The sequence below is a fragment of the Triturus cristatus genome, chromosome 4_1, assembly GCF_964204655.1.
Source record: "Triturus cristatus chromosome 4_1, aTriCri1.1, whole genome shotgun sequence".
Lineage (NCBI taxonomy): Eukaryota > Metazoa > Chordata > Amphibia > Caudata > Salamandridae > Triturus > Triturus cristatus.
The window spans coordinates 1,207,071,751-1,208,141,311 of NC_140585.1; the positions used below are offsets into that span (position 1 = coordinate 1,207,071,751).

A 1,069,561-nucleotide genomic window follows, 5' to 3' on the forward strand; every position below is an offset into this window, starting at 1 on the left:
CTTCTGTGATTGAATCCAGATATATAATACAAAAAGTAAGATTGCCTACAATAAGCTACGGCTATTGGCTTTGCCAATGACAGTTAGTTGCTTAATCAACAACTATGGCTTTGTTGCATATAATATTGAAAATACTTCTGTTCTAAAGTGATAAGACTGTAAAAGAACTATAACAAGTCTCTTTAAAGTTACCTCAAAGGCAGTGAAGGGTGGTACTGCTGCAGAGTAACGTTTTTTTTTTACCCCGTGGTGAGGGCAAAAATGGAGGGACCGATAGGGACCTGTTTCGCCACCTGCTTTTTAGAGTTGCCAGTGCTTAGCACCGGCAAGACCCGGCCCACTTAAAGCCCTGCCCTTGAGTGGTCTTGGTGGTGTAACCGTCAGACGCCAGTGTGACATCAACACACCACTTCCACTTCCCACCTGGAAACAGGGAGCGCTGATTTAGAACAACTTCTAGGCTCTAGTTGTTTCTGCTTCAGAGAATATGACCCCAGATTCAAGATGCAAGCAGTAGCTGTGTATCTATCTAACGAGCGGCAAGCAGGGGCCTACTTCCGGAAAACCTTGCCGCTACAAACCTAGGTGTGTTTGTGAACTACCTGACGCCCTACATACACTGTGATTGGCCAAAGGAACGATTCGTCCGCACTCAGACGTCAACGATGCAAGGTCGGTGTTTCGACTGCTTCCAGTGCAGTGTCTGTGAGAGAGTCCTTCTAATAAACACCCACCCTGTTGTGTAACACCTCTTCCCAGCACCCTGATTGTACAAGGAGACATCCTCCTCTATCAGAAAAAATCACACCCTGCAATAACTGCTGCTGAAGTACATTTCTATGTCAACGCTGGTTGGAAGATGCCAAACTTTGGGTGTCACACTGGGAGTCAGTCAGTATGTGAGTTTTGTGGAGAAAAAAAAATACCTCACCCCATACCAAGTGATTGGCGAGCCAGGCCTTAGATCTGCCGGCCTGCAATGTAACAAACTCTTCCCCATTTCCCCTTGTGAAATGTAATATGTTGTGCTTTGATTTTAAACCCCGCACCACACACACACAACAGGCAGGCAGAATATAACCAGCATTGGCATAGCCAATAGGTCTCGCTTTTGGGACCTTATAAGTATTTAGTTATGCAACTGTTGCATAGCTAAACACTTATAAGGTCCCAAAGGCGAGACCTATTGGCTATGCCAATGCTTGTTTAACTACTAGATGCTGACTTTCGACTGACAGTGCACTGAGGCCTGTTAACCAGATCTCATTGCCAGTGCTCCTTCACTAAAACAAAGTGTTGTCTAATTGTGCTACAATTGACAAAGGACTTTAGCACCTCTACTCCAGGTACCGAGAGCAGTGGTACTAAAGATGATCCCTGAGGGCTGCAACATATTTTATGCAACCCTAAGGGAGCCACATACAAATTACACGTAGACTGCCATTGCAGGCTGTGTGACATGGTGCAAACCATGAGTGAAAACACATTGCTCACTCGTGTGTCATGCCAAATTCACTTCAGCTAATATGTATGACACCCCTACCGCATGCCTTTGAGCCCTAAGGTGGGGTGCGTGAGGACTTATCTGCATGAGTAGAGATGCCCCTGTGATGTCTAGTTCTATTACTAGATATTGCAAGTGATCAGGGAAGTAATTTTAAAAATGTACTGGACACTGGTGAAAACGAGTTCCCCCACTAAATGATGGTTTCACTGAAAATAGGGATGCTAGGTATCAAACATCTCATATTAATAAACCCACACTGATGCCACTGCTGAATGTATTGATAAATGCACCCAGAGGGCCCCTTAGAGGTGCCCCCTGAAAGCCTATCAGCCAATGATGTGCTGACTGACTGGTTTACGCCAGTCTGCCGCCAGAAACAAGTTTCTGACTCCAAAGGGTGAGGGCCTCAGCTCTGATGAGGTCAGAAACCACACCCCTCCCACAGAATGACCTGCTGACTAGCATTCCAAAGCAGGCGAGCTTCAAAGAAGCCACCTCCTTTGATATGAGAGTCTGGCTTCCTTTACTGGAGGGGAAGCAGACACCCTTTGTCCAGAGCCCTTTGTCACCTGGACAGGTGGGAAAATTAGCTAGTCAGGGAGGCGTGCCCACACCCATTCTAATACCACCCCTAAAGTGGGCTACCTGAAGTGGACATAACTTTTCAGAGTTGGACAACTTGATGACTGCAAACTTCGAGATTCTAGGACAGGGTTCTGCCCGCTTCCCACAGGAATTGGTCATAAAGGGAGCATAGTGACCCCAGGGGTAAATGTACTCCTCACTCCCCTTAATACTGCTAAAATGATTATTTAGGAGACCCCCTGATACCAGATTGTAAAGTATCACAGCTGAGGCAGGCGGATGATTTATCCAAGTTTATTCAGGTTCATGGAGTAGAGACACAGCGCATCCTGATAAGTGAAGAATCTCCTCCAACTGCCCCCTCTGGAACATAGAACACAAGTCATACCATGCAGGCATGTGTTCCATGCTCCAACAGGGAACTCCACAAGATGACAAAACAAGCAAATGGCATTGAAGGAATGTAACACATTTCCCTTCCTACATAAATATAAAAGAAGATTAACATAACAACCTTAGAGGTAATTTCCTTTCCCTGACATTGCTCTTAACTCTGGATGCTATAGATTGTGTAGGATAAGAAACCTCATTTAAAACATCACTAGACCTCTGAGAAACAATAGATTTATCACTATGTACATTAATACATTTAGCAACTCTTCTTACATTCCAGACTCTACCATCCTGGGTAATGACACTATTCTTGCAAACCTTCACCACCTTGATAGGATGATAAAATTTGGAATAGCCTTTAACCAAGAAACCAGGTTTCCTGATCCTGACCCACTCCCCTACCACAAAATCAGGTACTTTGACCTTCATTTCAGAGTCAAACCTCTTTTTCATAGCCTGTTGTTTAACTTCAACCCGTTTGGCAACCTCCTTAACATCAGTAATGTCATTGGTTTTATTGATTTTCTTTATCCACCATGGACAAATATCAGATGAAGGTTCTCTCCCTTTCAACAATCTGAAGGGACTCACACCCGTAACTGAATGTGGTGTAATACGATACATCCACAAACTCTTCCTAACAACCTCTAACCAAGGTTCACTAGATCTATGAGCCAAATGAACAGCTTCCTTAAGAACTCGATTAAATCGTTCTACCTGACCATTTTCTCTTGGCTCATATAAAGAAGTAGTTAAATGTTTGACATTACACATTTTAAAAAAACATTCCATTTCATGTGATGAAAGTTGTACTCCATTATCAGTCACAATCTCTTCAGGATGACCTTCATGTGCAAAAATTTCCTTAAAGAAAGTGATGATCACTTGGGATGAGGCATTAGCCACAAACTTGACTTCTGGCCACTTAGAGTGATAGTCAATCATGACTAATGCAAAACGAGCATTTGAAGGTAGGTCTCTAAAGGGCCCAGAAATGTCAAACGCTACTTTTTGCCAAGGAAAATCCGGCCACGAGATAGGTTTGAGAGGAGCAGACAAAGTATGAAGCATTCTATCACTGTTGATGCATTCCTGACACTCCCTGACAGACTGATCCACCATTTTATCAAGACCTGGCCACCAAAAATTTGCCCTGATAAGACGCTTCATAGAGGACATACCTAAATGAGTCTGATGGGTAAGTAACAGGATTTTCTTCTGCATAGAACCAGGGGGAATAACCTTGCCCCCTTTGAAAAGCAAGCCATCACTTTCCTCTATATCAGGAGATATGCGACAAAAAGGAGCAAGATCAGGAGAAGCAAATTTCTCTTTAGGCCATCCATTTTTGACACAATCAAGGATTTTTTGGCATAAGGAATCATTACTCATTTCCACCATCCAATCATCCTCAGATAGTTTCAAAAATTCATCAGAGACAAAATCTTTGATAGTAGCAATAATATCCATGTCTTGCTCAACAGAAGAGACATTCACATCATTGCATGGTAATCTTGACAGAAAATCAGCAGTGACATTGTTCTTACCAGGTACATATGCCACTTCAAAATCATACTCTTGGAGACGAGAAGTAAGGCGAGCTATGCGGGCTGTAGAATTCCAACCACCCCCAGGGGATAAAATCCCAACAAGAGGTTTGTGATCAGTTCTAAGTGTAAACCTACTTCCCCAAACATAATTACGAAAATGCTCAACCGCCCAAATACATGCTAATAACTCCCTTTCAATTACAGCATATCTTCTTTCTGTTTCTGAGAGTGTCCGCGATGCAAATGCAACACACCACTCATCCTTGCCAGCACATTGGCTAAGGACACCACCCAAACCGTACAGGCTAGCATCAACAGTAATAATGCACCTCTTATTGAGACAAAACGACTTCAAAGTAGGAGCATTGATAATTTCCTCCTTGATTTGCCTAAATGCTGCTTCCTGTTTACCTGTCCAGACAAATTCAGAGGATTTTCTCATTAGCTCTCTGAGAGGTTCCATTTTTGTGGCAAATTTTGTATAAATTTACTGTAATATTCACACAGCCCAGTGAAAGAAAAGAGTTTTTCTCTATTATCCGGAGCCGGTGCATTGACAATAGCATCCACCAAAGTCTTCTTAGGAACCACACCCTCCCCCGAAAGTGTGTGTCCTAGGTATTCCACAGAATCACAAAAGAATTTGCATTTGCTAGCTTTCAGTGTTAAACCAAAATCACTTAACTTTGTACACACCTCCTTAAGATGATGAGAATGTTCATCCTAATTTTTAGAAAACACTAGAATATCGTCCTGGAAACATTTGACAAACGAGCCCAGATCTTTAAAAATATGATACATAGCTTTTTGGAACACAGACGCGGCCGAAGCAAGGCCAAAAGGCATTCTCTTAAATTGAAAAAGACCATGAGGTGTTATAAAAGCCGTGTAATGTTTTGAGTCATCAGTAAGTTCAATCTGATGGTAGGCCGATCAAAGATCGAGAGTGGAAAACACAGATGCACCATCCAACATACACAGCATCTCATTGATATTTGGGAGGGGATGGCAATCAACGACCAAATTGGAATTTAGTGCCCTCAAATCCACACATAGCCTAATACTCTTATCAGCCTTAAGAGCTAAAACAATGGGAGAAACCCATTCTGACGACTCAATCTCTTCAATCACACCATCCTTAATCATGGTGTCCAACATGTCCCTTAATTCTGTTCTGATACTAATAGGGACCCCTCTTAATTTTTGTTTTACAGGTACCGAACCAACCTTGACTTTTATTCTGTGGCTGAACCCTTTAAGTTTTCCCAAATTATCAGAGAACACGTGAGGGAATAGGTGTGAGAAATCTGTACCGGACAAAGACAAAGCAAGCACAGAAACTGGTTCTTTGGACCTAGGGTTCAACATAATGCCTAGTTTAGCTTGGTCACGCCAGCCTAATACATTGACTCCTTTAATTGCTACGTACAATTTAATGGTAGCAGAATTACCTTTAAACTCAATACTTACCTCTCTGAAACCAATAAAATCAATTTTCGAGCCATCAAAATTAAAAGCAACAATATCCGGCTTACATAGTGAAGTGATATTTACCAGTTCTCCCAAACGTTGTGAACAATACTCCTTGGTAATGATCGTCCAAGGAGATCCAGAGTCTGCCATGAGTTCCAATTCTCTTCCCAACACATTAACCACACATTTGGGCGAGCCAATCTTGTCAGTCTCTGAAATATCAAAATAGTCTTGGATAGAGACTACAATACCAGACTCTGTACCTCCAAAAGAGTGATCATTAGCAGAGTCATCACATGCAACATAAGAAATCTTTCCCTCTCCTCCATTAGAAGAAGTTGAAAGATTTTTCCTAGTATCAGGTTTGAATTTGACAACATTTCTACACATTTTAGAGAAATGACCAGAACGTCCACATTTGTTACACTCTTTGCCTACAGCCGGACATTGTGGAAATGAAGCTATGTGTTCTGGACACCCACATCTATAGCAATAAAATTGTTTTGATTTGACATCTCCTTTTGCAGCAGTGTATCCCTTTGACGTGCTGGGATTGACCACATTTACTTCTCCTGAACTAGTGGGTTTCGTGTCTTTGTCAAGAGCTTTGATCCACTTATCCGATTGTTCCAATGCTTTCGCTGTACTAATCGCTACCTCCAAGTTAGGGTCTCCCAAAATCCATAGCTGTTCTTGAACTTTTTTACTCTTAACATGTACTATAATTTGATCTCTGATCATCTCATCAGTCATAAGGCCAAAATTACAGTGTAGCGATAAAGCACGTAAGGCTGTAAGGAATTCGTCGAAACTCTCATTTTCATCTTGGGCTCTCGTATAGAACTTAAATCTATTGAGTGCAACACTAGTAGTAGGCTTAAACCTTCCCTCTATGCGTAGAATAGCCTCGTCATAAACATTGTAATCTCCACCAGACCTAACAGGAGGAAGTGTTCTGTACACTAATTGTCCTTCAGAACCAAGGGAATGCAAAAAAATATTTTTCTTTCTTTCCGCTGACATGCGTTCCCCATCAATGGCCTTTAAAAAAGTGAAAAACTCTTCTTTCCACCTTGACCACGGAATAGGCGGTTCTCCTTTGTTTTGTAGAAACTTGGAAGGTGGATCAAACTGCATTTTTTGTGGTAATGTGGGTGCTAGTATCAATCACTAAATATTTTGAGCAAAAACAGCACTAAGGCTTATAGAGTGATTTTGTAAAAATAGTAATTCACCAGATGAAATATTTGTAACTCGACCCCACCACTTGAAGTATCCGCAGTTAAAAGGTATGTACCTTTCCATACACGAGTGAATATCCAAGTATAATCCAAGTTATCAGTTACATATACATGCTGTGTTAATATCTTAAAATGAATGAATCAAAAAAATAATTCTGCGCACAATATGTGTAAATACCAGAATCTGCGTTGCGCATACACGAGTGTTCGGACGTCCTCCGCTCTTAAAACAACCAGATATGTCAGCCTCTGCAAGTATTGAAGACTTATGCAGCAAACACTTACACAAGATGGCCGCCAGCGTGATGTCGTCACGCGTAGCCAATGACGTCGCTCACTTGTGTTTCGCGTCTGGACGCGCGCATGCGTACAAGATCGTGAAGCCGTTCGTAAGCTTAATCTTATCGCTAAAAGGTTGAAATTCGGTAGACTTGCCACGATACGTCGTAGGACTTCCGGAGTTGCAGGAGGCTGAAATCTACAATACTGGGAGCATGGACGTTGCCGGTAGACCGAGAGACGTAGAGGTGAATTCGAAGAAATCCCACCGCACCTGTGTCTCCGAAAGTAGTAGCAGCTGGTGGATTTCTTGTAGATCGTCGCCAATTTGTAAAGTATCACAGCTGAGGCAGGCGGATGATTTATCCAAGTTTATTCAGGTTCATGGAGTAGAGACACAGCGCATCCTGATAAGTGAAGAATCTCCTCCAACTGCCCCCTCTGGAACATAGAACACAAGTCATACCACGCAGGCATGTGTTCCATGCTCCAACAAGGAACTCCACAAGATGACAAAACAAGCAAATGGCATTGAAGGAATGTAACACAGATCTTCAGATTTTGACGGACACAAAAGTGGACTGAGAACTGCTGAACCGAGGAGCATGACTGACTTGGTGCCAAGCCTGCCTGCTGCACCCGACCCTTGTGGAGCTTCACACTCGTCCTACCACTGTGCAGATTTCAAGAAACCCGGAGGGCTGCCAATGCTTCTCCAATTGCCAGAGAAGCTCCCTTGGAGTGGAGGAGTTACTGCTCTGCAACCGCAGGCATCAAAGAAGCAAGACCTGGCACACCGACCTGCCGCCTGCAGGGACTACAAATTCAGCAGTCACCCAGGGAGAGGTAGCAGTGCGACCACAGATCAGATACGTCCTCCCAAGTGTGGAGACGCCAGGACTGACCAGAGCCGCACAGTAGTAATCCCTGGGGTATTGGACCGCTTGCAGCAGCCAGACTGGACACCAGCACCGAGGCAGATCGACCTGCATGTCGGGGAACTTCAGGGACAGTGAGACACTCTATTTGACTGGCCCAGTTGTCCTGTGTGCCCCTCTTCTGACAAACAAAGACCAAGACGTCTGTGACCGCTGCCACCTGACTCCTCAAAGCACCTGTGCACCCGTGCTTCGGAGCCTGAGTCCAAGGAAGGTTACAGTCCCAAAGAAGTCCCCCAGACCCACAAGAGCCAAGCCTATGCTTGTGTTTGCCCAGACTTTACTTCCAGTCGGTCCGCAGTTTTTCTGCAGGCCCCCTCCAACTGCGAGAAACTCCAGCACCAAAACACCACTGCACCCAAGCCCTACAGCCCAAGGAGAAGTGGACCAAGGGTGTCCCTGTGCATCTCCAGGGTTGAGCCCCCCCCTGTGGGTTCTCCCAACTGCCCCTCCCCCCCCCCCCCCCTGCGACTGGTCCCCAGTCCCTGCTTGCAGCCTCTTTGTAACCAGACCGTTCTCCCATTAAAGTGAATGGAACACCCAATGCTGTGACACCTCCGCACCCGGATTCCCCAGAGTCTTCCTGAGGAGACCCGTTGTGGCTTTGGACCTTGCCCCATACTCTCCTTAAGTCCTGAAGAACAGTGCCATAAGTCGCTAAATTCCAGAATGCAATGCATGTTTTCCCTCCATAAGGATAACTTTACCAGTCCAGAAAATGCAGTGTCCATTTCAGAAAACTGTAGAAATTTATAACTCAAAGTACTTACCTGATTTGGATTTCTTTGTGTATGTAATAAATGCTTATCACTACCCTCTGATATGTAACTGCTCACCAACATTACCACAAAAGAGCATTCGGGGTTTCATTTGTGCCTCTGTAACTCCTTTGGGATTTGTCTGGACACTGCACAGTGTACCTCATTTTGGTGCACTATATAAAGAACACAACAAGATGATGGATGGAGTGCTAAAACTTTTCAACCACTCGCACCCAGTCAAGAGATCTAGGTTAAATCTGTTGTTCTTTTGCTCACTATGCCACCTCAGTTTGCGCCCAGCCATATGCAAATCAGTCTTGAGCATGCTCCTCGTGAGAATAGTCCAGCACGAACTACCAGGACCAGAAACAAGCATTCTGGGACAATTTTTGGGGTATCACCCGTCATCAGCCAGACTAGCTTGAATCCAGTGGCATAGCGAGCAACGGGCATACCCTTGGCCACCTAGGGTGAACATAGCAGATGCAGTAAGATGATGGAAGGAGTGCTGAAACTTTAAAACCACTCACTCTCAGTCATGAGATCTGTGATGAATCAATTGTTCTTGTGCTCACTATGCCACCAGGATGCTTGTTTCTGGTCCAGGGAGGACCTGGCTTGGCAGTTCAGACTGGACTGTTCCCATGAGGAGCAGGGTCAAGACTGATTTGCATGTGGCCGAGTCTAAACTGGGGTGGCATGGAGAGCAAAAAATAGATGGATTAAACGCAGATCTTTGTGATTGGGGTGAATGTTTGCATTGTTCAGCATCCCTTCCATCATTTGTCCTTTTTGCTTTTGTCACACTATGTAGAGAGCTAGCTTCCTACACTCTCCTTATGTCTGGTAACACTATGTACCAGCACACCGTCTGTGCATGACGAGCGGACCCTCATATTTAACTAACACAGTACACTTCATTTATCCTTCCCTTAGTTGGACACAGCCGGATCTCTTGGGTGAGGTTGAACGGAGTTTGCCATATCAGGCTAAGCGTGGTCAAACAGACAATTAGAACTTATCTATCCGATTTCAAGTTGATGCCATATTTTCACTCTTGTGTCATTTCATTGTTAATGTAAACCTAATTAAAGTGATTTTTTGAAATCTTCTTTCTTTTCTGCAACTGATATTCTCTGTACCGCTCTTTGTCAGTAAATTGGCAACTTGTCCTAATAAATTCGCTTCGGGATTACAACATTGTCCTTGATCTGGGCTTTCTAAAAGCCGTATCAATCGAAAACGGGTGGTGCAGAACACGGAAGGCCGACTGATGTTTGATTTATTGCCATCGGAGTGTATTTCAGAGGCTAGAAGGAGATTGCTTTGATTACCATTAGGTCTACAATCCAGTGTAAACCCTTTATCCAGTATTCGAATGCCTCTTGTTCCATCCATGCCTCAGAGATGCCAAGGATCACATAATCTGAGCCCAGCAGCATGGCTTCACTTCAAGCAGAAATACATGAGACGCAGGCCCTATAGTGATCGCACATGTGATTTTAGAACGTGTGACCAGTGGGGCTTAGATAAGCAGCGCTATTCAGATATGCAAATGTAATTTGAAAAGTAACCTCTTAGTTGGGACTCCTTTTTGTTAACTTTGGCAGTTCTTGGAAGTTCAGCGCCTGCAGGTGATGTCAGTTGTGTGGCGTGCTACCTATATGTTATGTTCATTCATTCATTCATAGAATAATTTTAACAGCCAATGGGCTGCTTCAGTCCGAGTGGCTTTATTATGTGCGAAGAGTTGTTACCCTAAAAGCACTCTGGTGGCGGCACACTCGGGAATTGCATGAACACTCCCTGTAATAACACTGCTAGAGAATTTGACTTTTATTATAGATAGGTTTTAGAGCTTGTGAAATTTAATAGCGTTACTTCTTTTGTCCTTTTTAGGTCTTGGCTGAGACAGCAGATGCGCTGTAGCTTGCTAGATCATTTGTAAACTTAAACTTAAAAGGAGATTAGAGCCTGCCCTTTTCTTGCTTTGGTTGGCTTAATAGTCACTCATTTCCTTGCTCCTCATTGGTCAGGGTGTGCCAGTTTCACTTTCTCTTTGTCTTTTCAATGGAACATGGGCCAAGAACTGATTAATTGTTCCTTTGGTGTGGTTCTGCTTCTCATGCTTTTTTAGGTCAATGCCTACCAGACTGCACAGTGGTGTGGTTTACTAACGACATTTTGGGGACATTCAGAAAGCTTCCCTGGGAATGCATTCTGTGAATTGCTTATCATTGGCTTAGTGGATTGTAACTCACATTTGTTTGCTTTCTATTTGCTGCTATTTGTTTAAGATTATCAAGCTTGTTTTTTTTCCTTCTCCTATCCAACCCCTATTTACTGTATTTTTCCACCAGTACTACATTTCTGTAAACAGGCCTTTAAATCTTGTTCTTATCTTGTCACATTTGCTGTGCATTTAATGACAGATGTGAAATGTCAGTCTGTGTTTCAGGGAAGTAGTTTACTTTTCTTTCTCATACTACTAAGTGAAAGGCTTTATGTGACAATCTTGCTGTGAAAGGAAGTCTTTTTCTAGCTCAAAACAAAGTTTAAATATATGAAAATGAACTGTGCAGATATTTCAGAACATGTAAATCATAAATGAAGCGCATTTTTTGGTAATTCTGAAATCTGATAGAGACTTCTAGCTGCAGATTCTTTACCTTTGAATTTCTCAGGCGTCAGGCTGGATCTGTACATTTTTGTTGAGCAATAACCCTTGTGCGTGCCATTGGGTGGCCCCATTTTGCTCCGCATAACATCAGTTATGACGTTGTGGTACCTATATAGGCGCCACCCAGGCATGCCGACATCAAAGCTCTTCTTTATGCGCCAGTTAAGTGCTGATTTGGGAAGTGCTACCCCTCTGATGCTTTTTGACAGGCCTTTTCGTCGAATTCTGAATTTTTTCCAACTTCGTGTAGGAGGAGGTCTTCGAGGAAGACTGGGTTCAAAAGCCGTATGGTGCCTGCCCCACTGCATGATGTTGGTTACCGACCTCCACCTCGTCTGTCTCTGGTGCCTCGAGCACGACCATGATTTGAAGTCGTGCTCTGACTGTCTGGCTATGGTTCTGAAGGACTTGCGGGAGCAGGCTATGAAGCTCCTTGAGCACCGACAGTCGACACTGTCCAGCGAGACTCCGCGAAGGTCCAGGTCCTGATCGAAGAGGTGGTCACAGGACCAATCAGGGAGCCCAAATTCCTCTTCGTCCCACTCAGTCTTTGGGACACTCTGGGAAGAGGAAAAAGTTGTCTAAGCGAACTTCATATTCGCCTCGACTGTTGTCTGTCGACGAAAGAGGTATGGAGCACCACCTCTCTAAGCATGGGTCTGCGGACCTGGAGCCAGAGTCAACTTCGCGCCTCCCTCCCTTTCCGGGAGCTGGAGCTACACACGCTTAAATAAAACAAATGTTACGAGGCCATACGCCGCGTATTTGAGCAGGCTGACCCCTCTGGTGAGCCCTCGTGCCCTTCGGGGTCGGATTGGGCCCCAGCAGATTTAACGCCGTCAGTTACAGCCACTGCGCCGGTAGGGCTTAAGGGATCCAATCCCAGATCTGGGTTGATGCCGGTCAAACCATTGCGACTGCCTCCGGCGTCAAACCAGAAGTCGGTGCCGCCAGTGCCCACCGGCAGCCCCAGCCCCATCCTTATCCCTGACGACACGGAGTTGGAACGACACAAAGTGAACCCAGGGGTTCTATTTTGTCGCCTGAATACTTTGAGGATGTGTTTGGGTCTGGAGAGGAATGGCAGTAGGCTATGGACCCTTTGGAACACCAGGATGACTCTGCAGCGCAGTTGGACTGGTATAGGGAACTTGGAGAAGCCAGTGAACTGGACACCTCTCCAGATACTGGCATGCTCTCTCCGCCAACTATGCTACAGAGGCGGGGGCATCCTAAGCCATGGTGGTTAAAAGCACAGCCGAGGTGCTTGGACTTGAGCTACCATCCGTGCAGGTCAGGACTAATCGCCTGACTGTAGTGCTGCAACCTGGGGCTTCCACCTTCGAATCCCTTTTGCCCTTTAATGATGCACTAACTGATGTCCTTTTAGACACGTGGTCCAAGCCTAGAACAGGGGTTCCTGTGAACAGGACAATTGCACGCAGTCTTCACCCAGCTCCGGGCGACCCAAAGTTCCTCCACCAACACCCCACCCCTGAAAATATGGTGGGGTAGGCCTCCACATCTCAAGGCACATCCCCTTTTGCATCTACGGATAAGGAATCGGAGAGGCTGGATTCATTCGGTAAGATGTTTTCTTCCTCCAGCCTGGCATTACGGTCGGTGAATACTGCATGCTTATTAGGCCGTTTCTCCCACTCCCTTTGGGAGATGGTTGAGCAAGTAGTGTAACAAGTCCTGGAGGAGGCCCGGGCTGTGCTCTCTGAAGCAGTTAAAGACAGGAGAGATGCAGCAAAATTTACCATAAGGTGTGGCTTTGATATGAAGGATTCACTGGGCAGACCAATTTCCATGACAGTGGCCTTGAGGCGACACACCTGGCTTAGGACAACTGGCTTCTCAGGCGATGTCCAGGCAAATTTGATGGACATGCCTTTTGATGAAACCATTCTTTTTGGGGAACAGGCCCTAGTGAGGTTCAATGACTCGAGCTACTGCCAGATCCTTGGGCCTCTCTTCTACTCCCTCGTGGCCAGTCTGCCTTTCGCCCATTTCATGGCAACGGAAGGGGTTTCCAGCTGTGTGAGCCCTATCCCAGCCACCATCCTGCGCAGGCTTCCCAAGCCGTGCGGGGACGTGGACACAGTTCATTCCGAACTAGGAATGGAAGCCAGAAGTTGTCGGCCACCCTGCGCTCTGCAGCCGCAGCCTCCAAGCACTCCTAGTCTGACGCTGCAAGACCACATCACTCCAGTTGGCCGGAGAATCCATCATCATCATCTCCCCCACTGGAGGTCCATAACATTGGACAAGTGGGTCTTGCAGATCATTCAGGAGGTCTATTCTCTGCCTTTCCTTGCTTTTCCTCCTCCCATTCTGCCAAATCAGAAACGGCCGATGGATAATCATTTGAAATTGCTCCAGGAGGAAGTTACAGCTTTCTTGGCCAAGGGAGCTATAGCGAAGGTCCCAGTTTCAGAAGTAGGCAGTGGCTGTTATTCCAGCTACTTTCTGATTCCAAAGAAGACTAAAGGGTTGTGGTCCATTTTAGATCTCCTTACCGTCAATCTCTTCCTCAAGAAAGAGAAATTCAAGATGCTTAATCTCGCTCAGGTCTTGTCTGCCCTAGACCAAGAAGACTGGATGGTACCGTTGGACCTGTAGGATGTATATTTTCACATCTCTATCCAGCCGGGCCACAGGCGTTATCTGCGGTTCATGGTAGGCCATGAGCACTTTCAGTTTACCTTGCTCCCCTTCGGCCTTACCAGTGCCCCTCGGGTGTTTACCTAGGTGATAGCGGTGGTTGCAGCTCATCTGCACAGGTTAGGGGTGTCAGTCTTCCCCCTACCTTGACGACTGGCTGTTGAAGGCGTCCTCGCCCCAGGATGTTATCTCCCACCCTCAGACTACGGCAGAACTCCTGCATTTGCTGTGGTTCTCTATAAACATGCTGACGTCACACCTGACTCCTTCTCAGACGACCCCTTTCATAGGAGCTGTTCTAGACACTGTGCAGTTTCGGACCTCTCCTCCCGAGCAGCGTGTCCTGTATGTTCAGGCTATGATTTCGATATTTCAGCCTCTATCCTGGGTTTTGGTGAGACTGACTCTGAGGCTGTTGAGCCTCATGGCCTCCTGCATCCTATTGATAAAACATGCCAGGTGGCGTTTGCGGGCTCTGCAGTGAGACTAGGAGTTCCAGTGGGCACAGCATTGGGGAAATCTCACCAACGTGGTCCAGATCTCGGAAGGAACTGCGAAAGATCTGCAGTGGTGGTTGACTGACCGCGATTGAGTCAACAGCAGACCCCTCTCCCTTCCCCAACCAGATCTCACTGTTGTGAGTGATGCGTCACTTTTGGGATGGGGTGGTAATCTGGAAGAGGTGGAGATCAGGGGACAGTTGTCTCCGGCGGAGTTTGGGCTCCACATAAATTCTTTGGAGCTTCGAGTGATTCAATTTGCATTGAAAGCATTTCTTCCCTCTGCCAAGGGGAAGTTAGTGCAGGTGTTCATGGACAACACCCCCACTATTTGGTACTGCAACAAGTAGTGCGGGGTTGGGTCGTGAACCCTTTGTCGAGAGGCCCTGCGTCTCTGTGCAAGGCTGAAACAGCAGGGCATAACCCTGGTGGTTCAACACCTGGCAGGTTTTCTGAACCCCAGGGCGGATTAACTCAGCCGTCGATGCCTAGCGGATCACGAATAGCGTCTCCAGTCGGAGATGACGCAAAGTCTCTTTCAGCAGTGGGGAGAACCTTGGTTATATTTGTTCGCGTCCGAAGAGAATGCGCAGTGTCAGCAGTACTGCGCATTGGAGTTTCCAATGTGGCTATCGCTCAGCTATACCTGTCGTTGCGAGTGAAGCTCAGGCCTGCTGTACGCCTTTCCCTCCATACCACTCCTGCCCAGTATTCTGAAGATCAGGAACAACCTGGCCCGAAGTCATTCTTGTGGCTCCAGACTGGGCGAGGAGAGTATGGTATACAGAGCTTCTAAAAATGAGCATCGATCCTCCGATCAGGCTGCCTCTTTGGGAGGATCTTCTGTAGCAGCAGTGCAAGGAAGGGTCTTCCACCGGAACCTGTCAACTCTGTGCCACCATGCGTGGAGATTGAGTGGTGGCAGTTGATGGCTTTTGACCTTCCTTCTGAAGTGTGTAACCTTATTTTGGCAGCCAGGCGGCCTTCCACTAGACTGTATATGCCTGCAGTTGGCAGAAATTTGTATTATACTGTCCAAAAAGGGCTCTTGACCCTCTTTCTGCTTCTCTTTCCACTGGTCTTCTATTCATTCTAACCCTTGCTCAGCAGGGCTCTGCATTGGGTACTCTCAAACGTTCTCTTTCTGCTCTACCAGCTTTTTTTGCAGCTGCCAGACCAACCCTCTCTCTTTAGATCTCCAATTGTACACAGGTTTCTGAAGGGGCTGGCTCACTTGTTTTCGCCCACGTCCTTTGTTATGCCGCAGTGGGACCTTAATTTGGTCCTCCCCTATCGTGTGTGCTCCCTTCAAGCCTTTACACAACTGTCCCCTCTGGCTGCTTACTATCAATACAGCCTTTTTAGTGGCAATTACATCTGCCCAGAGGGTGATTTGCAGTCGCTGTCTTGCACACCTCCCTACGTGATGTATTTTCCAGACAAAGTGGTGCTTGGCACCTGTGCTTCATTTCAGCCAAAGGTTGTGACCCCAGTCCATCTGTGCCAATCCATCATGCTGCCCACCTTCTTTGCAACCCTACATCCCTCTAAGGAAGAGGACCATCTCCACCGACTGTGCTTAAAAAGAGCATTGTCGTTCTACCTTGACCGCACAAAAGAGTTCCGGGTGGACGACCAACACTTTGTGGGATACGTGGGAGCTAAGAAGAGGCGGGCAGTGCAGAAAAGGACCATCTCTCGCTGGGTCGTTTTCTGCATTAAGATCTGCTAAGCACTGGCTAAGGAGTAGCCCCTTGAGGGATTAAGGGCCCATTCCACCAGGGAAAAGGCTGGGACTATGGCCTTGACTCTGGGTGTCCCTGTCCTGGATATCTCAGGCAGCAACGTGGGCATCCTTGCACATGTTTGCCAAGCACTACTGCCTGTACAGTCCAGTCCGCAGGAACGGGCATTTTGCCTGTTCGGTCCTCCAGGACTTCCTACTATAAGGTATTGGTCCACAACCCACCGCCTGGATGCTATGGCTTGAGTATCTAATTCAAAGGTAAGGAATCTGCAGGTAGAAGTCTCTATCATATGAACAAGTTACTTACCTTCAGATACGCATTATCTGGTAGAGACTATCTAGATGCAGATTCCTTACAGCCCTACCCATGCCTCCCTGCCTTGCGGACTAATTCTTTAGGGATAGGGTTACTCACCTTTTCAGGGCCCTAGTTTTGCACACGACTACGTCAATTACTTCTTGGCTCTGCGCTTCTGGCGTGGGAAAAAAAAGTACTGACGTCCCCACGCCTTGGTGATGCATATATAGGTACTGCGACATCATAACAGTGTGGATGATGTCACATGGAGCTGAATGGAGACACCCAAGGGGTTTTGCTCAGCAAAAATGTCCGTAATCAGACGGAAGCTTTGGAAATTCAAAGGTAAGGAATCTGCAGCTAGATAGACTTTACCAGATAATGCTTTACCAAAGGTAAGTAACTTGTTCTAAAAAACAAATATTTTAATACGATCAAAACACGTCAATACACTATGTGATAATGTTTTCCACACATCGTTTGTGCGTTGTAAACTTTTATCTATAAAACTGTATGTCTGAGCAAATGCAATGATCATTTCAATTGAAGATGTGTTGTCTGTAATGGCAGTGCATTACCACACCATGCACACTCCACTCTGGCCCCCCTTGCAATCCACTCTGCACCATTCCACAATTACTTAAAACAAAAGTCTGAGAAGAACCCACTTGACAGCTCAGCTGCCGGCACATGGCCATTCCCTTGGGGAGTTTTGCATTTTTCATTACTCCTGGGTGGGTTGAGGGGGGCGGAGAATGGGTCATCGAGTCCCTGCAAAGTGCTGGGAGAGGAACACAATGTTTGTGATTTTTTTTATATTGTCCATTTTGAAGACTGACCGTTTTAAAACGTATTGCCATAACCACCCTCTCTGAGCACTTTCAGAATACTCTGACAGGGTTTTCCCTAGTCTGATCTCATGGTGCATAACCAGAAAACACCACAATCCTACTAATGATCCTTCTATGGGGTTTTATACAACCCAGTAATCATTTGTATTCCCCCCAAAAAAGTCAAGCACAGTAAACAGAGATAAATGGTTATAAAATCTTTGAGAAGAGAGCTATTTAATTCACACAGGGTAGAGCTAAGGGAGGTCTGCCGTCATCACTAGTACCCAAACAGTGATAGTGTTTTAGTGATGCATGTAGTGGCCTGTAGACAGTATAAACATTGAAGTGATCTGATTGTCGGCAGGAAAACCGCTGTGATGCCACAATAAATGCACTGGGAGGTATAGCATGAGTTACTCTGGCCCCCCACCCTGTAGCCGCTATGTTAATTGCAGGCAACTTAGTAGTCTTTCTCATAGTGGTCCACGACTTGGAATAGAATTTGGGGTATCCCTATCATGATTTATTCTGTTTAGAACGCGAGAAGCTTTACGCTTCAATGTCAACTCTTCGCCTTAGATTTTAGACCAGTTAATGACCATGATAGAAAGTAATGACCAGGCCATCCCACCCATATTTCATCTTTTGGCATGCATGATCACCGTGTTACAGTATATTTTAGTGCTTGGGGCGAAGTTAGATTTGATTTATGATTTAATTTTTACAGAAAGATGAGAGAGCAATCTAGTACCCTTAGTGTGTAAACTGAGATGTAGGGGTAGTCTTGTAATGACCAGAATGGTCATTGATGAGTTGACAATGTGATATTTTGTCAATGTTCGCAAAGTGGTATGATGATGTTTTCTTTGGATTGGGGAATCCATGACTTAAACAAATCAGTAAGGTGGTGTTTCTGGTGTAGGAAGATATGTCGATCTACCGTAATATGGTTGCTACGTCCCCGCAAATTTTTATTTGTTTTCTGGTCCCTTGCCAAAAACATCCAACATTAAACAACCTTGGTTTGGGTCTAACTGTGTAAAGATGAAAGTACTCTTGAGAAACAGCATTAAGATGTTGGATTAAAATGCAACAGTTCAATAAAGCCGGCAAACAGTTAATACTTTAGAATGAGTATAAGGCCAGCAAAAAGCTGTACAGAAGCTCAATGGGTAAGAAAATGGGATGGGATGGAACTGAGGGGTGACCAACAATTTTGGATTCTTTTCAGTCGAAACCTGAAAGAGGAGAGATCTTGTAAGCAGGCTTAGCAGGTCCATGTGATATCCTTTGTCAGGAACAGCATCAAAGCAAATCTTCATATTAAACCATCTCCCACTGGGTGGCAAATACACTACGGTGCCAGTGACAGGAAAAACGGATTATTCAGTCCCAAAGTTTTCAAGGTGGGCCTCGCAATGGTGTCACAATTCTGATTTTCAAACTTCATCCTCACATCTGGGTCACAATACTATTGCCTGTGTTTCGCGCCACGGTCACTAAGGGGAATATGCCTCGCTCTTGGGGGGAGTCTGCTGTTCCCCATACCTAAAAAAGGGAAACGTGACGTCCCCAATAACTACTGCCAGAGACGTTTTAAGGCATGGGGAAGATTGGCTTTCAGAACCCCCCCCCCCTCATCCCCCATCTTCTCAACTGTCTGCCTCAGCCATTTGTCTTATGATGACAGTTAAGTCTTTATAACCTGGAATGATGCCTTAAATAGATTGATTTCTGTACAATTTCTTTTAATCTATTTTTAAGAAGAGTACTGAGACTGAGTGATGTGGTCCATTGCAGACAGTTTGCAGAGAAATGCTGTGATTATGGATGTTGCATGAGGCTAAATTCATTAAAAAAAAGTTCATATAGAGCCAAATCGTATCTCACTCACGAGTAAAGGGAGTTCACCAAAGAGATTATTTCCAATAACACCAGTGAGTTCCACATTTCACATTATTGAAAATTCAGATGTTACCGTTTTTCCTTCTGCTAAATGTATTCCAAACATTACATGTAAAAACATTTGAAACAGACTGGTGCATATTTTTGTTATTTTGTACACATCTATCACATACTTCATATTTCAGTATGTTTAAACATTAATAAAGTGGCTTTAGATGTCTTCCATCACAAGAGCTTCCTGAACAAAATTATTTTCTACCAGCAACCTTTCTTTCAAGGAAACACAAATGCATTCATTCCTCATTCCATTTCAAACGTGGTGCATAGCTGTTCTGCTCTATTTGCGGAGTCTTTGGCACTTTGTGTGAAGAAAGCTTGCTTGGTGGATATGTAGAGAAAAGCTGTTTAGAATCAAATTAATTGCAATCTATAATCGTCTTTAATGGTAACATTTAAGTCACAATTCAGAAAATGACCCTTTTAGAAAGTTGTGTCTACAAAAAGGGGGGACTAAGGGCTTTTATAATAGGTCCAGCATACATGCCCAGTAATCCATCAATGCAAAAAAGTGGTATGCAGTTCCTGGTAGTACTGAACAGGTTGTGTAAAAAGTGAAGTCCAGGAAGAGGAGGAATTCCTCTAGTCGGAACTAGGACCCTCACACACCCAGCCAGCTAGGTCTCATGCTTCATCATTGGGGTCTGCTCCTCGTCGGGTCGGTGCTGCAATGAAGGGGCTCTTTTGCGGAGATCTTTAGTTCCTTGCCGTATGGTGCAGTGCGTGTGAGAGGCCTGGAGAGTGTAGATGTGGTGGAAGGTGAGGTTAAAATAGGAGGTAGACGTCCAGTCAAAATCATTTTTATGATTATGGCTCCTCTCCTTATTAAAAATATGTGACGCGCCCCTGAAATTGTTACAGGGTACCACGTATGCTGGTCGAATTGTTTCTTGCCTAATTGTCTAGTAGTTGGCAATTCATCAGGACCAGTAATAATGATTCTACACTATCAGTCGTGGTCAGAAACGTGAAAGTGTGAGACCACAACCAGTACCCTAAAAAGTGTGGTACCTGTCACTTTAAACGAACAACCTGTAGAGAGATTATTAAATTATGAAAGTAACAACATCAATTGATGGCATTCATTAGAGGATTTAAAACATGCCCGTGCAGCACTTTGTAGCTGAAGGAAGCTCTCACTGTTACTGCCTGTTTTATTTTCTGAGAGATGGTTACACTAGTCCTGTCTGGGCTGGCAAGTGATGGTTCCCCTGCTGTTGCTTTTCTGTGCTGTTTCTGAAGAAAGATTGCAAAGCGTCTGCCTTAGATTGTCTCCTCCATAAAATAGTAGTATGGATTATTCCTCAGGTATACATTTGCTATACTAAGTCTGAGCCTGTGTGATTGTGTAGCTTGATGTACTTGTGTGTGACAGCTGGTAAGATTAATGTAACCTGTAGGGTACATTAAGTGCCTGTGGTCTGCATATGTAGATTTTCTTTAACACAATGGATACCTTTGTGTTATATGACTGAGCCTGTAAATTCTTTGAAATTTGAGAGATAATTTTACTTTCAGATGCAGGTAGGATCTTCAGAATCTGAAAGCAGCCCTACAGTTAAAGGCCTGAGTGTGTAAGATCTGTGTAAGTTGGGGAAAGGCAATGCTGTTGAATATATACAGCGGCGGACTAAGGGACAGAAATGCTGCAGGAGCTGGAGCATTCAAGATCTTTATAACGTGCAATAGAATTGCTGTCTAGGCTCGGAGATTGTACAATCTGTGTAAGCAGACAGATGCCTTAAAGCCTCGCATTTAGAACGCTACAACCTGAGGAATTGCTACATGGGCATTTAAAACACATAGAACTTTGGGTGTAGCTTTCCTTTGCTAAGCCTAAGTCTGTATTAAGACACATGTAAGTGGAAACATTGTTTTCCCCCCAAAAAGCTCGGATGTGTCTGATTTTTCATATATGAATAAAGCTCAGTTTCCTAAATTAACAATGTGTGACACCTGTGATCACCCCAGCTTCTGATACTTCAAAAAAGTGTAGAATGTTTGAGAAAGGAATGCAGTTAGAATAACATCTTAAAACAAATGGCATTTAAGAAAATCCTTATTACCTTTCTTCTTTTTAAGTTTGTTGCTAAGTTACTTTCCTATAATTTGATGAAGTGTGGTTGTAGTTCTGGTAAGTTGAAAACTTGAAGATGTATAGTTAGTACCCCTCACTAAAAGTAAATTGTCCAAATAGGGTTCCCACCAAAATACATTGCCTAAGACCTCAATTATCCTAGAGATGGCATTATCTGTCACACAGTCCAGTAGTTCCCTTATTAGAGGAAAGAGGCTTGCTAAGCAAACCCAAAGTACTCTATAAGGGGGTAGTGTGCTCGAGCAGCCGTAGGCTTAACACAGAGGAGTGCAACACATTTGCAAATGCACACAATGATCAATAAATGACACACACGACTCAAGAAGTAGATCTACGCCAATTTATAAAAAATAGCAAGTATCTTTATATATGTTTGGGCATCAGAGAAAAATTGTTCAGGTAAGTACGTTTTTAAATTTGCCTAGGAAGTGAATGAGAGGCAATATCAATTGTTATCAGGTGGAGCAATGTAACAAATACAAAGTGGAAAAGCAATCGGTAGTCGTTGGTCTTTGTGTATCTTTATTTCAAATACGCCTGGTATGTGTTATGTTGGAGAGAGCTGTCTTGTCTTGTATTTGTTACATTGCTCTACATGTTAACAATTGATATTGCCTCTCAGCCACATCCTATGCATGTTTCAATTTGTGATTAAGGGGCGGCTGATCATTTGAGGTGGGCAATATCCTTACACCACGTGACTGACCTAGGTAGTGCAGTCTCTCACAACCCGGACGCTATTCCGTCTACAGACATTTTTAAATTTGAATTCTTTTCAGTTCAAAAAGTGGACACAGGGCAATTGTTTAGTTTTGCAATGTTATACTATGGAAGGAAGAACAAGTTCTGCAAACAGGTTGAGTACATCTACTTTCCAGACCAATCTCCAGGAATTAAGATGAGTGGTGGGCAAGGTCACAGGCAGCACCAACAGTGCACCCCCAGTGGCACAAGAGTGGCCGGGTGCAGGGTACAAAATCGCATCGGGAGCCCAATAGGTTTCTATGGAAATCTGCCTCTGCGAAAAGAGGCTGCATGCTCTGGGAGACCAGTCAGGGTGAACGAGCAGGGGGAATTCAAGACTTGAGGTACATGGGGACGTAAGGACACCTGGGGTCCTCTTCTCCACGGCCCGAGTGCAAGAAATGCAGGCGTATCTTCAGGCGTTGGGTTTCATACCGGGAGCAGTCAAGGTCGAGGGAGCATGCATGCAGAGGCTGTGGGCAACGTCGGGGAGTCTACGAGAGGTGAAACCACGATGAACCCGAGCTCTGGAGGGCTAGGGAACCTTGTTGTCATTAGTGGCCTACTTCAACTAGGGCCGGAGGCGACGGCTGCAGTGGTTGCCTCAAGTTTCAGGTTTGGCGGTTCCGGAGGCCTTAGAGTCTTCTTCTTTGGAGGACTTTAGAACAGTTACGCTGTTCATGGGAGGTCTTGAGTCTTTTTTGAAGGCAGGCAGTCCTCCCAAGTTTCTGGAGTCACAGTTGCAGGATGAGTCGACCTTTGCACCATTTTCGAGGAGGTATGCAGAAAGGCAAGCAAGCTTGGTACCGGGTCAGCTGCTTCTTCTCTCCTCAGCTTTTGAGGCTCTTCAGTGTCCGCTCTCTTCCTAGGTCATCAGGATCTGCATCTCCGGTACCAGGGACTCCCCTAAAAACTGAATTTAGGGGCTTTAAAGGGAGTGTAGAGTTGTATCTAATGAGCTACTGACCCTTGGGGTCACTACCAGCGGCAGTTTCTTCACTTGGGCAAACAGCATCACCCCCTTGCGAGCCTCGCAGGTAAAATAAAATGGCAATGAAAAAATGTAATTGCCATTTGGCAGCACAGGACAGGAGCAGTGGCTGGCTGGATGCTCCAAAGTGCGCATGTCACTTTGGCTAGCTGTTTTGCGCCAGCCAAAGTGACATGCGCACCTTGAAGTTTTCCACCTAGCTGTGTTCGACAGCTGTGTGGAGATCAAGCACATGCCTAAAGGACCTTAAGGAGCGTCCAGCCAGCCCGCTCCATCCAATCCTGGAGCAGCACCAGCATTAGTTAAAGGAGTTGGCTTGGGCCCATGCTGGAGTGGAAAAGATTGGGAGGATCAAGGACGTGCAAGCCAGGTACGCAAATTTTCTTTTTTCTTTTCCTCCTGCTCTCTATTTCCATCCCTTCTACCCCTCTCCCATGCCCATGGCTGGCAGCTGCCACTGGTCATTGAGCGTCCTATATGACCATTTCCTGTGGGAAGTGGGCATAACCCTGTCCCAGATTTCCTAAATATGTCATCACTTAAATGGCTATATCTGAAGAATCGTGTCCACCTCACAGTAGCCCATCTTAGGGCCGGTACTAGCCTGGTGGTGGCATGCCTATCTGACTTGCTAATTTTCTTCACACACACATAGGAGTGGGGCTGCGCAAGTTATGTTGCTGCGAAATAGAGGAGAAAAAAACACACACGTTTTTAATACTGCCCTCATCGACAGAAATCTGTGGCATGTTTCATTATAGAGCTGCTAACACACCTCCGCAGGAGGTGGAGCAATAGGGAGGGGAAGACATCATAAATAAAGAAACAGTGCAGGATTAAATATAAGGTGCAGAAAGATAATTAAAACTGACCCAGGGATCTCCAAGCAACCCCTTTACTAGTTGACTCCATGGTCAGAATAAAAGGTCATTGAAGGACCAATGGATGGGGGTATGGTGGGCTTTAATGAACCACCTACCCCTCCAATCTGCAAACTGTCGACATGTTTCAGCGGGCTCATGCAAACACCCCGGCTTTCATCAGGACTAAGAAAACTAGATCCCTAAGACTCTATCCCTACCTCCTTACTCATGGAGTAGAGTGTGGTCATAAATCTGAGTAAAGTCTCAAGTCTAGTGGTAGAGTAACTTACTCCCAGTGAGAATCTTCGTCAAGGTGAGCTGCACGGCGCTGGGAGAGGTGACTTGTCAGTGACCGCTCACCTTGACGAAGTTACCCTTAGCAGCGTGGGGCAGCTCTTTTGGAGTAAGTTCATTTGTGCATTCTATGTAGCAGCAGCCAAGCCTTCCATGGCCTTTGGTGTCCCCGGTCAAGAAGGTGCCCCATCCCACAGTGTCTGATTAAGCATTTGTGTGTGATGTGCAGGAAAAGAGGGAAAGTGTCACTATTACTCAGGTATGACTGGATACAGATCACATATGACTGTTTCTTTCCATAAAAATAAACTAGTGACATCTAAAAGTAGTCTTTACTTTAATTCAACAGAGTAGCACCTCAACACGTCCAGCGGTGCTGATTAACATATGTATGTGTAAGGCACATGTTCACTTAGGTTCCTTGGTGCTGAAGAATATTTAACTGCTAAAAATAAAAGAATTGCTAATCTCCATATTGTGAGGGAAATCTATAAAACATGGAGTTTTCAAACTTTGTACAGAAATAAATGCACAGTGATCAATATCAGTATTCCAAAATCAGGAGCTCGAAAAAATTATCATGAAGGAGGATACAGTGGCTACCACTAACTGCTGAGTACTTGGCTGGGGGTCAATCTAATGTGCAGAACACATCTTAAACTAGCTATTTGGATGCTGCTCTATGACAGCCTGAACTTATACAGATATACATGTAGGGCCTGGTTCACAAAGGTAAATTTACTATCTTGTGTAAGTTTACGATTGTTTGCTATTCACAAAGCTATTTTACAAATAGTGTCTTTACAACTTCAGGGTTTCTGCACATAAAAAGATAGGACAGTCCTATCTTGTTATGTGCGGAGACTCCGCAGTCGTAAAGATACTACTGGTAAAACACCTTTGTGAAGAGCAAACAATCGTGAACTTACACTAAAGAGTAAGTTTACCTTTGTGAATCAGGCCCCTAGAGTCTACTCGATTCATAGTATGCACTAGATAAAAGTCATATGCTGGATGGAAAAACTAGAGAAACTCAGGGCCTGATTGACAAAGGGACTTACATGTACTAACGTTACGAGGGAGGAGTCTCCGCACTCATGGCGGAATATTCAGACGATGAGAGCAGTATGATTTGTGAATCGTGCCTTTACTGTTTTGAAAAAGCAAGACTCTGTCTGCCTTAATTAATCTTACACCTGAAAGTGTAGTTTCGGCTTAGCAGGCCTCAGCCTTGTGCAGTCAGCTCTTGGGCGTAAAGGGAATTCATCCCTGTCAGATAAAGCTGGGAGATATGCCAACCTTTTTAGGCAGCCTTTGGAGGGCTATCAGTCCTGGAAGAGATACCAGCTCTGCACTAGCACTGCCCAAAAATCATGGGAGAGTCATCAGTTCTGCCAGGCCTCCACCAGAAAGAGGTATTGGTGCTAAGCAGTCCCTGGAGATATGCCACTTTCTGTCCCAGGAAGCCCCAGAGGACCTTATTGCTTGATGTTGCAGTTAGCGCTCTAGCGTCCGACGCTAGAGTGCGCAAGCAAGGGACGTTATGCGTACGCCACGACGGTGGCGTACGCGGTTGTAAAAATAATGGGGGCGCGCCTGGTTAGGCATTCGCGCCGAGACTGGTCATCTGTGTGGTCTCTGTTATTGGCGCGCCACCACCGCTAGGCCCGTGCGCACTTGTAACACTGGCGACGAGGGCGGCCAGACCCGCTACGTGCGCAACCTCCAGTGCCGCTTCCTGACGGCCCGCTCGCGGCAGTCCCGCGACCACGCACCTGTCCCGCCTCCGGACCTCCTCCGGTCAGCTCCGCTGCTCACGGGAGCTGGGGACAACGCATGCCTGACACGGAAACTGACGCGGTGGATGCAATCAGCGTGCTGCGACCCTCTAACACATGGTGAGCGAGTGTGCACCAAAATCACCACCTGCTACCAGCGGATGAACATCCCCGCTTGCCACGTCTCGCCCCTGCCTCACGTCGGCCTCCACAGAACAGGCCCTCTGTGCCCTCTCCTGCCAAGGCCTCTGACTCCACCCGCGTGTGCCTCCACGTGGCCCTCTGTGCCCTCTCCTGCAGCTAGCCGTCCCAGTCGCCCAGCGCCACAGCACCCTCTCAGCGCCATGGGTGACGACGCACAGCCGGCGCCAGCCACCCCATTCCACCCGCCGACCGGCGTCCTACCGCCTTTCAGCGAGACTGCTGACCCCGCCACAGCCGCCCCACGCTGGCAGACGTGGATCGGCCGGCTCAACAATTACTTCATTGGCTCCAGGGAGACTGATGGTGCGGTGAAGCGGTCTCTCCTGCTTCACTACGCGGGGGAAGAGGTGTACCTGCTTTTCAAGCACCTCCCTAATACTGGGAACGCGGATGACTACGACGCGGCTGTCACGGCCCTCAACACGCATTTTGACCCCCAGATGAATCCTGACTTTGAACACTTTAAGCTACGACAAGCAAAGCAGAAAGAAGGGGAGTCAGTAGATGCGTGTCACGCACGACTGAGGGTACTGGCGGACACACATCTTGTCGGGGACAGGGCGAAAGAGGAGATCAGAGCGCAGCTAATCTACGGAATCCGGAGCAAGAAACTGCGAAGCCTTATCCTTCGCCAACCTAACATTCCAATGGCTGACATCCTGGTGCTTGCACGATCCCATGACCTGTCCGACGCACGAGCAGAAGAGATGGACCAAGCACTAACAAGAGGCACAGGGTCAGGAGTGGCCATCAAGTCAGAACAGGCGGACTCAGTGCGAGCAAAGGAGAAGGGACACCGGCCGGCAGCCAGGAAATCGCCTCAGGCCCTGTGTGGATACTGCGGGTATGATGAGCACCTGCCCAGCAAAAGGGAAGACGTGCACCAACTGCGGCACCCCGAACCACTTTGCATCCGTCTGCAGGAAGCACACCGCACGGAAAGACCAAAAGGGAAGGAGGCCCACAAGAAACATGGTGAGACAGTTGTCCCAGCTGTCCCTGTCCTCCCACACCGACGCTGGACACAGACAGACGCAAGCCCTGCAAGAACACGACTCCGAATCCGATGATGAAGAAGAGACATATCTCGTCTCGTTCACCAGAGCCCTCAAAAGCACGAGAAGACCACAACCTCGTTGCGACGTCATGGTCGCAGGGTCAAGAGTGAACGCCGTGATCGATACCGGCGCATCAGTCACCGTCATGGGAGTGCACCAGTATAACCGCCTCCGGCCAAAGCCAGAGCTCAAGGCCTCGAAGGCCCGAATCTACGCCTACGGGAGTGATGTGCCCCTACCCCTCTTAGGGCAAATGACAGTACCAGTGGGAACAGAGGACGCAGAAATAACGGTTGACATACACATCATCAACCAGGAAGTGGACACGCTCCTGAGTGGGCACGCCGCCGAGGACCTGGGACTGCTAGCATTTCTCCGGAAGGTGCAAGACACCCAAACAGCCAACTTGCTGGACCAATTCCCAGAACTGTTCCCCGGACTGGGGAACATCAGGCGCCCGCCAGTTAAGCTCCACATTGATCACTCAGTCGCACCCACAGCACTGAAACACAGACGAATCCCGTTCCACTTGCGCCCACTGGTGGAAGAGGAGCTTAAGAAACTCGAAGAACAAGGTGTTATAGAGACAGTCACCGGACCCACCCCCTGGGTGTCCCCAATGGTGATCGCGGAAATGCCCCGTCAACCAGGCAAAATCCGGGTGTGCATTGACATGAGGCTGCCCAACAAAGCCATCAAGAGAGAGAGACACATTACGCCCACCATGGATGACATCATTGCCGACCTCAACGGAGCTCGCTGGTTTTCCAAGTTGGACCTAAACGCCGGCTATCACCAGCTAACGCTAGCAAAGGAAAGTAGATACATCACCACGTTCAGCACACACCTTGGGCTGCGAAGATATCGGCGACTCAATTTTGGAATATCGTCCGCGGCGGAGATCTTCCAAAACACCATCCGGGACATCCTACAAGGCCTGCCCGGAGTCATGAATGTGAGTGACGACATACTAATCCACTCAACAACGGTAGACGAACACTATTGCCGAGTCCGGGCCACGCTGGCACGACTCAAGGAGTATGGAGTCACACTCCACAAGGACGAGTGTCAGCTGTTCCAGCAGCGAATCGAATTCTTTGGCTACACCTTCACCAACCACGGCATCCAGGTAGACCCAAGAGAGTCCCAGTCCATCAAGGACGCCCCCGCGCCAGCATCCGCCTCAGAGGTACGCAGTTTTCTGGGAATGGCCACGTACTGCGGGCGTTTCATCCCGAACCTTGCAACGATTGCCGAATCGCTCAGACACCTCACAAAGAACGACATCCCGTGGCAGTGGGGACCTCGCGAAGACAACGCATTCCAAGCCATCAAGACCGCGCTCCTCGACCAGGCCACCCTGGTCTACTTTGACCCAGCAAGGAGGACCGAGCTGCTAGTCGACGCCAGCCCGGTGGGACTAGGAGCGGTTCTCACCCAAGAACAAGAACCGGGGCGATGGGCAACACTGGCGTACGCGAGCAAGGCGCTCACAGCAACCGAACAAAGATACTCCCAAATTGAGCGGGAGGCGCTGGCCATAAAGTGGGGCTGTCGACACTTTCACCTATACGTCTGTGGACACCCGTTCACCGTCGTGACGGACCACCAGCCGCTAGTGCCCCTTTTCAAAGGGACAGCACCGCACCCCCGCCACGAATCGAGCGATGGGCCATCGGGTTGCAACAATATCACATGGACATAACTTATCAACCTGGCGCCAAGAATCCGGCCGACTTTCTGTCCAGACACCCCAACAGACGTGAATCCACCCCGACGGGGAGAGATGAGGAAGACGACGCCGAAGCACACCTCGACCTAGTAGCTGCCCTGACCTGCCCCCAAGTGCTGACACTCCATGAGAACCTACCGGCAGCAGAGCATGACACCGTAATGGCCAAGACCTGAGAGGCCCTCCAAAAGGGTTCATGGACCAATTTCATACAGTCCGCCAACACGTGGACGGATGACGAGAGAAAAGACCTACAACAAATCTGGCGGATACGGAACGAACTCAGTACAACCAGGGAAGGAATTATCCTGAGAGGAGCCAGAATTGTCAAACCAACCGCACTACGCCGCCAATCCACCATCCTCGCCCACAAAGGGCATCAGGGAACGGAGAAAATGAAAGCCCGGATGAGGGAAAAAGTATGGTTCCCAGGGATGGACACCTTAGTGGAAGACATCGTGAAGAGCTGCCCCGCGTGTCAGATAACCAGCGGACCAGAACATCCAGCCCCCATCGTAACTGAAGAACCAGGGCAGCACCCATGGGACAGGATCAGCGTAGACTTCGGGAGCCTCCCGGACGGGAGAGTGACACTGGTAGTCCTTGACAGCTTCTCCAAATATCCCCTGGTAGAGGCGCTACCCTCCACGGCGTTCACGTTTGTAGGACCCGCCTTAGAGAAGATGTTCAACATGTTTGGGCGCCCCACGGAACTGAAGAGCGACAACGGGCCACCGTTCCAAGGCCACGAATTCCGAGAGTTCCTCGAGCTCCAAGGCATACGGCACAGGCGGATCACCCCTCAATGGCCCCAAGCCAACGGCGAGGTCGAACGCTTTATGCGAACACTAAATAAAGTCCTACGGATAGCAGTCGCTGAGCAGCAAGACCCTGAGAGAGAGATCCAACGGTTCCTAGGGGAATATCGGAGCACACCCCACTGCTCCACCAAACAGGCCCCCTGGGCCCTCATGCTAAAAGGGACTCGCCGCGATGGTCTGCCCACAGCCCCAGGGTGGGCCCCTCCACCATTTGAGAAGGAACAAGCGCTGCAACGAAGGGAGCGCCGAAACCAGCAAGTGAGCCAGTCAAGGGGCAGTCGGGAACGCGCCCTAAGGCCAGGAGACCATGTCCTCATAAGGAACCGAAGACCAGGAGGGAAGTTCAAGTCACGGTATGAGCCCGGGAGCTGGACAGTGGAGCGCCGACACGGAACAATGGTAACAGCAAGAAGAGGGGGCGAGTCGGCCACACGCAACATCTCGTGGTTCAGACGGATTCCTGAGGCCACGGAACATCGACATGGTACCGCAGGAGACGAGGGAGAAGACACAGAGATCCCCGAAATGGAACCCCAGTCACCCCCGAGCAGGCACGAGTCGACAGCAGAGCCAGAACACCCTGACCCCGCGGCTGGCGGGGCTGAACTTGACTGCCTGTCAGACCCCAACACCCGAGCAATGGCCAGGTATGGACTGAGGGGGAATCCCCCGCCGAGCAGCCGCCTCAAAGACTTCGCATGCCAAGTAAGTGAGTGACTGTGTTATCCAAATCCTGGTTTCATCATCCAAGTTGGAGAGGGATGTTGCAGTTAGCGCTCTAGCGTCCGACGCTAGAGCACGCAAGCAAGGGACGTTATGCGTACGCCACGACGATGGCGTACGCGGTTGTATAAATAAAGGGGGCGCGCCTGGTTAGGCATTCGCGCCGAGACTGGTCATCTGTGTGGTCTTTGTTATTGGCGCGCAACCACCGCTAGGCCCGCACGCACTTGTAACACTTATCACAGATGTGCCAAACGTCCCAAAGACCATCACTGGGTGTGATGGTCTGGTCAGGACAGAAGCTCAGCCACCAGCTCCGCCCGTCATTCCAGGGAAGCTACCAACTCTTTCAGGCAGGTTTCCTAAATACCCTCTGCCTGATCTCAAGAAAACCTTCCCCTGCATGGCATTTCGTCCTTTCTCCAGGCTTTCGATGGGTGGGCTGACTCAGATATTCATCCATCGGCTGCGAGTTTTCGCCTTTATGCATCCTGAAATGGCAGTCAGTTTTAACTTTCATGATAAGAGCTTATACATTTACTCTTGGCTATGTGTTTGTTTATTTTTCTTTGAGAAGTTAGTGGGGACCGTATCTCAGAATGTTTACACTGCTGGGAAAAATAACAACCAATGCAAAGCATTGGTACAATGTTTAGTGCTTGACTAAGTTAGGAATGGAGAAAATAGATTTTGCTTTTGTATATATCAGCGAAATAATTTTCCATTATGGCAAAAATGGTGAAAAGTGCTTAGAAAACAATACGCAATGTATTGCGTCTCATGTTTGCCTTGGTGCAAAAACAAATTCCGCCAGATTCGTCGCTAAACACAAAAAGATAGGTAGTGCAAATGAATGTGGTATGCTATTTTTTCCACTGGAGTAAAGATAGTGCTATACAGTCCTCAGTCTCCTAAAAAAGAACCGCCCATTGGTTAAAAGTCAACCTTATGTGTTATAGTAACAACATCATTCCAATTTCAAGCTTTTCTGGAGTAAATCATACATACTGTAACATTTAAGAATCACTGCTCTCCTTTGGAAATCAATGTTGCCATCTTTAATATTCGCCCCCTCCCCATTTTCCCGACTGGCACTTGCTTGGTGGTTTTCAAATGACCCTGTTTGTGATTTAGTGTCATTTATTAGAAGTGTGTGGAATATGCTGGAAGACTCCTTTTGTGGAAGGAGCATATTGCGGATATCAGTGTCAGACTAGAGCCCAGACCATGTAGGGAATTATGAAAGCTGCTGTGAGCATGCAAGGAGCTGCAATACGAAGTTAAACATGATGTAAATAGGAACTGCTCTTCAAACACATTACCCAGAGGGACTTCACTAGCCCACTGACTGTTCCTGCTACAGTTAGGCGTGCCGGCTCGGATGCCGTTGTGTGATTCAGCCAAAGTAACCTTCTGGCCAGGAGGAAAGACCTCTGATCACTGCATGTTGCATTTCAGGTGGTGCTGAGTCTTGGGCGGGCTCCAAGCCTCTGAATGGTCCTGCAGGGTTCACCTCCAAATCTCGTTCTTTCTGAGTAGTGGTGCATGCAACTCAAAGGACGGTTGTGAATCGCTGGGACGATCACATTTCCTTCCGGCAGTCGTATGGCCCCACCTTGTCAGGACAGGAAAGCTATCAAGCATTGGCATAGCCAATAGGTCTCGCCTTTAGGACCTTATAAGTGTTTAGCCATGCAACAGTTGCATAACTAAATACTTATAAGATCCCAAAAGCGAGACCTATTGGCTATGCCAAGCGGCCGTGCGGCACGAAAGGGATTGCGTTCGCGATCAAACATCAAAGCGGCCGTGCGGCCGTGAAAGTAATCGCGGTCAAGCGCGGCGCGCGCGCCCGTGACCATGCACAGTAGCTCTAGGCTGCCCTGTAGCACTTTTTGGAGCCCTCTCAAAAAGTCTCGCCAGACCAGCGCATGCGCTGGGTCAGGCGAGACCTAAAAACTGCATGTGCAGTGTGACTCAATCACAGCGAGGAGCCACAAAGTGAAAATTGTAACAAGCTGGGCCGAGAGGTGGTTTCCATAACAACCACAGTAACCTCTTCTCTGAGCCCGGCTTTCTATACCCAGAAGCAAAAACAACAATTGATGGACAGAATGCAGAACAATGTCATACATTCACCCCAGTACAGAGATCTGGGCCTAAATCCATCGTTTTTTTGCTCACCATGCCGTTCCAGTTTGAACCCAGCCATATGCAAATCAGTCTTGACCCTGTGCCTCATGGGAACAGTCCAGCCCGAACTGCCAAGCCAGGTCCTCCCTGGACTGGAAACAAGCATCCTAGAACCGGTTTCTGGCATTTCAGCCATCTTCAGCCAGGCTTGCTTGATTTCCAGTGGCATGGAGAGCAAGGGACCCACGTCTGGGCATACCCTTACCACTCGGGGTGACAAATGCAAAAACAACAATTGATGGACAGAATGCAGAACAATGTCATACATTCACCCCAGTACAGAGATCTGGGCCTAAATCCATCGTTTTTTTGCTCACCATGCCGTTCCAGTTTGAACCCAGCCATATGCAAATCAGTCTTGACCCTGTGCCTCATGGGAACAGTCCAGCCCGAACTGCCAAGCCAGGTCCTCCCTGGACTGGAAACAAGCATCCTAGGACCGGTTTCTGGCATTTCAGCCGTCTTCAGCCAGGCTTGCTTGATTTCCAGTGGCATGGAGAGCAAGGGACCCACGTCTGGGCATACCCTTCCCACTCGGGGTGACAAATGCAAAAACAACAATTGATGGACAGAATGCAGAACAATGTCATACATTCACCCCAGTACAGAGATCTGGGCCTAAATCCATCGTTTTTTTGCTCACCATGCCGTTCCAGTTTGAACCCAGCCATATGCAAATCAGTCTTGACCCTGTGCCTCATGGGAACAGTCCAGCCCGAACTGCCAAGCCAGGTCCTCCCTGGACTGGAAACAAGCATCCTAGGACCGGTTTCTGGCATTTCAGCCGTCTTCAGCCAGGCTTGCTTGATTTCCAGTGGCATGGAGAGCAAGGGACCCACGTCTGGGCATACCCTTCCCACTCGGGGTGACAAATGCAAAAAAAACAATTGATGGACAGAATGCAGAACAATGTCATACATTCACCCCGGTCCTAGGATGCTTGTTTCCGGTCCAGGGAAGACATGGCTTGGCAGTTCGGGCTGGACTGTTCCCATGAGGCACAGGGTCAAGACTGATTTGCATATGGCCATGTCTAAACTGGGGTGGTGTAGTGGGCAAAAGAACGATGGATTTAACCCAGATCTCTTGACTGGGGGAGAATGAATGCATTGTCAGCATTCCGGCCATCATTTGTTTGTTATAACGCTTTTCGCCCTAAGTGGGATGGGTATTCCCAGACGTGGGACCCGTGCTCACTACGCCACTGGAGTCAAGCTATCCTGGCTGATGACGGCTGATAGCCAGAAACCGGTCCTAGGATGCTTGATTCCGGTCCAGGGAAGACATGGCTTGGCAGTTCGGGCTGGACTGTTCCCATGAGGCACAGGGTCAAGACTGATTTGCATATGGCCATGTCTAAACTGGGGTGGTGTAGTGGGCAAAAGAACAATGGATTTAACCCAGATCTCTTGACTGGGGGAGAATGTATGCATTGTCAGCATTCCGTCCATCATTTGTTTGTTGTAACGCTTTTCGCCCTAAGTGGGATGGGTATTCCCAGACGTGGGACCCGTGCTCACTACGCCACTGGAGTCAAGCTATCCTGGCTGATGACGGCTGATAGCCAGAAACCGGTCCTAGGATGCTTGATTCCGGTCCAGGGAAGACATGGCTTGGCAGTTCGGGCTGGACTGTTCCCATGAGGCACAGGGTCAAGACTGATTTGCATATGGCCATGTCTAAACTGGGGTGGTGTAGTGGGCAAAAGAACGATGGATTTAACCCAGATCTCTTGACTGGGGGAGAATGTATGCATTGTCAGCATTCCGTCCATCATTTGTTTGTTGTAACGCTTTTCGCCCTAAGTGGGATGGGTATTCCCAGACGTGGGACCCGTGCTCACTACGCCACTGGAGTCAAGCTATCCTGGCTGATGACGGCTGATAGCCAGAAACCGGTCCGAGGATGCTTGATTCCGGTCCAGGGAAGACATGGCTTGGCAGTTCGGGCTGGACTGTTCCCATGAGGCACAGGGTCAAGACTGATTTGCATATGGCCATGTCTAAACTGGGGTGGTGTAGTGGGCAAAAGAACGATGGATTTAACCCAGATCTCTTGACTGGGGGAGAATGTATGCATTGTCAGCATTCCGTCCATCATTTGTTTGTTGTAACGCTTTTCGCCCTAAGTGGGATGGGTATTCCCAGACGTGGGACCCGTGCTCACTACGCCACTGGAGTCAAGCTATCCTGGCTGATGACGGCTGATAGCCAGAAACCGGTCCTAGGATGCTTGATTCCGGTCCAGGGAAGACATGGCTTGGCAGTTCGGGCTGGACTGTTCCCATGAGGCACAGGGTCAAGACTGATTTGCATATGGCCATGTCTAAACTGGGGTGGTGTAGTGGGCAAAAGAACGATGGATTTAACCCAGATCTCTTGACTGGGGGAGAATATATGCATTGTCAGCATTCCGTCCATCATTTGTTTGTTGTAACGCTTCTATACCCAGAAAGCACAAATATTAGTCAGATTAGCTCTGGCAGTGCACCAAACAGCACTGAGAGCAAAGCACCTCGACCTGAAGGCAGAGGAGCTATAATGTGTGGCAATTTTAGTGCGGTTATCCCGCGATGCGTGGCACTTGGCAGGGCTGGCTCGTGTGCAAGTTTTGTGTACCTTGGGTGATTGAGTGTGCCCATTGTTAACAGGATAGGAATTGTTGTTTACGTTTTCTTGGAAGAAGGGTGTCTTGGTTGGTACCCTCCCTTGTAGTGGACGTGTCCTGTTAAAACTCTGTCGGCTGTTCCTGTTTGTAGTGCCAGAGGTACTCCCATGTATTGGGACCATGTGATGACCTTTGACTACCATTCTTTTAATTGATTTTAGGTGTTTTGATTTATTCTAGCTTGAATGTACGACATCATATTTGCTGAATGTGTATTTTTTCCTTGAAGTTTTTTTTGTGTCTCTTGTAACTTCAAAGTGGGAATGTTTGTTTTTTTACAGCCTTGCCAGGAACAGAACATGCGGGACGTGCATTTGAAAGCATGAGAGAGAGAAAGGTGTGAAATTTACTTCTCTGTCTTGGAGTGTAGTGTTACATGCAGTGGTGCACAAATGTGAATTATGTTGCACATTGGGTAGTATTATGAAGTTCTTACTATTGGCTTTGACTTGCTCTCATGCCATCTTGAATTGTGACTCTGTCTAGCTTGAGCTTTGCACACACAAGCAAGCCCCCAGATTATTCAAATTGTTTAGGCTATTCACGTTCAAGGTTGTTTTCTGCCATTTTGTCGTCTTTTGTAAGCTTCACTAAGATAATGTGTGGGGTGTGTGCGTGGTACCTAGAGCAGAGATTGTTGTTGCTAAAGTAATGTGTGGAATGTACAGCTCTGTCTCAGAGTCAAAATACAGTGGCCTGGTCAGCTTCTGTCTTGACCCTGACACAGACCAGTATGGTCAGCTCTGTTTTCGTAACAGAAGAAAGGGAGCCATGTTTCCAGAAACTTCTCCTCAGGTTGAGTAAAAGGTATTAAAGGTGGGAAATCTTTGCCCTCAGACGGGAGCTCACTGTGGTACAGACTTGTTGCTGAAGGGAACTTTGAGGGTACCGATTGAGACTTCTTCCTGGCTGTCAAGGGCTCCTCCAGACGAGTTGGCAAGCATGTTGAATACTCGTTTGGTGATGTATTTCTTTTGATTATTGCCATTCTGATGTGTGAGTGTGTCTGTGTGCACATTCAAGTCTCCAGTGGTTAAAATCATCTGATGTATTTAGTGTATATATCTTCCAGATTATGTGTATTCTACAGTGCTTATTTCTTGCAGGGATGTCCAGTATGCTTGTATTTTATTCCATGCATTTCACAGTTGTATTTGCTTACTTATAAGTGTGTTATTATTGCTTGCATATATATATATATATATATATATATATATATATATATATATATATATATATATATATTACCTACTGGCGGTCGCCAGTAGGTAGTTATAGTTAGGACCACGTTTCCATAGGAAAACCTCAACATTCTATTTTGAATAACTTTGGCGCCGGTCGACGAATCCTCGCGAATTTCTCAAAATAGGTGGGGCGCTACGCTCCGCTCCTACCCTGAAAGTCTCGGGGGGATTCGTCAAGCGGGGGCTGAGATAAAAGGGGGGTCCCAAAACGCGTTTTTCCCATGCATTTTTCCATAGGACCTTTAGAACGAGCTACAGCCCGAACGGCTGAACAGAATTACTAGAAATTTGGCAGAGAGGTAGTCCCTAGGTCAAGGAAGTGCCTTTTGTAGGTTTGGTGTAAATCTGTTCAGTAGATTCTGAGAAAATAGCCTTTAAATCAATATATATATCTGAGCCCGCTTACGGTACGCTTACCGTACGCTTACCGTACGCTTACCGTAAGCTTACGGTGGCGTGCGCGAGCGCGATTCTGATTGGCTCTTAGATCTTAGTAAACATTCGAATCGGCCGAAACCAGGAAGCGGCGTCCGCCATTTTGTCTCTCGCACTGAGTGTTGTTTATCAAACATGATGGCCAAAAACATGTTACGGGGCTGTTTTGACAACTCCCTCCCACATAGTCATGTTGAGGGAGTCCCCAAACATCCCCCAAGAGCAAAAACGGTTGTATTTTTTTTTCGGCAATTTCGCGGGGTACGCTTACCGTACGCTTACCGTACGCTTACCGTAAGCTTACCGTACGCTTACGGTAAAAAAATAAAAATAAAAAAAACACTATCCACACTTACCCCACCCCCTGTGCTTTTGGTGGCCGCAGGCCACCAAATGTGCAGGGCTTATTAATAGAGAAAAAAAACGTAATTTTGGCAACATGAAATTATAAAATCGAAATAAAAAAAACACTATCCACATTGACCTCACCCCCTGTGCTTTTGGTGGCCGAAGGCCACCAAATGTACAGGGCTTATTAAAGTTGATAAAAACCGTGCACGGAACGAACTGCGTTAAGTGGGCGCGCACGCCACAAATGGCGTAAAGTAACTTAGCATTTAAAAAACCGTACAAATTCACTGAAAAAACCATAGGTTTCACACACGTTATAGTTAGGAAATAGCATTTAAAAAACCTTGCTAATTCACTGAAAAAACCATAGGTTTCACACATGTTATAGTTAGCTGGACATTTTACTGATAAAAAACCAATGAAATTCCCCCGTTATAGTTACTGTAGGCAACTATAACTCACGCGACCGTAATCCTCTGCTGATGACATATGTGTCTTTATGAAAAAAAAATATTTGTAATATATGTATAGCTAAAATTTAATGGAAGAAGATATGGGCAAATAAGTGTCTAAATACAGTATTAGCATCAGCAGAGGATTGCGGTCGCGTGAGTTATAGTTGCCTACAGTAACTATAACGGGGGAATTTCATTGGTTTTTTATCAGTAAAATGTCCAGCTAACTATAACATGTGTGAAACCTATGGTTTTTTCAGTGAATATATATATATATATATATGTCAAAGCACACCGTCAATCTGCAGCTTCGCGCCAAAGACGGAAACGGACCACAATTGAGTGCCAAAATGCGTGATTTATTTAGCCTGTACGGTCTTGACGCGTTTCGGTTCGAAAATGAACCTTGATATATGTTGTTCTTTTGACATCTGGGAAAGCCTTTTGTTAGAGAGAGTTGCACAAATAAAACCCCATGCTTTATTCTGAAAACTGTCTTTTGATGTGACTCATTTTATGAGAGTGAAATCCCTTTCCAGGTGTTTTTATTGTTTTGCAGTGTTTGTGCCTCTGTGTGGAAGTGCAGTATTTTCTATTATTTGGGAGGGTGAAGCAATGCACTGTTGCAGATATTTTTGTTCATATTGTCTCCATTAATTTGACTACCCTGATCTCAGCAGACCTTTACTACTGCTCATTCTACACATTTGAAACCAAAAAACAGTGTAAGAGACAAGGGTCTTTGAGACCAGTGGTACCTAGAAACTTGGCTACAGGCTGTTTCCCACAGCCTTGTAACACAAAAATACAGCAATGATGAAATAAAGATTAATGTGTGTCCAACTATCCACATATTGCTTCATATCTATCGATGCGCAGATTTATCCAGGTCCAAATATCCATAGATATTCCCAAGACTGGCTAAACAAATGTTATGCCATCCAGTTATGCTCCGATTTCTCTCAAAGCAGCTATGAGCAAATTTCTCAATATCAAGCCATGCCCAATTGTCTCATTACGCAGGTATGCCGAAATTTCCCCAAATCAAGCTAAGCACAGTTCATGTATTTCTGAATATCCAGTTCTCAAGATTCAGAAATGTAAATATTTCTCAAGATCCAGAAATGTAAATATTTCTCTATATTCAGTTATGTATATATTTCTTCATATCTATGTTTTGGTACCAAGAACTGTAATAGGTCCTGATGTGTTATAAAAGGGGCAATGAACAGAGGCAGACGTCAGTAGGTCAGGATTATTGTAACAGGGATAGTAGCCCAATGATCATTTTCTGAGGCATGAAGAACCCAGAAAGAAGGTGCCCACCACTATGGTTCTCCAAGACCTTTTTGAAGCGATGGGTCTTCAGCATCCTTTGGACATTCAGGAGACGCCTTCTGGTCTCAGATTTACGTGGAAGATGTCCTGAAGTGATGAAGCTTCTGCATGAATGGATCTTCCTCTCAACAGTCTAATCTGGGTAGATGGATTACAGACCTGCGCTGCTTTTTTATTTTTCAAAAACAAGTGAGTAAAAAAGAAGGGTTACATTTGGCTGCGGCTAATTGCATCAGTAGCAGTGAATTCAGGCATGTATAGGATTGGGTGTAGTGCTAGATATTTAATTTGTGATTTTGTTTTAGGCCTGGACACATTGTGAGAATGGCAGTTCCACTCACCATTGTGGAATGTTGCAAAGGAAAAGTTCTATGGTGCACAAATCGATGCTTTCTTTAAAATCTGACACATCATATCCATTCTAACAAACCAATACAGACTATCACTTAACAGTTAACATGGCACTGCGCTTAACAGTGCATAGAAAATTTCTCATCATAAATCCCACATAATTTAACACCAGGCCACTATGACTCTGGTCAACGAGAATTCCTATCAGTTCAGCAGAGGTCATCCACACTTAAAAAAGCACAAGAAGCCCATACAATTACTAGGAATATACTATACATTTTTTTTGCAATATATAAACAAGGTCATCATTGTGGGCAATGAATCCCCTGCATAGCACCTTTCTGAGTATGTAGATAAATTCCTACAAGATAGAAATTTACCATCCTACATACAAGACTGTAAGTATGTCCTAAACAAATTTGAGAAATTACAGTGGGATTCAGAGTCCATGCTCGTTTTCACCTTTGACGTCACAAGCTTGTACACATGAATGAAAAAGAGAGTTTGCGTTGATGGCACTGAAAGATTTCTTGTTCAAATTTCAAACGATTATTATTTTTTTTAACTCCCTGCTGTGATATTAGAGATGGTTGACGTACTACTCACCAAAAATGTCTTTCTATGTGATAAAATATGGTACAATTAGTTGTACGGACTAGCGATGGGTTCCAGGTTTGTTTGATCTTTATGTCAACTATTTTATGGGTTGGTAAAAGGAGGAACATGCCTGGAGTAAGTACGCAGCAATTGGGGAAGAATGCATTTTCTTTTGAGGAAGATTTATGGATGATATTATAGTTCTCCGGGAGGGCAGTGAAGAGCAGCTATTTGAGTACCATCTGTATCTGACCCACTACCCATATAACATACTGTTAATGATGACATTTTATGAAAAGAGAACACATTTTTGGGATCCTGAACTTTTTTCTACTGTGACAAAATACATAGAACGCCGCTTTGTAAGGACACAGTACGCAACAGTGTTCTGCATGCGACTAGTGCTCATCCACTAACAGTGATGAATGCTATACCTTATGATGGAATTGTACAAGTCAGAGGAAATAATAGTGAAAAGCATTTGCTTGTTAGGAATTTAGAGAAAGGGTTTAAAGTGAGAGGATATAGTAAGAAATGTATAAAGAAAGCAGAAAAAAACTAAAATCTGAGAAGAGACTCTTAAAACCGGGGTTAGTTCAGTTGCATTTATCATACAATTTAATTTGCTTGGTAGAGAAAGATTTATTTTTTTAAATAGGAACATTGGTGCGCTTTACAAAGTATCATAGATTTAACAAGTGAGGTATCACAGACCTTTAGTATTATTTATCAAGGAGTCGAATGATAAGGAATATTCTGTGCCCTAGTAAGTACCAAGAGGAAACAGAGGATTGCTTGCGAGAGGAGTAAACCGCAGGGCTTTGATACTTGGGATAAAGCCAACATGTAGATGTTTGGCAGAAATAAATTCAGTTACAATTCGAATATAATTTTTACAGTCAAGAAATGTATCAATTGTAGCACTGATTATGCGACCTATATCTTATGTTTGCCATATAACAAAATATATTTGTTCGTAGTACAACCAGGCAAGAGAAAATAAGAATACAAGACCACGCAAGGGGCATAGCAAATGGGGCACAAAATACCCAATAGCAATACTTTATACCAAATGCCATAGGGACACCGAGGGATTTAGGTTTTAAAGAACTGATCAGGTGAAAAAGATCTTAAGGGAGGAGATTGAGAGTTGCAATTAAGAGACATGGAAGGTAGATGGATCAGTAAATTGAGATCAGTATCGTGGGATCACAAAAACATATAATGAATTTCATTCCATCCTAGGGAAATAGAACTAATATATGGGGTAGATGGTCCAGGTGGTTTTTGATGTGGTACGCCGCCACTGCTGTAAAATGTCTTCATTTGGTTTCCAGGGTTGTGTATAGCAATGGAACTGGTATTCAGTTCATATCATTGGTTATCAATATGATATTAGCATCTGTTTTGGTGATGTATTATTAACAATACCAATTTCTATTTAATAGTATACATAAAATATATGGGACAAATATTTGTGAATATTTTGAGCGAATAATAAATAACTAAATGTGCCGATGATGTGATTATCAAAGAATTGAGTTAGGAACATTAATGTCTTTGAGAAAACTGTGGTTACACCAGTGTGATTGTGAGTTAATGTTTTATTAAGGTGGCCTCATGTATTAGGTCTTTATACATGCCCATTATTTTGGTGCCTGGTAAGTAAATGCAGTCACCTAACACTGTACATGTCCCCTCATTACTATTGAGGAGATAGAACATATAGGCAGGATGCACACATCTCATATTGTTAGTCTACTTTTTGAATAAATGTGGTAGGATGATATAATAGAACTAAGTGGTCCTTAAAAGTTATAAAGGAAAGAGTTGAGATAAGATTCTAAACAACTACAAGATGGCGTTCATGTTACGGATGCCCAAGTACCTGAACCGGTTTGTGGTTTTGATCCTCAAGAACATTAGGCATTAACTGACTAAGTTTTGTGGTCTAGTTGTTAGCATGATAAAACAAAAATTGTATACGAATGAGAGAGTGTGCATGGCATCCTCTAAACCTTCGGAATAATATTGCACAGTAAGTTACACAGAAATTGCAAGATGGCAATGGTTCTAAACACCAATGAGCAATGTGGGTCTACAAAATTCCACTTGCCTGTTGGACGCTTTTTATATTAAAAACATTGTTCTTGACTCAGAAAGGGACAGAATTGCATACTGTGTTGTAATATCAGGGAGAGGTACTAATGTAACCCCATCATGAGTTTAGGATTATTACAATTTCAGGGTGGCATCTGTTTAGGAATACAGAAGAATTCCTAATCAGTAGGATATGTTATAACAAAAAAGAGATTTGGCAGGAAGTGTCGCCCTTTTGGGTCCTTTGGACAATGTGAAAGAGAGGGAATAAATAGGAGCCGCAGCATGTTGTCGGGCATCAAAGACCATGGAGTATGTGGGATGGGTATCACATTGGGACTTTGAGGTTAGTAATATATGTTGGCTGATAATCTCGGCTAGTACTGTCTGATCACAGGACCTTTTTAATACATGATACAACTGTTGTCTGTAGTGTGTCCTACACACTTTCAAGACAGCAAATTGGCTTTCTTGTGTGGATGTTCAGTAATAGTACCCAATGCCATTTGTTGAACGATAAACAAATTGGGCTTTATGGTCAATAAATGATACAATTGATGATCTTGTAGCATCCTGTACTCTTTCAAGAACGCGATTTGGCATCTTTTTTGCTATTCAATAATGTCACCAAGCAGCATGTGTTCAACCATCAACAAACATTGATTTAAGGTTAGTACTGTGTGATGGATATGGGAAGGCATTAGTTCATTATTGCAACCATCTAATTCATGACACAACTGCCTTTTTCGGCATGTCTTATGCCCTTCCAAGATAGTGATTTGGCATCTTTTGTTATATTCACTAATTGCACCCCGCACCAATCTGTGAACTATAGAAAAACATTATGATGGTGTGTACACCTTATGCCTATTTACGTTACACAAGACTATCTATCATTAGGAATATAGGAAGGTGGAATCTGACTGCATAGTTGCCCCCCACTTTTTTCCTGGTGTTTGAATGGTTTTTGACTAGTCTGGCTGGGATCCTGCTATCCAGGACCCCAGCCTATCTGCTTACTCCCTTAAATGACTGGTGTGCATATTAGATGCACTAGTTTGGATTCTGTGGTACCTTATGAGCCCCTAGTATATGGTACCTTAGGTACCAAGAACATAGGTACTTCAAAGGCCTACCAGGGGCTGAAGCATTTATTAAGCCACCCCTGGGAAGCAGACTAAATCTGACACTACAGGCCTGCTACTGCAGCCTGGGTGAGGTAGTGTTAGCACTCCTCACTGAGGTATAGGTTCCTATATCTCACCTTACACACACATATATAAACCTACCAGTCACCCCTAAGGCAGGCCCTATCAATCCTGAGGGCAGGGTGCTTGGTTTACAATGTGAGGGGGCGCCTCTGCATGAGCAGGGCCCCTCTGCAGCTGGCAGAGTCTATTCTCTGTGGCTGTTTGTGGATGCGGTTAAATCATATACTCTTAAGTGCATTATAACCTAGCAGTAAATGCTAACTTTGGAATGACTGCATCAAAACATGTCGTGTTTGGTGTCAAACAACTTGGAATCATACCCCCCACACCAGTAACTGGTGTGGGAGTATGATCCCACCCTTCTAGAGGGGAAGACATGTACCTACTGTGGAAACACAGTAGAAATCTGAGAGAGCCCTGGCATCACAAAATGGATGCCACCAGCACAGACACTGGGCTGCCCTCCTGGTGCTGACTGAAACTCGCAGTGGAGGAGGCCCAACAATAGGCATCCTGTCACAGGGAGGTGTCACCACCTTCCAGACAGGATTTAGAGTATTGGGGCTGGGTGGGTGCACTCTTAGAGTGCTTTGAAGTCCTGCACTGGGGAGCAGTAGGCTCCTCTGTGCATATGCCAGCTCAAACCAGTTCAGGGGCTACCTGCCCCTGCTCTGGTGCGAAACTGGACAAAGGGAAGTGGGTGTAACCACCCACTCCACTGACCCTCCCAGAGGAGTGGTCATAGAGCTAGTCCCTCCCTTTCCTTTAGTATAAGTTAGGGAACCCTTGCCATTGCAAGTTAGATATCCCTGGACGACGCTCTACAAGAAGAATCCTGGACCTTCGACGTTCCACTACCTTTGGAAGACTGAAGAATCTCCCTTGGAGTCAAGGAGTGACTCCCCTGCTTGGCAGGCATCAAAAACTTGAATCAACGGTCGCAAACTTTCACGCTCCCGCCGGAGTCCGAAGTCCCTGCAGCCCCGGAAGTGGATTTCCTGACTTCTCGACAGCCATTGTGAGTCCCCAGCAAACCTGAGGTGAGTGGACCCCACGAGTGACGAGGAACAGCAATACCCAGGTACCGTGCACTATTGTCGATTGCAACCCCTTTACGACATTCTACGAACTTGTGCATTGGGCCACGTGTGGTCCAAGCCTCCAGCAGGATTTCCTTCGAAAATCAGAGGCCTACCACGTCCCGAGTGACCGTGGGCTCCTGTGAAGCGAATCCTCACAAGGCGTCTTCGCGATCCCTTGCTGGCTGGCTTGTGGGCCCCCTGAAGACTTTCTCATCAAACCAAAGGACTCCCCTGGTTGCTCCAGGCCTGCCCTGACTTACCCTCGCTGAGTGAGTCCCTCAGACCTTGCTGGTCTGCCCCGCTGACTTTCTTCAATTTCCAAGAGACTTGCTGTTGCCAAGGCTTGTTGACTCCAATCCGGTTGCCAACACCTCAGTAAGCTGCAGACTTTGTTGGATACTCCGAATCCAGCTCCTGGTTGTCGTCGACGCCTCCTGGACCACGTGGCTGAAGAGTAAAAACACCCTTGATCACCTGAAATCACCGACTTCCGTGGGCATCCATCTTCCTGGCCCGGGTCACTGGCAAGTGACTGTGAACACTGTCCCTTCTGCTTTCAGGTCTTCTTCATCATGAATCCAGCCTTGGATTCCACCGGACACTTCTCCAGTCTTTACAAGCAGCAAAACTTCTACGGCTTCCATTGAAAACGACGACACGACCCGACACCAAAAGACACCTATGCACCTGGCTTCCCTGGGTGAGGTAACTCGTGCACTTCGGTGCTCCTGTGGGTGTTGGCCCTCGAACTACTTACCTTGTAAGTGGCTTGCTTGTAGACACTCTAGAAGTACCCTTAAACTTTAAAAATCTAACCGCGACTTGCTCCATTGAAATCAATAGGGAACCCGCGGCTGTGTTCTCACACTGCACGCGTCTCCCGTGGGTCCTTTACTTACCTGCCTTGGGTGGATTAGTAAAGCCCCAGCAATTCTACAGGCCCTAGGCCTTGTCCCCTTGCAAGTCGACTTTCCTAAAGCTCTTTTTTTAGTATATGGTCTGATACGCCCCTAGGGCCCCAGCCATATTTGTGCTTAACTTACTGTGAAACGTTGATATTTGCATATGTTCCTGACTTCTAATCTCATAAAGAGATTAGTAGAGTGCCTAGAAATAAATACATATATATTTTATATATATACCTGAGTGGTGTCCTTTCATTTGGTAATTCAAGAGATTATAAGGTAAAACAAGCTGCTTTACGTTCCTCTGAGACTTAGCCTGAAGGCTGCTCTCCACAGCTACCACTAGGATAGCTTTCTTTAAAAGTTTGTCTTAAACCTATCTACCATAAGAGTCGAATTGGACTGGTGCAAGGTGGCCACTTAAACTAGTGACCAGCATATGCCAGGCCAACTTCTCACAAGGAATAACTGGATAGTTGGGAAACTCCTAGTGAACATTCTCCTCTGTTGATGAGATTTAGAAATTTGTTAGGATACTGATGTGATTTTACCAATCCTGGTCTCTTGTGAAACTTCCTCTAGATTTCCCGCCTGGGATTGCTCAAAATCTAAATCCTTCAGGGTGATCTTTAGCGTCAGGTTAGCTGTTGCAAAAAAAGGTCTCCATGGATTATAAATCAGCACCTTGCTATAATGTGAAGCACAGTAGGCACAACTTCTCGAATGAAGACAAACACTCCAAGAGGTTCAGAGTATCCAGATTAGATTTCAGTGAGTGTCACTGCTACAGAGTGCAAGCGTTGAAGCTCTCTCACACTGTGCACAACCACCAGCTTTATAAACACGTTAAGGACAACTCTTTAGCACTCCCCAACCTTCTTGTAAGTCTGACTATATTTCTAGGTTATGTGGTTGAGACCTGAAACAAAGCTGCAAAAGTGTCAGAAGTTCATTCTAATAGTCTGTTGTTCTTATTCTCTTTTTGTGTCTGAGTGATGTTGATGGCCGCAAAGAGCGTGTGTTTCAGAGGACTGTTCTTGTCAGACTTATGGCCCCATGTTGAAGAGGGTGAGTGTATTTACAATGTGACTGTGGTTTGACCAGGAACAGCTGACAATTTACCTGGTGACCTATGCAGCATTTGGAAAATTAAGAATATATTTTGTTGAGCTGACCCTGGTCAGAGGTAGATTGATTTAATTTGCTATCACAGCAGTTGACACTAAGAATAGACATACAAACTATAATGAAAATATAAAATGATAAACATTACATGCTGGAGTCTATATTCTATTTCCATACATAGATATACAGATAGTTCAAATGTACATTTACTGTTTTGTAATTAATGGGCGGTTAAAACATTTGATATGCATATATGTAGAAGAAATTATGACATTGAATAAAATGTTTTTTGGGATAGACTATCCCACATTCAGGAGATTACTGTTAATTATTGTGTTGGTATCCTATGACGTAAGCTACGTTCAATAGAGATGAAAGCATAGGATAGGATACAATTTATGAATTCTTCATTTCAATAAAGCATACCATGTGTAACTGTAATAATGAAGGATGTCTCGTAGACAGGCCGCTTAGAACAAGTTGTAGGTTTATTTGACAAGTAACAAAGTCCATATAAAGATCATAGGTAAGGCCTCAGATCTCCAGTGGAGCCCCACCAGGAGCAGCCTCCCTGCTGCTCAGCCCCATCTCTTCCAACTCCTCCAGTCCCTCACACCCAACATTCTAAGTGACATCACACATGGCTGAGCAGCAAGGGACAGAATAGTAATAAGAAAGATGCACACAACACAACAGGTTATAACACATCTCCCTTCCTTACAAAAACAAAGCATAAAGATACAAATGCATAAAATCAAGATAACACCAAAATACCATTGCATACATTAACAGAAAATTCATTATGCAAGTAAACATACAACAGAACAGAAAATACTTGCAAGAAAATCCATAACAAACCCCATCCCCCTCCCTAGGGAAATAATTAGATGGCAAACACCACCAACCAACGAACAGCAATGGGGTAAACACACCACCCCATAGGGGAAAACACCTCCCATAAACTCGGAAATAGGGAAAATAAACTTCCCTATGATACAAATTACAGAAATAGGGGAACAACTACACCCTATAGGGGAAAAACACCTCCCTTAGACACAGAAATAGGGAAAATAAACCTCCCTATGATACAAATTACAGAAATAGGGGAACAACGTCACCCTATAGGGGAAAAACACCTCCCTTACACTCAGAAATAGGGAAAATAAACCTCCCTATGATACAAATTACAGAAATAGGGGAACAACGTCACCCTATAGGGGAAAAACACCTCCCTTCAACTCTGAAATAGGGAACACAACTCCCTGTGAACTGAATTAGGGCACGTAGCTCCCAAAACGTCTCAAAATTGAACACATCGCTCCACACAGCTTCACAACCCTACCAAAGAAATGGGTACTAACCACCCATGAAGACCAGAAAAAACGCACAACTCACTAACAACCACACCATAAAATTGTACACCACACCCTTGACACAACACCCTTGAACCAGAACTGAGACACACACCACCCCACCAGAAAGATACTGACCACCCTAGAATGTGACGCCCCAGAGAAAATACATGACTGTAAGCACACACAACCCAATACAAAGCATGACAAACATGCGCCCACAAATCTAAGATAACTCACATTAACAACCATAGCACCTCTGAGACTGGCACATGAAACTAGAGTCTTTCAAAATGTAAAGATGTGCACTAATTCACAAAATAAAATGAGACATAAAGGATCGATTCTTACAGTGTATGTCCAAGACAGCTGCAACCACACAGTGTTCCCCAAATAGAAAAGAGTGTATAAACGATGTCAGAAACATTGGCAAGCAGTTGCTGAAATCCACGTTAGCAGAAACCAGGAGCTAAAGATGCAGTTCAGCAGTTCCACCAAGCAGATATCCTCCTCAGCCCCACACGACGAATCCAAAACGCACACATCAAATCAGAAACAGAAAAAAAAAAAAAAAAAATTAAAGAGTAGGTTTTTCACACCAACGCGCATGTGCGCACGTAGATTAACTACTGAAACGAAGGTGTGCGCATCACCGCGCATGCACAGAAGAAAGCGATTCACACATCAACGCGCATGCTTCAAAGATCTGTGACTCCGACTCCGCTGCTCCTTCACCGCACACCCGCTACCACAGAAGGACAGGTTACGGCTTACGGAAGAAAACAGGTGCAGCAAATCTCCTCAGCTTGCGAACATCATGAGAACATCACCACCACGCGTCGTAAAGGCAACAAAGGTAAGCGACGTCTATGCTCAGATTCCATTCTCTCACGTCATGTAAGACTCTCCAGCAGTCCCGCATGGAGAGATGAGGAGCGTGCGATCACTTTGAATTATTGAATGGCTGCTTGGCGGTTTCCTTTAAAACAGTTCATCACCAGTTAACGCTGAGACCCAAACTCTGTCATAACCTCATAACATCACGCCGGGGCTCGATACTTGCCCCCGAACACTTAACGGTCCGATTACCACGTTAATGCGTGGCTGGATGCACAACATATACTGCCAAATCGCTTCCTCTGGGGTGCCAAAGGGTCAACAATCACTGAAATGTTGAATTTGTTGCCCCTCTGGAAAAGACTCAACCAGCCTCTGTCTATTATCCCTTAAAGTGTAATGCTTCACAGGGGTGCCGGTTTGACCAGGGCATTTCCGTTACATTTCCTTTTTCTTTTTCTTTTGTTCCAATAGTTCTTTAGCTCGTTTAAACGCAGTCTCTTTCAACAAACATATGTTCAAAGTCGATACAAATAACTAGGGGTGTCTGTCGCGGGCATTCACAACCATCCTTCCCATGTAGGTTCACTTTAACGCCATGTAGGTTCACTTTAACACGTAAGAATCTGTTTCATTGTAACACAGAACAGAAGCAAGAAACTGACACATACATATTAGGGCGACCGATGGATAGGTCACTGGTGGGGCTCTTGGGTGTCAGCTTCCACTTTACACACATCTTTACAGTTTCCTTCAGGAAATACGCAGCAAATTCCACTTTACTCACAGTTTCAGTACAGCAACCAGCTTGAAAGTTCTCTTGAAATTTTTTCCTTTTCTCTTGAAAATCCTTTAAGCAACAGAAACCATAGTCCATTGAAATAGCACACGTAAGTTCTTTCCAGTCGTCGCCAGTGTAATAATGAAGGATGTCTCGTAGACAGGCCGCTTAGAACAAGTTGTAGGTTTATTTGACAAGTAACAATGTCCATATAAAGATCATAGGTAAGGCCTCAGATCTCCAGTGGAGCCCCACCAGGAGCAGCCTCCCTGCTGCTCAGCCCCATCTCTTCCAACTGCCAACTCCTCCAGTCCCTCACACCCAACATTCTAAGTGACATCACACATGGCTGAGCAGCAAGGGACAGAATAGTAATAAGAAAGATGCACACAACACAACAGGTTATAACAGTAACTTTGTTTATAAGATATATAACTCAATCAGGCATGGGTCAAAGTGATTGTATAAACGTAGCTGATGGTATATGCATTAAGGGGCCCTATCGCGGAATGCTCAAGACGTGGATGACTAGATGTATAGAGAAGAGACGGATACCATGAAGATGATATGTAAAGTAATTTTGTGCCATACAATATAAGTCTTATAAACAAAGAGAACTACGAAATGTCTTTGATGGATTGCTTGTTGTGCAACAGACAGACGTGATCTTTGGAAGGTGCAGGCCAGCTATTTAGTCTATGAACAAGAAAATTTATAAGAGTTGGAAAAGAATGCCTTCTACTCCCCCTGTTTCTTCTCTGCACTACTCTGCCTCATTATGATGTTAAATGTGGTTACCCTTGGCAACAGTAAAAGGTTGACAGCTTATGCGAAAGTGATGTACAGTTTGAGTGACAAACTGACAAAACTGTGGAAGACTTTGGATTGGGAAGCATATATTATATTAAATGCGTAACTGTAAAGAAGAAGGCGGTCAGGGGGTAAGAGACATAAACCATATGATTAGAAAAACATCTTCATAGCAAGCGACTGTCTACACATTGCTTACATTTTAACAGTTTTAATCTCAACCTCATCATTGCATTCAAAATGTGGGCCACATTCTCCTTATTATTTCTCACCAGTTTCCCCTATCCCGGCATCTGAATGCTATAATTTTTCAAATGAATATAAATATTAACAGGGCTTGATTTATCACACTGCGGAACAGCTTTACACTGGTGTTAGGCTTATCACCGGGGTTGCAAAGTTAGCCTAGCTCATTATGGACAAAAATAAATATGACATCTCTACATAAAAGGAGAGCTTTTATGTACTGAAAATTCTGAAGAGTGACAACTAATTCGAATATTTGATGGCAACATTGCAAATACTATCACCCAACCTTTGACATCAACAGCAACCACAGGATTTAATATCACTGAAATGGTAAAACAATTCGAAATATATGTAAATTAATATAAACCACAAGAGAGTCATGGCCTACAAACGCTTTGAAGCATCACACGTATGTGACCAAAGCTGCTCCTTTAGTCCACTTAAATTATCTATACAAGGGCTCCACGGGGGGGGGGCGTCCTGTCGATTGTAGTGATCCTAAGAGCTGCTCTGAACAGGGCTATATATAAAGTTCAGGTTTCATTTAGCCTGCTGTGAGTGAGTGCTTAATACCGGCGGGGACGGCGTGAGGTCTAGAAGTGTAACGGCTCCTTTATTTTCGAGTAACAGTCTCGAGTGACCCACAGACCAATTCTCAAGGGGCAATATCCCCGTTTTCAAGGGAGTACTATTCCTTGATCTTTCTAGTGGCACTAGATTAATTCAGGCCATTGGAACGTTTTCTTCTTTCCTAATAACTCTACTGATTGGTGCTGAAGAAGCACTTTGGATCTCCTCCAGAGACCTGAGATAGCGCGAAAAATGTTGGCCTAAAGTATATCCATTAGGGTTATACTACATAACTAGCTACAGAGGGACATAACACCACTCACAGCAGCACTAATTTCTTTGTACCTTTTTGATAATGAGAGACGGATCACTTCTTCAATAAAATTTCCTATATTCCCTCCAGTCATTTTTTAACCACACATTTAGGACTTCACTGCCACTTACCCCCACAGCTTAATCAAAAGATCTCTGAAAAAGTGACCCTTCGGGGGACCCGTAGGGCATTGCAGCGCCGGCCCGACGAGGAGCACCAGCCCAATGATGAAGCCTAACATCCTTCGGGGTGTGTGAGGGCATCATGATAAGGACACACTGTCCCCCACTCATAGAGTAGTAGAACGACTTAAGTTATCGCTTCTCTTCTCTCTGGACTCTTTTCTTCCTTATAGGAACAGTGACTCTAGTTTGTTTAAAGTATGAAGGCTTAATACGACATTCGACTGTGGGAGTCTCACTCGCAATGAGTGAGACTTGAGGACTCTGTATATGAGAACGGCCCAAAAGGATTTTGATATCACAGAAGCATTATTGTTTTCCATTACCTGCCTCTTTTTTTCCTGTGGCATTGTAATACCTGTTGGAACATTTGTCAAGTGGGCACACAATACATGGAAGCTCATTCCCAACTTGCTATAAATGGGGGGAAATTGCTTTTTTTTTTTAAGGTCTGGCGTTCGTCAAGACCTTTGGTTTTTAATATATATTATGCATAGTGACAGGGGCTTTCAGTCAGCCCTCTTCATGCATTAGTCTGGTGTAGTATCATTCAATTTTGCTTCCACACAGCACGCGGCACATGGTCAGCCCACTTCAGCCGTGAGTGAAAACATTCAGGGCCATATGTACAGTGATGTGGCGGAGTGAGGCATTAGCCTTCCTGGCTTAAAGCCTCTCTCTGCCACTTCTGAAACGCAAGGCTGCACCATATTTACAAGAATGTGGTGCAGCCTTGCGTTTCCCCTTGCGATGGCACTAAGTTTAACAACTTAGCGCCAACGCAGGCACCCTTGCACCATGGTGCAAGGGTGTCTGCGTGCAGGGGAGGATTCTTTTATGTGTAGGAAGGTGTCCCTTCCTGAACATAAACAATCCTAAAATGCTATTCTGTCACTTTCATGTGTGCTGCTTCACGCAGCACACATGAAAGTAACAAAATTGCATTTATTTTAAAATGTTTGTTTAAGTACAGGAAGGGACACCTTCCTGTACATAAACAAACAATGGCATTTTGCTTTTTCCATGTGTTGCACAAGGCAGCACACATAGAAAAAGCAAAACCGAGGTTTTGCCATCGTAAGACCAGTTTTTACCTGGTCTTAATTTTAGCGCTGCCTCCTATGTACGCCACCCTTGCACATAGGGGCAGCATCAAAATGAATGGGTGTTGCGGTGGAACGCCCACTGCAACACCCACAGCCCACCCCTTTCACACTGACCATAGCGTGAAAGGGGGCCATATGTACAAGGCAGCGTTAAGCGGCTTAACGCTGCCTTGTACATAAGGCGCAGCCCCTATCGCCACCACAACGTCACTGTGGGTGATGTTGTGGTGGCGATAGGGGCTTGTACATATCCCCCTCAGCTCTTCTACCACGTGTACTTCCACACTGTTAGTAGTCCCCTTCAGCGTAAGGTACTGTTCGTGAAATGTGTACTTTACACTATAAATCTAGATATTTTTACTTACTTTTAGACAACACAGAATAAGCAGCGGCAAACCCGCAGGTCGACCCCTAACAAAAATTGTCTTTGCCAGTGCTGGTTTTATCTGTGGATGAGCAGAAATTAGGACTTATTTTACCTTTTTTAATCTAAACCTCAATAGGTACCGTTTACAAAGTCGCGTGTAGGATCAGCCTTAAGTGCCGCACTACACCAACTGTTCTGGTGTTTTTAGTGAGTACAGTGCTATTTATTCTGTATTCCCGATAACATAAAATATATAATGTGATGTTAAATAACAGCTCAGTGTAAATTAGCCCCTCCCGGACAGAGTAGGCGACGAGCCCTAGAATGGTTGTAATGGACTTCACCACTTTCCCTCTAGGGATGTAGTCGAACCGTTAATGTCAAAATGCTATTGCTTATTTAAAAGTCTTTTAGGACTGGAGAGTGGTCCAATGTGCGACAGAGAGCCGTGTGCATCATGACACAGAAAGCGATTGTAGGCAGCAGCTGTTGGGGTCACAGCTCACGCCGTAAAAACGTCATTTTCAATACCGAGTCGAAGCTCCCACAACGAACTTAAGCTGCAGTTCCCTTTGTTCGTGTGAATGCATTATTTATTTTTGTGTGAAGCAATGCAGCTAATGGCTTGCCTCATAGCACTTTGCAGAGGGTTTCAAATTAACAAACCTTTGTGACCTAGTACTCTTGTACTTCCGGATCATGATGTGTAACGATTTTGCGTTTCCGGATCAGCCGGGTAAACGGCAGACTAGGGAAGTATTTCACATCTGAGAACTTTGTAATGTGGCCACTATGAGGCGCCATTTGCAGACTGGTGCATGAAATTCATTTAACTCCAATTGTCGTAGGTCTTATAGCATCACAGTGAAAAGTTGTGAAGGCTTGGCGCAAAGCCGAGCGGCTGGGGTTTGTTTTTGCGACTGAGTAATGCTTAATTTGAGCTGGTGGTTTCAGGTGGAGCCCACTAGCACTCATTTTTGGAAACCAACACTTATTTATACTCATTTAACAGACTTTTATCCTGAGCAAAAGAGAGGAAAACACAAAAGGGGAAAAGGGAGGAAGAGAAAGGCAGAAAAAAGTGTGTTAAAGGGAGAAAGCAGGAATGAAAAAGTACCTGCAAACGCGAGAGAAAGGAGCAGGAAATGCCTGGCGGTGAATTAAAGAGGCAAAAGGTGGAATCAAAATGCACAGCTTTGATATTGCACTCCACCCTTCGATAGTGCTGGCTGACGGCTTCTGAGCACACTGCATTTGAGGTGTGTACACTTAATACATGTAATTCCTCATAGTGACCACACCGTCATCCGCTTCAGTCAACACGCATACACAGACGTCACCCAAAGATTACACTGACACTTTATTTGTGGGTGAAGAACTGCTGCAGGTTTATTTCATACAACACAGTATGATAATAAAATTGGGTTATCTTACGGGCGATCCAGGGCAGGCAGCCCCTTGCTGCTCCGCCCGCCTGGTGAGCCAGCACACACGGTGGGTCGATGCCCGGCAGTGTGGCACATAATTATTTACAGATCATCCACTGGGTCACGTGATCTGTCTCCTACTCCCGCCCCTTCCGACAGGGGCGGAGCGTGTTGTGGCACACCCCCGGTTGGTCAGGCCCCCCAACCGCCCGAAGGACTAACGGGGCGCCGTCGCGGTCTTCCCAGAACCCCCTTCGGCTCCTGGACCTTGGCTCGGGCACCCTTACTGTGCCGGACAGGGGTACCCTTACTGTACCGCCTGTCGCAGAGGTACCCTTACTGTACCCGTCTGCATCCAGATCGCCCTGTAACTCCGCCTGCAACGCAAAAGAAAACCATTAAAACATTCCAACTAACGCGCTGTGCCTGACACGTGGGGTAAGTGGAAAGGGTGGGAAATCGCGTGTCCAGGCTGGAGCGGCGCAGGGAACAGAGGAGGAACTGGGCGAGCGGGCCTCCTAAGTAGGGGGGGGGGGCAAGCCGCGCCCCCCGCCCCCAACGGCCCGCCTCCAGCTCCAAACTATGGGAGTCATACCTTGGTGGGCGTAGCCTCGCGCGCGAGGCAGCAAAGGGGAAGGCTCCGACGGGCGGCCACTAACATGCTGCCCTGCTGATGTCCCACTGCTTGGGACGCGGGCAGCGGCATAGTGACCACACCGTCATCCGCTTCAGTCAACACGCATACACAGACGTCACCCAAAGATTACACTGACACTTTATTTGTGGGTGAAGAACTGCTGCAGGTTTATTTCATACAACACAGTATGATAATAAAATTGGGTTATCTTACGGGCGATCCAGGGCAGGCAGCCCCTTGCTGCTCCGCCCGCCTGGTGAGCCAGCACACACGGTGGGTCGATGCCCGGCAGTGTGGCACATAATTATTTACAGATCATCCACTGGGTCACGTGATCTGTCTCCTACTCCCGCCCCTTCCGACAGGGGCGGAGCGTGTTGTGGCACACCCCCGGTTGGTCAGGCCCCCCAACCGCCCGAAGGACTAACGGGGCGCCGTCGCGGTCTTCCCAGAACCCCCTTCGGCTCCTGGACCTTGGCTCGGGCACCCTTACTGTGCCGGACAGGGGTACCCTTACTGTACCGCCTGTCGCAGAGGTACCCTTACTGTACCCGTCTGCATCCAGATCGCCCTGTAACTCCGCCACAGCTCTGGGGAGGCTACCGTCGCTGCCAGAGCCCCCCTTCCTCCCTTCGCTGTTATAGGTGCCCACCCTGCGAGCCAGCTTTTAGTGGGCTAAATTATGGGTCCTGTTCTGCAACCAGTAAATGACGGCATTAATTTGCAACATTACTCCGGAGCCCCGGGCAGACTACCAAAGGATGTCTTTGGGACCTACTGCCGTTCAGCTTAGACGTTACGGGTGTTCCTACCTTTCTTAGCGATGCCACTGCAGATCTTCCTAACGTAATTATGGGAAGATCTAGCACCTACATGTGGAGCCAGAACTGAACCATAGCTGAATTCGTCAGTCCATCGATTCCCTTCACATCCTAGCACGAAGAGGGTTTTACTTTCCACCTTGTCTACAAAGGTGATGTACAGATAGCGTCCTGGTTCCTGAATTGCTGCTGCTGCGAGGGGTGCATGATTTCTCAGCAGGACGAAACATTTTAACGTAACTGCTAAATGGACGGCTTTTATCATGACTCCGGATAAAGCCAAAGTGTCTGACTGAGCTGCCGAAGAATACATCTCTCAGCTCGAGGACTAAATTTGTGAACGTTTCCCACCCCCCTGCCTCCAAGGAGAGGCTGAGCGAGAAGAGCAACACCTAAATCTGTTTCTACAGGCAGGAAAATACGGCATGGGTAACAAGGCATTGGTGGAATAGGCGCTTATGGACCTGCAATCCTATTAAGATTTTTCAATTGGCCAAATTAGGTGCCTACCTGGCTTGGAATTGTGTTCCCAACAGCTACAGCACAATAAGCAGGGTGAAGGTAACGTGTGGGTTAACCACTTTACCTACGTATATAAACACAAGCTGACTTTACAGGTATCTCAACTTTCTTCCTTTCACATCTTCTTATCCTATTGTTTACTACAAACTGACCCATATCTCAGCAACATCTCCTCGTTATAGCCTTTGTACTTGCAAATTAAGTTACATTAAATTTGAGGGTCGAGTCTTATACTAGCCCCGCTGATATCCCAATCTTTTCTTACTCCCCACTGGGACAGCGTAACAATTCCTTGCTTGTTGAATAGAAGCTAGCTTCTGGACTTTATTGCTGCTGAAAGGAGTTAATAGGTTTGCCTACAGTCCTTGTTATACCGGTGTTGCTGTGCTATAGGTAATTCATTGCACCGACATCATGGCTCGAAAATGAAACGTCTTAGTTTATCAATAATAAGTTGTGAGCCACAGTGATGATTTCGTTCCTATCTTCATGGTTGGCAGTGTCTCTATCTTGCCAATACCTGGGTCACGCCCGCCTTAAATGACGACAATACATCTGGCTTTTCCGCTAGCCGTGCCCATTAACCTGTCAAATGACTGTGGAGAGCCGCACATCTCTGGTCATGCTCATTTCAGAAGGTGTTAAGCCCTTTCCATTACTAGAAAGTTCAAGTGCACAATTCAAGAGGTATGGTCGCTCTCTGCTCTCTCAATCATCACCATGTAGCAGAGGGCATGCCATTCACGGGAGTCTGGTTGAAGTATGCACAGGTCATTGCCACTCTCCCACGTGCAGTGCTGTGAACCATTTGAAGTAGTTCATCAGATTCAGCCAGCCACCCCCTAGGTGGAGGCTTGCACTCCCAAACTTCTACTAGTGTAAAAACCCGGCCAAACCTCCAGTTCAGTGAGATTTAGTAATTCACGACACTGACAACCCCAGGGGCGATATACTGGGCTGTGAAAATGCGGCCCAATACCACCATGAACAATTAGCTTGGAGTAGATGGGTGTTAACCTAGGCTGGCTGAAGGCAAAACCTTTGACAATCGGTCCTGGCAAGATGTGCCAACGCAGGTAAATAGGAGTTGTCCAGCCCGCCTTACTTCCTTTGCCAGTTCGACACAGGTCGAAGAAGAATGCCCCTTCCAGCCCGCCTTACTTCCTTTCCCAGTTCGACACAGGTCGAAGAAGAATGCCCCTTCCAGAAAGGTCATGGCCTTATCCCTGAAGCCTATCCATACAGCATTCTACCGGAAATCTACAGCATTGCTTAGTAAAGCTTTTTCTGGTTCCACAATTGTTTGTGGTCGATATGCTCTCCCTCAGTCTGAACAAAATCTTAGCTAATCGTACGCCTGCCTAATTCCCGGGGCTGTCTGGCTTGATCCTTTACCCTGGAATTGCCCCACCAAACGTAGCCTTGCATAAAAACTTAACTTGGTTGTCTCAACTTTCCTTTTAGAGCTGGGAATGCCCCCCGTGCTCCTTGTGCTTACTTAGTTTCCAGCACACAATGCACTTAAATGTCCTCTGGCCCTGGTGCCTATCAAACAACAGTGACAGCCTCTGTCACCCTCATACAATACCTAAACAAACCTCACAGGTCGCAGAAGCGGCAAGCCAGGCTAAGTCACGGTAAAGCATGTCACTCTATACCCAGGCCTACCACTTGCCTCAACACAGCACCGGCTGCTGACTTTTCTATAATCCTAAGCTGCTACTATGACTAATTTGAGTGAAACCTTACCCCCAGCTGTTTTTAAATAGCAAGGCAAAGATGAGACAGCAGCATCTCTTGACTCAAGCGTTGAACTTACAATAATAACATTGGTCGCTCAATTTCTGTGTTACACCTTTGCACAAGCTGACCATTGCATCATGGTTGAGACTGGGTTTTAGGCTGAACCTTGACATATTTGTACACCTGCTGCCAGGGAACATATATCTACATGTATACCTTCCCTTATCCTGTTGCACCACTTGGGACACAGCTTCGTCCCTTTGTACCCACCGGCATGGAACTAATGCCCACGAGATTCCCCCCTAGTACCGGATAATCCTAATAAATGCGCATTTTGGGCCAAAGATACCAGGGAATAAATGCAAAGGGGGGGCTCTCGAGTGCGTGTGAACCCATGTCATTGCGATTAGTAACAGTTGCTCTGTTCGCGCTAGACCATGCGACTTTATTCATTTAATCAATTAATCGGCAACGCATGCCCTTCCCTAACTTGGACATACACACAACCGCCTCTAGTGTCCTGCAATACCAGCTATTCCGAATCTGGCTGACAAAAACTACCATTGGCCCAAAGCTAAACTAGTAAAAACTATCACCCTGGCCCCCCAAACCTTTCCCAGGGAACTGGAGAGAAATGAACTCAATTGCGCAGGGCAAGAGATACCAGAAGTTACTGCTGACCACGTTTCCCTGACCACACTCAGATGCATTGAATTAGTTATATAGTGCCACTCCTACCAGTGTAGGGTGTTCCCGAATTTTGCATCTTACACAGAATCCGCCGAGCCAATCAATCATATGCATGTGAATCAGTGTATAGGAAATGTAACCTGGGCCAAAGGACGCAAAGTGTAGGAGACACATGTCATCCCTACTGGCAGGCAGTTCAGTTCAGGGCTGCTTGGTGTGGTCAGGCCGTGGCCCCGACACGGACTGGGTCAATATATAATTTAATAAATGGCGGCCCCCACGTGGGTGTACCCGCGTGCACGGCAACCAATTCCCCCATGTCTATTCTCAATCAGGGAGCGGTTACTGTAAGGATGCGGGATAGCACCATACCTCACACCCAGATGTTTTCGAATAGCAAAGCAAAGATGAAAGACAGCAGCATCTCTTAACTCAAGCGTTGAACTCACAATAATAACATTGGTAGATAGATTTCTGTGTTACACCTTTCCACAAGCTGACCATTGCATTATGGTTGAGACTGGGTTTTGGGCTGAACCTTGACATATTTGTACTCCTGCTACCAAGATAACATATATCTATATATACTCCCTTATCCTGTTGCACCACTTGGGACCCATAACTTCGTCCCTACAGGCATTGAACTAATGCCTTGTACCGGATAACCCTAATAAATGCTGGATTTCGGGACAAAGATACCAGGGAATAAATGTAAAGGGGGCTTCCAGTGCGAGTGAACCCATGTCATTGCGATTAGTAAATGTCGCTCAGTTTGAGCTAAAACATGCGACTTCATTCATTTAATCAATTAATCAGCAAAGCATGCTGGGGATGAAGGAATGTGTGGCCGGCCCCAGGATATACAAAATGAGCCACGGCATAGCATGGTTCCAGAGACATAGCTGAGTGAAGCGGCCTCACGACTTTTGTGACCGTGCAGCGTAGGTACGACTGCCCCTCAAAATTTAATTTAACTGACAACACAAAGAAGGAGCCCTACATGTGTACATACGGACAGCTGCTGTATTGCCGGCGGCGCCGGAGTCTGCATAAGACACTGCATAGGGGGCATAAGCAATATGGGTTTTTATTCCTATTGACTTGTAGTGATACATAACACCTGCTGCAACCCTCGGATATTGTTGCACTTTGATGACCAATTCCTTCACATTGAAGATCTAGGTTTGCTTTCATTTCAAAGATGCTCACGATCTAATGACCCACCACTTATCCTATACTACCGTCACCATGGTCTATGTAAGTCTAGGGCACCATATAGTCGCCACGATTTCATTGTATATGTCTTAGCCTCTTCCTCCTCCATGAAACACTGTTTCATAATATGCAAAGTCACCAAGGTCACTTTCGCATGAAAGGTAGGTAAGGTATAACACCTGGTGATATGAAAGCAAAGTGCTGTAGAGAGTATGAACAAGGGAAACATTTGCATCGAGTAGAGTTCATCAGCTAATACAAACTAAGCAATAAAGAACTATGGGCCTTGTCTCAAAAGTATGAATGGGTTTTCCAAATAATGCAGTAATAACAGTTTGGAGTGAAGATGAAGTGCGAATTGATAACTTTTTATGATTTTTACAAAGCACAAGCTAGAGAGGTCACAAGAGAGAAGAAAGTGCCTCAAATCTCGCACATCAGTTAATTCTCCATTTATACATGTGTTCATTGAGTACGATGGAGGATAGGGTATGCTGTAGAGAGGAAGCCCTGTCTCTTCTGCCTGTGTCCTAAAATGCCACACAGACACTCTCCTACCCAACCGCATTTCTAATACCATGGAAATTGTTAGGACAACAGTTACATAGGTTAGGTTTACCATTCAAGGTTGCTTGACAAATTAAACCCGTTCTGCAACATAATCAACATTTTAAATTCGTACGCTCTGTGCGGGCGTCTCAGGCCCTGAGATTAAAAAAACCAGCAAGTAACAGAGGGATGCCTCTTTCGAAACAGCAACCCGCTTGCCCACGTGCATAACACGCACTCGGAATCTACTAGGCACATGCGCTTGCAGCAGGCACATTAACCCTCCGCACAAATCCAACTATGTCAAAACCCACGAAGCGCAGAGTGTATTACCAGAATCTGTGCTAATTTGTTTTGCGAGTGTGCTCTTCTGCAAGTTCCCTGCTTCCGTTTGCTGTTTTGTCTGGCAGAACATCGTAGCACCAGTCCTATGTTGGGCCGGGTCACGGCGCCTTGTCTCAGCGAGGGATTCTCCTGTGTAGAAGTTTGATTTTTCACTGGAGGATGCGTGCCAGATCTCGGTACATTGCCCACAATGAATGTCTGTGCATTGTGTTTTAAATTCCAGGCACCCTCAACCCTACATAAACTACTGATTGACCCGTGCACTGATTATTTTATTTTTTTTTTTTTTTGATTGACACGTGAGCGCATCTTTAAAGTTAGGCACTTTAAGTGAAGCCTAGATTTGTGTAATTAAAACAGGGCTCCTCATGGGAGAGTGACCCCAAGGAAAGGGTGAGGGGGCGCTCACTGATGATGTCACTGATATTCTTAGGGAGGTGAGAAGAGGGGGGCCCGCGTTGTGTGTGTGTGGGGGGGGGGGCGGGTGTTAAGTGTAAACCATGACCATGCAGCCTGCATCTCATTGGTGCGCCCTGGCAGGGCCTGTATCATACCAGGAGGGGGGCAAGAACCCCCGTGGCCTGCATCTCCCCCTTCTGAGAGTGCTGACGTCAAGTGGCGGAACGCTGACCGAAGTGCAGGTAACGCGTCCCTGACGGGTCATGTCTCACGCACGTGCATCAAGCCCGGAAACACCAAACTGTGCAGTGTGTTTCCTCACCGTGACCCCCCAGACCCACCACAAATTCCAGGAGAGCAATCACACCGCAAATACCAGCCGCTGCATCAGGACAGTGCATTGCTAACAAAGGGGGGGCACCACCCCCGTCATCAAAAACGCACGCCATCAAAACGCTCGCAGCTCCCTATTGAGTACCGGGGCCCCAGGATATACGTTGCAAGCAACAAAAAGATGCCTCCCCTGAAGACAGCAACCCGCCGAGCCATCCACATCACCTTCCGCCTGCCGTGCGCAAACCAACCTGCAGAGCGCCCGAACATGTAGGACACATGCACACTCCACCTCAAGATACAGGGACGATGTCAAACATGGAACACCTCCACAAGACCAGTGGACTCCCCCGCGCGCACCACCCGGATCCAAAACAGACCAGCAAGCAAAGCAGTCCGCTGGGCAGCCCGAGTGCGGATCACCAAGGATAATGACAACCCAGAGACGACCAAAGAACACAGTGCGGTTTGAGGCCCACTCCCCGACTGCCGCAGTCCTGCCCCTCCTCTCCTACGATCGCCTCCTCCACTCCCAAACTTGACCCCAATCACCTCCACAAAATTGCAAGGCCCAGGAGCCCCTCTCCCGCGCCATCTCGGCAAGATCCCGGCTCACGCGGCCACCCACAGGCACGCCTGCGCAGACACAGCCGCTGCCAGTACGGCGTCAGGGCCGCGCGGTCGCCAATTCAGGCAAGGGCTTAATCATCAATTTACAAGAAACTCCTACATGACCGCAAAATATGGTCAGGGCTCGGACGTGCCCCCGCAGCCAAGGATCCCACACCGGCAACCAGGGAAGCACTCACTGCAAAAAACCCGACCCCCACTCCTCATGGGGCCGGGGACAACTGCCGCGGCGCCCGACTGTCCCCCTGCACAGCCCCACACCGCTGGCCAAAGACTACGTTGGAGGGGGGGGGGCAATAACCCCCCTGCACTCACCGGACAATGCCGACGCCAGGACCCAACAGCGGAAGAACCGACGCCAGACAATGGACCCATCAGAACGCCAAGATCTCGCGTGACAAAATTCGCGTGGCCAGGAGCGCATGAAAATCGCGTGTCCAGGCTGGAGCGGCGCAGGGAACAGAGGAGGAACTGGGCGAGCGGGCCTCCTAAGTAGGGGGGGGGGGGCAAGCCGCGCCCCCCGCCCCCAACGGCCCGCCTCCAGCTCCAAACTATGGGAGTCATACCTTGGTGGGCGTAGCCTCGCGCGCGAGGCAGCAAAGGGGAAGGCTCCGACGGGCGGCCACTAACATGCTGCCCTGCTGATGTCCCACTGCTTGGGACGCGGGCAGCGGCATTTCCCTGAGTTAATGCATGAAATGCAGACAGCACAAGCTGGGAACAGTGAGGAGGAATTGCCGCTCTCTGTTTCTGACTTGTGCTTTCTCTTCATGTATTAACTCAGACAATTTCTGAGTTACATGTATGAATTGTAAACACCTCAAACGCAATAAAACAGGTGTGCAGCTCCCAGTTGTAAATCACACTAACCTTGAAATTCAATACACGGAAGCAAGGACTACAGTCAGCACAATGCACTGGAAGGTGGGTCTTAAAAATGCAAAACTCCACATGTACACCTTTCTTTCTAAGAATTTGAATCCCCAGACCTCTGCACAGCCTGCTTCCCTTCTGCTTTCCAAGACTCAGTGCTCCACTGCCTTTTAGGCTAGGTTTGCACTGTATAAATACCACATACATTTATAATCAGAGAAGGTACAGTAAGATTATTATCAACCATGACACCCCAGGTGTGAACTTCTAACAGGATGGTCCTTGTCCTTGTTTTGAACATGTTCCTGACCTGACCGTCATGCTTCGGACCATTTTGCTGTTGCAAAGCACTGCTAACTCTTCACTGTTTGTTTATATGCTCTTGCTGCAGTCTCCTGCCTCCTAATTACATCACCTTGTCTCCTGTGCTCGTGCTTCTATAGTTTGCAATTTTCACCTGTCCAGCCTTCTCCCTGGTTTTCTTTTGTGCCACTCTGGTTACTAGTAAAAGACACACAAATGATGGCCATAGTGCGGAACAAATCAAACATTCACCCAAAGTCAAGAGATCTGGGTTAAATTCATTTTTCTTTTGCTCACCATGCCACTGTAGTTTAGACCCCGCCATTTGCGAATCAGTCTTGACGCTGCTCCTCATGGGAACAGGCCAGACCGAACTGCAACCTACCCAAGAATTTGGGGAGGAGGAATGGTGAATGTGAATCTACAGCACTACATGCCAAGATCAGATGCTTACAGGATAAGTAACAATCCGTTCGAGGCATGTGTGATGTAGATACACATGCTATGCATAGACTGTTAGGCAAACACAAGGAGATGATGGACGGAGCGCTGAAACATTTCAGACACTCACCCCCAGTCACAGATCTGGGTTGAATCCACCATCATTCTTTAGCTCACTTTGCCACCCCAGTTCAGACACAGCTATATCCAAATCAGTCTTGACCCTGCTCCTCATGGGAACAGTCCAGCCCAAACTGCCAAGCCAGATCCTCCCTAGACCGGAAACAAGCATCCTAGGACCGGTTTCAGGGTTTCACCCCATATCAGCCAGGATAGCTTGAATCCAGTGGCACAGTGAGCCCGGGACCCATGCCTTGGCATACCTGGCGCGCATAGGGCGAGATAGCGAGACACACAAATGGTGGATGCAATGCAGAGCATATCTGGTTACTAGTGACCTCACATCTCAGCTTTACCTCCATTAGTAGAGCAGCCCCTGATGTTCCTGCCTTTTCCGTATGCTGCCTCCTCTGCACCTTACCCGTTCTTTCATCATCATTTGAGCTGCAGTTATTCCTTTTATGCAGAGGATGGCTGCTGATTCCTTCAAAAGGCAACCTCTGCCTTCTCTTTTTCATTTGTCTTTCTCCTCAATGGTTGTCTCTTGTTAAGGGTGTATTGGTTTCTATTTTTTCGAAAGCTCTCACTATTGTGTCCCTCTGGGAGCCATATATTCAGTGCTTTTAATAGAAATATAGATGCACTGGTACTCACTATTTAGAGTACATGTCTGCTTCTGAGAAGTGCCAGTACTCTCCCAGTAAATGAATTGTAGCAGTGCTGGGAAGTGCAGGAACTCGTGTTAACAAATTGAAATAGTGCAGGTACTTAGCCAGCGCATCTCCCCCGCTAAGGCGAGGAGCGTCGCCCCATTGCTAACTGAGCAGTTCAAAAGGGAAAAATGAAATAATGCATTGTTATTATAGTTTTTTTTCCATGCCTCAGCTGGTTAGGGGCGGTACGGGGCTGGGCTGTTCCAGGGGAGCAAGGGGAGGAGTGGTGAGCTCTCTCTTGAATGCGCATGACGGTTTGGCTGGCCGTCTTGGGCCGACCAAACTGTCATGCGCACTTAGCATGTTCTACACCAGGCTGTATTGTACAGCCTGCGAGGAGAACACACACAGATTCCCAGTCTCTGTCATAACACTAAACCACGGCGCTTAGACCAATCACAACACTCTTGTAACACAGCGTTGTGATTGGCTAGGGGATTCTGGGAGGCTGTGGGCTTCCTGCTGCCGGGGAAGAGAAGAGGACGGAGGAGAGGCAGCGGCTCGGGGTATCCAGGTAAATGCTTTTCGTTTTTTTTTTATTCTTTATTTATTTTTTTGTGTTGTGAAAGAGAAATGCAGTTAAGGAAACTGATTATACTTAGAGGTACGTGGAGGTGACAGGCAAATGTTTCAAAGAAAAAACACAATTGCTGTCCTCATTGCCCGCTTCTAAATCAGACGGCAATTTGCAAACTAAAGGGACTTTTACTTACCCAAAGGCCTTCATTATGTCCTTGGAAAGCATTGCTCTGTTCTTGAGACTTTTCACATTTAAAGTTGAAGTTTTGATTTAGCATGTATATTTATTTGTAGGTAGCTAACAGTATGGACAACATATGGCAATATGACATTCTTTATGTTTTGTTTTTTTTAAAACATATTTTATATGCCGATTGCATACATATCACAGAACCCTGTATATCAGAGTCATCAGCGAAGTTATATTGCATCGTGTTACAAAAGCAATCTACTTTTAAGTAGGTCATCCAAAAATGTAATAAAAATACCCAACAATGTACAACTAACCCCCCCAACGCCCCCCCCTCTCCCCACGCGTCGCACCATATCCATACGGTCTCTACTACAGCCTTAATGCCCTGCAACAAAGTCATAGCACAATAGCACACACCCCCCGTGTTCCCCCCCACCCGGCACCCCCCCAACCCGACTAACCTCAAGAATTATCCCAGTGGATGAGCCTCTACATCTACTGGCGGCTCCAGACACATCCCCAGGTAATCCGCCCATCTTTTCCATATTTTATAGTGTTTGCGTGGACATCCCCTGGCCACAAAAATGGGCTGTTCCAGCCCCATACAGAAATCTAGGCCGTTTTTCCATCGGGTCACCGATGGGGCTCACGGTGCCTTCCATGCCCTGGCGATGTCCCGCTTTGTCAGTGTAAAGCCAAGTCGCATAAGATGTCGCTTATAAACATTGCCCCCAATGCCCTCCATGACATGCAGCAGTGCCAACCGCGGCGTTCGCGGAAGCTCCCAACCCAGAACCTCCGACAGACAGGTAAACACCCCCCTCCAAAACCGGTCCAGGGAAAGGCAATTCCAGGTAGTATGCATAAATGTACCTCCTCCCGGCCACATCTGAGGCAATCCGGAGCGGCGATCATGCCCGCTCGGTACAGTCTGACCCGGGTAAAGTAGACCCAATGCAGATATTTAAATTGTATCAGACGCATCGCCATGGCCGCTTCTCTAGGAGCCGCCAGGGCCTCCCTCCAGTCCTCCTCTTCTAATGTACCCACATCTGTCTCCCAGTCCCCTCGCAGCTTCTGAAGCTTTGTGGAGCAATGTATAACTAGGGCCTGATAGATTCTGGAGATCTTCTTAGTCTCTAAGTCTCCCATGAGGAGTCTTGCTTCCAATGGACTGAACTCGGGGAGGGATTCCAGGCCCTCCAGGCTAAGGGACAGTGCATGGCGAAACTGGAGATACCTATAAAACTGTGATTGGGGCATAGAAAATTCCCTTTGTAAGTCCTGGAATGACTTAAGTGTTGTGTCTCTCATAACATCTCCCAGGGTCGAGATGCCGATATCATCCCATCCTCGAAAGCCCTTTAAGGCCGCCAGTTCTGGTAAGCGCCCATTGTTCCAAAGGGGGGTCTCCCCAGTCAAGATGTTCCACCAACCCATGCGACGCAGTGCCTGCCGCCATATCAGGAAAACCACCCGCGTGGCCGACGGCATGCTGCCACGCAAGGGCGCCGAATACAGGATGGTGTGTAATGTATTAGACCCCATAAGCAATCGTTCCAATGCGTACGCCGGATCCCTCCTATCGCCATACCACCACTCATTAAGGACAAGGAGATGCGAGGCCTGATAATAAGACAGTATATCTGAGGACGCAAGTCCTCCGCAGTAAGGGGATAGAAAACATGTTCAAAGGGCCACACGCACTTTGCCCCCCTCCCACAGAAACTGCCCCAACACAGAATTCACCAGCCGGAACCATCGAGGCGGGATCGGGTACGGGTGATTCTGTAGCTGGTAGAGCAGCCTAGGAAGCGCCACCATCTTAAATATTGCCGACCTGCCATACAGCGGCAATGGCATACGAGACCAGGTCTTGAGATCCGTGCGGACCCTATCCCACACCGGTGCCAGGTTACGCTCCCAGAAAAGAGCCGGCACCTTCGACAGGAACACTCCCAAATATTTCAGCCCCCCAGTGGCCAGCTGAATTGCGTTCGCCCACTCGCCTAGCTTCGAGCGGTCTCCCAGAACCCACAGTGTAGATTTGCGAGGATTCATAAAGAGTCCTGACGTCTCCCCAAAGATCTGCATGATCCGTAGGAGTCACGGCCCCGACATATCCAGCGCCGTAAGGAAAAACAGGACGTCGTCCGCATGCAACGCGATTCTGTCAGATACCTCTGGAGCCCACTCAAAGCCTCGGACCTGTGCATCCATGCGTACCCACGTCGCCAATGGCTCCATAGCTAGTGCGAATAAGTATGGGGACAGGGGACATCCCTGCCGCGTACCCCGTTGAATCGAAAAGATAGTAGAGGCCGCCCCCGCCACCCGCACCGTCAAGTCTGTGTAGAGGAGCATAAGATAGGAGAGAAAGCGCAGGCCCAAGTTGAGTCTACGTAGTAATGAAAACAGGTATACCCAGCTCAGGGAGTCAAACGCCCTGTCCATGTCCGCTAACAGGAGCGCCGCCTGCTCCTCAGTTTGTCGAACGGCCGCCACTGCCACATGTGCCCACCGTATATTATGTCTGGTTGGCCTCCGAGGCATGAACCCAGCCTGATCAGGGTGTATAAGAGTCAATATGTGTGGCAGAAGGCAATTAGCCAACGCCTTGGCCAGGATCTTAGCCTCCACGTTGAGGGGGGAGATGGGGCGGTATGAGGCCTGTTGATCCGGTGGCCGGCCGGGTTTAAGAAACACCACCACCTCTGCGTGCCTCCAATCTGGGGGGAGCAAGCCCTTCTCCCTGGCCTCCTCCACAACTGCCCGATAGTATGGAGCCAACTGTGTATTATAGCGACGGAAGAATTCACTCGGGAACCCATTGGGCCCAGGAGCCTTCCCAGAGTTGAGCTCTCCCAAGGCCGTGCCCAACTCCTCATCCGTTAATGGAAGCTCCAGTCAGTCCCGCACTTCATCTGACACCGGTTTAGGCGGCAGATCGGCTAAGAATTTATCGACGGTAGCCGCTGGCAGGCATTCCCGTGGGGCATAAAGGTCTGCATAGTAGGTAGCAAACCTTTCCGCTATAAGGAGCGGGTCAGTGATCGGTACCCCCTTGTCATCCAATGAAAGGCACCCTGGCAAAGCCGATGTAGCATCTTTCCAGACTTGTCCCCCCACTGGTATATCTTGCTACGCCTCGCCAGCCAAATCTGGCGGGCTTCGTCCATAAGGAGGGCAGCACAAGACTGTTGGGCCTGAAGTAATTGCCTCACCAACGGCCCTCCCCCTTCCTCCCGAGCCCGGCGTTCAAGTGCCTCAATGGAGGCCTCCGCCCGCGTCAACTCCTCCCTGCGCTTACTATGAGCCGCCAAGCACCAAGATATATCCACACCGCGTAAAGTAAGCTTCAAATACTCCCACAAACACTCAACGCTAGACACCGACCCCTTGTTTGAGGTGAAGTATTGAGCAATGGCCTCTCTCATATGCATACTGTAATCAGCATTCTGCAGGTGCCACGTTGAAAGGCGCCACCGAAAGGGTTGTCGCCCCCGGCCCATATATAACTCAAGGGACACTGGAGAGTGGTCGGAAAGGCCCCGGGGTTAGAATCTCAGCCAGCGCCACTCTAAAAGCCCTCGTCCGGGGAATAAAGATGTAGTCAAGCCTTGAAAAAGTTTTGTGGACCGCTGAGAGGAATGTATACTCGCGCCTATCTCCGTGAGCCCGCCGCCAGACATCTATCCAGTCAAGGCTAGTCAACAGTGAGTTTAATTTCGTGGGACCACCCCACCCCAATCCGCCCTTCCCCCGTTCCTGTCTCTGGCCAAATCCAGAACGTCATTCCAGTCCACACCCACTACAGAGAGCACATCAGGCATATCTGCCCAAAGGGCCAGTAGCCCCTCTACAAGAGACCACTGCAAGGGGGGGGCATACATACACACAGCCAAAAATCAAGGGGACCTCCCCAACCGTGCCCTGAATAAATACATACCGGCGCTGAGAGTCAATCCACTGCTGCGCATGCATATACGGGACCCTACGATGAACCAAAATCGCCACCCCTCTGGAGCCCCTCGCAAATCCTGCATGGAAGATTTGTTGATATCCATATCGCTGTAAGCATGGTGTCTTCGTACCCATGAGGTGTGTTTCCTGTAACATAAGGATATCGGCCCTAGCCCTCTTAGCCTGATGCAATATTGCTCCCCGCTTAATTTTGTCCAGGGCCTCTCGCACATTCCAGATTATAATACGGAGAGTACCCGGGGCTCCCGGATCCCTCAACGACGTGCTAGCCATACGGAAGGGAACCCACCAACAGGGGACCGCGGCCGTGCGTATGAAGAGTGCAATGAACGCAAAGTGGAAGTACGATGCGGAACCTAAGACAACTCCCCCCCCAACAAACCCACCACCCCATACCTCAAAAAACGCTGAAGCATCTGTCACGGTGGGGCGAGTACTCGAACCCCAACGGTGAATAGGCACTGCCTTATCCAATGGATCTGCAACTTACAGCCCATGTTCCTCGGACAGGATCTCAACCAGCACAAGCCCGGCCGAGAACCAGCCCACACTGTAATCCCCCCGACAATTATACATCAAAGAACATGAACAAAGGAAACTACCCCTGGACTAAATCAGCCCCAAGCGTCAAAGTTCCAAAGTTCAGTGTCCATGCTCAGGGGCCCGCCCCCAGCAGAGACTCCACCAGACAAGGAGCGCCTCCGGGAACGTGACCGCCTGTCACCCCTCTGTCGCTGTCCCTTGGGACCATTTCGGGCTACCTCTCCTCCGCCGGGCGGTGTGTGCACCCTCACCCGCACAGTTTTGTCAGTCCACTTAAAGACCTCCTCCGGGGTGTCGAAGAAGTGTGTGCGGGATTGGTACACCACCCGCAGACGAGCAGGGAACAAAAGGGCATACGGGAGCTTAAGGTCTCTCAGTCGGGCCTTCGCGGCCATGAACGATTGGCGCTGTCGCTGTACTAGTCGGGTATAGTCAGGAAATATTAAGATGCGCACATTTTCATACAGCTGAGGTTCCTTGGCCCGGGCCTGTTTCAAGATGGCATCACGGTCCAGATAGTTCAGGAGCTTTGCTATTACTGGCCGTGGGCGAGCCCTCGGCGGCGGCTTCTGCATCAGTGCCCGGTGAGCCCGCTCCATGATGAAGCAGCGTGACATAGCGTCCGGCGGGAGCCAACTTTCCAACCATTGCTTGAGGAAGTGTTCCATATTGCATGCTTCACAGCCCTCCGGAAAGCCCACGAATCTCGGGTTGTTCCGTCGGGCCCACCCTTCTGCATCCTCCACCCGAAGCGCCAATCCCCTCTGGATCGTTTCCATGCTCGCCATTTTTTGCTTCAGTATGGTGACATCGTCTTTCACTCTAGAGATCCGGGTCTCAGCTTCTGTGATGCGAGACACAGCGTTGCGCAGATCTTGACGCAGCAGCGTGACATCCGACCCAACCGCCCGATCTTAGCATCAAGCATATCCCTGGATTGGGTGATGGCCGCCATGAGGGCCGCGTTGTCAGGGATAGCCTCCGGCAGACCCCCGGCAGCACCAGCCGCCACCCCCGGACCGGTGAATTTATCAATGGAGCCATGTCGAGTGGACCCACCGCCCTTGTCTCTTGTCATGGCTGTCCCCGGGGTCCTCCCGCAAGTCTGAATGCGGCTGGGCTAGTTGCAGGTGTGGCGTCGCAAGGCCCAATGAACCCCTCCGGGTGCAGCCTCGTGTGCGATGGGGGCCACCACGGCAATCCCGCTGTGCACCTCCGTCAAATGACTGCCCCCCGACTGCTGCGGACATCTCACCCCCTCTCTCCTCACCCCCGCGGCCCGGCCCGGCCGCCGCGTCGTCGACCACAGCCCCGCTAGGCCGCGTCGCAGGTCCAGAAGGGGGCAGCAGCCCCCGATCTGCAATATGGCCCGGGCCTCCCGGGTCCAACTTCTTGCGTGCAGGTGGGGGTCGAGACTCTACCGGCCACCGCCGCGGATGCCCACAACTCCAGAGGGACCAATGCTGCCTTCACAGGTGGCCACCTCGCAGCATTGCCGCACTCCGAGCCGATAAAGAGGGAACAAGGGGGGGGGGAGGACCCCCGCAGCCTCCCCAGTGACCGTGCCTCCTAGCTCCTCCCTGCTGCCAGCCGTCAAGAAGCACTCACATAGTCCGGGAGCCAGGCCACACCACAGTTCTCTGCGCCACCGCTGCCGCCCTCTCCGGATGCCAAGCGGACCCCGGGCGACACACTGTCCGAACCCCGGTACTGCAATCGTCCCTGCAGCGCCGGTCCCGGGTCCCGCAATCACCCGATCCACAGATCGACCGTCTCCTCCTGCAGGCGGGCACAGCGCGAACATCTCCTCCCGCAGGCGGGCACAGCGCGTCTCGCAGCTCCCGATGTCCTCCAGGAATCCGCACTCGACTCCCCGGCTCCTCCTGCACCACTAGGCCCCGTCCCTCACACGGCGCGACTCCGCTGCCGAAATCAGGCGTGGGCGCCCCAGATTGCTGTCGAGTGTCCGCCTGGGAAGGCAGCGTCGCAGCAGCTCCTTCAGGATTATTAGTGTTACAGGCGCGCGCTGGCCTAGCTGAAGAGGCGCAATGGAGGCGCTGTAATGACTGAGACCACACTCCGTTACAGTGTCGGCGCCAATGCCCCGCAAGGCGCGCCCCCTTTATTTATATAGTCACGTACGCCACCGTCGTGGCGTACGCATAACGCTTCTACCTTGCGAGCTCTAGCGTCGGACGCTAGAGCGCTAACTGCAACATCCCTCTCCAACTTGGATGACGAAACCCAGATTCGGATATCAACAGTCACTCACTTACTTGGCAAGCGAAGTCTCTGAGGCGGCTGCTTGGCGGGGGGTTTCCCCTCAGTCCATACCTGGCTGTTGCTCGGGTGTTGGGGTCTGACGGGCGGTCACCTTCAGCCCCGCCGACCATGGGGTCAGGGTGTTCCGGCTCTGGTGCCGACTCGTGCCTGACTGGGGGTGACTGGGGTTCCATTTCGGTGACCGGGGTGTCTTCTTCCTCATCTCCTGCGGTACCGGGGCGATGGTCTGTGGCCTCCGGAATCCGTTTGAACCACGAGATGTTGCGCGTGGCCGACTCCGTTCCTCTCCTTGCTGTTACCATTGTCCCACGTCTCCGCTCCAGTGTCCAGCTCCCGGGCTCATACCGTGGTTTGAATTTTCCTCCGGGTCTTCGGTTTCTTATGAGGACATTGTCTACTGGTCCGAGGGCGCGTTCTCGACTGCCCCTTGACTGGCTCACTTGTTGGTTTCGGTGTGTCCTTCGTTGCAGTGCTTGTTCTTCCTCAAACGGTGGAGGGGCCCACCCTGGGGCCGTGGGTAGACCATCACGGCGAGTTCCTTTTAGCATGAGGGCCCAGGGGGCTTGTTTGGTGGAGCAGTGGGGTGTGCTCCGATATTCCCCTAGGAACCGTTGGATCTCTCGCTCCGGGTCTTGGTGTTCAGCGCCAGCTATCCGTAGGACTTTATTTAGTGTCCGCATGAAGCGTTCGACCTCGCCATTGGCTTGGGGCCACTGAGGGGTGATCCGTCGGTGCCGTATGCCTTGAAGGGCAAGGAATTCTCAGAATTCGTGGCCTTGGAATGGTGGCCCATTGTCACTTTTCAATTCCGAGGGGCGCCCAAACATGTTGAACATCTTTTCTAAAGCTGGTCCTACAAACGTGAATGCCGTGGATGGTAGTGCCTCCACCAGGGGATACTTGGAGAAGCTGTCGAGGACTACTAGTGTCACTGTCCCGTCCGGGAGACTCCCAAAGTCTACGCTGACTTTGTCCCAGGGGTGTTTCCCTGGTTCTTCAGTTACGATGGGGGCCGGAGGTTCGGGTCCGCTTGTCATCTGGCACGCGGGGCAGCCCCTCACGACGTCTTCCACTAGGTTGTTCATTCCTGGGAACCATATTTTTTCCCTCATCCGGGCCTTCATTTTCTCTGTTCCCTGATGCCCTTTGTGGGCGAGGAGTGTGGCTTGCCGGCGTAGCGCTGTTGGTATGATAATCCTGGCCCCTCTCAAGATTACTCCGTCCCTGGTCGCACTGAGCTCATTCCGTATCCTCCAGACTTGTTGTAGGTCTTTTCTCTCGTCCTCCGTCCACGTGTTGGCCGACTGTATGAAATTGGCCCACGACCCCTTTTGGAGGGCCTCTCGGATTTTGGTCATTACGGTGTCCCGCTCTGCTGCCCGTAGGATCTCCTGAAGTGTCAGCACTTGGGGGCAGGTCAGGGCGGCCAGGAGGTCGAGGTGCACTTCGGCGTCGTCTTCTTCTTCTCTCTCGGTCGGGGTGGGCTCCCGTTTGTCTGGGTGTCTAGACAGGAAGTCGGCCGGGTTCTTGGCGCCCGGTCGATAGGTTATGTCCATATGATATTGTTGCAGTCCGATGGCCCAGCGCTCTATCCGCGGTGGGGGGTGTGGTGCTGTCCCTTTGAAAAGGGGCACTAGCGGCTGGTGGTCCGTCACGACTGTGAACGGGTGTCCACAGACATACAGGTGGAAGTGTCGACAGCCCCACTTCATGGCCAGTGCCTCCCGCTCGATCTGGGAATATCTTTGCTCGGTTGCTGTGAGCGCCTTGCTCGCATACGCCAACGTCGCCCATCGCCCCGGCTCTTGTTCCTGGGTGAGAACCGCTCCGAGCCCCACCGGGCTGGCGTCGACTAGCAGCTCGGTCTTTCTTGCTGGATCGAAGTAGACAAGTGTGGCCTGGTCGAGGAGCGTGGTTTTGATGGCTTGAAATGCGTGGTCCTCTCGAGGTCCCCACTGCCACGCGATGTCATTCTTCGTGAGGTGCCTGAGGGGTTCGGCAATCGTTGCCAGGTTCGGGATGAAGCGCCCGCAGTAGGTAGCCATCCCCAGGAAACTGCGTACCTCTGAGGAGGAAGCCGGTGCGGGGGCGTCCTTGATGGACTGGGACTTTCTTGGGTCTACCTGGATGCCGTGGTTGGTGAACGTGTAACCAAAGAATTCGATCCGCTGCTGGAACAGCTGGCACTTGTCCCTATGAAGTGTGACCCCATACTCCTTGAGTCGTGTCAGTGTGGCTCGGACTCGCCGATAGTGCTCGTCCACTGTTGTGGAGTGGATCAGTATGTCGTCACTTACATTCATGACTCCGGGTAGGCCTTGTAAGATGTCACGGATAGTGTTCTGGAAGATCTCCGCCGCAGACGAGATTCCAAAGTTGAGTCGTCGATATCTTCGCAACCCAAGGTGTGTGCTGAAAGTGGTGATATATCTACTCTCCTTGGCTAGTGTCAGCTGGAGGTAGCCAGCATTTAAGTCCAACTTGGAGAACCAACGAGCCCCGTTGAGGTCGGCAATGATGTCATCCATGGTGGGCGTGATGTGTCTCTCTCTCTTGATGGCTTTGTTGGGCAGCCTCATGTCAATGCACACCCGGATTTTGCCTGGTTGGCGGGGCTTTTCCGCGATCACCATTGGGGACACCCAGGGGGTGGGTCCGGTGACTGTTTCTATGACGCCTTGTTCTTCAAGTTTCTTACGCTCCTCTTCCACCAGTGGGCGTAAGTGGAAAGGAATCCGTCTGTGCTTCAGTGCCGTGGGTGCAACAGAGCGATCAATGTGGAGCTTGACTGGCGGGCGTTTGATGTTACCTAGACCGGTGAACAGCTCAGGAAACTGGTCCAGCAGGTTGGCCGTTTGGGTGTCTTGCACTTTCCGGAGGAATGCTAGTAGCCCTAGGTCCTCGGCGGCGTGTCCGCTTAGGAGCGTGTCCACTTCTTGATTGATGACGTGTATGTCAATTGTTATTTCCACATCTCCTGTTCCCACTGGTACTGTCATTTTTCCTGCGAGGGGTAGGGGCACATCACTCCCATAGGTGTAGATTCGGGCCTTCGATGTCTTGAGCTCTGGTTTCGGCCGGAGGCGGTTATACTGCTGCACTCCCATGACGGTGACCGACGCGCCGGTGTCGATCACGGCGTTCATTCTTGACCCTGCGACCATGATGTCACACCGAGGTTGTGGTCTTCTCGTGCTTTTGAGGGCTCTGGTGAACGAGATAAGATATGTCTCGCCTTCCTCATCGGATTCGGAGTCGTCTTCTTGCAACGCTTGCGTTTGTCTGTGTCCTGCGTCGGTGTGGGAGGACAGGGACAGCTGGGACAACTGTCTCACCATGTTTCTTGCGGGCCTCTTCCCCCTTTGGTCTTTCCTTGTGGAGCTTTTCCGGCAGACGGAGGCAAAGTGGTTCGGGGTGCCGCAGTTGGTGCGTCGCCAGTGTTACAGGCGCGCGCTGGCCTAGCTGAAGAGGCACAATGGAGGCGCTGTAATGACTGAGACCACACTCCGTTACAGTGTCGGTGCCAATGCCCCGCAAGGCGCGCCCCCTTTATTTATATAGTCACGTACGCCACTGTCGTGGCGTACGCATAACGCTTCTACCTTGCGCGCTCTAGCGTCGGACGCTAGAGCGCTAACTGCAACAATTAGGATGTCGGGGGAACCAGGATAGTTTAAGGATTATAGGCGGGCTGGACGGAGCTCACCTAACTCACGTCCACCATAGTGGCTCGCTAGGCCACGCCCCCGACAATCTTTCTGTTTAACTACAATTACATCTAAAATATTTGGGAAGATTTTTCAAACACCAATATTTTAATTAAGCTAAATAGCGTCCTGGGGCAGCACTACATTTATGGTTAATGATCAGCATACCTAGTGGCTCTTTACACCCCAGCATACTCCCTGGAGATATGGGTCATGCAGGGCACCCCAATCGCACATGCCCTGCATAGTGGTGCACTTTCTCCGGCCTCTCTCCTACAACAAGTGTGGTGTTCCAAGTTTGGCATGATGCCCTTCGGACGCTGAATTGGACTAACTGCCTAACAAGAGGAAGGCAGCTGTGGACCTGGTGCTGGCTCCCCCACGTGACTCACGTGGAGGGCTTCAGCAGCTGGGCATCGCATTGGAATCTCACCCCTGGAGCCATTATGACAGGAACCACTATTAAGTCATTCACTGACCTACAGGCAGAATACGAACTCCACAAAACCCAATTCTATTGATTCCTGCAGATGAGATACGCACTCCAACCCCATGTCTTGGGCCTGGGGAAGCTCCTGGAGTTTAGTCCTTTGGAGGCCCAGGTGCTCCTCATTACTCCCAACAGACATAGGTTTTCATTTATATAAGTCAGTGGTTATACACACACCGGACTCCTTTCGGGTCCTCTGGGTGACTTGGACGCGGGATCTTGAGCAGATAGATGACGATGACTGGCGAGAACCCATGGGTTCCCAGAGAGAGGTGATCAGGGCACAAGTCCTAAAAAAAGAAGGGGGGGACTGAATGAGCTCCGATCTTGCCCCAGAGAGGCCAAAGAGTGAATGTGTGGCTCCATTTGCTCCAGTTATCGAGCTCCCGGTAAAATAAGTGGGGGGACGCCGTCCACCCGCGTCGCGTGGTACCCCGACTCGAGCCCTGGAGGTGATCATCGCTGCGCAATATTGTCTCAGACAGTTTTGATACCTACACAGTCTACCTCAGCACGTTCCAGACTATGGCACATGGGCGTGATTGCCTCCCCGATGTGCCAGCGTAGCTCCATTCATCATGGAGACTTCCTTCATACAGTATGGGGTTGCCCAGTCCTTGCCCCATTCTGTGCCGGGGTCTTTGTCTGCCTGAGGGAAGTTCTAGGCTGGCGCATTACCAACAACCCCAAATTAATGTTATTACATATCTCTGATGGAGTCGAGGGCAGCAGTTGGATGAAAAGCCCTGTTGTGAATCAGACTAGTGGTGGCATAGTGGCATATAGCCAGAAACAGGAGGACCGAGGATGCCCCACCCTTGGTAGAGTGGATAAAAGACCTAGACAGATGCATGTATCTGGAGAGGCCAATCTATGCCACCAGAGGCTGCCCGCAGAAACATGGGAAGGTTTGGGGTGACTGGACCCCTTACTGGGGGACCATACTTGCACCACACACCACTCTGTCCGGGCCCCTAGAAGATGAGGTACCGAACTGCAGGGCTTAATGAAGGTGAGTACTGTGTATTCCAGTACTGGCAGCAGGACCTGGGCATCTCTCAACACATTGGGGGGGGGGGGGGGTGGTGGAGGGGGGCTGGTACAGTGTTGCAAAATTCTCTTTCTTCTTGGTGATCTATGTGGCAATCAGGGATGTTACTGTAAGAGCCACGATTACTTTAGTTTGACAGTGCACTATCAATGTTATTATCATTGAAATACCAATAAAATATGCAATAAAAAAATACTGGTTAATGTATGTATAAACTCTACTGTAACTCAGATGTTGTTTCTCTGCACGCTGCACACTATGCAGAAAATCTGTGTTAAATGGCAACTTACAATAAAATGAACTTTGAATAAACTTTTACGCTAGAGTACTGTAGTCATTGGTACTGCTTAACTCTTGCAGTTGGCTTTGGCCTGTAGGGTGAACACATAAGTGTAAGGTGCCTTATAATGAACGTACTGCTTCGTTGGCAAATATTCTATCAATAGCCGCATGCGCGCCGGTGCACACTCTAGCCAGCAATCCCCGCTTTAAACTGACGCATTTCCAGTGCTTAATTTGTAAAACAGTAAGTGCCAGGACCCTCGTTAGGAGGTGACTACAGCATGTGGCACCCATTGCCCCAGCCAGTGCTGCCAATGACAATACCAACACAACTACTAACCATCACCACTCCTATAAGTGTGACAATTCAGACTACTTATAGCCCCCAGAGCTATAAGAATGGCTTTGTTACAGGTCTTATGCATTATAAACATAGGTTGGATTAATAAACAGCTGTTGTGTTTAATACTAAATCAGATAAATATCGTCACCATGTGGCAGACTGTTACAAGTGCCGGTGCTCAGCACCGGAAACCACTGGCTCAAATTAAGCACTGCGCATTTCCATGTACTGCATTGGACATATCGGACTCCAACGAGGCTGCACAAAATGTTTTTGCACCTGTCTCCAGTCTGTCCTATTTGACACGCGCACAGGGCTACCCTTCTGCACGTGCCCTGGGAGTGATCACCTGTGCAGGGTTACTGGTGAATGATCATAGAAACGCTGTGCGGAGTAACTAAGATGCCGCTTGCCTGAGATCCGAAGCAGTGACTATTTGGGCTCCTCCCAAAGCCTAAGATGTCAAAAGGGCTATTTAATTCCACATTTTCGCATTTGTAAAGTGCAGAATTATCACCCCTAAGTGTATCCAGATGCTGGGGGGCTGTTAGGGAGAATAAGTGAGCAATTGCCCCGAGTCACATGATGCTGAGCTGAACAGCAGCCGAGCGCCGAGGATTGAACCGTGAGTCCCGCCTCCGAGTCAGCGGCTCTGGCCACTGCGCCACACCTTTAAGTTTGCTGCATTGGGGCTGGTGTTGGGGCAAAACCCATATCCATTCATTGGGACTCACCTAGGGTACCCACCGTTGAGACATAGCAGAGGGACAGGATTGAGTGGGCTCTGGCGGAGGAGAGCTGCCTCAAGAAGGTCAGGACTGAGGACAATGCCCAGGAGGACAGATAGTTGGACATTAATGATTAATAGACTTGGGGACAACATGATGGACAAAGAAGACGGAGATGCTGACAAACTAGGCCCCTTCCTCTACTGATTGTAAGCGGCTGACTAGTGGAGGGATGAAGATGCATGAGCGGGGCCAGGATGAGAGTACGGTGCAGTGCTGACGACACTACACAGGTCTGTAGATGCCGACATGGGGAGGCAGAAGACACACAGATGATGGACGGAATGCAGAGCAAATTAAACATTCACCCCCCAAGTCATAAGATCTGGGTTAAATACATCATTCTTTTGCTCACCATGCTACCCCAGTTTCGACCCAGCCATATGCAAATCAGTCTTGACTCTGTTCCTTATGGGAACAGTCCAGCACGAACTGCCAAGCCAGGTCCTTCATGGACTGGAAACAAGTATCCTGGGACCAGTTTCGGGGCATCATCCTTCATAAGCCAGGCTAGCTTGAATTCAGTGACACAGTGAGCCCGTGACCCATGTCTGAGCTTAACCGGCTCACTTAGGGCGAGAAAGCAAAATACACACAGATGATGAACGGAATTCTGAGCAAATCAAACCTTCACCCCCAGTCTAGAGATCTGGGTTAAATCCATTGTTATTTTGCTCACCATGCCACCCCAGTCCGATGCTCGCTCCGCCACTAGATTCAAGCTAGCTTCGCTGATGAGGGGTGAAATCCAAAAACCAGTCTCAGAATGCTTGTTTCTGGTCCAGGGAAGACCTGGCCTGGCAGTTCGTACTGGGCTGTTCCCATGGGAAACAGGGTCCAGACTGATTTGCATATGGCTGGGTCTAAACAGGACAGGAATGGTGTGGCATGCAAAAAAAAATGGATTTAACCCAGATCTGTGACTGGGCGTGAATGTTTGATTGATTCAGCATTCTTTCCATCATCTGTTCTTTTTGCAATTGTCACCCTAAGTAGGAAGGGTATACCCAGATGTTGGTCCTATGCTCGCTATGCCCACAGATTCAAAGTAGCCTGGCTGATGAGGGGTGAAACCCCAAAAACGGTCCCAGGATGCTTGTTTCTGGTCCAGGGAGGACCTGGCCTGGCAGTTCGGGCTGGTCTGTTCCCATAGGGAATATATATGAACAATGGTTCCCTAGGGAACCATTGTTCATATATATTTACGAGGCCCAGGTTCCTTGGGTTAAAGGGTTACCCCTGTGTACTTAACTCCTGTTCCCATAGGGAGCAGGGTCAAGACTGATTTGCATATGGCTGGGTCTAAACTGGAATGGTGTGGCATGCAAAAAAACAATGGATTTAACCCAGATCTTGCTAGTCTAGAGCGTGCTGAGCGCGTTGCGTGTTGAGCGCGTCTCGTATAGCGCTGTTCGCTCTACCGCTTATTATTGGCTTTTAATCTGCCCCGTTTTGTATTTGCTTTAATTTGTTTTTTCTTCCCCCCTGATTTTAATTGGGAGCCCCCTTACCTGCACTATAAAAGTTTGGATTCCACCGCTGTTTGGCGGGCCCTTGTCACGGAGACGCTGGGGTTTTTCTTGGCGGCCATATTGGGTGCGTACTGGGTGTAGATTGGGACGCCTGGCGGCGCCATCTTGGAGTTCCGACGTTCTAGTCGTCACAAGGACGCTAGACGGCTACATAAGGGGGGTAAATCTAGGTGGAGAGCCTTGCTAGTCTAGAGCGTGCTGAGCGCGTTGCGTGTTGAGCGCATCTCGTATCGCGCTGTTCGCTCTACCGCTTATTATTGGCTTTTAATCTGCCCCGTTTTGTATTTGCTTTAATTTGTTTTTTCTTCCCCCCTGATTTTAATTGGGAGCCCCCTTACCTGCACTATAAAAGTTTGGATTCCACCGCTGTTTGGCGGGCCCTTGTCACGGAGACGCTGGGGTTTTTCTTGGCGGCCATATTGGGTGCGTACTGGGTGTAGATTGGGACGCCTGGCGGCGCCATTTTGGAGTTCCGACGTTCTAGTCGTCACAAGGACGCTAGACGGCTACATAAGGGGGGTAAATCTAGGTGGAGAGCCTTGCTAGTCTAGAGCGTGCTGAGCGCGTTGCGTGTTGAGAGCGTCTCGTATAGCGCTGTTCGCTCTACCGCTTATTATTGGCTTTTAATCTGCCCCGTTTTGTATTTGCTTTAATTTGTTTTTTCTTCCCCCCTGATTTTAATTGGGAGCCCCCTTACCTGCACTATAAAAGTTTAGATTCCACCGCTGTTTGGCGGGCCCTTGTCACGGAGACGCTGGGGTTTTTCTTGGCGGCCATATTGGGTGCGTACTGGGTGTAGATTGGGACGCCTGGTGGCGCCATCTTGGAGATCCGACGTTCTAGTCGTCACAAGGACGCTAGACGGCTACATAAGGGGGGTAAATCTAGGTGGAGAGCCTTGCTTGTCTAGAGCGTGCTGAGCGCGTTGCGTGTTGAGCACGTCTCGTATCGCGCTGTTCGCTCTACCGCTTATTATTGGCTTTTAATCTGCCCCGTTTTGTATTTGCTTTAATTTGTTTTTTCTTCCCCCCTGATTTTAATTGGGAGCCCCCTTACCTGCACTATAAAAGTTTGGATTCCACCGCTGTTTGGCGGGCCCTTGTCACGGAGACGCTGGGGTTTTTCTTGGCGGCCATATTGGGTGCGTACTGGATGTAGATTGGGACGCCTGGCGGCGCCATCTTGGAGTTCCGACGTTCTAGTCGTCACAAGGACGCTAGACGGCTACATAAGGGGGGTAAATCTAGGTGGAGAGCCTTGCTAGTCTAGAGCGTGCTGAGCGTGTTGCGTGTTGAGCGCGTCTCGTATAGCGCTGTTCGCTCTACCGCTTATTATTGGCTTTTAATCTGCCCCGTTTTGTATTTGCTTTAATTTGTTTTTTCTTCCCCCCTGATTTTAAATGGGAGCCCCCTTACCTGCACTATAAAAGTTTGGATTCCACCGCTGTTTGGCGGGCCCTTGTCACGGAGACGCTGGGGTTTTTCTTGGCGGCCATATTGGGTGCGTACTGGGTGTAGATTGGGACGCCTGGCGGCGCCATCTTGGAGTTCCGACGTTCTAGTCGTCACAAGGACGCTAGACGGTTACATAAGGGGGTCATGTTGACGCGCAGCGGTATCGCGCAGCGGGGTCGCCGGATTGCCGCCGGAGTTACGCCAGAGTTCAGCCCGTCTGCGCCCGTCCGCGCTGAGGACGTGCTGCAGGTCGTGCCGGTAAGAGATGACCGGCATTCGATGGGACAGGTAAAGTGTTCTTATTCTTTGCAGGATTTGCTCGCTTTAAAGCCCTCTTTTTTAGCCTCTCATCATCGATTTTCCCCCACGGGGCTTTTATACTCTACCTCATGCCACACTTGTAAGGTGAGTCTGCTGCCCTCCGGACCTGATGATGACATTATACATACCTCTTATGCTCTGCCCAATAGCTCACAACTAGGAAATGGGTTCCTAATTAACGCTAGATCATTGATCAAAAACAATGTCGCTTTCAACGACTTTGTGACTGTTAGGAATCCCTCATGGGTGTTTGTTACAGAAACGTGGGCTTCGGATTCTTCTGGTCATGATTTGCTGATGGCCATTCCTGAAGGCTATGCACTCCATAGACTTGATAGAACTAGATGTAGAGGGGGCGGGCTGGCAATCCTTTATAAAACTTCTCTTATCTGTAGTATCAAAGCCTTGTCCGAGCCCTCGGATTCTTTTGAGGCCTTGTATTTTTCTATCTCTTGTTCTCCGTCCCTATCTTTTACAGGCATTCTCATCTATAGACCCCCTGGACCTAGATCCAATTTTAGTGGTGAGCTCTTTAGAATTTTAGAGCCCTATTTCGGTAAGCCTTTTCTTACTATACTGGGGGATATAAATTTCCATTTAGATGACATGGGTTCTAATGATACGCTTTCCTTGTTAGACTCGCTGGACGCATGTGGCCTCACCCAATTGGTTAGTAGTCCAACCCATCATGCCGGCCATATTCTAGATGGGGTATTTTCCAGCGACCCGAGATTGTCGGTTGGTTCCCCTTTACGTTTGGTCTGGTCTGACCATTTGGCAGTACCCTTAGGACTAGCTTCCTCCCCTGTAAGTGCGCCTAATCCGAATGCCTGTAATAGACAACCCAAAAGGAGCTTTCGGAATATTACCAACGAATCCCTCTCTCCTTTTATAGGGGCTAGGTCGTATTCTTCCTTTGGGGAAGTCGGGGAGGCTGCACAAGAACTCGCTAATTCCATCACTAGAGCGGTAGATGTGCTAGCCCCCGCCTCTCTTCGGTATTCAGCAAAGGCATAATCCCTCTGCTCCTTGGTTCTCTGAGCCATTAAGGCTCCTGAGGCAGAGCTGTAGGAGACAGGAGAGAAGATGGCGAAAACTATGGGATCCCATTGAAGGTGAGGCACACAGGCGCCTGTTGCGAGAATACAAGGCTAGGATAATTAAGGAAAAGCAGGAGTTTTTTTCTAAACTTACCTCTTCCCTCACTTCATCTAGGGAACTATTTAAAATTGTGGACTCCCTTTGCTCTCTCCAAATGCCTGATCCAGTGGTAGGGTCTCAGGAGCTCTGTAATAAAATTTCAGATTTCTTTTTTTTTTTTTTACCAACTTTGTATTTATTGAAAGATGAGGTCAGCCAAAGTACACAGCTGTGTGCCTACAACCATCCTGGCCGGCAGCGAACATAATCTAATTCCACCATACAGGAGCAGTAATGCACAGCATAACTCATGTACCTCCCCTCCAGTTCCCTGCTGTCAACGCATCCCACCCAACGTGCCCGTCGCCCCACATCCTGTCTAAAGCCATGTTCGCATCAGCGGGGGGGTCAGATAGGGCAGATGCAACTGGTGGTGTAGTCTAGTCTCTAACGTGGGTCCCGCGGTAGGAGGCCAACAGGGCCCGGGTCCAGGGCTAGTGAGTGTCTTAACCTTGCCCAGGACAAGTATTTGTTACTCTCTACGCCAGGTCTATACTAAATTCTTATGCCATGCCCCGGACAGCTCATGTAGTGCAATACAGTGTTCCCAGGCAAACTCGCAGTTTTTGAAGGGACTGGACGGAGTGGCATAGCGCCACCGTGCTGTGTCGCCAAGGCACTATCACATCGCTTAACCTCTATAGGTCCTGAAGACAAGACAAACCAAACAAACAAGGAACGGGGGAAAGTGGCGGGGGAGGGCGGCGGGGGAGGGGAAGCAGAACGCCAAGTGCCTTAGTGGGGGATAGTGGGAAATCCGGCGGATTCAACTAGTCTCGCTTAAGCTGGGCCGGCGGTCCCCTGACATCCCTGGTACCCCTGTGGTGATGTATGCCTGCGTGGTGGGAAGATCCGACCCCGGCGCACTCGCCTGGAGCTAGGGACCCCCCAATAATGAGGGTGTCAGCTCCACAGGCCGCGCGAGAATCTCGGAGCGCGTCAGATTAATCTCGTCGTCGAACAATTTTAGGGCCCGCAGTCTCGGTGGTTGCAATCGTGCATGCTCTATCCTGCCCAAGTGTTCCACCAGGGGAGTCCAGATGGTCTTGAACCTAGTTTCCCGGAACTGGAGACGGGCTGTAAGCAGCTCCATCGCCAAGACCTGCCAGAGGCGGGCGAACCACACGTTGATGGAGGGCGGCTCCGCCTTCTTCCAGTATACCGCCACTGTTTGTTTTGCTGCGCCTAGCATGTGAAGGCTCAGGTGCCAGTCTCGACCTGTCATTGCCCGCCGCGACGTTGGTCGGAGGCCCAAAATAATCGTGAGCGGGTCCTCCGGTAGGGGGTAGCCTAGTACCCTTTTGATGTGGCTTAGGACTTCCTTCCAATAGGTAGTCAAACTCGGGCACGTCCACCAAACATGGATAAAGTCCCCTGGCGCCTGAGCACAGCGCCAGCACAACGGGGACACCTTAGGGAACATCTTCTGTAGTCGGACAGGGGTGTAGTACCACTGGGTCATCACCTTGTAGGCCGATTCCTGCTGGGGGATGCTACGGAAGGTTTTGGGGATATCGCTCCAGAGCCTTGCCCACTGCGCGGAGGTGATCCCGGAGCCCGAGAGGTTCTGCCATCGTACTTGGTACGGATGTAGTCCTGGACGCTGGGAATGCTGGAGCACTTTATAGACGCGGGAGACGAGGCCCCTATATGTGCCAAACGTGCGCGCTAAGTGCTCAAACGGGGTGAGAGGCCGCGTGGCCGCCTGCACCAGCGAAGAGCCCTGCACCCAGTGCCGAAGCTGTACGTATTGGAACTTGTCCCTGTCCGTCAGCCCAAATTCCCGTTGGCATTGCTGGAAGGATTTGAAGTTCCCCCCCACAAAGAGATCTCGGATCGTCCGACAGCCGCTTTCCGTCCAGTTCTCAAAGTATGGCGAGCGGCAGGCCGGCGGAAACTGTGGGTTGCGAGCCAGGGGGGTGTGTGGCGAGGGGAAGGTGGTGAGGCCCCTGCGGACCGCCACCCTGTCCCAGATCTCCAAGACCGTCCTAGTGGAGACCGCCATGTACGTACTACGGTGGCGCGCCGCCCGGGGCAGCCAAGCGTGATCCCAGATCGGGCGACAGGTAACTGCCCTGTCCATGTGGAACCAAGTTTTTTCGCTTTCCCACGCCCCCCACTCCAGAACATATCGGAGGTGCGACGCCCAGTAGTAGTCCATTAGATTGGGACAGGCAAGACCACCTCTATCCCGAGGGAGCTTTAATATTTTGTTAGAGAATCGCGGTTTCTTACCTCCCCAAATAAAGGAGATCAAGTCCCGTTGTAACCCTTGGATGTAGTGTTCCGGTATGGGAGTCGGCAGAGTCTGAAACAGGTAGAGGATCTTTGGCAGCACGGACATCTTGATTGCATTGAGGCGACCAAGCCAGGAAAGCGGCAGTGCCTTCCAGGTGCGCAGGTCGGCTAGGACCGAGCGCCTGCACTCCGGCCAATTGGCTTGCGTCCAGGTAGCTAGGTCCGGTGTCAAGTTAAGGCCAAGGTATCTCACTGAGCCGCTCGCCCATTGATATGGGGTGCATGTCTGCAGCGCCGCCACCTCTGCCTCCGGAATCGTGAGGTTAAGCACCCAGGACTTAGTGTGATTGATTTTTAGCCCGGAGGTACGCTCATAGGCGTGGAGCAACGATTGCGCGGCCGGGAGCGAGGTTGAGGGCTCAGACAGCGTAAGAAGGAGATCATCGGCAAAGAGCGCAATCTTGTGGTCGCGTCCCCGAAGGGAAATGCCCTTGACATCCGGCGACTGGCGAACGAGAACAGCCAGGGGCTCCACTACCAGGGCGAAGAGCAAGGGCGATAGGGGGCAACCCTGCCGCGTGCCCCTGCAGATGGGGAATGGCTGTGTAAGCTGGCCATTTACTCGTACCCGGGCTGCAGGGGCAGCGTATGGGGCCATGATGCGCGCTTCCATTTTAGGCCCAATGCCTATTTTCCGTAAAACCGCTCGAAGGAACGCCCAATCTACCCGGTCGAACGCTTTTTCAGCGTCTAGGGACAACAGGCAAGCCGGGATTCCCCAATGCCTGGCCTTTCCCACAATGTGGGCGATGCGACGGACATTGTCCGCACCTTGGCGTTGGTATATGAACCCCACCTGATCCGGGTCCACAAGGCGAGGGAGGTGCGCACTAAGTCGTTTGGCTAGAATTTTGGTATACAGTTTAAGATCTGTATTCAACAGGGCTATGGGTCGATAGGATGAGCAGAGGGTGTGGTCCTTCCCCGGCTTTGGGATGAGGGCGATCTCAGCCATCGCCATGTCCGGAGAGGGCCCCCCCGAATCCGCGAATGAATTAAAGAGCCGAAGGAGGCAGCTGCGGCAGAAAGGTACGGAAGAATGCCACCGGGAGCCCATCTGGCCCAGGTGTCTTGCCTAGCGGGAGATCTCCCAGGGCGCCCGCTATTTCTTCCAGTGTAATGGGCTCCTCTAAGAGCTCGGAGTGGTGTTTACTCAGCGGCTCCCATTCACATTCCCCCAGGGTCTCCGCGATCAATGCAGGGTCCGGCGGGTCTCTCATGTACAGGGAGGAATAGTAGTCATGAAACGCCTGGAGCTTCGCAGCTTCCGTGGTCGCCCAAGTTCCCCCTGCCCCCTGTAGCTTCGCGATATGGGCCCTGGCCGCCCTCGTACGCAACCGCCGCGCTAGTACTGCGCCCACCTTGTCTCCTCCGATGTAAAAGCGCTGTCGGAGCGCAAGGAGCACCCGTTCCGCCTTATTCGTCCTATGTGCCCGTAGCTGTCCTCTAAGTACCGCCAAACGCCGCTTATGGGCCGCCAACTGGCGGGCCTGATCCATCTTTTCCAGCGTCTTGAGTTCGCGGGCAAGTCTGGTTTCGTACAGTTAGGCTTCCCGCGTCCGGGCGGCAGCTATAGCCGTGAGGGTGCCCCGTATCGTGGCCTTGAAGGCATCCCATAAGAGGGGAAGGGAGGTCTCCGGCAACTCGTTGTGCTCGAAGTATTCCAGTATGGCCGTCTTGATTTCCTCCCTGTCTACCGGGTCCCGTAGGGCGTGATCCGGGAACCGCCAGCGGCGTGAACCTAAAGCGCGAGTGAGGCGCTCATGGAGTAACACCTCCACGTGGGCATGGTCGGAGACCGAAATGCTCGAGTGCGATGCCGATATAGTATCTGTGAGCAGGGAGTGAGAGACAAAGACCATGTCGATGCGAGAGTAAGAGCGGTGTGCATGTGAGTAAAAGGTGTAGTCTTTCTGCCCCGGGGAGTGGTAACGCCAAACATCTACCAAGCTCAAAGCAGTAAGGGATTTTTTCACTGTGGCCGACAAGGCCCCCACTCCATGAAAGCCTCCCCCACAACGATCCAGCTCCGTGTCCCAAACCAGATTGAAGTCCCCCCCCACTATGAGGTCCGAGCTCACCGGGTCAAGATACTCCCGGATGACCCCGCGCAGGAAGACGTCCTGACCCTGGTTGGGAGCGTAAAGGTTACAAAGCGTGAGCCTACGATGTCCCCGCGTTAGCTCTACCCTCAGGACCCGGCCCGCAGTGTCTCTACGCACCTGTGTGTCCCCATGGAAGAATCCCGCCCGACAAAAAATTGCGACCCCCGCTGTCTTAGTGTCCGCAGATGCCCAGAACCTATGGGGAAAGCGCGGATGAGCCATTCGACCTACATCGGCCCGTAGAAGGTGCGTCTCCTGCAGGAATACTATGTCGGCGCCCTGCTGGAGCAAATACCTCCAGATCTGATGTCGTTTGCTAGGTGAGTTGAGCCCCTTCACGTTCAAAGAGACGACCTTCCAGGAGGGTACTGTAGTCATAGACATGGATCAACAAGTGCAGTTGTCCCCCCCGCAGCCCCCAGCCCATCCACAAAGCCCCCCCGCCAGAGGGTTAGGAAGTAGAGAGGGAGAGAGGAAATAAGGTAGGAGCAAACAAAAGAACCAAAACCACAAAACGGCCAACATGGCCAACAAGGCCTATTCCAGTCTAGGGAGTGGCCAGGCACTGTGGCACAGGCTATCCCGGAGATGTCACTCTCCCAGGAATAGAGGTGGGGGTCCGTCGGCACTGCCGCCATTCACCAAGTCAGGAGGAGCCCCGGGCCGCCGCCCAACGTCTGGAGCTGCAGCAGCGACCTCAGTGAGTAGGCCGTACTCTCTCTCCCCAAAAGGCGGCCGGTAGTCCCAGAGAGAGCCACCTCGCATTCTCAAAAGGGGAGCCAGGGTTGCAAGCATGGACGTTCACTGGGGAGCGGGCTCCTGTGATCCCGCCGGCGACGAGCCGGCCTCCAGGGACCGAATGTGGCGTATGATGTCCTGCTTGTCCCTCGAGGATCGACTAGCCGCAGGAGAGGGAGATCGCCCCGCCCGGCGCACCCTGGACCAACTAGGCTTGAGCGAGGCGCGAGGCCCGTGGCACCGCGCACCGGACTGGCCGGAGGGGAGTCCGGGCTCTGAAGCAGCTGCGCAGCCTCCCTGTAGGACCGCAGTACCCGTCGTCTGGACTCCCAGTGGAAGATGAGGGCGAAGGGATGTCCCCATTGATAGCGAATGTTGAGGTCTCGCAGCTTGTCCGTAACCGGCCGGAAGGCCCTCCGGCGCCGGAGGGTCGTGGGGGCCAGGTCCTGGAACATCTGGATCGTAGCTCCCTTGTACTTGATATCTGTCCTATCCCTGGTCGCCTTGATAATAGCCTCCTTCTCGACAAAGAAGTGGACCCGCGTCAGGATGTCGGGAACTAGGCCTGGTCTCCCAGGCGGACCAGAGACTCGGTGGGCCCTATCCAGTGCCGGCGGAGAGGCATCATCATCCCCCCAGAGTTCATGTAGAAGGTCCGCCACAAATGTCATAATATCCGCCCCCTCCGCTCCAATCGGGACGCCTCGAATGCGGATGTTGTTGCGGCGCCTCCTATTTTCCAGGTCCTCCTGCCTGATCTGTAGCTCGACATTCTGCTCCTCCAGGGCCGCTATTCGCTGCCATAGGCGCTCCTGGTCCTCCGTGCTAGCGTCCAGGGTCTTCTCCATATCGTCTACCCTGTCCCCGAGCTCTCCCACGTCTCTCCGGAGCTCCTTGACGCAGGCCTGGACCTCCGTGCGCAGCGAACTTATTTCAGACTTGAGGTCCTGCATGAAGAGCGCCATAAAGGACTGCGTCACTGGCTCCGCCGACGCTCCAGCCCCCAGCGCCTGCGAGCCCGTCGGCGTGACTCCAGGCTTATTCCAAAGGTCCTTCACCGTGGCGTCTTTCGTGGGCGCCGATGATTCTTTTCCCGGCTTGGTGCGCGTCATTGTGCCGTCCCACGCCGCCTCCCCAGGAGGACCCCGGCCGCAGATCGGGCAGTCAACTCAGGGCCACCACCCGGGAGGCCAGCCAGCGTCCAAGGGTGCACAAGCCAGTCCGCGTCGCGCCCAACGTAGGGCTGCCCCGCACTCCAGGCCGCACGCCCTGGTCACAGCGCCGCAGTGTAGGCGTTCCGGGTGCAGCGGTGGATCAGGGCACCGAGGTCCGCGCCGACACAGCCCGCCCTCAGGGCACGGATGCCTCCAGTCCCCAAGCCCACCAGGCTCCGGCCCGGGGCCTCCCCCACTCTCGCAGGCAGCGAACGGCACAGTTTCAGCAGGACATGGGGGCGCGCCGTCTCCGCAGCGGCCCTCCCGCGCCTCCAGGGAGCTCCAACGTACCCCCACAATGTGCCAACACAGAAGCTCAATAGGCAGGGGCAAGCACAATGTCCATGCAGGGGGGGCCCAACGGCCAAGGAGTCCCGCTGTCCCAGGCCCCGCTAACGCCACACAGTTCAGCTCCACTCCTCCAGCAGGGTAGGCGATCCAGCAGCCGGGGACACCACCAGCACCCCGTGTATCCCCCGGGTCTCCCCCAACTCCGGGCAAAGGCACGCCCCGTCGGACAGGCCCGGAACGCGGTCGGGGGTCAGCAGCCACTAGTCTGGTGTTCGGGCACACAGCCACCACCCACGAGGATCAGCCAGCCAGGCCGCCCCTGGTCCGGGGCTCCAGTTCAGGGCCGCAGGGGGAGCCCCCGCACTAGGTCTCCGGGCACCTCCACAGTAGTCGTCGCCCCCTCGCAGGCAGTACTCTCAGGGGTTCTCCAGCGGTCGGGCCCACCTCCGCCAGGGCGCCGCCCGCCACCGCAGTCAATCCACCCCCGCAGGTGTCCGATCAAACCGCTACTCGGGCCGATGCCGCCCGCCGACCTCCTCACCTCAGGCTAAGTCGTCCTCGTCTCCAGCTCTCGACTGCAGGGGCCACAGCGTCGGAGGCACAGGGGCACAAAATGGCGGATCCGCCCACCGGAGCAGCCCCCCCAGCGCCTCCTCCTCCAGCCAGTTCCAGGGAGCCTCGGCCCCCGCTCCCAGACGCCTCCGATCTCACCCAAAATGGCCAGGCAGCTCCTCCGGCGGGTTCGGGCACCCAGTCAGCCCGCGGAAACCCTCCGTCGCCCTCCGATGCGGGACGCCCAAGATGGCGGCCGCCTCCTCTGCACCCGGGGTCTCTCCCCCGTCCGGCCTCCGGCGCTTCCAACTGCACTCCCCGGGCCCACCACGATGTCCAGAGGCAGCCCTCTCCGGTCCGCCGGCCTCTCGCCCCCAAAGGAGACCGTGCACCGGCCGCCAAATTGCCGTGGGATGCTCGTTTACCCAGCGGCAGCCCGGAGCTCCAACAGCCCACGTCTTACTCCATGCACGGCTTGGGCACGCCCCCCCTTCAGATTTCTTTTATAATAAAATCGAGGACATATATCTTGCCTTGGAAGCTCAGAGGAGTATTCTGGGTTCTCATTCTTCCCTGTCCCTTGCAAAACTGGAAACTTGGACTAGAGATCCCTCTAAGATCCTTTCCTCTTTTCCGCTGCTCTCTTCTGAGGAGTTGGACCTTTTGTTGAATAGAATAAAATCTGCCTCTCCTCTTGACCCCTGTCCTTTGAAAGTGTTGAAAGCATGTCGGGATACCTTATTACCCCCCTTGATGGAGGTGATGAATGGTGCCTTAACACAGGGTGTCTTTCCGGCAGCCTGGAAGAAGGCGATAGTGAAGCCTCTGCTTAAAAAGCCCACTCTGGACCCAGAAATGCTCAAAAACTTCCGCCCTATATCTTTGCTTCCTGCTCCAGCTAAAATGCTAGAATCCCACCTGAATTTCCATCTGTCGGCTTTTCTAGATTCTTCTGGATATTTGGATGATTCCCAGCATGGATTCAGGCGATGCCATAGCACCGAATCGGCACTTACTATGGTGGTGAATAACATCCGAATGAAGGTGGACCAAGGCCAGACCACTCTCTTGGTCCTCCTGGATCTTACGGCAGCATTTGATACCCTATCTCCCTCGACTTTAACATCTCGTCTGAGGGAGTTAGGAGTAGCGGGCTCGGCCTTGAAGCTCCTGTCCTCTTTTTTAGATCAAAGAGAGCAAAGGGTCATGCTTGGTGAGTTTTTCTCCCCTGCTAAAGCCATGCAATGCGGGGTTCCACAGGGGTCGGCCTTGAGTCCGACCCTGTTCAACATCTATGTGGCCCCTCTGGCAAGGCTTGTGAAATCGCAGGGGATGGAGGTTGTGTCATACGCCGATGACACCCAAATCATGGTGTCCCTGGCCCACTCGGTTAATACATCAGCGACCAACTTTAGGAACTGCATGCAAGCAGTCTCCGAATGGATGATTCAAAACTCCCTAAAGTTGAACGGTGACAAAACCGAGGTCCTGATTTTTGGCAACAATCAGGATTGCTGGTCTAACGAGTGGTGGCCCCCTTCGCTGGGATCTTGCCCTACTCCATCCCACTCTGCCAGGAATCTGGGAGTCATATTTGACACCTCATTGTCTATGACTCTCCAGGTGAACAGAACGGTGGCTACCTGCTGGGGGGTTATTAAGATTCTTAGGAGAATCGTTCACTATCTCTCCCCCCAGTCACGTAGACAGACGGTGGTTGCGTTGGTTGGGTCAAATTTGGATTATTGCAACACTGTGTATGCAGACATCAACAGGTGTCTTATCTATCGCCTCCAGGTTGTACAAAATGCTGCAGCCAGATTTGTTCTAGCTGCTCCTGCTGCCTCATCGGCCACCTTAGCTAGGAAAAGCCTGCATTGGCTCCTAATCCAGTATAGGATTTCTTTTAAACTTCTAATCCTGGTGTTTGGAGCTTTAAGGGCTGCACCCCCTAACACTTTGGGCTCTCTTTTAACCTGCTATATTCCTAGCAGGTGTCTTCGTTCCTCAGAGATGAACCTCCTAGTAGTTCCCCGTTTTAAGAAAGTCAGATGGGGAAGTAGGGCCTTCTCCATTGTGGCTCCCCTGTTATGGAATGCCCTCCCCTTAGAGATTAAGGCCCAACCTTCAATAACCCTCTTTTAAAAAGCACTCAAAACGTGGTACTTTACTAAAGCCTATTAGTAAGCAATTTCTATTTTAGTCTGATTCAACTAGCATTTTTGGTTAGGCGCCTTGACGCCCACTGGGCTAAGTAGCGCGTTATAAATTGGATTTCATTTCATTTCATTTCAACCCAGATCTGTGACTGGCGGTGGATGTTTGATTGATTCAGTATTCCGTCCATCATCTGTTCTTTTTTACATGGAGAGGCAAGGCACCGTATAGCCCCCGCATACAAGGTGGGATGGGACTGTAGACTTGAGTATGAGTACTAAAAGTTATCTTTCTATTCCAATGTGCTATCACTACATCGCTTGTACAAGCACTCTGTGTAATGCCAAGTTGTTGTATAATTGTTGTAGATCTTTGTATCACCTTTCTTGTCTGCGACTGCCTTTCAGTGTGTGCAGGAAAATTGACAAAGAAAGAAATTAAACAAATATATTTATTGGTGCTTACTTTGTAACGTAAAAAAATAATAGGTGCTGGGACTCAAAGTTTTTCTTGGGATCCCACCACCCGTGCTGCCGAATGCCATGGTTGCTGAATAGCAAGGCTATCTGTTCTTCATCCATCACCTGTCTCTTTCATCTACAATTCTACAATTTATGTTTCTTTATCTCACTATTGCAGCTTATTTTTCACCCTGATTTCTCCCTTTCCTTAACTTTCTTTACCAGATTTGTTCTCTCCTTTGTGCTCTTCTCTCTCTTGCTCTGGGTCAAAGTCTGATGATGAATATTAAGCCCCAGTACACAAAAATGAGTGTCAGTTCTCACCTCAGACCAAGTGGACCCCAAACCGATGGCTAATCTGAACTTTAATAGTGACATATAGCGAGGACAACTGGAATTATGCAATTGTGTGGCTCCTGCATTTTTCGCATAAGTATAGATTTGCTGCAAAATCCATCACCTGCTGCATAATCTGCATATTTTAACAAAAAAATTGTTTCTGTCTTAAACAGTTCAAAAGTTACTAACAACTCAGTGACACACGTTGCCACGTAGTGGAAGACCCTTTGCACATGTTGATTGGTCACCTGTCTGATTACTATATTTGAGGTTTAAACTGGTACTATTGAGGTGCAACTAATGCCCAAACAGTGTTAACAAGTGTCAGAATGACAAAATAATAAAGTAATACTATCACAATTTGCCACATTACACTGCATAATTTGCCTGTTCTTGCCGCATAATTTACTCAACCCTGCCACGGAATTTGGCCCTCCACTGCCACATAATTCCAGTGGCCCTGCATATAGTGCACGGCAATTGTTTGCAGTCACTGATGTTGAAACTCTAGTCTTTCAAGAGCCTCCCTAGAAAGGCCCCATTGTTCGCCCTGCTTTACATCTGCAGGGTAAGCAGAGGCTAGCCTTCCAATGACCCTTCAGGTGGTACTCAAATGATGCTTTCTGGTGATTGCAGGACCAGCGCTGCTCGTTATATTTCTACTGACGGTCAGAGACGCTGCTCTTGTGCACCATGCCCTTTGTTAAACATCAGCTCTCCAGCTTCAAACCAGCAGTCTATAGTAGGAAGTTCCAGATCTAACTTGGCTGATCCAGCCTTTTGTTTCTAGACAAAAAAGACCATACTTAGAGCAGCTTCCATTAAAGGGTTGAGCACCCAAGAGTTTTCGCACTTCAGCGTGGTGTCTTTGGTCACAACTTTCCAGGAGGCCTTCCTCTGTAAAATGATGTTGGCCCCAGGCTGTGACTCAAGAGAATGCACAACGCCCACCATGTCAGTGGCACTTTGATTATTCACTAGCTGTTATGGATATCAAAATGCTGTTCCAACCTGCTCTGGAGGCAAGTGACGTAGGGACGCACTATTTGCTTCGCGTTTGCAACTGCACAAATGACAAGGCGCTGCTGACAGTATGGCACTACTCCATGTACTCACAAAGCTGTGTTAGACAGGGTGGACCTTCTTTTACTGATACAAAATTGTGGCAAGTTTGTTTATTCACAGATTGAGCGTGTGTTCAGTGGAGTTTGGAGTATTAACAGTAGTTTAAACAAGTATGCCACCTTGGAAAGCACATTGTGTGAAATCTAGACCGAGGCACTAATTCTGATGATACACGTCCTGAGAGCTTTGAACGACAAACTTACTTTTAGCTTTATACCTTCCAACATGCGGCGTCTGCTTCCTCTTAGTTGGCTCTATTGCTTGAGTTCTCCTTGAATATTATGTTAGTGTTAGAAGTTTATCAGAAACTAATGGATGGCTTCAAGAGAGTTTAAGTTACTTTAAGTTACTTAGGGTTGTCTCAAGAATTGTTTGGGACGCTGTCACCATTCACTGGACACAAGACGCCTTGTAGATTACTAAAAGATAGTCTACTTTTGGCACTTGCACACGATTTGTGGCATTTGTATAGTACTGTCAGACAGGTTAGTATCAGTGTTTTCCATGTCATTAAATGGACCAGCTCTTTCAAGATGATTGATGAGCGAACACACCAAAGTAGTACTTCTTAACCAGGACACCATTTACTGGAGGATTGTGGTTTGAGTTGTTGGATGATTTGTCACATTTTGTGTACTGTTGGCCTCCCCGAGTCAGTTGATCAGAAAAGTTGTAGGGGCGAAGAGAGGTAAAGAAGGTATGGGACATCTGCTGCAGTACCCATAACCAAGCAAGCCATTCTCATTTTGTGATGTCCACCTGCCACCACGACATTCGTTAATGAGGATTTAAAAGATCCCGATTGTAGAGTGAAAACAGCAAGATGGATGTACCAACAAACACCCGTAGGCATGCCACAACCAGAGGTTAGACTCTCGAGGATGTTGTGCTGTACCAAACAGTTGGTTATAGTTTTGCGTATTCTTCAAGCACGTTTTTTGAGATAGACAAGTTATGGGAGAAAATTGGACTGCTTCATCAAGAAACACTTTTGCTTAAGTTTTCACTAGGTATTACATTTCTGGATGAAGGGGTTTACAATGGGAATGTGAGTTTCCTGGGGATTTGTTTTCCAAACATTTTTTTTAGCCCCTTTTGTTTTCCTCCCCTGACATTTCAATATTTGTCCATTAACTCTTTGAAACTATCAGATGAGTATTATTGCTTTATTATCTTTATGATAGGGTAACTGATTTTAAAACACAAAGTAATATAAATCTGTAAAGAAGTTTCCTAATTTATTTAAAATTGTGTTCCTTAAGACATAAAGAAAGATGCACGATGCTAGATAACCTCCTCTCACTAGCGGTACAAGGACTATTTAATGTGACACTGAACACTCAACCCTTTATACTCACACTTACTGACCATAAGCAAAAGACACTATTCCTGATTTCAAGGAGTGGCACTAGGCCCCTTAACTCTGTGATGAGCAGAAGAAAGGTACTAATCACCAAAAATACTCCAATTGACCATCTAGTGGTCAGTGGTGCTTGTGAACTAGCTATACCCGAGGTAGGGGACAATAGAAGGAGGGAGTGGGGGGAAGAAAACTCTCTAGTGAAAGGTTGTACCTAACCCAACCATGAATGTGGGGAAAAACTTTTTTTTGTTTTAATTACCCTCACACACCCTAGTGGTGTCATGCTTCATCATCGGGTCACCCCAACCCCTAAAAGTCGGGGTGGGCTCAACCACAGTGTTGGGAGCTCGGCATAGCTAGTTCACTAGCACCACTGACCACTAGATGGTCAATTGGAGTATTTTTTGTGTTTAGTATACTACTTAGGAAGGATATACTCCGGTTCAGTTTACCTCTCAAACCCCCTAGGCACTGGGATACTTCCCAGCACCTTCACGTGTTGATATAATAGAAGAAAGGTACTCCACAGCCCAGACGGCTCTTGTGGCGAACTAGAAGACTTTACTCATTTCTTGATCAAATGTTCCCATTGCAATGATTTAAGGAACAATATCATCATCTCCATCGTAGAAAAAGAACAACTCGACTCCTATAGAGACTTCTTTCTATCTCCTGAGCGATATCATTGAGAAAGTGACAAAACAAACAGGGAAATACCTGGTAAGAAGCTGTAATATCAGGAACAAGAATAATGTGTTGCAAGTGATAACTGAACATCCAATGTAGTAGAAGTAAACTTTATTGTTAGATTAATTAAAATCATTACAATATAAATTAGGTGCAGTGAATGAATAAAATACATTCAAAATGATAAAAACGTCCTTGACGTAGAAGCGGAGGAGGGATCTCAATATTCAAAGTTCAATGTCCCAGCTCATCGATTGAGTCCTTCTTTGTGCAAATGAGCAAGAGGCAACTTAACATGTGTTGAGGATTTTAGCGATTAATTCCACCCGAGGTACAGATGTTTCATGTAGAGAAAGTGCTTTGTGCAAAGGGAAAGACCTGTGCAAGTGGCAACTACATCATAGTAAGTAAGCCGGGGATGCAAGCCCAGTGCTGGGATTAATGAGGAACGTACTTTGCTACTATCCCCAGCGGAGGCCAGAGATCTCGGCTGATTTCGCTGGGCCGGCTGGTGGGGTGCTTTCTTCAAGCCCGATCGACTCCCTGGAGATATTTTACAGTTCAGGAGATTACTCCAGGGTCCCCTGAGTTTAAAGATGCTATTACGGCCTGCGTGGTTCCTTGATTTGTAAATAACCATTAGTTTATAAAATTATTTTTAGGAATGATATGTATACATCCAGTTGGAAAACTTCTACCGATCAAGGGCCACGCAGATGGTACTGCTGGTGACAGTCTTCTTGGTGAAGCTCATTTAATGCCCATCGAGGGCTTATAGTTTCAAACAACAGGCTATGTAGTGGGAGTCAACATTGATAGACCTTCTCAGCAAAGTATGTCATTTGCTTTTGGACCAACATGAAATTACACAGCGGGCATTGACTTCAAAAGACTTGCTCCATGCAGCATGTCACGGGGAATGGGAGTCAATCACAAACCGCGTCTCAAGGTGCTTTTAACAGTAAAATTAAAATGTTTTATCATCATTTCTGTATTTTGTAAAAACCAAAAATCCAAAGATGTTTTTAATATTATTGTTGTCTGTTTTGTGCAGATAGTAATCATGCACCGAAAACACCAATAGATCTATCTCTCATATCACTTACAGCAGTTTCAAGGTGATTGGGAGTCAAATGGAATTCCTCTTCAACACTGATGGATTCCAGGGAACTGAATATTGTTCATTATTTTGCTATTTTCCAGATCTTCTAAGGGGAGGTTTAAACTTACTAGTTTAAAATTCTGTTGAGAGGATAGTTTTTAAGATTGTCTGCTTTTGGGTTAGAATATGTAAATATCACGATAATACTCAATACTTATAAAAGACAATTTTGCTTTACTAGTGTAAATTGAACATTTACACAAAGATTTTCCAGATAGGCACAAGTTCATAACATGGTGTAACATACAAAAGATCCTATGATTATTACATTATGTGGTTTCACAGCTTGCCACGCCTTGTCCTTCAACAATGCTGGAAATATTTTCTGAGTGAAAATAAATTGATACCTTTTCTGTGACTGTTCTGCAGATTGACTTTATTCACACAGCAGCAGCAGTACCTTTGACTATAAGCAATTGTAACATATGTAGAAGTGGCAAAATCAATGAAGGCTGAAGCCAGTCTTGCAACATATGTCTAGTTTGACTCTAGTACTCCTAGGCCTGTTGAGTAAAACCGGAGCTTGGTCAGCCATCTTGGGCATTGGTTTTTCAACATGTGACCTAATATTTGGCTCATGCTACCTCTGTGATCCAATTGTTCGCCAATTCTATTTTATTGCCTATAGTAAGAGGTAAATCTCAAGGAGAAATACTTCTGTTTGTTAAAAGTGTTTTAGTGATATTAACCTAAAGGTAATTTTCTTACTTAGATTTAAATGGACCATGGAGTCATTAGCTTTGTTGCTTAGTATTTATTTTGGAAATAATTGTATTGTGATTGCATTTATATAGTGCTTACTACCCCTGACGAGGTGTTGAAGCACTTTTTCAGCGAGTAGCATGCTACTCCGGAACCCATAAAGGATTAGTGGTGAATTAGTATTGTGAAATATGAAAGTAATTTGAGTGGTGGATATGTTAGTCAGTTTGGATTGAGAAGGATAGTGGATAATAATTCTCCTGGGTGCTAGTTCCCATTTTGTCGATGCATCATACTTTCTGTCGGACCTGTTTATTACATAGTCTCACGCAGTGGTGTTATACAAAATACGAGAATCGCTGCAGAGTGTGGCAAGGGGCCCAGAGACTTCCATATCTCACGGATATTTCTGGTTATGAAAGCTTTTTTAACCATTCGAAGATTATGCTTAATGTAGATGTGTTTAAATTAGTCCTACCAGGACTTAAACAGCTTGCAGAATGGAAGTGCACTTTTAGTTTATGTGAAATAGCATTCGCCAGATGCATGCGTTTCTCTTCGTGCTTTTCCATTTCAGAAATTCAGCAAAATAGAAACCTTGTTTGTGGTATTGGTTACTCTATTAATATAATTGTATTAATGTGCCTTCCTCTTGAGAAATCCATGTCCCGGATGTTCCTGTATGTTGCAATCTTCAAGGCCCTTTTCATAGGTTTAAACGATAGAGCATTTTGCGCACTGAATGTGTTCTTGTTTGTTGTTACTTGTACTGCCATCTCCTTCATTTTCAATGCACGCCTCTTTATGGAAATCTAGTAAAGTAGGTGTTCCGTGATTTATCTTATTAAATGTATCTAATGTATTTGAATGTTCATTGGTCTGTGTTTAGTAACGTTGCTAGTGCTAGCCTGTCAGACCATTAGAAATAACTTAGAGGCATAGGTATAAAATAATAGTTAGTGATTACATATTTGCGAGTTTTTGTAACTCGCAGAAAGGTAATTACAATATTGAATGTTAGAAATTGGTCGGTGTTAAATAGAGATTTGTTATTTATTTGGCTCGCTATTTAGGATTTCCTAAATAGTGATTACCAAAATAGCAAATCAGGTCGCAAATAGCGCATGCTACATATGCCTAATTGGCCTAATATCGCCGACTGCTATGCGAGCGTGAACTTCTTGAACCTCTCTGCATTGAAATACAGATCCGTTATTGGACTTTACCCCAAGAGCCTGCAAACAACTGGATCCTTGCTTTGAGCATCTACAATCATTAAATGCTGGAATCAATGAACTGTTGTCTTCCACAATATTGCGATTCTTAAATACCAAATAGAATCCCTACTTTTAAAAAAAGGTCTTTTTTAATCAACATATTCAACGTCCTGAGGGTTGTCTAACAGACACAGCCATAATTAGAGCGAAACGTCGACTATGACACCTATTCCTTAATTCAATGTATTGAAGTCAATGTTAGCTTTGTGTAAACTTTTCAAATTGCCTTAAAAACATTTTTGTGAAAAGGTGTCCATAATTGTAACTGTGAAGGATATTCAATCCAATGTAATCATCACTTCTGGCTACATTGTGTTGTTTTTTTATGTACCCTGAATCAATGAACTATCTTAAATCAATACTAAATTATTTTTTCGAATATACACACCAGTGTTTCTTCTAAATCTTTTGTCCCTTTTTTTATGATATACTCCTTGATAAGTTATTTAAATTGTTTTCTGAATAATCCAATGGTGAGTTACTTGAATAGAACTTACCTAAATCGAATTGATCAATTATTGCTGAAATATCTTTGAATAAATCCCTTGTAGGCGCACTTACCTGCTCATACTAAACTGCCCAAGCCGTAAAGGGTTTATTGGGTTCCCCATTTTGTGTGTTGTTTTTTTTTTAATTGGGATGACATCACATCCTGGAAGCAGTTCCCCAGTGAGCATGGAAATGATTGCTGTTGGAAAATTGGCTGAGAATCCACTCTCAGTCTCCCTGAGGGCTTGCCGTCCACCCCTAAAGAAGCTGAATATGTCATGTAAGGACACCAACAAGGAGGCTAGGGCCAGAAAATGGAAATTAAAGATTTCTGATAAGGAATTGGAGATCCTGACAGAGGAGTGTGTGTACCACCAAGAAGAACTGTTAGGGAAAACCTTCCTTGCTGTACCTGATTCCCAAATGAGAAAAATGTGGAAGGCAATGCAGCAAAAAATATAAATGCGGTGGGTGTCACACAGACGTCCATTGAAGAGATTTGAAAAAGATGGTACGACCTAAGATCCAGGACAACGGACAAAGTTGCAACGTGGCTGTCAGGTCAGAGGAAATATAGGAGGCTCCGCACTGTTGTCACCCCCACCCCTGCAACTCACTTGAGGAACTTGTTGAAATAACGTCAGAACCAGAGGCATTGGAAGGCTTTGGAATTATTGATACTTCTGAGATGCCAAGTAGCTCTCAATGTAAGTGTACTACAAGATTCGAATCACCACACCAAATACATATTGCGCACTGACCTTAAGAAAATTATAGTGAAAATGTGTGTATATAAAAAAACAAATTCATATTAGATGTGTCGCACTTGGCAATGGCAGTGTGATTAAATTATCCTTACACGTGAACAGTGCATCATGGGAGATGTAGTACTTTCACAAAAGGCTGCTGTGAAGTTCCAAAACTTTAATAATAAACCAACATAAAAATAAACTCAGTGCAGAAAATGTTACAGTGCTTGGTGGTATCATGATTGGAGAACATTGCAGCAACCCTGGCTTATAATCAACAGCATATGAATGCTACAATTGATACTCTGACAGAAGATGTGAAGACCCTATGCCTAGGTATCAATACAGACCATGTACAACACAGCCGTAGGAAACATCAACAGTCTGCCCGCAAAGATCGCTTAGTAAGAGCAATATATAAACTTGCACATGCAACATCTGTGTTATCAAGATGTACTGTCAACCTCCAGTTTAAAATGGGACACTACAGCTGGGATGTGGCCGATGGACTTGTACAGATCACAAATGCTGTTGAGACCTTACAAACCACTCGGATAGCAGGTGTCAGTCAGGTAGTATGTTCCGAGAGCGAGGCCGAGAACACTCTAGTGCGAGTTGTATGTCTGTCAGTGACACCAGGTGCCGCACTGCCGGAGGTGAAAACTGGGTGCCAGCACTTCTGGTTGTACCAAATGCAAATCATTGTTTGATACCATTGTGCTTATTTTGATTGTGCTGTTGATCAGAACTCATACGTCAAATGATGTTTCAGTACTACTAGCGACATGTAGTAATGTAATTTTCTATGCTTACAGTCCAAGATAAAAGTAGGATTAAAGTTACATTTTTTGTTACCTGCACAAATAGCTTTGAGTTTTATGTAGTATTAGTTTGTCAAGATTTCACTCAGCCAGAAAAAAACATCTAAGTAATGTTGGCATGGCACCTTTGACCCTCTGCTGCTGCCAATTTATCACATTGCAGAGGTTGTGATTGCTGTTCTTCATCCTCATCAGTTTCAGAGTCTGAAACAGTATCAGTTACTTCTGCGTGTTGCCACATTGTGAAGAATTGCACATGTTGCATGCTGCTTTTCCTATACGCCACATTGTAGCGACGCTCACTGCGTGTGTATGAAATCATACATGGAGTCATTATCCAGGGGTGCATGGCATATGCACTATCGCCAGAAATAATAATGTATATTGTTACACATCACATTTTAAAAGCTGCTCTGTTATGTCCAATAAATAACATACACTTATTATCCAGATGAATGCGTCATCGAAGTCTCCACTGTCGAGCCTTGCACGAATGCTACTGTGTTGGAAAATGAAGGAATCATGAGTGCTTCCAGGAAAACGTGCTAGTATGTCTAGTGATTACATTTGGTTTTGCATCACTCAGAACTTGTACATTCATAGAATGAGTATATTTCGTGTTGTAGAATAAATACTCTATGGTGGAGGGTGGGCAGATTGACATTTCTAAACATCCAATGACATTTGGGAATTTTGCTATCCTGTAAAAAGGAAGCTTGATTGTATCCAGTTCATGGTCATTTCTGGGCAACTATATGTGGGTATTGATTCGCATTAACATTGAATTAAGGAATGCACAGAAAAATTATGACAGTGAACTCTGGGACACACCACCTACTGCTGCAATCACACTTAGATGGCTACCAGATGCTAAGTGATGCAAACTGCATAACACCTGCACATGGGTGGGGGAATGGCCTTACTACATAAGGTGTGTCTCTCAAGCGGAGGCTTTAAATCAGCAAACAGATCTAGGGTTACTTCACTACTTAACCAATATATATATTTTTTTTTTGAAACCGTTTATTACAAAACTCAAAAAAATATACAAAGATGGGCCTACAACCTTCCGGCCGGCCGCTAGTAGACAAAAGGAGCATATGATACACATTGTAGAGCGTGCGCTGCGGCTGAGGAAATGCACAGGAGTTAGCAGCGTTGATAGCCACACCATCCGGACCCCACTGTACGGTTTCGTTTTAAACTGAAAAAACAACCAGAAAGAACAAACCCACAAGGCAATCCACAATCCGAAATAGCAGCATGTGCTCCCCTGAGAGGGGGACCCTACCAGTCCATAGGAGCATCAAGAAGGGGAAGAGATCAGGACTAGGGCTGGGTAAACTCAATGCCCGGAACAAGGAAGATGGGTCGGCTAAGGGGATGGGGCAGGCGACGGATCGGGCAATAACGGCGGAGCACAAATTCCCCCGCGGTAGGCGTTCCAGGGGCCCCATACTTTCACCCATGTCCCAGGCTTACCTCTCGCCACATACACCACCTTTTCCCGAAACATGCACCAATCCATATGTTCCTTCCAGGCCGAGACAGTCGGGGACCTCTGGGATCCCCACAGTTGAGCAATATCACGCTTGGCCACCATGTATCCCAGAGTCACCCACCACGTCTGTGGCGCCGAGTAGTCGGCCGGTTCCCACACGTTCAACAGGCATCTCCTCGCTTCGGGTAGCAGCACCACATGCGTAACCACACGCAGGACTTCATGCACACCACGCCAGAATCGCTCCACCTCCGGGCATTCCCACAGTATATGTAGAAAGGTCCCCAAAGCGCCACACCCACGCTTACACAACCCGTCCACAGCATAACCCATACGCAGGAGCCTTGGCCCCGTCATGTAGACTCTGTGGAGTATCTTGAGCTGGACGAAGCGAAGGCGGGCCGGTATGGCCACCTCTTTCGGGGAGGCCACCGCAGAGGTCCAGTCCTCGTCGTCCAGCTCCAGTCCATCGGCAACCCAAGCCTCACGAAGGGCAATCAGCAATCCCGAGCGGTCATTGATCAGTTTTTTGTAGATCAGTGAGATCGTGCTGTCCGGAACGTGTCCATCCAGCACTCTATCTTCCAGGGGGGAATACTCCGGGATGGATGCAACGTCCGGGAAGACGGAGCCCAGTGCATGACGGATCTGCAAATACCGAAAGTACTCTCTGTCATGCAACTGGAATTCCGTCTGCAGCATCTCGAACGTTTTAAATCCTCCCCTCGTCCAGAGATCCCCCACTTTGCTGATGCCTATCATGTCCCACTTCTCGAAGCCCTTCGAGGTCCACAGGGAGCCCAACTGCTCGGACGCGTATAGTGGCGATGCCCGGGTCAGACGGTCCTTCCACCCCATCGCCACATTGGCCGCGTGCCACACACGCACCATGACACGCGTGGGGCCGGTCAGCCGAGCGTCGGGCGCGCTAGAGTAGAGCGCTCGATTATAGTCCCCACCCGGCAGCAGCATCTTATCCATTTCGAATGCCGGGTTTAAGGCGGGCCCGTACAGGCCGTGATTAATCGCAGCCAGCTGGGAGGCCCAATAGTACCGTTTGATATCCGGGAGGGCGATCCCTCCGTCATACCATGGGAGCGTCAGCTTCGCCAGCGCGATACGCGGCCTCCCGTCCCAGAACAGGCGGCGCTGCAAACTCTCCACCTCACGGAAGTAGCGCGCTGGGACGAGGTCCATGGTGTTCTGCAAGGCGTACAGGAAACGCGGCAGACACATCATCTTGAACAATGCCGCCCGGCCGAGCGGCGAAAGCGGCAAGCGCCGCCAGCGCGTGACATCTTCCTTCAGGCGCAGGAGGGGGGGAAGCAAGTTCCGATCATACCGGGCCTCCGGGTCCAGAGTAATGAAGACACCCAGGTACCGAAATTCCTGCGGGGCGATCTGGATCGGACAGCCCGCGGGAGAATAGGAGCCTCCCCAGAGAGAACATACACACACGATTTAGCCCAGTTGATGACAAGGCCGGAGTTACGACCAAATGAATGCAAAACATCAACCAGTACTATCAGTGATTTTCGTGGGGAAGCTAGGTACAGAAGGATGTCATCAGCGTATAGGGATACGCGGTCCTCATACTCGGGGGTCCAACGGAGACCACGGATGGAAGGCTCCCACCGCAGCCACTCCGCCAGGGGCTCCAAGGCAAGCGCAAAAAGGAGCGGCGATAAGGGGCAGCCCTGCTGCGTGCCCCGACCCAGTGTCGGGTTTGGGGTTCACAGAGAGTGCCACTAACCTGGAAGCCGGGTACAGCAGGAACGATGCTAGCTTATCCCCGCCCCAAAGAGGTAATCCCTGCACGTATATAGACCGCACACGACACCGGTAGCACCTCTACTGGGGACGGGGAAAAAACAGGGACAAAGGAAACAAATACAGTATGTCTCCAGCCGAAGGAAAGGAAAGAAGCTGATGGAGCTGACCCGTCTCTCCTGTTCTCTACTCTCATTCACCCTGCAAAGGAGGCATAAGAAACAGGCATAAGGATGGTAGTGAGTGTCGTTTCCCCACCCGCTCACTAACCTAATGTACAGCTACACTTACATGAATGGCAGTGATGCAATGAAGGTAATGTAGAAGGCAGCTGTCACATGAGCAACGGAGCAGAATTTATCAGCCAAGACACACAGTTCCGAAAGAAATAGAAATAATACTTAGCAATAATGTAGAGCCGTTAAGTACTCCTTGTGGTTCTGGAAACACTTGAAGGTAATTAAATTCCTGGCAGCGCTCTATCTCCCCCTTCTCGTCTCGTAGACAGGAAGAAAAGCGCCAGGCCCAGGTTTCAGGTTAAACAAAGTACACAGTAAAGTCCTAGCGCCTTCAATAGCGCGAAGTCCAGGAACTTCACAAGAAAAGAAAGTAAAGGTAGCAGCGCCGTCAATAGCGCGCACTCTTGCAGGGAAAGGATTCCAGCCGGGATGTTTTACTCGAGGCAGTGTTCTTTCCGTCGCGCCTTCGCCGGGCTCCGGTCGAGACGCGGGATGGATCCTCAAGCGGGCGGCTCGGTTCCACCGAACAGGCGCCTTCCCTAATGCGCGTTCGGAAACCTAGGGAATGATCACAGCTGTGTCCGTGTGATTACCAAGTCAGGCACGGAACCAGGGCAAATCCAATCTTCGCGGGAACGAGAAGGCGAGCCTGCGAATCGGCTCGAACAGGTGATCACAAGGTTTAGGCAGGTCTCAGGCAGACGTCCTTTGGGTTTTCAGCACAGATATTCCTATCTTCAGACGAGGTCAGGAACGGCTCGTCTCACGGAGAACTCGATGACTACTCGAGTGACAAGCACTGCGTAATTAGTGGGCGGGGCTTATATACCTCGTGTGTGTGTGTCTCCCACTGCCTTCTGGGATTTGTAGTGTATAAGCCCTATCTCCTTCTCTAACGCCCTCGGAAGACTCGCTGGCGCCCTCTCTGTTGGGTCATGACAGAACCCCCTCTCAATGTCCGCCGTCTCGGCGGACCACCAGGTTTGGAAGGATGTTGTGCATGGAAACGTCTGACTAAATCTGGACAATGTAGATTACTTCTGGGTTCCCATGACCTATCTTCCGGCCCATACCCTTTCCACTCTATCAGATAATAGATACAGCCTCTGCGTATCTTGGAGTCTAGGATAGCTTGTACCTCATATTCTTCATCCCCTTCCACCTCTATTGCAGGGGGCTTAATTGGGAGGCGCGTGCTGGGCCGGCAGGGTTTTAGTAGTGACACATGAAACACTGGATGAATATGCCAGTTAGCTGGTAATGCGAGTTTCATGGCTACAGGGTTGATGATCTTGGTTATTTGATAGGGGCCTAGGTATTTTGGTTGAAGCCTATTGTTGCCCTTGAGTTTTAGGTTTTTTTGTACTCAACCACACCTTATCTCCCACTCTATATGGAGGCTCAGGGGACCGTTTTTTATCGGCCTGTTTCTTGTCTCTTGTTCTGGCTTCTTCCAAGTGTATTTTAACTGAATCTAACACCGAGCGGATATGTGAATGGTGTTCTTGAATTGAGGGGAGTTTCGATGTAATTGGATGCTCAAACGGTAACATGTCCGGATGGAACCCATGTAGACAGTAAAAGGGAGAGCACCCCAATGAGGAATGATCAGCATTGTTGTAAGCGAACTCTGCAGTCCACAAGAGTGTACTCCATTCATTGGTGTGCGTTAGCGTGAAGCACCTGAGATACTGCTCCAAGGTCTGATTAAGTCTCTCAGTTTTACCGTCCGTTTGCGGATGATAACTGGTGGATAGCCTCGCATCGATTTTCATGATCTCACATAGTTCTTTCCAGAATCTGGAGGTAAATTGGGTCCCTCGATCAGTGATAATGATGACCGGTACCCCATGGAGTCGTATGATTTGTTGTAAAAAGATCAGAGCTACTTCTGAGGAGGTAGGTAATTTAGGTAGAGCAACGAAGTGGCCCATTTTGGTCAAATGGTCTATGATGACCATAATAGTGTTGTTCCCTCGACTGGGTGGCATTTCTACAATAAAGTCCATAGAAATGGTGTGCCAGGGAGCAGGAGGTGTAGGGATTGGTCTTAAGAGTCCACTAGGACGTTGATGGGTTGTTTTCGCCTGGGAGCAGATGGCACAATCAGACACATAGGTAGCAGTGTCCTGTCGGAGATTTTCCCACCAGAAATACCGGGCCAATGCTTGTTCGGTTTTCCGATTCCCTACATGACCGGCCAAGGAGGAATCATGAATCCAGTGTAAGGCCTGTTGTTGTAGGGTCCCACTAGGCAAGAAGAGTTTGTTGGCATGGAATAACAGTCCATCTTCTTGTTTTCTCTGCAGGGGTTCTTCCTGAATCCAGGAATTTGCGTTGATATTGGTTGTTTGTTGTTTTACTTCTGAAAGGAAGAGGTTCGAGGATACCACTGCCGTCGTTTTCGTAGGAAAGGTCGCATTTTGTAAGATGATAGGAGGTTCCTCCTCTCTCAAGGTGTCGGAGGGGCACGATGGTACTGGTCTGGACAAGGCGTCTGCCTTTCCGTTTTGAGGACCTGGACGAAATTTGATTATGAAATCGTAGTCCGCAAAGAATAGAGACCTTCGCAACTGTCGGGGTGTCAGCGCTCGGGCGCTCTTCAGAAATAAAAGGTTACGATGGTCTGTGTATATCTCCACAGTGTGTCTTGCCCCTAGTAGATGATGCCTCCACTCCTCGCACGCTCTCTTGATGGCTAGTAGTTCTTTGTCTGTAGTACTGTAGTTGATCTCGCAGTTGGTTAGTTTTTTCGAAAAGAAGGCAACAGGATGGAGTTGCCCCGTGTCTGGGTGTCGCTGCGATAAAATACCTCCCAGAGCGTAATAGGAGGCGTCTGTTTCCAGTAGGAATGGCAGGGAAGCATCAGGGTGCCTGAGGATGGGAGCGCTGGTGAAACACTTCTTGAGGGCACAAAAGGCGTCTTCGGCTTCCGTGGTCCATCTGAACGTGGCTCCTTTCTTTAGGAGATAGGTCAAGGGTTGGATAAGCGTGGAAAAGCTCTGTATAAATCTCCTATAAAAATTGGCGAAGCCCAAGAAGCTCTGTAGGGCCTTCACGCTTGTTGGTGTTTGCCATTCTTGGATGGCCTGTGTTTTCTTGGTGTCCATGCACACCCCGTCTGGGCCAATGACATATCCGAGGAACTCCACTTCGTTGGTGTGAAAAAGGCATTTTTCTAGCTTGGCATAGAGGGAATATTGTTTTAGCCGGTCCAATACAGCTGCCACATGAGGAATGTGTTCTTCCAAGGAAGAAGAGTAAATCAGGATATCATCGATGTATACGATGCATGAGACGTCCAGAAGGCCCCGTAATACCTCATCCATGAAGTATTGGAAGGCGGCGGGGGCGTTACAAAGGACGAAAGGCATTACTTGGTATTCATATAAGCCGAACTTGGTTCGAAATGCCGTCTTCCATTCATCCCCCCGCCGCACTCTCACCAGGTGGTAGGCTCCACGAAGATCTAATTTTGTGAAGACCTTGGCACCTTTAAGTTGATCCAGGAGTACCGGTATGAGAGGGAGTGGATATCTGTTCTTCTTAGTAATACGGTTCAATGCGCGGTAGTCAATGCATGCCCTCAAGCCTCCCTCACGTTTCGGTATAAAAAATAAAGGAGAGGACGCAGGAGAAGAGGAATGCCGAATAAACCCATTGGCCAAGAGCGAGTTGAGGTATTGCTGTAAATAGGTTGTCTCTGCTTCCGTAAGGGCATAGATGCGACTGCATGGAATACTGGCTCCAGGTTCTAAGTCTATAACACAGTCGTAGGCTCTATGAGGAGGTAGTTTATTTGCTTCTTGCTCATTAAAGACCTCGCTATATTTCTGATATTCCCTGGGTAACGTGGAAGTGCATCCAATGGTTGTGAGGCCACCGCCTGTAGCCAGGAATCCCGCCAGGTTTTCCGTCTGGGCAAGTTCAGCCGCCAGGTACGGAGTACAATGTTCGGCACAATATGGCGAGTTCAAGGTAACGGTTCTGGCAGCCCACTGTATATGAGGATCGTGGAGGGTCAACCAGGGCATGCCCAATATCAAGGTGAATTGGGGGGCATCGATGAGATCAAACTGGATGTATTCACAGTGTTTTTCCCCCACCCTCATGTGCAACAGTTGTGTATGGTATTCTACTGGTCCTGACGTTAGATCAGTGCCATCCACGGCCTTTACCAGCTCAGGAACTTTCTTCTTGACGCATTGTAGGCCTATCTCCAAGGCATACGTTTGATCCATGAAGTTGCCGGTCGCACCGGAATCTAACAATGCGTGGACTGTCACTAAACCAACGTTAGACACAGTTAAAGTAACGCACACATTCATATGTGCTACCGCACTTTGTAGCGTATTGATGATGGCCGGGCAGACCTCTTCCTCCTGACGCCTCAAACAAGTGGTCTGTTTCTTGCTTGGGCGTGCTAGTTTTCCGACGCCTCTGCCATATATTCTGTGGCGCTCACCTTTTGGGTTTCCTTCGTGTCTCGGTAAGGGACTCTGGTCCTGGCCTTGCACTCTTTTATGAAATGCCCAGGCTTCCCGCAATACAGGCACAATCGTTGCTTCCTCCTTCTCTCTCTTTCTTCGGGATTCAAGGGGCCTCGGATTCCACTGATTTGCATCGGTTCCACCCCCTCTACAATAGGCGATGGGCTTGTGCTGACTGGGCGGGGCCGCGGCGTATAGCGGTTTTCCATCCGCGTTTTGTCTCCTCGCCGTTCTTGGAGACGATGATCCAATTGGACGGTAAGGTCGATGAGTTCGTCACAGGAGGTTGGGAGCTGCACTACCTGTGCAAGGACGTCCTTCAACTCACTTCTTAACCCTTGGTAGAATAAAGAAGTACGTTTCTCTATAGGCCAATCAGTTTCGGACACCAGCCTATTAAATGTGGTGATGTACGTTAGTAGTTCTTGATTTCCTTGTTTCAAGGTAATGAGCTCTCGGTCTAAAGAGAGTAAATGAGCCTTCCGGTCAAATAATTTTCGCATTTCTTCACAGAAGGTATCAAAATTCTGCAATGCCGGGTCATTTCTTTCAATGAGGGGAAAAGACCAACTTGCCGCATCTCCTCCCAGATAGGACATTACAAAGGCAGTTTTGGTTTGGTCATCGGGAAACACAGCTGGTTTGCACATGAAATGTAACTTACACTGCCCCAGGAAGATACCAAACTTCTTCGGATCCCCAAAAAACCTCTCAGGTGGAGCTAAAGGCAAGTTTGCTGGTTGAAGGACTTGTATCGTAGATGGTCCTATACTACCTCCTCCCCCCTGGGTAGTCTGTCCTGGGCTTGTGTTACTAGTGTTTGGAGAGGGTAGTGTCCAGTGTCGGATATAATGCGCGCCTCTCTGATCGCTAGTACTAGGGCGAGAGAGACCCGCTACCTCACGCCGCATAGAGCCCATTGCATTGCGCAACTCAAGATTATCACCCCTAACTGCGTCTACTTCCATGCGTAACGCGGTCAGGGTTTCTAACACGGACGTCAGGACGGTGTTTGTATCCATCGTTCAGGCTGTAAAAAACCGTGGGCTTGTCACTCTGTCGGGTTTGGGGTTCACAGAGAGTGCCACTAACCTGGAAGCCGGGTACAGCAGGAACGATGCTAGCTTATCCCCGCCCCAAAGAGGTAATCCCTGCACGTATATAGACCGCACACGACACCGGTAGCACCTCTACTGGGGACGGGGAAAAAACAGGGACAAAGGAAACAAAAACAGTATGTCTCCAGCCGAAGGAAAGGAAAGAAGCTGATGGAGCTGACCCGTCTCTCCTGTTCTCTACTCTCATTCACCCTGCAAAGGAGGCATAAGAAACAGGCATAAGGATGGTAGTGAGTGTCGTTTCCCCACCCGCTCACTAACCTAATGTACAGCTACACTTACATGAATGGCAGTGATGCAATGAAGGTAATGTAGAAGGCAGCTGTCACATGAGCAACGGAGCAGAATTTATCAGCCAAGACACACAGTTCCGAAAGAAATAGAAATAATACTTAGCAATAATGTAGAGCCGTTAAGTACTCCTTGTGGTTCTGGAAACACTTGAAGGTAATTAAATTCCTGGCAGCGCTCTATCTCCCCCTTCTCGTCTCGTAGACAGGAAGAAAAGCGCCAGGCCCAGGTTTCAGGTTAAACAAAGTACACAGTAAAGTCCTAGCGCCTTCAATAGCGCGAAGTCCAGGAACTTCACAAGAAAAGAAAGTAAAGGTAGCAGCGCCGTCAATAGCGCGCACTCTTGCAGGGAAAGGATTCCAGCCGGGATGTTTTACTCGAGGCAGTGTTCTTTCTGTCGCGCCTTCGCCGGGCTCCGGTCGAGACGCGGGATGGATCCTCAAGCGGGCGGCTCGGTTCCACCGAACAGGCGCCTTCCCTAATGCGCGTTCGGAAACCTAGGGAATGATCACAGCTGTGTCCGTGTGATTACCAAGTCAGGCACGGAACCAGGGCAAATCCAATCTTCGCGGGAACGAGAAGGCGAGCCTGCGAATCGGCTCGAACAGGTGATCACAAGGTTTAGGCAGGTCTCAGGCAGACGTCCTTTGGGTTTTCAGCACAGATATTCCTATCTTCAGACGAGGTCAGGAACGGCTCGTCTCACGGAGAACTCGATGACTACTCGAGTGACAAGCACTGCGTAATTAGTGGGCGGGGCTTATATACCTCGTGTGTGTGTGTCTCCCACTGCCTTCTGGGATTTGTAGTGTATAAGCCCTATCTCCTTCTCTAACGCCCTCGGAAGACTCGCTGGCGCCCTCTCTGTTGGGTCATGACACCCAGCTCGAACGGAGCCGATACTCTACCGTTCACCACCACCTGCGCCAATGGGCCCGAATACAGTAATTTGACCCAACTGATGAACCCAGCGCCAAAGCCAAACTTCGCAAGCATCGCCCAGATGTATGGCCATTCAAGCGTGTCAAACACCATAGTGGCGTCCAAGGACGCCAAAATGGCCGGCTCCCGGATGTACTGAACACGTGCGAGCACCCCATGCAAACGCCGCAAGTTAAGGGCCGTGTTACGATGGGGAATAAAGCCGGACTGATCCTGGTGAACCAGTTCGCCCACCACGCCGACCAGTCGATTGGCCAGGACCTTGGCGAGAATTTTGGGTTCCGCGTTCAGTAGCGAAATGGGCCGATAGGATGTAACCCGGTCCCGAGGCCTCCCCTCCTTGTGGATAACCACGATTGTAGCCAGACGCTGGTCCAGCGGGAGGGAGCCCACCGAATGAGCCTCCAGGAACATCGATCGGAGATGTGGAGCCAGCGTATCCGGTCGCAACTTGTACAACTCGATGGGGAGACCATTAGGACCCATGGCCTTGCCGGAAGCGACCGAGCGTATGGCGAGGGCGATTTCGTCGGAGGTTGGAGCGGCGTCCAACAACACTCTGTCCTCCTCCGAGAGGGAAGGCAGCGCGATATCCCTGAGCAGGGCACGGGAATCTTCTTCAGAGCGGGAAGACACCGGGGAATACACCCCACGGAAATAGTCCGCGAAGCAGGAGACAATTTCTTCCGGCTCAGTAACACACACACCATCCGTTTTCTCAATCAGCGGGACTACACGACTCGCTCTCTCCCTTTTGTCCAGCCACGCAATCAATTTACCAGCCTTATCACCCACATCATACAGTCTCCCCTGTTGCTCTCTACTGAGGCCCCTGGCCGCCTCCGTGACGAGGGCCCTATAGGCCGCTTGCTTGAGTTGGAGGACATGTAATACGGCATCCGTCACCCCACATTCTAGGTTACCCTCCAACTCGGCTATCTCAGATTCCACCCGGGTCACCTCCTCCCGCTCGCGCCTCCGGGTGTGGGAAATGAGGGACAGGGCCTCTCCTCGTAGTACTGTCTTGAATGCCTCCCACAGTGAAACAGCCAACGGCACGGATCCCACATTTTTGTCAAAATAGTGCTGGAGGGATTTAATCAATTCAGCGCGAATGGTGGGGTCGCGCAGGTACCAGGGATTAATCGGGACCACCCTACCCTCACCCCTCGGAAAAAGATCCAGGTGTAACAGGAGCGGGGAATGGTCCGAGATACCCCGTGCCAAATGACGCACCTCTCCCACCCTCCCAACATAGGCCGCCGGGACCAGGACATAATCTAGTCGTGAGAGACTACCATGGGCCCCCGAATGGAAGGTATACTGTAACTGCGTGGGATGTTTTAAACGCCAGCAATCCACCAATCCCAAGGTGTCCAATAGACCAGATAGCCACGCTTGGGCCCGGGGGAGGTCCCTAGGGGGGTGACGATCCACAGTCCCGGAAACCACCGCATTGAAATCCCCCCCCACCACCAGAATCCCCCCCGGAAGGTCAAGGAGGAGGCGCTCCAGGTCCGCAAAGGTAGTCGACTGCAGCCCCGGCGGGACGTATACTGATACAAAAACGACCACTTTGCCCTCCATCCTTCCCACCAAGACCGCGTAACGTCCCCTGTCGTCATGGAGCACCTCATCAATCTCCAACGGAAGCGAGTTCTTAACCATGATGCCCACACCCCTTGAGCCAGACGTGAAGCCAGAATGGGCCACTAGGCGATAGCCACGCCGATTCATGGCGCAAAAGGAGTTGCCAATGAGGTGTGTCTCCTGCAGAAAAACTACATCGGGCGAGATTCGCTTCAAGAACTGCAGGACCACACCTCGTTTTATCCTGTCCCCCAGTCCATTCACGTTCCAGGACAACAAAGTTAGTTCCCTACCCCCCATCGTAGACAGAAGCCACCATTTGTCCCCCGGAGAGCACTATAAAGCTAGCACAATAATACTTTTGCCTTGTGGTAAAAACGAACAACACCCCCCCATCCCTGCCCACCCACCCCAACAAAACTCCCCCCTCCCTGCACCCCTGCATGAGCCCGAACAGCCCCCCCAATGTGCAGTGTGCCTGTCGCCCCATATATATAGTAAAAACTAGCTAAACCCCCTAGAGGAGGAAGGAGAACCCCCAGTAGACCCCACACAACCTCCATAGGAGGGGAAATTATACAGACAGACGCTTAATCGAGAGTGGCATCATTTTTGTCCAGAGTGAAGCAGAATATTACCCCCTCAGTCCCGATCCAGTGTGCCGTCTCCCCCCGCCGCCCCCCCCGCCCCCCAGATCACGATCCCCAGACAGAGTGTCCAGCCAGTCTCCGGCCGCTTCGGGACGGTCAAAAAAGTGCGTGCGACCCTCTACCTCCACTCGCAGCTTGGCTGGGAAGAGCATAGCGTATTTAAGGTTCAGGTCCCGAAGACGGCGCTTGACGCCTTGGAAGCTCAGTCTCTGCTTCTGGACCGCTGGGGTGAAATCAGGATAAAAGTTCACCTCCATATTGTCAAGCTTAACCGGCCCATGCAGTCTGGAGGCTTGCAGGATAGCGTCTCTGTCTCGAAAGTTGAAAATCCGGGCAATGAGAGGCCGCGGAGGGGCTCCGACCTTCGGCCTTCCCCCGGGAACCCTGTGGGCCCGCTCCACCGCGAAGAATTTACTCAGCCCCCGTGGCTGGAGATGGGTAGCGATCAGGTCCTCCACAAATAGGTCCGCCGCCGCTTCCTCCCGTCCCTCGGGCACCCCGATGATACGGATGTTGTTCCTCCGGGCCCGACTCTCGGAGTCCTCCAGGCGCCGATCCATAAGCGCGCTCGCCCGACTAAGCCGGCGCACCTCTGTTTGTAGTGCCGCCACCTCAGTAGTAAGGCCCGATGCGGTGTGGGCCAAAGAATCAACTCGGTCGTTGGTCTTGGAAAGATCGGCCCTCACCAGGCCAACATCCACGAGGACGATCTTCTGTGCCAGTGTGTCTAACCGCTGGCCCACCGAGGCCTTCATCTCGGCAATGGCGCCCATGACATCACGCAGAGTCAGATCCGTGGGCAGGTCCGGGGCATCAGGAGGGCCCTCAGGGGACTTGTGCAGTCTGCCGGGAGATCCCTTCTGGAGGGTATAGCGGTCCATACTGTTAGCCTGATGGGTGGTGCCACGCCGGGTCGATTTAGTCTTTGCCCGGTCTCCATCTTGTTTCGTGGCCATGGCCACCAGTCCCCCGGTCGCACCAGCCACGTCGTGAAGAGCAGGCAAACAGGGCCACAAGCTCCGGGGGGGCCACCTCAGATCGGCGGGGTGGGTCACAGCCGGCGGGCAGGCCGAGTCTCCCCGCGAGACCACACCAACACAAAGAGCCCCGCGACCCAACCCTGCAGAGACGGCAAGGGGGTGCGAAAGTGAAAGTGCGGGGTACGCGACTCGCCAGGCCCGGCCCGCCGCTGTTGTTCACTTTGTCACTGGGTCACCCCTCAGCGCAAATCCGGGGTCTGGCGAGGAGAAGGCCGCAGACTTCAATCGGTGCTCACTCCGGTGTCCGAGGTCCGATTTGACAACGGGAAACGGGTACCACCTCAGCTCAGGCTCACCAACACATTCCCCTCGTCCAAGACAGGATAAATTCAGGATAGTCGTAGGAGGTTGCGGAGGTCCTCGGGAGCCTCGCACCTACGCGGCCATCTTGGTTGCGCGCTACTTAACCAATATTAACTATCTCCTCCTCTGTTTGTTCAAACAGTGTGACCCTCAGTCATGAAAATTCTCTCTGGTTTTCTTCGCCTTCTCTGCAATCCTGCCAAAATCCTCATTCTCTGTGTCATGACGTACAGTAAAAGACACACAATTGATGGACGGAATGCTGAACAAATCAAAACATTAAGTTCCCAGTCAAGTGATCCGGGTTAAATCCATCATTCTTTTGCTCACCATGCCACCCCAGTTTAGACCTGGCCATATGCAAATCAGTCTTGACCCTGTACCTCATGGGAACAGTCCAGCCCGAACTGCCAAGCCAGGTCCTCTCTGGACCGGAAACAAGCATCCTAGGACCGGTTTCGGGGTTTCACCCCTCTTCAGCCAGCATAGCTTGATTCCAGTGGCACAGGGAGCCCAGGACCCACGTCTGGGCATACCTGGCGCACTTAGGGCGAGAAAGCAAAAGACACACAATTGATGGACGGAATGCAGAACAAATCAAAACATTCACCCCCAGTCAAGAGATCTAGGTTAAATCTATCATTCTTTTGCTCACCATGCCACCCCAGTTTAGACCTGGCCATATGCATATCAGTCTTGACCCTGTGCCTCATGGGAACAGTCCAGCCCGAACTGCCAAGCCAGGTCCTGCCTGGACCGGAAACAAGCATCCTAGGACCGGTTTCGGGGTTTCACCCCTTTTCAGCCAGGATAGCTTGATTCCAGAGGCATAGTGAGCAGCCATTTTGGAAAAACTGATACATTCAAAGACACTTTATATAGTTTCCACATTATTACCACCTGGGTCGAAGTGGTGCGAAATTGCATGTGCAATTTTCTGTTTTTGCGACTATTCGCTATTTCCGACTGTGATCCACATAAGATTAGCGAATTGCAAATAACTATTGTATTACTTAGAGCGTCAGCATAGGCCTGGGGCAGAATGGATTCCCCATGAATGTTAGGGCCCCCGTGCACTGCAGGGGCTTTTGTTACGCCCATGGTCTCATGTTGGTTTATCGTGTGATGTGTGCACCTTGCCTGGTAACTTTATTGTTGAGAAGCATCTACAAATTAGTGCCCATTGTTACAAAACTGGAAAGAAGAAGGGGTGAGGTTGAGTGTGCCAATTCTTCTTTGACTTACTCGTGACTTTTCTTGTGGCACGAGGTTCTGCCACACAGAAATGAAAAATGAATATTAGATCACACTGTAAGGTGGTTTATATTTTTTAAGTATGTATATGTAAATAGATACATTGCATAATTAACATGACTATTGTTTTGGCTGCTTGGCGCTGGCATAGTCTGTTACTGTCAAATCAGACCCCTGACTTGAAAAAGTGTTCTCAAATTTGCCAGTTTCGTGCACGAGTCCAGATTGTTTTGAGTGCCTTTTGGAATTTAAAGTACTTCGCACCCCTTTATAAATTTAGCAATACACGTGCCGGAAGGAACAGAAGCAAATATGTCTAGATTAGTTACTCATCCTTCGAACGGGAAAACAGCTCTAGCTGGGTCGGCCCTGCCAAGTTTTTGTCTCGCTTACTTGTAGCTATAGGATTTTGTCAAGAGCAGCTAGATTGCATTGGCATGTCCCAAAAGTATTTTAATTTTCTACTAAAAGGCACGATATTGTGTTTCAAATGGTGCAGTGCCCTCTTTCTGTGCTGACTGCAGTACGAGCTAATTCTCCAAATGTCGACGTTGTGTAAGCTCCGTTCCCTGCAATTGTACAGGTCATCCAGCAGAGGGCGCGGTATTCAGAGAGCGGTTGCCTGCAGAGCTCCCGGGCCCCGCCAGATGGCCCTCTCACGGGCCGCGCTCTCCTCCCCCAGCACTCGGAGCATGGCGGGCGGCGGCGGGCGGTGCTGGCGCTGTGGCTTCTCGGCCTGTATGGTTTAATCACCGGGCTCAGGATGGCGGAGCGCGGCCTGGAGGTGGGCTCCCTGCCTCGGGAGATCCGGGAGCAGCTGGCTGAGCTGGAGCTCGAGCTGTCCGAAGGTACGGAGGTGTACCCGGGGTAGGAGAGGGTGGATCCCTGTTCCTGATAATGGGGAGGGGGTAGAAGAGGGAAGCAAATGAGAAAGCTCCCATCCGGCTCCGAGGCAAGCCCTCGGTCTTTACGCTCAGATAGCCACTGACCCCCAACGTCCATCCCTCGGGGTTTCTTCTCTTAACCCCCCTGTCTTCTCTCCCCTACTGTCTTTTCACTCAGCCCCCGCCAGTGTTTCTTCACTCCGCCCCCCCAGTGTCAATTCACTCGCCCCCCCCCAGTGTCATTTCACTCAGACCCCCAGTGTCTCTTCTTCCAGCTCCCCCAGTGTCTCTTATCCCAGCTCCCCCAGTGTCTCTTCTCCCAGCTCCCCCAGTGTCTCTTCTCCCAGCCCCCCTCAGTGTCTCTTCTCCCACCAGCCCCCCCTCCCACCAGCCCCCCCTAGTGTCTCTTCTCCCACCAGCCCCCCCCTAGTGTCTCTTCTCCCACCAGCCTCCCCTAGTGTCTCTTCTCCCACCAGCCTCCCTAGTGTCTCTTCTCCCATCCCCACTCAGTGTCTCTTCTCCCAGCCCCCCTAGTGTCTCTTCTCCCAGCCCCCCTAGTGTCTCTTCTCCCAGCCCCCCTAGTGTCTCTTCTCCCAGCCCCCCTAGTGTCTCTTCTCCCAGCCCCCCTAGTGTCTCTTCTCCCAGCCCCCCTAGTGTCTTTTCTCCCAGTGTCTTCTCTCCCAGCGTCTTCTCTCCCAGCCCCCAGAGCCCCCTCCAGTTGTCTTCTGTCCGACCCCCCAAGTGTCTCCTGTCCCAGCCCCCCAAGTGTCATCTCCTGTCTGAGCCCCTCCCACAAGTTTTGTCTCCTGTCTGAGCCCCTCCCCCAAGTGCCGTCTCCTTTCCGAGCCCCTCCCCCAAGTTTCGTCTCCTTTCCGAGCCCCTCCCCCAAGTGCCGTCCCCTGTCCGAACCCTTCCCCCCCAGGTTTCGTCTCCTGTCCGAACCCTTCCCCCCCAGGTGTCGTCTCCTGTCCGAACCCCTCCCCCCCAGGTGTCGTCTCCTGTCCGAACCCCTCCCCCCCCCCCCAGGTGTCGTCTCCTGTCCGAACCCCTCCCCCCAGGTGTCGTCTCCTGTCCGAACCCCTCCCCCCCAGGTGTCGTCTCCTGTCCGAACCCCTCCCCCCCAGGTGTCGTCTCCTGTCCGAACCCCTCCCCCCCCAGGTGTCGTCTCCTGTCCGAACCTCTCCCCCCCAGGTGTCGTCTCCTGTCCGAACCCCCCCCCCCCAGGTGTCGTCTCCTGTCCGAACCCCCCCCCCGGTGTCGTCTCCTGTCTGAACCCCCCCCCCCCCCCCGGTGTCGTCTCCTGTCTGAACCCCCCCCCCCCAGGTGTCCTCTCCTGTCCGAACCCCTCCCCCCCCAGGTGTCGTCTCCTGTCCGAACCCCTCCCCGACCCCCAGGTGTCGTCTCCTGTCCGAACCCCTCCCCCCCCCAGGTGTCGTCTCCTGTCCGAACCCCTCCCCCCCAGTGTCATCTCCTGTCCGAACCCCCCCCCCCCGTGTCATCTCCTGTCCCAGCCCCCCCAGCGTCTTCTGGTGCCCCATCCCCCGCAAGCGTCGACCCCAGCCCTCCGCGGCTCCCTTCCCCAAGTGTCATCTCCTGTCTGAACCCCTCCCCCAAGTGTCGTCTCCTGCCTGAACCTAGCCCCTCAAGTGTCATCTCGTGTCCCAGCCCCTGCAAGCATCGTCTTGTGTCCCAGCCCCCCGCCCCATGGCTCCCTCCCCCAAGTGTCATCTCCTGTCTGACCCCCCACGTGTCGTCTCCTGTCCAAACCCCTCCCCCATGTGTCGTCTCCTATCCTCCCCCCATGTGTCGTCTCCTGTCCTCCCCCCATGTGTCGTCTCCTGTCCTCCCCCCATGTGTCGTCTCCTGTCCTCCCCCCATGTGTCGTCTCCTGTCCTCCCCCCCATGTGTCGTCTCCTGTCCTCCCCCCCATGTGTCGTCTCCTGTCCTCCCCCATGTGTCGTCTCCTGTCCTCCCCCCATGTGTCGTCTCCTGTCCTCCCCCCATGTGTCGTCTCCTGTCCTCCCCCCATGTGTCGTCTCCTGTCCTCCCCCATGTGTCGTCTCCTGTCCTCCCCCCATGTGTCGTCTCCTGTCCTCCCCCCATGTGTCGTCTCCTGTCCTCCCCCCATGTGTCGTCTCCTGTCCTCCCCCCATGTGTCGTCTCCTGTCCTCCCCCCATGTGTCGTCTCCTGTCCTCCCCCCATGTGTCGTCTCCTGTCCTCCCCCCATGTGTCGTCTCCTGTCCTCCCCCCATGTGTCGTCTCCTGTCTGAACCCCTCCCCCATGTCGTCTCCTGCCTGAACCCAGCCCCCCAAGTGTCCTCTCGTGTCCCAGCCCCCGCAAGCGTCGTCTTGTGTCCCAGGCCCCGTCCCATGGCTCCCTCCCCCAAGTGTCATCTCCTGTCTGACCCTCCACGTGTCGTCTCCTGTCCAAACTCCTCCCCCCAGTGTCGTCTCATGTCCGAACCCCTCCCCCCAGTGTCGTCTCATGTCCGAACCCCTCCCCCCAGTGTCGTCTCATGTCCGAACCCCTCCCCCCAGTGTCGTCTCATGTCCGAACCCCTCCCCCCAGTGTCGTCTCATGTCCGAACCCCTCCCCCCAGTGTCGTCTCATGTCCGAACCCCCAAGTGTTGTCTCCTGTCCCAGCCCCCCAAGTGTTGTCTCCTGTCTGAGCCCCTCCCCCAAGTGTCGTCTCCTGTCTGAGCCCCTCCCCCAAGTGTCGTCTCCTGTCTGAGCCCCTCCCCCAAGTGTCGTCTCCTGTTTCGAACCCCTCCCCTAAGTGTTGTCTTGTGCCCCAGCCCCCCGGCTCTTGTTGCAGACCCGTTGGAGCCCGTGTCTCGCGTTGCAGCCCCCGTCCCGTGTCTCGCGTTGCAGCCCCCGTCCCGTGTCTCGCGTTGCAGCCCCCGTCCCGTGTCTCGCGTTGCAGCCCCCGTCCCGTGTCTCGCGTTGCAGCCCCCGTCCCGTGTCTCGCGTTGCAGCCCCCGTCCCGTGTCTCGCGTTGCAGCCCCCGTCCCGTGTCTCGCGTTGCAGCCCCCGTCCCGTGTCTCGCGTTGCATCCCGTGTCTCGCGTTGCAGCCCCCGTCCCGTGTCTCGCAGCCCCCGTCCTGTGTCTCGCAGCCCCCGTCCCGTGTCTCGCAGCCCCCGTCCCGTGTCTCGCAGCCCCCGTCCCGTGTCTCGCAGCCCCCGTCCCGTGTCTTGCAGCCCCCGTCCCGTGTCTTGCAGCCCCCGTCCCGTGTCTTGCAGCCCCCGCGTCTCCTGGTGCAGCCCCCGCGTCTCCTGGTGCAGCCCCCGCGTCTCCTGGTGCAGCCCCCGCGTCTCCTGGTGCAGCCCCCGCGTCTCCTGGTGCAGCCCCCGCGTCTCCTGTTGCAGCCCCCGCGTCTCCTGTTGCAGCCCCCGCGTCTCCTGTTGCAGCCCCCGCGTCTCCTGTTGCAGCCCCCGCGTCTCCTGTTGCAGCCCCCGCGTCTCCTGTTGCAGCCCCCGCGTCTCCTGTTGCAGCCCCCGCGTCTCCTGTTGCAGCCCCCGCGTCTCCTGTTGCAGCCCCCGCGTCTCCTGTTGCAGCCCCCGCGTCTCCTGTTGCAGCCCCCGCGTCTCCTGTTGCAGCCCCCGCGTCTCCTGTTGCAGCCCCCGCCCCGTTTTCTCCTGTTGCAGCCCCCGCCCCGTTTTCTCCTGTTGCAGCCCCCGCCCCGTTTTCTCCTGTTGCAGCCCCCCGCCCCGTTTTCTCCTGTTGCAGCCCCCCGCCCCGTTTTCTCCTGTTGCAGCCCCCCGCCCCGTTTTCTCCTGTTGCAGCCCCCCGCCCCGTTTTCTCCTGTTGCAGCCCCCGTCCCGTTTTCTCCTGTTGCAGCCCCCGTCCCGTTTTCTCCTGTTGCAGCCCCCGCCCCGTTTTCTCCTGTTGCAGCCACCCGCCCCGTTTTCTCCTGTTGCAGCCACCCGCCCCGTTTTCTCCTGTTGCAGCCACCCGCCCCGTTTTCTCCTGTTGCAGCCACCCGCCCCGTTTTCTCCTGTTGCAGCCACCCGCCCCGTTTTCTCCTGTTGCAGCCACCCGCCCCGTTTTCTCCTGTTGCAGCCACCCGCCCCGTTTTCTCCTGTTGCAGCCACCCGCCCCGTTTTCTCCTGTTGCAGCCCCCGCCGGCGTCGCCTGTTGCAGCCCCCGCCGGCGTCGCCTGTTGCAGCCCCCGCCGGCGTCGCCTGTTGCAGCCCCCGCCGGCGTCGCCTGTTGCAGCCCCCGCCGGCGTCTCCTGTTGCAGCCCCCCCCCAGGGTGTCTCCTGTTGCAGCCCCCCGCCGGCGTCTCCTGTTGCAGCCCCCCCCGGGTGTCTCCTGTTGCAGCCCCCCCCCCCAGGGAGTCTCCTGTTGCAGCCCCCCCCCCAGGGAGTCTCCTGTTGCAGCCCCCCCCCCAGGGAGTCTCCTGTTGCAGCAGCCCCCCCCCCAGGGAGTCTCCTGTTGCAGCCCCCCCCCCCAGGGAGTCTCCTGTTGCAGCCCCCCCCCCCCCCGGGAGTCTCCTGTTGCAGCCCCCCCCCCCCAGGGAGTCTCCTGTTGCAGCCCCCCCCCCCCCAGGGAGTCTCCTGTTGCAGCCCCCCCCCCCCAGGGAGTCTCCTGTTGCAGCCCCCCCCCCCCAGGGAGTCTCCTGTTGCAGCCCCCCACCCAGGGAGTCTCCTGTTGCAGCCCCCCACCCCCATTGTCTCCTGTTCCAGACCCCCACAGTGTCTCCTGTTCCATCCCCCACCCCAGTGTCTCCAGTTTCATAACCCCACTGTCTCCAGTTCCATCCCCCCACCCCCAGTGTCTCCAGTTCCATCCCCCCACTGTCTCCTGTTCCATCCCCCCACCCGCCCAGTGTTCCACCCCCAGTGTCTCCTATTCCAGACCCCCCACCACCCCAGTGTCTCCTGTTCCAGACCCCCCCAACCCCCCAGGGTGTCCTGTTCCAGCACCCCCCCCGTGTCTCCTGTTCCAGCACCCCCCCCCCGTGTCTCCTGTTCCAGCACCCCCCCCCGTGTCTCCTGTTCCAGCACCCCCCCCGTGTCTCCTGTTCCAGCACCCCCCCCGTGTCTCCTGTTCCAGCACCCCCCAGTGTCTCCTGTTCCAGCACCCCCCAGTGTCTCCTGTTACACTGTTCCAGAACCAGCACCCCCAAGTGTCTCCTGTTCCAGAACCCCCCCCCCGTGTCTCCTGTTCCAGAACCCCCCCCGTGTCTCCTGTTCCAGAACCCCCCCCGTGTCTCCTGTTCCAGAACCCCCCCCCCGTGTCTCCTGTTCCAGAACCCCCCCCCCGTGTCTCCTGTTCCAGAACCCCCCCCCGTGTCTCCTGTTCCAGAACCCCCCCCGTGTCTCCTGTTCCAGAAACCCCCCCCCGTGTCTCCTGTTCCAGAAACCCCCCCCCCCCCCGTGTCTCCTGTTCCAGAAACCCCCCCCCGTGTCTCCTGTTCCAGAAACCCCCCCCGTGTCTCCTGTTCCAGAAACCCCCCCCCCGTGTCTCCTGTTCCAGAACCCCCCCGTGTCTCCTGTTCCAGAACCCCCCCGTGTCTCCTGTTCCAGAACCCCCCCCGTGTCTCCTGTTCCAGAACCCCCCCGTGTCTCCTGTTCCAGAACCCCCCCGTGTCTCCTGTTCCAGAACCCCCCCGTGTCTCCTGTTCCAGACCCCCCCGTGTCTCCTGTTCCAGACCCCCCCCCCGTGTCTCCTGTTCCAGACCCCCCCCGTGTCTCCTGTTCCAGACCCCCCCCGTGTCTCCTGTTCCAGACCCCCCCCCGTGTCTCCTGTTCCAGAACCCCCCCCGTGTCTCCTGTTCCAGAACCCCCCCCGTGTCTCCTGTTCCAGAACCCCCCCCGTGTCTCCTGTTCCATCCCCCCACCCGCCCAGTGTTCCACCCCCAGTGTCTCCTATTCCAGACCCCCCACCACCCCAGTGTCTCCTGTTCCAGACCCCCCCAACCCCCCAGGGTGTCCTGTTCCAGCACCCCCCCCGTGTCTCCTGTTCCAGCACCCCCCCCGTGTCTCCTGTTCCAGCACCCCCCCCCCGTGTCTCCTGTTCCAGCACCCCCCCCGTGTCTCCTGTTCCAGCACCCCCCCCGTGTCTCCTGTTCCAGCACCCCCCCCCCGTGTCTCCTGTTCCAGCACCCCCCAGTGTCTCCTGTTCCAGCACCCCCCAGTGTCTCCTGTTACACTGTTCCAGAACCAGCACCCCCAAGTGTCTCCTGTTCCAGAACCCCCCCCCCTGTCTCCTGTTCCAGAACCCCCCCCCGTGTCTCCTGTTCCAGAACCCCCCCCCCGTGTCTCCTGTTCCAGAACCCCCCCCGTGTCTCCTGTTCCAGAAACCCCCCCCCCGTGTCTCCTGTTCCAGAAACCCCCCCCCCGTGTCTCCTGTTCCAGAAACCCCCCCCCCCGTGTCTCCTGTTCCAGAAACCCCCCCCCCGTGTCTCCTGTTCCAGAAACCCCCCCCCCCCGTGTCTCCTGTTCCAGAAACCCCCCCCCGTGTCTCCTGTTCCAGAAACCCCCCCCCCGTGTCTCCTGTTCCAGAACCCCCCCCGTGTCTCCTGTTCCAGAACCCCCCCGTGTCTCCTGTTCCAGAACCCCCCCCCGTGTCTCCTGTTCCAGAACCCCCCCCCGTGTCTCCTGTTCCAGAACCCCCCCCCGTGTCTCCTGTTCCAGAACCCCCCCGTGTCTCCTGTTCCAGAACCCCCCCGTGTCTCCTGTTCCAGAACCCCCCCGTGTCTCCTGTTCCAGAACCCCCCGGGTCTCCTGTTCCAGAACCCCCCCGGGTCTCCTGTTCCAGACCCCCCCCGGGTCTCCTGTTCCAGACCCCCCCCGTGTCTCCTGTTCCAGACCCCCCCCGTGTCTCCTGTTCCAGACCCCCCCCGTGTCTCCTGTTCCAGAACCCCCCCGTGTCTCCTGTTCCAGAACCCCCCCCGTGTCTCCTGTTCCAGAACCCCCCCCGTGTCTCCTGTTCCAGAACCCCCCCGTGTCTCCTGTTCCAGAACCCCCCCGTGTCTCCTGTTCCAGAACCCCCCCCGTGTCTCCTGTTCCAGAACCCCCCCGTGTCTCCTGTTCCAGAACCCCCCCGTGTCTCCTGTTCCAGAATACCCCCCCGTGTCTCCTGTTCCAGAATACCCCCGTGTCTCCTGTTCCAGAATACCCCCCTGTGTCTCCTGTTCCAGAACCCCCCCCCCGTGTCTCCTGTTCCAGAACCCCCCCGTGTCTCCTGTTCCAGAACCCCCCCCGTGTCTCCTGTTCCAGAACCCCCCCCCGTGTCTCCTGTTCCAGAACCCCCCCCCGTGTCTCCTGTTCCAGAACCCCCCCCCCCGTGTCTCCTGTTCCAGAACCCCCCCACCCGTGTCTCCTGTTCCAGAACCCCCCCACCCGTGTCTCCTGTTCCAGAACCCCCCCACCCGTGTCTCCTGTTCCAGAACCCCCCCACCCGTGTCTCCTGTTCCAGAACCCCCCCACCCGTGTCTCCTGTTCCAGAACCCCCCCACCCGTGTCTCCTGTTCCAGAACTCCCCCCCCCCCCCCGTGTCTCCTGTTCCAGAACTCCCCCCCCGTGTCTCCTGTTCCAGAACCCCCCCCCGTGTCTCCTGTTCCAGAACCCCCCCCCCGTGTCTCCTGTTCCAGAACCCCCCCACCCGTGTCTCCTGTTCCAGAACCCCCCCACCCGTGTCTCCTGTTCCAGAACCCCCCCACCCGTGTCTCCTGTTCCAGAACTCCCCCCCCCCCCCCCCCCGTGTCTCCTGTTCCAGAACTCCCCCCCCGTGTCTCCTGTTCCAGAACTCCCCCCCCGTGTCTCCTGTTCCAGAACTCCCCCCCCGTGTCTCCTGTTCCAGAACTCCCCCCCCCCCGTGTCTCCTGTTCCAGAACTCCCCCCCCCCCCCGTGTCTCCTGTTCCAGAACTCCCCCCCCGTGTCTCCTGTTCCAGAACTCCCCCCCCCGTGTGTCCTGTTCCAGAACCCCCCCGTGTGTCCTGTTCCAGAACCCCCCCGTGTGTCCTGTTCCAGAACCCCCCCGTGTGTCCTGTTCCAGAACCCCCCCGTGTCTCCTGTTCCAGAACCCCCCCGTGTCTCCTGTTCCAGAACTCCCCCGTGTCTCCTGTTCCAGAACCCCCCCGTGTCTCCTGTTCCAGAACCCCCCCGTGTCTCCTGTTCCAGAACCCCCCCGTGTCTCCTGTTCCAGACCCCCCCCCCGTGTCTCCTGTTCCAGAACCCCCCCCCCCGTGTCTCCTGTTCCAGAACCCCCCCCTCAGTGTCTTCTGTTCCAGAACCCCCCCCCCCCCTCCGTGTCTCCTGTTCCAGAACCCCCCCCCCCCCCCCATTTGCCTTCGTCAAGTTCCCTTGTGTCGTATCTCGTCCCCTTGTGTGTGTCATATCTCCTGGCCCCTCCTTCCCTTGTCATATCTCCCTTGTGTGTGCGTAACATCTCCTGTCCCCTTTTGCTGTCGCATCCTCCCCGCACACCAGTCCCCAGCTCCTGTCAGTCCCCAGCTCCTGTGTCACCTCTCACAGCCCCCGCCCCTGTGTCACTGCTTGCAGTTAGCATCATCGTCTAATTTCCAAGCTCGCCCTGATTGTTTAAATTCTAGGTCCTCTCGCTGATTCGGTTGCTTGCTCCCCAGTGCTAACTTGGTTTTAGTTCCTGCAACCGCTACCCTCCCCCTTCATGGTCTCACTTGCCCGATTATAATCCCATTTCCCTTCCACCAACATGTTTTCACTTCCTGTCTCGGGCTCACACTTCCAAGATGGTCTCCCCCACCATTCTCCATCATCCTGGTTTCACCTCTCATGCTTCCTGTGGTCTCACACCTCATTCTTCCTGCGGTCTTTTTTTCCCACGCCTGCCATGTCCTCCCCTTTGTGGCCTCACCACCCGTGCCCTCCTCCTTTTGCTGCCCCTTATGGCCTCACGTCCTGTGCCCTGCTCCCCTGTACAATTTTGTCTCCCCTCTTTATGGTCCTTCCATCTGTGCCTTTCACTTTTCCTTTGCGTCCTTGGCACCCTTGCCCCCTCCCCCCCTTTGCGCTCTTGCTCACCTGCGCACTTCCCCTCACGTTGTAGTACTGCTGCGTATTTCCTCCCCATTTAGCGCCTTTCCCCCTGTACCCTCCACCCCTTTGTAGTCTTGACACATGCCCTCTACCCTGACATCCGCTTTTGGGGTATTTACCTCGTGGGGAACGGGTTCTCCAATCAACATGTATTTATTTGGTGAAAATCTTTCAAGTTTCATTACATCAGTGTGTCCACGGAAGGTTCGCCAGGCCGGTTCCCTCGCTGGTTGTCAGGCAGACCGGGGACTCTGCAGTTTAGTTCCATGTAGATACGCTATATATATATATGTACATTCATTCATCTTCTGTGGATGTCCTAAAAATCGATCTGTTGGGAGGCCCTGCATGAAATGGTAGCTACAGGCTGATTACAGAAGCTTGTGTAGGTCAGAGGTGGGGGGGGGGGGTGTTCAGCCCTCTGAGCGCGGTGACGGAGGAGCACAAAGGCGCTGCGGCTTCTTAAGCAATGGGTTCCTCTCTGCTTTTAAGCAAAAATCCTTTAAGTGTATCGCGTCACGTGATAACCCGTATTTACATACATCCTCGACGTCACAACAACCGGTCCTTAGGAGAGGAATCCCGTTTGTAGGCTCGCCATGCTCAAATTACACCCCCACCCCCTCGCCTTCTCCTCCCAGCTACCGTCTTTCGAGTAGAAATCCAATTTACATATGCTGTCGTCTCATAAATACACGCCAGCAGCGCCTTGGCATAGCCTCACCGGCTTAAATTCTGAAGTGACGTTTGTCTCCGAGAAATATGCACTCCCATATATATGTCCGGATATTGTACACGATTTATGCGTCCTGCCAAGAACTTGTGCATTCTGGATGATGGGTGCTCAGATTGTGTCGAGGCCCACCGTCCTCTCCCAGTTTGCGGAGGGAGAGGGATTTAACATATCAAAGCTCTCCGCTCTGCTTCTTGTATGTGTATACCTGAGGTTGGTGTACTGTATACAAACATGTATATAAGTAGCGTCATAGAAGCTGTGTGTGGTGTTGCAGGCCACACACACTACGACACGGGACTGTCCTGTAATTTCCAGTATAGTTAAGCGTATATGTGTGTGTTTTTACAACTCAAGTGTTCTCAAACGTGCATTTATTCACTGAGAAAACTGAAGTCAAAGGGGATTTAACACTTAGCGGGCGTACTTTGGGTCGTATTTTGTTACGCATTTTTGTGCTCTGAAAGGGGGATTACAGCATTGTAGGTTTAATCGCCAATGTTACACATTGCCTAGTATGATATTGTATTTACGACAGTATAGTCATGGGAGTATGTGTGGGAGTTGAGCAGGGGGGCTATAAGGCTAGGGTAGAAACTCAACTTGTACATTTCTTCTTTTGAAGTTTTTCATCTTTCACCACCATTGACCACCCCCTTTTCAACCACATGCAATGTTGGGGCTGTATTGTGGGTGTACATGTAATTGAGGGGTATATCTTTTAAGATTGCGGTGTGTCTAAGAAGATAGCACAACTTTTAATCTGGGTTTGTGGATCGATTTTCGTTGTCTTTTGTGTTCCATGGAGTAAATTTGATTTTGAATCACGTCATAATCTGTGACCTACATTTTTAGATGGTAAATGCAATACCTGGGCCTGCAAGGGGGTGGGCTTTGCCCATGCTTAGTTTGTTGATGTGCTCAGTGTGATTTTCACTAGCACTGGACAAAGTCTAATTTTAGGACCAAACATAAGTCGTTTCCTCTGTTTTGGTAGTATATCGGTCTAACTAGAGCCCACTGTGGTGAGGGCTTTGCCCAGGTTACATTTGCTGATGTCTTTTGAGTTTGGTGTTGGCAGGCACTAAAGTAGGCGGATGTTTGCATCCAAAATAAGTTGTTGCCCGTATGCCAGTGTGAGTCATGACTTTAGAGCTGCCAAGGTGCTCCGCGCGCGCAGCATGTTTGTGATTACCTTCCATGCAGTTTGCCATATCTAATGTTCGCAAACATTCCAATTGTAAATAAAAAATACACATGCACGTCTTTGGCCCCTGTACACTGTCATCACTTTCTGGACTTTAAGCCCAATGATGTGTTTTTTACAAACTTAAAAACTGCTGGATGAAAACTCACAAAATTTGATGAACGGTTGGTTTCACAAGGCACTTTTTCCTCAAGTTTGTTTCAGATTAGCTAGGGGGCCTAAGTTATTAAGGTTGAAGAAACTGGATTTTCTATTGTGTCTTTTATGGCGCAATGGCAGCCTCATCCATATATGTAGCGGTTTCTGACTGTAGGCATTTTTTTTCCATCTACACAGGTATGGGGGTGGACAATCATGACCACAACACACCTGCTCATAGACAAAACAAGACGCAACCATTGACCATGCCATAAACATAACTCTAGTAGCCATGTCTGCTAAGACTTAATTATAGTGTGAAATCTGTCAGTTTTTGACCATGACAGGTCGCCACATTGGACATTTGAGCCTAAGCTTTGGCTATATTTTGTCTTTAAATATGTGTATATTTTTTGTGCACATATCATTAGATCCGTGTATTTATTTTTGTGTAAATGTTTCCATATTTGTATCTAAAGTTCCATGTTCATGTGTGTAAATATCCATATGTAGCGCTCAATTATTTCTTGCTTTGGCAGCTCTGGCTTCCAAATTACAATTTCTCTCAATTTGTGTGATTTATGAATTGCAACCAATTATGGAAGCCGTGTCCATCGGATTTCTTTCTGGTTAGTGCCCCGTGGTACTATCTGTGCTCCATTGTTCACTGGACTGCAGATAAACATTCTTTTAAAACAAGTAGTTTCTTTACTAAAATCCACCCTACTATCGAAAATAAAGTCTGTTTTTTATTGTTATCACTGCCAACGAGATAATCATAAAACATAGGTTGCTTATTGGTTTGGAGAAAACATATTTGAACACCATCTAAATGTGTAATACAAATAACACCTACATGGTAAGGTGCACTGGAGACCAACAGTGCCAACTCTGCGTTCTGGTTACTGTTAATTGCCTCTCAACCTTGTGACTCAGGATTTATCATCGAGGTATTAGGTCAAAGGTTAACATTTAGTTTTGCAAGACAAAAAGTTAAATAACTTTGAAAAACGTTTACTTTGAAGGCAGAAAGGTCTAAAATAAACAACTTGAAGTTTGAAGAGTGTGAAAAATGTGAAAAGACAGTAATATGACATTTCAGTGTAGTAAGTACCAATGATAGGCAAACAGGCTTGCACACAATTAAAGGGAAAGGAGCTATTTTGAATGCGGGTGTCGAATTTTTAAGTGTGCTTGTTTCATTAAAGTGTTAAGGTGCGGCAGAGGAACCTGAACCAACCAGTAATATGAGGAGATGCTGGAATTAAGCAAAAAAACAAACAGGGTGCTGGTTAACGATAAATAAAGCAAAGGAGGACTTTGGGGATGGGGCTGCCATACTTTTCATACGTGCTCTATTTTTCTGGCATTTGGAGGGGGGGGGCGCTGCCACAGTAACGTTAAGTATTTCTGGGATTTTTAATCAGAAGACAGGATGGGAAGGAGCTGAAGCCGGCTCCAGATTGGGACCTAGAATAACTGATATCAAGGAAGGACGACGGGTGTGTGATAGCAGAGCAGGGAACAGAGGCGAGAGATATTATTCAGTTTACACCAACAATTCCACTAGAGGGTCAGGAGTTTACAGCGTGCAAGAGTACCTCTGGCAGATACATTTGTATTTGAAAAAAGGAAACAATTACGACCCTAATGCTTTCAGCCACATGTCCAATATATGTTAAACTAAGACTCTCGTTCCACGGGTGTGCGTAACCACAGTATAGGCGTGAACTGTATTCCAACAGCTGTGCGACATTGGCACTTTTACCGCATGAGTTCCATTCACCCTGTAATACTGGTCCAGTTTGTGTGGAGAAGCTCAATACTCTTCTGAGGTTCTCAGGTTGACTGGAGGCAGAATGTTTGGTTTTGCCGTGTTATCCCCCATTCTGTGGTGTGGCTTTCGGAATATGGTGGGGAAGCCACACCAGGACACTACTACATCCTTTGGTATTTGTATGTACAGAATGCGGTATTACCGCACAAGATAACTGCGCATCCTGAATAAGAGCTTAATTGTTTCTCGTTTATTTTCGAATTCAAAACATTTTGACCTTTCTACCTAGTTCTGTTAACATATCGCGAGAACACATCGCAGATTACTGTTATGTAATCCAGTTTTATCTATTTATTATAGCATAGGGACATGTACGTATAGTAACTGTAGGTTAGCCGTGCACCAGGCCTTTGGCTTATCTCGAGTTCCCGATGACAGTTTAAGAAAAAAACACCTTGCTCTGTTTGCTTTATGAAGTCACCGGCGCTTTGTGAATTGGCTTCCGGTGTTTTTTGTATGTACCTTTGTGGCTGGCAGAGCAGGAACTGGGCCATTGTGCGTAGAGGGGAAACCGCGAAGAGAGAATGCAGAATGGAGCAGCAAAAACTAAGATTGCGAAGGCAGGTCGATTATATTTACCCTTTTCGCCCAAGAAGAGCAACATAACTGTATCCTAAATTCCCGGAGGTTTAAGTAGCTCTTAGACGTGTTTTTTTTTCTCTGCTGCTAGACACGTCCACTTTTGATGGATGAGAAACGTGAGGCACAGTGAATGGACGGATTGCCCCGATTTCACCCAGCTTTATCATGTGGGGTGCCCGGGGAGGGAACGTCGATCCCAAGGAGCCATGGTCGTCAGAGTTGACTCAAGAGCACACCTCCTTGAATCTCTGTATTTGTGTCAATGACTGGTTTCTACTTTTCTTCATGAACCCTTTTCTCAAACCAGCACAGCTTGTACAAGAATAATAAATGACACATTTGAACAGATATATGTAACACCCCTGCTTTATAAACGCTTAGCTAAGCACTGATCTATTCTAAATACATAACTATGTTGTGTATGTAAAACGTGCTGCGCACTGTGTTCTTTACACCTCCCTCCGCAGCCCCTTAGCGCTTCTTTCAGTTTTATTTAGCCAAAGATGGCGGTGTTGGAATTTGTGAGCACTAGGGGTGCAACCCTGGAGTTGCAGGGGTACTACTACTGACAAGTAGGCTTCCTCCATTGATTCTCCCCACGCTGTCTGACTGACTATCCCAAACACTGACTGCTAGTTTTAGGAACACCGTTCTCACACCCTACTATGTTGGTACCTCTCGATGGACTTTTTTTTACTTTGTAGAATTCCAAAGCCATGTACCATTGTCACAGTGTCTGTCGCAAATGTTATTTACTGGGCACTTTTCCACTCCGTTCCATAGTGCTCATACCTCTGATGAGGCTGTGAAGTGCTTTGGTTTGCATCAAGTTTATTGGTGCCCTTGGAGTGCATGGTTGAACTGGGTATGGTTCTAGTTTTTACTTATACAGGAACTGTTTAATGAAGTGTGCAAAGTTTAAAGCTGGTGTAGAAGCTTGGTGTGTCCGAACTTGGCTGCACTCAACCCTCGGATGTTGTAGAGTGTGCGCGAATAGATGCAGTTGTGCATGCAGGTGACATGCGTAACAAGCATTGGCATAGCCAATAGGTCTCGCCTTTGGGACCTTATAAGTGTTTAGCCATGCAACAGTTGCATAACTAAATACTTATAAGGTCCCAAAAGCGAAACCTATTGGCTATGCCAAGCGGCCGTGCGGCCACGAAAGTGAAAGTGATCGCGATCATGATCAAACATCAAAGCGGCCCTGCGGCCGCAAAAGTGAAAGTAATCGCGGTAAAGCGGGGCGTGCGCGCCCGCGCACATGCACTGTAGCTCTAGGCTGGCCTGGTAGCACTTTTTGGAGCCCTCTCAATAAGTCTCGCCAGACCAGCGCATGCGCTGGGTCAGGCGAGACCTAAAAACCACTGTTGCTGAGCATCAGTTGGGTTTACAGAATATACAGTAAATAGCGTCTATCTAGTGGTGAACATCAAAACTTCCACTGCATGGAGCTACTCTGTAGCATCAAGAAGTCTAACCATAAGAGGTATTGTTAGGACTGCTAGTGGAGTAGTAAATGAGTGATGGTGCTGAAACTTAGTGGAGGATCTGTCAGTCCTCCATTGCATACTGTATGGCGTCATCAAGAAGTGAAAGGACTAACCAATTGGAAAGTTCTATTTTAGAGAAACGTGTCTTCATAGTTCCGTCGCTTGCAAGTTTCATGTAAGTTCTTTTGAAAGGAGCAATGATGAGAAGGGGCGCCGTTTGTGAGAAGATGTTCCGCTGGGGGTAGTGTTCAAGTTTGGACTGTAGAAAGGTTTATCAGTACTATGGATCAACCAATGGAAGATGGAGACAGCTTAAAAAGAGATTGTTCTTGCCATGGGTAGCCAGTTCAGGGTATTATGAACAAGAGTCGTATGGTCTTGTTTGTTAAGGTTAAAGACTTGTCTGCCAGTTGGATTCGTTGAAGTTTGTTGGTTAGGTGTGTGTGTGTGTGTAGTCGGGGTGTGACAATACTAGATGTGTTGTGCTGTATAATATATGGGAAAACCCAGGTAAGTAAAGATGTGTAGTAAAGTTCTCATACTGTTGAAGGCACTTGCTTATATCATTGACTTGACTATGGAATGAGAGTTAATAGTACAAAATCACAACACAGTATTTGATTTCCCTGGACTTTTGGAGGAAATCCAGTTTCCTTAGTTCAGGCAGTAGTGATAAGATTTTCGTGGCCACATGCGTGGATCTCTGCTTTTGCAGGGTTGAGCATAAAATTGACATTTAGCGTCCAGTAGTCTACTGCCTGTAGGCATTGTGGCAGTCCATGCGTGTCTGGATCTCAGGCTTTTCCAGTCTTAATATCCGGGTTTCATCAGCATAGTTTTAACAGCTGATCTCAGAAGAATTTACAAGCTCATAGAGTAGGGGAAAGTATACACTGAAGAGCAAGGGGAGATCTTTGAGCTTTAGGAGATACCTACCTTTTGGGAGAATGGTGCTGTCAAGAAAGGAGGGACCGTCATGATTTGTTCTCTCTGTGAGGTAAGAATTAATCAAGTGTTTCTGAATTCCTGTGCTAATTTGTAATTGAAGTAGTTGATTGTTCACTTGTGAAAGGTTACTCAGAGGTCAAGTAGAACGTGTGTGGTGACTCCACTGGATTAAGTGGTGTTTTTGAGGGCATCCCAGATTGCAATTATCACCAATTTGGTGTCTCAACCAGGTTGGCAACGTGTCTTATCAGAGTGGAAGTTGTTTTGTTTATGAAAATTGGAGATCTGAGCTACTTTTTCACTTGGCTTGCCTAGCACTGGGTAAGCTAAAATCTATATGCACAATAAATATAATTGTCTGATTCATTTGGTTTGGACCTTTAACTTTTTTCAGGATTGCTTCAATGAAGAAAGTATTTATTTCACTGGGGAATTCTCTGGTTGAAAGGGACGATGATTGCCCAGGCTAGTATGGCACAAAGTGTCCTAGGAGAATATGTTTAAATATATATGGGGGCACATGTCATTGGATAGTCCAGTGGTGCTAATCGTTTTGAAGATAATCTGGTATTTGATTGTGTAGTAGTGTAGGCAGGTTTTGACAAACTAGCATTGTTGATACTTTTGTGGACTGTCTTTGTTAACCCCTTGCATGCTCCTGACGGAACCACTCCGTCATGAGCCACGGGCGCCGTGTGCTCATGACGGAGTGGTTCCGTCATGCTGCGGCCGTTGGCGGCCGCTCCGCCCACGCGGCGCTGTTTCCCCGCCTGGGCGGGCGATCAGCGCAAGTGGGTGGAGTCATGACGGAACCACACCGTCATGAGCACAGCTCGCCCGTGACTCATGACGGCGTGGTTCCGTCATGAGCATGGCGGCGCCGCGCTCACCCCAAACCCCCCCCAGCGCTGCGGCAGAATTCGCGCCGCAGCGAAGGGGTTAAAATGTGGTCTCAGGTTCAACAGGTTTTTTAGTGAATTGTTCTCCTACAGAGTGGTACAATTCTTGAGTGTGATTGGTGCAGTTTGCAGTGAAGTCCAGGTTTCGTAATTTGAAGATAATTCTGAAGAGTTACATAGTCACACGCAAAGCATCCAAGTTACTTTGTGTATAGTTAGATTTCTGTGCTTTTTAGGTCTTTCCTAGGCAGCGCGTGCGCTGTCTATTTGAGATATGCTGTATTCAGATATGGACTTGAAGCTCTGCCCATCTTTTCAATCGGCTCCTCTTGCTGTCCTTTGTAAATGGTGGCTTTTGGTTCGTGATTAGTTCCTCCTTACTAGTACCTTCTTTTCTCCTTTTGTAACCTCCCATGAGGACAGCCCGTGTAATGTGTTGTTACTTGGTATGTTTTATTTACAGTTTGTGAGCACTATTTTACTAAGGACTTTACCCTAGCTGCTTTTGCAGGCACGATACACCCTCCCACTTAAACCCTGCACATGTAGGGAGGCACACCTTCCTCTTTAACAATGGCGGCCGGGCCTTTCTTTTCTTCGGTGCGGCTCACCAATTTTTTTTTCAATATTATTTACTTTAATAAGCAACGCTGTGCTGCTTATGAAAAACTTACAATATTGAAGTTTTGTGCACGAATCTGAAGTCTTTAGAATTTGACCATTCCCGAATTTGGTGCCAGTATCATGGCGGGGCAATATGGTTAGATCTCTTAAGCATTGTTATTCTCTGAAGTCTGATGACCAGACAGGCCTTGTGGAATTGCTTGCTCAGCAGTCTGGGTGCAGTCTTAATAGAGGGCCCAGTGTAAATCTAATTATAATTTTTAAGGTTGTGTGTGTAACTGCAGCGAGGGTTAAAGTGATCTGGTATGTGTCAGGTACAGTGGGGGGAACCCTTAGAAGATGAAGGTGATACTTTATGCTCAAACAGTAGGTTACAGGCATCTGCTCTTTCAGGGATGGAGGTCACATGTGACCTCGGCCAATGAGTACTATTTTTGCATGAGCAAGTTGTGGCGTATACAGCTGAGAGCTTTGATTGCCGGTGACTTGGTGATAACCCAACATATAGCTTTTCCAAATGAGGGTTGGATCTGACTGTCATCAACACAAATGAGGATGGCTAGATTGTATCTGTGTAGGAGGATCCTTGTAAGAGATACCGGGTATGTATTCAGAAGAATCAATATGTAACTGCAAAACTATTTTCTTTGACATTTTTTTTCCTATTTGGTTTCTTTGGATGTTTAGAACCTATTCAGTAAAAAAAAAAAATCGCAATTATCTCAGTTGGCCGAATGCAATTGAACAATAAAAAGTGAGCAGGACATATTCTAACTGAAGTGCTTGAACAGCAGTCCCCGTAAATGCTAGATGGCATATATTGTGTGTGTCCGGAGAACTGACTTGGCCTAAATACTCCAAAATATGGCTGCAAGTAGCAGCAATGGTTGCATAAAGGAATGTGGCTAGGACATGGGGGGGGGGGGGGCCCAACCGCCACTAGTTTCCCAGTGGAAGAAAGATATAGACTGGTGCTGTACTGCAGAAAGAACAATTTATGAAAGCCGAGGTTGCCCCACAAAATGGAGTAAGATATGGCAGAAGTGGGCTGATTACAAGGGATTAGGGGAGGGGCTGGGCATTTAAGAGGGGAAGGATCCGGGGTGGGGGGGTCCCACTATATTGCAAAATTATAAAGAATGTACATTTGATTGTGGACGCTATTGGAAGTATGTACTCTATCCTAACAGTATGATGATGACGATGTATTGCTGACTTTGGTTTAACTTATAAAAAAAAAAAGTGAGCAGGACAGGCTGAAGGAAATTCGAAATTTTAGGTAAAGTAGAATTCGATTTCAAAACTGTACAGTGGGCAATTTCTTGTCTTTCTCGTAACTAGTACTTCTTTCTTGCCGCTGTTGCTTTGCAGTCTGTCTGTTTTTATTTTTTAAATATATCATGAGGGATTTAGATCCCAAGTTTGGTCTAAGCAGTCATGATCTAGGTTCGGTCAGTCACCTTTGTTAAAGATTTAGGTGGATGTCACTAAATTTGTATTCCAAAATTGTAGACCTGTGCTGTTGATCCCATTTTTGTACCTTGCTGTGAAATACAGCACAGTACGTTTAGGCTTGGCTCCACAGTTACTTTGGTCTATGCCACTGTTTTTTTAACTTGATTTCTAAAAGATGTTATATGTCTGGACTGCCTTATGTGACCTTGTTAGTCACCTAAGAAGAAGATTCCATAAACCTGGACCTGCATTGTAAAAATCAATAAATAAACTAATATCATCTGTAAGCAATTTTGCTCAGAAACTCGCTCCTGTTTGAAGTACAGCCGGAAGCCTGCTTGTCTAACAATTATCAGTCTTATACTTTTTTATGATTTCAGTGGGACATGGAGCCATAGGCATCCTTTGCAGTGCATGGGAAATTAACAGGCTGGGGGTAGACTCCTTAAACTGTTAAAAAGCATATTTGAAACGAAAAGTAGGAGTTTTACCAAATGTCTATTACATTACTCGGGAACAAACTTTTATCCTTTTTTTTAGTCATTGGAAATGATGCAGAGAGACTTGTTCGTCTATTGACTGACATTACAAACAAGCATTGTCAAATTCAATAGACTTGACTTACATTTGAGTCCTGCATAATTTTTTTTTTTTACGTTTGCTTCAGTGATAAAAGTCCCAGAAGCATTGCAATGCAAGCACAGCTTTGTAGGTGGAATAATACACCAAATAGATTTTATTATGAGGTGGGAGGGTATACTACTGTAGGGCAAAGGATATGAAAATGGCATTTGGTAGCCCCTCTGGAGCAATTTTGTACCTCTTTTACTAATTGTAGGTTTAACTTTGGGAAATGGCTTTGTCAGTCAATGATTTGTTTTTACAGTTTGATGGTCCTCGCTATCAAACGTGGTTTAGTTATCAGTATAGTTTAGCCTTATTATCCTGGGCTGGGTCAATCCCTGCCTGGTTGCAAAGTTCCTCTGGGCTGCATAGTTCAGAAACAGTTCCTTTTAATAGATCGTCCCTAGGCTCAGTGCAGGTGACAAATGTCACACCTCATCTCCAAGTGGAGTAGTCCATAACGGGTACAATGAGGTTTCTTATCCGTGAAAGTGCTAAGGAAGAAATTGATTTTTTTTACTGTGAGTGTGTGTTGACGTGTAAGTCTAATGTGTGCATGTCATCACATTGGTAGCTACAGTAGTAACCATTAGTTAATTACTTATATGAAGACTGCAGAAAAATGCAAAAAGGTAAAAACAAAGCATTAACAGAAGGAAAGAAAAATAGATACTTCAATTGTGTGAAGTTAGGCAAATATTTTATTTCACCAAACCTTTTTCTTCACTGTCGCATAGGAAAGCACTTTAAAATATGTGAGTTCGAATATCAGTTGTACAAAAACCAATCATGTTTGATTTTATAGAACTATAATATTTCTTTATAACAATCAGAGCCAGTCACATAGTTTACATGGCAACTGTCTTGCCTCTTAGTTCACTAATGGTTCATGTTTAGAAACTATCACTTGTAATACGCACTTCCCAGTGCAGTGCTATAATGTGATGTATTAACAGCAAGGCTTCCACATGTTAAAGAATTACACTTTTTTTTATTTTGAAGAGACGTATTCATATTTTAGGTGATGTTTGTTGTGTGACTTCCATAGAAAACATTTTCAGGACTCAGCTTGTGCGTGGGCTCTAAGATCTGACCCAGACCCTTGGTTCAGCTCTTCCTAATAATTTGTTGGCTCGCCCATCACTACACCAATCAGTATATTACGAAAAAGTATAAACCTAGAAACGCCTATATAGCAATACTTCTAGTCCAGTAAACCGTAACCTAACACACTTCAACATGTGGGGACAATTGAGACAACATATGGCAGTATAGCTTATTGCATATATACTTGTCAATTTGTTTAGGATCGAATTTACAATAATAATTATCGGTACTTGCATACATGAAGCTGGCTGTCACTGAATGAACCCCGCCTGGCTCTGTCCTGCCTGACCCCGAATCTTGCTGAGGCCCCCCTCCCTTCTAGATCCAACACCAGCAGTCTCCCTATTCGAGGTATCTTTGTTTCCCAATTCCAGGACTGGTTATAGTATATTATTCTGTCGGCGAGTGGGGCTGGAGCAAGCGGGTACCTGCATCCTTCTTGAGCTCTTGGGTCTGTCGGCTGCGCCATGTCTCTCACTGGGATGCGTGAGGAGCGTCCCACATAGGGAGCCGCAGCATCCGTTCGTCTCCCCGCATCTCGTCTCCTTGCCAGCTGCCGCCTGTGGCCGCTCCGGGTTGGGTATTTAGCCGGCTGTCCGCCTCAGAAAACCCTGCTTTCCCTGTGCCCTGACGTGGCCTCGGGAGGTTCCCTCATGTTAGCCTGCTCGCAGTTTCTCTCAGGATGAACTGCTTGCTGTTCCAGCCTCGTTATTGTCTTACCCTGGGTTACTAGCCAGTGGCTTTATACACCGGAATTAAAAACCTGTGTGAAGCTTATAGGTCACGCACTGCCTGTTCGAACAGACGGTGTGCCCAGCTTTTCATTGGTAAGGCGTCCATAACATTTCGCACAGTTGAGTTGGGTAATAGTAACTTACTGTTCAAAACTACCTCATACTTAAACTGTTCAAAGATGCACATGCGTGTATACTTCTATGCTTGTTTGTGTATGTATAACGAATGCGTGGTGTGTCCATATAATATGTGTAGATGCATGCATAATCATTTTATATCTGCTTACTCATTTACATTTCTGTGGATCTGTAATGTGTGTATTTCCGTGCTTGTATAATCGATGCATTTAGTTTGTGTGATTTGCATCAATATGTCTCCATCAGTTAACATGTACGCATGCATAGATGTTTTCTGTGTTGCAGGTGTAGATGTATGTAAACAGTGTGTGCATTATATATACCATGTGTATATCTCAACAGACAGTGAGAAGAGACCGCTTTATCTAAAGCAGATCTTTCCATCTAATAAACTTATTTTTTGTTCAAAAATACTTGCTTAATCCACGCCCACTAACCGTGAGTAAATAAATGGTGCATCGGCGGTAAAAGTGCATACAGGTAAAACCGTTTTTAAACAGCCTCCAGCACGAAACCAACTGATCAGATGTCAGTGCGGCACTAAGGTTGTATGTGCGGGGGAGCTGCGTGTAAATGGCGGGGGCAGGACGTGACACGTTTTCTAGGGAAGCCTCTCCGTACCGAGAGGCGGCTCTGCCCCGAGCCTGTGATGCAGCTCACTGCAGCGTCCACTGCGCCAGCCTAATGCCGCCAGTTAGTTGTTCACCCCCTTCAGCCAATAAAATGATTGTCAATAGTTATTAGAAACACCTGATATCAAGCGCACAAAGCAAGCTGCACTCGTGGCGGGCGTTGTATTAAAGTTCGGTTGTACTGAAGCAAATCACCGCCAAGGTGGCTCGGGGCGATAGGAACAGAGATACCACCCCATGACGCAGCATTGCTCGGTCAGTGTTATCAACCTCGCATGCTCGGGGTTCGGCCTGTTTGGTCTGGCTCACCCTTCTAGGGAATCATATCCCCCTGCTGCTTGCTGGGATAGGCTTCTGTCGTCATCCATTAGGGGTGCCCTTTGACCTGCTGCTTTATTAATATATTTAAGGCGTATTTGTGTTTCACCTGAAAGTGGCCTCAGTCGGTATGCCTCTTTTGTGGGGTCTGCATAAACTGATTTGTCGGGGTACAAATGATTGACACTAGTGCAATCCATTCAACACAGACCATTGTTCTCCATAAGATTTAGTAGTTTTATCTATCCCGATTGAACAACAAATTTAACGGCTTGTCTGCGTGCATTCTGCTTTTCATATTTTGCACAAAAATCCTTTAATGTGGCTCAGTTCAAAGGTTATACTTGAGCGTTCATCTTTTGAATTCTGAAATGATCTGCTGTAAAATTAATTGACAATAATGGTCTAGTTGATCCTGAAGAGCATCCCAGTTAATATAAAAAAAAATCTATTCAGTTTCACTTTAAAGGGAGTAGCTGACCGGACCCTGGTAGCTAAGGCCACTGGAGTTCAAGTTGAAACCTTAGGATTTCATGAAAAAATCTTCCTGTTTTGGAACGAAATATTGTACCTCCCTATAGTTACCCATGTTTGCCCTTCGATAGTAGTAGAAGAAGGACTATCTAAGCAGCTACACAGATATCTCCTACAGCAGTCTGAGGGAGAGAACCGCCCTCAACTGGATATGCCCACGACTGGATACGCTCCTTTCTCACCGGCAGAACCCAAAGGATCAGACTCCCACCCTTCCTCTCCGAACCCACAGAGATCAACTGCGGAGTACCACCAGGATCCTCACTCTTCACCATCAACATGGCTCCCCTCGCCGCCATCGTTTGCATGGGCTCAGCATAGTATCCTATGCAGACGATACCCAGCTCATCCTCTCCCTCACGAAGATCCCCGAAGACACCAGACTCCTCTTCCAGGACGAAATGAAAGACGTCGCAGCCTGGATGAACAACAGCTGCCTTAAGCTCAACTCTGAGAAGAGAGAGTTCCTCGTCCTTGGACCCTCCTCCACCGCCTGGGATAACACCTGGTGGCCTTCCGCCCTCATAAACCCACCCACTCCATCAGACCACGCCCGAAACCTCAGCATCATCCTAGACTCCTCCCTCACCATGACCCGCCAGTTCAACGCCATCGCCTCCACCTGCTTCAACTACCTCCGCAAGACCTTGAAGTGGCTTCCCCCCCCCCTCCCGATTGCAGAAGGACTGTCACCCACCCTCTCATAATCAGCAGACTGGACTATGGTAATGCCCCCTACGACAGAATCAACAAAACCCTGCTACACAAGCTCCAAACCATCCAAAATACCGCAGCCAGACTCGTCTTTGGAACCCCACGAGCACATGACCCAGCACTTACGAGACCTCCACAGGCTCACCATCGAGAAGAGAGTAACCTTCAAGCTACTCACCCACGCCTACAAATCCCTCCACAACATCGGACCCAAATACCTCAACAAAAGAATCTTCTTCCACATACCCAAAAGAAACCCCCGCTCCGCCGACCTCGCCCTGGCAGAGACCCCATGGATCAGCAGAACCCGAGAAGGCGCAAAAACCTTCTCCTGTGTCGCAGCAAAGATCTGGAACGAGCTCCCAGTCAACATCAGACGCTCCCCCACTCTGCACACCTTCAGGAAGAGCTTCAAGACATGGCTCTTCGACCGATCTGGAGATGACACCCCCCGCGCCTTGAGACCCTCACGGGTGAGTAGCGCACTTCATAAACCCCTGACTGATTGATTGAGAGAGAAATTCACAGGATTTGTTGTTCCTTTTCTGAAGGTCCCGGTTGATATTCTGGCGTAATTTTACTTCCAAAGGCAATACAAAGGGATCTGCTTGCTTCATCCATCCATGCATCTCTTGATGAGTTATTGGGGACTGTTTAGCGTACATACTTGTAGGGGGCACCACTTCAAAACCTCTACCCTGCAGTGCGGCAGTAAAACGTTGTAATTAAATGACGTCCAGTAGTTCAAGCAAGATTAGGTAGGACGTTTATTAGGTAGTTGTTATGAAGAGCCCCGCCAGGAGCAGCCTTTCTGCTGCTCAGCCCATTCTCCAACTGACTCTCACTCATCCAACATTCCACAGCATCACAACACACCAACATTCCACAACCCCAGTCACACTGGCTGAGCAGCAGGTATATCACAACTGTTGTGCTCTCCACCACATTTCTTGGTCCAGAAAGAGCTCTGGATGGGCAAGGAAGTCAGCTTGATGAGAAATCTCACCCTTCATTAAGTGAGGCTGTAAGATACAGCTTGTGCCTGGAAGCCATATCAACAATATACATGTGGCCTCATTACTCCACCTTCTTACTTAAGAGTAGCTGTTGTAAACTTGCTGGCTCGGATAGCGAGGGGTGGAAGAGCTGCGTTCTTTGGTCATGCAATATTTCTTGTACACTCCTCTGAAACTTTAATAGTTCAGGACAGTGCCCCGATGTTGGACATCTAGTAGGGAGTGGTTGAAGCCGAGTGATGCTCGGGTAGAAGATTACTCCCTTTTAAACAATTTCTTGGGAACAATTGTTGTCAATTAGGATAAGCTACATGAGGCTATTTGTCATTTTAACAGCAGAGAAAAACTTGTTACACCATTTGACCCTTGCAACCTGCAGTAGTTTTTCTCAAAAAGTGCTTCTTTTGATCATCGGAATAAGAAGCAATTCTTTGATCCATTGATCTTCATAGCGTACACAGCTTTTATTCCTTCTTTCTCATCTTCCCGTGGGTGAAGCCATATCAAGAAGTGATTTTTAAGACCATAATGAGGGCCCCGAATTTCAACTAGTTTGCAACTGGAACCAGTTAAGACTGTGGAACTAACCTGTTCCCGTCCAGTTAACCCAGCCACAACTCCTGCTCCAAAAGTTTAGCTCTTATGTAGCGGGCCTAATAATTTTTTCATAACCCCAACAAACGTTGCCTCACAGTAATCCAAGAGGAATTCACAATGGCTGTAGCTATGTTGGCTTTCTCTCATTACCTGCCACTCCATATTTAGTTTATAGCCCTATGCTATCCACCATATTTAGTTTATAGGCCTACACTATCCAAGTGTTTTAACCTTATTAGAACGATAGATGTTGAGGTGATCTGTGCCCATGCCTTTTTCTTCAAGGTACGCCAGTTATTAAGCTTTCAGTCCTGGACAACTCAAATAACTATACAGAGATAAATATCCAGACAAGAGGATGAGGAGCTGGATGCTGGTGACCTGTATATGGAAGTCTGTCCCCTCGTCTGCCAAAGAAAATCCAGTGGCTTCATATATATGTTGAAGAGCACAGGTATAGGTCGAACCCTGTGGAACACCAAAAGTGACTTCCATTAAGGGATTTATTAGCTGGTCTATGACCACATGTGAGGTTCTATCAACTAAAAATGACTAACCGTTCCAGGGAGGTAACGGATAAACCAGCCACATGCTGTGGGGTGTTAATCAGGATATCATATTCAATAGTGTGAAAGCAGCTGTCTGGGTCAGCAGTACTAGAAATTTCTTGCGGCCTGTTGCTATCCTCGATTGTTCCATCGCTCTGCTAGGTGCTGTCTCCCAAGATGAGAGAAGAGCATGTCTCTGGCCCCTTGCATACAACATACATTCTGCTAACGCACGCTTCCTCAGGGTGTAGCCAACTTTCTATCCAGTAATGCGCATTGGGTCCCCATGGCTGGGTATGTAGTGCTATTTAAATGCGATAGTACAGTACCTGTTGATGGGTAATTAGGATATCATATTCAGTGGCGAGAAATGAGAGGACCCATTAAAAAAGTGTTCAGCCTATGACCATCCTACATTGATTGCCATCTGTAGGAGTCGCCTGATGGCTTGGGTGTGCTGGCTGTGGCAGCTGAGAATGTACTACATCATAGCCAATCAGGGTTTAGAGCCAGCTACAGTAGGGAAACAGCCCTACTGGAAGTTTGGGAATCCATTAAAACTAGACTTGACAGAGGAGGCAAGGCTGTACTAATATTGTTGGACCTCTCCGCGGCCTTCGATACCGTGCCCTTCTTCTGCACAGACTTCAGGGCCGTGGCATTGGTGGCACAGTGCTTTGGTGGTTCACTTCTTTCCTGGAAAGCCACCAGCAAACTGTCTGGTCACCCCCTTTTTCGGCCCCTATCTCCCCGCTGAATGTTGGTGTCCCACAGGGATCTATCCTGAGCCCCACCATGTTCAATGTGTTTATGGCACCCATCGCACTTTTGGCAGATCAATAGGGCGCTAAAGTAATATCTTACGCCAACGATACGCAGCTATTGTTCACCTGCGAAAAGGATATGGCCCTGAATGGGTCAGAGATAAACATCTGCCTGTCTAAGGTGTTCGCCTGGTTTAAACCGAACCAATTGTGCAATTATGAAAAGTCAGATTTTTTTTTTGACACAGCCTGGTGAGGAATGGCGCAATTGGTGGCCACAGAATACGTCTCCCCCTGCTTATTTAGCTACCACTGTCAAAAACCTTGGGGTGAAATTGGACGCGGACATGTCCATGAAGTCCCAGGTCCAAGCAGTGGCCGGCACATGCGTTGGCCTACTGAAAATGTTGAGGAACTTCCTTCCACTACTCCCAGTTCCTCATAGGAAAACAGTGGTCCAAGAATTGATTGTTTCCCGCCTCGATTATGTGAACGTTCTTTACTTAGGCCTCCCTGAATATCTTCTTGGCTGATTACAGGTGGTGCAAAACGCCACGGCAAGAGCCATACTTATGGTAGGCTTCAGGACACACATGACCCCTCATTTGAAGTCCCTACACTGGATTCCAGTGCTTAAGAGGACACATTTTAAAACCCTGGTATTGGCCTACAAGGCCTTCCACAATATGTGGGCCCCATACTTGAGGTACAGAATACAGTACTATGCTCCATCTAGAATTTTGAGGTCTTCCACCCAGCAGCTCTCGACTGTTCCGAGGTTCTCTCGTTCCCGTCTGGGTGGACGTTCCTTTCAGGTGGTAGCCTCTCCGCTTTGGAACAGCCTACCGCCATCTTTGCGTCAGGCTCAGGATCTTCTCAGCTTTAAGCGAGGTTTAAAAACCTGGCTTTTCTCACAATAAAGCAGCTGATATAAGTGTGCCGGTATTGTTCTGTCACTGGTTTCTCTTTCTCAGCGCCGGGACACTCCAGGGAGTAGCCGTGCGCTTTATAAGTGCCCAGTAACATTAACATTAACAATGGTGGTGCTGACATTGAACATGCTGTTGACAGGTGAGTAATGCAGTTGCTAACTCAGAATGGTCCCATTCAGGGCCATATCCTTTTCGCAGGTGAACAATAGCTGCGTATCGTCGGCGTAAGATATTACTTTAGCTCCGTATTGTTCCTCCAAAAGCGCGATGGGTGCCATAAACACATTGAACATGGTGGGGCTCAGGATCCCTGTGGGACACCAACATTCAGCGGGGAGATAGGGGCCGAAAAAGGGGGAGACCAGACAGTTTGCTGGCGGCTTTCCAGGTAGGAAGTGAACCACCGAAGCACAGTGCTATCGTACAATGGTATACAATAAATGGAACAAGGCATCCCCCTGCTGTTAAACTGGTTGAGAGGAGTGTTCTAGAGCTATCGGCGAAACTGTGCATCAGCTGTGTAAAATGAATGAGAATTAACTGGTTGCATGGCTACAGAACTTCCCAACTGGACCTCTCAAAGTCTTTGCATCCCCTTCCCCAATAGCATTACCTGCATATCACTTGTTTGGATCCCTTCCTGGTACAAACTCGACCTTCCACCCTCTTTAGCAAGATGGAATGAGTCTGTGAAGCTGAGCGATATCGCCTAATATTCCTGTGCTATGAGATCAGCTTGGGGGTGGGCACTACATATATGGTTAATATTATTACATCCCAGTGTATCCAGGGCTATCCTTGCTTAGAGCGAGGTTTCTGGTGGCCAAAGCCTACTGGAGCGCAGCTGGCATGTCACTCCTTCACCACCTCTTCTTCTCTCCTAACTCAGCAAAGAGCTGACTGAATTCCACTGATGATACCTGGGGCACTCAATACCTTCTGGTCAAGTGGTCAGGATGAGTTACTTTACTCTGAAGACTTGCAAGACCTGAATTCAGGCCACTGAGATCAAAGGTGTCTTTGGTGTTGACCATAACACAGCCTAATGGTGAAAAAGGTTAATAGAGTCAATTTTACGTTTCATCAGCTGACTTTACTCCACTTTAAGGGTAAAAGATTAGTTGTTTTACATTGGAAATACTACCAAAAATAACAGGCTACATCCTCGCTTCTTTAATGTCTCTTCTACTACAGGTACCTGAACCAAAATCTTCCTGTTGGCCGAAATAGGATACATCTAAGTAGGTCGGTTCAACTGCTTCTCTTTGGTTTTAAAGTTCCTGTAAAATGGGAAGCCGTGAAGATCAGAGCTGGAATGTGTGAGAACCTCTGTGAAATAAGAAAAGTGACATTGTGTGAGAAGCTGCAGGAGCAGAGCAACAAAGGACATTAACTCATTGAACTTGAGGGCACCTTAGCCATTTCCCCAAAGCTGCTTGTGGCCTAGTTACTTATACATAGGGTTGTGCTGGTGACTGGGCAATTACATTGAAGAAGTATGACTAAAGTTAATATGAGAAAGCCTTCAAAGATACCTTTCAATAGTATAGGTAGAGGCGAGGTTTCATGTCTTTCAGGATACCATTCTATTGATCATGCAGACTTTGTTTCTCTGGGCCTCCCCTACAATAATTAATACATTTGTCACTTTAGTGATGCAGCTTGGCTATGCATTTAATCGGGGTCTAAAGACTTTGTAGGTATTAGGTCCTTCAGAAATCTAATTGGCAATAGTACTATTTAGTTCTTATTCCGGGTGGGGAAGATGGAAATTAGGTATTTACTACACGTGGTACATACAAACACCGCTGGGTAAGGTGTTTACCCAGTGCAATAGTTAACTCCTATTTTGAGTTAAACATGAACTAATAATATGCAGAATACATTGCCTACCACACCAAATGTCAGTACTGTAAATTTCAGTATGTTTGACCTACTGAAGTTTACTTGGGGAAATGGTTCAGTAATTACCACAGTATTCAGATTTTAATAGGTGTGGTAACATTGGTCACAGCACATATCTAAATTTAACACCCCACCTGTTAAGAGGGCATTTTTGTTTAATGTGTACTGTGCTCTGATGCCTTTCAGATATGCACCTTAGAAAACAGTATATTCGGCATTAAAACACACACGATAAACAATTACGATGTTTTACCACCTTGAACAGGAACCTTTATCCCCAACAAAGGCCTGTATGCTTCAATTGAAGCATGATTCATGTGAAACTCCAACATTGTTCAGCTGGCACTTTGAAGCTGTATGTAGGCCCTGCTTTGTCCTCTATACTACAGAAGTTCTTACTTGTTAGTTTTGTTGCTTGTCAACTGGTTTGTTAGGGTTTTATCTACCTGGCCTTTTCCGTTTATTTTCCACCATATTGCAGAATTTTAGTTAGGTGGGAAGTCTGGATTACAATTAGTGTTTTTTCGTTCCACAACCCTTAGATTAGCAACCCGACTATTTCTACTCCTGAAGGGCTGCCAGACGACATATGGACCTATTAAATCCTACCATGATTGTCTTGAGCTGATTTATCTGTGAATGAGTGGGTCCTCTAAAGACAGCCGAGTTCTGTAGTACGAATGTCAGTGAAATTAAATCGTGCAGAAAAACTACATCCACATTCTCGAGTGTTGTAGGTGATTAGACAATGTTGTGAATTAGTCTCGCACATCCTTCATCAGGACTAGGAAGTAAATCCCATCGGTAGTACGATTTATAAGTTGTTTAGTTAATTGAGCAATGTAAACACCCTTGGATGTGGCCTTGTGCTCCAGAAGTCTAGCAAATAAAGCAGTTGGAGAAAATACCTTTTGTTAATATAAATGCAAAGTCAAGCAAAATTTGTAATCAGTTATAGTAAAACAAGCATTTGCAATGCAATAGGTCTCGCATTTACAAAACTCTTGTAAATGCGAGACCTATTGCATTACAAATGCTAGTTTGCAAAAACGCCCATGCGGCACTTTAATGTTGGCCGCACCCCTTTCTTTAGACGAGCCCTGTCTAAAGAAAGTGTCACCATTACTAAACAATGGAGAAACCTATGAGTAACTTTATCATAAAATTATAAAAGTAAAAAATGTATTGATCAAGCTTATGATAAAATTAAATAGTTTCGTACTTTTTGAGTGTCGGTTTTTTATGTTTTGGGTACTATGTAATCAATGTTAAAATCCAGTCGGGACCAATTGCTTCTGTACTAAAGAAAATGTCAGGCACGCTCCGCTCCACCCGGCTCCTAAATTGCACGAGTGCGTGGGGGCAAAGTCAAGTGAGGATAAAAGGGGCAGTCCATAAAAAGAACGCACTTTGCGTTTAGTTACGGATTTGCCTAGCCTTGCCACACTTCTTTGAAACTTTGCTTGAAGATGTGCCAGAACAAGTTCAGATCATCACTCTTTTTATAGGAAAGAATTCCAATGTATTGCTTTTTAAGGAAGTCTTTATGATGCTTGACTCTTTTACAGAATTCAGTCATGTACAACATCAACGGATCAAGGGATCCATAGATCCAAAAAGGTAAAGTAATAGCCAACACGTGTTTCGCCCCCTTACTGCGGCCGTCTGGCCTGGGGTTTCCTCAGGGCTGTACATCCAAGTAATAGCAACATACAACACACTCACCATTGGGAACATATTTACAGATATGCAGCAGTGCAATTTTAAATGTACATTACCCTTGCGAATACGGTGTCAGTACAGTGAGGTTGAATCGAATGTAAGGGTCGAAAATAGATTAATGGAGGGGAGGGGGTATGGAAAGATACAAAACGAAACATTTATAGACCCAAGTAAGAAAGATAAATAAGTGAAAGACAACAGATATAGGAAAGGAGGGAATAGTAAGATATGGCCAAGTGTTTCACTTGGATCATATCAAGAGAAGGTGGGAGAGAAGTTGGTCAGGTAAAAAGGCAAAAACATTATAATGTAAACCGAGCACAAGAGTGCTTAACTAGATCTGTTCGAGAGTTGGGATGGTATAAAATTCTGAGGAAGGTGAAAGTACTATTAGTAGGTAAGGTGTAGCTGTTTCATCGCTGGCCTCGTAAGACCGCGCTTACTGTGATTTAAAGTTAATGGTGGAATGTGGTCCTGTAGTTGGTGCTGCGGAAATAGAATATCTAGGAATGGGGAGACAGAAGGGTGATGCATAGGAGTGATGATCTGAACTTGTTCTGGCACATCTTCAAGCACAGTTTCAATAATGGGAAAGGGGTCTCCAATTGCCAAGGACAAGTGAATTATAACTATTTAGCTCTATTATCCAAGGATTGCAAAGGATCGGGACCCATTACCCCCTAGTTCTTGATCACTTCTTTGAAACTTACCTGAATTGATCTTTGTTTCCTGCAAGCCGGGTGTTCTCTGTTCCTTGCTGGTCTATTGCGACGAGTTCCTGCTCGAGACGCTCGGGGCTTCCTCTTCCGGGACACGGCTCTTCCTTGAGCTCTCCTTCCGGGTTTCCGACCGACTTCACGTTCACTTGTCAGAGGTCCGTGTTTCTCTGCACTTTCTCCTCGCACATGCTTTTCTCTGCCTTATGTTCTGTGGGCAATTTAATGAGAGAAAGAAACCAACGTCTACGTTTCCCTGGCACGACGGTATGAAAGTATAATATATGTATTAGTTTAATGTAATAGTTACTTATCTGAAGTGACTATTTTACGGTGAGTGGAGATATGTTTAACCATTATTTTTTATTTTTAACTCGGGCTGGCGATAAAGAGGAATAATACATATAGTCTCCTGACTTTACAAGGAGGCACTATGTAAATATCAGGCCCAACATCTTTTTTGTGTAGTTATTATTTTCTACATCCAGTCTAAGAGAAAGTTTTTTGGTATTTTCCTAGCATCTAGTTGGATGTAATTTTTTTAGCCTAATAGGATTTTTGCATGCTATGTTTTAAGGTTAGTTCCACTCATTATTTTGTATGCATTTAGGAGCACAGGTTCATTAATCATATTGTTTAACACTTAGATTTTCTGTCCCTAAATATATCACCCTAAATCTGTTTCCTGCTTTTCTTTACATCATTCCAATTGGAAGAGGTATGTTAACCAGGTAGCTATACGTAAAGAGTATTGCATGATAAGTATAGAGGACGACATCCAGACATATGGATTTAGAATAACTTGCGTATTTTATGTTTACATAGGAGGTGCATGCAGTCAGCCCCATCCAGAAGCCGTGCAAAGACGTATCACTGTGATACATCTCCTTCTCCCTTTCCTTGTTTTGTTTCCACTCTTCCCCTACTTCCATTTTGTTGGCTTTGACTTTGTTTGGCTGATTCTGGTGGGTGTGGGAAGTTGGGACCCAGTACAGGTCTTCCATCGTGCCTCTGCGGAAACATCAGGTGAGACTCACAGAAAGGGGTGTGACCGCCATTAAAGTGAAAACGCGGTATGGGGCGCTTTTTATAAGAAAAGCATTTGTTTGTCAAGTTGACAATTTTTTTTTTTTGTAAAAGTGCCCAAACTGCGCTTTCACTTTAATGGCGGCCACGCCCCTTTCTTTAGACACGGCTCGCCTAAGGAAAGGGGTGCGGCCGACATTAAAGTGTAAGTGCGGCATGGGGCAATTAAAAAAATGCATTTGGCGCAGCATGTAAAGCAAATGCACGGCTGCCAATAACAGCATGTCGTGCTGTGATATGTAAAAAAATAAATAATAAAGCAGGCAGGAGAAAACCATTAAACGAAATAGGGCTCACAGGCTGTAATTGAAGCCTAGCGAGCAACAACACATGTAAAAGGGGGGATCCTCATGAGAGGTTACACATGAAGACAAGGGGGTACTAAGGAGGAACTAACCAGCCGATTAGTGAATCAGAAGCCAGCGTTTACGAAGGACAATAACACAAGCCAATTAAAATATGGGCGGAGAGTGGGCGAGGCTTCAAGTCCATACTCTAATACAGCATGCCTCACAGAGCAGCGCATGCGCTGCCAGGCTCGACCTAAAAAGTAGGATAAATACATGTTTGACCGTTATCACATGGTCTGAAACAATACTATATTAATATGTTAAATTAGGAGAACGATCATTAATTCAACGGTTACTGACTTATTTGCCTTAGGGGGCTTTCTGATATCCCCTTATTTATATTCATGGTACAAGAAGACTACTGAATTGATATTTGACGTGTGTGAATGTAGACCTCTCTGCAGGGGTGGACCAAGACACACTGCGGCAGGTGCTTTGCAGTACTGCCTCTTTTGCAGTCATTCTTCGCTCTTCTGCCAGACTTTCACTGGCAGCCTTTGTTTTCTTGTGGGTTAATATCCTTGTTCCGTTGCAACGCCGGCACCCTACGATGTGGTTTTCCCGATTGTTACACTATTGTGTAATGTACGCAAATAAATGTTGTTCTAAGCAAATGTTCCACAAGGATCTGGTGGATGCCAAACCATTTGCTCCTGATTGGTTGCTGCTCCAATATCTTGATTGCTCATATTCTCGATGCTAGATTAAATTATAGGTTCATGTTTCTTAATTAGCATTGCTACATTTCGTTACCAATTATAGCTAAATATAATGGACATCGAGGAATGTGACATCCATAAGCATCGCTGCTGTGTTGGAACACAATCCAGTCCAATATTTGTATTCGGTTTTAGAGCGATGTCCATTTTTGAAGCTACAGTTCAACAATTCCTAAGAGATTGGAGTGTCTTTCCTGAGGAGCCCAAACTCAACACTAGCCCTGATTTTAGCCATAATGAATGAATTGCTGATCATTTTAGTTCCTGCAGTATCAGAGCAAATATATGCGGCGGAGGGGTTCACACATCTCTGTTGGTAAATAGGCACTTGTCTAGTCGTATCTCGAAGTGCACCACCTTTAGACACCTTCAGAACATGTAGCACCGGTAGCAGGGCTTGGTTTACCTTCTCCCTTGCAGTCTGGTGTCGCGATGTCCCCTCACGGTGGTGGGCTTCCTGCTCCCCATGAGCCAGTCAATTCTGTTTGATTTTGTAGGCCCCACTTGCATAGACTTAAGCATCTCTCACTCTCTCCTTTTCTTGAGCAGGTGGTGGACGCAGTGCTTAATTTCTACAAAAATAAGTGCGAGGGCCCAAGGTACTACTTGAAGGGGGGGGGGGGGGCTGCAGTTTAAGGATTTAGGAATTAGGAAGCGGCACAATTTAAAATCCGGGTATGGATTAAACAAATAAGTCTATTTCAAAGAATGTATGGGCGCAGTCAAAATATTGGTGAGAAATATTGTAACTGAAAATCAAAATTTTGAGCGTACCAATGAATGTTTTCTTAAAGGAGCACAAAGTCCATTGTTCTGCAGGGTGACACTACAAAAGGAGAGGAAAATTGAGTACAGAGGAAATATGAAAGGAAAAAGTAAGGAGTCGGAGCAGCAGCCATCCAATGCACATTGTTTTTTAAAAAATATATATTTTTTGAGCGCTAGGTGGCGCCTGACCGGCATGGCTGCTCTGCCGTGAGGCTCCGGCTGTAAGACCCCGCCGATCCTTTCTTCCTCGCCTGATCCTGCCCTGGCCGGCTGATTTCATCAGTTTTGGGGCCCGGGCCCGCCTGGCTGTTCCTGGTGCGAGTTTGGGGCGCGACCGCCCCCCCGGAGCTGTGATTGCTGCCTGTTATCGGCGCCCGGCGGGAGGCGGCTTTGATCCCTGACGCTGGGTGCGGGCGCGCAGCTACTCGAGACCGCGGCGCCCACGAGGGTGCTGGGCCTGGGAATCCTGGAGGCCCGGTGAGATCGTCGCTGCGGCAGTGGCGGCCCCCCCCTCGGTGGGGCCCCGACCTGGGATCCTGTGGCTGGCGGCGAGGTGCTGTGGGGCCCATTCCGGGCTGTGGTGCCGGACGGAAGGCCGGGCGGTGAGTGGGGCACTCCCTGGTGGGACGACCTGAGCTGCTGTGGGGCTGGAGGTGGTGGGGGCCCTCCCCTTCGGGCCGGGTGTCGACGGCCGGGGCCCGGTCTCCCCCCACTCTCCCCCACCAACGCTGCTGGACCTGCCCTGGTGTCCCGAGGCCTGCGGCGGCGAGCTGGTGCACCGGCTGGGTGCTGTCCTGCCTTGCGGCTGCAGCCCGAGGCCCCCTGGCATGCTGTGCTGGGACCCCCCCCGAGCGGAGCCTGAGAGCAGGAATAGGCGGTGAGTGCGGCGGCGGAGGATCGCTTCACCGGGGCGGCTGCGGGGGTCGGGGGCGGAGGGGAGACCCCCCCATCGGGCCGTGCGTCGGCGGCCGGGGAGACCCGTACCCCCGCTCCCCCCCTCCCCCTCTACAACCTCTCCTCCTGGCTGCGGCGCTGCCCCGGCCCCGCGGCTCAGAGACTGGCCTCCGGTCCCGGGGGTGGAGGGGTCCTCACTGCTTCGGGCCGCACATCGGCGGTCGGGGGGTGTCGCTGCTGTTTCCCCCCCCCCCTCCCCTCCCCCCCCCTCATCGTCGTTTGGGGCCCCGGATCCAGCAAGTCGACAGGCGACACCGTGCCCCCCCCCCTGGGGGTGGCGGAGGGACCGCTCGGGCGAGGTGTCCCCCCTGGAGAGGTGGGCTATGCCCCGGAGGGCTGGACCTGGCGATTCCCGGCGGCGGTGCCCTTGAGGAACGACCCGCCGCCCGGGGACTGTGGGCTGCGCTGCTGGACCTTGCTTCGCTGAGAGAGGCTCGCGGCCACGACTGAGGCGAGGGATCGGACTCGTTGCCCCGCTGGGGACCCCGCCGGAGGCTGACCGCTGGGGCTGGCCGTGTCGGGCCCTGTCCGGCCGCGGGTTCCCCCCGCCGCCCCCGTGCTGGGCTCCTGTCCGCTCGAGCACCCCCTGACGCTCTGCGGGTGTGACGTTCGCTCGTTGCCCTGATTCACGGACGGCCGCCACAGATATGGGCAAACACAAAGCCAACAAGCCAGCGTCCGGGGCCACCCAAACCAGGATGGACAAATTTACGACTACCGACAAGGGGCCCGGCTCCACGGCCGCGCCGGCCCCGGCCTCTGCCACGGACCTTGCTGCCATCCTGCAGGCCATCAACTCCTCCCGCGCCTCCCTCGAGGGCATGGTGGGAGAGGTCAAAGTGGACGTTGCTCTTCTCCGACAGGATCTGCGGAATGCCACCGCCCGCATTTCCGAGGCCGAATCCCGGATCCCCACCGCCGAGGACGACATCCGCCACCTACAGGACCAGGTTCGGGAGTTGACCACCCACTCTAAGGAACTACACCGCCGGGTCGAGGATGCAGAAAATCGCGCCCGGCGCAACAACCTGCGCTTAGTGGGATTTCCGGAGGGAGTTGAATCGGGCCGAGCGGACGACTTCATGGAGCGATGGTTCCGGTCCTGGATGCCGGCGGACAGCCTATCTCCCTCGTTCGTGGTGGAGAGAGCCCACCGCTCCCTGGCCCCCAGGCCCCCAGGTGCGCCTCCCCGGCCGTTCATCCTCAAACTTTTGAACTTCCGCGACCGGGACGCCATCCTCCGCGAGGCCCGCTGCCAGGGCGCCCTCCATTACCAGAACCACAAAATCATGATATTTCCGGACTACACCCGCGAAGTCCAAGAGCAACGCCGCTCCTACACGGAAGTGAAACAAAAGATGCCCTCTCTGGGACTCCAGTATCAGCTCCAGTTCCCGGCCCGCCTCCGGGTCGTCTTCCAGCACAAGACTTCGGCCTGGGCCTGGTTGACGGAGGAGCACCCCCTGCAGTGCTCTGGACGCGGCTCGCCTATGGGTATGCGGGGGGGACGAGGAAGGCCCCGGACATCGAAGACCCGTCGGCGGCACCGCACGTTACCCCGGGAGCGCACAGCGGAGGAGGTGATCACCACGCGCTCTGGGAGAAGGTCACGCCGAGGGTCGAGAGCCTCCTCTGCCTCCTCGGCCGCACACGCCAGTCCCGGGGCAGATGGACGGCGGACCGTGCCGCCCCGGCCCACGGGCCCTGCAACTCAGCCGGTCGAATTGGTGGACTCTTCGGACCTCTCTCGCAGCCCCAACATTTGACTCTCTTTGCTTCCTTTGGGGGAGGGGGGGCTGGGGATGCCTGGACGGGGATGGGATGCTCCGTTATCAGTGTTGCTCTTGGCCAGGGCAGGTAACTCAGGTTTGAATTTATCGGTATCAGGGGTCCACTAGCGCTCAAGCCCAAGCGTTTTAGCTTGGTGGTTCTTCCATTTGGTTCGGGCGACAGATGCTTCCGTTTTCGAAGTGTAGGGTGGGGGGGGGGGGTTTGGGGTTGGTTTGGGGTTGTTTCCTCCCCGTTGGGAAGACTTTGTTGGTGGGGGATGACTCCCTCTTAATTGTTGTACTAAGGCATCATGTGCTGTCTGGCTTGCTCTCCTGCCCGATGTCCCGTTGTCCTTCCTCTCTGGGGGCCTGCTCAGCCGCGCCCCTACTGGCCCCCTCTCCTGTCCTAGACCATGGCTGACCCGCCTGTCCCTAGGGCCGCCATGCGCATACTATCCTGGAACGTCAATGGTCTTCTGGACCGTTTTAAACGTATGGCGGTCCTCAAATACGCGCAACGCGCTGAGATCGATGTACTCCTCCTCCAGGAGACTCACCTGTTGGGTAACAACTGCCCCTTCCTTGGCCGCTACGGTTATGACAGGGTATGGCATTCCGGTTTTGCACGGGGATCCCGAGGGGTGGCCATTTTGCTCCGCAAGTCCTTCCCCTTTGTCCTGTCCCGGGTGCATTTGGACCCCCAAGGTATGGTAGTGGTGGTTTCTGGCAATCTGGAGGGGCGACCCCTTACCCTGATGTCCCTTTATGCGGCGCCATCCCTCTTGCAGTCGGCCCTCTCCCACGCGGCGGGTCTCCTCCCGACACTTCCGGCGGGCTCCCTCATTCTCGGCGGAGATTTCAACGCCGTCTACTCGCCTCCCCTGGACTCGACGGGCCCGGTCTCCCTGTCCCGCGTCGCCCGCGCAAAACTGCTCTCATCCTGGGCTGAATCGCAGGGCCTTGGCGATGTCTGGCGGATCTGGCACCCACAGGCAAGCCAATACACCCACACATCGGCGGCCCATCACTCCCATGCCCGGATCGACCTCATCTTCGTACCATCCACCGACTGCCCGGGGGTGCGAGATGTACGCATTCTTCCGAGGGGCCTTTCGGACCACTCGCCTGTGCTCCTCGCTCTTGGTCCCCCACCCCTCTCTGCCCGTCCGATGTGGCGTCTGAACGCCTGGTTCCTCCACGACAAGGCTTTCCGGAAGGCGGTCGGGGGCGAAATCGCCGACTACTACTCCCATAACGAGGGCTCTGTCACCTCCCCTGCCGTCTTGTGGGAGGCCGGCAAGGCGACTGTCCGGGGCGCCGCTAAGGGGCATCTGCAGCGCCAACGGCGGGCCCAATCCCAGAAGCTCGCGGAATGCGAAGCCCAAGCCGTGGAATTAGAGCGCGGTCTGGGGGAGTTGGACGATGCCGCCCGATCTCGTCGATTGGCCTTCCTGCGGGAAGAGATTCGCCTCCATTCCCTGGAGGCGGCGAAGATTCTATGGCGCTCCTCGGTGGCCCGGGTCTACGGGTGGGGAGACAAAAACGGCACTCTTCTCCACCGGCTGGCGACCTATCCCCGGGCGGGACGGATCATTCCGGCCATCGCGGACCCAGCGGGTGGTACTCACACAGCCTCGGTGGCGATAGCCCAGGCGTTCGCTGACTATTACTCCCAGCTATACCGCCACAGGCCGTCCACGCTCTCCCTTGAGGAATTGCTGGGGACGACCGCGGTGACACTTACGCGGTTGCAGCCCGAGGTTTCCGAGACCCTTGATTCGCCGATCGAGCTGCAGGAGATCGAGGAGGCCATTGGCCGCTTGGCACCTGGGAAGACCCCGGGACCCGACGGGTTCCCCCAGGAGTACTACGCTCACTATCGTGAGATGCTGGCCCCGAGGCTTCGGGACCTTTTTGCAGCCGTGGTGGAAACGGGCTCGTTCCGGCCCGAGACGGACACGGCAACCATAGTTGCCCTCCCCAAGACTCAGCCTCCCTCGCGGTCCTGCTCCGACTATCGGCCGATATCCCTTATCAACACCGAACTCAAAATCTATGCTACGGTCCTGGCACAGCGGTTGCGCCCGTCGCTTGCCTCCTTGGTCCACCCGGATCAATGCGGCTTTATGCCGGAGCGGGGGACCAGACACTGCCTGCGGCGCCTGCATCTTGCGATGGCGCACCGCGGCCGCCTTTCTCCCTATCTGGCCCTCCTCCTGGTTGACTTTGAAAAGGCCTTCGACTCCGTGGGATGGGCGTACTTGGCCGACGTCCTGGAACGCATGGGTTTCGGCCCCCGGTTCCGTGCCATGGTAGCGGTCCTGTACGCGCACCCGCGGGCCCGGGTGTTGGTCAATGGGGCTCTCTCTCGCCCGTTTCCCATAGGTCGGGGGACGCGCCAGGGTTGTCCGCTCTCGCCCCTCCTTTTTGCGTTGGCCATGGAACCCCTGGCAATGCTGATTCGCGCGGATCCCGTTCTTCGCGGATGGGAATGGCCAGCTGTGGCCCCCGATAAGATTGCCCTATACGCGGACGATGTCCTCCTCTATCTTTCCGACCCAGCGACCTCGGGGCCCCGGGTCCGCCGGATCCTCCATCGGTTTGGCCAGGCGTCGGGTCTCCATCTGAACCCCAAAAAATCTGTTCTAGTCCCGCTACACCCGTCGCGGGAATGTTTCGACTGGCAATCAGATATTCCCCTCCGGAGACTCTGCTTTAAGTACCTGGGGATCTGGGTCACCCTCCTCCCGGAACTCTGCTGGGCACTCAATGTGGCTCCAGTAGTAAACAAAGCCAGATCAGATATGCTCCGGTGGCAGGCCCTCCCTTTGAATCCGCTAGGGAGAGTCGCCTTATATAAGATGATGATCCTCCCCAAGTTTCTTTACATGCTGCAGAACACTCCATGCCCCTTTCCGCGCCCGTGGTTCCGGGACCTGGATAAGATGGTGACCAAATTCCTTTGGGGCGGTGGTCGACCTCGGCTGGCCTTGGACCGCTGCAGGGTCCCCTCCTACGACGGCGGCCTAAGCATGACCAACCTCTACCTCTACTATCTGGCCACCCAACTACTGGTGGTCCACGATTGGTTCTCAGGGGGCTGGGGCGACCCGGCTTATCGACTCGAGGTGAACTGCCTCGGGTTCTCCTCCATCAAAAACATGCTCTATGGCACAACGATCCCCCTGTCGCTCCCCGGCGTCGTGCGGGCTCCCTTTCTCGCGTGGCGCGCGGCCTTGCGACACACCAGATGGTCGGGGACGTCCACGCAACTCACTCCGCTTTGGCACGGGACGTGGCTGCGGGAGGTGGTGGGACTAACGGGCTTTCGGCAGTGGGATCTTCTCGGTATCTCCTGTCTGGGCGATATATGGCGTGGAAGCCGCATGTGTTCCTTCCAGGAGCTTCGGACCCGCTTCTCGCTGCAGCCTTCTCAATTCTACCGCTACCTTCAATTGCGCCACGCGGTTCGGGCTCACGTCCCTCTAGATTCCAGACTGCCTTCCCATAGTCCGCCTGAGGCCCAGGTGATGTTGGGGTATCTTGGGAGGGGGGGCATATCCCGCATTTATAAATCCCTAATTAACAATACACCGGTGGATTGGAGCGGGCAAAGCAGCGATGGGAGGCTTGGTTGGGACCCCTGGATGAGGCGGACTGGAGGGACGCCCTTATGGGCCCTCGATCGCTTACCACCTCCGCTAGGCTGCGGCTTATCCAACTTTATTACCTCCACACTGCCTATTTGACCCCGGACCGCCTGTATCGTGCGGGCCTCCGCGCGGACGCCTCTTGCACTCGCTGTGGGGAGGTTCCGGCAGATTTTTTCCACATGGTGTGGTCTTGCCCTCGTCTGGGGGACTACTGGGCAGCGATCGAGGCCGATCTAGCGGAGGTCCTGGGTTGGGAGGTCCCCCACGAGCCTAGAATGGCCCTGCTGGGCATCATGGACGGGATGGACGGGTCCCGCAATGAGAAGTACTTCCTCACCACTGCCCTTATGGTGGCTAAGAGAGACATAGCGGCGGTGTGGTCACAGCCAGACCCGCCCAGAGTGGCTACCTGGAGTAAAGGGGTGGATTGGTGTGCGGCTCAGGAGCGGTCGCTATACGCTGCACGGGGCTGCCCAAAAAAAATTTCGCAAGATATGGGGGAAATGGTTGGGGGGCCTGTTTTGAAGGGTGGGTGCACAGGGGGGGGGGACGGGGGATGGGAGGGGGCGGGAGGGTTTTTGCACTTGCCTGTTGATGCTTTCCTGATTGCAGATACTGATGCCTTGTTCACTGCACTGCTGTATATTATTCCTGATATTGTTCTTTATGCCGCAAAACACAATAAAAAGAAGTTTATCAAAAAAAAAAATATATATTTTTTTTTTAGATGTGGTGCGTGCATAAGGTTGATGCAGAGAGCTCCACCTCCTATCAAACAACACACTGGAGAAAACAAAATAAAAGTTCCAAATTGTTTTGTAATGTAAAACTATATAGTTACCAGGTTTTCTTTGGGGGAGGGAGGTTAATGCGATTTTGTGGGCCTGGGTTTGACACTGCAGCTGTGAAACAGACATATTGCTAACAATTTACATAAGGAGGGACTTTAGGTCAGCCACTTTCAGCCGTTGGTTATCTTTAACAAGTTTCTACCAGAAGTGTCAGTCACTCCTTTGCTCAGTCAAATGAAGTATTCATCTTTCACCTTTTACTGTTGGGTGTATCCTTCCGCTCCCACTCAAGTGTTGGCACTAACTGCATGAGACACTAGTTTATAATAATAACCCTCTGCTGGCTCCACCCAATCCTTTCTCTCTAATTTGCCTATACACATTGAACTCGGACCACTTGGCTTTATCAATGTGTATTTAATACCGAGATTCATTAGAAAATACTCTAATAGCAGAATTATTGAAATCCAACACAGTTTTCTCTCTGATCTTCCATCAGACTGTTGATGAAAGGCAGTGAGTGATGCTGGTAGCCTTAATGCTGGCTCTTGGCCTTTTTGTGATGACTGCTACTCACCAGTGTCCTGCTATCGATGCATGGAGTGATACACCTCTTGCAATCATTCTGTGTCGATCTCTAATTTTTTTGCGTATTAATCTCGTCAATGCAGTATGATCTGGCTTGGAAGCAGTATAGGGTAATACCACCTTGCTTGCTGGGTTGGTGTTGAGAGCACAGATACAGTGGTGACTTACATCGGCTAGAATTTAATGTACCTCACAGACTGACTCCGGTCTGTGACGGAATCCTTGAAAGCTGGGTCAGAACGTACTAAAATTAATGGTGCTGCAAAACCATACCCTGGTATCTGAAGTGATTTTTGTTTAGCTTCCAAATCACTTACTGGTTTCTAAGCGCTTGGGGAAAGAATTATAGCTTGAAGATGAGCCCTATTTAGAGGATAAGGTGATTCGCAGCCGTAATCAAAAGGGAAGAGATGGACTTGAGAGTTAAGGAGAGGATTTCCCAAAAGGTTGGTGCCAAAACTATAAAACGTTGACCCTCCCACGCAAACTTTCTTGAGGGGAGGATTGGATAAAAAAAATGCTGAGCTAGAACAAAGTGGGTGGAAGTATTTTCTGTTTTTGGCAAGGTCTCTAATTTCATTGGAACTCGTCAGGGAAGAAGGGTGGAGCAGCCAAAATCATATGAGCGGCAAAAGATTGTCATATTCGCAGCCTTTGAAGGAGATACTACGACAAACCCAAGTGGATGCCATAGAATCATTGCACGCATTCCCTCTAGCTAAAGTTAGGAACGGGAGAACTTTCTTTAGCTTGTGGAGTTGGAAATACTCGGTAGATCTGAGGAGTGGAGTCAGCAGTCATACCAATGTTTTTACCCTTTGGCATGGGGGAGAACAAAGGCAGATCTTGGTAGGCCAATAGGAGTTAAGGACACGGGTTCGACAGTCCCTATGAGCAGGATCTGTCCTCCTAGCATATAATTTGAGCCAGTGGTTCTTCACCCATTCCTTGACATCATTCACTGGCAGAATGCACACTATATAACTGCACACACCCCCATGTAACATAAGATTACCCCTTAGCAGTGCAAGGAATGGGTTAAAGGGCGTAATGCCTGGCATCCTGCTGCAATTCGTGCAGATGTGGTAAAAAATGTTGTGAAGTGTAAACGTTTTCAAATCTCCAAAAGGTTTTATGGACATGACTTGGAGTTTTGTCTTTATACTCAAAAATCGTATTTGAGTGTATATGAAATCAGGCCCACTTGGCTGGAAAGCACCTCTTTCGCCTTGTGTAATGGATTGTGTGGGGCGGCTTTTTTTTTTTTTGAGTTAAAGCTATTATACATCCCAACCTACAAGGCTCCTAAAGTACCAAAGCCAACTATTATTGGTGGATGGCATTGTTCCAGTTCCCACCCATGGGTGGTCTTACCTTCTTTGAAACCTTCATATTTGATTGAGTTCTCTTACCTAATTGAGGAGTAGGTGTGTAAATAGAAATGTGGTACTAAGCTTTCTTCCGCCATTTGTCTGTTTCTTTAGATAGTCGTAATTTTCGCATGTCCGGATAACAGCAAGAAACAATATGCTAAAAAAAACAAGCATTTGTAATGCAATAGGTTTTGCATTTACGAGAATTTGAGCTATTGGCAATGCAATAGCTTAAACTCTCACAAAAGTTAGACCTATTGTTTTGCAAATGTGTTTTTTTACTGGCACCCATGCGGCGCTTTCACATTCAGGGAGGCAACACCCCTTCCTTTAGACAAAAGAAAGGGACGTTGCCGACATTAAAGTAAAACTGCGGCATGCGCTTTGACAAAAAAAAGTATCTTTGTCAAATTGACAAACAGATTTTTTTGGGGGGGGGATGCACCCATGCCTTGCTTTCATTTTAATAGCGGCCACGCACCTTTATTTAGACGCGGCTTGTCTAAAGAATGGGGTGCAGCCTCCATGAATGTGAAAGCGACGCATGGGCGCTAGTAAAGAAAAATAAATAAATAAGTACGCAAGAACGCTATACTTAAAGTGGACCGCGCTGCTAATATAAATAAACGCGGTCGCTATAGTTAAAGTGGACTGCTGTTAGTAAATAAAATAAAAGTGGGCAGTGTGCTGCAATGTAGTGGGTAGAATAGGGGCACATCATTAAACAAAATAGTGCTCACAGCCAAGATAAAGCAGATTGTGTAACAAGACTGGTAAAAGGCCAGTCATTATCGGAGGTAACAAATGTAGACAAGGCGGTACCAAGGAGGGACTCACAAGCCTAATAACAAATCAGAAGTCAGCGTTTATGAAACACAATGACACAAGTCAATAAAAAATATGGGCGGAGACTGGGCGGGGTTTCAAAGCCATACTCCAATACAACCTGCTTTGCAGCAGCGCATGCGCTGCCCAGGCTCGACCTAAAAAGGGTAAATCAAGATTTCTCTAAGTAAGTAAATTATCAAGCAAAGGTAGTATAAAAATGGACTGGAACGAAGATACCATAATAAGCCGAGACTAGGGCATCAATATTCCAAAAGGACAAATCAAAGAAATGTTGGAAGTGCAATTGAATACAAATAGGATATGACAACTGTAACCAAAAACAGGAAATTGGAACACTATGGCATATGTATTTGAAAACACTATTGTATAGTCATCTCAGATTGGAGTGGAAAATATTATATATTTAAAACTGAGATTATAGTCCTGGTTTATAGGTGTCTCAGCATCTGACTTGCTACAGCTGCAGTCCTACAAGTTGTACTCGGGTGTTCTTTTCGGAGATGACCTCACTTTGTACCTTTTTATCCTTCTTGTGCTCAAACAATGCATGCTTTTGTTATTTGGCCTTCTGTTGATTCTAAGGGCTCTGTTGTTACTACACCTTGTTGCGTAAAGTTGGGTGAACTGATTCTGGCAAATGTTACGTTTTTGTGAAATTTGAGGCATTTGAAAATTGCCGATTTTTAGGTCGAGACTGGGCAGCGCATGCGCTGCTCTGCTGGTCATGCTGTATTCGAGTATAGACGTGAAGACCCACCCACTCTCTGCCCATATTTGTCATTGGCTTGTGTCAATGTCCTTCGTAAATGCTGGCTTATGATTTGTTAATAGGCTTGTTGGTCCCTCCTTAGTACCGCCTTGTCTTCACTTGTAAACTCCCATAAGGACTGGCCCTTTTACTTCTGTTGTTACACGTCACCTCTCATATAGTCTGTAAGCACTATTTTCTTTTATGAGTTTCAGTTACTGCAGGCACGACATGCTTTCCTACAAGATTCAGGTGCCATGCACACTTTCACTTTCCAAGCAGCCCGGGACAATGGCGGTCGCTTCTTTGAAATGAAATAGGTCTCGCATTTACAAGAGTTTGAGCCATCAGCATTTTAAATAACAATGCCTTATATTTATGTGTTAATTATCAAAGCAGAGAAATAAAAGGCATTGTCATTTACAATGCCAATAGCTTAAACTCTCGCAAATGCGAGACCTATGTATTGCAAATGCTTGTTTTAAAATTCTTGCCACTTTGTGCACCACCCGGTGAATGAAAGCAACTTGCCAGAAGTTGATGGCAGTAGCCAAAGATCATTTCTTGCAGAAATGTCTCTTTTACACATACATTGTAACAAGCTGGGATTCCATGCAGTTTATAAAACATTTGTGAGTCACTTGTTCTGCTTCTACCTTGCATGAGTGGATATTTTTGGATCTTCGAGAAGCTGCTGTATGCCTTGCCAATCAGTAATGGAAACGTAAAATATAAAATTGCATAACGATGCACTGATCTTATACGGAGGAGGACAGCGCCGTGGGAGTTGTATTCAGAAGCAAAGTGTATCTCAAGTGCCAGAGCACGAATCTCCAAACGTGTTCTGAAAGGAGGGAGACAGACCGCACGCAGCCTTTCCATTATTCTTAAATCAGAATCCAGGTTTTCGATTCTCGATCAGTCAGCATGTTTTCTGCCTGATCAATGCTTTTTTTAAACAACATTTGCAGAATCAACTCTTTAGATAAACGCTTTTAGATCTGACAAGATTTTAAGTAGTGGCTGAATGTTCACTATAATGATGTAAGTTATTTCGTAAGTAATGTTGACCTCCGGTGGACAGGCCTACACATTTGACACCAGCATTACCGTCTCAATATCCTTGAGGTCCAGAGACGTGCCCCACACTAGTGGACATGATACGAGAATGCATTGTAGAAATGGCAAAAATTGTGATTGCTTGAAATCAGAAGTGGTTGAAATGAAAACTAAACGCATTTACAAAGGGGGCAGGGGAGAGACGAGCACGTTACAATGGGGACTACGTGAAAGGTGCAACTGGAGACAATGTAGGGACCTAATTTGTGCAAGAGTAAGTGCCAGGTCCCAAACCTTTGCTCTGAAGCCCTTAGTTGGCCCTATCGAAGGCAGGGGAGCTGAATGCCAAGACTGCTTAGTCTGAATTATATCCCAGGCCTCTTTAATTCACCACCATAAACTCTCGGCATCTTTATCTCACCTTTATAGGTTCTTTTTCATTCCTTCTTGAGCCCTTTGTCACTGCTTTTGCGTCTTTCTCTTCCTCCTCCCTTTAATGCATTTCTCTGGGTTAAAGTCTGTTGCTGACAGAGTAAGTGCTGGTCCCCCAAAATGAGTGCCGGTTGGCCCCACCTGCAACCACCAGCTCAACTTAAGCACTGGTCTAAAGGCCTAAAGAATAGACTTTCTGAGTGGCCCTTATCTGCCTGCAAATTCTGTTTCTGTAATGTAAAGAGCTGGAATTAGTAATCTTGTTTTTTGCTCTAACTCGCCAGAATCCAATACCACACATGTCCTTTAGACAACTATATTATTATAGTTGTATGGGCGGTACAAGGCCGAAGGGCTAGACTCAGTTCCATTTAGCAAGCACAACAACCTGCTGAGTTGTCAATCAGTAAAAACTAGGTTTCTTCTTAGTCAGGACTGTGCAGTGACATGTTGGAAGTATAATGACACCAGATACGTTTGGAGGAGTTATGTGCATATCCTCTATTTCTCAAAGTACAGACGGTGCCAGCATCTGCATTTAGGCACTTAAAAGCGCCTGTGCAAACCTGGAGAATGAAAAAAGCTTAGCAAAAGGCTCCTTTCTGATCTCCCCATCCTCTCTAATTCTTTTACCTTCCCCCATTTCTAACAAGTCCTTTCCCACCCCCTGGCATCTGTTCAGTCTTTGAAACGTTTTTCAAAAATTGGGCCTTGTGGAAGGGGGAAATTGCTCCTCGGTGCTGTTTTTTTTTTTTAACCTTACTTTTTGTGATTAATTTTTGCCCTATCCTGTCTTCCCGAACCACTACATTTTCTCCCTGCCCAGGGCTTCCTTCTCATTTCTCCTTAACTATTTCCGTCTAAGTTTTTTTGTTCTCGCCTTTCTACATGTTCCACCTTCCTGCTCCAGTCAGGAAAATAGTAGATATAAGAAAATGGGCACCCATATTCAGGCTTTCTTGGTTTGATTTTACACATTCCATTTTACATTTCTAACACACGAGGAATTTCTACCATGTGCTGAATTTCGAGAACTTTTGTCTCTTGTATGAACATTTTTCCATTTCAGACCTAGAATTCAGTACTGGGTCCAGAGCTTTTTAGTTGGAAAACAAGGTTAGTTTTTGCCAATTATTTTTTAAATGTATTTAGTTTGACGGTCTCTTCTTTGAGATACTTTCAGTTAAGTGCTCCAGATAAAATGTTGTTTTGTAGATGTTTAGGATTGCGTAGGAAGATAACTTCATTTCTTTTGTTTACCATTTTCAGCTTTTTCCATCTTTGTAACAAAAGTCAAGCCGCACTTTCAGCACATATTTCTGTGCTTAAAAACGTTCCTATTTTCCCCACCGAACTAATTATTTATTCAATATCGGCTCGTTGTACTGGTATTTTGTTTCTAAGTATGCTATTCACCTGATTGGCATAAGTGTGAAACACTTTTATGTACCCATTTGTTAACTTTACTAATTTTGTACAAATAATAAATGGCTTTATGGATAATGTGCCTGCCAAAAGCATAGGGGTGTGTGTACACACAGATTCCACAGGTGTGATCCTAGTTTGTGGATATGGCTAATAAGTGTCTCCGTTGCCAGTCATCCTTTATTGCTTATCCATATTGCTTATGCCAGAATATGCTGTTTGTGGCTAGGCAAGTGGTTAGCCAATGCATTCTTGAAATTTTTGTCTTCTATTTAGCGTGACTTGTGATTTCATCTGAAATGCATGAAACCAAAAGGCTGCATTATTGTGAGATTGTGCCAAGAGACTAGTTGGATTTGCAGTTTACTGAGTTTTGGAGTGGCGCAGGTTTACACTTTCGCTGTATATTTTAGAAACTGTTTTATTGGTGGCATAGTAAAGTCAAACAACCGTGTACAACAACAGGACTGCATTTTAACCATCTTAACATTCGACCATAATCCCACAGGGTACAACCGGTAGTGTCAGTTGGTCATTGTAAAGCAATTGGCCTTATAACCTTAAGAGAGCGAAATATTAAGCAATCGTGCCACAGTATTTTATTAGTACAACCAAGATGTTGTGTTTTCCTGGGTCGAACAAGCTTCATGTATGGACTTTTCCAGGATTCTGCATCTGCTTTCCATTAAATAAGACTTTGGACTGTTGTCGCCCTCCATTGCTGTGCAATATCTCTTTTGGTGATAACCAGGCACAAACTCCTAAGACCAACTGAACCTGTTCAAATTTAAGTTACCAAGAGTTAACAAAAGGCCTGCAGGGGTGTCAGTGATTTGTTGACCTGTAATATCTAACAAGACCCTTCCCACTGCGCCCCCCCCCCCCAACCCTTTAATGACTCCACTCTTTGTGGAGGCAATCCCCATTCTTGGCCTGGCGTGTCAGGCAGAGGAGAGGTGACTTGTCCCATTGCCAACCCTTATTTAAATACTTATGGTGAAGTAGTTGTATTTTAGGAGTCTAGAATGGGTCTCCAGCTTTTTCTATAACAAGAGCCTCTTATGTTCAATGATTATCATCCAGAGATACTAATATTATTAGTGTTGCATTAGTGACCACATCAGACCGAAATAGATTAGTGGCCACTATATGCCAGATTACTAGCAGTGATCATTTCAGTGCCTTTGGCCGGGTTGCCAGCAGTAATGTAAAAAAGCATTATCAGTGTGGAATACCCCTATTTGGGTAATACATAAAACCCATAGCTGCAAAGATCCTGGCACCAAGGTAATAATATGAGCTGTAAGTTTCCCCAGTGCCACATGATTTATCACTTAAATATTGGCTTTAAAATATTTTAGAAATTCAACAAGCTTGTCGGTAAACACCAGGTTTTGAATTCCGAAAAATACACACATTTTTATCTTGAATAAATGCTTTTCATTTTAGGTATACATATACGAATTCAACACAAATTAGCAGGCTGAGCTGCACAAACGAGCGCTGCGTACAACTATCTGTAGAGCTACCAGTAGCTCACGAGCCCCTTGTTGGGGAAACCTGGTCTAGAACAAGAAGAGGTAGCCATTTCCCGCGGGCCATAAAGGCTGGCTGACAGTCTCTATTTTCCATCAGATTGAGGTTCAGCTTCCACAATTACCCATCTGGGATAAAGAAGTTGGGTATATATTAATTAGGGTTTTATACATTCTAGAGATTTTGTTGTCTAATAACACGGAATTGTTAAGTTTAACTTCTAAAGACTGCACAACTTCAGGCATTCAAGTGCTTTCAGATAAGGCGACCGTGCGTGCTGAAGCTGAAAGTAGCAAAAATACTGCCATTCGCGGATCTTCGATTCTTCCTGTAAATTTGTGGAGGACTTCATGTGATGGTGTGACACAACTGTCCCCAGTGCGGCAAAAACGTCTCTTCCTAAAGTGGGAGTGGGGGGGGGGGGTCTCCTTTATCAGCACATCAGGTCTGTATGTCTCAGTCCCAACCTAGTGGCTACTGGACCCTCACAGGCAAACTGGCCCCATAAAATAACTGAACAGGTGCAGGTCCGCCCCTCATTGACAGGCCATATAGACCAGGTTTGAACCTGAATCAAAAATCCAGCTTTATTTACTCCCACATGGGATACCCGGTAGTAGTCAAGGAAATCTGCTACTCCCAAACCTCTTTTAAATGTCAAATTGCAGTCATTTAACCATAGCTATCCTGGAGCTGTTTAACGGACTCTTTTGGTTTGTCTTACTTTAGATTATATTGTCTGGGTTAAGGTGTCGTAGAACTGATATTGTATTTTCTATAATGAAGAGTAGTAGAGCATAAGTTTTCTGCTGGAGTGTAAAAAAGATCTTCCCTGGGTCGTTGTGTTTTCTGACTGGTGTTGCAGGATTTATACTTACTGTCACTATAAAAGGGTTGTGGGTCTTTCATGCTTTCTGTTGGGAAACCGCCATTACAATGCGGTCATAAGCATGCATGACCATTGCCACAAATCCTTTACAACGAACATACCTTTACCACGCATGTCCATTACCACGAATCCTTTACCACGCATGCCTTTACAATGAAATTGGGCATGCGTGGTAAAGGCATGTTCATTATAAAGGATTTGTGGTAATGGTTATGGCGGCGTGGTCATTGCTGTAGCGTGGTAGTCTGTTTTGTTAGCGCTGCTTACAATCCACCACTAAACTCCTAAAAGCAGTAGTACTAAACTGCTCATATATCATTTCAGTTCCAGCACCCCACTCCGTCGCTCTGGTCCCGAAGCCACATGTGTTGTAAAAATTGGCACTTAACCTGAAAGGACGTGGAAAGCAGTTTCTGCGGCGCCGTCCGTTACAGAAAGCCACCCGGCTTTACATCAAGTGCGGGCCCGGAAGTCGCTGCTGGCAAGAACGCCACACTTGGCAGCTTCAGCGCATATGAATCTTGCCCCCAGAAATAACAAGCTAGAGGATGGACGGGAAGAGGTTGGGAGGTATGGAGCAGACCCGAGACGAAGGCAGGAGGAGAGTGGGAGGAGGAAGCAAGACTACGTACGGCAGGGGAGGAGTAAAAGAAAGAGCAAGCTACACCAGGACAGCAGCCATATGTCTTTACCAACCATGCCATATTAACATCATTTTCGTGGTGAAGGTTTGCGTGGTCAAGCCATATCCGTTGTAAAAGTGTTCGTTGTAAATGCACGCGCCGCAATGTATGCGTTGTATTGACGGCAAATAAAGGCATGCGTGGTAGTTGCATGCGGTGTTCCGTGTCACAACCTTTTTGTTTAGTGTTTCATTGCTCAAATGGTGGTTTCTCGAGAATTGTATACTTGAGTGATAACTTTATAACAGTCGTTCTAATTTACTTCATGCTCTTTATACAGGTGTGTTGGGTCTGGTTGTTTAGGTGACTCATACATACACTCCAGGGAACTGTGCTTGACCACATGATCATGCGTTCTAATCCTGGTGGATCAACCTTTCATCCTTCTGAGGGCGATAGAATGAGTACCACAGCTGGGTTATTATAAACATCTTTATTCAGCTCCAAGATACGCCCCAAAGAATGAACACGCACTTTACAAATATACGTGTAATGTTACGTAGGAATGTGGCAAATGATTATGGATTTTTTTGTTTTTTTAATGACCATGTTATAGTTCGTTCTTTTTATTTACCATTAGTGTATTACAGAGTTGACATTGCTGACATTGTTTATCTGTTGTTGAAGTTTCTTTTTAAATTGTGTTCAGTTCTCCACATGTGCGCACACCAGGGCAGAACAGGCACATGAATGCTCCTCTCTGGCACTGAATTCAATCCTACGTTTCCCACAATCGCAGATAAAACATCCATCTCCCGGTATTAATTTGTTAAAGAAATCCAAATGTATACATGCATGCAGGTAAAGAGAAACGTATTGATCTGTGGAGATCTGATTCTTATCACACATCCAAGATATCGACATGAAAGTAAATTAGCATAAAATAAATCTTAACAAAGGGTAATTTATTTAGTTAAATGCTTATTTAGAAAATGTACTACGGCAACAAATTATAGATGTAATGCTGAATGTATCAAACACTCACCCCCAGTCAAGAGATCTGGGTTAAATCTATTGTTCTTTTGCGCACTACGCCACCCCAGTTTGGACTCAGCCATATCCAAATCAGTCTCAACCCTGCTCCTCATGGAAGCAGTCCAGCCCGAACTGCCAAACCGGATCCTCCCTAGACTGGAAACAAGCATCCTGGGACCCGTTTCGGGGTAACTCCCCTTATCAGCGAAGCTAGCTTGAATCTATTGGCACAGTGAGCAAGGGGCTCACGTCTGGACATACCCATCCCATTTAGGGCGAAAAGTGCTACAGCAACAAATGATGGACGGAATGATGAATGAATCAAACATTCCCCCCCAGTCAAGAGATCTAGGTTAAATCCGTCGTTCTTTTGCTCACTTCCACACCCCAATGGGATGGGTGTGTTGTTCTGGACTGTTCTTACGGAGAGCAGGGTCAAGACTGATTTGCATATGGCTGGGTTTAAACTAGAATGGCACGGGGAGCAAAAAAAACGATCGATTTAGGCCAAGATCTCTGTACTGGGGTGAATGTTTGACATTATTCAGTATTCTGTCCATCAATTGTTCTTTTCTTATTCAGAAAATGTGGCTTGGAACTTGTCGTTTGTAACATATGCTTGATGCCTGTTATATTTGCATTTGTCACCCTGAATGGGACGGGTATGCCCAGATGTGATTCCTGTGCTCTCCATGCCACTGGAGTCAAGCTAGCCTGGCCTAATGAGGTGTGAAACCCCGAAACCGGTCTCAGGGTGCCTGTTTCCAGTCCAGGGAGGACCTGGTCTGGCAGTTCGGCTGGACTGTTCCCATGGGGAGAAGAGTCAAGACTGATTTGCAAATGGCTGAGATTTAACTGGAATGGCACGTGGAGCAAAAAACAGATGGATTTGGGCTCAGATCTCTGTACTGGGGTGAATGTATGACATTATTCAGCATTCTGTCCATCCATTGTTCTTTTTTTTTTATTCAGAAAATGTGGTTTGGAACTTATCGTTTGTGACCTATGCTTGATGCCTGTGAATTTTGTTTTGTAATTTCAGAATTGTAATGCAAGAATTAAATTTCTGTGTGTTCTTTTGTATGCACATTCCAACTATATTTACCTTATTAAACGTATAGGAATGATTCTGAAATAATCCTGGGCTCTTTTCTACTTTCTTGTCCAGTTATAAAGTTTATATTTCAAAGTGGGGGGAATTGTGATTGCATTTTCTATAGTATTCGATTCAGTATTGCTATCCCCCTTTCTAGATCGAGCCGATAGGACAGTGCAAGCTGTTTGATCGCAAAAGACCTATTGTGGGCTTTGAGGTGCTTAACCTCTAGCCCTTTGCTTACCAATGGTTCGCTTTATTTTCACTCTCATTTGCTTACTTCTTATTGAATGGCCTTCTCAGTTCAGCATGTTCATCTGGTATTTCTGCCCCCCCTGGGCTTCCTTATTTATCATCTATCTGACTGCTGCTTGTCTTCTGTCCTTCTACTGCTCACTTTTAGGTAACATTTTTTTTCTTTTGGCTTAAACGCTCCTTGAGATTGCATGTGTTTTTTACCTCGCTCCCTCGTGTGCTTCTCGCCCCAACTGATATTTGCCCCCGCAACCACATGACCCCCTTGGCACCTCGTTGCTACCTCTCTTGTGTTGCAAGCTCTCTTGGGTGCTTCTACCTGTGCTATGTGTGACTTCCACACTTGTGTGCTTCTTCCCCCCCCCCCATTGTGGTGTCATTCCTCGTATCCTGCTTTTGCCCTACCCAGTCTGCGTCTCCCCCCGCCTCTCCTACCTTGCGACTCCTCTCCCAAAAACCTTAACTATTGGCCATGCTGCACAGCATCGTACCAATGTTATACAGCTTCACCAAAAAACATTGGCAAAGCTAATTGGGCTTAAAGGCCAGCCCTATTGGCTTTGTTAAGGCCTGTTTTATTGGGTTCAACATAAAAACCGGGGCCAGGTGGCAAAACAAGGTTTATCCTCTCCCTAATGCGGTTGCAGTTGTGCTTGCAAATTGTGAAGTTAACTCTTTATTTAATGTTCGCTCAGCAAATAACGCTTAGATGAGTTTCCTCTTGACAAGATGTTAATGTATAGCATTTAACAATGCATGTTGAATCAGATTTCCTGGCTGAGCACCAGGCTTGTGATGAGCAAAAGAGCAGGCACTTTAGGAACCTTTCGGGCGGTAGAAATAAGCAGCCATTTAGGCTAATTGTGCTTCGTTAAGCTGCCCATGAGTCTAGCTGCTGGAACTGTACCGTGTGCTTTTTAGGTCTCGCTAGCGTAGGCTGCGCACATGCGCAGTCTCGCTGGCGAGATTTAACGTTTATGGGAGTTTTTAGGCGTTAAGCCCCGCCCCTCTTCCCCATTGGCCAGCGTCACCGTTTATGCTAAACGGCGGCCGGCCATTGGGAAAGAGCTGTTGGTGACGTTTTCGCTCTGCTTTTTGAGCCGTCCCATTTGGACGGGCTCGCCTGCCTGCCTTCCTTCTGCTACAAAAGGTTTCTTATCTTTATGGGGCCAAACACATGGCCCCATAAAGATAAGAAGCCTTTTAGCAGGCGAGGCCTTCCAAGTGGGACGGCAGAAAAAGCCAAACGATCTTGCCCCGAGTCACACTCTTGCGTGGAAAAATATGTCCGGGCCCCAAAACTGAACGCCTGTGGGTCCCACCGCCTACTACCGCTTTATTTTAATCACAGAACTGGATGCTTCCTTTCCATGACGTAACACAAGTAGTAAGAAGAGGCTGGGTGGAGGAGGAGGAGAATGAATAGGGGTAGAGGAGCAGTGTCCTATGACAGTTCGCAGGGGATGGCTTTTACTCACCGTCATAATACAGACCAGCAGCGACAGCGGACATCCGCGTGGAAACAGCCGCTGCCGGATCTCCTTCGGGCCAGAGAGAGCCGGCTGGCGGCAGGAGCGAGGAGGGAAGACGCCCCGCGGGTGGAGGGCACCAGTATGAGGGCACAAGCAAAGCACGCATCACCAGTTAATCCGTGCCCGAAGCTGACGTCGTTGATGCTATAACGGTGGCGTTGAGTTTTAATTGTGCGCTGTCTCCTGCCTGTGGATTGGGGGGCGGGGAGAAGGCGGGCTGAGCCCAAGGAGGCGGGCTTCGTGGATGATGACACCCACACAGTAGCACCCACCGTCACCGACTGGTAGGGTCAGTTAGGGTGAATGAAAGCAGATGAAAGCAGATGAGGGGCGCTCTTTTATTTTATAAAGTCCATACCAGTTCGCTCTGATCAAACACAAACTAGGAACGTCTTATAATTACAAGTATCACAGCTGATGGGTCCATCCCCCCAATCGTCATTTGAAAATCCCGCTCCTAATTTATTACTTAATAAAAACGTTTCACGTGTTTTACGATGTGGTCCTCTCAATCCCGCATGCTACAAAACTGCCCAAATATAGGGACATCCAGCCAGTAAGTATATTTTGGAAAAGGCATAGTCGTGTTTGCAGTTTACGTTTTTACGTTTAGTAATGTCAAACTTTCGACATACATTTTTAGTGCAAGCAAGGTCAAACCTTTGAAAATATTATTTAGTTTGAAAAAGGTAAATATTGGGTGCTGCATCCCACACGAGGAGAGTGAGTGTACGGAATAAAATACTTTGCCAATTAATGGAGTTGAATGAACTTGTGCTTGGAATGCATTGAACTAAGCAAACGATACAACAGGGGCCATTCTGCTGGATAATCACTGGGCCAAATACTTATAATGTAGATAGAGCTATAAGCCCTTTGATCTAGAGTGCAGAGCTGCGGGTTCTGTTCTCTTTCTGCTCTTTTGTTCTCCTCCTGAAGCATGCGTGCTTTTGTTTGCATTGCGTCTGCACCTTGGCAACGCAGATACAGGAGAAATATGCCACTGGAGCATGGAAAAGGTAAAAAGACAAACATCAATTTGCTGCCTCCCTGATAATCTGTGACAGAAAAGGTGGCAGCCTTTGTATTTTGTGGTATTGTAATTCCACCCTTTCCTTTATAGGTGCGCCTTGATTTAGTGGCCCGACGTTTATAGTCTATGGCTGGATGTTTCGGGCATTGCCATGCGTCCATTCGCAAAGTGTACATAGTACTGACATGAGGGAGAGGAGAAGAGCAGTGACGTATTCATTTACAGAAGCACTAAATTGGAATGTGCTGGATTCAAGCTAAAGAGATTAGAGTGTCAGTCAAACTTGAGGCAGGGAGGGAGAACGTGACCCCTCCCCCTTCTTCCACTGCCAGGTACATTTCTGTTGTCTTTGCTGCCTCTGGACATCCGGCTCTGCAACAACTACCTGTCGTTTAGGAAAAAACTGAAAACAACACTCTTCTAAATTCATTCAGCATTCACCCTTCTCGTCCGCAGCGCGGAGATACCCCACCGGGGTGATTCATGTGCTTTACAAATGATATAAATAAATAAATTTGCTGCCGTGCGCAAGGAGCGGTATTTTACCAACCCGGACCTGCACTCCTGGCACGTGAATGCATTGTGAGTCGTTCTGGGCACCATCCATGGTGAGTACACCCGGCCGTGCATTGCTATGCAGTCCTGCTCGCTACGACTTTCTGATTCTTATGTTGAGTGGCGAGAACGGGCTGTTTTACAATATTCACTTTGTCAGGGTGCTGTGTGTATGACATTCTGCTCTGGGTACTGGCTGTGCACGCTCTTGACTGCAACAGACTGTGCTGGTTACTGTCTGTAGCACAGATTCGCTGAGCGTCACAGCTCACGGAGGGTGTCTCGTTTTCTACATGTTGCCATCTGTGATCCAACCATGCAGGTTCTGTCTGTCTCATATAGTTTTATCATGTGGTGCAGAGTGTAAATGTGTAGGTTGCTGTGTGCACACGGCGTGACTCGCATGCTGTTGGTACTGGCTGCCTCGCTAACATTGTGCAGGCTGCTTACAGAGCCTGTCGCGGATTGTGTGGATGCAGGCTGTGCACAGTTTATGAAAGGTGTGGCTGTGTCTGAATGTGTACCTGCACAAGTTGCACAGTGTGCTGATTGCTGGCAGAGTACACAACATATTTTCCAGTTAACAATAAGAGCACATATCAGTTTAAGACGAATGCAAAATGTACTGTCACTAGTGCAAAAATGCTCAGGAAAAGTGCCTCACACCGGAGAAATGTAGGTGATCAAGAGACCACTTTGAGGTGCCCTACTACCTCTGACAGCAACTGAAACGCTAATGCACTGCAACCCTCATCTTCGTATGATCTTGGTGTCCATGTTAGAAGCAACAATTGATACCCAGAGTGTATCTTGTTTTTAAGTTTTATCCACAGTGATAGTGATATCACACCTATACCTGCAGTGATGGTGATCTCACACCTGTAACTGCAGTCATAGTAATCGCACACCTATCTGAAGTAATGGTGATTTCACACCTATATCTGCAGTAATAGTGATCTCACACCTATATGTGCAGTAATAGTGATCTCATACCTATATCTGCAGTGATAGTGATCTCACAGCAATATCTGCAGTAATGGTGATTTCACACCAATATCTACAGTAACAGAAATCTAATATCCAGAGTCCTTGTTACAGAGTATATGTAATATCCACTCAAAGTACTTATTACACAATTCATGTGCATATGTAATATCCACTCAGAGTCCTTATTCCAAAATGGGTGGGTATTAACATTTTGAAGGCATTATATTTCTGTTGTAAAAAAAAATATCACATTAATAAAAGCCAGTACCATTTACAATACCGATAACTTACACTAGTACAAATGCACTGCAATAGATTTCGCAGTTACAACAAAGTTAGCTATTGATATTTTGCATTATAGCATTTGCTTAATGTTTCATGAAGGGAAAAAAAACAATGTCATTTACAATGCCAATAGCTCAAAATAATGTATTTGCGAGACCTATTGTATTGTAAATGCTTGTTATTAGAGGGCACGCCGGCCATGCCGGAAGGACAGCTCAGTGGGTTTCAGAACGTACTAAAGTATATGGCAGTGTAACCGCCGGCAGGTTAGTCTCGGCATGCATGCATGCATGACTGGAAGTGTGTGTATTTATGTGAGGATGCAGCACGTATAACGAGCAAACATTTCAACGTCACATGAGATTGGGAGAGAGGGGCACAGCACATATCACGGACCACTTTGTTGTGTGAAAAGGGCCGTTTTATTGAAACACGTGCACATCAGAAACTTTTCCTGGCAAATCGCCTTTCAGAACTAAAACCCAGCTATACATCAAATTGAACTAACCAATGTCCTCACCCTTACGCCCCACTACATGCCCACCACCCAGCTATCTCATGTAATTGTTGCACATTTCAATGGTTTCAACTTTATATTTCTCCTACAGCCTATGATTTCATGCATGAACTTCAAGCAACCATAAATTCTATAATGAACCTTGAACTACCTGTCTACCCTCCCTTTGCACATGGTTCACCAACTGGCAACGCCAACTAAACTTCTGACAACTCCTGCAAAACTTTCCAGGCGCCTACCACCCAGGAAAAGTGAGCCTGCTAACTACTTCTGCCCCCATTCTCCTTTTTGCCCTGCACATTATCTCCCTATAAAATCCATCCTGACGGATGACAAATGGACTAAGTCACCCCAGCAAAACTCCCTGGCCTCAAATTTAATGTCCGACTGACAAATACAGCCAAATCCAACCTCTCTGCAAAACTGGACATTTCCTGATTCACTCTCCTTTGCACCCTGTCAATGGCAGCAAGCTTGCTCGCCCCCCTCCAGGTCCCCCTCGGCACTAACTCTGTCCACAAGACATAACAGCCAGCCCAATTCTCCTTAATTTGCTCTCATCAGTAATACACCCTTCTCAAGATCATTTCCCCCTAAGTGAATAATCCACACATCCAGGCACCTACCTCCCTCTATCAGACCATTCAGACACCGCAATAATTCCCTCAACACATGCCCCTTTTTCCTTTCCAAGTAATTGTAAACAAACTATTATTAAAACCTACATTGGCCGCTAAGCCCCTTTGATGAGCTTGTAATTCCGCCCACTTGATGGAAAAAGTGGGGCACCACCGACATGGCCTTGTCCTCCGCCACCAGCCACTCAACAAAACTTGATAAGAAACAAAACAGCAGAAAGGATTTCAAAAATTCAGACCCGCTGCACTTTCGTTATCGCCCAATACCTGGACATAGCTCCTGTAGCAGTCAGAGGACCATCGCCCCAAATGCATAATGTCTTCGCACACCCAGCCTTGCTTGCTGCCTCACCAGGGTCCTCTGCACTTCAGTCGCCCTACTCGGCCACTCTGTGCTTGCCTGTAACACACCAGACAGGACATTAGTTGAACCCCACATCCAGACACTCCTTGTTTCCTCTTCCTGCACCTCGCCTTCCTCAAGGCTCTCATCTTCATAGTCCAACACTGTGACCCCAATTGAGTCTCCTGCACTGCCCCACATCCTGTCTGCAAACCTGTACATCTTAAGGAGTGGTAGGGTGACATGCGGCGTTCATGGAGGCAGAAATAACCCCTCCATGCCGCTCTGGTAACGCTACTCGCCTGGCCACCACATTGTGATTGCCGGAGGCTGTCCGTGACCTTCCAGCAGGTGGGGCTGACGAGGTCATTCCGGACCTTCTCCTGCCTGTCACAGAGGGATCCCCCGATGATGTCAGGAAAACGGCACAGGGCCCAACCATCTCTTTCCCTCAATGCTCTTGAACCACACTCGTCCTCCTCCTCCCCACTGCATTCTAACATAGCTGCTATTCTGGTGGACGAGGGGCCCCTATCTGACCCCATTACTTCAACTCCCTAACGCTTTGACTGACCAGGGCAGCCCCCTTCCTGATTCCAGTAAGCTTCCCTCCCTCCTTCTCCCCCCCAGGACCTCCATCTACCCAGCATGACTGCAGCCCCTGTGGATCTTCTGCATCCATTCCCACTGTCCTAGGAACAAACACTGCTCTGTCCCTGTCTACCAGCCAAAACTCACCCTCATGCACCCCGTGCCCTTCACTTTCTGAATCATCCCAAAAGGTGTTGCCTTGCATTGCCTCTGTGCTGCCCCATTGCCTCTGTGGTGCCCCATTGCCTCACAGGGCTCATGTGCTCCCTTCTCAATTCTGGCAATGTATTGCCTGCCACTGGATTTATACCAGCAGGCTGTGCACCCTTCACAGCCCACTGTTAAACCTTCTTCAGTTCCCCCAGCGACCATCTACACACGTCATTCCCACTAAGCTCTGCCCCCCCCCTTGTGCCTTGCCGTGCATGCACTATCCTCCCACCGACTCCCGCATGCTTCCCCGCCTTGATTACCGCTATGTCTGCAATGCTGATTGCGGGCGGCTTCTGTGATGCTGCCCACTTCCCAGACATCCGACTCCCCTTAGCCCCGGTGATGGGCAGACTGCACGAAGGGGCCGCTGCACCCAATTCCTGGGGGCCTCAGGCTGCAGTCTTTACTGCTGTGACTGTCCAGGCGCCCAGATCTCATTTAGTTGCGATAACACCCCCATGCCCTCTACCCACCCTAGAGGCCGCTGCGGCAGCTGGGGTGCGCTCGGGGCCTGCCTCAGACACTGACGTTCCTCTTCTCCCTACACAGTGAGGGGCTGCTCTCCTGAACACGGATTAGCCCCTCGCGCTAACCCTCACAGTAGCCGGTGCCTGCCACATGCACAGCGGCGAGCATACCACCACTGCAGCGGCCCATTCGCTGATGCCTAACGGGCTGCCGACACCTCTGCCTCACATACAAGGTAGAGGCGTCTGTCCTCCTTAAGGAGACTCATCGCATCCGTGCTGTCAGACACCAACATTTTGCCCAACAATGCTGAAAAGGAGACTGTAACGAAGCATACCAACACCACAGCCTTATAAACGCAAGTTCTGAAAAACACCTAAACTCTCCCTGTCACCAACCACCAGGTCACCTGAACCTAAAATGGTGGCAGGGAGCCCAACTGAATCCCTTATATAACTTGAGCTATATTGGGCTACACATGTAGCCCAAATCAAAATGGCAGTTCTTGGACTGCCCCACCCTCCCAATCTGCCCAATGGGGCAGACCTCCACATGGTCGGCTGCACCCCAAATCCCCCTTGTGAGCTGTGCTTCGAATCATGTTCCATGGTGTGCTTAAGTTTGCAATGGAGAGAAGAGGAGAACATCTATGCCTAATGTCACCTAGAGCCTTCTGTCTAATGGAGGACTTTCCGTCACTAAGGGCAGTCTTTTGTGTACGTTCTATCCAAATAAGGTGGTGTCGAGTACCACATATTAGCGTTGGTTGGTAAGCATGAGTCAATAGATGTTTAACCTCTGACTTGTGAATGGAGGCTTCGCCCAGATACACCTTCAACTTCTGGTACCCCTTGTTGAGGATGCACAGTCCAGTTATAAAGGTCTCAAGTTGATGGGCTGCGGTGCGAGCCGCTGATGCAGTGACTCTTGTTCAGCCCATGTCAGCAGTGGCTTAACAATTATTGTGTCATTTTTACGGTTACAAGTGTGCTGTTCAGCTGTCAATATCCAACAGACTACAGTGACACTTTCAGGGGCGCAATGTTGACGGCGGGGTGAATGGGGGATCACATTTAAATGTTAAATGGTGATTCATTGGGTTTTTATTATTGCCTGTGCCTCTCTCGGCAACGGGGTGTTCTTTCCACCACCCTGGGGTGGTAGAGACACGTTCGTGACTCGTGAGACTCCCTCCTCCCACACAGTTATTATTTTTCGCTCCCATGCGGTACAACCACACCTCTGCCGAATAAGTGCTCCTCTTGTATTATATTTTTAACCTGCAGCGTAGTTAAGAATCTCATCTCCTCCAGACTCTACAGCTTGAAGTAAAAAAACAGAAAGGAATTCTGGCAATGTTCGAACAAAAATAAAATGGTCCACAAGAAAAAATCTGTTATTAGACCATTTTGCGAAAGTATTTACCAGAATTCTGTGTGTACTTCTCTTGCTGACTGTTGTGGACAAGTCAATATTTTCATATCCATAAGCCTAAATCTTCTGGAGTTTTCTTCTGAGTTTTTTTTATATAGGGCAATCTTGACCTAAAGGTATGAGAGCGCTTTACATTAGCACCAGCTGCATTACACAAGGACACATTCATTTTTAGGTCTCGCCTACGCAGCGCGCATGCGCTGCATATGAAACCTTTAGCCATTGTACAGCTCTTTTTCCAAGCACATACTCGTGCTTGTGGCGGCCTACAGCTTGCGAGAGTGCTCAGCGGTGCGCCAGAAGCACGAGTATGTGCTTTGAAAAAGAGCAGGCTGCGCGCGGGCACCACTCCCGGGCTTGTTATCATATCGCGCCCGCGCTTGTTTGGTTTACTTCCACAATGGTGATTAATTGACTCAACTTTTTGCCCCTCTTTTTAATACCACGTGAGCCCGCTGTTTATATTTAGTTTACATTAATGTCACTTTTAACTTTTTATCTTTAGTACACCAGCTCTGTATTCCGGATTTTTTTTTTTTCTCTTTTCCCCTCGAGACTAACGGTTTACGTTCTAGTCTCCTTTTGGTCCTGGGGATTTATTTAAGGGCACTTCCGGTTTCACTCTGTCCACTTCCGGAGCAGTAGTGAACCAGTGCCTGCCATCGTTCTGGAGTGCATCTGCTACAGGTAAGCACTTGATCTTGCGTTCTCACTATACTTATGCCGCAAAATGTTTAATAAGTATATGCATTAGTAATTAGTTTCCAACCAATGGCAGGAAGCATTTATTTAAATAAATATTAATGGTAGAAGGTAATCGGTTCAAAGGGAAGCAAAGGCCCTTCAGGCTCGTAATAATTACAATACTAAAGTGGAGACAACTTAGCACTGGAGCGTCGACTAACCATGGTCCCACTTGCAGGGTCATGATCTTGCCTCGGGGCACTCCGCCTGAAAAAACTGGTTAGGTTATTTAAGACAATGACTTCGATCCCCTATCCTGCCAATAGGTTTCTGACACAATACTGAAGGCCCGACAATGACGTGACTAACTTGAAATCTGAACTACAAAAGCGTTATACAAAATCATTAACAGCAGTCAACTGTGGAATCTTTGTCTGTTGACAAAAAGACTGCTAGTAAATATGGGTAATGAGGTCTGTTTTCGAACTGTAAACTCCTTGACAGGCTCTCTTCACTGTTGATATCCTGTGAAGAAGTCAATGTAAGTTGAGGGAATATATTTAGAAAGCAAATGCGAGTCATGACAATCCTCAGGAAGATGATCAATTATATAGATCAACAAATGTTGCAGTATTACAGCAATAATATTACCACGGTCGCAACATAAAAGATGCCCTGTTACTAATTTCATAATTTTCGACACATTCTCCCCATTCGGAACACAACAAAAACATAAAAGGACTCATTCAAGGCATCGACGTGAAGTAGGATGACCAGCTTTTAAAATAAAAATAAAAAAATAGAAGAACAACACTTTTACATTATTCGACCGCCACAGAATGATAGCGCTCATCAACACAGAAATACAGAATACGTACTATGAAAATACATATAAAGCAATGTTTAAACCCAGTATCATACCTGTTAATTTAAGTGCTTTCTTATAACATTTGCTAATTAGACCTGCTTTGAAACACACACAAACGTGTTTCCCACTGTTTTCAGTCTACCATCTCTAACAAGCATTGTCATAGCCAATAGGTCTCGCCTTTGGGACCTTATAAGTGTTTAGCCATGCAACAGTTGATGTTGATGCACCAAGGATATTGTGCTGGATAACCAAACACTTATAAGGTCCCAAAGGCGAAACCTATTGGCTATACCAATGCTTGTTTTGTTAGGCATGGTGAGATTAAGTGATTTGCCTAGAATCACAGGATGTCGAGCTTCATTGCCAAGACTCGAACCCGGTTCCCCAGATTGCCCTAGCCATTGGACCTCATCCTCTACCCTTTTGGAGAGTGCTATTCGCGTACAGTTAGGAACATGCCAGTGATCTTATGTGGTCTGTCAAATAACGTCTTGTGCTCCATATGCACAGAGTGGGCTTTGGGTCTATTTAGAAAAAGGAATATTATTAGCAGATATATAATGTAAGAGAGTAAACCTTTAAAATAGTTTTGCAAATGTGAAGCAAGTTGAAATTGGAAATTAAAATGAACTTGGCAAGCTTAGCTTGATCGGTTGAAGGAGCACAAATATAGCACTTTGAATATAATCCCGAGGATGAGTGACCTTTATTGAAGCACCAGCAAAAAAGGAGCATGCGTTAGGAGGGAAATGCTAGAATGTAACATATTACTTCATCTATTAGCATTAAAAAGCGAATTTAGAAAAACTCAAATCTTCTAATAAAAATAAAAATGTCGATGTTCATGTATTTCTTTGGGAATTAAAATATTTCATCATTTGTATATTTGATATATACTTCTTTCTGTCATTTTTGTATAGTTTTGAGGTTCAAATGCCAGATATTGTTTATGCCAAAGTCACATGCTTCAAGTAATAACTCATTGGGGGACCTCAGATTTCAGTGATCACTCAGTGGGGGTCCAAGTCGGAAGGTTAGGAAAAACTGTTCTTAATCACATCTTGGTTCATTCAAGAGGAGTAACTGTCATGCCGTTGGGTGCATAGGAGGACTTCCATTGAATGCATGAGGGATTATTTTACGTTGGAAAAGTACACTTGGTCATTGTCACCTGAAATCCTTTACATAATGCGAACATTGTATACAAAACAGGAGTTGGTTCACTTTACAGCAAAACAAATTACTAGGGGCACCAAAAACCCGTTTCTTGAATTGTTTCCATTCCGGCAATGACAGTTTGGCGTTGGCAACCGCTCAAATCTGGGCCAGGGATGAAGCCTGCCTGCTGGGCTGCTGCAGAGATGACATTCAGTGTGCCCAGTGCATGCTGGGGGATTCTAGTTGGATACTCTAGTTGTGGCGCCCAATGAAGCCCCTTGATGCGTCCGTAATGGGGGTTCTTCTTGTGGTCCATAACGAGGGTTCTTCTTGTGGTACCTCATGGGGGGATCTTGTGGACGTGAGGGTTCTTGTGTTTCAAAGTCAGGCCTTTTTGTTAAGAGCCATAACTGGGCCCTTATGATAACAAAGCCAGGCCATCTTCAGCGCAGAATCCATATAGTGGTGTTGATTAGGGAGCATACATTTTCCGATGTTAGCCACAAATTCTCTTTTGTGGCTGGTTGAGCGTATGATGTGTTTGAGTATTACTTTTATCAACCTTCATGCCAGAAGTGTTTTGCATCTTGGTTAATCTTTATGTCCTATAGCACGAGTGTATGCAGTCAGTTGTTCATGCCATTCATTACCTCTTTTAATTGGAACTCTTGGTCCCAATTCACACTCGCCGCGCGTGCATTGGCCTGTTCTTGTTGTGTCCCCCCCTCACGCCACAAAGACAAGCATTTACAATGCAATGGTCTCGGCATTGTTAAAGTTAGAGCTGTTGGCATTGCTCATGACATTCTTGTAACTTATTACAGCTGAGCAGCTATGTCACAATTCGCCCGTAATAAGGTAATTAGAGACTGGCTTTTATAAAGAGATCGCAGGCTACCGTGAATAATAGGAAAGTGACAATTGTAAATAAATTGTAATTGTCCAGTTAAGGAGGTCGGTCCTTGGGGTGCATGGGGTAAATTCTCTTCCTGAATTTACACAACTTTACTTTAAGCGTCGAATTGGTGCGGTGAAGACACTAGAAGACAGAATGTTGGATTTTTTGAGAGCCTTCCTAACACAAGAGTTTTGATAATCCACCAACTCCTGAGTCTACTGCAGCGCTCTGTTCTCCAAATCTATGTTTAACCCGACTGACACTACTCTCGCCTACTGGCTGGCAGCTGCCTGCTCTCTTCCCTCGTTACTTTCCCTTCCAGAGCCTGCTGGCTAAACACAGCGCCCCTCCCGTGGCAGGGGCGCACGTGCAAGGGACAGAAAAAACAGCTGACGGGGCCGGCTATTATTAAACGAACAGAAGGTCTCCACGAAACAAAACTAAAACAATGTCGAAGCAGACCGAAAAGGATCGTCAAGAAAAAAATACTGCAGATGGAAGTGTGACTCCAGCAGCACACGCTTCTTCGTGCAGTATTGTCACCACCGCAGTGTGATATCCTCAAGCAGTGCTCTCCCTGCACTGTGGCCACCGCAGTGTGACAGCCTTCAGCAGTTTGCAAGCGAAACACTCATGAGCCATTTCATAATAATAATAATATATGGATTTATAAAGCGCCTGGTTACACCACAACGGTGTGTCCCCGCGCTGAGACTCGACGCTACAACCAAGAATCCAAGTCAGAAGACGCAATATCAGAACACAAAGCGGAGCTCAACACCCAGGGTTTCAATCTGTTCCTAAACATTGTTGCAGAGTTCGGCTCTTATCAGTGCCGGGAGTGAATTCCAAGCCTTGGCGGCTAGGAAGCGGACGGCGCGCGCCCCAGTCCGGCCCGAAAGACCTCGGGAACTTGCGCACATCTGGCCTTCGAAGATCTTAGATAGCGCCGCGGGGAGTGACGCGTAGGTATTTAGTCCCCTTTCAGGGAGAGAATGTGAATAAGATGTCGTTTATTGACACGCAATGTCCAAATGTATACAGGGATTTTTATAATGTTATTTATGGTTGCACAGCGGTGTGACGTTCATTAAATACAAAAGACAGCGAAGAATGTTCTGTAGTTTTTCCAACTCAGCGGTGACGGCTTAAGTTCTCAGTACTCGGCTGCAAAAAAAGCTCTTTCTATTGCCATATAATGTTACTAGTTTTTTTTCTTTCTTTCGTGCCTTTATTCGGCCACGCTCCAAACTGACTCACGGAAGAGGCAATTACACCAGAAATGTCCTGATTTTATATCGATATAGGCATAACTAAGGTTCCAGAACACAAAGAAAAGAAAATAGACCGGTTGAGCTATCCACGCATGACCCGGGGGAAGTTGGGAGTTTCTTCGCAGCGACCACAGCGCAGACGAAATACGTGCGTGGTCCCACGATCGGCCGATCGAAGCAAGTGCGTGCGGCATTAATGCACTAGATGGCAGACAACTGTATCAAGGAGGAAAGCATACCAATGACATGACAACTCCAGGGCCATGCGTCACCGCAGACACAGTACGCGGACTCCTGGGAGGGGTGCTGCGCAGCGGGGATTCTGAAGGGGGGGGCGGCGGAGGAGGAAGGGTTACGTCACTATTGTGACGTAACTAATGAGGCAATTAAACCAGTGAGGCAATTAAACCGGCCGCAGCTGGCGACACTACCCAGCAACGCTGCTGGCCGTGACCAAACTGCTCATTTTCTCACGAAGGCCAGCCCGCGCAGGGGGCACAAGGGGCCGGGAAATTAACCTACCGAGGCCCCTGGTGCCAGAAGACTCACGGATGTGCCGCAGTGGGGAAAACGTGCCACGAAGGTCAAGGGAGGGCCCGGGGGAGGCCAGTACAAGCACACCGCTGCCTTTCTCCGAGGCAGAACAGAATAAATGCCTCGGAGAAACGCAGCGTCCTTTTCGGATTGGGGGCGTGTTTTGCTGTTGTCTCCTCCCTGAGACTTTTCGCAAAAAACACGCCCCCCGATCCGAAAAGGACGGGGCATGATTGGAGTGACGGGACCTCTTCTCCAATGGCTGGCCAGCATTTACGAGGCCAGCCAATGGAGAACAGGGCAGAAGAGGGGCGGGTTCAAGCCCCTCTTCTCCCAAGTCATTAAATCTCCGGACTTCCGGTCTGCCGACCGGATGGTCCCGAGACCTAATAAACCCCTGGTTGGATCTCTGCCCATCCCTGGATGTAGCGCACTTAAGATGCACCCAGGAGAAGTCTGGTTTGCTCATCACCCCATCAGAGGTTTCTTTTTAAGGAACTGCCTACACTTGGAACAGCAGTAAGGTGTCCAGTCCAAATGTTTTTTTCCCTTTGAGAGAAGAAGACACGCTTGTCTGACCAAGATTACGATTGGAGCCTGGAATGAATGCACAGTTTAATGTATGGTCATACTCCACTGGTGGACTGTGATTCCATCATTCCCCCACCCAGCACCCTTAAAAAGGTTGAGTTTGGAGACTGACGATCATAACTTTAGCAGATGTAGATTACCATGACAAGCGAGCAGGCCTCGACTGATCCACTTGAAGTAATTAATGCGGTGCTTGCTCATTCTGTATGCCAAATGTTTCTGCGTCCTTCCTTCTCATAGAAATACTGCAAAGGGCTAGCGCGTCAGGCTCCCTGGAGCTGTGTGCCAGACCCTGCATGCTTGGCTCAGGATACGTTTCCTATACCGTTGTTATGGCCCCTTACCGCCTATCCATTCAAGGACTCCTGTTTGCTCCTCTGAATGTGCCTCAGTTGTTTAATTTCCTCTCTTGGCAGGCCAGCTGCCTGTTTTATCTGTCTGACCACTGACATCCGGGAAGATGCCAAGACTGTAATGGAAATGCTTTTGGATTACCACAACACCTACCTGGAATCCTCATTTTTGCATACAATTATTCCTATTCCTCCTTTGATTGCTTTTGTAGTAATTTGTGTTAGTCTCTTGTTTGCGCCTGTAAAGTTCTGTCATTTTGTCCTCCAAATTTATTTTCCAGTGTTAAAACATCTTGGGATTCAATTAGCAAATTATACAAAAGCTTTTCTTTTTTTGTTCGGCGTTGATAACAAATGTTTGTAAACACTCGTTTAATGGTATATAATGCCTTCTGAAGGATGAGAAGCTGAGTTGACTCTGCTAAGATTAGAAAGTGTAGCACGCAGCAGCATTTGAGAAAAAAAGCTGATAGTAAAAGGAAGTTTGCTTATACGTTTCCGTATAATAATATTAAAGCTACATTGATTCTGTGTGGTATATATTTGAGTATTCAGTATATTGATGTAGCAATTAATGACCTACGCAAAGGAAATGTGTAGGCCATACAAAAAACCCAAACATTTTAATTTCATAATAAAGATTCTAAATTTTTTTGTGGTCCTATAGTAAAGGCAAAAGTGCTTATCGATCAAATGCTCAAACAATGCAAATGAAATTCCATGAAGGTGTGTTTTATACAAATCATGACATTAAAGTGATTAGAAACATAAGTGTTGGTACATGATATGTCTATTGTACCTCAAAAATCTGATTCAATCACATTGTGAATCATTCGGTCTAATTGTCACTTGAGTTGACTGTGCTTCAACTGGGAATGATTTAAAGGGTCATCATCAGGATGAGGAAATTACAGAGCATAATCAAAAAGTACTTCAGTTAAGGCCAATCTGGTCTTTAAATTATTGCACATGGAAATTTGGGATAATTGAACTAGCTTTAAAAAGGTGAACCTAAAGTGATAGGTAAATATAGGGTTATAGTAAATGTGAACTCAATACTGTCGGAAACGCAGGCAGCAATGTGTCTGACGTGGCTCTGTAGCGAAAGGCTTGTAATGAGCACCACTGCATAAGTAACTGTCCTTGTTCTGCATTGGATGCTTTCTTCTAGTGTAGAATGCATTTACTGACATACCTTTGTCATAAGGGAAACTATCTCCTTTAGGATTTTTGGGACAAATATATATAATTAGGACTAAGCTAGCGTTATTGGCAGTGTTGCGACCCACCAGGCAGCAGAGCTTAAGAAAGCAAATCCAAAGGTAGTCTTTATGTAGACCATGTCTAGTTGTTATTTTGATTCGAATCTTTGCTGACTTTGGACTGCAAAGAAACCTCTTGTTCTGTAGTAGGGGATCTCTGTGTATAGTCATAATCTAGTGAATAGTCCCGCCCATGTGCGCGGACCCCGGAGCAATAAAAAATAATCTCTAAAAGGTGACAAATCATGCAGACCTGCATACACCTTTAAGAGAGAATTTAATTTAAAGACAGATAATGCAGCCTATACCCACAGGCTACACTGTCCAGTACTTCAACTAGAATTCCACCAAAATCCACAAACAGCACTGCCTGTCCAGTTTTTCTCCCCATAGGAAAAAACCCTGCCTCTACCAGCAAAAGCCTCTGGAATGATAGAGAGGAAGGAGTGGACAGACAAGCCCCATAGGCTGCCATTATGTGGCTTGGAACAGGATACTGTGCCTTTAAGAAAACTTTCCAGTTTTCCAGAACTTTCCCCAGTATCCCAGAATGCCCAGCAGGTCCCATTTACTTTCAGTTCTTTTTTCCGGCTCCTGCTAGCAGGACCCTGGAGCATTGAGCTCTACCTTTTTCAAGGTTTTTCATTGAGATTTTGGCAATTTTTGTCACTTTTTCTTGTGTTTAGTAGCTGGTACTGTCAACATGCCTGGCTTGTTCGACAAGTGCCCGGAATGTGGTCGAAAGAAGGCTAAAACTGACCCACACGAGGTGTGCATAGCTTGCCTTCCCCAGTCCCACGTGCCTGAAAGCTGTACCATCTGCCACTCGTTTTCAGCAAGAACCCTGAGGGACAGGATGAAGAGCAGGCTTCAAGCTCTGGAGGAGCGAAGACTGAAGGCACCAGGTGGGTCTGGAGGGGCTGATTTGGCCCATGCTGAGGCCTCTGGGGGGCTCCCCAGAGGCAGGAAGACCAGTAAGCGCTCCCGCTCCCTGTCGACGTCGAGGGCGTCGACGGCGACGTCGAGGAGGATGACCACCGTCTGTTCGCCGTCTCCCCAGGGCTCTGGGGAGAAACGGCGTCGACGATCGCCGTCGAGGGACCTGAATAGGCCGCCGTCGACTACATCGGCGTCGTCGGCGACGACGCCGTCTTCGACTGCGTCCAGCGGTCGACGTCGAGAGAAGACCCGGCGTCGGCGTTCGGCGTCGAGGGATCGCAGCTCGCCGTCGATGAAGAGAAGGAGATCGACGTCGAGAAAGCGAAGATCGCCGTCGAGGCGAAGATCGCCGTCGAGGCGAAGGTCGCCGTCGAGGCGAAGGTCGCCGTCGAGGCGGAGGTCGCCGTCGAGGCGGAGGTCGCCGTCGAGGCGGAGGTCGCCGTCGAGGCGGAGGTCGCCGTCGAGGCGAAGGTCGCCGTCGAGGCGAAGGTCGCCGTCGAGGCGGAGGTCGCCGTCGAGGCGGAGGTCGCCGTCGAGACATAAGTCGACGCCGAGGAGGAGATCGACGCCGAGAAGATCGCCGTCGAGGCACAGGTCGACGTCGAGGCACACGTCGACGTCGAGGAAGAGAGAGTCGCCGGGATCGGTGTACTCAGTGGTGTATACCCCGCCTCGGAGGTCTCCGTCGCCTCCTCCTCTCCCACCTCTGCCACCGCCTCCTCCACCACCACCACCACCACCACCGCCACCTCCTCCACCACCGTCTCCACTTCCTCCACCGCCTCCTCAGCGGCCGCGGACTCTGTCTCCGCCACCCCGGCCTCTGTTGCTGCCAAGCACTCCTGCGGTGCCGCCGCCGGTCCCCCCGAGGTCGGTTTCCCTTCCACGGTACCCGACTCCGCCGCAAGGGACCCCGAAGCCACGACGCCCACGGTCGCCTGGACCAGCGAGACCGGCGGACAGGCCTAAGCCGAAGAGGTCGCGCTCCCGCTCTCACAGGAGGCGACGATCGCGGAGCCGAGGGCGATCCTCGTCAGACTCTAGACGACGCCGCAGAAGGTATAGGTCCAGGTCGCGCTCCTCGGACAGGGACCTTTCCCCGACGCTGTCGGACTCCCCGGTGACTAGGGTGTCGCCGGTGGACGACTTGGTCTCGTTCCAGGAGGTGCTGTTGCGAGGGGCTGCGAAGCTGAATATCACGGTGACGGTTCCAACACCCACGACGTCCGTGATATTTGAGACGCTTCATAAAAGACACTTGTCTCGCCCCCTCCTGCCTCTCGTGCCTGGACTGGTGGAACCAGCTTTGGAACTGTTCCTCACTCCCGCAACGGCGAAGGCCGCTCCGTCCAGGCTCATGAAGAAATATAGGGCCCCGGAGTCGGATCCGTCATTCTTGAGAGGGGACCCGAAACCGGATTCGGTTATCGTGACGGCGGCGAGAAAACAACATGCGACCGCCCCGGCCTCCACGGTGCCACCGGACAAGGAAAGCCGCTGGCTGGACTCTGCGGGCAGGAAGGTGTGTGGTACCGCTGCCACCACGATGAAGGCGGCGAGTGCAGGGGCGTTGTTGGGCCGATACGACTGGGCCCTGTGGGAATCCCTGCAGCAATATGCGGACCTCCTGCCACGAGACAAGAAGGAGGACTTCTTGGAGACGGTGCGCGAAGGCATGCTGGTTTCTAACCAAACGATCAGCGCAGCAGCGGATATATCGCTATTGGCCGCCCACGCCTACTGTCATGGCGTCCACCAGCGGCGCCATTCCTGGTTGCGCCTGACGTCCCTCAAGCCGGAGGCGCAGCAGAGAGTGGCCAACCTGCCCTTCTCGGGGGAAACCCTGTTCGGGAAGCATGCGGACGATGAAATGGCCCGCATGAAGGCTGAAGCGGAAACCCTGACGGCCGTCGGGTTAGAGAAGGCCGAGAAAAAGAAACGACCGTTCCAGAGGAGGTTCGGGTCGTCGGGCCGAGGGCGTGGGCAGGGCTCGGGACAGCAGCAGCCACAACAGCAGCAGTTCCGCAAGCCCTTCCAGAAGCGCCAGAGGGGTAGAGGTGGCCAGCAGGCTACTACCACAAACAAGGGCCCGGCCGGGTCTCGGCCCTGAGCTGTTACTTCCCCCTCAACCGTTACCCACTCCAGTGGGGGGAAGCATTCGATTTTTTCCGGCAGAGTGGAGAAAAATTACTCAGGACAAGTGGGTGCTGAATATTGTTTGCAATGGATACAGTCTTCGGTTCATCAGCCCGCCTCCAGCGATTCCGCCGGTCAGCTCTCGCTTCCAGCTGAGGGAGCTCCAGGCGGAGGCAGACATCTTGTTGAGAAAAAAGGCGGTAGAAGAAGTACCTTTGTCTCAAAGGGGAAGAGGTCTGTACTCTCGGTTCTTCCTCGTTCGCAAGAAGGACAAGAACGAGTTCAGGCCCATTCTGGATTTGCGACAAGCAAACAAGTGGATTCGCAGAGAAAAGTTTCGCATGCTATCGTTGAACCAGATTTACCCTCAGCTGCAACGGGGAGACTGGCTCTGTGCCATAGATCTACAGGATGCGTACTTCCATGTGCCCATAGCACAGAAGCACAGGAAGTTCCTGCGATTCCAAGTCGGCGCCAATCACTATCAATACACAGTACTGCCATTCGGGCTAAAGTCTGCTCCCAGGACTTTTTCGAAGTGCATGGCGGTGGTGGCGGCACACCTGCGGAGGAACAAGGTGTTTGTCTACCCGTATCTGGACGATTGGCTGATCAAGGCGTCATCCTTCGAGGAAGCGCAAGAACACTTCCGTTGGACGTGCGAGCTCTTGAACAAGCTGGGGTTACACGTCAACATGTCCAAATCGGTCCCGTCTCCGGTACAGTGCATACAGTACCTGGGGGCCTCCATAGATACGCGGTCAGCAAGCGTGTCTCCTTCGGAGGAGAGACGGTTATCACTCCTTCGGAAGGCTCAGGACCTCAGGACTGCTCCATCGACGACTGTGAGGAAGGTGTCGTCTCTACTGGGATCGATGGCCTCCTGTATCTTCCTCACTCCGCACGCACGTCTACAGATGCGACCACTGCAGGAGTGCTTGGAGGATCAGTGGGATCAGAAGACAGGCTCTTGGGACGACAAGATCCGACTGTCTCTACATGCTCGTCAGTCTCTGAAGTGGTGGTTTTCGGCGGAAAACCTCCTCAAGGGGGTTCCCTTCCACAAGGACATTCCCACGACGAATGTGGTGACGGATGCTTCTCTCCAGGGCTGGGGTGCGCATTCCGGGGACCTGCAGATTCAGGGGAAGTGGTCTCCTTTGGAATCGACGTACCACATCAATTTCCTGGAACTCAGAGCTGTCTTCCTGGCACTGAAGGCTTTCCTTCCGTCCTTCCAGACCAACTCGCTGCTGATACAGACGGACAATACAACCACGATGTATTACCTAAACAAGCAGGGGGGGTCGAGATCGCGCACTCTGTCGCAGGAGGCGCAGGCGATCTGGCGCTGGCTGCTGGCCCGAGGATTGACTATCACGGCCACGCATCTGCCAGGGGTGCAGAATGCTCAGGCGGACGCCTTAAGCAGGCTGATTCAGGAAAACCACGAATGGGTCATAAACGACGAAGTACTAGGAGAAGTCTTCGCAAGGTGGGGGACTCCAGACGTAGATCTGTTCGCCACCGCCGAAAACAGCAAATGCCGAGACTTCGCATCCAGGTACTACCAGCGGGGGACGCTGGGGAATGCGCTATGGATCGATTGGTCGAACAGCTTTCTGTACGCTTTTCCACCCATTCCCCTGATTCCGGCGGTGCTCATCAAGCTGTCCCAGTCCAGGGCGCGGATGATCCTGATCGCCCCGGAGTGGCCCAGGCAGTGGTGGTTCACGGACCTTCTTCACCGGTCTCTCCTTCCTCACATGCGGTTGCCGTGCAGGCCGGACCTTCTCACGAAGTTCGGGGGGCGGATGGTGCACCCCAACCTCTCGTCTTTGAGTTTGGCGGCATGGCTCCTGAAATAGTGCAATACGGTCATCTGAATCTACCAGACGATTGTATGGACATTCTGAAGGAGTCTAAGCGACCTTCCACTAGGACATCCTATGCTTACAAGTGGAAGAGGTTCTGTATCTGGTGTAAGTCCAAGAACTTTGATCCGACAACATGTAAGGAAGATGTCATCCTTCCATACCTTTTGCATCTGGCGCAGTCTGGCCTTAATTTCCATTCCATTAAGGTTCATCTGGCTGCTTTGACTGCTTACAGGAAGTGCCCTTCACAGACGTCCTTCTTTCAGATTCCTGTGGTCAAGGATTTTTTGGAAGGCTTGAAGAAGGTGTTCCCTCCTGTCAGACTTCCCTCGCCTTCTTGGGACTTGAATGTGGTGCTGTCCAGACTGATGAGAGAGCCTTTTGAACCTATTCACAAGGCTTCATTGCAGCACCTATCCTGGAAGGCGGCGTTCCTAGTGGCCATTACATCGGCCCGCAGGGTGAGTGAACTTCAGGCATTATGTTGTCAAGAACCTTATACTGTGTTTCATGCTGCTAAGGTTGTGATGCGTACTCACCCTAAGTTCCTTCCTAAGGTTATCTCTGACTTTCATGTCAATCAGACCATAACTTTACCTACGTTCTTTCAGAATCCCTCTTCACCAGCGGAAAGGGCTCTCCATTCCCTGGATGTCCGAAGGGTGTTGAAATTTTATCTGGATAAGACCAAGGATATTCGTAGGTCTGACCAATTGTTTGTTAATTATGGCTCAGTCAGGACTGGTCTTGCGACCTCTAAGCAGTCCATCTCTCGGTGGATTGTGTCCTGCATACAGTTGTGTTATCAAAAGGCTAATAAGACCTTAGGGGGTAAACCTAAGGCTCATTCCACCAGGGGCAAAGCTGCCACGACGGCTTTGCTGCGTAATGTTCCGATTGCGGAAATCTGTAAGGCGGCCACTTGGAAGTCGGTCCATACCTTTGCTGCGCATTACTGTCTGGACTCGGATGCCAGGGCAGATGCTCAGGTTGGGCAGGCTTCGCTGCGAAATTTGTTCGCACAGTAGTGGTTGTGTCTTATGTGTTCTCCACCGCTTTTGTTGTGTGGGGATGGGCTTGCCATTCTATTCACTAGATTATGACTATACACAGAGATCCCCTACTACAGAAGGAGTAGTTTCTTTTCTGTAACTCCAGTTCTGTAGTAGGGGTATCTCTGTGATAGTCATAAGCGCCCGCCCTCCTCCCCGGTGGAGAGATACTTATTCATATGGAGAATGCTACAGGTCTGGCGTGCTACGCCTTCAAAAAGAACTGAAAGTAAATGGGACCTGCTGGGCATTCTGGGATACTGGGGAAAGTTCTGGAAAACTGGAAAGTTTTCTTAAAGGCACAGTATCCTGTTCCAAGCCACATAATGGCAGCCTATGGGGCTTGTCTGTCCACTCCTTCCTCTCTATCATTCCAGAGGCTTTTGCTGGTAGAGGCAGGGTTTTTTCCTATGGGGAGAAAAACTGGACAGGCAGTGCTGTTTGTGGATTTTGGTGGAATTCTAGTTGAAGTACTGGACAGTGTAGCCTGTGGGTATAGGCTGCATTATCTGTCTTTAAATTAAATTCTCTCTTAAAGGTGTATGCAGGTCTGCATGATTTGTCACCTTTTAGAGATTATTTTTTATTGCTCCGGGGTCCGCGCACATGGGCGGGACTATTCACTAGATTATGACTATAACAGAGATACCCCTACTACAGAACTGGAGTTACAGAAAAGAAACTACTCCTTCCCATATATTGGTAATGAAGTTTCCAAGCCTGTGCCCATGATATGGCCTAAATCACTCCACTCTTCTTCAGTCGCATAAAAGTGGGTGGGTTAGACATTATAGGGTCATCATTAATACTAAACTGCCTGTTTCCAAAGATATCTTTTCCCACTTTAATCATCTCGATAATTTCCTGTCCAGCCCACTGAAGACCAAACAGCCCTTAACCTGTCTCTCTCGCTTCCACCACTGCAGTGGACTCAGAAGAGGACCTTTCTACGGAACCTCAACTAACCTTAAAAAGCCCCAGACCAGGCCCTCTGACCTCTTCTGCGCTCCAGTCCAGCTGTAAAATCCCTCTATTGGCTGTTAGTCAAGGATTTAATTCCAAACCCTTTGCATGGATACACGGACTTGCACAGCCCAGCGTTACATTAAAAAACTCTTCCAATCCTACTGCCCCACAAGTTGTCTAATGTCCAGCATTTTCTCACTGTTACCCCATACCGTACGACTGTATATGGGTAGGTCTCAGAAATATCACGGCTTCCCCCATTAAATCTTATTGCACTGCCTCTTTGCCGCTAGGCTACGCTCACATAAGTTTGCAAGTAGCTCAGTCAAGGGTTGGTAAAGCGCAGCTAGTCACCCGTGAGGGTCTCAAGGCGCTGGGGGGAGCAGAACAGTCTAAGTGCTGGGGTCATTCGAAGAGCCCGGTCTTGAGGTTCTTCCTGAACTGGTGGATAGTCCCACCTCTGCCGGTTTGGAAAGAGGAGCGCAGCTGCAGCTCAAGGCCTTTCTGATGGTATAAAATCTCTGGTTGGTGCTCAATGTGTCGGGACACCTGGGTCTCTTCCTGATTCAAACTTGCTAGGTAACTTCTGCCAGGTGCAAATTGTGCGCGGGGGTTCTCCAAGATCTGAGAGAAGATTTGCACTTAAATGTCAAGATTGCTGGAAAGAGATCTCCGTTTGTTGTTCCCCTTTTGTAGGCTTGTTGAATGGCAAAACAAGGTTTTCTTTCATGGATTGTTCAACTTAAAGCTGTAGCGCTACCAAAGGATTTTGGGGGATTTTCATCATAATCTAAATAATAAATTCATTGGAGGTTTTGTGCAATGTATAGTCTTCGATTTTTGCAGATTTCTCCATTCCTAGAAATAAGCACGCGCCACAAGCCCGTCATAGCTTCTGTGATCTCATCTGCATGTCACATTCTAAAGTTTTAGAAACCTTGGGTCACACTCAGATCTCTGAAGCAGGCACTGTAACCCACTGAGCTATTTTATAGGTTTACTGCATGACTGTTTATCGTGAATCGCAGAGGCATGCTCACCCAAGGACTTAGAGCGACTCTGCATTGTGTTATAAATAGCTCGGCCCTTAAGCCCATATGCAATATTTCCATGCTGCGTTGACCGCCCCCAGCTCAGGCTGCCATGTATGGAAGCTCGCTGGCTCTTGGCAGCCCCAGCATCCGTTGCTTTGGCACGCCACACACGCAGGACCAGCCACATGCCGAAATGCTGTTTTTCTCTCTCTAAGGAATAAAAATCTGTGGGTGACGGCGTCCACAATAGTCACGGCTGGCTCATCCTTTCGTGATATCGGGTTCAATGAAATGAGTACCATGGAGTTCTCATGGAGTTCTGCAGTAGTCCTCCTTATAATTGAAGTGTTTATAGAGTGAGATTATTTTAATCGTCAGTAGTATCATCATCATTGTTTGTAGTAATAGTAGAGTGGTCCTCGGTTTCGTTTTTGTCACCATAGTCCTCTTTCAGTGTTGTCTCTGCTCCATAGTCATCTCTGCCTGCGGCCGCTCTCCCTGCTCACCACTCTGTGGCATGAACCTCTCTGCTCTGTACCCCTTGCTCTGTCCCCCTGTCCTCCTTACTCTGTCCCCCTTACTCTGTTATCCCCTCTGCTCTCCCCCTATAATCTTTTCTCTTCTCTCCCCCGTGATATTCTCTTTTCTCTTCTCTCCCCCGTGATTTTCTCTTTTCTGTCCTTATACTCTTTTATCTAGGTCACCATCCTGTCTGCTCCCACTGTTCTCTCTGCCCTGTACTGGTCCTCTCTGCCCTGTACTGGTCCTCTCTGCCCTGTACTGGTCTTCTTTGCCCTGTACTGGTCTTCTTTGCCCTGTACTGGTCTTCTTTGCCCTGTACTGGTCTTCTTTGCCCTGTACTGGTCTTCTTTGCCCTGTACTGGTCTTCTTTGCCCTGTACTGGTCTTCTTTGCCCTGTACTGGTCTTCTTTGCCCTGTACTGGTCTTCTTTGCCCTGTACTGGTCTTCTTTGCCCTGTACTGGTCTTCTTTGCCCTGTACTGGTCTTCTTTGCCCTGTACTGGTCTTCTTTGCCCTGTACTGGTCCTCTCTGCCCTGTACTGGTCTTCTTTGCCCTGTACTGGTCTTCTTTGCCCTGTACTGGTCTTCTTTGCCCTGTACTGGTCCTCTCTGCCCTGTACTGGTCTTCTTTGCCCTGTACTGGTCCTCTCTGCCCTGTACTGGTCTTCTTTGCCCTGTTCTGGTCCTCTCTGCCTGGTAGTAGTCCTCTCTAGCCTGCGCCGGTCCTCTCTGCCCTGCGCCAGTCCTCTCTGCCCTGCGCCGGTCTTCCCTGCCCTATACCGGTCCTTCTCAGCTCTGTCACCATCCATTCAGCTCTGACAGTGCATAAGCAGTGCGGATTTTATTTAAACGTGGACGTGTTGGTCATTGTTCTATTTATCTAGAACGGTGGTTCTTAATCTGGGGCCCATGTACTCCTTGGGGTCCGCGGCGCCTGCCCAGGGGGACAACGATCAGTTAGAAAATATAATATTAGCAGATTGATACAGTACATAAAAAGCACCTTTGAAGACTGTATATTTTAAAATGCTCTGTAAAGGAACTGGAAATTGGACGCTAAAAATAAAGTCGGTATCCATATTTTGATCCGTGGGAGCAGACGGTGCATGTACATTAAACAGAATTTAATTGGGACAGTTGTGGGCATCAGTTGAGGCACTGATAGGTGCCAATAGAGCATGCTTGAAGAGCAAAAAAGACAGTGAAATGCTGGAGTCTAGCATATTGCTTCGTCTTTAAAAATACAAATTCGAAAAGCTCCACCCTTCCCATTTAGTTTTTCATTTCTGCATATTTTGTTTATGAATGAATAACATATTTCATAATTTGTTTACTCATTTGGTGAAAATTTGCTTCTGTGTTTGTGTATTGTTTTGAGGTTCACTTAGCACAAATTGCTTAGTTGGGGGGCCGGCTTCCTGTAGTTATTCACTTGGGAGTACACAGAACTCAAAAGGTTAAACACCGCTAATCTAGAAAGTGAATTTTGTGCCCAAGTTGACTTGCAACCTCTGTAATGAAAATGAATGAATGAATGAGTGATGAAAATGATTCTCCAGAGCCATTGGATCAACCACATTTTTTAGCATAACCACTTTCTTTCACACAATGCTTCTGAAATTGGTTGCAACACCAGGAATGCATTTCCTTAGAACAATGTTTGGAGGATTTTGTTCTGCAAAACAAATAGAGATTGAAGACGAAGTTTCTGTGTTAAGAAACTATGTAGAACGGTGTCTGTAAGACGTGACCGTGGAAATAGAAGAAACACTGTTGGCAATTGCTCCCTTGTTTACTAAGGTCCATGTGAAAACAGACTGAAGGATGCATGTACTGCATAAACATAGACTGAAGAACGTATCCCAGACATCTTTGCAAAAATGTTAAATCCAGCTAAACTCCTCTCCCATCTATTTGCCAGAGTTGATGTTTGTTTTGTTCTAACACTTACTCTAGCGTATTTGTTTCAGATGGTTTATGGTGTGTTTGGGTGCATGTCAACGTTATGTAGGGAGACAAGTCCGCTTATAGATATTTTGAGAATAAATATTTTTGTCATTTTATATTTTGTAGTTTTTACATGCTATTCTGTTTTTCTGTGTGTGACCTGGAGATTACTTTGAGTTGTCACTGTCTCGAGTTCACGCTTTCAATGTACTCTGTGGGAAATTTGCTGTAAGGGTAATTAAACAGATCCCCCAGGATATTGCGGCATAGAGTTGAAAATTTAGCGGCACAAAATTAGAAATTTAGTGGCACAGAAATGGAGTGCAGGTGTCCAAAGTTTTCCTTAAGATCCTTTTGCCTATATTGTTGAATGTTCTGGTTGCCGAATAGCAAGCCAGTCTGTTCAGTTCAACCTCATGTCTCTCATCCACTACCATAAACTCAGTGCGCCTCCACCTCAATTCTGTATATTCTTTTTAATCCTGGCTTTTGTCACTGTTCCCATCTTTCTCTCACTCCTTGCTTCCACTTTTCTTCCTATCTCTTGCTTGTTCTGATGACGATGAAAAATAAGTAGCACGCCCCCAAAAATGAGTACCAGCGGGCCCACATGCACCACGGCTCAGGTTATGCACTGGTCTAACCCTCCTTTTAGAAGCAGGTTGCTTTTCAAGCATGGTGATCCAGACATTTAATTTCATTTTGTGTCACATCTATAATTGTTGAGTGTGACGCATTGTACCTATGGCAGTTTGGAACTACCAGTGGAATAAAAAAGGCTAGGAACACCACCTACGGAGGATCTGATTATGATCATGCTGAAAATCCTGTTTTAGGGGAGTTTTTGTGTGCAATTTGCATCAGGATAAGAATGGTATAGACTGCAAGAGCAGATTTCTCAAAAATGTCACTTCGGTCACCCACTAATTGGTAGAATCTTGTGCAAACCGCATGCTAATCCACAATCCTGAAAACGCTAACTTTAATTGGAAGCAAACTGCGCACTCACTAATATGTGCACCCCGAGATATCTCAAATAAATAGGTGTACAATTAGCATCTGCATTTTGCGGGTCCAGCAGGAATCAGGCCCTTGATCTGCTGCCTGGTGCTAGCGCTGTGGTTATTTATTTTATGTATTTATTTATTTGCAGAGTTTTATATAGCGCTGGCTAGACCCAGAGGTATCAGCGCTTTACATGAGGATCAGCGAGTTACAATTAAAAAATTACATCAGCTACAGGAGCCAAGTATAACATAGGAGAAAAACAGTGAATTCACAATAACATGGGTTATTAGTGCATAGCATACCCAAGACACACGTGTCAAATGGGGCATGGAAGGTAGGGGGGAATGGTAAAAAAGGGTAAGGAATGCATAATCGGGTCAGGCAGACCGGCAAGAGTGAAAGTACTTACAAAACAGTCACAGTAAAAGACATACAAACCGGCTGGGGACCAACAATCATAAACATCCTGTGTGGTACTGTAGCACTGGCACACCATACCACCCAGACAGATCTGAGCAAAAATAGAGAGAGGCAACAAGCTTTAAAGAACGAAGGCCAGCTTCCTCCAGCATCAAGATGCCAAAGTGAACTTAAACGATCATAAAAATGCACACCGATCCTAAAAAGGACACAACACACTATAAATGTTTATTAAAACAATAGACAACCTGGAAGACAGAAAAACTCCTTTTGTGGTGTGAGCCTCTGCTTGTATTACTGCTGTGGGCAACAGAAATAAAATATCTGTGCTGGATAGTGCAGTGTGGATACACAACCTGCCGGTGTGTGCAAAGAGAAAAGGGACAGATCACAAAAAAACCGAGACTAGCTCCATTCCAAGTCCTTGGTGGTAAAGCAGTGCTTGGTGCCAGCACCTTTTACCACCTCATTAGCAAAGACGATTTGTGGGGGTGGCAGTGTGTGGAAATAATATTTTCACATTTCGTATTGCATTTTCATGTGGTGGTCATGTGTTTGTTCCTTTTATGTGTGGTGGTTTTATGCAGCAACAAATTGGACTGACCGGGCAGATGGCCAGGGAAATACAAAACAAGCATTTGCAATGCAATAGGTCTCGCATTTGCGAAAGTTTAAGCTATTGGCATTGTAAATGACAATGCCTTTTATTTATGTTTTAAAAACCAACACATAAATAAAAGACATTGTCATTTACAATGCCAAGAGCTCAAACTCTCGCAAATGCGAGACCTATTGCATGCAAATGCTTGTTGTTACCGGGGGTCGGCAATATCGGCACCCTGTAACAAAATCGCCCGAAGCCGGCCCTCGCAAACTGCACTCCCCCTCTCCCCGGGGGGAGGGGAGGCGGCAGCTGAACAGTTTGCCAGGGCTGGTTTCTGTTCCCAGTCCGGCCCTGGAGGGGTATGTGCCTGCCAAGATCTGACTCTGCCCCAGTCAACGCTGGGTGTGTTTATGACGGCACGCTATGGATTGTACGAGGGGTATGTGTCTGCCAAGATCTAACTCTAACCCCGGTCACCGCTGGGTGTTTTTTTGAGGGCAGGCCTATGGATTGTAGGAGGGGTATGTGTCTCCCAAGATGTGACTCGGCCCGATGACCACTGGGTGTGTTTTTGAGGCCAGGCTGTAGATTGCTGTTTAGAAGGGGTATGTGTCTCCTAAGATGTGACTGAGCCCCGGTTATCAAAGAGCGTAACACTCGATTGCCATAGCTTTGGAGCTATTTGCAGAGGGAGGGGGCGGCGGTGTAAAAGGATGTATAATACAACAAAACGCGATTACGTATTGGTAAAATTACATTGTTATAGCGGACAACAGGCACATTAAGCTTACGAAATTCAATACATTTTCTATTGCGATCTGCTCTGAAAGCACCTACGCGCGATTATGTTTCTTTGAAGCTAACTTTTGATAAAATGCATTCCGTGTTGCGATCTTCTGTAAGGTGGCGGTAAAAAAAAATGCACATATGTACAAACACGTGCAGTCCCGGCATTTTTATATTTCTTAAATTAAGCCCTGAATACTGGATCTAACCAGCCCAGATAAACGTGCGTTTTGTGAAAAAAACACGCACTGACCCCTGACATGCTACACCTAAATAAATTGCACCACAGGTCGTGCAACAATTTCCAAATAAGGCGGCCATAACAAGTATTCTCTACACAGACACACACCCTGCTAAAGAGAGAAAGATAACAGATCAAAGACTCGGACTGTTTGCACAAAGAGAAAAAAAAACGCTTGCCATCTGTTTTTTATTCAGCCGCTTGTATTTGCATCTGGGCTGAGTGAAAACAGATGCGCTTGTCATGATCGGCGGCATCACAAAACTGCAAGGGCGTCAACAAAAGTGACAGCCAGCAAACCAAAAGCACGGAAAAAACATTAATCACGACCTAAGCCAATTGGAAACGGTCGAGACACAGGGGCGTGGATTAAAGTTCCCCTTCTTAGAATGTTTACTATAGCCCTCGCAAGGCGAGGAGCGCATGCGCGCTCCAACGCCAGGCGAGACCTCAAAAGACCACCCCTACCCTAAAAAAGACACAAAATACAAGCAGTGCTTGACCTGTGCCAGTAGGACGTGATATGAAAAAGTAAGTGCTTGTCTGTGATGATTCCAGGCCTCCTCCCTGCCCTCCTCCCATTCACATTCTCACAGCCTGGGATAGCTGATGAACGCACGCGCACTGACCCTGTTATTTAAAGGTCTCAAACTCGCGCCCAAGACACGCCTGAGAAATACCTGAAATGGGGAGACGTGTCCTGTACTAATTGTTCTTCTTAAGTGCTCACTCTTTCCCTTCTTTTGCCTCCGTTTCCCTTTGGGCATTTTTTTTGTATGGTGACAACATCCTTATACAGCACATACTCGTGCTCAAAGTACGTGTTTTTTTAGTTGTTATTGGCTGTAATGTACAGGGAGCAGCTATTATGGCTGTACGGCCGCACGTAATGACGTGTGTGCATACAGCCAATAGGAACTCCTCATGTTTTGCTATCTGCTGAAAGCATTTTTCGCGGCCATAATGGGAAATATTGCAGTCATTGCGCTCCTTAGCCAATTTCGCGGTAATTTAATGAATTGGGAAATGCTGGAGGGTCTGATTAAATGGGTTTACTTTAGGAAGAGTATTTTTAGTTCAAAGCTAGTGCCAGAGAAGACATCCATCTTTTGTTTTGTGTTCATTCTTTTAAACTGCTTTGCGATAATAGAGATAGTAAAAATTCAATATTTTTGTAAAGTCTGGAGAAATGATAACCACACTTTTTTTCTTGACTCTAAGTTTCTGAGCTGCAGTGTGTGGTATTGAAGTAGGTGGAAGAATAGCCATAACTATCAAAGAATAACACATGTTTGGAAAATGGCGTAATCGGAACAGATGTTTGTATTTTTTTTAATGAGATTTATGATTAATACAACCTCAGGACAATCTTTCAGATCTTTATGTAACCGCTTGAAAGTGCTGTTGTAACGTCTTAATTCATATTCATCCTGAGGCTCCTTATGGTTGGAAGTTGACATTTTATGACTACCCAAGTCAATGCAGTCACCCCCTCATGCTTCCATACTCTGAAGATGCTGAGGAAGATTTTCAAATGGCTCTCAATCGGCACTACGGGAACACCCTTTATGCTGGGATCAACAAAAAACTCACCTGAAGCCTGCAGACCATTCAGATCTCAGCGGCCAGAATCACTCTCAACCTCCCACAACGCACTCTATTTACCCCACATCTGAAGTAGCTCTACTGACTCCCCATACACAAACGAGCAGAATTCAACCTCCTCACAAATGCGCTCAGGGCACTACATAATACTGGCCCAGCATACCTCAACGATCGCATCTGCTTTCACAAATCTTGCAGACACCTCTGCTCATCCGCACTCCTACTGCGACACATCCCACACATACGGGAAAACCAGATCTGGCTGTTGAGCAGTTTACATCACTTCTAAAGTGTGGACCGACCTGCTGCCACACAAAAAAAAGCCTCCTCCTCATATCTTGAATTCCGCAAAAAGCTGAAGACTTGCCTTTTCGAGTAGTGCCGCTAAGCTCGGGTGACCAGATTTTGAAAAACAAAAAGCAGAACATATAGCAAACATAGAAGAACTACACTTCTGCATCAGCCGACAAGCACAAAATAACTTAAAGGACTGCTCTCATCAACTTAGAAACACAGACAATGAGGCGCTACGGAACTAAATTAAAAGCAACTTTTAAATCTAACCTCAAGGGCATTAATTAAATTGTTCTGATAATAGCTGCTAACTTGTCCTGCCTTTGAGCACACAAAAACCTGCCTCGCTCTGTTTTCTGTCGATCCTCTCTAAAAAAAAAAAGCCCCAAAAAACTAGGACACAAGTAAAATTTTTCAAAATCTGCTGGGACAGCTGGTGAAAAGCTGGGAATGTACTGGGAAATCTAGGATACCCTATTGTAGGCCCTAGGTTTGGCTAGCCTCACGTGCTCAGCGTCTGAATAACCTTCCAGGTGTTAGAGCGCTGTACACATCTGCAGAACATAACATTCATAGTACCAGTCACAAACATTTGTTTCTGTAAGAGTATGAATGCTTTCGAAAAAGTGTACAAGAAGTTGTGTTACACATGCATCTTGTTAATAGCTCTGCCAAGCGAACTTTATAATTCTAAATAATATACATTTCTTTTGCACTAGGTTCACTGCCTTTTTAAAAGATTTGCAAAGGTAGGGCTGGAGACTAAGAGTCTATGGTATGAACGTAGGCAAGCAATTGGGCAGGCTGACAAGTGTGCAGACCACATAGATTGTGTAATTCTTATTTTCTGTCTCTGAGTACCCTCTTCTTGGTTCATGTTGCAGTAAATAAATGCTATAAATATACAAAGCGCTATTACATGTTGGAATCTGTTTAGAAGTGCTGTAGGAGACAATTTATGAACACATCTGGCCCTAATGTGGAAGGGTGGATGGAACCTATGGACTAATGGTGTTTTAGAGAGAATACTGAACAGAGTAAAGAATAACATTGACTGAGTTTGACCAAGAGTAGTGTCTCTTGAGATTGCAATGGATGAAAAGTGGTGTGAGTTGTGTGTCCACCTCCAGTTACTTGCTAAGCAGATGTCAATTCTAGGCTGGAATTCCCTCTCTGCGCACCATTCATGCGTACCCATAGATCCCAGTTGCTTACGCGCTACTACTGGTTGATCCCTAGTTGATTTGGGATTTGCATCATTCAGTAGCCTGCTGCTCGTAAGGTTGTGTGAAGAGGAGTGGATTGGCGTGGATCTTTCTGCGCATCCGTTAATGGTCTCCATGTGTGCAAAACTATACTGAGGTGGAGCTGGGTGAGGTCTGCTGGTATTTGGCAAGTTCACTCTAAATAGCCCTTGCAATTTTTCATCTGATGTGAAATTTAGCTTGAAGAGGTGATCTCGTTCAGTCCCACGAGCCAAATATTAAATTACTTCTTCCTAAACTCCAGCTGCGAGCAGTAGCAGCAGCTGGATTCTGGACATTTTAACGTCGAAACACCCACTGTAGAATAATTCCAGTCATTGGCTTAGAATAATACATTCACAAGGCAGCATTGCTTCTCTGTGAGGAAACATTTCGCGATCAGAGGTTTGTGATGCACTTCACGCTGTGCAGGAGTAACCGAACAGTGGAAGCTAAAACTAGTCAACCCAAACTGTGTAGTGACAAAATAAAACAGGATAACCACACTCATTTTATGACTAGTAATAAATGTAAGTTTTCTGCGACCAACCAATCAGTTGTACTTTATCAATGGCTTTCTCCCAAAGCCAAAGACTGTGTGCAGCCATTGGGAGTCCTGTTGTTTTTTTTTGTTTTTTTTAAAGGCAACATTCATTTGTTTACCTCAGTGTTGCCACGCAAACACTCAGACTGTTGGAGTTTATAGACTGCACAACACTATTAATTATTTTTCCCCCTGCCCATTGCACCTTGTTAACAATTCTGAAAAGTAAAAAAAAAAAAAGCAAATCATCTTTTAAAAATAGAATTGATAGGAGTGCCCTAATGGCTAGAACTAATGCTGAGATTTTCTGTGCAGTTGGAAAATTTTAGAATTGAACTGAAATGAACTGTTTTTAAAGATGTCTTATTTTAAAAGCACGTGTTCAGCCGTCCATCGCTCCATGGTTGGGAAAGACTAAAGGAGCACTGGTTTGCCAGCTGCCCTTAAGTAACCATGGGAGGATAGTCCTGGCTAGGGAGTGGGATGCAAGCTAAATTTTAAAACCACCAAGTGTACTTTTCTTATTGAAATACAGTGCTTAGCGTCGTATTTATTTTGCTGACTTGAAATTCACAGTACCCTGGCATCTGAACTTTTGTGTGGCTAAAAGTCACCAAAACGGCCCAAACTACCTGTCCCTTGAGGCCTCGACCAAACTCGTGCCCCTGGAGGACTGTTGGCAAAATAGATACGTTTACAATTTATTTTTTTCTGAAATGTCAATTGCTTTGGTCCTGCTGTTTGACCTGTTACTGCACAGCCTGCAAGCCTTCAAATGTAAATAACCAAGGTTTTCAATTCCGCTCCCATTTACTTCGGGTTGTCATAGCTCATCTAATAGGCCATTGGAGATGGTTATTTGCTAGGGATTTCTCATGGACAGTATGGAATCTGTGAATAGCAGGTAATAGTTGAACCTCTGCTTGTAATTCAGGTCATATCAAACAAGGTTTTTCGGCTGGTATTTATGGACTGAAGTTTGAATCCAGCATTACTGCTACCCCGAATCCCACAATGGCTCCCTGTTCCAGCAAGGCGCACTTCCAAGGTTATGTGCATTGTTCACTGCAGTTTGTGTCGACTGATTCTCGATGTACTTTGCCTTTATCTTGTCAGTGCGTTAGGGAATTCGCTTCTTCTTTTTGCTTGTTCACACTGTGTCGAACACTCTCCCTCTGTCCCTGTGAACCACCTCCAATTGTATCAGTTCAGGAACTGCTAAAACATTTGTTTTTCACTTCTCGTAAGACTCTTGGCTAACACCCCCTGTTCGCTACATGTTGATTGGTGGCTAAGCCCCCCAAAATAACAATGATTGTACGTCTGTGCTTTTATAAAAGAACACTCTAGTATACTCTAAAATTTGTTCCGTAGAACATGGTGGAAACTCTACCTTTTCTAAGAAAGGTTATGCCTCAAGTCATTTATAGTAGAAATTTGTGAAAAGGGGGTGGGTTTATTTTCTGATGATCTCAGATATTTAGGTGTAGTATATGGGCACATTTTCTAATCCGACATTGGCCCTATTGAAACACTAGGGACTTTCATTATTTGTTCTGTACAGCATTGGCTTCTTCCAAAAGGAATGGAGACTAGATCTTGAGTAACCTTGATCCCTTCTCGCACAGTGGAAGACAAGTGACTCGTGGGTAGGGGTACTCCCAGGAACTTCAAGAAGGGAAGGCGATCCTCTTTGATAAGACATGTCAGTTTTTTCTTGCACTGTCCGGTAAGGACGGGTCCTTGCAGACCTAAGTTAAGAAGTTTTGTTGGTACTTTTGGCTTACTAGTAGCCAATTCTGTCATTCTGAAAAGAGTCGGTGTGTTGCCGTTAGCCATTGTCCTTTGTCGGGTGGTTTGTCTTGGTCTGCAGTACTTAGTTTGTCTGGAGTGCATCGTGGTATCTTTAAAAGAAAGCCTATTTTGGTTACTAATATCAGAAACACTGTTTTCTGCCCATGAACAACACAGGCTGAAACAATCATGAGTGGTACACTGTGGACTATGCATTGTAGTGCTTTTTGAAGACCTGTGGGGATGAGGTAGGTTACATGCTAAGCCAAGTTGTGGCGTAAATGTCACGAGAACATCAAAACTGCACCAATGAGGCTAATAAGGAAGGCGTCTTTAGCTGTGAACCCTTGATTTGATGGTGACCACAAAATATGCATTTTCTTTTTTCAAATGGGAGGAAACTGTACGCTTCCCAATATTTTCGAAGCTGAAGGTGTTTATTTCTGATAACATGTTTAACATAGGGAATAAAGCAAAGATTAAAATCCAACATAGTTTAGGTTTTTACTTAGATAGTTGTATTGAGGAGTTGCTCCAAAACCGTGCTACACTCAAAAGAAGGCTCTCGGTAACTGCTGAATAAATTTACACTAAATTAAAAAATAAAATGCATCGCCCTCTCTAAAGCAAGTTTGGTGTTAAGATTTCTAGCATTTTGAAGTCCCGCCTACAGAGAGCTTTTAGCTGTTAGTTGTTGAAAGACCTGTTGGTCTGGCAGTGAGCTTGGAACCTGCTCATTGCTTATCATTAATTGGCTTTCTTCTCACTCTCATTTGCTTGCTTTTTATTCGGTGACTTTACCTCCTTTTCTTGTTTGTTCCTCCCCTGGACCATAGTCTCATTACCATTCTTTAGAACGAACAACTTGTATCATTCGCTGCTCACATTCAGGGAACTACTTTTTTCTTTTTCATTCAGCACGCCATGAGAGTACATGTGTTTTCTGGCAGAGGGATTGGCACGGAAAGGCTTTTATGCCACTAGGGGAGAGGGGGTGGCTGGCTGCTGCACTCATTCATCTGGTGTTTGAGGCAGAAGGTGTGCTTAGCATGACTGAAAAGGAGACAGTTGTCTCCTGGAGATCCATAAATCCTCTCCCTGGACTGCTGCAGAGTATCAGATGGCTAGAGTATGCTTCAGTTCTGAGTCCTTTGGAAAGTAAACCAGGCCATGGCAAGTGTTTTCCTTTACATTCCGACACTTCGTTTTTCTTTATAAACTTTTTTCAGTTTCCTTAGTGAAAAGTATTTCAATAATGAAACAGTCCATTTACAAAGATTAAAAATATTGAACTCAATCTACAATTCTGCACCTGGGCATCTAGCCTGTCACTTGCCTGTGGCCTCAAGTTCCTGCTTGTACTAGTCTGATCCGGTGACACTGCTGCTGCCCTGATTTTTTTGCTCACCGTTCTTCCCGCCAACAGTAGCCCTGCTCACCCCAGGACCTACTTGATGTAGGCTACAGCACGACCACACAGTGAGTGCGCTAAAGGCAAGACAGTCTGCTCCCGTCCGTGCCTGGACTGCGCCTAGCACCACAACCGCTGGCCCGCTCGCCCCCAGCAGATACACCATCGTCAAGCTCTACACCCTTGCCCCTGGACGCCACAACAAATACTTCCACTGTGCTAACCCATGCTCCCCTGTAGGACCTTTTACCTGCACCCACTGTCACTTCACCTGCCCCAGCACACAAACCAGCCCACCGACCAGCCCCACCCGGAACCCCCCACAGACACTACCTGAACGAAAATATCAACTTGCATGCACTCTTTGATCACACACTCCTTATGCAAACACACCACTAAGATTGGGACCTCATCTCACACCCTCTTGCTCACTGAGATCTGGCTCAACCCCACTTGCGTGTCCGACATCGTCACCACAATACCCGAAGGATACAAGATCACCAACCACGACCGCATCAACAAGCATAGCGGAGGGATCGCCATCATACACTAGGAATCCATCAAATTTGTCTCCACAAATGATGACATCACCCCAGGCATTGAACACTTCAACGTCCAACTCCAAACAGACGGTAAAACCAGTCAGGGGCACCCTCACCTACCGTTCTCCAGGACCACATACAGCCTTCTGCAGCTTAATCAGTGACTTCATTGCCCCACATAACCATAAACTCCAACAACTACATTTTCCTCGGTGAACTCAACTTCCATCTCGATGAATACCATGATATCAACACTACTAACCTCCTCGATAGCATGAACAACATCGGACTCACCCATTTCGTCCACGACCCCACACGTACTGCAAGCTATACCCCATCTTCACCTCAAGCGACCACATCAGGTACAGCCACACCACAGAATTCACCTAGACTGACCACTCTATCGTCAACCTCACCAACTCACGGACCTCCGCCTGCAGTCTGCCAAACTCTTTTCACCGCAACTGGAGAAAAGTCTCAAAGAACAAATGGCTCAACGCCCTCAATCCCACCCACCCCCCCCATCTCCTCCAAAAACCTAGACCAGAACATCAGAAACTTAAATAGTTGGCTCACCAACTGCGCTGACAGCGTAGCTCCCATCGGCAACAACACCCACAGAAGGTCCACCAAGCAGACTAGCTGGTACACTAAAGACCTCAGAACTGCTAAACGACATTGTAAACAACTGGAAAAGAGATGGTGTACCATTCAAGGACACTACCAACAAGACAGCCCTCTATCACAGACAGTTGAGAGAATCGAAGAAAAAGGCCACAAGCCTCACGCATCGAATCAAGCTCCAATAACAGAAAAGAACTCTTCAACATTGTCAAAGAATTCTCCAACCCCTCAGCTGCGACAAACAACAATACTCCCTCACAAGAACTCTGTGACAACCTTGCAGACGCTCTCCACGACAAGATCGCCAACACCTACAGAAACTTCAAACCCCAGCCCAAGGCAACAGTCTTCTTCAAGTAACACAATGACCCTGCTACCACCACAGACATCCGACTAACCGAATGGAGCCAGATCGCCCCACAGGACACCGCCTCATCATGAACTCGGTCACCTCAGGGGTTTTACGAACCCATGCCCTCACCACATCTTCAACAAAGGCAAAACCAGAATCCGCCACGTTCAACACCTCAATTGCCACGGCCACCTTCCATGAGGACTGGAAACACGCAGAAGTGAACAACTTACTAAAGAAACCATCTGTAGACGCCTGCAAACTCAACTACTACTGACTGATGTCCCTGCTCCTAGCCAAAGTACTAGAAAAAGCCATCTACCTGCAACTCTGCTCACATCTGGACCGGAACCTCCTACTCCACTCCTCCCAATCCGTATTCCGCATCGACCACAGCACCAAGACAGCGCTCATCGCGGCTACCGATGACATCAGAGCCCTACTCGAACGAGGAGAGGCTGCGGCTCTGATTCTCCTAGACCTCTCTGTAGCCTTCCATACACTCTCCCACCACACACATCACAAGGCTGCCGCAACATAGGCATCCAAGGAGCCGCTCTCAGATGGATTGCCTCTTTCCTCACCGCAAGAATGCAAAAAGTACGCCTTCCCTCCCTCACCTCTGAACCCAAGGAAATCTGTGGCGTACCTCAAGGATCCTTGCTCAGCACTACCCTCTTCCGCACTTATCTTCCTCTGGCCCACCAAAACCCACAATCTCAACATCATATCCTCTGCCGATGACACACAACTGATCCTCTCCATCTCCGAAGACACCACCAACACCCAGACCAATTTCCACAACTGCAGGACAGACGTAGTCAACTAGATGAAGCACAAGTGCCTGAAGCTCAACACAGATTAGACTGAGGTAGTGATTTTCAGAAACAAAAGCTCCACATGGGATGCATCCTGTTGGTCCACAGAACTCGAACCTGTTCCTACCCCCATTGACCATGGGAGGAACCTAGGCATCATTCTGGACGACAAGCTAACCATAACGACTCAGGTCAACTCTGTCTGCTCCCCCTGCTTCTTCATCCTCCACGTGCTTCATAGGATATTCAAATGGCTACTCCAAATCTCAAGATGCGCCATCACTCAGGCCCTCATCTCCAGCCGACTGGACTATGGCAGCGCTCTCTATGCAGGGATCACAACTCACCTCGACGACTACAGACAGTCACTGCTAGACTCGTCCCGGATCTCCTTGGACGAACCCACATCACCCCCCACTTCAGGAAACTCTACTGGCTCCCTGTACAGAAAAGATGCTATTTCAAGCTCTTGATTCGTGCATACAAGGCCCTATCCAACTGCGGACCCACCTACTTGAATCACCGCCTGAACTTCCATCAGACCACCAGACACCTCTGCTCTTGGTCCCTTTTCTAACCCTCGCCCCCATCTCTTACCTAGCAGAGAAGACATGGAATGAGGTACCCTTACATACAGACCTCCCCATCTCTTCCAGAGTTCAGAAAGTCCCTGAAGACCTAGCTATTCAGCTAATCAACTGGACCTTGCTGGTGCCTGGATACCCTCATGGGTGACAAATGCTCTTAAAATCTGCTGATTGATTAATTGAAATACCTTAACATATGTTGAATTTTGCTCTCATATTTTAAAATGTGTTTATTTTACATTCACCTTATAAAGGTAAGACCTATTGGCTTTGCCACTGCTTGTTTTCAATTGTCGTCACTGAAACTTCTCTTTAGGATTAAAATGGGAAACAGGTTCTTCTTTGCCCAAGATGTGAACAGCTTTCGAAAAATCAACCCAACATGAATTGACATTTTTGGACAGATTTGTAAAAGGGTGTCTACGTTATTAGCAAAACAATAAAATAAAGTATACATGAACTAAATAAACTGTAAGTACAGAGGAGTTATTGCTGCCTATAATGTATGATTAAACCTCACATGTCTCACCATCAGCCTGAGCTTGCTTTTTTTTTTTCCTTTTTGACCTTTCATTTAATTTGAGAGGCTTCTTGCATTTACAGTGTTTTACAGTATCCGCATTGGCCCATGGCTCATGACTGCCGCATTGTTGGTGGTTGTCTTCTACTTTATTCATATTAGTGACAATTGTGCCCAGAACTTTATTTCGGCCTCTTCTGTGTGAATGAGCGTATTAATGCTCTGAAGTTTGGACAATGTTATGTCCTCTTCAGGCCACAGCTGCTAAATTATGAATGGGCAGATATTCAAGTATTGTTACATTTTAGATCGCTGATTGCCTATGTATATCCCTCATCTTTTATTAAAAAGATAAATGAGGGTGTTGTCTAGTTTCCACCGTGAAACTCGGATATAGGACAAAAGGTGGAAATATGATATTTGGTAGGACTTGGAATACCTAGAACTTGCCTGCAAATATTTGTGGGTTCACCCAAGAAAGTTTGGGTTAACTCAAAATATTTGTGGCTCAATTAAGGCTTCTGCTTTATGACAATAACTTGAGCCAGATTTCCGATTTTCACCCAAATTCATCATTGTTAAGGCCTGCAGGGTAAGGGAGGTTATTTTTTTTGTATATACATATAAAAACATTAATACACATAGCCATATGTACACTTTCTCCTAATGATTAGGGTAGGCCCTGCTGGGTATTGATGCAGCGCATTGTAAAAGAGCATTTGTGTTTGCCTATGCTGCACAGCGTTGCCAAAAAGCTTTGGAAAGTCATTAAGTTAAAAAGGCAAGACCCACTGTCTATGCCAATGCTTGTTAAATGTGGGAACAAAACAGAAGACTGAGTAAGGCAGTTGGATTTACAAGAGTCTTTGTCTAGGCGCAGGCAGTGGAAATCAGGATTGAGTTGTTAGATGGAAAAAGTAGCCTTAAAGAATACTTACGAAGCTTTAGAGCTGGAAATGTATTTAAAAGATGCTATAATCCATTTCGCATTTTTCTTCCTGGCTTTCTTTAGGTTTTTTTGGTGGTGGGTGGGGGGGGTGGGGGGGTGCCTCAACATTTCTTTGTGTATGAATTGCTTGAAACCAGTGTCCATTATTGGACCGTAATAACTTAAAAAGCAAGCTTTTCTTTTCGCACCCCTCAAAAAAAAGAATTGTGTCGGGAAAACGTAATAAACCGTGAAGGGAGTTTTAAGAGATACATGATGAATTGAATACTTAATTTTGAAAAAGTAAGGAAAGCATATTGTTTTACATTTTCGATTAGCTTATTATGAATCTGTGACATAATTTTAAATATTTATTATTAATTGGATGCTGTATTTAGGGTGTGCACTGCGTTTACTCCAAAATGCTCTGTTTTTGAAGGTTTATAACGCGGAATGTTATAACATCTGGGGAGAAAAGATCAGGTTTTCTTTCCAGATGGGAAGAGGGGGTTTTTGCGCGCCACTGGATAACAATAAAAGTTCTAAAATAGTGCTTTAAATGGAAATATAGAATTGCGGGTATTCTTTATTTAGATTCTGTTTGCTCCTGATAAGTGCCAGCTATATATATATATCAGCACTGCTAAGAAGTTCAGGTGACTTTCCTTTGAAAATTAAAGCGCAGGTACTGAGTACCGGACAGTACCTGCCCATTTAAAGCACTGTATGTATGAGGAAACACTGCGACCAAGCCTTTAAACGGACGGCGAATTCAAATAGCCGAGGACTGTGAGGAAGAAGAGAAAGTGTGCCACCAGCAGACGCGACATCAGACGTCGTGACAGCGCGTGCGAGGCGCTGTGACGCCACGTCCCTCCGCCGCTTCGCTTTATATTTGACGGAGACGCACAGAGCTCGCTCAGCTGTCGGCAGTGTGGGTGGCGCTGGAGGGGAAATAAACCGCGGGTTGAACCCACGTTGCAGGGCGGACAGTGCTGTATTTTATTTTCACAGGAAACACGAGCCTTCACTTGTCAGAGTGACACTTTGGGAAGGAAGACAGCGCTCCTCAGCAGATAATTATAGAACAGGCAGTTAGAACATATATAAAATTCAATTTTCAAACCCAGTAGCTTGCCTGTTAAGTACATTTATTTCGTCAAACTGCTAACTACCCCAACTTTGTAAAACAAAAAAATCACCTCTCCCCGTTTTCAGTCAACCCTCTAAAAACCGGGACATGAGATACATTTCCTCAAACTGCCGGGACAGCTGGTGAAAAACCGGGACTTCTGGTCACCCTATATATGGAAAGCTGCCGCATTTGTACTGTAAGGTATTACAACTTCCGAGGGCCGTTTCGAGGTTTTTGGTACCCTAGGTGAGGGCCGAAATACTCCCACTGACCCCAACTCACCTCTTTGTGCTTAATAAGACATTTACTAATTTTATGTCTTTTCCCCTGGTATTATTTTTGCATTAGTGTAGCTACACCCTATTAAATATTGGTATCCAGCCAGCCAAGGCCCCCAAAGGGGGTCCCTTTTATGGTCAGTTTCTAGACATTGCCCTGCCTGGAGTCTGCAGAATTCTCAATCGTAAGGTCTAGGTGCGGTGTCATGCACCAAATATACAACTTTCAATAATTAAATGACAATATCCTGCTCCATTAAACGCAGAGACTGACGGTCCCTTTGGCCTTACTGTTTGTACAGGCACGTTTAAGACATCTACAAACCAATATGTTTTCCTGAGCCTTTCTATTAACTTGTTAAACCTGTTACAGCTAGGTCAGAATTTCCACAATCCAAAAAAAGAGCAGCGTTCCTGCTTGGATCTGGCATCCAGCACTGCCTTTTCGCTCTGTTGTGGGTAAACGTTTGGACAAGCTGGGTGCTATGATGCCGGCATAAGCATGAGGTGATGACTAATGTATGTCGACGACGATCAGAATTCTTGTGCAGCCACGCCTAGAGACCTGGGCAATAAATATTGGGGAGTGTTGCTTTGGCTCCACTGATTCTCACCTGTCTGTGCCTGTTTGCTGGTCTCAGGCCCATCGGAATATATGCGATATGATGTGTGGTACTGCTCTCATATGTGTAATTTGTACTTTGTTTTGAAGTTATTGCGTTAGATAGGTAGAGCTTTCTCATTCTGTCTATAAAGATAACCATGATGGAGGGCTGGTTCTATCCACGATGCTCTGAAGCTGCCTTGGGCTTCTGCGCGGCCCAGTGACTAAAACTGATATATGCAACTTGGAGTTTTCTGTATCCTTTATTTCCCCAGGAGCTAGATATGTGGTGTGCTGGCAGAGCTGGTCTTCACAGAGCCAGCAAACCTCTTATAATCTCGACTTCTTACCTGGGATTGTTTTATGATCTTGGACATATTTATTTATTTTACTTTGCTTTCTCAAAATAGCAAGATCCTAGAAACAAATTATTTTTACCTTTCTATTATAAGGTAGGTAGTTTTCAGACTCAATGTAATAACCATTTGGATTCAAACCCACAATATGAAACAATAACCTTTTCCCTGTTCTTTGTTATTGTTTGTCTTCTGTGTGTCCTGGCGTTCTCTTGCCTTTTGAATGGGATCAGTTTATTTTCTATGGTTGTCCCAAAATAAATACGTTTTTGTTTTTCTTCCTTCCATCTCTGCCTCTACTGAGGCTGACCAATGAAGCTGTTGCCTCATTTGATGGCGTTTCGCATTATGTTGTAATGTGCCAGAGTTATTGCGCTTTGGAAAAAACATTAGCAATGACCTTGCCTCAGAGGGGCTGATGTAAATTCATGCTATTTTGATTCTCTGCTGCTGCTTTTGTTCTGCTAACTCAAGCTGTGCCCGCACATTTGTTTAGGTATCAGGGCCCCAGCTGTCGCTTTACCGTGTAAGGTGTTGGAGTTAAAGCACATGTGATTAATAATAATTGTACATTTGCCTACTGATAAATGCCGGCTAATGTTTCCTGGAGCTGGGAGCTTTCTTTCCCTGGACTGCTGCAAAAATGCATCATTCAAGCAGAGGACTGATAATGAAGCAACTGGCTATGATCAGACAGGCAGATCTGGAGAAGTCTCTCTACCATAAAGACTGGCATTTTTCCTTCCATCTTGGACATGGCTGTCTGAAAACAGGGATCCAACCATTTTGCTAGCAGATGAGCCAGCTCTCTTTTATCTCACAACTGCAAACTGTAGGGCTGAGAAAGAGTCAGCCACAGGTTTCTGCCCAGAACTGATTTCATGATTAACTGAGGCCCTGGTTTTGTAGACAATCTAGGAAATGTCAGGCCTCTCTTGGAACGATCGCATGATAAGGTACTGTCTATCGCCCATGTAAGTAGTGTGTTGTAATCTTATGACCGACTATATCTTCACAGCATCGACCGAGGTGTCACCTCCATTGGGCTGGAATTTAGCTGAGGTACGTGATCCTCCATTGATCTGCCCTAGCACACCTTGTGGTTGGCCACTGTGCTTTGTACTGAGCCACAGATGAGGCCATAAGAGAAAGGGAAATCGGATTCCTCATATGTTATGTGCTCACCACAGGCAGAAGACCATGTAGTGTGACGCACTGTCAGCATTGCTGGAGCTACCTGTTGTTTAAAGTAGGCTATCTTAAGAGCACTTGTGAAGACAAGAAATCTTGGAACTGCACTCCTTTTCATTGTACTTGTGGCAGTCCTTCACCTCGTTAACTCAAGAAAGAATATTTGTACCCCTTAAATGCCAGATAGGGCCCAGAAGGAAGGTCCTAAATCTGCCCAATTACATTTAATTGCTTCTTATTCACTGGCTTGCCATCAGTTTTTTAGGTCTCGCCTACGCAGCGCGCAAGCGTTGCTTAGGAGATGACCTCTTAGAATCGCTCAGGACTTTTTGGGAAATGCGTGCATGTACTGCACTGTTCCGAATGAGCCCTCATGCATGTGTGGCGCTTACCTTGCGGTAGCGAGCATCGGCGCCATCTGTTAGGAATTATTGCGTCTGCCGCTGCTCGCTCCCGCAAGGTAAACTCTTTTGCTTTTTTCTGCTTTCAGTTGGTGCCTGCTGTACTTTTTTCTCAGACCAGCAGGGGTGCAGCTATAAGCCCTGCTGCGGCACCAGGCTTTCAGAGGCCCACAGTAGCCATTGGGAGCTCTTTGAAGGTAACTATTTTTCAACCAGCCAGCCTCCTCCTCCCCTTCACGCATTTCCTTGTAATTTTATTTTTCAACAGTTGATTTACTTTGGCCTTTCGTCTAAATGGCACTGAAATCTGTATGTAAAGCATCTGATTGATCAAAGGAAAGACACACTAAGCTACCGACATTCTTGGATTCAATGCTCACATGACAACTCATGGTTGGAATTCCTCATATGAGCTCCAAGACAGCCTCCTCTTGTGGGCACGTTACAACTCCGCTTTAGTGCGTGAGGCCTACATTGTGCAAGGCTGACTCCCTTTGTAGCGTGCACGCTTTGTTTTGAAAAGTTTCTCCGCCTTTCCTTGTCCTGATGCTGGTAATTCCTGGTAGAACGCCGCCCCATCCGCTACATCCGATCCATCCTCTACATCCGATGCATCCCCGGCCATCTGTAATTACCCGGCGTGTAACCCCGGGGTTGCATGCACTCCGTTAGCCTTGTCTTTGCCCCTCTTTTGTTTGCGGAACAAAGTAGTGAAAAAAGACAGGTTTGTCTGTTTCTGAAAGGAGAGAAACAGCATGTGAACGGGCCGGAGTTTAAATTTGCACGTTAATTACAGATTGCATGCATGCAAGATAATAAAAGTCTCCATGTTAGTAAAAGATCAGTGACTTTAATTACAAGCACGCCCAGAAACCGCGCTTTGTTACTGCAATTGGTTCCAGGCGCAGGTTGTAGCCAACTTCTGATGCACAATATAAAATGGCTGTCAGGGCTGCGAAGGGAACCTAAAGTAACAAGCGCAGGAGGTGTCTGAGATCCAAACCCAAGCACCAGGGCTTTAAGTAGGATGAAAAAACCTGGGGGGCTCAAAGGGGTGTGGTCTATGTCATTAAGGGCATGACTTAAACACCTAATTTACATTACTATGATTTCCATAGAGTGCCACCTGACCTGTATGTTGGTGACTCTCTGAGCTTTTTGTTATTGCATCATGATATATAGCACAACAATTGACTAACACCAGCTAAGACTATTGGCTTTGTCAATGGCCGTTAGCTGTGTAAGATAAATAAGTGACAACAATGATTCTGTTGAAAATATTATTGAAAATGTTTCATTTCTGAAATCACGAAGCTGTGAATTCGACATTAATGAGGTCTGTGGAAGGGGTAGTGGTTTTAGAGTGTCTTTTGGGTGAGTTGCAGCAGGTATGAGGCAGCAGCAACAACTCATCTGCACCCACTGTGCTCCAATGTCCCGGGGCGAGAGACAGCAATGATAGATTTGCAATGGGGTAAACGCCGGGCTTCTCACCATGGCAGCCACCTGGGCTCCTACTGCCAAGATCAGTCGCCACCGCCAACATCGGTCACTGGATATCTGATCTACTGCGGGCCAAAATCTGTTCCAGGCTGGCACCAAAGTGACGCGGCCCAGCTGAAAAGTATTCCAAGGTAATGTGAGAGGGATGAATGTGGTGTGTGCTTGGGAGAGTCATGCCTTGATGAATCTTCAGCAGGCACCGTGTTGTGGGCGACTTACACCTGCACCACTAACTATGCCCCAGTAGGGATGCAAGCTACCTTAAATGCAGGCTCATAGATAGACATTACATTCTTTCACCTATTTTGGGACTGCCAAACCCTTCAGAACTATTGGGAAATGTTGAAAAGTAGAATACTGTAACATCTACAACTAAATATAGAGGCAACACAACAAGCTTATCTGGTTGACTTTGAGGTTAGCTGATCTAAATACAAGATATATGAAAATTCCTGCAACTTGTTCAATTATCAGTGAGAAGAAGAATAGTGATAAATTGGCTCCCCCCCCCCCCCAAGTTGAAGATAGGATTATATAAACCCAAGAATAACGACCAGAAGAAGAAATAAAGATGAAACTGACTAGAACAGATGACAAGCATTGGCATAGCCAATAGGTCTCGCCTTTGGGACCTTATAAGTGTTTAACCAGGCAACAGTTAATGTTGGTGCACCAAGGATATTGTGCTGCATAACTGAATACTTATAAGGTCCCAAAAGCGAGACCTATTGGCTATGCCAATGCTTGTTTGTGTTTGTACCTCCACTAGAGTATATCCTCTTTACCATTCCTTAGATTGTCTGACTTGTATCCTTCCACTGCTTATAAGTAGGGAACTACTTTCTCTTTTTCACTAAGTAGGCCATGAGAGTGCATGTGTTCCATTGATCTCTTTGGTGTTGTGCCAATCACTTCTAAATACCCCGCCCACTGCTTTCCCTTCACTTACCCCTTCTCCCTTACCAGCTCCTTCTTTATACTTGTAAGTTTTATGCGAAGGCATGGCAGCTGCCCTTTTGCTGTAGGGGCACTCAGCATTATCTAAAGAGCTTTAGTGTGCATCCATTGCTCCCTTGCATCCACTCGCTATTCTTTTTTAGGCCCTGGCACCTGCCATTTTGCTGCAGGACCACTCCACGATATGAAAGGCGATTTTTGCCTAATACAATTTCGCTTTTTTTATATACCAATGTAAGTGTCGTCCGCCATTAAATAAAAAGAAAAGAAAAGGGCACTCACGTCGTTCTGTATGTGAACCCTGCATGTTAACGCATGTGTATGCATACATCAACAATTGACATGCCTGAATAAAGACGTAGCCTGCAACATCGGTCACATAAGTCGCATGTTCCTTTTTTTTTTTTTAACAATTCTGCACAGCATCAGTATAAACATTTGCAGAGGCAGTGCTTGTTTTAGTGTAGCAGTCAGGAGCTCAGAAAACCTGTACAAAGTGAGAGATTGATAGTATCTTTCTTAGCAATTTTGAAAACAGTGTTGCCTAAGCTGGCAAGGTGTGCAGTGTTACAAAGATATTGCAATTTGTATTTGCCCACATAAGTGACCATAAGGAGGCTCTGAGTAGCACATTACTAATGACCGGAGTGTGAATCTAAATCTAATCCTTGGTTTTCCAGCATTTATTTGTGGTGTTCAATACACAAATAAAAGGTTCTCAAAGGTCTCAAGCTGGGAGAACCATATCTCTTTATGCAATTGGGTGAATGTCATCCCCAAAGTTTGGAGGAAGAGATAGGGAGGGCAGAGCCTTTTTGGTTGCAGCCGCCAAAATCTGGAATTCCCTCCTCCTTCATTTAACTTGTATTAAACTGTATTCGCCCTTTAGGAAGGCCTTAAAAACCTGGCTTCTCTCTCTATAATCTGGCCAGGGTAACGGGCAGGGGTATTTCAGGATTGGCATTCAGCGCTTCGATGCCTTTGGACATTGTTGCGCTCTACAAATATGTCATTCATTCAGTGTCTTACATTTGGCATATGGAAATAAAAGTTTATGGAAATATTTGTTGATTTTGCAGAGCTCAATCTGAAACCGGTTTTAGAAAGGGTATGTGGCTTCAAAGGTAAGTAAGTGCCTTAACAAGAACGGGATGGTACATGGAAGAAAGGGTTTTAGAGAGCTTGGGAGTAGAAAGTTGTGGTCTGTGGGGACATACACGGGTACATAAAAAATCATCATTTGGTTGTTGAAGAGAAAGGAGGGAGCTTTCTGAATATGGATCATGTTCTGGATGCTCAGAACATAGGTGAAGGATTGGTACTTGGTTTTCTTGCATCTCTTGTTTTCATGTCCTAAGATGTTGCTGCTCCAGGAGCCGTGTGCCTCCACAGGTTATAATATAAGGCTATTTAAAGAGGGTTCTTTGGGCCATACTTGCATACAGACTATAATTTCTGAAATATATGGAAATTGCAGAATATGTGATAACATCTGGATTAGTCTTGTACAGCATTAATGTCTGGCAAGTACCATACTGCAGGATTGAATTGAAGTTGGTCGGACAGTGGCATAGCTTGACCTTTGGACACCTGTGGCGATCCCTGCTTTTGCCAACCCGTGGCAGCCGCATGTAAGGCGTGTGCTGGTGATTCCTGCGTTTGCCGCCTCACGACGGCCGCAGGTAAGAGCGGGGGCAGGGTGGGTGGAGGCCGCCACCCCAAAAACTTGTGCCGCACTTCATCAGTGAAGGCTGCAATGTTTTTAGAGACGTACACAAATGGTTTTGTGACATGCAAGAACATGGTCTATCGTGACAGGTCATGTTCACGCCTGGTAAGAACTTGCTTGAGTATAATTCAGACACCTCAAGTTTGCCTGTCTCTTCAAGGGTTCCAACAATTTACAAGGTTCCCAAACCTCTAAATGCACCTTAATATACTTACCCCTTAATTGCTGATGGTCTTTAGACTGATTGCATCCAGCAAATGCCAGTAGATTCAGCTTGCACCCCAGGATGTAGAAAAACACAGAGCAAACTCCTGAGTATGTGTACCTTATTTGAGTACAAGATCCATACCAGGAACAAAAAGACTGCAGAGTACGGAGGATCACTCAATATCAACTGGCCCAGTGTCTTTAGGAGCACCTTTAAGGAGTGCTGGCATGCGAGCCTGCAGTACTTGGCACGCTAAGACTTTTTGGCAGTTCTCATAACGAGAAAGGAAATAACCAGTCCTGGCATGCAGAGTGCTGTTGGCTAAGAAGTAAGGACAACCTAACGTTGCTGGTAATTTCACTGGATCACTTGATCATTTTATGATCACACTGGTGTTAAGCAGCTGCTCCGCTTCTGAAATTCATGGGTGCGTAGCCAACACCAATCTTGAGGAATTGATGTGGCACGTACAAGGCACGTCATAAGTGTGGGATTACGGTCCCATAGGTAATTATACTAATCATTGGCTTAAAAAAAGTTGGGTCAGTACCTGAAATGTTTGTTGAAGATAGACCCAAAAAAATGGACATGCCGTAGAGTTGGCGCTGGATAGTGGTATTTCCCTCTAGACCATTTTTTGCAAAATGCGTCTTGCACAAAGAATGTAGCCTTGTGTTTAGATAACGTATCAGCCCGTGCTTTGAGTGGTAATAGTTGACTAATACTTAACAAAACAATGGCCAAGAGACTAAGCTAGATTTTCAGATATCCCACCCTTTATTCTAGCACACGAACAAACTCCTGCATTCAAAAAAGGAATGTTTGCTTTTCCGATAGGTAGCGCTGCCGGATTCCTTTACTCGTTTTGAATTTCAACATTGTATGGATTTTATTTCTTTTCTAAAGAGCACAGTCTCCACACCAAAGTGAGTCGTACTGCCACTCAAAGACTCAAACACATAATAAAGAAACAATAATTTATCCATGTAATTAAACAATAAAGCTAAATGAGCCACATCAAAAGCAATGAGGTGCTCAAGAAAACCATACTTGTAGAACTTTAGAGAGAAATGGCCAATCGCGAAAATGTAGAAATGTAATTGTTATTTCCAAAATAATGTTCGTGATGTCTAATTAGTTAGAGGAGCCATTAAAACTAGCATTGACAATTTCAATAAGTCTGGCTTATGAATGAAAGTGCCTTTTATGCCATTGCTGAGATTATACACTCAATAAGTCATCATACATGCACTCTGTCACTCCATTTTATACTAATGCATTCATTCATCCATCCATTGACGCAGTGTCATATTCTTCCTCTAACACAATCACAATAAAACAAACTCAATGACATAGGCAGGGTAAATAAAAAAAAAACATCAGTAGGAAAAAAACATTGTTGCCTAAATATGGCGGCATATGCTTGCAATAACAAAACTAAACATTGCAAAAATATTGTACCTATTCTACTGTTTTTTAAAAGTCCAGCATGGCCACCACATTTTGAAGAAATGTGTTGGCCATCTTGGAATGGCAGAACAAAGATGCACAATAGCATTCCATAGTGGTCTCCTGGTTTAGAGCTAGTGGGCACGCTGGATGCTGCGCGCTGCAGATGAAATGAGCAGCAAGTAAGCAACAGTTAGCACTATCTTGAGACCAGTAGCGTCTTCTTGAGAAACATTCAAATACTAAGAGAAATGAAAGGAGAATCTATAAAAGGAGAAAACTGAAAACCTAAAGAACTGGCCAACTAGCCATGACACTGAAGCTCACCGATTTTCAGGTGGATGTGCAATTGAACAGAACATGCCTTCATTCACAGGGCAAGACAAGACAGCCAATGACTGATGTGGATTGAACCATTGCTCTAAACAGTATGCTGTCCTGGATGAAAGCAGAATGTAAATGACACTGACAGACCAATTACAGAACACATCTGACCCAAAGGCCATCTATGTATCTATATGGATGTGTGTGTGTGTGTGCCCTCACTTCCTCTTTTTCTTAGAAAAGAACGAGCGTGGACCCAGTAATTCTTGTGCTAAGTTTCTTTATTTAGCCAATTCCGCGTTTCGGGCGATCCCGCCCTTGATCACATATATAGATAGATATATACACGTTATTTAACTCTCTTTTTTTATTATAAAATACTGACAGAGAGCTGAGCAGAAATTCCAGCAAGAATTGTTACACTGCAAATGTTCTACTGTTAGGGTTTGCCAGGGACGGTAATCATCGCCAAAATCGTCCCATACAGAGGTAATCTGTGACATTTCTTGCAACAACATTTCTGTCTGCAGGATTTATTACCGTAAAATAACAATCCACCCTTAAAAGCCTATTGACTTGAACATATGTTTTTCACAGTACCTGAATCAGGCCTATTAGTTTTATCAATAATTTTCATAACAAAAACATCAGACCTATTACACGGGAAATATATCTTTTCCTAATGAAACCATCAGGCCTCTAGATCTTATCATTTGCTTGTTGCAATAACCAACTGAGGGCACCTTTACTGAGCTTAAGATTTCCCACGAGGCACCCATCAGGCAAACAGTCATAAAATTCCATAGTATACAAAATTACTGCTGGCTAAACAAAATGCCGGTCTCTACTTCATGAGTACTCGCAAACATTTTCCCAGGGGCCAAACATTTGGTCTGTGATGTGCCTGAGGTCTGCAATGCTGCCAGCAGGGTGATGGTCGGACAAGGGAGTTGGTGGGGGGGGGGGGGGGGGGATTGGTGGTAAGGTAGATGTAGACAAAGCAAAGGATATACATCTAGAGGCTAAACTGAACGATGTGAAAAACCAGAACACCTGGAATTAATCCCAGCTTCCCCACTTTTCCAAATACTTGGATCCTAGGCAATTGTTTAATTTCACGTTCCCTCCTTTTTTTTCATTGTCACATTTAAGAGAATCTCAAAATACATGATTTCAGGGTGTGCACTGAAGAAAACCTGCTCCTGTGTTTGATTTATTAAACTATAATGTGGTTCATGTATGATAGGGACCCAGGCCACCCAAAAAGTTCACATAACATCTGACTTGCCTCTGTAGTTCACTGTTGGCGTTGGCGGGGTAGTAGGAAGAATTAATGTTTATAAATTCATGTTTGAAAGCGATCACTTTTAAATTAATACTTCTCAATGCACTGATATAATCAATTGTACTAAAGTGAAAAGGTTCTGCAAGGTAATTAAACACACTTTTTGACTTTTGAAGAGAATGTCATAATATTACACACGTTTGCTGCAAGATTTGTTTAAAAATGAAGGTGCAGTTAAGTGCAGGGCTCTCTAGTTACTTCCTTTCATTGACCCCAATTAACCTTGAAATAAATGATTGCCTGCCTATTTAATATATTTTTAGTTTTAGTGCTGAGTCAGTAAACAGCAGCCCAGCACATCTGTTGCCCAGGGGGCCACATGTAATGGTCAGGGGGACTGCATGTAGCCCCTGGGCCATACTTTGAGTACCCATTCTTTAATAGAAGGGCCTAACATGGATTCAGGCGGTGCAGATCTTCCTTACCCATGGTTTGTCAGAGGAGGTAACCAACACAAAAACACTTGCTTCCATCAGTAATCTGTGAAATCCATGGACCAAAATTCCTATCTGTAGTCTTTAATACAGAGTAGTAACAATCTTCCCTCGATTTCCTATTGACTTTAACATAAGCTTTCCATAATCAATATGTCGGGCCTACTGCCTTTATTGTAACGCTTCATTATAAACAATCAGGCCTATAACACTTATTATTGGCTTGTCACCATAACCAACTCAGATCTACTGTGTTGCTCATAAGCCTTACCAAAAGGCAAACTTCAGGTACATAGTTACAAAATTACAAATATGTTCAAAATACAGTTGTTGAAGCAGTACATAATCCCTTCTTATAGAGCATAAAAAGGATTAGCACAGTGCAAATCATCTATCCCCCATGATTTGTTCTGGTGGGTCACCAACAGCAAAACAGGGTGAAATTCTGCTCATTGGGCTTTTTAGAGCGGGTGACCAACACAATAAACATTTGCAAAACCAATAGGTCTCACCTATGCAAGAACTTTTGGCTCTCCCTTTGTGTTTTAGCCATGTTGTATGCAAGTGTGGCTGCTGTTCAGCATGGTTAAACGTGGCAAGGAAGAGAGTGGTTTGTCATAGTGGCATGTTGTTGCATCATAGAATGCAGTGGTGTAGACCAGAGTAGTGCAGAGTAAACTAGAGTGGAGCGGTATAGAGTGTAGTGGTTTAGAATTGTGGCGTAGAGTGGTGCAAAGTATCATAAAATGGTGTTGCATAGAGTGCATTGGCGTAGAGTAGTTTGTTGCAGAGTAGAGTGATGTTGGTAGAGTGGAGTGCTGCAAGGAAGAGTGCAGAGGTGCATAGTAGAATGCATTGGTATAAAGTAGAGAGGAGTGGTGTAGAGTGGAGTAGTGTAGAGGCTTAAAGTGGAGTATACATTGTGTGGGAGCACACTTCCATTACAGACAACACACTTTCAATTGAAATGACCACTACATTTGCACAGACATACAGTTTTGCTGAGGAAAGTATACAGAGCATGAATGATAGTGTGGGAATGTCACCACCTAGTGTATTGATTTGTTTTTGTCATATTCAAATATTTGTTTCCATCATACTTTTAGAATTACAAAAAAAGTAAATGCTTAGTTTATGCTTTCCTAATTTTGATATATAATGAAATATCTGCACCGTTCATTTTCAGACATTTATATTGTGTTGTGTGCTAGAAAAAGCCTTTCTTTCATAGGAAGATTGTCACATAAATCCTTTCACGTTGAAGTCGGATAAAGAAAAGTAAACACCAAGCTACCAGGAAAACAGGGCCTGACATTTGACATCTGTCTTTGAATGCACAGCAAATGTGACATATAATAAAACATCAGCCTATAGGCTATAACAGAGTGTAATAACAATCCACCCATAAAAGCACATAGCCTTTAGCACATACTTTTCACAATAAGTAAGTTACACCTACTGATTTGTCACACATTTTAATTATAAACAGATTATACTTAAGGACTCTAACATAACCTTTCCCACTGAATAGACATAGTCTTTAGCCTTTGCCAGTGGCTTGACACTACAATATGGGCCTACTGTAGTGCACATTAACTGGCAACCATTAGGTGTACATATATAAAATTACAAATATGTACAAAATTACATTTGCCAAAAAAGAACCCCTCTCAGTAGGGCCTAATAAGAATCATCACAGTGAAATACTCCGAAGGTTTTCAGAGTGGGGTAGTAATTGTATAGTGCGGCTTATCACCCTGGGGGTGCTGTGCTGCAGGTATCAGTTGGAGAGCCAGGTCTTGAGTCCCTTCCTGAAGTGGGTCAGCGAGGGCGAAGTGCGTCAGTGGAGGGGAAATGTGTTCTCGGCTTTGGCAGCGAGATGAGAGAACAAGAGTACACTGGTGCGGGTGTGGCAGATGCATGGTCTCTGGACTAGATGTGCAAAGCAGAGGTTTCTGGTTGGTTGATGTAAGGTCAGGCGGTGGTTCATGTAGCTTGGAGGGCTTTGTAGGCCTGGGTCAGGAACTTGAACTGGCACTTCTTCTGGACGGGGAGCTAGTGAAGCTCTTTCAGGTGATGTCTCCTCTTGAAAAGGTTGAAGATCATTCTGGCTGATGGGTTCTAGATTGTCTGAAGTCTTTGCATGAGTATGGAGGTGGTGCCGGCATAGAGTGCGTTGCTATAGTCGAGCCGGCTGGTGATGAGGGACTGTTTCACAGTTTTCCTGGTGATGCTTGAAAGCCATCTGAAGATTTTGCAAAGCATGCAGATTGTGTCGAAGTAGGCTCCGTGTTGAGTTTAAGGCAGTTGTCTCTCTTCCATGTTGTGATGTTCTTCATGCAGTTGTGGAAGTTGGTCTTCATCAAGGTGTGGTTCGCTGAGAGTGAGAGGATGAGCTGAATGTCATCGGCGTAGGAGATAATGTTGGTGTTGTGTGATCTGACTATGTCTACGAGTGGTGTCATGTAGATGTTGAGTAGGGTAGGGCTGAGGGACGAACCTTGGGGTACTCCGCAGATGATGTGCTTGGGTTGCGAGGTGACAGGAGGGAGGCGGACTTTCTGGGTGCATCCTGTGAGGAAGAATGCCATTGATCTGAGCTCATCGTCTCTAATTCCAATCTGGTGAAGTCGATAATTGAGTGTTTGGTGGGAGACGGTATTGAAAGCTGTGAAGAGGTCCAGGAGGATGAGGGTGACCAACACCAAAAGCCTTGACTAGTATAGTAATCTGGGAGATTCCATGTGCTCTAATGCCGTTCTACAGCCTACGGACATAATAGGATAACAATCCACAGATAAAAGCTTGTTGGCTTTACCATATGTTTTTCACAATAAGTAAACCACAACTGCTGCCTTAGTAAAATCTTTCTGTTATACAAGGTGTGGGCTTTGGTGGGAAAGTGCTGACCTGGCTGACATCCTATCTGAGTGGGCGTACACAGAGAGTTGCCCTTAAACCATTTGAATCTAAACCAAAACAGCTCTGGTGCGGTGTCCCCCAGGGTTCAGCTTTGAGCCCTTTACTTTTTAACCTCTACCTAGCTCCACTGTTCTCCCTGATTGCCAACTGGGGAGTGAAAGCGATTTCCTACGCTGACGACACCTAGCTGGTTTTTCCGTTTAAGGAGCGGACGGTAGATGCATTCAAGAACTTCAAGGGCTGTTTGCGCGACATAGCACTGTGGATGAACTCAAATAAATTAAAGCTTAACGCTAGGAAGACAGAAGTTTTGCTCTTTGGTAAGGGCCCAGTGCCAGATGCAGATTTATGGTGGCCGTCAGAAATGAGTCCACCACCATCCCCTGCCACATGTATCCAAAATTTAGGGGTGAGATGGGAGGCGGACCTCTCTATTTCAGCCCAAATACAGCAGGTCTCGGCAACTTGTTTTAGTAAACTTAAAAATCTCCGGAAAGTTCTACACTTCCTACCGGAAGATTGCCGCAAATCAGTAGTACATGCCACAGTTACATCTAGGCTAGACTACGCAAATGGCCTATATCTGGGCCTTCCCAAATATCCCATTCGCCGCCTTCAGATGAGACAGAATGCGGCTGCGAGACTGGTTCGTCGCATTCCATTTCGACACCATGTCTCTCCGCATCTACAGAAGCTCCACTGGCTTACAGTGGAGAAAATAATTAAATTCAAGGCCATGACGTTGGCCTACCGGGCCCTTAACGGAAAACGCCCTGGTTATCTGAAGGAAAGACTGTGTCTTTATAAGAAAAATCGTGCGCTCCGATCCAATTCTCATAATCTGCTGCGCACTCCACGCTTTGCGAAAACACGTCTGGGTGGCAGAGCATTCAGTCTGTACGGCTTCGCTGTGGAATGCCCTACCAGGGTCCCTGCGGCAGGCTAACTCAGAAACCTGTTTTAGAAAGGCCTTGAAGACGTGGCTCTTTAGGGCAGATCAATATGGGTTGTTAATACCGTTACTCCTTCTGGACGTAATTACCTGCTGCTTCAGCGCCGGGACACCCCTGCTTGGGGTAGCTGTCGCGCTTTATAAGCGCCAGTATTATTATTATTATTATTATTATTATTATAAACAAACCAGACATTTGTTATTTGGCATATTTTCTTGCAATTAAGCCTGTAGATATCATTGGTTTGGCACCATAACCAACTCAAGCCTATTGTACTGAGCATAGGCAACCTTCAGGCATGCAGTCATAAGCTTGCAAATGCATATAAAATTACAGCTGAGAAAGCAAAATACTGTTCCTAAAAGTGCCTAACAGGTATTATTAAAGTGCATATCTTCTATACCCACGTTCTTTTTGGGTGGATCGCAAACATTAAAACTCTTGCCTACTATAGTAGTCTGTAAGCTCCATGTACCAAAATACTTGCCTACAGGCTTTAGCACACTCTAATAACAATGTACCCTTAAAATTCTATCATCTCTAACACATGCTTTTCACAATAAATTAGTCCGGCCTACTTGTTTTTTCATAACTTTTCATTATAAACAGATCACACCTGAGGAATATGACATAAGATTTCCCAGTGAACTGATAAGGTCTTCAGCTTTCACCATCGGCTTGACACTGTATCCCACACAAGCATACGGAAGTGGCATAAGATGGTAACAATCATGCATACTGTTACATGTTACAAATATGTACAGACTTACTGTTGGCAAAACAGTATATACAGTCCCACTCAAAAGGGCCTAACAAGAATCATCACATTCAAAATCTTCCACTCCCAGGATTTGTCAAAGTGAGTACCAATGCCAAAATCCCTGCCTACTACAGTAATCTGTTAGATTACATGGAACAAATACCGGTCTATAGCCTGTAACACAATGTAAGGATAACCTACTGTTAAAGAATTAATGGTTTTATCAAATGATTTTCAGAATAAATGACCTAGATCATCTGTCATTACAATATTGTTCAATAATGAGCATACCACTGGCATAACATCGGGCATAGTGCACCAATCCGGCCATAACCAACTCAGGGCTACAGTTTTGTCTGTAAGCTTTTCATTAAGACAACTATCACATACACAGTCATAAAATTAAAAAAGTTTGACAAAATGACAGTTGCCTAAGAAAAATTCTTTATCAACTAAGAGGCCCTAACAAAGATTTGCACAGAGCAAACCTTCGATTCTTAAAGAGAAAACGTTCTATTTTCATGGTGTGGCGCATGGGAATCCAGCATCAAAACAATTGCCAACTACAGTAATCTGTGAGACTCCAAAATACCTACCCTTAGGCTTTAATATGAAGTGAAAACAATGAGATTTAAATGCCTATTGACTTTAACATATTTTTTTGCAGAATAAATATGTCAGGCCTAATGCCTTTGTCCTAGCATTTCATAATAAACCGATCAGGCCTATAGCCATGATCATCAGCTTGCCACCATAACCAGCTCTGTGTGGGTGTATCCAGTTTAAGCTTTGCTACAAACCAAAAAGTTAAATACAAGCAGTTTTCTTGGTGGAAGCACACACATTTGGCCCACTCAAATCTTGTACTTGGAGGCAAAAACATGTGAGTGGAGCCTAAACGCCTCTCTCCGTATTAATCTGAATTTGTTTTGTTGATCTCATAAGTTAAGGCAACATCTGCACTGTCACGCCAGACTTAAAAATCCACATAGGTTAGTGTAGCCCTGAGCATCCTATACTACTCTCAAACACAAAACGACACTACATAATCTAAAGTTAATGTTGGAAAGGGAGGGTGTTGGGACTGCAGTACACTCCTGGTGACTCCCATTTGATCTATGATGCTGCTGGAGAAATGCAAATGCTGTTAATTGTCTAGTTATCTAACACACTTTAACAGCATTACAATTCCATTTATTTGCCACCAATGTTCAAGCTCAGGCAGCCATACTGCTTCTAGCTCAGTCAGCTGGATAAATAAACAAAATTATCATGGCTGTGTGAAGGGAGAGCACTTTTTTCTGTGGAAGCAGTAAACTTTTTCCCAATCAAAATATGTACTCCGTGCTACCAACATGTGGGCAAAGACAAAGGCCCTTTCGTTAATTCTTCGGAAAACCCTTTTTTTAGGTTGATCACATTATGTAGGGCAACAGCTGTGCTGTCATGCCAGACCTAAGATTGTCTGACATTTGCTGCTTGAAATTGTGGTTTACCCGAGAAACAGGAATTAAGAAAAACTGATCAGCTTCCTTGTTGTTTGACTATCAGCTGTATTTTGTATGGTTCTGCAGCCCCACCACGAACATGTAGTCATCCCACGACACCAAGCCAGTTGGTCTCCTGGTAATGTAAAACCTTCTTTCTTCAGAGAGTTGCGGCTGAACTCTATAGCAGGCCTGAAACAGCACATCTTATTTCTTAGTCAGTAATGGAGACTTTGGTGGATCCTAGCTTGCAGAAGTGATGAGGTGGGTGACAGAGCAGGGTACTATCTCCATGATCGCACCTTTTTCTTTTCCAAGTTTTACAACTATTTGCAGTGAAGAGCCCGAGGCCAGCAACATTGGTGTCGCCTGTTTGCAGTTGACAAGTTAAAGTATGGTAGAGGGATAATAGTGTTACATCCCACCCTAAGATTAATAGGAGGCTCTAAAGGAAGTGACCCTAGTGGTGTTATTGCATTGGTAATGTGATTATATCTCATTGTCGATACGTCAGTCTTGGTAGGCGCTTAAAGAGACATATATCTTAATTGAAGGTTTCCATTCTGTGGGTCTATGTCTGGTCTCTTGCTAACCAAGCATTGGCAAAGCCAGTAGGTCTAGTGTTAGCTGCCAGTCTTTTGGCTTTTTCAGTGTTTGTTTTGATACGGTTGTTGTAACACAATATTGTTGGGGGGCCCTCATTAACATTTTTATTTAAAGACTAAAAGCAGAAAATAGTTTGGTTTCAAAAAGTCCACACTGCAAAAGTGGTTTATGGCACTGAAGGAAACTACTTTATGTGTGGGTGTGCTCCTTGTCAGAGGGCAGAATGCCGTCACTCAGAAAGAAGTTAGCCAGTGGCTGAAGTGAGCAGACCCCTTGCCCCATGCTGTGTACTGCAGGAGCTAATAAAGAAAAGTGTGAATGACACAAATGACCAATAGACCCAGGGACTTGAAGGCCCTGTATTCATATATATGATACATATAATCCTAGTATAATCAAAAGGTCTTGCCTAATAGACCTGAAAAGAATTTGTCAAGATGGTGACAGTCCTCGCTAGGAGTTAACATCTTGTATAAATCAGAACAACAAAGCCCAACTGCTCAGCTGCCTAGAATTATAGCAAATATTTATCACAATAGCTTTTCCATATTTATTTTGGTTCAATTACAAAGTAAGGTCTATATTGCTAATTTTTGTCTGTATATTTGAGGAAAGTGGAAATGGTCACATGCATGTTCTTTTAACAGTAAAACCCTATTGGCTCTCTCTACTAAGAGGAAATACTATGTAACAGAAGCGGGGTCGGATTTTCCTGGGAAATCCTGTTGGTCTGACCAAGCACTTATTCTGCTAGAATTATTTGTGCCAGTCACCATCCCTTTGCCAATACTTGTAGATTTAATACTGCAGTATTATGATGCCAATAACCAAGCCCTCTAAGATTATTACTTTGCCACTACCATTGCTTCTCTAAATAATTTGTGCTTGCAGTCACTAAGAATAACAAACTGCAAAAATAAATTAGATATTTTATCGTTATGTTTACTCGTGGTCTGTCACATTTCTCAATAGTTCTGCCCCTTTTTGATCATTATGGTGCTATTAAAGGTGCTTGCCTACATTCCATTGTCAGTAAGTAAAATCCGATGATTCATTCTTTACTGTTTAATAACCCTGCAGTAGTCTAACCCCATGCTATTATTATTGAACCACTGAATACCCCGCAGTTGACCTTTTTTGAGGTTTTTTTTTTTGTATCGTTCGCACACTTTTTTCTGCTAAACTTAGATAGTATGAACCATTTTGTTTCCAAAGTGTTTATTCTTATTTCAACAGAAAACCATATGGCTTGTCCTGCAGTCATAGTATTGAAACCCGAATTGTTATTGATCTGTTGTGAAACATGAGGAGAGGTATGTTGTCTCATGAAATTGCACAGATTACTGTACTACGTAAATGTTTTGGTGCGCTTAACCCCTCTAACGAATCACGGGGCTGGAAGAGCTGCATTTTGATAATGTTTGACAGCAGCCCTCTTAGGAGTGCCCGAATGTTGTCTTGTTGGAAAGCATGCACTCAATACAGTAGGCCTGAGTTGGTTATGAGGACAAACCAGGTGATAAAGACTAGAGACCTGATGTGTTCATTGAGAAAATGGATGTCCCATGCCATAGGTCTGATCTGTTTGTTATGAAAAGTTATGCCAAATGCAGTAGATCGGTCTTATTTATTGTAAAAAAGAAAACAAATTGTTTAAGCTAATAGGACTTGAACAGTTGATTCGTTATCATACTGTGTTGCCGATTGTAGACAAATATTTTGTTACTTAAAGTCTAATAGATTACCATAGTAGGCAAGGGGTTTGGCATAGATCACCCCTCGGGCCCAGAGGGGAGAAGACTTCCACTGTGATTATTTGTATTCAGCCCTTTTGAGAGACATTTTTTGTGTTTGTCCAACCATATTTGTGCCGGTTTGTGTTTGCATGCATGATGGTTACTGGGTTATGTACACTTTAGTGGTGTTTGTCTTAGTGTCAAGCCAATGGTAAAGGCTACAGCCCCTATTGGTTCCTTTGGAAATTTTATGCCTGATCCATAGTTTTAATCTGTTTATTATTTAAAGTATTGACAAGACAAGAAGGCCTGACTTGCCTAGTTTGATAAACATTCTTTAGAGGCAGCAGTATTTCAAGGTTGGGTTGTTGTTACACTGCTGAAGTCTGTAGGAAGGTGTTTTGTTTCCTGGAATGTCGTAGGCTATCATAGTTGGCAAGGGTTTTGGTGTCGGTGACTCAGTCCAACAATCCGTGGGGATAAAAGTTTGGCACCACAATAATTCTTAGTCCCCTATTGTAGGGATTTTATATTGTTTTGGTAACAAGCCAGTCTTAAAAGCTATAAACCTGAGTGATTCATTGGGAAATGTTATTTCAGTTGCCGTAGATCTGATGCGTTTGTTATGAAAAGTTATGATGTATGCAGTAGGCCTGATGTATTTATTACTCAAACCTATGTTAAAGCTAATAGAGTTTGTCTATGTACACTTCTTTAGGTCTGTTTCGGTTATGTTAAGCCAATGGTTAAGTCTAGAGGTCTTATTGGTTCATTGAACAAAATTGTCTTGGTCTATTTATTGTGAAACATTGTGTAAGCAGGTAGGCCTGACTTATTGTGAAACTTGTAAGTTAAAGGCAATATGATTTTACAAGTGGATTAATATTGCACCATGTTAAAGCCTGTAGATTTGTATTATGTTCTATTGAATCTCACAGATTACCGTTATAGCCAAGGATTTTGGTGGTGTTTACCTCCTTTGACAAATGCCCTGGTAGATGATTTGCAGTGTAATAGTTCTTGCTAGAATCATTTTGGAATGCCGGTCGTGGTGGTATACATGAATGTTATAATTACAAAAAAGAATGTAATCATTAAAAAATGCATATACATATGTACAAATAACACACTGGTGGCTCTAGCACCAGTGTAGCTATAGTTGGGTCTGACTTTCCACAGAAAAGGCAGTTATTGTTTCTAACGAATCTGTACGGGATATTCCCAAACACGTCACTCGGGCTCCTTCATGGAAAGTTTCATGCTGATCCGTCAAGTGGAACCCAAGAAAAAGGAGGGGACCCAAAACATCAATTTTCTGCGTTAATTCCAATAGGAAACTTTGCATTCTGATACAGAAAAAATAGCTGAATGAAATGGCACCACATTTGGCAGAAAGTTGGAACTTTAATTCTCTAAAAGTATATTTTTTGTTATACATTGTAAATCTGTTACGTAGTTTTAGAGAGATTTTAGTTTAAAGAGATGTTTGGGTGGGTCATGAGTGGTTAATCTCCACAAAAAAGTTAGTGATATCTGGACCATTGTGTACAGTAGAAATCCTGTGGTAGTGAAAATTCAAAAATGGTTGGCTGCAAGCGAAGAGTTGACCTATTAGTCAAATTTAGAAATTGATCACCCCCTTCCCCCTGGAATTTCCCTGAAAAAACAAAGCTTAAAGTGATGTTATAGTTAGGTGTTGGAATGAGAAATGAACTATCATGAGCCCAAATTGTGTACTGCTTATGACCTCACATATTACATCAATGATGACATGATGCACAAAAAGGGATGAGAATGCGACTTGGGCATTTGCGCAGGGATGGATGCAGTGCCTGGCCAAAGTTCAGTGCAGGATGGGGGCATTAGTTATACTTTTTTTTTTTTTTTTTAGTAACCTATATATGGTGTATTTAATTTGTTTTAATTTAAACTAGGTTTTTTTTCAGCAATGCACACCCACACACCACTTTGGGTCATCCTCTATTTCCATTTGTCTGTAGAAGTGTCATTTACACTCTACTTCCATCCATGATAGCACATAGCATAGAGCAATGTATCAGCCATTGACCCCCTTGTCCTAAGAGTGATGGCATGTAAGAAACTATTATTATTTGGGGGGCTTGACTATCCACCTAAAGGAATATTCACAACCCTTGTCAGGGTGAGCCTTCAAAGTCTCTAAATTTACCTTAGCTCAGCCTTCTGGTAGATATGACACATGGACAGATATGACGCATGCCGGCTTAACCTAGGGCTGCATGGAAAGTATTTATGCAGTACCAAAACAGTAGTAAAGTCAGAATGGAAAACAATTTTTTAACAAAATGAAAAATAGAGTAAAATGTACAAAAGGGCACATATACAAAAGGAGCTACTGAAGATTTGAATTCTTAAAGGTTTAATAGAAATAGGGCTAAAAGCTCTAAGACCCATGATGGTCTGTGGTTGTGGTAGAATGAGGCCTAGGTACAATTTGATGCTGACCATGATAGAGCGCAGGTTGGATACACCAACTAGGTTCATCCTGGTCAAAGGTATTACCTTCTGACTTAGTCCCAATTTACCACAGGAGTACACTTTTAAAGCCACCAGAACCTCAGATGAGGCACTTAGAGGCATGCAGAGTGTCAGCTAGGGCCAACTGCAGGCTCTAGTCGCAACATTTTAGCTAGGCAGTTGCAGGAAAGACATCTTGTAGCTTGTTGTATCCCTGTAGCTTGAACCAGGGGTCAGCCTTGTGACCCTAGAAGTCCACTTCTTTGTCCTGGGTACCAGATTGAGCAGGTCCAGCACTTCGGGGCGCCTGTTCTGGTCTTCCATAGGTTCAGAAAGTGTTCTGAAGTGGGTCCTGGAGGTGCTGCATTTATGCCTGACACAGCTAGTGTTTAGACATGACTCCTCGGTGTGCCCTTAGCAATAGGACGAATGTTCTTGAGGCCAACTCTTCCCACTTTGAGCATTTCAAGATGGCGAAGCAAGCCTTGAAAAATCAAATCAGCTCATCTACTCACCATGGCAAGTCAAATTTTTTTAAGGGCGAGCAAATCTTTGGGACTCTTGGTCCTGCCTGACAAGGGAACACATGCCAGAGAATAATGCAACCGAGTTAAGGGTTCCTTTGTCTTGTCTTTTTGATCACTTATATTGTCATCTTTTCACATATCGGGTGATTATCTTGGTCTCAATTCCTATTGTTGTTCAAGTGTTCCTTTTGGTTTTTTGGGATTAGGTTGTCACTTGCATTTTCATGATGCGGGGATATTCAGTCACAATTTGTGTAATTGCGTGACATATGCATCTAGCAACTTTAGTGAAATTTGTACCTATTACGTGCTCTTAACAATTGGATTGTTGGTGAGTTGTATGTTTCATGTAGGGTTTCTTTCCCAGGTGGTGTTTTCTTTGCATCACATCTTGGGACATGAGTGGTGGTTTTACGTTCTCTCACCCATTGTGACCTTGTACATATTGTTTATTTTAATTGTTTGTTTTGTTCCCAGCCCTGAAGAGTCGTGGGTCACTTTACCCCGAGGAAACACGTTTCGGCTGGTTGCGTGTCTCTGACAGAATAAAGAACACACAAATCTACTTCAGTTTTTTCAATTTATCATTGTTGTATCATGTTACATCTATGCATTTGAACTCTTATGTGTGCACAGGATTATTTTTTTAAGGGAACACATGCCATCTAAACTGCGCTGAACATAGCCGCCATGCTGCAGCTCCCTGAATTCAGCACGAGGTTCAGGAGCTAACCCAGGTCATTAAAAAACAAGCATTTGCAATGCAATAGGTCTCGCATTTATACGAGTTTGAGTTATTGGCATTGTAAATGACAATGCTTTTTATTTAAGTTTGGCAACATAAATAAAAGGCACTGTCATTTACAATGCCAATAGCACAAACTCGTATAAAAGCGAGATCTATTGCTTTGCAAATGCTTGTTTAAGTGTTACCACTTGATCACCCTATAGCTAAAACCCGGTGAAAGTGTGGTGTTAGACTGAATGACGAACTAATGGTATATCAACCCGTGTGTGTAAAACCTTGGTAAGGTTAGACCAGGAAGTACCTCCAATGCGGTTAAAGCACTGTAATTCTGCAAGTAAAACACTCTGCGTAAATTTGCAGTCTAACTCGGATTACCAAGTGATTAGTAACGTAAACAACAAAAACAGCATCTCTCTAATGCCGAAGTCTTGCCACTATATCAGTAAAGAGCACGATCTACGGAAGGTAAAAGATGGGAATGAGTATCATGAGAGCGCATGTATACGTGGCCCCGAACACCAGGAATTAAACGAGCGTCTGCTTACCAGAAGATCGTCATTTAACGTCCCGATTCTATGAAAGAGAAAGTCTATGTAAATAATCTGTGTAACTCTAGGCCGTAACGGAGGAACTGAAATGCAGTGCTTAATTCCTAAACAACTCCCCGCTCTTGCCTTCAAACGTTCCGTGCGCGAGAAAACCACGTGACCGCTGGAAGGCGTGTGCACGTCAAGACGTGTGGGAATTTTCTTTTATAAGGAAGGAAAGTGATCATACAAGCCTATGCAACTTTATTGAAAGGTGACAACCACCTTATTTTACACAAAACAAAGAAGCCAATCAACCATGATACGAAATCGGGGTGTCAATCTAGTACCCCTTCAAAGTAACACGTGCTTAAAACGTGAAAAATATACTCGTGCATCTTTGTAGATAAACATGCTTACTAAGTGAAAAAACGCAACCATGAAACAGAGAATCAAAACTAAGAAATAAAAAAAATAAGTCGAAATCCAAAGTTTGCGGCATGAGACAGCTTGATAATGGCTGTGCCAGGGACTGGGAGCAAGGAGAAGGTAGGGATTGAAAATTGAGTGGGCTTTAGAGAGAAGGAGGGAGGGAAGAAGAAAGCAGAAGGTGCGAATTTGAACATAACAGCTGCCCACTTTGGAAGTGGAGTACTAGGATTGGCTCCAAATCCAGTGGTTCTGAAAAAAATCGCTTTACCTCCCCACCCCGTGCCTAAACAGGAATGTGACCATGAGTCATGTAAAACAGCAGAAAAATAGACGTGGTAATTTTATGTACGAGAATGCGGCAATACTGAACGTTTTACCTTGCATGTAGTATATTCTTGGGAATGGCATACTTAAGTAAATGTCTGTACTGTGTTAAAGTTAACCAGACTCTAGTAGACTGGCTAACCATTGAGTTCAGAATGTGGAAAAACGTGGAAGCTCTGTGCTTGTTAGTTGGACGAAGTCCCTCTCAAATATGGCCGCCATGTAAAGGAGGCTTCCTTAGTCCTCTTTCCATTATGAACATCCCGCCCTCGCTCTGCGTCCTCGGCAGCAGCAACGATCGTCCAACACTGGTTGTTGCTGTGGCGTTTGCAGGTGAGAGAAGAGGCGGCAATATTATAAAACCAGTAGGCGATGTGCGATTACGGGGTATGAGCAAATAATGATAAAGTGCAATATATAATAAAAGAAAACGAGGCCTGATGGGCACAGAAAACATGTATTGCGCACACGGCAGCAGCAACGATCGTCCAACACTGGTTGTTGCTGTGGCGTTTGCAGGTGAGAGAAGAGGCGGCAATATTATAAAACCAGTAGGCGATGTGCGATTACGGGGTATGAGCAAATAATGATGAAAAGTGCAATATATAATAAAAGAAAATGAGGCCTGATGGGCACAGAAAACATGTATTGCGCAAGAGACAGAAAGTAAATAACAGCGGCATGTGATAAAAGCAAAAGGATGGGACGGTGTATAATTAAAACAAGAAGGGCTGGGCGAGAAGGGAGGGGGGAATGCCAGCAACAGAGGAGCCCGCGAAAGTGAAAGTGATCGTGATTACGATCGCTACAGAGGAAAGACACATGGCGCTGCGCGCGTGCACGTTAACGTGCACTGTAGCTTTAGGCCACGGCAGCACTTTGAAAAGCCCAGTTATAAAATGTCTCTTCGAGCCTTTGGCTCGCGAGACCTAACAAATGAGCAGGCTTCGTGCCCTGCGAATAGCAGGAACCTTCGATTTGTTGATTGCAACACTTCTTCAGCACTGCAATCATCCAAACGGAAAGCAACTCATTAAATGTGAAGTCCAAGCTCTGTCTGCTTTAATTAAGGTCCCATGCTGCCAGTCTGTGTTTTCGCACTTTTACCTGGGTGATTAAGTTCAGCCAGGGAGTGGGCCATGCAGTCTTCGCTGTGCTTACAGTCTGCCACTGCATGTCCTGCGTTCCTGCTTGATCTGAGATTGATGGGGGCAGCGTTGACTGAAGCTAGTACATACTCCGCCTTTTTAGTGTTTGTGCTTTTTAAACTCAATGTATGGCCTATACTTGTGCTGCTTGCATCACAGAGCAGCTGCTTAACCCCTCCATTCAGCTTGCACTTCTTAGATTGTGACACACCTGTGGGCCCATCTGCACTTAACCCATCAAAAATTTGCCTTGACCCTCTTACTCTGTTGTGCAGCCACCCAACATTCAGGTAAATTTAAAGTGTGGATTCTAGAAATAAACTTGAATCAAAGTAAACATTCATCTCTCCAATATGAGCTCCTGAGCCTTGTTGAATCCTCTGCATATTCTGTGGCGTTCAGAGGAGTAATCTCTGCGCATCCAGGTCAGCCTGTTGTTTACTCTTGGGAGGCCTTTCACACCTGTTCACACATATTTAAGGCTAATTACTAGAAGGGAGAAGCTAGAGAGGGAATCTCAAACTAGCCATCAGGAACTAAAGACTGGTAAAAGATAACTTTCTAACAGTTAATGCTCCTTAAAATGTATTAAAAACCAGACATCACAATTAAATTGAATAATTAATAAGTATTTAAAAATAGTTGTTTAATTATTTTTCTAACTTGTTTAATTACCTATATACAGTACTTGTTAGGTCTCGCCTGACCCAGCGCATGCGCTGGTCTGGCGAGACTTATTGAGAGGGCTCCAAAAAGTGCTACCAGGCCAGCCTAGAGCTACAGTGCATGTGCGCGGGTGCGCGCGCCGCGATTACTTTCACGGCCGCTTGGCATAGCCAATAGTTCTCGCTTTTGGGACCTTATAAGTATTTAGTTATGCAACTGTTGCATGGCTAAACACTTACAAGGTCCCAAAGGCGAGACCTATTGGCTATGCCAATGCTTGTTTTTATTATGGTTTCCCAGTGTTTCTCTATGGGTCAGCCATGCCTTCCTATTGTGAAAGTAGCTTGTGGGTGCTAGTTACTGTAAGGACATGCTAACATTGCCATGTCCTACTTTTAAATACTACAAACCCACCATATGGACTACAAAGCCTAGATACAGATTAATAATTATATTTAAAAGGGAGGTTTTTACCTGTCAAAGTAAACCATTTTGACATGCCGAATTGCCGTTTTTACACTACTACAGTGAGCCTCCAATGATAGGACTGAAGCCATGTTGGTACTGCCAGTGTAGTGGATGGCACAATAGGCGCTGCAGTCCACTAGTGGCATTTCACTTTCAGGCACTTGGTACATTTTGTACCATAGAATAGATAGGGGCTTATAGACAAGTTAAATACGCCAATTAACCATGTTTACAGGGCACTTTACCACTGATAAGCAGAGGTAAAGTGGACAGTGTTCAAAAGCCAGCCAAAATAGGGTCCAGCAAAACGTAAACGATCTGGGGTGGCAATGCAGAAAAGGCGGTTTCCCACAGGTGCACGGTCACCTGAAATAGTGTCAGGGTTGATTGGCTAGTCCATTCGTTTTCTCCTTTTATAGGTTCCCTTTTCTTTCTTGGTCACTTCCCTGCGGATCTTTCCTCTGCAGTGCACCGCATCCTGTCTCTCAAACAAGCTACCCTTATAGACTGGTATTTTCAATAGTGTATTATTATTTTATCATTCCATTATGGGCCAGCAGGTAGGTACTTAACATAGTGGCCATCCTTGAACTTTAAACCAACAACACACTATATACAGTGCTTTGTTGAATTGTATTTATTACTGCAAAAACATGTTGAAGTGGCTTTACGGTCGTCCACTTGTATTCTTTTAATTTACCTTGCTTATGTTGCTAAATGTGTGTGTGTTTTATTGTGGTTGTTAAAAAGAGTACATGCAAACATGTGTGGGTGGCTAAATTAATGAGTGCAGGGTGAATGACAATATTTGAGATGATTTCTGTGTCTAATCCCCAATTAATAAAGAGGTACTTCATTTATAAGCTTGAGCATTTTGCATTTCCAGTGTCTGTTAAAGTTTTGTTTAAAATGGATTATGTCTAGAAATGATTTGTTGCTGTCCACCGTCGAGCATCGAAACTGTCCTCGAGCTCCTCAGTAATGTTAGATGTTACTCTACTTGTGGAACTCAGCGCCATGTTAAAGAAGCATTTTAAGTGCAACTTGACTGCGCTCAACTACGCCATTTTTTAAGCTATCCTTCAACATTTTACAGATGGTTGATATTTTTGATGAAATTTCTGCTTTCACAATTTTACATTTTTTGATCCAGATCACACCGTTTAAGTGGGGAAGTTGCAGTGTATCCAGGTTTTATGTTGTCACCTTGTACAAATAAGCCACTGAAAGGCTTGTCTCTCCTTTTTATGTTAATGCTTTATTTTGACCTCTTTGTGAAGTTTTCTGCAGTTTTTATGCAGTGCTAACTCGACCTAGAGGTATTGAAGTGCTTTACATGAAGATCGGTTACATTACATACGGTCACATTAATTTCTTTTAGGCACTGCACATTTACCCAGAATCACTGGACGTTGAGCCAACGTCAAGACTCAAACCTATTATGTCCCGTTCCAAAGTTGGAAGCTCTTGCCGTAATGCCCATCCTGGGTACATTGAGGGTGACAGGCAGAAGGTACATGAAAGCTCGACTTGTAATGGGCTCGAAGTTACAAGAGCATCTAAAGATGAGTCTGGCTTCAGGAACAAGCACAGATCAAGCTTTCAGTGTGTCCTCCACCTCTAGTTGGGAGAGTGGGGACAGAGGTTTACCTGCCAATGATGCAGCAGGTACAGTGACACCAGGGCCAAGGCCTGTGGACGCCCTTCTGCACCTGAATTATGGTCTATTTAGGGGTTCTGTGAGTGTTTATGTATTTAACTTGTGTAAGATGAACCCAGCAATATACTGTAGGATGGGGCATGCATTATACTATTCTGAAAGCAGTGGTGCATGCCTCATTGAATAAGCAGCCTCCAGGGCGATGGAATGATAAATATCCTCCAAGAATTAATGTGGAATTACAATTCCCAATCGAGTAATGGCCTGTTTCACAAAGGTAAACCTACACTTTGTGTATGTTTACTATTTTTTCGTATCCTTGAACTACGGGTTTATTTTTACTAACTGTAATTTTCCGACTCCTGGGATGCCGCTGTCATGGTGAAGAGCCCGACACACAAAAAGATAGGACAGTCCTAACTTTTTATGTGCAGAATATCTGCTTCGAGTGCAGAGCTCCACAGTCGTAAAATTACTGTTCATAAAATTAAACTTGTAAATTATGAATACCAGAAATTATTAAACTTGCAAAAAAGTTAAAGTTTACCTTTTGAATTTAGCGCTTAGTGTGTCTGTCTGTTTTCTGCCAGATGCTGAGGTGAAGTAAATAACTGTTATGTATAGTAAGAATTTGTGTTGGGCTGAATTTGCCCTCACCGGTATGGCAGAGTAATAAATGTGAGCATTTCATATTCTGACATCTTGTTACAGTGCATTGCTCATTCTCTTGTTTTAGTCAACGCCACTGGATTTATGCAATTTTATGGCTATGGTGTTTTCCGCAAAATTATGGTTTTGCTACATAATCATCTCCTGCATAATCTGCAGTTTAAAAAACATGTTCCTGGTTCAAAGCGATCAAAAGTTACTTAAAAATTCAGCAATAGATGTTGTAGAACAGTTGAAACCCCTTTGCAAAGGTTGACTGCTCACCTTCCAGTTGCTTATTGCTATATTTGCATGTTAAACTTGTATTAATGAGGTGCAACAGAGGCCCAGACAGTGTTAACCAGTGTGAAAAAAATAAAAAAATGAAGTAATAATATAAAAAAATGCCATAACATTACACGACCACATAATTCACCTTTTCTTGCTGCATAACTTAGTTAACTCTGCGAATTTATTAGGTCCTCTCCTACGACAGGAATTCAGTGGGCCTAGTGATACTCTAACCACATCGACTTGCTCTGAGACTGATCATAATTCATTTCAATAAAGGGCTACCACGGAGTATGCAATGTGGGATGATATACACAAGGTTGCATTAATGCTAATTATCTAGACTTACCTCATAACTAAATGACCCTAGCCAAGAACCTTCGTCTCACCCTTGACTGCAAACTCATCATCTCAGCCCAAGTCAATGCCATCAGTGTCTTATGCTTCCACATACTGAAGGAGCTGAGTAAGGTTTTCAAATGGCTCCCAGTAAACCTGCAGAAAATCATCACCCACGCTCTTGCAACCAGCAACCTAAACTATAATAACACCCTCTACGCTGTGCTAAACAAGCATCTTCATTGGAAGGCTACAGAACATCCAGAACTCGGCAACCAAAATCATTCCTGACCTCCCACGACAGTCACACATCTCACCTCAAGGAGCTATACTGGCTACCCATACCAGCACATTTCAGACTCCTCACCCAAACGTTTAAGGCACTGTGGCCCAGCATACATCAACAATATCATCTGCTTTCACAAACCTTCCAGGCACCTCAGCTAGGCAGGATTCCTACTTGATCACAACCCACGCGTATGGAAAACCAGATACGACAGTTGAGCCTTCTCCTATAGCGTTCCTAAAGTATGAAATGATGTGCCGTTAAACATCTGAGCCTCCTCTTCATTTCTTGAGTTCTTCAAGAAGCTGAAGACCTGGCTTTTCGAGGAACCACATTAGGCCCTAGGCTTGGGTAATCTCATGCCTGCTTAGCTCCAGGTTGCTCTCCTGGGTGAGAGTGTGCTATACAAACCAACATGACCCTAGAGAAGCAAATGCACTTAGTTCATGGAGCATTCAGTTCAAACTGGTACAAAACCCAACCATGCTGGAGTATTCTGTGAGTCTGGATGATTGCTTTTTTCCCCAATGTTGTGTGTCTGTTCGCTTCTGCGTCCTCATCCATAACATGGAAGGGCTAGGAGGCAAAATGATTCACTTGTTAGCATAGAGTCATACCCCATGCAAATGAGGGAATATTCTCGGAATATAGCACTGGCTATACATATGTGCCAGCTGCACAAGCATCTGTGGCTCTTCTGCAACTGGGGCCCTCTGTGTAATATGGCCCCAGAAGGTTACATGTTTGACTGCGATTAATGGTTTTACGCTTCTCAGGCTTGAAAACTGCTCTTAGTTGTAAACAATACTGCTTTCTTTGTTTCCAAATGTGTTGCTGTTTTTTTTTATTACCTTTTTTGTCAATGAAAGTACACTGCAAAAGAATGACATGAAAATAAACAGTTACAGTATGCAAAGAAATAGGTGTTGTGCAAATTGGATGGAGTAGCCAGTTTTCTTAGAGTGAGATGTCAAGGCTTAGGTGTGGTAACAGGGGCCTCCTTAACCTTGAACTACTATTAGAACTTTTGGAATATAGGTGCTTCTGTTGACAGTTTTAAGGACTGGGGCTGTTGAATATAGACCTCAGCGCTCACTCGAAAAATGCCTCTCAATGCACTGTATGCCCGTTTAAAAGAAGATATTATCTCAATCTTGGGCTTGTAGGCTACCCGCAGAATTGACAAAAATAAGGCCCACAGAAACGTACCCTTGGCCCATCCAGATGAAAACTCCTGCAACTGGGCCTGGAGGAAGAACGAGCCTTGTGGATGGAGGGGCAATGGTCAAAATGCTGTTATCGCCCCAGATAACATGGTACAGCATTGTGAGTAGCCATTGTTGGGTGTTGGACCTTTAGCAAATAAGATCAGGGGAAAAGCATATTGGGAAAGGTAAACTGGGGAGAGAATTAAGTGGTAGCCATGAGGTGAGGCAGTGAATAGTCGGCAGTGAGTGGATTTCAGACATGATCTGCAGTTGAAAATCTTGGTACAGCACGAATTCTAAAAACCCAAAATACTACCATAAGAAGGAAACTTCAAGTTGCCAATTCATTTTGTGAACGCACTGTCCTCGCGCAGTTTTTCTTCAGAGAAACGTTCTCTCACTTTTTCGTGACACTAAAGCTTCAAGTGACGCTGCTTTTAAATTGACATCACAAGTTTTGAAGCGCCTCTGATGCTGGTAAGTGGCCTCGCCCACCAAAACTCGGCATATCTGCAACTTCTATGATATACTTGGGTTTTCGGGTGAAGCCCACTGGTTAAGGGTTGCAGAAAGGGGGCTGTGGCCTGTGCAGATGAATTAGGGATGCTTTTCGCAAGATTTTTTTTTTTTACGTTATGATTGACGTTGCATTATATCTAGATCCGTGCCAAAGGGGGTCCCCCAGAAGAGCATTCGACAGACATCCTGGCACTCTGAAGTTCTTCCGTGGCTTGCTTTGGAACATAGCGGCCTACTTACCAGCACTCTGCTCATAAAGTGAAATTGATTTGAGAGTGTTTTGTCACAGCCTGTGTGTCTGGTGGGGAGCCCGTCGTCCTACGACATTGAGAACGGGTAATAGACTTTAATATTGAAAATGTATTCCAGACGGATCGTTGCCAAAGTCAGGTTTCCCTTTAATGGTCTTGAAATAATGTAAGGTGGTTGAACCTGTCTGAAACAAAGTTTTCGTTTTGTTTAATAAGATGAAGCCCACGGAGTACTTCTTTAAAAAGTAAAAATTATTGGGTTTGTTTTTCAAGTAACTACTTATCCTTTCCATTTAGATGCATTTTTTGTTTGTTTATTTTGTTATGTGCGTTTATTTAGAGCCTTTGCATGGCGTTGTGGTGCATTTCGAATCTGGGCGCCCTTCAGGACACCTAAAACGTGTACTTTATTTTCCCCAGTAGCTGCCATTTTCAGCAGATCCCTTACACTGATGTTGACAATAATACTTATTCTTGGACTGCCAGGTAAGTACTGTTGAGTCCAGGCGGTATTCCTCGATTCATCATCTCTGAATCATCTAATGCAAATTTGTTCCATTGCAGACACTTTTCAGCTAAAGTAAATGTATTGTTTTCCAAGAGAAACGCATTATCTTGGGTTTAAAGCTAGATGTATGTTAAAACAGTTGGCTAGGCTTCATACTTAATAATTTGGCTTTTACTGGTTATTTAAGTTAAGTTGGATGTGAGTGGGTGCGATTGGGTAGCTCTTTGGCAAAAAGAAAATGCAAAGCACAGATTAATTGTAAGTGTAAAACATCAGGCTAAATTAAACTACTGTCCAAAATGGCACAAACTATTTAGCTACACAAATGATTTCCTGAGCAATATCAAATTGTATGTGTCCATATTATGCAAAGAGAAATCATAAATCCAAAATAGAAGTTAGTAATGTCCAATAAATAACCACAGTCTTTATTTTCAAGTTCCGTAATTCCTCTGGAAGACTTGTTGCTCACAATTAAAAATTTGCAAACATTCGTGACAAGAATTTTCAATTCTATTAAGGACAAGGAGGCGAGGATTATGCTTTCTCATTTCTTTATTAGAAATGCCCAGCAGCCAATCAGAACCGTTTATGAAACGAAAAAACTACAGTACCCATGAGTACCCGGGTACCACGTGACAACCATAGAGTCTCTCTTATAAAAGGTACAACAGTAGATAGTACGTCCTCTTTCTTTGGTGAGGAGCAGTTCACATGAAAACCATGAAATCCAATGGAAAAAGAAGCAAGCCAGGAAACCAAGTCCATCAGCCACAGTCGGTGATCATCCTGACGCTAGAAACACAGCAAACGCCGAACAGAGGAAAGCAGCAGATGATCCAAGCGGAGTAAACAGGATAAACAGTAGAAGTCACTATTTCGGGTCAGAACCTGAAAAGAAAAGTATAGCCGTAATACTCATCCAATAAAGAGAGTGAAGGCAATAAAAGGGAAGGGTAAACATTGAGAAGTACAATGCATTGTCATAAATCAAATGCCACTGTGACAATGATAAACATGAGAATCAAACATGAATTTGGGTGGGATAATCCTCGCCTCCTTGTCCTTAATAGAATTGAAAATTCTTGTCACGAATGTTTGCAAATTTTTAATTCTATGTCAGGACAGGAGGCTCCGATTATGCTTGTTCAAAGCTGATCCACCACAACAGAAGCAATATGTTCGATAGGCTTGTAATAAAAGGTTTTGAACATAGAATCAGAAGACCAATCTGCGGTTTTCATGATGTCCAGTAATGAAACACCCATCGAGAACGCTTTAGAGGCCATGGCCCCGCGAGCCGAGTGAGCACCAAAAATGGAAACATCAATTCCAGCCTCAGATAAGAGCCATCTAACCCAGCGAGCTAATGTAGCAGGAGTAACAGGACGAAAAGGTTTTTGCAAGGCAATAAGTAGTTGACCCTGTGTATCAGAACGTAAAGGTGCAGTACATACCTCGTAATCCTTGACACATTGAACAACGCAAAGGTTGGGGTGATGAGGAAAGGAAGGATAAGTAACCGAAGAGGTAGCAGTCTTGGTGCGTTTAGAGATTAGAAAAGTGACACCCTCAGGTGTAAATCTGCGACCTGCCAAGTCTAACGCCCGCACGTCAGACACTCGTTTACAAGAAACGAGACATAACAGCATAGTCAATTTAGCAGAGAGCTGTTTACGAGAAAGTAAGGAATTAGAAGGCCAAGCCTCCAAAAATCTCAAAACAATGGAGACATCCCAAAGCGAGACATATTTAGGGCACGGAGGGTTCGCTAGACGAATGCCCTTAAGCAACTTGGAAATTAAAGGATGTTCACCCGCCGGTTTGCCATTAATGGGAACATGGGCGGCAGAGATGGCGGAACGGAAGTTGTTGACCGTACGATAGGCCAGACCAGAAGAAGCGAGAGAAGCTAGAAAATTAATAATCAGAGCCACATCAGCTGAAGCGGGATCAACTTCCCGCTGAACACACCAGTCACACCAACGCTTCCATGAGGCTCTATATCTTTTGTGAGTACTGGGAGACCAGGCGTCACTGATGAATTTGGAAGCGTCGCATGAAAGGCCTGGGAGCGACCAGCGATCCCCGAAATTCGGCACGCCAACAGTAGGAGATTGCCGGATAGAACCAGGGGATGCGGATCGCCTAGGGGATCCAGCAACAGATTCCACTTCTGGGGAAGAAGGAACGGAACCGCACAACACATCTCCAGAAGGTCCGGGAACCATGGTTGAGCTCTCCACACCGGAACAATGAGAATCAGCTCCGTTTGAAAACGTTTCGAGTAGGCCAGAACCCTGGGAATCAACATGAACGGGGGAAAGGCGTAGCACAGAGTGGACGGCCAAGTCTGAAGAAATGCATCTGTGGCCAGGGCTTTCGGATCCGGCCTCCAGCTGAAGAATAGAGGGAGTTGAGTATTCAGGCGAGACGCAAACAGATCTAGGTGACAATGACCCCAAGTCCGACGGAGAATGCGAAAAATGCGCGGGTGAAGGCGCCAATCGCTGAAGTCGCGAAGATGGCGAGAGTTCCAGTCCGCAATCTGATTGCGGCAACCGGGAAGATATTCGGCAATAACTGTGATCTTCTGTTGAAGACAGAAGTGCCAAAAATCCTTGGCGATCTCCGCCAAAATCTTGGATCGTGTTCCCCCCAACTTGTTGACATACCGGACCGCTGAAACGTTGTCCATGCGGAGAAGAATACAACAATTGGTCTGATGAGGGGAGAAACACCGAATCGCAAAAGACCCCGCTAGAAGTTCTAGGCAATTGATGTGAAGAGACAGTTCCTGGGGAGACCAGCGACCCCCGGTGGAGATGTGGCCGCATCTGGCTCCCCAACCCCAAAGGCTGGCATCCGATTCTATCACCAGATCCGGAGCGGAGCCGAACAGGGCTCGTCCATTCCAGGCCTCCATGTGGTCCAACCACCATTGCATCTCGCTCTTCGCATCCTCGGAAAGAGGAATCAGATCTGAATAGCGAAGACCTTTTTGGAGGTGACGAATCTTCAATCTCTGAAGTGCTCTGTAATGCAGCGGACCTGGGAATATCGCCTGAATGGAGGACGCCAGGAGACCTACTACACGTGCTAACAACCTCAAGGACACAATCTGTCTGGAAAGAACAGACCTCAATTCTCTCTTGATGTACCGAATCTTTTGGTGTGGTAGTAATAGTTGACAGGATAGGGAGTTCACTTGAAAACCCAGAAATTCGATTACTTGAGTAGGATTCAAGATAGACTTCTGCGGATTGACTAGGAAACCCAGGGATTGTAGAAGGTCGATAGACCATTCCAGATGGGTTAATACTGTGAGGGGTTTGTCCGCCATGAGAAGAATGTCGTCGAGATAGATTATCAGGCGGACACCCCGAGCACGCAGACATTCCACTACAGGCCTCAGAAGTTTCGTGAAGCACCAGGGTGCTGACGAGAGGCCGAATGGGAGAACTGTGTATTCGTACCATATTCCTTGCCAACTGAATTGAAGAAAACGACGATGAGGCTCGTAAATGGGAATGGAAAGATAGGCATCTTTGAGGTCGAGCCGAACCATCCAGTCCCCTTCGCGCAGGAGATCGCGCAAAAGATGGATCCCTTCCATCTTGAAATGTCTGTAAACTACATTTCCGTTGAAATCCTTCAAGTTGAGGACCAGACGATTGCCACCCCCTTTTTTCTGAACCAGAAAAACATTGCTGATGAACCCGTGAGGGTGGAGGACAGTTGACCTGATTGCCCCTTTGGCGAGAAGGGATTCTATCTCTGCCGAAATAAACTTTTGGTCCTGAAGAGAAAAATGGAGAGGAGGAGGGGGGAGGGATTGATGTTGGGTCTGATATAATTCTATTTTGAAACCTTGAACAGTTTGCAGAACCCAAGCATCGTTGGAGATTTGACGCCAGTTCTGGAGAAAAAAACGTATTCTGCCCCCCAGAACCACCTCGGAAAAACAAATCAAACTCACCTGAGGTATTAGAGTCTTGGTAAGCACCTTGGTTGCCACCGGAACGGCCTTTCCGGAATTGACCTCTCCCTTTCCGGGAAGGATAGAAGTTTGAGCGGGTGTTGTAGCCGGAGTCCTGACCCCCGCCTCTCTGGGACTGATAACCTCTCTGGGAGGAGTTATTGGAGCCACGGCCGAACGAGCGTCCCCTATGTCGTCCGGCCCTGGCAAAAACCGGACGAAGTGCACGCTTGATAGAAGCTTGCGCCTTATCCAAACCACTGAAGGTTGCAACAAACTTTGTGAGTTCCTTAAGGAACGGTTGGCCAAATAATAGACCTTGTGCCACCGGACCAGACTCGGAAGTTGAGAGTTCTGCCAATTTTGGGTCAATCTTTAGAAGGATAGAGCGGCGACGCTCACTTGAAATGGCACAATTTGCGTTGCCCAACTGGCAAATAGCCCTCTGAGCCCATTCTATGAGTTCATCTGGATCCACAAGAGATTCTGCTTCCTTGGCCTGAAATCCGAGATCAAGGATCTTGGTGAGGGGTCCCATTAAATCCAACATTTTATCTTGGCAGGACCGCCAAGATCTGTCCAGACCCTTTTTAGGGTCCTTAGCAAATTTTTTCAGATAGGAAAGCATTGTGGGGTCAATTTCAGGAGTGTCTGCCAGGTGATCTGCAAGATCCGGGCGAGGGCACTCGGAGCGGAGGCGAGCTCTAACCTCCTTTTCAAAAGGTTGACGGATGTGCGCCTGGACATATTCAGCTACCGCAGGAGAAGGAAGCCATGAAGATGAATGGGGGTGATATATCTCCGAAGGCTCAAAGGTTAGGACTTGCGGGTGAGTAGGAGCGTCCACGTAATGCTCCTTGCGAGCCTTCTTGCGTGGTGGAGGGACATCCTGGTCAGAAGAGGAAGAAGGAGGACCGTCAGAATCAGTATGACAGACTGCCGAGGTAGAAGCGCCTACCAAAGGACTGGAGGAAGCCTTTTCTGAGGCTAGAGTTTTAGCCAAACGTTTGAAATCCGCCCTGTGTGGATTTATTGGGGATTTGGAAGAGCGAGAAGAAGGCAACCAACCTTGCTGCTTTGCATATTGCGTCAAATGACGCTTCAACGGGTTAATAGCGTGGACCAGGGCTTTGGTAACGGAGTGCTGAACTCCTTGGTCCAATGCTTCGACTAAATCTTGCTCAAGGAAACCTGAGCTCTCCTTTTCATAGGAGTAATCATCCTCATCAAAATACTCCTCCATAATTCTTAGTTTCACTGGAAAAGTGAAAGTAATGCCCACCAAATGACAATTTAATGTCAATAAATATTACAATGCCAAAGGCACAATTCAGGGGGAGTGAAAAACCCCACAGCAAGCCAAGTAATGGACAGAAAAAAGGCTGACCAAAAAATAAATAATTAAATTAATTGTGGAGGGAGGGCTTGCTGAGTCACTCTAGGCAGAGCCTATGCGTAATTATACAGCCCCAGGCCTTTAAACAGCAAAGGGTGTCGATGGGGCTGAAGAGAAGCTGAGGCAGTGGGCAGCGGTGTGAAGAACAACCGATTCCTGAGCTCCGTGTGAAAACACGCTTTGTAAACAATGAAAATGGCCGCCGCGCATGCGCGGAACGGCCGCCTCAGATCTTAAGTAAATAGAGAAGCACGCGCGCGAGCTTCTCAGCCCCTGTACTCCCACTCCACCGAACTCGGACACCGACGCTCGAGCGAGCGTCACGCCCTAGGGAGGTGAGACCACGCTCCCTGCATGCGCGCCGCGCGAAGCGGAGCAGACTAAATAAATGAACCGTGGGACAGCGCGCAACAATGTAGCAATAAATAAATACAATTTGAAAGCGAGCGCGTCCCAACAGTAGTGCACAGACAATAATGCAACAATGTTACAGTAATAAAACGAAAAAGGCACTTAACTGGCTGCGGAGCAGCAAAGAAAGAGGACGTACTATCTACTGTTGTACCTTTTATAGGAGAGACTCTATGGTTGTCACGTGGTACCCGGGTACTCATGGGTACTGTAGTTTTTTCGTTTCATAAACGGTTCTGATTGGCTGCTGGGCATTTCTAATAAAGAAATGAGAAAGCATAATCGGAGCCTCCTGTCCTGACATAGAATTCCGTTCTTATATAATACAGCCAATTCTGTTTTCAATTTGTACAGCCGTTTTCAGTTTGTACAGCCAACACGTTTTTCGTCAATGGTAAATTTCCAAAAGACTTCCTCAGGGCTGTAATAAATAGACATACAGTCCAATTATCATCTACCACCTTTACTTAGTAAAGATTAATCTAACCTTCACCGAAAAAAGGAAAATAGAAGGCAGAAACCAAGAAATAGAAAAGTATCCCCATATTGTGTATATAGTACCAACCACCAATTTAGAAGCTTATATACATGCCATACTCTTATTCTAAAGAACATATCATTATCCAAAAACATGATCTCAGTTCGAACACAAATACAATAAACCGTGAGTCTAGCAAATACCAAGAAAAACCCCATGCTTAAACACTATCAGATGGACACTACTGACCTTGAGCGGTAAATATAATGTAAACACTCCTCGTATTCAGTATCACCATAAAATCTGTTAGTAAAAAATGAGACCCCAAAATTACCATCAGGTCCAATCCTGATATTTGTAATTCACATATACTATTTATTTATACATTCCCTCATAAGGTAGTAACATCGACTCACGAAAAGTAGAATATAATACTTCTATATTGACCATGTCAGTTCCGCGATGCCAATCCTTCCAATAGCCGGTTCATAACGAGACTGCTTCTCGTCTAATATCATCTAATACAAGGTAGACACAATATTATTCAAACAACTACGATCGTTGTATTATTAAAACAACTACGATCGTGCCCATTCAGAACCTAACTAATTATCATTCTGGCAATTATTCAAAACTCTCAAAACACCGTAAAGCTCATTCCTTATATTTAAAGTTACAATCCAAAGCAAGACTGTCCCACTAACCTAGTGCGCAAGTCTTCTTATCCAGCCCACAGTGCCTTGATAACATTTATTTTTTATCGCTAGTATCCATAAATCTAATTATACTTCAATATCTGACGCTCTTATTTGTAGATTCACCTCCCATAGTGGAACAAATACTTTCAGCGTGCCCTGCCGATAAGAAAATTTGGCGTGTTGCATCGGCGCCATATTTACGGCATCATTTATTTCCACTCCGTATCATAAACAACAAAAACGGACTTTCTACTACCTATTACGTTGTCGTTCTTCAAAAATAAGCGCCATCTTAGAATGGTTAAAAACTTTTCGTAATTTCTATTCACTTAATCATAAGTCAACTTATAAAAGTGTTAATCATGAAATTAAGCAACAACTATGCAGCCACGAGTTACCTCATTAGATTATATACTGTCAGTAATGTTACGATCATGGCAAATAAACCATAAAGAAAAAGCCGTAAAAAAACAATCTTTCAGCATTAGTATCCTACACAATGTATCCATAATTAAACGAATCAAATGCCTGAAGAGAAAAAGGCAGACCGACTAGAGAAGGGAAAAAAAGAAAGCGACTCAGAAGATAAGAGTAAAAAACGAGAGAAGCACCATAAGCTGCACAAAGTGGAGAATGAGAGGTATTTTCTCAATAGCTTTATGTACTGCAGCTTAACAGTGGTAATCCTGCCCTGACTCATGTAGTAACTGAGTCCTTTGGTACATTGTGTATTTATGATGTGTGTGTGTGTAGTATTGGTGTGTGGTAGCTTGAGCCAGGAATGTATGGATCATGTGCTACTATGGGCTCGGTGGAACCCATCATAGATTGCCACTAGAGACGTGCTGCATTAAATGGTGGTGGAGGTTACCTGCAAGACCAGCATTGGACGTTGGGAGACAGGTGGCTCTTTACAAATGCATGTATAGACCTGAGTCATGCCCTGACTTTTGTCATTCTTTACGGACACTCCCATTATGCAAGGGCAAATGTTATGGGGAGACACAGACCGAGCTCTCTTTAGAAGTGCAAGGCCAGCCTCATGTCAGGACTTCCACTTTGTTCCAACAAAGCCCACAGCTGAGGTGTTGGTCCCAAAATGTTAAGTGCACAGGCTTTGTGCATATGTTTTGAGTGTCTGCAAGCCGATTTCTCCGCACACCTCCTGCCATCACCTGAAGACGGAAAGAGTATCTGGCGTGACAAAGGATCGATTTTTGAAGTGGCTCATCCAGCCTGATCCGTTTCAAAGTGCAGGTGATGAATACAAAATCCTAACCCGGGCTGTGAGTATAAGGGAAGGACTGCAGCATGCAGTCAGTGTTCCTGGACTTCTCGTTGACAAGTGAAGACACTGCTTGCACGGTGGCGGAGCAATCTTTGAGCACCAACCCTGGTTTCTCTGACAGTCGGCTCCCCCAGTCAAGTAGGGAGCCATTCCCTGAAAAGTTTGCAACCAAGTTCAGAAGAAAGAGGTCTGCTTTGTATGAGTAACCGCCCCGCTAAATGAGGAAAGGACACTTGAGGTGTCCCTGCCAGGAGTCTGCTGAGAGGAGGGCCCCTGCTGTAGCCCTGAAGGAGGAGCTGATCAGAAGGAAGTATGCTGAACAAACTTACCAGCAATGACCACATTGTGGTCTTTTGAAGGAAATCCCATGGCGAGTCGTGCATGACTGGTAGCTCCCACTAGGCCTTGATTCGAGCTTTTACTCCCTCCTTGGCTTGGGAGTGAACATCAAGGTTTGGTGGTGTTAACAGAGAAAGGCTGTTAATGTCCTACTTTTCAGTCACCTTTCATGGATCCTGCAGAGTGCTGCACCAAAACAAGATTGGACCCCAATCCATTATTGTATTCAGAGACTAAACTCCGTGAAGTGCTTGCAAATGTGCCTGTGACATCACTTTTGCATGTGTACCAGTGATCTTAGAGACTGGGTTCTATGGCCAGCTTTTTACTTGCTCTGAGGAAACTATGGGTGGGCAATGGTGCTTTTACTTGCTCCGAAGAACCGATGGGTGGGCCACGGTGCTTTTACTTGCTCCGAAGAACCTATGGGTGGGCCACGTTTTTTGATTTGGTGGCAGGCGTGCTTGGCCTACAAAGCTAAAGCTGAGATGTGAAGTCACTTCCCGGCCTGTCAGCGTCAATCTGTTTCCTTGAACGACTCAATAGTATGGCTGTGTTGAGTAGCGGGCCAGATAACTGCTCAGGGAAACTCCAGATGGAAACGGAAGCCGCTATACAAGTTGAAGGTAGCGAGACTCCAGTGTAAGTAAGCATTGTCAACTCAACATTGCTAGAAACCATTTTGTTAAAAGGTCAAGACAATACGAAAGTGGGACCTACAGATCACCGAAAGAGAGAATCTGCTTTCTGTCACAGCGAGCCTACAGCTCTCTAGACTCTACTCCCATCAGTAACCCTGCGATTGCTCGCCTCACTACCTTTAAAGTCAAGTGCTAAAATTGTGTACTTAGTATCCAGTTTACAGGACACCAATAGGCCTACCTCAGGGTGCCAAAGGCAAACTAGCTCCATGTTTTCGATTGACGCCTACTAACCTAAGTGCCCTATGACTCCTGCGCTGGTTCTGACAGCATTTTGTACCAATATTGAATCGGTCTCTCCGCAGGATGAGCTGTGGAAGTGTAGGTGGAAGCCCCACCTATTTGTATTATGAGCTTGATAAGAAACAGGCCAGGCCAAACGATGCAGTAGGAAATACAGCCAGCAAACAATATTGCTTCTTTGAGTTTTCGAAAGTATTAATGTTGCTTTTTGAACCATACGGGGGGCTTTTCTATGCCTTCACTTCAGTTTATTCAGCTCTTGGAACGGAAAGGCGCCGAACAGCGCCAGTTCATTCAAGCCAAGGGGTGTAGTGTAGTTGCTGTAGGGACGGATCTGTGCCAAGGCTTTTAGGATGACCACTTGCTAAGTAAATGATTTACATTTAGATTTGAGGTATGTACATTTATCTTGTGTGCATCCTAAAAATCTGTTGCCATCTAGTGTTTATGGGTAAATGAGCTAAACAAAAGCCCTCTTTTGTTCCTGGGTTGTCTGTCCAGAGCTCTGGCTCATTTTATGCTCATGAGAAAAGAAAGCTTTGGCACATTGGGGAATGTGAGAACAAAATCTCCTTGGCACAATGGTACTTGTGAGGCCAAGGTCTCTGCTCAATGCAAGAGCAGGAGTACAATGTCTCTTCGCAATGAATGAGCAAGAAAAGTACAATGGAGAATGTACAATGAGGGAATGTAAAAAAAAGTCACTGCACAATGAGGTAGTGTAAATCAATGTCTTGAACCACAGCTAAGCAGTATGAGATCAAGGTCCTTTTTGCTCAGTGTGGCAGTGTGAGGACATGGCTTCATTAAACATTTTAATAAAAGGGCCTCCTTGCACATTGGGGAGGGGTGGGGAACAGGGCCTAGTTTTAATGACTCAGACATGGGTGAACAAGCTTCGCCACACAATTCTGGAATGTGAGTACAAGCGTGATCTGCATAATGCAGCAGTGTGGTGGGCATCAACTCCTTGCACGCTAAAAGAACGGGAGGACAAGACCTCCTTGCACAATGTGGCAGTTTGAGGAAAATAAAAACTTTTCACAGTGAAGGAGTGCAAGCACAAGATCTGTTCACAGTGTAGGATTGTGACAAGGCCTCAAACCAGCGTGGGGAGGGGTCATTGCAAGGACCGGTAATATCAGGGAGGAAGTGTGAGGACTTACTTTTGGAACAGTATAGGAATTGGGAGTACAAGGTCTCTGCACCACATGGCAGGTGCAGCACAAGATGCACAAAGAGGTTTCTGCAAAATGTGGGGTGTGAGAATAAGGTCTGCACAGAGGGGCAGTGTGAGAACAAGGCTCAATGCACCTATGTCACGACAAGGCCATTTTGGTACATTTGGGAACGGGAGGAGACCTCTTTGCACAAGTAGTGATGGTAGGATAGGACCTCTGCAAAATATGTGTGTGGGACCAAGGCCTCTTTACATGATGCTGCAGTGTAGGAAGTAGGTCTCTTCACAATCTTGGAGTGTACGAGTAAGGACTTTTGGCACGGTTAGGAAGTGTGAGGACAAGGTCCCTTAATAACAATGCAAGAATGGTGGAACAAGTCTACTGAACAAGACGTAATGCGTGACCACTGCTGCTTCTTTGCACAACAAAGGAGTATGACAGAAAAAAGTCCTCTTGGCACAGTGTGCGACTGAGGCAAGGCACCGTTGGCTCAATGTGGGAGTAAAACCTCTTTGCACAAGGGTTTGGCGTGTGGTCAGAGCGTCTTTGGACGATGCGGGAAGTTGTCAACAAAATGTAGGTGTGTGATGACAAGGCCTAGTGGTAATCCCGCAGAAACTGGAAAAAGGCCTCTGCACAATGTGAGAACAAGGCCTCTGTACAATGCAGGAGCGAGTACAAGGTCTCTAAAAACGTTACTAGAGGGAAGCCTGGACACGATCCAGTACTGAAGAGCATAGGCAAGTCCTCTTAATTTGCAGGAATAGGATGACCAGGCCTGTGATAACCCCGTACAGGACAGTAAGGATAACACTTCCTTGCACAGGTCTGGAAACGGAGAGCAGGCCTTCCTTCACACTTTGCAAAAACACGAGAACAATGCATCCTTGGCAGAATGCATGCATCTGATTACATGGCCTAGTTGGCATTGCTGAGGAACTTGAAACATGTCCTTAAAAGACCTCAGAACCCTTACAGGGACTTAAGGGATTACTGCTGAGCATGCTCTGATCATCCGGTGACCCCAAGAGGCCGTAAGGGTATAAATGCATAAAGAAGCAAGACCGCCGTGATCAATCTCTATACGCTTTTCGCTGTGCGAAACACCCATCTTTGGACATTATTGCTCCGATTAATTCAATCATGCTATCAAAGTGGGAGCAGATTGATTTTTTAGACACAGACCATTGGTATTCTCATGAATTCAGGAACAAAACTTGAATGCACCGACACTGTTGGATATCTTGCACGTTTGGAAACCAAGCCAACTTAACAATGTTGAGAGGTTTATGAGGTCAGCGCGCCCACAATTCCACTCCTATTTTGCTACAGTATATTATTTATATTTTGTATGGTGCAACCACCATTTCTGTGGCATAATAGCTCATTCTCAGCCTGGGTTCACTTTCCGTAATATTCACACAGCCCTCCATTGCTAAGGTTGGAAATCAATCAATGGCTTATAAGAGAGTTAAAATCCATTTATTTTCCTAGCAAACTGGATTGCCTGCCCCAGCCTTTCAGATATCAAGAAAATGTATTGTAAGCCAAGTACAGATTGACTCAGTGGTTTAGAAACCGGCTGCAATGTTATCTTGAAGTTTATTGTAAAAGTAGCCCAATTGCTTCTTGCCACTTACTGTAATGGCAATTTTCACCTGTCAAGGGAGCTATTTAGACTAGATTTTGAATTCTGTACTCCCCAGTGCATCTTCAACATGTGGCAAACATAATGCAGCATTTGCGTTGATGTCCCTGGCAAATAATTGGCAAAAGCACAAATCTTATGTGCTTTGGACGATGTTTTTCTTCTTTTTGTATGGTACTGTAATGCTAAATGTCTAATAGGTACAGTGGTGCATATGTTTTTAAGCTTTTTAACTCTATAGAAGGCATTCTTACCCTATTAAATGTGTAAATAGCCCGATTGTTAGAATACGTATCTTTTGTCAAGTACATAACTCTACTCTCAAAAGAACATTGTTCGCAATAGTGTGTTTCCTGATTCCTTGATAATACATCCATGTACCATGGACACCTTACTTTCATGAATGGTCCATTCAAGGTTGCCCTTGTGAATCCATCAACCACATTTCTGATGTTGAACCAGTGTCGTCTTAGTCTTCCTGAGAAATTCAATGAGGATCTTGCGTTATCGGGTCCATTCTCTACTTGATGGGCAAATATGGTCTAGTGCCTAACTTGCTGAAGGCTGAGCACATATATTTGCATTCAACAACTGCCACAAAAACATCTCCCCCCTGTACTTTATTTTCTTCCTTACCACGAATAGGTAATGAACTGAGAGCTTCTGTCTGAGGTGGTGTTAGATAGTTGCCCTTCGGCATAGTAAAAATACACGATGATATACACAGATGCATTGTAATTTTGTTGTTGTGTGGTTCTGTGGCGGAGGCACTAAGTGGCCTATTTGAGGAAATGGATCTGCAACTGCCTTTGGAACAGTGGTTTGTGTTGTGGTGACAGAACCACTATCGACCACACATCTGCACAAGCGGACTGAAACTTCGATCTGTGATAAACGCTGTAGCACTATTTGGAAAGTAGTATCTGGACCATTGACAGGGTTGCGATGCCATACTATAGCCATTTGTGCACACCACAAATAACTATGAAGCCCCAAGAATGGATTCCCATGGCCTTTTTGCAAAAGGTGGGGTAACATAGGAGTTCTGTCATCCCACAGGAGTGTCTTTGTTCATGTATTTGAGCAAGTGTTAAATACTTAAGTGACCGTTGGCTTCGTACTCGATCCACTGGTGACAGAACCAATGTAGTAACCATTCCGGATTCGCCTTTTGCCCGGAAGATCCCACAACTGCATAATCATCTCACAATTTCAGGAACTGCTTTTTCTTATTGTTTTGATTGGCTGTAATTTCTGACCCTTGATGACCTGGTGGAGAGTGTTGCTGTAACTCCTAGTATACCAATCCCTGTACAGCATTATTAAAAAAAATCACGGAAGAAGGCCTCGACTGCAAAGATTTTAATCAGAAAACGAACCCTAAAGCCTGGCTTAATATTTCCCCCGGAAGTACTCCTGTCAATTTTGAGTTCCTCGTTTGAGCCACACAGTCTCTATACAGAGGGGGCTGTGAATATTGCATGACGCGGTCTTTGCTGCTGCTGAATGTATGGATGGATCATGCCCTTGCCCTCTTTATGTAACGAGGGCAGGGGCTGGTGTGTTGCAATCACGTGGCCTCCCTCCACGTGATCCTCAATTCAGAGGACATTGCATGGAAATTCCCTCCTAGTTTATTCCGACGTGTGTACAAGCCGAGCATGAACCTATGGTCTGGATTTTAAAAAAGATGATGGTGTTGATTGAGCCTAATAATTAGTCAGTATAGCTCGGCTTGAGTGATTCTTGTCTGGTCCTTCTGTGGTAGGAGGTCGTCACGAGGGGTGGGGGCAGTGGGACTGGGGGAAGGAGGGGTCAAAGTGAGCGGGAGGCAGCGTGTAAGAGCTTGCGGTCCGAGGGGTGTGGGTGCAGGGTCAGGGCGGGCGCCATAGTGCAAAAGTAGGTGCGGGAAAGAAAGAGGGTTGTTAGCTGGAGAATATAACCACATGAAAATGAAATCTATACTATACACCTACAGTACACGACGTTCGTATAATTCTCCGCAGTGCCTTGAAGGTTTACTAGCTCAAAAATACATGCGGTTCCCATAAGCCTTGGTATTGGGCTCTCCACCTTTGACGGGTGAATGACTGGCGTGGTCCTGTCGTGATTCGGTCTGTGGGTCACTGGGACAAGAAAGGAAGTTAATATGCATGCAAAGGGGCGCTGGCTTTTACCTTTGGTCTATATAATCGCGTCCTATTGGTGAAGCCTTTCTTAGCTCCTGGGCACGCTTAGCCCCCATGCTCTGCCCTCTTTTACTAGTCCTTACTACTTAGTCATTTCTATATGTTTCCTTTAAAACACCTCCGTATCACACGTTGAGACCAGCCCTCTGGACATAGAATTCTCTAAACTGGAGCCCTTATTTCTGGCAGTTTTAGTAAATGCGATGGCTGCACCTGCCGGTACAAAGTCCATGCTAGTGTGTATGTGTGTGAGGCGGATTGGCCCAGACCTTCTCCGAAAGATAAACAAAGGCTACCTGTGCATGCTAGCCATCCAGTCTGCCTACAGTGTCTGGGCACTGATGTCCCCTCTACACTGCTATGACGCCAGGTGCTGGAATTGAGGAAGCCCTTTAAACTTGCTTATGTACCTCTAAGTTACAGAAATATTCAAGGATGAATGAAACACTTAGGGCCTGAATCACAAAGGTAAACTTCCACTTGTGTGTCAATATACTCCTTGTAAAATTCATTTGTGAATTAGAAAACAACGTAAACATATTCAAAAGTGCTATATGATTTATTGCACAATTAATTAAAATCATTGCAAACAAACCAATGTAAAATCACTAGATAGTGCATAATTTCCAATGTTAAAAAAAGATGTATGGCATTCAAAAGTGTAAGTTTGCCTTCGTGAATCAGGCGCATAGTCCTTTTATGGATTTATCAAACTATACGGGTGATTTTTATATATAGAAAACGCACGGGTAATGTGTACCTGAAATTGTTATTGCCCCCAATCTTTCAAACTGGAGTACGTTATAGAAATGGGAGTACAGCCCAGCGAGTCAATAATTACTATAGATTAATACTCCTTATTTTGACAGGCGGTATTGTTTTTACCTCCCCACCCCCGGATTACATTTGGTTCGTCAATGATCTATAAAAAAGTACGTAGTCCATGTTTACAAAAGCTTCCTAAAGTCTTCCGCATGCTTAGTTCTCTTCCTTGCATAAAGTGCCAGGATTCGCTGGGCCATGAAGGCGGGACTAACAGCAGCACGTGCTGCTTGTTAGCCGAACCGGAACTGCCCCAGCGAGCCCCCAAGGGCAGCACGCACGGTAGTTATTATGAATGCATGATTCCCATTCACACTGTGTACATGCATGTTGTGTTGCTAGGTAACTAATGGTCGCGCATCCGCGTGGCTATGTGTTGCTGTGCAATCTCGTGGGTTGGAATGTTATGGGTTGAGTGTGTTTATGGTTCCACTGCGTGGAGACCAGTGTTGGGTTTGATGAAGGTGGATGTACCCGGGGTTGCTCCTCAGCAATAAAGTATCTTTCTTCATCATTGTATTGTCAGAGCCATCTAACAAATATTGGATTTCGTTAAAAGTCGTTTCCATCATGTCTACAGAGGGAGCAAGTGCTGCGCAGCCAAATAATGCTAATTTTAGCATCTCTTCTCCTCAACCATTTTGGGCCACAGGAACTGAGCCTTCCCTCAAGTGGGCTGAATGGAAGGTGTATTTTGTCAATTATATTGAGGCAGTGGATGAGGCAAAGAAAATGTCAGCAGAACAGAAGAAAAGACTACTTTTGCATGCTCTGGGGGCTATGGGTATCAAGACCTTTCACCAATTAACTAGTAGCATTACTTCGGGGGATTTTAATGTTTTTGAAATTGCTTTATTACAGTTAGACAATTATTCTGATCTAAAAAGGTTGGCTCTTGATTGCAAATTTGGAATTTTGCACGACGATCTGATTAGAGATCAGGTTGTTATGCATACTGCCAACTCTGCAATCTAGGATAGATTATGGGTGAATGGCGATGCCCCACTAGATGACATATTAGCTATTGTAAGGAAAGCGGAAATTTCTGGCCGATGTGCTGTGGCTTTGAAAAAGGATACCCAAAATGTTGCGTTAGTGGGCAAGACAAGTGTCCATAATTCTAATGATTTTAACAAGAGTCAACATAAATTTAAAGATAGACCTGCTTTTAAAGAACGTGCTAAATGCTATAGATGTGGAAGTTTGGACCACTTGGCCCATAGTAAAACTTGTCCTGCTATTAAGCAAAAATGCACTAGTTGTGGGTTGGTGGGTCATTTTGCAAAAGTATGTAAAAGAAGGAATTATAAAGTAAGATGTGTTACGGATGGAGATAGTGCGGATGAACCAAGCCCTGAGATGGGTGACCTGATTGTGAATGCTGAGTTGAATAACTGCTTTAGGAGCAATTTGATGTTAAACATTAATGACATCGCTTGTACCAACAAACCGGTTTGTAGTATGACAATAGGAGGAGTGAAAATTGATATTATAGCGGACTCGGGGTCACCCTACACTATAATCGAGGAAAAGTTATGGAAGAGCAAATTCATTAACATGGTTGGGGAACAATTATTCGAGCCAGATATCCACCCGGAGGGTTATGGTGGGGAAAAAATTGACCTGATTGGTTTCAGGTGGTTTGTTTTTGAATTTAAGAATAGATCGTGTCGTGCCAAATTGTATGTAGCCAAAAATGGTCCTCCGGTTTTGGGATGGTTGGATCAGAAGCTTTTGCATATTATTCTTGACCCTAACAGCAAGGAACAAGTGTTAATTCTGGATGAGGGTTCTGCATTAGGTGAAAAAATAATCAAACCGTTTCCGTCTGTTTTCAGCGGGAAATTAGGTAAATTACTTGGTTTTGAACATTGTATCCACTTGAAAGAAGACGCAGTCCCTAAGGTTCACCGCGTTCGCAATGTGACCTTATTGGTTAAAGATGAAGTATCCAAGGAGTTAGAGAAACTGGTGGCAGCAGGGGTTATTGAACCAATAGAGGCATCAGAATGGATTTCTCCTGTTGTGATTGTTAAACCTGCTAACGGGAAAATTTGGCTCTGTGTGGACCTTCGCCATCTCAACAATAACATAGTTATTGATAGGTTCCCATTACCTAAGATTAATGAAATGGTGAGTTGTCTTAAGGGTGCGAAATGGTTTTCAACGGTGGACCTATCTTCTGCCTATCACCAAATTTCCCTATCTCATGATTCAAAACACCTCACATCCTTTATAACCCCTTTTGGGTGTTTTCAGTTTACCCGCATGCCGTTTGGTCTGGCGTCAGCTGGTGCAGTTTTCCAAAGGCTAATGTTCCATTTGTTTAAAAAGGAATCTGGTGTAACTTTTTTTTTCAGGACGATATCTTGATTTATGGGGAAACCAAATAGGAACATGATGCTAGGCTCATGAAGGTGCTAAAAATTTTGGAAAGTAAAGGCCTCACTATCAAATTCATTAAGTGTAAATTCGCTTGTGAGAGTGTAACGTATTTGGGTCACGTTATTGATTGTAACGGTGTTAGGCCAAAGGCATCCCTTGTGTCTGCTATCGAAGAGGCAGCGACCCCTTGCAGTAAAGACGATATTAGATCTTTTTTAGGCATGGCGGAATTTTGCGCAAAATATGTTCCAAATTTTGCTGACAAGTGTTTTAATATTCGGCAACTGCTGAAGAAGAATGTGAACTTCACTTGGTCTGTGGAATGTGATAAGTATTTTAAGGATATTAAAACTTCAATAGCTAATGCGTCCTGCCTCAGTAGTTTTGATCCCTCGGCAGAGAGTTTTGTAACTACTGACGCAAGCAATAAGGGCTTGGGTGCAGTATTATCCCAGTATGCTGGCAATGGCAAGGAGAATATCATTGCATTTGCGTCTAGGTCCCTTTCCCCATGTGAAGAAAACTACCCTATAATTGAGAGGGTGGCATTGGCATGTGCATGGGGCCTAGATCATTTTAAATCATTTATTTGGGGAAAGGTGTGCACTCTTAGGTCTGACCACAAACCTTTAGTTAAAATTTTGTCATCTGAGGGGTCACCTAATATATCGTCTAGGATTTCAATGCGGATGCAGAATTTTACGTATAAAATGGTTTATACCCCTGGCAGGGATAATTTGGTAGCTGATTTTTTATCCAGGATGCCAGTCAGTTTGGAAAAATGTGAGGATGAGGTATGGAATGATTTCCAAGTGGCTTTAATTCATAGCCAGGGGCGCTCTGCTATTGATAGAGAGGAATGGAATTCTGAGTTCATTAAGGATGAGACATTATCCAAAGTAGTATCTTTTTCTTTGAATGGTTGGCCACGTAAGGATAGTATTCCCAACATGTTGAAGCCTTTTTGGGAGATTAGATCGGAATGATCTTTTTGTGATGGATTATTACTAAGAGGTGAAAGAGTAGTTCCTCCTGAGAATTTACGTTCGGCTATTGTGGAATTGTGCCATGAGGGTCATTCGGGCATTTCCAGAACCAAGTCTGTGATTAAAAAGTTATTTTGGTGGCCTGGTCTGGATATTGAAACGGAGAGAGTGGTTAGGAATTGTACTACATGTGGGAATGCGGACAAGTCCCTTAAGACATTTAGACCACCCATGTCTGAGACTATTGGGGCAAGGGAGCCATGGGATACTGTGGCTATTGATATTTTGGGACCCGTTAAAGATCACGATGGTGAGTCTCAGAAGTATATCTTGGTGCTTATGGATCTTTTTTCTCGCTAGCCAGTGGTAAAAATCGTGGATAAGGCAGATACGGTTGCGGTCCTTGAATTCTTGGATGAGGTTTTTTCTTCTGAGGGTATTCCATCGTCCTTAATTAGTGACAATGGTGTCCAATTTGTTTCCAATATGGCTAAGGAGTATTTTGCAAAACTGGGTGTAAAGCATAGGACTACTTTGTTGTATAACCCTAGCGGGAATGGTATGGTTGAGCGATTCAACCGTGTGTTAAAAGGGATCATTCAAATTGCGTCTAGTAATGCACATGATTGGATCTCACAGGTAGGGAAGTCTGTCTGGGCTTATCGGGTGACTGCTACTGAAGTAACGGGGTTACCTCCATTTGTCATAATGCGGGGACGTAAGCCTCGTTCAAAATATAATCCCAGTTGGTTATTTCCATCAGGAGTGATAAACTGGTCAAAGGATGAAGTGTGGAACAGAATGCAACGTATTCAGAAAAAGAATAGTGACTATTATAATAGTAAGCATTCCACCAAGCCTGTTGAAATTGAAGTGGGAGATTGGGTCAGAGTGAGAAAGCCAGGATTTGTTTGCAGGGGTGAGAGCGCTTTCTTTGATGCCGAGGAGGTAGTTGAGGTGCTCCACAATGCTGTGAAACTCAAAAATGGTGAGCTTTGGAATTTAAAGAGGGTTGCTATGGACCATCAAGGGAAATCTGGTAAGAACTCTGGGGGAATTCCTTACAAATCTGACTGGTTGGAAGATTAATTTAATGCGTCATCTCCTCTTTCCTCTGAGTTCTATGATGATATTAATGCACAGCGGCCTATTGCTGTCCAGGAGGGGGATGGGGTGGTCTCAGGAGTACCAGATGAACCTGGTCCCAGTTCGGGGGAGAACATGCCGCCTGCTGATCCTCCTGTTAATAATCAGAGAGCTTCACGTTCAAGGAAGGCTCCGGTCTGGCTTAGGGATTATGTGGTTAACAGTGAGTGATGAATTCACGATGTTTAATATTTTGTGTTGAACATATTAATTAATTATTGTGTTGTATAAGGAAGGGGGAAGTGTTGTGTTGCTAGGTAACTAATGGTCGCGCATCCGCGTGGCTATGTGTTGCTGTGCAATCTCGTGGGTTGGAATGTTATGGGTTGAGTGTGTTTATGGTTCCCCTGCGTGGAGACCAGTGTTGGGTTTGATGTAGGTGGATGTACCCGGGGTTGCTCCTCAGCAATAAAGGATCTTTCTTCATCATTGTATTGTCATCACTTCAATGCATGTATGTACATATTGTGAAAATGTGGCGTTGATCCGGACACTCGATGAATGTTGCTGGCTGTGCCGCGTTAAATAACGACAGGTGCCATTTCTAGACCACTTCCCTCAGGTTGATCGGTTTGTATTTCATAGTTCGAGGTTCCCTCTTATTAATTACTTCAGGAAACAGCTGGGAAACCGAGCGGAAGAGCATGGCCCCTTTAACACGCCAACCAGAATTAAATATTAATGCGGCGGAGAGCGGATGGCATTGTTGTTGCTTCCTCCAGAGCTGTTAAAATAGAAGCGTTAGGAAGTGGGTATATTCCTGCTTAAGAATGTGATCTCTTACTGGGTGTGTTAGGTACAGTTCTACCGCTTAATTTGAAACCTACTGCGTGCTTTGCATCCTCAGTTGGATGGGTAGATGAAGTAGAGTGACTGTGGTTACTGTTGAAAGGGGGGGGGGGGGGGGTCTTGCTTGCAAAGCAGGGGTGTCCAGTGTATGGCAAGAGGTTGGACCTGACGAGGAGCATGCCCTATGATGAAGAATGACATCCAGCCGGGTGTGTGAGGGCCCTAATTCCAACAGGAGGAACTCCCGGTTTCCCCTGTAATTTATGACCACCAAGCCCTCTTGTCCCCTTGCAACAGTTAGGAACTGCATACCCTTTTGTATTGGTATCATCAGAATGGACTTTTGGCATTGTTTTGGTTGTGTTTTACAACGCTTAGGGGTGAATCGTATTGAGTAGTATCCAGGAAGGTTGGAGTAGACTAATGTATTGTGTAGTGGTGGACAGCGCATGGGTAGATCCTGTCTTGGATCTGTGTAGATCATGACATATCTAGAGGCATGTGCCATGGGACATTGACATTTGTTGTGTATAGTTGTCCATTACTTGGTTTCAGGTAGCTGCATCTCGAGGAATCTTTTCTGACTGTGGTACCATATTGCGTGTATTTGGAAGGTTTAATTTTACTTCTCCAGGATGGTTCCTATAAAGTCTGGTAAGCAAGCAGATGTATTGTGTGCCAACATAACTTGAGTGGGTGTAGCTTTAAAGTGGCAAATGCTTACATACATACGTGCAAAATAGTAGCTTTGAGTACTGTAGGGTAAGAGGGTGTGACTGGTGAAGCCACAGTGGCGAGCTGGCCTCCTTGGAAGATGTCAAAGCTGTTTCTGCATTATGTGACATGGCTCAGCTGAACGAAGGAATCCTTCTGAAGTTTGTGCCACTTTTAATTTGCACAGTACATCACACCTCCAGTGAGCTCTGTTTTCAAATGCTGGCATCCTTTCGCTGGCCAGGGGCAGGACTAGCACATAGCGCTGTCTGAGGCAGTGCATGAAGGCCAGCCTACGTACACATTGCCCATCCTCATTACCGCACCACCGGGTCCATCCTATGCTAGAACTGGGGGCGGGCATTGTTTGGCTGTGTGGGTGCTTGTGGTTAGTCTGCCACGAAGGGGCTTTCTGAGCAGTTGGATGCTTGCATGTGTGGTAGCCGGAAGACGACTTCCCAAGCCCATGTTGAGAATATGGCTATGACTTGGAAGCCACTGAAAAGGCGGTTTATCGGAACTACAGTTTGGGACACCAGCAAATTAATAGGCTAGCGGTGTGGTTAAGGTATGCTTTCCACATTGGGGATATCTATCAAAAGTGCACAAAGAATATTTTCAGGTTCCACATGGAAGTTACAGATGGGAATCTCGAAAACAACCACAGGTTTACTGTGACCTGGCATTCTAGGCCCCTGTAATGTGGTCACCAAGATATAGCAGGTTACCTTCCTTGGTTGGCTTGCTCGGGGCAAAACTCTGGCTGCAGGTGTCCTAGTACTTTGTACAATTATAGTTATTTGCATTGCTTTAACTGATAATTGGTTACCCTCCTAAAGTGGGTGTGTATTATGTTGTCTTTGTATGCAGTATGGTTACTTTTAGAGTTCAAATTTCAACTTTTGCGGCTGCCTTTTGTCCTTCGGGGACAGTGTTTTATTCTAACTTCTGTCAATCTCATTCTTTCAATAACTGCCGTATCGGATTAATAGAATTAAAATTCCAACCAATGCAGAAGAGCTTTGGTCACAAGCTGTAGTTCTTGGCTCATACCCAATAGTGTAGATAAAACTTTTGAGCAATTACTTCTTGAAGGGCAGATTCTTCTCGATGCAGACGCACACCATTGCTTCACATGTGCAATTACCCGTTTCTTACATTAATGGGACCTGAGCCCCCCCCCCCCCCAAATATGTATATATATATATATCTCCAACTCCCCTGAGCTCCCTTTTTATCTCCATCAAGTGGTCAACTGGAGCCCGTAAATACCAAACCAGTGGTTACAAGGAACAGTTTTCATCAATGGTATTTGAGTCTTGGTAGTATTCTCGGTATTTCATAGCCATGAATCAGGGAAGAGTTATAACACATATCTTAGACAAGAATAATCTACTAACTGCATCTGCAAAATGGAGACCGCCTTGTAAATGCATCTTGTGATCATGGCTACCAGAGGCTGCTCAGTCATGATCGGTTTCCTATGTTTCGGTGCCGGCGCCTCAGTCTCGCACAGAGTACATCTTGGGTTTTCAGGCGTGGGTCCTTGTCTACCCCATACGCTGCTGTTGAAGACCAGTCTCCCTCATTTGTTGATGACGTGAGTTTCTTCATCCACCAATGAGAAGGCTTTTATGAAACCCTCTCTGAAAAAGTGACTTTCATATTTGGAGGCCTGCTTAGTCCTGACTTCCTGCTACAGCCAAGGTTTGACCCATGAAAGAGGCTCTGAAGTGCACCAGACCCTAGGCCGCCACTCCCTTGCAATCCTCTGTTTCCAGTGGTCCTACTACTAATTCTTTAGTGCCCATTGCCTAGATCCTTGAGCCAGGCGCAGAACCAGAGAAACGCAGAGCAACTGCATAAATTTGTTCAGAATGGCATTAGTGCGTTGAAAATGAAGTAAATATTTTGCATCCAAAATTATAGTCTGTGTTTTGAGAGAAAAGGTGCCTTTGTTTTTAAATTGTTCACTGAAGCAGCTGTTTTCCACTAGCCAGTACATTTACCTTTCAAAGCATTGAGCGTCGCCAGGACGTCACAACAGGGTGGATGTTTTAAAATGCTGGTACCTATGACGAGCAAGGCAGACTGCAAAAACACAGATGTAGATGTTGCCCATGCGTGTAGATGAACAATCAAAAGGTGTATGTGTTTGTTTTAATTTTGCCTCTACGTACCCATAGCCTAAAGTAAAAATTGTATTCAGATTGTTCAGTGCGAATGTCCTTCCACGTTACACTAACAACTTATGCTTATGGTGGCCCTTGGTGAATTGTAACAGCAGTGTTCATTTATAGAGTTTTCTTTTTAGATCTGGGTTAGCCGTACCTTTTGATTTTACTAAAATAATACATATTTTATAGCGGCTTTCAGTCAGCCCTCTTCCTCTATTGATCTGTTGTGTCTGTACCATTTTGTTCTGCACACAGCCTGGGGCAGTGGATCATTACACTTCAACCATGGTCTAAATTAATTGTGAGCGACAACGTTCTGCTCTTTCACAAAGCGTCCATAGACGCTGTCAGGAAGGAGTTCCTTTCATTGCCTGGAAACACTATGATCAATATGTCATCTTAGAGAACAAAGCATTTTTTGCTTTTAGCCATTTTTTTTAATGTGGTGGAGGATGGAAGGGGGGCTGGCAGCACCCCTACCGGCAACAAAGCTTACCATAAACCATGACAGAACAAACATTGAGAACGCCAAAAGGGGCACTGCCAATGTCTGACCTATTGGGTTTACCGGTGCTTGTTTTATTCCCCCCCTCGACTCTCCAGTAGAGTAGCATATGAGTTTTGATAAAGTAAATGAAGTGGGAAGATCTGGATTAATTTTTATAACCTTAGCTGATCATAACTCTTTAGCATTTCATATTATTTGATGCTGTTTATCTTGCCCTAATACCGCAAAAAGTGTTTCATTTTATATGCTTTGAGTAAATTTGAACTGTGAATGCGTGATTTTGATTGCTTTATTATTTCATTATATGTTTTACTTTCATATTTTAAGTCGCGGTCTAATTCACTATCCCCTAGTAGAGTTGGGGAGCCGAGCAGTGTCTAAGTACGTGAATGCCGTGTTGCGTGTCCTCGGTACATGAGCTAAACTTGCAGGTAAACATTCAATGCCACTAGAAAGTGATACAAGCAGTGCTTTCAATGGGCCGGCACTTTTTTATTTTGAAGAGGAGAGTACCAGCACTTCTCAAGAGAAATGCAATACCTTTAGTTGGAGAGTACCGGCACTTCTCGGAAACAAGCAGGTACTCTGGTACAGAGTACCTGCACTTTTATTTTTCCATTTCAGGCACTGGATACAAGGTTTCTGAAAGATATGGCAGGGAGTAGCATAGGTTAGTTATTACAAAGTAGTAATATCTAATTTTCTTTGTAGTCTTTTTTCTTTGTTTTATACTAACAGAAGGCCGTTGCTTTATCTTTTTAACTGGGACGAACTGTCTTTTCTTTCGGGTTGTGCAATTTGGTAGTTGCTCAAGTGGCGTCTTCTCGATTACAAGCTAATCGTCTAGAGCGCACTGAGCATGGTCAAGAAAATTCCCCTTGACTGTGATTACTATCCTCACGATACTGGTTAAATGTAGTATCCTCGCTTGCTCTAGACATTGAAAGCAGAACGAAACTACTTTTGACAGAATCGGTATGCCAACATAGTTTTTTCATTTCGTTCAATCATAAACACAGCATACAACTGTACCAAATAATAAAAATACATCAAAATTGAAATAAAACCGATAGAACACTATTGAATGTGCTTAATAGTCAGACTTAACAGTGCAGTATATCCTGCAGCAGTAGGCATGGGGGACACTAGGAGGTCATTATTTCATGTTCTAACGTCAATCTTAGAATATTTTGGGAAAAGTTAAGGAAAAAATAGTATTTTAAGAAAGTGTTACAAATTGGTAACTTTACTTTTACCCAAGTGCTGCCATGCATGTGCCACTCTGGTGCAAAGAGAGAGGAACACTGTTCTAAAAGGTTACTAGCAGACCCAAGCCAGTAGATTATTGGTTATATTGCTTATAATGGAACAAATGCCCTTACCCCAAAATACTAATCCTAACACTTACTCAATCAATCAATCAATCAAAGACCTTTATTCGAATTACTTGAATTCATAAAAGTACAGACATAAAAACAATTCATCATTACAATATACACAACACAATATCTTTAAAAGTTATAAGGAACTAAAACAACAATCTTTCAGGGATTTTCCATCATATTGCGTACACGGATTATTAATCTTAAAAAGGTGCCAGTGCGAAAAATCAGTTCCTCAGAGTCCAGGGAGAGTAACATTTGACGGGACTCCACAAGGGAGAGGGGTCTGTGTTTTCTAAAATAGGGTGTTAAAAACCAGTTAATATATTTTAAATAAAATTTACAGAAGAATAAAAAATGTAAGTCATTCTGTTTGCTGGTGCCATCACAGGGGCAGGGGTTACGTTCAGTAGTAGAATTGTAACCCAAGGGGAAACCCAACATGAATTTTATGGAACCTGCCCTTAATCGAAATAACAAAGACCTCTCCCAACTAGTCATAGGAAGAGTGAGATAAAGTGGGAGAGGTTGCCTGGGCAGGTCATTCTCAATATATCTGGTAACCGTAGGTTTCGGTATTTCCCTTTCCAACCGTTCTGCCTCAAAAAGTGCATATAGTGCTTGTTTCACCTCTACCTTGTCTTGACATCCAATTCTGGAGGGATCTACAAAGAGATCTCCTTTGTTCACGGCACTTAATGATTTTGAAACTCCAGCTAACCATGGGATTAAGAGCCCGTGATCACATTTGAGACAGTCTTTAATTATGTCTTGTGTTAGGGAGGCTGCATTATTCCTCCAAATTCTCAACCAGAATAAAGCTGGTCTGCTTCTGATGAAATCACAGATGTAAGGGAGGTTTAGCTCTTTGTGACAGATAAATTCAGAGGACGAAATTGGGGCACCCAATACTTTTCTACAAAAACGTGTCTCTTCTCGTTGGATGCCGGGATTTTTAGCAGTAGCCCAAACTTCAGCCCCATAGGTGGCAACAGGAACACACTGTAATTTAAAAATTTTTTAAATAGCACTGGTTGCACCTAATTTCTTAGGGCGTGGGAGACTCAGTATTGAGTTGATGGCCTTCGAGAACTTGCTCGTGGCGTGGGCAGAATGCCCACTCCACGAGTTGTTCGCAGCGAAAGCCACCCCTAAATATATAAAGGAATTTACAGAGTCGAGTTTATCAGACCCGATATGGATGGTGTTAAGTTTCCGTTTACCAGGTCCGCATGACATAACAAAAGATTTTTTAAAGTTCACGCGCAGGTCTAGGCCCTCCATATGATGTACGAAATTTTCCACAAGCACACGGAGGGCATTAGGAGTGCAGCCCATAAGGACCGCATCATCTGCGTATAATAGGACTGGCAAGGGGTGCCCCTGAACAATTGGGACATCTCTAGTTACTTGTTTTAAAGCCTTTGCTATGCCATTAATATAAATGATAAACAACAAGGGTGCTAAAACGCACCCCTGTCTGACCCCCCTACCAATTTTTATAGCACCAGAAACTTCACCTCCCGACCCAATCCTGACTTGTGCCCTGAGATCAGTATGGAGGTGCGCCAAGAAGTGTACTAAGGGCTCGTCCAGTCCATAACTAAGAAGCATGGACCACAATTTTGATCTGTTTACCAAATCAAATGCAGATGAAAGATCCATAAAAGCGAGGTATATAGGGGAAGATCGGGCAACGGTATACTTATCAATTATTAATTTTAAATTCAAGCATTGCTCGACCGTGCCCACCCCACTCCTGAATCCCATCTGACATGGATCCAATAGGTCAGAATCTTCAGCCCACTCTACCACCCTGTTATAGATAACTCGCCCGAGTATTTTTAAAGTATTGTCCAGAAGCGAGATTGGTCGGTAGTTTGCTGGGTCTGACCTATCGCCCTTTTTGTAGATTGGAACAATAATACTAAGAGACCACGTCTTGGGGATGGGCGCTCTTGACAAACTATTAAAAACATTATATAAGATTGGTGCCCATAGATCTGAGCTATGTTTTATAATATCTATAGGTAGGCCATCCGGTCCAGGGGCCTTGTTGCCAAGGCTCTCTCTGACGGCTGTCGCCACCTCGGAAAGATCAAACCGTAGGTCTCGCAGCTGTCTCAAATCCGGGGTAATTATTTCCTCAATGGGAGCAGCATAAATATTGGAGAAGTGGGCTTCCCAGGTAGAACCAGTTATATTGCAGCCAATAGGGGATAAGTTTTTACCCATATCGCGCATTTTCCTAACAGCGGACCAAAATTGCCCACTGCTCTTCAAATTGGCACTATCAACCAGGGACTCCCACTGTTCCATCAAAAGTGCCGCCTTTCTTTCAGCTATTTTTTGTTTATAAAATTTCCTAGCTGTTTGTACCTCCGCTGTGTTCCTTGGCTTGATGGTTAGTGCCCTGCGTAATTCCCTATTTGCCATAGAGCAAGCCGAATCAAACCATCTTGGGTCCTTCGTCTTGGTGGGTGGGGGGGACTAACAAATAATTTTTAATTGCCACACATAGTTTACCGAAGTCGGTAACTATTCTGTGGCAATCCCCATCCAATGATAAACAAGAGTTTATTAGTGCTAGGTGATCGTTTTTTACGCGATCAAGTAGGGCTTCACAGTCAATTCCCCTCCATTTAAGACGGAGACCGTCACCCGATGGCATGATGTCTCTCGCGCCGTTAAATTTGGCATATACTGGGCTGGGGCCCAAATACAAGGTGACTGTAAGGGGATTGTGATCTCCATATAAGGTCTCTACCACATTTGAGTCAGTAACACAGTCTGTTAGGTGGGGGGATGTAAAAATGAAGTCAATCGTCGATTTTGAATCTCTCCCTCTAAACGTGGGGGCGCGGATCAACCTTGAGGATTGGCTTGCTTCCATAACATTACTGAGAATGTGTTCATTTAAAATCTTAACAAGCTCAATACCTCTACGATCTGCTAAATCGGGACAACTTTTGTCCTCTAATCGATATTTTCCTGAGATTTTTGCGTTAAAATCACCCCCAATAAGGATCCCTGACTTCTCGCCTGGGCCTATATTCATGTTTGTTTCAAGGTGTACCAATAAATTAGAAAGTGCTGCGTAGTTCCTATTTGGTGTCAAATTAAAATCATTGTTATAAAAATTGATTAAATAAATCATGGTCTTTCGTTTATATTCGAGAACCTGAATGTTTGGGTTCCCGGATGATAGGTCCTTAAAAGTACCACCAGCCAATATTCTGATCCCAATAAAAAGTCCTCCCATTGCTCGACCATGAGCGGGCTTAGAAGCAGGCACACTAAAACAATGATAGCCCTCTAGGTACACATTCCCTATAGCCCAAGTCTCTTGAAACATAATGATATCTTTGCCGTCCAATAGCTGGACCCACTGAGGGTCAGACAGTCTTGATTCAATGCCTGCAACGTTCCAGCTAAGGATAGACAGATCATAGCCGCTTGGGCTGCCTAGATGCTTATCACTGGTAGTCTGCCTGTGGTTAGTTTGTAGCATTGATGTTACGCCCTCACATACAACTGGGGATTTGACAGTGGTAGGCTGTGTGGCCATAGGTTGAGGTATGATAGTGTTTATAGGGTCTAAGGGTTCCTCAATTACAACACTAGCCTCTACATATTCATTGATCCTAACACTTTCCCCCAGTCAATCAAGTTCCTCTAGGTTCGAAAAAGCATGTTCGAATCGATTGTATGTTGGAACATTAAACAGATACCTCCTCTCAAGCTCATCCGGGTGAATATTTTGGTTGGTCGCTACATAGGGCCTCTCCCTAAGAATGTGCTGAGGTGCGGCTACGAAGGGGGGGTAGGACATTTGATGTACAGATGGTGCAGTCACATTACTCAACAAAAAGCCATTTCTAGTGTCGGGATGTTGGCCCTGGTGGTAACATCGATGATTGTTTCTAAAATCGATATTAGTGTCCTGGCGATGTCCTAAAGAATAAGTCCCCAGGCTAGGATTCGGATTTATTAAATGCCTATAAAAATACCCAAGGGGAAGAAGGGTGGTATTATAATCCCAGTGGGAGGGCTGTGGGGCTTTGGCTAATGTGCATTGGGCCCATAGAGGGGACTTAAAATTTATAATTATACAGTCCCCTTCGAACTTTTTCCTTAAGGGGCCCACCCACCCCACTCTTTGGGTATGGATAATCTCTCCAGCACCATCCATTGGAAATTGGCAATGTCTGGATAACCAATGGAGGGTTCTGTTTTTTAGGCTAACAAAATTTTCCTCTTGATCTTTCCTTAGCTTGGGGACATTAGCTAAAACCAGTACATAGGGGCCGCACTCTGGGGGTAGACTGATGCGGGCCGGAATAAGCTTGGCAGTGGTCAATATAGACTGGTCCGGCTTATGTAAGGGATGAGAAGGGTCAGGTCGGCCGTCAGTGTTAGTTTGACCAAGGTGTGCCATGTTACTTATTGGGTCAGTTTGAGCCGTCTCTATGGGGGTGGCAACCTTAGGGGGTATTGGTTTGGGTGCCCGTTTGGCATGGTGTTCTACAGGTGGTAGGCTTTTGCTTGTACTAGGTTTAGAGGGGAACAAGGGGGCACTCTTATTAGTTTTGTTAACCGTTTTGGGCCAGTTTGTTTGTACATCATCAATGATGGTACTCACCCCTGAAGAAGGCAAGATTTCTAAAAGGTGCCCTGAGCTTAATTTAGATACATGATCAATCAATACATTCATCCTTTTTTCAATATTTGATACATGTAAATTCAGAGGGCCCAAAAGAGTAGATATCAGTGTCTCCAGTCTCCCCCAAAATCCCTGAGCCCCTGACACTGTATTAATTTCTATGATAGAGGAGTCCATCCTACTAAGTAAGCCGTCCTGTTTGGCTTTGTCTGGTTCTACGGGAACGGCAGACCTCCGTGATTGGCTATTCCCACCCTTCTGTTTGTTTAGTGCGGGCTCGATATTTTTCCGCTTACTCTTAGCTTTTAGCCTCCTTGCTTTCTGACCCCTTGTTTGTATTGGTCCACTAGGGGTTTTGTCTCCACCTGAGTCCAAAGCATCAGAGTCATGACATAGGTCAATCCCTTCTGTGTGAGTCAGATTGGCTGCTGGGGATGGCAAAAAGTCTATGCCCCTATTTAGGCTTGGATCGGACATAATAGGAGTTGATGATAACCTAGTGTCCGTGGGCAAATGATCATGGGACGGTGTGGGGACGGGCATAAGATGTAGCAAGTAATGAATCGAGGGATTTTTCAAAAGAGTTATCATGTTGCATAAATAGGGGCAGGCTGGGTGGGAGCGAAAGGCGTCTTTCAGTGTTCTGTATAGCCGTAGCAACAACCCCTATTGTTTTTTGCAACATTTTGTCTATGGCCGTTAAACTTGGCAAAGGGGTAGTAGGTACTGTTTGTTGTTTGGGCTTACCCGGTCTTCTGGGTGCAGCTGAAGTCTTTTTCCCCATGATGTATGTCGGTGCAGATGGCCAGTAGTTATTTCACAGCTAAATAGATGCCCCTGGGCCGGCGATGGTAAAGGGGGGGCCCTGCCCTGCCTCTTCCTGGCGATGACGGGCAAGGACGGGCCCGCCCTTGGCCCGGGCTTCGCCCGGGCGCTGCCCGCGCGCGTCCCGCGCTGCGGGGCACCAGCGACGCTGAAGTAGGGCCAGGCGCTGCCAGATGACGACAGCGGCAAGCGCCCGGCGCGAAGACCTCTGGGAAGTGTGGTTCCCACTACGCTGGCCGTTCCCCTCACGGCGGTGTCGAAAGAGTGGTAGGCTCGTTGGTTTTGCCTCCCTCGTGCAAGCCGTTCCCCTCACGGCGTCCTCCAAGGTGTCCTGCTGGCAAAAACAGGCACTGGCTCCCTCTGCAAGTGCGTCCCGCGCTGCGGGGCACCAGCGACGCTGAAGTAGGGCCAGGCGCTGCCAGATGACGACAGCGGCAAGCGCCCGGCGCGAAGACCTCTGGGAAGTGTGGTTCCCACTACGCTGGCCGTTCCCCTCACGGCGGTGTCGAAAGAGTGGTAGGCTCGTTGGTTTTGCCTCCCTCGTGCAAGCCGTTCCCCTCACGGCGTCCTCCAAGGTGTCCTGCTGGCAAAAACAGGCACTGGCTCCCTCTGCAAGTGCGTCCCCAACACTTACTCAATTGTAGTGTTGCCTCAAGAAATTTTGAAACCACACCGGAAACAAAAGTTATTGTTTGTTTATTAACACGAGGTGTTCTGCGTTCTTGTAAGAAAGCAATTAGGAGGAGTGATGAGTAATGTGCAAGGTTTTACCTTCAACTTCCCTTTGTCATATACAGCAATACTCGAGGAGGGTTATCTTTTTTGTTGGATCATTATTACTCACCCAGGTAAATCTGTAAAAATCACTGTGCCTTGTGGGATATATATTTAGGGTCCTCACCCACAGGTACCTCCTATGGCTTGCTTCATCATCAGAAACTCGTCCCGCTCACCTAGTGTAGGGAGACATGCTCAACACGTTTGTAAGTGTCGTTCTTTGGCTATGTAGTTTTAGGGACTGTGAAAATAAATTTAAATGCCTGCGAATTCTACTACTTTTTTAACGGTTGGTCCATTGGCAAGGTTAAAAACAGTGCGATGTCATAGGGGAGAAGTGGCCATATACATCCGAGTGAGATAGTTGCAATGCAAAGTTCTGTCTTGTGGATAGTAATAGGATCCACCAAAAAAGTTAGCCCTCCTCAAGTATTGTTGTTGCTGCGTTCTTGTAAACCTTCCTTTGCCAGGACAGGATGCAAAATCCTGTGACAGGTGACAGTTTTAGAACTGCAAAAAAACCATACCTGATAGTTTTGAAGAGAGTTTGGAGTGCAGAGGAAAGCTTAGGAGACTGGGTCTTTGTTCTAGGGAAGTACAGCCACCCTGCTTCCAGGCCCATCATGAAATATGTTAATAAAATATGTTCACTTAGCCTCTGATAATGTCCATGTACAGATCCATCCCAACATGATATTTAGTTAAAATATAGGCCCTAACATGGCACTTTTCACCTTTTTCTCACCCTCCTGTAGCTTAACGCTGTATACCTTGTGGCGACCAGCCTAGTGTCCTTTGAGGAAATCATGGGCATTGCTGGTGTGTGAAGACCCAATATGCATTTCGACGTTCCTTATGCAGCTCAACAGGGAATCAGATAGGCAGTGGGTGACTTAACTATATCTGCTATGATCTCCCTCGTTAGATGAGCTTAGAGAGTGGACACTACTGACCGTCATGACGACTCAGTCACCTATTTCATTATATCACAGAGGTTCTGCAAAACGGTTTTGTGCCAGTCAAACGTTGAGGTTCCTGCTGGCAGACACAGAATCCTCTTCGTGTATCTTTTCTCAATAGACTGCAATTTTGTGACTCACTCTGAAAGCTCTAGCTAGACTGTCTAAAGTGACTGGTTCATAGTCTGGACCGTGAAAACATGAATACTGGAGTAGTGACAATGTGTTGGAAGCTTGGGGTGACCAGGAGTCCCGGATTTGCCCAGACAGTCCCGGTTTTTCGCCAGCTGTCTGGGCAGATTTCGGGACATTAAGCTCAAGTCCCGGTTTTTAGAGAGGGTAGGCTGAAAACGGTGAGAGGTATCTTTTCATGTTTTGCAAAGCAGGGATAGTTAGCTCCTGTTATAAGAAAGCCATTTAATTAACAGGCATGCTACTGGCTCTTAAAATGGCATTTTATTTATGTTCTAACAGCCTCTTCTGAAATTCTCTGCTAAGGAGCCCTGTCATTCTGTGCGCTGGGTTGAAGGAAAATTGTAGTCCTTCTATTTTTGGGAAATTTCCAGTTTTTTGGCTTTAAAATTCTGGTCACCCTATGGAAGCTGCTACCATTAACAACGCATGTGCCATTGTAGGTGAATGTTTACATAATCCTATATTTGACATGAAATTGAAAATAAGGGAGGAAAAGTAAATATACACGGATTAATTTTTAAACATCACAAGCATCAGACACATTGACAAGTCTTGGACAATGCAGAAGGTATAGGTAAGCTTTTTGGTGACTAGATGTAGGATAAAAACGATATGTTTTTGTCTTTCATGTTTTACTGTATTTTAGAGGCAGTGAAGAAAAGAAGATTCCAAGAGTTTTGCAAAGTGACAGGAAGGATAGGGTGTCTGATGAAAGCGGCATGAAGTGACATTAAAACTAGCCATACTCGACAAACCTGGCGTGTGGCGGCGGGCTGCTAACGAAACTTTGGAGCCCTCAAATTTACGAATTCTCCATCACATACACTGTTGTATAATGTGGGATAAATTCATGTTTTAGGGTATTTTTTTCTTACTGTGTATTGGTTTTAGTTTTAAATTGAAACGTTTTGTCGTGTTTTGGTAAAGTCGGTAGACTGGAATTTCGAAATATTTTTAGAAACCATGGGGGAGCTTTGAACGTGTGTCGCCGCCATGCTGTTCTCGTTAATGGCAGGCAGGCTCGCGGCTTACTGAGGTTACTGCCTCTTTTCTGGTAAAGCAGCTTCTGTGGCGACTGCCGGGAGGCGGCGTTGGCACGGTGCCCTCGCCCGTGTGACTCAGGCTTGCCCCCGATGACCAATCCTCGCTTTTTCGACGGTCCCAGACGGAGATGCACACTTCCGTATTCGACCCTCCTCCGGAAGGGACTCCACGTTAACTTCCTGTTTCTGAGACCTAGTCGTACCTCATGAACCCGCCTTGAGGTTTCTGTCGCGCTTCATTCGAGTTAGTTGTCGTTTCTTCGTCTGTTCTGTTACCAAACTTCCTTTGTTTGGGGCACTCTCCGCCCAATGCTCGCATTCGTCGGCGCTGCCGAGCTGTTTAATATGGCTGTAGATAGCTGCAACTCCTGGTGAATGGTGCGACGGTCTTTGTGTTGACAGCATGACGAGTGCCGTGAAGTGGCCTCGTGGTGTCACGTTGGAAATTTGCAGAATAGACACACTCACTGGCACACAAACTCTAAGGGGATTTAGCTGAGTAGCAACACCACCCTTTGAGAGGACTTGTCACAAAGCCAGTCTTGCAAGCACTTCGGGCCCATTCAGTGAGTGCAGCACTACTCCACCTACACCTTTTATTCTATGTTTTCTGGAGTAGGAGACTTGTGCGATTTCGGTGACCTATTAGTTTTTGTCACGTACTTTTTTTTTCTCCTGAAAATTAGGCTTTCTATTTCTGAATACCGGGGTTAATGTGAAATTGGGCAGGACGCTGTCCAAACTGGTGCCATCCAATTCACCCTGCCCTCTAATCCCGCGCACCGCCCGCCCGCACTTGTGTTCAAGACCCTTCAGGATACTTGCTTGATTGTGATCTCCAATGAGCTGTCTGGCTTTTTTTTTTTTTCAACAGAGTTTTATACAGCGTAAACTTGACCCGAATCGGGTATCAGAGTGCTTTACATAGCACATAGCACCAGTTGCATTACATGAGGACACATTCATTTTGTTAGGCACGGGGAGATTGTGATTTGCCCAGAATCACAGGATGTTCAGCGTCATTGCAGAGACTCGAACCCAGTTCCCCAGATTCGAGGTCGACCGCTCTAGTTGTTAGGCCAACTCTCCCCGAGGCTTGTTGTAACTCACTTGATGGAGCTGCCGGGGTCCTCATGGTTGTGCTGCGTCCATTTATTTGCACTGTTGGTTCTTTGTTGCGCCCACCAGGGTAGGATTGGTAAGCCATGCCCTTGACCCAGTAACGGAATTGCACCTGTGGCCCGTTTTTTTTGCCCAGCGTGGTGGCCGTTTTAGGCAGTGTCTGCGCTGTTCAGATGCCGCCAGTTGCCCAGTGGGGGCCTCAGCGGCCTTTCCTAAGACAGATGGGCATCTATTTCCTCTGTTTTACCAACGGGGAGGATTGTCATTCCCAGTCTCTCGCTAGGCCGGCCCATTAATGTATGTGGATTGAGCAGGGTGGAATAAATCACATAGGCAATCTTGTAAATCGGTTGAGATTTATTCGAAGAATAAAGTAACTCCACCCATTGCACAAAGCGTCCTCTTGGTCGGATGACCGAACGGCAGCTGATCAATGCCATTCGAACGTCCTTCCAACAGCGCTCAATGCATATGAGACCATTCAAAAGGCACACAATAATATAAACATTACACTAGGCATCACACGCCTAACATTCTTGGCATGACGCGTGATACCGACTAATACATTAGAAGTAAATAGCCCATTACATCACCTTCCCCCTTACAGAAAACAAAAAAATACATTCAATGGAACAAAATTCTCAATACATCAAACAGAATTCGTTAAATTACTTTGTTAATACCTAACAAAATCCTCAAACCTTTTTGGAGCCTTAGCTAACCTGGGATGAAGAGTTATTGACAATTGGGAGTGAACATTGTTTTTGAGATACAGAAGCCTGCCTAGATGGACTTGAGGATCCCACAGACCATGCTACCTCCAACCAGTGACCCCAATGGAGGTCATCCCTCATTTTCTTCTGTCTGTCTAATAAAATCCTAGCTTGTTCAGGAGAAACCGTAACAAGTTGTCTTTTGTTCCACCACCCTTTTTTCTTAACAAAAGCAGCCACTTTGCTCACTTTGCATACTCTTCCAGGCATCAAAAACTTCGATTCTCCTTTCCTTACTTTTACTGGTTTTCTAATTAGGACCGAATCAGCAACCAATACATCTTCACCCATCAGATGAAATCCCTTATCAAAATTTTCTTTCATAAGCAATTGCTTAGAATAAACTCTCTTGGAAATATCCTTAACATTAATCTTCGCCTGGTTAGACTTTTCTTTTAACCAAGATGGAAACCAGGACTTGTGAGCTTCCGTGCCCCTCAATAAGGTGAAAGGAGATCCTCCAGTTGTACAGTGGGGAGTAATGTTATAATTCCAAAAGTTTTCCTCCAAAAAAACATTCACATCTAACCCAGCAGCCAATGCAGTCTGTATGTCCTCCTTCATGACTTTATTACCTCTTTCCACTAACCCGTTGGAAGTTGGAGAGTACAATGCTACTTTAAGATGTTTTATATCTAGCTGCTTCAAAGATTTACAATTTTTTTCAGAGGGGAAATGCGTGCCATTGTCAGTTACAATGACTTTTGGTGCACCTTCAAGTGAAAAAATCTTTTTTTTAAAATGTTAAAGTTGACTCAGTATCTGGAGTTTCGACAAAACTGTGGTACATCCACTTGGAAAAATAATCAACAGCCAATATAATGAACTTCCTGTCTTGATGAAGTACAGAATAAGGCCCTGAAAAATCCAGACCAATTTTTTTCCCATGGGGCATTTGGAAATTCAGTGGGATGTAATAGGGTCTTCAAAGTACGCCAATGTTTGTCAGACAATAAACATTCAGGGCAACTATCAATAGTGGACTTAACCTGGGAATCCACTGCAGGCCACCAATAATGTTGCTTGATTTTCAACGCAGTTTTAGTGGACCCCAGGTGTCCCAGGTGGGCATTGTTTATAATTGCAGAGCGTAATCCAACCCGAGGAACAAATCTGTTTCCCCGGCGGACAATCCCATTTTCAATCGACAACTCGTTCGCCACTTGAGCAAAAATGCGTAGATCCCCATTTAGGCACCTTGGATCTGACCATACACTGGTCAATATTCAATTACCTTCTTCATAACTGCATCCTTGACGCATGCATCCCTCCAATCACTCTCCGACAATACTGAATCATACACCTGAACAGCATCCACCACCACAACACATTCAATATTGTCCATCAGAGAATCTTCTTCGTCATCCTTATCCATAAGCAACCTAGACAAGCAATCAGCTCGGAAATGTTTTCCTCCCTGAATGTGTTTTACCGAAAAGCTGAATTCCTGAAGTTTTGAAACTAATCGCATGAGGCTGGCGGACACACAGGAAGTATTAACTTTGTTAAAAAAATACACCAGTGGTTTATGATCAGTTCAAATCTTCGTCCCCAAATGTACATCCTACATTTTTGGACCGCCCATACACACGCCAGAGCATCTCTCTCTATCGTACTGTACTGTTTCTCACATTGTTTGAGGGATCGGGACGTAAATGCCACTGTCTGTTCTCGTCCATCCACTCTCTGACTCAGGACTGCTCCCAAACCAGACATACTCTCGTCTACTGTTATGAGGGACATACAGTCATTCCTAAAGGCATGTAAAGCCTGGGCAGATAAGATCAACTTTGTGACGTTCTTAAATGCTGACTCCAACTCATCATTCCATTTAAAACCATGACCTTTTTTCAACAACTCACGCAGAGGTGCAACAGATTGAGCGTAATTGGGTATGAATCTGGCGTAATTTTCGGCCAAGCCAAGAAATTAACGCAACGCATCCTTACCATTTGGTGCTTTTGCCTCTTCAATTGCCCTAATCACTGAAAATTTCGGTTTAATTCCTTTATCAGACACAGTATGTCCTAAATATTCAAGTTCCTGCACTGCAAACTTGCAATTGTCTGATCTCACAGTCATCTCTTTAGAACTTAATTTTGCAAGACCACATTTTAAAATCTCATTGTGTTCTTCAAGAGATTTAGCATATATCAGGATATCATCCAAATATGCCTGGACTCCAACGATTCCATGGAAAAGTGTGTCCATCAATTTTTGGAACACACTCCCGCTGATGCTAGGCCAAATAGGAGACGGAGAAACTTATACGCTCCAAATGGAGTCACAAATGTCGTTAAATCTTGTGAGTCCTTAGACAATAAAACTTGGTGGTATGCTGACCTCAGGTCAATCAATGAGAACCACCTGGCTCCCCCTAGGTTTGCCAGCAGTTCGTGAATTCTGGGCAGTGGGTGGCTATCCACGATTATGTTCTTGTTGAGTGTGCGCAAGTCGGCGCAAAGCCTGATCTCGCCGGATTTTTTTTGTGCGACAACAATGGGAGCCACCCACTGCGAAAAATCTGTGGGGATTATGATCCCCTGGTTACATACATTTTGTAAGGTGAGTTTAAGGTCTTCACGAACGCTCATGGGGACTGAGCGACCTTTGTTACCTGTTGTGCCCCATGTATCAGTTTAATATGATGCTCAACACCTTTTACTTTTACCTTTTACTATTCCTACATTTTCGCTAAATACAGGTTTAAATTCATCAATGATGTCATTCAAACAATTCATGTCCCTTTCCGATTCTGTGTAATCAATGTTGAATACGGGTAATTCCCACATCTTAATTGGGTTCTCATCTCCTGGGACTAAATACAACCCCATACTTGCTACATCTTTCCATCCTATCATGTTCTACCCTTTTTCTGCCACATAAATTTTCGTCATTGTCTCCCGCCCAAGACATTGTACATTTCCTGAAAAATATCCCAACATATCGATATTCTTCTCCCTGAAGGCTTTGGGGTATACATCAGACTTAAGTAATTCTTTATCCTTCCACAGTGCAAAAAATGTCATGTCCCTTAAAATGGTTATCGGTGATCCCGAATCCTCCCTGACCTGTAAAGTAATGTTATCAATTGAAACTGAACATAAAGGACCCTTGATACAATAACTTCCACAATCTAACGTTACAATCGCATTGTTCAGTGAGTTGGAGCATGCATCAGCCTCTGTTTCTATGCTTTGAATATTGACAGTTTTCCTAGAATTCCTGCAAACCCCTTGGAAATGACCTATTTTCCTGCATATCACACAGCGTATATTAATGGCCGGGCATCCGGGAAAATTACCAATATGATTCCTAGATCCGCACCTATAACAAAACACAGGTTGTTTCTTTTGTACAAATTTGGTGTTTATGCTCTTAATATTGATAGCTGCTAATGAACACTCATGCTCCAAATCATTTGAAGTAATTGAATTGATCCCGGTTTTGGTATCATCTTGTAAGACACTACTAGTAATAGTTGATCGCTCAGTACTCCGAGCCAATTCAATTACCTCTGACTACGGAGGGTTTTTGCAACTCAAAATCCTTTCTTTGATTTTACGAGATGCGCAATTAAACACAAATTGATCCCTAATATAATTATCAGCTAGTGGACCAAAACCACAAGTGGTAGCTAAAACCCTGAGACTGAAATGTACTCCTCCACTTTTTCATCTTCTTTTTGCTTGCGTTTGTAGAAGTTGTGACTTTCTAACATAAAGTTGGGTTCTTCATCAAATTGCTTTTTAAGGCGAGCGACAGCCTCCTGATAAATGTTCCATTGGTTATCCCCTGAATGAGATGGTGGGGGTGGAATAGGAACAATGCTGTCGAAGATTCTTTGAGCCACTTGGCCAAGGCAACCGAACAGTAAAGTGAATTTGCGTGCAGGAGAATAATTTATAGCGTCTATAGCTACTAGATGGTTCTCAAAAAGCCTGAACCATTCAATCCAGTTGATTGGTGGACTACCCGGCTTACTAAAAATAGGTGGAGGTTGAGTAATCTGAGTATTCGCAGCCATGGTAGGATCTGTAATACTGTTGATAATTTGGAAAAATTATTGTTATTATTTACAGCTGTAATGACATGCGTGTCGTCGTGGAGAAAACGGTACCACGCAGATAATGACGAGCTATAATGACGTGCGTGTCGTCGGTAGGTAATCCGGTGACACGCTGAGAAACAAAGTAGCAATAAGCCGCTTGATCTGCGAATAAATTATGCACAGAAATGGCATGTGTATCGCCAAAAGGAAATCAGCAACACGCAGAGAACAAAGTAAATATCAGCCGCTTGATCCGCGAGCTGAACTGCTGCACATGAGTTGCGAGCTAAAATGTCCTGTTTCAATATGGCGTCACGTAAGGAAACGTGGTGACGTCAGCTGGGATGGAACAGTTCGATCAAATTGCGTATGTGCTTTAACTCGAGGAAGTTCTCGAGGCAGAGGATGCGCGAGCAAAGCTCCGATGAAAACGTACCTTAAGCTGCACTTCAGGCTGATCACTGGACCTTAGCCAACACAGGACAAAGTCCTACCATCGCTGTGAATTCGTAGAAGGAAGGGTAAGAAGTTGTGAAGTTAGTCAGTCCCTTAGATGCAACGCTTCGGTAAAAGGTTGTAGTAAACGCGTGGGTGATGGGTGAAGCTGTTCCCAGTCGTCGCCAGATGGAATAAATCACTTAGGCAATCTTGTAAGTCGGTCGAGATTTATTCGAAGAATAAAGTAACTCTACCCATTGCACGGAGCGTCCTCTTGTTCGGATGACCGAACGGCAACTGACCAATGCCATTCGAACGTCCTTCCAACAGCGCTCCATGCATGATGCACAATTCAAAGGCACACAATAATATAAACATTACACTAGGCATCACGTGCCTAACATTCTTGGCATGGCGCGTGATACCGACTAATACATTAGAAGTAAATAGCCCATTACAGAGGGGCAGGGGGCCTGAGCTTACTTATATTCAAGTGTGGTTCACCAGTGTGAACTAATCCCTGCACAATTAGTCCTGGCAACTTGTGCAATTTATTTTTATCTCAGTGAAGTTAAGAAAATGTACCTCTTTTAGAGATTCCCCCCCCCTTCTTTTCATTACTTAAAAATCAAAGCAGTGTTTTGTGTTAGCCCTCCTCAAGTATTGTTGTTGCTGCGTTCTTGTAAACCTTCCTTTGCCAGGACAGGATGCAAAATCCTGTGACAGGTGACAGTTTTAGAACTGCAAAAAAACCATACCTGATAGTTTTGAAGAGAGTTTGGAGTGCAGAGGAAAGCTTAGGAGACTGGGTCTTTGTTCTAGGGAAGTACAGCCACCCTGCTTCCAGGCCCATCATGAAATATGTTAATAAAATATGTTCACTTAGCCTCTGATAATGTCCATGTACAGATCCATCCCAACATGATATTTAGTTAAAATATAGGCCCTAACATGGCACTTTTCACCTTTTTCTCACCCTCCTGTAGCTTAACGCTGTATACCTTGTGGCGACCAGCCTAGTGTCCTTTGAGGAAATCATGGGCATTGCTGGTGTGTGAAGACCCAATATGCATTTCGACGTTCCTTATGCAGCTCAACAGGGAATCAGATAGGCAGTGGGTGACTTAACTATATCTGCTATGATCTCCCTCGTTAGATGAGCTTAGAGAGTGGACACTACTGACCGTCATGACGACTCAGTCACCTATTTCATTATATCACAGAGGTTCTGCAAAACGGTTTTGTGCCAGTCAAACGTTGAGGTTCCTGCTGGCAGACACAGAATCCTCTTCGTGTATCTTTTCTCAATAGACTGCAATTTTGTGACTCACTCTGAAAGCTCTAGCTAGACTGTCTAAAGTGACTGGTTCATAGTCTGGACCGTGAAAACATGAATACTGGAGTAGTGACAATGTGTTGGAAGCTTGGGGTGACCAGGAGTCCCGGATTTGCCCAGACAGTCCCGGTTTTTCGCCAGCTGTCTGGGCAGATTTCGGGACATTAAGCTCAAGTCCCGGTTTTTAGAGAGGGTAGGCTGAAAACGGTGAGAGGTATCTTTTCATGTTTTGCAAAGCAGGGATAGTTAGCTCCTGTTATAAGAAAGCCATTTAATTAACAGGCATGCTACTGGCTCTTAAAATGGCATTTTATTTATGTTCTAACAGCCTCTTCTGAAATTCTCTGCTAAGGAGCCCTGTCATTCTGTGCGCTGGGTTGAAGGAAAATTGTAGTCCTTCTATTTTTGGGAAATTTCCAGTTTTTTGGCTTTAAAATTCTGGTCACCCTATGGAAGCTGCTACCATTAACAACGCATGTGCCATTGTAGGTGAATGTTTACATAATCCTATATTTGACATGAAATTGAAAATAAGGGAGGAAAAGTAAATATACACGGATTAATTTTTAAACATCACAAGCATCAGACACATTGACAAGTCTTGGACAATGCAGAAGGTATAGGTAAGCTTTTTGGTGACTAGATGTAGGATAAAAACGATATGTTTTTGTCTTTCATGTTTTACTGTATTTTAGAGGCAGTGAAGAAAAGAAGATTCCAAGAGTTTTGCAAAGTGACAGGAAGGATAGGGTGTCTGATGAAAGCGGCATGAAGTGACATTAAAACTAGCCATACTCGACAAACCTGGCGTGTGGCGGCGGGCTGCTAACGAAACTTTGGAGCCCTCAAATTTACGAATTCTCCATCACATACACTGTTGTATAATGTGGGATAAATTCATGTTTTAGGGTATTTTTTTCTTACTGTGTATTGGTTTTAGTTTTAAATTGAAACGTTTTGTCGTGTTTTGGTAAAGTCGGTAGACTGGAATTTCGAAATATTTTTAGAAACCATGGGGGAGCTTTGAACGTGTGTCGCCGCCATGCTGTTCTCGTTAATGGCAGGCAGGCTCGCGGCTTACTGAGGTTACTGCCTCTTTTCTGGTAAAGCAGCTTCTGTGGCGACTGCCGGGAGGCGGCGTTGGCACGGTGCCCTCGCCCGTGTGACTCAGGCTTGCCCCCGATGACCAATCCTCGCTTTTTCGACGGTCCCAGACGGAGATGCACACTTCCGTATTCGACCCTCCTCCGGAAGGGACTCCACGTTAACTTCCTGTTTCTGAGACCTAGTCGTACCTCATGAACCCGCCTTGAGGTTTCTGTCGCGCTTCATTCGAGTTAGTTGTCGTTTCTTCGTCTGTTCTGTTACCAAACTTCCTTTGTTTGGGGCACTCTCCGCCCAATGCTCGCATTCGTCGGCGCTGCCGAGCTGTTTAATATGGCTGTAGATAGCTGCAACTCCTGGTGAATGGTGCGACGGTCTTTGTGTTGACAGCATGACGAGTGCCGTGAAGTGGCCTCGTGGTGTCACGTTGGAAATTTGCAGAATAGACACACTCACTGGCACACAAACTCTAAGGGGATTTAGCTGAGTAGCAACACCACCCTTTGAGAGGACTTGTCACAAAGCCAGTCTTGCAAGCACTTCGGGCCCATTCAGTGAGTGCAGCACTACTCCACCTACACCTTTTATTCTATGTTTTCTGGAGTAGGAGACTTGTGCGATTTCGGTGACCTATTAGTTTTTGTCACGTACTTTTTTTTTCTCCTGAAAATTAGGCTTTCTATTTCTGAATACCGGGGTTAATGTGAAATTGGGCAGGACGCTGTCCAAACTGGTGCCATCCAATTCACCCTGCCCTCTAATCCCGCGCACCGCCCGCCCGCACTTGTGTTCAAGACCCTTCAGGATACTTGCTTGATTGTGATCTCCAATGAGCTGTCTGGCTTTTTTTTTTTTTCAACAGAGTTTTATACAGCGTAAACTTGACCCGAATCGGGTATCAGAGTGCTTTACATAGCACATAGCACCAGTTGCATTACATGAGGACACATTCATTTTGTTAGGCACGGGGAGATTGTGATTTGCCCAGAATCACAGGATGTTCAGCGTCATTGCAGAGACTCGAACCCAGTTCCCCAGATTCGAGGTCGACCGCTCTAGTTGTTAGGCCAACTCTCCCCGAGGCTTGTTGTAACTCACTTGATGGAGCTGCCGGGGTCCTCATGGTTGTGCTGCGTCCATTTATTTGCACTGTTGGTTCTTTGTTGCGCCCACCAGGGTAGGATTGGTAAGCCATGCCCTTGACCCAGTAACGGAATTGCACCTGTGGCCCGTTTTTTTTGCCCAGCGTGGTGGCCGTTTTAGGCAGTGTCTGCGCTGTTCAGATGCCGCCAGTTGCCCAGTGGGGGCCTCAGCGGCCTTTCCTAAGACAGATGGGCATCTATTTCCTCTGTTTTACCAACGGGGAGGATTGTCATTCCCAGTCTCTCGCTAGGCCGGCCCATTAATGTATGTGGATTGAGCAGGGTGGAATAAATCACATAGGCAATCTTGTAAATCGGTTGAGATTTATTCGAAGAATAAAGTAACTCCACCCATTGCACAAAGCGTCCTCTTGGTCGGATGACCGAACGGCAGCTGATCAATGCCATTCGAACGTCCTTCCAACAGCGCTCAATGCATATGAGACCATTCAAAAGGCACACAATAATATAAACATTACACTAGGCATCACACGCCTAACATTCTTGGCATGACGCGTGATACCGACTAATACATTAGAAGTAAATAGCCCATTACATCACCTTCCCCCTTACAGAAAACAAAAAAATACATTCAATGGAACAAAATTCTCAATACATCAAACAGAATTCGTTAAATTACTTTGTTAATACCTAACAAAATCCTCAAACCTTTTTGGAGCCTTAGCTAACCTGGGATGAAGAGTTATTGACAATTGGGAGTGAACATTGTTTTTGAGATACAGAAGCCTGCCTAGATGGACTTGAGGATCCCACAGACCATGCTACCTCCAACCAGTGACCCCAATGGAGGTCATCCCTCATTTTCTTCTGTCTGTCTAATAAAATCCTAGCTTGTTCAGGAGAAACCGTAACAAGTTGTCTTTTGTTCCACCACCCTTTTTTCTTAACAAAAGCAGCCACTTTGCTCACTTTGCATACTCTTCCAGGCATCAAAAACTTCGATTCTCCTTTCCTTACTTTTACTGGTTTTCTAATTAGGACCGAATCAGCAACCAATACATCTTCACCCATCAGATGAAATCCCTTATCAAAATTTTCTTTCATAAGCAATTGCTTAGAATAAACTCTCTTGGAAATATCCTTAACATTAATCTTCGCCTGGTTAGACTTTTCTTTTAACCAAGATGGAAACCAGGACTTGTGAGCTTCCGTGCCCCTCAATAAGGTGAAAGGAGATCCTCCAGTTGTACAGTGGGGAGTAATGTTATAATTCCAAAAGTTTTCCTCCAAAAAAACATTCACATCTAACCCAGCAGCCAATGCAGTCTGTATGTCCTCCTTCATGACTTTATTACCTCTTTCCACTAACCCGTTGGAAGTTGGAGAGTACAATGCTACTTTAAGATGTTTTATATCTAGCTGCTTCAAAGATTTACAATTTTTTTCAGAGGGGAAATGCGTGCCATTGTCAGTTACAATGACTTTTGGTGCACCTTCAAGTGAAAAAATCTTTTTTTTAAAATGTTAAAGTTGACTCAGTATCTGGAGTTTCGACAAAACTGTGGTACATCCACTTGGAAAAATAATCAACAGCCAATATAATGAACTTCCTGTCTTGATGAAGTACAGAATAAGGCCCTGAAAAATCCAGACCAATTTTTTTCCCATGGGGCATTTGGAAATTCAGTGGGATGTAATAGGGTCTTCAAAGTACGCCAATGTTTGTCAGACAATAAACATTCAGGGCAACTATCAATAGTGGACTTAACCTGGGAATCCACTGCAGGCCACCAATAATGTTGCTTGATTTTCAACGCAGTTTTAGTGGACCCCAGGTGTCCCAGGTGGGCATTGTTTATAATTGCAGAGCGTAATCCAACCCGAGGAACAAATCTGTTTCCCCGGCGGACAATCCCATTTTCAATCGACAACTCGTTCGCCACTTGAGCAAAAATGCGTAGATCCCCATTTAGGCACCTTGGATCTGACCATACACTGGTCAATATTCAATTACCTTCTTCATAACTGCATCCTTGACGCATGCATCCCTCCAATCACTCTCCGACAATACTGAATCATACACCTGAACAGCATCCACCACCACAACACATTCAATATTGTCCATCAGAGAATCTTCTTCGTCATCCTTATCCATAAGCAACCTAGACAAGCAATCAGCTCGGAAATGTTTTCCTCCCTGAATGTGTTTTACCGAAAAGCTGAATTCCTGAAGTTTTGAAACTAATCGCATGAGGCTGGCGGACACACAGGAAGTATTAACTTTGTTAAAAAAATACACCAGTGGTTTATGATCAGTTCAAATCTTCGTCCCCAAATGTACATCCTACATTTTTGGACCGCCCATACACACGCCAGAGCATCTCTCTCTATCGTACTGTACTGTTTCTCACATTGTTTGAGGGATCGGGACGTAAATGCCACTGTCTGTTCTCGTCCATCCACTCTCTGACTCAGGACTGCTCCCAAACCAGACATACTCTCGTCTACTGTTATGAGGGACATACAGTCATTCCTAAAGGCATGTAAAGCCTGGGCAGATAAGATCAACTTTGTGACGTTCTTAAATGCTGACTCCAACTCATCATTCCATTTAAAACCATGACCTTTTTTCAACAACTCACGCAGAGGTGCAACAGATTGAGCGTAATTGGGTATGAATCTGGCGTAATTTTCGGCCAAGCCAAGAAATTAACGCAACGCATCCTTACCATTTGGTGCTTTTGCCTCTTCAATTGCCCTAATCACTGAAAATTTCGGTTTAATTCCTTTATCAGACACAGTATGTCCTAAATATTCAAGTTCCTGCACTGCAAACTTGCAATTGTCTGATCTCACAGTCATCTCTTTAGAACTTAATTTTGCAAGACCACATTTTAAAATCTCATTGTGTTCTTCAAGAGATTTAGCATATATCAGGATATCATCCAAATATGCCTGGACTCCAACGATTCCATGGAAAAGTGTGTCCATCAATTTTTGGAACACACTCCCGCTGATGCTAGGCCAAATAGGAGACGGAGAAACTTATACGCTCCAAATGGAGTCACAAATGTCGTTAAATCTTGTGAGTCCTTAGACAATAAAACTTGGTGGTATGCTGACCTCAGGTCAATCAATGAGAACCACCTGGCTCCCCCTAGGTTTGCCAGCAGTTCGTGAATTCTGGGCAGTGGGTGGCTATCCACGATTATGTTCTTGTTGAGTGTGCGCAAGTCGGCGCAAAGCCTGATCTCGCCGGATTTTTTTTGTGCGACAACAATGGGAGCCACCCACTGCGAAAAATCTGTGGGGATTATGATCCCCTGGTTACATACATTTTGTAAGGTGAGTTTAAGGTCTTCACGAACGCTCATGGGGACTGAGCGACCTTTGTTACCTGTTGTGCCCCATGTATCAGTTTAATATGATGCTCAACACCTTTTACTTTTACCTTTTACTATTCCTACATTTTCGCTAAATACAGGTTTAAATTCATCAATGATGTCATTCAAACAATTCATGTCCCTTTCCGATTCTGTGTAATCAATGTTGAATACGGGTAATTCCCACATCTTAATTGGGTTCTCATCTCCTGGGACTAAATACAACCCCATACTTGCTACATCTTTCCATCCTATCATGTTCTACCCTTTTTCTGCCACATAAATTTTCGTCATTGTCTCCCGCCCAAGACATTGTACATTTCCTGAAAAATATCCCAACATATCGATATTCTTCTCCCTGAAGGCTTTGGGGTATACATCAGACTTAAGTAATTCTTTATCCTTCCACAGTGCAAAAAATGTCATGTCCCTTAAAATGGTTATCGGTGATCCCGAATCCTCCCTGACCTGTAAAGTAATGTTATCAATTGAAACTGAACATAAAGGACCCTTGATACAATAACTTCCACAATCTAACGTTACAATCGCATTGTTCAGTGAGTTGGAGCATGCATCAGCCTCTGTTTCTATGCTTTGAATATTGACAGTTTTCCTAGAATTCCTGCAAACCCCTTGGAAATGACCTATTTTCCTGCATATCACACAGCGTATATTAATGGCCGGGCATCCGGGAAAATTACCAATATGATTCCTAGATCCGCACCTATAACAAAACACAGGTTGTTTCTTTTGTACAAATTTGGTGTTTATGCTCTTAATATTGATAGCTGCTAATGAACACTCATGCTCCAAATCATTTGAAGTAATTGAATTGATCCCGGTTTTGGTATCATCTTGTAAGACACTACTAGTAATAGTTGATCGCTCAGTACTCCGAGCCAATTCAATTACCTCTGACTACGGAGGGTTTTTGCAACTCAAAATCCTTTCTTTGATTTTACGAGATGCGCAATTAAACACAAATTGATCCCTAATATAATTATCAGCTAGTGGACCAAAACCACAAGTGGTAGCTAAAACCCTGAGACTGAAATGTACTCCTCCACTTTTTCATCTTCTTTTTGCTTGCGTTTGTAGAAGTTGTGACTTTCTAACATAAAGTTGGGTTCTTCATCAAATTGCTTTTTAAGGCGAGCGACAGCCTCCTGATAAATGTTCCATTGGTTATCCCCTGAATGAGATGGTGGGGGTGGAATAGGAACAATGCTGTCGAAGATTCTTTGAGCCACTTGGCCAAGGCAACCGAACAGTAAAGTGAATTTGCGTGCAGGAGAATAATTTATAGCGTCTATAGCTACTAGATGGTTCTCAAAAAGCCTGAACCATTCAATCCAGTTGATTGGTGGACTACCCGGCTTACTAAAAATAGGTGGAGGTTGAGTAATCTGAGTATTCGCAGCCATGGTAGGATCTGTAATACTGTTGATAATTTGGAAAAATTATTGTTATTATTTACAGCTGTAATGACATGCGTGTCGTCGTGGAGAAAACGGTACCACGCAGATAATGACGAGCTATAATGACGTGCGTGTCGTCGGTAGGTAATCCGGTGACACGCTGAGAAACAAAGTAGCAATAAGCCGCTTGATCTGCGAATAAATTATGCACAGAAATGGCATGTGTATCGCCAAAAGGAAATCAGCAACACGCAGAGAACAAAGTAAATATCAGCCGCTTGATCCGCGAGCTGAACTGCTGCACATGAGTTGCGAGCTAAAATGTCCTGTTTCAATATGGCGTCACGTAAGGAAACGTGGTGACGTCAGCTGGGATGGAACAGTTCGATCAAATTGCGTATGTGCTTTAACTCGAGGAAGTTCTCGAGGCAGAGGATGCGCGAGCAAAGCTCCGATGAAAACGTACCTTAAGCTGCACTTCAGGCTGATCACTGGACCTTAGCCAACACAGGACAAAGTCCTACCATCGCTGTGAATTCGTAGAAGGAAGGGTAAGAAGTTGTGAAGTTAGTCAGTCCCTTAGATGCAACGCTTCGGTAAAAGGTTGTAGTAAACGCGTGGGTGATGGGTGAAGCTGTTCCCAGTCGTCGCCAGATGGAATAAATCACTTAGGCAATCTTGTAAGTCGGTCGAGATTTATTCGAAGAATAAAGTAACTCTACCCATTGCACGGAGCGTCCTCTTGTTCGGATGACCGAACGGCAACTGACCAATGCCATTCGAACGTCCTTCCAACAGCGCTCCATGCATGATGCACAATTCAAAGGCACACAATAATATAAACATTACACTAGGCATCACGTGCCTAACATTCTTGGCATGGCGCGTGATACCGACTAATACATTAGAAGTAAATAGCCCATTACAGAGGGGCAGGGGGCCTGAGCTTACTTATATTCAAGTGTGGTTCACCAGTGTGAACTAATCCCTGCACAATTAGTCCTGGCAACTTGTGCAATTTATTTTTATCTCAGTGAAGTTAAGAAAATGTACCTCTTTTAGAGATTCCCCCCCCCTTCTTTTCATTACTTAAAAATCAAAGCAGTGTTTTGTGTTAGCCCTCCTCAAGTATTGTTGTTGCTGCGTTCTTGTAAACCTTCCTTTGCCAGGACAGGATGCAAAATCCTGTGACAGGTGACAGTTTTAGAACTGCAAAAAAACCATACCTGATAGTTTTGAAGAGAGTTTGGAGTGCAGAGGAAAGCTTAGGAGACTGGGTCTTTGTTCTAGGGAAGTACAGCCACCCTGCTTCCAGGCCCATCATGAAATATGTTAATAAAATATGTTCACTTAGCCTCTGATAATGTCCATGTACAGATCCATCCCAACATGATATTTAGTTAAAATATAGGCCCTAACATGGCACTTTTCACCTTTTTCTCACCCTCCTGTAGCTTAACGCTGTATACCTTGTGGCGACCAGCCTAGTGTCCTTTGAGGAAATCATGGGCATTGCTGGTGTGTGAAGACCCAATATGCATTTCGACGTTCCTTATGCAGCTCAACAGGGAATCAGATAGGCAGTGGGTGACTTAACTATATCTGCTATGATCTCCCTCGTTAGATGAGCTTAGAGAGTGGACACTACTGACCGTCATGACGACTCAGTCACCTATTTCATTATATCACAGAGGTTCTGCAAAACGGTTTTGTGCCAGTCAAACGTTGAGGTTCCTGCTGGCAGACACAGAATCCTCTTCGTGTATCTTTTCTCAATAGACTGCAATTTTGTGACTCACTCTGAAAGCTCTAGCTAGACTGTCTAAAGTGACTGGTTCATAGTCTGGACCGTGAAAACATGAATACTGGAGTAGTGACAATGTGTTGGAAGCTTGGGGTGACCAGGAGTCCCGGATTTGCCCAGACAGTCCCGGTTTTTCGCCAGCTGTCTGGGCAGATTTCGGGACATTAAGCTCAAGTCCCGGTTTTTAGAGAGGGTAGGCTGAAAACGGTGAGAGGTATCTTTTCATGTTTTGCAAAGCAGGGATAGTTAGCTCCTGTTATAAGAAAGCCATTTAATTAACAGGCATGCTACTGGCTCTTAAAATGGCATTTTATTTATGTTCTAACAGCCTCTTCTGAAATTCTCTGCTAAGGAGCCCTGTCATTCTGTGCGCTGGGTTGAAGGAAAATTGTAGTCCTTCTATTTTTGGGAAATTTCCAGTTTTTTGGCTTTAAAATTCTGGTCACCCTATGGAAGCTGCTACCATTAACAACGCATGTGCCATTGTAGGTGAATGTTTACATAATCCTATATTTGACATGAAATTGAAAATAAGGGAGGAAAAGTAAATATACACGGATTAATTTTTAAACATCACAAGCATCAGACACATTGACAAGTCTTGGACAATGCAGAAGGTATAGGTAAGCTTTTTGGTGACTAGATGTAGGATAAAAACGATATGTTTTTGTCTTTCATGTTTTACTGTATTTTAGAGGCAGTGAAGAAAAGAAGATTCCAAGAGTTTTGCAAAGTGACAGGAAGGATAGGGTGTCTGATGAAAGCGGCATGAAGTGACATTAAAACTAGCCATACTCGACAAACCTGGCGTGTGGCGGCGGGCTGCTAACGAAACTTTGGAGCCCTCAAATTTACGAATTCTCCATCACATACACTGTTGTATAATGTGGGATAAATTCATGTTTTAGGGTATTTTTTTCTTACTGTGTATTGGTTTTAGTTTTAAATTGAAACGTTTTGTCGTGTTTTGGTAAAGTCGGTAGACTGGAATTTCGAAATATTTTTAGAAACCATGGGGGAGCTTTGAACGTGTGTCGCCGCCATGCTGTTCTCGTTAATGGCAGGCAGGCTCGCGGCTTACTGAGGTTACTGCCTCTTTTCTGGTAAAGCAGCTTCTGTGGCGACTGCCGGGAGGCGGCGTTGGCACGGTGCCCTCGCCCGTGTGACTCAGGCTTGCCCCCGATGACCAATCCTCGCTTTTTCGACGGTCCCAGACGGAGATGCACACTTCCGTATTCGACCCTCCTCCGGAAGGGACTCCACGTTAACTTCCTGTTTCTGAGACCTAGTCGTACCTCATGAACCCGCCTTGAGGTTTCTGTCGCGCTTCATTCGAGTTAGTTGTCGTTTCTTCGTCTGTTCTGTTACCAAACTTCCTTTGTTTGGGGCACTCTCCGCCCAATGCTCGCATTCGTCGGCGCTGCCGAGCTGTTTAATATGGCTGTAGATAGCTGCAACTCCTGGTGAATGGTGCGACGGTCTTTGTGTTGACAGCATGACGAGTGCCGTGAAGTGGCCTCGTGGTGTCACGTTGGAAATTTGCAGAATAGACACACTCACTGGCACACAAACTCTAAGGGGATTTAGCTGAGTAGCAACACCACCCTTTGAGAGGACTTGTCACAAAGCCAGTCTTGCAAGCACTTCGGGCCCATTCAGTGAGTGCAGCACTACTCCACCTACACCTTTTATTCTATGTTTTCTGGAGTAGGAGACTTGTGCGATTTCGGTGACCTATTAGTTTTTGTCACGTACTTTTTTTTTCTCCTGAAAATTAGGCTTTCTATTTCTGAATACCGGGGTTAATGTGAAATTGGGCAGGACGCTGTCCAAACTGGTGCCATCCAATTCACCCTGCCCTCTAATCCCGCGCACCGCCCGCCCGCACTTGTGTTCAAGACCCTTCAGGATACTTGCTTGATTGTGATCTCCAATGAGCTGTCTGGCTTTTTTTTTTTTTCAACAGAGTTTTATACAGCGTAAACTTGACCCGAATCGGGTATCAGAGTGCTTTACATAGCACATAGCACCAGTTGCATTACATGAGGACACATTCATTTTGTTAGGCACGGGGAGATTGTGATTTGCCCAGAATCACAGGATGTTCAGCGTCATTGCAGAGACTCGAACCCAGTTCCCCAGATTCGAGGTCGACCGCTCTAGTTGTTAGGCCAACTCTCCCCGAGGCTTGTTGTAACTCACTTGATGGAGCTGCCGGGGTCCTCATGGTTGTGCTGCGTCCATTTATTTGCACTGTTGGTTCTTTGTTGCGCCCACCAGGGTAGGATTGGTAAGCCATGCCCTTGACCCAGTAACGGAATTGCACCTGTGGCCCGTTTTTTTTGCCCAGCGTGGTGGCCGTTTTAGGCAGTGTCTGCGCTGTTCAGATGCCGCCAGTTGCCCAGTGGGGGCCTCAGCGGCCTTTCCTAAGACAGATGGGCATCTATTTCCTCTGTTTTACCAACGGGGAGGATTGTCATTCCCAGTCTCTCGCTAGGCCGGCCCATTAATGTATGTGGATTGAGCAGGGTGGAATAAATCACATAGGCAATCTTGTAAATCGGTTGAGATTTATTCGAAGAATAAAGTAACTCCACCCATTGCACAAAGCGTCCTCTTGGTCGGATGACCGAACGGCAGCTGATCAATGCCATTCGAACGTCCTTCCAACAGCGCTCAATGCATATGAGACCATTCAAAAGGCACACAATAATATAAACATTACACTAGGCATCACACGCCTAACATTCTTGGCATGACGCGTGATACCGACTAATACATTAGAAGTAAATAGCCCATTACATCACCTTCCCCCTTACAGAAAACAAAAAAATACATTCAATGGAACAAAATTCTCAATACATCAAACAGAATTCGTTAAATTACTTTGTTAATACCTAACAAAATCCTCAAACCTTTTTGGAGCCTTAGCTAACCTGGGATGAAGAGTTATTGACAATTGGGAGTGAACATTGTTTTTGAGATACAGAAGCCTGCCTAGATGGACTTGAGGATCCCACAGACCATGCTACCTCCAACCAGTGACCCCAATGGAGGTCATCCCTCATTTTCTTCTGTCTGTCTAATAAAATCCTAGCTTGTTCAGGAGAAACCGTAACAAGTTGTCTTTTGTTCCACCACCCTTTTTTCTTAACAAAAGCAGCCACTTTGCTCACTTTGCATACTCTTCCAGGCATCAAAAACTTCGATTCTCCTTTCCTTACTTTTACTGGTTTTCTAATTAGGACCGAATCAGCAACCAATACATCTTCACCCATCAGATGAAATCCCTTATCAAAATTTTCTTTCATAAGCAATTGCTTAGAATAAACTCTCTTGGAAATATCCTTAACATTAATCTTCGCCTGGTTAGACTTTTCTTTTAACCAAGATGGAAACCAGGACTTGTGAGCTTCCGTGCCCCTCAATAAGGTGAAAGGAGATCCTCCAGTTGTACAGTGGGGAGTAATGTTATAATTCCAAAAGTTTTCCTCCAAAAAAACATTCACATCTAACCCAGCAGCCAATGCAGTCTGTATGTCCTCCTTCATGACTTTATTACCTCTTTCCACTAACCCGTTGGAAGTTGGAGAGTACAATGCTACTTTAAGATGTTTTATATCTAGCTGCTTCAAAGATTTACAATTTTTTTCAGAGGGGAAATGCGTGCCATTGTCAGTTACAATGACTTTTGGTGCACCTTCAAGTGAAAAAATCTTTTTTTTAAAATGTTAAAGTTGACTCAGTATCTGGAGTTTCGACAAAACTGTGGTACATCCACTTGGAAAAATAATCAACAGCCAATATAATGAACTTCCTGTCTTGATGAAGTACAGAATAAGGCCCTGAAAAATCCAGACCAATTTTTTTCCCATGGGGCATTTGGAAATTCAGTGGGATGTAATAGGGTCTTCAAAGTACGCCAATGTTTGTCAGACAATAAACATTCAGGGCAACTATCAATAGTGGACTTAACCTGGGAATCCACTGCAGGCCACCAATAATGTTGCTTGATTTTCAACGCAGTTTTAGTGGACCCCAGGTGTCCCAGGTGGGCATTGTTTATAATTGCAGAGCGTAATCCAACCCGAGGAACAAATCTGTTTCCCCGGCGGACAATCCCATTTTCAATCGACAACTCGTTCGCCACTTGAGCAAAAATGCGTAGATCCCCATTTAGGCACCTTGGATCTGACCATACACTGGTCAATATTCAATTACCTTCTTCATAACTGCATCCTTGACGCATGCATCCCTCCAATCACTCTCCGACAATACTGAATCATACACCTGAACAGCATCCACCACCACAACACATTCAATATTGTCCATCAGAGAATCTTCTTCGTCATCCTTATCCATAAGCAACCTAGACAAGCAATCAGCTCGGAAATGTTTTCCTCCCTGAATGTGTTTTACCGAAAAGCTGAATTCCTGAAGTTTTGAAACTAATCGCATGAGGCTGGCGGACACACAGGAAGTATTAACTTTGTTAAAAAAATACACCAGTGGTTTATGATCAGTTCAAATCTTCGTCCCCAAATGTACATCCTACATTTTTGGACCGCCCATACACACGCCAGAGCATCTCTCTCTATCGTACTGTACTGTTTCTCACATTGTTTGAGGGATCGGGACGTAAATGCCACTGTCTGTTCTCGTCCATCCACTCTCTGACTCAGGACTGCTCCCAAACCAGACATACTCTCGTCTACTGTTATGAGGGACATACAGTCATTCCTAAAGGCATGTAAAGCCTGGGCAGATAAGATCAACTTTGTGACGTTCTTAAATGCTGACTCCAACTCATCATTCCATTTAAAACCATGACCTTTTTTCAACAACTCACGCAGAGGTGCAACAGATTGAGCGTAATTGGGTATGAATCTGGCGTAATTTTCGGCCAAGCCAAGAAATTAACGCAACGCATCCTTACCATTTGGTGCTTTTGCCTCTTCAATTGCCCTAATCACTGAAAATTTCGGTTTAATTCCTTTATCAGACACAGTATGTCCTAAATATTCAAGTTCCTGCACTGCAAACTTGCAATTGTCTGATCTCACAGTCATCTCTTTAGAACTTAATTTTGCAAGACCACATTTTAAAATCTCATTGTGTTCTTCAAGAGATTTAGCATATATCAGGATATCATCCAAATATGCCTGGACTCCAACGATTCCATGGAAAAGTGTGTCCATCAATTTTTGGAACACACTCCCGCTGATGCTAGGCCAAATAGGAGACGGAGAAACTTATACGCTCCAAATGGAGTCACAAATGTCGTTAAATCTTGTGAGTCCTTAGACAATAAAACTTGGTGGTATGCTGACCTCAGGTCAATCAATGAGAACCACCTGGCTCCCCCTAGGTTTGCCAGCAGTTCGTGAATTCTGGGCAGTGGGTGGCTATCCACGATTATGTTCTTGTTGAGTGTGCGCAAGTCGGCGCAAAGCCTGATCTCGCCGGATTTTTTTTGTGCGACAACAATGGGAGCCACCCACTGCGAAAAATCTGTGGGGATTATGATCCCCTGGTTACATACATTTTGTAAGGTGAGTTTAAGGTCTTCACGAACGCTCATGGGGACTGAGCGACCTTTGTTACCTGTTGTGCCCCATGTATCAGTTTAATATGATGCTCAACACCTTTTACTTTTACCTTTTACTATTCCTACATTTTCGCTAAATACAGGTTTAAATTCATCAATGATGTCATTCAAACAATTCATGTCCCTTTCCGATTCTGTGTAATCAATGTTGAATACGGGTAATTCCCACATCTTAATTGGGTTCTCATCTCCTGGGACTAAATACAACCCCATACTTGCTACATCTTTCCATCCTATCATGTTCTACCCTTTTTCTGCCACATAAATTTTCGTCATTGTCTCCCGCCCAAGACATTGTACATTTCCTGAAAAATATCCCAACATATCGATATTCTTCTCCCTGAAGGCTTTGGGGTATACATCAGACTTAAGTAATTCTTTATCCTTCCACAGTGCAAAAAATGTCATGTCCCTTAAAATGGTTATCGGTGATCCCGAATCCTCCCTGACCTGTAAAGTAATGTTATCAATTGAAACTGAACATAAAGGACCCTTGATACAATAACTTCCACAATCTAACGTTACAATCGCATTGTTCAGTGAGTTGGAGCATGCATCAGCCTCTGTTTCTATGCTTTGAATATTGACAGTTTTCCTAGAATTCCTGCAAACCCCTTGGAAATGACCTATTTTCCTGCATATCACACAGCGTATATTAATGGCCGGGCATCCGGGAAAATTACCAATATGATTCCTAGATCCGCACCTATAACAAAACACAGGTTGTTTCTTTTGTACAAATTTGGTGTTTATGCTCTTAATATTGATAGCTGCTAATGAACACTCATGCTCCAAATCATTTGAAGTAATTGAATTGATCCCGGTTTTGGTATCATCTTGTAAGACACTACTAGTAATAGTTGATCGCTCAGTACTCCGAGCCAATTCAATTACCTCTGACTACGGAGGGTTTTTGCAACTCAAAATCCTTTCTTTGATTTTACGAGATGCGCAATTAAACACAAATTGATCCCTAATATAATTATCAGCTAGTGGACCAAAACCACAAGTGGTAGCTAAAACCCTGAGACTGAAATGTACTCCTCCACTTTTTCATCTTCTTTTTGCTTGCGTTTGTAGAAGTTGTGACTTTCTAACATAAAGTTGGGTTCTTCATCAAATTGCTTTTTAAGGCGAGCGACAGCCTCCTGATAAATGTTCCATTGGTTATCCCCTGAATGAGATGGTGGGGGTGGAATAGGAACAATGCTGTCGAAGATTCTTTGAGCCACTTGGCCAAGGCAACCGAACAGTAAAGTGAATTTGCGTGCAGGAGAATAATTTATAGCGTCTATAGCTACTAGATGGTTCTCAAAAAGCCTGAACCATTCAATCCAGTTGATTGGTGGACTACCCGGCTTACTAAAAATAGGTGGAGGTTGAGTAATCTGAGTATTCGCAGCCATGGTAGGATCTGTAATACTGTTGATAATTTGGAAAAATTATTGTTATTATTTACAGCTGTAATGACATGCGTGTCGTCGTGGAGAAAACGGTACCACGCAGATAATGACGAGCTATAATGACGTGCGTGTCGTCGGTAGGTAATCCGGTGACACGCTGAGAAACAAAGTAGCAATAAGCCGCTTGATCTGCGAATAAATTATGCACAGAAATGGCATGTGTATCGCCAAAAGGAAATCAGCAACACGCAGAGAACAAAGTAAATATCAGCCGCTTGATCCGCGAGCTGAACTGCTGCACATGAGTTGCGAGCTAAAATGTCCTGTTTCAATATGGCGTCACGTAAGGAAACGTGGTGACGTCAGCTGGGATGGAACAGTTCGATCAAATTGCGTATGTGCTTTAACTCGAGGAAGTTCTCGAGGCAGAGGATGCGCGAGCAAAGCTCCGATGAAAACGTACCTTAAGCTGCACTTCAGGCTGATCACTGGACCTTAGCCAACACAGGACAAAGTCCTACCATCGCTGTGAATTCGTAGAAGGAAGGGTAAGAAGTTGTGAAGTTAGTCAGTCCCTTAGATGCAACGCTTCGGTAAAAGGTTGTAGTAAACGCGTGGGTGATGGGTGAAGCTGTTCCCAGTCGTCGCCAGATGGAATAAATCACTTAGGCAATCTTGTAAGTCGGTCGAGATTTATTCGAAGAATAAAGTAACTCTACCCATTGCACGGAGCGTCCTCTTGTTCGGATGACCGAACGGCAACTGACCAATGCCATTCGAACGTCCTTCCAACAGCGCTCCATGCATGATGCACAATTCAAAGGCACACAATAATATAAACATTACACTAGGCATCACGTGCCTAACATTCTTGGCATGGCGCGTGATACCGACTAATACATTAGAAGTAAATAGCCCATTACAGAGGGGCAGGGGGCCTGAGCTTACTTATATTCAAGTGTGGTTCACCAGTGTGAACTAATCCCTGCACAATTAGTCCTGGCAACTTGTGCAATTTATTTTTATCTCAGTGAAGTTAAGAAAATGTACCTCTTTTAGAGATTCCCCCCCCCTTCTTTTCATTACTTAAAAATCAAAGCAGTGTTTTGTGAAAAGGTGCAATCTGTAAATGTGGCCTACTTTTGATCCCAATCCAACCCTGACGCCCACTTACTTGTGTTACTGGGCCCTCTTGCTCACACAGTGGCATAGCTTGGGTGTCGTGGGCCCTAATGCAAGCAAGACAAATGTCCTTCAGCTACTGATTTGTAATCAAAAATACCTACTGGGGTGCCGTGGGCGCTCATAACCTGGGACTCAGTCCTACTGCACCTGCTGCACTATTGATAGCTACGCTCCTATGCTTGTATTGCCAGGCAAACCTTGTTGCGGCTTCTAAGGTTGTGCCACTAAGTGTGCCTAGGCACATGCCGGGCCCGTAATGGTTCAACTGTGATGGGGTGTGTTCGGGAGGGCACTAGCACTTGCATTCAAAATGCGTTTAGGCGTGTGCCCATACCGGACTCATTTGTACAAGTGATAGGCTTGTTAAAATCAGTGGGCGCTGTATTCAAATTCGTACCTCCACTGGGCACATACAAATACACACTGGGTGCATTTATGGACGTGCAGGATCCTATGCAGACGTGTTGACCTGTTCTTTCAGACCCTGTCTGTGTTTGAAAAATAAACGTACATCTCTTATTCTAAACATTTAACAGTCCGCTGCGTTGAGGATGCGGGACTGCACAACATATGTGGTGTTAAAAAATAAAGCATTTTAGGGGTTTTTGGTTTCCCCCTTTTGAAAACGACCCCTTTTTGTCACAGAAGACTTCTATCCATCATTCCTAGTCTTCAAAAACGTGATACTTATCTGGTTGACTAGTTGATTTTACCCAGTTTTAGAAAATGGAACCTGAATTTAGTACACCCAAAAATCATGCATGCGTCATTATAGCCATTTTTGTTAAGCTTTTACCATACCAGTGAAGCACCCAGAAAGGATTGCAACAAAATCCAAGTGAAAATAAACTCACATTTGCTGAGATTTAAGGTATTCCGTTTTGTTTTAATTAGTTAACCTCATCTTTTCAGGCCCCTTGAAGAATATTAGTCATGTTCTTGTCTCAAATTTAATATCTGGGTAGTGTACAGTACTTAAGGCTACAACAGCCCCCCGTGCTCATAAGAAGTGTGTTCTCTTGTCCTCACACTGCCAGTCCCTAGGTTTTCCTCAAGCTTTTTTGCGTTTTGGTTTAAAAATACACTTGATAAATGTGGCATGGAAGCCAGAGAAATAATTCCAGCAAAATGTGAAAGTCTAGATGTTTTCTGCATAGCTCAATGCCAGAGTCATCCTATTCTTAATTGCTCATTTTTTAGGTGTAGCTTGAGAACACAGCTGTCAGCAGACCTTTGGTTACTAGTTCTTTAAAATATACACAGCACAGGCTTTGTCTCTGCCCAGATGTAAAGTCTTCTCTGCCTCCTGCTACTTTGTGTATCCTTCCACCTTCTCTGGAGTCTGGAGTGCTTGCTTTGCCATTAATTGGGCACTCATTTAGATATCAAAAGCACACTTTGAATCTTGGATGCATGTTATACTGAAAGTAACTATTTTTTGCCGACTGCAGCGTTGTTTTCAAAATATTTTAGGTAGGACTCAAAATGCCAGACAAATTGGATTAGCCAGTTCGTGTTTTCCAGTGTGCAAGAAGTGTTCCAAGCAGGTGCAGTGTTTTGCTCAGGATCACACAATTGGGCAAAGGAGGGAAGTGATCGCAGGTTGCCAGGTAGCCTCTTAAACTCCAGTTTGACCACGATTCTGGACCTGTCGACCCCTGCCTCCGTGTTCTCATGTGCTAGAAGGAAAATTGGAGAACTGTCTTACAGACTCAGTAAAAACCGAGGAGTCTGGTTGCCTCCCTTACGGTAATTCATGTGCTTCGAGCAGATACCAGAATGTATATTGATTCACAGTCCCAGGAGCTGTTAATGGATGTGCACAAAAGTCACAAATGTCCATAAGAAGTCTTATAGGGAAAATAATGGCATGTTGAATTCACACCCGCTAACCCCGACCTATCCTTACCATAAACCTGAGACACACTGCCGGACGCGAGGCACTACTAAATCCACCTGGCAAATATAAAAATCTGTAATGTACGCTCTTGAAGTGCTGTTTTTCGAGCAATGGTAACATAAACCTGGGCGAATGGAGCTGTATACATTTCGCATGTACATCCCATGTTGTTCAGTGTCGGAGACGTGCATGTTTCGGCCCAGCAGTCGCCCCCTCTCTCAGCTCCCCGATTCCCTGTGTGGCGCGGTATGACTGGGACAAAAGTGTGTTTATTCCAGCCTGAAGGATGGGCCCGTTGAGACATGCCTCATGCCTTTGGTCTGCTTTCATGTCGAGAAGACAGCAGAGTAGAAACATACCCAGTAAGCAGGAACCTTCTGACTCATCCTTCGCCTGTCTAGGGTTCTGCAGCGCGCCGGGCTACAAGGTGCATTATTCACGTCTTCCAATAGCCTTTTCTGTTTGTTTTGAGATTTTTGGACGGTGATGGGGAAGTTGTTGATGGACATCCTTCCCGCGAATCAACAGCCACTGTTATTATTTCACCCGGATCCAGGTCAGGGCCGGGCACGCCCAGACGGGTTATAAAGAGGCCTTTGCCCATGCCAATAGTCAAAATGTAGACGAGAGGTTCGACTATCGGAACAGAGGTGGCATCCCTGCTTAAATCTGCTGAGACTATGTGGGTGAAGACAAGCACCCGCCAAGGGGCTCATGTCAGGCCTGTGGGCAAAATAAAGATGTTCGCCTGCAAAACCAGCCTGGCTTCCTCTCAGACCTCGTTCAAGAACCGGGGCGAAATGCGACGTAAAATAAGCATTGGCAAAGTCCAAAGGTCTAGTCTTGGCAAGCTGGTGGGATGGTTATACTGATTTTATTTCCGATTGCAGCAGATGCCACTGAAATAAATAGAAGGGGGCCTATACTTTGTATAAACATTTTATGTTTCTAAAAATATATACATTTAATAGAACAATACGGGTGCTTCATAGCTGGTAGGTGTTCTTGAAACACTATAGAAACCTTTTTTTAGTATTAATATTAACCACAGGAAAATGATTCTTGATGTCGCCCAAAAAAACAAATAAATGCATTTCAGTTAAAGTATATTGAAGACCTGGTTACAGAGCAGAATGATGACTACAAAATAATAAAATGAGGACAATGATCGGAAAGGAAAGGAAGAAGCATTGGCAAAGTTTACTTTTGGCCCACGAACCCTGTCTATAAAGTGCAGTTTATTTTTTTGAGTTAGGTGTGCCCATGTGACCAGGGAAACCCCCATGCTCTGAGCTGTTAGGGGTTTGAAGCAAAATGTGAAGAACAATTCACGGACCAGTGGATAAAGCGGAATGACCTAAAGCCTCTGTGTGTATATAGTAGTGTATTTTAATTTATGATTTTTTTGATACTGTAAGCTGCAATTTTTTTTGGTATATTAAAAGGTTTCAAAAATGCACAGTAGATGCAAGAGTAACCTGAAGGTAATGTGCTTTATGTGTAGCCTGTTAGCCCCTATTCACTTAATTACTTTTGATTTAATAATAAGAAATGTGGAGTGGCATAGGAAACTTCGATGCTCACCAAGTTTGTTTATCCTAAGTCACAAAATGCTGTAAATTGTGTGTCTGACAACGGTTGGGTGCACAGCAATAAGGGTTGGCAGTCACTCCTTCAGCTTCCAAGTAAGGGAAAGTGCCAAATCCATTGATAGATACTTAGCCGGCACAACAAAACAAAAGTGTTACACTTGGTATTCAAGCAAATCTTCAATGTTATTATATCTTCAAGATAGCAGAACTTTATGAGGAACGGTAAGTGATATCACACGCGAGAATACAACTTGAATACATTTACTTCTGTGTGAAGACAACTATACTGAACTAAGCCCTGATGAAGTTAACTGCACTAATCTTACCACACCGAAACTACGCGTTGGCTGGTTTGATTTATATATCTTGAAGAGAATACAAAAATATTGAAGATTTGAGTGGATACCAAGTATGACACAGTTGCTTTGGAGTTCCGTCTCTCTGTTTATCAACAACTTTTTGATTTATTTTTTATATATAACCAACTTTATTAAAGTTTTGCGGCAAGACAGTTCATCACACAGTGCAAAATACGTTTGATATACAAGAATGACATTGCGGCAAGCTTGGGTACTTGAGATGTACAAGATTACCATTTCAAATCTAGAGACCATAATAGTCACACCATTTCCCCGATATTCTCCCATGCTTCTGGGGGCAGCTACGAGCCTCGAAGACTGGCTTCTCTTGATGATCACACCAGTCCACCCCTGCCCGCTAGCACCTAATTCTCGGTGGCTTCTGTCTCTTCCATGCAGGGGCCACATTCTGTTTAGCAACCAAACAAGCCATACCCAGGAACGTACGTTCGGCTCTGGGGCCCCGACTTCCTCCAGCACCCAGAGCCAGGCCATACGAGGAGTGAACTCCAGGGAGCGGCCTAGAATAAAGGGTAGTATGTGCACAGCTCCCAGTAGGGCTGCAGCACTAGACATTTCCAGGCAATATGGTAGAAGTCCGCCATTGGAAGTGCACATTGCGCACATGCTGCTTGTAATCATTTTTTGATTTAAATCTGTGTAAGTCATAATGACATGTTTACTGGTTGTGTGACAAAAGTGAAACCAAGAAAAGGGTGAAACTGGAATGTGTGGATACATACGGGATAGTGGATACCATTATATCATATAGAATTGATTAGCTCTCATTAATTGATTGTAAAAGGAGATTTGTTAATATATCAATTTAGTGGTGAGGCATACAGTTGCACACTACTTAAGGCTACTTTACTTCCTCGAACTGTTAACTTACTGTCTCAAAATGTGTGACATCAAACATTTAACCCTCATTCATTCTACATTAAATGGCCCTTTTTGCGTTCCGACACCAGGAGCCATGTTGTGGTACTAGTATTCATATGAACTCTCAGACAACTTTCATTGCATCCTTGCCCCCATACAACGTTTCTAAACTTTGCCTTTTTTCATAAAATACTCTTTTATTTGATCCTGAATTTCCATTATTCTGAAAACAAGCGAGTTTAAAAAAAGTAAACCATCCTGTCGCCTATCCTGCCTTTCCAGTATTTTGAAGAATGTTCCTAGTTCCTGTTTGGCACCTCTTATCTCCCAACAAGTACTTGCATATGACAAGGAAGGAGAGTGCATCAGCTGAAGAGAGGCCTGGAGGTATTAACAGATAAACAAGCTCATAACTCTGGAAAGAAAAAAAAAGGAAAAAAATAACCTAATAACGAGGCAGTAATATGTCAAATGTATGCAATGTTAAGGATTGAACCCTGAAAGTCCTCAAAAGCAGCTAATGAAAACCTCTAACTCACAATCTCAGGTCACATACTAGTGTTGTGGATCAGTGGGTTTACAAAACATGAGTCCATTATTTCCTCTGTCTTCACGCCCAGCAGGATGGGAGTTGTCACTGACGCCAATCATATGCTTTTTCCTCTATTTACCTGATGCAAGACATTTCAGTATTAAATTGACAGGCTTGCCAGAGTCCCAGTCAAGCCTTTGCCCTATTTTCTGTTCCCACCTCTGAGGAGCTTGAATTTCTTCTCTACCTGACCTCAAGGTGTCCTCTAATGTCTGTTGACCCATTCAGGCAATGTGCTCTATCTCTATGATGGTATAGGCATATGCAAGATGGAAAATTATGTATTTTCTTGGCGACATCAAGAATCATTTTCTTGTGAAAGGTTTCTATAGTGTTCTAAACACTCCTACCTGCTACGAAGCTACCTTATTGTTCAATTAAAGTTATATCTTTCTTTAAACATAAACATTTTCTAGAAAGCACATGCCTCTTCTATTTATTTCTGTGGCGTCTGCTGCATTCAGAAATAAAATCAAACCACCCCCAGTGCATGTTACTACTGAAATGTTTCACGCTGGTGACACTGATGCTTCTGTCCTGTAGGTCTATATCTTGGGATTCAGGACACCACCCCCTCTGCCTAACCCAAGCAGGGTACATGAGAAGGCAGTGCCGTAACTAGCGGAAAAGCTTTTTTCACTGTACTGGGCTGCAGTGAGTAGAGTTCTGGAGTTCATAAAGCCTATATGTTGGACCTGTCGTCTATAGAAGCCCTGGATATACTTTCAGATTCTTGGTGAGATCCTGTTATGCTACAGTCATCTTCCACTATATAAATAGCGTTCCTGTCTACCCAAGTTCTTCCAAAGTCCAGGACGACTACTGAAGTGGCCATGTTGCTCTAGTGGTAAGCCACACCCATAAAAGTCACAACTGGATGGAGTAGCAACCATTTTTATTAGGCGGACCAGAATTAATGCCAATGACTTGCTCATATGTATAAATGAAGTATCCATTTATGTACACAGCTGAATTGCCTAAGTAGCGTATGTTACCACATGCCTCAGTGGTCTTCATTTTATTGACCTCAGAATAATTAAATACTCATACGACGTTGCTGGCATGTGAGTTCAGCACCTAGAGGTTGCACAAAATGCCTGCTGGCCACTTGCTCTGTTATCTTAATGTTTCTCAATTAGTGCAAACACCTAAGCATACCAGTCCCTATAACAGACTATCAAGAATAGGACCTTATAAGTGAAATCTTAAAAAAGATAGCAATAATGGTACTAAGGATTATCAACTGCCTATCAATCAGGAGAAAAGCACCTCTTAATATAAGATGAAGAGAAGAGGATAGTGGCCTATGCATAAACGTTTGGAGGCTTCTAGCTTAAGGGTGGATTTCTGAATTTAGGTATTTTTAGTAAAAGTATATTGAATTTGCTAGAAGTTGAACCCTTCGCATTTCTTGGTACTTTTGTTCAAAACTTATAATTATAAAATTAGATGAGCTTTCCCCTACCCAAATCGGGATCTACATATTACTATTTATTGTTAGTATTGGGTGCTTAAAATAAAATACTTTTCTCACTTAAGAACTAGAATAATTTGAGGAAGGTGTTTGACCCGGCATAGTCTTCTGTATTGTAGCACATTTGTTCTTTTTTGGTCGCTGAACCTTCCGAGGAGTAATCGTGCCATATCTCAGTCTCAAACTTCATCGGCGCCAAGGATTCTGGGATCATTCATCTCAGATTGCACTCTCTCATTACATCTTAGCCAGATGCATTGTCCTCAATATCAGAACATTCACTTTCTGTGGTGCTACTGTTGCCCGGCACAACACAGAGGGCACCATTTTAATATCTTCCATTCCAAGGGCTGGAAAAGTGGTCTGAGAGCCACTGTGCTGATTTAAGAAGTGTCACAGCAGACTTCTAAAGATCTAGGCCTCCGCGTTTGACCAAAAATAGATACAGAGCATGATCCTTGCTGGTGTGTGCCTAACCGTCCCCCCCCCCCCCCCCGTACTTACTAATATTAGGAATGCCTAAAATCAGGCTAAACTCCACTATTGAGCACTGTTTGCAGAACAAAATATTTTATAAATAATTAGCGCCTGTCCATTGACCTCTTCTCCTCTGTGTTGTGGAGTCTTGTCACTTCAATAGCACCATTGTCCTGAATTTGGCCAAAATGCAGGCATTGTGTTGCACACAGTAAATTATTTGTTGTCTTTAACAAGTGGGGAGAGCAGATGATGTTTTTTTTTAAAGTCGATATGAAAGTAGTTGCATTGTCCTGTTGAAGTAGAAGGGGGCTCGCAGTCTAGGGTGGGAAGTGTGGCTGATACCTCCTAGCGCTGGTTGTCCTCCAAAATATTGGTCATCGAGTTGCGTGTGATCTCCCATTAAATGAAACATATGTATACATGGTGTAACGGTAGAGCTCATCTTCTCCTTCTCTACTGCCAACCTAGAATACCACAGCGACTTTGTTCTTAACCCGCTCCATGTTTGACTTCCGAAGCTGAGTCACCAATAAGAGACAAGGCTTTTTTTTCCTTTTATGGTAGTGTGATATTATTTACTGAAGTAAAGAAACTATTACATCTGACACTTAGCTCATGTACGACAGCTGATATTGCGATGTGGCTTGAGAGTAAATATTCAGATAGCCTGGGCAGAAATAAACCTCCTTCCAAAATGAACTCCCATCTGCTTCTCATCAAATACTTAACATAAGAATTCTGGATTATATGGCCAAGTCCTCTCTGCAGGGTCAGCGAGGGAAGAGTGTCCGATATTAGTGTTTTTCTCATCCTACTGGCCCGTTATCCTTTTGATTTTTGCCTCTTTGTTCTCCAGCGCTCCAAAAGTATATTAAAATGACATCAACATAATTAAATAATGCATGCATTCAATACTCTTTAAGTGTAGGAATTTTTCCTGACCCTTTTATCATGTTTTTGTTTCAACTGTATGATTTTTGTGATTTTTAACAAGACACATTTGGACGTTCATGCGTTGAAGTATCTTGAAGCTAAATAACAGATGCTTGTTACCTCTGTTGGTGGCATTCGTTTAAGTAGACCTATAAAACCCTGAGTGAACCACTGACCATAATGTCAAGCACTCTGTCCACTCACTCAGTATACAGACCCTGTTAATCCCTCTTCCTTGACATTTTGAAATGTTAAATCCTAACGCATCCCCTTAGCATTTAATGATATTTTAGGATTCTAGGCTGTCAGTTGGTCATTCACTTGGAGCTGTAGACCCCCTGGCGTAACAAAGGCCTCCGAACCCCAGGGGCCTTCCTCAGCACAGTACCCTGGCCTGACAGCGCCTGAGGGAGCCCGGAGGGGGGGCCCTCCATGTACTTTACAGCTGGGGCCCCCCTCAAGTTTCGTTACGCCACTGTGTAGACCTCTCGGCCTGTAGTTTAGCTTGGCGCCATTTTTCCGAAGATTGTGGGTGAATGAATTATGAAATGTAGCCCTATGTAGGCGGGCCGGGAAGAGTCTGCAATCTCGTCCGAGGCAGGTTCGCGGCAGCGCAGGACAGCGCCGCGTAGGCCCAGTAATGCCAGAGGAATGCCTTTGTTTCCCCTGCTTGACGCTACACAGAGCGGGCACAGCAGATACCGCTGCGAGTGTTTGTCGGAGCCACCCTGGCTATTTCGAGGTTTGTGTTTGTTCAGGCCTTGCTTTTCTGGGTCCTGCGGTGCCTGGGTCTGTTTTTCCAGTGACTAATCTTTCCGACTGAGATCATCAAAGTAATACATATGTATAGATATGTCATGTAATCTCTGCGCGCTCTGTAGAACAGCAGAGACAACAGGGGCTGAGATATTTTTTCTTCTGTCGAAAAGAGTTGTGTTTGGGCTTTAAAAGCGTGCTTAACTACATGCCGGTCGTTTATCAGATGTCAATTTGGAAATTACTAATTGTATGATTTTACTAAATCAGTCAATTTTAGCTGTGAAGTTGATGATGTTTGCTAATAAGTAGATTAGCATACCTAGGGCCAAACGTGGAAGCTGTCAATGACCTTGTTTTAAGTGAAAAAGGAGCAAAATTAGGGTTCTACGAAGTTGTACAACTTTGCAAATTCGTGAATGTCACAAAATTGAATTGAATTGGAAAGAAACCAAGTGGAAAATACTACAAAAACATACCTTGGGGGGAGCTTGTGGAGGGTCCATAACACATGCAGTGCAGCTTCAAGTAGACCATGACACTCTGCTACTCCCTCAGTGATGCCAATGTATAGCATATTATACTGTGCCTTTGCATATCTGGTTTATGCCATGACATTTTTTGTGTGTGTTTTTTTTTTTTTTTAGTAAGAAAAAGGTATTTAACAAAACCAGGGTTCATGGGGTTAAATTGACGCTGGATGGTAAAATTACATTGAAAAAAGCCTTGTAGATATTAGTGATTTTCCTGCATAAATTCTTTGTAATATGCAATCTGCCTGGCTCTAAACAGTATTTTTATCATGTCCTGTTTGCTGTACTATAGTAATAAATGTGTGATGAATGTGTATTTGTTGGATGTTGCCGTGAGGACAGCATTACCCACCGCTGTGATGTATTCGTTGTAAGGAGGAGCCGACTTTTCTGAGCTCCCCTCTATCCATTGAGCTGCTCCTTATTCCAGGTTTTATGAGTTGCCTTATTTCCCATTGGCACCCAGCCCTTTCCGTGGTGTAGCCTGCACTGCGCCATTTGAGTTTTGGCTATTCTGGCTTCCTTAAATTGGTATAGCTAATTACGGACCCCTATTCTTGTTGGCTCGCTTCTTCGACTACAAGGCAGCATAGCACCCTCAGCACTCCGTTACGTGGGGAGAGGGGCCATCGTCATTGGCCTGTAACAGCTTCATCATTTTCTGTTACCAGATGACCTCACTACCATCAAACGTATGTTGTATGTATTTTTATTGAGCCCCTCTTATTGCACATTGAGGAACAGTGCTTGTATCCAGGTTGGCTGTTGGCCACCCACCCTACTTGATTTTACAGCGCCCTGATGAAGCAATTGGCTAAAACTTTTCTCACCTCCAAAACGCGCGTCTGCGCATTTCCTGTGTCCGTGTAAATATTTGTACTGTATATTCTGTGTAGGATATCATTATTTTCTGCTCTGTGATTTTTTTGTATGTACCTCATTTGTTGTTTTATGTTTGTGTACTGTTTTGAAGTTTGTAACTGGACATTGTCTATTGGCCTACTGATAATGATTATGGGGCTCTATAACTATTGATGTCCACTTTTGTGGCTTCTATGATATTTTCACTTTTTATGTGATCCTTGCGTGTTATTTATATTAATGTCTTATATTGCATTAGAAAATGTTATCAAGTTTATATTTTAGAAAAAACGACTTGTCTTTGGGTCATGTAAATCTGTGGCTAGACTACCCTTTTGAAAGTTATAAATAGGGAGATTGTACTTGTTGTTGGCTACTGTGTATTTGTAGCCCCTTTGCTGTAAACATGATGTTAATGGGTCATGTTTATTATTAGTAGCATGTTTCTTCAAACTAAATTTTACTTGTTCCCAGGAACTCCTGTTTAAATTAGGGTATTGTAACTGCGAACTGAAATGCATTTGCACATATTAGTGTTCCTTTTCACTTTGCAGTTCTGTAGACTGGAAAGAATTGTAGATGTAAAGTTTCTAATTTCCATATAAACTGGTCTCTGATATATACACCATGTCACAGGAATACACCCGTACAAATTACTCTCCGCCTAGAGCTCAGTGGCAGCTTGATCTGGGTGCTCTCATAGAAGACAGTCAATGGAGGTACTGTTGCGAGGTCACCCAGTGTCATTAAACGGCAGGCATAGATTAATCACTTTAAGTGCCTTAACAGGACATACTATATGTGGGCACGACTCCACAGATATGGGTTGAGAGACACGGACTGCTGTGAGCACTGTGGTGTAAGTGACACAGATTCTTTTCACTTGGCATGGTCCTGTCCCCAGATTGCTGCCTTCTGGAATCAGATATTTCAAGAGCTGGGTGCGGTGATTGGAACTCCGCTTGCCCCAGACCCCCTATTGGCCCTATTAGGATAGACAAAACCTGTGCCAAAGGATTTATCGGTTTGGGCTCACTTTTGGCAAAGGATCGGATAGCGTTGCACTGGGCACGCGGCCCTCCCCCCCTCAAAGTCTGAATGGGAAAAAGATATGATATTTTGTAATACACAGTCTGAAATATACAGTGAGCTAAGGCCCTACAGAGCCGCCCAAAAAGCTTCTGGGGTTTGTATAAACAATATCTCTCGGTAAGGGTTGTGGATGGGTCGAAAGATGTTTAGCCCTATTAAGCTGAATTATGTCACTCAGGAGACGGCGTGTTGATGTGGGCTGTTCTGATGTACAATGCTAACAAAGTGGATGTTGTATCCGTGATGTGGTCCTGGTGGCTGGGTCGTACTATCTGACATGTGGTAATCGTCTGTTATTCATCTAAATGGCAGATAACCTGTGATGTCTTCATGTCGCTGTTCCTTTATATATTCTCACTGCTGTACTTTTTAAATAATATGAAATGTGAACTGTTAAAGAAAATCAATTAAAAAAAAAAAGTTTTTTAAAAAAAAGTGAAGTTTCTCCCTGCTGATCTTTGATAGAGGCAGGATGTCTGGATTGGTTAAGCATACAGTAGAGGTACACATACGCTTTGTTACCATATGTTGCAATCTGGATAGGGTTGATTCTGTATTTATTTATACCAAAGAAGATAAAACTACTTTTGTGGTAGGAAAAATAACTTCATCAATTATTTTACCACCTGGAGGTTATTCGATTTGTGGTGTACGATGCGTAAGTAAGTGGGCATTAGCAAATGACACTCTCTAAAATATGTACACTGCTCCTGAGACTGTACTACTCGGTTGAAAGGGGTGTTTTCTATAAAGCACAACAGACCATGCCAGAACTAACTTTCACTGTCTTGAAGTTTGCTGTGTGAAAGGGAGTACCCAGTGGAACTCAGCCAGACCAGGGGATCATTCAAGTCTCTTCAGTCAGTGTTGGAAGATAGTGACAGCCGGTGCTTGTTCTAACCGAGAGCATGTAGTGCCTCTTGTTCAATGCAGGAAGGTTAGTTTGTTAGGTTGAGTGCCTGCTGGAGTGATCTGCAGGTTCTATTACCGATACTTTCACTCAACCGTTTGCTCGTCAGAGATCTATAAAATGAGCGCCATTGAGTTAGTTTATAACAGCCAGATTCTAAAACGGGTTATTCGCTGCTATGACATAAGACTTGTGGGTAACAAAAGTTGTTACCCTTGGCAGGTCTCTGAGTGTGACAACTCAGCAGGATCTGTCTGCTTTGGGGGCAAAGGGCACTGTTTCGGGAGGGGCTTCGGAGGGATGTCACTGTTTCGGGAGGGGCTTAGGAGGGATGTCACAACAGTTGGTAGCAGGCCAGGTATTTTAGGGAGGAGAAGCATGTTCTTGCTGTACGGCTCCCCACTATTCCCCTGCCTAACTGTTGAAAGCAGGGGCAGGTGATTTGTGGGGCTGTACATAGAATGACTAGTGCACATGGGTGGAAAATGAATGACAAGGGTGTTATTTCCCACTGGGTTCTGGTAGCCAATGAGAGCAAAGCTTTAGCTGTCTATGATGTCAATTTTCTTGTCACTCAGAACCTCTTGCTGAAAAACACCCCCATTATTCAGTTACCCATCTACAATTCTGTGTATTACTTTTATTTTTTATCTGAAATTGCAGCATTCACGCGCTCCTCGTGCCGGCGTGGCTGAAAAGAACATGGTTGGCCGCATGTGTTTCGCGCGCCTTCCTCGGGCTCTCTCCTCTCTGCCACGTGACAGATGGAAGATGGCTGGAGGGCAACTGGGGCGGCCCTCGATCTCGCCAGGGTTCTCATTGTCCCATTCTCTTCCTGTCCAGCTAAATGAAGTCAGTGCTGCTAGGAAATCCGTATTTATGTTCTGATTGCAATGTTTCCATTTCCTGCACATCAGCAGAACAGGAAAGAGAGAGGGGTAACAAACAGCTAACGTGTTTTTATGTTGTTATCAACCTGCTGGAGTCGAACCGGAGCAGTGAAAGTGCAGGCTGTGTGTGGCCTTTGGTGAGTCGGAGAAGTAATGTTTCTGTGTAGTTAAGCAGAAATATTCCAGGCTTTTAAAAATATTACCAAAGCTCTTGAATGAAGCTCTAAGGAGAATGCAGTAGCTTCTTTCAGCGTTTACCCGCCAGTTGGGACTGTATCCAAGCGCGCTGCGCATTCAGTCATTATAATTAAAAATCAGACAGGCCAGTCACCAAGGGTAACTGGAAAACACACTGCTGTGCTGATCCGAAGAATTCATTTCCCGTTGCAATCCGGAGAGATGTAATTTAAGGCCGCGTTAAGCGCCAGCGCTGAGTGGCGGGAAAAGCACCTTTTGTAGGCCGGGTTCTGTCACTAAACGTTGGCATCTGTCCATTCTCGTCTTTTATCGCTTCGCACACGGCCTCGGCACGTTCGGTTTGTCTGGCACGCCCTCTCGGTGTTGTTGCCTGGTTTGAAGTATGCCGGAGTACGCACTGAGGTAACCTTTAACCCCACGGGAGGAAGAGCTGCCTGTGTCGCAGGCATTAATGTCTGGAAACCTCTTCCTCCAGAAGTGCCCACGCAGCCGCTCACGTGAAGCTCTAGAGCAGCTAAAAACGTTGCTTTTTAGGTCTGGCATTACCAAGACCGCCTCATTTTATTAAAATTACACACATTGGTCTTTATTGGGGGTTTTAGGCAGCCCTCTTAACTCATTGGTCTTTTGTGCCATTTGGGTGTTTATTGCGCCCACTGCCGCTTTGGGCAGCGGGTCAGCCCACTTGAGCCGCGGCCTAACTAACCATTGTGGGTGATACCATTGTACCCTTCCGCGAGTAGTAGTTCCATTCGGGGCCTGACTACTTTGGCAAAGTGTGCATTTTCAGGGCAAATAAATATTTTTGCTTTTAGCCAGTGTTTTTTTTAGATTATATTGGTGAAGGCCATTCCAGATCTCTTGGCTTTATCAACAAGTTTGAGATTTGCCACATGGTGTCATCTATGGCTTCTTTGTACTTCCTAAAGGCAGTGGTATTGTAACCAGCAATGTAGGCATCCCTTACAATGTAACACTAAGCGTACAGCAGATTGTTACTATAAACTTGGAAGGATTAAAAACGTTGTCAGGGCGCAGTGACCATTGGGCTAAGAGGGCTTTACCCCCCCCCCCCCCCCCCCCGTGAATGGGGCTGCTGGCCACCCGATGGCCTTCCACAGCTTGATGAGGCTTTGTTTGTTGTTGTTAGAGCTTTGTGTGCACCATGCCATCCGCTCTCATGGCTTGATCAGTCCCCTTGCACGGTAAGCACCATCAAGAGGTGGATCACCACTGATACACTGCAATGGTGTCCTACATACTTTCGGCCAGATATGTCAAAACGGCGCCGGTTCACTGTCACCAGAAATGATACAAACTGGTGCAGAGTTTTTTTTTCTCTCCATACCTTTCAAACACTGCATGTGTGATATACTATACAGCACACATATAAAGTTGGAAACGTTTTTTAAACTATTGCCGAACATAGTATCCTTCCAGAACAAAACCCTTCCAGTACAAAACCCTTGCACAGACTCTCTTGACTACAGTGCAAATGTGTGTTTGTACCTCAAGGCAGCCTAAATTGTGCCAGTGCTGGGGGGGAGGTGAGAGCAACACCGCTTTATGTTAGATACGGCGCTGTCCTGCTTTCTCCCGTCACTCAATGCGGCACCGCTGCATTGCGTTGCATGACTTCTAAATAAATCTGCCCCTTTGAAAACAACAAATGCTAAAGATACAAACTCATCAGAATATTATTGAGAGCAAGACAGTCATGTGATGGAAAGAATCTGATACAAAATTTGCCTTTCAAAGTACAAAACATGGTTAAACAGTGATCAGAATCACAGACTGTGTGATAATTACAGCACCACTGACCTTTTTATACAGGATAAACCAGCCAAAAATGCAAGGGGAAAAATGCCTGGTAAACACCAGTGCAGGTAGAATATGGTACTCAAAGATCCTAAATCTACATTATGCCCCATTGTAAGGGGCACAGCTTGTACTGGGTGACTATGATCACACCTTTTAAATGCCTATCCCTGGGGTATCAATTTTTAAAAGGTATGCTCATTTTTGCATTGTCGAAAAGCGTTACAACAAACAAATGATGGACGGAATGCTGACAATGCATACATTCTCCCCCAGTCAAGAGATCTGGGTTAAATCCATCGTTCTTTTGCCCACTACACCACCCCAGTTTAGACATGGCCATATGCAAATCAGTCTTGACCCTGTGCCTCATGGGAACAGTCCAGCCCGAACTGCCAAGCCATGTCTTCCCTGGACCGGAATCAAGCATCCTAGGACCGGTTTCTGGCTATCAGCCGTCATCAGCCAGGATAGCTTGACTCCAGTGGCGTAGTGAGCACGGGTCCCACGTCTGGGAATACCCATCCCACTTAGGGCGAAAAGCGTTACAACAAACAAATGATGGACGGAATGCCGACAATGCATACATTCTCCCCCAGTCAAGAGATCTGGGTTAAATCCATCGTTCTTTTGCCCACTACACCACCCCAGTTTAGACATGGCCATATGCAAATCAGTCTTGACCCTGTGCCTCATGGGAACAGTCCAGCCCAAACTGCCAAGCCATGTCTTCCCTGGACCGGAATCAAGCATCCTAGGACCGGTTTCTGGCTATCAGCCGTCATCAGCCAGGATAGCTTGACTCCAGTGGCGTAGTGAGCACGGGTCCTACGTCTGGGAATACCCATCCACTTAGGGCGAAAAGCGTTACAACAAACAAATGATGGACGGAATGCTGACAATGCATACATTCTCCCCCAGTCAAGAGATCTGGGTTAAATCCATCGTTCTTTTGCCCACTACACCACCCCAGTTTAGACATGGCCATATGCAAATCAGTCTTGACCCTGTGCCTCATGGGAACAGTCCAGCCCGAACTGCCAAGCCATGTCTTCCCTGGACCGGAATCAAGCATCCTAGGACCGGTTTCTGGCTATCAGCCGTCATCAGCCAGGATAGCTTGACTCCAGTGGCGTAGTGAGCACGGGTCCCACGTCTGGGAATACCCATCCCACTTAGGGCGAAAAGCGTTACAACAAACAAATGATGGACGGAATGCTGACAATGCATACATTCTCCCCCAGTCAAGAGATCTGGGTTAAATCCATCGTTCTTTTGCCCACTACACCACCCCAGTTTAGACATGGCCATATGCAAATCAGTCTTGACCCTGTGCCTCATGGGAACAGTCCAGCCCGAACTGCCAAGCCATGTCTTCCCTGGACCGGAATCAAGCATCCTAGGACCGGTTTCTGGCTATCAGCCGTCATCAGCCAGGATAGCTTGACTCCAGTGGCGTAGTGAGCACGGGTCCCACGTCTGGGAATACCCATCCCACTTAGGGCGAAAAGCGTTACAACAAACAAATGATGGACGGAATGCTGACAATGCATACATTCTCCCCCAGTCAAGAGATCTGGGTTAAATCCATCGTTCATATGGCTGGGTTCAACCTCGAATGGCATGGTGAGCAAAAAACGATGGATTTAGGCCCAGATCTCTGTACTGGGGTGAATGTATGACATTGTTCTGCATTCTGTCCATCAATTGTTGTTTTTGCATTTGTCACCCCGAGTGGGAAGGGTATGCTCTGACGTGAGTCCCTTGCTCTCCATGCCACTGGAATCAAGCTATCCTGGCTGACGAGGGCTGAAAGCCCGAAACCGGTCCTAGGATGCTTGTTTCCAGTCCAGGGAGGACCTGGCTTGGCAGTTCGGGCTGGACTGTTCCCATGGGGCACAGGGTCAAGACTGATTTGCATATGGCTGGGTTCAACCTCGAATGGCATGGTGAGCAAAAAACGATGGATTTAGGCCCAGATCTCTGTACTGGGGTGAATGTATGACATTGTTCTGCATTCTGTCCATCAATTGTTGTTTTTGCATTTGTCACCCCGAGTGGGAAGGGTATGCTCAGACGTGAGTCCCTTGCTCTCCATGCCACTGGAATCAAGCTATCCTGGCTGACGAGGGCTGAAAGCCCGAAACCGGTCCTAGGATGCTTGTTTCCAGTCCAGGGAGGACCTGGCTTGGCAGTTCGGGCTGGACTGTTCCCATGGGGCACAGGGTCAAGACTGATTTGCATATGGCTGGGTTCAACCTCGAATGGCATGGTGAGCAAAAAACGATGGATTTAGGCCCAGATCTCTGTACTGGGGTGAATGTATGACATTGTTCTGCATTCTGTCCATCAATTTTTGTTTTTGCATTTTTGCATTGTCAGCTGGGCCATTCATAATAGGGCTGTTGTGCTTTTTTGGCATGTTGTAGTCTGTCATCATGTTTTATGTTTCATTTTAATTAATACAGATGATAGCGATGTGTAGAGTGTTGTGGTAATACAGCCAGGGGCGGCTTCTCCGTGAGTGTTGCCCCACTGCAAAAAATGCCCTCCAGTAAAGCCCCATAGATGAAAAATAAAACGGGAATAAAGTTAATTTATTACCATTTTATTTTTCATCCACCTGTCCTGTACAGAGTGTCAGGACGAGCAGATTCACAGCAGTGAGCTGTGCACTTCAGTTTAAAGTACGCATGCCTGTTTTGTCGGCCATCTTGCAACGGACCGCCAGACATGCCCATTTTAAACTTCTTGCAACGGACAGCCAGACATGCCCATTTTAAACTTCTTGCAACGGACAGCCAGACAGGCCCATTTTAAACTTCTTGCAACGGACAGCCAGACATGCCCATTTTAAACTTCTCTAACCTAGCTAACTTAAGACAGCTGGGTTAGAGCAAGCGCCAACCTCCAGTGTCCTCGGGAGCGTTGAGAAAGGCCGCTCCCTCCAATCCTAGTACTGCTCTCATGCTGGTGAGAGCAGCGTCCGGGTTGGTTAGGGGAATTTGCTTTAGACAGCTGAACATGGACGGAGTGAGGAGGAAAGCAGACGTCATGCAGCAAGCAAGGTAAGTGGTTATTTCTTTTTATTTACTCTCACCACTCACCATGCATGCACGCATTGATCTCTCATACCCACCCCCAACTTTGACTACTTGCAGCTGCCGCTGATTACAGTGATCTATGAGTAACATGCAGGGCATGGATCTGAATTCCAGAAGGGGTATCTCAGCCTTTCCTCTTTCTTCAATTGATAAAATAGGTGTCAGATGCGAAACTGTTGTTCTGGCTTTATTTTCTTCCTGCAGTTCATCCTATGACCTAAATGCTGGGAGACTGCATGGCCCTTCACGACAGAGGTCGGCACTTGCTTAGCTCCTGATGGCAGTCATCTTTTTCTAGGTGCTTAAATCACCAGGAAGGACTGGACTTCTTGTTCAGGATAGTCTCATCCTGCAGAGCCAGGTACTCTTATTCCCTCTCAGAGCAGACTCAGTGCTATAGAGACCCTTTGCTTCTACTGCAAGTTGAGAAGTCTTCAGATGATGCCCCTCACCGCACGGAGACTGGCTGTCATGCAGCGATCAACCCTGGTCTCACAGCCGCTCCTTGGCCATGAAGAACATGGAACTGGAACAAAGTGGGGTTGTTTGGGACACACTTATTCCCATTCTCCAGGCAGTACTTGTGGATCAATGGTTTGGGTTGGTTCCCTTTCCGATATAATTTTCCGACTGTAATGTAGACCCAGCCATTGGGCACAAGTGAAGCCATTCATAGCATATAGTGATGATATTGGCTCAGAGAAGGGTTATTCAAAACATGGGCATAATGAAGTGTGAGGACTCCTTCCTGAAGTAGGATTCAGGATTTTTTTTAAATGGTAGGCCCTTCCGTGAAACATCTTTTCCCTTAACTACATAATCTGCTTACTCACCCGCATCTGCTAAATGGCAGTGTGCAGGAAAATCTGATCAGCCATCCCTTGTTATGAATTTTGTGTTTTCTCTATTCTGGTTATTTCCCTTCTAAATGTCCCAGTTAATCAATCAAAAACAAATACTTATCATGAGTAATGCAACACAAATTTAATTTATATTTTTGCAATGTGATACACACGCTTATGTGAATATATTCACAGTCTTTAATATAAATGCTGACTGCTTTTTAAGCAGTCTTTTGTTACTGATTTTTAAGGGTTTCTGAGAGCTTGACAATTACACCCATCAATTATTGTTGGTATTCAAAAGAACATACTCTCGAAGAATGAAAATAAGTGCGAGGGCATCAGGCCACTTTTTTTAATTGTTTATGCTAATAGTGAAATAACCTTATGAAAGTTAGCACAAAGCGTGAGAGATGGAGGGGAATCTTCATGCAAAGCGACACGGGGACAGGCCAGACAGGCACATATCTCCAGTTCCAGTTGAAGGCTACTTAAGACAGGAGGCGCTTCGCCTTCGCTCGCTGACTTATCAGTGCATCTAGCCTCATGAGGCGAGAATAGCAGACCCTGCTATTGCATTGAACATAAGATCTATTATTCAAACAGATATGCAGGTGTGTACCATCTCTGCGACTCGAAATAGGTGTTATTTTTCTTTGCTGCTCTAGAATTAGCGCATAAGAAATAGCAAAATGAGAGTATGATTGCTATGAATTTATAGCGGCAATCATATTGGAATAGTTTCGTTTATTTAAGCCTTTAGTAAAAGTTGCCTTCATTGTGGTTACAATTCATATTGTGCAGTAGACTAAGATTTCGATTTTTAAATAAATCTTTAAAATATATCCCTCGTGCTCTAGTGTTCTTTGGCGTGTAAATCCTTAATAAAATAGGGGTTTGGGGTTTTTCTAACTCTCATTGTAATGTCTCTTGGGTTTGATCATTACCTGAACACATTTGGCTCAAATATTGCTCTGAGGGATGTGTGGTGGTTTCAGTAAAACTGGTTTTCTTATTCTTGTTAGCACATTGACTGACTGACAGTCCTTGGTACCAGGAGGTCTAGAAAACCAACCTCTGTTTTTCTAGAAAATGATAGAAAGCTGATCACCCTTGCTAAAAAAGGTCCTCTTAAAATGGGCAGTCCTGTCTCTATCCCCCCTCACTTCAGTGTCTGAGTCTCCACCACTCTCCAGCCATGGGAATGTAGGAAATACACTTCATTACGAAAGTTGTATACACCTTTAGCTTTGTGCCTGGCTAAACTAGTAGCAATCTAAAATGCACCCTTCTGGTCTCTGCACTCTTTCTCAAATCTCACATGGAATCTAGCTACGACATGTGTGCTGTGACACATTCCTCATACATACAGACATGCAAAATACACACGCGCACCTTGTTAGCTCAAGGGTCTAGATGTTAAATCAATGGAAATTAGCTTTTTTCAAGTGAAACTGGTAAGCCTAACTCCCTTTTGACACAGAAAAAAGTGCCATTGAGTTCAGTTAATTTCCAGAAATCAGTATGCTGCCATCACTGTTTCATGTCAACAACCCACAACATGAACATTCGTTCAATGTCGACAAAAAGGGCTCTCTGTTCGTGCACCCTCTCCTTGTCATTAGTAGATAAGCATGTTGGCCAGGGCAGTGAAATTGTTAGGATTCCAGTTTTTCGTGCAGTTGGCTTACTCAGGGCAGGGGTATACACATTTAAACCATATAGGGGAAATTCCTGTCCAAACTGGACAACAGTAGAAACTGGAGTGAGCCTTCACTCTGACATTTAAGTGTGGGTGCTTGGGCACGTTAACTTGTTCTAGGTTACATGCATTTTGAGCATCTTTCCCATGTAGGTAGCCAGTCTGCTGGGAGGCACCAAAGGCCCTGAGACCTACGCCAGAGAGCCATGCATCATTGAACTGACTGCTGGGAGTGGAACCATAACAATCTGACCACTTCACCCATATCTTGCGGTGTTTATGTGGTCAGCCACTAGCTGGGTAGACAGGCTCCAATTGTTTTGTGCACCAGTCCATTACAGTTTGTCTCTCGGCGAAAGGTGTCAACATTATTCCAATGCCTTGCAATGTCTCTTTTAGCAATTATAGTACTTATGCCCACTAGGGTACGGTCCCTGCGACTCCCTCCCAAGTCATCCAAGATACCCAAAAGAGCATTTTTGGGTTTAGGTTCAATAGGTCTTAGGTCTTCCCAGTATTCAAGACATGGTATTAAATAATACAGACTAGTATTTCAGAATAATAGTACACTTCCAGACCATATGGAAGAAATCGCCATCTTTATCTGCTAAAGGAAGCTTCTTCGCTCACCTTAGTTTCTTGGGAGTAAGGCAAGTAGTATGTAAATATTTTAATATATAAGCTGGAGATGTGTGGAGATGGCAAGTTGACCCTTTGCCATTTTCGTTTCCCTCCTGTCATTTTTTGTCCTAAGGGCCTACACATGAACAGAGCCACCTTGCCAAGTATGTTAAGTGGAAGCTTCCATCTGTTGAGATCCTTTTTATATCTTGGCCAATTATGGTGTAGGGTTAAGATTGTACAAAAGGCTGGGCTCAGGGCCATGTCTACACATAAATTACCAGGAACTCTGGCAAGGACTGGTGACAGGGTATACAAAGTAGGCAGAATATTGGGTACAGAGCTGCCCAAGATCACAGAAAGTCAGAGGAGAAAGGGGATACAAAGGGAAAGCTCGGCACAAGGGAACAAGAGAGGTAGGGCTCAGAAAGAACAGGCACTCAAGAGACAATTTGGCATTCAGACTAACACACAGGATAGACTTGCAAGACAAATATATATATAACAACATTAACAATAAAGGTAATTTGGGGTAAAGCACTAAGGAGATCCTCACGGTAAAACAGAAGCTCCGTACGTTTCTCACCCACAATTACTGTTACAGATGCCGGCTGCCAATACCCACCTATAGGATATACATGCAAAGGCAGAGCTGATACCTATGGTGATGGTATGAAAGTAACTCAGACAATACTCACAGTGGACTAGAAACACCACCTAGGTTGTCAGCTATGACCACCGAGCCTAGTGATCAAATCGGAACACGCAAGGCAGGACCAGCAAAGGTGTAGAACTAAATACTCAGCCACAATAGACAAGGAGATAGCTAGGAGGAGTGCTTAATAGGAAAGAAACAAAAAAAAGGGCATACCTGGCAGAAAGCAAGTAACAATCACACAAGGAAACTAGAGGCTAAGACAGCAGTAATAGGAAGGTAGAAAACTAGAAAGTGGAAGAAAGGAAACTAAAGCAGGCACAGGGAAAAATGGCATTTACAGAACAAGAGAGTTCAAGGGCACCTCTTGCTGAAAGCAAGTAACAATCATGGAAGGAAACTAGAGGCTAAGACAGCAGGAATAGGAAGGCAGCAAACTAGAAGGGAAAAGAAAGCAGCTGCCAGGATAAACAATGTATACAGAACAAGAGAGTTCAAGGGCGCACTAAAAAGTCCTTGTTAAGAATTCAGGCGAGCGCTGCAGACAGTAGTAGTTAAGGAACAAGGATTAGCTACAGCTCAGGAATCATGGTAGTACTCCAAGCAATGCTAGTTCAGGAACAAAGGAATTTGCTATAGCTCAGGAATAGGAAACAAGGAATAACTATAGCTCAGGAACTCTTTAAACAAGGATAGCAAAAGCTAAGCTGAGGAAACAAGGGGTCAGCCAAACCAGAACAGTGCTACAATGACTATCGCTGGACCGAAGGAAAATGGGTTAAAAAAGAGCTCACTGTGATCACATGCCTCAGGTGAGAGCAGGCTAGCACCTGCCAGCCACAGGTGTGCTGAAGTCCTCCACCCATCTGTTGAGGGGTGGAGACAAAGCAGTGAGCAGGGAATTCTAGGTAATAGGTTTTTGCAAGAGCAGACTGGCTTCCACAAAACCCGGCATGGATCGGAAATAAATGGACATTTCTGAAAAGTGTTCAAGAGCCAGGAAATCAGTATATGCATTCAGTGGAATTTCCTGAAGCTTATTAGAACATTGGAAAGTCCCACAGGTAGGCCCCCTTGTAGTGGTCATAAGAGCAAAAGTAGTGAATTGTGACTCCAAATATTGATAGGTAAATATTCTGTATTTAAAGACCAGATTACACTCCATCTTTCTCCTATCTCCTCTAAGCGGGACCTGGAGAGACTTGGATCAGTTAACTTTAAAGCCAGAGGCTTCCTCATAAAGGTCAAGATTTTGGCTCAGTCGGGGACTGGTGACATTCTGTGGGTCAGTAATAAAAGTAAGTCGTCTGCATACAATGCTCTACGGTCTAGCATGCTGTTCCAATGGAAACCCCAGACCAGAGTGTCACATCTGACCCACTCTGACAATGTTTCTACTGCCAGAGCAAACAGAAGTGGGTGGACAAGGCACACTCCTGTGTGGTTCCTCTACACACCCGGAATGATGGTAAAACAATTCCATTCACTTGAACTTGTGCCTGGGGATGGGCACACAGGGCCCAAACATAGGACATTAACCGAGGGCCAAACCCCATGTATGTAAGTACACCAATCAAGGGATTAACATGTTTTTTCAAAGTCCTTAAGCATGAGGGCGCTAGGATCTTCAAGCTAATCAAGCTGCACTAGGGCAGTATGTACCCTATGTGTGCATTGCTGGGTGCTTCAGTGGGGAATAAGGAAGCACTGGTCCAGAAGGACAAACAAGTTTAACACTCTGAGGAGCCGGTAGCATAGATCTAAATTCCAGCATTTATGCAGGAGGCGGCACATTGGTTGGGAGGACAAGCCAGTTTGTGGATATCAACAATGGCCAGATTCAGGTCAGTGGAAAACCGACCTTTCTACGTATGTGCTTATCCAATAAATGTGGCAAGAGGAGCGGCTGACGTTTTTTTTTTACCAGGTTTCATCTCTTTTAAAGTACCTTCAGTTTCAACGAAGGTGATGGGTGGATATAGTGTAGGCCTGCCCATCATGCTTAGTATGAGCAGGGAGAGATCTGCAATAAGAGGGGATAAACGCTCCTGCATGGAGTTCTCTTGGTTTGGAAATAAACAGCATCTTCATTGCCTTCTAGACCCTCTTCCCTTTAAGATCAAGCAAATCAGAAATCACTCTAGAAGTGACGTCCCTAGTGGCCAACCAGCCTAGTACTTTACGAGACATCTCCCCTCCCACCCATTCACAGACTCGCCTGTTTGAAGCGATCCAGCTCTGACTGGCCTCTTCAAAACAGATTTGTCTCAGAGAAGCTCTGTCTGCCTCTGTTGGGTATTGCACTGAATCCTCCTGTACAAATGCAGGGATATTGTTCTTTAAGGCTGATATTTCTCCCACTCCTTTGCTTTTAGAAAGGCTTTGGCTACCCCCCGCATGGTGGTCTTCCTGAAGGCCCATAGCATGGCAGCTGAATCTATTGTTTCTTGATTTAAGTCAAACTAAGCTTTCAGTCCCTGCATTAAAAATTGTGGGCACTTCTTGTCCATAAGGCACTATGCGTTAAGACGTCATAGAAGACCGCAATAAGTTCTGGGATACCTTAGTCGGATTGTGTGTCAAAGTCCTGTGAGGACTTTCAATTATAAAACATGGTGACAATGTATCTGCTCGTATCCAGGAGGTAATCCAAGTTTCAAGGAATTTCTTGGGGGGGACGAGCTCTCCGCACCATCTGGAAATGAATAAATTGAAGGTTGCTCCTCCTTGCCATGTTTTTTGCATCTCACATAGTTTCTCTAAGGTGTTGGACATCGCAGCCATTGCGACTCAGTAGGCTTCAGCTTCTCGTCTGCATCTTCTAGTTCTGCTATACACCATTCCGATTCAAATACTCTGTTGAACACATTACACAAGTCCTGACCGATGAGTGTCACATCTTGAGCTACTTCCCCGATGTTTGTGTCAAATGCTGCTTTGGAGGCTTGTATATCTTGCAGTATATCACCACTGTCTGAATTGTCAGAGAGGCGATGGGATAGACCACTTCACCTGCTTTTTTGGATACCTCTTATGGTGTGGCTGTAAATGTATCTACCTCGGTTTACGCATGCAAGGAGAGAGGCTTGTCTTTCCCCATGGCCTCTGCCTCTGGACCGGGCTATTCTCTCACCAGTATGTGTTCCTTATTCATGGGCCTGTCCATATCTAATGGTGAGACTCCACTGCTCAACTCAAAATAGTCAGAATAAGGGCCTGTAGACCAGTGGAGAGCAATCTGTTCCAAACTCTGGTTCACCAAGCCCCTAAGGAACGTGGTCAACAGTCTCATGGGTAGTCTTCCCCTGCCTGCTGGACTATTAAGTACCCATGGAAGTTTGTTCCTCATCAGGGTGAAGTATTTTAGGCTCTGCATCTAGGGGAAGCATCTCCGCGAACGAACTCTCTTCAATTGCAGACAGCAGGGTCCACTGTGGTGCAGGCTTGTTTGCAGGTTCGAGCTGGAAACCTTCCATATTCATCTGAAGGTTAACTATAGGCGTAGACAGTAAGTGCGCTCCCGAGCCCACCTGCAGCACTGACCTCCTAGAAAGTCACAGGTAGCATGTGAAGTTGGGGTCGCATACTGAACCTCATTCGGCCACAGGATTATTTAATTAGTTAAGGGCCCAATAAGGAGAAGACCAGGGCACTTTCAGGTGCATCCTGGACCAACAGTTCAGCACTGAGAGATCAGAGGGCCACCCTCCAGTGGAACCAGCCAGGACTACTCCACCCGAGGGTCATCTCCACCGCCAACAGGTCGGTCCTAGTATTCTGTCTCTTGTAGTTCAGGGCTTGGAGGCCGCTGCGTACCCTAAAATTGGTGGGAACAGAAAATAACTAAAGAAATGTGCTTAAGCTGCACCACTCGCCAACAGTTGTCTAAAATAACTAGGCCCAGTGTGTTTTGTAAGACGTTATTTGCCACCGACTTTCACAGAAACTGGACAATGAGGTTCCACATCCTTCCAGGTATATCAACCCAGTTTGTATTGAAATGCAGAATTTAACACCGAAGGCACCACTCACTAGTCAATGTGATGGAGGCTTTGAAGATACCTCTAGTCCACACATTAAAAATGTTACTCCCCCCTACTCCAAAGTTTGAGTCTAGTCGGCCCTGGTTTATGTGTGTAAGAAAAACACGTTAATTTGTAGAACATGTGCCTAGAGGTGCAGGACAGTGTTATATGGGCTGACTACGTATGGCCCTCTGTTTCTGCAGTTAAAGACAAGCAATAAAGAAAATATATCCATAGGGGCTCATAGAGCTTTGGTATTGATTCAAATTTGTTAAAGTTGACTTCGCAGTCGGGCTTATATGCAGTGAGTTACCTTAATCACACTGGCTGGACGACTCCATTGAGGAAGAAGTTTTCAAAACAGTCGTTTATGGGTCACAATATAAGAAAGACTTACTAGGCCAGCAATTTCTTTAAAGGGGCAGCTATACTTTTAAATACATATGATTTTATAGCATTTACAATGTGCCAGGTTGGAAGACTTGGAACATAAAGGAGTCCCTAGTTCTAATGATCATAAGCTAGGCGAGTTAGGGACAGTTGTACCATGCTACCTTGCCAGGAAGCTTCTCTAGTTTAGGAATGCCATGTCACTGGTGAAAGGGTAGGTTATTTCAAATTCCGTGCTCATACATGCCTTGGTTTCACTTTATGATTGCCAGCAGTTGTCTGAAAAGAGATGGAGTATGATGGCAATATTCACTGCCTTGGTCAACCGTCTCAAGGCGAACAAAAGCAGCACTCTGCTACATTTTACCGGGAGAGATTTGCAGCTCCCTCATCCACTCTTTCGCAGGTAGCTTTCTAAGCAGACTGCGAATTATTTAATACAGTGAATGTGGCGTGCAAGGTATGTTTAAATGGGTAAATACTGTTACAGAAATATAGCCATCTTGAAATGTATTGGATTGGTAGAAGTAAATTTTCTTTGTTTGCAAACACATTTTAAGCACAGTTGCTAAGAAGACGGAGAGGTGCCTTTTGGAGTCTTTATATGAGACACCGGCAATTGAGGGCAAAGCTGTGTTTTATGACTTTTATGGTCTTACATATGTTTACATATCTTGCTTCAAGATGGTGTTTGCCATTCCAGTTGAACATTGTTGGTTGGGTGCCTGTGGATAACGAGGGTCTGTATTAAGTAATAGAACTGATCAGTCTCAACTTTATCGCAAGACTCTTGTTCAGACACAAGTTGGGCATTTTAAGCTGAAGGTGTGAGTTTTATGGTTTGGCTTGGCAAGGCAGCTGTCACCAGTCAATTATGTGAGAATCACCAGGAGAGGTACTTTGGCTCCGTCCACATGCTGGGAGCCAGCCAAAGAGAAGGGCTGTGGCTCAGCCCACATGTTAGGAGCCAGGAGTTCATGTTTTGATTGGGCTGAAGTTGTGTACCTCCACAAAAGAAGTGCTTGCCCTCCACACAGCTGTTGTCAATTTGATTATTTATCCAACTACCTGAGCTTGAACTTTAAGGGGTACACACGTGCCAATATAATGCTATTAAAGTGTTTTGGATATCTAGATAACTTATGGTGTTTTCCTGTGGCAGGAGCACAGATATGAGGATGCAGTCAATTGACATACATGGATTTTTAGGTCTGGCTTGATAATGCATTAATAAGTCAGACCGATTCGATTTGCCAATGCTTGTTTTTTTAAAGTAGCTTTGTCGCTTTTATTTTACTGTGGATTCATATTAACATCACTTTTGGATCCAAATTGTATTTTGATTCCACCTAAGAGAGCTGGAAAGGTGGTGCTACGACAACACAACTAGGCAACAGTATAGGCATGCAAAAAGCATACAGAGTCGTGCATCTTAGGGAGAGAATGACCATTCTTGCATTGCTGTAAAATGAGCACTTGCTTTTTTGGTGATATTACAGGTCTGCAGCTTCTTTGTGTGGACTTGTAAGGGACATGATTTAATTCAGCACTATGTAGGTGGGTCCTGTAGACACAAACAATAGTGGACCTTGCTTGAGTGATGGCTCTAAAATTCTTGCATAGCCTTCCATTGGTTGTATGAAGAAGATATTTCCTCCTTACCGAAGTGGTTGCATAGAGGGATGGACAATCGGATGTCTTGAGAGCGCAATTGACGATCACATGTACACGAGAAGCATAGACCGCAGAGGGGTGACAAAGGTGGCTCTGAAACATGCATTCGCTCCACAGCCGCTCCCTACACACTACTGTATTCGGCTGTTCAAACAGATTGATTATTAAAAACATATCTTGGCACTCAGACTCTCAAATTTCCACAATACCTGACCAGTCCAGTACAAATATGTTTGCATGCAGTTATTCCTTTTTGGATAATATGCCACTGATTTACTTTAAAGTATCACGCATATACAGTCACGTTTTATATGTTAGATACTGGTATGGTTAGCTAGAATTTAGTCTGTGTGTTAAGATGTAAAAGAAAATTTCCATATGGACAATTATTCTTAAAGGCATGACTTTGCATCCTCTTAGCTCTGAAAGAAATTTTAATTCTAATGGAATGCATCCACATGTAGGATTTACAGTTCTCCTATAGGAACTTCTTGGCACCTGGTAGATATGGATTGTCTGTTTATATGCAGTACTACCTAAAGACAATTCTTCATATGCTTAAAATGGGAAGAACAGTGGTCGATACCTGATTTTCTCACTCAAATGTTTCTCTTGGTCTTCTTCATTTAACTAGAAGCACACGGTGTTGGACCATATAAAAAACGACATAGCAGTATATTGCTCAGTTCTGTGCATGTGGAAGATTCATTAAGTTGATAAAACTGTTTTCAAACTTATTTTATAAATGTGTTCTGGAGTACTATAGAGCATTATCAGCACAGTAGCCTGTTACTGCAGTGTTTTTCAATAAACCATGTCATCATACTTGGCTGAAACATATTCATTGCTTTGAGGGTTACTATATAGATGTATTCATTTCTACCTACTTTTTGCGGCCAAAACTTTGATTTCCTGCAGTATTTAATTTGGCAAAAAAATGATGGATTTTGTAATGTTCGGAGCGAAGTTTATGCAATTATTTCTGCCCCAAGAATGTTGCAATTAATTTATGAACCCATTTGTAAATACATCCTTAACTTACTGTTGATATTTTGTTTTTTTTAAAGGAAAGGGAACTATGCAAATATCTTAATTTTAGTTTTTGTGTAGCGATAACCAATTTTTTTTATGTGAGATATTACACATTCAGCCATCAATCTTTGCTTTACAATTAATTTTTTTAAAGAATCTGGATGGGACTCCTATTACACTAGCAGAGTCTAGAATGCTTACCTGATGAGGTTAATTTGTTTTGCCATCTGTTATATCTGAAAATTCAATGCAGTATATTTGTGGGTTTAATTTGGAGCTTTTAATATGAAATTATACCTTATCGCAGAGGTGATGTTCCAAATTTGGAAAGCTCTTTTTAAATGTGTGTTTTGGATTTAAATACATTTTTGGTCTACACTAAAGTGATGACTGTACCTCCTATTCAAACAAGAGAGTAAGCTTAGATTATACATGTTACGCAAAATATAACCACCACATTGACTTGCCCCCCTTGACTTCAAGGACAAAAAAGTTAGTGTTTTTCAAGATTAAAATATAACAATTGTAAATTTATAGAAGTCATTTTAGGGGTCTTTTTGGGTGTGGCAACTTAGGAACATTTTTGGTCAACTGATGAGCTTTCCTACTTTTGAAGACGGTGACATCTTTGCTTATCTGTGTCTCCCTAACTGTGTAATCTTCTGGCATCACTAAAGAGCTGCCTTTCTTTTGTATGATTAAAAAACAAGTGTTGAGACTTTAATAAATTAATATTTGCATCATCACTATTAAACCTAGTTTGAGTAATGATTATGGGGGAACTCGTTTCTAAAAAAAGAAAGAAAAATAGTTCAGTCTTCTGAAAGTTACAGTCCAGGTGTGAGTGAGTAAAGATTTGTTTTTTTTCTTTCTTTTTAGGTGATATCACGCAGAAGGGCTATGAAAAGAAGAGAGCCAAACTGTTGGCACCGTACATTCCTCAGACGCAAGGTAGGTTTGTTGCCGTGGCGATCTTTATATGGAATCTGACAGTAATATTTACCTGGAAAATGAATTCAGTGTTGGCCACGTCTGTCATCAAACATAATCAATTTTTTTGTTCAACATATTGTCAAAAGAAAAGTATTTCTTGCCTGTAAACTAGGATCCGGTGCCCTATTCCCATTGTCAGTAATGGGAATGCTTTAGTAGAGCTTATAAGCATGGATGAGTGATTAACATTAATAAAGGTGTTGTTGCTACAGTAGAGCACCTTGACCCTACTCTTATGTCTATAGTAATGTGCTGAAGGGCTGTTCTGAATTGTGATTATTCTCTCACATACCTGAGTCTTCTAGTTAATTTAACTGTCTGTTTTCACCCACCTAGTCAATGATATTGTTTGATAAAAAAGATTTGAATCTATCGGACAACACATATAGGCATAATTGTTTTCCCATCATATTATAATGTACATGTTCTGCTGAGGGACCACTGTTCTTTTATAATTGTAGCACTGGAGTATGGCATCGTCCCCTTGTCCAGGTTACTTTCCACTTTACAGGTTAGTGGGAAAGACTGATAGTAAAGTACCATACTAGCTCAAGATCTTATCAGTTCATACTCAGTCTCCATTACATTGCCAAAACGCCTGTCAAGTACCCTACAGCTGTGTGCCACCCAGATATACTTGCCCCAGCAGTTTCAAGGGGAAAAGATCTGTCTCGGTGTGCCAAGCTCTCGTGAGACCTAGCAGCCGCCTTTCTGCTCTGTGGCCAAGTCTGTGTCTGGTTCCCATGTTCGCTACCTGTAGATGGATTAGTATTTCGGCTTGTTGGAAGGAGCAGCTTAGTTTGCAGCAGCGGATGGTATTTTTGGGACTTAGGAGCAGTTGGTCAGGTCTGATTTTCATGTGTGGGTGGGTTTTGACAAGTTTAGTTTTCGTGACTGAAAGAAAGTGAAGGAAGTCTGTGAAAGAGGGTAAATCCATAGCGAAGGGCCTTGAGATTTTGCCTCCTTGTTTCCCTGGCGCATTTTATTTGAGCGCGAAGAAAGCTATCTCTGAATATTCATGTCTTACTTGAGCACACTGCCACAAATATTACGCGATTGGTTGATTAAATGGCGCAGGGGTAGGGTTATCTCAGTACAAAAGCTGTGGTTCTTTACAAATGGCACATTTAACGCGTATTAACCGATGGCCACCAGTTATCACTTTACGCCATGGCCCTCCTAAGTGTAGTTGTTGTGACGTCATAGTCAACCACTTGCAGTTCAAATCACTGGAGCATCTGATCAAAGATCTACACATTTCGTTGAAGTGTGCCACTGAGCACTTCTCTTCAGCTCCCTTGTTTAGGATGCATGCATGACTTCCACCGCAGAGAATGCTGCTTGACAGTGAGTTCATCAGATACCAGTCACTGAAAAGGTTTGAGAGGCAGCCGGCATCGTTTAAGAGGTGCGTTCCAGCTTATCCATGCAGGGCCTTTGGTAGATAACATCTCTACTGTTGCATCCAGTCTGATTTCACAGTCGATGAGAGCATTGGGGAGATATGCATGTGCGGCAAACTAGTTTCAACAGCCCAAGAAGAGTGAAACATTTCCTTCCAATCGCGAGGGAGAGATTAATTTCTATTAAATGCACATTTTTTTGTCACAGTGTCTTTATCTTTCTTTATAATACTCGGCAATTCTCACTGCATATAAGCCTGACTGCGAAGTCAACTTTAACAAATTTGAATCAATACCAAAGCTCTATGAGCCCCTATGGATATATTTTCTTTATTGCTTGTCTTTAACTGCAGAAACATGATTCATTTAGTACTCTGTATCATAATTTTTATTTATAAGGCAAGTTTATCAACACTTCGAACGTAGCGCCGTACTTTAATCTAAGAAAATATACTTCTCAATGAAATAACGGAGTCCTTATATTTCTGGCGGGATGTACGCTTGACAGCAGATTCATTTGGAATAATCATTGCCTCTGCCACCTTACAATAGCTAGGAAATGTTTCATTCTGTGTCTGGAACCGGACGTTTCAGATTTTTCAGGTTTAAAGCTTACTTAGTGCGAATGAAGTCACCTCCCACAGATTTAAATTTAAAAAAAAAGAACCGCCAGGACCCAAACCAAATTTACAGACGACATCACAGACGTCACACCCATCATCAGCACCAGCATGTTCATCCTCCTCAGAGACCTTTACTTTCACCTAGAAGTCTGCACCGACGAACTCTACAGTCCTAGAAAACCTGAGCCACACTTAGCACGTTATTGAACCCACCCACACTGCCATACACCTAATGGACCTGATTTTCTCATCAATCAGCAACATCACAGTTGACGAGCTAGCAACTATGACTTGGACAGACCAGGCCCTCGTCAATTTCAGCATTCCCATTCTGCACCACCACAGACCTACCACCACTGGACATGCCTGCTGGAGCTGGAAAGGCATCAAAGAGGATTGGGCTTCCACCCACTCAGCACTCCAGCTCGAGCTCACTAGTAACATACCGAAAGCCATCAACTTCAGCAGCTGGTTTACTGCATGTGCCAATGCCCTGGCCCCCCTCATGCGCAACTTGATGTCAAGACCCCGACCACAGATGAGCTGGTTAGCTTAGGAACTCAGGGTGACAAAATAGCACTGCAAGCAACTGAAGTTCAAATGGAGAAAAAGTAAAGACACCATGATTAAAGACATCTTCAAATCTACCCTCACACTACCACCAGCAGATATGGAACATCAAGCACACAGCTCTAAGTAGACGGCCTCTACACCAGCACAAAAAGCACAAATAAAATCTTCGCTATAATCAAAGATTTCACTGGTTGCTAGCATCATCACCCCGTCTCAAGACCTTTGCAAGAAGCTTTCGGAGTTCTTCTGTAAATAAACCACCATCATTGACTGGAACTTTGACCCTCAACTGGACCCAGTCATCATCACAACTAAATATCCCATCAAGCCCATAGATGAACTCCTACCTCATGACCCACGCTAACATGAAGACCATCTGGTACTTGCCTCAACCACGCCTTCACCATAGGACTCCTACCAATAAACAAAGCACACAAACCCACCTTTATCACCTCCATCTACTCAATCAAGTTCCCAGCCACCTGAAAAGTGCCACAATCACACCTCTGCTCAAAAAAACAAACTATGAACCAGCCACGCTCTCCAACTACAGAACCATCTCCCTCTTACCATACCTGACCAATGTCTTATAGCAGCTAATCAACTGATTCCTTTTCGACCACCTCAGCAACCACGAGATCCTTGATCCCATGCAGTCTAGATTCAGGCCACCCACAGTACAGAAACAGTACTCATCGCCGCCATAGACATCCGCATGATCATTGACAGAGGAGACATGGCATCTCTCATCCTCCTGGACCCCACTGCAGAGTTTGACAGGGTCTCGCACCCCATCCTGTGCAAGATTAAAATTGAAGGATCCACTCTCTGCTGGATCTGCTCCTTCTTAACTGATAGAACACAAGTTGCTCCTCGAAAGGTCACAAACTCATCTGGAGAGTGCCCTAAAGTTCATTGTTCTGCCTCACCCTCTTAAATGCATACATGATCCCTCTAGCTAATGTCATCTGTGCTCACATCAACATACTCTCCTACGCCAACGACAAACAACTCATACTTTTCCCTCTAAGGAATGTCCCCAACACAAGAAACAAATTAATCGCCTGCATGACAGAAGTGCCTAACTAGATGAAAGCCAACCGTCTCAAGTTCAACACTGACAAGACAGAAGTAGTGATCCTTGGCAAGAACATCTTGCTACAGGACTTCAATTAGTGGCCGGTCGAACTCACACCCAGCACCCATGCCAGAAACCTTCAAATAATCATGGAAAGCCAACTGGACATGACTTCATAAGTCAACGGGAACAATGCATCCTGCTTCCACATCATGAAGATGCTTAGGGAGATAGTTAAATGGTTCCCAAGTTACACCAGAAAAACAGTCACTCAGGCCCTAATCACATCAAGTTGGACTCAGGCCCTAATCACATCAAGTTGGACTACAGGAACACCCACTTCGCAGGGCTCACCAGAAGACTACAAACCACCCAAAACTCTGTAGCCAGAGTCCTCTCAACCTCCCACACAGAACTCATAACATACGACAACTCAGGGAGCTCCACTGCCTCCCCCATGCACAAACAGGCTAATTTCAAACTCCTCAGACACACATTCAAGGCACTACCAAACACACAAACTTGAACATTTCCAAGGAAATGTGTAGTCTGAAGAAGCTTGGTGAAAATTTAGTGCAGCATATCGTGCATCGACAAACACCCGACTCATTTTGGCAGAAACCATTTTGTTAGCAGGTGGCAGTAACTTCCCATAGACCAATTTAAAAAGCCCACACATAGGCTAAATATAGATAATGGCCTAACATGCAAGCTGCCTGGTCATTGAAAACTCCAACCTAGTGGCCATTTTATAATGTGTAAAGTAATGCAAAGGAATCAATGTTGAAAATGAATAAACTGGCCCAACTGGAATATGTTACACAACATAAACACCACATACATGAATTATTTCAAAATACATACAGCAATACTGATTTGCACACTAGTATATGCCATGGGGAGGACAAACCAGTGTATTCATCAATTATAATAAAGAATAATAGCTAGCATGTTTGATTGAAAATGACACATTTTTCATCAAATGTTGAATATATCAGGATGGTGTTAGTGCGTAAAATAAATCATGAGTAAGGGGCAGGAGGGATGGTAATAATCTCTAGCCCAAGTGGGCAATTATAGATACAGAATCAGAAAAATGCAAACCTTTTACTCTTATACAAATAATACAGACTATCAATAATAAATATAATGATTTGAAAACAAGGTGATTATAACACTACAGTGGGCATGCCCTAAGCATCTTAAGAGCACCTTTCAACCTACAAGATATATCAAATTAGCCCCCACTTGACAAAAAAAGAAAGTATTTTTCTTAACTTTAGCATACGTTCAGCTTCTCATATTGGCAAAGATTGCAATAGACCTGTGCAAAAAGAAAACAAAGCGAATTATAAGCTTTATAACATCAGTGTCCATCGTAGTGATGTTTTGAAAGAGACAGGAGATCAACCTTACAAAATGTAAATGGTCAAATCCAACAACACAGTTGGAAGAGTAGGGGGCACAACTTAAGTACTTCTGACCCAAATGGTCAAACAGTTCTTCATCAATATTAAGTCCCCTTGGGGCTGAGGTGTCTAATTACAAATGTACCTGGACTCTAGACATCTGAGTGACCGTGTTCTGTCACCCCTCTTTTTGTCACTGGTATTCTATCAATAGCAAAAAACTTAAATAGACAACTGACACCACCATGGATTTGCATAAAGTGTGTCTTTACCGGGGATAATGTTTGATATTATGACTTGTAGCTCTATAAGGTGCTCCAACACATTTTTTAACTGGTTGGATAGTGCTGCCAACGTACCACTAATCACAAGGGCACACCAAGCCATAAATAACAAAATGTTATGTACAAATAAGAAATTTGTCAATATTCCTTTCCACATTCTTTAAGGGTGAGAAATATTTGATGGTGTTTAGAGCTCTTCTTGCAAGTCTTTAATTTCTTGCATGGATGAAAACCACATTTGATGTCAGACAATGGGGACGAGATGAGATTCTTACTAAGTCTGTCTTTTAACGTTTTGCCTTTCCCATACGTCACTCTGGAAAAAACATGAAATTGCCCCCTTTAAACTATTGTCACTCATAAATATCTCCCAGTGTTTGCCCAGATTGTGTCTCACATCTCGAGCTTTCTGATCTTATGTTGTAATAAACCTGTTTGGCTGTGGTGGTAGGTCTAGAGATAAGTGTTCCCTGCGAGTTTCTTGAACCTTGCAAAGTGTGTCATTCAAAATTGAAGTAGGTAACCCTATCCTCTGAGCCTCGTCATCATGATATTGTCTTCCTTCGTAAAGGCTCTTCCATACTGCAGTTACGATAATCCCTTAACAATTACCCATATGGAATGCAGTTATTCAATGATTTAGGAAGGCTGCTATGGGAATGAAGTAAGGTTTTCCCTGCAGTGGCTTTCCTTTACAATCTGTTTATGAACTTATTGTCAATCACTTGTGCCTTAATGTCAAGACATTCAATCTCCATTTTGCTCATGTGGCTGGTGAATTTAAGGTTAAAATTATGATTAAAGGTAGTTACAACTTGTACTGCTTCTCTGGAGTTACCCTTCAGAATTACAAAGAGGTCATCTATGCAACAGATCCATGTTACTACATGTGTGTTACATTCTTCCAGGGTACTGACCACCTGTTCCTCCCACCAGCCCATCAAACGATTAGTGAACCTGGGGGCAATAGAGATGCCCGTCACAGTGCCCTGGATCTGTGTGAAATATTTGTCATCAAAGACAAAAAAGTTGTTGGTGAGGCAAATCTAAATCATCTCGATAATCATTTCAGTATGAAAGAGAAATGATAGTGATCTATCTTTAAGAAAATATCTACATGCAGCAACTCCGTCTCCATGCCCTATGTTAGTAGACTTCCTACATCAGGAGGAGTCAACAGGAGGTAATCATCTTTCCAGAAAATATCGTCAATATGTGCCAGAAAATTACTGATGTCCTCTATGTAAGATGGCAGTGCGTTGACAAAGAGACATAGAAAAAATCACTACACAACTTAGGCCCTACCTACCTGAACAGTCACATCTCCTTACACTAGACACCTTGGCTCCACAGAACTCCAACTCACATACCTCCCACAAATACACAGAACCAGTTCAGGAGAATGTGCATTCTCTTACATCACTCCTAAAGTGTGGAATGACACCCTACTCCACATCAGAGCATCCTCCTTTCTTATTGAATTCCGCAAGAAGCTGAAGACCTGGCTTTTCAATTAACTACCCTACCCAGGGCTTGGCACACACCTGCTCACCCAGGATACCCTTGCGGGTGCTAGTGCACTTTTCAAATGCACATACCATTGATGGTGTGATAAGCCATTCTGTTACTTCCCAATTCAGACGTGAAGCTCAGTATCCAAACTATTTCAGCTCCTGCAGGATACAGGTTCTTTCCCGGGCACCAACTGGACCATCTATTCCACGCAGAACTGTAATGTTTGTGGAATTTACCCAGGCCTTCCTGATGAAGCTAGAAGCTTGTTCCAAAAGCTCTGAAATATCTTGCCATCCTTCTGGAATCTTCCGGGCCATCAGTTGAAGGGTTCCCACTGGAATCAGCTGATGGGATCTGCTGTGCAAAACTGTCAGAATGTTCGGAAACTGAGGAAGTAGTTTTAGAGAATTAAAAAAAGTCTCAGAAGAACTGGAACCAGGCTTGCAATTTCTACAGTGGTATCACCAATACCAGATTGGCTTTCTTACTCCTCACCTCTCCTGTGCCATCAGTCTCCTGATAATCGAAAATGGGGTTGTGGGAATTCATATCCAAAATTCCTTCTTCAATATTGCAGGCATACGTCTGTCCCCTTTGCAAGAGGTTCCTGTTTCCAACTAAAGAAATGGGGAAGTTCATGGTCCATCTGTGATGCAAATAGATCCACCTTGCATGGATCTCATTTGTGCATTAGCAACTAAAATATTTGAGTTCAGTTTCCATGTGCTGAAGTATTTCATATCTCTTGAATTTAAATCTGTGGTCAGATTCTGTTTCCGCTGGAGGCATTCTGCTGGGCTGATGTTCTGTTTTCCAGTCAGAAGTGCCAAAAGTCCTTGCCAAGTTCCACTAGATAACTCAACATTGCTCCCCCTAATATGTTTGTTTTGAACCGCTGCTACTTTGTTCATCCTCAGCAGCATAGAGCAGAGACTTTGAGGGTTTTGCCACAAATGATCCTGCCAAAAGCTCCAGGCATTTGATGCGCAGATCTTTTCCTTTTTCTGACTAATCCTCCTGTGGGAGTATTCCCATAATGCGCTCAGCATCCTGATTGACTTGCATCCAAATCTATAACCATTTCTGGATTCTGGACGAAAATGGTCTCCACATAGTCCAGCCACCATTCAGTCTCAGGATTGGCCTTGTCTGTCAAAGTTATCTCCCATGTGTAGGTCAGACCTTTCCTGATATATGCAGCCCGAGCCTTTGAATTGATCAGTAATGCAGCAGAACTGAGATAATTCTGGCAAAGAGACTCAACAAGATCAGTTGTCTTGTCAGCGTTTTCCTCAGTTCCCTTCTGATGAGTCATATTCATCCGGGAGAGCTTCAATTTTCATTGCAGTGAATTGATTACAAGCCCAAAATAATCATCTCGGAGATTGATTGATTTTGCAGATCTGCATGTTGATCACTGACCCTAGAAACTGAAGAAAGGACATGCCTGCACTCGGGTGAATCCTCAATCTGGTAGGGTCCTGGATTATCAACAGAATATCGCCAACGCAGATGATAAATTGCATCCTTAGGTGTTTTACAACTGGCCTTAGGACTGTTCTAAAACTCCACGGTGCGGATTGAAGACTGAATAATAAGGCCTGGATCTCGTACACCTGCTACCATATGAATTGGAGGGATCTCCTGTGAGGTGCATAAATTGGGTTCATGAGATACTCATCCCTTAGGTCTAACTTCACCATTCTATCATCTGGCAACAAGATGTCCCCTAGTGATGCATCGCCTCCATTTTGAGTTTGTGGTACACTAAGCAATCGTTGGACTGCTTTCAATGTATCTTTCCAACTATACCCATCTTTTTTTTCTACCAAGAAGGTATTGCTCAAAAATCCTCTTGGGTGTAAAGAAGTAGGGAGCACCTCACCCTTGGCCAGCAGGTACACCACTTCTACACCTGTGAGGGATGCCAGGGCATTGGAAAAGGAAGGTGGTCTGGATCTTGATTTTTGTTGTTGTTGCTGTTGTTTTTTCTGAAATTTCGTAGAACTCTGTGAACACCCTGGATGACATGTAACCCCATAATTTCCTGCCTATTGTGAATAAATAGCTGTAACCTTCCCGTAACCTTGATTGGGAAGAATGGATAGACCTTACCTATATTTCTTCCTGCTGAGTTACTGCCGCCAGGGAACTCTTAAGGATTTTGGGGGCCCGGAGCTGAATGTATTTTGGGGGGCCATCTTCGGAACAACTTTGAATTTATAATCCAGTTTCATCCCTTTCATGCTGTCTTTGGCCAGGTCACTGATAGTGCACAGGCCCACTCGTCCAAATTTCAAAGTTGTTACATCTAATATTCCGGGTTAGTGATGCCGGTTTTCAATATTGTAACACTGCAGCAGCAACTCACTAACATTACTGCATATAATTTCTGTGATGCCCTTACATTTCTCATATGTGAGGTCATATTTTGATCTAAAATAAACGTTTGTTCGAGGCATATGAGCTGCAGATTATACACTGTGCATAGCTCGCCATCTGGTGTTGGGCCCGGATGTTTGCAGTTTGTTTTTCCTCTTGGAAAGTCTTTGGAAGTCACGAGTTCGGTGACTCCTCCTCTGGTTCGTATTGCGCATGGGCTTCGGCTCCATCCTCAGATTGTTTTTTTCCTCCATCGGGCTCGGATGTAATACTTCGCGCTCCGGTTCCGAACTTCCCAGTTCAACGATCGACGCAAAAATCCTCGCTCATCGAGCTTCTTCAGATAATAGATCATCTTACTCATCTTCTCTTCGATACTTCTTCGATTCCGGTCGTCGACGGCGGCCTTCGGGCCTATTCCGGCTCCGGTCTCGGCTGATGGAAAGAACTCCCTTCAAGAAGTGCCATCGATGTGAGTCCAAGTTTCCCCACACCGATCTTCATGAGGTGTGCAACCTCTGCCTCTCCCCAGAACACGAGGCCCGAGACTGTCCCGCCTGCAAGTCTTTTTGTTCAAAAAAGACCATTCGAGATCGATGGGCTAGACGCAACATGGCGCACTCCTCGACCTCCGCTCCAGTCGACATCTTCGGGGACGACGTCGAAGCTCCGGGACATCAGGACGTCGAACAGGAGGACGACGACCTCGTCAGCGCTTCCGAGGCCGACGACTCAGATGTGGAGGACATCATCACGGCGCAGCGGGTCGTGAGTACAATACCCCCTCCCACGCCGATACCGAAAATGGCTTCGGTCAAACCTTCGCCTCCGGGTCTAGGCAAGACCAAGGACACTGCTTCTCACACCCCACCTTCGGGCCCGGTAAAGAAGCCTATTAAGCCTTCCGGCAGCTCGGGCTCGAGCCAGCCGACCACCGGTGCCGAGAAACACCCTTCGGCACTGAAGAAAAAATCGTCCTCCACCTCCACACCGAACCCGGCACCGAAGTCTTCGGTGTCGAAACCTGCTCCTCCGGCGCCAACCAAACATCACAAGGCCCTCGGCACCGACACTCCCGTACCGAGGCCTTCTTCGGCACCGACCAAAAAATCGGAGGTTTCAAAGAAGCACGGCTTCGATAAGCCTAAAAGGCCGTCGGCCCCGAAACCTTCGGCACTGACCGAACAACCAGTGTCGCAGGAACTTTTCACACCGGATCCTCTGCAAAAAACACTCACCAAGGATCCAAAAACTGGACACTTGACATTGTCTTAAAAAAAGAGACACTTGGACAAACCAGCTCCACCTCCACCTCCAAAGAGAAAGGACATTGCTACCTCTCCTTTTAGGGTGCCTTCCCCACCTCCTCCACCTCCACCCCCTCTACCTCATCGTTCCCCCACCTTGTCTCCTGTCCCAGACGATTTGGGAGACCCTTATCATGATCCAGCGGATGTGCCACAAGACCCCACCCCTACTGGATCTCCAGACCCATGGGATGATTATAATAATCCGGACATCCCAGATGTCCCACAGGATCACCTTTACCCATCTAGGCCATCCCCACCTGAAGATTCCTTGGGTTTTCACCATTTGTTACAACGGGCGGCACACTACCCACGGGGTGGAGTTACATACTGACCCAGTGGAGGAGGAATTTCTCCTAGACACCTTTGACGATGCACATAGGTATACTGCCATTCTACCCATGTTAAAGGGCGTAATTAAACATGCCCCTGAGGTTTTTAAAGACGCAGTCAGGGCCAGGGTCCTAAACCCTCGTATAGAGTAGAAATACAAAGCCGCCCCCACAGACCATTCTTACATTAAAGGCCCTGCACCATTGGATTCCCTAGTGGTATCTACAGCTAGGAAGCGCTCAAATTCTCAGGCGTCAGGCGAAGCACCCCCACCTGACAAAGAGTCCAAACTCCTAGACGCGTCAGGGAAGCGCACTGCGTCACAAGCTGCCAATATATGGCGTATCGCCAATACGCAAGCACTGTTGGCCCGATACGACAGGGCGCATTATGATGAGCTAGAGACCATCATGCACCATCTCCCTGAAAAGTACAAGACTAGGGCTAATGAACTGATTCAAGAGGAAAAAACAATAACTAATACCTCGATACGCTGTGCCCTAGATGCAGCAGATACAGCCTCCAGGGCCATAAACACCAGTGTCCTTCTCCGTCGCCATGCCTGGCTCAGAGTTTCAGGGTTTAAACCGGAGGTACAAGCCTCTATATTAAACCACCCATTCGACCCAGATCATCTGTTTGGGCCCAAAGTAGACGAAACCCTCGAAAAGATGAAAAAAGATACAGACACGGCGAAATCCATGGGAGCCCTGCAGTCACATACTCCCAGGCGCTCTTTTCGCCGCTCTTCCTTTCGGGGCAAGGGCAGAGGCTACTCCTCGGATAGTGCATCCACGTCCTACAAATCCCCTCCTCAATCTACCTTCACAAAGGGTTATCAAAGAGGCGGATACAGAGGCAATAATAATAAGGGCAGAGGCAAAACAAATACCGCCCGCTCTGCCACACCTCCTGCCCAATGACTTTCCCCCGCTCCCTCCAGACCATTCCACTCCGGTCGGAGGCAGAATACAACATTTCCTTCACGTCTGGGAGACAATCACCTCAGACAGATGGGTGACACAAATTATTCAGTCAGGGTATTGCCTAGAATTAACATCTACCCCCCAAACATTCCACCCTGGCACCGCCCTATGTCTCAAGAACATACTGCACTACTAACACAAGAGGTGATCTCCCTCCTGCAAAAAGGAGCAATAGAGCAGGTCCCCATAAATCAACAAAATTTAGGGGTCTACTCCCTGTACTTCCTGATTCCAAAGACAGACGAGACTCTACGACCTATCCTAGATCTCAGACCTCTAAACACCTACATACATTCAGACCATTTTCACATGGTAACCCTTCAACAGGTTCTTCCACTCCTCTCCCAGAACGATTTTCTCGCCACTCTGGATTTGAAAGACGCATACTTTCACATCCCAGTACACCAGTCTCACAGAAAGTACCTCAGATTTGTGGTGGATGGACAACACTATCAGTTCAAGGTGCTCCCGTTCGGGGTAACAACAGCACCAAGGGTTTTCACCAAGTGCCTGGCAGTAGTGGCTGCACACCTCAGAAGACAGCACATTCACGTCTTCCCGTATCTGGACGATTGGCTGATAAAAGCCACGTCCTACCAACAATGTGTGCAACATACCGCCACTACGGTCCAGCTACTTCACCAGCTAGGTTTCACGGTGAACCATCAAAAATCCCACCTGGTACCATCACACACAAAACAATATCTCGGAGCCACCATAGACACCTCAAAAGCCATAGCCTATCCCAATCCTGCTAGGATTGCAAAAATACAGGCTCTGCGTCAAAAATTCCTATGTCAACACTCTCTCCCAGCAAGAGTGTTTATGCAGCTCATAGGGATGATGGCCTCTTGCATTTTTATAGTGCCCCATGCAAGACTCCAAATGCGTCCACTCCAAGAGTGCTTAGCGCGCCAGTGGAACCAGGCCCAGGGACAACTGACAGATCTGGTGTTGGTGGACGGTCGCACCCATCGCTCTCTGCAGTGGTGGAACACCAAGAACCTTTCCAGAGGTCGACCGTTCCTGGACCCGGTCCCACAAATAATCCTAACAGATGCATCGCTCTCCGGCTGGGGAGCTCATATGTTACATCTCACAGCACAAGGCACATGGACGCCGCAACAGAAGTTACTCCACATTAACCATCTGGAGTTACTGGCGATCTTCCTCGCCCTAAAATCCTTCCAGACGCAGATTTCAGGCAAGGCAGTCCTCATTCGCACAGATAACATGACTGCCATGTACTACATTCAAAAACAGGGGGGCACACACTCTCCACAGCTCTCTGTTAGCACAGAGCATATGGAGCTGGGCAATTCCACAAAAGATTTTTCTCCTAGCCCAACACGTCCCAGGAGTCCAAAACACCGTGGCAGATCTGCTCAGCAGGCAGACACAGCAGATCCACGAGTGGGAACTTCACTCACAAGTTCTTCACCCGTTCTTTCAGAAGTGGGGGCATCCACACATAGACCTATTCGCCACCCACGAAAACAAAATATGCCCAAGCTTCGCCGCCAGATATCCACACCCATTGTCCAAAGGCAATGCGATATGGATGAACTGGTCAAACAAATTTGCATACGTCTTTCCACCTCTCTCACTAATTCCATTAGTGGTGCGAAAGCTACAACAGCATTCCCTAACTCTGATTCTAGTAGCTCCAACATGGGCCAGACAACCGTGGTACACCACATTGCTGGAACTCTCAGTAGTACCACACCAAAAGCTACACCTCTCACCATGGCTCCTAACCCAGAACCATGGAGAGATCAGGCACCCGGACCCAGCTCAGCTCAACCTTGCGATATGGCTCCTGAGGTCCTAGAATTTGGATACCTTAACCTTCCCCCTGATTGCATGAACATTATCAGGGAAGCTAGACGCCCCACTACTAGAGCGTGCTATGCAGCAAAGTGGAAAAGATTTGTTGTTTACTGCCACAACAACACAATCAATCCTTTAAATGTATCCATACAGCACATTATATGTTATTTACTCCATTTACAAAGGTGTAACCTAGCATATACTTCCATTCGGTTACACCTCACTGCAATTGCTGCCTATTTACAGAACAGGCAACACCTCTCACTTTTCAAAGTGCCTGCCATCAAAGCCTTTATGGAAGGCCTCTTCCACCCAGAGTACCACCCTCACCTGTCTGGAACTTGAATATAGACCTCACACGGTTAATGGGACCCCTTTCGAACCATTACATAAATGTGAGCTGCAATTTCTCACATGGAAAACAGCTTTTCTAGTGGCCATCACTTCCCTCAGAAGGGTTAGTGAAATACAAGCACTCACTATACAGGAACCTTTTCTCCAGATGCATCAGAACAAGGTTGTACTCCGCACCAACCCCAAATTTCTACCCAAAGTCATTTCTCCATTGCATCTAAACCAGTCGGTAGAATTACCAGTCTTTTTCTCGCAACCCCAAACAGTTGCGGAAAGGGCCTTACACACACTGGATGTTAAAAGGGCTTTACTTTACTACATCCAAAGGACACAACCTTTCAGGAAAACCAAACAGCTATTTGTCTCCTTCTCCCCTCCACACAAAGGCAACCCTATTTCTAAATCAGGGATAGCTAGGTGGATTGTAAAATGCATACAGATTTGCTACCACAAAGCAAAACGAACGCTATCTGTTCCCCCTAAAGCCCACTCTACAAGGAAGATAGGGGCTTCTATGGCTTTCCTAGGGAACATACCACTAGATGACATCTGCAAAGCAGCGACATGGTCAACACCGCACACCTTCACAAAACATTACTGTGTAGATGTGCAAACCAAGCAACAAGCTAGTGTGGGCCAAGCTGTACTAAAAACACTGTTTCAAACAACTGCAACGGATGCCGGTGGTCGCCGCTAGGGTTGGGTACTGCTATATAATCTATGCACAGTGTATAATCTGCAGCTCATATGCCTCGAACGGAATATGCTACTTACCAGTATGCATCTGTTCTTGGCATGTAGAGCTGCAGATCTATACACGCCCACCCGCCTCCCCGGCTACCTGTATCCGTTCCAGTCTTATCTTATTTAGATACAATACACATGGGTTTCTTTACTGTTACTACTACGCTCCATCTTTCCCTGCTGGCGAAAAACAATCTGAGGATGGAGCCGAAGCCCATGCGCAATACGAACCAGAGGAGGAGTCACCGAACTCCTGACTTCCAAAGACTTTCCAAGAGGAAAAACAAACTGCAAACATCCGGGCCCAACACCAGATGGCGAGCTATGCACAGTGTATAGATCTGCAGCTCTACGTGCCAAGAACAGATGCATACTGGTAAGTAGCATATTCCTTATGGCTGTTGCATGAAACATAAACACGTTTCTCTGGAAAATGTCTAATATAGACAGACTCACACTAAAAATAAAGGGAAACTGTATTTAACGCAATCTGTTTAATAATTATTCACGGTCATAAGGGCAAGAGACTCTGCAGAGCAAAGCTGGCAAAGTCACGGGTCCCCTGAAAGTCTGGGGTCTGGGGTCTGGGTCAGAGACCACTTTGTCCATGCCTAAAAATGTCTCTGAAGGTATCTCTGCCACCTTGAAATCTTGCGATGCTTCAAATATGGACTTCCCCACCCCCTTCGTTTTTTAGGTCTTGCTGAGTCAGCACGCATGCACTGCTCGGAGAGACATTTTTAGGTCTCGCTGAGTCTGCGCGCATGCGCTGCTCGGAGAGACATTTTGTAGGTGAGTTTTCAAAGTGCTGCTGGCTGGCCTAGCGCTTGCGTTCACGCGAGCATGCACACGCGCATCTGCCAGCTTTCAGCCCCATGGCTTTCCTTTGCCGCGCGCACCGCATTGCACACCACTCGCCAGACTACTTTTGCCTTTGCCGTGCGCCCTTGTTAAACTTCCTTTCCTGCCCACTCGCCCGCCTACTTTTGCCATCACGCGCGCAAGCTCACCACTCTCGCGGCGCGCGCTTGTTGTTTTTACACATTGAGCCAGCCAGGGTGTTCCTAGATGTCTTGAACGATGACCAATAAAGAGCGCGAGACTTCAGACTGTCATCTTGGGGTCAGGCCGGCCCAATGGGAAGAGACAGTCCAGTCACTTCTCTTCTGTCGCTGGTACCCCCAGCTTTCCCCCCCTCGGTCACAGAGACTTTTACCCTCTTTGTATATTATTTGAAGTTACTTTCATCCCTATGATGCTGCGCAGATGCCTTAGGAGCGCCACGGGCATCATTAAGGCGCCAGGCGACTTCGAGATGTACAGGCAGCCTTTGCAGCGTTGAAAATGTCACTTCCTGAGGTTCCCGCCCCACGTCAGTCTCTAACGGGAACCTCACGAAAGCGACTAGAAATGCCATCTCGCGAGGCTTCGGCCATTGTGTTACGTCGTCAGTGTTGCTACCCATCCGTTTACCCCGCCTTCAAAAAGTCCAGCATGAGGCCTTCCTCTTTACCCCTCAATACCTATGTCGCCCGCAGTACACTCATTCATTGGTTGACCACCTCCCGCTCATCAAAACCACCTCTGCCATGCTGCTGTCTTTTTTTTTTGGTACCACCGCCATTGCAATAGGAGGAACAGGCATCCAGCTGGAATGAGGCAGGCACGTTTGTGGGCTGTGACACAGCATGTGAGTTATAAAATCATTTATGGTCCAACCTGCAATATGTTCATTTGGTGTGCGCGGAGCGTGAGGGATGGGCTAGGATGCTGGTTTGTTTTGCATTTCTGTGAAGGTGTGCGAGTGTCTTACACATCTTTTCCCAACCGTTGCCCCAATTCCTCGGACGGTATGTGTGTTAACGACAGCCACTATTAGGCACGTGTTGTTATAGCGCTCAGATGGGTAATATCCAAACACTGTTACCAGCAAACTGTGAAATTGCTCACTCGATTTATGCGCCTGCTACAAAACTCTTACAGTGCAATACCATGACATTTTTTGGACCACATTTTTTTACTTTTGGTTTATTCCGCGCTTCATACAGCTCTTTACGTTTTTAAGAGCTGTAAATAATAGTGACATTTGTCCTGTGTAGCATGCTAAGAGAGCTGCTTGGGTTCTTGCCATTGACCTCATTGCTTGAAGGTCTGCTCATCAAACAATGCATTACACACTTTGTTTTCAGTGCAAATGGAAGCCCCCCCTGCCCCTCCTACTCTTGAACGCTCCCACTCCACACTACCTGTTGGAAGCCTGGAGCTGCCGCCTGCTCCGTAACACACTCTGCTCATCTCCCCACAGTTGGATTTGTCCTGCACTTGATGAACAAACAACTCACTAATGAGCAAAACAATTCAATAAGTCGCTGCATCCTTTCATCAGCCCAGGGTTGATAAACATGTCCACGAAGTCTGCCAGCACCGCGTTCTGTTACAAACTTTCCAAAGTGCCTTAAGACTCCGTAGTGGGTCTTGTGTGTTGCACTATTACATTGTTCAGGCGTGTTTGTGTTTTAATGCGTGTCCGTTAAGTGTTTGAGTTACAGAGCTTTTGAAATCAGGGTGATGATTCACAGTGGGGAAAAACTGTTAATGATCATTTGTATTATTGCATTGATTACAAGACCACAGTGGCATGGGCTGCGACCAGCCAAACATTGCACATCCCTGCCAAATAAGGGGCCATTCAGCAATGTGAACACTGCGACCCTGGAGTGACTCACCCACTGTTTGTACTAATAAAGATGGTTCTTGAGTGTGTCTGTGCAGCAGGCAATAGAATCAATATATAGGTTCACATGTTGATTGAGCATGGACCAAAATTATTTTCCTTGCCAGTTTTAAATACAAAAACACTCCATTTTAGATTAAAAGATCCACTGTTAGGCTGCTAATAATGTTTTCTTTTTGTATAGTACGTTGTGAACTGAATCACCTTCAGACAATTCTAGAGCTATATCAAACAAGCATTAGAACAGGTAGGAAGAAGTTGCCAGCATTGTAAGGACAAAACAAGCATTGGCATAGCCAATAGGTCTCGCCTTCGGGACCTTATAAGTGTTTAGCCATACAACAGTTGGTGGTGTTGCACCAAGGATATTGTGCTGCATAAATAAATACTTAAAAGGCTTCAAAGGCGAGACCTATTGGCTATACCAATGCTTGTTCTTGCTCTGCCACTGGAAAGGCCATCTCACTCCTTGACTACTTTGTGTGGCTGAAGTATATGGTCGGCTGGTTGAGTTCCCCTGCCGATCCTTCCGAAAATCTACTGGCCGAAAACTCTCCTAGTCCGGTTCCCCTGATTTCACCTGGTCCGCAAGGTCCCCAGGTGTGGATATGTCTCATCCTCCCAGGGTTACCTTCCTCCCCAGGGTCTTCAAAGGTTTCATGTGTTCTCTCAAGACATCCTGTCCAAGGTATTTAAAGTTGTCTGGAGGAGAAGAGCACTTCACTCTCTTGATCTTGGCTTTCTCCGGCTTTTTGCTAACTCCTTGGGGTCCTCCCCCATAAAGGGGTTCCTGTTTACTTTGAACTTCCAGCTACAGTATTTGTCAGCCCAGGGGCTCTAAAGCAGCGGACACCACTTTCTGTAAAGGCGCATTAGTAGTGTCCAACAGGTTGTCATTGAGAGGAAGGAAGAACTGCTCTTCACTCTCTTCCTCTGCCGTTTCTTCTCTGCAAGCACTTGCCATGTTGCTCAAAAGGATGTTAATTGACCTGACACTAAAACTGGACTATGGGGCACATACTGTAAAGGCTGTGAATCTGCCTGACCACCCAGCTCTTGGTTACAAAGCCTGGGTTGTGCCTGCTGGATCCTGTGCTACCCTTGCCAATAACTGTTTAAAGCTCCAAGTTCTTCTAACTTGCTGGAGCTAGCAAATGTGAATTTTCCCCACACAAATCCTGAAGGATTAAATATTTAGGAAAAAACTTTTTTGCGGTTATTTGCTCTTGCTTCTACTCCTGACCAGTGCATCTCGAACTGCAAGTACTAGTTGGAACCAGCAAGAGGAGAGCTTTTCTGCACCCTCTAGTGGGGCTGAAATGTCACTGCTCTTTGTGCTGCGGTGGCTGGGCACCTCATAAGAGTCCTTCCGTGCTCCTTCGACTCCTCTCCCATCATACAAAAGGCGTTGCACAGTCATGGAAACAAGCCTCCAAAGAAGATGATGTGTCGCGCAGACTAACCAACTGGCTCTGTGAGCCAACAATGATACGCTGAGGCGAAGCTGCGGCTTCCATGCAAGCGCGGCCTCTTGTGTCAAGAGTACTACATTTGACCGCTTGTACAAAGCGGGAGAAGTCGTCTCCATTAAACAACAGTGTTTATGAACACACAAACAGTCATATAAAACAAAACTCAAGAAAAACACTTATCTGGTGGATGCGAAGCGAAGAAAGAGGAAGTGTATTTTCTTGAGGAATGGTGTATATGGACAGCTGGATGTTAATTGGTGGATTGTTGTTTTACTCCAAGGACGCTTGGGAGTTGTAGTCCTTATTGAATATATTGCTGTTAATTTCGGTTGCTCAGTAAAATAAAGAAGGAAGATAAATGCACCATCTGAAGACTTCCGTCTGAAAGAAAATTACTTAAGTCAATGTGAATATACAGTCAGCACTGCATATGCTTGTTTGACAGTCTTCCGCATTACAAGGCAACCTTGCTGCTCTCTGTCGGCAAACAGAGGGTGCGGATGTTCCCAGTTTACTAAAAGATTTCAGAGAAAACCCTTGCTTTTCGCCCTTTGGTCTCGCCGGAACTAACCATGCATGTCTGTGTGCATTCGGACAGTGTCATACAAGGAATGCCTTGTTCTAGGTTACAGAGACCTGCAAAGGAATTACAGATAGGGATATTTAAATGCCTAGGGCAGGTTGCAAACTGGGCCATGTGTGACCTAGTACTCTGAAAAATATTTTGTACATTAAGGGCTTTATTCTGCAATGTGGCGGATGGGACACTCCGTCACAGCATTGCATATATCCTCTCCCTGTAGTATGAGTGCCATAGGCCATAATGCACTTGTATGCCGGCGGATGGGACATCTCCCACGTTTGTGACAGATTATCCCATCCACCAATCCAATTATTCTGTCAGAACAGCTTTGTTGTTCAGATTTATCATTTTGTTGTATTTGTATTAGCTATGGTGGCACCCTAACCCTGCACTACACACACATAAACAGTGTTAGTCTTAACTACACCCTACACAAACCTTAAAGAGTGTGGAGACCTGGCACCCTATACGGGACTTGTCTTTTGACTGGCGGTGTAGAGATAACCCGGAGCCTTGATGCACCTCTCCACCCTTCAGGGCTAGCACTCGGTCAGTGGATGTTTGTGTCCTAGTCCTCTGCTAAGAGGTCAATGGTCCCAGCCCAGCATATGTATCTGTGGATTGAGCCCTGAAGCCGTGGTTCCATGCTGGTCTGTCTAGGGCTGGCATGAGTTCACTGACCGCTCTGTTCAAGCATTGAGAGCCGTCTCAGTGTGAGCTCTGCACACATCTTCTGAGGGCTGGTGGACTGTCCCTGGAGGATCTGGTCAGGTCTGAGAGCTGATGGGTGTCAAAGCTGGAAATGGGTGCGCTTTGCACATAATCAGGTGGATGCCTTGGAAGGTTAACAAAGAAGCTTAACCCTTTTTTGAAGAGCCCGGATGGAGCCTTCCTAAAGGAGCAGGTCAGGTATTTGGGAGGTAATGTTCAGGTAGTTTGGTAGGGGTGGCCCCACCTGTAGTGTGATACTCCTGAACCTTTGAACTGAGCTGCCCTGCCGGCCTCCCATCATGCCTGTCACAGCGCTGTTATTAAAACGAAGCCCCTGTGTTTAGGCCTGGGCCCTTAGAAGTTGAGTTGTTGAGCCATGGCCGGCGCCTAGAGGCACAGGGCGGTGCTCGGTGTGTGTGAGGTGATGACAGCTATGGTTGAACCTGAAAGATGGGACGGTTGCTGCCCCCCCCCCCCCCCCCCCCTGAACTAACTTGGAATCGAATAACAGCAGCTCCACATTCCCCTTATGCAGATGCAAAGCAAATCCTGCAGTGAGGTCACTCATGGGTATGCCACAGCTGCAGAGATCGGTTAATATGATGCAGGATTGGATCCCTGAAGGCATACTTACCCATCCATACGAATTTGTTAAAATCTGTATATTTCGCGGGCTAAAAACACCTGCCACTCATGCTAATGCCAAAAAGAACGCGATGCGTTCTGTTTTATATCTGTGACCTCTGAAGAAGCGCAGGTGGGAAACCGGCGACAGAGCACAACCTTACTTCCCTAAATAAATAAATACATGCCTGACTGTTCCTTTTTATGAGGATTAACGTAATCGAATAAATAAAAGACCTGACAATCTTCTTTTTTCTGACTAGCGAAGTATCTTTCACATTTAAACAATTTTGTACTTGCGTCAATCTAATTAATCTTTTTGTATATAAATTCCTTGCGCATTTTCTTCCCGGATAGCCGCAACAAATGTTTTTGTTTTCACCTTGAACAAGGCGAACATATATGTTTGTGCATGATCTGTCTATGTGTATACATTTATTGTGCAGTGCTACCATCACCCAGGAGCGTCTTGGTGTTACTGGGGCAAATGAAACGGAGCAGAGAGTGTTCGGTCTAGCAAACAGACCAAAAAAGATTCACAAAAGAAAGGTGTCCAGTCACTTGCTGCACTGAAATTGCGAGGTATTTTGCCTTCCCTTCGGCGACACACTTCTCCAAAGTGTGGGGCCTGGAATTCAGTATGTTCTGCCTCCCGCTCGAGTAGGATCATGCCTGGGAATCTGAAAGAACCTACAAGCCTCCCGACTTGAAAGGTCTGCCTGCAGGTAATGAACGATCAAGGATGTTCACTCCTTAGATTCACTTGAACTCAGTCCTCTTCTTTGGGGACACTGATGGAGAACACGCCAGTCCCCGAACTCCCCAGGCCTGCTGCCTGCCCTGCTGCCATTGTTTAAAGTCTGTGGCATGAGGTGCTCAGAAAGGCACAGATACAACACTTGTAACTTTTGTCCAGACTGGAGAGAATGATGGAGTGTATCAGCTTGGCCAGTGCAGAAGGGCAGTGCAGGCGGTCCAGATTGTTGCCATCTGTTTATTAATAGAAAGCTTGGAATCTCTCAAAAGTTATGCGTTTTTACATGTTGGAGGGGGAAAAGTACCCAAATATGTCTAATAGAGGGACTTGGACCAAGTCTGGGAATTGTGTCCCGTAACGAAAATTTACATCTGATCTCTATTTAGCTGGAGGAACATGGCTACGATCCAGTCCTGGACAGCCACGGACTCTCCTTGAGAGGTATGTTAAAGTTATTGAGGTTATTGTCAGCATAGGACAAAAGCTCCAAATCACCTCACTGAGGGGCTGGACTTATGTACTAAAAAGAATGGATGACCGTATAGGCACTTGATGACACCACCTTTCCGAGGTCAGTCTTCAAGGTGAAAGGAGACAATGAAACCAAATGAGTACGACACCTGGCAGGCTCCCAGACTCCCTACACCAATCCAGACACTGCTCTCATGCTGGTAATACCTAGCAAGAGAGCAATGCCAGGACTGGTTTGAGCAGCCTGGATTGCCGCTTAGTCAGGGTCTGAGAGCCTGTGCCTGTCTCCACCCGGCTGTGCAACACAGCTCGGGTGGAGAGATCTAAATGCGCATGTTGGTTTGGCCGTTCTAAGAGGGCTGGCCAAACCGACATGCACATTTGCAGCAGTGCCACCAGTGCTGCTGTCAACGAGAATGGCCCGCCACGTCCTGGACTTCGATCAGCAGAGAAAAATAAAATGATAATAGCATGTTTTCTTATAATTTTATCTTCCCTTTTTTTTGCTGCTGAAAGCAGTGGGGCGACGCTCCTCTGCCTTAACGTAGGAGCCGCCGCCGCTGCCTTGTTCACAATTGGTACAGGGAAATCAAGTACCCCTACCTGGATCGCTTCTGTGCTGTGACCTGCTCTAATCCCGAATGGGTTTGTTCTCAAAAACCTATATATATATATATATATCTCTCTCTTTCTCTCTTTCTCTCTCTCTCTCTCTTTCTCTCTCTCTCTCTCTCTCTCTCTCTCTCTCTCTCTCTCTCTCTCTCTCTCTCTCTCTCTCTCTCTCTCTCTCTCTCTCTCTCTCTCTATATATATATATATATATATATATCTATATATATATATCTATATATATATATCTTATTCTGCATATAACACCTTAATTAATATAAGTTTTTAAAAAATCTCAAATTACCCTAAAAATAGTAAAACTGGCTACGTAGTGAAGCTGTAAATCCCCTAATAGTGGCCACTTATGAAATACACCAGCAATATATTGTGCCCCTGCCATTAAAATCCATTACTCGCCCACCAAATGCATGGTTCACTGCTGATGTATCTCTTTTATTGTTCCATAAAAATTCAGGACTCTTGATGTATGTGGCAGGGTGTCAGAGTGTGACAGCCTCCCCTGTCTCGCTGCCATGATATGCCACAGGTAGCCACATTTACGGTCATTGCACTTTTTACACATTGTGACACAGCCGTTCTTTGCTTTTGGAGTTCACATAGGCAGGGTTGAATTTTCAACTTGTAGTTATTGATTACTTTCTGCTTGCAGATTCCCTTGCGAGCATAGAATGTGAAGCAAGACCTACTTGTAGATAAATAAACTCGGTTTAAATGAGCATTGGCAAAATCAATTATTCAGCTTAATTTGAGCAGGTGGTTTCTGGTGCTGAGCACCAGCACTTAATTGTGAACACCAGTGCTTGTGACAGTCTGCCACAAGGTGGCGCTGTCTGAGATGACCACAACAACAGTCAATTATTAATTCAATATACATCAAAAATTACTGTTACCTGCCCCCCAGCCATTCTTATAGCTTTTGGGGCTTGGAATAGTCTGAAGTGTCACACTTGTAGGAGTGCGATGGTTAGTAGTTGTGTTGCTACTATCCTTGGCCGCATGGCTGGGCCAATGTGTAGTGCAAGCTCCAGTGGCCTCCTGACGAGGACGAGCCCTGGCACTTATTCTTTTACAAAGTAAGCACTGCAATTAGTCTTACTTATAAGACTTAATAACTTGGGTAACCGTGCTCAACAGCAGCATGGCAGAAAATGATGTAAAAATAAATAAATTATATGATCTGGGTGTTATTATTTTGTAGGTGCACACCAACACTGATCCATGTGACTTCAAAATGAGGCCATCATTTTTTCTTTGTTTTTACTAATCCAAGACGGATTAGTGAATAAAAAGTTGCGCGAAATGGGATGTTTTGATACTGAGCTAATGTGCTATTTTTTATACCACTAATGAACTGTAAGAAAGAAAAAACAAAGGGGTGGATTGTGGGAACGGGTTGGGGACAAGGAAACAGAGGGAGGGTGTGAGAAAAGAATGAATGTGAGGGAGAAGCATGAGACAACAGGGGAAGCACAAAGGGCAGCGAAGGGTGGTCAGGTGGACAAGGATGGGAAAGCACACGAACAAGAAAGAGTGGGCTGGGGGTAATGGAGACGCATACGGACAACAGAAGGCGTGCAGTGAAATGGACGCACAAGGACACCGGAGAGTACGCAAGGATGGGAAAGTAAATGAACAATGAAGGGCAGGCCGAGGGGGGAACAAGAACGGTAACGAATGGGGAGAAGGTGAGGGAAGAAGCCCACAGGCAAAAAGAGGAACACAGGCAAGATTGAGGGAGACAGCTGGAAAACACTTGAGCTCCTGTTGTATGCTGAACCAAAAATAAAAAAGTAGCACCTGGAAAAAAAAAAAAGCTGTGGAAGAACACAAGCAATGGGTCCATGCTCCAGGAGAGGGACAAACACCAGCAGAGGAAGGAAAGCTCAAGGAAGCCAACGAATAAAAAAACAAGCAAGCACGCATGACAATCAAGCCAACCAATGATAAGCAATGGCGGGCTCTAAGCACACTGTAGGCTAACATGTCTCAAAACATATAGCAAATGTGCTGTCTTAGGTTAGACCTAAAGATTGCAACCTGTTGCGCCCCATGAGGATGACACTTGTAGCTCTGTTCAACAGGAAAATAGAGATTCTACAGACATGCCGTGCTCATCCATGGGGACTGTTTCTTTGTCTGCCATAGCACAATAAATTACTTGAGTTCTCATTCTTAAGGGATCTATTAATTATGGCTTGAGAGTAAACAGAAATTTGTACTCGGGACAGAAGCTGTTGTGCAAGTACTGCTCACACCTGTATTATCTTCCTGGAACGCATTTCCTTAAAATTGGCGTCATTTCGGTTGGGAAACATATACAGCATTGAGCGATGGGAAAAGTTTGCAGTATCCAGTTATCTCCCATTACGACCTCCTGAACGGATGAGCGTGCTGTAATATTACAACCGGGCCCTACACGAGCCCTGCAATATAAATCGTTTCCGACACTCTGGAGGAGCCCCTCGGTTCTCTGCACTTTTCCTCGTTTGCCACTGTTTCCCAAGTGCCTTATTTTCCAAATTATCTTTAAAAGTTGCTAATTTCGCCTCACCTGGCAGATACACACTATTGAGTGCATCCTGAACAGAGTACAGAGTTCAACCACATGACTCCGGATTGCTTCTGACACCCTTCAGAATGCTTCCAAGATCTCAAAAATGTTTACCCAGAATCTCCACAGCAGGACCAGTGCTCTTCTCACAAAATAACTGAAATTCTACGTTACGCACTGTGATGTTACCCGAAACTACAAATATTCTGAAAATGAATGTTCACAGGTATTGAGACAGCAATGTATTGCGCTGTAATGTAGAATTTCTATAGTCTCTCAAATCCATGGAGATGATGCCAAGTGCTCCAGTTTGCGATGGGCTCCTGCGTGCCCTTTCTGAGTGCATAGTTGGTATGGTGTTGGGTGTAGTTTGCTTATGTAGGTGTTGTGTAATGTTCACTGACCGGTTTCTAACATCGTCATTCGTTTAAGGAAGAGATGTTGCAGAGAGTGCGAGAACTGACATGACTCTGGCGTGCGTAGCCCACTTTATTCAGGGGTGCCTGTGTCCTCGCGTTGAGCCTATGGAGTGTTTATAATGTGAATCGATGGTACACCGTATGATCTCTGCACCTTGGATTCCACACAAGAGCGACAGAAACCTAAACCCATTATGCATTGGTGCTCAACCACGTTTCAGAATGTTCAAAGAAGTTACTCATAAACGCCATAAGAGTCCTCTGCTTAGCTTGTTACTAGATACTTTAACATCTCGGTTACTTGATCTGGTTGTTCTGTCAGGAACAATGTTGTGCCGAAGTCTTCTCATTTAATAGTATCAATGTGATGTGTATTTGAGTGCAAGAAACAGCACATCTGCACTTCCAAAGCTTTGTATGTAGCCGAGGTTGCTACTCTCCAATTTATATTACTCATTTTACTGACCCCTGAAGGAAGTGTGTAGCATAGGCCAGCTAGTGGGCCCTTTTTTTCATCTGTGGATCAAGCAACTCAATATACCTGGGCAGATTTTTCCAATAGACTGTTGCAGCTTCAGGTGAGAGGTAGACTGAGCAAGCCACATATTAGAACTATTAATTATTATTTGCAGAATGACAATCGGGCGGCTTGAGAACGCACATCATGTGGTGCACCTCCCTTCATAGACAGTCTCAGAAGGTGACAGTGAGCCTTTGAGGGAGGTACGTCTTTTGAGCAGTGCAAATAACAAGTCTTTGGTGTGGGCAGGAGGTATTTGTCCCCCACAGCACCCTAAAACGATCGGTCAGACAAGCCGCAGGTGCCTGCTGCCAGTTTTCTCGGATTAGGATGAGGCGTTTCATTCAAATACTGTGCAATGGAATGAGAGAAACACCAAGAACCTAAAAAGTTTTAAATAACTTTGCAATTAAAAAACCTGAATAGAAACCGAAAAAAGAAAACACCTTTTTTTGGCAGTGTCAATGTAAATTTTTTTTTTTTTAACTAATTCACCCTCAATCCTGGGCTGAAAAGACGAGAAAATAGAGAGAAGAAAGAAGACAGAGACAAAAGGAAAGGAGAGCAAGGGAGGGAAGATTGGGTGCAAAGAAGGGTTGAATGATAGACTGGTATAGAGAGAGTGAAGAAACAAAACAAAAGTGGAGAGAAAAGAGATGGCAAAGGGAAAAAATAGAGTGAACAGCGAACGATGAAACAAAGCGTTAATGGAGAACAGGATGTTCAAAGTTCCCTGGCCAGTGAGAATAAGGAACAGGTGGATTAGTGCCTCATACACACGCCTTATTTCTCTGATGGTTCAGTAGTTTATGGCTTTATTTAGAAGTTGGCGGACATGTATAGGAAGTGCTGAATCTACAGTGGAACCCACCAATGGCATTTCTTTAAAAAAAAAAACAACAGATAGTATGGTAAAGGAAACCACAGTCAATTCTCCACTGGTTTTAACACTCTCTCCAGAAATAGGTGGCTTTTCCATTACCACCCAACTTAATATCGGGCTCTTGGTCTATCCACCACCAGAGGCAACACAATTTCCCTCCATGTCCCCGAATCACCTTTGGAAACTGCAGAGGACCAAAATTCATTGACTTCCTATGGAGAATGGTGGTATTCTGCAAATGTTGAGGTTTGCTAAAGCAGGTAGCTACTGAAAAAGTAATCCAATAAATAGAACAGAATATAAATTTCGGTGTTGTACAGGACATATTGGAGTTCAAGGGATGGATGAAATGAGTGTGAGTGACACAGAAAAGCACAACAGAAGAAAGGGCGAAATTGCAAGACAGAAAATAGAACTGATGTAAAACTCAAAATGGAGACACATTGACAGAGTGGGGAATAAAGACACTGGAGTTAGAAAAAATGAAAGAAAGCGTACATGGCACAGAAGTGTGAGAGAGGGTAGATTTATAGACAGCGGAAGAAAGTTAGAGAGGGTAATAGATCGGGTGAGGGAAATGAAAGAGAAGAACGGGAGAGAGACGAGGAAAAAGATGGAAAAAGAAAGGGGAAGAGTGGAAAGGTGAATGACAGAGAGTAAAATGGATAGAGGGAAATGAGAGCGATGCTGAGGGAGGGAGACAGAGAATTGAAACATTGGTATTATAGCTGGGGAGACAGAAAATCCAATAGATGCACTGGGTGACCATGAGAGTGGAGGTAAAATGAGGGAGTAAACAAAGGTGAGAGAGGGATGAGTGGCAGAAAAAGGATAGAAAGGCTGTTTACATGTGTGGGTCAGCAAAGATGAACAAGGGTAGAGATAATATATAGAAAATTAAGTGAAAGGCTACTGTAGGAGTTATTTCCTGTAGAATGTCAAGCAGATTGAATTCATGATTCTTCTCACAACACAAGTCATCAAGAACCACACTGTCTTACAACCCCAAGATATCACATGCTGAGAGGCCTCCGTGTGGCAACCAAAAGGGAGATTGATGAAAGCCTTAGATATGTACAGCCATTCATACCTGAGGTTTAGCAGGGAGTTTACCGACCATCTAATGATTGGCAGAAGCCTCAGGGGACCTCAGAGTGACCATAAAAGTCAGTGTTCAGAAGGTGAGCAAGAAGGTTTGGATGTGGAATTGAGGAGGAGTTTTAATGGCCTGGAGATGAGCAGGAACCTCAGGGGCCTAAGGTTAGCCAGTGCTTCGATGAAAATGCCCCAGAGAAGGAAATTTTGCACCCCTGGCTAGGGGAAGGAGCTACAAGTAAATGACAGTGAGTAGCATTGGGCAACACATGGTGGGCAGGAGTCATTGATGCAATCAGGAGCCTTGGAGACCTGAGAGCAAGCAAGGCTTTGTGGACCTGAGAGTGAGAAGGAACCTCAAGAAGCTGAGAGTGAGCTGCAGACTCCGGGAGCTAAATGATGCAATTCTCCTGAGGCAAATATTCCCCCCCAATGCCCACTGAGAGTAGATAGGAATTTTAAAGATCTGGTGATGATGATGTGCCAAGCAGCAAGGGAACTATACAGAAATTTAAACTTAGCAAAATCTCCTGGGGAACTGAGGGTATCCTGAAGTTTTTAGGTATAAGTGAGCAAGAGCTACTGAGCCTAAGGGTAAACAGGGAAATCAGGTGACCAGAGAATGAGTTGGAATCCAAAGGCTCCCGAGAGTGAACTGGAGCTTCGGAAATCTGAGCGTGAGCAGCACGCTCAAGGGACCAAAGAGTGGAAATGAGCTTACAGGTCCTATTGGAAAGTGGGTAGTTTGGGCACCAATTGATAGGGAGGAAGAACCTCAAGTCCTTAGGATGCGCAGAACCCATGGGTCCTTAAGGGGAGCAGGAGACTTGAGGATGAGCGTGAACCCCCGGGGCCATATTGGTTAGAAGTGACTGGGAATCCCTGAGGATGACCAGGAGTTTTAGCTCCTGACAGGATCCAGAGATCCGAGGGTGAGCAAGGGCTTGGAGATCTAAGAGAGAACAACACGTTCCGGGATCTGACGGTGAGAGCTTTATTGACCTGAAGGTATGCGTCCCAAGACAGATGGGTGATCTGGAATGGATTCATGGTGTTTGCAGTCTTAGATGATGCTACTGGCCTTTGAAACTTTAAAAAGCACAATTTATCACACATTTCTCCCCAAAATAAGCTCCTGATGATAACCTCACAATGATTCATGAAAGGTTGCAATCTGAAAATGTGGGCCACTTTTTTGGGTGCCTCGGTCAATTTTTCATCTCAATCTAACTCTGCTGGAAACAGCCTAAGTTTGACAAAATTGAGTTAAATACTTAGACCAAAGATTGGATGGATTTGTACTCGAGCACGTGGTCTAGCGGTCCTCGCTTTGACACTTTGTTTGTTACTTGTACCCCCTTGTCTCCAAATAAAACAGAAACAGCACAAGAATAGAAATAAGAGCGCAATAGAAAATGACCCACAGCGTTTCGGCATCTTTGCCCTGCATGTAAAGGAACAAATAACAATAACATATGATGTAGTTTTCAATTTATTCTCAGGCGTTTTACTCCCCATGTGTATAATTGCATTTGGTAACTTTCCTAGGCTAATAATGTTTTTCGATGCTAACATACACTCTGGAAATTAACTTTAAAAGTTGTATCCAGACACAATCATGGGTCTACCGCCCTCTACAACAGGATCAGAAAATCGAACATTAAATCTTATTGATGTACAGTTTTGTATTTAGATACTGAGAATGAATATTTAACAGATGATGTTAATGCATATGACTTTGGAGTTAAGTTAAAAAATATTAGTCTCAACATACACCGAAAAATAACACAGTAGGTGAACATTTTTCAAACTCTAATCCTCTTCAATGAACTTCTGATACACGAAGAAACACAATAAACGGATACCCATAACCAAACCCAATATATAGCTATGAACACACCCAGGTGTTTGTATAAACATATGTGCATGTGACGCACACACACTCAATATATAATCACGCAGACAAAGTATTTTCCTGAACCCACTGTATAATAGTCTCATGGTTTATATAAACACACGAACTTAAACGATGACTAAAAACACGTAACACACTAACACAATGTATGTATAAACAGAGAACTTAAATTATGTAACTAAACACGTGCAGTTATATAAACACGCAATATATTTATTTGCAAATAAAGCACGTGCATGCATGGTGTACATATTTGTATCTCAGTGCCGTTTGGTTCCCTTTAGGAGTGTCCATGGCAAACGCCTGCATTCAGCCCGAACGCAGCTCATACGGAAGGTGCCTCACAATGCCCTTGAGTATTTCTTTTTCTGTCACAGAAAATACCTCCTTTCTCTCGAAATAAGCTGGAGGACGCCATCTTTGATTGATTTTTGTTTTCTCTATGAGCACATCGGTGTTAAAAGCCTCTGCTGCCACCTTGTGGGTTGTGGCTCCTTCCGTAAGATAAAGAAACGGAAGTTCATTTATAAACGATAGATATTTTTTTTTTCCTTGTTGCTTTCTAACGTGCGAAAACCATTTCCATAGCGCAATTCTACTCCGTTGTAGTATTGGCGCTCTTGCATCATGCTGGCTCTGCGTTTTCCCTTAGAACTATTGTTGTGATAGAGAGCAAACGTGTAACGTGATATGTGCATTAATACGGTGGATTGTTTGGGGACAGCTTAAAGTTAGGCTTTCCTGTACCTTGCTAAACCAAAAATGTAGTTCCTTTCGTACCAGTTTTCCCTAGATTGGGAACATTTGTTATCTTTGGTAAGGTAAACTGATAAAAAAAAGCAAACTGTCTTTAATTCAGAGGCATCTATTTGCTATAAACGTTACTACAGTGCTTGAGTTTTTTTTAATCATTTCATGTTTGTAGAGGAGATGGGTTTACCGTTTTGTGAACACAATTTCGTGCAAGATCTTTCTGGAACCCACCGCAGGTCCATTAGATACCTCAGGTAAAAATATTTCTTCAACTTGACCCCTTTGTTTTATACTTCTGTGCTGGTTTAATATTGCCCAACAAGCAATGGCTTTCTCCTGTGTCACAGTGACTATGTAAACAGAGTTCTTCAGCTTGGCGACATGACGTTAGGTAGGGTAAATGACTACTTAGATACACACGCCCAAGCAAGTGGAAGATCCTGCCACCTTTTGTTTACACTACTAATCATCGATTCTTCCCTCAAGTTCTGGTGGGCAGGTTCTTACTTACCTCCGTCTTTCATTGGTTTATCTGCCTCTCAAATGAATAAATCTGCCCTCATCTAGTTTCAACTGGAGGATGATCTTGGCGCAGAATTGAAAGTGACTTTTTAGTGATCTGCCCACCAACTGCTCTGCTAGTACAACCCGAAACCCAAACCTTCCCTAGTGTCTGAGTAGATCTGTACATCCCAATCACAGTCCTGCGTGGCAACCATCAGGATGTCATTGAAATCATCGAAAAACTTGTGCCACATACTTAAATCCTCTTTTACGCCTGCTTATAATCTGCTGTGGTGATGTGACAGTGATAGCCCCACAAGTGACAGATCTAGCTGCCTGCAAAAAGTCCACCCTACTCCCATGCAAAGTTGAGATCACCGAGCAGAACCTGCACCTCCCCGACAGTTACCTTTTGCTTTTGTAGCATGACGTCTAGCAATAGCTGCATATGGACTATTTTGTCCACCTGGATGCTCTTCTCCATGAATACTGAATCCAGCTAAATGCCGAGAAATGAAAGCACTGTGTTGTGCCCCAATGTTTTTTTCAGTGGCATCCTGATGTCACTCATGACCTCTTGAAAACTTGCCAACTGGTGTTGACCGTCCACAGAACTGGGTTAACCCACAAAAAAAGATATTGTCCAGGTAGGGTGTCACCGTGGCCCACTCCGTTTGCCATGTGAAGGCCCACTGCAAAAAGGAAGCGCTTGAAAAGCCCGCATTACATTGTTTCTTCCCTCAAGTTCTGGTGGGCAGGTTCTGACATACCTCTGTCTTTCATTGGTTTATCTGCCTCTCAAATGAACAAATCTGCCCTAATCTAGTTTCAATTGGAGGATGATCTTGGCGCAGAATTGAAAGTGACTTTTTAGGTAAATCTCTTGACACCTAGAGCCAAGCACCTTCCTGGAAGTGTTCTGAGCACTGGCCCAATGCCCACTTGAAATCCTCTGGGCTTACTAGATAGCCAATATAAAACACTGGCAGCAACGACCACCACCATGCTCTGCAACAACTGAAGCTGCATTGTGAAAAATTAGAGAGAACTTGGTTCAAATTGCAACCCTGAAAGCACTAAATGATGGTACATAAGCTATCTGTGTACAAGCAAGTAATAATAAGGATGAAAAATGCACACATTTGTGTACACATTGTTTGGAACTACAAGGACATACCAATACCCATAACCTGTCAATTTGTCCCTCCCATCTCCGAAACTATGAAATCACATAATTTCCTCCTTTATTTCCTGTCGGCCGCTCTGCAATCAAACTTAGTAAGCGATGACCTTTATACAGCCGTGCTTTCCAGTGCTTATTTTGTCACAGAATAATGCTGCACAAGTTTTGAGTGGTTACTTACACACTCAATCCTACAAAACCAATGTAGACCTGTACTCTCCATCGAAGTTAAGATTGATTGGGGGCGCCAGAGTACCCATCTCCAAGATGGCTGCAGTGCCGTGAGGCTCCTTCTGCTGAGTGGCTCACCCGACAAAGACCCGGCACCTGGAAACATTAAATTCCAGCTCTGTGTTCTGGAGCAGGTATCACAACTTATGGGGGTCTGATCGCGGCTGAAGGGATGCTGAATATCGGCGGCTAAACAGGTAAATGGTGCCAGGTGTTGAAGCGCACCTGAACCCAAAATGGCAGTTGTGTGACGAGATCGGCAGTGGCTAGTAAGGAGCTGGTGCAGAAAGTGAGACGGATGGGCCCCTAGTATTTGCACATAAGACCTGTGGAATTGTGAGTGTCTGATTCAGCCCACAGGGTGGCCACCCCCGCTTGGTGCTCAACTACTGTACATTGGGAATGAAGCACCAGATAGGAGGACCCCACAGGTAACCACTCAGATGCCATAGGTCTGCGAAAAGGGGACAGGTAACAGGCCAAACTCCCCTTCAAAGCACAGATGCACAGCAGGATGCAATCAACCGAGAGAGCAATCACACTCACTGGAGGGGGAGGCGGGACAGTATAAATAGGAAAAGGACATATAAAACTTATTTACAGTGGAAAAAAAGCCTTGCATCCACAGATGGCAAGCTAGATACTCTCACCAGAAAAGTGTACTAGATGACTACTACCCTCAATAAACACTAGAAGTGACTTACAGTAGCCAAAACTCACATCTCCACTGTAGGGGAGGACTCAGTCAGACGTGGTGGAAAACTCTTGGATATAGCGAAGGTTTTAAGCGTCATCAAGGCTAAAAATGAAGACCTAGAGAAGCAACCCAGGCATAACAATTTGCAGATATTGGCAGTATTGGAGTCCACCAGTGTTGGCAGTATGGGTAACTATATCGAGACCCTCCTCAAAACGCTATTCGGATTAGATAACCTCTCTCCTCTTTTGGTGGCCCAGGAAGGACGCCGATTGCTCAGACACCATGCCTCCCCCTGGAGCACTGCCTCGCCCATTAATAGCGAGACTGCTAAATTTGAAGGCCAGAGACACAACATTGCACCTAGCAAGGAGAAAAATGAACACTGACATATGAAGGAAATTTCTTTGCAATATTGCCTGACTTTGCTATGCTGCGTCTGGAGTGCCTTCCCTGGCTATAGAATCTGACAAGCAGGTATTCCTTATGCCACGCTCTACCCAGCGCGCCTGATAATCACACATGGGGAATAAGCCTTATGTTTTTCCCAACCAGCAGAGAGCCTCACAGTTTGCAAAACGACACCTATTCGCCTCAAAGACAGACTCAGCCAAACCCAAAAGCGTTTCAGACGGGAACCTCAGTGACTTGGAATAGCACGTAACCTAGCAACATGGCAGCTTAAACAGCCAACTGCCACTTAGAAAGACACACCCAGGATCCCTCTTCCCATTTTTCTTCTTGAGCACCCCTTTCACTTGCATCAGGTAGAGCTCCATCCTGTAGCTAGACAAGTGAACACCGTCCCTCTAAAAAAAATATTCTGGGGCGTCGTATTTCAATTCCGGGTGCTCCACCCAGCCGAAACGTTCGTCCCTATAGAAAACACGCATATCTTGAATAATCTTCCACCTGGCCTTATCAATGGCTGCAGGTTTTATCACCCTCTTCCACTGCCTCCTTGGGACACACTCTGTCCATAGGGCGAAACTGCCTGCCCACTGTCTCTTAAATCTGTAATCCTCTTATTCTCATTCAATAACGTCTGTCCCACCATGTTGTTTTCTCCCCAAGTGGAGCCTCAAAATATCTGGATATATGTGCCTTCTCATTAACATATTCACACATTGCAACAGTTCATGCCACCACATACTACCTTTTCCATCCCATGTAACTTTAAACAGCTGACAATTGAGTCCGAGATTGGCCCCTTGCCCCTTCTGGACTTCATATCGCTCCAACCATTTAACAAAAGAATGTCCTGCTATCCAAATCGAAAGCTTGACTGACTCTGAACCAGCCACTTTACCTGAAAAGAACAATATATGCAAGATACAAAATAAATAACGTGATACTATTAACACCCCCCGTCCCAAACTCACATATCGATGAAAACGATCCGATGACCACTGTCCCAGTAGTATGATCCTGCCCCTACTCCATTTCTGCTGTGCCGCTACCGTGTCCACTCCGATCCTGAAGGAATGGGTCCCATAATCTCCTGGTGGTTCCCTCAATGCTGTCAATGTTTTCCTCAGAACCCATAAAGTTGAAAAGATGTCACCCCGTGCCATTCATGTGCCAAAAAACTGGCCTGTGCGACACCCCGCTAATCGCCATAAGTTTCGTAGCCCACCTCACTGGGAATTGGCCCTGAACTGGGAATGACTGCAACACTACTGTCTTCCCTCTGGCCGTCTGATCAGTCTTAGAACGGCATATGCACAGCTCTAAGCCGTCACCTGTGCCCCCAACATCCTCCCAGACTAACCCTGTAAACCCCTTTTCCCCCAACAGTTCGGACACCCTGAAAGCCCTAAAAAACATACATGACATTAACTTGGAGAATAAAATAGTTTCTTCCCTGCCATTGCAAATGGCCAGCAGGACCCTAACCACTTTGCCTAAAGGTTGCCTTGACGATTGCTTCCGCACTTGAGATTTGCAACCCGTTTTCTTGCCCACTCCTTGAGTATCCTCCTCCCCAGTTCTCCGGCCGATGGAGCATAGCCCCACAGGAGCTTGCCCATACAATTAATTCCGCCAACTTCCCTTTAATCATGATTCTAGAAAATCCCTCATTGATTAATGCTAGCATATTCTGCACCATGTCCTCTATCCTGTTCCAAATCTCGGCTTCCAACTAGCCCCGCATGTTAGGAACTCCTGCCAGGCACTCATATATGCAAAAAGAACTATTGATGGACAGAATGCAGAACAATGTCATACATTCACCCCAGTACAGAGATATGGGCCTAAATCTATCGTTTTTTTTCTCACCATGCCATTCCAGTTTGAACCCAGCCATATGCAAATCAATCTTGACCCTGTGGGAACAGTCCAGCCCGAACTGCCAGGCCAGGTCCTCCCTGGACTGGAAACGAGCATCCTAGGACAGGTTTCGGGGTTTCACCCCTCTTCAGCCAGGATAGCTTGATTCCAGTGGCATGGAGAGCACGGGACTCACGTCTGAGCATACCCATCCCACTCGGGGTGACAAATGCAAAAAGAACTATTAATGGACAGAATGCAGAATAATGTCATACATTCACCTCAGTACAGAGATCTGGGCCTAAATCCATCCAGGGAGGACCTGGCCTGGCAGTTCGGTCTGGACTGTTCCCGTGAGGCACAGGGTCAAGACTGATTTGCATATGGCTGGGTGCAAACTGGGGTGACGTAGTGGGCAAAAGAACAATGGATTTAACCCAGATCTTTTGACTGGGGGAGAATGTTTGCTTTGTCAGCATTCCGTCCATCATTTGTTTGCTGTAACACTTTTCGCCCTAAGTGGGATGGGTATGCCCAGACGTGGGTCCCTTGCTCACTGTGCCACTGGATTCAAGCTAGCGTTGCTGAAGAAGGGTGACCTACCCTGAAACCGGTCCCAGGATGCTTGTTTCGGGTCCAAGGAGGACCTGGCCTGGCAGTTCGGTCTGGACTGTTCTCATGAGGCACAGGGTCAAGACTGATTTGCATATGGCTGGGTCCAAACTGGGGTGGCGTAGTGGGCAAAAGAACGATGGATTTAACCCAGATCTTTTGACTTGGGGAGAATGTTTGGATTGTCAGCATTCCGTCCATCATATGTTTGCTGTAACACTTTTCGCCCTAAGTGGGATGGGTATGCCCAGACGTGGGTCCCTTGCTCACTGTGCCACTGGATTCAAGCTAGCCTGGCTGAAGAAGGGTGACCTACCTTGAAACCGGTCCCAGGATGCTTGTTTCCGGTCCAGGGAGGACCTGGCCTGGCAGTTCGGTCTGGACTGTTCCCATGAGGCACAGGGTCAAGACTGATTTGCATATGGCTGGGTCTAATCTGTGGTGGCGTAGTGGGCAAAAGAATGATGGATTTAACCCAGATCTTTTGACTGGGGGAGAATGTTTGCATTGTCAGCATTCCGTCCATCATTTGTTTGCTGTAACACAGGCACTCGTATATGACATCCATATGGATTCTGCTAGAGACCCTACCACTAACCGAAGCATCCTTTCTTGCCTATGCTCCAAATTTCTGCCGACAATGGTGTCTTGATTTTGTCAGCGTCCTTGGCCAGCCCATGGAACCTCTTCTATTGTGAATGAGACCGAGCATACACAGTGTCATTGTCCACCCCCCCCCCTGAAAACCATATCATATCTCAAAAAACCCATCACTAAACTCCCAAAAGTATGAGCACCTGCTCATCCCGTGTAGACTGCTTATTGACCACATGCACCACAGCCTTATTGTCAATTTGAAACAATACCTTCTTGTGTGCCATCTCATGATCCCAGAGGGCCACAGCCACTACCTGGGGGAATAAATAGCAAAAAGCATTGCTCTGGCCCCCTCTTCTATTCCACTGCCCACTGATCTGCCCACCACCTGCTCTGCTAGTACAACCCGAAACCCAAACCTCCCCTAGTGTCTGAGTAGATCTGTACATCCCAATCACAGTCCTGCGGGGCAACCATCAGGATGTCATTGAAATCATCGAAAAACTTGTGCCACATACTTTAATCCTCTTTTACGCCTGCTTATAATTTGCTGTGGTGATGTGACAGTGATAGCCCCACAAGTGACAAATCTAGCTGCCTGCAAAAAGTCCACCCTACTCCCATGCAAAGTTGAGATCACCGAGCAGAACCTGCACCTCCCCGACAGTTACCTTTTGCTTTTGTAGCATGACGTCTAGCAATAGCTGCATATGGACTATTTTGTCCACCTGTGTTGTGCCCCAATGTTTTTTTTTCAGTGACATCCTGATGTCACTCATGACCTCTTGAAAACTTGCCAACTGGTGTTGACAGTCCACAGAACTGGGTTAACCCACAAAAAAAGATATTGTCCAGGTAGGGTGTCACCGTGGCCCACTCCGTTTGCCATGTGAAGGCCCACTGCAAAAAGGAAGCGCTTGAAAAGCCCGCATAACATGGAGCTTTGTCCACATATCAGGACCCGTAAAGCTGTATACCCAGAAACTGAAAGTCCTTCTGGTACACAGCCTCAAACCGATTTTTTTATTGCACTTAGCCAACAGGGCCCCATGACAGACCTGTTCCACCATTGTCGTTGCCACAACCACTGAGGAGTAAGAGGATGATGAAACCTCCTCTGATATGTAATCATTGACTGAATTGACGCTTGTCTTTCTTTGGCACCACCCCAATAGGTAAAACTATCAAGTCATGCATTGGCCATACGCTGAAGGGGCCCTCCATTCTTCCCCCTTGCACCTTCTTTATGAGCTTTACCCCCACCACCTTTTTTGTTGGGACTTCAAATGCTCTGCCCACCGACGTGACCTTGGACCCTAGTAACCCAGCCTACACCCCCCCCCCCCCCCCCCCCTGAAAACTTGCACTCAACAACTCTGTGTCTGTTCTCCTGGGATATTGTGCTACCCAGTAATCCATGCGCTCCACCTTAATTGGTGTATGAGCCCTTGCCCATGTTCCCTTGGGACTCGCACCCTCCTTGGTTCCCGGGTGCCTGATTACCCTGCAGCCCGCTGGCAGACCCCTGGTATTTATGCCACTGTCCTGTCCATTGCCCTTTGCCTGCTGCTTCGAAGCACTGCACCATTGAGTGTCTCCCTCCACACTTGGAGCACTCATGCCTGAACTTAGAGTACTCTCTTGTATATGAACTCTTGTCTAAGTCCCAGCATGACCCGAACACACCCCCCTGCATCTTTGCACCTGCCACCTCCTCCGGTGAGACACTGCTGAAAGGACCAGAACACCAGTGGATGGCTACTTGTGGTAAAGAGTTTTCCCAAATGTTTCTTGGCCCATTGTCTGGTGCCACAGGTCATTATCAGTCTTCCCCCCCCTCCCCCCTTGCCTCGGGGTCCCATGATAAACATGCCCGAAACTGCTCATTTTGTTGTGCCCATGCATGGTTCCCGTATGTGAGCTGAGCCCTTCTAATCACGTCCATATATTTAAATATGGACACACACCATTCCGGGTTCTTTTCGCAGTATACGTGCGCAAATTAAGAATGCTGCTGTCTATTTCTCGATGGTTGCCGGCACCTTGGGACGCTTGGACAGCTCATATTCCTTCTCCCTGGAACCCTCTTATGCCTGCAGTTCCTTGTGGAGCAGCTTCAACATCTCCACATACTCCCCCTTCAAAATTCTTTCCTTTGTAACTATCATTAAATGGGCACCCAGGGGTTTAGTCAACCCCATATAAGGGAGCTCCTTAATCTTAAGTTCTTTATGCTCCTTGACCCCTCCATCCTGAGCTTCCTTATTCTCCCACCGTGTGTTCCCTTTGCCTCCCTCTTGCAGTATAACCAGTGTGGCCAGTGCCCCTTGATCAGACCCCCCACCTGTTTCACCCCACTCGCTTTTTAGACTCACCCATGGCAGTTGCTGCCTCTGCTGCTGACAGCTGTGCCTCTATCCCCACACATGCATCTATCCAGCTGCAAGGTTCCACATCCTTCATTGCCGTTTGCTGGTTCTCCTGATCTGGCGACACTCCTGTAACACATTATGTCCCCCAGCCCCCACCCCCCGCATGCACCTCTTTGCCACAATCGGCGTTCCTCTGCCCCGAGGGGCTCATCTTTCACCTCTTCACATTCTTCAAGACTCCTCTCATCATAATCCAGCTGATGATGAGGGTCCACACCCGGCCACATGCCTGTGGGTAACCTGGCCTTTGCATCCAATCGCATTGAGTCCAAGACAGTAGACCCCTTCACATCAACTAAGGGACACCAAGGGTCTGTGATAACCCTCCTAGCCATCCTCTTGGCGGCCATGGCCCCGCATGGTGGCCCTCCCTCCCAGAGGCCTCAACAATCCATCCAGAACTTCTTATGGCAGCGATTCCTTGTCAGCTTCCCGATGGCCACGCTTGATCCTGTCATCTCTTTCTCTGGGACCATGGAGCCGCATAAAGTTCTCCAGACTCTGCATACCTGCTGTCATGACGAGCCTGTAAAATAAAGAATAGATCTGGGGTGCCAGGGTTAATGTCCCTGCCTAAATGTTTCCAGAGCCAACGCCCCCAACTCCCTGATGGCGCTACCACTTCCTCGTTGCCCCACCCGATGCTCTGCTACTGAAATTGCCCAGGCTGACTGCCCCTCCGCCACACTGGGGCCGTTACCCTCTCTTGCCTATAGCGATAATACACCTTGGCAGGTGCCCAAATCTTCCATCCCTGCTATTCCCCTACCTCACCCATTTCCACCCTTGCCCCTCCTTTCCCCTTCTTCTCCTCCCTCCACTCCAACATGGCCACCACCGGTGTGGTGGAGGGGCCCTACTACCAGGCCCCCATCGTCATATTCCTATAGCCCCCCATCCTCACTCTTCTCCCATTGGGATCCGCTCCCACCCCTGCCTCCACCCTCCCTCCTCTGACCAGCTGGACCACATTCCCCATGGGGCCCTCTCTAGCCACACCCCTGCAGCCAACGACACTGAGTGCAATTGCCCCTCAAACCTGGCCTTAACCACTGTTTCAATTTCAAACTCTCTAGCCTTTCTTCCACTCCCTTCCCTGTCGGTACTCATGGCCCCCTCCCCCTAGTGAGCCTCCTCGCCCAGTAAACCTCCCCCTTACAGGCCCCCCTCTGCCTCCCCAGAACCTCTCATAGCCAACTTTAGCTCTCTATTTGGCCCCCCACCTCCTGTCTCTCACACCCCAACCTCCTCTGTTTCCCCCAAACCTCCCTTGCTTCACTCTCTCCTCAACCTTGATTGCGCCTGGGGCCTAATGGCCCGCCCCCTTGCATAGCACCTGTTTCCTTGCTTTTCCCAATCTGGCCTGAAACTCTATGCCTTTCCCCCACCCCCCAAGCCATTCTCCCTGATAGACTTTGTCATGGGAAACGGCTGTTTGTCGCGCAGACTCCTCCACATTCTTATGTTTAGGGCTGCCCATCCGCTGCTTGCAGGGCCCCCACCCGCTGTGCTATAAAACAAGCGCTGGCCTCTGTGCGGTGTCTCTCACACCACGCGTGCCATGCTCAGAGTCTGGGGTAGCTCTGCTTGACCTCGAGCGGGCCCTAGGGCCCTACAGCTCACCTTAGACCGTGGTTCGACGAAACACGTGAGGACAGCCGCTGAGACTCCCTCTGCTACAGGCCTCGCCAGGCACTGCTACACGTACGCTTGAGGTCACGAGGTCCATGCGTCCTGCCTCTGCCACCAGGCTCATGGCCTCCTGCACACGCCCGTCTGCCAACATGTTTATTTTCAACGACAACATTTTTCTTAATTAAATTCCAACCACCATGTCACTTCACCCAAAATGGTGGCCAGTGTTAGAAAATGTCTTGTTATAATCAGTGCCACCAGCCCATCCTAACAAGCCCAAATGCCACCCGGGCTGTCCTATCTGCCAAAAGCCCCCAAGGTGCACACCTCCCAAGGTCGGCTTCCCCCCAATGTGGAGATTCGTCACTGTAACTTTGCTGATGGCTAAACGTAGGGTGGCATGTGCTTGGGGGAGAGCTAAAGCCCGGACAGTAAAGCAATGGTTTGAATACTTGGTGTTATGTAATAAATGATTGGATCTCTATTATACTGTCTTTCCGCCTACACAGAAACCCAAGGGCATTTGGCGCGCGTTGCAGGCCTACTTGCTCGCATGGGATGCACACCTGAGCAAGGGCAGCTGCTGGCTAGCTGGCCGCTGAAGTGGATGCTGATCATGGAGTTCAGACACTGTCAGGCCAAACTGACCTCCGAAGTATGCAACGATCCGGATATACGCTTTAGAGGGAGGCGGGAGGGTTTGGGGGGAGTATTGTTTTTGTTTGGAGCACTGATGTAGTGCAGCTGTAACTATGAAAGTACGTCTAAATATCAAAAAGTTCAGATTGATGGCTGGCCTTCCACCATGTCCAAGCCACTCTTGACAGTCATCACCAGGCCTCTGTTCCCACAACTAGAATTCTCTTAGCCTGGTTATGAAAAGCCAGCCATCTTTTTACGCAAGAGTTTTGGCATGTGATCTCTTCTCTCAAAATGATCTAACTCTTCCCCTTGGGCTGAAAACAACTCTAGATGCTACTGATGTATGGAGGTTCCTATTCACTCTCACATTCTATTAAACCTTTAAAAAATGTGGCATCTCACTGTTGGGTGTATGGATCGACTGCCTCCCAGTACCCTTCCCTTGTCAGGACAACCATTTAAGCAGTGTGAGCACCAGAAAAACATATAGTGAAGTGAATGTTACCTTCTATATTGACTTACAGTTCATTTTATGTGGAGAAGTTCATTCAAAGATTGCAGTTGCTTTAATGTGTTAGGAAATACATTGAAGTCTTGTTGTTAGGGCCTTTTGTAAAATGGAGCACCACATTGACTTGGCAACATCATTAGTAACTACAAATTCTTTCACATCGTACATTTGCCTGATTACTTTACCTATTTTCAAAACTGGAGTCCCTTTTCCACCTGAACTACTCAGGCTGCTTGGAAAAATGCACATTTTTGTACAAGGTTTTAATGTTGCACTATAGTTGGCCGTGGTTGTCAAGGCAAGACCTGCTGGCCCTGAGACACTGCTTTAGGTCATGACTTGTTTTTGTGGGTTTGCAGTAAACCAGGTCCACCCATAGCGCCTAGGTATGCGACGCCACTCCCTTTTGCTCTATACTCTACTATAATATTGACCGAGAAAAACTTATTTAGTTGTAAATCTGATACCATGTCATAAGTTGTGGTCTCCACTCAGGCAGGGCAGGTAGCTCCTGTGAATGCTGTGGTGCTAACAACCTTGTTCTTAGTGCCTTCTGTTGGTGTGTGAGGCACAGCATCGCGCACTGCCCATAGAGCCACAGTGCTTCACAAACGCAAAATACAGGGTGTTAGTGCCCCAGGGAAACTATGAGATCCTTGTTTGGGTTTGGAAAGATACATCTGGTACAGTTCAGCTAGTGCTTCAGGTGAGTGCTTTATTCCATGATTCCATTTTAGGCAGTCTTGAATAGATCTACTATTTCATTTCTAATTATTTGTTGGATTGCAGGGTTTGCCTTCTCGAAACCATAAGTGTTTACTGTAAAAGTACGAGTAGAGAAGTGAAGGAACGCTGGGATTTTTTGGTGTGGATGTGTGTCGTTGTAAGTTTTTATCGATGACCACCAACTCTTCTCCAGGTAATGGCATTAGGGTTCTGGCACCTGTCAAGCAGCAGTATTTTTCTAAAACGAGGAAGGCATTGACCACTTCACTTAAGTGCATGTTATTGGTCGCAGGTTCCTGCTCTCACATACTTCCTGGGATAGTCCATTACATTACCGAGCAGTTGATCACTCCCGTCTTCTTCAGCAGCGATGCGTCTTTGCAGTTGATTGACAAGAGTACAGCCAGTGTCTTGAGGGTCTGCAGAAATTTGTGCGGACACTGCTGAGCACAGGTTTGTTTGAGGGCAGGGCAGGCACAGCGCCTCGTCTTTTCATCGTCCTTAAGTTGAGTACAAATTAAGTGTGCCTTCGGCAACACCCGCTGTTGACTACACTAAGAAAACACGGCTGTGCGACCAGGCAGTACATTAAGAACAACAAGCAGCTAATGTGTTGAGCTACAGATCGTTGGCATTAATGCAGGGATATCAACTCGTACCCTGGCGTGCCCAGTGGTGCCCTTGGCAAACCTGCTATCAAGGGTCATGATTGTGGTGACCGGATCAGACAGCAACTATATTAACTTTTCCGCAGTTGCCAATTTCAGCCCTTGCAGAAAATAGGAGGCTGCTGAAGCAAGGAGAGTGGAGCAAAATGTCAATTCTGTGAGGTCTTTGGCTCAAAAGGTCTAAGATGTCCTTTTCGCTATGCGAGCAGTTTTGATACTCAACTGTCCATGCCACTAACACTTGCTGATTGGTGAGAATGGTTACTTTCTCTTGCATGCCACACATGCTTGCTGAAATGAAAACACTACTAAATTGCAAAACTGAATTTTGTGGTTCCTCCTTCCAAACTGTTCACTAAAACCAGGGGTCATTTATTTATTTATTTACTTTTGGGCTCTTTTCCCTACAGCAAAATTCTGCACTAAGCCAACATTCTTGTACTCTGTAAATATATGCAACCTGTTCTTTAGCGCAACCGACAGAGGTTTACCCAAGCGCGGTGTAACCCCTGGCCTACATTTTAGAAGCCCCGTTTTTAATTTTTACATTGCGAGCCAAGAATGCGAGGCCCGTATCTCTCAGTACTCCTGCACAGACACCTTCCGCTCAGACAGTTTCCTCAACAGCAAGAGCTCGGATTTGAATGAAACAATGACTTCTAGCTGTGCCGATACCATTTCCAGGTAGTATCGGGCGGTGGCAGATATGTGCATGCTAGAGTGCAAGCTAATTACTGGAGTCAGTGGATAGGGTTCATTAATCTGGAAGGTTCATTTTTCTCCTCTCATCCTCGCCCCTTCCCACCTTTCAGAACAAAGTCTTTGGGCAGCGGCGCAGAAGTGCGCATTACGGCTGAGCCCAAGGGTGGGTGTTGAGCTGCAAAGCACTTCATGACTTAAGCCCATTGGAACGTGGGCTGATCCAGCACGACACCTAAGCAGGGATCGATACTCAATAACATTACATACAAATGGCCCATACACATATTACATACAAATGGCCCATACACATTCACCCAATTCATGAAATCCCTGATGCGCTGGGGGTCAAGTTTTAATGACATGATCAGTTGTTTTCTTTTACAGGTTCATATCTAACCTTTCTAAATAGATAACTGAACCTGCAAATCAACTCTTTCCTATGGTCAATGAGCCGTTAGTTGAGAAGTTGATGGTAATAGTACTATCTAGTTAGCTAAATAATCACAGGCTCTCGATAAGATTAATAAAGTTTATCGCAAAATAATGTGTAAAATTAATGCTCATCGCATACAGGTTACAAAGCAAACAAATAAAATTCACAATGAGGGAGTGAAAAACATCAGCAAAATGCAAACAGTGTCATACTCATCAAATGAACGAAATGCATATGAAGGAATGGATAGATGAAGAGACATACGTTTCAGAGACAAAAATACATTTGCAAAAGATTTATGCAAAGTACGAATCATGAAGATCTACTAACCCAAAAGATCAGAGAAATACCACCCCCCTGGCCAAGGAGGTAGTGGGAGTCCCCTGAAATAGTGTCAGGGAGCAAAGATTTCAGGATACAGGAACTGAACAGGGACAGGGACAGCTAGGCCTCTCTCCAAACTGACAGACAGCGACGAATCACCCCTCTCTCTCCGGACGGCCTTCTCCTGACAAACCTAAACCTCACCCCTAAAGGCACCCCAGTTATACCCTAACCCAACCCACAATAGTTGAAACAATTTACGGAACTCTGTCTCTCATTGGATGGTTTGGGGGGTGTTCAATCACACCACCATGATCACCTTCATATTACTATTGTCTTTTGTTTATTCGACGTTCTCATTACGTTATCCACGACTGTTGAATGCACGTACATTCATTAATGTTTCATGTTACAATTTCATCGTTCACTTGAGTCCTTTTCGCTATGTCCATGAAAGAAGTATATACACTGACTTTGGGTCCCACGGCCAGTCTCGTCTCTTGGCAGACAAACAATGTTTTTCGCAGCTGATCAACCTTGGACTCTTCTGCAGTGTTCAACTTTTCTGTCTATTTACGGAGTTATTCATGCTTTTCTCCAGTCCCCATCTACCATGTCAATTTTAGGAAATGCAGGCCCATCCAGCTCACTATGACGAATAAAACATAGGCATTTATTAATTACATGAAATGCACTCTTCACTGTTTACCTCCCACCTTTGCCCTATCCCATGTTAATATTCTTAGTAAAGTTTTAAGCAAAAGCGGCATTATTTATTATTATTTTTAAAGCAAGATGTGAAAATGCAGCCTAGTCATGCATTATTTTTGTCTCTTTCGAAGCACAATGTAAAATGCGGCCTAGTTCTTTCATGCATTAGTTCACATTAGTTCACACATGCGCAAGGCGGTTTCCCGTGTATTTATGTGATATGTACGTTAATTACCACTGCACACTGAATATTACGGGGGTGTCAATTCGAGCAGGTTTTCTTTTTTGCAAAACCCTGCTCCATCAGTGGGCACATGTATGCACCATGTTGTACGGGTCCCTAGAGCCCTACCGTACGGATTCCTTCTTTGCTAGTTCTGTCACCAGTAAATGAGAAGAGAATGATGTGCAAAGCAGTGCTTGAACGTGAAGGTAATATATAGTTGATTGACAAACCTCAATTTTACCAAGACCTGCCTTCATCTGTAATCCAGAATGAGTCATGTGGCAGCCGGGCTGCTAGCAACATGGCCGCCTCATCCAATGCGTAAAATAGTGTGCAATGGATCAGGTGTTTGTAAAATATGTTGAATAGCAAATTACTAATTTTAACTTGTATAGTTCTCGCATCTCCCCTAATCGAAGTGTTAATGCCCATCTGCTAGTACTTTCAAGCTACTAGTCTCCCAGCTTCCTGGGGAAAATTTGTGAATTTAGACTTTCGCTGCAGGTTGAATAAATAGCAAATGACAAATTCCAACTTGTATATATCTCGTACCTCCCCTAATCTAAGTCTTCTAGCCCATCTGCTAGTACTTTCAAGCTACTAGTCACCCAGCTCGATTCATGGATGAGTCAGGCTGTGGTTTGCAACTTCAGGTACTGAAACATTCCCTTGTGTTTCTTCTGAAATAGTGAAATCGAGCTAAAGCCTTTTGGTGTTGATATTTACGTTATAGATCGTATTGAGGTTTTTACATTGATATTTCTTTTACCAGATTGTAAGGTGTGAAATACTGATTTATTGCTGAGTAGCCTCTGCGTCCTTCTAGCTTAAAAGGTAGAAGATATTAAGTACACGTACTGCAACAAGCTGCGTAGGCTGAGGGGTTATCAGTGGATCTTCCTCAGGCTGTAACTTGGAGAGATCCTAGGAGTTGGTTCTTATGGGGCTAAAGTTCTGTTTTGGTATTTACCATGGGGATATCACACATCTGCAATTGCTTTAGCCTGGTAATGCTTTTGGAAAGCCGGAGATGACTTTCTAGATGGTTTTGAGTTTTCCATTGCAGACATGAGTCTCATTCAGCTTTCAACTATGTGTTACAGCTATTGGTTAAGTGGTTATGGCTTAGTCTCTGACCTGATTGAGAGGTGAAGCAGGGGGGCTGTTCCAACAGAAGCAGGCCTACAGCTGGATGTGGGGACTTGCTGACTTGTGTTTGTTGTCATTCATTGGGTTTGTGTTTGTTTTGCATTGCTTCATAAATGCCCTGCTCGACCCAATACACTTGGTGCATGATGTGTAACGCTTGAATTGTGAAGCTGTGCTAGTATGTTTTCAAATACTGAAATGGGGCGCACAAAGTTCAAGATGTGCCTGGACACGATGACCATGTAAAAGACCAGCACAGTACTATTGTACCCCGCTCCGTCTGTGTAGGCTTGTATTGTTTTCTGTGCCTTTCATCACAGGCTAGCATTGTCTTTTGTTCCCTTTGCACATAGGCTTGCCTTGTCTTCTGTGTCATATCCCCCATGGGCTTATATATCTTTCTCGTTTTTCAGTCGTCTCTATTCTCTTGTATGATGTAAGTTCAGTGTTGCAATTTAGGGCACTGTGATGTCTCATGAGAAAATGAAGAGCATTGATCAACATTGATGTGTGTTCAGAAAAGAAACAAAGCATTTCTCTAATGTGCCACTGTTTCTAATGTCTTTTTTTCAAAGTTATTAAGCGCAGCCCTTTTGATCCCTTCATTTTAAGAACCTTTTAAGATTTAAAGACAGAGGATTGGCAGTAGGAGTTTCTCTGAGACGGGTCCCACACATTCAGGCTCCTTGTCTGCTCTCCTGACATCCATTCCAGGGTTACCCACTTTTAGAAAACAGCTTAATACCTGGCTTTCTCCATGATTCCCAAACGGTTGTTTTGTGCAGTTATCTCTGTTTAGTACTACAGTGCTGTGGAATTGTATAAAATATCTGCTTGCGAAAGAATAGAAATGCTCCAGAAATGTCCTTGTCCTGTAAATAAATAAAAATACATGTCCCATTTGATGCTATATAGTGAGTTGACAAGTTATAAGAACATTCTTATTGCATCCGAACTCTGACAGGAATATCTCTGATTATGCCAGAGCTCATATTCGGTCAAGCTTTGTGTTCTGTCAAGGCGCTCATTATTCCACCTTTCTGATTATTCCACCTTTCTGATTATACTGGACTTTGAACACACCAGTGCTCTATGTATGTCAAATATTTAGAATATTCACAGGTGTTACTTATGCTTATGCATTCGTTTCTGAGTAAGCACCTTCTGAATTACCCTGGCAAATTTACTTTTAAGCCTTCACTCGTTTTTGAAAAGGTTACTGTAAATAAACTTAGATTCAACTTGCAGTCCAGTGACAGAGCTTCCAACTGAAGATCAAGAAGATCGTCCCAGTCTGACTTTCTCCACTTACCTCATGTGTAGTTCTTAAAAAGATAATTTCAGCTTTCTGTGTCACATTCCCCTCGTTTGCATAATTGCAAGCATATATTAATGCCTCGACATTTATATTTTTTAACTAGGTAAACTGTGCAAGCGCTTGTCAAACTCAAAATGTTATGACCTATGTATGCATGTAAGTTATGGTAACACATGCAATAGTGTTTTCTACTCGTGAAAGGATTTACTTGTACGAAAATGTCAATGTAAGTAGAACAGAAGTGGTTGTTCCAGGGCTGCGAGGCCCTGTGAGGATGTGCATACCCACAAATGTGCATATTTAAGGGTATTCACCAACTCTTCTCCAACCCCTTCCCACCCTGGAAGAGATTCACTTCTGACAAGGAAAGGAGTAAAACTTTTTTGATGATGGGCAGGAACCTCACAACAAAGTTGGGGAGTCTCTTCCTGGGGAAAACTTGTGAATTTGGACTTTTCGCTGCAGATTTTTGCATGAACAAATATCAACTTGAGTATTTGCTCCAGTGAAACTGTAATTCATAAAAGTTTTTTAGGAGTACACCTGGAAACCTAGAATAGTTGTGGTTTTCTAAGCTTATTTCTGTAAAATCATTGACCTTCCCGTGCTCTTTTGTGACTTTCTTTAAGAATGGGTTCCCAATTAATTTGTTTTATGGTGCAAATAATAGTTTTGCAGCGTGAATCTTTCTGGATTCACTATGCTGTGCATTATTCCGCGATCTTGTGGTTGGGTCCGGATTCGTAGTCTTTTCTTTGTTTTTTGTTTTTTTTTGTAGCCCAGGTGGGCGTCGACGTCCACCATTTGGTGCACCTCCCGTGACGTCGTCGTGCTTCCTGCGGAAGTCCCACCTTTGGGGCGCCATCTTCAGATTCTTTTTTCCGCCGTTGGGTCTGGATCGTCATCGGGAAGCTCCAGAAATTCACTCGGAGGAAGAAGGAAGAAAAGCGAGTTTCATCGATAGAATCAAGAGAAGACATGAGGAATAGAACAGATTTCATCAGGAGCGCGAAGAAAGAGGACCAGCGAACCTTTTTTCTTCGACAGCCTTGGAGAATGCACGCTCAGAGACCCTGAGCGAAATGGACAAGACGCCATTCAAGTTCTGCCCAAACTGCCACCACAAGTTCGCGCAGAAAGACCAGCATCCGGTCTGCAACCTCTGCCTACCGGTGGATCACCAGAGTATCGACTGCAACGCCTGCTCAGCCTTCGCGCCGAAGACACTCAGGGTGAGAGAGAGGCAGAGAAGAGCCAACGCCAACATGGATGGCAAAGGGAAACCCCCGACACTCTACGAGCTGGGCCTCGACACGGACGACGAGGACAACGTCGCCGAGACAGCCGAAAACTTCACGGTCGTAGAGACCGACAAGAAAAAAGAAGACGAGGTAAGAGAATCGTCGAGCGCAAATCAAAAAACACCTCGAAAACACGAGGGTGACTCGAGAAAAACTGAGTCAAGGTCCACGAAGGGAGCCCCGGCGCCGAAAACTTCGACGTCCAAAGGGGGAACTTCGGACAAAAGGCCCAGCGGATCCTTACAAAAGGACTCCCTGGTGCAGAAAGACGCCGAAAGGCAAGGGTCGTCGAAATCATCCCATGAAACTGGCCGATCGACGCAGAAAGAACGTTCGACGTCGACGCAAGTTTCATCGAAAAGACCCGCGGTCGACGCCGAAAGCATCTCCGAAATGGAGAAAAAGAAGAGGCGGCTCGAGGCCGAAATGGAGAACATCCTTCAAAGGAAGAAGGAGTTCGACGCCAGGATGAAGGAATTCAAGATTCCAACGGTTTCATCGGCGGACACCGTCGACGAGGTCGAAGACGAGTTCGACGCCGAAGGGCTGACAAGGGGACTCGAGGAAGAAGAGGAGCCCTATTATGAGGAAGAAGCCGAGGAAGAAGACCAACAGTCGTTCTACGAATCGGCGGCATCTACCAGCAACGACGTCGAATGGCACGATCTCGACACCGAAAACCCGGAGGAGGCCGTGGACACGTACCCCTCGAGGCCTTCGCCACCCGACGACATCGGGGTGTACAATATGGTGGTGAAGAGCGCAGCAATGGCCTTCGGCGTCAAACTCGACGAGGAGAGGCCGAAAGCCGATTTTCTCGTCGAAACACTGCTCCCCATCCAGACTAGGAGTCAGTTCCTCCCCATGCTACAAAGCGTGATGAACCAGGGGAGAGAAGCCTTCAAGGAGCCTGCCACCTGCCGGTCGATCACGCCCAGGACAGAGAAGAAATATAAGCACTCCTCCCTGGACCCACCTTACATCAAGGGTAGCGTCACCGCAGACTCCATCATAGCCTCCACGGCCAGGAGAAGGGCCAACGTTCCAGCAACTTCGGGCCCACCTCCGGATAAAGAGAGCAGGAGGATCGACCTCACAGGCAGAAAGGTCGAGAGGAACGCCGCAATGCACTGGCGCATGGCGAATTCGAATGCACTCCTCAATAGACACCAATACCAACACTGGGATGAGATGGGGGAGCTAGTAAAGCACCTCCCCGAAGAATACCGCCAGAGAGCCTCTCACCTGGTAGATGAAGGCAAGAACATCGCCAACTCCTGTATAAAGACGGCGTTGGATGGGGCAGAGACTTCAGCAAGACTCATGGCCATAGGGGTCACAGAGAGGAGGCATGCATGGCTAAGAATCTCGGGATTCAAACCGGAAGTGCAGAACAACATCCTTGGCACACCCTTCAACGGAGAGACACTGTTCGGAGCAACGGTGGACGAAAAGCTCACCCAGCTCAAGAAGGAAAACGAGACAGCGAGGTCCATGGGGGCCCTACAGCTGAGGGGAATGAGACGAGGAAATCCCTCGAGGAGACCCTACGGTAGGGGTGGAAGCCAACAGGGGACGTCGCACCAGGCGTTCCAACAAGGTCAGCAGGGCGAAGGTCACGGACAAAGTCAGCCGAAGCAAAGCTGGCAATATCAACCTCGGGGCCAGTCCTTTCGCGGGAGAGGGAACGGACGTGGCCAAAGGAGGAGAGGGGGCGATCAGCCCTCCTCGAAGTGACTCAGCACGCAAGAAGACGCCTACCCTCGTAAGGTCCCCAAGGGTGAGGCGCAAAAAAGTGTCATCAGGGGGAAGAGAAGATTCAAGAGCCTACGAGCATACGTCACCAGTAGGCGGAAGGCTGAGGTTCTACCTTCAGGAGTGGCGGCGTATAACCACAGACAAGTGGATACGGAACATCGTGCAGTACGGATACTGCGTAGACTTGGAGAAAAGACCTCCAAACAGGAAGCCGAAGGGAAGACAGAGATCGGCCCAAGAACTGGCAATACTCAGAGAAGAAACGCGGAAACTCCTACAAAAGGGAGCCATAGAGACAGTGCCGTTCAGGGAACGCAACAAAGGGGTCTACTCAAACTACTTCGTGGTTCCGAAGGTAGACGGAGACCTCAGACCCATACTGGACCTCCGTTACCTAAACAAGTTCATCAGAACGCAAAGGTTCAAAATGACTTCACTGCAGGAGGTACTGCCACAGATAAGAGAAGGGGACTTCATGGTCACCGTGGACCTCAAGGATGCCTACCTTCACATCCCAATAAACAGAAGGCACAAGGGCCTTCTAAGATTCAACATCGAACAGGAACACTACCAGTTCACAACCCTGGCCTTCGGATTAAAATCAGCGCCAAGGGTCTTTACAAAATGCCTGTCGGCGGTAGCGGCACACCTACGAAAGCAGGGAATACACGTATACCCCTACTTGGACGACTGGCTGGTCAAGGCAAACTCACGCGAGAAGTGCGAGAGGCACGCAAAACGCGTAACAGACACCCTCACAAATCTGGGATTTTCCATCCACTGGGGAAAATCATCGCTGGAACCGGAACAGGTAAAGATTTTCCTGGGGGCAAAGATCAACTCCCTCAACAGTACAGTAGTGCCCAGCGACAGGAGGACAGATGCTCTACTGAAGGAGACGAAGCTCTACCAGAAGGGGCGAGCTCTGACAGTGAGGGCGGTGAGCAAGATGATGGGGATGATGGCGTCCTGTATCCAGCTGGTGCCGAATGTACGCCTGCACATGAGACCATTCCAGGAATGGCTGCAACAGCAATGGTCACAAGCAAACGGAAGTTGGGAGGATCTAGTGGTTGTTACGCACGCAGTGCAGGAGGAGATAACTTGGTGGAACAGAGACAACATAACAACGGGGAGAAGCCTGACACCACCAAGCCCAACAGTGACCATTACCACGGACGCATCGCAGATGGGATGGGGAGCGCACATGGACAACCTCAGAGTGAGGGGTCTATGGGCTCCAGCAGACGCGGTCCGCCACATCAACTACCTCGAGTTGAAAACGATACTGTTAGCCCTGAAGGCATTCCAGAGACACCTGTTCGGCCAGAGGGTGTTGGTACAGACAGACAACACCACGGCGATGTTCTACATCAACAAACAAGGGGGGGACACAGTCGTTTCCCCTCTCATCCCTAGCTCAGGAGATTTGGAGATGGGCCATACCTCTCAAGATAGATCTACTGGCAATTCACCTACCAGGGAAGGACAATGTGGAGGCAGACTGGCTGAGCAGACAGACCTCAGCATCGCACGAGTGGGAGCTCAATGGCCAGGAAACGGAGAAAATCTTCCAGAGATGGGGGACTCCCACAATAGACCTATTTGCAACACGCCACAATGCAAAATGCCAAAGCTTCGCGTCCAGGCAACCAGATCAGCAATCCAAGGGAAATGCCCTATGGATAAGCTGGTGGAGGACATTTGCCTACGCCTTTCCACCGATACCCCTGTTGCACAGAGTGCTCGACAAGTGCAGAACCAGCAACATGACTCTGATCCTGGTGGCTCCACAGTGGGCGAGGCAGACATGGTTCTCACAGATTCAAGAAATGGCGCAAGGCAATCCGTACAGGTTCGAGAGGAGAAAAGACCTGCTCTCAATGCAAAACGGGGAGGTCCTGCACCCAGAGCCAGAGACCCTCAACCTAGCAGCATGGCTCCTGAAGACCTAGAGTTCGCACACCTAAGGTTACCTCAGAGCACTATGCGAGTGCTACGGGAGGCAAGGAAACCTACTACAAGAAAGTGCTACAGCGCAAAGTGGAAGAGATTCACGGTGTGGTGCAGGAAAAAGGGCCTGCAAAACAGAATGACAAGAGACTCAACTGTGCTGAGGTACCTCACACACCTTCTAAAGAGTAACCTCTGCTCGAGCTCCCTAAGGGTACACCTAGCAGCGATCGTTGCCTACACCAGAGGTGAGAAGGGTGGAAGTTTCTTCACCTCGCCGGTGGTGAAGAGATTCATGGAGGGAGCCAAAAGAATGGCACCCCCGAAAAGGTTGCCGCCGCCGGCATGGAATTTAAACGTGGTTCTGACGGAGCTCATGAAGGCGCCGTTTGAACCCATTCACAAGGCCACTCTACAAATGTTGACGATGAAAACTGCCTTTCTAGTGGCCATAACCTCACTACGCAGGGTGAGCGAGCTTCAAGCACTAACGCTACAGGAGCCCTACATTCAAATTCACAAAGACAGGGTAGTCCTGAGGACGGACCCACACTTCATGCCCAAGGTAGTGTCGGCGTTCCACATGAATCAGAGTATCCAGATACCGAGTTTCTTCCAAAACCCGACTACAAACGCAGAAAAGGCCCTGCACACCCTCGATGCCAGAAGAGCGGTGATGCACTACATTGAAAGAACCAAGGAACTCAGGAAGTCGAAGCAGCTGTTTGTGTCCTTTGCTACTAGCTTCATGGGTAGACCAGTGACCAAGGGCACCATCGCTAGGTGGATTGCCCTCACTATTCAATTCTGTCACAAACAGGCTGGACAGCAGCTAACGGAGGGGCCCCAAGCTCACTCCACAAGGAAGAAGGGGGCCACAGTTGCCTTCCTGGCAAACACGCCCATCCAAGACATTTGTCTCGCAGCAACTTGGGCATCTGTGCACACGTTCACAAAGCACTACTGCGTGGACATTCAAATGAATAAGGAAGCACAGGTCGGACAGAAGGTGCTACAACACATTTTCAACGACCAGCGATCATCTTCCACCCAGCCACCACAAAAATAGGAAAACCGCTACAAAGTCTATGCACAGCATAGTGAATCCAGAAAGATTCACGCTGCAAAACGAAAAGTTTCTTACCTGTCGGTGTAGTTTTGCAGCTTGAAGATCTTTCTGGATTCACTAGCGAACCCACCCACCTCCGCCAGGAAGATGAGGCTGGAGGAAGAGGGGGTGAAATGGATAGGATCAAAGAAGTGGAAACGTACAGAAATATGGACAAAAGGATTAATCAATCGCCTAGGGTTTAAAAAAAAAAAAAAAAAAAAAAACAGGGAAAAAAGAACCCGAAGATGGCGCCCCAAAGGTGGGACTTCCGCAGGAAGCACGACGACGTCACGGGAGGTGCACCAAATGGTGGACGTCGACGCCCACCTGGGCTACAAAAAAAAAAAAAAAACAAAGAAAAGACTACGAATCCGGACCCAACCACAAGATCGCGGAATAATGCACAGCATAGTGAATCCAGAAAGATCTTCAAGCTGCAAAACTACACCGACAGGTAAGAAACTTTTCGTTTCTCCCTATTTTAGGTCTCGCCTGGCGTTGCAGCACGCATGCACTGCTCTCTCTGCGAGGGCTTTTTGGAATCAATACAGTTTCAGAAGTTGAGTATGGGCTCCGTCCCTAATTTCCATTGGTGTGCGTCATTTGGCGTCATTAATTATGCTAAACGGAGTGTGTTAATTGTACCGGAGGCTTTTTAGTCCCTCCTGGTTACCACCCTGTCCACTTTTGGCCCCGCCCACCTGGGCTGGATCTTTTACTCCGCGGTGTAATACAGTGTCTTCAAATTGCTGAGTGAGCTCTTTATTTTTTCATTCGCACAATGCCGTGACGTGGTGACAGCTGTTTGTGTTCTTGTTTACTTACATTTTCGCGGCATCCACTTCAGGGACACCGCGCTCTGTTTGTGTTAGTTTTTTTTTTTTTTACTTTAAAACGGAGTGCGGCGACGCTTCACGGACACCGCGCTCGGTTTATTTATATGTTTCTTAACTTTAACACTGAGCGCAGCGCTCGCTTCAAGGACACCGCGCTCAGTTTTAAACTTAAAAAAACGAGCGCTGTGTCCTTCACACGGCGCCGCGCTCAGTATTAAACTTAAGCATTTGCAATGCAATCGGAACTATTGCATTGCAAATGCCTGTTAAACAAAGTTATCAGGCACCCTACAAACTCACACACTGGCACATGCAAGCACGCACACTCCTGGGACGAAATTCCGCGGTATCGGGGAAATCACTTTATCACAGTTTCAAGGTTTCAGTAAGTGCTGAAAATAAAGCCGCCCCAGTAACTGGCGTCGCATGCTTGTTGGGTTTATGGTAATCCTGGGTGTAGTACTCCGCTCCGCCCACGGAGTGTGCGTAGTGCTGCCTGCTTCGCAGTTTATGAAGTAGGCGTAGCAGGCAGCTCTACGCACACGCCGCGGTGAAGCAGAGCTGCCCGCCCGCCCTAATTTTAAAATAAATTAAAGAATTTAAAAGTAAATTAAATACCTTGCCTGCGGTTCGGCGTCCCGGGGCTTCCTCTTCCTGCTTGACCGGCAACTTCTTCTCACAAATGCGCATGCGCGGACGCACGCGCATGCACATTTCTCGCGAGAAATGTGCATGCGCAGGCATCCGCATTTGTGAGAAGAAGTTGTCGTCAAGCGGGAAGAGGGAGCCCCGGGACGCCGCACCGCAGGTAAGGTATTTAATTTACTTTTATAATACTTTAACTTATTTTAAAATGAGGGCTGGAGGGAGGCAGGCGGCGCATAGTGGGGCTACGCGGAGCTCGCGAGTGTGCGTAGATTTGGCCACACTACACGATGCTCCACGTAGCCCCACTACGCCCAGGGTTAGTTTATGGCTGCTTCCTTTTAAACACGAAGGTGCAAGCTGCCACTTAGCATTATGTATGAGCGGGGAGACTGTGGCGTCGCCCTGAATATACTGATGTTGGTTTCATACATTATGCCTATTTTTCTCACTGCGCAGCAGCCCCTCTGTGTACATGCTGCATCCTTTTCTTGGCAAAGGGTCCCAAACCGTACATCAAAAGGCTTCGGTTCGGGTCATGAATGCAGCGAGTGTTCTGCAACTTAACTGTCCGGTTTTTCCCTCCCTTCCACCTGAGAGATGCTGTGCTGATTAATTTATAATATGAATATAGCTCTGCTGTCTGAAAGCCTGTGCATGTTCTATGTTTGTATCCTGTTGCATAGAATGTTCCTATGATTGCTTTTTTGTAAGATTTTTGTACACTAAGTCATAGGGTTGTCGTCTGAAACGTATCTGTACATGCAGTGAAATCTGATGGAATACTTTACAGGTTTGTCTGTGTGTCTAAAACCTCTAACATCTTGTGATGTAGCTGTCCTAATCCTGAGCATGTAAAATCTGTGTGGTGTCAGACGCATAGCCTTCTAAAAACTTTGTACATTTGTGGTGGATTAAAGCTCTGCTGCCAACTCCCTGAGCCTGTAAAATCGTTGTACTTCAATATATACTTCTTTTGTAACAGACGTGAAACCTGAGGGATAGGCTTGCTGTCAGAGAGCTTTGACTCCACATCGTCTCGCTGCCCAAGGCCTTTGCCTGTAGGTGCCGGGGAAACTTTGCCGCCTGAATCCCACGATTTCAAGAGAACTGTAATCTTAACTAACAGCTCTGCTGCAAAGGGCACGAGCCTGTGAGATGTTTGACAAGTAACGGATAGTTTTCCTCTTCGAGTTTCTAGCCTGTAAAACCTGCTACCTGATGGAAACCTAAGTTAAGGGTTGTGTAACCTGAGAAGATGGCATCAGTGTCCTAAATTTATATTTTCACTTTTTGTGAATCTGGGCGAGAGTTCTGCTCTCTAAAGATGAAGCTCCAACTAACGCACCCCCCCCCATCTTAGAGTCCGTAAGTGTTGACTACTGAAGGGTGCAACGCATGGCTCGTCTGCAGTTAGATTATATACATAAACAAGCATTTGCAATGCAATAGGTCTCACATTTGCGAAAGTTTGAGCTATTGGCATTGTAAATTACAATGCCTTTTATTTATGTGTTTAAACAACCTACAATAATAAAAGGCATTGTCATTTACAATACCAATAGGTCAAAGTTTTACAAATGCAAGACCTATTGCATTGCAAATGCTTGTTTAAATATTGACATATATCAAACAAGTTCTACTACATGATGCATTAGAAAATCGTTTTTTAAGGTTGTTCTTAAGAATTGCACAGTCGCTTTGCAGTGCTGTTTGTAACCATAGTCAAACTTGTGTTTATTGAACGTTTTTCAAATACATCATTAAAATATAACCATCACATTGCTCATCGTAGTGAGCGTCGGACAGATCATCGAAAAGGAGGGTTCACACAGTATCACATTACCTGGCCAGAGTCCCGGCCCCTGTCTCATAGGGAATGCAAAAATAGAGGGTACAGTATCTAACGATGTAGGGGTTCGGGTCAGTCCCCAGTGTTCATTATATGAAACCAAACGCACTTAACTGAGCGTCCCATCTTTCTTTTGTGATGGGATTCTAACAAACCCTTCCAACGGGAAGTACCAATATGAGGTAAATTAATGCCCCGGAAAAACAATACCCAGGAAATGAGTAATCAAAACCCAAACCCCCCTCCCAAACAGTGGTGGCGGCTCAATCGTACTGGTGTGCTCAACGTAGGGTAGTTAAAGTTAAATCAAAATTGAAAAAGAGATGTAGTGCTCTGACAGAAGGAGGACAGACAGCCAGTGGCAGCCGCCGTGAGAGGAAAGTAACCAACGGCCCCCATTTGAATTCAAAATTCTTAAAAATGTCCCGTGAAATATCGGACATTCTTTCTAGGCTGAGTAGCTTCCATAGCCGGGAATGCCAGAGAGAAATAGCCGGAGCTTCCCTCTGCTTCCAGGCGGCTGCTAAGGTATTCATTTTTTTAATTCCCAAATATTCCTTGATTACCTTTTATTTTGAAAACAAATACATTGCTTGATTAACAAAACTGTAACCGTCCTCCATTTAAAAAAAATGCAAATATTTGTGGGTACATTATTTGCTTTCAAACTAAAACCGCCCTTCTTGCTTCCATTCTTCAGCATGTATTTGCACATAATACAGAGCATTCTGGTAACATTATATGTAATCTCAAATTTGTTACGTTTCACAAACATCTGTATAGGTTTTTATATTGGGACAAATGCCAGCAGTGCAAGCTGAGCCTGCAGGTCACTGTATTCCCTCAGAGTGCTTGCTCTGGCATAAAGGCTTGGCATGAATAAAACCAGTATACCATTTGGATCATCTTCTGCATAAGGCTGCATGTCTTGCCTTAGCAGCTGTCAGTCATCTTTCCCATAACCATAGTGTGGCTCTGTAAACTGGCAGCCGAAGGGGTTGTGCCACAGAGGGATGAGCCTACTTGTCCCTGGGATAAAACGAACATGAAGACCTATTCCTTGACCCCAAGTAATTTGTCTTTGGCGTTGGGCAATTGGAAATACACACCCCAAGTCCTATTTCGTTCCTTCATTCACTCGTAGATGTCGGTACACTTTATAAAATTGATTTAATAAAAAAGTTTTTAACATTATTTCTTTTGTGTTTTATTTTCTTTGGGTCTTTTGGGTAGACTGCAATCTGCTTACTTGTGTGTGATTCCATGGAGGGAGGCACAGACTGGTCTCATAGAGTCCTATGCTCTCATCAAGAGATTATGTAACGTGCTGCTCAGAACAGGTGTGTTTTTCCCCTTTTTCATCAAAGACCGAAAAGTTTCCAGATGGAACCTTGTGTTTGGCGCTTCAGACATTATCTAGCAGGGCTTACGAATGGCTCCAACGTTATGAACACTCATCTTAGGCATCTAGGTGGCGAGTTAAGCTGAGTTTCATATATCATAGCATTGTTTAATTTAGAAGGTTCTCTAGAGGGAAGTGTTATACGTTTGATAGTCAACACTAGATGGTACTTCCACATAACACATGGACTGGAGGAGAGAGAGGTTAAAGTTACCTAGTGAGGTGTATCCTGAATGTGCGAGTTTAGAATTGTTTCGGATTTTGGCAGGGTGCAATTTAAAATGGATATTTAGGATTATTGTCTGTGTAGGAACTTGAAAGTGGTCCTAAAGACTAGAAAATGACTGCCCAAATTGAAACGTATAAAAATTGTCTGCAGTGTTTTAGAACAGTTTTTGAATTTTTGTCAACAAGAGCATGGAGAATTGATGACTGAACTCCTTGATTTAATGGTAAAATCCTTCTCTTCTGCAAGTCATAATGATGATCCCCCCAATTACTATTTGTTCCAACCCGTCATTAAAACAGTTAGGAGGGTCCCTTTTTATACTTCTGGGTATTTCTCCTAAATGTGTTGTTGTTGGTCTGTTCTGTCTCCCACTGGGTTGATTTCAGTTCTCGCCCACTATTGTTTCCACGTTTTGCAGAGGCTAAAAATGGTGCAAATATTGTTTGTATATTGCCACTTTTTTCAAATTCCTAACCACTTTCTTCCTATCTTTATCTCTTGCCCCCCCAACATATTATGGTGGCAGTAATTTCAAATGTAGCACCAGTGTGTGGAAAAACACAGCAGCAGCACAATATGGTATTATGTTCTCAAATTATGCCTAATGAAGGCAGTCGTACCCAGTTGTAACAAAGGGTGTCCTCGTCTTATGCTCATGAATAGTTTATTGCAGGGTCAGTTGTTTTAATCATCACATCACATGTGATGTGGTGCAAGGACATTGGTGCCGTGGTTGTCCGATATCCAAATCTGCATTGATTGATTGGTCCATTATGAAAATACTGTGATGCGCATACTGGTATTGCACAAACTTTTTATTTTCAGTGACATACGTTGTGGAGATATTTTTGTATTATTTTTTCCTTTTAGGGGAAACCTTGCCTTCTGTGGGCTCTCTGCCTACCACTGACAGTTAATGAATTATTTATTTTCATTGACTTGTGCACCTTGGGGGTTGTGAACATGCTGACATTCTGACCTAAAGTATTTATTGGTGCAAAGGGCCCACATGCCTGTCGACACTTCACCGTTCCCTGTTCTGTTAACTGTCTAATATCGATTTTGTTGTGATAGCTCCAGGGTATTTTAACATTTGCAGAAATCGCATGTTCACTGATTTATTTTAAATATTGTTAAGCTGTAACTCTGTTGCTGTGTACCTCTTCATTTTACAGGTGAATTGGCCATGCTTGGCTTATAACTTATGGTCTGCAGTTCAAGCCTGTAGCTTGCTGTGGCATCTTACCCACAGGTAGTTTGTGTTTAGTCTGAGCAGGTCCGAGTGCCAGCTCTCCCATGCAACAGTTCTCCTGTCCAGCTTGCCCGCAGTCCACTACCCTCTGCTGTCTGTCTACCTGCTGCCCTCGGTTTGTGCCTCATCTGCTCGTTACTTGCTCTGTTTTGCCTATTTCTGCTCGTTTTTCTGTCCTTTTCTGCACTCTGCTTTGCCTTTTCTGCTAGTTTTTCTGCCCTCTGGTTTGCCCGGGTGATAGTGCTGCGCTCTACTAATGCTGATTGATTGGCTGGCCCTTGCAGATAAAGCTGTTATGCAGTCTAGGTTTTTCCCTGTACCACCACACAGAAGTTTCCTATTTGCTTTCCGAGGGTAATTATATATGTACTCTATTTCATACAGAATATTTGTATCCATGGAATGACTTCTTGGGTGTTAAAGCTCTATAAATTAAATAAGCATATAACCATAGTTCTCACATACAGAACAGAAGTCATCACAGAGATACAGATCTCGTTAGAACAGTGAGATAATATTTCGTTACAGTGAGTCCTTGAGCAGATATGTCATCATTGTTTTGTAGAAGGTAAGACATTAAGGCTATGTTGCTGCACTATAAACATTAGGAGCGACTTGGAAAGACGTGCTAGGTGTATTTGTGCCTTTTTTCGAAACTCAGTGCTTCAAGTGGGGGTGACATTGGGCTCACGTGGTCCCCATCCCATAGACTTGCTGTCCCTTCCATAGTGCTGGTTCCACCTTGTGAAGCACTGCACCCTTGTTGACTAGTGCTGTGGCTCTTTCACGTGCTGCTCTCCAGAGCTTGATAGCACTTACATGTAAACGACAGTTGTATGGTACAACACGTTTTCTGCACTCCTAGGCACTAACTGTAGTAACCCTGGAACGCTCCGCGGTTACTTCAAAAGGTGCAATCTTTTGATTTGTGAAATAGAAAATCAATTTTTGCAGATTATGCCAACGTATTTTTATGGTCCATCCCACTCTTTCAGTCTGGCAGCACTTCTGTACTAGCCGATTAATTTCAGTAGCAATCTCTACCACTATGTATGCCGCGTACTGTTGTACATGAATGCTTAAAATATTGACTAGTGTAGTCTGCGACGCTCCTGTTTAAATGCAAGCAAGTGCTGCCTGTGGACAAAGACGTAGAGCATGAATAAATAATATGCAATGGCTAACACTTTATCTACGAGGGCGCCATTGTGATGCCCAAGTTGTACCTGTTGTCCTTGCCTTACCAAAGCTTATGAAAACCCTTTACTATGCAAAAGGCAGAATGATTGGCATTGTCAGTGCTTGTGGCTCTAGGAGGTGGCACAATTCACACTTGAAATGTATCTTTTGAGACCCCTTTCTGTCTGTGCCATCTTACTCCCACATTCTGACCAGATTTCATGTCAATTTACTGGGACAAAATCATGCACATGGATGCGTTAATTTTTTTGGGGAAAGTTTCTTGCACATTGCATAACAGCCAAAGGTGTCATCAATGAAAAAAAAACACTTGATCGTTCACCCTATCTGAATTGCCAATGGTTGCTATTGCAGACAGCGAATGTGTATGATATTTTTTATTTTCTAACAGAACAAGTGAAAAGTTAATTTTGCCCGCTCCATGTCAATTTGATAAAGCACTATTTAGTCTTTCCGTTTGAGTCCAAATTAAATAGGACATTCAGATGCGCGCCTTGTGGAAGAACAAATATAACGAGGCTGTCCCCCAGAGACCAGCATGTCACGGTCACGTGCCTCCCGGACTCCGCCTCCTTGCAAACGCTGCTGCGTGAGCTCATGGACGAGCGGTCCATCGCATCAACATCAAGCCCATTGGGAGGGAGGGTGGCAGACCAGACAAGAAACCATTTTGTGTGTGAAAAAGGCCGCTTTATTGAAACAGGTGCACATTACAATATCCTAACTGGCAACTGCGTTACAAAACTAAAACCTCGCTATACCTTCGATATCTAACACCTGATCCCGCCCCCGCCCCTACGATTCCCTCAACATAGCCCCCACCCTGCAGTTAACATATTACCAACATTACAAAGTATTGCAGTTTAAAATATACAGTTCTATTAATCCAACATCCTATGCCTGCCTTTCTGAAACTTTAACTAACCAAACGTCTCCAACTGACTCTTAAACTATGTGCCTACCTTTTCCTTGCCCAATTTCCCAACTTTCAGCGCTAACAAAACCTCTGCCAACCCCGGGCAAACTTTTCAAACCCCCGCCACCCAGAACAAGGGGATAGGAGCGTATACCATCCTCTCCCTTTTTCTGCCCTCCCCTGCCCTGTTTTACCTAATAGGCCCTCTGCCCATGTGCCTCTGCACGTTCAGCGTCCTTGCCAACACTTCTCTAACTTCTAATAGGTATAACTCCATGCGCATCCTGGAAAGTTGAACGCCATCATCCCTGAAAAATTCAACCGTGTCGAAGCGGATTTCTGAGTGGAAAATCCTGCCAAAACCCAAGCTTCTGCAAAATGAACTATTTCCGAGTTGATCTTCTTCCTTGCCCTGTCAACCAAACCAGGGCTAAGAGCTCTACGCCACGGCCTACGTGGCACAAACTCTGTCCCTATAACAAGACAACCTGTCCACTGCTCTTTTATTAAAGCTAAATCCTTCTTCATGCCCCTCATCAAAAACCATGCCCTTCTCTTTGCACATGTCATTTCCGCCTAAAAGCAATACCAAAATGTCTGGGCACCGTCCGCCCACCAACAATCTATTTATGCAAGGAACCTATTCTTTCCAGCACATGATACCTTTTTCCATGCCCAACAACTTTAAACATACGTTCATTCAAACCTAGATTTTGCCCAAAATAACTCTGGTGAGCCTGACTTTGCGCCCTCCTTATGAACGAGTGCCCCCCTACCCATATGTGGAAGAGAACAATGGTTCGGGATGGCCTGAGAAGGTCCGGTGAAATGAAAAACCCCTACCCATATGAGCATCACCTCCGCCTGGAGCTCGGACACATAACTTGAAACGAGAAAATTCAGCTTGATATATGTGCATAGTCATCTACCGCCCACGCCCCCCTTCTCACATAGCGCTTGTATCAAACAGACGACCAAAGACCCAGGCTCATAATTTCACCATGGTCTCACCCTCTGCTATTTGCTTCTGATGCTGCCCCGATGCGACAATAATGCGAGCCGTAACCGGCCACCCTCAACCTTTGCAAGGCTTTTCGCAAAACTGCAAGTAAATGGAATGCTGTTACCCTGGCTCCTCTTTCATGTTTGCAAACCGCCCCTGTGCCGCCCGACAAGCTAAACCAATGGAAGGCCCACCTCCGAGTGCAATATTTTGGGGGATCTGATGCCTGTAACCCAATCCGCTTTCCTATGCCCTTCTGGTCTGATAAAAAACCTACTCAACTGAATTTGCGCTCCAAAACTGTGACCACATCCTGCCACAACACCCCCACCTCCCCTTTAGTCCCCAATAACTCACATATCTGAAAGGCCCCAAAAACATCCAAACCATCAACGTAAAAACCAACATGCTTCAAACTCGTCTCTACACGTCACCGGCAGTACCGCCAGTAGCTGACTCAGCATCCGCCAGTACAGGGTTTTTTGACACTTTCGCCATAGGCCCTGCTCCCTAGCCCATCCTTCCAAAATTCTTGTCTCCAATTCCTTTGCATCTGCCATGTCATTGTCTACAACCAGCACGTGTAATGCCCCGAAGCTATGTCATGTCTCCGGCAACCCAACACAAATACTTTGAGTAGTTTCAACACATGTTCATCCTTTGCAGACTTGCGGTTCACAATTTCTACTACAGCCATGTTGTCTATTTGAAACAAAACCTTCTTGTGTGCTAATTCTCCCCCCCCACAGGTTTACCGCTACCACTAAGGGAAAGAAACACCAAAAAGGCTATGCTCCTGCCCCCGTCCTTCCAATGTCTTGGCAATTGTTCTGGTCACTCCCTACCCTGTCAAAACATACCAAAGCCCAGACTGCCTGCTGCATGTGAAATTATCTACACCTTCCATTTGATGTCCTCCTCCCTGCCAGTGGTATCCACTTAATGGACTGTAAAACACGTTCCACATCCTCAATTCCTCTTTCACTCTGGCTGACAAACGAACGTGGTGGTGAGGTAGCTGATGTCCTGACAATGTTCGCCCCAACCTCCTGCAGAATGTCCTTCTCACCCTCACTACTCTACATGCAAAGCTTAAATGACCAAAGAGGACCTGTAGGTCCTTGACTTTAGCTTTCTCCCTGGCCAACATGTCCTTTAGCAACTCCAGCATTTTATCTTTTTATCCTCTTGCAAGCGCGCCTGCATTGCCCTAGCATCTATCTAGAGTCCCAAGAAAGACAGTGCGTGCTGGGGCCCATAGTTTTCTCTGGTGCTAGCTGCACCCTGAGCTCCCCCATCAGCTCTTGGAAACTTTCCAGCGCCTTCTGGCATTCCGTAGAGCCGGGTGAGCCAACAAAGAACAATTTTCCAGGTAATGTGTCACCAGCCGAGGCCCTGTGTGCCGTGAAAATAGCCAATGTGGGACTGTGCTGAAGCATCCAAACTACACAGAAGACATAGAGCATCCCATCGACAATGCCCTGTCCACGTACCATTTTCCTTCCAGATGGATACCCAGAAGATTCCAATCATCTGGATGGACTGAAAGCAATTGAAAGGCCGATTTTAAGTCACATTTTAACATTAGTGCAGCTGCTCTTGCGGTCACAACCAGTGACATGGCCATGTCAACTGATGAGTAAAAACACTAAAACTGCCTCCTAAGCGAAAGTCATTTACTGACCTCTGGCCATGACAAATGCTGAATAAGTCTGTATTGTCTTGGTTCCTTTTTTAGCACTACCCCAATGGGGGAAATGATCAGTGTCTCAATGGGCCAGTTATCAAAAGGTCCTGCCATCCTACCCTCCCTCACCTCTTTCTCCAGCTTAAACCTGCACTATCCTTTGTGCACAGTAGCTGATCTCAAAATCTCCGGCTATCTCCTGGACCCGTAAACCCCAAACGAAAACCCCTTCTAAAAACCCTCGCTCAAAACCTATGCGGCTCCCTGATCTTCTTATCCCCTTAGCCCTGCTTCCAGTTTCTCCAGTTTAACCGGAGTATGAGCCTTTTGACCCAGACCCCTGTGGCCCTTTGCCCCCCCCCCCCCCCCCTCTGTCCGGTAAACTGTTGTTGGTGTCCCCTGTATTCCCCCCCCTTGCTGCCATTGCTTGCTTCCTTGCTGATATCTGCCCCCTGCCCCGAGGCAGTTGACCAGGGCGTGCTGTCCACTACACTTCAAGCATTCATGGCGGAACTTACAGAAATTGCTGGTACACAACCCTTTGTTGAAGTCGCAGCAATCTCCCACTGTTCCTGTCTGAGTCTTCACCATGCCTCCCAGCGCTACCCTGGTGGGCCTCCCCTGAAAGGGCCAGTACACCATCGGCAGTCCGCTGGCCCTAAATATGGTTTTCCCCTCCTTTCGCCGCTCCCATTGTATGCTGCCACAAGTCTGTCTAGTTCCCCCCCCCATTTTGCTTTGGGGTCCCAAGCCAGGTGCGCTCTAAATTCCTCATTGTATTTAGCCCTCGCGTATCCCCCCTCCTGTGATTTGGGCCTTCCTGATGATGTCCATGTATTTGAATAATGCCGCGCAGCGCTCCGGGTATTTTTTGCAATATACGCTTGCGTATATCAAGAATGCGCTGTCCAATTCTCTATTGTCAGCAGGACCCTTGGCCGTTTGGTTAACTTGTATTCCTCCTCTTTAGACCCCTTTTGACCTCACTTCCCTATGCAATAGCTTCCACATTTCCACATATTCCCCTTTCCAAATGTGCTTTTTCGTTTCTAGATTCAAATGAGCCCTTAACGGTTTTGTCACCCCCATGTATGGAATTTTTTCTTTTTAAGTGCATTACTCTCTGGACCTTCTATCTTTTCTTCTTTTTTCTCCCTGTCTCCTGGCAGTTTCTTGGTATTCGTGCTACCCTCCGTCTTTGTCCCCTTTATATCCCCAGCCCCACTTGTGTCTACTCCGATGTCTGTGATGTACCTCCCTGTTCTCAACCTACCTTCACCTCAACTCCTCCCCCCCTGGACCCACTGAAACCATTGTGGGCTTCCCCTTTGTATCATTGGCCTTACCTGGCTCCAAGGAGGGTGCCCGTATAGTTGCAGTCCGTGACACCTTCCTTGGCCCCTCCGCCGGCGTCTGAAACATACTAGCTGAAACATTAATCCCCCCATCCCTTTCTTCCTCTCTCAACTCGCCTTCTACAAGGCTTGCCTCGGGAGGGGCCGACTGTACCAGCCGGTACACCTCCGACACCCCCCTCACCCGTCTGATACCGCTCTTCTGTTGCTCTATGTTGCGATCCGCTGGGTGTTAGGGCCAGCGAGGTTGTTCTAGGCCTACTTATGCTGGCCGTGACTGGCTCTCCTGCCGGTACGGGCGTGCTATTCTGGGCTCCACCCGCCCTTCCCCCTCAGCGCCCCTGAGCCGCTCCCAGCTCTGCTGAGTCTGCTGCGCTACTCCTCAGCCTGTAAAATAAAAATCTGGTCTAGTGTGCTGGTTCCCTGCCAAACCCCCCACCTTCCCTTCTCATCCTGCCGCTTCGCTTCTCGCACCTACCCCGACCCTCCCCGAACTCCTATTTGACACGCACTGTCTCTCCCCCCCCCTTTCGTTCTCTCCCTCCCTCTACTCCAGCATGGCTGCTGTAACTGCGTACGCTGGCCCCTGACTTAGCCCTCACCCACTTCTGTCCTATGCCCCCACCCGAGCATATTTCCCTGCCCCGACCCTCCCTAACTTGTCCCCAAGCTTCCCCTTTTCCTTGCAGTATACCACTCTTCTCCATATAGGCATCCATTTGCCCAACCCTGTCCCACTCCTCACTACTTCTGTCCATGCCGTGAAAATATCTAAGCCATCCCATGCCTGCACACCCCAAGCTGGTTCCAGCTCCTTGGTAATTTCCTACTCGAAATAAATTCTGCTAGCTACCAATACGCTTCCAGCCGCCAGGTCACCAGAAACTAAAATGGTGGCTGTGAACAAGTGGAGAGAACCCTTATAACTTGGGCTATACTTTACCAGCTCAAAGAAAGCCCACCTGTCTACAAAATGACGGGCCAACAGGCCAGCCCCTACCCCTCCCAATCTGCCCAGGGGGCAGACCTCCCTCCGGTTGGCTGCCCCCCAAATCCCTCTTGGCAATTTTTATTCCATTATGCGGTGTACGTGCAGCCCCTGCTGTGTTTGGAGTACTTTAAGGGCACCCTGATCTTGAGAGTACATGGATGTCTGTTCCGCAGTCCGATTTATATCTGTTTATTTTAATGTATTTATAATATTATGCAGAACGTTCTACCCCCAAGAGTATCCAAAGGCCAGGCTTGCTAGAACTACCTGTGAGACGAGGGGGCGTTAAAACCGTCTCTTTCAAGCATTCAAGTAGCATTCAAAGAAATGGGTTCAGATTATTTATGGGAGTACAGTATTACCATGGCTGTGGCATAATAATAGTTGCTACTAGTCCAAGGCCTGAGGCGGATGATCCAGCACTTCAGCGTTACTGGTTTTGCTGTTCTGCTTTGGAAATCTTACAGTTAAGGTGGGTGGTTTACAGTGGTTTCGGTTTGGTTGATCGTTGGCCTACTGTTAAGCTTAACTATTTGGCAGTGTTGGTTCCTAGTAGGCTAACCCACAAATACTCTTAATACTTTTTCTTGACTATTCTTTAACAAAAATAACCCTTCTTGATCAAAATCATCTTGACGCCTGTGCGATGGGAATTCTCACTGTTCCTCCTATGAGGTGTTTGAGGGAAGGACCCTCTCTGCAAGAATGCATGTACAAGCAACAGGTGGGACTCAAAGCTGACGTCCCATTGACATTTGAAAACTATATTTCTGGGGGGAAAATATTTTTTATAATGGCCTTGTTGTCAGACACAAGCAGCCATTGTTTTGTTTTTCAATGTGGCTTTGCTATATATTATGTTTTTTTTCTTATAACTGGATGATGTATTTGCTGCCGAATTTTGCACTTATGTTGTATTCTTTGGTTAAGTGGCTCGCTCCATTTGAATACGTTGAAATAGCCAAACTCTGAAACTATTTTTGCTTGGCCTGAGCGGCTGGATTTGTCTGCGGATTAAATTGTGGCTAGATTTTAGGTGAAAGTGACTTGCTTGGTTCATTTGTGCTTTTATGGGAGCGGGTTCCTTGAAATCGAAGTTTTTAACTTTGATTTCGTCAAGTTGTCAACACACTTTAAGTAACTCTGTTTTATTTAGTTATTAACCTTGGATAAACACCTTTTGCAGGACGTTTCTGAAACATAAGTGGTTTTATCTTTGGATAGAATTAACTGCGTGTCTTTGGCGAAGGACACTACTTTGATCTCAAATGTGTCTATCAATGGTGCTAATGGAGCCACTTAAACAATGAATTAGTAGGGCTCAAAGATGGTTCCTGAGTGGCCCTAAGTTAGAGTTTTTTTTGCTTTCTGATGAAAAGTGGGACAAAGTTACTATTTGATGTTTATAACGCAGGAAAGATTGAATCCATTTTAATGCTCGGCTGCAATATACACAAGAATCGACTACTTATGCTTGAGAGATTTACTAGCTGGTAAAACGCTGGTGCAAGACCCACTCAGGGGAAAAAGCTCTCAAAGGTAAATGGACTACATGCAAACACAGCATTGCCAAAGACAGCCCTTGCTTCTACACAATCCAGTGGACACCTCGGCCATTCCGCATGGCACACAAATTAACTGATGCCAAAAATATTTCAGGGACTTTATCAGGACCAATGGAAATAATGTGGAGATCAACAATAAACCTAAGGACAATCCCTTGGAACGCAGTCGAACCATCACCTGTATACAACCGAGTTACATTATTGAGTTACTTTAAATCCCCACATTAACGGACACTATCGCAGCCACAATCATTGATATTTCATCTAAATCTCGTATTCCACTCTTAACCTATCAAAGATTTGAAACTCCCAATGGGGACATTGATCTCATGAAGGGAAACTTGCCCAGTGAATGTCACCAAGTTGGCTCAGTGAGTTATTTTTTACTGACAGCTGTGCCCAGAAGGTTACATGTTTGAATTTTGGCAGGCCCACTTCAGCATTTGGTTTTTCCAAGATTGATAAATGAAGTGCTGTTATATTGAGCAGTGATATTGCCAGCTCTGTAAAACAGGAAACATTGCGGTAGCAAGTATTATATAAAGTAAGTCATTATTATTAAATAGAAGAAAGACAAACTAGACCTAGACTTGTGTTCCAACTACTACCCTTTCATCCACACCGACCCCATCGCCTCTCAAATTACTGGAAACGCCTGTAACAATACAGCCCAGAGTACATATTGACCAGTATTACTTTCTTCAGGTCTATCACTTGAGCCCCTTCTAGGGGCAAGTGTGAAACTGCAGCTATCCAGGAAATGGACACCACTGTAAACCCATTATTGTCAACACGAAAAAAAAAAAATTAAGCACCGATTCTTAAAGTCACAAAACTGCACCCTCAGGTCCGTGACACTGCATGGGCGCAGGTTTAAGACTTTATGGGTCTCACTAGAATTGACAGAAGTAGGCCTGTAATCCAGTAATATTTGCAAGGCTTCATGCATACGTGTTGAAAACTTTTGTGAATTTTATTATTGCACCAGAAAACACACATATATTTGCTTATGTGAAACTCTGCTAAGCAAGTGCAAATTAACTTTTTAAAACCTTTTAAAACTTTTTTTTTTACTACTTACCTTGTCTGGGTGAAATGTCTCAAATTTTGGTTGTTCGCAAACTCAAACCATTCCAGCACGAATTTCTTCCATACTTTCAGCCCCTTTGAAAAGCCTTGCTCACATGAAAATCTTCATGTGAGTAAAGCCTTTAAGGGGTGCAAACCAACTTTTGTGCCTGTTAGCCAAATGTGCATAATTTGGTAGCTTTGAGAGTCGGGCCATGACATTGTGCTTCCAACCTGATCTTTTATGGAAAATATCTTTTTTACTCATTTTAGAAGGCATAGCAACGACTATACACAGCCATTCGCCTACAACCACAGGGGCCCGGCGACCAGGAAAGGATGCATAGTGTATATACATATATATAGACGTACACAGCTTTATAGCCTACATCCCAGAGGGTGGCAGCGATGATAAACATGCCTATTAAATAGAAAAACCAACAGAAATCATCAGGAAAACAGTGCCGGCCCGAAGAACCAGAATCTTGACAGAGATAGAACCCCCCCCCCCCCCCCCTCCCGCTCCCCCCCCCCCCCCCCTTCCCGGAAAAAAAAGAAAAAGAGGGGCGTCCGTACCATGACCCTCAGATGCCAGAAAGTGACCCGTACCCACCCGCTAAGCCCAATCCAAAGTCCCCTGTTTACCCGGCTTGGAGACACCCTTTTCTTGACCTTGTGGGACCAGCTGGAGAATTTGCAGGAGTTTGGGTCAAGTAACTTCCCGGAGGTCTTTTGACAGTAGTGCAATGAAAGGAGCCCATAGTTATGCGTATTTCTCGCCTTTATGGTCTTGTACTAAAGAGAGGTGTTCCATAGCTAGGGTCATACAAAGCCTATGGAGCCATGCCGCGTGGTCCGGGACCGTGGCAGTGCCCCAGTGCACTAGGATCGCTTGACGTGCAGCGAGTAGCGCCAATGCAGTCTGCCTGCCTAGCAATGACCGCAGTCGAAATGTTATTGGGTTCAAAAGTCCCATGAGTGTTCCTCGGAAAGCGAGGTATCTCAGTCTCAAAGGCGGTGTCGATACCGTTGAGCTCCTGCTCCCAGAATCTCTCCAGTCTTGGACAGTGCCTAAAAAGATATGCTAGGGAGCCTGTCATACCGTAGCCCCGCCAGCATTCCTCAGTATGGTTCTTGTCCCATTGGTAGATACGAGCGGGCGTGAGGTACCAATAAGCTGCTACCGTAAACGCAGACTCGGCTCCAGCGGTATTGTAGGCAGTGTGATGGGCTCTGTAATGGATATTGTCCTACTCCTTGTCTGTAAGGGCCCTCCCCAGTTCAGCCTCCCAGCCAAATTGGCCTTTTGAGCGAATACCTTTCTGGCCTGGAGCAAGAAGAACATAGAGTTCCGCAATAAGATGCTTGTCATCTTTCTTGTTCGCTATCCACTTCTCGAAGGGGGTAAGCTTGCGGGAGACATGGGATAAGTACGCCACGGAGGTAGCCCAGTAACGCAGTTGTAAATAATAATACTTGTCTGTCAGGGGAAGGTCAAGGTCCCGTCGTACCCGAGAAAAGGGGATGATGCCGTCCGGGTCAAATAAGTGACCCAAGCGCTTACAGCCCACCTCCCTCCAACGCTGGCCGACCTCAGATTTACATCCCGGGGGGAAATCTGGATTATCCACCCTTGGCGTCATCGGGGAGGGAAAGGTCGTGATGCCTCTTGAGAGAGCCACAGCATCCCACACCTTCATTGTTGCCGCAGTGACTGGGGAGGAGTAGAGACCCCATGAGCGTGATCTGCGCGGAAGCCATATCTCCCTCCAGACATTCGCTACAGCTACCGCCTGGTCCATGAAGGTCCAGTGCTTTTCCGAAAGGGGGCGATTCCATTCCAGAACATACCTCCAGTGAGCGGCCTGGAGATAGCTGTGTACCAACTGCAAGTTCACCCCACATTCGCTTTTGGGGTGCGCCAGTTGTGCAACGGAGAGCTGTAGCGCCCGCATGGCTTTGGGAGAGGGAACCAGAGGCAGAGTCTGGAAGAGGTACAGGATCCTCGGTAAGATCGTCATCTTCACCGCAGCGATGCGCCCGAACCAGGACAAGTTAAGCTTAGTCAAGCCATCTAACGCCTTTCTAGTCTGGTCTACCAGAGTCGAATAGTTCAGCTCCAGGGTGCGAGGGGGCCAAGAGAATGCCCAGATAGTGCACGGGGGCACTAGACCATTGCAGGGGGAGATCCCGCTGGAGTGTTTCTACATGTGTCTGGGGCAAGGATAAGTTGTGCACCTGGGACTTATTAAGATTGACCTTAAAGCCGGAAACGTGTCCGAAGGACTCCAACTCCTTCATTAGTTCGGGTAAGGACGTGAGAGGCTCCGCTAGGGAGAGGTTGACATCATACGCGTAGAGGCTCACTTTGTGAGTATCACCCCCGAATCGGAGGCCCTGGATGCCTGGGAGATCTCGGATGCAGGGAGGCGGGTGAACTTGCTTGACGCCAGATAGGCACCTGCAGCAGAGAGGTCTACTGTCTACTCACTATACAGAGATTGATATAATTGCAGGAACCCCTCCACGATTTGGGAGGCCAAGCGTACCTCCTTGCCTGTGGGCTGCTTCAGGGAGGATATGGTCGCCGCAACGGCGTTGGCCCGCAATCTCCAGTCGCCAAACATCGTGAAGGCCATTGTCGGCCAGTCATTGTTTACCCTCTGAGGAAAGGACAACCACTTGCGTGTATCACTGGCCAGACCGATCATTATCATTGTCTAGGACAAGATTCAGATCACCACCCACCACTACAGCAGAGTCAGGGGACGCCAGGCTTTCTGCAAGATGTCTAAGTAAAAAAGGCTCTTGGTGTGTGTTGGGGGCGTAAATATTAATGAGTGAGGAGAGTGGACCCCCATTGAACCCGGAGTGTTTGAACCCTGCCCTTAGACTCGTAAAAAGTGGAGAGTACCTTGCCCTGAAATTTTGCCCCAAGAGGATGGCCACCCCGTTCTTTTTCGCAGTGCCGGAGGACCAGTATTGGTGAGGAAATCGACGCGTAAGCATGCGGGTAGTGTCCTTGGCTAACAGGTGGGTCTCTTGCAGCATACAGATATCCCCTTCAGAGTGCTCTAATAAGGAAAGGATCGGAGAGTGCTTTACAGGGTGATTCAGGATTCGGACATTAAGACTTAACATTTTCAGGTCTCTAACCATACATTGTGGGGGTTAGCATGCACTGTGCAGCAAAGAGGAAGAGCGCTGGTGGCTAGCTTGAGCGAGCAACAGTCATGATGGATGAGATATGGGCACAGGACCTGACACGAACACCCCTAGAAAAATGAACAACTTTCTGAAAGAACGAAACATCCCCTGCAAAACAACCCCAAACGATAACAGTGTACACAAGTTAGTCAGCAAAGAGAAACCCAAGGGGGTCATGACATCGACAGCCAATTGCAAAACTGAGTACCTGGTAGTCCAAGGGCTGCAGGGGAACTTTCCGTTAACCGGAGAGAAGGAGCAGACATACATGTCCCTCCGACTACGCTCCAGGACCCCCATCCCTGACGGTCCACTAGATGAACTCAAGGTGACATCAGATCAGGTTTGAAGTTGGGTGATGATTTCCCGGCTGTTTGCCAGCATGAAGATCGCGGTCGTAGCGCTCTCCAACCCAAGCAGGTCGAGAGCTTCGGCGAGAGAGCAGATCTGTCGTAATTGCCCTGATGTTTGAAGATAATGCGGAGTGGGTGGCCCCACGAATACGGGATTCCCTTGTCGCGGAGCTGGGAATTAACCACTTTGAATTCTCGCTTTTTGGCCAGTGTGGATGCAGCAAGATCCTGGTAAAGTGCCGCGGTGTGGCCCCGGAACTGGACGGGGTGAGCTGCTCGGGCTTGGCATAGGATTTGCTCCTTCAGTTGGAAATCATGGACGCAGATGAGGATGTCCGGCGGAGGTGCCTTGTCCCCTCTGGGCAGGCCCACACAATGGACCCGGTACATCTGAATGTCGTCTCCCAAAACTTGCCAGAAGAGGGCCAACACATAAGATCGGAGGTCATCTCCCTCTGCTCACTAGGGCACCGCTCGGATCCGTATGTTATTACTCGGGGAACAAATCTCAAGGTCCTTTGCGTGGACCTGTAAGTCCAGGTTTTGATCCTGCAGTCTGAGCACCTCCTGCTGCAGCTGGTGAAGGTCTTCCTCTCGACTCAGGTCATGCTCTTAAAGAGTGGCCACCCACTCACCCACTTCATCCAAGTTGCGCCGGACTTCCTTGAGATCTGCGGAAAGCTGGCCCTTCAGATCAAGGATGTCCTCCTTAATCGCAGAAAACAGCTCCATCATGAAGGCCTTTGTAGCTGGGCCGTCCCCTCCTTCCACCATCTCCGAATGACCCGGGACACCAGGCGCAGTGCTTGTCGCATCAGTGCCGCCTGGTTGGCTGAGGAGCATGTCTTTGAGGGATTTCTCCTTCCTCCTCCGGGCTGAGGACATAGTGCAATGCCACTTGCGAGGGTCACCTCGTATGTTGCCCACCGCGATGAGGACCTTGGGAGCCCGATTGGGCCAGGAGTCGGTGGTCTCTCCGCGCAGCCCGGGGATCTTGGACACTTACTACGGAGCAGATTCCCGGGAAGGCCCCGTCTAATCTTATGGGGGAGTCCTATTTGCTCCCAGGCGCGTTCACCCCTTTAGCTCTTCGTACCTGCGCAGTAGGCCGCTATTGAGAAAGGCCCAGAACTGCTCATTGCAAAGGCAAGGTGTGGGGGCCCAACCGAAGCAAGGACCTGAGAGCGCTGTGCGCAACGCCCTGACCCAAGATTCCGTGCCCGGGAAGATGTATAGCACGCCCGTGCGCAGTCCTCCGATGGGACCCCGCTTGCTCCGGGAAGGTCTCCGACCAGATCACCTGAGGCGCAGGGTGTGAAGTATATTCAGAGCGCAGGCCCTCGTGTTACGTGCGCTACGCGGCGTCCCAGCAGTGCTGTCAGCTTCTTGTGAGGGACGGAGATCGGGGGCGCGAGGCTACAGGCCGCGCCACCACCCTCCGCCAGCGCCGGGCCGCTTCAGCAGCCGCAGTAGGAAGGGAGCCCGCTCACGTGGCCGCTGTCACTCACCGGGGGTCCAGCCAGCCGCAGCAGCACTCCCGAGGTCCGTCCCCGGGCGTAGATGAGAATGGCTCCGAAGGGTGGTAAGCTGCAGTCCCCGAAGACCAAGGCCGCAAGCGCCCCTAGCGGTCCACCCGCCCATCCGCTGCGTGGTTAAGGAGGTCCGCAGGCCGCTGGCGGGTCAGCGGCGGCGCAGGTCTTTTTCCGTAAAGCGCCTTCCAGCAGCCCCCCCCCCCCCCTCCTCCACGCAGAGGGCGAGTGTCGGCAGAGGGCGAGTGTCGGGGTCGCATCCGTGAACGGCGCCCCGGGGAAGCTCTATACCAGTCACTGCCAAGGGCCGCACCCACGCCACGGTGATCACGATGGCTATAGGCCGCAGATGGGTCAGTGGTGGCGCCACGTTCTGACTGTCATGGGCCTTCCTCAAGCTGGAGGGACAAAACCTGCATCCTACCGTGCCGCCATCTTGTCCACGCCCCCACTGACCTGATCTTTTAGAGAGTTAATATAAGTGTACAATATAAATGTTCAATCTTTGATGTAGCACTTCTATATGTTAAGCTGTGACACCTTTTGTGAATTTACAGTGGGCTTACAGCTACATTGCTTACCATTGGTTGTAATTATTTTCACTCATTTGCTTGCTCTTGTTGCTTGTCTTTACCCCCTCCCTAGCGTTTGATCCTTTTGCCCAGCTGACTTGCATCATTTGTTCACATTTAGAGAATACATTTTTTCTTTCTCAGTCAGCACTCTATAAAGAGTGTATGTGTTTTCCAGCTGACTCCTTAGAGTATCTCAAATACTGCTTCCTGCACTCCTGCTGCGTTGCGCCCCCAACTCAACCACCTTGTCTTGGGAAGCATAGCAACAGCATATTTGTGCTGGGATATGGCTGAAGAGCAGACTTAAGTGCTGTTTTTGTTTGTTGTCCTGCTTTCCACATACTGCATAAAAGCACAAGTCACACACAGGCTTTATGGCGCTGTAGGAAAGGCCTCCTGCTGCAACTGATGTTTGAGGCAGAAGGTGTACTTAGCAGGACACATCTCCAAGAAGCCTACAAACTTACTTGGCCGGGTTACTACAGAGGACCAAATGACTGAATCCTGTGGAAAATAAACTAGGCCTTGGCAAGCATTTCCCTTTACATTCTAACACATCATTATTCTTTCTAAATTCTGTTAGGAGTTTTCTGAGTGAAAAGTATTTGGAAAAAAAACTAAGCCATTTATACAGATTATGAACATTGAATTCATCCTACAGTTTGAGATACCATAAGATGTGTGCTTCCTATTCCAACAGCATTTTGAAATAATTTGTATCCATTTATCTTTTACATATATATATATATTTTTTGTAATTGTTCACAGACAAACACTGGCAAAGCCAACAGTTCAGCACTCACATTCTAAAGGTGAGATCTTTAGGCTTAGTTAGTGCTCGTTTCTTTTTCTTTCAGCACTCCGTGGGTGTGAATATGCTAGTGCTGATTCCCCACTAATACTCCAGGCCCCTTGCTTTGAGTTGCTTCCCCTCCCACGAGTTTATCTATTATTCCCACACTTTTTCATGTGTAGTGTCTCCACGTGTGCCTAGCCATGCTGTGGCTATGCAGCTGCCTGTGCTCTCCCTGCTTCTGTTATGAATGAACAGTAGTTTGGAGAGCGCAGCCCCCTTTAAGCAGCGGGGGAGATTTCCACTGCTGGGCCAGAGGCAGGTAGAACAGGATCACAGTGCTGTAAAATCTCCCTGTGCTAGCAATGCACAGTCTGTGCAAGGTGCTTTGAACCCAGGGGCAGATCACTGCACAGCGAAAAAAGTTGAAAAAAATAACCGTTTTACCTTTACGTCCTTTCAGGTCTGTTGTTACTGATCATAGCATTTTATACCAAACAGGATGATATAAACCAGACAATTTAACTGCTTTTTGTTTGTGTGTAACTTTGTAGTTGTGTTTGTATAATCCATTGACAGCGTTTTGTGTGGCATTTACTGTATGTGCCTGGTACTATTTCTTGGTGGGCTGAGTGAGTGATGCAGAGATCTATGTTGAACCTGCAGATGACTGACACGCAGGATGTGACTTAGCATTTGAGTCCTGAATTCTCAAAAGTTTCCTCTTTGGTGCCAAAGTATGTTTCCTCTCATTGGCTGAATACAGAATACCGTGGGCTAGATGATTCAGAAAAAAACAGGTGAGGGCGAGCTTTTGGACCATATAAAATTTGTTCAGTGAAAAAACTGTTCAGCGCGGGTCTGAGAAATACCAAAAAGCTGGTCTGCAGTTTTCCACACTCTCTTAATACCTGGTATTAGTAGGAGTCTGTGAGAACACAGTTATCTTGTGAATGGAGGTAAAGTGGTCTAGTGATTTGCAGTGCATTTAAGAGTAACGAGTAGCAGTCAGATCTCTAGCTTCCGGTGCAGTTTTAAGTGTTTGTCTTTTTTTTCTTAACCATTACTTAAAACTGCAGAAATAGCCCAGTCTCACCCACTACCTAGAACATGCACATGCATTGTATAGACATTTTAAAGGTTTCTTCTGTAATAATTTCATAAAATGGAGCGGCCTCTGTTTTCAGTTGGGACTTGTTGAAAACAATATGTCAGCCTGAGGTCTCCACCTGTTTGCATATCCCACGCGAGAGGCTAAAAAGGTCACAAAAGGTTTTAGATGCCGTTGAAAAATTGTAGCATGTTGGTGGGACAGTTTCTGATTAACATGTCTCGTTTTGTTTATCCCCTTGTGAAAGGACCACAGCCTCCAATTTAGATGGATTTTCTCTGAGGGAATTTATTGAAAATATTGATTTCAGCTAATCAATGTGAACAAAGAAGTCTGAGTGCTCATCTATACTTTCGAAAATAGCTTTTCAGGAGGGAGAGCGGCAAAGTAAACGTGTTCTAACTTGTCCTTTCAGGTGTTGACCCTGCGTTGCAGAAGGAGCACAGGAGTCAGACGCCTGCTCCCTCAGCCGCTCCAGCACAGTCCGGCTCGCGCTATCACCGCGCTCGTTCAGGAGGCGCCCGTGATGAACGCTACCGTTCAGGTAATGACATCAGTGGCTAGATTTATTTATTTTTATTTTAGCAGTTTTGTATAGCGCGAACAAGACCCTTACAGGTATCAGAGCGCTTTACAGTACAGAGATAACAACATAGAAAACATATAAATATCGTGAAATAGGTGAAGCAGGCAGAGCATTACCATTCAGTGACCGACTGATGTCTCTATAAATCACCAGACCTTTCTCTTGGGGCGCATTTTGCAAACATTGTGATTATTTGTTAGATGCAATGGAGTCTGCACAGAGTAAAATTGAAAAAAACACAAGTTTGTAATTAAAGAATACTCACGATTTTCATAAACTATACATGTTAATTTCAATTTCTCTTTATATGTAATAATGTCACCTGATGGTGCCAAATGATATGTTTACAGGAAGTTTGCAAAGGGTAGGAATGGTTTGAGAAAAGCTATATTCAAGTATTACAATATTGGAAAGACCTTGTGCACGTAACGGGTACAAATGATGGCTAATAGAATAATGTGATTTCTGAAGAGTTAACCTAATTGCTTTGGGAAACCAGAACATTTGTACTGATGTAATCTTCTTTCCATCTTCAGTTCAAGTTATATTCTGCATACCAAGTTTGCATCTCAGAGGCCAGCTTTTCCATTCAATTATGTATCATGCATATTATAGTAAAGCTAAGTAGCTTTCTAGTGCATCTGCTGCACACACTTGTTTTTATTATTAACAACGCCTTTGGACCTTATGTGAGAAGATTTATTCCCTGAGTTTAACTTTTCTTAGTCATATCCTTAACCACGTGCTTAGGTCCTGATTAGTCATCACATAACCTTGGAAAACCACATTAGAGCAAGTATCATACTTTGATTACTGAGGGCTAAGGCTAACGCCAAGCCTAGCCTTGTCCATGCTGGCCCCCAAAGCTGATTGCTTATTATTGCATTATTTGTCTTAAGTACTAAAGACCTACAATAAAACTTTTTCAACGAAAGCTGCTCAAGCAATTGTGATTTATAATATCAAGGCTCTCGGAGCAGCTTCATACAGAGCAGAGATTTTGTGGTCTGCTAACTGTAGCGCCCTCTCCTACTCCGAGAATAGGTTTATCAGGCACCTATTTGCTTTCCCAAACAGCACTCCATTGGTCCCACTACACTCCGATTTGGCATTGAAGAACATTTGTTGGAAGGTTGATCGTCGCCTATTACTGTATTGACATAGGATTTGGACCTCACCTGCCTTGGTTGCATATAGATATACCCTCAAAGATATTTTAGTCCTTCCCAGCATCCAGCAGACAGCGTGGCTCCTGCACATTAGGGCCTTGTTTAGAATGGTTTGTCTGGAGATTTTCTGGGAAGCACCAGAGGCCCTTATTCCTGGCTCCAAAATGTTAATTAAATCGGCCTATTGGCAGATGGTACACCAAAATCACATAGGTAACTGTAGAGGAAGTTTGAGTCTGGATTTTCCGAAGTTTAAGTTGTCACCCAGCTATGAGTACACGATCGATGAGATCACTCCCACTCTGGCCAGGAAATTGTTCTTACAAGTTAGCTATTAGTCTTAACACATTGTGGCCATTTGTGATAAGTGGGACAATGTGATCTACCGGAGTACAGAATGCATGGCGTGTAAGGGGCCAAGAGAAGATTTATCTCACTTGTTTTCTGTCCAGCGAATGATGCCCAGAGGAAAAAAATGGCTATTACACCTGTGTAGAACCCTGGGTGTAAGGAGTTACTTGGTTGCCACCAGGCTATTACGATCCGACACCTCTAGACTGGTGGTTTTTGCAGTTGCAAGATACCTCCAGGCAGCCTGGATATGGCAGTCAAAGTACATTAGTGCCACTGCTGCTAGTAGACCCGAGGAGAAGCATTTATAGGGGATAGAGGTCTCCAAATGCGTACGGTCAGAACAGCTCACCCTAGGGAATTGAAAAACAGAATATTTATTATATATATATATTCACTGAAAAAACCATAGGTTTCACACACGTTATAGTTAGGAATTATCATTTACAAAACCTTGCAAATTCACTTAAAAACCATAGGTTTCACACATGTTATAGTTAGCTGTACATTTCACTCGTAAAAAACCAATGAAATTCCACGTTATAGTTAGATCAGGTAACTATAACTTGCGCGCCCACAATAAACTGCTGATGACGTCACATATTACATCACTCATGACATGGTCAGTGACATCACTCATGACATCAATGATGACATCTGAAATTACACATTGTGGATTGCGGTCGCGCAAGTTATAGTTACCTGATCTAACTATAACTTGGAATTTCATTGGTTTTTTACGAGTGAAATGTACAGCTAACTATAACATGTGTGAAACCTATGGTTTTTTCAGTGAATTTGTACGGTTTTTTAAATGCTAAGTTATGTATTTATTTTTTATTTTTTTCTGGTTTTTCACTGTGCGCACACCCTGCGACCGCCAGTAGATAATATATATATATATATATATATATATATATATATATATATATATATATATAATCTACTGGCGGTCGCCAGTAGATAGTTATAGTTACAACCTAGTTTCCATAGGAAATCTCAAAATTCTATTTTGAATAACTTTGGCGCCGGTTGACGAATCCTCGCGAAATTTTCAAAACAAATGGGGCGCTCCGTTCAGCTCCTACCTTGAAAGTCTCGGGGTGATTCGTCAAGCGGGGGCCGAGAAAAAGGGGGGGTCCCAAAACACGTTTTTCCCATGCATTTTTCCATAGGACTTTTAGTCGAAGGTACAGCCCGAACGGCTGAACAGAATTACGTGAAATTTGGCAAAGAGGTAGCCATAAGGTCAAGGAAGTGCCTTTTGAAGGTCTCGTGTAAATCTGTTCAGTATTTCCTGAGAAAATAGCATTTAAAACCATATCCATATCTATACGCGCGCACTGTGCGCGCACCCTGCCGTGCGCGCACCCTGCCGTGCGCGAGCGCAATTCTGATTGGTTTTTAGATGTCAGTAAACATTTGAATCGTTCGAAACCAGGAAGTGTCGGCCGCCATTTTGTCCCTCGCAGTCTGAGGGGGTGAAAAACAAAGGTGGAGAACGTGAAAAGGGGGCAGGGTGGACAGTTCCTGACCCCCTAGCCTTGGTCAGGGGGTCACAGAAGGACCCCCAAGGGAGAAAAAAACTTTTTTTTTTCTTTTTTTTTTTAAATCACGGGGTGCGCGCACCGTGCGCGCATGGCACGCACTGCGCACTGTGGGTGCTCGGGGTGCGAATCGCACCGACGCACCGTGCGCGCACGGTGAAAAACCTGAGAAAAAAAAATTTAACAAATACATAACTTAGCATTTAAAAAACGGTACAAATTCACTGAAAAAACCATAGGTTTCACACACGTTATAGTTACGAATTAGCATTTAAAAAACCTTGCAAATTCACTTAAAAAACCATAGGTTTCACACATGTTATAGTTAGCTGGACATTTCACTCGTAAAAAACCAATGAAATTCCCCGTTATAGTTAGTGCAGGCAACTATAACTCACGCATATCTATTACATAGCTTGACAATATGCACTTTGCCCTTTAATTCTTTGGTGAAAACTAGTATACATGAGTCCTCCCCTTTCTAGTTTGCCGGATGGCATAACGGATCCATCAGGAGCTTCTTAGGGATTTTCTTTGAGTTTTTTGCTCTCTGACATTCCGTGTTTTATGCAGATATATTATTAAAGGTATTCTGTTATATTCATCAACCATTTGTGCTAAAGGATGTAATCTGGTTTGGAACTTACACCTGTCCATTAGGTACCTTTCTGTGCTGGTTGGAGCTTTCGAGGAAGGTGCAGATTCATCTAGTTCCAAGAGATAGATACTGCATTCCTGTATATTTAATGCCTGCATTTCCTCAAAGATGAAGTACTGTGTTTTCCAGCACATGCTCTAAAGTAGCTTCTGTGCTTACCAAACACAGCTGTGTGGCTTATCTGCAGCTGGAAAAAGTATGACAAATTTCTCAGGCCGAAAGAGCTTTGCATTGTTTAAGGATTGAGAAACCGATTCAATTTAAATGCATTTGTTTACTGTCTAATGTTTGCTGCCAACCGGCTCAGTCCAGCCCAGCCCTTTTTTTCACCCATATACTCCATCCAAGGCTCTCCAAAGCATCAAAGTTGCTGCTGCAGGTTCTCAAAATGAGACCTGCTTAGTAGGGATCCTTTAAGTGTTTATACCCAAGTCGCTGGAACAGATTAATAGTTATATTCAGACAGATTTAAATGTAGATTGATGTCTGCTGAGCTATGATCAGCTTCTAATGTTGGCGGAAGATTTTCAAGATGTTTTCAATGCTGCTCCCTCTGCTTATCTTTGAAGCGGGAATCCTTTGTTCCAGTTAATACCCACCTGCTGGATGGCCTACAGTATCCATGACAACTTAACCATTGATCTGCATAGATTGTGAACCAGACTGCACCCAACACACATAAGTATAGTCACTGCACTGCCTTCATTTTTCGGCTGCCTGGTCTTAAAATGCAATGTTAAAAAGCTTGAAGTGCAGCTCGGGACAATCCTAGTGCATAACATTAAAGAAGTTGAGTGCCTCGCTTCAGAAATTCTGATTGATACTTTCCCCTGCAAATTTTTCACCATGTGAATCTCCACAGGTTTGATACTGGGTCTGGAAAATCGGATATAGTACCTCTGCGCTAGTAGTTGGAGCCACAGCTGCAACTTGACTCCCTTCCTTCCCCTAATGTGGCATCACAGAGCCGTATGTGGTACCACCCAGTGGATCTCATGTCCTTTCTTTTTTTTCTTGCACCGTTAAGTGCAGTTCCAGGGTTAATCTCCTTTCAAAATTGTTATTCGTTTTTACAGTGCTTTTGGGACATTGTTCTCGTTGAAGAGGCCAGTTTCTCATAGTTGTACTCCTGTCACTCTTCAAGTTCTTCTTTGTGGACATATGACACCTGCCATTTGGGTTCGGATCTTGCACGTCTTTAGGCCCACTTTTGGTTGTGGCTTCTTGCCATCAGTGATTGTTTTGGAACAGGATAAATCTTTGTTCACATCTGGAGGCTGAGATGACCAATGAAGTCGGTGTCTTGTGTGGGTCCATTCCCAGAAATGTATGGAGGAGTGGTTTCATTACAGAGACAATCATCCCAAACCTAATGTATAACTTATAGATAATGGATTTGTCTTTCTGCCGCCGTCGCTCCTGTTCACAGTATGTATCCAGTGGATGCTGGACCCATTTCCTGACTTCCACTTCCCCATCGCCCTCGGAAGAGTGTCTAGCTTTGGTGCAAATGAACCCAAATTGAGCCTGAAGCTTGTACGCGACTCCATGTCCTGTGTTGCCAGATTTGCCCCCTGGTGATGCTCTTGCTCAAGTGACAGCGGTCAATCAGGATTTGCTGGCTATGTTCTGTCCTCTGGCACTCGTGGGTGCACGATTGGGGCAATTGACTAAATACCTGCTAGTGGCCCTCATGCTAGTCATCCCTGCTTATACTACTGAAGTCATCTCGATTCAGACAGACTTTCTATTGCTGCTGAAGGCCTTGACATTATACTAATTCTTAGAATGAGGAGTCGGTTAGATTTGTACCAAATTGAGTATCCTAACCACTGGAATCATTGTTACTGAGTTAAGTTTATTCTCTTCATTTCTATGTACCGCAACATGCTCCTGGTGCATAGATTATTCATACCCCTTGACCAATCAAGTAAAAATAAAAATATATCATATAGCTTCAGAAATAGTGACTTCAAGAACAACAAACTTGCCTTTTGTGCACAACAGAGCTTTAAATTCTACAGCGTAAAAGAAGAAAATCAAAATCCGCAGAGCCTCTTGGGTGCCAAAGCTGAAAAAAATGAACTCCAAATGGCATATCACACACTGTTCGTTTGCTTGGAATACAGCTGTGTTCACCTTCTCCTGTGTGACCCAACTGCTTGTGAAACTAATATCCTGATTATGTACTTGCCCAACTAACTCAGTTATCTGTTGTGTGTGTTGTGGCCTAGGCCTGTCCCTGGTAATGCCAAGGTCCGAGTTGGTCATGTTCTGGGCTCTTGACATAAAGCCATTATGGCAGCATACAGATTTTTTCGAATTGATTTCCTTAAAGCACATTTTCTTTCTGTATTAGAAAGAAGATTGCCCGATATGGATACCAAGCTGCCCTTCGAAATTCAATGAGGACCCTTTCGCGAGGGATTGGAGGATACTAGGGTGAAGGTGTAAGTCAGCCAGTTCTATTGTTGAAGGTTCGGACTTTTTTGTAGGGAGGGCCTGCCTTTTTGTCTGTTTGATTGCTACTTCAGGAAGGCTGACGATATCCTGGTGCAATCACGATTGGTGTGTTCGTGTAATATGTTCTCGTGCTTAGGACCAGCGTCATCAGTACCCGCAGTGCGGATCTAATATTTTGTACCAAGGTTTTGTCGGCACCAAAGGCAGAAAGTGAGATTTGAAAGGAAACTACATCATAACTTTTTTCAAGAATATAAAGTGGATCAACATGCTCTGACTACAAAATGAGTACGAAGCGGGACCCAGACCACCCTATTTTGTTTTATGTTCGTCTTGACCAAGGAAGGGAGTGCTCTAAAGAATTTGAAATGCTGCTATGTGACCAGGGCTGGTGTCTGCATAACAACCAATCCCTCAGAGTTGATGGGACATCACCTTAAGTCTGCGCAGTTAGTGGGAAATCCTTTGGGTGTTACTAGAAGCGTGCCTTGCTGCCCAAATTCGGAAGGACAGTCCTGGGACTGCTGTAAGAAACACTGTCTCAGAGGTTCTGATGTACGGGACAGTCCTGGGTCCGCAGTAGGAGAGACTGTCTCAGCGGTTCTGATGTGTGGAACACCCATATAAATTAGAATGCAAAGTCAGAGCATCTCCAGGATTCACCTGAGTTGTGAGGGATCTTCTAGTCTCCCAGAGTGTTGCTCTTGAGTTGAACTGTGTAAAGAAACTTTGAGCCAAGGAGCAAAGTGCCCTGCTGACGGAAGGCCTACCACTGCTGATGTATGGCACAACCAGAGTGAGCAGTCATCAGCAGGAGAGTTGCCACGGCCTAGGGGCTGCAGCTGCCAGAGAAGCAGAGCACCGCGCAGACTGAAATTGCTGAGGAAGGCAAGCACACGCTAACCTGGTGATGAGGGTGCAACAGTCAAAGACAACCATCCACCAGTTATCTTCAGTGGTCCAAGAGAGGGGAGTGCCGAAGAATATACAGAAGATGTAAGATGACTTGCACACCCTCCACTGCCAGGCAAGCTGCGTCTCCACTGAGCAGGAAAATGCGAGGCACGGTCTCCAAGAACCGAAAGACTACAACACAAAGGTAAACTGTAATAGAAAGATGCCCTTATCGTTGAGACACCTGGTGCTGAGAGCTGGTAAAACGGACCTACAAATTGCTGATGTGGTGCACTCTTAGTGAAACTGGAAACTAGCTCAGCTGCTTTTTTCATAATCCTATCATCAGAGTACCAAAATAGCTTTCAATCAATGATTTATCTGATCAGATCTGTAAAACCTTTATATAAACTCAAATTTTGTTTGTGAATCATTTATGAATTGCCACACTGTGCTTTATCACACCTTCTAGAATTGTCAGTTTTTTTTCTCTCTTACATTTTTTTGGGTGGGCAGCAACCATTTGGTGGGAATGGTCCTCTCCCTATGATGTTAGGCGTACGCTCACAAAAATTTAAAGATCAGGCAGTCAAATGCAAGGGCAAAAACCAATAACTTCACAGGTCGAAGATCAAAGACACCACTGAGGGCAGACCTTCATACTTCAACTCTGAAAGGGGATCAGGATTGTGATCGGGGTAAGGAAAAGAAGCTGAAAAAAGACTAGGTGACTCCAAAAAGGAGAATGTACATGCCACTTGACTCAAAACAGAGCACTCAACGTGAAAAGGAAAATGCGCAGGCTTGAAGCTGAAATTGCAATAGTAGTATGCCAACAAGGGATTTCGTTTTTAGAAGAGTTCAATTTCTTTGTACAAAACCAATTAATTTTACATGAGCTCAAGACAGATGCTCAGCCGTACATTATTCAGTTGAGTTTAATCTAAAATATGCAACACACACGGGGTATCTTTTCAAGTGAAAAAATCACTGATTTTTTATATAGAAACAGTTGATAAAAAGGAGTACAAAAAACAAATAAATGTGCAGTGTAACATGAAGGGAGAAAAACAACCAAATATTATCCACAATTCATGACACAGAAATATATCCAATCCAATCAAGTAAACAGAGATCTATCTCATATTTGGAGAACAATCAACTGTGCATGTATGCTGTGGAAATGGATAAGGTAGTCGACGTTTCGGTCTGTTAGGGCGTCAATCCGTCAGACCATCTTCAGGACAGTTGAAGTTTCGAGAGAAGACTCCTGTATGAACATAGTGTCAATTAATTACAAAAAATGGAACATAAAATTCTCTTCATAATGGATAGAGAAAAGAGAGATAGCCCGTGTGTGAAAGAGCGATCTTTTTTAGAAAATCAATGTGCAAGAGACACCTCATACCAATGGTCGAAGCAGCATTATAAAAATTGCCGCCTAATTCAAAGAGAGGGTGAAAAGCATCTATGTTACTGGTGGTAGCTCAACGAGTCTGGCATTCAGATACTGTGCTTACTTATGATTTATTGCATTCGTATAGAGATGTTGTCGTTTCTTCATCAATTTTGGTTGTGTTTGTTCTATGAAACAATGAATAAATAATTTATAATAGTGAATTTGTCTTTTAATGAAAAAAGAGCTAAATTAAGATTCTCTTATTCGGACATACCCGGTCTTGGTTGGGTAAGAATATTCCTTTTGTATGCTTATAGCGGAATAGGACAAATAATGGAAGTCAGTATTATGATTATACTGTTCTTATATCACAAGGAGGGCCAGTTGGTCCTTCGAGGTTGCGCTTCTTAATTCAGAAGAATCTACGGAGTGGAAAGGTAACATGCTGTTAGCTGAAAAGGGCGGACAGATAACCGCCACATAGTTAATCTCGCACTATGGTAGTCATACAAATAAATCGTAAGGTGTGCCGGAGATAGGTTATGAACCGGAGCAACATATCGTAATTTCGAGTGCCAACATTCAGACCACGATTACAATGGAGTTCAGCTATATTTAAAATGAACCTCAATGTTTCGTTTGCTGGTTTAGAGAGATGACGCATTATTGGGAGTACAGAACAGATCTCACATCTAAGAGCACATCACTCGTTGTATTAATCGAAAAAACAACTTACACTTAAACTAAGCGGTATATTAGCATTGTATCAACTGATGTGGACCAGGGAAGGTTGTTATATTACTCACGATTTTGTCCAAGCCGCGGCGTATATAGATACCGTCCGTCGATAGGAACTCGAGCGAAGTGTGGAGTTCGGGGGCATTTATTTAAAGGCGTTGGTTAGCTGACAAACAGCTGTTTGCAATTAACACACACAATGAATGGAACGAATCTGTCGGAAATAAAGCCGACATCTTGTAGGGTGTTTACTGATAAAGTCAGTGTATCTGTAGTGCGTATTAATTTGTTATCATGGGGTTGCAACAAAAGCAGTTTATTGCCCTTCTAAGGTATTCTCATTGAAGTATGGTATCCTCTAATTGACGGTAACAGTGTCGTCGATACACTGAGTTTTAACCGAATACGGCGGCCATCTTGGAGAGGTGATTTGTATCCCGTCTAAAAGTCAACTAATGGCAAGTTAGAGTGAGATCATTGTCGTGACTAAATAGTCAGATCGATACTTATCTAGAAATGTAGTGATTGCATAATATGGCAGTGGAAAGCAGAAAATCATGAAATGAAAAGAAGAGTCAAGAAAAACAGAATGATCGAAAAAACTAATCAAAAAAACTATTAACATATCATGTCAATTTTTATACCTAGTACACGTGACATAGCTGACTTGGTATATAATGGTATATGGCATGTGAATCAAAAGAATATCATAGATGATACATCTTATTATTTCAACCTATTAGTAAATCCTTAGACAAACATCAAATTAAATATACATTAATATATGGCATGTGAATCACAAGATGTTATAAATAATATATATTATTACTTCAACTTGTTGGCATATCTTAGAACAAGCATCTAGAGTTGTCATAAAACAGTCTATTTATACATGCAATGAAATAATTTCATTGGACACTCATTGATTTTTCGTCATATAATAGTTAAATTCAGAGCTATTGCTAACACATTAATGCATTGATATGTGAACACCAATATATTAAGTCATAAAGTGCATGTTTAAAAGTACTGATCTGTAGAACTGATTACAATTCGGGTTCAGTTAACGTTTAGACGGAATGAGAGCAATTTTTACAGCTGAAGGAGTCAGGACTCAAGTTAGACATGCCAAAGTATGCCACTCAGTTGCCGTGTTAAGACCCTTTTTGATATTGTCACTATTACAGATCCATTGGTTCTCTTTGATCGTTAATGTGCGGTCAACATTAGCCTGTCTGATTGTGGGTCTGACGACTTCTAAGATCAACCACAACATCTCTTTCTCCGTGTGTCGAAGACGTGTGTAGTGATCGACAAGTGGGGCATTTTCAACTTTGCATCTAATTCTAGATTGGTGTTGTAAGATGCGTGTTTTAGCCATTTGGGTTGTTTTTCCTATGTAGTTCAAACCACATGGGCATTGGATGCAATACACCACGTTTCTAGTATTGCAGTTGGAAAAAGATTTGAGTGATACTGTCTGTCCATTGAGATTAAAAGATTTCAATTTAGTAGTGTAGGGGCATGCTGCACAATTACCGCATTTATGGTGTCCAACCAAAGGTATTATTTGTTTCATATTGTCGACCTGATGTTGCTGTGGTATTTTGTATGCATGGACGAGGCGGTCTTTAATATTTAGCCCTCTCTTGAATGAAAATAATGGTTGGTCTGACAACTCTGGTAAGGATGCCAAAAGCGTCCAATGTTTTTTTACAATTTTCTTGATTTTATTTGTGGCAGTCCCAAAGGTGGTGACACAAACTAACATTGGGTCAGATACCTTCTGTTTAACTTCAAGTAGAGCCATACGGTCATTGTACCAAGCTCTTTTTAGAGATTTCTTAAGTAGTTTGTTGGGGTACCCTCGTGAGTGCAGTTTTTCTTTAAGTTTCTTAGCCTCAATAAAATAATCTTCTCTTCTGGAGCAATTTCTCCGAAGCCGGAGAAACTGTCCAAATGGAAAGATACCCCGTGTGTGTTGCATATTTTAGATTAAACTCAACTGAATAATGTACGGCTGAGCATCTGTCTTGAGCTCATGTAAAATTAATTGGTTTTGTACAAAGAAATTGAACTCTTCTAAAAACGAAATCCCTTGTTGGCATACTACTATTGCAATTTCATTTGCCCAAGCCCTCAAGGGTATATTGGGTGTCACCCCTAGTTTCAAGTGTTTTAAGCGCAGACAATTGTCTGCTTTGGGTCACTTCCTCAAGTGGTATATCATAATAGCAATTAAAGATCGCTTATCCTTAAACAACATTGCCTTCAGCTTCATCCATGTCTGAAGCTGAAACCCTATCATACACTGATGAATACATGTTGAAAATAGCTGCAGGCCCCTCGCTGCTTGGCACACGAGGTTCTACCACATCCTCACCTTATGAGACTGATCTTAACCATCTGGAAAGATTAAAAAAGAAACTAGTTCGCACTGAACTCCATGCCAAGTTTCTCACTGACTGCCTAAATGCAAACATAATTCCAACGGGTTTGCAAATCAAAAACATACCCATTATCTTCATTGAAGATGAAGACTTTAAAATAGGTTTCAGCTTTGCATCTAATAAATGCTCCCGCACCTGGATGGTGCTCAGCATAGAAACAGCAATTAAGCATATCAAGACACTAACTAAGGAAATAGAAAGCTTAGAGAATAAGATCAATACCGACTCTAGCATCACCAATGCGAAAGCATTGCTTGATAAAATTGCCCTAACCATAAAAGATTTTGAAGAATTCAATTCGCACAAAAAAACGGACAAACTGCAAAAAGACATCAGGAAATATAGTAAGGAAAGAACTTATCCTTACCTTAACAAAGACTTCTACCAAACACAGGTTTCCAATCAAGGTCCTAACAACCAACAACGCAAGAAAGTGACCTTCTCTGACACCACTTCTGATACCGACAGTGATCAGGCATCAGAGAATACCCATAGAAACACCTATAATCCACAACCCTCCACGTCACGACAGTCTTTTTTAGGACAGGACCGGAGAGGGTCTCCTTATCCACGGAGAACACGAGCTACCAGGAGAGGATGGTTCCGGAACCAATATACACCAGGTTATCGTCAAACCCGGAATCAGTACTACGAGTGGTAAACCCAACTCAAACAATACCTATCTTTAACTTATCTAAACACCAATTATCAGAGGCAGAAATATCAGTACTCTCAGCAGGACTCTCTTTTGTCCCCACAAACAAAAACAACCTCTTTCAAACTAAGCTAGAGCTATTTAAATTCTTTCGCTCAGTAAGATTAAGAAATTTCTTTGCCAACAAAGATATACCACGTAACTCTGATACAACTGGACTACACAATCGGTCCACCTTCTTCCCTCCCAATACAACGATAGCTAAAGAAATTGTCACCTTCGAAAATGCTATCCTTACAGAAATAAACAACTTCTTCAATACTCCAGCTCGTGTGAAATACAATCTCTCCAAAGAGGAACATATGGCACTTAAGAACCTTCAGGCCTTACCCGACACGATCATAAAACCGGCCGATAAAGGTGGAGGCATCGTCCTTTGGGACTCTATAGCATACAACACCGAAATAACTAAACAACTTGCGGTTGAGTCTCATTATAAAAAACTGTCTGGCAACCCCACCCCTCGTCTAGAAAAAATAATTGCAGAACTGAGTAAAATGGGTTTTGAAGGCGGTTGGCTCAGCGAAAAGGAGGCAGCATTTTTGATAAATAAATCTCCCACAGTTCCGGTAATATATATATTACCTAAGATCCACAAGAACACCGCAATACCTCCCGGTAGACCAATTGTATCGGGTTGTAATTCGATTCTCAAACCCCTAGCTCAGTATGCTGACTTCTTTATTCGACCTTTTGCCACAGAAACAAACACATATATCAGGGACACTACAGCAGTCATCAATGTAGTAGACAAACATAACTTTGATCCCACATGCGAGCTCTTGGTATCCATGGATATCGAGAGTTTGTATACAAACATCCCACAGCTGGAAGTCTTAGAAATCATTGAGGGTTTACTAAACAACAGACCCAGGCCACATCCAGTACCGACTGAATTCATTGTTGAATGCATCAGAATTTCATTGTGTGAAAATTTCTTTCTCTATGAGCGAACATTTTACCAACAACTCAAAGGTGTCGCGATGGGGGCAGTTTATGCCCCTGACATAGCTAACATCTATGTCTCGGACTTTGAACAAAGACACATCTATGATCCACTCAATCCCTTTTCAGCAAACATAACCAGTTGGTTACGATATATAGATGATGTCTTTTTAATCTGGAAGGGAAGTAAACAGCTCCTCACCGAATTCCACGATTGGATTAATTCCAGAAATCCAAATTTACAATTCACACTTGATTCAGACAATCAATGTATGAATTTTCTTGACATCTCTATCAAGGTAGGTGAAGACAACACGCTATACACCACCCTATACACTAAACCAACGGCACGCAATACCCTTTTAAAGTATGACAGTCACCACTCACAGTCACTAAAGGATGGACTCCCATTTGGACAGTTTCTCCGGCTTCGGAGAAATTGCTCCAGAAGAGAAGATTATTTTATTGAGGCTAAGAAACTTAAAGAAAAACTGCACTCACGAGGGTACCCCAACAAACTACTTAAGAAATCTCTAAAAAGAGCTTGGTACAATGACCGTATGGCTCTACTTGAAGTTAAACAGAAGGTATCTGACCCAATGTTAGTTTGTGTCACCACCTTTGGGACTGCCACAAATAAAATCAAGAAAATTGTAAAAAAATATTGGACGCTTTTGGCATCCTTACCAGAGTTGTCAGACCAACCATTATTTTCATTCAAGAGAGGGCTAAATATTAAAGACCGCCTCGTCCATGCATACAAAATACCACAGCAACATCAGGTCGACAATATGAAACAAATAATACCTTTGGTTGGACACCATAAATGCGGTAATTGTGCAGCATGCCCCAACACTACTAAATTGAAATCTTTTAATCTCAATGGACAGACAGTATCACTCAAATCTTTTTCCAACTGCAATACTAGAAACGTGGTGTATTGCATCCAATGCCCATGTGGTTTGAACTACATAGGAAAAACAACCCAAATGGCTAAAACACGCATCTTACAACACCAATCTAGAATTAGATGCAAAGTTGAAAATGCCCCACTTGTCGATCACTACACACGTCTTCGACACACGGAGAAAGAGATGTTGTGGTTGATCTTAGAAGTCGTCAGACCCACAATCAGACAGGCTAATGTTGACCGCACATTAACGATCAAAGAGAACCAATGGATCTGTAATAGTGACAATATCAAAAAGGGTCTTAACACGGCAACTGAGTGGCATACTTTGGCATGTCTAACTTGAGTCCTGACTCCTTCAGCTGTAAAAATTGCTCTCATTCCGTCTAAACGTTAACTGAACCCGAATTGTAATCAGTTCTACAGATCAGTACTTTTAAACATGCACTTTATGACTTAATATATTGGTGTTCACATATCAATGCATTAATGTGTTAGCAATAGCTCTGAATTTAACTATTGTATGACGAAAAATCAATGAGTGTCCAATGAAATTATTTCATTGCATGTATAAATAGACTGTTTTATGACAACTCTAGATGCTTGTTCTAAGATATGCCAACAAGTTGAAGTAATAATATATATTATTTATAACATCTTGTGATTCACATGCCATATATTAATGTATATTTAATTTGATGTTTGTCTAAGGATTTACTAATAGGTTGAAATAATAAGATGTATCATCTATGATATTCTTTTGATTCACATGCCATATACCATTATATACCAAGTCAGCTATGTCACGTGTACTAGGTATAAAAATTGACATGATATGTTAATAGTTTTTTTGATTAGTTTTTTCGATCATTCTGTTTTTCTTGACTCTTCTTTTCATTTCATGATTTTCTGCTTTCCACTGCCATATTATGCAATCACTACATTTCTAGATAAGTATCGATCTGACTATTTAGTCACGACAATGATCTCACTCTAACTTGCCATTAGTTGACTTTTAGACGGGATACAAATCACCTCTCCAAGATGGCCGCCGTATTCGGTTAAAACTCAGTGTATCGACGACACTGTTACCGTCAATTAGAGGATACCATACTTCAATGAGAATACCTTAGAAGGGCAATAAACTGCTTTTGTTGCAACCCCAAGATAACAAATTAATACGCACTACAGATACACTGACTTTATCAGTAAACACCCTACAAGATGTCGGCTTTATTTCCGACAGATTCGTTCCATTCATTGTGTGTGTTAATTGCAAACAGCTGTTTGTCAGCTAACCAACGCCTTTAAATAAATGCCCCCGAACTCCACACTTCGCTCGAGTTCCTATCGACGGACGGTATCTATATACGCCTCGGCTTGGACAAAATCGTGAGTAATATAACAACCTTCCCTGGTCCACATCAGTTGATACAATGCTAATATACCGCTTAGTTTAAGTGTAAGTTGTTTTTTCGATTAATACAACGAGTGATGTGCTCTTAGATGTGAGATCTGTTCTGTACTCCCAATAATGCGTCATCTCTCTAAACCAGCAAACGAAACATTGAGGTTCATTTTAAATATAGCTGAACTCCATTGTAATCGTGGTCTGAATGTTGGCACTCGAAATTACGATATGTTGCTCCGGTTCATAACCTATCTCCGGCACACCTTACGATTTATTTGTATGACTACCATAGTGCGAGATTAACTATGTGGCGGTTATCTGTCCGCCCTTTTCAGCTAACAGCATGTTACCTTTCCACTCCGTAGATTCTTCTGAATTAAGAAGCGCAACCTCGAAGGACCAACTGGCCCTCCTTGTGATATAAGAACAGTATAATCATAATACTGACTTCCATTATTTGTCCTATTCCGCTATAAGCATACAAAAGGAATATTCTTACCCAACCAAGACCGGGTATGTCCGAATAAGAGAATCTTAATTTAGCTCTTTTTTCATTAAAAGACAAATTCACTATTATAAATTATTTATTCATTGTTTCATAGAACAAACACAACCAAAATTGATGAAGAAACGACAACATCTCTATACGAATGCAATAAATCATAAGTAAGCACAGTATCTGAATGCCAGACTCGTTGAGCTACCACCAGTAACATAGATGCTTTTCACCCTCTCTTTGAATTAGGCGGCAATTTTTATAATGCTGCTTCGACCATTGGTATGAGGTGTCTCTTGCACATTGATTTTCTAAAAAAGATCGCTCTTTCACACACGGGCTATCTCTCTTTTCTCTATCCATTATGAAGAGAATTTTATGTTCCATTTTTTGTAATTAATTGACACTATGTTCATACAGGAGTCTTCTCTCGAAACTTCAACTGTCCTGAAGATGGTCTGACGGATTGACGCCCTAACAGACCGAAACGTCGACTACCTTATCCATTTCCACAGCATACATGCACAGTTGATTGTTCTCCAAATATGAGATAGATCTCTGTTTACTTGATTGGATTGGATATATTTCTGTGTCATGAATTGTGGATAATATTTGGTTGTTTTTCTCCCTTCATGTTACACTGCACATTTATTTGTTTTTTGTACTCCTTTTTATCAACTGTTTCTATATAAAAAATCAGTGATTTTTCACTTGAAAAGATACCCCGTGTGTGTTGCATATTTTAGATTAAACTCAACTGAATAATGTACGGCTGAGCATCTGTCTTGAGCTCATGTAAAATTAATTGGTTTTGTACAAAGAAATTGAACTCTTCTAAAAACGAAATCCCTTGTTGGCATACTACTATTGCAATTTCATTTGCCCAAGCCCTCAAGGGTATATTGGGTGTCACCCCTAGTTTCAAGTGTTTGAAGCTGAAATGGCAACGCTGCTGCAAAAAAAGAAGAGCTTTGACTACTCCCTCACAGGAGTCTGAATTCTGATGAAGCCAAGTGAACACACAGCTAAGACAGAGGGTCAGTCGGAGCTGGAGCCACCTCTAATGCCAAATCCACAGGAAGAAGAACAGGAAAAAGTTTTATGAGGAAGAGGAGCAGTAGGAATACCCCATATCTGAGAAATAATGCGGTCAGGTCATATAGCAGGCTCTAGACACTGAGTTTCAGGGGAAGAGTTTGACTCATCCCTCTAGGTCATCACCACCTGTCGACTTATCGCTCTGTAATTAATTTATTAAGGGGGGGGACAACACATGCGGGGTACAACTAGAAGAATAGCAGACAGAGACCTGAATCCTTTTGGGGAGACTACTCCATTCAAAGAGGAAAAACAGAATTCTTGCTTATGTTGCCCGATTTCATAGACCTGGGGAAGGAGGCCTTTAAGGCACCCATATTTAACAAGCTTGTCACACCCAGAGTAGGGAAGAAATATAAGCCCTCTGCTTAGGACCTGGTATATATAAAAAGAGATAATGTTCCCCCCCCCCCCCCCCCTCCACTGCACCACCACCATATAAGGAGAGCAAACGCATAGCGATTGTACGCAGAAAGATGAAAAGTTGAGTTGCCACATAGTTAGGGATTCCAAACCAATGCCTTATTCTATAGGCAGTGCTTAATTTGAGCCAGTGGTTTCCGGTGCTTGGAACCAGCGCTTAATTGTCCACACTGCCATTTGTGTGCCACATGGTGGCACTGTTTGTATAATTTAGAAATGAACACAACAGCAGTTGTTTATGAATTCAATATATATTAAAAACGACTATTACCTGCCGCCCACTCCATTCTTATATTCAATTCAATTCAAATAAACTTTATTCGGTTTTATAGCAGAAAACCATAAAACTTGAACCATACAAAACATGAAACCCAATTACATTAAAACACGTTAAAATAACAAGCCAATTACATCCCCCCGCAATTTAATATATAAAACACCAGTACAATAAAAACACAGAATAAGATGTGGGATGCAATAATAAAGTGCAATGTGCCATTAGGAGTTTTTCCTCCCTTTACAAAATTCTCCTTATAGTATGGACTTTAGCTAAGCGTTACTAAGCATCCAAACAGGCCCTGTTTTTCATAGTAGATTTTAAATACCCCACAATAAAAAACAAACGGTCCTCTTTTAATAAGTGCAGATACAAAAGGGCAGGGTGAGCCTGTATAAAATTAATCTTCTTTAAAATGGGAACCAAGAAATGCCTTCGGGGGATTTCATAAAACTTGCATAAAAACATAAAATGCAGCAGATCCTGTGGAGATTGTCCATTGCAGCCACAGGGTGCAAGTACTTGACCTCTACTGAATCCCTTGGGCCTTGCTAACAGAAGGTGAAAGAGATTCATCCGGAACCTAGTTAATAAAAACCTCTCATGTATAGATGAGGACCCTATAAGATAGGGTTCCGTTAACGGAGTAGTTTTAAGCATTAAACACTTCCAGACACTTTGTTTTTGCAGCTCCTGATCATCCCTTTCCAATTTCCTATGAGTTAAAAAGGCCACAGTAATAGATTCCACATCTTTCTTAACAATAGTTTCAGGTTTAAAAAATAAATCTACTCTCCCTGGCCCTTCCAAACTTTTTTAAAATATAATTTAACCAACGGTTTCGAGTTGCATTTTCAAAAGACATGCACTCTCTTAAAATCAAATGGTTTAGGGTTAACTCCTCATTCATCCAACATTTCAACCAGAACACAAGAGGGCGTACAGCCAGGGTGTCACTTAAAAAGGGGACTTCCAGCTCTTCGTGTGCCGCTAGGTTAGATAGGCTGCACGGGACACCTAAGAGTCGCTTCAGGAATTTGTTCTCAATCACCTGAAGGGTGTTCACAGCGACATGTCCCCAAATTTCACTTCCATAGCTGGCTATGGCCACGCTTTTAGCTTGATAAACCCTTAACATTGCTCCAATAGGTTTCCTCCCTACCTTCGAAGCAAAGTTAAAGATTGCTGCGTTTACCCGGGTCAAGTCCCCCTTTTTCTTTACAATAAGTGGCCCCCAATTTAGCTGATCATCCATAAGAGCCCCTAAATAAGAAAAAACATTTGTATGAGGAATTTTTGCAGGGCCCACACTAAATTGATAGTTTTTTTTTGGTCGCTGCCCCACTTGCATTATAAAAGATTTCGCATTGTTTACTGCCAGATTACGATCCAGCATCAATTTGGAGAATGCATTTAATAGTTTGCAGTCCTGGATAGGAGGACTGCATCATGAGCAAAGAGTAAAACAGGGATGCGGCGCCTCCCTCCACATGGAAAATCTACCCCCGTGGCTCTCAGTGCACTGTCCAAATCATTAATATAGAAATTAAATAAAAAAGGGGCCAAAATGCAGCCTTGCCGGACTCCCCTCTTGATCTCCAGGTCCCTAGTAACCCTGAGGTCCTTGGAAAACCGGACATTAGCCATGGTGGACTGGTGTAGGTCCTCTAAAAAATTGACAACACTATTGTCCACCCCCATTGCCCTCATGGACTGCCACAATTTGACCCTGTTGACACAATCAAAAGCGGAGGACAGATCCTTGAAGGCAAGGTAAACAGTGCCAGGGTGGGCCACTGTATATTTAGACAGCATAGAAAGATTAAGGCACTGGGCGACCGTTGACCTCCCCGGTCGGAATCCAAACTGGATATCCGACAAGATCTTATGCTCCTCCGCCCAGGTAGATAGTCTCTCCAAGAGAATACGGCCAATAACCTTGACCACTGAGTCAAGGAGGGAGATAGGCCTATAGCAATGAGTGCTACTCCTATCGCCCTTCTTGAAAACGGGTACTATAGTGGATGTGGCCAAGGACTGAGGGCGGCCGATCCTTGCAGCTGCATTAAACACAGCCACAAGTATTGGAGCCCAAAAGGAGGGGTCGGACTTATACAGGTCCGGGGGTATGCCATCTGGATCTGGAGCTTTGTTAGTAGAAAGCCCTGCGATACCCATCTCCACTTCACCCTGCTCAAAGACCATTACCGCAGCATTTAAATCCTGATTTACTTGGCTAGGGCAAGGGAGGTCCGTTGGGCTCTCAAACATTGATTCAAAATGCAGTACCCATTCCTCCTCAGTTATATGTGCATCCAGACCCCCCCCCCCCCTCCTCTTGCTGATCAAAAAGGGGGCTATTGACAATACTCCAAAACCTGGAGCTATTTCTGAGGGTACTTGAATCAATCAACTCCCTCCAGACCTCCTCTTTCTAGGTTTAACGGCCAGGGCTTTCCTCAGATTTATTGCCGCCCGAGAGCAAGACGCATCAAATCATCTGGGGCAAGAGCTAGCCGCTCTACCTGCCGGTATACTTAGTAGTTCCCCAACTTTATAGGCTAGAGATTGATAAGCACCAATAACCTCACCTGGTGAGGAACTCACCGCACTACACCGTGCTAACTATGCGGAGCAAGATTCTCTGACTGTCCGGTAGAATTTAACAGGGGAAATCTGAGCCCATTTCAGACGTCACTTGCCCTCAGTAGGTCTAAGAGTACCCCGTTTTGCTACATCCCTAATCCGTGCTGAGAATGGGCCCCTCATAGACACGTAGGGGGTTATGATCACTATATTCACTTTCCATGATTTTAAAACCACAAAATAAAGATTGAAAGGAGGAGGAGATAAAAATAAAATCAATAAATGACCCCATACCTCTCCCTTTAAAAGCAGGGACGGGGAATATGGTGTGTGGGGCAGTGAAAGACATCAGGGTCATCATGTCAAATTCACATAACAGATTATTTAACAATTCACCCTGTGCAAGATGTTCAAAGTGGAACCCCTTCATTCACGGACAACCCAGTTCAGATGTACAAGATAACATTGGGTTCCCACAAGGGTGAATATTAAAGTCACCAAATACCATAAGGTTATGTAAAATAGAGCCAAAAGATTGTCTAATAACAGTACCCAGGGAGATGATATTACAGGCACCGGGAGGATAGGGTACTGAATTATAAAAATTAATAAGACCCCAGCTATCATCTCCTTTTTTTACTGTTAGTGCCAATATTCCTGGGCATGAAAAAGGCACAACCCGAATTTGACAATCAATGGCCAGGGATACCAAACCACCCTTAGATCTTCCGCTAGCTGAAGGGGTGGCTGGAACGTAAAAAGCCTTGTAACCCTCCAAGAATAAATCACAGTCTACTGACTGTTTCTTGCAGGCAGATCACCTGATATTGCTTCACAAAGTGCACCCATACTGGATCCTGGAGCTTATTTGCCAACCCTGCAATATTCCATGACAAAAATTTAATAGATGTTGCACACTGGCTTTCCACAGATAACTCAGATGGAGGCTGCTTCTGAACAGTTAACTCCATGCTAAATGGTGTAATATTATCTAGTCAATCACACTCCTCCAACCCTGATAGTGCAGAGAATCTATTGTTTAACTCCAGCGAGGGGCATACTTTGTGCGGGGCAGATCTTACGGATGGTAAATTAGCCACTAAAGTAGGCTGCTGCATGGAAGTTGTTCTAGATACCCACCCACCTCTGGGAGCTTCCACATGGGCATTACAATGCGTTTCCTTGGGAATAACAAAATTATTTTTTAAAAACCCAAAGGAAGTGCCCTGATAACAGAACCTAGTTTAGGGCGACAATTATCCCCAAGCGCTATCCTATCCGTAATGTGAGGGTTGTCAAAGTTAACAAATACACAGTCACCCGTGCACGATTTACAGGAGTTCCCAATCCAACTGACCCTACGTACCATGATGATATTTTTTGCCACACGGGCACCCAGCGTGGTATTACAAGTGAGCCAGTGAGTTATTTTGTTCAACTGCCCAAAATCCTCATTGGCCCTACATGGGAGAGGCGGAACATTTCCCAAAACCACTACATAAGGAGTCGATTCAGGTGGTAAATCTATTACTGGGAGACTCCTAGGTGCCCTCCCATTCTCCAACCTCCCCTCCTTAGGTCCATACCTAGCATCTATGCCATTCTTTAGAATCAGGGGGTCATTTCATGGAGCTTCTGCTGGAATCTTTTTTCCAAAGCCACGATCTACCCGCTGCGGTAATGATGAAGTTAGAGAGGGATTTACAGGATTCATTTGTTTGGTCTGTAACTCAGGGACCTGTACAGTCTTCTGTTCGGGGATTGTACTGGGAACTCCAAGTAAGTGCAATCCCTCCACAGTAGTACGTGGCACCAAACTTGACACTAGACAATCCTCAATTTTAGTCAACCTCCCAAGAATAGGGCTCCGTTTACGATCTATCAAATTGGACATTACTGCCTGGAATTCTTTTTTTTTTTTTTTTTTTGAAAAGATTTTATTGTGCATAAAAAGGGTTACAAACACGGGCCTACAACCACCAGGGCCGGCCGCTAGTAGTCGAAGTGTTCCAGCATATCAGAAAACAATGACTGGCCCACAGGGGCTCCGCACTATCACAGTAGATCAGACTGCACATAAGGGAGATCAGAATACACACTTGTAATATAAATAACAACAAAAAAGAAAAATACAAAAATACAACAAACAAGGCGAAACGACTTATGAAGGGCGGCGAACACCAGCCGGGGGAGTCAACACCCAACCACCCGAGGGCGGTCAATAAAAGAAGACCTGAGAGGGAGGGGGGGGCCACGAGAGAACCAAATCTGTACTCCAAAGTACGAGATACACAAGGAACCCTCAAGGATCAGGGGGACGAGGCAACCCCGGACGTATCCACCAAAGGGGGTGCACAGATAGACCCACGATACGCGTTCCACTGCCCCCAAATTCTACCCCAAGCCCCCGGTTTACCACGAGCCACATACTGCCTGGAATTCTTTTAGCGCCCTAGCGAGATCTGATATAGGGGGGATAGAAGGAGAGGCTGAGTCAGATAGGGAGGTAATGGAAGACAAATTAGATTTCACTTTCTTCGCTTTACCCCCAATAGCGTGGATTTTCCTTTTGGTGCCATTACCAAATTGCCTGTTACCTTTCGTAACCAGGGGTACCCCTATACTTAAATGAGCTGAATGAGGTAACAGCACATTTTTTTCTCAAACCCATACCCAATTCCTGGAACAGTCAACACCCTCCCTGGCACATATTACAATAGCAGGCGAGAGTGGCAACGACCCTTGAGTTCTATTTGAGTCCGCAGGTAAAGAATCAAGAGGTCCCTTGTCATCCTGATAATTCTGATAAGACCTAGAGCAACTGATCGGAGAAATGGGTTTGTTAATACCCCCCTCCTGAACCACCTGCAGCACATGAGAACCCATAGAGGGAAGCTCAGTGGGAAGGCTAGGAGACCTCGAGAGCCTGTCCACCATCTCGATCTCCTTGTGCAGCATAGAGGCAGCCCTTTGCAGAAATAGTGGAAACCGATGCAGTCGATGAGGCAGCACCCGCCTGCCTCTTTCCCAAGGCAGACGCAGAAGTGGACATCACTGCCTTGCGTCTAACCATGGCTGTTAGTCTCAGAGTGGCAACGAAGAACTACAAACAATATAACACTGTGCTTATATAGCGAGCCACAAGCCGTTCATCTGCTAAACAGAGAAATACAATAAGGTATCCACCAAAGACAAGGTAGGTTTCTTAGTCCAAGTATCCAGGGCCGCCTCGCTAACAAGTCCGAGCTTATCAGACGAAATAATACTGGTTTAAAAGTCCCAAAAAATAAACAACCCCTCGCTATGCAAACCACCTCACAATAATGCAGCAGGTTTCACAACGCCCCCAACCACAAAACACATGTCTTCAGAGGGTGGACCCAGCTCAGCCTCGTACAGGCACGGACGGGCACAGACGGGCCCGCCCTTGGTCCGGACACCGTACGCGCATGCGTCCCGCGTTGCGGGGGTGAAGGTGAGGTTTTGTAGCGCCTCCAGGCGCTGGCAAGAGGCGTGGCAAATGGACGCCACGAGCAGGAGCAGGCTGGATTGTGAAGTCCTCCAGGACCGCACTCCGCTGCCCTGAAGCTGGAAAACAGGAACCTGCGCTGCGGGAGTAGAGACGAGGTTTTGTAGCTCCTCCAGGCGCTGGCAAGAGTCGTGGCAAATGGACGCCACAAGCAGGGGGCAGGCTGGATTGTGAAGTCCTCCGGGACCGCACTCAGCTGCCCTGAAGCTGGAAAACAGGAACCTGCCGCCCACTCTATTCTTATAGCTTTGGGGACCTGGAATAGTCTAAATTGTCAAACTTATAGGACTGTGAAGGTTAGTAGTTATGCTTGTACTGTCATTGGCAGTGCTGCCAGGGGCAATAATTTGTGCAAGCTGCAGCGGCCTCTTGACGAGGGCCCTGGCACTTATTTGTTTCCAAATTAAGCACTGTCTATAGGTATAGTCATTAACAGTGGGAAGTAATAGAAGAGTTCATGCAACCCCTTGCTTGATCAATATAAGAAAAGAAATTCCAGGAAAGCAAAAACCCTTTCCAATGGATGCCCTAAGTCAGCCTTTGAAGCCGCAGACGCAGCCAGCAGACAGCTGTGAACAGGAACTATTTTCAGGAGATGTAAATGGCTAAGGCTCTCATGATTTAAACAGGAGGTTCAGAACTCCATCATCAACATGCCTTTCACTTGCTCAGCTGTGGATGAATCCTTATAAGCAAATGAAAGACACAGCCAAAGCGACAAGAGCCATACAAGTTGGGGAAACTTAATGGAACATTTGGGAACAACGGAACTCTCAAGAAGCTGTCAAGCATATAAATGACTAGAAGTCAAGATCGTTTTCTGCCATTAAAAGGCTTCAGTATACATATCAAAATGGGCGCCTGACAACTGGTTTGCCCAAACAAACGGGGGGTCATGATCCTTTGTCCTACCCAAATTAGCACAAGAGATATGGTAGTGGTTCAGAGAAAGATATAACGCTCTCGGCCAAGCACCTACCAGGCCAGGCTTACAAAACCTGGATGAAGACAGGCTTAGCAGGTAAAAGGGCTCATCACACAAGTGGGAACAAAAAGTCCTGTTTGTAATATGCGCAAAAGCAAATAGCCAATACTTTCTATCTAGGTAGTCACACCACCTGTCCCTAGGTGATACCATGAAGATAAAATGGTCAAAGATTTTGCATATGCTTTTTCACCAATCTCACTAATTCCTCTCATGATATACAAGTGCAAGCAGACAAAAATGTTTTTGGGACATGGTGGCGATGACACAGGACAGGTTAATGAAACTACCAGTCTAGCAAGAGTTTTTATGTAAAGCACAATGGGAGAAAAAAGAGGCCAAAAGACCGCTACACTAACCTCCAGAATTAATATGAGGTATGGTAGCTATATCCCAGAAACCTTAGGAGAGGAGATATCCCAGGTCTGGATAAGTGGGTCCAATATTTCATCTATACAGAACAGTGTTATGTTTTGTGTGTCTCCTATTGAGAAAAACAATTCCAAGAATTGGAGGAGGTGGGCTCGCTCATGTAATGTGACATGCTTCATCATAGGCCACCTCGTCCCACCCTGGTAATATGATGCCACCAGGGCGGACTCGACCTCGTGTTGGGATATCCCGAGGGAGTTCTTAGATATTCCCGTTTAATTCTGGATAACTGTGATCCAGTTACTAACTAAAAATATCTCAAGGTATACCAATAAGTATCCTTTTATTCATGTGGTACCTTGGGTATAAATAAAATAAATTACCGTAAGGTAATGGAGCAGTATAGTCACAGATGTTATGATTCTCGCAACCCCAAATTATTCACTAACCTGTTTCTGTCCTTCCTAATAGCCTAACCGGTCTTGGGCAATCGTCAGGGTTATGAGATTTTTTCCTACCCTATCAATAAGTGAGGGCCTGGGTAACGTAATTACGCTATAAATGTAAAGCAAAACAGTGAGGGCCTACCTCTGTGAGAAAGACATCTGAGTTAGACACCTAAAAAGTTAGGAGACACAAACCATATAATTAATGCGACCATCTGAGACATATAAGGCAAAAAGTAAGCTTGGTATGTTCTGCTTAGTGTCCCCGTATGTCTTTATACATGGTCTGTTAAAAAACATTCTAGTGGCTAAGAAAAAGAAATATAACAAAAATGCATGTATATTTTTTTGTAAGTTCACAAACGTGGCACACGTGGTAGTAGATAAAGCAAGCACACACAGGTGATAAGACACACGTGAAACACATAAGACATGCTTTGATGCAATGGGATCCTGTGCCACTTTATCTATACTTTTGTAGCTACTAGCATTATGGTCTGTTGAGGGGGGCACTTCCTGTCGTCACACACTGAAAGATTGTTAATGCCCCAATTATTTACCATTTGCTTGTATGTCTATTTGCATCTTTTTCATTAACTTGTAAATGGGAAATATCCCTCTATTGTATATCTCAAAGTCCAGCGTTAACTCCCAGGGAGATGTTAGTTAAAAACACAGAGAGACTTACTTAGTCAAGGAACAGTGCCTCTTTGAGCCTAACCGTTCCATTACCAACAGCCGACTGGTAGGATGGTGAATTCGATATGAACTCGTGTATTTAAAGGGCCCAGCTGTCGTAATTACTAATCTTAATAGATGACTCCTGTTGAATGCCCCGTTCACGCAGGGATTGTATTACTGAGAGCAAAACTCCGTCCCTTCATCAGGGGCTGTCTGACTGGAACCAGGGGCCAATTGCCTCTCTTCAAAGATCTTGAAGATACCATGTTGTTAAGCGTGAATGCTAACCCCCATGTTCCCGCGCCAAGTAATTGTCTCCGAAACCGAACGTTTCCTCGGTTAATATGAAGATTGTCTAAAGGCCGGTAGTGTCGCCCCTCAGCCTCATCATACTTCCGCAACCTGCGAACTACAGAACCTCTAGGTATGCTGGGGGATGTGGTCCTATCCCCCAGCGTCTGGTCCCGTAGTCAATATGCACATGTCATAACGTCCTTCGGGGCCCAGTCATGAGGTTCTGGTGTTCTATAGCCCTTACCTCCGTATGGACTCTATATTAACATATTTTTTATTGTTATTTTTTTTATTACATCCAGCGAACACTGCCAGTATGTACCACATCTTATTGGTGGAATCATTCAGGTGTGCAAATGCACCAGACAAGGAAGTAGATCACATCCTTCTCAAATGAGTAGGCTAGTCTTAACAAAATTTGCATGACCTTCAAAAGAGAATATGTTTCACTGTATGGTGAAGTTTATAGGCTTTACTGACTTCAGGAAGTCCACGGAATGTCATCATTCAGGCCCTGTGTGTCTGTCTTCAAACGAAACACCCACCGCTGTTCATATCTCAAAAGGGTTCTGCTCATATCTGTATGACTATGTTCTAGTTTTTCTATGACATACCATTCTATGTTATCTGCAGTGTTTTTTCGTTGTTTAAAGTGTCTGGTAAGTTTGGTATTATCTTTCATGCATCATATTGTGCTCCAATGTTCTGTGATGCTTTACTTTCCTAGTTCTTATCCCTTACGTAGAATAGGTTGCACAGACATATCTGAAAGAAACACGTTAGTTAGATTCCTCACCTTAGAATATCCCCAGGCGTCAGACTGGATCCGGAAGATTTTTCGTCAGCAATACCCCTTGCACGTCGCTAGGCGTTGTCTGCGGCTCCGCGTCCGTCGTCGGCGTCGTCGGAGTACTTAGACGCCGCCCTCGCGCGCTGACGTCAGTTCTTCTTTTTTCCGCGCCAGTAAGCGCAGATCCGGGAGAGCTACCCCTTTAGTCACTTTTTGACTAACTTTTTTCGATCCTTTTTGATCTTGTCTCGACTCGTGCCGGTAGGATGCCTGGTTTTAAAGCCTGTGCTGACTGCAACCGCTTGATGTCGGTTACGGACCATCAAAGCCGGTGCCTTTACTGCTTTGGCCTCGACCACGACGCGGAGTCATGTTCAGACCGCAAGGCCCTGACCTCGAAGGCTAGACGGGAGCGGTCCCGTAAGCTTCTCGAGCTTCGCCACTCGGCTCCGCGCCCCTCTCGATCCCGGTCCAGGAGGAGGTCCAAGGATCGGTCGCGGAGCCGCAGCCGACGTCATCATCGATCGTCTGGCTCCAAGTCTTCGGGTAAGTCGAAGCACTCCAAGAAGTCCAAGAGGTGACACCGCTCTTCGGACTCCCCTCGCCGGTCGCGCGACTCGGCCGAGGGTCAGGGTGGTTCTACCCCCGCGGCTCCAGCGGAGCCGCAGGTGCCGTGCAAGTCCCCATACCCGCCGGTCCCTGGGACTGACGCGACGCCGGCGGAAGTCAGTGCCTTCCTCTCGGCCATGAGGAACCTGGCTCCGCCGTCGACGCCCGCTGGCGCGCCTTCGGGCCCCGCGGACCCGACTAGGCAACCTTGCCTGCCGGCGGCTCCGGCCCCGGCGCCTTCGACGGCTCCGGCCTCGACGCCGCAAGTGCCCGAGGGACCCGTTCCCGAGTCCCTGCCGACGCCGGTCGACCTCGTCACGCCTCCTCCGCCGGTGTCGACACCGGTACCACCTCCGACGCTGGCTCCACTCGGCGTCGAGCCCCAGTTCAGCCCCGCTCCGAGCCCGGCGCCGTTACGGCGTCGATGGACGCCGCGTTCGGCGCCGCTCGAGACACATTATGTCTATCGCCCGGCTCCGATCCTTCCTCCTGCATACCAGGAATCGGATGATGGGGGCGAATGGGAGGGATCCGAGGATCCTATGGCCGTTCAGGCTCAGCTGTCACAGGACTGGGCAGATGTACTGGGGGAGGCCAGTGGTCTGGATACCTCTCCAGACACTGGATTAATCTCTCCTCCGACTGTGGCTTCGGAGGAGGGTGCTGCTTTCTCTGTGGTGCTGCGCAAGGCGGCCGCAGCCCTTGGGCTCGAGCTACCTGCCGTGGCTGTGAGGACTAACGTCCTCACTGAGGTGCTTCAGTCTGCAGCAAGCTCCACTGAGCCTCTGCTGCAATTCAATGAGGCCCTCATTGACGTTCTGCAGGGCACCTGGTCCAAGCCCTCCACAGTTGCTCCTGTGGACAGGAACGTCGCCAGGCGCCACCGCCCTGCTCCGGGCGACCCCAGTTTTCTGTCCCAACACCCTACCCCCGAGAGCCTGGTTATCCAGGCCTCTACCTCCCAATCCTCCTTTCCGACCGCTCCGCCGGACCGGGATTCCAAGAGACTGGAACAGTTCGGCAAAAAGCTGTTCTCCTCCCTTAGTTTGGGCCTGCGGTCTTTGAACACCGCCTGTCTCTTCGACCATTATTCCCACTCTCTGTGGGATACGGTGGAGGACGTGCTGCCCCTGTGTCCGGAGGAGGTCCAGACACGACTTACCCAGGCTCTGGCCGATGGGAGGGATGCAGCGCGACATGCTATCCGATGTGGGCTTGACACTACGGACTCGCTGGGTAGGGCGATTTCTACCACAGTGGCGCTTAGACGTCACGCCTGGCTGCGGTCCACGTCCTTTTCGGGCGATGTCCAGAGCACTCTCATGGACATGCCCTTTGATGGCACTCGCCTTTTTGGCGAGAAAGCGGACAGTGCGCTGAATCGCTTTAAGGACTCCCGGGCTACGGCAAAGTCCTTGGGCCTCTTGGCCCCGCGGTCGCAAACTTCTGTCTTTCGCCCCTTTCGTGGCCAAGGAAGGGGTGCCTCCTCACGTACGCCTAGCCACCAGCCGCAGAACCAACCTGCGCGCGGTCGCGGACTTGGTTTCCGCCGAGGCGGTTCTGGAGGACGACGCGGTCAGCCCACATCCACCCTGGCAGCATCTGCCTCGAAGCCTTCCTAGTCCGAGCTTTCAGGCCCATTCCACGCCAGTGGGCGGCAGAGTTCGCCATCACCTGCTCCACTGGCGGTCCATCACATCGGACAGGTGGGTGCTGCAAATCATCCGAAGGGGCTACTCCCTCCCCTTCGAGACGACCCCTCCAGCCATGCCACCGCAGCACCACCGTATCTCGGGGGATCATTTGAATCTTCTCCACGAGGAAGTTTTGGCCCTCTTGGCCAAGGGGGCCGTCGAGCGCGTTCCAAGCCCAGAAGTAGGTCGTGGTTGTTATTCCCACTACTTTCTGGTTCCCAAGAAGGGCAAAGGGGGCCTACGCCCTATCTTGGACCTCCGGAACGTCAATGCCTTCCTCCGGAAGGAAATGTTCAAGATGTTAACGTTGGCTCAGGTTCTAGCTGCCCTAGACCCTGGAGACTGGATGGTAGCGTTGGACTTGCAGGACGCATATTTCCACATCCCCGTCCTGCCGGCCCACCGGCGTTACCTGCCGTTCACGGTGGGTCAAGAGCACTTTCAGTTTACCGTGCTCCCCTTCGGCCTCACCAGTGCCCCTCGGGTGTTCACGAAAGTGATGGCGGTGGTCGCAGCTCATCTGCGCAGATCAGGGGTTCCGGTCTTCCCCTATCTCGACGACTGGTTGTTGAAGGCGGGCTCGCCCCAGGCAGTCGTCTCCCACCTCCAGACTACGGCGATCTCCTGCATTTGCTGGGATTTTCCATCAACGTGCCGAAGTCACACCTAAGTCCCTCTCAGAAGCTCCTCTTCATCGGAGCGGTTCTCGATTCGGCGCAGTTCCGGGTCTATCCACCGGAACAGCGGGTCCGGGATATTCAGGCCCTGATTCCCATCTTTCGGCCTCTATCCTGGGTTTCGGTCAGGCTAGTGTTGCGGCTTCTGGGGCTGATGGCCTCCTGCATCCTACTAGTGCATCACGCCAGGCGGCGCATGCGGGCTCTGCAGTGGGACCTGAAGTTTCAGTGGGCCCAGCATCACGGCAACCTGTCCGACCATGTCTTGATCTCGGAGGGCACTGCACAGCAGTTGCAGTGGTGGCTCACGGACCGCGATTGGGTCAAGGGCAAGAGCCTCTCCCTTCCCCAACCGGAGCATGTCGTAGTGACGGATGCGTCCCTCCTGGGATGGGGTGGGCATATGGGAGAGGTGGAGATCAGAGGCCTCTGGTCTCCGGCGGAGTCTAGTCTCCACATCAACCTGTTGGAGTTGAGAGCGATCCGACTTGCACTGAAAGCCTTCCTTCCCTCTGTCAGGGGAAGTGTCGTGCAGGTGTTCACGGACAACACCAACGCCATGTGGTATTGCAACAAACAGGGCGGGGTGGGGTCGTGGACCCTTTGTCAGGAGGCTCTGCGCCTCTGGACATGGCTGGAACGCCAGGGCGTCACCCTGGTGGTTCAACATCTGGCGGGCTCTCTGAACGCCAGAGCAGACGAACTCAGCCGCCGGTGCATGATGGATCACGAATGGCGTCTGAACTCCGAAGTGGCGCAAGGTCTCTTTCAGCCGTGGGGAGAGCCTTGGTTAAATCTATTCGCCACCGAAGAGAACGCGCAATGTCAGCAGTTCTGCGCGTTGGAATTTCCAAGGCGGCACTCGCTCGGCGACGCTTTTCGTCGAGAGTGGAGTTGCGGTCTGTTGTACGCCTTTCCGCCTATACCACTTCTGCCCAGAGTGCTGAAGAAGATCAGGCACGACCGGGCCCAAGTCATCTTGGTGGCTCCGGATTGGGCACGAAGGTACTGGTATCCCGAGCTACTCAGTATGTTGACCGATCCTCCGATACGTCTGCCCCTTCGGGAGGATCTTCTGTCGCAGCAGCAGGGGTCGGTCCTCCACCCGAACCTGTCCAGCCTCCACCTCCATGCGTGGAGATTGAGCGGCGGCAGTTGATGCCATTTGACTTGCCTCCTGAAGTCTGTGATATCATTCTGGCAGCCAGGCGTCCCTCCACAAAGACGGTATACGCCTGCCGGTGGAACAAATTTGTGGCATGGTGCACAGCAAAGGCTGTGGATCCCCTTTCCGCCCCTCTTTCTGAGGTTCTGCTCTTTCTTCTTTCTTTGGCCCGGCAGGGCTCTGCCCTGGGCACCTTGAAAGGTTATCTTGCTGCCATCTCTGCCTTCTTGCGGCTTCCTGATCAGCCTTCTCTTTTCAAGTCCCCTGTAGTTACACGCTTTCAAAAAGGCATTACTCACACGTTCCCTCCTGTCCCTCTTGTAATGCCTCAGTGGGACTTGAATCTTGTTCTCACACTTCTAAATGTGCGCTCCCTTTGAGCCTCTTCATAATTGTCCTCTTCGTCTGCTGACGCTTAAGACTGCTTTTCTGGTAGCCATCACCTCGGCTAGACGGGTGAGTGAGCTCCAGGCTTTATCCTCAAAGCCTCCTTTTCTCTCTGTTCATCCGGACAAGGTTGTCCTTCGGCCTCGTCCCTCCTTTCTTCCGAAAGTGGTGACCCCCTTTCATCTTGGGCAGTCTGTCACCTTGCCCACCTTCTTTCCGCCTCCGCATCCTTCCAACGAGGAAGAGAGGCTCCACCGTCTGGACCCAAAACGTGCGCTCTCCTTTTATCTGGACCGCACAAAGCAGTTCCGGGTGGACGACCAACTTTTCGTTGGATACGTGGGTGCTAAGACGGGGAAAGCTGTGCACAAACGGACCATCTCTCGGTGGGTCGTTTTGTGCATCAAAATTTGTTATTCCTTGGCAAAAAAGGACCCTCCTGTTGGGCTGCGCGCCCATTCCACTCGGGCCACGGCGGCTACTACTGCTTTGGGACGGGGTGTCCCTTTGCAGGACATCTGTCAGGCGGCAACGTGGGCTTCGCTACACACGTTTGCCAGGCATTATTGCCTTGACAGCCAAGTCCGGAGGGATGGCTTCTTTGGCCGTTCTGTCCTCCAGGACTTTCTGGTGTGATCTTGGTTCGCAGACCCACCACCGGGGATGGTATTGCTTGGGTATCTATTCTAAGGTGAGGAATCTAACTAACGTGTTTCTTTCAGATGAACAAGTTACTTACCTTCGGTAACGATGTATCTGTAAGAAACATTAGTTAGTTAGATTCCTCACCGACCCACCCATCCTCCCCGTTCTGCGAACTGACATCTAGGGTTAAGGTTATCCTTTTCAGGCCCCTAGATTTTATTTTTGGCACCAGTGTCGGTCTTTGCATGGCTCTGCGTTCCTGGCGCGGAAAGCTATGTACAAGAACTGACGTCAGCGCGCGAGGGCGGCGTCTAAGTACTCCGACGACGTCATTCCGGCGCACGACGCTGACGACGGACGCGGAGCCGCAGACGACGCCTAGCGACGCGCAAGGGGTATTGCTGACGAAAAATCTTCCGGTTCCAGTCTGACGCCTGGGGATATTCTAAGGTGAGGAATCTAACTAACTAATGTTTCTTACAGATACATCGTTACCGAAGGTAAGTAACTTGTTCTTTATGACGTAAATCACATTGCTGGAATTACAATTCGTGAGATTTTTAAGTTTCTATGTTGTTGTCATTCTCAAGTCAACTGCAGTGGATCTCTCTGTGTACTGGCATACCTTGCAATTGCCACAAGGTTGATAACCTGTGAGGATGGGAGTGTTCCATCCCATAACCTGAGGAACTGTCCGATCAGGAGCCCTTCCCTTTGGGATCTAGGATGGAAGATTTTGAAGAGTAGGAGGCTGTTCCTATCAGTGGGGTTGTAATAGACCTCTGTTTTTAGAATTACTCCATCGGGATAAATCCTTAGGTCTAAAAAGGGCAGCTCCGTAGCGCTATATTCCATTGTAAACCTCTAGTGGGGATTCAGACTATTAATCCATTAATTAAACTCATTTGTTTCTTCTCCGGTACCTTCCTTGTCACCAGAACATTGTCAGTGTACCTCTTCCATAACCTGATGTGATTCAGGTAAGGTTTGGCATCATCATAGATGTATAGTACTTCAAAGTTATGAACGTACAGACATGCCAGACTAGGAGCACGAGTGCTTCCCATGGAACTTCCATGGGTCTGTAAATAGAAAGTCCCTTCGTATTTGAAAACATTCCTCTTAAGGAGCATATGGGCGCAGTCTAAGATAAAACCTGCTGGCGTCATTTACTTTCCATTGCTTTTGTGCTAAGAGTTCTACCACTTCTATAGTGGATTACTGGGGGATATTAATGTGATTCCACATCCAGAGTCAATAGGGCGTCTGTTTCTGTGTCAAAAGCAACATTGCTCAGTTTGTTTAGAATATCCTTAGTGTCTCTTAAGTAGGAGGGCATTTCAGTCACCCATCGGTTTCAGAAAGACATCCACAAATCTATATAGGGGTTCTAGTGCAGACCCAATATCCAACACTATCGGCAAGACTTTTTAACCATACAAGAGTGACAAGTAGTTAGTCATTCTTTCTCTCTGGCTATTGAGATTAAAATAGTATCGCGTTCAGGGATAAGATATCTAGCCCTTGTGACTTTGTATCTTAGATCAGTCCATAAGAATACTCAATCGGCAACAGTTGAGTATATAGCAGATGCACTGACTCTTTTAAACAATGGTGCCCAAGTAATTATGGTTGGGACTGTAACACCTAAGTTTCACATGACTTGAATGATGCCTTGATGCATTGTAGTCAAGCCAGAGACATGGTAAGATCTAGTGTAGGCCAGGATGACTGGAAGAAAACGTCTAGAGTGGCTACCAAATTAGAGGTACTGAAAAAAGAAAAGGCACCATGCTTAGACGGCATTCCTGGGGACCTGTACTGATCACTCCCTGAGGTTTGGGCACCAAAACTTAATACCTTAATGTAATGCTGTCGCGAGGGGGGATGGGGTACCCCAATATGGCGCGGTGATGTAATAGTGCCAAATCATAAGAAGGGGAATAGAGACTCGCCAGTTAACTTTAGACCAATAAGTCTAATTGACAGTCAAAAGATCTTTAGTAGACACATTTTGTTCTGGTTACACTCATGGTTATCGGAACATCACATCCTATTGATTCCAAGGAGGTTTTAGTAAAGGGATTAGTACACTTGATCAAGTTTTCCGCTTTTAAATTTTGTGCTGTAAATATATTACCCTGAGGCGGATCCATCTTTGTCGCCTTCTTTTAACTGGTCCCGAGGGAAGAGCTGTGGAGGGTTCTAGAATCTTATGTTTTCACAAGTGATCTTTTACAGATGCTGATACTTCTACACCGATACATATGCCAGGGTGAAGTGGAACCGGGGGAGGGGGCTTATGAACCAGGTCCCTATTAGAGCATGGCGTCAGACGGGAATGTGCACTGGCGCCCACTCTGTTTAGCCTCTAAAGTAATGGTGCTGTAGATTACGTGACACCAAGTAATCATGATGCACCCAAATTATGTGGTGCTCCTGTCCCAATCTTAATGTTTGCGGACAATACCCTTCTCATATCAAGAACTCCGATGGGTCTGCAAGTGGAACTGGATTCCTTTACAACCTTCTGTGTGAGCAGGGCATTGGACGTCCAGCTAAATCTAAGTATATGGTCTTAAACCTGCATAAAACATTTTGGTGTAAAATGGCAATAGGGGGAGTTTCCATTGAGCAGGTTACACACTTTGATTATCTGGGTGAAGGAAGTCTAGCAACTTGACATGGACCCCCTAAATAGGAAAAATAAAAACCATTCTCCAACAAAGGGCTTCAGCTATTGGAAGGAAGCACAAGACTTCCTTGGGGGGTGTAATTCACCAGCTCTTAGTGTGTACAAAGCCGCAGCAGTAACATATGGCGTGAGATATGGGGGTACACAATTGGCAAGCACTTGCACTGTTTGAAAATAAATGTATCAGGTCCTTGTTAAACTTGCCCACCAGTACCCCTCTTATACAGCTTAGATTTGACATGGCCCTTAAGCCTATTCATCAGGTGACATCCTTAAAACCTTTGCTTAGTTGTGCTCGCCTCTGTATTTCAGAGGAGATGAAGCCTTACAGGGAAGCCTTGTCAGAATTGTTCTCCCTGGGTCCCCAAGCAAGCACCCTGTGGATTAAGTATGTTAAAATATTTTTTTCAAGAGATTAAAATGGAAGAGCTATGCGTTTCACCGCAGAGGATGAGGAAGGGCGACATCCAGGAAGTTAAGCAAGCCTATTGGGAACCCGTCCTAATAAAGATTTGGAATGATCAGGCTGTGGACAGTATGACGGGCCAATTTCTCAACTTCAAGTGTTCCCCTAACTACGTGCAGTACTTGGATAGAATTTATCCCCCAAGGCAAAACATTTGGATGTAAATTTAGAGTTGGCATTTTGGCCTTGAATACCATTACAGCTAAATGGGGGAAAACAGGCCAAGAAACATATGACTGTATGCACTGTCCATCACAAAATGAAACGGAAGCACATTTTCTCTCCTATTGTGCTAAATATAGAAGACCTCATGTGAAGTGGATTTTTCCCCTGTGTAAGGCACTGGGGCTAGTAAATACCAGGATACACTCAGATTTCTGAAAAGCGATACAAGTGAATTGATTGTGTTTGCTGTGTCTCGTTTCTTGCTGTGGGAATTGAGACTGAGCGCGTAGGATTCTCCTACGTAGCTTTGTCATAGATCTAATTTGAATATTAACAAATTAGCATTATGTATAGTAAATTAGCTCTTCTAAAATGGCTATTGGATCGGTTTAGACGCTGAGCATAACAGACCATTGAGTGATCCTGTCCTGTATGAGGGGAATGATAGTTTTTATGCTTATAGGTTCCTAATTATATTCAGGCATTCTTATTTGACATTTTACATACTGGATTTTATTTAATTATCTCAGACCTGTTGACGAGTATGTTTGTGTTAATTTTTATACATTTTTTTATTTTTGCTTGACATATGTCCTTCTATAGTACATTTGCTGAAACAAAGATCTATATTAGTACATTGCTATTTGCACAAGTATGGAGATTCAGCAATTCAAAGGTAGAGGTGCATAAGGGACCCTAAACTGAGGTTTTTGTCCTATTCTCTTGTTTTTCTTTTTCTTACTTAAGCATATGTTAATTTGGACTATATTGTATCTGTTTGGGGCATGTAATTTGCTGGTAGTATTAGGTTCATTTTGATATTGTAATCTTTGCACAAATTGTGTTTTACTTGTAGAACTACTTTCTAAATGTTTGTGTGTTTTTTTATTGTAGTACCTTTTAATCACGTATGTATAGTTTTATGTGCTATGTTGCTATGCACTTTAATTGGATGACCTTTTTCTTCCAATGCACTTTATTTTGTAACTTGGAAGTTTTAGCTATGTGATTTGTACATATTGCTTTTATCTATGTGATATGTACATATTGCTTTTAATTGTTATTATATATGTGCATACATTTTATTTTCTACTTTTATGGCCGTACGGTCGAAATAAAGTTTTACTACTACAGTCATTCTTTATTTATTCAGCAAGAGCCATAACAGCAATTTAAAAGACATTTCTGTGTACAGAAGTCATAAAAAATAATATATAACATTTTGAAAGCCATAATAAACGTTAAAAGCTCATTCCAAGCAATAATCACAAAACAATAGAAAATACATAAAATCTTAAAATATCGAAATACATGCGGCGTCCTCGCAGCTAGCACATTTTCTGAGGATTTAAGACATATAAAATAGGTATCAATATCAGTATATACATTCTTAACGTTTCCTGATGGCTACAACACTCCTAATAAAATGGAATACTGCAAAACAGATATCTTAGGAAAGAGTGTTTGTTTGTAAAACTTCCAACCCAGCCTGAAATGTCTGTTAGCATTTCAAATATAGGTTTCAAAAAGGTGGATCTTGGGACTGAATATAAAGTGCACAACAGAAAAAAGTGACAAGTGCTCTGTTTCTCTGTATTGTTACAGTGGCATGGGGACAAGTCGTACTGCCACAAGCATGGAGAGAGAAAAGCAAATTTAAAATGCATTAGGTTTAATATTAATGTAAGATATGACCTATAATTAGGATTTTCAATCCTCAATAAAGAAGGTTCAATATTACTGACAGTTGACACCTGTAAATAGTTATCAATAGTTTGCATGGTTTGTGCTCTCAATAACTTAGCATTAGACGAAGCTCCGCGTAATGTTGTTTTACAGTCTCCTTGCTGTTTGCACCAAGGTTTTGAGGATTTAGGAACATTTCCTTTAAGCCCAATTTATACAAGTACATTTTAAGTAGGCAAACCAATGTATCCTAATGGCTTTTCTAATGGTAGGCAGTCAGTAATACATGACCTGCCTAATGTCGCCTTTGGGTTCAACTAACATTTTATCCACAAGAGAAGTGGGCTATACCAATCTGATTCTCAATTTAGGGTTATCGCAACTCCTGGTGGCAATTAAAATGTGTGGAGTTTTTGGTTTGTAAAGAGTTATCTCTACTATCGGTTTCTGTTATAATTTTCTAGAAAAGCGAAAGATGGCCTCAATGTTCCTGCCAAGTTTTCACCAAGAGGAGGGATTTCCATAAGAGGATTGAGCTAAAAGTTAACCCTAAGTAATTCAAATTTGTAGTCTTCTATAAGGACGAACCTCGCATTGCGAAGCGCTTTGATTTATTGATAATAGGTCGGCACTTCATTTCATAATACTCAGCTTAATTGACTTTGAAGTCTAGGTTGTTCATAAAGCCCTCAAAATGATCCAAAAGATCTTGCAGGCCATTGGCTGTGCGTGGAATCAAAACCACATTATCTGCATTAAGAATGATCGGTGTTGGTTGGGTTCCTTATTTGGGGAGATCCTTTCCTGACCTTATTAAGTGAATGCTTATTCCATTTATGTATAGTAGTAACAAGAAAGGGGCTCAGATGCAGCCCTGTCTCGCACCTCTTCGCCTAAAAGGCACAGCGACTTTCAGATCATGGTGTACTCGTAAGATTAAATTAAGGAGGTCTGCATCAACACCAGTTTTCTCAATTATAATCCGAAGTTTTTCTCAGTTTCCTAAGTCAAATGCACTTGTTAAATCAAGAAAAGCCAAGTGCAAGGCCCCCTTTTTTAGCCAACACGTTTCCTCACTATAAGATGGAGATTTATAGCTTGTTACACATTTCCTATCCTAGTTCTGAAGCCAAACTGAACTTTAGACAAAATGTAGTTTTCCGGTGTCCAGACTACTAGGCGGGAGAAAATAACTTGCCCTAAGATTTTTACAGTGGAATCAATTAGTGAGATCAGCCTATAACAAGCTGGAGAAGGTTTGTCTACCTTCTTTTAAAACAAGGACTATACCAGCCAGTTTCCCAGACGGGACCAGTTGCAGTGCACCGGAGTAGGGACGAATATGTAATATAAAGCCAGTCAGTCTCAGTCTAGTGGCGTCGCTCCTAGGCCACCCCAAAGGTACTTGGAAGTACTGAGAGGGCCCTGGAGACCTGCACACAAATGCTGCTCTACTCAGTGAAACAGATTATCCACTGGTGCAGTAAGGAGAGTCTGAGACATAATCTAACTGTACACACCCCTGTAATCCGGTACCTGACGTACTTCTTAGGACGCTTTCATACACATTTATCACTGTACATTGTGCACTCATAATTGATACATGGGAGGCGCCACTGGTTAAAGTTTCTTCACCACACCAGTCTATAAAAGACTTTTTTGAATAGGGAAAAGAGAATTGTTCCACCAAGGTCAGCCATCACACCAGTGTGGAACCATAAGTTAGTTCTGACACAAATGATGAAGGCACCACTTGAGCCATTGCATGACGCACAATGAAAATTCATAACCATGAAAACGTCCCTGCCTACCTTTACATTGCTGCCAAGCGTTAGTCAATTGCAGGCACTCGCAGTATATGAACCGTACCTACAAATAAGCAAAGGTGTGGTTGTCATGAGGACAAATCCACATGTTTTTTTTCCTTTCACTCAAGGTGATATTTAATTCCCGCCTTAATCAAACGGTACAACTGCCATCTTTTTTCCAAAGCTATAAAAACACCTGCAAACATTAGCTGTCAGGAGAGCAGTACTGTATCACATGCAAAAAACAAGACATAATGGGAAAGGTAATCAAATATTTATCCCATTTACACCTGCAAACATTGAGTTACATGCCACAAAAGGGACAATCGCAGGGTGGCTTGTACAGACCTTTCAAACTTAACAAAAACTAGTCGGGTCGCTTTGGAAGAAAGACAAACAGCTCACACCACTAAGAAACAATCATTTGCAATGCAATAGGTCTCGCATTACTGAAAGTTTGAGCTATTGCTGTTGCAAACAATAATGCAATGCCAATAGCTCAAACTTTCTGTAATGCGAGACCTATTGCATTGCAAATGCTTTTTTGTGTGTGAGATGGCCTTGGAGGTGGCAGCTGACCCTTCCCTGGCTCCCCCAGTAAACAAGGCCTTTGACAGCAAACACACGGGTGAAGAGAACGCAGCAGTGACTACACCCCCAAATGTTATTCAAGCTTAGGCTCAACAGACTTGGGTACAGGTGTTTGCCACATTGACTTGGCCAGAAAGACCTCCCCCCTCGCACATTCTGAAGGCCCAATGACTCTAAGCGCAAAGGTTTTCAGGGAGCTAGAAAGAGTGAAACACTAAAGGCCAACAGCAGGCTACCGTCCTTTCAGATAAACACATATACTCTTTACAGTAATCCTAAACACATACGAGAAAGGAAGGCAAATTAAAATGAACTTTTAGTTCAATATTGTGTTTATTCTGATGATATTTTCGTATTTCATCCATCCCAAATTCTTTTAAACAATGAATCGAGATATTCTTGTATCTAGTTGCCGACACATGTTTCACTTTAACAAGGCCTCTCAGTTCTTGGAGTGATGCATCTATTAGTTAAGATCCCTGATAAGTATGAACCTCCATTTTATTGTGTCTCTTCTCGTATCCGGACCAAACTCATTCGGGTCTTTAGTTAAAATTAAGACTTTGTGTCAGAACATTTATATAAATCCACCAATTACCCTTAAATCAATAAAACGTGAGGTTCAACTCTTTCTGATTCTAGGCGCTGAGATGCACTTTTATGCCAAAAAGTCGCTGGCTGCTCGACGCAAATAACTTTTTCTGTTATTTGCAATCCTTCCATATAACATTATGCACTGAAGCACAATTGTTTTGCCGTAGAACGGATGATCAAATAATATACTCTTCCTTAGCACGTTACTTCCGGTCTGCATGGCTTATTTTGAGGAAGAGCTGATGCGGATGCCATCCAATGGAAACAGTATGTACCATGTGAGATTATTATTGCATTATCAATTGCACACGTTGATGCTAAAGGCACTCTATTTTAATATGTCTAGGTTGTGCATAATTTTCAGTAGTCTATAATTCATGTTTTTATAGTTATGTTTTTTGCTGAAACGATGTATTTACAGCCTTGGTCCCATCCACTTTGAACTCAGCAACAACTATAGGGGTATAAAGGGCTAGGCCGTGCCACAGGGTGAACGGGAGAGCAGCTTAGTAGCGCCAGAAACCAACACCCTGCCACCTAATATCAACTCGGCCAACCAACGTAGGTAGCTGCTTCCTCTTCCCGTGCACGCAACACTCAACCAACCCTGTGCAGCTAGTCCACTGTGCATCCGGTTGGGCGTTGGCCGAGAGGAGATAGCTGAGCAGTATCGTCATCCGGTGCCCACCAAAACTAACAGCTTTTGTGCAAGAACAGAGTTCGCAAAATACAGACCCCTCTAGGGGCGCCCCTGCTACACAACAGGACGAAACCCACTTCTCACCCAAGTTCCTCAAGACTAACAGTTATGTGAACTTGATCATATATTTCACCCGCCTGTCATATGATCTGCTATGGCATTCTAGGCCTTACAAAAGCCCCAAGCTCACTGGCTGTCCAGGGGCATTACCTGTGTTAGCTGAGCAAAGTCCCTTCTACAGACTGAACAATCCAACTGAATGGAGAGAACAATTCACGTGACCGGGATCAAGACATACAAAATACCGGTCAAAAATGATGCAAAAAATGTATAAACGTAAATTGTGTACTTAAAGCCGTCACGTGTGGAACTTAATATAACCGCGGCACTTCAGAATAATTAACTACATACAGCTTTTCTAAGGATGGTCGCATTCTATACTCTGTCTTAACTATGCTTCAGGAGCTTTGCTAACCTGGTACTTGAATGGCAATATGTTGTCAATGAGGATACATTTTCAAAAGACTCCTGTGTGCATACGCTGCCTTTCATCATTTTAAGGGTGATGACATTAATACCACTAAGATAGCAAGTGACATAAAAAGCTACTAGGATTTTGTAAGCCTATTTACTACAAATGTGTCTACCAATAGCCAAGCAAAGAGAAATGAAACTCGTCAATTAACAATATCAGAAACTAAAGGACATCAAATGACAAAAGAAACAACAGGAATCAGCTGGAAATGCTACTAGGGAGTCACCACATAACGACTATTATGGAGTTACAGAGAAGCGGATGAATGACAGGGTAATCGCAACAGTTTGTGTCAGTACAAAACACAGACTAAGACATCTGTGCAGTGACGTTTGTTTCAGGGTCTTCTTGTATACTGCCTGATGTTCCTTACATTTGTCCGCCTGTCAACCCAAAATATTACGTCCTTCTTGCACACCATTTATCCACACAAAATTCTGAGCACACTAACCGTTCTAGCTAGCATCTTCCTTTTAACAGACGCATGCTGGGAGTTGTAGTTTTAGCTCTCTTCCACTGAAAAAACTAGACTGATGCACCATAAGCTGGTGATTTGTTGGCGCACAGAGCTTGTTCCTGATCACATCTGATAACCACAAGGAGGCACCGAGCCAGCCTACAGGTGGGTACCACGGTATCACAAGGGGATCGGAACAAGGGCGCAAAGAGAAATAAAACACAATCATTTGAGATGCGGTTTGAGAAAAAAAGCAACAGCTCGGGGTGAGATTCCTGTTAAGGACATTTTGCAAGGAAGACATCGATTACCTCTCATGAGACGCAGTGGTGGGTTTTAGGAATAAGCTGCTAAACAGAATAAAACGTCATTGGCCACTAAGACTGCCCTTTCGTGGCTTGACAAAGCGAGGATCAAGTAATCTCCAAAAGGTCAAGGGTGTTCGGCAGGAGCCCTTGTTTACCTGGGAGCTTCGAGGCTGTAGCCGGTGTTTCTCCAGCACAGGATCTGCAGCCGGGCATCCTAACAGAATCGAGCCCCCAGCTCCTCTGCGGGAGCAGCGCATTCATGTGATGCCATCTCGGCCTGCCGAGGAAATTTAAAGGTGCAGCGCTCCGCTCTGTCCACCACCACGTACACTCTGGCAATCTCTTGTGCAAGGAAAACACAACAATATAAGGCGCGGGTGGGGGCTGAAGGTTCTCTGACAAACAATAGACCAAGGGAAAGATCAAAATTACCAGATGTGGTACTCCTCTGAAGTATACTATACACGGCCACTTTAGAGAGGGGCCACACGGGGCCGGGGCCCCAGCTCTATTTGTCCTGTCTCCCTCTCCCCCACAACAGCTGTTGAATTGAGGTGACACAGAGACTTTAAAACTGACATGGTATGGTGCCTTGTCACTCACGTTAATTTGTCCAACAACCTTTGATTGCAAAGCAGTGGTATTTGCTTTAAATGTTGACATCGGACTTTGTGTGTGTGTGTATAAATGTAGGAGCAGAAGGTGAGCTCGCGAGCGCGTGCCACAGCGAGCCATGTGGTTTCAATAATCGCGCCTGTGTCTGGGCACGATAATTGAAACCACATGGCAGTGGTGCGCGTAACAGACACCAATAGGCCATGGGTGGAGCAATGTGCCCGCCTTTGGCCAATTGCGTGCTGTCTTTGATAAAAAGACGCACACAAAGGCCAATAGCGTGGGCCAAAAGGAAAAGCACACGCACGAGCGTGTGCGATTATTAGATCCGTTTTCAAACCCCCTACAAGAGGGGTCTCGCTGCACGAGCAGTGCTGCCCACTGCAACGCTAGGCGCGAGACCTAAAAAGAAGCCACCGTAACCTTGATGGCTAATGTATCAATAAATATTTGCAAGGCAGACACATGATCATCAGTACACCTTGTCACAGAGCACTGGTGCGTAGGCATTCAAGGTGATAGAGAAGCTCAGATGGCGCAGAAGGTCTTAAGATGCCTATAAGAAAACATACACTCAGCATAGCCCAGCATCCCAAGTGCAGGAAATACTGCTGCATAATCAGTGAACAGCGTGTGAATCAAGAAAACATTCACACTACGAAACAAAAAGGGGATTTGAGCATAAGAGTAGTTTTGCAGCTTGAAGACTTTTCTGGTTTCACATGAAACCCTGCTACCTCCCCTAGAAGAGGTGAGAGTGTTCAGCAAGGTGAAATGGCTGCAATTATGATTAGGTACAAAGCCCTAGAACAGTGCAGGTCACCAAGGGGACAAAAGAATCTGAAGACACCGACCATGCAGTGGATCTACATTTGATGTCGTAGAGGGAGGACTATACCCACATACTGGTGGACACCCAAAAGGACAAGAAACAAGAGAAATTAGGGACAAGGCAGAAAAATGCACAGCACGTGAATCCAGAAGTGCTTTCAAGATGCAAGACTGCTCATTTTCATTCCTTTCTTTACAAGAGTTAAACGAAATATTCCAACTCTTCAGTGACAGAAGTTTCCATCATGCCAGTAATGCCATTCACAGAATTGAGTGGTGAAGACTTCCACAAGATGGCTGCCTTCTCTTCCTGTGTTGACTGCCACCACAGTAGAGTCTTATGTCTCCATTGGCTCTTATACTGGCAACCGAGACATCAATTCTGTAAGGCTAAACAGAACTCTGGGTTGTTTTGCAGTGTTATCTCTTGGCTGAGCGAGAAGCAGATCAAAGCTTTTTGAGCATTTCAACCTAAACATTGATAAATAGTCGTGTCTTTCCCACACTTAGTCTAGTGGCCGGATCGTTACATTAGATGTAGTGAAAGTCTAATTTGTAGCTTGTGAAATGCTTTATGATGCAAAAGAGTTAGATCCATTTGAACTACAGCGCTGCAAAAATGTTTGAAAATATCCCTCCTTCAAAAGCACAAACATCTCAACCGTAACCATTTTGGGGTAGATGGCTTTAAATGTCCGATATATAAGGAACTCTCACGTTGTGAAAAATGTCAAGTGTACGCTTGTTATTTTTATAATGACTACCAGAGGGGCCACCTGAGAGCAGTGAATGAACTGTACTTGTATTCGTTTTATAAAATCTTTTTATTTAAAGGCTTATGTTTGTGCGGCCGCACAACTCAGATCAAATTGTGCATCCTTCTCCATTGTACCCCAAGCCTAAAACTAGAGGTGTTGATAGTTTGTAAAGCGACCTGTTAGGTCCTCGATTTTTTAGAGCAATTACTTTAAAATGAGGTGACTCATTAACATGTAGTTTGAGGTTCACTATGACATCAGGGTCTTGGTTGAAGTTCATGAGAAATAAATAATTGGAGTAGTTAGAGGCTCAATCAATCAATCAATCAAGGAATTTGTATCGCGCACTACTCACCCGGAAGGGTCTCAATGTGCTTGGGGGAGGGGTCTGCTACTGCTCGAACAGCCAGGTCTTGAGCTGTTTCCTGAAGGCGAGGTGGTCCTCGGTCAGCCGCAGGTGGGCGGGCAGGGAGTTCCATGTCTTAGCCGCCAGGTAGGAGAAGGATCTTCCTCCGACGGTGGCTCTCTGGATGCGAGGGACGACGGCGAGGTTCGCAGGTCGTAGCTGTCGGGTGGGCGTGTAGAAGGTCAGGCGGTCGTTGAGGTACCTTGGGCCCAGGTCGTGGAGGGATTTGTGTGCGTGGGTGAGGAGTCTGAACATGATCCTCTTGTTGACAGGGAGCCAGTGCAGGTCTCTCAGGTGGCTCGAGATGTGGCTGCGTCGGGGGGCGTCCAGGATGAGACGGGCGGAGGCGTTCTGGATACGCTGAAGTCTTTTATGAAGCTTGGCTGTTGTACCGGCGTAGAGGGTGTTTCCGTAGTCTAGTCTGCTGGTGACGAGGGCCTGGGTGACAGTCTTCCTGGTCTCGGTCGGGATCCATCTGAAGATCTTGCGGAGCATGCGGAGGTTGTGGAAGCAAGATGAGGAGACGGCGTTGACTGTGCTGCTGAGTGGTTTCCTTTAGGATGGGCTTGATGTTTTATGGCGTTTGAGTGCAGAGGAGGGAAGCAGAATGTGAGGAACTGCAAGCAGTTAGGGTTGTGTACTCCTGAATAGGCTCCTCCAACTTGTTAGTGGTTGAGGTGTTGCATGCTGTAGCCTGTGGACAAGCACCTCTAGAATGATTGTAGAGATGGGGATAAGCCATATATTGTACTTGAAGTTTGTGCATGCTGTTAATGATTGGTGATTGTGGTTAGCTTGTGACACACTGCAGAGTACAAGATGAATTGTCTGCAAATGTTGGTCACAGTTGTGTGTAGGAGGTTTTGAAGGTTAGAGATATCAGAATCCTGGATGCTAGCACTGTGATGAATTGCAGGAGGAGCATGTGATCTTTGACCCAATGGTAACGTGTAGCAACACAAAGTAATGGGTGTAATGTTCAAGTTAACCTCCGCCACTGATAATTACTTGTGTGCATTCTATACCATCATTATTTCGTCCCATGTCATTACAGACATGGGGTTCACCATGTGCCAGTCGTCTTACTCCCTTCCAAGACAGTCCTGGCCATGCTTTCCTGCTCCCAACTAAAAGGAATGCAAGTCCCCCAGATGTATTTAGCATTATTTTTCTTATCAGTAAGGTGCAGTTTTAGTCACTGTGGCATAGCGATCTATGAGGCCCATCTTCTGTGGCGGCCAAGACTGCTATGCACAGGGTAGGTGCCATGTGTAATAGCACAGTGAGCAAATCTATAATGTAATGGAATGCTATCCAGTGCATTGCCACTGGTTAAGATTCATTCATGCATTTCATCAATGTTTTATGTTCTCCTACATTATTGTATCTTCTTTGATGTGTGAAAGGTAGACAATTGGTCTATGCGCCATGCTCAGCCCCAATAGGTATCTCCATTAAATTCTTTCAGAATGTACTTCTAAGAACTGCTGCCGGTTTAAGCTTCTGAAGGCTAGGTTCTTTCTCCAGTATACAAAAAGTAATGAAGGAATGCTTGAATTAATCTCAGCTAGTGGTAATTACTCTGGCCACACCCCAGCCCACCATTTCACCTCAGTATGGACCCAGCTGTATACAAATCAGTCTTGACCCTGTTCAGTTGGTGCAGTCCAGCCCGAAATGCCAGGCCTTACCTGAACCAGAACACAAGCAACGCAGGACCGGTTTCACCCTTTTAATGGGCACATCAGTCAGAAGTTCTTTCTCCATACATCTGCTTTGCTAATGAACCAGGCTGAAGAAGTCATTTGTACTACATGATGCTGTTGGGTTGTGTATCCAGGCAGGTCGCCACTTATTGACTGATTTTCTTTGAATATGAAGTAGGCAGCATCTATACAGGGCAGTAGATGTCCCTGGTTTATGAAAGAAGGCAAAGGCCTGTTAAGCATACACCAGCGTGGGAAACAGAAGAGGGCTATTTAAATAGGATTTTTTCAAGTGGCTCCCAAGTTGCAGTTCCTTTAGCCCACTCCCTTTGTCCCAGTGATCTCCCCTGTGCTGTTAGATACTTGTGTCCATTTCCTGCATAGGACGGAAGTGTTGTGCTTCCGTTGTACTCTAGTCAAGTCCCACCTCCAATGCCTTATTTTTTCATTTACTTAAACAGTGCCTTCCAAACCTGTTCATTTCAAGTATTGTTAGGAAATGGCTTTATCAAGTTTTACTGTACGAGGCCAGCACCAGAAATAATTATCGTTAACCCAACTTCAGGGGGTTGACATTTCAGAGCATGTTTAACCCAATGATGAGCAATGTCTGGATTTGTTATCCCATGTATCTGCTCGCTCCTGCACATGCCGTCCATCGGTTACCCCACATTTTCCCTTTGTACCTGCAGGGGTGGCTGGAATATTCTGTTAAATGGAACACTAGTGGGCAAGTTTCTGCCGGTTAAAAACCATTAGAGAATACAGTATGCGCCCCCTGGAACACTGTTGTGAGAAAACATGCTGAAAATAAAATCTCAATTTGTCTTCAGGAAGAGCTACTATTTTCTCTGCCAGCTTGCTGATGTATGTCTTCTGTTACACGAGCAGCGGTCACTTCATTAACAAGCATTGGCATAGCCAATAGGTCTTGCTTTTGGGTTCTTATAAGTGTACAGCCATGCAGCACATTATCCTGGGTGCTATGTCACCAGAGATTGATGAGCTATACAATTACTACACACTGTGTCATGCCGTCCGATTCGGTAATACATGCTTGCCTCCCGAAACATTTATGGAAACATTTCCAAGGCTTTTTAATGCACAGCCAGTAAGACAAGTTCCTCCATGCAAGTTAACAGCACTATAACAGTCTGTGTGTGACTGAGTCACTAGAGTATTGAACAGCCTGAAGAATCATGGTCAGGGCCATTTTTAAGCCTAAAACAATAAGATGACAAACAACTTTACTGAGGAATGCATCATGGAGAAAGAAACACGATTAAGCTGTGCATTTGAAACCCATAAACTAAGCTCTACTCTAAGACTCTGCACTGACAGAGTATGACTGATAGCTAGCCCAACATTGGTGATCTAGTAGCTGTTGTGAAAAAAAATACCCAGCTGCAATTGAATTCAATCCATGTCTCATGTGTCTCGTTACACAAAAACAGCATACCTATCATATGGCTCATGTTGTACAGCATCTGCTGCGAAAGGATTAATGGCTGCATGGATTGTACTGAGCTAAAGCCAAGACTGGAAGTCAATTTGTCGCGTGGAAGCACGGAGATGCAGATACACACATGTAAAGCAACAATCTGCCCAGTTATTGCAGTGTTTGTTAGGAGTTCTCTTGTAAAAAATATACACACTGTTGATAGATTCGTATCACAGAGAGGTTCCATAACACAAGGTGATTTTATTATATGCATTTACAACTAACATCACCTGGGCGGATATGTTCAATGCAAAAAGCCGCCAATGTTGTACACACCTTCTCTGCATCAAAATATCATGTTCTACCATTGCTTTTGAAATTCTTAGGCCCTACTCATACCTTCATTATCTTACTTAGTAGAAGATAATTGTACATCATGAATAGAAATAGCCCACATAGATTCATGAAGATTCATGGGGCAATATAAAATGAGCATGTAAATGCGGAAACTGACTGGCAATATGTGCTTCGTTCGTCAAGTTGGCTGGCCAAGTATAAGCAGAAATACAAGGGCAAATGAGGCTTCATATATTCCTACAAGACCAAATCTGGGCATATAAAGGTGTTTTGCTTCTACTGCAAGCTGTCCCAGTGGTTCAGATCAAAATCCCGGCATAGCCAAATCAGAGGGATTTCCAAACAAAAAACACCCAAAAAAACAATCCACGTAGAAGGGCTCTCAAATGGTCAATGACCAGGTCTGGTGAGATGCTGCTGTAATCACAGCATCCACAGTCTCCACTTGTATTCACTGAGCATCGAATGGAAAGTAAAACATGAACAAGGCATGGGAGAAAGGTATATCTTTTTTTACTCTTTTTTTTTTTTATTTTTTTTTTTTTTTATTTTTCGAGGAAATATACAAGGAGGTCCTTCCTAATGACCAACAAGCAAGAGACAGCTGGCTGGAAGCTATTACCCTCCCATCTCTCTCGATAATTCAAAGTAAGGCCTTGGAGTCCGATATCACAGAGGCGGAAGTGATCAAAGCCATTCATCAACAAAAAAAAGGGAAAGCGGCTGGCCCAGATGGGCTGCCAGGGGAGATTTATAGATCCCTGGAGAATGTCTTAGCCCCTGTGTTGATGTCCTTATTTAATGGTATCTTAATAGATGGGGAGTCGCCGCCCAAATCTTGGGGGGAGGCTACAATTATACTTATCCCGAAGCCGGGGAAATCTCCCCTCGAGTGCGGGTCATATAGACCAATATCACTATTAAATAACGATTATAAAATCTTTGCAACAATCATGTCAGCTAGATTGGCGAGTGTTATTGGTACTATAGTCCATCAGGATCAAAAAGGGTTCATTAAAGGTCGACAATTAGTCGACCTAACACACCAACTAATAGGAGCCATAGATATTGCTTCTGCCTTCTCCCTACCTATGGCCACTCTAACTCTGGATGCAACTAAAGCATTTGACAGAGTAAACTGGCTCTACCTCATAGACGTACTTAAAAAATTCAACTGTGGGGAAGGTTTTTGTAGAACTATAAAGCAGCTCTATAATACTCCTTCGGCCAGACTATTGATCAATGGGGTTTTGACAGACTCTTTTAATATAACTAGAGGTACGAGGCAGGGCTGCCCACTTTCCCCTCTCCTATTCAACCTATACATAGAACCATTTGCCCAGCTTTTGCGTGAGGAGGCTAATATTTCATCTTTTAGCTTTGGAGAGTGGGAAAGTCGGGTTGCTCTCTATGCGGATGACATCTTGATCTTTACTTCAGATCCAGTAAAGGCATTTCCCGTAGTCATCAAGCGGGCAGAAGAGTTTGGTCTCATCTCTGGGTACGAAATAAACTCTAGAAGAGCGAAATAATGGTCTGGAACTTACCGGATATACAGCTGGGGGTAAATATTTCCACTTCCATCCGATATCTTGGTATAAGAATTACTCAAGAAATGGACAGTATAGGACAAACTAACTTAAATAGAATTTATATCGAGACTAAAAAACTTCTAAAATCTTGGTCTCATCTGTCACTTTCTATAACGGGTAGGGTGAACTTGGTAAAAATGTCCATTCTCCCTAAGTTTACGTTTATTTTTAATGCGATCCCTCTGGCATTCGACCCCAAATTAATTGAAAAATGTCAACAAGAAATAAACTCCTTCATATGGAACTATAAAACAACCAGAATAGCTTGGAAGAAGTTGAGGAGAAGAAGGGAGAAGGGTGGGCTCGCCTTGCCAGATTTACTGTATTACGCCTGGGCATTCCTGCTGTCACATTCTAGGATGCTTCTAAAAATGCCATCTAACCTTCAACCTGGGTCGATATACAAAGCAATGTTGATGGGGGTGAATCTGTCGGCAGAGGGTTTTTTGTTCAAATTTGGGAGCCAGAAATTCTTCAAAAAAATCAAGTTAAAAATTTTACACTCATGGGCCAAAACTTGGTTTAGTATTAGGAAGAGATTAGGGCTGTCTTATTATTCGGATTTTTCTCCAATCTGGGACTCGCCAGGTCTCCCAATATGTCTGAAGGATAGTCTGTCTTCCATAATACAACAAGCTGGCATCAGGAGATGGGGTCAGCTATTTAAGGAAGGGGCATTAATAGCTTGGCCCCAATTATATGAATCTGTAGGGCCCGGACTCTCCAGATTCAAATTCATCCAATTGGAAAGTTGGGCTAGAGCCCAAAGTCGTACAGACCCCCACCTAGGGAAGGCCAGCATCCTAGAGCAACAACTAGTGGAATCTCCATCGGGAGGGAAAGAAGTAGCTAAATGGTATTGGCAGTTGATGGAGGAAAGTGATGGAGAGTTCCTTCTCCCAGACCAGCTATGGGGGGGGGTGTCTGGCATACACTGTGAAGAGCTCTGGCTTAAATCTTTTGATTTACTTCATAAAATTGTAAAACCATCATGGCTAAAACGAAATCAGCTATTTTCAGCACATCGTGCATATATAACCCCGTTGAGACTCTCCAAATTTCTCCCAGATAAAAAGTGCAACAAATGTAATTACAGCGAGGCCTGTGATGTACATATGTTTTTGGACTGCCCGGTCATCGCCGGCTTTTGGGAAGAAGTGAAGAACACCCTGAATTCCATACTAAACGTATCCTTGTCAATAACCCTACCACTTGTCATCTTTGGTTTGGATGACAACATCATTGGCAAGGCAAGGTCCTTCCTCTTCTATGCAATGCTATTGGCCAGAAGACAAATCTGTATTCACTGGACGGAGAAAACAGCCCCACTACACTCAGGGTGGCTTTCATCGCTATACGAGACATCTAGAGCGGACCTTAACAGATCATGCAGTAAACACAATCTAAGTTTTTGGAACCTGCTGATCGAATGGCGATAGTGTCCGGGGTTTTTTTTTTTTTTTTTTTTCCCCGGGTCCTATGATTATGCCTTGAATACTCCTTGACCGGGATTTTGTTTGTCTTGGTCCACTAACGGTCCTGCAGGCTGTAACATGCCTAGATGGAGTTTGTGAAAGCCCCTTGGATGTTGGAGTTGGTATGCCACCACTACATTAATTTGTGTACGAGTGGGGTGGTTGGCCTGTCCATCATTGCGTGTTAGGCAAATGAGGACAAAAAAAAAAAAAAAAAGAAAAAAAAAAAGGGAGAAAGGTATATCTTAGATCACGTTCAGTGTGAAGCCATGTGATATGTAGCACATTTTGACACAGACAGGCAGACGCAGGATGGTGGGGCTTGCCCGCTTCTGGCATAAGTGAAGTTGTTTTTGTTCAACTCACCGCGTATGGCACAGAACAAGGGAACAAAGGAACTAGGAACTAAAATAAACATGAATCGCGGCTTAACGTGAATAGATTATATGAATTCACTTCTAAGCGCTATATGTTCAAAATACATCACAAAACACGTCTTCCACTCTGAGGTCCTTTCACCAAGTGGCAACACGTGCCATTGCATTTTTAGCAAATTTTGAGCCATGTGAGCTAGAAACCAAATTTTATTTGGTAAAGTATGCATCTTATGCAGCAGTTGATAGATTATGTGGCGAATGCGGCAAATCTATAATTATGCGAAAATCACTGCAGCCTCACAATCTCATAATTCCACTGCCTCTGATCATAAGGCATGTTATAACAGAGCCTGAGTTCGAACATATACCATGCAGTCTGCAAATATGATAGCCAAAGCACAATCATTCAGCTCTGGCAACATAATATTTTACAAAGCTCTGTTAACGTAACATAGCAGGTTAATTGAGTTAAAACAAATATCAATTAAAATTACTTTCTAACCACAATTAGATCTTAATTTGCAGTGGAAGGTAGTAAAATATAAAATATCCAATATGGATTTGAGAACAATCACAACACTCAATGACAGTGCAAGAATCATTTTTGCAGCTAAGAGAATCCTTGTAACACCGCACTATACGCACACCTTAAACATAAAGATGACAGACATAGCCTTGTCACCGTTATGCAAACCATTATGAAATAATTATGAAAACTGTCAGGGAAGCAAGAGACAAGCAGCAGAAGAACAGAATGTATACAATAATTAAAAAGTGGCATGAGGATTAAAACAATATTTAAATCTGAAAATCAGACAAACCTTGGGTACTGTCAATCCACACAGCGTAGAACACGAAATGCAACTTTTGACTGTTGTTTTGTGAACATCCAGCGGTCACTTATACACTTCACGGAAGCAACTCGCATTGACCTATAGGAGCCAGGTTAGGCACGATTGTTAATAGACTAGATTACATTTTCTGATGCAATCCCAGGATCAGCGTCTGTGAGCCCTGGGGGCGTGCTGCCGAAAGCTATCTGTTGGTGTCCGTGTGAGGGAGACAAGCAGGGAAGGGGAGTGATATAAAGAAATGCGGAAGAGAAGGGAGGCCGCAAGGGAATGAGTGAGGGCGGAAAAGAATCAATCAAGGAGTGAGAGAAAAGGGAAGGACTGCAGAAGAGATGATAGAGAGAAATGAGGCAGAAAGACGACGAAAGAGAAGTTAGAATGGGTGAGGGAGTAAGGGGTGGCGAGAACAAGGAATGTGTGGGAAGAGAAAAGTGGAGACAAGAGATTGAGGTAGGTAGTTAAGGGGAAGAAGCGAAGAAAAAAGGGAAGGGAACAAATTAAAGAAGGAGGGAACAATGGAAGCATAGAAGGAGAGAGGTAGAAAAGATATGAAGGAGCGTGAGAGAAGAAGGAATGGAGAATGTGAGACTAAAGGACGAAGGGAAGACCGGGGGAGACGAGAAAAAAGAACTGGAGCTGAATGAAATGGAAAATACAAGAAGGAAGGAAAAGAAACAAGCATCGGCCGTAAAAGCGAAAGTCATCGCAATCACTCTGAAAGCGAAAGTGATCGCGATGACGCGCTAGGATGTGCGCGCAGCAGCGGGGGGAGGGGCGAAGATGGTGCTGAAGGCTGGCGCAGGAAAGGCAGATGGCTGGGCGAGAAGGGAGGGGGGAATGCGGGGAGCAGCTGTGCGTGTGCACGCCATCGTGCACTGAAGCTTGTAGCCAGCACACAAATGTGGGTAGCACTTTAAAAACCCACCTACTACATTTCTCGCCAGATCAGCGCATGCGCTGGGTCAGGCGAGACCTAAAAAGCACCTAAAGTCGCTTTAAAATCAAAATACGCTTTCTAAAGGCTTCTCGTTATGACGACCAAGAACCACCATCAACACATCAATATTATGCTGTCCGTTATGATGGAAGATTTCCCAGCCTAGACGCCGGGAAAATAAAATGTTTGTTTTTGTCACTTTTTTTTGCTTTATTTTTGTGTCCCATAAAGTAATAGTGTAGTGTTCTTTATTTTCGTGCGTTGTTTCCTTGTACCTCTGCCCTCCCAACCTGATCCAATCAAATGTACAAGGCAGAAAATTAGGATAGGTTTTTCCTTCTTGCTTTCTAAATATGCTAAGAGCAGCGGCTATTCACTGGGATTATTGCTCCTGAACCCAATTGTGAACTAACATCTGAGCTGGAGTCTATGCAGTTAGAAACAGTGGGACTATTTTTTTGTCCACAACACCGTTAAGTCATTATGGCACCGCCTCTGGCCGGAAAGCATTTTCTAATAAACAATGGGCTTTTCTGAGGCAAACTGCTAGATGCAGAATAACGCACAGGATGTGTCTATAGATCAGTGTAAGCTGCACAACTAGTGTTACAGTTAAGCCATCTGATTTGTGAAATGAAGCAATACAGTGGAGAAACTCTGAATTTCGAATTAGGCATGACGCAGCCGGGATCATGCATTGGCAGCATACATTCTTCTTCTTCTCTTTTGTCCACGGCAAAGAAGTTCATGCAGAGATCACAACAAGCAGACCTAAGTTCTTAATAAGGGTGTTTTGTTGATTTTAAGCATGTTACCAAGTTTGAAATGCTACATTCCGTAGTGTTAGTTTGTGTTTTTTGTTTACTTTGAGTTATCTTTTTTTTTTTATTACTTCAAAATTGCAACAGTGTAGTTTAGTTTTCTGGGAAATCGAGCATTTTAGAGATTAAGTGGCAGAATTGCCTTCCTAGGCACATCTAGGAGGTATGGCAAACGGGGTGGCAGCTTTTGTAAATTGGGCTGGAAAGACAGTGCTCACGGGCAACCCTCAAGGTCTCCTAGACACCATTAGCCACCATCAAGGCTTTACATATCTCATTTAATTAAAATAAGGAGCTGCGAAGACCTTGTTGAATAATATTGAAGGCGTATAGAAGAGTGATTTGATTTCTGTGCAAAGCGTGTTATCCACCATTTTGGTTAACACATATCTACCTTTTGCTGCCATATTGATATGTTATACGTTAAATGTTATAATTTCTTTGTGTTGAATGTTTTCGTCAAACTGGTGGCATTGTTTTACAGGTCTGTCCTGTTGGTGAACTCATTTTGTACCTTCTAATATATTTCTCTCTGTCCCTCAGATATTCACACAGAGGCAGTGCAGGCAGCCCTGGCAAAGCACAAGGAGCTGAAGATGGCGTTGCCAATGCCAACTAAGAGACGGTCCACTTTTGTGCAGTCCCCGGCCGACGCTTGTACACCCCCAGGTAGGAGGCGCTCCAGCCAGATGCATGCTGAATATACACTGGTTAGGGGTAGTCAGTGCACATTGAGTGTAAGAGTAGGTTAACAGGATGCTGTTTCGCAGACGAGTAATCTCTATGTTCTTATTTGATAAGCCCAGAGTGTAGTTTACAATAGGAGATTTGGCCTTTCAGTTGTAACTTTAAATACATATATTAGGTCGATAGGGATTTCATATGCTGTCTGATCCAGGTTTTTTTTCTTCTGAAATTCCCACCTTACGTAAAAGGTGTCAACACAAGTCATTTTGTGGATTCCCAGTCCCCCTTAGTTCTCTAACTGAATTTGAAGGAGTTTGAGTTATCTATTAAAATGTTTAAAAAATCCCCAATGTGCCATATATTGTTGACATTGCTGCCTCTCTACACCAGGAATTTAGAAAGCGTTTTACCAGTGCTACGATATATTTTGACATCAGTGCACCTGAAATGGGCTATCACTGTTTTAGTTTACTATTCTTGGGACATGGCTCCACCAGGCGCCATGTTTTGAGGTACCGGTGCACTTGTGTAACCTTGGAGAATCGCTATGCCATATCTTTGGTAGCACTGCACCAGTGAAAAACATTGTGTGGCTTGTTCTGATGGTTTCTTTTCTTTTTTCAATCTCAGCCACTTAGTTTTAATGAACGTTGATCAAGTTGGATTGGCTTCATCTTTGGTGTTTCGGGTATAATTGTTACCTGAAGATGCCAGTACACAGTTAGCGAACATAGCTATTAAATTTAGGTTCATCATAAGTTTTCTTTTTAGTGCCCAGTCAATAAGCTGCCTCGTTCTCTAGGTTTACAGTAGTGTCCTGTCATTAGAGAAGTCTAAAATCTGCTCCAAATTTACTATCTGTGAGGTAGGGTTACCAGAGTGAACTGAGTTGTGAAGTTTCAGTCCTTGTTTGCTTCTTGATTATCTTAAGGTGGTAGGGACAGATAAAAAGACAGGAGGTATGGGGTGGGGGGGGGGGTCCGATCTCAAATGCATCTGGTTTGCTCACTATGATTTAGTTTGATGTTGGGTTGATTTGTACTTCTTTGGTGCCCTAGCCCAAAAATCTTTCAGTTGGATAGTCCTCAATGCGGGGTCTCCTTGTCCTTGTTGCAAACACTAATTACATTGATCCGGGGCTTTGATTATTTTTTCAACTTCATCCATAAATGGACTTTGCCCCTTGGTCTGCTGCTTTTTTGCTGGGTATGGACCACAAGGGTTATATGGGATCTTGGAGGAAAAATACTTAATGAACTTGTTCATGAAAAACATCCTCTAAAAACATGTTTCCTCAAATCTTTTCAAATTCATGACGTTCTCCGATTTCAGATCCATCCTGCTGAATCCTCTTTATGTCAAAATAATTATGTGAAGCCCTTGTTTGCAGGATCACATAGATCCAATGATATACCCTTTGTCCCCATTTCTTCTTTAATTCTGTCCAACATATTTTTGTCTTGTAACTAAAGACTCACACCACCACCATATTTTTATTTCTTCCTGTTCCGAAGTTGACACATCATCATGGCCCACCCAACTGTTTTTTTAAATTATTTAACATTGACCTCTACTAGTTGCTCTGTCGTACCATCGTAGCTTCTTTACTATACCCTAGTACCCCGATTCCAATATATAACCTAGTATCTCTATCCCAGTCTATACTCTAGTAACTCTTTCCTTACGGTAAAACATATTTCTACCCTTGCCTAGAGCCTCGTAGAATCTCTAACTTTACCTCTACACCTCCCTAGGGAGGAAAGTACCTCTGCACCTACCTCTACTTTAATACGTTTATCTCTTCCTATAAAGAAGTGCATACATTTGCGCCTATACCTTACTACCACTGCAACTTAAAATCTATACCACCTATATCTTATCATCTGTACCCATACTTAAATACCTGTGCCTGCTTTCTCTCTTTACTCTAGTAATGCCGTCCTTGCTCATATTGTTATCTCTTGCCATATATATGGCCTAGTACTTCTCCACTTACCTATGAGTTAGTACCTACCTACCTCCTTTACTCCTTACCTGGTTTTTTTGTGCCGTTTTCTGTCTCCTATGCTCAGATTATTTTGGTAATTATATGTATTTAGCGCTTACTACCCCTGACGAGGCATTGAAGCACTTTTTGGCAGATCGCACGTTACTCCAGAGCCCAAGGCTAGCAGTTACTCTAGTAGTTAATGTGATTATTCATGTTCTCAAGAAAAAGTGCATGCATTTACCTCAGTTACTTAGTGATAGATTATATTAATACAGGTTAGAGTGTTCATTAGCAGGGGTTATGTGGTTTCTGGTGAATGGTTGGTGATGTAGGTAGGCTGGTGGAGATTCGGTATTGTTAGATTACAGTGATAGGGTTTTAAAGAAGAGAGGTTGTGATTTGCAATTGCAGAATTACAATAAAGAAGGATTAAGGCCGACAGGCATGAGACTGAGATGAGGCTATACTCAGAAATAGAAGGCATGCGGAGGATGGAAGGTAAGAAGAGGGTCACTCGAAGAAGATAGGAGGGAAATCAAGCAGAAGTAGGTCAAGGTCAATTTTACACGCAGGGTTTGAGCAGTATAGTGGGAGAAGACCTTCTAAGACGGCAATCAAAAGGACGATGCATGCCTCAAAGCTCAGCAGCATGTTGAATTTCTTTAAATGTCACTGAGTTAGTGGTTTTCCTCATTTTTGTAAATTCACTAAAACAATGTTTTCCTTTTGGGAGTTTCTCCCATGTAAGGTAGAGCCACTATAAATGGTGCTGATTGAGAGAATCTAATCAGTGAAACGCAGAAGATTGGTGTGGCCTGTGTAATGGGGTATTTGGATGTGTGAGAGGAATTTTACCTTCTTTGTCCAAGTAGGAACAAATTCTATAAGCGATGGAGTCTTATATTTTTTTCTTCTTTGTTGCCATGCAGAGAATTAATCCTCGGGCACTGCAAACATGAACCGACCTGTTAAAAGCAGCTGTTCTGGAATTGTGTGCAGAGTGCCACAGACCAGACATTTGCCAGCGTTCGATTTTGAAATGGCACGTCAGATTTGTTTTGTTTTAAGTTTAGTTAACAGAGATTAGTTGTAATACTTATTACAGAGGTAGAGGATAGTTTAAAATGCTCATTTTTGAAAAGTATATTGTGGTTAATTTCCAAGGATGGGGTCTTGCTTCTTACTACCCCCTGCTTATTTGATGTTTAAAGATGTGAATCACATTTCACAACTCTTTCTAACCACAAAATGGGTCGACACGCTAAACTTCAATCATCCCTTCTAAAAGCCTGTTTGGGAAAATGTTTACAAAGTTCTGTACACTTTTACCACAAGCTGCTCAATCAATCTCATTGAATGTTGAAGTCTTTTACTGCATGTCAATATATCAGTTGGTGTCCCTTTTACCACTGACATGGCAAAAGGCATGCTCAGGAGGTTGGCCCATTTTATTTTTCACCCACAAAATATGCCTTATTTTATAAAACTTTTGATTATTTAAAAAGAAAGGCAAGTTCAATCTGTGGGAATCCTTTTTTTCTTTTCCATTTTCAATTAAAAACAAGACTTTCTTAGCTTCTTCCTGAAATAAAAGTTACATAAACATCTATATAAATCCCAGAGTATCGACTGGGACAACTTGCACAGCATTTATTTTTAAGTTCTCCTATCCCACACAATCCTCTCAACTAAAACCCCTAAAAGAACCCCAAGCATCATGGTAAAAGAAACCTAAGACACCAGGCAATGTACACAACTGTACTATCGGTGTACTTCTAGCTTCATCAATCCCTGGGTAAGTGAGAGGGGTGGCCAACATACATGGCCTAAATCACAGTTCCTCAAGAGGGTTGATTCCCATTATAACTTGAATAGAGAACAAGTCAGAAGTAAGGCGTGCTCCCAATACAGCATCATGTTAATCAAAAAACGTACCATACAATAATGAAATAATTTGAGAGAAACTTCAGGGGCAAATGCAGTGAGAATTGCTAGAAGATTTACCACTTATATTGGAGGGAACAAATGTTCAGGGATGTTTATTATTATTTTTAATGTGTGCTTGCATTTGCTTGGTTAATTCCTACCAGCGATGTGCTGTGGGGAGTTTCATCAGCTCGTTGAGCATTCTCTGCAAGCGAACGGCTCATGACTGAAGCGCAGAGAGTAAAGGGCTATGTCATATAGTAATAGAGGTGGAGCAGCGAGCTTCCATGCTCTTGTAAGGTTTCATCTTTCATATGTGGGTAGAGCTGGGGCGTAAGGCACCTGTGGTTGTGTCAAGGTGAGCTCACGCTGTAGGACAGCCAACTTCATTCTCACTGGGCTAGAACATTGTACAGTTTGCTGAGATTTGGGAAAGAGGATTGCCTGCAATGCACCAGTGATAAGGTGTCCCACAGACAGTCCTGTTAAACTCGGAGATCGATTAGCTGGCTACGTGGTGGGCCATTGCAGCTGAATAGCCACATAGTATTCTTCAATATCTGGAACTTCCGAGCTGCTGCTGTCAATAGGCACCGGGGTCTCACTGTATCCCTAAGTATGTCTCTAAAGAGTTGATGCTACTGTTGGTACCGATGTTGGCAGTACCAAGGGCAGATTTGTAAAATGAGTCAATTAGCTTGACAATCTAAGCTGTCTCTGCCCATCCTGCCACGATAGGGAAATAATGGTCCAACAAGCACATTATGACACAGTTTGCTCTCTAAAATATCTTCTGTGGAGTATTTTACTTTCTTCCCAAGATTTTTAAAGCAATCTGTAACTCATTTCAAGGTGACCAGCCCCCCATCCACCATAACTGGAGTCGGCCCGGGACACAAATGAATAACACATGCCTTAGCCCAACTGATTATAAACCCGAAACCCAAAGGAATCGCTCAAGAATAGAGATTCTCCAAATTTAATGCCAAGAGATTCTGAATTTAATGAAAGACAAAGAGGCTATTCTGCATTAATCCTTTAATGCCACTCCATGCAGCCGCACTTGAAAGAACATTACATCATAAAACCAAAGGCAATCTAGAAAGGAACATTCACAACGTATAAATAGTCCATGCAGAGAATGATCCTCCTCTTGAAAATGCTGGACTTGTTCTCCCAAATTTGCTACTTTTTCCATGGATAGACGAGGAGTAAGAAACAGCTGCCGCGAAACACTTTAGAGAAACTGAATTATTGGTTATTATCTGAAAAGAAAAGGAATTGTTAGAGATTCTGATCCAAAGGACATGAAGAAAAAATAAATAAATGTACATCGATTATCACATTACATTCTACATTCATCGTATTTTTTTTTCATTTAAAAAAAATAAGAAATGTACGCAAAAAAGTAAATCCCACTAACTAGTATGGGAGGGTGGGATAGTGTCTTTAATGAAATTCAAGATTCTCTTGGCATTAAATTTGGAGAATCTCTATTTCATTACAACACTGAAGGCTACCATTATGCATATGGGTAGCTCTCCAGTACCATATCAGACATGTTCTCAATTGGTTTACAATAATGTTTAGAAAACGTGGAAACATTAGACAATCAGCTGCTCTCATGATGTCTTCCAGTCTTCCACCTTTCCAAAAGGCTTGACTAGCCATAGCACCACTCATGGAATGAACACAAACGGTTAGTAAATCGATACCAGTCTGCTGTATAGTACTTTTCACCCACCTTGCAATAGTTCCTGTGGTAACTGCTTGAAGAGATTTGACAAAATAAATCAATAATTGGTTAACAACAAAAGGACGAAAAATCGTTCATACAGGAATGATATTCTTTCACGCAATCCATGACAGTTTTTTGCACGAGTCATATCTTGGTTAAAAGATGGTATCGGACATAGTCTTTGTTCTTTAAGCAATTTCAAAATTTACCCCAAAGGGATCATAGAGCCTGTTACTTAACTGCAATGCCTTTATGTGGAAAAACGCTACAATAAGGGATTAGTCACAGTAAAAATGCTAGTTTCATTCCTTCAAACCTGCCGAAAATGGCCATAGTGGCATTTGCGATATCTAGCATAGATAATTGCAATGCGATAGATTATTGCAATGCGTTATACCTAGGAATCCAGAAACGCTTGCAATTAAAACTTCAGTCTCTTCAAAATGCTGCAGCTCATGCGCTCTTGTAAATTCAGTTCTATTTCACAAAGCTTTTGTGACTCGCATTGGCTAACTGTTGGCAAGAGAGAGAAATTTAATACCTTGTGTATGGTTCATAAGGCCTTAGAATGTGGGTCCAACTTTTTTCCAGAAGATGTTTTTTCTGGCATGCTCCTAATCATTATCTGAGATCAGGCACTGCCAAATTAGTGGCAATTTGAAAAAGAAAGTTGGAGGGAGAGTTAATCCTTCCTAGCATGTAAGCTTTGAGTTACTATGCCTCTTTCCCGGGGACTCCAATCAAACAGGGTGCTTTTCAGGAAGAAGCTAAAAACATGGCTTTTTTCAATCCATACCATGTAGAGATATCTGCCTACTCATTCGACCGCTAGCGCTAAAATGCCTTGGCAGTTCCATTCCATGCACTACAAAATTTTTACTTACTTACTAAAGTCTTTTTGAATCCAAAAATGTATTACCTGACCATGTAGAAAACAAGGTCACTTAACTTGGTTGGACGCAGGAACTTCACTGCTGAGCTTGACTCGGAGGGTGCCGTATGAATTGATAATAATTTTTGACATTACCTGACTATATTCGTTTTTACATCGACGACTGCATGTGGAACTATTTATTACGGCATAGTCCCGGCTGGGATGCCCTTATTTGTTAATCTAAGCCCATTCTGAAACCCCTACGGATTTTGGGGACCTATTCTATACCAGTGTATCCTGTCCAGATTGACTTTTGGAACCATACACGTCATTAGGGACTGCTCCCTAGGCGTGCATAGGTCATAAGAAGTGGTGAGCTTTTTGAGGTCCCGTCGGCAGAGCCCGTTCAAATTCATGCCCAGAAAACCTTTTGGTGACGTGTTGATACAGAGCCCCCTGCACTACACATTCAGCAACCGTTCATGTTCTACAAATGGTTTTAAGCCACTGATTTAATTGTATTCTCAGCGCCCTGATAAAGGAATCCTCTATTTATGTGCCACTTCCGAAACGCGCGTCAACGCTTTTCTTCTTGAAACCTGTATGAGCAATGATTTGATTAACTGGGCATATATTAAATTCTGTTTGTGCGTTCGTGTATTCTCCTTGTATCAATATTGTTTGTTGTTTACTGTTCATTTGTCTTGACAATGTGTTATGTTTTCTGTCATGTTTTATCAATTAACCTTCATACAATATGTTAATTGTTCATTGTAATGTTGGTGGGGCACATTTGATGTGTTAAGTATTTATTCTTCAGAGTTTGTTGGTTCATTTTTTATAATGAAATGTATATGTATTATATAAAATAAAACATGATTTATAAATTTGGTATATATTTTTGAATAATAAAATTGAAAACCATTGGTCAGTTGGACAACTGTAATTTTATCTTGGACATAATGCCTGATACTAAATAATTGGTGTTAGAAAACCCCGGGCAACCGGGTTAGCAGTCACCCGGTTTTTCCCAACACAAGGGGTAGCTTGGCTCGAGCGGTCGGGGGTCAGGCACCGTGTTAAGCGTACGTCACACCCTCACAATAACCATGCGTGCATCCGTTCCAAAAACGACACTACACCGTAAAAATTTATGAAAATATATCTGTGTTTATCTTGTTTTCTCTTAGTTGCAGGTTAAATAAATAATAACACACTTACAGTACACAAAGCTTCTTCTGTAAAAAGGGTAGGTCAAATAAATAAGCTCAGATCATAAATAATCAGTGAATAAATAGATGTGCATAAAATACATAGGCAAATAAATACTGTGAGGGAATAAATACTGTGAGACAATAAATACTGTGAGACAATAAATAGGATAAATACAAAGCATACAATACTCTCAATAAATATAAGCCATCAGTACACTTTCAAATCAGGTCACATTTGTGAGGTACTATGGGTTGATTTGGCCCAATCACAGCTTGTGGTTATGTGGATGGCCTGAGGGTGTCTCACCTAGCTTGGATAAGGCTGAGGCTAAAACCGAGGTAGATCAAGGGTAATCTAGGAATCTGGCTCTCCCAAACTACACAACCCCTCACACAGGTCACTGTATCAGTCTCAGTCCACCCCTGGCACTCCCAGGCTGGTCCTAACACCTCTCTAGCCCCTAGGATGGTCTCTTAGGGCTCCACAGGGCCTTAGGCGCCCTCTATTCCACTTACTGCCCTCTTTATGAACTTCCGACTCCGCCGGAGTCGTGTCGACGCCGTGAGGCGGTTCCGGTTCGATGTCGCTAGCCGGCCTCGGCTCGATGTCAGTTCTTGTCGACGCCGTGAGGCGGTTCCGGATCGATGTCGGCGGACGGCCTCGGCTCGATGTCAGTACCTGTTGACGCCGTGAGGTGGTTCCGGATCGATGTCGGCGGGTGGCCTCGGCTCGATGTCGCTGGGCAGCCTCGATTCGATGTCGGTCTCCGGCGTCACAGGGACACGATCTCCCTACTTCCGGGTGTCTCCGGAGTGCGACCTCCACTCCCGACCTCCGGTGCTCCTTTCCTCAGGTTCCGGCGACTCCGGAGTGCGATCTCCACTCCCGACCTCCGGTGCTCCTTTCCTCAGGTTCCGGCGACTCCGGAGTGCGATCTCCACTCCCGACCTCCGGCACGATTCACCTCGGTCTCCGGCGACTCCGGAGGGCGGACTTCACTCCCCCGTCGACGCCGCACACTCGACCTCAGGTGACTTCCTCCTCGACCTCTGGTGTCTCCACGACCTCCGTCGGCGCCCTCTCTTGACCTCTGGCGGCTCCGGGTACGACGTCTGCTTTCCAGTCAGCGCCGCTTCTTCACCTCCGGCCCCAGGTCTCTAGGCTTCTCGGCGTCGGACTCCAGGAAGATACCAATAGACAGGTCAGGAACTTGCTGTTCTTTACTTCCAAGGCCTGTTCCGGCTGTTCAGGTCCTTGAGTTGGTTCTTCTTGACTTTATCCCACACAGGGCTCCAGGCTGGGCTCAGTCAGTAGGGACTAGTATCAAGGGTGGGTTTCTGGACCCCACTCCAGGCACAAGTTTCCACCCCTGCTGCCTCACTCCTTCCTCCTTCAGTGTTGTGCTGCTCTCCCTTCACCAGTCAGGTGCCAACTGCCAACTCCAACTGCCAACCTGGAGATGCCTTCCCAACATTCTAAACCTGCCTCTCACTGTCACAGGGTTCTGGAATGTTCTAGAAGGTTCTGGTAAGTTCCAGTGAGTTCTGGTGATGTCACAGGTGACAATGGGTGGCCACCATTTTGTGTTTCAGGCCCTCAGATAGAAGTTCCAGGGGTAGGGAAAATGGCTCCCTGACCCTGCATCAACACTAAAAAGTCTGGTGGTTCCCAAAAAGGAAAAATACTAACAGGGTTTGAGACAGAAGGGGGGACAAAATAAATAATGATGAGGAGGGACCACCCAAAAGGCTGACAGGTCTAACAATTGGTTTTGAAGAAGGGTTGTTTGTTATATATCTTGTTGTTTTCCCTGCCTTCTTCTCCTTACATATTTATTCTCTCAGGGACCCTCTAGTTTTCTTCACGAAAACAAGGTGAGAACCAAGTTGCCATCCCTCAATGTTTGATATCTTGGGGTTTCCAACCAGTAGCTCGTGAGTAGCTCACTTGTGTGGATCCCAGTATATTAAATTAGAAAGCTTTTGCTTGGTTGAATTATTATACATATAAAAAAAATTAAATTATACAACACTAATAATATTAGTAGCTCTCTATGCGTTTCATTGAACATTAGTAGCTCTCAGTACAGAAAAGGTTGGAGACCCACAGGCCGCCTCCTTAACCTGAAGCTCTTAAGCACTCTACAAACCAAAGCATTCTTCCCTATGCTCTTACCATTAATCATACTGTGACCAGCAGAGACAGCAGATCTGTATTAGTTAATGGTTCTCTAACTGAGACCCCTTTCGAACTGTTCTACCAGGAAGTTAACTGCTTCAACTATAGGAACCTCCACGGGATCCAAGTTCCTTTCCATGCACCAACGCACCCAGGTCCTCTAAATTCCTTTATACCTGTACGGGGTTCCTGGAGGCCAAGACTCCTCGAGGAGCTCGTCCCGAAAGGCCTGACATCTCTGAAGATCCCCTGACACTTTCCAAGCAAGATGACTCAAAGTACCTGTCAGGACCAGAAGATGTTCCTCTCCATCTACGTCTTTCAGCAGACTCTCTATAGCAGGTACAAATAATTGAATGTCGCAAGCGAGTTCCAAAGTCATCGGGAACCACGCCTGTGAAACCAATAAGGGAGCATCTCTCTTGTTTCACTTTCTGAAGGACCCTCTGAATTGTTGTGGAGGGAGGAAACACATAAGCGTTCTTTTCCTTCTGTCTCTGAAAAAATGCATTCAGGGCTAAAGCCCCCGGATCTGGCATCCAACTGTAGTACTTCTTCAGTTGAAATGTCAGTATGCTCGCAAAGAGGTCTATCTCCAGAGGACCCCAAACCTGGACTTGTTTACTGAAACATTCCTTGTTCAGCTTCCAATCACTGCAATCCCCTAAACATCTTGAATTCAGTCTGCAGTTACATCTGCCTTCCCAGGCAAATACTCTGCCCTCAAGCTGATTTTGTGTTCTAAGCAGAATAGCCAGAGTTGTTTGGCTAAACCTGCCAGATCCAAGGATTCTGTCCCTCTTAAGCGATTTATATAGGCTACTGCAGAAACATTGTGCATTTTCAATAAAACTGCCCATGCCTTGTAAACAGTGTCTGAGACTTAGGAGCGCATAAAGACCTCCAGTCAATTCCAAATTGTTTATGGTGCAACCTCTCTGTGTTAGACCGGAATCCACCAGTTTCCTGTACACCCAAGCATGCTACCCAATCAGTTAGACTCGCATCCGACTCTAGATTGATGTCTGGTGAACATCTAAAGATTTCCTGGCCATATCGGTCATCTAAATTCTCTAAGCATCAAACTAGTTCCGTCTTAGCTTCTTGATGTAGTGATATCTTCTCCCCATACCATATCCACCCCAAAGGGCCCTTGCTTTAATCCTTTGTATAGTACAATAGTCAATAATGTAAGGGACCAGAAAAAAGTGCTTGAATAGCAGAGGACAGTAGACCTAAAAGTCTCGCTAGCTCCCTTAGAGGTAAGGAATTCTGTTTGAGGACATAGCTTATTTCTTTCTGTATCTTGGTTATCTTCTTTAAGGGAAGAAACAGAACCAAATTGACTGTTGTGAACACTAAACGTTTCAGAGAGTAAAAAGGGATTAGAATGGACTTATCCTTGTACACTATGAAACTTAAACTTTCTAGTAGGGACATGACCTGCCCAAGTCTCTCAAAACTAGAGATTGGCATTTGGACATGATCAGGATATCGGCCAAATAAATGATCACAAGAACACCCCTTTCCCTTAGGTAGGAAGCTACAGCCCTAATTATTTGGTAAAGCATCATGGTGCTGAAGAAATGCCAAAGAGGAGTGACCAAAATTGGTAAAAACCAACCCCGCCAGCCGAATTGAAGGTAAGGTTCGCACTCCTTGGCAATGGAGATTGTAAATCAGGCATCTTCCCAAACCAATCGTTCTTTAGCAGCATTTCCTTTAACAGTGGATCCATTCCATCTTGAAGTGTCTGCACACCAGGAACCTGTTCCAGTCTCTTAGGTTTATAAGGGGGTCTCCATCCCTGGTCTTTCTTCTCCACCAGGAAAAGAATACCTACGAAGGCTCTGCTCTCTGTTTTCATTTCTATAATAGCCCCTTTTACCAGCACAGATTTTACCTCTTCGTCTACTACTTTCTGTTTATCTGCCTTTACGCTCAGCTCCCTCGATGGGTAGTTTGAAAGGGCGCTTCCAAGAAATCTATTCTGAAACTTTAGCTAGTTTCTAAAACTCAAATATGCCATTGCTCAAGCCTTTATTTTAATCCCCGCTTCACGCATCAGTCCAATCGTGGACGCATGCTATGGGTCTGTGGGGGTATGAGGGAGTACCTCGCCTCTGTCCCGCACGGCTTTTGCGGCACAGTGCAGTGCAGGGAGTGACGAAGGAACTTCCGTAAGCTAGCAGGGGCGGCACACAGATGCCCAAAGCTCTTGCACAGTACGGAGGGGGCCTGTGATACCTGAGGCACTAGCCAGGAAGCCCAAACGGGTGTTGGCAGGCAGCAAGCCGACTCTAGAGCAAGCTGCTTGGGCAGCAAGAGTAAACTAATGGAATGGCATAGAAATTAACAAATTTACCAGTAAAACTGTGAAATAATCCGCAAACGTTTCTGTAAATTTGAAACCAGTTAAATGAAAAGACATAAAACGGTCACTGCAAAAGTAATAATAAGTTAATAGGTGTAATTAATAAAGTGGTAACAATATAAAGGATACTGAGAGCAACGTCCTACTTATCTGAGTGAGGAGCAGCTTTTAAAAGAGGAGGATCATTCTGTGCATGGACTATTTATACTTTGTGAATGTTCTATTCAAGATTGCTTTTGGTTTTATGATGTGATGTTCTTTCAAGTGCTACTGCGTGGAGTGGTATTAAAGGATTAATACATAATGCTAGCCTCTGTTTCTTTAATGAAATTCATATTCTCTTGGCATTAAATTTGGAGAATCACTGTTCTTGAACGATTCCATTGGGTTTCCGGTTTATAATCACTTGGGATAAGTCATGTGTGTTTCATTTGTGCCCTGGGCCGACTCCAGTGATGGTGGATGTGAATGTGGGGCTGGGCGCCTTGAAATGGGCTACAGATTGCTTTAAAATTATGGGGTGAAAGTAAAACACTCCAAAGAAGAAATTTTAGAGCTGTGTGTCACAATATGCTTGCTAAAAGCACAGGATAAATAAAGGATTAATGTATAATGGTAGCCTCAGGTCTTATAATGAAATTTCTTATCTTACTGAGGTTGACAGTCATGTCCTTAAGGTAAATTAACATGTAGAGTGAGACAATGTATGCTGTACCCCACATTGGGATTCCCAGCTCCTCACCCCCTTTAAAGCCACTCAGCAAGAGGTTCAATTACTAATACAAAGAGCCTGGGGGAGAGAGAGGACACCCCTGTTGTGGGCCTCTATAGATCATAATTAGGGCTGATGTGCTAAATCCTGTTTTAACTGTGGCCATTGAGTGTAATATCTTTATCCAGTCTATCATGCAGCCAAATCTCCTCAAAATGACTCGCATATAACTCCAGTTGAGGGAGGGAGTCAAAGGCCTTTGATAGGTCTATGGTGGGGGAGGCTGAGCATGGGTATCGTCGTGGACCATTATCAAGTATGTTTAATAGGTGTCGAGTATTGAACTAGGCATTGTGGTACCGGATTGACCCACTTTGATCTGCATGAATTCAGTTTGTAATTTCAGGCGCTATTCTGTTGACTAAGGGGTTAAAGAGACTTTTATAGTCTGCATTAAGCATAGATAGTTGGTGATATGACACAGTATCTGCAGTATCGCGTCCAGGTTTGGGGATAGAGGTAATAAAGGCTTCACTGTGTGTGGGAGATGCATATTCCTCATCATATGAGCTCACAAACAGGGCTGCTGATTTAGGGGCCAGTTGGTAGGCAAACAGAGAGTAAAAGAATCCCATCTGTACCTTGAGTCTTCCTTGTCACCAGGGGCCAGATGTATGAACCTACCAATTTGCGAGTCGCAAATTGCGTCGTATTGCGACTCGCAAATTGGAATGTACAACAGTGTCTCAGACAATGTTTGCGATTCCAAATGGGGTCGCAAATTGCATCCCTCATTAATATTCATGAGGCAGGTACAATTTGCGAACCCATTAGGAATGGCTAGCACTCCCAGGGATGGTGGCCTGCTGGGCTCAGCAGACCAACATATCTGTGACTACTTTTTAAATAAAGCAGTTTTTTTTTTTAATGCAGCTAGTTTTCCTTACAAGGGACCACTGCCATCTCCTAAAAAATATTTTCGCATCCATTCACAAAGGGGAAGGGGCCACATGGAAACCCCTTCCCGTTTGTGAGTGGCTTACCACCTACTTAAAGTAGGTGGTAAACTGCAAGTGTTTTGCGGCCGCAAAACAATGGTGTATTTTATTGTGACTCACTATTAGGAAGGGAGGCCCTTCCTAATAGCGAGAGTCACATACGCTATGTTGCGAGTCACTGACTTGCAAAACATCGTTTGTACATGCCAGGACCCTTTTTTACGGTCCTAAACGGGCCGATTTCCCGTTTGTGACTGCAAAGAACAGTTGTACATCTGGCTCCAGATCCCTCGTGACGCCCCTAACTCCTGCTTGAAGATGGATGCATTTATTGTTGCATGCCTGTCTAGTATGAATCAGAGGAGCTGTATTTGTTCCAAAAATTTGTAAATTGAGGCAGTCGAGGAGTTTTGATATAAAGATTGGCAGTACAAAAAAAAGCCTAGTTCAAATCATATTTACTTTATTCGGTTTTTACATAAAACCACAGAAGTAATCTAACACAATCCATAGTACAGAGGATAACTTAATTAGCAGCTCTTACTTAAAAATCACATATACACTACATAAAAGTGGTATGTTAAAAAGTGAATATGTGCTGGGACTTTAAAAAGAAAAGAAGTAAGCACAGAAACCCTAGTTGTGATGGGGGGTCCCCAGCCATGTATACTGCAATACAGTGCAATCACTTTAGAGCCCCTGTCGATTGGACGCTGCTTGCTCTGAGCCTCAACACTGATTTAAAAAATTAAAGAATGTAGAAAACGGTGTTACCGGGTAACGTTTGCAAAAAGATAAAAGCTGGACGCACCTGCCTATAAAATCTAATGGTTTTAGAATAGGAATAATAAAAAAATTCCGAGGAGTCTCATAAAAATTACAAAACATTAAAAAGTGGAGCATATCTTGTGGAGACTTTCCTTTGCAGCCACAGACCTCTAAACTCTGACCTCAACTACACCCATGTGGCTGTGCCAGAGATCGAGACGAAACCTGGTCAATAAAAACCGGTCATGGGCGCTAAAGGGCCTTAAGAGTATGGCTCAGTGGTTTGTATGGTTTTCAGAATGACAAACCTACGGACGCTGGTTTTCCTCAACTCACGCTCTTCCCTTTCTAGGGTCCTCAGACTAAGAAAGGTCTTCTTTACCCAGCCCAGATCTTTCACATGCACCGATTCTGGGTTGAAGAATATCTCCGCTCTTCCCAACCTCCCAAACCATTTCTTAATATAGGTAAGCCAAGGAATGTGATGAGCGTAGTCATGGCCCATACACTCATTAAGAATTGTTTTACTTAAGGTTGGTCCCTGGTACAGCCAAAGTTTCAATCACAGTATTAGGGGCAAAGGGCCAATGGATCAGAAAGGTAGGACACACCCAACTCTTCGTCAACCACAAAATTTGAAGTTCCTTGGGGCACACATAAAAGTCGTTTTAAGAAATTAATCCTAACCACTTGTAATTCCTGCACGGTAACGTAGCCCCAGATTTCACTGCCATATGAGGCTTTGACAATACATTTTGCCTGATATATCTGTAGGAGTGCCGCACTCGGTCTCCTACCTAATCTTGAGGCAAAGTTAAAAATGGCAGTGTTAGCACGCACTGAATCTCCCTTCTTTCTCTGTTTTAAAGGACCTCATTTCATCTTGTCTCTCAGTACCCCAAGCTAAGAAAAGACATCTGTATGGGGAACCAGGTCGGGACCAACCCTAAACTGATGCCGTTTTTTTTGTACGAGGACCCACCTGCAACACATAAGATTTAGAGTAATTTATAGACAGTTTCAGATTTTTCATGAATGATGCGAAGGAGTTAGGCAGGGATTGCAGCCCTCTATTAGTCTGAGCCCTGAGGACTGCATCATCCGCATCTGAGGATAATGTATCTTGTCTCCAATGAAACCTTCTCCAGTTTGTTGATGTATATATTAAACAAAAAAGGGGCTAGAATACACCCTTGACGTACTCCTCTTTTTATAAGGAACTGGCGGGAGACCTTAAGGTCCTGTGAATATTGAACCTCGGCCTTTGTGTCCCTATGGAGGCCCTCCAAAAAATGGACGATGTCGCCGTATAGCCCCAAGGACAAAATGGTCTGCCAAAGCTTAACTCTGTTCACGCGATCAAACACGGAAGACAGGTCCATGAATGCCAGTTAAACAGTACTAGGGCGGGCGACCGTGTATTTATTGAGGATCAAAAATAAATTAGGACACTGGGCCAAGGTTGACCGTCCAGAGCGAAAGCCATACTGGACATCAGTAAGGATATCATTATCCTTTGCCCAGCTGGTCAACCTGTCTAAAAGGACACGGCCAGCCACCTTGACCACCAAATCCAACAAAGATATAGGTCTGTAACAGTGGGTGCCATCTCTGTTACCCTTTTTGAAGACTGGAACGATGGTAGAGGTAGCCCAGGAGCCAGAAGGACCAGTTTTTACTGTGGCATTAATTGCGGCTGTGAGAACAGGTGCTCAAAAATTCACGTCAGATTTATAAAGATCTGGTGGGATACCATCGGGACCCGGAGCTTTGCCGTTGGACAACCCAGCGATGCCTTTACTAACCTCTTCTACTGAGACAACCAAGACTGATTTCCCTGCCACTACTCCAAGAGGTCTATTCATGTCAGAAGGACACTGAAACATAACTTCGAAATGATGGACCCATTCCTCCTCTGTTATGTGAGCCCTCCACCGCATTTCCTGTGTTTTCATTTAAAAAAGGGCTGTTAATAATGCTCCAAAACTTGGTGCTACTCTTCAAGGTACTTGCCTCAATTAGCTCCCTCATGTTTCCTCCTTAAGCGCTGCCTTGCATCTGACTAATTCATCTTTATACTCCCTTCTACAAGTTTGAACTAAAGCGACGTCCCTTGGGCTCATACCCAACGCTTTCCTCAGATTCCTGGTAGCACAGGAACAATCGGAATCAAACCATCTGGGAAGCAGAACAGCAGGACGCCACGCAGGCGCACTAAGAAGATCTGTTATTGTGGAGGAAATAACTTTAAAACTTCTATGATGTCACCTGGGTCTGTCAATGGGGCTGTACAGGTTGTACGACGGTACATCGCTGGTAAATACATCGCATACCTTTGCCTTACATTTTTTAGCACGCATGTTTTTACTGCGAATATGCATTTACATCGCATGTCAGTACCAGGCAATGTTTTGAGGTTTAAAAACAATATATTTGATGTATTTGTGGGGGAAGATCCCCCCAACTTACCTTAAGTGCGTGGTATTGGCATGCGTTGTAAATGCATATTTGTGGTAAAAATGTGTGCTAAAAAATGCGGGGCAAAGGCATGCGATGTATTTACCTCGTTGTAAAGGCTGTTTCTTGGCTGTAGACAGTGCTAACTTGATGCTGCAGAGGGTGGATAAGGAATCAAATAAAACCGACTCTGGGGTTATCTGGGCCCATTTTAACCTTCTTCCACCATCCATAGCTTTCGACATCCCGCTCTTCCCTACCCGCTGGGTGGGTACCAAAAGAGGACAGCTAATGTGAACACATAAAGGATTATGGTCGCTGTGTATGCTGGCCTCAATAGAGAAACCCGAAATCGATTCAAGGAGGGGGGTTGATACAAGAATAAAATCAATAACTGAGCCTCTTCCACTCCCTAATTGGACGGGTTATAAATCTTACTATGTGATTCTATTGTGCACATGGGTGAGGATAGATCAAATTCATGTAATAGGTCATTAAGGAAATCGCCTTGTGCAGTATGCTCAAAGTGGATACCCATCACACGTGGGCAGCCCAGTTCAATGAGGCTTCTTTTCCTTGGATCCCCGCATAGATGAATGTTAAAGTCCCCAGCAGTCATAAGGTTATTATGGACTACCTTTGTCTGATTCCTTAAAAACAAACCCAACATGGATATGTTACAAACAGCCAGGAGACAAGAGATTGCATTATAAAAGTTCAAGAGACCCAGTTTACCAAGTCCTTTACACAACAACAATATTTGTAGACAAGGGTTATCTGTTGGCAGCACTGACACTTTACATTCCAATGCTAGGGAAACATAGATGAAGAGACCATCCTTTGATCTTCCTGAGCTCAAGGGAGTAGCCGGGACAAAAAAGGACTTGTAACCCCCCAAATGGAAACAATTTGTGAGAGCCCACGTTTCCTGTAGACAGATCAAATTAAACTTTTTTATAAAAAGAATCCATGAGTAGTCAAGAAACTTGTTATCGAGGCAGACAGTGTTCAATGAGACGAAGTTAAAGTCCCTTTCACCCGTGATCATGCAAACTTGCCGATAACTGTCCTGCTGGAAGTTTGATATCCTTGATTCCACTGGAACATCCCCACTCAGTCAGTCGCAGGCGTCCCAGGCGCCCAATGGTGCAAAGCTGTTTGATAGTTCCGGGGGGAGAGGGGGGGGGGGGGCAGCGGTACAATCGTCTGCCCTCCCTGTGATGCCCAGTAAGCATAATTCAAGTTGTTATGGGGTGCTGTAGTATTAAAGAATATCACCGGGCGGGGGTTAGGCATCTGCATTCCAAACGCTATCTCTCTATTACGGATCATGTTGTTCCAACCTGAGTGCTCGGGTTTGTAAAAGAATCCCCAAGTGGAAAAGCCCTGATGGTCGACAGGGGGCCGAGGGCAGTATTGATATGGGATAAAGATGAAGCTAAAATCCTTTCTGTGACATGTGGTTTGTTGAAGTTGATGATCAAGCAGTCTTCTTTTTAGGTATTTTTGGACCCCTTTGCCCAGTTTACCCTGCGCACCATGTTGATGTGTTCTCTTATCCCTAAGCCCAGAGTGGTGTTACGGGACAACCATGCAAGACTTTGTTCTTCAGTTGGAAAAAGTCTTCCTTAACACCTGGAGAAAGGGTCGGCACGTTCCCCAAGACCACAACGTACGGCGTTGATTCTGGCGGGAGATGTAGGTTAACTAGGTTCTGGTTAGAATGCCCCTCTCAACCCTTGGATATTTCTCCCACTTCGAGGTTCCTGGGGTTCGATTGTTCCAGGGTGGGTGGCCTGTCCACAGACCCTACCCAACGGTTTATCTGATTCTGTGCAGGGGGCAGGGGCCGAGGGCAATGAATAGTGGTCCCTGTTGGAGGCTTTAGGGGTGCCGGTGATGCTCCCTGTTTTTAGTACGAACTTCTTCTGAATTAGGCCCCTTGTTTGCAATGTGACCCATCGAGGTCCTCGATCCCAGGTTGTTTGCCTCCCCTGGATAAAATACATAATTTAAGGTCAGAAAGTCCCCTCTCTATAAAGGTGAGGCAACGGAGCAGTGGATCAAGTTATGTATACAATATACCCAGTACAGATCCCTGAAAAGCCTCCAGAGTGGCCGCCGTGTCTCCCTTGGTGGGTACTTGCTCAATGGGTGCTGCTTGATGCGTCCCCTCAGCCCTCGATCTTTTTGCCTTCCCCCTCAATCAAAGGGCCCTTTTTTTTCCAGTCCTGAGCCTGGTCCATCCGCTGTTACCCCTCTTGTCCTCCTTAACGGGGCTGACATATTGGCAGCTAAATGCTTAACAGGGCTTCACCGAGGGCTTATTCTGGCTACTACCAAATTCCAACATTTTGGACCAGCACCATAGTGTGTTAAGAAATATACAGGATGGCCTCACACACCTCCCAGGTATCAGGCTTCATCATTGACCATCCCACGTTTGCCAAAGAATCCTCTAATGACGAATGAGCTCGTATTATGAGCTGTAGTACCATTATTAGTAGGAAACTAAGGTGAAAAAAGTAAAGGGGGGGGGTGTGGCAAATAAAAATCCCTACCATCTACCAGTTATTTCTACAATCTTTATTCGTTGGTGATGGAAGGATGATTAAAGTATCCACTGGGTCGACCTGTTTCAGCCCTGTTGTGGCCACAGTCGGGGTCCCGGGCTTTCTTCAGGACCGTACTGAACCCAACTAAGTCCATATGATACTTCCTTACACGCGTTTAAATATCACACATATGATTCCCTATTGACACTTTGTCCACACCAGGTTTCTTCTATATCTGTGGGAACCTTATCCTCACTGTGTATTAATAATAACTCCTGGAGGGGCAGGGAGGGAGTCCTGTAGTCTTACCAGTGTGCCACACAGAAGGAAAGGCACCGTCGGGAGGAGAAGAGGGTTACACACTAGGTATCCAGATAGGGAGTACCTTGGTGAAGGTGTGACTATAGGACTCCCTCCCCCGCCCCTCCATGAGGTATTATTAATACAGGTTTATCTTCCTTTTACTATATTTGTTCTCTGTTTTAGGTCTTCCCAGGTGCACTTTCTATATATGCATCTTTGCAAACGCATTGAGTGCTCTGATGCCGGTTAGACACCAGTCTGTGTCCTATTAAAGCTCAGATCTTTAGCATTTGCTCTGATGTCAAGAACAATTCAAAAGTGCATTTATTAAGATTCCAGTGCTGAAGAACTCTAGGTGCAGGTAAGTAACATTTTCATTTTCATAAATAGCGCGTATGTGTGCTATGTAGTATATTTTGCAAATCTTACTTGTTTCTAAGTTATTCATCCAAGAGCCTAGATACAGATGGAAGTTCCAAAACCAAGGGAAACCAACCCTTAACTTGGGGGGAGGGGGGAGGATTTCGTCATGGCACAGTTACAGGGGAGCTCTCGAGGCATAATCAACAGCAAACTCTGAAGAAGGCATGCATTCCTGATGGTAAAGCGCAAGATTCTCCAAAGTCGGTCCTAGAGGGACAGACCAATGCCAGATTTTTAGCATATCCCCATTTAGATAAATGTAGTTATCTTTAAAATTTGCCATGCATCCGGCCCTCCTGGACCGATTTTGGAGAACTCTGTAAGAGTGTCAGAGGAAAGCAAGAATTCACATGTACTTTGTAGAGCAGGTGGCTTCAGAGATGTGGAGATGTTGGTGGCATCTTGTTCCAGAGACCGAGCTTGTACCATGTTCTTGAGGGGAGAGCTGCACACTGGGATTCTCTTGTCAGTATGTGGGTCTACAGTCACCCAGGCCCTTGTTTTCTGGCTTTAGAAACCTCAAAATAATTTGCTGAGTTGAGACTTCTCTTTTGGAGCTCAACAGGTTCACTCTTTCAATCGAGTTAGTTTTCGCTTTTTGGTTAAACCTTTGGAAAAATAATTTTAGAATCCCTGTTTGACAAATAGGAAGAGACACTTAACAAAATAGTAGGAGCGTAATACATTTGTCCAAAAAGTTACATTTTTGATCAAACATTGCAAAATGGGGGTGGGCTTAACGTGGCTCGCTCTGGCCTTTTAGCACGTGGTTTTGAGAATTTAGGTCAAAACCCTATTGCTAAAATACACCAAGCTAGGGACCGTACAAACTGCGCACGCGCATTCTCTCCTGCTTGCATTTCATGTTAACTGTCCTCCCGGGAGTTCTTTTCAGAACTTCAACTCATTTGTGTCGGATGGATGGGATAATGAACTCAACGTAATAGGCCAGACCACTTAGGTAATTCAGTAGAGGAAAGGGAAATAACGAGTAACAGGGGACGTACACTAGTGCTGAAATTTCTGCCGGCTTCATTTTACTCTGCGTTTCATAAGCACGATTAGCGTGGCAGGGAATCCTTCACTCTAGAACGTAGTACGTAATATAGAATAAAGAGAAAACAGACTGCATGGTAGAAGCCCGCCTGCTGATCCAAATATGAAAATCTTTTTTCGAACATGATTACTAAAATGTCAAAACCTATAGATGTTTAAGTACATATTTAGTTTTTTTTTATCAAAAAAAGTTATTTCAATATATTTCTATCTTTCCTTCGAATTCACATCCCCCACTTAGTTTACACTTCCCATCAAAACATTTTACTTTTTAGGAAATAGAATTGAATTAAAAAAACAGTTAAATGTGATGTTTTCCCCCTGTAATTCAAAATTAAAATTACTGTTTATTTTGTAGTCTGTAATATAAGTGAAATACCTTTCCATTTATCCATCAAGCGATTCCCTCTGATATCTGTAAAGAGATCCCGTAACACCATTTTTCCAGCATATTTTTAGGCTGAGCAGACAAAAAACTAGAAATACATGTAAGTACCTGTGGCACGTCACACACAAGCAGTATTATGCTGCTCACCTTTCATACTCTACTCAGGCTAATAAAATATTGACTTTTTTTAAAAAACAATGTGAATTCATCTTCGCAAATCGTCCGGTTTGTTATGGCTTGGTTGTGTTTTTGGGCAGATTTAAAAACGCAGATATTGTTCATTCTGTCTGCCTTTTGGAGCATTACTGGTAAGTGTTCTTTGCCATTAAAGAGTCTCGTCTACTAGAGGTTCACTCGAGCCCTTGTTGCCTTCTCTCCCATCTTTCCCTTGTATATGTATTTGCACAGTACAAACTTGGCCAGAGAGCAATGAAGCACTGAACAAGGGTTGGAGACTAGAGATACCATTTGGAATCGTTGTCGGTGAGGCTGAACGTTGGTGGGTGGTAATTCTTTATGTGTAGAGATAAAGTGTTTTCTGTGGGAACGAGCTATCAAACCCTTCCTAAATTTGACAGGGATTGTGTTGTTTCAGGAGTTGAATTGATTATTCTAGATCCTGGGAGGAAAGAGTTAATGTTCCTACAGTTTAATGCAGACTTGCCTGAAATATTGACTCAGAGCAGCATGATTGTATGGTTTATAGGAGGGGCTATGGGTCCTAGCTGAGCTTGGATCAACAGCAGTCTTTCATAGCCTGGCACTTCTTCACCATTTATACACATCCAGAGACCCAAACCTGTCTCTATCGGGAAGGACCGCTAGGAAATTACATAGTGGGTTAATTAGCGCAACCGAAACTCTGAGCATCGCCCACAATGATCTGCGGGTGAGTTGGCGAACCTCAGAGTACAGTTTTCCGGCAAAGAAAGATGAGACCAGGAGGAAAATAGTCATCAGTGCTTCCATGTCTACCCAGTTGCAGTGGTGAAAACTGCAGGAGAGGCGAAAGACCCATGGCCTAGCAAAGCAAAGGCTAGTAGCAGTTACATTAAAGTCTAGGTTGGCTTCGGGGCCAGTCCTGTACTACCTTCATACCGGCCGGAATGATTGCCATGCAACTCCCAGTTGCTGTGGAGGTTTAAAAGAAAGCCTACCTCCAGCTACGTGTGGCCCCAGTCGGTCTGTTCTCAGCTATTGGTTCTTGACACGAACTATGGCCCTTGAGACCAGAAGATTCCGGGTGTACCTGTCCCCTTTCCCCCATCTGATAAACCCACTGCCTCTGTTCCTGGGACCATTGAGCTTTCTGAGCTGCCTGCTGCATTGTATTGAAACAGTGAAAATTGATCGGCGAAGATAATAAATTGAAAGTTTTATCCAACGACATCCTTTATTTATATACTGAACAGTAAACAACTCAATAAAACAGATATTAAAAAGCAGAAAGTTTAGCTTTAGTAAAGGATCAATTGTGCATCATTCAGATAAAGTTCAAGATTCCCTGTGGTATCTATTATATTGGACAAACAATGAGATAAGCAAAAATAAGTTGGACTGAACACAAATCAAGCATTATAACAAAAAAACAGAGTTGTGGAATCCTTTCACTCAATGCTCAGGACATATTGTTTGGAATCAAGGGCAGCCAGTTTACTTTGTCCTCCTGTTAAACTTTTGTGAACTCTGTTTCGCATGAGCAAAAATACATGGTCACAGGTTTGAATCCTAGTGGCACCATTCAGCCTTCCACCGTTCTGAGGTTGACAAAATGAATACCATTGAGTTGGGTAACAAAAAACATGTTATTTTGCAGCGTGAATCTTTCTGGATTCACTATGCTGTGCATTATTCCGCGATCTTGTGGTTGGGTCCGGATCCGTAGTCTTTTCTTTGTTTTTTTTTTTTTGTTTTTTTTTGTAGCCCAGGTGGGCGTCGACGTCCACCATTTGGTGCACCTCCCGTGACGTCGTCGTGCTTCCTGCGGAAGTCCCACCTTTGGGGCGCCATCTTCAGATTCTTTTTTCCGCCGTTGGGTCTGGATCGACATCGGGAAGCTCCAGAAATTCACTCGGAGGAAGAAGGAAGAAAAGCGAGTTTCATCGATAGAATCAAGAGAAGACATCAGAGATTGAACAGATTTCATCAGGAGCGCTAAGAAAGAGGACCAGCGAGCCTTTTTCTTCGACAGCGCTGGAGAATGCACGCTCAGAGACCCTGAGCGAAATGGACAAGACGCCATTCAAGTTCTGCCCAAACTGCCACCACAAGTTCGCGCAGAGAGACCAGCATCCGGTCTGCAACCTCTGCCTACCGGTCGATCACCAGAGTATCGACTGCAACGCCTGCTCAGCCTTCGCGCCGAAGACACTCAGGGTGAGAGAGCGGCAGAGAAGGGCCAACGCCAACATGGACGGCAAGGGGAAGCCCCCGACGCTCTACGCTCTGGGCCTCTCCTCAGACGACGAGGACAACGTCGCCGAGACAGCCGAAAACTTCACGGTCGTAGAGACCGACAAGAAAAAAGAAGACGAGGTAAGAGAATCGTCGAGCGCAAAACAAAAAGTACCTCGACAACACGAGGGTGACTCGAGAAAAACTGAGTCAAAGTCCACGAAGGGAGCCCCGGCGCCGAAAGCTTCGACGTCCAAGGGGGGAACTTCGGACAAAAGGCCCAGCGGATCCTTACAAAAGGACTCCCAGGTGCAGAAAGACGCCGAAGGGCAAGGGTCGTCGAAATCATCCCATGAAACGGGCCGATCGACGCAGAAAGAACGTTCGACGTCGACGCAAGTTTCATCGAAAAGACCCGCGGTCGACGCCGAAAGCATCTCCGAAATGGAGAAAAAGAAGAGGCGGCTCGAGGCCGAAATGGAGAACATCCTTCAAAGGAAGAAGGAGTTCGACGCCAGGATGAAGGAATTCAAGATTCCAACAGTTTCATCGACGGACGTCGTCGAGGTCGAAGAGGAGTTCGACGCCGAAGGGCTGACAAGGGATCTCGAAGAAGAGGAGGAGCCCTATTATGAGGAAGAAGCCGAGGAAGAAGACCAACAGTCGTTCTTCGAATCGGCGGCATCTACCAGCAACGACGTCGAATGGCACGATCTCGACACCGAAAACCCGGAGGAGCCCGTGGACACGTACCCCTCGAGGCCTTCGCCACCCGACGACATCGGGGTATACAATATGGTGGTGAAGAGCGCAGCACTGGCCTTCGGCGTCAAACTCGACGAGGAGAGGCCGAAAGCCGATTTTCTCGTCGAAACACTGCTCCCCATCCAGACTAGGAGTCAGTTCCTCCCCATGCTACAAAGCGTGATGAACCAGGGGAGAGAAGCCTTCAAGGAGCCTGCCACCTGCCGGTCGATCACACCCAGGACAGAGAAGAAATATAAGCACTCCTCCCTGGACCCACCTTACATCAAGGGTAGCGTCACAGCAGACTCCATCATAGCCTCCACGGCCAGGAGAAGGGCCAACGTTCCAGCAACTTCGGGCCCACCTCCGGATAAAGAGAGCAGGAGGATCGACCTCACAGGCAGAAAGGTCGAGAGGAACGCCGCAATGCACTGGCGCATGGCGAATTCGAATGCACTCCTCAATAGACACCAATACCAACACTGGGATGAGATGGGGGAGCTTGTAAAGCACCTCCCCGAAGAATACCGCCAGAGAGCCTCTCACCTGGTGGATGAAGGAAAGAACATCGCCAACTCCTGTATAAAGACGGCGTTGGATGGGGCAGAGACTTCAGCAAGACTCATGGCCATAGGGGTCACAGAGAGGAGGCATGCATGGCTAAGAATCTCGGGATTCAAACCGGAAGTGCAGAACAACATCCTTGGCACCCCCTTCAACGGAGAGACACTGTTCGGAGCAACGGTGGACGAAAAGCTCACCCAGCTCAAGAAGGAAAACGAGACAGCGAGGTCCATGGGGGCCCTACAGCTGAGGGGAATGAGACGAGGTAATCCCTCGAGGAGACCCTACGGTAGGGGTACAAGCCAACAAGGGACATCGCACCAGGCGTTCCAACAAGGTCAGCAGGGCGAAGGTCACGGTCAAGGTCAGCAGAAGCAAAGCTGGCAATATCAACCTCGGGGCCAGTCCTTTCGCGGGAGAGGGAACGGACGTGGCCAAAGGAGGAGAGGGGGCGATCAGCCCTCCTCGAAGTGACTCAGCACGCAAGAAGACGCCTACCCTCGTCAAGTCCCCAAGGGTGAGGCGCAGAAAAGTGTCATCAGGGGGAAGAGAAGATTCAAGAGCCTACGAGCATACGTCACCAGTAGGCGGAAGGCTGAGGTTCTACCTTCAGGAGTGGCGGCGCATAACCACAGACAAGTGGATACGGAACATCGTGCAGTACGGATACTGCGTAGACTTGGAGAAAAGACCTCCAAACAGGAAACCGAAAGGAAGACAGAGATCTGCCCAAGAACTGGCAATACTCAGAGAGGAAACGCGGAAACTCCTACAAAAGGGAGCCATAGAGGCAGTGCCGTTCGGGGAACGCAACAAAGGGGTCTACTCAAACTACTTCGTGGTTCCGAAGGTAGACGGAGACCTCAGGCCCATACTGGACCTCCGTTACCTAAACAAGTTCATAAGAACGCAAAGGTTCAAAATGACTTCACTGCAGGAGGTACTGCCACAGATAAGAGAAGGGGACTTCATGGTCACCGTGGACCTCAAGGATGCCTACCTTCACATCCCAATAAACAGAAGGCACAAGGGCCTTCTAAGATTCAACATCGAACAGGAACACTACCAGTTCACAACCCTGGCCTTCGGATTAAAATCAGCGCCAAGGGTCTTTACAAAATGCCTGTCGGCGGTAGCGGCACACCTACGAAAGCAGGGCATACACGTATACCCATACTTGGACGACTGGCTGGTCAAGGCAAACTCACGCGAGAAGTGCGAGAGGCACGCAAAACGCGTAACGGACACCCTCACAAATCTGGGATTTTCCATCCACTGGGGAAAATCATCGCTGGAACCGGAACAGGTAAAGATTTTCCTGGGGGCACAGATCAACTCCCTCAACAGTACAGTAGTGCCCAGCGACAGGAGGACAGATGCCCTACTGAAGGAGACGCAGCTCTACCAGAAGGGGCGAGCTCTGACAGTGAGGGCGGTGAGCAAGATGATGGGGATGATGGCGTCCTGTATCCAGCTGGTGCCGAATGTACGCCTGCACATGAGACCATTCCAGGAATGGCTGCAACAGCAATGGTCACAAGCAAACGGAAGTTGGGAGGATCTAGTGGTTGTTACGCACGCAGTGCAGGAGGAGATAACTTGGTGGAACAGAGACAACATAACAACAGGGAGAAGCCTGACACCACCAAGCCCAACAGTGACCATTACCACGGACGCATCGCAGATGGGATGGGGAGCGCACATGGACAACCTCAGAGTGAGGGGTCTATGGGCTCCGGCAGACGCGGTCCGCCACATCAACTACCTCGAGTTGAAAACGATACTGCTAGCCCTGAAGGCATTCCAGAGACACCTGTGCGGGCAGAGGGTGTTGGTGCAGACAGACAACACCACGGCGATGTTCTACATCAACAAACAAGGGGGGACACAGTCGTTTCCCCTCTCATCCCTAGCTCAGGAGATTTGGAGATGGGCCATACCTCTCAGGATAGATCTACTGGCAATTCACCTACCGGGGAAGGACAATGTGGAGGCAGACTGGCTGAGCAGGCAGACCTCAGCATCGCACGAGTGGGAGCTCAATGGCCAGGAAACGGAGAAACTCTTCTGGAGATGGGGGACTCCCACAATAGACCTTTTTGCAACACGCCACAATGCAAAATGCCAAAGCTTCGCGTCCAGGCAACCAGATCAGCAATCCAAGGGAAATGCCCTATGGATAAGCTGGTCGAGGACATTTGCCTACGCCTTTCCACCGATACCCCTGTTGCACAGAGTGCTCGACAAGTGCAGAACCAGCAACATGACTCTGATCCTGGTGGCCCCACAGTGGGCGAGGCAGACATGGTTCTCACAGATTCAAGAAATGGCGCAAGGCAATCCGTACAGGTTCGAGCGAAGAAAAGACCTGCTCTCAATGCAAAACGGGGAGGTCCTGCACCCAGAGCCAGAGACCCTCAACCTAGCAGCATGGCTCCTGAAGACCTAGAGTTCGCACACCTAAGGTTACCTCAGAGCACTATGCGAGTGCTACGGGAGGCAAGGAAACCTACTACAAGAAAGTGCTACAACGCAAAGTGGAAGAGATTCACGGTGTGGTGCAGGAAGAAGGGCCTGCACAACAGAATGACAAGAGACTCAACTGTGCTGAGGTACCTCACACACCTTCTAAAGAGTAACCTCTGCTCGAGCTCCCTAAGGGTGCACCTAGCAGCGATCGTTGCCTACACCAGAGGTGAGAAGGGTGGAAGTTTCTTCAGCTCGCAGGTGGTGAAGAGATTCATGGAGGGAGCCAAAAGAATGGCACCCCCGAAAAGGTTGCCGCCGCCGGCATGGAATTTAAACGTGGTTCTGACGGAGCTCATGAAGGCGCCGTTTGAACCCATTCACAAGGCCAATCTACAAATGTTGACGATGAAGACTGCCTTTCTAGTGGCCATAACCTCACTACGCAGAGTGAGCGAGCTTCAAGCACTAACGCTACAGGAGCCCTACATTCAAATTCACAAGGACAGGGTAGTCCTGAGGACGGACCCACACTTCATGCCCAAGGTAGTGTCGGCGTTTCACATGAATCAGAGTATACAGATACCGAGTTTCTTCCAAAACCCGACTACAAACGCAGAAAAGGCCCTGCACACCCTCGATGCCAGAAGAGCGGTGATGCACTACATTGAAAGAACCAAAGAACTCAGGAAGTCGAAGCAGCTGTTTGTGTCCTTTGCTACTAGCTTCATGGGTAGACCAGTGACCAAGGGCACCATCGCTAGGTGGATTGCCCTCACTATTCAATTCTGTCACAAACAGGCTGGACAGGAGCTAACGGAGGGGCCACAAGCTCACTCCACAAGGAAGAAGGGGGCCACAGTTGCCTTCCTGGCAAACACGCCCATCCAAGACATTTGTCTCGCAGCAACTTGGGCATCTGTGCACACGTTCACAAAGCACTACTGCGTGGACATTCAAATGAATAAGGAAGCACAGGTCGGACAGAAGGTGCTACAACACATTTTCAACGACCAGCGATCATCTTCCACCCAGCCACCACAAAAATAGGAAAACCGCTACAAAATCTATGCACAGCATAGTGAATCCAGAAAGATTCACGCTGCAAAACGAAAAGTTTCTTACCTGTCGGTGTAGTTTTGCAGCTTGAAGATCTTTCTGGATTCACTAGCGAACCCACCCACCTCCGCCAGGAAGATGAGGCTGGAGGAAGAGGGGGTGAAATGGATAGGATCAAATAGGTGGATACGTACAGAAATATGGACAAAAGGATTAATCAATCGCCTAGGGTTAAAAAAAAAAAAAAAAAAAAAAAACAGGGAAAAAAGAACCCGAAGATGGCGCCCCAAAGGTGGGACTTCCGCAGGAAGCACGACGACGTCACGGGAGGTGCACCAAATGGTGGACGTCGACGCCCACCTGGGCTACAAAAAAAAAAAAAAAAAACAAAGAAAAGACTACGGATCCGGACCCAACCACAAGATCGCGGAATAATGCACAGCATAGTGAATCCAGAAAGATCTTCAAGCTGCAAAACTACACCGACAGGTAAGAAACTTTTCGTTTCATAACAAGTAGACCTTAGATTGAACTTGCACTTTACAAATACTCATAGAAGTATGCGAACAATTGCAAATTAACATTTTCTACACCCCATTTTTCCCTCCCTCAAGAAAGTTCTACTCCTGACCTTTCCCAAGTATACTTTCAACCTTTTCTAGTATGTGAAGAGATTAGAATGGACTTGGTGGAGACCCATCAACATGCTTGTTAGTGAAGTGTGCACAAACTCACTGGGAGTTCCAACCCTGAATCTTCCACTTCTCACCTGCTTCCAGCCCTGGCACGTAGGTTTGCAAAATTGTTGGAAAATCAGAGCCTTGCTAAAATCCTAACCCAAATTTAATATGAGAATAAGCAGGGAGAATGCCATAATTTGCCACCTCACTGCGTGGCACCAAAAGGAACAAGTGGATTTTTATACAGAACAAGTAGATTTCTGAAGCCACGTATCCTTTGGGCACATATAGCATTTCATACCCTTTGCACTAAATATGAAGTCATCCATAGCAGCATCTTGATATTAAAAAGCCACAACCTAGAGTAATTGAAAATTCAAACATTATATGAAATCGGGTATTGTTTGAGAGGTGGTGATCGAAAACAGCTATTCGCAAGAGATCTGTATAATGGATTTACTCCATGGATAGGCTGACCTCAATAGGAATAAATGAGGAAAAATATTTTCTGTGTTAAATTTGAATGAATCTGAAACAACCTATGTTTCAAAATACTTGTTTTAAATAAATCGTATTTAAAGTTTTCACTTTATTCTTGTTTCAAACAAAATCACTGTTTACAGAGTCTGCATACATTTTATGAACAAGCAACTATAAAATTGAGTCTTTCATGGGATAAAGTTTAAGTTAAATCTGATTTTTATATATATGATAACCTGGTGAAGGGTCAATATTTACATAAGGAACACGTTCCAATATGGTAGATTTGATGTTCCGCAGTATTCCAAGTAGATTAACTAAATAACTGCTCCCAGTTTATCAGTGGATGTATGCATGCACGTAAATATAACAAGCATTTTCAATGCAATGGTCTCGGCATTGTTAAAGTTAGAGCTATTGGCATTGCTCATAACCTCCACCACAAATCTTCATCACAACACTTAACCAGCACTCTTAACCCCCTTTATTCTCCCGATGTAGGCAGCAGTAGAACGAAAGCACCAGCTGGCAGAGTTATATATTTATATGGCGCAAACTCGCCCAGAATTTATTGGAGCGCTTTACATAACCCCGTATTTACATTACACATTCAGGCACGGGGAGATTTGGAGCGCCCCGCATGAGTGCCGGCTACGTTACACATTCAAGCACGGGGAAGGATGTGGACGCGACCCCGAGGGACGAACTCTGGCTTCCAGCACAAAAGTCGGCAGTCTAGCCGACGGACAAAGTAATGATATAGCGTGAACTCGCCCGGAAGGTATTGGAGCGCTTTACATGGCCCCGTTTTACATTACACATTCAGGCACGGGGAGATTTGGAGCGCCTTACATGAGTGCCGGTTACGTTACACATTCGGGGAAGGATGTGGACGCGACCCTCAACACAACACTTAACCAGCACTCTTAACCCCCTTTATTCTCCCGATGTAGGCAGCAGTAGAACGAAAGCACCAGCTGGCAGAGATATATTTATATGGCGCGAACTCGCTTCAGCATCCCCATACCAGCACTAACCTCCGCTGAGCACTTGCATGTTACTTTTAGTTCAGGGACGATGCAAGTCACGTTTAGCACTTAATCCCAACTCAAAACCAACCCCTCCCCCCACACACCCAATAAAAGTCTGCCCCCAAGAGCCACCTTACATTAATGCTTGCAAATGCAATGAAGCAGAAATTTTGGGCAGCCCCACCACAGCCATGTATGTCAGGTCCAGCTCGTCTTCCCTCTAACACGTGGAGACATTTATTGCGCAAGCTAAGCAGCATCCACTTCCATCACGAACCATACATGTCGGCTGCTCTGGTACTCGGACCTCACAGCAATCACCAACCTTAAGTTCCAGACTGCATATTCACAACAAACTGAAAAAAACAGCCCATTAACAGCAACAAAGCCACCACCTTCAGCAGCTTAATGTATGCCAACAGCCACACATTCTGCTCCAGGTGCTGGGCATGTTTTTCCCCACAATATTATCATACTAGATCCAAGACATTTGCGGCCTCCACAAGGGAATACCCACTCCCATCGGGAACCATGCATGCTATCCTAAGGGGCCGCTACTCCCATGAGGTCGGCGTTAGACCCTGTAACACTCTGCTGTCCACCCCAACCCCTGCCACCAGACCTATGAATCCATACAACCTGTACCTGATTGATTGCATTGCAGCCTTACTCCCACTTACACATGAATATTGCAATTACTTGCACAGTGCGCTCTGACCGGGGTTTCTCAGTCGTAAAATAGGTACTGTATGCCAGGCTTAGTCACTAATCTCCCCCATGATCCAGACATGCTAGTCTCGAACGCAACCTACTCGACAAAGAATGTATACCCGGATTAGACCCGAACTCGTCAATCATAGTCAAAGAGTGCCAAACCTATGTTATGTGTTACCCCGGACCCATATATGTTACATTTAGACACTGACGTCCTGCAGGATGCATGCATGATACCGGACCCACACAAAACAGACCAAGCCCATCATGACACCAAGATATATTCATGAAAGTCTTAGCCCCTAATCACATGTGCGTCGGCCCCTGGTCACTCCCTCTACAACATACGCATGCTTACTCTTGTCCTGTCGTCTTCCTGCATAGGAAGCATGTATGGCTGTTTTGGAAATTGGAATACGACCTTCCTCGGGACCTCTTACATGCCAGCCACAGCAGTCACCTCCTTCCCGAGAAGCCTGCAGGCTTGCCATAGCCTTCGTGACAGATATTACGATTGGAGGGTCTACATTCAAATCAGCAGGACCAATCCATACCTGCCTTAGATCATACCTCCCCTCCCATCTTCCACCTACCAGATCAAGAGACTGTCCCGAATGAAACCGGGTATGTAGTCCTAATGCGTGGCCCACTCAACACGACGATCCCATGCGTGCTTGCCCATATACCTTCCTACTAGCCGCAGTCCAACCGTAACACTCGCTTTTACCCACGGACTAATGCATAGATGCGGCAGCGTTACAACTCAACCCTCCTCCCACACAACATACCTGCATAGCAGTCACCCTCCTTAGTTCCACATCATTTAACCAGAATACATTTTTTCGTGCAGGTTTTTGCAATGTAAGAATACGCGACATGCCCGCCCGAAGGCACGTACCACACACACACAAAACGGCACTCAAAGAAAAGTCTACACTTTTTAAACACACACCCCGAACAGAAAAATACCAAATAAAACATTGCGCATTCCCTCTCCCCAATAGAAACGGACAAAAACAGAGACTACTTCTAAGTAAACAACCCATAGCCTTAAAAAGAAACGCATACCCCGCAAAAACGTAGACAATGCACAAGAGCACAGCCAACCGAAAATACCTCACAAAAGAAGACCACCGCATACCCACCTCATAAAGGGAGGACTACTCAAGTACCATATACTCCCAAAACAGTCTCCTCCACAGTCTCTGACTCCCGTACAGAAGCACATAACCCGTATATTCTCAAAAATAATTACACTCTGCAATTCTGCCTCGATTATCTCCCCCTTCCCCCCAAAAGTCCCCTCCTTCCACCCAAAGGAGACACAGCTGCAGTTCCTTACCGGCCACAAGATGCAGCCACACTAACGACAACAGCAGGGCGTACAGCCCCTGCAGGCTCTGCAAGGGGACACCGGGGCAGCTAGTGGAGGGGGGCAGGCGAGCCGTCCCATGTACAGTATCTGTGCTCTCTTTAAAGGCACAGATACCCCGACTGCGTCTCACCTCGCCACTCGTGTTGCCAGGTCTGAAATCCAAAACAAGCACACTCCCCCTTGAAAAGAAACCCAAAACAAGCGCATGCCCTACCAAAGAAAATACAAAACGGGCCCTGCCCACAAAAATCACGAAACTGCTTCGCCGAGGATACGGACCACTAAAGTCTGATAAAACAAGGAGGAAGCTGCGCGCTGCACGAACCTGATGCTGGACACCACCGCCTTTCTCCGAGGCACAGCAGAAATGCCTCGGAGAAACGCAGCGTCCTTTTCGGATTCGGGGGCGTGTTTTGCTGTTGTCTCCTCCTTGAGACTTCTCGCAAAAAACACGCCCCCCGATCCGAAAAGGACGGGGCCTGATCAGAGTGACTGACCTCTTCTCCAGTGGCTGGCCAGCATTGAAGAGGCCAGCCAATGGAGAACAGGGGAGAAGAGGGGCGGGTTCAAGCCCCTCTTCTCCAAGTCATTAAATCTCCGACTTCCGGTTCTGCCTTTCGGCAGACCGGTAGTCCTCGACCTAAAAATCAGCAAAAACATGTGACCAGTAAAATGGCCACACTGCACAAACGTGTTTAATGAAGGTGTTTACCAATGTTTACCATGCGGGCAGTCATTTCTAAAGCATTGGCAGGAACCACTGTCCTGGCAGTTCCTTTCAATGCTTTTCGAAGTTTGGTGCACAACTCCATCAGCATGACAGAGACTTGGATCAAACGTTTTTCTTGTTTATTTTCAAATGGAAAATCCCAAAGCTGCATCTTCTTTTCAAAAATATAAAAGAAAGCACCCCCCTTGCCTTGGAAGTTATCTCCCATGCGAGGGGGGCATTTAGCAGTTTTCAGTAAATATTGGTCTCTAATTTTCCCATCTAAATTAGGTGGGGTGCATTAGAGGTCTGCCCCTGACAGCCCTTACTCCATAACGGTGGAGGTGGAGTAGTCTCCAACGTGATTAAACCAGTGGTCTGCTCCCATATAAATCTGGCAAGCGGTCGCGGACCACAGTTCTTGGTGGCATGGATCCTCCCGTTGGTCTTGCAACGCAATATTCATATTGCAAAGATCTAAATCAGGCCCTAAGTTCACTAAAAACATTTTCATCAGGGCAGGGGTAGGAATGCTTCTCAGTTAATGTATAGAAAATCTGCCACTTTTAATAAATATACTGCTACAGCCATGTTGTGGTAGAGCACTGTCATTCACACATAGCACATTTCCATTGAAAATGCCACAAACTTTTCCACTGTAATGCAGTTTTATTGAAAAAATTATATAGCATACCAATAATGCGAAATTGGGTTTCAGCAAATATTTATCATTTGCACATCACCAAGTAAAGTGTTTTCATTTGTTTTGATACTATTAACATTTTTGTTTCCATCAGACTTCAGAATTATAAGAAAAGTGCTTTCCTAACTACTGACATTTATCTAAAAATATTTGTACAGTACATTTACAAGCTATCCAAATGATGTGTGTTAAACAAAATTGACATCCTACTGTCCTTCATTTCACTCTGCCTGTACCCCAGCACGAGTGTCATTTAGTTCACTTTGCCTTTCTTTCTCTGACCGCAAAGTTAAAGGATTTTGTAAACGGAAATCTCCAGGATAAAATGAGCAGGATTTTGTAAGAAGACTTAAACTGATATTTGACCTGTCTTTAAACCCACAGCAGATGCGACATAAGATTTAAAGGCATCTTTTTTGCGCATTCACTTTGAGTGAGCAGAAATCCTATTTTTTCCCAGTTTGAGCCCTTTCACCAGACCGTGCCAGTAGGACCTAAAAATAGCTCGCCCTAGAATGCGTCCCATATTTTTACAGATAAAGAATGGCAGGGCATATTTCACTGGGCCCGCGTTTCTGCTGGGAGTACTTTCAGTAAGGAGATGTTTATGAAGGTTGCACACTCCTGGTATTATATTCCAGCGAGAATTGTTCACTGGAAGTAGGGCGGGGATAGTGCATGTTGGCGAGAATGCGGACATCCCAGAACACTTACTCATATCCTCTGGCAGTGCCTTTAAATTGACACATTTTGATGGGAGGTATTGGATCCAGTAGATACCATCTTTGAAACAGAAATCCCATGGTTTCCTAGCTATACCTGATTGGCTCTCCCAAATCTGCTGACGTTCCTCTTGAAATCTGCAATAGGCCGAGCTATCACCTTGGCATTGGGAGTGGCATAACAGTTTTTATTGGCGCGATAAGGCACTATTAACTTTCTAACACACAGGGACTGACTTTATACATTTTGGGAGCTGTTAGGGCTAGAGAAATTGGCAGCAGCAGTGAGAAACACTGCCAGCCTTTGATAAGATGTGGGCACTTCTTATACAATATCTCTCAGATGAATTTTGAGAATTAACCTGTCCTACCTACCTTGGTATATTACGTTTGACCCAAACCGTCCAAGACTGTCTGATGGAGCTACCCCTTAGATGTGTTCATGTGCAGCTTGCAGTCTCACCTGCACCGACATGGAATTTCACACAACATACCCATTATTATTTTAACTCCTTCTCTGATCTGTTTTTTCTGCTCCCTGCCTTCTTCTTCTACGTTTGGTTTAATTTTTACATTGCCCCACCAGCCAACGAATGTAGGTCCGGAATTTGTTGTACTTGTTGAACTATCTAAATAAAGAGATCTTAAACCTAAAAATAGCTCGTCCTGATAAATTCTTACTCGCCATAGCGAGTATATTTCTCGAGGCCTGCATAGCATCCTAATGAGATCTACAAGCCCTTCATTAAGACAACACTCCTTGGAGCGCAACACATATCCTTCTTATCTGAAAGAAAATGTAGTAGAGCCATAAGTGTTGGGGCTTACCTGAAGACCTTCAACTTTTGTGGGGCACAATATGCGTAATGGAGGCTAATAACCAAATTACTATGGTGGGGAGATACAAACCTGAGACTTCTGTCGAGCGAGCTGCAGGCAAGAGCCGCACATTCCAGAACTGAGAAAAATAGAAAGGGAGATGAAATGGTTATACCTGAAGACCTCTAAATATTGACCATCTGTCAGTCCGTTTATAAACAAAATCGAAACCTGGTCCTATATAGAAATGCATGCTTACTCATTTTAACTATGGATCATCGTGATAGATTAGAAGCTCTAATAAACATTGAAGAGTTACTGAGGTTAATTATCAGGCTAAAGGTTCTGAAGGCCCTGGATCTGGGTGGATTCATGACACCCTTCTTTATTGTATTCCAGTGGGTCCTCCAAAATCTTTCTATTGAGCCGCTCTGCTTGACTGAAGCATCAGTGTCAATAATCTTGAAACTAGGCATGGATCAGAGTTCTTGTAGCTTGTACTGTCAGAGCTCTCTCCTTAACCCCAATGTGAAAGTGGTAGTGTGTCCTAACGGCTACAGCGGATCACTGCCTGTTTCATATTGGTCTCCATAACCATTGGGAGTCTATCAGCTTAAGGCAGGAAAGCAACAACACTAAAACAAAATCTATACATTGTGAACAATGAGAACTGTACACATTGCGTAAAGGTGCTGCTCATATTTGATGCTGAAAAGGTTTCAGTAGAGCAGAATGACAATTTTTGAAGTAAGCACTGTCAATAGAACTAGGGGACAATATCAACACATGGTTTCTTGCTGGCTATGAGTTTCCCAAAAGCCTCTAATTTCCACCTCCTTTGGCACTCAAATAATTGGCGTGATAGCCCCACGTCATTTAGTACATGCGTGCTTCTGAACATATGTTGAATTCTTGATATATCCTACCCACTTAACAAGTCATTTGCTAGATCCTAATTTTACTTCCAAAGAAATCACAGAACCTCCTCAGTGTAGACTGACATGGACACATTACCTGCTTGTTTCTTTTGAGCTTCATCTCAAGTCTCGCTCAGTGCCCTCACAGCCTTCTACTGTCGCTACTTTCTCTTTCTCTCATCTATGGACTTCTCTTGAGCGCAGCGATTTTATTACTGTTCTAGAATCCCAACCTTGTTTTTCTACTCGCTCTCCCTCTGCGTTTGCTTGCAATTATAATTATTGGCTTTCCTCCGCACTTGTTTTACTCATTCCCATTCAGCCCAAGGATTTTACCTACTTTGTCCGTCCACCCCATGGTACTCTAGAACACTTGCTTGTCACTGTAAGAGCGTGGCAACTGGTCTGAGGAGAATGCATACAGTACAATACTGCTCTGAAGATCTATAACAAAAAAATAGATGAACAGTCCACCTACTATTACAATGAAATTGAGGAATCAAATAACTCTTCTTGTTTAGTTTTCAAAGCAGTACATTTTACCACCATGTGCACGTCTCTCAAATACCTCATCGCTTGAATTGTGCAAGGCCCTCTCTGACTTTTTTTAATAGTAAAATCACTTCAATTGCAAATACTACTGACCACCCGCCTTTTTGTTAATGTTTCCATTTCCTCTTCTGCCTATACCCCCATCCTCTCTGACTTCACTCCTCTCCACTGAATCTCTCTCTTTACCCCTCCCCACCAATAAATTTTGATCTTCTTTAGATCACTGCGCCTTCTTCCATATTTCTTGAAGCAAGACCTTCTATTAGTTCTACTCCTATTGGATGTCTGCACTTCTTCAGTCACCTCAGCCACTGTACCCTCTGCTTGAAAAACCACACTTGCAGATCTCCCTCCAATCTGGTTATCAGCCAGGTGACCCTCTGATTTTGGACCCACTCCCATTTCAATTGAAATGCTGTGTAATCTAAAAGTTAATTTGACTAGAACTGTTAGCTTTGCTCTCCAGATTTCCGAAGTTTACAACAGCTGATTCTAGTACATCACACTATTGCGGAAGATCATCTTTCTTCTCCCTCTTAAATTCAGGAAAACCACGGTTCAGTTAGTCATTTTCTCCCAACTAGATTGTTTCAATCCTCCTTACCGTAGCTTCCTTGACTACCTTTTTCTTAATTGAAAATTGTGCAAAATACTGCAGTTCATCTTGCATGTAATCTTGTTCATCACTCACCCACTTCTCATCTTATTGGCGCACTTCACTTGCTTCCTATTACACAGAGCACCCTGGGTGGTTTAAGGAGGTTTAGTCTGATATTTAGCATGTTTTGCAGGGTTGGAGACATGGTTGCACCATTTTGCTGGTACGCGTTGCTTTCATGATTCAGCCTCTGGTGGCACACATCCAGCAGATTGAGAAGATTGCCAGCAGTAGCGTACCCCAAGATGAATTTAAGTTTATCTCGGATCTGGCTCCCTCGACTCTCTCACCCCATTAATGGCAAAGGTAGGCAGGTATAGACGTATACACATCAAAATCAAATTTATAAAAATGCATCCTTAATGAGGCAACGGTAGATTTAGCCAGGAGATGACCATGTGGATCTCACAGTCAGTAATGTACTTGGAGATACAATTAACCCTCACTATTAATTGAGTATCTCCGCTTAACCAGCCCCCATGTGTGAGCGAAACAGCATGAACGTCAGAAATGGCATGCAGACACCTGCTTGGGGCTAGGTAGGTTTGCAGCCATCAAAATGACATTGTTCCTGAGGCTGTTTTATGTTTTCTAAATTTCCGCTGTCTGACTAAAATGGGGAGTGGTTACCTATCTGGGGACATCCTAAAGAGATCATCCACAAAAGCTAGAACAATTGACTAGTAGCGATTGGACTTAAAAACTCTTTCAGCGCCAGTAACAGTACCCGAACAGGCCTCGAAAAATCGTAAAAATGTTACAAGACCTGCAGGTTTAGTGACTTAAATAATCTACTCGACCTATTTGTAATGCTCTTGATCCCTAAACTGGTTCCAAATTATGTGATCGTGGGCGAATAATTTAATTAATTGAGCCGCCATTTTCTTCATTATCACATAGGAGAGCACCTACAAATGTGCGACTTCAGCGTGACTGCTGTACAAAAAAACTCTTTTGTTTGATTTAATAGACTAAACTTTCTTTCCATAAATGATACAAATCTAACCACATATAGGACACACATGACCCCTGACTTCTCTCTCAATTCATTAACAGCATTTTCATCAGGGCGGGAGCAGGAATGTTTCTCAAATCATGTTTAAAAACTATCACTTTTAATAAATACATAACTAAAGCATGAAGTGGTAGCACACTGCCATTTACAATCAGCAGATTTTACATTGAAATAGCCACAAACCTTTCCACTGACATCCAGCGTTACTGATAAAACTATATAGTGTAAAAACAATAATGTTTGGAAATAGTTTTTGCAAATATATAATTTGTACATTACCAAGTAAAGTGTTCCTGTTTGTTTTGCTCCTATTTAACTCTTTGTTTGCATCACACTCCTTTATTTAAAAAACAATTTGCTTTTGTAAATCCAGATATATTTTGAAATCTTTTAATATTAATTTACAGGCTATTTATTTAAATGATATGTGTTAGAAAAAAATAACTGACATCTTCAGACAGCTCACTTGACAAAAACCTCTAACTCCAGTAAGAGAGAACAATAAACCTCATTTTCCAAGCAGCAATTAGTTAAGACATACTGACATTTGACCTATTTCCTTGAACAGACAGCAAATATGTCAAGATGAAAACAAGATTTAGTGCCTTTCACGACTAAGCAACAAACAGCTCTCTCATGTTTGCCATCACTCTAGTGGGAAAAAAAAGACTATACTGAGAATGCGGATCTGCTTGCACAAAATGTGGCAAACTCTGGGCACGGAAAAGCTGCTCTAGTGGGAAAAAAAGACTATACTGAGAATGCGGATCTGCTTGCACAAAATGTGGCAAATTCTGGGCACGGAAAAGCTGATGGTGCCAGCTAACACCCTGACAAATTCCTTCTACACTGATTGGATCCAGTAATTCCTTATGACAGAATTTACAGAACGTGTGCCCTCACCACATTAGGACAAGAAATATCCTGTACGAGATGAGTCCGCTGACTTCACAGACCAGTAGTAGCGCGGACAAATCATAGTTCCAAAAGACTATAAGAACACCGGTTTGTGCGGAATTAGGCCTGAAACATTCAAAGTAGAACTTAATGTATTGCTCTTATTGGATCTCGAGTGACGGAAGGTTTAGTTAATTGCCATTAGGCACAGAAGTAGTAGGCGATAATAGGAAGGGGTAGAGTTCTGGGTGATTGGGGTCAAAAGGTTAGTGTATACTCTGGGTTTCCTATACAAATGCAATAAAACATATACACCTAGAAGAGGGACTCGTAACCATATGGACGTGTATAAAAAACAAAACCCTAAGATCTACATGTGTGGGATGATCTCATGTTATTTTCAATATTGATGAAAACAAGATTTCTATTCTTATTCTATTAGTAGAAATGTGTAGGAAATGCATAAGGTTACATTACTAGTCCTCTGGGAATACATAGGGCAGCGTTTGCTTCTGATCTTGCCAGTACAAATCAGTTAAACCAGCTGTTCTTAAACTGTGGTCTGGGGATCCCTGGTGGTCAACGATGCCTAATAAGGGGGTCAGTGGCTGCTTAGAGAATGTATATAAATAAAGAAGCAAAATGTAAAAATGAAAATTTGAAAACGTTCTGTACATGTGAAGGAGTTTGAAATTGGAGGTTATAAGGCTAGAAATTAAGTTGATATCCTCTTAATAGAAGTGTCAGTGCATCAAACAGAATATAGTATGTATGATCAATAGCTTAACTTGAATTCAGAAAATCTCTAACCTTCCCAATAATATTTGGACTTACTTTATATTTGTGAATTAAATTAAATTTTTAATTATTTTTGTATTTGTATGATGAATGCTTGTTTCCGTATTTTTGTGTATTGCTTTAAAATAAAAAAAAAATGACTTGGGCCAGGGTCCCCGTATTCCAGTAGTGACTCCATGGTGTCCCCGGATTTCAGTAATGATTTAGTGGGGGGTCCCCAGATTCCAATGGGAAGGGACAACAGGAGTCAAAAGGTTAAGAACCAATGAGTTAAACCATACACAAACCTGGAAGTCCGTTGAGTAAAAACGAGGCCAAGTGCTTAAGTGAAGGAATGAAAAGCGATCACTTTTTGCCTACTTGGACTCCAGCTGGGAGCCCAGTAGTTAAGTGCTGGCTCAGTGCCGTGATTTTTGTTTAAAATGAATTGTAGAACAGTTGTTGATGTGCGTTTACTAAATTCCTTGTCAGGACAATGAGACTTTGTTGTGTCACGGGTAGAGTGTGACGGGAGTCCTGTGAGAGAATGCTTCTCCCCATCCTTTGCATGTTGGGTTAAGGAAGTTGTATGTCTGTGAGGGTTCTACTGTGGACAGTTCAAATCTGAGCAGGGCTGAACTCAATACATCTAGAGCAGGGGTCTCCAACCTTTAGTGCAATAAGAGCTACTTATGTTCAGTAAAAAATCATTGTGAGCTACAATTATTATTAGTGTTGTAATAGTGACTATATTAGACAAGATTACAATAGTGGCCAACAAATGTAAGAGAACTAGCAGTGATCACCTCAGGGCAACAGACAGGGCTGCCAGCAGTAATGTGAAAAAGACTGTCAATTAAATGGAATATAAAACACCCACCGCTACAAAGCCCCAGCATGAAAGTAAGAATATTAGTAACAAGTCTCCACACAGGATTCATCACTCAAAAACTGCTTTAAATATATTTTAGAAATTGAGCCAAACATCAGTTTGAGTTCTCAAAATACACACATTTTTGTCTTGAATACACAGTTTTGGCACACATACATTATTTAATTAATAATACATTAACATACAATTCAACCAATTGAAAGCTTTTAATTTAATATGCTGGAATGCACACAGGAGATCTACTTGCAGGTAGCTGCATATCTACCATTAGCTCACGAGCTACTCGTTGGAGAAGCCTGAAGATAGCCTGATATAGTTTCTGTACTTGTGTATCAAGAACATCCTTAAAATATTCCTCACACCTGATGAATAAAGAAACGTAAGCGTAAGAGCAGCATTTGGACATTGTGTTATCAGACCTTAAGAGGTGATGTAATATTTACTGTGATAACTTAGTATATTTCAATTACACTCAATCACAAAACTACATATCATTCGGAAAAATACATCTTCACAAGAAAACTCTATATATAATCTAATTTACGAATTACCAAATAGATTAACAATCAGAGCCAATATTGTAGATACATTTGTCATATTCATGATACAAGTCTAATATTTATGTATAAAAGCCTGGTTAAATAACTGTAATCTTTGAGAGAAGAAAAGATAATGCACCACAAGTACTAAACAATGTTCTTCTGTCTTGTCTACGTACATTAGTCACATTTCATCAAAATTACACTGAACCACTTAATATTTGTCCTTCTGATTCTTAAAATTAGAATGGGTAAGCACCCTTGTTAACTTTGTTGCAGTCAGTAGGTAGTTTAATTATGGTGGGAAATATGGCTAGTTTGGGCTTATTTGTGACCAAGATGACATGAATTGATGGGAGTCTAATGATATACTTTCTTTGGAAAACTGAGTTTCGAATATTTCTGTATTTAAATACATGCATTTTTGGAAGAGATAAGGAATATTTTGCATGCTATGGTGCTCACCCACTCTGGTTCCTTTTCCCTCCAGATACTTCTTCTGCTTCGGAAGATGAGGGCTCGCTCAGGCGCCAGGCTGCCCTCACTGCAGTACTGACCCAAAGTTTACAAAACACGGAGTCGTGGATTAATCGGTCTATCCAGGGATCTTCCACATCCTCGTCGGCATCTTCAACTCTTTCCCACGGGGAGGTGAAGGGAACCAGTGGTTCATTGGCAGATGTGCTGTCCAGCACTCAGCCAGGTAAGAATGTCTGTGTGTTGTGTTATTGTAGAAATACATTTTCAAGAAGCCTAGTGAGTCATAAGTCCTTAGACATTGAAAAAGCACATATATGCCGACCTATTGTGCATTGAGTACCTTGAAGACAGTGGTAGGTCAAAAGAATGATTTGATTAAAATTGAGTGAAGACCCTCAGTAGGTAAATGCAGGTAGGTACAAATGTTTGCTTCTTACATCATTCTAGCCCTTTTTCACAGCTAGTAAAACCAACATCTTTCCAGTCATACACTTAGCATACTGAATTATCTCTAAACACTGATAATTGTTATTTCTCAGTTCTCAAGTGCTCATTTTGTGAAACAACTGAGGATGAGGGGCTACGTCTACCCAGGCGATTTCAAATCTGGGATTGTCAGATTCAGTGTCCATGTTGGCGGTGCATATGTTAAACCATCATTAACGTTACCAGTCTAACTAGTAGTAGCTCCTTTTATTGACTTTATTGGCAGTACTAAGGAAGTGCAAGAAAGTAGCAGCAGACCATAGTGTAACACGTTTTGCCAAAGCAAAAAGGTCTGACAAGACTGCAAATTCTTTTTTCCATTTTTAATTTGTTCACTTAGTTTTGGTTTTGCAAACACATGTAATGAACATTAACATGTAAAGGGTAGGTTGCATATATTAGCAAAACCAATGTAAAAATGACTGCAATGAGAAACTGAAAAAAACATAAAAGCAGAAATTAGTGCACTAGCCTTGGAGCTGAAGTGAACTACTTTTCAGTTGGATATGCACATGTGCACAAGCAAAATGTCACTCACAGTTAAGGGGAGCCAATGGTTAAAGTGGAATGACCCATTATCTCTTGGAATGGTCTGCAGAAGCAAAATGTGAATGACATTCCAACGCTCTAGTGGATGATGGAGGCTGACCGAAAGCCCTTGGTGTATGTGTGTACATTTTATGAATATTTGTAAAACGTGAGGCTTGTGACCAACTGAATCTGTCTCTGGGCCCGACCTAAAAAGAGAGACTGTTACATTATATGGGGGGGGGGCTTCTGGGAAAGAGTGTACAGTTTCCACTTATAATTGATGCATTGTAACTTAACCAATCCTTGAATATTGGAGTTTTGTAGGTCAAAGCAAGACGTTAGCGAAAACCTGTGATTTTTCCCAATTATCTAATAAGAGGAATTTAATGGTTCTTACCAAATACCCAACTTTTTTTTTGTTCTTTTTAAACGGCAACTTTGTTTTTTTCCACTTTATCCTGGCAGTTGGATGTATCACAACTTTTCACTGTGCATAAATCCCTCTTGCTGAGCCTCGGTGCCCATTCGTGGCTGTATTAAAACTATGTCTTGCGTTCTCAAGAGTGACAAAGGCCCCCCGGAACAAACATAGAGCAGCCGACATGTTACCTTACTCCCAAAGGTTGCCCCCACCACCCGTGCCAGACATGAATGGCTAGGAAAGCAAATGAATGATAGCCACCATCTTAAAAACTGGACTGAAAGCATCGTTTTGCTGAAGCAAGTGGTATGAGTTAATGTTATGTAAATGAATCTGGAACTTGACAGTTACATTGAAGGGTTTCCTGCTTTGTTTCCAATTGGCTTGAGCTGTACTTGATGATATGAAGAAATGCAATGAAGCACAAATAGTCGGTACACACATCAGTAAGTGATTTGAAGTCTAGTGCTTAATTTGAAGTAAATTAAAAAAGAGCCAGGGCCTTTATCAGGAGGCCACTGCAACGTGCACCACCCAAAATGACAATTCAAACTTTCAACATACATTAAAAATGACTAGTACTTGTCACCCAAACTATTCTTATAGCTTTGCGTGGTAGATGTGAGTAATGTTAATGTATATCGAATTATTAAACAACTGCTGTTGTGCTCACCACAAAATTAGACAAACGGCGCCACCATGTGGCAGGCTGTCTTAGCAGCAGAAACCACTGAGTTGAACAAGACAATGGTAATTCAAATTTAATTTACTCTTAAAAGCGGCCCGTTCTATTTTGGGTACATTTTAAAACTTACCACCTAAAGAGTTCAACCAGTGCTTAAGGGAGGGGATGGGAGACTACTTCATTAATAAGAACAGCCTACCGACATTGGCTAAAATAACACTTTTGATAACTATGTGTGCGTGTGTGCATCTTGAAGTGTTATTGAACTCATGCTTGGAATCATTGAATATTATAACGGTCAACTTATCACTGAAGATGAGCATTCTGCCTCCTTTTATTTTGCAGTAATTCTGGGCAAAATGTCAAACCTATAGAGAGAAGTTTTAGGTTATGGAAAGATGTTCTTTTCTTCTGTCTTTTTGGCAGTTAATTATGTTTAGAAAAATACTTTTTCATTTCGTGTTTGCACCAAGGCATATGCAAAAGTCTGCAAAAAATGGTATTACATATACAACCTGCAAAGGAAAATTTTAGATCAAGGAAAGATGTTCTTTTCTTCTGTCTTTTCGCAGTTAATTTAATATTTATTAGAAAACCACACTTTTATTCAGTGTTCGCACCAAGGCAAATGCAAAACTCTGCAAAATGGTATTTTATTTCCAATGGTTACATTCACTCCTATTTTGAATATTATTTCTGTAGAATGTGACTGTTCTAATTTTGTTGCTCTTGGAGAGGACTTCCCAGCTTTGATTGCATCACAATATTACTCTTTTATTGAGTTTTTTTGATATTGGCGAAAAGAAGCAGTTGTAGAAGAACACACATTTTTGGAGAGTGCTGGTGGTGAGAGTCTTAACGTAGGTTCGGTTAAGCACTTGGAACAGTCAATATTTCGGGAACTTTGTGGGAGTGTGCAGATCTCTGTAGCATGGTCCACGTGCTTAGCAGGTGACTTTTCAAATATTATTCTGCCTGTATGCATGTTTTTAATAGGCCTGAGAAGTTGTCGGGTCTTAGTTTGCCCTCACTATTGCACTGGTGATCCTTTCTGTGAGTATCTGGAGGAGTGATGGTTGGAGACGACTAATGTCCTTTAGATAAGGCTGAAACCATGTGAGATCCCAAGTGCTGCATGTTTGAAAATATACAAAATGGAAATGAAAAGGCGTTGCATTACAGTGCTCAGTAATTTTATTTAGTTAAGGTATCGTTATCTGCAGTGGCAAGTATCACCGACCAGACGTCAAACTATTTAAAACTTTGAGGCTAGATTGTTTAAATTATGTGCTTTTGAGTATTTAATGTTGTCCTGTTGTAGATATGCAGTTTAACATGTCATGTTGATATTAATTTACGATTTCATGTTTTAATTTTTTTAACTAAGGGAGAGGATATGGCCTAACGGCTAGAGCGGGGTTCAAGTCTCGGCAGAGGAGCTCAACATCCTGTGATTCTGGCAAATCACTTGATCTCCTCTTGCCTAACAAAATACATTTGTCCATCTGTAACACAACTGGTGCTCATGTAAAGCGCTCTGATACCTTCGGGTCCAGTTTGCGCTATATAAAACTGCAACCAAAAAGAAACAGTTTCCTAGAGGAGATAATCTAGTTCCTCCCACCTTTTTGTATTTTGCAGAAACTATCTCGGCACCCCCTGACGTCACAGCCACCACCTCTGCACCATCGTCCGCCACCTCTTCTGTGCGCCCCGTGAACATAGACCTGCCACCACACGGGGTGGTGAAAGGAATGCACAAGGCATCACGACGGTCTAGCCTGATGGATACTGCGGATGGTATGCTCGTACCCAATATTGAACTCTGGTGCTGGTAGATAATTCCATAAGACCCTACGCATTGTCATTAGTTTAATGTGATTGCAAAAGATGCATATAGATACTTTTTTTTTTATATAAAAGGTCCATAGGGCGGAAAAAATGAAAGACTTTTCACAAGCTTACAGCCTGTTTCTCCTGAGGAATCCATTTGCGTGCTAGCAAGAGCAATCTCTGGATGTGTTCGGGGATCTCAACGTGGGAGAGCCGGGGTTCATCTTGCTGACTTGCGCGCTGCTGTGGCTGATCCATGCATTATATACCATGCTTTCTTGTCCATGCAGGTGTACCAGTAAGTAGCCGGGTGTCCACCAAGATCCAGCAGCTGCTCAACACCCTGAAAAGGCCGAAGCGGCCACCCCTGAAAGAATTCTTTGTGGATGATTTTGAGGAGATTGTGGAAGGTACAGTGGAACGCGTGGGCCACGGCACCAGATGTGACGTACTATGCAGGCACACCACTTTACAGAACACATAACGGAGACCACCCACTAGATCTTCTAGACCACACTCTCCACGTCATTAGTGACGCATGCAAAATAAATCCGTTACATACTAGACTAAGACAGCTTAAATCCAGACACACTGCATCACAGACAGGTCATACACACACACAACCTTTTAATATGAAAACTGATTTACAGATTGATGCTGAGACTTTACCACTGAACCTATCGCTCAAAGTGGATACAGTATCCACAAGTGGTGCTCTGATATGGAGGATCAGCCTCCTAATCCTCCATATAGTGTTATAAATCCCCAAATTATTTTAACAAAAGTGATCAGTACTCACTATTTATTCCTTTACAAAAAATGATTGTTCTTTGCAGATAAACTGAGTCAAGTAATGTACAGACTCCGTTCAAATGTGTTTAAAATCTATCTTCATAATCCTTTAATAATGTTCTTCTTTTGTCGCATATTATCCACCAATACTGCCAATGTAGCCAACGTGTTTCGTCTCTTCCTAGAGACTGCTTCAGGGCTTTGCAGTGTTCTCACACCTGTACTTGTTAGATGTAGATCGGACATTTCATATGGGGAGCGAGCTCATTTATTTCAATTTCGACCTTAGTTTGTACACATGACGTTCCTATCATTTATTCAGAGACGTCGGTCTCCAATACATCCGTTTCATGCCAATGTTGGCATCAAAATCTCAGTTACTTTTTCTTTACATCTCCCACAGTATCATTAAAAACCTAAAAGGCCTGAAGCCTCCCCATAGCTCACCATTGGTTGCATGTCTTGTCACTTTTGGTTTCCTTCTTCTTAATAATGTCCGATTGAGCATAGCCTCTTAAACACCACTTTTGATTGGGTGATTTTTATGCTTTCAGTGCTAGCTTTTCAAGAACTGCTTTTTTTGTTTTTGGTTAAGGACTCCACAAGAGTGAATGTGTTTTTCAGTTGTCTCCCTCGTGTACTTTTCTCCCCCTGATTTGCTCACTGTTGCCCGTGTGCTTCTCTTCGCCACCCTATATGTTGTGCTCGACTTCAAGTCCTCTCTATGTTGCTTTCTCGTGCGTCCCCGCACCTTGCTGCTTGTTTTGCTCTCTCGCCCGTTGTTTCTCCTCCTCACCCCTACCCTCTGTTTTGCTGCTGTCCCCTCTTCATGTTGCATCCCCCCACGTACATCCTCCTGTTGCTTCCTGCCACCTGTGGCCTCTTGACGACTGTTGCCTCTCCTCCCCACCACTGCCCTCCTTGTCGCCGTATCTGCTGACTCCATACCGCTCCCCGGACTCACGCCCTCCATTTTGCTCGCCCTAACCGACCTTCAGAGTTGTAAATTGTTTTTCTTATTTGCTGATCCCACTGAGAATGACGAGTAAAAAGAAAGAAAAAAAACAGCAGCACTATTTTGTAGACGCGTGCATCGGGAGGGGCGCGTTCCTACAAAATGTTGCGACCAGCTGTGTCATAGACTTAGCTTTTTTTATTTAGGATATAATGCGGTCAGCTGCATCATAGGTTTTCTTATCGCTTATTTGGATATGCTTTATAGCGTTGGAAATGCTGTACATCATGGTTCAGAACACTGGCAAAGCCAATAGAGCTCAAAAGAAAGACCTGTTGGCTTTGCCAATGCTTGTTGTTGATAGCAGATTTGGGCTGGTACACACAAATATTACTCACCTACTGTATTTTGTTCGATATTGTTTCATATTATTGTTTAACACTATGAAAGTTTAAAATATTGTGTAAAAGCTTGTACTTCGAGGCAGAATTACGACATAGATTTAAACCAAATATTGCAGCGTTAATTGGTGTCTCCACGTTTTCCTCCAGTGCCCCGGCCAGACCCGAACCAGCCAAAGCCAGAAGGACGTCAAATGACCCCTGTGAAGGGGGAGCCATTGGGCGTGGTCTGCAATTGGCCTCCAGCCATCGAAGCTGCACTGCAACGCTGGGGCACCACTCAGGCCAAGTGCCCGTGCCTGACGGCCCTCGATGTGACGGGGAAGCCAGTTTACACATTGACGTATGGTAGGTTGACGTCTAGTCGATCGTGTAGTTCTATGGGACATATTGGTTTGGGTTTTCCTCCACAGAGGTCACAGATTCAGATAGTTTGATTTCCTTGTTTGAAAGGAATGTAAAGGCTGTGAATGCGCAGAGAATGTTAGCTCTGCGACTGCACTTATCGCTAACCTATTTTTATTAGAATGTATTTGATGAATTGTCCTAGACCTACTGAACTTGTACAAAGACCGCTTCCTTTCAGATCCTCAGTGCTGTGTCAGGTTGTAGGGACCCGAGTTCCAAGTCTTTAAATACAACCTGATGGAACACCTCATGTCACCTGGGAGTGTCGGAAGCCTCCTAAAGTAATCAGAAATGTAACTGCTATGAATTGTCTTGAGAAGATGACTTGCTTCAGCATGGTCTCATGTGCCTCAGCTTTCAGTCCTGTGCCAGTTGTTTTGTTTTTTATATAAATCTGAAAGACAAATTCTGCCAGATATTATTATGATTGCGTTTCTAACCATCTGCTATGCTAGTGGTGAAAGATGTCACCAAGACCTATGCTACAGAATGTTGAGTGGTTATTTGAAGGATGGTGTCTAGGCAGACTTCAGTTGTCTCCTTTACTGGATGTCACATGGCATGCAACATACCCTGTAGCCATCCTTTCCTTCAGTTTTACTAAGGCATAGATGTGGCTTAGTGGTCATCTACTACACCAATCTTCTAGGTCCAACTTCCCTATCTTGGCTGAGTGTCACTCATTTCCGCAGTCATCCATCAGTTTGCTTGATGCGGAGAGAGCCGTGTTTACCTTAAAGAAGAAAATAATGAAAAGCTGTCTTGGTGATTGGTGAAAATATGTGCTTCAATTTTTATGTTTTTAAAAACGAGTCATCTGACATACATTACAAAACGTCCTTCCTGTAGGTAAATTGTGGACCAGAAGTCTGCGGCTGGCCTACACACTTCTCAATAAACTTGGAACCAAAACTGATCCGGTGCTGAAGCCAGGAGACCGGGTACTGTTATAAAAATATCTAGACCTTTTCTTCTATTGTAAAGTGTTGCATTCTTTAAATGATCTTTAGACGGTGGCATTCTGTTGGAAATGTATGAGGACAGTTGTGCACATGGAGCATGGCTTAGATGTCTTGTACTTAAACTGGGATCAATTTCTTCTGCCTGAGCGTGGGCTCATCTATCCAACAAATACTAAACTCCAGTTATGTGTTCGCCATATCTACAATGAATATACATAGTACAAATTAGCATATAATGATTTTCAAGTGATGTCATTTCCATATTTATTGATCATTCTGTAAAACTGTCTGGGTCTTATTGTTAGATGTGATGACAAGTTTGTCGGTATTTATTTAAATGTGTTTGAGAAGCAGGTGTATTTTCATAATTTGTGCATGTGGTTGGCAATAATAAAGAACTCGATGTGGCTTAAGATTTAGACTATAATAGTATGCCACAGATAAATGAGGGCAACTTTTCAGAAGCTCTGCCTATGGTTTATGTTTGTTTTCTGCTCCTGATCAGTGGAACAGTGTCACAGAAGAGTACGCTTGATAAGTGTTTGAAAAGCAGTCTCTAGGAGTGATGTTCCTAGAATCAAGCATGTGTGCAAAACTATTTTACGGGCTTTCTTTTTTTTTTTCTTTGATAGCCCCAACTTTGGAACAATATGTCCAATTGACTCCACCATCTCTGATGCAGTTCATTATAAGAGAAGACTTTTCTTTTCCAAACCACTGGCTTCAAGCATTCTCATTGCTCTTGCTTCTCCCATGCATTTTTATTGTCAACTCTGCCTTGAACTTACATTGCTTATGAGGTCTTGCAAATGCCTGCTGGACGTGGTATAACCACGGTGAACTCGCATTAACACCACCATGCCTGAACTATGTAACATTTGTAATCATATAACACGGACTATGTAATGTGGTCCTGAACTGTGTAACCCCTGCCCGCCCAATCCACTTGCAGTGCAAGAGCCAAACTCAGTCACTATAATCGCCACATTTTCGGAATAGATCTCGGATCAGTCCTCCGGTGCCTAGAAGCAAATACGTTTTACAGTGTGGGCCATATAAATAAAATAAATAAGCTTGGCATGAGGTGATGTCTGACTTGTCTTGCTTGGGGGTGCCCAAAGTCATCTTGATACCATGATTGCAGTCCTGGCTTTCTTTTACAAATGGTTATTCAGCGGCTCAGTCCAATACATGCAATGGAAGCCTCCCATGACTACAACCCCCTAGACGTTTGCATTGTGAATTGAAAACCCTGGACTGGAAACAAGGTGCCGGATGACTGGAACCTGCATGGTTTGTGGGTGACTTATCCCTGCTTATAAATTCCAGTACCTCAAAAATGTTAAGTCTATCCCAACATGGAATGCAAATGAGCATATATACAACAAAATGACAAACCAGAGCGCAACGCTAAAATAAAGATGTTGATTAAAAAAAAAAATGAAAAGCACATCCCACACGCAATCTCAGATCAGATAAATTTCAATATACCTGGTAATGGGGGATGTTTTCACTCCATCCCTTTACCGCAAGTGAATCCAGCCTCTTCCGATATTTGTACTGTCTCAGCATTCCTTACCTTTCTTCGTGCATAGTTGCTGAATGCTTCCTCTGTCCCCATCGCCATCCTGCTGCTTTTGATTGTTTTGGCAGGACAGTGCAGTTGCCAAAAGACATTCACACGTCACAATAGCTGTTGTAAAAACACTTTCTAAAAAAATAAACACCTTCTTAACAAAACTAGTTGCCATGCTCATTGAGTTTTTCATTTAGGTGTTCTTTTGTGAGGGGCAATTTCTTGATTTTTGTTTTTATTTAGATTAGTTCCATACCTTATAAACTGTGTGTTGCCATGGTGGAGTATTATTTTTGCATATTTCAGTGCCATTAGTTTGAGTATTTCGCCTCAGCTATTTGACTGTAGAAATGGGATACGATTTCATCAAAGGCCATCAACTTTGTCCTTCACTTCAGCGGCATCTGAAGGATTAGATGGACCCCTTATTGGATCCCTTTCTGGGTCTGGATAAAGGTAAGCACCAGTACGACTGTATTTTCCTACACAATTCTAGGATCTCCTTGACTGTTCATGAGAGCCTCAAAAGCCGACTTGCATAAGATTAGTGCACCCGGCAACCTGTGTTGGAAGGACTCTTCCTTCTGTTCCGGGCTACTTAATACTCACAATTAATATTTTCTGCTTTTGCTGGGGAACACATCCAACCGGAAGCTTATCAGGAGTCCATAAAATTTCACTTCAGAGATCTTGTTACAGGTATTTTTACCAGTTGGTATACCTTGATTATATCAATCCCTCCATCATGTTGTGCTTCAATAATGGTTGCGCCACTCCTAATGTTAAGACAAGTCCAATAACCACTGAAAGACTCAAAGAAACCCCATATTGTGCCTGAATATTATTTTCCGTCTGTTAAATCCCTAAGTAGCCTTGATTCATTGGCTACAGCGATCACATTTCTATTGCTCACTCTTCCATTAACACTGTCACCGGTACAGTAAGCAGCACTGCTCCCTTCTAACATCAATGCCTGGTTGTGAGGCAGTTTCAGATCGAGCAGCATTAAGCACAGAAGTCTTCATTCAGTTCAGTGCTTAATTTATAAAATAGTACGTGCCAGGGCCCTGACCAGGAGGCCACTACATTTTGCGCTACCCATCGCTCCCGTCATCGCTGCCAAAACAACTACTAACCATCTCTCTCGCCTGCAAGTGCGAAAGTTCAGATTATTTCAGGTCCCCAAATCTAAAGGAATGGCTGAGGAGGCAGGTATTCACAATTTCTAATGTATATTGTATCCATAAACAACCTTTCTGCTAAGCTTTAAATTAGATGAGCCGTGCCACTATGTGGCAGACTGTCATAAGTGTGGTGTTGCCAATTAAGTGCTGGTGCCGAGCACCGGAAATCACCGGCTTAAATTAAGCACTGGTTCAGTTGTTGCTCTGAAGCTACTAATGAAGACCTACTTATGGTTTCACTTGTTGGGCTTCCGTATTCTGGACCATGCTTATCTAGTCCTAGTTTCAGGTGGCGGAACACCACCTGCTGAGTCACACAATCAGCATTTTGAGCCATTCGTATTTAGCCTCTTCAAATAGATTTTTCTAAATACAAATGTCACCAACTTTTTCCTAGCCAAACTTTCACAAGGGAGTGCCATTACCACTCAAATCTTTAGTACCCCAAGCTGCATCGCCACCCAGTCCTGCCATCAGATTTAGTGTAGTCATTATGCCACTACTCTAAATATTGATACCATCCCAAATGCCACCATTATTTTTGAGAATTCACCAACGGAATCAATATGTTTCTGTAGTAGGGGATCTCTGTGTATAGTCATAATCTAGTGAATAGTCCCACCCATGTGCGTGGACCCCGGAGCAATAAAAAATAATCTCTAAAGGTGACAAATCATGCAGACCTGCATACACCTTTAAGAGAGAATTTAATTTAAAGACAGATAATGCAGCCTCTACCCACAGGCTACACTGCCCAGTACTTCAACTAGAATTCCACCAACATCCACAAACAGCACTGCCTGTCTAGTTTTTCTCCACCTAGGAAAAAACCCTGCCTCTACCAGCAAAAGCCTCTGGAATGATAGAGAGGAAGGAATGGACAGACAAGCCCCATAGGCTGCCATTATGTGGCTTAGAACAGGATACTGTGCCTTTAAGAAAACTTTCCAGATTTCCAGAACTTTCCCCAGTATCCCAGAATGCCCAGCAGGTCCCATTTACTTTCAGTTCTTTTTTCCGGCTCCTGCTAGCAGGACCCTGGAGCATTGAGCTCTCCCCTTTTCAAGGGTTTATTGGAGATTTTGGCAATTTTTGTCACTTTTTGCTAGTGCTTAGTAGCTGGTACTGTCAACATGCCTGGCTTGTTCGACAAGTGCCCGGAATGTGGTCGAAAGAAGGCTAAAACTGATCCACACGAGGTGTGTATTGGTTGCCTTCCCCAGTCCCACGTGCCTGAAAGCTGTACCATCTGCCACTCGTTCTCAGCCAGGACCCTGAGGGACAGAATGAAAATCAGGCTTCAAGTTCTGGAGGAGAGAAGACTGAAGGCACCAGGTGGGTCTGGAGGGGCTGATTTGGCCCATACTGAGGCCCCTGGGGGGCTCCCCAGGGGCAGGAAGACCAGTAAGCGCTCCCACTCCCCGTCGACGTCGAGGGCGTCGACTGCGACGTCGAGGAGGATGACCACCGTCTGTTCGCCGTCTCCCCAGGGCTCTGGGGAGAAGCGGCGTCGACGATCGCCGTCGAGGGACCTGAATAGGCCGCCGTCGACTACATCGGCGTCGTCGGCGACGACACCGTCTTCGGCCCCGTCCAGCGGTCGGCGTCGAGATCGGACCCGGCGTCGGCATTCGCCGTCGAGGGGTCGCCGTTCGCCGCCGATGAAGAGGAGACGGTCGGCGTCGCCGAAGAGGAGATCGACGTCGAGACGCTCGAGGTCGCCGTCGAGGCGAAGGTCGCCGTCGAGGAGAAGATCGACGTCGAGGAAGAGATCGACGTCGAGGAAGAGAGAGTCACCGGAATCGGTGTACTCGGTGGTGTATACGCCTCCTCGGATGCCTCCGTCGCCGCCTCCTCTCCCGCCTCCGCCGACTCCTCCTCCACCACCTCCACCAACGCCGCCTCCTCCACCTCCACCACCGCCACCTCCACCACCGCCACCTCCACCACCTCCACCACCGCCACCTCCACCACCGCCACCTCAGCCGCGGACGCCCCCTCCGCCGCCCCATCCTCAGCCACTGCCACGCACTCCTGTGGGACCGCCGCCGGTTCCCCCGCGGTCGGTTTCCCTTCCAAGGTACCCGACTCCGCCGCAGGGGACCCCGAAGCCACGATGCCCGCGGTCGCCTGGACCGGCGGACAGGCCGAAGAGGTCGCGCTCCCGCTCTCACAGGAGGAGAAGGTCACGGAGCCGTGGACGGTCCTCGTCGGACTCAAGACGACGCCGTAGGAGGTATAGGTCCAGGTCGCACACGCGCTCCTCGGACAGAGACCTTTCCCCGATGCTGTCGGACTCCCCGGGGACTAGGGTGTCTCCGGTGGACGACTTGGTCTCTTTCCAAGAGGTGCTGTTGCGGGGGGCTGCAAAGTTGGGTATCACGGTGACGGTTCCAACACACACGACGTCCGTGATATTCGAGACGCTTCATAAGAAACACCTGTCTCGCCCCCTACTGCCTCTTGTACCAGGACTGGTGGAACCCGCGTTGGAGCTGTTCCTCACTCCCGCGACGACGAAGGCCGCTCCCTCCAGGCTCATGAAAAAGTATAGGGCCCCGGAGTCGGATCCTTCCTTTTTGAGAGTGGACCCGAAGCCGGATTCGGTGATCGTGACGGCGGCAAGAAAACAACATGCGACCGCCCCGTCATCCACGGTTCCGCCTGACAAAGAAAGCCGCTGGCTGGATTCTGCGGGCAGGAAGGTGTGTGGGACCGCCGCCACCACCATGAAGGCGGCGAGTGCAGGGGCTTTGTTTGGCCGTTACGACTGGGCCCTGTGGGAGTCCCTGCAGCAATATGCGGACCTACTGCCACGGGACAAGAAGGAGGACTTCTTGGAGACAGTGCGCGAAGGCATGCTGGTTTCTAATCAAATGATCAGCGCAGCGGCGGATGTGTCCTTATTGGCCGCCCACGCCTACTGTCATGGCGTCCACCAGCGGCGTCATTCATGGTTGCGCCTGACGTCCCTCAAGCCAGAGGCGCAGCAACGAGTGGCCAACCTGCCCTTCTCGGGGGAAACCCTGTTCGGGAAGCATGCGGACGATGAGATGGCCCGCATGAAGGCGGAGGCGGAAACCCTGACGGCCGTCGGGTTGGAGAAGGCCGAGAAGAAGAAGCGCCCGTTCCAGAGGAGGTTCGGGTCTTCGGGCAGAGGGCGTGGGCAGGGCTCGGGACAGCAGCAGCAACAACAGCAGCAGTTCCGCAAGCCCTTCCAGAAGCGCCAGAGGGGTAGAGGAGGCCAGCAGGCTACTACCACGACCAAGGGCCCGTCCAGATCTCGGCCCTGAGCGGCTACTTCCCCCTCAACCGTTACCCACTCCAGTGGGGGGAAGCATTAAATTTTTTCCGGCAGAGTGGAGAAAAATTACTCAGGACAAGTGGGTGCTGAATATTGTTTGCAATGGATACAGTCTTCGGTTTACCAGCCCGCCTCCAGCGATTCCGCCGGTCAGCTCTCGATTCCAGCTGAGAGAGCTCCAGGCGGAGGCAGACATCTTGTTGAGAAAAAAGGCGGTAGAAGAGGTACCTCTGTCTCAAAGGGGAAGAGGTCTGTACTCTCGGTTCTTCCTCGTTTGCAAGAAGGACAAGAACGAGTTCAGGCCCATTCTGGATTTGCGACAGGCAAACAAATGGATTCGCAGAGAGAAGTTCCGCATGCTATCGTTGCACCAGATTTACCCACAGCTGCAACGGGGAGACTGGCTCTGTGCCATAGATCTACAGGATGCGTACTTCCATGTGCCCATAGCGAGGAAGCACAGGAAGTTCCTGCGATTCCAAGTCGGCGCCAATCACTATCAATACACAGTACTGCCATTCGGGCTAAAATCTGCGCCCAGGACCTTTTCGAAGTGCATGGCGGTGGTGGAGGCACACCTGCGGAGGAACAAGGTGTTTGTCTACCCGTATCTGGACGATTGGCTGATCAAGGCATCATCCTTCGCGGAAGCGCAAGAACACTTCCGATGGACGTGCGAGCTCTTGCACAAGCTGGGGTTACACGTCAACATGTCCAAATCGGTCACGACTCCGGTCCAGTGCATACAGTACCTGGGGGCCTCCATCGATACGCGGTCAGCAAGCGTGTCTCCTTCGGAGGAGAGACGGTTATCACTCCTTCGGAAGGCTCAGGACCTCAGGACTGCTCCATCGACGACAGTGACGAAGGTGTCTTCTCTACTGGGATCGATGGCCTCCTGTATCTTCCTCACGCTCGGCTACACATGAGACCACTGCAGGAGTGTTTGGAGGATCAGTGGGATCAGAGGACAGGCTCTTGGGACGACAAGATATGTCTGTCGCTGCATGCTCTTCAGTCTCTGAAGTGGTGGTGTTCGGCGGAAAACCTCCTCAAGGGGGTTCCCTTCCACAAGGACGTTCCCACGACGAGTGTCGTGACGGATGCGTCTCTCCAGGGCTGGGGAGCGCATTCCGGGGACTTGCAGATTCAGGGAAAGTGGTCTGCTTTGGAATCGACGTACCACATCAATTTCCTGGAACTTAGATCTTTCTTCCTGGCACTGAAGGCCTTCCTTCCGTCCTTCCAGACCAACTCGCTGCTGATACAGACGGACAATACAACCACGATGTATTATCTCAACAAGCAGGGGGGGTCGAGATCGCGCACTCTGTCGCAGGAGGCGCAGGCGATCTGGCGCTGGCTGCTGGCCAGAGGACTGACGATTACAGCCACGCATCTGCCAGGAGTGCAGAATGCTCAGGCGGACGCCTTGAGCAGGCTGATTCAGGAAAACCACGAATGGGTCATAAACGACCAAGTACTAGGAGAAGTCTTCGCAAGGTGGGGGACTCCAGACGTAGATCTGTTCGCCACCGCCGAAAACAGCAAATGCCGAGACTTCGCATCCAGGTACTACCAGCGGGGGACGCTGGGGAATGCGCTATGGATCGATTGGTCGAACAGCTTTCTGTACGCTTTTTCACCCATTCCCCTGATTCCGGCAGTGCTCATCAAGCTGTCCCAGTCCAGGGCGCGGATGATCCTGATCGCCCCGGAGTGGCCCAGGCAGTGGTGGGTCACGGACCTACTTCACCGGTCTCTCCTTCCTCACATGCGGTTGCCGTGCAGGCCGGACCTTCTCACGAAGTTCGGGGGGCGGATGGTGCACCCCAACCTCTCGTCTTTGAGTTTGGCGGCATGGCTCCTGAAATAGTGCAATATGGCCATCTGAATCTACCAGACGATTGTATGGACATACTGAAGGAGTCTAAATGACCTTCCACTAGGACATCCTATGCTTACAAGTGGAAGAGGTTCTGTATCTGCTGTAAGTCCAAGAACTTTGATCCGACGACATGTAAGGAAGATGTCATCCTTCCGTACCTTTTACATTTGGCGCAGTCTGGCCTTAATTTCCATTCCATTAAGGTTCATCTGGCTGCTTTGACTGCTTACAGGAAATGCCCTTCACAGACTTCCTTCTTTCAGATTCCTGTGGTCAAGGATTTTTTGGAAGGCTTGAAGAAAGTGTTTCCTCCCGTCAGACTTCCCTCGCCTTCCTGGGACTTGAATGTGGTGCTGTCCAGACTGATGAAGGAGCCTTTTGAACCCATCCACAAAGCTTCGTTGCAGCACCTATCCTGGAAGACGGCGTTCCTAGTGGCCATTACATCGGCCCGCAGGGTGAGTGAACTTCAGGCATTATGTTGTCAAGAACCTTATACTGTATTTCATGCTGCTAAGGTTGTGATGCGTACTCACCCTAAATTTTTTCCTAAGGTTATCTCTGACTTTCATGTCAACCAGACTATAACTTTACCTACGTTCTTTCAGAATCCCTCTTCGCCAGCGGAAAGGTCTCTCCATTCCCTGGATGTTCGGAGGGTGTTGAAATTTTATCTGGATAAGACCAAGGATATTCGTAGGTCTGACCAATTGTTTGTTAATTATGGCTCAGTCAGGACTGGTCTTGCGACCTCTAAGCAGTCCATTTCTCGGTGGATTGTGTCCTGCATACAATTGTGTTATCAAAAGGCTAATAAGACCTTAGGGGGTAAACCTAAGGCTCATTCCACCAGGGGCAAAGCTGCCACGACGGCTTTGCTGCGTAATGTTCCGATTGCGGAAATCTGCAAGGCGGCCACTTGGAAGTCGGTCCATACCTTTGCTGCGCATTACTGTCTGGACTCGGATGCCAGGGCAGATGCTCAGGTTGGGCAGGCTTCGCTGCGAAATTTGTTCGCGCAGTAGTGGGTTTGTCTTGTTTGTTCTCCACCGCTGCTGTTGTGTGGGGATGGGCTTGCCATTCTATTCACTAGATTATGACTATACACAGAGATCCCCTACTACAGAAGGAGTAGTTTCTTTTCTGTAACTCTAGTTCTGTAGTAGGGGTATCTCGGTTAGAGTCATAAGCGCCCGCCCTCCTCCCCGGTGGAGAGATATTTTTTCATATGAAGAATGCTACAGGTCTGGCGTGCTGCGCCTTCAAAAAGAACTGAAAGTAAATGGGACCTGCTGGGCATTCTGGGATACTGGGGAAAGTTCTGGAAATCTGGAAAGTTTTCTTAAAGGCACAGTATCCTGTTCTAAGCCACATAATGGCAGCCTATGGGGCTTGTCTGTCCATTCCTTCCTCTCTATCATTCCAGAGGCTTTTGCTGGTAGAGGCAGGGTTTTTTCCTAGGTGGAGAAAAACTAGACAGGCAGTGCTGTTTGTGGATGTTGGTGGAATTCTAGTTGAAGTACTGGACAGTGTAGCCTGTGGGTAGAGGCTGCATTATCTGTCTTTAAATTAAATTCTCTCTTAAAGGTGTATGCAGGTCTGCATGATTTGTCACCTTTAGAGATTATTTTTTATTGCTCCGGGGTCCACGCACATGGGCGGGACTATTCACTAGATTATGACTATACACAGAGATACCCCTACTACAGAACTGGAGTTACAGAAAAGAAACTACTCCTTCTTGCATGTGTAGCTGTAGAACATCTCTTTTGGCCACAGGTTTATCGGATACTAGAGAAAATCATGAAAGACACAGCTTAGGTAATGGGAGGTCTTCAGTACTTATTGCCACTTGGATCTATTCCTGGGACCAAGTTTTGTGATGGTGCCAAAGCCACCTCTTGAAGACTTCCTCCTCCTATCAGAGGCAGCAGCAAAATAAGCAACCCTCCTATGGTTACTCCAAGGGGTGCCTATTGAGGAAATAACTCCAGGGGCTTATAGCGTACGTCAAAGGGAGCCGCTCCCGCCAAACAGTGACTCACTCTCCATTCCCCCGACCACACAACTTCTGTCAAGGGATGGCTGCAGGGGTTCCTCACACACCAACAAATAGTCATTACAGATCAATGGGCCCTCTCCATTGTAGAGCATGGTTTTTGCCTGGAACTCACTGCTTCACCACCGAACATCCCTCCTCGCAAACACTCCCACTCCACAGAACATCAGCGCCTCCTACAATAGAAGTACAAATGCTCCAACTTAAAGGAGTCATAAAGCCTGTGCCACCACACCAGCGAGGCAAAGTGGTGTACACCCTGTACTTAATTATCCCTAAGAAAGATGGATTCTTCATGGCCATTCGTGAAGTCAGGCCCCTCAACATATACAGCGTGTCAGAGCACTTCCACATGGTTGCGCTCCAGGACGTCATTTCTCTGCTGCAGCAAGGGAACTCCAACTGAAGGACGCCTTTTCCACAAACCCATCCACTGTTCTCACCGTCACCACCTGAAGTTTGTGGTATGTGAACAGAATTTGCAGTTAAAGGGTCTGCCCTTTAGAGTAACTACAGCCCCCAGAGTCTTCACAAAAGCCTTGTTGTGGTAGCTGCTCATCTCCGGAGCAGTGGTGTCCACGTCTTTCCTTATCTCGATGACTGGCTGATAGAGCGTTCAAGCAAGTAGCAGTGCTTGGACCACACCCAGATCACCTTGGATCTTTTACATAAGCTAGGTTCCCCAACAATCTGGTCAAGACTCCCACCTCTAACCCCTTCAAATACAGCCCAGTTTCTAGAGGCAGTACTTGATTACGTCACTAAGAAAGCCTATCCCAGCCCTGCATCCGTTCAATCCTCCAGCTTCTGCTACCACTTTGTCAACTAAATTGACACCTCACGGTCAAGACAGTATTGCACCTTCTTGGCTTGCTGGCTTCCTGGATCCCTTAGTACATGCTCTCTTGCATATATGTCCAACTCGAGTGAATTGTAGCACAGTGGGCACAAGTGGAAGGTCTCTGGTAAGATCTAGTGTTGGTTTGAGAGAGCCCTCATCTCTGTTTGCAGTGGTGAAACAGCAACAACTTGTGGCAGGGCAGGCCCTTTCTAAACCTGGTTCCCCAAGTGACCATTAACACTGACTCCTTTCTCACGGGCTGGTTAGCGCATCTGCAGGATATGATTGTTCAGGGCATGTGCACATCCCTTTAACAGTGCTTCCACATCAATTGACTAGCGTTATTAGCAGTCAAATATAGCTCTCAAGGATTTATTCTGCCAAGTACATCACAAGGTGGTCCTGGTCAGAACAGACATCGTGACTGCCATGTACTATCTTCATAAAAAGGAGGCGTGCGCTCTCCCCAGCTTTTTCTGTTAGCACAGAGCATTTGGCATTGGGCGATTTACCACAGAGTACATCTGTTAGTGGAGTACCTTTAGGGAGAGGACACCGATTTTGCAAACCTGCTCAGCAGGATGTCGCAGCAAGTCAACGAGTTGGAACTCCATCTGCAAGTTGTACTTCCAGCGTTTAGGGTTCCCCAATGTGGATATGTTCGCAACCACAGAAAGCGCTAAATAGCCAAGCTTCGCCTCCAGGTTTCAGCACGCACAGTCCATGGGCAATACACTATGGATGATCTGGGCAGGGATATTTGCCTGCGTTTTTCCACCTATCCCACTATTTTTATATGAGTTTCAGATGCTATGTCAAACATCCCTCATCCTGGTGACTCCCACGTGGGCCAGATTACCGTGGCACCAAAACCATTGAAGAAAAAATCGATACAACACTCAAGAAATCAGCTTCAATTTATAAAAACAGACTGTATTTTTATATGAATTAAGCCGCTCGAATGAAAAAGATCATTCTGAAGGTTCCGGAGATTTAGTTTTTTTAAGCCGTAATAAATTCAAGCAGTTTCACTTCATCGTGAACAAGCCTTGGCAAAGTAGACGAATTGGACCTATAGAAACATTTTCTAGGAAAAGTTCGGTAAGTGTCAATGTGGTTGGTTACAAGTACTTTGGGTGATCAACTCTGGCAGGGAGCTAGTCAGGGGGCCCAGAAGGTCTTCAAAAACAGGTTACTTTCACAGAAGAGGCAGCCCTCCAGCAGTTCCAGGTGCTTTATCTGCATTGCAATGGATTACTATGGAGTGGTCCTGATGCAAAGGATGCAGGATGCTGAAGATGTTCTAAGGATGCTGTGAATAAGACATTGTCGACGGGGGTCTTCCTGAAGGGATTACTTAGTCCACGAAGATGATGAGGGAGTCCTGATTACAGGGTCAACGTCCACAAAGTCCTCTCTGGTCTGGCCAAACTCCAGTGGCTACTGAGCTACCAGTTGCCCATTGGTGCGGTCACAAGCCAATCCTTCCTGGGTTGATAACTCGCCTTCTGAGGGTCCCAGCAACTCTTCGACAGCACTCCCGGGCTCAGCAAACTCGGGTGCAACTCTGTGCTTGGGGTCTTAGTCCTCTGTGCTGCATGGCAACGGTTGTAGTGGCTTGAAGACTTTGGGCTACCAATTTTCCCCCGCAGGCTTCTTCAGCTGTTGTGTCCCTGTGCTGCAAACAGGAGGCCAGTCAGCAGGTCCTTTGAGTTCTTTTGGCTTGACTGGACTCTGGAGACAGCTTCTCTTTGAGCAGGACACTGTAGGCACAGTCCCTCTCTTCGCTAGGCACCAGGTGCAGTCCTTGTCGGTGCAGCCTCTCTTTGCCGGTCCTTCGGTGCAGCAGGGCAGTCCTTCTTCCAAGTAAGTCAAGATCTGAGGTCTGGGTTTCAGGGCAGCCCCCTTTATGCTTGAAAAGTCCCCTCAGGGCAGGATACGGTTGGTAGCCAATGGGCTACCAGGTTCCCTCCTATCTAGGCCCCCTTCTTGTGGAGTGAGCATTTGGCTATCCCAGGATGCACCATTCTGCCCACTCATGAGATGGTGAGATCCCTCAATTGGTGCCCAGACCACCCTAGCGCTGCTCCCCAGACCAGCCTATCTACCTGAACAATGGGCAATCCCCCCCCCCCGGTGTTACACATCTGCCCTTCATAGGTAGATTAACTACTTCGCTACATGCAGGAGGGAGATGACACCTCCCCGACCTGCCGTCCCTCATTATTCTCCTTCCAGAGTCGTTAGCAGGTCTCTCCAAGAGGGCAAAAGCTGTCTTGTGGAGCTGGCTCCATGTGTACTTGGGAAGGCACAGGGGATTTTTTTTTTTTAACCCTGGAGTCTTGTTCTTAGGGAGGTCTCTGATTGCCGCCTTTATCTCCATTAATGTGATAGGGTCAGCCAGCATTTTCTTGTTCTCGTCAGAAACCTGTGGCAGTTCCATTGAGTCCAAGAATGTAGCAATTTCTGAGTGTGCAATTTGTGGTGGGGCAGTATATAATACTTTATAATAGTTGTAGAAAGCTGCATTAATGTCCATTTGTGTAACAGCCCTAACATGTTGGGATGACCAAATTGTAGTAATAGGAGTGGGGGGACAGCATTCCTCAGGATCCGTGCCAGCAGGGTACCTGGCCTATCAGATTCTGCATGTGTTTTTTGTAGGTATGCGCGATAGTCAATTATACGCAATTGCTCCAGTAATTCCGCATATTTAATGCGTATTTCCTGGAGGTCCGATTTAGTTGAGGGGTCCCGAGATACCCTAGTCTCAAGTGTGTGTAAACTATCCTCAGTGTCTTGTAACTCCTGATGTATCTGTTGTCGGGCACCAGTGGAAGTGCTAATAGCTGTACCCCTTATCACCACTTTGAATGCCTCCAACAGCTACATAAGATGTAGTCAATCCACATGTGCTGGTCATGGGTGGCCGAGTAAAATGAACACTCTCTCATACCCACGTTATTCTTGCGCCAAACATCAGCCAGGTCCCACCCCTGTGCCCAATTAAGTAATGTCTTCGAGTAACGTAATGACTGTGCCCCTGCCAGAGGAGGGTGGGACCTGTCCATGAGTACATCCGCCACCGCATTCAAGTCACCACCGAATACCCATTCAACCCCAGACTAATCGGCCAGAGCAGCATTAACACAGGCATAGAATGCCTCATGGAGGCACAGGAGTTTTAAAGGTAACAAAGTAGCTGCTTCAGTAAAGCTCCACACGACATGTTATATTAATTTTGACTTCAAGTACAAGTCGGGCTTAATGTAATGAGTTGTTTGATACTTTGGAGTGCCTACTTTAAACGCAACATTCGGGGTCCGAGTGTAACCCTGTACTCGCCGTTTGAGTGATCGTCTTTCCAAAGTAAAAGCAACAGTATTGCAAGTTTTACTATCAGGACATGCAAAGTACATGTCCTGCCTGTGTCGTATGTTGCACCCTGCCTTGAGGGCCCCATAGGCCTGACAAAAGGGTGACTTCCACACATTTCCAGGGGAAGTGGTTGCTTTGCCATTGCTTTCAATGGCAAAGTCGGGCTAGCAGTGCATGACTGCTCTACCAGTCTGCAGTGGGGAACTTGTTTTACTTTGGGCCCTCCAGGTGGGCAAAATCAGTGCTGCAAGCTCTGGATTACCCCTCTAACCTACATACCTTGGGTATGGTACCATTTACTAAGGACTTGGAGGTAAGTTAGCCATTTCCAATTGGGTACAGCCAATACGACATACACTTTATGGTCAGCACACAGGCACTGAGTTCTGGTTAGCAGGCTGAAAAACCCGCAGCATCAGTCTAAAAACTTGAGGTGACCATACAAAAAGAGGCATTAGCTTACACCATTATTAAAGCCTTTATGGATGGACTTAAGAGTTATGCCCCAGGGCCGGTCCCTGTCTGGTATCTGAATGTAGACCTAAGTAGACTTGTGACCCCTCCTTTGAGCCTCCTTCACTCTTACTGTCTCCAATGTCTATCTGGGAAAGTTGTGTTTCTAGCTACAGTCACTTCCTTCGGTTGTGTCAATGAGCTCCATGCTCTCACTTGAGCCTTTTTTTCCAGTTTCTAAATGACTAAGTAGTCTCCAGAACTAAGCCAATATTTCTGCCTTTGGTGATCTCTCCTTTCCACCTTAACCAGACAATTGAGTTCCCAGTATTCTTCCCGCACCAGGACTAAGTAGACAGTAGATGTTAAAAGGGCCCTCACTAACTACATCAATATGAGAAAATGATTTCGTATGACACAACTATTTGTCACCTGCAGTAAACCACACAAAAGCGCGGAGCCATTTTAAAAGCAGGAGCAGCTCGTTGGCTAATCACGTGTGTTTAAACCTGCTATGCCATGGCCAAACGGCATCTCACTGTTCCACCAAGGCCATCTTCTACTCTCAAGAAAAGGCAGCCTCCATTGCCTTTCTGGGTAATGTCCCAGTAGCTGACATCTGTAAGGCAGCTACTTAGTCAACCCCACACACGTTCACCTAGCAGTAATGTATGGATGGTCTACCCCATCAGCAAGCTCAAGATAGCTAGGCTGTATTACGTACTCTTTTTTTAATCCTATGCAACTTCCTCTGGCTAACCAGAACTGCTTTACAGTCTTTGGAGAGCATGTGGATCTACAGCTACACAAGCCACAAACGGAAAATGTTGCTACCCTGAAAGCATCTGTTTGTGGCATGTAGAGGTGTAGATTCACATGCACCCACCCCTCTCCTCGGAAGCCTTTGCTTTTTGCACATGGCATTCTTTTCTATATTTACTTGCATAGCCATCTTCTTTAACTTCTGTGCTCCATTCCTATCTTCACCCTACACGCGGGAATACAATCCATGAATCAGTTGCCCATGCGCATTACCAGTCATAGGAGGAGTTGCTATACCTTGTGACTCAAAATAATTTTTTTTTAAGAAAAACAAGTTGCACACATCGGAGCCCCACACTAGATGGCAGAAGTATGCAGAGCATGTGGATCTACAGCACTATATGCCACGAACAGATGCTTACAGGGTAAGTAACATTTTCCTTATCATTGTTTGCGTCCGCAGGCTCAATTCTGCTTCTGGAAACCTCTTAGCACTTCGCTTGCAGACATCTGGATGATTCCTCCAGCCATGCTCAGCAAACTTGTGACATGTCTAATTAACTACAAATCATCTAATACTCTGACTCCGCCAAATACTTACCACGACTCACATAAAACACTAGACTGCTGTGGAATTCTTGTAATCTGCGGTAGATGGTGCTAAACCAGAATGGAAATTGGAGGCTACAAAAGTGACAACTCCCTCGTATACACATACAAAATTTCACTAGTTGGGTTACTAAAGGTTTAGCTTAAAAAACACCTGTAACTTGGGCTTAAATTGCAGCTTTTAATTTACCCAAAACCTATCATTTGTTTTTTTCACGCTATTAGTAGGGAGTTATATACTTTTGACATATCTTAAGCGCTAAATGCATTAATTGTCTGTAAAGACCTGTTCCAAGGGCATCATATTGGTGGCTGCATATTGCAACCGACTCTTAGGTTTTTCTTGATTATATTTTCAAAATCAAGTTGAATTGGTGTCTTGATATAAAGTTAGAACTGTGTAGATCTTTCAGCATTTTTCTCTCCTTTTTCATTGTGTTTTTCTGGTGTTATTTTAGGTGGCGCTGGTGTATCCTAACAGTGACCCAGTCATGTTTATGGTGGCTTTCTATGGATGTTTGCTGGCCGAAGTCATCCCTGTTCCAATAGAGGTACCTCTTACTAGAAAGGTAATGTCCATTGTATAGAGTGTCATTTGCTGGGGCAGGAAGAACACCAGAACATGCCGACAATTAACCTATTGTCTAACATTCATTTTGAAGCTGGTTGACCTGTGCTGAGCAAAGCAAATTCAAGATTGTAAATATACCTGTCTGTCCGACAGATTTCCATTCATAGTGGCAGGTGTTGATGGTGTTCACTGAACTACAATGTGTTGAAAACTTTGGTTAATAACAGTTCTGGCATGCAAACCAAACCATTTCAACAAGTACAACACAAGTGAGGGAGAACAATCTAAACTTTATGGGGAGGGCAAGTACTTAATCAGACGGCAGTCTTGCAGCAGTTATTTTCAGAGAATAATGATAAGTCCTATCTAACTTTAGTATCTTTAGCAAACACGCACACATTCCTAATGCTAGTCTGTTTAAGAAGAAAAAGCTGTGTTTTGGGGTCAAGACACTTCATTAAGGATAACATGTAGTTGCATTAGATATGTTTCAACTGCATAAAGTTAGTTGCTTAAATATTTAACGAATAAATTTGTCCCCATGTAAAATCTGTCTGCTTTCAGTCATCTCTCGGAGTATTACGTTTTGTTCCGTATTTCAAAAGTCTAAGCAAAGAGTAGCCACGTAATTTACATCTGAATTGTAGAGAGATTTCTCTTGGGGTGATTTGGTTTCATTATTGATCACAGGCACATTGTGAGATGGTTAAATTTTGAATCAGACATTAAGATAATGGTCACTGTTTTAGATAACTACAACACCACAAGTCTACTTTTTCCTGGACTCTAATAATCTGCTTTACTTACTTTCTGAATCTTTACATTTCGGTTTAAAGGCCATTTTAGCCTTACACTATTTTCCACATATGTTTAGAATGCTGATATCCTTTCTTCCATATGACTCAAATCATCCCAAGCCACAGGCTCCAGTTGCTAGGCCCATTGTTGTAGAATTCCTTTGTAGGACATTGGCTCTAAGGGATGCTCAACGACTCCATGCCTTATTGGGACGTAAAAGACAAGGTTATTATACAAACTATAGACTTTCTTCTGATGTCTACTACTTTGTCAGTTCAAGTTATGGGACGGCTTCAGAAGTTACTGGCGAGGTTTTAACACTGTTATTGTTTGGAAATTATTTCAGCGCTGGATAACTCTTAGCAAAGTTTATTTTTGCTTTCATCTTCATTGATCTCGTAGTTATTATGTAGGCTGATTTGTCAGAAGTATGCGTTCTTTCTCATGGCCAACCATTCACTGCCCAGCTGCTGCAAAGTGCCTGTATTTTCATGGGTATTCATAATTGTTTGTTGTCCTTGTTTCTGCTCAGCTCCTTAGCTAAAGATTGTATTTATTTCTTCAGTATAGTGGGTACTTCTTGTGACTTGGCTATCGTCATCTTCTAGTTTCTCTTTAAAGATGTAGGCCATTCTATATAAAATGTAAAGATAAGAGATTTTGGTCTTCTATATGTTCCAGGGTACCATGGTGGTGCCTTACCAGCCTGCGTGCACCCTTCGATCACTCTAGAAGTCCCTCAGCAGAGTGCCTAGAATCCGCCTGGTGCACATGGGAAGTCTGTCCTTTGCATACCTGGGCTCGAAGTTATGTAATGCTCGTTCTGAATCTTTGCGAAGATGTTCTTCTTTGACCGTGTATGTGGGCTCGATCCATCCTACCTTTGTCCAGCACTGGGAATCTCAATGGGACAACAGAGTGCTCTACATAACACAACAATAACAATAATAGTAATAATGGCCTTGCCAGTTAACAAGGGAGTAATAATCAATGGCTCTCAGTTATTCAGAAATACCCCTGAATTAATAGTAAATATGTTTCTACATCCAAGTTAATCATGGTTGGTTGGGTATTTTTTGGTGAGAGGCAGATTAAGATTTTCAAAAGTATAGTTTGATAAGATTCCAGTTAACTAATATCCTTGGTTTTATTTCTCTTAGACTGTCAAGCTTGACTATAGCCCATGTTACATTTGGGGGGTGGTTGGTCATGATCGCCGCCCCTGGCTGTTGAAGAAAGTATTCAGTCAGCCAAGACTAAATATTTAGATGGTATTTATCTTGTTCATTTTGTTTGACTATTGACTGCTTCTAAAAGAGATTACCCCCTCAGAACCCTTTCAATTGTTTTCAAGAGCATTCACACCATTTCTTAAATTAACCATTTCTCCATTAATTTGTACTGCATTTAGATTTGGTAGAACGGTTAATGGGCGAGCGTACTATGAACTAAATTTTTGAATTTGTTGTCTTTTGACGACTTCATTTTCCTGTTTTCCCATCTCGGCTCAATTAATCTGTTATTAGGATTGTCCAGTCCCAAAACAAGCCCCATGTCTACTGGCTTATGTTCTGCAACATTTCCTGCTTTTTCACCCAGTTCCTGGCTCATGATCTTTTTGTATCTTCACCTCCTTAGCTGTGTTCTGGAGAATGTGTATGTTTCGTTTACTGTGTAACTCTCCATAATCTAATCAACTCTATCTGGTTTTGCTGATGTTTTCGGTGAGGGAGAAGTGTTTCTGGATCCTAGCCCAAATATTCCAGTCTAGCCTTATTCTGTCCCTTAAGGTGGCTATTTATGACATGTCTTAATTGTGTATAGTGGCTATATGAACCCCAATAAACAGACTATTGCTCAGACCTTGCTTTCGTCCTGTCCTCTCCCCTCCTCCATTCTTTAGGATAAATCAGTACAATGAAAGTCATTGCTTTCTAGATAGCAACTTAGCTTCACACAAAACACTCCAGAGTAAACAGTATAGAAATGCCTGTCTTAGTTGGCATAAGACATGTGGCCGATGTGATCGCAAGAAAAACATCTACAAAAATCTTTGAGAAGGTCGTAAGCGCCCTGAGATGAACAAAGTCCATCTTATCTGTAGCTGCGCTGCACATGATTTGCAATTATGGCCACGGCACACTGCCATGTTGACTAATAAGAATAGGAGGCAAAAACACTAGCAATACTGGGGAGTAGAGCCAAGTGTCTCCCATGGTGCAGTTGCAAATTGAAGAACAATTCAGGTTTTTTTTCTTCATGGACCCAAACACATGGTTTCCAGAGTGAGAATTTGCATAACCTCAAGATTTGTTTTCAATTTGATTTGGGTGTGAAATTCCCTTTTAACTTGTGTATAGATCGCCCTGCTACAAAAAATTATTTGTTGCTACATAGTCTTCACCATGATACAGTGATTAATTGGTGCATAATGTCAGTTGTAATTGTGTGTTCGTAAGTGGCTATTTCTGTTGCACATTTACCTGACCAGTATGGCCTCTGAGTCCTTATCTGTTAAGTCACTCTGGTGCTCCCCAGGCTTGTATTGGATGTTGCTGTGAAAGTTTTATCCCTGGTGAACCTGAACAGTTAGTACATATCTTAAATCCTGACAACTTTTCCTTCGCACACAGGATGCAGGTGGCCAGCAGATCGGGTTCCTGCTAGGGAGCTGTGGCATCGCCTTGGCGCTTACCAGTGAAGTCTGCTTGAAGGGACTTCCAAAAACTCAAAATGGAGAGATAGTTCAATTCAAAGGTTAGTTAACTCTGAAGTAGTGGTTGAATGCGGTTCTAGTAATGCATGGTGCTCTTTTGCATGGATTCTAACACTAACAAAAAATTGAACACCTTTTGTGAGATTAATTAAGGCACATAAGCTCCTCGCCTGTTTCCGGGCAGATGTCAGCCAACAAAATACTCCCTGATTAAAACAAAGATCAAAGCCTCCTCATGTGAAAGATCACTATGCTACTTTATTTGATGTCAGCAGAAAAACGGTCCCCTAAACTATGCTTCCATACCATGTACAAGTGAACCCCACACCATTGCGCTCCTCGTCGCTATACTCCAACACTCTACCCCACTGTACTTTGAAACATGCTATTCCAATGCACTATACACCAGTCCTCTCTACTCTTCGCCACACCACAGCACTCTACTCTGCACCACTGTTCTCAGCGCTACTGAACTCCCACACGCTACTCTGCAGCACTGCACTCTGCGTCACTCCACTCTGCCACTCCACTCTATGCCACTATATTCTACTCTGCATCACTCTAAGCCACTCCACTCTGCACCACTCTATGCCACTCAGCACCACTGCACTCTATGCCGCTGCACTCTATAATTCAACATTGCATTCTTCAACACTGTAGTGTACACTGCTGAATTCTATGTTGCTACACTCTATACTGTTATACTCTGCAACACAACACCAGTCCACTCTACTCTGCACAACTCCACCCTTATGCCACTCCAATACACAATACTCTGTCACTCCACTCTTCACCTTTCCAATCTATGACAGTTCACTCCACTCGCCTCTACGCCACTAACCTTTAGGTCATGCTGAACAGCAGCCACGCTGGTATATAACATGGCTAAAACACATTGCGTAGGCGAGACCATTTAACATTACCAATGCTTGTTCTCTTCTAAATCCCACTTTTTGTTTAAATAAGCTTGCCCCACAAGAATCCAAGCTGTGAGAAAATGTGTGTGCTCCAAATAGTGCAAGTCACGCTTAGTTGTGACACTTGTACTGGCTGCTTGTCCCCTTTTCTCATCCCTGCATTTAAACTGTGAGGCAATTTTTTATCTTAGGATGGTTTGAGTGAGGCTCAAGCTTAGATCGCACCTCAGAGTTTTATTCATCACAAGTAAGGCACCCTGTTCTCCGTTTTTATGGATTTTTACAGATAAATGAAGAGAGAAAACAATGCTTTCTGTCTGCATTTATTTTCAAAAGTGGATAAATACAGAAAATTGTGCTTCTTTTAAGTGACTCTCCGTGCTGTCTTTCATGAATTATAGGCCAACAGCTGAACAGATGGACAACATGGGAAATTAAAAAACAGGATGAACTTTCTTTAAATAACTGCATATGTCAACATACATTTATGGTATACTGCTAGCATTTACCAGTGGATGTATAAGTGTGTAAAATTTTGCAGCTTAAATAGCTAAAATACGAAAGACATCAAAGTATGAGTGCGCATCTATCCATTAAATAGATATGGAAATGTAGTTTTACATCTTAATTTATACACAAAAAACAAAATTATTTTGGATAAATACAGATAAAATGGGTAAAAAAATAAATATGGATAAATACAGACAGAAATGGCCAAAAAATAAATACCATAAAACCGGGAGCCCTAATCACAAGTAAGCAATGAGGAATCTGTATGGAGCAACCTGTTTAGATTCTAGGGATACCTTCATAGGTGGACTGTGATTCTAGTATTTTAGAGCATGGGGTGTTAGAAGATAAAGTTGGAGTGGTGCGATAGTTGGCTTATTTGACCATACAAGTTGCATTAACCCTTTGGAAGTATACGAATATTAAGTATAAGTTATTTTCTAGCTTACTTTGGTACAAGTCATACTAGATTTACCTCCTTTTTGGGCACACCAGTTTGCAGTTCGGTGTTGGGCATACGAAGAACTTTTGTGTTGCTTCCAGTAGAGCCAACATTAATTAGTTGTGGCTTGATAAGTCCTCATCAGTGGAGAGGAAATACTGCCTGTAAACAGATCTTTTTATAGGGGTGCTTGGCAAAACAAAGTATACCCTCACTTGAAATTACTGGGGCTGGTCTGCTTCCTTACAAAATACTTTTCTCTGGCACTGACTTGAAAAGAGACGCCCAACGAAAAAGCTGATTCTCCATCCCTCTGTAGGATTTGAAATCCCAGCTCGGGCAACTGTTCAAACTACTGAGCTGAACCCTCTGGTAGCTAAGGCAGAAAGCGGACTGGCTTAACTTAGGGCAGTCTCTAAAGTATTTCTGCAGTACCAAAACTGCATTATGGTCAAAGTGCAAAATAATAAAAATCACGAACTGAGCTAGAAAAATACAGTAAAGTTAATAAATGAATTGACACCTAAATTACAAGAATCCAATAAAAGAGAATCGTAGATATGAATTTTTAGTGGTTTGAGTAAAAATAGTTCCAAAAACCACTAAGTGCCCACGATAGTCTATGGTTGTAGTAGATTGGGAATTAGGTGCAATTTCAGGCTGACCGCTATGGATTGTGGGTCAGATACACAAACCAGATTTGTCCATTTCAAAGATATTACCTTCTGACTTAGTCTTAAAAGCTCCATTCAACCACAGGAGTACACTACTGCCCCTCCCCTAGGCCCTCAGGGAAGGGCACTTAGAGACTCTTAAGGGGTCAGGCAGAGGCCAGTAGCAAGTCCAGTTCATGTCCAGCTGCTACAGGTCAGCTTTGTACTTCCAAGTAAAGGCCTCTTGCAGAATAGCCACATAGGAGGGTCATACGGCTGACTCCTGGAGTCCACTTCTTTGTCCTGTGTGTTTGAGGTTCAGGACTCCTCCCTTATCGCAGACAGCAAGTCCAGTACTCTTCTTATCTTCCGCTGATACAGAAAAGGTTCTGAAGTGGGTGGCAGGTGGTGCTACATTCATCCATGGCATCAGTTAGTGGGTAGGGGTGACTCAAGCTCCCCCCTAGCTAATAGGGTAAAAGTTCCCATGGATAGCCCATTCCTTTTCTGCAGCAGTTACTGTTTGCTTTACTGCAAACAGGCGAAAATGGCATGCATCAGGGCATTTTCAAGATGGCAAAATTCTTCGGCCACACTAAACATGGCTTCTGAGGACTGGAAGTGTGTGTGGGACTGTCAAAAGGGAAATCACCACTGTCCTCCCATATCTAACACTAAACGTTAAAATCTAGTCTGAAGTAGGTACTGTACCCACAACAAAGCCAGAGGCAGACATCTGGTGAAACAAAAGCAGTGCCTTTACCATTCAGACTGGGGGATATACAAGAATTGTCTTGTCATCCTTTTTTCTCCCATTCAAGTACACCCCAGGAATTACATGTGGCCTATCAGACCTGTCAGGCAGGAATTGATAGTGTGATGTCACAGGTTGCTCACAGACCCCACTTGGATATTCTGTTGAGCTCAGGGGAGTCATTGCTTTGAATACTGGTCAGCCAACTTTTTTTTCAGGGGCTGCATTTCACACCTCATTCACACTTGTTCAAGGCTTAGCACCGATTGAGAGCTGGCAGAGGCTTATGCTAATTAGGTGTCTGATCATTCAGGGAGGTAAAGACTAACTTGCCAAAGTTACTTTTCCTAAATGTTTATTAAACATCTGACTTCACCTTAAACTTAGATTTTTAATAACTATTAAAAATAGTGGTTTAATTATTTTTCTATTTGATCTCATTCCCAAGACAGTACTTGTATTTTAAAATGTACTTTGGTGTTCTATATAGGACGGCCAGGCCTACCACAGTGAAAATAGCTTTTAGGCCTTAAGGACGTAGTAACATTAATTTTCTACATGTCCCACTTTTAGATAGCATGTACCCTACCTTATGGGCTGCAAGGTTTATGCATGAGAGTTTAAAAGGGAGCTTTTTACCTTTCAAAAAGGGTTATTTTAACAAGTTGCTGTAGAAGAGTTTTACTCTGCAGGGGTCAGGCTACAATGGTAGACTTGAAGCCATGTTTGCACCCCCACTCTAGTGGGTGGCGCAATAGGTGTAGTCCACAAGTGGCATTTAACTTACAGGCCCAGGGTTCACATTCTACACCAGATTTTCCCAAACTCTAGGTTTGCACCCAATTTTTGGTGGGCGCGAAATTCCTGCTCTGTATGTAAGTAATATCTAAAATTCTTAGCCCTGTTTTTGCAATAGTGCAAAGCTGAACAATGTCCCTAAAACAAACCCTTGCAAGCATTTCCAAACTTGACTCCGGGTGTACCTTCCAGTATTTGTTGTTGCTGTTTTGTTTAAATTTTTTATTTTTATACTTCACAAAGCCATTTCAACAGAGAATGTGCTCATTTCATGTGATCATATTCAACTATACTACTTGTGTAAGACTTTCACACAAAAAGTGAATAATATGTATGTGGCCTAACGGTCAGACCTGCCAACTTTTGATCTGGGGAACCAGGTTGGTGTTCCAGCATTGGCTCAACATCTTTTTAATTCTGGGCAAAAAACTTACTCCACTGTGCTTATAATAAAATGAATCTGAACGTGTGTAATGTAATCTGATGCTCATTTAAAATACTCCAGGGCCCTTGGGCTGTTTATGTGCTGTATAACATTGCAAAATATATATGTTCGTAGCATGGGTGGCTGTGGATACACATGCTCTGCATACTCCTGTCGTCTGGTGTTGGGCTTGGATGTTTGCAACTTGGCATCCCACGACATCCCAACTTAGCTCTCCAACCGGTGGTCGCCACCAGAAGATCTTCGTGCCTGAGCCTGCGGTGTTTTTTCTGACCTGAGCTTCCCCATTGAAACCAACAGGGTTCCCGACAAAGATTTAGCACCCTGCACCCGGCCGCCCCTGTGCTGTTGTGGTTGCACTTTGTATGCTTTCTTAGATCCCCCTGCCCTGAGCTAAACTCTAGGAGCTTTGCTCCCACATCCAAATGGTGTGCCTGTGAGTAGCCACCAACCGAAGGCCTCTTATCCTCTATTGGATAACATTGGCCCTCAGCACTCTGCACCTGGCCGCCCTAGTCCCGCTGAGGGTGCTTTTTGAGTGCATCCCTGACCCTGGGGGAACTCATGTTCTAACCCCAAAAACTCAACCTCAAAGACCGTTTACTTACCTGCAAACCAATAACCTCATTTTTAGGTCTCGGCTAGCGAAGGCTGCGCTTGCGCAGTCTCGCTCGCGAGATTTAATGACTTTGAGTGACTTTGAGAAGAGGGGCTTGCTCCCGCCCCTCTTCTCTCCTGTTCTCCATTGGCTGGCCTCTTAAATGCAGGCCAGCCACTGGAGAAGAGGTCCAGTCACTCCGTTGTAGCCCCGTCCTTTTCGGATCGGGGGGCGTGTTTTTTGCGAGAAGTCTCAGGGAGGAGACAACAGCAAAACACGCCCCCAAATCCGAAAAGGACGTGGCGTTTCTCCGAGGCATTTTCTGCTGTGCCTCGGAGAAAGGCGGTCGTGTCTTCCGGTGCCCTCGTCGTAGATGTTTAAAGGTTAGTTTTGTTCTTTTTTTATTATTAAATGGCTGGTGGAGGGGAAGCTGAGATCGTGCAGGGGGTGGGAGCGGTGGTGGAGAGAGGTCTCGTTGCTATTCCACAGCATCCGGCCGTTGTTGCGCCCCCCAGCCCTTTCCACATTCTGTCTGACAAACAATACAGGATCTTCTTCTTAAGTCAGAGAAATTCGTTATTTAAAACTGTTGTGCCCTTCCTGAGCCGCCATTACGGGAACCTGCGCCGCAGTGAGAGGCGGAGAGCGGAGGCGGGGGACAGCGAACGAGGCCAGCCAGGGAGAGCGCCAGGGGAGCCGCGGGGAGACGCCCACCCCCCTCCCGGACACCGCCCGACGGACATGATGTTTTCACAAAGCCGGCACTCGGGCTCGTCTCACCTGCCACAGCAGCTGAAGTTCACCACCTCCGACTTCTGTGACCGGATTAAAGATGAGTTTTGGTTAAAGTTCTGTTCTACATTTGAAAAAAAAACTGTTGTGCCATGTCGGAGGGTCCTAGGGGCGACTGGGTGTAGTAGGCGAGTACCGGATCTGGCGGTGAGGACAGTAGGCGGGGTGTAGAGCAGCATCATTGTGTCGCGGGACGAGGGACTGCGGGGTGAGCCCACGGGGCCCGCGTCCAGGGCTTTCAGGGTCCACCGACATGGTCGTGATGCTTTCGTTACTCTGCGGGACCGAGGGCCAAACATTCAAGGGCTGCAGGGTACACTCGGGGTGGGCATCACGCTCTCGTTGAGGGAGAGGCGGTCATCGGAGGTACAGGCATCGCTTCATCGGGTAGTGGCGAGGATGTGGTCCGTCGGCTTAAACTGCCGACTTTGGTGCTGGAAACCAGGGTTCGAGCCTCGGGGTCGCGTCCACATGCTGTGATTCTGGGCAAATCACTTAATCTCCCGTGCCTGAATGTGTAATGTAAATGCGGTGCTATGTAAATCGCTCCAATACCTTCGGGTTTAGTTCACGCTTTATAAATATGCAAAAAGAAGTAGTGGGAAGGGACATGCAGCGAAGGTCTTCCGGTCTGATTAGTGACTCTGCAGGAAGTGCCGTATGTTTGACTCTGGTCGGGCTGTGGGGAGGTCCATCTCGTGCCAGGACGCGGTGTGCTCGGATGGAACCACCTTGTATGTTTTGCGGATGCTAAAGAAGTCTGCAGACTGTACGATCCTAAATACAGTATTTCTTATACGGAAACTACATACTATAACCATCACAGATCCTGCGTGTATTTTGTTAAAACACCATTGTGTGTAAACATACTACTGACTGCTTGGGAGCGGGGGTATATTGCGTTGTAAGGGCTTTTTGGGTTGCCATGTAAGTTTACTTCACTTGTATCGTTAAATGAACGTTTATCGGCAGGACTAGGTTCCGCTGCGATCCGATGGTCATCTGGTTCCTGGGTTTCCTTTGTGTGTGTGTGTGTGGTCGAAATTGGTGTTGGTTGTAGTTTGACGCGGATGTGGACTGTTGGGTGAAAAGCGTGAGAGTTTGAAAAGATAATACAGGTCTAGTTCAGTTAAACTTGTCTTTACATAAACATGCTGTCTTGTGGAGAGTTTAGAATGCTTGCCATCATACTTTTGGGTACATACTTTGGAAACAGATGCTCATAATCCGACCTACAAAGCGTGAATAATAACCCGCTAGTAGAAGTGAAAAAAGCCATACATTATGTGGTGTCCTCTTCACAGTGGAGCCTTATATCGAGTTTCCCTCGTAGGAACTGTACCAAAACCCTATGTATTCACTACCAAGCAATGGCAGATGTGTGAGATGTCATCCACTCGGCGGAATGAGTCAACACCACTAGAAATTGTAATATCAGCTTCTGCTCTGCCGCTGGCAGCTGCCCCCCCACCCTTTCTTACTCTTATTCCCTCTCTAACTCCTCCTCACTTACCGAAAACCATGACTCAAGAAATGGTTCTCACCCTCTCTTTCTTTCTGTCGTTCATTTGTTCCTCTGTGAAATGGATGCAAAAAAAAACTTTTTCTGGAAATGCCGTTTGTACATTTTTCTATTGCAAAGTGCAGCCTCAGAAATAAAAGGTTCATAATATGAAAAATCAATACAAAAAAAAAAGACGGAGTGTTCTTAAAGTGGCCATATTGGTTTTATTCAAACCCCAAAAACATTAGCGTCACTTTACTGAGTTTGCAGTGAAGTTCTGTTTTTTCCCTGGTGGGGAAGTGCGCCAAACCTGGAGGTACTGCAATACCTGGTTGATGGGTGGATTGGAAAACAAAATGTATACGGCGGCTTTGTGTTCACGAATGTGGTCTTTTTAAACCAGGCTGCTTACGTTTTGTAAGCATATAAGCAGTGGACATTGAAATGGGTCCTTTCTGGGCCCTGTAGTTTTCAGGGAAAAATACTCGTTGATTTCTGCATTATGACTGTAAAGGCGTTAAGTTCACCATGTTGTTTCTGCTTACATTTTACATGCTTTATTTAATCTTTCATTCCCTATGAGTGTTTGCTTTTTCCAGGATGTTGTTTCTTTTTCTTTTAGACAGCATATTGCTCTTGCCTAGTGCGTAATTTGAATTGAGTCGCATCCAGTTGTTTATAGCAGGTCAAATTTTGCCCAAAATAAACATTTCTGCTAATTCGACCGGAATACTTCCACATTAGAATACTGATAGCGGCCATCTTGGATTGGAGCAATTTTATGGTTAAGCCCGTACTTGCACCCATTTTTTTGAATTGTAACATTCTCTCAATTAGTCTGACATCTCTTTCTATGCCGTCAGTATCGCATAGATGTTGATGGACAATATCACAAGCGGAGAATGACCACACAACGCGTGCTTGCTTCCCTGATGGCCAGACTCAGCAACGTGAGGTCTTACCAATGTGCTTTGCTGTTATCTGCTTTTGCTGCTCTGCCCTATGGCAAACGAAAAGGGCAGGAATGCACTATATCTATCAGATACGACGCATTCCTGTCCTTTTCCCCTGCACTGGCGCATGATGGGCTGCCGTGTGCCAACACAGGTACCTTTGTACCATGGTGCAAGGGTGCCTGCGTTGAGGGGATGAATATTTTTGTGCAGGAAGGAAACCTGCACAAAAATAGGTCTCGCATTTGAGAGAGATTAAGCTATTGACATTGTAAATAACAATGCCGTTTCTTTAAATGTTTTAAAAACATAAACAAAAATAATGTCATGAGCAATGCCAATAGCTCTAACTTTAACAATGCCGAGACCATTGCATTGTAAATGCTTGTTCTCCATAGGATTGCATTGACTGTTTTCCTCTGAAGAAAAAAAAACAAGCATTGAAAATGCAATAGGCCTCGCCTTTAATTAAGTTAAAGCCATTTGCTTTGCTAATGGTATTGTGTAGCAAAGCAAATGGCTTTAACTTAATGAAAGGCGAGACCTATTGCATTCTGCTGACAGAATGGGACGTGGGTGCTAGTTGACTTACCTGCTGCTGCTTGCTGCAGTGTTCTCTGGATGCAGTCGGGCTACTGGGCTGTCCTCAACGTCCTGCTGCGCAGTCTCCTGGCCTGCTGGGCTTGCTGGGAGCCGCGTTTGTTGGCGGACGACCCCTTGTGGCTGGGGCACCGGCGCATCTTCCTGCGGCTTGGCCGATCAGTAGGGCGTGTATTGATGCTGTGAGGTGACTCGGGCCGGTCTTGGTGGTGCCCCTGAAGTTCCTGGCTGACCAGTGTGGTCTTTCCTGCATTGCGGCCATTCCACCCTGGTGGCACATGCTCTTGTCTGATCTCCAATGTTAAGCAGGGTCGGGCTTGGTTTCTACCTGGATGGGGGACCGTCTGGGGATGCCATGTGCTGCTGGCTTTTCATGTTTGCCTGGCACTGGTCTGATGGAGGGTCCTTGGCTGGAAGAAGGCACCAAGGGCAAAAGACAGGCCCAGGGATGTCAGGACGCAGGGTGTACAGGCATGAGGCACCAAGGGCAGAAGGGAGGCATGGGGTGTCAGGATGCAGAGGGTACAGGCACCAAGGGCAGCAGGGAGGGACAGGGGTGAAAGATGCATGGGGTGCGGGAAGAAGGCCCCAATGGCACCAGGGGGGCACAGGGTAAAAGGATGCACATGGTGCCGGAAGGAGGCCCCAAGGGCAGCAGGGAGGTACAGGGGTGTCAGGATGCATGGGGTACAAGGAGAAGGCAACAAGGGCAGAAGAGAGGCACAGGGAGGCACCACGGGCAGAAGAGAAGCACAGGGGTACCAGGATGCAGGGGGTACAGGAAGAAGGCACCAAGGGCAGAAGAGGCTCATGTGCGTCAGGAAGCAGGGGTACAGGCATGAAGCACCAAGGGCAGAAAAGAGGCATAGGGGTGTGAGAATGCAGGGGGTACAGGAAGGAGGCACCAAGGGCAGAAGAGAGGCACAGGGGTGTCAGGGTGCAGGGGGTACAGGAAGATGGCACCAAGGGCAGCAGGGAGGCACATGGGTGAAAGATGCACAGGGTGCAGGAAGGAGGCTCCAAGGGCACCAGGGGAGCACATGGCGAAGGGATGCACAGGGTGCAGGAAGGGGGCACCAAGGGCAGCAGGGAGGTACAGGGAGGTACAGGGGTTTCAGGATGCAGGGGGTGCAGGAAGTAGGCACCAAGGCCGCAAGGAGGCACACAAGTGTCAGGATGCAGGGGGTACAGGAAAGCGACATCAAGTGCATCAGGGACAGGGTGAAAGGATGAAAGGGAGACAGGAAGGAGGCGCCAAGGGCAGCAGGGAGGCACAAGGGTGAAAGCATGCAGGGGGTACAGTAAGGAGGCATTAAGGGCAGCAGGGAGGCACAAGGGTTAACAAATTCACTGCGTACAGGAACGAGGTACCAAGGGCAGCAGGGAGAAACTGGGTGAAATGATGCAGGAAGGAGGCATCAAGGGTAGTAGAGGGTACAGGAAAGAGGCATCAATGGCAGCAGGGAGGCACAAGGGTGCAAGGATGCAAGGGGTACAAGGAAGGACTCATCAAGGGCTGGAGAGGTGCACAGGATGAAAGGATGTGTTGCAAGGAAGGAGGCTTCAAGAGCAGCAAGGAAGCATTAAAGTACAGGGATGCACGGGGTACAGGAATGAAGAAGGGCAGCAGGGAGGCACAGGGGTGAAGGATCTTTGAGGTGCTACAAGGAGGTATGAAGGGCAGCAGGGAGGCATGGAAGTGAAGGAGGCATGGGGTATAGCAAGGAGCCATCAAGGGCAGCAGGGAGGCACGGGGTGAAGGATGCACGAGGTATAAGAAGGCGACATCCTGGACAGGGAGGAACAGGGGTGTGGGATGCACGGGGTTCAGGTAGGAGGCATCAATGGCAGCAGGGAGGCAGGGGAGTAAAGGATGCACAGGGTTCAGGTAGGTTGCTGACAGCGGCGAGCTGCTTACTGCTATTAGTTACTGTTCTGCTAGTGGCTGGTTGTGCGGCCGGCAGTCTAGAGTGCTGCTAGTTGCTGAAAGCCGTGGTAGGGCTGTTGCTGTTAGTTGAGGCCTTGCTAGTGGCTTTTTTTGTGCAGTGGATGGCTCGGGTGCCACTAAGAGCCCTGACAGCTGCCATCAGCAAGGTATCCTCATTCGGGGGCCTCCCCTGCTTTTCGCACCTCAGCTCTAGTGAGGAGAAGATGGGAGCACGCTCTCTTTCTGCCTTGAGAGTGAATAAGTGCCCTCCATGGGACGTGCTACGGGGCTCCCCCGGGTTCTCATCACTTGTGATGAAGTGGTCTTTTAACTGGCCTGTTACCAGAGGCCCTTCATCAAAAATGAATGAAGAGTGCCAGAGGTAGGAAGACCCTCCCAGCGCCGGCCCCTGGGTGCACGGTTTTGTGGGGGTGGTAAAGTGAGCGCACAGGAGTGGCCCACCGGGCTGAGGGCCGGAGTTATGGAGGGAGGGCAACCGCGAGCACGACCATCGTCCTCGCTTCAAGGCTAAGTTCAGGTGAGCCACCAGAGACCGGCGGTGTGTCCTCTCTCACTTTCAGTGTCTCTCGTCTTGTTCTCGTGTCCCCAGGTGCTCCTCTGAGGTGCTACCCCTGTGTGCGCCTGATCAACCCCAGCCACACAAAGCCTGATGTGTACCTCCAGCCCAGCTGCGAGCGAAAACTCGCGTCCTTTCAGGAGAAGAAACCCACAGACTGGCGACCAGAGCACGATGTGTACAGGCAATCGACAACCACATCGGCAGGCAGTGTCCAATGACACAGATAATGTTATTGTGTCAAGGTGCACTTAGTTTGGGAAACAAGTCCATCCACCCAGCCACCCCTCCACTCACCCATCCGCCCGCCTAGCCACCCATCAATCCAGCCACCCATCCACCCGTCTCATTTGTAGAAGGTCATGGTGACGTTATTTTATATCGTGTATTTTGTAAGTTCGGGGTGTACTGGCGCTGTGAAATGAGTGTTAAAGCCATAGGCTCGCGAAATGCATTTACTTATTGAAGATTTAAATTGTTTTTACACATGAATTATGTCTCTGTGTGCTTTTCTGGGTGGGCTTGCGCGCATACCTGTGTTGCATATTGATGGGAATATTTTATACATTTATATTTTTTTATTTTCTTTGTGTTTTTTTTTTTTGCCTTGCTGTTAATGGCGTAGTTCTGAAAAGGCGTTGATTTATGAACCATATCGGCCCACACAGAACATTTATTTTTTATTTTCTACAAAGGGAAATATTACAGAGCCGGTAAACAAGCACGCTTTTTCTGTTATGAAAAAAATAGGTTTTGCTGTGTTGATGGAGGGGAAGCAGTTTTTCAGCTTCACCTTCTGCCTGCTCCTTTAGAAATGAAATGCCGGGTCCCGTGGGGGCCTCTCGCTGGCGCTCGTTGGTGCTTCGTGAAGGGCCCCCAACGGCATTCGACGAAAATCCATCTCCTGCAGGCTGCTCCGATGGGCATGTGCCACATGAGCCAAGCACCAATAGACTTTTCACAAAAGTTAACTGCCCACCTTGTAGTTGCCGAATGCTGCACTCTGGTGTTACACTGGAACTGAGGTGGTAACATTTTTGCCTATGTGGTATTAATATATGCTATAATGGCAAATTAGCGAAACAATACTGCCACAGAATTTTTTGCATTAAGCATAATTTGTATTTTCTTGCCACTCAATTTAGTCAACTTTACTGCATAATTTGGACCCTCCGTACTAAACATTCCATCTGATAGGCTACTAGCCGCAGATTCCTTCAAGTAGAGTTATCCCCAGGAATGATACTGGACCCGGAAAGCTTTTTTTTTTTTTTGCCCAGCAGCCCAGCGCGACGGGGGGACGGCATCACACGACTCCGCCCAGGCGTCGTCCGCGTACGTGACGTCAGCGAGGTCACATAAGTCCCACCCCGGCGCGCCTATGTCAGTTTTTTCCTTTTCCACGTGCAACACGGATCCGGTTTGTGCTCTGGGCCTGTTTAGGCCTTTCCCTTATGCTATTGCTGCGTGTGTGGTTAGAGCGGCAGACCCTGATGCAGAGGTCTGGCCCGGGACCAGGGTTCAATTTCCCGCCTCGGCGGGTCTTGGGCTCAAAATTCCACGGACCTGACAATTCTCACCTCGGTGCCTATTCCAATCATGGAGTCTCACTCTGCAACTCTGGGCAATAGCTTGCTTAATCTCCACAACGCTAAGGGTGCCTGGCCTTCACCCTGGGGTTGCCCAGCAGTGGACACCTCACAGGGAAAGCCAGGATGGGTTCCACAGCGGTATTCGTACAAGCGCCTTGAGACCCTTGCGGGTGAGTAGTGCGCTATACAAGTATCAATTTACATGCGGCGGCTTTTCAGGCCTCGCTGGCTTCTCCTCCTTCCCCTCCTGGGACGTCAGCGGATCCCTTGCAGTGTGCGGGGCCCTCCGCGGCGTCGCCAGCGGCTCCGGCCCCGACTGGTTAGGATCCAGGCTCGGAGGATGTGGTGCTGTTGGGGTGGGGCCCTTTGGGGGTCCCTCCTTCGGACCACGGCACCTCTGCTTCGCCTCAGACTCCTGCGGGAGTCCCTGTGGTGTCGCGTGAGGTTGCCGGGGCTCCGGTTGCACCCCCGACCCCCTCTCGGTCCTCGGGACAGGCGGCGGCCTTGTCTGAGGCCGAGGTGATGCCGCTACGGCGCCGGCGGCAGCTGGCCCTGGCGGCGCCACAGGGGTCGGCGGAGGGCCCATCTCGCCCTGTCACAGGCCGCGGCTGGCGGGGGACTCCTCGTCCCTCCCCGGGCCCTTCTCGTCCCTCCACGCACGCGGCTGCCTTGCCGGAGGTCAGGTTGGCGCTGTTCCGGCGCCGCCCCTTCACCGCCCTGGCTCCGGTCTCCTGCGCCGTGTGCTGTGTCAGAGGTCGCCCCGCGTCTCCTCCGGCGCCGGTCGACGACGGTGTCCTGCCTCAGGTTGCGGACTCTACGGCGCTGGGCCGACGTCGGGTTGTTGACTCGTCTTCGGACGCCTCCTCTTCAGAGGTTCGGAGGTTGCTGGTGTCATCCTCGCTGGAGATGGGCCACCGTATCGTGGCTTTTCCCCTGACATATCCACGACCGCGGTCTTCGCCGTAGGAGCCGCAGGTCCCCCAGGTCCCCCACTCCTCAGTCCCTCTTCCTTCCTTCTGGCCTTGGCCCTTCCTTCCTCCGGTTGGCTTGGGGGACGGCCGCCTTAGCTTGCAGCCGTCACCCAACGAGGAGCTGCTTTCCCCTCCGCGGGGCCCTACGGAGGCGGGTGCGGCTTTCGCCCGCGCTGTTTCCACGGCTGTGGGAATTTTGCACATGGGTGATCCAACTACCCATTTCCCCGCTGATCATCTTCTGGAGGTTCTCCATCAGGGCTCTGGTGGTAGGGAACTGGTGCTTCCCTTCGAGGGTTCACTCCACTCTTCTCTCTTGGGGTCTTGGGCCATCACGCCACGGGGGACCCGGTGCCCCAGCACCTTCGGCACCGCGTGATCCGGTGCGCCTTTTTCTTCACCCTTCGACCAGAGGCCCCCTTTTGCAGTCTGCCTTTCCTGCTTTGCCGCTGCTGTTGTCTCCCCCGTCACGGGAGGCCCGCTGGCTGGACTCCTGGGGGCGTAATATGTTTGCCTCGACCAGTGCGGCATTGCGGGCCCTTAACACACTGTGTGTTTTGGCTAGGGCCACTTCTTACTTGTGGGACTCGGAGGAGTCCCTTATGTCTGCCGCTTCTCAGGAGGGTGCCTGTGTGGATTTGAGACACCATGTCTTGGATGGTCGGGAGCTGGTGGCGTTTATCCTTCGCTCCCCTCTGGACATCTCGGAGGTGCTGGGCCGTGCCATGGCTTCTTCTGTTGCCCTTCGTCGCCATGCCTGGCTTTGGGACAGTGTGTTGCCGGAGAATGTTCGAGAACGGCTGGTGGACCTCCCCTTCGATGGTGCTCTTTTGTTCCATGCCCCTGCGGACTCAGCCATCCAGAGGTTCTTGGCGGGGCTTCGTCCTCCTCCTCCTCAGTGACCTGCGTGTTGATCTGGTTCTTGGAGCTGTTCTTCCGTAAGGGCGGGTCACCCCGGTTGTCTGTTCTGTGTGCTTCATGGCCACTTGAGTCCTCCTTGCTGAGGCTGTGGTTCTGTGGGCTGCGGCACAGCCCTTTTTGACTTGTGTGTTTTTCCTTTGGGTTTTTTAGACCATGCTGGGCCTGAGATTGGGCCTTCTGCGTTTCCCCTCTGGCTTCTTGATAGGCCTCCTGCGGGGTTTCTTGCCACAGGTCTTTTTTGTTGTCCTCTGCTGCGGAAGTTTCCTCCTAAGAGGTTCCCATGTCTTGGGATATGACATGCCCTATGTGGGGCAGGGTTGGCTGTTATATAGCCCTGGTATGTGCTGGGGAGTTGTGGTCGCCTGCGGGCTTCTGCTCTTCGTGGCGTTATGGTATGTTGCGGATGCAACCTTCTTTTTCTTCTTTTTGCTTTGAGTGTTTCGTTCTGTGGTGTCACTGGCGTCTGGCGGAGCTTGCCAGTGCCGCCCTCTTGTTCTTTCTGCACTGTTGTGCCTTCTTGGGGCTTTAGTGGGACTATCATCCTGCCTTCAAAGCTGCTTCCGGTGGTCCTTGCAGTCGGTTCTACCTCTTCTCCCTGTGGGGGGGACGGTCCCTGACTTCTGGACCCTCTTGCGTGCGCAGTTTGTCCCTGCGGGGGTGCCGTCCTGTCTGGGATTGCCTTTGCTCTGCCTCTTCTCCTCGGAGTCTCTAGGTTGCTCTTTTCCTTCGGTGCTCCTTTCCTTGCCTTGGCCTTGGGCGGAGGTTTTGTTGCCTCATGTGGGCGTGGGGTGTTTGGACTTTTTGCGCCTTGCCTTATTTCCTCTGCTGAGTGAGGACAGGCTATCTTCTAATCTTCTTTTCCTGCACCCCCATTGAGGTTGGTGGACTCCTGCTGGCGGGGGTTTCCCTTTGCCTCAGGGACGGGGCTCCTCGTCCTGTGTTTGGACTCGGCCCCCGTGCGGCCCTTTGTTGTGCTCAGGTGTGTGGGGTCCTCTCGCAGCCCTCCTTCCCCTTGGGTATGGCTAGGGTATCTATGCTACATGAAGGAATCTGCGGCTAGTAGTCTCTATCAGATGTATGAGTTACTTACCTTAGGTAACGATGTATCTGGTAGAGACGATTCTAGCCGCAGATTCCTTCACGGCCCGCCCTTCCTCCCCGTTCTGCGAGGGCTTGTGATTTGGTCTTTTGCACTCGCTTCCCTGTGGGTGGCTGTGTCTTCTATGAGTACATTCTTTCCCTCTTTCTGTAAGGCTGTCCCTTTTTCCTCCCCGTTGTCACATGGGAGGATAGGTTTGTTGGTTCTTCTGGCTCTTTGCGATCCTTGACGTTGGGGTCTTTTGACTGTGCCTCTGCCCTTGTTCCTGATGGGGGTTATCACACTCTGTGATGGGGATGTCTTGGAGTTTGTCGTTACCTGTGTGTCCCCGACTGGTTCCCCTTCCTTGCCTTTGGTTGGGGTTGTAGTCCTGTTGCATGTTATCGTGACATTTTTACATATGTCCCTTGTCTCCGGGTGGGGTGGCTGTGTCTGTACTGGCAGGGTTGCTGCTCTGTTCTTTATTCTTTCCCTGCCTTTGGGTACTGCAGTGCCGGGCACTGCTCTTTATGGTGTTGTTCCTCACCATTCCTTTTTCTGCTCTTTCGCACACTGTTCGTATACTCTCAGTTTTGTTTGGTAGCTCCGCGTTGTGGCGCGGAAAAGTTCTCCGAAGAAAACTGACGTAGGCGCGCCGAAGTGGGACTTATGTGACCTCGCTGACGTCACGTACGCGGACGACGCCTGGGCTGAGTCGCATGATGCCGTCCCCCCGGCACGCAGGGATGCTGGGCAAAAAAAAAAAGTTTTCTGGGTCCAGTCTCACGCTTGGGGATAATTCTACATGAAGGAATCTGCGGCTTGAATCGTCTCTACCAGATACATCGTTACCGAAGTTAAGTAACTCGTACAATTGGGCTTGTCCTTAGCAGCCATAGCCAATGGTTTAGATTTTGCAATCGACGTTCTCGCGTTCCTCATTTTCCCCACTGCTACTGCCCCAAAGTAGCATGTAATCTTTAGTTATCCCCTCCTTTCCTTCATGTACCTATCCTAGCCTGTTTCCTATTTTCTTTTTAAGTTGAGCCTAGACCAAGACATACTTCCTAAGCTGCTAAGTTGTTGGTTGGCAAGCCACATTTGCTGTTCTTTATTGTTACTCAACAGAGAAAGAATTTCTGGGTGATTGTCAATGGGAATCGGTCCTGTTGAAAAGTGGCTGCAAGCAAGGACTGGGGGGGGGAGGGCAGTCTGTTAGAACCCACAGTGGGTCTCAAGTCTTGAGGGTCTTGGGCACATAGGTATACAGTCGGTCCACCCTAAGTCAGGCTAAGAGGCTCGTGTGAAATGGGGCTTTGTCTGTATACTCTCACAGTTCTCGCTTCCGGTCAATCAGAGACTCACTCTTGGTCTTAGAGACACAGCGAAGAGTGGAAACACGACAGCGAGGAAACTGTGTTGACCTGGTGAATTCGCTGTTGGGAGTCCGGACTGGACTACCAACAAGCCTTGGTTGCTGCAACTGCTCTGGCACCCAGGGTGTTGGTGCTGGGTGTCTCCAGGAAGTCCTGGCATCTCCAAACTCAGTAGGGAGATGGATCCGTCCTCCTGGAGCACGAAGACTTTCTCCTGCTGCTCTGTTGATTCGGTGAGGCCGATGCTTGATAACTTCGTGGACCGGCAGATGCTTTGTGGTGCCTGCAGATGCAGGGGAGCAGCTCCTCTACTCCAAGGGAGATCTTTCATGGTTGTTGAGGGGTTGGGCAGTCTTCCAAGGGTTTTGGGGAGGGTGTGCAGTGCTCGTCATGTGAGAAAGTGGCTCTGTATATACTGTTCCTTAATAGGTACAGGGTGTACAGAGTCCACAGACCCCAAGGGTTTAACAGAGGTTAAAGTTAGATATAACCTTACTCTCCAAAGTGGTAGCCTGGTCGAGCAGTAAGGCAGTATCAGAGGACGTGTAAAGCATTTGTTGTACACACTCAGTCAGCAAATAGTTCCACACACTCAATAACTGAACTCTAGGCCAATGGTTTGTATATAAAACATATATGCTTGTTTTATTTTAGAACCAACACTTGGAATTAAAATATACTTTCTCGACAGGAGATGTTTCATAAAAATACTTTTGTATATGCAATTGACTTTTTAGTAAACAGTTACAATTAGTTGCAGTAGGCAACTCTATTTCTAAACACAATACATTGAGCTCAATGATAAATTCAGATTATATGCAACAGATTACTTTGTAGATTACTTTTGTAATTCCAGGCTTGGATCCTAGATCCAGTCCTGGGTCAGTTCTCAGAATCAGCTGTTGAAAGTCGACTTTGGTACTGTAATGATTTTTAACTAATATTTAGCTATTTCAAAAGGGAGCAAACAATCAATGATTCTCTATGGAAGGAAATGTAGGTTACAGGTACAGTAGGTTATCGTTACTTTTGTAATCTAGTACTGGGTGTCTAGACTCAGCACTGGGACATTTATCCAAAATAGGTAAGTAATTACGTTTTCAGATGTTATACGATTTTTGAGGAATATTTAGAAATTGCAGAAATCAACACTTAGAAGAAATTTCATAGAAAAGCAGTCAATGGTTTCCTATGGAAGAAAAACGAGTTAAAGGTGAGTATAGTTGTGGGTACTTTTCAGAGTCAGTGCTGGGCACCAAGATCCAGCACTGGGAGCTCACCTAAGAGCAGGTGAGTAAATTCGTTTTTGGTACTCGGCTGATTTTTGGTGAATATTTTGAGTTTTGAAAAGTTCACACTTAGAAGAATTTCCAAGAAAAAGCCAGTCAATGTTACCCTATGAGGAAAATTAAGTTAGCGGTTTAAGGGTAAGTACTCGACTGGCAGAGTTGAAGTTCTGGTCATAGACTCATGGGTCTCCCAGTGTCAGGTAGGTACAGTCAGTTCACCCTCAGCGGTTTCAGGACGGCCGGGTGCAGAGAGAGTTAGGCCCAATGTTATCCTATGAGGGATAGGGGGGCCTGGGTTGGTGGCTGCTGTCGGGCAAGCCACGAGGCTGTGGGAGCTGGGCTCCTGGTCACTTACTCCTGCGCAAGTGGGTTAGAGTAGAGTTTTTGAGCCGTCGGCGCTCAATTGATTTCTATGGGAAATCTCCGGTTTGGAAAAAGACTGCAGGCTCGGGGACGAGGACTCTTCGGGTGCCACCACCACTTCGAGGGGTAAGTTGGATAGTCGGAGGATAGGTAGGTACCCCGGGATTGGGCACAGAGGGCCGTGGGGCGCCGGGTGCAGGGGTGCCTTTTGATATCGGAAATCTTACCCTCTTGTTGATCGCGGTTGGGGTGGCACTCTGTTCTGAAGCTGCAAGCTTCTTCAGGATAGTCGAGGGGGGTCCTTGGGTGCCGGACTCGGGGTCACAGTCGCCGTGGGGCCGTCCTCGTGGGTTTAGTTCACTCCGGCACTGGCCAGGCTTGGCGGGTGCAGAGTGGGCTGGGATCGCGGTTCCGGGCTGCTGCCAGGGGTGAAAGGTAGGTTCTGAGTAGACAGAAAATTAATTACAAAGCTGTTCCTTTACAAAAGGGGATGAGACAAACCATGAAGTGTGCAAAGGATTTTGATTCATTGGATATTGTGGCCCTCACCCAACCATCAGGATGTCGTGAATCACGTACCCTTCAGGATGTATCGTGTCATCATCGGGCTGCTCCTGCGTCGAGTCGGCTGGTGCAATACCCGACGGGCTCTTTTTAGGGAGCACTCTTGTGGAGATCTTTTTATCCGGTACAGCCGTTGGGTGAGGTGGGAGTGTGGGGCTGGTTTTTTTGTAATGTAGATGAAAGAAAATAATTAAAATAGGGTTCGGAGTGCTTGTCACAAAATATTTATTTAGGAAGCCTCCTTGCCTAATTAAAACTGTGAGGTGAAGTGTTGGTAACTTAGAATGATGAACTAGGTTATGTACACTGCCTCATTGGGGTCTACATGTTTCTCGCTCAAATAGAGAAATACTCTGGCGATTCTTCAGGACCAAGAGGTGTTCTATCTACATGTGAATTTACACTGGTAATCCTAAGTAACAGTGAGCATTCTCAATATTAATATTTAACCAGTGGTTTACCTGCAGCTCGGTCTACCTGCGGGATAAGAAGGAAAAGACCAAGATGATTATAGAACGCGTTTTAAACAATCACTGTGTATAAACATGGTGTGTGTCGTGAATTTATTGAGTGCTACTATAGTGATAGTGCACCCTATACGTGGTGGTGAAAACATATAAATTACAGTGAATAAGAGCCTCGTGAAGTGATCACTCTGACCAGTGGTGGTAATTAAAACATTTAAAATTACTAGAGGAACTGTGTTGGTGGACTTACCCTAAGTTTTCCATAGGATAATCCTCTGCAGTTCCTGGCAGGCTAAGCAAGGAGTTCCTTGCGTTCTGTAAGTCATATAGTGGAAAGATCTAGTAGTTCAGAAATGGTTACACCAGAATACTCCAGGGTAAATTTATCCCATTCTCTTATTTATGCAGTCACACTTAAGGAAAAACATATGTCATATGAGGTGATGTATTCAAGATTATATCTAGCCCCTAGTCTCTGTCACACATAGTCTTGCAAATATGACTGATACTGGAAGGTAGTCACTGGTATTCGAGATCGCTATGTTTTCTGGAACCTTCATATTTCTAGAAATATTTTTAAAAAATATTTCACACGAGTATTTTGCGAAATTTACTGGGATCTGATGTACAGGTTTCACTCGTTTAGAAACGTAACTGTTATGCGCATCATGCTCTCGTTTAAGCGTGTACCTCCTCTCCTCGCTAGCCTTAGAGATATGATCTCTACAGAGTTAAACAATTATTTGGTAGCCACTATTTCTCGTGCGTAACCATCGTAATGTGTCTAAAAATAATCTTTGTAAAGACCTCGAGTTCCATGTTGCTGGTGTATGTAACGTGTAGATGGTGTCTCTAGTTTAGCTTATTCTAACAGGATTGACCCGTAAACTCGGGCATCATCTCAGTTGTAGAATAAAAAGATTAGATTCAAAATACTCACTGACACGCCGAGTCCGTGTCTCCAGTTCACCTACCCCGCTCTACCAGGTCTGGGTGGTGAGGTTCCCGGTATCGTACAGTGTATAAATGGTGTTCCGCTTTCGCTAGCGGAAGTGGGTGTCGGGATACCGCTAGTCCGTTGCCAGTTGTGTTGATGGTTCAGTGTGGTCGCCATGTTGGATGGGGACATGTCAAATACCGGGTAAATGCAAAGTGTATTGATTCTTCAGCATGTAATGATTCAGAACGCCTTTATTTATAACTGCTCGAAAATAATATTCAGACAGATATATTCGCCATCTGAGGTTTGATTAATATGATGTGCTGAAGGATGTTATGCTCAGATTGGTAGCGTCATGATCAGTTACATAGAGGTATGGACATATAATGATGGACATCAATGTGTAGTTGCAGTATACCAAGATTAGTTCAATTATAGCGGATTTGTTCATTACTCAAGAATGTTTTTAAGGGGAGACAACGGTTAGGGACTCGTAATGTAATTGCCCAAACTCTAAGTATTATGAAGATAGCTTGGTGCAGATAATCACTTAATGTCTGGTGAGTGATGTTCAGGGTGGTTTGAGGGAGGACCAAGGGATGGCATCATTGAGTCCTGTGACATGGGTTCCCAATCTGTACACCCACCTCTGTTCTTTAACTAGTAAGGCTTCTTTAGTGATATTGGAGAACGACTCCAAAATAAGCCATCTAAATGATTCAGGGAGGTGTCCCTTTTCTTGAAAGTGTGTACACATTCTAGTGTTGATTTTTTTACAACGAAAATTGCTGCGATGTTCCATCATGCGTGTCTTGACTGGGCGGGTTGTCATGCCTATGTATTGTAGTTTGCAGGGGCATGTGATTAAATACACGCAATTAGTTGTGTTGCAATTAGTGTGACGGCGCAACTCCCATTTAAAGTTGTTATGGAATTGGACAGTCTTGTGGATTGCGGTGAGGGGACATGCTGTGCATGATCCGCATGGGTGATGCCCTGTGACAGGTGGCAGATCCCATAGTTGTCTTTGGATTTGTTGCCCTTGTAGGCGGGGGCGCGTGTGAATCAGAGTGTCCTTAAGGTTTTTTGTGCGTTTGAATGAAAACCTAGGGACTTCAAGATTCATTGTGCAATACCCCAATGTTTTTTTATTATCTTGGTAATCTGATTAGACACTGGTGTAAACGAGGTGACACATGTAAGAGTCTCCGTAGGGGTTTGTGTTTTGGGTTCCAATAATGCCTCTCGATGATTGTTACGGGCTCTTTTATTAGCTAAAGCTATCTGTTTAGCTGGGTACTCGCGTGCTCTGAGGTGGTCGGCTAGTCTTTCAGCCTCAGCCCTATAGTCTGTCAAATTGCTGCAGTTTCGTCTCACCCTAAGGAATTGACCTATAGGTAAGTTATCTCTCAAACTCCGTGGGTGATGACTGGAGTAGAGTAGCAGGCTGTTGCGGTTCGTTGGTTTTTTGTATAGAGTTGTTGATAGTGTACCTCTATGTAGATTTACATTTAGGTCTAGAAAAGGTATAGTTTCCGCGGAAACTGTATGGGAAAATTTCAGATGTGGGTCGAGAGTGTTGATCCAAGTGCAAAACTCGATACAGGTTAATATCTCTCCTTTCCATAAGATTAGGATGTCGTCTATAAATCTCTTCCAAAGGTATATATCGACATCAAATGGATTTGAGTCATGGAAAATGTAGCGAGTCTCAAAATCAGACATATAGAGACACGCTAGACTTGGCGCAAATGTACTGCCCATACAAGTTCCTTGCGTTTGTTGGTAGATCTGGCCTTTAAACTCAAAGAAGTTTTCTGTAAGAGCTAAGGTTGCGCAATCCATGTTGAAACTGATGGGCGTGTTATGTTCCCAATGTTCGTGGTTTAGGACATTTTCTACCACATCAAGGGTAGCCCTCTGAGGTATGTTGGTGTACAGGGCTTGTACATCTAGGGTCACTAGGAGTGTGATCTCATCCGCAGGTTGGAGCCCGATAAGGAGTCTCAGTAAATCTGCAGTGTCTTGGATGTAAGTTGTTGTCTTTTTTACAAGTGGTTGAAGGAAGTAGTCACAAAATTGTGACAAGGGTTCGAGAACAGAATCAATACCCGATACAATTGGCCTTCCAGGAACAGGAGTAATTCCTTTGTGGATTTTTGGAAGGGTATAAAAGTAAGTGGTGCGTGGGTCTTTTTTAACCAAAAAGGAGGCCTCTTTTTTGCTTATCCAACCTTGGCTCTCAGCCGAGAAGACTAAGGCTGTGATCGTGGTGAGTAGTCGTTTGGTTGGGTTGGTAGGGACAGGAGTATAGTAGGTTCTGTCACACAGTTGTCGTCTACATTCTAATTCATAATCCACAGTATCCATTATTACTGTGGCCCCACCTTTATCTGCTTGTTTTATAGTGATGGATGTATCATTAGCCAAGTTAATAATCGCTTCATTTTCTGCTTTAGACATGTTGTTGTACTGTCTAGGCTTTGTCATATTGGCTAGGTCTTTAAGTACAGCCTGTTCAAAAGTAATGACTTCTGGTGGGATCATAGATACATTGGGAGTAAACGTAGATTTTGTGTGCAGCCCACTGTCTGTCCTTTGTACTGTTTCTGCATCTTGAAAGAAAGATTTCAATCTAACTTTGCGGAAGAATTGTTGGATTTCGCACTGCTGTTTGAATAGGTCAATCTTAGGTGTTGGTACAAACCCCAACCCTCTCTGTAGTGCATCATGTTCTACATTGGTAAGGGTCTTCTGCGAAAGGTTGACTACTAGGTCTTCTTCCTGCTGTTGGTGTGACTCCGAGTTTCCATTGTTCTCGGGGTGTCCTCCCACTGGATTCGGGTCCCTTGTGGGTTTGATTGATTGTTTCTTCTTCTTTGCCCGCGCCCTCTGCCCCAACCTCTGCCTAAAAAAGGCTGGTTGTACACCGGGGGGTAGAATTGTGGTGGTCCCTGTGGTGGCATGGGATATTGTGGTGGACCATGGGGGAGTATAGGGTATTGCCAAAAGGCTGGATGTTGGAAGGCCATTGTCTGTAGATTAGGGTAGTTCTGACGGTTTCCTTTGCGAAAGGTACCGTAATTAGCTGAATCAGAGCTAGAGTTGCTATTGCTAGAAGACCCTCTTCTGGTGGAGTTAGAGTTTGAATCCGGGTCTCCTCCATTGTTAGAACTAGGAGGTATAAAGTCTTCTCTCAAGTAGGGGTACACCTTCTCTTTATCGAAATTACTCACATCTTTTTGTAATTTCTTGACCTTTTGTTTCATTAGATATTCGCGATGTTCGCCATTTCGTTGTTGATTTCTGACAATTTGGTCTTAAAGAGAGTTGTTGTGGTTGCACTTTTTAATGTGCTTTCCACCAGTTGGATTCTTGCTAGAAGTGTATCTGCTAGTCTCTTGGCAGTACGAATAATTAGAATGAGGAGATCTCTGGTACATTTCCAGGATACCTGGGACCAATCAGTTTTAAACGTGCCATCCTCATAGGTTCTGAGTAGAGCCTCTACTCATGGGAGTCCCAGGGGATTAGAGTTCAAAGGCAGCCAGGTCCTCCGGGGTTTCTGAGGTTGCTGGCCACAAGAGATGCCGGGTTTGGAGCAGGAGCAAGTCCGAGGTCGACAGGCCGGTAGGGCTGGGGCCAAAGCAGTTGGTGTCTCCCTCTCCTTTGCAGCTGCAGGGCAGGTCTTCTTTTCTTCTCGCCCTTCTTCTAGTTTCGGAATCTGGAATCTGGGGAAGGAAGGTTCAGGGTGCCCCTAAATACTAGATTTAGGGGCGTTACAGGTAGGTGAAGGCCAGGGACCAATGAGTCCTTGTCCTGGGGTGGGTACACCCCCCTATCCTGCCCCTCTCCTGTGGGAGGGGGGCAGTAGCCTAATCCTGATAGGGTAGGGCCTCCCATCTTCAAGATGGCGAGAGCCCGGAGATGTGCTTCACCTCGCCTCCCCACCTGAGGGGTGGGGTAGGCAGGCTGGCACATCCCCTGTCCTTGTATAGGGTTTCCGGCCAAGCTTCCCGCCAGAGTGGGGGATTTCAGTGGCCTGGGGAAACTCCTAGAGGCGGCAGGCCTTTGAAGCTTCCCTTTGCTCATCCTGGGGGAGGAGATCTATCACCTCACCCAGGATGTGCATTGTTGCAGGCCCGGGAGAGCAGGGGCTCTCCCACCCAGGGATCCAGCAACGTGTCTGCTGTATGGCAGCCTGGGCAGCCTCAGAGCAGACGTGGATTGTAGGTTAGTTGTAGGAGGGCACCTCTAAGATGCCCTCTGGGGTGCTTGGTACATTAAATCTCACACTGGCATCAGTGCGGGTTTAATGTGCTGAGAAGTTTGATACCAAACTTCCCAGTCTTTAGGGTTGCCATTATGGTGTTGTGGAGCTCGTGTTTGATGAGCTCTCAGCACCATGTACTCTTAAATGGCAACACTGCACTTACAGTGCCCGGGAATGGACCTGGGTACTGTAGGGGCACAGGGCTCCTGCTCCTGTGCCCACACCATGGGCATAAGGCACCCAGCCAGAGGGGTGACTTACATATGCCTTGGCATTGTAGGTGTTGGGCATGGCACACAGGGATGTGTGCCATATCGACTCTTCATTTTGTCCTGCACCCAGACTTGACTCAGCCTGCAAAGGCAGTGTGTGTGTGTAAGGGTACAGGGCCCCTAAGGGTGGCACAATGAGTGCTGCAGCCCTTAGGGGCCTTCCCTGGTCACAAGGCCCTGGGTACCTAGGGTACCATTTACTAGGGGCTGACATGTGGCCAGGGTTTTCCAATTTGGAGTTTGTGTGTTTAAGGAAGGAACATAGGCCCTGGGCACCTGATTGGCAGGAGTCCAGGGTACACTCAGTCAAAGTACATTCAGCAATTTAGCAAAAAGTGGGGGCAAACCATGCAAGAAAGAGGGCACTTTCTCACAAGTAGGTCCAGCAATGATCAAAGTGTAAGAAGCCGGGCAGGATTTTGTGCTAATGTCTGGTATAAGTCTTCAGTTTGCACTCTCTTCGGGCCTTCTTTCTTCCTCGGTTCCCAGTAGTTGAATCTGTTTTCCTGGTGTCAGGAGGCCCCCTAAAAACTCAGTTTAAGGGCATTAAGGGGAGTGAAGGGTAGTAGCCAATGGACTTCTTACACTTGGGGTCACCACTCCCTCTAGATGACCACTTGCTTTGGGGAGTGGACATAACCCTGTCCCAGAATTCTTAATTCAACTACGAACAAGAAAGTGGAATTTGTATCTTCGTGTACACTTCAGGCTGCTCACCCTAGAGGTGTACTCAGCCTGGCAGTGCAACACGTCTCTTGAATAGCTAATTTCCCACATATCCTGGGGCTAAATGGGCCTCAGGGTAGGGGGTGGCATCCTCCAGGTCTGGGGGAAGCCAGGCTTGCATATCAAAGGCAGTGAGCTATTTGAAGCTTCCTGCCCTGACACACTAATTTACTAGCCATCTTGTTTGAAGGTGGTGTACACACCTCCTGCCAGAGCAGCATTTTTTGACCTCTCAGAGCAGGGCAAGAAACTATTCTGTGGTGGTAGGCTGGACAGGACCAGTCAGCCAGCACACTAAAGGAATAGTAGGTTTCAGGGGGTATCTCTAAGGTACCCTCTGAGTGCATAGATTAATAAATCCATCACTGGAATCAGTGTGGGTTTATTAATACACGGTGTTTGATACCAAACACCACAGGTTTCAGTGAAGTTTTAATGTAGCTGCGAAACTCCTTTAGACAAGTGCCGGTACTTACCTTAAGATGACTTCCCTGTTCACTTGTAATGGAACTAGACATTACACGGGCATATCTGCTCATGCAGATATTTCATCACATATGCTATAATGCCTTCGGGCTCCAAGGCCTGCTGTAGGGGTGACTTGCACATACACCATGCAATGTCTTTGACACTGCACAGAGATCCACCTCAATTCTGCCCATGCTTAAGGGGGTTATTAAGCACACACCAGAGGTCTTTAAAGACCTCGTTAGGGCCATTAACCCTCGCATTGAGAAAAAATATAAGGCCGCCCCAACAGATCCAACCTACATTAAAGGCCCCGCACCACTAGACTCCCTGGTGGTTTCCAATGCGAGGAAACGTGCCAACTCCCAGGCATCAGGTGAGGCTCCACCGCCAGATAAGGAGTCTAAACTCCTGGACGCCTCTGGCAAGCGAACAGCGTCCCAAGCGGCCAACATATGGCGCATTGCTAACACCCAAGCGCTCCTAGCCAGATATGACCGGGCACATTATGATGAGCTGGAGTCAATAATGCAACACCTCCCTGACAAATACAAACATAGGGCCAACGAATTAATTCAGGAGGGTAAAACGATCACGAATACCTTCATTCGTTGTGCCCTCGATGCAGCTGACGCCACCTCCAGGGCAATAAATACTAGCGTCCTTCTGCGTAGGCATGCCTGGCTACGCATTTCAGGGTTCAAACCTGAGGTTCAAAGTTCCATCCTCAACCACCCCTTCGATGAGACACACCTGTTTGGCCCGAACGTCGATGTAGCCCTCGAAAAAATTAAAAAGGACACAGACACGGGAAAATCTATGGGAGCCTTGCAGTCGCAAGCTCCCAGGCGCTCCTTTCGCGGTTCCTCCTTTAGAAGAACCACCAGAGGCTACTTCTCAGACAGCGCCTCCACTTCATACAAGACCCCTACCCAATCCACCTTCACTAGGGGTTACCAAAGAGGCAGTTACAGGGGTAACAACAACAAAGGCAGAGGCAAAACTAACACCTCCCGATCTGCCACCCCCCCCCCCCCCGTGACTTCTCTGCACTCCCCCCAGACTATTCCCTTCCAGTCAGGGGTAGACTCCAAAATTTCCTTCCTGTCTGGGCTACCATCACCTCAGACAGATGGGTGCAACAGATAATTCAATCAGGCTACTGTCTAGAACTAACATCAACCCCCCCAACCATTCCATCCAAACAGCGCCCAATGTCACAGGAACATTTGTCACTTTTAAAGCAGGAGGTGATCTCCCTCCTACAAAAAAATGCAATAGAGCCAGTTCCTATCCACCAACAAAACAAGGGAGTTTACTCCCTATATTTTCTCATACCAAAAAAGGACGGCTCTCTAAGACCCATTCTGGACCTCAGACCCCTAAACCAATACATGCACTCAGACCACTTTCACATGGTCACACTCCAACAGGTGCTTCCTCTGCTCTCCCAGGACGACTTCCTGACCACCATAGACCTCAAGGACGCCTATTTCCACATTCCCGTGCACAACGCTCACAGGAAGTTTCTCAGATTCGTAGTGGACGGTCACCACTACCAATTCAAAGTACTCCCCTTCGGAGTCACCACAGCGCCACGAGTGTTTACCAAGTGCGTAGCGGTAGTGGCAGCACACCTGAGAAGACAACACATCCACGTCTTCCCATACCTAGACGACTGGCTCATAAAAGCCAGCTCATACAACCAGTGTGTACAACTCACTCACGCCATTATCCAACTACTTCACGACCTGGGCTTCACACTAAACTACGCCAAGTCCCATCTGCATCCATCCCACGTACAACAATACCTCGGTGCCACCATAGACACCTCAAGAGCGTTAGCCTACCCCAGTCCCGCCAGGATAGCAAGCATACAGGCTCTTCGCACCAAATTTCAACCACAACACTCTTCCAGCCCGAGTGGTTACGCAACTTATAGGGATGAGGGCCTCTTGCATATTCATAGTACCTCATGCAAGACTCCAGATGCGTCCTCTCCAAGAGTGCTTAGCACGCCAATGGCACCAGGCTCAGGGTCAATTATCAGATCTGATGTTGGTAGACAGTCGTGCCCATCGCTTTCTGCAGTGGTGGACCACCAAAAACCTTTCCAAAGGGCTACCGTTCCTAGAACCGGTTCCTCAAATAGTTCTAACTGCGGACACATCGCTCTCCGGCTGGGGAGCTCACCTACTACATCACACCATGCAGGGCAGGTGGACACCTCAACAAAAGTTACTCCACATCAACCTTCTGGAGTTACTGGCCATATTTCTAACCCTAAAAGTCTTTCAAACACACGTCTCAGGCGAGGCTGTCTTAGTCCGCACAGACAACATGACAGCAATGTACTACATCCAAAAACAGGGCGGCACACACTCTCTGCAACTCTCTCAGCTAGCACAAACCATATGGAGGTGGGCCATACCTCAAAACATTTTTCTCCTAGCCCAACATGTCCCAGAAGTCCAAATCACCATTGCAGATCTGTTGAGCCGTCAAACACCACAAATCCACGAGTGGGAACTTCAACCACAAGTTCTTCAACCATTCTTTCAAATGTGGGGACAACCACAGATAGACCTCTTCGCCACCCACGAAAACGCCAAATGCCCAAGCTTCGCCGCCAGATATCCACACCCATTGTCCAAGGGTAATGCGATATGGATTAACTGATCAGGCAGATTTGCGTACGCTGTTCCGTCTCTCCCACTCATTCCATTAGTGGTGCGCAAACTACAGCAACATTCCCCAACTCTCATCCTAGTCGCTCCGACTTGGGCCAGACAACCGTGGTACAGCACATTGCTGGAACTCTCCGTAATTCCGCACCAAAAGGTACTCCTCTCTCCACGCCTCTTAACCCAGAACCATGGAGAGATCAGACACCCGGACCCAGCTCAGCTGAACCTTGCGATCTGGCTCCTGAAATCCTACAATTTGGTTACCTTAATCTTCCCCCTGACTGTATGAACATCAGTAAAGAAGCTAGACGACCTACCATTAGAGCTTGCTAAGCAGCCAAGTGGAAACGTTTCGTGATTTATTGTCACAACAATAATATCAATCCCTTAGATGTGTCTATCCACCACATCATAGGCTACTTACTACACCTACAAAGATGCAACTTAGCCTACACCTCTATTAGACTACACCTTGCTGCCATAGCAGCGTATCTACAAAATAGACAGCATCTATCCCTCTTCAGAGTACCTGCCATAAAAGCCTTCATGGAAGGCCTTAAAAGAATAATTCCCCCCAGAGTGCCACCCTCAATGGTGTGGAACCTAAACATCGTTCTCACAAGACTAATGGGGCCTCCATTTGAACCTCTACATAAATGTGAGCTTCAATTTTTAACATGGAAAACAGCTTTCCTTGTAGCCATCACTTCCCTCAGAAGGGTCAGTGAGATACAAGCACTCACCATTCAAGAACCTTTTCTGCAAATGCATCATAATAAGGTTGTTCTCCGCACTAATCCAAAAATCCTTCCTAAAGTCATTTCTCCCTTTCACCTCAATCAATCTGTGGAACTGCCCGTATTCTTCTCGCAGCCACAAACCGTTGCAGAAAGAGCTCTACACACCTTAGACGTCAAAAGAGCTTTACTCTACTACATCGAGAGAACACAACCTTTTTGAAAGACCAAACAACTATTTGTCTTTCTCTCCACCACACAAAGGCAACCCCATCTCCAAATCTGGGATAGCTAGGTGGATTGTTAAATGCATACAGATTTGCTACCACAAAGCAAAACGAACGCTATCTGTTCTCCCTAAAGCCCACTCTACACGTAAAATAGGGGCTTCCATGGCATTTTTAGGGAACAGCCCCATAGATGATATCTGCAAAGCAGCTACATGGTACACCGCACACTTTCACTAAACACTATTGTGTAGATGTGCAAACTAAGCAACAGGCTAGTGTGGGCCAGGCTGTCCTCAAAACACTGTTTCAAACAACTGCAACAGATACTGGTGGTTGCCGCTAAGAGGGGGTACTGCTACACAATCTATGCACAGTGTGTAATCTGCAGCTCTACATGCCAAGAACAGATGCATACTGGCACAGTAGCATATGCCTTCTGTCTAAACCTGCTGCTCAAACATCCATGAGTCTGAGGGAAAGGAATACTGGAAGTACTAGTATGAAAGCACTAAGTTCACTTGGTAAAGTGTTATGAAGAGTAATGAAAACTTTGCATACCATGACAAACTGAGTTCGAAATGAAAACAAGAAAAGCACTGGCGTTCAAGAGAACCCACTTAACGGACCCTAGACAGTCTTTTGTTTGTCATCACAAGTTAAACAAAAGAAGTCACAACTTAATCTTCTATCATATGACATGGTTTTATGTAGAAATTGACCTTGCCTAAAATGTCAATAGTAACAGATTTCTTTCTTGACTTTGATCTTAAGCAATGTTGAACAAAACTTTTAATGAACTTTGATTGTTTTTTTTTTAGGCTGGCCAAAACTCAAATGGGTTGTAACCGACTCAAGGTATCTCTCCAAGTCACCCAAGGACTGGCTGCCACACATCTCTGTAGCAGGCACGGAACCAGCCTACATCGAGGTAAACATAAGCATGCGTCAGCCGGCAAAGATGTTGTAACAGTTAGTGTAGATTTTTATGCATAAAGCTAATTATTACAGGAAACACATAATTCGGTGCGTGGATTTGTACAACAGTGATTACATTTGTGAAAGCAGCTGAAAACCATCTAATGTTTGTAGTGTGAAAGATTTAATAAATTCACTTGAAATTTTAATGTTACATTGTAGCACAATTTTAATCAGTTCTTCCCACTAAGCCTAGCTCATGACCTCTTTTGGTGAGAAAAGGCAATATAAACCTGACACACATTGCTCATTTCCCATCAAATATTTTGTGTTCTAGACTTCTACTCAAACAATACCTGGTTGTTATTTTCCTCCTAAAGGTAAAGGCTTGTGAGCATCGGTCATTGATTTGCTTATTTAGATCTATGAGTTAGTTCTGAAACATGTAAAAATTGTACTCCTATGTTAGCCTAAGCACTTACAATCAGGTTTCCTGCATAAGCAATGCATAACCTAGAATTGTATGCACAAGTGGTAGAAGTACCGGTTGTTCTCACTGTTCCTCAGTGGTAAATGCGATATAAGGTTTTATTTAAGTGGTATAAACTTCACCTGCAGGCAGTAATGTTTGTTAAATTCCAACCCAGCAGTTCTAAATAGAGCCACTGGAATTATGCAGCGGGGACAACCAAATTATGTGGTTGAGTTGATTTAATTTTGTGGTAAGAAAAGGCAAATTATGCAGCGTATTATTGTCGTTTTTACAAATGTGAGCTCTGTCTGAGCAAAGGTTTCATAACCTTAGTACAAGTTTAACAAACACCTCAGTAAGCATCTATAAAGTAAACCTTTGCAAAAGGGCCTTCCGCTGTGCAGCAACACATGTTGCTGAGTTTTTAGTTACTTTTGACCCATTTGAGGTAGAAAATATTTTGTGGGGATAAAACACGCAGATTATGTAGAAGATGATGGATTATGTGGCAAAGGCGGCAAGTTCATAGATAACTGGAAAACATTGCAGCGGCAAAGTCATATGATTACATTGACCCTGGTTATAGTCTGTTGCTGGTTGTCCATAGTGAGGGATAATGAACAGCCATTATTGCTGTTCAAGGAATGATCAATAAGGCTATTAGCGCTTCTTTGTAGGAAGCATTGTCTCACATGCAGGCTAGATCAAGAAAGCTTCTCTAAGGGAAAGATGCTTTTTACGTCTCAGCTGACAAGAACTGTTGTTTCCAATGCCTTATACAAACTTGGAGTGTGCTTTGGATCAGGCCCCCTTTGTCAGGATTGGGTACCTTTAGTATCTATCAAACTTCCTTGCTCCTGAATCAATGGTTTTCCTTTCTGTGCTTGGTTTTGTCCACCCAGACGCATTTCGCGCTCACAATGTAATGATAATGAGTGTTATCTTTCTTCTGCGTATTTGAAGGAACTATGTTTTTTATTTTGCCATTTAACGCTCCATGTAGTAAATTTCCTAGCTCTTTCCCTTTATCCATTTCCTGCACTCTTTGCTATCCATGCACTCCATCCATTCCCAAAGTTATACATTTCTTAAATTGTTATCCTTGAATGTATATATTGGGGGCCTATCAGCTACGAAGTGCTGCCAGGCTGCTCGTTTCATTTTTCTTCCTTGATTGTTCTCTGTCTGTGCTTGTTTTTGTTTGTAACATGCTATTTTCACTTCATTACCCCTCCACTATTCTTCTTGTCCCTCTTTCCATCTTTGTGCTTTTTATACTTAAAAAAAAAAAAAATAGTTTATGTATTTTTATTTGTGTACATTCTAAAAACTTTTTTATGAGTGTCATGCAGCTGCAAAGTGCTGCCAGGCTTCTCGCATCCCCCTGCACCCCCAGCTCAACCCCCATTTTATTTCTAGACCATCCGCCATATTATAACAATAAACAACATTTTCCAAAATACGTCATGATGCAAGCACCACAACGCATTTGTACCTATTTTAGACAATTTTGCATTGCATTTTCTTTAGTAGAAATGCCCATTCCAACATTGTTGCCCGTTTTAAGAATTTTACACTGCTTATTTTCTGAGCAGCGGCGGTTCTGTTTCTTTCCTGGTACCCCTGCTAAAAGACGATGCTTGTTCGCATACTTGCTGCAACGATAGAGGAAAGAAGCCTTAGCTAACGAAGACCTACAGAAGAATGTTTTATTTTTCACTTCCTAGGCGGTGGATAGGGTTTAGTTTCACTTAAAGACAGCTTTGCCTAAATCTTGTGTACAGAAGAAAAGAAGTTTGACCAGCAGTGGCACTTGGAAAGGAAATGGAATGCTGCGGCTCAGAATAAAAACTAATTCTATCTGGCTCTACTACAGCTAGCCAAAGAATAAGGGGTTAAGCAGGACATGACTCGACCAGCACACCCGATGGACAGGGAAGCTGGCAGTCACAAAATGTTCTCTGAGCGAGCCTGGAAGGAGAACTATGGCCTGCACAGGGTGCATTCTGATTAGCTGTCCAGGTTCTATTGTTCCAATCCGGTTGCAAATAATGCATACAGGCCTGCTGCATTATTAGCACACGCTATCTGCATTTAGATGAATAGAACATCTCGGTATTGACAGTTAGGCATTCAGATATTTGTTCCACATCTGTTTTTCTTTATACACAGTTTTATTGGTTTTATGAGCAACAAAGTAAACAGTGCAGCACTGTGTCTTGCAAAACGGCTGAATACATTCTCAGAATTTCCCCCTTAGGGCCCTGCAGCAGCCGAGAACAATGCTGCCCCTCTGAGTCTGTCCACCGTCAGCTATGGAGCCTCAACCTATCAAGCCCAACCACTTGCCCCATATGCGTTTGTGTTTGGCCTCGTATACAGGTTTTTCTTGGATGGCGCACCAATCCACTCTTTTACAGCACTTCGTGATAGATGAAAATGCTGAGCTATTCCAGGCTGCTGCAATGTCCCTTTTGGCCACCAAGATGGCTGCCCCCAAGAACAATCAGAATGTCAGAATGTGAACCATCCAACCCCTCCATCACCCCCAGGAGAAGGGCAAGAGGACAATCTGTCTATTACGACAATAGTTTGGGATATTGTTACATCACAGTTTGGTACTTCACAGCAGCACGTGAGAGTTTTGTTTGCAATTTTGACAGCACTAATTAATCAATTTGGTACATAGCATTATCATAAAATGTCCTCTTTTGGTTGCATTGGCACAATCCTGTTGGATATTAGACTATGAGAGCAACCTCATTTGAATAAGCAAGAATGAAAATGCTCAGACGATCATTCCTAGAGGAACTACAACTCTTAATTCTGAGAACAGCATTCCTCAATTCTGATTCTTGGATAGTCTGTGGCTGCTAGCCCTCTGCGTGATAAGATGATATTGGCTCACATTCAAATCTCACTCAGTTATTTTTATTTGTGTTCATCAGTACAAGACGAGTAAAGAAGGCAGTGTGATGGGGGTGACGATATCTCGAATCGCAATGTTGTCTCAAAGTCAAGCTCTCTCTCAGGCCTGCAACTATACTGAAGGTAGGTCCTTGTGAAACACTGTGGGGAGAGTCCTAAAACATGTTGTAAACAATGCCAGAGCCCTGGCACCACCCCTTTGAATTGTGCGAAGTACACTGGCTTCCCCCCTTTATAAACTCACAGCAATTGCTTTTTGGGTGGCCATGAGGCTTCAATAAAATGCTATTTTATGTTAAAAAGAATAATAATTCATGTACTTATATTTCACAAAATTTCGAAGAGCCACATATTACTGAACATTGGAATACATTCTGAATGTTATTGATTAATTTAATATTAATTTTGCTCACAGAGTAAGATTATTTTTCAACAGCATGTTTATAAAAATGTTGACATGAGTTACTGTTACCCCTTGCTCTGCAGTATAATGTTTTAATGGCACATGTCAGTGTAACCCATTGATGCTTCAATACAGATGGCGCGCTCATTTCGTTTTCCTGTTTCGATGCTTGTTGTAATATGTAATTGTAAGATTATTCTTCATCTCTACACTCATCCAATGCCCATTGAAGCTCGCACTGTTTACTTTCTTACTCTGTTTGAATAGTTATCAGACAACTGCTACCCTAATGTTTTCTACATGTAAGGTTAACAGTAGCAGGGGTGCAAGTTTCAGAGGCAAGCAGCACAAGAATACATGGTCTCCTTTTATAGATTGATAGGATGACTGACTCCATTTTATATACTCCAAACCCCCACTTATAAGAGACTATGCTCCTGTGGCTGACTTAAGATGGAAGGGTTTCTGGAATGTGAGGAGGTTGAGAGGAATATGATGGTCTAAAGGTTGATCGTTGTTTTTATTTTTTTATTTGCTTCCGGTTTGTTTTTCTTTAATTGATGAAAATCTGTGAAAGACAGGAAAAGGTATTGCAGAATGTGTGCTATAAAACACACAGTTGATTTCAGACCAGACATTGCACCGCAAAGGTTTATGGGGAATCCTCTCTGTTCCCAAACAATGTAGACATTTCTCAATCCCTTTAATCCGCTCCTCCTATACCATTCTATACATGTTTGTCATTAAGAATAATGGACAAGTCCCATTCTTGTGAAAGCAAAGCTATTCTTGCTGAAGACTCCTTTTTTTCTGTCAGGTGAAACGATTGTCAACGTGCTCGACTTCAAGAGAGATGCGGGTTTATGGCACGGTATTTTGACAGTAAGTTGAAATCTTCTTTTTCATAATCCACTATTTAATCTGTTTTTGATTTATACTAGTGTAACAGCTGGTGTGTGCATAATAGAGTAGATTGCTAGACAATTAATCCTTTATCTGTTACAAATAACTTATTAAACGTAACTTGCTTGTCAGAGGCAATATTCTTTTATGTGATGTTCACCAACGTGCAATGGTAATATGGAGATCAATTTTAAATTTCCTTAACGTTTTATATGGCGACTATCAACACATTGCAGCCAAAACATGTAACTACATAAAAGCAGTCTCACAATGCTTTCCGGTGCACACTAAATTGTCAACCTATTAACTTGATAACCACATACAAGTCAGGGAAACTGCATGCTGGAAACCACTTTCAACACAAACATTAATTTTTCAGGATGAGCTTGCTTTGGTTTGTTAAATTACACGATGAAGCATTAATGTATACCCGCAGGCTTCTTGTCGCTCCAGTATTGAAGCAAAGAGGTATCCCCCTTCCTTTCACTGCCAGAGCTTATCTGAATAAGTTGGTTTTCAGTGACATAGAGGACAATATGCTACTCTGAGTCCGAAAATCATTTTAGAATGCCTTCCACAATAATGGTGCCAATACCGAAAAAGCTATACGTCCAGTGTGGCTTCTCTTACTTTGGGGACAAATAGCAGATGTTGCTTGTTCAGTCTAAGGTTTCTAGTAAATATTTGGCACAAAACTTACTCTGGGCAAAGGATTGGTCTTCTCCATCAGCAGCTTTATAACAAAGATAAAACACTTAAAACTTCATACATCTCTCCAGTGGAAGCCAGTGAAGAGATCTTAGTCCCACTGAAACAGCGTCCTGAATAATGCACTAACTGCATCATTTTGCACCCATTTAAGCTTACCAATATGCCTTACTAGCAACTCCAGAGTAACATGAATGTCCATTGCCTAGCTGTGAGTTAATCGCTGTGTTAGCAGCAATAGCTCTACTGTCATTATGAATAAATGCAAGCATTTTTTTCGGAGTAACCTCAGGTGCAGAAAATATGTAGAACTACAGAAATTATTTGTCTTTATCAATCAGAAATTCAAGGTTTTTGCTCTTACCTGTCATGACAGGCAGGATGCCAAACTTTACCTGTCACAAGGTGGGTGACCAAGGATTGATTTTTCCCCAAAACAATCACCTTGTTTTTGCTCAATCAAGTAGGATGTTTGTTGTCCATCAGTGCTTCACTGCCAAAAGGCCGTTAATGGATCGATTTCTTAAATAATCATTTTGCTTATTGCAGAATTATAAAAAATGTGAGTGTGCATAGGATACATTTTAGAATGAAAATCTTTAACTATAGATGCAAGGGGTTTCGTTTATATATATTCAATATAATTGGCCATATGGCTGATCCCTGTGGGACCCAGCATCATTTTGGATATAGACTAGATTTACAGGATAATCGTTGCACCCTAAATGCTCTATCTTGAAAAAAGGAGAGAAAACAGTTGACACCAGATCCATTGATGTCCTGTCCAATCGCTTGAATACAGAGTAAGATGGTACACTGTATAAAAAGCGTCTGAGAGATCGAGCATTATCAGACAAATCTTGAGTACCTTTGTCCAGTTCTAATCTTAGTACATTAAGGGCATCTACCAATTCAGACTCTGTTCCTTGTCTTGGACCAAAACCCATTTTGGTTTAATCGAACAGGTGATATTTTAACTTTAAGAGGCATTGCGCTACAGTCCTTTTCCCCCATCGTTGCAATAGGTGGAACTGAATGGAAATGAGTGAAATTGAATGGTAATTATTAACTTCTCGATGGTTAAGATTATTTAGCTTCTTTAATGGGGATGGATGCCAACTTTCAGAGATTATTCCCTTAGAGAATAGAATGTTATAGTGAGATGTAATGGCAGGAGTCAAGAGTTGAAAGTGGTCATTCATTATCTTTGGTCAATAGACATCAAGGAGAGAATTGGATTTTAATACACAGAGAGCTGTTTTTACCTCTGAATCAGATGTCATTAGAAGGCTATCAGCTAACACTGCTGCCTCGTCTCCTCTTAGACCTGTCAGTTTAATGACATCTTGTTGACTCTAATCTTTTTCAATATTTTTATAACTATCATCTTTCTTTGGGATGATAAAGATTTTATAACAAAAGTCCATTGAGTCCGGGATTTCCCCAGATAAGCAATCTGATAATATAAGCTTTCCTGTATCATAAATCGTTTTACAAAGGTATTCGGCCTTTGCAGCATGCAATGCTTGCTTAAAAATAATAAGCACATACTTGAACAAGATTTTCACACTTTCCTCAGACTTTCTTTGCCATCTTCTTTCTGCATGTGTACTTCAAGTTTGTCTTGTTTCATTTTCTCTGCAAATAATGGTTATCCCTATGTTGCTTATTGTGTTTTCGAACTGATCCATTAATGCATTTAGCCAAAAAGCCTTCGAATTTCTCATCTACAGTATTTACAAAATTAGGGGGAGGGGTAAGCTCCTTCCACCCATCTTTAAAGCTTTCTGCTGCTTTACCTAGATTAGTGCTTCCAGACCTTTTACAACCATGACACAGTTAGAGCGACAAATCTTTGTGACACACTTAGCTTTAATCTACATAAGGCGGGCCATTTATTTTCATTGTAACTAAACCATCATGTGGTAGTGCACTATCATTTATGGACAACACATTTTCCATTGAAATGGCCACCCACTTTGCGCAGACATACATTTTTACAGATAAAACTGTATTGCATACACATAATGCGTGGAAATCAGGGTTCAGTGAATATTTATCATTTGTACATCACAAAGTAAAGTGTCTTGTTTTGATCCTATTAAAAAGCTTGGTTTCCATCACACTTCAGAAATACAAAGAACATGTGCTTCCTAACTGCTGAATGTGTACAGTTCATTTATAGGTATTTACATTTTGATTAGTATTTCAAAAAATGACATCCAACAGTTTGTCACATAATTCACTTTACTTTTCTTTCTCTGACGGCAAAGTGAGAGGGGGTTGTAAACACCAATCCCCATGTTACAAAAGTAAGCAGGAATCTGTCAGAAGACCAAGCCTAATATTTGACCTGTGTCTGTGAAGCACCACAAATGTGGTAAGATGAACTCTGAATTTAAAGGCATCTTTATTTATTGCGTGGGCTTTCATGACCCACCAAGCTACGAACAGTTGAGAAACACTGACCTAGATCTGCCTCTCTCCAGTCTGTTCCCGCCCCTGTACTCTGTTTCATTTCACCAGGTTCCTTAAGTTGAGTATGCACCACAATCGGACAGTGAGGCCTACCACATACTGCATAAGGTTCAGAATTTCCATATCTTGTAAAAAAAATCTGTAGCAACTTTCACCTTTTCTGTCTATCGAGATGAATCATACAATACAATTAATTTACTTTTCTTTGGATGCAATACAGTTAGCAATTGTAACAGCATTTCCATAAAGGATGCTTTAGCTGATGTGTGGGTGGTAGAGTTTTGCCATGTAAAATCGTGTTTTTGTCTGACATCCACCATTGAAGTATCAGAAAGTCATCTATCTCCAGTTAGAAAAAATGTATTATGGAGATTTGATATCATATTTTATAAAATCACCAGTCCCCTACCAGGTTCATCTTTCCTCTTTCTATATGAAATTGAGTATGATTGCTGAAATGCCACCTCTAAATCTGCCCATGAGCAGTCCGGTAGCTAGGGTTCTGTGAATAGACGAGATCCCAAGCATTTTATAGTATATAGATTACAGACCTCCCATATGTATTTCACATTAAACAGTGACTGCATTAAAATTGCTGCAAATTGATTAGCTGCCCCCAAAGCCAGGACCCCTCTTTTATCTTCCTTATATCTTCCAAATGTCTTTTGTATCTTTCCAAACATCGTTTTCAGTTCTTGCATATTCACCACCACCACTCTTGCTTGTACATTTAGTGTAATCAGCAGATTGTACATTTTTTGGGATGTTGACATAGCTTAAATTAAGTAGCGTTTCATGATTGTAATAAAGCCTACAGTATTACTCCCACTCCCCTCGGTCCGGGTGCAGAATGGCTTGCCTTTGGCGTGCATTCTGAATGCTGCCGGTGCTCCCACTGTGCGCATCTGAGATCTGTTGAGATGAACACATGACCCAGACACTAGAGCATATTCCTTCCTATTAAAATGGCACCAGACCTTTAATCACAGTCTCTCCAATCTCCTTTTAAAAAGTGGTAGATATAACTAGCGGAATCGTACCCTGGCCCCACTTAGTTTATTTACTACCACTTAGTCCACCACAAAACAAATTGCCTCCACAAACACCGATGAGCCGCAAGAAAAAAAGTCAAACCGTAATAAAAAATCAAGTTTAACAGCAGCCAAATGAATGTAAAGATAAAAAAGAAACATTTGCATTGATTCACCATAAGCCACAATCCTTGTAACTTTATCATCAAAATACTTGGGCATATACCCAGCACGTTAAAATGTATGCTTCACTGTTCCTGAACACGTGACCCAGGCACTAGAGCGAGTTACCTCTTTCTCAAGATAACGCCCTCCCTTTAATCACTCCTCTAATATCCTTCTCCCTCCAAGCTTCCTTCAAGCCAAACTAACTGAATTGTTCCCGGAACCCACTATTTTATTTACTAGCACTAAGTCCACTAGTTTAAAACAAATTTGCCACCTCCAAAAGTCATCACTATTTCAGAAGAAAAGTCAAACCACAGTAAAAACCAAGTTTAAAAATAATTTTTTTTTTCTCATCAATAATAAAAAAAAAATGCAGTGAAATAATTCACTCGTGAGTGAGACTTAAAAATCTTTTGTCTTACAGTTAGAATCAGGGCAACTTTCAGTGAACCCAACGTACAACAAAGCACAGTTGCTCTATATATACTGCACCAAAGTGAGGTACAGTGTGTATAGAGTCCAAGGTCTCCAGAGGTTTGGCAGAGGTTAAAGTTAGATAGAACCTTACTCTCTAAAGTGGTAGCTTAGTCGAGCAGTAAGGCAGTATCAGAGGACAGTGTTAAGCATTTGATGTACACACTCAGTCAGCAAATGAATTCACACACTCGAGAACTGAACTATAGGCCAATTGTTTTTGTATAAAAAATATTCTGGTGTTTTATTTCTAGAACCAAGCAAACCTGCTACAGGTAAGCATATAAATACTTCTCAGTAGTAAATTACTTGTATGAACATAGTTCAAAATTGCAGTATAACTTGTACTGGTTTTGGTTACAGTTTTAAGTAAGCAGTTTGCAACACATTGCAGGTACAGTACATTCAAATGAATGGGCTTTTTAAGAGAAATGCAATTAATTCCTTTTCAGGTTACTTTTGCTAAGGGCTGGATCCTAGATTCAGCACTGGGACATTTCCTGAAAACAGTTGAGTAAGTTCGTTTTTAGTTAGAGGTACGATTTTTAAAGAATATTATTGTATTTCAAAAGTTGACACTTAAATACTTTTTCACATAGAATCACCAATGTTATCCTATGGGAGGAAATTCACTTAGCAGGTAAGTTACTTTTGCGTTACTTTTGTAATCCAGTGCTGGACTCCTAGATTCAGCACTGGGACATCTACTTAAAACAGGTAAGTAATTACGTTTTTGTAGTTTTTAAAAAAAACATATTTTTATTAATTTTTGTGCACTAGACATACATACACTGCAACATTACGTATCCACAATCTATATGTACATTTTATGACACTTGATTTTGCATTAATTGCACAACAGATCGTTATAGCAATCCAATGAATTCACATATTGGTCATAAGTAACATTACGTTGTTGCGTAGATACAAATAACTTAATAGCATGTTTTCAGAGCAGTGTGCTTCTCTTACGTTTTTGTAGTTTGTACGATTTTTAAAGAATATTCTTGTATTTCAAAAGTTGACACTTAAAAACGTTTTCACTAAGAACCCCCAATGTTATCCTATGGAAGGAAATTCAATTCAGAGTTAAGTTACTTTTTAGTTGCTTTTCTTACTCAGTGCTGGACACCTGGGTTCAGCACTGGGACCTTTCCTACAGACAGTTGAAAAAATTTGGTTAGGTTATTTGTGTGATTTTTAAGGAATATTCTTAGTTTTCAAAAGTCGACACTTAGAAACTGTTTGGGAGAAAAAGTGTCAATGTTATCCTATGAGGAAAAACAGGTTATCGGTTTCGAGGTTAGTATTCGGTCTTTGAAGTTAGGGTTCTGGGGCAAAACTCAGGGGTCTCCCAGGGTCAGTGATGCACTGTTGTTGCACCCTCAGTGGCACTAGAGCGGCCGGGTGCAAAGTGTTGAGGACCAATGTTATCCTATGGAGGATAGGGGGACTCCGGTTGGTGGCTGCTGGTAAGCAGGCTATGGGGTTGTGGGAGCAAAGCACCTAGGGTTAAGCTCAGGGCAAGTTGGGGACCAAGTTAGCACAAAAGGGGCACCCTCAGCGGCACTAGGGCGGCTGGGTGCAGGGTGCTGTTTTGAGGTCGGGTGCCCTGTTGATTTCAATGGAGATTCTCCGGGACAAAGAAACACTGCAGGCTCGGGGACGAGGATCTCCCAGGAGTGACCACCACTTCGAGGGGTAAGTTGGGATGTTGAGGGTTGGTTAGGTACCGCTGGGTTGGGCACACAAGGCCGTGGGGTGTGGGGTGTCGGGTGTCCGGGTGTGTCTTGGGACGTCGGATTTTCTTACCCGCTCCGGTCGCAGTAGGGGGGGGGGGGTCCTCTGGATTGAGGTTGCAGGTGTCGTCAGAAGGCTTGAGGCAGGTCAGGGGTCGCCGGATCTCGGGTCAGGATCGCCGGGGAGACCTCTTCGTGGTATTTTTCCACTCGAGCTCAGACCGGGTTCGGCGGGTGCAGAGTGGGCTGGATTCGCGGGTCCTGGCTGGCACCAGAAGCTGCAGTTCAAACACGTCCGGTGTTCACAAGCGAAACAGCTTGGAAAGTGAAGGCAGGCAGGTCCTCCTGGGTTTTTGAGGTTGCTGTCGGCTGGACACGCCGGGCTTTTGCAGGAGCAGGTTCGAGGGGGAGACAGGCCTGTAGGGCTGGGACCAAGTCAGTGTGCGTCATCCTCTTGTTAGCTCTGCACGGCTTCTCGTCCTTCTTCTCTTCTTTTTCTTGTGGTTGCTGAATCTGAGGAAGGAAGCTTCAGGGTGCCCCTAAATACTAAATTTAGGGGCGTTACTGGTAGGTAAAGGGCAGGGACCAATGGGTCCCTTCCCTGGGGTGGGTACACCCCCCTATTCGGCCACTCTCCACTGGGAGGGGGGCAGGAGCCTGTCCCTGGTTGGCTGGGTCCCCCCATCCTCAAGATGGCGGGGACTCGAGGTTGTGCTTCACCTCGCCTCCCCCACCTTAGGGGTGGAGTTGGCAGAGGTGGGCACAAAGCGGGGGGTAGAACCAGTGGCGATCAGTTGCTGAGTACAGCAAGTGGTCTGGAGAAGCTCACAAAGGCGGCAGGCCTTTGAAGCTTCCCCTGCCCATCCTGGGTGAGGGGACCTAGCACCAGGATGTGCATTGTTGCAGGCCCTCAAGAGCGGGTGGCTCTCGACCCAGGGGTCCAGCAACATGTTTGGTGGGTGGCAGCCTAAGCAGCCACTCAGTCGGGACACTGGTTGTGGGTCTAGTTCAGGGGCCATTTCTAAAATGCCCTCTGTCGTGTGTTTTACATTGAAACCCACACTGGTATCAGTGTGGGTACAATGTGCTGAGAAGTTTGATACCAAACTTCCCAGACTTCAGTGTATCCATCATGGTACTGTGGAGTTTGTAATGACAACCTCCCAGCACCATATTCTCTTTAATGGTACACTGCACTTGCAATGTCTGAGAATGGACTCAGACACTGTAGGGGCACAGGCCTCATGCCTCTGTGCCCTCACCACTGGCATAGTGCACCCAGCTAGAGGGGTGACTGACCTAGGCCAGGGCAGTGGTTGGTAGGCATGGCACACAGGGATGTGTGCCATGTCGACTCTTCACTTTTGATCTGCACTAAGACACGCACCCTGCAAAGTCAGTGTGTTTGTGAACAGGTACAGGGCCCCTAAGGGTGGCACAATTGGTGCTGCAGCCCTTAGGAGCCTTTTCTGGTCACAGTGCCCTTGGTACATGGGGTACCATTTACCAGGGACCTTCCTGTGGCCAGAGTTGCCAATTGGGTTTTGTTTTGGGGAAAGAACACAGGCCCTGGGGTCCTGATTGGCAGGGCCCCAGAGCACAGCAACTCAAAGAGCATCAGTAGTCTGGCAACAAAACAAAGGGGGGGTTTACTGCAACAGAAACTCACTTTCTCACAACAGTGTAGATAGAAAAAACATTTTAGGTGAACAGAAAGTAATGCCTCACACTACCGGGGACAAGTGTGTACTATTGGATTTTTCGTTGTTAACATTTTGAAATCTATGAGAAGCACTAGGATAATATGCCACTGGTCTGGGCATTTTGTTGTAAAAAATAGTGCTTGCTTCTATACAGCCCAAGAAATGATTTTCTGTGTTGTAGTTTGAGGTCCCTTTTATTGTAGGAAAAAGTTTGGATCGGATGTAATTCTTTACCTTTCATGATCATGCAAGTGCGTCTGGGGAGGGGGGGGATCAACATTTGTAACTGGGATACTCAATGTTCTAACAATTTTGCACTTGGTCGTTCATTCAGATAGTAAATATACAGATTCTTTAAGAGTTTAGTTAGGGCAGATAAGGGAACTGAAGGACCAAGAATATGTAGGGATTTACCTACAGATGAAAAATGTGCTTGGGAGGGCAATGAGCAATGAATCTAGCGTGGGTCTCCTAGATCCATAATCTTCAAATGGAAACGTATTTGCTAGAATGAAAGGGCAAGTGTTAGGTTTGTACACTGAATAGAGGTCACAAAATCAGTTGTTTCAACAAAACATTTATGCACATTAAATATTAAGTTTTTAGTACATTGCTATCTTGTGCATCATAAAAGCATCTGTGGTGTGTCCTCTTAAGCATACATGAGATTATGCCATGCAGGTCCCTCAAAGTGCAAGAGGTCTGCACCTTTGTGTGGCTGCTGATTAGAGTGGCCTCTCAACTGTTTTCTCTCTTCTTTATTTCTGAGCAGACGGTAATGAACAAGATACACTGCGTCAGTGTGCCGTACTCTGTGATGAAGGCCTGCCCGCTGTCCTGGGTGCAGCGTGTTTATGCTCATAAAGGTATGGTACCCACCTTCCTAATTTCAGTGGAACATGTGTGATTATACTCATATCAGTGGATTGGGTGTTCTTGTGCCAAGTTTCCATTGAGTGCCATGTTGCCCATCCTATGTTCAATAAGATTAAATAAGTATATTTCAGTGTGATAACACAGTTAGTAATGCCAAGAAACAACTTAGTTGTGAGTGCATATTAAAGGATGCCTACTGTCTTTTCTTTGGTTTGCAGCCAGGGTTGCAGTAGTCAAGTGTCGAGATCTTCACTGGGCAATGATCGCTCACCGGGACCAGAGAGATGTCAGCCTGTCCTCCCTTCGAATGCTGATTGTGACTGATGGTGCAAATCCCTGTGAGTGATCCATATTTTGAGACTAGTGTGACCATTGGCACACTGATCTGAAAAGAATTCCCTGAATGCTGCTTGCTTTGTTCTAAACAAATAACCATCAGCCTAGCAGAAAAGTACATAAACGCCGACAAGCATCCCTCATTGGTTAACAAGGAATAGCCTTAGCTAAAGTTGGTTGCCACCAGGAGCCTTTCCCTGATCACAAAGGCAACTTTTACTGGAGCTGGATGCTGTATGTAGTCTTGTGCTACAGAATAACCTACTGGTGATGTACTGTGTTTTTGTTCAGACTGGGTTTGCCACAGAACTTTGTCATTACTATTTGAGAAAGAGAACACAGATTTGTGGACTTTATTAATTAAGATGTCCGAGAGTTGTGGTCAGAGTAGATGCTTCCAGATGTGGTGTGAAACAAGAGGAAATTTAGGACTGTAATGTACTTGGAAATGAGATTTATTGAATTTTATTAGAGAAAATCGTAAGTTAACATACATGCAAAATAAAACTGCTATAGCCACTGGCGGCAGAGCACTTCTATGTGTGTACCTTTAATTGAAATTAGGTTCTGGTAGCAGCAGTTTATTCTCCTAAGATCACAGAGGCTGTAAAGAGCTGAACCAGTATTAAAATCTAGATTTCCCGGTTCTATTTTTATTGCCAGACCAGCACAACATATATTTTCCCCAGTGAACTACACGTCAAAAAGCTGCTGCGAGCCGACTTGGTGGTGCTGTTTATGTGACACGTCAGTAATAACAGTAATAACTGGGGAAAGGGCTGTGCCAGATGGGATGGTATCTAATGCTGTTAACACCGATATAACCATATTGTTAATTAGTACGTGCATAGCACTATCGGCCAATAGTGTGGCATTGCAGCAATTTCTAACATGCTCCACATCCTTTAAAAAGGGTTTGTCTCACTGGCAACTGCCTTCAGTTTGGCACTTGGCATTCAATTGTTGGGAAAAGGCAAGTTGATCAAAGCCGCAATTGACCGGTATATGACGGATAACAGTTTTCTTAAAGCACATAAAGTGACAGTTACTGCTTGCAGTATTAATATTAGACAGTACACAAAAAAATGTTAAGCAGATAACATTGCTGCCCAAAAATATGAGATGGTATAAGACAGCCAAAGAGACGACCCCCTTTTCACCTTTCGTTCATCTAAAATGCTGCAGGATGAAATTGTGATATTTGTCCTATATATCTGCTGCAGACCTCTATAAAGACATTTGTTCTTGTTTATAGGGTCTGTGTCCTCCTGCGACGCCTTTCTGAGCTTGTTCCAGACTCATGGTCTGAAGCCTGAAGTGATCTGTCCTTGTGCCACCTCTTCAGAAGCCATGACGGTTGCAATTCGCAGGTACTACCTGAAAGCTACTTCCACCCTCACTTAATAGCTGTGTCTTCGCTGTGGGCAGTAATTGTTAAAATAATTTTTGTTCCACGAAGTTCCTCTTAAGGTCTACTTTTTCCCTTGTTTTGAGAAACATAACCACCTACTGTTCATTTCAGCAGACTTTCTTTCATTCAACATCCCACTGATGAAACCAGTGTAAATCATATGAATGCATAATCCCACTGCACCCTTGTGCTTCCTGGCACAATCCTTTTAGGTATTCCTTTTCGATTGTTCCTTTCCTCACTTTATATTTAAAGCATTTAGGGCCATATGTAGGTACCTAAATACCGGTCGGTAACGGCCGAAAATCGGTAAATATCCCGTTACCGACCGGTATTTAGGCAATTGAGATGTAGGTGGCAGGATTTCAGGATTCGGTAATTTACTGAATCGGAATTTTAAGAAATCAGTAAAATACCGATTCGGTAAATTACCGAATCCTGAAATCCTATGTAGGGGGCACTCAAGTGAGTGCATTTTTTGTTTCTGGATTCGTTATTTACCACCAACTACAAGTTGATGGTAAATGACGAATACCTTTGAAAAAGCAATTTTGTGCTTTTTGGAAAGTGCCATGTGGCAGACATACATGCCCTTAGGGCATGTATGTGCTCCACATGTGCACACATGCACGATTCAGGGGTGCAACAGGGTGTCAATGTGACACCCTGCCACCCATGAATATGCTCCCCCTATTACCGATTCGGTATTTACCGAATCGGTAATAGTGAATGGCTTCCCATTCATTCCTATGGGCCTCCAGGCCCATAGGAATAAATGGGAAGGTATGCCTTATTACCGATTCGGTAAATACCGAATCGGTAATAATGAATATTACCGAATCGGTAATAATTACCGAATGTTTACCTACATTCTATTTACCGATTCATAAATACCGAATCGGTAAAATTCGGTATTTATGAATCGGTAAATAAAAATTATCTACATATTGCCCTTAGACACTTCATATGAGTTCTCTTGAAGTGTCTGTGTCTTTTTAATGAGATTTCTAAACTTTGAAAGGTATTTCATTTGTTTATTTGAAGATTCATGCACAATTCTTTAGATCATATCACATAATTATTGTTCCGCCTCCAGCATGGATGTCCTCCCAATGCATTGTGTACTTTTGTGCTTCTTCAGGGGAAATGCCTGAGACATTGAAGAATCTGATTTATAATATATTCATAATAATCTCCTCATTTATATAACAACCATTCCACTTCTCTCTAGAAATAACCATAATTTTGGCGTTGGACTACCTTGCAGGTTAGTTTCAGCAGTCTATAGGATTAACAGTTTGCTTTTTAGTACTATACCACCTTGTGGCCTAGATTCATCAGTCAATGTGCTTCTGTTTATGATCACTTAGTCAATAGTGGATCCTCATCTACGTGTCATATAATTTCTTAAAACTTGTCTGTGCAATAAATATATATTCCTTAATTTTCACCCTAGTGGTTCCCCTTGTCAGTGCATAGATGACCTTACATATTGGCTCATAGTTGAAGGTGTCTCAATCTCGCATAATCCTTACTAGACAATTCTTACCTCATAACAGACAGACCACTCACAAGCAGGCCTCTCAATCTCGCAACAGTCATGTTAACCTAAACTGGTAAACTAGAAAAACAATGGTGTATCATATTAATGTACCCTTTCACTTTACAGAATTCCCTAGTTGCTTTATACAGCCTTGGTCCAGACGTCCTCAGCATCTTAACAATGGCAAACACTCCAGCTCATTGTTTGTGGCTGTTTAAATGCTTTTTCTTATGTACAGATCCCATTTTAAGAGTTGGAAAGGTTTTTCTGACTTCAAAAATGAGACTATGAATGGATTCTCTAATGTATCATTTGGACCACTTTCCCTCTGTAAATCTCTTAACAAAAAACACCCCCAAAAAAAAAAAATTGTTGAATGATAAGCCGTGGTCCAAGAGACCACAAACTACTCTTTAAGAAAAAATAATAAACTTTGTTTTAAGATGCAGTCCTGATTCCTTTAAGGAAAACTGTCTTCATTTAAAAAAAATAGTTTGCATTAATAAAACATAGTCACAAACATGATGGCCTGCTAACCCTGGTTCACTCCAATTATAGTGGTTCCTAATATGCAACATTACCTCCTTAATTTTCATGATGTAGGTCGAATTCCGATCAAATATGATTCGAAATTTTAATAACCAACCTATTTGTACATGGGTCGATTCTTAAAATTCTTTACTGGTTGCAAAGTGCCCCCAGTGTTTTGCAAACAATTAATAGTCTAAACCCCTTATTCTTATCCTGCTATAACTTCAAAATGTCTTGCCAGCATCTCTTTCTCCCTTCTGTTTTACATACTAACCCCTATCACCATGCCGTGCATCACCACATTGCCCATTATATCACTAACTCAATCTTTGCAGACTTGATCAATCAGTGCGTCTTCAATCTTGACAGACGATGTTAATCCACCCCGTGTCATATTGACTATTACATACCGATAACTCTCAAAACAGGATTAAAAGGCTATTTAAATTCTCTTGTACTATCTGCAGTATACATCTTACCTCCATTCCATGCACGTTATGGAAAGTTATTAGTACAGTGTCTGACAGGTTGTTTATGAATTGTGCTTATCATAGTCTGATGCACGTCCCATTAGATATGTTGTCTGGTTTCAGATAAGAAATAATTTATAAACTTAATTGATGCCTCCTTCAGGTACCAACACAAGCATCTGTTGATATGCTATATCTTGAATATCTTCCTAATGAACAGTGATTATATAAAATTACATTTGTTAGGCAGGATTGGACATGGTTCAACCAACTAGATAAACATTAAAGCATTCATATTGATTACTGTACGGAACAATGTCCCATATACTTATGCAAGTAGATTGAATTTGATGTTATTCATCAAGACTCCTAGATCCCATGGTGTACATCACTGTCCAATACCTAATACCGTTATTATCTTAATAGTTGAAAAACCTCAGCATGCTATGGTTTCCCCACACGTCGCGCACGAAAATCACGAGCAAGTTTTGCGACTTAGGGCTGGTGGTGGCCAAAAGAGAAATTACCCTACGCTGGAAATCAAGTACTGGTCCCAGCTTTACGAGGTGGAGAGCGACCTTCACCAAATGGGCGGGTAGCGAGGGTACACCGGCTGCAGCTAGCGCTGCGGGGAAGTGATGAAAAGGCATTGGACATGGCACGTGCATGGGAAGCGCTAGTGGTTGACCTCCAGGGGTGGGGTACGGCAGCGGAGGAGGGCCCTGAAGCACTGGAGCAGCCGGCAGAAGCGTAGGTGTGGGGAGACAACGGATGGATTGCACATGAGGGCGGGAGGGCTTTCCTTCTCCTTTCTGCTCTGAGCCTGACCATGGGGGTGGGGAGTAGCCCGCGGCCACTAACACGGCTACTTGCAAGAAAGACTTATCCCGGCACCTGATGTTATGGCACACTGACATGAGGGTGGGGGGAGGGTGCATTTGCTTAGGGGGGGTGTTGGGGGACAGTGCATTGGTAATTGGAAGTGGTCTACACTGTACTATGCAATAGTTTCTATCTGCGGGAGACGACCACTGATATGATGGATATTGCGGCTGGCAATTGTAATTGAGTAATGCAATAAAAATTGTTTTGCAAAAAAAAAAAATAGTTTAAAAACCTCAGCAATAGTGAGCTAATTAGTGCCCTTATTAGAGCACCTCACTTGTATGTTCTGTGAATTCAAGGCCTTCGTCCTCGATAAGTCTGTAATCTTTTTCTGTTCTAGAATTTTTCTCTTTGACTTTTTTTTTTTTTAAAGCAATCATTCAGTAGATACCCCTCTCTACCCTAAACCAAGAAGGTGCAAGCCTTCTTACCCTGTGAAGAACCCTGGGTACACCCTTGGGGAATACCCAGCATAATGAGACCCCACCCCCCTCCCCCCCCCCCCCCCCCCTCCCCGGAAAACTAGTTGTGCATCTGGTTTTCCCCTCTAGAGGAAATGCCAGCCTGTCTGTCTAGACAAGGGAACAGGCAGGCGAAGGTGTGATTGCCATTTTCTTCACTGAACTGGCAGCCTCCATGAAGCTGAACCATCTGTAACCACTTGGTAATCAACATGTTGTGACTGGTAAGAGGTGCCCCCAGGGAGTCAGGAAGAGCTACTGGAGGCATGGATAACAAAGTGGTGACTTTATAAAATCACCTTTCTTTTAAAAGTTACCTCAAATGAGATCTTAACAATGCGTCTGGTTTAATGTAACGATTAATTTGATACCTTGATGTAATATCTTTGGTGGTTCCAAATGAAATTTAGCACTTGGCGTGGTATCTAGTGAAACTCCATGTAAGCCAATGGGACCACCAGCTTTGCTACAGTAAAAACAGCAATTTTGTATTTTCGCATGCTCTTCTTTTTAATATCAAGCACAGCCTGGTGGGCCACTAAGGCCTTCGCTAAGGGTGGCTTACTCATATTAATAAAAAGGAAGGCTTTAATCTGGCCAAGGGGTTTATTTGGAGATGTTGAGTTGGCATGTTTAAAGCTGCTTGACCAGGCTGCAGTGACAGATCTAGAGTCACATTTTCACCTTGTCACAGCAGTGATGGCCCAGTTAACCGCTGCAGTCCACTAGTGACATTTAACTTACTAGCCCTGGGTGCCTCTTGTACCATATACTAGAGACTTAAAAGTAAGCCAAGGAGTCAATCGGGTATAAGCTGATTGTTCACATACTTTGAGGGTCCTATACTTTTCTAGATGTTTAATTTGAGCCAAGTGACTGTTGAAAGTAGGCTGAACGTTTTACACCTGATTAAATGAAAAACAGTACAAATGAGCTACCAAAAATAGTTGAAACAAGTCTGTTAAATCCAACAGTTTACTGGAGGTTCTTTGTTGGTGGCAGTGTTTTCTAGTGTCTCCTCTTCCAACCATGTTCCAGACCAATGTTTCCATGCAGAAAGAATGATATTACAATTAAAGACATGGGTCTGTGGACATGGAACATTAAGCTATTACCCGAAAAAGTGTGCATCCTCAGAAAAAGGATGGGCATCTGTTGAGAGCAACTGTGTGTTTGTTTTATTGAGAAAGAGGCGAAAGGGGAACTAGCTTGCATGATACAGCAGTTTTTGTAAGTTACGTAATTATTTATTTTGCAGGCCCGGAGTTCCAGGTGCATCATTGCCCGGCAGAGCAATTCTGTCTATGAACGGTCTAAGTTTTGGGGTGATCCGTGTCAACACCGAAGACAAGAACTCTGCTCTGACTGTACAAGATGTTGGACATGTGATGCCAGGAGGTAAAAGAAGAATATTTTTGTTGTAACATGTTTATACTATGATCGTTAAGGTAGTGCCACTGTTTTTCGGTGTGAGACATTCATCCATGCATAGATATATTGGAGTAACCAATCATTTTGCCAAGCCTAATGAAAACTGCTGAATATGACGGATGTACGTTTTGCATACCAGTTTGGTAATCATAGGCTGAATCCCAATTATTTACAAATAACAGAGATAATGTTGTTTCCTTTTTTGATATTTTACATTATTCTCTGATAAAGAAGAAGAATGGGATGCATGAAGTTGGATATCTCATGGATTTAGAAAACTGGTTCATACATTCTGATAATGAATCATAGTGGATAATGATAAACACTGGAACTTTATAGCTGTGGTAATATGTGCAGGCCAGTGGGATTAGCTGCCTTGTGCCACATGGATGGTGCTCTGCTTTCCCTGCTGCCAAGTCTTAAGAGGCCACCTAAAACAAAATAAAATGTAACCTCGTTTTAATTTCCATAGATTTCTGGGTGCAAAGAAAGTAAGTATCATAAAAGAAACATTCATATTTTAAAATTAAAATGTTTTTTATTATTCTCCTAAAATACATTCTCATGGGGATCAAGGATTACTTTAATACCAAAAATATTCTTTTGACTGTTAACTCAAACTTTGGGGGAAAATTGTTCTAATAGAAAATAACTGTGGCCATGCCTCTTTCTATGTGAGTAGGATACATGTATACACATTATTTCCCATCATCTTAGGCTGAGCACAGTAAAACCCAATTTCTTGAAATATAGTATGAAGTAGAGGATGGAGGAAGTTGCTGGAAATAAGTTGAAGTTGTGAAATAAAACAAATGCCACATAATAACCTATCCTTCCCATTTGACGCTGATGGTCTATATTCAGCCCTAATCTATGCCCCACAATTGCTGCTTAGAATCTGTGATTTAAACCTAAATGTGTGGGGGTGTTGGGGTATCCTAGAGTAGGTTCTGGCGATGCACTGGCTGCTACACTACATTTAAGTCCTTTTTTCATACCTATTGATTAATGCTAGCTTGCCAATTCTGATCAGTTTGAGCTAGCTGCACGTTTTCTTTAGGAATACCATACATTAACTATACATTCAGTTCAGTATATGGCTGCCCATTACCTGCCTCTCTTACCCTGACAGGACATTTTAGAGAAAAAAAATTGCTAAACTTCTGTCATTGAGTGCTGCACCATGTCTTGTCAGGATGTCACGAGGAATGAACTTAAGGCTTTGACATGTCCAGCCATCAGTGGAGAACCTGTGAACATTTCTTGACACACCTTTAGCAAATCCAACACTTGTTATAGCAGATATGGCTTTTTCTAGAGGTCACCCTCACTCCTTTGGTACATCCATGCTTCCTGCAGTTCAATTCAATATCTGAAAGAGACACTTTAGTGATAGATTCCTTACCTTAGAATATCCCCAGGCGTCAGACTGGATCCGGAAAGTTTTTGTCAGCAGTACTCCTGCGCGTTGGTAGGCATCGTCGTGCGGCTCCATGTACGTCACTGGTGTCATAGCCGCAGAGATGACGTCGTCGGAGCTACTTAGACGCGCCCACGCGCGCTGACTCCGTTCTTATTTTTTCCGCGCCAGCAAGCGTAGATCCGAGAGAGCGATACTCCTAGTTATTACTTTAAATTGGTCTTTGTGAACTTGTTTCTCTTGTTTTGTCGAGTACTCGACTACTGGTGCAGTAGGGATGCCCGGGTTTAAGTCCTGTAGGGCCTGCCGTCGGAACATGTCGGTGGCAGACCCGCACGACGTGTCTCGTCTGCTTGGGGCACGCCCATGACCCCGAGGCGTGCCCCGATTGTTGGGCCATGGCGCCGAAAGCTTTGCGGGAGCGGTCCTGAAAGTTGTTGGAGGCCCGGCAATCGGGTCTGCACCGATCAAGGTCCTGCTCCCGTGGGAGGTCGAGGGACCGGTCGCGGAGCTGACACCAGCGCTCGTCGCACTTGGGGACAGGTAAGTCAAGGCGCCATAAAAAGTTGAAGAAGCGACGTCGCTCTAGGTCTAACCCTTCACCAGTCGCGGGACGTGGTGGAGGGGGCGAGTGGTCACTCCCCCACGCCTCCAGTGGAGCTTCCGTCATTGCCTGCGGCCTACCCACCTTTCCCTGGTCCGCACGCGACGCAGGAAGAAATACAGGTATTCCTGTGGGCCATGCGACGTTTTTTTCCCACTTCGGATCCCACCGAAGCACCTTTGGGCCCTGTGGACCCGTGGGGTGGTTCTTCCCCCGTGCCACCGCCTTTGGCCCCGGCTACGCCAGAACGATACCCTGCGGGGCGCCGGGTCGGTGTCGGACCTGGATTATTACCCCCGATTCCAATTCCAGGTGGGGAGTTTATCCCATTTCCCCGGGCACCTCGTCCTTACCGGCCTCTTCAACAGCCGGTGGACGAAGGGGAGTACTGGGAGGGGTCTGAGGACCCTCTCGCAGCTCAATGCGAGGATGAGCCAGAGTGGGTGGTTGATATGGAAGGTCCAGGCGATCTGGATTTCTCTCCACACCCTGGTACACTATCCCCGTGTGCAGTTCTGCACATTGGAGTTTCCAAGGCGGCACTCGCTCAGAGATGCTTTACGTCGCAAGTAGAGTTCAGTCTATTGTACGCCTTTCAGCCTATACCACTTCTGCCTAGAGTGTTGAAGAAGATCAGACGCGACCGGGCCCAAGTCATTCTTGTGGCACCTGTGAGAAAGTGTCATCTTTCTTGCATGGTATGCCCCCACTTTTTGCCGAATTGCTGAATATACTTTGACTGAGTGTGCCCTGGACTCCTGCCAATCAGGTGCTCAGGTCCTATGTTCCTTCCTTAAAAACCTACAACCCAAATTGGCAAACCCTGGCCACATGTCAGCCCCTGGTAAATGGTACCCTAGGTACTCAGGGCCTTGTGACCAGGGAACGTCTCTAAGGGCTACAGAACTCATTGTGCCACCCTTAGAGGCTCTGTACCCTAACACACACACACACTGCCCTTGCAGGCTGGGTGTCTGGGTACAAGACAATACAAAGAGTCGACATGGCACACATCCCTGTGTGCCATGCCCACCACCTACACTGCCCTGGCATATATCAGCCACCCCTCTAGCTGGGTGCCCTATGCCAGTGGTGTGGCATGAGCCCTGTGCCCCTACAGTACCCAGGTCCATTCCTGGGCACTGTAAGTGCAGAGCTGCCATTTAAGAGTACATGGTGCTGAGAGCTTGTCAAACACGAACTCCACAGCCCCATAATGGCACCACTGAAGACTAAGAAGTTTGTTATCAAACTTCTCAGCACATTAAACCCACACTGATGCCAGTGTGGGATTTAATGTACCAAGCACCCCAGAGGGCTTCTTAGAGATGCCCCCTAAAACCTAACCTACAATCCACGTCTGTTCTGAGGCTGCCACCCAGCAGACATGTTGCTGGACCCCTGGGTAGGAGAGCCCCTGCTCTCCTGGGCCTGCAACAATGCACATCCTGGGCGAGGTGCTAGATCTCCTCCCCCAGGATGGGCAGGGGGAAGCTTCAAAGGCATGCCGCCTCTGTGAGCTGCCCCAGGCCACTGGCAGTCCCCACTCTGGTGGGAAGCCTGGCCGGAAACCCCAAATAAGGACAGGGGATCTGCCAGCCTGCCAACCCCACCCCTCAGGTGGGGGAGGCGAGGTGAGGCACATCTCCGGGCTCTCGCCATCTTGAAGATGGGAAGCCCTGCCCAATCAGGACTAGGCTACTGCCCCCCTCCCACAGGAGATAGGCAGGATAGGGGGTGTACCCACCCCAGGACAGGGACCCATTGATCCCGGCCCTTCACCTACCTGTAACGCCCCTAAATCTAGTATTTAGGGGCACCCTGAACCTTCCTTCCCCAGATTCCAAAATACAAAGAAGAGCAAGAAGAAAGAAGACCTGCCCTGCAGCTGCTAAGAAGAGGAAGGCACCAACTGCTTTGGCCCCAGCCCTACCGGCCTGTCGACCCTCAAACCTGCTCCAACCTGGCATCTCTTGTGGCCAATAACCTCACAAACCCCGGAGGACCTGGCTACCTTTTGGCTCTAAGCACCTGGGACTCCCATGAGTAGAGGCTCTACTCAAAATCAGCTTCTAATCCTTGGCATCAGCCCGGAAACGCGAACCCTACACACTCTGCACCCGCCAAGCCTGGCCTGTGCCAGAGTGAACAAAGACCACGAGGACGACCCCACGGCGATTCTGACCCCGAGTCCGGCACCCAAGGACTTCCCTCGACGCTCCTGACGACGCCTGCAGCCTCAGAATCAGGTGCCCCCCCCAACCGCGATCAACAGGGGGTACGATTTCCCGACACCAGAATGAACCCGCGCACCCCGGCCCCCCGTGCCCAACTCCTGGGTACCTACCTATCCTCCAACTACCCAACTTACCTCTCGAAGTGGTGGTGGGACCTGAAGAATCTTCGTCCCCGAGCTGGCAGTCTTTTTCTAAACCGGACTTTTCCCATTGAAATCAATTGAGCGCCCGAAGGCTCAAAGGCACCCTGCACCCAGCCGCCCGAGTGGCCCTGGCAGTGTAACCTTTGCACCTATCTACTTCCCCATTTGCCCTGAGCAAGTGACCAGGAGCCCAGCTTCCACAGCCGCGTGGCCTGCTAGTCAGCAGCCACCAACCAAGGGCCCCCTGCCTCCCATAGGATAACATTGGGCCTAACTCACTCTGCACCCGGCTGCCCCTGTGCCGCTGAGGATGTAACAACTGTACCTACCTGACCCTGGGAGACCCCTGAGTCTGTGCCCAGAACCTTAACTTTGCCAGTCGAGTACTTACCTGAAAGCCAATAACTCAATTTTCTCCATAGGGTAACATTGACTGGTTTTTCCTGAAATTTCTTCTTAGTGTGGACTTTTCAAAACTTAAAATATTCACCAAAAATCAGCTGGGTAACGAAAACGAAAATACTCACCTGCTATTAGGTGAGCTCCCAGTGCTGGATCTTGGTACCCAGCACTGACCCTGAAAAATATTCACAACCGTACTTACCAGTAACTCAATTTTCTTCCATAGGGAACCATTGACTGTTTTTCTGTGAAATGTCTTCTAAGTGTCGATTTCTGCAAACTTTAAATATTCTTTAAAAATCGTATAAATTGTGAAAACGTAATTACTTAACCTGTTTTGGATAAAGGTCCCAGTACTGAGTCTAGGCACCCAGTACTGGATTACAAAAGTAACGAGAACATACTATACCTGCAACTTGAATTTTCTTCTGTAGGGAATCATTGACTGTTTTCTGTGAAATATTTTCTAAGTGTCAACTTTTAAAATAGCAAAATACTGTCTAAAAATCATAACCGTAACTAAGTCGACTTTTATCACTTGTTTCTAAGTACCGACCCAGGGCTGAATCTAGGATCCAGTCCTGGAATCCCAAAAGTAATTCTAAAAGTAATCTATTGCAAATAACTTGAAACTTCTATTGAACTCAATGCATTATTGTGTTTAAAATTGTGCTGCCTATTGCAACCACTTGTAACTTTCTACAAAAGCCTATTGCATAAGTATTTATATAAAGCATCTCATTCTGAGAAAGTATATTTTAATACCTATTGTTGGTTCTAAAATAAAACAAGCATATATTTTATATATATATAAAGCATTGGCCTAGAGTTCAGTTATTGAGTGTGTGAGACCATTTTCTGACTGAGTGTGTGCAACAAATGCTTTACACTGTCCTCTGATACTGCCTTACTGCTCGACCAAGCTACCACTTTAGAGAGTAAGTTTATATCTAACTTTAGCCTCTGCCAAACCACTTCCCCCCCGCTCCCCCCAGACCATTCCACTCCGGTCGGGGGCAGACTCCAAAATTTCCTTCATGTCTGGGCGACCATCACCTCAGACAAATGGGTAACCCAAATAATTCAGTCAGGCTACTGCCTAGAACTAACATCTACCCCCCCAAACATTCCACCCAGGCAACGCCCAATGTCAAAAGAACATTCAAAATTACTAAAGCAGGAGGTAATCTCCCTCCTACAAAAACAGGCAATAGAACACGTTACTGTCAATCAACAAAATATGGGGGTCTACTCCCTATATTTTCTCATACCAAAAAGGGACAAGACTCTACGACCTATTCTAGATCTCCGGCCCCTAAACACATACATACACTCAGACCATTTTCATATGGTAACGCTTCAGCAGGTACTTCCGCTCCTCTCCCAAAACGACTTCCTCACCACTCTGGACTTGAAAGACGCATACTTCCACATTCCAGTGCACCATGCTCACAGAAAGTACCTCAGATTTGTAGTGGACGGACAACACTACCAATTCAAAGTGCTCCCGTTCGGAGTCACAACAGCACCACGGGTATTCACCAAGTGCCTGGCAGTGGTGGCGGCACACTTGAAAAGACAACACATTCATGTCTTCCCATACCTAGACAATTGGCTTATAAAAGCCACTTCATACAATCAGTGTGTACAACACACCTCCACCACAATCGAACTACTTCACCAACTAGGCTTCACGGTGAACCACCAAAAGTCCCAGCTACAACCATCCCACATAAAACAATACCTCGGTGCCACCATAGACACCTCAAAAGTGATAGCCTACCCCAATCCGGCCAGGATTGCAAGCATTCAGGCTTTACGACAAAAATTCATACCTCAACACTCCCTTCCAGCACGACTGTTAATGCAAGTAATAGGGATGATGGCCTCTTGCATTTTCATAGTGCCCCACGCAAGACTCCAGATGGACCCGGTTCCCCAGATAATACTAACAACGGACGCATCGCTCTCCGGCTGGGGAGCTCACCTATTACATTTCACCGTGCAGGGCACATGGACGCCTCAACAAAAGTTACTCCATATCAACCATCTGGAGTTACTAGCAATCTTTTTAGCCCTAAAATCTTTTCAAACACAGATTTCAGGCAAGGCAGTACTCATTCACACAGACAACATGACGGCCATGTATTATATACAAAAACAAGGCGGCACACACTCTCCACAGCTCTCTCAAATAGCACAGAGCATATGGAGATGGGCAATTCCCCACAAAATCTTTCTCCTAGCTCAACATGTCCCAGGAGTCCAAAACACCGTGGCAGATCTGCTCAGCAGACAGACACAACAAATCCACGAGTGGGAACTTCACCCACAGGTTCTTCATCCGTTCTTTCAAATGTGGGGGCATCCACAGATAGACCTCTTTGCCACCCACGAAAACACAAAATGCCAAGCTTCGCCGCCAGATACCCACACCCATTGTCCAAAGGAAATGCGATATGGATGAACTGGTCAGGCAAATTTGCGTACGCTTTTCCGCCTCTCCCACTCATTCCATTAGTGGTGCGCAAACTACAACACTCCCTCACACTAATCCTAGTAGCTCCAATGTGGGCCAGACAACCGTGGTTCACCAGTCTGCCGGAACTCTCTGTAGTACCACACCAAAAACTATACCTCTCACCATACCTCCTAACCCAGAACCATGGAGAGATCAGACACCCGGAACCAGCTCAACTCAACCTTGCGATATGGCTCCTGAAATCCTAGAATTTGGGTACATAAATCTTCCCCCTGACTGTATGAACGTCATCAGAGAAGCTAGACGACCTACCACTAGAACGTGCTACGCTGCCAAGTGGAAACGATTTGTTGTTTATTGCCATAACAACACCATCAATCCCCTGGACGTGTCCATTCAACACATCATAGGCTACTTACTCCACCTACAAAGGTGTAATCTAGCCTATACGTCCATTCGACTACACCTCGCAGCAATTGCAGCTTACTTACAAAACAGGCAACACCTATCACTCTTTAGAGTACCTGCCATTAAAGCCTTTATGGAAGGCCTAAAATGAATAATTCCCCCCAGAGTACCACCCTCACCTGTGTGGAACTTAAATATCGTTCTCACAAGGCTAATGGGGCCTCCCTTCGAACCTTTACACAAATGCGAACAACAATTCCTAACATGGAAAACAGCTTTCCTTGTAGCCATCACTTCCCTTAGAAGGGTCAGTGAGATACAAGCACTTACCATACAAGAACCTTTTCTTCAAATGCACCATAACAAGGTTGTTCTCCGTACCAACCCAAAATTCCTACCTAAAGTCATTTCCCCTTTTCACCTAAACCGATCTGTAGAACTACCAGTATTTTTCTCGCAACCACAGACCGTTGCAGAAAGGGCTCTGCACACGCTAGATGTCAAACGAGCCTTACTCTACTACATCAAGAGAACACAACCTTTCCGCAAGACCAAACAACTGTTTGTCTCTTTCTCTCCACCACACAAGGGCAACCCCATCTCAAAATCAGGGATAGCTAGGTGGATTGTAAAATGCATTCAGATTTGCTACCACAAAGCAAAACAAACGCTATCCGTTCCCCCGAAAGCCCATTCTACACGAAAGATAGGGGCTTCCATGGCATTTTTAGGGAACATCCCATTAGATGATATCTGCAAAGCAGCTACATGGTCAACACCGCACACTTTCACTAAACACTATTGTGTAGATGTGCAAACTAAGCAACAAGCTAGTGTGGGCCAGGCTGTACTCAAAACATTATTTCAAACCACTGCAACAGATACCGGTGGTCGCCGCTAAGGTTGGGAACTGCTATATAGTCTATGCAAAAGTGTGTAATCTGCAGCTCATATGCCTCGAACGGAATATGCTACTTACCAGTATGCATCTGTTCTTGGCATGGCATGTAGAGCTGCAGATTTACACACGCCCACCCGCCTCCCCGGCTACCTGTATCTGTTCCAGTTTATCTTATTTAGATACACACATGGGTTTCTTCACTGTTATTACTACGCTCCATCTTTCCCTGCTGGCGAAAAACAATCTGAGGATGGAGCCGAAGCCCATGCGCAATACCATCCAAAGGAGGAGTCACCGACCTTGTGACTTCCAAAGACTTTCCAAGAGGAAAAACAAACTGCAAACATCCGGGCCCAACACCAGATGGCGATCTATGCACAAGTGTGTAGATCTGCAGCTCTACATGCCAAGAACAGATGCATACTGGTAAGTAGCATATTCCTTCCTGGCGATTCATCCAGACAAGGTTGTGCTTCGACCGCGTCCCTCCTTTCTACCAAAAGTAGTGTCTATCTTTCATCTTGGGCAAACTGTCACTCTGCCCACTTTCTGTCCGCCTCTGCACCCTTCAAGAGAAGAGGAGAGGCTCCACCGTCTGGACCCAAAACTTGTGCTTTCGTTCTATCTCGACCGCACACAGCAGTTCCGGGTGGATGACCAGCTCTTTGTTGGCTACGTGGGCACCAAGAAAGGCCGGGCTGTGCACAACCAAACTATCTCCCGATGGTTTGTCTTGTCATTATAGCCTGTTACTCTCTGGCTAAAAAGGAACCTCCGGTTGGGCTGTGCGCCCATTCTACCAGGGTGACAGCAGCTACTACAGCATTGGGACGCGGTGTCCCCCTGCAAAGCATCTGTCAACCAGCCACTCGGGCCTCGTTGCATACTTTCACTAAGCACTATTGCCTTGGCAAGCAGGTCCGGAGAGACGGCTTCTTTGGCCGTTCGGTTCTCCGTGACTTTCTTGTGTAATCTCACTTCGCAGACCCACCCTTTGGGTTGGTATATCTTTGGTATGTATTCTAAGTAAGGAAACTATCACTACGTGTCTCTTTCAGATGCACAAGTTACTTGTGTAATGATATATCTGTAAGAGACATTAGTTAGTGATAGATTCCTTACCACCCGCCCATCCTTCCCGTTCGGCAAACTGTTCTCTAGGGTTTATGTCATCCCTTTTCGGGCCCTAGTTCTATTGCACCAGTAGTCTGTCTCTGGCATGGCTCTGCGCTTCTGGTGCGGAAACGTTGTGTACAGAACTGACGTCAGCGCGCGTGGGCGCGTCTAAGTAGCTCCGACCATGTCATCATGGCGGCTACGACGCCAGCAACGTACGCGGAGCCGCACGACGATGCCTACCGGCGCGCAGGGGTACTGCTGACGAAAACTTTCCGGATCCAGTCTGACGCCTGGGGATATTCTAAGGTAAGGAATCTATCACTAACTAATGTCTCTTACAGATATATCGTTACACAAGTAAGTTACTTGTGCTATAAGCTTTATTCGGTATATAAAATACAACCATAAGAGCATTCTAAAAAAATCCATCGCTTAATTATTGCTTATACAGTACATCCAGCAAATATACTCAAATAATTCTTCACTATTGATCATAACAACTAAATACACAACACACATAAATACAATACATAGTTATCAGTGTACATTGCGGAGGGCCATAAAACTGCTCAAACATATTACAAATGTTTAAAATGGGCTCAATTTGTTTTTAAAAAATGTTTAATAATCAGTGCTTGCTGCAGTTATTTTTAGTTGATTGTATAGTTGTTTTGTATTTTTCACTTCTCTCTATCACTCTCTTGACCCATCAGCTCTGTGATGCCTTGTGTAAGCAGTGTGCTTTGTAAATAATAAAATGAATCCACAATGACCTGGAACAAATTATTGGATAGTGTTCAACTGTCATCAAAACATTGGCTACTATATGTACTAGGTGGACAGTGAAATGAACAACTGTTGGGATTTTAATTAAAATATAATAATTTGACAATATTTTCTTTTTTAAATCTTAGCATCTCATTTTTTTTCTGTACTGTCTGAATGTCTTGTATTCTTTTTATTCAGGAGTGATGTGCATTGTGAAGCCTGAAGGGGCACCGCAGCTCTGCAAAACAGATGAGATTGGAGAAATCTGTGTTAGTTCCAAAACTGGAGGCATGATGTATTATGGTCTAGCTGGTGTGTCAAAAAGCACTTTTGAGGTAAATATTGTTTGATAGATAAGTTGTCCAGTGTTTTTCTACAAGGAATGATTGCCTCTGCTCACATCCAGGTGGCTACTGTTTTTAGGTCTCGCCTATGCGGCGCGCTTGCGCTGCATAGGAGGACCTTTAGCTGTCGCTCTGCTCTTTTTAGAAGCACATACTCCTGCTTGTGGCGGCTTCCACCTTGCGGGAGCCTGCAGCGGCGCGCCACAAGCTCGAGTATGTGCTTCTAAAAAGAGCAGGCTGCGCACGCACGCACGCATGCCCCACTCCCGGGCCAGCACTATCCTTGCTGCGCGTTTGTGAAAATACCCGCTAACTCTTATTTCTGTGCATTTTAGTTAAACGAAAACGCAAGTGGCCATGGCTTACAACGTTGTGTGGCAATTCCTGTACTGTTTTGAAGTGCCTGCGATTTCATAATTGTTTTTAATTGATGCCTTTTATTAGCCATTCCCTTCTGTAAAATAAACAACACACAGTTCAACGATGGCAACTGCGCGGAGTCCGTTCATGTACGTCCTCTTTCTATGTATGCCTTACCAGTATTTGTTTAACATTTCTGTCTGTTTTGAGGTATTTTAATTTTTTTCTCATCTAATTGGTATTTGTGTATTTTGTGATGTTTGAAAACTGTTGCAGCTAGCATATATCCACTTTTTATACTGACAAATGTGCACTTACAATTGGTTGCCTGTAGGGTTTTAGCAGCTGTATATAAAATAAATACTTTCCTGTAAACATACGCATTGTAATGTAAATACTAGGCACATGAACAGTATTTTAAGTAAATCTGGCTCCTTTTTATCTCCCTGTACTTTCAATATGTATAGATATTACCTTGGCAGTCACTCAAACGAAGACCTGTTTTTTGTAGTATTCCGTTTTTTTTTAAACTATTGTTTTCATTACTCGTCCCCACAAGGTTTCACAGCTTAATCCTAAAATCTCATCTCACGACTTAGTAGGTGGCATTCAATATATTCACAGCCCCTGGGGAAAAAGAAAGAAAAATAACCCAGTTTCTGCATTATTACTATTGCTAGCCGTCACGGGGTCCCTGGAGTTGGGAAGCACATTGTTTTCGGTCTGTATTTCTTTGAAAGAAAACAGTAAAAAATGGGAGGCCTACTTGTGAATCAACATCTTCGAGCAATTTCATAAGTTTGCAAGTATTAGTTATTTTATCATGGTATTTTGTGAACTATGTGTAATCAGCTTCACAATAGGTGGATGTCAGTTACCTGTCACGTCATTGTTTTGTCTGGATCATGCTGAAAAAACGTAATCTGTCTTTTGTTTCTTTTCTGTCTTTTGTTTCTTTTCTACGCAGAGCGAGATAGATTTGAAAATAAACGTGTTTCTACCTCTCTACCTCTCTCTCTACCTCTACGCCTCTACCTCTCTCTACCTCTACCTCTCTATCTCTCTCTCTACCTCTCTCTCGCTCTACCTCTCGCTCTACCTCTCTCTCTCGCTCTACCTCTCTCTCACTCTCTCTACCTCTCTCTCTGTCTACCTCTCTCTCTACCTCTCTAACTCTCTACCACTCTCTCTACCTCTCTACCTCTGTACCTCTCTCTACACCTCTATACCTCTCTCTACCGCCTTTGGGACCTTATAAGTGTTTAGCCATGCAACAGTTGATGTTGTTGCACCAAGGATATAGTGCTGCATAACTAAATACTTATAAGGTCCCAGAGGCGAGACCTATTGGCTATGCCAATGCTTGTTTAAGTTGGAGTGAGTGAAGTTTTACACTGAAACGAAGTCAAGCTTTGTATATAAAAAAGGATCTCCCATTAAAGGTGTTTTTTGCAGGGGTTTTGTCTGCAAATACTCCAATTGGAAGTTTTCTCCACTGTGTGTGTGTTTTTTTAGGTCTTGCCTAGCGACGCAGCCCGAAAGCGCTGTTGCTAGCGAGATCTATTGTTACTGACTTGCTTCGGAAGGGAGACAGGAGATGTGCATGCGCAGTCCGGACTGGAAATGTGAACGCGCCCGTGAACACGCACGTACAGACACGCGATGTGCACATCTCCTGTCCCCTAGTCCGTAGGTGTGCACATCTCCTATCACCGCGTGAACACAGCGCGCCATGGCTTGCTTTCACTTTCCTCCTCCCCCAGACGCATAGCATGCTGCTTCACGGGAACTCACTGCGCGCTGCATACGTGCTTCCTGTTCACCCGGTCACTGGCGCAGCAACACGCGGGGCTCTGTCATGCTCACAGGAGCCCCGCCTGAAATCCTGAAGCGGCATTCACGAAGGCGGGGTGGGCTCCCACCGGACTTCTCTCTGCGGGGTGGGCTCCTTCACGCGGGCTGCAACACGCGGGGCTCCCTCAGCTCACGGGAGCCCCGGACACTTTCTGCCGCGCGCTCCATGCCCAGCCCATGTCCCAGGCAAGGTTGCCAGCACGCATGCTCAGCTCGGGATGTCCTCAGTACGTAAGAAATGCGTGTGTGCACGAGTCGCTGTTTTGCCGGCCGCTTCCTGTGAATACGCATTCCTGGAGCTTTTTGTGGAACTTAAGTGTGTTAGGGGTGCTTCTTAAGTCCACTGGCATTTGATTCCAGAATTTGGGTGCAAGTCGCAAAAAGGCAATTCCTGCAGTTTTGCTTTTTTAGCTGTAGAAACAGCTTGGAATAGTTTATTCCCCTCTTGTTTACAATAGCGATCGTGTTCGCGATCGCTTTCAGTGCCGCTTGTTCACATTGTCAGCGCCTTAAGGACTGGAGGATTGACGAGGCGCGTGCCACTTGGGATCAGCCCATGATCAGGATGGTTCTTAACCGTAGGGTCTTTTTTTCCGGCCCTGCATGCTTAGGTCTGAAGGAGCCCGCTGCACATTATCCATCTTGTTTGTTGTAGTCACTTGGAGGCGGAGGGATTGTGGTGGGGGGTATCGTACAAACAGCTTTCACGCCAGAGGATTGTTGCATTTTTGGGAACCAAGGGCAGACCGGCGAAGAATAAGGTAAGAGCTGCTATGGTGTAATGCGGCAAGGGGTGGTTACCAGCAGACTCATCCGGGAGAGGTAGGCGGGCTGGGCTCACAGGTGCATGTTTTTAAAGGCGGGCTCTGTTCAAGGAGTGGCCTACACCCCCGGAGTCAGTGCTTCCTCCCACCTGTCGTGTCCTGCTGGTGGAGGCTGTTGTTCGCTTCTTTAACCGGAATTACTCAGCACAGTGACCGGCAACACCATTTCTGCTCCGCCAGCAGGGGCTCTGCTTTTCGCAGTGTTCTATCCTCCTGTTCTCTTCACTGGCAAATACTGTTTGTGTTCTTTTTTAGCACGACGTGACGTCACGGGGGGAGGGATGCACTGTTGTAACGTCAGAAAGGGGCGGGCTTGCAGCAGCGTTGTTCTGGACCAGGGTCTGTCAGCCTGAGCGTGAGAAGGATTCAATGCACCGAAGCATCCAATCAAACTTTTATTTCCTGGCTAAAAACAGCCCTTTGTCCTTAGCGACCTAACGGTGGTGACATGGGCTCTAAGGAAAGCCCAGAAAAATGGGTTCCCTCGTGCTCCTTGGTTGAATAGTAAAAGACAGTAGACATCAAGAGAGTGCAGTGGGCGCTAGTGGCACTGCAGCGCACCACTGTTAATACCAACCTCCCTAATTGTCGCAGTTCCAGTCCTTAATCTGAAACCGACTAGTATTGACATCACTGGCGTCTCCGGTGCAGGTTATGTATGGTTTTTTTTTTGCAGATTTTTTCAACGCGAACTCAACACGGTAGTGGAGCACTTTACATCTGCACCAGTTAAGTTACACAAGGACACCTTCATTTTTGGTAGGCAAGGGTAGATTAAGTGATTTGCACAGAATCACAGGATTCTTAGTCGATGTCAAGGCTCGAACCTGGTTCTCCAGCTCCAAAGCCGGCAGCTGAAGCCTTGAGGCCACAAGTATTAACTTTAGGAACAAGCATTTGCAATGCGATTGGTCTCGCATTTATGCGAGTTTGAGCTATTGACATTGCAAATAACAGTGCCTTTTATTTTTGTTTTCGTTTTTAAAACCTAAATAAAAGGCATTGTCATTACAATGCCAATAGCTTAAACTCGCGTAAAAGCGAGACCTATTGCATTGCAAATGCTTGTTTAATGTAGATTAAGCCTGCCTGAAAACATAGCTGTCTAAGATATATTGTGGGCTTTCCAAAAGTTTAACTGGGTTAAAGCCGGCCCATTTCTTACAATTGACTTGTATTGTTACTTTTAATTTTTTGCTTCCTATTTGATGGCTTTCCTCCACCCAGCCTGTTCATCTTGTGTTTGTCCTGCCCATGGAACATAGGCTCTTTATTTAGGCTTGCTTCTATGTTTCCTGCTCACTTTTAGGGAACTACTTTTTTCTTTTTCTTTAAGCACTCCATGAGAGTGTATGTGTTTTTTCCAGCTCTTTCTCTGATGTTTTTCTTCCTCCCACCTCTCACTGCTGCACCTTCTCTCCTGAGTGCTTCTCTCCAATGCTCCAAATGCTCTCTTTTGCCCATGTTTGTCTCTTTGCACATGTTCTCTCCCTCGTGTTGCTTCTCCCGCAACCCACTGTGTTGTTCCATGTTATTTTTTTTTTAGTGATTTCATGTTTTAAAAAAAAAGCTTTCTCCTTGCTGATTTTGATAAATTAAAAATAAATGCCCATGATATTTTCTAGGGGCCACAGCTGCATGTTGAGCACATGCAGGTGCCTACAAAATGACACAGTGACCACGTCATCACAATTTCTTTTAGCCATGCTGTGCAGCATATGCGATGCTGTACAGCATGGCTAAAAACATTGCAAAGGTCGGCTAGACAAAACCTAATCTCTTTGACAATGTTTTTTTTAAAATTTTGAGTGCTGATAGATATTTCTAGGCCTAGATTCCCCACCATTACAATATCCATAAGCTACAGATTTGGTCTATAGGTTCCTTCAACAATGCTTCCGGGCGCCAGCAGGTGGCCGCTGTATGGCTCTCTGGTAATTCACCACCATCCCAGAAGTGATGAAGTGAACGCATAGGAGTACCTCCCCGTTCGCTTATGTCAGTTCCTTTTTTACTCTGCCCTTGAACATGGATTTGAAGCTTTGCTCCCACCTTGGATGTCTTTTTATGACTTCACAACGTTTTGCAGTGTGCTAGGAAACAATGTTGCAAAGAAAAATGTCAGGATTCAATCTATGCCAAGCCTGCAGAATCTGTTGTTAGGGAAAGGTGTCCTTTGAAGGGACGTTTTGTCTCTTCCTGATCTGTGAGGAGGGGACATAAATAGCTGGGTGCAGCTTGCTCACATCGTTTTGTACTTCTGTGGTGAGTGCTCCCCTGATGGGCAGAGCAGCATTACAGACAACGGCCAAGTCTGTAAGGTGGCCTGGCGGGAACTGACCAAGACTGATTCTGTGGAAACTGACCTGGAATATGCATCCTCCATCTGCGATATTGGTATAAAGATGGGAGCCAAGACGTTCGCCTGCTCAGGTTGTCATCTCTGGCATTCAGAGACCCATCCTTTATTGTTGTGTTCTCTTCTACTTAGGAGGGAGTTCTCTGCAGAGTACTCTGGGACTATTTTAGCAAGGAATGGTGGCTCACTGACCACCAACTTGCCAGAGGCAAGGGAACATCACTTGGAGTCTGATCTGAAAGAGGAGTTACTGGACTGTCCTAGGTCATATCCTGCTTCTGAGCAAGGGGTGGAAGCACCATGCCTGCATGCGGAACTGATCGTGAAAAGGGCTGCCATAATTGACCTTGCATAGGGTGAGTCTGACAAACTCATTAGGCTAGAGCACCAAAGGATTCGGGTACTGTTGGACCGGGCAGTGTGCTCTTCGTCTCTTTTCTCCGTTGTAGATTTCTAGGCTCCTTAAGCTATTTGCCAGAGAGGTACGTCTTACAGAAGCAGAGATGAGAACCTGCTGATGGCCAGCGTGCCCCACAATCGGACTGTGTGACCAAGGCACTGCCAAAGTGTGCCGTTGTGTCAGGAGCAGTTCGGTAGGCCAAGTGATGAGAGAGGTGCCCTGGGGTGCCTGGTGAAGATTCAAGGCGGTCGTCTCAAGGAACTGGGTGCAACGCCTGGCGTCCTTCATGCTGAAGAGTCGCCACCTGCGGGTATGTGGCTGTTGTGCTCAACAAGAAGTGCTGAGTACTCGCTGGCATGTCGAAGTTAGCCACGCTATTAATCAAGTACCCACTGGATTGTCAGAGTGAGTCACGACCCAGAGCCAGCCACTTGGAAGAGGGCCACCGGCAGAAGGCTCTGCTCCTGCTGCAACACTCTGAGTGAAGCGCTGCATGGCTAGCTGCCACACAGCTCTGTGGAAGACTGCTCTGGGCTGCCTGGAAGCTCCCTGCAACTATTGAAAAATTGTGCTGCCAAGGGAGGGCCGAATATAGTCCTAAGGTGCTACTATAAACTGGGTGAGAGACTGACTGGAATAGGCCTGATAAACCGGAGTAATAAGACTAAATGGGAGGAGTAGGAGCGGCACCTATAGACCTTACCAAGAACTCTGAACCTAGGGCAGAGGACCACGTAGGGACAAATGGAGGGCAAACTAGATTAGTCATCAAGGGCACCTGAAAGCACGCAGACGAACACCCATTAATTTAGGTATTCCTGTATTATTGAATATGTAGTGGATTTAAACTTTTTCTGTGTAATAAAATACCTGTAGTCTGCCTTATAAAGCACTTGTCTTTTACACAAAGAAAGGCACTGGGCTGTACATTGACCTTATTGCACTGCTCTGTGGGTGGTATTGATTCCTGAGCACGCCCTCACTAACCCCCCGAGAGGCTTTAGCCTGATCGCCACACTGCCACTGAGATTCAAGTGTGGAAAGAGTTATACTTGGCTCAGTTTGCAAAGCCATTGTAAGACATGACTCCGACAGCAGTGGCAAATAGGCCTCAATCCCATAGTTCTGGCCCAGTAGCCCCTGCCTGCCCTGTGGTTTCCCAAACAGAGTCTGAAAGGACTCTACCCCGCCCCCCAGTCTGCCACTAGAAGTCCAGCAAGAGGATGGGAAGGCACCAGGATAAAGATCACACTTCCTTAATGTCTCCTGATTCCGGGCAGATTCCTAGTTGTTTCCGACGTGCCCTGAATTCCTGGGCTGACACTGGAGCAAATTTCAGCTTTCAAAGGGGAAATCCTGCAGAGCTGTGCTGTTAGCTCTGCTTCCTTTAGCGCATCTTTTGGCGCCTCGTAGCTGCAAGGATCTCCAGTTGGACTTCTGCTAGCAGGTCCCTACATTACACTGTTCGGCCCGTAGGATGTGCTGCCAAGGCTGCACCGACTGCCGTACTTCTATCCCTCTGTCAGGGTTCATGCTAGTTCCTTTCATCTGACATTAGTAACGACTTCACTGGACTGATCAATTATCTCATCTCAGTACTGATCTCTGACCCCGAAACAACATCTAGCCAATCGAGGCCTATGTCAATCTTTGAAATTAGAGAAGGGCAACCGGTGGTTATACAGTCCTATTCCAATCCAGTATTTTCCCAGTGCTGGTACCAGTAGAGTATTAAAGTTATTTTTGTTTCTGATTTAGAGTTGGCGCAAGAACCAATCAATCTCCATCAAGAACACTGATGAAAATGAGTCAGTGATGGGTCCCACCTCATTATCTCAGGAATCATTGTATGTGGACTTGCAGAATACCAGTGGGCTAGACACATCTGAAATGGAGCTAGACTTGCCACCTGCGCCATCAATGGAAAAAAGTGCATCATTTGCGGTGGTGGCTCGAAGGGCAGCTAAAGCATTAGAGTTACAGTTCCCCATTGTAGAGACTAAAACAAATGTATTGACTGAGATTCTTCAACCAGACCATGCCGCATCTGAGCTGTTATTGTCTATTAGTGAAGCTCTTATTGATGCTTTTTTGGTTACATGCTCTAAGCCATGCCACGGCCACCAATCAGTAGACATGTGGCTAGGCTACATATACTGTCTCAGGTGACTGACTTTCTAAGAACCCTGCGCTAGAGAACCTTATTTTTCAATCCTCGTCAATAAGGATAATTCTAATTTCTTCCCAGACAATCCTCCAGGTAGAGAATCAGGACCTCAGAGTGCTATTAGCCCTAACTGTAAAGGATAGTCAGGACTCCGCCAGTTAAGTATAAATTCTTACAATATTTGAACGACTTCTGCAAATCTGATGCAGGAAGTGAACCTTTTAATGTCCAAAGGTATCATTGAACAGGTACCAGACCCATAGAAGAGGAGGAGCCTGCTTTAGGTCTATTATGAATCTCTGGCGTCTGAACACCTTTCTGAGGAAGAACCAGTTCAAAATGCTCACTTTGACTCAAGTACTGCTTTGTTCATATTCCCAAGAGACTTGATAGAATCCTTGGTCTTGCAGGGTGGGTATTTCCATGTACCCGTCCTGCAGTCCCACAGGTGTTACCTGTAGAACAAAGAGGGCCCCTTTTAATTTATCATCCTTTCCTTCGGCCTTACCTATCCACTCAGGTATTCACAAAAGTGATGATGGTGGTTTTTGCCCATCTTGGCAGTTTGGAGGTACACTTATTCATGTACTTAGACAACTGGCTGCTAAAGGTGGTTTTTTTGATAGTCAGTCATAGGCCAACTCGGGACAACGGTTGAACTCCTGACATTGTGGGGTTTGCCTTGTTTAAGCTGAAATCTCACTTGAGCCCCCAAAAAATACTTCCATTGTTTGAACTTCGGTCCTGGATCTCATTGAACATGTGTCTGAGGCATCTTGGTCTCCTGGCTTCGTGCATCATTCTCATCCTGAATGACCGGTGGCGTTTGCCGTAACTGCACTGTAACCTTAGATCCCAGTGGACCTGGCATCCTGGATGCCTTTCCGACTCCACCCGGACCTCACAGGAGAAAACTCAAGACGACTGAAAACATGACATGTCAGGCCACTCTCACACCCACTCCCCCCCGCCCCCTGCCCCCGAGTTCCCAGTAGAAACAGACCTGTCACTGCTGGGTTTAGGGTGCCATTCGGGAGCGGGGGACTTTGTGTTTGATGTCTGCCAGCGAGCCAGCTCTGTATTTGTCTTGTAGAACTTCAGGCGATTTGTATGTCCCTGAAAAACCTTCCAGCAGCCCATGGAAGAGAGGCTGGTGTAGGTCCTTGGGGGCAACTCGACCAGCATGTGGAACTGTAATATACTGTGAGGCGTGGGGTCCTGGATCCACTGTTAGGTTGAGCTATGGTGATTGGACAAACAAAATATCTTCCTGATCTCCAGCAACTGGTAGCGTCTCTGAATGCCAGAGCAGACAAACTGAGCAGTCGTCGTCTGGCAGACCACAAGTGGTGTTTTCATCCCAAAGTGGCACAGGCATATTGGAGCAGTCCCAGGCTAGTTCTGTTCGCCACCATCAAGAATGCACAGTGGCAATGCATTTGACACCTTTAGTTTCCCCCATGGTGCTCATTAAGAAACTAATTCTGGGTGGAATAAAAGGGGGACTCCTGTACGCCCTTACATCGCTACCTCTGCTGCCTGGAGTTCTGAAGAAGCTCAAGAAAGACTGGGATCAAGGCATTTTTACACCTTGGACTGGGCCAGAAAAGTGTTGTACAGAGAAAGCCTTAGCATTAGCCCTCAATCAGGCCTCTGCTTCAAGAGGACCTCCTTACTCATCAACAGGGCTGGGTTCTGCATCTGAGTCTCCTCAACATGTGTGGAGATTGAACAGCAGCAGCTGAATGCATTTGACTTGCTGGCCAAGATGGTGGATCTCATCTTCATTGCCAGACACCCTTCCCGCAGTTGATTTACGCTGGGCACTGGAACAAATGTATTGCCTAGTCTGGTACCTGAAACACTAACCCCATGCTGGCAAGACTTTATTTAGTTTTTTCATTAGGCCAGCAAGGCCTTGCAGTGGGATCAGTTAATGGTTATTTGTCAGCTCTTTTGGCCTTTGTGTTTATCGGACCTAGCGTCTTTATTTCTAACATTGGCTGTGATGTGCATAAGAACTTGCATGTTACGTGGGATCTGTACTCGGTCATAACATTTTCTGTGTGCACTTGCTTGAAGGGTATGCCCAGCTGTTCAATAAGGCTCCTAACACTAAAGACAGTTTTCCTCATTGCTGTTACATCGTCATGAACATCTTGAGTGAACTGCAGGTGCCTTTGGTCCAATTGCCCTGCACCGCCTTCTTTAGGGACAAAATGGTACTGAATTTTAGGATGGCCTTCCTACTAAAAGTTGGTACTCCCTTCCACGTTGGCCAACCAATTGCTTTGCCAGCATTTTTAGCATTACCTCACCACTCGAAGGAGGAGAGGCTTCATCAAGATGGAACATTAACTAGACCTAGGGCTTTCGAGAAATAAAAGGTTAGAGATGCTCTCAGTGCTTCGTACGCTGTAAGTGTTTCAGCTTTGAAACCTATATCTACATTATAGTTCTCACATGGTACAAACATTGTATTTGATTTTCTTGTTGTGGTGGAGCATTGTTGTCCCCTTGTTTGGGCTGATGGTGGTTGCTTGCATCTTCACAAAAGTTTTGGCTGTGGGGATGACAAACCCCTAGGACAGAAATACACAACTTCCCATATTTAGACAGTAGCTGCCCAAGGCATGCTTGGCAGCCAGCAAGTTTTTAGTGTTTTTTTTTTTAAAACTGTGTTTTGACTATCGGTGTTCGTGACAAATATTCTCCTATTGATACTTGTTATGTTGGGCATGTCCAGACAGAAAAGTACTTTGAAGTTTCAGAGACAATAGAAGGCTAGGGCATGAGCCAAATGTTTGATCCCATGTCTTCTGGTTTTCTAAGTTCTGTGACTTTTAGGCCTCCTGGCATCCTGTAACTCTTGGGCCCTCGGATGCTGATGAGGTGGTTAGAAAGGTGCCTTTGATGATAGTGGTATTAACATCTGGAGCATTTTTAGAAATGTATGTTTATGGTATTTCAGTAGCGTGACCCTGGCCAAAGGGAAGAGTTGAGTGCTGTAAAGGTATCAAAGAAGAGCAAAAAATCAAAGAGTGGTAGGGCAGGTAGCTGGGTTGTGGAAAGTTAATGCATTGTAACATAGCGTTCTGAAAAGATGTGCCTTCAACTTTTTGCTCGATTGGAGGTATTGAACTATGAATCATGGCCATAGATCCTGCTGAAGTTCTAGGTCTGGAGGGTCACTGAGGTGCCTTCCATTGTTGGAGGAGGGAAAAAATTCAGCTGTAATATTCACGTTTCTGTTTGCCATAGACAGCCTTCTAAAATATGAGACTAGGGGAGCCATCTTCCATCTCATGGGCAAGAACTGACTTTATTTGCTCAGTTTCCTAATATGATCCCAAATAAACTGCAGCAAGTTTGAGTATGCCAGGTAATAGTTGAAGCCACATTTGTTTATCTCTTGCATGTGATTTGTTCTTTTAGATCAGTTTTTCCATGATTGTTTGGTATCTTGTTATTGGAATGGATTTAGTGTTTTGATGTGCATTTGAATAAAAAGGCTGGACTATATGACTTGTTTGGGAACTGTAAACTTAATGGCGCCTCCAGGACATCCAAATCTTTAATAATATTACATGTTTATTCTCATTTGTCTGCCGTAAATGGTTTAAGATCTTTGAATAGCAAAGAGAATAGGAAGCCAGATCCAAACTGTGTTGGCAGTCCATATAAATGATTATTTGTGGGCTCTGGATGTCACGGATCATGCATTTTCCGATTCCAGAGCTTCTTGTGCCGCTTGCTGCTAGGTAGATGTAATGGGTGGCTTTAAAAGCATTTGGCATTGATTAGATGCCATTATTCAGTGCAGGGCTGGCCAACTGATAGTGTGCCATAGCTGCAGATTATCTACAGTGGATGAATGTGCATACACTTAATCTCAGCAGGCTTTAATGTAATATTACCATGAATCCAGCACATACCGACTAGCATTTGACATACTCAGATTTAGTAAGAATGAATTCCAGACTTTGTAGTACAGTAATATAAATATATGATATGGGTCATCTTTCTTCATTTGGTCTCTGATGTACATATTTCATTGTTGGTAATGTGTTTCTGTAAATCACACCTCTGGTTATTTCTTTCCAGGTGACACCTGTGAATTCAGTAGGAGCTCCTGTTGGAGAAGCACCATTCATACGTTCTGGCTTGCTGGGTTTTGTTGGACCTGTAAGTAATGTTTGGGGCACTTGCTGTGTTTATGAAAATTCCCAGGTGCCTGGTAAATGAAATGTGAGGTATATGGTACCTTGAAGGCCGTGTAATGGTTTCCAACATAAACATGTCCACTTTGATTCGGTTATGTTGGAGATATGAGGAACATCAGGAAAGGCAACTCAGCTGCAAGTAATAAGTTGAAAATCTCTCCTCCTCCAGACCTTCCTGTTACCACACCTAACAGTTGGTGCCTTTAACAAAACATTTGCATGTTACAAAACATCATTGCATTATACAGTTCCCCATCATAGTATCTTTTAGATCATTGAATGCTTGTGTTTATTGGCAGGTGATGCAAACATGTAAATAGGTGAAAAATTCACAGTGTGACAAACCATTGTTACATTTAAAGAGCGTTTTAGTAGTATTCCATTTGAATCTTTAACCTTGCAGCTTCTTAAGGTTTGGCTTTCTCATTTGACTCCCTGTCCCCTGTGGAACCTGAAAGAAATTACACATAAAAGACAGTACATTTCGCTGTGTAACCCTACGAGAAACAAAAATCTGTTACAATGTTTGTATAATCTATGGTCTTTTCAAATTTCAGGGAAGTCTTTTGTTTGTGGTCGGGAAGATAGATGGATTACTGGGGGTCAGCGGGCGTCGACATAACGCAGATGACATTGTCGCCACTGCTTTAGCGGTTGAATCTATGAAAACCGTCTACAGGGGCAGGTTAGTGATTTTATTTTTGTGTGCGCACCTGTTTTCCCAACTTTCTGTAAAATTGCTCTTAGACAAGTAAAAATGTATGTTAGGCTTAATGCATACGCATTTATACTGTAATCTGTTTTTTATGCGCCTCCAGCAACTGAGTTGGCTTTTGCACTCTTGACTTCCGGTGACAGCAATGATTGCAACACAATGACTACTGATGCCGCTAATCTTAAATTCTTATTGGAGTCGTGTTTATGGAGGCAGCGGTCAGACTTTTGCATATCTGTTAATTCATGTTTCTTTTGGTATGGAGTAAAGTGGCTCCCCATTTTGTTTTCTTTTTTGCTTGTATCATTTCTGTATCGTAGAATTCTAACTGATGGTCATATACATAGAATAATCCCACCTGCGGGCGGGGACACCGGAGCACTTATTTCATATGTGTATTCTTCTGACAGAGTAGCCTCCTCAGGGTTTAATGGTATGGTGACGCCGCCAATATTCTGACCCAGGGTTGACTGCATGTTTTCTACAGAAAACTATAGTAATATTATTTTAAACCACATTACAACAGTTTTTGTACCAATGTCCCTTATAATATTAGTCAACCTAAAAACCTGCTCTAAATACAGAGAAACATAAGGGAAAGGTGCCTGTCAGGTCTAAAGCACAAGAGCTGCATTCAGCATACACTGTAATTTTTATTTAAAGTGCCACCAGCTTCAATTACCCTGCATGCACTGTAGTGGCAGTTTTCCTCCCAGCCTCAGTTATTTTTCCGGATCATGCTGAGTGGATCTCAGAATACTTGAGGATAACTAAACCAAATACTTTTGAAGCATACTCGACATCTCTTGAAGAAAAATGAATTTTGTGAGAAAGTGGCTCTGTATATACTGTTCCTTAATAGGTACAGGGTGTACAGAGTCCACAGTCCCCCAGGGTTTCACAGAGGTTAAAGTTAGATATAACCCTACTCTCTAAAGTGGTAGCTTGGTCGAGCAGTAAGGCAGTATCAGAGGACAGTGTAAAGCATTTGTTGTACACACTCAGTCAGCTAATGGTCTGACACACTCAATAACTGAACTCTAGGCCAATGGTTTATATATAAAAAAATATATGCTTGTTTTATTTTAGAACCAACACTTGGTTTTAAAATATACTTTCTCAGAGTGAGATGTTTCATATAAATACTTTTGCAATATGCAATTGACTTTTGTAAATAGTTACAAGTGGTTGCAATAGGCAACTCTATTTTAAACACAACAATGCATTGAGCTCAATGGAAAATTCAAGTTATTTGCAACAGATTACTTTTTAGATTACTTTTGGAATTCCAGGACTGGATCCTAGATTCATTCCTGGGTCAGTACTCAGAATCAAGTGATGAAAGTCGACTTAATTACTGTAATCATTTTTAAACAAGATTTAGCTATTTTAAAAGTTGACACTTAGAAAATATTTCAAAGAAAACAGTCAATGATTCCCTATGGTAGAAAATTCAAGTTGCAGGTACAGTATGTTCTCGTTACTTTTGTAATCCAGTACTGGGTGCCTAGACTCAGTACTGGGACCTTTATCCAAAACAGGTAAGTAATTACATTTTCAGATATACGATTTTTGAAGAATATTTAAGGATTGCAGAAATCAATACTTAGAAGAAATTTCACAGAAAAACAATCAATGATTTCCTATGGAAGAAAATTGGGTTAAGGGTAAGTACAGTTGTAAGTATTTTTCAGAGTCAGTTCTGGGCACCAAGATCCAGCACTGGGAGCTCACCTAAGAGCAGGTGAGTATTTTCGTTTTCGTTACTCGGCTGATTTTTGGTGAATATTTTAAGATTTGAAAAGTCCACACTTAGAAGAAATTTCAGGAAAAAGCCAGTCAATGTTACCCTATAAGGAAAATAGAGTTATCGGTTTAAGGGTAAGTACTCGACTGGCAGAGTTGAGGTTCTGGGCATAGACTCAGGGGTCCCCCAGGGTCAGGTAGGTACAGTTGGTTCACCCTCAGCGACTCTAGGGCAGCCGGGTGCAGAGAGCGTTAGGCCCAATGTTATCCTATAAGGGATAGGGGGGCCTTGGTTGGTGGCTGCTGACTGGCAAGCCACAGGGCTGTGAGAGCTGGGCTCCTGGTCACTTACTCAGGGCAAGTGGGGAAGTAGGTAGGTGTAGCGTTTTCACTACCAGGGCCACTCGGGCGGCTGGGTGCTGGGTGATTTTGAGCCTTCGGGCGTTCAATTGGTTTCAATGGGAAATCTCCGGTTTAGAAAAAGACTGCAAGCTCGGGGACGAGGATTCTTCAGGTGCCACCACCACTTCGAGAGGTAAGTTGGGTAGTTGGAGGATAGGTAGGTACCCCGGGATTGGGCACAGGGGCTGCGGGGCGCCGCATGCAGGGGTGCCTTTTGGTGTCGGGAAATCTTACCCTCTGTTGATCGCGGTAGGGGGGGCACCTTGTTCTGAGGCTGCAGGCTTCTTCAGGAGTGTCAAGGGAGGTCCTTGGGTGCTGGACTCAGGGTCACAGTCGCCGTGGGGTCGTCTGCGTGGTCTTTGTTCACTCTGGCACTGGCCAGGCTTGGCTGGTGGAGAGTGTGCTGGGTTTGCGGTTCCGGGCTGCTGCCAGGGATTAGAAGTAGGTTTTGAGTAGAGCCTCTACTCATGGAAGTCCCAGGGGCTTAGAGCCAAAAGGTAGCCAGGTCCTCCGGGGTTTGTGAGGTTGCTGGCCACAAGAGATGCCGGGTTGGAGCAGGAGCAGGTTTGAGGGTCGACAGGCCGGTAGGGCTGGGGCCAAAGCAGTTGGTGTCTTCCTCTTCTTAGCAGCTGCAGGGCAGGTCTTCTTTCTTCTTGCTCTTCTTTGTAGTTTTTGAATCTGGAATCTGGGGAAGGAAGGTTCAGGGTGCCCCTAAATACTAGATTTAGGGGAGTTACAGGTAGGTGAAGGGCAGGGATCAATGGGTCCCTGTCCTGGGGTGGGTACACCCCCTATCCTGCCTCTCTTCTGTGGGAGGGGGGCAGTAGCCTAGTCCTGATAGGGTAGGGCTCCCATCTTCAAGATGGCGAGAGCCCGGAGAAGTGCCTCCCCTCGCCTCCCCACCTGAGGGGTAGGGTTGGCAGGCTGGCACATCCCCTGTCCTTATTTGGGGTTTCCGGCCAAGCTTCCCACCAGAGTGGGGGGTTGCAGTGGCCTGGGGAAGCTCACAGAGGCGGCATGCCTTTGAAGCTTCCCCCTGCCCATCCTGGGGGAGGAGATTTAGCACCTCGCCCAGGATGTGCATTGTTGCAGGCCCAGGAGAGCAGGGGCTCTCCTACCCAGGCGTCCAGCAACATGTCTGCTATGTGGCAGCCTAGGCAGCCTCAGAGCAGATGTGGATTGTAGGTTAGGTTTAAGGGGGCACCTCTAAGATGCCCTCTGGGGTGCTGGGTACATTAAATCCCACACTGGCATCAGTGTGGATTTAATGTGCTGAGCAGTTTGATACCAAACTTCTCAGTCTTCAGTGCTGCCATTATGGTGCTGTGGAGCTCGTGTTTGACGAGCTCTCAGCACCATGTACTCTTAAATGGCAGCACTGCACTTACAGGACCCAGGAATGGACCTGGGTACTGTAGGGGCACAGGGCTCCTGCCTCTGTGCCCACACCACTGGCATAGGGTACCCAGCTAGAGGTATGTATGCCAGGGCAGTGTAGGTTGTGGGCATGGCACACAGGGATGTGTGCCATGTCGACTCTCTGTTTTGTCTTGTATCCAGACACTCAGCCTGCCAGGGCAGTGTGTGTGTGCTAGGGTACAGGGCCTCTAAGGGTGGCACAATGTGTGCTGCAGCCCTTAGAGGCCTTCCCTGGTCACAAGGCCCTGGGTACCTAGGGTACCATTTACCAGGGGCTGACATGTGGACAGGGTTTGCCAATTTGGGTTTTGGCTGTTAGGCAGTTTTTAGGGAAGGAACACAGGCCCTGGGCACCTGATTGGCAGGAGCCCAGGGCACAACAAGGAAAAGTGCATCAGCTATGAGGCAAAAAAGGGGAGGGGGGGTTACTTCAACAGAAACCCACTTTCTTACATTTCACTATACTAATTCACAACTAATCCTTCATGGGTTCCGAAGTAGCGTGCTACTCCCCAAAAAAGCACTTCAACACCTCATCAGGGGGTAGTAACCGCTATATAAATGCAAACCTGTTTACCTCTTCAACCCCTCCGCTATCCTTCTCAATCCAAATAACTGACAAAGATATCCACCACTGAAATAAATTTCATATTTTCTTATACTAATTCACCACTAATCATTTATGGGTTCAGAAGTAGCGTGCTACTCGCCAAAAAAGCGCTTCAACACCCCATCAAGGGTTGCAAGGGCTATGTAAATACAAACCTTTTTTTCCCTTTTCTATCCCGTCACTATCCTTCTCAATCCAAATAACTGACTAACATATCTACCACACAAATTACTTTCATATTTTCACTATTCTAATTCACCAGTAATCCTTTATGAAGTAGCGTGCTATTCACTGAAGCACTCTGCTTTGACGCCTCGTCAGGGGTAGTGAGCACTACATAAATGCAATTACAATACAATATTTAGACTATTAGTGGATCAAAGCTCGCACAGCCTGCCCAGCATAAAAGGACTTCAACTACACTGGTAAGTTGTTAGACCACTTAGGCTACATGTGAACCTGGAAAAATCATCCTATTTGGGAGCATCTCTCAAGTCTGTCAAAGGAGAAGTGTCAAAAATCTCACAGTTGTTAATTGACAAAAAGCAACAGTGAGAAAAAGGTAATTTTCTACTAGAATCCATGGCCTCTTGATTATTATTATTTTTTTTTGTACCCACCGTCCGTTTTCACGAGACCTCCCAGCAGTGCTTGGAAGATAAATGGACACAAGATGAAGATGATTTTGAAGTCAGAATCTCCTTAAATCAACCAACTCAACAGTCTTTTCAGTGATGGCTCAACAAGAAAAATCTTCTTAAAGCAGTTCCATTCTACCAGTATCTTCCTACTCAGACCATAGTGTTTGATGAGTCTCTCACTGGATGGGGAGGTCACTTAGACAATTCCAATGGCCTCGCAACAACAACCACATCAATGTTCTCCAGCTAAAGGCAGTCCATCTCTCTCTCTCTCAGAGCTTGTAAACTAGCACTATTAATAAATAAAAGTTGTAGCTCAGACGTATAAAACCACAATGTACTATTTGAACAAACAGGGAGGCACAAGATTGAGAATTCGGTCATTTAAGGCTCAAGCAGTCTGGCTTTTGTTAACAAAAAATCTATGTATTCAGACTGTATATCTACTAGGTTCAAAATCGCCAGGTGGACAGTTTTACTAAAACCACGAATGGTAACCTGACAAAGATGTATTACAAGCCTGTTATTCAAGACTTGTCTCCCAGAAATAGACTTATTTGCAACCCCCCTAAAACACACCCTGATCAAACCACGGCTCCAGAATATGGGATTCACAGTCAATGGGCAATGATCTTTTGATAACTTGGTTGAATACATTTCTGAACGCTTTTCCTCCATTGCCACTGATACCCTCAGTAATCATGAAGATCAAACTCTTGTCCCTCTACCATGATCCAGATAGCATCAGAGTGGTCGAGAAACTGGTGGTTCCCAGAGCTACTTCACCCATTATTCAAACCCCACAAGAGACTTCAATGCACCCACAGTCTATTGTCCAGAATGAGAAGGAAGATCTTCCATCCCAAAGTAGAATCCTTGAATTTGGCAGCATGGTTTTGCGATTATACAATATAGACACTTAAATCTACCACCTAACTGTGTGAACATTTGCAAAGAAGCAGAGACCATCTACAGGGAGTTCTTATGAGTGTAAATGGAAAAGATTTGTTTTCTGTGCCTTGACAAAAATCATGATCTATTTTGCCAGGAAAGTATAATCCTTCCTGTGAGAAAGTGCCCTCTTTCTACATGGTTGCCCCCACTTTTTGCTGAATTTCTGATGTGCTTTGACTGAGTGTGTCCTGGGATCCTGCTAACCAGGTACCCATGGCCTATGTTCTTTCACTAGAACTGCTTTGAAGCCTAAACCCAATTGGCATCTCTGGCCACAGGTCAGCCCCTGGTAAATGGTACCACAGGTACCTAGGGCACTGTGACCAGAGAAGGCCTCTAAGGGCTGCAGCACTTATTGTGCCACCCTTAGAAGTCCTGTACCTTCACACTCACACACTGCCTTTGCAGGCTGCGTATGTTGGTGCAGAACAAAGTGAAGAATCGACATGGCACACATCCCTGTGTGCCATGCCTACAACCCACTACCCTGGCATAGGTCAGTCACCCCTCTAGCTGGATGCACTATACCAGTGGTGAGGGTACAGGTGCATGGGCCCTGTACCCCTACAGTGTCTAAGTCCATTCTTAGACATTGTAAGTGCCTTGCTGCCATTAAGAGTATATGGTGCCGGGAGTTTGTCATTACGAACTCCATAGCACCATAATGGCTACACTGAAAACTGAGAAGTTGGGTGTCAAACTTCTCAGCACATTAAACCCACACTGATGCCAGTGTTGGATTTAATGAAAAATGAATTAAGAGGGCATCTTAGAGATGCCCCCTGAAAACGAACCTACCACTAGTGTCCAGGCTGAGTGGCTGCTTTCAGCTGCCACCACCAGACATGTTTCTGGACCCCTGGGTTGAGAGCCTGCTGCTCTTGGGGGCCTGAAACAATGCACATCCTGGGACGAGGTGCCAAGCCTCCTCCCCCAGGAGGGACAGGGTACACGAAGGGGAAGCTTCAAAGGCTTGCCGCATTTGTGAGCTTCCCCAGGCCACTTGCTGCTTTCAGCAACTGGTTCCCACAGTTCGAGGCATGTGGGCTGCTGAATTCATATCTGTGCATAGATCGCCGCCTAGTGTTGGGTCCGGATGTTTGCACGTTGTTGTCCTGGAAGAGTCTTCGAAGTATCCTTGGATAGGTGACTCCTCGCCTGGACTACAGTGCGCATGGGCATCCTCTCCATCCTCAGATTGTTTTTTTCCGCCATTGGGTTCGGATGTGCTATCTTAGCTCAAGTTAGGAAAATATTTTGTCGAGGCCAAAAGGCCTTTAGTTTGCGTCGGTACTGTTTATCGATCGGGTTTCGATATAATCTTGTTAGTTTACTAACTTTCAGCACCGACTTTTTTCGCATTTACCTGTCCATCGACTACTTCGACGATGGAATCGAGGACGCCATTCAAAAGGTGTCCGGTATGCAATGCGAAGTACCCACACATCGACGTCCATCCGGTGTGCAACAAATGCCTTTCGCCGGACCACGACGAATCGACATGCATGGCCTGTGCCCGGTTCCGTTCCAAGAAGACTCTACGGAATCGACGAGCGGCGAGACTCGAGGCGCAGCACGCGGCACCGGCCCCAACAGACATCTTCGACGAGGCCGAAGACGTCGAGGAATTAGAAGTCTTGCCCTCCAGTCCCGTTTCCGAACACGAACCCGGATCGGACGAGGTAGACGAGTCACTCTTCCACAGAGGTGAAGACGACACCGAGGTAGGAGACGACGAGGAGGCCTTAGGGGCCGAAGAGAGTAGTTCCAATGATGAACAAGGCCTACCTGTTCAAACCGAAGAAACACCAGTGCCACAGCCTATGGCTCCGGTCGAGGGATCGCCTTCGGGCCTTACCCGAGACCCATCCCGCAGTTCTTCGGCCCCGCCCTCGGGCCCGGCCTCGGACGTTCAGCGGCAGCCATTACTGCATAAACCAGCTGGTTTCCCTACCGCGAAACCGAAAGCTGCTCCGGTTCCTCAGAAACCGAAACTGAAAGTGGCGCTGGTCGGATCGAGGCCTTCCACGCCTTCGACGCCAGCGCAACGCGTCGGCACCGACCGCACCAAGAGAGACTTCGGTGCCGAACTTGAAGCGGGCGACGTCGGAGTCGACAAACGGAAAAAGGCCATCGGCACCGACAAACCTGCTCGGCTACCGGCACCAACGACACCGAGGGCCGTACCGCCTGCTGCGTCTCGCATCGCTCCCTCGACGACACCTAAGCCTCACGTATCGAAGACTTCAACGGTGATCTCCGCACCTCGACTCGATGAACCGTCGGCGCCGAAAAAATCCACGGCCGCCTCTACGAACCTGGCCGGTGCCAAAGCCTCAAAGACGCCCCAAGTACGACCTGGTGCGACGCAAGGCAGCAAAACCACGGCTGTCCTCCAGGACACGTCGGGTTCCGGTTCGATCGGAGCTCCAGCAGCCTCTTCGGTGCCGGCCAACATTACCTTCGGCTTGCCTCTGTCGACAATCCCAAAAATGTTCCAACTCAGGACACGGGTCACCCAAACTACGGTCACACCTGCTGAGACGTCTCCGGCACGTGTCATCGACGCCGACACTGGCAGGATGATTCTCCACGACCGAAGGATAACTTCGGAGCCGCCATTGGACCCTTTCAGGATCCCACTAAAAAGGAAGTTGCCTGTAGAATCAGAACCTCTCCTTTATGAACCTTTCCATTCATCCTACCAGGATCCACACCGGTTCTCCCCCACACGCTCCGACACAGATGCATTGGAGGACTACATGGATGACCAAGTCCCCTACCATGTAGACACAGACCCTGATGACCAGCAGGACCCTGATCAAACTTGGGGCGACCCTGCAGACCCCAGTGCACCTCTCGATGCACAGGACCCACAACTCTATGGGGCAAAAACATCTCCTACGGAGGATACTGCGGCGTTCAACGCTCTTATTGAACGTGCTGCAAATAACCATGGGGTACAGCTTCACTCTGATACCATCGAAGATGACTTTCTAATGGACACCTTTGCATCCTCAGAAAGACATGTAAAGACTCTGCCAATGTTGAAGGGGGTCCTCAAACCAGCCAAGGACATTTTCAAGGAACCCACCAGGGCACGAGTGATAAACCCCAGGATTGATAAGAAATACAGATCAGCACCTGGGGATCCTACTTACATCAGAGGCCAATTACCACTCGACTCCATCGTCGTAGCGAATGCACGCAAGAGGGCACACTCGCAAACGACAGGTGACGCTCCTCCCCCGGACAAAGAGTCCAAGGTGTTAGAGACCTCTGGCAAGCGAGTTGCCGCCCAAGCTGCCAACATATGGCGCATAGCCAACACTCAAGCGCTCCTTGCTCGCTATGATAGAGCGCACTATGACACACTGGAGCAAATATTCCAACATCTCCCTGACCAGTTCAAGGAAGGCGCAGAAATGCTCATCAGAGAAGGACAGCTACTCACGAATGCATCCATCAAATGTGCACTAGATGCTGCAGACACGGCTGCCAGAGCCATAAACACAAGCGTCATGCTGCGACGACATGCCTGGCTACGGATCTCAGGATTCAAGCCTGAGGTACAAAACAATATACTCAACCAGCCTGTCAACCCCGACTATTTATTCGGGCCAGAGGTTGACACCACCCTCGAAAAGATAAAAAAGGACACAGACACTGCAAAGTCCATGGGCGCCCTACAAACTCAGTCCTTTCGGAGCGGCTCCTTTCGTCGCCCCGGAAACAAGGGAGCAGGTAGAGGACAGGGGTCACAACAAACATATAACAAAGGCAATACACAGACCACCTACGATAAAAACACCCGAGGTGGATATCGTGGCTCCAGTACAAAGGGCAGAGGACGTGGCTACGGCAACACCAGGTCCTCCCCCAAGAACAAGCAGTGACGCCCTCTCCCTTCCTCCCGACCACATAACACCTGTCGGGGGAAGGCTACAAAGGTTCCTGTCCACGTGGAACTCCATCACCACGGACAGGTGGGTCAAAGATATTGTAAAATACGGTTACTGTCTGGAGTTAACCTCCACTCCACCCACAATACCACCAAGAAGCCGTCCTATGTCCTCAGAGCACTTAACGCTCTTACAGCAAGAGGTGCAAAGTATGCTTCTAAAAGGCGCTATAGAGGTCGTACCCATCCACGAGCAGGGTACGGGAGTGTACTCCCTCTACTTCTTAACTCCAAAAAAGGACGGGTCGCTCAGACCTATATTAGACCTGAGACCCCTGAACCAGTACATTCTTTCAGAGCACTTTCACATGCTCACTCTACAGCAAGTCCTTCCGCTTCTCAAGCAGAGAGACTTCCTAGCCACACTGGACCTCAAGGATGCGTACTTTCACATACCCATCCACCCCTCACACAAAAAATACCTCAGGTTCACTGTTCAAGGGCAGCACTATCAGTTCAAAGTCCTTCCCTTCGGCGTGACAACAGCGCCCAGGGTTTTCACGAAGTGCCTAGCTACGGTGGCAGCACATCTACGGAGGCAGCATATACACGTCTACCCCTACCTAGACGACTGGCTCGTTCAAGCGAAGTCAGCCCAGCAATGTGCAAGCCACATGTCCCGCACCATTCACCTTCTTCACAGTCTGGGATTCTCACTAAATTACCCAAAGTCCCATCTCCAGCCCGCACACGTACAACAGTACCTAGGTGCGACTATAGACACTCTGGCGGCCACAGCTCAGCCAAATTTAGTGAGGATCAACAGCATACAACTGCTGATCTCCAAGTTCAAACCCAATCACTCACTTCCAGCGCGAGTGTTTATGCAGTTGATAGGCATGATGGCCTCCTGCATCTTCATAGTCCCGCACGCGAGATTACATATGCGCCCACTTCAGGAGTGCCTAGCACGTCAGTGGAATCAGGCTCAAGGACAGTTGAAGGACCTAGTGTTGGTGAGTGGTCGGGCATACAACTCTCTGCATTGGTGGAATCCACAAAACCTTTGCAAGGGCCGACTATTCCAAGAGCCTGTCCCACAGATAGTACTGACAGCGGACGCGTCTCTCCAGGGATGGGGAGCTCATGTACTCCACTACACAGTGCAGGGACTATGGACAACACAACAAAAGAAGTTGCACATCAACCTTCTGGAACTGATGGCAATCTTCCTAGCCATGAAGGCATTCAAAGTACATCTATGCAACAAGGTCGTGTTGATCCGGACGGACAACATGACCGCAATGTACTACATACAGAAACAGGGAGGAACACACTCTCCACAGTTGTCTCATCTGGCTCAGAGCATGTGGAAGTGGGCCATTCAAAGGAACATGTTCCTCATGGCGGAACACCTCCCTGGCAAGGACAACCAGATGGCGGATCTGCTCAGCAGACACAGCCACTAGATGCACGAGTGGGAGTTACACCCATCAGTACTCCAACCGTACTTCCAGCAGTGGGGTCATCCGGAGATAGACCTATTCGCGACAAGCGAAAACGCAAAATGCCAAAGCTTCGCCGCCAGATTCCCACATCCGCAGTCGCAGGGCAATGCGATATGGATGAACTGGTCCAGCAGATTTGCGTACGCTTTTCCCCCAGCGCCATTGATACCGCTGGTGGCTCGCAAACTCCGACAATACTCCCTGACACTCGTCCTAGTTGCTCCCACGTGGGCACGCCAGCCGTGGTACACCACCTTCCTCGAACTTTCCGTGGTGCCGCATCAAAGGCTGCGGATCAAACCCGCGCATTTGACGCAGAACCATGGAGAGGTTCAGCACCCAGATCCGCAACAGCTGAACCTGGCGATCTGGCTCCTGAAGTCCTAGAGTTTGGCTATCTCAACCTGCCACCTGACTGTATGGACATCATCAAGGAGGCCAGGAGACCCACTACCAGAGCTTGCTATGCAGCCAAATGGAAAAGGTTCGTCATTTATTGCGGTAATAATGACATCAACCCGCTGGACGCATCCATCCAAAACATCATCTGTTACCTCTTACACCTATATCGATGCAATCTGGCGTAAACCTCTATACGTGTCCATTTGACCGCAATCTCAGCCTATCTGCAAACCAGGCAGCACCTCTCTCTATTCAGAGTGCCTGCCATCAAAGCATTCTTGGAAGGACTCAAACGAGTCATTCCACCAAGCCACCCACCGGCTCCAATGTGGAACCTCAACTTGGTCCTCACACGCCTGATGGGTCCACCCTTTGAACCTCTACACTCATGCGAGATTCAATTCCTTACCTGGAAAGTGGCCTTCCTTGTAGCGATCACTTCCCTAAGAAGAGTTAGTGAACTCCAGGCACTAACCGTTCAAGAGCCATTTATACAGGTTCACGCCAACAGGGTCGTACTACGTACCAACCCCAAATTCATGCCCAAAGTAATATCGCAGTTCCACATGAATCAGACTATTGAACTGCCAGTTTTCTTCCAAAACCCACAAACTGTTGCAGAAAGGGCACTACATACACTAGATGTACGGAGGGCCCTCATGTACTACATCGATAGGACTAAACCCTTCAGGAAGACAAAACAACTGTTCGTTGCCTTTGCCCCACACCACAAAGGTAACGCCATCTCCAAAGCAGGGATAGCCAGATGGATAGTTAAGTGTATTCAAATCTGTTATCAAAAAGCAAAACGCACATTTACTATTCCACCACGAGCCCACTCAACACGTAAGTTGGGGGCTTCCATGGCCTTCCTAGGAAATATTCCCCTGCATGATATATGCAGAGCAGCCACATGGTCCACTACACACACATTTACAAAACACTATTGCGTAGATGTGCAGTCAAAACAGCAGGCAGCTGTAGGACAGGCTGTTCTCAAAACACTTTTTCAGACCGCTGCAGCTGGCACGGGTAGCCGCCGCCAATAGAGGGCACTGCTATGTATTCTATGCACAGATATGAATTCAGCAGCCCACATGCCTCGAACTGAATATGCTACTTACCAGTATGCATCTGTTCTTGGCATGTAGGGCTGCTGACATTCATATCGCCCTCCCTCCTCCCCGGCGCCTGTCGCAGCTGCAGCTCTCAGAATTACTGCAAGCATGGTCATCACTTTCTGTATCTACTCCATCACTGCCACAATGGCGAAAAACAATCTGAGGATGGAGAGGATGCCCATGCGCACTGTAGTCCAGGGGAGGAGTCGCCTATCCAAGGATACTTCGAAGACTCTTCCAGGACAACAACGTGCAAACGTCCGGACCCAACACTAGGCGGCGATCTATGCACAGATATGAATGTCAGCAGCCCTACATGCCAAGAACAGATGCATACTGGTAAGTAGCATATTCATTTTCTGACCCCCACTTTGGGCGGGAGAACCGGCTTGAAAAAGTAGTGAGGAAGAGTGGTGTGCCCACCTCTGCCAACTCCACCCCTCAGGTGGGGGAGGCGAGGTGAAGCACAACTCTCAGTCCCTGCCATCTTGCAGATGGGGGGACTCCGCCAACCTGGAAAAGGCTTATGCCCCCCTCCCACTGGAGGGTAGCATAATAGGGGGTGTACCACCCCAGGGAAGGGACCCATTGGTCCCAACCTTTTTACCTACCGGTAACACCCCTAAATCTAGTATTTAGGGTGATCACCTAAAGTCTCCAGCTGACGCTTGCAGGGAAAACAGCCTTTACAACGGGGTAAATACATTGCATGCCTTTGCCTCGCAAATTTTTAGCACACCTATTTTTACCACGATTATGCATTTCCATCGCATGCCAATGCCACGTACTTAAGGTAAGTTGGGGGGGGGGGGAAATCAGTCTTCCCCCACAAATACATTGTTTTTAAATGTAAAAACAATGCGTGGTATTGGCATGCGATGTAAATGCATAATCGCAGTAAAAACATGCTGTGAGAAAGTGCCATCTTACTTGCATGGTATGCCCCCACTTTTTGATGAATTGCTGAATGTACTTTGACTGAGTGCGCCCTGGACTCCTGCCAATCAGGTGCCCAGGGCCTATGTTCCCTCCCTAAAAACCTCAAACCCAAATTGGCAAATCCTGGCCACATGTCAGCCCCTGGTAAGGTACCCAGGGCCTTGTGACCAGGGAAGGCCTCTAAGGGTTGCAGCACTCATTGTGCCACCCTTAGAGGCCATGTACCCTAACACACACACACTGCCCTTGCAGGCTGAGTGTCTGGGTACAAGACAAAACAAAGAGTCGACATGGCACACATCCCTGTGTGGTGCTAGGTCTCCTCCCCCAGGATGGACAGTGGGAAGCTTCAAAGGCATGCCGCCTCTGTGAGCTTCCCCAGGCCACTTGCTGTACCCAGCAAACTGGCCCCCACCGGTTTTCACCCCCCACTCTGGCGGGAAGACTAGGTGGAAACCCCAAATAAGGACAGGGGATGTGCCAGCCTGCCAACCCCACCCCTCAGGTGGGGGAGGCGAGGTGAAGCACATCTCTGGGCACTCGCCATCTTGAAGATGGGAGGCCCTGCCCAATCAGGACTAGGCTACTGTCCCCCTCCCACAGGAGAGTGGCAGGATAGGGGGTGTACCCACCCCAGGGCAGAGACCCATTGGTCCCTGCCATGTACCTACCTGTAACACCCCTAAATCTAGTATTTAGGGGCACCCTGAACCTTCCTTCCCCAGATTCCAGAATCCAAAATACAAAGAAGAGCAAGAAGAAAGAAGACCTGCCGTGCAGCTGCTAAGAAGAGGAAGACACCAACTGCTTTGGCCCCAGCCCTATCGGCCTGTCGACCCTCGTACCTGCTCCTGCTACATCCCGGCACCTCTTGTGGCCAGCAACCTCACAAACCCCGGAGGACCTGGCTACCTTTTGGCTCTAAGCACCTGGGACTCCCATGAGCAGAGGCTCTGCTCAAAACCAGCTTCTAACCCCTGGCACCAGCCCGAAACCGCGAACCCTGCACAATAACTGACCCAGGACTGAATCTAGGATCCAGTCCTGGAGTTACAAAAGTAATCCTGAAAGTAATCTATTGCAAATAACTTAAAACTTCCATTGAGCTCAATGCATTATTGTGTTTGAAATTGTGTTGCCTATGGCAACAACCTGTAACCAGTATTTACAAAAGTCAATTGCATATTGCAAATGTATTTACCTAAAGCATCTCATTCTGAGACATATATATTTTTATATAAACCATTGGTCTAGAGTTCAGTTATTGAGTGTGTGAGACCATTTGCTGGCTGAGTGTGTGCAACAAATGCTGTACACTGTCCTCTGATACTGCCTTACTGCTCGACCAAGCTACCACTGTAGAGAGTAAGGTTATATCTAACTTTAGCCTCTGCCAAACCTCTGGGGACTGTGGACTCTGTACACACTGTACCTATTTGGGAACAGTATATACAGAGCCACTTTCTCACACATGCGTTATAAGAAATCCGAGCAAAGGCATGTGTTGTATTTACCAGCGTTGTACTGCCGTACAACCGCCTGCAGCCCCTTTCTGGAGGATCCCCCGACTGCGACCGGAGTCGGCAAGGAAAACCCGATGCTAAAAGACACCCCTGCACCTGACGCCCCACGGCCTTTGGTGACCCAACCAACTGTATCCCGGCACCCCACGACATCCCACCTTACCTCTCCAACCGGTGGTTCCGTTCAGAAGCTCTTCGTCCCTGAGCCTGCAGTGTTTGTTGCAACCGGAGAATCCTCATTGAAAACAACAAGGCGCCCAACGCCAAAACAGCATCCTGCACCTGGCCGCCCTGTGTGTGCGCTTTGGGTGCTAACTTGAACCCCACTTTGCCCTGAGCTTAAGTCCAGGAGCTTTGCTCCCTCAACCTTGTGGCCTGCTCTTGAGCAGCCACCAACCGGAGGCCCCCTATCCCCCATTGGATAACATTGGACCGCAGCACTCTGCACCCGGCCGCCCTAGTGTCGCTGAGGGTGCTTTGAGAGTGCATCCGTGACACTGGGGGAACCCTTGTTCTAACTCCAGAAACACAACTTCTAAAAGTACTTACCTGTAAACCGATAACCTAATTTCCTCCCATAGGATTGTATTGACTGCTTTTCTGTGAAAAATGTTGTGTGGAGTTGAGAAATTGTATGAAAACCTAACAACCTGTATATTTACAAAAACTGTTTTACTTACCTTTGATCTAGGAAATGTCCAATTGTGATGTCTAGGCATATCACACTGAGTAGATCTAGGAAATATCCAAGTGTGATATCTAGGCATATAACAGTTAGTAGAAAAAGTTACTTAAAAAGTAATCATACAGTAACTGGAAAGTAATTTCAACTTAAACGGAATAATTGACTTACCTGTATCAAAATCAATTACATACAACTGCATTCAACTGTATTATTCCTGCAAAGTATTATTTCACTTACCTGCACCCAGTCTGGCTTGGTTCTAGAAATAAAATACTACTAAATAATATTTTTATACAAAACAAATTGTTGAGAGTTCAGTCTTTGAGTGTGTGAAATCATTTCTTGCCTTAGTGTGTACAGTAATTGCTTAACACTAGCCTCTGATAAAACCTTACTGCTCGCCCACACTAGCACAAATCGAGAGTAAGGTGCTATCTACTTTTACCTCTAACTATGGAGATTCACTGGACTCTGTGCACACTATACCTTACTTTGGTATAGTATATACAGAGCCAACTTCCTATACTGAGCCCTTCTCAATCTTCCATCACAACAGAGTAGCTTTAAGGACACATCCCTCTCTTCTACCCAGAGTTGTCAGGCTTCTTTTGTAAAGCAAATCATTTATATTCTTGTATGTTTGTGTTCGAGGCATATGAGCTGCAGATTACACACTGTGAATAGATCGCCATCTGGTGTTGGGCCCGGATGTTGCAGTTGTTTTTCTTTGAAAACTCTTTGGAAGTCACGAGGTATGTGACTCCTCCTTTGGATCATATTGCGCATGGGCTTCGGCTCCATCCTCAGATTGTTTTTTTTCCGCCATCGGGCTCGGATGTGTTCTTCGCGCTCCAGTTCGGAACCGTTCCAGTTTTCCTGTTCGGCGCGCAATCCTCCCCCATTCGACGGTATTGTCTCGATCGCGTTCTCCACACTCAAAGCGACTCTCAACAATCGAAGTCTTCGATTCCGGTCGTCGATGAAGGCCTTCGGGCCTACTTGGGCTCCGGTCCTGGCTGATGGAAAGGACGCCATTTAAAAAGTGTCCTCGATGTGGGTCGAAGTTTCCCCACACCGATCTCCATGGTGTGTGCAACCTCTGCCTCTCTCCAGAACACGAGGCAAGGGACTGTCCAGCTTGCGCCTCCTTCCGATCGAATTAGACGATCCGGGACCGACGAGCAAGGAGAACAATGGCTCACTCGACTTCGATCCCCGACGACATCTTTGAAGAAGGCGTCGATGTTCCGGAACACCAGCACACCGAAGAGGGCCTCGTCAGCGCCTCCAAAGCTGACCACTCCGACGTCGAGGACATCACTCCGGCACAGAGGGGCGTGAGTACAGACGTCGACCCCGACCCTAAACCCCCCTCCACGCCATTGAAAAAGGCTTCGGTCACGCCTTCTGGCCTAGGTATGCACCAAAAGACTGCTTCCCATACCTCGCTTCCAGGCCAGGTTAAGAAGCCCATCAAGCCTTCAGGCAGCTCGGGCTCGAGCCAGCCTACACTCTGTGCCGAAAAACTCTCATCGACACCGGCACGAAAAAGAAAACGCCCCTTTCCTCCTCTGCGCCGAGCTCGACACTGAAGCACTCGGCGCCGGAGACGGGCACCGGCTCCTCTGCACCAATAACACCCTCGGAGCCGAGCAAAAAGCCGAAAAGCCTCGACTCTCAAACCTCGAAGTCGAAACTTACCTCGGGACCGAGGAAGTCAAAAGACACTTCTAAACCCCACAGTTCCAAACCAAGAACCAGTGCCAAATCGACGCCTAAAAAACCCACGACTCCGACACCATCGGCACCGAAGGATCTGCCCCTTACGGAGGAACTGTTTCGATCCGATCCTTACCAGAAAACACTCGTTAAGGATCCAAAGACTGGGCATTTGACGCTTAGCACCAGAAAAAGATCACTGGACAAGCCTGCACCAGGTCCACCACCAAAAAGGAGAGACTTTGCCACCACCCCTTTGAGGATTCCTTCTCCTTCTCCTCCTCCACACCCCCTCCTCCTTCTCCCCCACCCCATCATTCTCCCACACCATCTCCAGATGAGGATGATGCTGATATTATCTAAGATTCAGGGGATGGGGTGGACAACCAACCAACAGGGGACCCTACTCCTACTGGCTCCCCAGACCCATGGGATGACTACAACATCCCAGACGTCCCTAACGTCCCGCAGGACGATCTTTACCCTTCTAGACCCTCGCCCCCCCAGAAGACACCATGTTCTTTAACCAGCTACTCCATAGGGCTGCCCACTACCACGGGGTTGATCTCCACACAGACCCGTAGAGGAGGATTTCCTCTTAGATACGTTTGACACTGCACAAAGGTCCACCTCAATTCTGCCCATGCTTATAGGGGTTATTAAAAGATACACAATTGATGGACGGAATGCAGAACAAATCAAAACATTCACCCCCAGTCAAAAGATCTGGGTTAAATCCATCATTCTTTTGCTCACCATGCCACCCCAGTTTAGACCTGGCCATATGCAAATCAGTCTTGACCCTGTGCCTCATGGGAACAGTCCAGCCCGATCTGCCAAACGCCCCTTGGACCGGAAACAAGCATCCTAGAACCGGTTTCGGGGTTTCACCCCTCTTCAGCACAGGGCACAGGGTCAAGACTGATTTGCGTATGGCTGGCTCCAAACTGGAACGGCATGGTGAGCAAAAAAACGATGGATTTAGGCCCAGATCTCTGTACTGGGGTGAATGTATGACATTGTTCTGCATTCTGCCCAGCAAAGGTTTTTTGCATTTGTCACCCCGAGTGGATCGAGTCCTAGGTTGCTTGTTTCCAGTCCAGGGAGGACCTGGCCTGGCAGTTCAGGCTGGACTGTTCCCATTGGGCACAGTGTCAAGACTGATTTGCATATGGCTGGGTCCAAACTGGAACGGCATGGTGAGCAGAAAAACGATGGATTTAGGCCCAGATCTCTGTACTCGGGTGAATGTATGAAATTTTTCTGCCTTCTTTCCATCAATAGTTCTTTTTGCATTTGTCACCCCGAGTGGGACGGGTATGCTCAGACGTGAGTCCCGTGCTCTCCATGCCACTGGAATCAAGCTATCCTGGCTGAAGAGGGGGGAAACCCCGAAACCGGTCCTAGGATGCTTGTTTCCAGTCCAGGGAGGACCTGGCTTGGCAGTTCAGGCTGGACTGTTCCCATTGGGCACAGGGTCAAGACTGATTTGCATATGGCGGGGTCCAAACTGGAACGGCATGGTGAGCAGAAAAACGATGGATTTAGGCCCAGATCTCTGTACTGGGGTGAATGTATGACATTGTTCTGCATTCTGTCCATCAATAGTTCGTTTTGCATTTGTCACCCCGAGTTGGACGTGTATGCTCAGACGTGAGTCCCGTGCTCTCCATGCCACTGGAATCAAGCTATCCTGGCTGAAGAGGGGTGAAACCCTGAAACCGGTCCTAGGATGCTTGGTTCCAGTCCAGGGAGGACCTGGCTTGGCAGTTTGGGCTGGACTGTTCCCATTGGGCACAGGGTCAAGACTGATTTGCATATGGCTGGGTCGAAACTGTAACGGCATGGTGAGCAAAAAAACGATGGATTTAGGCCCGGATCTCTGTACTGGGGTGAATGTATAAAATTGTTCTCCATTCTGTTCATCAATAGTTCTTTTTGTAAAGGGGTTATTAAGCACGCACCAGAGGTCTTTAAAGACCCCGTTAGGGCCAGGGTCATTAACACACGCCTCGAGAAAAAATATAAGGCCGCCCCAACAGATCCAACCTACATTAAAGGCCCCGCACCACTAGACTCCCTGGTAGTCTCCAATGCGAGCAAACGTGCCAATTCACAGTCATCAAGTGAGGCTCCACCGACAGGTAAGGAGTCTAAACTCCTGGACGCCTCTGGTAAGCGGACAGCGTCCCAAGCTGCCAACATATGGCGCATTGCTAACACTCAAGCGCTCCTAGCCAGATATGACAGGGCACATTATGATGAGCTAGAGTCAATAATGTAACACCTCCCTGGCAAAAACAAAGATAGGGCCAACAAACTAATTCTGGAGGGTAAAAATATCACTAATACCTCCATCCGTTGTGCCCTCGATGCAGCGGACACCGCCTCCAGGGCAATAAATACTAGCGTCCTTCTGCGTAGGCATACCTGGCTAAGCATTTCAGGGTTCAAACCGGAGGTTCAGAGTTCCATCCTCAACCACCCCTTTGATGAGAAACACCTGTTTGGCCCTAATGTCGATGTAGCCCTCGAAAAAATGAAAAAGGACACAGACACGGCAAAATCTATGGGAGCCTTGCAGTCGCAAGCTCCCAGACACTCCTTTCGCCGTTCCTCCTTTAGAAGCACCACGAGAGGCTACTCCTCCGACAGCGCCTCCACTTTCTACAAGGCTCCTACCCAATCCACCTTCACTAGGGGTTTCCAAAGAGGCAGTTACAGGGGTAACAACAAAGGCAGAGGCAAATCTAACACCTCCCGCTCTGCCTCCACTCCCACCCAGTGACTTCCCTCCACTCCCCCCAGACTATTCCACTCCAGTTGGGGGCAGACGCCACAATTTCCTTCCTGTCTGGGCTACCATCACCTCAGACAGATGGGTACAACAGATTCAATTCAATCAGGCTACTGTCTAGAACTAACATCTACCCCCCAACCATTCCACCCAAACAGCGCCCAATGTCACAGGAACATTTGTCACTTTTACAGCAGGAGGTGATCTCCCTCCTACAAAAAAATGCCAGTTCCTACCCGCCAACAAAACCAGGGAGTTTACTCCCTATATTTTCTGATACCAAAAAAAGGACGGCTCTCGAAAGACCCATTCTGGACCTCAGACCCCTAAACCAATACATGCACTCAGACCACTTTCACATGGTCACACTCCAGCAGGTGCTTCCTCTGCTCTCCCAGGACGACTTCCTGACCACCATAGACCTCAAGGACGCCTATTTCCACATTCCCGTGCACAACGCTCACAGGAAGTTTCTCAGATTCGTAGTGGACGGTCACCACTACCAATTCAAAGTACTCTCCTTCTGAGTCACCACAGCGCCGCGAGTGTTTACAAAGTGCCTAGCGGCAGTGGCAGCACACCTGAGAAGACAACACATCCACGTCTTCCCATACCTAGACGACTGGCTCATAAAAGCCAGCTCATACAACCAGTGTGTACAACACACTCATGCCACTATCCAACTACTTCACGACCTGGGCTTCACAGTAAGCTACGCCAAGTCCCATCTGCATCCCTCCCACGTACAACAATACCTCGGTGCCACCATAGACACCTCAAAAGCGTTAGCCTACCCCAGTCCCGCCAGGATAGCAAGCATACAAGCTCTTCCCGCCAAATTTCAACCGCAACACACTCTTCCAGCCCGAGTGTTTATGCAACTTATAGGGATGATGGCCTCTTACATATTCATAGTACCTCATGCAAGACTCCAGATGCATCCTCTCCAAGAGTGCTTAGCACGCCAATGGAACCAGGCTCAGGGCCAATTATCAGATCTGGTGTTGGTAGACGGTCGTGCCCATCGCTCTCTGCAGTGGTGGACCACCAAAAACCTTTCCAAAGGGCAACCGTTCCTAGAGCCGGTTCCTCAAATAGTTCTAACTGCGGATGCATCTCTCCCTGGCTGGGGAGCTCACCTACTACATCACACCATGCAGGGCAGGTGGACACCTCAACAAAAGTTACTCCACATCAACCATCTGGAGTTACTGGCCATATTTCTAGCCCTAAAAGCCTTTCAAACACACGTCTCAGGCAAGGCTGTCTTTGTCCGCAGAGACATGACAGCAATGTACTACATCCAAAAACAGGGCGGCACACACACTCTGCAGCTCTCTCAGCTAGCACAGACCATATGGAGGTGGGCCATACCTCAAAACATTTTTCTCCTAGCCCAACATGTCCCAGGAGTCCAAAACACCATTGCAGATCTGTTGAGCCGTCAAACACAACAAATCCATGATTGGGAACTTCATCCACAAGTTCTTCAACCATTCTTTCAAATGTGGGGGCAACCACAGATAGACCTCTTCGCCACCCACAAAAACGCCAAATGCCCAAGCTTTGCCACCAGATATCCACACCCATTGTCCAAAGGCAATGCGATATGGATGAACTGGTCAGGCAGATTTGCGTATGCTTTTCCGCCTCTCCCACTCATTCCATTAGTGGTGCGCAAACTACAGCAACATTCCCTAACTCTCATCCTAGTTGCTCCGACTTGGGCCAGACAACCGTGGTACACCAGATTGCTGGAACTCTCCGTAGTTCCGCAACAAAAGTTACACCTCTCTCCACGCCTCTTAACCCAGAACCATGGAGAGATCCAACACCCAGACCCAGCTCAGCTCAACCTTGCGATCTGGCTCCTGAAATACTAGAATTTGGTTACCTTAATCTTCCCCCTGACTGTATGAACGTCATTAAAGAAGCTAGACGGCCTACCACTAGAGCTTGCTACGCAGCCGAGTGGAAACGTTTCGTGATTTATTGTCACAACAATAATGTCAATCCCTTAAATGTGTCTATCCAACACATCATAGGCTACTTACTACACCTACAAAGATGCAACCTAGCCTACACGTCTATTAGACTACACCTTGCTGCCATAGCAGCGTATCTACAAAATAGACAGCATCTATCCCTCTTCAGAGTACCTGCCATAAAAGCCTTCATGGAAGGCCTTAAAAGAATAATTCCCCCCAGAGTGCCACCCTCACCCGTGAGGAACCTAAACATGGTTCTCACAAGATTAATGGGGCCTCCATTTGAACCTATACATAAATGTGAGCTTCAATTTTTAACATGGATAACGGCTTTCCTTGTAGCCATTACTTACCTCAGAAGGGTCAGTGAGATACAAGCACTCACCATTCAAGAACCTTTTCTGCAAATGCATCATATTAAGGTTCTTCTCCGCACTAATCCAAAATTCCTTCCTAAAGTCATTTCTCCCTTTCACCTCAATCAATCTGTGGAACTGCCCGTATTCTTATCGCAGCCACAAACCATTGCAGAAAGAGCTCTACACACCCTAGACGTCAAAAGAGCTATACTCTACTACATCGAGGAAACACAATCTTTTCACAAGACCAAACAACTATTTGTGGCTTTCTCACCACCACACAAAGGCAACCTCTCCAAATCTGGGATAGCTAGGTGGATTGTTAAATGCATCCAGATTTGCTACCACAGAGCAAAACGAACGCTATCTGTTCCCCCTAAAGCCCACTCTACACGTAAGATAGGGGCTTCCATGGCTTTTTTAGGGAACATCCCCTTAGATGATATCTGCAAAGCAGCTACATGGTCTACACCGCACACTTTCACTAAACACTATTGTGTAGATGTGCAAACTAAGCAAAAGGCTAGGCTGGACCAGGCTGTCCTCAAAACACTGTTTCAAACAACTGCAACAGATACTGGTGGTCGCCGCTAGGAGGGGGTACTGCTACACAATCTATGCACAGTGTGTAATCTGCAGCTCATATGCCTCGAACGGAATATGCTACTTACCAGTATGCATCTGTTCTTGGCATGTAGAGCTGCAGATCTACACACGCCCACCCGCCTCCCCTTATCTGTTCTAGTTTATCTTATTTAGATACACACACATGGGCACTTTCCTGTTTCTTACAAACCTCCATCATTTCCCCGCTGGCGAAAAACAATCTGAGGATGGAGCTGAAGCCCATGCGCAATATGATCCAAAGGAGGAGTCACATACCTTGTGACTTCCAAAGACTTTCCAAAGAAAAACAACTGCAACATTCGGGCCCAACACCAGATGGCGATCTATGCACAGTGTGCAGATCTGCAGCTCTACATGCCAAGAACAGATGCATACTGGTAAGTAGCATATTCCTTCCCAATTATTCGCCTTAAGCAGCGAGAACTCTTCCTTCTCTTGATTAGAAGAGAGTTGTTAAGTTTTATTTAGACAAATCTAAATCTGTTAGAAATATAAGTCCTCTAGTTGTAATGATGGCCCTCTCCAAACAGAATTAGCATCCTCCAGTCCTATAGTACGTGTTGATACCAGTTGGCCAATAAACTTTACCTGGTAAACCCAAAGCACTCTCCAGTAGAGTAAAAGCAGTGTCTGCTGCTTGAGTCAAGAATGTTACCCTTTCAAAAATATGTAAGGCATAAACTTGGAAATGATTTCATGCTTTCACTGTTCACTAAACATAATTGTATGGCTGAAGAATCTCAACCTGATACTGGGGTGGATCAGACAAGCCTGCTTTGTGTATTTAATTAGGCTACCCAGAGCCATTTCATTTTTCTGGGTGCCTTACTTGTATATAATTATTTTTCCTCATATTGACACTGCGATGTGGGTATATGCTTGTTACTCTAGTATATCTTAATGACTATCAGTGAGAATCCTACGATGCAGAAGGAAATGTAACATGCACTCCTAGTTCTTCATCATAGACATTGTCACTGAATTCATAAACATTCCTCCCTAGATGTCAATGTAATACAATGGTGTACAAAGTTTATGTACAAATTGTAAAAAGCTGGCTCTCTATATAGTGCACTAAAATAAGGTACACTGTGCAGAGAGTCCAGGCGACCATCACTGGTTTACAGGGGTTAAAATAATAATCCCAGATGTTATCTTTGTTGGTATTGTGGGCGATCAGTTTAGGCTTATCAGAGGATAGTGTTAAACATTTATTGTACAGACCAAGTCAGTAAGCGAAACAGCCAGTCAATAAAAAAATCCAACACCAATTTATAAAAATTGCACAGATTTTATATGAATTTAGACACCAAGATCAAGTAAGTACTTTTCGAGATAGTGATTTTTCAAGACTTTGAATATGCACTGTATTGTATCTTTAAAGTGGTAAAGTTATCTGTGAGAAAGTGCCATCTTTATTGCATGGTATGCCCCCACTTTTTGCTGAATTGCTGAATGTACTTTGACTGAGTGTACCCTGGACTCCTGCCAAACAGGTGCCCAGGGCCTATGTTCCTTCCCTAAAAACACAAAACCCAAATTGGCAAACCCTGGCCACATGTCAGCCCCTGGTAAATGGTACCCTAGGTACCTAGGGCCTTGTGACCAGGGAAGGCCTCTATGGGCTGCAGCTCTCATTGTGCCACCCTTAGAGGCCCTGTACCCTTACACACACACACACTGCCCTTGCAGGCTGGGTGTCTGGGTGCAAGACAAAACAAAGAGTCGACATGGCACACATCCCTGTGTGCCATGCCCATCACCTACACTGCCATGGCATACATCAGCCACCCCTCTAGCTGGGTGCCCTATGCCAATGGTGTGGTCGCAGGAGCCCTGTGCCCCTACAGTACCCAGGTCCATTCCTGGGCACTGTAAGTGCAGTGCTGCCATTTAAGAGTACATGGTGCTGAGAGCTCGTCAAACACGAACTCCACAGCACCATAAAGGCAGCACTGAAGTCTGAGAAGGTTGATATCAAACTTCTCAGCACATTAAACCCACACTGATGCCAGTGTGAGATTTAATGTACCAAGCACCCCAGAGGGCATCTTAGAGATGCCCCCTAAAACCTAACCTACAATCCACGTCTGCTCTGAGGCTGCCTAGGCTGCCACACAGCAGACATGTTGCTGGACCCCTGGGTAGGAGAGCCCCTGCTCTCCTGGGCCTGCAACAATGCACATCCTGGGTGAGGTGCTAAATCTCCTCCCCCAGGATGGGCAGGAGGAAGCTTCAAAGGCATGCCGCCTCTGTGAGCTTCCCCAGGCCACTGCAACCCCCCACTCTGGTGGGAAGCTTGGCCAGAAACCCCAAATAAGGACAGGGGATGTGCCAGCCTGCCAACCCCACCTCTCAGGTGGGGGAGGCGAGGTGAAGCACATCCCCGGGCTCTCGCCATCTTAGATGGGAAGCCCTACCCAATCAGGACTAGGCTACTGCCCCCCTCCCACAGGAGAGAGGCAGGATAGGGGGTGTACCCACCCCAGGACAGGGACCCATTGGTCCCTGCCCTTCACCTACCTGTAACGCCCCTAAATCTTGTATTTAGGGGCACCCTGAACCTTCCTTCCCCAGATTCCAGATTCCAAAATACAAAGAAGAGCAAGAAGAAAGAAGACCTGCCCTGCAGCTGCTAAAAAGAGGAAGACACCAACTGCTTTGGCCCCAGCCCTACCGGCCTGTCGACTCTCTAACCTGCTCTTGCTCTAACCCGGCATCTCTTGTGGCCAGCAACCTCACAAACCCCGGAGGACCTGGCTACCTTTTGGCTCTAAGCCCCTGGGACTCCCATGAGTAGAGGCTCTACTCAAAACTTACTTCTAATCCCTGGCAGCAGCCCAGAACCGTGAACCCAGCACACTCTGCACCAGCCAAGCCTGGCCGGTGCCGGAGTGAACAAAGACCACGAGGACGACCCCACGGCGACTGTGACCCCCGAGTCCGGCACCCAAGAACCTCCCTCGACACTCCTGAAGAAGCCTGCAGCCTCAGAACAAGGTGCCCACCCTACCGCGATCAACAGAGGGTAAGATTTCCCGACACCAAAAGGCACCCCTGCACGCGGTGCCCCGCGGCCCCCTGTGCCCAATCCCGGGGTACCTACCTATCCTCCAACTACCCAACTTATCTCTCGAAGTGGTGGTGGCACCTGAAGAATCCCCGTCCCCGAGCTTGCAGTCTTTTTCTAAACCGGAGATTTCCCATTGAAACCAATTGAGCGCCCGAAGGCTCAAAATCACCCAGCACCCAGCCGCCCGAGTGGCCCTGGTAGTGAAAACTCTACACCTACCTACTTCCCCACTTGCCCTGAGTAAGTGACCAGGAGCCCAGCTCCCACAGCTGCGTGGCTTGCCAGTCAGCAGCCACCAACCAAGGCCCCCCTATCCCTTATAGGATAACATTGGGCCAAACTCTCTCTGTATCCGGCTGCCCTAGAGTCGCTGAGGGTGAACCAACTGTACCTACCTGACCCTGGGGGACCCCTGAGTCTATGCCCAGAACCTCAACTCTGCCAGTCGAGTACTTACCCTTAAATTGATAACTCTATTTTCCTCATAGGGTAACAGTGACTGGCTTTTTCCTGAAATTTCTTCTAAGTGTGGACTTTTCAAATCTTAAAATATTCACCAAAAATCAGCCGAGTAACGAAAATGAAAATACTCACCTGCTCTTAGGTGAGCTCCCAGTGCTGGATCTTGGTGCCCAGCACTGACTCTGAAAAATACTTACAACTGTACTTACCAGTAACCCAATTTTCTCCCATAGGAAATCATTGACTGTTTTTCTGTGAAATTTCTTCTAAGTGTCAATTTCTGCATTCTTTAAATATTCTTTAAAAATCGTATAACTTCTGAAAACGTAATTGCTTACCTGTTTTGGATAAAGGTCCCAGTACTGAGTCTAGGTACCCTGTACTGGATTACAAAAGTAACGAGAACGTACTATACCTGTAACTTGAATTTTCTTCCATAGGGAATCATTGACTGTTTTCTATGAAATATTTGTGTCAACTTTTAAAATAGCTAAATATTGTTTAAAAATCATCACAGTAATTAAGTCGACTTTCATCACTTGATTCTAAGTACTGACTCAGGACTGAATCTATGATCCAGTCCTGAAATTCCAAAAGTAATCCTAAAAGTAATCTGTTGCAAATAACTTGAAACTTCCATTGAGCTCAATGCATTGTTGTGTTTAAAATAGTGTTGCCTATTGCAACCACTTGTAACTGTTTACAAAAGTTAATTGCATATTGCAAAAGTATTTATACAAAGCATCTCATTCTGAGAAAGTATATTTTAATGCCAATTGTTGGTTCTAAAATAAAACAAGTATATATATTTTTATATATAAACCATTGGGCTACAGTTCAGTTCTTGAGTGTCTGAGACCATTTGCTGACTGACTGTGTACAACAAATGCTTTACACTGTCCTCTGATACTGCCTTACTGCTCGACCAAGCTACCACTTTAGAGAGTAAGGCTATAGCTAACTTTAGCCTCTGCCAAACCCTTGGGGACTGTGGACTTTGTACACCCTCTACCTATAGTATATACAGAGCCACTTTCTCACATTATTCTATAGGGTAAAATGTATACTGCATTCAGTCACTTGGCATCACCTTACAGGACTGTTCTTCTGGACTCAGGATATGTATGGGGCAAGGTGCATGGCAGCACCAACAGGTCACCTCAATCGGACTTGGGCTGTTGGGTGCAGGGGTGCTTTGAGGCGTCAGGTCGTGGTCAGTCAGACTCACTCTGTGTCTTGTTGACCTGTTGAGGAGGGGAAACAGGGCAGCAGGGCCACTCTCGGTGCTGGCCTGGTGGATCCTGATGTCGATAGATGGTTGGTCTTACTTTCTGTTGTTGGAGTCTGGACTGGACCACCAACAATGCTGCAACTGCTTCAGTTTTACCCAGGCTTTTTGGCAAGGAGACAAAATGACCTCCTGGAGCACAAATACCTTTCTCCTGTTGCGTTGCTGCTTTTGTGAGCCCAATGACTAATAACACGGTGGACCGGCAGATGCTTTGCTGTGCTTTCAGATGGAGGGGAGCAGCTCCTCTACTCCAAGGGAGATCTTTCCCGGATGTTGAGGTGCTGGGCAGTACTCCAAGGGTTTGAGGAGGGTATCCAGCTTATGACAAAGTCAGCCCCAGTGATAGTCGAAGTGCAAGCAGCCTGGCAGGGTTTGCACCAATCTTGGGTGCCGGTCTTCAGTTCTTGCTCTCTTCTGTTCTTCTTTCTTCCTTGGTTCCCAGTAGTCAAATCTGATTTCCTAGTGTCAGGGGGCCACCTAAATACTCAATGTAGGGGTGTACTGGAGCGTAATCAATGGGCTACTTACCCCTGCAGTCACTGCTCCCCTTATATGACCACTTCCTGTGGGGAGTGGACATCACCCCGTCCCAGAGTTCCTAATTCCACCACACAGAAGATGGTGGAATTCTCATTTGTGTTCACTTCAGGCTGCCCACCTTAGGGGTGTGACTAGCCTGGAGGTGCAACATGTATCCTTGCATAGCTAATTTCCTGCCTGTCCTGGTGCCAAATGGGCTTCACGGCATGGAGTGGCATCTCCCAGTTCATGGGGAAGCCAGGCTCGCAAATCAATGGCAGTGGTCTCTTTGAAGCTCCCTGACCTGACGTGCTAATTTGCTAGCCATCCTGCTGGAGGAGGTGTAAACACCTCCTGCCAGAGCAGGCGTTGTTTCTGTCTGTGTTGGCAGGCTGGACAGGAACAGTCACCCAGCACACTAGAGGACTAGTAGGGTTCAGCGGTTATTTCTAAGGTACCCTCTATAAATCCATCACTGGAATCAGTGTTGGTTTATTAATACAAGCTGTTTATACCATAGGTTTCAGTGAAGCCATTATGTAGCTTGGAAACTCATGTTGACCAGTTCCCTGTTCACTTGTAAATATCCAACAATGAAACTAGACATTACAGGGCATATCTGCAAATGCAATATGTCCTCACGTGCTATAACGCACCATGCCTTAGGGCTCCAAGGCCTGCAGTAGGGGTGACTTACATACAGCCCATGCAGTGTCTTTGGCATGGCACACTGGAGTGTGCCACGTCATGTTTTAATGCAAAAAGAACAATTGATGGACAGAATGCTGCACAATGTCAAACGTTCACCCCAGTACAGAGATCTGGGCCTAAATTCATACTTTTTTTGCTCCCTTTGCTATTCCAGTTCAGACCCCGCCATATGCAAATCAGACTTGACCCTTTTCCACATGGGAACAGTCCAGCCTGAACTGCCAGGCCAGGTCCTCCCTGGACAGGAAACCAGCATCCTGGGACCAGTTTCGGGCATCACCCCTCATCAGCCAGGCTATCTTGGCTCCAGTGGCATGTAGCGCATGGTACCCACGTCTGGGCATATCCATCCTACTCAGGATGACAAATGCAAAAAGAACAATTGATGGATAGAATGCTGCACAATGTCAAACATTCGCCCCAGTACAGAGATCTGGGCCTAAATCCATCGTTTTAAAGCATAGTTTTCACCATGTCACGCAGCCTGTGAGGAATTAGTGTGTGGATCCCTTACGGTGGCATAAGATATATTGCAGTCCTTAGTGACCCTCTTTAGTACCCATGCCCTAGGTTCCTGGTGTACTATTTAATAGGGATTTATAAGGGTGCTAAAGTTCTTGGCCAATTGTAAAACAATCAGACATCACTTTGTTTAAATGAAGGAGCGCTGACACTGAAGTCTGATTAGTAGGCCTCAGTGCATTGTCAGAGTCGAGAATCAGCTTCCAGTAGCTACAAAGGAGGCAAGAGGCATGGAGGTAACAGCAACAAAAATCCCATTTCCTACACAAACATTCCCCTTTGGGATGTCCTATTTTCCCATTCACAAAGAATTGAGACTGTAAGACAAACTGCTAAGACAATGCTGGGTAATAGAAGCTGCTAGGTCTCTTAGGTACAGTGTACAGTGAGCTGATGCACTTTTGACCTGACAGGTATGTTTCCCTTCATTTTTCTCTGCAGTTAGAGAAGATTTTGGGGTGACTTTATATTGTATGGCACATTTCCACACTAAATGCTGCATTGTGGTTTAAAATTATAATATGTAAGGAAATGCTTGTTTTTGTATGACCAGCCCCCAAGTTTTTGGACTAATGCTACTGGTTTATCAACTCTGAGAGTGCACTCAGGCCTGCCAATCAGACCTCAATGCCTGTGCTCTTACCCTTAAAACTGATGTCAAATTGGCTTCTACCCAGTCGACTGAGCTAGCTTGCCTGTAAGACCCCCAAACCTAGTAAGTGTCACCCAGGTCAAGTAAGCAAGTGGGACCCCCAGGGAGTGCAGTACTGGTTGATCCAGCCTGTGTGAGACTCGAGTAAACGAAGACTCCCAGCCTGCCATTATGCTGGCTAGAAGGGCAGTTTAACTGCTGGCCCGAGTTTGCCATTTAAAGCAACGGCAAAGCCAGGCTTCCCCCTGGTACATGTGTAAGTCACCCCTGTGGCAGGCTTAGTGAACCTTAAGGGGGGATGCAACATATCTCACGGGCAGAACATGTATTTTGCATGTTCTGGTTGTAAAATAATTGTAATTTTTACTATAAAAAAGCTTGCCCACCCAAATGGCGAGTGCTGTTATATGCTGCCCCCTCAGATGTGCTAATTCTGGAATGGTGCCTTCAAAGTGGCAGTCCAAGATATCAAATAATTTGTTACATTAGGCCCAATTTGATTCTGAGATCAAAATTAATGTAACACGTTGCAGTGTTCAACTTTAACAAAGTTGCCACTTTGTTGCACTCAGTCCACTGTGCCGATACTGGTTTCACAAGAAGTCATGTATCCAAGACAGCTTTCTGCCATCCTGGGGAGACATGCTAACGACTCCCAGGAAAGGATATAATAGGGGCTTGCTCTGGAAGGAAATGTCACCACCCACCTGGAGAAAGCCAAAAGGCGCAGTTCAAAGGAGAAGCTGACTTTGATGGGCAAATGGTTGACACTTGGGAGAGAGACACTTGGGAGAGAGACAGGCTGGCACCTGGGACAGTAGAGGGGATACTAGTCTCAAATCTGTTTTCCAGGGGCGTGTAGCCCCCGTGGTTGCCACACCTCTGGATTGAGCTAGGTAGTTCCACCTGGGGCATGTCTTATTGGGAGTGGGAAGATTGGTGCATCTTGGAATGCCCTGATGCGACACTTCGCAGGATGTGGTCATCATATGGGAGGGAACCTCGTAGCCAATTGGCTACCAACTGCATCCTGTCCTGATGTTATTTTCTGAGCATAAGTAGGGCGCCCATGGCACCCCAAACTCAGATCTCAACTGGACTGGCAAAAGGACAGAACGACTGCCCTGCTACATCGTGAAACCAGCAAAGAGAGGATTCACCGGCATGGACAGTACTTGCTGAACCTGCTGGCTAGCAAAGGAGATGTGCTGTGCCTGCTTTGTCCTGCTGGAAGAGAAGCCATCTCTATAGCCCAGACAAGGCCAAGAGACTCCAAAGGGCAGTGATCTGGCCCTCTTTTCACAGTAAAGGGACACTGCAGCTGGGAAGTCTGCTAGGGCAAGTTGGTAGCACAAAGTCTTCAAGCACCCACCAACCGCCGTCCAGCACCAGGGACCAGGACCCGATGCACAAATTTACACCTGAGTTCACTGAGCCTGGGAGTGTCGTTAAGGTGCAGCTAGGACCTCCAGAGTGTGAGTTATCGACCCAGGAGGTATTGGCCTGTGACTGCAATAGCACCAAGAGGACTTCAAGAGACATTACCCCTGTGACAAGGACTGCCTCACCCCCTTCGTGAACCAAGAAGTAGTTGAAGCAAGACCCCCGTCGACTGCATCTCATCCACAGCATCCTGTGAGTATCTTTAGCATCCTTCTTCCCTTGCATCAGAGCCACTTCCATCGGAAAGCCGTGCAATGGATAGCAGTGCTTGGAACTGACTGAGGATTGCATCTACTACTGAAGTAACTGTCTCCCTACTGGAGTCAGTCGCCTAAAGTGACACGTTCCAACTAGCCAAACGTTTTGGTGAAAAAGTATCTAAGTGTCAAATTCATTGAATTTGACATTGCTTGATTGCAGTTCAGTGGAATAATTCCGCTTAACTCTACGTTGTAAATTCTATATCCCTGGGACCGTCCAGTGGATCTTTTTCATTGTGGTGTCTAAAAATACAGTCTATTTGTATAAATCTTTGTTGGATTTCTTTGGTGTCTTGTCGATCCCTTCAATTGTTGTGGCACTGTTTAATTGCTTTGCACTTGTTCCTCTGTGTAAGCCTTGCTGCTGAGAGCCACAGCTACCCATGGATGAACTGAAGGTTTGATAAACAAAACCTAAGGGTCCTAAAGGGGTTGGTAAGTGTATTACACTCTGAGGTTGCACAACCACATCATATTATACACCTCATTTCCTCACATATTACTAGAGCTTTTTGCAGTCAAAATGCAGTAAAAGCTGGCCTGTCACACACTTATGAAAGTGTCGCTAGACTGTTGAACATTGAGGTGGCTACCACCAATGTCAGACAATATACATATAAAAAAAGTGTTCCGGGGGCGCGTGCAGGCAGTACTAATCTACGTTTACAACTTCAGTGAGAATACCTGTGATGCAGAACTATGATTACAAGTAAATACCATTTCCTTCTCTATCGCGAAGAAGGCAGGGGATGACAAGCTGGTACTGCCAAGTTATTTACTTTTCTTTTTGTGTAGAACTGTATAATCCACATTGTTGGACCTCTCTCTTTCAGGTTCACTTTTAACCGGTACAGAAATGTTTTTCCTTTGGTTTCAGAAACAGTTATTTGCTCTCACTTTAAGTCCTCAAGATTACTGGCTCTGTTCCTCTCTCTTAGAATCGCAGTATTCTCTGTGACTGTGTTCTACGATGAAAGGATTGTAGTAGTGGCAGAACAGCGGCCGGACGCATCGGAAGAAGATTCTTTCCAGTGGATGAGCAGAGTGCTACAGGTAATATTTGTGGGGGCAAGTGTAGTGTGTGGAACCTGGGACATAATGTGGAGTTAATTACTTCTAAACTCAAGATGAAAGCAGGCACGTGTGACCGAATAAGGCCACAAGTATATGCTCTGCATTTACTTTGTGCTGACTTGACTTGGAAAGAAACACAAAACAAAGTTACATTTATTGTGCATTTTGTGCTAGATACAGTAAGATAGAATGCAACATACAAGACAATCGCAGTAAAAATAGGAAATGTCATTATGTTCACTTCTACAGGGGAATCAATAAAAGGTATAAAGAAAAACATAACCAAGCAAATTATTAAATACTGGTAAAGGGTCCATTCAGCAAATGGCAGTCCCCCCTAAAGACCAAGAGTAACAGCCCCTTTAACAGCATGGCCTAAGATTTTTTTTGTTGTTGTTGCGAAAATGAAACAATTAGTCATGATCAACAACACCAAATATAAAAATGCAATCTTTAATACGAGTCTGTTCATACTATATAAAATTATTCCTAATTACTTGATTTCCCATACAGAAGGTGATGTATGAAGGTGGCCCAATCTCTAGCACTGCATGTATATAAACGTCTAAAGAATAAAATCATAGACCTGTCACTAAATAGTTTGTAAGTGGGATTGTTAGATTGTACATACCAAGGTGATAGTAAAAATAAATTAGTTGTCCTTTTTCCTTTTCCGTCCAGGCCATTGACGGCATTCATCAAGTAGGGATATACTGCCTGGCTCTCGTTCCAGCCAACACTTTGCCAAAGACTCCACTCGGGGGAATCCACCTATCCCAGACCAAACAGCGCTTTCTGGAGGGAACGTTGCACCCATGTAACATTCTAATGTGTCCTCATACGTGTGTTACCAACCTGCCAAAACCCCGTCAGAAGCAACCAGGTAAGTCCCGAGCTTAATCTTTCAGTTATTTCACCAAATAAGTCACTCTACTTAGATGGATTCTTGCATGTAGCTGGAAAACCTGTAGAATTTATAAATGTGTTCAAACATGTTAAAAAACGAATTCCTGTCCTTGTATGTTTATTAGGTTGTGAAACAGAGTGCGCTCTTGAAATTGTTGGTGTAGTTAAAGAGCTATAAGGAGATATACTGTCCACTAAATTTAAAAAAAATATATTGAGTCGGACTGTTCTAGTAATAGTATGCGGTATGAGCTTCCAATTGGCTTTAATCTCTTCCTCTGTAATTTTTAAGATTGTTACTAGAAATCATTCTTTTTCACAGGTGTTGGCCCAGCCTCAGTGATGGTTGGAAATCTTGTTGCTGGAAAACGGATTGCTCAAGCTGCAGGTCGAGATCTGGGGCAAATAGAAGAAAACGACTTGGTTAAAAAGGTAAGCTGACTCCTTATTGGACCATGTCTCAATTGTAATTATGACAGCCTTGTCAGTAACCTGTGATTTTGCAGCATTTGTTTTACTTTTTTGTGTTTATGGTTACAGCACCAATTTCTAGCAGAAGTCCTGATTTGGAGAGCTCAATCCACCCCTGATCACATACTGTTTGTTCTCCTGAATGCAAAGGTACTGTAATCACCATCAAAAATGCACATGCCCAATTTTATTTTACAGTAATGTTTTGCTATTTTAACAAAGGACACATTTCTGTTACTTTTGCCTTGCACAGCGCTAAAGCTTGTTTTGCAGCATTCAACTAATTCTACCTGTAATCCAGTGAAAATGGCCATCTGAGATTTAAAGACAGATGGCAGATAACTTTAAAATGAACAGAGAGAAGCCTGAGATCTTGCTCATTGGAGAGAATAAATCCTGTTAGTTGTTGAGGTGGTGGCCAAACCGCTAGATACCAGCTCCACAACAGAAAAACTAAGCATTTAATTTGACCGAGAGATATGCTTCAAACCCCAGTTGTAAAAGGTCTATTCAACTGGATTCCTACAAATAATTATACTGCATAAAATCTCACTTTTCTGCCTGCGTCCTAGAATATTTATGTCTTGGGTACATGCATGGTCACACACCTCGACAATGGAAATGCTTCTTGACTTACTGGTTAACATGCTACAGAGTATGGCCATTAGAGTTCTTTGTTGTCTTTTTGATTTTGATCATGCTACTTCAGGCTTTTACTCACTTCTAATAAGAGAGTGCTATTAATTGAAGCTCATAGGTTTTGTCCACTGGGCATTCTATGGTAAAAGACCTGTTTTCCTTTCGTACATAATGGGCACTTATGTCCTGGGAAGCATCTGAGATCTGGAGCACTATTTTTGTCTAAATGTCTGCTGGTACAAACTTGTTCGCTCTGGTGATCGGCACAGAGCACCCAGAGGGGGAGGAGCATTCCAGAGTTTGTGCCTAGCTCTGGAGCGCTCTTTCTCTGAACTGGATAGCGTATGTTTGTAAAGGGCCTGGATCTGCTAGTTTTTGATGTCTCCCCAGTTTTGTTTGTGTTCTATTCATCTCCCTTGAGTAGACCTTGTTTGATTTTTGGCTTCAAGACACCTTAGGGTGAAATTGTGCTCTATGAATAAATACATTATTTGAAATCACTCGATGATAGTAAGGCACTAGTTTTGTTTGTTATCAAATAATATCTGCTCAATTATTTACAGTGAATGGGATTGGTAAAGAACGTAAAGTTAGACCAATATTGCTTATTGACAAATTTATATGTACAAGATTATATACAGCTGCAAGACGCTGGTGCTGGGAGCAGTGGAGATTTTCACCTGAATGGCGAATCAATGCAGATTCTTAACATCAAAAAGATTAGTCCGAGGGCAGATTTGTATTCCAGGAATTAAGATTCTCTTAGAAGCACAGTGGGGTGGACTTTTCAGAGAAGAGATTGCAGTGGATTATAGGCCTGAACTTTATTTGGACTCATGACGGCTTGGGTGTGGTACGCTAATTAAGTTCTGAAGAGCAGAGCAGGATTCACTGCAAGAGGTTCTGGGAGAGATGGGGGTTGTGATGTCCTAATAGACTTTAAAACTGTGGTGAGGACTTTAGAGCATGATCAGACAGCTGACTTTGTAGCCGGCATATAAAGTGATTGTCTGGGAATGTTGAAAAGTGTGTGGGTAGCAAAATTGATGACCTTATTGAGAGGCGAGGGGGACTACTATACAAGGCTAGCAAGGTATGGAAACAAAGGGTGATTAAAAGTAGATTATCTGTGTCTTCAGTAAAACGAGGAAGTTACGGGCCATCTAACTGGTGATGGCCATGAGATAGTTTCATCATGGTAGTTCAAGGGGAAGTGTCATGTGCTAAGGAAAAGCTGAAGAAGAGGACTTCACTGACTGAGCTGGTGTAGAGAGGAGAAATGTGACCAAGGCTGGAGCCATATGGTAAAAATAACAGTTACAGTGAAGATGGGAACACACATCTTAAAAAAAGGAGAACCAGTCAAACAATGTACATATGATTTCCAAATAGTGGCTACTGTATCCAATGGAGAACTTTTAACACTATTAAATGTTATGAAGGCAAGGCAATAAAGCGGATATGGACATATTTCAACTGAAGAAGTTGGCTACTTGTATGAGAACAGTTCTGAAACTGCAGTTCTGCATGCTTTAAAAGTGTTCTGCATTTAGGTGTTTGTCACACAACATAGTTGAGACTTCTTACGCTCTGAATTCAGTGTACATTAATATTGTTTGTGTGCCAGCCGGAGCAGAACTTGTTGCTCTGCAAGTGTGTTTTTGCGTCTCTTAATAAACTATGTTCTTCACAGGGAACTGCTGTGTGCACAGCCACCTGTATGCAGCTGCACAAACGAGCGGAAAAGATAGCAGCGACTCTATGTGAGAAGGGACACCTAAATGCTGGTGATAATGTAGTGCTCCTATATCCTCCTGGTGAGTAACCCCAAGTAGCATGTGCTATGAGTGTTGGTTAAGAATTCAGGCTTTGTTGACAGAGTGTTGCAGGGATTCTGCTCATGCACAGAACTATGCGCAGGAAACCACGACCTCAGTGAATTGCGGTGTACCAAAAACTCACCTCAGTACCCAGAACCCCTATCCGACTAGCAAAAGTGTCTCATTCGTTCTCCGTATCATCTCGAAGCTACCAATGATTAGACAACCCAGAACAAGCGACTTAAGAGTACTCTTAGGAATGGTGGGAATCAGAAACACCTTTTCGTTCTTATTCTCATATCAGTCCACAACAAGAGTAATAAGAGACATGGTAAAGTTTAAAATGTTTATTTTTAACTACGTGTCCTAAGATGCAGTACTTCGGCTAACATAAGCAGACAAATGATTAAAAACAAAACCATCAGCATTGTTACAATACCATAGAAAACGAACGGAGAAATCATATTACAAATGATAGTGGATTAAAACCACCCTCCCTTCACTAGTAAGCTAGTTTTATAAAACTAATAAAAGGTCTCTAGGCTTGAATGGGGAACCCGTTACCGTAAATATCAGCTTAGGTGAATCACATCACTGGATCAGCTCTGCTCTGTGTCTGGAAAAGGTTTCCTCCAAGTGCCTGAATCATGTATGCAAATGCAATATTAAAGGCACCCGAGTTTCAGATATTTGCAGCTGTGTGCGTGTTATGGCTAGAGCGTGGGCCGATCAACATGAATTCAAAAGCATACATTGTTATTTGACCTTGACCGCTTCTGCACACAGTATTCAGACTAAGGGTACGGTGCACGTCTAGGGATGTGAACAACAGACCGTTCTCATGTGAAGAAAAAGCAAGCAAGCAGTTCTTCTTGTAATAACAGCTACCTGCAGTGTCGTGTGCAAAAGCAGCAAAAGTGGCAAGATGGCGTTTTACATCTATGACGCTTATGCTAATATAGCAATGTGTGTACATGGAACTCCGTCTCCACTACAAGAGGTCATTGTTCTGTAACCGTGTGACTTCACAAAAAAATTTGCAAACACTTAATGGTTCATCCCGAATGGTATACTGATGCTGGGCCCAAGAGCCAAATTACTTTAAATTTCAGTAAAAAATGCAGGGCTAAAAGACCAATTCATATGCTATTATGAGCAATTGTTAATAAATTAGCAAAATTCATCTACAGCCGCCTACATGTTTCAGGTTGGTATTGTAGTTCAGCATGTGTTGGATTGGGAGTTGAATTACTTCAACACATAGTTGATTTCCCATGAGTGCCTTTTGTGTTCAGGAGTATTAGGAATTTGTCGTCATACGAAGAAATAATTTCACAGGTGACAAGACACCTCTCTGCGCAAACAGAGAAAGATCTTAAGCCCTGTTTTATTGTATTGTTTTGCATCATTTACATGTGAATAGATTAATGAATTGTTCATTGTAGGGTCGGTGAAGAAAATGGCCAATGGTATATAGCCTGCCCAGGAGAAGGCAAATCAATCAAACCTGTCATTACACTTTATCGAAAGAAGTATCAACGTATAATTAAGAAAGGTTCTAATGTGGCCTAAACACACTACATATGCTGGTGTTTTGCCTATACATGTTTAGCACACCAATCTGTGGAATGTTTTACAATTTGTAAGGCTTATATGCCAACTCACGTGACCAGCCTTCAATACACTCACTGAATATCTCTCTTAATTTGTTCAAAGCCCCTCACAAAATTTTGGACATTGGCATCCATATCTGTAAGCTTTTTAGTGTTTGTTCAGAGATTATATAAATTGTCTAATTGAGCCTTACATTAAATGAACTGTGCATCCCACAGGTGAATGGTACAGTATCCTCTAAAGTATTGCCCTTGCTCCTTTCAGCAGAGGCTGTTGGTTATTTACACTGTTTACAGTGCTGTGTTTTGTTTTCCTCACAGGAATTGAGTTGATTGCTGCTTTTTATGGCTGCCTCTATGCTGGATGCATCCCTGTAACAGTACGACCGCCCCATGTACAAAACCTCACAGCCACTCTGCCTACCGTCCGCATGATCGTAGATGTAAGTAAAAAGGCCTTGACAATATTTGTTCTTAAATTTTGACCTTGTACCGGTTGTTGGCAAATTGGGTAATGTGAAACTGCCTGCATTTACATGGAAGTTTGCTTTTTTCTGAACAATTGTGATGGAAGTGACATTTAGCAAAAGTACAGGAGATAGTGACTGAGACCTTATTTATCATTACTCAGCATTCTTGCTCTCCCTCCTCCAGACTTGTTTGGAACACACTAAACAAGTCTGGGGTAAAAAGCTTCCCATAAAATGCTGTCACTTAAAAAAATATATTGTTCCAAAGGGAACTCAGGGTTTAGCGCCACCTTCCCATGTCCCATACCTGTGCATCATCAACTGTCATTACGTTTGTATCTTTCTGCCTGTGAGCCGGATGGAAGCAATGACTCCTTTTGATGTCTCACCTTCGTTTTTTCAGTCATTTCGCCCTGGAAGGTTTTTTTTGCATTTTGTTTTTGCGTTGATTGGCTACAAAAATGCTTGCCTTGCATATGGTGTTTAAGAGTGACTTCAGGCAGTGCATACTGTGCAGTGTACCTACATTTCTCGCTTGTGAAATAGTCCTGTGGTGAATTCCTGATCTTTTGTGAGTGAATCTGGCTGATGTCACTGGCGCTCAGACTATGGAATTTAAAGCTGGGTCCAGTACAGCGGCAGCCTGCATCTTATATTTAGGTCATAGGCATTTTGGACCGATTGTGATATCTGTTTCAGCATTAAGCAAGGGTTATGTTGTGTATGTTAATATCCCTGTTCTGGGTTCCTCAGCAGGAAGTTCAGGATGTGTAACTACATACGTACATACATCTGAGAAGTACCTCCTGGTGAGAAAGCAAACAACTGAAAGACTTGGGTTCTTCTAGTAAAATATGATCAGTTCAGTCCTGATAAGTTTATTACATTAATTCAGGAGCACTCATGACTTTATCTGGCTCCACCGGCCAAATCCCACCGGAAGATTGATAGGCCACAAACAAAATCTTTCTGTATGAGGTTGAGTCTGACTTTCTCTAACGTCCTTCTACATCCATACCAGTGATGCTGGGGTCCAGTGCTGCTTTGCCTGGTAACCAAAAAAAATCAAGGCGTCTTGCTGGTATCTAAAATAAAATCCTACCGTTTGTCAGATATTTTTAGTGATTTTCTCATTTACATTTAAACATGGCAGAATATATCAAATCTACTTGTAACACCTATTGTTGGCTGTTGCCCCTCCCCTAACCTAATGTCTTTCCGATTGAATAGTTGACTCTTGGCCCAGAGATTCTCCTGTGTGTCTGTGGTCATCCACTAATCCTGTAGTCCAGTTATTCTGACTGAGCACATCTGTTTATCCCACAAAGGCGCTCGGTTTAAGAAGGTGGTGCGTGTGACCTCCAGTGATGGCGTGTGCCTTGCTTGGCCAATCCAGTGCCTCTGCCAAGTTGCTCCCGTCAACAGAGTCTATATTATCTTTCAGGACCTGACTCTGATCTTATGAAAGAGCATAGTGCACACTAAAATAATAATGGGGATGGCTTGCCTTGCTCCCCCCTCACTATCCTGATGATGCCTTCTACATTGATTTACAGAATGCCAGTGGACTTGATTTCTCACAAGAGAAAGCTTGACTCACTGCTTAGTCTCTTTCTGCGTTGGGACTTAGAAACTTTCTGACTTTTACTGGGATCAATCTAATTAATGTATTTGACCAGGGCTCCATCATAACTAGTCCCACATCGAGCCTAAGCCCAGCCTAGATCTTCCATAGACTATCATGAGCAATGCATGCTTTTTGGCATAATTTTCACTGATATAAAATTGTTCTCTTTATTTTAAATTTGTTTGTGAAGTTTTATTGTGTTTTACGTGTCTACTGCTTAAAAACTTGATACATGACCTCTGATTAAATCCTGTCTGCTTTGTGTCACGTTTCCAGGGATTAAGCACAGGTTTATTTTATAGGTCAAACCTAGAGGCAGTGCGCATGCACTGTTCTGCGAGGCATGCTGTAATCTCTCTGTGTTGTTTAAACTCCCACCACACGCCCCCAGCTTTTCATTGATTGCTTGGTCCGCCTTTATAATTTCCATCGTTTTCGTTGGTGAATAGAGTACATTTGTCCCACCTTCTGGCTGTTTTGTTCCTGCCCTGCGGACTGCCCCTGCTACATGGATTCTTTCGATATGGGCCATATGTTTTGGTACGGGCAATGCTTTTTTTTTTGTCTTGGCCTGTTTTGTAACTTTCCTGTTCGTGTTTTTGCTCCCGCCCCCTCCGTTGTCCGTGTCCACTTTGCTCCCGCCCCCCCCCTCTCCCATTGTCAGTGTTCACTTTGCTCCCTCTCCCCTCCCGTTGTCCTGTTCACTTTCTGGTGCCTTTCTTCCCGCCCCCTCCTGATGCCGGTGTTGTCTTTCTTCCTGCCCCTTTCCCGTTGTCTGTGTTGTCTTTCTTCCCGCCACCCTCTGCCGTACTTTCTGTTGCAGCGAGTAGCAAGGGCACTGGTGCGTGCATGTGAAATGGACCACTCTAATAAACTTATTTGTTAGTAAAAACACCAATACTCAGTGTTCCTTCTGCCTGGAAAATCCTTTGTGTAGCAAAATGAGGAGTGTGCGTCACTGCGCTTTTAATAAAATCAAATTTCAAGCGTGAAATTGAGCTTAATGTTAAGCTAGAGGTTGAGGGTGTGCACGTCACGGCGCATTTAATGAAATAGTTATAAAGATCGCTTTAAGATGCGCATATAGCCAGACTCAAAACGAAAGGTGTGCTAGTCACCACTCCTTTAATACAGAACAGAAGATAGCCTTTAAGGTGGGCGCATCACTGCGCTCGACTTGCGTTGAGGCCAGAGAACACAATCGACATTTTCAAGATGAGCGGGTCATTGCGCTTCAATGAAAGAATCCTGTCGTGCTGCAATGTCTGAGTTCTAGCGTCTGTAGCTTGGAAAAAAGCAGTATTCCAGCGTTGGCAACACAACGTCCGAGGTACAGCTCGTGAGTAACATTTTGAAAGATGCCAAACCTCAGAAATTAATTTGTTTTTAAGCGAGCTGCCAGGAGAAATGAATAAAATGAGTGACACCAATCCAAATAGCATGCGCAGGGTCTCAAAGCAGACGTAGTATAGGTTCAAAGCAAGCAAGCAAAGGTGAAATCAAATCCAAGGGTCCCCTCTGTTAATCTTTCCAGAAATAAATAATCCTCGCAAAAGTCACCAGCAATGTGGTATCCAGGGTTAATATTAATCCATGAGTAATAACCAAAGTGTGACCAGAGGTCGTAACACACCAAAGAAGCAAGCTGCACCAGGAGACAACTGGCAAGCCTGGAGCTTTCTTGAACAGTACCATTCCAGTCTCCTAGACAACCATGGACAACTCACTAAACAGCATGCACCTAAGCATAGTTACAATAGAACATAGAGTAAACCGGTCTTTAAATATAAACATACCATAAGTCTATTATGAAGTGCTTCCTAGTGAACCCCCTAACGTCGCCTGCAGCCTCTGAGTGTAGGCCCCTCAACTGCAAATGTTGCCCGACGGAGAAACCTGACCCCCAAAGACCCTCTGCACCTGCACTCCCCGTCCCGAGGAGAAGAGGACCAAAGTTGTCCCCACTTCCCCCAACATTGCTAGAACTGAAGCCACTTGTGGGTTTCACCGGACTAACCTCTCAGTCGCCCCTGCAGCCTCTTTGTGACGGGACCTTCCCCATTGCTTTGCATTGGGCATCCGTCACTGTTAACACCACTTCACCCGGCTGCCCTAGTACCGCTGGACATGACATGTTGCTGCTGCTTTGGACCTTGCCCTGTACTCACCTTTGATCCAAGACACTGGTCCCTTAAGTCACTCACAAGAACTGATAAACCGCATGTGATTTTCCTTTCACAGGTTAACATTGCAGATCTTAAAAATTACACTGTCGACTTTTTGAACTGAAAAGATTTATAATTTAAAAACGTACTTACCTGAACAATTTGCTTCTGGTGCCTAAACATATATAAAGATAAGTTCAAATTTAAAAATTGTTGTGGATCTCCTTATTGAGTCATGTGTCTGATTTATTGACTATTGTGTGTATTTCTGGCTATCCTGCACTCCTCTGTGATAAGCTTAAAGTTGCTCGACCATACTACTCCTAGAAGAGCACCTTAGGATTGGCATGGCAAGCCCCTGTCCACTTATAAAGAACCCAAGGACTCTTAACCCAATATATCTCATTTTGATATAGCATGTAAAAAGCCAGCTTCCTACAATACAGTAGAGGATTTTGATTGTCATCAAAGGTGTGTAGTAACAGAATTCCTAACAAGCATTTGCAATGCAATAGGTCTTGCATAGTTTTTAGAGTTAGAGCTAATGACAGTGTCTTTTACCTGTGTGTTTTGGTTTGGAGTATAGTGGATGTATGAACATAGACGCAGCACTGCCTAGAGGACTTAGAATGAGGAATTACCGTTGAGACCCGAGAAGCAGGTAGCAGCACTGTGTAGAGGACATAGAATGAGGGATTATCAATGGGACAAGAGAAGCAGCTATCAGCACTGTCTAGAGGACTTAGAATGGGGAATTACTGATGAGATCATAGAAGCAGCTATAAGTATAGCTATAAGTATTTAGTGATGCAGCACTATTTTTTAATACAAATTAATCACCTTTACATTTGATATAAAAGCAAAATGCCTCAATTGCAAGGCCCACTGTGCCCTCTACAAGTAAACGATCCAAACAAAACACGCTGCTTATTCTGAGAATTCGAGGTAGTCATAAACAGAGTGCTTCACTGCTCAATGTTTGGCACAGTAAATTTTGCAATTTTCATACTATAAGCAGTTCCTCCAACAAAGGAATGCTGATCCAACATTCGTGACGAAACTTTAAAGTGCCAAGCTGATTGGTTAAAGCACTTTGATATCTTTATTTGCGCTATACAAAAATACAAAAAAATAAAAAGAAATGAAAGGAGAAGTGCTTGCATGTTTTTGAGGTGGCAGAGCGAAACTGTGCACTCTGTAGAGTGATTCAATAAAGCATGTTTGTATATGAGGGCGATCTGGCTGGGGTTGATTGGGAGGGGGAAGTGGCGACAGAGGACAGAGGGAGTGTAAAAGAAATGTTGGAATCCTACCCCAACACAGATTCCAGTGTTGAATGCAGGATTTCATGTCCCGGGGGCTCCTCTAGGGATCCCCCCTATGTTCCCGGTACCAGCCTTTCAGGGTCTAACAGCAAGCTAGTGCTGCCTCCGATCACAGACACAATTATGCCCTGCTATTGCAGAGCTGAGTCGAGCAGGGGAAGGTAGAACAATAGGTTTCCTGTCACAGAGAGGTGTGACCACCTCCCAGAGATGACTTAGTGGATTGGGCTGGGGTGGGGGCACTTGCCAGCGCCACCAGAAGGGCACATTTGGTGCCCTCCTTGCATACTCCAGTTGGCCAGTTCAGGGAGCTGTTGGCTCCCGCTCTGGCACGAAACTGGACAAAGGACACATGAGTATCCTTCCTTCTGTCCAGCCCCTCCTCTGGGAAGGATCCTTGAATTTTCCTAACCCTTTCCTTTGGGTAATTAAGGGCTTACCTGTGGGTAGCTCTTCAAATTCGTCATGGAACAAAATTCAGATTCGAAACAACTTCAACCGTCTCGGCACCTTAGACTTAGTTGGACTTCGCCTGGAACCGAGACTGCATCAAGGAAGACTCCTGGTTTCGTCGTCCTGCCAGTCTTCTGTGTCGCCTGTGCTTCATCCAGGTTTTTTTCCAGGCCTGTGGGCATCAAAGACACCCAAAGTAATCTCCCTTGTAGTAAAGGAGTCACGCCCCTGCATCGGCAGGAACTGGAACGAAGCTGACCGGTCTGCTGCTCCTGAGGGCCCACAGACTCCGGTAAGCTCAAACACATGTGGTGATTCTGCAACTCCCTCTAGGCATGCACTGTCTTCTCAGCAAGTTTGAGGCCAGTATCCCTTGTCGGAACCTCTGGAACAGAACCTCTGTGCACTGCTTCTATTTGCCGCTGCCAAGGCTTGTTAACTCTGTCTTCCAGAGATCTTTGGTCTACAAGAAGCTCCAGCCCCCAGCATCTCTTGCTACCAAGATCGTCATCCTCAATGCAACCTCTGCACCTTGGGCCTGCATCTTTGGTGAACTGCTCGAGGTCCTCTTGCGGCTCCTTTGTCTTCAGCCTGTGAGTCCTTTTGACGGTCTTCTTTGGCTTCAGTGGGCTCTCCTGCTTGCTCAGGCCCACTCCAATTCTACTGCATTTTGAGAGTCCCCTGGACCTTGCTGCTCCCAACGTTGCACCTCATTTGTTTACCACATCTTTTGCTGCTGCCAAGGCTTGTTGTTTCTCCCGCCGGACACCAACCCCATGGTTTTTGATTTCCAACGTGAGAGAGCTCCTGAATGGGACCAGGTCTTCCACAGTGTCGCCTGGTCCTCACAGCTGCAGCGACAAGGTCACCGTCAACTCTCCTGCATCTTCCGTCATTGGTGTTCCATGCCTCCTGGTCACTCCCGAGTGGCATAAACTCCGTAGCCTCTGCTTGCAGGTACTCCTCTTCAAGAATCCATCCTTGAGTTCCACTGGACTCTTTCACCTTCTCCACCAGCGCCATCTTTACTGAAGTCCTCCATTGTGGGTTACGGCAGTTTCCAACGTCACTTCGCACTGATGCACTTGGCTTCTTTGGAGTAGTTAGCCTGGTTCCTGCGGTAAACATGGGTGGGGTGACTCTCCAACCTTACATCTTCCACGGGGTTTCTTCAGGGTCCACTGGGAAAAGGTCCTTCTTCTTAAAAACTGCAACTGTGATTTTCCCATTGACTTGCATTGAGTATGCAGCTGTGGCTCCTTAGGTCCCCAGCTCTTATGAGTCTTCTGATTCAAGTTTCGACTTTGGTCGCAGTTCTCATTCCACTTCTTTAGTAAATGGTTTGGTCTCCCCCTGGAGACCACTGTGTATTTGTGCTTACCGGTTTCCTTTTAAAATATTGTGTCTGTTGTGTTGATATCAACAGGCAGGAGATATACCAATATGTTAGTGGGGGTGTATAAGAAATATAAAATTTTTTATAACTAACCTGTGGTTTTTATTTTCCGTTTAACCTACACTAAATGAATAGTTCTGGTAAAACAAGCTGCTTAACACTCCTTCTGGACTAAGCTGAAGGCCGCTTTACACAACTACCACTTAGAGAGCTTTCTATGGTTGCCTAAGACCACTAAAATGACCATAAGGGTTGGCTGGATTAGTGCAAGATGCTTCACTTAATAAGTGTGTACCATATACTAAGCCAGCCTCCTACAATACCGAAGTTAAGCACGATGGCTTTGAAGAAGAAGAAAAGCTTTGAAGTTCCTTGCTCTGCTCCTTCTGCTGCTACATACTGACTAAGGGGGAGCTGCCATAAAAGAGCAAAACATGCTTTTTAAGGATGCATTAATGTTCAGATGAGCTTCAAATGTTTCATATTTAGATCACAATCCATGTATGTTTTTGCCTTAAGTATCTGTTTTAATTGGTAAGAAAGCGTCCGGTTATATTTCGTACATATGTTGCAATAGCAGCTTTTAAAAATTATATATATGAATTAAAAGCTTCAAACAAAATACCAACTCTTCTTCAAGAATAAAAATGCTAAGCAGGACAAATGATTAACTAAACCAAATGTAACAAAATGTATTATTTGTGAAATCTGGAGTGTTCAGCTAGTTTGTTTTCCTGCAAACTAGGCTACCGAACCCACACTCAAAGGGAAGCAGAGGACAGGATTTTGTAGTGTTTATCTGTTTGAAAGGGAACACGTGATGAGGAAAACCAAACAATGCCACTTTCACAATGAAGGCTTGATTAACTGCAGACTGTCTTAGAGGAAAGCAGTGTCATACATGCAACGATAATTGCATCCAAGTTTATCCCGTCGTACAGAGGCTGACGAGGGGAAAGTGGTGTTGTAGGAAGCTGGCTCTGTTTATGATATTGCCTCTAGGTAGTAATACTGTGCACAGATTCCAGGGTTTCCGCAAATGTGTACAGGGCTCAATGTAAAATCCAAATTGCTCTTACTGGTAGTGTGGGCGAGCAGCCTTAGGCCTAACACAGAGAAGTGTAAGACATATCTGATAGGGACTACTAGCCGCAGATTCCTTAACGTAGAATTATCCCCAGGCCTGAGACTGGACCCGGAAAACGTTCTTGCCCTGCATCTCTGCGCACTGGGGGCAATACCACGCAACTCCGCCCGACGTCTTCCGGGGGGGCGTGACGTCAGCGAGGTCACATAAGCCCCACCCCGGCGCGCCGACGTCCATTTTCTTTTACGCGTGCAATGCGGATCCGGATTGTGTTCCTGTCCTGTTTTCAGGCCTTCTTTTTACGCCTTGCGTTTTCTTGAGAACAGTGTGCGAATGCCTTTGGGCTTCAAGACGTGCTCGTCTTGCGCGTGCCAGATGTCGGCAACGGACCCTCACCCCATTTGTATGTGGTGTTTGGGGGAGCAAAAACCAAAGGAAATGATGGACGGAGTGTTGAACATTGCAAGTACTCACCCCCAGTCAACTGATCTGGGTTTAATCCATCACCGTTCTTTAGCCCACTCTGCCACCCCAGTTCAGACATTTGGGGGAGCACCACGACTCCACGGACTGCGAGGCTTGTTAGCAGATGAAGCCCATGTCCCGGCGGGAGCGCTGGATAAAACTCCTCTCGGCCTGCATATCCAGGTCGGTGTTGTCGCTTTCTGTCCCCTGCGGAAGGGTTTAAGAACCGCCGCCTCCGTCTCCGACATCGTCCCTCTCAGAGGCGGCAAGGGCTTCGCTCACCTGTTGGTAAGTGTCGCAGTTTGTCCCCGAGGCCCGGTCCCCACCCTGTGGGGGGTGAGAGTTCTCCGCGGGTTGTGCGGCCCCGCGCGTCGCCTCCCTACCCGCCGTTCCCCGGCGCGGGGGCGACCAGAGCCCAAATTGAGGCCTATGCGGTGGCCTTGCAGGCCTCTTTGGCTCTTTATCCTCCTCCTCATCTTCCTGGGACATCTGCGGATCCCTTGCCATGTGCGGGGCTTTCCGCGGCGTCGCCGGCGGCTCCGCTGCCGACAGGTTCGGCTTCAGGTTCTGGGGATGTGGTGTCGTCGGGGTGCGGCTCTCTGGGGTTCCCTCCTTCGGACCACGGCGCCTCTGCCTCACCGCAAACCCCCGTGGGGGTCCCTGTGGTGTAGTGGGAGGTTGCTGGGGCTCAGGGCTCGTCCTCGAGTCCCCCTCGATCCTCTGGGCAGGCGTCGGCCTTGTCCGAGGACGAGCTGATGCCGCTCAGGCGCCGGCGGCTGCTGGCCCTGGCGGCGCCGCAGGAGCTGCCTAGAGGCCGGGGCATGTCCCCGGGGCCCCCTCATCTCTCCCTGCAGACGGCTGCCTCGTCAGAGGTCGAGTCGGCACCTTTTCAGCGCTGTTCTTTGGCTGCCCCGGCTCTGACCCCGCCCCGTTCTCCCGCTGCGCAAGTCGTGGCAGAGGTCGTCTCGGCGTCCCCTTTTGCGCCGGTCGACGTGGAGCTGACGCCGGTGGCGGACTCCACGGCGCCGTGCCGGCGCCAGGTCGTTGATTCGTCTTCGGACACCCCCTCTTCTCCAGAGGTTCAGCAACTGTTTGTTTCTTCTCCGGAGACGGGACACCGCGTTGTGGCCTTTTCCCCGGCGTCTTCCAAGGACGGCTCTTTGCCGCCCCCGCGCCCCCAGTCTTCCCCGGAGGCGCCTCAGGTTCCCCACTCGTCGGTCAACCTTCCCCCGTTCCGAGCTTGGCCTTTCCTTCCTCCGGTTGGGCTGGGGGACAGCCGGCTTAGCATACAGCCGCCACCCACGGACGAATTGCTCTCCCCACCATGTTGTCCTACAGAGGCGAGTGCTGCCTTAGCACGGGCTGTCTCCACAGCTGCGGGGATTTTGCGCATGGGCGACCCGGCGGCCCATTTCCCTGCGGATCATTTGCTGGAGGTTCTCCATCAGGGCTCTGGTGGACGGGAGCTGCTTCTTCCCTTCCATAATTCTCTCTTGGGGGCCTGGGGGCATCCTGCCACGGGGAAGCCGGTGCCCCAGCCGCTTCTGCACCGCCACCGTCCTGCTCCGCATGGTCCTGTCTGCCTTTCCTTCCACCCTTATACCAGGTACCCTCTTTTACAGACTGCCTTTCCCTCCTTGCCATCGGTGTTGTCTCCCCATCACGGGAGGCGCTTTGGTTAGATTCCTGGGGGCGCAACATCTTCGCCTCCTCCAGTGCTGCCTTGTGGGCCCTTAACACGCTTTGTGTGTTGGCCAGAGCCACTTCTTGCTTGTGGGATTCGGCGGAGTCCCTTCTGTCTTCCGCTTCTCAGGAGGGTGCCTCTGCTGATCTGCGGCACCATGTGTTGGATGGCCGGGAGCTGGCGGCGTTTATTCTTCGCTCGGCTCTGGACGTTTCTGAGGTGCTTGGTCACACCATGGCTTCTTCATTGGCCCTTCGTCGCCATTTTTTGGCTGAGGGGTAGTGTTTCCCTGAGAATGTTAGGGAGCGGCTGGTTGACCTTCCCTTCGATGGCACTCTTTTGTTGCACGCCCCTGTGGATTCTGCCATTCAGAGGTTCCTTGCGGGGCTTTGTCGTCCTCCCTCCCCCCCCTTCAGTGACCTGGATGTTGGTCTGTGTTCTGGGAGGTGTTCTCCTGTTGTTTTCTGGGGAACGAGTAGCCCCGGTTGTGTGCTCTGTGTGGTTGGTGTACCTTCAGATTCCTTCCGTTGGCCCTTTGGTGCTGGTCAGGCCCTTTTTTGACTTGTGGTTTTGGCTGTTGGTAAGCCTTTGTAGGTCCTGAGATTAGGCCTTCTGTGTCTTCTTTATTGGCTGATTGGCAAGCCGTCTGCGGTTTTCTCCGCAGGTCTTTCTGTTTGTCCTTTGCTGCGGAAATTGTTTCCTAAGAGGTGTTCCCATGTTTCTTGAGATGTAACATACCCTATGTGGGGTAATTGTAGCTATTACATAGCTCTGTCATGTGCTGGGGAGGTGTGGTCGCCCCTTTCGGGCTCCTTGCTCTCCGTGGCGTCACGGTATGGCGCAGGTGCGATCTTCTTGCCGATTGTCTTGTAGCAGCTAGCGTTGCGCCCGGGTCCGTCCTTCTCCTTGTTCGCTACGTCGCTAGACCAGTCTGGCCTGCTGTCTGTGGCATTGTGTTGTGGCGGTTCCGCACTTCTGTCCGGTGTTTTGGCTTGGTCCTCTGTCTGGTGTTCCGGGGGGACTGGCTGTTCGAGGCATATGAGGTGCAGATTACACACTGTGCATAGATCGCCATCTGGTGTTGGGCCCGGATGTTTGCACTTGTTTTTGTCTTGGAAAGTTTTTGGAAGTCACGAGGTATGTGACTCCTCCTTTGGATCATAGTGCGCATGGGCATCGGCTCCATCCTCAGATTGGATGTGTTCTCGCGTTCCAGTTCGGAACCGTTAACGGTTTTCTCTTTCGACGCGCAATCCATTCCTTCTCGACGGTATTGTTTCGATCGCGTTTTCCAATCACACGCGACCCTTCCACTTCGAAGTCTTTAATTCCGGTCGTCGACGAAGGCCTTCGGGCCTACCGGGGCCTCATCTGCGGCTCATGGAAAGGACGCCATTCAAAAAGTGTCCTTGATGTGGGTCGAAGTTTCCCCACACCGACCTACATGAGGTGTGCAACCTTTGCCTCTCACCGGAGTACGAGGCCAGAAACTGTCCAGCTTGCGCCTCCTTCCGCTCCAAAAAGACTATCCGGGACCGACGAGCTCGAAGAACAGTGGCGCGCTCGTCATCTTCGATCCCCGACGACATCTTTCAAGAGGGCGTCGATGTTCCGGAGCAGGGTGGAGTCGAAGAAGCCATCATCAGCGCCTCCGAAGCAGATGATTCCGACGTCGAAGACATCACTCCATTTCAAAGGGCCGTGAGTACAGACGTCGACCCCGACCCACACCCCCCCTCAACACTGTCGAAAAAGGCTTTGGTACCACCTCCACCTTCGGACCCAGGTGCACGCCGAGACACTGCTTCCCATGCCCTGCCTTCGGGCCCGGTAAAGAAGCCTATTAAGCCTTTAGGCGACTCAGGCTCGAGTCAGCCTACTCTCGGTACCGAAAAGCAAACTCAGGCACCGAAGAAAAAGGCGTCCTCGTCCTCATCCACGCCAACCACTGCTTCCTCATCAAAGCACTCGGCGTAGTAGGCTAGCACCAGTTCCTCTGCACCGACAACATCCTCGGAGCCGACTAAAAAACGCCCACCATGTGAGAAGTTGGTATGATGTCACTAGTTCTAGTGTACACCTTATATCAGTCCAAACAACCCTTATGGTGATTGGTTGTAAAGTCAACCTTATAGACCAGCTATCCTAGTGGTAGCATGGACAAGAGCAGTCTTAGGCTAAACTCTGAATGGCATGTGAAGCCAGCTGTGATACCATATATAATCCCTTGAATACCAAATGAAAGGACACCACAACAGATATATATATATATATATAAAATAAAGTGTATTTATTCTAGTCAAACCCTCAGCACTCTTTATGAGATTAGAGGTAAGTACAACAGTCTTATTTAAGCATACATTAAGTCACACAGGTAAGTAATACAGTTAGGCCCTAGGGGCCACGCAAACCATATACTAAAGAAGTGGTATAAGGACCACTGTCACGGAAATAGGATAGGCCTAGGCCTAGGGAATCGCTGGGGCTACACTACACTACCAACAGTTAGGAAGTGGGAGGCCCACGGGATTCAGGTGCAGAGTGGAAACACTCATGCGTAATGCGTATAGTCGATAGAAATAGTACAGTTTTGAAATAAGCAGTTTAAGGACACTTCTGAAGCAGCTAGAGAGTCGAGACTCGGAAACTAGACCCTAGGATAGTCACTACCCTTGTGAGCACCGAAGTACCCAAGTTACCTAGCCCACGGGCTGCGGGTGCATAGGTGTGAACTTGCGTCGGGTTTCGTTGTGGACTTCTATGGATGCCTGAAGGAAAGTTGCTGACAGGCAGGAAGGGACAGAGTCAAGATCACTAGCCAGTGACCACGTGGAACCAGGAATGAACCAGGCGATGTCGTGAAGATTGCAGGTGAAGGGTGAAGCTTGTCGCTGCAGCCACGGGTACCAGGAGACGTCGAGGACGACCAGGACCAGGAGGCGAGCTGTCCCACGAAGGCTCTTGCTGTCGGTGGCGTCGAATTCGAACTAGGACTCACCAAGCCTTGGCAAGCGGAGCCCACGAAGAACGGAGGACTTGCTTCTGGTGCAGACCAGGAAGGTCTGGGGTGCATCTCTTTTGCAAAGCGGGAGCCAGTCTGGAGGAGCCAAACCAGCAGTGAAGATTTCAAGGTGTGTCGTCACGGAGGCCGCTAGCCAACGGGCAAGCAACCGGACAGACGCGGCAAGCAGGAACATGCAGAAGGGCCCCATGCAGGACTCATGGAGTGTGGGGGGCTGATCTTCGGTACAGATGGTGCTTGGGGTTGGGGCTTCTCAATCCCTGGTGCACAACTTCGAGGGTACCTCAGAAGCTGCGCTGGAAGATACTCGCCACTTTTCCCAGGTAGCCGGTCCCACGTCTCTCGTCGCCTCCACGGATCTCAGCTCGGCTGTGGATGTGGATCAGGGTCGGAGAAGTCTGGAAGTCAAGGCTCTGGTCGGGCTCTGCAGTCGGTCCCTCGTAGAACTTCAGCAAAGGGTAGTCTCTTGATGGTGCCTGTTTGCACAGGGTAGCCACTCCTTGGCCACAAGGGAGATTCTTCAGTCTTCTTCTTTCGTCGAATGTCGAAGGTCCAGAGTTTCTGTTCAAGTTGCAGGTTCAGGATAATCTAATCTCCTGGGGCCCAGCTACCACTCTTATACTAATCTGGGGGGCTGGGTTGCCTGCTAGGTCATGCCTTATGGGTGGGACCTGGGAGAGGGGTGGTTACACCCCCTTCCCTTTGTCCAGTTTCGCGCCAGGACTGGGGCTGGTGTGCCCCAGCACCGGTTTGAACTGGACTATGCATGGGACACCTTGTGTGCCCCAGGCAGTGTCTCGTTTCATTCATCCCTCCCTGCCCCAATACACTAAGGCCTGTCTGGGGTGGTGCTCGCGGATGTATGTCGTTACAACGCACACTTTTACAACGCATGCACTTACGACGCATTTTTTACAACGCAACATCCATTACAACGCATTCCATTACATAGCATGACACTACAACGCATTTTTAAAAACTACCTTTACAACGCATTCCATTACATCGCATACTACCTTTACAACGCATACCATTACAACGCATAATATTAAATTGCATTTAAGGTAAGTATTAGATAGTATAGGGGTAAAAATTACTATTCTAACTCCAGGGGGTGCAACAGTAGGGTAAGTGTTGGATAGTATAGGGGTAAAAATTACTATTCTAACTCCAGGGGGTGCAACAGTAGGGTAAGTGTTGGATAGTATAGGGGTAAAAATTACTGTTCTAACTCCAGGGGGTGCAACAGTAGGGTAAGTGTTGGATAGTATAGGGGTAAAAATTACTATTCTAACTCCAGGGGGTGCAACAGTAGGGTAAGTGTTGGATAGTGTAGTGTAATATTATGCGATGTAATAGAATGCGTTGTAAAGGTAGTTTTTAAAAATGCGTTGTAGTGTCATGCTACGTAATGGAATGCGTTGTAATGGATGTTGCGTTGTAAAAAATGTGTTGTAAGTGTAGTGCGTTGTAAAAGTTGCGTTGTAAATGTTGTTCCCCGGTGCTCGCACCTCCCAAGGCAGGAAACCTATTGTCCAAGCCTCCCTTGCCGGGATCACTCCCAGCAGCAAGAGGTCAGACTTGTGTCGTGGCAGCAGCATCCATTTTGTGATGCTGGGGCTCTGGTTAACTTTAACCGGGTAAGTAGGTTACAACATGTCTTCTCCCTCTAGAAGGGAGGGATAATATCCTCATCCCCAGAAATGGGATGGGGGTATTATTCCAAAGTGTTAGACACCTTACACGACATGTTTTGATAAAGCCAAACCATAGCTACCATAACCGTTTAAGATTGTAAGGTACTTTAAGAGTATACGGTAGGCTATATCATAGAACAGCTATAAGGACATGGTTCCGAAAGCTGCAGACAGGCTCAGCTCATGCTAGAGCACCATCTCACATGTTACCAAGCACTCTGCCTCCAGGATTGTTAAGGCCTGCCATAGGAGTGGCTGATAGGTACACATGTGTCTATACGTAAGATAGGTATAGGAATACTACACCTAAGCAAGGGGTGATTACACGACCTTGCCCCAGCTGAGGGATCAGCCAGTTGTCATAATGGAAGGCCAGGCCAGGCCAGGGGTGGCATAATACATGCTGCAGCCCCTGGTAGGCCTAGGGTACACCTATGCCCTGGGTACCTAAGGTACACTGTACAGGGGCCAATAAGGTGATCCTATCCAAATGGGTTATGCACCTAAAGTACATAGTATCAATTTAGAGAGAGAACAGCAGGGCTGTGGGTCTGATTAGCAGGCCCACAGCCACATCTAAGTCGAAAACCAGCAAAGCAAAAGCAAAAAGTGGGGGTGAACATAGAAAGCAGACCCTACTCTCCTACACACCGAAAGGCCCCGATTCTTTCAAGCCAAAGACCTCTGAACCGAAAAAACAGCAACCGGATCCAACTGATAAAGACACTTCAAAACTACACGGTTCCAAGCCTAGAACAGCTATCGAGTCGACGCCGAAAAAACTTACGGCACCGAAGCCTTCGACTCCGAAGGATCTGTCTCCCACAGATTAACTGTTTCGTCCATATCCTACCCAAAAGACTCTAATGAAGGATCCTAAGACTGGTCATCTACTGCTCAGCATCAAGAAAAGACCACTGGCAAAGCCTGCGCCCGCACCGCCACCAAAGAGAGACTTTGGTATCTCTCCATTAAGGATCCCTTCTCCTCTTCTTCCTCCTCCTCCTGCACCGCCACACCGCTCTCTCACCCCATCACCTGAGGGCTACTTGGAGCTTGAAGATCTGAGGAAGCGAGCTAACAAGCCTTTGCAACAAGTCGATGCCGTCCACAGGGGTTCGGTTTCTGCAGTTCTGACGAGGGATGCTGACCTCAAACTTGGTGAGAAGACAGTGCAGGCCTCAAGGGAGTTGAAGAACCACCACCTGTGTTGCTGAGCCTTTTGGAGTCCATGAGCTGCGTTGCAGTGCTTGCAGATGCAGGGAAGTGACTCTTCCACTTCAAGGGATATTCCTTCGGGTGTCTTGGATGTCCACAGGCCTTGGAAGGATCCTGTATGGAGCACAGCCACAGATGTTGCAACAGACCTGCAGGACGACGAGACCAGGAGCAGCAGGAGTCTTCACAATTTGAGTGGTCTCTCATGGGTAGCATAATACATGCTGCAGCCCATGGGAGACCCCTGGTGTACCTATGCCCTGGGTACCTCAGTACCGTATACTAGGGACTTATAAGGGTACACCGGTAGCCAATCTGGGTTGTACTCGCCATAACCAATTTAGGGGAGAAAGCACAGAGACTGGGTTCCTGATTAACAGGATCCCAGTCAGACTAGTCAGAAACAGCAAAACACCAGGCAAGAAGTGGAGGCAACCATGCAGAAGGAACCTACGTTCCTACACCTGGGGTGGGGGATGGCGAGGGAGATCAGGGGGGACGCAAATAAAAATAAAACACTTACCTTAAGGTGCAATGGGACGTCCTCCTTCACCATCATCTCTCTTCCAGTGGACCGGGAAACTACACTAACCAATCCTGGCGCTGCTCTCTCAGCACCAGAGCAGCGCCAGGATTGGTTGGAGCGGCCTCTGTCAGGGCTCCTAACTGCGCTGGAGGCCTGCGCTTTCTCTAAACCAGCTGTCTAAGACAGCTAGGTTAGACAACTTTAAATGCGCATGCCTGGCTTGCCGTCCGAAGAGGGCCTACCAAACAGACATGCGCATTTTATGGCGCACAACTCCCTGCTGCTGCTATTTGGCACGGCAGCACTGGCCCCGCCCTGTCACTCAGTTCAGGACTGGGCAGTTGCTGAAAAATAAAATGGTAATGAATACGCTTTATTATCATTTTATTTTTCAGCTCTGGTCAGTGGGGGCGACTCTGCTCTGCTCAAACGGTGGAGCCGCCCCTGAAAACCAATTAAAAAGGTGGGCGTTTTTTTAAGCCAATATCTAGCTACAGCTTGTCTCTTCAAGTTCCAAGAAAGAGTCAGGACAAGTAAATATCGTAGTTTCGCTCGGAGAAAATTCCAGTACACGGTATGCAAGGTAGTGATGTTTATATTTAAGTGTTATAACTCGCTTCATGGACTCCGAGTCAAATTACAAAAAAGTCACAGCCAACACGTGTTTTGCCTCCTTTACATGGCCATCCGGCCTGGGGCTTCCTCAGGGCTGTATATATGAACATTAAAATGGACAAGAGGGGCCAAGACAAAAAGCCACACAAGAGAAAATAAAGGCAAAAACACAACCGAAAATGTGAATGTGCAGAGTGCAGAAATTGTCAACAAACACATTGGTGAAGCCTGTGTTTAAGGATATGGCATAAATATACATTTGTATGCAGTCAGAGTGTATGTATTCTATATGTATTTTAAGATTAACAGAAACACGGAGAAAAACATTTGGAAGTAATGGGTACGACATAGGAAACAGAAGATGGGATAGTCATGTAGGAAGGGAAAGGTAGGAGGAAGAAGGCAGGGAATGAGGAGAAAGGGGAAGGCACAAGTAGAAAAAAAGCAGGGGGGCGATCGAAAAGAGCAAAGTTATCAACAGATATGTATACAAACCTGTTGTTTAATGATATGTTAATACTCGGTTACATTTTCTTGTCCTAATATGTACAACGTTTGTGAATGCGATTCGATTACTTATTTCTGTATCGAAAACAAATTTGATCCTTTGTAATTTCATCTCCTGTGTCCTCCATTCTGACCCTCGATGTCTATCCCTTCCTCTTGACTTTTCCCCTTCTGTTCCCTCCTCTGGTCCTCTTTTCCACAATTCTGGTCTTTTCCTTTCTACCAATTGGTCCTCCACCGTAACATCCAATCAAGGACTCTCATGCACACTTTTTTTTCTTACTGTCTATAATGTATATGGAATACATGCATATCGGCCATATGATTATCTCTGTATATTTGTCATATCTTCAATACCATACCGTATGACTGTTTTTATAATGCATATTGGAATACATGAATATTGCTGCATGATTACAAACTTATATCATTACACACCCGCTTTGCATACGCATCTGTTGATAACTTTGCTCTTTTCGATCTCCCCCTGCTTTTTAGGACTTGCCTACGCAGCGCGCAAGCGCTGCTTTGGAGTGCCTTTTTGGAATCACTCTGTACTTTTTGGTAAACTCGTGCATGTATTGCACTGTTTCCAATCCGTACTCGTGCATATCTGAAAGAGACACATTAGTGATAGATTCCTTACCTTAGAATATCCCCAGGCGTCAGACTGGATCCGGAAAGTTTTTGTAGCAGTAACCCTGCACGTCAATAGGTGGCGTCGTGCGGCTCCCCGTCCGTCACTGGCGTCGTAAGCGCCGAGATGACGTCACGGAGACTACTTAGGCACCACCCATGCGCGCTGACATCCGTTCCTAATTTTTCCGCGACAGCAAGCGCAGATCCGGATTGAGCACGTACCTTAGTCACTTTTTGAATACTCTTTTGAGACTTTTTGTCTCCTCCCTTTTTTTTCTCCTGGGGCATGTAGGGATGCCTGGATTTAAGTCCTGTGGGGCCTGCCTTCGCAATATGTCGGTGGCGGACCCCCATGATGTTTGCCTCTACTGCCTGGAGACCGACCACGACTTCCAGGCCTGCCGGGATTGTCGGGCCATGGCCCCGAAGGCCTTGAGGGAGCGGCGCCGGAAACTGCTGGAGGTCCGGCACTCGTCCCAACGCCGCTCCAGGTCCAGGTACCTTTCCCGGGTCCGCTCGCGGGGCCGCAGCCATCGCTCCTCGGGTTCCAAGTCTTCGCCCTCGGATTCCGGTAAGCGACAACATAAAAAGAAGTCGAAGAAGCGTGTTCGCTCTCCGACGTCTCCCCGTCGGTCCTCGGATGCGGACGAGGGGGACAGGGGTTCTGCCCCTGCGGCTCCTTTGGAGCCCGGGAGTCCCGCGGCCTAACCGCCTTACCCGGGTCCGTTGGCGATTCCCGAACAGGTGCAAGATTTTCTTGCCACCATTAACTGCCTTTTTAGGCCTCTGGCTCACACTGGCGCGCCTTCGGGCCCCGCGGTCCCGTGTCCAGATCCTGTTGGCCCTGTCGGCGCCGCTGGCAGATCCAGCTTCGGCGCCACTGGATCCTACGCCATTGGCTCCGGCCCCAGCACCATGAGGTCCGGTGCTGCCAGCTCCGGCCCCAGCGCCGCCCTCTGCTCTGCCTCCGGCGCTGCAGTGGGTGCCGTTTGTTCCGCCCTTGCCCCGGTTCCAGGACCATTTAGTTCCTGCCTGTGATCCGCACTGGGACACGGCGCCGTTTCCGACGCCGTTTGTCCCTTCTCCGGCTTTACTGCCGCGCCCGGTTCCTCCTGCAACAGAGGTGGAGAATGACTAGGAGGGGTCCGAGGACCCTCTTGCCAGTCAGTGTGACTCCAAGCAGAACTGGGTGGACGATCTGGAGGATGCCAGCGACCTCCATGTCTCTTCTGACCCGGGTTTGCCTCTCCCAAGCCTACAACGGAGGAGGGTGCTTCCTACACAATGGTGCTCCGTCGTGCTGCTGAGGTCCTCAATCTCGATCTTCCTATGGTGGCCCTCAAAACTAACCTCACCGAGGTGCTCCAGACGGCGTCTACTTCGTCGGAGCTACTGCTTCCCTTCAACGACGCCCTCACCGACATCCTGTTGAGCACTTGGTCGCGACCGGCCACGGGGTCCCCTGTGGATAAGAATGTCGCCAGGGGTCACCGCCCGGCGCCTGGTGACCCCGCGTTTCTGACCACTCATCCCACGCCTGAGAGTCTGGTCATCCAAGCCTCGACGTCGCAGAGTGCCTTTCCCACGGCTCCTCCGGATAAGGACTCTAAGAAGCTAGAACAGTTCGGTAAGCGGTTGTTCTCTTCGGCCAGCTTGGGGCTGCGGTCGGTGAACACGGCCTGCTTATTGGGCCGCTGTTCCCACGCGGTGTGGGATATCGTTGCTCAGGTGTTGCCTCAGTGTCCTGAGGAGGTCCAGGCTGTGCTTCTCCAGGCGGTTGCTCACCAACTTCCCACCCCGCATTCTTCTAAGGAGGAAGAGAGGCTCCACCGTCTGGATCCAAAATGGGCGCTTTCATTCTAGCTGATCGCACAAAGCAATTCCGGGTGGTTGAGCAGCTCCTTGTTGGCTATGTGGGCGCCAAGAAAAGTCAGGCCGTGCAAAAACAGACCTTCTCTTAATGGGTCATTCTTTGCATCAAAATCTGCTATTCCTTAGCAAAAAAGGAACCTCCAGTGGGGTTGTGCACCCATTCCACCAGAGCAACGGCATCTACTACTACTTTGGGATGTGGAGTTCCCCTTCATGACATCTGCCAGGCTGCTACGTGGGCTTCATTGCACACTTTTACTAAACGCTATTGCCTGGACAGCCAAGTCCAGAGAGACGGCTTCTTTGGCCGTTCAGTTCTCCATTATTTTCTGGTGTCAAGTTAGTTTGCAGAACCACCTCCGGGGTTGGTATTGCTGGGGTATCTATTCTAAGGTGAGAAATCCATAACTAATAGTCTCTTTCAGATGAACAAGTTACTTACCTTCGGTAACAATATATCTGTAAGAGACATATCATAGTTATGGATTCCTCACCGCCCCACCCATCCTCCCCGTTCTGCAAACTGACTTCTAGGGTAAGGGACTCCCTTTCAGGGCCCTGGTTTTGTGCACTCTGCGCTTCTGGCATGGAATGTCGTATAAAGAACTGATGTCAGTGCTCAGGGGCGGCGTCTAAGTAGATACCGCAACGTCATTCCAGCAACCACGACACCAACGATGAACGCGTAGTCGACCGACGGCACCTACTGACGGAAAGGGGTACTGCTGAAGAAAAATTCTCCGGATCCAGTCTGACGCCTGGGTGTAATTCTAAGTTGAAGAATCCATCACTAATATATGTCTCTTAAAGATATATTGTTACCAAAGGTAAGTAACTTGTTCGTCAGCACACCCTCTTGCTGTCTCATTTTGTGCTGCTTTTTCCTCATACATATGCTACAGTTCTTCATCTCCATAAAGTCCCTCATACCCAAATATGCTGGCCCTCAGCTCGGTAGACGCTCTCTTCTGATACAGGTACATCTGGAGCTAATCTGCCAAACTTATCAGGAGGGGCCATGTGCCAGTACTAATCCTTACAGTCACTCAAATCCTGAAATTCTTCTAGCTGACTTTAGGATGAAGGACATTTTTCTCCTGTAAAACTCCACTTGCAGCTTTGCTCAAGGAAAAAATGGGTACATTTGGATACCCTATGGCTACCATGCATATGGGACTGAGAAGAATTTCTAAGCCCATGTTCAGGATACTAACGCTTAAAAAGCAGGTCTCAAAGAAGCTTCCAATAACCCAATTCCTAATAAGCGTTTGTTTCATTCACACTTGCTTTTTTACAGCCATGATTAATCATGTTATTTTGGTTGCTAGGTATGAGAATGTCTTATCGCAACTGAAATTCTTGATTTCCCTTTTTATTCCTGATTGCATTTTGTTAATGTGTGTAATATAGCCTTGTGTTTTAATGCTGTTTTACTACTTTCTTTGAAAACTGCATAAGCACTGCTTTTCTTTCTTCGTCCAATTTACATTACACTGAAGGCACAATCATGATTTATTTAAAACATTTTTAATAACATTGAATCGATCAAATATTGGTTCATTTCCTGCCCTATCTTATTCTCTTCTTGCTATTCATGTTACCTTTCAAATTACTTTGTTTTTAGGTCAGCAAAGCTTCCTGCATCCTCACAACGCAAATATTAATGAGGTTGCTAAAATCCAAAGAGGCGTCTGCGGCTGTTGATGTACGAACTTGGCCGACTATCATTGACACAGGTAAGGCTTTGACCATATTGTTTTATAGAAACTATAGTAAGAAAGCCCTCTTGAACAAAAACTTTTCTCAAAATACCTAGTGATAGAGTATTGCAGTGTGGCAGGCAGCAATTAGGATGTTGCTCTTGTGCCGTTAACATGCTACGAGAGACTGCAGGACCTGGCTATGCTCAGCCAAGGCATGCGGCAGAAATAAGGTACCCACATCCTTGGCACAATTGTAGGTATTCTGTGGTCCGGTTTCACATTAATGTGCAGCAGGAAATAAACACAGAAAAAGTTTCATAGCCTGAAAGCGGTTCTTGGCTTGGTGAACCTTACCCTCAGGAGAGTGTGCGCCACCAGGTCTATGGTGCTCAGACTTGTGCTGGCCACTGCGGATCTCCTGCGGCCCATAAATGAAACAGAGCCATTGTGTCACCAAGGAAATCATTGCCACAAAGTTAACAGCTAGAGTAAATTTCTTCATTTTGAGGGCATCAAAAACAGATGTTGGTGAATGAGCCGCATGAGGTATGCCTCTTGTGTTTGAGCTTGGGGCACAACTCCATGACATGTGAAGAATGTGCCTCATGCACCTGAAGTCAATCCTGGACCTTGAAGCACATGTGTACGTTGCCGAACACCAAAAGAAGTCACAGACCTTGCATAGGTCCCACTCTGTTCCAAGTCGAGGGCTCAGATCCGTTTCTGCTCTCAAGGCAATTCTTATGACAGGGCTTCTTCTCCATCAAAGTCCAGGTCAAAGAATAAAAATATGAAGTTGAAGCAGCACTCACCCCATCCCACTCTCTCTGAAGAGAAGTCTGCAGGGAATCAAGATGGCTCTCAGTTCAGATCTACAATTGAGGAGCCAATTCTGCAATTGATCTCGATGCGCGCGGTGTTTCCTGAGCCATTGGTCACGCAATAGCTAGTCAAGGCCTTTAGGGAGCACATGCTGCTCCCTTTTGGCGCTCTTCTGCACCTTCTGGCATGACTTTGGTTGTCAAGGATCTGCAGGGGCCTTCTGTCGGTTTACCACCGGTGGGTTCACCCTTGGCATAGTCAAAGCCATTTGAACCCGTCTCAGGTTCGGCACCTAGTGGAAGCAGGTTTGTTGTGCTTGCGCCGAGATTTTGGAACTCCCTTCCAACTGATATTAGAGCCTGTACAGACTTATTGAGATTTAGAAAGCTCCTTAAGACATGGTTATTTACCAAAGCGTATGCCTGAATTTAGGCACACAATTAATTAACAGGGCTTCAGCAGATCCTATAACCAGCGCCAAGAAACCAATCGGTGGACGTGCGCTCTACAAGACAATTTAACATAACATAACCAACGCTGGTATCAACTTTAACTTTGACACCTAGACTTGCGCCAATCCCTTTATAATCAACACTGGTCCCAATGTTGCCAGCATCAAGTCGAGCTCCTGCTTACTGCAGTGTTGGACCCAGAACCGAATCAGTCTCACTCCAACCAAGGTTGTGCATTGAATCCAATCCAACGCACCGAGTTCCTATATACTCCAATAAAGACAAAACACTTCTTTTACCATGGAGCCTCCCTCATAAGCTCTATCATCTTTTTGGGTTGTATTCTGACCAGAGTTAGGTAACCAAGCTATACCTGGCTGATAAGCCCTTATCAGGGCGAAACCCTGGTCCTTGATTGCTTGTGTTCCGGTTCAGTGAGGACCTAGCCTGGCAGTTTGGGATACACTGTTCCTATGAGGAGCAGGATCAAGGCTGATATATGGCTTGGTTGGCACGGTGAGCAAAATAACAATGGGTTGGGATTCTACCTCGAGCGATTGCCATTGGTTAAACAAATTGCAAGCATTCTTTCCATCACATTTTGTGTCCGTTGATTACCATCTGATAATGATGGGATGATTTACCCCCACATTACGTTGCTGACCGTGTATACATGGACTTGCAGGAGGCCAGTGGCCTTGATACTTCCGCCTGATACACTGTTGATTCCGTCCATTGGACCCCCAACAAAAGGGACTGCTTAATTTGCTGTAGTGAATAGACATGCAGCTGAAGTCTTAGACCTACAGCTGCCTTCTGTTGATGCCAAGAAAAATGTCCTTACTGAGTTTTTGCACCCTGGGCCCGCCTCATCTGAACCCTTATTTCCATTTATTGAGGCACAGACTGACACCCTCCTAGAGTCTTGGGCTAAGCCTTTCTCTTGCCCACCAGTGAACAAGTAAGTGGCCACAGACTGGCCCCTTAAGACACAGATTTTCTTATGTAGCATCCTACTCTTGAGAGTTTGGTGGTCCAGGCTTCCAGCGGTGGGCCCAATGCATTCCCCATGACTCCTCCAGACATGACGTCGAAAAGGATTAAAGCATTTTGGAAGTGAATGTTCTCTTTGGTCAGCTTGGCATTGTGGTTGGTCAGTGCAGTTTGCCTGTTAGGTTGTTATATGCATGCCCTCTGGGACATGAGCAGTAACATCTTGCCAGCATTCCCAAAGGTGTTTTGGACCTCTTTGGCTCAAACCATTTAGAACAGTCAAGATGCAGCCAAGTATGTAATTAGGGCTGGCCTTGATGCTTCTAGTTTCTTGGGTCCAGCAGTGGGAATTAGTGTGGTGCGGTCCACTGGCTTTTCTGCAAATGTAAATGCATCCCCTATGGATATGCCTTTTGATGGGTTCCGTTTTTGATGAGTTTGATGGGTTCAAGGGCAAAAGACTGATTCTGCCATTGAACACTTTAAAGAAAACAGAGTAAAGGCACGATCCTTGGGCCTTTCCACCCAGATAGTAAGTTTTCCGATCAGTGTTGCTCCTTCCGCTGTAACTGTAATGGACTGGCTAATGCACAATGCCTGACCCACCACGCAAACACCTCTCCAGTACTTTTTGCCCGGAAATGGGGATCAAGCAGACATTGCTCAGGTCACCAGGTACAGCATTCTTCCCAGTCCTTCCCCCATGGGGCATCAACCTCCAAACCATGTTAGATTGGCCTTAACAGCAAAAAACTATCCTGTGGGAGTCAGAATCAGACATTTTCTACCACATTGGAAGTCAATTACACCTGATCGATTAGTCCCCCTGATTGTTTAGCTGGGTTATTCCCTCCCATTTCTTCTGACCCACCCCTACTTCCTTCCACACCAGAGAGACTTTCAAAGGAACACCCATCCATCTTTTTAGAAGAGGTGTAGGCTTTACTGGCCTAAGAGGCCATCAAGAGTGTGCAAGTCTTGGAATTTTGGACAGAGCGTAACTCTGACTACTTCCTCATGCCGAAGAAGGAAGGAGGCCTTCATCCTATTTTAGATCTTTGCCCTCTGAATGCCTTCTTGCGGATTATCCAATTCAAAATGTTCACACCAGCCCAAGTTGTCTCTGCCATGGATCAGGGCTACTGGATAGTTGTCTTGGACCTGCAGAATGATGTGCCCTCGCCTGCATTCCCATCGATGATAGCCATGATTCAAGGTGAGCCAGGAGCATTTTCACTTAGCCATGCTCCCCTTCGGGCGTACCTCCAGTGTTCATGAAAGTGATGACTGTTGTCCCTGCACATCTTCAAAGGTTTGAAATACCAGTTTGCCCCTACCTCGACGATTGCCTTTTGAGGACCATCTCCAGACAATGGCAGACCTCTGGACATCTTTGAAGTTGTCTATCAAGGAGCAGAAGTCACACCTGACTCCTTCGCAAAAGGTTCTTTTTCTCGTAGCTGTTCTGGCAAAGGTACATTTGATGGCTTTTCCAATTTTGCAACAAGTCCAGGACATTTGGGCTATGATTCCAAGGCTTCAGCCTTGGCCCTGGATCTCGGTGAGAGCAGCTCTAGCTCCTTGGCCTGCTAGCCTCAGACATCCTGCTTGTCCCCTTCACCAGGCGGCATATGCGGGCTCAGCAGAGGGATTTGAAATTGCAGTGAGCCCAGCACCAAGGAACCCTATTGGACGTCATGAAGGTTTAAAAGTAGACTGCACAAGATCTGAAGTGTTGGCTGCTTGACCAGCTACAGATCCAGATCCCTTCCCCATCCAGAGCATCCAGGTGATGAGGATGTCACTGTCAGGCTGGATAGGTCATATTGCAGAGGTGCAGGTCAGAAGACTCCGGTCTCCATGGAAATTCAGCTCCACATAAATCTGTTGGGGCTGCGGGCCATCCGTCTGGCGATAAAGACCTTCCTGCCAACCATCAAGGGAATACTGGTGCAGCTTCTCATTGTAATGCAACAAGCAGGGCAGAGTGGAGTCCCTTGTCCTGTGCCAAGAGGCACCACCCCTTTGTGACCTCTTGGTCCCTCGGTCCTGCCCCGGAACTGATACCGAGCAGCCAGCTCCAGGCCCTACAGGCGGTGACGGTCACAGGATGAAGAGGCGAACTCGACTTCTGACCAGCAAGGACCGCCAAGTGAGGACGAACTTTCGGACATATTTCTTGCTTCACAAGACTAATGTGATCTGCCCCAGGTCACTCCACAGAGCTCTAATGACATTGTCTAATCTCTTGGTTCTTCCACTTTTTTCGCTGACCACACAGAAGACTGTGACTCCCTATAAGCAAGTATATTGGACCTGCGCTCAGGCTGCATGACGCATTCCTTTGCTCCCACTGTCAGAACTGCGTACTAGTGCTAGGGCTTCAACTGTAAACGGGAGGCGGGAAACATGACAGTAGTCTGGTCCCGTGCAAATAGGCGGAGAGTCCTTATGGCGAACATTATGCATGACATTTGAGCGACGGCCCTGCCCATACACACATGGCCAGCAGTTGGGGGAGCTATTAATGACGGACCCCCACTGATCGACGCCTCGTAGATTGCTGTGTGCGATGGTCCCCCCCTAGACGTTAGTTGCATGCTGCTTTTGCTTTAAGTTTGGACCGTTGCCTGTTGCACACTTGCCCTTTTGGTATTTTTCTTTGTTTATGGTTCACATGTTTTTTATGCCATCATCTATGCACTGTGGTATAGTAGTCAGGACGTTGACTCAGAGGGGGCACAGACTCTGCCATTACCTTCACACATAATGCTTCGTTTCCACCCACCCATTGGCCTGATAAGGCCTTGCGCGCTACTGATATTCATACATTATGGCACCCATTAAGATAGGTACTTGGAATGTGAGAGGCATACAAAACCCATCGCGCCAGTATCTCATTTATTCCTATTTGAAATGTCATCACATATAAATAGCTCTCCTACAAGAGAGACACTTGCCTAAACCAAAAGTGGCACGATTACACAGGAGATGGAGGGGACAATTGTACGCTACAGGCTTTTCATCATATGCACGAGGGATTTTGATATGATTAAGGCCGGGGACTCCCTTCCGAGTGGTGGATTCCTTAATAGATACGGAGGGCAGATACGTCATGGTCAAGGGTGCTCTGGACGGAAGGCCGGTGATTATTGCATCACCATACGTGCATAATTCCGATCAGGCCGCTTTTCTGGAAATGCTATCCCACAAAATGGCCGCACGGCATGATTGTAAGAAAGTGGGTTTCTGTTGCAGCAACCCCCCCCCTTTTTTTTTGCCTAAATAGCTGATGCACTTTTCCTTGTTGTGCCCTGGGCTCCTGCCAATCAGGTGCCCAGGCCCTGTGTTCCTTCCCTAAAAACTGCCTAACAGCCAAAACCCAAATTGGCAAACCCTGGCCACATGTCAGCCCCTGGTAAATGATACCCTAGGTACCCAGGGCTCTAAGGGCTGCAGCACTCATTGTGCCACCCTTAGAGGCCCTGTACCCTAACACACACACACTGCTCTTGCAGGCTGAGTGTCTGGATACAAGACAAAACAGAGAGTCGACATGGCACACATCCCTGTGTGCCATGCTCACAACCTACACTGCCCTGGCATACATCAGCCACCCCTCTAGCTGGGTGCCCTATGCCAGTGGTGTGGACACAGAGGCAGGAGCCCTGTGCCCCTACAGTACCCAGGTCCATTCCTGGGTCCAGTAAGTGCAGTGCTGCCAGCTAAGAGTATATGGTGCTGGGAGCTTGTCAAACACGAACTCCACAGCACCATAATGGCAGCACTGAAGACTGAGAAGTTTGGTATCAAACTGCTCAGCACAATAAATCCACACTGATGCCAGTGTGTGATTTAATGTACAAAGCACCACAGAGGGCATCTTAGAGAGGCCCCCTGAAACCTAAACCTACAATCCACGTCTGTTCTGAGGCTGCCTAGCGTGCCACACAACAGACATGTTGCTGGACCCCTGGGTAGGAGAGCCCCTGCTCTCCTGGGTCTGCAACAATGCACATCCTGGGCGAGGTGCTAAATCTCCTCCCCCAGGATGGGCAGGGGGAAGCTTCAAAGGCATTCCGCCTCTGTGAGCTTCCCCAGGCCACTGCAACCCCCCACTCTGGCGGGAAGCTTGGCCGGAATCCCCAAATAAGGACAGAGGATGTGCCAGCCTGCCAACCCCACCCCTCAGGTGGGGGAGGCGAGGTGAAGCACATCTCCGGGCTCTCGCCATCTTGAAGATGGGAAGCCCTGCCCAATCAGGACTAGGCTCCTGCCCCCCTCCCACAGGAGAGCGGCAGGATAGGGGGTGTACCCACCCCAGGACAGGGACCCATTGGCCCTGCCCTTCAGCTACCTGTCACGCCCCTAAATCTAGTATTTAGGGGCACCCTGAACCTTCCTTCCCCAGATCCCAGATTCGAAACTACAAGAAGAGCAAGAAGAACAAAGACCTGCCCTGCAGCTGCTAAAAAGAGGAAGACCCCAACTGCTTTGGCCCCAGCCCTACCGGCCTGTCGACCCTCGAACATGCTCCTGCTCCAGCGCGGCATCTCTCGTGGCCAGCAACCTCACCAACCCCGGAGGACCTGGCTACCTTTTGGCTCTGAGCCCCTGGGACTCCCATGAGTAGAGGCTCTACTCGAAACCTATCTCTAACCCCTGGCAGCAGCCCGGAACCGCAAACCCAGCACACTCTGCACCAGCCAAGCCTGGCCAGTGCCAGAGTGAACAAAGACCCTGAGGACGACCCCACGGCGACTGTGACCCCGAGTCCGGCACCCAAGGACCTCCCTCGACACTCCAGAAGAAGCCTACAGCCTCAGAACAAGGTGCCCCCCCAACCGCGATCAATAGAGGGTAAGATTTCCCGACACCAAAAGGCACCCCTGCACGCGGCGCCCCACGGCCCCCTGTGTCCAACCCCGGGGTACCTACCTATCCTCCAACTACCCAACTTACCTCTCGAAGTGGTGGTGGCACCTGAAGAGTCCTAGTCCCCGAGCTTGCAGTCTTTATCCTAACCGGAGATTTCCCATTGACATCCATTGAGCGCCCGAAGGCTCAAAAGCACTCTGCACCCAGCCGCCCGATTGGCCCTGGCAGTGAAAACTCTATTCCTTCCTACTTTCCCACTTGCCCTGAGTAAGTGACCAGGAGCCCAGCTCCCACAGACGCGTGGCTTGCCAGTCAGCAGCCACCAAACAAGGCCCCCTATCCCTCATAGGATAACATTGGGCCTAACTCTCTCTGCACCCGGCCGCCCTAGAGCCGCTGAGGGTGAACCAACTGTACCTACCTGACCCTGGGAGACCCCTGAGTCTGCGCCCAGAACCTCAACTCTGCCAGTCGAGTACTTACCCTTAAACCGCAAACTCTATTTTACTCATAGGGTAACATTGACTGGCTTTTTCCTGAAATTTCTTCCAAGTGTGGACTTTTCAAATCTTCAAATATTCACCAAAAATCAGCCGAGTGACAAAAACGAATTTACTCACCTGTTCCTAGGTGAACTCCCAGTGCTGGATCTTGGTGCCCAGCACTGACTCTGAAAAATCTCTACAACTGTACTTACCCTTAACTCAATTTTCTTCCATAGGAAACCATTGACTGTTTTTCTGTGAAATTTCTTCTAAGTGTCGATGTCTGCAATCTTTAAATATTCTTCAAAAATCGTATAATATCTGAAAACGTAATTGCTTACCTGTTTTGGATAAAGGGCCCAGTACTGAGTCTAGGCACCCAGTACTGGATTACAAAAGTAACGAGAACGTACTGTACCTGTAACCTGCATTTTCTTCCATAGGGAATCATTGATTGTTTTCTCTGAAATATTTTCTAAGTGTCAACTTTTAAAATAGCTAAATATTAGTTAAAAATCATTACAGTACTAAAGTCGACTTTCATCACTTGATTCTGAGAACTGACCCAGGACTGAATCTAGGATCCAGTCCTGGAATTCCAAAAGTAATCTAAAAAGTAATCTGTTGCAAATAACTTGAATTTACCATTGAGCTCAATGTATTGTTGTGTTTAAAAATAGAGTTGCTTTACACTGTCCTCTGGTACTGCCTTACTGCTCGACCAAGCTACCACTTCAGAGAGTAAGGTTATACCTAACTTTAACCTCTGTCAAACCCTTGGGGATTGTGGACTCTGTACACCCTGTAACTATTTGGGAACAGTATATACAGAGCCACTTTCTCACAATGATACCCCCATGGTGTTAGGCGGTGACTACAATAGCGTTTTAGACATCTCGCTGGACCGCTCCTTCCCCCCCCTACCCGGCACGGCTACGCACTCTGCCATGAAAGCGTTAAACAACTGGGTGAGACAGTGGCATTTAACCGACGCTTGGAGGCTTAGACACCCGAAAGACAGAGTGTATTCCTATTATTCGGGTGCGCATGGTATTCATGTATGCTTGGACCGTTTTATGGTATCCAGTGATCTACTGCCATGTATTTCCGGGTCGTACTACATGGGGCGGACGCACTCAGACCATAACCCGCATTTGCTGGAACTGGAGTGGGAGAACTAGGTACCGCCGGTCCCTGTCTGGCGCCTTCAGCCGGATGCTCTGCTTGACCCGCCTTTTCGTAATTTGTTAGCTACTACCATAGCACAGTACTTTGATGAAAATGCAGGCACAGCCTCGTCATCACTGTTGGAGTGGGACGCCCTTAAGGTGGTTGTGAGGGGGCATTGTCTGGGAGCACAAGCGGGCATTCGAGTGCAGCTAGAGAAAGATCTCACCACTAAGGAGCGTGAGCAGGCATCTAGTGAGCAGGAGGCGACTGAGGGATCCCCAAGGCAACTTGCACGGCATAGGGAGGAACACGCTCGGCTGCTAGAATGGCTACGTTGCCTTAATTATGCAGCGCATGCGGCGCGAACGCACCACATGGGGGACAAAGCGGGGAAACTGCTCACGTGGCTGATTCGCCAGGATGAGTCATCGACCCCCATGGCTTCAGTACGCATGATGCGAGCAGTCACAGCATACACACAGCGGGACATACATTGCGAGTTCGTGACACATTATCAGGACTTATATTGATCCGACGCGCAGGCTACCCCTATGGAGCTGCAACTTTATCTTGAGGGGATCATCTTGCCACACCCCACGTGGGCTCAGAAAGCGGAAATATATGACCCCATCCTTCTAGAGGAGGTCCGGGACTGCATATTCTCGTTGTCAAATGGGAAATCACTGGGACCTGATGGTCTGCCGACAGAATTTTATAAGGCCTACGCACACATAATAGCGCCACAGCTGTTAAAAGTGTATGAGACAGCGTTAGATGACTCTACACCTACTAACACGCAAAATAAAGCGCTGCTAATCTCTCTCCTCATGCCTGGCAGGAACCCTGAATCCCTAGGATCTTATCGTCCGCTAGCCCTCCTGAACACTGACTACAAGATCTTTGCATCGATTCTTTCTAAGGTCTTATCGCCATTGGTAAAGGCTTTGGTGCACCCCAATCAGAATGGTTTCGTCCCCGCCAGAAGCACCTCACTTAATATACGCAGGCTCTACCGGGTGCAGAAATATGCGCTACGCAGATGGCCACGCTCTGGGTCTGACTTGGAGAAGGCCTTTGACTCCTTGGAGTGGCTCTATCTGGCAGCAGTACTACACAAGTATGAACTAGGGGACCATTACATGAGCATGATCCAACTGCTTTACCAACAACCCATTGTCCGGGTTAAAACTGGTTGGCTCATTTCGGACCCCATCCGAGTGAGGCGAGGGACGCACCAGGGATGCCCCTTGTCCCCGTTACTCTTCTTTCTAGCTATGGAACCGCTGGTGATATAACTCCGTAGGGATGGTGAAGCGTGGGACATTCAGTTGGGCGATGGGATGCATGCCGTCTCCTTATACACCGATGATCTGCTACTGTACGTGCGCGATATACATGACATCCCCGCATCCATAGCAGACCTGCTCCAGACCTGTGCTTTGAGATGATGTCTGGTCTTTGTGTAAACTGGGCCAAGTTGGGAGTTTATCCCTTTAGCGAGAACACGGTTGAAACGGAGGTGCTCCTCAATGGCTCCAATCTCACGTGGTACCACACTACATTCCCCTCTCTTGCCTTTTTCATATACCGATCGCCCGTTGATATACTGGAGGGCAACCTAACCAGAGCTATTTCAGCTATTGGGGCCCAGGTGCAATTTTGGAAGTCACTCCCGCTTAATGGTATGAGCTGCATCACTTTGATAAAGATGATCATTCTTCCTAAGCTATTATACTCCCGGCATATGTCCCAACCAGGGTCTTCTGTGAGCTGGAGCGTATGTTCCGTGACCTAATTTGGAACAAATGCGGGCACCGGGTTGCATTGTGGAAGTTATATGCCCCCACCAGCCAAGAAGGGCTGGCAGTGCCTAACATGGAGTTATACTACTTAGCGGCCCAGTTACAATGGGTGACGAAGTGGTTAAGCGACAGGAGTCTGGAGGACACGGCGACCCTGCAACAGCCCTGGACCCAATCCCAGATCTACCATTTATTTCACCCCACGCCCATCCCAAATACACCTGGAACTGGCGCATAAATGCTACAAAATGAGCCTGCGCCTCACTCGAGAAGTAACCCCATATGCCCCGATACTGCCACTCATGGGGACACCTAGAGGAAGAGCAGGCACCTCCGAGGAGGTCCTTATCCACTGGCACACAGCTGGCATAGATACACTGGGCGATTTATATGTGGATGGTTCTCTGCTCTCCTTTGAAGCTCTGGCGGAGACTATGGCTTGCCGGCAGGACAGTTTCTTTTGCACACCTCTCTCACAAGGGCCCTCTCGGCCGCCTGGGGGGACATGGCGGCCGAACCGACGACACACCTGCTGTTGCAGTACTTGCATGTAACGGGTGAGGGTTCACACATAGTACACTGGCTGGTGACAGCTCTGCTTACACATACACTGAAGCACATGCTGAGTCTTCGCACACGTTGGGAAACGGATAGAGGGCAACCGTGGACGGAGAGAGAAGGAATGCTATCCTAGCCAGCTCCTCATCTATACCGAGGAGTTCCAAATTTAAGCTTATACAAACATACATTATACAGAGGGCATACCTCTCGCCTGATAACATAAACAGGTACTTCAACATTGCCACTTCTGCGTGTCCGCGCTGTTAATGCGAACCTGTTACATATGCTCTTGTCCTGCACCTCCCTACAACTTTACTGGCACGCAGTAACCACGACACTTGATACTTGCACTGACATACCCCTGCCGTATACGTGGGAAGTTTGCATACTGGGGTTATATGCCAGGTCCGAGAAAAATGGGGTCACATACCGATTTCGAGATCTGGGTCTTATAGTGGCGAAGCGATTGATCACGAAGAGGTGAAAACACAATGCCCCCATAGTATCTAGTATGCCAAGCTCCTCATAACCTGCATGAGTCATAGTGCCCCCCTGACGAGTCTACAGGATATAATACACAAGACGCATGAATCCATTCCCAGTCGCGCAAGGTTTCTTGAAGGCAGTTTGTTTAGTAAGTTATTAGTTTAGTAAACCAGATAACGTATATCTTATTGGCACATTTTGCAGATTTTCTAGTTTATACTGAGGTGACCATATATTCGCAGCCCCCATGCGATTCGCTTCTGTACATTACACTTGCGCAGACATTATTCTCTGTAAATAAGAGAATGATACGATGTAATGCGAGAAGAGAGCAGCATGCAACTGTTTACTGCCCTAGTACACCTGCAGAGGCGTATATATACACATATATTCTGTACTTATGCTTCTGTCATGCACCTCTGCTATATGTACTCTTTTACAATGTTGGTACGTACTCATATGTATGTTTCTCCAAATGACCTCAGACTGTTATAAAATTCAAAAACGCAATAAAGATATTTAAACAAAAAGAGGCACTACGCCTTTGTAGTTGGCTGGAGCTTCAGGGCATCTCCCTGTTTGTGAACAACCTTTTTAGATCTTTAAATGCCATGGCAGAATCTGGTGGATCATGAATGGCAGTTGCATCTAAAGGTGGCACTAGGCAACTGCAGATGGTGGGGAGAGTCAGGGCGGGATCTTTTCGCCATTGGAGAGAATGTGCAGTGTCACAATTTACATGTGTTGGAGTTCCCAAGAACACACTCTCTAAGGAGATTGTCAGGCTACTGTGGAGCACGGGAGTCCTGTACACATTTTCACCCTGGCCTTTCCTTTGCCGAATTACAAAGAAAATCAAGAAAAACCAGGCTGAAATCACTGTACTGTCTCTGGATTGAGCCTTGAGAGTGATATCTGTCCTCCGATCATGCTACCACTTTATGAGGATCATCTGTCACAGCAGCTTGGCAGGCTTCTGAACCTGTATAACCTACACTTTAATGCATGGAGAGTAAGCTGCACCAGTTGCCTATGTTCGATCTATCTCATGCGGTTGTGGTTGTCATCCTCACTGGTAGGTGTCCATCTCCAAAGTCTATTGGCATCTTGCACTGGGACAAATTTGTGGCCTTGTCTGGCGGTGGCAGCACAGACCCTTTTCAAGTCAAACTGTTGAATGTTTTGTATGTTTTGGGCTCCATTAAAGGTTACTTGTTGGCCTTTTTGCATTTGCTGGACCAGCATCCTTGTTTAAATCACCTGATGAAGTTTATTAGGGGTTCCTCCCAAGCCCTTTGTGGTGACAGTCTGCTCTTAATTGGGTCCTAACATGCTTCAAGTGTACCCCCTCCCAGCTGATGCACAATGTTCCCTGTCTCTACTAACTCTCAAAACCATCTTCCTCATTGTGATTACTTCAGCTTGTAATGTGAGTGAGCTCCAGGCTTAATTGTTTCAGTCTCCCTACATCAACTTTTTACCAGGCAAACTGGTGTTGAGGCCTGGGCGACCTCATTGTCTAAAGTTGTGACACTTTTTCAAAGTTGGGCACCCACAAGGGCATAGCTTCGGGGGGGTTGATTTTGGGTGTATTTTCTGGTAAATAGTTTGGTGTGCTTTCAGTTGGGTATGATGAGGTGGTTGTCCGATTTCACCAGATCTATTTACACACACAGATGAAAGTGCACACACACTTTCTTCCTCTCTTGATTTTGAAAATGTAAGGTCTTGAACCAAATATTTGGATTTCTCTCACTTAGTACCCTTACCAATCCACATTCCTCTCCTTTTTGTATTGCCCCTTAAGCCCCTGTCATGTGACCTCTTGTGGAATAATATATTTTTACATTATATTGTTGGAAAATCTGAATCTCACGCCCCCCCCTTTCAATCTTACTGACCCAGCTACCCCCCTGGCAATGCACCAAACTTGCATCAGTCTTATCCCCCATTAGCCCTCAAAAGAAGTGGAGGGACTCTAGTGACTGGACCACAAAAGAGCCTTGAACATTTACACGGGTTGCAAAAAATGCCATTGAGTGGACAGTCAGTTTTTGAGGTTCTCCGTGGTTAGGAGAGGCGGTGCAGAAAAGGACTCTCTCAAACCAGATAGTCCTTTGCATTAACATCTTCTATGCAAAGGCCAAAAAGCAGCCTCCAGAAGGACTGAGAGCACATTCCTGTAGGGCCAAGGCTGATGACACTCTGTTGGCATTAGAAGTGCTGTTTCTGGATATCTGCCAGGCCACAAGATGGGCGTCTGTGCACATGTCCACAAAGCATTATTTCCTTGACAGCCAGGTCTGACTGGAGAGACATTTCGCCTGTTCAATCCTGCAGAGCATTTTGGATTAAGCCCACGAAACACACCCGCCACCTTGAGATGTACTGCTATGGTATCTAGTCTAAAGGTGAGGAATCTGCAGTTAGAGTTTAGCATTGGTACAACAAGTTGCTTACATCTTTCTGGTGGATAATCTATTTGCAGATTTCCCATCTACCTGTTCTGTGTAGTGGTTTCATTTTCAAGATCTAAAAAGGTAAAAGGTCCAAATTAAACACCTGCACGCTGGTACCTCCAGTTGATTTGTGCTCTGAGGATGAGAAAGGTGTCACAAGAAACTGACGTCTGAGCTCAGGAGTGGTGCTTATATGCAGCTCCACTCTGTAACTTCCAAGGTGGAATGTGGCCAACATGGAGGCACATGCCTATATCCAGTGGTGTGCAGGAGCACTGCTGGGAAAGCTTCCAGATCTTGTCTGGTGCTTAGGAAATATTCTGAAGGTGAGAAATCTGCAGTTAGAGTATTCACCAGAGATCGCATTATCAAAGGTAGGGAACTTGTTCATTGACACCTTTCAGTTGGCCCAAAAGGTAGACTGTTGTTTTATTGTTTTTTTCCAGTATGTGCCCACAGTATCTACATGTGCTGTGCTTCTAGATTGTCACTAAGAGCACACTTATCACTGGCCCTGGTTCTTGTGATCACTATCATTCCTCAATCTCTCCCTGTATTGCACAAAAATGCTAATTACATCTGGAGCTGCTGAGACAGCATTTTGTTTTACCTGTACTGCATTAAAATACACTTTGTTGCCAAATCTCTCAATGTAAGCCAGATTTAGGCTGAAGTTCAGTATCCTGTCTAGCACCAACCAGAAAACTACCCTTCATTCATTAAGCTGGGTTCTGGGAAGTACACAGAAAAAATGCTTGTAGTGATGGAAAATGATCTTCTCAGTCTGGATAGACTGTAGCTTCTACCATGCAGCATTAAAGGTATTTAAATTCAGGAAACTGCGAATGTAGTAAAACGAACATCGGAAAACTCATGCCAAGGATTACACTAAATGCCCTCTAATTGTGAAAACAGTCATAGTCTATTATAAACCTCAGCTTAAGACCTTTCTGTTTACCCCAATGCCATTGAGGAGTTTAAGGCTTGATCTCACCTACTGGTACTTGTGGCAACATACTTAATCCTGACACACAAAAATGTCTTGTATATGGAGTCCTGGAAAAATATACTACATCAGAATTCATTGAAGTATATATCACATGTACATATGGAAATTGTGAGAAGCATATGGTGCACATTTATGTAAGGGGGCACCCTGCACTAATCCAGACAACCCTTATGAAGATTTTAGTGGTCTTAGACAACCTTAGAAAGCTCTCTAAGTGGTAGCTGTGGAGAACAGCCTCCAGGCTTAGTCCAGAAGGAGTGTAAAGCAGCTTTCTGATGGATACATCTGCCAGTGGATTCCTCACCTTGTGAATATCCCCTGCGCCAGCAACATTCGGAAACTTTTGTAGCAGTCCACGCCGATGGGGTCGACGACGACGTCACAGAGACACGGCTCCGCTCGCGACTCCGCTGACGTCACCGGCTCCATAAGAAGACCTCGTTGGCGTGATGACGTCAGTTCCCTTTTTTCCGCGCCGTCGAAGCCAACGGATTTCGGGAATCGCTGTTGTTGGCGTCGTTGATACTTTGTGTATTTTCGTTGTTTTTCCTGTCTTCTTTGAAGATGTCGACAAAGAAGTCTGGGTTTAAGCCTTGCTGGGAGTGTGGCAAGCATATGTCCATCACTGATCCACATGAGGACTGTGTGTGGTATTTATCCTCGGACCACGATGTGGATGGCTGTACCAGCTGCCGTAAGATGAGCACGAAGGCTCTGAAGGAACGGGAGGCAAAGCTCTTTATTGCCAAAATGAAGAAGGATAAAAGAGGGAGAAGGAGATCGAGATCGAGGTCTCGATCGAAGTCGAGGTCGGCGTCGAAGTCGACTTCGGGGCATGCTTCTCGAGCTAAAAAGCACAAGAAAAAGAGAAGGCACTCCTCTCGGCACCATTCAGATAAGAGCACAGCGCCGAAGCCGAAGTCACCTGCTCGGCGTCGAAGGGACTCTATTTCTCCTTCTCCTGTGCCGGGTTTGCCTGCTGGTCCTTCATCTCCGGTGGTCTCTTTGTCTCCGGCTTCGCCAGTTCCAGCCCGGACTCCGACGCCGGTTCCATCTCCGGCTCCAGTTCCGTCTCCGGCTCCATCTCCGGCCCTGGAAGATCTAAAAGCCCCGGGTGAGCCTGCGACGCCGTTGATTCCACCGTCGGCGCCGGTTGGCCCGAGTCCGGTGGGGCCTGGCCAGTATCCTGCCTTCCCTGGGCCAGGTCAGGACCCCTCGCATTACTTAAATGCGATGTATGGGGTATTTGCTCGTGCCATGTATGTCCCTGGTGCACCTGCGGGTCCGACGGGTCCTTTGGCATTTAACTTAGGGGTGCCGCAAGTGTATCCTCGGGCCCCTTTCTATCCATTTTATCCAGCGACGCCGTCTTGGAATCCTCCGGCTCCGAGAATGTCGACGCCGCTTCCATCCTCGCCGGCTCCGGCTCGACCTCGTTCGACGCCGATGGCTCCGCCGGATCCACGGTCGACGCCGGCACCGGCGCCGTCTGAGTCGATTACGGCGCCGCCGACGCCGAGGATTCAAATATGCTCCAGAAGGGAGACTCAGAGGGTTATTGAGGAGCAGAGATACCTTCAGGAGGAAGCGGAAGATGGAGAATTGGTGGAGTCGGATGAAGTTTTTGACGAGCTTAAGGAGGCTAGTGGCTTGGACCTGTCTCCTGAGTGGGAGATTACTCCGCCATCAGATGAGCCATCCAAGGACGTTGCACCCTACCATGCAGTCATAAGGAGAGCAGCGGAGTTGCTTGATCTCCAACTTCCAACAACGGAGTTTAAGTCGAACATTTTGACTGAAGTGTTGCATTCTCCCACGGCGGTATCAGAGCCTTTGCTTCCCTTTAATGAGGCCATTGTGGAACCTGTGCTGGAGGTGTGGCGCAAACCTTTTTCTGCTCCTGCGGTCTCTAAGACGATCGCTAGGAGATACAGAGCGGCCCCAGGGGATCCAGAATTTTTGTCGTCTCATCCATCACCTGGGAGTCTGGTAATTCAGGCGGCTTGTTCTGGGAAGTCTAAAGGAGCTTTTCCACAGGTCCCTGGGAACAGAGAGGCAAAAAGGCTGGACCAATCGGCAAAGAATGTGTTTTCATCAGCCAGCATGGCCTTGAAATCGACTAACGCCACATGTCTTTTGGGACGCTATGTACACGTGCTGATGGATTCGGCTAAGAAACTGGCGCCGAAACTACCTGAGGAGGATAGATCTGGTTTTAACGACATCTTGGCTGATGCTCAGGCGGCTGCGCGGCAAGTGCTCCAAAGTGGGCTGGACACTGCAGATTCTGTTGCAAGGATCATGGGGTCGTCTGTTGCAACTAGGAGAAGTGCTTGGTTGAGAACTTAGGAGTTCTCTCAAGATGTGCAATCAACCCTATTGGATCTGCCGTTTGATGGGTCTGGCCTGTTTGGGAAAAAGGCAGATGCTGCTCTGGAAAGATTCAAAGAGAGCAAGGCAACTGCTAAATCTTTGGGACTCCAGTCTGTCGAGAGGGTCTTTTAAGAGGTACCGAGGTTTTGGAACAACATCTTTTCGAACCTATAGGCAGACTCAGCAGCAGCAACAGCAGCAGCAGCAAGGTTCCTCGTCGAGAGGTTACAGAGGAACGATCAGGGGTCGCACACGTGGCCGTCAGCTCTCCTCCTCCTCTTCCTCTTCCTCAGCCCCTCCCACCACCGCAAAACAGCCCTAGATCCGCCATTCCGGATCATGCTGGTCCTGTGGGGGGCCGGCTTACCAATTTTCTACAAGATTGGGAATCTGTAACTACAGATCTCTGGGTTCTAGATCTTGTAGAAAATGGGTACGCCCTTCCCTTTCGGGAATTCCCTCCAAATTACCCTCCTTGCCAAGGGGCTTGCTCGGAGGACCACCGTCTTCTCCTGCAGGAGGAAGTCCTGAAGTTGTTTCAGAAAGGTGCGATAGAGGTGGTTCCAGAGCAGGAGAGGGGTCAGGGATGCTACTCCCGGTATTTCCCGATTCCGAAAAAGGACGGCAGGTTACGGCCGATATTGGACCTCAGAATCTTGAATCTTTATCTAAAACAAGAGAAGTTCAAGATGCTCACCCTTGCTCAGGTTCTTCGAGCGCTGAATCAGGAGGACTGGATGGTGTCCATCGACTTGCAGGATGCGTATTTTCACATCCCAATCCTGAAGTCGCACAGAAAGTATCTCCGTTTCACGGTAGGGTCGCAACATTATCAGTTTGCGGTCCTCCCGTTTGGTCTTACTTCTGCACCTCGGGTCTTCACGAAGGTGATGGCAGTGGTGGCAGCCCATCTCAGAAGGTCAGGGATCTCAGTTTTCCCCTATCTGGACGACTGGCTGATCAAAGCGGAGTCTCCAGAGAAGGTGCTGCATCATCTGCGGGATACAACTCAACTGTTGTACAACTTGGGTTTTTCGATAAACGTGCCCAAATCTCACCTGGTGCCCTCTCAGCGCAACCTGTTCATAGGTGCGGTACTGGACACTACTGTGTGTCGAGCATTCCCTCCTCCTCAAAGGATTCTCGACATTCAGGAAATTATTCCTTTATTTTACAACGGAGCGGTTGTTCCGGTTCTGAAGGTCCTTCGCCTGCTCGGTCTGTTTGCTTCTTGCATTCTGTTGGTCAACCATGCACGCTGGCACATGAGGGCGCTCCAGTGGTGCCTCCGCAAGCAGTGGTATCAGCACAAGGGAGATCTCAGGGAGTCTGTGAGGATCTCCAGAGAAGCTGCGGCGGATCTATCTTGGTGGGGCATGGAGCGCAATCTGTCTCAAGGAAAGCCCTTTCATCTTCCTCCATCGGTGGCCACAGTGATAACGGATGCATCCACCTTAGGGTGGGGTGCTCATCTGGGGGATCTGGAGATCAAGGGTCTTTGGTCTCCAGAGGAAAGGTTGCTTCACATCAACCTTCTGGAATTGCGGGCGATACGTTTGGCGCTCAAGGCCTTACTCCCTTCCCTTCGCGGTCAGTCTGTTCAGGTCCTGACGGACAACACTACCGCGATGTGGTATATAAACAAACAGGGAGGAGTGGGGTCTCTTTGTCTCTGCAGAGAGTCCCTGCGTCTATGGTCCTGGGCTCAGGACCATCAGATTTGTCTGATGGCAAATCATCTGGCCGGGGTGCTGAACGTGCGTGCGGACAGTCTCAGTCGGCAGTTCTCCGCCGACCACGAGTGGAGGCTCCATCCGGAGGTGGTTCGTCACGTCTTTCGGACGTGGGGAACTCCTCGGGTGGATCTATTTGCCACCCGCGAGAATGCGCACTGTCCGTTGTTCTGCAGTCTCCAGTATCCGATGCAGGGAGCGTTGGGGGACGCGTTTCAGCTGAGTTGGGGCTCACGACTCCTTTACGCGTTTCCTCCCATACCCTTGATTCCTCGGGTTCTGAGGAAGATTCGCCAAGACCGGGCCCAAGTCATATTGATCGCCCCGGATTGGCCAAGAAGGGTGTGGTACACAGATCTTCGCCACCTCTCCTCATGCCCTCCGCTCCGTCTCCCTCTGAGGGCAGACCTCCTCTCGCAGTCGGAGGGGCAGGTTCTACACCCCCACCTCCAGAGCTTACACCTTCATGCCTGGAGATTGAACGGGGCAGCCTGAATTCTTTCTCTCTCCCGCCGGATGTGGTGGATGTTATTTTATCGGCCAGGCGACACTCCACCAAATCTGTTTATTCATATAGGTGGTCTAAATTTGTTCTCTGGTGTGGAGAGAGGTCCATTGATCCCTTGAAGGCTCGTCTGTAATATTCTACAATTTGCCCTTTCTCGTGCTCAGCAAGGCTTTGCTGTGGCTACTGTGAAAGGATATTTATTGGCTCTATCGGCTTTCCTTTGTTTGCCGGATCAGCCGTCGCTGTTCAAGTCACCTATTGTTCTTCGTTTTATAAAGGGCCTTACAAACAAGTTTCCTCCTACTCCCTTTATTGGGCCTCAATGGGACTTAGACCTTGTACTAACCTATCTTATGGGTTCTCCCTTCGAGCCCTTACACAAGTGTCCCTTGAGGTTTATGTCCTTTAAGACAGTTTTCCTCGTTGCAATCGCCTCGGCAAGGAGGGTAAGTGAGCTTCAAGCTCTAAGTTCAAAACCCCCATTCTTGACCATTCATGCTGAACGAATGGTACTCAGGACCAGGGCTGCATTTTTGCCTAAGGTGGTAACTCCCTTCCATTTGGGGCAGTCCGTTATCCTTCCTTCTTTCTATCCTCCCCCTTCCAAGGAGGAGGAGAGACTTCACCGCTTGGACCCTAAGAGGGCGGTGAGCTTCTACCTGGACAGGACAAGGGACTCCAGGATTGATGACCAGCTCTTTGTGGGCTTTGCTGGCTGCAGGAAAGGTCGAGCGGTGCACAAGCGTACCCTTTCCAGGTGGATTGTCTTGTGCATTAAGATATGCTACTCCCTAGCTGGTAAGGAGCCTCCGGAGGGTTTGAGGGCTCATTCTACCAGAGCAAAGTCTTCCACATCTGCCTTAACTGGGGGTGTTCCGGTGGAGGACATTTGTAGGGCGGCAACTTGGGCCTCCCTCCACACCTTCGCAAAACATTATTGCTTAGACACCGAGGTGAGGAGGGACGGACATTTTGCTTGTTCCGTCCATCAGGATTTTCTGGTATAGAAGGGTGGACACCCTCCTCCGGGAGTGGGGACTGCTGTGGAATCTATTCACAAGGTGAGGAATCCACTGGCAGATTTATCCATCAGAAGAACAAGTTACTTACCTTCGGTATTGCTTTTTCTGGTGGATACAGTATCTGCCTGTGGATTCCTCACTGACCCACCCGCCTCCCCGTTGTCCATCCTTCTATACCTGTAATTCTATGCCTGTAGTTCTATTGATGGGTTTCAAATGTGTTTATCACTGTCAAAGGCATTATGTTATTTCTTGTGCTTTGTTATTTATTTTCCACATTGGGTGTGTTGACAGGCATATTGTGTACTGTGTATACTATGTATATATATATATTGCTGTCAGTCCGTCCGTGTGCCTCGAAGGCACGGAAAAAAGGGGCGGAACTGACGTCATCACGCCGACGAGGTCTTCTTATGGAGCCGGTGACGTCAGCGGAGTCGCGAGCGGAGCCGTGTCTCTGTGACGTCGTCGTCGACCCCATCGGCGTGGACTGCTACAAAAGTTTCCGAATGTTGCTGGCGCAGGGGATATTCACAAGGTGAAGAATCCACAGGCAGATACTGTATCCACCAGAAAAAGCGTTACCGAAGGTAAGTAACTTGTTCTGTTTTACCAGAGCATAATTTTATGGGTATAGATTAAGTGAAAAAGAACCACACATTGTATCTATAAAAATATGTATTTATTATAAGACACTCACTAACACATACAGATATCTCCTAGCCAGAGATATACACAATACGTTTCAATAGTAACAGGTAAGTAGAACGAAATAAACACTGGTCACCATGGGGAGACCAAACCATATGCTAAAATAGTGGTATGCGAACCACAACTCAAGTCAAGACTATACCCAGAAAACGTAGAAGTGCCGGGGACCCAAGGAACCACCCGAGGTAAGTAACCAGGAACCCCACGGAGGCCATGTGCAGAGTGGGAACCTGACTGTGGGCTGAATACAAGTCAATGGATAAGTCGCGGTTGCAATTTAAAAAAAGGCTGACCCTTCCCAGTGGACCCTGAAAAAATCCAGTGGAAGACAGAAGGTTGAAGAGCCACCCCACCCGTATATACCCCAGGATACCTACACCAGGGAAGCCAGGTGCATAGTTGTGAAGTGGCGCGGAAATCGTAGTCAAACTCAATGGAGGACTCTAGGAAGATACCACTGCTGGAGAAGGTGAAAGTGCCCCGTGGAATCCAAAGGTGGATTCAAGATGAGAAGTACCTGCAAGCAGAAGGGACAGAGTCTATGCCACTCAGGAGTGTCCAGGAGGCACGGAAGACGAATGCCCACCAATGTCTGGTGTTGCAGGAGAGCTGACGGTGACCTTGGAGCAGCAGCTGTGCGGACCAGGCAATGCTGTGGAAGACCAGGAGCCGTTCACGAGCTGTCCCACATCGGATGTCGAGAGGTGAGTTGTCGGTGTCCGTCGGGAGGACCAACAAGCCTTGGCAACTGCAACCAACGTGGAAACCAAAGAAGGTGCAATATCGGGACCAGCAAGGTCCAAGTGACTCACCACAAGCTGGGGAGTCAGAGCATGCCCGAGCAATCAGGGGAGCTTGCTGAAATGAAAGAAGACCCTCAAGAGGACCCACAGACCAGAGACACTGGAGTCGTAAAATGACCTCAACAGCAGGCCCATGGTGCAAGTGATGTGGTCAGGACGAAGATCTTGGTCACAGGAGATGGTAGAGGTTGGGGCTACTTAGAGTCCGAAGATCTTGGAGGAAGGAAGCCAACAAGCCTTTGCAACAGCAAGTCGACACGGTGCACAGGTGTACCGTTCCTGCGGCTACGAGGGATACTGGAATCAAACTTGGTGAGAGGACAGGGCAGGCCTCTTTTGGATGTGAAGAGCCACCTGTGTTTCTGAGTCCATGGAAGCTCGGGATCAGCAGACCGGTCAGCTTCGTTGCGGTTCCTGCAGATGCAGGGAGGTGACTCCTCCACTTCAAGGGAGATGCCTTCAGGTGTCTTGGATGTCCACAGGCCTTGGAAGGTTCCTGTATGGAGCAAGCGCACAGACGTTGCAGCAGACTTCCAGGACAACGAGACTATGAGCAGCAGGAGTCTTCCCAGTTGCAGTGTCAGAACCCAGAGCAAGATCCAGCGAATTCCAGAGTGCCCAGATGGTCGAAGAAGTGTTGTCTTGAAATGAATTTTGTCACATGACGAATCTAGGGACCCACCTACAGGTAAGCCTTGAGTACCCTAAGGAAAGGGATTTGGACGATTCAGGGTTCCCTCCCAGGGGAAGGGTCGGGCAGTGGGGAGGATACTCCCATGTCCTTTGTCCAGTTTAGCGCCTGAGCGTAAGCCAATGGCTGCCTGAGCTGGTTTGAATTGGACCATGCGAGAAGGGCACCAAATATGCCCCTCAAGCAGACTGAGTGGCACCAGCAAGCGCTCCCACCTGGCCCCAATACACTAAACCCTGTCTGGGAGGTAGTCATACCTCCCTGTGACAGGATACCTATTGTTCTGCCTTCCTCTGCTCTGGTCGGCAGCAGCCATGTTGTGCTGTCCGGGTCTAGAAGACTGGTACCGGTAGCACTGAGGGCCTCCTGAAGGAGCTTTACAGTGCATGGAATCATACGTCCGGGGGGATGATTCCAACATGTTTGATGCCAAACATGACAGAGTTCGTTGCAGCCAGTTCAGAGATGGTCATCGCATAATGACGCATGGCCACCCTATTTATCGTAATGGCTGATGCACTTACAACCTGGGAGAATGGACTCCGAAGGATGTATGGGTATCCTGCTCATGGAGGGGCACCCTTACACTTACAACCGAACACCCTGCCTTCAGATTGAAAGGCCTGCTTTAGGGGTGACTGATTTTAAGTGTAGTGACCTTAGATATAGGGAAACCTATATCTGTCGTAAGTGGTGCTAGCACCAGCTTACACAGGCTGCAATGGGTGGCCTGTAGTAACAGTTTGAGTTATCTCCCTTGGGTGGCATAATACATGATTCAGCCAATGGGGGACCCCTGGTGTACCTATGCCCTTGGTACCTCAGTACTATATACTAGGGACTTATAAGTGTACACCAGTATCACTGTGGAAAGGTTAGCTGTTCCATAGGAAAGCATTGGGATACTTTATTAAAGTTACTAAATTTATCTCTACCTAAGAACCAAATAAAAAGCACAAATCCAATTCTTTGGTAAAGTCAGATTTTTAACAAATATTTTACAAAAGGTACTTTTAAAAAGTTAACTTTTACCTGCCTAAAGCCTCTAGAAACCCACCTGCTTTAGCTTCTAACTGACAGCCAGAAGCTGAATTGCTCCTGGATTAGGTGTGAGTTGGCTCCGAGAACGGAGAAAGAGGGTTTGGGTGTGGGGAGGTGCCCTGTTCCCCTCACAGGATGACGATTTGGGCAGTGTCCAGGAACTTAATTATCTTTAAAGGTGCCTGCCCTGTCACAGGCAGATGTGCCTCACATCTTGGCTTGCCCCCCTCTATTGTCCTTCTAGCCAGCCAGACACCAATACCAGTGGGGAGAGACACTGCCCCAGAACCGGTTTTCAGAAACTACAGGGGAGGGTTTGCTCATTTCCCTGGCAGCACCTCTAGGGTGTACACAGAAGCTTGTCAGAAAGAAGGTACTATTCTGCTGTGTTGATTTTAGGTAGGCAGGGGCATTCTGGGATTGTATGCAGTAGGGCAAACAAGAACTACTGCAAGAGTGGGTATGGTTGCCCCAGGAAAATGTTCCCTATTGATCAGGAAGGGGCCATGAGTCACCCTTACCCACATGCTCGTGCCATGCATAAACGTGACACCTCATTCAGAACACTTCTGGACCTGTGGGAGACAAAAGAAGGACTGTACCTGCTGTTGAGACTTGTGAGGAGACCCCTAAGGGCTAGGCCTTCTCCCACTTGTACCTAGGACAAAGAAGATGACTCCAAGGATCAGTTGGTTGTTGTCCTGTTAAACTACAGGGAAACCACAGCTGCAAGAAGCCCACATTCCCGAAGGAGCCCAGTTGACGAGTCTCATCTAGACCTGCACTGAACCCTGCTGGTGGCATTTGTGGAGTTTGTCCTGACCCCCAAGTATTGGAACTCTTGGCTGGTGTCAAAGCCTACTCCTCCTGCCTAACCATAATAGCTTACACTTAGAAACTTTTTGAAGGGTTTTTGATGGAGATCTGACAGAAGACCGAAACCAAGCTGCCAAGACGATCTGCCAAGGGTGCATAGCTGGTGGCCCTGACTCCACCGCAGATTCACTACATTCTTCTCTGCAGCAGCAAATCATTTTCAGCTGAACAGACGCTGACCAGTTCTGACAACGTCAAATCTCTCTGCTTACAGCCTGCAGCCTTGTCCCTATGAAGGAATCTGACTTGCAGAAGAGAGTCTGAAACCGAAGGTAGATATCGTCATCGGACCAGACGCCATGCAGCATCTGAACGATGATGACAGCTCCCTCCCTGGACGGGAACTTCAGACTTTACATGCTTTGAGCTTTTCCCACCTTTGTCAATGGCTTCAACGAGACCTCCTAGTTTGGCAACTTGAGGCCGACAACCCGTCTAGGGATCCAATCTGATTTCTTGCCCTCCCAAGGACTCGACATTCTCAAAACAATTTGAAGTTGGAAGGTAATTCTTTGACTAGGACCAACATAGTCCTCGAATCCGACTTGCTGTTCATTACAGTTGATCTGTAACCTTACCCTTGTCCCAGTGTTGCGCAACTGTGAGAAAGTGCCATCTTTCTTGCATGGTATGCCCTCACGTTTTGCTGAAATGCTGAATGTACTTTGAGTGTGCCCTGGACTCCTGCCAATCAGGTGCCCAGGGCCTATGTTCCTTACCTAAAACACAAAACCCAAATTGGCAAACCCTGGCCACATGTCAGCCCCTGGTAAATGGTACCCTAGGTACCCAGGGCCTTGTGACCAGGGAAGGCCTCTAAGGGCTGCAGCACACCTTGTGCCACCCTTAGAGGCCCTGTACCCTTACACACACACACACACACACACACACTGCCCTTGCAGGCTGGGTGTCTGGGTACAAGACAAAACAAAGAGTCGACATGGCACACATCCCTGTGTGCCATGCCCCCCACCTACACTGCCATGGCATACATCAGCCACCCCTCTAGCTGGTTGCCCTATGCCAGTGGTGTGGGCACAGGAGCAGGAGCCCTGTGCCCCTTCAGTACCCAGGTCCATTCCTGGGCACTGTAAGTGCAGTGCTGCCATTTAAGAGTACATGGTGCTGAGAGCTCGTCAAACACGAACTCCACAGCACCATAATGGCAACACTGAAGAATGAGAAGTTTGGTATCAAACTTCTCAGCACATTAAACTCACACTGATGCCAGTGTGGGATTTAATGTACCAAGCACCCCAGAGGGCATCTTAGAAATGCCCCCTAAAACCTAACCTACAATCCACGTCTGTTCTGAGGCTACCTAGGCTGCCACACAGCAGACATGTTGCTGGACCCCTGGGCAGGCCCAGCTCTCCTGGGCCTGCAACAATGCACATCCTGGGCGAGGTGCTAATTCTCCTCCCCCGGGATGGGCAGGGGGAAGCTTCAAAGGCATGCCGCCTCTGTGAGCTTCCCCAGGCCACTGCAACCCCCCACTCTGGCGGGAAGCTTGGCCAGAAACTCCAAATAAGGACAGGGGATGTGCCAGCCTGCCAACCCCACCCCTCAGGTGGGGGACACGAGGTGAAGCACATCTCCGGGCTCTCGCCATCTTGAAGATGGGAAGCCCTGCCCAATCACGACTAGGCTACTGCCCCCCCTCCCACAGGAGAGAGGCGGGATAGGGGGTGTACCCACCCCAGGACAGGGACCCATTGGTCCCTGCCCTTCACCTACCTGTAACGCCCCTAAATCTAGTATTTAGGGGCACCCTGAACCTTTATTCCAAAATCCGAAGAAGAGCTAGAAGAAATAAGACCTATCCTGCAGCTGCTAAGAAGAGGAAGACACCAACTGTTTTGACCCCAGCCCTACCGGCCTGTCGACCCTCGAACCTGCTCCTGCTCCAACCCGGCATCTCTTGTGGCCAGCAACCTCACAAAACCCGAAGGACCTGGCTACCTTTTGACTCTTAAGCCTCCCATGAGTAGAGGCTCGACTCAAAATCTGCTTCTAATCCCTGGCAGCAGCCCGGAACCGCGAACCCAGGACACTCTGCACCCACCAAGCCTGGCCTGTGCCGGAGTGAACAAAGACCACGAGGACGACCCCACGGCGACTGTGACCCCGAGTCCGGCACCCAAGGACCTCCCTCGACCATCCTGAAGAAGCCTGCAGCCTCAGAACCAGGTGCCCCCCCCCCCCCAACCGCGATCAACAGAGGGTAAGATTTCCCGACACCAAAAGGCACCCCGGCGCCCCACGGCCCCCTGTGCCCAATCCCGGGGTACCTACCTATCCTCCAACTACCCAACTTACCTCTCGAAGTGGTGGTGGCACCTGAAGAATCTTCGTCCCCGAGCTTGGAGTCTTTTTCTAAACCGGAGCTTTCCCATTGAAATCAATTGAGCGCCCGAAGGCTCAAAAGCACCCTGCACCCAGCCGCCCGAGAGGCCCTGGCTGTGCAACCTCTACACCTATCTACTTCCCCACTTGCCCTGAGTAAGTGACCAGGAGCCCAACTCCCACAGCCGCGTGGCCTGCTAGTCAGCAGCCACCAACCAAGGCCCCCCTACCTCTTATAGGATAACATTGGGCCTAACTCTCACTGCACCCGGCTGCCCTTGTGCCGCTGAGGGTGAATCAACTGTACCTACCTGACCCTGGGAGACCCCTGAGTCTATGCCCAAGACCTTACCTCTGCCAGTCAAGTACTTACCTTTAAACCGATAACTCAATTTTCTCCATAGGGTAACATTGACTGGTTTTTCCTGAAATGTCTTCTAAGTGTGGACTTTTCAAAACTTAAAATACTCACCAAAAATCAGCCGAGTAACGAAAACGAAAATACTCACCTGCTATTAGGTGAGCTCCCAGTGCTGGATCTTGGTGCCCAGCACTGACTCTGAAAAATACTTACAACTGTACTTACCAGTAACCCAATTTTCTCCCATAGGAAATCATTGACTGTTTTTCTGTGAAATTTCTTCTGTCAATTTCTGCAAACTTTAAATATTTTTTAAAAACCGTATAATTTCAGAAAACGTAATTACTTACCTGTTTTGGATAAAGGTCCCACTACTGAGTCTAGGCACCCAGTTCTGGATTATAAAAGTAACGAGAACATTCTATACCTGCAACTTGAATTTTCTGCCATAGGAAATCATTGACTGTTTTCTATGAAATATTTTCCGTCAGCTTTTAAAATAGCAAAATATTGTCTAAAAATCATCACAGTAATTAAGTCGACTTTTATCACTTGTTTCTGAGTACTGTCCCAGGACTGAATCTAGGATCCAGTCCTGGAATTCCTAAAGTAATCCAAAAAGTAATCTATTACAAATAACTTGAAACTTCCATTGAACTCAATGTATTATTGTGTTTAAAATGGTGTTGCCTATTGCAACCACTTGTAACTTTCTACACAAGGCAATTGCATATTGCAAAGGTATTTATATAAAGCCTCTCATTCTGAGAGAATATATTTTAATACCTATTGTTGGTTCTAAAATAAAACAAGTATATATGTTTTATATATAAACCATTGGCCTAGAGTTCAGTTATTGAGCGTGTGAGACCATTTGCTGACTGTGTACAACAAATGCTTTACACTGTCCTCTGATACTGCCTTACTGCTCGACCAAGCTACCACTTTAGAGAGTAAGGTTATATCTAACTTTAGTTCTGCCAAACCTCTGGGGACTGTGGACTTTGTACACCCTGTACCTATTTGGGAACAGTATATACAGAGCCACTTTCTCACAGCAACCAGTTGCCCATAGTTGGTGCTTTGCACTTCTTGGCGGTATTGCTATTTTAAACATCAGAAAATCATAGCTCTGGGTTCCCTTATTGAATTTTTGTTGTTCTGGTCTCATTTGTTTCTTAAACATTTTCCCTATTTTTATAAATTCGAGTGGGATTTTTATTGTCGTATTTTCAATCTCTTAAGTGTTTCGGTACTTATAAATACTTTAAACATTTTTATTAATTTAAGGCTGCCAGCTCTGTGCCATAGCTACCAGGGGTTGAGCCCATGTTTTATTATTAAAGCCTTTGCTGGACATAACCAGAATAGTGACATTATTACTTGTGGTTAACTACCATCTATCTCAACTAATAATGCACTTTCTCACTCTGACACTACTTGAAGAGTCTGTTAGTTTGTGTTTCGTAAAATTGAAGTGTGTATATGTTTCTACATGAACCTCTCTGTCTTGTTTCAGATGACCTGACAAGGAAACGACCACCTCAGGTGTACAAGCCGCCTACTCCAGAAATGTTGGCATACCTTGATTTCAGTGTCAGTACAACAGGCATGCTCACAGGAATTAAGGTGAGGCTCGTGACTAGGCTCATCTCATGGAACAGAGGAAAAAGAAGTGTTTCTTCTTATAGAATGCTTTGTATTTTATTTTTGAATGTTTTTTAACACATTCACAGGTCCAGAGGAATTAAAACTTTGCAGGGCAATAAAGTATGGCCTGTCAAATTCTACAGACAGAAACTTTCCTCCTGATCTGACTGCTCGGTGTTTCACTGCTGACCCCCTTGCACAGGCTTTCATTGACTGATTTAATCTGATTAACAGCAACTCTACCATAACATCATCAGAACATAAGCCAGATTTTGTTTCCCTCCTGGGGGTATGTATACGTCCCAGGTTTCTGACCGTTCTTTAACAATACAACAAAGATCTTTGAGTATGCTGTTCCGCTTCTTCCACTCATTCTTTACGTGGTCAGTAAACTCAGACTTCATTAACCTTGATACTCATAGCTCCGATCTGGGCTCGACAACCATGGCACATAACATTACTAGAGCTATCCTTAGTACCTCACGAGAAGCTACCCAACTATCCAAACCTTATCACTCACATTGGGGGCAGAGTCAGACATCCCAATGCTGAACAACTCAATCTTGCAATCTGGTTCCTGAAGTCATAGAGTTTAGGTACTTAAACGTACTTCTTGAATGCATGAATATTTTAAAGAAGCCATAAGACCAACTAGAAGGGTATGCTATGCCGCTAAATGGAAATATTTTGTTCACTACTGTGCTTCAAAAAATATGAATCCATCATCTCTATCTGAACAACAGCTAATATGTTACTTCTTACATCTGCGAAAGGAAATTTAGCGTACACATCTTTATGTCTACATTTGGCAGCAATTGCAGCGTACCTGCAGAACAGAAAACGCCAATACCTTTTCTGCATACCTGTCGTGAAAGCTTTTATGGAAGGCTTGAAAAGTATCATTCAACCTCGTACACCACCTGTACGTACATGGAACCTAAACATTGTGTTAACAGTACTCATGTCCACCATTTTAGCCAATGCACACAAGTCAAATACAATTCCAAGATGAAAGGTTGCTTTCCTTATAACCATTACCTCCCTATGAAGAGTAAAAATACTTGCACTCACTATTGAAGAACCTTACTTTCAAAGTATTCCAGGACGAAGTACATTTACGCACAAATCCAAAGTTTATATCAAAGGTCACATCACGTTTCCAATTGAATTAAACTTTGGTTTTACCTGTTTTCTTTCCAAAACCAGAAACATTGGCAGAAAGAGCATTACGTACCCTTGATGTCAAACGAGCTCTTCTGTACTATGTGGAAAGAACCAACACAATATTTGTAGCTTTTTTTTTAAACACCACACAAAGGCAGATCTATCTCCAAGTCCGGAATAGCAAGATGGATAGTCAATGTACACAAATTTGCTACATCAAAGCAAAACAAACATTAACAACTATGCCCAAAGCTCTTTCAACACGAAAAAAGGGAGCATCGATGGTATTTTTAGGAAATATCCCACTAATTGACATTTGTAAAGCGACAAGATGGATAAACCGAGACACTTTTATCATCACTATTGTGTGGATGTGCAAACTAAACAACAAGCTCTAGTGTGACAAACAGGTTTATGCACATTATTTCAAGCAAACACACCATCTCATGCCTAAAGCCACTGCGAAAGGGGCACTGCTTTACAGTCTGTGCATAGCATGTGTATCTGCAGCCAATACATGCTACTAATAGAGTATGCTACTTACTCTATAATCATCTTGTCGTAGCGTGTAGTGCTGCAGATTCTCATGCACCCTCCCGCCTTCCTCACAGGTATTAGATCGTGAAACAAATGCACACAAATTTAGCATGTTAAACAGCAAAGCTAACCTCAGCAGACCATACCCTTACTTCCTATATGGTAGAGAAAAAAACATTATCTAACAAAGGAGCTGTTGAACATGCGCAGTACCTTGAGGAGTAGGAATACGACGCACGATGCGGACCATAAAGCTTCTTCGAGAAAAACAACTTTAAGAGTCCGTGCCCAACACTAGATGGCAGAAATATGCATAACCTGTGAATCTGCAGCACTACATGCTATGAATAGATGCTTACAGAGTAAGTAGCATACTACTTTCCTTACCTCGACAACTGCTTGTTGAAGGTGGGCTCGGTGCAGTCAGTTGTAGACCACCTCCAGATGTCAGCGAGCCTCTTGACATCGCTGGGGTTCATGATCAATGAGCTGAAGTCACACCACATTTCTTTAAGAACTACCAGTCATTTGTGCTATCCTGAATAGATTGCAGTTTGAGGCCTTTCCTCTACCGCAACAATTTGAAGACATTCAGGCTATGATCCCATTGTTTCAACCTTGGTCATGCATGTCAGTGAAAGCAACTTTAAGACCTCTTGGCATCTTAGACTCCTGCATGGAATCTGAATTTACAGTGGGCCCAACACTGAGGAAATCTATTGAATACCATCCAATTTTCGGAAGAGATGCCTCTGTCTGCAGTGGCGGCTCCTCGAACGCAATTGTTTCAGCAGCAGACCCCTCTCTTCCCCCCCTAGAGCAGACAGTGGTGACAGTTACGTTCCTACTGTGTTGGAGAGCTCATCTGGTGGAGGTGGTGATCAGAAGAGTCTGGTCTCTGAAGGAAGCTTGGCTCCATGTCAGTCTGCTGGAGTTACAGCCTATTTGTCAGGGCCTGAAGACCTTCCTCTTGTCTATCAAGTGGAGATTGGTGCAGGTTCTTATGGGCGACACCACTACCACGCAGTACTGCAACAAATAGGCCAGCGTGCGCTTGGGCCCTCTACCAGGGGGATCTGCGCCTCTGGAAATGGAGAGTTGCCAGGCCATTTCTCTGGTTGTGAACTACCTGGCAAGATCTCTAAATGCCAGGGTGGACAAACTCATTTGCAGACGCTTAGTGGATAATGAATGGCAGTTACACCCAGAGATAATGTAAGTCATTCTCCAGCAATGGGAAGAACCCTAATTTATTTTTTCCCCCTACTGTAGAGAACATAGAAAGTCAGTATTTGTGTGTCCCAGAGGTCCAAGATGGATGGCTCTCTTTTGGAGACTCCTTCGGCCTGGAGTAGAGCTGGGCACTCTTGTATACGTCCCCCACTTCTACACCTCCTGGCTTGAGTTCTGAAGGAGATCAAGACCAACCAGTTCCAAGCTATGCTAGTGGCTCTGTCAAACTACTGCTTTGGGAGGGTCTGCTGCCGCAGCAACAAGGCAGGGTGCTGCACCCAGGCTTCAGCACTCTGCGCCTCCATGCATGAAGATTGAGTGGTGGCAGCTAGGTTCCTTTTTATCTTCCTCCTACGGTCATTGATGTCTTTCTATCATCCATGTTCCGATCTTTGAAATCGGTTTACACGGGATGCTGGGACATGTTTGTGGCTTGTGCTGCACCTGCCAGATTGACCTGCTACTAGCTAAGCTGTCTGAAGTATTTTATTATTTTGTCATTGGCCCAGCAAGGATTTGCATTTGGCACTTTTAAAGGCTATTTTTGGCTCTTTCACATTTGCCAGATCAGCCTTCCTTGATTAAATTGCCTGTTGTGATGAGGTTCCTCAAAGGTTTGCAGTGTTTGTTCACACCAAAGCTCTTGGTGATGCCACTTGAGGACTAGAATCTACTCCATAACTTCATCACGTGCACTCCTTTCGAGTCGGTGCGCAGTTGTCCTCTGCGTCGGTTAACATTAAAAACTGTCATGTTAATTTCCTTAGTATTGGCTTGGATTTCGATTGAGTTTCAGGCACTCTCAGTTCACATACCTCATACTTAATTTTTTCCTGACAAACTGGTTTTGAGGACTCAAGCTGCATTACTGTCAAAAGTAGTGACACGTTTTCATTTCGGACAGGCTATCACCCTTCCGTCTTTCTTTGCCTCGCCTCACTCCTCGAAAGAGTAGGTAAGTCTCCTTTGCTTTGATCCCAAGAGAGCCTTTAGTTTCTGCATTGATCGTACGAGAGTTCATCAGGTGGATGACTAGCTGTTTGTGGGCTTTGCGGGAGGAAATTATAGCAGTGCAGAAAAGAACCATCTCTTGGTGGATAATCCTCTGCATTTAAATCTGCCACGCACTAGCTAAGTACCAGCCACCTGAAAGATTAAGGGATCATTCCATTCAAGCCAAGGCAGCTGCTACTACTGCACTAGTACGTATGCGGAGTGCCTACCCTGGCTATTTGTTGCTAGGTGGGTGTCAGCACACATGTTCAGAGAATACTTTTGCCTTGTCTGTCCAGTCCATTGGAATTTACATTTTGCCTGTTCAACTCTAAAGGACCTTTTTGGGCTGAGCCATTCCACTGACCTACCATTTAAGGAGGTACTGCTTTGGTATTTATTTACAAGGTGAGGAATCTGCAGTTATAAGCATCCATCTGAAGAACAAGTTATGAAATTCGGTAATGCTCTTTCTGGTGGATATTTTATCCAACTGCAAATTCGTCATCTTCCTCTCACCTCCCTGTGGAATTAACTCTTTTCCATCTGAAAAGGTCCCAAACTAGAGACCTAAACACTGGTAAAGCTAATTTACCGGTGAGTTCTGCAATTGAGGGAACGGACAAAACTAAGCTAGTTAGCTCGCCTGGGTGTTGATTATATTTGGCCCCCGTCACTTTCGGAGCAGAACAATGTCTGTGTGGAGACGCATGGCACCACCCTCCGTCTTGCAGGAGTACTGCTTTTGAATTTCCAGATCCTATCTGACGCCTCAGGGAATATTCACAAGGTAAGGTGTCTGCACTTACAGCATCTGCCAGAAGTATTTTACTGAAAGTAAGCAACTTGTTCTTCAGGTGGATAGTGTATCCAGCTGCAGATTCCTCACTGCCCTCCCTCCAGCCCTTTCTGGGGAGTGGATTATTAAAATCTAAAAGGGCCCCAAGTTAGGAATTTGCACCCCGGTAATAACAATTGTTCTCACTCTACGTATGTGGGCGCGTAAGGAGATCAGGAACTGATGTCGGCACTCATATGCGGCTCCACTTCATCACTTCTGGAATGGTACAGACCATGGCTGTACAGGGCAGAACTGCACGGTGGAACCTATCAGCGCACAGGAGCATTGCTGAAACAAGTTTCAGGAGTCAGCCTGAGTGGTATTCTAAGGTGAGGAATCTGCAGTTAAAATATCCACCAGAGAGACTTTACCAAAGGTAAGTAAAATGTTCTTGTTGACGAATAGCTGAATATTTTTTTTTAAATGAAGTTATGCTACATATAAATACTGTGTTATACGAGACAAGGAAAAAACACAAGAATCCGTTGGGAACTGGTGTAGTATCATGTTATCAGTAACAGTGGTCCCCATGGTAAGTTATAAAAGCACAGAATTCTTTCTTATTTTACAGACTTTGTATTGTTTAAGATTGCAGATCATGAATTAATCCAGTCAACAGAATTTTTTGAAGTGAAGAGGGTCTCATTCAGTGATACAATGGTGCATAATACATGAATCATTGATAGACACAATCATTCCGATGGCACCGCCCTAACTTGCAGCCAACTGCATCTTCCATTGTGTAGATTTTCTGCTTTTTTGAAGCATGTTGCCTTCTGCTCTAAGGTGCTGTAAGAAACTGGCTCTATATATACTGCACCAAAGTGAGGTACAGTGTGTATAGAGTCCAAGGGTCTCCAGAGGTTTGGCAGAGGTTAAAGTTAGATAGAACCTTACTCTCTAAAGTGGTAGCTTGGTCGTGCAGTTAGGCAGTATCAGAGGACAGTGTTAAGCATTTGATGTACACACTCAGCAAATTAATTCACACACTCGAGAACTGAACTCTAGGCCAATTGTTTTTGTATAAAGAATATACTGGTGTTTTATTTCTAGAACCAAGCAAGCCTGGTACAGGTAAGCATATAAATACTTTGCAGTAGTAAATTACTTGTATGAATACAGTTCAAAATTGCAGTATAACTTGTACTGGTTTTGGTTACAGTTTCAAGTAAGCAGTTTGCAACACATTGCATGTATAGTACATTCAAATGAATGGGCTTTTTAAATAAAATGCAGTTAATTACATTTCAGATTACTTTTACTAACACAGGGTTGGATCCTAGATTCAGCCCTGGGACATTTCCTGAAAACGGGTGAGTAAATGCGTTTTAGTTAGAGGTAAGATTTTTAAAGAATATTATTGTATTTCAAAAGTTGACACTTAAAAACGTTTTCACATAGATTCACCAATGTTATCCTATGGGAGGAAATTCACTTAGCAGGTAAGTTACTTTTGCGTTACTTTTGTAATCCAGTGCTGGACTCCTAGAATCAGCACTGGGACATCTACTTAAAACAGGTAAGTAATTACGTTTTTGTAGTTTGTACGTTTTTTAAAGAATATTCATGTATTTCAAAAGTTGACAAACTTTTTCACAAAGAACCCCCAATGTTATCCTTTGGAAGGAAATTCAATTTACAGGTAAGTTACTTTTTAGTTACTTTTCTTACTCAGTGCTGGAAACCTGGGTTCAGCACTGGGACCTTTCCTGCAAACAGTTGACAAAATTCGGTTAGGTTATTTGTGCGATATTTAAGTAATATTCTTAGTTTTCAAAAGTTTTTTGGGGAGAAAAAAGTGTCAATGTTATTCTATGAGAAAAAAGAGGTTATCGGTTTCCACGTAGGTAATCGGTCTTTTGAATTAGGGTTCTGGGGTTAGACTCAGGGGTCTCCCAGGGTCAGTGATGCACTGTTGTTGCACCCCCAATGGCACTAGGGCGGTGCAGAGTGTTGAGGCCCAATGTTATCCTATGGAGGATAGGGGGGCTCCGGTTGGTGGCGGCTGGCAAGCAGGCCACAGGGTTGTGGGAGCAAAGCTCCTAGGGTTAAGCTCAGGGCAAGTTGGGGACCAGGTCAGCACAAAAGGGGCACCCTCAGCGGCACTAGGGCGCCGGGTGCAGGGTGCTGTTTTGAGGTCGGGAGCCCTGTTGATTTCAATGGAGATTCTGCGGGACAAAGAAACACTGCAGGCTCGGGGACGATGATCGTCCAGGAGTGACCACCACTTCGAGGGGTAAGTTGGGATGTAGAGGGATGGTTAGACACCACTGGGTTGGGCACACAAGGCCGTGGCGCGTCAGGTGCAGGGGTGCCTTTGGACGTCGGATTTTCTTACCCGCTCTGGTCGCGGTAGGGGGGGGTCCTCTGGATTGAGGCTGCAGGCATCGTCTGGAGGCTTGAGGCAGGTCAGGGGTCGTCGGATCTCGGGTCAGGATTGCCGGGGGACCTCCTCGTGGTGTTTGCACCCGCCGAGCCCGGACCGTGTTTGAGTGAACAGAGTGTGCTGGATTCGCGGTTTCTGGCTGGCACCAGAAGCTGCAGTTTAAACACGCCCGATGTTCACGGGAGAAACAGCTTGGAAAGTGAATGCAGGCAGGTCCTCCAGGGTTTTTGAGGTTGCTGGCCGCTGGACACGCCAGGGTTTCGCAGGAGCAGGTTCGAGGGGAGACAGGCCTGTAGAGCTGGGGCCAAGTCAGTGGGCGTCGTCCTCTTGTTAGCTCTGCACGGCTTCTCGTCCTTTTTCTTTTCTTGTGGTTGCTGGATCTGAGGAAGGAAGGTTCAGGTTGCCCTTAAATACTAAATCTAGGGGTGTTACAGGTAGTTAAAGGGCAGGGACCAATGGGTCCCTTCCCTGGGGTGGGTACACCCCCTATTCTGCTACTCTCCAGTGGTAGGGGGGCAGGAGCCTGTCCTTGGTTGGCTGGGTCACCCCCATCCTCAAGATGGCGGGGACTCGAGGTTGTGCTTCACCTCGCCTCCCCCACAGAGGCTCTCCCGCCCAAAGTGGGGGGTAGAACCAGTGGGAACCAGTTGCTGAAACCAGCAAATGGTCTGGAGAGGCTCACAAAGGTGGCATGCCTTTGAAGCTTCTCCTTCGTGAAACCTGCCCACCTTGGGGGAAGAGGCTTGGCACCTCATCCCAGGATGTGCATTGTTTCAGGCCCCCGAGAGCAGCAGGCTCTTGACCCAGGGGTCCAGAAACACGTCTGATGGTGGCAGCCTGCGCAGTCGCTCAGTCAGGTCACTGGTAGTTGGTCGTTTTTCAGGGGTCATCGCTAAGATGCCCTCTGTGGTGAATTTTACATTAAATCCCATACTGGCATCAGTGTGGGTTTAATGGGCTGAGGAGTTTGATACCAAACTTCCCAGTCTTCAGTGTAGCCATTATGGTGCTGTGGAGTTTGTAATCACAACCTCCCAGCACCATATACTCTTAATGGCAGCACTGCACTTACAGGGCCCAGGAATGAACTGGGCACTGTAGGGGTACAGGGCTCATGCACCTGTACCCTCACCACTGGCATAGGGCACCCAGCTAGAGGGGTGACTGATGTATGCCAGGGCAGTGGTTTGTGGGCAGGGATGTGTGCCATGTCGACTCTTTGTTTTGTTCTTCACCCAGACAATCAGCCTGCAAAGGCAGTGTGTGTGTGTCAGGGTACAGGGCCTCTAAGGGTGGCACAATAGGTGCTGCAGTCCTTAGGGGCCTCCTCTGGTCACAGTGCCCTGGGTACCTATGGTACCATTTACCAGCGGCTGACATGTGGCCAGAGATGCCAATTGGGTTTTGTTTTGGGGAAAGAACACAAGCCCAGGGTGCCTGATTGGCAGGGTCCCAGCGCACATCAAGTCAAAGAGCATCAGTAGTCTGGCAACAAAAAAAAGGATAGAATCTCCCTGGCCCACTGTAACTGTGGCTAACAGTTGTCCACCTTTCCTACTCTACTCCCTCTTTTTCTTGTGGGGCTTGGCTGCACTAACTGCAGGTTCAGCCCCCCCAGGTTTCTTGGGTGAGGTCTGGCACTGGGTCAGTACCTCTAATTGGCTCAGACCAACCCCTGGGTGGTCATTCCCAAGGAGACAATCAAGGGGGAGGTCCCTACTGACTACCACCCTTCTCCATTCAAGGCACCCAGCTACTTCTATGGGCACTACAGCCACAGGCCTCACAGTGACTCCCCCTGGTACTGTCTTTACTCACCTCGTTTCCCCTGGGATATACTGGTTTGAGAGAACTAACCTGGCATGCACCACAGTGTGACTGGCACAGGTGTCTCTCATGGCAGTGGCTGAGATTCCATTCACCAGTAGGTGGTTGAAGTGTCTACTCGCCTCTGGAATTTCCTGCTTACTTTTTGGGCCCATACTCAGGTTGAAAACTAGGAGGACCTCCTCATCTGAGGAACCTTCCTCCAATGCTACACTGGCAACCCCTGGAGTCACAGTAGTAACCCCTGGGGCTGCACTAGGGGGCTTGTTTTTAGGACAGCTAGGGTCCTTAGTGTGGTGTCCTGCCTTTTGGCAGTTGTGACACCAGACTCTGTTGGGTTCCCAATTCTTGCCTTGGTACCCTGGCTTAGGTTGTGAGGTGTCTTTGGGCTCACCCTCCTGGACTGGTTTTGGGGGGGGCTGTGAGAAAGTGGCTCTGTATATACTGTTCCCAAATAGGTACAGGGTGTACAGAGTCCACAGTCCCCAGAGGCTTGGCAGAGGCTAAAGTTAGATATAACCTTACTCTCTAAAGTGGTAGCTTGGTCGAGCAGTAAGGCAGTATCAAAGGACAGTGTAAAGCATTTGTTGTACACACTCAGTCAGCAAATGGTCTCACCAGTGGCGTAGCTAGGGGGGGCGGTGGGGGCGGTCCGCCCCAGGCGGCACTAAATTGGGGGCAGACAAAGGCATTCAGATAAGGCTCGGCTTGCTTTTGTGGACGTTCGGGGACGGGCAGAGAAGGAATAGGACTCGGGCAATGTCCTCTTCTTTTTTGTGCTGGCAGCTGTCCCCCCCTCTCTTCCTATTATTCTCTCTCTTTCTGTCTTGCTCCTTACTTTCTGAAAACCGTGACTTGAAGAAACGGTTCACAACCTCTCTTTCCTTCTTTCATTTAGTTGCTTCCCTGTGAAATGGATCCAAAAAAGAAAAACCCTCTTGCGGGAAATGCCCTTTTTCTGACATTTTTCTATTCCAAAGTGCAGCGGGATGGAGAGAAATAGAAGGTTTGTAATATGAAAAATAAATACATACCTAAATAAAGCAAGACAGTTGCAAAGTGGCCAGATTGGTTTGATTCATATCCAAATACATCAGTCTCACTTTACAGAGTTTGCCAGTCAAGCAGTACTTTTGTTTTCTAGTCTTTCTTTGAACAGCATTTTTGTTCCCAGGTGGGAAAGTGCAACCATTCCTGGCGGGACTGCAATACCTGGTTGATGGGTGGATTGGAAAACAAAATGTGTACCATGGCTCTGTGTTTATGGATGTGGTCTTTTTAAACCATACTGCTTACGTTTTGTAAGGATATAAGCAATGGACTTTGAAATGGTTCCCTTCAGGGCCCTGTAGTCATGTCCTTAACTTTTCAGGTAAAACCACTCGCAGATTTCTGAATAGTGAGTGAGAGATCGTTAAGGTAACCAAGTTGTTTCTGCTTACATTTCACATGCTTTACTTAATCTTGCATTCCCTATAAGTGTTTGCTTTCACTTTTGTTTTTTAGGCAGCATATTACTCTTATCAAGTGCATAATTTGAATTGAGCCACATCCAAGTGTTTATAGCGGGCACAATTAGGTTGTAGCTGAAGGCAGTGCGAGTTTCTCTCAGTGGGGCAGTATGGTGTTCAGTGGGGGAGAGGATGTGGCACTATGGCCAGAGCTGTCGAATTTGTAACTGGGGAACTGGGTTCAGCCTTCATGACCAGTCCACCAGACCACTCTACTGAGGGAGCATATTCCCATGCTAGACCTTAGAAGGCCCCACTAGACCTTAGAAGGCTTGATGTCTTAGCACAAGCAGGTGTAGCCTAGTGGTGTCAATTGTGAGTTAACCTTGAAGGCCTGTCCACCACAATCCATACTGAAGTTCATCTCCAGTCTTGCAGGCAGGCCTACGAAGCAGCACACCCTAGAGCAACAGTGATCCAGTCACTGTGACTCTGTCACTGAGGACACATGAAACTTGAGCAGGTTCGGGCGGTGCGAACAGTGTGACCGCACTGGGTACCCATTTCGGGTGGGTGCGTAGTGTTTGCAAGTATATTATGGTTTTAAAAAAATTGCTGCCTCCTTCCTGGCCTCCAGCAATTTTCAGAAACAATAAAAATGTCATGATAACTTCGGTGATTAATGTTCTTCCTAGTGAAAGATCCCAGTTTTGTCTAGTGGAAGGGTTAACTCCTGGAAAGGTAACACAGAGGGTTAATGTGCCTGCTGCAAAGAACATGTACCATGCAGATCACAAAGTGCACTGCTTTAATGGGTGGACCATGATGAATGGTCATTTAATGTCAGCTGTAGATGATGGATCCCTGAACAGTGTCATGTATGTGCATGTTTGCATTGTGCTGAGGGGATTACCAGGTAATTGTTCACGCAGCTCTCTGATGGATGTCACATACGGTTTTTCTGAGTCCCCAGATAGATCATGCAGTCTGTGTTCTTTTTGTACTGCCAGTCGCCGGTGTATTCAGCTGTGTAGCCTTGGACCGTGTCATGTATGTGCATGTAACTTGCATTATCGAGGTAACTATTAGCGGCGATACTACGTGTCTCTCGGATCTCTTTCAAGTGCCTGCCGTCCTTTTTCCCCAGCAACCCCCCCTACCAGAGGAGACAATCTGAGGGATAGCCCCGGGCGCCACAAACTCTAGCTACGCCTCTGGGTCTCACACACTCAATAACTGAACTCTAGGCCAATGGTTTATATATAAAAAATATATGCTTGTTTTATTTTAGAACCAACAATTGGATTTAAAATATACTTTCTCAGAATGAGATGCTTTATATAAAGACTTTTGCAATATGCAATTGACTTTTGTAAACAGTTACAAGTGGTTGCAATAGGCAACACTATTTTAAACACAATAATGCATTAAGTTTAATGGAAGTTTCATGTTATTTGCCACAGATTAGTTTTAGGATTACTTTTGGAATTCCAGGACTGGATCCTAGATTCAGTCCAGGGTCAGTACTTGGAATCAAGTGATAAAAGTCGACTTAATTACTGTGATGATTTTTAGACAATATTTGCTATTTTAAAAGTTGACACTTAGAAAAAATTTCATAGAAAACAGTCAATGATTCCCTATGGCAGAAAATTCAAGTTACAGGTATAGTATGTTCTCGTTACTTTTGTAATCCAGTAGTGGGTGCCTAGACTCAGTACTGGGACCTTTATCCAAAACAGGTAAGTAATTACGTTTTCAGAAATTATACAGTTTTTAAAGAATATTTGAAGTTTGCAGAAATTGACAGAAGAAAATTGGGTTACTGGTAAGTACAGTTGTAAGTAGTTTTCAGAGTCAGTGCTGGGCACCAAGATCCAGCACTGGGAGCTCACCTAAGAGCAGGTGAGTATTTTCGTTTTCGTTACTCGGCTGATTTTTGGTGAATATTTTTAATTTTGAAAAGTCCAAATTTCAGGAAAAAGCCAGTCAATGTTACCCTATGAAGAAAATTGAGTTATCGGTTTAAAGGTAAGTTCTCGACTGGCAGAGTTGAGGTTCTGGGCATAGACTCAGGGGTCCCCCCGGGTCAGGTAGGTACAGTTGGTTCACTCCCAGCGGCACTAGGGCGGCCGGGTGCAGAGAGAGTTAGGCCCTATGTTATCCTATGAGGGATAGGGGGGCCTTGGTTGGCGGCTGCTGACTAGCAGGCCACGTGGCTGTGGGAGCTGGGCTCCTGGTCACTTACTCAGGGCAAGTGGGGAAGTAGATAGGTGTAGAGGTTGCACTGCCAGGGCCACTCGGGCGGCTGGGTGCAGGGTGCTTTTGAGCCTTTAATCGCTCAATTGATTTCAATGGGAAATCTCCGGTTTAGAAAAAGACTGCAAGCTCGGGGACGAGGATTCTTCAGGTGCCACCACCACTTCGAGAGGTAAGTTGGGTAGTTGGAGGATAGGTAGGTACCCCGGGATTGGGCACAGGGGGCCGCGGGGCGCCGGGTGCAGGGGTGCCTTTTGGTGTCGGGAAATCTTATCTTCTGTTGATCGCGGTTGGGGGGGCACCTTGTTCTGAGGCTGCAAGCTTCTTCTGGGGTGTCGGGGGAGGTCCTTGGGTGCCGGACTCGGGGTCACAGTCGCCGTGGGGTCGTCCTCGTGGTCTATGTTCACTCCGGCACAGGCCAGACTTGGCTGGTGCAGAGTGTGCTGGGTTCGTGGTTCCGGGCTGCTGCCAGGGATTGGAAGTAGATTTTGAGTAGAGCCTCTACTCATGGGAGTCCCAGGGACTTAGAGTCAAAAGGTAGCCAGGTCCTCCGGGGTTTGTGAGGTTGCTGGCCACAAGAGGTGCCGGGTTGGAGCAGGAGCAGGTTCGAGGGTCGACAGGCCGGTAGGGCTGGGGCCAAAGCAGTTTGTGTCTTCCTCTTCTTAGCAGCTGCAGGGCAGGTCTTCTTTCTTCTAGCTCTTTTTCGGATTTTTGGAATCTGGAATCTGGGGAAGGAAGGTTCAGGGTGCCCCTAAATACTAGATTTAGGGGCGTTACAGGTAGGTGAAGGGCAGGGACCAATGGGTCCCTGTCCTGGGGTGGGTACACCCCCTATCCTTCCTCTCTCCTGTGGGAGGGGGGCAGTAGCCTAGTCCTGATAGGGTAGGGCTTCCCATCTTCAAGATGGCGAGAGCCCGGAAATGTGCTTCACCTCGCCTCCCTCACCTGAGGGGTGGGGTTGGCAGGCTGGCACATCCCCTGTCCCTATTTGGGGTTTCCGGCCAAGCTTCCCGCCAGAGTAGGGGGTTGCAGTGGCCTGGGGAAGCTCACAGAGGCGGCATGCCTTTGAAGCTTCCCCCTGCCCATCCCTGGGGAGGAGATTTAGCACCTCGCCCAGGATGTGCATTGTTGCAGGCCCAGGAGAGCAGGGGCTCTCCTACCCAGGGGTCCAGCAACATGTCTGCTGTGTGGCAGCCTCAGAACAGACGTGGATTGTAGGTTAGGTTTTAGGGGGCATCTCTAAGATGCCCTCTGTGGTGCTTGGTACATTAAATCCCACACTGGCATCAGTGTGGGTTTAATGTGCTGAGAAGTTTGATACCAAACTTCTCAGTCTTCAGTGTTGCCATTATTGTGCTGTGGAGTTCGTGTTTGACAAGCTCTCAGCACCATGTACTCTTAAATGGCAGCACTGCACTTACAGTGCCCAGGTGTGGACCTGGGTACGGTAGGGGCACAGGGCTCCTGCTCCTGTGTCCACACCATTGGCATAGGGCACCCAGCTAGAGGGGTGGCTGATATATGCCATGGCAGTGTAGGTGATGGGCATGCCACACAAGGATGTGTGCCATGTCGACTTTTTGTCTTACACCCAGCCTGCAAGGGCAGTGTGTGTGTGTAAGGGTACAGGGCCTCTAAGGGTGGCACAATGAGTGCTGCAGCCCTTAGAGGCCTTCCCTGGTCACAAGGCCCTGGGTACCTAGGGTACCATTTACCAGGGGCTGACAATTTGGGTTTTGTGTGTTTAGGGAAGGAACATAGGCCCTGGGCACCTGATTGACAGGAGTCCAGGGCACACTCAGTCAAAGTACATTCAGCAATTCAGCAAAAAGTGGGGGCATACCATGCAAGAAAGATGGCAGTTTCTCACAGGGGCTACCTGGGACTCCTTACTCTTTTCTTTAAGGGGTTCACTATCTTTCTTCTGGGGAGGCTTTGTGACCCCTTTCTTTTGGTCACCCCCAGTGGACGTCCTAGGTACCCTTGTTTTGACCCAGTGGTTTGCCTTCTTTCCCAACTCTTGGGGAGAAAGTGGACCTAGGTCTTCCAGAAACTGATGCAACTTTTCATCAATGCAGTTACTTAATATGTGTTCCTTCATAAATAGGTTGTAAATTCCATTAAAGTCATGCACATTGTTTCCAGTTAACCAGCCACCCAGTGTCTTTACTGAGTAGTCTGCAAAATCAATCCAGGACTGGTTCTGGGTTTTGTGAGCCCCCCTGAATCTAATTCTATACTCCTCAGTGGTGAGTCCAAATCCCTCAATCAGAGTTCTCTTCATGAGGTCATAAGACCCAGCATCTGACCCAGAGAGGGTCAGTAGTCTGTCTCTGCAGTTACCAGAGAATAGTTCCCGAAGGAGTGCCCCCCAGAAAGTCTTCTTCACCCTCCAGGCTTCACAAGCCCTCTCAAAGGCTGTAAACCACTTGGTGATATCATCACCGTCCTCATATTGGGACAATCCCTTTGGGGATTTTAGCATCATAAGATTGCTCTGTGTCCTTATTATTTGTATTACTGCCACCATTGATGGGTGCTAAACCCATCTCCTTTCTTTCTTTTTCTAGAGCCAGGAGTCTGGGCTCTAGAGCCAATCTTTTGGCCAGCCTTGCTAAAAGGCTGTCCTCCTCATTGAGGCTGCCCTCAATGTCCTCACTGGGACCTGTACCACCTGTGTGGCTTCTAGGTCCCCATGGGTTGTTTCTTGGAGTTAAGGGTCTGGAGACCCTTTCCTCCCTAGGGATTATTGGGGGTGCACATCAAGTCAAAGAGCATCAGTAGTCTGGCAACAAAAATAAACAAGCATTGGCATAGCCAATAGGTCTGTCCTTTGGGACCTTATAAGTATTTAGTTATTCAGCACAATATCCTTGGTTCAACAACATCAACTGTTGCATGGATAAACACTTATAAGGTCCCAAAGGCAAGACCTATTGGCTATGCCAATGCTTGTTGGTTGTTTCCCCCGGTGCTGCAGATTCAGAAGCGATGCAGGGCCCTAATGCAATGTACTTCAACGTAAGGAGTGTTTATTCTGTGTGCTTGTTTTTCTGCAGCAAAGTTTTGCAATCTTTCATTTTGATAACCTTTGTTAAATTTGCCATTATTCGTGATTTACCTTTGCAAATGCTGTCTCCACACTGCAAAAGAGAGGAATTTTGACTGCATAGCAAGATCCGCTTCCCTCTAGTCGGACACAGCCAGCCCAAGATGGAATAGATTCCGTACACAGGATACATACAGATGTTTCCCAGCAAGCCTACCTGCTGCAGAGCTCTTCTACATACAAAAGGAAAACGTATGCAGTTTTTTTCTCTGTAAGTGTACATTTGGCACTACATTTCTACGTGCATTAGCGTTACGTGGAAGAAAAAGATACGTTGTCTGCAAAGTATAGTTTATGCAGAACTATTTTTTCAGTATTAAATAAGGGCATTTGTGATATAAATTCACACATTTCATGGTTTATACAGGATGAGGCAAAGATTTATACTTTGTAACCTTCATAGACCTATGCGAAGGCTGCAGAATTGCAGCAGACCCCTATTCAAAATATATCCAAGGCAGAAAGCACGTATTAGCCCCATCAGAAATATAAATGAAGAGGTCCCTGATGACGGTTGTGATGTCATTAATCACAACGGTATGTTTTATAACACACACTGAATAGACCATGATGTCTAAACATCAGGTGGGGGGCATTTCACCGAAAGGGTCATTAATAATGGACTCCGTTATCATTTGGTTACAACAGTTTTATACAAGAAGCCTGATGCCATTAGCGACTCAGTCTATTGGGTGCTTTATTAGCAGATCAGTTAATTTCAAGCTGTTCTTTTGTTATTTGCATGCTAGCAGCGCCATCAAGCAGTCGGAAGGTTACAACATCAAGTTAATGTGTGGCCGAGTCCGTTCATCGCGAGTAGAATGATAGAGATCGTATCGGATTCGAGTCCAAATACACAAATAGAAATAACAGAACAAGACAGCAAATGTGAAAGCAGGGGCGCGCGTGCGCCGGCAAACACGTGAGTGATGCGCGCGCTGCAGCGCCAAAAGTAAAAGTAATCATGCTCCAGATGGTGCTGAAAGCTGTGCACGTTCACGCTCGCGTGAACGCAAGCTTTAGGCCAGCAAAAGCCAGTGGGTAGCACTTTGAAAACCCACTTACCAAATGTCTCGCCTGAGGCAGCGCATGAGCTGGCTCAGGCAAGACCTAAAAAGGGGGGGTGGGGGTTTACTGCAACAGAAACCCACTGTTCGAGGCATATGAGCTGCAGATTATACACTGTGCATAGATCGCCATCTGGTGTTGGGCGCCGGATGTTTGCAGTTTGTTTTTGTTCTTGGACAGTCTTTGGAAGTCACGAGTTCGGTGACTCCTCCTTCGGTCCGTACTGGCATGGGCTTCGGCTCCATCCTCAGATTGTTTTTTTTCCGCCATCGGGCTCGGATGTGATACTTTGTGCTCCGGCTTCGAACCTTTCCAGTTCGACCTTCGATGAAAAATCCTCGTCCATCGAGATTCTTTAGACGAAATCGGCTTCTTCATCTCTCTCTTCGGCACTTCGTCGATTCCAGGCATCAGCAGCGGCCTTCGGGCCTATCTCGACTCCGGTCTCGGCCAATGGAAAGGACTCCCTTCAAGAAGTGCCCAAAATGTGGGTCTAAATTTCCCCACACCGATCTCCATCAGGTGTGCAACCTCTGCCTCTGTCCCGAACACGAGGCCCGAGACTGCCCCGCCTGCAAGTCTTTTCGATCGAAAAAGACTATTCGGGATCGACGAGCTCGACGCACCATGGGGCACTCATCGACCTCGGCTCCACCTGACCTCTTCAGGGAAGACACCGGAGCTTCGGGACAGCAGCACACCAAACGGGAGGACGATGTCGTCAGCGCTTCCGAGGCCGACGACTCTGACGTGGAGGAGATCACACCGGCGCAGAGGGTCGTGAGTACTCTACCCCCTCCCGCGCCCATACCAAAAGAGACTCCGGTTACCCCTTCACCTCCGGGCCTAGGGAAAACCAAGCATACCGCTTCCATCACCCCACCTTCGGGCCCGGTGAAAAAGCATCACAAGTCTCCTGGCGGCTCGGGCTCGAGCCAGCCTCCTAGCGGCGCCGAAAAACACCCTTCGGCACCGAAGAAAACCACACCAAGCTCCGTGCCGAAGCCGTCGGTGTCGAAACCTGGCCTCTTGGTGCCGACCAAACATAAACCCCTCGGCACCGACGCTTCCGTGTCGAAGCCTGCCTCGGCGTCGAACAAAAAATCGGAGGCCCCGAGAAAGCATGGCGCGGATAAACCAACGAAGCCGTCGGTTCCGAAAACATCGGCACCGATAGAGGAATCGGTGCCGGAGGAGCTTTTCACACCAGATCCTCTTCAAAAGACTTTAACAAAGGATCCAAAGACTGGACATTTAACTTTGTCTTCCAAGAAAAGACATTTAGACAAGCCAACTCCTCCTCCACCGCCAAAACGGAAGTACTCTGCCACATCCCCATTCAGAGTACCCTCCCCACCACCTCCACCTCCTCCACTCCCTCCATCTCCGCCCCCACCTTCTCCACCCTTGCCTCATCGCTCTCCAACCCCGTCTCCAGACCCTGATGACCAAGGGGATCCATACTATGATCCACCAGATGCCCCGCAGGACCCCACTCCTCCGGGAACACCAGACCCATGGGAGGATTATCACAATCCAGATGTCCCAGATGTGCCTCAGGATGATCTTTATCCATCCAGGCCATCTCCATCAGAGGACTCCCTGGGGTTCCACCACCTCTTACAACGGGCGGCACATTATCATGGGGTGGAGTTACACAGTGATCCAGTTGAGGAAGACTTCCTACTTGACACCTTTGACATAGCAGATAAATCCACCGCTATATTACCCATGCTTAAAGGGGTGACCAAACATGCAACAGAGGTTTTCAAAGACCCCGTCAGGGCTAGGGTCTTAAACCCCAGAATAGAAAAGAAATACAAGGCAGCCCCCACAGATCCTGCCTATATTAAAGGACCTGCACCCCTAGACTCATTAGTGGTATCCACAGCTAGGAAGCGCTCCAACTCTCAGTCATCTGGTGAGGCTCCACCACCCGATAAGGAGTCCAAGCTCTTAGACGCGTCAGGCAAACGCACTGCCTCGCAAGCTGCCAATATGTGGCGCATCGCCAACACGCAGGCGCTGCTGGCGCGGTACGACAGAGCGCACTATGATGAGCTGGAGGCTCTCATGCAACATCTCCCAGAGAAATATAAACATAAGGCTCATGATCTGATACAAGAGGAAAAGATTATTACCAACACCTCTATCAAATGTGCACTTGACGCAGCAGACACAGCTTCCAGGGCTATAAACACCAGTGTTCTGCTTCGCCGCCACGCCTGGCTCAGGATCTCAGGCTTTAAACCAGAGGTCCAAGCATCTATATTGAACCACCCTTTTGACCAACAACACTTATTTGGCCCAAAAGTAGACGAAGCCCTGGAAAAAATGAAGAAGGATACAGATACGGCGCAGTCTATGGGAGCACTAGACGCGCCTTTCGCCGTTCCTCCTTTCGAGGCTCTGGCAGAGGTTACTCTTCCGATAACGCCTCCACGTCCTATAAGTCCCCTCCTCAGAATACCTTCACAAAGGGCTATCAAAGAGGTGGATATCGAGGAAACAATAATAAAGGCAGGGGCAAAACCAACACCGCCCGTTCTGCCACACCGCCCACATAATGACTTTCCCCCGCTCCCCCCAGACCATTCCACTCCGGTCGGGGGCAGACTACAAGACTTCCTTCAAACCTGGGAGACCATAACATCAGACAAATGGATGACCCAAATTATTCGGTCAGGGTACTGTCTCGAACTAACTTCTACCCCCCCAAATATTCCACCCAGACACCGTGTGATGTCACAAGAACATACCACACTTCTGAAACAAGAGGTACTCTCCCTCCTGCAAAAACAAGCTATAGAGCAGGTCCCTGTCAATCAGCAAACTTTAGGGGTCTACTCTCTGTACTTTCTGATACCAAAGAAAGACAAGACCCTACGGCCCATTCTAGACCTCCGGCCTCTAAATGCATATATCCATTCAGACCATTTTCACATGGTAACTCTCCAACAAGTTCTCCCACTCCTCTGTCAGGACGACTTTCTCACTACACTGGATTTGAAAGATGCATACTTTCATATTCCAATACACCCTGCTCACAGAAAGTACCTCAGATTTGTGGTGGACGGCCAACATTATCAGTTCAAGGTTCTCCCCTTCGGGGTCACAACCAAATGCCTGGCAGTAGTGGCGGCACACCTCAGAAGACAGAACATTCACGTCTTCCCCTACCTGGACGACTGGCTCATAAAAGCCGCGTCCTACCACCAGTGTGTGCAGCATACAAACACTACCATCCAACTACTCCACCAGCTAGGCTTCACGGTGAACCACCAAAAGTCCCACTTGATACCGTCACACACAAAGCAATACCTCGGTGCCACTATAGACACCTCAAAGCTATAGCCTATCCCAACCCAACCAGAATCGCAAGCATACAAGCCTTGCGCCAAAGGTTCCTCCTTCAGCACTCTCTCCCAGCAAGAGTGTTCATGAAACTAATAGGAATTTGAATTTAAATTTGAATTTAAAATTATTATAAAGCGCACGTTCACCGGCGGTTTCATGGCGCTGCAACTAACAGGAATCAGGGCGATGGAAGCCGAAGCTGAGTTAAAGGGAAACAGAACTGCTAATGGGCTAGTTAAAAATTTTTGTTAACAAGTGAGCTTTGAGCTGTTTTCGGAATTGCGGATAAAGAGTTAAGGCTCTGAGCTCGAGAGGCAGGGAGTTCCAGAAGAGTGGAGCAAGGGTCGCAAATTTCGATCCTCCCCATTTCTTCCTCCGGAACCGCGGAATTTTGAGAAGGTATTGAGTGGATGAGCGCAGGTCCCTAGAGGGAACATAAGGAATGATCTCAGATGAAATAAAAGCCGGGGCCGTGCCCATTCGTGCTTGGTGGGTGATGGAAGCCAGCTTAAACTGGACCCGCGCGCGGACAGGGAGCCAGTGTAGGGACTTAAGGAGGGGAGTGACGTGGTGAGACTTTGGTAATTTAAACACCAGGCGCGCCGCCTGGTTTTGGATCAGCTGCAGACGCCTTAAGCTATATGCAGGTATACTTGCATATAAGGCGTTGCCGTAATCCAGGCGGGAGATGACCATTGCCAAGGTGATCAGTTTTAGGGCGTCAAAAGAAAAAAAACAAAAAAAAAACGGGACACCTTGCGTATAGTGCGCAGTGAAAGAAAAGAAGAAGAAACCACAGAACTAATCTGGGAGTGAAGGGTGAGTTGAGAATTGAGATTAATGCCTAAAGTTTTTACTGAGGTAGAGGGGACCGGTGGAGAGCCAAGAGAAGGGGGCCAAAACAAGGAGGACCAGGGGCTGGATGCGCCACCCGTCAACACCAGTTCAGTCTTGTCTGGGTTGAGTTTCAGATGGTTGTGGTTCATCCAGTCTCTGATATGAATCATGATAGATTGGAAGTTGAGAACAGAGGCGGGGGAAGAAGACAGATTAAAGACAAGTTGGAGGTCATCCGCATAATTAAATACGGTGACCTCCATTTGCTGCAGTGAGAAAATAAGAGGGGCGATGTAAAGATTAAACAAGAGAGGTGAAAGGGAGGAGCCTTGGGGGACCCCGCACTGAACTTTCCGAAAGTCCGCAGAAAAATCACCCAGGCGAACTGCCTGGGTGCGGTCCCTCAGGAAGGAGGATAACCATACCAGCGCGGTGCCCCCGATCCCCGCCGCCCTGGCACGGGAAAGCAAGATGGTATGATCAACCGTGTCAAAGGCGGCTGAGAGATCGAGGAGGACCAGGGCCTGGGTCTGGTTAGTGTCCATTCCCTCCCTGAGGTTGTCCAGGACCGAAAGGACTACGGACTCCGTAGAGTGATGAGGGATGATGGCATCTTGCATCTTCATAGTGCCTCATGCAAGACTTCACATGCGTCCACTCCAAGAGTGCCTAGCACGCCAGTGGAACCAGGCCAGGGACAGCTGACGAATCTGGTGTTGGTGGACGGTCGCACCCATCGCTCTCTGCAGTGGTGGAACACCACAAACCTTTCCAAAGGGCGACCGTTCCTGGACCCGGTTCCTCAGGTGATTCTAACAACAGACGCATCGCTCTCCGGCTGGGGAGCGCACCTATTACACCTCACAGTACAAGGTGTATGGATGCCACAACAAAGGTTACTCCACATCAACCATCTGGAGTTATTGGTGATCTTTCTAGCCCTGAAATCGTTTCAGAAACAAATCTCAGCCAAGGCAGTCCTCATTCGCACAGACAATATGACTGCAATGTATTATATTCAAAAACAGGGGGGGACACACTCTCCCCAGCTCTCTCGCTTAGCACAGAGCATATGGAGATGGGCAATCCCACAAAAAATCTTTCTCCTGGCACAACATGTCCCAGGTATACAAAACACCATGGCAGATCTGCTCAGCAGACAAACGCAGCAAATGCACGAATGGGAACTGCATCCACAAGTTCTTCACCCATTCTTTCACAAGTGGGGGCATCCTCAGATAGACCTCTTCGCCACCCACGAAAACAAAAAATGCCCAAGCTTCGCCGCCAGATACCCACACCCATTGTCCAAAGGCAATGCGATATGGATGAACTGGTCAGGCAAATTTGCATACGCCTTTCCACCTCTCCCGCTAATTCCATTAGTGGTAAGGAAGCTACAACAGCACTCCCTCACACTCATTCTGGTAGCTCCAACATGAGCCAGGCAGCCGTGGTACACCACACTACTACAGCTCTCGGTGGTGCCACATCAAAAACTGCACCTGTCCCCATGCCTCCTAACCCAGAACCATGGAGAAATCAGGCACCCGGACCCAGCTCAGCTCAACCTTGCGATCTGGCTCCTGAAATCTTAGAATTTGGATACCTTAACCTTCCCCCTGATTGCATGAACATTATCAAGGAAGCTAGACGTCCTACCACTCGAGCATGCTATGCCGCAAAGTGGAAGAGATTTGTTGTTTACTGCCGTAACAATACAATCGACCCTTAAGATGTATCCATACAGCACATCATATGCTATCTGCTCCATCTTCAAAGGTGTAACCTGGCGTACTCATCCATCCGTCTACACCTAGCAGCAATTGCTGCTTACCTGCAAAACAGACAGCATTTATCACTTTTCAGAGTGCCTGCTATTAAAGCTTTCATGGAAGGCCTTAAAAGAGTAATTCCGCCCAGGGCACCACCCTCACCTGTGTGGAATCTAAACGTAGTTCTTACAAGGCTAATGGGTCCGCCTTTCGAACCAATGCATAAATGTGAGTTACAGTTCCTCACTTGGAAAACAGCTTTCCTCGTAGCTATCACTTCCCTTAGCGTTCACTATACAAGAACCCTTTTTACAAATACATCACAGCAAGGTGATACTTCGCACAAATCCAAAATTTCTGCCCAAGTTCATTTCCCCCTTCCATCTTAATCAATCGGTGGAATTACCGTTTTTTTTCTCGCAACCTCAATCTGTTGCGGAAAGGGCTCTACATACACTTGATGTTTAAAGGGCTTTACTGTACTACATACAAAGAACGCAACCTTTCAGAAAGACTAAACAGTTGTTTTGTCTCCTTCTCTCCACCGCATAAAGGCAACCCCATCTCAAAATCAGGGATAGCTAGGTGGATTGTAAAGTGTATACAAATTTGCTATCACAAAGCAAAAAGAACATTATCTGTTCCACCTAAAGCCCACTCTACAAGAAAGATGGGGGCTTCTATGGCTTTTCTAGGGAACATACCCTTAGATGACATCTGCAAAGCAGCCACATGGTCAACACCGCACACCTTCACAAAACATTACTGTGTAGACGTGCACTCCAAACAACAAGCTAGTGTGGGCCAGGCTGTACTAAAGACACTGTTTCAAACCACTGCAACGGATACCGGTGGTCGCCGCTAGGGTTAGGTACTGCTATATAATCTATGCACAGTGTATAATCTGCAGCTCATATGCCTCGAACGGAATATGCTACTTACCAGTATGCATCTGTTCTTGGCATGTAGAGCTGCAGATCTATACACGCCCACCCGCCTCCCCGGCTACCTGTATCCGTTCCAGTCTATCTTATTTAGATACAACACACATGGGTTTCTTTACTATTATCACTACGCTCCATCTTTTCCCTGCTGGCGAAAAACAATCTGAGGATGGAGCCGAAGCCCATGCGCAGTACGGACCGAAGGAGGAGTCACCGAACTCGTGACTTCCAAAGACTGTCCAAGAACAAAAACAAACTGCAAACATCCGGGCCCAACACCAGATGGCTATCTATGCACAGTGTATAGATCTGCAGCTCTACATGCCAAGAACAGATGCATACTGGTAAGTAGCATATTCCTTCTCACAGGTGCCAATTGATTTTGAAAAACACAGCAGTTTAGCTTCCTTGCACTCCGGTGGTGGCTGTGCTGTATGTCCGTGTCTCCTGATTGCATTTTTAAGTGGCCCATTTGGGAGCTGTTGGTTCCGGCTGCTTAACACGCCTATTGTGACAGTTGTGCTTTGACTCAGGCCAACATTACCCTCAGTCTTAATGATAATCCCTTAACTATTATGGGATTAAAACTTTATTGACATTTGGCACTTGACCCATGTTGATTATATTACAGTTGTATATATGAACAGTGTCTATTATTGATGATACGTGTATTATGTTCTCATTGTATCACTGAATGAGCACCTCTTCACCTCACTAAAATGTATTGTTTAGATTCATTTATGATTTGCAATTTTGGACAATAAAGTCTGTAAAATAAGAAAAACATTCTGTGTTTTTTTTTATTTACCATAGAGACTACTGTTCCTGTTAATACATATAAATACTGAACTACTGCTCTGGTTTAGATGCAAACAATGTCTGCAATATTGGATGTCTGAAGAAGAGATGACATTAAAAAAAAGCTTGTGTTTTGGCTTATTGGTGTATTTTGAAAGACTCCATGTAGAGGTTAAATGTGACAAGGGACTAGATTGAACCTTTGGGAATATGGTGTTGTCTCTGCGTGGTGTCTGCTCTTGGTAGATTTTCCACAATTTGAACGTGGGAGAAAGTGATGTGAAAGTATGGGGTTGACTCAGGTACTGTATCAGTTCTCATTGGGTAATGGTGTAGCTATCAAACTTCCATCAACAGGTTTTTACTGAGAAATGTGCGGGCCATGTATGTAAAGGAGTGCATAGAAGGGTGTGCATACATAGTACAGACTGTGTGGGCACAGTGATCTTCAGTTCTGCCGCCTAGTGGGCAGCAGTTTTAAGTTTGTCATATCTGCAGAAAGCTTGTTAAGTGTTTGTTCGATACATTGCAGAGTGATGGGCTTTTTTATCCAGTGACAACATATTCTCTTATTTGTCTTGCGTGATCCAGATGTCCCATGCAGCAGTGAATGCAGTTTGCAGAGCAATAAAGCTGCAGTGTGAGCTGTACTCGTCCCGGCAGATAGCGATTTGCTTGGATCCTTACTGCGGGCTCGGCTTTGCACTCTGGTGCCTTTGCAGGTATGAATTGCAAACTCTACTGGTGTATGTGAACTATCGATTAGCAATGTTTCCTAGTGCAACACTTCAGAGCTACAGTAGAAGGTGGAGCAAGGGATCTACATCAGCTGTCCCCTAAAGTAACACACTCTAGCAACACCTCTGAAATATGTTCCAATACGAGATGTTTCCTGCACAGTCCCAACACATGAGTAACACTTGTCAACACCTTTTCTGTAAAGAACTGCTTGTAATTCCTATACTTCTTTATTTCAAAGATCAAACATCCAAATAGGTTTCCACCCCAGCATCCCCTTCCTGTATCGATCAAAACCATCAATTGCTTGCTCCTAGTCACCACAGAACCTTTCCAAATGTCCATTGTTAATAAAAATGAGCATTCCACTTTGTCCTGATCACACTTGTGCACAAATTGCCTTGCAGAAATCACTATGTTCAAGGCATGTGTGGTTGTAGAAACTCATGATTTGCATACTTCTGCCATCTAGTGTTGCGTCCACATGTGTGTGAGTTGTTTTTCTTCGAAGAAGTCTTTTGAGTCACGAGGTAGAGTGACTCCTCCTCTTGGTCGTAATACACATGGGCATCAGCTACACTGTTAGATTGTTTCCTTCTGCCGTCTGGTTCAGATGTTTGTTTCTTTGTTCCATTGTAGCCTCTGTCACGGTTTGCCTTTTGGTTCACAAGCCCATTACCTTTGTCAGTATTGTTTTCAATAGTGTCTTCTCATTTGCATGTCTAGTTACCTCTACTTCGATTCAGTTCACTACCACCGCAGCCCTCGCTGGGCCTTGCCCTTTGGGACCTCCTTCAAACTCCATCACAGTCTTTAAAGAATGCTCAACTGGTGATGCAATGAACGCTCTTCCGTTGCCACACGAAGTATCCCCACACTGGCCAACACTTGGTCTGTAACCTGTGTTTGTCACCCTGAAAAAAGGGAAGCGGATTGTGCTGCCTGCAAATCTGTCTGCTTGAAGAAAACTCTTCTGGACCGTCACGTACAACGCCTGGAAATGTTGTGCAGAATCATCAATGACAATCCAGACATCTTCGGTGAAGAACATGCAGAGGAGAAAGAAGGCCACCTTCAACAGTCTGCTGCGGAGGAAGAGGCTTTTTCCATTGAGGGCAGTTCCGACTCTGACCTCAAAGTCAATCTGGAAATGAAGGACGTCACACCGGCTCAGCTAACTGCGAGTATGCTATCCCCTGCCCCATATGTCATCCAAATCTTTCCAGGAGATGCACTTCTCCTGTGGATCCACAGTCAGAGGCCCTCGGTCTACTACTGTCTTCCTGTCATGGTCAACATTGATTAATTGGTTCAGACACCCCGCCATCCGGCTCAAACCAATCCTACGTTTTCGGCCATGAGTACTTTGGCCCCAGACCAACAGCCAGAGCCTAGTCAACCATCGATGCCAGCCGTCGTCATCTACGTCCTCCTCGTTGGCGTCAAGTGGAGCTTCGATGCCAAAGCCGAAATCTAGTTCAGAGCCGAAATCTTCAAAGCCAAGCTCCTAGTCCTGTCCAACATGTCACTGAAGCCAATCCTACATAGACAAGAACAGTTGGACGTGAAACAAAAGCAGATCAACATCAACCCCCACACCAGATGTATCCTTGCAAAAGATTCCACTCAAACGCCTCCACCACCACCTAAATGGAGGCTAACTTTTCAAGGCATGGACATGCCAGTTCCTCCCAAACTCAGGATGAAAGGGGACAAGGCCAGCAGCCCTTACCCCTTCCACCAGCCTCTCCACCTCCACCACCAGCTTCACCTTCCTCACCACAGTCTGTGGAACATCCATTGGACATTTCACCTCAAGGGTCTCCTCAATCAAATAATGCTGAGTATGGGGGACACATCATAGATTTGGGCACCACCAAAAGATGACTGCTGTGATGCCTATGATGCTGATGCCCAGGGGAACTCAGATCTGGACTTCTATCCTGCTTGCTCCTCTCCTCCTGATGACGCTACCTCTTATCAGGAGGTCATAGCCAGAGCTGCTGCATTCCACAACTTGGAATTACATAAAGAGCTTCTAGAGGAGGACTTCCTCTTTGAGCGCACACACAGGGCTACACAATATCTTCCAATATTAAAGGGCATGCCACGACACACAGCAGATATATTTAAGGATCCTATTAAGGCTAGGGCCATACCACCCAGAATTGATTAAAAAAAAAAAATACAAGCCCTTCCCCATCTGATTCCCATATACATTAGATTTCAGTTATCACCAGACTCCCTAATCACTACCACTGCTCGTGGGTGTGGCCACTCCCAGGCAACTGGGGATACCCTGCCTCCTGATAAGGAGTGTAAATGTATCAATGCTGCAGAGAACAGTTGCAGCGTAAGCGGCTAATCATTGGTGCATCATCAACTCTCAGGGTCTACTACTGCATTACGACCACGCCTACTATGATGAAATGGAGGATCTCCAATATCTCTCAGAAGAGCATAAGAAACATGGGCAAGAACTTGTTGCAGAGGGCAAACTCATATCTAACACCGCTATACGCTGTGAATTAGACGCTATTGACACCGCAGCTAGGGGGGTTAATACCAGCATCTTCCTCCGGCACCATGCATGACTTCGAATTTCTGGTTTTAAACCAGAAGTACAAAAAAAGTCAATAATATGCCATTTGACTAGGAAGATCTCTTTGGGTCTCAAGTAGATGCCACATTAGAGAGGATCAAAAACGATACTGAGACAACAAAAGCAATGGGGACCCTTCAGACACCTACTCCATGGGTACTTTTCGTTGTCCCAGTTACCGTGGGACCTCAAAGGCGACTTCCTCAGACGCCTCCTCCTTCTGTCAACGTCAACAATGCCAAAATACCTCCCCAAGGGGCTACTACTGTGGTTCCTACAGATGCAACAGTGCCAAGGGTAGCGGTAAGGGTACCTCCCCACGTAGAGGAACACAATGCACCGAACAATGACTTCCCTCTCCTACCCTGCTCATATAACACATGTCGGGGGTCGATTACAGGCTTTTCTACCCACATGGCAAACAATTTCATCAGACCTGTGGGTGTGAAACATTATCCAACATGACTATTGTCCACCTCGCACTCACAGGCTATCACTGGAACCTCAAATATTGCTCAAACATGAAGTCTAGGCTCCTCTTCTCAAAGGAGCTATGGAGCCAGTCCTTCCTCAACACCAAGGCTCAGGGGTATACTCTCTGTTCGAGGCATGTGGGCTGCTGAATTCATATCTGTGCATAGATCGCCGCCTAGTGTTGGGTCCGGATGTTTGTACGTTGTTGTCCTGGAAGAGTCTTCGAAGTATCCTGGGATAGGTGACTCCTCCCCTGGACTACAGTGCGCATGGGCATCCTCTCCATCCTCAGATTGTTTTTTTCCGCCATTGGGTTCGAATGTGCTATCTTGACTCAAGTTAGGAAAATCTTTTTTCAGGCCAAAAGGCCTTTAGTTCGCGTCGGTACTGTTCTCGATCGGTATCGATAGTATCTTTGTTAGTTTACTAACTTCCAGAACAAACTTTCGCATCTTACCCGACCGTCGATTCGACATCAACGATGGAATCGAGGACACCATTCAAGAGGTGTCCGGTATGCAATGCGAAATATCCCCACGTCGACGTCCATCCGGTGTGCAACAAATGCCTTTCACCGGATCACGACGAATCTACATGCATGGCCTGTGCCAGATTTCGATCCAAGAAGACTCTACGGAATCGACGAGCGGCGAGACTCGAGGCGCAGCAAACGGCACCGGCCCCGGCCGACATCTTCAACGCCGAGACCGAAGATGTCGAAGAAGTGGAGAACCTACCCTCCAGTCCCGTTTCCGAACATGGCTCCGGATCGGAAGACGTCGACGAAACACTCTTTCGCAGAGATGAAGACGACACCGAGGTAGGAGACTACAATGAGGCCTTAGGGGCCGAAGAGAGTAGCTCCGGTGACGAGCAAGGCCTACCCGTTCAGACTGAAGAAAGCCCAGTGCAACAGTCTATGGCTCCGGTCGAGGGATCGCCTTCGGGCCTTACCCAAGACCTATCCCGCAGTTCTTCGGGCCCGGCCTCGGACATTCAGCGGCAGCCATTAATGCCCAAAACGGCTGGTTTCCCTTCTTCGAAACCGAAAGCTGTATTGGTTCAATTGAAACCGAAACCGAAAGTGGCGCTGGTCGGATCGAGGCCCTCCACACCTTCGACGCCAGCAAAACACATCGGCACCGAGCGCACCAAACGAGACTTCGGTGCCGAACTCGAAGCGGCCGACGTCGGAGTCGACATAAGGAAGAAGGCCTTCGGTACCACCAAACCTGCTCGGCTCCCGGCACCGACGCAATCGACTCCGACCCCAAAGGTCAAACAGCCTGCTGCGTCTCACACCGCTTCCACGGCGACACCAAAGCCACACTCATCGAAGAAGTCGACGGCCATTCCCGCCCCTCGACTCGATGACCCACCGGCGCCGAAAAAATCCACGACCGCCTCAACAGAACCGGTCGGTGCAAAAGACTCGAGGGCGCTCCAGACGCGACCCATTGCTGCGCAAAGCACCAAAAAGAAAATGGTCCTCCAGGACACGTCGGGCTCCGAACCAATTAAAGCTCCAGCAGCCTCTTCGACACCAGCCAACATTACTTTTGGCCTGCCACCATCCACGGCCCCAAAACTGTTCCAAATCAGGACACGGGTGACCCATACCACGATCACGCCTGCCGAACGCTCTGCGGAGACGTCTCCATCGCATCTAATCGACGCCGACACCGGCAGGATGATTATCCACAAACGGAAAATAACTTCGGAGCCGGCTTTGGACTCCTTCAGGATTCCACTTAAAAGAAAGCTGCCTGTGGCTTCAGAACCAGTTCTTTACGAACCTTTCCACTCACCCTACCAGGATCCACAATCCTTCTCTCCCACACACTCCGACACGGATGCGTTGGTGGACTACATGGGTGACCAAGTCCCCTACCCCGGAGACATGGACCCTGACGGCCAACAGGACCCTGATCAAACTTGGGATGACCCTGTGGACCCAGGTGCACCTATGGATGCACAAGACCCGCAACTCTATGGAGCAAAAACATCTCCCACAGAGGACACGGCAGCGTTCAACGCTCTAATTGAGCGTGCTGCGGCCAATCATGGGGTGCAACTTCACTCGGACACCGTCGAGGACGACTTTCTTATGGATACTTTTGCATCCTCAGAAAGGAATATAAAAACTCTACCCATGTTGAAGGGTGTCCTCAAACCAGCAAAGGACATCTTCAAGGAACCCACCAGGGCAAGAGTGATGAACCCCAGGATCGACAAGAAATACAGATCAGCGCCTGGGGACCCTACTTACATCAGAGGCCAATTACCTCTGGATTCCATTGTCGTTGCGAATGCTCGCAAGAGGGCACACTCACAAACAACAGGTGACGCTCCTCCCCCGGACAAAGAGTCCAAGGTGTTAGAGACCTCTGGCAAACGGGTTGCCGCCCAGGCAGCCAACATATGGCGCATTGCCAATACTCAAGCACTCCTCGCTCGCTACGATAGAGCGCACTACGACACATTAGAGCAACTAATCCAACATCTCCCTGACCAATACAGAGAAGGTGCAGAGATCCTCATCAGGGAGGGACAGCTCCTCACAAACGCATCCATCAAGTGTGCGCTGGATGCCGCAGACACAGCTGCCAGGGCCAAAAACACTAGCGTCATGCTGCGACGACATGCCTGGTTACGAATCTCTGGATTCAAACCTGAGGTGCAAAACAACATACTCAACCAGCCTGTCAACCCCGACTATTTATTCGGCCCGGAGGTTGACACCACCCTAGAGAAAATAAAGAAGGACACGGACACTGCAAAGTCCATGGGGGCTCTCCAGACTCAGTCCTTTCGGAGCGGCTTCTTTCGTCGCCCCGGAAATAGAGGAGTAGGTAGAGGACAGGGGTCACAGCAAACATACAACAAGGGCAATACACAAACCACCTACGATAAAAACACCCGGGGTGGATATCGTGGCTCCAGTACAAAGGGCAGAGGACGCGGCTACGGCAACACCAGGTCCTCCCCCAAGAACAAGCAGTGACGCCCTCTCCCTTCCTCCCGACCACATAACACCTGTCGGGGGAAGGCTACAAAGGTTCCTGTCCACGTGGACCTCCATCACCACGGACAGGTGGGTCAAAGATATTGTCAAATACGGTTATTGTCTAGAACTAACCTCCACTCCACCCACAATACCTCCAAAAAACCGTCCTATGTCCTCAGAGCACTTAACGCTCTTACAGCAGGAGGTGCAAAGTATGCTTCTAAAAGGCGCAATAGAGGTCGTACCCGTCCACGAGCAAGGTACGGGGGTGTACGCCCTGTACTTTTTAATACCGAAAAAGGACGGGTCACTCAGACCTATATTAGACCGGAGACCCCTAAACAGATACATTCTTTCCGAGCATTTTCACATGCTCACTCTACAGCAAGTCCTCCCGCTGCTCAAGCAGGGAGACTTTCTAGCCACACTGGACCTCAAGGATGCGTATTTCCACATACCCATTCACCCCTCACACAAAAAATACCTCAGGTTCACTGTTCAAGGGCAGCACTACCAATTCAAAGTCCTTCCCTTCGGCGTGACAACGGCACCAAGGGTGTTTACAAAGTGCCTAGCTACTGTGGCGGCACATCTACGGAGGCAGCACATACACGTCTACCCTTACCTGGACGACTGGCTCGTTCAAGCGAAGTCAGCCCAGCAATGTGCCAGCCACATGTCCCGCACCATTCACCTCCTTCACAGTCTGGGGTTCTCACTGAATTACCCAAAATCCCATCTACAGCCCGCACACGTACAACAGTACCTAGGTGCGACTATAGACACTCTGGCGGCCACAGCTCAGCCAAATTTGGTGAGAATCAACAGCATGCAAATGCTGATTTCCAAGTTCAAACCACAACACTCCCTTCCCGCGCGAGTGTTCATGCAGTTGATAGGCATGATGGCCTCCTGCATCTTCATAGTCCCCCACGCGAGACTACATATGCGCCCGCTTCAGGAGTGCTTAGCACGTCAGTGGAATCAGGCTCAAGGACAGTTGAAAGACCTAGTGTTGGTGAGCGGTCGGGCATACAACTCTCTGCATTGGTGGAATCCACAAAACCTTTGCAAGGGCCGACCGTTCCAAGAGCCTGTCCCACAGATAATACTGACGGCGGACGCGTCTCTCCAGGGATGGGGAGCTCATGTACTCCATTACACAGTGCAGGGACTATGGACACAACAACAAAAGAAGATGCACATCAACCTTCTAGAGCTGATGGCAATCTTCCTCGCTATGAAAGCATTCAAAGTACACTTGTGCAACAAAGTCGTGTTGATCCGGACAGACAACATGACTGCCATGTACTACATACAGAAGCAGGGAGGAACACACTCTCCACAGTTGTCTCATCTGGCTCAGAGCATGTGGAAGTGGGCCATTCAAAGGAACATGTTCCTCATGGCAGAACACCTCCCCGGCAAAGACAACCAGGTGGCGGATCTGCTCAGCAGACACAGCCACCAGATGCACGAGTGGGAGTTACACCCATCAGTACTCCAACCGTACTTCCAGCCGTGGGGTCATCCAGAGATAGACCTATTCGCGACAAGCGAAAACGCAAAATGCCAAAGCTTTGCCGCCAGGTTCCCACATCCGCAGTCGCAGGGCAATGCGATATGGATGAACTGGTCCGGCAGATTTGCGTACGCTTTTCCCCCAGCACCACTGATACCGCTGGTGGCACGCAAACTGCGTCAACACTCACTGACGCTCGTCCTGGTTGCTCCAACGTGGGCACGCCAGCCGTGGTACACCACCTTTCTCGAACTTTCCGTGGTGCCCCATCAAAGGCTGCGGGTCAAACCCGAGCATTTGACGCAGAACCATGGAGAGATTCAGCACCCAGATCCACAACAGCTGAACCTGGCAATCTGGCTCCTGAAGTCCTAGAGTTTGGCTACCTAAACCTGCCACCTGACTGTATGGACATCATTAAGGAGGCCAGGAGACCCACTACCAGAGCTTGCTATGCAGCAAAATGGAAGAGGTTCGTCATTTATTGCAATAATAATGACATTAACCCGCTAGACACATCCATCCAAAACATTATTTGTTACCTATTACACCTATACCGATGCAATCTGGCGTACACCTCTATACGTGTCCATTTGACCGCAATATCAGCCTATCTGCAGACCAGGCAGCACCTCTCTCTATTCAGAATGCCTGCCATCAAAGCATTCTTGGAAGGACTCAAACGAGTCATTCCACCAAGCCACCCACCGGCTCCGATGTGGAACCTCAACTTGGTCCTCACACGCCTGATGGGTCCACCCTTTGAACCTCTACACTCATGCGAGATTCAATTCCTTACCTGGAAAGTAGCTTTCCTAGTAGCGATCACTTCTTTGAGAAGAGTTAGTGAACTCCAGGCACTAACCGTTCAAGAGCCATTTATACAGGTTCACGCCAACAGGGTCGTACTACGTACCAACCCCAAATTCATGCCAAAGGTGGTATCGCAGTTCCACATGAATCAAACCATTGAACTGCCCGTTTTCTTCCAAAACCCACAAACTGTCGCAGAAAGGGCACGCCATACACTAGATGTCAAAAGGGCCCTCATGTATTTTATCGACAGGACCAAACCCTTTAGGAAAACACAACAACTTTTCGTTGCCTTTGCCCCACACCACAAAGGTAACGCTATCTCCAAAGCAGGAATAGCCAGATGGATCGTTAAATGTATTCAAATTTGCTATCAAAAGGCTAAACGCATTTTAACGATTCCCCCACGAGCCCACTCAACACGTAAGTTAGGGGCCTCAATGGCTTTCCTAGGAAACATTCCTTTGGATGACATATGTAGAGCAGCCACCTGGTCCACTACACATACATTTACCAAACACTATTGTGTAGATGTGCAATCAAAACAGCAGGCAGCTGTAGGACAGGCTGTTCTCAAAACTCTTTTCAGACCGCTGCAGCTGGCACTGGTAGCCGCCGCTAATAAGAGGGCACTGCTATATATTCTATGCACAGATATGAATTCAGCAGCCCACATGCCTCGAACTGAATATGCTACTTACCAGTATGCATCTGTTCTTGGCATGTAGGGCTGCTGACATTCATATCGCCCTCCCTCCTCCCCGGCGCCTGTAGCAACTGCAGCTCTCAGAATTACTGTAAGCATGGTCATCACTTTCTATATCTAGTCCATCACTGCCACAATGGCGAAAAACAATCTGAGGATGGAGAGGATGCCCATGCGCACTGTAGTCCAGGGGAGGAGTCACCTATCCCAGGATACTTCGAAGACTCTTCCAGAACAACAACGTGCAAACATCCAGACCCAACACTAGGCGGCGATCTATGCACAGATATGAATGTCAGCAGCCCTACATGCCAAGAACAGATGCATACTGGTAAGTAGCATATTCAATACTTCTTAATACCCAAAAAGGACTGTTCTTGATGGCAATCCTAGATCCCAGGCCACTAAATGAGTACATCCTGTTAGAACATTTCTACATGGTCACCTTGCAAGATGTGATCCCACTTCTCCAACAGGGCAACTTCATGACTACACCTGATCTAACGGACGCCTATTTTCACATACCAATACACGCTGCTCACCGCAGATACTGCAGGTCTGTGGTGGGCGGCAAACATTACCAGGTCAAAGTCCTCCCTTTTGGGGTGACTATTGCACCCCAGGTATTCACCACATGCCACCACAGTGGTAGCAGCCTATCTACGCAGACAAAAAGTCCACATATTTCCATATCTGGACGATTGGCTTATCTAAACTAACACTCGCCAACAGTGTCAACAACACACTCAAATTATAATAGATCTGCTCCACCACTTGGGATTCACCATCAACGTTCTCAAGTCACATCTACATCCTCTAAAGGTTCGGCCATATCTAGTGGCTATTCTAAACCCCACAAATAGCATTAGCCTATCCCATTTCTGCAAGAGTCCAGAATTTTCAGACACTATTACCTCAATTTCAGGCAAATCAACAACTCCCATTGAGAACAGTTATGCTTCTGTTGGGGATGATGGCCTCCTGCATTGCCGTAGTACCCCATGCCCGACTACACATGTCTGTTTCAAGAATGTTTAGCTCATCAGAGGTCTCAGTCACAGGGCCAATTAGAGGATTTAGTGTTGATAGACTGCCAAACTCATCACTCTCTGCAATGGTGGAATACCAACAACCTGTTGAAAGGCCAGCCTTTTATTGACCCTGTTCCCCATATCATTGTCACGACGGACTCCTCGCTCATTGTACGGGGTGCGCATTACAACAATCTCACAGTACAGGTTCTCTAGGACGTCAGCCACAGGAGTCTCCACATCATCTACTTAGAGCTTCAAGCTGTTCAACCAGCGTTGAAAGCTTTCCTACCTCACCTCATTCACAAGGATGAAAAATATGACAGCTATGTACTATCTACAAAAGCAGTTGTGGCACATGCTCTCCACAATTAGCTCGTCTATCACAGGCCATATGGAGAGGGGCTCCACATCATAACATTCACCTGTTAGTGAAATACCTCCCGGGCAAAGACAATGATTTTGCAGACCTACTCAGCAGGATGCAGCAATAAATCCACGAGTGGGAACTCCACCCACAAGTACTCCTCCCATACTTCCACAGATGGGGGTTCCCTCAGATAGACCTTTTCTTCGCAACCACAGAAAACACAAAATGCCCACACTTCACCACCATTTTCCCACTATCCACTATCCACTGGCAACGCACTATGGATGAGTTTGGTCAGGGATATTTGCCTACGCTTTTCCTCCTCTCATTCGATTTCTGGTTCGGAAGCTCAGGTAAACATCTCTCACGATGATATTAGTGGCTCCCACTTCGTCTCGTTCACAACAATACTGGACATCTCTGTAGTTCCCCCCAAAAAGCTCCCCAGCAGGTCGGAACTTCTCACGCAGAACCTTGGAGAAATCAGACACCCAGATCCCAAAGCTCTTAACTTGTTGATCTTGCTCCTGAGATCCTCAATCTACCACCTGAGTGTATGACCATCCTTAAAGAAGCTCGTAGACCTACCACCTGAGCATGCTAATCGGCAAAATGGAAAAGGTTTTTCTGCTATTGTGATTCAAAACATATTGATCCTTTCAAAGCTAATGTACAAGATATTGTCTGTTACCTGCTCTCTCTACAAAATCTGGACTAGCATTCACATCTATAAGATTACATCTTGCTGCAATGGCTGCCTATCTACAAAATAGACAACATATCTCCTTATTTAAAATACCAGTAATTAAAGCCTTCATGGAGGGGCTCAAAAGGGTTATTCCACCACGGGTTCCACCTGCACCCTCATGGAACCTTAACATTGTCCTTACACAACTTATTGGCCCTCCAATTGAGCCTTTGCATACATGCCCCCTTCAGTTCCTGTCTTGGAAAATTGCATTTTTTGTTATTACTTCACTTAGAACCTGTCTTCCAGTTCCACAGGGACAGGATGCTTCTCCGCACCAACCCCCAAATTTGTCCCTAAAGAGGTCTCTCATTTTTAGGTCTCACCTGCATTGCAGCGCAAGCTGCTCGCTTCCGAGATCTATTGTAGTTGGTTTTCTGTCGGGCTTCTTTGGAAGTTGGGTTGGTGCACGCCCTGTCTCCCTTAGGCCCTGCCCACCCGTCGCCTGATGCCTCACGCTCAAGCCCACCTTCTCTGAGAGGCTTGTCTGGATCAGAGTCAAATTCGTGTCAAACCCGACCGATGTCACGTTCCGAAGCTGTACTGACATACCTGGCCCCTGTTCAATTAGATTCAGTCCGAACAATGCCTTTGCCTCAGAGCCGCAGCCCAGCACTCCAACCACTTTTCAGGCTGTAGATCGTTTGTTCCTCCGTAATACTACTTTTGAGTCTACCCTAACAAGTCTGTTTTTATTATTCAAAATCTTTAAAATGTGCCACTCTTCATTTCCATCCTACAAACTTGACTTTTGTTACAAAGCGAAAACTCCTTTCTTTGAGAGTGTTGTGCCCATAGCAACAGTGACGTCATTGAGCCTCTGGGTGGCGTAATGACACTTTAACCCCATATGCCTGCCTACAGAGAACACCCCTCACAACTCCCAAACAGCATTGAGTGGCAATCGGGGTATTCTCTAATTATTTAATCCAGCGCCCGTATGCTTGCCAGGCTACAGACAACACCCCTCCCACCTCCCAAACAGCATCAAGCAGCGATCCGTGTGGCTCAGTAAGCACTTTCTTTTGCAGTAACGCAATGGCGACAGCTTGTTTCTTTAACCAGAGGGGGTGGGGGCAGCCTGGCTCCAAGAAAGGAATTCAGATACCTCAGTTCCTGGCAGGGAGATAGAGAGCCGAAAGTCTCTACAGCACCCTGCAGAGGAGCCCCCGGCCCACTTGGCTTCAGGACTGGACCAATGTAAGTGGATCGAAGGGAGGGCTAACTCCCCTCCCCTCTTTATACTCCCCTGCCCCTCTTGGTCCGCCTGACTGTCTCTCCCTTGCCAGGACCCAGCCCTGCAGGCTTCCCAGTTATGTTTCATTCCCCGGGGAAGTGGAGAAAAAAAGGCTTTTTGGTTTTGAAAAAAGAAGTTCAGAGAGAGGAGGAGGAAGAAAGCGTTTTCAAGTCCTCCCCACTCCAGTCTCAAGGAAGGTGGAGAGCAGGCTGGAGAGGCTTGGATCTTCCGCCGTCTTCCCTTTTTGTAGCCCCACGCTCGCATCCAGCTTCTCTCTGGGATCATGGTTCCGTTGCAGGTTGGGAAAAGCCCCTTAGGATTTTTGGGGGCCCGTGGGCTATGAAGGAGCTGCCTTAACCGAATTGCTTCACTCCTTTTCTTAGTAGCGTGCCATATGCCCTTCAACTGTGCCTGCCCCCCCCCCAGGTGGAGAGCAGGCAGGAGAGGCTTAGATTTTCCACTGTCTTCCCTTTTTGTTGACCCACGCTCGCATCCAGCTTCTCTCCGGGATCATGGTTCTGTAGTAGGGGATCTCTGTGTATAGTCATAATCATGTGAATTGTCCCGCCCATGTGTGTGGACCCCAGAACACTTCAATAGAAATAGTCTCTTACGTTGTCCTCTTCTGCAATCCTGCATAGACACTTAAGAGAAAAATGAAAGACAAATAATGCAGCCTGAAACCAACAAGGCTACACTGGCCAGTACTTCATCCTGAAGTGAAAAAAATAGCCAGATAACAATTAAATGTAATCATTTTGCTAAGTTTCACACATAGAGAAACTCCCCTTCAAAAAGATCCCTTTTTCATGATAGAGAGGAAGGGTTGGACAGGCAAGCCCCATAGGCTGCCATTATGTGTCTGTAAATGGATACCGTGCCTTTAAGGAACCCTCCGGAGACCCTCGGTATCCCATGATGCACAGCCAAAGGTCAGTTACTTTCAGTTCTTTTTGAAGGTGTATAAAGCCAGGCCTGCTGCATTCAGGATAGTACCGTTTCATCCAGCGGGGAGGAGGGCGGGTTGCTTATGACTATAACAGAGATACCCCTACTACAGAACTGGAGTTACAGGTTAGAAACTACTCCTTCTGCAGTAGGGGATCTCTGTGTATAGTCATAATCATGTGAATAGAATGGCAAGCCCATCCCAAAAAAACCAAACCCAGTGGTGGAAGAAACAGACAAACCCACTACTGTGCAAATAGATTTCTCAGCGAAGCCTGCCCAACCTGAGCATCTGCCCTGAAAAAGATAGCCAGATAACAATTAAATGTAATCATTTTGCTAAGTTTCACACATAGAGAAACTCCCCTTCACAAAGATCCCTTTTCCATGATAGAGAGGAAGGGTTGGACAGACAAGCCCCATAGACTGCCATTATGTGTCTGTAAATGGATACCGTGCCTTTAAGGAACCCTCCGGAGACCCTCGGTGTCCCATGATGCACAGTTATTTTTTCCGGCTCCTGCTAGCAGGACCCTGGAGCATTGAGCTCTACCTTTTGTTGTATATCTTCAAATTATTGAGCTTTATTATTAGTTTGAGTGTTTCACTCGACGTCTTGGGCCTTTACCTTCCTTTTGCTGTCTTTTTGGGGCAGTTAGCCCACATTTTTCTTGTCAAAATGCCATCTTTGTTTGACAAGTGCCCAGAATGTGGCAGGAAGAAGGCCAAGTCGGACTCTCACAGAGTTTGTATACTCTGTCTTCCTACATCTCCTGTACCTGACTCCTGTATCATCTGTAAATCCTTCTCCAGGAGGACCCTGCGTGACAGGGAGAAGATTCGCCTTCAAGGCCTGGAGCAGAGAAGACAACAAGGCTGCAGGTGGGACAACTGGGCATGGAGAGAGCCTTTCCTCTTTCACAACCCATGCGTCGGCCTCTGGGGGGCTCCCCAGTCGAAAAAAGGCCCAGAAACAACGCAGGGCCCGGTCGACGTCGAAGGCGTCGACGTCGAAACCAGGTATGACGACGATATGCTCCCCGTTGACTCAGGGCTCTGGGTCTAAACGACGTCGAAGATCAGCGTCAAGGGGAAGGACGTCGAGACCTGGGACGAGGTCGAGGACAACTCAGACGACGTCGACACATCATCGTTGTCTGTCTGGGTCCAGGAGATTTCGCCATCGTGCAAAAAGTCGCCGTCGAGACGACAGTCGGCGTCGAGGAGAAGTTCGACGTCATGTGGAAAGTCGACGTCGAGGAGATGGTCGACGTCTAGGAGGTACCATCGGAGCTCAACGTCGAGAGACCTGTCACCTTCTGTGGTCAGCCTATCCTCTTCTGAGGGTTCAAGATCGCGATGACAACGACGTTCGCCATCCAGGGGCACCACTTCCAGAGCTTCCTCTTCGAGGCCTGCCCGCAAGCGGAGGAGGGTAATTTCTACCTCGGACTCGCAGTATTCCAGGACCTGTTCTCCGACCTGGTCACCGGAACCAGCTCGGTCTGTGGCTCCTCATCAGTCGCCGCTGCGGCCTAGGACACCTGAGCCTCTGCCGCCTCCTCCACCGACTCCTCCACCGCCTCCTCCACCTCAGCCTCTTCCTCGGCCACCGGTGTCTCCACCTGTGCCAGGGATCCCGGCGGAACCAAGAACGCCAAGATCTCGATCACGGCCAAGACATGGCTCTCGCAGCCGGCACCGGTCTTCTACCAGATCTCAACGTCGTCGTCATCACGAGAGGTCACGTTCCAGATATACTAGAGATACGGAGTCCTCTAGTGGAGAAAGATACTTGCCTACCCTGTCGGATTCTCCACATCCGAGAGTGTCACCTGACGATGACATCACCACGTTTCAGGAGGTTCTAGTAAGGGGAGCGGTGAAACTGGGCATTGCACTATCTGTGCCTGCCCCTACTACATCGGTGATCTTTGAGACACTACAGCGGAAGCAAGCCTCTCGGCCTCTGCTTCCTTTGGTGCCCGGGTTGGAGGAACCGGCGATGGTATTGTTCCTGACGCTTGCCTCAGTGAAATCGGCACCCTCGAGGCTTCAGAAGAAATAACGCCCCCCGGACTCGTACCCTGCATTCCTTCGGGCGGATCCCCCCACAGATTCAGTCATAGTGGTGGCGGCGAAGAAGCAGCACGCTACGGCCCCTTCGACCACAGTTCCACCGGACAAGGAAAGACGTAGGCTTGATTCTGCGGGGAAGAAGGTCTACAGCACTGCAGCCACTTCGATGAAGGCAGAGAGCTCTACTGCCCTCCTGGGCCGGTACAACCGCTCCTTGTGGGAGTCCCTTCAACAGTTCATAGAACTCCTGCCTAGAGACAAACGTGAAGATTTCCAGGAGGTTCTCAATGAAGGTCTGATGGTCTCTAATCAGATTATCAGTGCGGCTGCGGACACCTCTCTCCTTGCAGCCCATGGATATTGTCATGGTGTGACTCTGCGACGCCATTCTTGGTTGCGTCTCACCTCCTTGAAACCGGAGGTCCAGCAGCGCATCGCTAATCTCCCATTCTCGGGTTCCACCCTCTTTGGTTCCCGTGCGGATGAGGAGATGGCTCGAATGAAAGCTGAAGTTGAGACCCTCAAAGCTGTTGGCTTTGAAAAGCCTAAGGAGCAGCATAGGAGTTTCCGCCCCTACCAACAGTGTTACTCTACCCAATGGTTCCAACGCGGACAGGGCCGTCAGGCTGGACAACAGCAGCAGCAGTTTCAGCGGCAACCATTTCAGAGACGTCAGAGAGGCAGGGGTAACCAGCAGTCGACATTGGGGATTGGGGTTTCATCAGCCCTCCTCCATCGGTTCCACCAGTTTGTTCACAATACCTGTTGCGCGAACTTCAAGTGGAGGCCGATACCCTGTTAAGACAAAGGGCGATGGAACCGGTTCCTCCTCCTCAAAGGGGGAAAGGTCTATACTCCAGGTTCTTTCTCGTATGCAAAAAGGACAAAAACGAATTCAGATCCATTCTCGATTTGCTACAAGCGAACAAATGGATTCACAGAGAAAAGTTCTGCATGCTGTTCCTGCACCAGATTTATCCTCAGCTGCATCAGGGGGACTGGCTATGCGCCATAGATCTGCAAGACGCGTACTTCCATGTAACCATTGCAAGGAAGCATCGAAAGATCCTGCAGTTCCTAGTTGGCACCAATCATTACCAATATACAGTGCTTCCATTCGGCCTGAAGTCTGCGCCAGGACTTTTTCAAAGTGCTTGGCGTGGTTGCAGCGCACCTGAGGAAGAACAAGGTGTTTGTTTATCCGTACCTGGACAACTGGCTGATGAAAGCCGCAACGTTTCAGGAAGCGCAGCTACATTTCAACAGGACGGCCGTTCTGTTAACTCGTTTGGGTCTTCACATCAATCTGTCAGTCTTTCCCGACTCCTGTTCAGTGTCTGCAGTACCTGGGAGCCTCCATCGATACACTCAAGGCAAGCGTGTGTCCTTCGGAGGAGCAACGCTTATCAATCCTTCGGAAGGCTCAGGCTCTTATGTCCGTTCCCTCGCCGACGGTGAGGACTGTCCCCTCTCTCCTGGGTTCCATGGCCTCTTGTATCTTTCTCACTCCGCATGCACGCCTCCACATGCGGCCTCTGCAGGAATGTCTGGAGGATCAGTGGGACCAGAAATGAGGGAGTTGGGAGGACAGGATCCAATTGTCACATGCCGTCCAGTCCCTGAAATGGTCGTGTTCACCTCACAATCTACTCAGAAGGATTCTGTTCCATAAAGAGATACCGACTCAGACCATTGTGACAGATGCGTCTCTCCACGGCTGGGGAGTGATTTCCGACCACCTCCAGATACAGGGCATGTGGTCCCAGACGGAGACCACGTATCACATCAACTTTCTGGAACTCCGAGCGGTTCATTTAGCGCTGAAAGCCTTCCAGCCATCTTTTCGAACCAGTTCCCTGCTTGTACAGACGGACAACACAACAACAATGTATTACTTCAACAAGCAGGGGGGCTCAAGATCACACACACTGTCTCGGGAAGCGCAGACGATCTGGAACTGGCTGCTGGCCAGGGACCTGACGATAACGGCGACTCATCTGCCAGGTGTGCAGAATGCTCAGGCAGACACGCTCAGCAGACTCGTTCAAGAAAATCACGAATGGGTCTTAAACAACGAGGTGTTAAGAGAAATCTTCGCATGATGGGGCACTCCAGAAATCGATCTGTTTGCCACCGCAGAAAACAGCAAATGCCGAGGCTTCGCCTCCAGGTTTTACCAACCGGGGACGCTGGGGAATGCACTCTGGATCAAGTGGTCGAACAGCTTTCTCTACCCTTTTCCACCCATTCCCCTGATCCAGACAGTGTTGATCAAGCTGTCCCACTCCCGGGTCAAGATGATCCTCATTGCTCCGGAATGGCCTCGGCAATGGTGGTTCACCGACCTCCTACACCCGTCTCTCCTGCCGCATCTTTGTCTTCCGTTTCGGCCAGACCTTCTCACGAAGTTCGTAGGGGAGATGGTGCATCCCAACCTCTCGTCGTTGAATTTGGCAGCATGGCTCCTGAGCTAGTGCAGTATGAACATTTAAATCTCCCTCAGAACTGCATGGAGATATTAAGAGAAGTGAAAAGGGTGTCTACAAGGACTTCCTACGCATACAAATGGAAGAGATTTTCCATTTGGTGCGCGCCTATAGATGCAGACCCTACATCCTGCAAGGAGGATGTCATTCTCCCATACTTACTACATTTGGCTCAATCTGGCCTTAATTTTCATTCCATTAAGGTTCACCTAGCAGCGTTAACTGCGTATAGGAAATGCTCTTCACAAACTTGCTTTTTCCAAATCCCAGTCATGAAAGATTTTTTGGAAGGTTTGAAGAAGGTGTTTCCTCCCATTAGACGTCATTCGCCTCCGTGGGAGCTTAATGTGGTGCAGTATAGACTAATGAAGGAGCCTTTTGAGCCCATTCATAAGGCTTCTCTCCAGCATCTGTGCTGGAAGGCAGCTTTCCTTGTAGCTAGAACATCGGCTCGCAGGGTAAGTGAGATCCAGGCTCTCTGTTGCCAAGAGCCCTATACTGTGTTTAATGCATCAAAGGTTGTCATGAGAACTCACCCAAAGTTCCTTCCTAAGGTGGTGTCAGAGTTCCATGTGAATCAGACGATTACTTTGCCCATGTTTTTTCAGCATCCTTCCTCTCCGGCGGACAGGTCCCTCCATTCGCTTGATGTGAGAAGGGTGTTGAAATTCTACTTAGATAAGACAAAGGAGATTCGTAGATCGGCTAAATTATTTGTTAATTATGGATCTGTCAGGACTGGTCTTGCTACCTCCAAACAGTCCATCTCTAGGTGGATTGTGTCCTGTATCCAACTGTGTTATCAGAAAACTAACAAGACTCTAGTTAGTAATCCTAAGGCTTACTCTACTAGAGGTAAAGCTGCTACAGCGGCTCTACTCCGTAATGTCCCTATTGCAGAAATCTGTAAGGCTGCCACCTGGAAGTCAGCCCATACCTTTGCTAAACACTACTGCCTGGACCCTGATGCCAGGGCAGATGCTCAGGTTGGGCAGGCTTCGCTGAGAAATCTATTTGCACAGTAGTGGGTTTGTCTGTTTCTTCCACCACTGGGTTTGGTTTTTTGGGGATCGGCTTGCCATTCTATTCACATGATTGACTATATACAGAGATCCCCTACTACAGAGGGAGTAGTTTCTTATCTGTAACTCCAGTTCTGTAGTAGTGTTATCTCTGTTATAGTCATAAGCAACCCGCCCTCCTCCCCGGTGGATGAAACGGTACTATCCTGAATGCAGCAGGCCTGGCTTTATACACCTTCAAAAAGAACTGAAAGTAACTGGCCTTTGGCTGTGCATCATGGGATACTGAGGGTCTCCGAGGGTTCCTTAAAGGCACGGCATCCATTTACAGACACATAATGGCAGCATATAGGGCTTGTCTGTCCAACCCTTCCTCTCTATCATGAAAAAGGGATCTTTGTGAAGGGGAGTTTCTCTATGTGTGAAACTTAGCAAAATGATTAAATTTAATTGTTATCTGGCCATCTTTTTCACTTCAGGATGAAGTACTGGCCAATGTAGCCTTGTTGGTTTCAGGCTGCATTGTTTGTCTTTTATTTTTCTCTTAAGTGTCTATGCAGGATTGCAGAAGAGGACAACGTAAGAGACTATTTCTATTGAAGTGCTCCGGGGTCCACGCACATGGGCGGGACTATTCACATGATTATGACTATAACAGAGATACCCCTACTACATAACTGGAGTTACAGGTAAGAAACTACTCCCTCCGTTGCAGGTTGGGGAAAGTCCCTCCGGATTTTTGGGGGCCCGTGGGCTATGAAGGAGCTGCCTTAACTGAGTTGCTTCGCTCCTTTTCTTAGTAGCGTGCCATATGCCCTTAAACTTTGCCTTCTGAAGTTGCCGGAAATATTTTTTACATTCTGTGGAAAGAGGAACTGGCTTGTCAAGCGCTTTATGCACTCTATTAACTAAGACAGCTGGTGAGAAATACAGTACCCCAGACAACCTTCATGAGCGCCACCCATGCTGTTCCTAAATCTTCATAACTATGTTAACAGTGGCTTGTCTTGTTTACTCAGAGGGCTAGCACGGGCGCCAAATGCATTTGCAATGCAATAGGTCTTGCATTTGAGAGAGTTTAAACTATTGGCATTGTAAAGGAGTGCCTTTTATTTATCTATTTTAAAAACCCCACACAAACAAAATGCATTGTCATTTACAATGCCACTAGCTCAAACTCTCGTAAATAGAGACATTGCAAATGCTTGTTACCTACATCAATCGAATTGACTTTTTTGTTTTCCCACAGCCAGATTCAGTTGCGGAAAGGGCTGTCCACACATTAGATAATAAAAGGGCCCTTATGCACACTCTACTAGGAAGAAAGGAGCATCCATGGCTTTCCTTGAAAACATTCTAATAGATGACATATCCAAAGCAGTTACATGGTCCACACCACACACCTTTACTGAACATTATTATGTGGATGTTTTAGCACTCCCAACAAGCCAATGTAGGGCACGTACACTTTCCCAGACAACTGCAACTCCCACAAGTAAGCCACCCCTTTTCGGTGGGACTGCTTTACAGTTTATGCAAATCATGTGTATGTACAACAGCATCTGTCTGTGGCATGTTGTGGTGTAGATTCATGTGTCCACCCAATTCCCTGAAAACCTGTGACCATTGCTATTTTAATCTCTATTCACATGGACATTTCATTACTTACATTTACTCTACACTCCATTCACACCTGGCTGTGGGAAAACAATCGAACAATGGAGTCGGTGCCCATGTGCATTGTTACCGAGAGGAGGTGTCACTCTACCTCATGACTCTGAAGACTTCTTTGAAGAAAAACAACTTGCACACATCCTGACCCTACAATGGATGGCAGGAGTATGCAAAGCACATGAGTCTACAGTACGACATGCCACAAACAGATGCTTACAGGGTATGTAACACATTCCTGCTATCCCCTCCTTATAATCGAACTATATCCCAAAAATAATTTGTAAGTGACAAATTTTGAACCCCATGTAAAAGGGGAATTCTGTAGTAGCTAGCAAATTGCATAGGGGAATTGACCACAACCCAGTAAACGTCTAGATGCTTTCCATTTTGACTTCGCAGCAACACTGAGATCCATCACTTGCTGTTCTCAAGGCAAAGGTCAAGGGCAACAGTAGTAAATGTGAACTCCTCAGCTCATCTGCCAAATATGACCAGTTCTTCTTAGTGTGCATCAGAGACCATAAAGAAAAGTTCTTCTCCATTATCAATCACTGCTGTTGCTGATCAACAAGCTGTATAATTCTTCAGTGTCAGCTGCATCATCTCCCCTCTTTTGAAATCATCATTATCATCGAGCTGGGAGTCTCACTGTAACTTTACTGTAGCAGTAGAATGTTAAACATAGCCAAAAAGCGAGCAATGCAAGCTTTAATCTGACACACTTTAACTACCTCCACCGCACCTGTTAGACACCAGTCAGACTACAGAAAACTAACCAACCTAGAACCTCAGAATGCCTGTGCTACAGCAAACAGGGAGCTTGGTTCCTACATATGTCATGGTCTTGCAGTAAAATGCAGCCATACTGGGAAGCGGTAACTAAGCAGTTGAAGGGAGTGACATACAATGAACTTGCAACAACTGTCAGACAATGTTTGTTGGGTATAGTCCAGAGGCAGCAAAGTGCAGCACATATTCGCACTACTGGGCCTCCTACTGGCCAAATGCCGGATAGCGATCCACTGGCTTCAGCGAAGAACCCACTCTGGTGGCACCAAGAGATGGAGTATTGGGGCCTGACAGAGGAGATTAGACTACACAAAGTGCAATGAGAAGAGGGGGTGAAGGAGGACATTGCCACCAGGAAGAGAATCCTGCTGGGGACAGCCTTGTTGCTTGATGGCAGTCCGGAGGCAATCATAGTTAAACTAACAGATATACCCTACAAGGCAGAGAGGAACGCCAGGGAGGATGGAGACACACAGTGGACATTAGATAATCAGAAGGGATGTGAACGAGGGGAATACTGTATGAGTTGGGATGCAACACAATAGGATTCAATGCTTCTAATTGCCACTGACGTGTTACTTCATGAAAGAATGTTTTAAAATTATGACAATACTGGATTGCTGTGCTGGTGTAAGCTAATGTTATATTCTATGCTGTTTCTGCAATGTTAAAATAAAACGGACAATAGGGGTGGCTCATCCATATGAGCATGGGGTGGTGACCCATCCCCTAACTGTGAGCCATTACCTGACAGTCACATTTTGTCCCTTGAATAAGTTTCCCCATTGGGTGAGGGGCCACACATCTCTCTCTCCAATCAAGCTGCAACATGATGTGGTTGATGTGAGGACCAGCTGAGGCTGTGTAAACTGAATTGCCCATGTCAGATTGGCTGGTGTTTTCAGTCTGGCCAGCCTGAAATGCGCAGTTCAGGCTTTCACAATTAAAGCTGCCAAGGAGCAAAGACTGCAGAAACTCAGCCCAATTGGTCTCCGATGGATTGCTGTGTTTGATTGTCCGAGCCAATCCTGGCACATCTCTTATGCCAAACCAAAGGGGATGATGGACGGAGTGTTGAACATTGCAAGCACTCACCCGCAGTCAACTGATGTGGGTTTAATCCATCATCATTCTTTAGCTCACTCCACCACCCCAGTTCAGACATGGAAATATGCAAATCAGTCTGACCCTGTGCCTCATGGGAACTGGGGTGGTGGAGTGAGCTAAAGAATGATGATGGATTAAACCCAGATCAGTTGACTGGGGGTGAGTGCTTGCAATGTTCAACACTCCGTCCATCGTCCCATTTGGTTTTGCTTTGTTTGCCCTAAGTTGGCAGGGTATGCTCAGACGTGATTCCCTTGCTCACTTTGCCACTGGATTCAAACCAGCCTGGCTGATGATGGCTGATTAGCCAGAAACCGGTCCCAGGATGCTTCTTTCCGGTCCAGGGAAGACATGGCTTGGCAGTTCGGGCTGGACTGTTCCCATGAGGCACAGGGTCAGACTGATTTGCATATGGCCATGTCTGAACTGGGGTGGTGGAGTGAGCTAAAGAATGATGATGGATTAAACCCAGATCAGTTGATTGGGGGTGAGTGCTTGCATTGTTAAACACTCCGTCCATCATCCCGTTTGGTTTTGCTTTGTTCGCCCTAAGTTGGCAGGGTATGCTCAGACGTGAGTCCCGTGCTCACTTTGCCACTGGATTCAAGCTAGCCTGGCTGATGACGGCTGATTAGCCAGAAACCGGTCCCAGGATGCTTGTTTCCGGTCCAGGGAAGACATGGCTTGGCAGTTCGGGCTGGACTGTTCCCATGAGGCACAGAGTCAGACTAATTTGCATATGGCCATGTCTGAACTGGGGTGGCGGAGTGAGCTAAAGAATGATGATGGATTAAACCCAGATCAGTTGACTGGGGGTGAGTGCTTGCATTGTTCAACACTCCGTCCATCATCCCTTTTGGTTTTGCTTTGTTCGCCCTAAGTTGGCAGGGTATGCTCAGACGTGAGTCCCTTGCTCACTTTGCCACTGGTTTCAAGCTAGCCTGGCTGATGACGGCTGATTAGCCAGAAACCGGTCCCAGGATGCTTGTTTCCAGTCCAGGGAAGACATGGCTTGGCAGTTCGGGCTGGACTGTTCCCATGAGGCACAGGGTCAGACTGATTTGCATATGGTCATGTCTGAACTGGGGTGGCGGAGTGAGCTAAAGAATGATGGATTAAACCCAGATCAGTTGACTGGGGGTGAGTGCTTGCATTGGTCAACACTCCGTCCATCATCCCTTTTGGTTTTGCCCCACTTCTCTTATGCTGCCTAGTATTTTAAGCCTCACGAGAGCAGTGCTTGGATTGGCTGTGATGCTATTGTGCAAAATACTCATCTTTTAAAGTCAGCCAGCATGCGAGGCAGGAGGATTTAATCTCTGGTGAGTTTTCATATCCACGATGCCAGTCATCTTGGAAATAAAGACAGACAACGGCACTCATGCAGTTATGAACTGACTTAAGAGAGTGTTTTGCAAAATAGAAGGATTTTGCTTGCTTTCAAACTGACCCCTTGCTGGATGTTGAAATATTCACGCAGTGACCCCTGCATGCCGACGGTGGGAGTCTCTGAACGTTTCCAATGAACTGCAGTCAGGCTGCCTGTGACCTACCACAGATGCCCTATGTGATCCAGCAGGCTGCAGGGCTAGTGAGGGTCACATCAATGCTGAGAAGTACTTGGGTACACAACAATGTCAGCCAGCAGTTGATCTAGGAGAACTCCTGACCTGCATAGCAGCCAGGGCACTCCTCCACAGAAAATGGCAAGCTACAGCAGATAACATGACCAGAGTTGTGCCGCAGCATTCCTGCTGGGATTTACATGTGAATACACACATGCAAGTGGACACGATCCAAGCCAAAGATCTGCCAGGGGGCTCCTGGGTGTGATGCTGCTGGAGCGTTTGAAGTTGTGGGGCATCTGAGACTGCAGGTGGGTCAAGCTATGCCTTCAGGCAACACCTGTGCTATATAAAAGTGCACAAATAACATAAACTGAAGGGGGGACACTGTTGTAGTCCCTGATATTATGCAGTGTGCTGTGAAAGACTGGGAAAGGGTCGCTGCTATAGTCTCTTTCTGACAGTATGCGGTACAGAGGTGGTTGGTGAGGATAGAACACAGGTCTGTAGTTTATTTTGCAAAGATTTGCAGCTGAACGTGTGCTGCTGAAGAGGAACGGAAAATTAAGTTTGGTTATTTTCTTGCAATAAGGTGCAAAATTAGATTCATTTTGCAGAGGTGAAAGAGGGCACGTTGTATTTATATTTATATGATGCAAAATGCCCAACAGTTAAGAGCATATTTAACTTTTATCTGCCTCACCACTTTTAAAAGTTACCAGCCGCTACTGGGAAAATAACATAGCCCAAGAGACTGTAAACATTGTCAGCCCGAGAGATTGTAAACATTGTCACCTAAGTATTCTACCCTCCTTATTGAAAGAAAAAAAACTTTAACCAATGAGATGGGAATTATGTCACCTTGCAACCCTTTGATAAAATGTTGTCACCTACATATGAGATCATTGCAGAAGGAAGTAGAAAACCAATGGACACAAGTTAAAGAATTGTTTTTGTGTAATATGTTTTTTTAATCTTGTTTTCTGGAATAGCCATATGATCAATTAAACAATAACAACACTATAAGGAGGACAATTACACAGTACATAAATAACTTCCTGAATTGTGGCAAGGTCAAAGAGAAAAATTCAGTACAGTCTTGACAAAGTTCCACGATACACATTAAATCACAACATATCCCGGCATATAGTGCGTTTTAGACCCATCAGATAAACATCTCCCCGCCAGTGGTGTGGGAGTCTGCGCTATCCGAGGGTCCTTCAGCCCCATAAATCAGGCCTAAGCCATAGTAATCTAACCATCTGCCCCAAACTCTACTATAATTTAGAGGGCTGCCTATACTGTGATATGTGACTTTCTCTGGCACCATATAGAGTTCCATCACTCTCCTCCATTCTTGAATAGTGGGTATCTGCACCCCTCCATATCCACCCCCTACCCCCATTGCCTAGCCTCATCTCTCTTTTGCTACAATCAGAGCCAGGCACTAAATGGAAGTTGTAGAATGTATTTGGGGTGCATCGAAAGAGTGGTGTCCGGGATGACGCTAAGCTCTTTTGTTATCTCAGCCTAGTAGACTTGAAGGTAGGAACACCCCCACAATGTTTGTAGAAGGTCTCCCTTTGCTCCGTGGCATCAAAGGCAGCTTGGGGTTGCCGCCTTACCCATTGTGTGTGTCAATATCTATCATATATCCTATGCAGGATTTTAAACTGAATTAAACGTTATTTGGATTTAATAGCTACTTCTCTGGGGTACTTCAATGCAGCTTCCCAAGCAGTGTTCCCTAGTTCCCCCTACAGGTCGCTCACAGCGCTCCTGAAGCTTGACCAAATTATCAGGCATATTATTGTTAAATGTCTTATACATAAGGGAAATTGCTCCCCTTGTCAATTTTTCTTGTAGCTATCTCACTTCTAGTGGTGCATATTCAGGTATCTCAGTGCCCATCAGCCCTTCTGCTACCCAGGTGTGTCTCAGTTGTGCGTATTTAAGAAACAGGGACCGACGTAGGTTGTATTCTCTACGAAAGGTTGTCAGGGGTTTAAGCTCTCCATGTTCCAGATCTCCGTTAGTGGAGATTCCAATCAAATCCCATTCCCTAAAACCTCATAGCTTTCCTATCTCTTTAAGCCATGTCCCCCTCCCCCAATCTTGTGGTTCCAGCCCATTGCTCTTTTTGCCCTCTCCCACACCGCCGTAGACACCTGGGTAGCTGGACGCAATCTCCGAACTCCTTTACCACCATATAGATAATGTAGGTGGAAGCGAGGCTCCAAGAGGGCCCTTTCCAGCCTATATGTGGGGTGGCCCTATGCTGCGTGTACCCAGTCATTGATGGGGATTAAATGTGTTGCTCAATAGTAGGCCTCGATATCGGGAGTGTAATCCCGCCATTGTGTGAGTTTTTCATTAAAGTCTGAAGTGCTATTCTGGGATGTCCATCCCTCCATATCAAAGACCTCACTTCCCAGTTGGTTAGTGAATGTTGCCTGTGGGATTGGATAATATGTATTCTGTAGGGAATACAATAATTAGGGTAGGGTAATCGTGTTGAAGAGAGCTGCCAGTTCTAACAGTGAGTGGGGCATCATTCTGCATCTGTCTGAAAGTTGCACACTATTCTCCACAAATTATGGTTGTAGCACATTTCTTTCTGGGGCGTCACAAAAATTCCTAGGTATGTAAAACGCTCAAGCATCACTTTTAGGTATCCAGGTAGTGATGGCTAGTCCAGTGAGTAGCCCATGGAGTATTACATAGATTTAGCCCAGTTAATCTTGTAGCCTGAGTACCACCCAAACTTTGAAATAATTCCGGTATAGATGTCATGGGCTCCGTAATATATAAAAGGATGTTGTCCATGTAGAGGGAAATCATCTCATCTCCTCTAAGTCATCATTGGGGGTGATCTGGAATCCTTTTATTCCTGGGTGGACTCGTATCTTGCATCCCAGAGATTCCACTGTGAGAGCAAAAAGGAGGGGGAACAGGGGCAGCCCTGTCACGTCTCTCGCCTAATCGGGAAGTCCGAGGACAGTATCCCATTAGCCTTTACGGGCGCCACCAGGTCCCTGTACAGGACTGCCACCCATTTCAGGAATTTGGTCCCAAATTCAAACTTAATCAGTGGAGGCTTTAAAAGCTGGCAGTCTTCATCATCAAATACTTTTTCTACGTCAAGGGACAGGAAAACATGGGGGGACGTTCAGTCCTTCACTTTCGCCAGCCAGTTATGAGTGCAATGTAGGTTCAATCATGTAGCCTGACCAGGCATTAAGCCTGAGTGGTCATTGTGAATAAGGGGTGTGATAACCTGCAGTAGTTGTGTCACCAGTATTGTAGCTAGAAGTTTGACTTAAGTGTTCAATCAGAAGATCCTGTGGAATGAGTTGCACCTTTCTCTGGGTTTGCCCTCCTTATATAGTACAGTAATTGTTGCCTTCTGGGGGCATATGCTCGTTTTGCCCACCTCTTGGTAAAGGTTCAACAGTTGATGTTCCAGGAGATCCGCTTAATGTTTATAAAATTCGGCCAGTATGCCGTTAGGTCCAGGTGGTTTTCCTGCGTGCAGTTTAGAGATAGCTGCTTGTACTTCACTGAGTGTGAGATCACCTTCAAGTGTCTCCACAGCTTCTGCTCGCAGCATTGGAGCAGGGATATCGTCTAGGTACCGAGCAATATCTGTGGGATTGCTAAGTGGACAGACCTCATAGAATAGCTTCGAGTAATGAGCGAATGCCTGAAACTATCTGTATATCAGTATTATGGATTATACCTTCAGTGTCAGTAATAAACTGTATCCATCGTGATTCCATTTATTTTTTTTGTATTAAATCAATTTTATTAGCAGAGCACAAGGCAAGGTAAACCAGGACACTGGCGCCTACAACCCAGCGGGCCGGCTAAAAGCTAATCAGATCATGGCAACAACGTAATTGTAATAATCAAAGTGACACGGAGATAGAGAAGTACAACTGTCACTTTATTCCAAGCCATCCGCTCCCTGGCAAGCGGTATGTCAACATTCCAAGGTGGGAGTAAAAGGGGAAGATACAACAGTAATGCATGAGAGTATACCGACTGGTAGTTAACACAGCATGTCGCCTACAACCCAAAGAGGGCCGACCGTGTGGTAGGAAGGAGAGGAGGGAGGCGACAACTGCTTCCCCGGCATATGGGTAACAATATGGTCCAGTGTGCTGCCAGACGTGCAAGCAGTGGTAGCCGGCAGCCTGTGGCAGGCCGTAGCTTCATAATGGTGCTACTTTTCACAAGAGGCATGAAAAACGAAGAAATACCCATCAACTGCCATCCCACCCCCTCCCATTCCCCCAGTGAGCAGAAAACAAAGGAAAAGGGAAGGGTCCAGTCTGTTGGCATTGTATGTAGCGTGTCCTCCACTAGTCTGAGGGGTTCGTGAGCCCAACGGGGAATCTCCTTATGTGGTGGGGTATTGTCCTCAGGGATCAGTTTCAGAAGCCGGGGACAGCTGGGACATGTCAATTCCTGAAATTCAGTGGAGAGAATAGTTATGAATGGGACCCAGATCTTGGCATAGTCAACGTAATTGCCAAGGGTAGCTATCGAAAGTTTCTCCATACCCAAAAGATAAGAGTTGATGCAACCATTGTGTATGGTCCAGGATTCTATCTGATTTCCACCCAGCCAGGATCACTCGGCGAGCGGCGTTCAGCGCAAACGTCATCTGTCTCCCTCTAATAAAGCGCAGGGGGAACGTCAGCGCGTTGGGTAGGTCTAGAAGAGTGTAAGCCGGGAGCCTGGGAATAGTAGTGCAGAAGGCCTTATCAATGTCATCTAGTACCCTCTCCCAGTATCGCGTGAGCTTGGGGCAGTGCCATAACAGGTGGAGGAGGGTTCCAGGGCTACCACACCCTCGCCAGCAAAGGCCGTCACAGCAAGAGTGCCATTTAGCGAGTCGGGCTGGGGTGTAGTACCAATAGGACGCAATCTTAAAAGCGGTCTCCGCATGACCCATGGAGTGTGGTGTGTTCTATAGAAAATATCCTCCCATTCCTTATCAGTCAATGTGTGCCCCAGTTCCGCCTCCCAGCATCTCTGTCCTGCTGAGCGAGTTTTGGGGATGCCTTGCGTGAGAAAGGAGTATATTTCGGATATAAGCCCATGATCGTCCTTTTTACGAGTGAGCCATTTCTCGAACGGTCGCATCGATCGGTGTGCCAAAGGGCGTGTCGTGGCTCCCGAGATCCAGTGCATCATCTGGGAATGGAGGAAGAGATCAGAGCTGTGTAGGCCATAACCCTCCTACAGATCCTTAAAGGGGATGAGGCCCTGAATGTCAAACAAGTGCCCTAGGCGCTTGCAGCCTCCCTCTACCCAGCGCGTTGCTACCTTCTTGTCCATGCCAGGTGGGAAGGCAGGATTGGAAGAAATCGGGGTCATTGGTGAGGGGAACGTAGTGAGATTAGCCCGCAGAGAAACCCTAGCCCAGACCAGCATTGTGGGGCAGCTGATTGGTGAGGAATATAGCCCCCAGGCACAAGCTGTGCGCGGCAGTCAGGCTTCACGCCAGATGTGGTGGCCTGCCACCGTCTGATCCATGAAGACCCAGTATTTCTCAGTCATAGGGCGGTTCAACTCCACTAGGTACCGTAGTAGAGAAGCTTGGTAGTAGTGGGTAATATTAGGGAAGGCGAGGCCGCCCTCTTTCTTAGGACGTTGTAGCAAAGTCATCGGCAAGCGAGGGGAGATCGGACCCCATACAAAATGTTCGATCGCGTTCTGAATATGGCGAAGTGACTGCGGTGGGGGATACAAAGGGAGCGTTTGGAACAAATACAGGGCCCGCGGTAGTACATTCATTTTGACAGCGGACAGCCTACTGAACCAAGACAGAGGCAGGCGCCGCCAGCGGGCCAGGTCTGCTCGAATGCGGGCTAGGAGGGCTGTATAGTTCACCTCCGCAGTTTTTGCGAGACTCCTGTGGAGGACCAGTCCGAGATATGTGATACCGTCTGAGACCCAGTCAAAGGCAAAGTTGGCCCGTTGTCCACCAACTGTGGACTGGGCAGCGGTGAGGTTAAGTACCTGAGATTTCTGCATGTTAATTTTAAAGCCAGAGACCTGGCTGAAGGTCTGTAGGTCCTCCACAATCACCGGTAGCGAGGACATGACATGAGCCACCGAAAAGATGACTTCATCAGCGTAGAGGCTAATAAGATGGTGGTCTAAGCCAGATGGGATACCTGGCGCCATGGGGTTGTCCCGAAGCTGTTGGGCGAAGGGCTCCATATAAAGAGCAAAGAGCAGAGGAGAGAGGGGGCAGCCTTGCCGCGTCCCCCTCTCCACTGCAAAGCTATCGGAAAGCAAGCCATTGACCCGCACCGCTGCTGTTGGAGAACTATAAATGCTTGCGATCCACTGTCGAAATCTGGGCCCCAGTCCAAAACGCTCAAGTGTAGCAAATAAGTAAGGCCAATGCACACGGTCGAAAGCCTTTTCCACGTCAACCGCCAGCCGTTGCACCTTATCGATTAGATGGCAGAGTCATTTGGTGTTGTCTCCACATTGCCTACCCAGGATGAAACCTGATTGGTCCGGGTCCACCAGACCCGGCATGTGGGTGTTCAACCGGGAGGCCAGAATGCTAGAAAACAGTTTTGCGTCAATGTTCAGCAGCGAGATGGGGCGGTAGGAACTGCAAAGCTCCGGGTCTTTCCCTGGTTTAGGGATGACCGAGATAGAGGCTAGTAACATTAAGGCTGTGAGAGACCCTGTATCTGCGAAAGAATTGAATAAGCGAATGAGCAGCGGTGCAAGTTCGTCGCAGAAAGTTTTATAAAAAAGAGCGCTAAAGCCATCAGGGCCTGGAGCCTTCATGGTCTTCAGTCGAGCGATAGCAGAGATCACTTCCTCAATGTGTGAATGGGGACCTCCAGGGCCTCCGCCTCGTTCATAGGACGATGGGTGATCGCTGCGCCTTGCAGGTACTCAGTGGGGTCGGGCAATAGGAACCAATCAGCAGCATACAGATTTTTACAAAAAGAGCGGTAGGCCGACAGAAGACCTGTGTCATCTATGAACTCCGAACCGCCATCTCCCCGTATCGCTTTAATAGATTGTGCCGCTTGCTGACTGCGTAGGCAGTGAGCCAGCATTCGTCCCCCCCTATTGGAGCTCACACAATATTGGTGTTTGAGTTTGACGACCGCATTCTCGGCCCGGTCAAGGGCTAACCGCCGAAGCTGGAGGTGTTCTTTTTCCAGCTGTCTCCAGATTCTGGGAGCGCCTGTGCGTTTGTGAATAGCTCCCAGTTCCCTGACTTTAGCCTCTAGGTCTACGGGTTTGGACTGTCTGATCTTATTTTCATAAGCTGCTTTGGCGATTAGCTGCCCCCCTCGCAACCAGTTTAAGCGCCTCCCATACTGAGGAAAGTGGCAAAAGTCCCACGTCGTTAAGCGCTAAATAGTCAGTCAGGCAACGCTTGATGTAATCTGCTACTGTCGGACTGTCGGAGATCAGAGCAGCGAGTCTCGCAGGCGCCAGTGAGAGGTGGGGGAAGATCGTGCGGAAGAAAGACGCATGGACAATGTGATGTTGGCATGGTCAGACAGGGAGCGGGCTTCAATGGTGGAATCTGTAACGCAGGCCCAGGCGGTTGGGGTAACAAGGAAGTGGTCAAGGTGGGCATAGGTCTTGTTCGTCGCCGAGTAGAATGAGAAGTCCCGCTCGTCCGGGTGGAGGCAGCGCCAGACGTCTCGAATCCCTGGGTCGCGCTGCTAGTCACCTCCTTCCGCCGAAAGGTCCCCGACCCCGCTGGTTCGCAAGCCTGAACGGTCCAGCCCAGCATCCATCACCAGGTTGAGGTCACCCCCCACTATCACTATCGGGTCAGATGTGTGCAGGACGTCAGCATATGTATCAATCTGAAAGAAACACGTTAGTTAGATTCCTCACCTTAGAATATCCCCAGGCGTCAGGCTGGATCCGGAAAGATTTTTCGTCAGCAATACCCCTTGCGCGTCGCTAGGCGTCGTCTGCGGCTCCGCGTCCGTCGTCGGCGTTGTGCGCCGGAATGACGTCGTCGAAATACTTAGACGCCGCCCTCGCGCGCTGACGTTAGTTCTTCTTTTTTCCGCGCCAGACAGCCCCGATCCAGGAAGAGCTTACCCCTTTAGTCACTTTTTGACTAAAACTTTTTGATACTCTTTTGTCTACTCGTCGACTCGAACTGGTGCTGGTAGGATGCCTGGTTTTAAAGCCTGTGACTCCTGTCACCGACTGATGTCGATAACGGACCCCCATCGCCGGTGCCTTTACTGACGCAGAGTCGTGCCCCGACTGTCGGGCCTTGACCTCGAAGGCTAGGCGGGAGCGGTCCCGCAAGCTTCTCGAGCTCCGACACTCAGCTCCGCGCCGTTCATGGTCCCGGTCCAGGAGGAGGTCCAAGGACCGGTCGCGGAGCCGCAGCCACCACCACCAATCGTCGGGATCCAAGTCTTCGGGTAAGTCGAAGCACATTAAGAAGTCCAAGAGACGACATCGCTCTTCGGTCTCCCCTCGCCGGTCATTCGACTCAGTCGAGGGTCCGGGTGGTACCACCCCCGCGGCTCCACTGGAGCTGCGTCTGTCCCCATACCCGCCGGTCCCTGGGACTGACGCGACTCCGGCGGAGATCAGTGCCTTCCTCTCGGCCATGAGGGGCCTGGCTCCGCCGTCGATGCCTGCAGGTGCGCCTTCGGGCCCCGCAGGCTCGACTGGGAGGCCTAGCGAGCCGGTGGCTCCAGCCCTGGCGCCGTCGTCGACTTCGGTCCCGATGCCGCAGGTCCCCGTGAGATCCAGGCCTGGATCTTAGTCGATGCCGGTCGACCTCACAACGCCTCCTCCGCCGGCATCAACAACGGTTCCGACCCCGGCACCGTCTCTGGGCGACGCCGTTCCCCGGTTTAGCCCCGGCGCCGCATCCGACGCCGATGGGTGACCATTTCATCTTCCGCCCGGCTCCGATCATTCCCCCTGTTTATCAGGAATCGGATGACGGTGGTGACTGGGAGGGGTCTGATGACCCTCTGGCCCGCCAGGGCCAGTTATCACAGGACTGGGCAGATGAGCATGGGGATGCCAGTGGCCTTGACACCTCCCCTGACACTGGCTTCATCTCTCCTCCGACCGTGGCTTCGGATGAAGGTGCTACCTTTTCTATGGCGCTGCGTAAGGCGGCCGAAGCCCTCGGGCTGGAGCTACCTACTGTGGCCGTCAGCAAGCTCCTCGGAGCCTCTGCTGCCGTTTAGCAAAGCACTGATGGACGTTCTGAAGGGCACCTGGTCCAAGCCCTCCACAGTACCTCCTGTGGATCGGAACGTGGCCCGACGCCACCGCCCTGCACCGGGCGACCCCAGTTTTCTGTCCCAACACGCCACCCCTGAGAGTCTGGTTATCCAGGCCTCTACTTCCCAGACCTCCTTCCCATCCGCTCCCCCGGATCGGGAATCCAAGAGACTGGAGCAGTTTGGCAAAAAGCTGTTCTCCTCCCTTAGTTTAGGGCTGCGGTCGATTAACACCGCTTGTCTCTTGGACCGTTACTCCCACTCTCTGTGGGATACGGTGGAGGACGTGCTGCCCGTGTGCCCAAAGGAGGCCCGGACACGGCTCGCCCAGGCTCTTGCCGATGGGCGGGACGCAGCGCGGTATGCCATCTGATGCGGTTTGGACACGACGGACTCACTTGGCAGGGCAATGTCGTCCACGGTGGCGCTTCGGCGTCACGCCTGGTTGCGGTCCACGTCTTTTTCCGGAGATGTCCAGAGCACCCTCATGGACATGCCCTTTGATGGCGATCGCCTCTTTGGCGACAAAGCGGACAGTGTGCTGGTGCGCTTTAAGGACTCCAGGGCTAAGGCCAAGTCCTTGGGTCTTTCAGCCCGCGCCCGCAAACTTCCGCTTTTCGCCCCTTTTGTGGCCAAGGAAGGGGCGCCCCCTCACGTCTGCCTAGCCACAGGCCGCAGAACCATCCTCCACGCGGACGCGGATTCCGCCGAGGCGGTACAGGGGATCAACGTGCCGGTCCATCCACATTCACCCCAGCAGCATCCGCCTCAAAGCCTTCCTAGTCCATGCTTTCAGGCCCATTCCACGCCAGTGGGCGGCAGAGTTCGTCATCACCTGCTCCACTGGCGTTCCATCACTTCGGACAGGTGGGTGCTGCAAATCGTCCGAAGGGGCTACTCCCTCCCCTTGGAGACGACTCCTCCAGCCATGCCACCGCATGTCGGGGGATCACTTGAATCTTCTACAGGAGGAAGTTGCGCCCTCTTGGCCGTCAAGCGCGTTCCTGGTCCAGAAGTAGGCCGACTACTTTCTGGTTCCCAAGAAGGGAAAAGGGGGCCTACGCCCTATCTTGGACCTCAGGAGCGTCAACGCCTTCCTCTGGAAGGAGAGGTTCAAGATGCTCACCTTAGCTCAGGTTCTGGCTGCCCTAGACCCTGGAGACTGGATGGTAGCGTTGGACTTGCAGGACGCTTATTTTCACATTCCCGTCCTGCTGGCCCACCGGCGTTACCTGCGGTTCACGGTGGGTCAGGAGCATTTTCAGTTTACTGTGCTCCCCTTCGGCCTCACCAGTGCCCCTCGGGTGTTCACGAAAGTGATGGCGGTGGTCGCAGCTCATCTGCGCAGATCAGGGGTTCCAGTCTTTCCGTATCTCGACGACTGGCTGTTGAAGGCGGGCTCGCCCCAGCAAGCCGTCTCTCACCGCCAGACTACGGCTGACCTCCTGCATTTGCTGGGGTTCTCCATCAACGTGCCGAAGTCGCATCTGAGTCCCTCCCAGAATCTCTTTTTCATCGGGGTGGTTCTGGACTCTGCGCAGTTCCGGGCTTATCCTCCGGAGCAGCGGGTCCAGGATATTCAGGCTCTGATTCCCATCTTTCAGCCTCTATCCCGGGTTTCGGTCAGGTTGGTGTTGCGGCTTCTGGGTCTGATGGCCTCCTGCATCCTGTTAGTGCAGCACGCCAGGTGGCGAATGCGGGCTCTGCAGTGGGACCTGAAGTTTCAGTGGGCCCAGCATCAGGGCAACCTGTCCGACCGTGTCTTGATCTCGGAGGGCACCGCACAGCAGTTGCAGTGGTGGCTCACGAACCGCGATTGGGTCAGCGGCAGATGCCTCTCCCTACCCCACCCGGAGCACGTAGTGGTGACGGATGCATCCCTCCTGGGATGGGGGGGCCACATGGGAGAGGCGGAGATCAGAGGACTCTGGTCTCCGGCGGAGTCTCAGCTCCATATCAACCTTTTGGAGCTGAGAGCAATCCGACTTGCACTGAAGGCATTCCTTCCCATTGTTCGGGGAAGTGTGGTGCAGGGGTTCACGGACAACACCACCACCATGTGGTATTGCAACAAACAGGGCGGGGTGGGGTCGTGGACCCTTTGTCAGGAGGCTCTGCGCCTCTGGACATGGCTGGAACATCAGAGCATCACACTGGTGGTTCAACATCTGGCAGGCTCTCTGAACGCCAGAGCAGATGAACTCAGCCGCTGGTGCATGATGGATCACGAATGGCGTCTCAACTCGGACGTGGCGCAAGGCCACTTTCGGCAGTGGGGAGAGCCTTGGTTAGATCTATTCGCCACCGAAGAGAACGCGCAATGTCAGCAGTTCTGCGCGTTGGAGTTTCCAAGGCGGCACTCACTCGGGGATGCCTTTTGTCGCGAGTGGAGTTGCGGTCTGTTGTACGCCTTTCCGCCTATACCACTTCTGCCCAGAGTGCTGAAGAAGATCAGGCGCGACCGGGCCCAAGTCCTCTTGGTGGCTCCGGATTGGGCACAAAGGTACTGGTATCCCGAGCTACTCAGTCTGTCAATCGATCCCCCGATACAACTGCCTCTTCAGGAGGACCTTCTGTCGCAGCAGCAGGGGACGGTCCTCCACCCGAACCTGTCCAGTCTCCACCTCCATGCGTGGATATTGAGCGGGACAGTTGATGCCATTTGACTTGCCTCCTGAAGTCTGCGATGTGATTCTGGCAGCCAGGCATCCCTCCACTAAAACGATATACGCCTGTAGGTGGAACAAATTTGTGGCATGGTGCACAGCAAAGGCTGTGGATCCCCTTCCCGCCCCTCTTTCTGAGGTTCTTCTCTTCCTTCTTTCTTTGGCCCAGCAGGGCTCTGCTCTGGGCACTCTTAAAGGTTATCTTTCTGCTATCTCTGCCTTCCTCCAGCTTCCTGATCAGTCTTCTCGATTCCTTAAGGGCATTACTCACATGTTTCCTCCTGTCCCTTTCGTAATGCCTCAGTGGGATTTGAATCTTGTTTTGACCTATCTGATGTGCGCTCCCTTTGAGCCACTTCATAATTGTCCTCTTCGTCTGTTGACACTTAAGACTGCTTTCCTGGTAGCCATCACCTCTGCTAGAAGGGTGAGTGAGCTCCAGGCTCTCTCTTCTAAGCCTCCTTTCCTTTCTGTCCATCCAGACAAGGTTGTGCTCCGCACTCGCCCTTTCTTCCTTCCTAAGGTTGTGACTGCCTTTCACATCGGGCAGTCTGTTACGCTGCCCACCTTATTTCCGCATCCCTCGAAAGAGGAAGAGAGGCTCCACCGTCTGGACCCAAAACGTGCGCTCTCCTTCTATCTGGACCGCACAAATCAGTTCCGGGTGGACGACCAACTCTTCGTTGGCTACGTGGGCGCTAAGAAGGACCATCTCTCGGTGGGTCGTTTTGTGCATCAAAGTTTGTTACTCCTTAGCTAAAAAGGAACCTCCTGTTGGGCTGAGGGCCCATTCCACTCGGGCCATGGCGGCGACGACTGCCCTGGGTCGGGGAGTCCCCTTGCAGGACATCTGTCAGGCAGCAACGTGGGGCTCGCTGCACACGTTTGCCAAGCATTATTGCCTGGACAGCCAAGTCCGTAGAGGCGGCTTCTTTGGCCGTTCTGTTCTCCAGGACTTTATGGTGTGATCTTGGTTCGCAGACCCACCACCGGGGTTCGTATTACTGGGGTATCTATTCTAAGGTGAGGAATCTAACTAACGTGTTTCTTTCAGATGAACAAGTTACTTACCTTCGGTAACGTTTTATCTGTAAGAAACATTAGTTAGATTCCTCACCGACCCACCCATCCTCCCCGCGAACCGATATCTAGGGTTGAGGTTATCCCTTTCAGTGCCCTAGAATTTTTGGGCACCAGTGTCGGTCTCTTGCATGGCTCTGCGTTCCTGGCGCGGAAAGCTATGTACAAGAACTAACGTCAGCGCACGAGGGCGGCGTCTAAGTACTCCGAACTCCATTCCGGCACACAACGCTGACGACGGACGCGGAGCCGCAGACGACGCCTAGCGACGCGTAAGGGGTATTGCTGACGAAAAATCTTTCCGGATCCAGCCTGACGCCTGGGGATATTCTAAGGTGAGGAATCTAACTAACTAATGTTTCTTACAGATACATTGTTACCGAAGGTAAGTAACTTGTTCATTAGGAACTTTCTGGTTGCTCGTTTGGGGAGTAAATAGAAGCTACGGTGAAGTGAGAATGCCCTACACAAAGGCGCAGCGCAAGGAGGCGTCCTTTGATCTCAGCGATGAGACCCCTACTGAGCCCCTAAAGCATTAGGTGATCAGGATAGCTACCCCACCCCGTTTAATATTCCCGGAGGACCAGAATTGTGAGAAGTGGCTATGGCGCATGCGGTGTGTCACTATGAAGCAGGTGGGTTTCTTTAAGGAGATAGACATCTCCACCAGAGTGTTCAAGCAGGGAGCGGACCGCCTTCCATTTGACGGGTTTATTAAGTCCCTGGGCATTGAAGCTGACAATCTTAAGTTCCATGGAAAAGGGAGAGACCCACTAGTGCAAACATTGAGGCCCCGGGTGGTATGCTGGAGGGCCGAGCTATAGGAGAAGCCCCATGGAGGGAAAAGACAGGCATCACTGGACAAAAGTAGATGCAGGGCAAAAGGAGCTCACTGGGGAGAGAACCTTCCCTAACCCAGAAGAAAAGAAACAATCCCCCACAACAACCAAAAATGAATCATCTCAGGTTTTAGAGTACCCGCCAAAATGGAGTCAGCACAGGAAAAAGGAACGTGGAGAGTCCTAACAAATAAGCATTGAAAAATAAACCAAAGTAACACAATCCCGCAAGGGGGTATTAGACATAAGTCTGTCTGCCAGGCAACATCAGAGGTGACCGGGCCCTTGGTGGCAGGGCGTCAAACAGAGTACCTGGAGAACCAAGAGCTGTATAAGGACATTTCACTGAGCGAAAAACAATGATCGTCCCAGTTGCCCCTCCAACCTCACTCCACAGTGGCCATTTCCCAGTGCATGTTCAGAATGCTCAGGGGGAACACGGACAGTCAAGGGGTAGCGAGAGAGAGGAGATCACCGCTTCCCGTTCCTTCGCCATCTCCCCTGGATCAGGTTTCGCAGAGGCTTCGGTTTCCCAACAGTGTGCCAATGTGAGAGTCTTCGTGCAGACGGGCTCTTGGGGCTCTCCCTCTGTTCAGCGTCTGCCGGATTGTCCAGCCCCAGCAATTCGTGAGCATCAGCAAGGGAGCGAATCTGGTGCAGCTTCCCCTGATGCTTGAATATGAGGCGGAATGGATGGCCCCACGAATAGGGGATGCTCGTGTCCTGGAGGTAAAGGGTAGCTATCCGGAAGTCTCTCCGTTTAGCAATCGTGGACGCAGCGAGATCTTGAAAAAGGGCCTCGGAGTGCCCCTGGAACTGGAGCGGCTGGGCCGCACGAGCCCTGCGGATGATCTGCTCTTTGAGCTGAAAATCGTGCACACAGACGAGCACATCCGGATTGGGGGCCTTTTCTCACCTGGGGAGGCCCACACGGTGCACCTTGTCCATCTGGATTTCTTGCTGGCTATCGTCACCCAGGATCTGCCGGATGAGTGCCAGGACGTAGGCTAGTAGGTTGTCTCCCTCCGCTCGCCATGGAATCTCTCGGATGTGTATATTGTTCCTTCGTGAGCTATTCTCCAGATCCACTGCATGAGCTTGGAGATCTAAGTTTTGGTCCTGCAATCGTAGCATCTCTTGTTGGAGCTGGTGCAGATCTTCTTCATGACTTAGTTCATGCTCCTCCAGGACAGCCTACTTCATCCACGTCTCGCCGGACTTCTTTGAGATCGGCCAAGAGTTGCCCCTTCAGGTCCATTATGCCCTCTTTAATCGCGGAAAAGAGTTCCATCATGAAAGCCTTCGTGGCAGGCCCATCCACTCCTTCTAATTGCTCCGGGTGCCCCAAGTCCCAGGGTGTTGCGGTCGCTAGGTCCGGGCCAAATGTCTGCTTTAGTAGCATTTCCTTGAGGGTCTTCTCCCTCTTTGCCCCTGGCTGACGCCATGGTGCAATGTGAGGCACGCGAGAGGGGGCGACATGGGAACCGCTTGGGAGGTGCCCGGCCGCCCTCTTTGATATCCAGAGGATGGTGGTAACTTGGCGCTAGTCTGGGTCCGAGCCAGGGGGCCACCAGGCCGATGGAACAATGCCGAAGATCAGGGGTGTAAAATGGGTATGCCCCAAGACTCACCGGTCGAGGCCAGTCAGTCTCTGTGTTTCGGGCGAGTCTCTTTAACCCCAGGACCCAGCGCCTGCGTGATGGTCGCCAAATACAGGAGCCCAAGCCAGCTCCTGTCAGGAAGCAGCGGCACCAGGTCAAGCGGGATGGAACTGTGGCCGGATGGAATGGGCTGGGCTGGGCTGTTCTCGGCCGTGGCGCGCCAAGAGCAGTTCCGCGGAAAGGGCAGGTGCAGCCGTATAGCTTCTTTCCCTGATCTGCAATGGGACCCAGTAATAGGTGAGGGAGCAAGATGTGGCAGTAATCGTCTCTCGGCCACAGTAGGCCTCTATGGCAGCTGCTGCAGTGGTGCGTGGATGTTAGGCCATGCCAGGCTGGAGCGCAGGGAAAGTATAGGCCGCACTCACCGGGGAATCCGGGGGCCAGAGTAGTACTCCTCGAAAGACCTCGCCTCCGTCCGGTACCAAGTCCAGTCTTGGGGCGAGGAGGCTGAAGAGTCTGCTATGTGTCCAGCCACTGCAGACGGAAGACCCCCGGCTGCTGTGGCGCCACCGGTGATGCTGCAGCCCGGCAGGGCTGGAGTGGAGAAGAAGACAAAATGGCCACAACTAGAAGAAGCGCTACTGCCCCAGGTCACAGCAGGCCGCAGGCCAGGGCGGTCGGGGTACCAGGTCGTTTAACCGCGCAGACCCCACAGGAGGAGTCACAGGGCCCCAAGCGCGGCAGCCGCCAGTTTGCCGGGCCGCTTGAAGGGGGCACAAAATGGCGGGTGTCGAGCTGTCTTCTCCGCGATCCGGTGCCGTGGTGCAGCAGATCTGCCCCCCCCCCCCGCTGCAGTCTGTGGTTAAGTCGCCAGACGGGACAACATCCGTCGTAGTGTCAGTTGCTTAGCCACCCGGCACAGCGCTCAGCTGGGTTGTGCTAGGGCCACCGCTGCTTCCATTCCATCCCCGGCCATTCCAGCCCCAACGTGATCTCGGCACGCACCGTCCGGGAGCCGTAAGCCTTTCCCTGCGATCACCAGAGGATGCACAGGCTGGTACCGCTCCGCGTTCAGCGTTCTGAAGGCCGGGAGATGGTGCAAATACAATGCTTTAAGTCGGCGAGGCCGGAGGGATGGAGTTACACGTTCTACCGAGCCGCCATCTTGGCCACGACCCCCATTTGTTTTTACTGAGCCAAGGAAGGGTGGTGGGGCGGGTGGAGGGAACACGGGAGAGGGAGCGTGGGTGGGGAGGTGTTAATAATAATATATTTTTAAAAAACGTACCTGAAGCCCCCGGCTGCCTCCCGTTTCATGCCTCCTGTCCTCTTCCTGGGCCCAGTAGACCCTGAGACAGACTCCCATCCAATCCTCGTACTGCTCATGCTGGTTAAAAAAAAGTCTGTGGGGTTTCTCCAGCCCGGCTGTTCAATGCAGCCGGGCTGGAGGAACCTTAGTGCGCATGTGTGTTTGGGCAGCCAGAGTCAGCTGGCCAAACACATATGTGCACTTAGGGATTGAATACAGCACTCCTCCTCCCATGTCCTGCTGAGCCCCTCCCTGCACAAGCGGGCTCCGAGCTGGCAAATGAAAAATAAAACGATGCTAGAACATAGTTTTATTTTTCATTTGCTGGCTCTGAGCCAGGCAGTGGGGTGACGCTCCTCTGCCATTGTGGAGGAGCTAACGCTGCCTGTGGTGGCTTGCGTCGCCATAGGTCAGCCAACCCCAATGTGGTCACCAACAGGGCCAGCGGGGTGGTTCATGGGGCCGCAGCAGGTGCTTCTGACTTGTGACTTGCATTTCATCTTTTAAGTTCCCACCTACAAGAGGATATCCACAACCTTGCTCAGTGTAGGGGGCCTGTAGTCGAGGAGGGGCATGTACATTCACCAGTGTCACCTCCTGCCGTCCCATAGTACCTCGCATTCCTACATACCTGCTCTGGGTGTCGTCCCAACTCTTGACCACCGTAAAAGGGGGATTCTTCTTTATTAGAATTGCCACTCCCATTGACCCATAGGAATAGCCAGCATGTGCCAGGTTTGTATATGCCCCCCCCAGCAGAAGAATCTGCAATGGTTTCCCTGCAGGTGCCTCTCCTCTAATATATCTTCATTCCGTTGCATATGTTTAATGTTTTGTGCCACCCGCCCACGCTTAATCTTATTTTCCAGGTCCTTGCACTCAGCAGGTTTAGTTTATGCCATAGGGGACCCCGGTGGAATAGTCTACTAATATAGTAGTGGCTCACGGAACCTGTGTACCGATGTGCCTGTGTGTCCTCCCAAAACAATCACAACCAATGTAACGAAAGGAATAACTGAACACCCTACCCACCCACCAACCATCCCCCCACCCTCCATTGTCTCCCTGCAACACTTAACCACATTACAGTAGAACAACTGTGTGCAAGAAGAGGAATGTCACCCACCTCCCACTGTACTTCACAACCCAAACACGGAGAAGAACATCAGATAAAAGGAGGAATAAAGCAACAAAAGAAAAAGAGTGAAAAACAAAAGGAGAGTACTCTGACTTCAAACAGTAACTTCTGTGGGTACCGTGGGTGTTAAGTGTGTTTGTCCATCACTCCGGTCTGTAGTTGCCTTCTTAGGGGCCTTGTCATCCTGAATGAAGGGCATTGTCCTGCTTCTAGGAACGCTGAGTTCCGGTGCCTTGATCCAGGGCTGCTGAAGCTTCTGCGAGTGTGTGCCATTTATCAGAGTCTGAGGATAGTTCCACCTGCCCCAATGGGGAGTTCCTTAATAGTTTGAATTCCCTGGTTCTCTTGGGGGTCTTCCTACGGTCTCCCTCAGTGTCCAATGACATTCCCAGTCCTTGCCCTGGCATCTCGGTTGGGTACAGAGTCCTTCTGCCACTCGCGCATATGTACAGCCCCTTCTCCACCGCTTCAGCTGTTTGTCTTTGGGCCTTGCACTCATGTCCTGGGATGTTTGCGGCCTAGTCTCTTCTGTCATTCGTGTTGGGAGTCTGGGTGTTCCTCTAGCCAGGCACATGCCTCCTCTGGTGTTTGGAAAAAGATGAACTCTCCTTGATATAGGACCTTCAATTTAGCTGGAAATAACAGCATGTATTGCAATTGGAGGGCTCTCAGCTTTGTCTTTACCGAGTCAAACGTGCGGAGTTGAAGTTGTACCTCTCGGGTCTAGTGAGAGAATACCATGATTCTTGAGTTGACATATCGAACCTCCCCTTTGCGGCGTACTTATCGGAAGATCATGTTCCAATCCAAGAAAGTGAAGAACCTCGCTATTATGGATCGGGGAGGGGCTCCCGGGGGCGGCCTACCATTCACATCAGTAGAAACAAGGACTTTCATATATCCAACTGGTTTTTAGTGGCACTTGGAAATCCTTAAAAAAGGACTCCTCGTCTAGAATAAGGAATAGGCTGCTTATTTACTGCAGTAACATTTTATCATAAAAAATAAGGCAGATTGCATCAGGCACACTCCAGTAGAAGTGTCAATTCTTTGACAGCTGTCTACCGGAGCACCATCGGTAGCTATATGCAGGGCAGCAACTTGGAATCATTAACACACCTTTACATACTACTACTATCTAGAAGCAACTGGAACAAGCACTTACAATGCAATAGGTCTCGCATTTGCAAGAGTTTGAGCTATTGGCATTGTAATGACAATGCTTTTTATTTGTGTTTTGGAAATGTGCAAGTGGTGCGTAAACAACCACTTTGTACTTATAGTCCTTGCTTACGAGAAGCAAGACTGCCATTAAAAAAGGTGCTTTTATCTCCAGCCCTGCTTCTCGTAAGCAAGGACTAGAAGTACAAAGTGTGTGTTTACGCACCACTTGCAGGTTTTGGAAACACATAATTAAAAGGCATTGTCATTTATAATGCCAATAGTTCAAACTCTCACAAGTAGCCTCTTGTTCTGCCAGTTTGTATTTGGTGCTGCATTGAGTACTGCTCTTTGGGGAAAAAGCATGGACACCAGTACTAGCCAGACTGTGTTTGGGGTCTAAGCAGCTCCTGCTGTGTCTGTGGAGGGGTGGGCTTCTCTGTCTGTAGGTAACCTATTGTCAGTTTTGTAAGAAGCGGATTGTATCTGAGAGCTGGAGTAGAACTGGCTTGTCTGTGTGTTCAGATGTTGCCAGTCATGCCCTGTCTGTAGGACAGGAGCTATACAGGGACGTGCAGCCTGAGCTCTGGTCTGTGTGGCACGGCATGTCAGCCCGGCTCTGTGTACAGAGCAGCAGTTACCGCAATGCCAGTCTGTGTGTGTCTCTGAGGTGTGCCTATGCATGCTTGTAGCCCTGCATGGTCACTCTCCGCAGATACAGTCATTCTCTGCAGATACACTACTGCTGTATGTTCTCTCTATGTAAGCATGGGTGGACAGTCTGAGGTGCGTAAGTGAGCAGAAGTCTGCACTGCCAGCCTGCGAGTGTCTCTGTGGTGTGTGCTTGTAGCCCTGCAGTGTATGTATGTGTTACAGGAGCATTGCTGCTCTACTTGTGCACGTGTGGGCAGCCTGCTGAGTGTAAGAAAGCAGCAGTTCTGCACTACCTGTGTGTGTGTGTAAGCACGGGTGGGCAGCCCTGATGTGTGTAAGAGAGTAGTATCTCTGGGGGTTGGGGTGTGAGCGCAGGAGGTGAAATTCTCTAATATGCTCTGTGTGTGTTTGAATGGTCTAGGTAAGAAAGCATTGTGGCAACAGTGTGGTTTAACTGTGTCTCTTCAGGTTCTCCTGCCCTCCACTCATCCCAGGTACTCATGCAGTCTGGTTACAGAAAAGCAGGCAGGATCATCTGTAGGTCCACGCTGATGGTGATGGGGATGTGAGAGAAAGAGTAGAGGCAAGAGCCTGATAGTAAAACAAGCCCAACCTCCCCTAAACACACCGAAAAGAAGCCCAACACAGGGTCTGATGACGACTGGTCAAAGCACACACAGCATCGACTGCCTGCAAGAGCCTGATCGTAAAACTAGCCCAACTTCCCCTAAACACCCACTGAAAAGAAGCCCAACCCAGGGAATGATGACCACTGGTTAAAGCACACACAGCACCTACTGCCTGCAAGAGCCTGATCGTAAAACGAGCCCAACCATACCTAAGCACACACCGAAAAGAAGTCCAACCCAGGGACTGATGACAACTGTTCAAAGCACACACAGCACCTACACAGGAGGGAGGGCTTGACTTTCGCATATGGTGGATACATGTACAATATTTATCAACAACATGTTTTTGCTTGCGACTGAAGCGGGCGCCTTAGTAATAAATAAGAAGTTGGCGCCCGTGAAAACGTATGTGTGTGCAACTGAAGTGGGTGCCATAGGAACAAAATAAATAAGTAGCCCCGCCTCCCTCCCCCCCCCCCCCCCCCCCGAAACAGAAGCCGGCGTCATGTGAATAAATAAGTAGTTGGTGCCAATGAAAACATAGGCGGCATAGGAATAAATAACGTATGTCCGTACAACTGAAGCGGCGCCATAGGAATTTTTTTGGGTTTTTTTAAACGCCCGCGAGTGGTGCGCGCGCCACTGTGAGGCATATGTCTTCAATTATCGCGCCCATGTCTGGGCACAATAATTGAAGACATATGGGCTTTGGTGCGCGTAACAGACACAAATAGGCCATGGGCGGAGCAATGCGCCCGCCTTTGGCCTATTGCATTGTCTGTTAAACAAAAACACGCGCGCAAAGCCCAATAGCGGACCCAAAAGGTAAAGCACACGCACGAGCGTGTGCGATTCCAGGGTCCGTTTCTAGACCTCCTACAAAACTGCTCGCCTGCGCGAGCACTGCTGCGCAGTGCAACACGAGGGGCGAGCCCTTAAAAGGAGGTAGCAGTTGGACAAGTGATTCTTCAGAAAGTATTTCAGTAAGGTGAACCCACTTTCTTTACCCACCATCCACTGTACTTTAATGTACTGCTTCTTCTTCAGATTCAAGCAATTTAATCTTTGAAAGATCCAATGCTGGAGAAGAAAATAGTTACTTACCTGTAAGGATAACTCTTCAGCATCTTACATTGATTCACATGTGACACACCTTCCTTCCCACAAGACGTTCTCACCATTGACAACCCTTCCCACCTGTGCAACATAATCTGAAGGATGGTGACTACCACCTCATTGGCTGAAGTTTAGTTGAATGTGGTAATAGTGTTTACTGCATCTTTAAAACCTTTTACCATTATGCTGCTATTGTAATGTTATTGTGGGACTTACAGGGGATGAATCAGGCATATGAACAATACCAAACCTGGAAATCTAGTATGTCATTACAGGAAAGTAACTCTTTAGTTTGTCTCCCATTTATCAAGCTTGTTATTGGCACTTAACATGCACCTTAGAGTGGGTTTTCAGCCATAAGAAGCTCTTGAGTTCCTAATGTTAATTATTGGAAGGCGTGTGTTTTTGAAATTTGTAAGGATGCTTACAACATGTCCTAGCTGTTAACAGTACTGCAAGCTATTTATGTTTTTAAAATGCTTGTTAAATGTGTCCAAGTATGTTTTAAGGGTCCAATGTATTTTCTTTTTGTTAGTGTGTACTCTGGGCACCAGTCTGTCCTTATTCCTCCTATGGAGTTGGAAACAAATCTCTTCTTGTGGCTCTCTACTGTAAGCCAGTACAAAATAAGGGACACGTTCTGTTCATATTCAGTAATGGAAATGTGCTCAAAGGGACTTGGTAATCAGATTGAGATATTAAAGGTAAGATATTCCTTACATTTTTTTAAAACAGTTGTACACTAAATACTACGTTTAAACTATCAGAAAATATGCAAAGTCTAGGATCAGTAGTCCAAATCTTGGCAAGTAACTTACTTTTACATACATTTTTGTGTTATTGTTCAGGGTAATTTTGAGAGTAATTGCATGAGAATAAGCTTGTAAGGGGGATCACTTTTTATACAGAATAGTTTGCTAAATATTGTTATATGAACAACTTCAGGAAAGTAGAAAAGCGTGCTCTGTGAAAGAGTTTACACAATGAATTTAGATCAGATATTTGAACTTTGAGTTAAAAAATCTAATCAATTGCCTTATCTACTCATGTTACTTAAAATAAGATGCTATTTGGAGCATTTCTATATAATTCAGCTCCAATTTGGTTTGTATTTCTCTGCTACATCTTAATTTTGCGTTATGCTATTCCACCTGGAATGTTGATTCTATTCCAGAAATTAATGTAAAAGTTTTCTTGGTGAAGATAAAAATATTGCTTTACTACCCTGTTTAAATAATGCTACTTTTTGTTCCTTTTGTCTACAGGCAAGGGGAATTAATCTTGCCTATGTGCGAACATGCGTGGTGGTAGCTGAAGAGCGCCCCAGAATTTCACTAACGTGTACTTTCTCTAAGCTTTTTAAAGACCTTGGCCTGTCACCTCGAGCTGTCAGCACTACCTTTGGCTCAAGAGTCAATATTGCTATCAGTTTACAGGTAAGACATCTGTCTCCAGGTGAAAGTATAAATTATACACAAATATTTTAAAATCTGGTTTCAGTGGTAGTTTTTTTCTTCTTAAAAAACAAATAATACTTCATGGATTGGAATGATGAAACTCGATCAGACTGAATAAATGACATAGAAAACAGCATGTTTAAATGATGTTTCTTCTTTATGCAATGGACAATCATAGTTCTTCTGATGGATACTTATACTCACTGATTACCCACCCTGTGAATACCCTCCAGACACCAGCCTACATATATAGAACTTTCTTTGAGACTCCGAGTTGACTCTTTCTCGACCCAGAAAAGACACTGAAGTCACATCTAGATATCAACTCCGCATGCTGACGTCAGTTCCTTTCTTTGCACACCTTTGGTCGATGGATCTTGAGCAGCTCCCTCAATTTTACTGTCACCTAACTGAAATATTTCTCAACAAATGTATAGAGTGTGCAAGGGATATATCTCTCCCAAGACGACAGGATTTAAACCTGCAAGCACTGTCACAAATAGATGACAGTGACAGTCTCTCAAAGTTTGTCTCTGGTGCCTGGGTTTATCGCACAACTCCAAGAGGTGTGTGGCTGCACAAGGATGAATCCAAAGGCTATAATGGACTGCACAGCCTGGTTGTAAGTCACCAAAGACCATTGGAAGGTGTGCAAGGCTTTCTTCCCATTCTCATTCTTCAGGTTAGTGGAATTCCAAGAAGGAATTCTAAATGAGACTTGGAGAAGCCTTGTTACTTATACTTGGCACCCTTCCTGCTTCCTCATGTGCGCCTATGGACCTAAAGGATCAAAGGAGGCATCCGGTCAGATTAATATCAGTCGATCTGTTTCAGTTGGCCTGTGCCTCTTGATCCTGCTATGCAGTCTTCACCCACTCCGGGGCCAACCCCATTTTTTCTTTGCGTGTTAAAACCCTCACTGACGCCACTGACACCTGAGGAGGAACTGATTGTCTTTTTGGACTCAGAAGCCAATCCGCCACAAACGACGATCAAAGTAATGCCTGACTCAACTTCAGGCACATCCTATTCAGTCCCATTCAGATGCCACACTTTGCTTAGGTGAATGCCTTTGCATTCAGATTCAGAGCACCATGAAGAAGGGAATGATGGAGATAATGAAGCTCAATACTGTAGGAAAGTGTTGCTTTTTGACATAGTCACCCCCACTTTTTGCCTGGTACCTTATGCAATTTTGATAAAAGTGCCCTTGGTTCCTACTATTCAGGTCCCCAGTGCAGGGTCTTTTTTCCTAAACTGTACAATTATCCCCACAATTGGCAACAGGCCTGCAGCACAAACTCGATGCCTAAAGACACCACTGCACCGAGCCCTACAGCTTTAAGAGAAGTGGAGGTATGGTGCCTTAATTGGTGTGGATTTTCAGACAGATGGGTGATAAACTGTTTAGGATGGCTACGCTTCACCCTTTTTCTCCTACTCACGCCACCTACATCACAGCTACTTCCAAAGGGTAACGTGTCTCTCCTACAGAGGAATGTTCAGGATTTCTTTGACAAGGCAGCTGTAGGAAAGTGCCACTTTTTGACGTGGTCACCCCCACTTTTTGCCTGGTATTTGATGCAATTTTGAGTGAAGTGCAGTGGGTTCCTGCTAACCAGATCACCAGTGCTATTTCCCTAAGACAAGGTAACTGTGCAGTTGTTCCTCAATTGGCCAGACCTTAAGCACCTCTAAGTCCCAAATAAATGGTACCCCTGGTACCTAGGGCATGTGTACTAAAGAGGGTCCATAAGGGCTGCAGCATGCATTGTGCCACCCTAAGAGACCCAGATTGGAACAGTAGGATGGTGGGATATGCGGGTGACTCCTTGGGGGGGTCGGTGGGACCACATATGCTATGGCTTCATCACCTGACGTGATGTGTATGGGTCCCTCCCGGTACTCATAGTTGAGACCCCGCATTCCTGCCGTTCTTCCAAAGGCACTCCATTACCCATTTGTGGCTCGTACAAAGTCACTTTTTGTTTGCGTAACCTTAGGATAAGCTTTGGGGAGACATTGACATTCCCCGTCTGTAGCTTTGACGCAACCTTTCTTTGCTTTCTGTCATTTCTTTCCTAGGTGGTATCCAGGCGCGGCAAAAACCTAACTAGTTATTGCAGTTGGAGTGCAGGGTACACTGTTACCGGGCCCGCCCGGATACCCATTGAGGGTATTAACCCTTTCACTCATCACGTGCACAACACTTATTTTGTTTCCTTGGTCCTGAAGAAGCCTTACGGATATGTTTTGACCACACAGGCGCGAAACATGTTGACCTCTCTAGTTACCTAGGGCTCATTAAGCCAACAGAGGTAACACCTAACCTACGGGTTTTTTTAGTCTGCCAAGGGTACCCTTTCATTAAAAATCATACATCTGGTAACCCTTAGACAGTTTTAGACTCACATTGCACGCACCACTTCACCCTCTTAGAGGACCTACACCACACACCCGTATGCACCAAACGGCGTTTTGATCTCCGCTAAAGTTACCCTTTGGGGGACCCGTAGGGCATTGCAGCGTGGCCCTATGAGGAGCAAAACGCCCAATGATGAAGCATGACATCCTTCGGGGTGTGTGAGGGCATTAAGAGACAAGACTTGCTCTTCCCTCTTACAAGTGGGCCTCAAAAAACCTAGGACCACTTACATCTTTCTCTCACTCTGTATCGAGTGGGTGACTACTTGTACCCCTCATCTGGAACAGTGCCCCCTGTGTTGAATAACACGGTTCACGTTAGGAGCACGGGCACTGGACCTTAACTGGCTCCTGCCCCCCCCACCCCCCTTCTCTTTGCATAGATACATCCTTAAATTTAACTACATTAGAGACAGCTTTATGACTATAACCCACTCTCTCTGTTTCGGATGACTCCCTGCCATGTCTCTGGCTCCAATGTGTCAGTGTTGCATGTATTGGTACATTAAACCCACACCTACTAGTTTGCCAGTGCTTGTAATGAGATGCGAGTGCTGGGTGCGACTAATATACCTGCAGATTTGAAAAACAGCCATGTTGGTAGTTAGACAATGATTTTATACCTGTCAGCACTCCTTCCTTCAGCCTATCCCTGTGCTTCAATGGGTAATGGGGATAAATGTTGTTGACAGCCTTCTGTTTTGAGGAAACAGATGTTTCATAGCATGTATGACAGTAGATAGTCATCCTCTGCCTAGTTGTGCCTTTGAGTGTTGGGCTCAGACATTTTCATCTTGTTTTTCTTTGAAGACTTCTTTACAGTTGTTTCGAGTCATCGGGTATAATGACTCCTTCATTAGTTAGATATGCGCATGGATACTGATCCATTGTTAGACTGTGTTTTTTCTGCCATCTGTATCAATTGGACTCTGTGTTCTGCGCATAATAGCACTTACAGCCAGGCCCACTCGACCACTTAACTTCTGTGGCTGAGACGAACCATAATGGATCCTGCTTCATTGTCGCCGATAGGAAAGTGCCCATATTTGACATGGTCACCCCCATTTTTTTGCTTGGTATTTGATGAAACTTTGACGTAAGTGTACTGAGTTCCTGCTAACCAGGTCCCCAGGGCCAGTGTTCTTTCCCCAAAACAGGGTAACTGTGCAATTGTTCCATAATTGGCAAGCAATTTAGCATCCCTGTAAGTCCCTAGTAAATGGAGCTCCTGGTACCTAGGGCATGGGTACGAAAGAAGGTCCCTAAGGTTCTGCAGCATGTATTTTGCCACCCTAAGGGACCCACCACCAAACTAATGAAGACTGCCATACCAGCCTGCATGAAATGCTGCAGACAAAAGTGAAAACACAACATGGCATGCACCCTGTGTGCCATGTCCCGAGACACTGCATGCAATATATGTAAGTCACTCCTACAGCAGGCCTTACAGACCTAATGTATGGTATATTATATTCCAAGTGCAGTCATATCTGCATGAGAAGATATGCACCTGTGCTGTCTAGTTCAATTACTAGTTAGTACAAGTGAACAGGGAAGCCATCTTAAGTACATGTTCTAGGCACTGGTCATTACGAGCTCCTCAACTACATGATGGCTTCACTGAAACATATGGTGTTTGGTATCAAACACCTTGTTTCAATAAATCCCTACTAATGCCACCACAGACTGGTATCTGACCCCGTACAAGTGAGAGCCCACACGCTGTGGGGGCAGAAACAATGCCTGCTGCGGCCTGAGGTTTTGTCACCTGCATATCAAGGCAAGAGGCTTCAAAGCCTGTGCCACCTTTGATTGATTGATTGATTGGGAATTTGTAATGCGCTACTTTTCCCGAAGGCGTCAAGGCGCAAATGATGGAAACCAATCAGCCAAATCTAGAGAAAAAAGAACTTTAGGGGTAAGCTTCAGCAAAGAGGAAGGTTTTGAGAGCTCGGCGAAACAAGAAAAAAGATTCCTGATTCCTGAGATCAGGGGGAAGCTCATTCCAGAGTCTGGGGGCAAGGGCAAAAAAGGCCCTACCTCCCCACCTTGCTTTCGAAAAACGGGGGACAGTTAGCAACTTCAGACTGGAGGATCGCAGGGTCCTACCTGGGGTGTAGTACGACACCAGAGACCTAATGCCCTCTGCCCCTGCATCATGAAGAGCCCGATAGATGATGATCAAGGTTTTGAATTTTATCCTGGCATGTACCGGGAGCCAGTGAAGATGTTTCCTGATGGCAGTACCAGAGGAGCGTCTAGGGGCGTTGACGACAAACCTTGCTGCCGCGTTCTGAACAACTTTCAGCCGATGGACCAGGTTGTTGCTCATCCCAAGGTAGAGGGCATTACAATAGTCCAGGCGCGAGGATAGAAGGGCAACCGAGACTTGTTTCCGAGCATCAGGGGAAAGATAGTGGGTGAGCTTTCTCAACACCCTTTGATATGCAAACCTAGCTTCCCCCAGACAGGGGAAATGCCACCCACTGCGCTGGGCTCATTTGGCACCAGGACAGGTGGGAAAATTAGCTAGTCAGTGTTCACTATTAACCTTGTTACTCCCCTAAGGTGGGCTACTTGAAGTGACTACAAAAAGTAGAATTCCACCATCTTGAATTCTGGTGAAATTAGATACGCTGGGTCAGGGTTATGCCAACTCTCCACAGGAAGTGGTCATATAGGGGATGTAGGTACTTGTAGTGAATCAGCCACTTTTGTGGTCTGACACCCTATGATGACCCTCAACCACCACCATTCTGTACTGACTTAAGTGTGTTCTGCCTTTTAGTGGAATAGTCTTTCCAAGAATAGAAGGTATAGTATGTTGAGGTGCAGTCTTGTGGGTGGTGGTGCACATATGTGCTCAATGTTGTATACTGAGGGATTTAGTGTATAATGTTATTTGGGTTAGGTGAATTATGACTTTGACCTATTGGCTTTGACGTGGTCTAATGTCATTCTGCCTTCTGACTTTACCTTGCTTCAAACTTTTCTGTGTGCACAGTGGTGCTTGTAAGTTGTGTGGATGAGAATTATAGGTGCTCCTTGTTTTTTTGATTCCATCTTGCTTTGGGCCTTTGTGTAAATGGCTTATCTAACTCTGAAGCCATTTTCTGTGAAGAAGAGGGCATGTTTTGCTTTCCTGCTGTTTTCGCATTTTACTGACTAGAGAGAACTGGTTCTTATCAGAGGAATGTACATGGTTTGACTTTTAGTCATAACAGGGGCCTGATCAACCCTTGGTCTGACCTTGAAGCAGGCTGGTACTGGCTCTCATGAGAACTAGGGGGCGTGGCTTGCTAGAAGCTTCACTGTGTTTTGAATGTGTATTAAAAAGGGGAGTCTACACTGGCTCGGTGGAAGTTCATCCGTGAAGCAGACGTGTTGTCACGGAAAGTGGGGTCACCTCTGAGCTTTCGCCCGGTTCAAGCAATGGACTCCCCTTGAGCAAAGTGGGGTGAAATGATGAGGTGAGGTGTCTCTGCCACTAACTGTCTCTGAATTCTTTCCTTTCCTTCTTATTTTCTGATTCTTAAATATATATATATATATATATATTTCTAAATATATATTTGTCTTGATTGAGTTTCAATCATACTATTGATATGTTAGAGTCTGCTATGTTAGGTGCATTTGGCTTACTGTGTCGTGCTATTTACAAATAAATACATCCCAGATATACCAATTCGTCTTTTCCTTGTAGCAGGAGGTGTGGACTCTTCTTGGCCAAGTATTATGTTGTAGAAGGATGGGTGAATTCCCTTCTAGCAGGTAATTGTGTTATAGGAAGTTGTTCTACTCCTGAGCAAGTGATGTGTAAATTGCATTTCGCTCTAGAGAAGTGTTGTGTGTATGTTACCTTGGTCTAGAGGAGACTCATATGTTATATTGTTTTCTTGCCTTGCCTTTGGGGGAGTGTTGAAAGTTTGCCCACCTTAGGAAGTGCTGTGTATATGTTATATTCCATAAGTTTGGAACTGATATTCTCTCTCTCGCCCTGGGAAAGTGACGGTACATTCCTTGGTCCAGGGGAGATCTAAGGTTTGTCATTACAGTACTCCAAAGGTTAAGTAGCCCATTGGATACCTGCTTATACTCCCCTTAATGCCCCTAAATTGAGTATTTATGTGGCACACCTGACACCAGAAATTGAGATTCAACAGACATAAGAAAAGGACAATGAAGAGCGAAGAAAGCGAGAACTGAGGACCTGTTGTGGACTTATTAGTGCCAAACCCTGCCTGCCTGCACCTGGCCCAATAGTCTTGACAAGCTGACTCATCCTGCTGCTGTGCATCTTCCAGGACTGTCCGCACTCCTCATATTTCCAGCAGGCTCCCTTGGAGTAGAGGAGCTACTCCACTGCAGCTTGTAGGCACCAAACAGCAAAGTCTGGTCCACTGTTATGCTGAAGTCACTGTGCTCCAATAGGTCCAATCCGTCTCCATACCAAGTGAGAAGACACCATTACCAACTGGAGTCGTGCAGCACTAATACCTGGGGTACCGTACCCCTTGCAGCAACCAAAGCCTGTTTGAGTCCAGTCCGGACTCCAAGATCGAGCAGCCATCGGGGGGACATCAGCACCGCAGAGAGCCACTTCAAGGGTTGCCAAGCGGTATTGTCTTTTGTTTCCTCAACCGGCTTGACTGACAACCGTGAGTGCCCGTGATGCATAAGCCAAGGCGACTTAACATATCTGCACCACAGCCTGGGTCCCCAAAAACCAGCTGTGCTCCCAGGGCTCTCATAAACCAAGCTCCCCCGTTGTGAGCTCCTGGACTTGTCCCCAAGCACCCCTCCGCAGCCTGTTTCTAAGTCCCCCCCCCCCCCCATCCCGGAAACCCCCCATCCTTTGGTGTAGCGCTCAAAACTACCAAGTCGACAAGCTTCCGGGCACTCCTGGGCAGGTAAAGACTAACTGCTGGTGGTTCTTTGGACCTTGGCCCCCTACCACCTTAAGTCATGAAGGGGACCCCGGAAAACCTCTTGCAATGTAGTATTTGCCTTTTTTCCAATCGTAAAGCATTCCCGCGTAAAGAGGCATTTAACTGAACATTTTACTTACCTGTGAAAAACAATATTTCGAAAAGTACTTACTTGATACCGAAGTTCTTGGTGTTGAAATTTATGTAAAAATGTCTTATTTTTCTAAATTGGTCTCGGATTTGTTCTTGAGTGTGTGTCTCTTTTATTGCCTCCTGAACTGCTCGCCCACACTACCACAAAAGAGAGCATTTGGGTTCCTTACTTGTGCTTATGTAAACCATTAAGAGCTGCCTGGACTCACTACCCAGTATCTCGTTTTGGTGCACTACAAACAAAGCCAGCTTCCTACACCAATGAACATCAACAACCGGACTCACCTCGCTACCATTCCCTTGGGGCATTGGGCCAATCGTCTCTGGTGCCCCATTGACGATAATGCAAAGGTTAACGATGGAAAGGAAGCCCTACCAATACTGTCTCTGTGCCACTCAAAGTTCCCCTGAACTGACCACCATCAAGTCTGCAATCTCTGCCTCTTCGCCGGGCATGACAAGACCATGTGCCAGGCCTGCCTCACCGTCCAGATGAAGAAGACCCTTGGGTACCCATGCAAGAGGAGGTGGACCCATTAGAGAATGTAGAGATGAGAGGCCAGTGACCCCCAGTGGCATCTTCAAGGAATGCAACGTCGAGGTGGGTGAAGAAAAACGGTCCTTCAGAGGCAGATAGTGTTCAGTCCAGTCCTGTAGCAAGCTTTTTTCCCGAATCCGAGGAAGAACAGCATCAAGACCTCGATGTTCAACAAACCCCGGAGACTTCACCTGAAAATATGGTCACCACCCTTTTACAACTCGTAGCTGACCAGCATTCCCATGGACAGGCAGAACCCCGGTGCAGCAGTGTTCGAGCGTGGAGCCCAAATACTCCACATCAGCCTGTCGAGCCACCATTGCCATTGAGTCATGGTCAGTACCGAAAGAAGCCAACAGAGCCGACAACTCTTCCCTCTCTGGCATCAAAGGCTCAGTACTAACTACTACTACCCTCGTAACCAGTGGGCTTGTCGACTCCAGCACTTAAGACGATGCCTAAACCTTCACCATAGTCAACATCTGCATCAAAGTCAGCATCAGAACCGAGGGCCTCCATGCCGAAGATCCAGTCTTTGCCAAAAGCTTCATCAATGACTGGCTCCTATGACTGGGAGCGACCTATTCTCTAACACTTGCAGGAGGATCTGGATTCTTGCCAAATGCGTCTCTTCATCCACCCACAAACTGAGATAATCGCCACCAAGCTTCCACTGAAGCCGCAAGAGACTCTTCCAAAGAACTGGGATTTATCTTTTGAGGAACAAATTGCCTTGGAGCCTCTAAAACACAGGAGACATAAGGCCCTAGCCGTCTATCTCCTCGAGCTCCTACTCATGCTTTCATACCCTCCTCCCTTCACCACTGCTTCCCCTACTACCGTCACCATGTGTTCCACCTCTTCCAACTTCACCATAGGGTTCTCATCACACTAAGTTGGTTGAGAGCAGTCTGCTGTATTCAGCTGAACCCTACAATGCTCCCCATGACCCTGAGCCAGGAAATGACCAGTGGGGCGACTATGATCGTGATCCCCCAGGTAATACAGACCTTGGTTTGTATCTGGTGGAACCTTCCTTGCAGCTGCCCCCCCTCCCCCAAATCACACCACTTCATGCCATGAGGTCATAAACATAGGATGCAACTTTTCATAAAGTCATCCATGTCGTCCAGGAAGACAATGACTTTCTAGCCGAAACACTATCAAAGATCCAATACACTGTCCAATTTCTCCTGATGCTGAATGGGATGCTTAAGATCGTGCCCACGACATTCAAAGAGCCAGTCAAGACTTGGTACATCAGACCTAGGGTCGCCAAAAAGTACAAACCCTCACCCAATGACCCTCCATATATTCACAACCATGTTCGTCTGGACTCTCTCTCTCGGTCCACGTGTTGTGGAAACACACCAACGCCCGGGGTCCAGGGAACGCTTCACATCCTGACAAGGAGAGTAAAGAGATTGTACTTCCACCCTCTTGCCATTGAGTCAATCGGCCACCCACTGGAGAATTGCCAAATCGGTTGGCCGAAGTGCAATCAGCCGCCCACTGGAGAATTGCCAAATCGGATGCTCTGCTCTACTGATAATGACAGGGAGCATTGGAATGAGATAGAATAACTTTTAAAACTCCTTTGTGAGGAGAATAGGCCCCATGCACTGTGCTTTAAACACAGTTGACATTACGACCATTAGAGTTAATATCAGCTTCCTGGTCAGGTGTAACACCTGGCTCTATCACTGTCTTTAAGCCAGAAGTACTACAGCAACTGCTGAAACTGATGTTCAACGGTGAATGTTTTTTTGTGCTGCTGATAGACGAGATGCCTAAAAAAAACTCAAGAAGACATAGCTCCTTCAGACATCCACTCACAGCACATGGGAAGCAGTAATACCACTTCCCCAGACTCTCCCGCCTCCTACCAGAGGCAGCAACAGCAATACCACCAGCAGTCAATATGGGGGAATTCTAGAGGTAACAACACCAGAGGTATTAGCAAAGGAGGCTTGGCTAGGAGTCGCCTTCTCCTCACAGTGACTTTCTTCCACTCTCCTGATCACACTACACTTGTTTGGGGGAGACTGTAGCGATTTCTTTCTTGATGGGAAGAGATCTGCTCCAACCAGTGAATTCTCTCCATCAAAGGGCACGACTACTGCCAGGACCTCATTGCGACCCTACCAAACATTTCACCCCACGGACACACCGTCTCCACTGAATGCCCGCGCCTTCTTCTGACAGAGGTCCAGGCACTCATTCTCAAAGGGGCACTGGAACAACTTCATCTGAGCATCACAGCAAGGGTGTGTACTCCCTGTACTTTCTAATCTCCAAAAAGGACAGGTCTCAAAGTCTCATACTGCACTTCAGCCCCCTCAACAAGCACATCTTTGCAGAACGTTTCCACCTGTTAACTCTGCAGGATGTCATTCCTGTGCTATACTTCGTCTGAAGGACACCTACTTCCAAATACCCATCCATCCCGCTCATGGCTGTGAGAAAGTGCCATCTTTTTTTCATGGTATGCTCCCACTTTTTGCTGAATTGCTCAATGTGCTTTGACTGAGTGTGCCCTGGACTCCTGCCAATCAGGTGCCCAGGGCCTATGTTCCTTCCCTAAAACACACAAAGCCCAAATTGTCAAACCCTGGCCACGTGTCAGCCCCTGGTAAATGGTACCCTAGGTACCCAGGGCCTTGTGACCAGGGAAGGCCCCTAAGGGCTGCAGCACTCATTGTGCCACCCTTAGGGGCCCTGTACCCTTACACACACACACTGCCTTTGCAGGCTGGGTGTCTGGGTGCAAGACAAAACAAAGTCGACATGGCACACATCCCTGTGTGCCATGCCCATAACCTACGCTGCCATGGCATACATCAGCCACCCCTCTAGCTGGGTGCCTTATGCCAATGGTGTGGGCACAGGAGCAGGAGCCCTGTGCCCCTACAGTACCCAGGTCCATTCCTGAGCACTGTAAGTGCAGTGCTGCCATTTAAGAATACATGGTGCTGAGGGCTCGTCAAACACGAACTCCACAGCACCATAATGGCAACCCTGAAGACTGAGAAGTTTGGTATCAAACTTCTCAGCACATTAAACCCACACTGATGCCAGTGTGGGATTTAATGTTCCAAGCACCCCAGAGGGCATCTTAGAGATGCCCCCTTAAACCTAACCTACAATCCACGTCTGCTCTGAGACTGCCTAGGCTGCCACACAGCAGACATGTTGCTGGACCCCTGGGTGGGAGAGCCCCTGCTCTCCTGAGCCTGCAACAATGCACATCCTCGGCGAGGTGCTAAATCTCCTCCCCCAGGATGGGCAGGGGGAAGCTTCAAAGGCATGCCGCCTCTGTGAGCTTTCCCAGGCCACTGCAACCCCCCACTCTGGTGGGAAGCTTCGCCGGAAACCCCAAATAAGGACAGGGATGTGCCAGCCTGCCAACCCCACCCCTCAGGTGGGGGAGGCGAGGTGAAGCACATCTCCGGGCTCTTGCCATCTTGAAGATGGGAAGCCCTACCCTATCTGAAAGAAACACGTTAGTTAGATTCCTCACCTTAGAATATCCCCAGGCGTCAGACTGGATCCGGAAGATTTTTCGTCGGCAATAACCCTTGCGCGTCGCTAGGCGGCGTCTGCTGCTCCGCGTCCGTCGTCGGCGTCGTGCGCCGGAATGACGTCGTCGGAGTACTTAGACGCCGCCCTCGCGCGCTACCCCTTTAGTCAATTTTTGACTAACTTTTTTGACTCTTTTTGGTCAATTCTCGACTCTGGTGCCGGTAGGATGCCTGGTTTCAAGGCCTGCGACGACTGTCACCGACTGATGTCGGTGACCGATCATCACCGCCGGTGCCTGTACTGCTTGGGCCTCGACCACGACGCGGCGTCGTGCTCCGATTTGTATGGCCCTGACCTCGAAAGCTAGGCGGGAGCGGTCCCGCAAGCTTCTCGAACTTCGCCACTCGGCTCCGAGCCGCTCTCGATCCCGGTCCAGGAGGAGGTCCAAGGATCGGTCGCGGAGCCGCACTCGACATCGTCACTCGTCTGGCTCGAAGTCTTCGGGTAAGTCGAGGCACTCCAAGAAGTCCAAGAGGCGACACCGCTCTTCAGACTCCCCTCGCCGATCGCGCAACTCGGCCGAGGGTCCGGGTGGTTCCACCTCCGTGGCTCCGCAGGAGCAGCGCAAGTCCCCATACCCAACGGTCCCTGGGACTGACGCGACGCCGGCGGAGGTCAGTGCCTTCCTCTTGGCCATGAGGAGCCTGGCCCCACCGTCGACGGCCACTGGCGCGCCTTCGGGCCCAGCGGACTCGACTGGGCGACCTCGCGTGCCGGCGGCTCCGGCCCCGGCGCCGTTGAAGGCTCCGGCCCCGACGCCGCAGGTCCCCGAGGGGCCCGAGCCTGGGCCCCCGTCGACGCCGGTCGACCTCGTTACGCCTCCTCCGCCGGCGTCCACACCGATAACACCCCCAACGCCTGCTCCGGTCGACATCGATCCCCGGTTCAGCCCCTGTCCGGTCCCGACGCCGATGCGACGCCGATGCGACGCCGCATCCAACGCCGCTAGAGACACATATTGTCTATCGACCGGCTCCGATCATTCCTCCTGTTTACCAGGAATCGGATGACGGGGGCGAATGGGAGGGGTCTGACAACCCTATGGCCTTTCAGGGCCAACTTGCACAGGACTGGGCAGATGAACTGGGGGAGGCCAGTGGTTTGGATACCTCACCGGACACTGGATTCATCTCTCCTCCGACTGTGGCTTCGGAGGAGGGTGCAGCTTTTTCTGTGGTGCTGCGCAAGGCGGCCGAAGCCCTTGGGCTTGAGCTGCCTGCCGTGGCTGTGAGGACTAACATCCTCACTGAGGTGCTTCAGTCTGCCGCATGCTCCACTGAGCCTCTGCTGTAATTCAATGAGGCCCTCACTGATGTTCTGCAGGGCACCTGGTCCAAGCCCTCCACAGTCCCTCCTGTGGATAGGAACGTTGCCAGGCGCCACCGCCCTGCTCCGGGCGACCCCAGTTTTCTGTCCCAACACCCCACTCCCGAGTGTCTGGTTATCCAGGCCTCTACCTCCCAATCCTCCTTCCCGTCCGCTCCTCCGGACCGGGATTCCAAGAGACTGGAACAGTTTGGTAAGAAGCTGTTCTCCTCGCTCAGTTTGGGCCTGCGGTCTTTGAACACCGCCTGTCTCTTGGACCGTTATTCCCACTCTCTGTGGGATGCGGTGGAGGACGTGCTGCCACTGTGCCCGGAGGAGGCACGGGCACGGCTTTTCTCGGCTCTGGCTGATGGGAGAGATGCAGCGCGCCATGCAATCCGATGTGGACTCGACACTACGGACTCGCTGGGTAGGGCGATTTCTACCACGGTGGTGCTTCGACGTCACGCCTGGCTGCGGTCCACGTCCTTTTCAGGGGATGTCCAGATCACCCTCATGTAACTGCCTTTTGATGGCGCTCGCCTTTTTGGTGAGAAAGCGGACAGTGCGCTGGCTCGCTTCAAGGACTCCCGGGCTACGGCCACGTCCTTGGGCCTCTCGGCCCCGCGGCCACAAACTTCGCTTTTCGCTCCTTTCGTGGCCAAGGAAGGGGCACCTCCTCACGTCCGCCTAGCCACCGGCCGCAGAACCAGCCTGCACGCGGTCGCGGACGTGGTTTCCGCCGAGGCGGTACTGGAGGACGACGCGGTCAGTCCACATCCACCCCGGCAGCATCCGCCTCAAAGCCTTCCTAGTCCGAGCTTTCAGGCCCATTCCACACCAGTGGGAAGCCGGGTTCGCCATCACCTGCTCCACTGGCGTACCATTACTTCGGACAGGTGGGTGCTGCAAATCGTCCGAAGGGGCTACTCCCTCCCCTTCGAGACGACCCCTCCAGCCATGCCACCGCAGCACCACCGTATCGCGGAGGATCATTTGAATCTTCTGCGAGAGGAAGTTTCGGCCCTCTTGGCCAAAGAGGCCGTCGAGCGCGTTCCGAGCCCAGAAGTAGGTCGTGGTTGTTATTCCCACTACTTTCTGGTTCCCAAGAAGGGCAAAGGGGGCCTACGCCCTATCTTGGACCCCCGGAACGTCAATGCCTTCCTCCGGAAGGAACGGTTCAAAATGTTGACCTTGGCTCAGGTTCTAGCTGCCCTCGACCCTGGAGACTGGATGGTAGCGTTGGACTTGCAGGACGCATATTTCCACATCCCCGTCCTGCCGGGCCACCGGCGTTACCTGCGGTTCACGGTGGGTCAGGAGCACTTTCAGTTCACCGTGCTCCCCTTCGGCCTTACCAGTGCCGTTCGGGTGTTCACGAAAGTGATGGCGGTGGTCGCAGCTCATCTGCGCAGATCAGGGGTTCCAGTCTTCCCCTATCTCGATGACTGGTTGTTGAAGGCGGGCTCGCCCCAGGCAGTCGTCTCCCACCTCCAGACTACGGCGGATCTCCTGCATTTGCTGGGGTTTTCCATCAACGTGCCGAAGTCACACCTGAGCCCCTCTCAGAAGCTCCTTTTCATCGGAGCGGTTCTCGATTCGGCGCAGTTCCGGGTTCATCCCCTGAGGCTGATGGCCTCCTGCATCCTACTAGTGCATCATGCCAGGCGGCGCATGCGGGCTCTGCAGTGAGACCTGAAGTTTCAGTGGGCCCAGCATCACGGCAACCTGTCCGACCATGTTTGATCTCGGAGGGCGCTGCACAGCAGTTGCAGTGGTGGCTCACGGACCGCGATTGGGTCACGGGCAAGAGCCTCTCCCTACCGGAGCATGTCGTAGTGACGGATGCGTCCCTCCTGGGTTGGGGTGGCCATATGGGAGAGGCGGAGATCAGAGGCCTCTGGTCTCCGGCGGAGTCTCGCCTCCACTTGCACTGAAAGCCTTCCTTCCCTCTGTCCGGGGAAGTGTCGTGCAGGTGTTCACGGACAACACCACCGCCATGTTTTATTGCAACAAACAGGCCGGGGTGGGGTCGTAGACCCTTTGTCAGGAGGCTCTGCGCCTCTGGACATGGCTGGAACACCAGGGCATCACCCTGGTGGTTCAACATCTGGCGGGCTCTCTGAACGCCAGAGCAGACGAACTCAGCCGCCGGTGCATGATGGATCACGAATGGCGTCTGTACTCCGAGGTGGCGCATGGTCTCTTTCAGCAGTGGGGAGAGCCTTGGTTAGATCTCTTCGCCACCGACGAGAACGCGCAATGTCATCAGTTCTGCGCGTTGGAATTTCCAAGGCGGCACTCGCTCGGAGACGCTTTTCGTCGAGAGTGGAGTTGCGGTCTGTTGTACGCCTTTCCGCCTATACCACTTCTGCCCAGAGTGCTGAAGAAGATCAGGCGCGACCGGGCCCAAGTCATCTTGGTGGCTCCGGATTGGGCACGAAGGTACTGGTATCCCGAGCTACTCAGTATGTTGACCGATCCTCCGATACGTCTGCCCCTTCGGGAGGATCTTCTGTCGCAGCAGCAGGGGATGGTCCCCACCCGAACCTGTCCAGCCTCCACCTCCATGCGTGGAGATTGAGCGGCGACAGTTGATGCCATTTGACTTGCCTCCTGAAGTCTGTGATATCATTCTGGCAGCCAGGCGTCCTTCCACAAAGACGGTATACGCCTGCCGGTGGAACAAATTTGTGGCATGGTGCACAGCAAAGGCTGTGAATCCCCTTTCCGCCCCTCTTTCTGAGGTTCTCCTCTTTCTTCTTTCTTTGGCCCGGCAGCGCTCTGCCCTGGGCACCTTGAAAGGTTATCTTGCTGCCGTCTCTGCCTTCTTACGGCTTCCTGATCAGCCCTCTCTTTTCAAGTCCACTTTAGTGTCACGCTTTCTTAAAGGCATTACTCACACGTTCCCTCCTGTCCCTTTCGTAATGCCTCAGTGGGACTTGAATCTTGTCTTAACATTCCTGATGTGCGCTCCCTTTGAGCCTCTTCACAATTGTCCTCTTCGTCTTCTAACTCTTAAGACTGCTTTCCTGGTAGCCATCACCTTAGCTAGACGGGTGAGTGAGCTCCAGGCTCTATCGTCCAAGCCTCCTTTTCTATCTGTTCATCCGGACAAGGTTGTCCTTCGGCCTCGTCCTTCCTTTCTACCGAAAGTGGTGACCCCCTTTCATCTTGGGCAATCTGTCACCTTGCCCACCTTCTTTCCGCATCCTTCCAAAGAGGAATAGCGGCTCCACCGTCTGGACCCAAAACGTGCGCTCTCCTTTTATTTGGACCCCACAAAACAGTTCCGAGTGGACGACCAGCTTTTCGTTGGCTACGTGGGTGCAAAGAAGGGAAAAGCTGTGCACAAACGGACCATCTCCCGGTGGGTCGTTTTGTGTATAAAATCTGTTATTCCTTGGCGAAAAAGGACCCTCCTGTTGGGCTGCGAGCCCATTCTACTCGGGCCACAGCGGCTACTACTGCTTTGGGACGGGGAGTCCCTTTGCAGGACATCTGTCAGGCGGCGACGTGGGCTTCGCTGCACACGTTTGCCAGGCACTATTGCCTAGACAGCCAAGTCCGGAGGGATGGCTTCTTTGGCCGTTCTGTCCTCCAGGACTTTCTGGTGTGATCTTGGTTCGCAGACCCACCACCGGGGTTGGTATTGCTTGGGTATCTATTCTAAGGTGAGGAATCTAACTAACGTGTTTCTTTCAGATGAACAAGTTACTTACCTTCGGTAACGATGTATCTGTAAGAAACATTAGTTCGTTAGATTCCTCACCGACCCACCCATCCTCCCCGTTCTGCGAACTGACATCTAGGGTTAAGGCTATCCCTTTCAGGGCCCTAGAATTTTTGGCACCAGTGTCGGTCTCTTGCATGGCTCTGCGTTCCTGGCGCGGAAAGCTATGTACAAGAACTGACGTCAGCGCGCGAGGGCGGCGTCTAAGTACTCTGACGACGTCATTCCGGCGCACGACGCCGACGACGGACGCGCAAGGGGTATTGCTGACGAAAAATCTTCCGGATCCAGTCTGACGCCTGGGGATATTCTAAGGTGAGGAATCTAACAAACTAATGTTTCTTACAGATACATCGTTACCGAAGGTAAGTAACTTGTTCATCAGGACTAGGCAACTGCCCCCCTCCCACAGGAGAGAGGCATGATAGGGGGTGTACCCACCCCAGGACAGGGACCCGTTGGTCCCTGCCCTTCACCTACCTGTAACGCCCCTAAATCTAGTATTTAGGGGCACCCTGAACCTTCCTTCCCCAGATTCCAAAATACAAAGAAGAGCAGGAAGAAAGAAGACCTGCCCTGCAGCTACCAAGAAGAGGAAGACACCAACTGCTTTGGCCCCAGCCCTACCTGCCTGTCGACCCTCGAACCTGCTCCTGCTCCAACCCGGCATCTCTTGTGGCCAGCAACCTCACAAACACCGGAGGACCTGGCTACCTTTTGGCTCTAAGCCCCTGGGACTCCCATGAGAAGAGGCTCTACTCAAAACCTACCTCTAATCCCTGGCAGCAGCCCGGAACCGCGAACCCAGCACACTCTGCACCAGCCAAGCCTGGCCAGTGCTGGAGTGAACAAAGACCACGAGGACGACCCCAAGGACCTCCCTCGACACTCCTGAAGAAGCCTGCAGCCTCAGAACAAGGTGCCCCCCCTACCGCGATCAACAGAGGGTAAGATTTCCCGACACCAAAAGGCACCCCTGCACGCGGCGCCCCGCGGCCCCCTGTGCCCAATCCCGGGGTACCTACCTATCCTCCAACTACCCAACTTACCTCTTGAAGTGGTGGTGGCACTTGAAGAATCCTCGTCCCCGAGCTTGCAGCCTTTTTCTAAACCGGAGATTTCCCATTGAAATCAATTGAGCGCCCGAAGGCTCAAATGCACCCTGCACCCAGCCGCCCGAGTGGCCCTGACAGTGCAACTTCTACACCTACCTACTTCCCCACTTGCCCTGAGTAAGTGACCAGGAGCCCAGCTTCCACAGCCGCGTGGCTTGCTAGTCAGCAGCCACCAACCGAGGCCCCCCCTATCCCTCGTAGGATAGCATATTCACCAAAAATCAGCCGAGTAACGAAAACGAAAATACTCACCTGCTCTTAGGTGAGCTCCCAGTGCTGGATCTTGGTGCCCAGCACTGACTGAAAAATACTTACAACTGTACTTACCAGTAACCCAATTTTCTCCCATAGGAAATCATTGACTGTTTTTCTGTGAAATTTCTTCTAAGTGTCAATTTCTGCAATCTTTAAATATTCTTTAAAAATCGTATAATATCTGAAAACGTAATTACTTACCTGTTTTGGATAAAGGTACCAGTACTGAGTCTAGGCACCCAGTACTGGATTATAAAAGTAACGAGAACATACTGTACCTGCAACTTGAATTTTCTTCCATAGGGAATCGTTGACTGTTTTCTTAGAAATATTTTCTAAGTGTCAACTTTTAAAATAGCTAAATATTCTTTAAAAATCATCATAATAATTAAGTCGACTTTCATCACTTGATTCTAAGTACAGACCCAGGACTGAATCTAGGATCCAGCTCTCGAACTCCAAAAGTAATCCTAAAAGTAATCTGTTGTAAATAACTTGAAATTGCCATTGAGCTCAATGCATTGTTGTGTTTACAATAGAGTTGCCAACCACTTGTAACTGTTTACAAAAGTCAATTGCATTTTGCAAAAGTATTTATATAAAGCATCTCCTTGTGAGAAAGTATATTTTAAATCCAATTGTTGGTTCTAAAATAAAATAAGCATATATTTTTTATATACAAACCATTGGCCTAGAGTTCAGTTATTGATTGTGTGAGACCATTTGCTGATTGAGTGTGTACAACAAGTGCTTTACACTGTCCTCTGATACTGCCTTACCACTCGACCAAGCTACCACTTTAGAGAGTAAGGTTATATCTAACTTTAACCTCTGTCAACCCTGGGGGACTGTGGACTCTGTACACCCTGTACCTATTAAGGAACAGTATATACAGAGCCACTTTCTCACAATGGCTACTACCTACATTTCATGTTAAGTGGTCAGTGGGACCTGTTAAAGTTTTTGCCATTCGGGGTCACCTCTGCCTCTAGAGTATTTACCGAATGTCTCACTGTGGTAGCTACCCATCTGGGAAGGAGTGGCATTCCCCTAAGTAGACGATTGGCTGATAAAGAGAGCAAGCATCTCGCTCACACCCAAGGCACCATATCTCTCTTCCACAGTTTGGGTTTCACTATAAATATCGTCAATTCCAAACTTAAGCCATTTCAGATCCTGCACTATCAGAGTGCCGTACGCTATACAGTCGGTTATGTGCCTTCTCGGAATGATGGCCTCATGCATAGCAATAGTTCCCCATGCCAGACTTCACGTGCATCTGCTCCAACAATGCCTGTCGGCACAGTGGTCATAACCGTATGGTCACTGGGAGGATCTAGAGAATAAACGGGCCAGCACCCATTGCGGTCTGTAGTGGAACAGCAACAATCTGTTGCAGGGCTGGCCCTTCATAGACCCTGTTCCGCCGGTGACCATCACCATTGACGCCTCGCTCTCAGGTGGGAAGTGCATCTTCAGCAACTGACTCTTCAGGGCATGTGGTTGCTACAACAAAGGGGCCTCCACATCAATCACCTCAAGCTCCTAGCCATCCTTGTAGCTCTCAAGGCTTTCTTTCACCAAGTTCAGCACAAATTAACCTTTATGAAAACAGACAACATGGCTGCCCTGTATTATCTCCAAAAGCAAGGGGGCACACACTTGCCGCATCTGCCAGTGCTATCACAAAGCATTTGGCATTGGCCACTTCACCACTGGATTCACCTCCTGGTAGAGTACTTTCCGGGAGTGGACAACATTTTGCTAACCTGTCCTGCAGGATGCTGCAACAAGTCCATGAATGGGAATGCCACCTACAAGTCCTTCTCCCTTACTTCCACCGCTTGGGATTTCTCGAGGTTAACCTCTTTCCACCACTCAATATTACAAAACTTTGCCTCCAGGATCCAGCACCACAGTCCATGGGCAGTGCTCTATTGATAAATGGATCAGGGATGTTTGCATGCACTTTTTCTCCTCTCCTACTGCTTACGTATGTGGTCCAGAAGCTTTAGCAGACCACCTTTCCTGTCATCCTAGTGGCTCCCTCTTGGACCAGACAACCACAGTTCTCCACTCATCTAGCGATGTCAATGGTTCCTCACGAAAAGCTCCCCAACTGGCCAGACCTTCTCATGCAGAACCAAGGCACAATGAAGCACCCCAACCCCAGACAATTCAATGTAGCAATCTGGCTCCTGAGGGCCTATCTCAAACTCCCTCAAGTGCACGTCTATCCTCAAAGAAGCATGCAGACCCACTTCTGCCAAGTTGAAAAGGTTTGTCCATTACTACATCCCTAAGCTCATAGACCCAAATAAACTTGCATTTCAGGATATTGTCTGCTACCTTCTTCATTTTTGGAAATCCGGTCTAGATTACACTTCCCTATGCCTTCATTTGGCCACTATTACCCCCTACATGCAGAACAGGGAACACTTCTTTATTCAAAATTTGTGTCATCAAAGCTTTCTTATTTCACCCAGGATACCCGCGCCCCTGTCTTGAACCTTAATGTTGTCCCTACCAAACTCATGGGCCCCCCTTTTAAGCCCCTGCGTTTGTGCCCTTTACAGTGCCTTTCCTGGCATTTGCTTTCCTTGTCTCGAACATATCTTGAAGGTGTGTTAGGGAATTGGAGGCCCTCAACTTAGAAGAACCTTTCTTTTGAGTTCACAACAACAGAATTGTCCTCAGAACCAACCCTGAATGTCTTCCCTAGGTGATATCCCCCTTCCATCTCAACCAGACTATCGAGACTCTGGTCTTTTTCCCTCAACCAGACTCTGGCAGAGAGGGCCCATCTCACCCTTGAAGTGAAGCATACCCTCATGTATAACATCTATAGAACTGAGCATTTTAGTCAATCCTCACAAAGGGCATGCTATAACCAAAGTGGGCATAGCCAATGGTTTGTCAAATGTATCTAAACCTGCTACATTAAGTCTAAAAGAAATTTCCCTGCCACTCCCAGACCTCATTCCACTCGTACAAAAGGAACCACTTTTTTTTTTTTTTAAGATATACCCATCCACACACGTTCACCAAGTACTACTGTGTGGATGTCTTATCACGCCAACAAGCGAGAGTTGACCAAACGGTTGTCTTCTGCAACGTTTACCGGCTAACCACCGCTTAGGGTAGTACTTCTTTACAGTCTATGCTGAGCATCTGTGTTTAAAGTCACACATGCTATTAACGGAATGTGTTACTTACCCTGTGTTATGTTTATAGCGTGTGGTGCTGTAGATTTTCATGCTCACACATCTATTCACAAGCCTTTGGTTGTTGAAGTTGTAATTTTTTTCACTTAATCTCTGTATATAATTTCTATCATGGTCACTACACTTTCCTATCTAATGCTCTATCTTTACACTCACCCACTGTGTGTAAAACAATATAACAGTGGAGATGGTGCCCATGCGGACTGCCAACTAAGCGAAGTAGTCACTATACCTTGTGAGTTTAAAGACGTCTTCAAAGAAAAGTACTAGATGGCAAGAGTATGCAAAGCATGTGGATCTACACGCTATGAACAGATGCTTACATCTGTGACATAGTCCTTTTTTTTAAGAAATAATTTATATTTTATAAAATGAAGAGAAATTGACCCTAAACCAAGTCAATGAAATCGGCATGCTTTTCAGTGAGTGTCTAACACAGGTTCATAGTGGTTGGATCCATGTCAGATTTTCAGGATGACCACTGGATTGATGGCTGTAAATGTATAGCTTCGTAGCATGTGTGGTTGTCCATACACATGCTTCACATACTCCTGACATCTAGTGTTGGGCTTGGACGTAGGCAGTTATTTTTTCTCCTGCCTTGAGGCTTCAGAATCGATTACCCTTGGGGTGGGCTCGGCTGGTGTGAACGAGGGCCTTGTGACTCTACGTCATCCCCTCTTCTTCCTCAGACCCGCCTCACTAGATGTTGAGTGTGATGTTGGTTGACTGCTGTAATGGTAGAAGGTACACTTAGTGTCCTTGTGGTGTGTAGAAAAAGTCAAATTGCACACCTTGTGCAGGTCAGTCACGGCGTATTGTGCATCACACTGAGGGCATTTTTTGACTGCTGTACATTTCAGCACCCTCCACACCTCTTCATTCTCCAGAATCGATGAAAGCAAGGAATCCCGTCTTACTCAGGAGCATATACGCGCCTAACACTGACCAAGACACATTCTAGACAACGCTTTCACATGTCTTATCCCAGACGATTCACCCTTCTTGGATCCTGGCAGGAGACTCCCACCCACCCTTTCCACGCTGCTCCCTCCCTTATGCTCCCTCCCTATGCTCAGTTCGTGGATTGGGTAAGATACTGGGCATTGGCAGACGCTTGGAGAGCCCTCAATCCTCCTGCTCACATATACTCTTCTTACTCTGCACCTCACGATCTGTTCATCCGCTTGAACAGTATACTGTGCTTCCACACCCGTTCATCGTCCTTACGAACTGCAGACTACCTAGGCCGGGTGGTGTCTGACATGATGCTCGCATCCTAGACATACATTAGGGTACTCCTCATCCCCCCCAGTACCACTTGGCGCCTACCCCGGGAGTGCCTGGAAGACCCAGTGTGAGAAAGTGCCTCTTTTGCATGGTTAGCCCCCCAATTTTTGCCAGCCAGGTGGCAGTGCTTCTTCCCTGAAAACAAATCCCCAATTGGTACTTCTACCCCCTGTAAGTCCCTAGTAAATGGTACCCTGTGTACCTAGGGCCTGGTAGTCGAAGAGGGTCCCTTGGGATCCCCCCTCACTGGGACTATGCCTGCCTTGGTGCCATGCTAGCTAACGCTACTTGAAGGCATAAGTAACTCACTCCTCTAGCAGGCCTCACAGCCCTAAGGCAGGGTGCACTATACCACAGGTGAGGGCATATCTGCAAGAGCAGATATGACCCTACAATATTGGTGTTCATGCCTTAATACTGTAAGTGCCAGTGAAGCCATAGAGAGTACATGGGCTGGAAACTAGGCAACTCGAGTTCCACAGCACCATGATGGCTTCACTGAGCACAGCACAGGAGTGTTTGGTATCAAAGTACTCCCCTCAATAAATCCACACTAATGCCAGTGTGTGATTTATTGCACCATGTACCCAGAGGACACCTCAGAGGTACTCGTTGAAAACCTACCAACCCTGATGTGGTGTTTGACTGGCTGTAGGCAGCCAGCCACCACCAGTTATGTTTCTGGAGCCCTGGGTAGAGAGGCCCTGCTCTCTGGGACCAGAAAAAATGCAAATCCTGGGCATAAGTGTCACATCTCCTCCCCCAGGATGGACCAGTGTGGGGGATGCTTCGAAGGCCTACCCCCAGCCTCTGCTGCTAGCAGCAGATGGCAGCCCCTGGTTTACACCCCCACTTTAGGCAGGAAAACTTAGGAGAGGAGGTGTGCCCACCTCTGCCAACTCCACCCCTCAGGGGGGAAGGCAAGGTGAAGCACATCTTTGAGTACCCCCATCTTGAAGATGGAGGGACCCCTCCAATCAGGGCTAGTTCTGTGCCCCCTCCCACAGGAGGGTGGCATAATGGAGGGTGTAGTCACCCCGCGTTAGGTGTCCATTGACCCTGCCTGCTACTCCCCTAAATCTAGTATGTAGTAGCTCTCCCAGATGTAGAACCAAGATCTGCGATGACATAAGAAGCAAGAAGACATCCCTGCAGAGATGACAGAAGACGACAACTGCCTTGGCCCCAGCTCTACCCGCCTATCTCCAGCTCCTGGGAACCAGCGACCTGTCTTGCACCCAGTGACCTCTGAAAACCCTGCGAGGACAGCTGCCTTAAAAAAAGACTCCAATCTCCTTTGCACAGTGGACCTGTCCAGAAGAACCCAACTCCAAGGGCTCAGAATCCAGCTAGAACCGCGATCCCAGCCCACTCTGCACCTGACGACCACAGCCTTACTGGCTCAACTGTGCAGTGAAGTCTCCCCAGCAATCCTGACCTCGTATCCAGCATTGGCGGCTTTCTCCTGAATTCCACGATGGCGCCTACAGTGTGAATCCAGATGCTCCCCCTGACTGCTACCAGCTCCAGTAAGAAGACTCCAATGTCGAAATGCACCCCTGCACCCAAAGGCCCTGGTCCTTGATAAGCTGAATGGATGGTGTCCCTACGACCCCCTACATCTCTACTTACCTCTGTTGTTGTTGGCCTCCCCTGGGCTGCTGGTGGTGTAGGTTTTGTGCTGCTTCGTGCCCCCCCATGCTTGTGCTAACCGCCCCTGAAACCAATCTACTTACCTGCAAGCAGAGTGGTTCCAGGCACCCCCAGTCTCCATTGAAAAGCATTGTGCCAAACCCCGACATTTGACCTCTGCACACGGCTGCCCCAGTGCTGCTGTTGGTGCAGTTTTGGTACTAACCTGACCCTTGTCCCTTGTGGACTTTTGGTCCCGAAGACTGGAATTGTAAGTGCATTGCTTACTAGTTTAACCGCAGTATTGTTTTCCTCATAGCATAACATTGAACTGTACTGAAAAATATCTAAGTGTCGATTTTTCAAAGTGAAAAGTCTTGTGTCCATTATTACACTCTACTGTGTTGGGCCTAAGGCTGTTGGCCCACACTACCACTAATAGAGCACTATGGGTTTTACATTCAGCCCCGTGCACTTTTGGGGAACCCCTGGACTCTGTGCACCGTATACCCACCTAGTGGTAATAACATATACAGAGCCAGCTTCCTACAAATGGCCTGTCTATAGTTTTAGAAGCAAAGTCTCATAAATAATTGAGGTTTCAAACTTCAGTGCAGATTCCTCAATATGAAGCTTATTCGTAGCTCTGTTGGTGACATCATGAAAGGAGGTAATATCATCCTCAATTGAAATAATAATAGAGGGTGACTATTAAGATTTGGCAGACAGTGCACTCCTATCCGGAGATGAGGAGATATGTTCTCTAGGAGGAGTATGTAACCTTGAGCTTTGTGACATAGAGGAGCCTCTAAAATAGCTATAGTTTTTCTCAGTTTTACTCATCAGTTCATCTTTAGACGAATAGCGATATTGAGATCTCTTCCATTGTTTCTCCTTTTCATATCTTCATGGCAAAGTACAGTGGAAAACTGGACAAATATCAGACACCACAAGAGGGGGCCTGGTTATAGGAGGCTGTGCTTTGGATGAACCATGATGCCTCTGGATTGTGGAGTCGTCCTCTGCCGCTGGAATGGGTTGGAGTGCTTCGATCAATGTTTGGTGCTCCATATTCTGGCCTTCTCACTAGAGGTCAAAGTCCGAGAGCTACTAACAAGGAGATCTCTTGTGGACTTAGATACCCTTGATGTTCACAAAGCCCTCAATGGATGTATGATGATACAACGCGTACCATCACAACGCGGTATGTTACATCGCGGTCTTGACAACGCAAGTCATTACATCGACTTGCGTTGGAGGGCGCTGGATTTAGGAATAGTGTGAATTACTATTCCAACTCCAGTCTACGTACAGTAGGGAAGGTGTTGGAATAGTAATTCACACTATTCTTTAGTCTAGAGCGCCCTCCAGTGCAAGTCGGTGTAACGACTTGCGTTGTCAAAACCACGATGTAACCATACCGCGTTGTAATGGTTGCGTGGTAAAGGATGTTTCCCCCCTCAATGTCGAAGAAGCACCTAAAGGCAGAGGAAGCGCTTTACATTGACCATCTTGCTGTCTAGGGTGTCAAACTTGTTTTGAATATCTTGGGTCGCCAGGGTGCATGAACTTCAGTGACAGAATGCCAATGTGGAGTTAGACGTGGTAACAGCAGTGGTGGAAGAAGAGTGTGACCGCTCTGCTTGTCACTCTGGAGCCAGTGCACTGTCCGGTTGAATAGCCTAATTCCCAATGAGGAGAAAGCCCCTCCCTGTCCCTGAGAAAGCATATATGGCATCTCTAACCATATCTTCCTTGTAGGAAGGTGGAATCTGACTAATGGTTGCCCCCAACTTTTTGCATGGTATTTCAGTGGTTTTTGACTAGTCTGGCTGGGATCCTGCTATCCAGGACCCCAGCCTATCTGCTTCCTCCCTAAAACTAATGTGAGGTACCCTAGGTACCAACCAATTGGATGCTGAGGGTGCCCTGACAGTCCCTTGTAGATGGTACCCTAGGTACCCAGGGCATGGGTCCCTCAGTAGGCTTACCAGGGCTGCAGCACTTATTGTGCCACCCTGGGACAGCCATACAAACTGACACCACCAGACCACTACTGTAGTCTGGGTAAGGTGGTGCTAGCACCCCTTACAGGGATATAGGTACCCTATATCCCACCCCAATACAACACATGTACTCTCATGGGTCACCCCTATGGCAGGCCTTGCTAATCCTACAAGGCAGGGTGCTGAGGTATGTGTGAGGGGGGACCCCTACATGAGTAGGGCCTCCCTGCAACCTTCGTAAAATCATTGCTGGGTTGTTTGTAGTGTAGCCATACCATATACTCTTAACCGCATTATAAGTCTATCGCGATAACGCGATAACGGCTACACAGAACCATATCGTGTTTGGTGTCAAACATGTAGGAATCATACCCCCAGTCCAGCCATGGGCATGAGGGTACGATTCCCCCCTGCTAGAGGGGCGATATGGGAAAAGCGTCAGAATTTAGACACCAATTTGAAAGTGCACATGTAGTACAAAATGGCTACTACCTGCCACCCACACGACTCTGGCTGGCTGTTGCTGGGGAAAACCTCAGCCTCGCCAGCTGGACAATAGGGCTCCTGTGGCAGGGAGGTGCTAGCATCTCCCCAGACAGGATAATGTGGATTGGAACAGGGTGGGTGCACCAAATGTCCTTTCAGAGTTGCACGTAGGCAGCTGCAGAGCCTTCATTCTGCATACACCGCTTGGAACCGGTTCAGGGGCATCCTGCCCCTCGCCCAGGCGGGAAACCCACAAAGGGGAGAGGGTGTAGCCACCCTTTCCCGCCTCACCACTCATTGGTGGACACTACTCTGGACACTCCCCTAATCTTGGGGATAAAGGAGAATAACGTGGCCCCAGAGCCTCAGATTAATCTTGAACTTTACAGTCTTGACCTTCGACTTGCTGCTGCCCAGCTGACGGAAGAAATCTCCCTTGGGATAAAGGAGTTATCCCCCTGCTTGGCAGGCACCTGAAACACTGCAAGTGACCCGGTTGGAACCTCGCTGCTCCCACGGACTTCGACGACTTCCAGCATCCTTGAGGTGGGTTTCCTAAGCATCCCAGAGGCCAGTGAGTGTGCACAGCAAACCTGTGTACCATGGACCGCGTGGGTGCCGAGATTCCCAATACCCCAGGACACCGGCCACCTCTTGCGTAGCACACGACCCTGACCAGTGGGGAAGTTGTGCTTTGGCCCATTATTGAGCCAACCACCAAGCAGCACCCGTGCCAAAGATCAGCGCCCTAGCCCCCTCTGGTGGCCCGTGGGCTCCCTTTTACGCACTCCATTTTGCTGCCTTCCGCGGTCCCTTGTCTCTCGACTTGTGGGCCCGAGCGGAGGACAATCTCGACATCTCAGAGTTCCCCTGATTGCTCCAGGCCTGCTCTACGTTCTCTCCAAAGGAGACCTCTCACAGACCTCGTGGGTCTGCACCAGTAGCTGATTTGTTCATCTTGCGTGGGTTGCGATTGCCAAGGCTTAGTGGATCCAATCTGGACACTAACACCGCAGCGACCCTCATCCGGCGTGGGACAGTCGCCCTCCAGAAGCTGGCCTTCCTTGAAGCCTCCCGGAGCCCGTGGCTGCAGATCCAAGCTACACCTCTTTCCACTTGAAGCACCCGACATTGAAGGGCTCTTTGCTTTGAGCTCCCTGGTCACTGTGCCGTGACCCAGACTCTGTCCCCTCTGCTTTCAGCTTCTTCTCTTCAACTTCTACAACTTTTGAAAATTTTCCCATTGAAAATCAGCCCGCGACCCGACATCGAAAACGACCTATGCACCCGGCTTCCCTGCGGCAGGTAACAGTGGTACCTCGGTAGTCTCGTGGTAGTGGGCTCCTCAAAAGCTTAAGTCTAAAGTTTTAACTTTGTACTCCTGCTAGAAGTGACTTTAATCTGTGTAAATCAAACCGCGACATTCTCCACAGGCTTTAATAGAGATCCCGATAGCAGCTATTTCCACTGCACGCGCCTCCCGTGGGTCCCCTTCCTCATAACCTGGGGTGGATTCTTAAGGGGCCAGCGATCCTAAATGCCCTAGGCATTGTCTGTAGAATTGTCGTGGTTCTTATACCACTTTTTTGATATATGGTTTGGGGCCCTGTGATTCCTGTGCTATTTATTGTGTTTATAAATGCTTGTTTGAATTGTAACTTTGCCACTAGCCTCATAAAGAGACTGTGGGATTCTGTCTAGAATAAATACATATATTTTATATACATACCTGTGTGGGCTACTCTTTCATTTGGTTATTCAAGAGGTTATTATGGTAAAACAATAAGCTTAACACTCCTTCAAGACTTAGCCTGAAGGCTGCTCTCCACAGCTACCACTAGGATAGCTTTCTTTAAAGGTTGTCTTAAACCTATCATCAATAAGAGTCGAATTGGACTGGTGCAAGGTGTCCCTATAACTAGGAGACCGCATATGCCAGGCCAACTTCTCACATTCCTCTTAAAGATTGAGTGAGAATTTGTAAGGTAGATTACACACAGATCACATTTATACTTCCATGATTTCTTTCTTCCTCACAAAGAGCATTTGTCAGACAGCCTGTATGGTGGCTCCATAGATTGAGGTGAAGAGAGAGACCTCAGGAAATAAACAGTTACTTTAGTAAAAGAAAACAAAAGTTTAACAATGTTTAATGAATCGAAAAAACAGCCAAAATAGGCCTTAGAAAGGCAGCAGTGTTTGTGGATCTTTCTTAGGTAAAACAGAAAAACAAACTACCTCACTGACCCAACACTGCGCGATGGGAAGGCTGGCAGCTTTAGAATTTCTTAAAAGTGCAGTGTTACTTACCGCTTTTCTTAGCTTATTAGAGGCTATATTTTCCCTTTACTTTGGGGTTTTACCAAAATGTTCATTACAGAGGTGTTTTCAGCCACATCGAATGCAAATTAAAATATGTAGAAAATGTTGCCTCTTTTTTTTTTTTTTTTTTAACAGAGTTTTGTATAGCGCGAATTTGACCCGAATCGGGTATCAGAGCACTTTACAAATCACCAGTTACGTTACATGAGGACACACATTTGTTTTTGTTAGGCACGGGGAGATTAAGTGATTTGCCCAGAATCACAGGATATTCAGCGTCATTGCCGAGACTCAAACCTAGTTCCCCAGATTCGAGGTCAGCCACCCTAGCCGTTAGGCCAACTCCTCTCCCCAACTGTGACTCTGGTACACATGCTTTGTCTTTGTAAAATTATTTTGAAAAAATAACATTCTGCTGGTCCGAAGCGGGTGCCTAGATACTCCTCGGTTTAGGGATTCACAGAAAATACCAATTATAGAGAAGATAGAGACCAGGTTAATAATGTTTCCTTCTGTCGGTATATGACATGAGCATTAAATGAAAGGCAATATGCTACTTCTTATTTGTGATTGTTACTGGGCATTAGCCCAAGAACTTGAAATGTGTTTGGGCATATGGCCAGATACTTAACACAGAATGTACTTAGAGCACCAGGCTACCCAATGATGTCAAGCACTGTGCTGCCATAGCAAACTAAACAGTTGCCCAGGTAATGTTATAGTAGCAACACATTATACTATTGTGAAAATAATGAAAACACCTGTATTGACAAAGTTCATTTACAGTTCACACTGGAACCCAAAATACAACATCAATGCAAAACACAATGTATAGAGAAGTAGTCATAGCTTTTATATATTGGGCTTTATGCCACATTTTTACGGCAGAAAAAAGAATCTGAAGATGGCGACTACGCACAAGAACTTCCGGGGTGCAGTCTGACATCACACAGGGGATGGATAGACCACCTAATGGTGGTTGGTTGACACCCACAGCCAAGAATCTATATATTTTTTTATAAGACCATTCAGGACCCAGCCATCAGATGGCTTAATAGTTCACAGTATTTGAATCCAGAAAACTCTTCAAGCTGCAAAACTAGTCCTACTGGTAAGTAACCATTGCGTTATAGCTGATGTTACTATCTGATAGAGACATCTGGCCGCAGATTCCTTAACTTAGAATATTCCCAGGCGTCAGACTGGAACCGGAAAAATCTTTGCAGCAGCACCTCAGCGCGTCGGGAGACGGTGCCACACGACCTCGCCCTGACGTCGTCCACGTACGTGACATCAGCGAGGTCATATAAGTCCCTCCCGGCGCGCTGACGACACTTTCCTTCCTTTCTGCGTGCAACGCGGATCCGGAGTAAGTGGTTCCTTGCCTGTTTTCAGGCCCCTTTTGACGCTTCGCATCTGGAACAGTGTGCGATGCCTTCGGGCTTTAAAACCTGTACCTCCTGTTCGCGGCAAATGTCCACGACAGGCTCGCATCTAATCTGTATGTGGTGTTTAGGCGAACACAACGACTCGACAGATTGCGACGCCTACCAACACCTCAAACCGAAGTCCCGGCGAGAGCAGCGGATGAAGCTCCTTTCGGCTCGACTGTCCCGATCGGAGTCGTCTCGTCCTCCGGCCTCCTCGTCCCCGGCAGGCCTCTCTGGTTTCCAGTTGCGGCGTCGCTCGCCCTCTGGGGCCCGGAGACGTCGTTCACCCCTTCTGGTTAAGTCGCGGCGCATGTTTCCGAGGTCCACGACCTTAATTCCGCCTGTTGTCGGGGGCACTAGTTCCCGGAGCCCTCCGGACGTGCGCCCCCGGGAGTCGCCCATTCCCTATCCGGGCGCAGGGCAACTCTGACCCAAATGGAGGTCTATGCCGCGGCTCTGCAGTCCTCCCTTGGGTCCGCTCCTGTCCCTGGGGTGTCCTCAGGGCCTCCGCTACTTGCGGGGTCCCCAACCGACTCACCGGTGGGTTAGCCCCCGGCGCCAATTAAGCCCTTGCCCCCCCAGGGATGAAGGAGGGATGGTGTTGTCAGGGTGCGGCCTGGCTGGGTCCCCCTCTACGACCCATAGCACCCCTGCTGCACGGCATAATCCCGTGGGCCACCCTGTGACGTCACAGGTGGTTGCTGGTGCTCAAAGCCTTGCTTCGGGCAAACCTCCGCCTTCTGGACAGGCAGCCGCCTGCCCGGAGCCAAGGTCGGCACCGTTCCGGCGTTGAAAACTCGCCTACCCGGCTCCGACTCCGTCTCTTACTTCGGAGTCGGAGCCTGTTGTGGTTGAGGCTGAGTCGGCGCTGGAGACTTGCTGCCCCGGCTCCGATGCCATCCCCTTCTTCGGAAGCGGGGCTTGTCGTGGTGGACGTGGAATCGGTGCTGATGGAGCCGACTCTGCGCCAGATGGGGCCGGGTTGGCGCCAGACGAGGCAGGGTTGGCGCCGACCGGAGTCATTCTGGTGCCGCGTCGGCGCCGGGTTGTAGACTCTTCTCCGGAAGCTTCTGGGTAGAGTTTGGCATCGCCTTCACGTTTGGCTACGCCGGATCTATCCTTACCTGTGCCCCCCTTAGAATTTGTGGACCCGGCATGATCCCCACCTCCTCAGGAGCCCCATCAGGACCCCCATTCGTCAATGGGGCTTCCTTCCTTTGGGCATTGGTCACAACCTCAGGGTTTTGGTAGACTCAGTTTACAGCCCTCGCCTACAAATTAGTTGCTGTCCCCTCCTCGGAGGGCTGCCGAGACCGGTGAGGCGTTTCTTAGAGTAGTCTCCTTAGCCACTCGTGTTCTAAACATGCGGCCCCCTTCGATCCCCTTGTCTGTGGACCCTCTGCTTGGTGTCCTTCACCAGGGGTCGGGAAATGTCGAGCCGCTTCTGCCCTTTGAAGCTTCTCTTTATGACGCCCTTTTGGACACCTCGGCCGGCTTTCGGTGATCCGGTGGTTTGTTCTGTCTTGCACCGCCAACGGCCTGCTCCACATATCCAGTTTGCTTATTTGTTCACCCAGATGTGCAGGGGTTTGTTTTGCAAACTGCCTTCCCTTCCTTGCCTCAGTTAATGCTTCCTCCCTCCAGAGATTCCAGATGGCTTGAGTTGTGGGGTCGTAACATCTTCGCCTCCACTAGTGCTGCCCTTCGTTCACTAAAGACAGGGTGCATCTTGGCTCGGGCTACCTCTGCATTGTGGGACTCTGTAGAGTCTGTTTTTTCTGACCCCTCTGAAGGCGCTCGTGTTTACCTCCTTCATCTTCTTCGCGATGGCCGTGACCTTGCTGAATTCACGATTGGCTCGGCCTTGGATTCTGCCGATTCCTTAGGCCGGGGTATGGCTGGTTCGGTTGCTTTGAGGCGCCCTGCTTGGTTGCGGGATAGCGTCTTCCCGGAGAATATCCGGGAGTGACTTGTTGATTTACCCTTTGATGGGGTTTTATTGTTTGATGCCCACGCCGAATCGGCTGTTAGGCGTCTCCTTGCGGGCTTTCGCTCTCCGCCTTAAGCCTACATTTCCCAGGTCTTCTTTTCGCATGTTGGTTACCCTTTCATTTAGCATCCTTTCGATGCCTTATGCATTTTCAGCTGGCAATAAGCCTACTGTGGCAGTGTTCCACTGGTGGTTGTGTCTGGCCTCTGACTGTGGTTTGCCCTAAGAGGTGTTCCCCATTGTTTAGGGTGTCCATACTCCAAGTGGGGTACTTGTTTGCAATTATATAGCTCTGCTTTATGTTATATGGGCCTAGAGATCCTTTGGGCTCTATGCGTCCCCTGGTGAACTTATCTTGCCGTTGTACGGTGTTCGAAATTGTGACTTGGCACAATCGTCTTGCTTCGATGCGTCGGTCTCCTCCTTGGGAGATTTTCATGGTGTTTTTCACACTTAGAATGCAGATACCACCTGCCATTAATGCACTAGGTGTGCTCCTATACCACCCATGTTGCATGGTCGTGGCTCGTTTATCCTTCTGTGCTACATATATATATATATATATGTGTGTGTGTATATATATATATATGTGTGTGTGTATATATATATATATATGTGTGTGTGTGTGTGTGTGTGTGTGTATATGCTTGTTACCTTGGGTACTCTTCTTCCAACATCTCCACCTCTCTTCGCTGCTACGAAGTCTGGTCCTATATCTCCATGAATCGGGGAGCTGTTTAGGGCTGCACTCTGGATTGCCCTTTGTCTACACTGCAGGGTGTCTTTCAGTACAATTAGGTGCACTTCGTTGCTTTTCCTGCATCTTCAGCAATAGGGTCCCTTTTGCGTTCCACTATCTGGGGTGGTTCCACGGCTTTACACTGCTCCCTTCATGGTGTGCAGAAACTGAATAATGTCTCTTTCTGGCCAGGGGTTCATTTTTACTCCCAGTTGGAGGATGTGGTCTACAAATCTCAGATTCTTTCCTTAATTTATACGCCTATTGGTACTCGGGTGCCTATGCTGCCACTTCCTTCAGATGTGCCCCTCTCATTGGGTATCACCCTATCCTATGTCCACTGTACCTGCGGGACAGCTCTTCTAATGTCATTCGTTCTAGGGTCTGCACCCTACAACTGTATTTCATGAGTTGGTGCTCACCTTACTCTCTAAGCTGCCTGATTGGGCAGTCCTATGCCCTTTTTTAGCTCCGCCACCTTGTTGTCTCTGTGGCTGTCGGCTCTGTGCATGATTCAGTGATGGCCCGCATCAGCGTGCCCTGCTCGCCCCTGCCCCCCCCCCTCCCCTTTTTTGGTGGCTGGGTGACCACTTGGCGTCTTTCTTGCCCCTCCTGTCCTTCTAGGACATTGTTCAGTTTCTACCTCTTGCCCTTCAGTTCCTGGCAATAGCTTCGCCGGCCTTCCTTCCATGGGCTAGCCTGGTAGGCTCTGGTATGGTTGCATCGCTTCGTTTTTCCCCAACCTTTGGTTGGTGTCCACATAGTGCGCCATTACGCTGAGGGTGGTCCTTCTTCCTCCTTCGTTTGGGACACTCACTCACTCTGTTGCCGACTCCGTGCTTAAGCACCTTCTGTTCTGTCACAGCCCCCCCCCCCGGGGGGTATGGCTATGGTATCTATTCTAAGTTAAGGAATCTGCGGCTAGATGTGTCTATCAGATGTACGAGTTACTTACCTTCAGTAACGATGTATCTGGTAGAGACGTTGTCTAGTCGCAGATTCCTTAACGCCCACCCATCCTCCCCGCTCTGCGAGAACCTTGCCAGGTGGGCTTCTCCACTTGCCTTTCAGTTGCCATTGTTTTTTTTCCAAGGGTGCTCACATAGTTGTGCTCCTTTCTGAATTACCATATGCGGCTGACTCCCTCCAAGGGGCTTTTTCCTGTAGGTGGTGCCTTTTCATTCACTGTCGTCAGGAGATTCTTCTTCTTCTTCTCTAGCTATCTTCCCTCCTGCCCACCTTCTCCATTAACTAGAGGCTCTTGTCTCCTATATAGTCGTCTTCTTTGATGATCCCTTCAGCTCTGTTTTACACTTCCATTGTTATAAGGGAAGATACCTTCTTCAAGTACATTGCTGTACTTTCTGTAAGGAAGATACCTTCTTACAGTACATTGCAGTTCTTTCTGTGCTCCATCCTTGTTGGAAGGTACAGTTCTACATGGTAATACCAGTCACAGTTCTACATGGTAATAACAGTCTATTTTTTGGTCTGTTGGGATATTCTTCCCTTCTTGCTCACACTTTGGGAAGGACCTACGCGTCGCTATGCGGGATTCTTTCACACAGTGTAGTTCTGTCTTTTATGATGGTGTTATGCACTATCTGCCTTATTTATTTTGCGGATTTTCATGCTTCGCACACTGTTCCCATACTTTCACAATTTTTTGTTGGTGGCTCCGCATTGTGCCACGGAAAAGTTTCTCCGAAGAAAACTGTTTCCAGCACGCCGGGAGGGACTTATATGACCTCGCTGACGTCACGTACTTGGACGACGTCCGGGCGGGGTCGTGTGGCGCCATCCCCTGACGCGCTGAGGTGCTGCTGCAAAGAATTTTCCGGATCCAGTCTGACGCCTGGGGATATTCTAAGTTAAGGAATCTGCGGCTAGACAACGTCTCTACCAGATACATCGTTACCGAAGGTAAGTAACTCGTACATTACTCCATTTTTATTGTGATTACCAAACCCAGAAAAATGGAAGGTTGGCATGGAGATTACAGCATTGATTGTCATCAAAGCTGATCCACCATCCTACCTCACAAGCTTTTCTGTCCTGGAATGTACCCATCTTCAGTTAGGTAGTGAGTATTCTGCCTCCTATCATCAGTTCTGGAAAACTGTGTATTCAACCCCTCCTTAACTCACCTTTACTCTCTTGTTGAAGTTAGGATTATCTTTAAAAATGATTTTGACCTCAAAGATATAAAATCATATGTTTTATTGGTTTCCTATAGGGAACTTCTGGGCCCGATCCAACCACAGTGTATGTGGACCTCAAGTCACTAAGACACGACAGGTGAGCGAAGATGACTAGTTCCCATTTTCATACAATGCTATTACTTAAAGCAAACCATTTGTGCATCTCCTTGTGCATATATGATTTCACATTCTGAACACTAAGGGTATAGATGCAAAACCTGGAGCCATTTCACATGGGTGCCAGACAATTTGTGTCTTACTAGCAATGTCATGCATGTAGGATACCATTTTACACTTTTCCAAAAAGATCCGATTGGATGATTATCTAAATGTTGCTACTTAAAGTTGAATATATCATCTGCGCTGAAACTTAAGTTGCTAAACATGCCCTAAAACAACTCCTGCCCAAAGGGCTTTATCAAGGATTTTGCATGCAAGAATTCCATTAATTTAAAATGTCTTCTTACTTTAATGTATGTTAGTTGTGTAACTTTTATGTAGTGTGTTGGTAGCACTTGTGTAGTTCTGAAGCAAAGTGCCTTTTTATCTGGTATGCCGGGTGCATGTTGTGGAACATGTTCTATTGTGTGTCCTGCTTGGGTTCTGTAGAATGTCATGAATGAGGTTCAGCTTGGTACTTCAGACTTGTCACTGCAAGCACAACCTCAGGGCCGAGTCAGCTAAGCTTTGATATGAAAATGAGGGCAGAGTTTTATGCGTACGAAAGATTCAGAATTCAAATCATGGGTTCTTTGTTTCTCTTCAGCAGTACTAACTTGTTATTGCCTATCCCCTGCCTCTCCAGCTTCCATGCATCTGGCTTGGTCAGGTGGTCAAGGGTAGGGTTCCTATTCTTGATGCCATTCGATATATTTCCAAGAATGAATTATCTCCTTTTATAAGCAATATGTATAACAAATTGTGTTACCGGAAGAACCTATGGTATAAGGCATCTTGTGTTTCTATTCACTTGTGTCAATTATGTGATACAGTGTTTGCAAAAAGAATGCAAAAAGCAGTATGTAAACTGCACTGTAAACCACCTTAGTATATGCTTCAGGAATCAGAAATCAGCAGTAATTAATTTGAAAGTTAGCCAGCCTGTACATAATAATTTTGAGCATACAGACCATTTGCTGTCAGACATGAAGGTTTTCTCTGGGGAAGGTTTTAGAGATAGAACTCCTACATTGTATCTTTTTTTCATGCAGTTATTTTCCATGGCTGGGTGTTGTTTTTGTTGTCCTTCATCTTTTTTCATTTATGTGTGTGTGTTACTGGAAGAAAAAAGATAATAACATCTCTCTCCACCTCTCTGAAATTTTGTCTTCTGTGTGTACTTCTGGATGGATATTATACTTTCTCTGCAGTGCCAATCATTTCATAGTCATCGACAACTTAGCAATCATGCCAACGTTTCTTGTAAGCCAAGCATTTGTAGAAAACTGTTGTGAAATATTTTAAAATATCTTTCTTTGCTGTGCAGGGTGCGTTTAGTTGAACGAGGAGCCCCACAGAGTTTGCCACTTTCAGAATCTGGCAAGGTAATCTCAAGTTATCTTTCAATATTGAATCTTTGCACACCTTGCATACAGTTGAAATATTTTCAATGCTTTGAGTATTATGGAACAAAAGGTAAAAATGCTAGTAGTAGTTAAATCAAAGTTTGATTAACAGTCTCTCTTTTGCTGTGGCAGAGGGTGTTCCATCAGCTTATGTACATATGTTACAGGGCCTATCCTACCAGCTGCGTCATTTCTAGCTCATCAAGGCGAAGGGGTGTGTGGCTTGGCACTTTAAAAGCAATGATCTCATTCCCTCACTGTTTCCAAGCTGAAAACACATCTGACGAAACCACAGCCTGAACTGTGTCCAGTTCATGATGTAATGAAAATAATACTTAAATGTCAACCCTTTTCAAAACCTGCATATGTAACAGATAATATTTTCTAAATTGGTTATAATGCATATGTTGGGAAATTATTGAAGTAAAATTTCCAAACATGTTTTAACAGCACAAGGAATCCCATCCCCAGGCTCTTATATTTCTACACAGGGAAAAGCCCCAAATGGTCTGTGTGTAAAAGTGACAAAAACTGAGGGAAGAATGGGTCAGGGAAGGTGAATTTCTGGTTAATGCAGTCTGAAAACTAAGTTCTACTGATTTTTTTAGTTTATAAATGTGTAGTATGAGGTAAGGGCAATCTCTCTTGTAAGGGCCAAAAATGTCTTAGGCTGGCCTTTTATTAACAATAAGAAGACAGCCATTACTTTTTTTCAAACGTAGTCTGTACTTGACATAAGTCTTTAGAGATTGTATTCCCAACGTAAATGTTTGTATATTTCTGGATACCACAGTCTAAATGCTAACTACTAATTATTACACTTTTTGCTGTCTAATTACGAATTCTGCTTAGATGTTACCTGGAGTTCGAGTAATAATAGTGAATCCAGAGACCAAAGGACCTCTGGGAGATTCGCACCTTGGAGAGGTAAGTTGATCTACATGTTTTTATAGCGACACTAAATATTTTGAAGGGTTACATTAAGCGGGGTTCCACATAGTCTTTTCTTTCTGTAAGTTGTTATTGTGGTTTGGAGAAACGACTCCTGCACTAGCTATGTGACACTACATTACTAGTAGGTCATGAGTAATGACAAATCACGATGGGGTAGGGTGCTACAGACGAACTGCATTTAGTAGGGACCTTTAAAAAACACTCTACAAAATGAATGCATCATTCAAAACGATCAATTTGCAGTTGTTCGTGACATAGGCATGATTTCAGGCGGACCGCGATGAAGTGAAGGTCAGATACACCAAGCGTTTCATCTCTGGCTAAAGTTCTTAGCATCTGACTTGGTCTACTTTTTAGAAGTCAAAATCTTCTACCAAGATCCAAGGCGAAAGCTGATAGGAGGTCCTTAAAGTAGGATAAGTCCTCAAGCTCCAGCTGAAGCTGTTCAATTTGGCAAAAAAAGGTTAGAGTTGGATAACGCTGTGTTTTCTAGCCACCTAGTTTGCTGCACAACTGGGATGGATTTGTTGCCTCAACACAGTCCAAGATTATTCCTTCAGACGTAGTCACTTTTTTCCTTTTAGAATCTCCCTGCGTAGCAAGGCTGGAATCTGTAACTAGGCAAGACTCCTTGAGGGCCAGATATCTTTATTATAGGGTCAATCTACACCTCGTTTCAGCTTGGCAAAAAGCTCAAAGACAGGCAAATGTGCTATTCTTACACCTTGTCCTGGTCTTCCGGCGGAAGATCGTTCTCCCACCTCGCCTCCAAGACCTGGAACACCCTCCCCATCCACCTACGGCAGACCCAAGACCTGCTGACCTTCAGAAGACTCCTCAAGACCTGGCTGTTTGAGCAGTAGCAGCATTCCCCCCCCCCCCCCCCCCACCCCAGCGCCTTGAGACCCTCACGGGTAAGTAGTGCGCTTTACAAATGCTATGATTGATTGATTGATAGATAGATAGATAGAGAGTTCCACCTTTTTCCAACTATTGAAAAAATTGCTCCTGGTCACTTCAGCAGCCGTCGCTTCTTCAGGGCAGATTTGTAGGCAGGTCTCTTTCTTGCTAGGTCTTCTGTACAGTCAATACAGCTGGGCTTTCTTGTAGTAAGGAGTCTTTTTAGCTTTTTTGCCCCTGGAGAAGTTGAACAGGAGATACGCTGCTTACACCTTGGAGAGCAGCTCCAGTTCCTGGGTGTCAGCAGGCATCTAGAGTCCTTGAGTCATTTTTCTTCAAGTGGGCCTTCTTCAGGTGTACTCTTGTGAGGTCTAGACATTTTTGAGAAGACGGTGTGGTACGATGCAAGTCTTCTCCAGTGCACTAGATAGTGATTTTAGAATTCTTTGCACCCAATCCTGTCTAATTTCTTGCTAAACTCATTTTTCAACGCCTCCTCAACTCTTTGCTATAAATATTCCAACAAGTCATAAATCCAAAATGGCTGAACCCTTCTTCCACCAGAAGTGTCTCTGGCTCACCCTGACCCTCTCTTATTTAGCTGAAGTTTCTTCAGTGACTCAGGGTCAAGTACTGGAGCCAAAGAGTCTAGGTAGGTGCTGGGATTGGGAGCAGATCCTGTTAGCCCCATTTATTAAAAGAGGTAGTATGCCCTTTGTTATGACAACTGTACCTGCACCCCTCCCAGATGGCTAATTTGCCAGTTTTTGATCACATCCCTGCCTTCCAGGGCCCAGAGGCCAGCAAGTTGTCCTGTGGAGTGCAGTGTTGTTAACAACAGGCAGAAATGTGAATTTACTTCTGCAGGTGAGATGAGTGGCTGAACTGGTTCTGTCGTGTAGTTTCTATGTACCTATATAGGTTCTGCACGTTTGGATAACATAACTTTGGAACTGGTGGCAGACTGATTCCGTGCAACCCCATCGGATATGTTAGCCTGTCTGTATCAGCTAGCTCACAGTGCCACTAGAATCTCCTTTTATCGGGAAGAGAATAGTTCTTGGCAACCTTCGAACATGACAGCCCTGCCCCTCAGAATCCTGGAAACAATATACTTCCTTTCACTCAGTCACTCATGCTCACTTAGCTTTTTCCAGAGAGATACACAGAATAAACAGGTTGGGCGTTTTCAGTAACAGTTTATTGAACAGCTTTTATTCTAGCTTAGAATAGATGAGCTGCAACAACCATTAGACAGTAGCAGAGATATGATTAGAATCACTACGAAAGTGAAGGGATGATAAAGTTCTACCATCTTACAATAATCATGAATACATTCAAGTATATAAAATACATGATAAAAGGGCGTACTCCTACGATGCCTCCCTAACTAGATGTACCTAAATGTACCTAGCATCAGTTAAGGTGTTATGCCAAGAATTCCTCTAGCATCTAGTCAACCCCATTACCTGAGAATGACAGAATATGGGACCCCGTCCTGGTCTCGAGTTGGAGACCCCGCGAGGGATGTTTACCACTGCGAGCTGGAACATCTGCGTGCAGGAACCTCAGCGTCTCTGGTCAGTGTGTCAGCCTGGAAGTCTCGGTCTCCTCAGTCCTTCTAAGCAAGATGTGATGTATATATACCCATAGGTCTCCCCAGTGGTCCTACCTTGCTGTGTTACTATGTCGGCCTGAAGGATGACGTCGGGCCAGAACTTTATACAGAGAAAATATACAGGAGATGTTAGTCCTGCTGTGCTTCCAAGAAGCCTCATGCATAATGTATGAGATTCGAACTAGGGAAAAACCCGCCTTCTGAATGCAGTGTTGTATCTAGGTAAAAGGTCAGTCCCTAAGAACCGCTATGTATGTAATGTAGGGAAGAATATAGGTGAAAGGTTGCAATGTTACCTGCGCCTATATAGGGTACCTATATGGAATATAATAGTTCTAAGCCAGTTTTGATTGTTTCAGCACAAAATAAATTTTTATAAAGTTTATTTTTGACTAACGTTAGCTAAAATTCTATTTCTATATCTAATTAGATTTTGAAAGCATGACAATTTTGATTCATTTTGCTGGTATTTTCCCATGCAAAGATACAAGATAATTATACCCAAACATGTTCATGGAGCCTATAGTTTTTAGATATTCCTTCACTGTGAGGAAACACTGCATCGAATAAGTAATGTGCCACCTTTTTTACGTATATTAAGCGCCCTGCACTTTAGACATACAAGATCTTAGGTATCACTTATTAATATAATAAGAATAGTTTCTCACGCATGGCAAATGCACTATTCCTTTCTATACATTATTGCAGTGCTTTTCAACTGCTGCCGAGCCAAATCATGTAGTGGTCGTCCTTACTGCTATATGGTTCTGTCATATATTTTGGTGGAGTAAATACACACTGCAGATCACATATGACATTAAACTTCTGATGGATACTCAATCTAACCGCAGATTCCCCCACTTGTGAAATTTCCCTGGCGCCAGACTGGAGCCGAAAAACTCAAAGTAGCGCTCCTTTTCTCCAGAAGGTGGCCCTGTGTAATTGTGTCAATGCCGTTCATGAAGTGACAAATAGAGCCACATTCAAACACCACCCATGTGTGCTGACATCAGTTGCTTTCTTTGTGCTTTCAGTAGCGTATCAAAAACAACGCTACTTCTTTTTTTCACTCTGTGAAGAGATTTTTCTCCTGCATCCCCCGCAGGGGCCGCTCTTTCTCCTACATCACCGCCAAGACCTGAAATGACCTTCCCCTCCATCTCTGAACAGCACCCTCTCTGGAGAACTTCAGAAAGAGACTTAAGACCTGGCTTATCGACTGAGACACGGCACCCTCAGAGCCCAGATACTCTTTGTGGTGACAGTGCTGCACTTTACAAATGATTGATTGGTTGATGCAACTCCTGAGAACTTCGTGGTACAGGTGTCCACCAGCACTGACTGGAGGCCCCTGTCAATCCTTTGGGCCTGAAGGAGCGGAAAAGTACCACAGAAGCACAGCATGGCCTCTCTAAATGCTTTGGCCTTGCAGCAATATCACCAACAGACTCAGGAAATTGGGGAGCATTGGGACTAAGGATGAAATTGGCTCCTAAGTGGAGTGGGAGGGAGGCCTTGAGGCATGATACACTTGAATCCTTCTTTGGAGAATGGGAATGCCAGGACGAGGCCCGAGTCCCACTTGGACTTCTCATTCCCCCCTCATCAGAGAATCCAAATTTATCGAAACCTTTGGCAAACAAATGTTTTCCTCGGTCAGCCTCGCCTTGAGGTTGGTCAGAGCTGAATACTGTGACTAAGGTTACTATGATAGGGCTGCCATGTGCCTCAGTGAGTGCACAGTCTGTGGGGATGTATGAGCATGCGTTTGAATGAATGGGATATATGTGTGTGGGAGACTGAGCCTGTGTCATATGTACTTGTGGCACAGGACATACAACACAAACATACAAGCATTTTGTTTTAAAAGTGCAGAAAAATGCTCTGCAAAAATATTCACAAACAAGATCATTTTTCTGCACTTAAAATTTCTTCCATTTAAAAATGCCTGAATTTTTCAGTTATGAATATGGCAGCGTGTCTACCATCCACTGGGAGCAATATGCCTGCTGTGTTTAATTGTGACACTTTGAAATGGGAGAGAATTCAACTGAAGAGTTAACTTTGTTTATATGCATTACATAAAACAAATCATTTTAATTTTCTCCTGTGTCAAAGTGTATTTACAAACAGCAGGCATATTACTCTCTGTGGCCTCTATACATTGTGCCATATTTATAACAGGCAAAAACAGTCATTTGTTTTAAATGTCAGGAATTTAAAGTGCAGAAACATTCTTCATAAAACATTAGGACTTAATTGGCCTAATTTAAAGTAGAGAAAAACCTAAAGACAATGTTTCATAGAAAAAATGTTTTATTCATTTTAAATTTCTGTATTTTTGAGGTATAAATTTGGCTCTGTGTCTACCAGCCACAAAGAGCAAGATGCCTGCTGTTTGTAAATGTGACACTTTGAAAAGGAAGACAATTAAAATGAAGAGTAAACTTAATCATTAAGTTAACTTTAGTCAAACATCATTTTGAATTTGCCAAATATGTGGACGCTCACTAGTTGGACCTTGCTTTTGTGACAGAAACATTAACGGATCAGTCCTCGGGCCCTATAGTGACCACAGCAGTCCAACCTGGTTACGCTATTCGCAGCAGGATAGGGAGCACAAAATAGGGTTGATAGCGGTCATATACCGCAATATCTTCACTGGTATGTTTACCCCTGCCCCTTCTAATGAGTATAAAGGTGTCCCATTTAATTTTGAGCTAACCAAAACCCAAATCGTTCAATGGGCTTCTTTTGTACCTTCAACCAGTCAGCAAGAATACGGTTTTCTGAAGCTGTTGGTCCCCTCTTGGAGTCCTCTTTGTCCAGATCAGATTTTACACTACTAGGTGATTTAAATTTTCACCTAGAGAATCATAGGGACCCCAATACAGAAACACTAAAAGATACCCTATTGGGGTTTGGCCTGCAACAACGAGTGGGTGGCCCTACGCATGCAGCAGGCATACTCTAGACAGCGCATTTTCAAACTGCCTGGCTATCTCAAACCATGCAATGTTTCCCTTAATGTTGTCAGACCATAGTGTACTCAGTTGGGAGATTACACTGTTAATCAAAAGTCCGCTTACAGAGGTCTCAGTAATAACTACTTCATCCCGCCTGCCATTTGTTCTGGCCAATTCTCACACAGGAGACTAAAAACATTGATCTAAGGGTGTCTAATTACTCAGCATGGCCTAATGCCGCAGCAGACCAACTGGCCCCTGTTAAATGTAAAACATCTAAAAAAAACATCCAAGCCCACTGGTTTGGAGAAACGCTTCGTGTCGCCAAGCAGGGATGTCGCAGATAAGAATGTATGTGGAGGAAACCCTACAATTCAACAGAAAACAAAAAATATAAATCCTTGCTCGTATAATATAACAAGCATTTGCAATGCAACAGGTCTCACATTTACGCACGTTTGAGCTATTGGCATTGTAAATGGTAATGCTTTTTATTTATGGTTTGGTTTTTGGAACATAAATAAAAGGAATTGTTATTTACAGTGCCAATAGCTTAAACTCGCGTATATGCAAGACCTGTTGCATTGCAAATGCTTGCTTTCCATTTGATCCTGGGCAAGTCGGTTTATATATGTCAAGGTATACAACTCTTTAAGTATGATGTATAAATCACTATAAGTGTGATATATGAGCCAATGTGCTCGATTTAGAGAGGGTGGTCACAGGACCTACTCCAGAAATGCGTTTCTACAAGCCCATGGCTCCATTGTGCGATATGTGCACATATCCATATGTCCTCATTGTGCATACAGACTCAAGGCTCCAGAGTGCTTGATGTGCCCATACAGGCTCGTGGCTCCAGAGTGCGAGATATGCCCATGCAGGCTCGTGGCTCCAGGGTGCAAGATATGCCCATACAGGCTGCTGGATCCAGGGTGCGAGATATGACCATTCAGGCTCGTGGCTCCAGGGTGCGATATATGCCCATACAGGCTAGTGGCTCCAGGGTGCGAGATATGCCGATGCAGGCGTGTGGCTCCAGGGTTCAAGATGAGCCCATACAGGCTCATTGCTCCAGGGTGCAAGATATGCCAATACAGGCTCATGGTCCAGGGTGCGATATGAGCACATATCCCTATGTCCTCAGCGTGCAACGGGTATGCATACCGGCTCATGGCTCCCGGGTGCGAGATATGCCCATACAGGCTAGTGGCTCCAGGGTGCGAGATATGCCTATACATGCTCATGGCTCCAGGGTGCGTGATATGCCAATGCAGGTTTGTGGCTCCAGGTTGCGAGATATGCCCATACAGGCTTGTGATTCCAGGGTGCGAAATATGCCCATACAGGCTCATGGCTCTAGGGTGCAAGATATGACCATACAGGCGCAAAGGTGCGAGATATGCCCAATCTGATAGACATCTAGCCGCAGATTCCTTAAATAGAATATCTCCCCAGGTGTCAGACTGGATCTGGAAAATCTTTTTTCCCCAGCAATACCTCTGCACGCTGGGAGGCGGTGGCACTCTGCTCCGTCCCGACGTCGTCCACGGAAGTGACGTCAAAAGCGCCATATAAGCCCCTCCCGGCGTGCTGACATCAGTTTTCTTCTTTTCCGCGTCCTGACGCAGATCCAGCAAAGTAATACCACGGGCCTGGTTTTGTTACTAACAGGCCTTTTCGACGCCTTTGCGTCCAGGAACAGTGTGTTCAATGCCCCTTGCGGGCTTCAAACCGTGCCGGTCCTGCTCGCGACACATGTCAGCGACGGACCCTCACGACTTCTGTATGTGGTGCTTGGTAGAGCACCATGACTCCTTGGAGTGCGCCGCCTGCTGCAGCCGCAATCCCTGCGGGACCGCCGCGTGAAGCTGCTGTCTGCCCGGATGTCCCGAACGGACCCCTTGCGACGCTGGTCTCCTTCTCCGGTGGAGTCGTCCACGTGGGTCATCCGCCTACCTCAGGTAAGCATTTAACCCCGTGCCCCAAACCCCCCTCCCTGGCGCACCTCCGGGCCCCACAGGGGGGCTAGGGACTCAGGTTGGGACACCGCTGGCGGGTTTACCCTCGGCTCCAACCGAGTGCCCTGACACCAGAGTCGCCGCAACGTCGGGACACGGCGCGGAGGGGTATCCCACGATATCTAGCCCTTCCATAGCGCTGTCGCACAGCCTTCGGACGCTTCCTGCGTCATCGCTGAAGGTGGCTGCGGCGCGGTGCACGACACCGCTTCGGTGTACTCTCTCCCGCAGGTTTCCACCTCAGGGAATGTTGAGTCAACGCTGTATATGTATCTTCCTCGGTTTTAATCTTCGTGGAGAATTTTTGGTTTTGTGACGGTGCCGTCCCTTTCTTCTGTTACCCGTTGTGGGCTGAAGATGTTCTGAGTTGTGTGGCTGCTCAGCCGTGTTGTTTACTTATTCTGGTACAGCTGGTTGAGCTGTGTTTGCCTTTCTTTTGAACCTCTGCCTACGAGCTTGTCTCAAGAGGGACCCTTCTTTTGTAGGGTTGTGCCTTGCCCTATATGGGGTATTTGTTGGCAATCATATTGCTACTCTTTCTTGTCCAGGAACTTTTGACGCAAGCGGACTCTTCCTACTGTTGTAGGATGTCTCCTCTGGTGAGATCCATAGGCTTGGTTTCGCTCCAAGGGTTACCATTGGTAGTCTACGGTTGGTCCGTAATACATCCCCGCATCCGTAGGGGGTTTTGTCACCCTGGCGTGTTCCTACAACCTTGCTGTGCACGTCTTGCCTGTTTATCGGTGGACATGCACCCCTGGGGGGGTGGGGGGGGTCCGGTCTTCCCTGGCATGGTCTCTGGTTCCTTGCTTCTTGCGGGACATGGGGTCCGGTTTGTCCCTTCTTGTCCTGTGCATAGTCCTAGTTCTCAAGGAGTGGCTCTGGTCTATGCCTTTCTGCCACTGGATCTGTGCTCCACCCCTGATGTTTTTCTGGGTGTGAGCTCCTACTCCCATTCTGGCACAGGTGCTTCTTTAGGTAGCATTACTGTGTGTGGATTCTTCTCGAAGTTCTCCATTTTGGTAGACGGTGTCGGTGTTTGGCGGTGTAGGCTTTTGGCGCCAGGCTTCTGTCTGCCTTCTTTCCATCCTTTATGGGCAGTCTTCTGGTCCATGTTTCCGCTGTCTCACAGGAGACCAGGATTCTTCCCCCTCGGGGACCTGTTATTTTTTCTGCATTCTTAACTGTTATGCAGCACACTGGTGCCGTGGTACCGCTTGCATGGCTCCCCTATTTAGGATTAGTCACTCTGCGTTCGTGTGTCGACATTCCTGTCTCTTTGTGGGTATATCGTGGATTCTACACGCCACTGGGGTGCTCGCATGTTAAGTCTTTTTGCCTTCCAGTGTCAGACATTCTTGCTTACTCTTTCCTTCGGGATAGTGTCCTCTATGTGTTCATAGCCTTGCAGGTTATCCACTCACAGTGGTGCCTTTACCGTGTTTGGCTGCATGCCTACCTCCAGAGCTTTGCTCAATGGTGGCTCCTCTGGGCTCGGCCCTGCCACTGTTCACATGTCCTAGGCAGTAGCCATTAATGTGTTTTTTTCATACACCCACGGGCCTCCTGCTGCGGCTCCTGTTCTGGGGTGGACAGTCTTCCAACTGTCCCCTGTTTCTTGTAGCTTCCACTGTGGTGTCGGTTCAGGCGGTATGCTCTACCGTTGTCATGTTGTTTTGACCCTTGGAACTTCGTTTCTCTTAGATGATGGGGACCGATGCTCGGATCCTTCTTGAAGGTCTTGCTGTATTGATTCCTACGTTGGCACGGAACTTTCTAGTTCTGTTTTCCTTTCGTCTGGGCGACAGAGGTATCACACCGTCCCTTGTCGGATTTGGTGTCTTTACCATCCCTTGTTCATACTCCTTAAGGTGGATCATGGGTCTGATGCCCGTTGTCCTGGCATTGTGGTTTCCACCGTTTTTCACCAGCAGTTGGTGAATATGTTCTCCTGGAACTTGGTGGTTGTTTCGCAGACCCTCCTCCTATGGGATATGGCTTTGGTATCTATTCTAAGTTAAGGAATCTGCGGCTAGATGTCTTTATCAGATTGAGGAGTTACTTACCTTCGGTAATGATATATCTGGTAGAGACACAGTCTAGCCGCAGATTCCTTAATGCCCGCCCATCCTCCCCACTCTGCGAAGACCTTTTCATATGGTGTCTTTTCACCTAGCCTCCCTCTTTCTGGTGGCCTTGGTCTTCCAGAGAAGTGCTCTCGCACCTCACTCTGGGGTAGGGTGTGTTGTTCTGCGTGGGGCCCTTCGGCCTCCTCTCCATCCTAGTATTTGGTTGGTGGCGTGTTATCGCGCCTTCCTTTGGAGCTAGTGGTGCTGTTCGCCTTTCAAGCCCTTTGGCTATCCGCTCCGTCCACTTTTTTTAGGTGGTTAAGATCTCTGCTTTCCACTGTCTTCTCATGTTGCTCCACCAGTGTTCCTCATGCGTGGATTTCTTTTGTTTGAATTCCCTCCCACCGCCCACGCCTGTGCTTCCTTCTTTCTATGCGATACCAAAGGGAGTGATGGATGGAGCGTTTGAGCAAATCAAACACTCACCCCCAGTCAACTGATCTGGGTTTAATCCATCATCATTCTTTAGCTCACTCCACCACCCCAGTTCAGACATGGCCATATGCAAATCAGTCTGACCCTGTGCCTCATGGGAACAGTCCAGCCCGAACTGCCAAGCCATGCCTTCCCTGGACCGGAAACGAGCATCCCGGGACCGGTTTCGGGTTCATAACCCTCATCAGCCAGGTGTGAGAAAGTGCCATCTTTCTTGCATGGTATGCCCCCACTTTTTGCTGAATGTACTTTGACTGAGTGTGCCCTGGACTCGTGCCACTCAGGTGCCCAGGGCCTATGTTCCTTCCCTAAAAACCTCAAACCCAAATTGGCAAACCCTGGCCACATGTCAGCCCCTGGTAAATGGTACCCTAGGTACCCAGGGCCTTGTGACCAGGGAAGGCCTCTAAGGGCTGCAGCACTTATTGTGCCACCCTTGGAGGTCCTGTACCCTAACACAAATACACTTCCCTTGCAGGCTGAGTGTCTGGGTACAAGACAAAACAACGAGTCGACATGGCACACATCCCTGTGTGCCATGCCCACAACCTACACTGCCCTGGCATACATCAGCCACCCCTCTAGCTGGGTGCCCTATGCCAGTGGTGTGGGCACAGGAGCATGAGCCCTGTGCCCCTACAGTACCCATGTCCATTCCTGGGCACTGTAAGTGCAGTGCTGCCATTTAAGAGTACATGGTGCTGAGAGCTCGTCAAACACGAACTCCACAGCACCATAATGGCAACACTGAAGACTGAGAAGTTTGGTATCAAACTTCTCAGCACAGTAAACCCGCACTGATGCCAGTGTGGGATTTAATGTACAAAGCACTACAGAGGGCATCTTAGAGATGCCCCCTGAAACCTAACCTACAATCCACGTCTGGTCTAGGAGGCTGCCTAGCCTGCCACACCGCAGACATGTTGCTGGACCCCTGGGTGAAGAGCCCTCGCTCTCCTGGGCCTGCAACAATGCACATCCTGGGCGAGGTGCTAGGTCTCCTCCCCCAGGATGGACAGGGGGAAGCTTCAAAGGCATGCCGAGTCTGTGAGCTTCTCCAAGCCACTTGCTGTACCCAGCAAACTGGACCCCACCGGTTCTAACCCCCACTCTGGTGGGAAGACTGGCCAGAAACCCCAAATAAGGACAGGGGATGTGCCAGCCTGCCAACCCCACCCCTCAGGTGGGGGAGGCGAGGTGAAGCACATCTCCGGTCGCTCGCCATCTTGAAGTTGGGAGGCCCTGCCCAATCAGGACTAGGCTACTGCTCCCCTCCCACAGGAGAGTGGCAGGATAGGGGTGTACCCTCCCCAGGGCAGGGACCCATTGGTCCCTGCTCTTTACCTACCTGTAACGCCCCTAAATCTAGTATTTAGAGGCACCCTGAACCTTCCTTCTTCAGGTTCTGAAAAAGCAAAGAAGAGCAAGAAGAAAGAAGACCTGCCGTGCAGCTGCAAAGAAGAGGAAGACACCAACTGCTTTGGCCCCAGCCCTACCGGCCTGTCGACCCTCGAACCTGCTCCTGCTACATCCCGGCGCCTCTTGTGGCCAGCAACCTCACAAACCCTGGAGGACCTAGCTACCTTGTGACTCTGAGCATCTGGGACTCCCATGAGCAGTGGCTCTGCTCAAAGCAAGTTCTAACCCCTGGCATGAGCCCGGAACCGCAAACCCTGCACACTCTGCACCCGCCAAGCCTGGCCTGTGCCGGAGTGAACCAAGACCCCGAGGACGTCCCCCCCCCCCCCCCCAGCGACTGTGACCCCAAATCCGGCACCCAAGGACTCACCTCGACGCTCCTGACGACGCCTGCAGCCTCAGAACCAGGTACCCCCCAACCGCGATCAACAGAGGGTAAGATTTCCCGACATCAAAAGGCACCCCTGCACCCTGCGGCCCCCAATGCCCAACTCCTGGATACCTACCTATCCTCCAACTACCCAACTTAGCTCTCGAAGTGGTGGTGGCACCTGAAGAATCTTCGTCCCGAGCTTGCAGCCTTTGTTCATCCTGGAGCGTTCCCATTGAAATCCATTGAGCGCCCGAAGGCTCAAAAACACCCTGCACCCAGCCGCCCGAGTGTAACCTCTACTCATACCCACTTCCCCATTTGCCCTGAGCAAGTGACCAGGAGCTCAGCTCCCACAGCCGCGTGGCCTGCTAGTCAGCAGCCACCAACCAAGGCCCCCCTGCCTCCCATAGGATAACATTGGGCCTAACTCACTCTGCACCCGGCTGCCCCTGTGCCGCTGAGGGTGTATGAACTGTACTTACCTGACCCTGGGAGACCCCTGAGTCTGTGCCCAGAACCTTAACTCTGCCAGTCGAGTACTTACCCAAAAGCCGATAACCCAATTTTCCTCCATAGGGTAACATTGACTGGTTTCTTCTGAAATTTCTTCTAAGTGTGAAGTTTCCAAAACTTAAAATATTCACCTAAAATCAACCGAGTAACGAAAACGAAAACACTCACCTGCTATTAGGAGAGATCCCAGTGCTGGATCTTGGTGCCCAGCACTGAACCTGAAAAGTACTCACAACCGTACTTACCATTAACCCAATTTTCTTCCATAGGAAATCATTGACTGTTTTTCTGTGAAATTTCTTCTAATTGTCGATTTTTGCAAACTACAAATATTCTCTAAAAATCGTTCCAACTGTGAAAACGTAATTGCTTACCTGTTTTAGATAGAGGTCCCAGTACTGAGCCTAGGAGCCCAGTACTGGATTACAAAAGTAACGAGAACATACTATACCTGTAACTTGAATTTCCTCACATAGGGAATCATTGACTGTTTTTCTATGAAATTTCTTCTAAGTGTCAACTTTTAAAATAGCAAAATATTGCCTAAAAATCACAACAGTAACTAAATCGACTTTACTCACTTGTTTCCAAGAACTGTCCCAGGACTGAATCTAGGATCCAGTCCTGGAGTTACAAAAATAATCCTGAAAGTAATCTATTGCAAATAACTTAAAATTCCCATTGAGCTCAATGTACTATTGTGTTTGAAATTGTGTTGCCTATTGCAACAACCTGTAACTATTACCCACAAAAGTCAATTGCATATTGCAAAAGTATATAACTAAAGCATCTCATTCTGAGAAAGTATATTTTAATACCTATTGTTGGTTTTAAAATAAAACAACCATATATTTTGTATAAAAACCATTGGCCTAGAGTTCAGTTCTTGAGTATGTGAGACCATTTGCTGACTGTGTACAACAAATGCTTTACACTGTCCTCTGATACTGCCTAACTGCTCGACCAAGCTACCACTTTAGATAGTAAGGTTATATCTAACTTTAACCTCTGCCAAACCTCTGGGGACTGTGGACTCTGTACACACTGTACCTATTTGGGAACAGTATATACAGAGCCACTTTCTCACACCAGGCTATCTTGAATCCAGTGGCAAAGTGAGCAAGGGACCCACGTCTGGGCATGCCCTGCCAACTTAGGGTGAACAAAGCGATACCAAAAGGGATGATGGACGGAGCGTTTGAGCAAATCAAACACTCCCCCCCCCCCCCCCCCCCCCCCCAATCAACTGAACGGGGTTTAATCCATCATCATTCTTTAGCTCACTCCACCACCCCAGTTTAAACCTGGCCATATGCAAATAAGTCTCACCCTGTGCCTCATGGGAACAGTCCAGCCCGAACTGCCAAGCCATGCCTTCCCTGGACCGGAAACAAGCATCCTGGGGCCGGTTTTGCGTTCATAACCCTCATCAGCCAGGCTATCTTGAATCCAGTGGCATAGTGAGCAAGGGACCCACGTCCGGGCATACCCTGCCAACTTAGGGCGAACAAAGCGATACCAGAGGGGATGATGGACGGAGCATTTGAGCAAATCAAACACTCACCCCCAGTCAACTGATCTGCGTTTAATCCATCATCATTCTTTAGCTCACTCCACCACCCCAGTTCAGTCCTTCTTTCTATGGCAGTCGGTTGGGTTCTCTTTGGTGCTACACTCCTTCGATCACTGGAGGGTGTGTGTAGTGAACATTCTGGTGGTCGTTCACTTCTAGTCACTTGTCTGGCAACATGTTCCTTCAATATTGTGGTTCTTTTAACCTCCCTCTCGTGGTGACAAGCTGTGTTTGCCTTTTCGTGTCTTTTGTGCCGCAGCCATAACCCCCTCGAAGTGGGGAACAGCTTGGCGCTTTGTTCGGCCCTTGCTTGCAGCACGGGCTCTGTGCGCTCCCTCCAGTCCTTCCTGGTACTGGGTGCTTTTTCAAATTACTTTTGTTTATCAATATAAATTATTTTTTATACTTTTTTTTTAACACACACTGTTCCTATGCTATCGCAGTTTTTGTCATGGCTCCGTGTTGTGGCGCGGAAAAGTTTCCTGTAGAAAACTAACGTCAGCACGCCGGGAGGGTCTTATATGGATCCATTGACGTCACTTCCGTGGACAACGTCAGGATGGAGCCCAGCGGTGCTGCCTCCCGGCTTGCAGAGGTATTGCTGGGGAAAAAAATAAATCCGGATCCAGTCTGACATCTGGGGAGATATTCTAAGTTGAGGAATCTGCGGCTAGACTGTGTCTCTACCAGATATATCGTTACCGAAGGTAAGTAACTCTTCCTACAGGCTTGTGGCTCCAGGGTGGGAGATATGACCATTCAGGCCCATGGATCAAGGGTGCAAGATATGCCCATAAAGGCTAGTGGCTCCAGGGTGGGAGATATGACCATACCGGCTCATGGATCCAAGGTGCAAGATATGCCCATACAGGTTCATGGTTCCAGGGTGCGAGATGTGCTCATACATGCTAGTGGCTCCAGGGTGGGAGATATGCCCATACAGTCTTGTGGCTCCAGGGAGAGAGATATGCCCATACAGGCTCCTGACTCCAGGGAGTGATATGTGCACATATCCTTGTGTCCTCACTGTCGTTACAGGCTTGTAGCTCCAGAGTGCGAGTTGTGCCCATACAGGCTAATGGCTCCAGGGTGCGATATGTGCACATATCCTTATGTCCTCAGCGTGCAACAGGTGTGCATACCGGCTTATGGCTCCAGAGTGCGAGATATGCCCATACAGGCAAGTGGAGCCAGGGTGTGAGATATGCTCATAAAGGCTCATGGCTCCAGGTGTGATATATGCCCATACGGACTCATGGACCAGGGCGCAAGATATGCCCATACAGGCTCATGGCTCCAAGGTGCGAGATGTGAACATACAAGTTCGGAGCTCCCCAGTGTGATATGTGTACGTACAGATTTATGGGTCCATAGTGCGTTATGTACACATCTAATATCTCTCAAGTGTGCAAAGTGTGTGCATACAGGCTCATAACTCCAGAGTGTGATATGTGCACATATAGGCTCGTTGCTCCAGAGTGTGATATGTGCACATACAGGCACGGTGCTCCAGAGTGTGATATGTGCACATACAGACTCAGGGCTCCAGAGTGCTACAGGTGAGCGTACAGACTCGGGGCATCCGAGCGGAGTGGGTATGTACAAAGTGTCACTGGTGCAGACGCACTGGGCGCTGACCTTGGGAGAGGGCGCTGAGCTCAGGTTGAGGGTGCTGTGCTAAGCAATAAATCACAATTTGAAAACACCTACTGCAGAGTTCCTTGTACATACAGCTTTCAGGCAGCAATAAAAATGTCATGATAACTCTTGTGATTAATGTTCCTGTTAGAGAGAAGGATTGGGAGTTAAGTCGTGAATGATAAAGTAGCACAGTGGGTTAGTATGCCTGCTGTAAAGAGCACATACCGCTCAGATCACAGATCCGTTTTTATTCAGATAGCTCAGTGGATTACTGCTTTTGTCACAGAGATCCTTTTGTTACCGCACTTCATAAGAAACAATCCTAACATAGAACAGTGACTGTTAGAACTGTCCTCAAAGAGCTCCATACAAACTGCAATAAATAGGACGTTTTTTCCCCAGTATTTCATTATCTCTTCCTAATGTTGCTGAAAGGAGTTTGTTTGGTTAGATATACATTCTTATTAGTAAAGCTAGCGTTTACCAGTGCTTTAAAACAAATTAAATGTATGTAAGAGAGGGGCTATGGAGAGACGAGGGGCACTTTTGCCGGGTGAACAAATCCTAGCAGGGGTTATGGGGGAGGGGGGTGTGGGGGGGGGTCATAGCGGATTGTCACACTAGCGCGGGCCCTGCCCTTCATCAGCGCCCTATCCAAAGGAATGCATGATTCACTCCCACAGGGTCAAGCAAAACAATGCGCCGAATGTTAACCCCTTCCACACCCAGGGGATGAGAGATTATGAAACAAACACCGGCCGGTAAGTAACCATTAGACAAGGCTGCAGCCTGAGGTATGAACTATTAAGGCAGGTGCGAAGCGATGCCCATCCTCGTCCACTTGAACTCCTACCCCCGACCCTTGAATTAATGGACTGCAGCTTTGGGTTGGAATCTGCTCGAAGAGCTGCTTTCATGTCTACGGTGTTGACTCGGGTGATGAGCGCGTGGCTGTATCCATGGAGTTTGGGGTTTGGGACATTTTGGCGTCATTACGGTAAGGAGGGCAGGAATTAATTCTATAGGAACATCGGATTGTAAATCCTGGCCGGGTGTGTCCTGTTTCCATTCAGATTCTTAACACGCTGTGTCCTGGCTTGCAGCCGACCTCCTGTGACCTGTCAGAGGGGGGCACGGACTAAGGGGCAGAGGGCAAGATGGCGGCAGTGGCATGGCGCCCGTCTCTGCTAAATGTCCAGATTCCAACATAAACCGCAGTCACTGCCAGCGCTATATCTGTAAAATAAACGTGTCTCACTTACACGGATGTTATTCTTAAACGTGTAAAGGTGTACCACTTTTTCAAAACAGATGGCCCCAGCACGCCGCTCCGTAAACATTGTAACTCACAGCCTGAAAGAGGGGGTAGAGACCCTGCGTGGGAGACAAGCGCGCACACGCTAATAAACACATGGCCCCTGCGTGCCGCTGCTGGCTCCCGAGAGCAAAACACTCTGGGAGTAAACATTTCCCAAGAAGCAGGGACCTCCACACGCCTTTGGCCAATTGCATACTAAAGCCAGACGCAAAGACCAATGGCGTGTAAGCACCACAGGCACGAGCTTCTACAGAAGCAAAAGTCATTCTAAGACGTCGATTTCCTATGCAGTGCATGCGCACCGCCATAAGCTCGACCTAATAAACTAATTCTTAATGAAAAATCTGTCTTCTACGTTTTGGGGCAGGTGCATCATTGGATTTTGCGATCGCAAACAGTGCGATTTGCAAAAATCAGCCATTTGCAATCGCAAGAAAGTCTCTGGGATGCGCAATTTCGGTAATTGCAATTTTTTACGATTTCCCAAATTGCAATTAACGTATCACAATTTGCGATTCCTTAAATGAAATGTTAGAAGCACTTTGAAATAGCGATTTTGCTATTTGGGGCCGCAAATTACCGAAAAATAAATGGTAGGTAATTTGCAAAAACTTTGAAAAATGCACTAAAGTGCATTTTTTTAAGTTTCATGTTACACACGCATGTGTGTGCGCAACATGGGTGCATAGTACAATTTCAGGGGTGCAACAGGGTGTCCTTTTGACACCCTTGAAATTGCATGCGCAATTTGCGAGTACCTATTAGCACTCACAAATTGCTCATGCAATTTCCCATTCATTCCTATTGGCCTGTAGGCCCATAAGAATGAATGGGAAGCCATTCCTTAATTACGACTCGCAATTTGCAAGTCGCAATTAAGGAATGTTTAGGAATTGCTATTTTTATAGCGATTCCTACATGCATAGGCGTTTGGGAGTCCTTAATTGCGATTCCTTAATAATCGCAATTAAGGACTCGCAACAGCCTTCCTTGATGCATGTGCCCCTAAATCTATAGAATCTGCCTGTTGCTGTAACACAGCCTTGTTTCAAGCTGTCGCCAAACTCTCCTCCACCGCCAATAAGAACTCGGAAGGATATAATCAGGACTTCTGTGACTCTTTATCAAAGTTCTTTCAGAACAAAGTTGAGATCATCTTTAATAGATTCTCTTCTAATGTATCCATGCATGGGTTCACTAGGGACCACCACCCCTGAAATAAAAATAAGATCTCTCACGGAATTTGAATCTCTTTCTGAGGCGCAAGTTAAACAAACCATTCTCACCACCAAGTCAAGCTCCCCCTTTGATCCCTGCTTTCCTACGATTATGCAGCTTGTACCAGACTTAGTGGCTCCTCAACTTATGAAAATCTTTAACGCTATGTTTTGGACAGGTTTTTTTTCCGTTGTGTGGAAATCTGCATCGATTTGCCGTTGCTAAAGAAACCCAATTTGAACATCCTTGATCCTAATAGCTGCAGACCTATCTCTAGGCTTTCTTTGCCGGCCAAGCTGATTGAGAAGGCAATGAACTCTGTAAGCTATCTTCCTGGATAATAATCATCTGCTGGATGATTCCCAATTCGGTTTTTGCAAAGGGCATTCTGTGGAGTCAGCCCTTATTAAGGCCACTAAGATGATCAGGGCAATAGAAGATAAGGGCGGCAACGCAGCCCTCATCTTATTCAACTTTTCTGCAGCATTCGACAAAGTCAGTCATGAAATCTTGATTGACTGGTTACAAGGCTTGGGAATAGATGGTGTGGCTCTATCTTTCTTGTCATCTTTTCTGACAGATCGAGTTCAATTGGTGCCCCTGGAGGAATTTACATCAGAACCCTTTTCTTTACCATGCAGGGTCCCTCAAGGCTCATCATTAAGCCCAACTCTTTTCTATGTCACGTCACTAGCAGCTTTTGTGAAATTCTTTCAGTTGTCACTGGTATCATACATTGATGGCACCCAGACTGTGTTTCACTTTCCAGCAAGGGCCTAGATCTGAATAACACTTTTAAAAACTGTATGAAGTCAGTGAGCTTGTGGATGGATAACAACTGTCTAAAGTTAAACTTCACAAAAACAGACGTTATTCTATTCGGAAACAGCTCCTCTTTCTGGACTCCCTTATGGTGGCCCGAAGAGCTAGAACCGCTCCCATTACCAGTATAAATGTAAGAAATCTAGGTATAATGATTAATGACAGACTCACCTATAAGGAACAAGTAAAATAAGGTGATCTCCACCTCCTATACGCTTCACATTATTAGGAAAATAGCAGAGTTCCTTCCGTCCACCCTGTTGAAGACAGTTGTTTTGGCCCTGGTACTGTCTAGAGTGGACTATTGTAACAGTCTATATCAAAATCTCCCAAAAGTCTCCTTGAACAAACTCCTGATTCTCCAAGACTCGACCGATAGGATGTTGATGAAAATCACTAGATTTCAGTCTGCTTCACAGGCCATCACTAGTTTACATTGACTTACCGTGCAGACGCGTATAGTGTTCAAGGCCCTTTGCATCACTTACAAAATGCTTCAGGGATCAGGTCCAGCCTATCTGAGAAACTCAGAATGCGTGTCCCAGAGAGGACTCTTCACTCCAGTTCATCCTGTAACCTGGTAGCGCCCACCCCCACCCCCTTCTCCCCTTTATACACTTTCCTCCTGGGGAGGCAGGAGCTTTGTGGTTTGTACTCCATTTTTTATCAGATTTTGAAAGTCCTTAAAAACATGCTTTTTTCGCCAATAATAGCTGTGGTCACCCTCTTTTTTTTTTTTTTTAAACAACTTTATTGGGATTTTCAAGTGGGGGTACATCGTAGTACACATTACATTGAGCATTTTAGTTATACAGAGAGCTCAGGATACAATGCAGGCATTATACTACCGCTGTGCCCCATGTGGTGTTGTCATCGAAGCCTATCCAGAATATCACAATACAAATAAGGAGGTCATCAGTTCAACACAGTGTTATGCAGTACATTCCTAGCCTCCAACCTATCGTGCCCAAAGGGAGCAGTGCCCGCTCAACTGACCCACATCCCACCCGGAACCCACCCTCCTTACCCAACTATGCCACGAAGAAAACAATCTTATTCTGGGGGGGACTCAGAGCATATCCTTGGGGGGGGGGGGAGAAGGGGCGGGCCAGGGCAGAGGTCAAAACCCCCCCAGCTCCCGGTAGGGGAAGGAGAAAGGCCGGTGCACGCAGCACCAAAGGGGGGGGACTAAATGGACAGGCAAGACCCTCCCTCAACTTGTGGGGGGGGGGTGTGCGGGGGGCCCGCCCCACGGCACACACCCCCATCGGATAACAGACACATTCACACTAAACATCACACATCCCCTGACCAGGAGTCAGCCCCACACTCTCGGCCATAACGACCCACCTCTGTCCACCGGTACCACTGCTCATGCGGGGGAATTCCGGGGGGGCAGCCACCACAGCCTCCCCCCCCCCCCCCCCTCCTCCTCCATCTCGCCCTTGAATAATTCGGTCAGATGCGCCCATTCCAGGGAGATCGGTCGTTTGCGCAGCCCTCGACTCTCCTCTCGGTACAGCGCCTCGCGCTCCGCCACCGCCCATCTCAAGACCTCGTCTCTCCAAGCCTCCACACTCGGCGGCGTGCGGGACTTCCACCGCTGTGTTATCAGGCGCTTCGCCAGCATTAATACCAGGTTGGCGAAACGGCGCAACAGCTTTGCTTTCAAGGGGATCGGTAAAAGGCCCAATAAACAAGCCTCTGCAGTATCCCAGGCGGGGCGTTCAGTAATTGTGGTTAAGACATGCGTTATCCCACCCCAGTATCCCCTCAGCGCCGGGCAAAGCCACAGCATGTGTACGAGATCAGCGTCCGGTGCCAGACAGCGGGGGCAGGTTGCAGCCACCGTATTGTACATCCTACTCAGTACATGGGGAGTAAGATACGCCCTGTGGAGGACAAATAATTGAATAGTTTTCAATCTGCAGTTGCGGGACACTTTTTTAGGGTACTCCAATATATAAGCCCATTCTTTGTCACTAAGTGCTCGGGACAGGTCTGTCTCCCACCGTGTCCGGAGAGCGACCACTGAAACCTGAGTATGTTCCCGGAGGCCCCTGTAAAGCCAACGAACCAGACATCGTCCATGGCCCATTATATGGAGAGAGCGCAAAAGGTGGAAGGTAGGGGGTTCTGCTGGTGTCCCTTGCCAGTGCGTCCGAATATAACGGGAAATCGTCGCGTGGAGCAGAAACTGGGTGTCGGGTACCCTGTTAACTCTCTCAAAGTCTTCGTGGGACATCAAGTTGCCCTCTTGAAAAAAGGCCCCTATAGTTTCCACCCCCTGTTGTGCCCATGGCCGTACCTGCCCGCCGCGGAGCACTCCCCGTCGCGCAGGGAGGCCGCACAGCGGCATGTTCGGTGAGTATGGATTCCGAATTCTGGCGTATTTACATGCCCGTGTCCAGTAATGAAGCGCTATCTTCAGCAGGGCTGGAGGGTCCAATGGCCGAGGAGCACCGGGGCACAGCAGCGACTGCAGGGCACCGCGCGCCAAGTGGGTCGGGGTATAGCCAATTTCAAACAGGTTTTTACACGCTAGCCAGTAGGCCAACCACTGCAGCTGGCCAGCGATACAATATGCCCTAAAATCGGGTGCACCCATCCCGCCAGCTCCATTTGGTAACCGCAGCTTTGCCAATGCAAGCCTGTGTCTCCCCCTGCCCCAGATCAGCGAGGTCAGCAGAGTATCCAGCTCTCGAAAAATCCAAGCGGGGTACACTACGGGGACATTGACGAAGTAGTAAAGCAGGCGAGGCAACATCACCATCTTGGATATCGTAACCCGTCCTGCGACGGTGAGAGGCAATGTATTCCAAAATGCAATTTGAGAGCGAATGGAAGAGATGGTGCGTACCAAATTGCCTGCAATGACATCCGGCACGGAACGATATATATTAATCCCCAAGTACCTAAAGGTGACCGGCGCCACTCTGAAGGTTAAGGGCCCGAACCGGAGCTCCGGTGCCACGAACAAGTCGCTGAAAGAGTAGACTACGGACTTGGAAGCATTGAGGCATAACCCGGAGATCTCTCCGAAGCGGAGAAAAATATCCGCCACCTCCCCCATGTCGGCCTGGAGATCACGAAAGTATAACAGCATATCGTCTGCGTATAGCGAGACTGAATGTACGATACCCTCCATCAGGATGCCATGGGGAGCCATGACCTGCCGGAGAGTTTGGGCTAACGGTTCAAGCGCCAAGACGAACAATATAGGCGATAGTGGGCACCCCTGGCGTGTACCCCGGAAGATAGGGTAAGCTGAGGAGATGATCGAGCCTGTTTTCGCCCTGGCCATTGGGTCCGTGTAGAGCAACTGGATCCAGGCACATAGTTCTGGGGGGGGGCACCCATTTTCTTCAATACCTCCAACATGTAAGACCAGCTGAGCGTATCAAAGGCCTGTGAAATGTCAAGGGATAAACACCCCGCTCCCACCGGTCGTGGGCCGGAGGCGTGTAAAATGGCATGAAAGCGCCTGAGATTCAGCGAAGTACTCCGTCGTGGGACAAAACCACATTGGTCCGTGTGGATCAGTCGCGAAAGGAGTGGAAGTAGGCGGTTAGCAAGGAGTTTACTAAGAATTTTGTATTCTGTGTTGAGGAGGGACAGGGGCCTATATGATGACATATCTAAGGGGTCTCTGTCCGGCTTGAGGAGGGAAGTGACGACCGCCTCCCGAGTGGTGGGGGGCAGCCTCCCCTCTGCGAGTGATGATATATAGAGTTGGTGTAGTTTAGGTATCAATAGAGAAGAGAAGGTGGAGTAGAATTCGACGGGCAACCCATCCGAGCCAGGGGTCTTACCCAGGGCTAGCGACTTAAGCGCCACTCTGATCTCGGCTGGCGTAATTGGTGCTTTTAGAGAACACCGGTAAAGTCCGCCCGCCCCAGAAACCCAGTTACAGTCTCCGTGTCCGGCAGCGGGCGCGCCCCATAGAGTGTCTCGTAATGGGTCCGGAACGCCGAGTTTATCCCCAGTTGGGTTCGGACCTGTCCATATTGTTCGGTGTTAATGGTCAGGATAGGGGTCGGACAGGTCGGGGGGGCAATTAGTCGCGCCAATAACAGGCCCGCCCTATCTGCCGCTGAATGTGTGCGCTGGGTGTATGCCCTGTAATCTAATAAACGAAGGCGCTCTAGGGCTTCCGCATATTTCACTCTGGCTTCCTGTAAGGATGCCTCGGCCTGCGCGACACGCTGGGCCTCTACTTCCTGTTCCTGTAACGCAGCTTCCAATTGGGACAGGTCCCGAACCACCTCCCTGCGGGCTCCCACCAGGGAGCCGAGGGACACTCCCCGTATAGAAACCTTAAAGGCTTCCCACTCTAGGGAGCGTGTTGAAGCGGTACCCTCGTTGACAGTAAAATAGGTGGTGATCGCCCCCTGCAAAGTGTCCCGGAAAACCTGGTCCTCCAACTGGAGGGGCTGCATCCTCCAAGTTGGTATCGGCGCTAGGGAACGGCCCCACCCAAGACACAGTTCAATGGGGTTGTGATCAGACAGGGTTTTGCCCAGATAAGTGCAATGGGAAACCTCCGAGGTCAATACCGGAGAGCCTAAAAAATAGTCCAGGCGTGTATGCAACTGATGAGGAAAAGAGTAGAAGGAATACTCCCTAGCCCCCGGGTGTTGCAGTCTCCAAAGATCCAGCAGATCCCACCCCCTTGTCCATTGACTCAGGGCCGCAGTTCGGGCCCGCACAGCAGTACCAGCCAAAGGAGGGTGAGATCGATCCAACTCAACATCAAGGACCGCATTCAAATCGCCCCCAAGCAGCCATGGGCAATCACTCCAGTCAGATAAGGCTACGTGGACGCGGGAAAGGAATTATGCATGATCTACATTAGGGGCATACAATGAGCCTAACACCACTAGCGAGCCATCCAGTAGCCCCCGCAACAACACATATCTACCCTGATCATCAACCCGGCTTTCTACTAAGGAGAAAGGAACCCCTGCACGGATCCACACCGCGGCACCTCTAGAGAAGGCGGAGTAGGAAGTGGCGTAGAACTGTCCCCTCCAGCGTTTTTGCAGTTTCAGGGATTCGGTATGTAGCAGGTGAGTTTCTTGTAGGTAGTCACCCTCTTAACCTGGTTATTTAGCGCCAAGACGCCTCAAGGTATTTGACTGCGCTTTATAAAAAATAAAATCGAACTCTAGATTTGAATTTTCTCACTCTCATTTAAAAGTATTCAGAAATATCATTTAGTTCTCATGCTCCGATATTGAGTTGAGAACAACATGTTCGAGGCATATGAGCTGCAGATTATACACTGTGCATAGATTGCCATCTGGTGTTGGGCCCGGATGTTTGCAGTTTGTTTTTTCTCTTGGAAAGTCTTTGGAAGTCACGAGGTCGGTGACTCCTCCTTTGGTTCGTATTGCTCATGGGCTTCGGCTCCATCCATTGTTTTTTTCCGCCATCGGGCTCGGATGTAATACTTCGCGCTCCGGTTCCGAACTTTTCCAGTTCAACGATCGATGCAAAATCCTCGCTCATAGAGATCCTTCAGATAATAAATCATCTTAATCACCTTCTCTTCGACACTTCTTCGATTCCGGTCGACGGCGGCCTTCGGGCCTATCCTGGCTCCGGTCTCGGCTGATGGAAAAAACTCCCTTCAAGAAGTGCCCTCGATGTCGGTCCAAATTCCCCCACATCGATCTTCATGAGGTGTGGAACCTCTGCCTCTCCCCTGAACACGAGGCTCGAGACTGTCCCGCCTGCAAGTCTTTTAGATCCAAAAAGACTATTCGAGATCGATGGGCCAGACGCAACATGGCGCACTCCTCGACCTCTGCTCCAGTCGACATCTTCGGGGACGACGTCGAAGCTCCGGGACAGCAGAACATCGAAGAAGAGGACGACGATCTCATCAGTGCTTCCGAGGCCGACGACTCAGATGTGGAGGACATCACCCCGGCGCAGAGGGTCGTGAGTACTATACCCCCTCCCACACCCACACCCAAAAAGGCTTCGGTCACGCCTTCGCGCCTAGGCAAGACCAAGGACACTGCTTCTAACACCCCTCCTTCGGGCCCGGTAAAGAAGCCTATTGAGCCTTCCGGCAGCTCGGGCTCGAGCCAGCCTACCAGCGATACCGAAAAACACTCTTCGGCACCGAAGAAAAAATTGGCCTCCACCTCCACACCGAGCCCAGCACCAAAGCCCTCGGTGTCGAAACCCGCCCTCTCGGTGCCGACCAAACATCATAAGGCCCTCGGCGCCGACACTCCCGTGCCGAAGCCTCTCTCGGCACCGAACAAAAAATCGGAGGTCCCGAAAAAGCACGGCACAGACAAGCCTAAAAAGCCGTCGGCCCCGAAAACCTCGGCGCCGACCGAACAACCTGTGTCGCAAGAACTTTTCACACCGGATCCTCTGCAAAAGACACTTACCAAGGATCCAAAAACTGGACATTTGACACTGTCTTCAAAAAAGAGACACTTGGACAAACCAGCTCCACCTCCACCTCCAAAGAGGAAGGACACTGCTACCTCCCCTTTCAGAGTGCCTTCCCCACCTCCTCCACCCTCCCCACCTCCACCTTCTCCACCCCTGCCTCATCGCTCTCCGACCCTGTCTCCAGACCAGGATGATCAAGGGGACCCTTACTGTGATCCAGCAGATGTGCCACAAGACCCCACCCCTACTGGATCCCCAGAACCATGGGATGACTATAACAATCCGGACATCCCAGATGTCCCACAGGATGACCTTTACCCATCTAGGCCATCTCCACCAGAAGACTCGTTAGGTTTTCACCACCTACTACAGAGGGCGGCACATTATCACGGGGTAGAGCTACATACTGACCCAGTGGAGGAAGATTTTCTCCTAGACACCTTCGATACTGCACATAGGTCTACTGCTATACTACCTATGCTAAAAGGAGTAATCAAGCATGCACCGGAGGTTTTTAAAGACCCAGTCAGGGCTAGGGTCCTAAACCCAGGTATAGAGAAAAAATATAGAGCCGCCCCCACAGATCCTTCATACATTAAAGGCCCTGCACCACTGGATTCCTTAGTGGTATCTACAGCTAGGAAGCGTTCAAATTCTCAGGCGTCAGGCGAAGCACCACCACCTGACAAAGAGTCCAAGCTCCTAGACGCGTCAGGGAAGTGCACTGCGTCACAAGCCGCCAATATATGGCGTATCACCAACACGCAAGCGCTATTGGCCAGATACGACAGAGCGCATTATGATGAGTTAGAGACCATCATGCACCATCTCCCTGAAAAATACAGAAATAGGGCTAATGAATTGATCCAAGAGGGAAAAACTATAACTAATACCTCTATACGCTGTGCCCTAGATGCGGCAGATACAGCCTCCAGGGCCATAAACACCAGTGTCCTTCTCCGTCGCCACGCCTGGCTAAGAGTTTCAGGTTTTAAACCTGAGGTGCAAGCCTCCATATTGAATCACCCATTCGATCAACAACATTTATTTGGTCCAAAAGTTGATGAAGCCCTTGAGAAGATGAAGAAAGATACTGATACGGCGAAATCCATGGGAGCCCTACAGTCACACACTCCTAGGCGCTCCTTTCGCCGCTCTTCCTTTCGGGGCACGGGTAGAGGCTACTCTTCAGATAGCGCATCCACGTCCTACAAATCCCCTCCTCAGTCTACCTTCACAAAGGGTTATCAAAGAGGCGGCTACAGAGGCAATAATAATAAAGGCAGAGGCAAGACAAATACCGCCCGCTCTGCCACACCGCCTACCCAATGACTTTCCCCCGCTCCCTCCAGACCATTCCACTCCGGTCGGGGGCAGAATACAAGATTTCCTTCACGCCTGGGAGACAATCACCTCAGACAGATGGGTGACCCAAATTATTCATTCAGGGTACTGCCTAGAATTAACATCTACCCCCCCCAAACATTCCACCCAGGCAACGCCCAATGTCTCAAGAACATGCCACGTTACTAAAACAGGAGGTAATCTCCCTCCTGCAAAAACAAGCCATAGAGCAAGTCCCCATCAATCAACAAAATTTAGGGGTCTACTCCCTGTACTTTCTGATTCCAAAAAGAGACGAGACTCTACGACCTATTCTAGATCTCAGACCTCTAAACACTTGCATACATTCAGACCATTTTCACATGGTAACCCTTCAACAGGTTCTTCCACTCCTCTCCCACAACGACTTTCTCACCACTCTGGACTTGAAAGACGCATACTTTCACATCCCAGTACACCATGCTCACAGAAAGTACCTCAGATTTGTAGTGGACGGGCAACACTACCAGTTCAAGGTGCTCCCGTTCGGGGTCACAACAGCACCAAGGGTATTCACCAAGTGCCTAGCAGTAGTGGTGGCACACCTCAGAAGACAGCACATTCACGTCTTCCCATATTTGGACGACTGGCTAATAAAAGCCACGTCCTACGACCAATGTGTGCGCCACACCGCCGCTACAATCCAACTACTTCACCAGCTAGGTTTCACGGTGAACCACCAAAAGTCCCACCTGGTACCATCACACACAAAACAATACCTCGGTACCACCATAGACACCTCAAAAGCCATAGCCTATCCCAATCCTGCCAGGATTGCAAACATACAGGCTCTGCGTCAAAAATTCATACTTCAACACTCTCTCCCAGCAAGAGTGTTTATGCAACTGATAGGGATGATGGCCTCTTGCATTTTCATAGTGCCCCATGCAAGACTCCAGATCCGTCCACTCCAAGAGTGTTTAGCGCGCCAGTGGAACCAGGCCCAGGGGCAACTGACAGATCTGGTGTTGGTGGACGGTCGCACCCATCGCTCTCTGCAGTGGTGGAACACCACAAACCTTTCCAAAGGTCGACCGTTCCTGGACCCGGTTCCACAAATAATCCTAACAGACGCATCGCTCTCCGGCTGGGGAGCTCATCTGTTACATCTCACAGTACAGGGCACATGGACGCCGCAACAAAAGTTACTCCACATCAACCATTTGGAGTTACTGGCAATCTTCCTAGCCCTAAAATCCTTCCAGACGCAGATTTCAGGTAAGGCAGTCCTCATTCGCACAGACAACATGACTGCCATGTACTACATTCAAAAACAGGGGGGCACACACTCTCCACAGCTCTCTCAATTAGCCCAGAGCATATGGAGATGGGCAATTCCACAGAAAATCTTTCCCCTGGCCCAACACGTCCCAGGAGTCCAAAACACCGTGGCAGATCTGCTCAGCAGACCAACGCAACAGATTCACGAATGGGAACTTCACCCACAGGTTCTTCACCCGTTCTTTCAGAAGTGGGGGCATCCACAGATAGACCTATTCGCCACCCACGAAAACAAAAAATGCCCAAGCTTCGCCGCCAGTACCACACCAAAAGCTGCACCTCTCACCATGCCTCCTAACCCAGAACCATGGAGAGATCAGGCACCCAAACCCAGCTCAGCTCAACCTTGCGATCTGGCTCCTGAGGTCCTAGAATTCGGATACCTTAACCTTCCCCCTGATTGCATGAATATTATCAGGGAAGCTAGACACCCTACTACTAGGGCATGCTATGCTGCAAAGTGGAAAAGATTTGTTGTTTACTGCCACAACAACACAATCAACCCTCTAAATGTGTCCATACAGCACATCATATCTTACTTGCTCCATCTACAAAGGTGTAACCTAGCATATACATCCATTCGGTTACACCTCGCAGCAATTGCTGCTTACTTACAAAACAGGCAGCACCTATCACTTTTCAGGGTGCCTGCCATCAAAGCCTTTATGGAAGGCCTCAAAAGAGTAATTCCACCCAGAGTACCACCCTCACCTGTGTGGAACTTAAATATAGTTCTCACAAGGCTAATGGGACCCCCTTTCGAACCATTACATAAATGTGAGCTGCAATTTCTCACATGGAAAACAGCATTTCTAGTGGCCATCACTTCCCTTAGAAGGGTTAGTGAAATACAAGCACTCATTATACAGGAACCTTTTCTCCAAATGCATCAGAACAAGGTTGTACTCCGCACCAACCCAAAATTTCTACCCAAAGTCATTTCTCCATTCCATCTAAACCAGTCGGTAGAATTACCAGTCTTTTTCTCACAACCTCAAACCGTTGCGGAAAGGGCTTTACACACACTGGATGTTAAAAGGGCCTTACTTTACTACATCCAAAGAACACAACCTATCAGAAAAACCAAACAGCTATTTGTCTCTTTCTCTCCACCACATAAAGGCAACCCTATTTCTAAATCGGGGATAGCTAGGTGGATTGTAAAATGCATACAGATTTGCTACCACAAAGCAAAACGAACGCTATCTGTTTCCCCTAAAGCCCACTCTACAAGGAAGATAGGGGCTTCTATGGCTTTTCTAGGGAACATACCACTAGATGACATCTGCAAAGCAGCGACATGGTCAACACCGCACACTTTCACAAAACATTACTGTGTAGATGTGCAAACCAAGCAACAAGCTAGTGTGGGCCAGGCTGTACTAAAAACACTGTTCCAAACAACTGCAACGGATGCCGGTGGTCACCGCTAGGGTTGGGTACTGCTATATAGTCTATGCACAGTGTATAATCTGCAGCTCATATGCCTCGAACGGAGGGCAATTACCAGTATGCCTCTGTTCTTGGCATGTAGAGCTGCAGATCTATACACGCCCACCCGCCTCCCCGGCTACCTGTATCCGTTCCAGTCTATCTTATTTAGATACAACACACAATAGTTTATTTACTGTTATTACTACGCTCCATCTTTCCCTGCTGGCGAAAAACAATCTGAGGATGGAGCCGAAGCCCATGCGCAATACGAACCAAATGAGGAGTCACCGACCTCGTGACTTCCAAAGACTTTCCAAGAGGAAAAACAAACTGCAGACATCCGGGCCCAATACCAGATGGCGATCTATGCACACTGTATAGATCTGCAGCTCTACATGCCAAGAACAGATGCATACTGGTAAGTAGCATATTCCTTATTTAAGAGTTAAATACTTCAGTACTTCTGTTCTGAACTTCTGTGACCCATATGGGTCCTAAATCTGAGTGGAGCACTGCTCATTACCAGGCTCTGCTATCTGCAGTCTGATAATATTGTAAAATAAACATAGCCTTTGCTTAACTTTAAAAGGAAATCACAACACTTAGTTATTGCAGTTCTTAGTTAAAAATGAACTCAAGGCTGGGATCTACTCTGAAGGTTTCTGAGAGCTACTGGTAGCTCACAATGGACTGGTTGGAGACACCTGCACTAACTTTTTAAGGAAAGCTGAACCATAGCACATACTTTAGGCCATTCAGCTGCAGTCTAACAATCCTCTCAAAGGTTAACCCTTTTCGGGGACATGCTAGGGGCTTGGTGCAACAACAACAACATTAGGCCTCAGTGCCTGCATAATAGGCTACCCAACCCTATCAGGTTAGGGGCCTGTGGGTTCCACAGACAACGATCTGTCTGTCAGGGCAGCATCGGTCCCAATCCCCGCCCCTCTAGCAACAACCAACAGGCTTCTTTAGTGCACCTTTAATGGCACACCGCCATCCAGTCAGACGCAGTATCTGCCATTCCCTTGAGGGTTGACAAAACACATGTCCGACAGGTGTCCTTAAAATTGCCATTTCTTTTTTCAATCTGCTGCACCTGCCACCGACATTAGCAGCTTTTGGAGGATCATCTGGCCAAATTACACCAGGTGGTGCAGGCTCTTTAGCTAACTGAGCCCAAGAGATGGTACCGGCCTCAGAAGAGGGGACTGGGTGTTATTCTTGCTACTTCTTTGCGCTGAAGGAAGACAGAAGCCTTAATCTTATTCTAGACCTTCACGCTCTCAATGCCTTCCTGCACTAAGCTAAATTCAAAATGCTCAAGCTGGCCCAGGGTGGGTCTGTTCTGTTTCTTGGAGACTGGATTGTGGGATTGGACCTGTAGGGTGCCCATTTGCACATCAGTGTCCTGCGGGCCCACAGGGGCTACTTGCTGGTTAAGATGGGCCACAATCACTTTTAGATTGATGTGCTCCCTTTCTGGCACACCATGTCCCCTCAGGTGTTCACAAAGCTGATAGTGGTGGACTCTTCTCATCATTGGAGGTCAGGGAGACTAGTCTTTCCCTACCTCGATGATTGGCTGTTGAAGGTGGGATCGTCACAATCAGCCATAAACCTCATTACATTGTTTGGATTCTCACTCAACCTGCAGCAGTCACACCTGACACCTCCCGAGAGGCTCCCTTTCATCAGGGCCATCCTGGATATAGTGGGCTTTTGGGCATTTCCTCCATACCAATGGGACTAGGACATTCTAGTTATGATCCCGATGTTTAAGCCTCTGTCCTGGGTCTCTGTGAGGATGGCTTTGAAGCTTCTTGGCCTGCTAGCCTCCTGCATCCTCTCCGCCAACAATGCCAACAACACATGCAAGCTCTGCAGTGGGATCTGAAGTCTCAGTGGGCTCAGCACCAGGGGAACCTGTTAGACTCCATCCCAGTGTCAGAGAATACTGCAAAAGATCTTCAGTGTGGTGGTTATACCACAGTTAAACTGCTGACAGACCCCTCTCTCTACTCCACCCAGAGTTGATGGTGGTGACAGACGGAGGAGTGAAGATCAGAGGACTCTGTTTTTTGGTGAAGGCCCGGCTCTTCAAGAACCTGTTGAAGTCACAGGCAGTTCGCTTGACACTAAAGGCCTTCCTCCCGTCCATCAAGGGTAGACTGGTGCAGGTTCTCATGGACAACACCACTGCAGCACTTCACTGCAATGACCAGGGCAGGATGGAATACTGGCTCTTGTGCCTGCTGGCTTTCGGAATCTGGAACTGCTGAATCGCCAGGGTATTTAACTGGTGATACCCCACCTAGCAGGATCGTTTAACTCCAAGGCAGATGTTTTCAGTTGGCGTTGCATAGCTGATCACAAATGACAATCACATTTAGAGGTGGCGTTGGGGCATTTTCCAACATTGGGGAGAACCCTTGCTCGATCTTTTCGCCACCACCAAGAATGCACAATGTCCACACTTGAACACTGGCGTTCCCAAGAAGGCTGTCCCTCAGCGATGCATTCCGCATGGAGTGAAGCACACAACTCTTGTATGCCTTCCCACCACTAACTATCTTGTACAGACTTCTAAAGATCAGGAACGACCAGGCCCAAGTCATACTAGTGGCTCAGATTGGGCCAGGAGAGAGTGGAACCAAGAACTTATGAGCTTGAGCATCTGTCCTCCAATCAGGCTGCTGCTTTGGGAGGATCTTCTCGCACTGCAGGGGATAGTCTTGTGAAACCTGCACCTCCATCTGTAGAGCTCAAGTAGCAACAGTTAATTTCCTTTGATAATCCTCCCAAGGTAGTTGTCATCCTAGTATCCAGGCACCCTTCCACAAAATCTGTGTATGCTGGGCACTGGGATAAGTTTGAGAGTTGGTGCAACACCCACCAGATGGATCCCTTGCAGGCCAAACTGTCGGAGATGTTGCTGTCTCGTCTTTAGCTTGGCAACGACTTGTTGTGGGCATTTCTTAGGTTTATTTGGTGGCCCTTTTGGCCTTTTTACGTTTACCCGTTCAGTCACCCTTGTTCAAATCACCTGTTGTGATGTTTTACCTCAAATGTTTTTTACCTAAGTTTCACCCCAAGCCCCTTGCAATGCCACTGTGGAATTTCAATCAGATTCTCACTCTTTTCACGTGTGCTCCTTTTAAACCAATGCATAGTTGTCCACTGCACCTTCTGACATTAAAAACTGTCTTTCTGGTTGTGGTAACATCCACATGCCGCTGGATGAGGGAACTACAGCCCTTTCGATCCAGACTCCCTATCCCACTTTTTTCTTGATAAACTGGTGAAGGGCACAAACTGCTTTACTACCGAAGATGGTGATCTGTTTTCATATCAGTCAAGCCATTTCTCTTCTGATGTTCTTTGCTCCACCTCACCTCTGTTTCTTTTTACCTACCAGACTATTTGAATCGTGACGAAGACTGTCCTCACAAACGGCTTTGGTGACTACTGGAGTGACGTTTAGAGAGCAGAGATATAAAATAGGACGAAGGCCTCAGTCCTTATTAGGAAGAAGCAGGATTAACACTGAATTCCTACTTCTGAGGCCAGAACCCTCTCTAAGTCTCCTTTAGCCTAAATGGTCTGCACTTCCTGTAACAAACTTGCGCCGCGCTGTCAGCCTTGTTGATAAGGGTCGAAGGTGCAGCAAAGTAGGAAAAAATGGGAGGGCGTAGTACCAGTGGGGAATTTGGTGGACCCATGCCTCCAAAGTGATGCCTGATGCTGCCTCCTACAGTGTGAGAGTCTGTCTAATAGGACACATTAGAGAGATTTCGCGGTTGTGGTCCCCGGTGGGGTGAGGTCCAGAACTGTGCATTGTCCCTGATGCCCTGAAATTTGTCTCTGGGAGCCGCTGCAGTGAATCGGTTGAGGGGATTGTTGTGCCAGTGACCGCATCTGCAGGTAGTAATATTAAAACCCCCTGTCATATATCCATGAAAGGGGCAAAAATATTGTGATAAATGCCTAGTAGGGGTAGACAGCACCTGGAAACATACTGTGGCATAACTTTCCTTAAAACGTTCCATGACTAAGACCGAAGAGGCATAAGCCATCAAGTGACATGTCCGTTAAGGCTTGGTCATCACCTGAAAGGCCCTTAAACCTCATCCAGGCATGACACCGAAGCACACACACTCGTCGTGCCCATTCCAAGCAGACGGTTGTGTCAAGCCCAGACTGTCCTCTGTGGTTTAGGCTAAGGATGCGCATAGGTGCTCCAAAACTGCTGGTAGGATTTGACCTACCATATCTCATATACAACTTGGCAGATTTGACAGATTGTAAGGAAATGTTGGCCAAAGAGAAAATTAACTTGCCAAAGGTTGCCATGCGTTTAGATTCACAGTTTGGGTGTCGTAGGAGAGGGGTTAGCGTTCACTCTGCTGGCGGACGTCTGTGCCACCAAGCTCTCTGACTTCGGATGGTGAGTAATGAAATCAGGGTCTCTTGACACTGCTCTTTGGTGACAAGCTTACCTGCCTGTTGTCTGGGGGCCTAGACCATGGTTTTTCTCAAGGGGGTAACAGTGAAGACTTGTTAACTTGTAGTAGAGTTTCAATGGGTGCTTGGCCAAGTTTGAGAACCTAGTGGGGGTGTTGGTCTTTACTTTCATGGATGAGAGCTGCAGGTCAAGCACCTCCACAGCCTGTTACTTAACTATGGCAAAACAAGCTCTTTCCTCTGTGTTAGGGAGTGAGGCTAGTCCAGGGTCTGTGGCGATGTCCAGACCACTGTCATCCTGTATTTCTATGTACCAGTTGTCCTCATACTGTTGGACAAATTTCCACCCTTTGTCATAGTCGTCGTCACTATTCAAACCAAAGAGCTGATGTAAAGAATAAACCCTGCTGCGTGGTAAAGGCAATGTGTCGGACTCAGAAGGGGTTGCTATTGGCTGTGCTCCGGTAGGATTGGAACACGTCCATGGTTGAGCCCGAGAGGAGGCGGGGCTCTGAGTCAGAAACCACTATAAGTGGTGGATCCTCTTCCAGCAGTGTCCGCACTGACATTGATGTTAAGGGAGCCGGTGCAGGGAGTGGCACTGTAGCCAAAGTCTGCTCCAAATCTGGTGTAGAACCTGAAACAGATTCAAGCAGCACAAATTGTGTCAAGGGCAAACTAGCTGGCAGGATATCGCCTGGAGGACACTGTGGATCCTTGAGGCCCGAACCAAATTCATGCCAAATATGTACAGTATGGCCTCTTTAAAGGTGTCAATCTGCTGCAACCTCACCAATGGACCTAGAACTTTTGTGTTGCTTTGAGACCATGTATTAAATTGTCCCTAGGAGTTCGGCATATTGACAACTTCACACCCTTTCTGGAGATGGAGAGTGTCCGAAAGGGGCGGAATCCTGCTTAGACTTTTTGTGCTGCTTCTTATCCAAAGACTTCCCTTTAAACTTCAACCAGTTGCGGTACAGACTTTGATGTTTTGTGTCTTAAGAGTTTCGCCTAGCTATCCTGTTTGTCTTTAGATTCATCTGGTAGCCATTGTCATAGGCCCTGGAGTCCTGTTCCGAACCCAGGCACCAGAGGCATACCTTGCAGGGATCCGTCACGGGCATTTGTTTGTAAAAGTCTTGTATGCAGCACTGCTCACCAATTCTGGAGCGGAATGATGGTGTGAACCTCAGCAACGCCAGTTACCAGCATGCAGGAGTACAGTTTTGAGTTTCTTGGTCATGCCTGACGTCTGAGGCAATATTTACAAGGTGAGGAATCTATGGTTAGACGTATCTATCAGAAACTTGACTTTTGAGGGTTAGCATCTCTTCCGCACCCAGGCTGATGGGATGCTTGAAAAAACCCTAAAAGGACAAGTAGTATGTAAAGTCCATAGGTGCACTCTAATCTTCCAACCCTAAATCCATCTTTCTTATAGAGACTTGTAAGTGCAGATTCCTCACCATTGCAGTATTCCCCAGGCGTCAAGAGTGGAACCGAAAAATCTTAAGCAGTACCCCTGCTAGCCAGTAGGTGATGCCATGCGGCTCCACATTGATGTTTCTTATTGCCAGAAGTGATGCACAGGACCCTATATACGTGCCACCCATGTGTGCTGACATCAGTTCCTTTCTTACCTCACCCAACAGACTTGGATCCAGAGCTATCCCTCGTCTCTTTCAGGTTGTAATTTCGATTTTTCTTAAAGTTTTTCCACTTTAGGCAAATGAAAATGTCACCACCCAAATCTACAATGTTGAAACTTGCGGGGAATGTTTCAAATAAATGTTTGTGACAGACCCACACATGCTTTGCTTTTGGTACCTGGAGCCAGTCTATGACTCTAAAGCCTGCAGTAGCTGCACCGTGATGCACCCCAAGGCAACACAAACGAATTCAAGACTCCACGTCATGACCATCCCTTTGCAGGCATGGTCAGTGTCCTGGGCATGCCTTTGATGGTTCCCATCTTTTCGGGGATAATACTGACTTGGCCCTGAAGCACTTTAAAGATAGCAGGGGCACAGCATGCTCTCTGAGTTTGTCTGCTCATACACTTCAGATTCAACACCAGTTTTGCCCCCTCCTTGGCTAGGGTAGGGGTTTTCAGTACTGCAGATGCAACCAATACAGCAATCGGACCAACCCTTTCATGGCGTCAGTACCCATAAACGACGTCGATGACAGGGACAGTGTGCAGCCCCATTTTCCACCCCGTCAGGTGCCACAGCCCCCAAGCCTCATTCGCATACCCTTGATGGCGCAATGCCAAACCTGTCAGAGCCAAGATGGCAGGCAATAACCTCGGACAGATTGGTCCTTCAAATTGTTAAGTAGGGTTCCTCACAACGCAGCCGCACCTTCCACTATCCTCCGAGCAACTAACGGAGAGCAATCTGTCCCTATTGCAGCAGGAAGTGCAGTTTATTTTGGCAAAAGAAGCCACAGAGATATTGCCAGCACCAGAAGTAGGTCATGGTTGTTATTCCTACTGCTTCTTAGAAATTAAAAAAGAAAGAGGCCTCCATCCCGTATTAGACCTTGGCCCTCTCAATGCCTTCCTGCTTAAGGACACATTCAAGACACACAGTCTTGTCTGCTCTTAACCCTGGAGATTTTCCAAATCACCATCCGGCAGGCCTACAGGGGTTACCTGCAGTTCGTATCATGCCAGGAACATTTTCAGTTGGCTGTGCTCACCCTTTGACGTTACCCATTGGGTGTTCCCAAAAGTGATGGCGGTGGTGGCAGCTTATCTTCTGAGGTCTAGTCTTTCCCTTACCTCAACACCTGGCTGTCGAAGGCAGGTTCAACCCAGGCAGTCAGCCACCCCCAGACTACAGCAAACATCCTGTCATCTTTGAGGTTCACTATCAATGTGCCAAGGTCGCACCTCACTCCTCAGATGCTCCCCCTCATCAAGTCCATTCTGGACACGGTTCAATTTTCTGTCTTTTCCACGTGAAAGAGATTCCAGGACATTCAGTCTATGATCTGGCTTTCAATCAGGGAGACTCTGTGGCTGCTGATACTGATTGCATCCTGATGGTCAGGCACGCCTGGTGGCATATGTGGGTTCTGCAGTGGGATCTGACATCCCTGTGGATCCAACATCAGGGACTCCTTCAAAAATGTTCATATTTTGGAGGAGACTTAAACAAATCTGCAGTGGTGGTTGCTGGACCTCAGTTGGGTCAGTGGCAGACCACTCTATCTTATTCACCCAGAGCTGACAGTGGTGACTGATTAATCGCTTCTAGGTTGGGGCAGCCGTTTGGGAGAGATAGAGATCAGAGGCTTCTGGTCTTCAGCAGAGTTTGTGTCAATATCAACCTTCCAGAGCTGAGGACCATCTGCTTGAAGCTAAAAGCCTTCCTTCCATCCATCAAAGGGAGGCTGGTACAGGTGCTCATGGACACCACGGCCATTTGGTACTGCAACAAACCGGGTGGGATGGGGTCATGAGCCCTGTGCCAAGTGTCCTTGCGCCTCTGGAAATGGCTAGACCACCAAGACATTTTCCTGACTGTGAACCACCTGGCAGGATCATTAAATATCAGGGCAGACTAGCTGAGTCGATGGAGCCTTACCGATCATGAGTGGCAGTTACACCTGGAGAACCTTGGCTCAATCTGTTCACCACTGCCAAAATGCGTAATATCAACACTTCCGCTTTTTGGAGTTTCCAAGATGTCTCTCACTCAGAGTCGCATTCTGCCTCCAGTGAAGCTCAGGACTACTGTATGCCTTTGTGATAAATCACCTCTGCCCTGAGGTATCAAGAAGATCAGTAAACACTGGGACCAAGTTAACAGTTAACCTAGTGGTTCCAAATTGGGCATGGAGAGTATGGTATCCAGAAATCCTGGGCTTTAGCATATGTCCTCCGATCAGGCTACCGTTCCGGGAGGACCAGCTGTTGCAGCAACAGCGCAGGGTTCTGCATTCAGGCCTTTCCAAACTTCACCTTCATACTTGAAGATTAAGCTGCGACAGCTGAACACCTTCAGCCTTCCTCCCAGGTGGTTGATGTCATCTCGGTGTACATGTGTCCCTCATCAAAAACTGCATACGCCTGTTGTTAGGGCAAATTTTGGTGCAGCACACACCAGATTCCCCCCCAATTCAGTCAAAGTTATGACGTTCTGCTGTGTGGTCTATCTCTTGCCTGGCAAGGTTTTGCTTTGGGCACAGCTATAGTCAACTTGCGACCTTGTTATGGTTGTCAGATCCACCCCTCACTGTTCAAATCACCAGCTGTGATGCAAGTTTTGAGAAGGCTACAACATACTTTTCCCCCTTCACCCCTTTTGATGCCCCAATGGGACCTTCATCGGGTCCTGACTTATCTTATGTACACTCTATTTGGACCGCTTCACAGCTGCCCCTTATGGCTCCTTACCATCAAGAAGGTGAATGAGTGAGTTTCAGGCTCTTTGTGTTAATCCACCTTACACTACCTTCTTCCCAGACAAACTGGTTCTTCGGTCTCGGGCTTCCTTCCTACTGAAAGTTGTGACAGCGTTATATTCTTTGCCTCACCCCTCTAAGGAGGCGGAGAGACTCAATCGCTTGGGCCCCAAGAGAGCATCGAGCTTCTACATCGATTGTACCAAGGAACACCGGGTGGATGATAAGCTCTTGGTGGGGTTTGCTGCAACAAAAAAAGGAAAGGTTGTGCAGAAGCAGCTCCCACTTGATCATGCTCTGCTATGCATTGGCTGAAAAGGAGCCTCCAGAAGGACTCCGTGCTCATTCCACCAGTGCCAAAGCTGCTACCACTGCAATAGCACACGGCGTCCCCATCCTACACATTTGCCAGGCAGCTACATGTGTATCCCTCCACACATTTACAAAGCAGTACTTTCTAGATAATCCGGTTCGCCAAGAGGGGCATTTTGTCACTCAGTCCTGCAGGATTTTCTGGTTTGGGTCCACACACAGACCCACCTCCGAATAGGTACTGCTTGGGTATGTATTCAAAAGGTGAAGATTCTGCAGCTAGAAGTCTCTATCAGAAGAACAAGTTACTTACCTTCGGTAAACTCTTTCTGGTAGAAACTCTATTTAGCAGCAGATTCTTTACCAATCCTTCCCGTTCTGTGATTGGACTCTATCCATTAATAAAATCCCAAGTCTAGGAATTTGTACACTGACTACCAATTTGCTTTTGGGGCTCTGCATCCGGGAGTGGCACCAATAAATGCCCCACATGGCATTTCCAGAGTGGAACTGTGTCAGTGTGGACCCGCAAGGTGCCACATTCCGGAGTAGAGGTACTGCTGGAAAGTTTCCGGATCCAGTCTGTCACCTGTTTAATATTCATCAGGTGAGGAATCCGAGAAGGTAAGTAACTTGTTCTACACCTCCCCCCGGCAAGTTGGTTTTAAGAACTTGTGCCTCTTACTTGCCTAAGGTTGTGATTCAATTGTTGGTTGTGAAGCAATTCAGGTTTTGAACCTGAGGACCTAGAATTTGTGTACCTCAAGATCCAGGAACAGGAGGAGTGCATGCTCAGTCGCAAAAAGGTGCCCAGGCCCAATACATGTGTCTTTAATGCGGCAAAGTGGAAAAGGTTTGTTCTCTAATGAATAAATGCAGGAGAACATTAGCTATGTGCTGCACCTTCAAAAATCTTGATTAGCATAAATTTCCATCTGCCTTCATTAGCACACAGCTCATTGGTGCACCCTTTGAACCACTCAACTCTTGTGCCCTCCAGTTTGTAACATGGAACTTGGCCTTCTTAATAAAAAGCGCCTCTCAGACGCACCAGCGTACTCCAGGCTTTCACCATGGAAGAATCTCTCATTCAGGTTCACAAGGGCAGACTGGTTCTTAGGACCAATCCCAAGTTCTCCCTAAGGTAGTGGCATCTTTCCACTTTATTTGAACAGTTGAACTGCTTGCCTACTTCCTGCACCCTGACTTTGTGGCAGAAAGACCTCTACACACACTGTATGTCAAAAGGCCGCTCATGCACTACATTGACAGGACCAAGTCCTTTGCAAAACAAAACAACTGTTTGTAGCCTTTGCCAAGCCTCACATGGGACACCCCATCTTAAAATCGAATATTGTGAGATGAATTGTCTAATGCATACGAACTGGTTATTCCAAAACCAAACACACAGTAGTTGTACCTCCAAGAGCACATTCCAAGTGCAAAAAAGGTGACACCATGTGTTTTTGTAGGCATCATCCCTTTCGCAGATTGTGAGAAAGTGGCTCTGTATATACTGTTCCCAAATTGGTACAGTGTGTACAGAGTCCACAGTCCCCAGAGGTTTGGCAGAGGCTAAAGTTAGATATAACCTTACTCTCTAAAGTGGTAGCTTGGTCGAGCAGTAAGGCAGTATCCGAGGACAGTGTAAAGCATTTGTTGTACACACTCAGTCAGCAAATGGTCTCACACACTCAAGAACTGAACTCTGGGCCAATGGTTGATATAAAAAATATATGTTTGTTTTATTTTAGAACCAACAATAGGTATTAAAATATACTTTCTCAGAATGAGATGCTTTAAATACTTTTGCAATATGCAATTGACTTTTGTAGGTAGTAGTTACAGGTTGTTGCAATAGGCAACACAATTTCAAACACAATAATACATTGAGCTCAATGGATGTTTTAAATTATGTGCACTTCATTACTTTTAGGATTACTTTTGGACTTCCAGGACTGGATCCTAGATTCAGTTTTTGGACAGTTCTTGGAAACAAGTAAGTACATTCGTTTTAGTTACTGTTGTGATTACTTTCAGGATTACTTTTCTAACTCTACTTTCAGGATTACTTTTCGAACTCCAGGAATGGATCCTAGATTCATTCCTGGGACAGTTCTTGGAAACAAGTGAGTAAAGTCGACTTAGTTACTGTTGTGATTTTTAGGCAATATTTTGCTATTTTAAAAGTTGACAGAAGAAATTTCATAGAAAAACAGTCAATGATTCCCTATGGGAGAAAATTCAAGTTACAGGTATGGTATGTTCTCGTTACTTTTGTAATCCAGTACTGGGCTCCCAGGCTCAGTACTGGGACCTCTATCTAAAACAGGTAAGCAATTATGTTTTCACAGTTGGTACGATTTTTTTTTTTTAAAGAAACCTTTATTTGACTTCAAAGAGTTACAGACATGGGCCTACAACCACTTGGGCCGGCCGCTAAATAGTACGAGAAGAGTTAGTTCATCGTTATACAGACATGTCAATCGAGCGATCCCGTTAGTCCGTCCGCACTCTAAGTGAAGGCTGCAGTTGTATTCGAATACCGATATCAAAACAGTTTCAATTTTTAATTTAAAACTTATAAACATTTCACAGGAACAAGGTAATAAGAATCATAAGTATCAGGACGTGCTCCCCGGGGTAGGAAAGTCCCCCTCATAGAGTAATCGTGAATGGTATGCGACAGAGGAGGGAGGGGGGGCCCCGGGAGTGGAGAAAAAGTCAAACTGTAACATACTCATGACATAGCAAAGTCGGAATGTTCAGCTAGGGGGACAAAGGAGCATCCAATACTATCGCAAGAGGAGGGGCGCAGATGTCTCCGCGGTAAGAATTCCACGGACCCCACACCTTAGACCATTTCCTGGGATTGCCTCTCGCCACATACACCGTCTTTTCTCTAAACATGCACCAGTCCATATTCTCCTTCCATACCGAGAGCGTGGGTGACCTCTGAGAACCCCATAACTGTGCGATGTCGCGTTTAGCCACCATATTCCCCAGAGTTACCCACTGCGTCTACGCCACATCATAATCATTTGGCGCCCACACGTTCAGCAGACACCTTCTAGCTTCCGGTAACAGAGCGACGTGGGTGACCTCTTCCATTACCGCATGCACCCGACTCCAAAAGCGAGCCACCTCAGGACATTCCCATATGACGTGAAGGAAAGTACCCAGCAAACCACAGCCACGCTTACACAGACCATCCACGGAGAGACCCATGCGCATCAGGCGGGGTCCAGTGATATACACTCTATGGAGTATCTTCAATTGTACGAGCCGAAGGCGAGCCGGAATTGCCACCACCCTCGGGGAGGCCACCGCCGATACCCAGTCCTCATCGTCTAATACCAAACCATCAGCTACCTAGACCTCCCTCAGGTGGGTCAACAGGTCCGCCCAGTCGTTGATAAGCTTTTTATAAATCAAGGAGATTGTGCTGTCAGGCACGTAGCCATCTAGCACCCTGTCCTCCAGTGGGGAATATTCCGGGATAGCAGTAGCATCAGGAAAAACCGAACACAACGCATGGCGGACCTGAGCATACCGGAAGTCCTCCCTATCGTTCAGCTTATATTCCGCTTTCAGCATGTCAAACGTTTTAAACTTCCCTTTCACCCAAAAGTCACTCACCTTACATATGCCAATCATATCCTCAAATCCTTTTGTTTTCAACAAACAGCCCAGCCTTTCTGAAGCATACAGCGGGGTCGCTCGAGTCAGGCGGTCCTTCCATCCATTCGCAGCGTGCCACACACGTACTGCTATCTTTGTTGGGCCTGTCAACTGCATACCAGGAGACTTCGAATAAAGTGCCCTATTGTAATCCCCACCAGGCAATAACATTTTATCCATCGCAAACGCCGGGTTCAGGGCCGGTCCGTACATCCCGTGATTCACCGCCGCCAGTTGGGACGCCCAATAATATCGCTTGATATCGGGGAGTGCAATACCCCCATCATACCAAGGGAGTGTCAATTTTCATGAGAGCGATTCGCGATCGCCCGTCCTAGAACAATTGCCTCTGCAAACTCTCCACCTCACGGAAATAGCGGGCCGGTATAACGTCAAGCGTGTTTTGTAGTGCATACAGGAATCGTGGTAGTGACATCATTTTAAACAACGCCGCACGTCCGAGCGGTGAAAGCGGAAGCCGTCGCCAAACCAAAACGCCGGCCTTTAGTCACTGAAGTGGGGGGAGCAAGTTCCTCTCATAACGGGCCACAGGGTCTAATGTTATGAAGACTCCCAAATATTTAAACCCCGATTGCGAAATCTGGATAGGGCAGCCACGCGGGAGGAGAGGAGCATCACCCGAGAGTACGTAGACGCATGACTTAGTCCAGTTAATGACCAAGCCGGAGTTACGACCAAATGAGTTTAGAACATCGACTAATACAAGTAAAGACTGCCGGGGAGATGTGAGGTACAGGAGAATGTCATCCGCGTAAAGAGAGATGCGGTCCTCAAATTCAGGCGTCCACTGAATGCCCCGCAATGAGGGCTCCCATCGGAGCCAGGCAGCCAAAGGCTCCAAAGCGAGAGCGAAGAGAAGAGGCGACAACGGACAACCCTGCCGCGTGCCTCTTCCAACACAAAGGGTGTCGACACTCTGCCATTCATTACCACCTGTGCCAATGGTTCCTCATACAACAACTTCACCCAACCGATAAACCCAGGGCCAAAACCAAATTTCGCGAGTGCCGCCCAAAGATACGGCCATTCTAGAATGTCAAACGCCATTGTCGCGTCCAGAGACGCCAAAATGGCCGGCTCACGTATATGCGCCGCTCTGGCGAGCACGCCATGGAGACGTCTCAGGTTCAGAGCCGTGTTACGGTGAGGTATGAAACCAGACTGATCCGGATGGATCAAGTAGCCAACGACCCTAATCAGACGATTAGCTAAAACCTTAGCTAGAATTTTGGGCTCCGCATTCAACAGTGAGATTGGTCGATAAGAGATACATCGATCCCGCGACTTCCCCTCCTTGTGAATCACGACTATTGTGGCAAGACGCTGATCATAGGGGATTGAGCCCACTTCTCGTGCTTCAAGGAACATTGCACGTAAATGAGGCGCCATCTTGTCCGGACGCAGTTTATACAGTTCGATGGGAAGGCCATTAGGACCCATGGCCTTGCCGGAAGCGACCGAGCGAATGGCCAAAGCAATCTCATCAGGCGCAACGTCGCGTCCAGCAGTATCCTATCCTCCTCTGACAAAGACGGCAACGCAATATCTCTCAGCGGTAGTTGAGAGTCATCCTCAGAGCGATCCGAGACTGGAGAATATACCTCGCGGAAATAATCCGCGAAACATTCAACAATTTCCACAGGGTCAGTCACACGCGCGCCATCCGCCCTCTCAATGACCGGTACCACTCGACTCGCTCTCTCTTTCTTGTCCAACCATGCAATCAACTTTCCAGCCTTATCCCCCACATCATATAAGTGCCCTTGTTGCTCTCTACTCATCACCTTGGCAGCATCAGTGACCAACGCTCTATAGTCCAGCTGCTTGAGACTGAGAACGTGCAACTTATCATTCGTAACACCCCGCTCCAGGTCCCCTTCCAACTCAGCTATTTCATTCTCAAGGCGAACCACCTCCTCAATCTTGCTTTTCTTGGTGTAGTAAATTAGGGAAAGGGCTTGCCCACGGATCACCGTTTTGAAGGCTTCCCACAACGAGACAGCAGACGATATGGACCCCACATTTTCATAAAAATAGTGTTCGAGAGACTTAACCAGTTCCGCCCGGATTTTAGGATTACGCAGGTACCAAGGGTTAATCGGCGCTACCCTTCCCTCAACCCCGGGGGCGACCTCCATATGCAACAGTAGCGGGGAGTGGTCAGAAATACCCCGGGCCAGGTGTCTTACTTCCCGAACCATCACGGCTTGGGCCGCCGGCATAAGGACATAATCAAGTCTCGATAGACTTCCATGAGCCCCTGAGTGGAAAGTGTATTGCGCCTGTCCCGGGTGCAGTAATCTCCAGCAGTCTATAAGTCCGAGGGTATCTATAAACCCACTCAGCCAGGTCTGCGCCCCAGGGAGATCCCTAGGAGGGTGACGATCCGCTCTACCGGAGACGACAGAATTAAAATCACCCCCCATCACCAGAACCCCCCCCGGGAGTCCCAGGACCATGCGCCCTAAATCAGCAAATGTTACAGTCTGCAGTCCTGGTGGGACATACACAGAAACCAGCAAGACATTTCTGCCCTCCCACCGTCCCACCAGTGCAGCATACCGCCCTCTGTCATCATGGATTATATCGTCCACCTCAACTGGGAGAGAGGCTCTAACCAAGATGCCCACCCCCCTCGAGCCAGAAGTGAAACCGGAGTGAACAGCGAGACGATATCCCCGCCTATTCATAGCATGGCAAGAGTTCCCAATTAGATGCGTTTCCTGCAAAAAGACAATGTCCGGCGAGAGCCGTTTCAAAAACTGCAGCACTACCCCACGTTTAATCCTGTCCCCCAGTCCATTCACATTCCATGAGAGTACTCTCAATCCCCTACCCCCCATCCCAACCTTGCGCACAACCCCCTCCCCCCAGAGAACACGACCCCAACCACCAGTCATATAGCGTTACGTTGCCTTGTAAAACATTCAAACATTCCCCAACCCCCCCCCCACCAACATTCCCATTACAACTCCCTGCACCCCTGCGTGAGCCCATGTAGCCCCCCAACTTGCAGTGTGCCTGTCGCCCTACCATTGACTAATCTACGAAAAGAAACCCCAGAGGAGGAAAGAGTCTCACTAAGCACCCCCGGGCATGTAAGAATAAGGCACTCAGTAGAAACAACGAACCAAAGTATTGAAGTGTCATTGCAATGTTCAGTCACCGGGAACCTTCTGCCCCGTCAAGCCCCTCCGTTCTCCTCAGTCTGTTCCTCTCGACTGCGTCGCTGGGGCAAGGTATCAAGCCAATCTCCAACCACCTCCGGCCGATCGAAGAAATGTGACCGGTCCTCGAACTCAACACGCAACCTGGCCGGAAAGAGCATCGCATATTTCAGCTCCATGTCCCTCAGGCGCCGCTTAACACCCATGAATCCCTGTCTCTGCTTTTGGACCGATTGGCGAGAGTCCGGGTAAAAACTGATATTAGTGTTCTCAAACTTCGTCGGCCCACTCACCCTCGAGGCCTGCAGGATAGCGTCCCTGTCCCTGAAATTGAAAATTCTGGCAATAATAGGCCGTGGGGGAGCGCCCGCTTTCGGCTTACCACCTGGAACTCTATGAGCCCGCTCGACCGCAAAAAATTTACTCAGCCCTTTGGGTACAAGATGGTTGATCACGAGGTCTTCCACGAAGAGGTCGGCCGCAGGAGCCTCCGATTTCTCCGGTACCCCTATTATGCGCACATTATTCCGCCGAGCCCTACTTTCAAAGTCCTCCAGCCGACGGACAAATAAATCATTGGATGTCCGCTGATTACGGACCTCAGTTTGCAGGTCGGACACGTCTGTTGTCAGGCTCGACGTTTTCAGATCCAAGGATTTGACCTTTTCATTCGTTTTGGAAAGGTCCGCTCTGATGAGATTAACGTCGATCAATACCGTGCCCAATTTATGGGCCAAGGTGTCGAATTGCTGACTAACCGCAGCTTTCATCTCGTCGATGGCACCCATGACATCATGCAACGTTAATTCTGTGGACGATCCCGGGCCCTCCTTGGATCTCTCAGGTGACTTATGCAATCCACTAGGGGATCCTTTTGACTGAGGATAGCGGTCCATGTTATTTGCTTGGGTATAGCCTCCCCGCCTAGTCGTCTTGGATTTATGTTTATCTCCGTCCGATCTAGTTGCCATTGTCTGAGGGCCACCAAGGTTGTCGTCCACCAACACGGTTAGTAATCTCTGGACAGTCAATCTGATAAGCCTCGGCGATCACGAAGTGTAGGCCAGGCTAGTGTCCAACATCCAGTCAGGATACCCGATCTTCCCACCATCGACGTGTCGTTGACAAGCCAGGGTCGCTCAACCAGTTTCAGCGAAGAGACCCGAAAGTGAAAGTGCGGGGTACCCACCAGCCCAGATCCTGCATGCCGTTGTTGTTCACTTTCTGCCCGGGCACCACGCCAATTCGAATCCCGGGCAAGGCCAGGAGTAGGCCGCCAACTTGAAGCCAATGCTATCCCGGTTCCTGAAGTCCGATTTAAATTTGGACAACGGGGTTCACCTCCGCTTATGTTCGCCTGTAGAAGCCCGTCGATAGAATCAGGATTTATTCAGGATAGACGTGAGAGGTTGCGGAGGCCCTCGGGAGCCCTGTGCCTACGCGGCCATCTTGGTTGCGCGCTAGGCTCCTCCGTTGGTACGATTTTTAAAGAATATTTGTAGTTTGCAAAAATCGACACTTCGAAGAAATGTCACAGAAAAACAGTCAATGATTTCCTATGTAAGAAAATTGGGTTAATGGTAAGTACGGTTGTGAGTACTTTTCAGGGTCAGTGCTGGGCACCAAGATCCAGCACTGGGATCTCTCCTAATAGCAGGTGAGTATTTTCGTTTTAGTTACTCGGTTGAGTTTAGGTGAATATTTTAAGTTTTGGAAACTCCACACTTAGAAGAAATTTCAGAAGAAACCAGTCAATGTTACCCTATGGAGGAAAATTGGGTTATCGGCTTTTGGGTAAGTACTCGACTGGCAGAGTTAAGGTTCTGGGCACAGACTCAGGGGTCTCCCAGGGTCAGGTAAGTACAGTTGTTACACCCTCACGTGGCACAGGGGCAGCCGGGTGCAGAGTGAGTTAGGCCCAATGTTACCCTATGGGAGGCAGGGGGGCCTTGGTTGGTGGCTGCTGTGGGAGCTGGGCTCCTGGTCACTTGCTCAGGGCAAATGGGGAAGTAGATAGGTGCAAAGGTTACACTGCCAGGGCCACTCGGGCGGCTGGGTGCAGGGTGCTTTTGAGCCTTCGGGCGCTCAATGGATTTCAATGGGAAAGCTCATGGATGAACAAAGGCTGCAAGCTCGGGGACGAAGATTCTTCAGGTGCCACCACCACTTCGAGAGGTAAGTTGGTACCCTGGAGTTGGGCACAGGGGGCCGCCGGGTGCAGGGGTGCCTTTTGGTGTCGGGAAATCTTACCCTCTGTTGATCGCGGTTGGGGGGGGTACCTGGTTCTGAGACTGCAGGCGTCGTCAGGAGCGTCGAGGTGAGTCCTTGGGTGCCGGATTCGGGGTCACAGTCGCCGGAGGGACGTCGTCGGGGTCTTTGTTCACTCCGGCACAGGCCAGGCTTGGCGGGTGCAGAGTGTGCAGGGTTTGCTGTTCCAGGCTGATGCCAGGGTTAAAAACTGGTTTTGAGCAGAGCCACTGCTCATGGGAGTCCCAGGTGCTCAGAGTCACAAGGTAGCCAGGTCCTCCGGGGTTTGTGAAGTTGCTGGCCACAAGAGGTGCCGGGATGTAGCAGGAGCAGGTTCAAGGATCGACAGGCCGGTAGGGCTGGGGTCAAGGCAGTTGGTGTCTTCCTCTTCTTAGCAGCTGCACGGCAGATCTTCTTTCTTCTTGGTCTTCTTTGCTTTTTCGGAATCTGGAATCTAAGGAAGGAAGGTTCAGGGTGCCCCTAAATACTAGATTTAGGGGCGTTACAGGTAGGTGAAGGGCAGAGACCAATGGTCCCTGCCCTGGGGTGGGTACACCCCCTATCCTGTCCCTCTCCTGTCGGAGGGGGGCAGTAGCCTAGTCCGGATTGGGTAGGGCCTCCCATCTTCAAGATGGCGAGCGCCCGGAGATGTGCTTCACCTCGCCTCCCCCACCTGAGGGGTGGGGTTGGCAGGCTGGCATATCCCCTGTCCTTATTTGGGGTTTCCGGACAGTCTTCCCGCCAGAGTGGGGGTTAGAACCGGTGGGGGCCAGTTTGCTGGGTACAGCAGGTGGCCTGGGGAAGCTCACAGAGGCGGCATGCCTTTGAAGTTTCCCCCTGTCCATCCTGGGGGAGGAGACCTAGCACCTCGCCCAGGATGTGCATTGTTGCAGGCCCAGGAGAGCGGGGGCTCTCCTACCCATGGGTCCAGCAACATGTCTGCTGTGTGGCAGCCTAAGCAGCCTCCCAGACTAGACGTGGATTGTAGGTTAGGTTTCAGGGGGCATCTCTAAGATGCTCTCTGTAGTGCTTTGTACATTAAGTCCCACACTGGCATCAGTGCGGGTTTAATGTGCTGAGAAGTTTGATACCAAACTTCTCAGTCTTCAGTGTTGCCATTATGGTGCTGTGGAGTTCGTGTTTGACGAGCTCTCAGCACCATGTACTCTTAAATGGCAGCACTGTGCCCAGGAATGGACCTGGGTACTGTAGGGGCACAGGGCTCATGCTCCTGTGCCCACAACACTGGCATAGGGGTGGCTGAAGTATGCCAAGGCAGTGTAGGTTGTGGGCATGGCACACAGGAATGTGTGCCATGTCGACTCTTTGTTTCGTCTTGCACCCAGACACTGAGCCTGCAAGGGCAGTGTGTTTGTGTTAGGGTACAGGGCCTCTAAGGATGGCACAATAAGTGCTGCAGCCCTTAGAGGCCTTCCCTGGTCACAAGGCCCTGGGTACCTAGGGTACCATTTACCAGGGGCTGACATGTGGCCAGGGTTTGCCAATTTGGGTTTGAGGTTTTTAGGGAAGGAACATAGGACCTGGGCACCTGATTGGCAGGAGTCCAGGGCACACTCAGTTAACGTACATTGAGCAATTCAGCAAAAAGTGGGGGCATACCATGCAAGAAAGATGGCACTTACTCACACAGATCATGCAAAAATCCTACTTGTTACCTCCACATACTTTGAAGAGAAACTGCTTTATAGTCCATGCAGAGCATATGTATCTACAGCCTCATATGTTGCAATCGAAAAATGTTACCTCGTAACTATCTTGCTTGTAGCGTTTGGCGCTGTAGATTGACATGCACCCATCTTCTCCCTCCAGAAGGTAGCAATAGTCACAAATGTTTTTACTCTTATCTTACCTTTTTCAAAATAGACAAACTGCACTACACTACTCTACACTGCACACCTGCAAACAGGTAAAGCATTTTAGGTGGAGCCATTGTCCCGATGCATTGTGGACCAAGAGAGGAGTCCCAAGTCTTGTAATTCGGTACTTCTTAAAAAAAAAAAAAAGAAAAAATGTTGCAAACATTCCGGCCCAACACTAGATGGCAGGAGTATGCAAAGCATTTGAATCTACAACACTGCATGCTAAAAAACAGGTAGTTACAGCATAACATGTTTAATATATAATGTATACCTTCATCTATATGTATTATTTCTGATGGATACATCTGTCAGCGTATTACTCACCTAATGTTTCTAGCCAGCAGACAGTCTAGAAAATTTTGCAGTGGTCGCAGTAAAGGGTCACTTGTAGGCAATTTATAGCATTTTATGTTTGCCTTACCAACCCACTCTATAATCCACCGGTAGTGAGTACTTTTTCAAAGGGCCTGCTGTATATGTTCCCTCCAAGACCATTCGTCAGGCCTCAGTGAGACCTAAATCTAGTTCTGATATTCCTTCTGGGCATGCCATTTAAGCGTATGTACAGTTGCTTGCTACAGCTTTTGGTTATCAGTACAATCTCTTCTTTTAGCTGTTACTTTTGCATGCGAGTGAACTGCAGGCGCTGTTGGTACAGCCTTCCTACAGCAATTTCTTCAGCTACAAATTGGTTCTCAGGACTTTGGATTTGTTCCTGGCAATGTTGGTATCAGCCTTCCATTTCTGTCTATTGATTATCCGGCTTTCCTTCTTTGCTCCACCACACCCCTCAAAAGAGGAGACACTTCATCATCTTGACCCTAAAAGCGGTGGTGCGAAAGGGGACTCTGGAGGTGGATAGTCCTGCATTAATATCTGCTACACATGGGCTAAGAATGAACCCCCAGAATGCCTGAATGTGTATTCCACCAGTGTCTATAATGGCATTGGCAAAGGGCTTGCCGATTCCAGATACCTGCCTGGCTGCGATGTGAACGTTTGTTCATGTGTTCACAGAACACTCCTACCTTTATAGCCAGGTCTTGTAGGAGGGCTATTTTGCCCAATCAGTCCTACAAGACTCTTCACCTTTAGGAGGTACACTTGTGCTAGAGGAATCTACGGATAGGAGTATCCATGAGTTGCTGAACTTTCGGTAACATTCTTTCTGGTGTATGATCCATCTAACAGCTCCTTCCTCTGAGATCTCTAAAATGGAATCCTGAACACCATAATAAGGTCCCAAGTAAAATTTTGGTACTCAGTCACCTGTCCTTCGATTCAAGTGCTCCACTTCTTATGGTGCAGAAGGAGAAAGACTAATTAACTGATGTCTTCTCTGGCTCATTATTATAAATACTCTGTGCATTGTGAAATTAAATCATGTAACTCAAACGCCAAATGGACAGTTGTGTTGGTGCTCCCTTGATTTTGTATGTTCTTTATTGATAAATGCCAATAAATAAATAAAAAGAAACTGATGTCAGTGCACAGTTGATACTTATATTCGACTCCACTCTATAACTTTCGGGGCAGTTTGATGTCACCAAGGAGCCATATGGTGCCACCTGCAGGACTAAGAAGAGCATGGCTGAAAAATATCTCCATGTCCAGTCTGGTGCTTGGGAATATTCTAAATGTGATGTATTTGCAGTTAGTGTCCACCAGACAGAGCATTACCAAAGGTAAGTAACTTCCAGCGCTTGTCTTATTAAAGAATGTTATTTCATATCCCTCTTCACCCTTAGTAGCTACTTAAATGTCGCCTGCCATTGACATCATCCTCAGATAGGATGATTTCTAATAACACAAGTTTAATTTAACACTACAAAATACTCAAAATTGACTTTCATGCAACCACCTCAAACTTAAAACTCTCTAAACTGTATTCCTCCTAATCGCCCCACCCAATCAGGCACCCATTGTTAATGAATGGATGAAGCAAATAACAGCATTCAGTTGCTTACATCAAGTTATTGATTCAGCAAGATCACTGGGAATAACTCTCGACAAAAACCTTAATATGCACATTAGTGCTGCCACAAAAGGAGCAAACCTCCAAATAAACATCTTAAGGAGATTAAAACCCTTCCTCCCCCGCAATTACTTCAAAGCTGCCGTCTCCAAGCAATCGTGATTCCCAGGTGGGACTATGGAAATGCCACACTCTGTGGCTTGCCTGGATCCAAAACAATCCCCCTTAAAGGCTTCCCTTAATGCTGCCGTAAGGCACATTACAGGATCAAAGAGAAATAATTGCATATTGGAAATCCGTCAATTGGCTCTCCTACAAAGCAAGAAATCAACTGAAAATTGCATGCATGACCCACAAAGCTCTACACTTCAATGCCCCTTACTACCTCGCTCAGAAGCTTGACCCTTCGGGAGACTCCAGAACAGTCGCGGCCGGCATGGCTTACGGGTGGGGCAGCTGGTGCAGGGTCACGCGGGGAGGGGGCGGCAGGCGATTGGTTGCAAGAGAACCGGGGTCGTGCGGAAGGGGGGAGGGGGGTTAATTATAAAACTTACCTTTCCCGGGTCTTCTCGGTCTGCGCCTGCCTCCAGCAGGAACAGGAAGCAGGCAGCCTCCCTCCCTTACGCAAATCACAACTCTGCAATGGCTGTATTGTTATTGGTCGGGACGGCGCCCAGCCAGGCGCCTATGGGGAGGCCATTTTCTCTATGTAGGCTGCATGCAGAAAAGGCAGAGTGCGCATGACTGGTTTGGTCGGCCCCAGATGGCCGACCAAACAGTCAGCGCCCTCAGCAGTGGACAAGAGTTTCCCCATCCCCCCCCCCCTGCCTTAGAGCAGACTTGCCCGCCCCCAACCAAACCCTTCTGCTTTCTCGCAGTGTGAGAAGCAGAAGCATAAAATGGTAGTTTTACCATTTTATTTTTCTGCTTCTCGCACTGAGAGAAAGCAGTGGGGTGACGCTTCTCCACCCTAGTGGAGGAGACGCCCCTGCACCAGACCCTCTATAATCTCCAGCACTGTATTGCTTAAACCACAGAGATTCACCAAAGAGAAAAGCTACAGCAGAGACTTCTAAGGCATCGCCCCAAGAATTTGGAACTCCTTCCCCCCTGAAATAAGACTGAACCCCTCAGCTACATTCTTGAAAAAAGAAGTTAAACTACTAGTTAGGAACAAATTTCTGCCCTAGACCCTAAAAACTCCTAGCATATTATGACTCGTTAACTATACTCAGGATAACTGCTATCTGGTCCATGTTACCTGTTTCTACATTTTGTTGATGCTGCTCCTATCTGAGGTGTAGCATGATCCTGCTTGGTTCTAGATTATGACATCATGATTATTGCTCAATTGTTATGTTATTGCCTTTCCTGAACTATCTGTATTAACATTTGAGGTGTTGCCTTAACCTGTACTGTGTTGGTTTTTGTAATTATTATTATTACTTGCTTGTCATGTTATTGTCTTTTTGACCTATCTGTCTTAACATTGAAGGGTCACCACCCTCATCTTTTTTTGTTTTTCTGTTTTGCCTTGTCATGTTCTTGTGTGTGGCACTATGGGCTCTATACGTCTCTATTCCCTATTATTTGTAAAGCACTCTGATACCCGCGAGGATCATGTTCACACTATATAAAACATTTCAAATAAATAAATATATCATGCCTGAAAGTTTCTTACTGGTTCATTGATTAACACCCTCAGCTTGAGAGTAAATCCTCTGTTTGTGATGCCTGCAGATTTGGGTGAACAGTCCTCACACCTCCAGCGGTTATTACACCATCTACGACAATGAAAGTCTTCAAGCTGATCATTTCAACACCAAACTGAGCTTTGGGGACACACAGACACTTTGGGCAAGAACAGGATACCTTGGTTTTGTTCGGCGCACTGAGCTTACAGATGCCAGTGGAGGTAAGAACTGAAATGTGAAAGTCAGGAAGAAGCAGCTGTAATTAATTTGCAACATCATAACATTGTGTAAAACATGGTTTCTCCCACTCAAGTTAGGATTTCTGAAATGGGCATTAGAAAACGATAAGGATAAAATAAATGAATAAGTACACTATAAAAAAAAGGAAACATGTCATTTGCTCTGGGAATTCCAACATTTCTTGATGGTGAATGAAAAATTATTAAAACATAGCGGGAATGTTGGAAAAGACCAAGCATGCTCCAAAGTATTATCCTCTGGTCCAATAATTCAAATTCTTTGGATGTCCGTGCACACATCTTGAAATTACCTCCCCATAGAAACGTGAGCCAGAGATGAGGGTGCCTAATTGGAAGATGTGCTGTTAATGGTGAATAACACCAGTAAAATCCACCTTCCTAATCTCACTTAACTAAGAAAAAACAAACACTGTTTGCTTCATGTTCTTATTGTTGAACATGGATGTTGGCAACCTAGTTAGTAAAAACAACAAATGATGGATGGAATGCTGAACAAATCAAACATTCACCCCCAGTCACAGATCTGCGTTTAATCCATAGTTTATTTGCTCACCACGCCACCCCAGTTAGGTCCAAGCCATAAGCACATCAGCCTTGGCCTTCCTCCTCTTGGGACCAGTCCAGCCCAAACTGCCAGGCCAGGTCCTCCCTGGACCGGACACCACCATCCTGGGACCGGTTTCAGGGTATCACCCCTCATCAGCCAGGCTAGCTAGAATCCAGTAGCACAGGGAGCACGGCACCCACGTCTGGGCATACCCTACCCATTTAGGGTGACAAAAGCAAAAAGAACAAAAGATGAACGGAATGCTGAACAAATCAAACATTCATCCCCAGCCACAGATTTGGGTATAATCAATCGTAACTAGTGTCAGCATTCTGCTAGACTAAGAGAATTTCAGCATTTTATACAAGGTGCTGATTTTTTTAAATGTGGTGTTCAAGAGCATCCGTAATTTGTGGATTGGTAAACATTGTTTTACTCAAATGGGCAGTTTCAACCCTTTCTCCCTTTCCTCAAAAGTAGTGAACTCCAAACTGAAAATTCTTAGTAAGAGCTTTGGCCTTTACAGTCAAGACGACACTTCACCTGCCAGTTTTGCTTTGAGAACAGTTTAGCAGTGAACAGTTCCAATTAAATTCTTAATTTGGTCTCTCTTTCCCTATATTTCAAGTTTTTTTTTTTTAAAGGTTTGCTGGACAATCCTGTTTTTCTGATAGATACTTCTAACCTCAGATTCCTCTCCTTGTAAATACCCATCAGGTACCACATTGGATCCAGAGAATATTCTCAGCAATTGCTTTGCGCGCTGGTAGGTAGTCATGCAGTTTCACGTCAACTCAGTCAAGCCCCAGAAATGACACTGAAGCCACATATAGCCACTTCCCCTGCGTCCTGATGTCAGTTTCTTTCTGTGCCTTTGGTCACAGATCAGGAGCTAGCTCCCTCATTTATCTGTCTCCTGACAGGAATATTTCTAAACTTTTTATTAAATGTGCAAATGATATGTCTCCGCTCAAAACTACAGGATTTAAGCACTGTGACAAACAGATGTATGTGACAGATCCTCATCAGATCCTAATCTAGTTTGTCTCTACGACCTGAGTTCATCACACAACTCCAAGTGGTGAGAGGACTGCTACTGGATTAACCTGAAAACAATTTGGTACTGTGAGGCCAACCTCTACGTACCAAACCCAGTCGGAAGGGGTGCAACGGCTGGTCTCGCTCAACGATACAGATGTGCTCTCGAGGCCCATCTCAAGAACAATGGTGGCTCCTCCGCTAAGGTGGAGGAGCGTTGCCCCACTCACTGCTTTGCAGCAGTGAAAGAAAGGAAAAATAAAATGATAATAACTTTATCATTTTATTTGTTCTTGCTGCACCTGCATGGGAGCGGGGCTGCTCTGCTCACAGGGTAGGGGAGGAGTGGTGGGCACACTGAAGTGTGCATGACGCTTTGGCTGCCCATCTCGGGCCGCCCAAACAGTCATGCTCACTTAGCATGTTTTCCCCCAGGCTGCATTACAGCATGGGGGAGAACTTGTCCAGACACCCAGTCCCTGCCTGAACTACGGCGCTCAGACCAATCACAACGCTGCATTGCAGCGTTTTGATTGGCTCAGGAGATCCTTGCTGCTTCCTGTTCAGCGGACGCTGAGGAGAGACGATGTGGGACAGAGCAGAGAGGAGGTAGGTGTCTTTTTCTTTTTTTACACCCCCTTACCCCTGTGCCCGCCACCCCAGATCCATGCCGGCCGCCACTGCTCAAATAGTCATCTTTTGATTCTAAGTCTTCTTGCAAATTTAAATCCAATAAAAAACATAGAAAGTTTAAACAGGGCTTCCCTTCATCTTGCCATCCTCGTCAGGACAAATCATTTGGACCCTGCTCATCCTGAGCTCATCCCGATCCAGCCTGAATTTCCAGGTGCATCGGTGACTCTACAGCAGGTCAAAGCCATTATAGAGAACATGCACATATATGGCACACTTCCAGCTCCCTCTGGTGCACATTTGGGCCCCAGGGATCCGAGGAGGTCACCAGTTGGATCAGCATTGTTGAATGTGTCCCCAGCGTGGTGTGCATCTCTTGACCATGCTGTGAGCCCCCTCACCCCAACTTTAAACCAGGTGGCAGGATCTTTTCCGGTGTCCTGCAGGTCAACGCCGGCACTGAAGTTGGGTCTGAAGCAAATCCACCACAACCTCTGGTGAAGCCACAAGCAACTCATCTTCAGCAGATTCAAACCCTATTGTATGTCGACACCTCGCTACCTTTGCCTAAACAAATGCCTTTGGTTACAGACTCTGAGCACCATGATGAAGGGAATGTTGGAAATGATAAATCTCAATGTTATGCAGCTGAGAATTTATTTCTGGACCTTCGGGAGGCCAGTGGTCTCGATATTTCTCCTAACACTGGACTACACATCCCACCTGGCCCCTCCACAGAGGAATCTGCCTCCTTTGCAGTGGTCATCAGAACGGCGGTGGAAGTTCTGGATCTCCAACTCCTGCAGTTGAGGTCTAAATGAATGTCCTAATAGAGGTCATACTTATTCAGAACTGTTTCTCTCTTTCAAACAGGCACATGCAGTTACCCTAATGGGTGCGTGGGTTAAACCTGGATCTTGCCAGCCAGTCAATAGATTGGTCTTCAGACGACACAGGGCTGCTCCTCTAACATCCTTCACCAACTTGTAGTTCAGGCTTCAGAAGCCTGAATCAAAATTCATTTGCAGCTACACCACTTGTAGGAAATCCAAGTGCATGTAAGCATTTGGGAAGTGAATGTTTTCCCCTTCCAGTCTCGCTATATGCTCTGTAAATGCCCTTTGCCTCCTGGGGCGTAATTCGCATGCTTTCTGGGAGTGGTAGTCGAGATCTTGCCCACAGTTCATGAGGGATTTTTGCTCATTTGGTGCAGATCATTCAAGATGGACAAGAGGCTGCAAAGTAAATTATCAATTTTGAGCTGGACACCATATACTATTCAGGCAGAGCAGTCGGGAACAACATGGTGCTTCAGCGTCACGTGTGGATAAGCTCAATGGCATTTGATAGAAATATTCTCTTCGGAGACAAAACAGACTAGGCCCTCGAGCACTTTTAAAGAGCACAAAGCCCCAGCGTGTTCCCTCAGGCTTTCAGCGGCAGTGTGGTGGTATCCACAGCAATTTCACCCTCTTTAGGGCTTTGGAAGGGACTTCCAACAGTGAAAACATAAAGTTTGCCCCCTCAACAGCAGAAACCAGCGTCAAACCAGCGTCTTTCGAGGTCCGGGAACCAGGCAACAATATCTAGGCTCTCCGGGGCAACATACTACCCCAACCCCGCCTCCTGTAGTGCTTTAAAACCTCTTTAGCTTGCCATCAGTGGCACATGACTGTCCCATTTGTGGTAGGATTAGGTTTTACCTCCATGGTTAGCACATCATTACATTAGACAGATGGGTGCTGCAAATTGTTCAGGATGGATACACTGCACCTTAGCTGTCCACTCAGCCACACATGCCACCTACATCACAGTGATTTCTGGTGGACCACTTGTCCATCCTACAGAGGACGTTAGGGCTCTCTTGGACAAGTGGGCATCAAGTGGTTTCCAGACTCAGAAATAGGGACTTGATGCTACTCCCCTTTATTTCCTGATGCCAAAAAAGGGACAGAGAACTTTGTCCTATTTTAGATCTACACCCTCTGATTTTTTTGCTAACAAATACTGGTTCAAGGTGCTCACTCTGATCCAAGTCCTATAAGCCCTGGATCCAGGTGACCACATTTGCAGAACCCTATTTTCACATCTCTGTCCTGCAGTCCCACAGGAGTTAGCTGCAGTTCCAGATGAGGATTTTCAGTTTTTTGTGCTGCTCTTTGGGCTAACCAGCATCTCTTGGGTGTTCATAAAAGTGCTGGTGAGGCTCACCTTCAAAGGTTGGAAATACCAGTCTTTGCATACCACAACGAGTGGTTGCTTCCTCACATCTTTGAGGTTTACGATTGATATGCCGAAGTTACACCTCCTTTGCAGAGGCTCTCATTCATCAGAGACCATTCTGAATACCATGCAATTTAGAACAGTCCCTCCACCTCAGTGAGTTAGGACATTTTAATGCAGAGAACTGCCCACTTTGCCTTTCTTTGCCCTTGTGAACCCAACAAAGAGGTGATCATTCACCTGATGGTCCTTGGTGCGATCGATGTGAAAGCTCAAGGCTCCTTTGGGGTCCCATGATGGACGGAGTCCTTTCCCAGTCCAAAGCACCAGTTTGTCTGGAAACAAGGTATTGCGCGGTTGCTAAATGGACAGCCCTCGAAACTAACTCAAGTGATTAGTTGGTGTTATTGCTCTGAGAAAAACTGATTTTTGAGCCAAAAGGCACAGAGAACAAGCATGCATCGTTTCAAATAGAGCACACATCAAAAATGTGAGAATTAACTTGAGGTCCTACAGGGATATCACATGAGGTATGTGTGGAAGCATGTGGGACAACCCCTTTAAAAATGCATCACGGATAACTTATATGAGGGCTGATATGGTTAACTTAAAAAAACTGATAGGGCAGACAACCTTTAACACTCCTCACTAAGTTCTTGTAGAGCTTGAGAAAGAACTAACCACCAACTTAGTTTGTAGGGGCTGTATCCGTTGAGAGTTTCACCCGGCAAAGAATTTCTCCCAAAGTCCAGCATAGATGGTTGTGGTGGATGTTTCCCCTGGTTGCCTAGATTAGATTACCTGTCTCTGGAGGGAGTTCAAAGTCTTCCGACTGTCACTGCCCAATATTGTCTATTTTATATATTTTATTTTATATATTTAAAATATTCAATGTGTATAGTTCTCTGCATCAAAATCTCAAGGTGATAGTTCTCTGCATCAAAATTTTCTATGCACTGACAAAGATGCAGGCCCAGAAGGCTTGAGAACTCATTCCATCAGGGCTTAGGCTGCTACCACTATATTGGCACGCAGAGTGACTGTCTTGGACTTATGTAAAGTTTCAACTTGAGCATTAGTTCACAAGTTCACAAAGCACTACTGCCTTGACAGCCAGATCCGGTGATAGAGGCACTTTGCCCGGTCGTTCCTTTTGGACTTTTTGGTTTGAGCTTTTCCACTGGCCCACTTTCTTGGGCAGTACTGTCTTGTACCCATGCACAAGGTGAGGAATCTGCAGTTAGAAGTATCCATCAGAAGAACAAATTACTTACCTTTGGTAATGCTCTTTCTGGCGGATACTCTGTCTAACCACAGATTACTGACTGATCCTCCTACCTTCTCGTTCTGTGGAATGAACTCTCCTCCGTCCTTAAAAAGGTCCCAATAGAGTGATCTGCACGCGGTCAAACCTGATTCATTAAGGGCTCGGCCTCCAGCGGTGTTGGACATAATTCAGAAAGAAACTGATGTCAGCACACAGGGGGTGGCGGCTATATGGTGCTTCACTGTTATTTCCTGGGAGCAGCAGTCTCGGCATTGAGCTGCATAACACCAACTACCTGCGAACAAGTGAATTGATGAGAAAAATCTCAATCTAATCTGGTGCCTGGAGGGTATTCATAAGTACAGGAATCTGCAGTTAGATAGATTAAAATAGATAAATAGATTAAGTAACTTGTTCTGTGTTGCTACTCAATGCAATGTGAACTGTACTTGCGAGAGGTTTTGATGCTGATGGCACTTTCAGATGTTATCTCGCTGAGCTATTTATTTGCTCGAGTTTCAGTTTAGTTTCAGGTTATGCACACATAGCTTATATTTATGCAATGCCAATACACATAATACATATTTTAGTTATATATTGCTGGTATTAAGTAGTATTGTGTTTGGCCTGGAGTTTTAACCTTTTTAGGATTAAGTCAACTGAAAGGTTCTGAGGAAAGGCACTTTTTTAATGTGTTCGTTTGCAGGAATCCTGTTTTCATTTGAATAAGATTTTGGATTCTGGTGTCTAAAAGCACGCACCACCATACATAGGGCTACATACTCCTTCACCCCACTTAGCTAGGCATGAACACATAGTGCAGATATCTTGAAAGTTTAAGGGTGATTTTAAATCGGACAAGCTTCAGGCACCTTTCACGAAGAGCATGAATATGCTATTCAATGTTTAGTAGTCATAGTAGTATTTTGTCTTCCCCCTAAATAACCATTAATACATGTGTCCCTCTAATCTGCAGTTTGTGTTTTTTCTCAAAATGTGTTGTACCTTGAGCTAGGTTGGTGCACTGACAGTTTGTATCCAAATTGAACTTTAGTTCCTGTTAACATGGAAATCCCTAAAATTTTGTTTCTCTGCAGAACGGCATGATGCACTGTACGTAGTAGGTGCTCTAGATGAAACACTGGAGTTAAGAGGACTTCGCTACCACCCAATCGACATTGAAACATCTGTATCTCGGACACACAGGAGCATTGCAGAGTGGTAAGGACCTAAGTTAATTAAACAGGCAGGAGGAATGTTTTGCACCTTTGTGCAACAGCTTCATGTGATTGGTCCAGCTTCTTTCAGAATGTGGAATTTCCTAGTTGGACACCTCACATGATCTTGGTTTCTACACAAACACTTTCTCACTTGGTAGCAGGATCACACTTTCTTACCTTCCTCTAAGACCGCCTCTATAGTGCAGTTTTCTAACTTTACCTCCTCTAGAGTAACTCTTCTTTATCTACAGTAATTTAGTAAAGACGACTCCGTTCTTTCAACCTACTTTACTACTACTAGTCCTTTAGGGCATTTATGAGGTTGGGCAAAAAGTCTTTGAAAAACAGTTCTTAAATTTGGCAAAGTGTTTTCTTAAAAGAAGTGGATGAAAATCTTTGAATAGTTGGTTTAGCATGAGAAAAATCTCAAAATAAAAACTGCCATTTGCATGTAATTTTTCCTTCACATAAAATAGTGAAAAGTCCACAAACTAATCAAGTTAATTAACTTGTGAATTTTGTTGGTGTATTTTAAACCCTACCTGAGGTCCGTTATCACAAAGATCATTAGCTTCCTATCTTGTAACCCCTTTGCTGCCTTCGCTGATCTGACTGGTGTGTAAAAAATATTAATAATAATAAATAAAAGTCCTCGAGACAGAGCAGTCACAGCGATATGCCAGGTGGCGGATAGTTTTGTGATTGCCATTTGAAAGTGCCTGAGATTGTCAGACTTTTAACATACAGAGGCTGATTGCCAGGCCATGTTTTCTAAATGTATTACAAAGCAAAACATTTGTTGATAGTAAGATTGTGTCCAGCTGAAGAAATGCATAGTGTATGGCAGTTCTATTGTCCCTTTATAAGTTAAATTGCTACAAATGTTTCTCAGCAGGCGACTAAACATGATACAGGTTTTCAGTTGCTTTACGACTGTGATTGCAGCATGAGAGAGGAAAGTACATACCAAGGGAATGGGCATTTTGATAAACGATAATGTCGAGTCCTATTATTACAGACTTTGGGCCTCTTTACAAGGCCATCTTCCCGTTATCTCCCCTGACAACTTGGATTACAAGTGCTACTTTGAGGGTCCCCTTAGCAATGGGATTATCGAGGACGTACTTGTCAGATACACTATGGTGGCTTAATTGAGTGGAATTTAGGAAAATATGATTCCTAAAAGTATGCAGCACTACAGTCAGTAAAGGACTGTGCTGGCTTCATCCATCATTATTCTCGGTGTTCCTGCTGTCATATTAAAATACATGATACTGTATTGGGAGATTTTTAAGCGTCTCATGGTTGGCCCTTATCCAAAATAATGGGTATTACTACTGGCCAATTTAATGGTACTCCGTTTATCCACAGAGGAAAGATACATATCTTAGCTGGCCCTTTCGGGATTAGAATTTATGACTTCTAGGTCTCACCAGATGTTGGTGCAAGGTCTTAAATCATTTGCCCATCATGTCAACGCTTAGTAGCATTCAACCGAACAGGTCCGTTCCTATGATGTAATGATGATGGCCCTGCTAGCACATACTATAAACTGCATTTCCTCTCTGTGCCCACATACCTGGGGTGCTCATAAACCAACTGAGTGATTTTCATTATTTTCGACTCTGATAAAATGTAGAATCCACCCTGTTGGTATCGAAACTGGAGGCATGCTTGTACTGTAGTACTATATTTGTATTTTGTATGTCCCAGTGAAAGGTATTTTAACCAGAAAATGCACTCTTCCTGGACAAGCAAACATCTTGGCAATATTCTCTGTACCAACAGGTAAAGCTGACTGGTTTGAAAAAGTTCCATCAAAAAGAGGACACTGTTCCAGGGCAGGGTCCAGAAGGTAACCCATGTGCCTTGTAAAAAGAAAAAAGAAAAAAGAATCAAAAAAAGACGTCCTAAGTAGGATAGGCCTATAAGGCAGGGGAAAGAGCATGTTTTGCCTCTTGTTGCCCTCACACACCCCGAAAGATGTCATGCTTCATCATCGGGCATGTGCTCCTCATTGGGCCGGCGCTGCAATTCCCAAATGGTGCTCCTGCTACCTAGGGCCTGAGGTACTACAGGAGATCCCTAAGGGCAGCAGCAGCACAAATTGCGCACCCTAAGAGACCCCTCACCAAGCACATGCAGGGCTTCTAGCACAGGCTGCGTGTCTTAGTGCAAACAAAAGTGAAAACCCAACATTTCACACATCCCTGTGTGCTATGTCCACTAACACTGCATGTAATATCTGTAAGTCACTCCTACAGCAGTCCTGACAGCTCTAAGGCAGGGTGCTTAATATTGCATGCAAGGGCCTACCTGCATGAGCAGATATTCCCCAGTGCTGGTCAGTCCTGTGACTGCCAGTACAAGATACCAGGGAAGCCATTTTTTAAAATATGTGCTGGACACTGGTGAAAACGAGTTTCCCAGTTACATGATGGCTTCACTGAAAATACGGATGTTTGGTATCAGACATCTCATATTGATAAACCCACACTGATTCCAGTGTTGGATTCACCAATACATGCACCCAGAGTGCACCTTAGAGGTACCCCCTGAAAACCTACCAGCCTTTGGTGTGCTCCCTGAATGGTTTCTGCCAGCCTGCCACTCGAGACACTGTTCTGACCTCCTAGGGTGAGACCGTTTTGCTCTCAGGAGACCCAGAACAAACCTGAACTAGGGTGGCGAAGGAGGTAAACTAAGATAATGAATTCAACCTAGAAGTGGGACTGGGGTGAGTGAAAAGTTTCAGCGCTCCGTCCATCTCCTTGTGTTTGCTTTGTTCGCCCTAAGTTGGCAGGGTATGCCCAGACGTGGGTCTCTTGCTCACTTTGCCACTGGATTCAAGCTAGTCTAGCTGATAAGGGGTTGTGACCCCGAAACCAGGCCCATGATGCTTGTTTCCGGTCCAGGCAAGACCTGGCTCTGCAGTTTGGGCTGGCCTCTTCCCATGAGGAACAGGGTCAAGACTGATTCGCATATGGCTGGGCCAGAGGAGAAGAAAAACAAAAGTGTCCGCACCTCCCCCAACCTCGCAAGAACCAAAGCTACTTGTTGGTTTCACCAAACTGGTCTCTCGGTCTCCTCCTGTAGCCTATTTATTCCGCGACCGTTCTCCATAGGATAACATTGACACCCTACACTGTTTTGCACCTCTGCATCCGGCTGCCCTAGTGCCGCTGGTGGTATTCTGTTGGTGCTGCCTTGGACCTTGCCCACTGCTCACCTTAACTCCTGGAGAAGGGAGGGTCCTGTAAGTCGCTGACAAGAACTGGTAAACCACATAACATTTTCCTACCATAGTTTAACATTGCACTGTCCACTTTCTGAACTGAAAAGTATTTCTCTTTAAAAACGTTCTTACCTAAACAATTTTTTTCTAATGCCTAAACATATATAAAGATACTTGCTATTTTTATAAATCATGTGGATTGCCTTCTTGAGTCGTTTGTCTCATTTATTGACCATTGTGTGTATTTTCAGATGTGTTGCACTCCTCTGTGTTAAGCCTAAGGCTGCTCGACCACGCTTCCCCCTAACAGAGCACTTTGGATTGTCATAGCAAGCCCCTGTTCACTCATAAGGGAACCTCTGAACTTGTTACACAGTATATCTCAGCCAGCTTCCTACACTATCTATTACATTGAAATGTTAAACTATCAAAACATTGCAGTGATTAGATTTGCAAGGGAGCATGCACACATGAAAGAATATAAATATAATAGATCTGCTATGAAACAATCACATTATGTTTGATTAACTTAGGGATGCAAAATCTGTAACTAGCAAAATTGCTAAAGGGAGAAGTGCAAAATAAATACCTAAAAAAAAACTGTACCTATTGATTTGTGTACACCAGCTTTCTTCTTGCAGTATTACCACTTGAAATCCCTAAATAGCATCAGGTGTTGGGATTCCATGCAGTAAGAAGTCTTCACCTTTCATTAGAAGTTGTCAAGAGGCTGAGAAAAATAATATTTGTAGGAAATAATCAATAAATTACAGGTATTTTCCTCTGACACCAGTTTCCGCTTGTGTTTTCTCTTCGATTCAGTGTGATTTTTTTTAAACTTGGAAAAATATATACTCTGGAAAATGGTGTCTAAAAATACCTCCAATCTTTGTGGTCTCTGTATGATTTTGACTTTTCCCTTGTTTCCCTTAATTTTAGTGCTGTCTTCACGTGGACGAACCTGCTAGTAGTGGTGGTGGAACTGTGTGGCTCGGAGCAGGAAGCCCTGGACTTGGTGCCCTTGGTCACAAATGTGGTCCTAGATGAACATTACTTAATTGTTGGAGTAGTGGTGGTGGTGGATCCCGGGGTTATACCCATCAATTCTCGAGGAGAGAAGCAACGCATGCACCTTAGGGATAGTTTTCTGGCTGACCAGCTCGATCCTATCTACGTAGCCTATAACATGTAAATGGAGTGAGGCAAGCTCTGCGGATTTCACCATGTGAAACCCCACTGTGTCACTACCGTCTAGGACAACCTTGACGCTGATGGGAAAAGAATAACTAACACTTGATTTGAAATCATATTGATGTCTACTTTGTCTTGGATCACACCCACCCTTGGTTTTATGACCACATTGTGATCGCTGATGTGTCAAAAGGGATAGCATTACTGGACAATAACCATTATCTTCTGCACATGCCAGAGCTGACAAACTAATCTTGACGTTCATGTTAAAAATGTGTTTCACAGATGAAAAAGATATTTTTATGTACTTGTTCTGCATAATGGTTTAATTTAGTGAAACCGAGAAAAGGCTCATCTTAGTTCTACATCATTCTTTTTAACCAATGCAACTGATAGTGTAGTGCCATTCCTGGGAGTTCATTTGTATGGAAGTCACTGCTTTTCCACATAGTGCAATGGCTGAACCCGCTAACTGACGGAATTTAGATTCCCCTGCTCCCTTAGATATAAAAAGAAAGACTCGGCCTATATTTTAAATATGTAAATATTAATATAATATACTTTTGAGCTAGAAAATTAGTGTTGGTAGCTATGAAATGCGACAGGGTTATGCTTGAGGGCTGTAACATAACAATCCTTTGCACATACCAAGGGAAGTCAGTGCAGAACGTTGGCAGGTATTCTTAGTTCCGCTTGTAGTCTTCTGTTGCTGACCAGGATTTGTCTCCAACCATGGGATTTGCCAACTGCTTCCTTTCATGCAAGCCCGCCAGAAAATGTCGCTAAATGAAAAAGTCAATGCTGGTCCATATTCTAAAACTATGCACTTTTGTAGAATTCATTTTGAATTATGCCATTTATTTTTCTTCCAGTTTTTCTTTATTCCCTTTTTCACAGTGTGTGCCGCAGCCTTTTGATGAAAACTCCTTTTTATTGTTTCCTTTTCCATAAATAATTCCTTACTGTCCTCTTCCCCAGGCAGCGGTCAGTCATAATTTTCAGTTGTATTTACTTTAAGACAATTTCATGCTTATTTATATTCATGATAACTGAAGCATATTTGTACATTTTACAAACATATGCCACAGAATAATTAGGAATGCATAAGAAATATCAACTCAAAGACACCTTTTTTTCTTATTATCCTTAACATTTGGTTGTTCCTCTTTTACTATCACATTTGTTCCATTATCTAAAGAAACTAAATTGGGTGGTGTTCCAGGCAAATCTCCAACATTAGTCTTTGTATATTTAATGTGCTGCTACATCTTACTTCCAATGTAAAACATGAAGGTTCGCCAAAAGGGAGGGCCAACTACATTCTACTCACCTTTCTATATGAGTTATAGTAAAAGCAACAGCCACAATGCTCAGTTAGGTTTTTACTTGGTGCCGTACATCGGTGCCTATCAGTTCAATCCATTGCCTTATGAATGCGTCCTTGGGTGACATGCAAGCCCCCATGCACTGAGGGCTTGAGGTGCCTTTGAAACCATTTTAAGAGTCCACTGTTATGTATTTTGTGTCATTTTGTCTTTTATTCCATGGTGCTATACTGCTATTTTAGCAGCTTTCTGTTTTTGTTTCTTTGGGTGAAGGATTCGAAAATATTCCTCGTTTTACAGTGAAAAGTGAATCTGAAAAATAAGGGTGCAAGCATGCTGGTGGCTTCTCTGTGAGTGGCCCCAGGAGAATAAAAACCAATGTGAGTTACATTTGGAAAGCAAATATCCAGTCCTGGGCTTTTCTGTCATAAATTCTCATCAGGTACTGTATGCCAAAGCAAGTCAAAACTGCAGCTTCCAGAATACGTTATGGTGTGAAGTGAAATTCCAGATCTGTACACTTAGTGCCCAGTCTATGTGAAGCAAGGTGGCAACCTGCGGTTACTTGCCATAAAATGAAAGTATGTCAGTGGTTAACTAAGCATGGCACATTTGTAGTCCTTTGGGAAATTACTATCACATCCAATAACTGCGCTTTTTTGGATTCAGGATAAGCGACACAATATGATCGATAGTAGTTTAGCAGTTGGAAATTCATTTTCCCGATGGAAAACATCATGGTGCTTTACTTTGCTAACCAAAGATTTGCTCAAGAATCGGCCACAGTAAGAAAGGGCAGTTCAGCCCACTTCTACAATGAAGTCATTATTTGATGTATATTGAGGATCGAAAATAAATAAATCTTCAATTCAACACAAGACGGAACTTTCCCACTTATCCATTTTGACTAAAGAGAATGGCCTTTCCTTCAACATAAGTTAACAGTGAGAAACAAGGATGCTAGCGTTTAGTCTTAGTGCTGATCCAAGGAAAACCACTGACAATTTCTTTTAGATTATGGAGAGGTTAAGTGGCCTGTTTGTTTACCATTAGTTACATTCGGAAAGGGAAGAGGAGCAGAGTACTTGTTAGCAAGGTAAAATAGTAGCAAACGTAACCAACGTGCTCCTCCAGCATGCTGTCAACTTCATGATTTGGTTCCCAGGCGCAAATGGTTAACATTTGTCTAAGTAAGACATCAAATTTTGGATTGTGCTCAATGGTTGTTACAGTATCCTCGGTATGAGATATCCAAGTACAACAAAAACCTCTCTGGATCTTCATGGTATTCTTATTTCATTTTCGTGTCGGGACAGGTTAGTTTTTGTACTCTTTTTGTTGTCACTAATGTAACACTTCTTGTCTTTGTTTTTCCTTTTGCCATTCTGACTACTACTATGCTATTGTAACAAAAGTGTGTATGGCATACGATATCAGTAAGACTTCAGTTTCATGGATAGTACATGTCCTACACTGTAGACAAACAAAATGCACCTCCTGTTTTTATTTTTTTTCTAGTAGTACAAAGCATAGTGGAGTGAGCATCCAATAAACCATGTTTGAAAGACAGTTTTGCTGATCTTAAATACAATAATTTGTATTTTTATTTACTATTAAAAATTGTCAAATTCAGAATGCCATACCATGTAATTATGTATAAAACGTTTTTCCTATTTATTTTAAATTAGGGTAATTTTACAATTTTAAAATTCAAAATCTTGATGTGTTTTAATACATTAACACATTGAATGTGTTTCCTTCGTCTTATTTTTATATTTATCATACTGTTAATAATTGTTGATGTGTGTACTTGGGCAAATCATTGACCAGCCTTCAGCGAACATTGGAAGACATTCCATTAATGTGTTTTCTTCTCATGATTTATGAATAGTCATCAAATTACTGTTGGCTATTAGAAAATTCAGATATCTTGCAAGCATTCAATAGGTATAGATATTGATCAGTACTTTTTTTTTACCCTGTTGGCTCAGCTAGGTAAACTTAATATAGGTTACATTTTGTCCTTTTTTATTATTGTCTTTTTTATTATTGCATTGTCCTGATTTGTAGTATTTTTTCCCTGTGAATGTTTTTAAAAAATAAATTACATAATTGTTTGGGTTACAGTTCCCTACTAGCAGATTTCAACTAATTTTAAAACTGGAATACCCTAAGTGATTAATCAGCTAAATTGTTTGGACCTACTGTAGAGATCATTAGTTCAGTATCTCACTCCTTTTTTATATTTAGCCTATGAAATTCATGTTTACAAAAAGAAAAACTTGAAACTTATGTGAATGTTTTCTTTTGCCGCAGTAAACGTTTATCACTTGAACTATTTCCTTTGCAATGTACAACATTTGGGCTCATTTCAAACCTATTTATTAAAACTGTCAGTAGTTGTTTCCAATACCTGTAATGTGTGTTTTCTCTAATTATGTCTTAGCTTACATGTTAGTTAATGTGCAGAAGCGATTTTGATAAGTTTGGTCAAATGTGTTTTCTGGCTAGTACAAATCTAGCATTTATTTCTGATGTTTTCCCCTTCTTTAACAAAAAACTCTACCATGAATATTCTCGGGGAGACGAGAAGGAATGTGCTATACATGTACTATGTATGTTATCTGAACAAATGAAAGTTGTTTTCAAAGTTAAAAGAAAATATATTGGTTCAATTGCTAATTTATAGATCTAATCAGAACGCAAAATTGCACAATAGTAATGGCCCAAACGTACCTCCGCCTATTTGTGTTTCTGTAGAAAAAAATATGTGAATAGGTATACTTTATTTTAAGCTGTTGCAAATGCAATAAAGTTGAGATTTGCAAGAGGAACCATCTCTGTGCACTATTTAGTGAGATAGATGTTGTCCAAAGCTCTAGAACTATTGTTTATATTTCTGTGCTTGCCTCGCGCTGTTGGTGAGCAATGAGTCTTTTACCGCGCATGCATTTATTCAGAGCACACTGTGGATTCTTCAAGAATGATGGAACTTATGTTTCCACTTCCCTTATATTTTGTTATTCACAAAGCAGAATCGGTTAAACAGGGTAATATCAAATTGTATGTGTGGTTTTGCAGCCAGAAAGCTTTTCTAGATTCAGTTTCTGTGGATTATGCCTACATCTAGTGTTTTGATCCGGAAGTGTGTATACTGCTCACAGAGGCCTCAGCCGGCACGCAACACTGAGAGTGAACCAGGGGGTTTCAATCTTGTTACACAATAGATATCCGCTGATAGTAGAGGGAACCCTCATACACAAATTAGGAAGATGGATAGACATGAAAGGGACCCGCAGAGGAGAACCACTCACACTAACATTCACTTATTGCACCAACCGAGGGCAAGAGCACTTTCTAATAAAAGCTATTTGTACCCTCACAGCCTGGCCCTCAACCCCAGTGATTTTTCTTTTTTAACACATTTTATTAGTGCTCACATTGTTATGGAATCACACAGTTATCATATATACACAGTATTTGTCAATGAGTGTTTTTTTTTATTACAAATTTGGTAAACCAAAGAAAACAATGGTCCAGCTGCAAAAAGTCATCCCCAATTCAGATAGATAAGTATTTAAGCATCAGGCTTTAATAAATCACACCTCAAATTGGTGCGCCATCAGTTCCTTCATGAGTTTCAGTGCCCTTGTGTGGTTCTCCTCGCAACATGCGTTTTATGGCAGGTTGTCTAATAATAAAGCATGTAGTTGTGGTGGGAACATCGTGTTATGGTGGTGTGTCGATAAGTTATCAGTTATAGGAGTCTTGCGTGCTTCGAATGGTAAGTGCTTCCTTTTAACATTGCAAATCAGGTGATTTATTTCTACAGTGTCTGAGGCATCTATACCAGTGGTTGATCGATGGCAGGTCCTTCCTCTTCCACCACATTGCTATGGTTGATTTGCTGCCTGCCAACAGTTCCAAATTAATATTATGTACAAATGATGGCAGTGGTTTCAGAAACTATAGCCAACACCTCTGTTTAGTTTGCACACGTAAATCACACTAAGTCCTCTGGCGTTCTCAACGTAAACACTGTGCCACCTACAGTGTTAATCAGTACATGGAGAAGACTTACTCCATACACTTAAACTATGACAATTCAAAACAACACATCACAATAAATAGTTCCAACTGACTAACTTAGTCAGTTAAAAATTGAATTCCAAAAATGAACAGTAAGAGCAATAAACAGTATAGCACAGTCTTTATCATAGGTAGATCAGTTTTTCAAGATGTTGACACCTAGATGAAGCAAACAGCCATGAAGCAAACAGCTGACACGTGTTTCGTCATTTATACAACTTTCTCAAGGCTGAGTTAATATCTGAATGCAGAAAGATGATCAGTTTAAGACACCCTTGTCTTTGTCTTCTGTATAGGGTCAAGGATGTTTTCAAAGAATCCGTAAAAGATCAAAGTTGATTTGCCAAAGTATAATAGTTATTCACTCCTTGTAGCAGGTGAGCTAAAGGGCTCGTTATAGTAGACGAGCAGAGGCAATGTTTTATGCCTCTAGGAAGATGGAAGTCTTCCGCAGTAATCCATATCCGCGTGGCTCCTTGCTCCCATTCAATCAAAATTGAGAAAGTCGTATAAACGAGGTCCTTGGGTACCACCTAGCAAATGGTTTGTAAGTGTATACATTCTCACCATATGTGGATGAAGGAACCTCTCTGACCAAACTGTCTCCTGCACATAGGGCTGGACAACGGGAAAAGTGCCAAGCATAAAGGAGTTTATAATGGAATGATTTCATTTTAGTGGAGGGCGCGAGGTCTTGTGGACATCTGTCCATAGCCCTTCCCATTCTCTGGCAGAAATCCCTCTGCACAGTGCTCTCACCCACTTGCTCTGAAAGGCACATCTAGGAGAAGTGTTCATGTTCATCGGAATTGCGTATGGTTTAGATATTAGTCCCCTTTGGACGGTAAGTCATGCCAGTAATTTCTCAAAGGTTGTCTTATCTCTTGTTGCAGCTATTTTATTATCGGGATTGCACTACCCAATGCCAGTATCACTGATGTTAAGTTTCTGGTCTCTTAGAATCAAGATGACATTGTATCAAGGGTTTAATTGTGCCACGATTACCTATATCTGCTATCAATTTATACCCCACGTTGCCATTTAGCAAAGGCTCCCTGATCCAGTGCTGGGGTGAAGTCAGAGTTGGAACAGATCAGGGTGTATGGAGAAGGATACATTACAGTATCCCAAATCTGAAATGTTTTTCTCATAGAAGTGCTTAGATATGTGTTGTGCAGTTGGAATTTTGCATAGCCAAACCACCCCTCCCAGTGGCCTTGTCATGACTGCCATTTCTATTTGAGGGCCAACATGTAGCCACTTCCTCTCCTGACCAGTCAATCACAGTTCTTAATTGAGTTGCGTGACAGTATAATTTAAAATTAGGCAGGGCTAATCCTCCCCTGCTTTACTGTAGTAATTTTAAAGGGATGTTTGGTTTAGTGTCCTTCCCAATAAACCTTTTTATTGAGTCCTGAAGAGAGGTGAAAAAAACCATCCTCGACCCTTATTGGGAATGGCTGGAACAGATTTAGGGCACTGGGTGAGAAATATACATTTTTACTACATTGATGCAGCCAATTCAGCAGAGGATATACAGGGCCCATGTATGGAGATCATGTGTGATTTCTAACCGTAGGCAGGAGTAGTTGGCCTTTTAAAAGTCCTGCACATTTGGTACAAGGTTTACTCAGTAATACTTGATATGTGTAGACGCCGATCAAAGTGGAAATTTAGTCTTAAGTCGATTAGTAAGGTTAGGGAGATTTAAGTTTAAGATTTCAGATTTTAACATGTTATTTTTACTTTCTGCTAAATTTTTAAATATTTTCAATTGCACAAGTGTGTTTCCAAGTGAGGTGGCTGGATCCTCCAATGTGAGTACTAGAGTGTGAACAAAGAGCGCCAATTTGTGTTTCCCTGCTGAACTGTGTTGCTGTAAGTTTTTTACCTCCCTGATGTGAGATGATGAGTGTTTGATGCTTAGAGCAAATAGCAGGGAAGACTAAGGCCACCCCTGTCTCCTTTCCCTTGTCATAAATTAAATGCCTAGTAGTCCAGAGGTTTGAGCGCTATTCTCGCCTTCAGGGCTTTATAGTTAGCCATATTCATTTATATAAAATATGGGCCTATACCCTTTAGGACTATAGTGCATTGTAGAACGCCAGTCTACCAAGTCAAATGCTTTCACCACGTCCAAGAAGGCTAGGAGTGCCGATACTTTTTACTTTCCTACTTTTCTCCTCTCGACAAATCCAGACTTATCCAGGTGTATGATTCCGGTGAGGAGATTGTCTAGTCTGTTTACCAGGGTTTTAGACTATAGTTTGGCATCGATATTTAATAGTGAAATAAACCTAGAAGAGGAACAGCTTTTGTGGACTTTGAGATGCCAGTCTTTGTGATAGAGGTTGTGGTTGAGCCGCATGAGGCAAACTTGTTGAATAGAAGGGTCAACCTAGAGAGTAATTTGTGCAAAAAGGCTTTATGGCATGTTCCTGTACAGTGGTCAGGGCCTGGTGCCTTGCCCAATTTCAATTGGAGTATTGCGCTTTTAACTTCATTTTTTAATATGCGAGTTTCCAATTGCTCTGAATACTCAACTGCAATTTTAGAAAGCTTAATTTCAAGTATATAGCGTTTTTGGGAGGCAAATGGATATTCCTCATATAGGTACAGCTTCTCATAAAAGGACTGGAATTTCTTCCGTTTCTCTGGGTTCTTTCTGAAAGGTTATACCTTTTGGTAGTGAGCAATTCTTTCACATATGATTTGGCTTTTTTCCCGCCTTAAATGCCCGAAATAGGGTCCTACTTTATTGTGGGTTTTGTACGAGTGACGTTGCAGCTGCTTAGGTGTGAGTACCACTTTATCTGAAAGAAACACATAGTAATAGATTCCTTACCTTGAAATTAGCCCCAGGCGTCAGACTGGAACCGGAAGGTTTTCGTCAACAGTACCCCTGCGTGTCAGAAGGTGGCGCCTTTTGGCCCCGCGGGCCCTACTGGGGGTCCTCGCCATTCACTGTCGGCGGCTCCGGCATCGCTGTCGGCTCCGTTCCCAGCGCCGCAGGGCCCCCAAGGTTCCAGACCTGGATCCCGGTTGACGCTGGTTGACCTCGTGACACCTCCACCGACGTTGGCACCACCTCTGATGTCGTCAGTGGCACCAAACGACGTCAGCTGGAACAGCGTCGCTCGACGCCGATTCTGACGCCAATGGGACCTTTCTTTCCCGATGTCCAGCCTCCTTATTTTAGGCCTGTTCATCAGCCATCGGAGGAAGGGGAGGACTGGGAGGGGTCTGAGGATCCTCTCACAGCTCAGTGTGAGTATGACCCGGACTGGGCAGAGGAACTGGGGGATGCCAGTGGTCTGGACACCTCTCCTGACCTTGGCATGCTCACTCCTCCTACCGTGGCTACGGAGGAGGGTGCAGGTTAAGCAGTGGTGTTGCGTAGAGCGGCCGATGCCCTCCACCTTCAACTCCCTACAGTGGCCATCAGGACTAACCTCCTGACAGAAGTGCTTCTGCCGGCGGCTACCTCTGCGGAGCCCCTGCTGCCTTTTAATGAGGCACTTTCTGACTTTCTTTTGGGCACCTGGTCCAGGCCCAACACAGGGGCTCCTGTGGATAGGAACGCGGCCCGACGCCATCGATCAGCCCCGGGCGACCCTCTTTTCCTCTCCCAGCACCACACCCCTGAGAGCTTGGTTGTCCAAGCCTCCACATCCCAGAGCGTATTCCCTACCGCACCCCCGGACAGGGAATCCAAGAGACTCGAACAGTTGGGGGAAGAAGATTTTTTCTTCCGTCAGTTTAGGGCTGCGGTCTGTGAACACCGCATGGCTCTTGTGCCGTTATTCCCACTTTGTGTGGGATGCGGTGGCACAAGTGCTGCGTCAGTGTCCAGAGGAGGCGCGGATAGTGCTCTCTCAGGCTATTGCTGAGGGGAGAGATGCAGTGAAGTTGACAATACGAAGTGGCGTTGACACCGCCGACTCGCTGGGCAGAACGATTTACACGACAGTGGCGCTCCGCCGCCACGCCTGGCTGAGGACTACTAGCTTCTCGGGGGATGTCCAGAACACTCTGATGGACATGCCCTTTGATGGCATTCACCTTTTTGACAACAAGGCAGATAGTGCGTTGGAACGTTTTAAGGACTTCCGGGCTACGGCTAAGTCCTTGGGCCTTTCGGCCACTCGTCCTCCTCTGCCTTCTGATTTTCGCTCCTTTCGTGGCCACGGAAGGGGCGCCCCAACATGTTCGCTTCAGAGCCACAGGCCGCAGCAGCAGCAGCCTCAGCGTGGCTGCTGACGTGGGAACCGCAGAGGTGGGTCAGGGTGCCAGCGGGTGGGTCAGTCCACTTCTACCCCGGCCACCACTGCCCCAAAACCTTCCTAGTCGAGTCTTTCAGGCCCATCAAAAGCCAGTGGGCAGCAGGATTCGCCATCACCTTCCCCACTGGCGCACCATCACCTCGGACAGGTGGGTTTTACAAATAGTCCAGAGGAGCTACTCTCTCCCCTTCGAGATTACCCCTCCAGCCATGCCACCCCAGTACCACCACATGTCGGGGTATCATTTCGCACTTCTTCAACAGGAAGTCGTGGCCCTCTTGGCAAAGGGGGCCATCGAGCGCGTTCCTGCGCCAGAAGTAGGACGTGGTTGTTATTCCCACTACTTTCTGGTGCCCAAGAAGGACATGGGCCTGCGTCCTATCTTGGACCTTAGGGATGTCAATCGCTTTCTCCGGAAGGAGAAGTTCAAGATGCTAACCCTGGCTCAGGCATATTTCCACATTCCCGTCCTGCCGGCCTACAGGCGTTACCTGCGGTTCACGGTAGGGCACAAGCACTTTCAGTTTACCGTACTCCCCTTTGGCCTTACCAGCGCCCCTCGGGTGTTCACAAAAGTGATGGCGGTGGTCGCAGCTCATCTGCGCAAATCAGGGGTTCCAGTTTCCCCTATCTCGACAATTGGCTGTTGAAGGCAGTCTCGCCCCAGAAGGTCATCTCCCACCTCCAGATTACGGCTGACCTCCTGCATTTGCTGGGGTTCTCCATCAATGTGCTGAAGTCGCACCTGATTTCCTCTCAGAAGCTCCTCTTCATCGGAGCAGTTCTGGATACGACGTAGTTTCGGGCCTATCCTCCCAAAGGGTGAGTCCAGGATATTCAGGCTATGATTCCAAACTTTCAGCCTCTATCCTGGGTTTCGGTCAGGATGACTCTGAGGCTGCTGGGCCTCATGGCCTCCTGCATCCTGCTGGTCACTCATGCCAGATGGCATTTGCGGGTTCTGCAGTGGGACCTGAAGTTCCAGTGGGCGGAGCATCAGGGGAACCTGTCCGATTACGTCCAGATCTCGGAGGGCACTGCACAGCAGCTGCAGTGGTGGCTCACAAACCGGCATTGGGTCCAAGGCAGATCCCTCTCCCTTCCCCAACCGGAGCACACGGTAGTGACGGACGCGTCCCTCCTGGAATGGGGGCCACATGGGAGAGGCGGAGATCAGAGGCCTCTGGTCTCCGGCGGAGTCCAGGCTCCATATCAACCTTCTGGAGCTTCGAGCGATCCGACTTGCACTGAAGGCATTCCTTCCCTCTGTCAAGGGGAAAGTAGTGCAGGTGTTCACAGACAACAACACCGCCATGTGGTACTGCAACAAACAGGGCAGGGTGGGGTCGTGGACCCTATGTCAGGAGGCTCTGCGCCTCTGGACATGGCTGAAACAGGGCATTTCCCTGGTGGTTCAACACCTGGCAGGTTCACTAAACGCCAGGGCAGATGAACTCAGCCGCATGTGCATGATGGATCACAAATGGCGTCTTCACTCGGACGTGGCACAAGATCTCTTTAGACAGTGGGGAGAGCCTTGGTTAGATCTATTCGCCACCGAAGAAAACGCGCAATGTCAGCAATTCTGCGCGTTGGAATTTCCAAGGCGGCACTCGCTAGGCGACGCTTATCGTCGCGAGTGGAGTTGTGGTCTGTTGTACACCTTTCCTCCTATACCACTTCTGCCCATAGTGCTGAAGAAGAACAGACGCGACCAGGCCCAAGTCATTTTTGTGGCTCCGGACTGGGCTTGAAGAGCTTGGTATCCCGAGCTACTCAGTATGATGATTGATCCCCCGATCCGACTGCCTCTTCAGGAGGATCTTCTGTCGCAGCAGTAGGGGGCGGTCCTCCACCCGAACCTGTCCAGTCTCCACCTCTTTGCGTGGAGATTGAGCGGCTGCAGTTGATTCCTTTTCGACTTGCCTCCTGAAGTCTGTGATGTCATTCTGGCAGCCAGGCGTCCCTCCACTAAGTTGGTATACGCCTACAGGTGGAACAGATTTGTGGCATGGTGCACAGCAAAAGCTGTGGATCCCCTTTCTGCCCCTCTTTCAGAAGTTCTTCTGTTCCTTCTTTCTTTGGCCCAGCAGGGCACTGCTCTGGGCACTATCAAGGGCTACCTTTCTGCTATTTCGGCCTTTATCAGCCCTCTCTTTTCATGTCCCCTGTTGTAAATAGATTTCTCAGAGGCATTACTCATCTTTTCCCTCCTACTCCTTCGTAATGCCACAGTGGGACTTGCACCTGGTTCTTACATATTTGATGTGCGCTCCCTTTGAGCCTCTTCACAACTGTCCTCTTCGTCTGCTGACTTTGAAGACTTCTTTTCTGGTTGCCATCTCCTCTGCCAGGAGAGTGAGCGAGCTCCAGGCTCTTTCTTGTAAACCTCCTTTTCTATCTGTCCATCTGAACAAGGTTGTGCTCAGAACACGTCCATAATTTCTGCCAAAGGTTGTTACTGCCTTTCACATCGGGCAGACCATCACTTTGCCCGCCTTCTTTCCGCCTCCGCATCCTTCTAGAGAGGAAGAGAGGCTCCACCGTCTGGACCCAAAACGTGCTCTCTCCTTTTACTTGAACCGCACACAACAGTTCTGGGTAGATGACCAGCTCTTTGTTGGCTACGTTGGCGCCAAGAAAGGTCGGGCCGTACACAAGCGGACTATCTCCGATGGGTCGTCTTGTGCATTAAAGCCTGCTATTCTCTGGCTAAAAAGGAGCCTCCGGTGGGGCTACTCGCCCATTCCACCAGGGCGACGGCTGCCACTACGGCATTGGGACGTAGTATCCCCTTACAAGACATCTGTCAGGCAGCTACGTGGGCCTCGTTGCACACTTTTACTAAGCACTACTGCCTGGACAGCCAAGTCCGGAGAGACAGCTTCTTTGGCCGTTCTGTTCTCCGGGACTTCCTGGTGTGATCTTGGTTCGCAGACCCACCACCCGGGTTGGTATTGCTGGGGTATCTATTCTAAGGTAAGAAATCTATCACTATGGGTTTCTTTCAGATGAACAAGTTACTTACCTTCGGTAACGATATATCTGTAAGAAACATTAGTAGTGATAGATTCCTTACCGCCCCACCCATTATCCCATTTCTGCGAACTGATTTCTAGGGTTAAGGTCATCCCTTTCAGGGCCCTAGTTTCATGGCACCAGTGGTGAGTATCTTGCATGGCTCTGCGTTCCTGGCGCAGAAAGTCGTGTACAGAACTGATGTCAGCGTGCAAGGCCGGCGTCTAAGTAGCTGCCGCGACGTCATCTCGGCGACCACGACGCCAATGACGGACGTGGAGCCGCATGACTCCACCTTCCGACGCGCAGGGGTACTGCTGGGCGAAAACTTGCCGGATCCAGTCTGACGCCTGGGGGTAATTCAAAGATAGGGAATCTATCACTACTAATGTTTCTTACAGATATATCGTTACCGAAGGTAAGTAACGTGTTCATTAATCAAGTTTGCCCCAAAGTGTGGTCAATTGCCGCATAAGGGTTAGTGTTGGGGGTGTTACAGGACAAGAAAGATCAGCCTATACACTATTGTAAAAATTGGGAGTTTTATTGTCTCACAGTCTGATTCTTCATAAGCCAAAATAACAATAAGTCTCTTTGTCTTTTTATTTTTCTACAAAGTAAATCTCTCTTGGAGTTTCTTTCAGGACTTCTTTCAGTACCAGGATAGCACCCTCGGGGAAAACAAAGGCATACGCCTATTAGAATCGGGTTATATTGATTTAACTAGTCCATCTCATAGAGACATCTAGCCGCAGATTCCTTAACTTAGAATATCCCTAGGCGTCAGACTGGATCCGGAAAACTTTTCCCGCAGCAGCACCTCTGCGCGCCTGGGGAGGCGGCGCCGTCTGGCTCCGCCCTGACATTGTCCCCGGACATGACGTCAGTGGAGTCATATATGCCCCTCCCGGCGCGCCAGCGTCAGTTTTCTTCTTTTCCGCATTCGAACGCGGATCCTGGAAATGCAGAAGTTCCTTGGCCTGGTTTTTGGGCCTTCTCGACACCGTGTGTGTCCGGGGGGGTGGGGGGTGGACAGTGTGCTATGCCTTTGGGCTTTAAGGCTTGTGAAGCCTGTGTGCGGCAGATATCTGAAAGAAACACGTTAGTTAGATTCCTTACCTTAGAACATCCACAGGCGTCAGGCTGGATCCGGAAAGATTTTTCGTTAGCAATACCCTTGCACGTCGCTAGGCATAGTCTGCGGCATCACGTCAGTCGTCGGCGTCGTGATCGCCGGGATGACGTCGTCGGAGTACTTAGACGCTGCCCTCGCACCCTGACGTCAGTTCTTCTTTTTTCCGCGCCAGTAAGCGCAGATCCGGGAAGAGCATACCCTTTAGTCACTTCTTGACTAAACTTTTTGGACTTTTTTAGTTCATCTTTCGAGTCGACCTGGTGCCGGTAGGGATGCGCCGTTTCAAGCCGTGCGATGCCTGTAACCGACTGATGTCGGTTACGGATCACCACCGTCGGTGTCTCTACTGCCTTGGGGCCGACCATGATGCCCTGACTGCCGGGCCTTGACCTCAAAGGCTAGGCGGGAGCGGTCCTGCAAGCTCCTTGCTCTGCGCCGCTCGAGGTCTCGGTCGAGGAGGAGGTCGAGGCACCGGTCGCGGAGCCATCACCGCTCGTCGGGTTCGAAGTCCTCGCATTCAGGTAAGTCGAGGCACAGTAAGAAGTCGTCGAAGAGGCCACATCGCTCTTCTGACTCCCCTCACCGGTCTCGCGACTCGGCTGAGGGTTCGGGTGGCACCACCCGCACGGCTCCGTCGGAGACGCAGGAGTCGCATCCGTCCCTATACCCTCCGGTCCCTGGGCCTAATGTGACTCCGAGCGAAATTCGGGACTCCCTCGTGGCCATGAGGAGTCTCGCTCTGCAATCGAGGCCTGCTGGCGCGCCTTCGGGCCCCGCAGGTCTGACTGGAAGGCCTAGCGAGCCGGCGAATCCGGCGCCGTTGTCGACTTTGGTCCCGACGCCGCAGGCTCCCGTGGGTTCCAGGCCTGGATCCCGGTCGACGCCAGTTGACCTTACGACCCCTCCGCCTGCGCCGACCCCTATGGTGCCGCCCCAGGCGCCGTCTTTGGACCGTCCCCAGTTTTAGCTCCGGTGCGGCACCGTCCGGCGCCGATGGTTGAGCAATTTATCTACCGCCCGGTTCTGTCCTTTCAACCTGTCTATCAGGAATTGGATGACGGGGACGACTGGGAGGGGTCTGAGGACCCTCTGGCACAGCAGTGCCAGTTTCATCAGGACTGGGCAGTAGAGCAGGGGGATGCCAGTGGTCTCTACACCTCCCCTGACACTGGCTTCATCTCTTCTCCCTCCGTGGCTACGGAGGAGGGTGCGACCTATTCTGTGGTGCTGCGCAGGGCTGCCGAAGCCCTTCATCTGGAGCTCCCTGCAGCGGTCGTGAGGACTAACCTCCTCGCCGAAGTGCTTCAACCGCCAGTAAGCTCCTCGGAGCCTCTACTGCAGTTCAACGAAGCACTGACTGATTTTCTGATGGGCACCTGGTCCAAGCCCTCCACAGTCACTCCTGTGGACCGGAACGTGCCACCGCCCTGCACCGGAGACCCCAAATTTCTGTAGGTGTACCCTACCCCTGAGAGCCTGGTTATCCAGGCCTCTACGTCCCAGACCGCCTTCCCGTCCGCTCCTCCGGATCGGGAATCCAAAAGGTTGGAACAGTTTGGGAAGACTCATAACAATAAGGAGCTCCAGGGGAAAGGAACTAATGGGTCATCCCCCACTCAAAACAACTTCATACCACAGCAGACCCACTAAATAGTGTACAGTACTCTTTTTTTTTTTTTTTTTTTTTTTTTTTTTTTTTTTGTGTATTTGTGTAAAACCAGGAATTCGGGAGGGATCCAAGCTACCCTCTTCGCACCCACCCCCAAAAAATATTTTTACTTGTGGGGTGGATTCCTGATTCACCAATGTCTGTACTCTTTTGTATAAAAACAGTCATTCATTGCAAGAACCCTCAGCTTGTAGACAACCGTTGTCAAAAGTGGAACAAATTCCAAATCTATGACAACCCACACCGTGAAAATTAGTGAAAAAATGTGCAGAGCAAGGAGGCACCTCACGTGCGCAACACCATAGCGGGCTGACACTGGTTAGATCATTACCAGCACTGCCACGTTTCTCATCATAGGTTTTGGATTTGGATTTGGATATCCGGGCAGAACAGGGACAACTGGCAACAAAGGTACATCAGAAAACCACTGATAGGAAATCATTGTTATTGTTCGATTCCTTCCACCCACGAGCTCTCAAAGATAATTTACCGGTGGGACAGTTCCTGCGATACAGGAGGAATTGTTCTTCCACCGTGGATTTTATGCGACAATCAGAGGATCTTAGCGATAGACTTATCCAAAGACAATACCCTGGGAAGGTAGTTAAAAATGCTTGGAAAAGAGCCATGAACACACCCCGTAGTGCCCTTTTGGAGACGACGACAAGACCTAAAAGTGACTGCCTACCTGTTGTCATGACCTTTGACCCATTAGCGAATAAACTGAGACAGGTTATACGTAAGAATTGGGGACTGCTGTCCACAGCTGAGTTTAAGATGCCATCTCCCAGGTTTGCGTTTAAAAGAGCAGGCAACCTGAAGGATAGATTGGTACATTCACGAGCAGGGACGGACAAGGGTATATCTACACTCCCGGCGGGCCATTACCCATGCGGCTCTTGTTCTGTATGCGGTCTTACTTCCAAAAGGGATAGAGTGACGCTGTTGGATGGTAGAATTTGGTATCTAACCCAATTCACCAATTGTAATACAATGAATATAATCTATCGTATTACCTGTGGCTGTGGCCTACATTATATAGGCCTGACCTCAAGGAAGGTTAAAATAAGAATCCAAGAACACCTTAGTACTGTCAGAGTGGGGAAATTGACCACCAAGTTTGTACAACATTGCGTCACTGTGAAACATGACCCTAGATCATTGTCCTGGATTGTGTTAGAAAAGGTCAGGGGTGACTCCCCTAATATTGAGAGATTACTAATCAATAGGGAGGCACGCTGGATTTTTTCCGAAAAGGCTGACACAATTGGGCTGAATGATGGGATAGAATGGAATAAAATCTCCCTATAATGGTCAGGCTGTATAACATGTTCCTTGTGTCAATGAGATTGTGTGATGTTCTGTAAGACAAGGTTTTTTGTGCCGAATGACGCTGTATTTAAGACTACTAATGGCGTTCCTGTCCTTGGACTCGTGGTCCTTGTGTGTCCATCATTGAATGGTATTTCCAAATACCTAAAAATATACCTAGAGAATAGCGCATATTTGGCGTAATGTATACACTACCCTCTGAGAGTATGGTTGGGGAATGGACTTAGATCGACACACTCAGCTGACACTGTACAATGGTAAAAGAAGAGCTGTCCTATTATGTAGATAGGAAGAGATGAGGCTCCCAATAATGACAGCAGAGAGTACACAAGTCCGATATTATTGGGATGTTTAGTTTATTTTAGGAGAAAAATGCTACCCTCATTGCTATGATGGGCGAGTTTTTACTCTTTCTTACTATGACACAGTGTTTGATATATAACTACGATGTCATTTGTAGTGGCTTTGCGATATACAACGTACAATGCGTCAGTAATGCCCGTTTTGAATGGGGAAGTCGGAACCCTGCCCATTCCAAGATGGCGCCTGTGTTTTTGTGACGCACCACGTGGTTTGGATGATACCGCTACGTGATGCCTGAGAGTTTATCAGAGAGGCGTTTGGAAGCACCCGTAGCGGCTGAGACGAGGCTCGGGTTGCGATTTTTAACGGTGAGGCGTATGAGTGTGGGTTGAGGATGGATTGCAAGTGATGTCCCTGTCACCCTGAGAGTTCGAGTTGAAGGTATATGGAGGGGTGAGCTCCCTGTCTGAGTGGGATACTGAACTCCGACTCCCGACATTGTGTGCATAGTTGTGGGGCGAAATCGACAATTAGATACACACCGATGTATGTGGATGCGGTGTGGTAATTTTTAGAGTCCTACATGACGGTAGATTCTAGTCCCCGATCCGAGTGATGTGTGGAACTCGGTTCCCCGTTATGATGTGGATGCATATAAGTCGTATGAGTCGTAAGGATGCCAGGCGGTATAATCGATAAATAGACATACACTGCTGAGTTCTATGCGGTGAATAAAAAACGGGCACAACATTGATGTCTGATACAATATATGTTTGGAATTGCCTTGCAGAATGCCCAGAAGTCCAAAGAGGGTGTGTGAAATATAGAATTACAGCCCCAATTAAGACGCTGTCGAACCGGTATGAGACACTTTGGTCGACAACGGGTAATGACATTCTCATGCCTTTTAAACCTTTGAGGAGTACATGACAGATTGAGTGTGATTGTGCCCTACCATGCAGTGAGTAATTGCAGGAACCCTCTGCTGTGTTTTATCTTCTGTAGACACAAATAATCCAGCATGATTTGTGCTGTTATGGTGAAAGAAGTCCTGTTGCCCTGCAGAATTTGCCGTACAAGTAAGGCAATGAAACATGTTGGCGTTTTGACTTCGTGTCTGTTGAATTACAGCACTTTTTATTATTGAATTGACCCATGAGCAAAGAATAAAATTGTGGTTGTCATGGTTCTTTCTCAATTTTTAAATCAGGACATGGGTGTGTGAATTGTTCACTCCTTTTTTCACCTTTTTTCCTTTTTTCCAATTTTGTTGGTACAGTTTTCCATTGGTTTGAACAAGGTGGCAACCTATGATGAGAAACGTGGCAGTGCTGGTAATGATCTAACCAGTGTCAGCCCGCTATGGTGTTGCGCACGTGAGGTGCCTCCTTGCTCTGCACATTTTTTCACTAATTTTCACGGTGTGGGTTGTCATAGATTTGGAATTTGTTCCACTTTTGACAACAGTTGTCTACAAGCTGAGGGTTCTTGCAATGAATGACTGTTTTTATACAAAAGAGTACAGACATTGGTGAATCAGGAATCCACCCCACAAGTAAAAATATTTTTTGGGGGTGGGTGCGAAGAGGGTAGCTTGGATCCCTCCCGAATTCCTGGTTTTACACAAATACACAAAAAAAAAAAAAAGAGTACTGTACACTGTTTAGTGGGTCTGCTGTGGTATGAAACAGTTTGGGAAGAACATGTTTTCCTCCCTCAGTTTGGGGTTGCGGTCCATTAATACCGCGTGCCTTTTGGACCGTTACACCCACTCATTGTGGGATACGGTGGCGGTTGTGCTGCCCCTGTGTCCGGACGACGCCCGGACACGGCTCGCCCAGACTCTTGTTGAGGGGCGAGATGCAGCACGGTACTCGATTCGATGTGGGCATGACACCACGGACTCGCTAGGTAGGGCGATTGCGACGACGGTGGTGATTCGTCGCCACGCCTGGCTGAGATCCACGAATTTCTCCGGGGATGTCCAGAGCACCCTTTTTGGCGACAAAGCGGATAGTGCGCTGGAACGCTTTAAAGACTCCAGGGCTACGGCCAAGTCCTTGGGCCTCTCGGCCACGCGCCCGCAAACTTCCACTTTTCGCCCCTCTCGTGGCCAAGCAAGGGGCACACCCGCACGTCCGTCTAGCCACAGGCCGCAGAACCAGCCTCAACGTGGTCGCAGACGTGAATTCCGCCGAGGCGGAGCAGGGGGACAGAGAGCCGGTCAGGCCACATCTGCCCCCGCAGCATCTGTCTCAAAGCCTTCCTAGTCCGACCTTTCAGGCCCATTCCACGCCAGTGGGAGGCAGAGTTTGCCATCACCTGCTCCACTGGCGTACCATCACGTCGGACAGGTGGGTGCTGCAAATCGTCCGAAGGGGCTACTCCCTCCCCTTCAAGACGACCCCTCCAGCCATGTCACCGCAGTACCACCGCATGTCGGGGGATCACTTGCAACTTCTGCAGGAGGAAGCTACGGCCCTCTTGGCCAAGGGTGCCATCGAGCGCGTTCCTGGCCCAGAAGTAGGTCAGGATTGTTACTCCTACTACGTTCTCGTTCCCAAGAAGGGCAAAGGGGGCCTACGCCCTATCTTGGACCTCAGTATCATCAACGCCTTCCTCCGGAAGGAGAAGTTCAAGATGCTCACCTTAGCTCAGTGTCGGCTGCCCTAGACCCTGGAGACTGGATGGTAGCATTGGACTTGCAGGACGCATATTTCCACATCCCCGTCCTGCCGGCCCACCGGCGTTACCTGCAGTTCACGGTAGGCCACGAGCACTTTCAGTTTACCATGCTCCCCTTCGGCCTCACCAGTGCCCCTCGGGTGTTCACGAATGTGATGGCAGTGGTCGCAGCTCATCTGCGCAGATTAGGGGTTCCAGTCTTCCCCTATCTAGACAACTGGTTGGTGAAGGCGGCCTCGCCCCAGGCAGTCGTCTCCCACCTCCAGACTACGGCCGACCTGCATTTGCTGGGGTTCTCCATCAACATGCCGAAGTCGCATCTGAGTCCTTCCCAGAAGCTTCTTTTCATCGGAGCGGTTCTGGACTCGGCGCTGTTTTGGGTCTATCCTCCAGAACAGCGGGTTCGGAATATTCAGGCTCTGATTACGATCTTTCAGCCTTTATCCCGAGTTTCGGTCAGGTTGGTGCTGCGGCTGCTGGGTCTGATGGCCTTCTCCATCCTGCTGGTACATCACGCCAGGTGGCGGATGCGGGCTCTGCAGTGGGACCTGAAGTTCCAGTGGGCTCAACATCGGGGCAACCTGTCCGACCACATCCTGATCTCGGTGGGCACTTCAAGACAGTTGCAGAGGTGGCTCACGGACCGTGATTGGGTCAGTGGCAGATCCCTCTCCCTACCCCAACCGGAGCATGTGATGGTGACGGATGCGTCCCTCCTGTGATGGGGGTCCACATGGGAGAGGCGGATATCAGATGCCTCTGAACTCGGACGTGGCGTAAGGTCTCGTTCGGCAGTGGGGAGAGCCTTTGTTAGATCTATTCGCCACCGAAGAGAACGTGCAATGTCATCAGTTCTGCGCATTGGAATTTCCAAGGCGGCACTCGCTCGGAGACACCTTTCGTCGCGAGTGGAGTTGCGGTCTGTTGTACGCCTTTCTGCCTATACCACTTCTGCCCTGCGTGCTGAAGAAGATCAGGCGCGACCGGGCCCAGGTCATCCTTGTGGCTCCAGATTGGGCACGAAGGTACTGGTATCCCGAGCTACTCAGTCTGTCCATCGATCCCCCGATTCGACTGCCTCGTCAGGAGGACCTTCTGCTGCAGCAGCAGGGGACGGTCCTCCACCCGAAACTGTCCAGCCTCCACCTCCATGCGTGGAGATTGAGCGGCGACAGTTGATGCCATTTGACTTGCCTCCTGAAGTCTGTGATGTCATTCTGGCAGCCAGGCGTCCCTCCACTAAAACGGTATACGCCTGCAGGTGGAACAAATTTGTGGCATGGTGCACAGCAAAGTCTGAGGATCCCCTTTCCGCCCCTCTCTCTGAAGTTCTCATCTTTCTTCTTTCCCTGGTCCAGCAGGGCTCTGCTCTGGGCACCCTCAAGGGATATCTTTCAGCTGTTTCTACCTTCTTGCGGCTTCCTGATCGGCATTCTCTTTTCAAGTCCCCTGTTGTTGCTAGATTCTTTAAGGGCATTACTCACATGTTTCCTCCTGTCCCTTTCGTAATGCCTCAGTGGGACTTGAATCTGGTGTTAACCTATCTGATGTACGCTCCTTTTGGGCCACTTCATAGTTGTTCTCTTCGTCTTCTGACTCTTAAGACTGCTTTCCTGGTTGCCATCACCTCTGCCAGAAGAGTGAGTGAGCTCCAGGCTCTTTCTTCTAAACCTCCTTTCCTCTCTGTCCATCCGGACAAGGTTGTTTTAAGGACTCATCCTTCCTTTCTCCCTAAGGTGGTTACTGCCTTTCAGTTCTTTCTTTGGCCCAGCAGGGCACTGCTCTGGGCACTATCAAGGGCTACCTTTCTGCTATTTTGGCCTTTCTCAGGCTCCCTGATCAGCCCTCTCTTTTCATGTCCCCTGTTGTAAATAGATTTCTCAGAGGCATTACTCATCTTTTCCCTCCTACTCCTTCGTAATGCCACAGTGGGACTTGCACCTGGTTCTTACATATTTGATGTGCGCTCCCTTTGAGCCTCTTCACAACTGTCCTCTTCGTCTGCTGACTTTGAAGACTTCTTTTCTGGTTGCCATCTCCTCTGCCAGGAGAGTGAGGGAGCTCCAGGCTCTTTCTTGTAAACCTCCTTTTCTATCTGTCCATCTGAACAAGGTTGTGCTCAGAACACGTCCATAATTTCTGCCAAAGGTTGTTACTGCCTTTCACATCGGGCAGACCATCACTTTGCCCGCCTTCTTTCCGCCTCCGCATCCCTCGAAAGAGGAAGAGAGGCTCCACCGTCTGGACCCAAAACGTGCGCTCTCCATTTATCTGGATCGCACAAAACAGTTCCGGGTGGATGACCAACTCTTCATTGGCTATGTGGGCGCTAACAAGGGGCGGGCAGTGCACAAGCGAACCATCTCTCGGTGGGTCGTTTTGTGCATTAAGGTCTGTTATTCCTTGGCTAAGAAGGATGCTCCTGTGGGGCTGAGGGCCCATTCCACTCGGGCCACAGCGGCTACTAATGCCTTGGGACGGGTAGTCTCTCTGCAGGACATTTGTCAGGCAGCAACGTGGGCCTCGCTGCACACGTTTGTTAAGCATTACTGCCTGGACAGCAAAGTCTGCAGAGACTGCTTCTTTGGCCGTTCCGTTCTCCAGGACTTCCTTGTGTGATCTTGGTTCGCAGACCCACCACCGGGGTTGGTATTGCTGGGGTATCTATTCTAAGGTAAGGAATCTAACTAACGTGTTTCTTTCAGATGAACAAGTTACTTACCTTCGGTAACGATATATCTGTAAGAAACATTAGTTAGTTAGATTCCTTACCGCCCCTCCCATCCTCCCCGTTCTGCGAACTGATATCTAAGGTTAAGGTCATCCTTTTCAGGGCCGTAGATTCATGGCACCAGGGTCGGTTTCTTGCATGGCTCTGCGTTCCTGGCGCGGAAAGCTATGTACAAGAACTGACGTCAGCGTGCGAGGGCGGCATCTAAGTACTCCGACGATGTCATCCCGGCGATCACGACGACGGACGTGGAGCCGCAGACGACGCCTAGCGACACGCAAGGGTATTGCTGACGATAAATCTTTCCGGATCCAGCCTGACACCTGGGGATATTCTAAGGTAAGGAATCTAACTAACTAATGTTTCTTACAGATCTATCGTTACCGCAGGTAAGTAACTTGTTCGTCTGGCACGTACCCGCACCTCATGTATGTGGTGCCTCGGCGTGCACCACGACTCCAAGAACTGTGACGCATGTCAACGGATGAAGCCGAAGTCCTTGAAGGAGCGGCGCATGAAATTACTGGCTGCACGGCTGTCCGGACCAGCTCCCTCCCGTTGCCGCTCTTCTTCTCGGGATCGGGCTCGTTCCCGAGGTTGCTCCCACGACCGCCGTGTAACACCAGGTAAGCGTAAGCACAGGCGTCGCTTACGGAGATCTTCCACCCGTGCTGCTACCAGCCATTCCTCTTGTGATGAGCCGATTAAAGGCGTACGGCATCCTCCGTATCCACCCTTTCCTGGTGTTGGGGCAACACATGCCCAAATGGAGGCCTATTCTAAGGCACTCCAGGCTTGTTTTCAGTCGCCCCCTGTCCCTGGTGCGTCTTCGGGCCCCACAGAGGTAACAGGCACTGTGGCCAGGTCATCGTCTGCAGACTTTTTCCCGGCACTGGCTGTGTGCGTCGACTCCGACTCTGGAGCCGACGTGACGCTGACAAGCCAGGGCCCAGAGCACAGCCCTCCCTGTCGTTCAGCGCATAGCCCTGTAGGGCTCCCTGCGCTGATTTCGGAGGCAGCGCCGGCGACCCCAGCCTCAGCGACGCCGACCTCGGCGCCGGGTACTGCCACAGGCTCGACGCCGGCACCTTGTACTCTGTCCAGGGAGGTTGTCGGCGTTCTGGCGACACTACGGCGCCGATCGACATTGGTTCTGGCGTCGAGCCGGCTTCCCTTGGTGGATGATCCCTCCCGACTCCTCGGGCGACCGTAGGTCTCCCCCACAGTGTCTGTTAACGCCGGTGCTCCCATCTACGCCTCCTCCTGTGGATCCTGGGGGCTTCCCTGGACTCCCCTGATCAAGGGGCCAGGGTGCAAGTTCCTTGTGTAGCCTGGCCTTCCGGTCAATCGCTGCCTTCACCACTCCTCATGTCCAGTGGTAGACTTAGCCTTCAACCGTCTCCTACTGACCATTTGTTATCGCCTACTCGGATGGCAACTGAGTGTAATGCTGCCTTCGCGCGAGCTATTCATGGGGTGGCTTCTGTGCTTGGCCTACAAACCCCTGTGGTGCCTCTACTTTCTGATCCTTTATTGGATCTGCTCCATTTGGAGCTTGTTGAAGTAGAATCTTTGCTGCCCTTTGGGGACTCGCTATTTGACACCCTGCGTGGCACTTGGTCCAGACCCTCTTCGGGTGATCCGGTTGATCGGGCTATTGCCCGTAGGCAACGCCCGGCACCAGGTCATCCTCTTTGTCTGTCTCTTCACCCGCCTGCTCAAGGCCTAGTTGTTCAGGCAGCTTTTGATTTGCACTCTTTACCATTGTTACCTCCCACGAGAGAGTCTCGGTAGCTGGATGATTGTGGCCGCAGGCTTTTCGCCTCCGCTAGCGCATGCCTCCAGGCTTTAAATACAGCCTGTGTGTTTGCACGCGCATCTGCCGCTCTTTGGGACTCAGTTGCTCACCTTCTCCCCTCTATTCCAGAAGGGTCACGTACGGAATTGCTCCGCATTCTTCTGCATGGAAGATGCATGGTACAATTTTCCCTTGGGCCTTCCCTGGATGCAACTGACTCAATGGGAAGGGTCCTAGCTCGCGCTGTGGCTTTACGTCGCCATGCTTGGCTGCGCAACAGTCCCTTCCCTGATCATATTCGGGATGCCCTCAGGGATCTTCCGTTCATCATCATCATCATCATCATAAAACTTTATTTCGGTTAAAAACCATAAAAGCGCATATATGCAATACTTTTTGCACATTAGTTTGAGTTTATAGATCGTACTACTCCACAATACATTTTCTAAAATAGGAATGCAGTACAATAAAAGTTAAATACAAGATGGAATCAGTTAAAATGCTTAGAAGTGATAATAAAGAAATAAGACATTAAAACAAATCAAGGGCCAATTTGAGGACAATTAAGATCAGGGGGTAGCGTCATGAGGCTAGGCGCCTTTTAACTTGATTATTGCACTTCTTGCGTACCACATAGAAGGAATCTCGAAGTTACGAACACAAATACGGGGGTCGTATCATATTTTAATAATCTGAAGACCTCCCTATAGTCCCTAAGGCCCCTCGATTTGCAAAGGGGGACAATCCATTTGGTTCATGCCCCGATGTAAGAGGGACAAAAAAGCAAAACATGCAGATCAGTCTCTTCTGCAGAGTAACAACCAGGGCAAGGGCTCCATGTGGAGGGAATACCCGACCATTTATTTGACAGAGCCCGCAACGGGAGAGATCTGTGTCTGAACTGAAGATATAATTTTTTTGCTAGCGAGGGCTGGATGCCATCCAGAAATTTTTCAAAAACATAATGATCTTTCACCTCCAAAAATCGGAGGGGCAACCTGCCCAAGCTAGAATTCAGATCACGGAGATTCAGGTGGTGCTGTTTAAGAATAACCCCCAGCGCCCTCTTACTAATCAAAGGACAAGATGTTTCGGGTGAAATCCACAGATCCTCCCTATGCAAATCGTAGCAGAGTTGTTTTACATGTTTAAGCCATAAAATGTTCCCCGATCCCCTTATAGACAGTAAATCGATTAACTCCTCCTTATAGCTTAACAGCTCTAAAGTGGACCAAAGTCTCCTCCAATATAGCAGAGGTCGATATAGGATGGTCTCCTGAATAGGAGCCACTCCCAGATCCAAGCTTAGAGGGGTCAAGGGAGTGCTCTTGGGGCGATTTAAAAGACGCCGGATAAAGGTATTCTCAGTAGTGGACATAGAGCTGGCGTTCACATGGCCCCAAAGCTCTACACCATATAGAGCCGCTCCCCTAGCCTGTGCCCTGTATATTTCAACTGGGGAACCTAAAGGTTTGTGGAAACATTCACTAAAAACCTTCAGGATGCCACTTGTTGATTGGATCAGCCTAAGGTAAGCCTTAACCATGTGAGAATTCCCAGTCCATCCTATCATTCAGGGTGACTCCCAGGTAATCAAAAGTGGAGACTCTCTCCAAAATGCATCCCTCTAGGTGTGGGTGGGGGTAACTTGATGGTTTAGAATTGAAAACCATAAATTTGGTTTTTGAAAGGTTTATCTCCAGATTTCTAGAGCGGCAGAAAAAGCAAAAGGCCTCCAAAGTTCGCTGGACACCCATTGGAGATGTTGAGAGTAAAAGGGTGTCATCAGCGAACATTAGGGCAGGTATTCTGCGTGCTGCTAGAATCAGAGAGTCTAAATCTTTCGCCCCCAATAGGTGTAAAATCAGACCATTGATAAACAGGGAAAAAAGAGTGGGAGCCAACACACACCCCTGCCTTACACCCCTGTCTACCGGGAAGGGAGCAGAAAGCTCACCATTCCTACCATACCGGACCCTCGCATACGTTCCAGAATGGAGACGCTTGAAGAGGTTACAGAGGTATGGGGGAACACCCATCTCAAACAAAATTGACCAAAGCTTATCCCTCTGAACCAGATCAAATGCGGATCTAAGATCCACAAAGATCAGGTAGAGGGAACCCTTCCCCAAAAGCACAGTCTTCCGGTATACCAACTGTAACCTGAACAGTTGGTCAGTTGTTGAGACCCTAGAGCGAAAGCCCGCTTGAAGGGAGGATAGGATATGATGTTCATCCATCCAACTTTCAAGCCTTGTTAATAAAAGACGGGCAAACACTTTCTGTAAGACGTCAATAAGGCTAATGGGCCGATAGTTTGCCAGATCTAATGGAGAGGCCTTCTTGTGGATGGGAATAATTTCTGCGCCCTTCCAAGTATAGGGGATGTCCATACCCGAGAGGATTGCATTAAAATATAACAATAGGTATGGTACCCAAACCAATGGTTCACTTATGAATAAGTCCCCAGGGATCCTATCTAAACCGGGAGCTTTACCAGGGGAGAGGCTCTTTAAGGCAGCCTGAATTTCACAAGAGGTGCAGAGTGAAAGGTCAGACGGCCATACTTCATTAGACACTTGGGGAGATAGACCAGTCAAAAATGGTGCTAACTCAACTAAAATGTCCCTCGTCGGGAGACAAAAAAGGGGCTTGAAGTACGCCAGCCAAACCTCTTCACTCAAGCCGGGAGTTATAGCAGAAGATCCCTCTTGTCTACCACACCTAACTAAGTTCCAGAAGGTCCTGGAATCATGGTTATCCAATGCGTCCTTTATATTAGCCCACCTGGCAGCCTCCCACTCCCTTTTAGATTCCGATATTATGGACTTATACACGTGTCTGGCTCCTCTAATACTATGCGGGGTACCACTTTTCACCTCCCGCAAAAGTGCCCGTTTTGCATCCCTGCAACTAGAGTTGAACCAGTTAACTTGTTTCCTCACCCCATTCAACTTAGAGTTGGCCGTAACATAAAAAAACTAGCACCCATGGTAATGAGTTTAGAGTGAGTGATCTCTAGTTCTTGAAAATATGATGGATCCTGTCTACCCTCCATAAGAACAAACGCTTCAGCTAGAAGGATGGCCACATGGGAATAGAGTACAGCAATTTTATCTGGAGTAGTCAAAAACTTTGACCACCTGATACGACGACCACCTGCCACCACTGTTAAATTAGATACTATAGACTGGTCCGGGGTCCCTGTAGCTCGTTTGGGACCCAAGTAATGCAATAATTCCAATCTGAGAAGATTGTGATCACTATCAGCCCTATCCACTATGGTAAAAGATTTAAGATGGGACCAAAACTCCACCTTTACCAAAATGTAATCAATAGTTGAGCTTTTGCCCAATCTATTATAAGTATACTTCCCCGGGGCATCAGGTACAAGTGTGCCATTACAAGCTCGAAGAGAATGGATAACTAAGAGCTTGTTGATCTCAATAGCCAATGGAGTTAAACGTTTAGCAGGATACATAAGGCAGTCCTGAATAGCCCAGGTTGAATCCTCCTCAGAGGTAATGGAGGGGATACCAGCCAGGGGTTCGAAGTGGCAGTTGAAATCCCCCCCAATGACTTTGTGGACCGATGCAGGAAACAAGGTCAACAGGTCATCGAGGGTGTTAAGAATGGTAAGTCCCAACCGTAGTGGAGTGGGCCGTAGATAGATGTTGATTACCAGTACCGAAGTACCGTCCCCAAATTTCAGGATGATACAAAGAATATCTAATGAGTGGGAGTCAATCACTCTCACTGTACACCCCAAGTGAGTAGCCACCCAGATGCATAAACCCCCCAAGAGTCGCCCCCTAGGGCCCTGCACAGCCGGAATACTATAGGAGGCTAAACCAACCTTAACCGGAGGAGTCCCCATCCAAGTCTCTGAAAGAGGCATAGGTCATAATCATCCACCAAAGCTTCCCAATCAGGATTAGAGAGTTTGGTACCCAACCCTGCTACATTCCATGAACCAATTTGAGAACCAGAGTTGACATCCCCAAGTGAGCCACGGGGTGCAATTTCAGAACCTATGAGTGAAGGGGGACCTCGGTGGGTCACCAAGGCCAAACCTGCACCGTCGGAAAGATTACCAGTGCTTGAGCCAAAGGAATTCATTGATGTATTTAGATAACAAGCAGTGGGAAGACCAGCCTCTACACTCTCCCCCACCATCTTGATGGCAGCAACCCCATCATGTATTAAACCTGAAACCTCCAGACAGAGGACTAGTCAAACCTCACTGCCCAGAATACCAAAAGAGTTGGCAACTGGAACGTTATAAACAGCCGTCTGCAAACCACAATAAGAATTCCTTAAGGCACGCCCGCCCAAACCAGCCGACCGTTGATAAAAATAACCCAGAGGAAGAGGTAAAATCGGGCTCTGGGAAGGCGACCCTTGCCATTCAAGAATGTAATTTACCACTCTAGGATCCCTAAAGTTGATTATGACACAGTCACCTCCCTTTTCTTTTTGATTCACCCCCAACCAACTCACCCTTCTCACAAACAAAATTTCCCCCTGACCCCCTCTTGGCAAAGGTCTAGAGATGTTCAACCAGTGAGAAACCTTATTCTTCAGCTCGAGAAAAGATTTCTGGCGTGCACCAGACAATGGGGGGACGCCTGTTAAAACCACCACATATGGCGAGGCCTCCGGAGGCAACTGGGGAAAGAATGATGATGGTAATTGCCCAGTGCTATGGTCGTTCCTGCCTATAGAGTGAGGTATCAAGTCACAGTCCACTCTCCTCTTACTAGATGTAGAAATAGAAAAAGAAGAGAGGGGAGGTGGCAAGTTGGATACAGGCACAGATGGCCTGATAGGTGGAAGAAGAGCAGGTGCATTAGAACTTAAAGTGGGGAAAATATGTTCGTAATAGCTGATACCCGTGCCCCAATATCATTAGAACTAAGTACAGTAGGACAAGTGGCTTGAAGAATAGGCATGGAAGTCACACGGACCGTATGAGTAGTCTCACTTCCGGAAGGGGCAGGTGTGTGCCCAGCATTTTTATTATTATTAATTAAAGAGACAACTCTATCAATTTTGCTCATCAAGCTTTTAAATTGAGAATTGATGAGTTGTTCCAAATGGGTTTGCAAATCAGTTAATAGATGAGTAGCCCATACCGGAGGAGCTAAAGAAACAAACGGTTGAGTTGGTCCTAGATTTAGAGGTACTCTGGGTACAGAGCTATTTTTAGAAGGTGTGTTAGGTGGCTTTACTTTCTTATTTCTACCGCAGGGCTTTTGAGTCCTGGGAGTTTCTTGAAGAACATGGGATGGTGATATATTATTAGACTAACTAACCATTGGGCTGGCCGCTGGGTTTGCTTGAGCACAAGGAAGCTCAGCAAATGAGGGTGCAAGCAGCGAGTCCTGATAGTTATCCGTAAAAATTGACACATTCCCAGGTAATGGGGGGGGGGGGGGGGAGGAAATAAACTTTGGGTAAGGGAGAGACGTCTCTCAGTATTCTCTATTGCAGTTGCCACCAACCCTATAGTTTTTTGCAGCATTTTGCCGATGGCTGTGAGGCTTGGGACAGGAGTGTTAGAGACTACATTTTGTCTAGTGCAAAGACGGCTAGTCGCTGACTTAGTTTTACCCATAATCTTTGACCTGGCAAAGATGAAGTAGAAACTAATAAAGAACCCCCAGATCAAGAGCAGCAGAGCGCTATAACATCCCTCGATTACAATACCGGCTTAACCAACAGGGTTGCCCAGAGGAAGATGAAACAAATTGTACAAGCACCCTACTTAAAACAAGGAAGAACCACAATACTGATATTAAACAACCTGGACCAATCCTTGATCGGCCAGCCAAGAAAGGTTGCCCAGCCCGGCCTTCCTCGGCCTCTGATGGCCTAGGACGGCCCGCCCTTGTCCCGGGCTTCTCCCGGCGCGTCCCGCGGGACGAGGTTCCAAACAGGCCCTTATGCGCCTCCTGGCGCCTGGAGATAGCGTCAGCGGCGTCCTCCGTTCAATGGAGTGGATCTTTTTGACCGCCATGCAGATTCGGCGGCCTCCTGTATTATTTCCGACCTGCGATAACTCTGGTTGCTGTGTTCTTGGCGTTATTTTCCGGGACCCGCCCTGATGCACAGGTTGGGTTTCGGGGCTGGTTACTGTTCACAGGTGGTTAGCCATTTCTCAGTTTGTTCGGCGCAGCCGATTGGCTGCTTCCTTTCTTTTCAGTCCTCTGACTGTGTGCTTAGCCCAAGAGGACACCTATACTGGTTTGCCTTACCCTATGTGGGGTATTTGATGGCATTCGGTTCTACCGTTGTCTTGGTATGCTCCTATGGAGTCTCTGAGCAGAGGTCCTGCTCGAAGCCCCTTGTCTCTTCTTACAGGATTCCTCGTGTAACTTGCCTTATTACAAGTTGGGTTGGTCCGTCTGTATGACATCGGGATCTGGCGTGGTCCCGTGCCGTGTGCGGTCTATCTCGCACATCTGGTGCACCGTCTGGTTGTGGCGGTTCTTTTGCAGACGGCACCCTGTTTGCCGCTATGTGGCCTGTTTCTTATTGCCGCTATGCGGCCTGTTTATTGTTGTTCCTTCTTGGTGCACCTGCACCTTCTGGTCCTCCAAGCTACTGGTTTAGCAGAGGTTGTCTGTCATGCGTGGGGCCGCTTATCCTATAGCAGTGTCCTTAATCCCTGCTTTTGGTGGCTGCTTATCCTATAGCAGTGTCCTTAATCCCTCCTTTTTCCGTATGGGAATTTCCAAACTTTGCTTGGGGTTCATGCTGTACACTCTCCGAGGGGTGTCTTTTCCTTGGATGTTCGCCCCTTCGATTCGGGGACCTTTACCTCTGGCCTCACTTTTGCCAGGGTTGTGCCTCGTTTTTCTCCCACTCTGTCTTGCGGGGGACTCTTGTTGGGTCACGTTTTCATTGTTTCAACGTTTTCCCTCCTGCTCTGGCTCCCCTCGATGCTCTTACCCGATGGGTTCGTGCAGGCTCTCTCCTTCATACACTGTCCGTGGGTCTTGCCCTGGTCTACTTATTCCGCCAGTTACTAAAGTGTCCAGCAGCCTGGTGCCCTTTTTAGGCTGCTGCCTTCTTGCAGTTTGGTGCCTCTGGGCTGCTCTGCTACCCTACACGAAGTTCTTGCGTCCTTCATATGGCTCCAGTGCCACACAACGTTCTTGGGTTCCTTCCTGTCTTCGCTCTGGTTGGTAGCGCCCCACTGCTTGTATTCTGCCTTCACATATTATGGCACCATCGCCTGGTCATGGCGTGTCTTCTAACTTCCGTGCTACCGGCATCTTGCGCCATAAATTGGCATTTTGCCACTTATGTCGCTCCTGTCTTACTGGTGCCAGTTTCTATAGAGCTCCTTTTCGCTGTTGTGCTCTTTAGGCCGGTATGCGAGGTCTCTGTCCTACCGGCTGCCATCTCTCATGACTTGGCTGCCATCTGCATCTACAAAACTCGCCATATCTGGGATATGGTTTCTTCTCAATGCTGGCGCTTTCTGGGTAAGGGGCAACCTATTGCCTCTGCTGTCCCACGTGCAGTTGCGGGTACAAATTCCTCAGTGTTCTTCCACGATGTTTTCTAGGACGACCTGTACTTGTTTAGGCTTTTGTCGCCACTTCAAATCCTGGAGATCTTTCCCACTCTGGGTGGGTTCATCTCCCTCTTTCAAGTCCTTAACTTTCACTTAGCCTCAACCCACTTTCCACAACTGGGTTCTTTCCTACTGTTCGTGACAGCTTCTATTGCCTTTGCCTCCCACTGCTTCCACTCCCTTTAGAGCGTCATGCTATGGTGGTTACCTACGCTCTGTCCTCCTTATGGTGTTAAGTCACCTTATGGACCCCTAAGTTCTTTCTAGAACTTCATGGGATTCAGTCGCAGAACCGCCTCCTCTGTGGGTATGGCTTTGGTATCTATTCTAAGTTAAGGAATCTGCGGCTAGACGTCTCTATCAGATGAACGAGTTACTTACCTTCGGTAACAATGTATCTGGTAGAGACATAGTCTAGCCGCAGATTCCTTAACGCCCGCCCGTCGTCCCCGTTCTGCGAGGAACTTTTCCGGTAGAGGCTTTTCTATACTCGCCTCCCTTGGGGTGGCAAGCCCTTTTGCAGGGTGATATACTCTCACTCCAACACAGACTGATTCGTTCTGTTCATAGATCATGTGTTCCTTCCAGTCCTTGGCCTGGATTGTAGGGTGTGAAATCTATTCACGCTTTTTCCCACCATCCCGCTGTCCCCTTCTGCATTGTCTTGTGGTCTTGGCCACCTCGGCCTTTCCTTCAGGTCTATTGGCTAAGTACATTGTGGCTCCTTGATTGGGATTGCGACCTCTCTTTCTGGTGACGTGTTGTGGTAAATTCTCCTTAATCTGGTGTTCCGGACGTGTTCACCTTCACGGTTTTACTTTCAGGATGTGAACATTCTATCCTCTCTTGAATAGTCTGGAGCACACCCATATTATTTCTCACTTGTTCTTTTCTGAATTCATCAAGTTCGACATGCATGCACCCTTATAATGCTCCGTTCCAGTAAGCACTTGCAATGATACTTCCAAAAATATGGACCCGCCTTTTGTAGATCCAAAAGGGTTGCACAGCCTTATGCACTAGTGTTTGAATTTCATCCACTTAAACCACAGTAATCAAGTCTTTATTCTTATTGATCATACTTTTATTCACAGTTAATCCATCACGCCAAAGACTCGGAATTCCACAATCTTATGCATGTAGCTTATTCCAAAATTGCCCATCCAGGCCTATTCTAGAACAGCTAAACAGATTTCAGAGTTTTTCATTTTATGATCTTTACACCCAATGCATTTCGGTTATTTTAAACCTTCTTCAGGGGTATCTGTAGTATGTAAAAGATATATATGCGTCTGTCAGCCACAAGATCATAATAATAATAATAATATCCAATCACTGATTTAATCATATGACTATAACCTGGAAAAATCATGGATGGCAATTTTGGAATAAGCAACATGCATAAGATTGTGGAACCCCTTTGCGCTGAGGCCGGGACCAGACCACCTTAGATAGTTCTCACCAGTAGTAAACATAACACACCACTTGATGTAGATAGTTACATTTCACGGTCCTGAAGAAACGCCGCTTGATCCTTGTGACTGATTGGCGTGAAACATGTCGACCACTCAGGAGTGGAGCGCCTCTTGACTCTTCCTAGCTTGGTAGTCGCCTATCCTCACGATTTTTAATCGGGCAGGGATCCATCCAGATTAAAGTTGCCTTAAGGATTCCCTGACTTGTTTTAATTTTCACAATCCATCACATCTACACACACACTAGGCCCCTCACACCCACGGCACCCATACAGCAGGAACAAATGATCTCCGGCAAAGAGCCCCTTTTTGGATGCCCGTCTGGTATTGCAGCGCCAACCCGACGAGGAGCAGGCCCCTATGATGAAGCATGACACCTAGATTGCTGGGTTTGTGAGAGCCCTAGTTCCAAAAGGAGGAATTCCCCTCCTCATTGGATGTTGGGAAGCACCACCTGCACGCTGACCTTCACTCAATAGGTCTCACATACACACATTGAAGAACTGTGTACCTCTCTTTGTTACATACTTGTTTGGTGCCCTTTCTTTTTATGCCATTTTGCTTCCAGTCCAATCGTCTCTTTTCTCCTCTTTCGTACCCGCTTTTTCTTTTTCTCTGTACTCATTTGTCTCTTACACTGTAAAATAATGCAGCCCCTCGTGCAGGGCACACTTGATTGTGAAATCTAGAGTGGTGAGCGAGATTGTGAAATTTATAGTGGCGAGTTAAATGGTGGGACAGTGATACACTTTTTTTAAGTGAGCGATAGAGTGATCATGTAGCCATATTTATATATCGCTGCCCTATCCAATATACCCTCTAGGTACTATTGCGTTCTGCTGTCTCACTGGAAAGGCAGAATTGGTGCCCATATCATGTCTGGGTTAACAGCACAGCCGCCAAACAACCATCTGCTTACAATATACAGAATGGGCTTTGGAACCGCCCCTTTCAACCATTGGCTTTTTAATTTTTTTGTTTTATTCATTGGATTGAGACTTAATCAATTACATCTTGACTCAGCCCAGAATAATGCCTCTCCCTCACCTTGTGCTAATGGTGTTAGGATGTATGGATGTATCTTTCATCTTCCAGTGCAGTGCTTACTTTTTTTTTTACAATTCTAGCCCTCTCTGTCCACTCATATTGGCTTCCTCCAGTGTGTTTCACTCTGTTCTTGTTAATGCTTCTTGCCCCCTCTCTCACCCCTCTCTTCTTCCCATGTTCAAGTCTTTGTTCCCCCTGCGTGTCATTAGATTAGAAACCTGCAGGAAAGTCGACTAAATTCCACTAGTGCACTTTCCTGTGGGTTTACCATTTCTTCTATAAGTTTGACTATTTTCCATTATCACTAGGTCTTGCATTTACGCAAGTTTGATCTATTGACATGGTAAATGACAATGCCTTTTATTTATGTTTTGGTTTTTAAAACATAAATAAAAGGCATTGTCATTTACAATGCCAATAGCTTAAACTCACGTAAATGCAAGACCTATTGAATTTCAAATGCTTGTTTATGGTTTGTCTTCCAGTCTATGAGGCTGCAGCGGAGGTAAAGGAGGAGGGTCCCGCACTGCTGAAACGGTCAAGAGTACCTTCCCCAGGGTCCTTGCCGTCAGTCACCACGCGGGACTCGTTACAGGGGGGGTGTTCCTACTACCGTGCTACATTGTGAATTTCAGACTCTGTTTGGATTTTCAAGAGGCACCGATTGTTTAAGCTGGCCATAATTTAGCTTAATTTCCCCCTTAGTGTTGCTTAGAAAGTGTGACTGGGGACATGGTGTTTGTGTCATTATTTAAAAAATAGGCATCAGTGCAGTCTCCTGTTTCCTTTTTAAGGGTGGGATCCCGAAGTAGAGAGGGGTGCAACCCCATTTTATAGGATTATGCTTCCCTAGTTCTAGGTCTTGGTGTAGGGTGATGGCCAGATGGTCTGAAATAAAGATGTGGCCTGTCTCTGATTTAGCTATTAATGGGGTCAGGGCAGTGCTCGCCAAGAAATAATCTATTCTGGAGTGTGTTCGGTTAACGTGTAAGAAAAAAGTGTATTCCCGGCTCCCCCCATGTTGTTCTTGCAATACCTCACGTAAGCCCAGAGTATGGAGCTGTAATTGTAAGTTTTTTAACTCTGAGCATCAATCAGGACAGAGTCAGTATATATTTCTCACTAAGATGCTGATTGAAGTGACCTCCATTTTGGTTTTTTTTCCACTGAAGTGTTTTGAGTAGTTTGGTGTGAGTTTCCTAGAAAGACCTAAAAGATTTGGAAGAGCATTGAGAATTCAGGCATCGACCTTCGACAAGACAATCGACATTGAGGATTTCCGTTTTTAGGGTCAAGCATGTGTGATCAGCATATGCTCTTGCTTGCGAGACACTATTGTTTACAAAAAAGGCTTTGAGTTCACCCATTGCTTACCATTCGTCAGCTTCAGTGTCACTCTTCTCTGCTGCCTCCTAATTGGGCAGCGCGGTCCAAGTGTCACTTCCTGTTTTTTCTTTGGCACATGGACCAAGCACAGATTGATTCTTCTTGATTAGCATCCCTCCACTGCTCGTGCTTTGAGGTAACTTTTTGTACTTGTGTGGTTTCTTTCCCCTCCCACTCACCACTTATCTATGTTGCTGCCCCAGCGCTCCCAACCCTCCCACCGTCTTTACTCACAGATACACCCTCACCCTTCCTTTTTTGATGCCTCCCCTGTCATCGCAACACCCCCCTTTGCAATTGTGCATTCTTTACTATTTTTACAGCGAAAGAAAAGATGATTTATTGCACGATAGAGATTGCCTAATACTTAATTCATGCAGTCTTCGAGCGGCCGTACAAAGAGCATTAACATAGTTTACATTTCCACTCTCGAAAGCATGCACTCCAAGAGGCATGCTGAGGTAAACAAACAGACCAAAACTCAGAGTCCTATGATGTTGTAGCGAAGGAGTACTCCATGTACAGAGAATAATGAGAACTTGCAGGTAGTTAAATGTGGACTGTTTGTGTGTACGTAAGTTATTTTGTTCAGCATTGTTCGCTAATTTAGTATTGCTACAGAAGTTTGCTTATTTGTCATTGTTTGCAGGGTCTCTGCGGTGCTTCAATAGCAGGAGTCTTATATTAATTTAATTCCTATTTTTGTACATTGCATACCCGAGAACTATTTGTTTTGCAAAAAAAAGTTTAATTAGGTTGTCAACTGTTCAGGTACAAAGGGTGAGGTTATTTATCTTTCTTCGTCCAAATACTGAACTGATATTATTCCAAGTACTAAGTGTGTGTTAATATCTTCGGTATTCCAGTGCGTGAGTCAGAACTAGGTTTATTTTAAGCTCAGTATGAAAAGAGTTTATCTCACATGGGTGTCGTAGTTATTGTTTTATTTCACAGTTTATGAGGCACATTCAGTTTATCTCACACTCAGCCCTGCATATAATTGTTTCTCTCGTCCTGGGTTTCCCAATAAAGGCTTTATTCCACACTGTGCTTCACAATATCAGATTTATCTCAAAGAAACATGTTAGTTATAGATTCCTTACCTTAGAATTACCCCCAGGTGTCAGACTGGATCCGTAAAGTTTTTTCGTCAGTAGTACCTCTGCGAGTCGGAAGGTGGCGTCTGTCGGCTCCGGTGTCGTGGTCGCCGGGATTACGTTGTGGCGGCTTCTTAGAAGCTGCCCTCGTGCGCTGACGTCAGTTCTTTCTTTTTCCGCGCCAGTCAGCGCAGATCCAGGAGGAGCGGTTTTCCTGACTTTTGTCGACTTCTTGTATCTGAAAGAGACACGTTCGTGATAGATTCCTTACCTTAGAATATCCCCAGGCGTCAGACTGGATCTGGAAAGATTTTGTAACAGTACCCCTGTGCGTCAGTAGGTGGCGTCATGCGGCTCCGCGTCCGTCACTGGCGTTGTAAGCGCCGAGATGACGTCACAGAGATTACTTGGGCGCCACCCATGCGCGCTGATGTCAATTCTTTCTTTTTCCGCGCCAGCAAGCGCAGATCCGGATAGGGCACGTACCTTAGTCACTTTTTGACTACTCTTTTGAGACTTTTGTCTCCCCCTTTTTTCTCCTGGGGCACGTAGGGATGCCTGGATTTAAGTCCTGTGGGGCCTGCCGTCGCAATGTGTCGGTGGCGGTCCCCCATGATGTTTGCTTCTACTGCCTGGAGACCGACCACGACTCCTGCCGGGACTGTCGGGCCATGGCCCCTCAGGCCCTGAGGGAGCGGCGCCGGAAACTGCTGGAGGTCCGGCACTCATCCCAACGCCGCTCCAGGGACCGTTCCCGGGACCGCTCGCGGGGCCACAGTCGTTGCTCCTAGGGCTCCAAGTTTCCGCCCTCGTATTCCGGTAAGCAACGACATAAAAAGAAGTCGAAGAAGCGTGTTCGCTCTCCGACGTCCCCCCGTCGGTCCTCGGATGCAGACGAGGGGGACGGGGGTTCTGCCCCTGCGGCTCCCTTGGAGCCTAGGAGTCCCGCGGCCTACCCGCCTTACCCGAGTCCGTCGGCGACTCCCGAACGAGGTGCAAGAGTTTCTTGCCACCATGGACCGCCTTTTTAGGCCTCTGCTCCCGCCGGCGCGCCTTTGGGCCCCCCCCGTTTCTGACACAGTTTGTCCCTTCTCCGGCTCTACCGCCGCGGCCGGTTCCTCCTGCAACTGAGGTGGAGGATGACTGGGAGGGGTCCGAGGACTCTCTTGCCCATCAGTGTGACTCCGAGCAGGACTGGGTGGACGATCTGGAGGCGCCTGGTGACCCCGCTTTTCTGACCACTCATCCTACGCCTGAGAGTCTGGTCATCCAGGCCTCCACGTCGCAGAGTGCCTTTCCCACGGCTCTGCTGGATAAGGACTCTAAGAAGCTGGAACAGTTCGGTAAGTGGTTGTTCTCTTCAGCCAGCTTAGGGCTGTGGTCGGTGAACACCGCCTGCTTATTGGGCCGCTATTCCCACGCAGTGTGGGATACCGTTGCTCAGGTGTTGCCTCAGTGTCCTGAGGAGGTCCAGGCTGTACTTTCCCAGGCGGTTGCTGAGGGTAAGGATGCGGATAAGTTCACCATTCGGTGTGGTTTGGACACCGCTGACTTGTTGGGGAGGGCGATTTCTACGACTGTGGCGCTACGTCACCACGCCTGGTTGCACTCTACTGGTTTCTCGCCCGATGTCCAGAGCTCGCTCATGGACATGTCTTTTGATGGCAATAAGGCCGACAGTGCACTGGAACGTTTTAAGGACTCGCGGGCCACGGCCAATTCCTTGGGTCTTTCTGCGAAGAGCCCGGCCACTCCTGGTTTCGTTCCTTTCATGGCCACGGCAGAGGCGCCGAGGCACGTTCGGTCAGCAAGCCTGTGCAGAACCAGCCTCCGTGCGAACGCGGCTTCCGCAGGGGCGGGTCTGGAAATCAGCGTGGGGTCAGTCCACCTCCGCCACGCTGCTTCTACCTCCAAACCTTCCTAATCCGAGCTTTGTGGAGCACACCACGCCAGTGGGTGGCAGGATCCTCCGCCACCACCTCCCCCACTGGCGCGATATCACATCGGACAAGTGGGTGTTGCAGATCATCCGCAGGGGTTACTCCCTTCCCTTTCAGTCCTCCCCTCCAGCCATGCCACCTCGGTGCCACCGCATGTCAAGGGATCACTTGGTACTTCTCCAGCAGGAAGTCACGGCCCTCTTGGCCAAGGGGGTCATCGAGTGCGTCCTGGGCTGAAAGTAGGGAGTGGTTGTTATTCCCACTACTTTCTGGTCCCCAAGAAGGACAAGGGGGGCCTGCGCCCCATCTTGGACCACCGGAACGTCAATCACTTCCTGCGAAAGGAGAAATTCAAAATGCTGACTCAGGCTCTGGTCCTGGCTGCCCTGGAGACTGGATGGTAGCGTTGGACTTGCAGGATGCATATTTTTCACATCCCTGTCCTGCCGGCCCACCGGCGTTACCTGCAGTTCACAGTAGGCCAGGGGCATTTTCTGTTTGCCGTGCTCCCCTTCGGCCTTACCAGCGCCCCTCAGGTGTTCACAATGGTGATGGTGCAGCAGGTCGGGGTTTCAGTCTTCCCTTACCTCGACGACTGATTGTTGAAGGCGGGCTCACTCCAGGCAGTCGTCAACCACCTTCAGACTATGCCCGACCTCCTGCATTTGCTGGGGTTCACCATCAATGTGCCAAAGTCGCACCTGAGTCCCTCTCAGAAGCTCCCCTTCATCGGAGCGGTTCTGGATTCGACGCTGTTTCGGGTTTATCCTCCCGAGAAGCGAGTCCAGGATATTCAGGCTATTATTCCGATCTTTCAGCCTCTGTCCCTGGTTTCAGTCAGGATGACCCTCCGGCTTCTGGGCCTGATGGCCTCCTGCATCCTGCTGGGGGCACATGCCAGATGGCATATGCGGGCTCTGCAGTGGGACCTGAAGTTCCAGTGGGCACAGCATCAGGGCAACCTGTCCGATCATGTCCAGATCTCGGAGGTCACTGCACGACAATTGCAGTGGTCGCTCACGAATCGCGATTGGGTCAATGGCAGATCCCTCTCCCTTCCCCAACCGGAGCACACAGTGTTGACAGATGCGTCCCTCCTGGGATTGGGAGGCCACTTGGGAGAGGCGGAGATCAGAGGCCTCTGGTCTCCAGCGGAGTCCCAGCTCCATATCATCCTTTTGGAGCTTTGGGCGATCTGACTTGCACTGAAGGCATTCCTTCCCTCTGTCCGGGGAAGTGTGGTGCAGGTGTTCATGGACAAGACCACAGCCATGTGGTATTGCAACAAACAGGGCGGGGTGGGGTCCTGGACCCTATGTCAGGAGGCTCTGCGCCTCTGGACATGGCTGGAACATCAAGGCATTTCCCTGGTGGTTCAACACCTGGTAGGTTCTCTAAACGCCAGGGCGGCTCCGGACCCCCTTGGATCCAGGCCTGGTTCCGGATCGGCGCTCGTTGACCTCTTTACACCTCCACCGGCGCTGCTCCTTACGGTACCACTACCGTGTTCGGCGCCGGGTGGCTCCCGCGCCAGCGTCGACCCTAGCCTCCATCCCGACGTGGACACAGAGCTGGACCGGCGTCGTCCAACGCCGGATCTTGCGCCGGGTGGGGATTTTGTGCCCCTGTTCACTCCTGGGCTCCCTTTCCAACCACAGTGGCACCCAGAGGATTATGAGGGCTGGGAAGGGTCAGGTGACCCTTTAACTGACCAGTTAGATACTGAGCAGGACTGGAGAGAGGAACTGAGGGATGCCAGTGGTCTTGACACCTTTCCTGACCTTGGCATGTTGTCTCCTCCTACCGTCGCTACAGAGGAGGCAGCGTCCTATGCAGTAGTGTTGCATAGGGCGGCCGAGGCTCTCAACCTCGAACTTCCTATGGTGGCGATCAGGGCTAACCTCCTGACAGAGGTGCTTCAACCGGCTGCAAGCTCTTCAGAGCCCCTGCTGCCGTTTAATGAGGTCCTCACAGACGTCCTTTTGGGCACGTGGTCCAGGCCCAACACAGGGGGCTCCTGTGGACAGGATGATTCCCCGAAGCCACTGTCCGGCTCGGGCGACCCCACTTTCCTCTCCCAACACCCAACCCCTGAGAGTTTGGTAGTTCAAGCTTCCACCTCCAAAGGCACCTTCCCTACCGCTCCACCGGAAAGAGAATCCAAGAAGCTGGACCACCTTGGCAAGAAAATGTTCTCTTCTGCCAGCTTAGGACTGCAGTTCGTAAACACTGCATGTCTCTTGGGCCGTTATTCACACTCCGTGTGGGATTCGGTGGTGCAAGTGCTGCCTCAGTGTCCGGAGGAGGCCCGGGCAGTGCTCTCCCAGGCTGTTGCTGCCAGGAGAGATGCAGCAAAGTTTACAATCCGTTGTGGGCTGGACATCGCCGACTCTCTGGGCAGGACCATTTCAACATTGGTAAGGCTTCCTCGCTACGCCTAAATGAGGTCCACTGGCTTTTCCTGGGATGTCCAGAACACCTTGATCGACATGCACTTTGATGGCCGTCGCCTTTTTGGCGACAAAGCAGACAACTCCTTAGAGCGCTTCAAGGACTCACAGGCTACAGCCAACTCCTTGGGCCTCTCCGCCCGTCCGGCGCAGTCTGCTTTTCGCCCCTTTCGTGGCTACGGAAGGGGTGCCGCGCTACGTCCCACCCAGGGCCCCAGGCTGCAACAAGTTACCCAACCTTCGCGCGGCCAGGTACGTGGAAACAACCGGCTTGGTTCCCGGGGCCAGCGGGTGGGCCAGTCCGCCAACCCCCCTCTGCAGCAGCCTCCAAACCCTCCTAGTCTGACCTTTCAGGCCCATCAAATGCCAGTGGGCTGCAGGATTCGCCATTACCTCCCCCACTGGCGCACCATCACGTCGGACAGGTGGGTTTTGCAAATAGTCCGAAAGGGCTACTCCCTCCCCTTCAAGACTACCCCTCCAGCCATGCCACTGAGATACCACCGCATGTCGTAGAATCATCTGGCCCTTCTCCAGCAGGAAGTTATGGCTCTCTTGGCCAAGGGAGCCATCGAGCACGTTCCTGTCCCAGTCGTAGGTCGTGGTTGTTACTCCCACCACTTTCTGGTCACCAAGAAGGACAAGGGTCTGCGTCCTATCTTGGATCTCGGGGACGTCAATCGCTTCCTCAGGAAGGAGAAGTTCAAGATGTTGACGCTTGCTCAGGTCTTGTCTGCCCTCGACCCGCAAGACTGGATGGTAGCGTTGGACTTGCAGGACGCTTATTTTTACATCCCCGTCCTGCCGGCCCACCGGCATTACCTACGGTTCACGGTAGGCTACAAGCACTTTCAGTTTACCGTGCTCCCCTTTGGCCTTCCCAGCGCCCCTCGGGTGTTCACGAAAGTGATGGCGGTGGTCGCAGCTCATCTGCGCAGATCAGGGGTTTCAGTCTTCACCTATCTCGACGACTGGCTGTTGAAGGCGGGCTCGCCCCAGGCAGTCATCTCCCACCTCCAGACGATGGCCAACCTCCTGCATTTGCTGGGGTTCTCCATCAATGTGCCGAAGTCGCACCTGATTCCCTTTCAGAATTTCCTCTTAATTGGAGCGGTTCTGGACACCATGCGGTTTGGGGTCTATCCTCCCGAACAGCGAGTCCGGGAATTCGGGCTGTGATTCCGATCTTTCGGCCTCTATCTCGGGTTTCAGTCAGTAGGACCCTGAGACTGCTGGGCCTCATGGCCTCCTGCATCCTGCTGGTCGATCATGCCAGGTGGCATATGCGGGCTCTGCAGTGGCACCTGAAGTTCTAGTGGGTGCACCATCAGGGGAATCTTGTCAGATTGCGTCTAGATCTCGGAGGGCACTGCACAACAACTGCAGTGGTGGCTTACGAACCAGGATTGGGTCAATGGCATATCCCTCTCCCTTCCCCAACCAGACCAAACTGTGGTGACGGGCGCATCCCTTCTGGGATGGGGCGGCCACATGGGAGAGGCGTAGATCAGAGGCCTCTGGTATCTGGCGGAGTCCAGGCTTCACATCAACCTTTTGGAGCTCCGGGCGATTCGTCTTGCACTGAAGGCATTCCTTCCCTCTGTCCAGGGAAGAGTAGTGCAGGTGTTCACGGACAACACCACCGCCATGTGGTATTGCAACAAACAGGGCGGGGTGGGGTCGTGGACCCTATGTCAGGAGGCCCTCCGCCTCTGGACATGGCTGGAACATCAGGGCATATCCATGGTGGTTCAACACCTGGCAGGTTCTCTGAACGCCAGGGCGGACGAACTCAGCCGCAGGTGCATGATGGATCACAAATGGCGTCTTCACTCGGAGGTGGTGCAAGCTCTCTTTCAACAGTGGGGCGAGCCTTGGTTAGATCTGTTCGCCACCGAAGAGAACACGCAATGTCAGCAATTCTGCACATTGGAATTTCCAAGGCGGCACTCGCTCTGTGACGCTTTTCGTCACAAGTGGAGTTGCGGTCTGTTGTACGCCATTCCGCCTATACCACTTCTGCCCAGAGTGCTGAAGAAGATCAGGCGCAACCGGGCCCAAGTCATTTTTGTGGCTCCAGATTGGGCACGAAGAGTCTGGTATCCCAAGCAGCTCAACATGGCCATCGATCCTACGGTCAGACTGCCTTTTTGGGAGGATATTCTGTCGCAGCAGCAGGGGACAGTTCTCCACCCGAACCTGTCCAGTCTCCACCTCCTTGCGTGGAGATTGAGCTGTGGCAGTTGACGTCTATCGACCTGCCTCCTGAAGTCTGTGATGTAGCCAGTCGTCCCTCCTATACGCCTGTAGGTAGAACAAATTTGTGGCATGGTGCACAGCAAAGGCTGTGGATCCCCTTTCTGCCCCTCTTTCTTAAGTACTCTTGTTTCTTCTCTCTTTAGCCCAGCAGGGCTCTACTCTGGGCACTATCAAGGGCTATGTTTAAGCCATCTCTGCCTTCCTTCGGTTGCCAGATCACCCTTCTCTTTTCAAGTCCCCGGTAGTTAACAGTTTCCTAAAAGGCTTAACGCATCTTTTTCCTCCTGTCCCCTTCGTTATGCCTCAGTGGGACTTGAACCTTTGTGCTAACCTATCTCATGTGTGCTCCCTTTGAGCCACTGCATAACTGTCCTTTACGCTTTCTGATTCTTAAAACTGCTTTCCTGGTAGCCATCACTTCTGCTATAAGAGTGAGTGAGCTCCAGGCTCTTTCTTCAAAACCTCCTTTCCTATTTGTTCATCCGGACAAGGTGGTTCTTCGGATCCGTCTATCCTTCCTTCCTAAGGTGGTCACTGCCTTTCACATCAGGCAGACAATTACTTTAATAGAGGCTCCCCCCCTGGCACGCAGGGGTACTGCTAAGCAGAAAACTTTCCGGATCCAGACTGACGCCTGGGGAGTATTCTAAGGTAAGGAATCTATCACTAACTAATGTCTCTTACAGATATATCGTTACACAAGTAATAACTTGTGCTTCAGGGCCCTAGTTTTGTACACCAATGGTCAGTGTCTTGCATGGCTCTGCGTTTCTGGAGCAGAAAGTCGTGTACAGAACTGACGTCAGCGCGGCGTCTAAGTCGCTGCCGCAACGTCATCCCAGTGACCACGACGACAGACGCGGAGCCGACCGACTCCACCTTCCGACGCGCAGAGGTACTGCTGACAAAAAAACTTTCCAGATCCAGTCTGACGCCTGGGGGCAATTCTAAGGTAAGGAATCTATAACTAACTAATGTTTCTAACAGAAGGTAACATCTCACCTAGTATGTAACTGCATGAGATTTAGTACCCGGAGTATGTTCCTTAGGTTTATCTCTTGCTAAATCTGCCAATAAATGTTGACCTCAAGGCGTGTTTTCCAGTAAGGCAATTATTTCACACCCTGTGACAACATGAGGTTTATGTTCATCAGTACATGAGATAAACCACAAAAGGTTCAACTCACTCTGTTTGTGACTACACATTTATTCCCTCTGCTCCAATGTGTAACAATACGAGGATGATATCACTTGTGTTTTATATCATAATACATTGTTTATCACATCCGTATTGGGAAAACAATAGGGCTATCTCACTCCTGCATGTAGTAGTAGTAATGGGAGTAGTAAGAATGTTATTGTTTTGGTTAATTAAATCTTTACAAAAGTGCACATTTAAAAAAATTTTGTACGTATTAAAACAGGAAAAGTGCAATTCTAAAAGATTAAAAGTCTCTAATCTAAAAGCTTCTTTGTTCAGCTTCTTCTGAAGAGGTTCAAAGGTCTGTGCTCATAGTTTTCAGTAGTATAGGTTAAAACTTCATTATGTGCTTCTTGCATTTACACAGGGCACAGCTCTTCCTTGCTTGGATTCTACGAGTGACCGGTATTTCACTAGCTTCCCATTTAGCTGCGGGTCCTTGGAGTCAAAGCATGCAATCACAGCCTGTCTCTGGGTTAGAACCCCTCGTTCGTTAAAGTGTGCTTTAAGTAATCCTACCCTTTCCTCCTTTAATTTGGTGCAGGAGCAGATTAGATGTTCCATATCTTTTGTGCCCTTCCCACATATTTCTGCATGTGTTTCCACCTTTTCCCCTCTGCCAGGGTGGAAGGTGCAGGATGGCTGGCAGGATTCCTAGCCTGTATTTTAAGAATTGTTCTTCGGTCTTTCTAGAGTACCCCATGTTTAAGTATGCCTGTGACCCGAGTAATGTGTAACCGCTCTGAGTCATCCAGGCATGGCTCCTGCAGGCTAAGACAGCTTTGTCTCGACAAGGGAGATTTTTTTAATTACCTTTTTTACTACTTCCTTAAAGAGTGAGTGGGTAATTTGTGTTTCCCATAGATCGACTAGCTCTGTAGTAGCAAGTGAGTCATCCAAGTACTTTCTGGCCGGCGAGTTAGATATGTTACAAAATTCTTGCCAGAGCTGATGGCTCAATGAGTTCTGGGGAGAGTTCTTTATTGTGTGCCAGCACATTATGTAAGAACCTTGCCTTGCCAAGAGTTGTTCAGTTATGCAGAACTCCAATCGTATCTGTGCGGGTGAGGCATAGGTTGGAAGGTTAAACATAACTCTATAGGCCCTGGCCATGGTAGTGTCTGGCAGTTTTGCATCCCTACCCCTCAGTGCCTCGCTGCCATTGGTGATGGAGGGTAGAATTTTGGCTTTAGCTACCCGGAGGAGAGGTGAGAGGATAACTCGCATGACCTTTGTTTTTAGCTGCCTTAATGTTATTGCTATTGCCATCCCCTTTCCTCCTGATAGCCTCAAGTTGGTTGGCGAATTGACCACCCTCATCGATGGTTACACCTAGGTGTTTGTAGGCAGGGATGTTCGCAATTGGGGTTTTTCCCCGAGTACCAAGAGTGAGTCCGTCGTTGGCTGTTTATTGTCAAAGTTTTTGTTTTATTGATCACTTCTAGATGGTTTTCCACAGTGTACTCGTTTATTTTATTGAGTAAGTATTGCAAGCCCTCTTGAGTGTGGCTTATTAGGACCGTGTCGTCGGCATACGAGATACTGAAGATAGCTTTGCCCCTGAGCCGTGGAGCTTGCGCATTGCAGGTGCCGAGGACTGATGTCATATCTGCTGTGTTCAGGTCGAACACTGTTGGTGCAAGCACTCATCCCTGTTTGAGCCCTTTGGTAGTTGGTATACGCCTCGAAAGATGGGAGCCGTTGCCTAGTTTTACCTGTATCCATGTGTTGGAATGGAGGTGTATTAAAAGGTTCAAAACGGATGACGGAATTTCCCAGTAGGCCAGCTTTCTGCACAGTCTTGCTCGGTTAACATTGTCGAAGGCTGCATTGAAGTCGATGAAGCAAAAGTGAATCACCTATCTGATAGAGACATCTAGCCGCAGATTTCTTAACTTAGAATATCCCCAGGCGTCAGACTGGATCCGGAAAACTTTTTCCCCAGCGGTACCTCTGCGCGCCGGGGGACGGCGTCGCCCGACTCCGTCCTGACCTCGTCCACGGAAGTGACGTCATTGGAGCCATTTAAGTACCCCCGGCGCACCAACGTCAGTGTTCTTCATTTCCGCGTCCCAACACGGATCTGGGAGAAGAGGTTCCTCTGGCCTGTTGTATTTTTTTGTCAGGCCTTCTCTACACCTTTTTCGTGTCCGGAACAGAGTGTCGGATGCCTGTGGGCTTCAAGTCATGTGAGACCTGTACGCTGCTGATGGCGACGTATCCACACAAGATTAGTATTTGGTGCTTGGATGAGCACCAAGACTCCACGGAGCTGAAGCCGAAGTCTCTGTGGGAAGAACGGATGAAGTTGATCTCCGCCTGGTTGTCCCGGTTCGAATCCTCGCAGCGCCGGCCTCCGTCTCCAGCGGAGCGGTCCAAGCGGCGCAGTTCTTCATCCTACACTGAGGTTCCTGTTCGGGACAGGTCCTGAAGTCATTCCCGCGGACGTCCCTCGCCTGCCTCAGGCACCTATGTGAGAATGGTATGCCCAGATGTGGGTCCCGTGCTCACTACACCCCTGGATTCAAGCTAGCCTGGCTGGTGAAGGGTGATGCCCTGAAACCGGTCCCAGGATGCTTGTTTCCGGTCCAGGGAGGACCTGGCTTGGCAGTTCGGGCTGGACTGTTCCCACAAGGAACAGGGTCAAGACTGATTTGAAGTTGGCTGGGTCCAAACTGGGGTGGTGTGGTGAGCAAATGAATGATGGATTAAACCCAGATCCTTGTGACTGGGGACAAATGTTTGCATTGTCCAGCATTCCGTCCAATTGTTTCTAATGCATATGTCGCCCTAAGTGGGTAGGGTATGCCCAGACGTGGGTCCCGTGCTCACTACACCACTGGATTCAAGCTAGCCTGGCTGATAAAGGGTGATGCCCTGAAACCGGTCCCAGGATGCTTGTTTCCGGTCCAGGGAGGACCTGGCTTGGCAGTTCGGGCTGGACTGTTCCCACAAGGAACAGGGTCAAGACTGATTTGCATATGGCTGGGACCAAACTGGGGTGGTGTGGTGAGGAAAAAAATTATGGATTAAACCCAGATCCTTGTGACTGGGCGCGAATGTTTGCATTGTCCAGCATTCCGTTCATCAATTGTTTCTTGAGCACCAGAAGAAGTCACTGAGGTAGTCGACCTTGCGGAAGCGTGACGTCATGTTCAGCTGCTCCCGGTCTTCACCGGACATTGTCCCTAATGAGTCGACCCCCGCCTATTTGTTTCTGTGCCTGCATCCATATTTATCACTCTCAACCCCTGCTCTACCTGTACTCTTTCTACCTCATTCCCCTCTACACCTCATTATTTTTTCCATCTGACCTACCTGTATCTTTCCTCAATCTACTTCTCTTCTCACACAACCTTTTATTTATCTTTATCTTTATTGCATATCTCTGTCTCTACTACCCTACTTATGTCTCTCAGCTTTCTCTACCTCACCCCTCCTCACAACTCTATTTCTTTTCTCCCTCTACTTCACTGCTTTCTAACCTGCACTCTTTCACTACCTAAACTCTCAACTTGCCTCACCACTAGTTTACTACCTACCCTCTTCACCGCACCTTTCCCTCATTATACCTCTGTTCCCTTTCCCTCAACCCTCTACCCTCTATCTTACTCCCTTTTGTCAGCCTTTAATTCATTACCTCTGCTCTTTTTACTCTATCATCAACCCCTTTCTCTTTTTCTCTCTCTTTCTCCCACAAACACATCTCTTTCTCTGGACCTCCTTCTCTATTTTAGCTCACCCCACCTGAACTATCCCTCGCAACCTTTCTTTATTTATCTATCTCACCATCTCTTCAACTATCAAGGCTCTACCTCTTTTATGAACAGCACCTTTTTTTCTCTGTACTTCTCTAACTCGCGTCTCTCTCAATATACCATAATTGACTGAATCTCTCTCACGACCATGTCCGTCTCTTTATCACTCTATTCCTACATCTGTATCTGTCACTCTTGATCCCCTCTCTCTACCTCAGCTCTTTTTGGCGCATCCCGCTCTCTGCACTTCACTGCTCTTTTTCCATCTGACATCCCAGTATCTTGCCTCCATCTGCTTCATTTCTCACACAACCTCATGGCTATTTTTACTGCACCTCTCTATCTCTCGCTGTCTGTACTATTTTACCTCTTTCTAGTTCCCTCTTAGCCCTTTCTTCACCTCGCCACTCCGCCTCACATCTCTCATTTCTTCCTCAGCCCTTCCTATACCACTGCTCTCTCACTACCGAACCTCTTAGTTTACCTCAGCATTAGTTCACTACCAAACCTCCCTACCACCCCCTTTGTTAGCCTCACTTCACCTCTGTCAATGTCTTAATCCTTTCTAGCTACCTCTATTGCTCTACATCTACCCCTTTTAATCTGCCATCAGCTCCTCTCTCTCTCTCCCTCATACACACATCTCTCTCTGGAACTCTTTTTCCATTTCAACTCACCCCTCAACCTTAAGTAGCTCTCTAAACCTCTTGCTTTATTCATCTCTCTACCTGACCATCTCTCCCCAAATCCCTCGCTCTACCTCTGTGTAAACCCCACCTTTTTCTCTATTTCATGTCTCTCATATAACTTTTTTTGCTCTCACAATCTTTGTCTTTCCACCCTTCACACCTTTCTCTCTTCCCAACTACTTTCATTACCTGTGCCGTTTTTCTATAACTGTGCATTTTGCTGCCTACCTTGCATCTCTACTTTTCGTCAAGTCTAACTGTACCTCTTACTGCCTTTACCTTCCTAATTAACCTCTTTGTCTGCAATGCCTTTGTCTACCTTACCCCTTGGCCTACTCTACTGCCTCTATCTAAATGGTCTTTTATCTTTCTATCTCTACCTCTCTACTGTCCTTTTACAGCGTTACTCTTTTTATCACTCTATCTTTCCTTCTGGCTACCTCATCATTTCTTTTTACTTTACATATCTTTTTACATCATCTCTATCTCTACTCACTTATCCCGCTACTTCACTTTTCTTGCTTTACAGTTCTCTGTATTTGTGTCCATTTCCTGTATCCTACTGTATTCGATTTCTCTTACTCAGTAGAGGTACAGGTAACTGTTTAGCCAGGGAAGTACACACTCATGAAAAGGAGAAGAAGGACAAGGCAGGGGAAGAGCAATTAGGAGAAAGTTATTAGAGGATTATCAATAAAATTGTGACAACCCTCAGAGCAGCTCTTTAATTTTCACTGTTAACACAAGACGGTCAGTAGTGATTTGTAATTATAAATATTAGGCAACTAAAGCTATAGTTTGAAGTGATATGTGCATGTGTCTTATATTAATATTATTCCCTAGTCCACTAAACACATAACACGTCACTCCTATGTTTTTTGCTACAATGGGAGTGACAATCTTGTTGGACCATGAATTTGATGTAAAATGTTTATAAGTTAAAAAAAATCTAGATCCAGGAGCATGTCAACCTAAATGGATGTAAGACACATAATGATGTCTTACACATCCCATTTTTCATTTTATTCTTCCCCCTCACCACCCGCATAATAAAGTGTACATTTCCATAGGGTACCTTACTGGGATTTTTCCACCCTATTTGGATCTCATGGCCTCTTCTTTTTCCCTGTAAGCACCCTCGACAGAAGGGAGGGCCTGCCCACCAATACAGAATTCTTTGGTGAGCGCAGGAGGACCCATGATGAAGTATGACACCCAGGGGGGTGTGTGAGTTCATCCCATATATTTTTATAAATATCCCTTAACTTTTTCCGACGAATGGGACGTAGAAGTATCCAGTAACAGGGTAGTAGCACCATATATAGGATACAGGTGGTTCCTGCCTGGAAGCAATACAAGGGACACGTTTGACATTTGTGATATTGTTTTTGCATATCCACATTTCTAAAGGTTTAACATATAATTCAGTATTGTTCTGCATCGTAAGGGCTTAAATGAGCCGAAAAGGGGTGATAAATTAAAATCTGTTCCAAACATAGAGCCTCAAAAAATTATTGCCCAGGACACCACAAATCTATATGTCGCTGCCGAACAATATAGATACTCTAATTTAGATTGCATATGTCGACACACACTCTAAAATTGGAGACACTGCCTTCTGTTTAATCACCACTGGAAAAAGCCACAGTGATGCCTCAATTTGTTTTATCATGCGACTTTCACACAACAGTTTCAGATCGAACTCTGAGTGCCCCTTTGATCAAGTGGAATCTTACAAATCTTGTGCATCTTTGATGTGAAAGAAACAGTTAGTTATAGATTCCTTACCTTAGAATTACCCCCAGGCGACGGACTGGAGACGTAAAGTTTTTTGTCAGCAATACCACTGCGCGTCGGAAGGTGGCGTCGGTCGACTCCGAGTTCATCGTTGGCGTCGTGGTCGCCGGATTGATGTTGCGGTAGCTACTTAGACGCCGGTCTCGTGCGCTGACGTCAGTTCTTTCGTTTTTCTGCGCCAGCAACCGCAGATCCAGAGAGAGCGGTACCCCTAGTCACTTTTTGACTGACTTTCTCTCGACTTTTGTCAACATATTTTTGAGTCCATCGACTCCTGGTGCACGAGGGATGCCTGGCTTCAAGGCTTGCGGTTCCTGTAGCCGACTGATGTTGATGACGGATCCGTAACGCGTGTGCCTCTTCTGCCTGGAAGGCGACCACGACCCCAAGTTGTGATCCGACTGCCAGACCATGAACCCGAATTCTTTGCGGGAGCGGTCCCAAAAGCTGCTCAAGGCCCGGCAGTCGGCTCTGTGCCGTTAGAGGTCCCGGTCACGTAGGAGGTCGAGGGACCGGTTGCGGAGCCATCATCATTATTCGTCCAAGTCTTCGCACTCTGGGTCAGGTAAGTCGAAGCACAAGAAGTCGAAGAAGCATCGTCGCTCTTCGACTTCTCCCAGTCCGTTGGCCGACGTGACGAGGAGTGCGGGTGGTGCCCCTCCTGCAGCTCCGCATGTGGAGCCCGACGGGTCAACTCAGGGTTCCCCCCCTTTCCGGGACCTGGTGCGACCCCTGCCCAGCTTCATCAGTTTTACGAAGCGATGCATGCCATCTTTGGGCAGGCCAACTCCGACGGCCTGCCTTCGGGCCCCGCGGACTCGGCTGGGGGCCCTGGGTCTTCGTGCCGGCGGCTCTGGCCTCAGCGCCTCAGGGTTCCCTTGGATCCAGGCCTGGATCCGGATCGGCGCCAGTCAACCTTTGTACGCCTCCCCCGGCGCCAAGTCCATCGGCACCACGTCCGCAGCTGGTGTCAGCCTCCACCTCGAGGCAAACACGGAGCCGGACCGGCGGCGACCGACGCAGGATCCGGCGCCGACGGGTACTTTTTTGCCCCTATTCTACCCTGGCTCTTTGAGAACAGATTGGCAGCCAGAGGAGGGTGAGGAGAACTGGGAGGGTTCTGGAGACCCTTTAACAGACCAGTTAGGTTATGATGACCCAGACTGGAGAGAGGAACTGGGGGAAGCCAGTGGTCTGGACACCAGAACTTGGCATGTGGTCTCCTCCTACCATGGCTCCGTCGTACGCAGTGGTGTTGCTTAGGGCGTCCGAGGCTCTCAGCCTCGAGCTACCTACGGTGGCAGTCAGGACTAACCTCTTGACAGAAGTGCTTCAACCGGCAGCGAGCTCTTCGGAGCCCCCGCTACCGTTTAATGAAGCCCTAACAGACATCCTTTTGGGCACATGGTCCAGGCCCAACACAGGGGCTCCTGTGGACAGGATGATTGCCCGATGCCACCGCCCACCCTGGGTGACCCCACTTTCCTCTCCCAAAACCCCACCCCTGAGGGCATGGCGGTCCAAGTCTCCACCTCCAAGGGCGCATTCCCTAGGGCTCCACCTGATAGGGAATTTAAAAAGCTGGACCATCTTGGGCAGAAAATGTTTTCTTCTTCCAGCTTGGGACTGCAGTCGATAAAAACTGCATGTCTGTTGGGCCGTTACACCCACTCCGTGTGGGATACGTTTGCGCAAGTGATGCCTCAGTGCCCAGAGGAGGCCCAGGCCGTGCTCACTCCGGCAGTTGCCGAAGGGAGAGGCACAGCGAAGTTTACCATCCGCTGTGGGCTGGATACCGCGGACTCACTAGGTAGGACGATTTCCACGTCTGTAGCCCTTCGACGCTACGCCTGATTGAGGTTGACTGGTTTTTCTGGGGATGTCCAATCCACTCTTATGGACATGCCCTTTGATGGCTGTCGCCTTTTCGGCGACAAGGCAGACAATGTGCTGGAATGCTTTAAGGACACTCGGACTACGGCCAGGTCCTTGGGCCTCTCCACCACCCACCCTGTGCAGTCTGCCTTTCGCCCCTTTCGTGGCTATGGAAGGTGTGCCCCTCCACATCCCGCCCACAGCCACAGGCTGATACAAGCTGATCAGCCTCTGCGCGGCCGGGGATGTGGGAACCAGCGCCGTGGTTCTGGGGGCCAGCGGGCAGGCCTGTCCACCACTAGCCCCTCTGCAGCAGCCTCCAAACCCTCCTAGTCCGACCTTTCAGGGCCCCAAACGTCAGTAGGTAGCAGGATTCACCATCACCTCCCCCACTGGCGCACCATCACGTCGGACAGGTGCGTTTTGAAAATAGTCCGAAGGGGCTACTCCCTCCCCATCCATGCCACCTCCGTACCATCACATATGAGAGGATCATCTGGCCCTTCTCCACCAGGAAGTTTCGGCACTCCTGCCCAAGGGAGCCATCGAGCGCGTTCCTGTCCCAGAAGTAGGTCTTGGTTGCTATTCCCACTACTTTCTGGTGCCTAAGAAGGACAAAGGCCTGCATCCTATCTTGGATCTCAGGAATGTCAACCACTTACACCGGAAGGAGAAGTTCAAAATGTTGACGCTCGCTCAGGTCCTGTCTGCCGTGGAGACTGGATGGTAGCGTTGGACTTGCAGGGCGTTTACTTTCACATCCCCGTCCAACCGGCCCACCGGTGTTATCTGCAGTTCACAGTAGGTCACGAGCACTTTCAGTTTACCGTGCTCCCCTTTGGCCTTACCAGCGCCCCTCTGGTGCTCACGAAAGTGATGGCGGTCATCGCAGCTCATCTACGCAGATCAGGGGTTCCATTCTTCCCCTCTTTCGACGACTGGCTGTTGAAGGCGGGCTCGCCCCAGGCTGTCGTCTCCCACCTCCAGACTACGGCCGACCTCCTGCATTCGCTGGGGTTCTCCATCAACGTCCTGAAGTCACGCCTGACTCCCTCTCGGAAGCTCCTCTTCATCGAAGTGGTTCTGGACATGACGCAGTTTAAGAACTGTGGAGACCGTCACCGCATGATGTCGGTGACGGACCCACACCGCGTGTGTCTCTACTGCCTGGGGCGCGACTACGACTCCAAGTCGTGCCCCGACTGCCGGGCCATGGTGCCGAAAGCTTTGCGGGAGCGGTCCCGAAAGTTGCTGAATGTCCGGCAGTCGGCTCCGCACCGTTCAAGGTCCCGGTCCCGTGGGAGGTCGGGGGAACGGTCGCGGAGTCGTCAGCATCATTCTTCTGGATCTAAGTTTTCGCACTCTGGGTCAGGTAAGTCAAAGCATTCCAAGAAGAAGTCGAAGAAGCGTTGTCGCTCTTCGACTTCTCGTCGCATGACGCGGCTGAGGGTGTGGGTGGGGCCGCAGCTCTGGTGGAGCCTAGGACATCACCACCGGCCTACCTGCCCGTCCCGGGTCCGGTGGCGACGCCTGCCCAGGTGCAAGAGTTTCTTGCTGCCATGGCCCGACTCTTTGGGCTGTCTGGCCCTGCCGGTGCGCCTCTTGGCCCCTCAAGCCCGACTGGGGGTCCTGTTGTTCCATCGCCGCAGGCTCCGGCGTCGTTGATGGCTCCGGCGCCGCAGGCCCCCATGGGATCCGGGATCGGACCCTGGTCGACGCCGGTTGACCTTGTTACGCCTCCGGCACCGCCTCCAATATCACCGCTTCTCGGGACGACGACGTTCCCGGCTTCAGCCCTGAACCGGACACGGCGCTGGATCGACGTCTCTTGACGCCGCTTTCGACGCCGACGGGATTTGATCCCTATGTCCGTCCTCTGTATTTTCAGCCTGTTCCACAGACTTCGGAGGAAGGGGAGGACTGGGAGGGGTCTGAGGACCCTCTCGCACAGGACTGTGTTTATGATCCGGACTGGGCAGAAGATTTGGGGGAAGCCAGTGGTCTTAACACCTCGCCTGACCTTGGCATGCTATCTCCTCCTACCGTGGCTACGGAGGAGGGAGCCAGTTACGCAGTGGTGTTGCGTAGAGCAGCCGAGGCCCTCCACCTTGAACTCCCTACAGTGGCCGTCAGGACTAACCTCCTGACAGAAGTGCTCCAGCCGGCGGCAACCTCTTCGGAGCCCTTGCTACCCTTTAATGACACAATTTCTGACGTTCTTTTGGGCACCTGTTTCAGGCCCAACACAGGGGCTCCTGTGGACAGGAACGTGGCCCATCGCCCGGCTCCGGGCGATCCCCTCTTTCTCTCTCAACACCCCAATCCTGAGAGCTTGGTTGTCCAGGCCTCTGCATCCCAAAGCGTGTTCCCTTCCGCACCTCCGGATAGGGAATCCGAGAAACTGGAGCAGCTTTTCAAGAAGCTGTTTTCATCTGCCAGCTTAAGGCTGCGGTCGGTGAACACCGCATGCCTCTTGGGCCGTTATTCCCACTCTGTGTGGGACACGGTTGCGCAGGTGCTGCCTAGCTGTCTTGAGGCGGTCCAGACAGTACTCACCCAGGCTATTGCTGCTGGGAGAGACGCAGCTAACTTCACCATTCGTTGTGGGCTTGACACCGGCGACCCGCTGGGCAGGGCGATTTCCACGACGGTAGCGCTTAGGCGCCATGCCTGGCTGAGAACAACTGACTTTTCGGGGGATGTCCAGAATACCCTGATGGACATGCCTTTTGATGGCATTCACCTTTTTGGTAATAAGGCAGATAGTGCGCTGGAGCGCGTTAAGGATTCACGGGATACGGCCAAGTCCTTGGGCCTGTCGGCCACTCGGCCTCCTCTGCCTTCTGCCTTTCGCTCCTTTCGTGGCCGCGGAAGGGGCACCCCACTACGTTCGCAGGGGCACAGGCCGGCGCAGCAACTTCCTCAGTGTGGCCGTGTACGTGGGAACCGTCGAGGCGGTTCAGGGGGCCAGCGGGCAGGTCAGTCCACCTCCAACCCCGCGGCATCCACTGCAAAGCCTTCTTAGTCCGTCCGACGCCAGTGGGCGGACGGATTCACCATCATCTCCCCCACTGGCACACCATCACTTCAGACCAGTGGGTGCTGCAAATTGTCTGAAGGGGCTACTCTCTTTTTTTTTTTTTTTTTTTAAAATTATTTTTATTGCAGGAATCAGTAAATCGTTACATAATCGGCCAGCATTATATATCAAGCCATATCAATGAGACACAACCCTCCGTCCCCCCACCGTGAGTCGCTTACACAGCCATTTAGCCCACAACCCTAGGGTCGGGCGGCGGAATTCAGTGGGGGCTCAGAAGGATGTCGAAGCTGGCCTGGAGGACCCATTGTCCGTCATCTGCTTTTCCAAACAAGCCTATAAACCCAAAAAGAACACCCCACCCTTAAAACGCTACAAACCCAGGAAAACCCACCCACCCCCGCCATCAGCGCACGGCAACAACCGCAACAGGATCTACTAAAGGACCCATGGGGAGATCAACAACGCTGAAAAGTGCAATAGTCTATCGGGACTCGGGGCGAGCCGCTTCCTCACGTTCAGAGTCGCTGGGGGCGCAATAATCCCTAAGGGCCTGCACTAACATCTCCCATTCCAGCGCTGCCTCCTGTGCCTTCTCATTACGCTGCCTCCAAGCTAGCTGGTATCTTAGCGTGCTCTCCCCCGCCGCCCACTTCAAAAGTTCGCTGTGCCACCGGCCTCCCGTCGGACCAGCTCGTGCCTTCCAGTTCCTGGTCACCTCCCGTTTAGCAAGGAGCAACCCCAAATCAATGAACTTGCTAGATATTTTATTCTTCGGGGTATGAGGGAACCAGTGCAGGAGACCCACCGCCGCGTCAAACGATAAGGATCTCCCCGTCGTCTCCTCCAGGGTCTTCCCCACTTCTACCCAATAGGATGTCAATCCCGGGCAGGCCCACAGCATGTGGAGAAGGTCCGCCTCCTGGGCCGGGCACCTGGGGCATTCCGCCGAAGTTGTAGCAAAATATCGCCTGATTTTCACCGGGGTCAAATATGCTCTATGGAGCACGTAGTAGTGGACCAATTGAAAGCGGGCGTGGCGTGTGCCCTTCCAGGCTCGCCGCACCAGCTGGGACCAGGTCGTCTCCGGGATCTCCTTGCCAATGTCCTCCTCCCAACGGTGTCTCAGGGTGGTGAGGGGAGCCAGCCCCTCATTGATCAGCCTACCGTAAAGGCAAGTGACCGCCTTTACCGTGCCCGCAGACATCATCACGTATTGGCATACCGGGGATAAGGGAGGTTCCTCCTGCCCGCATCTCCAGTGCGCCTGGATCGCTCGAACAAGGGCCGAGTGCAGCAAAAAGTCGCCGCGGGGAATCCCAAAACGATCAATGAGCTCCTGGAAGGGCAAGAGCGTCCCGTCCTCGTATAGATCACCGACTAGCTGTAGACCGGCGTCCTCCCAGTTCGCCAACCGTGACCAATCGCCCCCATGGGGCAAAGCCGTTAGCATCCCCAGAGGTATTTCGGGCGCATACGGTGTCCTCAAGTGGCCCCGGGCGTGAGCTCGGTTCCAGCACAGGCGAACGGTCCGCTCCTCCAGTGACAAGTCCTGCAAGGCCAACCGTTGTCTCATCGCTATGAAGGAGAGGACATGCCTGGCCATGCCCGTTCCCCTCCTGTCTTCTGGGCCCCGGAACTCCCGGGCGATCTCCTGGGTGAAGGCCTGGAGCTGCGCCGCTAAATAATACTATTCGAAGTCCGGCACCGCAAGCCCACCCTCCTCCTTCGGCCTTAGCAGGGTCTTGAGGGCCACCCGCCGGCGGCCCGAGCCCCAGAGGAATCCGACTATCATTGATCGTAATAGGCGAAACGTGGCGGTAGTGTCCGGAAATAATACAACAACCGGGGAAGTGCCACCATTTTAAGCAAAGCGATCCGCCCTGCCACCGAGAGCGGTAGCGTGGCCCAAAAGCTCATACTGCCTCGAAGTGCTCGAATGCCCCGGGTAATGTTCCCCTCCAGGAGGTCAGAAGGTTCATGGTAGACATACACCCCTAGATACTTAAAGCAGTCGGGTTCCCATCTAATCTCCCTACCTAGAGCAGGGGTAGGGGTGCCCCTGCGGACCGGGAAAAGACAGGTCTTAGTCCAATTCACTCGGAGGCCCGAGACCTCCCCAAACTCCGTGAGCGCCGTCGCGGCCCCATGTAGGGCAGCGAGTGGGTCTTCTAGGAAGAGCAACAGGTCGTCTGCATACAGTGAAATGTAGTGCGGGCCCGAAGGAGTCCACAGGCCCGTGTAATGGGCTCCCGACCGGAGATGCAGCGCAAGAGGTTCCACCGCCAGCGCAAAGAGCAGTGGGGATAACGAACACCCCTGCCTCGTGCCTCGTTCCACCGGATATTGTGAGGAGATCAGCGGTCCCGCCCGAACCCTGGCTGACGCCGAGGCGTACAGAACCCTGGTCCACCTGATGAAGCCCTCCCCGAGGCCGAACCTCCGTAGCACAGTACAAAGGTAGTCCCATTCCAGGCTATCAAAAGCCTTCTCTAAATCCACTGATAGGACAACCGGGCACGGGGCGTCCACAAGCGGGTCCCCCAGCAAGCGGAACAACCTGCGGATGTTCATGGTCGTGTTACGCCTGGGGATAAAGCCAGCCTGGTCCTCATGTACCAAGGAGCTCATGTGTCCGAGCAGCCTCGAGGCCAAGATGCTGCTCAGTATTTTATAATCCACCGTCAGCATCGATAAGGGACGATAAGACCCCGGATCGGATGAATCCCTTCCGGGCTTGAGGAGCGGGACCACCAATGCCTCGCACATCGAGCCCGGGAGACGCCCAAGCCTCTTTGCCTCCCTGTATACTACCAACAACCTAGGGGCTAGGAGATCAGCGTAAGCCGCATAGAACTCCACAGGAAGGCCGTCCAGGCCCGGGGTCTTATTTCTCGCCATCTTTTTAATGGCGCTACGGATCTCTCCCAGTTCTATGTCGGACCCCAAGGCTTTCGCCACGTCCTGCTCCATTGTTCGGATCTCTAGAGGCCGCAAATAATTATCTAGCAGGTCAGGGTCTCGGACAGAGCGACTGCGGTACAAGCGCTCGTAATATTGCCGGTAGCAGCTCAGAATCGCAGGCTGGGTGTACACCTGGGTTCCGTCTGCCCTGCGCATGGACGTCGTCAGTGAGGACTGCCGCGTCGGGTTGGCCAGCCATGCCAACAGCGCGCTCGACCTATCCCCCTCTGCAATGGACCGGACCGTATAGGCCTTATAGTCAAAACAACGGAGCCGTTCGACCTCCGCCGCCACCGCCTCCTTCGCCTCCGCCGTGCGTGCCTGTAATTCGGGGCGCCCGGGGCGGCGTAATTCCAGCTCGCGGAGTTTTCGATCCGCTGCCTCTAAGTCGGCGAGGATAATTCGCCTCACGCCGACCTGTTTAGAAATGCAGTACCCCCTCACCACCACCTTAAAAGCGTCCCACTCTGACGCTCTCGAGCTCGCGGTGCCACCATTGGACGCAAAGTACTCTGAGATCGTATCCCCTAGTTCCGCCCTGAAAACACTGTCCTCAAGGGTCTCGGGCCGTAATTTCCAGGTGGGCACCGCAGGCACCCCGGGAAACCAACGAAGGTCCAGCAAGAGGGGGTTATGGTCAGAAATGGTCCTGGTCAAATATTCAGACCGGACCGCTGCTGAAACCAGTTCGGGCGAGCCAAGAAATCCGTCCAGTCGAACGTGCAACTCATGGAGGCTCGAGAAGTAGGAGTAGTCCCTGGTTGTGGGGTGTTGCGCCCTCCAGATATCCGTGAGACCCCAGTGAGTCTGCCAGTCCCTACGATCCCTAGCCAAGCGCCGAACCGGAGAATCGGGGAGGGGTGGGTGCGAGCGGTCAGTGTCTACATCCACTACTGAGTTGAAATCTCCACCGAGCAGGAGGGGCCCGGAGAGGCAATGGGCCAACGAGCCCGATAACCTGGAAAGGAAGGCAGTCTGGTCTACATTAGGAGCGTACACACAGCAAACGTTTAGGTCTCTCCCTCCCAAAGTCCCCGAAATGGCCACATAACGCCCCTCTGGATCTATCACTGTGTTCGTGACCTGGAAGGGAACCCCAGCCCTAACCCAGATCAGCGCCCCTCTGGCATATGCCGAGTACGAAGTGCAAAAGACCTGCCCCCTCCACCTACGCTGTAACGCCGCCCCTTCCGCCTTGTTCAGATGAGTCTCCTGCAGCAGCGCCATTTGTATCCCCCTACACACTAAGTAAGCGTGGACCTTGTGACGCCTGGACATAGTATGAAGCCCCCGTACGTTCCAAGTAACACATTTCAGATTAGCAACATCAGCCATTGTCCCATATTGTTCTCGCAAAGTCTCCCCATCTGGGTCCCAACAAAGGAAGGACCTCGATCCTCATAGCACTGATGGCGGCCATTTCCCCCAACCAAAACTTAACAACCCAAATATGATGAAGGGGCTACTCTCCTTCGAGACTACCCCTCCAGCCATTCCACCTCAGTATCACTGCATGTCGGGGGATCACTTGACGCTTCTCCAGCAGGAAGTTGCATCCCTCTTGGCCAAGGGGGCCATCGAGCACGTTCCGACGCCCAAAGTAGGTCGTGGTTGTTATTCCCACTACTTCGTGGTTCCAAAGAAGGACAAGGGCCTGCGTCCTATCTTAGACCTTCGGAACATCAATCGCTTCCTCCGGAAGGAGAAGTTCAAGATGCTCACATTGACTCAGGTCTTGCCTGCCCTAGACCCGCAAAACTGGATGGTAGCGTTAGACTTGCAGGACGCCTACTTTCATATTCCCGTCCTGCCGGCCCACCGGCGTTACCTGCGGTTCACGGTTGGCCACGAGCACTTTCAGTTCACTATGCTCCCTTCTGGCCTCACCAGCGACCCTCGGGTGTTCACGAAAGTGATGGCGGTGGTCGCAGCTCATCTGCGCAGATCAGGGGTTTCAGTCTTCCCCTATCTCGATGACTGGCTGTTGAAGGCGGGCTCGCCCCAGGCAGTCGTCTCCCACCTCCAGACTACGGCCGACCTCCTGCATTTGCTGGGGTTCTCCATCAACGTGCCGAAGTCGTACCTGGTACCCTCTCAGAAGCTCCTTTTCATCGGAGAGGTTCTGGACACGGCGCAGTTTCGGGTTTATCCTCCCGAACAGCGAGTCCGGGACATTCGAGCTATGATTACGATCTTTCAGCCCTTGTCCTGGGTTTTGGTCAGGATGACCCTGAGGCTGCTGGGTCTCATGACCTCCTGCATCCTGCTGATCAACCATGCCAGATGGCATATGCAGGCTCTGCAGTGGGACCTGAAGTTCCAGTGGATGCAGCATCAGGGGGACCTGTCCAGACACGTCCAGATCTCGGAGGGCACTGCACAGCAGTTGCAGTGGTGATTCATGAACCAGCATTGGGTCACGGGCAGATCCCTCTCCCTTCCCCAACCGGAGCACACAGTGGTAACGGATGCGTCCCTCCTGGGATGGGATGGCCACATGGGAGAGGTGAAGATCAGAGGCCTCTGGTCTCCGGAGGAGTCCAAGCTCCATATCAACCTTCTCGAGCTTCGGGTGATCCATCTTGCACTAAAGGCATTCCTTCCCTTTGTCAAGGGGAGCGTAGTGCAGGTGTTCACGGATAACACCACTGCCAAGGGGTGGGGTCGTGGACCCTATATCAGGAGGCTCTGCGCCTCTGGACATGGCTGGAACATCAGGGCATTCCCCTGGTGGTTCAACACCTGGCAGGTTCACTGAACGCCTGGGCGGACGAGCTCAGCCGCAGGTGCTTGATGGATCACGAATGGTGTCTTCACTCGGAGGTGGTGCAAGGTCTCTTTCAACAGTGGGGAGACCCTGGGTTAGATCTATTCGCCTCCGAAGAGAACTCGCAATGTCAGCAGTTCTGTACGTTTGAATTTCCAAGGCGGCACTCGCTCGGAGATGCTTTTCGTCACGAGTGGAGTTGCGGTCTATTGTACACCTTTCCGCCTTCTGCCCAGAGTTCTGAAGAAGGTCAGACGGGACCAGGCCCAAGTCATTCTTGTGGCGCCGGACTGGGCTCAAAGAGTTTGGTATCCTGAGCTACTCAGTATGAGCGTGGATCCCCCAATTCGTCTGCCTCTCCGGGGGATCTTCTGTCGCAGCAATAGGGGACGGTCCTGCGCCCGAACCTGTCCAGTCTCCACCTCCTTGCGTGGAGATTGAGCGGCAGCAGTTGATTCCCTTTGACTTGCCTCCTGATGTCTGTGATGTCATTCTATAAATTAACAACAGGAGAGAGAGGGAGTTTTTTTGGAGCCACTCTTAGTCCCCCAGGGCTAGTATAGATCAACAACAGAAGAGTGTGTCCATCAGGTGTGAACGAGTGCAGAGCGATGTAAAAACGTGAATCACTATGTTGTTAAAAGAACCCTCACTCACCAACCTAGTTGGTGACATGCTTCATCATTGGGTTCCCACCGGAGAGACCGAATGTCTCCCCGGTGTGCTGCGACGCCTGAATTACAGCGGAGCTGGTTTTTCGTGTGTGGATGCAGTGCAAAGGGTGATAGTGTAAGTTAAAATATGCCACAGTTTCAACCAATAAGGAATTTTAATAGTGGTAAACCGGACACAATTAAAAATAGTGTGGCGGACGTTAAAAACTGGTGATAATTGGGCCAGCTACGTCCTAAATCTGGTGCAAAGTGATTAAAGTGGTCAACATGTTTCTGGCGTTAATACACGAAGCATTCTTCAGGACCTAGTGTGAGACCACCACGGCGGTATACGCGCGCTAAGGCGTACCCTAACCTGTGGGGTCTGATACCGCTTTAGACTTACGGTCAAGATTGCCCTTCAGGAATTTCTGAGAGCTTCAGTTCTGTTGAGGCAAAGTAGAAAAAACGACACAGAACAAACAAACAGTGATTCACACAATACATATATAATTTCACAGGAAACAGGCTTGGGCTAATCACACAAATATTGTGAAAGTATTTCATGCACACACATGGTGGAAATTTCCCATTACTCTGAACCTACGGGAAAAATCACTAGTATCAACCCGTGTTCAAAAGGTAAAATCATGTGGTGCTCATTAGCGCTATAACTGATCGTGCCGGAAAAGTGCTACACCCTGTTTGGGGGTGATACGGCAAAGCAGTCTGAGTGTATCGCCTTCACACTGATGGTCAGCACTGCACTCTGGCCGACTTCTAGGAGGCGAAAGAAGGATAAATAAAAAGCTTGGTTCGTGATGGAGATTCAAAGGATTATCGTATCGTATGGATTGGTGAACATCGAGAAAACCGAAAGCGGTGCTTACGTGATGTTCAAATCAGTTTCACTACATGAGTCCGGGTGGGAGGCGGGACTTGTAGTCACACTCTGGACAGGGAGTGAAAAGAATACAAAGGTCAAAAACTTACATGGTTGGAGTAAAGGTATGGAAATCCGTACGGCAGAACCTTTACTTACTACTCCAAAGTCACCAGCCCTCTGCAAAACCTACTTGGCCCTCCTGCGGACTCGGATATTGATGTCCGGGTCAGCCGAGAGGAAAAAATAGTATGCGTTTCCCAATCGGAAGGCGTAACGTCATCACGTCTGTCACGTGAGGCGCTAACGCGGAAGGAAACAACTAGACTGCTGACTGTCAGAGGACAAAGTAAACTTGGTAGACTTCCGGGAGAATCGTTAGACTCGTAGAGGTTTTTGGATTGGTGCCAGAAGGATCTCAATGTCACGAAAGGAAGGCTTTGCACATAATGCTGGTTATGCGTACCGACTGCTAAGCAGGTGCACGCGGCTGTTTTAACGGAGGAAACCCTTTTTCCGATGGATTTCATTGGGAGAAGTTAAGGGTATTATATGGTATTTCGGGGTTTACAATATTATTAATATTTTTGAACATTTTTTAACAAGGCAATGACAGGAGTGTGAGAATCACTGCCTAATGGGTGTTCAGGACAGATAGAGCAAAGACTTTTTGAAGACCTGTTGTTCATATTGAAAGGCATCTGCAACAAACACGCAGTATAGTGGTGTCTTGAAAAGTAGGTGGTATACCACAGAGTGACTGGTTAGATGTTTTGCCTTCCAACATATTATCTTTTTGACATATTATCTTTTTAACACGGTGCCCCATGGGATATTATCGTTGAAACCCGTAGTGTGACTAGACAGGCGATAGATCCAACGTTGTTCTTTTTCGAACAGGATGTTGGTCGCCCTAATCCCTGGATTGATTTGTTCAATTATAGTCCAGGTCAGGTCGTCAGGGGTGTGTTTGAGGGCTACATAGTGTTCCGTCATTTTGGTGATACTTTTCCCACAACGGATTGTGCTTCCGTGTTCGACAATGCGTTGTTTGATTTTACGTGTGGTCATTCCAACGTATCTGATCCCACACGGACATGTCAGTAGGTAGATGACGTTGGATGAGTTACAATTCGTGTGTGTACGTTGACTCCACACTTTGTCTTGTTCGAGATTCAGAGTCTTGCTTGCTTTCGTGAGGTGGCACACACTGCACTGCCCACATGGAAAATGCCCTGTTACTTTGGGAAGTCCCCAGGATTGTAGGACAGACGGGATGTTGTCAGGTGATGATGTTCGTGGTCTCGTGTGTACTAGGGCATCTTTTATGCTTCTAGCCTTCCTGAAAGAAAACAGGGGTTTTTCCCATTTTAAGTTGTTACTCATAAGGATGCCCCAATGTTTTCGAATAGATTTAGTAACAGCATTAGAAGCCGTGCTATAAGTCGTCACACATGTCAGAGGAATATCTTCTGCTGCTTTTACCGAGTCCTCCAGTAACACTTCTCTGTGTTGATTTTAAGCCCTCTTGTAGCTACGTTTTAGAATTTTCTCTGGATAACCTCTTCTTTTCAGTTTTGTGGATAGGTTATCGGATTGAATGCGATAGTCTTCCATACGACTACAGTTGCGTCTGATACGCAAAAATTGACCAAAAGGGAGGTTTTCTCTAAGCGGTCGTGGATGGAAGCTGGAGAAGGCTAAGAGATTGTTTTTTGAGGTCGGTTTGTAATAGGTTTTTGTAAGTAGCTTGCCTTCCCGTTTGGTAATAGTAAGATCCAGAAAGATTATTTCATTCTGGTCATACGTGTTGGTGAATTTCAGACTGGGGTCGCAGGTGTTAATCCATTCAAAAAACTTTACAAGTTGGATTTCAGGTCCTTTCCAGATCACCAAGATGTCGTCTATATATCTTTTCCAAAAAGATATATAAAGTGAGAAAGGATTGTTGGGGGTCAGTATGTACTTTTGCTCGAAATCATACACGTAAAGGCCTGCCACACTGGGAGCAAAGGTACTCCCCATGGAAGTACCAGTGGCTTGGAGAAAGAGGGTCCCTTTGTATTCAAAGAAATTCTTTTCTAGGGCTAGAGTGGCGCAATCGACAATGAACTGTTTCGAGGTCTGGAAGTCCCAAGGACTCACCTCCAAAGTCTCACTGATGACCCTGATGGTATCTTCCTGGGGTATGCTGGTGTATAGACTTTCTATGTCTAAAGATACCAGGAAGGTTGGATCATCTGTCCAGGTTACATCTTGTAAAAGAACCAGCAGGCTCTTGGTGTCTTTCAAATAAGTTGATGTACTCTGGATCAAAGGTTTTAGGAAAAAGTCACAGTATATAGAAAGAGGCTCCAGGAGAGAACCAATGCCGGAAACAATAGGACGGCCAGGTGGTGGGGACTTATTCTTATGAGTTTTTGGTAACGTATAAAAGTAGGGAATAATCCCTTCACTTTTAGTTAAGAAATCAGCCTCATGTCTGCTTATATGTCCGTTGGACTCAGCCTCCTCCACCAGGTTGATAATCATTGTTTTCAGCTCAGGGGAAGGGTCAATGGTTAGTGGGGTGTAGCTGACCCTATCCGCAAGAAGGCGTCTGCATTCAGTGTCATAAGCTGTTGAGTCCTGGATTACAAGACCCCCACCCTTGTCAGCTGGTTTGATGACAATGGAAGAATTTGACTGGAGGGTTTTCAATGCCTGGAACTCGTTGGCACTCATGTTCTTGAAGGTGCCAGTGTCTTCATATGCCTCAATGTCATTGAATACTGCCTGCTCGAAAGCGATAAGTTCTGCTGGGACAGTATGAGGCGGTGGTGTGAAGGTGGATTTTGGTCGTAATCCTGTATCGCTCTCTGGCGAGGAGGGGCTACTAGCTTGGTGTTTTTCAAAAAAGTGTTTGAGTTTTAGCTTTCTAAAGAAATCAGACAGTTCACAGTGTAAGCGAAAACGGTCAAGGCGAGCAGTTGGAACAAACCCTAACCCCTTCTCTAAGACTTGTTTTTCAGTGTCTGTGAGTACGAGGGAAGACAGGTTGGTCACTAGGGTCTCTGGTTGCTCGGTCCTGCTTGCTGAGCCCCCGACTTGCTCCTCGTGTTGATCCCTGTCTCTTCGTCTGGTCCCCAGTGTACCTGATTTCTTCTCCTTCCCCGGCCTCTCTCTCAAAAAGGGGGGCGGTACATATTAGGTGGGTAAGGGGGAATCGGCATGAAGGCTGGGTTCCAACCCATCATGGGAAATTGTGGAGGTTGGTGGTATTGGTTGGGGAGGTTGGTGCCTTGATTAGGAAAAACAGGCCAATGTTGTTGGTAATGTTGGTACCTACCCTTACCCCGAACCCTCTGTCTGCTCTTGAAACTACCACTGCTTGAACCACTAGTGGTGGATGTGTCATCCTCAGATGTATTGTCTGAGTAGTTGGGATTCCGTTGGGGTGGTGTATAGTTCGGTTCAGCGTAAGGGTATACCTTGGTGAATGCAAAGCGTTTAAGATCTTTTTGGAATTTTTGTGCCTTGGATTGTGTCAGGTTCTCCTTATACTCGTTGATTTCTTTATTTAGTTCCTCAAGCTTCTTCTTATACCCTGTTAGGGTCGTCCTGAAATGGGTTTCAGTAAGTTGGATCTCGACCATTAATGCTTCGGACAGCCTGAGGGCCGTCTTAATGATCAGGACCAACCAATCACGGGTACAGTGCCATGCTATTTGTGCCCACTCTTTCCTGAAGACGGAGTCGTCTAGAAAAATGCGCGGGGCATTGGTCACCAATAAACCTTTAGGAGCTATGTTGTTACGTAAGTATTCAGTAAGAATAGTGCCGTGTAAGATGGTACGAATGCGGTCACGTTTTTGCTCAGATAGTTTATCCCATTCTGTTGTTTGCGAGATAGTCTGGGCAATGGACGGGTCTGAGAAGAGGGAAGGGTCAGCCAGTAGGGCATCGACCTCCTCATCAGTGTAGGATAAACCAGGATTCTCCATATTGAAACCAAGCGTAAGGACAAAAAAATTTCAGTTTTAAACACCAAACTATGGGTCAAAAAATGATTTTTGTCCAAGAGAGAAATTTTTCAAACAAACAAAAAAAAAAAAACTCTTGCAGCTGTGCGCTGCCGAAATATAAATTAACAACAGGAGAGAGAGGGAGTTTTTTTGGAGCCACTCTTAGTCCCCCAGGGCTAGTATAGATCAACAACAGAAGAGTGTGTCCATCAGGTGTGAACGAGTGCAGAGCGATGTAAAAACGTGAATCACTATGTTGTTAAAAGAACCCTCACTCACCAACCTAGTTGGTGACATGCTTCATCATTGGGTTCCCACCGGAGAGACCGAATGTCTCCCCGGTGTGCTGCGACGCCTGAATTACAGCGGAGCTGGTTTTTCGTGTGTGGATGCAGTGCAAAGGGTGATAGTGTAAGTTAAAATATGCCACAGTTTCAACCAATAAGGAATTTTAATAGTGGTAAACCGGACACAATTAAAAATAGTGTGGCGGACGTTAAAAACTGGTGATAATTGGGCCAGCTACGTCCTAAATCTGGTGCAAAGTGATTAAAGTGGTCAACATGTTTCTGCTTCTGGCGTTAATACACGAAGCATTCTTCAGGACCTAGTGTGAGACCACCACGGCGGTATACGCGCGCTAAGGCGTACCCTAACCTGTGGGGTCTGATACCGCTTTAGACTTACGGTCAAGATTGCCCTTCAGGAATTTCTGAGAGCTTCAGTTCTGTTGAGGCAAAGTAGAAAAAACGACACAGAACAAACAGTGATTCACACAATACCTATATAATTTCACAGGAAACAGGCTTGGGCTAATCACACAAATATTGTGAAAGTATTTCATGCACACACATGGTGGAAATTTCCCATTACTCTGATTTAGGACGTAGCTGGCCCAATTATCACCAGTTTTTAACGTCCGCCACACTATTTTTAATTGTGTCCGGTTTACCACTATTAAAATTCCTTATTGGTTGAAACTGTGGCATATTTTAACTTACACTATCACCCTTTGCACTGCATCCACACACGAAAAACCAGCTCCGCTGTAATTCAGGCGTCGCAGCACACCGGGGAGACATTCGGTCTCTCCGGTGGGAACCCAGTGATGAAGCATGTCACCAACTAGGTTGGTCTGTGATGTCATTCTGGCAGCCAGGCGTCCCTCCACCAAAGTGGTATACGCCTGCAGGTGGAACAAATTTGTTGCATTTTGCACAGCAAAGGCTGTGGATCCCCTTTCTGCCCCTCTTTCCGAGGTCCTTTTGTTCCTTCTTTCTTTGGCCCGGCAGGGCTCTGCTCTGTGCACTATTAAAGGCTATCTTTCTGCCATTTCGGCCTTTCTCAGACTACCTGATCAGCCTTCTCTTTTCAAGCCCCCTGTTTTAAATAGATTTCTCAAAGGCATTACACACCTTTTCCCTCCTATTCCGTTTGTGATGCCACTGTGGGACTTGAATCTAGTTCTAACATATCTAATGTGTGCTCCTTTTGAGCCTCTTCACAACTGTCCTCTTCGTCTTTTGACTCTGAAGACTGCCTTCCTGGTTGCCATCACCTCCGCTAGGCGAGTGAGTGAGCTCCAGGCTCTTTCTTGTAAGCCTCCCTTCCTTTCCATTCATCCTGACAAGGTGGTGCTCAGGCCCCGGCCTTCCTTTTTGCCAAAAGTTGTCACAGCCTTTCATATTGGGCAGACTGTTACCTTGCCCACTTTCTTCCTGCCTCCACCGTCTGGACCCAAAACGTGCGCTTTCATTTTACCTCCACCGCACACAACAGTTCCGGGTGGATGACCAACTCTTTGTTGGCTACGTTGGCACCAAGAAAGGTCGGGCGGTGCACAAGAGAACTATCTCCCGCTGGGTTGTGTTGTGCATCAAAGCCTGTTACTCTGGCTAAAAAAGAGCCTCCGGTGGGGCTTCATGCTCATTCCACTTGAGCAACTGCAGCCACTACTGCATTAGGACGGGGTGTCCCCCTGCAAGACATCTGTCGGGCAGCTACATGGGCCTTGCTGCGCACGTTTACAAAACATTATTGCCTGGACAGCCAAGTCCGGAGAGGTGGCTTTTTTGGCCATCCTTTTCTCCAGGACTTTCTGGTGTGATCTTGGTTCACAGACCCACCACCGCTGTTGGTATTGCTGGGGTATCTATTCTAAGGTAAGGAATCTATCACTACGTGTTTCTTTCAGATGAACAAGTTACTTACCTTCGGTAACGATGTATCTGTAAGAAACATTAGTAGTGATAGATTCCTTACCGCCCCACCCATCCTCCCCGTTCTGCAAACTGATTTCTAGGGTTAAGGTCATCCCTTTCAGGGCCCTAGTTTCAAGGCACCAGTGGTCAGTATCTTGCATGGCTCTGCTTTCCTGGCGCGGAAAGTCTTGTACAGAACTGACATCAGCGCGCGTGAGTTGTGTCTAAGTACTGCCCGCGACATCATCCCGACGAACACGACGCCGACGACGGACACGGAGCCGCACGATGCCACCTACCAACGCGCAGGGGTACTGCTGACGAAAACTTTCCGGATCCAGCCTGACGCCTGGGGGTAATTCTAAGGTAAGGAATCTATCACTGCTAATGTTTCTTATAGATACATCATTACCAAAGGTAAGTAACTTGTTCTTCAGGGCCCTAGTTTTGTGCACCAGTGGTCAGTGTCTTGCATGGATCAGCGCTTCTGGTGTGGAAAGTCGTGTACAGAACTGACGTCAGCACGCGAGGGCGGCGTCTAAGTAGCTACCGTGATGTCATCCCGGCGACCACGACGCCAACGACGAACGCGGAGTCGACCGACGCCACCTTCCGACACGCAGGGGTACTGCTGGTGAAAAACTTACCGGATCCAGTCTGGCGCCTGGGGGTACTTCTAAGGTAAGGAATCTATAACTAACCTATGTTTCTAACAGATATATTGTTACCAAAGGTAAGTAACCTATTCGTTAGTAATCTTTCAATCTTATTCAGGGCTTAAAACCTCATAATTTGCTTAAACAATTCAGAAATCCCAGTGTGTATAATTTTCCCAATCAGTCATTTCAGATGCTGTTTATGAATTCTAAAACCTGCTCTTCTTAAAATTTAAATACAAACCCTATTCTTAACTCTCCATTCTGCATCAAAGCCAATTATACATTTACGCCTCTCGACTACATTCACTTTTCCTTGAATTCCCACAAATTCGTTCTTGGATAAATTGCCACTGGTTTGAAAAACAGAATGCCTTTTTCTTCATCAAATTCTTCTGCAATTCTTAGTGGACAGGATGCTGTCTTAGTCCCTGCTCCCTCACGGAGGTTACACTGTTTATTTTTCTTGCTTGAAATATATTCAGTCGAAAACAGCTCATCTGATTTAGTAAAAGAACGAGCGCTTTTGCATCCTTCAAACCACTATAACACTGGATGCTTTGAACTTATATCCCAACCAGTAAATCTTCATTTGCTTTTCGTTCAAGACTGACTCCTTTTTCATCTTGCCCCACTTTGTCAGGTATGGAGTGCTCAATAGTAGAACAAGTCAGTTCTGCAGTGTATATACTTGATTGTAAGACTTGTATTTCAGAGGCTTCTGATTATAAATATGAAGCCTCCTAAGTTGAAATAATCATATTTGATAGAGACTTCAGTCCACGGATAACTTACCTTAAAATTATCCCCAGGCATCAGACTGGATCTGAAATATTTTCGTGAGCAGTACCCCTGTGCGCCGGTAGGTTGCGTAGTTCGTCTCTGCCTGGCGTATTATGTGTTGGAAGTGATGTGCGCATTGCCTATATAGGCACCACCCCAGCTCACTGACATCAGTTCTTTTCTTTCCGCACCAATCAGTGAAGATCCGGAGAAGAGCTACCCCCACATACTTTTTGACTGAATTTGTTTTCGACCCTTATGTCTGTAATTTTATTAGGCGTTGTCTCCTGGTGTGGCAGGGATGTCCATGAGGAAGGCTGGTTTTAAGCCCTGCGGTGCCCCACACCTGCCTCTGTTGTCTTGAGCACGACCACTGCGCCAACATCTACCTCGATTGTTGAGCCATGCACCACAAGGCCTTGAAGAAGCGATCCTTCAAGCTCCTTGCCGCTCGTTGTGCGACGCCACAACAGTCTCAATCCCGGTTGAGAGGAAGGTCCTAGGCACCGTCACAGAGCCATCGATCTTTGTCACAATTGAAATCGTACAACTTGGGTAAGTCCCGCAAAAAGAATTCCTTAACAAAGAGGTCTTCGCCCAGTCCATCGAAGTCATCGGACAAGATGAGGGAGCGTTGACACTCGAGGCCTGGCTCCAAGGTTGAACCTGTGCCATAGCCTCTTCTGCGCCTCCCAGAGTTTTTGGGAGCCAGAGCGACCCCTGTCCAACTCCATGAATTTTATGAGGCCTGCCACCTCATATTTGTGTGGACTGTACCTGCTGGAGCGCCTTCGGGCTCCTCCGGTCAGTAGGTGCCCTTACTGGTCTTCCGCCGGCAGGTTCACCCTCGGTGCCAGTAAGGCCTCGTAGATCCACAGATGGATCTGGGCCGGCGCTGGTTGAGACACCTCGACCTTCCTGCCATGCTGTTGACGCTGGACTGTTCCCATGAGGCACAGGGTCAGACTGATTTGCATATGGCTGGGTCTGAACTGGGGTGGCGAGGTGAGCTCAAGAACGATGATGGATTCAACCTAGATCTGTGACTGGGGATGAGTGTCTGAAAAGTTTCAGCTCTTCGTCCATCATCTCCTTGTTAGCATTGGACACTCCTGGCAACACCACAGTTTCATCTCTGAAGCAAAGCAGGATGGGCGGTATCTGACGCCGAATCCTGTGCCAAATGGTGCCATTCCCTTCAGGCCCCCCTATTGCCCCTATCCTTTTGGGGTGCACCCCATCAAGGAGAAGGGGCGGGATAAATACTGTGGGTAGCCCCCCAAAAATTGACCAGAAGCCATGTCATTCTGCGCCCACCCAATCCCCCTTCATAATGCACCCCCAAACCCTTTTGGCCTGGAACTTGGGGAAGAATGGGAGGGGCCAATGGACCCTTTTGAATACGAGTCCCTAGACCCCAGTGAGGAAACTTGGTGTGAGGAATTAGCGGAAGCCAGTGGACTGGACACGTCCCCATCTACTGGCTCGGTTTCTCCTCCAGCCATGGCGATGGAGGAGGGAGCCCCTTTTGGTATGGTGGTGAAGAGGACAACCAAGGTCCTGGACTGCAACCTGCCCTTGGTAGCAGTCAAGACTCATGTCTTGATAGAGGTGCTTCAGCTGGGAGTCACCCCCCAGAACTGCTTCCCCCATTCAGTGAAGCCCTCACGGACCTCCTGCTTGCAACCTAGTCCAAGCCCTACACAGGGGCTTCTGTGAACATGACAATTGCCCACTGCCATCAGAATAGGACAGATAGGGAATCCAATATGCTGCACAACTTGGGCAAGAAAGGTTTTCTTCCACCAGCCTGGCACTGCAGTCTGTGAACAACGTGTTCCTTTTGGGCTGTTACTCCCACTCAGTCTGGGATTTGGTTGTGCAGGTGCTGCCTATGGTCCAGGAGGAAGCCCAGGCCAGGAGGAAGCCCAGGCCACACTCTCCCAAGCTAAGGCTAATGGGAGAGACACAGCTAAGTACACAATCGGAAGTGAGCTGGACGCGACTGACTCGCTAGTGCGACTGATGGCGGGCTGCTTTTTCAGGTGATGTCCCTTTAATGGCTCCCATTTCTTCTGTGATTAGGTGGACTCTGTGCTAGGGCACTTCAGGGATAGCAGAGCTATGGCCAGGTCTTTGGGACTTTCCATGGCCCCTCGCCAACCCCAGTCCACCTTTCTCTCCTTTCATGGCCGCGGAAGCAGTTTCCAACCTTGTCCCTACACACCCACCCAGCCACCACAGCATGCATGCTTCCCAGCCCCTGCGTGGCTGAGGACACAGTACCCACAGACCCCGTGAGTCAGGTAGTCAAAGGTCGGGTCAGTCCACCACCACTCCCCGCAGCCTGCAAGCCTCTTTATTTAGCCTTCTGACCGACATGGGCAACTAGTGGGAGGTAGGATACACCATCACCTGCACAACTGAAGTACGTTAACATCCGACTGCTGGTTTCTCCAAGTTGTCTGATTGGGCTACTCCCTCCCCTTCATGACGACCCCTCCATCTCTTTGTGACAGACTGACAGAGGACCATCTCTCCTTACTCCAACAGGAAGTGGCAGCTCTCTTGGCCAAGGGAGCCATATAAAGGGTTCTGACATCAGAAGTAGGTCCTAGTTGCTATTCCCGCTAATTTCTGGTGCCCAAGAAGGATGGAGACCTTCATGCTATACTAGACCTGGGCCCTCTCAATTTCTTCCTGAAAAAGAAGGAATTCAGAATGCTCACAAGCGCTCAAGTTCTGTCTGCCCCAACCCGTGGGACCAGATGGTAGCGTTTGACTTGCAAGCCGCATACTTCCACATCTCCATCCTGTCTGCCCGTAGATGTTACCTGCGGTTCATGGTGGGCCAAGACCACTTTCAGTTTGCAGTGCTCCCTTTTGGCCTTAGCAACACCCAGCAGGTGTTTACCAAGATGATGGTGATGGTTGCAGGTCATCTGCATGATCAAAGGTGCCAGTCTTCCCCTATCTTGATGACTGGCTTTTAAAGGCAGGTTTGCTCCACGCCTTCCACCTCCAGACTATAGCGGACCTACTGCACTTGTTGGAATTCACGATCAACATGCCAGAGACACACCTGACTCCCTCTCAGATGCTCCCTTTCATCAGCACTGTTGTGAACACAATGCAGTTTCAGGCTTATCCTCATGAATGGCGAGTTCAGGATATTCAGGCAATGATACAGATGTTTCAGCCTCTATCATGGGTTTCGGTGACACTGACTTGGAGGCTGCTGGACCTCATGGCCTCCTGCTTGTGACACATGCCCGCTGACGTATGCAGACTGCAGTGGGACCTGAATTATAAGTGGGCGCAGCATCAGGGGAATCTCTCCGACATGGTCCAGATCTTGGAAGGTACTGCAAAAGATCTACAGTGGTGGTTAATGAACCGCGATTGGATCAGAGGCAGACCCCTCTCCTTTATCCCTACCTGATCTGACAGTAGTGACCAATTCTGCCCTGCCTCATGCAATGGGACAGTCATCTGGGAGAGGTGGAGATCAGAGGCCTCTGGTCTCCTGTGGAATCTGGACTCCACATCAACCTGCTGGAACTCTGAGAGATCCGGTGGCGTTGGAATCCTTTCTACCCTCCATCAATGGAAAGCTTGTACAAGTCTTCACAGACAACACCACCGCCATGTGGGTGGTACAGCAACAAGCAGGGTGGAGTTGGCTCGTGGACCCTTTGTCAAGAGGACCTGCGCCTCTGGACATGGCTAGTACATCAGGGCATATCCTTGGTTGTTCAACACCTGGCAGGCTCTCTGAACGCCAGGTGGATGAACTCAGCCTCAGATGCTTAGTGGATCACAAATGATGTCTCCATCCAGAGGTGGTGCAAGGTTTCTTTCAGCAGTGGGGAGAGTCTTAGATCTGTTCGCCACTTCAGAGAACACACAATGTCGACAATTTTGCATGCTGTAGTTTCAAAGGCGTCTCTCGCTCGGAGACACTTTTCATCTCGAGTGGAGCTCAGGCCTCCTGTACACCTTTCCACCAATACCACTCCAGCACAGAGTTCTCAAGAAGACCAGGAACGACTGGGCCAAAGTCGTCCTTTTGGCCTCGGACTGGGCATAGAGACTCTGGTATCCTGAGCTTCTGAACATGTTGGTCCTCCGATCAGGCTGACTCTTCGGGAACATTTTCTGTCGCAGCAACAGGGGAGAGTTCTGATCCTGTCAATGCCATTGCCTTCATACATGGAGATTGAGCGGCAACAGTTGCCAGCTTCCGGCCTTTCGCCTGAAGTCTTCAATGTTATCTTGGCAGCCAAGTGTCCCTCCACCAAGAGACAGTATACTCCTGCTGTTTGAGCAAGTTTGTGGCATGGGTTGCAGAAAAACAGGTTGATCCTCTTTCTGCTCCCCTCTCTCAGGTACTTCTGTTTATTCTTTCTCTTGCCCAGCAGGACTTTGCCTTGGGCACCTAAAAAGGCTATCTTTCTGCCATATTGGCATTTCTACGATTGCCACTCTGTACAAAGCCCCTTTTGTAAGTAGGTTTTTGAAAGGTCTCCAACACAAGTTCCCTTCTTCGCCATTTACCATGCCCTAGTGGGACCTAAATGTAGTGCTAGTTTTCTCTTGTGTGCTCCCTTTGATCCACAACACAATTGTCCATCGGCTCCTTACCATCAAAACGGCCTTTCTTGTGGCCATAACATTTGTCTGGAGGATTAGTGGGCTCCAGGCTTTGTCAACTAAGCCTCCGTACCTGAACATCTTCCCGGACAAGCTGGTTCTTCACTCTAGGGCTTGCTGCCGTCCATAGGTGCTCACTCCCATGTAAGCCAATCCATCAACCTGCCTGCCTTTCTTGCTCTGCCAAATTCCGCTAAAGAAGAGGAGCGACTCCACTGATTGTACCCAAAAGGAGCGTGGTCGTTCTATCTTGACTGCACACAAGTTTCAGGTGGATGACCAACTTTTCGTGGGGTATGTCTGAGCCAAGAAAGAGGAGGCCATGCAGAAATGGACCATGTTTGACAGATTGTGCTCTACTTCGAAATCTGCTACGCTTGGCCAAGGAGCGACCCACAGAGAGTTTGTATGCTCACTCCACCAGAGCAAAGGCTGCGACCACTGCGTTAGCACGCAGAGTACCAGCCCTGGACATCTGCCAGGCAGCCACATTGGCTTCTCTGCACACGCTCACAAAGCACTGCTGCCTGGATAGTCTGGTCAGTCAGGGTGGGCACTTTACCTGTTCGGTCCTGCAGAACTTTTTGATGTGAAATTGTTTCACAGACCCACCCCGGAGAAGTATTGCTTGGGTGTTTATTCTAAGGTATGGAATCTGTGGCTATAAGTCTCTATCCGATGAAGAAGTTACTTACCTTCGGTAGTGTCTTATCTGGTAGAGAATCTGTCTAGCCGTAGATTCCTTACTGACCATCCCATTCTCCCCGCTCTGCGAACAGATTTTTAGACAAATGTTTTTTACTGTCAGGGCCATTGTTTTACACACCATTTGTCAGAGTTCTTTGTGAATCCTCACTCGTGGCGTGGAAAGTCGCGAAAAGAAACTGAGGTCAATGTGCTGGCGTGACGCCTATATAAGTACTGTGCATGGCACTTCTGCACAAACGTTGCTGAAGACTCCATTCGGAACTGAACAATGCCACCTACTGGTGCACAGAGGTATTGCTCAAGAAAAATTTCCAGATCCAATCTGACACCTGGGGATAATTCAACGGTAAGGAATCTGCGGCTAGATAGTCTCTACCAGATAAGGCATTAATGATGGTAAGTAACTTGTTCATTAATGGAAAATATATTTGCTCAGTCTGCAGTAGGTACTGACTCTCGTTACAGGGAATGGGTCTAGCTCCTATGCCATCATCTGTACTTGGTGATGGGGCATAGGCATTGGAGTGTCACGAGTGTCACAGTGATGGTGGCATATGGCCCTCAGAATTTGGAAAATGTTAATACTCGTTGTAGGAAGCTGGCTCTTTATGTGATACATCAGTAAGATGATATACCGTGTAAAGAGTCCAGGGGTTCCCTTATTAGTGGACAGGAGCTTACTATGCAAGCTCTATTAGAGGGTAGTGTAGTCAAGCAGGCTTAGGCTAAACTCTTGGAAGAAAAAACACAAGAAGTCCAAGAGAGAATCAGCCTTTTTCTGCCACTCTTCATCTCCTGAGAAGATGCAAGGGAATTACTTTACCTCCAGGTCTTGCTCCTGTTTCACCAAGGAGCCAATTGCATCTCTGGTCCCTAGGCACACCAAGTTCCCAGGTTCATAGGCAACGTTGCAGCAGGTAGAGGGCTTTCGTGAGGCTATGCAGTGCATCTTAAGCATGCTTCTGACTCCCTCTAGCTTGCCTTTGGCCACAAGGATCTGCAAGGACTACCAGTTGCGTTACCCCTCAGTGCTATCTTGGCCCCTTGAACCTATGTGCGGTACCTTGCTGGCATTGAAGCTAGTGCCGAAATCTGAGCTGGTTCCTTGAGCATCGATGCTGGCACTTACATCACTGCCGGAGGAAGATCTGCAACCCATTGTGGTGTCTGACTCTGAGCTAACAATGTCTTGACCTTGACCTTGGCCTCATCGATAATTTGATGATACGCAGGCTCTTCTGAGCCAATCTGACTTTGATGCAATTCCCCTGCCACGTTTTCATGGATAAACATTGCACCAGCTCTTTGGTGCATACTCTGACCACAGCCATCCTTATGGAGGCGACTATGATGAGGAAGCTTTTTTCCTCATCTTGTGATGATGGCAATTGGTATGTAGAGCCTCAGGATGCCAGTGGACTAGATCCCTCACCCAATACTGGTTTGGTGTCCACCCAACTGAGGAAAGCTCTTCATTAGCCTTAGCAACAAGGAGTATAAAAAAGGGCACTCCAGTAACCCCTGCAAACTTGGGTATGAACTGTTATAAATACAACCAAGATTGTCTCTTGCAGGTATATTCATATAATCATTAGAGTATGACAATATTTCTTATTCTGACATGTATGCAAAAGTAAAGAACGCTCTGAAGACTGTATTAATAAAATGTCAAGTGGTCCCTCCTTCCTAAGGGACAATAACCTAAATAAATACAAAAAAGTTACCAATCTTAACAATTTGGAAAGATTACATAAAAACTTTATTAGGACAGAACTTGATGCCAAGTTTCTCATAGATTGCTTAAATAGTAACAAAGAACTAAACTCATTTTTTTTTGTTTTTTGGGTAATATTAAATTGAACCAAAATTACTGTTTCTCACATGTACACCTTTTCTCAATTCTCCTAATGATTAATTATTTTAATATGTTAGCCGATAATTAAGTCTACATTTATTTTCTGCTAAAGATTTCTAACCACAGATTCCTTACCTTTTGATTATTTCCCAGGCATCAGACTGGATCCGGACACTTTTCAGTAGTATCTCTATGTGCTGGTAGTCGCACTGTGCAACTCCACACTGGCTCTGTTCTACTCAGGAAATGACATGCAGGGCCTATATAGGCACCACACCTGCACGTTGACGTCAGTTCCTTTCTTTCCGTGCACCTGACACTATCCGGAGCAGCCTCTCCTGCCTTTTGAGACCCTTTACCTAACATTTCTCACACTGCAAGGGAAATGTCACCTCCCAAAATGACAGGTGTTAAACCCTATAAGGACGGTCACAAGCAAATGTCTGTGACGGATACCCCCTGGGGTCAAGTAACGTCTCCAAGGCCTGCAGTGACTGCTTGTCAATGAATCTGAAGGCCATAAGGGACAGCAAGGCGAATTTCCACGTCTCCAAGCACTTCAATACTCCACATTGTGATCCGTCCAACGGTCTGTCCCGGTGTCACTAGAGTCAATCCTAAGGCCAATTGCAGTCGCACTCCAAATCTTTGGGTATACCAAACAAAAAGTCAAAGTGGGACTCGGGCCCACCCCGCTGCTCTCCTAATCTGGAGGAGGCACAAGGTGTCACCATGCCTCTCTATCTCACTCCCGAAGTCCGTCAACATCAGAGCCCATCCCACAATTTATCATTGTACAACCAGAGTTTCTGGGCCGTCATCGAGGCAGATCGAAGAGTCCCGTAAAGCCATGGTTTGAAAATGTGGATCCTGTCCGACTTCCTAAGGTACGCCTGCAGGCCCCAAGGAGCCAAGACACCCTTCATCTGGGATGCTAAAGCTGCTTCGCCCTCTCGCCAGTTGCACCCTCTGTGCCCATCACTTCAAGGCTCCAGCCCCACAATTCACGCCAGTTCCCGGAAGGTCGATGCAGATGCAGACTAGGCTGACACTGGAAGACGATGTGCCCATTGTGCTTTCTGACCGCGAGTCGGCACCGCTCCTACCTCAACCGAGGCTGAGACTGGTTTCCACAGAACTGCATCCGTCTGCCTTGTATCCGCTTGCTGTCCAGCCTTCACAAGATGCATTCATTGTTTGAGATGGATTTTGACAATTATTATGATAACGAAACTGATCAACCCTACCACAAAGATGCCCACTAATATAGGGATAACAAAACACATGGCCCTGCACACTGCACCCACTAAGCCAGTTTCAGTCGACTCCATTTTTTTAAAAAGATTGAATAGTGGTAAAGCATGGAGACTTTCCATAAGTCAAATATGAAATATGAATTTATTAGTGTAATGATTTTGTAACAAGATGTTAGATCAATGTGTAAGATCACAGCCAAACACGTGTTGGGTGTTGAAGGCTGTCTGTTCAAGGATAATGTATTGGACTAAGCTGTCTGGAGTGAACTGTATTATTTGGAGACAATGCAAGTACAATGGACTGAGAATCATGTTATTCAATGAATTTCCATTTTTGTAAAAAGGGAATGAATTGAGACAACTAATACAAAACAATTCGGAATTGTTTTCTGTATTTCATGTTGAAATGTTTGACTTATGAAAACCCCAGACGCTTTACAGCTGTTTATCTTTAAAAACCGTACCACAATGGTATGATGATCTCCAAGATGCTAGAGACATTGACCTCTCTCCTAATGCTGGTCTTATTGCACCACCAGGTCCTGCCACTTAGGAAAGTGTGTCTTTTGTGTTGGTCATGTGGAGGGTGGCCGAAGTTTACAACCTCCAGTTCTCTACCTTAGAGGTCAAAACCAGTGTTCTGACTAAAGTACTCCTGCCGGGGCAAACTAGTCCTGATTCCCCAATGCTTTTAATGAGACACTCACCAATACTCTCCTATGGGCATGACCCAAGCCCTGCTCTGTCCCCCCCCCCCCCCCCCCGCCCCGTCAACTGCCAAATTGCGAGCCTCCATTGCGAACCCACCTTTTTGTATCAGCATCACTTTCCTGAGACTCTGGTGGTGCAGGCTTCCACCCATCAGAGTAACTTGAACCCTTTTCTGACTGTGTTTTGGGGCCAGTTAAAAGGTATTTTTCAGCTCTTTTGACCTTTTTATGGTTGCCAGACCACCAACATTATTATTTAAATCACCCTTTGTGATTAGTTTTGTAAAAGGTTTGCAACATTTCTTTCCTCCCTCAACCTTTGTCATGCCACAATGGGACCTTAACTTTGTCCTCATATACTTGATGTGCACTCCCTTTGAGCTGCTTCATAGGTCCTCTTTACTACCTCTCACACTTGAGACTGATTTTTGTTCCCCATAATATCAGCATGGCAGGAGCGAGCGAGCAAGCTTCGGGGTCTCTTTCAATCTGCCCGTACACCACCTTCTTCCCAGATGCGTTGGTTTTGCGGACATGGGCCTCTTTTTGCCTACATTTCTGATGCGCTTCCACAATGGTCAAAATATCACCTTGACAGCATTCTTTGCTCCGCCTCACCCATTTAAGGATGATAGACTCCATCGCTCAGACCCCAAAAGTGCACTGAGTTCTCACATTCAACATGCAAGAGAACATCGGGTGGATGATCAGCTCTTCGTTGGTTTAGTTGGAGCAAAAAAAAAGGCAAGGCCGTGCAGAAGAGGACCAGCTCTCACTGAATCGTTCTCTGCATTATAATCTGCTGTGCATGGCCCACAAACAGCCATGGGAAGGACTTCTTGCTCATTCCACCAGGGCCAAAGCTGCTACCACCATGCTGGCATGCAGAGTTCCTCTTCGGGAAATTTGCCAGGCAGCTACATGGCTGCACCTCCATTCATACACAAAGCATTACTGGGCTGCCAGGTTCGCCAAGAGATTTTTTTTTTTTTTTGCATGCTTGGTCATACAGGACTTTTTGGTTTGAGTCCATCCACAAACCCACCTTCAAATAGTTCTCCTTTGGTATTCATTCTAAAGGGGAGACATCTGCAGTCATAAGTCTGTCAGAAGAACAAGTTACTTATGTTCGGCAACGGTCTTTCTGATCGAGACTTCTAGTTGCAGATTCCTCACCTTGGAATATTCCCCAGGCATCAGATTGGATACAGAAAACCTTGAACAGTACCGATCAGCTTAGCAGTGGCCCAGTCGGAAGTGACGTTGTGGGTGCCCATGTAAACGCCACCCCGGACCGAAAACATCAGTTCCTTTCTTACTGTGCAACTGCACAGATCCGGAGTGCTACCTCTGTCATTTTTGGACCATGTTTTGTTGACTATTTTTGCGCTATTGCTCTCAGTGTCCTAGGGATATGTCCCCTATGAAACCTACATGGTTTAAACCTTCCAGGGAATGTCACAGGAAAATGTCTGTGTTTGATCCCTATTTGATTTGTCTCTGGTGCCTGGGTCCGAGTCATGACTCCAAGACCTGCGCTGAGTGCAAGTCGATGCTCCCCAAGGTAATTCGAGAGCTGGCGATGAAGCACCTGGCAGTGCGGCAGAAGAAGGCTCTGTGCCGTTCTTATTCTCAAGGCAGATTTTGGGGCTGTTCCTGCAGATGCACTTATTTTGTTATAGTTCATACTCAAGCTCGCATGGGGTTGTTGGCATGCCCTTTTCCAAACAGGTTAGAGCGCAGACATTTGTCTGTGTAGGGCCATTTTAATTACTATCATTGCAGACTAACCTGTGTTGTCGGACTTCAGGTCCCAGAAGTACCTGCGCCAGGAGGCGAACGCCAGAAGAGGGGCAGGAGCACTGTCATCAGGGCGCTAGAAAGCGCCGTGCTCTCTCCTGCAGCACACGAAGCAGACAAACCTGTGTTGTTGAACTCCAGGTCCCAGAGGTACCTGCGCCAGGAGGCGAACGCCAGAGGAAGGGGAGGAGTGCAGTCATCAGGGCGCTAGAAAGCGCCACGCTCTTTCCTGCAGCGTGCCCAGGCCCATCCATGACCGGAGGAGACCGGGATGGGCCACCCTCCTTGGTTTCGCACCTCGACATCAAGGCGGCCTTTGGATCTTAAAAGTATTGACTCCCCATTGGATCGTCCAGGCGAGACCAGGAAACCTGAGAGATCATGGGAAAAACTAAAAACTACAGCCAATTCTGGCCAACTTTCAACAACCCTGCCAGCACCTGTTCCAAGCGACAAAATATACAACTTGTCAAGCCCCTATGTACCTGTACCAACAACCGCCGCCGAAAAAAAAAAAAATGGGAAAAAACACCCCCAAAAACCGAAAAAACTAGGGAGGGAGGATGGGGGCAAAAAAACTACACTGCGCAGCGCTCTCAGCCACCAGGTCACCAAACGTAAAATGGTGGCTGGGAAGGCGCAAAAAGGCCCTATATACATTTGGGCTACTAACTAAAAATTGGGCTACAATTGGGCTAGTCCCAATGTAGCCCAAAGTACCCAAAATGTCCGCTCGCTAGCCAGCCCCTCCCAATCTGCCCGGAGGGCAGACCTCGCTGTGCTCGGCTGCCCCCCAAACCCACCTTAACATGACAGAGGATGTCACAACTGGCCCTCTAGAAAAATTTCGAACAGGGGCAATGGGAGCTCTAAACAACGAAATAAAACACACTGAGATTAAACTCGAGGAAACTTAAAAAGCTGCCGCTATAATTATAGAGTCGACTGCACCCATGGTATTAGTTGCAACCACACATGAGGGCACACCACTATCTAAAGACCTCCGAGCAGCCCATTAATGAATCTCCCTACTTTCTTTCATTTGCATGTGAGGTGGGCGAGCCATGGTACATTCTCCTAATTCATTTTTATAACAATTGTTTTGACAGCTCGAGAACCCAAGAAGGGATGGACCTGGAGCTAGTCATCCAGACAGTCCTCGCATTATAATTCTGTGAGCATTATTTGGGTAGGAGATTTTAATATACTGTATATTATATTGCTAATTTGTAGACACACCAATTTGCGGAATTATAGCTCTGCAAGGTGAGGCGATACTTATGGAACAACCCTGAATAGTCTAATAGTGAATCTAAGCCTCAGAATGCAAAATAGAAAGCTGAATGTGAGCGAAAGTTTAGCAGCTGCATTCTTTAGAAATCATTCTGAATCCACCATTGATTATATCATGGCCTCTGAAGCCTGAAACACAGTTATCAAAGGCTTTGAAACCAACCTTTCGGGGTATAGCGACCGCGCAATGATAGAGGTCAGGGTGAACCTAGCTTTGAAAATTAAAACTACATTAAAGCCACGCTTTGATCCAATCCTGGCAACAACTAATAGGCACTCTATTAAATGGGAGAAAGTAGATCATTTAGCGTTCATCCTATCTATTTTACAGCACACTATGCGCCTAAGGATAAAACTATGCTTTGATTATGAGACTGACCCACTGCACATCATTTCTTCTTTTTCAGCTGATACTCTGTTAAACAGGCACTGAGTTGTAGGTCACAGCCGTCGCAAGAATGAGCGAGGGGTTCCTTTGACTCAGAGTGTACATTATCTAGAAAGCAGCTGCACATAGCTCTACAGCAGCAACCAAAGGATCCGGTATTAATTAGGTTGGCAGTGGCACGTGTGCATTTTAAACAGAACATCCCCCGGAGAAAGAAATGCATTATAAAAGCAGCATGGGAGGAATTGGTTTGGGCCACAGCCCTCAAGTATAGTAGATCCTTTTGAGAGGTGATTAATAATAACTATTTCAGGAGGCCCCATAAACCCTCAACTGAGGTGCACATTGCAGAGGAGGCTTGGGTTGACCATTTTACTGTCATTTACGATAATCATCCACCCACGAGCATGGAACAAGCAACACAAAATAGTGTAGGAAACCAAGGGACAGACATCCTGCAGCCCCCTCTCCAGTCTGCTAGTTTGCTTGAGGTTAAAAGAAGCCTGGATGAAATCAGTAAAGGGCAGGCCCCAGGCCTAGACGGGGCTCTTTTGCATATGTATCGGGGGCAGCAAGACCCGTGGGCCCGCTGCTTACGAATGTCTATAATGCCAGTGCAGTGATAGCCCCCTCCCCCCCCCCCCCATCATGGAAATCCTCGATTATAAAATCCTGATCTATAAAAAAGGCAATAAATCCCTACCACAAAATTATCTGCCTGCATCACTGCTGGATGCCACTGCAAAAGTTATGGGGCATATATTACTCAATAGATTGAAAGACTGGGCATTCACTAACAATCTATTAGTTGGCACTCAATTCGAGTTAAAAAAAGGGCTGAGTACAGCCCTCCGATGTTTGAATTTAAGGATCATCATTGGGACGTACACAGCCTCTAAGAAGGGATCGCTATATCTATCCTTCATGGATTTGTCAGCAGCCTTTAACTGTGTTTCGCTCGCAAAACTGTGGAAAATCATGGAGGATTTAGTGGTTGAGGCATGAATTATTTCCTTCATTAGGCAATCGTACTCGGGCGCTAATGCCTGTCTGCGTTTTGAAAGGGGTAGCGAATGCTCGGGCAGGTTTAACATAAGAGGAGGGGTTAGGCAGGGGTGCCTCCTAGCCCCCTTCCTGTTTTCAGTACATATACGAACCGGGTAGAATCAGTCCTGGGTATATCTGCTAGGGATACAGTGATGAAATGAAATGAAATGAAAAAGGAATTTGCTAAAGCGCACTGCTGCCAAGCGGCTTCCTGGCGCTGACACCTCGTCCAGACTCACAAGAACAGTCCCAGAGAGCTAGTTAGGGAAAGCTTGGGAAAACAGAAAAGTTTTAAGGGCTTTACGAAAATGGGTGTAAATAGGAATAGAACGAAGAAAAAGAGGAAGACTGTTCCAAAACCGGGGGGCCAGGACTGAGAAACGAGTGCCACCAATGCGGGATTTACGGAATCGAGGGACATGGAGAAGAGAAAGTGAGGAGGAGCGGAGAGTGCGACTAGGAACGTGGGGAGCAATGAGAGAGTTGATGAAATAAGGAGCGGAACGGGCATGAGCCTGAAAAGCAAAACAAGCAAGTTTGAAATAGGATCTGAAATGCACGGGGAGCCAGTGGAGGCATTTAAGGGCAGGCGTGATGTGGGAAGTTTTGGGAAGACGAAGGATAAGGCGAGCCGCCTGGTTTTGGATGGCCTGAAGGCGGCGGGTTTCGTAGGCAGGAATGCCAACGTACAGGCCATTCCCATAATCCAGGCGGGACGTGATGAGGGCAGTGATAATAGTTTTGAGGGCATCAACAGAAAAGAACCTTGAAATCTTACGAATTAAACGAAGGGAAAGAAAGCAAGAAGACACCACAGAACTTATATGGGCGTGCATAGAAAGATCCTGGCTAACCTTAATACCCAAGGTCCGAACAGAGGAAACCGGTGATGGAGAGGGACCAAAGGAGAGAGGCCAGTGGGAAGGGGACCAAGGGTTGGAGGGACCACCCGTGAGTACAAGCTCCGTTTTATCAGGGTTGAGCTTCAAATGATTGAAGCTCATCCATTGGGAGATAAAGATAAGAGTAGAAGAGAATTTGGGAAGAGAATCAAGAGGGGAAGAGAGATCGAAGACGAGCTGGAGGTCGTCTGCGTAATTGTACACAGAGACCCCCAGCTCCAAAAGTGAGGAGATGAGGGGACGGATATAAAGATTAAAGAGTAGAGGGGAAAGGGAAGAACCTTGGGGAACCCCGCAGGTGACCGGACGCGGGGGAGCGGAAAAGCCGGAGAGCTGTACCGCTTGTGACCTGCCTTGAAGGAAGGACGCCACCCAAGATAGAGCGAGGCCCTGGATGCCCGCCGCGCTGACACGATCGAGGAGGATGGTATGGTCGACCGTGTCAAACGCAGCGGACAGATCAAGAAGAACGAGGGCTTGAGGAAGGTTTTTGTCCGCCATCCCCTTGAGTTCATCAAGGACTGCAAGAACCACTCCCTCAGTGGAGTGGCCTGGGCGAAAGCCCGCCTGATGAGAGGCCAAAAGGGAATTCTCCTCAATATAGGCGGACAAGCAGGATGTTACGTAGCTTTCCAAAATCTTCCCAAGGTAGGGAAGCAAAGAAATAGGCCTGAAATTAGATAAAAGAGAGGGATCCAGACCAGGTTTTTTTAAAATAGGCAAAACAATAGCAGATTTAAATGAAGAGGGAACGGAGCCAAGAGCCAGGGACGTGTTAAGGAGGGCAAGAGGGGGAGCCGGACAGTTGGTGTAGAGAGTTTTAAGGATCCGTGCAGGAGCACAATCCGTAGGGGAACCCGACTTAACCTTGGCCAAAAGGTCAAGGAAAAGCTGGGGAGAAATAGGTTGAAAGCGATCCAGAGTGGAGGTAGAAAAAGGAGAGAAACCGGGTTGTTCAGGTGAAGGAACAGAGGGAATATTAGCTTTAATGTTGGAGATTTTATCAATAAAATAGTCATTGAGGGAAGAACAAAGAGCTTGAGATGGAACAAGGGGTGAAGAAGTGCGATCAGAAAAGGCAAGACTGTGAACAAGAGAAAAGATTTCGCGGGATTTATTGGCAGAGAGGGCCACTTTCTCTGTGAAGTATTTGGTCTTAGCCGCAAGGATGGCTCTTTTATAATCGCAAAGAAGGGCTTTGTATTTGGCGCGAAGAGTCGGACAGTAGTTCCGTCTCCAATGGCATTCAGCGCGCCTGAGACTAAGTTTGAGGGCTTTAAGGTCATAAGAAAACCATTTGTGAGCGTCGTGGGGACGGACAGATTTAACCTTCTTAAGCGGGGCCACCCGATCACAGGAAGAGGAAAGCCAAGCACTGATGGTATTAGCTTGACTTTCCAGAGACAAACCCATAAGATCAGGGGCGGATGAGGCCAGGGAGGAAGAGAGAACATTAAGATCCGTCTGGTTCCAACTCCGAGCCAAGATATTTTTTGGAAGAGGAGCTTTGGTGACCGAGCCGAGGAGAATGGAGAATAAGATCATGGCATGATCCGACCAGACGCAGGGAAGGATGGAAACAGATGACATATTACAACTTGAGGACCAAACTTGGTCCAGAGTGTGGCCGTGGACATGAGTAGGGGCCGAGACATAGGGAAGAAAATTTAGACACTGAAGTGTGGCAGAGAAATCTTTGGACAAAGAGTCCTCCCTGGGGTCCCCAGGCCAAAAGTTGAAGTCACCCAGCAGCAACAATGAAGAATTGTTTACCACCAAGGTGGCCAAAAGGTCCTGCAGGGTGGAAACAAACTGCGGCATAGGGTGCGGGGGGCGATACATAAGGACAACAGTAAGGGGTACAGGAAGATTAAGTGAACGGGCCACAAGATAGTCTACATTAGGTATGGGGGGATGGGCAAGGAGTTGAAATTTCAAGGATGAACGTATTATCATGGCCACCCCCCCCCAGCCTTACCGTCAGGGCGGTCGGCACGGAGGGCATAGTAAGTATCAGGCAGAATAGCCAGGAGGTCAGGAAGAGAGTCAGTAGTGAACCAGGTTTCTGTAAGAAAGAGAAAATCGGGAGAATCAGTGTTGAGTAAATTAAAAAGAGCAGTTTGATTTTTGACTGCGGAGCGAGTGTTAAGCAAGATAGCAGAGGCAGGTGGAAATCTAACAGGAGGGCGGGGGGAAGGAGAGATGCCTGGAGTGAGAGAAGCCAGGGCAGGAACAACTAAAGAGGAATCTGGGGAATGCGGAAGAAGGATACCAAGATTATCCAAATAGGATATGAGAGAAGGGGAAAGAGGGGTAGGAGCAGAATATGCAACCAGTTGGGACGACGAATAGACCAACGGAAGAGCGGGGTCAGAGGTCCCAGGTCCCGGCCTGTCGCGGACGGGCGCAGACGGGCTTAACTTAGGCGCAACTTCGGCGCACCTTCGTCGCGCCCGCTGCACCCGTCCGCTGCGCCGCTGGGGCTGACCAACCAATATATAGGGACACATGGGGGAGAAGGGTCAAGGGGCGTGGCAAGGGGGAGGTGCCAAAGAGCAGCAGCGCGTCGCCCAGACCCGCCCAAGATGGTGGAGCCGCCCGTCCCCCTCCGAGAGCCAGGCGAGAGGGGAACTCCGCAGGTGATGATTGGTTTGCGCCCCCTCCCAATCTTACTTTATGCAGATGATGCTGTACTCATTTCCAGAACCGGGAGGTGGTTGCAGGGTCTAATTGATGACTAAATTGCTTCTATGTCGGATCTGACCCTGCAAGTAAATGGTAATAAGACCTATACCATGACCTACTGGGCAAAACCCGAGGTAAAACCTGCCTTTTATGCAGAAAGGCATGAATTGAGCGAATCACCTACCTTCTGCTACCAAGGGATACTTTTTGACGGTAAAAATTCCTGGTCCCCCATGATAGTGAATAGGTGTGCGCAAATGGAGAAATCCATTAATGGCATATTTTATTTTATAAAGAAGCTGTGATTTAAGGCAATAAGGGAACTCCTCACTATATATGTGAGCAAGATTGTGGCAGTGGCCTGATACGGCGTGGGGTTCTGGGGAGTGGCTAATACACAGAATATCAAAGGGTCGAAGATTAATTTCTTAAACACATTCTAGATCTTCCTCCAAGATGCTCAAACTACATAGCCCATTCTGAAGTGGGAACCCCGTATATATCTGATAGGATGCTTCTATCATGCTCTGGCACTCAATTTGGGCGCGGGAGGAAATAGGGCTGAACAAGTTAATCCTCAGGGACACCATAAACTTGTATCATGTGATGGAGATATTATGGCTGAGACACGTAAAATCCCTATGTGAAGAGATTGGCTTAGCGGATCTTTTTAATAAACCCGACTCCTGCAGATTGTGGATACATGCAATAACAATTGTTCTTATGGATACTCTACCTGAAGATTCCACACCAACCCACCCGTCTGACTCCCTGTTGGATGAACGTGTTATAGGGAAAGCTAATAAGTTGCCAATTTACATTTTGGTACCACACACCTCTGTTAATGTTAGTCCGTCTGCTCACCTCGAAGGCTGGCAAAAAATGGATGGGGACGGACGTCGTTGCACCTGGGTGGGTGCTCTATGGTTTAAGTGCCATCACTTGACTTCACTTTGGGCGTCATCCGAAACCAGCATTCTCTATCGGCACATGATAGCTTTAACGTTTTCTGGATCCAGACTCCTGGGGTTGCTTTACAGTAGGCAAATCTACAGGTAGATCGTGTCCACCAGAAAGATCATTAAAGCAGGTAAGGAACTTTTTGTTTTTCAATACTTCAGTTCCATAATTGATTGTCTACATTTATTGATAAGTAGATTGGGTGGTTACACTTTTCATATGCTGACTTGTAGCACTTATTCTCTATACACCTATTTCCATATACCCTGCCTGCAAGCCCTTCTGCGCTACCTGCGGTTTATGATTGGACAGGATCATTTGCAATTTGCCTTTGGCCTCACCAGTGCTCCTCGGGTGCTCATGAAAGTGATAGCGGTGATAGTGACGCACCTTCGGAGGTCAGGCCTGCTAGACTTCCCATACCTCAAAGACTGGCTGTTGAAGGCGAGCTCACCCCGTACAGTCAAAAACCTCCTCCAGATTATGGCTAACCTGTTATCTTTGGGGTTCACTGTCAACATGCCGAAGTCACACCTGACTCGTTCACAGATTCTCACTTTCATTGGAGCTATTCTGGACATGGTGTGGTTTCGCACCTTTCCTTCGGAGCGCTGACTCCAGGACATTCAGGCTATGATTCGGATGTTTTAGCCTCTATTCTGGATTTTGGTGAGACTGACTCTGACACTGCTGGGCCACATGGCCACCTGCATCCTGCTGATAACACAAGCCCTTTGGCATGTGCCGGCTCTGCAATGGGACCTGAAGTCCCAGTGGGTGCAGCATCCAGGGAATCTTTCTGGCCTGGTCCAGATATCGAAAGGAACGGTGAAAAATCTGCAGTGGTGGTTAATGGACCGTGACTGGATGAGAGGCAGACCCCTCTCCCTTCCCTATCCAGAGCTGACTGTAATGAGAGATACGTTACTCCAGGGTTGAGGCGGTCATCTGGGAGAGGTGGAGATCAGAGGACTCTGGTCTCCAGCGGAGTCTCGGCTCCACATAAACCTGTTGGAGCTGAGAGTGACCCGACTGGTATTGAAAGTCTTTTTTTCCTTTCATATAGGGAAGGCTAGTTCAGGTATTCAAGGACACCACCACCACCATGTGGTATTGCAACAAACAGGGTGGTGGCATGTCGTGGAACCTGTGTCAAGAGGGCCTTTGTCTCTAGACATGGCTGAAACATCAGGGCATTTCCCTGGTGGTTCAACATCAGGCGGGCTCTCTGAACACCAGAGCTGATGAACTCAGCTGTTGATGCTTAGCGGATCACGAATGGCATCTCCATCCAGAGAGGATGCAAGGTCTCTTCAGGGATTGGGGAGAACATAGGTTAGATCTATTTACCACCACCGAGAATGGACAATGTCAGACATGCTGTGCCTGGAGTTTCCAAGGTGAATCTCGCTCTAAGACACATTTAGTCTTGAGGGGGCTCATTCAAGTAGAGTCAAAGCTGCGACCACTGCGTTAGCTCCCTATCTCGGACATCTGTCAGGCTGCAACATGGGCATCTCTGCACCTGTTTACTAAGCTCTACTGCCTGGACAGTCAGGTCCATCGTGACAGGTACTTTGCCAGTTCGGCCCTCCAGGACATTTTGGTCTAGATCTGTTCTCAGACCACCCTCCAGAGAGGTATTGCTTGGGTATCTATTCTAAGGTAAGGAATCTGCAGCTAGAAGTCTTTATCAGGTGAACAAGCTACTTACATTCGGTACCTCCTTATCTAGTAGAGACTCTATCCAGCTGCAGATTCCTTACCTTTCAGGTGAACAAGCTACTTACATTCAATACCTCCTTATCTAGTAGAGACTCTATCCATCTGCAGATTCCTTACCGAGCCTCCCATGTAAATGTAAATGTAAATGTAGTTGAGCTTATATAGCGCACAGCTACCCGCAGTGGGTTTCCCGGCGCTTGCTTAGGGAACCCGTCCTGGTATTCCCCTGTGAGATAGCAGGGTATCCACAAGGTGAAAGTCAGGCATCCCGCCGCGAGGGGCCGTTGTGGAGATTAAGCAAGCTATTGCCCAGAGTCGCAGAGTGTGAACCCGTGAGTCGAGGAGGCACCGGGGCGAGAATTATCGAGTCCGTGGAATTTTTAGCCCAAGACCCGCCGAGGCGGGGAATTGAACCCTGGTCCAGGACCGATCTCAGCTTCCGGGTCTGCCGCCTCTAACCCCTGAGCCACACTTCTCCATCCTCCCCGCTATGTGAATGGATTTCTCTATATATACGGTAACCCTTATCAGATACTTACTATCTACACACTGGTACGTCAGCAACCTTCGTCTCTGCCCTTCTGGCGTGGAAAGGTTGCGAAATGATCTGATATCAGCACGCTGGGGTATCACCTATGTAGGCATCGTGCATGTCACTGACACCGCATCTGATGTGGAGCTGAATGACTCTACCTACCGGCACTCACAGTTACAGCTCAAAGTTTCCGGATCCAGTCTGACACCTGAGGAATATTCTATAGTAAGGAATCTGCGGCTAGATATAGTCTCTATCATAAGGCATTACCGAAGGTTAGTAACTTGTTCATTTATGTCGCAAGAAAATGACTATTTGTAAAATCTATTTGCAGAAAACATGAATCAGATTGATACTTGGACAATACATTTTCCTTTATTGTCTTCCTTTTGTGAAACACGCATGATCACATAACCTTCATCTTTACATGGAGCAGGCAGAACGGACTTTCAACTGATGACCACTATTGGCATTTAAATACTCAGTAATTTCTATTAGTCTTACTGGTCTTGTCTCTGAGGGCATGAAAAAAAGGGAGACTAGGAACTGATGTTATTGTGCTGGGTGGAATCTTTTGCGGCTCAGTGATATCCTATCCAAGGTGGATCTTAGAGCTGAGGGGACACCTATTTCTGCACAAGAGCTATTTCAAATTTTCAGATCCAGTTAGGTACCTATAGGAGATTCAGGAATTGACAAATTTGCAGCTAGAGTGTCAATAAGAAAGATAGTTCCGAAAGATAAGTAACCTGTTTAATTTGCCTGTTGTTTCACTGCTGCCCCACCTGCACAAATCCCCGAGGCATTTTCGGACAGGCAACATGCGCATACTAACAGCAGGAGGAATGCAGGGAACACCAGCAGGTCACCATGCTCCTCACATGCACTTACCTTAAACTGGCCAGCTCCCATGTATGATCCCTTGCATTTCCATTCTGTCCTTGCCGGGGAGGGGGGCTAGGGCTGGTTGCTGCCTGGAAGTGCCTCCATTCTCTAGAATGGATTCCTGGGATATAACCTTTCCCTAATCAAGATGGCAGCTGCCCATAGATTATTATTAGGCTTTCCTTATCCATCATGGCGATATCCATTCCCGATGTACACTTTTGCTTATTGGGGTATAAAAGGAGGTTCTATAGCCATCCCTTTGTGTCATGACACATTGTCAGTCCTGCCGATAGTTTTTCGCTTCCCACAATGTTTCCAGTTGTTCCTGGTTTCAGTTTGGCTATTATTCTCCTTTAGTCGCTCCTTGGGAATTTCTCCAGATATGCTTCTGGGTGCTCTATATGCTTCTTGGTTCCCACCATCTTGCTCCTGATGCTTCACTGCCACCCTGGAGATTTTTTTGCCTATTGGGCTTTTTCTCCAACAGGGGCTTCTTCTGGAAGTCATTATTTGGTTTGGTGTTACCAAGTATCTTCTTCATCGTGGCTACTGGATGGGCCGCCCTCACCTCTGGCAGACCAAAAGCTTTAAAACTTGGACCAAAGTTCTTCAGCTAGGCGTCAGCCCCCGAATAGTGACACCCGTACCCTCAAATTCATCGGTTAGCCTCCACTGATGACTCCCAGAATCAAGCATCTACTCATCTATGCAGTGAAAATTGAGATCCCGTGTGTGCTTCAGAAAGGGGCAATGAGATTAGGTTTTTATCCCAAAGTCTTCCTGGTGAGAAATAAATTTACTGGGGACTGGAGGCCGACACAATTTTTTAATTTTGTTTTGGGTCATTCGTATTTAAAGCACGTTATTTATTACAACAGTGAGGAGGATAAAGCATAACTAATACAGCAATTCCCTAAAACAAAAGACAGATTCTTTGAAACAGTGCAGCAGCAGTTCCGTGTATCAATTCAGCCCACGAAGTGACTGAGGCTGACGCTAGTTAAAATGTACAAATGTATCTTAGAAAGCAATCCAAATAACTGACTAACCTATCCACCACTAAAATTACTTTCATATTTTACTGTACTAATTCAACACTAATCCTTTATGGGTTCCGGAGTAGCGTGCTACTTGCCGAAAAAAAGCGTTTCAACTCCTCATCAGGAGTAGTAAGCGCTATATAAATGCAATTACATTACAATGTTTGCACCTGTTGGCAATTCAGGAGGTTCTTCTCCTTGTACAGGGGTAATAAGTGACAATCTGGACCTTCAGGACCTGCATTTCTGCATTCTGATACACCCCAGACATCGCAAAGTCCTCTGATTTGAGTGGCCTTTCCCCATTACCAGTTCAAGGCACTTTTACTTGGCCACAAATTGGCTCCCTGAGTTTCCACAAAATGCTTTGCCCATGTAGCATATTTACTGTTTAAAAGGTCATCAGGTATTTCCATACTTAAGTGTCTGGGTCCTCCCATGGCCATCCCTGAGAGATGACCACACAGGCATGCATCAGTGTCTTCTGTAGTGTGGGTTAACCACGCCCTATGTACAACGCTAAGTTAGCATAACCTCGATGGCTGTTAGAAAGCCAGTTTGCTGCTTCTGCTGCCTTTGCACGCGACACTGTTGTTACATGTTATTCATTCGAGAACTGCGGACTCGACTTTGCTTCACATGAGAACCGTCTGTTGTTTAACATCTTTAACAGCGAGTAGTGACCTTGGTCTGTACACCGTGTAAGGAACGAGTCTGGGTCACTAGACGAGGCAGGTTGTTGTGTTCAGGTTGATCGTACCACTTTTTAGACATAACATACATACAGCTGCCAATACCTGAAAGACGAGCCCTTTAATATTACAGAGCAGCATGTTTTCTGTTACATTCGAAACAAAGAGCTGAAGCAGGAAAGAGCCTAGCTGATTCTGTGATGTGATTCCACTAAGCTGATCTATAAGGTATGGGGTCCCCCATGCAAGCCTAAGAGACCTTCTATTATTCTAACAATACCTTATTAGTTGCTAGAGAAAGGAGGGTGGTTGTGTTCCACAGTCATTATTATTATGATTGCTCCTTTCATTTTCTATGGTATTGTGACAATGCTGATGGTGCTGATCCTAACCATTTGTCTGCTTCTGTTAGCCAAAGTACTGCATCTTAGGACACGAGGTTTATAAAATAAACTCTTTAAACTTTTACCGTGTCTTTGTTATTCTGTTGTGGACTGATATATAGCTACCAACGGGTATTTTGGGTTCCCACCACTCCTGAGAGTATCTAAGTCGCTTGTTCTGGGTTGTCTATACATTGGGACCGCCGAGCCAAATCTCGGATAACGAATGTGACACTAAGCTAGTCGGATAGGGGTTCTTAGTTCTGAGGGGAGTTTCTGGTACACCACAATTCTCTGAGGTCCTGGTTTCCTGCGCATAGTTCTGTGCATAAGCAGAATCCCTGCAACATGGTGCACCTAACGTTTGGTCTTTTTATCTGAAACGCCTTAGTAGTGCTTTTATTAGTCCACAACGCCCTCACTCTAGTTTCCGGATAACTTGAGTGACGGCTTAACCTACCTAGGTTACGACTAAAGGTTCTTTCAAGCTTGATAATTAAAAAGGTTTTCTTTTTCTGAACCCAGTGCTACAGTATAGCTTTTCGTTGTTCTTTCAAGTGTCCCGATGGCGGTCAATATTGCCGCGCATAGTAGGGTTTCCCTGAACGCACATTTGAGGGTCTATGGGGTCTCGGATGATGGCTTGGCTGTTATTTTAGTGGTAGGCGCTGATGCGGCGTTCCCGTATGAGTTGTTTTACTCTTGGGTGACATTTGACAAAGTGGATGCAAACGACAATTTGTTCCACGATTATACTCACACCGCGATGCCTGCTGCCTATGCCCCTTATCGGACACTTGAAATTCCCCTTAGTGCCTGGCAGCATACTATTTGGTTTAATGGCGCCCTCCCCCATGTGGTAGCGCCGGCGAGAATGGGCCCATTGTCAATTGCAGGGGCCACATGGCCGGTGCTAGCCGGTTATGCTCCCCATCCCCGCTACATGACTGTGGCGGTGGCGGAGTTAAGAGTGCTACACACTGCCCTGATTACGGTCCATAGGGCGTTAGTGCAGTACGTGTCTCGCAATGTGCAGGTGGGGGCACCTGCGGTTGCGGGACACACGACTGACCATCACGCGACGGTCATTAGTCCAGTTATGGTTAATTCGGTTGTCGGCAAGCGCCCCCAGCAGAGGGATGAATTCCCTTACTGGCTTGTTGAAAAATTTGATCAATTTGTAGCCGTGTTTCCCAATACTTCTCCTGTGGATAAACACAGGATCCTCACTATCACGTTACCTAAGGACCTGATCCCAGATATTGTCGACTGTGACAATTGGGGCAAGGTCTTTGCTGCGACTTATGCGAAGTGTTACGGCACTCCGTCTATGTCTGTACTGCCCTCGGTCATCAAGAAGGTCCAAGACAATCATGGTGCCGAGGCAGCAATTGAGTTGGGATTGAGGCTTGTCGATAGCTTCGATGTGGTTAGTTCCATGGTTATGGGCAACCTCAAAGGAGATGCCATGCAATTCCAGGTGTGCAATATGATGGCACTTGTGGATCCTGGCGACAGGCCAAAGGAGTTCGCTAAAGTAATAGCGAAAGCCTACAGAATGGTGGGTCGTAGCGCCTTGGGTGTGAAACCCGCCGTAGTCATTCCGACTGCAGTACAGCAGCCTAAAGTGAGTTCGTCAACGAAAGACGAAAAGCCCAACTTTCCAAAACAAAGCTGGCGAGCTAAGAAACAGGGGAAGCAGCAAGAGAAACGGAGGTCTCGTTCTGCATCACCGGTGCAGACACAAAGTGAACGCACTTATGATTTGCGTGATCGTTCTAACATTAAGTCACCTGATAGATTTCAGGTTCCTGAACAACGCTCTCCTCGTTCTTCACAGGAAACATCGGCTTATCAATCCGGTGGCGGAGATCGTGGAAAGGGAAAGGGTGCTCAAGGTCGTGAGCAGCCCCGTCAGACTGACGGTAAAGGCAAACATGACGAGTCTGCACGTCAAAGACCACCGTTTCAAAAGAAGAAAGTTGCTGCACTGACTGCGAGATATGCCTCAGATGGTACGGACACAGCTTCTGAACCAGACATGGGCACTAACGCTGCTAGACAGCGCGGCGGAAGTTACAATAGTGCGACAAGCGCTGCGTCCGTTTCTGGCGGCGACAGCAACTGATACATATGTAAGTGTTGAAACTGCTGCTACTCACGTAGCTCCCCCTGAAAGAATGTTTAAAATTAGCCTTTTAATTGAGGGTGACATACAGCGTAAAATTAAAGTGGTGTTTTGGGATCATCTAACCTCCACCTATGATATACTTTTGGCGGAGGCGGATTGGCCCCCGGATTTCGTGTTGGATGCTCCTAGAGGGGAGGTGGTAATCCTCCCTTTCTTTGGGCACACAGTGCCGTTGGAACATTCTAACAGGTTAGCCGGGGAGTGGGCGCAGGTGCTTGCGCCTGCGTTGTACCGTACTCAGGTGGGTTGGGACAAATTTTCTCCCAATCATAAGATTCCATTGCGGTCGGAGCCCCAGCCACAACCCCAATACCCCATGCGTCGCGAGGCTAGGTCTCACGTCGCGTCTATCCTTGAACAATTGGAATATCAGGGAGTGATTGAAACATGTGTGTCACCCATGAATAATCCTTTATTTACTGTGACGAAGCCTGACGGTTCGTACCGCCTAGTTTTGGATTACCGGCACTTAAATTCGCACTGCCGGACATGTGCGGTACAGAATACACACAGTTCGGCTCTCGTCGATAGTCTTGTGAGAAAACGTTTTAAAACTACACTTGACATCTCCAATGGTTTTTATAGCCACAACCTGTCTCCTCGTAGCTATGAGTGGACTGCGTTTACCTCGGGTGGCAAACAAAAATGGTTCAAGAGGCTCCCAATGGGCTATAAAAACAGCCCTGGGGTCTTTGCTGCTCGTGTGGTCTCACTCTTGGAGATGATTGACCCGGAAGCATATTCGTATGTAGATGATATCTACCTAACGGACGACGAGTTGCTTCCACACCTTGCTCGTATGGATAACAGAATAACTATGTTTGCTGACTATGGTTACAAGTTTAACTTTGCCAAGTCCCACATTGCCGAGTTCACAGTGTTGTTTTTGGGGTACGAACTCAATAATGAGGGTCGAGGCTTGGCTCCGCAGTTCCTTGAGAAATGCGCACGCCTCAGTACTCCTTCGACACTGAAGAAATTACAATCTTTGCTGGGTTTTCTGAATTTCGGTCGTACCTACATTCCTGATTATGCCCAGCGTATCAAGCCGCTTTATGCCTTGGCACAACCTACTTATACCAAATCTTGCTGGCTGCCTGAGCATTCAGCTGCTTTGCAAGCATTGCAGTCTGATCTTCTAGCTTCACAGTTTTTACAAACTCGTGATAACCACACTAACCTGGTCATTAGAATCGTACCGGGTGTAGTGGGTTTCACCTACTTGACGTTCAATGAAGGCGACACAGTCCCCATTGCATACAAATCTCATCTGTATACTTCGGCTGAGCTGCGCTTTTCCGCTGTCGAGAAAGTTCTGACAGCGGTTCAGATGGCGATCTTGAAAGAGCGAGCGCTATCACAGGGAAAGCACATGCTGGTGGTGACACCGTACCCTGCCCTTGAGGCGGTTACTAAAGCCAGTGTACCTAATTCTAAGGATTTGCATCCAAGGTGGATACAATGGGCGGCAACATCCTTGACTTCGCCTGACGTCACATATATCTTTGACGCGGCATTACAGACACAGGAGTTCTTGGAGTATGAATTCGTTCATCCAGCTCCTCTGACTTTGCGCCCGCTCGAGGAGTACCATTGTGTCATATACACTGATGGGTCTGCGCAACCCGCAACTGGATCAAAGCACGCCTATTCAGCGGCCTGCGCAATTGTAGTAGGTACTTTCGTGAACGGTGAGTTCCAGTCTGATGTCGTGCATACGCAGTCATTGGGTGATTGTACCGCGCAGTTGGCAGAGCTGAGAGCTCTGGTGCTTGCACTGGAGTTTGCTGATGCTCGGGTCACCACTCTTATAGTGAGTGACTCGTTTTATTGTGTTCAATCATACAACGAGAATTTACACTTTTGGAGTCAGAATAACTTTCATGATTCGAAAGGTAGCACAGTTAAGCACAAGATGCTTTGGGTTCGAGTGGCAGAACTTAAAGAAGGCCTGCCCCTCGTGAATGTAGTTCACACTCTTGGTCACCAGCGTGTTGGTGTCCATGCTGTCGGTAACAGTTTGGCTGACGAGGCAGCAAAAACAGCAGTGGCAACATATTTAGTAGCAGCAGTTACAAGATCCAAAACTAGGATTGATGATGACATCTTGGCAGCTATTGCTGCGTCCGAGACAGGGACGGGCTTTCCTAAAGGATTCCCTTCCCGCTACCATTATCGTTTAAGTCCTGATAACGTCCCGTTAGTGAGGATTAACGACGTTGGTGACAGATTAATTCCCAACGCTGACTGCAGACCATCTCTGATTACAGCTGCCCACGAAGGTGTTGCGTCAGCGCACGCCGGCGTTTCGGCGACTGTGTCTCTTTTACAGCAGCGTTACTGGTGGTACGGTTTGTACAAACAAGCGCGAGCTTATGTCCTTTTATGTGACATTTGCCAGCAGATTAAACCTTCTACTGTCGCGCGTCCACCACAAACGCAGCTGTTTATATCTAATCAGCCACTTGCGTGTGTTTATTTAGATCACTGCGGTCCTTTTTCCTCTGATACTGCGTACAAGTTTATCTTGGTTGCAGTGGATTCGTGCACACGTTTTCTGTGGGTATGGCCGCAAAGGAGTACTGATGCCCGGACGGTCATCAAGGATTTGCGTGTCTTTATTGGGAGTTTTGCATGTGGTACCCTTCATTCTGATCAGGGCCCTGCGTTTGCCTCTAGGGCTTACAAAGAAGCCATGAGAAGTTTGGGGGTCCAAGTCAAATTTTCGTCTCCATACCGGCCTGAGGGCAATAGTGTTGTGGAGCGAATGAACCGTGACCTAAAGCAGTCTTTGACAGCAAGGGTATTAGGTACAGGCCGAAGCTGGCTGACCCACTTGTATGACGTGCAACGTGCACTTAATAATCTCCCTAGAAGGTCTCTGGGTGGGCGGACCCCATACATGATGCTCTTTGGAGTACGAATGTTTGTCCCGGACCTTGAGATCCAGAAATGGCGGCGGCTGCCGCGCCTTTTGACCTAGATGATCACTGTGCTGTATTACAGAATCTACAAGAAGCAAGAGACATTCTGGCGAAGGAACACGTACCCTCTACATGCGAAGCTGAGCTCCAGATTCCGGTAGTTGGCTGGCTACCTCGAGTTGGTGATCTGGTCCGTGAGAAGGTGGAGAACAAGAAAGAGTTTGGCCCCTCTTATCGTGCACCAGTCCCGGTGCTTGGAGTCCAGGGTACCCGTACAGTCATTTTACCACCACTTCCTGGTCGCAAGGAAAACAGGTACATCTCGATTGACAATGTCAAGCTACAGCGAGTGGCCGATACTTCATAGTATGACACCTTCAGTTTCTTGCCCTTCCATTCTGCGAAATTCTGTTGTGCTGCCGCCCTCGACCATCATGCCTGAAGTTGCAGTTGAGATGCAGGCTGTTGTTTCCCCTCTTATACCGCCCGTTGATGGTGGTTTGCCTGATGATCCTGAGTATGCTTATCCTGCAAGTGTTCCATTGCCTCTTTTACATTCAACAGCGATTGACTAGTCCCGTTCTTCCTTTGACACTGAATCAATGACTTCCACTGCCCCATCCAAAATTGCTATATTTTTTGCCATGTTCAAGAGACATTTTTTAGTGGCACCATGGACTTACATCTGGCTGGTGCTATTCTGTGTTTTTTTGTTCATGACAATTGGCTTTGTGGTAGTGTTTTTTAAAATTATAAATGGACAGTACCTGAATGAGCGATCTTTGATTGATTCCATTGCTGGAACTTTGGCCCCCATTCCTCATCACACATTATGAAAAGGGACCAGACTTTTGTGAACATTACTGCCTGGCCTGTGCGTGATGGGATTGCTTGGGATGCTGTTAAATTTCAAATTCATGGACCTACTGAAGTGATTAATGTGCCTAATGTATTTCGTGTTTCTATGGGTGATGTCGTTAAACAGAATATTAGATCTGATGATTGGGATGTACACGCAATAGAAGCACTGTTTTCTGATCTAAAATATTATGCTGCATTTGATGCTGAGGATTTATATTTAAATTCTGCTAATTATGGTGAACAATTTTGTTATCAACATTATGGCACACATTTCCTACACAGAGCAAATACATTTCGAAATTTTGTTAATTACACACAATGGGAACATTGTCCATCCCCTCATCAGGGCAGTTCTGCAACGTTAGTGAACAAGTTCACATACTTTTCGGATTTCAGTATGTCTAAGCCGGCCTCCTTTTATTTTAGGATGGCACCTGAAACTGCCTCGAAGGTACGGTTGACACATACCAAATTATTATATTCCAAATCCTTTATGGACGAATTGGCAGTTGGAGGCTACGAGCTATGGAAAACTACTGTCGATCTTAAATCGGTTTGGGGTACTAAACCGTGGCAGGTTCAGGGGACAGAAGCTCTGCATCGTGCCTGTCTTATCCCTAACCACATGTCTATTTTTCAGACGACTTGCTTTGACTTGTCTACGTCTAAAAGGATGAATTCCCCCGCAATCCCGGATCTGGGTGCTTATCCCGGCTGGGGTAATTACACAGATCTTTCCCTTATTAAGTTGCGGTCCCTTATTTCCAACTCCACCTTTAATGTTTCGGCATTTAATCCTGAGGGTTGGCTGGTTTGGCAAACTGGTTCAGATTCTTGTCAACGTCGATTTTTAGCACTGACATCTGGGTACACTCAAGTCAGGGTAGATCCTCGTTTTGAATCATCACACACTGTAACTACCTACTCTGTGGGTAAGTTATGCCAGTCATGGCTGCAACATTCCACATTAGCGTCTGTTAAACTACATTTGTCACGTTTAGACGACAAAATTGATTTGAATGATTTTATTAAAGGTCCTGCAGTAGGCAGGTCCAAAAGATGGGTATATGCTATTTACAATGAAGTTTGGAAATTGTCGCAAATTGAGGCTGCCTCCAGATTACGTGCTATTGACCAGGCTAATATGGAAAAAGTGTTGGCTGTGATTGATAATAGTATAAATACCTTGTCTTCTAGGATTTACACTTTAGATAATATTGTTTCATCTGTCGTAGATATTGTGCAGGATGATTTGTCTGTATTATACCATGGCCAGAATCAGTTGCGTTCTGTTATGCAATTTGCATGGACATTGCAGACGTTAAAGGCAGGGAAAGTTCCATGGGATTACATGAATGTTTCCTCTCTGTTCCTCCCTTTTAATTTGACTGCAAAGCAACAGTTTATGTCTATGAAAGATGCCACTTATTCATTACTGCACATTGAGAAGTTAGAACCTTTGCCTTTCTCTATTGCCGAGTTAAATTCGGCCACGTGGCTTATTCACGGCGTAATCACTTTACCTTTTGCGCTTTTTCAGTTTAGTTCATGCATGAAACATTATCCTCTGGGCAGATATGAACAACTTGGTAGTGCGTTCCTGCACGAAGTTTGGTCGCTCCCATTTACATATAGATGCATGCGGGAGGGCACAGAGGTTTATCTGAAAGGTGAGGAATGCACTTCTGCTCCTGATCATTCTGTAGTGTGTAGACATATACAATTACATGGTGCTTGCAATGTACACGCTCCTAATTTAGCTTGCGTTTTGAAAGGTGTTCCTGTACCAGTTATAACCCCTTCATTTACACTGCTTGCTAAAGGTAGTTATTTGCTTTTAAATAATGAGAATTGCTGTGGGATGCTGAAGGGCATTCCGTACATAGTCACTGTTTCCCAGCGTGTAGTTTGCTGTAATAATGTCCTTTTCCCGCCCCTGCATGGCCGGCTCGATGTTTCTATCTGGCCTTCGATTCCAACCTTGAGCGCAGAGTTCAACCAGATGAGCAGAATAAGGGCTCTTTTGTCTCAAAGGGAGGTCGCTTTAACTTCATCCCGTGAAACCTTTCTTCTTCACGTGGCTAACACCCGCACGGAGGTGCAGGCGCTTTTGAATACTGACCTCCCCTTCCATTTTGGAACATTGATACAGACTATCTTTAATGCCTCGTCTACGACTGGCATAGTTCATTTTTTTAAACTAGTGTGCTCCGGCCTCGTGTCCTCCTTTCAGACTATTTTTGGTGTGATCCCCGCGTTCGTTCATTCTATTTTTTCCAGCGTCTTCGGAGGTCTTCCTTTGCTTCTTGCCCTTATTGCTGGAATACTTTTGCTGGTTTGCGTTCTACGCAATGGCTGCGCAACTTGCGTGCAGAGACAACATGCCCCAGCTGTTTCATCTGCGCAACCGGATGCTTGAATACTATGGCACGTTGCCCCTGGCGACTTTAAGTGTCGCGTATGGATTGTCCTTCCGGTTTCCGTTCTTTACTTGTGTAAAACCCGTCTTTCACTGCCTGGATTGTCCTTTCCAGTGGGCTCTGGATTTGTGCCTTTCAACCTCGGTGTCACCTGTACCTGATTTTGGTCAACTGATGGGCCCCTTAACGGCTCATGAGTCTGAATGTTCTGGTGTTGGGTTTATGGCCTTGGGTGCTGCACATGGAGTCCTTGGTAATTGGGCCATCGAAGAGGCTGCGATTGACTTTCTGGAACGAAGTTATATCGAGGTACCTTCCTGTTGTCCCCGTGTGGTACTGGAAGCTCCGCTTGTGAGTGAACACGTGTGTTCCTTTCCCCTGTTAAACTGGATGGCAGATACTTTTGCGGAACGCTCCAATGATTTCCTCTTGGAGGCTGTTGCAACTTATTGTGCATATACTTTTATGGATTGACTATTTGTCATGTTCAACCCTTGATGTGTCAAGAGGTGTCGTTTTTTTCCCATTTTTTCATGTTTTTTTTTACACCTGACGACATCTTTTTTCTGTTTTTTTTTCTTTTCGAACTTACACTTACCTTATATGGACTTATAGTTCATGCCCTTGGTTCCGTTCTTTCTAACTTGAACTCTGCGTTCTTGATAAGTGCGCCCCTAGTGGTTAGTAGTCCGATCAAAGGGGGATGTAGTGTGGGTTAACCACGCCCTATGTACAACGCTAAGTTAGCATAACCTCGATGGCTGTTAGAAAGCCAGTTTGCTGCTTCTGCTGCTTTTGCACACAACACTGTTGTTACATGTTATTCATTCGAGAACTGCTGACTCGACTTTGCTTCACATGAGAACCGTCTGTTGTTTAACATCTTTAACAGCGAGCAGTGACCTTGGTCTGTACACCGTGTAAGGAACGAGTCTGGGTCACTAGACGAGGCAGGTTGTTGTGTTCAGGTTGATCGTACCACTTTTTAGACATAACATACATACAGCTGCCAATACCTGAAAGACGAGCCCTTTAATATTACAGAGCAGCATGTTTTCTGTTACATTCGAAACGAAGAGCTGAAGCAGGAAAGAGCCTAGCTGATTCTGTGATGTGATTCAACTAAGCTGATCTATAAGGTATGGGGTCCCCCATGCAAGCCTAAGAGACCTTCTATTATTCTAATAATACCTTATTAGTTGCTAGAGAAAGGAGGGTGGTTGTGTTCCACAGTCATTATTATTATGATTGCTCCTTTCATTTTCTATGGTATTGTAACAATGCTGATGGTGCTGATCCTAACCATTTGTCTGCTTGTGTTAGCCAAAGTACTGCATCTTAGGACGCGAGGTTTATAAAATAAACTCTTTAAACTTTTACCGTGTCTTTGTTATTCTGTTGTGGACTGATATATAGCTACCAACGGGTATTTTGGGTTCCCACCACTCCTGAGAGTATCTAAGTCGCTTGTTCTGGGTTGTCTATACATTGGGACCGCCGAGCCAAATCTCGGATAACGAATGTGACACTAAGCTAGTCGGATAGGGGTTCTTAGTTCTGAGGGGAGTTTCTGGTACAGCACAATTCTCTGAGGTCCTGGTTTCCTGCGCATAGTTCTATGCATAAGCAGAATCCCTGCAACACTTCTGTTACTTGGGCCTTACCTAAAAGTGCAGGAGTCATCCTGTTGTACTTACCTTTTGGGGACGATACTGGACACGAGCTGCAAACCCTATCCTTCCCAGGGTATTTTGGTTTGGTCACATTAGCATCCAAAACTTAGGGGCTTTGGATCATCAGATTCCACCTCTACCATTCAATGCTGGGATGGTGTTGTCTGCCAACCTACTAAATCTGTTTCATCACCTAAAAATACCTCCACTTCAGGAAGAGCTGACATTCAAAGGACACAGGCCAAAGGATAATTCGACAACAAGTTCACAAAGAGGAGTTAACTTCTGTCCTGGAATCTTAAGATGCCATGCCGCTCTCATTCCCGCAGAGCATAGCGGAGGCACATCTACATAAACTAAGGGCCAGAAGTGAATGGCCCTTGGAGGAATCCTTGTTACAATTTAATGCACTGAAGGTCAGAGCCACAGAATATTGTTTGGCGCTCATTCTTGCCAAGGGTGAGGCGTGCATTTGTGCTAATCCATACAGCCAGTAAGAGTTTGATTTTTTAAAGTAAGCACACTGGGATGAATGGGGTCACAAGCATTATCAACATAAGCCAAATTAAGAGGCTCAAAGCATAACATGCAAGGAATCCATAAAGAATTGTTTGATTCTGAAGGACAAGCCTTAATAACCTGCCACTAATGGTAGTCCACTGAAAACTGACAGCTCCCAGTGCTCACAGTCTGAGGGGCCCATCAGCTAATTCACTTTTCCACCAAGGCCAACAACAAAAACTGTAATTCTTTGCAAGCAGACATGCTCCGAAAAGACTGATGGGGGAATACGTTTTCAATCACATGGTAAGAGACCTATGTACAAACCTTTTCACCTCTTCCCAAATTGCTGAGATTCATCATGAAAATGGAGAAAGGACCATACAACTGGATTGTAATAGCCCCCTCATGGCTCCGGTATTACTGGCACATACACCTTCTTGTTCTATCTAAAGCTTAGCTCAGGCACCTGGGTGTGCGACCAGAGCTGCCCTCCAGGGACCATTGCTAGATCCTAAATCACAATCCCACATCTGAGAATCCGTCAGCTGGGGCTTGGATCCTGAACGCAATGAGTTGTTGCACTTAGGCATTCTTATTCAAGAATGCAGAGGTCCCCCCCGCACAAGCTGTGGCTGAATTTACCAATGCTGCTTACAAATGTTTTAGCATAGAACATTCCTTGAAGGGCCTCCAACTTCCATCTGCAGTGCCTCGTCAGCTATTCCCATATGTCTTTGAACTGGTGGAAACAGGATCCAAGCACCTATCGATTCAAGTGCCTCTGGCAGCAGTTTCACGGTTTCATTGCTCTCCAGCCATGAATCCTTTATTGTCAGCAGGATGATTAAACCAGTAAGCAGGAGCTTGTTCAGAGCATTATCGCCTGTGTGTGAACATCCTGTGAGAAGGAAACCTAAAACTGTGGCATCACAGCTTGTCAAGAACCCTTTGACCCCATTCACAGGGCTGACATCAGATTTCTATCCTTGAAAGTGGCTTTCATTATTACTTGTATATATTATTTTACTATTTTGTGGATCTCAGATGAGGTCTATATCTATCAATAAATTTCATTTCATTATGGCAATAGCGGGGGGCGTGGCCAAGCAGGCTACGATGGTGGTCGTGCCTTGCTGAGGCTCCACGGCGGGCGGACATTTCAGCCACTTCACAGTGTCGACCCTGGCACAGAAACAGAAATTCGGCAATCGGAACCCACGGGGCATCCACTGACGCTGAGCCCCTGCTAAACCGGACTGGGACAGCGAGCAGAGCAGAGCCGTTAGGGGACCCGGGGCCGAGCAGCAAGATGGCGCCCGCCCACGATTTTATCCGACATCCAAGGGGCTGGATGTGCTGAGTGAGACACGTCCCGAGGCGCTACTCTCGAGACCGGGAAGACCGGGCCGTGCAGCCCGTGTGCCTGATAGCTGCACTTGACGGACGAGACGCCGCAGAAAACCCCCACACACTGGGCGGGTCACCGAGCCCCTACCTCATAAGCCGCACCGGACGGTGACGAACAGACGCACCAGATTGCCACAGCCGGTGGAGACCGTGAGGAGGAAGCGTGCTCGGCAGATGTAGACCGGGGGCACCGACGTGATTCTCCCTCCTGGGCCGTCTGCCACCAGAGCACCGCTGAGACTGGGGCTGCCTGACCCCAACATGGCGCCCGGCGAACCCGACTACTGAGCTTCCCGCGAAGAGAGCAGTGAACCGAATCGGTTGGGTATGCCCAATGCTGCTTTCAAGACTGTGAGTGGTGGGGGGACCCCCCCCCGGGGCTGCCTGGTACCGGAGAGTGTGGGTGGTACCCCCCCACCACAGAGACCTAAGATGACAAATGTCTGACCCTAAGATGGCGAATTGATAGGCCACTGGGAACCCAGAGCAGTGCTTAGCCCCCACCAGCCAACTGGCCACAGAGAGTGCGACACAATACGCTCCCCATCGGCCCCACAGGACGTTAGGGAGCCATACCGGTCTGGGCCCCTCCGACTATACCACTCACCTAATAACAAAGACAGCGGACAGGGAAGGAGGGAGGTGCCAACGCCCACGATGGCTGTGCCCCACGGAGTGACCCACACGGTGCTCACCACAGAGCGCGGTCAGAGGAAAACACCCCCAGATCGGACAGCTGGAGCACTCGCTTCGCCCAGCGGTGCAGACGGGGATCAGAGCTTACCCAGAACCCGCATCAGAGGAGGAAAGGCCCTGCATAGTGTCCTCCGGGCCCCAGCACCACAACACATGGATCCAAGAGAGACAAGTCACCCCAGGAGGCACGATGGGGAAACCTAGGGCCACGCAAACCACTGCGGTGCCAGAGACGGCGCCAGAAAATATGCCACAGCCCAAGACGGGGACCAAGTTTACAGCGACCCCGCCTGACCTGTCCATATCGGATAAACTGGACCGAGTATTGGCAGCCATAGAACTCTCTAGGGTATCTATGGAGGAGAGGCTGGGCACTCTAACGACTGACATCAGCCTCATCAAAGACGACCACCGAAAGCTGGCCGACAAGGTCAACGAAGGGGGAAAGATCATGGCGGACTTGCAACCTGCAGTACAAGACCAACAAAAGACAATCCGCGATGTCCTGACCCGCCTATCCACAATGGAGGAACGAATGGTTGACCTAGAAGGACGCTCAACGCTCTGTAATATACGGGTGCTCGGGCCACCGGAAGGAATCGAAGGGCAAGACCCGGTGGGGCACATGGAAGCATGGGTGAAATCTTTTACCCCAGCTACCGACCGGTCAGCCTTCTTCTCCATTGAGCGCGCCCATAGAGTCCTGGCGCGAAGACCCCAGCCAGGAGCGCCCCCCCACGACCGATGCTAGCGAAATTCCAACACTTCAGAGACCGGGATGCAGTGCACAGAGCCGCTAGACGATCAGGCCCCCTCCGGATCGAGGACAAACAGGTGATGGTCTTTCCAGATCATGCAAGGGCGGTGCAGCAGCAGAGAGCGCTCTTCTTGGAAGTGAGACGGCGGCTACGGGCAAATGACATTCAATATTCCCTGTTATTTCCCGCCAGACTCAGAATTATCTACAACGACTCTGCTTTATTTTTTACATGCGCAGAGGAAGTGAGGGACTGGGCGGACCTGCATTGCCCACAGCTACCCAGGTCAGGAACCGTACGAGGACAGAGACACAGGGCGCCACGACCAAGGAAACGTAACCCAAACAAGGGGCGCAATGGTGGGAACACCATAGCACGGAGCCCCGCACTAGACTCCCCAGATCTGGAGCAAATCATGCAGGAACGTCGAGACGCTCTACGAGCTGTGACAGCACTACAGGCCTCACCGCCCTCAGATGACATGGACAGAGCCCCACGCCTGTTCTCCTCAGCGGGTGAAGAAGATAGCGATGAAGCATCATCTAAGGGAGACTCCATCACCCTACCACAAGTCACCCCCCAGACAGCAGATCTCATAAGTTAGAGAGCACGCAAGGTGACACAACGGAGACTACCATGGAAACACTATCCTCAGTCTCTTGCAACACACAGACGCAGGGTAGCCCTATTAGCAGTTGGTCGAGACCCCCTCCACAACTGCAGTCCTCCCCCGCTACACAAGTAACAATGTTCCGACACTGTCGGGGACCAGATGACGCACACTGATCCTTCACAGACCCGCCCAAGGATCATCCTCGCATGCATGCACGCACCACCGCCCCATAGTTGTTGACTTCTTGGTCACGCTTCCCTCTTCCAGAGTACCAGTTTGGACGTATCGCTCCCAGCGATGAGTCCCCAGTATTGGGACTGTTTCCCGACCCCAGTTCTTAGTTCACCCACCCCATATACCATGGTCTCTCGTTACCTCCCATTTACAGGGCAGGGGTGCACACTGACAACTCTACACAGCTTTGCACGCAACATCCATCAGCTAGAGATAGAAGGCACCACTCCCCCAGTGGCCCAGAGCTATCAGCACACAACTACGTACCTGTCGAGACCTCAGGAGGCTGGACCAGAGTTTTGCCAATATCCACAGGAGCGAAGAACAGGTCTTTCCTCGCCTCCGAGATAGCACCCTCCTTGATATTGTTATCACCAAAAAGGGGGCAGTATCTCTAGGGAGGGGAGAGACAGGGGAGAGACAAGAAGTCAACACCAAAAGGGATTTTCCAGGAGTTCACGGATGGCCAGTGTATGACCGAGAAGGGAAAAAACCTGCAGCAAGACAAAGACAAAGATACAAAAGAACATATCACTAACACTGTCTAAGGTAAGTTAAACAAGTAATCGTGTAAACCTTTGTGTGCCCAAACAAACTTACTCAGGGACCAGCAACACCTTCCAAAAGAAAGACTACAATTCAGGCAGGGGTTGGAGTCTCTCACGATGTGAACAGCTCAGGTAGAGTTTCTGAAGTGTGGAATCTGATACTCTCTGGCAGTGTCTCACAGTCCCAGGGATAATGGAGCATGAAAGCAAAACGAGTCTATAAAGCGTTAGTCTCCAAGAGCTTGTGACAATCCACTTACTTCCAGGAGAAAAGAAAACCCAGACCGGAGCTTTCTCCTCGATAACTCTCAGGGGGAGAGCAGGTGTCATCCAAGAGAGTGGTCAATCCTTGAAGGTACGGCTGCAACCGGCTCTAGAGCGTGAACACAGAATGTTTGTTCTCTGTAGACTCCTCAATAAAGTAAAATAAAAAAAAACACTCAACAGTCTCGGACGTGCACTCTGCGCGTCTTAAAGGTACAGCAGTACTTTTCCTTCGGAACGTCTCTCTCCGTATCGTTCTCTCCCGGTTAGATGCCTTCGTTATATTTCCGGGAAACGAAAGCGATGCGGTCTTGTGTGACTTCTCATGAGGTATGTCTATACCAAAAAACTAAAAAAAGGGAACGCGATATCTCTCGCGTTTGAAGTCCGTTTACAGAAATGCGGGGAACGCGATCTCTCTCGCGTCTGCAGTCCGCGGTTCAAGAAGGCGGGAAACCAATTCAAATTCAAATTGTAGCACAACGCTTCATCCTTGCGCAGCGCTGTAACTCGGGGGAGTCCCCGGGACTCGTATTAAATGACACACACACCGATGTGCGCCTACACAGGAGCTTTACCAAGTAGTTATTTGCACGAAGGTATCAGGTATCGCACGAAGGTATCAGGAACAGGTAACGGGGCGGGGCTTCAACAGGAAACAAAGCCAAGCCCAGAGAGGCGTGTTTGCTCTGCTTTTAACCCCAACAGCTGTGTTCGCCCGGAGGTCTGGGAAGGCACACAAAAGACCCCTACTCTGATGCATTGTGGAACTTGTGTTTCAGATAGGGCCTGCAGTGATGTCTACCTATAACAGTACCCAACATGGCACACGCAGACTTCCAGTTTTTAACCCTAAATGTACGGGGGATGCAAACGGCCAGGAAACGCTATGCGATCTCTGCGTATATTAAGCGGCAGCAGGCACAGATCATATCCCTCCAAGAGACCCACCTCACTAAAGAGTAATTACGCAAACTCCAGAAAAAATGGCACGGCATTTTCTGCGCCACAACCTACTCCGCCTTCGCGAGAGGAGCACTGATCTGGATCCGGCCGGTGTGCCCTTTCGCGAGACCGGTAGAGGTGTGGACCCCGAGGGCCGCTACGCGCTACTAGAAGGGTTATTGGATGGGCAGCTCATCCTCGTAAGCAGCATCTACACCCCTAATATAGATCAGACACCATTTTGGGAGACCCTGACGAATACCCTGGCAGGATTCACACATTCCCCGTGGATACTAGGAGGGGATTACAATTGCTCCCTAGACCTCACATTGGATAGATAATACCCCCCCACCACACACTCCACAGCCCACGTGCACACAGCAGCATTCCGCACCTGGACTGCCCACTGGTCCCTAGCAGACGCATGGAGACACACACACCCGACCACCAAAATATATTCCTTTCAGTCGATACCTCACAACTTAGGAGTCCGTCTGGATCGTTTCATGTGCACACAGTCTCTCCTTCCACGCATCAGACACTCAGACTACTTTGGCAGGGTCATCTCAGATCACGACGTGCATATCATATCACTCGTATGGCGGCCACCCGTACCACCGATCCCTACGTGGCACCTCCCCAAAGACTGCCTTATGGACCCAGTGTTCCGCCGCGAGCAGTCAGACACCATCCAACACTACTTTGCTGAAAACACAGGCACTACACCGACTAGGTCCCTAGAATGGGACGCTTTTAAAGTGGTCCTGCGGGGAGCGTGCATCAGGCAAATAACAGGAGTAAAACAAACACTAGAGAGGGCGGTACAAAGAGCAGAATAACGAGTAGCACAGTTATCTAAAACGGCTGATCAACGGGAGCTCCCCCCCACGTAACTAGCGGAGGCCAAAACCAAATACGAGGAGGCATGTGCCGATCTACGGCGCTATAATTTTCGCACATACACCACTAAAGTTCACAATGAAGGGAACCGTGCCGGCACCCTGCTAGCTTGGCTCATTCGTCAGGATACGCAAACACAACCGATCACCGGCATTCGCAATGCCGTGGGGGAGGTGGTATACGCGCAGGCTGACATTTTATCAGCCTTCCATGACTACTACACCATGCTTTACAAGGAGCTGACCCAGGACAAGGGGATACACATTCAGAGCATACTAACCACAGACACCATAGTCCAAATCACGGATGAGGAACACACAACATTAGATGATCCACTCACACCAGCGGAGATCAAATCCGCCATTCGCCGCTTAGCCAAAGACAAGGCTCCGGGGCATGACGGTTTCCCGATAGAACTGTACTCCGCATACTCTCAGCAGCTAGTCCCGCAGTTGGACACAATCTTTCGGGAGGCGTTAGAAGGGGGACTACTCCCGCAATCAATGCGGGAATCCGTACTGGTAACGTTCCCCAAACCCGATCGGGATCCTCTCCTCCGAACTCCCTATTGCCCTATCACCCTCCTGACGATGGATTGCAAAATTCTAGGGAGGATCCAGGCAGATAGACTCACAGATATACTACCCAGACTGGTACACACGGACCAGAGTGGTTTTGTCCCCGGGAGAAACACCTCCCAGAATATACATCAACTGTTCCAGGTACAGGATGGGGTGCGGGGCAGATTCCCACGAGCGGTGTGCCTTGTATTGGATCTGGAGAAGGTGTTCGACACCCTTTCGTGGCAATACCTTTTTGAGACACTCCGGAGGGTGGGAATAGGGCCCCAATTTATAGCGTACACCCGACTATTATACACTGACATCACCACAAGGGTTAGAATAGGCCGTTATATATCCTCTCCCATCCCGATCATGCGTGGCACACGCCAGGGATGCCCCCTGTCCCCCGTTATATTTGCCATCACCATGGAGCCACTGGCAGCACGGCTGCGGGAGGTGGGTGAATATTGGGGCATCCCATTGGGAGGTCGCACTCATTGCGTCTCCCTCTATGCGGATGATCTCCTCATCTACGTTAGGGATATAACAGCTGACCTCACCACCCTTTGGTCCACGCTCACAGATTTCGAGAGGGCCACAGGGTTACGGGTGAATTGGGAGAAATCCTCTATCTAGCCCCTGCACCCAAATACCCCACACAGGGAAATTCGTCTGGGAGATGCCTCTCTGGCATGGACGGGTGATGCCCCGCGCTACTTAGGTATCAGACTCTACCATGAGCCCCAAGACCTCCTGGAAGGCAACCACTACCGAGCCCTCCAATGACTTAAAAGTCAGGTTAGTTTCTGGCAGACCCTACCTCTGGCTCCCATCGGGAGGGTAGCCTTATCCAAAATGATCATGGTGCCCCGGCTTCTTTATTATTTCGCCAATATCCCAGTTAACCCGCCACGGACCTTTTTCCAAGAGCTAAATTCATTACTAACCTCTCTGATCTGGGGTAGGGGCTGCTGCAGAGTGGTCCTATCGACCCTGCAGCTGCCCCGCGATAAGGGGGGATGGGTGCCCCGTCATTTGAAGCCTATTTCTTAGCTGCGCAGCTACAGTGGTTATCACGCTGGACAGCGCATCGGAACCTCGGGGAAACGGAAGCCCAGGAGGGACAGATAACGATCCCGGAGCTGACCCGAATGCTCCTTCCAGATACCAAACCCAACCCGGCTCATCCAATACTGGTCAAAACGGCCAGAACCTGTACCGTGCGGATCCACCGTATGTCCAAGGGGACTCCGATATATTCCCCATTACTACCGCTGGTAGGACTCCCTAAAGGACATGAGTTCTACTCCGTGGGAGAGCTTAGGATTTGGACTGAACACCAGCTCACCGAAACTGAAGCCCATTCTCCGACGGACTACTGATTTCGTTCGCAGACTTGACCGAGGGAAGCGGGCTTCCAGCCGGCCAATTCCTGCTACACCGGCAGCTGGTGGCGGACTGCAGACGGACCTGGGACCTGAGGGACGGGGAACCCAAGACTCACCCGGTGCTGCACACACTACTACATATAGGGGCTGGTAGACACCATATCACATGGATCTACAAATCCATCATGGAACTCACACACGCACCACTGACACGATTACGGCTCCACTGGGAGGAGGACTTTGGTCACAAACTCCACGATAGAGAGTGGCTGACGGCCCTAGAACATCACAAAAAAGTGTCCCGCAACCAAAGATTAAAAAATGTCCAGTTTAACGTGCTGCACCGCGCTTACCTCACGCCGGTGTGACTTAAACGCTTTTACCCGACATCCCACTTCGAATGCCATCGCTTTCACGCTCCGGACGCCCCATTTATTCACATGTTTTGGACATGCCCGGTGATACAAACCCTCTGGACGACGGTACACACCACACTACAAAAAGTCACAGGCCTCACTGATTTCCACACATGGGAGGCATGCGCCCTAGGCATCTTTAAACGTCATAAACAAAAGAAGGTAGATGTGAGAAAGTGGCTCTGTATATATACTCTTCCCAAATAGGTACAGGGTGTACAGAGTCCACAGTCCCCAGACGTTTGGCAGAGGTTAAAGTTAGATATAACCTTACTCTCTAAAGTGGTAGCTTGTTCGAGCAGTAAGGCAGTATCAGAGGACAGTGTAAAGCATTTGTTGTACACACTCAGTCAGAAAAATGGTTTCACACACTCAATAACTGAACTCTAGGCCAATAGTTTATATAAAAAATTTGTTTGTTTTATTTTAGAACCAACAATAGGTATTAAAATATACTTTCTCAGAATGAGATGCTTTGTATAAATACTTTTGCAATATGCAATTCACTTTTGTAGAAAGTTACAAGTTGTTGCAATAGGCAACACAATTTTAAACACAATAATGCATTGAGTTCAATGGAAGTTTCAAGTTATTTGCAATAGATTACTTTCAGGATTACTTTTGTGATTCCAGGACTGGATTCTAGATTCAGTCCTGGGACAGTACTTAGAAACAAGTGATAAAAGTCGACTTAGTTACTACTAGGATTTTTAAGTAATATTTTGCTATTTTAAAAGTTGACACTTAGAAGAAATTTCATAGAAAACAGTCAATGATTCCCTATGGAAGAAAATTGAAGTTGCAGGTATAGTATGTTCTCGTTACTTTTGTAGCCACTACTGGGTGCCTAGACTCAGTACTGGGACCTTTATCCAAAACAGGTAAGTAATTAAGTTTTCAGAATTTGTACGATTTTTAAAGAATATTTAAAGTTTGCAGAAATTGACACTTGGAAGAAATTTCACAGAAAAACAGTCAATGATTTTCTATGGAAGAAAATTGGGTTACTGGTAAGTACAGTTGTGAATATTTTTCAGAGTCAGTGCTGGGCACCAAGATCCAGCACTTGGAGCTCACTCAATAGCAGGTAAGTATTTTCGTTTTCGTTACTCTGCTGATTTTTGGTGAATATTTTAAGTTTTGAAAACTCCACACTTAGAAGAAATTTCAGAAGAAACCAGTCAATGTTACCTTATGGAGAAAATTGAGTTATCGGTTTTAAGGTAAGTACTCGACTGGCAGAGTTAAGGTTCTGGGCATAGACTCAGGGGTCTCCCAGGGTCAGGTAGGTACAGTTGTTACACCCTCAGCGGCACAGGGGCGGCCGGGTGCAGAGAGAGTTAGGCCCAATGTTATCCTATGGGAGGCAGGGGGGCCTTGGTTGGTGGCTGCTGACTAGCAGGCCACGCGGCTGTGGGAGCTGGGCTCCTGGTCACTTGCTCAGGGCAAATGGGGAAGTCGATAGGTGTAGAGGTTACACTGCCAGGGCCACTCAGGCGGCTGGGTGCAGGGTGCTTTTGAGCCTTCGGGCGCTCAATTGATTTCAATGGGAAAACTCCGGTTTAGAAAGACTGCAAGCTCGGGGACGAAGATTCTTCAGGTGCCACCACCACTTCGAGAGGTAAGTTGGGTAGTTGGAGTATAGGTAGGTACCCCGGAGTTGGGCACAGGGGGCCGCAGGGCGCCGGGTGCAGGGGTGCCTTTTGGTGTCGGGAAATCTTACCCTCTGTTGATCGTGGTTGGGGGGGGTACCTGGTTCTGAGGCTGCAGGCGTCGTCAGGAGCGTCGAGGGAAGTCCTTGGGTGCCGGACTCAGGGTCACAATCGCCGCGGGGTCGTCCTCGTGGTCTTTGTTCACTCCGGCACAGGCCAGGCTTGGCGGGTGCAGAGTGTGAAGGGTTCGCGGTTCCGGGCTGATGCCAGGGATTAGAAGCAGATTTTGAGTAGAGCCTCTACTCATGGAAGTCCCAGGTGCTTAGAGCCAAAAGGTAGCCAGGTCCTCCGGGGTTTGTGAGGTTGCTGGCCACAAGAGGTGCCGGGTTGTAGCAGGAGCAGGTTCAAAGGTCGACAGGCCGGTAGGGCTGGGGCCAAAGCAGTTGGTGTCTTCCTCTTCTTAGCAGCTGCAGGGCAGATCTTCTTTCTTCTTGCTCCTCTTTGTATTTCGGAATCTTGAATCTGGGGAAGGAAGGTTAATGGTGCCCCTAACTACTAGATTTAGGGGCGTTACAGGTAGGTAAAGGGCAGGGACCAATGGGTCCCTGTCCTGGGGTGGGTACACCCCCTATTCTGCCACTCTCCTGTGGGAGGGGGGCAGTAGCCTAGTCCTGATTGGGTAGGGCCTCCCATCGTCAAGATGGCGAGCGCCCGGAGATGTGCTTCACCTCGCCTCCCCCACCTGAGGGGTGGGGTTGGCAGGCTGGCACATCCCCTATCCTTATTTGGGGTTTCCGGCCAAGCTTCCTGCCAGAGTGGGGGTTGCCAGTGGCCTGGGGAAGCTCACAGAGGCGGCATGCCTTTGAAGCTTCCCCCTGCCCATGCTGGGGGAGGAGATATAGCACCTCGCCCAGGATGTGCATTGTTGCAGGCCCAGGAGAGCAGGGGCTCTCCTACCCAGGGGTCCAGCAACATGTCTGCTGTGTGGCAGCCTAGGCAGCCTCTCAGACCAGACGTGGATTGTAGGTTAGGTTTCAGGGGGCCTCTCTAAGATGCCCTCTGTGGTGCTTGGTACATTAAATCCCACACTGGCATCAGTGTGGGTTTAATGTGCTGAGCAGTTTGATACCAAACTTCTCAGTCTTCAGTGTTGCCATTATGGTGCTGTGGAGTTCGTGTTTGACAAGCTCCCAGCACCATTTACTCTTAAATGGCAGCACTGCACTTACAGGGCCCAGGAATGGACCTGGGTACTGTAGGGGCTCAGGGCTCATGCGCCCACACCACTGGCATAGGGCACCCAGCTAGAGGGGTGGCTGATGTATGCCAGGGCAGTGTAGGTTGTGGGCATGGCACACAGGGATGTGTGCCATGTCGACTCTCTGTTTTGTCCTGTACCCAGACACTCAGCCTGCAAAGGCAGTGTGTGTGTGTTAGGGTACATGGTCTCTAAGGGTGGCACAATGAGTGCTGCAGCCCTTAGAGGCCTTCCTTGGTCACAAGGCCCTGGGTACCCAGGGTACCATTCATCAGGGGCTGACATGTGGCCAGGGTTTGCCAATTTGGGTTGGAGGTTTTGGTCTAGGGAAGGAACATAGGCCCTGGGCACCTGATTGGCAGGAGCCCAGGGCAGACTCAGTCAAAGTACATTCAGCAATTCAGCAAAAAGTGGGGGCATACCATGCAAGAAAGATGGCACTTTCTCACAGTAGAGACCAAATTTGCTCTGCTGGCAGCCCTACTAGCAAAACGTAGTGTGGCAATGCACTGGCGCACAGCACAGGATCCCTCAATAGCAGCATGGTGGGGGGTGGTAAAGAAATGGGCCGCAGCCGAAGAAGACCTTATCCGTCAGGAGGAAGCTCCAGGCACACGAAAGCATCCTATTTCATTAGAATGGGCGATGCTCCTACACGACTTTAAGCAAACACACACTGATGGCACGGAACCCCCGCATGACACCCAAGCGACACCGGGACTAAGTGCATCCTAATCCGCCTGCGCACTCTCCCCCCCCTGCTGCGCCAGCTCACTCCCCGGGCCACCATCTAGGAAACACGCCATCGGTCAGGATAGGAAAGAGTGCAGATAGTTGATAACATAACACGGAGCTCCACTACATTTGCCCCCGCCATATGCGACCCCGCACCCCTCCCCCCTGCCCCCTCACTCCCCTGGTTCTGAATCCCCAAGTTTAGTTGAGAATATGGATTACCATTTACAGACACCCTTTGCAGGGGACTATATACTAGAGACTGTCATACGGGTCGGAGGATAGCGGGATCCGTGCCAGCGACCGCTTCCTCGATACCTCCTGGCATCTCCACCGGAGGCGACAGGGAAATTACCCTCCATTGATTACCTACTTAATTACTCGAGAAATTACCACGCTGCTATTTGTCACAAACATGTTAATATTAATTGGAATACTGCAGCAGACGAGTATGGTATGATTAATGTATGACAGGCATAAGAATGAAATCCAATAAAAAGGTTTTCTAAAAAAAAAATCTTCTAATTCATTATGGCAATAGCTTCAGCAAGGAGAGTCGGGAACCGAGGAGAGGAACCTTTCCTCCAATTCGCAAGGATAAAGTAACATTATGAATCAATCCTTAAGGTGCCCTCGAGCTTTCATTTGAACAAGCCAGTTGTGCTAAAACCTTTTCCAGAACCCATCAGATGCAGTTCAATGAGCTTTGCATTCTTTGGGTGTGCTCAGATGACTCAAGTTTGACTTGAAGAGTACAAAGGACTTCAGAAGTCCGAGTGACTACTAGTTTTATTTTCATGCCCACTGAAAGGCCAGTCACTCTCCAAGCAAAGAATTTCCAGATGGGTAGCTGCAACCATGTCAGTGCATTTCTAAGGTGGGACAAATGTGACTGGCATTGTGAAAGCGCATTCTTTAAGAAAGTGGCAACTTCGAAATCTTTCTACATGGGGATACCTTTGCCAGATGTCTGCTGTGCTGCCACATGGAAATCATGGCACACATCCACAGGGCATTATTGCCTGGATAAAACAGCCAATGGAGTGTCAGCAGTGGGACAAGTGATACTGCAACAATAAGGTAAGCCTATTTGTTTACCACCAGCCAGCATAGCAAAAAATTGCATAATAGTACTCCTTGCCTCCCTGATTAAATCATGCCACTCTAAGAAAGCTCCAGTGCTAGAGAACAAAAAGTTTACCTGTGCCTATAGATGATATATTAACCGTAGATGCCTCACCTTTTGATTACTGCCAGGCACCAGAATGGATCTTTAGAATTCTTTCAGCAGTTCCCTTGTACACAGGTAGGTGGCATCATAAGACTCTGCATCAAATCTGTTGTATTCCGCTTTAGGTGTCCATATATAGGTTTTCCTGATACAGGTCCTTATATAGGCACAATTCACATTTCCTTATATAGGCATAAGATCCCAGTCCTTATTTAGGCATTAGCCATGCTATCCAAATACAGGCATGGTCACCTACATCCGTCCACCCCAATGTCACAAGGAGTTCTTAGAAACCAGACCCTTAAGCTTTTGGGAGTTCCCCTAGCACAGGATTATTGATTTCTCCAAGAACTCATTTATTATGCATGAACCGCTATTCCTCAAGGGTTCATTCCGGACGTCTTCCTCTGCCCGACCTTACGTCAATGCTAGCATTCCAAGGCACCTACCGGGTATACATATACCTTTCCTTGCCCAAGCAAGTAAGAGGAGACCTCGACTTTAGAGGAGCCTGTGTCCCGGCCTGACGGACTGACAAGAGACGCTGTCATTCCTGCTCGCAGAGAATCCAGCTTCCAGTGTTCTGACTCCCTTCGCGGGGTGTTAGAGTTCGAGACCCGTAAAGAGATTCCAACCTCTCTCATTCTCAATGTATGGAGCTGACTAGAACCTAGAGGGACTCTTGGCATACCAGACTTTGCATACTATACTAAACTATAGAATAACATCATATAGAATACAGCACCTACTTCTCACATAGTACTACACTTAGGTTAGGTACACTGGGATAGAACTAGTTAGAGAAGCATCTTATGAGTACTCGCATTTTTAGCTTATGTTGTTTATTTATATGAATATATGTGTCATAGCTAAAAGACAATGCTAGCGCAGTATTATTTCTTTCTACTGCTTACGCTGTACATAATATATCTTGCATACTGTCTTACGATTGTAACAGCTCATATCTCTTACACGAGAAACAAGACTGTTCCATAAATCCTTTTATTGAAACACCCGTCTATTCTTTATGTGTAACTCTGAAGAAACTAAGCATGCACGATTTCTGAGTGAAACTGTTATCTATTGTTTCCACGATTCTGAGAGTGTTCCGATTCTAAAGGGAAACAAAGTTGTCATGTTTATGCGGTTGCCAGAAACTACTCCCTTCTTGTTTACAAGAAGTTTCTAGTGGCCTCTGAGTTAGCTGGTAGAAATTAATTAAGTTTAATATACTCGATAGGGGCATACTGACCTCAGTCCTATGCTAAATCTATAGGGTATATTTTTCCAATGCGCAGAGCCAATTGGGGAAATAGGAACTACACTACATGGCACCCAAACGTTTGGTAAGGCACTAATTTGACGCTAGATACTGAGTAACTCAGTCGTGCTTTTCTCAAAGATCCTTACTCACATACTCCATAAGACGTCTGGATTGGGTAGGGTTAAGTATCCGCCAAAGCTGAATAGGACAAAAATCCTATATATTTGCTATTTGGTTTGTTCAACGTTGAAGGATACAGTGTTCCAAAATATTGTGCACCTTATCTTTGTTTCCTTAAAACTTGTTCTACATTCTTTCAAAAACAATGTCCCAGAACGGGGATAATGCTGAGACTGATCCAGTCGTAACAGCTTTTAATTTTACAGGTTTAAATGAAACCGATGAGGGTGTTATGAACATCCCTCCAAACTTAAGGGGAGCCATCACTCTAAAACTTATAAAACACGGCCTAACACCAAGAGGTGGTAGAGCAGTTTTCGTGATAGAGGCACACTAATCTTTTCAGACAGAGGTATTCTATTCATGGATTGTATTCCCAGAATCAAATCCAGTAACAAAAGTATTTCACTTCTTTAAAGAAGATGAACCACCTGAGGAATATATTCCTTTCGAGGATATTGAAATTCCATTCACATACCAGGAGCATAATCTCTGGTTTAAAGGTGCCCTAAAACATCACAAAAACATTACCAGGCTCCGTCCACTAGGTAGACCAGGAGCAACATGGCCGATTTTAGACGGCTACACACCTCATCCTGACATCAAAGTGATGTCAGACGAGGAATTACTTACTCAACTACAAGAGTTAATAAAAATTTACAGACAATTAGTCCAATATGTCATGTGGACTTTCACAGTCCAGCCACCAATAACCATTCCAAATCAAACCCCTCAACAAGGGTATACACTAAAAATTACTCCACAGACTTTACACGCAGTCATGGGTAAAATGCCCACAAAACGTGAACAAATTCCATTCTGGATAGCTAAAAAATTTACTCAAATCGAAGCAGTATTTCCTAATACTAGCCCTTATGAGAAACACAGAATCCTAACAATCTGTTTACCAATGGGGATCCCGCCACAACTGGAAGACTGCACCACTTGGGGCACATTCTTTGCTGCCATCAATACTAAAACACATGGTGTTCCGTCAATTGCAGTAATACCAGATGTTCTGAAACAAATTCAAAACGAATATGGGGCAGAGCCTACTCTGAATTTAGGTATGAAATTACTGAAAAACTTCGACCAGGTCTCAACAATAATATTATCTAATATTAAAGGGGAGGCAGCATCAGTGGCGATCCACCAACGCTTAAGGGAATTTGATGTAACAGAACATCAACATGATCTACCCAGAATAATAGAAAAATCTTATGCAGAATTAGGCAGAGACAGTTTGGGTGAAAAACCTTTGAAGCCAAAACTGTCTGAAGGTCCCGACAAGGACTCTAATATTCAAAATCCTACATCCTCTAAAAAGAAGTGGGAAGCTAATAAACAAAATTCAAAAGAGAAACGTTCTCAATCCCAAGGTAGGCCTCAAAAGGAGACCTCTGAAAGGAGGTATAACCTCAGGAATAGGGATACTTTAAGAAAAGCTGACAGGTATCAAGATACTGATACACGTTCCTCTCGTACCTTTCAGATATCGTCACAGACATCAGAAATAGGAGGACAGTCAGATCACAAAGAAGAATGCGTGAAGTCCAAAGACGATCAACACGTTCAGAAAAATAAATCAAAACCTCAATTCACAAAAAAGAAGGTAGCAGGTCTGAAGATCAGACATGCCGAGAATACTGAGAACACAGCTCAAGAACGGAGAATCGGCTCAGACAATGCTGGACAGTGCAGCAGAAGTAACAATAGCTCGCCAGAACCTGAAGGAACTTCTGGAGATAGTGGACCTGAATGAGTACATCACAGTAGAGACTGTAGACACCAGGGTTAGTACTCCACAAAAGTTATATGAAATAACACACCGAATGGAGGGAGACATACCAAGAAATGTGAAAGCACTCTTTTGGGAGAAACTTTCAAGGGGTTATGATATACTTCTAGCAGAACAGGACTGGCCACCAAAATTTGTTAGGGAGTGCCCACATGGCGAGGACATCATTATGCCAGCCTTCTCCAACCCTATTCCAATTCACCTCAAATATACTTATGCCGGGAAATGGGCAGTAGCCTAGGCCCCAGCATTATACAAAAATCATGTAGGATGGGATGAGGACTCACCTCACCACAAAATACAGCTACAAAATCAACCTACTGCACAAAGGCAGTACCCAATAAAGCAAGAAGCTAAAAAAGAGGTCAGGGAGATCTTAGATCAACTTGAATACCAAGGGGGGATTGAAACATGCACCTCCTCAATGAACAATCCTTTCTTTCCTGTATCCAAACCAGACAATACATATCGTTTAGTTTTGGATTACAGACACTTGAACACTAGTTCTAAAACATTTGCAGTGCAAAATGCACGTAGTACAGCATTAATGAATAACATTGTGCGTAAAAAATATAAAACCACATTGGACATTTCAAATGGTTTCTTTTGTCAAAACATAGCACCTGAAAGCAGGTACTTAACAGCTTTCTCAATAATGGGGACACAGTGTCAATTTTGTAGACTCCCACAAGGGTTCAAAAACAGCCCGGGGTTATTCTCAGCAAGGGTAACAGAGTTACTACAAATTTGTGATAACGAGGCATTGTCATATGTCAATGACATCTATCTGACAGACTATGACCTAGATAGGTACTTGAACAGGGTGAATACCATTATACTGGGCTTCGCCTCTGAGGGCTATAAATTCAACTTTAAAAAATCCAGAATTGCCCATTTCAATGTCCTTTTCCTAGGATATGAGCTTTCAAGTGAAGGCAAGAGCCTGCCAGCTAACTTTTTAGAAAAGTGTGCGCACTGAAAAATTTACAATCCATCTTGGGTTTCTTAAATTTTGAAAGAACTTACATTCTAAATTACGCAGAAATGGTTAAACCTCTCTACGAATTAATCAAACCTGATTTTTCAACAAAACATTAAACACAGGAACACACAGACATCCTGCGTTCACTCCAAGCTAACATGTTGGCAACAAATCATTTACAAACACGCGTAAATAAACGCAATTTAGTGATCCGAATAATTTCGGGCCAATGCGGATTCACCTATTTAACATTTAATGAGGGTGAAAAAATACCAATAGCATACAAATCACATTTGTATACACAAGCAGAAATGCGCTTCACTTCAACAGAAAAGATACTGACAGCAGTTCAAACCACTGTAGCAAAAGAAAGAGCTCTAGCTCAGGGGAAACGCATTATTGTCGTGACTCCAGTACCAGCCTTAGAGGCGGTTACAAAAGCGAGAATTCCAAATGCAACAGATGTTGAATATGTTTTTGATCCTGATTTAAAAACACAAGCGTTCCTGCAAAATTAACATGAATGTCCTCTGCCCAATGAAATTCTGCCTCTCGATCAGTACAAATTTATAATTTATACTGACGGATCGTACAACCCGCTACAGGGAGTAAGCAAGCTTACAGCGCAACGTGCGCAATAGTTAAGGGTCGCATGCGCGATGGTATCTTCAGACCAATGGTCACAAAATCTCAATCTCTAGGAGATTGTACAGCTCAGCGAGCTGAACTACAAGCATTCAAACTGGCACATGAAAATACAGATCGCGAATTCCCCATACTTATAGTGTGCATACACTGAGCGAGTCACCCCCACCCTCCCCAAAACATGTGGCCACATAAAAGACATGAAGCAGGTTGTTGTCGTTCACTGCGTAGTCTTTTATTAAATCTTAAAGCAGTGTAATTAATCCTTTATTCATTTTGATTAAGGTACTTGACCATTTTCTGCAAGGCAAAGGTATACACAATATTATTTACAATCCAATCATGGCCATACCACTTCGTCATGGCCCCCTGTGCTTGTTGTGCCAGCAGGCTCCAACTCGCACTGTTTCAGTTGTAACTTTCCGTGCTAGTCCTCCTCCCAGAGAGAGGCACTACTACCGGGTCACTGCTTCCGCCTTGGCCCCACCGTATCGGGGTATACCCCCTCCAATGTTCTTAGACGTACACACCGGCATCCTGGGTAGGGCAGGAGAGTCCAGGACCACCAGCAGGTCAGTCCACCCTCCTGCCAGCCCAGAGCCCCACAATGAATGCTTGCCTTGTCCAGGGTCAGCTCAGCCAGTCCATGCCAAAAAGGAAGTCCACACCCTTTTCTTGCCTTGGGACCCCGCCATTCTCGTCCTTATTTGTAGGGATGGGTGAGTGGGTAACTCATCGCTGGTCTGCTGCCGCCGGAGCTGCTTGGAGAGGACAAAGAAGATTAATTCTGCCTCACCCAATGCTTATATACCCACGGAGGAGGGGAGGACGACCCTGCCTCTCTGATGACTTTGCGCTCGTGTGGGCACGCCTCACCTTCTACCTCTTCTACCTTGCCGTTTCCTCCCTGTCCCCTTTCTGCCTCGAAGACATCTATGCTGGCTCTCGCTCGGGATGTCACTAAGGGCGCCACGTCCCTAGGTGCGGGTGGCGCCGCTCATAGTGTGCATACACTGAGCAAGTCGCCCCCACCCTCCCCAAAACATGTGGCCACATAAAAGACATGAAGCAGGTTGTTGTCGTTCACTGCGTAGTCTTTTATTAAATCTTAAAGCAGTGTAATTAATCCTTTATTCATTTTGATTAAGGTACTTGACCATTTTCTGCAAGGCAAAGGTATACACAATATTTTTTACAATCCAATCATGGCCATACCTCTTCGTCATGGCCCCCTGTGCTTGTTGTGCCAGCAGGCCCCAACTCGCACTGTTTCAGTTGTAACCTTCCGTGCTAGTCCTCCTCCCAGAGAGAGGCACTACCACCGGGGCACTGCTTCCGCCTTGGCCCCACTGTACCGAGGTATACCCCCTCCAATGTTCTTAGACTTACACACCGGCATCCTGGGTAGGGCAGGAGAGTCCAGGACCACCAGCAGGTCAGTCCCCCCTCCCGCCAGCCCAGAGCCCCACAATGAATGCTTGCCCTGTCCAGGGTCAGCCAGTCCATGCCAAAAAGGAAGTCCACACCCTTTTCTTGCCTGGGACCCCACCACAGGGCGAGGAGCTTACTGGCACCCTCGCCCTCCCCCCAACTTATATCGTGCTTAACTTGGGTGCCACCTCTACAGCACTCACCTGTTTGGGTATGACCAGGAAACCCGTGCTGCCTGCGGGTCAGCCCCCGCTCTTACCAACCACCAGCTACTTACCGGCTGATGGCAACTACTAGGCCCCCAACCGGCGCATCCTAGGAGCCGCTTAACACACCGTCCGTCATGATGCGTATGTTGTGGCCAAACCCCAGACAGCTTCCATCCTACCGGGGAACTCCAGGGTAACACAGGTAGGGCTGACAGGACTGCGACCCCAGCCAGTCGGTCCTCGACTCCTCCAACTGGAACCCTCACCGATGCCCTCAATCATGCCTCCGTTTTGGTATCGGATAGCCCACCTATGGCTCACCGCCTATGCACCAGCCCAACCTGGCTGAACTGTGCGGTGGCCTCTCCATCCCCCAAACAGGATGAGCTGTCTGCCTAGAGCATCGCTCCTCTCTAAACTCCCAATGAGCCTCAAAATCTTCCTGTTTCATGATCCTCCCAGGTTACAGAGTATCTGACCGCCCAATGATAATGCAATGCAGAGTGTCTGATAAATCCTTGCGGTGAGGCACGTAAATTATATCTTCCTATTACCTTCCCCACAACCACTACTGAGGGACAAAACCCTCTGTTGGGCCAAAAAGGGGCCGATCCAACCTACTCCATATGGGACATGGTGGTATGATCCTTTCCTGGTTAGCTTCTTGATTAGTGGTATCCCCCAGCTACCGGGCTTCTGGCCGCCCTGGAATACTTGTAACGCCGATTGCCTAACATAACTAGCCCCTGAGGTGAACCCGGTAGGCTGTACCTCCCACCTCCACCAGGGCCCACTATCGCGTGACAGTACCACTTGTGCAAACCACCACATACCCAACCCTGTTATTGCGTCGAATGCTAGACGCCAGCCTGGGGCCTTTATAAAGCCTCTGCTTTGCCCTCCATGTGATGTTCTTAATACGGATCGGGCTGTAGGTCCTCCTTCCACCTCCTAAGCCTAATATTCACTGCTAAACCCAACCCCTTTTCCTTACCACATGGGTCCTCTAATAAAATGACGACAATGCCCCCGCCCCACAAAACTTATTAGATGATTGTGAACCAACTGTGGACTGTCCTCCCCGACCACTAAGAACCTTGCACATATGCGGGACTGTGCAACCATGTCCCCTTGCACCTGTTCTTAAAGAGGCAGCCGGCCATACCTAGGCTGCGTGAATAGGTTTTCCCTGCGAGCCTGCTTAAGCAACCCTGCCACATCATTTGGTCTATCCCTGCCCGTTAGAATAACCAGATATGTGACTGCCCCGGTCCTAAGACGCTGCCCTGCATCTTGTACCTGCACAGTAGCCGCCACCACATCCAACAAGGGACCGCAGAACCCAGAGGGTGACCCTTGCCCCACTTCTATTCACACTCCCTGCCACCACCCCGCACCAGGGTTCGCCTTCAGAACAGGAAGTGGGATCGACATAAACGAAAAATGTTCCCTGGACCGGTCAGATTGTAAATCGTCTGAATGTCCGGAATGTGACAGGACTTGATAAATGGCTGTTCCAAGAGGATTATTGCTCACCAGCTGGGCCCCATGTGAAATTGTGTCTGCTGCACTAGCCACATTTACAAGTCTAGAAGGATTTATTCATATTGCCAATGGATGGCAAATTTGGACCGATGCATCCTAGATATTCAGTGACCAACCCAAGACCTGGTTATTTCCAATACACCAAGCCCTGCGAGAATTAGGACTCCTGGGGAAATAGCAGTCATCGCCCCTGGCAGAAGGGTGTGCCCCATCGCACTCTAACTCCACCCTACCAACTGCAGATCTGGGTATAGCCCAGCCGGCATCCCATACGAGAGCATTTGGGCAAAACATTGCCTTGCGCGATCTTCCGAAATTTTGACGGACCCCCTATCTACCTGAAGTTCCCACCATGATCGTGTCATGGGAGTTTTTTGGGTCAACAGCTGCACTGCCCGAATTTGTATCCTGACCTTGGGCCCTATGTTCTTCCCTCACTGGCTTGTACTTGAATCTCTTCAGCCTATACCACGCTCCCCATGAGATCTACCATATTTGTCTGACATGCGCCCCGCCAATATAAGTAACAGTAGAAAAAGTGCCCCCAGGGAATGCGATTATCTTCCTAAACGCTGTTACTACCATGCAAGCAGTAACCCAGACAACCATGTTCTGGAAACCTGCACGTGGTGCCCCTCTCAGTCCCTGATTACAGGCGCCCTGATGAGTTTGGCAGGCTTGCCAGGCTGTTGACCCGCTACTGCATGGGAATTCCGTTCCAACTGTACCACCGATTCCCCTAGCCTTGGGAAGAATAGTCGGGATCAGAAGGAAACTAAAGAGCCAGCATATGGCTTCCAATAATGGAGTCTTCCTGGATTACCCGAGCTTCGCGCCACTTATCACGAGTCGATTACCAGCTGTGCCTGATTGATGGCCAAACATAGAAAATTGCCGCTAGGAGCTCGGGGGGGGGGGTGGGGAGGGGGTCCCCCCGCCAGGTCTAACACCTATATCTGAAATTAAGGGGGCCCCCGCTATTTGCCAGGGGTGCCTGCGCAATACCACATTATAGCTAGTGTGGCCAAGTGGCCCGACCGAAAAACCAGTGCTGGTATTGGAGTTCACCAGAGGCCCACCCCCCTCACGGCGATAAAGCAGGCCGCATTCGGGCCTTGGAAGTCTACGATACGCCGGGGACGCCAACCCCACGTGAAAGATGCTGGGCTCGCGCATATAACCCCTACTCCTAAGGAAAATTGGCACTCAGCTTAGACTCCCACCCAACTGCAGGGGAACCTATCCCATCTGCGCAACACCCGTCCTCGCAGCTCCCACTGCGACGTCCGTCGCGTGTATGAACGCGCTGAGCTAAGGCTTTATTGCCATCCTTCCATCCGCATGCTGCTATGTGATGTTGCCACGGAATGCCGTAATGTATACCAGGGCCTGATAAGTACCTTCAGCCAAGTTTTCCCAATCATCTTGTGTGACGTCTGCAAATGCTTGTCATGCTTGGCACCACCTTGCCATACCCACTCTGCCAGTTCAGGTCCATCTTCCTGAAATCTCGTTGGCAGCCTGTAGCGCGATGGGCCTCCCCGTAATCTCAGTGGTAGAAGCCATAAAACAAAGGGAGAAATAGGTTATTCGCTGCCCCCTCCACTTGCTGTACATAACCAAGGCACATCCCAACCTAGTTGTAACGACACGCAACCATATCCCCTTAAATCCTGCCCCAGTTACTAGTTGCTGGCTTACAATGAGAACGAGACACTTCGTAGAACCTTGCGGCTGGGTCCCCTAGTATTACCAGCAGTTGCCCTTGTTGCACAAATTAGCCGAAACCCGTCAAGAGTCAGCGCTGAAATGCACGGCCCTTGCCCTGGGCACCCCCAGCCGTGGGCGGCACTCCTACCATGCGGCAATGCTAGCGGGAGACTCTGACATTCCTTACCCCGAGCTAACTCTGTCTTGTGTCGCGCTCAGGTGTCCCCCTTGCACCTACCAACATGAGAATTTATGTGAATTTCAGCGAGTCCGTCGACTGCTGGCATTAACAGATGCTAATGTACCCCAACTGTGGCTCAGCTATATGAGGTGCCTACTTCAATTGTAACAGGGTAGAAAGCAGAGTGTATTTGTGCGCGTCTGCACCGGCCATGTGATCGGGCCCCCGGATTATCTATCCACCATGCACCCGCAGGCGTGACATACATTGCGCATGTCTGCGTAGGCCATGTGATCCGACCCCCGGTTTAACTATCAGCCATGCGCCCATGGTCACTGCAGAGCGCCTCGATGAGGTGCGGAGACGCTGCCATATTTAGCCAGCCTCGATTGTAACGGGGTAGAAAAAAGAAAACCGACAATACATTGTGCACATCTGCGCAGGCCATGTGATCCGCACCCCGGTTCATATATCAGCCATTATCTATCCGCCATGCACCCCCGGTCACTGCAGAGCATGGAGGCACCGGTGCGCTACTCAAGGCATGGGAGGAAGCCCCGACCTGAGATACGAACCTGGGTTTTCAATTCCAAAGCCGACACCTCTGTTTATTGCGCCACATTGGAAACATATACTACAAAATTAGAACAACTGCCTGGTTATGCCCTGGACAGCAAGAGATAATTGAATACCATCAAAATGACATTTGTGGAATCCAGGAAACGTATTCTAATAGATTTTTGAAAATGAATATAGCTACTTGATCCTTATCAGCCACTTAAATAGATTATTGTCAAAATACACTAGAAACACAAGTCTGAGGGCAATACAGTTAGAAATGTAAAAACCTTTGGTTTTAGGCACATGGAAAAAATGTGCGAAATGATGCAGATTATATCTACAAACCAAAGTCTTCAACGATCTATGTCTCTTAAAGGAAAGGAAGAGGCCGAGTTAATCAGTATTGAAGAGCTGTAAATACCACTGCACCAACCAAAGGTTTTGTAAACACCGACATCCAGGCGCCAGCAACAGACTTGGTCCGTAATTGGCCGACCCCCTGAGCCGGTTCACTCCCAAATCGTGTTGTCCGTCCGGCCAATCCACTACGACAACCAATGCCCAACCCCCCACAAGCGACATCAACATTTAGTGGTCCTAATATGCCTCCTTCCTGTGCATTCATGTGCTCCCTGTTCCGTGTCTGGACAAAAACGGGGCTAAGTACCTTCTTAAGTTAAATCTATGCAGGCTTCCTAGCGATAAGGGGAACTGCCTGCTTAGAGCTGTGCCTGTAAACCACAACGTGATTTTAACTGTAGCGATCCCTGTATTTAACCCATAGCAGAAAGGCCACTCGCCGTTTACGTACCACTCAATGCACAAGCCATGAGTCCTCCGCCATTACAGCCGGCGCTGCGACGATCTTCCGAAATTCTCTCGATATTACCGGGCTAGGCTGCCACTCTCCGAGCATGGTGGCGGACCAGGAACTTCTCTCCATGACTGGCGTTCCGTTTAGCGAAGCATTTCCTCGAAGTAAAGAAAATCAGAAAAATAGTTTAGCGCTAAAGAATATCACACTTCTGAACATGTACCGATCCTGGTGCTCTGTGAGAAATTTCTCGTAAAAACCCACAGACATATTCTATTGACTCACCAAGAGACTACGCTGTGCGGCCCTCTCCTTGTCTCCACGTGCAGCGACCCAGCTTCCATCGTAACTCATCGCTGGTCTGCTGCCGCCGGAGCTGCTTGGAGAGGACAAAGAGGATTAATTCTGCCAATGCTTTTATACCCCCGGTGGAGGGGAGGACGACCCTGCCTCTCTGATGACGTTGCGCTCCCGTGGGCACACCTCACCTTCTACCTCTTCTACCTTGCCGTCTCCTCCCTGTCCCCTTTCTACCTCGAAGAAATCTATGCTGGCTCCCGCTCGGGATGCCACTAAGGGCGCCACGCCCCTAGGTGCGGGTGGCGCCGCTCATAGTGTGCGATTCCTTTTACTGTGTCCAGTCATATAATGAATATTTACAGAATTGGCTTAAAAACTGATTCAAAGATGCAAAAGGTGGCCCAATAAAGCATAAAACGCTTTGGGAACAAGTAGTTCTGTTGAGAAATGAACTACCAAAAGCTCACGTGATACACACGCTGAGTCATCAACGTGATGGCGTTCACGTTGCAGGGAATTAATTGGCTGATGGAACCCGCACAGGGGGCAGTACAAACGGCTTCCGTAGCTGCAATCACTCGTTCAAAAACGAAAATAGACAGTGAGATATTGTTGGCTGTCAACGCTTCAAGCAAAGACAGTGGTGCAGCGTTACCAAAGAATTTCCACTCAAGTACTCTTATGTAATTGATGCGAACAATATTCCTTTTGCTCAAATCCCTGGAGTGGGGGATAGGGTGATTCCAAACATGGAACGTAGATTAGGACTGATCCTATCAGCACATGAAGGGATAGCCTCTGCCCATGCAGGTGTTTCTGCAACAGTATCTTTACTAAAGCAAAGATATTGGTGGCCTGACATTAGGAAACAGACCAAAAACTATGTTTTGGAATGTGAAATATGCCAACAGATGAAAGTCTCCATAGTGAAACGTCCTGCGCAGACAACCCTGTGGATTTAAGACAAACCTTTAGCTCGTGTTTACCTGGACCACTGCGGTCCCTTGCAAAGGGACGGTAACTATAAATATATAATGGTTGCAGTAGTTTCGTGCTCAAGGTTCCTATGGATGTGGCCTCAGCGCTCAGCTTACGCTCGAACTGTTATAAAAGATTTGCGAATCTTTATCGGTACATACGCAATTGGCACACTCTCGGGCTTACAAAGAAGCCATGGCCAGTTTGGGCATAGCACTGCGGTACTCCTCTCCATTTCATCCTGAGGGAAATTCTGTTGTGGAAAGGAAAAACCAGGACATAAAGCAGTCTATAACTGCTAGAGTATTAGGTTCGGGTGATGGGTGGGTCAAACATCTTTATGGGCTCCTACGCTCATTAAATAATTTGCCAAGAAATTCTTTAGGGGGGGTCACTCCATATGAGGTCCTATTTGGGACAAGAATGTGGGTTCCTGATCTCGAATATAAACACACAGTGGTGGAAAATAAACCCTTTGATATCAAAGATCGTTTGGCTGTTTTACAGGATCTAAATGAACTAAGATCGAAACAAAGCAACGTGTTCCTGAAGCCAACCACCACTTGGGAAAAACCGGCAGTCCCAGCAAGGCCTGTCTCGATCCCAAAAGTTGGGGATCTGGTCAGAGAGAAGATTGAGGACAAGAAGGAATTTGGACCTTCTTACAGACATCCAGTACCTGTCCTAGCCATCCACGGAACAAGAACAGTACTTCTGCCGCCCCTTGCTGGATAAAAGGAGAAAAGATTTGTGTCAATCGACCTCATCAAACCACACTATGTGGCCGATACTAAATAGTAGGCCTCGTGGACTCCGACCTAGTAGCAGACGCACTCCTCTCCCTACTATCCAAGGGGTTCAGACTGAAAGACTCATAACCATCGAGAATTCAGCAGTAAGAGATGAAGGACTAAGCAACAATGCGATGGAACTCATCCCTCTTGAAGCTACTGGCCCCATGGGAGGAGGGGAGGGGAAACCCCTGTTTGTCAGAACTGCCTCAAGGAAAGTTTCCTGCGTGGATCCTTGGCGACTGCTCCCGTTCCATCCCAGGGACGAAAGGATCCACGCAGGAAACTTTCCTTGAGGCAGTTCTGACAAACAGGGGTTTCCCCTCCCCTCCTCCCATGGGGCCAGTAGCTTTGGTTTTTAGGGCTTGAATCTAGGAGCCATCCAATTGTGGAGTGTGACACTGATCACGCCCACACAGTGGTACACTCTTGCCACTTTTGATAAGAACGGAGCCCCCAATTACATGTTGCCATGAATCCCATATGTGGTAACGGTTAGCTCCAGGGTTACTTGTTGTATGCAAGTATTTTTCCCCCCAATAGACACAGTCAGGGAGTCGCCTCTATGGCCTTCATTGAATGTTTCTTTTATACATTTTGATACTTTAAACAGAATGAAAGCCATGCTTTTGCAAGAGACCGTGCCTTTGACCTCGGCCAAAGAAACCTATGATCTACAAATTGCAAGGACTTTGGCTGAGATACAGGCTCTAATTCGTACAAACTGCCCTATACATTTTGTAGAAATGATGGGACGTATCTTAAACATGTCTGATACGAGCGGGGTTGTACATGTATTTAAGAACATATGTTCAGGACTGTTAATACCTTTTCAGGCAGTCCTCGGAATCATTCCAAACTTCGTGCATTCGGTGTTTGGTGGTCTGCCATTAGTTCTAACACTCATTGCAAGAATCCTGTTTCTATTACTACTGCTATGCTATGGCAAGCCTATCCACCAGCAACTTGGAGAAAGCTCTCCTAGAACGGAAGTGCCGTGAGCGCATAGTGCAACTTTTGGGCATACCTTGTCTACGGGAACTTAATTCAACATGGTTTCTGTCATTTAGACCAATCTGGCAAGATTGCATCTTACCTGTTCTATGCTGCCTGCTTTGCGGTGAAGAATGCGTGCTAGACATATGTCTAACACTCCCATCAGTCATGCCAACGGATATTGATACTCTGTTGGACCCTATAACGGCCCATGCTCTGTGTTGTCCCCAGAGGCTTCCAATCCAGATGACGGCATTCGTTGAGATCTCACAGACGCTTCCTGCTGCTGCTGAGGTATGAGATGGATCAACAGGCATACAGGTAACGGACGAGAACATTTTTGCGGCATCCCATGCTGAAGGCGATGCTTCACATCTCTGTGCAGTTAACCTTCTAAATGATGTGTTCCAACTATTACCGACCTCGGTAGACGATCTTTTGTCTACAAGAGTAGATGATTTCATGTTTTCACCAGAACCATACACTGACTTTGATTCGGCTCACAGTGTACCAGGAAAGCAATGAATTTGGCCTCCATATTTTCAAAACAGAACAGAACTTGGAACTCTTCCCAAAATAGTTTTTTTTTCTAAAATTGAAAATACATGGCAAATTAATCTGCTTACAGTAGAACTATTCATATAGAACGGACTTCTTTGAATACTTCCAGGGACACATTGGCACCTTATTTACCACTATTTCCTTTAGTACCATGTTACAGAATGGCTTTGGTTTTTGAATAATTGTCAATCATTCCGTCATATGTATTTATTTCTATTCATTCCTATTGCATTTATTTCTGATATATGCTTAAAATGAAAAACTGCTTTAAAATGTACAGTACCGGAGGAGCCTAGCGCGCATCCAAGATGGTCGCGTGAGCACAGGGCTCCCCGGACCCTCTCTGCTCCTCGGAATCTATCCTGAGAATATCCTGACGTGGCTTATGGAATCAGGGAGATAAAGACCAGCTGAGCATATATCTCTTTTCAAAACTCAAATCGGACCTGGGAATCCTGAGTTGTCGCCGTCGGAACTTTTGGGACCCACCCGACGGAGGTGACCGGGGTGAAGGTGACCCGAGGGGCCGGGCTGCAATTGAACAACAGCGGCTTCAGCGCGGTGCCAGTTGCCGATCCACCACTTTCGGTTTCGGTTTTGCACTTCAGGAGACCGGCAGGGGGGTGCGCTCGGGGTGGCGAGGTGCTTCCTGGGCCTCTGAATGAGGTTTTCTTTCACCTGCTACTAGAGTGCCTATCGCCTCGGACCCCCTCTACCGACATTTTGTGGTCTTCTTGCTGGTGCCCTTATACCTCTTGATTGGGTGTCCCCTTGAGTGACCGTGTTCACATGGGGGGCAAAGGGGGTCCCGAGGGCCGCAAGACCAAGGCTTCCCTCCGCGGGGGAGCAGTCCAGAGCAATAACATGGACCGATACACCCAGGGCAGGGGGCCCTCTGGCGCTGCTGGCCCCCCCTCGGATACTGCGGAGGGAGGCGCGACCGTCTCTACGGAACTATCCCTGCAGGACATTATGGGCGCCATTGAGGGCATTAGGGAAACCATCGCGACGCAATATGAGGCCCTGGCCCGTAAGATTGACACTGTCGCGATTGATGTCACCCTGATCCGGGCCGACCTCTCCAAAACTAACGAGAGGGTCCAGGCTCTCGACACACGGACCTCCACCCTCGGTGCGGAGGTGTCGGATCTGCGGGCCGCGCTTGGAGACATCAGGGTGGTCAACGATCATATGGCCCGACGGCTTGAGGACTTCGAGGGACGGGCCCGACACAACAACATCCGCGTCATAGGTGTACCGGAGTCCTCTGACGGCCGCCCGGTTGACCTCGTGGTCGAGGAACTTATCCTGAAACAGTTGTCCCCGGCTGGCCTCAGTAAGTTCTTTGCCGTGGAGCGGGCCCATCGAGTTCCGGGCGGTCGGCCACGGCCGGGGGCCCCCCCGAGGCCTATCGTGGCCAAACTGTTCCACTACAGGGACCGCGACGCTATTCTGCAGGCCTCACGGACCCACGGCCCGGTTCGTCATGAGAACTCGACCATCAATTTTTATCCGGACTTCACGCAACTGGTCCAGAAACAACGGATGGGATTCCACGGGGTGAAGCGTCGTCTCCGCGAGCTGGGCCTAAAGTATTCGATGCTCTACCCTGCAAAACTCCGAGTGGAACATGGGGATCGGACAGCCTTTTTTGACTCTCCCGTGGCTGCAAGTGACTGGCTGGACTCTCTGCCGGACGGAGGTGGCCGTCCCGGACCCTCTGCGGGCACCGCGGGTGACGGGTCCCCTTTAGAATGACTTTTGGTCCTTGATTTTGCCGTTTTGCACTGTACAGTCGGGTCTTATTTCACTTGCATATTGTGTTTAACCAGGACCAGTGAGGGGGGCGGGCGGGGACGGGTCCCTTACCTCCTCTGGGGTCTTTTCGTAGAATGGGGTTAGAGGGGCGACAGGCACACTGCAAGTTGGGGGGGTTTTTTGGCCCGCAGGGGTGCAGGGTGGGGGGAGTTGGTTCTGGGGTGGGGTTGGGGGGGAGGTGGGGTTGTTTTGCTGTGTGTTTTTTGTTTACAGGGCGAGGTACTGATTTTTGTCCACATTTGGGAACTGTGCTGCAGGCTGGGGGACCCTTGATCTATTGGGGGGGATGGGGGGGGACGGGTTGAGGCTTATGTCATGGAACGTCAATGGGTTGGGGGACCGTATCAAGCGGGGTGTAGTACTGCAATATTTGCGTCGTTTGACTCCTGATGTGGTGTTTCTCCAGGAGACGCATCTGGTTGGTAATGTTTGTCATGCAATGAACAGGGGGGGATACCGCCTCGTGGCCCATTCTGGCTTCACAACTGGTTCCAGGGGGGTGGGCATTCTCCTGCGAACCTCACTTCCGGTGGAGATCACTAAGATAGTCTCGGATGACAGAGGGCGCTATGTGTGCTTGATTGGGAGGTGGGAGGGGCAGCCCCTTGCCCTGGTTTCAGTTTACGTCCCCCCGGGCCTCCAGAACTCCACCTTCACTGACTTGGGTCGAATGCTGCTTGACCTTCCGGACAGCCTCCTGCTCATGGGCGGGGACTTTAATTCTGTGGTTTCGGGTGAACTGGATCGTCACCCACCAAGGACCCTCCCCGCTGCCCAGGCATGGCTGGGTGGGATGCTGGATACCTTCGGCCTGGTGGATAGTTGGAGATTAATGCATCCGACCCAATGTCAATTCACCTTTCACTCGGGGGCGCATGGGAGTCTCTCTAGGTTAGACTACTTCCTTATGCCCGCGGCGCAGACTGGTCGGATTCGTGAGGTCAGGCACCTGGCGCGGGGTATTTCCGACCATTCTCCGCTGTGGCTTCTTTTCGACACCGGGCCGCGGTCTGCAGGGCGGATCGCTCCCATTAACCCATGGTACCTGCGAGACCCTACGACTCGTGACAGCCTGGTCAAGGCTATGGACCAATACTTCCTGGATAACGAGGGGTCGGTGTCGTCTGCAATGTCCCTGTGGGAAGCCTTTAAAACCGTGATCCGCGGACACGCCCTTTCCCAGATAGTGGTGGCTAAGAGGGTCAAGAGTGAGGCAATGGTGAGGCTGGAGACTGACATAGTGGGGCTGGAGTCGGCCTTGGAGGCGAATGTCACTCCGGACGGGCTCCATGCCCTCAGCCTGAAACAGTTTGAGTATAGGTCCCTGGTCACTGACGCGGCCAAAACTATGTATAGGGAGCAGCTGGGTCGACTGTACGATGCCGGGGACAAGGCGGGAAAGTTGATCGCGTGGCTGGACAGGAAGGAGAGAGTGAATCGTGTGGTCCCGGAGTTGCGTGCTGCGGATGGAGTGTGTGTGACGGAGCCTGACGAGATTGTGGAATGTTTTGCCGACCACCTCCGGGCTGTGTACTCCCCAGTGACTGACAGGGATGAGGACGACTCTCGCCTTCTTTTGAGGGATATCGCCTTGCCCGGCCTGTCCGTTGAAGACCGTGAGCGGCTGGACGCCCCCTTGTCGGCGGATGAAATAGCGACCGCGATCCGCTCCCTTCGCTCGGGCAAGGCTATGGGTCCCAACGGTCTGCCCATTGAGCTATATAAATTGCGCCCTGACAAGCTTGCGCCCTTCCTCAGTCGCATGTTCCGTGAGTCTCTGGCGGCGGGTTCCCTCCCGGCCGACCAGCGTTTGGCCACGATAGTCGTTATCCCCAAGGAGGACAAGCCGCGAGACCGCTGTACTTCTTACCGGCCTATTTCACTGCTAAATGCGGAGCCTAAGGTCCTGGCGAAAGTCCTTGCCAATCGTCTGTTGAGCGTCGTGTGCGATCTTATTCATCCGGACCAATGCGGATTCATCCCGCATCGTAACACCGCTCTTAACTTGCGGCGTCTTCACGGCGCCCTTGCCAGGGCGGAGCTCCTCTCCGAACCGGCCGTGCTGGTTTCTTTGGATGCCACGATGGCTTTTGACACCATCGAGTGGCCATTCCTCTGGGCTGTCTTGGCTAAGTTTGGCTTTGGGGAAGGATTTATTGGCTGGGTGAAGCTTCTTTACACGGGACCCATGGCTCAGGTGGTGGTGAATGGGCGGGTCTCTCGGCCCTTTGCCCTCGGCAGGGGCACGAGGCAGGGATGCCCTTTGTCCCCTTTGCTCTTTGCTCTCGCCCTGGAGCCACTCGCGGCTTGGCTCCGCTGGGAGCCCTCGCTTAGAGGGATCCGGTGGGCCCCGGGCTTTGAGGATCGGGTTTCGCTGTATGCGGACGATATTCTCCTATATCTCACCTCACCGCGGCAGTCGCTCAACGTCCTCTTTGACGTTTTGACTTCCTTTGGGAATAATTCGGGCCTCACGATCAATTGGTCTAAATCCTGCGTCTATCCGATCTCCGGTGGTCCTCCTCTCCTGCCGCCTCGGCTTCCGATCCAGGTATCTCTGAGCGGCTTTAAGTACCTGGGGATATACGTTTCGCTGGACCCGGTGGCTCGCTATGAGCAGAATCTCCTGCGTCCGCTTCGGCGATTGCGAGAGGACACGGCCCGGTGGTGCAGGCTGCCCCTGTCCCCGCTGGGTCGGGCCGCGCTGTTCAAAATGATGTCCCTTCCCAGGTTCCTCTATGCACTCCAGAATTCCTTCGACGTCATCCCAGTGGCCTACTTTCGGGAGGTGGAGAGCCTGCAGAGGAGATTGGTGTGGGACGGGCGGGCGCGTATTGCTCTTGCTAAGCTTACTCTCCCCTGGTACGACGGGGGCATCGCGCTTCCCGACATTCGCAGGTATTATTGGGCCGCGCAGCTTTCGGCCATCAACCATGCCACGTATGCGCCTGGCCTGAATCCGGCGTATGAGATGGACAAGTTCCTGCTTCCCGGCGGGGACTATAACAGGGCGCTTTACTCCCGCTCGGCTGGCCGGACCCTTACGGGTCCTACTAAGATTGCGGTGCGGACCTGGAGGGCTGCCACTACGGCCACGGGCTGGAGTGAGCGACTGACATGTGCTACTCCTTTGTTTGCCTCCGATCGCCTGGGGAGCCTCTGGACTACGAAGGGGTTTGACCAGTGGGATACGATTGGTATCAGCAAAGTGGGAGACCTGTGGCATAAGGGCGCGGTTAAGACTTTCGCGGATCTTCAGGCCGAATATGAGCTTACGGACAGGGAGTTCTTCCGCTATGCCCAAGTTCGACACGCCCTGCTTTCAGTCTTTGGAGAGGGGACCAAGATCCCGGTTTCTTCGCCCCTCGAGGACCGCATACTTGACGGACATGTCCCTGACAGTACTATTTCTTTAATTTATAAGAAACTGATTAATCATCGGGCTGACCTCTTGGTGCGCCTTCGGGAGGCTTGGACGGGGGATGGGGTGGAATTGGACGACGAGGACTGGCAGTCTGCACTGTCGTCCCCCAAGGAGGTCGCCATTCCGGCCCGTCTCCGGTTGGTACAGCTTAAGATTCTTCACCGGGTGTATGTGACGGGTCCTCGCTTAGTCTCGATGGGATATTCCGATGATGGGCTCTGTAAGCGGGGCTGTGGGCTCAGCGCCACCTTTCTCCATATCCTGTGGGAGTGCCGCGAGGTGGCGGACTACTGGCGCCGGGTACATACGGTTATGGGACAGGTCACTGGGGTTGTGCTGCTGCCGGAGGTGCGTCGCTGTGTCCTGAATGTGTGGGAGCCCAATGATTATAGCGCAGCTCAGACTCGGTGGGCGGCCCTGGGGAACATGATTGCCAAGAGAGATATAGCACAGCTTTGGGGTGCCCAGCGGCCGCCCACCGTGTCAATATGGAAGGAGAATATGGACTGGTGTATGTTCAGGGAGAAGACTGTGTATGTTGCCCGTGGTAAGCCGGGGGCATGGGGCAGAATCTGGGGGCAATGGAATGCATATCGCGGGGGTATCTGTACGCCCCCCCTGGTGGACACCGATATCGCCATGTCCCCCTGACCCTTGACGGTTCCGGGCACCTTTTGGAATGACTACATATGGACGTTCGTTTCCCTTGGCCCCCCCCCCCCGTCCCCAGCCTCCCGGTACTCCTTCCTTTCGCGTGCTGCTTAATGGTCTCAACTGGAGTTCCCCGGAGGAAGCCTGACCTGCACTGTTTGTCTTTATGCCTCGCCTTTTGTTTTTCTTTTAGTTTTTTGTGTTTGTTGGACTTAAGTCTCCTGTTCCTTTAGAACTATCCGGAGTCACTACGGGGCCGAGCCCCGGGAACCGACTGCAGCTTTGATAAATGTATATTTTATTCTGTACTTAGCGGCCGGCCCTGGTGGTTGTAGGCCCGTGCTTGTAATCGAATTATTGTTCAATAAAAACTTTTAAAAAAAAAAATAAAAAAAAATAAAAAATGTACAGTACCTTTTCATTACATGTTTAGCTACAGTTTTCCTTTAAACTTTTTAGTATGCTTTTACAAATGTTTTTAGGAACATGTGGTACTCAGTTTAATAGCGTTTAATGTTTAGCATTTAATATTATCGTTAATTCGAAAGTGGAGTGGGTGTTGTATTCCGCTTTAGGTGTCCGTATATAGGTTTTCCTGATACATGTCCTTATATAGGCACAATTCTCATTGCCCTTATATAGGCATAAGATCCAAGTCCTTATTTAGGCATTAGCCATGCTATCCAAATTCAGGCATGGGCACCTACATCCGTCCACCCCAACGTCACAACGAGTTCTTAGAAACCAGACCCATAAGCTCTTGGGAATTCCCCTAGCACAGGATTATTGATTTCTCCAAGAACTCATTTATTATGCATGAACCGCCTTTCCTCAAGGGTTCATTCCTGACGTCTTCCTCTGCCTGACCTTACGTCAATGCTAACATTCCAAGGCACCTACCGGGTATAAATATACCTTTCCTTGCCCAAGCAAGTAAGAGGAGACCTCAACGTGTCCTGGCCTGACGCACTGACAAGAGACGCTGTCATTCCTGCTCGCAGAGAATCCAGCTTCCAGTGTTCTGACTCCCTTCGCGGGGTGTTAGAGTTCGAGGCCCGTAAAGAGATTCCCACCTCTCTCATTCTCAATGTATGGAGCTGACTAGAACCTAGAGGGACTCTTGGCATACCAGACTTTGCATACTATACTAAACTATAGAATAACATCCTATAGAATACAGCACCTACTTCTAGTACTACACTTAGGTTAGGTACACTGGGGGTAGAACTAGTTAGAGAAGCATCTTATGAGTACTCGCATTTTTAGCTTATGTTGTTTATGTATATGAATATATGTGTCATAGTTAAAGATAATGCTAGCGCAGTATTATTTCTTTCTACTGCTTACGCTGTACATGATATATCTCGCATACTGTCTTACGATTGTAACAGCTCATATCTCTTACACGAGAAACAAGACTGTTCAATAAATCCTTTCATTGAAACGCCCGTCTATTCTTTCTGTGTAACTCTGAAGAAACTAAGCATGCACGATTACTGAGTGAAACTGTTATCTATTGTTTCCACGATTCTGAGATTGTTCCGATTCTAAAGGGAAACAAAGTTGTCATGTTTATGCGGTTGCCAGAAACGACTCCCTTCTTGTTTACAAGGAGTTTCTAGTGGCCTCTGAGTTAGCTGGTACAAATTAATTAAGTTTAATATACTCGATAGGGACATACTGACCTCAGTCCTATGCCAACTCTATAGGGTATATTATTCTAATGCACGGAGCCTATTAGGGAAATAGGAACTACACTACAACTCTTTCCCATTCGCAAAGTATCACTGGAGCCACATATAATCTCCCTGCTTTCATTCAGATGTCAGTTCCTTCCTTTCTGCACCTTCCAACATGGATCCGGGGCTTGTTCCCTCACTCTCTGATGTTGGCAAAAAATGTTCTTCAGATTCCCACCAGTGGGCAAGGGACATGTCACCCTTTAAAACAACAGGAGTTGAACCTTGTAGGGACTGCCAGAAGCAAATGTCTGTGACTGACCCTCACGAGGTATACCTCAGGTCCTCGCACAGCGCTAAGACTTACGGAGATTGTCCCAGGATGAATACCAAGGTTATCCGGGAATGCAAAGTCAAATTCTCCATCACAGAGCACCATCGGAAAGCGAGGTGAGGCTGTTCCCAGTCGAGAGTCCGGACCAGCTCCTACGCTCCTGCCTGTTACCCTGAATGTTTGTCTTCCACTGCTAGGCTTTTGGTAAATCCAATTCCAAAAAGAAGTATAAGCGTGACTCTCCTCTGTCCTGCCAATCCCATTCTGAGAAGTTGTACAGATGCCCTGGTGCCACTTGGTCTCAGTCATCCACTTCTGCCGAGAAATCGATCCCTCAACTCATACCAATGCAGCCCGAGTTTACGAGGCCATTAGCGATCATGCAACAGATGAAAGCCCTCAAGAAGACCAAGTTGCACATCTTCAATAATCAAATGGCTCCCTCTGGTGCTCCTTTCGGCCCCATGGATTTGAGGAGGTCTCCAGTCAGGTCACTGCCAGCGGATCCATTCCAGACTCAGAACCAAATCCGACACGACTTTGGCTACAGACGCATCCCCCACCCAACTTTGTCTCTACCAACAGCATAACCCTTCTCAGTCTCAGACATGACTCTATCATTACCACGAAATGGACAATCTATTTGGCTTGGATCATAGTCATCTGATAGAGACATCTAGCCGCAGATTCCTTAACTTAGAATATACCCAGGCGTCAGAGTGGATCTGGAAAATTCTTTGCAGCAGCACCTCTGCGCGCCGGGGGACGGCGCCATAAGACCCCGTCCTGATGTCGTCCACGTATGTGACGTCAGCGAGGTCATATAAGTCCCTCCCGGCGCGCTGACGTCAGTTTTCCTTCTTTTCCGCATCCAACGCGGATCCGGAGAAAGCGGTTTCTCTGGCCTGTTTTCAGGCCCTTTTGATGCTTCGCGTCTGGAACAGTGTGCGATGCCTTCGGGCTTTAAAACTTGTACCTCCTTTTCGCGGCAAATGTCCGCGATGGTCCCACATCTTATCTGTATGTGGTGTTGTGGTGTTTGGGCGAACACCATGACTCGGCGGATTGCGACGCCTGCCAACACCTCAAGCCGAAGTCCCAACAGGAGCGCCGGATGAAGCTCCTTTCGGCTCACCTGTCCCGGTCGTAGTAATCTCGTCCTCCGGCCTCCTCATCGCCAACAGGCCCCTCTGGTTACCAGTTGTGGCGTCGGTCGCCCTCTGGGGCCCGGAGATGTCGTTCACCCTTTATGGGTAAGTCGCGGCGCATGTCGCAAAGGTCCTCGACTTCACTTCTATCTGTTGTCGGGGGCACTAGTTCCCGGAACCCTCCGGACATGCACCCCCGGGAGTCGCCCATCCCCTATCCGCCCTATCGGGGCATGGAGGCGACTCAGACCCAAATGGAGGCCTATGCCGCGCCTCTGCAGGCCTCCCTTGGGTCCGCTCCTGTCCCTGGGGCGTCCTCTGGGCCTCCGCTACTTACGGGGTCCCCGACAGACTCGCCGGTGGGGTCGCCTTGGCTTCAAATAAGCCCTTGCCCCCCAGGGACAAAGGAGATGTGGTGTCGTCAGGGTGCGGGCCGGCTGGGTCCCCCTCTAGGATCCATAGCACCCCTGCCATGCCGCATAGTCCCGTGGGGCTCCCTGTGGCGTCGCAGGTGGTTGCTGGTGCTCAAAGCCTTGCGTCAGGGTGCGGCCCGGCTAGGTCCTCCTCTACGACCCATAGCACCCCTGCCGCGCGGCATAGTCCCGTGGGACTCCCTGTGGCGTCGAAGGTGGTTGCTGGTGCTCAAAGCCTTGCTTCGAAAATACCTCGGCCTTCCGGACAGGCGTCCGCCTGCCCAGAGCCGAGGTCGGCGCCGTTCTGGCGCCGAGAACTCACCTCCCCGTCTCCTACTCCGCTTCTTACTTCGGAGTCAGAGCCTGTTGTGGTTGAGGCTGAGTCGGCGCCGGTGCGGCACCAGAGGCTTGCCTCCCCAGCTCCGGCGCCATCCCCTTCTTCGGAAGCGGAGCTTGTCGTGGTGGATGTGGAATTGGCGCTGGATGTAGCCGACTCTGCACCAGACGAGGCAGGGTCGGTGCCGACTGAAGTCTTTTTGGCGCCGCGTCGGCGCCAGGTTGTTTACTCTTCTCTGGAAGCTTCTGGGGAGAGTTTGGTGTTGCCTTCATGTCCGGCTACACCAGATCTATCCTTGCCTGTGCTCCCCTTAGAATTTGTGGACCCGGGAGGATCCCCGCCTCCACAGGAGCCCCATCAGGACCCCCCATTCGTCAATGGGGCTTCCTTCCTTTGGGCATTGGTCGCACCCTCAGTGTATTGGAAGACTTAGTTTACAGCCCTCACCTACAGATGAGTTGCTGTCCCCTCCTCGAAGGGCTACCGAGGCCGGTGCGGCGTTTCTTCGAGTAGTCTCCATAGCCGCTCGTGTTCTAAACATGCACCCCCCTTGCCTGTGCACCCTCTGCTTGATGTCCTTCACCATGGTTCGGGGAATGTGGAGCCGCTTCTGCCCTTTGAAGCTTCTCTTTATGACACCCTTTTGGGCACCTGGGCTCGGCCAGCTTCTGGTGATCCGGTGGCTCGTTCTGTCTTGCACCGCCACCGTCCTGCTCCACATGATCCAGTTTGCTTATTTGTTCACCCAGACGTGCAGGGGTTTGTTTTGTAAACTGCCTTCCCTTCCTTGCCTCAGTTAATGCTTCCTCCCTCCCGGGAGTCCAGATGGCTTGAGTCCTGGGGTCGTAACATCTTCACTTCCACTACTGCTGCCCTTCGTTCACTGAATACAGTGTGTGTCTTGGCTCGGGCTACCTCTGCCCTGTGGGGCTCTCGCAGAGTCCCTTCTTTCGGCCACCTGTGAAGGCGCTCGTATGGACCTCCTTCATCTTCTGACCTTGCTGAATTCACGATCCGCTCAGCCTTGGATACTGCCGATTACTTGGCTGGTTCGGTTGCCTTGCAGCGCCATACTTGGTTGCAAAATAGCGTCTTGCCGGCGAATATCCGGGAGCGACTTGTTGATCTACCCTTTGATGGGGTTCTATTGTTTGATCAAAAAACGAAAGAGAGACCCTGAAATAGTAAATGCATGGGGAAGTAATCAGGGAAAATACAAATAAAAAAGACAAAAGCACTTCCCTCACACTAGTACATCAACTAAAGGCTATTAATCCATTAAATTAAATATACCCACAGACCAAGAGTAAGTTTTATAAAATGTTTTTTTGTTTCATTTATTTATCAAAAATATATTTAAATATCCATTTTTTGTTCATTTTCATTCATAAAACACAGAATGTAACACAGATCTTTAAAGAAAAACATGTCCTAAGCCCAGCAAGCAGATTTTTAAGGGAGCCAGTCAAGAGGTATAATTACTCATCCAAATCAATACATGAGACAAGCCACATGAATAGTTATTTTTGATAAATAAATGAAACAAAAAAACATTTTATAAAACTTACTCTTGGTCTGTGGGTATATTTAATGTAATGGATTAATAGCCTTTAGTTGATGTACAAGTGTGAGGGAAGTGCTTTTGTCTTTTTTATTTTTAGTTCTATTGTTTGATGCCCGCGCCGAATCGGCTGTTCGGCGCCTCCTTGCGGGCTTTCGCCCTCCCCCTTAAGCCTATATTTCCCAGGTCTTCTTTTCGCATGTTCTGGGGTGGTTACCCTTTCATTTAGCATCTCTTCGATGCAATATGCGTTTTGAGCTGGCAGTAAGTCTACTGTGGCAGTGTTCCACAGGTTGTTGTGTCTGGCCCTCTGACTGTGGTTTGCCCTAAGAGGTGTTCCCCATTGTTTGGGGTGTCCATACTCTAAGTGGGGTACTTGTATGCTATTGTATAGCTCTGCTTTGTCATGTTTGGCCTAGAGATCCGTTGGGCTCTGTGCGTCCCCTAGTGCTCTTATCTTGCCGTTGTACGGTGTTCGATGTTGTAACTTGCCGCTATCTTCTATACGTCATGGATTGTCTTGCTTATATGCCTCATTCTCCTCCTTGGGAGGTTTTCATGGTGTTTTTCAGATGTGGTACCACCTGCCATTCATTCACTAGGTGTGCTCCTATAACGCCCATGTTGCATGGACGTGGCTCGTTTACCCTTCTTTGATATATATATATATATAGTTATATATATATATATATATATGTAGGCTCCTGTCTCCAACGGAAACATACAGCACTCGCAGGGTTCCATCAAAAATTAGCTTTATTCGTGCGAGGACGCGTTTCGGCGTTTGCCTTCCTCTGCTCGCGGTAGAACAAACAGCGGCATGTATATCGACAATGTCTTTTTTTAAAACTTAGATGAATTCCCATTGGCAGCTGTGCCTGAATGGAGGAAGGGGATTGGTTGCTTATGTCCCAATAGCATTACCCTCTGTTGGGGGTCGGGAATTTTTCTTCCATGCCCTGCGAGAGTCTAATAAAACAATTACAGTCTGAATGACAATAAATGTTTACAGATTGTTCCTCCGTATGGGCACCCTCGCAATTCACAATGTTCTTAAAAATCCTCCACTGCCTGCTGACATTCATTAGCGATACCTTTGTCACGCTGTACAGATGATTCCTTTGTTCGTGCGAGGAAGCGTTTCGGCGTTTGCCTTCCTCTGCTCGCTGTCGCCAGTCATTCAGACTGTTGGGGATACGGCGATCTACCGACTCCAGCATCTTGTTCCGTGGAGCTTCATGGTTGACGAAGGGTTCGTCAAAGGAATCATCTGTACAGCGTGACAAAGGTATCGCTAATGAATACGCGCACAGTGAAAAAACTTTAAAAAAAAAAAAAAATACATAAATTAGCATTTAAAAAACCGTACAAATTCACTGAAAAAACCATAGGTTTCACACACGTTATAGTTAGGAATTAGCATTTAAAAAACCTTGCAAATTCACTTAAAAAACCATAGGTTTCACACATGTTATAGTTAGCTGGGCATTTCACTCGTGAAAAACCAATGAAATTCCCCCGTTATAGTTAGGTCAGATAACTATAACTCGCGCGCCCGCAATCCAGTGTTCATGACGTCACATATTACATCACTCATGACCTGGTCAGTGGCATTACTCATGACATCACCGATGACATCATCCTTGTGATAGAGTGGCGGTCGCGCGAGTTATAGTTATCTGACCTAACTATAACGGGGGAATTTCATTGGTTTTTCACGAGTGAAATGCCCAGCTAACTATAACATGTGTGAAACCTATGGTTTTTTAAGTGAATATATATATATATACACACACATATACAGGTTGCCATGGGTACTCTTCTTCCTACATCTCCACCTCTCTTCGCTGCTGTGAGGTCCGGTCCTATGTCTCCATGGTTTAGGGAGCTTTTCAGGGCTGCACTTGGGATTGGCCTTGGTCTACACGGCAGGGTGTCTTTCAGTGCGCTTAGGTGCACTTCGTTGCTTTTCCTGCATCTTCAGCAATAGGGTCCCTTTTGCGTCCCACTGCCTGGGGTGGTTCCCCGGCTTTACACTGCTCCATTCTTGGTGTTCAGATACTGAACGATATCTCTCTTTCTGGACAAGGGTCAATTTTTACTCCCAGTCAGAGGATGTGGTCTAGAATTCTGAGATTCTTTCCTACATTTATACGTCTATTGGTACTCTGGTGCATCTGCTGCCAATTCCTTCGGATGTCCCCCTTTCATTAGATATCACCCTAAACTATGTTGGCTGTGCCTGCGGGACAGCTCTTCTGATGTCAGTCGTCCTAGGGTCTGCACCCTGCATATCTGTATTTCGTGAGTTAGTTCTCACCTTAGTCTTCAAGCTGCCTGTTTGGGCAGTCCTATGCTTATTTTAGCTACGCCACCTTGTTGTCTCTGTGGCTGTGAGCTCTGTGCATGTTTCAATGGTGGCCCGCATCAGCGTGCTTCAGATTGTTACTGTTCGCCCCTGTCTCCCCTTTGGTGCCTGGGTGTGCACTTGGTGTGTTTCTTGTTCCCGCCTGTCCTTCTAGGACATTGCTCAGTTCCAACCTCTTGCCCTTTGGTTCCTGGCTGTAGCTTCGCCGGCCTGCCTTCCGTGGGCTAGCCTGGTAGGCTCTTCATGTTTTACCCAACCTTTGGTTGGTGTCCACATAGTGCGCCATTAAGCTGAGAGTGGTCCTTCTTCCTCGTTCGTTCGGGTCTCTCTCTCTCTCTTTGTCTGGTATATAGCTGGTGCCGTTTCTACGTCTCATACGGGCATGATGTAGCACCATTCTGGCATTTTTTGGGACGCCTTGCCTCCCGTTATCTTTTGCTCCTCCGAGCTAATTAGGTTGCTGTCTGGCTGTTCCACCACAGCCTTCCCCATTGTTCGTCACTCTGTTGCCGGCTCAGTTCTTGGGCACTTTCTGTTCTGTCGCAGACCCACCTCCCCCTGGGGGTATGGCTGTGGTATCTATTCTAAGTTAAAGAATCTGCGGCTAGATGTCTCTATCAGATGTATGAGTTACTTACCTTCTGTAACGATGTATCTGGTAGAGACGTTGTCTAGCCGCAGATTCCTTAGCACCCACACATCCTCCCCGTTCTGCGAGAACCTTGCCAGGTGGACTTCTCCTCTTGCCTACTTTCAGTTGCCATTGGTTTTCTTTCAAAGGTGCTCACATTGTTGCGTGCCTTTCGGAAATACCATATGCGGCTGACTCCCTCCAAGGGTTTTTTTCCTGTAGATGGTGCCTTTTCATTCACTGTCATCAGGAGATTCTTCTTCTTCTTCTTCTCCTGCTGTATTCCCTCCCACCCGCCTTCTCCATTAACTAGGGGCTCTTGTCTCCTATATAGTCGTCTTCTTTGACGATCTCCTCAGCTCTGTTTCACACTTCCATTGTTATAAGGGAAGATACCTTCTTGAAGTACATTGCTGTTCTTTCTGTAAGGAAGATATCTTCTGAAAGTACATTGCTGTTCTTTCTGTGCTCCGTCCTTGTTGGACGGCACAGTTCGCCCTTGTTGGACGGCCCAGTTCTACATGGTAATAAAAGTCTATTTTTTGGTCTGTTGAGATATTCTTCCCTTGTTGCTGGGAAGGGTCTACGCTCCGCTACACTGGGTTCTTTCTCTCAGTGTAGTTCCGCTTTTGCTTTTTCACTTATATGTAGACAGTGTCTGATACTGTCTTTTATGATGGCGTTTTGCACCATCCGCCTTATTTATTTTGCGGATTTTTCATCCTTTGCACACTGTTCCCATATTTTCACAGTTTTTGTTGGTGGCTCCGCGTTGTGGTGCGGAATAGTTTCTCCGAAGAAAACTGACGTCAGCACGCCGGGAGGGACTTATATGACCTCGCTGACATCACGTACATGGACGACGTCAGGGCGGGGTCGTATGGCGCCGTCCCCCGGCGCGCAGAGGTGCTGCTGCATAGAATTTTCCAGATCCAGTCTGACGCCTGGGGATATTCTAAGTTAAGGAATCTGCGGCTAGACAACGTCTCTACCAGATACATCGTTACCGAAGGTAAGTAACTCGTACAACATGGTCCTAATGACAATAGGGATGACACAGATAAACATCAGTTTTATGACAGCAGTTTTTATATGGTCCTTTAGGCAGTCTGTGGGCTAGATACTACCCCAGACACAGGGTTGAATTGCCCAGGCCTTTCTACTGAAGATCCGGCCTCTTTCGCAGTGGTCATTCAACATGCTGCAGATGTCTTTGATCTTCAATTACCTTCTGTAGAAGTTAAAATGAATGTACACTCAGAAGTCCTGCAGCATGGGAAGAATTATTCTAAACCACTCTTGTCGTTAAATGAAGCACTGACAGGCACATTAATGGGTACGTTGGCCAAACCCTATTCTGGCCCATCTATAAAGTGGCAAAGAGGCATTAACCTGCTACAGGAGACCTAACCTTCCTGACCAACATCCTTCAGTGGAACGCTTGGTGGTCCAAGCGTCCACCAACAGACAAAACCCAGCATGGTGCTTCAGCGCCCCAACTGGATAAGATCTACCCTTTTGTTTTGTTTTACAGGCGACGTCCAGTCATCCCTGGTGGACATGCCATTCAACATTACTTGTCTGTTTGGAGATAAACAAGACTTTGCTGTACAGCACTTTAAAGAAAGTAGGGCGACACCATGTTCTTTCGGCTTAGCGAGGCTTCAACGCAGTCAAATCCACAGGCCCAGTCATTCGAGACTGTGGTCAGGGACCAAGTTGGCAGGGTCCAAGTCCTCAGGGATAGCGAACTGCCCAATCCCTCATCCCCTGCCACAACCACAAAACAGCTTTACCCGGGCTCCCGTGACACATGGCTACACTGCTAAAGACAGGATACAACATTTTCTCCAAGGGTGGCAGAGCATTACATCCAATCAATGGGTGCACCAGATTGTCCAATGAGGATCTCCTTTAACATTCCTGGCTGAACATTTTCCTCCAGCTACAGACCTTCTGTTAGAGGAACATGTGTCCATCCTCCAGCAGGACGTGTAGGTTCTTGGCCAAAGGAGCCTTAGAGAAGGTCCCGCCATCAGAAGTATGCATCTGATGCTATTCCTGTTATTTCCTGGTGTCAAAGAAGGATCGGGGGCTTAGTCCAATTATAGAACTTTGCCCTCTCAACTTCTTTCTCATGAAGGACAAACCCCACCTTGACCAACATGTCCAGGGGGCCTACCTTTTTTCATAGCATACGGTCTGATCCTCATGCCGAGACTTGAGCTGCCACAAAGCCAAGCACCCAACAGACGTTACTGATAGCTGTCAGTACCTACAACTAAACCCTGAGCTCTCCACTGATATGTTGATGTGCTCCTTGAGGGACAGCTGGGGATTCCTTTAGCCTCCTCAGAGTGGGGGGGCTACCACTTCAGGTTGCAGACACCTTCCTTTTGTCACTTCTGGGGGGACTCAATCTGAGCAGTTACCTGACAATCCAGGACTTCTTGGACTGACTTAGTCTCCCATGGGGACAGAAGAGGCCTTCCCAACGTCAGTCTTGGTGTCCTGCCCTACTTGGGTAGGTTGCCCCTGGGTCTCCGCCTAAGGATGGTCTCCCCTTTCTAACTTTACATCTCCTCTGGTGTCTACATCTCCTAACCCTAGGGACAAGACCGCCAGAATCTTTGGGATTCGCAGCGCTCTGGGCGGCCACTCCTCCGGATTCCAAGTCAACCTCTAGGCGGTCATTGCCTAGGAGGAAATTTAGGGGAAGGTCAGGACTGACTGTCAGGTTCCGATCTTCCTGGCGTCCTCGGAGCTGGGCTGATGCTTAATGGGTCCACCTCTTGACTGCCCCAAGTCCGGAATACAAAGGAACGCGGACTAGTGGAATAGTCAAGTGAGGGAAGGAAAGGGTAGGAACAGCGGGGAAGGAGATCTGAGGAGAGAAATGAACACAATTAACAATGGTTGAGGAAGAACAGTCGCTAGCTGTGTACACGGTCTAACAGGTGAGTAATGAATTATGTCTACACTCTACCTGAAAAGGAAAACATACGAAGTTGGAATGCCTGAAGAGAGAAGCGGAGGACTACACTGGTTTTAGCCTGCAAGGTAATCAGAAGAGAACGTTCAAGTTACACAGATTTACCAGTCACCCCTCAACGAACTCCCTTTATACCGGAACAACATGGGGGATGCTCCTACGTACCCGAAGCCTTGGGGTCCCAGGGTTCTGGAGCAACACAATGACCTTCTCTACTCCGTAACTCTCTAGCCCTAGGCAAATAATAGTCAATGAACAAACGCGGTGTTAACTGTTCAACCGTGAAGGGGCATCACATGTGGATGCTTAAGGAAACAAAATGGTGAAGGCGATAGGGAAATACGTCTTTCCTCTACCTGCGCGAGCAGCGTTTCCTGTGGGCGTAAGCAAGGTTTGCTCTGTACTCAAGTTTATACAGTGCCCTACTCTTGCTCTATCCCCGCTACAGAGTACACATTAGAATATAGCGATGAATAAATGCGTCTCCCACCAGGGAGTGTCTTACGGTATCCAGTCGTGCAGGGGATCTCCCAAAGAGCCCTCCGGGATGTTTTCCCCGGCCTGGGCTGCGGCGGGCAGCGAGGAAGGCGGGGGGTCGTGGAGAGGCTTCACTGCAATTGAGGAGCGTAAACACCCAAAGATCGTTCCTCTGCACGAGACTCGGAAAGTGAATCTCACCAACAGAGGAACCAAGATGTGTGCAACAACACGCTTTAGCGTTCCTCTGCACGAGACTCGGCAATGAGGTCTCTCCAACAGAGGAACGGGGAACAGATATTACAACGGGCGCGCCTCTGCATGAGACTCGGAAACAAAGTCTCTCCAACAGAGGAACGGGGAACAGATATTACAACGGGCGCGCCTCTGCATGAGACTCGGAAACAAAGTCTCTCCAACAGAGGAACGTGTCTCGGAACCAAGGTACGCTTTAGCGTTCCTCCGCACGAGACTCGGCAAGCTGGTCTCTCCAACGGAGGAACGGGGGCGGCAGACCTCCGGAACGAGGACCAGGAACGAGGAAGCTGGGTTGTACTCACGGTGCATAGATCTGGAACGTGAACTAGCTGGCCGTCGGGTTGTCGCTTCGTCGGAAATCCGTGACTGAAGGAATAACCAGCACTGAGTGTTCTTCCGGCCTTGAAGATAACGGAAATGCGCTCCGCGTCATCGACACGTGATCCGTGTCTCGGGCTGGGCATCTTGGGAAATGTAGTTTTCGGCCCTGTTGGAGCGGGCGGATTAGACAGTCAGTGATTACCGGGTGCTCGGCCTGACAGTACATCCACCTTTTTGAGGACACTGACTGACACCAGGCTTCCCCGGGTACCGGGCATGGAAGGCAGAAACCAGACGAGTCGCATGTACATCTGCAGCCGGTTCCCACGAGTTCTCCTCGGGTCCGTAACCCTTCCAAGCCACCAGGTACCATAACTTGCCCCGTACCACTTTGGAGTCCAAGATACCCTGGACCTCATACTCCAGATCCTGTTGAACCCAGATGGGAACGGGCGGTTTCTTTACTGGACGGTGAGAGGGTTTTAGTAAGGAAACGTGGAATACGGGATGGATGCGCAACTGTGCAGGCAGTTTCAGTTTCACGGCTACAGGATTGACGTGTCGAATGACACGGTACGGGCCAATGTATTTAGGGTGGAAAGCACTATGCTTTTTGAACCGGATATTTTTTGTTGACAGCCAGACCCATTCCCCCTGAGTGTATGTGGGACCTTGTCGTCTATGCTTGTCTGCTTGGGCCTTGTACCTACTTTTGGCAAGAAGTAAATTGGCACGAGTGTCTATCAAGGTGTTACGGATGTGTTCTAGCCTGTCTTGTAAAATGGGCATGTTGGAGGTGTGACTCGGAAGGATCAATGGGGTGAACCTGGGGTGAAATCCATACGTGCTAAAGAAAGGGGAGTGTAGGGTGGAGGCATGCTTGGCGCTATTGTACGCTATCTCTGCCACCCATAACCACTCCACCCACGCCTCTGTATTGTTATTGACATAGCACCGAAGGAATTGTTTTAGGGTCTGATTAAGTCTCTCGGTTTGACCATCGGTCTGTGGGTGAAAACTTGTGGACATCGAGGATTCTATCTTTAGTTCGGAGCACCAGGTTTTCCAAAAACGGGCGGTGAACTGTGCCCCTCTGTCCGAAACGATGACTTTCGGGAGACCATGGAGCCGGATGACATGAGTCAACAGTAACTTGGCCAATGCACTTGCCGTTGGAATCTGTTTACATGCGACAAAATGCCCCATCTTGGATAGGTAGTCAACCACCACTACTATTGTGGTGTACCCCTGGTCTCGGGGTAAGCCCACGATGAAATCCACCGAAAACCTTTCCCATGGGGTGTCTGGTGTAGGTAAGGGTTGTAACAATCCTTGCAAGGGGCGATGATCGGTCTTCATTTGGGCACAAGTGACACAGTGGTTTACCCAGGACAACACATCTGTGCGAACCGTTGGCCACCAGAATTGTCTTAACACCTTTTCCAGGGTTTTCTTCCCTCCAGGATGTCCTGCACAGGGAAGATCATGGCACCAGGTGAACACCATCTTTCTCAATGCTTGTGTTGGTATCAACAGTTGGTGTCCTTTCATCAATAGGCCTTGGTGTTTTCTCCATTCAGGGTGATATTTCGACCAGGTTTTCCAGGTAAATGAGTTCAATCCTTGCTTGGTTTTTTGGAGGAATAGATCTGTATGGATGGCACCTATCACTCTGTTCGGTTCGATAATGGCCCTTTCCGGGATCCCGAGTGGTTGCGCCGGTGTCTCTTGTCTTGTCAAAGCATCTGCCTTTTGGTTCTCTCTGCCTGGGCGAAACGTAATGAGAAAATGGAATTCTGCAAAAAACAACATCCAACGAAGTTGACGAGGGGTAAGATGGCGCGCTGCTCGCATAAATTGAAGGTTGCGATGATCCGTGTAAACGGTGATTTGGTGAATGGCCCCTAAGAGCCAGTGTCTCCACTCTTGAAACGCTTCCTTGATGGCTAGAAGCTCTTTTTCCGCGATAGTATAGTTCTGTTCCGCGGAATTGAGTTTTCGAGACATGAAGGCGATCGGATGAAGGTGTCCGGTGGTTTCGTTTCTTTGTGACAATACCGCGCCCACTGCTACCTCAGAGGCGTCTGCTTCTACAATAAAAGGCACCTCGGGACGAGCATGGGCCAAAATAGGTGCCGACGTAAAAGCATGTTTTAGGAGATCGAATGCTTCTTGTGCCTCGGTAGACCAGAGAAATTGGACCTTCTTTCGAGTTAGGCGGGTAAGCGGGGTTACTTTATCAGAGAAATTGCTGATAAACCGTCGATAAAAGTTAGCAAATCCCAGAAAACTCTGGATTTCCTTCACTGTCTTTGGCTGCGGCCAATCGATAATGGCTTTCACTTTTCTTTCCGCCATAACCTGCCCTGAGGGGGTAAGCATGACCCCAAGGAACTCCACGGTGTTCACGTGAAATTCGCACTTGGTTATCTTACAATATAACTGATGATCCTGAAGTGCTTGTAAGATCTGTCCCACGTGGCCTCTGTGTTCTTCTTCGGTAGTGGAATACACTAAGATGTCATCAATATATACCACTACGAAATGGTCCAAGAATTCTCTCAGGACATCATTCAGGAAGAATTGAAACGCGGCTGGGGCGTTACACAATCCGAAGGGCATGACCAAGTATTCGAATAGGCCATACCGCGTCTTGAAGGCCGTCTTCCATTCGTCGCCTTCTCGAATGCGGACCAGATGGTATGCCCCCCGTAGGTCCAATTTGGTGTATATCACCGCTGTCCTCACTTGTTCGAGGAGAACAGGAATTAGTGGCAACGGATATTGGTTCTTGACAGTGATGGTGTTCAACGCCCTATAATCGATGCAGCATCGCAATTCCCCATTAGCTTTGGGTATAAAAAATAGGGGTGAGGCAGCCGGTGATCTGGAGGGGCGGATGAACCCCAATTTCAGATATTTATCAAGGTAGTCTCTGAGGTGGAGGTTTTCGGGAGCAGTTAGCGCATAAATCCTACCGCATGGTATCTCTGCCCCTGGAACCAGATCGATCCTGCAATCATAGTCCCTATGTGGGGGAAGTTCTTCGGCCTTAACGTCACTGAACACCTCTGCATGTTTCTCGTAACATGCAGGCAGCGTTACGTCTTTTTCCGCCGCGGTAGCAACGTGGTGACTGGTGGCTAAAGTCAGTGAGGGCCGTGTGGGGGTTTGATTGCACACATTCTGACAATAAGTGGATTGCAACGTTAGGGTCTTATTGGTCCAGTTGATTGTGGGTTCATGTTTTTGCAGCCAGGGAAGACCGAGGATGATTCCATACTGCGGGGCCTGAATCACTTGAAAGGAGATCCATTCCCGGTGAGAGTCACCGTAGACGAGTTCATATTCCTGGGTAACGTAGCTGATAGGGCCAGACGCCAATTCTTTGCCGTCCACAGCATAGACTCTGTCGGGGTTTGTCTTACGGATCAGCCGGACCTTGAGTCTCCGTGCTTCTTCTTGATCCATAAAACACCCCGTGGCCCCCGAATCCACCATGGCTTTTGTGGGTTTGCTTTCTAAGTCCACTTGGATGTGTAATGCTATGTAGAAGTGAGCCGTCTCTACAACACCTTGGCCGTTTACTGAAGGGATCGTGTATTTGCTTGATGGTTTCCCTTCTTGCACCTTCAAGCTTTGCAGTTTTCCGTCTCCGTTTCGGTAGTTGCGGCGGCCTTTTGTCCTGGTCGAAAGCGGCCAGATTTCGGTCTAACCGGGCAGTCACGGAGGAAGTGTCCCTTCTTTCCACAATATAGACAAAGGCCTTGCTTCCTTCGATGGTCTTTTTCGCTTAGGGTTAAAGAGGCCCTAACCGTTCCTATTTCCATAGGTTCTGGTTTGCTACCGGCGAATTCCATCGCCGGCCAACGTTCGTGCTGCGTGATGTTTCGGTCTTTTCGCTTAGTGTCCCCTTTCCTTTCTCTGAGACGATGTTCCAGCCTGAATGTCAACTCAATAAGGGCTTTACAAGTTTGGGGCTGAGGGTCTATTTGGGCTAGAACGTCTTTCAGTTCATCATTCAACCCTTGATAGAAGATGGCAGCTTGCTTTGATTCAGGCCAGTCTGTCTCTGCCACCAACCGCCTAAAGTTGTTGAGGTACGTAATCAGATCAGAATTACCCTGACGGAGCACTAACAAATCTCGGTCGGCTGCAAAGGACTCTGCCCTACGATCAAACGTTTTCTCAAATTCGATACGAAAAGTGTCCCAGTCGTACAGCATCTGGTCGTCTCGTCTTACCAGTGGTACCGACCACTGTGCCGCCTCTCCGGCCAGATATGATAACACGAAGGCCACCCTGGCTTGATTGGTGGCGAATAATTTGGGTTTGCAATTGAAATGAAGCAGTGCTTGTGTCATGAACACTTGAACCTTTCTGGGATCCCCATAAAAGCGCTCAGGAGCGGCTAATGGAAGTTGCGTAGGCATTTCTACCACTACTGGGACTGGGGCAGAACGCGAGGGTCCCCCCGCATCGAATGGGTTCCTTTGAATGCTATCTACACGAGCTTGGAGGGCGGCGGTCTCAGTACGTGAGGCCGTTAGCTCCGCCTGGACTAAAGCAAGGGCGGCCATTACATCCTCCAATGTGGCCATTACAGCACCAGCTCAACCAGGAGGACTAAAATTCGTGGGCTGGTTATTCTGTCAGGTTCCGATCTTCCTGGCGTCCTCGGAGCTGGGCTGATGCTTAATGGGTCCACCTCTTGACTGCCCCAAGTCCGGAATACAAAGGAACGCGGACTAGTGGAATAGTCAAGTGAGGGAAGGAAAGGGTAGGAACAGCGGGGAAGGAGATCTGAAAAGGAAAACATACGAAGTTGGAATGCCTGAAGAGAGAGGCGGAGGACTACACTGGTTTTAGCCCGAAGCCTTGGGGTCCCAGGGTTCTGGAGCAACACAATGACCTTCTCTACTCCGTAACTCTCTAGCCCTAGGCAAATAATAGTCAATGAACAAACGCGGTGTTAACTGTTCAACCGTGAAGGGGCATCACATGTGGATGCTTAAGGAAACAAAATGGTGAAGGCGATAGGGAAATACGTCTTTCCTCTACCTGCGCGAGCAGCGTTTCCTGTGGGCGTAAGCAAGGTTTGCTCTGTACTCAAGTTTATACAGTGCCCTACTCTTGCTCTATCCCCGCTACAGAGTACACATTAGAATATAGCGATGAATAAATGCGTCTCCCACCAGGGAGTGTCTTACGGTATCCAGTCGTGCAGGGGATCTCCCAAAGAGCCCTCCGGGATGTTTTCCCCGGCCTGGGCTGCGGCGGGCAGCGAGGAAGGCGGGGGGTCGTGGAGAGGCTTCACTGCAATTGAGGAGCGTAAACACCCAAAGATCGTTCCTCTGCACGAGACTCGGAAAGTGAATCTCACCAACAGAGGAACCAAGATGTGTGCAACAACACGCTTTAGCGTTCCTCTGCACGAGACTCGGCAATGAGGTCTCTCCAACAGAGGAACGGGGAACAGATATTACAACGGGCGCGCCTCTGCATGAGACTCGGAAACAAAGTCTCTCCAACAGAGGAACGGGGAACAGATATTACAACGGGCGCGCCTCTGCATGAGACTCGGAAACAAAGTCTCTCCAACAGAGGAACGTGTCTCGGAACCAAGGTACGCTTTAGCGTTCCTCCGCACGAGACTCGGCAAGCTGGTCTCTCCAACGGAGGAACGGGGGCGGCAGACCTCCGGAACGAGGACCAGGAACGAGGAAGCTGGGTTGTACTCACGGTGCATAGATCTGGAACGTGAACTAGCTGGCCGTCGGGTTGTCGCTTCGTCGGAAATCCGTGACTGAAGGAATAACCAGCACTGAGTGTTCTTCCGGCCTTGAAGATAACGGAAATGCGCTCCGCGTCATCGACACGTGATCCGTGTCTCGGGCTGGGCATCTTGGGAAATGTAGTTTTCGGCCCTGTTGGAGCGGGCGGATTAGACAGTCAGTGATTACCGGGTGCTCGGCCTGACACTGACTACCATCCTATGCCACCTAACGGTACACCCTACTTCTAGGAACGCTATGGCCACAGGGCGTATAGTGACTTGCCCTGGGACTGCCTTTACAATTACTAACTCTCCTGGTAGATACTGGCCTAGGGAGACTAACCTCTCCACTACGTGGGTGTGACTGGTACCTGTGTCTCTCAGGGCACTGATAGAAATCCTGTTCACCTTGGTCTTGTGGGAGAGCCTTCTACCACCATCAGGGATCACCAGCTTACCATCTGGACCCTTCTCGCAGTTAAAAACTACTAGGAACTCATCATCTGAGGAGTCCTTCTCAAAGGCCACACTAGCCATCCCAGTGGTAACCTTTCTCTTGGGGCATGCTGCATCTCCTCTGTGGTGTACTGGCTGCAGACAGTCAAATCACACTTCTTCTTCAACCCCTGGTCCCCACTACACTGCTTGCTAAAGGTGGGCTAGGTCTTGACCCCGTCCTTAGGGTTCTGAGGAAACCTGTTTACTAACTCCCTCCTTGCTCTTCTGTGGGCCTATCCCCCCTTCTTGGGATCCCCCCGGGTTTTCTTAAGTACTCTTTATAGGAAGCTGGCTCTTCATATAATATACCAAAAGCGGTATATATTTGTAGAGAGTCCAGGTATCCCTTATGAGTGGACAGGGGCTTACTGTAACAATCCCAAGGCGCTCTTTTTGGAGTAGTGTGGTCGAGCAGCAGTAGGCTTATCAAGGAGGAGTGTTAGACATTTGTTGCATTCACACAGTCAATAAATGATACACACACACTCAAGTAGGAGATCCACACCAATTTTGAAAAATAACACATCATCATTGGTCTGGGATGGATGGCTGCATGGGTTTTTCTTTCGCCCTCTGCCAACGCTGAGGACTCCAGATCATTTCCTGGCTGACAGGCCACAGGAATTGCAAAGGATACCACAACCTTCTTTTGGCCAGTAACCCCCTCCCCATTCCAAGGACACCTTTGCCATGAGATGGACCATAGTCTGGTTGTCAGCATCGAGGACTGTGATGGTCTCACCAGTCAGATACTGGGCTGGGGATATTAGTTTTCAGTCACCATAGTGACACTTGTATATGTATCCCTCAGTGCTTCAACTCTAACCCCATTAATATGTGGCTTTTCTCTGTATTTCTCCAGGTTACTGGGACAGACAGCCAGGGCAGCTACATCCACCCCACCCTTTGAAATTAGAGTTGTTTCAGTGTGCACTCTGATATGATCAGGGCACACTAAGGATTCCATGTGGAGACTTACCACTGCATTAGGATCTGCAGGTGCAATAGGGGCAGCCTTTTTTGGGACAGATAGGGTCTCCAATTAACTGCCCATTGGCTTTGCAATTAAAGCACCAAGCCTTCTTAGGAATCCCAGTTTTTACCCTGGTACCCACCCTTGGTTTGTGTATTGCCTTGGGGACCACCCTCCTTAACAGGCTTTTGGGGGCCTTTAGAAGACTCTTTGTTGTTGTCTTTAGACTGTTCACCACCTTTCCCTTTGGGGGGCTTAGAAACCCCTTTCTTTTGGTCACCACCACCGTGAGTTTTCTTGGTTACCCATGTCGTGACCCAGTAGTCAGCCTTCTTTCCCAATGCTTGGGGATATTTTGGACTAAGCCCCACCAAGTACTGATGCAATTTTTGAGAAACACAGTTACTTAAGAGATGCTCTTTTATAATACGATTATAAAGCCCAGCATAGTCTTGCATCTTGTTTTGACTGAGAGGTCAACAAAATCTACCCATGTCTGACTCGAGGTTTTGCTGTTTCCCTGAACCTAATCCTGTACTCCTCAGTGGTGAGTCCAAAACCTGCAATCAATGTATCTTTCATGAGGTCATAGGACTCAGCATCTGTCTCATCCAGTGTCAGGAGTCTATCCCTACACTTTCCTGAAAACAGCTCCCAGAGATGAGAGCCCCAATACTTATAACTGAGTATCCTCATCTTACAAGCCCTCTCAAAGGCTGTAAACCACTTTGATATTATCACCCTCAACATATTTGGGGACAAATCTTTTGGGATTTCAGTGTATAAAGCTGCTTCTTTTGCCCCTTTAAAATTCTGCTACCCCCAGAGATGGGTGCTAGGCTCATCTCAGCTCCCTCTTTGTCTATGGCTCAGATTGTTGCTTCAGGAGTTAGTCTCCTAGCTACTTTCCGAAGTTCAGGATCCTCCTCCTCAACTTCCTCTGGGGTACTACTAGCAATAATCCCAGTAGAGGTGCTGCTACGAGGGGGGCCCAAGGACTCATCCTCACTGGCATCTGCATCCTCTGGGTTATTTGAATTTACTTCCATTGCCATGGCTCTATCATGCCCAGCAAGTATAGACTGGAGATGAGCCTCATAATCTTAGTCCCCATGGCAAGGTTCCATGCTGTGAAGAGGCCCTTAAGTTGGGTCAACTTAAGCTTCTTGTAAGGAGGCAGGTTGAGCGCACTGGCTAGTAATCTCTGTCTCAGACATGTTTTTAAAACAGTTGAGACTTTTTAACAAAGCTAAAGGAAAACATCTAACAAACTTTTTAAAGGCCTAACTACTAGTATGTTTTTGAAATTCTAAACGGTTTAAAACGGGGGACTTAACACAAAGTAATGTTATGAGAGAGGCCCCACAGGCCAAAGGGACAGGGCTCTGTACAGACGTAAAAACTGAAATTCCCCTTGGTTTTGAAACAGACTGCACAAAATTAACCAGTCACTCTCTAATTTCAGTCATACCTCATTTGACAAAAAATGTCTTTAACCAAAGACCATTTTGGATTCCTTTGTAGATTCGCTTATTGACTGAGTGGTAAAGCAAATGTCATGTCTTGTACCCCACCGCTGCACTACCAATGTAGGAAGCTGACTCTTTGTATAATATACCAGAGTGTAGAGAGTCCAGGTACCCCTTATGAGTGGATAGGGGCTTACTTTAACAATCCCAAGGTGCTCTTTTTGTGGTTGTGTAGTCGAGCAGCCTTAGGCTTATTAAGGAGGAGTGTTAGACATGTGTTGCCTTCATATAGTCAATAAATGATGCACACACACTAAATAAAGAGATCCTCACCAATTTAGAAAAATAACACATATTTTCATATTATTTTAGACACCAAGGCTTTGTTTTTTGGCAAGGTCATGTTAAAATACCAGTTTTTAGGAAAACAGGCAAATACGCGGAGATCCTTTGACGAACCAGATGACCGCATGAAGACGGGTGTAATACTTATCGACACACCTTTACAGTGAGCCCCTGAATGAACACAACATACTTATGTGGACTTATGCAGTTTCAAGATATATTTTACCCAATGACCTGATATAGTTTGCATCTCTGAATATATTAATTTGATAAATCAATTGGCCTAATATATTGACAGAAGCTATATGAATGAGTAGATTATACACTTTGAGCCCTGAAGAAGTCCGTTTGAGGACGAAACGCGTTGGCGGTTGTAAATTTTAAAAGAACATGAATAAAGAATGAACTACGGTACTACAAGTTCGTATCTACTCTTTTCTTGGGAAAACAACTGTTAACTGCAAATGTATTCTCACTGTGTATATGGATCAATAACGATATTTACATGCTTTAATATATGAAAGTGTGCTGGGCTGCTTTGATTAAATACTCCTGTATTGTCTCTAATGCAGCTTGTTATCCTGTGGGGAAATACACATATACTGCATATTGATACTTAACAGCGATTTACAGGACCAATCTTCTGGAGTTAGGTAAGTATGGAGCAAGGTTCAAGGCAGCACCAACAGGTCCCCTCTGTAGGCTCTGGGGCATCCGGGTGCAGAGGTGCTTTTCGGCGTCAGGTGCCTTAATGGTTTCAATGGGAAGCCGTCCTGGGGAAAAGAGGCTGCAAGCTGGGACTGGGGGCCATTCTGGTTGAACCCAATGAGGGGCTCGGTCCTTGAGATGCTCAGGCACGTAGGGACACCATCAGTCCACTTCTCCTCGGACTGTAGGACACGGGTGCAGTGGTGACTTTAGGCTTCTGGTACGTGCTGCAGGAGATACTCATGGTTTAGAGGGATTGTACAAAGAGGCTGCAGGCAGCTACTGGTAGTCCAGTGTGGGCAAACCCAAAGTAGAGGTGGACTTTGGAAGGTCTCAGGACCTCGTTGGCACCGCTGGCCCACTTTGACTCAGGTTGGGGGGCACGAGTGCAGGGGTGCTTTCCGGTGTCGGGTTTTCAGTGGTGTGGAGTTCACTTGTTTCTTCCTGGGTGCCTACAGGGTGCAGAGAAGTTCCTCTGCCGCTACACGGGAGATGCTTGTTGCTCCTTGAAGTGCTGGCAGAGCTTCCAGGCTTTTGGAGGTAGAGCAGCTGCAGGACGAGTCGTCTTAGTTGCAATTGTTGGGGACAACTGGCAGGCCGGCAGGGTTGGTGCCAAGTCAGCTGCTGCGCCTCAGTTCTTGCTTTTAGCGGCTCTTCGGTGTCCTTCCTCTTCTTAGGTTGACAGAATCTGCTTTTATGGTGCTAGGGGCCCCCTAAATACTAGATTTAGGGGTGTCAAGGGGAGTGAACAGTGGTAGCCAATGGGCTACTTAGCCTTGGGGTCACTGCATCCCCTATATGACCACTTCCTGTGGGAACTGGGCATAACCATGTCCCAGAATTCCTAATTGTGTCATCACCAAGACAGTCAAATTTTCCTAAAGGGTGATACATGAGGCATCTGACCTTAGGAGTGTGTCTGGCCTGGCAGTGCACCACGCCTCCATGCATATCTAATTTCCCACCTGTCCTAGTGTCAAATGGACCAATGCAGGGGTTGCAATTTTCCCTGTCTGGGTAAGCCATGGTCACATATCAAAGGCAGCAGAGGCCTTTGAAGTTTCTTCCCTTGATATGGTGATTACTAAGCCGCCCTGCTTGGAGGAGATGACAACACCTCTGGCCAGAGCAGGCATGCATTGTTTCTGCCCTCAGAGAGCGTAGGATTTCACCTGCAGGTCTGAAACCTGCATGCGGTGGCAGGGTAGTCGACACCAGTCAGCCAGCCCACTAGAGGCTGTAAGGTTTTCAGGGGACACCTCTAAGGTGCCCTCTGGGTGCATGTATTAATAAATCCACCACTGGAATCATTGTGGGTTTATTAATATGAGGTGTTTGATACCAAACACCATAAATTTCAGGTAAGCCATCATGTAGCTGGGGAATTCTTTTTTACCAGTGTCCATCACTCGTACTTGGCTTCCCTGTTCACTTGTGATATCTAAGAATTGACTAAGACATCACAGGGGCATATCTGCTCATGCAAATAGGTCTACACGTGTAGTATGGTGCACCCTGCCTTGCTGTAAGGCCTGCTGTAGGGATGGCTTACCTTTACTGCATGTAGTGTCTGCAGTCATGGCACACAGGGATGCGAGCCATGTTCTATTTTCACTTTTATCTGCAATGTTGGTGCTGAGGGGCCCATTAGGGTGTTACAATAAGTGCTGTAGCCCTTGGGGACCCTCTTTAGCTTCCCTGCCCTAGGTCCCTGGGGTACCTCTTAATAGGGACTTAGAAGGGGTGCTAAAGGAATTGACAATTGGGGGAACAATTGTACAGTTTAGGGAAATAGACCTGGCACTGGGACTTGGATTGTAGGAACCCAGTGCACTTCTGTCAAAATTGCATCAGATACCAGGCGGTGGAGGTGGCCATGTCAAAAAAGGGGCACTTTCCTAAAATCTTGCCCTAACCCACTCATATGATATCTTGCCCAGCTCTCTTGGGCTAGTTAGCTTTGAGTCCACAATGGTGCTGGTGTAACTTCTCTGATGGACATGTAGACAAAATGTGCTTCTTAACCAACAAATGGTAGCGCCCTTCATAAGTGTCCACCCTGTTACCCAACCATCCATTGCCTTTAACGTTGCCTCTTTAAAGTCCACCAAGTTGTGTTAAGCCACCTTCAGTGATGTCCAAAACGTCTGCCTGTACTTTTCAGGTGTTAGTCCAAAGAGCTAAAAAAAAAAGGTCTGTCCCAGCTCAAAAAAAGGGCTGTCTTCATGTGTAGGTTGGATTCTGCTACCTCATCCTCTAGTGTAAGCAGTCTATCTCTACCAACTACTGGCACTAACTCTCAGAGTAGTATCCCCTCCAGTGTTGTGTACCCACCTTCCTTATCCTGAGAATCCTTGTGGGAGGCTGGCTTACTATATGGTGCACACTTATCTAAGTGAAGCACCTTACACTAATCCAGGCAACTCTTATGGTCATTTTAATGTTGTTAGACAACCTTAGAAAGCTCTCTTAGTGTTAGATGTGGAGAGCAGCCTTCAGGCTTATCCAGAAGGAGGGTTAAGCAGCTTGTTTTACCAGATCTATGTAGTGTAGGTTAAACGAAAATGAACCACACAGTGGATATATAAAAATATGTCTATTTATTACACAACACTCACAAATACATTGGTAAATCTACTACCCAGAGATATCAACCTAAATACACAACAATACTTCAATTGCAAATAAGGTAAGTAGCACAAAATACAGTGGCCTCCAGGGGTAGACCAATCCATGTACTAAAAAAGTGGAATGCAAACTGTGACTGAAGGTGAGACCTGGACCAGGAGACTCAGAGGAGCTGGGGACACATGGAACCACCCATGGTAAGTACCCAGGGACCACACGGAGGCTGTGTGAAGAGTGGAAACTCAGCCACGTACTTCATAGAAGTCAACAGGAAAGTCACAATTGCAGTTTTGAAGATGGAGCACACTTCCCAGTGGACCCTGAAAAAACCCATGGAAGACAGAAGGTTGGAGAGACACCCCACCTGTGGATACCACAGAAACCAGGATACCTGCACCAGAGAAGCCTGGTGCATAGGTGCGAAGTGACATCACAATGGAGGACTTCTGAAAAAATGCCACTGGCAAAGACTATGCAAGTTTGATGGAATACAAGGGTGGATTCTTGAAAAGGAGAACCTGCAAGCAGATGGTATAGAGTCTATGCCACTTGGAAGTGACAAGGAGGCACGTAAGAGCAATGCCCACCGATGTCTGGAGGTTCAGGAGTGATGACGGTGACCTTGTCGCTGCAGCTGTGAGAACCAGGTGACGCTGAGGAAGACTAGGGGCCATGCACGGGCTGTCCCATGTCAGCAGTCGAGAACCAGAGGTTCGGTGTCCGACGGGAGCAATATCAAGCCTTGGTAGCTCCAACATGCGTGGAACAACATTGGGACCAGTGAGGTCCAAGGGACTCACCAAAAGCAGGAGAGTCAGAGCAGGCCCCGAGCAAGCATTGGAGCCCCACTGGAGCAGAGGCACAGGAGCCGCAAGAGTGACCTGTAGCAGCTCACCAAAGATGAAGGCCCACGGTGCAGAGGATGCTGTTCTTGGCAGAAAGAGATGCTGGAGGCTGGAGCTTCTTGTAGCCCTAATATCTCTGGAGTGAAGAGCCAACAAGCCTTGGCAATGGCAAGTCAACGCAGTTTGGTCCCAGCGGTTCTGACAAGGAATACTGGCCCCAAAATTGCAGAGAGGACAGGTCAGGCCTCGAGGGAATTGCAGAAGCACCACCTTTGTTGCTGAGCCTTTTGAAGTCTGTGGGACAGTGAGGAGTAGCAGACCGGTAAACTATGTTGCGGTGCCTGCAGATGAGGGGAGTAACTGCAGGGGAGTGACTCCTTCAACCCAGGGGAGTTTACTTTGGGTGTCCTTGATGACCACAGGTCCGTTGAAGATCCTGTAAGAAGCACAGACAGAGACGACGACGAAGACTTGCAGAATAGAGACCAGGAGCAGCAGGAGTCTTCTGTGATGCAGTCTTGGTTCAAGGCGAAGTACAGCGAAGTCCAAGTGCTGAGATGGTCGAAGAGTGATGTGGTTTCAGGCTTGAGTCTTGTCCTACTATGAATCTGAGGACCCACCCTCAGGTAAGCCCTAGTAAAGAGGTTAGGAAGTCTCAGGTGTCCCTCCCAGAAGAGGGGCTGGACAGAGGAGAGGATACTCCCATGTCCTTTGTCCAGTTTCATGCCAGAGCGAGAGCCAAGGGCTCCCTGAACTGGCTCAAACCGGAGGATGTAAAAGGGCACCAAATGTGCCCTTCAAAGCAGTCTGGTGGTGCTGGCAAGTGCCCCCAGCCCAAAACACCAAGTCCTGTCAGAGAGGGGGTCACACCTCCCTGTGGCAGGAAACCTGTTGTTCTACCTTCCCCTGCTCAAGCTCAGCTCAGCAGCAGGAGGACAGAACCCTGTCTGGGGTCGGCAGCAGCACTAGCTTGCTGGCAGACCCTGGAAGACTGTTACCGGGAGGACTGGGGGCCTCCCAGGGGAGTGCCCCAGTGCATAGACTCATACCCCCAACACGGATGAATGGTGTTGGGGTATGATTCCAACATGTTTGATACCAAACATGCCCAGTTTCGGCACAGCCACTGCATAGGTAGACATCACACAATGGCGAATGGCCAATATATGTATCTGAAAGAGCTCACGTTAGTGATACATTCCTTACCTTAGAATATTCCCCAGGCGTCAGTCTGGATCCGGAAAGTTTTCTGCTTAGCAGTACCCCTGCGTGCCAGTAGGTGGCGCCGTGCTGCTCTGCGCCCGTCACTGGCGTTGTGCGCGCCGGGATGACATCACGGAGGCTACTTAGGCGCCACCCATGCGCGCTGACGTCAGTTCTTTCTTTTTCCACGCTGAAAGCGCAGATCCGGATTGAGCACGTACCCCGGTCAATTTTTGACCACTTTTTGGAGACTTTTGTCTCCTTCTCTTGTCTCCTGGTGCACGTAGGAAAGCCCGGCTTTAAGTCCTGTGGGTTGTGCCGCTGTAATATGTCGGTGGCGGACCCCCATGCTGTCTGCCCCTACTGTCTGGAGACCGACCATGACTCCCGGGATTGTCGGGACTGCCGTGCCATGGCCCCGAAGGCCTTGCGGGAGCGGCGCCGGAAGTTGCTGGAGGTTCGGCACTCCTCTCACCGCCGCCAGTATATATTTTTTTTTAAAAGAAGGGGTCCCTGAAGGGTGGGAGCCCCTCTGTGTTATGTCCCTGCTTGGGGAGAAATTATTTCGAGAGGACCCCACACATCTTGGTGGCAATGCAAAGATAATGGTCTGTCCATGGGGGGGGGGTGTATAGAGAGGCTGGAAGTGAAAGAGGGGGCAGTAGAAGCTGCCAGTGACCTCGAGGTATGTGCGACCTCCCAATCCAGCCCTGAATTTATAGCTAACCACACTTTTCATGGTGCTGGATATTTACCTATTGTAAATAATAAACCAATATTTATCATTGAAAAAGCAAAATTGTAAGGCCGAGAATGTCTTGACTGACCGAAGGCAGTGGTGTGGCAAGGGTGCCATGGGTCTTGGCACAAACAAGGAAAGTGACAATCCCTTACCACAGGTTGGCTATGAAAAGGCTGGTATCAGTTGTATGCAGTGGACGGACCTGGTGCCAAGCATGTTTCGTCAGCTGACTCCCTTACGGGGGCTGCAATGTAAGGCGAGAGACCAACTCTTCTGCAGAAAGAGTGGACCACTCATAGTGCCCCATGTCACGAGACTTCTTCTGCTAGTCCAGGATTCACAGCCAAGGCCACTTTCCGCCTTGTGTGCTGTGATTTGTAAACGAACACTTATAATTGCGAAAAGCAAAACTTTAACTTCCGCAATATAGTGTCCCGCTGGTTAAATATCCAGAACTAAACGAAACGGGCCGTACCTGACATAAGCAACTTGGCCCCCTTGCCTGTGCCTCCTGGTGGCATTTTAAGGAGACCAATCCACCCAGCTGAGTGCAGTGTGAGGAGACCGACCCATGTCTTCAGGGGGTAGTTAGTGTAAGGAGAGAGGGATTCCCTTTAGAAAGCAGTGCAACAGAGGGAAAGAAATCCTTCCTGGAGGCAGGGCCCGTCGCTCACAGCCCCAGGCCTGTACCTGGGAGGGTGGAGCACAGAACCGGCTGGGAGTCAGAAGTCAGCAGTGCATCTGGCCATAGTGGAGATGTGTCCAACATAGTTCCAGGAGGGCCAAATCCACGCCAGATTTTCATGATAAGATAAATGTCGGTAGAATTAATCTATATGCCACTCATTTACATACTAATTAGATATTTTGAATCTGTGATGATGGGTCCAGCTCTCTTGGACCCCTGCTTTAGAAAATGGCAATTTTGTGTAACGTTTGTTGCTTTTTGCGGCACCCTAAAACGGATACCTTAGCTACCGTTAGGGAAGCGCCATCTAATAGAAAAACATAATAGTAAAGGGGACACTTATTTAAAGAGACAGCATGCATTTTACACAGGGCCGTCAGACAGAGGAAGTAGGCAGGGCTTTTGATTTGGGACTGTACTTTACAAGGCCCTCCGTTGCTGCTTCAAATGTGTACATTATAAAAACAGGTCTTGCCTGCTTTTGTGGCATAATCGCAACATGGCAGATAATGGCGGCCGCCTATAAATTGCAGCATATATTAGTGTAGCCTTCAAACTTACATTATTTATTTTTAGTCTGAACGAGATGGTCGTGCTGCCAGAAAACCATCTGACTGCCTGATGTTACTGTCTTTATGATTACCAAAAGCACACGGTACTCCTATGTGAAGGAAGATTTCCAAATGGAGTCCCAGCTCTGCTCCCAGAACCCTCGGAATATTTGTGTTGAGTGTCAAGCAATGACATGTTAGTTGGCATGGTGCTTCAACATAAAACAAAACCAGCATTTGTTAATGTTACATCCATATGCAGTATCTGAGCAAACAGTTCTGGGCAGAAAACAATTTACTGTCATCACACTGAATGTGTGAGGATGCCCTGGGATGTTAATAATTTAATTGCCTCGACACTGGTGCTGGAAATCTCATTCCAAGTTTAATTTTATTAGTGTCTGTTCTCTTCCTGCCATACGTTAGATTAGCAAAAACACAGGCTGTGAGCTTTCTGCTAAATCTCAAATAACCTCTCCATGGTCGACACGCAGCGGTTCTGTGATGTCGCCTTCCCCTGGGCTCCCTCCCTGATGTTTTTTTCAGAGTGTACTCAGAACACAGCAGATGAAAGGAGTATCGAGTATCAAGCTTGAAAATGTAAGTAAAGCGACATTGGCTCCCAAATGCATTCCCATCACGTGCACTTAAATATACATATTGTGAGAAAGTGCCATCTTTCTTGCATGGTTGCCCCCACTTTTTGCTGAATTGCTGAATGTACTTTGACTGAGTGTGCCCTGGACTCCTGCCAATCAGGTGCCCAGGGCCTATGTTCCTTCCCTAAAACACAAAACCCAAATTGGCAAACCCTGGCCACATGTCAGCCCTTGGTAAATGGTACCCTAGGTACCCAGGGCCTTGTGACCAGGGAAGGCCTCTAAGGGCTGCAGCACTCATTGTGCCACCCTTAGAGGCCCTGTACCCTTACACACACACACAGCCTTTGCAGGCTGGGTGTCTGGGTACAAGACAAAACAAAGAGTCGACATGGAATACATCCCTGTGTGCCATGCCGACCACCTACACTGCCATGGCATACATCAGCCACCCCTCTAGCTGGGTGCCCTATGCCTATGGTGTGGGCACAGGAGCAGGAGCCCTGTGCCCCTACAGTACCCAGGTCCATTCCTGGGCACTGTAAGTGCAGTGCTGCCATTTAAGAGTATATGGTGCTGGGAGCTCGTCAAACACGAACTCCACAGCACCATAATGGCAACACTGAAAACTGAGAAGTTTGGTATCAAACTTCTCAGCACATTAAACCCACACTGATGCCAGTGTGGGATTTGATGTACCAAGCACCCCAGAGGGCATCTTAGAGATGCCCCCTGAAACCTAACCTACAACCCACGTCTGTTCTGAGGCTGCCTAGGCTGCCACACAGCAGACATGTTGCCGGACCCCTGGGTAGGAGAACCCCTGCTCTCCTGGTTCTGCAACAATGCACATCCTGGGCGAGGTGCTAAATCTCCTCCCCCAGGATGGGCAGGGGGAAGCTTCAAAGGCATGCCTCCTCTGTGAGCTTCCCCAGGCCACTGCAAACCCCCACTCTGACTGGAAGCTTGGCCGGAAACCCCAAATAAGGACAGGGGATGTGCCAGCCTGCCAACCCCACCCCTCAGGTGGGGGAGGCGAGGTGAAGCACATCTCCGGGCTCTCACCATCTTGAAGATGGGAAGCCCTGCCCAATCAGGACTAGGCTACTGCCCCCCTCCCACAGGAGAGAGGCAGCATAGGTGGTGTACCCACCCCAGGACAGGGACCCATTAATCCCGGCCCTTCACCTACCTGTAACGCCCCTAAATTTAGTATTTAGGGGCACCCTGAACCTTCCTTCCCCAGATTCCAAAATCCGAAGAAGAGCTAGAAGAAAGAAGACCTGCCCTGCAGCTGCTAAGAAGAGGAAGACACCAACTGCTTTGGCCCCAGCCCTTCCGGCCTGTCGACCCTCGAACCTGCTCCTGCTCCAACCCGGCATCTCTTGTGGCCAGCAACCTCACAAACCCCGGAGGACCTGGCTACCTTTTGACTCTAAGCCCCCTGGGACTCCCATGAGTAGAGGCTCTACTCAAAAACTACTTCTAATCCCTGGCAGCAGCCCGGAACCGCGAACCCAGCACACTCTGCACTCGCCAAGCCTGGCCTGTGCCGGAGTGAACAAAGACCACGAGGACGACCCCACGGCGACTGTGATTACGAATCCGGCACCCAAGGACCTCCCTCAACACTCCTGAAGAAGCCTGCAGCCTCAGAACCAGGTGCGCCCCCAACCGCGATCAACAGAGGGTAAGATTTCCCGACACCAAAAGGCACCGCTGCACCCGGCGCCCCGTGGCCCCCTGTGCCCAATACCGGGGTACCTACCTATCCTCCAACTACCCAACTTACCTCTCGAAGTGGTGGTGGCACCTGAAGAATCTTCGTCCCCGAGCTTGCAGTCTTTTTCTAAACCGGAGATTTCTTATTGAAATCAATTGAGCGCCCGAAGGCTCAAAAGCACCCTGCACCCAGCCACCCGAGTGGCCCTGGCAGTGCAACCTCTACACCTATCTACTTCCCCACTTGCCCTGAGTAAGTGACCAGGAGCCCAGCTCCCACAGCCGTGTGGCCTGCTAGTCCGCAGCCACCAACCAAGGCCCCCCTACCTCTCATAGGATAACATTGGGCCTAACTCTCTCTGCACCCGGCCGCCCTTGTGCCGCTGAGGGTGAACCAACTGTACCTACCTGACCCTGGGAGACCCCTGAGTCTATGCCCAGAACCTTAACTCTGCCAGTCGAGTAGATACCTTTAAACCGATAACCCAATTTTCTCCATAGGGTAACATTGACTGGCTTTTTCTGAAATTTCTTCTGTGTGGACTTTTCAAAACTTAAAATATTCACCAAAAATCAGCAGAGTAACAAAAACGAAAATACTCACCTGCTCTTAGGTGAGCTCCCAGTGCTGGATCTCGGTGCCCAGCACTGACTCTGAAAAATACTTACAACTGTACTTACCAGTAACCCAATTTTCTCCCATAGGAAACCATTGACTGTTTTTCTGTGAAATTTCTTCTAAGTGTCAATTTCTGCAAATGTTAAATATTCTTTAAAAATCGTATAATATCTGAAAACGTAATTACTTACCTGTTTTGGATAAAGGTCCCAGTACTGAGTCTAGGCACCCAGTACTGGATTACAGAAGTAACAAGAACATACTATACCTGCAACTTGAATTTTCTGCCATAGGGAATCATTGACTGTTTTCTATGAAATATTTTGTGTCAACTTTTAAAATAGCAAAATATTGTCTAAAAATCATCACAATAATTAAGTCGACTTTTATCACTTGATTCCAAGTACTGACCCAGGACTGAATCTAGGACCCAGTCCTGGAAGTCCAAAAGTAATCCTAAAAGTAATATGTGGCAAATAACTTGAAACTTCCATTGAACTCAATGCATTATTGTGTTTAAAATTGTGTTGCCTATTGCAACCACTTGTAACTTTCTACAAAAGTCAATTGCATATTGCAAAAGTATTTATATAAAGCATCTAATTCTGAGAAAGTATATTTTAATACCTATTGTTGGTTCTAAAATAAAACAAGCATATATTTTTTATATATAAACCATTGGCCTAGAGTTCAGTTATTGAGTGTGTGAGACCATTTGCTGGCTGAGTGTGTGCAACAAATGCTTTACACTGTCCTCTGATACTGCCTTACTGCTCGACCAAGCTACCACTTTAGAGAGTAAGGTTATATCTAACTTTAGCCTCTGCCAAACCTCTGGGGACTGCGGACTCTGTACACCCTGTACTTATTTGGGAACGGTATATACAGAGCCACTTTCTCACACATATTATTTAGACCACCATAAATTACCTGAGTCAAAGAATCTGAAGCCGCATAACCGAACTTACTTCAGCCAGCACAGAGGGCTACTAGTCCACAACTCGTGACGCGACGCGAGCCACTCAGCCACAAGCTAGCACACCGGCACGACGAGCCACCACGAGGTCTGAGGTGTGGTGATGGCAGTGTGTTTCTTCATGTGCAGCGCAGTGACGTGACTAAGTCACGTGATGGACTGCTGCGCGGTGTCTCAGCCAATCCTGGTGCTAATAGCCAGCAACAATGTACCAGGATTGGCTAGGGGGGCATGATTACTCCTTGCCCATAGATATAAGACCCAGGGGGCTGCTGTACCCTCGGGTCCCTCCCAGCACCCTCCCTCACCAGCAGCAGCTCTGCGGGGAAGCCTTCAAGCTATTGTGCGCATGTTCGGGCTGGTCATAAAAATGACCAGCCAAAAATGGACATGCGCACACTAGTTCACTACAGTACGGCCGCGCTGAGTGGACGGTCACTCAAGCTGCCACAGCCCCACCCCCAGGCCACCCCCTTTAGCGCCATCCGCGATCAGGTAGCGCAGCCGCTGCAGCCGCGTATCAGCCAGCGGCAGCGAGACAGAGAGACAGACTTTAAGTTTTAAACTTTTAAATTATATCAACGGTGATGATGAATGTGTCCATGTCCATCTGTCCATGTGGCTTAGTGGTGGGGCAACGCCCCAATGGACGCACCGCCGCTGCTTAAGACCAACCTCCTTACGGAGGTGCTCCAGACGGCGTCTATGTCGTCGGAACCGCTGCTCCCTTTCAATGAGGCCTTTACCGAAGTCCTCTTGGGCACTTGGTTGCGGCCGGCCTCGGGGGCACCGGTGGAAAGAACGTCGCTAGGCGTCATTGCCCGGCACCTGGTGACCCTGCCTTTTTGACCACTCACCCCACACCTGAGAGCCTGGTCATTCAGGCCTCGACGTCGCAGAGTGCCTTTCCCACTGCTCCGCCGGATAAGGACTCTAAGATGCTGGACCAATATGGCAAGAGGTTGTTCTCCTCGGCCAGCTTGGGGTTGGGATCGATTAATACCGCCTGCTTGTTGGGCCGTTACTCCCACGCTGTGTGGGATGCAGTAGTAGAGGTCCTGCCTCAGTGTTCTGAAGAGGTCCAGGCCATCCTTTCCCAGGCGATTGCTGAGGGCAAGGATGCGGCGCAGTTTGCCATCAGGTGTGGTCTGGACCTTGCTGATTCTTTGGGCAGGGCGATTTCCACGACTGTGGCGTTGCGGCGTCAAGCCTGGTTGCGGTCTACCGGGTTCTCGCTTGATGTCCAGAGCTCGCTCATGGACATGTCCTTTGATGGCTCTCGCCTCTTTGGCGACAAGGCGGACAGTGCCCTGGAGCCCTTTAAGGACTCACAGGCCATGGCTAAGTCTTTGGGTCTTTCCACTAAGAGCCCTGCCACACCTGGGTTTCGTTCCTGTCGTGGCCAGGGTAAAGGCGCCCATACGCACTCCTCCGCAAAGCCTGTGCAGAACCTGCCTCAGCGTGGCTGCGGACGTGGCTTCCGCAGGGGCGGGTCTGGTAACCAGCGGGCGGGGCAGTCCACCTCCACACCCGCTGCTTCCACCTCCAAGCCTTCCTAATCCGAGCTTCAGGGGACACCCCACGCCGGTAGGAGGCAGGGTCCGTCACCACCTCCACCACTGGCCCGGTATCACTTCGGACAAGTGGGTGCTGCAGATAATCTGCCAAGGTTACTCGCTCCCCTTTCTGTCCTCCCCTCCAGCCATTCCACCTCGGTACCACCGCATGTCAGGGGATCATTTGGCTCTTCTCCGTCAGGAAGTCACGGCCCTCCTGGCCAAGGGGGCCATCGAGTACGTTCCCGATCAGGAAGTAGGGAGTGGTTGCTATTCCCACTACTTTCTGGTCCCCAAGAAGGACAAGGGGGGCCTGCACCCCATCTTGGACCTCCGGGACGTCAATCGCTTCCTCCGGAAGGAGAAGTTCAAGATGCTGACCCTGGAGACTGGATGGTAGCGTTGGACTTGCAGGACGCTTATTTTCACATTCCCGTCCTGCCGGCACACCGGCGTTACCTGCGGTTCATGGTAGTAAGCCAGGAGCATTTTCAGTTTGCCGTGCTCCCCTTCGGCCTTACCAGCGCCCCTCGGGTGTTCACGAAAGTGATGGCGGTGGTCGCAGCTCATCTGCGCAGGTCAGGGGTGTCAGTCTTCCCCTACCTCGACGACTGGCTGTTGAAGGCGGGTTCGCCCCAGGTAGTTGTCTCCCACCTCCAGGCTACAGCCGACCTCCTGCATCTGCTGGGGTTCTCCATCAATGTGCCGAAGTCGCACCTGAGTCCCTCTCAGAAGCTCCCTTTCATCGGAGCGGTTCTGGATTCGACGCTGTTTCGGGTTTATCCTCCCGAACAGCGAGTCCGGGATATTCAGGCTATGGTTCCGCTCTTTCAGCCTCTATCCCGGGTTTCAGTCAGGATGACCCTCCGGCTTCTGGGCCTGATGGCCTCCCGCATCCTGCTGGTGCCGCATGCCAGATGGCATATGCGGGCTCTGAAGTTACAGTGGGCACAGCATCAGGGCAACCTGTCCGATCTCGTCTAGATCTCGGAGGGCGCTGCACAACAGTTGCAGTGGTGGCTCAAGGATCGCGATTGGATCACTGGCAGATCCCTCTCCCTTCCCCAACCGGAGCACACAGTAGTGACGGATGCATCCCTCCTGGGTTGGGAGAGGCGGAGATCAGAGGCCTCTCGTCCCCGGCGGAGTCCCGGCTCCATATCAACCTTCTGGAGCTGCGGGCGATCCGGCTTGCACTGAAGGCATTCCTTTCCTCTGTCCGGGGAAGTGTAGTGCAGGTGTTCACGGACAACACCACCGCCATGTGGTATTGCAACAATCAGGGCGGGGTGGGGTCGTGGACCCTATGTCAGGAGGCCCTGCGCCTCTGGACATGGCTGGGACATTAAGGCATTACCTTGGTGGTTCAACACCTGGCAGGTTCTCCGAACGCCAGGGCGGACGAACTCTGCCGCCGGTGTATGGTGGATCACGAGTGGCGTCTGAACTTGGACGTGGCGCAAGGTCTCTATCTGCGATGGGGAGAGCCTTGGTTAGATCTATTTGCCACCGACGAGAACGCGCAATGTCATCAGTTCTGCGCGTTGGAATTTCCAAGGCGGCAGTCGCTCAGAGACGCTTTTCGTCTCGAGTGGAGCTGCGGTCTGTTGTACGCCTTTCCACCTATACCACTTCTGCCCAGAGTGCTGAAGAAGATCAGGCGCGACCGGGCCCAAGTTATTCTTGTAGCTCCGAACTAGGCTCGAAGAGTATGGTATCCCGAGCTACTCAGTATGAGCATCGATCCCCCGATCCGTCTGCCTCTTCGGGAGGATCTTCTGTCGCAGCAGCAGGGGACAGTCCTCCACCCGAACCTGTCCAGCCTCCACCTCCATGCTTGGAGATTGAGCGGCGACAGTTGACACCTTTCGATCTACCTCCTGAAGTCTGTGATGTCATCCTGGCAGCCAGGCGTCCCTCCACTAAAACGGTGTACGCCTTGTAGGTGGAACAGATTTGTGGCATGGTGCACAGCTAAGACTGTGGATCCCCTTTCTGAGGTTCTTCTGTTCCTTCTCTCTTTGGCCCAGCAGGGCTCTGCTCTGGGCACTGTTAAAGGTTATCTTTCGGCCATCTCTGCCTTTCTACGGCTTCCAGATCAGTCCTTCTCTTTTGAAGTCCCCGGTTGTTAACCGTTTTCTTAAGGGCATTACGCATACATTCCCACCTGTGCCCTTCATAATGCCTCAGTGGGACTTGAATCTTGTCTTGACTTTTCTGATATGCGCTCCCTTTGAGTCCCTTCATAACTGTCCCTTACGTCGTCTTACTCTCAAGACGGCTTTCCTGGTAGCTATCACCTCTGCCAGGAGAGTGAGTGAGCTCCAGGCTCTTTCTTCCAAACCTCCTTTCCTTTATGTTCATCCGGACAAGGTGGTTCGGAGGACACATCCTTCTTTCTTGCCAAAGGTTGTCACGCCCTTCCACATCGGGCAGACCATCACTTTGCCCACCTTTTTCCGCCTCCGCATCCTTCAAGGGAAGGGGAGCGGCTCCACCGTCTGGACCCAAAACGTGTGCTCGCATTCTATCTGCAGCGTACACAGCAGTTTCGGGTGGATGGTCAGCTCTTTCTTGGCTACGTGGGCGCCAAAAGAGGTCGGGCGGTGCACAAACGGACCATCTCCCGGTGGGTCGTTTGTGCATCAAAGCCTGTTGCTCCTTGGCCAAGAAGGAGCCTCCTGTGGGATTGCGTGCCCATTCGACCAGGGCAACTGCAGCCACTACTGCCTTGGGACGCGGTGTCCCGTTGCAGGATATTTGTCAGGCAGCTACGTGGTCCTTGCGGCACATGTTTACCAAGCACTACTGCCTTGACAGTTAGTGATAGATTCCTTACCGCCCCACCCATCCTCCCCGTCCTGCGAACTGATTACTAGGGTTAAGGTCATCCCCTTTTAGGGCCCTAGTTTTATGCACCAAAGGTCCGTTTCTCACATGGCTCTGCGTTTCGGCGCGGAAAGTTGTGTACAGAACTGACGTCAGCGGGCATGGGTGGCGCCTAAGTAGCCTCCATGACGTTATCCCGGCGCGCACGATACCAGTGACGGGCGCGGAGCCGCACGGCGCCACCTACTGGCGCGCAGGGGTACTTCTAAGCAGAAAACTTTCCGGATCAAGGGGAATATTCTAAGGTAAGGAATCTATCACTAACTAATGTCTCTTACAGATATATCATTACACAACTAGTAACTTGTGCATTGAAACGGCTGGCTGTACTTACAAAGCTTGGAAAATCAACTCCAGGGTTTGTAGGGGTGTCCTGCTCATGCAGGGGCACCCAAACATTTATAACCCAGCACCCTGCTTTCAGGTTTGAAAGGCCTGCCTTAGGGGTGACATAGGTTTTAAGTATTGTGACCGCAGATTTTAAGAAAACGTATATCTGTCATAAGTAGTGCTAGCACCAGTGGCACAATGCATGCTGCAGCCCATGGGAGACCCCTTGTGTACCTATGCCCTGGGTACCTTGGTACCATATACTAGGGACTTATAAGGGTATACCAGTAGCCAATTGTCGAGGTACAAAAGTACTTACCATGGTCACATGTAGGAAACGTGCACAGTGACTGGGGTCCTGATTAGCAGGATCCCAGTCAGACCAGTCAAAAACACATTGGCACCAGGCAAAATGTGGGGGTAACCATGGTAGAAGGAACCACTTGTCACTGTCATCCACTGGGACTAAGCTAGGGACAATCCCTTTAGGCAATCTGACCTGTTGGGCACCCCTGTCATATACTTCAGTCTCTTTGTTGCTGCCACCATCTTATCTGGGCCTCATGCCCATCCTGGCTCTTCTTTTCTCAAGGTGCAACTTCCTTTCTGCCAGTGCCAGAGATCTCTCCTCCAGCTCCAGGGCTGCCATTTTCTCTTGAAGGGAATGCCTGCTGCTGCTTCTTCCATTGCTTACTCTGAAGGGTACCTTTGGTCTGGTGTTGGGGTTGAGGGCATCATCTAGCTCCTCTTCCTCCCCACTACCTTGGGGTATCTCCTTTTCCAACTCTGGTAGGGCCCTGTGAGCTTTGAGGGACTTCACCATGTCCTCCTTCTTGTCCTTGTTTCCAACATTGACCTTTCTATCTCTACACAACTTCCTCCGCTCACTCCTTTTGAGTGTGTACAGATTGACCTTGTCGAATCCATGTTTATCTTGCTTAAAATTACTTTCCAAACTTTTTTACAACTTTTTGAAACTTTTCTTAAGTTTTTTAAACTTGTAGGAAACTTTGGTACCCCTTTTAAAAATCTTTTTAAAAGGTCGGCAACTTTTGAAAACTGTGTCCCTGGAGACTTTGGAACTTGACAACTACTTGAAAGGCACAATAACTTTTTCCAGGTGTCAATCATGGTGGAATCTCTGTGGTCTCAAGTTTTAACAACTGTATGATACTGCTAAACACAACTTCTGGATCCCACTGCTAGGCACCAATATGAGGAAATGGGGTGTATCATATGGTGTGGTTGTGTGACCTCACCATGTAATACACTTACCAACCCATTTACCACTATTAGGTTTTGTTTGTTAAACCCTCTGGCTGAACCCTGGGTAGCTGCGGCTCTGAGCAGCAAGGCTTCCACAAAGGAACAAGTGTAAAACATATAAACAGCACCCAAAAATACAATACCAATTAAAAAAATTGGCAGTATTTTTAGACACCAAAATAAAAAAGATCCACTGGAGGGTTCCAGAGATACAAGTTATAAGGTATAGTAAATATTTTTTTTTCTCTGAACTATGAACAAGCAATGGCAAATTCAATTAAGTTGACACTTAAAAACGTTTTTAAGACTACCTTGGGTACGTATCAATGCAGTTTCTTCTAGTTAATTAAGGTGACCAATTCCAGCAAGTAGCCGCTCAAGGGGATCAGCAAGATCCTCTGAAACAGGTACCTCGGAAGGAGAACCAGCCTGCAGTTAGTTCCAGGCACTTTTATTCTCTTGCCTTAGGTTTCTATGGATATGGTCCTGATGCAAGGAATATAGGATGCTGAAAATGCTGTGGATGTGATGTGGTCAATGGGGGTCTTTCTGCAGGTACTCCTCTGTCCACGAACAGGTGAGGCGGTCCCGACCCTAGGCGTCCACATCTCTCAAAGTCCTCTTAGTCCTGGTAGAAGTCCAGTCACCCGGTATCGCGGCTACAGCTAAATTCTTTCCTGGGAAATAACTTGTCTTCTGGGCGAACAATCTGCACTCTGATGAGTCTTATCGGTCCAGCAGACTCGGGTGCAACGTTGTCTGTCTGGTCTATGGTTCTGCACGGTGGCGGTGGTTAGTGGAGATGCAAAGATCTGGGCTACCAACTTGCCCCAGCAAGTTTCTTCTGCTATTGTGGTTCTGTGCTGCAAACATGAGGTTAGACAATTGACCCTTGGAGAATCTTGCTTTGGCTGGGCACAGAAGACAACTTCTTCATAAGCAGGACACAAAAGGCACTGTCCCTTCTCCTTTGCTAGCCACCAGGTTCAGCATGTGCAATCCACGTCAGTGCAGCCTCTCTTCGCTTGGTGCTTCGCTTCCAGTCCAGTTGAGATCTGAGTTCTGGGTACCAGGGGTGCCCTTTTTATGCTCAGAAAATGCCCTCAGATTAGAATGCGGTTGGTAGCAAATGGGCTACTAGCTTCCCTCCCTCCTGATGACCAATTCTTGTGTAGTGTGGCATCTGGCTATCCCAGGATGCCCCATCTGCCCACTTCCAATATGCAAGAATCCCTTTCTTGGTCTCTAGAGCTCAGTAGCCCTCCCCTGGGGTATAGCTACCTGGGGTCTACATGCCCACAAAAAAACTGGTTTTGCAACTGGCTTCTTCTCTCTGTTACTAGCAGTGGTGGCTTGCATCTACTGATATATATTTTTTTTAAACTTACCTGGAGACGAACACGACGTCCTCCAGTGCGGACAACATCTTCCTTCCACAGTAGCCTGGCCCCCAGCAAACTCTCTTGCCCAATCCTGGCGCTGCTCACATGCAGCATTTGAGCAGCGCCCTGGTTGGAGGGAGTGGGCTCACTCAACGCTCTACAGCGCTTTGGAGGCCTGCACTTACTCTCAACCCCCTGGAGTCTCAGAGGGTGCTGGTGATTGTGCCTGTCAGACTGGTAACCCAGCTCTATTGCAGTTGGTGTGACATGGGGGGATTAGGAACATGTGAGCCTGCGGGATAGAAGCCTGAAGCACCGGTAGGAGGGAGGTGCCACATCGTGTTGAGTGCGCTGGCATGGCGTTTGTGAAGGCCCCGGCTGCTCTGCTGCCCTCAAGAGTAAGCGGTCATGGAAAACCTGCCTTCCACCTTTCCACACTCTGCTACGATGGGGAGAGACAAACACCCTCAGCCCGCATAGGCACAGACAAAGATGGACCAATGGCAGCCTCGAGCTTCAAAGGAGCTACCAGCAATCATTTGGTATCGCAGCAGACCCTGGAACCCTCTGATCTTGACAAAATTCTTCAAGCCTTCCAAGACTCAAACAGGAGGGGTGGAGACTAAAATAGGTGAAGGCAAAGTAGACATTTCACTCCTGTGTCAAGACCTCTGAAATCTCGCCAACTGGGTCGCAGAGAGCCTGGTATCCTCAGTGGAGAATGATGTAGCCAACTTTGCAAAACAGGTCCCCAAATTATTATCTACAATGGCGGTACATGAGGAGCACGTGAAGACAAACTGTTGCCCTGGTTTGTGGTGGAACGGGCCCATAAGTCCCTGGCCCAGAGACCCGATCCCGGGACGCCAAGCGCCCATATAATCGCTTGCATCCTCAATCACTGCGACAGTGTTACCACTCTCCGTGAGGCCAGAAAGTGGACAGACCTCCGCTTCCAGGACTCACGTAGCATGATTTTCACAACTATACCGGGCCTGTCCAACAGCACAGACACTCTTTTGACGAGGTCAAACAAAAACTGTGTGCTCTTAACCTTCAGTATATGTGCCAAACCATATTCTTTCCCCTACACTGAACTCCCTGACAACAATCCTTTTGGGGTTTCCACTGGGTCCCACCAACATTGGAGAACACTTGAATGCAGTCCCCAACCCAGAGATTGACTCCATTGGCCCTCCAGGGGTGAGCCGTCTGTCTCAATCCTGCAAGCTTACAGCCTGGATTGATTCCCTTGGGTTTTGTGATGCGTGGAGGACATGGCACCCCCAAGATCCTGTGTACAAACACACCCCTCAGCGACCCTTAAGACATCCTTGCACATCAACCTCCTACTCCTCCCTGCTACTGATGTCCTGCGATGTCCAGGGTCGACATCCTCCTTAGGGGGTTTTGGCCCACATGCTGCTTATCATGCATCTCGGGTTCCCGGAGCCAACCAAGAGGCTCATGTGGCACCCCAACTCATGGTACCTGACGAATCAATGCTGCGCCGACTAAATAGAGTCCGAGATTCAGTATTATTTTAAGAATAGTTTGGGGGCCTGTGACCTTGGCAGGCACCCTCTGGGCGGTTAGAAAACCTGCAATTAGAGGCATAGTAGAGGGGTACATTGGGGCGAAGAGAAACTTGCACACATAATGACTTCAGAGGCCTGTATCCCCGCTATGGAGCGTCGGGCCCAAACAAAGGCATCAGAGGAGCTCAACCTCCAACTGGAGGTGGCGAGTGCCGCAGTTAGGCAAATCTCTCTGGAGGAGGCACGGTAATGTAAGAGGACAACAACCCAACGGGTGTACAGACATGGGGATAAGTCTGGGAAGCTCCTGTACTGACTGGCCACCTGGGTGTTTGCCTCCAAAGTGGTCCCCCAGTTTACAGATGTAGAGGGGCGGCTCAGAATTCACACCCCTGATATTGTGCAGGTGTTTGCCGACTACCGGATCTAAACCCATAGGCTAAGACCACCTCCCCCACCGAGGGAACTGGTACAACCACTGCTGGCAGAGATACCACTGCCCTTCATCCCCCAATCACTGGGCCATGACCTAGACCAGCCAATCACTGTTGACTTAATTGACACTGCTTTGTCGGTCATTTCCTAGTGGAAAACTCCCGGGCCCGACAGATTTCAAAGTAAGTATTACTGTAAATTCCGTGCCACCCTGGCCCCACAACTACTGGCCCCATATATTGAAGCAGTTGAGGTGGGCACCACTCCCCCAGACATAGCTACAATTGTGGTTTCCCTGAAGCACACCTTTGGACAGATGTGCCTCAAATAGGCCCATAATGCTTATCAACTCTGAGATCAAAGTATTTGCTAAAATCTTGGCCAACCGGCTGCGACAGACCCTGCCATACTTGATCCATCTTGATTAATGTGGTTGTATGCTGTCTCGTAGCATCCAACTCTGCATTCGTAGAGTTCACCTGGCCCTTTCCCAAGCATGCTGCATTTGTCACCCAGCGGCGCTACTTCTAATATACTTTGAAAAGACCTTTGATATGGTCGACTGGTCCTTTCTTGGCAGAGTCCTTGACCGTGCAGGACTTGGGGAGCACTTCTGTGGACTCATATGGCTTCTGTACTATCAACCAATGGCACAGGTCCAGATCAACGGGTCGCTCTCCTCCCCTTTAACAGTTTGATTAATAGTGTAAGTTAAATTAAAATGAACCACACAATGTTTATATAAAATACTATTTATCACACAACACTCACTGACACATAAGGAAACTTATATCTGTTGTGAGAGATGCCAGCACCAACTCACACAGGCTACAATGGCAGGCCTGTAGTCACAGTTTAAGTGGACTCCCATGGGTGGCACAATACATGCTGCAGCATATTAGGGACTTACAAGGGTACATCAGTAGCCAATTGTGGATGTACAAAAGTAATTACCATGGTCAATTTAGGGAGAAAGCACAGTGACTGGGGTCTTCATTAGCAGGATCCCAGTCAGACTTGGTCAAAAACACACTGACACCAAGCAAAATGTGGGGATAACCATGACAGCAGATCCTACGTTCCAACAACATGGATCTTCCAATTTTTTTCTACTACCAAAAACAGGCAGTGGGGTTAAATCAGAATCTGTGTAAACCTGAAGCAGTACAACACAGTCATATAAAGGGAGAGTAATCGGTCTTCTACAGGATGATTTAACAACTGAACAGGGCCATTATATTCTCCGAGCTTGATCTGAAAGGGGTCACTATCAGTTGAAACTGGGGGAATTCTAAAGATACAGCACATCATTTGCCACATATCTTGAATTTACCAGGTATTGGAAATTCCAGCATAGTTGAAGTATTCCAAAAAGAACATCGTAACATAATTGTCATATACATTGTTGCTTCACCTACCTGATATCCTGGCGTTGGGCAACACACAAGAAGGGCATGATGAAACACTAGTCAAATTATGCGGTGTTCTGGCAGGGGCAAATCTCACGTTAAACAAAAAAATATGTGCTTTGGTAAGCTGTTATTGAAATACTATGCCCATTATTATTATTTATTTTATTTGGGGGGGGGGGATGCAGTCTGACCCTGGGATGGTAGAAGCTCTCATTTCAGCACTAACAAGTAATCATCTTCTTCTCCATGTTCCTACTTGATGGTGACCATGCAGCTATTGTGGCAAATATATTCAGGTCTTGCTCACTGTCCAAGACATAAGCAGACTGAATAGACAGTAATCTTACCAGTGGATGCTATCGGAACATGCATTGTGGAGGCTGATCACATGGCTTACATTAATGCTACACTCAAAACTCCTAACAATACCAGTCATGTAGGCCATTGTAACTCAACATGAACCAGCCCTCCATTGGTCTTGCTGTATTATTCCCTATGGTTACCAGACTTTCTTTGAGCCTGAAAAAGCATACTTCGAGGTGAAGAAGGAAGGCTGGATGTGGCATGCGCTTGTAAACAATGGAGTCAGTTCTCTCAACAGCAGAGGAGTATATTCAAAGCCATGCACAAATATGCCACCAGAGTCGTGCCCAGTACCTCTTCCTATGTAATCATGTTTGCACTGAACAAAATATTTTCTACTTCTAGAATTCCATACGTTGTAGTCAAGTCAAAATTACTATGTCTGATTAAATAAAATCTTTATAATATTTCAAATGTTGAAAGCACAGGTACATAATATCACTAAAAGCCAAGATTCTTTAAAAGTCAAATAAACATCTGACTGTGCAAACAGAATTAGTTAGGTAAGACTGCCAGGAGTCACACTGGAACAGTAAAATTCAAGGTTAAAATCTTTGTGGCCCATACGATGGAAATCAAGTGCATATAGACGCAGGCAAACAATTGTGTGGGGTAAGTTGAGCAACAGTATATATAAGGGGAAAAAATAGTCTAAAAGATGGCAGCGTCAAATTATAAACATGGCTAAAAAGTGCTTTGATCCCTGGGCGGGGTTCTGGCTAAAGTATTGCACAGTGCCACTCTCAAACAGTGGACTGGTATCAACAGCTAAAGAGCAGTTTTATTATCATGCAGGAATGTTACCTAAGCAGCACAATGAGCGGTAGATTTTTGATGGGCCTAAGCGTTCATAGTCATTTGTGATTCCTTACAGTCCTCGGGTGGGCCACAGGTTCATCTAAAAAATAGATGAAATATAGCAGCATTGAAACTTGTGCAAACAGAGCTATAAAGTGCTTGATCGCAGGTAGAGAACTGGCTGATTGTACAAAGTTCGACTCTCAATACTGTGCTGGTAGAAACGGGTAAGAAGTGAATTAGTTGTCTGGTCGCTGTAGTGCATGCATGAGGCAATAGGCAACACTGTTTAACAGGTTTGTTGATAGGCTTATTTGTTTCACCATTGTTTTGTCAGTCTGGAAGCCATTTAGTTTAGTATCAATCCTCGGATGGTCTGCTAGCTCGCCACTGTCTAGCAGTAGCTAGCAAGTTCCAGGGTTATCCATCCTGGACAGGAATTGCTGCTTTTATAGCCTCTTTTATATAGGCTTGGGTATGGTTGATGTATTGGCCAAATGTAGCCAGCCCCACCGACTCTGTGATAGTGAACACCAGGTTCATGGCCTCGTTACACGTTCAAATTCAGTGGAACGACTGGTTTTAACCTTGTGCGGCCGGGTAGCAGAAGCGCCGGTCAACAGCATAGTAGGTGGTTGAAAGACTCAACATTTTAAGCACAGTCAGCAGTTGACGATATTGGCAAGAAAAATTTTTTTTTTAAGATTGTGGGTTTTGCTGCATGTAGATTTTGTACATCCAGAGTCAACTGTGTTTCAGTGATGACATTTATTCTGGCTGTTGCTGGGCAAGTTTTGTTTATAATGTATCTCCATAAGTCTCCTTGACTCCACTTGCACCTCAGTGTATATACCTGTACCCATTATTTGTCCGTCTGCTTATGTTTTGCCGGCCAGACCAGCTGTTTGTGCTGGGACTGTGGTCTTGATTTCAGTTCCACTTTAGTTGTTTATTTACTTGCTTTTTGCGGTCTCCGTAGATTCAATTTGCTTGATGTTACATGAGATTCTTTTAGTGGGGTGTTGGCGAGCATACTTTGCAGGGGTGAGTTATTGCCAAAGACTTTGTGTATTCCATTGAGGATTAAGTCCCAGTTATCCAGTAGGACTTTGCCATTCGTGGTCTTAAGAAGCAGACCTCTGGAAGATTCCCATGCTTTAAATGTATGCAAGTTCACTGGGCCCCATTTTATCCTCCTGATTAGATGCTGGCTTTTCTCAACTGTTGAGTTTGTGACTGCGCTCAGATTTTTATGCCTGTTAAAGTTGACTTTTATGGAAGTTACAAGGGGGAAATGGATGCTCTTGTGGCTCGCTAGAAATCTGGGATTTAAGTGGTGGTGAACACATAGTCCAAAGTGCTTATTCCCCTAAAAGATATTTTTTTTAATTTAACGCCAGAGATGGTCTTTCCATTGTATGCTGGATAGATTTCAGATTACGATTCTTAAAGAGTGAAGAGCGGGCTGGTATCTTGGCTCACTGTAGCCGGATTTGTCAGGTCAGTTCTCAGGTGGTGCTGATTGAAATTGCAACATATGATGATTTAATGATTTGAGTTTTCACAGAGCACGGGTTCAAGGGGTTCGCATAGTTCGTTCAGCCTGTCTATTTGTCCTGTTCCAAAACAATTAAAGTAAACATTGCTGAACAGAATCTTCAGATGCAGGCCTTCCAAAGTGACCAGTTGGAACATTTCATCATGGGTTTCAATTGTTTTAAGTTTCTGGTCCGAGACCAAGCTTACATAAATTGAAAAGCCGCCTGAAGGGCTCCCAAATAAATTGCTTTTTCTTTTTTATAGCTGCTTGAAGTATTTAATAAAATGCATGAATTGTGGTAGGGCTACTTGACCAAGTGTCCTGGAAGCAGACAACGTTGGAAGTCTGTATGAATGGGCTTGCAACTGAGGACTTGAGTATCTTTGGTAATCCTGCTACATTCCTTGATAGGAGCTTTAAGTTTTGTTTTCTTTCTGGGTTTGCAGAGGATAGGTAACGGATTGTGCTAGAAATAATTTCTAGCGTTGCTCGGGATGGTAGTTAATAACTATATGGTAAGAGTAGAAGAGTGAAATTTGCAGTTTGTTATGGGCAGGGCCACTTGAATCATGCAATTGTGTGGCTGTGGTGATTTTCACTTAGTTGTAGATTTGCCGCATTTGCCACATAATCCATCATCTGCTGCACAATCTGCAGATTTTAACAACAAGAAATGTTTCCAGCTCAAACGGTTCAAATGTTAGTAATGACACAGCAACGCGTTTTGCAGCTCAGCGGGAGGCCTTTTGCAAAGGTTGACTGGTCACCTTTATGTAGCGTATTGCTATATTTGGGTGTTAAACTGGTACTAATGAGGCACAACTAATGCCCGGACACTTTTAACAAGCTTCAAAATGACAAATTAATGAAGTTGAACCATCACAAAATGTGCCCCATAATTTGCCTTTTCTTTTCGCATAATTCAACCCTCCACTGCCGCATAATTCTAATGGCCCTGATTATAGGACAGGTAAAGTTGAGAGCTTCCTGCCCATCTGAGGATACTGAGTGGGTGATCCTGGGGCCTTGACTGCTCTCACAGTTCCTTCAGCGGGCGTGGGTACTTGGGGGCCAATGATTTTGTGATCAC

The 1,069,561-nt window shown here is 47.1% G+C and overlaps 1 protein-coding gene across 2 annotated transcripts; it reads left to right on the forward strand.

Moving 5' to 3' along the window:
- Positions 1-118,129: 118,129 nt before the first annotated feature.
- DIP2B (DIP2 acetate--CoA ligase B (putative)) lies at positions 118,130-886,420 on the forward strand. 2 transcript variants are annotated; one of them, XM_085654541.1, is made up of 38 exons: positions 118,130-118,358; positions 335,620-335,691; positions 414,352-414,480; positions 470,042-470,167; positions 513,341-513,553; positions 517,095-517,253; positions 517,577-517,696; positions 519,585-519,782; positions 520,692-520,783; positions 537,317-537,427; positions 540,861-540,984; positions 572,186-572,295; positions 575,703-575,805; positions 576,903-576,967; positions 586,062-586,155; positions 586,384-586,503; positions 587,757-587,871; positions 593,061-593,200; positions 603,916-604,052; positions 616,130-616,210; positions 616,806-616,933; positions 650,176-650,290; positions 650,993-651,194; positions 651,540-651,649; positions 651,758-651,838; positions 654,021-654,144; positions 656,082-656,203; positions 678,153-678,264; positions 707,333-707,442; positions 732,634-732,764; positions 778,958-779,126; positions 779,688-779,858; positions 815,268-815,329; positions 816,719-816,776; positions 817,650-817,724; positions 871,116-871,290; positions 878,135-878,258; positions 882,432-886,420. In XM_085654541.1, the coding sequence occupies exons 1-38, from the start codon at positions 118,274-118,276 to the stop codon at positions 882,682-882,684; spliced, it is 4,716 nt and encodes a 1,571-aa protein (XP_085510667.1). In that variant the 5' UTR covers positions 118,130-118,273; the 3' UTR covers positions 882,685-886,420. The 2 variants fall into 2 exon arrangements, with proteins under 2 accessions (XP_085510667.1, XP_085510665.1); XM_085654539.1 differs by having other exon boundaries at positions 118,165-118,358; positions 537,317-537,409.
- Positions 886,421-1,069,561: the final 183,141 nt, after the last annotated feature.

What these genes read in the sequence shown, in the direction of transcription:
- DIP2B (XM_085654541.1), top strand. Translation starts at nt 118,274, where the DNA reads ATGGCGGAGCGCGGCCTGGAGGTGGGCTCCCTGCCTCGGGAGATCCGG. An exon ending in GTACATTCCTCAGACGCAAG is followed by an intron (nt 335,692 to 414,351) that starts GTAGGTTTGTTG and finishes TTGTCCTTTCAG; the next exon opens with GTGTTGACCCTGCGTTGCAG. An exon ending in GCCGACTATCATTGACACAG is followed by an intron (nt 678,265 to 707,332) that starts GTAAGGCTTTGA and finishes GTCTTGTTTCAG; the next exon opens with ATGACCTGACAAGGAAACGA.